This window comes from Microtus pennsylvanicus, chromosome 2 (assembly GCF_037038515.1).
Source record: "Microtus pennsylvanicus isolate mMicPen1 chromosome 2, mMicPen1.hap1, whole genome shotgun sequence".
Classification (NCBI taxonomy): Eukaryota; Metazoa; Chordata; class Mammalia; order Rodentia; family Cricetidae; genus Microtus; species Microtus pennsylvanicus.
In genome coordinates, this window is record NC_134580.1 from 101,975,319 (window position 1) to 103,128,751 (window position 1,153,433).

The 1,153,433-nt window shown below is 42.0% G+C and overlaps 1 protein-coding gene, 1 long non-coding RNA gene and 1 pseudogene across 11 annotated transcripts; 1 reads left to right on the forward strand and 2 right to left on the reverse strand.

Moving 5' to 3' along the window:
• Window positions 1–11,331: 11,331 nt before the first annotated feature.
• LOC142845348 (U2 spliceosomal RNA) lies at window positions 11,332–11,460 on the reverse strand (annotated as a pseudogene).
• A 261,316-nt stretch (window positions 11,461–272,776) lies between these two features.
• Sema6d (semaphorin 6D) lies at window positions 272,777–836,190 on the forward strand. 10 transcript variants are annotated; one of them, XM_075961999.1, is made up of 23 exons: window positions 272,781–273,125; window positions 329,040–329,162; window positions 478,531–478,696; window positions 660,495–660,522; window positions 822,089–822,250; window positions 822,655–822,766; window positions 823,296–823,356; window positions 823,475–823,537; window positions 823,644–823,745; window positions 823,986–824,076; window positions 824,519–824,638; window positions 825,289–825,377; window positions 826,083–826,300; window positions 826,410–826,541; window positions 826,852–827,007; window positions 827,091–827,264; window positions 827,994–828,134; window positions 828,232–828,309; window positions 828,617–828,717; window positions 829,075–829,131; window positions 830,555–830,722; window positions 832,410–834,298; window positions 834,338–836,190. In XM_075961999.1, the coding sequence occupies exons 5-22, from the start codon at window positions 822,142–822,144 to the stop codon at window positions 833,693–833,695; spliced, it is 3,258 nt and encodes a 1,085-aa protein (XP_075818114.1). In that variant the 5' UTR covers window positions 272,781–273,125; window positions 329,040–329,162; window positions 478,531–478,696; window positions 660,495–660,522; window positions 822,089–822,141; the 3' UTR covers window positions 833,696–834,298; window positions 834,338–836,190. The 10 variants fall into 10 exon arrangements, with proteins under 10 accessions (XP_075818122.1, XP_075818114.1, XP_075818124.1 ...); XM_075962007.1 differs by lacking the exon at window positions 830,555–830,722 and having other exon boundaries at window positions 272,777–273,125; window positions 478,531–478,611; window positions 828,656–828,717; window positions 834,340–836,190; XM_075962002.1 differs by lacking the exons at window positions 272,781–273,125; window positions 329,040–329,162; window positions 478,531–478,696; window positions 660,495–660,522 and adding an exon at window positions 779,741–779,870 and having other exon boundaries at window positions 828,656–828,717; window positions 830,555–830,710.
• A 32,768-nt stretch (window positions 836,191–868,958) lies between these two features.
• On the reverse strand, window positions 868,959–879,801 carry LOC142845043 (uncharacterized). Its single transcript, XR_012909794.1, has 3 exons — window positions 879,780–879,801; window positions 878,356–878,433; window positions 868,959–869,005 (listed from the first exon to the last, which is right to left on the reverse strand). It is a non-coding gene; the product is annotated as an uncharacterized LOC142845043 (long non-coding RNA).
• Between the last annotated feature and the right edge of the window lie 273,632 nt (window positions 879,802–1,153,433).

Consider the following 1,153,433-nt stretch of genomic DNA (forward strand, 5'->3'; position numbering starts at 1 on the left):
TATAATCTAGTTCTTATCCCATTATCTGACTCCCGAGTTTTTAATTGATAAAGAATAATTAGTTAAATGCTACATCTGGCATCTAAGGTGGGGCATAGCATCACTCGCTGATGGTTTTGCAGCCACTGAACGTACCTTGGTGGCTGACTCTTCTTCCCTCTCCCCAGGCCCTCTGTGTGAGTCTGGGGTTTTCAGTTTGCAACCTATCTATAGCAACCTCCAGCTGCCACCCACTTCCAGCCCCAAATGCCACAAATGGACAGCCTCCAAATGCGACCAGAATTAGCTTCCCATAACCTAGCTTCGTCCTTCAGGTGAGTCCATGCCCTGACTTCCTGCTACGTGACATTCTCACACATGTCTCTCTGTGACTTCTTTTCACATGCCCGGCTCTTCCCCCCCATGGGTTCCAAGCTTCCACTGGACCCCTGATTAGGCCACTGCCATGCCAAGGTGATTGCCTTGACAGCCACTCCACTGCCACACACTCTCAAGCTCCAGCTACACACAAGCAGCTTGACAGGACCATGCACAGACCACACTCTCTGCCCAGACATGTGGCACAGCAGCAGCCGTCCAAACACTTTGCTGTCCTCATCAGCATGCCTGGTAAGACACCTGGGAATTCTTAAAAGGAGAATTATGGGTGTTTTTTTTTTTTTGTAAGTTTTTCGCCATGTTAAGAATGGGAAACAAAGCCGGGTGGTGGTGGTGCACGCCTTTAATCCCAGCACTGGGGAGGCGGATTTCTGTGAGTTCGAGGCCAGCCTGGTCTACAAGAGCTAGCTCCAGGACAGGAACCAAAACCTACGGAGAAACCCTGTCTCAAAAAATCAAAAAAAAAATGAATGAGAAACAATATTGCAATAAAGGGAGTTAGGTCTTTGTATGGTTCCACAATAGATAATTTGAAAATGGAAAAATTAAATGAGGGAATAGTCAAATTATCTGAAATTGACACAGTGTTGATTACAATAATTGTCAGTTTGGTAATTCATGTTTTATCTTCAAAAGTGTGGTTTGATAACTGTGGCAAATATGAAAATTGACTGAATAAATACAATCCTCAGGAATACATACTAATAAAATTAAGAAAAAAATACGTATCAAACATTTAGCAATGTAAAACATGACTAGAAAAAAAAGAAGAAAGTCTCAATAATGCCCCAAGAATTTCAACCCAGCATCCTGTTTTATTACCAAAAATAAATAAATTAAAATCTAACAACAAACTCTAATTAAACTTCTCATATATTAGAAACCAATAAATAATGCTCACAAGCCATTGATCAAAGATGAATACTCATAACAGAAATCAGAAATTATTTGCTATTGTATGAATTTAAAACACAATGTACAAAGACTTATGAAAAAGTGAGTTACAACTAAGTTTAGTTACAACTAAAATTTCTAAGCTGAAGCATCCCAGTCAGGAAATAATAAATAGAAATGGATTAAAGTAATTGAAAGCAAAGGCAAATAGAAGGAAAATTTTTAAACAATAAAGTTTTAGTAAAGAACAAAACAATAGAAAATATCAGAATCAAACAAACAAACAAACAAAGAGATGGATTGTATTTAAGGGCTTTGACTTATGAAATTAGGTGCACCAAAAAAAAAAAAAAAAAGGAAGGTTGGATGTCAGGGAAAATTCTGTAAGTCATAAGAAGCAAACAAAGTCAGCTGTACTATCAGATTCATGACTGAGAATGTTTGCAGGTTGTAATTCAGAGGTGGAAACTGGGAGTGAAGCAAACAAATTACCTGCCACAAGAATGTGGAGTTGGCATTTGGCTAAGGCAGAAGACTGGAATTAACAGGATGTAGAACCAAAGACATTTTCTCTAGAATAAGAATTGCTTCTATCTCTTTTTAAAAGAATGTACACAAACTTGCAAGAACAAACCCTTTCCAAGGAATTGTATGATAACACAAAGCTTGTGAACATACAGGAATTGGCAGATACTGGGCATGAACCAAGGTAGAACTCTCTCACAGCTACTCCAAAGCTTCTGTTTTACAGAGGTAATGATGCAAATCCTATAATAAGATATAGGTTATCAACCTCACCCCAGGACTGACAAATGTTAGACTCAGCAGAGATGGACAGTGCAGAAGTCACTGGAATGCCAGTCCATGTTTCGGCATGGAATATATATATATATATATATATATATATATATATATATATATATATATATATATATATATATATATATATGGATATAATTGAATTTAGAGCAAAAGGATTGCAGGAGCTAGAGATGTAGATACAAAGGAAAGTATTTTCTGCACACATAAAAACAATTGCACATGTGAAATCACAGCAGGTCTGACAGCATCTGACAGCATTCACAAGTCCTCAGGAAGCTCAAGACAGACGAATCCCTACATGGAGAAGTGAGGTAGACAAGAGGTGTCTTCCTAGATGAGGAGCAAGTGGTGACTGAAAGCCATGATGGATGGCAGGGTGGTCAGTCTTCTTTAAGAGTGTGCCCTTTTATATGGGGACCATGCTTCAATGGATTGTCATACACTCAAGAGTACAAATTGATGTGATGGGCTGTTGTTTTGAGATGAAGACACAAAGTTGGATGGATGTGGAAGAAGGGACTGATCTGGGAGGAGTTATGGGAGGAGGAATGAATATGATCAAAATATATTACATGAAATCCTAGGAAATAAAAATAAACAAACAAATGAATAAGTAAGTAAAATTAAACTCTAGAAACACACTCAAGATAATAAAAAACCAGGATCTTGAGACAGAATTACAGAGGAGCCTGAAAGTATAGAAATTTTACATGATACCCAAAATGGAGTTCTGATCACAAAAAGTATATTATGAAGAAATTGAATGCATCCCAGTATAGAATGGCCTCTAGTTAATAATAATCTACCAGTAACGATTTATTTTTGTGTCAGATGTTACTGATGGGGTAACCACTGTAAGGTAAGCAAGAACTTCCTGGCTGTCTTCATAGTAAGTCTGTTAAAATTCTCATCACTTCATAGAGTAGAAAGGTCGTGAGACCATTAATTTGGTCTCTATGAGGTTCTACATTCACAACCTTCCAAAGATTTCATTTCTTAATGGCATTATTTTGGACAATGGATAAACTTCAGGAATAAATAATGCCTAAATGAAGTATATGGTTTCCTTGATTGAAAAAAATGTTGGTTAATAAACTGAGGAAAATCTATATATAACATGTGATTTCATCCTTAGTGTTGTTCAAACAGTTACTTACATGTGTAAAACCATGTCATGGCTGTGTGAGAAGTTTTCTTTTTCTTTTTTAATTTATTTATTTATTAAAGATTTCTGTCTCTTCCCCGCCACCGCCTCCCATTTCCCTCCCCCTCCCCCAATTAAGTCCCCCCCCCAGCCCGAAAAGCAATCAGGGTTCCCTGTCCTGTGGGAAGTCCAAGGAACCCCCACCTCCATCCAGGTCTAGTAAGTTGAGCATCCAAACTGCCTAGGCTCCCACAAAGCCAGTGCGTGCAGTAGGATCAGAAACCCATTGCCATTGTTCTTGAGTTGTCAGTAGTCCTCATTGTCCGCTATGTTCAGAGAGTCCGGTTTTATCCCAGGCTTTTCCAGACCCAGGCCAGCTGGTCTTGGTGAGTTTCCAGTAGAACATCCCCATTGTCTCAGTGTGTGGGTGCACCCCTCGCGGTCCTGAGTTCCTTGCTCGTGCTCTTTCTCCTTCTGCTCCTGATTTGGACCTTGAGATTTCAGTCCTGTGCTCCAATGTGGGTCTCTGTCTCTGTCTCCGCAAATCAAGACAACTTTAAGATACCATCTTATACCTGTCAGAATGGCTAAAATAAAAAACACCAATGATAGCCTTTGTTGGAGAAGTTGTGGAGAAAGGGGTACACTCATCCATTGCTGGTGGGAATGCAAACTTGTGCAACCACTTTGGAAAGAAGTATGGCGGTTTCTCAGGAAATTCAGGATCAACTTACCCCTGGACCCAGCAATACCACTCTTGGGAATATACCCAAGAGAGGCCTTATCATACAACAAAAGTATATGCTCTACGATGTTCATAGCAGCATTGTTTGTGATAGCCAGAACCTGGAAACAACCTAGATGCCCTTCAATGGAAGAATGGATGAAGAAAGTATGGAATTTATACATATTAGAGTACTACTCAGCAATAAAAAACAAGGATTTTTTGAATTTTGCATGCAAATGGATGGAAATAGAAAACACTATCTTGAGTGAGGTAAGCCAGACCCAAAAAGAGGAACATGGGATGTACTCACTCATATTTGGTTTCTAGCCACAAACCAAGGACATTGAGCCTATAATTAGTGATCCTAGAGAGGCTAAATAAGGAGAACCCAAAGAAAAACATATAAGCATCCTCCTGAATATTAACCTTCAGCGAGCGATGAAAGAAGTTTTCATCTAGAAAAAAGAGACTGGATCTAGAGAGGCATCTTCGGACTGGTTGGTGAACTTCCCATTTTTGTTATTATTGTTATTTTTATTTTTTTTGTTTTTGTTTTTCAAGACAGGGTTTCTCTGTAGCTTTAGAGTCCTCTAATGATGAGCTAACATGACTTTTCCCTAGCCTAGGAGCAAACAGCATCTGTGTTCCAGCCTAGCAAGGTTTAGAAAGAAGATATGATTTGCTTTTACTCACATTTACTCCTTTATATATTTATTATATGCAGGAAATAGAGAAACAAATTGTAAATGACATTATTACTGAGAACTTACATTATACTTAGTTATGAACAATCACCAAACTTATCATCTGGTACCTGTAAATGTGTTTGTGTCCTTATAAGATTAATTAGAGAGAGAGACAGAGGAAGAGAGAGAAAGAAAGAAAAAATCACTCTTATCTTGCCTTCAATTTAGGGCTATTTTATTTTGGTATGAATGAAATAACTTTTATTGGTATTTCGGCTTTACAAAATTCCCAGGAACTACAGCCCATTAAGACTAGGTTTTAACCAGGTGTGGAGATATGCTTCAGTAATTGTAGGGCTTGTAAGATATAGTAGGAAGATCAGGAGCCCAAGGTCAATTTAGTTTTATATAGATTTTAAGTCTAGTCTTGGAGGGGCAGGGAGAGAGGAGAGGAGTAGATGGTGGGGGGAGCAGACAGGGAAGAAGTTTAGTTGTTAGATATTTGGTCATATGTCTAATAAAATTGGAGCAGTGAGTTCTGCTACTTCAGCATCATCTTTCGTCTCTCGGCCCCAAATATCTCACTCATTGATGGCCATGTGCAGCTTGTCCTGTCTCAGGAGACCCTCCTCAGCTTAGTTATTTAGAAAGCATCCCCTCCTTGTCACTTCACTACCACACTATTTCTCTTCTCACTCCTACTCAAGAGAGGAAGCCTGCCATAGATAGCATAAGTAGGTGCTGTGAATGGTATTGTGGTTTTGTGGACTGTGTTTTGGTTTGGGCGATGGATTATTGTGTGTCCCCCACAGGTCCATCTGAACTACCTCGTCTCCAGAGGACAGCGTTCATTTGAGAGGTTGTAGCTAGGTTGGGGCCTAGGTGGAGGAAATGAGCCAATGGAGAAATCCCCTGGGTATTTCTATTAGATATTTACACTCACAACAAGGAGAAAACTAATGAACCCAGCAGGTGTGGTTCTAAGTTTTCTTATTTCTTACGCGTCAACAATACATTCTCTTATACCTTTATCCTTGCCTCTTCTTTCCACCCTGTCTGCTTTTTGGCTCTTTGATCTACCCTGGTTTAAGAGAGGTACATTGTAAAGAGCATTCATTTCAGCTCTCAAAATGGCTCATGTTTGAAACAGTCTGACCAACTACTATTTACATTAAAACAAATACTTCACGTATTCTAATCTTTTCTCTACCTCTTACATCTGAGCTGTCTTCAAGAATCAACATTACGTATAAATTATATCTCTAAATACAGAATCCTTAGCGAACTGAGAACTGGAATGCCGGTTAGCATGTGGGTGAGAGCTAAGGGCATGCACAGCATTGTAGGTGGAATGGGAAAGGAATGATGTAAGAACTTGAGTGGCCTCTCTCCAGGCAGGGGTTAGCTCCCAAAATACATGTACTGTTAGGAATATTTCCTAACACAAGCTCCCCGCCGACGCAAAATTCCCAATCAAGCCAAATCAAAACAAGCCGAATTAAGAAATATCCACGTTTAATGGAAGTTCTGCGCTCTTGGGTGGCCCCGAGGGGAAACTGAGAAGCCAAGGGAAGGCGACCCTGGGGAGGAAGAAAGGGAGACCACGTGTTCCTCTTTTGAGAGATCACTTAAATACCCTGCGGAATGGTCCTGTCACCATCACCAGGGAGGCTTCAGGACCTGCCCTGCTGGAATTTGGAGTCCAGACCAGGCCTGGGGGCTGGAATAGATGTGAGGGACTGGGGCCTAAACTCCCAACTTGACATGTAGGTCCTCAGAGAAAGAGAGTCAACAAACAAAAACAATGGTAGTACTTGCCGAGGTTTGGAATGGATCTGCTAAATGGCATTTTGAAACTGTCAACTAAGTAGTTTATCCATGCTCATGGTCAACCTGCATACACGTTTCACGCTCTCCAGTATCTCACAAATCCTCCAGTTAACTACCCACTAATTATAACACCACCGAATGGCTACACAGAGGCAACAATATAATCATAGAGCAAAAAAGCTCTGAGCAATTACAAGGCTGAACATACTGGTTGATTACAATAAATTCCCTGTGCATTGCTGATTTTGTCACCTGCTTAATGTTCCTAATCTCTTGACATGTATGACAAACCATTCATAATATATGAAGCAGGGCCTTTGGAGAGAAAATCTAACTTAAATGAGAAGGAAGGTACATAGATGCAATTTACTCATGAGTCCAATGATAGGTTGATACCTTATTTGCTCCACCAACACATAGCTTCAGCCAGCTGTTCTAGTGGTCTTTACCCTTCAAGACATCACAGTGCAGGGGAAATCATCTTGTATATCACAAAGTGAATGAACAGCAGTAGAGATGGGTATGGAATATTTTAGAAGCCTAAGTGGAATCGGTGGCTTTACAAAACACCAGAGAGAGTTCCAGAAAGTCCTCACAGAGGAAGACTGAGGTGTAGTTTCTAATGATAAAAATGTTACCATCTCTACAGGGGAAAAAGCAAATCTGTAGAACAGAAAATTTCCATGAAGAATATTGTTAAGTCAGCAAAATACAGGCAAAAATCAAGTACCTTTTTTACTGCCCTGGAAAATAGTATTTTAGCTTCCAGTAAACAGAAGCAGTGGTCTCAGCAATTATTCGCAGGGGGTTGGGAACGCCTGTGAGGAAGTCCCTTTCAATGCTGATTTTCAAATGATTTTATTCTCTGTTTCCTCAAGCAATCTCTCTTGTGTTTCTGGAATAATGTTACCTAAGAACTTCCTTTGGCAAATCCTGTAATTGACTTTTATCCTTGAAGCAACAAAGAAGCTCTGAATCAACACAGAATAACATGTTCACAGAAATTAGATAAGTGTAGGAAAGTTCTCCAGTTTCACATGAGTCTGTGAGTGCGTGTGTCTCCACAGTGAGTGCTCTATGCCCCCAGCCCCTGTGAAAACAGATGAGAGTGTCTCAGGTATTTCACTCTAACCATTTCCTAAGAGAAATTATTTCCAAACATTGTATTGACATTTCTGGTGTATAGTGTATGGATTTCTAGGTTTTGCTTTTGTTTTGTGTTTTATTTTCAGATCCTGTAAGCCAGAGTGAAAAAGTGAGCTATGTAATTAATATTTACTTTGGATGACTTAGATTGGTATGCAGTTACTTCTTCAAAGAAACTGAAAATAGAAATTGATATTTGATATGGGAAAGTTTCTCTTTCTGGAAGAAAAAAATATTGAACACATAAGAATTGACCATCAATTTCCTTTGAGATACTGTGACAACATTTATAAGTTGTGCTTTCTATATAGTGACATTTAATAAAAGTGTCTTTACTAACTTCAAATTTGAAACACTCCCTTTATAGCTGTGCTGCTTAGATTTTTGTCAGCTTGACACAAGCTAAAGAATCATTTGAGTAGTGGTTCTCAACATTCCTAATGCTATGACCCATTAATACAGTTAGTTCCCCATATTGTGGTGACTCCCAACCATAAAATTATTTTCCTTTTTGCTTCATAACTCTAATTTTACTAATGTTATGAATTATAATGTAAATGCCTTTGTTTTCCAATGGTCTTAGGTAACTCCTGTGAAAGAGGTGCTAATCCTCAAAGAAACTGAAACCCACAGATTGAGAACTGCTGGTCTAGAAAGAGAGAATCTCAATAGAGAAAAATGCCACATCAGATTGACATACAGCATCCTTATGGGACACTTTTTGATTAATAACGGACACAGGAAGACCCAGTCTACTGTGGTCAGTGGCATCCCTGGGCAGGTGGTCCTGGTGAAATACAAAAACAGGCCGAGAAGCCATGGTGAGCAAGACAACAGGCAACAATCCTCCATGGTCATTGCTTCAACCTCTGCATTCAGGTTCCTACCTTGATTTCTTGTCCTGACTTCCCTTCATAATGGACTAGAATTGCAAAACTGTTGCTTTTAGTTATGGTATTTTTATAATAGCAATAGAAATCAAATTAATACAGAAATTGATAACAGGTTCGTGGGTTGCTGTTGTGACAGAACTGATCATGTTGTTTTGTGTGTGGGGTGAGGACCCTGGAAGGAATTTAGAACTTTCGGCAGGAAAAGCCAATGAGTACTAAGAGCTTAAATAACTATTGTAAGAGCCTAGAAGATAAGGATACTTAAAGAGATGTAGATGATCAGGCCCAGCCTGTAAGTATTCAAAGGGAAGCAAAGACTCTCAAAAGACCATTTGGGTGATAGTTTGAATTACGAATCTGTGGTTCTTGTCATCTGAAGCTGTAGAATTAACAAGCTGTGATTAACAAGAGGTCAATACTTCTAAAGTAAAACCTTTGCTTTACTGGGACAATTGATAATGACTATCTGGGTCTGAGAAATTAGCTGTGATTAAGAAGAGACCAGAATCACTGTGGTACAATCTTCTGGAAAGAATTTTCTCAAGCTCAGCCCACAGAAGCTGTGATTCAGAGAAAGCCAAGGCTAAATCATATCATGGCAGCAAAGTTGGTAAAGGTGTCTTTTCTGGGTTTGAAGTCATGAATAAGTAATTTTTCATGTTGTTTTTGCTTGTTGGTTTGTGTCAACTTGACACAAGGTAGAGTCATTTGGGAAGTAAATATAGACATTTCGCATATCAGGCTGTACTTTATGCAACCCTATAAGGTATTTTATTGATATATGATTGATGTTAAAGGGACCATCCTTCTGTAAGCTATGTCATCCCTGAGCCAGGGGTCCTGGAATGTATAACGAAGCAATATAAGTAAGCTGAGGGAGAGGAGTATCTAGACATCATTCTTCTGAAGTTTGTGACTCAATACCTGCATTGCATCCCAGGTTTCTGTATTGAGTTTCTAATGGCTTTCCTTCAATTTTAGACTTCAACAATAGACTACAACTTTAAGATGAAATAATTATGAAAACAGGTAACAAAAAGTATAGCAAAAGAAAACACCCACACACTTCTGGTAGGAATGCATACTACTTCATCCACTATAAAAACTAGAATGGGGTTTTCTGGAAAAGAAAAAAAACTAAATGTAGATCTATCATGATCAACTTTCCAGTATTTATCCAGAAGACTCCACATCAACATACCCTAGAGGCACTTAGTCCATGTGCATCCCTACATTCTTCACAATAGCTAATCTAGGGAACCAACCAAGATATCCAATAACAGAATAATGGAAATGGAAAAGTTGGCACATATTGATAACAATGTTTTTCAACCGTACAGAATGGAAATATGCCACTTGCAGGAAAATGAATGCAGCTAGAGATTATAAGAGCAAATTAAGTCAGCTTCAGAAAAACAAATCCTGCATGTTTTTCCTTATTTGTGAGCCTAAACATTCTAAGTCTATAAAATCAGATATGATGATTACTTGAAAGCAGGTGAAAAACTACCTGGGAAACAGAGGAGACAAATGGGAGATGGAGGCTCCCCAGGGAGCTTGTCACAGGAAAGTCTCACCACAGCCTGCATGTCTGAGAAGCTACAAAAATGGAGTTCCCCTCAGTTGACCACTACATACCCTAGCACCTCCCAACTGCACAGTGCCATGTGCAATTATGGTTGACTCACAAAAAAGCTTTCTGGAAAGTACAGGACAAAGGCGTTAAGACAAAAAAAAAAAAAAAAAAAAAAAAAAAGGTCTGATGACTCATTTACTCCCTTTCTATGAAGGAAATTCAAAGTCAACAAGCTTGATTTGGAGTGTTCCCTGTTAGAACTCCAGCTGTTTTGATGAAGATGATGGCTGTGACACTTGGAGGACATTATTCTGCAATAAACTTCTTGGCCCCTTTTTAAGTTTCTAAGATAATTGACAGATGACGAGTTATGACTTTCCTAAGCCTATCCAAAAAACCCCCCTGCTTCAAGCAAAGTCACTTTCCTCTACTTTTTGATACTACATTCTGTCACAACTGTTCTTTAATCATTTCATGTTTTTTTCCTTTCTCAAATATAAAAGGGTTTTCTATTCTGTGAATCACTATTCAGTTTGCATTATGTTAACTCTACACACAGATGATTTGAAGTTACATTGTTTCGAGGGCTCCTTATTGAGAGGATATGAGTTTCAGGAATGAAGGTAATGGTCACCAATATCTTACAATGACATAATGAAGTGCATTAAGTTGTTCTAGAGTAAATCTTGTTTCAAACAATAAAACTCACAGAATCAGGACAGTGATACACATGGGACCGTCCTATTGACTATAAATGTCTCAGCTTGAGTTACAAAATTCAACAAAACACTCAAAGAAGCAGCTTTAAGACTAAGCCGTGATGACTCTAATCCAATATCTCAAATTCAAATGGGTTTCCCACATTAAAAAAAAACATTATTTCCTTTCCACAACTCTTTAAATGTCTAGCCTTTGGAATATTACGTTCACTAGAGATGGCAAAATATCAAAGAGTGATAATTTGATTGTCCTTTTTCATTTCCTGTATCTGGAATAAAATTCTCTGAGGAAAAAACAACTCAGGACAAGAAAAGGTTTATTTTAACTCTGCACACAGGGTACCAGTCCATCATGAAATGAGGTGTTGAGACTATTTGGAAGCATGAACAATCTAGGGGAAGAGAATAGTTGTGAGGGTTTTAATGTCTTCAGGGGGAAAGGTGATCTCTGAGTGGCTGGAAGAACGAGCTTGACAAGACTGACTGGAATGGCAGCAGAGGGGAGCACATCTGAGAGCAGGGTATCAGGCTTCCTTCTGTGAAATTGAATGTGGCTTGGGTTGTTGACCAAAGGTTACAAAACTGATTTTTAAACTGATAAGAACAGATACTACACTTGATCTTAGCCAAAAGACACGAGGGGTGCACCCACCCACTGAGTCAGTGGAGCTGATCTATTGGGAGCTCACCAAGGCCAGCTGGACTGTGACTGAAAAAGCATGGGATAAAACTGGACTCTCTGAACATGGCGAACAATGAGGACTGATGAGACGCCAAGGACAATGGCACGGGGTTTTGATCCTACGTAATGTGCTGGCTTTGTGGGAGCCTAGCCAGTTTGGATGTTCACCTTCCTAGATATGGACGGAGGGGGGAGGATCTAGGACTTACCACAGGGCAGGGAACCCTGACTGCTCTTTGGGCTGGAGAGGGAGGGGGAAAGGAGTGGGGGGAGGGGGAGAAGGGTGGGAGGAGGGGGAGGGAAATGGGAGGCTGGGAGGAGGTGGAAACTTTTTTTTTTCCTTTTCTCAATAAAAAAAAAAGAAAAAAAGAAAAAAAAACTGATTTTTTTTTTCAAAGAATTTACAGGTAACTCTCTGTGAAAGACTATGAAATAAACCAGAGGGCTGGAGAGAGAGTTCATCTGGTAATGAGATAGCTATACAAACACGAGGACCTTTGTTTTAATCCCCAGAACAGGAAACTGGCTTTAATTGCATGTCATTCCTGTTTTGTGAAGGAGGAAGCCCACTGGCTGACCAGCCTAGCCTATTTGGTGAATTTCAAGATGCTGTTCAAAAGCAAGGTGGACGATGTCTGAAAAATGATACCCCAGCTTCAGCTCACACCCCATCTAGAGAGCTGTCTAGTCCTTCCACCTTCTCTTGTTGCTGCTGTGTCTGTTGTTGTTGCTCTGCTTATTATTCTTGCTGTTCTTGTTCTTCTTCTTGTTATCTTTTTCTTGTTGTTATTGTTCTCCTCTTCCCTCTGGCCCCAACGGAGTAGGCTTCCTGCAGCTGTTCACCCTCAGCTATTTGAGTATATAGTCTCTAAGGGAAAAAACGAGTCTGGCTCCTCCATTTACAATTGCAAGAATACAAGAAAAGTTTATGTTTTATAATCCTCTGACATTAGACTATCCAGATCAAATCATATGATGTAGAACATCCCACCATCCCCCTGCCATATACACACACAGACACAAAACAAACACTAGAGAAGTAAGAATTCCTGTTTATCCTTGGAATTGCAAAAGCTTCCTCGGAGGATCTCTTTTGTTCTGTATGTGGAGGCTATGTCTCCTGCTCTCACACTTTAAGTGGTCCCTGCTGATGAAAAGTCTTTCCCAGCTTAAGTCTCCATCCTGTACTGCCAATATGATGCTACACCTCTCCTAATGCTCTCCTCCTTGAAGGCTTTATCATGCTCTCCAGGCCACTGTCATGGTTACTCTCTTTTTCTCCTATAAAGCTCATTCCGAAAGACCGTTTCATGTGAGCTCCTTCCCAGAGCCAGCTGATGTCTGAACTGCATTCTGTTATAAAATGTAAGCCATCCTCTGTCCCCATACAAACATCTGAGACATCCTCGGCCACCACACAATCACCTAAATCATCCTCTGCCCTCCCACAAACATGCACACACAAGCACACACACACACACACACACACACACACACACACACACACACACACACACGAGAGAGAGAGAGAGAGAGAGAAAAAGAGAGAGAGAGAGAGAGAGAGAGAGAGAGAGAGAGAGAATAAAGAAAGAAATTAGGAGAGAAAATCAGAGACTGTGCTTTAGTTATTACAAACAAGAAAATGAAGCTTGTGTGATGGAGGAAAGTCATTGGCTAATAAAGGAACTGCCTTGGCCCATTTTATTGGTTAGGACATAGGTAGGTGGAGTAAACAGAACAGAATGCTGGGAGGAAGAGGAAGTGAGCTCAGACTCGACAGCTTTCCTCTCGGGAGCACACGCCTCAGGGAGACGCCATGCCCCGCTCCCGGGCAGACACACGCGATGAAGCTCCGACCTAGAATCTTCCCGGTAAGACCGGTGCTCACAGATTATTAGAGACGGGTTGATCGGTATATTAGAATTAGCCAGTAAGGGCAAAAGCTAAAGGGCCAAGCAGTATTTAAATGAATACAGTTTGTGTGTTGTTATTTCGGGGCAAAAGCTAGCCAAGCAGGCGGCTGGGGTGTTAGGGACGCAGCCCCGCCGCCGCTCCTTATTACTACACTTGTGTATTTTGGTGGGTTTAGAGGTGATAAGACTTGTTGATGTTTGCCATATACTTCCTTCTGGCAGCCATACATTTCCTCTTACGTCACATCCATGTGTGAGCACTCTGCCATTATTTCCTTCCTTGCTTTCACATATCTTTCCTTGGTCTGGATAGTTCACTTATTTTAAAGAGCTAGTAGGAAAATCTTCATTTCTTAGGAAATCATCCACAGATTTAGATTTGGATTTGGTGCTCTGTTAGGGAGGACTGTTTTGTTCCTGTGATTAAATTGTGGCCATTGTCTACTGCCATGTTCATTATAACTGTCTCTGTCTTCCATGCTCACATGTCATGTTAGCTATGGACAGAAAGTCAATTGCATATTATAAATACAAGATGAACTCTGTATTGACTAAATGAACAACAGTTTTCAAATCAAATAAAGAGATCAGAGAGAGGACTCTATATCTAAGACATGGCCAGGTATTAATAAATTGATAATATTTGGTCAATGACTAAATTTATTTAGCATATATTATTTAGTACTTACTATATACAAATTATTAAGTATATATTGGAGAAATAATAACAAGACACAGTTATTGATAAGCTGAGAGCTAGTGGATGAATAGAGAGATAAGTGTCCAATAATGAACATCTATACCAGCAGACAAGGAGGCATAAGCTTTGAGAACTCATCCAAGGTGATATAGTATACAAAAATCTCATCTCTGTATCTTTACTTCTGTGATATACACAGAGGAATTTTAGTTAAAATATATTCCATTCCAAAAAACATACACATAAATAACTTTGACAAAACCATAAAAATGCATAATTAATTTTGAAGTACATGAACTGAACACTCCTTAAGTCAGCGATAATCTGTAAATAAACTGCAGTCCTTTAGTGGTGTTCACAATGTGTCCGCTACAATTTTTACCATAGAGCACGAAGGGTGGATACACAAAACAGGCGGTCATTGTGTAAAGATACAGCAAAGGCCTGAAAATCATTCATAGGCGAGGAAGCTTAGAGAAAGTGTCAGGTTTTTAATGAGACTGATTAAAAACAACAATGGAGGAACCCAGGATAAGCTAAAGTTTCAAGTGTGTGATGAACCAGGCAGAGGAACTTGGCCGTCATTTTTCTTTTAAAATATGAACCATAGAATTTTATTTCAACTCTCTCATACACATACTTATACATATATGAAGATAGATAGACAGATGTGGATGGATGATGGATGGATGGACAGAGATAAGTGTCCAGGAATCCTGGACATCCTGTTCTCATTAGCACCAGGCCTTGGACAGCACTCTGCCCTTCCACTGTCACATCCGGCTTCTGGCAGCTGGGGTAGATAGCTTAATTACTGATTCCTGGAAATGCCGTGGCTAACTCTTATGCTGGGGATTCTGAAGCCATTCAGCTAAAGATGGAAGGAAGAAATCTGCAGGATACAGAACTGCTTGGGTTAGAAAGCATCCTTACAGCCTGCGTGCTGTGAAACCGAGAGGGCTTGCTGCTCCTGTCTGTGGCTAAGATGATAATTAATAGGGAGCCAGAAGGTGATTACAGTGTCTGAGAATTGATTACTGAAGGACTAAGGATTCAGTGCAGTGCATTGGTTCAGAGCCCAGATTTCAGTCAGATGACCGGAGGTTCCAATCATGGAGATTTGCATTTTTATTAACAGACAAGCAATCTTAAAGCCATTATCTCTTTTAGCATTTTCTTTGTAATGGATTTTAATAACGTTACATTTCCTATCAGAACTGACCAACGCTGTTTTTTACATGTACCTGTCAAAACATCTATAAAACTTGAAGCCTCTTTCTAGTCCCATTTATCCTTCATATTTGTGTGTGTGTGTGTGTGTGTGTGTGTGTGTGTGTCTTACTAATGCAACCCATTCTAGACTGATTTTGTGTAATGCAATGACATGGCTCTTGTTCTTTTGTCTTTTCATTTTCCTATTCTTGTAGCAATTCTCCCCCACATAAACAAAACAGAAATCAGTCTAGATCTCTCCCATCTGGAAAATGCTTCTTGCAAAATTTCAAAACAGCACATCTTTCTTCCTTAGTTACCATATGACAAAATTCCATCACTGTGAATCCACCGAACATGAGAAGTTCTACTTTCATATTAAACACCACTAACCTCTCCCTGTCCTTTTGTGCTGGCAGAATGAGAGGAGGGTCTGCTACCAATTAACTGTTTAGTCTATGGCAGATGCTCTGAGACCTCTCAGTGTGGTTGCAGATTATTAGCCAATGGAAAGGATGGGCCCATTTGGGTGGTTCTTTGTTATTTTTAAAAACAAATTTCAGGAAGACAGAAGTAGTAGAACCACCCTGGATTTAGATTAACTATGGGAAACAGCATTAGCAGTAATACCATCCCAGGGATGTGTATGTGCCAAATTCTATGCTTACACTCTGCGCCCATTTTAATTACGTAAAATGTTCAAAATTATCTGGTGTTTATTTGTCTTGCATATTTGAAAAACTAATTTGTATGAGTCTTACTAAAAGAATATCACACATGAGTTTCTGAGCATTGAATAATGTCATGAATAAAGACATATCACTCAATGGAAACACTATTCCTAAGAGAGTCTTAAGACTCATGAAATAGGGTTTACCAAGGTTGTGGTTGTAGAAGAATAGTAACCACTGTAGGAAGAAGAGACTTTCAGTCAATGAAGCAGCAAGGAAGCTGTGCAGGAAATTCAAGGACTAAGCATCTGGGAGTCCTTGCCATATGCTGTGGTCAGCTTGTCAGTGGTACAGCTAGCTGCCTTAGTCGTCCATGCTCCTTTGAGTCATCCATGTTTATGCATGTACCGCCAATAAACTTATTGGTTCACTAAGCTAAAGATGCTGGAAATTGTCTCTCTCCTTTTTATTTGTGTTTTTCTGGTCTGTCATCAGCACCCTAACTGAGGTGAAAGAACATCTGTGCACGTTTATCCAAGGGAAGTCATACAACAGACAAGAATCCAGAATCAGAGATGTATGAACCGGCAGCTTTGACGTCAGGATTATTACCGTGAGCAGTGAAACACTCCAGAGCCAGCTGGGGATCTTAGTGGGTTATAAAACAGAGGGGTGAGATTCACATAGAGCCAAAGAAGAAATAAATCCTTAATTCTGAATACTGTTAGAGTTCGAAGGTAGCAGAGAGTTTGGGCACTTGTTCATGGAGGAAGAATGTTTGCGGGTGGAACTGAAATTCAGTGAAAACAGTGAATGACTCACAGATCAATCTACAGTAAATGACAAAAAAGTTACCAACATCATCATAGATAATAATAGTAATTAATAATAGGAAATGTACCGTTGAACTGCCATTGCTTTTAGTCTTCATTCATTTATGTCCCTCAAAACACTACCTCTTCTGACTTTTTCTTTCATTCATTTATTAAAGAAGCTCACATTGCTTACCTTCTCACATCTCACGTTATTCTGTGATGTAATTCCCGAACTGGAAGGGTGATACTTGACTCTTACACTCTGGGAATTTTACACCGTTACTGCCCATTCCCGAAAGTCTCCCTTCTCTGACAGCATGGGTTTGTCTTTCCTAATCTTTCTATTTATGAGGTCAAGTGCTCCTGGCTTCTATGACCAGGTCAATGCTGGAGTTTCAGTTAGTATGTGTGCTTTAGTTTCTCTTTTATAATTCTGCCTATATTAAAATCACCTCATCTCTGTTTAGTTTGAAGTAATGACTCTATAGAAGACCTCTATATCTCGAAATATGGTATATTATGGCACATGCTGATGTATGTAACCAAACACCTGTGAATGGCACAAGTTAACATGTCTATTTGTCACGTCATCTCATGGTCATTAGGCCTTAAAAATGCCCCCGATTTCTGTTCCTACCACGTGACACTCACAGCTAAAGCAGTGTTAGCTTTAATCCCTAAAGACTTTTTGTCCCTGCTCCCTGCTCACATTCAACTCTATCCTTCACCAGTTTACCTTTGGCTGGAATTGCTCTAGAAAACTCTCCAATGAATAAGTTGATTAGCCAGGTGCTCAGAACCTTGATTGCTCCCTGGATTGGTGATGGAGGGCAGGCAGAGGTGAGACAACTAGCTTGTTGGGTACTTAACCACTTCTTCTGCAAGTGAGCACCCTTCTTTCTTTATGGGATTTAAAATAAGATTTTACTGGTAAAGAATTTTTTTTTGCTATTTAGTGTGTCTAAATCACTGTTCTACATCTAATCCATTTTCCATGCTACAAGTATTATGCTAATATGCAGATTTAGTCTCATTATTTCTGTGATAAATTACTTTGGTATTAGTTGTGGCTTACTCTGGAAACCAGAACCGTAAGAGATAAGAAGTGAGATATCTCTTTTATACAGATCAACCCTTCTCTATCATGGAGGCTGGAGAAGATGTCTATGGAAGGCTGTTACTCATGCACTGTGTAATGAACTGTAGTCCATGTCTGTTAGAAGCACCCAAAGCTGGGTAGGACCGCTGTAGGGGGAGTGAGGCAAACACAAGCCTGGAAGAACTGGAAAGTACATTGTTGTAGGAGCTCACTTGTTTGTTCCCCAGCGCTCAGCTCCCAAATAATTATACAGAAACTATAGTACTTGTAAGATTGCTTGACCAATAGCTTAAATGTATTCCTGGCTAACTCTTATATCTTAATTTAATCCATTTCTATAAATCTGTGTTCGTCTTCATCTTCCCAAGTATGTTCTGTTGTTCTACTGGCTTGTGTATCTTGTCTGTACAGCCTTATAGCAAGCAGTTCTTGGCTAGTCTTCCACATTGTGCCATTGTGTGCTGGCAGCTCTCTTTGCTGAACCTTTGAAGACTTTTATTACCGTTGTTTCCAATTTTCCTTTTTTTGTCACATGTTTACTATCTGCCTGTATCTTGTTATCTCTGACTTTGTATTTCTACCATCATTGATTTTCCAAATTTAATCACTGATTCGTACAATCTTTAAAAATCCAGCATGGGATCTTTGGGAACCAAAATGCATTTATTTATTTAGGTGGCATGTTTTCAAAAGAGGAGAATGTAAAAGCAAAACAACAGCAACACAATGAAGCAAAGAGCAGAAACTTCCAAGGAAAGTCAACGGCAGTCATTCCCCAACTTTATTGGGCAAAACCAGAGAGAACTTCCTTGGTGAGCTCTGTAGCAGTTCAGGAAGCTGCGTTTTTAAAATGAGAGGCTGAGCGGTTCTGATGCAGGTGGTCTGAATCTACACGTTGAGAAACTGCCAGGGAGAACAATTGCTGAAGGGAACAAGGGCAGGTGGAAGCCAATGTGTAAAACAAACAATTATCTGTAATTTAACACTTAGCTAGTTCTGGCTTTGCCGTGTGGAAAACTGGTCCAAGTACAGAAGTAGTTAGCTGCTGACAATAGAAACCTCATGATTGAGAAAATGCACCGAAGAGGGATTATGCTGGACCGCGGTTCTGCACAACTTGAGAAAGACACAGAAAATAAGCCGTTTTGTGGAATAAGCTTCTTAAAATTTTCTTAGAAAAAAAACTTTACTGAATCGACTGTTTTCAGCTTTAGGGACAGAATGCAGAGACTTGATATAGATTCCAAATATTTGAAGTGGTCAGGACAAGCGTTAAATTGAGTAACGACAGATAAAGCAAAACGTGCTAATGCGAATGTGCACATCCACCCACACCCACACACAGACACACACACTATAGTACACAAAAAATTTAAAGAAAATCTGTTCAAAATCATCACATTCTTTGTCGTGTTCTAATTGCTCATCATAGGAATGTCTAGATTTTCAAGTCATCCTATTCTGAAAGTTGCCTCCTAAACCTAAGCCTTGGTAATTTTCCTAGGTGTTTGGTGATTGATTCATCTCTTGGCTAAACCCTTGTGGAATTTTTTTTCTCAATTGTCTTTTTGCGCTTCTATGACTAACATCATTATCAACAAAGAAGATTTATCCCACCCACACTACAGATCTCTCCCCATTGTTTCTGAGTGACTCTGTCAAGTGTGTAAGGAGACAAATTCTCTTTCACTATGCTCATATGTCGAGCTGCATGGCATCGTGTGGGTACTTTTGTGTTAGCCAAGTCCGCATCATCTCTTGTTAGCCACCACTGCATGTCTCCTCGTCCATCGGATGTTATAACACTATAATCTTCCTCCAACAAACTATTGGCACTTCTATGACACTAAATCCCCATGATGTTCTTTTGTAGTGGAGGTGTTTTGGTTTGTTTGTTTGTTTGTTTGTTGGCAAAACTGAGTGATCTGACTGTCTGATTTGGTTCATACCATTGTAGAGTGAACCTGATCAATCTAGACTAAACTGGTATTTTGCAAAGTTTTCAATACTTTTGGTTTATAAAAACTTTGATTTCATAAACTTAGGTATAAATCCAAAGATAGGTGGGCCAACAAATCAGGTTGAACCACACACACAGCCTCAGCCTCATTGAGGCCTATGTAGTTAATGTGGAAACTGGTCCACTGTAGATGATCTTGCTGTGGTCCTCTTTCTCCATCTATTTTCAACATCTAATTTCTTTTACATCCCCTAAAGGCCAGCATTGCATTGGTTAAAGCTGAATTCTTTTGTTAAATATATATGTTGTTCTTATGAGAAGCTAGTGTCTTTTTGCTTTTTCGAGACAGGGATTCTTTGTAGCTTTGGAGCCTGACCTGGTCTATACCAGGCTGACCTTGAACTCACAGAGATCTGCCTGCCCCTGCTTCCTAAGTGCTAGGATTAAAGGCACGTCCCACCATTGCCTGGCTAAGAATCTAGTGACTTAAAACATGAGACTATCAACCACCTGACATATCAATATATAAATTATGTAGACAGTGGTAGAAATAAAAATGTAATGATTTTTTTAACATGGCAAATATTTTATCTATACTAGTTATGGTCTCTAAAAATACTTAGTTGATAATAACTAAATAAATATAATAACCAATGTTCATTAGATGTTGCCACTTAGGTCTTGCCTGACTTTGGCTCTTTTACTCCTTACTAAACTGCAAGCCAGGAAGTTCCCCAAAAGAGCCCATCTCACAGGTTGACAAGTCACACTGCATCCTTCGCAGCTTGATGTCTAAACCTCATTTTTCAGCTGATAAAACTGAAGCTTGGAACATTTAACAGCAAAGCACTGCCTTGTAAGGAGAGCTAGGGTTTGAATGCCAGGCTCAGGATTTAGGCATGGCTTGTGCTCCACCTCGTTTGAATCACAGCATCTCCCTTCCCAACTTGTGTCTCTGGCTCCTCTGGAAAAACAAATGGTCCATTGGTGGGAGCTCATCATTTTCAAATGACTCAAAATGTCTCTCTACATAAACATAAAGACACAGTCTTTTCATCCCAGTCCAAACATCTCTACTTGTTGCCAAAAGGTAGCAACATGCTTGTCCTATTTACTTCTTTATAGTAAAAGTGAAGGGAAAGATAAGCATTTCCTGTTGGTACACTTTTATGACAGGACTTCTTCACACTCTGTCACACTTCTTCCAATAACTATGTGAGTGTGCAAGATGGAGTAAGACTTAAAGGCAGATCTAAAAAGCACCAACAATTCTTAGTATCACATTTATGGCTTCTTAACTATTCTGGTGTGAAGGATTTGACCCTAGACTTTGGATTAGACAAACACAGTCTGAATACTTTTTCACTGGTTAGTAGCTGTGCAGTGTAGGATAGCCCAATTTTAAACTTTAAGCTTCAGATTTTAGTACTTACTGTTCAGTGTGAACAACGAAGTAAATAACATGTCCAAAATTAGTCACACTCATGAATGAGTAAACAATTAGGCAAATTAAAATACAAATGAAATTTGTTACGTGATAAATGAGAATTGCCATTTTTATTATTTTTATGCCCTAACTCAGCCTTATTATAAGCCTTTCATGCTTGGATGTGTAAAAGAAATATGAGGTTATCAAGCACATCAGGTTATCTACACACTGATGATTTTGTCAATGGAATGTCTATCAAGATGGGTAGGAGATCTGCTACAGACAAACCCTGCTTTTCTTTGATCCTAATATTAAGATCTCATCTAATTACCCCATTCCTCTAAAAACTGAGTTAAGCTCATGAGTTAAATGTAGTCCTCCTTTAACATTGCCCCAAAGACAAAGTAACCTTTCTATTGGAATTTACTTGTTTTTCTATGGACGAAGCATTTGCCACAGGTAGGTAGCACCACAAATAAGCTACCCAAAGCATTCATCATTTCTCCAGAACATTCATAATTTGCTTTACAAAGTTTGTATATTCAAGGGTGCAATATCACATGCTTGAAGTATTATATGTGGTCCGGCCATTATTGAGGACTCAGCCAAGTGTTTTGCAGAAAGCAAATTTCCAATAAATGCTTGCTCAAGTAGTAAAGGAATGGATGGGTGAATCATTAAGAGCATCACAGAAGTCCACTGCAGTCATTCTCAGTTGCATAAGGTCTCATATAAGGCCAGACAACATCAAGACAGGGAGGAAATGAGATAGATTAAGTCATGGTTTCAATGAGATGTGTTTTACTTCACTACATTAAGATCTCTTTGGATTTCCTAAGATAAGCAACCAGTTAAGTGGCTGGCTTTAGCTGTCACTCTGAACATATAATCATATCCTGACAGGATCTTGGAGAAATGTGGTCTTCTCAGGAAAAGTGTAATGTCAGTGGAGGAGATCACTTGTTTCCTGGCTGCCCGGCAGCTTAGACCCAAAAATAATCACACAGAACCTAAATTATTTAAAATGCTGCTTGGCCCATTAGTTCTAGCTTCTTATTGTCTAACTCTTACATATAAATTTAACCCATTTCTATTCATCTGTGTATCACCACATGGCTGTGCCTTACAGGCTAAAGTTCCAGTGTCTGTCTCTGGTGGGTCTACATGGCTTCTCTCCAATTCTGCCCTTTTTTCTTCCAGCATTCAATTTAGTTTTCCTTGCCTAGCTCTGTTCCCCTATAGTTCTGCTATAGGCTTAAAGCAGTTCCTTTATTAACCAATGATATTCACAGCATACAGCGGGGAATTCCATATCAGTACAAAGCATTTGTAATGCTGAACCAAAGACTAATTTTTCCTGGGACCTAGATGTAAAATTGAACTTCAAATGGGTCCTTTTTGTCACAGCATGGATCTGATGTGTGAAGAGCAATCTTTTAATGTGTGAGGATGAAAGAGCCATTCAAAGGCATTGAACTCCAGCTTCAGATGAAAGAGTTAATGCTTCTATAATTGAAAGTAGTCAATACATACATTAATTTACCACTCACAATATGGATTATATCAGACAAAATGTAATCACAATAAATCTGTAAGTTTCTTTGGCAGATGCTTCTATTATTGACTTCATAAAAAAATGTAAAACTATTTTAGTATGTTCACATTAAATAAAACCATCAAACTGAGCATTTAGAAGGAACAACTCTTAAATATAGCTTATGATATAATGGATGAAATGGTGATGTATATTCAAACATTTCAACAAATACTGATCTTTAAAATGCATTTAAAAAGATATTCATTATCAAACAGAAACATTCCTCATATCTTCAGTGATAAAAGTCAAAGCAGATCGGTGCCCGTAGCTCAGGGGAAGAGGGCTTGCATGGTATGTGTGAAGCCCTAGGGTCAGTCTTCTTATGTCATAAAACATTAAATAACATAAAACTGTCATGGGGACTCCACATTCTCTTCTGATAAGTGTCATATAATGAGGAATAGCTTAACTCAGAGGAAAGTGTCCATTGTGATGGAATCATATGATGTTTAGTTAATTTTTCTGCCTAAAGAAAGAACTAGGAAGAAAAAGTCAAAAACTGTGTCTACAGTAAGACTAAAGTCTTCTGCAAATCTCAAAAATGCCTGGCAAATGACACGCACCTTAGATAAAATCTATGACTCTTCAACGTCTAAAGCTCAAGAGAATGTTTCAGAGCCTGGCAACATGTGCTTCCCAAAAAAGTATGCATGAGACTTCTACGCACTTGTTCCCTTTCTGGATAACTGAGGTGTTGGAAGGGAGAAGAACGGCAACAGGATACTTGACACTCTTTTTATGTGCAAAAATCTAGAAGTCTCAACTGGGAAAATAAGGTTAAAAAAATGCACAAAACGTGGAGTGGGAGACACGCTCATTCTTTACCCGTCAACCTCATTCTACATGCTAAAGGAGAAAAACAAATTTCAAAGGAAAGTAATCTGAAATAGAGACATAGTTAATTCAACCTTTTCAGCCAGATGTTGTCTGTTCATTTTCATAGGATAAGGTTTGGAAACAAACACAGCCTTAGGATACAGGTAACACCAAGTTTGGTGGGCTAACAGGATACATTCATCACAATCCCATGAGCTTGGTACCTGCTGGAATCCACTTAACACCTTCCTTTGCACAATCTGAGTAAAACACACATACCACAAATAATAGCAGAATAGAATAAAGTCATATTCAACCTTAAGAATTAAACTAATAATCTCTATGGTGAGACTTACTTTCACAACATTAGATGAAGAAGCATAATAACAATAGCAGTTTGCATTGACATAATAACAGACATTTGGATCATTGGAATAGAATTGAAGTCCCTGACATAAATTCACCCACATATGAACACCTGATTTTTTTATAAAAAAAAAAAGCCAAAATTATACATTGAAAAAAATCTTCAGAAAATGGTGCTGGCTTAACTGGATGGCAGCACGTAGAGGAATGTGAATAGATTTTTATCTATCGCCCTGCACAAAACTCAAGTCCAAGAGGATCAAAGACCTCAACATAAACCTAGTTACACTGAAGCTGATGGAAGAGAAAATGAGAAGCAGCCTTGAATACATTGGCACAGAAGACTACTTTCTGAATATAACACCATTTAGTAGACTGCTATTTTGTCTTATGGACACTGTGATCAACAACTATTATATGGAACCTCCATAAACTGAAAAGTTTCTGTAAGTCAAAAGACCCTGTCAATAAGACAAAATAGCAGTCTACTAAATGGGAAAACATCACTTTTTTTTTTCAGGTCTCTGTCTCCTGATGTTCTCTGGGGCTGCCCAACATTCTGCTTCTTTTCCAAAGCAGAAACATATTGACTAGGCAGAGTATAGAGTTTGATACAGCTCTTAATTGTCATCAGTGTACAGTATAGTCTCACAAAGTCACATCGCCATTGGCCAGTCATCCTGGCATTTTTGGTGATCTCTATGGCAATTAGGACAATCTGTCCTTGTTGGTTTTCCTTCTGTAGTTTAGGAAAAATTGTAAATACAGAATTTGTCCAGATTTCTTTTTTTTTAAAACATGTGTGGGGATGACATCATAGCATTGTGTGTTCAAGTATAAACTGGAAGTTTACATCTGTAGCACTCTCCCAAAGAGTTTGTCCTTCAGGCATATATATACAAAAAAAAAAAAAAAAAAAAAAAAAAAAACAACCAACCAACCAAACAAACAAACAAACAAAAAAACCAGACAGCTACTTCCACCTGTGCCAATTCTCAGAGAGGCACAAATAGAAGCATTTCTGATGCAATTACTGATCTGAGTCTTTAGGAAGAAGACCAGCTCTAAGTATAGTGCACAGATACACTTGGTTCACATGGGGACTGTTGGTAGTCCTCTACAGTTTGATATTTGAAATGCTTGGCCACAGTGCAAATGCCTCTCACCCCTGCCTTTGTTACTCCTCAGGCTCCCAACAACTCACTCAACTTGGCTTTGCCTCCCTCCATCAGCTTTGGTAATTAGCCAAGCTTCCTCAAGTTAAAATAAAGAAAATGGTAATGGAGCGAATTCAGTTCTGCTTCGACCTTCCGTGAACTCAGTCTTCTTTGTAGGTGTCTTTGCCATTTGTTCCGCATCTGCATTTAACGTCTTAACTACTGTGGAGCTTTAGGCAAAAATTTCTAAGAAGCCGGGAGAATCAAAGTGAGCGATTTTAAATCAGGCTGCACCGAGTTCATCGGAAGACTGATTTACTGGTGTGCTCAGATTTCCAGGACGGGCAGAGCATACCCACGAGGACAGATCTTCTTTGTGCCGAGGCCTAACTGTCACTCATAAAACACACAGCACTGTGCTATAGCTAGACCCATTCGGAACACCTGACAACTGTTGAACAAACACAGTAATTCATTAGAATCGCGGGAAGTTTTCTCTTGAGCACTGTGAATAGCCCTGCTCTTGCTTCAGGACAGAATGCTAATGCAGGCAGCCTGGGATCAAAGTGGACTGGCATGCGCGGTTAGGACAAGGAGTCACTCCACACTGGTGTTTCTGTGTGATTCTTTTGTTCAGCCAGAACAGCGCTGCCAGCGGAAGCGCGCCCACGAGCGGTCCACTGACAATTCCCAACAAGCAAATCAAGCAAGGCTGAGATGTGTTCTGATCGCTCGATGTATCCAAAAGGCAGTTTTGTGTTTAGTTTTTTTTCTGAAGCTCAGACTATGCCATAACATGTTTGTTACCCTGGGCAGGCTGACTAGCTGGACAGCTACGGTCCCTCTCAATAGCAGGGAGCAGCAATCCTAGAAGCTGACAAGCTCTCTGGAGCCTTTTATTGCTGGAGACAGGCTGAAAGCCTGGCACTTACTCGGCGTTTACAGAGGCAGTGTCGCTGATGAGGCCAGTCCTTTCCCTTTTTTGTTTGATAACCAGGCAACACTCCTATCCTATGACAAGTCACAAATGTATTTTTTTTTTTTACTTTCCCCCAACTCTCCCCGCAACTGCCAGTAACAATCTCCACTGCTCTGCTGTCTCTCTCAGACCCCATGCTAAGGACTCTGAAGGGGCGTTTAATTCTCGCTTTGTTAAAGCTCATTCTGTTTAAGATGACAACGTACATTTAAGTTACAAATTAGCTCCCGTCTCGACATTCCATCCTGCTTGTTTTTACATCTGCGATGTGGAACTTTACTGTGAGATCATACTTAATAATAAAACCATGCTATGAAAAGATAACTAATGAAATTAAATATAGCATGCATGGTAGTTTAACATATAAAAATAGGGTGTGATAGTGCATAAAACTATGTATATATTTATTTTTATTTCAAATGTTAATAGTTAAAAATCAAAGTCCAAAAATGCAACCAAACATGCAAGATCAAACACATTACACAAAAGATGAAAGGATATTCAAAAAAGGGAAAGTAATGCGCTTAAGAAATGATTATGGATCACTTATACTCCCATGTACTAAAAAATAATTTTAAAAACTGATACCTGTGTGTGTAACTGTGCCACATTTTCTTTATCCATTCTTCAGTTGGGGGGAATCTAGGTTGTTTCCAGGTTCTGGATATTACAAATAACACTTCAATGAACATAGTTGAACAAACGTCTTTGTAGTATGATTGGGTATCCTTTGGGTATTTTCCCAAGAGTGGTATTGCTGGGTCCTGAGGTAGGTTGATTCCCAATTTTCTGAGAAACTGCCATACTGATTTCCAGAGAGGTTGTACAAGTTTGCATTCCCACCATCAATGGAGGAGTGTTCCCCTTGCTCCACATCCTCTCCAGCATATGCTATCATTGGTGTTTTTGATCTTAGCCATTCTGACTGGTGTAAGATGGTATCTTAGAGTCGTTTTGATTTGACTTTCTCATGTGGCTAAGGATGTTGAACATTTCCTTAAGTGTCTTTTAGCCATCTGAGATTCTTCTGTTGAGAAATCTCTGTTTAGTTCTGTATCCCATTTTTAATTCGAATATTTTGAATTTTGATGTCTAATTTTTTGAGTTTTTTATATATTTTGGAGAACAGTTCTCTGTCTGATATGGGATTGATGAAGACCTTTTCCCAATCAATAGGCTGCCTTTTTGTCTTATTGACTGTGTCCTTTGCTTTACAGAAGCAAAAGAGGCCCCGTTTATAAATAAATAGTTGCTTTCAATGTCTGTGCTACTGGTGTTATATTTAGGAAGTGGTCTCCTGTGCCTCTGCATTAAAGGCTATTTCCCACTTTCTCTTCTATAAGGTTCATTGTGGTGAGATTTATATTGAGGTCTTTAATCTATTTGGACTTGAGTTTTGTGCTTGGGGATAGATATGGATCTATTTTCATTCTTCTACATGTTGACATCCAGTTTTGGCAGCACAATTTGTTGAAGATGCTTTATTTTGTCCATTATACAGTTTTAGCTACACATTAGAGTACTACTCAGCAGTAAAAAAAAAAAAAATGACATCTTGAAATTTGCATGCAAATAGATGGAACTAGAAAAAAACCATCCTGAGTCATGTAACCCAGACCCAGAAAGATGAACATGGTATGTACTCAGTGGATACTAGCTGTAAAGCAAATAATATTGAGCATATAGTTTATGATCCTAGAGAAACTAAGCAACAAGGTGATCCCGAAGGAAAACATACATAGATCCACCTGGAAAAGGGAAATAGACAAGATTGCTTGACAAAACTAGTAGCATGGGAGTGGGGGGAGAAGGGAGGGAAGGAGAGATAAAAGAAGGGAGACAGGGAGGGGGAGGAGAACTTGAGGGAATGGGATAGTCGAGAAGGAAGAAGAACAGAGATGAGAGCAAGGAATGAGATATTTTGATTGAGCCATTATAGAACTAGCAAGAAACCTGGCACTAGAAGATTTCCCAGGAATCCACAAGGAGACCCTGAGCAATAAAGGAGATTATGCCTGAACTGGCCTTGCCCTGTAGTCAGATTGATGAATATCTTAAATGTCACCATAGAACCTTTATCCAGCAACTGTTGGAAGCAGAGGCAGAGATCTGCATCGGAGCACTGGACTGAGCTCACAAAGAAGAATGAAAGGAGTGAAAATCTGAGCAAAGAGGTCAAGACCATGATGGGTCCACCACTGAAACAGTCTGTCTGAACTAATGGGAGCTCACCAACTCTAGTCAGATAGGGAAGGTATAAGCATTGGACCAAACTAGTCCCTTTGAATGTGGGTGACAGTTTTATAGCATACTGCAGGGCCACTGGCAGCAGCACCAGGATTTATCCTTACTGCTTGAACTGGCTTTTTTGGATTGATACCTTGTCATCTTAGATAGAGAAGGGAGGGCCTTGGAAGTTCCGCAAAGCAATGTGCCTTACTCTCTCTGAGGAGTGGATGTGGAGTGAGTGGAGGTAGGTGGGGAAAATGGGAGGAGGTAAAGGAGGGGGGAACTCTGGTATGTAAAATGTAAAATGAAAAAAGATAGTTTGTTTTCTTTTTTAAATAAAATAAAATAAATTATAAAACTGATACGTGTAGAACATCACATGAGGTTGTCTGTTAGCTTCTACTTGCTCATACACTCACACCTGTGTATACCTATAGCTGAACACACACAAAAATAAACTTGTATGAAGAAACAAATGCCATGACATCAGTGTGCTGGCAGATTCTTGTGATGTCAAGAGATCAAACTAGCCCAGCTTTTCAGGTTGGATTTCATGAAAGAATAGTCCATCTTGAAAAGATACGATTTAGAAAATGAGAAATGAGCCAGAGACTGAAAGAAAATATTCCAAAAAAGTATTAAATGAACTCTAAAAACTCGATATAATAAAAACATTCCTGTACAATTTAAGCGGAAGAGTTTAAGAGACACTATGCTGAAAATCAATGCAGTTGAAGAATGACATGGAAACAGGCTCTCAACCCCCTGGTGCCCTTGGAAATGAAAGTTGTAACCACAACAAAATGTCACTAAGTAACTATTAGAAGGGCTCACTCACATCTATTAAGGAAAAAACGATTTGTGAAAAGCTGGCAAAGATGAAGTGGAACCAGAGTTTTAAAAACTGCTGGTAGAATTCCAAATATCACAGACTTCTTGAAAGGAAATCTAGTAATATCTTTAAAGATAAATATACTTGGCCTGCTCTGAAATTAGCAACACACCTACATGTCTCAACACAAAAACTTATAATGTGAATTATATTAGAAACTTTGTTCATCATCACCAAATGAAGGACATAAAACTGTCAGCTGGCAAGCAGTTTATTAGATCATAACACAGCCATACAGTACAAGTTTATCCAACAATAAATAACACAGGTTACTGTCATAGAAAAAAATCAGAGGTATTGTGTTAAAATAAGTGACACCTTTCTCCCTTGCCAGCCCCTCTTCCACACATATGCCACACAATTTGCTTCTGCTTTCATGAAAGAACTTCAGTAATTGGTTGTCATGGGCCAGACAGCAGAAGGTAGAATAGTCCGTGAGAAAGGAAACACTGGGGGTCATTAAGAATCTTGAATATAACGGTGCTTCTGTGACTGATGAATTTGTTAGAATTCACAGAAGTATGCCTGAAGATCATGAAGCTTACTGTATGAAAATTAGATTTGTATAAAAAAAATCAATACAAATATTTTTTGGTGGTGCAGAATTCTTGTATTTGTTTTAGACATTATAATGAAAATGATAAAAACATTGAAGTATTGCAAAGGTCTTCAGGTCATATAACATTTGATCAAGACCGAATCTGGAATAGGTTCATTGTGTGGACTGTAAGACCAAAACTATTTCCGCAGACAGAAGGAGCAAAGGAAAAGTAGATAGGGAACTGGTGTTTAGAAGCATCTGAACATGCACAGTAGGATGTAGGAAACCAGGCTACCACAGAGCCTGTCTGAAGCTTATGTGTCTAATCAAGAGCAGTGTTTTCCTGCACTACCCACTCAAAATTAGTAGCTGCACACCCTTGTAATTTTGAAAACATAAAATCTAGACAGAGTAGCATTGTTCAATTCTTAAAATAAGAAAATGTGTGCTGTAATTCTGTAGTAAAGTTTCAAGTTAGGGATTGTGAAGCCTCCCGAAGTTCCTTTATTGCACAGGATTGTTCTGGCTATCCTGGGGTTTTAGCTCTTCCATATGAAGTTGAGTACTATACTTTCAAGGCCTGTGAAGACTTTTGATGGGCATTGCATTGAATCTATAGATTGCTTTTGGTAAGATTGCTATTTTTACTATGTTAATTCTAACTACCTAAGAACATGGGAGATCTTTCCATTTTTTTTTTTTTTGGTGTCTTCTTCAATTTCTTTCTTCAAAGATTTAAAGTTCTTGTCATACAAATATTCCACTTGTTTGGTTAAAGTTACTCCAAGATATTTTATGTTACTTGTGCAAGGATGATGTTTCTCTGATTTCTTTCTCAGAACATTTATCATTTGTGGAAAGTAGGGCTACTAATTTTTTTGAGTTAATTGTGTATCATACTACATTACTGAAAGTGTTTATGAGTTTTAGAAGTTCCTTGGTAGAATTTTTGGGATCACTTATGTAAACTATCATATATATCAACAGCAAACAGTGAGAGTTTGACTTCTTTTCTGATTTGTATCCTCTTGATCTCCCTTTGGTGTCTTATTGCTCTAGCTAGGACCTCAAGAAATATATTGACTAGATATGGAGAGTGTGGACAGCCTTGTCTTGTTCCTGATTTCAGTGGGATCGCTGTGCGTTTCTCTCCATTTAGTTTAGTGTTGGCTGTCGGCTTGCTGTATATTGCCTTTATTATGTTTAGGTATGTTCCTTGTATCCCTGCTCTCTCCAAGACCTTTATCAAGAAGGGATGTTGTATTTTGCAGAAAGCTTTTTCAGCATCTAATGAGATGATCATGTGGTTTTTACTTTTTCAGTTTGTTTATATGGTGTTACAGTACTGAAAACAGACTAATATTGGCATAAAAGCAGACAGGAGGACCAATGGAACCAAATCGAAGACCCAGACATTAACCCCCATATCTATGAACACCTGAATTTTGACAAAGAAGCAAAAAATATAAAATGTAAAAAAGAAAGCATATTTAACAAGTGGTACTGGCATAATTGGATATTAACACATAGAAGAATGAAAATAGATTCTTATCTATTGCCATGTACAAAACTCCATTGCAAATGGATCAAAGACCTCAACATAAAGCCAACCACACTGAACCTTATAGAAGAGAAAATGGGCCGTATACTTGAACACATTGGCATAGGAGACCACTTCTTAAATATACCCTCAGTAGAAGAGACACTGAAAGAAACAATTAATAAATAGGACCTCTTGAAACTGAAAAGCTTCTGCAAAGAAAAGGACATGTTCAACAAGACAAAACTGCAGCCTACAGAATGGGAAAAGATCATCACCAGCCACACATCAGAGAGAGGGTTGATCTCCAAAATATATAAAGAACTCAAAAAAATTGGTCATCAAAAGAACAAATAATCCAGGCTGGAGAGATGACTCAATGGTTAAGAGTATTGCTTCTCTTCCTAGAGGTCCTGAGTTCAGTTCCCAACAACCACATGGTGGCTCACAACCATCTGTAAGGGGTATGGTGCCCTCTTCTGTCCTGCAGGCATACACACAGACAGAATATTGTATACATAATAAATAAATAAATATTAAAAAAACAAATAATCCAGTAATAAAATGGGGTATAGACCTAAACAACGAATTCTCAACAGAGAATCCAAAATGGCTGAAAGATACTTAAGGAAATGCTCAAGATCCTTAGCCATCAGAGAAATGCAAATCAAAACAACTCTGAGATTCTATATTAAACCTATAAGAATGGCCAAGATCAAAAACACTGATGACAACTTATGTTGGAGAGGTTGTGGGGTTAAAGGGAACACTCCTGCATTGCTGATGGGAGTGCAAACTGGTAAAGCTGTTTTGGATATCAGTATGGCAGTTTCTCAGAAAATTATGAAATAACCTTCCTCAAGACCCAGCAATACCCAAAGGATGTTCAATCTTATCACAAAGACATGTACTCAACTTTGTTCATAGCAGCATTATTTGTCATAGACATAACCTGGAAACAAACCAAATGCTCCTCAACTTAAGAATGGATAAGGAAAATGAGGTACATTTACACAATGGAGTACTAGACAGCAGAAAAAAATAATGATATCTTGAAATTTGCAGGCAAATGCATGGATCTAGAAAACACCATATTGAGTGAGGTAACCCAGACACAGAAAGACAATTTATTATATGTACTCACTCTTAACTGGCTTTTAGACACAAAGCAAGAAAACCAGCCTACAATTCACAATCCCAGAGAACCTAGACAACAATGAGGACCCTAAGAGAGACATACATGGATCTAATCTACATGAGAAGTAGAAAAAGACAAGAGCTCCTGAGTAAATTGGGAGCATGGGTACCATGGGAGAGGGTTGAAGGGGAGGAGAGAGGTATGGAGGAGAGCAGAGAAAAAATGTATAGCTCAATAAAAGGAATATATACATATATATATATATATATATATATATATATATATATATATATATATTGCTCTGTTTCTGCTACTTAGTTCTTAGATCGAAATAGAAATGGTTGCTGCTAATCTCTAAGGGGCATTTATTCTTTCAGGCCATGAGGGTGCAATGTTGGGTTCCTAAAATGATAATAAAATTGGAGGCCAGTTAACTGAAGGTACTGGTTGCAGAGGTGCCTATATCGTGAAGCACAATGGGCAGAAAGGTCCACAGGACAGTATGAAGGATTTCCCAGTGAAGGCATCCACACTAAAAGTATAAACCCTAGGCAAAAAAAAAAAAAAAAAAACCTTGCTGTGGTGGATATCTGGATGCTTTTTTAGTGATGGTGTGAGCATCTGTTTCAAAAACAGATTGCACTGTATGAATGAAATACTTTCTCAAGGTGGTCTTATTTTTGTCAAATACATACAAATAACACATGCAGGTAATGTAACATAAAATTAATATTATATGATAGTTTACTTCTCCCAGAAGTATCCAGGGGTAAGACACTTTGTAACTTGCCTGTTTTCTTGTGCTCATATGAATGTGTTTCTACTGTTGACTGTTGACTTACTACTTTGGTTTGATTTCTTGTCTTTGTAGCACCCCATACAGACTACACATTTCCCCACCCTTAAAATGAACTGCTTCTAAGATTTTGACCTAAAAATAGGACTTAATAATTTTAGCTCTAAAACTTTTATTTCTTCTTGCCTGTGTTGCTTCTCCTTCCACTTACATTTTAAGTAACAAAAGTAAATTTCTTACTTTTTCCTTTACTGAATTTCTAACAATTTGTCTTTTATTTTCTTTCCACACACCTGCAGTATTTTCTTCCTATCCAACTATATTCTAGGACAGCCATTAAAGTTGGTGTAACCTATCAAATTTCATGAGGATCCATGGGTTTCGGGAGGACTGCCTATTCTCAGTGCCACATGCATGTGTCCTTCTTCAATGCTTCTTCTAACACATGCAGGTGCTTTGTTGTGACTCTTCTTGAGATTGCTCTTTGACATCTCAGGTCTTTCAGACTATGTGAATCTTTCTTAACTTATGTTCACAAATTGCTGAGTTATCATGTCTAGTATTTTCTGAAGATAGAGCATATTGAAAACCAATTATTTCAATAGTTCCTCAGCTGGCAAACTTCATATCATCTTGACCCTTGCATCATATTTACCAAGATACAGGAATATAGAAATTCTAGGTAAAATTATTTTTCTGTGATTTTTGAAGGCATTCCTCTGCTATCATCTAAAATCCATACTGTACCTAGGATGCATTTTTTATCTTTAGAAGCTTTAATATTTTTATTGTAACTCTAGAGGCTCTAAAATTTCATGAAAACTCAAGTTGGTACAGACATTTTTCCCATTACTATGCTAAACACTTCAAGGGCCTTACTAAATAGAAGAATTTTGTTTCTGGAAAATTGTATTTTTAGATGATTTAGGTAATTTCACTTCCATTTTTGTTTTCTCAGGAGCTATGATGGTACTGAATTCATGAATTCTATATTTCACTGCTTCCTGTCACTCACTAGATTGCCCTTTAAGTGTGTGTTGTGTTGACTTAATCACTTCATTGTACTGCTTTTCTTTAAAAAGAGCAGGGCTTCCTAAGAGTCTATTTTTTAATTATTTGACTATTATTTAATTATTATTATTTAATTATTTTTCAAAAAAACGCAAGTTCTAATTTTAAGCTGATCTTAATTTTAGGTGGCTCTCCATATAAATGATAACTACAAAATCTTTCAGTTTTATGTGAAAGCAACTTTTAATTTACATGTCCAAGAACCTCAAGAAAACTCAGTTCAGATTAAAGCCAAAAACACATTAACCAAACTTTGAAAATCCCAAAACAAATAGAAAATGCATAAAGCAAGTGATTTACACATTGAGAAATTATCAGTAAACATCACATTAAAAAAATGACAGAGCAGAAAGTAGTAAATGACACAGTCAATTTTTCAAAGAGAAAATTTAGATAAGAAGTTTATACCTGGAAGACTTTCAGTTTTTAAAAGTATGAAAACACATTACAAAGGATTAAATATGGGAGTAGAGAAGTCATTATTAGCAAGCCCACATGAAATACCCAATATACAAAGTAGAGAAAAAAATGATGTCAATATAATATGCAAATAAAATTGTTCATTTATTCTATTGACATTTTTAAGTATTTAAGACTGTATAAGCTGGGGTTATTATATGCATATTGGTTTGTGGTGTGGGAAGTCCTTCTGTCTATGTGTTGCTTTTATTGGTTAATGAATAAAGCTGTTTCAGTCAGTGGCTTAGCAGAATAAGGAAAGACAGGAATTTCAAGCAGACAGAGGAGGAGAGAGTAGGCAGAGTCAAGGAGATGCCATGTGTCTGATCCTGGAGGAGACATACACCATAAACTTGCCCGTAGGCCACGACCTCATGGTGTTGTACAGATTAATAGAGATGGGTTGATTTAAGATGTAAGAACTAGCTAGAAATATGCTTAAACTATTGGCCAAACAGTATTGCAATTAAACAACCCCACAAAGAACTTATGGATTACACTCAATGGATTATACACTAAGCCATAAAGCAAACCTCAGCAAATATAAACATAGTGGGACTTTATACTCCAATGTAATAAGGAATAATGAACAGGTATTGATAATCCATAAATATTCAGAAAATGAACAAAATATTTCTAAATGATCCATTAGGAAAAGAAGAGATTGCATGGAAATTAAAAAAATTGGATAGGAATAAAATAAAAGACAATTCAAGGATTGCAGTTAAAAGAGTAAGGGGCATTCATCAGTTCATACAAAGATGGAAGGGGTCAAGTCCACACTTTAAGCTTCATGTTTAGAAACTGATGTATTAATATCCTGCTAAGGCTAAGCTAAACTGACACAGGTAAATATTATATAAGGATTGTTGCATGACTAATGAATACAAAGTTGGTCCTTAGAAACTGAACAAATGACACAAGGCTATATCTTCTTCCTTTCCATCATATGTGAGTAACCAATATATCTATTTGTCACCCCTCTCTCTATCTCTTTCTCTCCCCGCCATGTGTATGTGTGCATATGCTCATGAGTGTGTATGTGGATGTGTGTGGATGTGTGTGCATGTTAGAGCCTAGAAGCTGGCAGTAGGTGTCTTCCTCAATTCTCTCCACCTCACCTATCAAGGTAGCTCTCTCTCTGAGTGAGAGCTCACCATTTTAGTTGGTCTGACCACCCAGTTTGCTCCAGAGCAAGCAGAATACAAAACATGAAAAGTTCTAGATTGTGAAGAGATGACATTCTTTATCCCCTTACTTGCTAACACACAGACATGTACATGCATAAAGTCTTGTTAAAAGTAATAAATGTAATAACATTGCCAACAGTTTTTTTATTCATTAATGGTAATCACAGCACATAAAGGGGACTCCTAGATCACCTTCCTTTTTCTATTTAAATAAAAGGGAAGGTTTTAACTTTAGCATAGTAAAATTAAATATAAGAGTATTAAGCAAGAATTAGAGTTACAATATTCATATATACTTTATCCTTTATAACTAAGGAAAACTATATTTATTCTTAAACTCCATCAAAGACTCCAGAAGGATATATTATTACCTAAGTAAACAGGAAGTACATTGTAAGTACATTTGTAACTTCCAAAACTCTAGAAATGGCAGAGAAATCTCACTGCCTGAACAGTCACCCAAAGTTCTTCTGTACCATTGGGGCATCTATCTTTAGCCTACTGGCCTATAGTATCCAGCAGACTGTTCTATGAAGTAGGAAATTTCAAAGACAGTTCTGCCTATATTGGCAGTTTGCCAGTCACTTTCTTCTGTATCCTGCAGAATGTTTTGCAGACTCTTTCATGAAGCAGGAACCCCAAAGGATCCATCTCACCTTTAGGCAAGTTCAGCAGTCATTTCTCTGCAGGTCCTATATGTCCAGTGAAGCAAGATCAGTTTCATTAATGCTAATGGGCTCTGCGTCACTTTTTATCAGCAGATTGGTCTATTAACTATCTCTCAATTACAACTGTCCATTTCCACAGCCTTTGCCACTGTGTCATTGTTCACTCTGAATTGGGATCTCAGAACAGTGCAGCTGTTGTTCTGAGTAAATTTCTCCCTTTAGTTTTCTCCTCAGATCTTATCACATGACACAGACAGATGCCTATGAGCATGGAGATATAGTCAAACACTGAGCACAAGAAGCAAAAGGGAAATTCATTCGATCCTCCAGTTGGCAAAGCCCATAAGCTTCCATGTCAGTAGCATTGCATGAGATGATCCTATGGGGAAGATATTTTAAAGCATATCACAGACATAGCTTTTCTACATGTATAATTGTCCATGTCATCTATAGCAAGACTAATATTTGTGGTGTTGTTGCAGTTCTTACATCACTTTTACATGCAAAATTCTATATATTTGAAACTTTCTTAAAAGGTGGTCCTTAAAATCGACCTATTACAAACTGCGGATGATGAGGGCAGTGTCCCCGTTCAATGGCCCTGAGAAGTTGTGTGACATACTTTATGGAAGGTCTCACAGTAGTTGGGACAATTTCAGATCAAGTAAGTTAAGTCCATCTCAGACATTCCTTGATAATGCTTAAAACCCAGCAACCTGAAGACTCTTGTCCTGGACTCAATCTGTGACTCAGCTGTGTCTTGACTGCCATTGCCACATGCTATGCTCCTTACCATATCTGGAATGAGTTGCTCAAATGCTTTGATGATATTATTACCACTGTGAAGGCTTCTTTTCTGTTGTTCTGACCTCTTCTAAATCTCATGAACTTTATCTTTGTATTCTTGTGGAGACTTAGCACCAACAAATCTCCAAGTTAACTTAAGTTTTATTTTTTAAATTTTCTTTACCTTAAACATGTTATGACTATTTATTTACAAAGTCTATTATAATATATAGATATATTAAAGAACCAAAATGCATGCATGAGGCAAAGATCCCCAAATCTCAAGCCAACCCAAAACAACTGTGAGCAATTAAGAAATGCTGGAAATGTTAGGAAAAAATTGTTCTCAGAGAACGCACCAACTTGTTGAAGGATGGGCCACTTGTTGGTTCCTTGTTGCTCAGCCCTGAAATAATCACACAAAAACTATATTAATTAAATCACTGCTTGGTTCATTAGTCCTAGCTTCTTATTGACTAACTCTTACATATTAATTTTACCCATTTCTATTAATCTGTGTATTGCCACGTGGCTGTGGTTTACCAGCTAAAGTTCCCAGTGTCTGTCTCTGGTGACTCCATGGCTTCTCCCTGACCTTTCCTCCTTTCTCCCAACATTTACTTTAGTTTTCCCTGCCAAACTAAGTTTTGCACTGTTATAGGTCCAAAGCACACAGAGGGAACCCCCACATCACTAACTAGTTATCCAATACATCATTGATGCTGGGAGAGCCATGGGCCAAGTAGACTGTGCTTATGAAGCTTCACAGTCGAACAAAAATCATCAGGAACTGGGATAAAACCATTGTGAGATTTTTCTGGATGACAATCTAGTCTCATGTGACTATGTTCTGAGAACATGAGTGGGACTGAATTCAAAATTAATGGACTAATTTTTCCCCAGAAAATTTAAAGAGATTTTCAAAGGTAGACTGTGTCATGGTTACTGATGTTTTCTATCAGGTCTGCAGAGAAAGAAGCGGGGGGCAGATAGAAATGTGTGTGCAGTTTGACAAAGAAATAACTAAAAACTGAGACTAAGCTTGAAGACAACAGAGGTATGGAAAAATCTACCTATAATGGCTGAAGATCTTAATTTCTTTAAAGAAAACCTCTGACTCTGCACTGAGACAATAGGTGCAGTGTCCTAAGCAAGACTTCACCCTTCCCTGTAAGGGCTCCAACTTGTAAAACTACAAAAATACTTCAAAGAACCTAAAGTGAAAGAATCAATGCAAGATTCAAGATTTCCCTATTCAAAAATAAGCACTAAGGGAAGTATATCCAAGAGTCATTCTCAAAGACACAGAAAGGTCACTGCAATTTTGATACAAAGAGGCAAGGCTACATATCCAGCCACAGAAATTGACAGCATGCATTAGTCAGGGTTCTCTGGAGGAACAGAAACAATAGGATGAAAATATATGTGTGTATGTGTATATATACATACATATATATGTATGTATATATACCTACACATATGTATATGTGCATATATCTTTATATGTTACATGTATATATTCAAATGTGTACATATATGTGTATATTTGTGTGTGCATGTGTGTATATGTCCATGTGTGAGAGATATATATATTAAACAACATTATTAAAACTTTGTGAAATTGTAATAAGAATTGTCTCAACCTAAGAAGCTGAGAAAATGATAGTTTCTTGGTCCTTGAGACAAAACACTTCAATATTCCGAATATGGTACCAAAAAATCTAGAAGGTTCTGAGAGCCTCTGGTCATTTGTTAACAAAGAGAATCTAGAAGTGCTGGTTCTGATATCAGTGAAGGTCTCTGTAGCAGAAATAATGGAGTACGCCTACCCAGGGACAAGTGGAAAGGTCCAAGAGCAAAAGGCAAATGAAAAGTCTTCCTTTTACCATATTTTTTTTATCTAGGTAGCTACCAAAAAAAGCTCATACTCAGGGTGGATAATCCCGCATCAACTGAGACAATCAAGTCAATTGAGGGCATTATGATATATGCCTGTCATTAATATCAACTATCAAACAGCATCATTCACAAGGCACTGGTTTTGCAGGCATGAGTGACTCAAGGAACCTTGTAGCAAAGTTTCATAAGGCTTATGATTCCAGGCATTGTGCATAAGGAAGTTTATGTTTATCTGAAAAATGGACCTGAGAAGCCACTGAATGAAGACACAAGGGTGGATCTTAAGCTGTGTTAGAAGCCTCAGTCTGTTGGAGATGCTAAGACTTTGAGAAATCCACTAATAAAAGCTACAGACACAGGATGCAGCTATCCCAGGAGAGAGGCTATGTGTGTCTCATGCATCAAAAATGGACGTTTAGGAATGCTAAAGGCCATTGGATTCCATATGATTCTTTCTCAAACCCTAGATGCTGCATAGGAAATTAGACAGTTTGGTGTTTGCAGAACTGGGTTTGTTCTTATTTTTGGCCTGTTTCTCCTTTGTTACGTCCACATTTATTCCTTGTAGAATAAGAAGGCTTGCTCTGAATCATTGTGTATTGGAAGCAGGCTGCTTGTAATTTTGTATTTACAAGGGCTCACAGAAGTTAATTTTGAATCTTAAAAGATAATTGGGACTTTGTACTTTTGTAAAGTATTGGGTGTGTTAATGACTATGGAGACTTTTAAGAACGGATGATATATTTTTTGTATTATTAAATGTAAATGAGGCTTTAGGGGACAAGGACAGAATGTTCTAATCTAAAATGACAAGCTTGGGTATCTACTTGACATAATTTGAATTGTGTTTCAATTTATCTTTATTATCAACTTGTCTAGATTCAGAGTCACTATGGAAACACACTTCCTGGTATGTCTATGAGGGTTTTTCCACAAAGAGGGCACTAAAGAGGGAAAAAGTGCCCTGAATGTTGATGTGGAGAGATCTCAAACCAAATAAAAATGGAGAAGAGCAAGTTTAGCACCGACACTCATTTCTTTCTGCTTCCTGTTTATAGATTCAATATGATCAGAATATAGATACAATGCACAAAATATATGGGTATGATGTCAGCCACGATAAAACATCCTTTAAAATTGTATCTTGCTGGGTATTTTGTAGCAGCAAAAGTGTAACAATGTGAACCTTACCAGGCTTCCTAAGCACACCCCCAGAAAGCGTAGAATTGTACTTTCCACAAAGTGGCAGGATACAAAATCAACATGCAATAATCAATCACATGTCAATAACGAACATACTTTAAAAAATTCAGCAAGACAATCATATTCACAATAGCACTGACAAAATAAAATACTTCAGTGATGGAAGTGGAAGCTTAAAACCCTGAGGTAAGAAATTGAAAACGACACCAGATGATGGTAAGACCTTCCACACTAACAATGGGTAGAATTAATGCACTAAAATTGCTGTATTACCCAAAGTAACATATAAATTTGTGTCAAATTTAATCTGAATTCCAATGTTCTTCACTATAAAATTGAAAAAATCTAAAATTCATATGAAAACACAAAAGACCCTAAATGTGCCAAGTCACTTATTTCTGGTTATACTACTGAGTTATAAAGAACAAAAAGAGCATGGTATTGCATTTTATTACCACAGTGAGAGAAAGAGAGAGAGAGGGAGAGAGAGAGAGAGAGAGAGAGAGAGAGAGAGAGAGAGAGAGAGAGAGAGAGAGAAAGTTGTCGGTGGACAGATGATGAGCCAGTACTTAGTGAACATGAGATGCCTAGAGTTACTTGATATTTTTATTGATATATTTTGAATTTTTGAGACTTTCCATCATTTTCATTGCCTCTCTCTCTTTTGCAGCCAAGTCCTCCTGTGCCACCCTCAGCTCATTCTCAAACCCTTAACTTTTTATCTTTGATTATATATACATTTATTTATTTTATATATAAAAATAAATGCATATATACACACATATTACATGTACATCATTTGTGTATGTGTATTCTTATGGTTAACAATTTATGACTGGATAATATATCATGGGAATCATCCCTGGTAAAAAATTGATATTCCTTCTCTATGCAGCCATTACTTGACTGTAGCTCTTCATACAGTGGTGAATGTTTATCCTCCACCCATTTTGGCATGTCAACTAACTGGTGGCATTATTGTACAGGTCTGTTTTAGGTGACCTTTTGAAATTTCTCTTGTGTAGCTTTCCTAGTATATTTAGAAAGAAATTTAAAAAATATACATTGTGGAAGCAAGTGTGTCTTCAACCAATTGTGCTGAAGAAACTGATTACACGTGTGTAGGGGAATGAAACTGGAGTCCTGTCTCTTGCTCTCTACAGGTTCATTCAAAATGGGGCAAACTATTAATAAAAGCTCAGAAACTGGATCTAGGCATGCAGGTAAGAGAATTCTGAACAGAACATGAGATTAAAAGCTTTCACACAGTACTAGGATACCTGCAAAGTCTCAGCTTTCGGGATTGGAAACAATTTTCCTAGCTATAGATCTGATAGAAGATTAGCATATATACTATATAAAAACTAAATGAATCACATATTAAATGAACTTAATGAAGTGAACTGACAGCTCTCAAATGCGGAAGTAAAAACAACCAATAAATACGTGAAAAATGCAGTTAGCATCATTGGCCAGCAGAGAAATGTACTTTAAAACTGCACTGAAATTCTATCTCATATTAGTAAGAATGGCAGTCATCAGTAAGTGTACTGTGAAATCTGACAAGCATCCTAGGAAATGGGAACCCTCAGACTTTGGCTGCTTCAAGATTGTGAAGTGGTCCAGCTACTGCAGAAGCCATTGTAGAGGTCCCACAAAAACATAAACATGAAACTGTTATGTGATTCAGCTTGATGAACTGTGTGGATGTATATACTTGAGGGAAATTATTATATGTTAGTATACCATACATGTTATTGCACATTTGGCATTTATTGTAGAACTACTCACAATTTCAGATCAGAGAATCACCCTAAACATCTATCAACCAATAAATAAAGAAAAATATGATGTACACGCAATGGAGTTTAAAAACAAAGTTTAAATTATGCCATCTTTTGAAATAGATCTAACTAGAACTCATCTTTTTAAAATAAACCAAATTAAAGAAAAACAAATATTACAGTTTTTCTGATTAGAGGATCCTAGATTTTTAATAAATATAAAAATATATTTTTCATATATATCACATATATGAGTGTATGTATGTTTAATATGATATGACAGCAGAAGGGAGTCTGAGTAAGAGAAGGAGGAATTCAAATAAAAATAAAGATTAAACTATGTCTGCTCAAGGATTGCATGAGTGTGTGTATAAAAATCACCTAGGAACCCCAACTTCAAAAATCAAACTTGTTAGAACTAATAACTTTAATGGGTTTCAGAATATGCAATCTGATATGCAAGTGAAAATTAACATCTGTGCACTAGCAAGAAATAATATAAAAGATTAAACATCACCTCAAAATCATTAATGTCAAAAGTAACAAATTACTCAGGAAAGTTTTCTCAAAACAGGTGTCTGATGATTACAGCTAAAACTAGGCAACACAATGGAAAGCCACACAAGGATTCTCCATGGCTACAGCATCATCCCATGGCCACAAATGTGAAGAGCAGTTAGCCCCCAAATGACCTGTTGATTGCGGCTACCTCTATTATAAGCTCGGCTAGATGGATCATAAGTTTCATATGGAAATATAAGTCTCTTCAAGACAGCATTAAAAGAGAAGGTAAAATGTGATGTTTATGTTCCCACATTTAAAAGCTTACTGTATACCCTAAGGCTTTGAGATTATCCTTCACTGGCAAGAGGACAGATTAAGAAAGATGATTGGATCATGACAAAATGAATGAAATGAAACCTGCATGTTCACACTTTATTGATTTTTGACTAACAAGATGGTTTGTTAAGGAAAGAAAAATATTTTTAAATGATGCCAGGTCACCTGCATATCTAAATAAGAAAAAGAAAAAAAAGGTGGAATTTCCACCTCAAACTGCATGCAGCTGCTGGTTCAAATGGATCTATACACAAAGATAAGGGAGAAAATGTATTATATCATTTGTGGAACCAAATGCAGATCTTTGTTTTGCTTAGGCAATGGATTCTTGTAAGTGACACCCAAATATAAAATATAACAGATTACTTATCAGGGTTTCACAAGCACTCAAACTTTTGTAATTTAATTTGTATGAGAAGGGAATATTGGTAAATTATATATTTGATGTAGAACTCATAACCAGAATATGACTTGAACTCATATTATGAAGATACATAATAATAATAATAATAATAATAATAATAATAATTCCCCAGTTTTTCAACATGGAAAAATTTTGCTGCATCTCTCTTTATGTACAAATGGCCCATAAATGTGTGCAAAATTGTAATGCACTGTTAGAAATTCAGGAATGATGTATTGTGCCACAGTGAAAGAAATACCCTCAATAGTTACCTATTTTCACCTTTTCTATCTTTACATGGGTATACACATATAGAGGTCAACTTCAGTTGTCTTCCTCTCTTACTCTTCATTCATTTTTTTTTGAGACAGGGTCTCTCACTGAGTCTGGATATCACCAATTTTACTTCCATGGCTGTCCGAAAAGCCCCAGCTATATTCCTGTCTTGCTTCCCTAACCATGAGATTATAGGCACATGCCACAGTGCTTGGCATTTTCATCTTCATAGTCTCTTCCTCTTCCTAGTCCAGACTGTTTGGTCACACTGCCAGATATACTAATGGGGGATTCAGAACTGTAAGCCTACAGAGGCACCATTTTCACTGCCAGTGAATGTAATTGCACACATGAGGTGGGTTGTCTAAGATAAAATGTAGAAACAATGAGGAAAAGGTCATGTGTAACAACATTAAACTGCCTATAAGTATATTTGGGAGCCAATTTGCCAATTCTAGCATCTGAATAGAGTTGGAAGAATATGAGGAAATGAAAAGGTCATTGTTCCCCGTGTCTAGGTTATGAACCTCTACTGACGTTTCCACTATGGAGCTATTGATTAGATTCTAACTATATCCTGAAAAATGTCTATCTTTATATAGCTTCAAATAGCTATACATGTGAAACTAACCATTTCATAAGATTACTTCTGCAGATGGTCAAGCTCACTGTGTTTAAATCTACTACTTTACAACAAGAGAAAAGAAATCTTCTGCCTTACGATTCATCAAATCAATTGATCCCTTTAAGAGAGTGTCTCCTGGATGAAATGTCCAGAGTGATATCAGTGCCCTGCAGTACTGATGATACAGCCATAAGGAGTCAATGAGCTTCATCCGTTGGAGTTGCTGAGAAGTTATATTTATCTTTGGCAAGCCAATCACACATCAGGGAGTTTCAACTGTAAAATTTGGTCCATTTCATCTAATTAGATTTCCAGTGATATATGGCATAAATTCCCTGAAGATAAAACTATCAAATGCTTTATGTGACCCGGTGAGTGATAAACATTTGGGACTTGAGTGTTATCAGAATTGCATTTTAACCTGGTGGCCTGAAGTCACTCATTGAATCTCCTATGTAGCATTGCCTCAATATCTGTGCAGAGTGGGTAATAGACTTCAGTTTAAACAAAATAATGAAAATTATCTAGCATCTATAAGATGACATCTGTTGCAGCTCCCAATAGAGAGTCTTATACAGGAGGGGGGCAAATTAGATGTTAGTCACATAAATAGTTCTTTAACGCTTGCTTCTTCACTGTGCGTCAGGAGATATTCCATATGTGTAAATTAACTTTTAATTAGAATATATATTAGATTGTAATTGGATCAGTTTTGAAAGACTAAGATCAACGTGTTAATAAAAGTAGCTTACATAAATATACATGGAATGAATGAAGATTTGACAGTCTCTAATGTGTTTCAGACTTCAGTGCACCCAATGCTAGCTGTCTCGATTCTCCTACCCATTTCCCATTCCCTAGACTGTAGAATGGCCTGACTAGGTGATAAAGAGCACGCACGTTAAAATCAGGCACTCTGAAACAGTCCAGGCACTTCCTGTCCTACTTCCTTAACCTCTGGCAATTTTCACAGTTGTCTGCAGAGGCCTGAGTATTAGCAGAGATATCGCTTCGGGTTTTAATAAGGATTGTGTACATTAATTCACATCAAGCTTGGCACACTGTAAGCACATAATTGCTGCCTTTTTATGGCATGGCTTACCCGTTCGTTTTACTTAGCTATGAAAACAGAGCAGGGAAGGGATGGGCATGATTTTAACTTACTAAAAGGCGTATCAGTTTGACTTTCATAAAATTTTACCATTAATAAATATGTTTTGGTAAACATTTTAAACATGGTTCTAGCTGTGGAAAGTGTAATTATTTACAAAATAATTTTGTAAATAATTACAATTCTACAATTTTCTCCTTGGGGAGGTGAAAAACCTGAAAGTTTTGCATAACCCTTGTGAAAATTCTCATTTTTTAAAGCAGAAACATGATGAGGAGGGAGCACAGACCTTGAACAGGGTGAGGGGCATGGATGTAAAGAACAGATTCACTGACAATGGGAATGGAACACTGTAATAGACCACAGGAGTGTCGTCGTTCACCTTTTGACCTTTAATGGAAAGATTGAAGGAAAGTAGTTCCTGGGAGAAAGCGAGAGGCCAATTCACTTACCCTACAGCTTAGAGTAAGAAGGCTTCTCAGAAGTTTTATGCATTAGGAATCACTCCCGCCACTCCAAGATGTTCTTAGCAAAGTAAAATGCCAGAAATAGATTGATGGGACCCTGACAGGCACCAGATCTGGAGGAGGAGGTAGAAGGCTTTTAGGTAACACAGCACAGTGGGTCCTCCCAAAGGTGCATTGTATAAACCCAGAGCTGAGGCCTGCCTGCCTTCAGAAACCCCCAGCACACTATAGCATAGCAACCCATAGAACACAGTTGAAAAACTTCCCATTCACTTTATTGTCTTCTTAATACAAACAGTCCCCCTGCTTTCTGGAATAATCCATGGGGGACATATGAAAGCAAATCCTACAAACAGTAGTCTCTGCCAAGGAAGTCACTGAGAATTCCATAATAATCAAGTCTAGGAAAAGACCCTGATGAAAGCGGGGGGGGAGGGGGATCCTGTATTCATGCTACCATCTGACATGTCAGTTTGACAGTTCACACAATCACACATCAGTTTTTTTATGTCCTTTTCCTACAAGCAAGTCAATCTGATCCTTTTATTTACTACATTCTGCCATAATTGCTATTAAACCTTTATAGCTTTTAAAAATTTTACCAAAAAGACTCAAATGGATGGGAATAGAAGAGTTTAATGGGTGCTTACTTGTGCAAATTAAGAGATAATTTATTCTTGTACCCAAATTAGATTCAATATTGTGAATTAATAAAATAGTAAGGCATCCTTGATCAATGTATTATAATAAAGTCATACAAGAATTAAAGAATATTCAATTGATAGAATATAGGCAAATGATATCAAGATACCAATTACAATAATTAAGGTAGATTAAGGTAAGTGTCATATTGAGATGGATAACCCACCCCTATGACCATGTAAGGACAACTCAGTTTTGGGAGTCAGGGGAGATCCCAATGTTTTCATAGATCTTGGGTGAGATGAAAGAAAAATGACACAGAGGAAAACATATACACACAGGAAGAATTCTAGATTTTGAGTGATATTGTTCAGAGGAAATGAGGTGAAATGTGGTCTATGAAAGGTTGAGTGGCTACTTATGTATTGAAGTTATGTTATAAAATCGACAGATAATAATGTTAGCAGCAAAGGATTTCACAGGGACCATGTGCTGGTTGAGTTTTAAGTTGTTTTCAAGCTATGTAATCATTTTATCAAGCTATTGCAGAGATCACATGATGTGACAAGTACTTCCTGGGTAATACTGTTGGAGAGATGCTGGAACATGTCACAGTTATGAGGTGGAAGAGTGGGCAGTCATAGTCCTTGCTAGACACTGATCCATACTGAGCATGATTAGAAACAAGTTGCCAAATCTACCCAAACCTTGTTTACCTCAGTGAAATCAGAATCATGCTTAGCTTGAAGGGTTGCCTAAAGTTTATAGGTAATGACTATGAGATGTCCCTTACAGTTGACAATATTTAGGTCTACAAAAATGATACATAATCATGGTAAGCATTCATGATAAACTTTCTTATTTTATTCGACTGTGTTTTAATGATTATTATTGACATGCATGTGAGGATCTAGGCTTCTGGAGGGCAGAAAATGTCTGCTTTATTTATGGCTATATCTTTAATGACTAGAAAATTGCCAGGAGTATTACCATTTAACCAATCAACATTTGTTCAATTCATGAGTAGGTGATGGTCATACCTAGTATATTATTACCAGTGCTCATCACCGATGGAACATTTTCAGGTGACTATTTTCTGTTCACTCTATGGGAGGAAATGAAGGAATAATGGGGGAAGAGACAAGATGTGTCAAGACCCAGTGCCTTGCATCAACCTAGATGGTTTATGAAGAAACATGCTACTAGATGGAACTGTGAAGGCATAGTTGGGAGACTGGTGAATGGAAATAGTACCATTAAATTGCAAGTAAATATTTGAAGATGGTGTGGAGAAAGAGCCAAAAGATATGGGCGATTTCTGTGCCATGTAAGGCATCTATGATATGATGTTTAACATTTTGAGGCTCAATACTTAGAAGTAAGCTAGTTTTAATTCGCCAGACAGCGGTATCAGGAGAAACTTTGTTTTTATAAGGAAGTAAGAGAGTCAGTTATAAGTTTCACACACACACACACACACACACACACACACACACACAAACACACCACTTTTTATTATGTTTTCAATATCTATATTAAGACTGGGTAAGGACTTCACAGGTAATATTGTTTTGAATCCACCCGCTCAACCATTGGGCTGCCAATGAGTGTGTTTGAAATGTTCTGTAGGTAGTCTCAGTTACAGAGATTCAGACTCCATTAGACTTCATTGCTCATTTGAATGTGAGGTGCCATTGGGACACTTGGGAAATGAAACAAAAATTGCTCAAGAACACAGATGAATGCTTGTCATTTAACCTCTATAGCAGGTCTATAATGCATACTGAATGTTTCTTTTAAAGAAATACCTTCAAATTATTTTATGTAGTGGTCATTCCAAAGAAGGCCTTGCCAAATACTCTTTGCTTTGTTGGCTAATGTTTGTTTAATTTTAAGGGAAAGTGACAGACATGGGGTTCAAGGAACTGCTGTAATGAGTGTGAAGAAGGGGCCAGAAATGAGAGGGACCCAGGTGAGCCTGACTCAAACCATCTCCACAAATTCGTTGCTTTCCCATCATCTTTGTGTGGTTCATATTTTCCATACAAATTTTCCCCAGAAACTATTAAAAGTATAATCATCTCAATTCTCAGTGGTCTATTTTCAATTTAAAAATCTAAGTGATGAAGAACTTTTTAGGATGTCCTCAGTTGATTCATGAGATGAACTTTAATGAATGTCCTTGAAAGCTTCTCTCTATCCTTTCCTTTATTCTGAGAAACACATCCTTTAAGAGAAGCATACAATTTTAGCCACATTTCAGAGTCAATACGCCCTGTCTGTCTCTTTGCTTACATTTTATCTAATCATGTGATATAACAAACGATAAATTGACATTTAAATTCCCTTTAGAGGATGAATTTTTACTTATGTAATTGCCTCACAGTCTCCAGGCCAGGATGTCACCTAAGAAATTGATGGAAAGGTCATTCCAGGAGGCTAATGACCCAAGCCAAGTTCATAGTTTACTTTATGGGAAAACATTCAGCTGTGTCCCACAGCTGACAAACATAAATTAGCCTCAATTCACCAGGAAAGCTTGTGCCCAAACAGGAACATTAGATTTCCCGCTATCCCTTAATCAGTAGACAGTAGTGACTACAGGGACAAATGTCTGGAATGGATCTTAAGTCAGGGCTCCATTAAGTAATTGCCATTTGGAGGCGTCCATTAAGCTTGAATATGAGACTTCTTGATGGATTAGTTGTTTTTATATAACTCCATGGAATTTTACATTGCTGTATCTGGTCTCACATGATTTTCTAAGCTCTTAGGGAGCAAGGGCATGCCTTCCTCAACTTTGTCCTTCACAGTCTTTGACACAGATCTCTACTCCAGATATGCCTTGCTCAGTGTTTGTTAAAGTGATTGAAAGTTAAATTGACTCTGGGATATTTTGAATCAGAGGGCAGAGGAGTTATATTTAAAATATACACTATGCTCTGTATTCACAGGCGGCATCTGGCCACTTAAAAATGCTGGACCCTGGTATAAGTCAGCATTGAGGTAATTCAGTGGGCTTGTGTCCTTTCCTTGTTCTCCAGCCCCGAGGGACTTGCTTGCAGGCAGAACAGAGACAGACAACTATATGCACACAAGAGGATCATGAGGTACACACATGATCTAGGTGAGGATGTCGGGATTAATTTCTCAGCAGGTTGTGTGTCTCTGTTTCTTCATTAGGGACCCAACAGGTCTTGCAGTCACCTGTGGCTGGAACTGTGAAAGTTAGTTATGTGGATCCTGTTACAGAGACTGCTTACCAGTTCTTTTCAAGGGAATCTTAGATACTGTAATAATGCTCATAATTGCCAGCCAGTTGCCTGGGTTCTGCTCAAATATGCAGAAGCTGATTATAAGTGGACAAAAAGGCAACTTCTTTGGTATTTTTGGTTATGAGCCATCGAGTGCCAAGGTCCCTGCTATGGCTAGTACTGTCAACTTGAACCCAGCCAGAGTCATTTTGGAAGAGGAAAACTCAATTGAGAGAATGACTTACCAGATTTATTTGGGGGGAAGTCTGTGGTGTATTTTCTTAACTGATGATACATGTGGATGGGTACATCCCACGGAAGATAAGGCCACCCCTGGGATGGTGGTCCTGGGTGCTATTAATGAATGGATAGTCATGCTACAACCCATAGATCTAGATAGCCTAGGTAACAAAGAGGACCCGGGGTGACACATGGATCTCCTTGGGAAGGGATAACAGAAAGATATTGTAGGTGGACTGGGGGTGGATGGGGATGACATCATGAGGGATTGGCTTGGGGGTGGATGGAGCAGGAGAGTACTGAAAGAGGTCACTTAGAAATTGGGGAACATTTTGGGGTCAGGAGGAAACCTGGTGAAAGTGAAACTTCCAGAAATCTACAAGGATGGTCCCAGCTAAGAATCCTAGCTACAGTAGATATGTAGCCTGGATTGGCCATCTTCTGTAACCAGACTAGTCTTCCAGTAAAGGGATTGGTGTCCCAATCCAGCTACACAACCTTTGACCTTTAGTCTGTCCTGACTACAGGATTGCTGGGGTAAGGGTGGTACAGAGATTATAAGAGTGGCCATCCAGTTTACTGGTCCAACCCATGCCATAAGAGTGAGCCCATCCCGGAGGTTTTAAGCCAGGATCCAGAGGCTGGATGGTGCCGAGACCTGGGATAGAACCTAACATGATTGAAAAACAATAAAACGTCAACATACTGATGCTTAATGCTATTCTGCTCTACTCATAGTTAGGTGACTACCCCAATACTCATCAGAATACCTTCATCCAGTAACTGATGGAAACAGATGCAGAGACCAAAAACCAAACATTAGCCCAAGCTCAGGCAATTCTGCTGAATGGGGGAGGGGGGATTATATGAGCTGGAGGGGTCAATGACATCATAAGAAACCCCACAGAAACAACTATCCTTGTCTCATAGGCACTTCCCGAAACAACAACCAGGGAGTCTGCATGGGACTCACCTAGGCAGTCCCATGTGGGGTAGTTGTATAGCTTGTTCTACTGAGGGCAGATGTTCATTGCTCTGGAAAAGAAACTCGATTTATGCTACAATGTATGCAGAGAATCATTGATAGCATTTGAAACATTTCTTAGCCTGCGAAATTTTGACTTGCCTTGGGAAACAGGAATGAAAGCAAAGGTAAGGCTTTCTAGGCCTTGCCTCTGAAAAGCAGTTTTTTTTTTTTTTTTTTTTTGCGGTTTTAAAGAGTAGGCTACTAACAAGAACTGACATCCCAAATGAGTGGTGGCAGCAATTCAGTCCATAGCATAAAATAAGCTGAAGACTGTCCCTTGGACTCCATTCCCCAGCAATATATAATAGTATTGAGCCTCATGGAGCTCACAACCCCTCACATAGCATACAGCAATGCAGTACGTCATCATAGATGACTCTTACAATTCAGGTTTCCCTTCAACCACCTTAAACAAGAATATAGGCAGAAAGAAATATTATTTTGAGACAGCGTTTCTCTGTAGCTTTGGAACCTGTCCTGGAACTAGCTTTTGTAGACCAGGCTGGCCTTGAACTCACAGAGGTCAGTCTCCCTCTGCCTCCTGAGTGCTGGGATTAAATGCATGTTCTACCACTGTCTGACTAAGAAATAAATTTTAAATAAAAAATTAACAAGTGTGTTGGTCTAATAATTAATATATTTGACATTTTGGTATATTTATAGTATTAATTTTTCTATAGACACTGATGTTTTACAGAGAGTGTTATCCATAGGGATTTGAAAAGGTAACTTGGAGAGAAAGTACATGATATGAGTTTATATTTAAAACAACAAAAAAAGGCTGACAGCTAGTCAAACATTCGCTATGTGACATTACATCATCGGATTTAATCAGCACAACAAATGTAGTAAGTAGGTACTTCTTCATTATTTTCATAAGCTAAATTATCAAAGTTAAAAACAACTTGCCCACAGCTAAACGGCTAATGTGACCAAGACAAACCTAAGAGCCATGCCTCTGTGACACTGATTTATAAGATCTTAGCCCAAACTGCTCCCACTGTGAAGAACTATTTCTCCCTACAAAATGACTTTTCATAGCTAATGTAGTAACACGAAGACAGTCAAAAATGAAATTACATGAATCCTGTATAGCGTATGTACTAACATATGCCATATGCGATGCTCAGGATAAGGCATGCTCTGATAAAGCGTGAGAGGGACTAATTCATACATGCATGGTGATGTGCAAAATAGCAGGGTGTCAGTGTAGTCAATTAAGGGGTCACATGCAAAAGTGAGTAAAGCAAATAAAAATAAAGGTCACTTTTAGAGGTTAGGAAAATAGAAAGCAGAAGTTGAACTTAATAGTCACTAACCTTCCTAATAATGTGTCACCTCATTTGGATCCTACATTATCCCATGTACCTTAAACACTAGGGACCCCATTGTGAAACTTTCCATAAATATCTGAAGACTGCTGTTATTTCGAAATCTAAAACCATCTTCCATGACCTTATTTTAAGAAGCCAGCATTGAAATGAGTTTATTCAGATTCCCAAATGCAGCAAGGTAAGTTATTCAAGTGGATGCAATGGTGCAGATGATAGAGGCATACCTTACCAACAGACAGTGCATCACATGAGTGTGGGGTTTCTTTTCCTAGGGTCCAGGAGAAGAAGGATGTTGGTTACTTGGGGTACAGCAAGCCCAACTTCTTGTTCTTATTGATAGATTAGGTCATATGATTATTTTTGATTACGCATATCCCTTGCCATAATGCATCTGATTTTTACTCATATGTATGCTAAGTTGTAAATAGGCACAAGATGATAACTAGGGGATTCTCCCTAAAGTTTATTTGAAAACCCAGGTTTTGCTTTATTCTACAGACATTCAAAACTATTTTGGACTATATTGGTCCTTCTACCACCAGACTGGGGTTTATTGGAAATGTGTTTGAAATGTAGCTTAAAGTTTGCTACAGAAGCACACCCAGTCCATTGTTCAAGGGGAGTGCATATGCTTCTCCCTGGCCATTTTGCTATCTAAACCTAGCAAATGCATTTGGAACTGCCCATATAGTCTGGGATGTTGGCTTTGTTGGCACAGTATAAGCCTTCCCTTAATGAACTCATTCTCTCTATCTCAGAAAGCTGCCAACTGCCCACCGTCCCTTGGCTAGGCATAGGAATTCATGCCTACCTACTCTTTCTATGATAGGACTTCATCTAACTTGAGCATGTGCAAGTCTTAAGCATGCATGCTGTCTCAAGTGCTATGAATACATATATGTAACTGCCATGCTGTATCCGCAGAACACTGTTTCCTGGGGTCATCTCCTGCTTCTGTCTCTTAGAACTTTTCATGATCTTCTGCAGTCACCTTGGGAAGAAGGAGTGGCCTATAAATGCCCTGTTTAGGGCTGCACATCCCCCTGTTTTCTATTCAGTGCCCTTAGGCCAGCGGTGGATTTCTATATTTAGTTATCATCAACAACAACAAAAAAAAGTGCTTCTCTGATGAAGACTGAGAATAAAAAAAATGACATTTGCTGGCAAATGGATGGTACAGGAAAGAAGAATCCTGAATGGTGTAACCAAGATCCAGAAAGATAAATGTCGCATTTTACCCTCACTTATGGATTTTAGGATTGAATTTTTAATTATATGTGTTACATTTGGAATTTCCATCGAAGAAAGGACTTAGTAAGAGGCTGTGGGAAGAAGGATTTCAATAGAGCAGAGATAAAAGGCAGTTGTATAAAGGATTAAAGGGGAATTATGGAAAAGAAGGGTTGTATCTAGTGGGAATGGGAAGGCAGAGTAGCAAAGAGGACAGGGGAGGGATAAATAACAGTAAAGAAAAATTGAACAATCATATGGAAAACTTATTACAGTAGATGCTTTCTAAAATAAACATAAACAAAAAGAGCTAAAAATGAAATTGCTGTATAGCTAGGTACCCTAAGCTAACAAATTAAAATCAGTGTCAGGAGTGAGTGGTTTGTCTTTTTTGGAGTTGTCCATCAGAGAGGTCCCATAGACAATAAGACATCACAGGCAATTGCCGATTCTCTTGGTTACCCTCCTTCTTGGCAATAAGACTCAGTCTCTGAATACACTACTTACATGCATCACAGAACATGGGAAAATCAGTCTGACACTCACTTAGTTGCTTCATCCATTAATGGTGTTAGAAGGTGCTATGCATGCTACTGGAATAAAAAATTTAACCACTAATCTTACACACAAAGGAACCCTGTGAGCTATGATAATGACCGGCCTAGAAAAACATGGCCATTGGTACAATAGTGAGAGGAATGTCATGGGAGCAATCAGTACTTTTTTGCATATATAATATTTTTTATTGATTTTATTGAGCTATACATTTTACTCTGCTCCCCTCCCTTCCTCTTGCCCTCCTTTAACCCTCTCCCAAGGTCTCCATGCTCCCAATTTACTCAGGAGATCTTGTCTTTTTCTACTTCCCATGTAGATTAGATACATGTATGTCTCTCTTAGGGTCCTCATTGTTGTCTAGGTTCTCTGGGATTGTAGTTTGTAGACTGGTTTTCTTTACTTTGTGTTTAAAAACCACATATGTGTGAGTACATACGATAAATGTCTTTCTGGGTCTGTGTTACCTCACTCAATATGATGTTTTCTAGATCCATCCCTCTGCCTGCATATTTCAAGATGTCATTTTTTATGCTGTGTACTACTCCATTGATATCACATTATTCTTATACATTCTTTAGTTGAGAGGCATTTAGGTTGTATCTAGGTCCTAGCTATGACAAACAAAGCTGCTACGAACATAGTTGAAAAGATGTCCTTGTAGCATGATTGAACATCCTTTAGGTATATGCTCAAAAGTGGTATTGATGGGTCATGAGAAAGGTTGTTTCCTAATTTCCTGAGAAATCACCATATTGATAACCAGAGGGGCTGCACCAGCAATGCAGAAGTGTTCCCTTTATCCCACATCTTCTCTAGAATAAGTTGTCATAGGTGTTGTTGATCTCTGCCATTTTTACAGGTGTAAGATGGAATTTCAGAGTTGTTTTGATTTGCATTTCTCTGATAACTATGGATGTTGAGCATTTCCTTAAGTGTCTTTCAGCCATTGTAGATTCCTCTGTTGAGAGTTCTCTGTTTAGGTCTGTACTTCACATTTTTATTGGATTATTTGTTCTTTTGATGACCAAATCTCTTGAGTTCTTTGTATATTTTGGAGATCAAACCTCTGTCTGATGTGGAGTTGGTGAAGATCTTTTGCCATTCTGTAGGCTGTCGTTTAGTCTTGTTGACCATGTCCTTAGCTTTACAGAAGCTTTTCAGTTTCAGGAGGTCACATTAATTAATTGTTTTTCTCAGTGTCTATGGTACTGGAGTTACATTTAGCAAGGGGTCTCCTATGTTCAAGTGTACTTCCCACTTTTTCTTCTATGAGGTTCAGTGTGGCTGGCTTTATGTTGAGGTCTTTGATCCATTTAGACTTGAGTTTTGTGTATGGCAGTAGATATGGATATACTTTCATCCTTTCATAACTTGTTGCTATCCAACTATGCCAGCACCATTTGTTGAATATGCTTTTTTCCGTTTTAAATTTTTAATTCTTTGTCAAAAATCAGGTGTTCGTTGGTGTGGCAAAAATTAGGTGTTCGTATGTGTGTGGATTGATATTCGTGTCTTCAATTCAGTTCACTTTGGTCCTTCTATCTGTTTTTAATGCTAATATCAGGCTGTTTTCAGTACTATAGATCTGTAGTAGAATGTGAAGTCAGAGATTGTGATGCCTCCAGAAGTTCTTTTATTGTACAGGATTGTTTTGGATATCCTGGGGTTTTTGCTTTTCTGTATGAAGTTGAGTACAGTTCTTTTGAGGTCTTGATGGGCATTGCATTGAATCTATAGATTGCTTTTGAAACCAGCACTTTCTGTGTGGATTTAATTTCTACTCTACAAGTTAAAACTTGTGTTTGGCACTGTTATTGAAGTCAAAATCTGTGACTATGCAGGCCATAGGCTTTAGTATAGAACCTATTACTGTTATCCTATTAAAGAGCAGAGTACTAAACTGACTCATAATGATTTGATTAACATCATAAATTAATGCACATCACAACCCTGATTAGGAGAGCTACTATGCTTGCATTTTATTCCTTTGTTTTTTTTTCTTTCTGTTCACGGTGGTCACTAACCTTGTGATCAGTTAAAAATCTTCAGTTATTATGTTTGAAAATCCTTTACACTACTAGGTCTGTCTTTATTAGGAACATCTCATATAGTTCTAAACTAATGTCTATAGGATGTTTATCACTTATTTTTAAAAGTAACAGATGTTTTTCAAAATGAGAATTTCTATGTTTAGAAAACAAATTGGAGCCTCTTAGGCTAAGGTAGTTGAAAGTCTTAGTCTGTTCTGAAAATCAATGATATTTGTCTGTTTATTCATCAGTAGACAGGATTAGAGGTCACTGATACAATCAGAAGTTTCTAAAAATAGATTTAAATATTTGTCACTTTGTTTGAATAACAGAAGAAAGAAGAAATACTTTAAAGGAAACATTTGTAGTCACAATGTTCCTGTTGTAGTAGTGAATATCTGGCAACTGAAAGTTTTCTCTCCACAAGAAACACATAAATAACATTTTGGTGAAGTCCCATAACCAAGTTTTAGATGATTTATTCAGTAAAATAATAAAACACAAAATTATTTTCCTTTGAACCAATTTTATATAAAGCTTATTAGGACTGGATTAAAATTAAGAAAATAATATTGTTTTAAACAAGGAACCTTAATTTTTATCTCAGAGTGTTTGATTTTTTCCTTAGAAATTGTAATAACTTTGACTATAATTAACTCAATTATATCAATGTCATATTTCTTTCTTGAGGTTTTAATCCTTGTAACCCTGTTATAGCATATTGACTTTTGCTTTAAGCAGAAAAAACACAATGATTCCCAAATACACTGTAAAACAGAAACAATAATTATGATAAAATGAAACAGATTAGGACTCTGTATGTCTTTAACTAAGATAAGCAGATTTTAAAATGACCATTTTCCATTAATTTTAGTTCATTAATGTTCTATTTTACCTAGGTTTGGTCAAAATAGTGACCCTGAAGAACCTGTTCTTCAAGGGAGTTAGTAGTAGTCAAAATTCATCCCAGAATCCAATCCAGATTGTTAATATCTATAACATAAATAGATATAGATAGATAGATAGATAGATAGATAGACATAGATAGATAGATGATAGATAGATAGATAGATAGATAGATAGATAGATAGATAGATAGATAGATAGATGATAGATAGAGATAGATAGATAGATAGATAGATAAATAGATGATAGATAGATAGATAGATAGATAGATAGATAGATAGATAGATAGATAGATAGATAGATATGAGTATATGAGTTTGCCTTCTCATTCTGCCACTATTTGTATGTCTCCATCTCTCTCTCTCTCTCCGTCTCTCTCTCTCACACACACACACATTTTGGATAAATAATCAAATAATAATAATCTTATGTTCTTATCTCCAACAACTTCATGAAGTCATTTTTATTAGGAACAGAGTAAAGAAAGTAATAAATCAAGGCACTATTAAATATATTAGTGGATAAATGAGGCAGATGGGTTAGAACAAAGCAGGGAAATTACCACAGTGGCCTCAGATGCTATGTGTGATATTCTTAGCTTTGTGGTTGATGAACCATCAGAAAGTGGATAGTAAGGGAGTTTTCCATACTAAATATGTGGAACTTTCAGAAGCGGATCATCTATGAAGTCGGGGACAGAATTAGGTTTCTTTTCTTTAGGGGTTTCCCTATTCTTGGAAAATGGAGATGTCTTGGAAGAGGGCCCTGAATGCCTTCACATATGGGATCTCAGACATTTCCTTTGTCTTTTGTAAAAATAAAGATGTTAGAGATAAGTCTACCATTCTGGGACCATCTCTCCTCAGTCCTCCAATTTATATCAAGGAATATAATAAACGGGTGTTAAAATAAAACATAATGTGCCTTTTCCTTGAGATATATGATTAAACTTTTCCTAGTGATTGAGACTATCCCCGAGGAAGTTAATAGTACAGAAGAGGCTAAAGAGAGAACGACTGGACTGATTTCACCAAAGAACATCTCCTAGAGAATGACAATCAAGGTCCTTAGCAGTCTGAATTTCTCTAGTCGCAGATAACATGGGCACTAGTAAATATGATTTTTTTTAGCCTTCTAGTTGAGATGAGCTCCTCTATAACTGATGCCTTCTTTCTAGCTGTAGTGACTCTGAATGTGAGTAGAGGATTTGGTTTCTAGTTGGAGAGCATGATCTTCTCTCAGTGGACCTTTGGTGAAGAGGATAAATCATGTGACAGGTAACTGCATGAAAAAAAGTTGGAGAAGAAATTGGTTAGGAGTGATGTCTTACTGTTATAATAGTATGGTTTTGTAAGGCAGTTAGATTGGATGAATGCCTCCTGATTTTTAATATCCTGAATGGTTGTAAACACACACACACACGTATATGTATGTGTGTGTATACTTGAAATTTTCTAAGATGATAGATCTTAAGTATTTTCAATACGCACATGCATATTAAATGTGGTGATTGATAAGTTGCTCAGCTTTAGTAATGCTTCAAAATGCACAACTAAATAGAAGTAATCACATTATATACCATGAGTTACATAATAATGGTATTAATTATATTCATTAATTGTATCTTTTTAAATCTGGAAAAAATCCTAAAAGTTCCCAATAAAATTTCCACCTTGCATAGATGACTTTTTTCTAAAAAGTCGATAGTTACTTGGAACATCCTAGGAGCCTCTGAATTCAGATCCATGACTCCTTAACAGTGCTCTTCAAGGTTTCACTCCTCCTCAGAATACAACATCTTTCATTTCATGAACTCTTCCTCCTTGGATTCAATCTTCCTGGTGTTGATGAAGGTGTGTCTCCCACCTTTGAAATGCTTGGATTCAAACTCCGTATTTGTGGAGCAGCGTGGGTGCTAAAAGCTTTGTTCAGTTTATGATTCTTTGGAACATGCCATAAAAGAATAGTTAACCAAGACAAAATAGCAAGGGAGGAGTCCCAGAAAACTAAACTTCCCAGTCTCCAAGTTTTGTTTTGTTGAAATTGTTGATAGATTCTATACATACCCAACAGCAGACAGACATAGTCTGCATTTTCCTTTTTCCAGGATTTGTGCCTTGACATTTTAGTGGGTACGACTTGTCTTCTCAGCCAGTTAGTTCTGCCAGTTAGTTCCCTGTGAGAGTCTGTTCTGAAAATGCCCTTGAAAGACAGCTCTGGGATAAGTGTGGAACTCATGTGCTGCATTCTTTCATACCATGGATCAGAGACCCCCACTCTCATACCAGCTTTGGTCACTCTCCAATGCCTGCCAGTAGATTCGGTACCTGGCTTCTTCATATAAATAGTGCATGAAGAATGGAGATGATCAGGTTCCTTAGACAGCCCTATTGTTTTCTAACAAGTCAATTTATTTTTCAGGTAACTTTCTGCTAACTCTGATATTTGTTTCATTGAATTCTTTGAACTTTAGTTAGGGAAAAAACCTCCAGATAACAATTGTGAGGAACATTTCAGATAGTGGGAATTCTATGTTAAGCTGATATTTGAGCTCTAAAGTACTAATCAAGACTCTTTAGGGTAGTGGAGTCTATGGAATTTATTAGCACATAAATAGAAATGTATAATAGTTTTGATTTATAGTTGATATAGAGATTACGAACCAGAAAGTAGAAGAAAACCAAAGAATGGAGCTAACTTTTTATTGAGCCACCACTGAGAATGACGGTGCAGGCCTCTCGTGCATAATAACTTTAAAATTTCAACAATGATCCTAGAGGTAGATGTTTAACAATTTCAGAAAAATAATCTAGTTTTTCAAGCAATAACAACATGACCCTAGAACACATCTTCATCTTCTATATATTGTATCGGTTTGGTTATAATACTAATTATTGAACACTGGTCACAGAACAAGGGACTCAAAAACACCTTCATAGTATACTTTAGGAAATAGAAATAAAATATATGAGAATACAAATCTAGTTAGGAAAAAAATGTAGGAAGCTGTTTAATCCCTAGTCCTGGTAGTGAAGCAAGTTTCAAAGTACGCAGTGAAAGAACCACCTTTGATGCACATACACTAGTTGAGGGCCACACCCAGTTCCCAATGTAGAGCTCAGAGTTATACTAAAGAAAAGAACCATAAAGCAGAAAGCATACATAAGGTGCCATGAAGGAAACTCTTCCCATTGGACTTGGACCAGAACTGTGAGCTGCAGGGAATAACCTGCTGCACAGATGAATTCCCAGTGGCTACTGACCACAAGACCCTTGCACAAGACAAGTGAAAGTTCAAACCAGACAAAATGGCAGCATGGAAAAGGGAGGTTGGTAAGAAGTCTTGCCTATGGCTAAGGAGCTATTGGCAGGTGACAGCTTCTGGGAAATTGACAGTCAGTTTTCTCCACGGGTGTGGTCCTGGCTCAGTAGACAAGGCTCCAGTGAACGCTACATATCCAAGAGCATACGGGCAGCAGAAACCACATTTAAAATATCAAAAATTATCGTCAGCCTAAAAGTATTTTCAGAGAAGGGGCCAATGATGTGGCCCATTATTTTCTTACAGTTTGCTATTTAAACACATTCATGACCAGCACAAAAGTGGGGAGAATGTAGAGTGAGTAAAAAAATGATTTTGTTAATTTCAGGTAATAAAATCAGTAATCACAGGGAGCTGTGTTCTTTGATTCTGAAGTTGCATAAGGACCTTTATACTTCCCAGAAAGGCTAAAAATTAAAGGCTGATTAAGCATGCTTATGAGAAGCTCTACAGAGATTTAAGCAGCGAGCCGGAAAAGCCTGTCCTACCCTGGCCCTCGGGGCTGATGATATAGCAATGGGATGGAAGAGCCTTTTCCTCCGGTTACCAGGACGCAGATGAGGGTGTCATCTTCCCAGAAAGAAAGGAAAGTCTGAGTATGAGAAGCACAGTATTGCACCCATCTTGTCCTCTAAGGTACTCGGGTCATTTGCTAAGACAGAAGGCGCCAATCCTAAACCTGTGGACACTGAGGGTTTTTTTTTTTCCTGTAACTGACTACACTTGTCTAAGAAGATCACGGCTGTTCAAAATGAATGCCAAGCAAATGTAATTTAGCAAAACATTCCCAGAGATTGATGGTAACTTCTTCATAGAGGTCCAAGTCACAAAGCATATTACCTCATTCATCAAAACACATTCTATTAGACGAAAACGTTTTCCGAGGGAGAAAACAAATACCAAAACATTCCCCCAAACATATTAAGTATTTATATAAATAATAGCCTAGCACATTTTCTTTAATTCATCTTTTAAATATGAACATTCATGTGCACAATTTAGAGGGATAAATGCAGATATGACTTGTGTCCCATCTTTATCTAAGTAAGTGGTTTTTTTTCTCTATCCTATTTCATTTTTCAGCCTCACATTTTTTTATGGAGTCAAACTGTCATGCACTGTTTTTTAAAACTGTCATGCATTGTGAGTGTTTGTATCTGTTTAACCATACCCTTTCCTTTTACAGATTAGCTTTTCTTAGAGTCTCACACAGTTGTTCAGGGAGTGTGTCACAAGGAGGTTTGGACAGAGTATGTGCCATGCTGTGTGACTCCCCAGAGCTCTGAGGGCCCTTTCATGTTTCACTAGCTCACTATGGACAATATTTCTATTATCTGGCAATGGTAGTTCATAGAGCTGTTCCTAAGAAAGTGGTGCGATCTCAGCTTAGACTGTCTCTGCAATTGAACAAGTCCCAGCAGAAATAATCTGGTGCTATTGCTGACCTCACTTCTTGTTGCTGAGTAATGAATGGTTGCTTCTTCCTCTTGGGTGTGTCTCCATTCGTAACTTCTGCTTTCACGTGAACTACACACACCTAAGTCTCACCAAGGATCCACTTCTTAGGGAACCTTAAGCTAGTTCTGTTGAACATAGGAAGGATTCATCATGCCTGCCATTAGTCTAACATCATGTATACCAGGAGTGCAGTGGGGAAACACCGGGTGCCTGGAATCAAATGACTTGGTTGATGCTTTCTCCGCAGCTTGCTTGTCTTTGAGCAGAGCGCTAAAACTTTCTCAGTATCATTTTCTCTCACCTGTCACCAGTACAGGGGTCACTCGCCTCCTTCCATCACATGGGTGAACTAAGGTGTCAGACAGAATGGATTTTGTAGCACATCTTCCCTGATAAAATGCTTACAAATGTTTCCTAATATTACAGGAAAAGTATTCTTAAAATAACTGTGAGTGCCTGCTGTGATTTGTATTTCCAGCCTACAAAATACATGATGTAGAAAGAAATTCAAGATCTTGGCAGAATGTGCAGAAAAAGAAAGCTTTGTGTGTCTTTAAACCTTAGCTTTCTCATTTTAAAACTCACAGATTTAAGCAAATCAGACTTCAACATCTAGTACCTATTTTTTTCATTTGTTGAATGACAAATATAATATGAAACTGCGCATTTAAGATCTTGATAAGATCTTATTCTAACTCATCAGCTATTAATGTTTACTTCATTAAATTTTTACTACATTCTGACTATATGCCAATCTTTGTTCTCAGTGTCTTAAATACTTTATTTTTGTGACATTGTTTCTTCCATTATTTTCTTGTTATTGTACTTAATGAATTAAACATTGAAAAAGAAAAATGTGGTATCTATTCATTTCCTTTGTTATGTGGCTTAAACTTTTTAGAGTCTTGCTGGTTATTTTCTATAAGAGTTTTTTGTTTGATTGCTTGATTATATCCTCACTGAGCCACAATATTCCATGAAATTAGTCTGTTTCTTGCTTTTTCATTGAAAAATGATTGATTGTTAAAAATGGAAAATACTATTTATATCTTTTATAGACTTTATTTAAATCTGATTATATAGAATCTGGGTGTTACTATCAGGAGGCAAGTAATTATATTATGAAATTTTTTGGGTAAACTTGGGATTGTGGTACATATCTGTAATACTAGCACTCAGTAGGGGCAGGCAGAAGCATCAGAGTTCATGGCTTTCCTGGGTTACAATGAGAACTTAAGACTAGAGACCAGCAGGTGCTACTCAAGGCACTGTGTCGAAATGAATAGATGGATGGATGAATCCATGTCTACATGAGTTTATAAAAATTAATTTCTTTTTGTTTCTGTTTATCTATGTGTAAAAAGAGAAAGAATAATAGTAATTACTTCTGAAGTAACTGTTGGAACAAATGAATCACTATGTATAACATGATTACAATAGTGCCCCACCCATGATCAGCACTCAAAAAAGGATAAAGCAGATAGTTTTTAATTTAATCACACCTGGGAATGCTGCTGCTTTACATCTCCTAAGTCAGTGTTTGCCTGAGACCTACAAAAGTCACTAAAACCTCCAGATGTCCTGTCTTCCTTATGATTTCCTTCCTTTGATGTAATACCAATACCATGTGACCATTCCCTTCCCCCTTTAGACACTAAAGATTACCACCAGGACAGCTACCAGCAAGAAACAATCAAAACTCTCTCTTGTCTGTCCTTGTAAATGAGCCAATATTTCTGCAGGACATTGATTGGAGCTGGTATAATTTTATTACTGTCTTTATTGAGTGGGACAATGGCTGTTATTTATAGATCTCAAAGAACAGAAACTGGAAACCATTGGTAAAGCATCCCAGTTGAACAGTCTGTACATTTCAACCCGTACATCATGTTCTCACAGTCTGGGTTGCGCTGTCCTTGCCAACTCTGTTTCTCCTGGGAGCCATTAGTAGCACTTGTGAACCTAGAATCTTTTCTTTCAGCCGTGCTTTACATAAACATCTTACAAATACTTTTATTGGCCCCAGAACTATGTCTGAGTATTTTATAATCACTACTCTAGCAATTTACACTGATGTGACTGTAAATTTATAACCTCCATCTTATTTATTTTAGTTTTTCATATTTAGCCTCATTACATATCAATCAATTGTTCAAGTGTCATTGAGTTCATATTAAATTCCAAGTGTTGTACAAAGAACTTTATATGTTATTTAATATATACAAATGCTTTCAGGTAATATTCTCATTTGCCATTTCTCTACAAGAAAACTGATGCTCAGAGAATTTTAACCATATTTGTATAGTTGTGTAGTGCTAAGAGTTCTATTTCAGTAAATATACATCATTAACCAAATCCAACATTATGTCTTTCCTTTTGCACTTTAAGGTTTTATTGAAAATAAATATTGCTTAGATTACATACAACATGTGAGAAATCAACTTAAAGTGAGAAAATATTTACTTTGGATCCAAGTTTCACTGCACAATAGCTTAATTTTCCTTGTTTTGAGCCTGTGGTAGGAACAAGGACAAAGGAACTACTCACTTCATAGAAGCTAGAAAATAAAATTAGAGGGGAAGCGGCCAGTCATAATGGTCTTCCAAGTCATGCCCCCAGGGACCTAACTTCCTTTCATTAGGCCCCTCCTCAAGTTTCACAGCCCTTGATGAACACCCAGGGGAATGACTAAGCCTATAATTTTTGTGCCTTTTATATACCATCTAAAATTCAATAATGAACACTTGTGATAAAGCAAATAGTCCCAAATTTGCCACATGACACTAGCAAATCAAAACAGAAAACAATCAAAGCGAAAACTAAACAGCTCTGTTGAAACAAGAATTCTGTAAGGAGTCTTTTCTGACTCCTGTGCAGGTTTGTGACGCCTGAGTAAAGATGCAACAAAAGAGGATAGTTCAAAGATCATCCCAACCGTCTTTGTGGCTTGTCATTTCTAGCCTTGGACTGTCAAAAGAAAAAATGGAGATTCAAGGGAAAAAATGTCACACTAGTCTGAAGAGACAGAAATCACAGTAGAGAAAGGAAATGGAATTTTCTGGAAGTCATGGGGTAAAGCATAGGACAGAAGGGAACAGCAGCCAGGAGCCCTAGAGATATGCCTCTTAGGTCCCTGCATAATAAGAAGTAAACATAGAAAGAATCCACAGCTGGACTATGACTGGTGCTCACACTGTGTGATGGTCACAGTCCACAGCTGGACTATGGCTGGAGTACAGTGTGTGATCGTCAGGATCCACAGCTGGACTCTGGCTGGAGCACACAGTGTGTGATGGTCACAGTCCACAGCTGGACTATGGCTGGAGTACAGTGTGTAATCGTCAGGATCCACAGCTGGACTACGGCTGGAGCTCACCCTGTGATGGTCACAATCCACGCCTGAATCATGGTTGGAGCTCACACTGTTTGTTGGTCTCAATCCACAGCTGAACCATGATTGGAGTTCATACTGTGTGATGGTCAAAATCCAGAGGTGAATCATGACTGGAGCCCCACATGTGTGATGGTCACAGCCCACAGTTGAACTGCGATTGGAACTCACATTGTGTGGGCCTAACCAGGCAAAATGGAGAAACCTTATGGAACAACCTGAAAACTTCGTGTGATAGTCCAGATGGACCATACCTTAAGAGAAATCAAAAATTAGACACTTAATAAACACCAATAGCAACTTCCTGTGATAAAATTTGAAATTTAAACTCAAGTGGCTCCACATATGCACAATGAGTACCCACTTCCCATTCAGCGCTCAGAAATGACAACGAGCAATATTTAATAATCATTATTAGACTTGCCAAGAAACCTCAAAAAATCCATGTGAAAAAGAAAGCTCACTCAATAGAAGCAAACTAAAAGTTGTCAGAACGATTGAATTATCAAGATCATGAAAAAGTTATAAATATGTTGAACAATTAGTAACATAATCAGTAAAGCAATAAAAAATGAGAAGGACCTATAAGAGATGTCTAGACCTCAATATCGACTCACTATAAATGAGAAACTCTTGAGGCTTAGCTCGAGACAAAACATCACAGAAAAGAAAATGGCATCAAAGTGGTGGGCATGTAGCTATAAATAGAAAACCCAAGATGCAGTGGACAGAATTTGAGGTGTGCAATTGGTATGTGAGTGAAATAAGGAAGCATTGTTCAGAATGTAAGAGTACAATACATTGAAGTTTTCTTGAGATAGTAAGTCCACAAATATGGTAATGAAATAACAAGGATATTTTGTTGTCTTCTACCAGTTTCAGGTTTCACACTGAGGACTGCTGGTCCATTTCACGTCAATTTTTGTTTGGGGTGATAAATACCAGATTAATTTTATTCTTCTACAAGTGTATATACAGGTTTCCCAATACCAATTATTCACGTTGCTATTTTTTTTCTCTTCAGGGTGTATTTTTGTCATCTTTAGCATATAAATCTGTATTCACATATATTGATGTTTGTGTCTCCCATGTGTTCCATCCTTCTCCCTGGATGTTTTTACGTTGGTTTCATGCTATTTTTATTGTTGTTATGTAATGAATTTTGAAATCTGGGTTGCTAACTACTCAAGCATTGTTCTTTCTCCTCAGAATCACTTTGGTTACCCAAGATTCTTTGTGGTTCTCTATGAATTTAAGAAAAAATGATATGAAGAATATCATTAGGATTTTGATTGAAATCATGCTGAATTTGTAAGCCTCATTTTGTAGTAACTTCATTTTCACAATATTAATTCTACAAATTTATGAACATAGCAACTTTTTACATGCAACTAGAATTAAATATACCGTAGAATATTTAAATATAACATTATTAGATATAAATTAATTAGATCCACATACACTGATAAGTGACTATAAAAAATTACACAAAATTATAAAATACACAGTAATGAATATTACTATATGTGTTATATTGTAATTATAAAGTATTTCTGGAAAAAATTAAGTACAAAATTTATATAGAGCTATATCTTTCTTAAACTTGCTAAAATGTAAATTTCCTCAAATTTCTCTAATATTCACTACAAAACATCAAAATACTAACAATGTTTTGTGCATAAAAACTAGATTAGAAATTCGAAGAACTGAAAGAGATAAACTACTTATTTTCCAATAGGCAAAAAAGAGAAAACTTGCTCAATCTGTAGATCCAATTTTAAGGTATGAAATAAGCTAAAATAATCACAACAGTAACATTTTAAAGGGAAGGACAGGAGAATAGAATCCCAAAAAATTCAAAAATACATTCATGAATACATGATTGGGTAAATATGAACACCTTGACAATGAAGCAAATGTGAATTAATGGGAAAAGATAGTGTCAGTCACAGGGTGCTGGAAATAACTTATTTGAGGTTTACTTCTATCTCTTATTTACATGGTAGGACATAAGGTTTCTAAGTTTTACCCATTGTCTGTAACTTTAAACTTGCTCACACTCTTTTCGTCAACAAACTGACATTCTCTTTCCCTTCCACTCTTTGAACGCAATAGACCTGGATGATAAAAGTAAATGGCGATCAGGCTACATCCCCAATGATGCCCTGTCTTGGAATCTCTTCTGTTGATATTTGATCCAGTCTCACCAGTTGCTAGAAAACCTAGAGAATGCAGCCAGAGTATCTGCAAGAATAGCACATAAATGGCCACTTGATGAGAAGTTCCATATAAGGTCCTTGTTTTTTTGTGCAACCTAATAAGTCAGGCCACCATGTCTTGTATCTCTCAGATCTCTGATTTTCAAAACTACCAGCATGACCTATAAAGCTCCTCTTATTGCATGTAAGAGTTTTTGTAGCCCAAAATTTCAGACTCTTCTACATTCCTATCATTGACCAATTTCAAAGACTTAGCCTTGTGGTAGGGTTCATTATGACAACAGCCCCATATCTCAATAGTAGTTTTCTCTTATTTACTTTAGTAAATGCTGGGACAAAATTGCTGGGAGTAAAGCCATTTAAGGAAGGAAGGGTTCATCCGGGTTCACAGTTAGCCAGTAGAGTCTGCTGTGCAGGGTAGTCAGGGAAAAAGGAGTTTGAGGTGGCTGGTCACCTTGCTTCTAGGGTCAGGAGGCCAAGAGTACTGAATGCCTGTTTTAACTTGCTTATCCCATGGACTGTCACCACCCACATTTAAAAAAGGAAGGTCTTCGACCTCAATTAACCTATTCTAGTAAACTCTTCTCGAATAAGCCCTGAGGTCTATTTCTGTGATGATCTTAAATCTCATCAAGATGACAGGCAAAATATACCATCACAGTCATGTTTCTGAATACATGGGTAAAAATTAAGGAAATAGCAAAGACATTGAGCCAGGCATGGGACCCACACCTATTTGAAGTTCAAAACACAGTTCGTCTTGATGCATCTCAAAGATAGTGCTGGAATTAAGAGTATTTTGTAATCAATAAAACATTGTTGGCCTAAGAGAGGTATGAACTCATTCCTTTAATCAATCACTTCTTGAAGTTGGGTTCTTACAGAGATACTACTCATCAGTAAAGCTTGATTCAGAGTTTAAAAGGCCACTGGATTCCACATTATGGTCCTTGTTACACATTAATTTGAGGGGACCCTGGCATCATAAGCCTCCGGAGCACTCGTGAGAGAGTATTTAGTCCTAGGCATGCCTTTGAGGAATTATGCTGCCTAAGGTTGTTGATGTGAGAAGATTCACACTAAGAGTGAGAAGCTTCACTGTGGGGTTGGGTGCTGAACTGTAATAAAAAAAATATCTAGCTGCACACAGACATTTATCACTATCTGATTTCTGATTGTGGGTGGGATTTAATCAGCCTCTTCAGTCTCTGCTGCCTTGATTCCTCAGTCATGATGGATGCCCATGGACTGTGAGCTGAAATAAACCCATTCTTTCCTGATTTACTTTTGTCAAGGTATTTTATCAGAGCAACTAAAGCAATCCAGCTCTGAAAATCTAGATCACTCTAAACCGAAATTGTTGTGTTGTTCTAAACATGACATTCAATATAAGAATGTTCAAAGACTTCAAATGCAATAGACATGATAAAGAAACCTCAGACAAGGCTGCATCCATGTGAGATAGAGATTACCTTCGCACTTGGAGTCCAGAGGACACCCTTTTTTGGCTCACTCAGGGACACTCATATGTACATCAAACTTTGGGATGAATTTATGGATCTTAAAGGAAGAGAGACAAGTGGACCTGCAGATCTGAAGGTCTACTGATGGCAAAAGGTCACTGCATGGTGATGGGCATCTCAGCAATTTTCGGGACTAAAAATGCATGAGTGATTCTCTTGAACCAATAAAGAAACACATCTAGAATCAGGAACCTGTCACAGCTAGGCAGGTCAGAAAGAGAAAGCAAGAGAACCAAAGGGCAATAGAGCAAATTAGTGGATAAATGTGATACATGTATTCTCTTGGGTCCCTCACCTTGGATTTCAGGTTCACAGAGACTGTACTGATGGGAGCAGGGGTACAGTGACTATTCTGTTTCTTACTGTGGGTGTATTATTGTTTTTTTTCTGTTTTTGTTATTATTTTTTTATTTTGTTGTTGCTTTGTTTTCAATATTCCTTTCATTAAAAATCTGACAATTTGTCTCATTGGTTCTGACTTCTGCCAGAACATTTACTATACAGACCTTTCATGCATTAAGTCAGAAACCACCATACCCATTAAAACTCCATCTATAACCAACCCCTTTCTCCCTGAAGGGCCCAGATAAGTATAATAAACCTCAGAACACCTTTTAGAAACACAAGGCAGATGAAGACAGAAACAAAGCACAGCTCTCCAACTCAAACTCATATTTTTTTATGTATCTCAACTAAAGGAGGGTGAGGTTCAATTTCAAATATACATAAAGCTTGAATTTTTGCATATTTCCTAAGACTGTAATCATCTTATAATAATGGAAATTTAATTATCAAATTAAGGTAATACTTTGTTACTCAATAATCACAAGACACCTTTCAAGCAAGAATAGGCAGAAATGTCACAGACTGCCAAAATTTTGCCCCCTTAGGAAGAGAATACTACTTTAGTCCTGAGAATTTTCTGCATTCATAAAATGAAACATTATGCTACCTATTCCCTTTTCCCTACTCCAAATCCCTCCATTCCCACTCTTACATATGTTACTTCTCCTGCTTTTAAACCCAGCCCCTCTATGTTACTCTTAATCATCATGAGTTCAGATTGTGATAAAGGCACAAATGTGAGTTGATTTATACTATTAGCTTGATCAATAGGCCTGCTGTTGTCCATTTCTTAATTTAGATACTACTTTGAAACTTGAAGGATCCTCACTAAAGCACGAATTCTCAACTTGACTGTAATGATATAAATGCTAATGGAGAACTAAATGGCATTGTTAGCTACAGCTCATTTTGCAGTCATAATTAGGCACAGAGAGACATGGGTCTGTATGTCATGAGCTTAATGGGGAGCTTAAAAGCAGAACTAGATGTAACACACCCCCCCAACAAGGATCCTTCTCTGAAATAACTTCCTAAATTTAGAAACTGATGCTTCTTCTGTAATTTATGAATGACATTTACAATGAGCCATATTTTAACTTTACAGACCACTCCTCAGAGAATGTCAAATTGCTGTTTTCTAATCTTATTGAAGGTATGTGGAAGCATTTTTGGCTTTTGACAAGATATACCTAAGGCTGCAAATGCAACTGCTGTGTGCTGCACTTTGATGTCAGTTAAGGTAAACAAGGCCACCAGTGGGTCCGTTCTACCGAGATCTGAAAACATAATGAAACCAATTGGAACATCTCAGGACACGCCCATCAAAAGAAGCCTGTTGACGAACCAGCAAAGGAGAAGCTGAGCTTTATAAGAAAGAGCAACATTTCTAGAAATCGTCTTACCTCACTTTTTAATAAAATCTCCTCAAAAAAAGAACAGCTACTCCATGAACCACCTTTTGTTTCCACCAAAGCCTTCTCTTCTCAAAGCAATCTACTGTTAACCTGACTTCTCCTGTCCCCATTGCCTGGACCTCTTCTGTTAGCAGGGAGGATGAGCCAGTTGTCCTACCCAAAACTGATGAATTGTTTCTAATTGTCAAACTTGTACCCAATACCCTAACCAGAGGGATAAAATCCCAAGGGCTTGGTTAAAGATAAAAAGACTTTTCCTAGAAGAAATTTGGAGAAAATAACATAAACCTGTCAATATCACAATTTAAAATTCAAAAGATCTATCCAAAATATGAATTTTAGGTCATGTTTACAAGAATATCTCAAAATAACTTGTACATATTTATAAATTAAGTATATTTATCAGAAATTAAAATATAATTTGTATCTGGCATTGTATCCACAATGTGCAAATATTCTGAGTTTTGTTTCTGTGATGAAGGCGTTATTCACAGAACTAAGCATGGGGCTCCTCACCACCACAAATCCTGATATGTGTTTGAGGACTGCTGCTCTTGTTTCATACATGCCATGAGTTGATGCAGATTCAGTGTGTCTGTCTGATGCCTACACGAAACACTGCAACTTATGTTGAGACACCTGTTGCCGCCTTTCACTTTTGATGATTATTACCCACAAAGGGACATCTCTAGACGTTAGTGAGGGTTATTCAGATGACATCAGTGTGAAAAGAACTTCTCTCATCCATGATGGTCTTTGCAGCCACTCTCTGCCTCACTTGCCCTAAGGTCTCCCACACCCAAGGGGCAAAGGTTTGAAGTACCCAGCTTTTAAGATCTCAAGTCAGTTGAAAGCACCTTCGGGTGTGATTCCCACATAGTACTAGATGCACAATCCAAATTTCCTCATTACTCTTACTTTTAAAAAGAGTACATTCTTGTGTTCATGAGTTTTATTTAATATTCTTGGGCTAAATCAACTGTAGAAAGACTGAAGAAAATGTCCCTATCTTTGTTAGTCTCACAGGCTAAGTTCATTGTCCATGAAAGTGGCAACTCAGATACTTCTGTGGACAAACAGAAGAGTTTACGTGACACTGGAAAGTGGATATAAGAATACAGATGAATGTGGCTTTTATTTGACTTTCACGCTAAATATCTAATAGCTGGCATATGAGCTTTAAGGGCAAGAAGGAAGAAATGGACGCAGACCCATAGAATTCTTTATTCTTAAAATATTCCCCATTACTCAGAGCTTCAAATTGACAGAAAAGGGAAAGTACTCTTGAAGATACACCTGTGGCAAAAGCTAACAGACAATCTTGACTCCAAGTTGCTGTTCTCTACGATACAGTGTAGTCTTAATGCTGGAACCAAAATACAGTTTTATGCATCCAGATGTCAAAAGAGGAGGGCTGAGCCGTTTTCTTCTCTTTCTGCTATGTTACCTAACCCAGTGGAAGACTCTGCATTTCTCACCTCTATGACCTTGAACTAAGTGCATGTAGACATCTTGAAGCTTAATAGCCAATGCATCAGCGTTTGGGGTGTTAATGCAATTTCCATTTCACTTTCTGCACAATGGTGAGAAGGGAACATACATTAAGGCTGGGTGATGAATCATTTATTTCTGTAAGCCACGGCGCAGATGCTATATAATGGACACAAGGAATACTCTTTGGATTCAGGGACTCCTTTGCACACTAGTCATGATCAATGAGATCTATAATAATGTACTGAATATAATACCACCAAGAACTCAGACCCCATGGAATGAAATATTCGCTCCAAAGCTAAGAAACACCATTTAGCTGATCTGCTGGCAGACACAATGCGAAAACTAATGCAGCAATTCTCAACTTGTGGGTCCAGTCTGTTTGAGGGGTTGAATGACCTCTTCACAGGAGTCACATACCAGATATCCTGCATATCATATATTTACAATATGGTTTATAACAGCAGCAAATTGCAGAGATGAAGTAGCAATGAAATAATTTTATGGTTGGGGAAGTCATCACAACATGAGAAGCTGTGTTAAAAGGTTTTAGCATCCGGAATACTGAGAATCACTGTGTTGGGCAAAGCTGCAGGCGTGGCCCTACCAATGTGCTTAATTGAAAATTTTAATCTCCACCACATGCACAAGTTACTACACTTTCTTCATTTATTGTTGTATGCCTAAATGTTTTTGTCCTCATTGAAAATTGCAGAAAACACTTTAGATTTCAGCTAGTAGAAGATCTTAGTGATACCAGTCCACTTGACTCCCTGCAGCCTGTGATCCCTGGACCAGGTCATCATGACCTCATCTTGAAGATAGTTCACTCATGTTGTATTGCCCATGAAACCGGGCATTTCAGAAAATGTATTTAGGACTTAAAGACAACATGGGAAGAAAAATACGATTTTATGGATTTACACTCAGATTTATAGCCACTCTTAGAAAGCTCATTTTTGGAGAGGAACTAGATAAATATGTCCAAAATGATTGGTGGTATTATAAGGAAAAACAAAGTGTGTTCTCTATGAAGCACTGATGAAAACATGGCTCCTTATAGAAACAGTTGTGCTTAATTGGATACTATTTTGAGGATACTTAGGTCTATAGAAAAGGAAATTTTATCTGTAAGTGTAACATGGCTCCCGTTTTTGAAGTGTCTATAGCATAAAATTGGGGTGATTTTGACATCAGCCATCAGCATTTACCTTTTTCTCTGCAGAACCTCATGAGAAAAAACAAAAATAGGATAAAAATTAAACCTGAGAAGTACGCCAAACTGAAAAAGTGATGGGTTATATCTTGAGAAACAATTGTGAAAGAAATATCCCCCCCCGAAAGGATTATTGAATAACACTTCCTAGCTCCATGTGGGATGATTTTATGATTTTTTCGGGGGGTGAAAGAGAGTTCAGACAGCTTAGACAAATTGTACATGAGGATTGCCATGGCTGTGTGAAGTGCACAGTACCACTGACTTCTAAATGTAGTCTCACAGTTTCTGTCCCAAGTGAAGAAAACAAAGCCCAGTTTTACTCCCCACATAACATTCAGTGATACGCTCTCAGAATTAGTGTCTTTGCTCAACTCCCATAATATACAAATGGAACATGCAAGATACAGAGGAATAGCTAACCTCTCTAATAAGCAGGGACAATTTAGCTGATAAGTATGTAGTCAATAAGAAATTACCAAGATGTTCCTGATGAAGTTATCAAGAAAATCCCCAAATCCTTTTTGTTGTGACCACGGTAGGGCCATTCCTTACAGAGCTTTGATGGTGTATGTGCAATGAATGTTTCTCAGAAGTATATTTCTAATGAATGTTCCCTAGAGACCTTTGTTGGCGTGTCTGTAGTGAATATCACACAGTGAAAAAGAATACAGTTATTTTTACTTGAAATTCATGTAGCAACCACTCAATAATATGTTTCTGTTATGCAATTTGCGTTTTCAGAACGAAAAGTGGTTATAAGTGGATTTCTTCATTTTGCCAGAGGACAGTTTGTACTTGATTTCAAGACATTCACTATTTCACATCTAAAAAATCGTGATGTTCATTAGAAAATAAAGATACCTTAAGTCACAGAGTTAGTAAAAATTCAGATGAAAAAAGTAACTATGTTTAAAATACAAAATAAATAGAATAGGGGGTACTCACATATCCTCTCTCTTTCTATTAGTTCAGAAGACATATTTCCAGATGTTACTCTCATTATTACAAAGAATTGTGTCATGGCTAATTGATACTTAGAAGAGCCAGAGTTAACCATGTGGAATAATTTTATTATGCTCTGCTTCTTTCTATGTTCCAGGAATCCATTTGTGCTGTTACATATATTGATGTTTGGCTTCTTTCGAAGGCTGAATCATGCTTCACAATATGAATATCCCATAATTTGACTATAAGGCATATTATTTCTTCTAGTTATGGCTTATGAAAACAGATTATAAAATAAACCTGTGTGGGTATTGTAATAAAATACTCAGTTTCTCTCAAGTATTTCAATGGGAGTAGAACTTAGAGTCACAACAGAAAATGATTAGCACCATAGAAAATACCTTTATCTTGGTTAAGAAGTTACCTGAGTGTTTAAAAAAAATATCAAATTTCATCTGAACACTTTGCTGCTGTGACCAAGCCTTTAAGCAATGGAATACACAGGACGTCCTTTCCAATATTCTATTCACTCAGGGAAGAGTTACTCATAATATGAATTTTTAAGCATAAGCTATCAGCTGCATTTATACAGTATTTTATGTTATTTAGAGATTTTATAAAGCTTAAAATGATCTTGGATTTTAATATCAGATTTATTCACTACTAAAAGAAATTATTATCACTCATTTATAGATAAGGAGACTGAGACAGCCAGGAATGAGATGACTCAGGCAAGTCATACAGAAAGAATCGTTAGCAGTGGTCAGTGGGCATTGGACATGTCCATAGCCACCAACCATTACAACTGGGAAGAGCCCCAGACAACGCTTTCACCCTTAACTAAAACCCTGCTGCTTCAGCATGGGTGCAATAGTAGGAAATGCTGATATTTAAAGACTTTCTTCCTGTAACTAGAGTTAATCCCACTCCCTGAGGTTGAACATCCAATGCGTGGTTCCATACCCACTGGCATTCAATTAAACGAAACCTTGTTAGGAGACAAATGGAGAAGAGAAATCTCTGCACTTACTAAACTAAAGAGTAATAACATCCCACCCTGCGGCTATGCTCAGAGCAGATGTTTGTCTGCCACACATGCAGCTTTTCTTCATAATAATGTCTTCATGAATCAATTGCATGACTGTCTGGCCATCAGTTTTATGTCACGGGAAGTCTGAGAAAACGCATTATTTCTGCATCTTTCTATCGTCTTTCTAGACACTTTTGTTCCAGACTCAGGATAATTTTAGTGACAATGTACATCAGACTTCAGTGGAGGGAACTGTCACTGTACCGTGCACACCAAGTTCAATGTCATAAATATGGTATATTTCTCTTCATATCTTAAGTAAATTTTTGTGTATGCATACATGTGCCCGTGCAAGTGTGGGTGCATCTGCTGTGTGTGAATATATGTGTGTGCATGTGTATATGAGTGAGAGAGAGATTGTGTGTGTGTGTGTGTGTGTGTGTGTGTGTGTGTGTGTGTGTGTTTGGTGTGCACGTGCACATGTACACACGTGTGTGGAGGCCAGAAGTCCAGATGTCCAAATCAGGAAGCTTCCTCAATCACTCTCATAATATTTATCAGACAGTGTCTCTCAATCAACCAGGAGCTCACTAATATAGGCAAGTCTGCTGGCTGCCAAGCATGCCATAGGCTCCCTCTGTCTTTTTGCCATTGTTGAGAGTAAAGACATACACTGCCGTGCTTGATTTTTTTGGTAAGCTGCCAGTGATCTGAATTCAGGTTCTCATGCTCGCCCAAGCCATCAGTTTACCAACTGAGACATCATCTCTGTAGACCCTCTGATGCATTTTATAAGAAAAAAGTGAAGTGAGGTCACAGCTCTTTTGTTTATACCCTTTGGCAAGATTTCTCATTCGGGAACATCCACGTGACAACCAGTGTTCTACCCTCCTAACATCCACTAATGCTCCCTATATTCATGTGTTTATATAAACTAAAACAACAGGCTCCATAAATAAGAGAACTTCACTGGGTGGGAACTGAGACGGTGGAGGCATTATGGGGCACTATTGGCATGACAGCAGTTTCATTTTATCCCATTATTTTTATGAAGAAATTGCAGCACATAAACTTCAGATCTCCATTCTTTCAGGATTCAAGATAACTAATTATAATCTAAATACTCAAATATTTTGGATGGTCAAATTAAATCAAATTATAAATACTATTCAAAATAAGCCACTCTATCAGAGGGCCTTTTTTAGTCTCAAGCTATCATTGTGTGATCTCTTTTCCAGGAATAACATAATGCCCTGTCTCCTAAGCTTGGAGTCATCCTCTTCTCTGCTTTGCCATCCCTGATCATATTTAATTAAAGCTAGAGACTATTATAAACCATTTCCAAGTTCACCTGGATGGACACACGTGTTCTAACATAAATAATCATAACTCTGCAATTACTTCTACATGTCATTCTTGGTTCTTCCTGTTGACTTCACTGTGTTTTAACACAGTGTGGAGGTGTCTCTGCTTCCCCCGATCTCTCCAGGAAGTTGGCTTCAATTGTAATTAATTTCTCTTTCTTTTCTCCAGGACTGACATTGGTTCCCTATGTTAATACTGGTTTCCAAACTGAGCTAAGAACTTTTATTTACCATAAGCCAGTAATAGAAAGTAAAAGCAACTGGAAATACATGCCAACTAACGGTCCCAAATAAAACATAAAATCTCTTCAATTCCTTCATTTATCTCAGACACTGGTAGTGTTAAGGTTGCAAAACCCGTACTCCGCTGAACTCAATTTTTTTTTCTTGGTCTAGTGCAATTTTTTTGCAATTTTCAAGCTCAAACTGGGGAACTTATGAACACAGGTTACTTGGCAACCTTATGCAGTGATGTTTTGTTTGTATAACAAATAAAGCTTGCCTGAATATCAGAGGGCAGAGATAATCACTAGAGAACCATAGAGGTCTGGAGTTCTGTACAGACAGGCAGGAAGTGATATGACTGGATAGAGAGAGAAATATTAAGTCGGAAAGAAACAGAAGCCCAGCTCTTTCTCTGGCTAAGAAGTTAGCAAGGTGAGAATTGGCTGTGGCTTGTTTCTTTGTCTTTTGTTCTGCATTTACCCTGGCTCTGGGGATTTTATTATTAAGCCCAATTAAAACACGTGTGGCCATTGACACCCAACTTTAGCGCATGAATTCACAAGAAAAGCTGATTGCCTGTGGCTTTGTAGCCACTGGCACATGCAGGAACTGCACACAGTAGCCACTGCTAGGGTCACCACCCCACCAGCTATGACATTTCTTTTTCCCCAAACCTTTGAGTGCGCTTGGAATTTTCCTATGGCAGCCACTCTATAAGAGTCTCCAGCTGCCACCCAATCAGTCTGTTTACTTTAAAGATGTGCTGACCTCAAAATGGAAACCAGGACATGTGTTACCTTGGAGAAGGGATTTTGTTGTTTCTACAGGACAATAAATTCCACGGATACCATCAAAACTGATAAAGGTTTGGTTTGAACAAGAGAGACTTCTTAACTAGAAGAGACAATAGTTCATCAAACAGTAGGGTTGCTCATTCTAAACTAAACTGAAGTGTAACAAATGCTTTTCCTTAGATCAGATGTAACTTGCCAAAAGGGAATCTCCCCAAAATAGGGTTGGGACAGGGTTTTGTATTTGTCATTTCAGGAGAATAAAGGCATTCAGGTAAGGAATATGAGTACCACTGGACCAATAAGACATCTGAAGAAAAAGGACAAATCATTCAGAAAAAAATGTCCCAAGAAAAAAAAGAGTAAATTGGAATTGGCCTATTAGCATATCACATCTCCAACAGAATAAAATTTCATAAATCTTCCCAAATGTTTGTTTCTGCTGTTCTCTTCAGAAATATAAAGCAAATGGTCTTTTTGTAGTCCCAGTTCAGTTAAAAATTAAAGATGACTTTGGAGTTGGAGTATGACTCTCTCCTCTAAATCCAAGCATGCTTGTTAAAGTAAAATCAAAAATCTTTTTCTTGTCAGAATAACTATCTAATATGGGACAGAAGAAAAAACAAAAACTAAAAGACTATTCTATTGCCACTATCTCACCACTATCTCATAATACTTTTGTCTTATTTTGACTCTTTAGAGCTTTTCTTAAGGTATAAATGTATCACTAAATTTATAAGATAAACATATATTTATAACTTTTATATTAATTATATGTTACTAATAATTAATATACAATATATAATATATGCATTAAACTTTTTGTCATGATATTAATGGTTATACAGAGTACTAACTCATTCTAGAAAAAAGGCTTCAGTTATCTTCTTAGACATGAAATTGCATTTGAGTATCTGTCAGGTAACTAGGAATTAAGTTTTTGTACTCTGGATGTATGTAACAAATATTGATCCTTTAACCTCTTTAAGATCTGCTGCATATGACATTTAAAGTGTGTAAGTTTTCTGCAGTGAAACATGACCATGCCTAACTGTGGTCTTTGACGTCTCCAAAAGGATGATAGGGCCCCACAAGGATAATTCCACCAGGGCTATGATAATGCCACTGCACTGGCAAATATCAGGTAAAGATCAGCTTTGGACTCAGAACAATTGTGAGGTGGTTTGCTGAGATGATCCAGCCTCACAGACTACTCTAGCCAGGAGCTGAGACAAGCCCTGCAATTCCCCATTTACACAGATACAAGACAACAAATGATACAGCTACCTCTCTCAGAACTTAACAATTAACTCCAATTTTTCTTTTTAGGGTACCCTAAAGAAGCCATCACCCCCAGACAGCAGGAAGTAAATTTAAGAACATGATGCCCACCTTCCCAAGAGGTTTGGTAGGTGTTTATTTTAGTTTTTCATTGGCTTATGGATATTTTTTGTGTTTAGTGGGTTTGATTAGCTATTATTGGTAATGTTAGGAAAATACTATATAAAGGATATTAGATTCAGTGCTCCTGTTTTGAAAAGAAAGAAGGGGGCATAGATATGATAGGATATAAGTGTAGATTATTGACTATACTCTAAAATGAAAAGGGGGATAAAAATAGAATAAACAAGTAGATTTATTGAATATACTTTTAAGAAGCAACTACTTGTTTTAAATATTTTACATTGATATGGATCTTTGTATATTGATGCAAATTTGAGATTAATTTTGTCAGAACATACTGTACATATAGTCCTAATCTTGTTTGAGGTATTTATTGTACCTATACAGTTCATTTAAAATTCAATGCAAATTTCTAGTCCTTGAAAATTTTTATTAGCAATTAACTAGGCTATAAGAAATGCAAGTTAGTAGTTTGTCATTACAATCAAATAGTAGTCATATTAGGTATGTTTTCAAGGTCCAGGAGAGATATATGTTAGATACACAGGTCCTCTTCAAGCACTACAGAGAGCTACAGAATATGGCATTTAAGATATTTTAATAGCCGGGTGGTGGTGGCGCACACCTTTAATCCGAGCACTCGGGAGGCAGAGGCAGGCGGATCTCTGTGAGTTCGAGACCAATAGATTCTTTTCTTTTCTTTCTTTTTTCTTTTTTTTGTTGGGAGGGGATGCCTTCTAGAATTACTTCCAGCTGTCATGGACATGAGATTCTTTCTTTTAATTGTTTTAATTAATTTTATCTTTTGTATCCCTGGGCATCCATGGGCACACACACGAGAGAGAGAGAGAGAGAGAGAGAGAGAGAGAGAGAGAGAGAGAGAGAGAGAGAGAGAGAATAAGAGATAATAAAATAAAGTTTTTTCTGCTTTTTAATAGTTTTTTATTGTTTTTATTGAACTATATATTTTTCTTTGGTACCCTCCTGTACTGCCCCAATCCCTTCTACTCTCTTCCATGGTCCCCTTGCTCCCTATTTACTCAGAAGATGTTGTCTTTTTCTACTTTCCATGTAGATTCCATCCATGTATGACTCTCTTAGGGTCCTTTTTGTTGTCTAGGTTCTCTGGGATTATGAATCTAGGGTGTTTTTTTTCCATTTTGTCTAAAAGCCACTTATGAGTGAATATATATGATATTTGTGTTTCTTGGTCTGGGTTACCTCATTCAAAAGGATTTTTTCTAGATGGATCCATTTGCCTGCAAATTTCAAGATGTCCTTATTTTCTTACTGCCGTGTAGTACTCCATTGTGTAAATATACCACATTTCCCTTATTCTTTCTTCGGTTGAAGGGAATTTAGGTTGTTTACAGTTTCTGCCTGTGACAAACAATGCTACTATAAACATAGCTGAGCACATGTCCTTGTGGTACCAGTGGTATTGCTGGATCTTGAGGAAGGTTGTTTCCTAATTTTCTGAGAAATCATAATACTGAAATCCAAAGCAGCTGTACCAGTTTGTACTCCCACTGGCAATGGAGGAGTGTTCCCTTTACCCAACATCCTCTCCAGCATAAGTTGCCATCAGTATTTTTGATCTTGGCCCTGCTTACAGGTGTAAGATGAAATTTCAGAGTTGTTTTGATTTGCATTTTATGATGACTAAGGATGCTGAGCATTTCCTTAAGTGTCTTTAAGCCATTTTAGATTCTTCTTTTAAAGGTTCCCTGTTTAGGTCTGTACCCCATTTTTATTGGATTAGGTGTTCTTTAAATGACCAATTTCTTGATTTCTTTGTATATTTTGGAGATCAACCCTCTGTGGGGTTAGTGAAGATCTTTCCCCATTCTATAGGCTACTATTTTGTCTTGTTGACCATGTCCTTTACTTTTCAAAAGCTTCTCAGTTTCAGGAGGTTCCATTTAATAATTGGTTCTCTCGGTGTCTGTGCTACTGGTGTTATATTTAGCAAGTGGTCTCTTGTGCCAACATGTTCAAGTGTACTTCCCACTTTCTCTTCTTTGAGGTTCAGTGTGGTTGGTTTTATGTTGAGGTCTTTGATCCATCTGGACTTGAGCTTTGTGCATGGCAAAAGATATGGTTCTACCTTCATTTTTTCATAACTGGTTGCTATCCAGTTATGCCAGCATCATTTGTTGAGTGTGCTTTCTTTTTATCCATTTTATATTTTTTTGGCTTATTTGTCAAAAATCAGGTGTTCTTAGATGTGTGGATTGATATCTGGGTCTTCAATTCAGTTCCATTTGTCCTCCTGCTTTTTTTTTAATGCCAATATCAGGCTGTTTTCAGTACTGTAGTTCTGTAGTAGAATGTGAAGTCAGAGATTGGGATGCCTCCAGAAGTTCCTTTATTGTACAGGATTGTTTTGTACCAGACAGTAATCTTGGATATATTTTGGAAAAAAAAGGGATTGGATGGAATAGGTAGATTAGTATGAGCTTACTCACACTATAATAACAGTAATAGAAAGATTACTTGTGAACTATTATTTCCAGACAATTTACCTTTTCTTTTCTCTGGATAATACTTGATATTTGTTCTTATTGTATATAGTTTTGTATTAGGCATAGAACTCTCTTATTTAGAGAAAAGGGGGAGATGCTGTGGGAAGTCCTTCAGCCAATAGCTTTTAAGATACCAGTCCACTTTGGGCATGGTTTCCTGTACTATAAATGCAGAAGTAAACTGTGTGTGGGCCCTTTGACCACTGGATTCAGTTCTGGTTCCCAGCACATTCAGAGGACTGCAGATCACTACTCTTTCTGTAAGTTTACTCCAAGATAAATAAGTCTTTGTTATACTGTGTCCTGGCTAGTGTGGAACTCTTTTGAATGCCAACAACATTTTAACCAAAGCACTGGTTGTGCTCACACTGCTTGCCTGTCTCATTCCTCCCTGGTTCTATTTGACAACAGCCTTCCTGGTGCCCTGGATGCCGATTTCTCTTTCTCCATTGCTCATTTGAGTCTTTACTCCCTGAGTTATCCCCCTGCTTTGAGTCCCTTGGTACTTCCTCACTTTAAACAATATTTTAAAATCAAACTTGGATTGCAGTAAATTAACTTTCTTCTGTGTCACTCCCTTTCCAGTCAAGACATACTCTTTCAATTCTCTTTTTTTTTCTTGTTCCTTGAAGAACTTTGTAAACTTATCTTTTCAGTTATCCCATGTAAAGGGAGACTATTCATTCATTCCTCAGTTATCTAAACTCAAATAATCACACAGAAACTATATTAATTACAACACTGTTTGACCCATTGCTTAGGCATATTCTCAGCCAGCCCTTACATCTTAAATAACCCTTATCTATTGATACAAGGCTGTGATTTACCAAGTAAGGTTCTAGCCTCTTTCTTCCTTGACAGTTACATGGCATCTCTTTGACTCCACCTACTCTCTCTACATTTCTCTGATTGGATTTCCTGTCTGGCTTTACTCTGCTAACCCATTGGCCAATAACACTTTATTCATTATCCAAATCCCACATCAATCACATGCCTTATAGTGCCTACTTTTATACTACATAATGAGGCACTCTGCTGTATTTATGATTAGATGGTCTCAGCAGATTCAGTGACCATTTGGTGATTTTAATTTATTTATCCAAAATATTTCACATATATTTTAGCCACATTTTCTTACTTGAAATTAACTGTGTTTGTTTATAGTTCATTATTTGCCTCCTTGAATCGGATTTGGAAACAAAACACATTAATGAGAGGAACGCTATGATTCTTCGTCTCTTTATTCCTCTGCCCATAAAAACAAAACAAAACAAACAAAAAACCCCATGAAAATTATATTGAATCCTGTGGATACAAAATCAGTCACTATGTAGTTACTTCACATTTGTATTTTTAATCTAATCCTCTCTCTCTCTTTCCCAGAATAGGTTCCAAACTACCTGCTTGCCAGGCAAACACTCTAACAAATGGTTTGGAAGACACTATGTGTGCCCGCAGACCCAGTCATGCCACCTATATATCAAATAGATATATACAGGATAAAAATTTGCAGCATTCTTTAGCAATAAACATGAACTAGATTATGCGCAGTGAGATTTTCATAAAAGCTCCCAATTTTAAGCTATGTAAGTCTCACAAATATAACATGATATATGAGGTCTGTCAAATTCATACAGTATAACATCATGCATACACTCTCTAACCACATGGAACAATATGAGCTACTAGAACACACCATCTATTGAGCAGGAGAAGCAAAGCATCAGAGAATATATAGTGTAGATTCTCTTTAAAAGGGCTCTGAAATGGGTAGACTTAAATATGCTGGTGGATATTACCACTAAGCAATCGATTCCCATTCATGGATGAGAATGGGAATCGATTGCTTAATGGTAATATTTTGACTCTTGATTGAAATCTTATATAGATGGCATCTTCGTTTGTTAAAATTACTCAGATTTAAGAAATGACCATATAAGGAGGCACAAGAAAATATATTGCAAGGCATTATAAGACTTTTTGGAAGCTCTTGAGTAATATGTATTTTAAAATTAAAAGGTGTAAATCTTGCCCTGACAGTAGATCTTAAATCAGTATTACCCTAAGCTGTAACAGTCAGATTGACCAAGGAAGTGTAAAAGTTTCTAGGAAGTGTAAAAGTTTCTAGAAACAGACTCACATGGTTAAGAGTTTTGTAAAGCAGAGAATAATTACTGTTGACTCTTTAGAAATAATTGACTCTTCTACAAGGAGACTGGTGACTCTACAAGAGACGAAATAAATTAAATTCTTCTTCAAACTGAGCAACAGGATTCACCCCACACATATTATAATGGACAAGAAGACAGTGAAGATTTTGGCAGAACATTGTGACATATCTCAAAAGCTTTCAAGTAGGAAAGAATTTCTCCTATAAATTACAGAATGAAAAATACAACTAAAGGTTAACTATATCAAAAATAGATATGCTCTTCAGCTAAAATAACCCACAGTGAGCTTATGGAAAAGACATAAACTGGGAGAAAATTTATATAAATTTAATTACATTTAATAATTGAATAGTAAGAAGAGTATAAGAACCTTATAGAATATAAGAATACAGAAAACTTTTTAAAGGATTTATTTATCCTTCTCCGTTACCTCCCAAACACAGTTTCTCCTCTCTTCAATTTTTCTACCGCACTCTTCACCCTATCTCTCCCCAAGAGCCATTCCTCCTGCTTTGAAATGGAGTCTTACCCTGTATTCCAGAACAACCAGGAATTGACTACACAGTTTGGAGGTCCTCCTGCCTCAGCCTCTCTATTGCAGGGTTATAGGCATGTAACATCACATCTGTCCTTACTGTTACGTCTTAACTGTTAATTTATATTATATTTTATGCTCACTTAAAGATGTTGATATGCCATCAAATGAAGTCAAACTTGGAAACATCCAAACTTTAAAAGTGGCTAGGAAACTTCCCAGATGAGGATAATTATTGCAATGTTACTGACTTTTCTTCTTGAAATCACCCAAAATAATGGGGGAGGGGGAGTTTTAACAATAACACTTTCCCTTAATTGTGTAGCAAGGACCTAGATGAAAAATTCTCACATCCGATAAAAGAGAAAGTAGGACCACATGTAGTAGAGACCACATGTTTGACCTCAGAATGATGATGGAGACAGAGAGACTGAAATGGTGTATGAGATGCATGTTAGCAGTCACACTCCCACAAGTGAAGGGCCAACCTGAAATCTTATTTGTGCTGAGATCTGCAAATGCCCTGATGAACATAGCATTCAAGGAGTATAAGGGACACCCAAACAAGCATATATATCTCTGCCCCTTTTAGGAGCCTGCTGAAGGGAGAAATATTTCTCACTTCATGGAGAAATACCTTGGGGGTACTTATTGTCAGTAGCTGACAAGGAGGAAAAGCTATACCATCTCATCCCCTAAACCGTAAGAAACAAAGAAAATTTCAATAACTCACTCTCCAAAAGAAACAATGAAAATTAGTTGATATGGGGGTATCTGGCATTGAAATTATTAAAAATAGAAACAAAACCAATAGAATTATACTGTAAAGAGAATGTACGAAATGCAGAAGCCGAAACTCTTAGCCAAAACTCACCATTGTTTTCCTTGCATGAATCTGACTTCATCATGGAGTAGTGTGACCATCTAACCATCCATCACAGCTGAAACCCCAGAGGCTTCATTGCAAGGTGCAAGCACAAGATATTGCATAGCCTTAAACCAGGCAAGGTGGTGGTACATAGCTGTATTGCCAGCACTCAGTTGGCTTGGGCAAGAGTTTAAGGTCACCCTGGGCTATATAACATGGCAATGTCTCAAAAAGGAAAGAAGATAAAAGAGTGAGAAAAAAGGTGAGAGAGTGAAAGAGAAAGGGAGAGAGAAAATGTAAAAGAGAGAAAGGAAAGAGAAAGCAAAGAAAGAAGTAGGAAGGGACAGAGATGGAAGAAATGGCATAAAAGGAACAGAGAAGTGTGAAGAAAGAGAGAGAGGGAAAAAGAAAAGAAGGAAAGATAGGAGGAAAGAAGGGAGGGAGCAGAGAAGAAAAGAAGGGAGGAATATTTCATAGTCTCACTTCTCTCTTTACTTTTGGTCAGAAAGAAAGAGCAGAGTTTCAAATGGAGGGTAATACTCCCCACCACTCAATTTTGGTAAGTGGTAAGGCAAACAAACAAAAACCACACTAAACAATTGCAGTCAGCTTTAATTTACTACAAATTCAGAAAATAATTTAATAATATTACAGTAAAAAAGTAAAAGAAAACTTGAATACTAAGCTGAAAATATAGCTCGTGTCTCAGGAAAAGCCAAGGCAACGCTATGAAAACACAGGTTTATCATTTTTTGTAAACTTCAAATCATACAAAGAAATAGCATGGACCAAGGCTATTTGTCAGACAAATTCCAGATTTAGTAACTCAAAAAGCCCCGTGAAATATAGGAAATATGTGTGCTAAAAATTACTTGTTTATCTTAAGCTCAGATTTTAACTAGACGTCTTTTTATCTGGCAATCCATCTAAGCAGGGCTTAAGAAATCTACTAGATGCACAATGCTAGTCAACTGAAAGATAATTAAAGCCTGGGGTAAAACATCTGGCAGTAAGCACTGAGTTCACATAATAGGATGACTAGCTAAGGCAGATATACAACTACTTTATCAATATAGGGTGCACACATCTGTCTGATGCTGTAGAAACCCATTACTAACAGTTATTGTGAGGTAGGGAAGGCTCTGAAACATGAATGTCAGAGGAAATGTGAAGAAATCTTTATGTTAATACAAGAAAATAAGGCTTTAAAAGTTAAAACTGATTGCTGAAATACTAGAGACCCAATCATATGCAATAATATGACTGAGACATTAAAACAATCAGAAACAAAATCTGTTATTGTTGTTGTTGTAGTGGAAAGAAGGGTCTTATCCTGATTTTATCATTGCTTTAAACGACCATATCAGTTACAGATGCAGCAGGAAAGAGTACACCATCAAGGCAGGGAAGTTGGAGGTAGGCTTGCTTTGGGGTTAGAAGAATCAGTAGGAGAACTGAAACCACGGTATCAACCCCAGCTGGGAAGACAAGGAAAGCTTCAGTGTTAGAATCCAGCACACACACACATACACACACACACACACACACAAACACAACTTTATTTGTTTACCAAATTCATCACTGGTTGAACCTGACTTCAGCCAGAGAGCATAAAAATTTATGCAGGTAGACCAAAATGAACCATGATCAAATAGGTAAGGTAGAACCACACGAGGGCAGGTGAGAAATTAGAAACAATATATCTGATAATTAAAATAAGCTATCAGAAGTAGACAAATAAAGGAGTTTTATGATATCATAGTTAACAATTAAATACTATATCAAAATAAATACATCAAACACTAGACATCTCAAAACAGCTAAATGATATACCCAAAGGATACTTTATTCTACCACAAAGACACTTATTGCTTAACCACATTCATTACTGCTTGATTCATACTAGATCGAAAATGGAAACAACCTAGATGTTCCTTCACAGAAGAGTGGATTTAAAAAAATGTGGTACATTTACACAATGGAGTATTACTTGGCCATTGAAAGAATGACATAATTTGCAGGCAAATGGATGAAACTAGAAAAAAAAATATGCTGACTAAGGTATCCCAAATTCAGAAAGACAAATATATTCACTTACATGTGGACATTAGCTGTTGCCATTGGTTAAAGCTACAATCTGTTGTTCCACAAAGGGTAGGTATAGGGTAAGGGAATAGAAGAAACAGATAAATCTCATTAGGAAAAGGAAACAAAATAGACATTTATGGGTAGATGAGTGAGTCTAGAATGGGAAGATTAACTGGGAATGAGAAGAGGAGAGAGATGGTGGAAGGGAAGACGGGAGATACAGCTAAGGTTAAATGGCATTTGAGGGGTACTATAGAAACCTAACAGAGTAGAAACTTCCTAAAATATATATGAAGGCAATCTTAATAAAACCAAATAATGGGGAGACAGAGACGTAACTCTCCATCTCTTGTCACAAAACAAAGCTTCCAGGATTTGGGTAACATTTAATTGAGTTGTTGGCCAAAGGGGTCCCAAGGGAATCTCCAACAGCCTAAGCTATTGCCCAAACTGACAGCAACACCAACCCAATGCATTGAACGTGGAGCTGCTGAGCTGAAAACAACATAGAGCCTTCATTTCTGTATCACAGCATCTTTGTTACAGGAAGGCTCTCTGCACACTATCAAAAGAGAAGCATAAACACCAAGCCAGTCACAAACCGTTTATCTACAAGAGTGTATTACCTGTATAATAAAGCTTATGGGAATAACCAACCAATAATGCAACTGACATAAGGCCCACTGTGCAAGACAGAACCATTAGACACCGCTTGGGTGACCAATAACTTGAGACAGGACAGCCCAGGAACTTGGATTGAAACTAAATACTATTGGTAACAACAACAACAGCAAAACTGGTAGTGATAAATGAGTGTAAATGGTCCTGCTGTACTCAAATATCAGGTCCTTATTCAACCATCATTAGAAAATATTCCTCCTATACCAACTGGGAGAGGGAATATCAGTTTTCTCCAATAAAAAGACACTGGGTATATCAACCACTTCAGGGCAAAATCTCATGTTCAGAATTGGCCATAAAATTACAGACTCCAAAGGGTTTTTTTTTATGTTTTCTTTTTATTTGTGTGTGTGTGCACATGCATGTGCTTTTTATTTGGTTACAGTTTAATGGGGTTTGTTTGTTTTTGTTCTTTTTTGGCAATGTATTTTGTTTTCTAGGCTTGGTGTGATATGGGAGAGTCTTCTGTTTTGTGTTGATTTCATTGGTTAAATAAAGAAACTGCCTTGGCCCTTTAATAGGACAGAAAATTCGGTAGGCGGAGTAAACAGAACAGGATGCTGGGAAGAAGGCAGTGAAGTCAGTCGCCATGATTCTCCTCTCTGAGACACGCAGGTTCAGATCTTTCCTGGAAAGCTACCACCTCATGGTGCTACACAGATTATTAGAAATGGGTTAATCAAGATGTGAGAGTTAGCCAATAAGAGGGTGGAACTAATGGGCCAGGCAGTGTTTAAACGAATACAGTTTCTGTGTAATTATTTCGGGTGTAAAGCTAGCCAGTGGCTGGAATTCCTCCTGGGTGGCAGGAAGCAGCTTGCCGCTCCCTTCTACATTGGTGTGCTTTGTTGTTGTATTAGGTTTTTACTTGTTTTTAAAGAAAGAACTTAATGTTAGATGGGTTGGGAGGAGAAGAAGATCTGGAGAAACTTTGGGGAGAAAGAGAATATGATCAAAATATATTTAAGTTTAAAAACTGCTTTAAGTAATAGAAAATAAAATATACAAACGAATTTCCTACTAAATCAGAAAGTTCATGTAACTCAAACATAGATACAATGTCAACAAATGGAACCTGCTTATATTCATGTAGTAAAGTAAGTAATTCACAGTTTATACAGAAATACTGTTCTCTAATGATTTATAAAAAAGTTAGAACCATAAAATATCAGGGTCTGGAAATAAAATCCAATAAAATGCAAATAAATAATAAAAAATGATGATGGCCTCTAGACTATATGTATATAAGTTATTTTTAAAAGCTGAAACTAAATGTTCCACAGCCACTGTCATGTAGGTTGAGCCTAAAAATGAAGGTGTAGCAGATACGGCTATCAAGTAGACTATATATGTATTTATATATTTATATTATATATATAATGTATATAAAATGTGAGAGTGAAGACAACAGGAGTCAATGTGACAGGCAACATCAGTGAGCAGAAGGCTGCCACTTACTCATTCCATTTTAGGACAGATCACGTGGAATTAAAAGCACCTAAAGACACACACAATGCAAATGGCACAACCATGTTATAGTTGTGCAAATCCCTACTTCCTAATTGTTTTATTCTTAATACTTTTATCCGTAAACACTTGACAGAATAATAACTCAGATAAATCAACCACTACTATATAGAAGTATTCTGTTCATATAAATTTATTGTAAAAGATTTAGAAAATCACAAGAGACCATAAAAGAAGAGAGAAAGCAATCAATGATCCATACCTAAAAGTCAGCTTGCTGCATCAGGTTAATTAAAGTTTGGGGGTCTATGGCTAACCATACAAATTGAAGCTATTCAATTTTTCCAAAGCACAAAAGAAAAAATATTAGGGCTTATGTGAAGTGGGGTGAACTATTTAAAATGAGAAATATCAAGGATTATTACTGTAAACAATGTGTTTAATCACACAACTAATGACATATCGTGAGTAAAATATTACCAACATACATCATAGCATAGTAAAATGAGCCTGGAAAGGCCAAATGGGCCTATTTTCTGGATATGAACAAATGGGGAATATGTTTTTAGAAAACTCTATCATTAAACATTTCAATTAAAATTTTATTGCATTATTTAGTTAATTTGTTTATTCTCTTAGTGTATGTGTGTGGGTGTGTGTTTGTGTACTGACATGTCAACATATATGCAAAGAGGTTGGAGAACTTGTCAGAATCGATTCTCAATCTACCATGTGGGTCCTAGAATTCAAACTCAGATCTTTAAGCTTTACTGCAAAGGCCTTCCCAGTGAGTCATTTCACTGACCCCATGTTTTTACTATTTTAAGTAGAAAAATAAATGTGTGTGTGTGTCTGTGTGTGAACAATATTCAGAGAAAAGAGTACTGAAGTCATATATCTCATAGTCCAGGATCAATATGCTGAACAATGCTAGTATTTACTATGCTTGACATTTAAGGACCCTAATGGATGAGGATGCTGTCAAGGATGCAGGGTGGTATGATAAACGGTCCACAATTATCCTTGTTACTACTGTTGTTTAGCACCTTTCTTGGGGGTTTTGTTATTGAGGTTATAAAATGAAATCGCCACTACTTCAAGACAATAGTATTTTATATCATAAAAAAGATACTACATCTGCCAGATCAATAAGTTGAAGAATTCTTCAAGGAGAATTGGATACCTTTTGATACACAGAAATCCCTAACCTACACAAGCTAAACAGCAATAGTTTGGGAGCAATAACGGATGTTAATTTCCAACAGTGAAATTGTTTGTACAAAAATAAACATTCTAAAAAATTATTATCTAAAGTAAACTCCATGTGGATAAAACTTGAAATTGTTTCATCATCAAAGTAAGGCCAACTGAAGTTCATAAAAGTTGTTTTGAAACAGACAGTTTCAACATCAAAAGAGTATGATTCTCACATGAACAAAATTTTGTATAATACTTAAATTAAGTGTCATTAAAATTATCAAAAGCTAGTGCAAGGTCATATGAAAAACTAAATAGGCAAAAATATAAGAAAAGAAGAAAATTAAGAAATAAATAGACCTTTAAGATTACAAAGCACACACATATACAGCAATAAACTAAAAAGGGGGTTGTGCAATTAAAAATAAAGATACAACAGAGTCAGTTAGAACAGTGTAAAAATATATTCCAATACAGATACGGACAGAGTTTTCTATATGGTAGGATAGACATCTAAATTGAAAGGAAAGTTGGATTATTTAAATAACTATGTGTTAAAAGTGTGTGCAAAATGATAATATTCCTCAAATTAAGTTCCAAATGGAGCATGCATTTCCATGTGAATAATGTGTCTGATAATGAGTAAATGAAAAATTATTAACACTATGTAAACACACCATAAGAAAATAACTGGTTGAATTTAAAGTGGAAGTCTCTTCCAAACAATAACTTAAATTCAGAAGCTTACTCGTGAAACAGGGGCAGAAGGATACAAGCTAAGTGCTAGCCTCAGCTCCAAACACTGTCTCAAGGAGATAAAAATAATACCTAGAAGGTATTAGATGAAAAGATGATAAATGATGATTCAATAGTTTGCATATTTTAAAATACTGTTAAAAAGAGCCAACTTGCCAATACATGCCCATCCTGTAAACCAAAACTATAAAGAGAAATTCCTATACCTTACTGACAGGGGACAGACAAGATGAGTAAGTCTACCTTCATGCTAAAATCTGTTTGGCCTTAAAAGGAGAACCAGAAAATATTCTGTGATGACATGGAATGATTTCCAAAAAAGAAAGGAAATTTCCTTTATTATAATGGAGTGACACACAGAACTGTAGTTACAGACTGTAAATATATAAAATTATTGTTTGGGAAATACTTAAGAGACAGAAATCACTGCATGTTTTTATAGTAGTAAGAACTGCTTTGTTGAGATGTGAGGTAAATTGAAAAGGTTTTAATTTTATTTATTCTTCTCTTATTTATTAAATCCCAGCCACAGTTTTTGCTCCCTCCTCTCCTCCCAGTGCCTTCTTTCCCTTTTTCTCTTTTTTTCCAGATCTATTCCTCTTCCCTATCCCTTCAGAAAAGGGGAGGCCTCTAAGAGATATCAAGAAAACATGGCATATCAACTTGCAGTAAGACTAAGCACCTCCACTCATATTAAGGCTGGAGTAGAAAGGAAAGGGTCAAAAGTTGGCAAAAGATTCTAAGACAACCATAACATTTATGACGAGGACCTAGGTCAGACCCGTGCAGGCCCCATGATTGCCACTTCAGTCTATATGACCATCTATAAGCCCTGGTTAGCTGATTTTGTGCCATTTTCTTGTGGTTCCCTTGACCCCTCTGGCTCCTTTAATCCTTCTTCTCCCTCTTTTGCAGGATTCCCTGAGTTACACCTAATGTTTGACTGTGGCTTTCTGTATCTGCTCCCATCAGCTGCTGGATAGAACCTTTCTGATGATTCTGCTAGGCTCCAGACAGACTATTAGTATAGCAATAGTCTGAGTTTATTTTCTTTCTTCCTTCCTTCCTTCCTTCCTTCCTTCCTTCCTTCCTTCCTTCCTTTCTTTCTTTCTTTCTTTCTTTCTTGTTTCTTTTCTTTTTTGTCAATTGTATTTGGTTCTCTCTTAGGTCTTTTGGCTACTACTCAGTTTCTAGTTCCAGGGGCTGCAGGCAGAGTGAGGGGTGAGTGGGTGAGTTCCTTTTCATGATATGAGTCTCAAGCTGAACCAGCAGTATCTCCCACAATTTCTGTGCCACTTTTATCCCAACATATCTTGGATGCAGGACAAATTGTAGCTCAAAGGCTTTGTGATTGGCTTGGTGTCCCAATCCTTCCTCAGGAAGCCTTGCCTAGTTACAGAAGTTTGGTTTGGGCTCTGTATCCCCCATTACTAGGAGTCTTTGCTCGGATCACCCTCATAGATTCATAGGAATTTCCATTGTACTAGATTTCTACCTCACCCAGAAATAGCTCCCAAATCTCTCTCTGTCTCTCTCTCTGTCTCTCTCTGTCTCTGTCTCTCTCTCTCTCTCCTGAACTTTCCTGTTCCATTCACCAGCTGTTTAATTTACATGTCTTCCTTTCCCATAGAGTAATTATGTACATTTTAAATGAGTAAAAATATTAACAAAGTGAGTGTCAGACTCTCAATCTAAGGCCTATTCTAAAGCACTAATGTAAACATCCTAAGTATACTATATAGAGATTTCCAGTCCCTAAGATTAGTACTGTGGTACTGTTTCTTTACTCTATAGATGAGTGTGAGATGCTGCTTTTAAATGTCTCATTTGCTTCTACTGCTTAAGAGCATCTGAAAATTCGATTATTTCTGTTATTGAAAAAAGTAAGTTTTTTAAAATCTTCTCTGAATTAAAAATTGAAAAACACAGTGAGAAAGTAATACACTTAATTGACTATATTACACTTCCAATAAATATAAATACTGAGATCTTCAAGGTTTCAGAGTTTTATAGAAACTGAGGCATGAATGTGAGGCAAGTATGAGGTAGGAATGAGAGACACCTGAGAACATCATCCAGTGTGGATTTGCATGTGTTGGCAAGGCCAGGTAACAAATAGACCATATCCTCACAGAATGTCCTACGTAAGTCCCTGTGATTAAATCTTGATTTTGATGAATCTCAGACCTCTGGAAAGAGAAAAAGGCATCAGAAGACAAAAGGCTGATAAGAAGTTAAAGAGTCAGCTCTGCCTAACTTGGAACAAAAGCAAAAACCCAAGTAATTGCAAAGACATAAACAGGGAAATACCTAAGAAATACAGGTAATTCTTTCTCAAAGATAACAACCCAGGTTCAGAGGAACCATTTTGTTTCCATGAGAGTTCAATATAAGGAAAAGCCTAATACTTTGTTATTTGTCTTTGGTCTATTGGATAAGTTCAGTGAATGATTACTCTAAGATTTTTATTTGAAAAACAACTTGACGTAGCAATCCAACATATGGCACTTACGTCAAGGTAATAAAAATATTATGTATCTTGTTCCTTTGTACTCTGTAGGTATCTTGTAGAGAAGGGGTGTTTTATCCAAATTTACAGCATCTACTCACAATAGGAACACTGAGTGAAGTCAACAGTCAGTGCTTTGTTAAAAGAAGAGTCCAAAAACATAGATGCATTTACAAAAGGGAAGGTTGTAAGTACTGAGAATGTTACTAAATTAATTATACCAACGTGCTTCTCAGAAAAACTTTAAAATCTATAGCACAAAATTATTAAGATAAAGTAATTTTTATAGATACACCTTGAAAGGAAATATTTCAAAGGGGATCTTGTGGTAACTTAAAAAGTTAGAGCTGAAATTTGATGCATTCAGATCTAGAAATTACATCCAACTCCTGCCATATGTGATTGATGATAGCTAGCTGTCTTCTCCCCAAACACACAAAATCCACAGATGCTCATTTTCCTCACACTAAAGGCTCAGCGTCTGCATGGAACAAACACTTGCTCTCCCATGGCTTTAAGTCATCTCTATAATACCTAATAGACAGTAAATGCTCTATTAAATTGCTTTTATACTTATTTCAGGGAACATTATAAGCCTAAACATGTACATGTACCCAGTTCAGACATAAGCCTCTTCCTATGCCTCAGTCTACATGTGGTTGAATACAAGGTTTCAGACCAGCAAATGTCATTCTAATTATTGTCAATGACATACCTGAGGACTGGGGAACTTTCTACGGGCTAAGTTAATAAGTTAATAAGTTATAGAAGACTCGAGTCTAAAAACACAGCATGAAGGAATAGTAACAATAAAAAATTAATAATAAGGTTTACAAAATTCTTCACATTAACCAAAGCTTCTGATAAACCTAGAAACATTTATTTAATCAAAAAAGCTGCAGCATAGTAACTGGCTAACTACCATACTAAAGAGCCAGATATACCATTGAGCAGAAAACCACCAAACAAAAATTAAAGAAACATCTGAAAATTGTGTTTCATCAAATAAAAGAGATTTGGAAGTGGAGATTATAACACAGAAACAGCCAGAAATATAGGAGATGAAATGGACCATCATAAAGGAATAGTTCCCTGGAGGGACTCATCATATTCTAGCAGATAACAGGAAAAATACAGTCTTTGAATGGTAAATTAAGTGATTCTCATCGAAAGGAACAAAATGAAATAAAATTTGGAAAAATGAAGGAACAAAGTCTCAGAGGCCACAGCCCGTGAGAAAGCACAAGTAGCTGTCTATAGAACAGGGATTCATAGAGAAGCAAAGAGAAAGAAAAGATTTGAAAATAATCACTTAAAATGTCTAGAATTCAAGGAAAATATTAATTTACACCTTCAAAGAGCATAGTCATTTTCTTTTCTGTTAACCACTAAAATTATGTAATTTTAATTTTATTTTATTATCTTCTCATATACTACATCTTAGCTATAGCTTCCCCTTCCTTCACTTCTCCTAATCTCCCCACATCCACGTCCTTCTCCCCAAGATCCACTCCTTCTCTATTTCCCTTCAAACAGTAAAGTCTTCCCAGGGATATCTATCAAACATTGCAATAACAAGTTACAATAAGAGAAGGCAAATACCCACAAATCAAGGCTGGATGAGGCAACTCAGTAGAAGAAAAAGAGTTATGGGTCTCAAGAGCAGGCAAAGGAGTCAGAGACACCCTAACTCCCATTTTTCAGAGACCCACAAGAACATCCAGCTACACAACCACAACTTATATACAGAGGAACTAGCTCAGACCCATACAGAGTCCATAATCTGTCTTCCGTCTCTGTGATCTCCTATGAGCCCTGCTTAGTTGATTTTGTGGGCTGGTGCACAGTGATTTCCAAGGGTTGGAAATGCAAAGAAATTTAATGCTAAAGTCTTTTGTAACTAATGCTTTAGATTAAGCAAGCAGGAATCCTGGAAACAGCTATGGAGGGTTGATACAAGCTGTGCCAAGGTGATACATGACCCAAGCAGGGGACTCTGAGTACATGATGGCCTAGGGGTTATCACTAGACACCAAAAGCTGAGCAGCTGGCAAGTAACTCATTCATGTGATCCCAGAACTCAGCAGCAGGCAGATACTGATGCAGGAGGATGACATTTGGGACATCACTCTGGGTTTCTGTAGTAGTTTGGAAGACAATACCCACCATATATACGTTCAGATGTTTGAATTCATGATTCCCCAGCTGGTGGTGCCGTTTGAAGGTATGACTTTGCTGGAGGAAAAACATCCCTGGGGAGAGGCTTTGAGGCTTTAAATGCTACTTGCCATTCCCAGCTCATATTCCCTACTTTCTACTTGAGGTTCAAGATGTACGCTCTCAGTTGCTCCTGCTACCATGCCTGCTGAGTGCTTGCAGGAGTCCCTGCCATAATGGTCTCTTAGCCCTCTGGAAGCATAAGCCCAAATAAATTTCATCTGTAAGTTGAAATGGTTATGGTGGTTATCACAACAATCAAAGAGTAGCTAACACAGCTCTATATAAGAGCTTCCCAAGAAAAGCACGGAGACAGACTGCCAACTGAGAGCTCTGCAATTCTATACCAGATAAGTCATCTAATGAATAAAGCACCTCTTCGTGAGGACACTATAGATTCTTGGAATCCAGAAACCTACTGTCACCGATGGTGGATACATCTGAAAAATCCCACAGCTAAAACCATGATATGGTGAAAGGATCAAGTTAGTTTCTTCCATGAAAGCAGACACAGACGTCTCCACTTGCCACTTCCATTCAGCTGTGTCTTGTAGGTCCTTCATGGGACAACTAAGCAAGAAAACAAATCGAAAAGCACCCATGTTTCAAAGGATGACATAATCTTGTGTGTAGAATTTACTGAAAAAACCATTATAACTAAAATAGTTTATATAAATCATAAATTTTATATAATTTTATTAATTATAAGAGTTATAAGGAAAAATAAAAGCATTTTGTACATCTGAATAATATTCTAAAAATAAAATTAAAGAAAATTTCATGTATAATATAATAAAAATTAAAAATCATTCATGATTTCTTTGTAAATCTGTAGTAGATTCTTACACAACATCACTTAAATAAATGGAAGGCCTAAATAAATCAAAAGATACATCACATTGAATGAAATAACTTGGTGTGATGCCAGGAATCTCTAAAATGAAACTATTCGATCTCAACTAAACCATCCCTCTAATCTGGACTCGCGCCCTCCTGGAAGGCTGGAGTTGAATAGGAGTCACATGTGCCTTACAACAGAAGGAACATGTTGGAACTGAAAGCTAGTAGGAGAATCCATACTTCTTATTTCAAGCCACTGAAAGCTGAAGCAATCGAGACAGTGATAATGCTCAGATTTAAGTGACTACCCAAAGGATAGAATCAAGAGTTCAGAAAAGATGAGACACTTTATAGTCATTTCTTTAAACTAAGGTCTTAAAACCATCTGTGGTGAAACAAGCACCTTTTGTAAAGCTGTTAACGATAACATGGAAACACATGTGCAGAAGAATCACCTCAAATTGCCCAGAAAAGTATCATTTTTGAAAAAACTCTTTTACAATTATATTTATATAAGAGTTTTAAGTTTGAAACATAATATTTAATGTTGGTGGATTTAGCTTAACAATTTTTCCTTAGAGAAAACATTAAAGCACAAGCAATCAAAGGAGCAAAAAAAATAAATAAATTGCATTTCCTCCACATTAAAACCATTTATGCTTCAAAGGATACTGTTAAGAAACTGCAAAATAACATAGAGAATGAGAGAAAGTATGTGGGAAGCACAGATCTGATGAAGGACTGATATCCAAAACATAGAAAGGATTTATCAATGCAATCACAAATCACAAATAACCCAATTTAAAATGTTCAAAGGATTTGGAAGGGCATTTCTGCAAAGAAGATAAACAAATCACTAATAAACACATGGAAAACTTAACAACGTCAGTCATCAGGGAAATGCAAATCAAAACCACAGTGAGATACTACTTCACATCCACTAGAAAGGCAATAATCAAAGTCAAGCAAAGGCAAGTGCTGATGAGACTCTAAGAATACTCTCTCACATATCTGATGAGAATGCAACACAATGCTGCCGCCAATCTGTTAACAGCTCAGTAGAATCTAAGGAATTAAAAACTAAAGCTACCATATGACTTTCAATTCTGTTTCTTGATACATTACCTGGAAAATTTGAAAATATATTCCTATACAAAAACATAGAAGTGAGTGTTCCTGAGAGAATTAATTACAACAGTTTATATATACCATAAACAACTCAGATTGCTCTTGGATTGGTACAAATATAGATACAATATTTCATAGTTATAATCTGGACTATTCCTCAGCAATCAACAGTAACGAACTATTAATACTGTAAACAATATGGAATGCTCTTGAAAACATTACATTAAATTACAAAGTCTAATTACAAAAGATTACAATAATGTGGTTCTATTTGAATCAAATCCCTAGAATTGCAAAATAATTGCTTAGAGATAGACATCATATTAGTGGTCTGAGAATTCAGAAGAAGAAATGTTCAGAATGGATGGATAATGGTGTTGGGTTTTTTAAAGCAGATGTAACTGTTCTCAAGTTGACTCGTGGCAATGATTGTGTCTCATGATGCATACATAAAAATACCCAACTGCATATTTTTAAAAGTTGAATTTTATAGCATGCATTCAAAACTAAATAAATGTAAAATATATTAATGTGACTCGTTAAAGATGGAAGCAGAGACGATGTAAATTATCTCAACTATTATTTGATAAAATCCAGTAATTTTAGAATTAAAAATATCAATAAACCAATAGCAGGATGAGTTTTACATAGATGAATAAGCAGTATCTACCATAGCATACAGTAAATAAGAAGAAAATCAGACCCAACTATACATTTTTTCACATAATGAAATATTGCCATCCTAGTTGCTGGGAGAGTCAGTCAGAAGAAGAAATGTTGTGTGAGGGACTTGTTCATTTCCCAGCCACCCAGACTACTGAAATAATCATACAAGAACTATATAATTTAAATCACTGCTTGGTCCATTAGCTCTACCTTCTTATTTGCTAACTCTTACATCTTAATTTAACCCATCTCTATTAATCTGTGTATCATCACGGCATCATGACCTATCAGCAAAGTTTCAGCGTGTCTATCTCCAGAGGCAGCTCCATGGCTTCTCCCTGACTCTGCCTTCCTTCTCCCAGCATTCAGTTTAGTTTTCCCTGCCTATCTACCCTATTAGGCCAAACAAGTTTCTTTATTAACCAATGGTATTCACAGATACACAGGGTAATCCCACTTCAAAGAAACACTGGCATCATGCAGAAAGATTCTACCAATGAAAGAAAGGAGAGCCTGTGAGCCACAGTAGTATGCACTGAAGGAGGTGTAGGTGGAGCCTCAAATCCAGAGACAATTGTCAAAGTACCAGACTAAGAGAGGGAATAATGCTGGCCAAGAAGTTTGAAAATTTGAAAAGAAAATCCATCACCTGATTTTTAAGTAACTTAATCAAATACAAGAAAGAAATTATAATGGCATTTCAAATGTATTTTAATAAATAAAGACTGCCTGAAGTTCTGAGAGTAAAACAGTCCCACTGGTCAGCCTTACAGACCAGATTATGGTATCACACACCATTAATCTCAGTAGCCACAATGATACACACCTTTAACCCCAGTTGCCATAGAAATTGAGTGGTGCATGCCTTCAATTCCTGTGGTACATGCCTTTGATCCCAGCCCCAGAGAAGAATATAAGACAGGGCAAGACAGCATTCAGATGCAATCTTCTTCTGAGATTCCAGGAGATGGTTTCACCATTTCAGACTGAGGTCGAGGTAAGAACTAGTGGTTGGCTGTTTTGCTTTGATCTTTAGGTTGAACCCCAATTTCTGACCCTGAGAAACCACAAAAAGGTGCTGTACAGGAAAAATAGAGTCAAGGGCTAAAAATTCAGAACAAAATCTCCTGTATGGCCAATAAAAATCACAGCCCCCACTTCAAACAAGATCTAAGATCAACCCCTCAAACAGAAAATTATGGAAAAAAAAATAATCTATTTAAGGTACTAGGAGAAAAGAATTTACAAAATAGACAATTGTGTATAGTGAGAATATTCTTAAAAAGTAAAGGCAAGATGACGATGTTGGGAAAGACACACCATTTGCTGTGTCTTCCTCAAAGACTTCCAAAAGGCTGAGTGGATTCTTCTGGCAGGAAACACATCATGCCCAATGGGTTAAAACACTGTATAATACACATGCTACACACACGCAGTAAAAACACACCTCCATAGTTAAACACTGGCACTACTGTTTATGTTAATAAACATAAGTTAATGTTAAATTATGGTTAAAATGACCGCTGCTTAAGTATCTTCAATGCTATACTGATGAGGAACCACTGTATCCTAATATTTCTAAAAATGAGGAAAACTTACGCTTTTTTTGGATGGGGGGTTTCTTGGGTTTTGTATTTGCTTTTATTATGGTTGTTTTAAGACTGGGTCTTATGTATCCCAGGTTGTCCTTGCACCCCTTCTGTAGTCCAGAGTGACTTTGAATTTCTGATCTCTTCCTTCTTCCACTTCTCAAATTCTGAAGTTACAGGAGTATAGTTCAAATCATACCTGGACCATATGTTGCTAGGAGTCAAACCCAGGGCTTTGTGAATCAAGTCAAGCACTCGACTAACTGAGCTACCTCTTGGGCACTGAGTTTTGCTTTTCATAAGACAGAATTTCATTATACATCCCAGACAGGCTTCAAACTGGTGATCCTACTGTCTCAGCCGTCTAAATGCCAAGGTTAATGTGTGACCATCACACCTGGTTCTCTCAAGTTTAAAATTTTAATGGATACCATGGCAACTCGGTGAGTTTAGTTTTATAACTTCTAGGAGGCAATAGTTCATTTTCATTCTTTTTCACATGAATGTGTAAGTTTCTCAGCAGCACTAATTATAAACATCCCTTTTTCCTAGTCTGTTCCAGTGCCTTTTCCAAAATGATGTAGATGCTGGTTCATGAGTTTACTTCTTAGCTAGTCTATCCCTCTGGTGTACTGCCAGAGAATTTCCTCAGGCTTACTGTATCTATTTGTGTTATTTTTGTTGTTAGCAATTTCATGAAATTTTTAGGTGCTTCTTTTCTTGTTCTGTGAAGAGCATCATTAGGATTTTGTTAGGGACTGTATTGATCACTGAGTCAATTACATGTTCTCAGTTCTTCTAGCCCATCATCATCTCCAGTTTTGGTTGTTTTTATTTATTTCCTAATTTGTCTTTTCTATGCATCCTTCTATTATTTGGTTAAATGTATTGCTAACTATTTAGTTTTGCTGCATCTCTATAACAAATCTTATGTGATGTCTAAAAATAACCTTTATAAGGTGCATCTGTTGTATGTGTGATTGCTTTCTTCAATTCTATTTCAAATGATTTGGTTATACAACAATGCTATTAGTCCTTGTATGTTGAATTTACTACTTGTAACTTTGTTAAATATACTTATTTTTGCTCATATTTATGGTAACAATTTTATGATGTTTTATATGTAAGATAACGATCAGGGCATTAACAAACAGTGAAAACCTGACTTCTCCTTTTCCAATATAGATGGCTTTTATTTCTTTTTCTTGCCTGATGGTTCTGGCCATGACTTCCAGTACTGTGACAACGGAAAGGCATGAACCTGAGTATCCTTGGCTTGTGCTGGAGCCATGAGAGAAGCACACAGCCTTTCTCTATTCGGTGTGCTTGCTCTTCTTCACTATATATGATTTTATTGTGGTGAGTTGTGTGGACTCTATACTTCATTTATTTAAGCCTTTTATACTGGAGAGGCACTGAATTCTCTGCAGTGGCTTTTCCCAAGTGAGATGATAGTGTGCATTTCCTCCCTTCTGATCACACAGATTTCATGCATTGGTTTGTATATGTTCAACACCATAGCACCCTGCTAGGAATCCCACATGACCACTGAAAATAACTTTTATAATGTGCAATATAGATACCACTTTCTTATATTTTGTTGATGATTTCTTCCTCTGGGTTCATCAAGATGATGGCATCTAATTTCTCTTTTCTCATATTATATTCTTTCTGCTTTCCACATCACAGTGGTACTCATCACCCAGAAAGTTTCTGGAAAATTCTTCCTTCATCATTGATGGAATAATTAGGAGCTGGTGAATTAATTCTTTCAATATTTTAAAAAAAAATTATCAGTGAAGCTTCCTATTGGAGACTTATTATTACTGATGCAATCTTATTGAATGCTGTTGTCTATTGATTCATGGTTTGTGTTTGGTAAAGATTATATGTTCAGGAATGTGTGGTTTTTCTGAATTGTCAAGAGACAATTTAATCTACAAGGATAAATCATTTACAGTGGGTTACTGTGCCCACTTAGCAGAATAGTCAGAGTGTCCCCTCTCTTGCATGCAGCATGCCAAGGGCATAGCATGCTGGCACCTAGTTGTACAGAATAACCTCTGATTATCCATTGTATTTCTGTGTCACCAACTGTAATATAGTCTTTTACATCTCTAATCTACTTAAGTATTCTCTCGGCTTCCTCATCTACCCAACAGTTCCCTCATTTACCTTTTTGCAGAGAATCAGCTCTTTAATTCATTGGTCTTTTTTATTTTTCTCTGTATCAGCTTTTCTGCTCTAGTGTTGGTGGCTGTCCTTACATTAGTTTGAGTGTGACTGGTTCCTCCTTTATGATCTCCTTGATACACATTCAGTAAAATTACTGAAACAGTTCTACTTTTTCTGTGATGGATTGCTTCAAACTTCCTCCTTAACTATACTTTTTGCTGTATGCTTTGAGTTTCAGTGTCTTGGGTCATTACTTCCATATGACTCAACAAATTGTGATTGTTGATTTATTTTTCTTAGATTTTTTTTTGAAGACTATGTTGTAATGTTTTGTGTATTTGTTTACTTCCAAATCTTTCTTGTTAGAAGTTACTAGTTTTATTATACTGTTATTGGAAAAGAAACCTAGTACAATTTCAGCACACACACATACACACACATATATATATATATCAAATATATATGATATTAAATTCTTTAAGATTTTAAAATAATACGTTCTCATCATACTAATCTGCCCCTTCTAACTACTCCCTGGTCCACACGACTTCCCTATCCGCCCAATGTTATGTCATTTGTAAAAAATGTCTATCAAGTTCAATTTATGGGGTCTATATATTCTTGGAGGTATGGTGTTCTACTGGAACTTGGTCCACTTACTAGAGATTTTACTTTTGACTCATCCCCTCCCAGCAACTATCAATTGCCAATAACGTCTCAGCTTCACAAGGATATGAAGTTCCATGCTAATATATGACATGGCTTGAAATTACACAAGTCTTGTGCACACTGTCATAAATGCTGTATCTTCATATGTGCAGTTGTGTCTGGAAGACACGGTTTACTTTTAGTCATCCCAAACTCCTGGCTTTTATACTCTGTCTTCCCCATTTTCCACAATGATCCCTAGGCCTCAGGAGGAGGGGATATGATAAAATGTTCATTTAGTGCTGAGCATTGTGTAGTTTCTTATTCTCATCATCTTGGCCAATGGTGAACTTCTGTGTTAAACATCATCTATTACGAATATAAGTTTCCTTGATGAGGATTAAGCGATGCAGTAATCTACAAGAATAAACTATAAACAGTCACTTTAATACTTTGTCCATTTAACAGAAGAGAAATAGGCTTTCCTCAATGTCCTGTGATAAATCTAGACATAGGTGGTTCACCCAATAATGGTGTGAGGTAAGGTTTTCGCCTTGTGTAGTGGGGCTTAAATCCATTCTTAAATTAATGTTACTTTCATGATGTCCATGATAATATTGCACCAGTGGGGCTCTTTTCCCAGGCCACTCATTATTAGTTTGCAGGTTCGCAGCTGGGTAGGAGTAATGATTACTTTCCTCACCAACATCTTGTGCAGAACATCTCAGCACTTTACAAGTTGGCCAGAAGACATAAATGTCTAGGTGAGTATCAGCTTGATTTCCTCGGGTTTTAAGCCCCAAATGTTCAGTATCTTCAATGATGCCTTCCCATCAAGTTCTGGGGTATAACCAATAGTATTGGCAATAGCCTATAATGCCTGGAGGTATATGAGAACTCACTGCCCAATAATTAAAAAGAAATAACCCATTTCTTGAATTTGGATTTTTATTATTTTTAGCCTATTGTTGGTATCTAGAATATTCAAATACAAGACAACTATACGCTAAGAAAACAAACAACCCAATAAAAATGAGACACGAAAGTAAACAGAGAGCTCTCTAAAAATGAATTTTTAAAAATGTTCAACAACCTTAGCTGTCAGGAAAATGCAAATTAAAACTACATGAAGATTTACTCTTACCCGAGTGAGAATAGCTAAGCTAAAAACAAAACTGAGGACAAATGCTGATTTGGATGCCATTAAAAGAGAACACTTATTCACTGCTGGTGGGTATGAACTAGTACAGTTATAGAAAACAGTATGGAGGGTCCTCAAAAAAAAAACTAGAAATAGAGTTACTGCATGATACAGCTGTACCACTCATGAGCAACACGCAAAGGACTCTATAACTTATTCCAGAGATACTTTTATACCCATGTTTGCTGCTGCAACATGAATAACAGGAACTAGAAACAGCTGTTTTGTCATTATCTATCTACTGACAAATGAATCATGAAAGTATAATACATTTGTGCAATGAAATATTATTTAGACATTAATAAAAACAAAATCATAAAATTCACAAATAAATAAATGGAAGTAGAAGCAGTCTTCCTGAGCGAGGTAACCCAAACTAGAAAGACAAATGCCACATTTTCTATTGCCTGTAGTTGTTAGCTTTGAGTCTTCAAATAAATGTGTTTCATTTTGAATACGCATGAGGTCATAAAATTAACAAGTGTTTATGTGATTAAAAGGACTTTCAAGGAAGAAGAGATAGAATACAATGGTAAAATGGTTAAAGGGAGAATTATGGGACAATAAGGGCTAAATTGGGGTGAGAAGGGAAGGACAAAGAAGTTTGTGGAATATAGAAAGGAATAAACAGAACAAAGGATCTTTCAAAAAAGCAATATGGAAGCCTATTACTGTAAAACCTTTACAAGATAGGTAAAGAGAATTGAAACCAAGTTATCCTGTAACGGACTAACTGCACTACTAGATGGTTTCTATTTCTTTTTAATTGATTTTATTGAGCTATATATTTTTCTTTGCTCTCCTCTCTTCTTCTCTCCTTCCCTTAAACTCTCTCCCATGGTCCCCATGCTCCCAATATACCCAAGAGGTCTTGTCTTTTTCTGCTTCCCATGTAGATTAGATTCACGTCTCTCATAGGTTCCTCATTGTTATCTAGGTTTTCTGGTATTGTGATTTGTAGGCTGTTTTCTTTGCTTTAAAAAGTCACTTATGAGTAAATATATGTGATATTTGTCTTTCTGGGTCTGGGTTACCTCACTCAATATGATGTTTTCTAGATCCATCCATTTGCCTGCAAATTTTAAGTAGTCATTTTTTATTTTTGCTGTATTGTACTCCGTTGTATAAATGTACCACATTTTCCTTACCTATTTTTCAGTCAAGGGGCATTTAGGTTGTTTCTAGGTTCTGGCTATGACAAACAATACTGCTATGAACATAGTTGAGTATATTTCTTTGGAGTAGAATTGAGCATCCTTTCGGTATATACCCAAAAGTGGTATTGCTGGATCTTGAAGAAGGTTGTTTCCTAATTTTCTGAGAAATGCCCATAATGATATCCAAAGTGACTGTACCAGTTTGCATTCCCACCAGTAATGGAGGGATATTCCTTTACCCCACATCCTCTCCAGCATAAGTTGTCATTGGTGTTTTTAATCTTGGCCATTCTTATAGGTGTAAGATAGAATCTCAAAGTTGTTTTGATTTGCATTTCTCTGATGGCTAAGGATGTTGAGCATTTCCTTAAGTGTCTTCCAGACATTTTAGATTCCTTTGTTGAGAGTTCTCTGTTTAGGTCTGTATTCCATTTTTTATTGGATTATTTGTTCTTTTGATTACCAATTTCTTGAATTCTCTGTATATTTTGGAGATAAGTCCTCTGTCTGATGTGGGGTTGGTAAAGATCTTTTTCTATTCTGTAGGCTGCTGTTTTGTCTTATTAACTGTGTCTTTTTGCTTTACAGAAGCTTTTCAGTTTCAGAAGGTTCCATTTATTAATTGTTTCTCTCAGTGTCTGTGTAAAGAATGGTACTCAACTTCATATGGAAAAGCAAAAATTCTACAATATGCAAAATGATCCTGTACAATAAAGGAACTTTTGGGGGCATCACAATCCCTGACTTCAAACTCTACTGCAGAGCTACAGTAGTTAAAAACAACCTGGTAATGGCCTAAAAACATACCGGAGACCCAAAGGAACCAAATGGAAGACCCAGATATCAGGACACAAGAAAAAAGACTGTCAAATCTTGCCAAGATAGGGTAAGACGGTTCTGAAAAATTTCCTGCTCTGGAAATGGTCTGTCAGTTAGCCTTAGCCAAAGTTGGTTGTTTCAACGCTGCAAATGAGACCTTGTGTGATTGCTCAGGTAGCTAATTGTCTCTGTCATATTACTCACTTTAGAAGCTGCTTGATTGTACTTCCTGCGTGCTTAAGTAATATTATCTCCCTTCTCAGGCCTCCTGTGGGGTTAAAGATTAGATAGCAAGAGTTATTATTCTCTTATTATCTAGCCAAACCATTTGCTATACAAGACTTAGACTCCTTAGGATAAAATGTTTCTTAAAACATTTAGCATACATTTCTTGCTTAATGTTGTTTATGATGATTGTAATTCTAATTATACTTGATATCTGTTCCTAGTGTATATAGTTTTGTATTGGTTTGGAACTCTCTTGAGTGCATTCCACTCCTTCAGCCAATCACCTTTAAGATACCAGCCCACTTGGGCATGGTCTCTTATACTGTAAAAGCAGCTGTAAAGCATGCTCTTGCTCTCTTGTTTCTGAGTGGCAGACTCTGTTCCTGTTTACGCAGAGGACTGTTATAAATAACCCTTTATTATTCATAATTCTGAACTGGTGTGGGATTATTTTGTGACTTCTGGCATCATTTGAACACCTGATTTTTGACAGAGAAGCAAAAAATATAAAATGGAAAAAAGAAAACATATTTAACAAATGGTGATATCCTAACTGGATATCAACATGTAGAAGAATAGAAATAGATCCATATCTATCATCATTCACAAAACTCAAGCCCAAATGGATCAAAGATTTCAACATAAAGTCAGCCACACTAAACTCATAGAAGAGAAAGATGGTTTCCATTTCAAAACAATTAATTGAGACTGGTTTCTTGCTTCCCCTTTACTTTGCTTTGGAGAAAGTTCCTTCTCACATTGATGAGGATACTGTGTATTCTACTGCTGGTTGATGGGATGACCTGCGGGTATCTGTTAGGTACATTTTTTTCTTGGGTGTGATTTGACTGCATGAATTGCTTAGCTTTCTGACTAAGTTTGTCTATTCATAAATTTTGATTGTTAAAATTTCCAACTCTTTCTTTGATAGCACTATCTCTCCCTTTAAGTGTTACTTTCCTTACTTATCTGGGCTTTGATATTGGTTCTTTTCTGTTTCTTTTTTTTTTTTAATTTCACCTTGTTAAACTGACATTTCCATCTTTATGTAATAGCCTTCCTTGTTGTTTATCACTGCTTTGAATTAGAAGTCATTTATTTAACAAACTTTAGTTACTCCTGCTTTCATTTGGATTTAATTTACATGAAATATCTTTTCCAAACTATGGCTCTCAGCCTGTGAGTGTCCTTTGAGATAAAGAGTTTCCGGTAAGCAGGCTAAAGCAGAGTCCTATTTCTTAAGCCCATTCAATCACTGTCTCTTTTAGCTGGACAATTTAACCTATTACATTCAAGATAATAGATAGAACAGATAAGGTCTTTGTCCAACCACTTTGCAATTTGTTTTCTAAATTTATTGAGGGTCTTTTCTTTCTTCTCCTCCTCTTACAGTCTTCCTTTCTTCTTAAAGTAATTAAATTTGGTAGTTGCTTTGATTTTTATTTATTTGCCTATTATATTTATATATTATATTTATTAAATATTAAAGAGTTTGGCCTCTCTGTTACCATATATAAATTATGAAAATATCTTTTACTATGATTTCACATTGCATATAATATACATAATAATATCATTATAGCATTATATTATGGAAATGATATTTTGAAATGATGGTAATTTAGCATTATCATAAAGATAGGAAACAAAGGAGAGATAAATACAGTAAGAAAAAATCTACCCATATTCTCCATTCTTCTCAAAGTTTTTAATATTTAATAGCCAATTTCATGTTTTCTGCATTGTGATCTCAACATATTTATGCAGTTATTATTTTTAATTATTTTGACTTATAGTCTTTATTCTGAATTCCCTAACAGTTCATGGTCTATTCTTACGGTGTCAAGGTATTCTGAATTTGCACATAGAGTAAGTTTTATCAGTGGATTTTGCCCCTGATATTATTTTCTCTGTACTTATCAGCACATCTCCTTTCCTTGTGATGCGCTGCTCTTACCATGTCCCAGCAGTGCCCTGATAGAGCTCTATCTTAAGAGGCATGTTTTCAGGCAGGAATGTCTTTGTCCTCTGTATTTCTCTCAGACAGCCTTAACAGGCAAGTTTTCCTGATTATCTGGGCTCTACCATCACTAACATGACATTTTAGAGCATGAATTAAATAACAAATAGCTTAGTATTGCTTTCTGACCAAAGGAAAAAATGGAGCCAAAAATATGTTAATAAAAATTCATCTATGAGATGTTCAGATGTTTGTACGTAATACTGCACACTTCTAAATAACACGAGAGCTAATGTAAACAATATGTAAGGTATTCAAAATACTTTTACTGAATGATAATTCTAATGTAACATTTAAAAAAAAACCTGAGTGATATTATTGCTTGGACAGAAATGTAGAAGTTAAGATGTAGAAAATAAGGAGTGGAAACTGACATCACTAGCCATATCAAAATAATTACAGAACAGCTTAACATCAAACTGGGAGAAAATTCATAGATGGAAATAAGAAGATAACAATAACTAACAGTGAAAAAACAATTATATAATAAAAAAATTAAGGGCTGGGGTCGGCAAAGTTTCTTTCTCAGAGTCATTTGATCCCAAGTAATAGGCAGCTGCTTTCCAAATTACCATAACACAAAGGCTTAGTATTAATTATAAATTCTCAGCCAATAGCTCAGGATTATTATTAACTAGCCCTTCCATTTTAACTTAACCCATATTCCTTATTTACACTCTGTCACATTGTGGTAACTTTTCTTAACACTGTATATCCATCTTGCTTTCTCTGCCTCTGCCAATGACTCACAACTCCATGCGTCTTCTTCCCATCATCATTCCTGCCTGTATACTGGCCAATCAATGTTTTACTAAACCAAGTAGTAGCAAAAGCTTAGAGTGGACAAGAGAATTATTCCACACCAGGGGAGAGATAGTTAAGAACAATGGCTACTCTTGAGAGCTTGTTTGGAGGTTCTAGCAGGGGAGTGCAGCTACTGGTATACTCTTAACTGAAGACTGGTCCTCCTCTATTCAGGGAAGGTCTTCATCTTCAACTGAGCATGCATGCTTCACATGGAGCAGTGAGAGGGGAAGGGGACATCTGCCTAGCCAGCCAGATTAGCCGAATCAACTCTGGCAATCAATGGGGTAACAGATGTTACATCCAGATCACCCTCGCATCAAGAACAATGGCTACTCTTAAAAAGCTCGTGGGTCATATTACCAACACCTACATGGTGACTCACAACCACCCATAACTTCAGGTCCTGGGATTCCAGAACACTCTTCTGGCCTCCTAGGTACAGAATCAGTACACTTACATACAAGCAGGAAAAAACACCTATAGATACACATAAAATAAAAATTTCAAAAAGAAATTAATAAGAAGTTTATTACTTTAAGAAGTCCAGTGTAAGACATAGTCATCCAGTATAAGACATAGTCATCTTGTGTAAGACAAAGTCATCTGACAAGGCTATGAAGAAAACAAAATGCAGATTCTGAATAACAAGGAGGAAAACAGAGAAAAACAAAATATGAAATTTTGGGATTCTAATGGCATTAAAAAGACAAGGGCAACATTTGAAGAAACTTAACCAAGGAATTTAACAACTTCCCTCATAATACCAAATCTACAAAACAGGCTCACAAAAAGTAGAAAATCTGAATTGTGTATTTTACTTAAAAAAATAAATTATACTTAAAATACCACTTCAAATATAGCACATTTTCCAGATGGATATCTTTTAAAAAACCTTTCTATTTTAAAAGTGAAATAAAAGTCATGTAAAAATTCAGGCTAGAGAGAGAAAAATGAGGGAAAACTAAGAGAGAGCCAGAAACACAAGCTCATTTCCTGAGGATGGCACAAATGAGGGCAAAAGCCAATAAGAACTCAAAAAGAAGCAAAACTAAGACGAATATGTCATTATTAACACAAACTCAACCCCACATAACAACTTGTAATTCATATAAATTTTGAGCAATGCCACTGACCATCTTAGGCAAGTCCTGCTCTAATTTCAATAACGTTCAATTTATCACGTGACAAAGTAAAGAAAAGCAAAAGAAAGGAATCCTTTTCAAAAACACCGTAAGTCTCTCATCAGATTCAGCTTCTACTACAGAAGTTCAGCAAACAGAGAAGGAAAACGTCTCATCCTCTGGAAGTGCTTCTATCAAAGATGCCATCCTGAATGGCAAATGTGGGATTTTTATTCATCAGAGAGAGTTAGCATGACAGGTAGACTTCACCACTACCCTACCACTCAATATTATACCAAGGCAATAGCAAGCACAGCAGAGAAGTGATGAACATGTCAGATGTGGACAGTCCTGACCTCAAATGTCAGTCTGAAGCCAGTGCTGTCCAAGCAAAGGACCACATCTCACTGGTATGCCAGGAGAATGACCTAGATACTGTGGCAAATCATTGGTTTTGAGACTATTTGTGTATAGTGTAAAAGATATGATGGCTTTCAAAGATTTAATGGATGTACCTCTAATTGTTAACTCAAATCTGAAAAGTCATGAGTCCTTTGAGAAATTAAAATAGAGAACATGAAAAATAGGAACATCACACAAATTAATCAAGATGATCTCAGTTTTGATCTTATTTCTTCTGTTGCATTGTTTGTAATTTTCACAATATTTTGGTGCCTTAACAGATGAGAACTTTGTAAAAGGAGACTGCGTGTTAGTTTCCCGGCTGTTCAGACATGAATAATCACACAGAAACTATACTAAGTACAACACTGTTTGGCCCATGGCTCAGATGTATTTCTATCCAGCTCTTACATCTTAAATTAACCCATTTCTATTAATCTATATTTATCACCATGGTGGTGTGGCTTACTGTTAAGTTTCCGTCATCCTTCTCCTTCAGCAGCTACCTGCCATCTCCTGAGTCTGCTTCTTTCCTCCTCTATCTCTGTTTGGATTTCCTGCCCACCTACATTCTTCCCTGCCATCAGCCAAAGTAGCTTCTTTATTAACAAATGGTGATAAAACATATTCATAGCATACAGGGAGGAATTCCACATCAGAATTTTAATATATAACAGGGAAGCATTTCCTTCAGTGAAATAATGTAACATTTCTTTCTCACTAAGATGAATGTCAAAGGCATTGGCAGGGTTCTTATTTCATGGCCTGGACCCTTATAATGCAAGTTTATGAAAATCCTAGGACAGACATGCATATTTGTTCTTGTGATTATCAAAATCATTTGGAACTGGTCAACATGCATTCTCACTGTGGATATATATGTAACTATACTATGTTTGATCAAGTTGTGGCATGCCAGTTTCTTCTAGCTGGGTGTCTTAGTTACTTCCCTATTTTTATGATAAAGCACCACTACCAAAAGCAACTTGGGATTAAACAGTTAGTTCATCTTACAACTTTCAGGTCACACCCTATCACTGCAGGAAGTTAGGGCAGGAAATAGGATTAAAACTGAAGCAGAAGCCACGGAGGAACATTGCTTACTGACTTGCTCGCCTTGACATTCTCAGCAGTCTTACTATCAATGGTTTCCTTATACCTTCCTATACCAAAGGTCAATGCGTGGCATAGCCTCCAGTAGACTTGGCTCTCCAATATCAATAATTAATCAAAAATACTTTATAGACTTCCCTGCAGACTATCTGATGGAGGCATATTTTTTTCCATTGAGGTTCCTCTTCCTCGATGACTCTAACATGTCAAGTTGAAAAAAAATAGGACAGCCCCATAATCAGATTTTCTGGAACTTCTGTGCAGATAGATTTTTACGACCTCCTCCCTCAGTGCTGCCAGAGCAAATGATGTAGTGAATCTATTCCAGACATTCACACAGAAGTCCCTCAGCATTTCAGCGTTCAGAAAGGCTGAAACACAGATGGGGGTTATTTTTAATTTAAAAGCACAGTCCAACATTCAAAAGAAAAACAGCTCTTTTTATAGGAGTATAAAAGAAATTTGTATATGCTTAAGAAACCTATGGGTTACTTCTTTGTGTATCAGTTTATAATAATAGCCTTATTTTAAAGTACTATCTTACATTGGATTGAGTATATGCTTGTCCTGTGAACATTATCACATGAAAAAATATGGATATCACCTCACAGATATACCATAGGCCTGTGTCATGGAAGGAAAAAAAAAGAAATACAGCATTTTACTGTTACTATCATTGACAGACCTGAGAGGTCTTAGAAAAGGTTTTATGCTGTTTAAAACATATAAGTACACGAACAATATTTTAACATCAGAAATCCTAAATACCAATTTTTTTTGCAGTCACAAGTAACTAGGAGACTCAGTCATCTTATTTAGCATCTCCAAAACATATCCTCTGTAACTGTTCAGGCTCTACATTTTTTCTACTTGCAAGATGGTATGAGCCTTAAATTAACTTTTTAAATTAAAATTATAAAACAGATGTAGCTACAGCATAATCTTTTTCCCTATATCATAATTATTCATACATTTACTTTTAAAACTGTTTCATTTTTTTTTTTGAGACTTGGTCTTGTTAAGTAGACCTGGCTGGCCTGAATTTTTCTATGGAGGCAGAGCTGACCTCAAACAGGAAGCAATCTCCTAACCTCTGTCTCAAGGTCTGGAATTAAAGTATAACTCCATGTCTTCCTGACCAGCATATGGATCTCTGAAAATAATGTAGAGAGAAGTCATCTATACTTTGGCCAGAACTTCTGTTCACTCAAAAAAAAATAAACAAAAACAAAAAACATGCAAAGCCACAGTGCAGTAGCACAGCCAGCACACTGGCAACCAGAAATCTCCTCAGTCTTGTAGCAGACACATAAACTCCACCCTATACACAACCTGCACTGACTCCTGGGAATTATTCATAAGTTGTGTCTCAAATTGTACCACTTAAACCATGTGTGACTGGTTTTTAAACTGCCTTATTATTTCCTTTGGGAGCTTCATACATGCATAAATGTCCTCTGATCATATCCCACCTCCACTCCGCTTCTTTCATCCTTGCTCACTCACTACACCCTTCTCCACATATTCTAGATTCGGGAGATTTTTGTGTGTTTCTTTATTTTTAATTTACTTGTAAAGCAATGTGTCTTATTGTGATGTATTCACATATTTGCTCTTACAGATCATCCCCTTTCATTCTTCTTTCTTCTTTATCCAGCCACCCTGGAGTAGCTCCCCTCCTCTCTCAAGTTACATATATTCTATGAAAATTCTTCTTACAAAACTGTTTTTTTCTCCTTTTATGTTACTTTTTCCATTTTCATGACTTACACCTATACACATGCTACATATGTAGGCATATAAACATTTATCCCTTAATTGAACTGTTGTTCAGATTTTCAGTTTCCCCAAAGGTTCAGAAAGCATAAAACTTAGTTTTCTTGTCATTCTCTCCCTAGAATTTCAACACGATACAAACTCAATTCCTATCAATGACCTGAACGTCCCTATTTGTCTATTTGCCTTTCATTTATACTTTCATTGCTTTAAGAGCAGTCCAATTTATGAACCTAGTCTATTTATAAGCCAATCTAAGTCACTGAGATCAGCCAGAGTCTCACACCTTGTAAAGCTGTGTCCTTCCACTGGGGCTCAACAAAGTCACTAGAACTCCACTGAAGCCTCAAAGTTTTACTAAGTTATCATTTTTTTTCTTTTCTCTACAGTGAGCAGATTCCATTGTTCCTCAGTGGGACTGTACACATCTCTACAGAAATGCCTGTTATTGTCCTATTGCCTTCTAACTTCTGATATTCTACAGAAGATATCCAGTTGTCCCTGGTGGTCCAGATGAGCCGATGGATCACTGATGATTTCCTGCATATTGCTTCTATATTATTCAGCTTTTGTCTCAAGGAAATACGGGCATTTTTTTATTTCAGTTTCTAAGCTTTTATTTACTCAGACTGATCCCACCCACTTCATTCTATAACCTCATGAAACAGCCATGAGAGAGACTCTTTAATTTCTTGTTTAAAAGTCTTCCCTAATTTAAACATTTCAGAGGCAAAATATACCCTAATTATCATATTCAACTAGACCAAATCATTGTTACAAACCCTGTCTTTATTCTTGCTCAACCATGATTAGTCTCTTCTCTAGCACAAAAGGTTGTACCTAAGGTATGTATTGCTATAATTTTTAAAATAATATTTGTATTAATTCTTGAAGGTTTCCTTACATTGTATTCCAATCATATTTGCTTCTCCCATACTTTTTGAAGCATCGTTTCCTTTTAATATCTCAAGTTGGCCTCAAATCTGTACTGATATTTCTATCTCAAACTCCAAGAGTTCTAGGAATATTGGTGTGAGCCCCCACACCTGATTGTTTCTGTCACTTAGACTCATTCTCTCCCCCCCATCCTGTTCTTTCCAAATCTCTGGATCCTAACAGGGGCACGATGCTCCTTTTCGCTCGCTTCCCCCCTGTATTCCTCTAGTCAATCATAAGAAACAGCAAGGTAACTCTGCCATCTTCTTTTCCCTCTACAAATTCAGATGTTACCATAGAGACTAACATCCCAGGTGTTTTCACCTTTGCTTGTCTTCTATTATATGGGCAGGTTCTTTCTTGGATAACAGCTAATCCTAAATGACATGCCTTTTTACCTAATACAAAGGCCACACAAGAGCAGGCTACTTCCAGAGATTGCAACATATTCCCTAGTTCATTAGCTATTAAGGAACCACCCTATTCATATGGTATACTGCATTCATCAAGGAAACAATCCTCTATCCTATTCCATAACACGCAATGGAAGGTAGAGACCTTGGGCAACTCATCACAGGTATTCCTTATTCAGACAGAGTAGCCATAGTTGCATGTTTTATCACTCATAACAGAGACAATGTAACTATTTACAAAGAATAATGTTACTCTATAAAGTTGGGAAATTACAACCTTATGGTGATAGCAATGGTATACTCCCCATCCTTAGACAGAGTAGCATCAATTCAATTGTATGTCTCATCACACATAATCAAGACAATACAACTTTTACGACCATTGTTGACTCTATCACATCCCTGTTTGAGCATACAGTATGTGACTTTCCTTGAGAAGACATAAACAAACACCTTTCCCAAAGAGGACCCTAAGGACAGACCAAATAAGGGGTCTACCCAGGTCTAGCTTGGTATATACCAAGAAATATATGTGAAACTACTTATTTGAACGCAGATGGGTGCAGGAATACTTACAAAGCAAGGACAGTTTATTGTCATAGACAACATCAACAGAGAGCCTTTTGTCACAGCAATCGCTAATCACTTGTACATATTCAAGGAGGGACACAATCTCATTTATCTTATGCACTCAATATTATGCACTGTTCCTGTGTTGGCTAGTGGGCAGGACCTAAGCCATTTATGTGTTGCCATGTGTATCCTATGGGCCCTTATGTTTCTGTAAGGAAATGTTAACAAGTTTAACCTTATGAGGATCTCACATGGACAAACTACTGCTCAGATTCAAGAAAATCTCCATGCCATTTCTAGAAGACAGAGCTTCAAAAAAAACATCATTTGCTAATATTGTTTTTTTTCTTTGGACAAACAACTTTGTTGTTCTGCATCTCCCTGATTCTATGTCATTAATCTCCATTGTGGTTTTTTTGAAGTTAAATATAAACAGTAAAATTCATATCTGAAAAAGTAGATGTCTAACTACAATCATAATAAATAAAAATTCATTTCATGTTAACAAAAGGAACAAGCACATTAAGAATAAGATGCTACTGAAAAAAATATGTTCATATACCCAGTTTCATAAAGAAATGCTAGAGGACATGAGCACAGATGACTGCAGATATAATAATTATGCATGGCCACAATAAATCCTGTCATCAAATTAAGAGTCACCCAGACGTAAAAGCAAATCAACGAGAAACTATTGCCCTGAACTGCACATGAATCCAATGGATTCCACAGACAGTTGCAGAAATTGATGACTTTCAAAGGTAAGATGCACGTTCTTCTCAGCAGCACATGAAAATTTCCTCCTAAACAGATCACAGTTGATGCTATACAGCCAGTATCAAAGGGCATTTTACAAAGAATAATACACCATTTCTTATCAGAAGATAATGGGATAAAGGTAGAAATTATTATCCTAATAAACTATTCAGAAACTTTCCAAACACTGCAGCTGATCAGTACAGTCTTTAGAGATTAATAATATGTCACTGAAAAATGTACAAAGGAAATTTAACTCCTAGTATGAAATCACCGACATTAAAAGAAAATCAGAGGAAAGGCTACAGAAATAGTTCTATAGGTGAGAATGGTGTAAGTTTTACAGCAGACCAAGTGTACTCCCAACATTAATATAAGGTGTGTCACAACCGTCTCTAACTACAGGTCCAGGAGGTCTGAACTCTCTTCTAGCTTCAGCAGGCACCTCCCTCACATGCATACCCACACAGAGGCGCACTTACATACATAATCAAATTTTTTGTTTGTTTGTTTGTTTTTCAAAACAGGGTTTCTCTGTGTAACTTTGATGCTTGTCCTGGAACTAGCTCTTGTAGACCAGGCTGGCCTTGAACTCACAGAGATTCTCCTGTTTCTGCTTCCTGGATGCTGGGATAAAAGGCATGTGTCAACACCACCCAGAGAATTTTAAAATGTTTTTAAAAATAAAGAATCAGAGAACTAAAATAAATAACTTAATGGTATGGCTGAAGATCTTAGGAAAATACTCTAAACTTGGCAGATGGAAAGTGCCTGGATTTCATATGTGTGATGTGTGGCTCTGGAATTTCACACCAGCTGCTGCCTAATCAATAGCCTGTACCTCTTTTCTGCAGAGTGATGCTTTAACATATGGATGTGCAACAGTTTCTGTAACTACTCAGAAATTGAGAAGCATCTGGATTTTTTTTTCCAGCTTGGGCATTTATGTCAAAAACAATGAAAACTGTTAAATTTTTGTACAGCTGTTTCTCTGTGTGTGAACATGAATCTTTCCCTTGCGGTAGTAATACTTGGAGATACAACTGCTGGGTCATACATTACACTTTTAGTTTTAGAGAAATTGCCAAATGACTTTTCAGAATAAAGCCAGCCTTTATTCTGCTGGGAATAAACCCAGCATGGCCACGGTCCACGCTCCCATTCATATGAGCTTATATATTGTCACACTCTCTTGCTAACATATTTTAAAGATCCTTGCAGACACATTTGTGACTATCTTAGTCCTTCTTTGCGGTTGTGTCTTTTTCTAGCGTGGGCATCACAGTCACACTTGGTTCTAAAAATGATGGGGGAATCTCCTTTACTACATGCTCGCAAACATGTTGAGTTTGTTTTCGTTCATTTTAAACATTTAGAATATTTCTGTAGTGGAACCATCTGGGACTAGAAATTTCTTTTTTGGTGGTTGTTAAATTTCAAATTGAAATTCAAATTCTTTTATAGATATAAGGCAGCGAGAGTGAGCTGCAGTGTAGCGATGATTCATGATAGAACTTTGAAAAGGCACCATCTAAGCTGTGAGTGATTTAGGTATTGAGTTGTTCATAGACTCTCCCCATTATACTTTTTGTGTCTATACAGTCTGGGGGAAGCTCCTTCATCACTTCTCATATGCCGGTGTTTATCTTCTTTTTTTAATAACTTGTCACTCTTAATGGAGATTTGTCAGTGTCCCATTTCATTGACTTTTCTCTCTTCTGTTTATGTTTTCAATTATACTTATTTCAGGTTATTATCATTATTGCCTCCTTTCTGCTAGCACTGGGGGCAATATGCATTTAATTTCTATGACCTTGATGTAGAAACTGAGATAACTGGATTGAACCTCTCTCTCTCTTTGCAGAGGTGTGCACAGATTGCCGTAAACCCCTCTTGGCTCATCCCCGGCACGGGTTCACTTGTGTTGTATGTTCACTTGACCCCAAACTGACTAAGCTTTGTCTTATTTCCCAAGCATTTTGAGATTTAGTATTATCCTTCACATAGTTATTTCTGGTTTGTTTTTTTTTAAGTGTGTGTGTGTGTGCGTGCATGCATGCATATGTGCGTGTGTGTGAGGCATGTGTGTGTCTGTGTGTGTATTGTCAGGTGTGGTGGTGGTAAATGTAAGAACATGCATTCCATGGCATGTGTGTAGAGATCAAGGTAAAACTTTCAGAGTTGGTTCTTTCCATTCACTTTAAGTGTCAAGGATCAAACTTAGGCAGTGATATTTACAAGGCAAATATATTTACTTCCTTTACCAGCTGATCCTATTCGCTAGTTCTACAGAAAGTCTCCTTATCAGACCTAAAGTTATTGATTTACTATGTAGAACAATGCATGCCTCATGATATAGCAGAAAACATCACAGCAACTGGGTGTCAATTAGCAAGACATTATAGCAAAGTATTGTCGTGTAAAGAGACAGTGGAGAGAGCTCTGGGCTAATGAGCTGTATCCTAAGCTGCCTAGGGTACAGTCAAGGAAACATTCATGAGTTGCAGCATCAGAACCATGGCACTTTTTCATTCCATAGCACTGTAGAATATAGTACTGGCTAGAACTATCCAGCCAGCTATGACAAAAATAGACTAGAAAGAAATATTAATGGCAAGTATTGGGAAAGAGAGATGGTATCTGACACACACAAGAAGCCAGAGGTTGTTCTTCACACCTCAGCCAAGAAGAGATGAATGGAATTGCCTAGGAAAGAAACTAGATGTCAGATTAATAAACAAATCTATGGAAGAATGCATTAGAAGAAGAACGTGATTAAAAAGAAAAGTAAGGTAGCATGGCAATGTCATATTAAATATAGAATGTCAATAAAGAGACTAAAAAATATAAAAAGAAAAACCACATGAAAATATCTGGAGACACAGGCACAGCGTCTATGAAGCCACGTGTCTATGTTCCACTGATGCTTAAAAGGAATCCCAAGGCTATATACCAGGAAAAGCATAGTCTTTTCAGCAATAGATTCTGAGACAACAGCAAGTGACATTTGCACAGGTGACATTGAACACCTATCTCTTAACTTAGGAAAAACTTCACAGAAAATAGATCAAAGATCTAAATGTAAGAGATGAAAGCATATAAAAACCCTTAGAGGAAACTTACAAGTAACTCCCTATGACTATCTCTTTGGCAATATATTCTTAGATAGAATATCAAAAGCATAATCATGTAAGGAGAAAAGAAAGACATGCTTAGCTCTGTCAGCATTTAAAGTGGTCATACTTCAGTGATCGCCATCAAAAGCCAGAGAGGGCAACATGTATAATTGATGAAAACATTTACAAATTTTATAAGGGTCCTGGGCCTAGGACACATAAATAACTCTTTATAACTTAATAATAAAATCAAACAACCCTATTTTAAAAGTGGGCAGAGGATTCAAATAGGTATTGCTCCAAGGAAAACAGCTAGGCAACCATCACATACTTAAAAAGACATACAACATTACGAATCATCAGGAGACTAAAAGTAAAATCCACCATGAGATTTCACTGTCTACCAACTGGGATAACTAGAGAACAAGTCACATGATGTAAGAATGTAAGGATGTGAAGAAATCAGGGACTTCAAACATCCTCTGCTGGTTCCATCAGATAGAACTCAAGATAAGTGAAGATACATCCACATAAAACCTGGTACATTATTGTTGGTACCATGAGTCATAGTTGTCAAATTTTAGGAATAACTTAAATGTCTACCATTTAGTCACAAAACTAACTAAATGAATAATACATGCTACAGTGTGTCAAGTGAAAATATAGTGTACAATTCCATTTGCAAGAAACAACCAGAACAGGTGAGACTGCATTGGTATGAATTACATTACTACTTGCTTAGGGCAAGGTAAGTAGTCAGGGATCAGATGATTGAGCCTGTCAATGATTTATGAAGTGACAAAAATATCCATAAATTGACTGGTCAAGAGTGAATGAACAATAACAAAAGAAATCAACAAACTCCATATTTTCACAGGTGAATTGTATAACACTTAAATTTTGACTCCATACGTCCTTTTTAAATGGAACTAAATCTAAATTATCATGGAGGCAAATTTCATAGTAAAGCCTGGTGCCAGGGTACAATGATCACAAACCTGATCCCTAGATTCATGGGGTCTAAGCTGTTATCAAGCCCACTGGTGCCAAGCTGCTTAGGCTATTTTGGTGGCCGTTCTGCTGTCTGGACATATAGGTAGTAGCCTATTGTTTCAAGCACCTGAAATTTTGTCTGTAGAAACCTGCCTATTGTTTAAGACCAGCTACCCAGAATGTCTAGGCAAGCTTTTCTGTTGAAGGTGATCTTCAAATGCAGGCACAAATTACTTCTTCACGAGTATGTATATTGCAGCAAAAGTATAGAATCGCACATGTGATACCAACAAAGAGACAAAATAATGTAGAGTTAGTTGTTTATTAAGAAACCAATGCCTAGGAGCAGAGAGTAGGCAAAGGCATTAGCCACTAAACCTGACAAACTGAGCTTCAAACATCAACCAAGGAGGGTTTCAGAGCTGAGGGATGCAACACATCAAGAGAGTATCACAGCATCTCCACCACTAAATCAGTGATGGAGAAGCATCAAGATGAGAAGATAAACAATAAAGACAGAATAACGAAGGGAACAATAAACTACTGGGACATGTGTCATGCCATAACCATATAGACATACACTTTTCAGTGTAGGGATAAGTCCCGCCCCTTAGGGGGCGTGTTCGCCTCGGGCTAATGTCTGCCTATAAATTTGGCGAGCTTGCTCCAAGCTGTCTCTTCTACTTTCCTGGTCTCCGCGGGAACAGTGGTTCTGTAAGTCTATTTCTACATTAAAACTATATATATTTTTACAAACTGTCTGCATTCGTTTACGCCGCTACATTTTGGCGTCCAACATCGGGCTATTATGCCCCCGACTCAAGCGGGTACCCCGCTAGCTAACACAGCACCCTCCTGGGTGCTGTTTTTCAGTTCGTGACTCCGGCCCCAGTGCCGAGTCCAAGACATACTCGGCCACACAGGCCCATTCTGCCTGCCTTGGCTAAGTTTTGCAGTGGAACCCCACTGCCTGAATTAGCAGAAGCTCAAGTACCTGCGGTTTTGCAACAAAAGCTGCCACAGCAGCAGATTTGGTCTGACACAAAGTGACTTGGCCGGGCAGTGGTGGCGCACGCTTTTGATACCAGCACTTGCGAGACAAGGGCAGGCGGATCTCTGTGAGTTTGAGGCCTGCCAGGCCGTGGTAGTGCACGCCTTTATTCCCAGCACTTGGGAGGCAGAGACAGGCGGATCTCTGTGAGTTCGAGGCCAGCCTGGTCTACAAGAGCTAGTTCTAGGACAGGCTCCAAAAACACAGAGACCAACAACTGGCAGGAACCGATCATTGCAGGTAAAAAATTTTTATTTTATAAATAAAATGTCTGAACACATTACTGTTCAAGAATTTAACAGTTTTTTTAATTGTACTATGTGGGAGATTTTACAAGAGGTGTCTATCACGCCACCTCTATGGATCCTTCTGGGATTCGTAGTTTTCATTGGCACCAAATGGTTTGATAATAGAAATATGATAAAGTCTTTACGAGACGAATCCAGGATTCTTAAGGCAGAGATAGAACGCTTAAAAACAATTGAGAATGATAACAATCTTCTCAAGAATCAGTTTGAAGTTCTCCAGACTGATAACAATCTTCTCGAGAATCTGTTTGAAGTTCTCCAGGCTGATAACAATCTTCTCAAGAATCAGTTTGAAGTTCTCCAGGCTGATGTTAAGGAGAAATTCATTACTATGGAAGAGGGAACAGCTGATCCGGATTGTAAGGTTCAGTCCCTCTCTGTAGGAACTGAAACATTAGTGGCTGATATTAAGGAGAAATCCATTACTATGGAAGAGGGAACAGCTGATTTGGACAATAAGATTCAGTCCCTTTCTGTAGGAAATGAAACATTAACTGAGAGAATCAAAACTGCTGAATGTGACAATCGGATTTTGTCTAAAGCTTATGACAGATTGACGAAAAGATTGTCAATACAAGAAGGCACAGTTTATGCCATAAAAATTATGTCCAAAGATGATATGTTATCTCTAACGGACAAACTTCATACTTTAGAATCCTCAATGAAGGCTTTGGAACATAATTCTGGATAGGAGATTCAGACATTGCAGAAGGCAATAGTGAATAGAATTAAAAAGATTGAGGAATTTCTAAATTCTGATGAAGAAGAGCAAAGGGTAGAAAAGCAAATTTTAACTACATCTGTGGGTAAATCTCTCCGGGACAATTTCCACAAAGCTCTACCTACAGCTCTACCTGCCTTTCCAGTAATAACAACAGAGAAGGTGGTTGGTTCCAGAAACCCTAGGGTCATCAAGGAGGATACATGGGAGCCTGTCCGTATGAATGACCTCAAGGAAATTAAACAGGCTGTCATGACTTTTGGGATGCAAGCCTCTTTTGTTAAAGAGATGCTAAGATCTTGAGCCACGACAAACAGAGCAACCCCCTTGGACTGGCTCCAGCTGAGCTCTGCAGTACTTGAGAGTGGACCGCAATTGAAATGGCAATGCTTATTCAGGCAAGAGGCTAGACTCTTAGAACAGCAGGAAAAAGCAAAGGGAATTGACATTTCCCCAGATAAAATTCTAGGTGAAGGGCTTTTTTCCGACCCTCAGGAACAAGCTAATTTGGATGAAAACACACTCTCCATGTGTACTACAGCAGCCTTAAGGGCTTGGGACAGGATACAAGACCCAGGACAGAGAATGGAATCATTTGTCAGAGTTAAACAGGGTCAGAGAGAAACCTTTAGTGACTTTTTACAAAGATTAACTAAGGCTGTACAAATAGGGATATCTGACCCAGAAGCAAGACATATAATGATTGAGTCTTTGGCTTATGAAAATGCAAATATGGAATGCAAAAGGATTTTGGGGCCTTTAAAGCTCAGATCAGCGCCTTTGGAAGAATGGGTCTTGCATACACTCAATGTTGATACATTTGATTATGGCACTGAAGCATGAGTAGAAGAAGCAATTTCCAATGGTAAAAGGAGACACCAGAATACCAAATGTTTTAATTGTGGCAAAATGGGTCATATGAAAAGGAATTGTAGACAACGGGTTTTCAGAAATAATAATAATAATAATAATAATAATAATAATAATGCATCTTTCAGAAATAATAATAATAATGCATCTTCTAGAAATAACAGAAATAGGAGGACTCAGCCTTCAGGTTTATGTAGAAGATGTGGAAAAGGCAGACATTGGACGAATGAATGCAGGTCTACAAGAGATAGACAAGGCAACCTGATACAGTCGGGAAACGTGAGAGGGGGGGCCTCACAGGCCCCCATGGCAAACATGGTTCAGTCATATCCAGTTTCTGCAGAGAACGTGCCTCATCAGGACAATTAGGAAGCCCCATGCCTACTGTTACAAGCAATAATGATCAGAAAGATAAGTTACGTGTGTTTTGGCAAACTTCTATAAATGATCAAAGACCTAAACTGAGAGTGTGTGTAAATGGCATTTTTATTACTGGCCTGCTGGACACAGGTGCTGATGTAAGTATCATTACCCCAGTATCTTGGCATTCGTATTGGCCTCTTCAGAATGTAAATGTTCAGCTCCTGGGAATTGGAACCCTATCTCGAGTAAGGCAGAGCACGAGATGGGTTGAATGTATAGGGCCAGAGGGACAAATAGGAAAATTAAAGCCATATGTAGCCAATATCGCAATGAATTTATGGGGTCATGACCTATTACAACAATGGAATACCGAAATTAACATTCCTGCTACTTCTAGAGCCTATAGTTCTGAGAATAATATTAAAAGATATTACAAATGGAGAAAACCGGCCATTCAGGCTGTACAAGAACAAGCAATTGATGTCCCTTCAGAGATACCAACAGCCTTGCCTCTAAAATGGTTGACTGAGAAACCAATATGGACAAAGCAATGGCCTTTAGCTGAGGAAAAGTTACAGGCTTTAGAACCGCTGGTACAAGAACAATTAGATGCTGGACATATAGAAGAATCTACCACCCCTTGGAATTCTCCTGTATTTGTGGTTAAGAAAAAATCAGGTAAATGGAGAATGGTGACAGATCTCAGGGCCATCAACAAGGTTATTCAACCTATGGGCCCTCTGCAATCTGGAATTCCTTTGCCCTCTTTATTACCAAAAGGATGGCCTCTCATAGTTATTGATTTAAAGGATTGTTTTTTCACTATACCTTTGCAAAAAGAAGATAGAGAAAAATTTGCCTTCACAGTGCCTACTTATAACAATTCTCAACCTTCGAGGAGGTACCACTGGACCGTTCTCCCCCAGGGTATGTTAAATAGCCCCTCCCTGTGTCAATATTTTGTGAACCAACCATTGCAAATAATACGCAAGAAATTTCCCAAATCTATAGTATTCCATTACATGGACGACATTTTGTTATCCGATTCAAACATGGATACCTTGAACAGACTGTTTGAAGAAATAAAGATACTTTTACCTAAATGGGGATAGCAAATCGCTCTTGAAAAGATTCAGAAGGGAGATTCTGTTAATTATTTAGGTTTTAAAATAGGTTTGCAAAAAATTAAGACACAAAAAGCACAAATTAGAAGAGATCGCCCACAGACTCTCAATGACTTTCAAAGACTGTTAGGAGACATTTCCAGTCTACGACCAGCTATTGGAATAACACCTGATCTAATAATTCATTTGAACAAAACCTTGGATGGTGATAAAGATTTAAACAGTCCCAAAGAATTAACAGCTGAAGCAGAAAAGGAACTGACAATGATTGAGGAAAAATTACAACAGGCACATGTGGACAGGGTGAATCCAGAGCTCGATTGTATTCTCGTTATACTACCATCAAAAATTTCTCCTACAGGAATTTTAATGCAGAGAGATGATATTATTTTGGAATGGATCTTTTTACCACATAAACCAAGTAAGAAACTGAAAACTTCTGTGGAAAAAGTCTCTGAATTAATTATAAAAGGCAAGCTGAGACTTCGTCAACTAGCAGGCATAGACCCAGCAGAAATTATAGTGCCTTTCACTGCTGATGAACTAAAGAAATTATGGGAAGATAATGAACCATGGCAAAGAGATTGTGCTAATTTTTTGGGAGACATTAATAACAACTATCCAAAAAGCAAGCGGCTTAACTTCATAAAGAGAACTTCTTGGATTCTTCCTCGAATCGTCCGTGATGCTCCAATAACTGGAGCCCGTACATTCTATACTGATGCCAATAAATCAGGGAAGGCAGGTTACAAATCAGAAGACTTGGATAAGGTGGAACAAAGTCCGTATAATTCTGTCCAGAAGGCAGAATTATATGCCATTCTTATGGTGCTAAGGGATTTTAAAGAACCTATTAATATAGTTACAGATTCACAATACGCAGAAAGAGTTATTTTACATATTGAAACTGCTGAATTTATACCTGATGATACTGAACTAACCTCATTGTTTCTCCAGGTTCAAGATTTGATCAGGAACAGGCTTTGCCCTATGTACATAACACACATCCGATCCCATACGTGTCTGCCAGGTCCTCTAGAACAAGGTAATGCAGAAATTGATCAATTACTGATTGGTAGTGTGCTACAAGCCTCTGAATTTCATAAAAAACATCATGTTAATAGCAAAGGTTTGAAGAAAGAGTTTTCAATTACATGGCAACAAGCTAAGGAGATTGTAAAGAAATGCCCTACTTACTCTTTCTATAACCAAACGCCACTGCCTGCAGGGGCTAATCCAAAGGGCACCCAAAGGAATGAAATCTGGCAGATGGATGTGTTCCACTTTGCAGAATTTGGCAAATTAAAATATGTTCATCACACCATTGACACTTATTCAGGCTTTCAGTGGGCAACTGCTTTAAGTTCAGAAAAAGCTGATTCAGTAATCACTCATTTATTAGAAGTCATGGCTATCATGGGTATACCTACACAAATAAAAACGGACAATGGTCCTGCTTATGTTTCTAGGAAAATGAAACGGTTTTTTGATTATTACAATATCAAGCATGTTACAGGTATACCATACAACCCTACAGGTCAAGCAGTCATAGAAAGATCAAATCGAACTATAAAAGATATGTTGAACAAACAGAAAGGGGTAGAAAACACCCCCAGAAATAGGCTACATAATGCTTTGTTAACCTTGAATTTTCTCAACGCTAATGAGAAGGGAACAACGGCTGCAGAAAGACATTGGATAATGGAAAAGTCTACTGAACTAAATCAACCAGTTTATTTCAAGGATGTGCTGACCTCACAATGGAAGCCAGGATATGTGCTACGTTGGGGAAGTGGTTTTGCTCTTATCTCCACAGGTGAGGAAAAATTGTGGATACCAGCAAAATTAATAAAGGTTCAGTTTGAAGAAGAGAAGCCACTTGGAAAAGATAAATAACAATTCTTTCATAAGGATGGCGAACATACTGATGGTAATAAATACAGATAGGTTGGAGGCAGGGTTCTTTTCTTATCTCCACAGGAAAATACTCATCTTCAAAGAAATTGAGGGAACCTGAATATTTAATTACTGATGGATGGAAACATTTTGTAAGTATTAATTTTTATTTATATGTCTTATTAAACATTTCTTTATAAATATATAGAGCTGGTTTTGAAGTTGGACTCTGGCTCAGTCCCTCTCCAATTCCAAGCCTGTTAGTAAGAGAAAAACCCAGAGTTTCTGGAGTTTCTGTCTCATGTCAAGAGCCATGATATGGGACAGAAAGAAATATGAGTTTAGAAAACATCTTTGCTTTTCTTCATATCTATCATACTTTTCATTGAATATATCTATCATGCCTTTTATTGAATATATATATATATATATATATATATATATATATATATATATATGTCTATATGATTAATGTTTAAGTTTTTCACAATGAACAATGAGTTTTTCCTGAAGTGACATTTGAAGTCTCCAGGAAGAAGATGGGGCCCCACAACAACAACTCTACCTGGTTGATATGACGTTATGATACTGATAGCGCTACTACAAGACCTGTTTTGGATACCAGCTGCACAAGACGATCCCAACTTGGTTAGCTGAAATGGTGCACATCTTGTACAACATTCTGGCCAGACCTCCACAAAATACTAAGAGACTATTTGCAATTTTAAAAGATATTGATCTTGAAATTTAACCATCATTTTACTTTCACAGGACCCCCCAGAAAGAACGTCGCCCCTATGACAGCTGGAAGTAATTCTAGAGGACAAAGTCCCCTCTCCCAGAAAAGTTTGTCCGTGGGTTTAGGGACATCATTTAGGGCTTGAATATAATTAGCATATGGTTGAGGACTGGGGGAGGAATTTTATAAGCTCAGGGATCATTTTGAAAAAAAAATGAGGGAATGATGGGATAATAGATTTATAATTGTGAGTTACTGCTTTTAGACAAATATATTGGTATCAATTCTTGTATATTGAAACAAAGTTAAATTATATTGACTATTGTATGCATGCATGTTTCTATGTCTGTTTAAAACATTTTTATGTATTGACATATATTGTATTGATATATATATATAGTATATATTTACCATATTGCAATGTACATTTCTACCTCTGATTAAGATACTTATATAATGTTTGTGTATTGATATATATTTACCATATTGCAATGTATATTTGTACAGTGTTTATATTTGGAGGTCATTATCCTCATTTGTTACACAGTTGTTTATTGTCTTAGTCTTTAAGTTAGATAGATATTGAGAATTATATAGATAAATAGTCATCTAAGTTTGTCATTTATAATCAGACTAATCAGGTTCTTTAGATATATAGAGATTATACTCAGTATAGATAGATAATCTTCAACCTCTTCAAAGAGCTGTAGAAAATGGCCTTTAATCTAACTCAGAGTTTCGTGATAGTGAGACACAATTGCTCCTGGCAACACCGCTCTATTCCCGAGAGAATGTTGAGCACCAAAGACACTCCACCTGGAGCCTTTCTATTTGGCAGAACTGGCCTTTGGGCAAAGAAATGCCCATACCTCAACCACTGACACAGTTACAGAGCGTGCATCAATGGATAAAACAGGACTGTCATATCCTGCCAAGACAGGGTAAGATAGTTTTGAAAAGTTCCTTGCCTTTAATAATGGTATATCAGTTATGTTAGGCCTTAGCCAAAATTGGTTGACTCAACATTGCAAACGAGACTTTGGGTGATTGCCCAGGTAGTCAGTTGTCTCTGTCAATGGTTGCACATTTTGGATATATCTCGTTTGTTGAGTAGTGTTTATTCCCTTCTCAGATCTTTGACGGAGTTGAAGATTATATAATTGTAGTTACTCTTTACATTATTTGGACTCCTTGAGATAGAATGTTTAGCAAAGCTTTTGTTCTCAATATTGTTTGTTATATTTATTATTTGTTGTTATTGTATGTAGTTGTATTTGGTTTAGTTCTGTCTTATTTAGACAAAAAGGGGAGATGTAGGGATAAGTCCCGCCCCTTAGGGGGCGTGTTCGCCTCGGGCTAATGTCTGCCTATAAATTTGGTGAGCTTGCTCCTAGCTGTCTCTTCTACTTTCCTGGTCTCCGCGGGAACGGTGGTTCTGTAAAACTATTTCTACATTAAAACTATATATATTTTTACAAACTGTCTGCATTCGTTTACGCCGCTATATTTCAAAAGACCTAGGAGGATCAGAGATAAAGAAAAGCACCAGAGACCTGGCTAACCAAATCCTGCCCCAAAACTACTCAACTTCATGGAAGAAATGGGTTATTCACTTTTAGGAAAACAAGATGATTCCTTGTAGATGGAGCCTATATCTGTCTATAGTAGGGACAAATTAACTGCCAAATGTCAAGGACAGAACTGTGATAGTGGAATTAAAGCAACTCATTCCACTTCCATTCCCTTGCAGTAGACCTTCAGCAAAAACCTTGCTGCCTGGGATGAAGTTGAACGATGTCTTCAAAGTCAAATAGAAAAATAAAATGCCAACCAAGAACACTATACTTGGCAAGGAAAAAAAAATGTGCTTTAAAAATCAAAGAGACAATTATTCTCCTAGACAAAAACTGAGGGAGCTTTTCATTTTTCTTTTTCAACTAGACCTGCCTCAGAAGAAATGTTAACGGAAAGTGTTCAAAGCAAAACCATGGGCAGTAAACAGCAACATGAAAGGATCAGAGACACAAGTATAGTGGACATGAATGCTCAGATGAGAAGAGCACAATAGAACACTGAAAAGGTTGTATGCAAATCACTTTTAACTGAGGAATAAACATTAATAGATAAAATATTAAAGAAAACTAACCACAAAAACTGGTTGATTGATTCAGAAAATAACAAGATAATGAATCTGATAACTATAACATCAAGTTGGAGTAAGGGTAAATCAGGCAATTATTGTACACAGATGGAATAAATTGTCATCTCAAAAAGTGAGCCCGTAAGTGAGAGGTTTCGTGACATTCTAGAGTTGAGCACAAGAAAGAACTCTGGTAGGTACAAAAAGACAAAGAAAATAATCAAAGCAGATCTGAAAGGATGACACAAGAGTATTAGACTGGAACAAAAGAATTTAAGAGAGAAAGCAGTTCTGGAAATGGCAAAGTAGGCTTTACCTGGGAATAAATTCTTCAGATGGTAAAGAATGAAAATTAACAACCATAAGACATAAAGGAGAAGGCTGGGCTGTAAATAAAGATCCCAATTGCTTCTTTTCCAGTGTGCACAGAATGAATGTAAATGGCAAGAAGAAATCCAACCTAAGGAAGTGGTGATCAACAGCAGGAGGGAGAGGCTGAGCTTCAATCAGACATTACCGACTCAAGTCAGGAACTATCACAAGGCACAAGGAAGATCATTACATCCCAATAAAATAGGACTTTCAACAAGAGTATATAACAAACAATATATATGCAGTCAATACCAAAGCAAGTATATATACAAAGCAAACACTGACAGTGCTAAAAGAGATACAGTAAAAAAATAAACACTAATAGGAGGAGACAGCAATATCCCACGTAAGATAATTGACAACATGGTTCAGACAGGAAATCAATACAAACACAGCTTGAACTACACTATATAACAAATGGACCAAAAAGATATATGTAAAATATCAGGAGAATGTACCTTCATTTCAAGCACACACCGGTTGCTCTCCAGGATGATGCCCTGGGTAATAAAACCTATCTTAACTGATTTTAGAAAACTGGGATTCCTCCAAGTATGGTTTCCAACTATAATAGAGTTCAACACGAAATCAATATCTAAAAAGAAGGAACAAAGTCGGATATAAATGCATGAAAAGAAAACAACATACTCTTGAACAGCCACAGAGTTAAAGCAAAGTAAATGGAAAATTAGAAACATCATCAGCACAAGTGAAAATGAAATCTCAGCATGCTAGTATTTGTGTGCTATACTGCAAACATTAAGGGCTTCTGGCAATTGCCTTCATTGCTTGAGTAGCTACATGACTATGGAGAAAGTACCTAATTCTTCATATTCTATACCATTTCTCTCCTAAGCGGACTGTGACGTAAGTAATGTTGTGGATGTGAAATGTCCCACATGGGCTCATGTATTTGGAGGCTTCTACCCTGAGGTGGTAGCATTGTTAGGAAAGATGGAGAAACTTTAAGGGCATTGGCCCTGGGTGACGTGAGTGTCTCAGAGGGGGTCTTTAACCTGCTTCAATGTTTACCTAATTTCTACATCTCCTCTGCCAAGATGTGAGCAATATGCTTCCCCATGTACTACTCCTAACATCATGGCACACTCCTACCATGATGGACTGTTTCCCTTAGACCATGAGCCAAAATGCATCTTTCCTATGACAATTGCTGTTTTTAGATCTCTCACACCACCAGAGAATGAAGCTATTAAAAGAATCTTAGTACAATATACAGTGATACACAGGAAAACTAATTATTATAATAAAGACAAGACTACCGATGACAGTGTCACCTGACCAGCAACATGACTCCATCCTGTATACCTCTGCTTCCTTTGGCATCATGTACTGATGCCAGCTCTAGGAGTGGTTCGAGTAGCTTCTGGTGCAGCAGTGCCCAAGACTCTTCAGGGTTCCATGTTGGGTGGTTGGTGACCTGGTGCCTCTCTCTGTTCTTTTCCTTGAGTGGAAGAAATGTGGGGAAAGCTGGTCGCTCCACACCAACATAGCAGAGACAGGAACATTTGGATATTGATCATTGCTATTGTTAAAATTATTATTATTATTATTATTATTATTATTATTATTATTATTATTATTATTGATTTTCGAGACAGGGTTTCTCCGCAGCATTTTGGTTCCTGTCCTGGAACTAGCTCTTCTAGACCAGGCTGGCCTCAAACTCACAGAGATCCGCCTGCCTCTGCCTCCCGAGTGCTGGGATTAAAGGTGTGCGCCACAACCGCCCGGCGTGTTAAAATTATTTTGAAGTTCTGGCAAAACATGGCCTTCTATGGTATACACACTTCTAAGTTACTATATACTAGTCATGTCATATCAGAGTACTATTATCATCAATGTGCTGAAGTGCATTTCCCCCAAAATCTAAGCAAGGGACTTGTTTCTAAGTACCATAGCAGTGTGATTATTATAAAAGATATAAAGGGGGATAGAGAGACAGCTCGACAATTAAGATCACTGACTGCTCTTCTAGAGATGAGTTCCATTCCTAGCAGCCACATAGTGGCTCACAAAAATCTATATCACCAAATTCTAGAGAGTCAGATGCCCTTTTTTGACCTCCTTAAGTACTAGGCACATGCATAGTACACAGACATACATACAGTCAAAATACCTATAGACATAAAATAAAATAATAAAATTCAAAAAAGATATAAATATACATTTTAGTTGACATTGCATTTATTACAAGAAATAAGATTTTGTAATATATTTCCTAGGGCTAGAAAGATGTCTTGGTGATTAAAGAACTGTCTGCTTTTACAGAGGAGGTAAGTTTGTTTTTTCCTAGAACCCACATGGTGACTCATAACCCTCTTAAGTCGAGTCCTAAGGGAATACAACAGTCTTATGGCCTCCATGGGCACTGGCATGTATAGTACATAGACATTCATGAAGATGAAACATCTACACACATATAATAAAATACAATAAAAATTAGAATAAAAACAAAATATATTACTTGTCAATTTCATTCCTTCCTCCATAAATTATTCATTTATACATTTTATAGATTTCTTATTTGGTTGGTCACCATTAGGTTAAGTTATGAGTTCCTTAATGCTACATGTATCTGTGCATCATTTTCTATTGCTTTTGTTCTTTTGAGCCTTTTATTGCATAACTTCTATGCTCAATGTCAAGCCTTTAGAATCCATTATTCACAGAATACATAAGCTGTTCCTCTGAACGTTTCTGTTTTCAGGTTTAAATCTTTCATCCCTTGTGAAATTATTTCTTCATAAAGTGGGAGGTAAAGATTTAATCCTAAATTTAACAAATAATTACAAAGATAGGATCTTTCAAGGCATCCACATGTTTGCCATTAACTTATTTATGTCTTAATTCTTCACCCATTCAAGTTTATATGTTTGTTTCAATTCATTCAATTTCTATAGAAAATTTAGTCTTAGCCACCTTTATGGCAAGTTGATTAATTGACTTTAATATTTCATTATTTCTTTGATCCCATGACAGGTTATTTATCAGGTTGCTGTAAAAATTGCTCCATGACTTAGAGACAATGCTATTAATTTATAAATATGTTTTAGAAAAGTAAAAAAATCTCTTAAGTCTTAAATATTCTCCATTTGGAGCATAATTGTGGCTTTTAGTTATTTGGGATTCATTTAATGTATGCCAAAATTTTTCTTTATTTGATGTGGTTTATTTATATTTGCTGTTATATTTACTTATAAATACTGTATAATCAGTGTGGTTCCTGTGAATGAGATTGCTCCTGCATATCATTTAAATTATTTCTAATGTGGGAAACCAATTTTAAAATGAAAATAATCTTAATGTGTTAATATAGCCACTAGCCAAATGACTAAATTTTCTTCTTAGCCTTTTGCAATTTCCCAGAAAGACAATTACATAATGTATAAATTATACAGGGTTTCATATATCGTATGAATATTGTTAAATGAATTAGGAAGTGATTGGATACACATCAAGTCATATTCAAGAAGATGCTGGAATAAAGTGAACATGTACTCAGAAACATGTATTTGTATGTTAAAATATTAGTTTAATTTCTTTGTTCTCTCTGTCAAGCTGTGCAAACCTTATTTCAATGTAACAGGAGATGAAAAGAAAGCAACTTGAGGTGTGTTTTGTTTCCATGTAGGAAGCAAAGAGCTGGGCACAAACAACATATCTATTCTAAGACTGAAGACTTGCGGACAACAAGCGAACCTGCAGTTCACTGAGTCCATTTAAGAAAATTACCCATACCAAAGCCAGTCTCAACAAGGTTCAACTGGTGAAAGCCAGAGAATGGCAATAAAGGTGATTAAAAAGGATGAACATTGTGAAGTCTATCAGAAAAATACCACAAGATACCACTAAACATCCATTGTAAGTCAAGAAAAATATACTAGGATGGTACTAGGCAAAAGAATTGATGAATAAAACACAGGGAGCCATATCAAACATTCTAAAAATCCGGGATGCCTGAAATCTCACAGTGGCGAGACTGTGGCTTTTCTGCACCCTGCTTATATCATATTGCATGGGCCTCTCAGCACTTTATCAGGTTTCTTTTGATTATGTATTGCATCTTACTAACACAAAAGAAAGTTAAATAGAGTTAGAAAAGGAACCATATGTGTATCTTCAGGACACTTCTGTCCCTGAATAGAGCAGCAATGACAATGACGGCAATGGAACACCATTCTCCACTATGTGTTCTCCCCAGTCCCACTTATCATCATGAACTTTATCATCCATTTAAGTTTCAACATTCCCTGTCTTTGCAGCTTCCTATTTTATAGCTAGCTAAACAAGAATGCTCCATAGACCTCTGAATATAAACTCCTGACTTTTGAATGACACTTTGCATCTTCGGGTTACATATACTTAAGTCATGCAGCATTTTCTGTCCCAGGAGAGATTTCCTTGTGGCCGTGTTCTATGTTGTGTGAGGAAAAGCTGAAGGGTGCATAGCATTCATTTACTGTGAATGGAAATGGTATGGAAATCTCGGTATGTCCTTTCTTTTTTAAATACTTAACTAGTTTTTTTTTCTATTCAAATGACAACTTTGGGGAGTTTCTGACAAATGACATAATGCAATGATGTCAGGTAACTATGGTGAAGGAATAACATTGTTTTATCATCTCACCTTCTCTGGTCTTGAAGAAACAGGCTCTGCAGCCAACAACTCCCCAGGTAACTTGAATTCTCTCGTTTATCTAGAAAGAGAACAGCAGTGGCATTATGAAGACATGGGGTCGCACAGCAAACAATGACCACATTGTAAAGCAAGTCCTGCTCACTGCCACTTGAATTTTCAGGGGCATTTCATAAAAGCTCTACTAATTTTGCTTTAATGTATAATTATTGGAATTTTCTTAAGGATTTTATCATGGCACTAGGCATGGCATCAAGCCCAGGAGGAAATAGGAGTTTATGGCAATCCAGTCTGACAGCCAACTCATAAAAATGAATGACATTCCATAGCATCACATCTCATCGGCCGTTGAGGACGTTAATAGCTTACTTTATCTTTCTTTTCAGTATAATGAGCCAGGCAATGTAACACTATGTAGCACAAAAAGGAATATCAAGAAAACCAGAATTGATGCAAAAAAAGTAACATTTAACAACCCTCAGACATGATTTGGATTAAAAGTTTCAATTAAAACAACATTTAAAGCAAAGCTTTATTGGGCAAGACCAATCACTACTTTGAAGAACATTTACCTGAAGACACACTTAACTCCTCAGTCTCTGTTTCTAAAATGCTCCACGCTTCTTGTTCAGTTCAGCGTTGCGAAATTCATCAGATTAAATGGAATCACAGCAGGTCTCTGCATGGAAATGATTGTAAAGATGGCTTTTGATCACATAACTGAGGCAATCTTATCTCAGTGAAAACTGTTCTCTTGCCCATTAACCTTGGACTTCCACCTTTATACAATTTTGTTTCTTATTTTGAATTGGAAGATTTTAAATTAGAGTTGGCAGACATGCTGGAAGGTAAAAAATATACATATAATATAAACATGTAGATATATGTTTGTAAAGACATTTTCTTCATAGCTTTCTTCATAACTTACTAGATACAGGTAGGGAAAGTCCAGAATAAAGCAATTTCCTAATCAGAGCATTTCCCCAGCTCATCTACCAACTAGTCCATGTTCATTCCCTATTGCTCAGATATCACCTCTTTTAAAAAAACATATTTATAAAATATTGAAATGAAAGAATTATGGAATTCTCAGAAGACACAAATGGCTGAAAGCACTTGAAAAGAAATCTCAACATCAAATGCAAATCAAAATTACTTTGAGATTTCATCCCACACCTGTCAAAATAGCCAAGATCAGTAAAACAATTGACAACATATACTAGTGAGGATGTAGAGAAAGGGGACTACTCAGCCATTGCTTGTGGGAGTGCAAACTTGTTCAGCCACTGTGGAGGCTCTTCAGAAGAGCTGAAAATTGATCCACCATAAAACCCAGCTATTAGATACGTGGGTATTTACTCAAAGAACTCTACATCCTACTTCAGAGGTACTTTCTTGCACATTCTCATTTTCTATAGTCATAAAAGCAAGAAAATGGGAACAGCCTCAATGTCTACCAATAAATAGAAGAATAGCAAAACTGTGGTACATTTACACAATTGAATATTATTTATATGTAAAGAAAAGACTTGCAATTAAATGTATGGATTATGTTTTAAAATACCTCAGTGAGGTAACCCCAAAAGATAAATATTGCATGATTTCTCTTAAATGTGAATATTAGCTTTTAAGCTTTCATTATATCTCTATATATAATATTTCCACAGAGGTCAGGTACCTAGTAAGAATGACCAATGTGGTTCAGGTGTTCTCTCAGAGGAAGGAGAATATAGTGTTACAGAGAGATAGATAGGAAACAAGAATAGGGTTATTAAACTGAGAGGAGACTGGGAAAGAAGGGTAATGAGGGAGTATGCAGAAGGTCAACTAACACTAAAAAGCATTGAAAAAGCCATGTGGAAACCACTACCACTGCTGTTGACATTTATACAAAATGAAAGGGATTGGGTTACATTTTATTGAGTCACTAGACAAAGAAGTCCCACAGATTCACCCAAATACCATAGGCTATTGCCAAAGATATTGCTTGCTCTCCACAACCTGATGAGAAGACCCTGTTACTAAAGACACAATTTACTTATGGCATTAAACATGGAGAAATAGAGTTGTTGCCTAACTAGAAGCTTTAGATATGCTGATTAGCATTTACAGTGCTGGAACATGCTGATTGATAACAAATGAGAAATATAACCACCAATCAAGTTACAAATCCTGTAATCTACAAGAGTGACCTGCCTTCAGTGCATACTGATGCGATAGTGACAAAAATGTTAGGGGAGTAACCAGCCACTTCGTAAAAACTGGGCTTAAACCCCACTATACCAGGTGAAACCCACATCTGATACTGCTAAAATAGCCAAGAACCTGAGATTAGATAGGTTATAAATCCCAGAGGGAAAAATGACTGTTAATATTCTGCTAAAGGAACATTGTAATAAAATGACTCCTGATGACTTATTGCCTTGTTCAGTCCTCATCAGAGAAACTTCTTGTAGTAGATGGGAATTAACAGAGGTACCCTCCATAATGTGGGTCCAGACAATGTGCAGAAAGTGGGAGAGTTGCAATCACTCATTCCTAAATGGTGTGTCTTTATCAATTTCCTTCTCTCAAGGCTCAGGGATCTAGACAGAAAAGGATATAGAAAGACTTTAAGAGCCAGAGGAAGTAGATGACTCCAAAGAAACAGTATCATCTAGAAACAACTGTGACAGCTTGCACAAGACCTGCACAAGTTTCAACCAGACAAAGTCCTAGAACCTAAAGAATAGTAGGACAGAAAGTCCCAATCCTAAAAATCTTTTCTTCAATGAAAAGAACTCTACCAATAGATGTATGTAATTTCAAGGATGACCATGTGGCCTTGAATAACCAATTTGCGGCCTCTACCCAAGGAAGACTATTTATTTGCCATAATCCCAGCATTCCTTAGATGCTTATAGTTCTTCATCTAGGGTTGAGGCCCCATGACATTTTTCCCTTTTATATTAGCATGCTGGTGTTGTCATTATTCAGATCTTGTTTAGGTAGTCACAGTGAGACCTCATGGGTGTTATTTCTCTGGCTTTTCTAGTAGACACAGGTCTCACAGCAGATTTCCTATACTTCTAGCTTGAACAATCTTTGATGAGGTGATAGGTAATGTAGTTCTGTTTTCCTTGATAATAGTTATGTGCATATATATTTTCTTATACTAATTAGCCATTGTTTGCCTTATTAAATATATTCTAAATTAGCATATTAGTTTCCCAGAAGAAATGAATTAATACTTGCTTTTGATTAGCATCATTAAGATGATTTTGTGGAAAAACTAGAAAATGTGTATGGTAAATTTTAAAGTAAATCATGTCACGGCCTCTTTAGGATGTTGGCTGTCTAAAAAAGACTGACTTTTCATAGAGAGGAAAAGAAAGGGAGATACAGAGGGAGTTTGTGGGTAAATATATTTACTATTCTTTGCAAAATATAGCATTCCTTATAAACATTAGATATCAAAAAGGTGGGTATTCTGAAATAGCATTCAGCTATGCAGAATACCTCTTCGGATGTGAGACAGAGGAGATATAGCTTTGAAGTAAAGAGTTTCCAAGCTTCTGGCTTACCTCACCTGAGTATTCTTTTCTGTATTAGAAAAGAAAAAAAAACAGTGGTTTCTCTACTTTTTTCTTTCTTTCTAACTTTTCTTTCTTCCATTCTTCCTTCCTTCTTTTTCCCTTCTTTTCTTTCTTTTTGACGGCATTCTTTTCCTTCTTTCTTTTTTTTTTCTTTTTGCCAGCTTCTTTTAAATGTATAACACCTAATATTGGCAGCATAAACTAGACTTACTTAGTGGAGAGAGAGAGAGAGAGAGAGAGAGAGAGAGAGAGAGAGAGAGAGAGAGAAGAGAATAAAGTTGCGTGGCAGGCAAGGAGGTCAATATCCATTCCCATCTAACTCCAGGAAGTTTCTTTGGTCTGGGAAGAATTTGAGGATGGAGACAATATAATCAAAACATATTATATCAAATTCTCAAAGAACTAATAAAAAAATCTTAAAAGCAAATATAACATGACATTTTAAAATAGCATATTCCAGCTCTATCATGTTTAGTTTTAAAGCACTGAATTTTTTATTGTAAAAATAAATATACATAAATATGCATATTGTGTGAATGGTGGGCCAACATGCTAAGCAGTTCTAGCCATTAGAATAATCCAAGACTAAATGGAAAAATAATAAAAATTAAATTTGTTTAAAGATATCTCCTTCACATTGACTACCCATTGTTACATCAGGCTGGCTTGTGGAGCATCAGAAACCAGATGCTGATGTGTGTTTAGGCTGCAAAGGGTCCCTATGCTGGGGCTATACCACCAGCTCCTCATCACAGCCAGAAAGACACAATACGGGAAATGCATATATTTTTTCTTTACAAAAGGATGAATACAAAGTGACTCAAATCCTCTGAATATAACCAAAGATTTTATAAGGAGTTCCATAAAATAGAGCCTTTATTTCATTTGATACTAAGCTCTACTATGAAGAGAAAAGCATGAGTGTTAAGGACAACCGGTCAACTCCACAAAATCCACAACTCTGCTGTGACTCTGAATAACTGGTCTACCTTTGGAGTAGAAAAAAAAGTAGAACCTCATGCAGGGAACGCCCTGTGTAGGCTGGTCAGACAGCAGCAGCATTTTTAGGCTCAACCTCAGAGTCAACCTTGAAAAGCAAGACAAAGACGGGGGAGGGGTGTGTGTATGTGTACAGATTACAGATGGAAACCCAGTAAAGACAAGAAGATAAGAATTAAAAGATACAAAGCAAACAGTTGAGAAAAAGGATCATATAATTGAGTTCCTGGACCCAATGAAGTACTAAGGACATGAAAATATGTGTGAGTTTTTTTAAAGTATCTTGTTGGTTTTATTTAAGGAATATTAAATATTTGGAGTACTGTATGTCAATAAATTGTATATATTACATGGACCAGTTTTTACCGCATGTACTATGGGCTTTTATTATGGGAAATATTATTGTAAATAAAAAGACCATATTGGTAGTGTGGGGCACGATGTAGTCTAGAATTTAGGCTTGTGGATGTGCATTTGAAAATATAATTACTTCTACAATAAATCATACCAGAAATGGAAAGATACAGCATGCATCTTCTGATTATCCCAGTGAGGAATTTAAAAGTTGTGTACAGCGTTTCACTTAGTCATTTCCTGATTCGTTCTCCTGCTTGATTTGCTTCCTAAAACATTAACTGACTGGCATGTACTGTAAACTAAGAAAACTGTTCTTAGATGATGAGGTCTCTGGGTAAATCTTCTGTGGTGTATTCAGGGCCAATCAGTTGAAGCTGCTCAACATCTAACACAGGCAGCAGTAATGATGCATATGATTTCTGTTGCCGTGGCTATCACAGTTCACAAGCAGGTGAGCAGTTATGCTGGCAATGGAATCCTATGAGTAGAAAAAGATGCCCTATACATAACACAGAGCACAGTGACTCCAGGACAGGCTGTAGGGGAGAAAACAAAGGTAAGCTCAGTCACTGAGTGACATCTCTCTGAAAAAGACTGCAATTCTGCACAATTCTGGGAGTCGAACATTACAAACAGGCCAAGTATAAGATTGATTAAGGTAAGGTCCATCTTGAAAAATCTTCAACAGTCCAAAAATGGCAATGGGAAGTAGACAGAGTGATTGGGCTTTGTAATAAAGAGAGAAACAGGAGATGCCACTGTAGATGGGATCATGTGGCATGGACCCTATGACAGAATCATTTTTGGTAGCTTTGTAGTGCGTTGGAAACCCTCTGATCACTTTAAGCAAAAACTGAGCATGCTCTTGTTCATATCTGGAAAGTTCTTCAGAACACATTGCATGCACTCTTATGGGGAAATATTATTGCAAACAAAAGGACCAGATTGGTACCATGAGGCATGATGTAGTTTAGAACTTAGACTTGTGAATATGATGGTAGAACAGAACACAGAAGGCCGATGAAAAGCTAGTTTTGATCTGGAAACAGACTAAAGGCTAAAGGTCCTGGAATGTGGTTCTTGACTATAAATATGTCTTGAATTTAGGTGTTTAAGGGTATTTTTTTTTCATTTCTAAAATAGTGCCAAGAACGACACTTACAGGCAGAAGTAGTACAGCTTGTAACTATAGAAATCAAAAAGCTCTTGAAATTGCAATGCTGTCTGTGACTTTAAGGTATGATTAAGAACACTGCAAGTTGCTTTTCAAACATTCTATGCTATTACTAGTAGCTCTTTAATAACCTTTTATTTATGATAATTAATGTGATTAGTGTGCTAATTTTCTATAGTTGCAACCCGGGGCAATTGTGCAACAGTTATAATTTTAAAAATTGGGCAAATAAATAAATGTCAACCTGTAATAAAATCCAAATGATTTCTTGATGAATGTTGATGGTGACTGGTAATTTACCTGATAAAATATTTTAGCTGCCCAGTTACTTTGGAATAGCTGATTTCTCCAAGTAATTACTGCACTGTGCGCAGAGCAGTGTCATCAGAGTCTAAGCACAGAGAGAGAATTTTTAATTTGCCGATTTAAGCATCCTATTTATTAATGAAACAGTCATATTTCAAATCAAACAGTTAAGTCCGGAAGAGGACGATACACTTATTACTGGCACATCCCACTGAGGGCTGCAATACAGCAGGGGGACTTGAGGTTTTCTGGAAGAGCAGCTTCCGTTACTTTGGATTACCGTGGAGCTCAGAAGACTTAATGAAATCCAAAAAGGCTGTGCATTTTTTACCTTTTTAAAACTAATCTGATGAACAACTTTCACAAATAAAGGTGGGAGCCCTCTTAGTATGAGAATCTAAAAGACATTGGATGGTTTCTTATCAGGAGCATCAACAATCATAACATATAACACATTTTACAAGGGTCCCCGATCCTGAATTTCTTGTAATCCCCTGATCTGAGTGCCTACAGCTTCTCTGAGTACGAGACCTTCAGGAGTTTCTGATAACAGGAGAGTGGTTTCTGGTGGGTTTGGCTGGGGCGTGGCTATCTCTATAGAATCTGCCCCTGAACACACTAAAGAGAGCATTCTTGGGGAATTCAAGGATGACCCGTGTTGCAGTCTCTCTGTCTGTGTGTGTTTGTGTATTTTAACCTCCAGCCCCTTGCCCGAAGCTCAGTAACTGGATGCCAGCGCACCGAGAGCAGACAGGGCGGCGCGGTGCGCAGCAAGTTATGTGCTTTTCTCTTTGGTGAGATCATAGACTATGAGTTCATGACACCTAGAGAAGCACACTAGTAAAGAGATGGTCTGAAATCACGTGCTTGTGACTCCCTGCTCATCTAATTTTTTTTTTCGAGACAGCGTTTCTCTGTGGCTTTGGAGCCTGTCCTGGAACTAGCTCTGTAGACCAGGCTGGTCTCGAACTCGCAGAGATCCGCCTGACTCTGCCTCCCGAGTGCTGGGATTAAAGGCGTGTGCCACCATTGCCCGGCTCGCTCATCTAATTTTTAAAAAGTTAATTTCTTTCTGACTTTGTGTTTTCTAAGTATCATAGATGCTATGAGCTCAAGAAAATGGTAAAAGAAAGGCTCTTGGAATCCTGGCTTTAGAGCAGAGTCAGAGACTGCTGAAATCAGATACGTGGGAGGATGTAAGGAACACCGAAGAGCAAAGCAGCCTTGGAAACAAGTGCATCCTCGGGAAAACATGAGTTGCCTCCTGAAGCTGATATTTAACATATGACCAACACTCATAGGTAAACATCAGTTGTGGCTTTGTGGACCTGCTCTACAGAATGACACGTTATTTAAAGACCAGGCAGTCCCAGTTCATCCTCAGATCTCCAGAGCAACAGCTCTGTCACAGTCATTGTTCTCATACATGTGGCCAGGGTAGTCCAGCGAAGGTTCATGTATTTTAACTGATCCTTTCTATGTCTTATTATGCACTAGAGATGTAAGATAAAATAAATTTTTATTTAAAAGTTTAAAAGAAGGAAAAGATTGGTATCTTATCAGAAAATATATAAAAATAACTAATAAGCACATGAAAAGATGGTGAGCATCACTTTATGGAAGAACATGTATGTAAAAACACGTAGGCATGTGGAGAGAGAGAGAGAGAGAGAGAGAGAGAGAGAGAAAAGGGATGAATATGAAGAAGGGAAGGTTACTAGTGAAGATAAGGGAGAAATTTTAATAGAAGAAATGGGGGTGGGTTTAATCAAAACACATTCTATTCACATATATTTGATATATAAATATCAAATGATGAAAAATACACAAAAATTTAGATATAAGACAAAGCAAAAAGAATGATAATATAATAACAGTTCTAGAAACACTGAGGATAAAAAATATAGTAAACCTTTTACACCATTTGCTAAAAACAACATCTTGCTGTAACATCCAACAATTGGTCACATAAAAGAAAAGTAAAGTGCAGACACTTTAAAAAGTTAAGGTAAATGTTTTCCAAATAAATTAAGTGACCTATTTTAAGTTTTTAAAAATTTTTTAATGTAGAATAATGGGTTCCTTTTTATACCAGAAATGTAAAGAGAATTTAAAATACAGGATTTTTGAGGAATTGAATTTGATTTTAACAGTTTTACTTTGTTTGCAGGAAGATGTGTGCGGTTACAAGATGTGATTTCAAATAAGAGAAGAAGTCCTAAGCAGCTCAGGCCACCTGCGGTCACATCTGAGAATCCCCGGGATGGTAGAAGGTCATTCCTGCTATTTTCCTGCTGCAGATGCTGTTCTCCTCTTCCACAATTATAACAAACATAAATAAACAAACACCAAGGATCTATCAGAATAATACACTCCTGAATGAAGCAAGCCCCAAACCAGGTGATTTCCAAAAACCTGAGGAATGATGTGTATTGAAATTCTAAAGCAATTTATAGGAATTCTAGCAAATTGAAACTGGCCTCCTTCTGTTTTGTTTCTTTTTTCACTTTATTATTTATGTTTATTAACATTCTGTTTGACAGAAGAAAGACTAGATGGGGAGATTTGTGAGGAAGAGCATTTAATGATCAGATGCGAGTTCAGACCTCTTACCACTCTCATGGTACCTGGGTGCAGTGGTGTGTTTCTGTAAACTATCTCTAGGGGCCAGTGGGTGGTATAGAAGTAACTTCCAGAGCTTGCTGTCCAGAAAGGTGAGCCAAAACTTTGAGCTCCTGGCTCAGTGAGAGACTTTGTCCTCAAAAAAAAAAATTATTATTATTACTCAAACTCAGCTATAAACTACAATAACAATTTGTCTGGCAATACATTCCACTGGGACATTAGGGAAATGAACATCCTGGGTTAGTCACATGCTTTCTAATTGATTTAAATCTTACTACCCAAAGTGGTGTCCGTACCTAACACCTTTATAAGGACTAAGAGCTTGTGGCTAGACAAGTCATAGGCCCTATGGGTGGGTCCGATGACTATGATGCTCCTAAGCGGCATAGCATTAAACTAACTCCTAACGAGCAGTTGTCTCACACATAAATCAATCCATATCTCAACCTTACCTAATCAGCTCCTTGTGCAGTAGAGAGTGACTTACACAGAGACCCACAAGTGGCCAAAGTGCAGAGAGTAAAAGACTGAAGAGTGCTCAGTCCTAAACGATTCATCTATACATTGCCCCCTCCTTCCAAGGTTTTAGGGGTACGTCAAAAAGGGAGCTCACCAAGGCCAGCTGGACTATGACTGAAAAAGCATGGGATAAAACCGGACTCTCTGAACATGGCGAACAATGAGGGCTGATGAGACGCCAAGGACAATGGCACGGGGTTTTGATCCTACTTCATGTTCTGGCTTTGTGGGAGCCTAGCCAGGTTGGATGTTCACCTTCCTAGACATGGACGGAGGGGGGAGAACCTTGGACTTTCCACAGGGCAGGGAAGCCTGACTGCTCTTTGGACTGGAGAGGGAGGGGGAGAGGAGTGGGAGGAGGGAGAGAAGGGTGGGAGGAGGGGGAGGGGAATGGGAGGAGGGGGAAACTTTTTTTTTTCCTTTTCTCAATTAAAAAAAAGGAGGCAGAAAGAATGAAAGATTCAGTGGTAATGGGATAGCTGTAGGAGATCATCTTCTGGATACAGCAGGGCAACTGCACATACGAATTTAAAGAGTTGCCATAGGATTAGTCTAAGCCCAATCCAGACCAAATCCTAGCATGGAGAAGGGAGCTGGTTAAGAAGCCCTTCTCCTAGCCATGGAGCTGCTGGGTTAAGGCATTAAATTGGGTTTCAAACAGGGACCAGATTTTTTATCTACATACAATGAACAACTTATAAATCCTATGATAAGATTTTACAGCATATTTTTGTTTAACCATTTATTTTGAGAGCAGAATGCAAATAAATGACAGAGATAAAAGATTTAGGAGTGGAGAGCAGAATGTCTAAGTAAGAGACTTTGGGATCATTTGTTTGTGCAGAAGGTGACACAATTTGCGAGAATTTGGAAATCAAGTGCGCCAAATTTTGTTCACTAATCCGTATTGAGGCCAAACTTTGGTAATAAAATATGAGTCCATGGAGGAAAAGAGAGAGAAAGAATGGCAAAGCAGACTATCTCTGAGGGAGGGATGTATAAGTTCCAAGAGGGAGCTGAGAAGAAAGCAAGCTGCAGAATGGGGAGTTGAAAGATACCTTAGTGAGAAGGCAGATAGGCTGTAGTTCCTAGGGGAATCATAGAGAAAGCAGGGAGGGTAAGAAGTAAAGAGAACGAGAGGAGCAGGCCAGAGCCAAGAAATATGGGTAGTTGAGGCATGGTGACAAGAATTTCCATCCAGTGCATACCCAATCTTAATGGTAAACTTGTCAGAGAGAAAAAAAATGTTCCAAATGGCAGGGGAAAGGCATTTCTTGTCCTTGTGAGTGGAGCTCAGTAGGGGCAAGACGAGCTTTCTGGCTCACTGGTGTGGCTTCTGCAGTATCAGTAAATAAATCAGGCAGCTCAGGGTAACAGTTATCAGTGAGAAGGAGGAGGGCAGGCCAGAGCCCAAGAAGGTGAGAGAAAGCTGTTAGAAATCAGGTAAAGGGAAGCAGCAGCTGAAGATCAGACTCTAGAATTTGGAATCAAATTTTTTGAGTGGCAGAATCTAGCACAAACATATAATCATGCATACTTTACGAGATTCTGACCAGCAGCTTGGTTCAGAATGGCAGAGTTCTCCAGAAGAGAGCTCATTTATGTCATTCCTGCAGTTTCAGCACAAAATGAATGAAAAGGAAAGAAGGAAGAAGAGGAGAAGAAAGAAGGAGGTGGAATGAGAAGGAAGAAGAATGGAGAAAAATGTAGAAGGAAGGGGTAGGGTGAAAAAGAAGGAGAAGAAGGAGAAGGAGAAGAAGAGGAGGAGGAGAAGAAAAGAAGAAGAAGAAGAAGAAGAAGAAGAAGAAGAAGAAGAAGAAGAAGAAGAAGAAGAAGAAGATGATGATGAAAAAGAAGAAGAAGAAAAAGAAGAAAAAGCAGAAGAAGAAGAAGAAGAAGAAGAAGAAGAAGAAGAAGAAGAAGAAGAAGAAGAAGAAGAAGAAGAAGAAGAAGAAGAAGAAGAAGAGGAAGAAGAAGAAGAAGAAGAAGAAGAAGAAGAAGAAGAAGAAGAAGAAGAAGAAGAAGAAGAAGAAGAAGAAGAAGAAGATGATGATGAAAAAGAAGAAGAAGAAAAAGAAGAAAAAGCAGAAGAAGAAGAAGAAGAAGAAGAAGAAGAAGAAGAAGAAGAAGAAGAAGAAGAAGAAGAAGAAGAGGAAGAAGAAGAAGAAGAAGAAGAAGAAGAAGAAGAAGAAGAAGAAGAAGAAGAAGAAGAAGAAGAAGAAGAAGAAGAAATATAAAGAAAAGGATGCTCCTAGGTATGATGGAAGAGAAAGATTACTGTAGATATGTAGATATATTGGAGAGCATAGTCAGAGGCAGAAACAGGGACATCTAAAAGAATCCAGAATAGACAATGACCAGACTGAGCTGTGCCATATGAGGAGTGGGGAAGGGATAGAGAAAACCAGGAGGCCCAAATATACAAAAAATAAGTAATCAAAATGGTTGGACTATGGATTATATAGGAAAAACAGCTGAGCCTTCTATACTGTGGGAAAATGGTCTTTACCCTGTAAAGATTTGTCACTTGGATTGGTTTAATAAAACACTGATTGGCTAGTAGCCAGGCAGGAAGTATTGGTGGGGTGACAAGAACATGAGAATTTTGGGAAGAGAAAAGGCTCAGTCTATAGTTGTTACCCAGATGCAGAGGAAGCAAGATGAGACTACATCACTGATAAAAGGTACCAAGACGCCGGGCGGTGGTGGCGCACGCCTTTAATCCCAGCACTCGGGAGGCAGAGGCAGGCGGATCTCTGTGAGTTCGAGACCAGCCTGGTCTACAAGAGCTAGTTCCAGGACAGGCTCCAAAACCACAGAGAAACCCTGTCTCGAAAAACCAAAAAAAAAAAAAAAAAAAAGGTACCAAGACACGTGGCTAGCACAGATGAGAGTTATGGATGTAAGAGTTAGCTAAAATATGCCTAACCTATTGGCCAAAGAGTGTTGGAATTAATACAGTTTCTTTGGTATTGTTTGGATCTGGGCAGCCAGGAAACTAAGAAGCAGTCTCCGCCAACACCCCTGGGCTGGAGTTCAGGGTAGGGGTAAAGTATGCAAACTAGGGGGTCCCAGTAACAGATTGGGACTGAGTGATGAGGGGAGGACCTAGCAGCCAGGTCTGTTTTGTTGTGTTAAATAGGCATCTTAAACCTTTGTCCCAGGCTTGAAACATAACACTGGGGAGGGCCCAGTGTTTCTAAGAGCATAGGTCTAGTAAGTTGACCATGCTTTAATATAAGAAACATATTCAAAAATATTTGAACAGCACAAATTGGTCTTGAAGGGTTAAAAAAAATAAAGGGCACAAAGTAGGGTGGCAGAGAAGTGAGGATGTAGGAAGAATTGTAAAGGGGGAAAATTTTCAAAACATGCTTTAAAAGTTTTTCTTGATTTTGAAAATTTCAAAGGAAGTTTTCAAAACTCTCAAATAGCTGGTATGTAGAATGTTATAGAAGAGGACACTTGATGCCAGCTGCTGGCTTTCATAGGCATACACAAGGGCAAACATACCATGCACATAAAATGGGAAAAGAATTTACAGTGAAAACAAAGAAAACAAACAAAAGCAAAATCTTTTTAATTGTAAATTGTTAAAAGAAAATACCACAGCACACCACACAGACACACACACACACACACACACACACACACACACACAGAGAGAGAGAGAGAGAGAGAGAGAGAGAGAGAGAGAGAGAGAGAGAGAGAATGGTGCTAAATTACTTATTCCCATCACTTCCATCCCATTTCATTCAATTCTATTAATAGCCCACATAATGAGGCAGAGAGCTAAAGAGTAAAGACTCTGAAGGGCAAAATGCCATTTCCATTTTCAGGCTATACACATAATTGTGGTCATGCAAAGTCCAAAAGAAATCTCTCCATTTAATTATTAGAACTGATAACACAATTTAATGTAGCTTCAGGTATAAAAGCAGTGTAAAACTTTCATTTCTTTATATAACACATGGGAGATTAAAATACAAAATGATATCACTTAGAATAATATCAAATACTTTTGCATACCTCTAATCAAATGCATGAAAAGCCTATATAGAACCATGCTGCATTATATAAAACATGTATAAATGTAGATGTGTGATAGGTGCATGGATTGAAAACTGAATTAGAAAGGTGTCTTTTCTCCTAAACTAGACCACTGATTGTGATACCAATCAATTTCAAGGGTTTTTAATACTTTAAAAAACTGAAATAGATTCTAAAATTTAGATGAAAATTCAAAGCCTTTAAAACTTTGGAGGAAAAAAGGTACTTAAGTTATCAGACTTAAGAACTTATTATACAAATTGTGGCAGTAAAGACAGTGAAATATTCTTGCAAGGGTAGAGTTTCATCACTCCATTGTGGTTGTAATACAATCCCCCAAGGTAAGCAACTTAATAAGGTAAGGTTTATTTTGGCTCACCATGGTCATGATTTCAGAGTCAAGGTAGAAGGAACTTAAAGCAGCTGGTTCTATTATGTTCACAGTCAAAAGAAGAGAAGAATGAACGGCAGTGCTCTTATTTGCCCTCTTCCTTGTACACAGTCCACAGTCCCAGGCCAAGGAATGGTTCTGACCCCAGTAAGACGATCTTCCCACTTCTGTTCATGTAATCAAGATGATCTCCCACCCGCGTGCCAAGAAGCCCATCTTCCAGGTGATTCCATATTCTATCAAGCTGTTATTTAACACAAGCCATCACACCTTGCAGCTCTTGTTAACTTGACATCTAAACTTGTATTATTTGTAACCGTCTACCCCTGACCCCATAGGATCGTGGCCATGTTATAATGAAAGTCCCAGAGACATCCAGCTTTAAAAGCCTCCATAGATAAAAGTTCCAACACTTTAAAAATCTAAAATCTCTTCATTTTAAACTCCAATAAAATAAAATACAAATTACACACACCTCAATACAAGGGATAAGAGTACAAGTATAGCCTGGTTTCGAAGGTGGGGAGTAGGGGAATAACAAACCAACAAACAAAAAACATTAGCCCAAGAAAGACAGAAAACTAGCAGAGGAAAACATCAAATCCTTGTCCAGTATCTGCGTCTCATGATGGCATCATGTTATTTCCAAAGGCTTTAGGGAGCCCTTGTCCCAAACTTTGCTGCCTGTAGCATGTATAGACTCTCTTGGGTCAGTTCCACTCCAGGCCTGTAGCTTTCCGTAGCAGTTGTCCCAGGGCTCTGGCATCTCACTCTTTGCTCCCCAGTGCAACTTAGGCTTTATCTTCACAATTCATAGTGACCTCTCAGATCCTCCTTGTAGGGACTATCACCCTGCCACACACTGACCAAGCTTAGCTTCTCTCTGGAACTACAGTGCAAGACACCGTGACTGTCTCAGTCTGAGTCTTCGATGGTCAGCGCACCATTGCTACTGTCCTAGGGCACACCTGGAAGTTTCCCTTTAATGACATTTAGCTCTTTATCAGTTACAGGTGCTTTATCATACGGATTCATCCTCTTCACAACTATAAGCTTGCGTCACCAAGTTTCAACCTTTCTTCACCAAGTTTCAACCTTTTAGACCTCTTTTGTTCCACTTATTGCTCACTCTCACTGCAGTCATGAATGAGAGCAGAGAGCAATAGCTATGGTACAGACACTGTATTGTCCTGCCTTCCAATTTCCTCCACCTAAAGAATTAGGTCATACCTTGGAATTCAGCTGCATCGATTTCTTGAGACATAGACAAAATGCAACCAGATATTTTGCTAGATGGCAACATGAATAACCCACACAGCCCAATTTCCCTCTGAAACTTCATGAGCTGGGATTGCATAGTCCACATTGTTCTCTGAGATTTAACAGAATGGCCCTCCAATCTCTGCTCTGCCACCCAAGTTCTTCTCTTTTCCAAGGCTTGAAACTCTTCCCATTTGCTTGCAAAGTGGTTGCAAATGTCTAGGGTCCACATGGGTGAGTTTATCACAGGGTCAGCCTGTAGTGGATTACAATAAAGCAGTCCCACACTAGCTCAGAATGGAGTATAATAAAGGGTTCTTTATTTAGGGGTAGACTCACAGATCAACAGCCCTCTGCACAAAAGGGGAACAGGAGCCGAATCCAGAAGCCAAAAGAGAGATGTTTGTTTTTTAGTACCCAAGGTCATGCCCAAAGTAGTCCAGTGTCTCAAAGGCTAAAGGAGTTCTTCTATTACTACTCCCTTTTGTCTAAATAAGAGAATTCCAAACCCAATGCAAAACTATATACAATAAGAACAGATATCAAGTATAAAAATTAGAATTATAATCAGCATAAGTAATATTAAACAAGAAACATATGCTTAAAGTTTTAATAATTATCCTATCCTAAGGAGTATAAGTCTTGCATTAGAAATAACTTGGCTAAGTCATAACAGGAAAGTAACTATGACTATGTAGTCTTTAACCCCATCAAAGACCTGAGAAGGGAAATAATATTACTTCAGTAAACAGGAAGTCCAATCAAGCAACTTCCAAAATGTTCGATAGATGACAGAGAAAACTGGCTATCTGGGCAATCACCCAAAGTCTCATTTGCAATGTTGGAGCAACCAACTTTGGCTAAAGCCTAGAATAACTGACAGAATATTTTCAGAAGCAGGAAAAATTTTAAAACTGTCTTTTATCCTGACTTGGCAAGACTTGGCAGTTTTTGTTTGTTTGTTTGTTTTGTTGTTTTGTTTTGTTTTGCGTCCTCCTTGTTCAGCTTGAACACCATGCATTTTGTCAGTAGTTGAGACATGGGCAGTTCTTTGCCCAAAGGCCAGTTTTGCCAAGAAGAAAACAAGCTCCAAGTGGAGTCTCTTTGGTGCCCTACATTCTATTGGGAATAGATTGGTGTTGCCAGGAGCAATTGTGTCTCACATAAACAGAATGCTAAGCTTTTTAATTGCCATATTTCACAGTTCTTTGAAGTGGTTGAAGATTACCTATCTATGCAGAATACAATCTCTATGTATCTAAAGAACTTGATTAGTCTAACTATAAGTATGACAAACATAGATGACTATTTGTCTATAATTCTTAATACCTATATAGCTTAAAGTGTAAGGCCTTATATTAGAATATTAAACAATCTTTAAACAACTGTGCAAGAAATGAGGACAATGACCTCAAAATGTAAATGATACATAAGTATCTTGATCAGAGGTAGAAATGTATAGTGAAATTTGATAAATATATTTTAAAATTGTATCAATATAGAAAATGTCTTAAACAGAGGTAGAAACATGCATGCATACAATATGACAAATAACATTGTTATAAGTGTACAAATATTGAAAACAGAAACAGGAGCATATGCAATATAACAAATAATTTGAATTTGTATCAATATACAAGAATCTATATCTATGTAAATTACTTATAAATAATAGATATAAATAATAAGTAATAAGTTTTTACTCTATTACTATTGCTATTAGTGTAAGTAAGCTCACACTAATCTACTTATTATTCCATCCAATTTCCTTTTTTCCTCAAAAGACATCCTTGAGCCTACATAAATTCTATCTCAACCCCAGCCCTATACCAGTTATAATCAACCTTTAATTGATATCCTTAATCCCGAGGACAAACTTTGTAGGAAGAGGGGATGTTGTCATCTAGAATTACTTTCAGCCATCATGGGGGTGATGTTATTTATGTGGGGTCCTGTTAAAACTAAAGTGATGGTTAAGTTTCAAGATTACTGTCTGGTATAATTGTAAATAGTCTCTGAGTCCACCCTGTTCCACTGCCACATTGGGTGTCAGATGTAGTAGAGTACAATAAAGCAGTCCCACACCAGCTCAGAATGGAGTATAATAAAGGGCTCTTTATTTAGGGGTAGACTCACAGATCAACAGTCCTCTGCACAAGCGGGTGACAGGAACTGAATCCAGCAACCAAGAGAGAGTGTGTACAATCCTACATCTGTTTTTATAATACCCAAGGCCACGCCCAAATTGGTCCAGCATCTCAAAGGCCATTGGCTAAAGGAGTTCCCCCAGCATTGCCCCACTTCTCATTATCAATTTTATCTCTTAGTTTCCTTTCCTTTTGCTGTGATGAAATACTCAAAAACAACTTAAGGGAGAAAGCACTGACTTTGACTTACAGTGGCATCTGAATCTTAAAAAGCAGCAAGTAGAAGGAAATGGGGCTGACTATAAACTCCAAAAACTCAGCCCCTGAAACTCAAATCCTCCACTAAGATTCTTGTTCCTAAAGAATCCATAACTTTCCTAACAGTAATACCAGATAGAGGCCATGTGTTCAAACTTGTAAGCCCATGACAAGAATTTCACATTCAAACCACAACATATAGACAGATGCGTAGAAAAGAATTACAGAAAGGATGCCCTGGCCTGCATCAACAAGGTACCATTGTAGTAGCCTTGTGATGATGGTACGTAGTGTTGAGCAACTAGATAAAATTAAGATAAAAATAAAATAAAGCAAAACAACCATTTCATTTATGTTACACTAAATGGGAAAGTAGAGTAAGAATTTTACAAGATACAAAACAAGAATATCTCCAGCATGCAACTATTTCTCAATCAAGTTATAAAAGCCACAACTTAAGCTGTGTTTAGCAGCGTAGTTTTCTTGAAGGTAAAAGTCCAGATACAAATCAGAGTACCCAGGTTGAATTCTCAGCACCTGCATAACAGTTTACAACCATCTACAAATCTAGTTCTAAGAGATCCAGTGATCTCTTCTGGCTTCCGCATGCGTTGAACAACATGTGATACACAAACATACATGAAGGCAAAACATCAATACTATTAAATGACAATAAAATAGGTTTCAAAAAACTGCTCAGGAATGGTAGTAAATAAGTATTTGCATCTTATCATAATATGTAGCATAAAACATCTCTTATTGTTCCCTTATTATTGGCAACAGATTATTTATTTGGTGTGTGATACTTTGGTTGTAGTTTTCAAATCTCATTTCTAATTTGAATAATGTACATACATGTTTTTACATGTGAGTCTATACATGTGGATGGTATCTGTGGAGGTTCGAAAAGGGCATCAGATTCCCTGGATCAGGAGTTACAGGTGGTTGTGTCCCGCCAGACATTGGTGCTAGGGCCTGGACTTGGATCTTCTGTGTGAATAGCAGTCTCTTCATTGCTGAGCCAGATCTCCAACCATGTTATAGTTTTATGGGCTGTGATTTAGCCCAAAGCTTCATTTTTCAAACATTAGATCTATATCTTATAAACAATTAATTGTCAGTTTTGTTACTAAGAAGAAAACACAGTTCTTCTCAGAGATCCAACTCTGAGACCATAATCTATTTACAGAGGTGCAGTGAGGAGTAAAGTTAATAGAGAAAAATTTAAAAGGGAGCGAGACAATCACACGAAGCCTTGAAGTGACAATCCAGAAAAGTAGTTCCAGAGGCTGGCAGATACAGGAGTTGTATGGACAGGTCTCCCTGCAAAAGTCTCAGTTAAGAGAGATGCAGCTTTCAGTGCAAGTACATCACCAGGCCATGGGGGAGACAGGAAAGAAATTCCCACAAAAACCTCCCACTGAGTGCACCATGCTGGAAGACAGCCTACCCAGGGATCTGGGTGATGTCAGAATCATGGTTCCACAACAGTGAGCACAAAGCAGTTTCAACAAAAGAAAAAAAATGAATCTAGGAAAGCAAACAAAAAATTACCAAAACAGGACATTCTGCTCAACATCCATTCCTATCTATTGGCTAGATTAAGAAATCTATATCTGTGGGTTGGTAGGGGTGGAGGGAGAACTGTACTAGTAATCTAAACCCAGGCCAAGTTTTAGCAACTAGATTTAATATTACTTAACAATAATACTTTTCATACAAGATTTGTGAGGAAATAAATACTCATTAACATGTTATTTAGTTTCTACTATTTCTGCTTTTGAGGCCAAGTTTGATTACCGTATTTTCCAATTCTCCATCAGCTATTCCACAGTCGAACCATACTCACCCAAGTTTTTGAATGAGAGAATTTTTGTCTCAAGATAACCCTAAAATTTCAAATAGATCCACCTCTCCCATCTGTCCTCAATTTGCTGACTACAGGTCCTTGATGACTATTTTTATGGGGCATGTAAATGCTAAAATCTCCAAAGGGAATCTCCTGGATTCTAACCAGTATTTCTTGCCCAGTTTTATCTTGTTATTCAAAATTAATCACCCCAGTCGGTATAATAAGATTATTTGTTGCCAGTTAGCTCCGTGAGATCAGTAGCTAAAGATAGTGAGGGAACAGGTCCATAACCCAATTTGATAGACACATAATTTTTTGGCAGGCATTTTCCTTCCTTAGAAACCAGACCCGGCAAGGCCAATAAGCAGACTATTAAGTAAAATAATGAGATATGTCCTTATAAATCTTACTTCCCTCTTCTTAAACCTGTGCTTTAGGGCTTTGAGGACTATGGCATTATAGCTGTTGGCCAATGGACAATGTTTTGCCAGTACCATCATTTTGAATAATAGTGTATCCAACATGATACTAAAAGTTGGGCATATGGGAAACCATTCCATCCTTCAGACAAGTCACTGATTGATGATGGGACAAATGGATTTTAGAATCATGACTCGATGGTAATTGTTCTTCAGCTTCAAAACGAATCCCTGGTCAATGACCCAGTGCTACGAGACGCTCTGCTATGAAGGCTGTATTTGCTAGGGTGACACGTGTAGAAGCACTGAGGTCACAAACAACTTTCTTAAATGTGTGTCTGGGATTTGTGGGACAGTTGGTTTTGTGTTGTTTTTCAGTGCTGAGGACTGAACCTAGGGCCTTGCTCTTGTTAACCAAGTGATCTCTACCACTAACCAAAACCACAATTCCATGTGTATCACTTTCTTTGTAGAAGCGTATTAATACCATTAGCTTGGGAGTTGGGGAGTAGCCCATGTTGACCTGAAACTCACTATGTAGCCTATGCTGGCCTGAAACTTAAGGCAATTCTCCAAAGTGAAGAGACTAAAGTGTGAGCCACCACATTCTGATTGAAGTATTAATAAACTACTCATCTACAAGAAAACTGACCCCTAGAAAACAATCCTTTATCAGGAACTTGGAGCCTCCCATTTTATAATAACCTACGAATCTACACATATATCTTAGGGTTTTATTGCTGTGAAGAGACACCATGACTATGGCAAGTCTTATGAAGGAAAACATTTAGTTGGGGGCTGGCTTACAGTTCAGAGGTTTGATTCCTCTGAATCCTGGTGGGAACATGGCTGCATGCAGGCAAACATGGTACTGGAGGAGCTGAGAGTTCTACATCTGAATTCTCAGGCAGCAAGAAATGTACTGGCTTGAGCTTTTGAGACATCAAAGACAAACCCCTAATGACACTTCCTCCAACAAAGTCACACCTTCTTCCACAATGCCATACCTCCTAATAGTGCTACTCCCTATGGATGAAATACTCAATACATGAGTCTATGGGGGCCATTCCTATTCAAACTACCAAATACGCAACAAACATTTGATAATTTGCCTAGCACTCAGTTAGTAATGAATTCTTCAAAACACATAGCTACATACACAGTGGCAAACAAGGCTATTTAAAGAAAAAAAGACTGTTTGGAAGAAAGAGATATGCTATTTCTCCAAAATCATTAGAGAGATGAAGCATGAAGTATGGTTATCTCTTGAAAGCTATATACAAGATTTGATGCTATCTCTGTCAGCCTCAGATATCTGTTTACCATTAGATTGACTGAATCACACTGTCCAAGGAGGAGAGGAGCTTAGTGCACAGACTAAACCAACTGAGGAAGGTTTTTTTGGTCCTGGTCTCCTGTGAACTAGCAAGTAAGCACAGTAGAATTCACTCAGACCCTGTAACATAGGTTCCAAAATTCAAAGGTGTGCCCCTCTGTTCTGTCTGCAAAGTGAGCGGCATGCATTGCAGGTGCATGTCATTCTCTGTAAACGCCATTTTCCTTGCCCCAGTGTGTAATAGCTATTGTGACCAATGGAGATACTTAGAAGAAAGAGAAAACTGATTGACAGTTCAACCACAGAGGCCTTGCTCAAGGAATAATTTGACTGTGCAAGCAGGACGTAGGAACCCCACAAAGGATGCCAGAATACCTGAGACCAGAAATTCAATCACCGTTAGTATTCCCAAACTTAAAAGGACAAGGGTAGAAATTGCACTGAATCCAGGATGTGTCTATGCTGTTAGAGAATTACCTGGTAGAAAGTGCATTCATCAGTAGCCTGGGAAAGTATATGGAAAATATGCCAGGACCTGTTACCCTCCCTTACCACTAGCTCCCTTCAGTGTTGTCTTGTGTTGATCCAGTTAAACTAGAAGGCAGTTTGAAGTGAATCAAAAAACTCAAATGTAGGAGTTTACCTCAAAGCACTGAAGGCTGGAAAAGAGATTTGAGGAAAACAAATAGCATCAAGAATTTCTCTTGTCTAAGTACCTCTTCTCTATTAATTTCAATTCATGCAAACAGAGTGTCAGTGAAATTTGTCATTTTATTTAATGATTTCTGCTATGAGTGCATTCTGACCTTTACATTGTTCTAGGATCTATCCATGTGCTCATGTAGTTCTGTTTGCTTTACACCAGGCTGTTCTGTGTATTTATGTGCTTAGAAGAAACTCAAAGCAGTTCAACAGGAAAAGAAAACAGAAAAAGCAAAGCCAGAAAACCCAAATAGTCTAATTTTAAAATAGGAAAATAATCTTAATAGACATAAATATATATATGTGTGTGTGTCGTGTGTGTGTGTGTGTGTGTGTGAGAGAGAGAGAGAGAGAGAGAGAGAGAGAGAGAGAGAGAGAGAGAGAGAGAGCAGAGAGTGCCAAGTAAAGGAAATAGTTTTGAATATCACTAGTCATCAGGGAAATGTTAAAAAATAAATAAATACACTGAGATATCACATTAACCCAGTAAGAATTATCATCATAAGAAAAAAATAACAGAGATAGCATACTAGTAAGGATGCAGAGAACATTCAACCAGCAGTATCTTGGTGAAAATTCAAATTAGGGCAGACATTATGTAAGACGGGTATCGAAGGGCATAGAAAAACTAAAGCAGAACTGCCATGCAATCGAGCAGTCCCATCACTGGGTGTATCTAGGCATATCCAGCCAATAGTCCCCAGCCGCACATATACCAGATAATCTTCAACCTGATCCAACACTTTTGTTGATAATTGAGCAGTCCCATCACTGGGTGTATCTAGGCATATCCAGCCAATAGCCCCCAGCCGCACATATACCAGATAGTCTTCAAAGTGAACCAACACTTTTTTTGATTGACCCTGGCTGACCCCAAAGGAAATCAAGTCAGTCTGATGAAGAGACATCTGTATGTACCCTTGCTTATTTCAGTGTAAAGATACTGAATATTTACAATTAGCCTGGTAGTCATCAACTGAGGAGTGAAAAGGTAAAATACAGTACAAAGGCACACTAAAACATTGTCTATACTTAAAAATGAAATGGCATAATTTAGGATTAACATGGGCAGACTCAAAAACATCATTTTAAATGAAGTAAGTCATACTCATAGAGATAAATGTCGTATTTTCTCTCACTTACAGAATCTACGAAAATAATATCAGAAGAAAATGATGGACTAATGGTCATTAGAGACGGGGAAAGTTAGAAGGGAAGAGAAGGAGGAATAAACAGTATGGAAATGCTAAGTACTCTGATTCATCATTATACATTTTATAAAGTGTTGAAATGCTATAACCCAATTACATAAAAATATCATATGTCCACAAAAGAAAGTTTAATGTTGACTGAGTAAATGGATACATGGCTCAAGAGAGAGACTAATGTTGTGTGTTGGTGCATTCTTAACGTGAGTGTGGCACAAGACAGTAGGCATGCTCCTGCATGAGAACCATGCTCTCCAGCGTCCTGGTACAGCAAGGGTGGACATACATTGCTCAGAGGCACAGGCCCATAGAGGAAAAGACAACTGAATCTTCTCTTACATCTTATCACATATGTTGGCTCAAGGGCTAATTCTCTTCTTCAGAGGAAGCTTATGGATATCCTTGATATTTATGCATCAAAGGATTGGGCGATGTATTACTGAGAGCTCGTTTCCTATGACAGGCTGAGAAAAACATTCAAATCAGAGCAGATGGCTGGCGTGATTGCAGTACTGATTTCCTTTATGGGATAGGAAGTGGGTGCTTTCCTCTTTTTTTGAATTTTAAAATCAAGAGTTGACTATTTCTGGAACTTAAGAAAATACCACAATCAACCATTCAATCTAGAGCAGAGTTTACTTTATTTACCCAGTTAAAATGTAAATCTTCTGTGATATGTATTTATAATCTCTTGTAGTGCACATTTTTTCCATTATATTCCAATTCCTATCCATTGACTGTTGATTTAGAGTGAAAGCTAATTTTAATACTGTAGTATTGATTACTGAAGGTTTGTGCTAACTAGTTTTCAGAAACATAAATCTACATTCACATTTGTATTTCATTGGTTATTCATGTGGACCAGTGTGAGAGAAAAGTGGAGTGTACTTCCCTTCTTCCATTCATTCTGTCTTCTAGGGAACATTAGAAACCAACAGAATTGAAGAAAGGGAACAGATAGGAGAAAATGTTATATTGAAAACAGGCTGATTTCCTACAGGAAGACTCAGCCCCTAGGTGTCCATCTATAACTCATAACTGCTTTAACTCTTCCACTGACCAAAGGGAAATCTTCCTTTATTTAGGTTGTTCTGTTTTTCATCTTGGACAGGAAAAGTAAAAGCTGTGCAATGACTTTTTGTTTATTAGTCTCAGAAAAGCCTGGGCAATCACAGACAGTAATTCTTTACAGTTTTAGATGCCTTAAAAGACAGGACCATGATCAGAGATAATTTAATGTAAACAATAATTTAAAAGTAGATATAATTTAAAGTAGATAATAATTAACAACAAAAAAATTCTAAAGATATTCAGCATGAAATAGTGAAGATTAAAGGTCACCACATCAACGCTGTCTTCAAATATCTTGAAGCTTGTCAGTCATGGCCAGGATGACATATTTTATACACCTGAGAGAAAGAAAGTTGTATATAAACTTTGAGGCTGCCTATTAGAACATCTATAGGGAATAAATGAAAACTATGGAATTTGGATTACTCTAAGGGGTTGAGGATATAAACAGAAGGGATCTAACACACTCTCACTGAGTGGCATACTGTTGAAGAAATCCGAGCATTATAAAGTTAGATATACTGTTATACCTAGGTTGTGAAATATTTTATACTGACTCCTGTACTTGAACACTTGATTTCTAGTTAGTGGTGCTGTTTTGGAGGATTGTGGATCCTTTAACACACTGGACTTAGCTGGAGGAAGCTAGCTATTGAGGTTAGACATACCCTGCGCTGGTCCCAGCTCTCCCTCATTCTGGTCCACTGAGGTGGGAAGAATTTTTGTTCCAGATTCCACTACTGTGAACTCTGTCATTATTTCTCTACCTCCATGGACAGCATTTTCCTAACAAAGAACTTAATAAAATCTTTCTTCTTAAATCACTTCCATCAGGTATATTGTCACAGCAGTGATAAAGGAAAGTATTACCTGGATTCTTATTTACCCTTGCAATCTGATAGCCTGCCATTGTATGAAGCTGTGCTAATATTGAATGAGTATTTAAGGATCATGGCAGCCCCTCTTATTGTCATGTCAGCTGGGTTAATAGGAGTTGCGATTGCTCATCTGTAATGTCAAATGATGAAATCTAGAATCATCTGGGAGAAGATGCTCTGGTCAGGCCTGGGAGGGATTATGTTGATTGGGTTCCGTGACGTGGGAAGACTCGTCCACCAACAGTGGACTGGAAAAAGGAATAAGTGGGCTGAGCAAAGGCAGTCATCATGCTTCTCCTTGAGTGTAGATGCAGTGTGACCAGCTGTGAGCTCCTGTCGCAGTGACAGGGCTCCTTTCCCTGAGCCATAAAGTACCATTGAACTGTTAGTTAGAATAAATCCTTCTCCCTTAAGCGGCTTGGGTCAGAGAATTCATCATACTAACTGAACAGTGCATGAGACAGAATGTGGGAAATACCCAACAAATGTGTGGTAGTGAGTGATGCTGTTGCCACACCAGCTTTGGAGCTGGGAGGAGTTGGCTTGAGTTTCAGTTCTATCTCTTTACCTAGCAACACGAAATTTTGAAAACTAAGTTATCTGGGATTCAGTTCTGTATTCATAATAGTGGTAATTATTCTAGCTACCTGGGAGGGTTGTGATCCGAGTTAAATCAAATACCACATACTCAATACCAGAAGCCCTTTAAGATGACCTAACAAGCAAATCAGAGCTACAAACTGAGACTTTTAAGGTAGAAAAGAAAATGTTGTGCCCTAAAACGTTCCCAGGTTTTTATAACTTATAAGATTAAAGCTATAATTCAGTACAGAAAATGTTGTAACCAGGCAAACTTAAAACAAAGAAAAAAGGCTGGTTGGTTTGAGAGACAAATTGCAAAAAGAGAGGGGGAAAAAGTAATATAAAAAAACTAAAGAAGAGGCCATAGTCCCACAAGAAAAGTCAGAATTGAGATGATATACCAGGACTTTGCCAGAAAAAGCATAGCAGGTACAGGGAGGGAATCAGGGGTAAGTGCTCTTCTGGAGGAGGGTGATAAAATTAAAACTTAAGTCCTGTCTGATGGACAGTGAGTAATAAAAGATGATTGGATTATGGCATAGAGTAAATTTAGAATGTTACATGATGGCTATAAACACAACTTTTAAAGGCAACACATAAAAGAAAACAATTTTTTTTTACTTCTGATTCTTATTCCATAACAAGAAATTCCAAACTTACTCTTACTTAAGACAAAAACAGTATCAACCTAGATATGGTCTGTGATGCAACAGTTTGAAGCATTGTGCTGCAAATATCTTTGAGGTACCAGTCCTGCAGTGAATTCCACTTCAACCTGAAGGTCCTTAAATGAGTCCCTCCATATCTAAAGCAAAGCAGAGAAGATGGAAGATAAAGCAGGGGAGGCCAGAATTCAAGGGGAAGGTCACAGTGGAAAACAACTTCCCAAGGAAGAAAACTCCAAACACGTACATGGGGTTTCTGAGACTGTTCTGTTCATGACTTTAAGATTTCACAGGTCAAAGAGAACAGTTACTGTGGACCAATGAGCTAGAAAGAAATCTACTAGATGAATAGAGCTGGAGGCACTTGAGAGACACAGCTAGCAATTTAGCGATTGTGTTTTTGAGAACCTGAGAAGGGAATGTTATCTTTTTATTAATTTATTAGATTTTTTTAAAAAATACCAATCAAAGTACACACTCCCTCCCCTCCTTCCATTCCCTACACACACACACACACACACACACACACACACACACACATACACACACACACACACACACACACACACCACCCCCATCCAATCCTCAGAGAGGGTAAGGCACATTGCTGTGGGGATGGTCCAACACCCTCCCTACTATATATAGGCTGAGCAAGGTATCCATCCAAAGAGAATGGGTTTCCCAAAAGCCAGCACATGCAGTAGGAATAAATCCTGGTGAGCCAGTGGCCCCTCAGTCTACCCTAATCATGCAGCTTTCAACCGAATTCAGAGGGACTAGTTTGGTCCTATGCTTGTTCCTTCTCAGTCCAGCTGGAGTTGGTGAGCTCCCATTAGCTCAGGTAGACTGTTTCAGTGAGTGAACCCATCATGGTCTTGACCTCTTTGCTCATATTCTCATTCCTCCCACCCTTCAACTGGACTTTGGGAGCACAGTCACAAAGTCTCTTCCTCTGTTTCCATCACTTGCTGCCTTGAAAGTTCTATGATGATATTTAAGATATTCACCAGTCTGATTACAGGGCAAATCAAGATTGGGCCTCCTCTCCTCTATTGCTTAGGGTCTTAGCTGGAGTCAGCTTTGTGGATTCCTGGGAATTTCTCTAGTTAGTAGCCAGGTTTCAACTAAACCTATAATGGCTCCCTCAATCAAGATATCCCTTTCCTTGCTCTCATCTCTATCCTTCCTCCATCTAACTATCCCATTTCCTCAAGTTCTCCTTAATCCTCCTGTTCTCTCCTCCTCTTCCACTTCTACCCTCCCTTCTCCCCCAACCCCCATGCTCCCAATTTTTCAGGTGATTTTGTCTGTTTCCCCTTTCCAGGAGAATCTATATATGTTTTTCTTTGGGTTCACCTTATTACTTAGCTTTTCTAGGATCATGAAGTAAAGGCTCAAATGGTGGGCTGTTCTGTATTTGTGTTGCTTTCATTGGTTATTAAAGAAACTGCCTTGGCCTAGTTGATAGGGTGGAACTCAGGTATGCGGGGAAGACAGAACAGAATTCTGGGAGGAAGAAAGGAGAGACAGGCAGACACCATGGTTCTTCTGCCCAAGACAGACACTGGTTAGACTCATACTGGTAAGCCACAGTCAAGTGGCGATACACATTAATGGAGATAGGTTAAATTAATATGTGAGAGTTAACCAATAAGGGCTGGAGATAATGGGCCAGGCAGTATTTGAATGAATACAGTTTCTGTGTGGTTATTTCGGGGTTAAGCTAGCCAGGCAGTGGGACTATTATTACTACACTCAATATCCTTTGTTTATAGCCAGTATCCACTTATGAGTAAGTATATACCATATTCAGACCCATATGGGTCTGGGTTACTGTTCATTTTCCATGAGTGTGTAGGCTTTCTGAGAGTAGTATTGTTTATTAAATTCTAACTTTAATCTGTGCTGATCTGATAAGACACAGGGGATTACTCCATTTTTTTTTGTATCTGTAGAGGTTTGCTTTATTGCCAATTCTGTGATCAATTTTAGAGAAGGTTCCATGTTTTCAAAATAGAGTTGCTCTAGACCCGTTAGAAGAAATATTCTAAAATCCATCCTTAAATGCTTAAAACTACACACAACTAGATAAAGCAGACTTGACAATAAATTAACAGCCCAGTCAGAGAAAACGTCAACACAGACATAATTCAGCCTTCTAGAATCTAAGAAATGCATTGTAAAAATTATCAAGAATAAAACAAAATCAATTGTTAAAGACCCTACAGTAAACAATAAACAAGTACAACAAATAGTAGAAACAGAGCAGCAGATAACAAGAATGCTGGTAGGAGAGCAAGTGTCCCATACCCGATATCAAAATACCTTCATGAAAATCTACCTTTGTCATCAACTTATGGAGTCCAAGAAAAACTACTTTCCTAAAGTGTTACCTGAAACCTATGGGTAGTCACCAAAATGGATAATCATTGTTTATACAACTTTCATAATTGTAAAAAAGTCTAGAAGATGTGGCATGAATGGTTTTACCAATCATTAAAACTGAACTCTCTAATTGGATGGAGACTGGAAGATGTCTTTAAAGACAATATTTCACACATTTAAAGAATTTTTTAATGTTGCTGTTGGACTAACTCAGGAAATGGAGAAAATAACACATGACAGAATAGTATGATAGAACTGACATTGGCTTCTTCAGTGTTTTCTTAAGTATGAAGTGCTTCTCATGATAAAGACTGTGGGGTAATTTTGAAGCTGATTTAAAGTTCATTATAACTGATCATAAATTCATAAAAAAATTTCACTTGTTTTTTCTTTTCAAATGGTTCAACTTCATAGCACAGCCTGAGATTATAGACCTGTACCATGTACTAAGCTAAAACAATATTGAATGAAGCATGTATTTATTTATTTAATATTTATTTTATTGAGATAAATATTTTTGTCTGCTCCTCTCCCTCATCATTCCCCTTCGACCCTCTCCCATGGTCCCCATGCTCTCAATTTACTCAGGAGATCTTGTCTTTTCTACTCCCCATGTAGATTAGATCCACGTATGTCTCTCTTAGGGTCCTCATTGTTGTCTAGGTTCTCTGGAATTGTGATTTGTAGGCTAGTTTACTTTGTTTTATGTTTAAAAATCACTTATGAGTGAGTACATGTGATAATTGTCTTTCTGGGTCTGGGTTACCTCACTCAAAATGATGTTTTCTAGATCCATCTATTTGCCTGCCTATTTCAAGATGTCATTATTTTTCTGCTGTGTAGTACTCCATTGTGTAAATGTACTACATTTCCTTGTACATACTTCAGTCGAGAGGCATTTAGGATAAATGAAGTTTTTTATTCCATTTAAAATTCATCAGGATTTTAACATACAGTGTTAACCAAAGTTTAAGGAGTTCTGGTACTTTTGGGAGCATTTTTTCATATATATATATATATATACACACATATATATAAATGCATCATTCATCTGTTGAGAGAGTAGCCTTATATTTTCTATGTATCAAGGATGCTTACATGAAAATATGAATCTTATAGCTATTTCAAAATAATATATATTGCTTTGATGTACAGTGGCAAGGTATATAAAATTTAAATTTGAGTAAGTGCCCTAAGAAGAATTAGAGGATTTGATCATTTACTAAAATCATAAAGCTTTTAGTTAACAGTGATACATGTATTGGTTAATGATAGCATAATATTATAAAGTACTATTTATTAAATATTATTAAATCTTCATACTATTTTACTTATTTGTTATTCTTTTGAGTTTCCATACTGAACATCTGTTATTTATTCATAAGCCCATTTATAAATGAGTCCTTAAGCAAGTCATGATGGATGTCAAATGAAATGCTACATGTTTTGTATTTTCTTTGTTTTGGTACTAGTTTGTATACAAATTATTCATTAAAATACAATCATGTTCTCGAATGCAAAATTAAATAAAATACCTTCATGGTTTAAAGCTCAAAAAAGTGAAGGGAAATATCCAGAAAATCAGCAGAGAAGTAAAAACTTAAAATCTTCATTACACCAAGAGAAAAGAATTCTAATTTGAATGAAAATAATAAGGACCACTGCTGTTTCTCATTGGAACAATCATAAGCTAGATGGCATAACTAATAAAAAGAAAGAAAGGTCATTTTAGTAAATGCAATTGTTATAAAGCAAAGTGAATTTTGAAAACAAATGAATTGGTTTCCAACAGAATACCAATATATACAATATTAAATGACCTAGTAGGGAAAGATATTCATGGCACAATTTTTAACAGAAATTTAGCAAACATAATGATGCCTAGAGATATGAACTACATAAGTAAATTAAATATTTTTGCATATTTTGCAGGCTGGATGGCTGGTGTGATGCTTTAGTCAATAAGGTGCTTGCCATGCAAGCGTGAAGATTTCAGGTTTGATCAGCAGCATCCACGTTAAAAGTTGGGCATGCAGTATTAATGTAACCCTCAGGGGAGGCAGATGTACATGTATCTCTGGAGCTCACTGACCTGTCAGGCTAGCTGAGTTGGTGAACTCCATAATGCAAGCAAAGGAGACATCTGCAGTTAACCTCTGGCCTTTGCATGCAGAAGCATATATGCATGTTTCTTACACACATGTACTACGCACTATGTACTTACTATGTACACGCACTACATAGCACGCATAAATGTATTTTTTAAAACAGTGAACTAAGAGTATATATCTATGTACAAGTAAAATGCATGCTAGTTGTAATGAAGAACGATAAGCAATGCCTGGAAATCAAAGTTCCACATAATCTCATGTGTGTGAATGTGTGATCTGCCTTTTCAAAGGTATCGGGGTCTGTGCCTGTAACAGCAATGATACAATACTTGTGGCACTAACAAAGGAGCAATCATCATGCTCTCTGGAAAGGTTCTAGATATCCTGTCAGAAACTCAGCACATTGGCACGTCATAGAATATTAGGTTTCAGACCACAGGGAAGCCTCAGGATGCTTGGTGTTTCCAGTCGCGGATCCTCCTAGATCAGGTGTCTTCATCCTGTGTGAAAGCCACTGCCTGCTATGTAGTCACTCATAATGTTCCTATGGTCAGTGGTTTTTATAAGTCTATTTAATGTTGTCATGGACTCAAAGATTTTTTTTACATTAATGTTTGTTGGAACAGAGTCTAATAATGGAGTTGTATAAGATTTCTGAATGCCAGTGAGAAGAATTTAAGAAACCAAGGCAGCAGTCTTGTGACCTCATTTTTTTTCCAAAAACACAGAACTGTTCTTAGTTTATGCTTCTGTGCCCCTTCAAGGTGTAGGCAGATAGGAATGAGTTTACTTCAGATTACTCATTACAACTAACTATTGTTATTTGGTTATATGCCTTTTTAGAAAAACACATTATTGCCATGTGTGGGTTGTCTGCCACACGCAGCTTGCCCATCATGTGTGGCCTGCCCTTGTGACTGCACACTTTACTCATGTGACTCCTCTTAAATCTCAAAGTATAAATTGTCTGATGTCCTTAATAAAGTTGGCTATCGCATGAGATATTTTTTTGCCTCATTTATCAGCTCCATCCTCCCATGCCCCAGAGCCTCAAGAGCAGTAAACAAGTGGCTAAGAATCTTACATGTAATCTTAGTAGGCAATTCGAGATTGTCACTGTGATTTATAAAGCTTCCTACAGAAACTGGAGAGGGAAGAGAAATCTTTTCAGTTATGCCTAAACTGAATTGTCATCAATGTGCCTTAAACATATTATAATTAATGAGTTTGCTAAAACTTATGAATAAATAATATGTGAGATGCTAATTGCTAACTGAATAGAACATCAAAAGAGAGGCACAGTGCATCACCTGGTTGGTAGTAGCCTATCTCTCATTGGTATTATAAGACACTGCAAGCAGTTTATTTAAGCAGAGTAATCATAGAAAAGAAGAGGATGTTTCAATAGGAAAAGATACATTGGTATCCTTGCCTGATAGTCCCAGGTTTTCATCACAATTGTCATACCGATAAACACTTTTCAAGAAACTGAGCATATCCGGAGTTGCCTTCCCAATAGATTAACAACTATGGTTGGCTAAGGGAAAGGAGCTTAGATGCTTAACATTTAGAAAACACTAATGTTCTGCATTTCTTATTTTTCTCCTTCAGTAGTATTGAAACCTGAATCTGGGTTTGTGTCCCACTTGGTCCCATACCATTCAGTCCCATAGAAACAAACAGAGGCTTGTATTAATAATAAACTACTTGGCCTATTTGCTCAGGCTTATTATTAACTAGCTCTTACAACTTATGCCACAATTCTTGTCTATGTTTAGCAATGTGGTTTGGTCAACTTTTCTCATTGCAGCATTCTCATCTTCTTCCTCTGCTTCTGGCTGGTGACTGATTCTGCCTTTTTTCTTCCTAGAATTCTCTTAGTCTGGTCGCCCCACCTATACTTTCTGCCTGACTTCTGGCCATTCAGCATTTTATTAAACTAATATGAGTGGTAAATCTTTATAGTGTACATAAAGCATTGTCTGACAGCAGAAACCTTGAGAACATCATGGAATGGTTGAAAGGGAAGAGTTAAATACTTTTAAGTATGTGTTTGTTATTAAATATTCCTTATATAAGAAACCAGATTCCAAAGAAGCTTTTTTTTTTTTGCAACAGATGGAGAGACTATATCAGAGAGCCATGACTGGTCAAAATGCAGAGAATAAATGACAATGACTGTGTGGTGCTGACTCTCAGTTGTTACATCGAGAACACAACATCTACTAAGACTCATGGAAAATTATGGAAGAGAGAAAGACAGACAACAGATAAATGTTGTCTTCTAGATATGACAAATCAATTATACCCATAATCTCAACATTACAGTTGCCTAAACAAGCCATGCATAAGTGACACAGATTCATGTGCCAAGATGAAGAGCTACAGGCAATAAATGGCCCATAATGAAGGTATATACAAACAAACCTGAACACAATTAACAGGATCTCTGTGTGTGTGTGTGTGTGTGTGTGTTTAAGAAACAATATATGTAGTTATAATTAAAAATGAGGTCTTGACCCTAGCATATAGCAATACTGACAAATATCTTGCATATCATCATAGAACCTTCATCTGGTGATGGATGGAGATAGAGACACAGACCCACACTGGAGCACTGGACTGAGCTCCCAAGGTCCCAATGAGGAGCAGAAGGAGGGAGAACATGAGCAAAGAAGTTGGGACCATGAGGGGTGCACCCACCCACTGAGACAGTGGAGCTGATCTACTGGGAGCTCACCAAGGCCAGCTGGACTGTGACTGAAAAAGCATGGGTTAAAACTGGACTCTCTGAACATGGCGAACAATGAGGGCTGATGAGAAGCCAAGGACAATGGCACGGGGTTTAGATCCTACGCAATGTACTGGCTTTGTGGGAGCCTAGCCAGTTTGGATGTTCACCTTCCTAGATATGGACAGAGGGGGGAGGACCTAGGACTTACCACAGGGCAGGGAACCCTGACTGCTCTTTGGACTGGAGAGGGAGGGGGAGAGGAGTGGGAGGAAGGGGAGAAGGGTGGGAGGAGGGGGAGGAGGGGGAGGGAAATGGGAGGCTGGGAGGAGGTGGAAACTTGTTTTTTTTTTTCTTCCTTTTCTCAATAAAAAAAAAAATGAGGTCTTGAATTTGAGAGGGAGTTGTCCAGAATAATATGAGAGGAGCTGGAGGGTGGGAAGGAGGGACAGAAAGGTAAACAAAACAGCATGAAATTTTCAAAATAATTGTAAATAAAAAATTTAGATAAAATAAAAATACTACATAAGATGTTGGAGAGATGACTTATCAGTTAAGAGTACTTGAGGATCTTACAGAAGACCTGGTTATGATCCTCAGGTTTAACATGGTAACTCGCAACTGTTACAGGGGATGGGATACCCTCTGCGGGCCCCTGAAGACACTGCACACATATGGCACACGAAATCACATACACACCTATACACACTAAATAATAAAATATTTTAAATACTATAAAATTTAAAGAAAGAAACCCAGTACCTATAAGGATGACTTTACCCAAAAATTTTATCTAGAAAATCTTGGAAAAATGGTGTACAAGGGTCAAAATTTTAGCTCAGTAAATCTCATGCAAAGATCATCCTGGAACATTTCATACAGCAATGACATCAAGTTTCTAAACTACTTATCTACAATATATTTTATATGAATGTCAGAATTCCCTTAAAATATCTAGCCACACTTTTGCTGTTTTCCATATATCTGAACAGTTGTCTGTATAGGTGGATGTATTCTCTAAAATTCAATTTTAATTTAAATTAAAAATGTCAGCACTTATGGTTCTTGGGAAAAACTTTAAAAAATACTTCTAAATCAACATGGATGATTGGATGATTTAACAGATTCTACCTAATTTATAGCATAAGCGATTATAAATATTAACTAGCTTGGTAGTCATAAGGACAATAATGTCCTTATTCTTTTTCTGTGTGTGGTATTGGCAATGGGTTTTTGAGACAGGGTTTCTCTTTGTAGTCCTGGCTGTTCTGGAACACACTCTGTAGACCAGGCTGACCTCAGACTCACAGAGATCTGCCTGCCTCTGCTGACCAGGTTCTGAGATGAAGGGATACACCACCACTACCCAGAAATGTTTTATTATTAATAACTGAAAAGTAATAATTCAAATGTTACAAGACAAAATTCAAAGGGTGTAATGCAGTGTGAAACCTCAGTTACTTATGAGTACTGAGCGGTGAAGAGTAGTCACTGTGAGTTCACACATTAGCGCAAGAATCTCTGTTTTACGCTGACCAAAACAGTAGCGCAGTCAAGTTGTGCCTTGCATGATAATATTCTCTTGAAGGTTTATGATGGGAAGAAATAGTCTGTCCAAATAGCAATGAGAACAAAGAAGAAGGGTGGTGGGAAGTGTTTAGAATGTGAACTGAGACATGGAAAGTCTGATTGATGTATGTGTTATATGTGTCCTTTATCGAACGTCATTAAATGGGCTGGTGAAATAACTCTGAGGATAAAGTGATGCTGGATCCACCTTTCTTTAAATAATAACTAGAAACTTGAGAATGTAAAACTTTGTACATATGTTACAAAAACTATCTTTTTCTGGTATTCCTATTATCTTTTAGTGTGGTTTTAACATTTATTTATCTAGGTTTCCTGTGTTATTGTTCCTCAGTCTGGAGAAAATTTTTAACAAAATGCATATTCAGTGAAGAGAAGGTGACACACAAATTATCATCGATTTAGTATTTGGGGTGCAGACATTTTTTTTCGAAAGATGCCCATAAACATAACAAAAATCTCAAAACATAAGAAAACAGACTTTGGAGCAACTGTTGGGCATGTAATCCTGAGGGACTGCACTGATTATCCAGGTGGATCCAATATAATCAAACACTAAAAAGCAGAGAATGTTCTCCTGCAGGAGGAGAGACTATCCATGGTGGACAGGCCTGGCGGCTCCTCTGCTAACTCTGACTGTGTGGAACTCATATAGTGAGACTGGCAGTAGCTGCCTGGCGCCAGTGGACGATACTGGCTGACATCAATAATGGAGCAATCCCCCAAACCCTGTGCAAGATTTCCGAAATGGTGTTCTCAGCTGCACGCAGTATAGGAGGTCAACAACATCGATGAACTTGCAGTACTCTCCCTGAGTCGTCCCAGAAGTTCCTAGCAATTCTTAGCAGTCCCTTTAAATTGGGATTCCTGCGAGAAGCCACAGTGGAATCAGCTGCCAGCCAGCCTTCCATCCTACAGGGCTGCGAAGTAATAACCTATGTTGCTTAGGCTGCTGAGGCTGCCGTGATTTGTTATGGTGGCAATAGAAAATTAATGCCATATTTCGGGGTCCTAATGAAATATGAAGGGGCTCTGACTTTCAGGGAGGGTGGAAAACATCTCATAAATCTCACGAAGGCACGAAAGATCTAGGGAACACAATGGAAAACATCTTTTACATCTAAACTTAATTTGTGTCCGATTCTGCAGCACTCCTCTGCTGGACCGCCCCTCTCCCGCCTGGTTTCCCAGACCTCATCCTGGGGATATGAAAAATCCTTTCTAGTTACCCGAGTTTTTAGGAATGATCCTGTGTTTGTAGCTATGCTTGACATTCTAATTTTATTTATTTGCAGAAAAGGTCTTTACAAAATCAAAATTCCCCTTTTCAATTTCTCTAGTAATATGGAAAATAAAGTAATTTATCCGGAAAGAACTCCCCAATCTTTATGTAGAGTTTTAAGGACCTTCAGTCTCATATGTTTCAAAAACTGGCATCAGTGACTGCTGACCCCAGATTCCCTTCTCTCCTCATTCCTACACATACCATCCCCACCCACCTGGTGATCATCACATTCATTTAAAATAGAGCTTCTGTATTCTCATATTCAAGAGTAAATGCTATGACTATAGGAGTGTATATGCGCATGTGTGTGAAAACGTGTGTCAGCACGTGTATAAGAGTGTGTAAGCATGTATGTGAATGGTGAATGTATGTATGTGGGTTTGTGTTTATCCCAATCAGATCTCAAAGCGTTCAGTAAAGAGGAAATATCTACCAACTGGAACAGATGCTCCCTGGGTTATTAAAGAGACACTAACTTCATGAAGAAAATTGAAAGCTCTTTATAGATAAAAATTTTCCTTTTGGGACATTAAAGGGAAACATCTTTTCTTCCAAATCCATGATTACAACACGCTCAAGTGAATAAGTCTGACTGCTTTCATAGGAACAAAAGGGATAACAATTGTGGGAGGGGACCTAAATTCATTGGCTTTAATTAAATGTGTTTGCTCTAGACTGGTTTAGAGTGCATTCTAATTGAAACAGAATACATAGAAAAGAATTATTAGATATTTGGGTCTGATTTGTCTGCCCACACAAGAGTATTCATAGTCTACTGCAAATAAGTCTGGTACACAAAAGCCATAAAAACTCTGCCATTATTACTTTTTAAAAGTCAAATATTTAAAACAATCTATATATAACAAAACACAGTAATGTTTTCTCTTATCTGAACTTTTATTTTCAAAACTAAAAGCTACTTAGACACTTTGAAAATGAAATGAATCCCTGAAACTGAATGCATGATTGTGACAATTTCACTCTATACTGGGACAGGGAGGAAATCAGAATGTTTCTAGTAATTTATTAATCCTATTTACTTCCCTCCTTGCGTCAGAAGAAGCCAGAAGTTTCCTTCTATTTGCTCCATTTAAAGTATCTGACTATTTTTCAACATAATTTACCCAATTCTGAGTGAATAAATTCATGATGTCTTGTGATATGTGTGTGATTATGGTATGAAAAGCCATGTGTGAAAGCATTGTAGAAAATCTTTCATTTCTTCATATCCGACTAAACCCAGATGAGATGAGATCAAGTGGAGGGATGGTAAGCAGAAGAACAAAAAAAAAAAAAACTGTTTCTTGAGTTCATGTGGAAGAGGCAAGTGACAGGCTTAGACAAGAAATTTATGCAAGAAAAGTATTCCCATTTTCATCTTTTTTTTTTTTGCCTCCTCTTCCACAGAGTTCCCTATGCCTTAAGGGTAGCAATTTCACGAAGCTATCCCATCTAGGACTGACTGTTTCAAGGTCTCTCACTCTCTGCACGTGGTCCAGCTGTGGCTCTCAGCATTTGTTCCCATCTACTGCAGGAGGAAGAGTCTGTGGTGATGGCTATAGCAGAATGCTCCTCGTTTTAATACAATGTTCCTTAGTTGTCCAAAGTGTTTTGTTTTCCCTTAGGTCCATGGCCTATCTGAGAGCATGGATGTGAGTAGGTGGGGAAGTGGGGGTATCTGGGATAGAGGAAACCATAATCAGAATATATTGTTGTAAAATAACTATTTTCAATTCTTTTTAAAAAGGGAAAAATTATCTCCATTTTGTAGAGAAGAGAACTGATAGGTGATTACCCCCAACTCCTCCAGAGTCCCTTAGGGGGAGTCTAGGACTGTTGATCAGTTTAGTCTCATCAGCTGGCTCTCTGGCATGACAGAGCGTTAGACGGGAGAATGCAGAGGACTCTCTAGTCCCACAGTGCAGCCAGTGTCTGAGCCGTGATGAGCAACGTGATGCCGCTGTGGCAAGTGAGGACATTCAAGAGGGAGGTAAATGAATTCAGCAATCGGGGTGAATAATCCCATAATCTTTCATAAAATCAAAACCAATACCAAACCTCCATGATGAGCGCCATGCTAACACCACCATGAAAGAACTGGGATTTTCCCCTTTACCTTTGGCGAGGTACTATGAATAAACCTGTTGAGCAGCTGTCTGCCAGAAGTAGTAAGGGAAGTGGTAAGCCAAGGGAAATGTGCACCTTAATTCAAACAATATTCAGGTTAAGCCCATGGCGCGTTTTCCCACATTTACTGTATTTGAAGTTAGACAGTGACTTACCATCCTCGTCTTGAATCCCTGGTAGTAAGGCAGTGGGGTTTTTGGAATTGCCTTTGTTTCTGCAGGAAACTTGAACTGCAAATCCTGGTCACACAGTTCGGTCCATAAAACCCTGGCTAATTTTCAACCAAGATATTTGTTATCTGTTGCTGGTCTGAAACCTCTTGTGGACACATTCTGGCAAAACAGCACTTAGGTCTCCCTTCTTGAGTGACTTAGCAGCAAATCCTGGAGATAGTACTGGAACATGTTTTGTAAGAAACTGTATAATAATGATTAATGGGGGAAAGAAGTCTTAAAGATTTTGCATAAAAATGATAAGAAAGCAGATCGTGGTAGCACACACGTTCCATAATTCACCACAGATACCATGATTTACAGTGGTTCTCAATCTTCCTAATGCTGCAACCCCTTAATACAGGTCCTCCTGTTGTAATGAACCCCAGAAACAGCATTATTTCCATTGCTCTTCCTAACTGTAATTTTGCTATGGTTATGAATTGCAATATAAATATTTTTGGAGACAGAGGTGTGTCAAAGGAGTTGAGAACCACTGTTTAGATCAACAGACCTGTTTACTATCACACTCCAAGAAGACCGAAGCACAGCATGGCTACTTTGACCTCTACATTCCTCATAGAGGCTCTAAATGATAATCCATTCGCACCTCTTCCTTGGCTTGTGATTGTCTATTCCAAAGCCAGTGTATAGCATCCTTGTCCCCTTGCTCCTGCTGTTGGTCACCTCATGTATGCCTGCCACCTCTTCCTCTGCCTCTGTGAGAAGGACGCTCATGATAACATTAAGAGTTCACCCAGGTAATCCAGGATCATCTTACCCCACAGATTTTAACTTATACGTATCTTCAATCACTCTTTCAAACAAGGTAATATTTCCAGGATCTACAAACTCTCAAATGAACACAGTTAGTGGAAACATTAGCAGCTCATCAGAGAAAGGGATATAAATTTTCAAACGTGAGGAAAAGTGAACAAAGTTCGCTCTGAGACAGCAACTGAAGGAACTGAAGTGTTTTGCAGAAGACATGTTTCCTGAGTGGCATTTGCTGGGCTGTAGTGATGTGATCATTGTTTAAATTGTATACATTGTTTTATGTATAAAAAAGCATTTGTGCATTATAAAGAGCTAACAAATATCTGAGAAGTTATAATGAGTCTATCAGGTAAGGCTTTCCATATGCTTACTGTTCTGGATTGAAGTATAATCTTGGGAAAAATACCTTCTCAAATCTGGGAACTCTATTTAAAGTAGATGCAGTGCTCTTGAGATGTTTCACATCTAGTCTAGCTTCTCTTTCTCTCTCATAGTCTTTTTCGTGTGTGTGTGTGTGTGTGTGTGTGTGTGTGTGTGTGTGTGTGTATCTGTGGGTATCTACCTTTCCTCTCCACAGAAATATAAAAGTTTATGTAGTATGAATTTTATACTTATAAATATTATATAGATTTTGTAATAATTATTTATTACTTTTAAATATGAATAATATAAAAAATCATTAAAAAAACACAGTAAATCTGTCAAAGTGACTTTATTGACCATTACTAATCTTTTTTTCCAGTAAAATTTGGTGATTTGCTTGTTTTTCCTTTACATGTCCAATATAGCTCAGTTTTTAATATGTTCAGCATATAGTATTTTTATCAAAAGAAGGAAAGCCATTGCCATAAAATCAGTTAAATGAACCCCATACAGATATTATAACAAGAAAATTAAAAAACAGCTGTTTCATAGCCCTTATTTCGTACTTATATTATCCATTATTCTGTCTGTATTACATTAATTTGTTTTTTTAACTATCACAATAACTTAAGGTGAGGCATATGAATTTAATTTTATACCTATTTCATAGATGAAATGCAGGTGTTTTGGCACAGCCAACAGATGCTATTCTAGGATATGTTATACTGGTCTGCTGACGCCCAATGTGGCAACAATCTGTTTGTTCCAGTGTCACCCACATTTGAATCAGATGGGTGCACTGACATTTCAAGAAGGTATGCTACAAACGACTCAATGTAAAACTAACAGGTGAGCCTTCGTGCCTTGTCAATCTTGCTCTTATTTCTCATTCTTTTCATTTAAGCAAACCCTCAAAACACACACACACATACACACACACAGAGAATGGAGGAGATTGCAGACTGTAGCTGTTATACACAGAAGACAAGAAGTTTCTGCCAGAGGTATCTTAACTGCCATCTTCTTCCATAAATGATACTTTCTAAAACAAAGGCACAGAGAGTATCAAACCAAACTACACGGAATTGTGACAGAATTTTCCTGGTCAGACACTCAACCTGGGCTATCATAGAGGAAAGCGGTTCAGAGATGAACACGTCTGATGAGCTCTGACACCTGACTTCATAAAGTTAATGTTACAAACTGCACACAAACGTGAGCAGTCAGGAAGCAAATGTATACCAGGAAAAGTCTGTAATCAGCGCTGTATTTACAAAACGCTCCAAATACTGCTGACTGGGCAAATCAACACACTTCCAATGCAGCCACAGCAAGAAACCTAAGCTTACAAGGCAGAAACAGAAACCAAATAAATTTTGATTTTACAACTCAATTACGTCAAGGTTAGGAATGGTACACGAAATGGTACATAGGCATTTCCTCCATAGACCTTCAAACAGCGTGTTATTAAAGTTTGCAAGCAATGTAAGAAAAAGTCTAGAGAAAGAACACAGTAAAGGTGCAATTCCTATGAACAAAGGCGAGATTAGTTTAATTGCAAGCCAGAAACCATTGAAATAGTAGCATAAAAAGACGGGTCTTATAATCAGAGTATTCTCCCTCGAGTTCAGTTCATCTCCTCACTGTATAATATTCCTCAGATTTTTTTTCAAATTCTAGATCATTAAAATATGAAAATCTGTCTTAATATGACAATGTTTCTACTCACCTAGTCCATATTACTGAAAGATGAAAATAACTTTAAGATGTAAATAATCAAGATTAATGACAAAAACCTTTTTAATTAAATTATTAGCTTATGTATATGTCCCACTTAACACAGAATAAAATTATCATTTTATTAAATGGTGCTTTTTAACATATTCATTTCTGACTAACTAAATTCTTAGTAACTAGTTCAGCTTCGCAAACAAGCTCTACAGGAATGACGGTCTCATTTAGACAATTTCTGACCAACAAGGAAATAATAAAATTTGCTTTCTTCTTCTCCTGTATACTTCGAAGAAAAAATATCATATTGATGGAATGTTAGGAGAAACATGATTTGTTCTTGAAGCTGGATATGTAAGGTCAAGAGTGGACTTTAGATCCTGCAGAAAATAGCATGACAACTGGGAAAAAAATTTGGTCTGTAATGCATCTCCAGCGTGAGAATAAGGCAGTGGCATTTGCCTTCTACTTCTCAATTGTGAGGCCTTTGTTAAGAAAAAGGATTCTGTTTTGAAGTAGACCAAAAGGACCAACAGTACAGGACTTCCAGGTGTCCCCTTGATGTCTTAATGAAAGAAGCACCAGCATATTTGGGAGCCATTGTTAGGACTTTCTTCTAGCTCATTGTTCCCTTTCTCCACTTCTTGTTCCCTGGGAACCAGCCTGATGCATTGGTTTATATTTGCAATGTTTCAAGGAAGTTCTTTTTGTACCAAACTAAGATACCTAATGTATGAGGTGCTAGAAGCATTTTGAGAAAATATGCCCTTTCTCCTGAGTTTTGGAATAACTTGGTTGGCCTCTAAAATAATAGGTTTGATTTAGCAGGCTGCTCCAAGGTTACAAAGTGCTGTCTGGATCCGAAGTACTACTTTCAAGCTTAATGGATGTCTTTCCCATTTCCAAAGCTTCTGTGTGTTTAGTATTTGATGGAACACAATGTTTTCACACACAGAGAAAAGCTCAATACACTTACTCATAACTCTTAATTGAACCACCCATATAGACTCAAAATGTAGTCTGTGTGTCTTATAATTTGTACATTTGAGAATTTGGGGTCCACTTGACGGTGAACTCTGTGGCAATTGTGGAATATGGACTGCCAGGGCATGCAAGATGTATTTAGTCTCACCACCAAACCTTATAAAATCTTGATTTCCCCTGATTTCTACTCAGCAAGCTAGTACAAGAACATGACGCTAGTAGTATGTCCTCTGAGGAGCCAGGCATCTTGCACTAGGGTGTTCCTTCTACATTACAACAGATGGAAGTTTTCCACGGACAGAGGATTTACACACAGTTGGCTATATCACAATGGAAAAACAAAAGAAGCAGAATTTTCATGCACTGATTAACTATATAATATAATATAATATAATATAATATAATATAATATAATATTCTTTCTTTAAACTAGAAAACTTATGAAAGTGGTGCAGTAATCAAAATTATGCCTGGAGATCAGACCTCTGTCTGATGTGGGATTAGTGAAGATCTTTTCCCATTCTGTAGGCTGTCATTTTGTCTTGTTGACCGTGTCCTTTGATTTACAGAAACTTTTCAGTTTCAGGAGGTCCCACTTATTCTTTCTCTCAGTGTCTGTGCTGCTGGGGTTCTATTTAGGAAGTGGTCTCCTGTGCCAATGAGTTCAAGTGTACTTCCCAGTTTCTCTTCTATGAGGTTTGAAGGGGAGGGGAGAGGCAGGGAGAGGAGCAGAGAAAAATGTAGAGATCAATAAAAATCAATAAAAAAAAAAAATATGCTTGGGCAATGGTCATAAATCTATGTTCACCTACCTATGTCTCTCTGAAGGTAACAATATCGAAAATCATAAGGCTGAGTTGAAAACCAATAATCTAAGACAGAAATACCAAATTTGCTCATGTAAGAATCACTGAATGAAAAGAAGTAGCACATAATGTATTACTACAGCTTCTTGGAAAAAGGATTCGAGAACTAAGAGTTTGCAGCATTATTTTATTGTTTTGCTATGTAGTTTTCCAAACACCCTTAATATTATGCCTTATAAATTATTTTCTATCTGACACAAAAACTTTTTCCTGATATACAAAAATGATTCATAAATGTTTAAAATTATTACATTCTCTTAAAAGACATGGGCATACCAAAATCAATATAAAGAGAACCGACACTAAGAATGCTTCCGATGCCTGAAAACTGCAACAATTATATAAACAAGTATTGTAAGACATATCCCTCGAATTCTGCTCAAACTGTGTTTTTAATTGCCTTTAGTTATATTTTGAGTTTTTATTTATATTGTTTTCTTATTCTTATGTTTTAACTTGCTTTTGAGGTGTTTTGTTCTTTAATTTTACCTTGATTTTGGTGGACTATATAGTTTATATATTGTGTCATTGCTTTAGCCAGACATTCTGCCAGTACCAGACACTAGGCAATTTAAACAAAAATATGTGTTTTCCCATAGCACTATAACCAGAAAACCAAAGATCTGGCTATAGCAGGATATAGTCTCCAGTGGTCTTGTGCAGACAGCCAGAGTCTTCACAGGACAGTGAAGGCAGAGTTCAGACACTGGTGGAGGTCTTCAAATGGAAGACCCTGAGGAACTTATCTAAACCTTATTAACTCCCAGAGGTTCCAGATTAAATCACCATTAGGGTGGGAATCACCGGCTTCAAAGTTTAGAGAAACTCAGCTCTGCTCATAACAATAAAACAGACTGCATTAATCCATTCTGTCTTCTCCCTGGAGCTCCATTCTCTCAGGAATTGACCGCTTTAAATTTTGTTTAAAATGCAGAGTAATGGGTTTCATTGCGACCTCTCAAATGTACTATTGCAACTTTCTCCAATTCACCCCTTACAGCCTCCACCACTCCTCTCCCTCATCTCGTCGGCCCCATTCCTCACCTCAGATGGTCTCGCCTCTGCTTTGAGCTTACACATTTAAATTTAGATTCTGCATACGAGCACAGTTATGTATTCGCCTCTAAGAATCTAGCTTATTTTTTTTAACATTATCTCCAATTCTATCAATTTGCCTGAAAACATCACAATTCCCTTCTTTTTGTTGCTGAATGAAATTGCATTGGATCTAAAATAGATAATTTGTTTATCTGTTGATGGCTATTGTACTTAGTGCAACCATAACAGCTGGGAAAGGAACCTTGCCATGTGCTGACTTCCAGGTCCTTGAGTAGAAACTCAGGAATGGTAGATCTGATTTTGCTAGTGGCTGCACCATTTTAAATTCCCACCAGCATTGTAGGTTTCCTCTCCCTGCCTCCTCCTCAACATTGGAGGTCATTTTTGCTTTCATTGATGACAGCATTTTGACTGTGACCAAATGGAATCTCCAGGTAGCTTCAATCGCATTTCCCTCAGGGCTAAGTGTATTGATCGCTTTTTCATGTGTTCATTGGCCAAGTACGTTTCTTCTCAACTCTCTGTTCAATACATTTGTCTATTCACTGATTTGGGTGATTCTCTTTATTTTAATTTGTGGGTTTCCTTCCAGATTCTTAATCTTAATCTCTGGCCAGATACGTAGGTAAAAATACATACATTTCTGTTTTCTATTTTGTAAGCTATCTTCACTTTGAAAATTGTTTCCTTTGCTGGACAGAAGCTTTTAAATTTCATTAAATCTCATCTGGCAAACCCTGAGATCATTTTCTTGGAACATCAGAAAGTCTTCACCTCCTCCTATCCCTTTGAAGTGTTTTTCCTGTGTTGTTTTCTAAAAGTCTCGAAAGTTCCTGATTTTATATGAAAGTCTTTGGTCAATTTTGACTGATTCTTACACCAAATGAGAGACGGTTTTCAGTTTTCTTCACATGTGAATATTCAGTTTCTATGCCAGCATTTTTGAAGCTGTCTTCAGAAATGTCTGTTTTGGACACTTCTGTCAAAAATTAGGTTACCACAGTTTGTGGGCTTGTTATGAGGTTTTGTACCCTCTTGTTATTCTAAATGTTCATGTGCGACCAATACCATGCAATTTTTTTTTTTTTAAAAAAAATAGAACCTCACAGTGTAACTCAGAGTAATACATCTCTAGAGTTGACTTTTCTACTTAGGACTGCTCTTGGACCTCAGGGTCCTCTGTGCAACCCAATACAGTTCAGTGTTGTTCTGTCTAATTCTGTTTGTTGGAGTAATTTCAGCTGAGTATATTCATTTTTAAATTCACTTTCAGCAGTGTGAGTGTTTTTATAATACTTATTTTGCTAATAAATGTGCAGGTGAGGTCTTTCTATTTTCTGATGTCTTCATTGTCCCCCATCTGGACCAATAAATTTTCCTTCAGGATGACTTTCACATCCTTGAGTTTACTTCTAAGAATTTTATTTTACTTTGAGATTCTTGTGGATATCCCCCAGCACATTTGTTTCTCAGCTGCTCAAGGCTGAGAGGTAGAAACGCTGCTGCTTTTTAGATGTTGATTTCATTTCCTTACATAGCTGAAAGTATGTATCAGATCTCATGTGTGTACCTGGGGAATATAGTGTCATTTAAATATCAAAACAAAATATGTAGCTGGAACAGCAACAACTCCGAACCAAACCAGGCATAGAAATAAAATTTAAATAAATTAAACACAAATACTATGCCAAAGATGTTTTGGGAAAAAAAGAAAACAACAAAAACAATTTAATCTATACAGTTAAGAATTAATTAGAATAAAAATAGATATAATAAAAAGACAAGGAAGATGGCAGTGAAGGAGGGAGGGAAAATCTAAGTTAAACAAAAAAATAAAGCAAGCAGAATGTTGGGAAGAGAAAAGATAAAGGTGACCAAAAACAATTGCATAATAAAGGAAGCTGAATAAACAAAATTAACAAGTAAAAGAAAAAGAAGCAAAGCCTAGGTATTCCCAGAGTCTCTCACCCTCTGCTTACTTCTTGGCCATCTACTCACAAAGATATCAAGAAAAACATTGTGGAGAATGTTAGACTCAATACAGCATCTTTCTCATCTCTCTCAGAACCTGGGTTCCCAAGATATCCCTAGTCCATAACTTTAAATAGCTACTCTATCTTAATTATTTTTATCCTGCTTTCATAGCTATTTTTGAGATAAGAAAACAAGATACAAATTACTTTGCCATAGCTAGAAAGAGAAGCAGGAGACTCTAAACAATGCTGGGTTATCAATTATTTAATTTCCTAATAAATTTCTCCTGAAAATGCCCTTGCCTACTGATTTTGGTGCAATGGGAGAATGGTAACGCTTTTGTCATCCTTTAGTAAGAAGATGTTGCATTAAGCTAAGCAACTAATAGATTATATGTTTCTAGCTGAAGTTTACAATGCATTTACACAAAATTAAGAAAACATCTTATGCAATTATTTATTCATCATTTGTACTGTTCCATCAGCAGCAGATTTTAAGACTTGATATTCTTTCTTATCTTTGTTGGGAATGTTGTAAGTCATTTTATTTTTATAAATTGTTTCAACTTATCTCAAAGAACCAGTTCTTCAGCTAATTTTTGTTTTCTTAACATTAGTGTCTGTTTCAATTTTTTAATACACTTGTTATTCTTTTAAAAATATTTCGTTAATGATTTTTAAATTTAATGCATTACAATGTATAATATTTTATAAACTCAGACAATAATAAAAGAGCAAATTATACTAATCCAATAGCATTGGAAATAAGGCTATGAGTTTGGAAAAATGTATTTGCACACATGGTAAAGCAAGTGTTGTCTAGCTAACCCTCAAGCCATAGTTCTAGGACAAGCCTGAATAAAACAACACATGACCGCAGACGTTGGTCAGCTTCATCCATCTTCAAAGAATTCTAAATATTTCTGCTCCAGCAATTTATCTTTTTCTATTTTGTTTTGCTTGCATTTTCTTGCTTACGTTTCACTTCTTTCACTAAAAGGATCCATGCTTCATTTTGCTGTTTCTAGTGTGGTATGTTTGACATATTTATATTCTTTCTTATCTATGGTGAGCTCATTTTTCATACACTGTAGTTACCTGATACTTGTGATAAAACCCACTATTTCTTTCTGTATCACTTCTGGCAGGAGTCCTCTTTGATTTAATAAAACGCTGCTTTTTCAAATGCCATTACCTTTGTAACTCAAAGTCAATTGATGTGATACATATTCTGTTCTATCTTTTCTTGTCATATTGCCCTTGTTTTTCACTATTTAACAAGAAGCATGTTCTACACAGGCATAGGGAATGTTATTTTATTATTTCTGCATGAGGCTCACATAGCACAAATTCTAATTGGTTTTAATAATAAAAGCCCAGAGTCAGATATATAGGTTAATGCTGAACGAAGCATTATCAGAGCAGCCAGTTCTTGCCTCTACTGAATCCTCAGACCAAGAGGAGTGATCCTTTCTCAACAACTCCTCAGACTGAATGCCTTGAACTTCTGTCTCTTCCTGCCTTATATTCCCCTCTCTACCCTGCCTTTTTCTTTCCTGTCTCCACCTCCCTAGTGCTAGAATTAAAGGTATGTGATTCCCAAGTACTAAGTTTAAAAGTGTGAGCCACCACAACCTGGCTCTGTTTCTCTTTGAGATTGGATCAATCTAGTGTAGCCCATACTGGCCTTGAACTCACAGAGATTCACCCACCTCTGCTTCTCAAGTGCTGGGATTGAAAGTGTGAACCACCACTGCCTGGCCTCTGACAAACTAGAGGCTAAGTCCACACTCTGATCCTCAGGCAAGCTTTATTTGCTGCAGCACAAACAAAATATCACTATGGGCTCATTTTTCACTGAGGTATTTATTAAAATACTGAATAGAACATCAGCAGAGTGAATTTTGCCAGCCAGGAACAACTAATTCAGGCTGTTTTTAACTATTTTCTCCATTACCCACTAATGTGTCCTGGTTTCTATCACAACTGTGGTCTGACTGGCTAGAGCCAGGGTTTTGCCTTGAGTGCCATGACCAACAATGTGAGTAGAGACCTCATCAGGTGAAGGACCCACATGTACATCACCTACATATTCAGAGATGTCATGACCCCTCAGCAAAGAGATCAGGAAGAGGAGTCTGATAGAATAAACACATATTTTACTCCAACCCAATGAGGGCATTTAGATATCAAAATCAGTCTGAAGATATGGAGAACATGCATTTCAACCAAATTCATTCTGAGTTTGTGAATATGGATTCTGTTAGACTAACTACAAGGACTCCGTCTGTCTGTTGTGTTAACAGATAGAAATTCCTGTATTTTCAACTGCAGGTCTCATTTTTCCATTCAACATCTCTAGTCAGAACTACCTAGGAAAATAGCCACTTGTTGCTTAAAAATGTAATTTTTATTTGTAATTACATTCCATGTCTGTCTGGTGTTTTAAGGCATCCTTTTTCTTAGTTGAATAAACTTGGGGAGAGAATAGACTGAAGTGATAAAGTCTATCAAAGCATACTGTGCACATTTTAGAGCTGCTCCATCTAATAGAGATAACAAGGGAGTATTTATAGATTAGCATTTCAATTCCTAGTTTAATGCATAGGTGACTATCTCAGGCAATTTTTTGAATTGAAAAGTCTCAAGTTTTGTTAAGCTGCCAATAGTAATTTACCATTAAGGAAACTAAAGATTCATGGTTTTATAAGCTTAACTTGTTAGTTTTATATGGATTGCCTTAGTATTCTGAACTGTTTTGTTTGTCAGATAATTAAAGTGTTCACGAAGATAATTGAACATATTAAATTTATAAATGAAGTTCAAAATCTTTAAGGGAGTTTAATTAACTAAGTTGTAAATGGAAGCAAACATTAATCTAAGTCCTCCTTAGAATTATTTTATATGTGAGATATACAAACAAGAGAAGGAGATTTTTAATTTAAAAATCTAAAACTTTCTGTAAATAGTCTTTTCATATCTAAGAGGCAGATGAAACATGCCTTGAAATGTCTTCTGGTAATTGTGGTGAGAGCTGTAAGCCATTGGTTTCTGTTTTTGTTTTTGTTTTACTTTTTAATGACAGTTACACTCTATAATCAAAAGTCTCACATCCTTTCTCTTGCTTTTGTTTTTGATTTTTGGTTTTTCATCTCTAATCTTAAAGTTTCCCACATGGACAGAGATGTATGAATCCAACAGTTTCTGAAGATCTGTCAGGTCAAATGTCACCAACTCAAGCTCCCCATTTCATTCACCATGTCTTCAGAAGATCTAATTTCAATTAATTTGAAATTTCATTGGTTTCTACTTGTATATGCTAAATACTGGTCTAATGGTTACCTGGCATCACAGAGTCACTAAAGGAAGAAAACAAACCTCATGGTTCATCACCAAGCTGCTCTACTGATGAGCCGAGGTGTCGGCAGACAGAGCTCTCCTTCTCAGCCTCCATGTTTGACTATTCTAGCTAGGTATAATGCGTCAGTTCCACAGTTGACTCTAGAGGTAAACATGGCTGCATTCTCTCTTATGTGCTTGATTTTCTGAACTTGGCGATTTCCTTGTTTTTCCTTTCTGCCTTAGAAATGACAAGGCTGGGAAGGAAGGTGGAACAATGGTTATAGTGCTGCTGTTTGGATTCTAATCCCCGGAATGCATTTACATTCAGAGGAAGTGGATTTACCTGTAATCCCAGCTCTTAAGACAAAAGTCAGGGATGGAGATGGGAGAATCCTTGAGAGTTCACAGTATGACTTAGTGCATGCAGCATCAAGTGAGAGACCCTTTCTCAAATAAGATGGAAGACAGTGCCTATAGTTGTCCTTTGAACTCCACATGTGCACTGTATCAAGCATTCATCTGCAGTCACACATATGGGCATGCATGTACACATATATTCATATCACACAGATATACTTTTTTATATTAAAAATTACTGAATTTTTCTTGCAGATTTAGTTTTTTAAAGCCTTTATATTTAAGTTTTGCATATTGATATATTTTGATTGTCTTCTTTCTTCTCCCCACAACTGTTCCCAAATCTTTCCTTCCAATCCCACCCAGTTTCAGGTTCTTCCTCTCTCTTATCAAACAAAAACAACTACAAAAAAAGCACATAGACATGTGCACTCTCCAAGCCATGGAGACCCTTTAGTGTTGGCTAAATACTCCTGATCATGAAACCTGCCCTGGGCTGTGGTTGATATACCAGGGTCTCTTCATTGAAGAAACTAGCCATTACCTCCTCTACCAGCGTCATGAATAGCTTCTTGGCTAGGAGTGTGTTCATTCCTCCTTATCTTAGGGTTTTATTGCTGTGAAGAGACACTATGACCATGGCAACTCTTATAAAGAAAACATTTAATTGGGGTGGCTTGCTTACAGTTTCAGGGATTTAGTCCATGATCATCATGGCAAGGAGCATGGCAGCAGGCAGGCAGACATGGTGCTGAAGCTGAAAGTCCTTACATCTTGATAGGCAGGCAACAGGAAGTCCATTGACTGTCACACTGAGTGAAGCTTGAGAAAAAAGGTTCAAGGCCCGCACCCACAGCTACATACTTCCTCCAACACCTAATAGTGTCACTTTCTTTGCAGGCCATTTTCAAAACACCACACTTCTCTTTTATGATGGACTTGGTCTGGCTTGAGCCTGTGTAGGTCTTATGCATACTTCCACAGTCTCTGTGAGTTCATATATGTATCAGTGCCATTATGTCTGAAGAACAGTTTCCTGGGAGTCTTCCATCACCTCTGGCTCTAACAAATTTCCCTCTTCTTCTGCATAGGTCCTTAAACCTAGGGTAAAAGGTTGTGATCGAAGGATTCCATTTAAGAGTGCATGTTCTGAAGTCTCTAACTCTAAGCACATTGGTCAATTGTGGGTCTCTATGTTAATTATCATCTGCTGCAAGGAAATGCCTCTCTGACATGGATTTAGTGATGCATTAATCTATGGGTATAGCAATATGTCTATAGAAGTCAATTTATTGCCATATTCCTTTAGCACAATAATAGTAATAGGTTTCCCCCCTGGGACCCCTAGCCCGTCTGGTCTTAAGTCCTTAGCCATATTAACAGCTTTGCACCTCATGGAGTAGGTCTTAAATAAGTAAATGAATAAACTGAGTAGTTGCTCCCGTAACAACTTTGGCACTATTGCACCAGTGGGTATATTTTGCTATCAGGTCACTATTGTAACTCATAGTTATCGTATCTGGGTTAGAATAAAGAATGCTTTTCTCGCCGGGCATTGGTGGCGCACACCTTTAATCCCAGCACTCGGGAGGCAGAGTCAGGCGGATCTCTGTGAATTCGAGACCAGCCTGGTCTACAGAGCTAGTTCCAGGACAGGCTCCAAAGTCACAGAGAAACCCTGTCTCGAAAAACAAAACAAACAAACAAACAAAAAAATACTTTTCTCCTCCAGTAAGATGTATAGTGCCTTCCAACACCATGACCACTAGTTAGTAGGAGAGAAGCTTCTAGTCAGGTACCAGTTGAGTTTCACCATGTTTGATGGCTTAAGTATGAGGTGTCTTCAACAACAGTCTCGGTATCTCTCTCTGAGTGACCCCCTTTTCCTCTCTGGATATTTGGATCAACTTACTGTTTCCGAATGTGCTGATTATGTTCTGTCACTAAGAGTATAATTTAATCCACTGATGCAGCCTATGATAGATATATCCCATCTAGAATTTGTGGTTTTACTTCATTACTGTTTCTAAAACATTACTTATGAGTATCACCCCTGAAACTGTGGTCTCTCTTAAATGTGCATGCTTCACTGTTGGCACTACTGGATGGGGCTTTAATTCACTCAGGTCTTCTGTTTGACGCTCTTATTTCTAATCACTTTTGCAGGAGATGGAGTTAACTTTATCTTGAATGTTTCCTATTAATATTTTGCAACAAAATTTTAGATTTCTCTGCTATTATCTTCACGTATTTACTTTATAACATGCCTTAGTCCTGTTGTAGCTCTCTCCCCCCCTTCTTCCTTCTCCTCTTCCTCTGAGGTGAGCTACATAACATTTCAATCACTGTGTAGATTGTTTGGTTATAGCCATTGTTTTATTTTTTCCACATTTCTCCATATTGGTGTCTATATTCTCATAGTTCTTTCCTCTATTTGTATTCAGAAATGCGTGAGGTTTGCATGAACCTTAATTTATCAGTAACCATTGTCCAGTGTGGGCCACCACATGTAGAACATACCATGAGACACATTCCTTACTACGTCCCTTTACACTGATCCCTTTCTTCAGATTGAAGCTTTCAGTTCCCTGTCTTGGAGACACAGACACCAGACATAAGCTGATCCATGAGACACGAAGATTAGGGAGATCTTAGTCTTCAGGCAGCACTTCTTCAGAGTCTCCTTTAGAATTCTTCAGGTTGGTCACCTTTAGCTAAATTATTGGTGTTTTTCCCCATCCCATTTATCTACATTTTGAAAACTACGTTAACAATAAAATTATAGGCAGAGTCAGGCCCCCCTTCCTCTTACTAGCTAGAAGTATTCAAGAAACACAGACTAGTTTTTCTATGGAGTTTAATAGGATCTGCCTGATGCATCATCTGACCTCTAACTTTTAGGAGCAGCATGGTTTGATGTTATTTTTTTATTTGTTAATACTAAAATGATACTTTATATTTATTTTATAGTATAAATTTCTTTAAAAGTATAACTTGATATCTATTCTCAAATACATTGGCCAAAATACAAATGATATTCAAATTTGTAAATTATCAAAGTGTTCATTTAACTTATTGCATTAAATGTCTGCTTTTTGTGATCTATTCAAAAAAGTCTTCCTTGAATTAACTGAAAAATTATATTGGTCTTGCAATGGGAAATGGTTAAATACTTTAAATGACATTATATTATTTGCAAATGGTGAAAGTATCACATGTATTGCAAAATGTACATGTAGTGCCAGTTTTCTTAAGTGTGGCAGGGACTCTGTCAGGCTACTTCACTTTACTAAGGGCTACAGCTAGGCCTTAAAGTAATCCTTTTCTGTATGGGCAGTGCTGCTTTCATCCCTAATCCAAAGCAATCTTCAATTGATTGCCACTGGTGAATAAAAAGTTAGTTTTCTCCAAGGGAGTCTTGCTGGGGAAACAAACCACTTTTTCTCATAGGCTCCGTGCCCAGCAGTAGATGGCCAACAGAGAACAAACTCAATAGAATATTTGGGGGTCACTTGACTTTTAATGTTGAGTATTAATTTGTAAACAGGTCTTTTGTGTATATATTATGCCTTCCTGATTGGCATTTTTATAAGATTCCTCTATGTGTGGGACCCTGTGTGTCTTTGCATCTATATGCTTCTGCTTTGACTCTTTTTCCTTCTGTTTCATTGGTCTGCCCAATTCTGATCTGTTGGTTTTTTTGTTTACTTGTTTTGTTTTACCTTGCTGTATTTCATTCAATTTTATTGTTCCTTAGTTCTTGCTTGTTTTCCAATGATAGAGAGAAAGGGTATGGATCCAGATGGGAAGAGAAAGGGGGCAGAGTATGGGGAAGGGATCTATAGTCAGAAAAAAATTATATGAAAAAAAGCCCATTTTCAATAAAAGAAAAAATATCTACGTACATTTTTCAGGATTGGTACCACATACCAAAATTAAATCAAAACCAGATAAACAATGAAATAGAAGCAATCATCAAATGTTTGTCAACCAAAAAAAAAAGCCCAGGTTCTGGTGGTTTCAGGGCAGAATTCTACCAGTACTTCAAAGAACAGCTAATACCAATACTTCTCAAATTGTTCCATACAATAGAAACAGACAGAATGACTGTTGCCAAACTCTTTTTATGAGACTACAGTTACCCTGATACCCAAACTGCACAAGGACTCAACAAACAAAAAGAATTACAACCAATCTCCCTCAAGAACACTGATGCAAAAATACTTAATAAAATACTGGCAAACTGAACCCAAGAACACATTAAAAATTCATCTACCATGATCAAGTTGGTATCATCTCAGAGATGCAGGGATGGTTCAGCATAAGAAATCTGTCAATGTAGTCCAACACATAAATAAACTGAAAGAATAAAAAAAAGAATAAAAAAGTAATAATGACTATCTCATTAGATGCTTTAAAAACCTTTGACACTGTCTCCTTTCATCTCCTGATAAAGGTTAATATTCATGAGGATGCCTATGTGTTTGTCTTTGGATTCACCTTCTTATTTAGCTTCTCTAGGAACATGAATTATAAGCTCAATGTCCTTTATTTATGACTAGAAACCAAATATGAGTGAGTACATCCCATGTTCCTCTTTTTGGGTCTGGCTTACCTCACTCAGGATAGTGTTTTCTATTTCCATCCATTTGTATGCAAAATTCAAGAAGTCCTTGTTTTTTACTGCTGGCTTTCCACAGATCAGGGAACCCTGATTGCTCTTCGAGCAGATGAGGGAGGGGGACTTGATCGGGGGAGGGGGAGGGAAATGGGAGGCCGTTGCGGGGAGGAGGCAGAAACCCTTAATAAATAAATAAATTAATTAATTAAAAAAAAACCTTTGACACAATCCAGCACCCCTTCATGATAATGGTCCTGGAGAGATCAGGGATAAAAGGAACATATCTAAACATAATAAAGGCAATATACAGCAAGTTGACAGCCAACATCAAATTAAATGGAGAAAAATTCAAAGTGATTCCACTAAAATCAGGAACAAGACAAAGCTGTCCACACTTTCTATATCTATTTAATATATACTCCAAGTTCTAGCTAGAGCAATAAGCCCACAAATGGAGATCAAAGAGATACAAATAGAAAAGGAAGAAGTCAAACTTTCACTATATGCAGACATTAGGATATTATACATAAATGAGCCCAAAAATTCTACCAGGGGACTCCTACACCTGATGCGCATCTTCAGTAATGTATAGGATCCAAGATCAACTCAAAAAACTCAGTAGTGTTTTAACAATTTTATCACATTTATTATTTGTATGCATATATATATAGATGTGTGTGTATGCATACATGTGCAAAGGTCAGATGATAACTTGCAGGAATCTGCTCTTGCCTTGACCATATGGTTACAGGAATTGAATTTGGGTCATTTGACTTGGTTCCAAATCCCTTTACCCACTGAGCCATCTTTCCTGGTCTCGATCTTTGAATGAAACATTAAGTAACCACATTCCATAATTAGTACACCCCCAGTTGTGTTTAAAAGTTCACACATTCGTTTATGAATTGAGTGTTCAGGTTATAATTTAAACTATCACCAGGAACAGAAGGAAATGGGGTGTGTGGACAATGAGACACTTCAGTTTGCATTTGATATATTTCTAGAATGTGTGGGTTTTCATAACCAAGCACTATAAAATGTTATATTATCATATTACAATTTGTGACATTTTACTTTAGTTAAAATCAAAGAAAATGGAAAAAAGCCAGGTGACAATGGTAGCTGTCAGAAAATCATTTTAACCAACAGTCTTTGCTTGCTTATTTCTGGTGCTCGTACATGCCTTCTACAGAGGAGCACGGGACAGAAATCTCAAGGTCCAAATCAGGAGCAGAAGGAGACGGAGCACGAGCAAGGAACTCAGGACCGCGAGGGGTGCACCCACACACTGAGACAATGGGGATGTTCTATCGGGAACTCACCAAGGCCAGCTGGCCTGGGTCTGAAAAAGCATGGGATAAATCCGGACTGGCTGAACATAGAGGACAATGAGGAATACTGAGAACTCAAGAATAATCGCAGAGGGTTTTTGATCCTACTGCACGTACTGGCTTTGGGGGAGCCTAGGCAGTTTGGATGCTCACCTTAGGAGACCTGGATAGAGGTGGGCGGTCCTTGGGCTTCCCACAGGTCAGGGAACCCTGATTGCTCTTTGAGCAGATTAGGGAGGGTGACTTGATCGGGGGAGGGGGAGGGAAATGGGAGGCGGTTGCGGGGAGGAGGCAGAAATCCTTAATAAATAAATAAATAAATTTAAAAAAAAAAGTAAACAAAAAAAAAAAAAATAAAGTAAGAGGCAGATTCCACCCTATATGCAATGATGATATAAATATAAAAATGAGGAGGCCTGCTCAACTGGATGCTCACTCCACTTCCAGTGGGGAGTAATTCATTCTATAAATGTTCAAGAATGTTTGCTTATTTTGAAAGCTTATAAATTGTATATGTTTAAAGATCAAATACATCGTCCGTACTTTATTTTTCAAAAATTAAACACTGACGATCTAAATAAATCAAAGGGAAACATATCACTGTAGAATGGTTTTATATTGATTTTAATTTTAATTACAGGGTTTATTTATTTATTTTTATTTTATGTGCTTTGGTGTCTTGCCATGGGTGTCAGTTACCCTGGAACTGGAATTACTGACAGGTGTGAGTTGCCATGTTGGGGCTCAGAATTGAACCCAGGTTTTCTGGAAAAGCAGTCAGTGCTCTTAACTACTGAGCTATCTCTCCAGCCCCTGTTTTTATATTTCTAAGTAAGCTCATCAACTGGTAACACCAAGTCTCTCTCAAATTATGTGAACAAGGCTGTGGTGAAAGGAGAGGCAAAGAAAGAACTTCAGGATGGAATTGAAAGCACTGCAGATTGCCGAAGGTAAAACGTCTTCGGATGGGTAGAAATTATGCAGTTCTTGCCATGTGTGTATAAGCAACTAGTTCCTTTTTATGTAAGTAGGGTAAAGAAAGGAAGATAAGAGATAAAATAACTACAACTAATCTTACTTAAAAGTCAAATCATGTAAGAAACCAGTATCACCCATGAAGAGCGAGAGTAGAACACACCCCCCCACACACACCTTTCTCACCTACTGTTCTTAGATTCCAATGGAAAACTTGCCCTAAATTTGATTTTATGGGGTAACAAAAACAGCAAATTCTCTCATTTTTCTTTATGTATTAACTAATGAAATTTCTAAAAGAACATTTTTCTCAAATGTTTGTTGGTTTTCCCATAAATATAGTAAAACAGTGTTAAAATATAATTAAACAAGACAAAAAGATAGATAATTTATTGATCTTGATTCTCTAGTTTCTCTCCTAAGTAACAAATTGGAGTTGCAACAGTCTTTTTCAATAATTAAAAATGTTTTTCTTCCTCCCCCAACAGGAAATTTTAATTTAATTGCAGGCAAAAGTTTGTTCAGCAAATGATTCGTGAGTGCCTGCTTTGAGGAAACAGGCAGCAGAGAGCAAAGCTAACAAGGGAAATTTGGGGTGTTCTGTGAGAAACCTCCGGAAAGGCAAGGATCTTGCTCAGGCTGGGATTCATCTCCTCATAAGCTTCTCTGGGAGCACCCCACTGCCTCTGCATCCATTGCTCAGGTATATATGATCCCACACCTCCACCTAGGCAGGAGTCAGCAGTCCATTATAATGTACTTTTCCGCCAGGAGGGAAACTCCAGATGATCTGACTAAGGCTGTAGCAAAATAAGATGCTCAAAGGTGGAGAAGCTTGGAGTCCCCTTCTGTGTCAACACCTTCCACCCTCAGAAGAATGAAAAGGGGGACTGTAAGGCTATTCTCCTACAGCCCTTGGATTTACTTATGTAGAGAGAATGAAGCAGGTTTCCTGTTTATTTGAGGCTCTTCTTATCCTCCTCCTCCTCCTCCTCCTTCTTTTTCTTCTTCTTCTTCCCCCTCCTCCTCCTTTTTCTCCTCCTCCTCGTCATCCTTGTCCTCCTCCTCTTCCTTCTTTACCTCATAAAAAAATTAGAAGCATTTTTTTCTCTAATTGTTGTTTTAAAAATCTATTATTATTCTTGTCTTCAAATTTGACACTATGTCACCCTCTCTTCTAAATTTTCAGTAGTTGATAGTTCTTTCTCTGGCCCTCATGATTGTGGGGTGAACTAATTCAATTTATTTGTCACCTCCCACAATTTTAAATGAGGAGAAACAGAACATATTTTCTCCTGATTTTTCAAAGAATTCCACAGAGAGGTAGAAGACCAAGCAGTGGCAAAGTGTCATAAGCCAAGAGAACCCAGAAGCCAAAACTTAAAATGAGAAAAGTGTTCACAGTTCTCTTGCGATTCTGTTCCAGGGAAGTAGTATTTGACCCCTGAAGCTGATTCATTCCATTGGAACACCTGGGACCCAGCAGGAAATGACAGCAGAGAAACACGGGGAAGAAAGACACTTCTGAGGGGATAAGTCATAGAGTTGTTTTCAGAGCGGAAGAGGGAAAATAACCATCTTATTTGTCTAGCAATTCTATTGAGAGCTTTTCACTACAAGAGAAGTGTGCGTGGCAGGAAGGGAATTGCGCCACGTTTCATGTCATGTGAGAAACTCAGGAAAATCTCCCTTGTATCCTTGAGTACCACATTCTGTTTACTGATTGCCTCTAGATTCTGTGATTTTATTTTTTATGAATAAGTCAGAGCATGGTGTTACCTACTTTCTCTGCAGAAGTGTGCCTCGAGTTTCCACTTCGTTGTTTCTGGGACAAAAACACAGTCAACATTTCCAAAGCTTTACATGGATTTTTCATAATGAAAAATCCACTCAAAGGGGAAGCTAAGCTGTGCATTAGTGATGATAGCTGAGTCTTAGTGATTATAGCTGAAAAAACTTAACCTTGAGGAAAGGAAGTAACTGCTGGAAACAAAAGAGGGAGAAAGGCAGCATTAGCCCACACTGATGGAGGACAAACCTCAGCTCGACTGAAGTGGCATGGCTAATTGTGTGGCCTGAGTGCTTGTGTCCAGTCCCTGCCTTATGTAGAAACCCCAGCTCTCAAGGTTTCCCAGATGGGGCTTTCGGTGGGTAACTTCTTCATGAGGACACATTCCTCCAATGTGTTTATGAGTAAGAAAAAACAACAGAGGGTTTTTCCTTGGCCATGTGAGCACATGACATAAGGCAAGGGTGCAGCCAGGCAGGGGCATCCTAGAACTTGGGACACAGTCAGAAAGTCATCACAAATTCAAGATCAGCCTGCTCTACATACTGAGTTCTAGGTCAGTGAGGTCAACATAGCTAGACTTTACCCCCACACACACACACACACATACTAATAATAAATAAAATAAGGAATGAGGAGAAGAAAAGAGGAAGACAAAGGGTTGCAAAGCAGGCTGAAGAACTCAAACTGTTTTCACCAGATCTCGGACTTTCAGATTCCTGTGAAGTAAATCCTTTGTCTTTAAGTTCCCCAGTGGATGGAATGCAATTACAGCAACTGAAGTTAAGTACGGATCAATTGTCTATGGGTGAGGGTGGTGCAGATAGGATGCCCTGAGGAGAGGAGACTGCAGTATGGAGGTGGAGGACTGTTTAGTTGTGGAAGGTCACATCCCGTATAGCCTCTTCCTTATATTTTAGACACCCCTAAACATAGCATACACCTTGTGTAGTAGCGCTGTCCCCCAAAGGCAAGGATATTTCTGTGATTTGTTCATATCATCAGTTCCTTCACCATTGTTAACCGTTTTCATTAAGCTCAGTTGAAATTCCTTACTTCATACAAACTGCATGTGTGTCTTCACTCATGTGCTAGAGCAGAAGATAATATTTTTCTGCTAGTGATTATATTAGTAGCAATTGTGTCAAAATTAGGAGCCAAGGCTTATATAAGACATGTTCATCTTGTGAAAATATTAATGTTGAAAACAGTGTATGGTGTTAATAAGCAGAACATAACAATTCCTTTGATTTATCACTAGCCCTCCTGGGTATTAATCTTCATCTTGGTGTCACAACTAAATCTGATAAAATCCAAAGTGATTTTAATCTCATTTGGGAAAAAGACAACATATTTATTGATCTATTATGCAACTGAGCAAAATTCATCCGAAAGTCTTTCCTCGGTGCTCAGATGTTTCTCTCTCATCAGCATGTATTACTTTGCATTCTGTTGTTCAAATTTGTCTCCGCTAATACAATGCCAGGATTTCATGTATCAATCATGTTTTGATAGTCATCTCAAGTTTAACCTTTGGGTTAGGCTGTGTCTTGGATTTAATCTCCTCTGTGTTTGCAGTAGCTGACAATTAACACAGAAAGCCAACTGGTAAACGTAGAGACTAGGAGACTACGGGATGCTTAAGCCTAAATGAGACAGTTATGTCACACCCCCTCCACTCATGGCTTAGCCATCTATGTAAATATGGGATAGAATATATATATGTCAGAGATGCCGGATGACTTCAAGGACACACCCTTTTCCAGACATACTAGGGCAGAAATATATAGACACTCACAGAGCCTGAGAGTATGAAAAAGACCAGCACAAACTCAAACCACACAACATCCCAGGACTGAAGGGTGGAGGTGAGCATGAAATCCTACTCCTACCTGAGGAGCTACTGGCGACGGATAGCTGTGAAAATATGGAAGTTACTTTTCTTCAATGGGGTAACACTGGGCATATATCACACAATAGGGCAGGCCCCATGTTCAGGTGTAGTTGGCCAACTTAGAATCAACTTGGTGGGTTTGTTCAGCTTTACTTTAACAGTGAGAGAGAACATGGAACTGAGTGAGTAGGGAGGCAGGGGGTTTGGTAGGAGAGAGCAGGCATGCGCATGTGAAAGCCACGGATGATGTCATGAACCAACCCCGTTCCTCTTCTCCACTTCTTTGAGTCACAGTCTCTCTGTCCTACTCAGAGCTCATAGATATGGCTAGTCTCATTCCAACACGTCCTGAGGACCCCATCTCAGCCTTCCCTAGGCTAGAGTTACAGGCAAGCCACCACACTCACCTAGCATTTACATGAATTTCTGGTCCTCAAGCACAGCAAGTGCTTTAATCATCGAGTTATTTCCGCAGCCCTGAATCATTATTTTTCAATTTTAGCTGTATAATGTCAAATGTTCTACCTAAAATACAGTTAAAGCCATAGAAAGGCAAGGCCAGCTCAGTTGTCAGTCCAGTTTCTGCTCTTGCTGCTTTTTTTTCCTGGCTGTTTTTCTCTAGTATTTACATTTATTTTGTCATTCAAAGGTTAAGTGTAGTACCTGAAACTTACTTACTTTATCTATCTATTCATTTATTTATATATCTATCTATCTATTTATTTATTACCACGTTGGACTGAGCTAGCTGCTAACAGTATCTCTTAGTAGGCATTTTAATCATGTCCACCTACCTTACTTAATACTGTTCAATACACATTATAACCATATCTTTAGTTTGGTCTCTGTTGCTGTGATAAAACCCTGGCCAAAGGCAACTTGCAGAGGAAAGGGTCTCTTTGTTTTACAGGTGGCAGTCCATCATCGCCCAAGGACATCAAGACAGAAACTAAAGGCAGGAGCTGGCGGCAGTAACTGAAGCAGAGGCCATGGAAGAACAGTGCCTATTGGCTTGTTCTCTATGACTTGCTCAGCCTGCTTTCTTATATTACCTAGGCATACCTCCTTATCTACCGTGAGCTGGGCACTTCTACATCGTTCAGCAATCAAGCAAATGTCCTCATCGACATGTTCACAGGCCAATCTGGTGGAGACAGTTCCTCAGTCATGTCTCCTTCTTCCAAGTTATGTTCAAGTTTATACAAAGCTTGCATAACCGTGACACCCTATCCACCTACCTTAATAATATTATTTAATAGGCACTGTAACCATATCTACCTATCTTAATAGTATCATCTCTAACCTTTGAGACCATATTTGCCTACCTCATTTCCTTTCCATCTTTTTTCTGAATTTCTCCTGTTTTTAGTTTTTAATTTATTCCAGTTTCCTTTTTTAAGATTTCCTCACAGTTTACAATCAAAACTCTGTTCCCTGCAATTAATAAAAGTGTCCACTGATTACCACAGGTAAGTTGTCACATTTATCTTCTGCCAGTGACAAGAAGAGAAGTACTTGTAGTGTTCCTTAGCTAATATATATATATATATATATATATATATATATATATATATATATATGGCACACGCATGTAGGGGGATACTTCTTATCTCATTTCTGTGATCAAGGGCAAGAATTCCCAACAGATGGAGAGTGTTGAGGTGGGTTAGGATTCTCTAAGCGACCCCAGAAAGTCACAACTACAGTCGTTTATCAAGGATTAAGCAATCATCAATGAACTTTACAGATTGTTTGCTACCAGAATATTGGAAGCAAGAATTTTCAGTTCATTGATGTCTTTTCATTTCTGTTATGCCTGTACATCTGGTACTGTGTTTATCAAGCAACTAGTGAGTGACTACAGCTGCTATCCACAAGAAGCAGTGAACTGTTTTTCCTTTGCCATCAAAACCTAGTAAGAAAATGGGTGAATTCTGAAAGGAACTGGAAAGGAGTATCATCTATGAGCAGAAAATGAGTATAGCAAACTGTTCCGTGAAAGGTGTTGTTGGAAGAATCTAAAATAAAAGTGAGCATTTAGAAGAGTAAGGATGCATCTTTTTGTATACTTCTATTTTAATTCAGCAACTCAGACTGAGCGACAACGAGAACTGTAGGAATGCTGGATTGTTTCTTTCACCTCCTCCTCCTGCCAGACAAGTCCAGACCAAAGTGTCTTTTGATTCTCAGTATGCTAACAAGTTGCCATGTGGAAAGTGTCACATAAATTATTCTAGAAGTGCATTGGAAATGCATTGGTGTTTTCTAGTAACCTCCAGCTTATAATTCAGTTTGGAGATCATACTATATAAATGCAGAAACACTGTAATTATGTTCATAAATTGTTTTTTTAAACATGCAAATGAGTATGGTACAAACTGAATGCATAAGCGTGGGGTGCGCTGTGGAATGATGACCAATACCACTGGGATTAATCAGGGAAAGATTTCTAGTGGGGGGACTGAATTTTAAACAGAATTTGATATATTTGTTTATGCGGCACCCACTTTATGTTTTCTAATTATAAATATAATGTATTCATATAATCTTATGGCAATAAGTGTGCAAATTCCAAATTAATAGTAAGAATAAAAATGAACTAGGAGCCCACTGACCACAGAAACCGATCCATAATTGACAGGCAGATACGAAGCAATACAAATGGCTCAGGGACCTCTTTAGCATCTGTCTGTAGAGCAACCTTCCAGCCACACACTGCACTGTTGCCAGGAAGCTAACCATTCAGGAATTTCTGACGTTTTCATAATATAAATATTTTTGCTGATAACTCTCTTGCCCTTAGTATTATTTTAAAGTGCACTTCAAAACCTCATTATAACAAATCATGGTTTGTGATGACTTTAAACTTCCTAATTTTTTTTCTTTTTTTGGTTTTTCGAGACAGTGTTTCTCTGTGGCTTTGGAGCCTGTCCTGGAACTAGCTCTGTAGACCAGGCTGGTCTCTAACTCACAGAGATCCGCCTGCCTCTGCCTCCCGAGTGCTGGGATTAAAGGTGTGCGCCACCACCGCCCGGCATTAAACTTCCTAATTTTTAATACTCATGACTAATAACAGCACCCCTGTATTGTTGTGATTCTATATGACACATTTCTGTCCTTACTAGCAATTCCAGAAATATGTCAGCATGACAGTTATTGTTTTTCTCTAAACCCTTTCAGTAGTAATAAGTTTGTTAGTATAAAATAATTTACACAATTTAATTTGGTATGATTAATGTATTAGTTAAGGGCATTGCTACTGTCTTTTTCAGTTGTTTCTCTTGATGTTCTAGATAGTAAAGGTTCATTAGGTAGATATTCCATCGAGGCTTTGCTACAAGCTAATCTAGCAGACAGTCCTTGGCCTCCCTTACTACTGCATCCCTTACTACAAGCTAATCTAGAAGAAAGTCCTTGGCCTCTCTTACTACTGCAGTCAGCATCAGCTTCGTAACGATTCTATGAATGATACGGAAACGTTTCCCCTTTCACAGCATCTGTCATAAGATTTATTTCTACTTTACTTTTCTATATTTATTTCATTTTAAATTATGTACATGCATTGCATCTCTGTATGGGTATGTGTGCATGTTTAAGGTGTCAGTGGAAGCCAAGGATGACAAAACACCCTGGGGTTGGAGTTACAGGCAATTGGGAGCTGCCCAATGTGGGTGCTGTGAACTTCACTTTTGTAAAGACACAAGGAAAGGTTTCTATAGTTTCTAGGTTATGATCTCTCAGTATCATTATTCTTATACCCCTTTCCTAAATTATAATCTCGGTATTAGTACTCTCAAACTCCTTTCCTCAGAATTTTTCGAAGATTTTTTTCTAACCTGCTAATTTTGATATCCATCTTTTCTTTTTCTAATAAAATTTAAATGCAATCTCCCTTAACCGTATACCGTCAAACCCTCTACAATGTATCCATGTTGTTATTCTCTGAGCGTTCTTGCAGACTTTTGCTAGCTCTGCGGAGTCCCTGTGTGTCCACTACCTACAGCTCCACAGTGTTCTTTACTCTTCTTGACAGTGCAGGTAGTAAGTGGGTAGCTAATGGTGAGCAAGCTCTTTATTAAAACAGTTCAAAATAAAGAAAATATCTGCTTACTGCTAAGGGTAGTTTAAATCCATACATAGGTTATCCTCTGTTTATCCCTTCTTTATTTATCTGGTCAATTATAAAATTCAACTACATATGATGAATTATGATAATACCTCAAGACTTCCCCAAAGTATGTAACAAAAGTGATAACTGACTTCAACGTTTCTCTACCTTATTTTCTTATTAAATATCAAAACAAACATACAAGGGTACAGTATTCCTTGAGTTGTTTCCTATGTAGCACCAGATGTCAGGTGCTAGAGCCTTCAAAGGAATAGAGGAAGCAAGTCTTTGTATTGAGTTGTTATCACCTAGCAGGACTTGGTGAACAAATAGCAAAGCATCCTTCTTCTTCCACAACCCTCCCAGGAAGGGCTGTTTGTTCTGTTCTATCTTCACTAACAATAGGTAGAACAGGCTTGGTGTTTGCAACACTACTTCAAAACAAGGAGGAAAACAGTAGAACACTACTCCAGCCAATCATTCATTTGAGAATTCCTATTTCTTCTTCTCTATAATCACTCACTCATGGACTAGATAATAGGAAAACAGTAGTAAGCAAAACAGAAAGATTTCCTGGCCATATAAAGTCTGGATTCCAGTAGACAGAAGTAGTAATCTGATAGGAGCCAAGAAATATTAAACTCTACCCAGACTGAACCCTGCTTGATTAGAGAAAGAGTGACATCTAGGAAGGGAACTGTGGCAGAAGGCCACGAGAACTCTTGTAGATAAGGAAGGGAAGACTATGTGACTGACAAACATGGATCCTATTTTTGGAGTGCACTGTCCCAGGAAAAGACAATGTATAGCTCTCAGCACAAGACACGGCCCTGACACTGCAAAATTACCCTAATCTAACACTGCTATCACTGAGGAGGTAAAAGAAGTGGGGTGGGTAAACTTATAGAGAAGGACCAAAATGTCAGAGTCTGTAACTAGTTTGACAACTGCAGGCTTTTACCTGTCAAAGCCAGTTCACAGAGTGGGAAAATTGATTGTTCTAAAAAGATATTAAAAAATCAGAAGCATACCACCAAAGGGACAAAATAAAGATCAAGCTGTTGAGTCAAAGAATGGCAATTTGAGTATGTGGCAAATGATTTACAGTAATAATCTTGAAGAAGTTCATCTAGTTATAGGAGGACTTAAGAGACAACATAATAAGGCATGAATAAAATCTACTGATTAATGATGAGGAGCTGTATGAATGAGCCAAATGGACACCTGGAACTTGATAAATCACTGTCAGAGCAGAAACTTCAATAGAGCTTCAAGGACAGACTCCATCACATCAAAATAAAAAGACTTTGAAACTCAGAGTAGGTCATTTTCTAATGATTTTCTATGATCCAGTTAGAAGAAAAAGGAAAACAAGACTGAGGGGGAGAAAGCCTATGCAACTAAAAGTAAGGGGATATCTGATATCTGGCGGTCTAAATTCAAGAAGAAAAGGTAAGAAGATAAAACTTATTCCAAGAAATACTGATAATGAAAAGGCTTCCAATTCTGGGTTAAAGGCATCCAAATGCATGTCATGATCCAAATGACCCTAAAAAGGCTACAGAATGGTTGTAACACATAAAAGTCAAGTAAACAAATGTGGAAATTACCAGAGAAAAGCAATCTATCATGAATTGACAAACTTGGATACATTGAGGAATGGGTTTTTAAGCAATAAACCCCATAATTCAGGATGGTGTGCTCAGTGGGCTGAAAGAAAACAGGAAAACTCTGATGGTCAAGAATACTATATACTTGGGAGACTTATCATTACTATCCTTTAGTGAAAATGAAATGAAACTTCCCAAAATAAACAAAATCAAGTGCTTCATCAACATTAGACCCTCAATAGCAGTAAATACAGTTCTCCAAGTTTAAAAAAGGGAGATCCTCATTAGAAAAATATACATTAAGAATATGTTGCTGACAAAGACAGATGTTTAGACAGATGACTTTGACAGTTTAATAGTATAGTAGACACACATAAACAACTTACATCAAAGGAGTTATCAAAGGTTGGTGACTGTAATTATCTAATTTGGGAAGTAAAAAATGAATGTGCACATTCCCCATCCAATCAGACATAAGGCCTTGGTAAGAATGAGTGTAACTGGGGTTTCTCTCTCATGATGTAGGAGATCCTTCTCTCTTTGTATTACTCTTATTGGTTAATGAATAAAGAAACTGCTTTGGTCCTATAGCAAGGCAGAAGTTAGGTAGGCAGGGAAAGCTAGACTGAATGTTGGGAGAAAGAAGGGTGGAGTCAGAGAGCAGCCATGGAGCAGTCAGAGACACATGCTCGTCTGAACTTTGCTGGTAAGCCACAGCCACGTGGCGATACACATATTAATAGAGATAGGTTAGTTTAGGATATGAGTTTAGCCAAAAATACACTTAAGCTATTGGCCAAACAGTGTAGCAAATAATACGGTTTCTGAGTGGTAATTTTGGCACGACTCCTGCCCAACAGTTCAAGAATAACCACTCTGAGGCTTAATATTAATTACTAACTATTTGGCCTATTATCTTAGTCTTGTTATTAAATGACTCTTATAACTTGAATTGACCGAATTCTACTATTCTATATTTTACCACGAGGCTTTTGGCTTGTTACCTCACATCTTGCCTCCCCAGTGGCTGCTGGCATCTTTCAGATGCCCTGTACTTTTTTCCTTTATCTTTGCTTGGATATCCCACCTGACTCCATTCTGCTTGGCTATTGGCCAAAACGGCATCTTTATTAACCAATGGTAATAAAACACAATTACAGCATACAGAAGGGCATCCCACATCGAATGAGCTTTATATAAAACTCCCAATGTGTCAAGTCAGAAGTTGTATCCCTGATGGTAAACATAAGGTTAGATCTACCAGTTTTGATCTTCCATGTTAATTTGTGTATTACAGGTCCAAAATCACCATCACAGCTACAATTCCTAGGCAAGCTAGCCATTCTTTGATTATCAACCAAGTAAAACCTCCATGCCCTTGAGTCTATGGGATACTGGGCAGGCCTCTGGCCTGTGTTAGTATTTCAGATCTATTCAGAATACAGGAATCATGAAAAAGGATATACAAAGTTCATTGTTTTCTAATTTTAACTGTCATGAACTCTTCTCTTTTGTGGTAGATAAAATACATAAACATGTAATTGATAGTGAAGGCTTTAAAATTCACTGTGAAGCCCCAGAATGGTTACTCCACACTGTAGACATGTTCATTGAGATGCATAGACTTCAGGTCCGGGCAAGTGCTTGTGGGCAAGTACTTGTTTAAATGACTGTTAATTTAATTGCATGATGTTTTTAATTTGCCAGTTGTTTTTAACAATTAAGTGATTTTATTATAAAAAAATGTAGTTGTAAAGCTTGTTACATTAATATCAATTGTCCATCTTCTGAATAAAGATACAGAAAAGCCTGGTTAAGTCAAGCCTCCCCCAGCTCTGCTCTGTCATTCATAATTCAGTTTAATTTAAGGTTTTGCTTTCCCAATGCAGGAAGTTTCTCTTAATATCTGTAAGAACCCTGGATTCAGTTAAGATGTTCAAAAGCAGATACAAGTAAACTGCCTATGGAGAGAGAGTGGGAGAGAGAAGGAGAGCCAGTGAGAGGGAGTGGGGAGAGGGAAAGAGAGTGAGCGAGACCTGGAGGATAAGTTAGAACAATTCCTCCAGGGTAATGTGCACAGAGGTTATAGGCCTAAATGCCCTTTACCTATTTTTGAGATTTGACTTTGTATATTGCTATCAGTCATTTGTCCATTGTGTGCTCTCTACTTGTCCTGTTAAGGACCATCTAACAGGCTAAGAAATAACCTTTGTGCAGTTCAAAGTCAGGTCAAAGACCTCAGGATTCACATTCAAGGACCTGGAGTAAGATCCATGGCTCCTTCCCTGGCTATGTCAGCCGTGGGATGTTGAGGACTTTGCTAACTGTGGCTTCTTTCCTCCCTCCATTGGCTCTTCTGTGGGACTGCGTATTGCTCACAGTACAGCCTCTCAAGTACCAAGGTCTCTCTGGTCAAGAGAATAATAGAGTTCTTTCTCGGGATTCCCATTGTCTCAATAATCCTGACTATAGCCCCCTAAAGGGCAATTTCACTGTCTTCTGGATTTAGCTTTACTGTAACAGTTGGATGAGGCTCAATCAAAATCAAAATGAAATAAATTCAGATTTTTGTTAAGAGAATATTTTCTAAGGTACTTAAAAGTCTGATAGCCTAGTTGAATGTAAATTACCCTTGTAACACAACAAATTTAAGATTACTTGTTGATATATAATTAAGCAATAAGGTTCTTGTCTATTGCAAATGCTGGGTTAACTACATTAACACTTGTATTTCTGTAAAGGCTCTTTTACATACTTTTCCTTCTTCAAAAATGTCTGAGAATTGAACTACATTCCAGCAAGGGTCACCTGAGATAGAAGGTTCTGATAACCTTGGACAGAAACTATCTTGCAAGTAAGAAAATGAAATATGCACAAATCTATAAATCTCCATACATTAACCCTCCAGTTGAAGTTTGGGATATGAAGGCATCTATCCCCCTGAAGAACAGGGGAGATAATAAAAAGAGAAGGAGTCTGGTGGAACAGCCTGTATACATTTGACACCGAGTACAGTGATGACAGGGTAGACCAAAACGCTTGTCCTTCTAGTGGCATGCAAAGATTTGCCCAGATGAACTCCCATTGCCCACTGCTATGTGAGCTGGGAAGGAGGGGACCTCCACGAAATGTCAGAAAGCAGTTTCTTCTTGCCTCAGAGTGATTACCTAGGAACAAGAGAAAGCTACCAAGAGAATGCTTGGTTTGGACTGACTGTCTTTAAACATCCTAGTATTTCAAATAACCTACTGGTCTGTATTAATAAAAGAGGAGCCATGATTAATTTCATTCCCCATAGAATTTTGTCAAGATATGTAAGAACTGAAAAACAGCTTGTTCACAGAAAGAAATCATCTGAATTACAGTCCACTTTATAGTGATGGCACTTTAAGAGTTAAGTCTGGGCACAGGGAATATCTCCCCACGGGCCTGGCTATTTATCTGAGAAACAAATCTAGTTGGAGGGTGATGTTAGAAGTAGATTTATAGTAATCAGGTTTCTACATCCCTATATCATAATATGACCACCTGTGTTGTAAAAGAAACTGAGTTCTCTTCACCTCGTTTGGAGAGTGTTCGGCTAGAACTATGTGCATCAGTAGCTTGCAGTTAAAGGAATGTCTAAAGAGAGGGCGTCCTAACATCTCATCTCACAAAATCAGGCTTTCTCCCTTGCTGGCTTATAGTCAGCCTGAACTGTGGTAAGGAAAGCACTAGACATTTTCCCTCAACATCTGCGAGTCAAAGGAGCACCAGTGTCTCGGCATGCACTCAAGATGTCATGTTGAAGAAGGATACTTACCCAATTGAAGAAAAAAGAAAAAGAAAAGGTGTTTCTTTGATTCTGCCTCTTTTTTCCTTTTATTCAAACTCCTAAGGTTAGGGGTGCATGGCAACAGACACTCATGATTGAGGAGGATAAAGGCATCAGGAATACCTGCTCTTACCTTGTTCAAGGAGAACTTCTCTAATCCTCTGCCAATTTGTGGTTCTTCAGACTTTGCAAGGAAAAGGTGTGATTAGACTGACTTATACCATCTGGTCTTAACAGCATCCTTCTCGCATTGTCTCCTGGGATGTGTTGAAGCCCTGTATCCTACCACACCCTTTTCGATGCTTTCTACAGCACACTGTTCTCCCAAGTTCAAGAGGTTTCACTCCCAGCAGTAGTTTCTCTTGTCTCTTTCTCTTACCATCAATTCCCCAAGACGACTCTCACCCCAAAACTGTCTCTAAGTTCCATCCTCCTCAAACCTGACACAATTTTCTCCAACTTTCTATGACATATTCCTTTCTAAGTTTGTTCATAGCCTTCCTTTCTATTATGGAAATACCTAACCATTATTTCTTAGGAAAACCTCTTAGCAAACATAAACCCTTCCTTGCCTAAAAGCTCTCCTTGGCATTACCTGCTACTTAATGGTTCTTTTTCACTTTATTCTTTCACACAAATGCTGTTATCCTTTCTATTCCTTTACCACCAAAATGAGTCCCTAAACTATAAACTCAACCCAGCATTTCATGTTCCTCTTATCTTCCTTCCTTCTATCACTTCTATGCTACCAAGAGGGCTTCTATAAATAGATGTCACCATACCCATAGCTGAGACTTCCCATCACCTTTAGTACACACATCCTCCATCTCTCCAGTCTTTGCTGGTCCCACCTACATCACACTATCTCAAATCATCTCTTACCAGAAAAAAACTATACTCATTTATTTCTTTATGATTATACTCTCTTGGTCCAGAGGTAACTGCTTTTGAGGCCAATATACCTAAGCAAAGTTACTCCATATTTTCGGGGTCATATGTTTTTGTTTGCCCAATTTCTATGCTTTATAATCAAGACCCCTATAATCAACTTTCCTCCAATCTATCACAATTGAAGGAGTGCCCCCTTCAATCTTACATGAGAAACACTAAGAGAGAGTACCCAAATATAGAAAGCCATAAGAAAGTTTTTTTGTCAAGTTCCCTTTAAGAGAAATTGAAAATATTCAAGATGCCAGGCTGGCTGCAGATATTCACCAATATCCTAATAAGTGGTCAGGGACCAGATTCACTCAAAAGGCTTCCATTTGTGCTGGGGTGTTACCATTTTCAGAAGCCTTTACTTGATTCGGAACCTGAACTCAGCTCATCACAACCAGAACATTTCCACAAAAACAAACAAACAAATTTTAAAACAAAACAAAATCAACAAAACAAGTGCCAAGCATGGGAAGAGATGTACTGAGTTTTCCTCAACCTGCCTGACTCGTGAGAATGTGATGTTCCTTGGACGGTCTGAGTCCCCATGTTTTGCTCAAAAAGACTATGGCAGCACACAGAGGCTACAAGATACAAAATCATACTCTTCACTTACGGTTCCAAAGAGACACCATCTATTTCCCTCCAAAATTCCCTTTTAAAGATCCTCCCAACCAATCTACCAACCGAGACAGTCAATTCTCCCTTTTCAACAGAGTCCTTATACCCAGGGCTGCTCCAAGGAGGAACTCTGTGCCAACATATCATGCTGCTATCAGGGTCAGCTCTGAACCTCTGTTCTTGATGCTGGCTATCCCACCAGCTCCAGCTGTAACTGGGTCTTTTCACACTGAGCCAATTCCTTCATTCGGACTGCAGGGAGACAACATGCAGCGCCTCTCCTAAGCCTCTCTTCTGCTATGGAGAACAAGGATGAAACTTCTCCAAACACTCTAAGTAGGGCGGGAAATAGTTCAGTGGAAAGGGCATTTGCTGTTCAAAAACATGGGCAAAAGTTTGGATCCAAAGAACACACGTAAAAGGTAGGTGGGTGCAGAGGTCCCTTATAACATCAGAACTCTGTTAGAGCTAACGTCAGACAGGGCATTCCCAGGGCAAACTGGCAAGCTAAACTAGCTAAATTGTCGAACTCTGTGTTCAGCAAGTGTCCTTGCCTCAACATATGAAATGGAGAACTGATGAGGGAGTCCCCTCTGTGTGCTGTGATTGCCATTAATGAATAAAGAAACTGCTTTGGACCTATAGCAAGGCAGAATTTAGGCAGGAAAAACTAGGCTGAATGCTGTGAGAAAGAAGGGCAGAGTCAGGAGAAGCCATGGAACCGTCGCCAGAGTCAGACATGCTAAAACTTTGCCAGTAAGCCACTGACATGTGGTGATACACAGATTAATAGAAATAAGCTAAATTAATATGTAAGAGTTAGCCAAGAAGCTAGAGCTAATGGGCCAAACAGTGATTGAAATAATATAGTTTCTGTCTGATTATTTCAGGTCTAAGCTAGCCAGGCATCCGGGAACCAACAAGCGGCCTCCCAATACAGAGAACAATCACAGAAGATAGCCAATGTTGACTTTGAGATTGACACATCCTGAAATTCTAGTCTGGGTATTTCTTAGAAAAAGAAGATCTATTTGTCCCTCCAGCTTCAAAGAGGTATCAGCAGCAGTAGCTAAAATATGAAAAAGGCACATGGCCAGATCAAAGGCACATAACACATGTACAATCAATTATACAAATATTAATTCCATGCTAAGACATGGATGAAATTTTATAACATTACACTTAGTGAAACAGTCTAGATGTAAAAATATAATAGCATAGGAACCCCTGATGAGTGTCTCAGAATATTGAAAATCTCTAAGAGTGGTTATTGACAGTGGCTGGAGAGAGGTGGGAATGTGGACTTGTTGAATTGGTGGGCAATTTTGACTTTTTAAGATGAAAGATTTCTGGAGATGGATCCTTGTGGTGATCACACAAATGTTAATGGACTCCATACCAAGGGACTCTTTAAAATGGTTTTCACAGTGAATGTTTTTATGTCTATTTAACCACAATAAAATTAGGGGTAGGGTCGGGAGGCAGAGGCAAGTGGATCTCTGTGAGTTCGAAGCCAGCCTGGTCTACAAGAGCTAGTTCCAGGACAGGCGCCAAAAGAAAAAAATTAGGGGTAGGGTATATTTTCAGTCACCTGAGAGTTACATTTTCATGATATCTAAAGTATCAGAATATCCTGAAACTTAAAATAGGCCTTTCAAGTGTCTGGTGTGCCTTCTAGAATGAGTATGCATGTGAAGTATAGTGTGCCTTGTCAGGTAACAAATCACAGGGCTGTGCAGAAAGTCTGTTGATCTTTCCACCTCTAAAGCAGTACGATTATACCCAGGGCAAAGCCTACCTCAGATCTTTGTCTCCTTCTCCATGGTATTACTAAACTTTGTGTAGCATGATTAATAAAAACCCAGAGACTGAAATTGGGGTTCAACCTGAATGTCAGAAAAACAAAACAGCCATCCACTAACTCTTACTTCTACCTCAGTCCAAATGGAGATCCTGCTATCAAGAAAACTCAGAGAAAAACATATAGTCATCCTCCTGGATATTAACCTTCACCAGGCAATGAAAGGAGACAGAGACAGAGTCCCACAATGGAGCACTGGACTGAAATCCCAAGGTCCAAATCAGGGGCAGAAGGAGAGAGAGCACGAGCAAAGAACTCAGGACAGCGAGGGGTGCACCCACACACTGAGACAATGGGGATATTCTATCGGGAACTCACCAAGGCCAGCTGGACTGGGTCTGAAAAAGCAAGGGATAAAACTGGACTCGCTGAATTTAGCGGACAATGAGGACTGCTGAGAAGTCAAGAACAATGGCACTGGGTTTTGATCCTACTGCAAGTACTGGCTTTGTGGGAGCCTAGGCTGTTTGGATGCTTACCTTACTAGACCTGGATGGAGGTGGGTGGTCCTTGAACTTCCCACAGGGCAGGGAACCCTGACTGCTCTTTGGGCTGATGAGAGAGGGGGAATTGATTGGGGGAGGGGGAGGGAAATGGGGGGCGGTGGCGGGGAGGAGGCAGAAATCTTTAATAAATAAGTAAATAAATAAATAGAAAACTCAGAAAGAGACTGTGTCTAAGAGCTGTAACCTCCTGTCTTATATTTCTCTCTAGTGCTGGGATTAAAAGTGTGCCACTACCTACCGCTTGATTTCTATGGTAAACTAGCATGGCTACTGGAATTAAAGGTGTGTGTCACAGCTGCCTCGTCTGTAAGGATGATCAATGCAACTGTTCTACTCTCTGAACTTCAGGCAAGCTTTATTTATTAAAATACAAATGAAATATCACTACATGTTTCTCTCCTTCTCTATGTTGTCCACTATTCTGAACATGCAGGATGATCCTCATCCATATTTTCTCTCATCCTACTAATTACTCAGCATCTTGAAAACATATTTTTATAATTTTTTAAATAATATATATGACATGCCTATTTTTGAAAAAATCACTTAACTTTTACTGGGTGAGTTTTATCCATAATTGTTTGTATAAGTCATTTGAATTTCAATGCAATATTTACATAATTAAATATACCTCATCTTTAGGAAAAGTGAAGTTGATTCTAAAAATACTGTTAAAATGGAGCTTTTAACAATATCCTACTACTGTAGGAATGGTAAAACATTTATCTAGAGTCGAAATTCTCTGTAGAGAATATAATATCTCAAAGTTTGCTTGTTCTCAACTTAATGGTATTGCCAAATTGTTCCTCAAAAAAAAACTATTTTAAAGCCATTCTTTGTTTGCAAATTTCTATTTTAATGTGTCGTGAAGAAAAGCATCAATTTTCTTTTGGAAGAAAATTGAAAATGTCACAAGGGTCAGGCCCACTTAATTTGCAAAGTCTTGCCACCTTCTTTATCCAAGATAATTCTTACACCCACAAAGCCAGTAAGATAATTTTGTATCTCAGTGAAAATGCCCTTTCATGCACTTCTCTGAGGCATCCCTAATCACACCAGCAAGGGAATAAACTATTAAGACCTCCAACACCCCTAGTTCAGAGTTTGTCTTCACTAGGGAACTGAGATGGATACTTGGCCCAATTATAATACATAATTAATGGTAGGGAAAAAAACAACACAGTCTTTGTTTTAAAACTGTGTAAATTTGCAACCCAGTTTATTCACAAGCCTAGTCTTCTGGCATTGTACATAGTTTGGGAAATGGTACATTTATAAGTACCGCTAATGGCAGGAGGCACAATAGCAATCATTAAACAAATACAACACATTTACTTGCCCTGGGATTTCAGGCTCTGTGACTATGTGATGTAAAGGGAGGGGCAATGGTGTCTGCAGAGAGCATTACAAGTGGGATGACTGGCTTGTTAAGGAAAAAGTTCCAGTTAACCTTGAAATGTCCAAAACTCTAGAGCATTTATTTATTCCTAGCTGAGATTCCTTTTATGTTTAAGAGGTCTGAGTACATCCTTTTCATTTTTCTTTTTCCTTCTTTCTTTCCTTTTTTTTAAGGACAAACAAGTGAAAAACTTAATGTACTTGAATAAAGTTATTAACAAAACTTACTTCTATTAACATTTCAAAAGTATCATACCCAACATATAGAGAATGCATGATTTTCAAGAACACAGGGAGTATTTACTGTATTAGGTCTTATTCTGGGGAATAAAAAAGGCTAAACAAATCTGACAGGACTCAAGCCATATAAAGTGTGTTTGTGATCATAACCTTTTAAAATTAGCATCATACACATACTATTTGAAAATTCTTCCAATACTGAAAAAATGGAGTTAAATAACCCATGGGATAATAAATACATCTTTAAGGAATTTTATAAACACTTTGAAAAATTAAGGTAAAAATACAAAACACAAAAATGACTACTACCGAAATTATGCCCAAAGAGAAATTTAAATTTGATCATTTAACTTTCTACCGTGGAATACTTGAAAAATTTGACAAATAAGATCAAAAATGAAAAAGGAAAGCTAAGGTGGATGTTTAAACAAAATTCTAACATGGAAGTCTAATCAAAATAAAGTAAGGTCCCTAAAAAATGAACAAAATCACTAAACCTGTATCTAGATATAAAAAGTGACAGATGAATCAATTGTTGGAGGAGGAAAGAGACAGCTAAAATCAGGAATAAGTGTAGGAGCATCCTCGCTTTCATTGACATGGATTTGAAAATAAAGAAATACTACAAACAAGAGTGTGCCAGCAAATTAGACAAAATGAACCAACCCTCCAAAATGCACAAGTAATCTAGACCTGCTGTAAAATATACAGCATTAGCAGATCTCCATAGACTATAAAAATTAAATTTACAGTTCACACTACCAAAATAAAAAGTTTCATGCCTAGAAAATTCTTCTGGACTTATCAGTGAGAAATAATTCTTACTTCTAAAACTTTCTTCCACAAAATAGGAAAAAAAATAGGAACAGGTCAGTACTAATTTCACGAGGCTAGCAATATTATAATTCCAAATCCAGGCAAAGACAGTATAAGAAATAAAAAATATAGAGGTATCAAGAACAGTCATGCACCATTGACTAGGATACTGCATTATGATCAAATGTGGTCAATTCCAAATTGATGGGACTTTTCTAACAACTAAAAGTCAGCACATATAATGATTTTTAGATAAGCCTAAAGAATAAAAACATGATTATGTCAGTAGAAACAGAAAGCCTAAGAAACTTTTATACAATAAAGCATCTATTCATAATAAAGATAACCCAAGAACTTGAAGTAAAAGGTAACTCCCCTTGTATAGAGAAGTATACCACAGGGCTCATCTAAATTGTGAGCTATATCAGCATTCCTTTTAAAAACAGTCATCCAAGGTTTCAGACTATTTGTGAGGACCATTATTTTTCTGTGGGATGGTTTCTGAAGTTGTTCAAAAAGTAAATAGAACACATTTGTTTGGGTCTAATTCTGGCCTCCTACCTGTTTCACTTACAACGCAGCCTTTCCCAAGTCCCACATTTTCTTAGTTATTGTATCTTGCAGTTGGTCTTGAATTGGATAGTTTCAGTCCTCCCATTTTGTATTTAATTTTCCCAGCCATTTGCTTATTCTAGTTCTTTTGCTTCCCATATAAGTTTAAGGATCACCTTGTCGATATCTATATTTCACATATTTCATGACTAAATTTTCACTGGGATTGGGTCAGATCAACAAGAAGTGCTGATCCAGCTGCCTGCACTTCTGTGGTCACACATAGTCATCAAGAAGAGACAGTGTGTGTGTAGAGCCAGACCAAATTGAAGTATTTACAATTAGTCTCCAAATACACAAACAATATATCTCTCATACTAAATGATAGGCATAAATTTTACTTTTTTGGTTGGAGTGGTACTTCAAAAGTGATGTTTTATTTACTAAGATCTTATAACACCAGCAAGATTTCTTTGTAATCATTTATTTGAAAGAATCCCATTGCCCATTAACAGTTAATATAGAAAAAGCAGTTGATGTAGCTGTGTGATATAATCGCAATGAAAATAATGAACTCGATGTACACAAATTACCCAAATGTCAAAATAAACATGTTAAAACAGCTGCCTGTCTAAACAGGAGCACAATTCTGGGATTTTATTTATCTGAAAACATAGAAAAGTATGAGCTAATTAGTAGTGACAGAAAGCAAGTAAGATATCTCCAGGGGATAGGGCTGTAGGAAAATGGACATGAAATGGAATACTTATACGTGGCGTAAACTTTGGGGATGACTGGATATGACCTCTGATCTCTTCGTTACTATGGTGATGGATTCATGGGTTTATTCAGAGGTCAAAGCTGATCCAGTTGTATAATTTAAATGTTAGCAATATGTTTTATAATAGTTATAACTCAATGAAGTTCTTGTTAAGCTTGAATCTTCATCTACATACTCAACCACACGTTAATACCTCCTATGTCACCTGCCCCTTACTCTTGTCTCCAAGTAGTTTTTAACATTTTTATGTAAATATAAAACTCCAGCGACAGTCTACAACGGGTCTATTTTCCTCTGAATTTATTCCACTTACAAAGTAACAATCTAATTACACATTTATAACTAAATGCTCAGGAAGTTAAAGTGGTATTTTTGTCCCACAGAAGTCATAAATGGCAATGATATATTGCATTAGGCAATTAGGGCTTTGAGGAATGCGTAGTGTCCCGCTCAGAGTGGTTACTTAAGACCTTATAATGGCAATGTCACACTTATCGCAGCACATGAGAGGCACGGTACTTAAATGCAATGGAAAGGCCATTAACTTAGAAAGGTTTTAGAACTGTCATCAGATCCATTAGATTTGATACCAGTATTTTACATAAAAATTGCCTGACATGAGAATAAGGAGGCTGAAATCAGATTATTGGAAGAAAGAGAAATTGGATATCTGATTGCTAGATGTCATGGCTGTTAACACCACACACACACACACACACACACACACGAAAATTTGGAAGCACTAAGGAGGGAAATGACCACAGACAAACCCCCGGAAGCAATGACCAAAATGACTTGACTCTTGGATTTGGTGATGAAGTAAGATGGAGCTGTTTTCCAGAACAAACTTGGGGGAGATAATTTTGTCTATGATGGAACTACATTCAACATTGCAAACTCCACCAAGTAACTCAAGTATGTCATCAAAGTGACCTTTGCTCTCTTCCTTCCTAAATTTCAATGTAGAAAGTACCACTGGAAACCTGCTTAAGTCTTCACTGTCTGGCACGCTTCAAACTCAGTATTACCTCTCATTGACCAAGGTATACATACATATACATATATATTTGTATATTAATGTACAATAATACGGAATTTTGATCATATTGATTTTTCCACATAAGGATTAATGTCCAATAGCAAGCTGTTTTACATCTGGTGTCATTCAAAAAGAACCAACAGCTTAGTATTCTGGAGTGAAGCCTACCTGAAAGCTATGTTCAATGTCAGCTGAAGTGTTTGTGATTTGTGCTTTTAAAAGAGGCAAGTGACTAAAAGACAAGATCTTCTGAGTAAATTGGGAGCATGGGGACCTTGTGGGAGGGTTAAAGGGGGGATGGGAGAGGCAGGGAGGGGAGCAGAGAAAACTGTAGAGCTCAATAAGAATCAATATAAAAGGAGACTAATTAATTAATTTAAAAAGAGTCATACAGAAGTGTTTAAGAGTAAATTGTTATGCTATCTGCAATTACCTTCAAATGTCATTTATTTAATTATGGTTATGTGTACCTATATACAATGATAAAATAAATATCCTAAAACATTAAAAATTTGCTTAACAAAAAAAAAGAAGCAACTGAAGAAAGAAGACAGTTTTGGAGTGGTGCATGTTTATGTAACAGGACTGTAATAATTTATGGTCATATTGTAAGCTGGTCTGTGTAATCTTTGAAATTTGCTGTTGTCTATTCATGATTTCCTTTGGAATTTTCCCTGTTTTGTTTACAAACCCTAATACAGACAGGAGTGCTCTCTCAAGGACTCAGAAGCCTCACTTGGACAGCTGAATTCTGAGTCAAGTAGGTGACTTGATTCAAGATAAGGATTATTCTCGAATGGAAAGTATTATTGATTAGAAGGGTGTGGGGGTTTGAGCAGGCACAGGAACACTTTAAGCCTGTCTTTGTGTCCCTGTATCTTATAAATTGAGATGCTCAAATCAGATTAGCCACAGAGCTTGCCTTACACAAAGCTTCCAAACTCCAGGGTCCACATCACCTGTGTCTTGTGGCCATCGTTGCTAACATGTGCATTTATAGTTAATCATGTTTGTGATTATGCCAGTAGTAATCATATCAGGGGTGTTTCTCAGAGGTATTCCAACCGCAGGATGTACCTACAGGGCCCACAGCCAAATAGGATCACTACAGAATTCACAGCAAGGACAACACATCTTCTTTTGTCTACATTTACTTCATTTTCAGAATATTTTAATAAAATTACATACATTTTTTAAAAGATGAAAAGTTAAAGAAAACATTAAGATTAAGTGTTTCTTGCTTAGAGAAAATTTTAAAATTAATGAAGACATGAAACAGAACAGTTGCTAATCAAAGGGCAATTTAGGAAGACATGATACATCCTCTGCAGCATGCAGAGGCCCAACAGGAAGAGCAATGGCCTAGCGTCTGAATAATTGCTGCTTTCTTCCAGCACACATCTCTAGCACAGGTCACTGCTTCCTAATTTGTTATCCCATGAAATCAAAGTCTTCTTCTTCAGCTTCCTTCAACACTATGAGGATCTCTAGCCTCAGTTCAACACTGCTTCTTGGTGACTGTTTCACTTTTTCTGCCACTTTGGCGCTTAGCTCCACGTGACCTGGTGTACTTGGAAGAGATAGCACAATCTTTGTTGGTCTATCTTATGAGAACCTTCCTCCTAAAGCCATTTTGTAGATCATTTCCAGCTTATGCTACTCTGCAATTTTAATAGGAAATATTCTATCCAAACCATTTTTAACTTGACATGTAGATTTAGACATTGTGTGGGCCACATAATAACCTCTATCATACTAAAATTACCACAGCTGTTAGTGTAACCACTAATGGCACAAGACAAATTTTACATAGTCATGATTGTTTAAAATACATTTTAATAATAATAGAATTGCATTCCTTTCTTCCCTTCCTATCCTCCTTGCAGCACCTCCCAGGAGCCCTCCCTCCTCCAACCCATTTCCCAACTCAGAAATTTATAGCCTTTTTATTATTATCATTACACACACATATATATACATATATCTTACATATGTATATATACACATATTATATAAGTGTATATATATACATATATTCACAAATATATACATACACTCTGCAGAGTCTGGTTTTTATTGCTTGTGTGAAAACAGTTTCATGGCTGGTTACACTGCATTGAATAACCTATAAGGGGACTAATTCTCTATTTTCCAGCATTCATTAGTTGCCTATACCTTTTTGCTTAGGCAGGGATCCCATGAAATTTCTCCTTCCTTGTTAGCATGACCACTAATACTGCCATTTTCCTAGGCTTGTTTACGCAGCCATTTCTAGGAGACACTGTTCACAGCAAATTTCCTGATGCTCTGTGTCCTACCATCTTTATGCCATGATGGTCCCTGAGCATCATGTATTTCTTAGGGATGAACTCCCCATGATCTATTGATCGCTGCCTTATGTAACATTGTGGTTTTCTGTGATGGTCTCCATTTGCTATAAAGAGAAATTTCTTTGATGAAGGGTGGGTAGCTACACGTATTTGTGGGTGTAAGTATAAGATTTAGACTTCAATAAGGAATTTTGCTGGTCTAGCAAACTGGTGGTATTTGATTCTTTCCTAAGAACCATGATCTCACTAGCTCCAGGATGCAGGCTGGGTTTCTAATACCAGTTCTGTCATCTTTTCTGCAGGGTGGAATTTAGCCAACTAAACCTTTGGTTCCCACCAACATGTACTGCCACTTATTTCATCTTTAGAGATAACCCTTTGCCAGGGTTCAACCTCAACTCAGGTTCAGGTCCTGAGATGAGGAAGGGTCATCAGTGCAAGGAAAACTTCTGACCACCAAGTGAATTGCACTCAAGTGGCCCTGTATCGCTCAGGCCATCTTTATCTATTTTTAAACAGGGTTTTTTCTTACCAGGGTACATGAACAGCTTTGTTATTAGCTTCTATTTTTGACCTTAAGAGATAAATCATCATTTAAGGAATGCATCATGATCATTAAGGAAGCCCCCAATGTTTCCTGTTATGCTTCCCCAAATATACCTTTCCACCCCTACCTAATCTCATTCTAAACACAGAGTTCAGTATTTTTATAAGGTTATCTAAATATCAAGTCAGACACACCCTGCTCTTGTACCACCTATGTCAGCTGGCAGCTACTCGTAGTTACAAAGTTTAAAAGTAATAGACATGGGCACAATGCTTTAAGGACAATATTCAAACCCAAACAATTCTTTCATGTCTTCCAGATATGCTTTTATAGCGTTTCCTTTTCAACAAGAGGGTCCCATTTCTCAATCTCTCTGTGAAAGGCAGACTTTGGTAAGGCACTCTCTTCCCATCTCACTATACCACACTTCTTAGAGTCTTTTCTTAGCATGCCTTTCTTGTGTAAGGCATCGGAAAATATTTGAAATTTAATCTCACCTCAGTCAGAATGACTAAGATCAAGAAAACAACTGGCAAAATTGCTAATGTGATTGTAAGCACTCTCACTAACATTGGCGGGAACGCAGCCCTGGAAATCAGTATAACAAATCCTCCAAACAGAAAAGAGAGTCTACCATATGACCAAGCTATACCTCTCCTTGGTATATTCCCAAAGGACCCAACATTTTACTCCACAGATTCTCACTCAGCAATATTCATTGCCACACTATTTACATTAGCCAGGAAACAGAACCCATCTAAATATATATGAATGGGCAATGAAAAATATGATACATATACACAATGAAATACTATTTGGCTATGAATAAAACTGACATCATGAAATTTTCAGATATCTGGAGAGACCTATGGAGTTTCTGTTGAGTAAGATAACCTGAACTTAAGAACTATAAATACCATATATTCTCATCCACCTGTATTTCCTTGTTCTCAGTCTTCAGATGTGAATACACAACACAGGATTAACACAGAAACTAGGAAAACATAAAGGGACCTTAGGGGAAAGGGGCTTGAGAATAGAATGGTAGGATGAGGTGATATGAAAAACAGAAGGTGGCTTCAACTGGGAAGGAAGGAGGAGGGTCATAATAACACCAACTGCTTGATAAAAAATCTCAAAGAATCATATTGTTTTACATTTATTTATTATACAGAATATGTAAGTATATGCGTATGTGTATATATATACACATAAAAAGAAAAAGAAGAGAAATGTGTGCACTTGCGCACACACTCAGAGTAAGTATAGCTTGAAGGAAGTTAATCCACTTGGGTTAACAATGCTTCACACAAGAACCATAGACTAGCAAAAATTCTAGGCATCATTTTTGATTCTTATGGTGAAATAGACATAAATTGTGTGTGGGGAGCCAATAGAGAGATGACTCAGTTGGCAGACTACTTGCTACACAAGTATGGGGGCCTGAGGCCAATTGCCAAAGGCCTTATGAAAGAGCCAGGCACAGTTGCACAAGCCTATTTCTTGAATGAAGAAAGTAGAAATAGAAGGATCCTTAGGCTTGATGGCCAGATGTTCTATTGGAACCAATGATCAGGTTTAGAAAGACTCTAGCTCAAAAAATAATGTGAACATCATTGAAGGATAAATCTAGTACCAACATCTGGCCACATAAGTGTATATTTGTACACACACACACACACACACACACACACACACACACAATGTAAATTTTCTTCTACACTAAAATATTTAGTTCACCAAGGGAATAGTTTGCTTGCACTCATGTGTGTGTATCTGTAGATTCTGTCTCAAGTATTAATATGTATTAATTTATTTGTTTTTACTCTTTCCTTTCTTCTAATGCCTGTGTATGATATTATCCTTAGTTAACTGTTCACTAAACCTCAAATGGAACACATGCAACTTTATGCTGGATGTAATAAAAATATTCTCTGAAAGTGTAACAAACCATCTATGTTAGCTTAATTTTACACTATCTGGTAGTCATTGCAAATTTATTTTTTCTATCAGGGCTGAAAATACTTCTAATTTTTCAAAAAAGGGGAAATAAAGAAAACACCTGTTTGGGGTCCAATTATGAATTGCAGAGAACTATCATTCCTAATTACTAAATAGCTACAAAATCCCCATTTAAGTCAAATCAACTACACTTGAAAATAAACCCCAAATTTAAATGCTATAATCACTTATAATTCATTCCACTTCTGCACACAAAAATAAGGCTCAGCTCAAAGCAAGCCCAGGCTAGGATGTATGCCTTACAAATCTTGCTGGGTGGTTTTAGCATAGATGACACCAAGATTCCAAACATGCAATGAGAGTTGGCTTCTTTTTTTAAAGTACATTTTGCAAATTAATCTTAGCTTATTCTTGACAGCTTCTTTAAGTCTGGATGTAAATGTGGCAGCATGCAAGGATTCTAAACATTTTTAATGTTACCATTTGAATAATCTGTAAAATTCAACTATAAAGTCATAATTGAGAAATTTGTGAATGTAAAACAATTGCATTTAATTTAAGAAATATTCAGCATTCAGCAGCTGGAGAGATGGCTCAGTGGTTAAGAGTACTTTCTGCTCTTGCAGAAGATCAGGATTCAGTTCCCAGCACCCATATTGTGGTTCATAATCAACTGTAACTCCAGTTCTAGGAGACCTCCATGTGTACCAGATTTACTGTTGGTACATACACGCATGTACCCAAGCATTCATATATGTACATTACAATAAATAAAACTTAAAATAGAAAGAATACTGTCTTAGTTGCTGTTCTATTGCAGTGATGAAACCTTATGACCAAAGCAGTTTATAAACTGAAGAATTTAATTAGGGGATTGATTCCTACATTTTCAGAAGGTGAGTCCATGAACATCATGACAGGGAGCACAGCAGCAGGTAGGCAGACATGGCCCTGAAGTGTTAGCTATGAGCTTATATTTGAGAGAGAGAGAGAGAGAGAGAGAGAGAGAGAGAGAGAGAGAGACAGAGAGACAGAGAGAGAGCGAGACAGAGACAGAGAGACAAGAGAGACAGAGAGACAGAGCAACTAGGTCTGGTATGGGCTTTTGAAACCTCAGAATCCAACCCCAGTGACACAGCTCCTCCAGTCAGGTCACACTTCCTAATCCTTCCCAAGCAGTTCTACTAGCTAGGGACTAACCTTCTAACATAGGAGACTATGGGAGCCATTCTCATTCAAACTACAACAAATATCTATCTCTAAAAGACTAGAGCAGATACCAACCACTACTCATGCATCACTAGGATCAACTACCCAGAGAACTCTAGCCATAATTAATCATATTGATGTCATAAGAAAATCTTTGCCAAGTGAATATTGCCTGCATATGAGTTCTAAAGTTACTCTCAGTCTTCAATTTGTAGGCATACATGTTCCAGTTTTCTCATGATTTTAGCAATCAGTATCCCCAGGGTAAGGAACATTTGTGTTTGAAGAGAGGACTTTTCAGTCATTAACTCAACATGTGTAATTAAAATGAACATATTACTTTTTCCAAAAGGCATCTTACCAGATTCTAACAGTGTGAAATGCAGCGAGCGACTCAAAAGAAAGAGTTCAATGGCCACATCTTTTTATAACTTGGTTTTGATCATCAAGCATTCTCCAATAGGTTATTTTCGACAGTTTGTTTACTGCTGCTTGAAATAAGGTCACAAATAACTGCTGATTGCATAAAATTCTCTTTCCATAAAACTCACCTGATCAGCACATATTCTGACCAAAACGCACATCACAGGATTGATTTACAGGAATATGACACTAGTCTGGTGAGGTGAACGGGACTTTTAGCACTCCCTCATGATTCTGTGTGTGTGATGATTTACTGGGATCAGTGGAAGGGATCTTAATTAAAATCTGTGTGCAACAACAAAAACAAAAGCATAAATTTCTTTGCCATAGTTACTCAATTTTCACACCTCTGGTTTTTGCTTGGCTTTCTCCTGTTTTGTTTGGTTTTGATATATTTCCATGTAAGAGCATTAGAGACTTGGATTCTTTATTGCTCATTTACTTTTTCTTTATATGACACTAGAGAATAAGTCTAGGACCTTAGACATATATTAGTACTTAGTCCCTGAATGGCAGCTGTAGCCTAATAATGCTATTTGAACCACATACATAGAAAACACACACATGCCAGGAAAACAACACACACACACACACACACACACACACATCACATGATACATATACTTGAGACACACATACTTATATACACAAATACATAACCCACTCACATCCATACCACACACATATATATACACTAACACATGCATACCACACACACACACACAACAGATAAACATTTACCTTCATACATACACAAACACTAACATAAAAACCTGCCCCACACCAGATACACACACATACACACACTCATATAAATATCACTCACATTAGATATATACAGACCCCTTCACACATACCATACACATACACACAAATATATACACACATACACACACACATACTATGGAGTGTCAGGCCCTTTGTAATAATTAGAATAATCCTGGAGTCCTCCCTTTGTTAGGTATTTAAAAGCATCCCCTCCTTCTTGATCTTGAAAAGGAGTGTCTTTGTGATGGGTAATATTCTCATACTGACAGGATTTAGAACACCAGAGAGGCAAGTCTAGAAAGGGATTATGTGATTGACTTAATTGATGTTCACATTTCACCATAGATATGGGAAGAATCATTACATGGGCTGGGGTCCTGGACTAAGTCAAAAGAAAAAAGCCAATGATCACAAACATTTCTTGTTCTCTGCTTCCCAAATGTGGATACAATGTGACCAGACAGAAGTTTGGGCTGTCATTTCTTCCCTGTTATGACTGACTATATTCTTTAGAACTGCAGTGAACATAATCTCTTTCTTTTTAATGTTCCTTTTATCATAGCTTTTGTTGAAGCTATAAGACATATAATTAACTCATATTCCATTCTCTTGCTTGTAGTCTAATAGCAAAATTGTTCAAACAGACAGTAGAATTAGAAAACTATATTTGAGTCTGATCATTGCCTTCAAGCATGTGCTTTTAGACAAGTTGCTAGTATCTTCAGATTTCAGGAACATTTCACAGTTTAATCAATACAAAAAATTATGTCAAATTTCTATAGATGAGCATATACTGTCAAGGCTTTGTTCCCTGACTGACGACCCAGAGGCCAGCACATACCAACAAGGCTTTAAGTCCTGTCAATCATCCTGGAGTTTATTGTGAGCACAAGATTTGACATTGTCTGTAATCCTAAAAGTCAGCATGTGGATCACCTTGGAGGTCAGTTAGTAAGCCACTGAGATTTTGTCCTCTGATTATGGCTCCAGAGGTCAACATGGACCCCAAGGCTTTGACTCAGTTGGTCATCCAGAAGTCAGTGTCAAACTACAGAGCATTTGGCTTCTCATTTAGCATTCCAGAGGTGAATACCCCCACCATAGGTTTGGTCCTGCCAGTTATCCCATCTACAGTTACCCAGTCAGGGCCAGATAACCTCATCCACACAATCCAGTGTTGACGTACTCAGTCGGTAAGATAAATAACTAGACCAGCTCAAGAACAACAGATATAATTTAATCATTGAAAAAGGGGAAACCCATGCTACAAGAGTGGAAGGTCCGAAATCCAAAATGGTCCGGTGATCACCACTTAGAGAGCCCGCATCCTACCTACCCCGGTTTTTCTACCTGGACTAAAGGCGGCCACACCCTAACCAGATGTGATTGGTTGAGCTTCCCTATCATCTCCCCCTTTTGTCTAAACAAGATTGAATTCACACCCAATATAACTATATACAATAGGAACAGATACCAAATATAAAATTACAAGCAATAAACGATATTAAGCAAGAAACGCATAACAAAAGTTTTACTAAGCATTTTATTTCAAGGAGTCTAAATAATGTATTGAAGTTAAGTTTAGCTAAATTATGAGGAGGGTAACTACAATTATCTAGTCTTTAACTCCATCAAAGATCTGAGAAGGGAAATAATGTTACTTTAGTAAAGAAGAAGTACAATCGAGAAAGTTCCAAAATGTGTAACAAATGACAGAGACAACTGACAACCTGGGCAATCACCCAAAGTCTCATTTGTAATGTTGAGGCAACCAACTTTGGCTAAGGCCTGAAGTAACTGACATACCATTTTTAAAGGCAAGAAACTTTTTAAAACTATCTTTCCCTGTCTTGGCAGGATATTACTGTCCTGTTTTATCCATTTACCGTTACTCTGTATCTCTGTCAGTGGTTGAGGTATAAGCATTTCTTTGCCCAGAGGCCAGTTCTGCCAAGAAGAAAGGCTCAAAGTGGAGTGTCATTGGTGCTCAACATTCTCTAGGGAGTAGATTGGTGTTACCTGGAGTGACTGTGTCTCATTACCAAAGAGCTCTAGGTTAGATTAAAGGCCATATTTTACAGCTCTTTGAAAAGGTTGAAGATTATACTATCTATACTGAATATAATTTCTATGTATCTAAAGAATCTGATTAGCCTAATTATAAATATAACAAATATAGATGACAATTGATCTATAATTCTCAATAGCTATCTGAGAAATGCAGAAGACTTGGGAAGCTTGGGTTAGCAAATTTGTTGAATGCTGTATGCAGGCAGGAGTAGGGCATTTCAGTAGAAGTGTAGAAGACATTACTGTCAAAAGTAAGGCCAACAGCTGGGACCTGGCTCACAGAAGGAACAAAGTCTCTAATAACAACAGGGCTAGAAGCTGTTCCTACAGTATTTTGGCCAATAAATAAATAAATAAAAATATAGCTGCATTATGCCTTGTCCAAAGAATTGACTGAGCCTAATTAAACAGTAATACAGCAGATTCTTTTGTAGAGGAAATCACGAGATAGAGTAGCATGGAGCCTGCTGCATGATTCTTGCCGAATATTCTTATTCAGTTCTACAGTGAAAAAGAAAAAAAGAGAGAGAAGTAAGATTCTAAGAAATGAAAAATATCTAGTTTAAAGACGAAATGAAGGACTAGGAAACTGAGGATTGCAGCCAAGGCCTGCCCTGAGAAGGAAGGCGTAATTGCTAAGATTAACACCATAAAAGCAAAACCTCCTTCTCTGCTTAGGAAAGAAATGAGAGATTGCCTGAGGTTGAGCTCCACCCAGGTAAGCCTCCAACACGTGAAAAAGAGCATAAGGGGTTTCCTGCTCCTAGAGAGCATATAAAAGCAGTTGCTGCAAATGGGATACAAAGACATGAGTGTCCATCCCAAGCTGGTGGCCTAAGATGGCAGTGTGATCCATGTAGTACTGATATTGGAGATGAAAGAATGCAAGATTGAAGAGGTCACGAGTTCTTCTCAGGAGGTTTCAGAGACCAGCTGAGGTCACTTGATATATGGTAAGTGGTGATTGTGTCCCTGCAAAACACCCCTGAGAAAACATTCACTGAAGCTATAAGGTAAACCCTGGGTTTCAGTAGAGACCCCAAGATGTTGAAGATCCCAGTGTCATGAGACAGTGTCCAAGGAAAACTATATACACAGAGTGGGAAGAACACAAGGGAAAAAATGAATGTTGCAGGCAACAAAACTTCAGAGACAAAGCCCCTTGAAAATGAAGCCCAAGATAGTAGACACAGCCCTACTGGTTTGCATATTTGTATCGCTAGGTTTATGTCTTGCCTTCCTCTGCTCCAATCACCATGCACACATTCCTAATTTGGAAAATGGTTAAGTATATTCTGTGCTCTTGCATGTTGAAGGCATAATTTTTTTAAAAAAAATATTTTTATAAGGGGTCATAGCTAATAAAGGGCTCTGAATTTCATGAGAGATTTTGGACTTTGAACTTTTGATTAGTATTAAACTGTTAAGACTATGGGTACTTTTGGAGATGGCTTAAATGCATTTTTTTCATCATAAGATAGCCATAACCTTATGGTCGTCAGGGAAAAATGTGATGATTTTAATGGTAAATGACCCCCATGAGTTCACATATTCGAAAACTTGGGGACCAGTTTAGTGATGATGTATGGGGAGGATATAGAGCCTTCAGCAGGTTTAGGCATGCTGGAAGAAGTATATCCAAGGACTTGGGCTTAGAGAGTTTATGGATGTTTGCCCTATTCCCTGTTCTCTCTCTTTGCTCCCATGCTTGTGGATGAAAATATGATCAGTCAGTTTCCTGGTCTTGTTGGCATGCCATTATAACTCTAGTCCATTGTAACTTAAAGCCTAAATAAACTTTTGTAAGTTGTTTTGGTGTTTCATCAAGGCAACAGAAACGTAATTAACATAACTACCTGAAATTTTATGTTCATTGTTTACTGTGTTTTAACCTCTATCATACAAGAATAGTCATTATGAATTTTCCCTATCCTCACATCCTCACATAAAGAAACTGTCTTCTCCATTTTCTCATCTATAGCAGTCCCCTTATCTCCCATAACTCTGTTCCTGTTTTCATTCCCACCATACCTACTCTTAAACTATATTCCCACGCCATTCTCAGTTTTGCTGCCTAAATTTTGATGCACTGTTTCAAAAGAAAAGCCTACAAACCCCTCTTTCTTCAACCGGTAGCCCCATATCAATGTCCATGAACCGGAACAAGAGCACTCGTGAAAGGCAAAAGAGGTTTATTGTTAAATAAAACCAGAACTGTCCAGAAATAAGTGATGCATTAATGTACCGTTGCCTTAAGTAGATAAAGAAATGCAATAACTATTGAAGACCTTTCTCTTAGAGAATTCACAGTAAATTAAACAACCAGCCAAATAGATTGGAAAAGAGGGAAGTTAAAATCGGAAGTGACATCCATTCAAAATGAATGTGCACAACACAACAAAGTGTTGTGTGATATTTATACACTCTGTGAAGATGTATTTCTGTGACGGGTGTAATAAAAAGCCATTGAATGGCCACTAGCTATGCAGAAAAGGATAGGCAGGATTTTCATGGTGAGAAAGAGAAAAAGGAAGAGGAATCTAGGCATACAGATTATACCAGTGAGATGCCAAGGAAACACTGAAGAAGTCAGACTACAGTTCAGAGTAGAGGCAACCAAGCCATGTGGAAGAATGTAGATTAATAAAAACATGTTAATTTAAGTTATAAGGGCTCATGGGACAAGCCTAAGCTAATGGCCAAGCTTTCATAATTAATAGTAAGTCTCTGTGTCATTATTTGTGGTCTGGTAGTTGTTGCATTTGTTTAACTGTGTGAAACTGTGATTCTTTGCCTGCTTAAAACACATGATAGTCTAATAAAGAGATGAACAGGCAATAGCAAGGCAGGAGGAAGGATGAGTGTGGCTGGCAGTCAGAGCGTATAAACAGAAGGAGGAATCTGGAAGAGAAGGAGGAGCAACGAGAGAACAAGGAGAGGAGAACATCAGGGACCAGACACTCTGACACCCAGCTAGCCACAGAGTAAGAGGGAAAATAAAATATACAGAAATAAGAAAATTAAAAAGTCCAGAAGCAAAAGGCAGTTGCAATAATTTAAGTTAGGAAAAGCTGGCAAGAAACAAGCTAAACTAAGCCCGCCCCCCAAGCCAAAAGAGTAAAACATCACACAAAAGACAGTCCTGATGCAAAAGTTCTACTACAACAGTGTATATGTGACAGCAACCAACCATAATGATTCAACCTACCATGATGACCCCAACATACCATGATGACCCCAGCTGTTTGATTCCTCTATAATATAGGCCAAAACTCCTGAGGTAGCTGGACTGTCTAAGGAAAAGCTTAGATTTCTCCTTTTGAACACAACAAATAACTAATACAGATAACTCATATAATTAGATGTAGAAGCTAAAAATATTTAAGACCTTGATAACCTGTCTGTAAGTGAATGAAACAGCAAGCAATCTGGGGGAGAAAGTACAAAATGTGTAAGATAATTTAGCAAGAAAAAGGACAATCTGAAGGACCCAATCAAAAATTATAAAAGGTAAACAATCAATTAAATAAAAAAAAAACACCAGAAAGCATCACCAAAAGACAAGACCGTTAAAACAAATGAATTTCAGGAATGGAGGCCAAGTTGAGATAGTGATACACTCAGACATATGAAGAGAAAAACTTAAGAAACAAATCCTAGACTTCCAAGAAATTTAGGATGCATTCAAGAAACCATGCCTGAGAATCAATGGGATAAAAGAAAGATATTAGAATAAATCAAATGGACTAGACAAATTATTTAAAGAACTATAGTGGGAAAATATCCCAACCTATCAAAAAGAAGTTGACATCTAACACAAGATACATTTAGTAGTTCAACTGTGTGACTAGAGAAGACTCCACCATATGCTATAATCAAGATGTCAAAAATACAGAGTAAAGAAGCTGTAATGGAAAAATGACAACTCATACGCATAGACAGGAAGGTGAGTGTAGCTTTAGGGCTTTTGTCTGCATCCCTAAAAGCCAGAAAAGCAGAGAATAATGTATTGTTAACCCCTGAAGGAGATAACTGCTATCCAAGACACCAGCAGCAAAGCTGTCTTTCAAAATTGAAGAAATGAGGACATTTCAAGACCAACTCAACTTAAGGCAATTGTGACAACCAAGCCAGCATTAAAAAAAAGTCTTAAACTACTATCCTGCAGAGAGAAAGAAGACAAAGTCTCATCCATAAGAACAAATAGAAGAAGAATGCCATGAAAGCAACAGATAAACAAAAAAGAAGTCAGACTATCAACTACGTCCAATACAAGAAAAGACCAAACTCCAAACTTCCAGGAGGTAAGAGAAAAAATAGCAATAATATAGTAAACAGATTGCCATCTACCAAAATCATAAGAAATAATAAATCTCTTTAAATAATGACCTTAAAGCAAATGGCTTCAGTTCACCATTTGAAAAAAGAAAAAAATGTTCGATTTAAAAATAAGAGCCAACTATTCTCTCTGACAAAAAGACAGCTAAAAAAAAAAATTTCTTTTAAAAAACCAACAACAAGAAAACTAAGTATCACTGCGTGAAAATCAACTCACCAAGGAACAGAAGCGGTCAACAAGCAGGTACGTTTCTTCATTAATCTGTAAAGCAGACGTCAAACTAAAGCTAGTTCAAAGGGATGAAGAGGGATATCGCATGCTCATGCACACTACATCAAGGAGAAGTAGCATAAGCATTAAGACAGCAGATATTGGGCCTTACATTTCCTAAAACAAACACGAAAAGACATAAAGTATGCATAGTTCCTGACAAAATAATAGCAGGAAACTTCAGTACCACACACTCAGTTTTATCTAGTCTTCCAAAGTGAAAATCATCAAGTAAACATCAGAGTAAATTCTCCCAAAGATTGACTAGATTTAATAGATAGTTACAAAATATCCCATGCAACAGATATGTAATAAACATTCCCCAGAGTAGCAAGTGGACCCTTCTCCAAAACCGGTGTGACATCACAGGTCACTAAGCAAACTTTGTCTAATGTAGCAAATTGAGATAACACCCTTGATACTCCCAGGCCACAGTGAAATGAAGCTAAAAAATTAATGGTAAACTCTAGCCATCACCCAGATGTTTGAAGGTTGAACATTACAGATTTGCATTCTTGAAGAAAAAAGGAGGAAAAGTGGAAATTCCTAGAAAGAAATGAAAAGAAGACCTAGCAGACCCCCCCAGTACACAGTTAAGCCTGTCCTGAGAGGACATTTTACAACTCTAAGCGCTCTCATTGAAGGATCAGACATGTTTCATAGGACCCAGTGATACATCTCAAGGTGCTTAGAAAACAAGACGCCTTTCCAAATCCAGCAGGCAGCAGGAAATACAGATGATTAGGGGGTCAGGAGGTGGATGAGGACTGAAGGAGGAGAGGTAACAAAACAAATTTTCCTTGAGAATGCTGTAAGTGGGTGGGTGGTCCTTGGACTTCCCACAGGGCAGGGAACCCTGATTGCTCTTTGGGCTGACAAGGGAGGGAGACTTGATTGGGGGAGGGGGAGGGAAATGGGAGGCAGTGGCGGGGAAGAGACAGAAATCTTTAATAAATAAATAAATAACCCAATACTTTGTATGCTAATTTTAACCCACGTGTGCATATGACCGTATCACGACCACGAGATTAGCTCTTCATTGGGTTTTGAGCAAAGTAAACTGGCATGCACGTGATTGACGAGAGAAATGAATCGTCTGAGCAGCCGCTTTCACTCTTTATCCCTGAGATTGGCACCTCACCCACAAGCATCTCCTCACTGTTGCCGAGTTCCCTTTTGGTAAAATATGTCGCTTTCCTCTGTAAAGTAGGGGAGGCAATTATGAAAGGGAAATTAGTAAACGAGAACAAACCAGGAGATCCAAGCTAATCCTTTCTCTCTAGCTACATAAATGGCAGTCTTTGCCTGGGAATGGGTTTCTTTAAAACCTTTCCTGCCAGAGTGCCTAGTTGGAAGTCTGAATGCAGCCCCAGGGGAAAGCCATCCCAGCATGAAGACCACTGAGGTAAGAAAGACGTCTAATTTTATCTATGAAAGGTTTTATCTTTCCTTGCTCTTTAGACCTCTATTAAATTACATCATCAGAAAGCTACCATTCCCCCCCAGAACCAGTCTCAGTGAGGCATAATATGTCCTTAATATCTTTGAAAGCTGAAAGAAAAAAGTAATATGCCATTAACTGGGAATAAGATTAACTGAAGCCTGTACCTGCGGGGCAATTGATAAAACAATTACTTTAAGATGTCTAGAGACTTTCAGTTTTCAACCTGGGAAGAGCTTAGAAGTTGCCACCCCCACCAAAATAACAAGTAAAACGCAGAATAAACTGGAAAGTGAATCATTGTGCTTTGGTCCATCTATGAGGTAATAAGACAAAGTCTTAAATATTACAGAGTGGAGCAGACAGATAGCCCAAATTCCAGTTTATCAGTCTGGAGATCCACATAAGAACCAGTAGCAACAAAAGAAAAGAAGTGTGAAAGAACAATTTCTGGAGGCTTGGTGTGGGTAACAGTGAGCCCAGTAAATGCCAAGGAGAGCAGTGTAATCAGGTAGCAGGGTTAGGATTGAGGCTCCCCTGGCTCCTACACAATGTTCAGTTAGCTATCAGCCACAGTGAAACACTACAGATTGATAACACACCCAAGAGCTTTGTGTGGGCCACAGAAATGAATTCCTGCCTTACTCAAAAGGTTTCCTATACTCCCTTTGATCATATCACGCCATCCCTCTTCCACATCATCACAGTGGTACATAGAAAAGATCCCCACGGCCCACAACTTCAACAGTGGCAAAAGAGAATAGAAGGCAAGAATGTAACTTCCCAAGTATGCTGAAGGCTTTTGAGGAAGCTTATTCAGATCACCTCAGAGGAACAATATAGAACAGAACTCATCTTGATCACCTAGAGTCAGATAGTAGGAAAAAGAGAAAGCAAACTTTCAAAGCAAGGTGAAGATCTTGAGGTCTCTGCTGTGCAGTCAGCCCGCTGTGCACACAATTACAGATATCAACAAACCGTATATCCATTGGCAAAATGATCCCCTTGCCAACAAAAGCAGGCTAGAAAGTTTGGCCCAACTTGGGCCTCTTGATGGCTCATCTCAAGCTGAGCTTCAGAATTCAATTAAATAACCTTGCCCAGGTAGAGATGATAGTCCCATCCTCATTACTGGGGGAGGAGGGTTGGTAATAAGATTATATAAGCCTGATTCAGTAACTCACCTCACAATAAACCTTGCCAATACACGCCAGCATCATCTGGGAGATTCTCAACTCCTTGCATTTTAGGGAAGGGTATAGGTTAGACTTTATTGGCACAGGAAGAGAAGGAACTCCATGCTGCAGCTCATGACTCCACTACAAGAGAGACAACCATGAGTATTCAAGGTGTGTACGTTCTGGTTCTGCTCAGTCTTAGTAGCAATCCTTCCTAACTTGAGAGCTCAGCCTATAACTTTAAATATCTCCAAGGTTAGAATTGCCCAGGCAGGAGCTATGTTCTGAGACTGGTCTGAAAAGAGTTCATCAAAGTAATCATTGCATTTGTGCTTAACCCACAGAGAAGTTCAGCCAGAAATGCAACTCCACCCAACAAAAGAAAACAAGTCTTAGAGCAGCCAACTAGAGAGTAGAACAAACTTTGTCTGCCCAGGGACATCACTAGATATCCCATGCAAACTGGTCAACAGAACCAAAATTGAGATGCTAATCTTCTCAAAGAACAACACCAACCAAAGTCAAAATAGGGACTTTTTCCTCAGATGCACAACGTGACGTATACAATTCCAAAACCTGGAATGATGTAGGATTTCCCTCTGTATGCTGTGAATACCATTGATTAATAAAGAATCTGCTTTGGGCCTATTGCAGTGCGGAATAGGGAAAGTCGGAAATTCTAAGCAGCTAGAGAAGGAGAGAGCAGGCAGGTCAGAAAGAAGCCATGTAGCCACCACAGGAGACATATGACAGACACCTTACCAGTAGGACACAACCTCGTGGTGATACACAGATTAATAAAAATGAATTAATTTAAGATAGAAGAGCTGGCCAATAAGAAGTGTGAGCTAATGGACCAAGCAGTGTTGTAATAATACAGTTTTGTGTGCTTATTTCGAGTCTGGGCAGCAGGAAAACGAAAGAACAGCCAACAATGACACTGGAACCCAAAAAAAGAGAAGTTTGAAATAACTGATAAAATGCTAAAAGTAGTTTTTGTATGGAAGTACAATGTGCTATGAGAATGTACATAAGAAAATGTGATGATAATAAAATAAGAACCCAATCTGATAAAAAAATAATAATAAAAAGCAGCAGAAAGTCCAGAAATGAATATGGCAGCAGAATGGACAAATAATAAGGGTAGCTCTTACAGCGACTCCAACCAAACATGGAAGAATTGGTGAGCAGGGAGAGAAAACACTTGAATTTATCTGACTGGAAAACAAAAGAAAAACACAAAAGGAAGTAAAAAAAAATGGGGGGGGAAACCTGTGAGAAAAGAGTGGCCCCCCCTGAGAGTCAGATCCTTCTCACAGGAGAAGACTGAGAGGTAAATGAAAGAAAAATGCGCCAAGAAAAACATTGTTAAAAATAAAATAATGGCTGAGACTTCCCCAATCTGAATTAACATACCAATAATCAGGAATGGGAATCAGAGAGAACACCAATCAAAGCCAATCCAAAAAAGTTACCAAGACATTCAACAGTGCACTGCCAAACTTCCAAACCAAGGGCAACTTCCTGAGGGGAGAACAAGATAAATATATCACATACAAAAATGTGTCAACACAACCAGCAGCAGATTTCTCATTGGAAATTCTGGAGGCCCAGAGAGAATAAGATGATATATTCAAAGCATAGAAGGCAAGCAAGCCTGCCAAGCCAGACCATGTTTCCCAGCAGAGCTGTGTATGGGCAGACAAAAGCTGAACATGTTCATCCTCATGGGGCAGTAGGAGTTGCTGTGGAGATACATTAAGCACAGGCAAAAGTCCAATAATTCATCACATCAGATCACAAAATACAAGTATCAGTGGTGTAACGAGCACAGGGAACACCCATGCATTTCAACTGCAATTTAATTCTGATGATGAGGTTTCAAGGATAAAACTATTAATAGCTGTTACTATTAAAGAAAATTAATGGGACAAATATTAAAAATAATGGCATTTCTGCCATAAAACATTATACACACATAAATATTGAATGTCATCAAAGTTATTTTTTTATCAGATTATATCTTTCAAATACAGTTTGACACTAGAGGCATTTCTGGAGAGAGAACCTGATTGAGTAATTGATCCCGTCATATTGGTTTTTAGGCCATTTTCTTGATCAGTGATTGAGGTGGGGCGGCCCAGTCCACTGTGGGTGGTGCCAGCCCTGGACATGTGGAGCTGGACTGTATAAGAAAGCAAGTTGAGAAAGCCGTGGAGAATAAGCTCTATTCCCTCAAGCTTCTGCTTCAGTTCCTGGCCCGAGGTTCTTGTTTGTGTTTCTATCAATAATGGAAATGTAAGCCAAGGAAAGCTTTTTTTCACAAAGCTCCTTTGGGTCTTGGTGTATATCACAATAACAAAAAGCAAGCTAGGACATAATCATTACAGAAAATACTCCAATATCTCAAACAAGAAACAGAGGAGAAGGAGGAGGGAAAGGAGGAATTAATTCCAGTAGCCCTTCCTCACCTATCTATATTTCCTTGAATCCACAGGGATTAAATTATTCAAGGAAAACAAAGAATAACTGAAAAGATTTTTTAAGAATTTAAAGCATAACTGTGTGTGGTACTTCACACTTCTAAGCTTAGGACTAGGGAGCAAGAAAACTAGTTATATAGTGAGATAATATATATGAAAAATTGATCCAACAACATACTATGTATAAGGGACTCATCTCAAAGTTAAAAATATTCTTAGATTGAAAAAATAGAATATTTCGCATACAAATGGAAAATAAAAAAGAAGAAGATTATCAAGCATAGATAGAAGATAGATTTTATGTTAAAACTAAGTTTAAAAGTAGGCAAAGAAGAATGTGAAACAATGATAAAAATGCCGAATTCACTGACTGATTGTAACAATTATAAATATGTATAAACCTAATATCAACCCACCTTGCTATGTAAATCCAAATATTAAGAGTTATGAAGTCAGAGATTAGTGATATGCTAACAGGGGGATTAAATACTCAACAGATAATTAAGAAGGTTGATCAGCAAGCATGAGCCCTAAGAAGCCTGTAGGTCTGTCTGCATAGAGAGGAATCTCAGAGCAGGACTGGTGTCTTAGTTAGAGTTTCTATTGCTGTGAAGAGACACCACGGCAACTCTAATAAAAGAAAACATTTAATTGGGGTGGTTTGCTTACAGTCTCAGAGTTTCAGTCCGTTACCATCATGGCAGCATGTAGGCAGACATGGTGCTCACTACATCATGATCAGAAGGCAATAGCAAGTACACTGTAACAATGAGGAAAGTTTAAACAAAAGAGTCATCCAAGTCTGGCGCCACAGTGACACAGTTCTTTCGACAAGACCACACCTACTTCAACAAGGTCCACACCTCCAAAGAGTGTCACACCTAAGTGTTTATAGGAGCCAATTGCATCCAAATTACCACAACTGGTGATACATGCCCAGAATCCCAATACTCATCAAGCTGAAGGAGGAGAATCATGGGTTCAAAGCCAACTTAGGTTATAATGGGCAATAATACAATAATGAATAAATAAATAAATACTAGATTAACAATAGGAGGATTCAATGGATCTGACAGCTAGATTTAAAATGCCTAATCTGAATTAGCTAGACTAAAAAACAATATTTAAAATCAAAACCAAAAGAAGAAATACTGAAACTGACAGCGCCCTAGTAGATAGAACTTAAGATGCTGTAGGAATGCTTACGTGGCAAGAGATAAGTGTTTTAGATGAAACAGCTACATTGTTAGACAATTACAATCCACCAAGACAAGTCATGAAGAAGTAGAAAATCTGGACAGACTAATATTGATTATGGAAGTTAAAGAACTAATAGAAAATCTTTATTTTTATAAATAAAAGAGCTGATGGCTTCAGTGGTTAACTATAACAAGCAGGAGTAGATCTAGAGGAGAGGGAAGATAGGGAGGAGATGACTGGAGTGAAGAAAAAGGAAACTGTTGTTGCCATGTATTGTATAAGAGAACAATCTATTGTCAATATAAAAGGAACTAATATAAATCTTTCACAAATCTTCCCAAAATATAATGAGAATGAAAAAGGATATATCATCCAATATTCTTGATGAATATTGATGAAAACCAAGTCAACAATACGGGTCAAAGAATCAACTCACCTTATTCTTAAATGTGAGAACTCAGACCTATGCTGAGATCAACAAAACACCACATTCTTGCTGGCATTATCATAGAAGGATTCTTAGATCAGCCAGTTAGACAACAACAGAAATAAAAAGTATAAAACTATCTTTGCAGATAACATGATTGTTCACTTTCTTCCTAGAAAACTATAAAGAACTGACAAAAACAAACAAAAAGCAAAAATTCCCTCCGGGCACAAATGAGTAATTACAGCAGGACTTTAGAAATATGAGATCAATATGCAAGCCAATTTCTTTGCAATGAATTCAGACAATTAATAAACAGTTTTTGAAACTACTATTACAAAACACTAACTATGCATCAATATGCATATTCTCTTTATGAGAAGAGCAATGGTGGAAGCCATACCATATTGCCCTGTGTCTACTTTTCATTGATTTTGCAAGAAAAAAAAAGTGTGCCTTTGTGTAATTCACACCGGTATCAAATGTGAACAAATAATTTTGGGTATTCCATCATTGCAGATATATAAAAATGTATTGTTTGCATTTTTATATGAATTTAAAGGCTCTCAAGACAAAATAGAAACTTGAGTTTACTACCCAGACTTTATCAATAAATTACTAACTTTTAAGCTGTAATTATGGCCCATATTTTATGTTTCTGGCTGAAATAGAGTTATATCAGTTCCTCCTCTTTCCCTCTCCAGCTCCTCCCACCCTCCTTCTAATCCCTCCAAAGCCTCCCACTCTCAAGTTGAGAGTTTCTTTTTCTTTGGTTATTATTGTTTTACACACACACACACACACACACACACACACACACACACACACACACACACAGACTTTTGGTTGTTTGTATGTATGTGGTTTCAAGACTGATCACTCTGCAGTAGACAACAATAAGAAGCTTATCCCTGTGAGAGGCTAATTCTCCTCCCAGCAGTCAATAGTTGCCTATAGCTCTTCATCTACAGAGGGACCTTGTGGTCTTTTCCTCTTTCTGTATTAACATGTTCATTAAAATTGCTATATTTCTAGACTTGTTTATTTAGCAATTTCTAGGCTGTTTTACAGCAGACTTCCTAGTATTCAGCTATTATAATTTTTCTGTCCCACTTTCTTGAGCCGTGGGTGGAGGAGCTGTTACATGGATGTATCTGCTGGGCTGGGCTCTTCCAAATCCACTGATCTCTGCATTGCATCCAGGTATGATTTTCTGTGGTGCTCTCCATTTACTGTAAGGAGAGGTTTCTTTGATGAGAGAGGGTATCTACATTTATCTATGTTTGTAAATATAAGATTTAGAATGTAGTGGGAAATTATGTTTCTCTAACAAAATGGTGGTCTTTATCTTTAAAATAAAACTGTATATATGGTTAGAAGTCTACTCACAGTGTATTTTCAGCAATGGACTTGGGCAATTATAAATTCATTCACCACTCATTAGTTTTTTGAGTGTACTAACAATGGCTTCTAAATAAAGGTTTTAGTTAGGAAACAGTAAATACCACATTTTTGTGGTTCTGGTTGAACTGTGTACTGTGTAGTATGGGAAACAGTTGTTTACAGACTGGGCAATGTGCTGTTATTCTGAACACTACACTATGGGCCAAATACATGCAAATGGAAGTTAACATCACCCTTAATCCACAGATCCATGTGGCTAAGAAAGCATTAGAAATCTGATTGGAATAATGTCACAATTTAGCCCCAGAATAGATGGGGTATTTGCGAAGGAGCTGGCTTATCGACTGTCTCCATGCAGGGGTTCTGCACACTTTGTTTGTCTTATCAGACATTGCACAGAAGATCCCTACAACTTTTCTCATCCCTGTAAATCATATGTTCTCAATCACTTTCCAGGGGAAAAAACCTACATGTGTGCACATGTGGTGTGTAGATGTGTGTGAAAATATCAAAAGATTCATAGGCATAGCATATTAGTAGCTAAGAATAGAGCTGAATTTTATTTTATTTGCTCTTTCCTGTACTCTCCAAGTATTCTGTTACATACAGTTGTCTTCTAATATCAAAAATAAAAGTAGGTAAATATAAAAAGTAAAATGACAGGGTTTTGACAACAGCTTTTCATAGAAGAAAATCTGGCATTGAATTAAGGTCCAACCCTACTTTTGTAGCCTACCTGTCCTTACAGATGAGTGATTTATCATAAAATCATATTACAGTGTTGGGAGTCTGCCTTATGGGAGGTGATCATGAGCTGCTTTCGGGCCCTCTGAATGATGCTTCTCTTCTGCAGTGAGCTCCATGGGTGCTGATTTTAGTAAGACCAAGCAAGCTATGCCTAGCCTCTCTTCCTATCTCTCCAATCTCCCCACTATTGACTCTGGTGTCCTTTCTCTAGGGCAGGTAAAACATGCAATTATACTAATGAGCATGAAAGTAATTAACTGGGTAAGAAATATGCCCAGAATACATTTTAGATGAAGCTTTATCCCAAGCATTCAATTAGTTATGGAAAACCAGGTAGGAGATAAGGCCTCAGAACAGCCTAATAAGATAAAAACAGCTGGGACACTCTCCTCGCAAGGCAGTAGAAGCAGGTGAAGTTAAAAGAAAGTCATTCCGGAATGTTCTGCTTCTATAATAACTTTGGGAGGACTAACTGGAAAATCTTCAAACCCAATGAACCTGAAGGATGTGGAAGAGCCCTGTTCTCAACCTTTGCCCTGATAACCAGTGTTCCATTGCTAAGTAAAGAACTAGATCTCCAGACAAAACTATGGCACAATCAGAATCAAAGTTCATAGGGCTGAGTCAATGGATGTGACTTCTGGCCCCATGTACTATTGTAAAAGTCTAGAGTGGCTGTGCCTGGCTGTAATCCCAGTGCAGGAAGGGACTGGAGTGGGTGGAGGGGTGAATTCTCGGCACTTGTGGGTCAGCCAGTCGTGGTAAGCAGTGAGCTTTGTGTCAGTAAGAAAAGTTATCTTAAAAATAATTGAAGGGCTAGAGAGGTGGCTCAGCAGTTAAGAACACATGCTTCTCTTTCAGAGGACTTGGGTGTGGTTCTCAGCACTCTCATGCAAGCTCATAACCATTCAGAACTCCAGGTGCAGGGCATCTGATGCCATCTTCTGGCCTCCCGCGGTATAGGAATGCACATGGAACATACACACATGCCAGCAAAAACACTCAAACACAATCTATAAAATAAATATTAAAATATGATAATACTTAGAGATCCACTTGAGAAGAGATTCAACGATGACCTCTGGCCTCCACAAGCATAGGCACACAGCCACATGAATATGTCCGCACACCACACTCACACAGCTAAAAGAAAAGAGTTCAGAACTGGCGAGACAGTTCAGTGGATAAAGCACTGATCTCAGCATGAGAACTAGAGTTCAGCTCTCTGTAGTGCACATGAATTCTGGACAGGCATACAGGCTACCTATAATCTCAGAACTTGAGATGCAAACCCTGGATATCTATGAGGCATGATGGTTGATTATACAAGTTGGTACCTGAGAGCTGTGAGTTGAGCAAGAGACTGCCTCAACAGATAAAACGGAAGAAGAAAGCACTTGACATTGACTTCAACCCTCCCCATGCACACATACGTGTACTCACACACACGTGCAAGCATGCATAAGTGCACACATGCATAGTACATGTGAATTACATACACATATTATGTTATGTTATGCAAATAAGCATAATACCCAAAACATACATATTACAGACAGACAGACATAGGTGAAAAGGATTTAGAGATTTGTGACTTGAATTACAAGGCAGATAATCAAATACACCATAGTGAGTTTGAGAGCACAGAGTTCCTACTCATTTTTCTCAGCTCTTTCTTTTCTCGATTCCTTTGTTCATTCATTATTTACAAAACAAGAACTGAGCCCATTTTAGACAGAAAGTCTTGTTTGACATGGTTCTGATGAGGATTGTACAAAGAACATGGGAAAGGGCATGTTTGGACTGGAATTCTGGTTCTTAAATATCTGAGCTAAATGAGATAAAGAATTGGGGCTCCAGTGACAGGGATCCTAATAAAATGGCAATGTGAATCAACGGCCTTGAAGTCGGAGCATCCTCATGGAAATCTACCCCTGAAACTGGATCCATGTTTGACTTCTATGTGACCATGAACAAGTTATCCCTTGAGATCAGACTATTTTCTGTAAAATAATGGCCACCACATGACCATTGTGACGTGACAGGTAGTTTGATAGCATGTCATGAGAAGTTCTTGTATGTTGCCTGGCACCGTACAATAAATAATGTTGCAGTAGCTGTCAAGGAAGAAGCCACAGTTCGGGCCTCTGTACTGTTTGCACAGATTCCCACAAACCAGGACTGCCTCCCCAAAACTCTTTTACTTTCTCCAAAAATACACATGGTACAGTTAGCTTCCTACAAGCTCAGATAAGTGCTTCGGTGGCCAAGCACATTTAAACAACAGAATGACAACCCCATGGGAAGGCTTAAGAGAGTACAGCTGGCCGCAGGTCCTCTGTTCTGCTTGGTTAATTGGATTCACTGAACTGGCTCTCACAAGGACAGAAAGCAAATGTTGGGAGAGCAGCTTTTCATCAGTGGAGAAGAGCGGCAGCATTTCAAACAAACATTTGATCAAACATTTCATCACACAGCCTGTGTTTGCCCATGCAGGCTCTTCCGTAGCTCTGTGCACCTCCTTTCTCCTTCCCAAAATATTTGCTTGTCATTTTCATGGCACAGGTTGAGGACACGAAATCTCTTTTTTTTTACTTTCATTTTCTGTTTTGTTTGGAGTTCTAGCCTCTCACTGTCCAGATTTGCTGCCATTATGAATTATCTTTAGAAGTAGTGCTTTGATTAAGGCCAGTGTTATATAGTGAAGAATGTTCCACATTCCGTGAATAACGCTTGCCTTTTGATTTCTGTCCTCTGGCCTATTTGCTAGCTTCCTAGTAGGAAAGTCATTATCTAGCTCCATTCTCCCCTGTGCAGGCTCCAGTTCTGCATTTCTATCTTTCTCAGTGGTTTCATCAACTCAGTTCTCATATTTCCTCATATTTATTCAATAAAACTACTTGACATGTGAAGTCTCAAGCCCTCTCCATAAAAAGTGACATAAGCCCCACATCCACTTTCAAAACACACAGAATCTAGAGGAAGTTGAACACAAAGAAGTAATAATACCATTATATTGTGGAAAACTCTATGATAGAGATATGTTCCCTAACTCAAGGAAGTACAGAAGATTAAGTTCTTCCCATGTGCCAGGAACTAGAACAACAGTAGAAGAAATGAGGATCAAAGGAGTAAGAATAGCTCAAGTTTTCATAGAATAAAGGTAAATTATTTGCCAAGATGACAGAGAATATGCAAAGATCTCCTTAAAGCAAAGTACAGGCACACCAAATGAAGAAGACAAACAAGGGTTACTGAAACCTTACTTGTGCAAAAATAATGGGTAAAAATTGGCGGGATCTGGTGTTTCCAAGAAGATGCCTATCATTCTCAAGAGTTCAGGTTTAAAGAGTTCAGGAAGTTAGGTAACATTGGGATGGATTGATGCAGAAGTTTGGGTTATGGAGAGAATGGGATGGCTACAAATTTTGTGAAAACTGACTTAACAGGGAAAGAGGCAAGGCTTCAGTAACTTATAAAGCCACTAATGTAGGAAAAACCAGACTATAAGAGTCTGTGCTGAGGTAGAACCTCCAAGAATGTGGAGGAGGAGAACTTTCAAAGACTCTTTAGGGTACAGAGTAAAGAAGATGGGAATTATTGGTTTTCCTTATCTCAGTGAATTCTTGGATTTTCTTGTCTCGGTGAATCTTAACAGAAAGCAGCCAGACATGCTCAGCACACACACACACACACACACACACACACACACACACACACACACACACTGACCTATGAATGTATACACTGACCTAAGAACTCTTAAGCAAATTGCACCATTAAATGTGTTTACACATTTATGAATCTCTTATTGATCTTTTAGTTCTGTGTTCTTAGTGCAACACGAAGCAAGAAAGACATGTAGCATTTGCAGGAAATCCAGTTGCCAAAGTCTATTAATTTCTTGAGGGTCTGTTGCTCATATCTGAAATTTTAATACAGCCATTACACTAAGTAGGACTGCAATGTAATATTTCCTAGGTTCTTTTTATTATAATATCCTGTCTTATAATTTATTAATTATTCAATATACATGGATTATATTCATAATACATTGAACATTTTAAGATTCATCACAAAACCAGCATCCTGGCTGTAGAAATAAATAGTGGGCGACACCTGGAAGCCTTTCTGAGTTTTTCAGTGATCTCTACCTAGCTGCCTCTCGGGTGATTTACAAATCCAATTACTTAGAGTTAGTAATCACTTTTCCTTCTCTTTCTGCATCACATATGGCCCCCTAATAAGTGTGATCATAGTAGGCATGTCATCCCATCTCACTTATGATGTTACATGTTCCCAGGAATGTATTTCATGTCCATTTCATCACATGAATGCCACAGAGTTTACTTATAGAAACTAGGGTTGCAAGTCTATGAAATATCTAAACTAGTACGAAGTTCTGCTAGGAATCTTTTTTTTAGGATGTTTTATATTTGGGTTTGGTTGGATTTGAATGTTTTTAAAACTTTCTTTTTGTTTATTCTTTGTGAATTGTATATCATACGTCTCGATCCCGTTCATCTCCCCATCCCTTTAAGAGAGAATTTATTAAAAAATAAGAAAGAAAAATCTCATCATGAAAGCTGTCTTTACTTGGAAGTGATCATTGCAGAGTCATTTGTCTGGTCGAGACCTCCACTTTCTCCTACACTATTGACACTAAGCCCTCGCTGAGACTCCTGTCGGGTGTCCTGTTGTTTCCCTGGGTCGTGGAGACCCTGCAGTTTTGGATCTTCAGGATGTACCCCTTCACATGCTCCAGCAGATCATAGATGAGGTTGATGTTGGGGTGGGCCAACCTATAACCCTGGGCCAGCTCTACTGTGCTGCCCAGACAAGGTATAGGGGACACTCTCCTGAGTGTTACAGCTGGTGAGGGGCAGGGACAGCTCTCCCACTCTAGGATGACCTCAAGGCCAGCTGTGCCAGCTGCCACAGTGGGAGTGGTGCAGGTCATTTCTGTCACTTACCCATGTCACCATATGGCAGATGAGGGCGGGGCCAGATCCCCCAAGTTCACGTTCTTTGGAGCTGGTTTACTTGCATCCCATTCAACAGGGTCAGCTCTACTGTGCTGCCCAGGTGAGGTGCAGGGCTCACTTTCCTGAGCGCTGCAGCTGGTAAAGGGAAGGGGCCAGCTCCCATGCCTGCCACAGGTGGCAGGGGTGAGAGGGGGAGGGCATCTTTCCCTTGCCTTTGCCACCACATGGCAGATGAGGGGTGCATAGGCAACTATTCCACTCTTACGTCATCAGGGCTGGCTCCTTCCTGCCTCTGTCTACTTCATCAGCTCTACTATGTTACTCAGGCAGGGCGCACGCCCTTCCTCTTGAGTGCAGCAGCTGATTATAAGAATGGTTGATGAAGACTACTCCATTCTGGATTCCTGTCTTCGAATGTTCACACCTACGGGGTTAGGATGTGTCAGTGGACACTCGAGTGCACACCAGGCTAAGACTGTAAGGCCTGAGTGAAAATTATCATTACAGTATTCCTAAGGCCATGGACTTTTGCTGGCCTACATTAATTTTTGAAACAGAAATGAATGTCTCTTTGACAGTACCACCTCCCTTCTTCCTTCGGAGACTGCCATTTCTCTGGACCTTCATGGTGCCTCTGGCTAGAAAACCCTTACATCCTTACCATCCTGCTGCACCTCCTTCTGTAATTTTATTTACACATTCCCTTAGTTAATGGGATTCTCTATAAACTTTCTATTGCTTCCACCAATAGATCATAGTATAAAGTCAAACTTAGCAAACCAAAGAGCTTTGGGGCTTCTTTACAGAGACTAAGTGAGGATGACCCCAGAACAGCTGAAATATGGGTAATGATGGCTTTGCAGCTGCAACTGCATCTCCCATCCAGTTAACCTCCCTTCCCCCACTGCATAAACTCTGGCATCTCCTGAGACCATGAGGTCATATGCAATTAGAGCAGAGTTACATACAGCTGACAGGCAGGTAGGTACATTAAAGGGGTGGCTGAAATGTCAGGCAAAGGCCTGGAAACCCTCCGCACTTCTTTCTCCTGTGAGTAAATGTCAACAGGCTGGACCTTGGGTGTCTCTGGTGAGTAGTCACAGCTGTTCTGATGATGACAACGGCTGGCGTGCCCAAAGGACAGCATCCTACAACACTTGCATACCGCTCAGTCCATGAAATCTCAGTCTGTGTACCTGAAATTTACTGGTGTGGAGTTCATACGTGTAAATAGAATTCCCTCCTGTTGACTCATGAAAGGTGGAATACCTTGCTGAATAGTCTGTGGGAGTTATAGAGAAGAACAGACCAAGAACAGAGCATAGAAACCCGAAGTCAAATGGAGATCAGGGGAAAAGACAACAGTGCCTGGGTTACATGGAAACTGAGACTCTTGATGGCACAACCAAGCTCAGGCCATACAATAAGTGTTTACAGAAAAGAGAAGCTCGTTGTGATGAATTCTGATATAACCATAATCAATGGTGCATGCTAGCGTAATGGCTGTAGGATGATCATTGGAAAGTTTTTCAGTCCAACGAAAATCATAGCTTTCTAAGGATGTTGTAAATTCCAGATGTTTGAAGATGTCAGGTGCAGGTGGGAGTTATGTTTGTGCAGTGACCACCCCAAATTTACAACAAACAACTGGCAGTATGTAGTGGTAGACAGGCGTGTGCTGAGGGAGGGAAAGCACACAGCTCTCTCATCGTGTGTGTGTGTGTGTGTGTGTGTGTGTGTGTGTGTGTGTGCGTGTAACAAGGACCATCTGTAAACCTATTTGCACTAGCTTGTTAAGGCTGATAAGGATTGATAACATTTAGTTAGTACTAAAATATTTAACAGACTTTAGAACCTCATCACAAAGAATCCAATTTGAGTAAGGAAAATTTTCAGATAAAAGTGTAATATTTACTGAGAAACTAGAAATGAAAATAGCATATAAATTCAGCCCACTGTTCTAAAGATCAAAAATAAAGCACATGAAAAGATGAAAAAATATGTAGCAGAGCTTATTTTATCCATCACTTAAATAAATCTCAATATGTATTAAAGATGGGTAGTACCTTCATGGGAAAACATGGGCAATAAATACAATGAATAAGAACAATTAGTAATAAGTTTAAGATGCTAAATATTTTTAAAACAGTGTTTAAAGTAAGGAGAAATTTAAAAAGCAAAATTTAAAAATTGGATTATATATTGAAATACTCAATCAGCAGTTCTTAATGTGTACATTGTTAGCACTTGGAATATAAAGGCAAATTAGAGATGGCTTGCTTAGTTCAGATAATACACATGAATAAAGCAATAGGCAAGCTCTCCTGTTGAAAATGTGCTAATCATGAAGGTACAGAAGGAAATGGGGACTTTCAACAATGGCTTAGGAAAGTCTTCATAGAGAAGAGAAGGCATTGATATTAACTCTTAAGAACTGGGCATACTACTTAATAGTTTACATGGTGCTGGAAGGTTCTATTCATGCAACCAAAGAATAAAAGTCCTCAACAGTCTTAATCGGCTATGCACCCTGTGAAGTACAATGATGACTGGAAAGACAAGATGTGCCCAGTTTTGCAATAGAGGCATAAATCCCCCTCCCCAAGAGGGCATTCATGAAGCTGGTACTGTGAACTTGGTCAGTCTGGCTAGATGATAGAAAGAAACTAGTGTTATTATTCTACCAAATTGATAGAGCAATAAACTGAACCCTGATTATACCCACAGATTAATGCATCTCAACCCTCACTAGAGAACACTCTTTTTGAAATACATGGCAATCAATATAGAGCTCATCCCCAACACCTGGTCAATGATCAGAGGATAAAACTCTATTGAGAGCTCAGCTCTAAATGAAACATCTGCATCACACTACATGCCTAAGGCATAGGCTTATACTAGAGGGAGTATAAGCCTAGAACAAAGTAGCATTTTGTGGACATGACAGCACAGTGCACAGAAGGACTCACAACACACTCAGCAGTGAGGACTCCCTGCACAAGACCTGTACAAGATCAAGCCAGCCAACTACCAACATGGATCAGGGAGGGGCTCAAGAATCCTGACCTTTTCTAAAGAGCGACTGGTAATTTATAGCTGCTGGATAAGGGAAGCTAAATGTTCTTCAAAAATGTGGTCTGTGAGAGGCTATCCATGCTCCAGGAGATGGCCGCACACTCATGCTCATATAGCCAGCACTAATGAACTCAATAGATTAAACACAATAACAAAGAGCCCACACAGTTGAGAGAAAAGTAGAAAGTGATAGAGGAATAGGGAAGTAGTTGAAGGGGAGGAACAGAGTAGATTCAAACAAAAATATATATGAATGCGTGAAATCCTTACACAATAAAATCCTAACTAGGTATGACACAATGGATGGTGTTGAAAAGGAGAGAAAGGACCTTCCGGGTGGCAAAAACAGCTACTGTGACTCAGCACAAGTAAGAGAGAGATAGCCGAAGGAGTGGTGGGAATACTGTGGCAGTTAAAGCCCATTTCAAGCAGAGCAAACTGGGGGTGTTTGGAGAGGGGCTGTGTGGGCATGAGCCTGGAAACCTGCATGTCTTCTCAAACCACATTAATAATCTTATAAACACTGAATATGTTGGTATGTTGCCCATATTTTGATCATGTCAAACAGCAGGCTTTAAGGCATTGTGGGAAAAAGCTGTGTGCTGAAGCACAGGTATGTTTGGCTCTAACTAGATCCAGAATATAAAATAGGAACTAACATATACTGTGATAATTGTGTGCATAAGGAGCTTTACATTCTCTCTTACGAAATACAAAACTAGTCGCTGAGCTTGCAATGCCCGAGGGGCACCATGGATGCATAATGAGCTATCCCTGCATGCTTCTAACTCAAAAGATTTAACTTTTTCTTGTTTAAGCTAAAATTCTATACAGAGAGAACATACAAGTCTCTATAAAACACGAATTTGTGTTTTCATAAGCAGGCCAAGTTTAGTTTCCACCTAGTATCTACTCCGTTCCCTTACCAAACAGAAAGGAGGTTCACATCAGGAAAAGCCAAAGCTGCAACTGGAGAAAAAAAATAAATGAAACACACGGAGGAGATGTGGTCCTCTGACTATGCTAGGGATATTAACAGGCATCCATGGCATAGTATAGTAAATGAAAGCAAAGAAGCCTGCCGAGGAGGGAAGCTTAAGGTTCCAGCAACACAAGAATAGTGATGTAAGGTTTCTGTCTCCACTGGAGCACAGAAAAGAATCTCTATAAAAAGTATAAAGTTTCTCTATAAGAAGTATGTGGTGACCTACTATACCACAAGTGGTACTGGTATTTTGTAAGATACCAAGAGCCTTAATAAAGAAATGTTTCCTGGGATTGTTGAATTGGAAAACTGATTTTACCAGCTATCTTTTTACCGTTGAGTTTTTAGAGACTGGTATTTGCTTTATTCCTCCCCCACCTCCTGCTTCCTCCTTCTCTCTCTTCCCCTTTATCTGGCTCCTTTATTCTTTCTTCTAAAATAGCACACCCAAGAATTTTACCTTCTCTGGGGACCCCTACTATCATACTTTTCTATGATACTATTACTTATACTTCAATTGTCACAGACATGAAGCTTAATATTTCAGCCAATAAACGGTAATATTTTCAAAGAAATCTTAATCTATTGTTAAGTCTTCATATATGCTGAAGAGAGGGAGGAAGAACCATTGGAGCCAGGGGGATCAAGGACATCACAAGAAAGCTCACAGAAACAACTAACCTGGCTCATATGAACTCACAGAGACTGAACCAGGGAGCCTGCATGGGACTGACCTATGCCCTCTACATACATGTGACAGTTGTGTACCTTGGTCTATTTGTGGGAGTCCTAACAATGGGACCAGGAGTTGTCCCTAATGTTTTGACGGGCCTTTGGGAACCAATTCCCCATACTGGATTGCCTTGGCCAAGTCTAAATATAAGGGGAGGTGCTTAGTCTTGCTGCAGCTTGATGATGTCATGCTTTGTTGATACCGTATGAGGCCTGCCCCTTTCTGAACAGAAACAGAAAAGGATTGGATTAAGGTGGGGGGTATGGGAAGTGGGGGTAAGGAATGGGAGGAGAGGAGAGAGGGAAAATTGCAACTGCAGTTAGGATGTAAAATAAATAAATGTTTTAAATTAAAAAAAAAGAAAAATCATAACTTCTCTTTCTCAACTATCCATATTTTCCCATAAAATACAACTTATATGTTCACTATTGAAAACCTAACTTTTAATTACAAACAGCAGATGTTTGTCCCTTGAACCTGGGGGAAGAAGGACAAACATATCTACTCTCCAAAATTCTAATCAAACTTATATCAGAGTACTTCACTAAAACAATATAAATAAAAGAAAAATTACAATGTAAATGCAAATTATTTTATCGATAAGTCATGGTCATTTGCATGGTAAATAATAAGGAGCATTTATTATAACAATTGAAATACTTGTTAGAAAAATAAATGAACGAAAATCCCGCAAAGGTCCTGTTGGTTTTGTGTCGGCCATCGACTGCTGTGGATGTGATCCCCTTAAGAGTGGTTTGTTTCTCTATTGAAACTCCCATCGAGAAAGTTCTTTGTCTCATAATGTGTCAGAGAATATTTTTTAACCTCATAGGTCCTTTGTGTATACATTACGAGTCAGAGTCTGTGTTTTTATGGCATTCCTGTGTGTGGAAACATCTGTGTCTCTGGGTCCATATGTGTTTCTTGTGGTTTTTCTTCGGCTCATTTTCCTTCTGTTTGTTTGTTTGGTGCTATTCCAACTTGTTTGGGTTTGTTTTACCTTATTTTATTTTATTATAATTATTCCTTAGATGCCTATTTGTTTCCTAAGGAGAGACGGAAAAGATGTAGATCTAGATGGGAGGGGAGATGGGGAGGGGCAGGGAGGAGTTGGGAGAAGGGGAAACCGTAATCAGAATATATTGTACAGAAAAAAAATATTTTCAATAGCGGAAAAGAAAATGAAAAAAAGAAAAATGAATTCTGCAAGTGTGCAGGACAAGAAGTGAACATTTTAAAATAAACTACACTTTTACATTTCTAAGCATTTGCAACAAACGATTAGAAAATGAAATCAAAGGAAAGTGATTTATGTTCATACCAAAAGATTCAACATTTAGGAAAAAAACTAAACAAAACATGTTTAAGATCACGGTGCTTAAAACAAATAACACTGCTGAAGGAGATTAGAAACACCTGACGCCGTTGTGGGCCCAGGTCCCTGGGACTGGAAGACTCAGCCCTATTAAAACTGTCGTCCTAAGTAAATCAGTGCAGTCAAAGAAAATCAACCAAGGGTTTCAGTGGGAAACTTTAAGTCAAAATTGATGAAAATTACACTTGAGCATTTTAGAACAGTCACTCTGCCTGACTTTATTGTTCTAGGCTGTTTTAGGGCTCGTGGTGCTACCATGCTAAGAAGGTGACTCCTGTGGATGAAGGGACAGGGGAGGAACATCCCTAAAGGAGGCCAGGTGTGTGTGCTAAAAGGTACGTGTACCAAAGTTACCAAACCAATTGATGAGGGCAAAAGTTCCCGTCTTAGCAAATATGCCAAACGCCTGAATGATGTATTTTAGATCAGTGCCTTCAGTTTAATATCCACGGCACATACTTTGAAGTGAAACAGAGATAAATGTAACAGCTGAAACTCAGAGCAGTCAAAGGAAAAAGCTATGAGCTGGAAAAGGCACAGATTATAGAAGGATAGGACTAATGGTCTTTACCTGTATTAATGCCTTCTAACCTTTAAATGTACAGGGAAACATGACACGTCATCACTTAGAAGAAAATATGTGTGATGTGCATGAGATTAATAATCAAATCACATAAGTATCCCTAAATAAATTGATAATTGCAAAGTTAACCAATGGGTTGGAAAGATGGCGCGGTGGGTAGTGTTTTCTATGTAAGCATGCAGAGCTGAGTTTCAATCTGGGGAGTTCATGTAAAGCCAGGTATAGCAACCAGTTTGTGCAATCCCAGTGTGCTACAGCTGGACAGTGGCTAGACAAGGGAATATTAGAAACTGAGTGACCAGCAATAGCAAGAAAGATACCCCATCTCAAACAAGATGGAAAGCAAGGAATGACATCCAAGGAAGTTTTGTCACCAAAATTGCATTACAGCACACGTGCAATCACTCATTCACATGAATATACACACACATGCACAGACACATATACACACATACACAGATTAGCTAACACTTTTCCTCAAATATGGATCATTGGGCATATGAAAAAAATATATTCCTAACACCATTCCTTTTAACTGCTTTCGCCATGATCAGAGGCACAGCATTTCATATAAACTATAAACTATAGGTCCTGGCATCACTCCAGTGAAACACACAGCCGAATCCACTATAGTGGAGACACAGAACCTGCAAATAAAGGTAATAATATCTTAATGATCCTTTCTCCTGACATACACGTTCCATTAGAGCTCTCGTTATCTTTACAGCATCGTATGCCGTTGTATAAATGCTGACTACAGAGTTCCGGCTCTCCCTGCCTTCCCTGGAATGCACCCAGAGCTCCAGTGAGAGAGGAGACCTCACATCAAATCCAGCAACTAGGATGGCAGTTTCACGTTTACCTAGCTGAGAGGACTGTCAGGATCCAATTACCTTATTAGATTAGGAAATAAAGAATACACGCATAAATAGATTGTTTTATTTTATTTGAACATTAAATTTAATCAGGACATAATCATTTAATTGCTGTTTTATTATACAGGTAAGTGATATCTATTAAATCATGCCTCTTAAACGCCATCCATGCCTGCGTAATTCTAAAAATGGAGATCCTGGGCTGGAGAGATGACTCAGCAGTTAAGAGCATGGACTACTCTTGCAGAGTGTTTGGGTTCCCAGCATCCATATGATGGCTCACAACTGCCTCTAACTCCAGTTTCAGGAGATCTTATGCCCTCTTCTGGCCTCATTGGGCACTACATGCATACACTACTTAGATTTGCATTCAGGCAAACACATATAAAGTAAAATAGTAAAAACAAAAGAACCGTTCTTGTTAGTGCTTTTTTTTTTCATTCACTCAACAAAAAAAAAATACTGGAAACAGACATATTTCAAACTATGCAATATGCCAACCCCAAATTTATAAACTATATTATTACAATTTAGTCAACAATTAATATTGATATTTAAAGTCTGAATTTTTTTCTATGAAAGTAACCTGTGCTCATAAAAAGTCCAGTACACAAAGACAGGAAAGGGAAAAAAAGTTTCACTGATCCTCAAAAGTCCAAGAAGAAATCATTGTTAAAATTCCCAATGTCACTGGTCTGGGTCTACTGTGCTCTCACCATAGCCATGGTAACATCCGGGCTCAAGTTGCTGAGAAGGGCCATGTCTAGGTCCATCGCTCTAATACAGCTGGGGTCTGTGATGATGTCCATGGCCATTGTTAGCACAGGAGGGGTCACTAGAACCATGCTGTGCTGAGCCAGCCCTGCCTTTCTTGCATAACCAGCTTGCCCCAGGTAGCAGGCTTCTGGAGGACCCCGGCATCAGAAGAAGGCATGGACCTCATCCGGGCAGCACAGCAGAGCTGACCCTGTTGGTGTGAGTGTCAGTGAACCAGATGCGAGGATGTGAGAACTGCCCTTGCTCCTTGCTGGCCTTGGGTGAGCTAGCTAAGGCGGTGCTGCTGAGTGACAATGGGTGGTGATGTCCTGGGTGGTGATGACAGAGGAAAGCTGTAGAGCTGACCAACCCAGCTATCACCTGACCCAGAACCAGGGCTATGCGTTATCCCACTCCAACAGGCACTGAATCTATGAACTGTTGGAGCATGTGAAAGGGACGAACCTACAGATCCAAAACGGCAGGATCTCCATGACACAGGACAAGATATCCAAGAGGCGCCCCAGTGAGAGCCCGTTATCAGTGGTGTAGCAGAAACCAGAGTTCTTGAGTCAGAGCAATGACTCACAGCAATGAACACTGCAAGTAAAGATAAACAGACTAAAGAGTAAACTGTGTGACTCAACAGAACACAGTGCGCATTCCACGATGAGATTCTTCTCCTTTCCTTTCTTTTCCTTTCTTTCCTTTTCTTTTCTGGTTTGGTTTTTGGTTTTTCATTTAAATTTTTGTTCTTTTTCTGAGGTGTGAGGCTGTAAGGGCAGAGGGTGAATATAAGGGGATGGGGAGATGGATGGGATCAGAAAACATGTGAAATCCACAAAGAATCAATAAAAGTTAAAAGAATTAAAAAATATTACCAATGGCACGTTCTGGCATTTTAAGGGAACATTGTGCATTGCTGCTGTTTGAATATGAAATGTCCCCTCTGACTCTTGTGGTGGTGCCTAGGCCCTTAGCTGGTGGAAGTACCGGAAAGTTTGAGAGGCTTCACATACCTGAACCAAATAGGTAATAGGAGGCATGAGCTGGGGACAGCATCATACCTTGGGCCTTCCTGTATCCCTTTGTTTCATGGCTGTAATGAGCCAAGACGTTTCCCTCTACCAGGCCCTGTTGACTCACTTCCAGCCCAGAAGCCACAGAGGGGAGTCGGCATGTTCGTGCAAACTCTGTGAGCGTGAGGCTAAACAAGACTTTCTTTCTTTCAGGTGTATCTTGTTAGCTGGGCAAGAAATTCTCTACCATATTAACATCCAAAATCGTATGTTGCCTTGAGCTTCTTTTTAATACCAACTCATAATTATGTATTTATAAAATTAATTTTGTTTAACTACAAAATGATAAAAAAGTTGTATATTCTCATACCCAAAAGAGGAATTTTATTTTACACCATTATATAATTGACTTTTATTCTTTTAACTTTAGCCTGGGCCTCTCTGTGTAGCCCAGTCTGAAATATGACTCCTGATTCTCATCCTCCCATGTTTTATAGACATGCACCACTATATCTCACTGTCTAATACTGTTCTGTGCTTTCTTTTTTTTTTTTTTTTTTGGTTTTTTGAGACAGGGTTTCTCTGTAGCTTTGGAGCCTGTCCTGGAACTCCCTTTGTAGACCAGGCTGGTCTCGAACTCACAGAGATCCGCCTGTCTCTGCCTCCCGAGTGCTGGGATTAAGGGCGTGCGCCACCACCGCCCGGCTTGTTCTGTGCTTTCATAGGTGTTCAGTGCTTATAGAAAATTATGTAACCCAGCCTATCTTACTTTCATGACTTACTTGATCTTGTGTACAATGTAAAATATGTATCTCCTTATGTGTCTTCATTACTCCAGACACTAACTTTTAAAGGCTCTATGAATTTGCATAGTGATTACTCTAGTTGGCTTTTCTGTATCATGAGAAAAACCATGAGCAAGAGCAATTTTTATTTTGCAACTCAAGACTCTCATCCATAATTTAGGGAAATCAGGGCAAAAGCTCAGGCAGGAACTGAAGCAGAAAGCATGAAGGAATACCTATTGCTTACTAGCTTGCTCCCCATGGTTTGATCACCTGTCTTACAGAGCTCAAGCCCACCCAACTGGGAATGTCACTTCCCTTCAATGAGCGGGGTCAACCTCCATCAATCAGAAGTTCAGAAAATGCCCCCACAGCCTTGCCTACAGGCCAATCTGGTGGAGGCAATTCCTCAACCGATGTTCCTTTTTGCGAATGTGTCCAGCTGACAAGGGAGAATAGCTATCATAGTGTCTCATGGCTTTGTTACCTAAATTTTCATTCCACATTTCTAATTATGTATTTCCAAATATTCTTTGGGATTTTTCAAAGGACCATGACTGCCATTCTTAATGATTTATAACATTTACCTGCAAATTAAGAGTATTGAACTTTGTCAAATCAGGTACAAGTCATTCTCCCACGTGGCCCTTTAAGACGGTTAGTCGTTTTCTATACAGATGTTTTAAAATGACTGGGGAATTGAGAAAGATCTGCCATGCACTACCGATCACTTCTTGCTTGGGTAGACCCAGCACACGCAGCCTGCTGTGGATATTCACATTCTTCTCATTTGTTATACAAGTCGGCACTTGAAATTTCCAGTGCCTACTTTACATGCTCTGGGAGGACTCCCTGGCATGTGCGAAGATTTTACTACATTAGCATCTGTTTCATTGTTGTCTGTTCTATTTCATTTAGATAAAAAGAATTCAGCATCATTTATAAGAACACCATGATATTAACATGAACCTTATACTTATTTCTTTCTAAAATATATTATAAAAACAATCACAAAAGTCTTTGATGATGTTTTTCTATTTTTGTCAGAAACCTGTAGAATCATTATTTCCTATTGTCAAAGGTAATCTACCTGTGAATTCCTTTAAGATTTATATAATTTGTCATAGCTTGAAACATGTTTACAGATCTTGCAGCCACTTAAACTTTTAATATATTCTAGTGAAAAGCTATTGATATTTACACATTTAAAATACTACACTGTCCTTCCCTCATTGGACAATATTCTAAATAACGAATGAGTAAGTTCACTAAATATATTGAATGTTGCTTATGTGTGTTGTTATTTTAGTGTGCACATCAGTAAGACTGTCCTTTTTAAAGAGTCATTATGTGTGTGTGTGTGTGTGTGTGTGTGTGTGTGTGTGTGCGTGTGCTCACACATATGCCATGGCACTCATGTAGAAGTTTGGGGCAACTTGTAGAAGTAGCTCTTTCCTTCAGCAATGTGAGCCCTAGGAATAGAATCCAGGTCCTGAGCTTCAGCAGCAAACATCTTGGCATGGAATCATCTTACCTGCCTGAGATAGGCGCTCTACTCTATGGGTAGAGTGCTGTTTGCTAAGTTCCTGAATATTTCATATAGCATGGTGACCACAGCTTTTTGTAAACTTAAAAAAAAACTTGCCTATAAAACTTTTCTAACCAAGATGTTTTAGAGTTATATACATGACAAAATTACAGGGTTTTGTGCCCTGATTATCATTTCTTGCACAAAATTAGAATTCTTCTATATATCTATACTTAACTATGCATGAAATTTTTATACAAAATTAAAAATCTCTTCTGTATATGTTTCAATGCTTTGCTTTTTATAGACTTATTTTAAATAATTATATTTCCCAGAGATAACTATATTTTTCAGAGTTAGTTATTTTTAGAAATCATTCTGCATTTCAATCTATTTGCTTTCCTTTTTTCCTAACCCATAACATTTTTCTCACTGCCTTCCTTGGAGCTACTCCTCTTACAATGTTCTAACTTCTTAAATAAAATGCTACTTCATTCATCATCTTTTTATTTCCTACTGATAGTCCCTAAAGATACAAATGCACATTTGTAATGTATCTGAGAATTTTCCAGAAGTCTTTATCCACGCTTTCTTGGTTTAATTATGTCCTAAGGATATTTTAATTGGATTCTTATTTTCTTTTCCAGGACAGAGTTTCTTTGTAGCCTTGAAGCCTGTCCTGGAACTCACTCTGCAGACCAAGTTAGCCTCAAACTCAAATAGATCCACCTGCCTCTGCCTCCCAAGTGCTGGGATTAAAGGTGTGTGCCACCACCACCCGGCAATAAAGGCATCAAGTCTTTTGTTGTTGTTTATTCTTTGTTTGTTTGAGACAGGGTTTCTCTGTAGCTTTAGCTTTGAAGCCTGTCCTGGAAACTAGCTCTTGTAGACCAGGCTGGCCTCAAATTCACAGAGATCTGTCTGCCTCTGCCTGCCAAGTGCTGGGATTAAAGATGCATGCCACCACTACCTGGCTGCATTCTTATTCCCCCTTTAACTAACTTGTTTTTAAATGGAATCTTAATTAAATTTTACTTTTGTTTGTTCTTGAGAAAAGGGTGTAACCTAATGTCTAGTTTTAAAAAGTCAGCATCATTGGCACATTGGACTCAATTAATTTTATAAACATTCCTCAGGCACTTCACAAAATAATTGTATTTACTTATGGTATAACTGTATAGAGATCATAGATAGGCACACTTAATCTAATCCATGGTTTGTGATAGTGTTTTGTGTTCTCCTCCTCCCCATCTCTTACTCTCATTTTCGTTCTCTTAATTTACATTTGTGCTTTTAGAGACTACGTTGTCTTGTAATCCACATGCTATACAAAAACTGAAAATCAGGGATTTTGTGGATGATGAGTCAAGAATAGAAATTACACTCCATTGAAACCCCTGTGCTTGGCAATGGAGTAGAGTGAACATTCTTAAAATGGATTTCAGGTCATTGAGAGAGTTTTGCTTAGAGAGGCCAAACATGACGTTAAAGTTAAAGTGACAGAAGTTTATGTTGTAGACAGAATTGTGAGGTTTACTATAAAAATAGTGGAGCAGATGAATGAGCCTGGGATTCTGGGAATGGTGGCACTGTGAACAATCACGCAGGGTCTTAGGGAGAAGATGACATCTAACTAAGGATGGGAAAGAGGCATGAGAGTAAGGCAAACAGCAAGATGGCAAACCAGGAGTGGTCCAGCCCAAAGAGCAGCAAATCTCCCTGTTGCTGGCACAGAGAACACAGAAACGACAGTAATGAGTAGGAACAGCAGAGACGAAGGGCAGATAATTTATGGTGTGGCACTTTACACAAACAATTGAAAATGATACATAGGAAAGGAGTTGGGTAGACACTAGATACAATCATTTAATTTATTTATGTTTTGGAGTACAATATGAAGCAAAGGGTAATAGAAACCTAATTCTCTATGAGAAAATCCTCCCACTACTAAGCCCTTTAACTTTTCAAATTCGATTTTAAAAAGAGTTGGGTCTTAGTTTGAAATTTCTTCCCTGAATCTTTGAAAACTGCCAGAATCTTGCCTATCTCTCTTCTAAATGCAACCCGCATAATAAATGTTCACATTCAGAGTTTGCACTTTTCTACATCAAACATAATTACCCATGAAACAGTTTGTGATATTTCTGCAAAATAAATTATATTACAGAGCATTTGGGGCTCCATTTAGTACCTACAACAATTGGTTTGAGTCTACTGCATTCCTGGAGTCATGATACGAACTGCAATGGATGCTATTTAGATGCCAAAGCTGTTCTCCAGTGGTGCTGCACTAAGGCGGTGAGTTTGTGAAGACTTAGCTAGCAACCCAGTGTCTTAGTTCATCACAGGCAGAGGGATGCTCAACTCTCTGTAACAGCTCCACCTGACATGAGAACGGCTCAGCCACAGGCCCCATCTCTCTCCAGTGGCAGCACTCGCTCTCCAGGTCAGCTCCAGGAGACACAGCATTCACTCAGAGTGTGTGAATTCTATAGCAGAAGGACCCTGTGTCTAGAACTGTGGCCAATACACAAAGATGAGATAGTTTTCACATTTGGGACTGGTACAACTAAAATTATAATTACACATTTTAAAACAAATATAAGGTTTAATCCAGCAGCTCTGCACAAAATGTAGCCTTAAATTTCTTTTCTAGTTGTGAAAATAAAGCTTAAATTCATAATATGTGAACAATCAGGCTTCATACTCGGCAGTATTGTTCATGATACTATTCCACAGTGTAGTGTTAGCTTAGTTTTAAATCCTGTCTCTGTTACTTAGCAAATCTATGACTTAAATTACTGAAATGTTTTGTGCCATGATTTAGACATCTACTCATTGGGTTAAAAAAAAGTATATCTGTATTATAGGCCTTTTTAGTTCCTTACTTCATATGATACACACAAATCTAAAAGACAAAGCTAAGGAGTCACAGCTGATATGAACTGAACTTCTAGATAACCTAGCCCTTATGTATTTCCTTTCTACATTCACCAGGTCAGAAACAAAGAAATACAAAGCCCCACATATCTATTACCCAGTCTCTTTAATTTTATCATATAACTTATCGTGTTTCGTTTGTACAACACTAACATATCCACGTGATTGTCACTGGCTAAGTTAGTAATCAATTAAAAAGCATCAAGAGTAATTCAATGAAAGGCTTAATGGGTGCTTGCAAATTTGGCCTTATTTTTTAAATACCTTCTTATGGAAGCTAACCAGCATGCTATAAAGAAGCTTGGGTTATACAGAAGAATAACAGAAGACTAGAGAGAAGGAGGCTGCAGACAGAGAAAGGACATCTTGGGCATTCCAGCACACCTTGGCATTGGACAGTGACATATCTTGCAGTTACATAGGAATACTGAGTGGAAGGAGCAACCTAAATCACCCTAGCAAGCACACAGAATGTTGGAAATTATCAAATTATTGCTATTTTCCATGTGTATGGAAAATAAATTGTTAGCAAAAATTCATGGCTGAAACAAACTACCAACAAATTATCTTAATCTAGTCATGTGCCACTGAAAGTTGGGCCTCCAAAATAGGATTTTGTGAATTTTTTAAAAAATAACAAGTCTGTATGAGAGTAGAAATATATGTATAGACCTGGGGATGAATATAAAAATGTAAATAATAAGGTGAATGAAAAAAAAATCTTTAAAATCTCTCAGAATTACATTTGTCTAGGGAAAATAAAATTGTTCAGTTATTTGATCATAACTGATTAATGTTAGCCAGATATGGTGGGTAACATGTAGAGCACAATAAGAGTCTCTTCAATGAATGAAATGTTATTTCCCTTGTGTTCATAACAGAATAAAGACAGTCTAGTGTTGGAGGCTACTTCTGTCTTGTTATTCCACATGGTCTCGTGATAGCCAAGCACGCTCCGAGATCCAGGCCTGTGCTCTAATCAGGGACAAGGAAAAAGATGTGTTGTTGGGTAAAGAGTATAAACCCTTCTGTTGATGTATCATAAGAAAACTGAGTCAAACAGGCATGAACAGATATAAGAAATGGAGTTAGTGATAGTCATATGAAATATGAGATGAGAATCCTGAGCATATCAGGTCATTCAATCCCTTTGTTTTTCCATGGGTATGTAATTTGTTAGAAGACTGCAAGTCTCATGTCCAAATACATGACAGAAAGCAACAATGAGGGAAGAAGGTCCCAGGAGCAGAGGTGACTGGGACATCAAGAGCCACTCATACTTTTCGATAGATTTAAAATCAGAGAAAACTTTAGATTCCAGGAGACTGAAAACCAAGTTCAAACCCAAATGTACCCGATCAGAGACAATGATGTCCTGGACTCCCATGTCCCCATTATTGAACTTTTATGTTCATAGCTTATGTTGTTTCAATGATCAATATTAACTTTATTCTTCCTCCACATATCAAGGGATTTGGGCACAAATTCCAGACATATTACAAGGTAAGTTTGTCTAGATCACAAGGAATCAGACTCTAAAAGCCTTTATACTAAATGTGGGAAAATATGAATTAGTGATTTGGGGTTCAAACAAAAAGATTTTGAAAGCACAGAGACAAGATACTGTGTGAACAATCAAACATAGATTAGAATTGGATAAAGGGGGAGACAATAAATCTGAGGAAAAGAAAGAAGGAAGGAAGGAAGGAAAGAAGGAAGGAAGGAAGGAAAGAAGGAAGGAAGGAAGGAAGGAAGGAAGGAAGGAAGGAAGGAAGGAAGGAAGGAAGGAAGGAAAACATTACCCAGATAAAGCACATTTAAATTTCCAATGGGTAATAAATAGCATTTAGAAGATGAAAATAAAGAGTATAGTATTCAAATGAGAATATGACATATGTTCACCTAATTCCTCTTCCCTCTTTCTTCTGATTAATGCAATGCCAACTATATGAAGGCAACACTGTGTCCTGCTGAAACACACTACCTAATTTCTCCTTGCAAGCTCAGTAGGTGAAATGCCTTGCATATGGCTTTGGAACAGTTGGTTAATGTGGTTTGATTTGTACTTCCTCATAAAGTGATGGAATCGAAGCCATAACTGAGAGGATGGATGAACACACTTCAGGATGGAGAACTGATGCTACCATGTTATCAGGTCTAGTTGCTTTCGCTGTCACCCAGACACAAAGCTCAGCATTTTCTGCACACTCCAGCAAACTTCTCCCACAAATGCACCATATCCACCATTGCTACAGTGGCCCCACTGACCAGTGTTAACTGTGTTGACAGCATAGTGGTTTGAGTGAGAAATGTCCCCCATTGGCTCAGGTAGTTTGCACCCAGTTTGAGGCACTGTTTGGGAGTTTTGTAGGTGTGGGAAAGTAATGGAGTGATCTAGAAGTTAACCTATCACAGCATAATAGCTGATGGGAAAACTGGCTTTCTCTGAGGTATTTTATCATAGGAACAGAAAAGGAACCAGTACAGAAATTACTATAGAAACTGGGGTGTTGTGATAGTTCCAACCATGTGGCTTTTATGCTTTGGGATTATTTTGTGCTAGAGTTTGGAACGTAGGGCTGTAATAGACTTTGGCTTGTGGAAGTAGAATGTGTAAGCCATCCTACTAAGAAAGTGGAAGTTGAGAACTCTGAGAGAGTTGTGTACAGTAGAGACTTGGCTTGTGTGAGTTCAGTGGGAATCAATGAGCCTGTCAGAAACAAATCACTCATGTGATAGTTTGGCAGAGAACATGACAGTATTGAGCCTTTGTCATGAGAACTTGTGTGAGGCTGAATGAAAAGGTAATGAATTAATTTCTTTCTTAGAGGAAATTATAAGACAGAATAATTGAGTCTGAGTGTTGTTTATCACTGATTGCTGATTATTCTTATGTAGCCTGCAATAAAAATAGTAACAAGTGGGGCAGAATGAAACACCAATGTGCAATTTGGGGAAGAAAAGTGCACTGTGAGGTTTAATGTTGCAGCCAAGTTGTACATCTTAGGAGAGGTTGTAATTGTTAAAATAATAATGATAATGGTACTGTTGCAGAAGGAGCCTTTTGTCCTGAATTGGAAAGACAGAAAGGATGCCCTCAGGATAAGACCACTTCTAGTTAAGCCTAAAGTTTATGAAAGGAGAGAACCAAAGTGATTTCTTGCTCCTAGAAATGCCCTCCTGGAGAGTTTTTCACAAGCATTAGCATATAAAAGTTGCTGGACTGTGGTCCAAGAGGACCAGAGTCATTCCAAGCTGGGCCAACTTGGTGGTGTCATGCACTTAGTACTGGTTTTGAAAGCACAAAAGATGCAAGACTGAGGGGAACATGGGCCTTTGCTCCTGCTTCAGAGAGCCACTGAGGCCTGTAATATGTGAAAAAGAAGTAATCCCTGTGAGGAAGCCCAGAGAGGCCGCTGTGTGCGGTTGTAAATCCTGTGTTATAATAGAGATTTGAAGATACTTGGGATGAAAGAGCAATGAGACATCAGTCAAGGAGAGGTAAATACAGTCTATGAGGAGAGAAAAGTCATATATCATCAGCGAGGAAGAAATTCTGAGGGCATAGTAACTTTTATTTCCTGTTATTGCCTATTTTTATTTATTTTCATTATCTATTTCTTTCTATATTATTGTACCTTTGCTATTATGTGAAATTCTACCAAATAAATTCTTAATCATAGGCAAATAAGTCAATAGAAAACACAAGAAGCATTTAGAGATGCAAATAGATAGAGCCAAAATAGAGCTTCTCACAATATAATCAAGATGTCAGAAATAAAAACCAAAGAAATCATACTAAAAGTTATAAGGGGAAACTAACTCAAGTGAAAAAAACAAATAGATCAGAATAACTTTAGAACTTTCATCACCAATGCTACAAGCCAGAAAAGCATAGGATGACCAGAAAGAAGAACTGACAGTCAAGACTGAGATACCAGAAAAGCTATCTTAGAAAGTTACTGGGAAAGAAAGTTACTTCAAGATAAATGTAGATTAAGACAATCTAGGCAGCTCTGTAGAAAATTTCTTAAGCAATATTATATAATGGGGAAGTATAAAGTATCATTCATGAGGACACAGTGAAAAAATGTATACAATGAGAGGAACTGATAAATTAGAAGGTAGAGAGAATCAATAAAGTCCAACACAGGAAACAAGCAAACAGTTAACAGTAAAGGGAAAGAGGAAATCAAATACCAACAAACTAATCTGCTGTGTATAGATCATCAATCACCATAATTTCTAGTCCTGTTTTATGGTAAAATATTCTTATTGTGGTGTTTTGCATAAGAATGGCTCCTATAGCTTCATATATTTGAATGATTGGTCATCAGGGAGAGGCACTACTAAAATGGGATTGGAATTGTGGCTTTGTTGGAATAGGTATGGCCATGTTGGAGGAAGTATATCACCGAGGGTGAGCTTTGGGGTTTCAAAAGACCAAGCAAGTCTTATTGGCTTTCTCTTCATGCTGCCTATGGATCCAAAGTTAGAACTCTCAGCTGCTTCTCCAACACCATGACTGACTGCATGCCACATGGCTGCCTACATGTCACTGTGCTCCCTGCCATGTTGACAATAGTTTAAGCTTCTGAAACTGTAAGCATGCCTCAAACAAATGCTTTTCTTTATATGAGTTATCATGGTCATTGTGTCTCTTCACAGCAATAGAGCAATGAGTAAGACACTTACCAAAGTGAGTATTTATTTTGACTCACATTCCAGCTAATGATTTGTAAGGGCAGGGGAGTTACAAAAGCTTGAGTTTAAGGGATCTGTTCATATTATATGTACATTCCAGAAGCAAAGATGATGAATCCATATGTCTCAGTTACATTTCTTCATTTACTGTAGTCCAGGATCCAGGATAAAAGCATAATTAAAAGGAAACCCCTCTCAATAATAACTGTAAATGCAGAAGGATATAATTGATCAATAAAAGAATGTAGGCTAATTAACTGGTTTAAAGAACAAGAGCCAACTATTTGCTGTCTCCAAGAAACTTAGTTATCCAATGTAAACAGAGACTGTTCATTAGTTTCCTGGCCAACCAGACCCAAAAAATTGCACATAAACTATATTAATTACAACACTACTTGGCCAATAGCTTAGGCATATTCCTAGCTAGCTCTTACATCTCAAATTAACCCATTTCTACTAATCTGTACATCACCATGAGGCTGTGACCTACCAATAAGGTTCCGGCATCTTTCTCCTTTGGCAGCTACATGGCATCTCCTTAACTCTGCCTACACTCTTTATATATCTCTTCCAGCCTGGCTATATACTGCCCTGCCATAGGCCAAAGCAGTTTCTTTATTAACCAATGGTAATAAAGCATATTCATAGCATACAGAAGGGAATCCCAATATCATTCCAAGAAAAATTAAAAAACAAAACTAAAAATCAACCTAAGAATCAATCTATCTAGGAATAGCGGTATCATAGACAGCTTGTGTATTGATTCTTATATCTGATGAAGTAGACATCCACCACAATAAGCCAAAAGCAAAAAAGAACACTTCCACTATTAATAACTTTGACAATACCTAATATTAGGACGCATAATCTCACAATTCCATATAACTAAAAGACTTCCGTCGCAAAGGTGTGGAGAAAGGAGTAAGAGACTTTACTACTCTAATCTTGGATGTATCTACTTCTTCAGACCTCATACTACAGCTCAACTAGATTCAACAGCAATAGCTGTCTATCTGAAAAGTATTCCATCCAGCAGATAGGGAATGCAAGTTCTTCTCAGTGGCACACAGAACCTTCTCTAAGTTGATCAAATTGCAGAGCACAGATCAATCTTAAAAAACATCCCCAAAAGAAAGAAATCTTTAAAAACATATCAGAAGACAGAAGAGTACAATTTAAAATCACTGCAAGAGAAACCTCAAAAATAACACAAATATTCAGAGACTAAAATTTGAATTTCATTAAAGAAATCAGGAAAGAAAAAAATTAAATTATTATATTAAAACAGAAAGTGTGACAAAACCTATTAGAACCTATAGGACAAAGACAGACAGTAAAAGAGAATAGCTAGAAGTTACAAATCTTCACATTAAAAAAGAGAGAGCAGCAGAGAGCTAACCAAATAAGTGACTAATAATTCACTTCAACATTCCATACAAAAAAAAAAGAAAATTCCAAATCAAAGCTCAGCAAAAGGTAAAAAATAATAATGATTAGGACAGAAATTAATGAAATTGACATAAAGAGTAGTTTATGAAATCAACAGAGTTAGTTCCTTGAAAATGTTAGGAGATTGAAAAATCACTATACAAACTAACAAAAAGGGGGAGAAAGCCCAGAATTAAAATGTAATAATTTACAAACAGAATGTACAGGATTTCTTTGAAACTTATATTCAATATGGAATAAAACCTAGAGGAAACTAAAAATATTCTAAGCCATGTGACTCACCAAAACTAAAGTTAAACAGAAGCACAACAGGAATTAATATCTCCTTACCAAGGAAAGCCAGGACTAAATGGATTCAGAACTGAATTCTGCCAAACTTCTGAGGGGGATCCAACACCAGTAATTCTCAAACTGTTCCAACAGTTAGAAAGGGAAGGGCAGTTCCTGAACTCATAGCAAAAAGAAAACTATAGACATGTCCCCAAATGAGTATAGGTACAAAGGTTTCTGACAAAAAAAAAATACTTTCAAAATGAGTTGAGGAACACATTAATTCCACATGTAGAAAAATAAAAAATAGATCCATATATTACCCCATAACAAAAATAATTAATTCAGAGTGAATCAAAGACCTAATTGATTTTAAACCTGAATCAAGGTACCCGCTAGACATAAGCATCAGAAAGCACTTTAAGGTAGAGATACAGAGAAACACTTTTAGGAAAGGACTGTCAGAGCATAGGAAAGAACCTAGTGAATTGACAAATAAAACAAAAACAGTCACACAGATTCTGTAAAGAAACTATCAGCCCACCAAACAGATGATCAACAGAGTGGGAAGAAATCCATACCAGTAACACTTCAGATAGGGTCAGTAACTGAGATGGGCAAAAATTCAATATCAAAAAGAAAAATAAAACCCTACAATGGCCAGTCAACAAACAGATTCATGATATGCAAAGAAAGTTCTCAAAAGAAGAAACACAAATGTCCAAAATTATTTTAAAAGGAGTTTAACACATTTATCCATTAGGGATTTTAAATTAAAATCACTTGGAGATTTCATCTCAACTAATTCAGGATTATGATCATCCAGTAAACAAATGTGAAACACCTATTAGGAGTGAAACCAAGTATAATCGTTACAGATATCAGTTGGTGGTTGATCAAAAAATTCAATATTGAACTATCACATGAAAGAACTATACCACTCCAGAGCACCTACTCAAGGAAATTTAAAGCCTACCACAGAGATGTATGTGTGTCCATATTTTTAACCACATTTATTGACAAAGAAAATGGAATAAGTCTATATGTACATCAGTGGATACATAGATAACTAAGATTTAGTATACATACACAAAGGTATTTTAATTAGCTATAAAAATGAAACTATTAAAAAACAGCAGAAAAATGGATGGGTCTAGAAAGTATTATATTGAGAAAGAAAATGCTCAGTAAAATTGTTTGGAAATGCCATATGCCACCTAGTATTGCTCATGCTAAGAAAAATTTATTTAAAAATACATTAAAGGAATTATACGTTGCAATCAGGTTAGTTTCAGCCTAGGTATGCAAGGTTGGTTCAACATGTGCAAATCCACAAATGCAATACACTATCTAATTAGTTTTAAGGGTAGAAATGATGTGATCATCTCAATAGATATAGAAAAAGCATTTATCAAGTTTGAACATGATAAATTCCTAACAAAATTAGTAAAACATGGAACATACCTCAAAATAATATGAGCTATTTGTGACAAACATCTAGCCAATATCATATAAAATGGATGGAAAAAATGAAAAGCATTTTTTTTCTAAAATCTGGAAAAAAACTACCAGCATGCATCCTCTTTTTATTATTTGCAGAAAGTGCTTGAAGTCTTAGGTACATCAATAAGACAAGAGAAAAATATAAAGCAGATACAAATAGGAAAGAAATTAAATCACCCGTTTGCAGATCACATGTTATACTTAAAATACTCTATGCCAGAAAACCTTTATATCTGATAGACACTTTCAATAAAGTTGAAGGCTACAACTCAGTAGTGTTTCTTTATAACAATAATTAACTTAATAAAAACAAAATTAGAAAAATATCCCATTTATAATAGCTTACCAAACTAAAGTACCTAGGAATAAATCTAATCAAGGAAATGAAAAAAAAAACTTTAAAATAGAAACCTTAAACTAAAAAATAGTAAGTAAAAACATTAGGTGATTTGCACCTCCTGCTTGGCAGAGTGGATATGGAAATGGGTATACTCCCAGCTTAACCTGTACTGTCACTCTGACTCCCGTCACAATTCTAGAGCTCTTCTTCCCAGGACTCGAAAGTACTACTGCAATGCACGTGGACAGACAACCATGGCACACAGGCATACTGCTGGGACTCTTGAATCATACTGCCAAGACAGAGGGATAGACAATATTGTACCAGAAAATAAAAAAGAGAAGACAAGGAAGGAGGGAGGAGGGAGGGAGAGAAAGAGCGAAGAGAAAAATATAATAGAGGTTTCAAAAACAAACGGATATGGCTATTGCCGCCTAATACTTAACAAAGGCACCACAAGCACATACTTAGAAAAAAAGTCTATTCAACAAAAATGTGTTGGCAAAACTGGACATCTATCTGCCGGAGACTAAAATTAGATCCGCATCTCTCACCCTGCACAAAAATCAAATGGAACCAAGTCCTTGGTTCAAAACCAACAATGGTTAAATCCCCCAGGAAAACAGATAAAATACCTTAGACCTAAATGCAGGCAAAGATTTTCTAAATAGGACTCTAAACAGCACAGGGAACAGCTCAAAGAACTGACCAATCAGGAGGCCCTGACACAACAAAGGGAACTGAGAGCAGAGTGAACAGGCAAACACAGAAGGAAAGATCACTGACGTCTATGCTTCAGACAGGGACTGCTGCAGGAGGCTGCGTGAAACACTACAAACAGTGAACCACACAATCATATTTGTCAACCAATAAATGTGTTAATATAATTCAAAACAGTTCTCAAGGAAGGAAGGAAGGAAAGAAAGAAAAATATGGCCAATAAAATTTTAAAGTGTCCAAGAAGAGTAACCTATAAAAATACAATAAGTATGGTTGTCCCCAAGAAAACAAGTGGCAACAAGTCCTGGTGAGGATATGGGGAAGAAAACACTGCTGTTGGGACTATAAACGAGTACAAGCCACCTTCCGAAAGTAGTGGGACAGCTGTCCAAGACGTTCAAAACCTAACTACTCTGATCCAGCTGTACCACCTCTGGGCATAGACCCAAACAACTCTATCATACTGCAGACATACTTGAACATCCAGGTTTATGGCGGCTTTACTTTCTACTGAGAGAGTAGAACCAGCCTATATGTCCATCAATCGATGAATGGATGATGAAGATGTGGTGCATATACAGAATGGGATTTTATTCAGCTTTGCAAAGAAATGACACACAATTTGCGGTCAAGTTGGTGGATCTGAAAGCCATTATATAAAATCGGGTAATGCTGACTCAGAACCACATAGTTTCTCTCTCATATTTGTATCCTAAATTTGATGTGTGTGCTGTAGTTCATGAAACTAAAAATGGTACCAGAAGAAGGAAAATGTTCCGAAGAAGGGGGAGTGTACTAGAATGTATGTAATATGCAAACAGAAATGAGGCTACCAGAATTGGAAGGGTACAATTGGGGGCGACAGGGAAATGAAGCCAAGAGAGGGAAGAAAAATCTACAAAAACAAATTAAGCTTGATAATGCTATAATGAAACTTCATACTCTGTAGCATAATTGAAAATAAATAAAAGGAAAAGTATCGGGTAAAAGCAATAGGGATTCTGTGTTATTAAAAGTATAATCACAATTATTTAAGGTAAAATATTAATTTGTGACATTAACAATCATTGTTTACCTTGAAAAAAATCACATACAAAAGTATGTTTTAATTGGGAAGATATTTTTAACATCGGAAGTCATTTTTAACAACCCTTTTCCCTTCGTTCCTTTTTCTGTCTCCAACGTGTACAGCAGTGGTTCCACAGACATCAGAAGCTCAAAGTGGCCCAGGGACTATGCTGGGAGCTTCACCCTGGTGACTACAAAATCACACTCGTTGCAGCCAGTTGGGCTTCACATTCCTGATCAAGGGGACAGAAGCCGCCTTTGCTGTTAAATGTAACCATCACTAATTGAATCCACATAGGTAGGTCAAAATACAGGAAAAGTAAAAGGTACTTAGGATAAATGGGAATTCCTACAGAGCCAAGCAGAATGAATGAAACAGCATCCATTGATCAATAGATGTTGCTGTTCTGGGGCTCTCAATTGAATTTTTAGATGAAAAAGGCAAAGCATCAAACATTTCTTGCAGAGCAATTCTCCAAGGCTCAGCCAGAATCAAAGACTTGCTGGTATCGTCCATTATTACTTATTAATTATTAGTATTAGCACTTGCCTCTTAGAATTCCACATCAATTTCACAACACTTTTAGCAAAGTTGCCTCCCATTCATCCACTATCTTATATGACTAATAGATTTTAAGGAGTTAGTATGTGCCAATTCTTGCAAAAAGCTTGGTTGGGAGATACAGCATAGTGTGGAATTACGGAAGGAAAGGTCAAAAGCACTTTGAGACATATTGATCAAGAACTCTGTATGAGGCCTGACGTTGGACATACTGGCGTTTCTCAAGAATAAACAGCATAAGATGGCTATGGTTATTCCCTCTTTGGAGAGTGGGATATCAACTTGATTAAAAACTAGTTGTTTCACTCAACTAACAAGTACTCTAAGTTAGGAACTGTCCAACTCTTGCCCTCAAACAAGTTTATTCCAATGAGAAGGCTTCAAGGAGTTTAATGAAGAAGATGACAAGTTACATATTTTTCTTTGGCATTTATGTGTATGTGGTATTCATGTGTGTGTGTGTGTGTGTGTGTGTTCACATGTATGTGAATAGCATGTGGGTGTGGGTAAGCATACATGTGTGTACATGTTTGTAGAGGCCAGAAGTTGGTTGTTGGGCATTTCTCAATCTCTCTTTACCTTATATATTAAGGCTTCTCGTTGGCACCCAGAGTTCCCGACTTCCTAGTTTACCTAACCTCTTTGTTGGAATATCCTTGGGTACACGTCCCATGTGCTAAGTAGGTTACACATGGGTCACCCTGTTCACCGGATCCCAGCTCCAGTCCCCATGCAACCTGTGATTTCACGTGCAGAAACACCTCCTCCAGCACAAGAGATAAATTTAAGAGATTACAGATGCAAAGTGGGTAAGAACATGGTTTGTACTCTGTTTCCGTGGAACAGGAAGTGAAGTCACAACTGATTTTCTGACTTGCCCATACACTAGCATCTTCTCCTCCTCTGTCTTTTCAGACAGCTTGCATGTATCTTGATGCCAGAAATCCTGAAGGCTAGATTACAAAAGGGAAGGAATAATTCAGTTGCTGGTATCTAGAAATACTGTACTGAATTCAAGAAGCCATGAATGAGGATGAAGTAATTACAAGTGGAAAAAAACCACAATGGAATTTAATTCTTCACCTGATGAACAGTAACATGCTGAACACTGTACAAGACAACAAGAAATTTGTTGGCTGAGTATTTGGGGACTCTGGGACCAAACTTTACCAGATCAGCTCATTCTCTCTTTTCTGCTTTCTAAAGCAGGGTGACAGCGCCAGACCAGTGGAGAATCAATGATAACTGTTAATTTGGGTTCAGAAGCTCCAGTTACTATGTGGTTAACATGATGTGAAACAAAGACAGTTTAGTGCCCCAAACATTACATGGAGTGTTGAGTCGTAGTAAAAATTTATTGACTGGCCATCTATAGTTTTACTAGAAGGGTTCTGTTTTACATAGTTTAAAAGATAATCAAATTAAATCTACTATGACTGAATATAAAGTACATGGATATCACAGAGATCAACAGAATCTGAAATATATTGAGGAAGAGTCTACAAATGGTTTGTTTTTTTTTAAATCATGCTTTTAACTTAAAGCAAGTATAATTTTTGCTATTCACTAGGTAATTCTAGCATGTATCCTTAAAATGCAGCTATATCTTACTTTAATTTTTATTTTAGCGTACTTAAATGAGATCTACGCTTAAGTTTAAAGTGTGCAGTATATAAGAGTGGATGGAGGTCTGGTGGTGTGGAGCCTGTCTCTAGGGCTGGCTCATCCTTCACACAGAGCTTTATTTCTACTGACTGTTCTTGGCTGACAATAGGGAAGTTTTGCCTTTCTAAAAATTGGCACCGAAATCCTACATCTTGTAAACTGGAAGGAAACTTTAATACCTGCGGACTTTAGATAGCATTCTTGGATAGCTGATAACAAATTTTAGGTAGTACATCTATTGTAAGTCTTGTATCTCCTAGTTATTCCATGTATTTTTAAAAACTAAACTGGCAACATCCCAATCAGATGGTTTATGCGACTTTCCATTGGGGTCAGTCCTTCTTCCTCTTTAGCTGGTCCTCCAGCCACAGCAAAGGACAAGGACCAGGTGTTCAGGATGTCTTCTGATTCTTTGACCCACGGGCATGGAAAGACACTTAACATATTCAGAAATTTCTTACCTTGAGATGCTATTATAAATCACCATAAACTTGGTTTTGGTTAGTCCTTGTTGTGTGATGAGATTTTTCCGGGGAAGATGGAACACACTTGTCCACTCTCCCAAAATAATCTTCCCACAGCAGACCAAAATACGAATACCATCAAAGTCCAGCTTGGTGAACCAATGTGTTTTACAGGTGTTGTTTACAGGAATGTGGGTGAGAAGTTACTCACATGAGCAGAAATGACTCAAAGAGAGCTGTATCACCAAAGCCCTCCCAGTATGGGTGACGGCTCACAAAGCTGGGAAGCTGGAGCACACAGCATAGCCTGCAGGAAGCTGAGAAGTTTGAGAGTGTCCTTTCCAGTTGCCTCAGTTGCTCTAAACATCTTCCAGGCAGTTCTTCTTGATGGACAACCTTCTTTGCACCTTGGCTCTGCTTATTGTAGTAAACAAAAGACATGGAGAATCTGGCCAGTTTCAGGGAGTTCTTTTTTGTTTGTTTGTTTGTTTTGTTTCCAAACAGGGTTTGTCTGAGGAACAGTCTTGGCTGTCTTGGACCTTGCTTTGTAGACCAGGCTGGCCTCAAACTCACTGAGATCTGCTTGCCTCTGCCTCCTGAGTGTTGGGATTAAGGGTGTGTACCACCACTGCCTGGCCAGTTTCAGGAAGTTCTTGAAGCAATTTTGGGGGTTTAGTGACTGTTTAATTCTTGCTTAAGGAGCTCTCCTGCAGGATGGAATGTTTTGATTTTGGAGAAGACTTTTACAAAACAGTTCTAGAAGCCATATTTCCAAAATCACATTCACTGGATAGAAACCAACATGAAACCAAAGCTATGTTCCCTCCAGAGGATCTGTGGGAGAAACTCTTTGATGCTCCTTCTGGCTCCTGGTGTCCTCTGTCACTGACTGGCTTGTGGCCACATTGCTGTAATCTTTGCCCTCAAGCACACATTGTTTCTCTCTATGTTAACTCCCCCTTTGCCTCCCATCCATGAAGCCATGTGATCTCATTTAGGGTCCTCAAGGGTCAAGATAATCTTTCCACCTGAAGATATTTTACTACATCTCTGAAGTCATTCATCATCATAGCAACATTCAGAGGTTCCAGGGAGCTGGAACTTGGCTAACCTTGGTGTCCACTGGTCTGTTCATGACTTCAGGATTGCCTTATACATGTACCCATGTTTCTGGAAGTCAAAAATTAGCCTGGCAGTGTGCTCCATCAAAGGCAGCTTAGCTGAGGTGTCTTTCACAGATCATGAAGGACCTTGTCTTGGTTAGGGTTTCTATTGCCGTGAGGAAATACCATGATCAAAAAGCAAGTTGGAAGGGAAAGGGTTAATTTTACTTACACTTCTAGGCCACCATAGTCTGTCATTGGAGGAAGTCAAACAGGGTAAGATCCTGGAGGCAGGAGCTAATGACACAGAGGCCCATGGAAAGTACTGCTTACTGGCTTGCTTCCCCTGGCTTGGTCAATTTGATTTTCTACAGAACCCATGACCAGGTATGGTATCACCCACCATGGGCCGTGCCCTCCCCGCCTCATTACCAATTGAGAAAATGCCTTACAGCTGGATCTCATGGAGGCATTTCCTCAACTGAGGCTCCTTTCTCTCTGATGGTTGTAGATTGTGCCAGGTGGACACACAAAACCAGCCAGTACAACCCTTGAACCAAGTTTGAATGCTGAGTTATTTTACACAGACAACCTGAAATGCTAAGACAGATCAGTTCCCTCCCATATTTTAAATGAAGGTTATAGTGTTCATGACGTTACCAAGAGTTTTCGATCTGGAAAATCTGTCTATGTCTGTCTCGATAGTCCACCAGACTTCTGCTCAGTTTCTGGCAATGCAGCTAAATATGGATAAATGCATGTGTTTTTTTTCAAATATTTGTTCCTTAATAGGTCTATGACATTGTGATGAGACAGGTGTTATGCTGGTCAAGACCAGGTAGGTTGCTGGGAATCCAGTCCTTGCTTCAATGATGAATAAACAGCTTCCTGATCCCCCTTCACCTCCTGGTGTCATCTATACAATGTCTAAGGAGCAGAGCTCTTCCAGCAGTGCTGGCAGGTGGGTGGTCTCTCTTCTTAGTAAGCACAAGCTTACTAAGGGATAAGGTTATCTGGGTGAGTGGCTGGAGCACGATATAGGCATAGAAATTTTATTATATGTAAAAGTTAAGACAATGAATGAAACTAGACCTTTAAGAGGGTATTATTTTATTTCTTAAAACTCTTAAGAAAGTGAGACTAATATAAGAGGTAAAGAGAACAATGATATCATTCTGAAAAGAAAGGTGTCTGGGTGGTTTTCTGTGGTAGCAGTCCTTAAAGCCCTTTGTGGCTGGACAGGTGGGCATCCAAGTGCACTGTTACAAAAGGCCCAAGGACTCAAACTTGTGCATGTGTGGTACTTGGAGTCCATGCTCTAGAAAAAGCTTTAAAGTGTCACATTTAGCCATAACCCAAGTTATTAACCCTGCTAAGTCTCATAGTATGAGAAATCAGTCAGCCAAATGTAAAATGTCCTGGGTTTCTACAGGACCTAGGATTTGGGATTCAACCAAGCACGCAATTAAACTCCTCATTCCAGCGTGACTTATGTTCATAAGTTAGGGGCAGTTTTGAGCATCCATGAATTTACACTATGTCTTGAGGCTTACACTAGAGGCTGCTGACAAAGTTGTAACGGAGGCAGGGAAGCCTCCGTGACTGAACTGATGAGGAGGCAGCCCTCAGGACGGAACTTCAGACTTTGCAGGAAGGAAAAAAAATAAACCTAATAATAAAATAGTCCTACAGAAAAAAAACCCACAAAGAGAATAAATGCATGCATGCATACGTACGTATGTACGTACATACATGCACACATAGAAAGGACATAAAGTAGGCTGATTTGGCTGAAATGATGCAAGCGACTTTGGAAGGTTTTCTGCAAGTGGCAACAACTGGGCTGATGGGTCAAGGCCAGTGACCAATCAGTGATTGATTTCTGAGAATAAACACATCTCTCTGATATTAAAAGTAACAATGCATGGCTCAACAACAGCAAGAACAAGAAAATACATCTTTACACATGATATACAGCATACAGCACACATTACATCGTAGTGACACCATCAACGGAAGGACCTAGGTGCTATGGCTCGGCTTGTGGAAGGAAGGACCCGGCACCTTCCAGCCTGAGTCCAGAGGTTCCCAGGCGGGCGGGGACCATCGGGGGAAGTTGGAGCTGGGAGCGAGCGCTGAAGCACGTGGGCTGAGGGGGTGGGAGGACGCCGGGCTGCGGAGTAACCGGTGAAGTGTCAAAGAGACAGGAGTGGAGGGCTGCGGGGGTGACAGGGTGTGGTCTGCCTGGAGCGGGCGACGTGGGAGAGCGGGGCAGAGGCCTGGGGCTGCGGATGGTGCCGCGGCGTGCCGGGTGCGGGGGACAGCGCGCAGCTGAGCGGAGGCGAGGGTGTCCCGGGCTCGCCAAGTGCCCAGCTCCAAGCTGCTCCAAAGCCCTCGCGGACCGCGGGGCCGGACACCTGCGAGTGAGGAGCGAGTGGCGCTCAGTCTTCCCGGCAAGTAAGTGTCTCTTGTCTCCGCCGCCCGCGCCCTTCGCTGCCCACTCGAGCTCCCGGAAAGCGCGCCGGGCTCGGCGGCATCCAGTGATGCTCCCGCTGCGGGCAGAGAACATGGATCGGGGATAGGGACCCGGGAGTCGGGATAGGGACCAAAAAGAGAAGATCAGAACCAGGGAGCGGGAATTGGGACTAGGGAACTGGAATTGGGACCAGGGAACTGGAATTGGGACCAGGAAGCCGGATTGTGGACAGGGGAGAGGGAATGGACAGTGGGGAGAGGAGACAGGGACCCACCCGAGGCCCCGCCGCTCACCCAGGCGACGGCACAGTGGCAAGCTCGGATGTTGCCCATCTTTTGTGTCTTACCGGATCCCAGAGCCCTGCCAGGCCAGGGGCGGGCCAGAGGAAGCCACTTTAAGGCTCCCGGCTCCACCTCTTTCTACCCCACAGCTCTGGGGATTTCAGTGTGGGCCATGGGGCGCCGGTGCCTGTCAGAACCCGCGGGGCCGCTGGTAGGTGGTAGCTGGACCACCCCGCAGCACTGCTGGGCTTATGTTCTTTTTAGGTACAGCGGCTCTAACTGGTGGGTGTTGGGAGGCTGGGTTGACTCGGGAGCTCAGTCTCTTGCAGGGAACCACTTGCCTCCAGGCTTTTCTTGGGGTATGGAAGGGCAGGGTGGGGAACCAGAACCCAAGGCAGGCGCCCCGCTCCCAGGCTCGCGCGTGGGCTAGCAGGTGCTCACTGGGTGGGTCCCTCGTCTGGCTCATTGTTCGCGGTGACTATTCTTGGGGCCGGGCTGAGCGACACAGACAGAGCTCACTAGGTTAATAAAAGTGTTGACCTGGAAGAGTGAGGGTCGGAGTCGTCTTACCACACATTTTTGGAAAGGGACTTCTTGGTTCAGAGAGCAAGAGTAGTCGACAACCTAAACCGTCTCTGAGTGCAAAACTTAGATCTGACTGATTCAGACAGCCAGCCCAGCGAATGGAGCTTCGGAAGCAAGAATGATATCCCCTCTCGTATTGAAATTGCTTTCAGGATAATGAAGGTGGAGTTTTAAGCATTTGGGGCAATTGGCTGTTTTCTCCTGCTAGCACCTGTTTCCCTGTTCTTGGGCGGGGTTTATTCTTTTTCTGGCCCTTTCCCTCTCTTCGTGGATTTGCATTCATTCTTTTTGTACCTTCAAGTAGTAAGATTGCACGGTTCTGGGAGAGGAGTCCCTTTTAATAAAGTGTAAGTTCTTCTGTACATATGACCACACAGTGGTTTAGAGTCCATGGCTCCCCACCCTAGCCCTGATGTTAGCATTTAAGGATGGAAGTGGATGGAGACAGAGGCGTAGGGAGCCTCATCTCCCTCCTCTCCTCTTTGGGGAGCCCCAGGACACTTTCTTTCCATCATAGCATATACATCCTTATTTGGCTTTTCCCCCACTATTTACACGACAATAATATCACCTGTTTATGGTGTCAGTGCCTTAGTCCCTGACCTAAGGATGCATTTGTCCCTGCTTTTCCTCATATGCATAACTCTTGGCCAGAGGTATTTAAATATCATTTCATGTGGGTATTGAATGCACACATATTTATGCATATGCATTATGTATCTGTAGTCGGTCGTGACATCAGTAGTTTCTGACAAACACCACTGCCCTTCTCCCTGGATTTAATGTTGTTGTGCCCACGACCTGCTAAGGGCATTGTCTGCTGAAACCTGGAGTTCAGCCCCCCGGAGAAACACCTCGTGTGAACATTTCTCTGAACATAGCTTCTTTTGCTCTCGGAGGGAAGAGAAATAGATGGAGAAGTGTGGGTGTTGATTGCAGTATGGAAAGCTGGATGACTGATTCTAAGGCTGTGAAGTGTGAATTAGGTAGATGATAAATAACAGTGGAAACCTGGGCATGCCTCTCAGTTCCACAGACACACATGTAAAGAATCATCTGTTCTTCTCTCTTCCCTGTCACTTTTAATGCTTCTAAGCTACGTATTTTTATGACAACATTGTTTTACTTGCATTCTTTTATTGAGAAGAACTTTGGCTATAGCCTACTGTTACATCTTATTCTGGACACTGTGCCGCTCATCGGATGCACTGAATTATCTGTGCAGGTTTTCTTCTGTTTGCTTGCACTCAGTGTCCAAGTTAAGGCAGGAACAAATGAGCAATCGGATCAGCCAAGTTCTAATGAAGATTAAGACATGAAAGTTATCCAAAGCTACGTTCAAACCGAGCAGTCATTTAACCACCTCCCCACATGACCGATTTCAGTTAGTAGCTTGTTCATCTTCCAAAGTCTCCAGACGCTAAATTCTCCTCAGATTGATGACTACACTAAATCTTGATTGTAAAAGAACAGAACTTAATTATTTGGGTCTCATTTATCAGTCAGCAATGTTTAGTTAGCACTGCCAAAATAATTATTTCATTGAAATATGCCTGACTTTAATGTGCGTTGGGAAAGGTCTTTTTAAAATGTGTTTCTTCATAAAGGAAAAACCAACTCCTTAGAAAGCCATAATTTTACTGTTTTGAAGCCCTGTAGCCATTTTATTTATTGAGTTTTCTCTTCCACAGGAAGAAAGAGGTATTGTTTTGTTATCTAGGAGCTGAAGGAACGTAGAAAGTGAGAAAAGAAGAAAAAGCAGTTTAAAATATTACTTACTTTTTCAGAGGAAGAAAATGTGATTTCAGCAAATACTATTTGTTTTCTTAAAGGCATACTAAAGTCATATTAAGGGTCATTAGCAAGCTTTGAGTATTGACATGTTACTGCTAAAATTTCATGAGACGTTTCTAGAAATAAAATCTGTACTTTTAAACCAATCAGGGGATATTTTCGTCGTTCTATAAATTATGAAATGCTACTGAATCACCATTATGGAAACACTGAAATTTCATCAAATATATATTGGAGTGTGCTGTCTTTTTCCGGGCGCTCTCATTGTAATAGCTTGTCCGTTGAGATTTAAAAGAACATCATTGATGTCATGGTGTGCTTTGCATTTTAAAATAGCAGCTAATGAATTACAAACATTCATTACTCTACAACCCCTTGCTGTAATTTCTCAGGACCCCCAGATAGAGAATTAGTTGTACTGTACACTGTCATTGAAGTCTTTGCTGAGTCTACTTTTCTTCAAAATGAATAGCCTTTTAAATCAATACCTCTTAAACCTGAGTCTTTTGATATTTTCCCCCTGTGTCATAAGTGTATGGTAAATACGTTCCACATAGCCTGTATGAAGGAACATACTGTTGAACTCTTGGTGGGGGGTGGTGATTGGTGAGGGAAGCGGTGAGGAGAGAAGGAGAGTAGCTTCCATTAAAATTTGAGTCAGAACTTGGCAGTCAGGAAGAAGAGCAGCTTTCCCTGAATGCACTAAGAAGCTCTTCTGGATCCATAAGTCCAAGCCCATGCCGAGCATTTGGCTCCCCCAGACTCCACTTTCCTAAGCAGAAGCCCTGCCTTTGCTGGCTACATTTGACTGCTGGCTCTGGCTTCACATAGGTATCAAAGGCTCTGCTTTCTTGTACTGTTGTGGAGAGGACTACTGTTCCCTTTATGGAAGAGTGAAGTAAGTCAGTGTGTGTTTCCGGAATATTTAAGCAAAACCTTTTTGGTTTCCTTCCATGGCTGCTCACTGAATGTCCATTAAACAAGAGATGTTTGACGTTCACTTGCTTGAGTAGACAAAACCAGAAATGTTGGTCAAATGACTAAACTATGTTCATTAAAACAGTACTTTCAGTTTCCTTTGATGTAAACTAATTGAAGAAAATATTATTGAGTTAAATGTTGAGTTTAAAAATCAACAATGGTTTCTATTTCTTTTAAGATGAAGAGCAACTTAATTAATGAGAAGGAAAGCATTTGTAAGATAAAGACTAAGGCAGTCAATTTAATAATTCATGATATATTATATAGCCTTTTTAAAAAAAATGTGTTTTCAGGGAACTAATATAGTTTTCTTAAGTGGCTGGAGACAAATGATCGGATCTACAATGCTGCTCTTTTCCTCCTTTTTCTTATCTTGCTCTGTTTATCTACTCATTTTTCTCTGTCAGGATACATCCTTTTGTTTTCAATTGTGGAATGAGAGGGCTCATCAACATAGATGTGAAGAAGTACTTAGAACAGAATCTAAACGGGTCTAAAAGGAGGATTAGTGGTAATAGAATAGTAGCCAAACCAAGAGATAAACTATGATCCCAAGTAGTCTCTATTCATGGTAGCTGTATCTTGTCTGAATGAAGATGTGAGAAATGATTAACAATTGTGTCAACTTATGCATACATCTATGGCATTAAAATGAAACCCCAATCCCTGATCTTAATGGCGTTGAGTACACACTTCCTAGTGGAGCACTCTCATAACAAGCCCTAGGCAATACAGCAAAGCAGCCACATTTTCTATTATTTTCCTTGGAGTATGTAAACTCTCAGCATTCTCTAGAGCTGAGGACAAAAAGGAATGCTGGTGAACTACTATGATGCCCTGAGACTGGAAGCTCAGGCACTCTTTCTTTTTTAAACAAAAACAAATTTATTTTAGGTGTATGAGTGTTTATTCTGCGTGAATGTTTGCTTACTACCTGTGTATAGTGCCTGAAGGGGGCAGATCCTGGACTAAGGTTAAAGACAATTGTTGGCCTCGACGTGATTGTGGGGAATTGAACCCCAGCCTCTCTCTGGAAGAACAATCAGCACTCCTAACCGCTGAGCCATCTCTCTAGCTCCTCAAATTCTCCCATGCTTCCCCTTCTCTCCTCATTCTCCTCCCATTCTTCATCTTCCCTCCTCCTGTTCCCCCTCCTTCCCTCCTCCCACCTTCTCCCTTCCTTCTCTCATTGGTTTTTCCGCTTGCTACTTGCCTGGCACTGATTGGTAGGTGTGGCCATTCCAATAGCAAGTTTGCCCCACCAGGCTGGCAGCTTTTGAAATTTCTGTCCATGTAAATACAGTATTTGTTCTAAGTACTGCTCCTAAGTACAGTAGTTAAGTCTAAGTGCCCACTGGTTGTTTCCCTTTGTACTAGAATCAACAACCATTTTCAACTTTTAGAAGAGACCACCCACAAAAGTGCTCCTTTTAACTAAAGAAAATCTGGGCAGGAGGCGGGGAAAGGAAGGCAAGAAAAAATCAACTTGAATAAAAAAACCTCATTGACCCAGGGTGACATGTTTGCAGCTAAGACCACAAAGGGATTAGAGTCCGGAGTCGAAGCAGCTGCCTCTCTACTGTGTGGTGGACGGGACTAACTTTTCCCTTAGACGTCTCAATTGGAGTCAGTGTTAAAGGAACTGAATGTCTAAAATACAGATCTGCTGTCCTGAACCGAAACTCTGGCAAGGATGAACGCTGATCATTGAAATGCAGCCTTTAAAGAGATCATTGAACACAATAAAAATTTGCATATGAGTACACTCACTGTGCTTCCAAGTATGGTATAAATAGTGCATAAAGCTTTAAAATTTCATCAAATTATTGTTTCATTGACATGCAAATTAACTGCTGACATCTAAGGTGTGTGCCACGTGATGAGTTTTAATTGGCAAGAAGCCCGAGAGGATTATTTATAGACCACACTGCTACATGGTGCAGGCATGAGGCCCGCCATGCAGGTGTGTTCAGGTTGATGCGTAAGCTTTCATTCCATTTGGGCAAACAGCTTGTCTTCTGATTATCCTTAAAGGGACTGGAAATTTGCTAAGTATTCCTCCTCACCAGCTTGTCCTGGAGTGAATAACTTTGGGGGTGATGGATTTGAACTCAAGGATTTAGAAGTACCATTTTTTTTCTTAATTCGGAGCATGTAAAATAAAGTTCACAAGAGAAAAGTGAGTAAGAAAGTTGAACTTTTATTAAGTTGATTAATTTTGAAGAATGGCTGCTTCTAAAGATGAAAGTGGAAATTTTGCTTTAATTTTCTAATGGCACATGAGGTTTCTTTGTACATTGTGTATGAGAATTAAAGGGGAAACATCATTCTGTATCTCCATTGCTCATACAAGATTATTAGTTCCCACTGCAGGCTTTCTTTATTAATATGTGTGCCCCCTGGAAGTTTGTCCTGTTTGTTCTTCTTCGGTGGGTGTCTGGGCCTGACCTTATGAAATTGCCATATTTATGTGGTAATTCCTGCCTTAAAAAATATAACTTCCTAGAGAACTGCACCATTTACTAAATTTAAAAAACTTATTTTGGTAAGCAACCTAGAATTTTCAACATTGCCTGCTGGATTAACCAAATGACAATAAAAGTTTTAAACATGTATCAATAAAATAAACAGGCAACTTCTGTTTGAAGTTAGCATGATTGTTTAATTAAATTTAATAAGAATGTGTGTGTGTGAGAGTGAGTGAGTGAGCGAGAATATTTTAGTCATACTGAAACTAGAAATGTATAGACATGCTAAAAATGTCATACAAACATGGCATTTGTCTTAATTATTGTGGTCATTGTAAAACTGAGTAGACAATCTTGCTTTTGCAAACAAGCAACACGTGGAAGTGAAAACTTGCCTCGTTTTCAGACTTCTGCCTAACATAACTGTTCGCCGGTTGTTAGTGTTTGCTTACAAGTGTCTTCAGGAGTGAAAAGGCTGTCCCGTGAGGATGATCAAGGCAACTTTGATCTTTCCACAGCTGAAGATTTAAAAGGAAAAGCATCCTGTACCTAGACAAAACTTGACTTTCATTAACTTGAAATCGAGCCAACCCTGTTTAAGTTATTGAAAAACTGGAATGAGAATTAACAATAAGAAAAGTCTGCTGCCTTAAAGAATGAGGATAGAGTAGGTACTGACAGTGGATCAGCAAAGGAGTAACACTGAACAGCTCAGACCTTGTGGGCCTGAGAGGAAGGATGTGCTTCTCAGTTTGGGTGGGTGGGTGGGAGGAAAGAAGGTACAGATTAATTGGACAGTTCAACCTAACAGGGCAGACATAAGTGTGGAAGAGGAAAGCAGTGGCCAGAGTACAGTCCAGGGCTGCTGAGATAAAGGCAGAGATTCCGAGAAAGATGAAAATGCCAGATGTTCACCAGGAAGTAACACAACACAGTGGCCATTAGCATGGAGGTGAAGATTTGGAAGTTGGGTCCTGATGAAGTCTGACTTCTAAAACCTGTGGAACTGCACATGCCAGAGGAAAGGACCATGCCGTGCTGTGACCTGACGTTCATTGCCTTAAGTAGCTACTGGTTTCAGGTGATCTGACTGTATACTTGGCTCCATTCATTTTCCTGGAAAACTGCAGGACAATTTCTCTTCTCTTCTAGAACAGTCCTCTGGCTATGCCTCACTCTCAGATGAAGGTCTACCTTCTTGCCACTGTTAATACCGAAGGCATCAGAAAATGGCCTTCGTGGACACCTACCGCCCATCCATCCATCCACCAGCATTGGCTCTCAGCTAATCTGCATTCTTGCAGGCTCTCCCAGTGCAGTGGCTGATGTGAATAGTTGTAGTGAAATGAAATGCAAAAATAAGTAACTAATTTATTAATGAATGACTTATAAATTTCATGTTTATTTTCCTAGCCCTAGGAAACAATCATGACTTCAATAAAAATATTTATATGAATGGAATTAGTAAGAAGTGAAAAATTAAAAACAGTGCCTAACCAAAGACAGAGGGGGAGGGGGAAAATAACAACAAGAGCAAGAAATTATAGTGTCTTCTTATGACAGGTATTTTTGTGGGGCTGGGGATTGAACCCATTGTCTGGTCCATGCTAGGCAAGTGCTATACTACTGAGCTACACATAGCCAGGCCCTAGTAGAATGTTAAGAAGCATTTATAAGCAGTTTCCCCAAGGCCAGTTATTATCAAAACGAAAGTAGATGGTGTGATATACAATGCAAAACTTCACTAATAAAGACTAAAATGCTGAGTATGTACATATAAAAGATCTGAAGAATGGGTGCTATTAGAAAGGCGCCCCCATGATGCACCGAAGGGAGTACATAGCAAATGCTTTGAAAATATGTGCAGTTTAGACACAAAGCAGTAGGAGATTCTGGGGAAAGCCATCTCTGCAATGTGGTTCAGCTGTCTCTGAAAGATGCATTTCCCACCAGGTTTTTCTCTGGCCCATGATATCCATTCTACCAGCAGGCCCTTGTGGGATTTCAACACAGATACACAATAGGCTCATTTAATTTTCCATCTTTTCCACCATCCTTTGGCCATCACTTCTGGAACAAAAACTCCTCTGCTTTCCTACAGGCTTTCTTCCCAACTCTTGCTTTTACAGAAACAGTCATCGAAAAGGTTGTCATTGTATAGCTTGATGTGTAGACCCCAGGACTGTGGTGAGTCTCACCAGTGCCATTTCCAAGCTAACCTATAAGACTAGGGATTGGGGGAGTTGCTTCTCTCCTGTGTTTCTATTAGTAAAAAGGAGGATGTCAAGAGTTAGCTTCAGAAGCTGTCAAAAGGATCAAGTGATAATTGGAAATAGTCTAAGTTCTATTTTGTCATAGCTATTTGTGAAGACCTGCTCCTTTAAAACTCTTTGCAAGCTCCTGATTTTACTATGAGGGTCATCTATCCAACCGTATTCATCAATCTCAACTCCCGCCACTCAAATCTTCTTTAATCTTTCCACAAAACTCAAAGCCTGTGCCACCACAGACCCCTTCCTCATGCTTTCCTGGAAGCCCTTCCTTGACTTCCACTCTTGCACAGACTCCTGTCATTTTTTTTGTCATTTATTTCCTCATAGACCCCATTTAAATTTGTACTGTTGATTCCTTTCCTCTCTACTTGATGATTAGAATTATATCCTGTGAAGCAAGGTTACTATCTGCCATGTGGTTTTTCTTATGTTCCTAATACCTAACATAAAGCCCAAGCACATAGTACTGACTATATAAGTGGGTGGGAAGAGCGAAGGGAGGGAATGAAGACTATATTTCTAGAACCATCTTCACAGTCACAAGGTTTGAAATGGGGTAGATACTTGATATTAATATCTATTTTCACTTTAGCTCTGGTATGCAGGGGCTCACACTGCTTCCTAAAACACAGGTACATTTGGAAAGAGGTAAAGAATTTGGAGAGAGATAATCCAGTGAATGAGGGGACTATAGATTGAAAATGCTTTCCGTCAGGGCAGATCTGTCTAGATACTACCATGCTGGAGATAGGGAGGGAGCTGGGGATGAAGAGGAAGTGTGGGGGAGTTAATTGTCCAGGCAGTCAAAGAAATTTCAGAGCAACAGTTTGCAAAAAGGCCAGATAGAAATACTACTTACAGACACTTTAGAAAATCGTTTCTATAGAATGTTACTACCTAGCATTAGATACTGCTGTACGGGCTTTGTGTATGTAATGCCTAGACGAGTAGAAAAAATCAGCATTAGTTGCTGGATGTCATAGAATAAAAATGTGACTACCTTCTTCCTTGGATTCAGCTGGTTTTTAAAATGAAATTCACTCGAACATAGATTCAAGTATAGTGACTGTCTCTCTCTCTCGATGAAATATTTTTGTATCAAGGAACAGTACGTGTGAGAAAATATATTTTTGTCGTTGTTTCTGATCATAAATTTGTGACAGTGTGGCAAGTTTCATGACAGGCAATGCTCTTTTGGTCTTGTAGATGTCACTACAGTTCTCTCAGACTAACAGCGCATCCTGTAGGGACCAATTGGTACCCACCTGCATCTTCTCAGAGCCTCGGCTTTGCCCAGCCTTCTCTCTGCTAAGTTACCTGGAAACACAATTGGACAATAAAATTACTTCCAGAATCCTATTTCTGTAAAAAAAACAAAATGTTATAAGGTTGTGAATTAGCTAAAACAGAAGAGGTTTTGTTGTTGTTTTGTTTTGTTTGCTGTAGTTTCTTGAGTAATGATTGAGGGTTGGGAAAAGGACAAGCAAGGCTTGAAGGAAAGGAAGATGAGAGGAAGCAATAGGGCAGACTTATGGAAGGAGGACAAAGGCCTGAGGTAGCAGCCTGCCTTGGAGGGGCTCCTGATCCAGTCCTTTCTCACCCATCTCACTTGGCGGTTGGTATCTGGGTCCTGCTTCTTTGCTCTGTTCTTTACTTAGATTATTCTAACTTTTAAAAAATTGTATTGGGAGTTACACTAATATATTATCTTCGCGTTTCGATGAGTATAATTTCAATCTCCTCCATAATATGATAAAGTGGGCATTGGTGCTGTATTTTCCCAGGTAAGAACAAGGGAAACGAAGAGATAGGCAGAATGCTTTTGTGGTGATTGGGGGATTTGACCCATCAGTCAGCAAATCAGTGAGCCATGGAACAGAATGACTCAGCTCTTTTGTCAGGGAGGAGAACAGAATGAGGGGAAACAGTTTAGCACAACACACAGACTCATCTCTCACTGTTGGGAACTGACTGGCATCTGTGGAGCTGTGTTTTCTGCTGTCCTGCAGGTGGCAGCCTGGCCCCGCTGTCAGAAGTCTCTGTTTCTGGCCATGCCTAAAGTTGGTTGCCAGTTCCTTGGTTGGTTGCCAGACTCAGGACAGTTTTCCCAGTGCATTTAATGCTTTGGGGATTGGGCTTCAGCTCACTGCACCCTAAGGTGATTAAGCCTGCATTATTTTTTGGAATCTGCTGAGACTTTCTGGGCTGCCATCTGAAAGAAGAGGATTGCAATATTTTGAATATTTTGTCCCGTTAGAGCTGTCCTGGAAGACTATGTATGCCCAGAAACCATTTGTGGCAGAACACTGTAAAAGGGAACGTAGACTCTCTCCTAAAATATGGGAAAATTAAACATGCTTAATATTCATTCAGTTATTTGATTTGCTGTCTGTTTCATGGCTTTGTTCTTCTTCGGTTCTGAAATAATATTTCTTTCCACCTGACTTAGAGCAAATCCTCTAGAAGGTAGCTTATGCTAATTGGCTGAGTATTTTGAGAGAATGCAGGCAGAGTTATGTGGAATGTCTTAATTTAAATGAGGCTCTAAGCCTTTTCCTATTGTAAGCGGAGGTATTTAAAATAAGATGATTAGAAACTGCTGAAGTTGCACACACAATTCAAGGGAATCTGGACCACGTTAGAATGAGCAGCTGGCAGAAGCCTGCACTGTCCGTTTATTCTAAATATACGTGTAATATCAATTATAGAAGAAAGCCAACAAAGGAACCTCGGCTTGTCGGGCTACGTTTGTGTGACTGCTTCTTTTCATGAGAATTTTTAGTAACTGGGAAAAGCGCCAGATTCCAAATGCTGGAAAAACGACACGTGAATAGGATCTTAGCACCGTTGTGGGGGGAAAAAAATCACTTGCCAGTATAGAAATCTTTTCTCTGTCAGTGTGGCCCAATCTGTGCTTTGATATACAGTGGCTTGGAGTTTCGTGTCATCTGCAGTTGGCTTTGGGCCGTGGTTTGTGGCATCTTCAGTGGACTCCTGTGGAGAACGTGAGAACAATCATTCCCTACATCTGTGAGATTCGATCCCCCTACATAAAATGCCCTCTCAAGGCAGTCTGTGGGGGTATGACCCTTCACTGAACATTCTCTCAAGGCAGCCTGTGAGGGTATGAACCTGTGCTCTATACAGATCCTTAAATTCTAGATGTGTAAAGAACCTAGCTTTCCTGATTCACCATGGGCTTAAATTATGATGTATTAGCAGTGAATTTGTGCTCTGAGAACTAAGGGTGAGGTGATCCATAGGAGAACAGCAGAGACAGGCCTCTCCAGGATGAGGTGAACTCTGAGGAGAAAGGGGAGGGACAGGCTTCTCCAAAATGAGGTGATCCCTGAGGAGAATGGAGGAGGGACAGGCCTCTCGAGGATGAGGTGAACTCTGAGGAGAAAGGGGAAGGACAGGCCTCTCGAGGATGAGGTGGACCCTGAGGAGAATGCTGGGGACAGGCCTCTCCAGGATGAGGTGGACCCTGAGGAGAATGCTGGGGACAGGCCTCTCCAGGATGAGGTGGACCCTGAGGAGAAAGGGGAGGGACAGGCCTCTCCAGGATGAGGTGGACCCTGAGGAGAAAGGGGAGGGACAGGCCTCTCCAGGATGAGGTGGACCCTGAGGAGAATGCTGGGGACAGGCCTCTCCAGGATGAGGTGGACCAGAGAATGGCAGGAGAGGCCTTTCCAATTCTCTTCAAATTATGTTGCAACTGTTGTGTATGTAATCTGTCTTGCTTCTTTTTGAATTTTTATTTCAAAGACTGGAATTTCAGTCTTGTCATTTTGTAAAGTCGTGGGATAGGAAATGAATGAGGGAGGAGGACAGCAGTTAAATAAGTTTAAGATCAGTTCGTTATAGCCTGCGATTTAACAGCCATAACAGCGCCATCAAGGGAAAGCCAACTCCCAACAGGCCCAAAGTCTCCTTTGATCATTCATAGCTTCTCTAGAAGGACTTTGCCAGCCAACCGGTTCCTATTGGGTGGGTGGGGGGTTTGCAAAAGCCAGTTTATCAGAAAATATTTCATCTCTTGATGGAGAGATTTGAATTTACACACTCAATCTACAATTTCCTATGTAAACCCAAGTGTTCCTCCGAGTGTAAGTACTTACATATCTTATTGGATTGTTTTCAAAACAGATTACACCTCGCTGTCATTTATATCAAAATCAGTAAGTGAAGGAATTGTTTGAATATTTCCTGCAGACCCAAGAGGCTTGTCCTAAGAGTGACGGAGCTGGCTGTCTGAAAGAGAGAGTCACTGAGTAACACTGCGCTTCAGAGTCCCCGCCATTTGACTCTTTTCTTTATCATCATCATGACCTTGAAGATTGGATATTACTGAGGAAAATAAAATTCTAAATCTATTAAACCTAAGTAGAAAAAGAAGAACTAAGACAAGGTAGACTGAAGAGGATAATGCTTTCCAGTGGGTGGAGTGGACGAGATGAAACAGGGAGCATGGGAAGCCATCCCTGCCACCCTCCCCTTCCCCCCCCCCCCCCCGCAGTCATAGGACACTGAGTTTTTGTTTGTTTGTTTGTTTGTTTTTTTAAAAAAAGCAAGCTTGGTGTTAGGGAGCTGGGAGGTTTCCCTGTCCTTGAGTTCAGGATCAGATCTGAGTAGATAGAGTGTGGGGATGAGTACTAAGGACCATGCTTGCTTTCTGGATTAGCTGAAAGGTTTTAGGAGAAGCTGAGTATGACCTATGAAGAGTAGAACGGTAGCAATAGCCCAGTTCATCAATCAACAAACCTCCAAAGACCACTCTTTCATGAGTCAGCGGCCATGTTTTCAGTTTTGGAGTATCTAAGGTCTGAATGAAGCACCTACCTGCTGCTGGAGGGAGCATTAAGGACTTAGAAAAATAGTTGCAGCTATTGAGAGCAGTAAAGGGCACCAGCAGGCTCTTCCAGAACTCTCGATAGACATCCGTACTACAGAGTTACCCGCAGGACATATGTCTAGCTGGCTCACAATGCCATATCTGCCTCGTCTTGTTTGTGCCCATTCTGATGTGTATCAGACTGACACGCATTCTGCCTGGTTCATGGTGCACCACCCCACTGCTAAATATTTTTAATTTTACTCCAAATTATTCATTGGATGGGAAAAAGCTTGCTCTATTCTTTTGTGAGAAAACTGGGAGCAGTCAAAATTCAACCCGACCGATTGGTGCTACCTTCCCGTTCATGGCCATAAACCAGGAATTACCTTGAAGAAAGGAAGAGATATGAGACTACGTATACTCCATGAAAAGATTTCCTCCAGGAAATGACTCTATAAACAGGTTTGATAAGGGCTTGGTTTTCAGTCTGGACAACATTTAATTGAAGGAGACTGCTTAGACTAGAAAAAAGTTAGCTAGCATTTCTCAGTAAGGCAAGAGTAGACTCTCCACATTTGCTGCCCATTCACAATGGCATGTTGTTTGTGGTGAATATAAACATTTGAATTCATCCATTTAAAATTGAGTTTAATGTAATAGAGCGCAGACCCCTGTCCTGTCCCTCATTATGCTCCTCCCTAACGCTCAAACAGCTGCTGGGGACAGCAGTTCTGTCTGCCTGCTTTGCCGGCTCTTCCGTCAAGGGCCCCTGTCACTGAAGATGTTCGAACAGGGACCCGGATTCACACTGACCATAGGGTACGGTGCTTCTGTTAAGTTTTGTTTCTGTGGTTATGGTGAGGGTGGAACAAGCTTAAATTGTTAAGCTAGGAATTCAAACCTAGGTTCTTCTCTATCCAGGGTCCCAAATTTTCATTGCAGTTCATTGGTACAGGTACCTGGAGGTAACCAATGATGTAGAAACACAGTTGGGGACATCAGGGAGGGCAGCTGTGCGGATCCGCTTTTGTGCTTTGTTAGAGCACCTAAATGAAGACATTTCAATGAGTGTTTGGGAAGAGACTTTCTTCAAAACCATCACTCTGAGGACTGAAATGTAAACGACAAACCCACAGAAGGCCTCTGCCGTGTTTCCCCTGCAGGTTCTGTCCACGCCCAGGAGCCTCTACTAGAGGTAATCCTCTCGCATGATCTCCAGAAGCAGCCAGCCCTGCCTCGAGTTGTTTGTTTGTGTTTAACTTCTTGACCTTTATTTGAAATCCTTCCACAAAATATTGGAGTGGGATCAAATAATCTGTTAGGTTGGGTAACTGGATTTACTGGTCAATGGAGAGGACTTACATTGTGGAAAAGGGTATTCTGAAAACAGATGCTGTCAATTGCTCTCGGTACCAACCACAGACAGCACCACCTGGGAGCTGAGCGGCTCTAGGGAACCAATAGCTAGACAGTCTCGGGAAGATCGGGCTGGTGTAGGTAAGAAAGACCGAGAGCAGCTCATAATCGTTCCTTAAGAAGTATGTGCGCAAGTGTACGTATGCATGCGAGCAGAGTGTCTGTCCCTCAGCTGCTCTGTGGATTTGTTATGGCAACCCTCGCACAATAAGACAGAGCAGAGAAGCTCTATTTCAAATTGGTTGAGCATCCACTGAAGAGTACATGTTTAGCTGGAAGAATCGTGAGGTTTGGAAGTGTGGGGTTGTATTTTTGAAGCCGCGGATGCTTCTGCTGCTGCAGAAATCCTCAATGTCAACAACAGCACCTGAAGTGGAACATGCTCTCCATAAGGATCAGTGGACTAAATATTGATATTTACCACTTTAAAAATTAAAAATAAATATAAAAATAGAGTCCCCATTTAAAAAAAACAAATTTACTTCCTTATCTTCACACATATTCATCTCTACATGAGAAACCACTCCTCAAAATGTCTTTCCCACCAAAAATGCACTGAACTAAGTTAGTTCTTTTCATGTATTCTTAGAAGAAGTGTGTAAGGCTTGTTATGGGATATATTTGTATAGAGAGACAGAGTATAAGATGGAATCTCTAACAATAAAAGTGATTCCCATTGAATTTCTACTGCATGCCCGGTCTGGCTAGACCCATTGTGAAGCTTCCGTCATCAACAACATTTGACAGATGGAGGCACAAAATCAGCTTCCAGCTGCTTGGTGAGGAGCTGCATTTACCCTTGGGGTCCATGGTCTTCATCACTTGGCTGTGCTGCACCCCTGAAAGAGAGTGAAGCCGTCAGGCACTCTGAAGATAAAATTCCTCAGGGAAAGAAGACAAAATATGTTATATATCTCCTTAGATTGATGGGGGACCTGGGAAAGTGAGTCGGAGTGCTGAATTCTGCTCTGGGTCCCCACCACTTCATAAGTATATGCTAGACTAACTATTTTTGGTTCTCAAGACAGAATTTGGAGCCTGTCCTAGAACTATCTCTTGTAGACTGAGCTGAACTCAAACTCACAGAGATCCGCCCGACTCTGCCGTCTGAGTGCTGGAATTAAAGGTGCGTGCCACCACAGCCTGACTCTGCTAGAGTAATTTTATTGCATCATTGGAATGACAGTTATGTTTGTAAAAAGCATGTTAAGACTATAAAGGGACAAAAAAGTGTTACCGGCCTATTGTACAAATTTAAGTGGTTCATAGGTAAGGGGGACTTGTAATCCCTTCTGTGGTTAGGATAATACCATTTATAAAACTCAGATAACTATAGAAGCAACACATTTACTAAAATCAGAAAATATACCTGAAGTAAATATCTTCTTGTTTCAGCCAGTGTTCACTATTGTTAACTTTTTCAATTTGAAGACTGAAGAACATTAATTATCCCATATTCCAGCCAGTTTCCATTTCTGGAGAAAATCCACCGGACATTTCAGCCTGCTACATACAACTTTGCCCGTACCATCTCACCCATGCTTACATTTTGATACCGAGTTTAAAATACACAGCAGATTTTAATGTTCTTTAAGCATCATGGGAGGACATTATAGACTATATATATGTGTGTGTGTATATGCATACATACATATATATATATATATAAAGAGAAAATGTTTTTATACATATGTATAAAGAGAAAATTTTCTCCTGTTAACGTAGGATGCCACCTCAAAGTTTCCTTCATAATATCCATCATTCTGAAAAAGTTCTCCAGCACAGTAAGATGACTTCACAATTCTTGCTTCTCTGGAGCTGTGCAGTTTACAAAATGTGCTTGAAAGGAGATCTGGAAAGAGGGAGCCACTGGTGGGACATGTGAGCTGTGCCCAAAGTAGGCTGTGTCTTTGCAGGGCTGAGGGAGCCATGCTTGGCCTTGTCTTCTGCGGCTATTTGGTAGAATTCTAGAGTGGTTTGCATTTTGGGATGTTCAGTCTTTTTAATTTACTTCCAAATAATTTGTCTCTACATTATGTTGCTTTGTCAGTGGAGAACAATACTTACACAAGTGTTTTATGAAGTAAAATGAATGAACATTGCACTCTACAAAAAGACTTTCCAAATATAAACGATTAAGGATGAATGGCGTGAATTACTGAACTCTCTACCATATGTCAGAACAGGATTGTTAGACCAACCTCATTTACAAAATTCGTAGACTTTTAATTTGTCTAAGAAATAGAGGGATAATGCTTTTAAGGCAATAAAAAACAGGACCGTAGTAAATATAAAAGACAAATTAATGATCTGTCTGTTGACCCTGATTTTTGTGTTTCCTATCAAATTATCTACTAAGAGTCACTTCAAAAGCATTACAATAATGATGCAGACATTATTTCATATTAACAGAAGTCTGGCAATATTAATAACTCAAGTTGATGTTTTAGAGAGTGGGCGAACTTCCTCCATCATTTTACTTCTACCGGAAGAAAAAATGGAACCAAAGGACTTATAAAACCAAGTGTCCATGCTACAGTGCGTATCCACTATGATGGAAAACATGTTTCAGCCATATTTTCCCCAAACAAGACTCACCATTTCTTTTGAGTGAAAGTACGAAGTGATCAATGTTTATGATATTAAGTTTCTAAGTGATTTTTAAAGTACTGTTTTTCACAAAATAATCTACTACCCATTTCTTTACTGCCATGTTCCTTATTTGCCCATTTGACTTGCCATTTACTGTTCAAAGTGAAATACTTTGTGCATTTTCAGAGTTATTGGGTAAATCTAATTGTTTATGGACACAATAAGAACCCACAGATTTCTACTTTATTAATTTAAAAGACTGAAGTTGATGCAAATTAGTGTTGTGTGTCAGTAATTTTGCAGAAAATGTCTTAAAAAGAAAACAACCATACAGGAGATGAGACATAAACTATCTAGAACTAGAAACACTAACTAAGAGCTGTGAGCTGTTCACAGCAAATGTGCCCTCAGGGGTGGCATTTGAAGAGACCTCATCAAACGTGGGGTGACTTGTCACAAAAGCTAAGTTTCCATAATCATATCTTTTGAGCTAATTTATGAGGAACTTTTGCTTCAGATCTCAATACTGTTTGCTTCTGACTAATCTACAAATGATGGTCTTGAGATATCCCTGAACAGTAAAGCTTACATCACTACAAAATGACATATTCTCTGGAACCTGTCTTCCAAAAGTGTTGCCATTTCTCTCACTGGAAGCCATTTTGGCTTATGCAAAGGACCATTGATTAGCCACAGTAAAAGTGCGTGACCGGAGGTCATCATTCACAGCAATATCAAGTGTGCATCATATAATAACACTCCACTGTCAATCACTGTTTAACAAAGACAATTCTGGGTCAACAAGTCAGCTCTGGTCTGGATTGAGCCAAGACATTTGACCATATGTGTGTATTTTGCCAGAGGAAAGTCTGCCTAATACACCTGACTGAATGTTTTCTCTGAAAGGCATCCAATAAAAATCACAGGCATCACTGTAGAACACAGTGAAGATCTGAGCCCTTTCTCCAGAGCTGGAAACAAAGCTTAATACAATATTAAAATCAATAGGTATTTAAAGGAAACCAGATGTAATTCCCAACTGTAACCTATCAGTTTAGGGATCTTGTTCACATTATTTAAATTCTCTGGGAAAAAAAGATATTAAAAGTGAGTTTTGGGAGAGTGAAATTAAATGATACATGTATATGTGTTGCTTTTATTGATTGATGAATAAAACTGTTTTGGCCAGTGGCTCAGTAGAATAGAGCAAGGTGGAAATTCCAAGCAGATAGAGGAGGAGAGAAGGCAGAGTCAAGGAGATGCCATGTAACTGCCAAAGGAAACAGATGCCAGAGAACCTTACCAGTAAACCACGAACCTCATGGTGATACATAGATTGATGGAAATGGGTTAATTCAAGATGTAAGAGTTAGCTAGAAATATGCATGAGCTGATTGGCCAAGCAGTGTTGTAATTAACACAGTTTCTATATGATTATTTAAAGTCTGGGCGGCCAGGAAACGAGATCTCCATCTACACAGTTGTAATACCCCAACTGTAGCCTACCAACTTAGGGATCTTGTTCACAGTATTTAAATACTCTGAAAAAAAAAGAGATTAAAAGTGAATTTTGGAAGATTTAAATTAAATGATACACAAATCATCCACTACCAGGTTGGCTATTATTTAAAACCTTCCAGTGAGTAAGCATGCTTGCCAATGTTTTAAGGCAGAGACTTTTGAAACACAGCTATGCTTTTGAAGAATGGGTTTATGTGTTTTCTACTGAGAGCATTTAAGAGCAAAGAATACTATGTACAGGGTTGGAGGTGAAGGTAAAAGAGGCTCACGGCATCACTGATTGACAAGGCACTCTACATGAATGCCAAGGGAGGCCCACGGAAGATAGGAAAGCCACAGATTAGGAAGCTGGTTGAAAACCATCAAAAACAACATCCACCTGACCACAGTTTCCCCCATCCCAATTTTTAAAACTTTTACATCTTAGTTGGAGCCTTAACACCTTGTGGTGGCTTAAGTGAGCATGCCCCTGTAGTGTCAGATCATTGAAGACTTTGTCCCCAGTTAGTGGCACTGTTTGGGTAGGTTTAGAAGATGTGGTCTCTCTGGAGGAAATATGTCACTAGGGGCAGACTTTAAGAATTTAAAGGTCTTATAGCTCTCTCTGCTTCCTGCTTGTGGTTCAGGATGTGAGTCTTCAACTTGCTGTTCCAGTCACCATGCCTGCTGCCATGCCTGCCATCTCCCCTCCATAACAGATTCTTAGCCTTTTGAAACTACAGGCATTAATAAACTCCTTTATCTATATATGTCATTGACCTTGATACTTTTGTCACAGTAATAGGAAAGTAACTAATACATTGTTTCCCACCTACAGTTCTGATTATATATCAGCTTTTCATGATGGTCACCAGTTCAAGGCTAGTCTGGCCAATGTAGAACCTACTCTCAGAAACCAAGCCAGACAAAAGAAGCGCATACCAATACATCAGGGTTTATTTTTGTAAACCCAGTTCTGATAATCAGAGATCTCCACTATATTGTGTTGAAAGTATGCTATTAATGAAACATAGTGCATGATTCATTGTCTCTCCTGAATCCATAGGCATCTTGAGCTATGCTGTAATCAAGTGTACAATTCTATGATTGTTCTTCTTTGAGACAGTTACCACCCCAAAGCAAAGTAATCCATGTACAGACACAGCCTAACCGTTCATCAGTGTGGAATTATACTTGATGAAATGTTCACAATGAATAAGGAGGAGTAAAACAATGTATAATTGAATCTTAAGAGCAAACCCAGGATTGTTATGAGCAGGCTCAAAAGCATAATTGTTGAGGATCATTTGTTAAGTGTATCTGTACCACCCCACCAACTTCTTCAATGTATAAAAATAAATACTACATAACAAAAATAATGTGTTTTTGTAAAAGTGATATGTGTATGCTTTGATGGGAACATTATCAGTACAAGCCTGTTCAAAAATAAAATGATCATCTTTAAGAAAAGTCACAGCCTTTTCATATCTGCCTTTCAACTCATTGTTTATGCAAATATTTCAACAAACTATAACAAGACAAAGAGATACATTTTACTGCAATAAATATTAATAGAAATTAGAAGCAAATTAAAAATCTAACAAGAAAGTGATTTTGTATATTATGCCATATCAATATATCTTAATATTTGAGCCATTCAAATAATTACATAGAAGAAATAAGTTATGTTTATGAGACAGTATAATTGAAAATAGTGAAATACAAAATTGAATACATGAGTTAAGGATATAGATGAGTCAGTTAAATCTTAATTCATGAGCCGAGGAATTTTAATTCAATTGCTAGAACCCACAAATAAATGCTAGGCATGGTGGTGCCTAAGTGTGATCTTACTACCAGGAGGAAGAGACCGTAGGATCTCTGGGGCTGGAGGGCCAGCTATTCTGGTCTACTTGGTGAGCTTCCAGCCAATGGGTGATCCTGTCTCATAGGAGTTGGACTCTGTTCCTGAAGATGATATATGAGATTGGCCTGTGGTTTCTACATGCTTAGCACCCGCAGAAACACATACCTATATGCATATATGTACTCACATGAATATGCACAAAATATTATATATAAGATAGTGCATCAGTAAGTAAATAAATACTGTATGAAATAAATCTAATATTTATTTATATTGTATGAAAAGACTGATAAATTTAAAATTCATATCAGGAAATTGATCTTCACATTTAACATGTGTTTATTTTATATTGTCTTTTGATCCCCTTCTAAAATAATTGCACTTTAATATCATAAATAAGATAAATATAATTGTGTCTTTCTTTGGTAGTCTAATGTTTCACAGGGTTTGAGAATAACAGTTTTAGTATTCCCTGTGATACTGAAATTTTAGAATATATGGATTTCAGGAATAAATATAACATATAAAATATAATAATAAATATATAGTCTGCTCAAGCTGTGTACCTTGAATATTTTTAAAAGCCAATCCACAAAACTTCAGTGTCCACTAATATAACTTTTCTAGAAATAAAAACCAAGAGAATAATTCTGGTCTAAGCACCCTACAGATTGATTGATCCAGGAGACTGAACTGCTGTCAGCAAGAGGCCCTCTGGCCTTGTAGGGGAGCTTCATGACACAGCTCTGCTCGACGTCCTGGGTCCTGTCGTCTGAGAACTGAGCTGGGCCTGTCTTTCACTCTTCACTCCTGTGCACACCCTTTTCCCAGAACTGCAATTCAGTGCCGTGGTTCATGGCTCTTGTGAGGAGAACCACAAAGTGCAGCTCATCCATGTTCCTGCTTGGTTTGTTCTCTTTCCAGATGTGGGGTCTGTGCAACACAACGGCAGGGATTCTAGGCTGGGGGTTGGAACTGTTCTGGGGGGCAGGTGGGTGAGGAAGGTGGAGCACAGTCTTAGGTAGCGTCAGAGTTAGGGATAAAACATACAGGTTCTTAGTTCCGATGGCTTCCACACATCCATCATTCCAGATGCTTTCCTCATCATCCTGAAATAACTGTCTGCCTCCTTCAGCTTTATGTACAGTGGGTGGCACATCTGTAAAATGTTCCCATTTCTAATGAATACAGGAGTTCCCGTCCTAGAAAGCAGTTGTTGTCTTGGGCGCATTACTTACAGACTTGTAGGCTTGTGGGTAGTCTTGTCTCCATGTCCTCCTTGCTTCATTTCTTAAAATCATGGGGTTCTGTTTCCTCAGCTTTAAAATACAGCCATCCCATCCATTACCCTCTTAAGACAATTCCCTGCAGCTTCCCTCGAAATGTGTGGACCCCCAAATCCCTCAGCGGAAACAGTGGGGATGTTTACAGTAACCTACACACACCTTCCCACACACCACAAATCCTCTTTGTATTGCATAGATTACTTAGTTCGTGTAAATAACCATTGTGGCAGACTGTTTATAGGATGGTGACAAAGATTGAGAAACTGTGTACAGTTTTCATGCTGAAACAGCTAAAAAGCTCTTCATTCTGAGAGTAGTTGAATTAATGCCTATGCGTTAATGTGTGCACCCAAGTATTAGCATTCCTATCTGGTCAACAGTCTTCTGCGGCTCTCCACACCTCTCCTCCAGGCAGAAACCCTTGTCACTGAGAGCCGTGTACTGGAGTAGCTGCCATTCACCAGCAATAGCAAATTGGTATTCCAGGTTTGCTACAAAAACAAACAGCGAAGAAGCCTCTCCACTATGCTTCATAAAGCAAATCAATAAGAGATTTAAAAAAAAATGCCACCTACCACTGCTCTTAAATGGGATTCTAGGAGAAGACTTTAAAACATGGCTGCTGAAACTATTTGCCCAATAGCTTATTGTGGCCGAGGAAAGTGGGTAGTTTCAATCGAGGGCCCTATGGAGCTGGCCTGGAAGAATGTTTATGAGCACACCCGTTAGTGTAATGAATGTATAGAAATGAATGTAGAGGATCATACTTGACCTCTTCCTTGTTGTGTAGTTTATCCAGCCAGGCATCAATGTTTGCTTGGTTTTTCTGTTAGTTCCTGACCCTCCTTCTTCCCATGTGCCATTGTAGTGAACGAGGTTTTTCCGGATCTCCCACTTACAGTGTGGTGGTAACATGGTGACTCTTTCATTATCAGAGGAATAAACAATTGGTAGTCAGAAAACGTATTGCCTTGAAATTACTGATTCATTTTTAAAAAAGAATAAGTTTAGCTGAGCACCTAGTATGCCTTAGGAACCACTCTTCCTGTTGTGGGAAGTCCACATCAGAGTTATAGTCCTTGGTACTTGTCCTTGGAGACTTTACTGTGGAAGAGGGGATGCAGAACCTTGTTGGGACAAGACACAGGGTCACCCATCTACCTCCCTCCCTGAATCCTTCTTCCTTCCATGATCCTCATGCTCCAAGGTAGCTTCTGTAGTGAGTGAGGCAGTCCTCAAATACAGAAGAGTCCAAAAAAAAAATGGCTCCCAGACATGGATCCTTGAAGCAGCACCCCAAAGGAATCTCTGTGAATTTTTGTTTGTTTTTGACAAAGGGTCTTATATATCACAGGCTGATCTTCTGGGTTCTGGGATTAAAGGCATGATACCTTATGGAGAGATAAGAATTTAACCCAGGGCCTAGCATGCTAGGGAAACATGCTATTGGCTGAACTGTGTGTCTAGCTGCCCACTGTGCCATACTTTTTGAAACTCAACTTAGTATGATCAGAGTATCTTGTGGACAGGACTAGGTTACCTGCTTTAAGTATATCCCTTAGGTAACTGTGATTCTTCACCAGGATTGGTAATCAATGATGAAAGATCAATAACAGACAAGAAAGAATGACTTTGAAAACAGATCCTCTGAAGAGCCTCTGCAGACACCCATGGAGGCACTGCACTGTCTAGCTACAGCGGTCCAGCTGCGGATCCAGAACACCTAGGTTTAAATCCTGTCTGCACCACCCAGAGCTATGAAATCTGGGACAAATCATAAAATTTCCTGATCTTTGGTTTCTGGGTTTATAAAAATAATAAAATTATTTCAAGTTTGACTCCATGATGGTTAACAGCAAGTACTGCTTTTGCAGAGGATCTGAGTTCAGTTCCCATTACTTACACAAGGCAGCTCACAAACCCATACAACTCTAGTTCCAGGGGCATCTTGTATCCATGGGCACCTGTACTCACATATACTATCATATAATTTTAAAAGTAAAATTACTATATCCCTACCTTATGGGATAATTATAATATTAAGTAAGGTAAAATGCTTAATAACATTTACAATGGTGTCAGAGACATAGAAAACACACAAATAGTATTACACTCTGTTGTTGCCATTATTATAATCAGTATGAAAGGACAGGTGTGGTATATAGCCTTGTTTTTAATTCCCTACAGGAAATAAGTCAAGCATTCAGTTGATGCGAGAGACCGTGTATATATGAGGGGATTTTTGACTTGTTTTTTTCTCAGATGACTGTTGGCTGTTTGGTGTTTTCTGTGATCGACAGAGGGGAGTCCTAGTTAACTTTTTGTCAACATGACACAAAATAGAGACATCTGGGAAGAAGAATATCAACTGAGAAAATGTCCGCATCTGATTGCCTGTATGCAAGTTTGTGGGACATTTTCTTGGTTGATGAACGACAGAGGAAGGCCCAAACCACTAGGGGCACTGCCGCTTCTGGCCTGGTGGTCATGAATTGTATTATAAACAGGCTAAGCAAGCCATGCAGAACAAACCAGTAGGCAGCGTTCTACCATGACTTCTGCTTCAGTTACTACCTCCAGGTTCCTGCCCTGCTTGTGTTCCTGCCCTGACTTTCCTCAGTGATGACTTTTGATTAGGACATGCAAGCCAAATAAACCATTGACACCCCCAAGTTACTTTTGGTCATTGTGTCTTTCACACTCATAGAAAGCCAACCAAGACAAGGGGTTGTAGCCAGCATATATACCCATTAGTATACTGTATGTAATACATTCCATGGCTTTCCTCTTCTTCATATCTCAGGAACAATAAGAAATACATCATGGAAGAAACAAACATTAAGCATGTTTCATTACATTACATAGTTTTAAAACCATTTAATATTCTTCAACTCTGTTTCACATTATGGACTCAAAAGTTGCATTGATGTTGAGTGATGTTTGAATCAACCAGTCATCTATCTGCTTCTCAATGGACAGAAGCTTCTGGGAGCTCAGGGCATTGCAGCCCTCAGGATACCATGGTATTTGGGGTGCCATGACACTCAGCGTACTGTGTCCCTCAGGATACTGTGGTACTCAGGACACTATAGTATCATATTCGGAGGCCCTGGGCTCCACTAAATCCTACTGATGACCAGGACAGGATGGAGCATGATGGGTTCTACCGATGGCCTTGGGGTTTTCATTTCTAAACAGGAATGGGTCAACTTCTTGGGCACCTGAAGGCCTCCTCTATCTACCCCCACTGTTTTCATTTGCTTTACCTCTTTTCCAGATACGAGTCACCATAAGAAAAGGTTACTACTCAGCAAAGGTCTAACCCATCAGATTTCAGGATACTCACAGGTCACCACACATTGAGTTTATGGCTGTCTTCTTCTTGATTTCTGAGATGCCAGGACAGTCTTCTGTGGCCCAAGGCTATTGTTATTTCTAGCATGTCCTGTTACCTAATGTTGGCCAACAGTTTATGCATGTGGAATATTAGGGTGGTTTTCCAGGATAAAATAGACAGGCTATTTAAAATTTAAGTTGCTTATTTCTCTTCTAAAATGCTACCATTTTAATTAGCCTAACACTGAATTACTAGTAGGAGCAAAGATCACACAATTCTAGAAAATACTTATGGCATGGGCACCTAACTTTCAGGAAATAGGTCATGGAATCTGCCCTCCACAGAACCAGCCTTCCTGGTACAGTAGTTTTCCAGTTATGAGGGCTCGTGTGACAACAGGTGTCAGCCACACGACAAGCACATTTTCTTCATGTAGTTCAATAAGGAAAGTAATTTGTCTGAAGACGCATTCATTAAAAACAATGCTTAAGAAGTATGTGTGTGGTGCTACACAGAACAAACTCTCAGAACTGATGTAACTGTCCTGAACTTTGTATTTGAGAATGTGGGGAAAACTCTGAAACTCAAGAGTGTTTCCCAGTCCTCATGGCCTGGTCAGGTCCTCTGTGCTAAGTTTCATGAATGTCCGCATGGCAGACAAGCCTTAACTGTCTGACACCCCATTTATCAAAGCTTGTCAATCCTGACTTGGTGTTTATGCATGAAGAGGAAAAGATTGAAATTCATACTCACGTCTCTTTCACTGGGCCGAAAGAACAATCACCAAGGGCCTATCGAGCCATTAAAGTTGAATGAATGGCAGTTCTTCTGCCAGAGTAACTGTCAGGCTCTTACCCCAAGTGAAAGAAAGATACTGCACTCTCTTTTTAGGGAACAGGGGGAGGGGCACGGGGGTGAGTGGATAAGGAGCCCAGGATCTCTTGTGATAGATGTCTTATTCCTAGAAAGATATCGGCTTTATGTTCCGTGATATACCCCTAGGTTTAAACTCCAATTTTTAAAACGTATTTAACATATTATGCTTTGTGTTGTGCTTTTGAATTGAAAGTCGGTTTCAGTGACTGTTATAGTATGCAGACTTTAGTGGAACTCGGAGTGAGGCTCAAGGAAAGTCCATTCAAGCCGGGGTTTCACGGGTTCTGCACATTGCCGTTTTGAGTTTGAATCCAGAAGAATACATAACAGAAACTGGAGTTTCCTGAAGTCATAATAAATAAATAGGAGTTATTGTGGGCTCTGCTACTCTGAAGAAACAAGCTGTGATTTTTTGGGGGTGGGGAGACAGAGGTAGAAAGGTTTGCCTATTTGGTATTTGTCTGACCGTGTTGTTAAATCCCCAAGCCAGTGCTGACCCATTTTTTCCTCAAAGACATCTATTTAAAAGTCCAGCCATTTGGCATGAGAATTTAACAAAGAAAGTAATAACCTAGTTAAGCCTTTTATCAATAAAATAAACATATCTATGAACTAACCTATTTTGGTTTACTACCATATAATATTAGAAACAAAAATGCTCATAATAAATGATCACCTAATGACTGATAATAGTTTTAGAAAATAATGTATGTATACACTTGGAAATTTTAAATTATATGATCAACATAAAACAAGTCGTAAATGACTTGTCCCCACCCTCTTAAGAGTAACAGGTAGTAATTGCTGTGTGTATGTGTGTGAAATGATCGTGGAGATATTAATTGATTTAAGCTTAATTCAAAGCATCAACTGCTCTATATTTCCTATGTACGGTTACTTCTCAAAGCAGGGACAAATGGCTGAGGTGCCTATTTAACTTGTCAAAGCAGACACTGGCCACCAGTTCCCCCTGCTTCTCTTAGTCCCTACCTGTTGCAGGGTTCTCCTGGCTCACATACGGCAAGGGCTGGGTTGCTCTTTCCCATTTAACCCAACCATTTTGACTACATGCCTTTTTTCTACCTTTGCCCTCTTGGTTGTTATACCTGGTCCCCTCTCTCCCTACACGGCCCAGCTCAGTCTAGTCATATCCGCTTTGGACTCTCTCAGATGTCCCTGCCCCTGCCTGTGCTTTCCCTTGTATCTATAATAAATTTTCTCCACCATCCCTAGGAGCAATCATGTTCCTAGTCTTTGTAGTCTTTTTATTCGTGTATATATTTGAAAATTATTCAAACAAAACCAATTTGCTTTAAAAACCTTAACCTGCCTATGAGTATGTACCTGGCTATTTTCAAATAACTCTGTATTTTGTATCTGTGTCCTTATGCAAACTTATGGGCTTACCTACTCTCCTTAATGGCCACATAGTATCTGCTACAAAATCTAGCACATAAATTATTCAATGGGTGAGGCCAATTTCTAAAGCTACCCCAACCACAAGATAAAAAATGTATTTTCCCAGCCTTGGTTTAATCTATTGATAAGACAAAGTATAATTTTCCAAGACTCTATTTCTTTTTATTAAAATGCATATTTGAAGGTAGATGTTTCCTTTAGATGCCAACTCTAACTTGATAAACTTATGGCTGTGGGTGTTTTTTTGTAAATAACAACAAACTGTCTGAAGGAAAGAATTGGCAAACACTGCAGAGCCGCAGCTCTACAAGATTTGGAATAGAGTTTTTACTTCTATTGTGACTTGGAATCAGAGTGGAAAATATTTGGCTAAATGTATGTGTAACTGGGGTTTAGTATTATCATCTGATTCTCAAGGAGGTAAGACAAAGAAAGGGAAAAGAGAACCAATTATGGGGTGAGCTTTTTGTGCCAAGGACTGAGTTAGATGTTGGCGCATTAAGTCTTGCTAAAGGGTTATTGTTATTGATTATTTAATAATTAACTCCCTGAAGTTATTTCCAGGTACCATGAGATAGATGGTGCACATAGCCAAGTTTTTTATTACGTGCTTAAAGGTACACTCATATGCAGCAATTGTATGCCTATATTACAGACCAGACTGAAGAGAAAGGTGTTGAAGCTAGGGAGAGAGAGATGTGTTGATGTCTTCTAAACCTCATAGGTCCTGACAAAACGTAAATGTTTAAAATGTATCTGGAAATAAAGTGACTCACGCCAAACAAAATCATGGCAAATTTTAATGTTGACCTTGGCAGTAGTAGTGAAATACCAGTCACAAAGCTGGGAAGAGTAAGATGTCTTCAGGGTCACTAAGAAATAGGCACGCTGATTTGGACACGGCCCTGAAGCAACGGCCCATGTCTCTTTCCTGATGTTGCTTGCTATCTGCTGGGCATCACTCCTCTGAGTGCACCTGGGAGACTCTCGGGGCGATTGGACTTGTGCTGATAAGAAAGAGGCTGACCATTGAAACCTCGCTGCTTTCCAGTCTACTAGTTTATCTCTGACAGCAACATTCTCACCGGAAATTCAAAGGGTGGCTGACTCTAAGCAGAGGCCTTTAAGGACAGGAAGGATTCTGTAAATGATGGTGACAGCTATGACGATCACTGATAATGCCATTTTAGTGTTGATCATTCAAGCATTCCTAACGTTTCTTAATAAGAAAAGAGTCAATTTTTTTCTCTAATTCTTCCTCCCTCTAAGCCTATGCCATCTCTAACAGCAACACATTTCATATGCCTGCTGCCAAATGCATAAAATAGCATGTCTTTTATCCATGCCTTTCGGCATTCCTTCTTACACACTCGATGATATGGCATGACAATTTTTTAATCTCTATTTGTTTCTGGTGATTCGCTAATAACCATATGAATTCATTTAAAAGGATACAGGCGCCAATGGATGACGGAGCATGGCAAGAGATTCCATGAAGATATGGAGTCAGATCCTTCCTGTTCCCCTGCTGTTGGGGGCTTAAGCATCGCTGTGCACATATGCAGAAAGCATGTTCCAAGCTACCTGACTTACATAATACATTCAGAAAGCACGGCTGTTCTTCTCCAGGACCATCCCCCCCCCTTAAAGCTTTTCCTCAAAAAAAAAATTAAAAAAAAAACTTTTCCTCCCTCCTAGATAAAATCCCCTGGAGTTCTAGAAATGTAGCATCCACCAGAACCCTGCTGTGGGGAAAATGTTCTTCACTTAGGGTACGGCAATTTAAATAATTAAAATTTCATTTGCTCCATTGCAATAGTCATATTTCAGGTCCTGAAGAGACTGGGGGCACGTGACACATGCATAGAATAGTACAAAGGTAAGGCATAGCATTTCCTTCGTGGCATGAAAGTCTATCTAACATTAACTTAAATATAGGCGTTGAAGTGACTGAGGGCTCCCACAGAATACAACAGAGTACTAGTGTAACACATTTGTCAGTAGTCTGGCATATCCTAATTGGCATTACTGGATTCCATATGGTGCCAGGGATACCCAGGGAAGGTAGATGGTTTGGGGATCTCCAGTGGCAATAGTGTGTGGTTTGGCTCCTTCCATCCACTGCATGTACGTGTCAATGAGCTCACGTCTGACGTTCCTATGCTGATCGTTGTCTCCAGCATTTTTTTTTAAATTTCAAAATTCACATCTCCCATTAGACTTGGCTAGCATCATTTATTTTTAAGCCTAGCTGCAAAATCAATAAAGGACTTTTTGTGGCATGCCTAGCATTGTTCAGTGAATGACAAGTTTGGGGACAATTTATAAGACAATGACAGGCTGTGGCAGAAGGTCTTTGCCACAGAGACATGCACACTGATGTTCTTTGATCATCTCCAAGGAACTCGGCAGGTAATTTGTTGCTATTGATGAACTGTCAGCAATTGCGAGCGGTACTTCCTTTATTTTAAGAAATTAAAACAGTCCCTGTTCCTGGGATTGTAGCGTGTCTCTCCTTTGTAGTCAGAATTTCTCTACCAAGTAGGAAACAGGCACCAAGGACTTGGTTCCTCTCTTGCTGGTGGTCGCTCCTGGACCTGGGCTTACTTCTGAGATGGGATCATTGATGATTGGAATGTCACGGGGGTGTGTCCCATGGTGAAAATGACAAAAAGCTTCATGAGCAATGTGGGGTCTGGTTGTTTTATTGGTGGCTATTCCTGGAGCCTGGTCGCTGTTCCTTTCACTATCTGGAGGATAGTTTGGGGGAGGGGGAGAGATGAAGTGAATCTGATTTCAAGGTGGACTAGATGCAAGATCCATTAAGTCGAGAAGGGGAAGGAGGTACAGTGGGTGGGCGTTAGAGGATTAGGACAAAGTTGAAAGCGGTCTTCAAAGGTTCACAAGCAGAACCTGTAACGGAAAAGAAGAAAAGGCACATCTGAAGGCCAGGGCAGCAGGCAATGTTGCCGGCAGCATGCAGAATGATTATTTAACCGAGTGCCCCGATTGGGATCAGGCTGTTTTTTTTTTAAAAAGGCACTGTGTTTGGAATACATATAATGAGAAAATTTGGCATCTGTTCTCATCTAGCTCCTCCACTTATGGTAGAATGGGATTGTTAGGGAAAGATGACGCCGTATCGGCTCTCACTGTGTACTGTTGTCTGTCAACTCTGATGTGAGTGGCCACTGTTTACGTGAAGGTTCACCCTGAGGAAGGCTATAGTCTCTTATGGTCCAGGTTGCACAGACCAACTGCATTAGATAGAAGACATAAACTTTCTAGTTCTCTCAGGACAGCTTCTGAGTTAGTTTTCGAAAATTGCACACAAGCACAAAGACCGCATCAGACCTGGCTGCTGGAGCAAAGGGAGGTTTGGCTAATTGTAGCATCATCTGCCCATTTAGTCTGTTCTTACTTTGCTGACAGTTACATGGATTTAAAAGCCCATTAGAGAAGTGCCTGTTCTGTCTGTGAGCGGTGCAAACACAGGAGCTGATGACTGCTCAATAAACAGATTAAGTTTCATTTTAGACAGGAGTAGGGTTTCACTTATTTAGAAGCTAATTATAAATCGGAACCATATTCCTTTTGACGGACAATTCAATTGCATTTAAATTCAAATTAACATCTGCTGTTTATATTTTATACTGTGCAATCTACCTGAATTTAGACAGAAGCTATTCAAGATCTGTGGCTGTAGCATCTTTGTTCTCTGAAGTGTTTTAGAGGAAGAAAGAGCACTCTCTGAAGCCTTGTTATTGGAACCAGCATGTAGCTGTGCTTGAACATTAAGATGCTCTTTCCGGTTCATGTGTATATGAAAGAGGGTTGTGCAAACTAGTAGGCACAAACACAGTTTACTAAAAGAGGGGCTTCTTCAAAAGGTTGGGAATTTTTCAAACAATAAATATATCTTCAGTGACTAACACAATAAGCTACCCTTATACCTTTATCAGATACTTTCTTACATAGCATTTAGTATACATATGTGCATAAACACATTTAAATTGTCTGTATCGAGAGACTTTACCTGTATTAAAGATAAATAAACAGTGTTCAGAACAGTCATATCTCTCTATGGAAGGTGCATGCATTTGTTTCTCAAGATTTTACACCTGATTAAAATTAATTAACTGTAGCTTAGCTTTTGTGTGTTTTGCTTTTGTCCTAAACAAATCTCATTTACCTACAGAAAATCATGATTTTCAGGATTAGAAGGAGTTACTTAGGCATGTCATCAGCTGCTTGACAATTGCTTGTAAGGCACAAATGACTGACAGAAAGGCTGAGAACTGATACCCAAGGGCTACTAGACAGTGGTTGCCAAAGACACATATTCCACTTAGAAATGTTATGTTTTAAAATTATTGGTTTATAGATGTGCTATTTTCCCAAAAGTATTCAGGCTAAATTTATAAAAGGACAAGAATCCTTAAGACACAGTATACTGTCTGCAGTTAGTTCTGTTACTTAGTTTACAACTGTTACTACTGACCAGTCATTTTGTTTTTAAAAGAACAATACTAAAACGATACATCATATCACTAGGGAATATTTGAGTATACATCAGCATAAAGGTGTTAAAATATGCAATAGATTTCCATGAACATGCACTAAGATGCCAGAATCTTCTTTTGGTTTGGTAAGTGTTGCAGTTTGATTTCTGTTGTTATAATAAAACACGCTGAAAGCAGGCAGTGTAGGAAAGAAAGGAGTTGCTTGGAATGCAATTCTAGATCTCAGGCTATCCTTAAAGGAAGCCAGTGCAGAAGTTTAAGAGGAATTTAAAGCAGAAACCATGGAGGTATCCTGTTTTCTCTCTTAATCTCTAGTTCCTGCTTAGCTATCATTTTTATAGGGCCCAGGACCACTTACTTGCCTATGGTTGGTTCCACCCACAGTGGTCTGGCATCCCCTACATCAACTAACCATTAAGATAATTCTCCACAGATGTGTGCACAGGCGAGTTTGGTCCAGGCAATTTCTCAATCAAATGTTCTGATCAGAGGACTCTAGGGTAAGTCAGGTCGGCAACTAAAGCTAACTACGATACTAAGCATTGATTACTAATTACTTGTTGGACAGAATATACCATGTGTAATCTGTCTTGTTAGTCATTAACTACTCTTTATTGAGCCTAGAAAATGGGAGCTGTCACAAAGGAACGCAAGAAGGGTACCCTGTTCCAAATCCCCCCACCCTCTCTGTCCAGCATCTAAATTTCTCAGTAAATAATACACTTTCTCAAACAGACCATCTCTTCAGAGATCCTTCTAGTTACCAAAAGTCAGTAAACAACCTTGAATTTTTTACTCTGTTGATGCCCAGAAATGAAGGTAGATTGAGAAGTCTCTTGAATCCAACAGGGCCAATGGCTCATAGGAGGGCACAAACGTAATTAACAGAAGCCCAGAACCCTGTGCTCAGTCTTGTGGTGTTGGGAATAAGATGTCTAAATCACTACTGTTTCTCAAGGATAATTCAAATTAGCAAAGATCCACAACAAACATACACACAAACACACAGTTCTTAGCAGAATCTTTAAATCCAGCCTTCTGGCTCTTCACTGTTGTTGCTTCAAAAGAGGAAATTTGACTGGTTTCTACCGCAGGATAGCCCAATAACACAGTCTGACTGCAGGACAACTTAAGGGAAAGTCAAGGACTTTGAAGACAAAGAAGCGTTTAACTTGTTTCAGAAGTACCTCCTCAGGGTAGGGAGGGCTCTAATATCCATGCAAATGCTAGGTCTGACTCTGATATTCAAAGGGCTTTTGAAAGCAGTAAGAAAAAAAGAAAAACATACAAGTCATGAAAAATAAATGAGCAAATGGCAACCCCCTGGAAAATAAAAACAATTATCGAATAAGCAAGTTCAACTGAAAATGACAAACATCACCTCCAATTAACTTTTATTTCAGGAGTTGAAAAACATTTAAAAAATGTGATACCATTTGACATTGGCCAGGATATGAAAAAAGGACTCCAGGGGTCTGGAAATGTGTACTTAATCCCTATGTTGAAATCCCTAAGGTTGTAATGGTGACAGAAAGTGGAGACTTGGGGTGTGATTAGGTCATGAGAGTAATCTTTATGAATGGGTTAATTCCCTATAAATGACAGGCAAGGGACAAGCTTTCGGGGGAGAGAAGGCAGTTAGGGGAGTTTGCGGTTTGGTTACTTTGCTGATGAACATCGTGATACCCAGCATGAGTCAATTAAAACGCCTGTGACTGGACACTGTGGGGTTATGAGTCAGATGGATGTCTGGGGAGCCACAGAGTAAACAGTGAGGTAATCATTTATGTAACTAATTTTGGCAGAGTCCCATTTTAGCATGATTTGATATAAATATGACTTTGAGGCTGGAGGCTTGAGCCCTTTCAGTCTGCCTTTGCCATTCTGCCTGGGTGTATCTGCTCGTAGGTCTGTGTGCTTGCTTCCACACGGCTTGTGTGATGGTCTCTGTGTGTCTGTGTGGGTGGCACTGTCCGGCAGTCTTCCCCCTGGTGTGAACAAAATAAGTCTTATCTCCATAAAATGCCTTTCAGTCTTTTGGAACTCTTCATCTGCTGGGGCCATCTTCCTTCCCTGGCATTGGCGCTCACAAAGCTTTGGTTTCTGTTCCCATATGGAACCCAGAAGACACTGGGCAGGATCTGTAAGGAAGTGAGCCCACCATTAGCTTGCTGGTGCCTTGACTGTGGATTTTCTAGCCTCCAGAGCACTCACAGGTAAGTTCCTGCTGTGGCTAAGCCGGCAGCCTGTGGTATTTTCTTATAGCGTCTCAAATAACCCAAGGCGTCTCAGGGAATATGGTTGGGGCAGCAAGCTACCACAACTCTTTAAAAGGGAAATTTGTCATTACTAAAACTCTTTATTTTTATTATTTTAATTAATACACAGCATATTTGACACCGCAACATTATCTTCTAAGAGTCACACTAACAAATACACTTACATAAGAAGGTGCATGAAGGAAGAGTACCTTGCAAAAGATAATCATTAGAAAACAGGAAAATCACCACAATGGGACTGAGTATAAAAAAATACTTTTCATCTGTAATTTCATCAGTAAAGAGACTGAGGCAGAAGGATCCCAACTTAGAAACCAGTGTGGGTATAGAGTAAGTTTAGCATCTTTATTAGATGTGTAGAGAAACCACATCTCAAAAGACCAAACAAAACAAAATAAAAACAAATAAATAAATAAGAGGGAGCTACTAGAGATACTATTAGGTAGACTATGATGTGTGTTGCGTGTATGTGCATGTATGTCTCTTTAAGAATATGTGATCGTCCTTTCTGTGAAGTTCTACCCCTGGAGCCTAGAGGGAAAATATGCCAGCTAGCTCTAATATGAGTCAAACATACCCCTCTGACACAGCTTGAGGATTTAACCACCACTCGAAAATAGTTTCCAGAAAGTGACTCACAAACGAAACTTTGGAACCCAATCTGTTGTAATTGAGGCAGCCTGGACTGTAGGGGAGAGCATTCTATGTAGATGCCTTCTTGCTCCATTTTGTTTATGATAACTGATGCTTCTACTTCCTTCAGAGACCGATGGAGCGTTTGACAAACTCCATTTGGTGAAAGCTCTGTGACAGGCAAAGCAATGGATTCCTGGAGTTTTTGCTTTGGGGTAAACATGGAAATTGAAAGTGCGGATGCATTGATCCTCGGAACATGCTGGACACTGCCCCGGTTCTCTGTTATCCTATTTGATCTTCAAAATACCTCGGTGAAACATACTCCCTGTATATCATAAAACAGGAACTAGATGCAGAGATGCTAAGCAGCACTGGCAAGGCAATTTTCTCATCATGAAAGAATCAAAGTTCAGACACAAGTCTGTGATTTCTGACTGTTTTACCCTGCTGCTGGGCTCTAGGACCTGAACTGGCTGGAGCATCGATGGGATGAAGAAAAGACAATGATATTGACACACAGAAAACCTGGGATCAGTTGGACTGGTTCTCTCTGATGGAGAAGTCTCAGCACTTGGGAATCTCCAAGTATTTATTATATATAGCTGAACATAGAGGTGGGTGATTACATCCCCGTGAGCACAGAAGCAGGGCTGTTACTTACAGCTGATGAAAGAGGCATGTTTAGCTAATCTTGATAGGAACAGTCTCTATAGGGGAGCAATAGTCAGGACTTCAATAGCTGAGGGAGAAGGCAAGGGTGGGCATTTTCTGCACATACTCTCCGCATTTGCACGCAGACCAGAGGAAGGCTTTGCCGTCTCTCTGAGGTACCACCATAGATGAACAAGCACAGCTCTTGGGGAGTAGGATTCCCAGTAAAACTTGGAAACTGTGGCCCTTTGTGTCTCTGCTGCCACCCAAATCAGCCAGTGCCAAAACCTCACAGCCATCATGACACACTGTGGTCAAGTGCTGTTTTATTGTTTATCCTGTATAGGAACATCTCATGGGTGTGTGCACATGACAGAGACAGGCAGGGCCTGAGAATGAAGATTTGGAAAGAGGAATGAAGTGCGAGAGAAGGAAAGAATGCAAGAGAAACCCAGAGAGATGCTGGCTGGCTGAAGAATCCTACACACAGCCCTTAGGAGTGCACGTCTGTTTGGAGATAAACTTGCAGCCCATCATTTCTACTAACAAAAAAGAAGAAGCATTTCTTCACTGTCTGCAAGGAGATAACTGGGACTTCTCTAACTGCAAAGCATCTCAGTGTTTAACCAGTTAGACAATAAAGATAGAAGCCTTTTTGAGTCACATGATTACATATGTAGCTGTTTTTGTAGTGGTTTCACAACCCAGAGTCACTGGGAAACACCCTATGGCCTTCTGCACAACACAAGCACACCTCTGGACATTGTCATGTGCTCAGTGATGTTTTCCTGTGCACCAGAGAACTTGTCATGGACTTGAAGCATTAAGACTCATTGCCCTTAAATTACTACAAGAGACCTGGAAGAGGAGCTGTTTGTGATCAGGGCAAATAGTGAACCAGTACTTAACCGGGCTGAAATTAACAGTAGGGAGGGGGACATGGCTGAACCGTGAAAGACATTAAGACGAAGCAGAACCAGACAATGAACTGCATTAGTACTCAGTATAAACCAAAACAAAGATACAACATGAATCAATCAATTAACAGACTGTTTCCAAAGCAGGTTCTAGACCCTTTGAGACAGGGAGAGTCCCAGGAGAAATCTGTGGTTTATAGACCACACCCTGCTTCACCTGTTTATCCTGGAGCCTCTTTACAGGCTCTTTGTGTCCTTCATGGTCTTTGACCCTGTATAAGTTGCTTTGTGTTTCTTCCAAAGAAGACGAGACTCTAATCTCTCAGCCCCGTGCACAGGAGCCGCTTTGGAAAGAAGGTCTTTGTAGATGATCCAATCCAGATGCCTCTCCATGACTCACACAAAGGGGAAAATTGGATGCATGCAAGGAGAATGCCATGCAGTGATGAAGGTAGAGATTGAAGTGACGCATGCTCAAGTTGAAGAACACCAAGACTTATTTGCTAAACATCGGACACTAAGGAAACATCCTCAGGCAGATTTTTCCTTTGATCCTTCAAGAAAAACCACCTCAATCTCAGAAGCCTGGCATCCAGAAATGGGGGACCAGGAATCTCTGTCCCATAAGTCTCTTGACTCATAGTACCTTGTTGACAAACATAGGAAATGAAGGAAATTTTCCATGAAGACTTAGCCACATAACCCTCTGAAACATAAAAGAAAGCCCCAGTGCTCAGAATGGTGCCAGTAGCTGTCACAAAGATCACAGACTAGCCCTTGAGCTCTTGTTTATAGCCCTCGCTCGGAGTCAGTGTGGTCATTTTAAATGTACAGTGGTGTCAAGTCTTCCGAAAAGATCCGTAGCGGAGTTTCCATATGAACGCTGACAGAAGAAGGCAGCAATATACACAGGACGGCAAGGGAAAAGTCAGAATGAGGGACTGTAACGGCAGAGGCCAAAAATATAAGTCAAATAAGCATGTTATGCCTGTAAATCCAGGAAGTACATTTTCCAGGACAATATCCTCCCCGTGTCATCTACACTTTTACTTACCAGACAGAAGGATCTACTTTATTTCCCAGCAGATAAAATGTCCACAGGGGAAGCTAAGCTTTGAGCTTCCCCTTCAAAGCTGAAGGGCAACATGGAGCCACTTGACAGACGATGACAGCGTGCAAGCTTGATGTTGGAAAGCTGGCCATGTGTAGCACAGTTCAGAACACCACCTTCAGTATAAGAGCTTCCCCCAGCCCTGCCACGGGTGCTGCACAAAGGAAGGCAAAAGGAGAGAATGGAGAGGACTCGCGTTTCAGTATAACCCATAACCAACTCCAGGGGAAATACGATGAATCTCTGTGGAAGGAAAATGTATGAGCTTAAATGCGACAGAATGGTGGAAAAGATGCTTCCCAGGTTGCAATCTTTTTTAAAGATAAGACTAATTTACAAATGCTTTCTAGATAATTTTGAAACAGAACCTTTTCTATTTTAAGTGGAAAGTTAGACTTGAAAGGCTCGGAAGAAGTGGGACAGGGTGGTTCACCATGTAAGGAAGGATACTTTAAGACTCTGGGTGATCTTATATAATGTAATATTATAGAGAGTATTACATATCACACATAAGAAATTAAACATAGTAAAACAGATTCTTTAAAATATATTTATTAAAGGGAATACCAGATAATTATTATTTTGAAGTTTAGCTTTGACAGGTTTAACCATTGATGTGATAAAAAAAATCAAAGAAGATATACATAGTTTTGTAATTTTTCATATAATAAAAAAACAGCAAAATTGGTCACTGCTGGGGATTGTGGGTAAATGCGTTGCCTCTAGCTCTGCCTTCCAGGAACAAAGGGTAACGTCTAGGGGGAATGGAGCAGCAGGTACCAGTCAACTTTATACACACGGTCCGTGGTGGCCTGATGATGAATAAAATATGAAGGTTGTCCGTAAAGTTTTCAGTAAGGTTTTTCAGTGACTAAATCTGTTGACAAAGCAAACCTTGCTTGCCCCAGCTTCAATTTGCATCTCATTTATTCCCTCAATGTGCATAATTGAGCTCTAAGTATTGGGACCAGGGAATACCAAAGGAGACAGAAGGGAACCCCCACTCTCAGTGCACAGTGGCTAGCACACTGGTGGACATCTCCGATCCTTTGTTCGTTAGTACTCAACCAGCGGTACCTTTAAAAAAATAGCGAGACTGCTCTAACCCCACTGAAAATGAACTCCAGCGGCAAAAGCGCTCCGAGGTCTGGCTCAAGCTGGAGATAAGGAGGAAGCCTTCTTGGTGCTCTGGAATCACTTTGTTCTTTGCGTGGCTGCAGAGGATGTGGTCCCCCTCTGTGTTCTCACCATGGGTATAAGAGTATAAAGCTCATAGACTCAGCTCAGGCAACCGGGAGAGTTTCTGTCAGGAACAGAGGGGAGGGTGGGTTAAACAGCAAGAGCATGGAACCTGCTGGAAAATATACAGTCCCTGAAAAGAATTCTGTAGCATTACTAATAAAAACCCAGAGACAGAAATTAGGGTTCAACACTGGCTCTTACCTCTACCTCAGTCCACAAATGGTGATCCTGCCTCCAGGAATCCTCAGAATGAGACTGTGTGAGAAAGCTGTCTCCTTCCATCTCATATTCCTCTCTAGTGCTGGGATTAAAGGCGTGCACCACTACTGCCCGGTTTCTATGGCAAACTAGTGTGGCTACTGGGATTAAAGGTGTGTGTCACTACTGCCTGGTCTGTAAGGCTGATCAGTCAGTGTGGCTGTTTTACTCTCTGATCTTCAGGCAAGCTTTATTTATTTAAATAAAAATGAAATGTCACTGCAGAATTCTGTGTGAGGCAGATGAGTGACAGAGACATGGGGTGGCATGAGAGCTGGACCCCACAGGGGTGAGGACAACAGTCCTTTTCCGAACAGATATCTCCACGAACTGCTTTTGTTTCCCAAGGTTTCACATCATAGGTCATTCCTGGAGGACATCTGTTTCTAAATGTGCTTCCTGAAAGACTAGTTCCATTAAATACCGATCCAACATCTGCAGCAGGTCCCCTGGTTAAATAACATGTGTCAGTCATACCCTTGAAGGAAATATAATTCATCCCTGTGGTTCAGGAGTTCTAAAGTGTGTGTGCGTGTGTGTGTGTGTGTGTGTGTGTGTGTGTGTGTGTGTGTGTGTGTGTGTGAGGGGGGGGGAGGCTGAGGGTGCAATGAACCTTTTCAAAAAGCACATAAAATGTATAAAGATGGCAAAAGAATTGTAAGTAAACTGAAATTCAACCAGCAACATATTTTTTTGCATAAGAATAAATATATGTCTTTATTAATAGGAATTAAAATAAGTGGGGTCTCATATCTAACAGTGTCTGTGGTAATGATAAACAGCATCTAGTGACACCTGAACACCTGTAATGAGATGTGAAAACATCTGTCTTAGCTGGGGGTGACAGAATCAGAGGAAATGTTGTTGCCTTTTACCTACATCCATAACTAAGAAAATGTTAAATTCTTTCAGAGTTTGATAGAATTAGGTAATTTCTTTACTGTTCAAGTTTATTTTTTCTTGCCTGAGGTTAACAGCCTCTCTACTCATAGATTTGACAGGGGCCCAAGGACTCTGGAAGAGCCTGTAGGATTAGACTTTGGAGAGAGCCTTGCTTCGGGAGAATCAGAGTTATAATGAAATCATCAAAGAATGCCAAAGTACCTGGGTGGAGCAGCAAGGAAGCCCTGAGCACAGTGGCTGATGGGAACAGTGGGTGAACTGTGTGTGGGGGAGGGGAGTTATCTGGAAACAGGGTCAGGGCCTGCACTACAAGGCATAGCTACAAACTAACCAGCCTTTGTTAGAGAAAGGCTCTCAACACAGCCAAAAGGATGCGAAGAAAGCTCATCCTCTTCCTTCCCTTTATCTTCTTCCACTGTCTCTTGATGGCCAAAATCAGCACAGGGTCCACTCCTCTGGAGCCAGGGTTCATCTCCAGGGAGCCTAGAGCAGGGCTTTCCCTCCAGTCTCTTAGCTCATTGCACAAATATTCACCAGTGTATTAGCAGATTAGTTAGCTATTTTTGTTAGTTAAAAGTTATCTAACTTAATAATGGGTAGAGATAGATGACAGCAATGGAGAGGGAAGTTTGGGGCATCAACAAGATGGCTCACGGGGTGAAGGGCCTGGCTATCAAGCCTGTTGACCTGAGATCTCGCTCTTGGGCCCATATAATAGAAGATGAGAGGCAACCCTCCAAGTTTGTCTCTGATCTACACACCTATTCATGCACAAAAGAAAAATTTAAAACTAAAAGAGGAAAACAGAACAAGGTTGGGTGACTGCTTGTAGAACGGATCCTGAGTTTCCACTTCTGGTTCCATCGGGTAATTAGTAGCGTGGTTTTGGAGAGGAAAATAAAGCCTACCTCTTGTGCCTATGTGGCCTTGTAAACTGTGTCTGATATAGTGTACCGGGAAGCTGGGTGCAGCAGCACCACTCTGTAAACCCAGGACTTAGAAAATAAAATAAACAACTTTAAATTGTATGAGTGATGTGTTAGTGCATGTGTATGTGTGAGTGAGTGTATATATATGTGTGTGTGTGTGTGTGTGTGTGTGTGTGTGTGTGTGTGTATTCATGCATGTGTGTATGTGTGTGTGCGCACGTGCATGCACGTAAGTGCTCAGGAAGCCAGAGGGCATCAGATTACCAGGATCTGGAGTTACAGGTGACTGTGAGCTGGCCAGTGTGGGTTTGGGAACCAATCTCTAGCCCACTGCAAGAGCAGCAAGTGCTCTCAACCGCTGAGCCATCTCTCCAGCCAGCAAGCCCAGAGTTTAGGAAGTAGAAGAAGGAAGATCAAAAGCACAGGGTCATTTGTAGCAAGTTTGAAGTCAGCCTGGGCTACTTGAGATCTTGTCTCTAAACAACAACAGAAAGAGTCCGAGGCAGTGTGCGAGTTGGAAGCAGGGGCAGTGACACCTTGCCTGCCTCTGCTTGCTGCGGTAGAGCATTGCCTCACAGTGATGAACACGCCCATGCTGACCTACTGGAAGATGAGACACTCTGAATCAGAGCCAAGACAGATCATTTATCCTAGGCAAATGGAAGCACAACCAGGATCACTAAAGTCGATGTTCAGAAGGCCTCAACCAACCACAAATCCATCAGGAAGTCCGGCCAAGACCAGGATATTTTGGATATACACACTCATGAGCTGAATAAATGGATGTTATTTTCAGCCATTACAGTTTAGGATAATTTTTTTATTCAGCAATTGCTAGTTGATACAGTGAGCTATAGAACAGAATTCTATATAGCCCCAGTGTGATGCACAAAACTAAAATAAATGTTGGTAGCATAAAAGCATCGGGTTTCTGTTCTTGAAAAATGGAGGAGATATTTGATAGGAAGTAGACAATGAACAGAGTTACAAAGGAATCAACTCTGAAACTTTCACCCTGTGTAGGACTAAGCCTGAGAGAACCAGTAAACAGTCCCTGGCACAAGACATTAGTAGAGAAATAACCACCATTATCTACATATAAAGAGAAAAAGCCTAGACAAAACCTGTTTTGGGTTTGGGTTTGTTCTTTTTAAGACCCTCAAAGAGCCCGTCTCACAATATAGTCTAGCCTTGCCTGTCTGTGCTCCCCCAAACTCCCTGAGCCCCTGCCCCTGTCTCCAGAGCACAGGAATTTGTAGGTGTGCACCACCACACGCAGCAAAGAATTTCATCCTTAGGTTTCATCTAGCATGTTACTTAAGTCCTTGCACATAGAGATGCCAGGGAAACAGAACTGTTATGTCCCTGGCAACCCTTAACGTCACAGTAAAATCTTATTGAGGGTGCAGGGCTCTTATGGTTGTGAGCCACCTCTTACAGCTGTGGAGACAGTGGTGATCACTGTGACACACAGAACTTATGCAGAGGTCACACTTTCAGAGACACACACGGTTGTCTAAATAGTGATATCGCTACTAAAGGCACGGAGCCAGCAGTTTCTGCACAAAGGAAAGATATCTGTAAACAAAACGCAGTGTTTCAAGAATATTCATCTGCCTGGGCCACTCCCATATTAACCTAGTCGTCATCTGGTGTCTTGCAGTCTTTGTCTCCTACAGTATGAGTGACAGGTGACAATGTGAACAAATATTTCTGCGATAAATATTCCCGTGAGGACCGGGGAGATGACCAAGGGGGCCAAGTGTTTGCCTTGTCAGCAGCAGGACTGAGTTCGGTCCCAAGAACTGATGCAAAAGCTGAGTGTGGCGACCCAGGTTTGCAACCGTATTCCTGAGGAAGTAGAGACAGACCCACAAGAGGATCCCCGGGACTCGCTGGCCAGCCAGTCTAACCGAATTAGTGCACTCCAGCCCAAGGAGACCATGGCGGTAGAAAAGGCAGTTACTCCTTCCCTGGTGCTTGTGGCTGGCAACGTCAGGTTCCCTGTCTGCTTCCTGTCCAGGTTCACCTGTGAGGATAATAAACAGTTGTCATGGCCATTTGTGACGACGTAATGAGATAATAGCCCTTAGTTTAACACCAAACAGCCTTGACAAATGATGCCTTGATTTCTCTCTTATTTATTCTGAATCAGTTACTGGTTGGAGTAACTAATATGTAAAAAGAAAAGGAAGATTGAAATGCACCATTACATGGCTTGCTTCTCAGATGGAGCACCCTACTTCCTTTTGGGGGGCTTTGGCACACATGAGATCATCAGATGAGTTACTGAAAGGCTGAGAGCAGGAACCCCAGGGAATGGGGTGCAGATAAGTGGGGTTTTCCTCAGGAAATTTAGGGAAGGGGTAACATGTCACATTCCAAAGTGAAATGGAAAGAGATTGGAAAGTCTTGCTTAAGTTTCCCGCCAGAGGCCCACCATCCAGAGTGCCCAGGTGGCTCCTTCAACAGGAGAAGGGACAAACTACTTGCTTCATTATTTGACCCAATGATGAATAAACAACTCTCTCTGAATTCATCATATGTCCTAGAAAAATTGCCTTGCATATGGCAGACTCACAGTAAGTGTTCACTGAATGGATGATTTATTCAATTAATCACCGAATGTTAAATGGGAAGGGCCCCGAGAGAATAGAATCCCAAACTGTTGCTTCGCAGCTGGGAAGCTGAAGCTCAGGCAAGCACTGTGTAACTGGAAACATTTTTGAGAGATAGCACCCGGATTGGCTGGTTCCCAGGAGAGTTTTCTGTTATGGTCCTGGGTGTACAGAAGGCAGAACCTCCCTTTCAAACCCCAATCAGAGAAAGTCGACTTCCTCCCCATGCCACCTTTTTTTTCTCTCCATGAGCAAAACTTCCTGGGTATCTTTTCTTGGGTTTTAGTAGCAATGATTTACTTATTCTCTAATTGAAAACACTGCAGTCATCAGGGTCAGTGTCCTGTCCCACTGGCTCAGTATCTAAGCTTCGTCTGGTATTATGCAATTTACGTTCTTTCTGTGTAGTTCTCAAGACACGGATCATGGAGCCATGTTAAATATTGATGAGGATTGGTGCATGTGCTTATGCTATATAAGTTGTGCAGTACGGCACATGGGCAAGAGCAGCCATGTCCACAGCAGCGGCTTTCCTCTTTTACCCGTTTGCCTGCTGTCTGCATCCATGCTACTCACGCTTCCGCTAGAGCTCGGCATGGGGTTTTAGATACTCAAATTCTGCAGCTGTAGGAACAGCCGAAGTTCTATGGACTCAATGTTACTGCTCCCTGTCTCAGTTGTCACAGCCACACTGGCCCCCATTACACTGTATCCTTCAAACTTCTACATTATCTACATCCTTTTGTTTCTCATTTGGATACATGCAGGACTTGATGTGGTTGGGTTTTTTTTTTGTCTCCTTATAAAACTGTCAGCATATTAAATCCTCATCTAATGAATACCTGGATCAATGGAGGAGGTTCCAGTTCATGGTGGGCTGTGCTATCCCTGGACTGGTGGTCCTGATTCTATGCAAAAACAGGCTGAGCAAGCCAAATGGATCAATAAGCACCCTTGATGGCCTCTGTGTCATTAGTTTCTGCCTCTGGGATCTCTGCCCTGTTTGAGTTGCTGTCCTGACTTCCTTCAGCCTTGAACTGCAATGCCAAAGTGTAAGCCAAATAAACCCTTTCCTCCACAGTTTGCTTTTTGTTCCTGGTGTTTCATCAGAGCAATAGAAACCCTAAGGCACTAGTTAAGCTGAAATTTTAAAAACCTAATGAAAACATGTTAGTGTCTTAGTTCTGCCCCAAATAGTACACAAAACCATCTTATGTTAAGAATGAAACAATGCTTATCACCAGAAATGCAGATTTAATTGTATATTCTGTGTTTTTATTTGGTGTGAAATTCTGGCAAGTGTCAGATATGTTTTTACTTTAGGCGTCTTAAAGCTTTTTTTCTTTCAGAATTGTTTTGAGCAGGGTTAGGGATTTAGCTCAGTAGTATAGTGCTTGATAGAAAAGAACAAGTCCCTGGGTTCAGTGCTCGGCTCTGGGGAAAAAACAATTGTATTGAGCACTCAACTGAAATTTTATACGATAACCCTTCTGTAGTGGTTTGAAAGCAAATGGTCCCCGGAGAGTGACACTATTAGGAAGCATGTCCTTATCGGAAGAAGTGTCTCACTGTCACCGTGGGGGAGGTCTCTTTTGTTCAAGCTTCCTTCAGTGTGACAGTCAGTCACCTTCCTCTTGCCTCTGAGTCAAGATACGGGGCTCTCAGCTCCAGCACCATGTTTGCCTGCGCACTGCCATGCTCCCTGCCATGCTAATAATGACCGAACCTCCAAAACTCTAGGCAAGCCACCCCAATAAAAGTTTCCTTTGGAAGAGTTGCTGTAGTCATGGTGTCTTTTCACAGCATTAAAAAAAAGAGATCAGAGATCTACAGAACATTTTTTTATTCACCTCCTCATTCAGCTCCTGCTTACGTAATTTTCCCTGTGTCCATTAATAAGATTTATATGTGTAATTTTTCCTAACCCTGGATTTCTATGGCTTTATTCAGGAACTATTTATCATAAAATTCAAACAACATTGCTAATTGGTATAAAAACATGTGAGGGTGCAAAGGTTGGCCTGCTTCCCCCTCCTCTGCTCTCCATCCTGGAGCTAGCAGAAGTGGCATGCACTCTAACCCCACTGTTTTCTCCCATCCTTCCTCAGGTAATAGAGCCACCAGGATGTCTTCCTTGAAACTCTGCCTTGTTCAGTCACTGATTCTCAAGGTGTCCTTGGTCGCTAGAGGAGCAACTGTCAACCATCCCTCGGAACTCCTCATCCATGCACATTCTTAGGCCCCATCCAGTTCTGCCACTGAAAATCCCCAGGGTGGGGCCAGCAATCTAGGTTTTAATCAGCACTCCAGCTGGCTCTGATGCTGACTCAATAACCATCAGGAAAGACAATAGCTCCCTGAGCGTCTCTCGATGAAATACAGATGATTGATGCATGAGTAATTAGCATAATGCTTAAATGTACTTGCAAATAAATCTACACCAGCAGTCAGATTTTAACAGGCATTCTCTGTTTTTCTTTGTTTCTCCTCTCCTTAGTCTTCTTCCTATGCAGCTAAGAACTTGTTTTTTCACTTCAACTTACTAGGAACATATAAAGGAGAAGGTCTGTTTATTCACTACCCACTTTTTACCCCCATTGCCTCCCTCGGTCTCATCCTCTACTTTTCCTGCTCCCTGCCCAGTGAAGCCATTGGGATCCTTCAAGAACGATCTGCCACGCCATCCTCACCTGACATGCCCCAGAATGACCCTGGAGAATATCTCCTGATGAGTGTTGAGACCTTTCAATTCCTAAAATGTTATTGTTAACCTGATTTGCATATCCACTTCCCCAGCCCTCCCGCTTTAAATACTCCTCACTTTATCAGAGCATTAGATCTTCCTGGCCTCGGCTAATTCCCAGGATTCTAGCCTCACTACCCAACAGCAAGCCCCCCCCCCCACATACATCACTACCCATCACAGTGACTCCTGCTACCCAACAGCAGGTCCTCCACACCCACATCACTGTTCCATAACAACTCTTGCTCTCCAGGTAGGGATACTTTTAAATACTTTTAAACACATAGATACTCCAGGGAGTTAAATTTGGCTCATATACATTCCAAAATCAGCCAGTTGCAAAGGCTATATATATCAAACTCATAATTACTTTTGCTTTCTTCATAATATAATTCTATTTTCATTACATGGAACTGTGTCCCTGCAGCTTATCCCTTCAGGAGATGTCAATTGCAACAAGAAATGCTTATAATACCTATCCTGCATCTGTTGTTTCTAAAAATCTAAACTGTAGGCTAGAGACAAGCAATAATCTATCTTTGGTATTGATATTGAACAAAAAAAATCAGCAAATTTAAAAAATAAAACTCCATGGTTTTAAGAATATTCACAACAATGTACAAGCATCAGCACTATTTAATTCTATAATATGATTCTTGCCCTAAAAAGAAACCAGGAGACATTTGTTGGTAGCTAGTCTGTTTCTTTCTCTTACCAACCTCTGGGAACCACTGCTCTGTTCACTGTCTCTTCATACTCAGCTTTCTGGATCCTACTTACATGTAATACTACAATATCTGTCCTTAGCTGTACTCTAGCACTTCGAAAGTTCATCCAAAGAGGCGGTCAATATGTACAAGGACTCCAGAGTTTTTCACCTCTGTATAGCACTTAACAGAAGAAGATAGACTTTGATTCACCCACTATCAACTAATGTATTTAGCCAAAGTGTTTAGGTACCTTAATATCTAAAGTATAAAATACTTTAACACTTAAAATATTTAGGTACTTCTCTTGTTCTCTCTCCTTGCGTCCCTCCGTCCCTCCATCCCTCTGTCTTCCTCCCTCTCTCCCTCTATCCCTCCCTCCCTCCCTCTCTCCCTCCCTCCTTCCCTCCCTCCCTCCCTCCCTCCCTCCCTCCTTCCCTCCCTCTCTCCCTCTCTCCTCTCTCTCTCTCTCTTTCTCTCTCTCTCTCTCTCTTTCTCATGTGTGCAGCGCATGTGTGTCATGGCATGAACAATAAAGCCAGAAGATAGCCTTGCCCTTATTCGAGACAGGGTCTCTTTGTTGTTTCTCCATGGTCTGCACCAGAACAGATGGCTCAATTTCTAGAGATTGCACTGTCTTTACTTTCCATCTCCTCATTGAAGCACTGGAATTACAGGTGTCCACACTAGGCATCTGGCTTTTCCATGGGTTCTGGGGATTCAAACTCAGGTCCTCATGCTTGAAAAGTCAGCATTTTTACACAGTGAGCCATCTCACAGCCCCCATCTATGAAATTTCTGAATAGCAGTGATGTGGTGGTATTTATGGCGATGTTTGTGTGGACCTGTCTCTTAGTTGAATGCCTAGACAAGCAAGTGACAGATTACAGGGAACATCTTGCTCAAGCTGTTTTCCACAAGAAGCCCACTAGTTAGCATTCTCATCAACAAAGAAGGGTTCTGGTTTTCCCTATTTTCTTTAACACCGAGTATTCTGTGGGTTTTGTATGTCTTATTAAATACAACCTAGTGGGCGTGATACCGTGTGTCTTGCCTAATGTGTCTAAGCTGCCTTTCTCTAATGAACAAGGACTTGAAGTACTTTTGGGCATGCTTATTTTCATTTCTTAGTATCGTGCTTGGAGAAATAACTTCAAAAGCTTCCCACATCTTTCAGCTGGGTGTTTGTGTTTTTATCACTGGGATGTGTGTGTTCTAAAGGGCTATCCTCAGAGCCAAACTGACACCATCTTCAGGAATTCTGCTGAACCTGCTAACACAAACTCACTACAGCTCAGCTCATTGACTCCCATAGTGCTTTGTAAAACATGTCCCCTGAAAGTCGCTGAATTTAAATACCTGGTCCCCAGTTTGTGGCTCTTTGGGAAGGATTGGGAGGTATGGCCTCATTGGAGAAATTATACTGCTAAGGGCAGTATCTGAAGCTTAAAAAGACTCATGACATTCCTAGTGTCTTTTCTGCCTCTTCTTTGTGTTTCACGATGTGAGTTCTCAGCTGTTCCTTCTATGATGCCTGTGCTTTGCCTTCATGAATTCTAAACCCTCTGGAACCATAAGCCCAGTTAAACACTTCCCTTTATAAACTGGCTTGGTCATGGTGTTTTATCACAGAAATGGAGACATAACCAAGACAAGAAAAAGAGGAGAGGAAATACGGGATTCTCACCTGATTATCCATGCCTCCTTCCCAATAAATGCAATTCTGCTTTAATTTTAGTGTGTGATATTGGGTTCGTGGAGGGTGGGACTGCGGATATAGGTGAAGGGATGCAGTCATGAGGAGGTCATCATCACTGCTAGGTGAAGATATTCCAGTATAGCTGTTTTAAGGTTTCCTATGCTCCTGTCCATAACTCCTCATCTAATGTAAATAAGGGTCCCCTTGGTGAACTTTGGTGGAATGATAGACATTGTTTGCTTCTTCCTCAAGCAAGGGATCTTAGCTCAGAGTCCTTTACATAATCTAGAGACTTGTCCTTATTAGTACTTAATGTATAAAGGTTTTCTGTTTTATCTGCTGTGTTGCCTTCAGCAGTGTTCTGGGCCTCACTCACACAAGCTTATAACAACAAAGTCACAGTGGTGGGAAGATTTTATTTGTTGCATATGCTTTTGGGATCTTGTTTAGGAAACCACTGCTTTCAGGCACAAGAATTTGTACCTGTGGTTCCATCCCAGATCATGCTTTTTGCTTTTATATTTAGATATTTAACCTGAGTGGTATGTGTGTGAGTGTGTGTGTGTGATTTGAATCAAGAACCCCAAATCATCCTTGTTCTTGTGAATATTGAGTGGCTCCAGCCCCTTTTATTGAAATGCCAATTTGTTCCCAATTGAATGAGATAGGTACTTTTGGTTAGAAATCATAGGTTTGTGGTCTACTTGCTTCTGGATCCTGTTCATCAATTCCACATGTATCCTTACGCCTGCACCACACTGTAAGATCTTAAATCAGGAAGTTGTAAGTCCTCTAAGCTTGTTTTTCATTTTCAGTACTGCTTGTCTAGTATAATGTTTTGAATTTCCTTGTCAATTTTAGGGTCACCTTGCCCATACAGGAATGGCACATTTTGATAGCTATTTTATTATGTGTGCAGATCAACACAGGGGATGCAGTGCCCCCTTAATGCTATTGACCCTGCCAATTTGTAAACATGGTCTGTCTTCCCATTTTGTAAAGTATTTATTTTTTCCAAAGATTGTTTGGTGCTTATAATACATGTTTTTGCCTCAGTTCCATTTATTCCTAAGTATTTGATTCCTTTCAGTACTAGTTTCTTTTTCAAATAGTTTATTGCTGATAGACACACACACATATGATTTTTGTATTTTGACTGTGTAGCCTTCATTTTACAGAATTCATTTGGTGGTTTCAAGAATTTCATGAAATCTTGGGGTTTTCAACATATAAGATCAGCGGCAAACACTGATACTGTTGCTTCTTACTTTCCAGTTGGGCATCTCTTAATTACTCCTCTTAGCGATGAGTTCCAATGCAAGGCTAATCGGAGTGATGAGAACTGACCTTGAGAGGGAGGCTCTAGCCCTGTTCTCATGTCTGTGGCCTGAAATGAATGGATGTCTACTGTGGGATAATGCTCTTGCACACTGAAAGTATTTGTCACTTGTGTTAGATTAATAAAACACTGATTGGCCAGTAGCCAGGCAGGAAGTACAGGGAGCGCAACCAGACTAGGAGAATTCTAGGAAGAGGAAGGCTGAGAGTCAGTCACCAGCCAGAAGCTCACCAGCCAGAAGCAGAGAAAGCAAGTTAAGAATGCCTTACTGAGAAAAGGTACCAAGCCACATGGCTAACCATAGATAAGAATTATGGACTAATTTAAGTTGTAAGAGGTAGTTAGTAATAAACCTGAATAATAGACCAAACAGTGTATAATTAATATAAGCCTCTGTGTTTTTATTTGGTACTGAATGGCTGCGGGACTGGGTGACACCTGGGCAAACAATATTCTAAATAACACATTTGAGAAGAAAGGCTGGGAGGTAGGTATTTTTTGGCAAATAGGACATTTCTGGGGACCAGAAAGATGATGTGCAGGCCTAGGACATACCCAAGAAGTCCAGTTCAGAAACCTCTGACCAGTTTCCAGGCTCTGTGAAAGCAGACAGTTTTAAAACACATTGGCCTGTTTGTGTTTTTGGCAATGTTCTGTGGCAGTCAATAGCGGAGGTAAATTCCTAAGACTGGCTATTGCGCAGGTCTCCCAGGCATCCTCAGTCAAGGAGTTGCTAACCAATTTGCTCCTCCCAGCTCCATCCAGGGTCACCTTCCACAATGTAGCCTGTTGTCATTTACAGGACCACTGTCTAGGTGTCTAGCAGGGGATAACCTGAGAACAAACATACTAGTCTGCACTTCCTGGTCAGTTTAAAAAATATTTTCTTTTCTTTTCTTTTTTTTTCAAGAAAGGGTTTCTCTTCGTAGCTTTGGTGCCTGTCCTGCAACTCACTCTGTAAATCAGGCTGGCATCAAACTCACAGAGATCCACCTGCCTCTGCCTCCTGAATGCTGTGATAAAAGGCATGTGCCACCACAACCTGGCTTAAAAAATGTCTTCTAAAATACTGTACCTTCTTGGTTATTTCCAGAATTCTGAAATTGTAGTAGATTCTCATAGTTCTCAATAGATTTTTTAAATTACTTTGATGGAGGGATATGTTTGGATTTTCTTAATCTGCTACTGGTACATTTAAAACTCATAGTTGGAGTAGGAGATTGAACATCAGCCTCTTTCTGTGTGGTTGGAGAAATGTGTCACACCTACTGACATCTATAGTGTGACCACAGAGGAGGCCACATGGACTTCTTAGTTCTGTGTCTCCATGCTTTTCCAATGTTAAACCATGTCTTTCCAATAGAAAACAATGGAATCTTAAGTATTTGATGTCATGATTCAGTACTCTATATATCATAGAATTCTCAAAAATCACAGTATGGTTAATAACAAAATCACAACTCTATAGGACCCTTTTAAATGTAACTTTTCCCATTATATTTGCTAGATTTATTTTTCTACTGCGTAAAGGAGTTTTTAAAACCTTTTAACATACAGGGAAAAAAATAAGAAAATCACTCTAGCAACTTTCAGATAAAATCTTCCTCTGCTGAAGGTTGTTGGAGGAACAATTGGTCAACTGCATCAATTACATTTTAGTATGTGTTTGTGTGTGTGTTTGTGAGAGGGGGGGTGTGTTGGCTGCATGTATGTCTGTGCATCTTGCTGGGTGCAGTTGAAGGACAGAATAAGGTGTTCTATTCCCTCAAGTGATTATGGGTGCCAATGACCTCTACAAAACCTAGTGTGTTTAACTGCTGAGACATCTCTCCAGCCCCTCAAGTACATTCTGTGTGAAAAGATCATACTGTGTATGTGGCAGGCCAAAGCCAGTTCCTCCATGAAAGAGAGTAAGAACTTCTGAAAGAATATCTATTTTGAATATTAGAAAAACCTCCTCTAAGAGGAAGAAGAATATAGCTTATGGAGTAACCTGGATACAGAGTACAGTAGGAGAGGCAAGATTTCCCACTGCTCATGACTGTACCCGAATCACAAGATAGAATCTGATGCTCTCTCAAGCTGAGTTTATGGTCCAGCTACTGAAGGGAATTAATCACAAGCCAGAGACAATGGGACTGGGTGTCATCATTGCTGGAGAATACATTAGACATGCCCACTGACATGTTCCGACATATCACATAAGGGAGTTACATGGGGACGTCTAGCTGGATACTACTGTTCTTTTACTAATCTACATATACAGCATGATACATACAACTATTATAATGCTTTCTGTTCTTGACAACAGTTTTGCCTGTGACTCAAAGGCACTGCCTTGAATCCAGGACCTCTCTAGGGGATAAAGTGAAACACAACAGATTGACAGATGTGTTTTCTGGAATGCTGGTCAAGTTTTGGGTATGGCCAAACTCACTTTCCCCTGCCAGAGTTCAAGGATTTTCACATGCAAGGTTTCCTATGCCCCATTCCCGTGTCTATAAACACAAAGCAGACACTGTGATCCTGGGCACTCTCTGTCGTCTATCCTATCGTGAGTCCTCTGACTGCTTATCACAGTGTGGCTCCAGGAACACATGCTCATCCTCAGAGGCTAGTTACCAGAGCTGGAGAGCAAGCTGTCTGGATAAGCATTTGTTTTTACTTAACCCCTAAATAGTACTCTGCAGGGAGGCAGGAAACAGTTTATAAAGATCACTAGATGAGGACTGAGGGGTGGAGATGTTACTCCCAGCTCTGCCTCTGGTTCTCTGGTCTCTGCGGCCTTAATTGGCTTGTTATTCTGGGCCTTTCTCTGCAAGCTGGATCAGGGACTTTGCAAGTGTGCTGTGCACACTCAAAGTCTTCTTACAGTTGCTTTGGGCTGTGATGGGATGTGAGACAGGGGCTGGACTGAGGGGCTACATCTACTCCTTTCAATCAAAACTGCTTCAGTTCTCTTTGTCTTATATGAGATTCTTGCACAAAGCATTCAGAGGAAAGATTCTGAGGCCCTGGGAATCTGTTTCTGAAAGGCCGTTCTTGCATATCTCCTGTGCCAATGCAGTGTACACAGAGTCTGCGCAATTCCAAAATTAACATGAATCCGTGAGTAGCAATCAAAGAATCACCCACACCTTTTCAGAAAAATCACTGGTAAGAAAGGATTCTGGGGCCCAGTAGTGTACGCCGCATGCTTGTCAAGTGTGTGTTTATTGATAATGATGATGACACAAGCTAGATATTTTTGGTGTATTTTTGTTCTTTTTTGCTGTAGTGCATTTTTTATTTTTGTCATATTTTGCCAAACAATAAATAAAGAAGGTATTAATATTCATGAGATGTTGCGGGAAGAAATTGTTGAGTTTATTTTGCTCTCAGGGACACAGCCCACTGAAGAGAAGATGCTGTGAGCTTGTACTTGGAGAATAAAATAGTAACAATGATAACAATGATCTGCCTGGCTCTCCAGGGCACCTGAGAAGTGTGCAGAGTTGCCCGGACTCATTTATGGTGGTTAAGCATATTGCAAATCCCCATAGCTCACCTTTATGAGCCTTGATTGGAGCCCCAGAGTGTACCTGAGCCGATTCTAACTTTCTCACACAGCAGAAACTTGGACTTGGATGAAGAGCCAAGAGTACTCTTTATCTCTCCAATATGAATTACATCTAGCTGTCAATATCTCAGTGTTTCACAGTAGATTTTGCTTCCCTCAAGGAAAAGGAACTTGTGTTCCCAAAGTGCTCATCAGGGAATTTCCCCATGCTTTTGAAGTTCAGTGTGTTTGTCAAGGTGAAAAATAAAGGCGAAGCAGGCAACGGCTCCATCTCAAAGTCAGTTAATGTGCATTCGTGCAGAGGCCACAGAGGTCTCCCAGCCTTGGTGTGCTGATGTCTTTGCTTACTCGGGGTCATTGATGATGGGCCTACCCAAGTCTGATGAGGCAAGAGAAGAATTACCACTTTTAGCAACAGTGAAGGTACTTGGTATATTCTTTAGGATTCCTTGATATTTAGAAAAAGGGTAAGAAGAAATTCAGCTGAGAACTTAAGATTTTTAAACTTGGTAAAATGATCATATCCTTCAACAGAATTCCTACTCCAAATACTCCCTGCTTGACTCTTATGAGCAGCTAACATTAGACACGAAGAGCATACTGTCTACAGAATGCAGGTAACCCTCAGATCTCTCTTTGTCCACTCATTCTATATAATGCAGAGTAGCAAACGGTGCTTATACGCCCCCTTGTTAGAGCCAAACTCCCTAGATTTGAAACCAAAAGTTATTATCTGGGAGTCATGTGACCTTGTACTTCCTTAATATCTCACACACCAGCGTCCCATATGGTAAATGTATATGACACTCATATCTACCCCATAAAGATGTTTTGAGGACTGTGTAAGTAATATGTAAGTAATATGTAAGCAAACACTTAGTACCTGGCCCATTAAATCCTGCACTGGGTCTTCTATGACTATTATTTGCCTGTCTAAGTTTCAGCCACTGCACGTCTAACATGGATTTGTAACAAGAACCTTTGCAGGTCACATGAGGCTTTGGGATGACTCTTTTGAAGTCCTTCCCTTATCAGAAATACTCAAAAGCTCAGAACTGTTTTTTTTTTTATGTGTAGGTTTTTCTAAATCTTGACCTCGGTTATATGTTGTGTGTCTTTCTCATCCAGTGTTTTGTTTTCCCAAAGGAGGGGACACACATCGTCCTCTCATTTCCTAAGGGCTCCAGTTTAGGATTTCTACCCAGAACTGTTTCCTCCCACAAAGGAACACATGCCAGTTGGCTCATTGGTTGGTCTTCGTGACTTCAGTAGACTTGAAGATTTTTAACTCAACATCTGAATGAGGACTCTAATATAGTACCTAGGGTTTGGTTGTGGCCAGTCTCTTGAGTATATACATTTTGTCTCCTCCCTGGCTTTCATATTTGTCTTTGGGAGCACATGAAGCAGTGGCGGAGCTGAAGGTTGAATACTCAGATGCAATAGGACACTGTTCACCGAACTGCTAGTTGTATAGGAAGGTCTATCCCCCGCCCCCCCCCCCACTTCACTTGTCAAGTCAGCCCACCACCACTAGATTCCCTTTTAAAAATTTCCAACCTTGACCCCGTCATGATCTAATATCGGAGACTCTAGATGACTTCCTGCTTTGACATCCATGTGGCTGTTTTTGCATCTTGATTCCTCAGACCGTCAGCGAACGTAGTCCAGTGAAACTGTATTCTAATACTGCTGCATATTAACACTTACAGTCTTGAAATTAGCTAAAGCAGATTGTTTTATTTAGAAAATGACAGATCCTTGAAATGTGCGCATGATTACTGCTTGCCAAAAATCCAAATTCATTGATTAGTCAAGGCCAAACGTTTTGAGTTCATCCAAAGATTTATAGAAATTAATCCAATTATATGACTATATTTCCTTTGTGAGCCCTATTGATGACTGTTTGGGGAAAATAGAATATTGAAAGCATCAATATGGTTCAGAGAGAAATCTTTTAAGCCAACGCATTATGAAAGGTTTCGCTATAATCCATTCAGGAGTTCTGAAAGGTAGATTGGATATATGCTTTCGGGTTTAGCCACTGAGGAAATTAAAACACCAAAAGAATGAGAGGTTCATCTATCTCGCAGCAAGGCCGGGACACAGCCTGGATTGGAATGCAAATGGCAATATTCTGTAGACTCAGAGAGAACGGTGTGCCAGCCAGAATGTGTGCGTTTAGAAAACATTGCTGGAGTTAAATGGTCTACTGGAGCGGATTCGTTTTGTTATTATTCAGTATCCCATTTCTATCTAATTCTGGTAGGCGCTGTGAGAACTGCAGACCATCAGGAATAAAAAGGACCTTGGCAACCAGAGGCCATCACAAGACATCAACAAAGGAAAGAGCTGGAATCAAAGGAGGGAAAGGCACAGTGTCCACCTGGAGGTATGTATGGCCACCATTGCCAGGAGGCTATGGGCAGGTCATCAAGATTTACATACTTACAAAATTAAAGTGAGCACAATGTGAATTCATGTTTGTTTTTTTGTCTTAATTTTTGAAACTTGTTTTGTCCTCTTTCAACTGTAGTAGAATGTGTCCCTGTTTCTCTCTCCTACCCACTTTTCCCCTTCTCTCTCTATCCTAGCTTCTTTTTATGTATTTTGTTTCCAAATACATTCTAAAGCAATTGACAGGAAATACTGCATGTATACTTAATGGAGCTTGATTTGAGTTACATAACAACCAAATTGTCGGGAGGGGGATGGGAATGGGAAAAGGAAAAAGAGGGTGAGGTAAGGATTTAGAGAAGCAAGAGGAGAAAATAAGAAAAGAGAGAAAAAGGATGAAGAGGAGAAAGAAAAAAGAAAATCTTGAGGAAAACAAGAGTTATAAAAAACAAGCATTTTTTTAAAACATTATTACAAATAACCAAACACTGTGACCAGGCACCTGTTTCTCTGCCTCCGGAGGACATTCTCAGTGTGCTTGGTCACACACTTTCTCGTTATAGTCCTCATGGTGAGCAGTTTACTTTAATGGATGTAGTACAAGTTGTTCAGAAAATTCTATGGCACATTATTGTTCCCTTTTTGTGTTCCTGGCTCTGGTCCTTTGAGTTCCTAGAGGGTCCGACTACCCATTATTGACCAAAAGATTTCCACCCCCAAAAGTAGCTGGGATCTAAAGTTAAGTTTCTAGGCGTATAAATTCCAGTTTTGCTTTTTGCTGCTCATATGGATTCAGGCAGATCACTAACCACACTTACATATTGAAACTGTCAAAACCCAGTTCTTTCTTCGTAGTCTTGTTGTGACAAAACTAGTTTCTATTGAAGCATGAAGGGAGGTAGTATGGGAAGATTAAGTGCCTATGGCCACAAGGAGTTAGTACGTGTGTTCCTATTTTTAAAGAATCCAGACTTGACTCATATGAGGTGCCAGTCCACTTTTGCTTAGTTGGCCATGATTGCTTTTTCCAAGGTTGTGAACAGCTCCCAGCCTCTCAAAGCTGAGCTGTTCAAGCAGAATTCTCTTCCCAGTTGTACCTTTGTATTTTGCATAATGCCATAGACCAGGGTCAGGCTCAATCAAGTATGGCTTCAGACTAATGACTTGTGGTTGGCGTGCAAGCAAGAAGGAGCCATGGGGTATATGCATATGTATGCAGACTTTGGGGGGCTCAGGTTTCAAGTTTTGTTAAATCTGCAAAAATAACAGAAATTGAGTTAAATTACAATCTACTGACAACTTTCTCTGGGACCTGAAAGAGAAAAGGTTATTAGCATTCTTATATCTAACTCTATACCAGGTTCAAGACATATTTTAATTAATATGACTGCTCAGTATAGAAGCAGTCTCCAGTCATTAAAAAAAAAATACTTGGAATATTTAGAAATAAGTGAAACTTTTTACTAAGAATGTATCTTGGATCTTCTGTGTAAATATATTATGCATAGTATAAATGTATGCTTATAAATGTTTTTAGAGAATTGAGTTTAAAAAATTATATAATGGCTGTGGTGTTAACTAAAGATTTTGAGCATAGGTGGTTCCAGGATTGCTAGATACATGGGATGTTCTCAGAACCTTACAATATGAACTTGTAACATCCTGGAAACACAGACAATCACTTAGCACACAAACATGAGTTGCTTGAGAAATCAGAGTTGTCAAGCTGAAGTGGTGTTTGGAGCTTGTTAGAAAGGCAGTTTTAATAGCACAGGGAGAGGATGATTCAGAGTGTAAGAAATACCAAAGAGTAAAACACAGACCAGGGGTTATACCATTTTACATCCAGGTTCGGGGACAGATGGGCTTTTCTCTGTTCTACATCTTCTTGCCTCTAAACGCATCTGCTTGTGAGCTGGGTATTTGGGTATTATTTGTATCCTATTTGAACCAACTCCCTATACTGTCATGGTTCATCTTAAATTTTGAGAGCCTAGAATTTTTTTTTCTTTAGAACCATGCAGAAATTAAAAAAAATGATTCTTTATGGTTTTACGAGGTAGAACTCTTTACGGGAGAAGTTATGTGAAAAGAAGGGCTGGGAGGCTTCGTGGGGCAGATTCAAGTCAGTGTATTTACAGTCAGTCTAAATCAGACGCTGATAATTAGGGTTTGAAGCATACCAGGGGATGAGAAGAGTTAGCTTTAAAAGAGTATGGGAAGCTCACAAAGGACCAGGAAAGCCCAAGAGCAGGTTCTGTTGGAGATGGGCAGATGAATGCCAAGGGCAGAATTCTTCTAAGGCAGGATTAAGCACACTCAGAGGGGCAGGCTGTGTCCATACTGCTTCATGCAAGATGGCTTGACATAGTAGATAGATTCCCATTATTCATATGATAAGAGGAGGGAGTAAGGGGTGGGGTTCTGTGCACTCCTTCAGTATGAAGCTGTGACGGCGTCTAGGAAGAAAAGTAGCAGATGTTCTGGAAGTTCTTGCTAACGAGAGAAGGAATTATATTCATCTAGTCAAACCTTGATCTATGCCGGCTTCATTTTTTATTAAAATATTTTGAACATTTATTGTGTCTTTGTTGGCGTCTTGTTGATACACAAGTGGACAGGACCAATAATAATCAACACTTGCCAGGTAGATTACAACTTCAGAGAGGCACCTGAAAAAAATGTAAACAAATATATTTTATGATAGCTTGCGGGGCTAAGTGGTGTAAAGAAAATAATAAGCCAAAGGAAGTGTTGCATACCTGTGGCCGTGCTTGTTTACATTTGAGAGGAAGGGGAAGGAAGACCCAACATTAACCTGACAAAGACCCAAAGGGCATACATTGGCTGGATGCTGAATATTCTCCGACACACGTCTGCTATTATTCAACACAGCTCTTAATGGGCTAAAGCCGAGGTTCCCTTAATCACACCTTTCTACAGCTTTGTAGGGTAGAACCAGTATCCTTGTTTGTCCTCATTCTAGGCACCACTGGATCCTTTGACACACGACCATTCCTCCAACTTCAGTCAGCAGCTCAACAGAGTGAGTTTTGTTCCCATGTCTTGGCTCTGTTCATGCCTCTATGATCACATGTCTTCCCTTGACTACAGCTAGCATAGGTCTCCTGCTTGCAATAGGGCATAGGGCATAGGGCCCCTCCAGAAAATCTAGATAACCTCTTTGATCCCAGTGGCACATCTGGAAAGTTGCTTTGGCGTATGGTGATTCAATCACAGATTGCAACGATCAGAGGCCTGGCATCTTGTTAGCCTGATACTTCTGTAGACTCCTTGTAGGGACCTTCCTCACAAAGCACATTGCAAGACAGAAAAAAGGAAGGCAACCCCTGCTGGAATGAAAATAGCAAATTTCTTCATATTCTTTCTTCCGGACAACAGCAGTAAAGTAAAAACTACTATATTAGTTATATCTCTGTGGCTATGACAAACACCTTGACCTTGGTAACACAGGAGAAAGAGTTCATTTGCACTTTTGATCCCAGAAGGATTAGAGTCCATCATGACAGCAAGTGGCCAGCATGGTGGCAGGACAGGAAGCAGGAAATCATATCTTTAAATGATAGTAAGCAGGAAACGAGGTATGAATATATACACTCTCAAGCCCCCCCCCCCAGTGATATGCTTTCTCCAATATGACTGTACTTTCCTATAACTTCTCCAACTAAAGACTAAGTGCTCAAATATCTGATCCTATATAGGACATTTAAATACCCCAAATTAACATTGTGTCCATAAAGTGAACTTAGGTTTGTTTGGATAGTCATTTGGGAATGAAAATTTCAGATTTACTTCAGGTGAAGCAGAGACACAATCATACTGGTTAATGCTCCCATGCCATGTCTGTTGTCTCTGTCACTTGCTTCCTTTCTGGTTTCATCTGATGTTGCTTAATCATCTCTCTTCTGAAACTTGAAGCTAGTGTACATATGAGTATCTATACTCATTGCTAGTTGTGACTCTAAGAACGTGAGCCTAATAGCTCAACTCTAAAGATCCTATCCATCATTTCGTCATCTGCCACATCATCAGAATCTGCTGTGGGGTAAATTGGTTTTTAACTATCCAGAGTGTTCACATGGTATGCCCGGAATTACAGCAGACTGGGGATCAAGCAGTGAAGGATGAAGCATTAGCACTTACTCTCAGCTGATTACAGAGACACAGGCCTTTTATACTCCATAAGTGCATAAAATGATAGGATTAGCATGGGAAGCAAATGGTTCCAAGTTATGGCATTGTTCTGAAAAAATGTCAAGCATCCTGGAAACGATAAGTCAGCTGCTTTGCTATTGTGGACTTAAAATAACCATGAGCCTAAAAAATATTCTATTAAGCAAAAAACAGGTGTCAAAATATCAGCTCGATGAAAATCAGATCTATTTTTTTCTTATTTAGTCCTAACTGAAAAAGAAGCTCAATTTCTCATGGACTCTTGGCACCTAAAACGAAAAGAGGTAAAACTTGTGAAGGAAAAAAAAAAGAACTAGTGTCCAACAACGTGGCATATCCTATTGTCAAGCAATGAGTGAGAGAAATGCTTGCAAGGAAAATGCGCCAAAATAATCAAAGACAGAAGCTTTTAGTTTAGAAGACTCAGAGCCTAAGGTTGTTTCCTGTTGTATAAAAGAAAAAAAGTCCAATTTTAAACCCTAGAAGGCACCCTTGTTTAAATGGGCTGGAACAGTGAACGCTTATAATGACGACATTAATCCCAGGAGGTTAAATTATGTTTGCTGTGATTTGCTCAAGACAGTGGAGATGTGTATAATGTACTGTAGGCTGATACTCACTCAGGATGATTAAAACGTTAATGACAACGAGAGATTGGAGGAGATGGTGAGGAAACGCAGTTCTCAGATGCTTGATGCTTTTCTCATTCTTCCATTGCTTTAATATACGGAATGTCAGATTTAACAGTCATCTGCCCCACTGCCTGAGATGTGTGCATTTAGAGTTGAGTGTGACATCACCATGGCTCCCAATTCTGCAATTCCCTATCATCTTAAATGGGAATCCTGGATAACCTTACCTTTAAAACCTCACACTCTCCATCACATGGTCAAGGTTTGTCACATGACTATTTAGCAAAAAAAAAAAAATCACTGAATCCTGAAACTTGAGCCTGAAGCAGACTAGCTTTGCTATAAGGCCTCACAGTTGACATGCCTCATGAGCCTTCACCTGTGTGGCCTGTGCCTCACTTGTATGCTGATTAAATATTCATGAGTGTTCCATCTCTGTGAGGGTCTGTGTTGTTCACTGGAATTATAAAATGAATGGTAGGATTTCATGAAAAGAAAAACATGGTTTTATTTTTCTGTAGGTTCATCATAAAATGTTTTCTTTACTCTTCCTCCCTTCCCAAGTATGAAGGAGGCATAGTCATTCTAGGGTCTAGAGAAGATATCAGAGATCTGTGTTTTCGAAAATACAAGTTCAGGAAGATGCTTGGCTAGGCTACAGGTTAGAAACTGAGGAGTAGCTTGAATCTGTGTCCCAAAATTTAGAAGGGCTGTGTGTAGTAGGAGACTGCTTGTTTGTTCCCGGCTGCTCAGCATGGAAATAGCCACACAGAAACTGTATTAATTAAATCACTGCTTGGCCCATTAGCTCTAGCTTCTTATTGGCTAACTCTTACATTTTAATTTAACTAACCCATTTCTATTAATCTGTGTATTGCCACGAGGATGTGGCTTACCCGGTAAAGTTCTAGAGTCTGTCTCCTACGGGGCTACATGGCTTGTCCTGACTCCGCCTTCTTTCTCCCAGCATTCAGTATAGTTTTCCCTGCCTAGTTCTACTCTGCCCTATGAAAAGGCCAAGGCAGTTTCTTTATTCATTAACCAATAAAAGCAACACATAGACAGAAGGAACTCTCACACTAGCCATAAAGGATATGTGGGAAGAGGTTGCATTGAAGATCTGCAAAACTTTAGGAATGTGGTTTTTGAATGTCTGTGGCCAGAAGGTAGGGGAAAGAGGTGCTATAAGCAGGGAGGTCCTTACTGGCCTCTTGTAGGAACACCTAAATTTCATTAGTAAAGATATCTCAGTAACAGACTCATAGGAACAAAAGTGCAGGCTATCCCCAAACATCCTGGGACTGTGAAGCAATACAGGAACAAGTCACGAGAGGAAGACTCTAAGAGAAGATTTAGACAGGATTTAATTTTCCTCTAAAGCATAAGGTCATAGCTCATGCTCCTGGGTTGTAAAACATGGCCATATCCACTAGTGAGGCCTAGTCTATGAGGACTTTGCAGTTTAGACTGTAAATCCTGTAAAACTCACTATTCAGATTGTAAATGGCAGGTACTCCAGTACTTATGGTACCCCAGCAAGGAAGATATTGCCACAGGAACATAAAAGATTACATACACATTAATGGATATGTGTATGCCCAGTATAGAAGGGAGGAGACAGACTAAAGGTAACATGGAATGCCCAATGCTCCAAAATGACTATAACCCAATTTGTTGAAAGTATAAATCCTGAAAGAAAACACTTTCAATACATCTGTAGAAGGATGGCTTCCCTTATCCGTATTGCTTTAAAAACTTCCCTTGTGTACTGGAAGCTGTTTAGAATGAGTGGCAGTTCCTTTAAATAGCGTTTGTCATGAGCCCTCTGTTTGACAGAATGGTACCTTCAAGCAGCGAGAAGAATAAACAGATCCCACTGTGTCTAGAAGGTTTTTGCCAAATAAAGTGGGCTAAGCTTCCCCAGGACCACTGTTTATGGTTCTCTTTTGTCATTTGCCCAGTGCACTCTTGACAGCATTGTGGGAATGCCAGTAGAAGTAGGTACCACGATTTTGCCTTTACTATCTTTCATAACAAATAGACGAAAAGATTTCCCCGGGGAGATTTCTGTCTGTGGCTCTCTAGCTGGGACGGTACGATGTCAGTGATGAAGGCACCTGTCCCACATTTGCCCGAGGTTTTCTACCTCGAAGCATCGGATCAAAACTACCCGAAATCTCTTTCACAAGCACCCTCACGGGTAGCAGATATAAAGGGATGTATCAGAAGGTGCCAGTAACACCCATTACAAGCAAAGTTGCAATTAAAACCAGCCAGAGGCCCTTTCTTTATTCCAAGCAGAGTTCATTTAGTTCAGTGCTAACAGTCCAGATTCCAGCAACATTCCGGAGGTGCAGGAACTCTTCTCGTCCTTTGTGAGGAAGACTCGTTATCTGAAGATCTGTAGCCCTGCACATTCTACCTCCGCTTCTTATTTTTAGGTCATAATATGTGTTATCTGCTCTCCATTCTCAGTGCCCACAAACCTTAACGATGACTAGGATCCTGGTCTCCAAACTGTGATCGTTCAGGTTCCCTCAACATACCAGGCTGTTCTATTAATGATGCCCGACCATTTTCATTTCCTCCCTCAACTGTGTCTAAGGGACTCAAGGTTCACTAGACCTGGATTGGTAGAGTGAAATCCTTGCCTTTTTCATGCTTCTGTTTCTTTTTAAATTATTAACCATGGTCTTTTAAATAATATCTCAGAAAAAAAATTATAGCAATACAAATCGATAGAAAATAACAATTGTTCACAGTCTGCCTGAGTAATCAATGAATTTCTTCCCTCTTTCTGTTATAGCTACTAGAAGTAAATAATCAAATCTTAGGTTGGGTTCAAATTCACATTTCCTGGGGGCTGTGGTGAACACCTCTGTATCTTTATTAATCATGTGTATGTCATTTTTAATAAAGCATCTTTTTATGTATTTTGATCATTTTCTAATTATGTTTTCCAATGTTTTACTATTGAGTTTAGAATTTCTTTGTATATTTAGATATTAGAATTCTTCTCTATATGCAACTGAGAAATGAATTTGAATAAAAAAGAGGAAATACAAAGGAATGGACATGACTGCTCCTAGCTATCGGGAGGAGAAAGCTTATTGAAGAGATGGGGAGGAGCATAGTGAGAGGCGGGGATATCAGAGAAAGTTCAGAGCAAACATGAACAAACTGAGCTGGGCCATGCTGGATGGGGGAAGGGAAAGGAGAAGAGACAAGGGAACAAGGTGCAGCAGCCAGGAGGCCAGATGTCCAAAAGGGAAGGGGTGGTTAACAAAATGTCTGGATTATATAGGGAGGAGCCTCTGGGAAATGGGCAGCCCAGGCTCTAGGCTGGACAATTCAGGGTAGAGGTTGGGGTATGAGAGCCATACCCTACAACAGGTAGGGACTGAGGGATGCTGGGAGAACCTGGCAGCCAAGTCTGCTTTGATACATTAAATAGAAACCTACGCTGTTTTCTGGGTTTTAAACTTAACAGTATTCTCATAGAAAAAGCTTGTCTTTTGTCCTCTTCAGTTGGCCTTTCATGGAGAAAATTTTTATTTATTTTTATTTATTTATTTACTTGGTTTTTTTGAGACAGGGGTTCTGGCTGTCCTGGAACTCATTTTGTAGAACTGGGTGGCCTTGAACTCACAGAGATCCACCTGCCTCTGCTTCTGGAGTGCTAGGATTAAAGGCACACACCACTACTGCCTAGATGAGAAAATAATTTAAAAGTTTATTTTATTATTGATTTATGTGTGTTTGTATGTGTCTGTGCACATGCATATGGTACATTCAGAAAGATAATGATGACCCTGTTGTTAATAGAAATGAAAAAAAAAAGGATGTCAGATCCTTTGGAGCTAGAGTTCCAGGCAGTTGGGAGCAGTTCAGGGTGGATGTAGATGGAGGGTTCTGTCCTACCCAATCCTGCAGTCGTTCACTCCCAAAGAAACACACAGAGGCTTATATTAATTATGAACTGTTTGGGCTGTTATCTCAAGCTTATTATTAATTAGCTCTTACTGTTTAAATTTGCTCATAATTGTTATCTATGTTTAGCCTTTAGCTTGGTGCTTTTTCTCAGTGAGTCATTCTCATCTTGCTTCCTCTACATCTGGCTAGTGATGGCCTCTCTGCCTTCCTCTTCCCAGAATTCTCCTAGTTGGTTGCTCCACCTATACTTCCCCTGGCTACTGGCCAGTCAGCATTTTTTTAAACCACTATGAGTGACAAATCTTTACACTGTACAACAACATTATCCCACATCAGGTGGACGATGGGGACTGAACTTGGATGCTCTGGAAGAGTAACCAGTGCTACGCCTCTGACACATCTCTGCCTGTCTCTCAACAAACATTTATTTTTTAATATTTATTAGTAAGTTTTCAATCTTACCAGACTTTTTAGGGGTTAGTCTAAAAAAGTCTAAAGTTATAAAACTGATTTTGAGCTTCTATGTCTTGGTTTTCTTGGTAGTTTTGTGTTTTATGTTTAAATCTTTGATCCATTTTGAGAATTTGTGCAAAATTTATGTTTAAATTAAGGTACATTTTATTGGTGTCTTCATAGGCTGTATGGTGTAAAAACTCTTTCCTCCATAGACTTTCTGTTATCCCCTCTCCATAGATCACCTGAGAATTTTTGAGTCTGTTTCTGATTTCTGTATTCTATTCTATATCCAGTCAACTATTACCACAGAGTTCTGAGTACTTTTGTTGCCACCATTAATAGCAGAGTCATCTATTATCATTGTCAAAATTATTTCAGCTATTCTAGGACTGTGCCAGAGAGTGATAAAGTAATATGTATGTATATAATATATTACATATAATAATATTATATATACTAGGTTTCCTTAGCCTCCTTATTCCCCAGGGAAAGGTGAATGTGCTGTCTGTCAGGCCTGCAGCCCCACAATGCAGGACAATCAGACGCGATAGGGATTCAAGTCAAAGCAAGAACTCAGTTTATTACTGTGAGCATCAGCTTATATAGGTTAAGTGACATCCTGTGATGTGGGGGTACCTCCAGCCAATGAGAGACTGCCAAGTCCTCCCTCTGGCTGGAGGGGTATCTACCTAGATTTTGCTGTCTCATCCTTGGTAGCTTTGAGACTCCCTCAAAGTTGAGGCAGGCTTTTCTCTGTCCTACAGGCCTCAAGGTACAGGCCGTGAGATAATTTTGGCCATATATATATATATATATATATATATATATATATATATATATATATATATATACACACACATATATATATTATATGAAGCAGGACTCTGGTAGAAATTGCATTGGATTCATAAACCACTGTCCTATTCTGGGTTTCTGTTGCTGAGAAGAGACACCATGACCACAGAAACTCTTATGAAGGAAACCATTTAAATGGGGATGGCTTACAGTCTCAAAGGTTTCAGAGGTTTAGTCCATTATCATGAATGGAAGCATGGTGGTGTGCAGACAGACACAGAGCTAGAGGAAGAGTTGAGAACTCTACATCTGGATAGGCAGGCAATGGGAAGCGAATGCCACACTGGGTTATTTATTTCCTCTTAGTTGAGTTTTAGTTTATATTTTTTAGAAAATACTCTGTATTTTAAGTTGTGAAATTTATAAGAATCCAGTTTTCATATCACTTCTGATTGTGTTCGAGGAGTCTGTTGACTTGTGTTTCCTTTTGGAGACTAGAGGACTTGTTTAGAATTGCTGTTTCATGCTGGAGATTGGCAAATCTGTGTCTTCTCTTTTTGTCAGGTGTACTACAGGATTATTAATATTTTTAAAGCCCACTTGGGTTGCAAAGACTTATCTCTATTCTTTTTATATTTTCAATATTATTGATTTATCTAATTTTTACTTCTTCCTCTTTTCTGTATTTAGGATTTATATCTATTCTGTTTTTTATCTAATTTCTTCAAGTAAAAACAGGTTATTAACTTGAGGTCTTTTTTTTTCTTATAGCAAATATAAGCATTCAATGCTATAATTTTCCTGATCAGCACTGTATAAGATGCCACTATATTTTTGATGTACACCTTTTCTCTTTCTTTCTTTCTTTCTTTCTTTCTTTCTTTCCCTTTCTTTCTTTCTTTGTTTTTTTTTTAATAGAACTCTTGTTGACCAGTGGATTATGTGAAAGAACATTGTTAAGAGATTCTTTTCCCTATTGTTTTTCTTAATTTATGGTAAGATAGAGAACACTGTGTCTGGTTTCAATCCCTCTAAATCCGTGAATGATTTTTCATGGGGGTACTTACTCTGTGTCAAAGTTTGAACTTCAGAGAATTTCTTGTTGATAACATATAATTGGGTGACATTCTTTAAATGCATATGACAGTCTCTTTTTTTTTCCATTGACACTTTTAGATCATATATTCTTGGTAGTTATTGCCATGTTAGCTTAGTGTACACATTGTTTATGTGAATGTGAAGGCCAAAGATGATCTGGCTGTCACTCCTCAGAGATAAGTCTACCATCTTTTCTGAGACACAGTCTTTCACTTGTCTGGAATTTGGTATTAAATGAGGTTAACTGGCTAGCTACTTTCCAAGTTTAGGGTTTACAAGCACATACCACCATGTTGGACTTCTTTGTATGACTTCTGGGAGACAAAACTCAAGTTGTGCTTACATCAATCACTATAATCTGTACAATCTCTCAGCATTGAATATACATTTTTAATTAATGTCTTAGATAGTATGGCAAGGTATATGCCAACTTTCTTTTTTGTAATATAGATATTGTCTTTCTCCAAAAACATTAATGAAAAATACTATCTTCTCCCATTAAGTGGGTCCAGAACCCTCTCTTAAAATAATATTATTTGATCACAGAAAAGTGATTTTATCTCTATGATGTTAGTTAGAGTTCATTAACCTCTATCAGTTCTTTGAAGTGACATTCTGCCCATCTTTACTATAGCTTCATAGGTAGTTTCAACAGGGCAAAAGTTTGAGCCCTCTAAGCTTTGACTAAATCCCCTGCAATTCTATATAAATAGTAGAATATGCTCATCAATACCTAACCCAAAAATCCCTGCTGTGTTAAGGACTGTGTTGATTCTATATGTCACTTTTGCAAGTTTCACAAAGAGGACAACACTGAACACTCAATTGTCAATGAACATGGGATTTAGTTTTATTTTCATGAATTTAATCTTTTCTGATATCTTCCACCAACGTTTCATAACCTAAGGACAGTTCCGTGGTAGCAATGTATTTCCCTGCATATAGTCCTGGACTTAGCTTCTGAAACTTCAAAAGCAAAGCAAGAACATGAGTTTTGCAGGTCTCCATTATTTTTTCCTAAGCATTTTTATTCATTTGGATGCTGTGGCAAATGGAAAATTATCTACTTTCATTTTATGAGTATTTATCGTAAGTACCCAGAATTGTTGCTGGGCTGTGGTAGCACACACCTTAAATCCCAGCACTCACTCAGAAGACAGAGGCAGGTAGTTCCCTGTGGGTTCAAGGACAGTCTGGTTTACAGGATGTGTTCCAGGACAGCTAAGAATACATACAGAAAAACCCTGTCTTGAAAATCCAAAAAAAGACATTTTTAAAAAGTATATAGACATGCAATACAGTATATTAATAATCATGTGTGTTGTGATCAGGTCAAACTTGACCTTTCAGTTGTTACTGCGCATGTCAGCCAGGCCTTACGTCATCACGGCACTTCACCCTGCAGCAGCTACCACTATGTTTGCCATGCCTTTCCTCTCCTGGTGTCCTGGGCTAGTTCACAGTGCAACGCCTGCCAGGATCTTATCTTTTATCACACCTAAAGTTCTCTGAAGCCACTTGGATGTGCCGGTTACTCTTTTGTTATTTTTAATTCTTCTATTATTATTGCTCTAAATATTTTCTTTCACCATTTTACTCATTTTCTCTTGAATTTTCATTGTATTTCTGTTGATGTCCACCCATTTCTGTGAAGGTCTTGACTTTATCACCCTCCTCCATTGTATAAACTCTATTGCCCTCTCTCCAAGTTTACTGAGTCAGCCAGTTCAACTCCACTATCCGGAAACTCTGAGAAACTTTTCGTCTTTATTATTGTACATTGTAGTTTATGTGTACCCAAGGAGTTTCACAAGTGAGTTCTGGGCTAGTGAGGTGGCTCAGTAGTAGGTAAAGCCATTGGATCTAAGGACAGTGACTGTTGTGTGACACTTGTTTTGAAATGTTCACTGTCCCCCAGGGAGTGTAAGATGTGTGGAGCCCCACTCCTGGCAAGCAGGTCTTGCTATTGTTTTCAGCAAGGCTCCAGGACATGAGAATTTGGTCTTTGTAAACAAATTCCTAAAGTCAGTTTTAGAGACTGACACAGACACTGTGAGGATTTCACCCAATCATCTTTCCCTTCTGTTTTCTCCAGAAGACAATTGGGAGACAGTTTTTCCTACATAGCCAATGAATCTCTTACTAGCTCTCCAGCTACCCCCCCCCACACACACACACAAACACACTTCCACAGGCCTAACTGTTTCTCTACAGTCTGTTAAAAACTGTATCAGTTCTTTCAAAGTAAAACCCCCAAAGTCACAGTCCTGGAGCTGTTGGTCAAGACTCCTGAGTTTATCTTTCTAAGTGACTGGACAACTTGTGTTTGAAGTTGCACACTCATTGAACTGGTCCAAGGTCATTAGGCTTTGGCTTGCCTCACCTAGCATAAAACCGCTGTCTTAGGAACTGAATAGCCAGGGACACTGGGGATCTAGTATCTCCATAGCACCATGCTGGAGACAGAGTTACCATTCTACCCATGGGGCTGGGCAGAAAAGTGTGTCATTGCCCGTAATGGCATACAGTAAGATTTCTGATGGCATCCTCTAGCTAGGAGCTACAGGGAGAGGGGCCTTGCCCTTAGCTGCACCTAGTCAGTCGCTCTGCCACAATGAGCTGGGGGGTGGGGGGGTAGGGCAAAGGAGTAGATGCTGATCAGATACCACAGACTCCTGCTGTTCTTGCTGTTTAGCTAGCATTCAAAGCAAATGTGTCCCCATTTTTCTATTCCACTGGGAAGCAGGTTCACTGAACTCCTCTGTGTGCCACACCCAGCACGGAACCAGCTGTCGTCATTTTGCTGTTTTTCTTTCAGTGCTAGGGTCCCGGCCTATACCTGGGATTCCATGCATGCTAGGCAAGTATTCTGCCACAGAGGTGTGTCCCCAGTTCTGATCATTTTAATGTCACTTTCTCCAGTGCTGACTTCCTCCTTTTGCTTCATGACTCTGATATCACTAAAATCATTGCTTAAAGAAGCGATTATCTGCATCTTTGGAGTGTTCATAAGGAAGAATGTCCACTTGTAACCTTGTGCTTGAGTAATACCGGGTCCACCACCATTCTTGTGAGGCGTGCTTGAAAATGACACTCTCTGGAGACCGTCCTACTAGATTCCTGAGAACTTCGACTCTTAAAGACTCCCTGCACTTCTCCCAGGACCCCACACATTGTCAGGACTTGCTGATCTGCACATTAAAGATGTCGGTAAATGATTCTTGGAGTCCCCCCAACTTACGTTTGTTTTCTTGGCAGTGTTTGCGGTTGAGTGCTGGGGTTGGGAGGGACTTCCTCTGCTTCATTTTAAAGCATTACCATGTTGAAGCTGTCTCTGGGTTACCCTTTAAACTACTCTGAAGCTTTCACTTTTTGCTTTTCCCCATTTTATTGTGTTGCACGGGTTCGGTTTCTTTTTTGCCATTAATTTAGGTGCTGCATGGCAATTCATGCAAACTGAATTTGCATTTCCATATCTAATGAACACACTTGATATCTGAGGCGTTCTTGTCCTTGTAAACAGCAGGCTTCAGTCTGAATTTCTTTATATCCCAGTCATTCTTTATTTCTCATTTAGTACTTTTCTGCAGACTCTGAGTATGTCCTACCTAAGATGCGTAGGACCAGAAGCATTTGTTTCAGGTGTGTGTGTGTGTGTGTGTGTGTGTGTGTGTGTGTGTGAAACTTTCAGAATATTTGTAGCTACATAGTGAAATGCCTTGGACTTGAGCCTGAAGACCAACTTTGGCTACATGGTTACCTTGTACTCAGAGTATAAAGAAATTTTTACACAGCATTTTCAGTACAGCTAATTAAGACTGTGACCATCACAGGAAGGCAGGAGGGGAACCTTCCACTTGTGCCATCCTGTCAACACTCATAAAGTATCAATTCAGACTTCTATATCAGGGACTCCAAACTGTTTTATGCCTTTATCATCTATGCTTTAACTTTATAAAAGTCCATTCATTTAAGTAATGTGAGACTATTCCTTAATTTTATAAGTGTGTGCCCGTGTATATATGACATGTATGTAGAAATGACCTTCCAGTTTACCCATTCTACATGTTTAGAACTGTTCACATTGATACCATGGCCAGTGTATCAGATCAAATCTAATAAAGAGATAATTAGTCTGACTTAGAACTACGTCACAGTGTAGCCCACTGATAAAATTCCAATGGAAAGTGGATATCAATTTAATGTTAAAGAGCCCATCTCCCTTTAGATATTTTAAAAACAAAGAAAGTATTTTCATTTGTTTAATTGATGGTTTGTTAGCATGCAATAAGTTAAATAACCAATTTCCTTGTGAATTAATTAACTTAATTTCTTTATTTTTATCTATTTTTTGGGTGGTGGTTTTGAGACAGGGTTTCTCTGTGGTTTTGGAACCTGTCCTGGAACTAGCTCTTGTAGACCAGGCTGGTCTCGAACTCACAGAGATCCGCCTGCCTCTGCCTCCCGAGTGCTGGGATTAAAGGCGTGCACCACCACCGCCCGGCCTTTATTTTTATCTTTAACTATATAAATGTAATATCTTTTAAACTGAAGCATCTTCAGTTTTTACTAAAGCTTTGGGAGTTTTAGAAATCCAAACAACTAAGCCTCTAATGAATCAGGTTTCCAGTATGTCTGTGTCACTGGGAAGATCTGTGGCACTGATGAGAGAGAAGCCCCAGTCCCAGGTTCAGCCAGGGCCCTTTCCACTATTGTGTCTCATTTTGCTTTAATGGTATCTGGCCACATCAAGACATTCGAAAAATCCTTGTTCAAGGAATCCTAGTTTTGTTATCTTCAGAAATGTCCAAAGATTCTCACTATAGCAGCATCTTATGTAGACAATTTAATGTATCTGTTGCTTTAGTTTTACTTTCTCAAGTATGAATTCACCTGAAATGTGGTTGAACCTTTCAGTTATCTCAGGAAACTAGACATCATGGTGTCATCATGTCTTCCCACTTGGGAATTTGAGAACACAGCGTAGCCACATGCATCTAAAAGATAGTTTTCTCAAAAAATGTTTCAATCGGTTATGTACAGATATGAAACACCATTCATCAAATGTATTCCCGTTGTTTTAACGAAATACACAGGCCTAAACCATAACATCTCAAAATTATTATTGTTATTTTTGATAAATGCTCACTCAGGTATAGGCCAAGTCATATTGCAAATGACAAATCAAACAGGATGAGGAGAGAAATTGGTTGTGTCAGGCTGGTACAATAGGAAAAGTGTGAACTGATGGGCATTTAAAAGGAAAAAGAGTGGTCCTCTGGTTTTCCTGCAGTAGGTAAACTTGGGAATTATTCCCGAGTCTTATGAAGGCACAAGGAGGACAGCAACATATGCAACCCAACCACGTCCAAGGGCCAGGTCTTAGCCTCTGCTCTATCCAAGTAGGACAAAAAGTGAGGGTGGGCAGGGAACTGAGCCTCTGCTGTGTGTTGGGTGCACGGGCCCAGGTAAAAGAATGTGGCTAACAGTTCCCCCTTGTGTAGAAAATGAATGATTCTTGTCCAACTCAGGGCGGAGGATAAACATTGAAAAGAAGCAAAGCAGAGAAATCGGAGGGTGCACAAGGTTCATGCTAGCACTGCCCTAGTGAAACCATCTTCTGAGAGGTGCTGGCAAAGGTGACCCCCATTTCAAAAGAGGGTTCCCGACAAGAAGAAAGGAAACAGTGTAAAACCCTTCCAAGGAAACAGCAGCTCCCCTCGCAACATTTATCTCTACCGTCCCCTCGCTTTGATCAAAAATAATCTCAAAGGAAAGCTATTTTTGATCCAGCAACAACTCATCCTGTTGGGTTGGGCTTAAGGACGTAACCGGTGTATTGGGAATGGCAATTTGTCATGAATACTTTCCTAAGTGCTGTGGCGGGGACCTTCATGAGGAATATCAGCTTAGGTTTCTAAAAGCATCTAAGGACAGGAGGCCAAATCAGACTTCACCTGCGAGATCTATAAAGTTGGGGGAATTTCTCCCTTCCCAACATCTCCACGTGACCTTTAGATTCCTGGCCCTGTAACATGGGTCTTCCTTAGTCCCTGTCACATTTCGAACTTCTATTGTCCCCCAGTGACATACACATTAAAGGTATGGTCCCCAAACTGTTGGTACTATTCAAAGATGGTAGAATGTCTATACAGTGGGACATAGAGAGGAAATGCCCTTGTGTTTGTGTCCTTAAAGGAGATAGTGGAGTCCTGTCTTGCTCTTGGCCCTCCTTGATTCTGAGCCACCATGAGGTAAATAACGGGACTCGCTGACACAAAGGCACCAAAGAATAGAGCTGTGCACTGAATTTTAGAGGGACATAAAGCGTTCCTTTTACCCTTGATTTCTAGTGCTAGGGCCTCAAGAATGGCCTAACCCTTATGAACTGTATGGAATACTCTGTCAATGTTCTTTTAGAGTGTAATGCTGCAGAAGTCCAGGCCTGTCATGCAAAGGACAATGTCTGCTCTCTTCCGCATTAATGATAATTACGGCTACCTGGGTCTGGCGATATCTAACTTATGTTAAGAGAACCCACAGAAGGATAAAAAAAATCAATAGTCTTGCTGGCCCCGTTGAAGTAGTAACGAGTCTATGCAAGGTGAAAGTCCTTCCTTAAGTGAGCAATCCGTCTTGAGAACGATGCCGAATCAACACAGGTAATTTCTGTTTGTTCATTTGCTGTGGGCTTTAGCCATAATTCTGTTCGTAACCAGAAAATATGTTGCTCTCTCTGCACCCGAATGTAAGCCTGTTCTCTTCTGAAGCACTTAGCAAGCTTCTTTCTGTCACTCAGGTGTAAAATTAATGAAGAGTATTTTTGCTAATCACCGTTACTATCAGTGTATTAACAGGAAAGCTAGCTGAATAGCAAAAGTCTTCAGGTGAAAATAGCTTCAGTCAGCCCTCGCGCTGGTGGCCTCACACCCTCAGGAAGTACAACTTTTACTTCCGTCATAGTAATTGACTGTCAGAGCCAAGGCAGACAGACACGCCGGCGGGGGACAGGCTCTTTGTGCTGGCTGTCCTACCTGCTGGGTTTCTCACAGTCAGAGCATCTCGTTGGTATGGGAGGGAGAAGCTGAAGGTCACCGAGCCCTTTGCAGAAGGGAACTGTGGACCCCAAGGCTGAGATGCAGCCCATGCTGGGAGGCCCACAAAGCCCCCTTTATTGCTGTGTGGGCAGCACTGCTTGCAGCTCATTGAGAACTTTGCCTCACACATCCACAGGAGCAATTAAACAGAAAGGAAGGAAACGTCCGCCTGCTTGTTTAAGACGGTCAACAAAAGAAGGGAAGCCCTGACATTGGAGAGAAGGGGGAAGGTCTGTCGACTTGAACTTCCAGCCCATAAAGCCTTTACAGGAAGAAGAGAGGCTGGGAAAGGAGCTTGCGCATCTGCCAAAGTGCGTGTTTGTTAACCAGTGTATAAAGAAATGAAATTTTGGTTCACTTGCCATAGTGTTAATTTCAAAATAAATTGAATACAATGTGTTTAATTTCTCAGGCTCTTCCTCCAGGGCACAGTTCTATTTATGAGCTCAATGAATACATAATAACAAATCTAAATTGATAGAGAAATAGCAACACAAAGCTTAGGAGTGGGAAAGGAATTGGGAAGTTCTGCAGTACAGAGACTCCATGGGAAAAAGCAGAGGATACTAGAAATGATTGGGCTGAGGTTTCAGAAATCCTATGTAAAACTTTGGAAGGAGGGAAATAGCGGTCACCTTCCTTCCACCGACTGTAGTTCCTGAACCTGGGCCTCCATAATTCTGTAACAATTCCAGTGGGATTGCCATCTGTTTCCTCGGGATCATTCCTGATGGTTGGGGAGACTCAAGATGCTCCACTCTGAGGACACAGGTGGGTTTGTCTAGGAAGAGTACACCATTCTTCTGTGCACTCATGTCTAGCAGACAGCAGCTATACAAATAGACCTGGGATGCCCTGCAAGTTGAATCCACCCGGGGCGGGGAGTGGGGGGACAGGAGGGAGTTCCACTGGAATGAATGAGGGTGAAGAAGGCTGCCTATGGCCGGGCAGTGGTGGCGCACGCCTTTAATCCCAGCACTCGGGAGGCAGAGGCAGGCAGATCTCTGTGAGTTCGAGGCCAGCCTGGTCTACAAGAGCTAGTTCCAGGACATGAACCAAAAGCTATGGAGAAACCCTGTCTTGAAAATCAGAAAAAAAAAGAAGAAGAAGGCTGCCTATGTTACATACAGTTGGTAACCTGTGAACTGGACAAAGAAAGTCATTTTAAAACTCCCATCTAGTATTCATGGCCTTTGTGGGCTTCCCTGTGAGAGAAACACTAGCATACACGGGGTTGCAGAGACAGGTCGTGCACAAGGCTTCACACGTAACTTCACACTTTGCTGCATTCTCTAAAGACCAGGAGGCTCGTCAGCCTCGGGCAGTGCAGTTATCACACCCCAGAGACAGGAGAGAAGATGTGTGTCCAGCACAGCCGATGCCTCTGACAGCCACCGTCGGCACTTACTACTAGTCATTGGAATCCTGGGACATTCCCTGACACTGGTATTTTTATCTATCTTTTATGCCATAAATTCTATGATAATAAATGTGCTTTGTTTCCTCCTCTTTAAACACCAAGAAGAGGTGTGCATATGCAAGTATGCGCTCACTGGAACGGAACACTGCCTAATATTGACATAACTGCTGTTCAGACTGCCATGAGCACCCCACTACCCCCACACCTTGAATAATGGCTTTACCAGCTTCTTATAGCAGGGATACTCCTTGCCTCTGTTTGTTTGTCTATTTGTTTGAGATAGTATATCCCTGTGTTTTTCAATTTGGCCCCATGTGGGAAGCAGAAGGAGTCCTCAGAGAATGTGTATTGATATAAGTATAGCCATGTCAAGGACCCCAGTGCATAAGACCCATTGGAAAGCCTCCCCCCAGGTCATGTACCCACGTTGACTGGGTGTGCTGAATGTTGATGCAGCTTCCCCCTTTCTGAGGCTTGCAGCCTAAGACTGCTCCCCTACAGACCTGCTACCAATATTAAGATTAGATAACCCTGTGCCCTGGTTCAACTGCATATAATTCCCTACCTCCTGATTCAGCTGTATACAATAAACCCACCTCCTCTGTTCCAGTGCACTGGGCCTGGGGGCTGGTGCACAGCCTACACAATCCCAGCTTTTCTGTTCCTGTATCTGTGCCTCTGTCCTTTCTTTATTGCCGTATAACCTAGTCAGGTCAGTCCCTGAAGCTGTATAGTTCAAGGAGGCCCAAAATTTGCAATCCTCCTGTCTCTACCTTACAAGTAATAAGTGTACAGTCATACAACATTGTGCCCAGCACTTTTACCCATTTGTAAACAATACACGTGTATGTATATGTGTGTGTGTGTCCTTGTGTGTGTGTGTATGTGTGTGTGTGTGTGTGTGTATATGGATTTATATGTGTATATGATATATGTTTTTGTATCTGATTTATCTGCTTGGCATTTTAATAGTGAGTTGTGTCCTTATTTTCTCAACAGAATATTGTACAGCAATGAAAATTCTTTTATTATGTTTTATTACAATTTATTCAGCCATTCTATTGGTAGTGGACATATTAATAGCTTTTTGTTCTCTGTTTATTGTGTGTGCTGTTGCTATCTTCACTGTAGCAAATGTATTTTAATAAATGAATAGACATTTTTCTGTTGGATGGTCATAGAACAGGCATAGATTCAGATTTTAAATACCTTTAAATGTTCTGTGAACACATGATCTAGCTCATTGTCCTTAACAGATGTGGCATGGGAAAGGAGAGGAGGAGGTGCTGTGAGCATCTATCATGGGAAACCCTTTATGGGTGTTGTCCTGGCAAGTAGTGAAGAAGTCAACTCTGTGTGAATGGGTCAAACCCCTTCTACACCATTGCCCTCTAAATCGCACCAATATTCAGACTCTGCCTTTCCAATGGGAGTCCTGATGAGCACTGGTGGGCAGCAGACTGTAGGGCCGTCTGGTCTCTCCCAGATTGACTCCTATTTCCTTGTTCTGTGTTTAGTGCTCTCAGGTCCTCGCTCTATGGCCAGCTCTGTCCATCCCTGAAACTCACTGGTGATGAGCGGAACCAGATCTAGACTCTCGCTACGAGAAACCCCTTCACTGCAGCCCCATGTCCTACCTCATCTCCACCTTCCAGGAAATCCCAGGGGCAGGATGAGGGGTATGAAGTTTTGGCAGGCACATGGAACAGATACACTGAAGGGAAGGAAAAGCATATGTGTTTCTGTGTATGGGCATTCATAGTGTGTGTGTGTGTGTGTGCACGCGCGCAGGTACCATCCTGAGCCACTATGTTTAAATGTCTGTGGAGCCTGCCCCATGAGGACACTGGCAGATGCTGGGGACTTTATGGACTCCTTGATTGGTGGCTTTGCTCTCTGGTCTTCTTGGGCTGCTGCTCACATTTGTGTCTTCATGCTCACTTGCTACTCTCATTTTCTTTGGCGCAGAGCTCTTCTTTGATGACTTTCATATTCTACTGGAAGTGGCCCATGGAGTCTTTGGGTCTCTGTGGCCCCAGGAAGAGCTCCAAGCTTCATCAACAGTAGGTGGGCCAGCACTCCGGTTGCTGCTTCTGCTTGCACACATTGCAAGAAGTACCCATCTGTAGGAAATTTAGAGCTTGACCAAAAATCCAGCAGTACCACACTTTACATTTGTGTGGGCCTTTCTCCACCCTGCATTTACTCAGACTCAGCCTGCCTCCTTATCCTTCCACAGCTGGCAAATGCGAGCCGTTCGCAGGCGACAAGTCCTGCAATCTGTTGGCCCATGCAGGATCTTCAAAACATCTGTTATGGTTTTTGCTCTTGGCTTCCTAGGATAAAAAATCTTGGGTCCATGACACCTGTTTCTATTTGCCTTCCTGTTTTTAAGTCCCTTCCTTGGTTGAGTGAGCCTTGGCTTCCTTCACTGTCCTCATATACTCTGACTGGACCCTCAGAAACCCATAAGCCTAGTCATTGTGACTGAAATGCCAACTGTTCTCCTCAAGTTTCCAGTTCAGTAGTTCACACGGAGGTCTTCACTTAAGGCAAAAAATATGAGGTATCTGCCACAGAGAGGTGGAGGGGTTAGGCATCTGCCAATTGGTTTACTTAACCTATCTGTCTGGTGGCATTTGAACACTTAGAACCATTAATATACTATTTTGGAAAGGTGGCTTGGAAATATCACTGGGTGCAATAGATTGACCCCTGCTCACTTCTGAGTGGACACTGTTGGTCTTGTGTCTATACCAGGTCCTAGCTTCTTGCTTGGTCTCATGCTTGTTATGATCCCTTATTCCCTCCATCTGTTGTAGATGTCAACAGGGGTGTGCATCTGCCAGCAGACAGCAATCACACTCATGCTCTGGATCTCCTGCAAACAAGATACTACAGGAGGTTTGCTGTGTTCTCTTCTGTTGATCTAGAATTAGAAACAGTGAGAGCAGTTTTCCCAAATTATCCCAAAGACTAGTGACTTCTGTGGGGTAGGCCTGAGAGACTTGGGGGTGGGGGAAAACTACCCCCCCCACTCTTCTTATTGTCAAGCTTTGCATTGTTCCTCATCCCCTCCTTCCAACTCAATTTCTTGCACTTCCCAGCAAACCAGGAGGATATGGTTTCTTAAAGTGTGACGATGCTCCCTTTAAATCATCCTGAGCTTCAAACTTCGCTTCAGGTACTTTTAGATGAACAGCCCAGAAGTCATGAAATGAAACCGCCAGTCATTAGAGTTGATACGCCATACCTTGCTCGGCGTGCTTCCTTTTCATATTGCGTTTGTGATGGACAGTTCCTTGCATGAATAATAGAATGCCCCTGAATGAATTCATGTCAGCTCTGCCTGGGGGAAACGCGCAAGGTGAGCCGGATGACTCTCTGAGTGTGATCCTTTGGCTGTTGACATTACTTTTAAACTTTTCTTCTCTCGGCATCAGCCCTGTGTATTAAATAAATGATAAACACAGTTTCTCTTCACCGGCTGGCTCCCTGTTTGAGCTACAAAGAATCCCTCCCAGGTAGCTGAGAGGTTAATATCATTGAATTATGTATTTATTCTGTGTAGTTTCAGTATGCCTTTTGTCTGCCTCTCCTCCGATTGCTTTTGTTGTCAAAGCCATCTGACTTCAAGTAGAGGAAACACATAATCTCTAGCAAGGCCGGATTACAAAGATGGACTCTGTCTTTGGTGAAAGAAAACAAACAAATAAAAAAAATGGCTAAAAAAATTGTTTCTTTATTGGATTAGTGTTCGTACTTTATTCTATCTATTAAAAGACAGCTATTTGTCAAATGAATGAATAAACTAAAGAAGGCAGTAGCAGTTTGTCATACAGGCCCAACCCTGAAACCTGTGAGCCTCTTGAAAACTATTCGGGATACAGGATATTGGTTATTTCTTTCTCCTATCTCTTTTCTGGTTTACATAGAGAGGGAGAGGGAGGGAAAACATGTGTTGGAGATCATTTGTGGAACTCGGTTCTCTCCTTCCGCCATGTGTGTGCCATAGCTCAGACTCAGGTCGGCAGGCTGGGCGGTAAGCACCTGCACACAGCATGCCATCTTGCCAGCGCTCCGTTATTCTCTTTTCCTACTGCACATGCGACACAATCTTCGTATCTATGAGAGGGAGACGAGCTAAAAAGACAGTCCCGGAGTGAAGAAAAAGCAGTTCAGAAAGCTCCAGTCGAGGAATGAAATTGCCAGTGCCCTGCTAAGCCTCATCCTTCTTGAAGAGGCCTCCAAGAATCCCACATCACAACAGTAAAGTCACTGGGCACATTTATCCCCTCTTTTTTCTTTCTTCTCTGTTTTCATCCTCCAGTTACCCCTTTCTGTAGCAGCTTCTTTGCCTCTTTCAGACATTTTTGGTGACCATCTCAAAAATGAAGCAGAAGCTTGGTGGTCACTTTCATGAGTCGTAATGGACAAAGGGCAGCCAAGGTCATACCCCCAAGGCAATTAGGTCTGTCTCCTACACTCACAAAATGTGAACCCTAAGCAGACATGTCCGATCCCCAGAATTCTGAACAGGACCATTTAGATTTCTTGATACTTGTCTTCTCAGTTCTTCAGTCTGCTGGTGTGACCTATGAAGGACCATAATCCTAAGGATGTTCCTCAGACCAGACATCTGGCTCCCCACTGCTAGACTGAGCTTGACTTCGGGACAGACTTTCCAAGGGCTAGACAACATATGTTAGTTGGTATAGAAAGTGATTCCCAAATGTTTTGTCTTTTTACACTTTTATATTATCTTTGGACTGTTTACATATATCAATAATAAATATTTTAGACATTACAACTGAGGAAATAAAAACTAGTTCTTTGAAACATAATATTAAACACATCTATACATACTTATTCAGAATATATATATGAATTAAGGATAAAAGGGAATATATATATATATATATATATATATATATATATATATATATGAGATGCTTATTTCCCTTTTATCCTTAATTCATCAGGGGCAACATGTCTGATATTAGCTAGGCCCAAAACATCAGAGGTAGAACTAGAGAGTTGGCCCAGCAGTAAAAAAAACCTTGTATCTCTTGCAGAAGACCTGGGTTTAGTTTCCAGAACCCACATGGGAGCTCACAATCATCTGTACCTCCAGTTTCAGGGAATCCTAGGCCTTCTCTGTCTTCTGTTGGCACCTCTCTTGTATGTACTTGGTGCACAGATTTACCTGAAGGCAATACACCCATACACGTAAAATGTAATAAATTAATCTTAAATAAATTAACAGAAACAAAGAGGTAATGTAGAGACCATATGGCTGTTTTGTTTAGAGCTCAGGGAGCATTGCAGTGGAGGGGTAGACGGAGCTCAGGGAGCATTGCAGTCGAGGGGCAGAAGGATTGGAGCTGTGAGATGCTATAGTGATGCTCAAAGAAATACATTCTAGGCGCTACACGACCATTGCACTCATAAACTCTGCAGCTCACTGTGCCTGACCGTGCAAGACCCATACGAGACTGGACTCTTTTTTTTTATTTAATTTATTTATTTATTAAAGATTTCTGCCTCCTTCCCACCACCGCCTCCCATTTCCCTCCCCCTCCCCCGATCAAGTCCCCGTCCCTCATCAGCTCGAAGAGCAATCAGGGTTCCCTGCCCTGTGGGAAGTCCAAGAACCACCCACCTCCATCCAGGTCTAGTAAGGTGAGCATCCAAACTGCCTACGCTCCCCCAAAGCCAGTACGTGCAGTAGGATCAAAAACCCATTGCCATTGTTCTTGACTTCTCAGCAGTCCTCATTGTCCACTATGTTCAGCGAGTCCAGTTTTATCCCATGCTTTTTCAGACCCAGTCCAGCTGGCCTTGTTGAGTTCCCGATAGAACATCCCCATTGCCTCAGTGTGTGGGTGCACCCCTAGCGGTCCTGAGTTCCTTGCTCATGCTCTCTCTCCTTCTGCTACTCTTAAACATTCACCATGGACGGGGAAGGAAAGAAATCCATGAGACCCCATTCCTCCACGAAGGACTATTGACAATCAGCAATTGTTGGGGCAGGTTATTTTCTTTCTTCAGTTGTGTAGCCACCGACAAGTTGCTCATACTCCAATAAATAACCTCCCACCCATTCTCAGGCCATTGAGTCACACACAAAAGAGTTGTCGAAGTAGGAAGGCAACTCGTTAAGGATTCCAGTGGGAGGAGGGTGTGGAGGATGGAAATTCATTATATAAATTTATGGAACTGTCAAATAATAAAAAAAGATTAATTAAAAAACCAAAGACACTATTAATAGTTCTTCCTTATTCATCATTTATCCTAATCTATTAGTTTCTTCTTAGAAATGGCTCTAATGTCTATCTATGTCTCTCAAAATCATGATGGAGTCCCATTCATATGTTGTGGCTTTATGCTTGAAATACCAGCCTCAAGCTCCAAGCTAGTCAAAGCACCATTAGCTTTTCTTCCATATGCAGGTGGAAGGAGAGGGGAATTAGCAGGTCTAAGCTAGGCAGTAACCATTGTAGTCGCTGTTCCTATATTCTGTCATAACCATTCCAATGTCTCTCTAATGCAGGCATTGATAAGTTGATCTTTGCCAATCTTAAAATTAAGACTTAGTTTAAGAAACCGAATTCAGTATCCAGGAGCTGGAGGAGACTGGAGTTGAGGTTGAAACTGAGGACTGGCTCGCCGTTGAGCCCACAGAATTTCTGTAAAGGCCTACGGGGGTAGTATGCATACTGACTGAATGGGTAGGAGAGAGAGTCAGAGAATGCACACAGGGTCTCTTGCAGAAGAGAGGGGCATGGAGACACGTGACCTGACTTTGTGATCCTTCTCCAGCAGAGAGCTGGTACTGGTGTGGATGTGGGAGCTGCTGTTAATATTTCAAGTCTGTGGCAATCTCTCCACCTGTAACACTGCATAGCCCATGCTCTCATTTAAGGCAGCAGAGAGCAAGGTAATCAGCAAGTATTGGAAGAATTCTGATTGGCCGCATAGTGTACTAATGCTGCCTTCAATTAGTTTCCTCCAGAGTTAATCCCATTTACTTTCCCTGTTTGGGCAACCAGCTGTTTGAAGTTGCCGGGCAACCCAGAGTTGAAAGGGAGGGAGAGTAAAGAAGGATGGAGACCCAATAGCTGGAACCAAGATAGAGATGAAATGGAAGCCATGTCGGGTGATTTGTTTTCAGGGCACCAACAAGTCAGGCCAAAATACAGAGGAAAAGTGTAGACTAAAATCAGATCTGAGCATTTGTTTTTCAGGATTTATATTCTTAGAGTAATGTGATTTTTTTTCTTTTGAAGCAGTGTGATAACAAAGAACTCGGGGGTCAGATGTGCAGTGAAAGGGAAAACATGTTGTGTCTTCAGGAAAGCAAAAGCATTTAAGAGGATCCAGCTCTCCTCTGGGGCTACTGCTGCTTTAGAGAAGTGAACTGGGAGCTGAGTGTGCCCAGTCCTGCAGAAACTTCAGAAGCACCAAGGTATACAAGCAGGAGGTATACGGACTCACAAGAACACCAGGACGATAAGACTCAGGGCCTTTTAGACTGACACTGAGAATGGGGGAAAGAAGACAGGAGCCAACATGCCCCATCTGTCTTCCATATGGGTCCTGGGAGTGGTGCGGTGGCAGACTCCTGCTTATAAGCGGGAGGGAACACATGGCTGTAACTTCATACTGGGAAAGTTGAAGCCATGACCTAGGAAAGATAGGCTGGTATCAGGTATGTTGGCTGAGTGTAAAAAGAGAAAGCAGCTGGGCATTCTGTAAGCAAAGATTCACTAGGTGATCCACTGGAGGAAACATCTCCTGAGTCTCGGGCAACACACTTCCAATTTGACAGGGAATATTTTTTCATCTGAGAAACACAAGGCTGCATTCATCTCTCTAGTAAAAGCGAAAATTGCATGAATTGCTGTGAAGCTTTCAAGAAGAACTGGAATGCCCAAACCCACCAGGGTCATTTGTGTCACCGTTGGCATGCCAAGCAGTAACCCAGATTTGAAAACAATGCATTCTTTTCCATATAAATAAAATGAGAACGTTTCATTTAACTCTCATTCCTATGTTCTCAAAGGGTGACCACTCCCACGCTGCCTATGGGAACTTAACTGCGGTGGAAGAAGAGAAATGCCAAGAAATTAGGAGGTGGATAATCATCCTTCTGTATAGATAGAATGATGTGGTTAAATATAAAGGAAAGTATATCATTCATTAAATAATAATTGAAATATTTTAAAGTCTGCATGTATAAATTTAAATCCTTTGTATTTATGTGGCTAGAAATAATATATTTTGTAATATACTATATCACATAAATCAATTTACTCATACACATACATGTCTGTGCATACTTATATGTACAGATGTAGACTAAAAACCTTTATAAACAGATAAATATCGCATAATTTATTTCACAACTTAGACATTGAAGTAATACAACAAAAGTGACCATGGTTTCACAAGTTAATACTTTGTATTAGTCTTCTGACTGCATCGTATGGTTTACATGTCTGTCCAGCTCTTAGAGTAGAATGTTCATATGTTTTCATAAATGTGGTATTTAGTGATGTCTACTCAGGCTCTCTCAGTTCTCCAGTGGCTTCAGTTCTATAGGAAGAAAGGACAATCACATGACTACCATTTTATCCAACCTGGATATATAATAACTGGTACAGAAGAAGAACAAGACCATGGCTCAAAGATGGAAACAGGAGTCTGTGATAGTGTGGTTATCCTATTGGAGTTCCAGAGAGCCCCAGGACAGAAAGATCTCCTTGTGTATAGAAGACCATAGAACAACTGCATCTCTATGTTCAGAGAAGAAACCTGTGTCCAATGGTGGAGTTCTGCCATGTACAGAGGGTGATTCTTACATCCATGATCCCTAAACCACTTCAGTAAACTACGGCCCTAAAGGTACAAGTGTAGAACTCCATTCTGGACTCTCCACATCCACAGCATCCAGGATGGGCCTGACGACTGAGGGAAGCCTTCAATGAGCCCACCATGCCTCTTCCTTTTACCTCCAAACCAGAGAATGAAGATCTTTCAAAGGGACGTTACCTTAGCTATAAATATCTCAGTTTGGTCTTAATAAACACGGCCCTCTGCTGCTTCTCTGCCTGCTGTAACTGGGTAATTTTCAATCTCTGCCTTCTTCTAGCAGCCATGCACTCCCTATCGTTACCCCCTTATTGTTGACATTATAGTACTTGCTGATATCTGAATGTTCCGAAGGCCTTTGTTTATCCTTCTCTAAGCTACAGCCATCTTCAGTTGTTCTTTCTCTGCTTTCTTCTGTCTGGATCAACACAAAACTCCCAAAGGTCAGCAGAGTTTTGGACTTTGGTTTCCTGGAAACTTGAGTCAACCTGCTGAGCTGTTGGGAAGATGTGCCAAGCATATGCAAGCTTTCTAGAGAATTTCTACTCTTTGATTCTCAGACATTATTTTTTTCTCAAATGTAGGATGCACTCATTAACATAGGTCAGGCCACCTTAAAAGAAGAGAAATACAAATGAGAATGTTGAACTGTTTTATTCTTCAAACTCTTGACTGAACATTGAACATCAGTGAAAGGCCACTACACTCAGAAAAGCATGGTAGGAACTTACACGATATTTAAAAAGGCTTAGTGTCTTCCTCTTTCAGGGTGAACACTAGGGTACAGGAGGGGAAAACAGCCTGGAACTGCATGCCGGATTGGTGCACAGTGGCTATGTAAAATCTCTTTGGACATATGTCATGATTCCTTATAAAACAAAATCTTAATAAATTTACTTGGTAGCTGTTGGGTAAAGGTAAAAAAATATTCAAATGATTTTTTTTCTTTTTAAGCAATTGTTGGCCGTGTTTTCCTTTTATCATAAGCAGGTGAATTTTTAAAACAATGACGACCTTTAGAATCTTCAGGTGGGCTTGTTAACTCTGCATCTAATTAGCTGGGTCCTGGGATCCAGGCTGTGAGCTCACCTAGTGTGCACACTACAGAGCCCAGCATGTCTGGGTTTCCACAGAGGGCTAACAGCCAGCCAGATGTGTGGACAGACAAGCTTACACGCTCCAGGATGCAAACCACAGTTCCTCTCCAGGTTGCCTTGTTCCCTGGCCTGGTTTCTCCAGACAGGTGAGCATTGACTTCGATAGAGAACACAGTCCTTGGTTTTAATGGCTTTTCACAGAATCGTTTCCTGAGTGAGCGGACAGACCAGTTCAAATATTTGCTATTCATTTCGTGTCGCTGGGCAGTCTTTGTCTCCGTCTCCTCAGACTCATTCATCTGCCTGTGCAGCCGGTCTCCAGAGTGCTCTTGATGCGATATTTTTTCTTTTTCAGGAGATTGATTTTCTTGCGTTTCTTTCTGAAATTACTGAATCCAATCTCCTAATAGAATGACTCAATTCTTGGGGAAAAATGTCTAATTTCAGAGTGGGGTGGTCACAGGATCAAAATGACTCCTGGAAGGTTGGTAGCCAAGCAGGGTAGATCCTTACCCCGTGGCACTGCCAGCTTTCTCCAGCCATCCTTTGCTGATACTCAAGTACCGCTCCTCTCAACTCTAGAAGTCCCATGCCCATGTAGCTTTTTGCTGTAATTTCTTAGTTTCTAAATCTTCACCGGGCTTCCTGTTTTTATTCTCTCAGCACTCCTGCAGCTCCTTACAAGGCCGTCTTCCCTTACAAGTGTGAACCTTGCTGTTTAGATTGGCCCGCTTCCACCCTTCACTGGCGATGTAGCCTCAACTTGGGTTAATAGCAGCTGGATTCCTGGGTTCAAGGCCGGTGCCGCTAGCATCCTTCTGCATTCTTCCGTAGGAGATCTGCCAAGCAGTCTCATTGCAGTTAACAGTGCTTGCTATGAGACCTTTGCAAAGAGTGATGTACACAGTTAGTGTCCACCTGGATGTCTTATTCATCACTAACAGTTGTATTCATGCTGGCACTGGGTAACAGGAAATCCATCCGTGTCTTTTGTCTACTCATTCTAGAAGTGATTTAATGTAGCAATGTTCAATTATTATACATGATTGTGGCAGAAATGCCCAATTTTCTGTAATTAAAATATCTAGCATGCTCAATTCATACATTTTGCCCAATGACCATCCTGACACTTCTCCGTGTGTAAAGAAATGAACTCAATTAAGTCTTTTCCAAAGAGCCTATAGCTGGTCTTAAAAATCTTTCTTTTTTTTCTTTTTTCAATTGCTTGTGGTGTTGCTGCTGTTCCTTCTGCCACGTCAGCAGAGCTGTCAGGCCAGCCACAGAGGCAGGACAGGGGTCAGAGACACTTGCTTTGTTGTTCGCTTTCCAACACTCTTAAGAAATGCCTGAAAAGAAACGTCGGAACTATGCTCCGCAAGTACTTTTCAGAGCTGTGTCCGGGAGGAGTTAATAGCTGCAGGGTTCTGGAGAGGGTGAGAAAAGACTGTGGGAACCTCCTCCTCCCCCTCCGCTGTGATGATGCTAGTTACTTACTTAAAAAAAAAATCACTCTCAAGACCAAGACATAAAATTTCTAAGACTATAAAAAGAGTGTGTCTGTGTTCCTCTCTCTGGCTTTCTCCTGAGGTGGAAAAGGACAGCTATTATAAATAATGAAATGATTCTTTCTTGCATTAAAAAAGAAGAAGAAAAGAAAGCCCCAGGCACTCTTGGCAGAATGCCCCTGGGTCTTTTCCTGCAGGATTCCCCCTCTGCACTTTGAGAAACCTTCCTTCTCCTGGCCTCTGGCTAAAAGGCCGCACAGAATGTGGATAACGCATCCATTTTTATTCCTTTCTTCCCAGTTATTATCTACAGCTGAGCAAGATGAAGATGGGAGTTGACCAGCTTGGGGCCTCAGTATTTGAGAATGATTAGCTCCTACTCTCTGGGCATTGTGGACAGAAACCTGAACCCTTTAATTCTCTTGTGCAATATTTCATTCATCTTGTCGCCTTTGAAAGAGGCCATTAAGACTCTTTCAGCTTTAGCTTAGCCTTGGGCATCTAAGAAAGCCAGGAGAATGAAGAGGGCAAGGGACTGCCATGAACAGCCCTGGCTGCGAGGTCCTAGCCACATACTTGCCGAAAGACTTGTTCTCGTAAGCCTTCTGGGAACTCTAATGATGGTGCAGATATGTAGTGTTTTATTTTATAGGCAAGGTGTTTTGTTTATAAAATCTTTTCAAATTTTACACGCTTAAGAGAATTAAATGAACATGTGTGTAAGAAATTACTTTGAAAATGTTATGTTATGTCAGCTTCAGTGGAAGCCATGATGCCAAGGTTGGAAGAGCTGGAACACTGGCTGTCTTTCCTGTGCCTTCCCCCTGATAAATGAACAATGTAGTGACCTGAGCAGCACAGTTCCTTTCAAGGATGAAGTCCTAATATGTATTGGTTTACTGCTTCAAGCTGCTGTGCTCTCTCCAAGCAAGAAGGCCATCTGCACAGGAACCAGCTCTGCTGTTAGGAAGAGATCATCTTTGTAGAGGGCACATGTCTCAGGGACTGCACTAAAGTGGACGCTGAAAGTTTGTTAGAGCCAAGCGCACTGGTAGAGTGAAGCACAGAGTTAGAGTCAGGCAAATCACATCAGAGTTAGATCTACAATTTGATTTGGCATCTCTTTGGGCCTGTCGCATACTTACTGGCATCTAGTTCATGTCCAAACCAAATCCTGGAGGTTATATTTCCCCTACCACTGAAAAGAGATCTTGTTTTCTCACATTATATTCTTCTCCCTCTACTCCTCCAAGCTCCTCCCTACCTCCCTTCCCATCCAGATCCACTCATTAGGAATCAGACTTCTAAGGAAGAATAATGAAAATAAATACTATAAAATAAGATAAAACAAAAACAAACACATCAGAATAGGAAAAAAAACAGCAAGAGGAGAGCCCAAGAGAAGGTGCAAGAAATAGGCCCACTCATTTCCACACTCAGGGATCGCATGAAAACACTAACTTGGAAGGCAGAATATATACACAAAGGACCTATAGGGTAAAAAGAGAAGAAAATTATATAAAAACAAATAAAAATTAAAATAAGAAATAATATGATAAATAGTTTTTAAAAAAGAAAGAAAAAGGGAAAACCCTGACAGGACATTATGAGACAAGAAACATCCAAAGAAGCTGTTGAGCTCATGTCTGCTGCTCTCTACCGCTGGGCATGCAGCCTACCAATCGAGTCATCTGTTTCCCTACTGTGACTCCCTTGGAGCAAATTAAATTTTCACTTCCAAGTGGTTACCAGTTGGAGATTTGCTCCTGGGCTAGGGATGAGGGCACGAGTCCACTGTTTCGGCTTTAGGAGCCCATCTGGTGCAGAGCGATGCAAGCCGTATGCTTGCTGCTTTAGTCTGTGCGCTCATATGTGCATCCATCCTGGTGACTTAGAGGTCCTTGTTTTCTTGGTGTCCTTTAGGCATTCTGGCTCTCACATGCCTTCTGTCTCCTCTTCTGCAAGGTCTCCTGAGCTCTACCGGGAGGGATCTGATGGAGGCATTCTGTTTAGTTCCCGAATGTTCTAAGGTCTCTTGCTCTCTGCATATTGTATGGCTGTACATCTCTATTTTTGTTTCCACCTGCTTCAGGAGAATGACAAAGCTTTCCTGAACGATGGCTGAGCAAGGCACTGATCTATGAATATAGCATTAGGAATCATTTTTCTGCTACTTTAAAAAAGTATTTGGTTTTACCCTAGGTTCCTAGGCTATCTAGTCTCCTGATTTTTGTCACCCAAACAATGCTGGGTATGGGTTTCATCTCGTGAAGTAGGTCTTGAGTCAAATCAGATATTGGTTGGCTGTCACCACAAGCTTTTGATGCCATTGTACTAGCATATATTCTAGGCAGAACGCCGTTTAGATAAAATGTTTTGTAGCAGGCGTGGTGTTTACGTTTTCCTTTGGCACAATGTAGAGTACCTTTCTGTACCAAGGTAGCTAGAATGTCAGAGTGAAGACTCTATGTAGGCAGAAGTTCAATGTCTCTATGTTCAATGGGTTGTATAGGTGTTGTCAGCAATGGGACCTTGCCATCAGTCTGTGGAGAGCAAATTGTAGCCTTGGCAACAGCCTAGGCTGTTTGGGGGTTCCTATGAGACCCTTTAGCCAACAACTCACAAAGATGTAACCCAGTCCTGGTACTGGAAACTTCATTTGGTGACAAGAGATGGGTATTTAGGGCTCTAGTTTTCCATTATTTAGTGATTTTACTTAAATCACCTTCATATATGTATATATTTTAGGAAGCTTCTACTGTATTAGGTATACTAACCCTCAAATGGCTCTTAATTTTAGCTGTCTCTTCTTGTATCCTCTTCCTCATCCTGTTCTCCCTTCCCCCTTTCCACTTTATCCTCCCCTTCCCGTCTCTACCCATCTTTACCCATCCATATCTATTCTATTTCCCTTTCCAAGGGATATTTATTTCCCCCATTTCCAAGTCTCTTAGTTTATACCTAACCTCTGTGCTTCTACAGATTGTAGCTTGGTTATGATTGACTTAACAACTAATATCACCATTTAAATGAATATATACCTTATTTGTCTTTCTCTGTGTGAGATACCTCACTCTGGCTAGGTAAAGCTCCATTGTGTAAATGTTCCACATTTTCTTTATCCAGTTCATCCCTTGAGGAGCATCTACATTATTTCCAATTTCTGGATTTTATGAGAGAGCCTCAATGAACATGTTTGAGCAAGTGTTGGTGTTGTGGATTGAAGCATCCTTTGGGTAAAAGCTGAAGAGAAACATAGCTAGATCTTGAGGTAGATTGATAGCTGTCTCCCTAAGGAATCACCATACTGATTTCCATAGTGGATGTATGAGTTTACACTCTCACCAGCAATGGAGGAGTGTTCCCCTTACTCCACATTCTCACCAGCACAAGCTGTCCCTTGTGGGTTTCTTTTTTCCTTTCTGGCAGATGTAAGATAAAATCTCAAAGCGGTTTTGATTTGTACTTCCCTGGTGTCTGATGATTTCAAACATTTCTTCAAGTGTTTCTCAGCCATTTGTGCTTCCTCTCTTGAGAATCCTCCATTAGATCCATACCCCATTTTTGAAATAGGGTTATTTGCTTTCTTGGTGTATAATTCTTTATATATTTGGGATATTAACCCTCTAAAGGATGTCGAGTTCTCCCCGATTCAGCAGGCTGTCTGTTTCTCCTGTTGATGCCGTGCAGAAGCTTTTTGGATTTGTGAGGTCATGTTTGCTAATTGTAGATCTTAGTACCTATGCTAATGAATTCAAGGCTATTTCCCAATTTCCCTTCTATCGGCGCCAGTGTATCTGGTTTTATATTGGGGTCTTTGATCCATTTGGAGTTGACTTTTGTCCAGGGTGCTAAGGATGGCTCTATTTGCATTCCTCTACATGCAGCCATCTAGTTTGATCAGCACCATTGTTGAAGATGCTTCTTTATTAAAAATTAGGTGTCTATGCATGTGTGGATTTATGTCTGGGACTACACTTGAATTCAGTTGATAAAAAAAAAATCTGTTTCCATGCCAGTATTGTGCTGTTCTTATTACTATTGCTCTGTAGTACGACTTAAAATAGGGGATGGTGAGTCTATCCAGAAATTCTTTTATTATTCAGGATTGTTCTAGCAATCCTGTTTCATGTTTGTTGTTGTTATTGTTGTGTGTGTGCTTACATGTGAAGCTATTTTTTTGTCTGCTGGATTTAGCTAAGCCAATTCTCTCAGGCTTTCGCGTGCTTAGATCTGTTTCAATGTTAGCTGAAAGATTCACCAATCTAAGTACTTAATACTTGCTCCACAAGGGGCCCAGTGCTCTCCCACTGGTTCAAAGGAGTCAGAATTTAGTCATGGTTTCTCTAGGGTAAATCTATTGAAACATCCAGATGTCAATTTCCTGATTTAATCAACCATTCCTGCTAATCTGTTAGAGGTGAAAAATCACACATCTGGTTTTTAGTTTAATTAAGGATTCAGGTTTCTGATTTCACCTTTGTCCTCCCCTTCCCAGCCACCCCTTCTTCCTTACTGGATTGTTTACCTGGAGCCTGGTGAAAGATGCCACAACAGCTAGAGGCCATTCAGAGCTTCCTGTCAAGCTCCTCCAGCAGTTACCCTGACCTTGTAAAGGCGTGGCTACTTTTAGCAATAAGGTTGCTATCCCATTGCCTCCTTTTAATCGATGTTTGCTTTATGGCATCCTAGCCCACTGAAAATGAAAGCTACAAAACCTGTGGCTATGAATACAGCAGACCCGGTCCCGAGGACCACCTTGCCTTCGTGCATTTTATCATTCATTGGAACCTGTACGGGTGACACAGAAAATAAAGCAAAAAGGCATGCTCACTGGGAAACAATTTCCGTGCCTGAATGTATTTTACACAGGTGTAAAACTAAAGAAGCGAGTCTATTGTTCTAACAGGGGTTCCATTGGAAGTGTAACCGTAACATGGGAGTGTTATCAGGTAGGAGACTTGCAGTGGAAAGACAGATTTCCTGAGAGGATGCGCTAACTCTGCCATAAATATCCACACAATTCAAGAGTGTGGCGGAGAAGTGTTTTCCATATGAATATGCTCTAACACCTGCATCCCTTTAAGGCTGGCTGTTGAAAGGAGAATTGGCAGGCACGTGCCTGGGTGGGAAAGAAGAGAGGCAAGTGGAATTCTGAAAGTCATCTTTAGTCATCTTTACATTTTCGTCTATGAAAAGAAAATGGCTGCAATTACAACACAGCCCTTCCCGCCTTTCCCCAAACATTTCTCAGGCCCATTTTTGAGAATTTCTCTCCACTTTTAAAATGAATCATCAGAGTGAAGGTATTCTTTTTGTTTTCTCAAGGGCACACAGAACTCAGGGACTTCCTGTTGCAGCCAGTTTGCTGAGTAGATTGAGGCCGGCAATGGGCAGGAGAATGGCAGCCAAGTCAGCTGCTCCATGGAGGAACAGAAAATATTTTTAAAATTATATGTTTGTCTTGGTTACATATATAGACCCTAAAGGTACAAGATGTGTTTGTTATTTCTCAATTGTTTTATCAAGCCCAACTATAAATTTTATTTCCTGCATGATTCCAGAAGCTCTCTTTGATGCCACTGTCCCCAGACAAATGAATGATACAGATCTAATCCAGGATCATCTTTTTTATATAATATGTTCCTTTGTTCCCCTTCAGTGTGGCCCCTGACATCGAGTTCATGTCCCCCAAACATATTTCTGTTTATAACATATAACATATAGCTATAAAATGTCATGCTGTTCTGGATAAGATGGAAAAGTCTTGAAATTTTATCTCCTTAGTCATTAAACACTGAATCCACATCTACTTAAGACATTGGCCTGGGTGCTGACAGTTTAGCAGGGAGTCCTAGGCCCCTCCCCACAAGCAGCTGTAGGCATTTCTAAACAAGTGAGAGTAGATGAACAGCCACCGCAATGAGGCTGTGAGAGAAGGTTCCTTTCCATGGGGCTCTGAGAAGTGTCTGTGGGGTGATGTTTGCCATCCATGCAAGGACTCGGGAAGAAGTGAAGACGTTCTACACTGAGAGGAAACGGGGCACACATGTGAAGTACAAGAGGCTGCAAGCTTCTAGAATAGGGCATAAATGGCTATAGAGACTGAAGGTGAAGTCAGGGCATAGAGGAAAAAGTCACTGAGTTTTGAGGTGTAAAGGAGTGATGGAGGAAGGTCATTGGTTAAATAAAAAGAAACTGCTTGGTCCTCATTGGTTAGAAGATAGGTGGGAGGAGTAAACAGAACAGAACACTGGGAGGAAGAGGAAGTGAGCTCAGACTCGACAGCTCTCCTCTCAGGAGCGGATGCCTCAGGGAGACTCCATGCTCCCAGCTCCCAGGCAGACGCACGCCATGAAGCACGCCATGAAGCTCTGACCCAGGATGGACATAGGCTAGAATCTTCCCGGTAAGCGCACCTAGGGGCGCTACACAGATGATTAGAAATGGGCTAAATTAATATGTGAGAATTAGCCTAGAAGAGGCTAGATAGAAATGGGCCAAGCAGTGATTAAATAAATACAGTTTCCGTGTAATTATTTCGGGCATAAGCTAGCCAGGCAGCCGGGGTGCTGGGGACGCAGCCCCACCGCTCTTATTACTACAAAGGAGTGTCAAAGTATGCCTGATGGGGTGACGAGAACTCTGGGTTTTCTGTTGAAGCATCATGCTTCTGTGTGGGCGAAGCAACATGGTCTGATTTACAGTCTAACAATTTCACTTTTAAAATGAGCAGTTAACAAGTAAACCAGTACTGGAAGCGAGGGGAACCAGGAGATGAGTCAGGCCCTAGGAGGTGGGACCCTGGGGAGAAGCCTTCAGAGCCTGGCCTGCCTCCTAGCCTCCTGGAGTCCTCTCGTGTTTTCCTCCAAGCTATTTATGACTTCTAAGGCTTAGCTTAATGTACGAAGGAGGGGGAAAGGGCTTTTTGTTTGCTTTTTCTTCTCGCTGGGAATGTATACTTTTATTCTAAACATCAATAAAAGGGAAGTTAAAAATACCAGAGGCATTTAGGACAGCTTGCTGTGTGAATCTACCTGCAGGAAGGAACTGTTTGAGCCAGAATTAGAAGGGGTTATGGAGTTCCCACTGGTGCCACTAAAGAACTGACTTGGAGCCACTGGGTGCAGCATCCAGCGTTCCCTCGCAACCCTCACAGGGGCTGTGTTGCTCTGGGCACAGTGGTAAACAGCGCGATGGCAGAGGGTGGCTCAACAGCTTTCCTTTCGCATTGCTCGCCAGCAGGCTGAAGAGCTGGCAAGAGTCAGGGTGCACGCCCTGTGTTCTGTCTGCCTTAGGGTAGTCTTAGTGCCTTCCTCTATAACCAGCTGTCCTGGCTATGTCTATGCCTCCTCTCCGTCTTACTGGCATATCGCCTCTTCTCCTGCTTCTCGTGAAGAGCATAGCAATGAGGACAATATTAACATCAATTATTATTGTTCTTTGTTCATCCGACACTGTGTTTCATTTCCTACCTTGTCTCATTTGCACCTCCGAGTGACGGCGGAGGTGTCCTGAGTTACCATTCCTCGCTTAGCAATGAAAGTACCAGCTAGTCCCCAGCATGCTCAAAGTCGTGTCAGACTGGCAGAAGCAGTAACAGAGGCAAAGAATGGGACAAATTGATGACAAAGATAGTGTGGGCAGAGGCTGGAGTGCCAGGTGACATAGGAGATCAGATTAGCTGCAATGACACCTAGCGCATAAGCGAATTAGCTGATCCTTATGGAATACACAAGTCGGATACACCGTGGTGTGTTCCAGCTGATTGTTCTGTTTCCCCATGCAGGTCTGCTGCAAATAACCAGGTTAGGATATAACCGGAGCAGCTTGGAAGAACTTCAATTATTTACCAGCTTCCAGCCTACTTAATAAGCCAAATCTCCCTCGCAGCACATGACCTTTGAAGACTGTTTTCACTCAAATTAAAGCACTAATGGTGCTCATCCAAGTTTTCATTCAATGTATTTTTGGATCCCTTTTGGGTATTTACCTTTGGCAAGGGGGAGTAAGTCTATCAGCATTGGCCAGTAAACAACAGTTGGTCCAGTCAGGACTCCAAGAGGGTTTTCAGTTGCATGAAGATAGAAAATTAAAAAGAAATAAATTTAGCACACATGGAGTTTTTCCAAATTAGGAACTGGTGAGGAAATAATTAATGAGCTCAACATAAATCAAAATATTTGTCTTGTTGCCGCTGATGACAAACTAGCCTGGATGGGATCTGTTAAACACACTTGAGCAAATTGCATCCATCAAAACTGTCCCTTTGCAGCAACTGTCTCCCAGGAGCCAGCTCACAGTAATAAAACTGTAGGCTCTTGGTAGAAAATTACAGGCACATATGTGTAAGTGCGACAAGGAGCTCAAACTGAGCATGGTGAATTATTAAAGGCAATGTCGTCACTTCTCCTTGAAGGAGCCCTTAGCAGTTTTACAGTAGAGTCAACCTCCCCTGCTAATGGCCCTGGCTGTGTCAGGGACACATTAGCATGTGTTTATTCTTGATGTAGCTATTGGACACGTGTTAGGGAACCTTTGGAAATTTGGAAATTCTGATTCATCTAAGCAAACGTGGAGACGAATGGGATCAGCAGATCATACAGCTTGGCTCTCTTCCATTCAAGCCCCAGCCACGTGGTGGCTCAGAGGCAGTGCTAGCCTGTGCTAACTCGGAGGTTGCTCCCCAGCAAGGGAATCTAATGTTTGCTTTCCGGTCTTTAAGGCAATTTCTGGCTAATTGCTCTTGTAAAGTCTGTAGTGCCAAGTGAACCTTGTGTACTTGAGAAATCAGGAGAAAGGATAACTGAGAGAGACGTCGGTTTATTTCAGGAGCGTGGAGAAGAATGTATTCAAGGTAAAATATTCCTAGGGTGCTGGTTACATGTACTGTGTGGCCAATCCTGGGGACTGTGAAGAAGGGAATGGTGACATCTAGGAACAACCACAAAACCAGAACATGACCTGGGCAAGTAAACCATACGTACATTTGTACCCTACAACTGTTCTTTCTCAACACAGGCAGATTCTACAGGATGGATCATTTCCTTTGAGACTCTCACCCTGGCACCTGCAAGTTTGTTCTGGGATAAGAGACATTATTGATCCATTGTTAGCAAGGCTCAAAGAGTAAGTTTATTTATCCCTCAACCCCGGTCACCAATTTTTCCCTCTGCCACCTACTTGCTCTGTGAAGTCCTTTAAACCTAGACTTAGCTTGACACAGCTTGTTACATAATGTAGGTATAAGCTCAGTCCAGGGTGCTATGTATTAGACAAAGTATTGTCTCTGAGTGCTCTGACCTTTGTCTTAGTCTACCTACGGAGGCCTACCGTATTGTATTGATGCCAACATTTCTACTACAGAGTTGGAAGATAAACTTGACTTCCTCAAGAAATGGTTCACCTTTGAGATGAGGAGAAGAGGAGCCTAGGCATTGGGTCAGAGAGAAGTAAATTTGGAATCAACAAAAATAAAACTCTTGATGTCTTGGGACAAATCATCCTTTCTTTCTCAGCCTTCACTTGCATGTACTCAACATTTAATGACTTATACCAGCAAAATGCAGCATAAACAAAATCATGTAAGCAGGATACCCAGGCCTCTTCTAACCTAAATGTTAGCGTGAATCTAGGTATAGGTCCAGAGGGAGCTGGCTCCATGGCATCCAAACTATCTGAATGTCAAATATTACAGAAATTAATTGGCTAATGTGGGCTACCAAGGGGCTTAACTTGGGCATGAAGGACTAACTCAGGACTTACCAGAAACAAAACAGGTAGCTGTTTTTCTTGCCACCCAGGCCTTCCCCACAGAGGCAGATGGCTCTAAAGGTAAGCAGGCAGATGTTGCATTGCCCTGAGAATATTCTAACCTTAAAAGTGACTGCTCCCCTGATTTGTGCTCTTCATTGCCTTTCTGTGCCAGGTGCCCCTACCTGTCAGTGGCAGCTGTTGGGTAGTGAAGGGGCTGGAACAACCACCACAGAGCATTTCTCTCAAAGAGAGATGCAGGGTATGGCCAGAACTACTGACTTGGTATCTGGGTGGATTTCATTAGTGTGGCGAGTTCAATAGTCCCTCAGAATATAAGGGAAGAAATCAGTTATAGCTAAAGCTGATTCCTACAGAAGAGACTTTTTAAATCTAGGCTTTTATTCAGGTACTAAATTAAGGGAGTAGGAAACAAATAAAGAGAAAATTATCGGGGATGTCACAAGAACTCAAATTCCAGTGGTGGTACCCAGATGTTTAGTGTGTGTATATCATACCGTCCTCCTAACTACTCATGTAACCTGGAAATATGGATGTGAAGAAACCAAGTCTTAGAGTGAATGATTCATTTGTCATAACTTATACATTATTAAAAATACACCCAGGAGACTGTGCAGACTCAGCTTCTTTAGTACTTGTGCTGCTTTTATTATCCTGTAATCTTATGTTGCCCTTTTAGGGTAACTGTTAGCCCCCAAATTGTTTCAGTTTCAGAATTCCCAAGATATAAAAAGCGTTTGTGTTTCTTGCTGGCTTTACGTGCCTAAAGCAAGCTTTTCTTATGAAACTTTGATCATCTGCTAAAAATGGGGAAATGGAGAGGGAAAAAACATGCCCATTGTAGCAATGGCTCCTAACTACATCCAAATCTTAATTTGCAGAAACTGTAAGCACGTTATCTTCATGGCAAAGGTGGCATGGCAACTGAGATTAAATTGAGACTTAGAGGATTATTGGTTGGGTACAATGTAATCAGAAAGGCCCCGAAAAGACAAAAAAATGAGACAGGGATGAGAGTCAAGAGCTACAGATGTGAATACAGAGTGAGGTCTGGCTGCTGGGGTGTGAGGAACATTCAGCTTAGCTCTGCTAGCTATGAGATGGAAGGTAAGGATTAGTAAAGAAGGGCCAGTGTCTGGTCCCTAGACCCAGGAGACAGCAAAGGCGCTATGCCCTGGGTACGTGAGAAAGAATCTGGCCCTTCTGATGGAGTGTGAGTTTAGAATGGAGACACCTCAGACTTCTGACCTACAGAACTATGTGAGACACGTGTGCCACTTGGAGCCCCCAAATGGTACCTTGTCACCAGTCATAGAAAACGTGGGCATAATGAGGTGCACTTTAATAGAGGCATTCATGGTGAGGCACCTACTGCACAAGTCAAGATGGTTCTGTGTCTAAGCTGTTCTGTGAACACAAACTGACACCGTTCACCTTATTTCTTTAGGCACTGAAACTTCATTTTTCAGCGGGAAGCAGGCAGGACAGAAACAAAGCAAGCCTCAAAGCTATGCCCACAAAACCCTGAGCACAGCCTTGTTCTGCAAGGTCCAAGGCAACTGTAAATGGAAGGGAAACATCCTCTCAATGATGCTTGCTGATCTCAGCATTGGTTCTATCTTCCAAGCAGGTGTTTTTACACACAGCCTCTCATGCGGTTGCTGTGATTTCTAGCTCTCGTGATTCCTTTGTACTTGCAATCCCAATTTCTAGAAGGTTCTTCCACATGACTTCCACATGGTTTTCCTCTTTCTTCAGTATTGCCTAAACTCCACACTTTTCCATGATGTTCTTTTAGAACAATTAATCTGAAATTATGTCCTGCACAACACCTTTTTATTGCTTTGCTTATTTCTTGTGCTAATTCTTTTGATTATTTTCTCTCCTTCTTTTAAATTCTATACCACATAGGGGTGGAATTTTCATGTTGAATTGAATTGAATTATGTGGGACACACATTCAATATTTATTGAGTGAATTAGGAATTGTTAAACTTGGAGAGTGTGTTGGCTCTGTGAAAGCCACCCCTCTGACCCCACCCCCTGAGTGTTGTCAGTCATGATAGAAATTTAGACTCAGTATTGATGACATCGTTTCCAGGATTCCAGGAAGGCCCAGTCATAACACTCCTAACCATTTGCCTTAGAGAGAACACATTAGGTTCGTGTACTTTTGTGATGTCAAAATTGCTATGCCAGTTACCAGCATCAACTCTCACACTTGCAACATTCTTTGCCTGGTCTGCATATATGGATACCTGAATCGGATGCAAGGTACGAAGAGTGGGGAGGCTATTCCATTTAAATACAGTGCTGGGGAAAGTCATACCAGTTACTGATTTGAACCATTGTGAATAAATAACTGTCCTTTGTCAGAAGGAGGTTTACCCATTGTCTTAACCATAGTTCAAGATGTGCCTATGGGCAGTTTGAGAATATAAGCTTCTGTTAGAATCTATGAGCTGCTTGATGTTTATCTTCATCTCTTACTTGATTATGACATATCAAGATTCTTCTGCTTGGTGTGAAGTCACATATTCACTTATGAAAAATTAAACACACACACACAGTTAGAACCAACAAACAAAACTATAATTATCAAGCCTTCAACACCTGCAAAGACCCTAGAAGGATACAATATTACCCAAGTAAACAGGAAGTGCAGTGCAAGCCAATTCCAAAACTATAAAACTGACAAAAACGTCTGGCTGCCTAGAAAGTCACTGAAAGTTCCTCTGCAATATCTGGACATCCGTCTTTGGCCTACAGGCCAAGAATATCTGGCAAACTACTCCATTAAGCATGGGTTTTGAAGGACTTTCCTGCCTTATTTTGGCAAATTTCGACAGACTTTTTCCTCTGTGTCCTGTTGTGGGATTTATTTTTGTAATACTGTATATACGTTTCTACTTCTGATTAGGATATTTTGTATATGGATTCAAATAAAGGATATTTTTGTCATATTGCACTATAGATTTCTATATCTGATTAAGATACTTTTATATATTGCCACAATTTTGAAGCCATTGTCCTTATACTGCACATCTGTTTATAGATTGTATATTTTTATAATGTGAAACTATGATCTTTAAGTTATATAGATTATTAAGTTTTAAAGATTAATAGTCATTCATATTTGTCATACTTATAGTTATGTTAGTTAGGTTTTCTCGATGCACAAAGATGCATTCTGCATATATAGTAAACACTTCAAAGACTTACAGAATATGGCAACTAAATATTTTAATAATTTAGGATCCTGCTAATGTGAGTCATGACTACGCTTGGCAGGACCAGTCTATTCCCAAGAGAATGATGGGCACCAAAAACAGTCCATATAAAACTTATTTCCTTCTTGGCAAAACTGACATATTTGGGCAAATAACTGCCCTTGCCTTGACTGCTGACAGTAAGCATGCTTTCCAATCTGGACAAGCAGGATACAAGGAAAAGTGACAGCCTTTCAAATTTTCCTGTCTTCTGAAAAATGATCCGTCAGCTATTCTAGGCTTATAGCTAAACTTGGATGCCCCAACACTGCAGAGAAACTTTGAGTGGCTGTCCAGTCAGCCAGCTGTTTTGGTCATTTCTTGCATCTTATGGAAGTCGCTTGCTTGTACTTCCTGCTTACTCAGGTTATATTATTTTCCTTCTCAGCCCTTTGATATGATTGAAGAATAGATAGTTATAGTTATGATATTCTCATATCTTAGCTAAGGTTATATTAGGTACAAGACTTGGACTCTTCAGGATAGGACAGCTATTGGAGACCTATGGTCTAGACATTTAGACATTTAGAATGTGTTTCTTGCTTGATGTTGTTCTTGTTAGTTGTAGTTTATTTTTGTTTCTCTTATTACCTCTTGTTCTTCTGGACAATACTTGAGAGTTCTTATTGTACATAATTTATGTTAGGATGAGAACCTTCTTAATTAGAAGAGAAAGGAAAAATGTTGTGGGACCTCAGTCCATTTACCAAGGACTTTTGGGGTGGCTTGCCATAGGTATGGTTTTCTCTAGAGACATGACCAGATAAAACAGAGAAGAAGGGTCACGTACACTCTCTTGGGTAGTTGGAGCCTAAGCAAACCATGAGGTCCTCATTGCCTTTGGGAGAAAAACTTGGCAATGACAGGACAGCAACAGCTGCATCAGTAGCAGTGTCTATTTTGTTCTGTATTCATGAGCTTGTTTTTCCATTGCTACCTTTAATAAATGGTTAAATAGACTTTTATGGTTTCACATTTCTGGGTCCCTCTTGTCCAGTTTGTGCAGCTTATTGGCAACAGTCAAGGCAAAAGCAGTTTCTTGCTCAAATGGCTAGCTTTGCAACAATGCAAGCAAACTCTATATGGAGTTTCTTTGATATCCATCATCTTCTTTGAAGTAAGTTGGTGCTGTCAGGAGCAGATATGTCTCATTGTCATGAAAAGCCACATATTACAAAATATTTTAAATGTAACATTCTGTAGGTCTTTGAAGTCTTTGAAGATCATCTATCTAAAATATATCTTTGTATGACCTTGAAAACATACCTAATGTGACTATAAGTTTGATTGTTATACATGGCTATTAAACTGTATTTATTGTCTTAAATAGATTTCAAGAAATAGAACTTAACATTACACTTTTAAGTGAGAAGCATAGGTACAACACCTTAAAAAAAGAATAGAAACACATAATTTACTATAACAGAAATACTTTTAAATAAACAAAATTTCATACCACTGTAAAATATTTGAGGTTAGTGGTTGTTGAAAAGTAGATTCAAAAACCCATCCTTTTGTTTTTCATCTTTTCTATATTATATTCCCCATTTTCTCTTCAGAAAGAGATTATTGGATCTAATCCCCTTTGTTCAGAATATTTTTTTTAACTATAACAAGTATCAACTTGTAACCAACCCTCCTAAATGATACCAAAAATCCATAACCCACAGAATGACCAAAAACTACCCACCCCATCTATTGGGAATGTGGATGTGGTGTTTTCTAAGCTGCTTCCTGTTTTCTGGGGGTGCTGGAATCTTTGGGGTACCCTGGAAAAATTAGGATAATGGTCAAGTCCTGGATGGAATAGTCTGTGTGGTTAAAACATCTCCGTCAGCATCCCTGAAGCTGTTTCAGATGCAGAACTCTGAGGAAACTGCAACAGAGGTAGTATGACAGGCTGGGTCACCTGGATTACCTGTATTCGTTGGTGTCTGGTCCCCTTGTTCTAAGAACACACAAACTTTCAAAGGTAGCACACATATCTGTCTTAACACATGTATGGAATGTGCAATGAGCACAAGTCAGTTAAAAATGATTTTTTTGTTTTATGTTTGATCAGATAAAGTATGTATCACCTATTTTATAGTTTTTTAGGTTTATTTCATTATATTTATAGTCAGGATTTTCATGAGGTCTACCCTAATCAAATCTGATCTCTTTCAACCTTGAATGAATCCGCAACCTTTTGTTTTATTTGGAAACAAAAACATAACCTCTTCCCCAATGTAACATATTTTTGTTGCTTCCATTTTGAAGTTAAGGCACATTAAAATATATAGATTGGTTTATTTTAGTAGTTTTATAACCCAGTATCTCTCAGCAGCTATTATTTGCTCATCAGTAATAAAAAATTTTAAAGTCAATACAATACCATACAGGATCCAGACTCATCCCCTGTGTATTTCCCAGTTCTATGTGGCTTATTCTTTTAATATTATTATTATTGTTTCTCCTTTAATACTTTTTTATTATTTTAAACATTTTTATGACTCTCTATGCCCTTTTGTTTCTTAAGCCTACCCACATTGTTAAACACATTTTAACCAGTTTAGAGGCTTTTCTCATCTGTACCTGCTTTACTTCGTATCTGTAATCTTTTCTCTGTGCACGAGAAAAACTTTAAACCATGTATGGCTTAGACCATGATAGTCAGGTGGCTTAAACCCACAGGCAGTGGCTAGGAGCCATATTTATGGACCATGTCCTGCATGAGAGACTGCGGGACTAGGCAGCTGTATCTGATTCTGTTTTTGTGTGTTAGAAACCATTTTTTTAAAGCTTTCTCGGGTCTTATGTGGAAATATGTGCCCAGATGTTTAGCACCATTTGCCACAAATCTTTCTCTGTCCGGCCAGCCAGCTCCCAAATCATGACACGGAGACTTATTGATTATAAAAGCTCAGCCAATAGCTTAGGCTTGTTTTTAGCTAGCTCTCATAATTTAAATTAACCCATGTTTATTCATCTATGTGCTGCCACTTATCTCATGGCTTTTTACCTGATCTTCTACATGTCATGCTTCCTCTGTGTTCCCTTGTGTCTTTATCCTTCTTCTTTCCAGAATTTTCTATGACCTGAAAATTATACCCAGCTATTGACTATTCAGCGTTTATTAAACCAATCTGAGAGACACATCTTCACATTGTACAAAAAGATTATTCCACAACATACCAATTTTTCATATAATTCTGTGATCAAGACTAAAAAGAGTCCTCTGGGCTTCTTTTATGAATATTAATTCAAGCCTCCCACACACTTTCTAGACCCAGTGGTTCTCAACCTGTGGGTTGAGATCTCTTTGGGGGTCAGACATCAGATATCCTATAAATGTCAGATATTTACCCTGTGATTCATAACAGAAGCAAAATTACAGTTATAAAGTAGCAACAGAATGGTTTTATGCCTGGGGATCAGCACCATATGAGACACTGTATTAGAGGGTCACAGCGTTACAAAAGTTGAGAACCACTACTCTAGACAAATAGGATCTAATTCTTTAAAAGTGGTCCCTAGAGACAGTTTCTATGTGCTGTAAAATTTAGCTCAGTAGACTGTAGAGTGAACCTTCCTCCATACCTATCCTCTTTGAGTTGGTAAACAGTCAGTAGATGGCTTTTTGTGGCATTGCTAGGTAATTGCCATTTGTATTGCCCATGGGACAGCCTGGCGAAATCAAAAGTGTATGTCTTAGTTACTTTTCTATTACTGTGACAGAACACCATGACCGAAGCAATTTATAAAAAGAAAGTGTTTACTGTTTAGGGGGTTAAAACCCATGATGGCAGAGCAAAGGCAAAGCAGCAGGAACATGTGAGAGCTCAGCTCACATCGCTCAAGCAGGACACAGAGGATATATTGGCAATGGCATGAGTCTTTTGAAACCTCCAAGCCTCTCCCCCCCCCCCCCCCCCATGGCACGGCTCCAAAACTGCCACACTTGCCAATCTCTCCCAAACAGTAATGACTGGGCACCAAGCACTCAAACATAAACCTTTGGGACATTCCCATTCAAACTGTCAGAGAAGAAAAGCATCTGTGGAGCAATGTGACTTCAACTGCTTAGCTGCACATCCTTCCAGTACTCCTGTGCTGCAAGCAGGAGCCTAGGCATTGCTTCGTGATCACTGGCCAAGGGTTGCATCTCCTGACAGAAGAGAGGAAGGAGGGCCATTCCTCTCTTGACCACTAGATTCTGCTAAGAGTGAAGCTGTGTCTTGTCTCTGAGAATGGTATAACTCAGCTGCTTGCATTGCCCTTCTGAACTGCCTTCTCTATTTTACATTTACATTTTTATTTAAAATATCTTTTTTATTAACTTATGAGAATGTCATGCATTACATGTAATCATATTTGCTTTATTGCCCTATAAGATCAAAGACAAATTACTTACTTGCAAACAATACAATAGCATAGAATATGCAATACTATTCCTAAGTAGAGGAATTGGGTCATGGTGAGGAACTATTAGACCAAAGCAAGACACCAAGCAGCACATCTATGAGAGATTGTGTTGATTAAATCATTTGAAGTGAGAAGACTCATTATAACTTTGTGCTTTCTTCTTCCACGTCCATTTCTGTGGACTGATATTGGAAGGTATGGCTCATATTTAGGGTATATCTTTCCATTTCCAGTTTCTTAATCAACAAACCTATCAAAGATACAGCCAGCTGCTTGGGTTTTAGTTGATTACAGATGTAATCAAGTTGACAACAAGGATTAGCATGATGAAGAGCAGCGGCGGTGGTCTGCAACACTGTGGGTCTAGGAGACCTCATTGGCCAACAATGCCAATAGAAGTAACCCATTGCTGACACTGGTATTTTTTTTTATTTGTTGTTTGTATTTTTTCTGTTAGCCTGTAGGGTCTAATAATAAAATTGTTTCCCTGCTACAGAGTAACTCCATTTGAGCTCTTTTTATAAATGTATATGTTTATACTTTTAAGAACCATCTGAGTTGTTTTTCTTTCCAATGTTATTCTATGGTCAACTAAACAGAATGCTTTTGAGGACTTTATAGAGCATGCTAAGTGAAGACTATCCCTGCCTTTCTAATTCTGCTGTCATCATCATGAGAGTTATCATTCTCCTCTGAGGAAGCACTCCCTTTGTCCTCTGGGCTTCCCTGTCACGTGGTAGCTCTAGCCTGGACCAGCAGGAGTCTCCATTGGAGGCAGTGAGATGAGTGCCTCGGACAGCAAGGAGGCTTCCCCATAGAGACAACATAGGATGTTAGGATGTTAGTGTCTATTGCCCACTCAGAGAGCGCTGGCTCTCAGATTTCCTCTCTTTCTGGTGTTGCATTGAATAATAACTTAACTGAGCGCTGATGGAAGAGCAAGTCGCCTCAGTCTGCAGGGTGCTAGGGTGCTAGGGACTAGGTGGATGCTAGTTCATTTGGAAGAGAGTCATGGTTTCATAGAAACTCATCTTCTAGCTAGCACTACTATTAGAGGGTTCTGCAAGTAATTCTTTTCTATTTTACTGTTTTAATTATTCAAGTGACATATTCATTGTGAAGAAGCAGAAAACATACTTAAAATAACGTAAGTAATATGAACAAATAATAATAGAAATGAATTATAATCCCACCATTAATGGGTGTCACTGCCATCTCCCTGTTTAGTACCTTAATTCCAGTAGCTCTCTAACCAACCAAGGAGACAGAGCTTCACTTTCCCCAGCACTGTCTTTGGACAAATGCTTTATGTATGTGCAAATTCCACATTGCTGGTAGCCGTATGTTGTTGTCTTTATGAGCATAGGTACATGTACTAAACTGCTTGGATATGAATTTTACCTGCATATTGACATGCATCTGCTGTGTGTTCATTTCCTCCTTTCTATAATAGGGCATCTTTAGTATATGTCATATTGATCTACCGTGACAAGCAATGAGATGATTAAATGTTAATCTTGAAGTAGTAGTATTTGCATAGACAAAAGTAAAAACATGCTAACTTGCAATGAACTACGTCTGTTTTTGCACATTTGAGATTAAATGAACTTATTAACTGCAAATATATGATATCATTTTGTCAAAGAATTAGTCTACCTGTTAGTAGAAGTTAATGCCTATCGTATAAAAATAAACAGAAGGAGCTTGAAAGCAAAGAAGTGGGCACTGGTTGAACTACCAATATTTTCTTCAAGATTTTTCCTGGAAAGGTCTACTTAAGCCCAAGACTTAGAAAATTCCTCAGTCCGATGACAAGAAAATGTTTTCTTAATTTGTGCAAAAAATTTGACAGGTATACACATATGTAACAGAAAGGTAAATGATAGTTCAGAATATAATGAAGGAATTTAGTGACCATGAGCAGTGTTTGCCTGCAGCCAGCTGTTGCCCTGATGATAAAGAGAGACAGAGCATAAGTAAGAAGTAGGGAGGCATGCTAACTGCTTCTGTCAGAAGCTTGCTTTCATCTCCAAAGTAGCTTTTCATTTCTTCCCAAGGAAGATTATAAGACCCACTGTTACTTGCAAAAGAGTAATTGTATAAATTATGTGTCACCATTTAAAGCTGACTTCTCTAAGATAGTATGCAAGATGCATGAAGTGTTATGCTTGTGAAGACATAGGGTGTATAGAAGCACACTTTGTTTGCCAAATTAATCAAGAATCTTACAGTATGGAGAAAACTTCCTTGGTCTTTTAGCATGTTTTCTATCTGCAAAGATGTGTCCAAGTCTGATCTGGTTATTTTTAAAAAGATAATGAAGTTTTGATCACACCACTAGGAAACCAAGTGACAAAGTAAGAAGCCAAGCATTGATCTTTTCCTACTCTGTTCTCCCTGGTGTATGCTTCCTGCAAAGTCCCTCTGCACAAAGTCCAGGCCTGTCATATGCTTCCAATAGGCCAGTGAATAAATTACCATTCTTTCTGGGCCCCGCTACCTCACATCTCAAACTGGAATGCGGCATTGTGAGGCCGAGTGGGAATAAAGGTTTACACAGCTGGCATAATTTCGGATGTAAGGTAGATAATCCCCATTAAGATGTTGTTCTTCCTCACATGAAGAGTATTAAATTAATACCTATAATTTCCAGAATACACAAATATTTGAACAAACTTATTTTTATAAGCAACTCCAGACCTCTTCCCCAAAAGAATTCAATAAACTCACCCTGAGACACGGAGGTTCTGGGGTTCCTGACTGTGTTAGTCAGTCATCTCTTAGAACAAATTAGACGGATGACTCTTAGAGACAAGATTGGCTGTGACCTGGCAACGTGGTAGTTTGGGCTCCTCACAGATCACTCTAAAAGACAGCAGGGGTTACCTACAGATCACTACAGAAGACAGCAGTGGTTGCCTACAGAAAATAGGAACTTGGTCGGTCCTTCCTCCCTGTAGGAAGAGTACTCATGGAGAAGTTTTCCTACATGGAACTATGCTGCTATGCTGGATAGGAACTGAAACCATGCCATTTCATTTTCTCTTATCACTTAAAAGAGTCTTACGACAAAGCATGCCAAAACATCTGTTTTTGCTGTCATTTGTTGACTTGGCATTGCATGGAGTGATTGAAGATAAGACACACTGCTACCAGATCTTCCAACATCTTTCAAGCATATAACTTACATTGTCCCCAGCATGGCTTCAGAGTGGCGATTGCTCTCAGAGGTGTAATCATAAGATGACAAAGTTACTCAACAAATTCATGTGCTGATAACTGACTTAGGGATGGAAATGTTGCAAGCTTGACTTACTTTTCAAAACACTTCATGTCGATTATGAACTATGCAGATAGGGGAAATAACATGAATTTTAGAGAGATGGGGATGGACCAGGCTGTGATTAAGCTGTGGGGCATGGTGAGGATGTGGTAGGGAGTGTGAAGGTAGGTAGAGCAACGGGACTGTGATGTGGAATGGGGGATGTGCGATGGTATTGGAGGGGGCAGTGATGGGGTATGAGAAGGACGAAGCTATGATGAGGTGTGGGGAGAGATGAGGCTGTGGTGGGGAGTGTGGAGGTCCAGAGGTATGCTGAGGCATGCGGAGGAAGGGAACAGTGATATGGTATGAGAATGCGTGCTAAAACGGGGCTGGGGGAGGGATAGAGCTATGGAGGCTCATGACGGATGGTGTTCAGTTCCTGGTCCAGATTTTTATTGTCTGGGCTTGGCAGAACAGGTTTGACTCATTTTAATATAATCATTATTTTCAGTCTTGCTTCCATGGTTGCTCATGGATTATTTTGAAAGAGGTTACAGAAGGGAAGTCCTAAAGCAATTGTGTTGAAGGCAAAGCAATGTTCTAAGTTTATCTTGGTGTTGCTAGTAATTTGTAGGTTGAAAGTATAGACCCTTCAGATTGTGATAGTGAGTAAGCGTGGGGAGGCCAGAGGGTGACATCAGGATCTCTTCCTCAGGCCCTCTCCATCTTTGAGATAGGTCTCTCACTAAACCTGGAGCTGGTCTAGATAGATTGGCTGGCCAGCGAGCCGTAGAAATCCTCCTGTCTCTGTATTCCACATGCTGAGACCACAAGTCCATATAGTTACCTCTTTGGCACCAGCGCTTAAAACGAGGTCCTCATGCTTCCATAAAAAAGACACCAATGTATCATCTCCTTAGTCCCAATAATGATAATAATTCTTATGAAGACTTACTATGTACTAAAAGTTTGGTCTCACGCATGCCTCACCCTCGTCCTTTTGGGAGCATTATTGTCCAAATATTTACCTACGAAAAAACAAAAGACTGCAGACATCTTAATAAATAACATCACTGTCTGTGGAGCATTGTGCTCAAAATAAAGACAGAGATATCTATCTCTATTTAATCTGCAGAACTTGAAAACAAACACGTAACTGTTAGTTCCTCTGTTGACACCTTTTCTTTATGACTATCACAGAAGTGTCTTTCCTGATGGCTTTGGGCACAGTTGGTCACATGACTCTTTTCTTGATCAGGTTTGCTTGTATCACACACTCCCTAATTTCTTGGTTGAAACTGAGAATCGTAATAACACAGTTGGGACTTGTAAATCTTCAGAGCTACCCAGTGCTTTGATTAGAAGAATTTCAGGGACGCTCGTTTTCCCAGTCATTAGAAAGCCTCTTGTCCTGCTGCAGCCTATTCAAGGTTGCTAACAGCAAACACTGGAAGAAATGATCCACGGGACCTGACTTTCGTTGCATCTTTTCATTGTTTTCCTGATCATGCCACGATCTGCCCTCTTATTTTGGGCAGTTTCAAGGATGTACAATGTGTTCTCTGCTATACTAGAGTTTATCTAGGTAGTAAGAGTTAGTTGCTCCTACACTCAATCTGCCAGTCTATGTGAGAGCTAGCGTCATGTTTTTAAGGACTCAGGAGAAGTTACTTATTCAGTTACTGCCCAAGACACACAGCATTTTAATACCCTTATCCTGTCGGTATTTTCACCTCTTGATTCTCAAATATAATTCACTTGTAGCCAACAGGGGATCATGGGAGAATATTGAATGCAAATCTGCCAAGAGGGACTGGCGGGTTTTTGCATATATTGCGATTATTAAACTCCAGAATCACATCATTTTGCAGATCAGCACAGTGATATTTACCCTGAAGTGAAAAAAAATGCATTTCCATTTCTTTACAAATTAAACGTTATTTTTTGGATTTGAAAATTTAAATCTTTATACTTCGACTCTGGGTCTCATTAAAATTACAGAAAGAGGAATGAAAAAAATCTATATATAGCCTTTTCTTTCACACAGCAGTTAACAAAAGCCAGGAAGTACCCCAGGCTGTTCACATTTCTCCCTTGCCTATGGGAGTTTTATCCTCTGTCTGCGTGAAGCAAACCAAATGCCTCCAGCAGCCAAAGCCACAGGAGGTGGCTCCTAGCAATGGCTCTTAATTATGGAGCTACCTTCAATGATTCTGCCATTTCCTAGAGCGCTCTGTGAGGAGATCGTCCACTTTGCCATCATATGCAGTCTTTTATCCAAGAAGGCATCTTTCTGAGGGTTGGAAAGCAGGGGGCTGGGTACCGCCTCACTTCTGCAGTCTCTTGGTTTTAAGAATGATGCTCTCCTAACCATTCAGTGTCGGGCTAAGGTTACATCGGTGAGCGCGGCTGACAAGATTGTTGCTGCAGCACCTTCATTAGGTTTCCCATCCCTCAGCACTATTGCACCCAAACAAAGTTGCATCATTTCACAGGTAAATGACAGCTTTGGTCCTTGTGACTCTTTGTCTTTAGTTGTGGGGATATGTGTGTAGGTGAACATGTGTGTGTGAGAGTGTGTGTGTGTGTGTGTGTGTGTGTGTGTGTGTGTGTGTGTAGGCCAGAGACCAACTTTGGGTATTGTTCCTCAGGGAGTTCAAAACAGGCAACATGACAGCCAGGTTTTGCAGTTGGGTTCTGACCATCATACCTGTGTCCTCAAGCTTCTCCCAGACCTGTTTTCTACTTTTTGATTGAGGAAATGGCTACAGTGCCTCCTTATCCAGCGTCCCGCTAGGGCAGGATCCTCGCCAGTTGGCCTCCAGCTTCTCCTGCCTGAGTGACTGTACGGCATCACCGTGCTATGAGCCCAGGTCCCTGCCTTTCACAAGTGCGTGCACTTCCGCTCCGCTCAGTCTGGTTTTCTCACCAGGGTCTGCAGAAGAACGATCACTCATGGTGTAGTGCCTCTACTCTCTCTGTTTCCTGTCTATCTCTCCGGAATCCTCTGTCCACAAACATATGCTTTTTTCTGCATCCTGAACCTGACCGCAATGCTGAGGATGGAGCATGTAGCTAGCAGTGGGGGAAGAGTGATCACACAAAACCCAGGTGTGCTTATATAGCTGTAACATCTGTAATATTAAAAAGGTGAGAAAATAAGAACATTTTAATTTAGCCTATATTAAATTTTTTGCCTCATCTAATTAACATAATTATGAAGGATGTAGATTACTTTCCTTCTCAGTGAGGCATTGGAGTGGCGTGTTTTGCCACAGCATGTATCAATTCAGACTAGTCACATCTACGGTGGCTGGTTGCCACATGGGATCTATGACTGCCCCATTGATAACATGTCTCTAGACTACTTTGGGTCATATTACTTACTTATAATACAAATACTTAGTTCTATTTTAAAAGATTATTTTCTCATGTCATTCTTGACTCCACGTACTCACTACATCCCATTCAACAACTCCACAAGAATATAGACTTTTTAAGAATGACAAGATTGTATTGGCCTGTCATAATCACCCAGAGTTCCCACTGGGATCCACTTTGGTGTTATTTATTCACTTGGTTTGAATGAATACACCATGGCATATATCTGCCGTTAGAGTACCACGTAGAATGTACCCACTGCTCTAACATGCTCATGCTGAGTGGTGGGATGGCTGAGCATGTACAGGTGCTTACCACTGATGTCCTGGCTTGTTCTCAGGACCTACAAGATAGAGAGACAGAGAGAACTGACTCCTAAATGTTATCTTCTGAGCTGCACTCCTGTCTTATAGTATACACAGGCACGAGAGCACACACATAAGACACACACACACAAGCGTGTAAAATAAAGACTGTGTGCCATATTTAGCCATTTTGTTCCTGGCTATCAACACCCAGTAAAAATAAAATATTTTTGCTGTTTCCAGAATTTTGTTTTTGCCAGAATGCTGCACAGCTAGAGTTATACAATGGGAAGCCTTTTGGGTTGTCTACTCTCACGCAGTAATGCACATTTAAACTTCTTCCCATCTTTACATATTTTGGTAGCTTATTTTCTCAGGACTAACTAATATTACCTTGTCTGCATAGATCACAATTTTACTTATTCATTCATCTGTGAAAGAACAAGCTGATTGCTTTCAAGTTTTGATAAATATGAATAAAGCCAATAAAAATATCCATGTACAAGCTTTTGTAGATACAAGTTTTGCTAAGTCTTTGAGTAAGTACCAAGGAGCACTATTGGTGGCTTGTTTGATAAGAGTATGTTTGCTTTTGAATGCCAAAGTGCTTCCCAAAGTGGCATTTCCAATTTTTCAGCCCTTCCAGCGATGAATGACAATGCCTGTCACCCGCATTCTTGACAGTACTTTGTCTGCTCATCACTGTGTATTTGGTCATAGAAATAGCTGTGAACAGATATCTCATTGTGTAATGCCCACGTCCTTGATATGTGCTGAAGAAAATCTTCTACACATCCATCTATGTGTCCTTTTTGATGAGATCTGTTAGAATTATTGACCAATTTTCACATTGAGTGACTTCCTTTTGCATTGGGTTTTGTAAATGTTTTCAGGGTTTTGGATAGCAATCCTTCATCAGATATGACTTTGCGAATGTTTTCTTTAGTCTATGGCTTGCCTCCTGTTCCTTGACATTGCTGGCATTGTACTTCACATAACAGATGTTTTCATTTTAATGACGTTAAGAGGAGTGGTTATTTCCTTCCAGGGCTATACCTCTGATATGGTGTGTTGGATCCATTGCCAACCCAAGGCCATCCAGGTTTTCTCTAACATTGTTTGCTAAAGGCTTTATAGTTTTTGTTTTCTACATCTTGTGCTGTGATCCATTTTGAGTTAGTTTTATGGAAAGGGTGAGGCATCTGTCTAGATTCATTTATTTTGTGTGTGGCTCTCTACTTATTCCAGGGCCACTTGTTGAAAAGGTTGTGCTCCTTATCAGTGCTCAGTTGACTAGTATTGCATGAGTCTGCTTCTCGGCTTTCTACTCTGATCCTTTGAATGAATTGTCTATCCCTTCACTAGTACCACGCGGTGTTGATTACTGTTCGTATCTATTGTTTAGACCTTGAATAGTGCATGCAAGTCCTCTAGTTTCTACTCTGTCTATATTGTGCGATTTGTTCTGAGCTTTTTCACTTTCCATAGACACCTTACAATCAGTTTTTCAGTATTCACAGAGTCTTTTGATCAACTTTTAATAGGTATCATGGATTACAAACTCACAGATGAAGTTTATTAGAAATTAAATTTTGATAATACTATTTTCCTATCTGTGAATATGAATTCTTTATCTCCACTGATTTAGTCTTTTGATGTTCATCAGAGTTTTGTAGTCATTCTCATAAAATATCTTACTAATATTTTCTAGACTTTTACCTAAATTCAATATGCAATAGGAGCAAAACAAAAAAAGATCCTTTTGCTCATTGATAATATGTAGGAGAGTCATTGACTTTGATTCTATTAGCCTGAATCTAATAATCTAACTGCAACTTTCTTGATTCAAATGGTTTCATTTGCTGTCAGTTCTTTTAGAATATTTACATAGACAAACATGTCATCTGTAAACAGTGGAGTCTTTGTTCTCTCTGTTCAAACCACTATCCCACTTGTTTCCTTGTCTTTGAGGACTGCATGTGTTAGTACGTGTTAAAAGACAATGACAAAAGACTTCCTTGTCTTGTTTCTGGTCTTAGAAGAGAAGTCAATAGTTGCTAACTGTAAATCATGTTATTGTAAGGTTTTGATCGATGATTATTAAGCTGCAGAATGTCCCTGGCTTTTCTAATTTTCTTGGAACATTTTTTTAAAATCATAAATGGCCATTAGACTTTTATCAAATATATTTTCGACACCTACTGATATGATCGTGCAGTTTTTCCTTTTTGCAATCTGGATATATGGAATTAATTGGCTAATTTTCAAATGCCAAAGTAGCCTTACATCCTTAGACAACCTGGCACTTATTGTGTACAGTTCTTTTTATACACTGCTGGGCTTGCCTTGATAATTTGTCACTGAGGACCTTTTGTGTTTAGGACTGTGCATGATACTTGTCTCAGTTTTACTTGTTGCAATCTGTGTTTGGTTTGGTGTTAGACTATGCAAGTATCGTATGTGGTAGGAAGAGGTTTCTAGGCTTTGTTTGCTGACACTGGTGGAGAAGTAGTTTACTTTCTTCTTTTAGTACTTGGTATAAATGTTCACCAACAAACTCATTCGGACCTGGTGCTTTCTGGAGGTTATTATTAGTTGATCTGATTTCTTTAATAGCTGCCAGGCTGTTAAAATAATCTGTTTGTTCATCGTAGTTGTTGGTAGGGTGTGTTTTGGAGGAATTGGTCCATTGCATGTGGGTTGCCAAATCTGTAAGTGCACATTAGTGCACTCAGTTACAGCACGTGATATATTCATGGACTCCAAAGCTTGTTCCCTGTTTTGTTTTTTAAAACAGTAGCAGCATGTGTTATTTTTTCCCTTAATTTGTCTGGCTAGAACTTTATCAATATTATTGATCATTTCAAAGATCTAGCTTCTGAGTTTAGTCTCTGATCTGTTAGATCAATTAAGAACAAGAAGAGTAAAAGATTATATTTCACCTTCAGTTATTCCTTCTCTGGCACGTTCCCTTCCTTCAGGGAGTTCAGGTTTGAACTTCTCTAATTTTCTGTCTCCAAAACTCTTACTATTAGGCAGGTCCTTTTTCAACAGTCAATACCTGTTGAAAAAGTTTTAATTCCCTTTTCCTCTTAAAAAAAAATTCATGCTATAGAATTTTAAGCTTGCAAATTGCTTACTTTTTGCTAAAGAAAGCCTTTAAATGCATTGTTCTATCCTGTATTCCATGATTTCTGAGGTAAGGTTGATGTAATACTTTGTCCCATAGATAGGATCCCTCTGGCTTCTTTCAGAATTTGTCTTTTATATTTGATTTACTGCCATTTGAATTGATATACATGGGTGGGTGTGTTGATTGCTTTTATGTCAGCTTGACACAAGCTAGAGTCATTTGGGAATAGGCACTCTCAGTCTAGAAAATGCCTTTATAATTTGGTCTATATGCAAATTGATGGGCATTTCCTTGATTAATGATAGATGGTGGGCAAGCTCAGCCCACTGTCGGTGGTGCTCTCTTAGTGCAGGTGATCCTGGTTTGTATAAGAAAGCAGTCTAAGTAAGTCATGAGGGTTAAGTCAGTAAGAATCATCCTTCCATGGCTTCTGCTTCAGAACTTCTGCCCTGACATCCTTCAGTGATGGATTTTTACCAAGAAACAGAAGATGGAATGAAGCCTTTCCACGCTATGTTGTGCCTCTGCTTTGAAGAGTTTGTAATAGACTGAAAACAAGTTTCTCCCCGGATCCATCAAAGGCATCACTTTTTGGTTATGCTTCAGGCTTGTCATCACCTCTGCACGTGTTGTCCGTAAGTTCTTCCTTGTTCTGGATTATAACATAATTTCCATATATTTAAATTTCCAGACTAATAATTTCAACAGCCTTGCTAAATCTGGTTTGATGCTCTCTGTCTCTTTACAATGTGATGACTTGATACTCAGTACAAGATATACAAGATATAGGAGGGAAAAACAAAACATTGTCCATGCCTACAGTCTGTCTCTTCTTAAGCACAGGTCTTTAGACAGGACTTCACAGACATCATGGATAGCTTCTTGACTTCTTGTTAAAGATAGGATAGCTCTAAGGGGCATAGATGTGCTTTTCTTTTCTCTTACATAGGATGCTGAGTGGACTTGAGGCATCAGTTAGGAGATGTTATGCCCCAGCTGAGTCTCTGGTTAACTAGTTTCTCCTTTGGAAAGACTTTGCTAAGAAAAACAGAGCGTTCTGACATTTCCAAAATGGCTCCTTTTCTGCCATTTGTGCTGGAAGCATGGAGTATTTTTCCCTAGTACTTTTGGTATCTAATTTAACTTTTGGCTATAGGTTGCACAGAATTGTGAAGACCTGTTCTTGTGCTGGTTTCTGGGAATTGGAACATTCGTATTTGTATGTAATCTATCTTCAACAGTTCATCCAGTACAGCTCAGGTCCCACGCAATTGCCGCTTCCATAGTTATGTCCTTTGTGATCCCCTTGCTCCCATATCCTGAAATCTCTGCTTTATTGCCCTAGCTGTTTCCTCTTGGAAGCAGTGGTTCACTCAGATTCCTTCTCTATAAGACACGAGAAGTCTGTCCAATGTCTTCTTTCCTTTTTTACAGTTGAAACAAAGTGGCATCTTCAAGCTCCACGTATGGGAATCCAGAAGCCTATGTCTTCATGCACTTTCTGTGTTTTCCCTCTGCCTTTTTCTGGGGCACTCCTGGGAGGTTGCTTTTTCAGCTTTCTCAGTCTGTCACATCCAAGAGGACTTCATGAACTTCCCTTCTGCATCCATCCCTGAGGGTCATCTATCCATACCCCTGGCCTTGAAGTCAGTCTTGAAATCCTTCTACCTCAACTCAATAAACTATTCATTATGTATTCTAAGGTTTTGACTCCCTTCTCCTATTGTCCATTGCTTACTTAATCTTTGTATCAATAAAAATGCGGTCACCAAATTTCCCTAATAGGAAGTGATTGATGGTTAGCTGTCTTACTGATCTTGAGCTGCCCCACCCACTGTGTAAGACAATCCCTCATGTCCCGTCCCACCTGCCAGTGCAGTTATGGCTTTTCCCTGTTTCTTTTTTTCACATGTCCTACTGAGCCACCTGGTGGGTAACATCTCATTCCTCACTGCGTCAAAGATTTCCTAACTACACGCCTTCTGTTCTTCAAGCCTGCTAATGCCCTTTCCCTCCCTGGGCTCCTCTAAGTGTCCTCCCCCATCCATTAAGTCTCAGATCCTCTCGCCTCTTCCCTGCTGTGCATGAGAAGCAGCTGAGTGCTTCTGTTAGGGTGGAAGAATCCACTACTGTGCTCTTCTCTGGTTTGGGTTTCTGCTTGCTCTTCTCATTCCTTTCTGAGACCGGAGAATTTCCTGTGACAGGGAGAGCATGTCTTCTTTATACCCCTCACAGTAATGTTGCTTCATTGTGGGCTGAGGTGGGATTCACTGTGCTGCGGAGTTGCATGTTGGCTTCACTACCTGGCTGGATTCTCACAAACGTTTTGATGACCCTGTAAGGATTTTCTTCTCTATGCTGAATTTTAAGTTACTTGGCATCAGGGTTCTCATTCATAAGACTCACAGAGATTTGGCTGGTAAATTAGTTTGAAATGTCTATGTACCTATCGGATCTTATCTGCAATGCCCAGCCCTAGGAGCCATTTGCCCCAGTGAAGAACCTGCAGTATATGGGAGTCCGTCTATGTGCGCTCAGGATTTCACTTGATCAAATACAGCAGAAGTGACTATTTTCCAAACTACAGATGTTGGACTTGCCCCCAGAGAGGGGTGCAGAGACTAATTCCAGGGACTATGGGTAGAGATGGAATATATTATTTCAACAGTCATCATTTAGTAGTACTTGTTGAGCACCCACTGAGGGAAAAATATGGCCATTAAACATAGTCTCTGAGTAAAAATTAAAAGGTATGTGTACATTAAGAGTATTTTTATTGTGGATAAAATCTGCTGCTTGCTGTTTTGCTACCATGAGTTTTATGATGAAAGAATAGGAATATTCTGCACAGGAAATGCTCTACTGTATTATAGAAATACATTTGGAGAATGTGAATTCTTCACAAAGAAAAGCATATGTGCCTTTGAGTATATGGAGCTGGCAGCAGAGATTTGTTTCATGTTTCTTAGGCATCAAACAACTCACTTGTGTGTTCAGCACTTGTTTAGGTACCTTTGAGAGTTACAGGGGGTGACTAGACCCCAAAACTTATTCTTGGGAACTAATTCTCCAAAGAGCAGAAAACCCCTTCCTGGTTGAAGGCGTTCCTAAAACTCTGGGATGTGCTAATTCATCACCAGAACATTACAGGTTGTGAAAATCTCTTTTAGCCACACTGCCAAGGGGTGTGCCTGCGATTATGAACAGTGTAAACTGTGTATGAAAGCTTCAAGGCTCCCTTGACATCTGTGGAATAAGATCAAAACCAGAAGGAAGGCAGAGGATACTTTCCCTAATTAAACAAGAAAAAAATCCCACATTTTAAAATAATTTTATGAGTACTGAAAAGTTCCCAAACACCAGAGTGGTTCCTAATTATACCCATCACCTGCCCGCCTCTCCCTAATTTTAGGAAATTAGCATCTGCAAAATACTATTAGGTATGTGTCCCATCTTCTTAAAATCCACCAGTGTTTTCCTCTTCCTTGGGATTTCTTTCTGTTCTAGGATTCCATCCAAAACCTCAGACAGTGTTTCGTTTTCATGGCCCTTTAGTTGTTCTGATCTGAGACAATTTTGCATTTTTTTCCTTATCTTTTCTGATTTGGGGCACTCTTCATGCATCCTGCACATTTGTCCTGCAAAATATCGTTTAGTTTGAGATTTACAGAGGTATCCAGATAAGGAGATCCTGGTGAAGGATGGCAGAAAAATAATTCTAGTGTTCTCTGGGAGTCATACTGGGAGCATGAGTGTCCACCACTGGGGACATTACTGTCCAGTGCTTGCTTAAGAGGCTGGCTGGCCCTCTTCTTCCCATTCAGACTGGCATATCTTGAGAAACCATTTGGAGTTAGTCTCATACCCTAGTTCACATCCAGCATTTGCTCAGTGACTTTAAAGCCCAGTGGTGATGCTGCCTGCATTAGTGGCATTTACCTAACAGGGATTATTGTGTTCTCCTCAGGGGACAGTTATTCTCTCTCCATGGAAAATGTTATTTAATAAGCTAAGATGAAAAGGAGAAAATTGTATTGACTTGTATTTCATGACCGAGCCAAACACAAGAAATTTCACTAGCATATGACATATACAAATGTATTTAGAGGTGCATGTTGATATGTAAATTGCTTTATACTACATGAAGGTTATGCTAATGCTATTTGCTTGTGTCATATGGTTACATAAATTTACGTATACATCTGTATATTAAATATAAAATATTTTATCATCTATGCCCATGGGTATAAGATACAGGCATAATGTGTATATGATATGCCACTGTGGAATCTATTTTTGCTTGTTTAGGAATATATTATAAGCATCCTTCCACACAGGTGAATGTGCTTCATCTCATTCTTCAAGGCTGGAATTACTCCATTGTAATGAGCGTTATTAATTTATTTAATTCTTTTCTTTAGCATTTTATTTTAAATTTGTGCTTGTGACTGCCATAGTCTTTATGCATCTTTATGTAGCAGTTGAGAGAAAAACGCATTTATTCTTATGCAGATTTCCTGCCCTACAAGGTTGGTACTAACTTATTCTCTTGCCAGCAGCATATGTGCCTGCCAGATGCACCAAGCCTTCCCCTAATACTGGCTATCATTGCTCTTTTGAATCTCTTTTTATTATCTCCTCTTGGGTGAGTTTGAATAATATTTTTCCTGTTTCTGTCATTATTGTGTATACGGTGCTAACTTTCTTTGCTCTGCTTGCCGCACAATGGCATTGTTTATTTTTGAAAGCCATCTGTGTCATAACCTCCACCCCCTCACCAAGAGGAGAGTGTGAGGCCTCACGCTGCAGCACGCCCCGCAACGTCATCGGCTGTTTGCACTCGGAACAGGCAATGCTCAGTTACCCACCTCCCTTAACTCTTTGATATCAAGGTCTTCGGGTGAAAGACTTTAGATTCAGGGTCTGTCAATGTTAGCTTCCTTCACATATCTTAACGGTAACAGATGTCTGCCTTTTGAAACCAGTTACCAAGCCAGGCCTAGATGCCAAAGGCAAAAGCATCCTTAAGCCCTCTTTGCCATTTGAATCACCTCCATACTGCTCCCTCTCTCTTCCTGGAGCCTCTAGCCAGTGATTCAGAGTCTGTATTACACGCGAGTTTGTTTTCCCGCACCTCCTTCATGCCTAGGGTCGCCGAGTCATTAGTGACACTGCCGATTACAGATCAATGTGTCTTCTGCATTTATGATTGTTTCTTCAAAATAAAAACCAAATTTTTCTCACAAAAAAAAAAACAAAACCATATAAATTTGTTGCCTCAGTCAGTTCCTCATATACCAGAGGGGGAGAAAAGGAAATAGGAAAAAAAAAAAACAAAGAAAGAAAAATATTCCTCGTCAGTTATTAGAGACTCCACGGGTAATTGGATTTGGTTTGTAGGAGATTCAGGAGGCTGCCCAGAAAAGTGCCTGTGATTAAATTACCCTGAACACTAGGGGTCCAAACCAAGGCTTCTGTCCACTCTTGCCGGGGAACAATCTGCCCAAGCCATACTGCACTGGAGAGGAACGGCATGAAGACCATTACAGAATCAGACTCTAATGCAGTTTTCACTAATTCCTTTGCTGCTGGGCGTGAAATAACAGGAACTGAGTTAGTTCACAATCATGCCTCAAATCTCAAATCAGAGCAATTGTAAGGGACTTATAAAATGTGGTAATAAACGTTACTTCGTTTGACTTCTAGCAGTAATGGCTGAGCTCTTAACCAGTACAACACTCACACTAATCCCGATCAGAAAGAAATGGGATTGTTTCATTCCATCTGGTCTGCCCTGCTAAAAGCATTTGCTACACACGTTCTTGTTCAAAGGTGTTGTCTTACTAATGTGTTCACTCACCGCGTGAAGAGCAGAATTGCAAACAGGTCAAATAGGGGGTCCCCATCTTTCTCTGCCCGCCTGCTCAGAGCTGCCTTCCTAGCTTCAATCAGGCTGCAGCCTGACTTGCATTTTCCTTAGTTGTTTACAAATGGTGTTGCCATACGAACCTTGCAACTAGATCTCACAGGGCAGTTGGAAAGTGCCCAGCTTAAACCAGGAATGTGGGAACGAGCTTTGAAACGCGGCTTGTGAAGCACAATTATTGAAGGAGCACAGGTGACTTCCTTAGAAATGTTTGCATTTACATAGCTGAAGTTTGTCAAAGGACAAAGAGAGAGATTTTCCTTGATGCCACCCTTTTTCACTCTCTCTGTTCCTTTTCCATCAATGTAACCCCAGAAGGCTTATTCACATGCTACGATGCATAAACCGCCAATGCCCCTGGAAGATGTGTCCCCAGTTCCCAGACCCATGCTCCAGATGCTCAGATGGATCATTCCAAATGAAAAAGATGAAGTTAGGATCGATCCCTGCTTGGAGTTCTTAGTCTTATGAAGAAAAGGATTTAAGGATAGAGCAAAGTGGAGGCTTGAGGACTTATATGAGAGTTTAAAAGAAAACCCCCAAGGCAGGTAAGCTGTAAATTTTAACAGATACCCAAAGACAGACAGACAAGGAAGAAAAATCAATGCAATTTAAGCCAGAGTGGGGATCAGATATCAGACCAAAGGCCGGAAGAGACAAGGTTTCTCGAGAAAATCATACAAACACGTGGTGTATGTCAGGACAATAGGACCTTTTCTCAGATCTCAATATGAAATCAAATCTAAACTCCTAGTCAAGAATGCAAGACACATGCGGAAATTTTTCAGAATACATAGGTTTAGACTCTGAGCCTGAAAATCTATATTGTCCTACTCACAAGACTACCTAGACAATAACGCTCCCATCAGTGCAGACTGAGGGAGGGCCTGCTGTGATTGGCAGTATATGCTATAGATACAGGACATTAGCCCATCACCACCCCGTCTCCTTGGAGCTTACACTATGTCTTGCACAGTGGTCTGGCCTCCAGGTCAGGTCTGCTGTAGGAGGGCCAACCTTGGCTCTGTTGGCTAGCCTCTGCTCCTGCCATTCTTGAACTCTGGCACACTCGAGCTCCTGGAAAGCTCTTAACACTCTTGTCAGCACATTGCTGGGAAAGTATTTTAAAAGAAGATCATAGTGGATTCTAGATCAAGAAAAGCAGGCTAAGATGTGTTGTATCATCTTCATATTCTTCAGTTTATCATTTAATTATTCTCTCTTCAGTGGGATTCTTGGAGAAGGTATCAGTCAAGCTAAAACTTTTCATTCTGACAATACAAGTTAGCCTTACCTCAGCACTATCCTCCTGGCCAATTGCTACTGGATCTCATGGGCACAACATGGTGAGGGGCAGGGAAGCTCTGTGGGACATATATTGGAAATGCGTGGGAAGCCTACTTTCTCTCACAGGCTTAACTTCTTCACTAATACACCATCCATCTCAAACCATAGGTTTATAAGAAAGGAATCATGGTTCTGTGGTGACTACCTATCCAGACTGATCATTAGATGTAGATATAGGTACATGTGCAAATTGACAGATTTGTCAACTTCTGGGATCATTATCTCAATCCAACCAAGTAAATAAAATCACTATGATTTACTTCAATGATTGCAGTTTACCAAAGCTTGCATTATTTGGGCATCTTTTATAATTTCATTTCGTTGCCTCTTCCCTGCCTTGGTATCTCTTTTCACTTCCTTTGATTAGTGTTTTTTTTTTTAAAGAAAGGTCCTCAGAATCTAATGTGTGTGTGTGTGTGTGTGTGTGTGTGTATTTATGTGTACAAAAAACTATAGTCTTGGCCTCTGCCACACAGTTAACAGAGCCAAAATATATTCGGGATTGGGATAATCTGAATTTTTAATGGTATACCAAGACTCATCTCCTGATCATTAAACTTTGGGCAGCAATGTTTTGTAGTCATATCCTTCTCCCATTCTGTCACCATCATCACCTTTGCCTGGAACAGCCCATAGGTATGCTAGCTACCTCTGCTTTTGTAATTGGCCTCCTGACTCCCAGATGCGACTTGTAAGCTGACATTAGCACAGGACCACAGTGCCCGTTCCTGCTACCTTTCTTCCCAGTTACCGTCTGCTAGCTCCACACTGATCATCCATTCGTGCCCGTCTCTCAGCCAGCAATCGTCGTTACACACGAAACATGATCTCTTGTTGTGTCTCTCACCGTATATTCTGCTCTTCTCGTGTTACTCCTTTCCTTCTTCTCCATTTCAGTCTTGCCTCCGATTTTATTTGTATGTTTGACTCCAGACGCAGACTTGAGTGGCACCTCGGCACGTGTGTCAGCGTGGGCGTTTGTATGTGTGTAAAGAATGTGGGTGACTCAGAAGTTATGGATAATAGAATCCCTTTTCTTTTTCACCCACATTCTTGGGAGATACCATCTAACGAAGGAGAGGTAGGTCATACCTTATGAGGCCGACCGGAGTTACTGATGGATGGGTGGGCTGCTATGACTCAGAAGTCAGGCATTAAGCCGACAATCTCAGTTCAAAAATGATGGAGTAGCCTATCGTGTTGTGTAGGTGAGTGAGCCAAACTCCTGAGATCAGTCCCAGTGACTATTTATTGATCCAGCTAACATTTGCGGATTCCCTGTGACTCTGGGTCTGTGTTGATAAAGACACAGTCTCTGTTCTCCAGAGCTATATTCTTTAAGGGTGATCTGCACATACTGACAAACAATGATTTCTCAGATCAAAGGTTTGGGGACTTTTGAGGAGATACCAGGAAAAGCTGCTAAGAGGAAATGACTTCCATGCTCAGCTTCAGTGGGCATAGCATACCATCCCAGGTAGATAAGAGAGAGAAAGAGTCCAGCTGTCAGACTCGGGATGTGGGCATGATGCAGAGGCAGAGAATGCTTTAGAGGAACCATCCACCACAGAGGTGAGGGTTGTACACCTGTCGCATGACTGCCCTCTCTTGTTACCCATTGCAGCTCTCAGCTACAGCAACAGCTTCAAGTTACAGCGGTCCAGGCAATGGATTTCATTTCTGGTTCTATCCCCAAACTCCCTGAGGACAAAATATCTGCCTTCCTTTCATTTTCTAACATTCTCTACCACATGCCAGGCCACAGTGAAAAAGAATCAGCACAGGAAAAGCTGATGGCAGTCCGATACAGAGGATCCCGTATTCGTTTCTATAATTTTCTTGAACTGATATCTGTATATATGTAGTATACAGAAAGGTGTTCAGTATGCCATTTATAATTCTGAGAGATTAAAAATAAATTCCGAACAATTGAGTAAAGTGGATACTATGCAATTATATGATAAAGTATGTTTCAACAGTGGATGATTTTTTAATTTTCATTATGTGGGAAAAATGTTACCAGTACACATTTTAAAAATAGACTAAAAAGCTCAATAGTCTTAGCTCTTTTGTTTGGAGCAGCATGAAATGAATGAACACGTTTATAAGAATGAGTTTTGATGCCAAATAACATAGGGAGATGCAGCACAACAAAATGACACTCCCATCTTTATTACTTTTGCTACACCCTATCTGTATTTTTTTACAATGTCAAAGATTATCTAATAGAAATATTGTATAAAAATGAAACCAGAGACTGGTCAGGAAATGAAAACAGAAACCAAAAATAGACGTGTGGTAAATGTCTTTGTGCCCAGCCATTATGAGAGGAGACAGGGAAGGAAGATATCCAGATGGTAATAACCCGTGCTTTCCGTCCCTTAGAGCAATGACAGCGCTCTGACTGCGCAGCAGCCACTAAGGGAGTGAGGACAGAGGAAGTTGCATGTCTCCAGATGAAAAGTTCAATACAACTTGGCTCATCTCTGGCATAAGAGTCACTTTCTTTACCCCTTACCATTCTTCCAGTGGCTGGAGTCTGGAATGAGTTCTGTCTGTTTCTCCTTAGCTAACGATGTGAAGAACGAATGTAAGTGGCATTCGCGCACATTACAGCACATCCTCGAAATTGTACCCCCAGCCCCATTCTCCAGCAACTCCATGCTGCAGTAACAACTAACAAAACGCCCTGATTTGCATAATATATGAGCTTTAATTGGTTTGCACATGTTTAAGAGACAAGGGTGGAGGCTTTAAAAAAATGTTTGCAAGACTGGAGAAAGACGCCTGTCCCGACTCAGATGTGTCAGTGAAAGAAGGCTGCCGAAATAACTGAGTCTGAATAGAGCATCCATGAAGGAAATTGGTCTCGTCCCTGACAGCTTATCTTTAAGCCCAAGGCTTTCCTCTAATTGTCTGTTGTTGATGTTGCTGTTGTGGTTAAATATAACCCGGAGGAACTTGGGAGCGTGCCCTTGGGTGGCATGGCAAGAGGACGGTGGCGGCTTTCCGCTTACTATCCAGGCTGTTTACCTCTCCCTGGAATGCAGCTGGAAATGGTTTTCTAAGTCCACTTAAGCTTTAAATCAAGAACTACACTCACCCTCTAGGGCCTAGCTGCGCCTGTAGGGTCCTTCATTCTTAAGGAATGGAATAGGTGAGAGAGATGCCTGGCCACAATTTTAAAGACCGTGGTCTGCCAGGTTAGGTTGTGATGGAGTCAACAAAAATCATCCTGCGGATACAGTGCTGTGGGATCAGATTAAGAGAAATAGTCCCTGAAGCACAGAAGAGATCTGTTCATGTGCACAGCAGCCAACATCGTGCCCTGAGCCATATGCATCATTGACCCGTCTCGTATACAGTGGTGCTGCACCAGCGCTCAGTGCCATATGCTTACCTACACTACCAGAAGAATTAGAGTCAAGGCTCCACAAAATCAATCAAGTATTCATTGTAAACTAAGATAATTTGGTAGTGGTAATTTAGGAGCTTGGTACATGGGAGCTGCCATATTGTGGCTATTAACTTTATTCGGGGGAAGCTCTGGGTTGGTAACCTTTCATTACTGCCAAACTTGTAAGAGTTCTTTTGACGTGAATGCTACCCAGGCCTATTGTGCTTCTGTTCTTACTCTAGCTAAATAGTTTATAATCGGTTAAATAGAATTTAATGACTATGTATTTGTGAAATGTATATCACAATAGAAAGTAATGTAATCGCCAGGTGGTAGTGGCTCACGCCTTTAATCCCAGCACTCGGGAGGCAGAGGCAGGCAGATCTTTGTGAGTTTGAGGCTAGCCTGGTTTACAAGAGCTGGTTCAGGACAGGCTCCAAAGCTTCAGAGAAACCCCTGTCTCGAAAACCAAAAAAAAAAAAAAAAAAAAATCAAAAAAAAGAAAATCAAAGAAAGTAATGTAATCAATCAAACCCACAGAGAGACTGACAAGAGTGTGGGGGGGAGGGGAGAAGGATGTTTGAGGGCCACAGGAAGACAGCAAGCATCCGGTTCTAACACTCTTCACCCTATTCCTTTGAGACAGGATGCTTAGCTGAGGCTGGAGAAACGTTTGCTGCCAGCAAGCCACAGTGATGCTCTGAGTTCCACAGTTATCCACAGTGCTGGGGTGTAAGATGCATGTGCAGCCTTCCCCGAGTTCTGACTCGGACACTCAGAACTGAACTCAGGTCCTCATTCTTGTATAGTGAGCGTTATTACCCACTGGGATGTTCTCCAGACTCTGGGGGAGAAAATTAATAGTACAGGCCCGTAATCCCAGCTAAAACAAGGGTCAGAGGCAAGAGAATTATAAGTTCGGCTCTCTGGGCCCCACAGTGAAAGCATGTCTTAAAATGAAATCTTAGAAAATGTGCTGGAACACTTGTCTGGCGTGTGTGGCACTCTGGGTTCACTCACCAGTATTGTGAGACTAAACTAATATTATGAACCACAGTGAAGCTGAGGTGTGTAGTGTCCTTCTCTAGAACACAGCTATAGAGCTGAATCAGTGACTCTGGTTTAGAAGACCTATTCCTCTCTGCGGGGAGAGCAGTTCACTTCCCAGCACCTCCACAGCAACCCACAGCCATCTGTACCTCCAGGTCTAGGGATTCAACAGCACCTCTGACCAGGTGTGCACATAGTACAAATGCCCATGCAGGCAAAATATGTATACACATAAAATAAAGGAAGATAAATAGAAGTGAGGAAGAGAGAGACAACACATGGTCTCCTCAATCAAAAGGCCACACCCAACGCCTACTGTTTACTCTGTCGCAGCCTTTCCACCAATCTAGATGTTAGTGGTCCACTCGTTTTGGACATGGAAGAACCACCTGCAGTTTACTGAAGAGTGGCGAATCCCATCATGAAAGTGACAGAAAATCAGCTGGATGACATCTCACCCGCTCAGTCAGCCAAGATGACCGAGCATCCCCTACCTCCAGACACGCACTGTTGTAGTTATGGGAAATCATCAGGAAGAGAGCACGCCACCCTGCCATCATGGAATTTTTATTCTAATTTGGGGAAAGAAGACAAAAATCATCCAGTAAACATGTAAATGTGTGGTGCCCCATTGATAGCACAGACGTGAAATGTGTGGTGCCCCATTTAGCACAGACATGAAATGAGAGAAGGCTGGAGAACACTGGGCAGAACGGAGGTTTTTGTTTTGCTTTTTTGTTTGTTTGTTTGTTTATTTTTGTGGTCCTTTCTATTCAAGTGACATCAAAACAAAGATGGCAAGCTATATGTATCATAGGCAGAAGAGACACAGTTGCCTGGGCCCTTCAGAGGAAGCGTGCGTGGGAGTTCTGAAGAGGAAATGGACAGAGGACATAAACCTTGAGCAGCTAGCTGGGTGAGGAAATAATGGAAGAACAGATGCTCGCAGAGAGGGGTGGGAATCAGATGAGGCACAGGGCACTTTTGCAGATGGAATTACTCGGAGTTTGAGTGGAAAGGATGAGAGTGGTCAAAGTCATTTCCTAGAACCATCTTTGTCAACCAAGCAAAGCAGCTTACCTACATGTTAAAGTTTTAAAACATCAAAATGGGCCAGAGAAATGGTTCCATTGGCAAAGTGCTTGCCAGCAAGCATGAGAATATGTGTTTGAGTCCCAGCTCCCACCCTTTAAAATGCTGAGCATGGCATTATATCTGGAGGGGCAGAGATGAGAGGACTTCTGGGAATTCCAGGCCAGCTATTCTTGCTGAATTTTGGGGTCCCTCTTCAGTGAGAGGTTTTCTCTCTCTCTCTCTCTCTCTCTCTCTCTCTCTATATATATATATATATATATATATATATATATATATATATATATATATATATACACACACACACATATGTCAATAGATAGATATAGATACAGGGATAAATATAGAGATAGATACAAGATAGATAGAGATAGGTAGATGATAGCTAGATGATAGATAGATAGATAATAGATAGATAGATAGATAGATAGATAGATAGATAGATAGATAGATAGATAGATAGACAGATAGAGTGAAAAAATACCTGAGGGAGACAAATCTGATGTCAACCTCTGCACTCTATATGTATGTACATACACATGCACACACGAATTAACACCACGAACACACATACAGCAGCAATCCCTCATGCCCACAGACGAACGAATACAGCTTAAAAATTGAAGGGCAATGCCCATGGAAGCACACACATCTGGATAAGGGTTGTGTTGCACTAATTCTTCTTAAGAAGATCAATCTTTCCAGTTAGTTCAGATGTCTTATCTGCTCTCTGTTTCTATTTTTAGAAAAGTGGCAAACCTATTATCAAGATAAAATCACACACACACACACACACACACACACACTATTTCACATTTCTTGTGAAAACTAATTTTTTTTTAGAAAATACCCTTTCTCAGGGGTCATACATGGGAATGGTCAGCTGACTCCCAGAGTTGTTTGCAGCTGGCTGGTGAAAACATGGTGCTGATGGGGAATGAATTCCTGAATCCTGTTGTTAGGCCATAGCCCTAGGCAAAAATGACCGTATTCCGCAAAGGAAAAAGGAAGAAACAGAACAATGCGGCCTTGATTAGGAAGAGAAACAGTTTCGTGAACTCTCGTGGGTCGACAATGTCTGTTGATAGACTCCCCAGCCTTGTCATGCTGCTGGAATGAAAGGAACTGTGGGTGGCATCGGGAGCTCAGCTATACACACTCTAGCCTAAGCCACCACCATAAAACTCCCCAGAGCAGGCAGAACCTTTAAGCCCATTTTGGGTCTTAACATTAGGTTACTTTCACTCATAAAATGCAATACCCCCTCCCGCACCCACAAAATAACTGTCGGAAACTGAGACACTGCCCGTGATCTTCCACTGTAGATCAAAACGGTAGAAGAATGAGGGGTTGGAGTGGGTGACTAAGTTGCAGAGTGTAGTAATAGGAGCAGCGGGGCTATGTCCCCAGCACCCCGGCCGCCCCCACGGCTAGCTTTACCCGAAATAATTACACGGAAACTGTATTCATTTAATCACTGCTTGGCCCACTAGCTCTAGCCCTTACTGGCTAATTCTGATATCCCGATCAACCCATCTCTAATAATCTGTGAGCACCGGTCTTACCGGGAAGATTCTAGCCTAAGTCCATCCTGGGTCGGAGCTTCATGCGTGCATCTTCCCTGGAGCGGGGAGCATGGCGTCTCTCTGAGGCGTCTGCTCCCGAGAGGAAAGCTGTGGAGTCTGAGCTCACTTCCTCTTCCTCCCAGCATTCTGTTCTGTTTACTCCACCTACCTATGTCCTAACCAATAAAATGGGCCAAGGCAGTTCCTTTATTAGCCAATGACCTTCCTCCATCAGCAGAGGACCCAGGTTTGGTTCCCATCACTTACACCATGGCTCACAACCCACCTCAACTCCAGTTCCCGGGGACCTGATGCTCTCTTCAGATATCCATGGTCACCAGACACACACATGGTGCACATACATGTCTGAAGGCAAAACATGTACACATAAAATAAATCAAAAACTAGTTTTTGATAGAAGAATGAGACAGCTTATTTCTGAAAGTGGAAAATAGCACCTATGAGGGAGAAGTCTGGTTTTGTTTCTAAGTTTTATTGCTTATCAAATAATTTGAGTCAAAATCTATTCTCCCCAAACTTACTAGAATATAGTTACAGCTCTTTTTAATTTTTAAAAATGAAAATCACTTGATTGTAATGAACTCACAAATAAAAACATCGAACAGCTACATTAAGGGAACCAGTCAAATGCTCACCTACTCTCTGGGTGCTAAAGTTGAGTTAAGGTGCTATCAAGCACTTTAATACCCGTAAAAGGTATAAATAAGTAACTTGCGTGATTAAGCAGCTCTGTAGGATTGAAAGTCTCCCTCTAGAGACAGTCCTAGACACAGGCGACAGTGGCATTTCTTATTCCAGAAGACGTGACATGAGTAGTCTCTCACTGTAGGATTCAGGTAGCTCAGCCTTCAGGCTCGTGTTATTCTCTGTGGAATTCTCAGAGGGTCTGCCATGACAAACTTCTGTTTGCTCCCCTTCCCCACTCCTTCCACATGCAGATCTGGGAGGCACCAGGCTTTGAACCCATGCAACCATGGGCCTTGAGGTGCAATGAATTTGCTTTATGTCATCTCTAGGACGCATATCACCTCTTTAAAACCACCAGTTTCACAGCCATGGGCTCCTGTGTAAGTGTATTGAAGACCAGTGTGGGCAGAACAGAAACCAGAGACCTTGCCTATCAGAAACCGCAGGCTGACCCCGGATTTCTTCTCACCCCATCCAACCAGGAGAATTTTCTTTGTTCTTCTTCTAGCATATTGCCACACTCTTCTGATGGTAGGAACAGCCAGGGTTAGGAATTAGTTGCTCAAATACATTACCAAATTCATTTTTACGAACTTTTTCTCTTAACTTCCCTTAATCATCTCAAAAGTAACAAACAGCACAGCTTTTCTGTAATTTTCAGAAACACTGTTGAGTTGATGATGGGGAATACATTCTGCAAATCTCTAAGTATTTTTTCCCTGAGCATGACAGCTTAACAAATGTTTATTGTTAATAAAGTGGCTTATGATCACACTCTTTAGAATAATCTTCTGAACATGGTTTAACATTTTTTAAAAGTCACTAATATTCAGAACTGATAAATATGAAAGGCTAGGCATGACTTACCAAAACCTACAAAACAACGCTAAAGGAAATTTTAAAAAGACAAAAATTAATGAAAAAATGTTCTGAATCTGTTAGTTGGATGAGTTAATATTAAGAGGATCCCACTCCCCATATTGATGCATACTTAAAAATAAAAACTATAAATTGTACCCACAGGGACTTTATGGAGAAACTGACAAACAGAATCTAAAATCTGTGTGGAAATACAAATGGCATAAAATACCAAAGCAGCTCTGAAGAAATGAACAAACAGGACTAACACTACCAGGCTAGAAAACTTCCCAGACTGTGTGAGGAGGACAGTGTGGTATTGCAGTAAGGATGAAGAAGGGTATCAACACATAGCGTGGAGGGCTCAGAAACAGAGCTGCTGGTGAGTGGGCATTCCATCCCCACCATGATGCCCGTCCCCTCTGAGGGAAAGGAAGAACTTTTCAAGGGTGCTCACGGCTCACACCACGTGAGAACCTGAACTCAAAACTTTGCTTCAAAAGATGCTGTGATGGGAATGCAAGGTCAAGACACCAGTGGAACTCACATCTGCCAACAACACATCCAGAGTTGAGGAATAACGAGAAAATAGCCAACAAAAACCATAGCAAAGCCTTTGAACAGACAGTCCATCAAACGAGATCGGTACAGTGCCAAGTAGGGACACAAAAGTGCTTGATGTCATTAGTCACTAGGGGGATATCAGTGAAAATTGTGAGACGCTATGGCACCTGGGAGAAGGTCTAAAATTCAAAGACTGGCCGTGCCAAGTGTAAACAAGCAACTTGGATCACGAAGCAGCTCTGCGGGATTGAAAGTCTCCCTCTAGGGACAGTCTTAGACATAGTCGACAATCATGGTTCTTGTTCCAGAAAACATGACAGAGAACTAAACTGTTCTTTGAACTAAAAGCATGGGTGGAACTTAGCAAAACCTGCAAAGCAGCACTAAAGGGAACTTTAAAAAGCCAAAGGTTAGCCGGGCGGTGGTGGTGCACACCTTTAATCCCAGCACTTGGGAGGCAGAGGCAGGTGGATCTCTGTGAGTTCGAGACCAGCCTGGTCTACAAGAGCTAGTTCCAGGACAGGCTCCAAAACCACAGAGAAACCCTGTCTCGAAAAACCAAAAAAAAAAAAAAAAAGAAAAAGCCAAAGGTGTATGGGGAAATTGTACGGAATCTGTGATCTGGATGACTTGATATTAGGGGATCCCACCCCCCATCTTGATGCACACTTAAGAACAATTCCAAATTTTAGCCAGTGGGGTTTTGGGGTGAAACTGACAGCAGAATCTAAAATGTATGTAGAAATACATAGATTTTAAGTATTTGGAGAATTGAAACCTCCATATCCTTCTTGAGCAGGGTTAAGGGTGGGGTTACAAAATAGCACAACACTTGGGAAAACAATCCATTATTTTAAGGGAAGTTAAATGAACAGCCATTGCATTAATAGGCATCCACCCAAGATAAAAATAGCATACATTGATATGAATGATTCTCCTAAGAGTCCTCTTTGTAATAGTTTCACACCTGAAATGACTCAAATGTTCATCAACAAATGAAGTGTCTAAACAAGCTGTTATCGGTCCACACAGTGGATTGCTACTTGGCAACTTCAAAACGGGCCTCTAGCTTACACTGCATATTTGAGACGTCTACCCACAGGAGACTACTAGAGGATTGTGGGTTCAAGGCCAGCCTACCTACATAGACTCTAAAATAAAGGTTTAAATTCATTTCAAATCAGCAACTACATAGGAAGATCATAAAACTGAATAGAATTTGTTAAGTTAAATACGTACCATGTGGTATGCTATGTAGTTGTCAGAAGTTCCAAGGGAATATGAAGGTCTTTCCTGTAACAGAGAGCAGACCAGTCATGGCTAGCAACGCGTAGGCTGAAGGAGAGTAAGGATGTACAAGGACACATTGGGAGGGATGCCCCACTGTGCTCTTATCCTGACTATGGCACTTTTAAAGCTATAGACACACATAGGGCTAGAGAACATATAAAGTTTGATGAGTCTAGCCCTATTTGCATATATATATATATATATATATATATATATATATATATATATGCAGTTTGATGAATCTAGCCCTATGTGTCTATATATATATATTGGTTTTTGGAAACAGGGTTTCGCAAACTGTATATTTTTAATGTAACATATTGTCCATTATACCACAGAAGAATGATTGAAGCATTCATATCTAGTTATAAGAAACTACTGCTTAAGCACCACCCAGTAGAACACCATGAGGAAACCCTGTTGCTACTGGCTGTAGAATCCACGGCTCCCAGAGGAGAAGGCAAAGGTTTTGTATGGTCACTCCAGTCCTGCCAAGCATGTGACATCACTAAATTTGGATTGCAGGCCTACCTGTCTTTCCTGTGAAATTTAAGGATCCTCTGACACTGGATTTTTTATTTTGTGCACGGATCTCCTGTTGAAAGGGGAAATGGGAGATTTGTAAGGTCGTGGCATGAGGCCAGGGTTTTTGCTCTAGCTGGACATGGTTTTTGCCTCCATTCCTTCTATGTCTAAGGAAGCCACTTACATTGTCTCTGGATAATATGTGAATGATAAAGAATTTTATTTAATCTCTAAATTTCTTCCTGTCTCCTTGTGATTTAAGAAGGTGGAGGGGACTAGAATTCAAGCAGCAGACACTAGCACAGGTAATGAGAGGAGAGTCATAAAGGTTTGAATAAAAGGCGAATAAAGCCGATTCAAATTTAGAAGCAGAAAAATTACAGTGATAGCCTATGGTGAATCCAAGACTTGCTAAGCTTGTCTTCAGTTTTAAACTGTGCAGTTTTAAAAAGTACAGCTTCAACTTTGTATCTAGGTATAGGGCCAGGTTTCTTTTTTAAGTGAATTTTCATTCCTTTTTTTTTTTCCCCTTAAAATGCGTTAAAAAGAAGTCGAAGCTTTCAGACCCCTCCCCCCAGTCTGGCAGAAGCGATGACAACCTGCAATCCCTCCACAGCATCCGCGATTCCACTCAAATCTATTTCTTAGCACAGAGCCAATTTGCTTTACAATGTCAGGAACGGCTTCAGAGCAACTGGTAAAAATTAAAGTATAAATTAAAATCCAAACCCAACAAATCTGATACATTTCTTCCAATAAAGCAAACCTATTTGCAGCCAGTGTTGAAAATTAAATGAAGTTGTCTCTTGTAGTGCAACGTGGCCCTATCTCTCCAAACAACAGTTGAAAGTATTGATCCAACTCTCTGGTCTATACAAACTATGTCACTCCTCTTCCATAACCTGCTGGGCATCTGGAATCACCGGGCCAGCTCCCAGTAGCTGGAACTGGCTTGACCACACGTACAAATCCCTGGGTTAGAATGGTGTCCAGGTCACAGTGCTTTCCCTTATGTGTTTTTCTGTTAATCTAGGGAGACTCTCTCTGTTCTTCCTCCAGAAAGGATGAATGAATGCAAGCCAGCGATTACCAGCCTCAGAAAAGTTAAGGGGTCTCTCCTGCCCTGCCTCTCCCATCTCAGTTCCCTCAGCTGCTCTTTCCTAAATCTGTCCTTGGGAACCCAGTGGTCAACACAGTCCTTGGATTAGAAAGTAAATAAAGAATCTTTCCTGGCTAGTAACCCTTAATATCACTGGTGTGCATGAACCTGTTGTGTTATTTCCAGACACCAGCTGTGTCTATTGGTTGGGGCCGTGTAACCTTATTATTATTCAAAACTACAGTAATGTATCAACAGAGATCAGACATTTGAACCTTCAAATTGAGGCTAATAGCCATGCAGAGTATTCAAAGCCTGGCCTGTTTGTCTGAACACACACACACACATGCACACACACACACCCTACTTTCTGTCTCTTCTAATGTTGTCTGCTGTACTATTCTATAATATATGGGTAGGGCAAACCTTTCCAAGGAGAGAATGTCCATGTCCTGTCTTGAAAGAAGAGGGAGAGGTAGCAATAGAGGACAGGAGGCAGGGGTACTGGAAGAAACAAGAAGTTTTCTCAAGGTAGACACTGAATGCCAGCCTTGATTTGGGGTAGCCAGGTGTTACCTCTTCTTCTGCCTTCCAGACCTGGCCTTTAGGGGAAGGCTATGACAATGAGCCAGACATCGTAATGGGAGGTCACACTGAGCTCCTTTCTCCTTACTTCTGCCAGAGCAAAAGTCCATGAAGTATGTGTCTGTTTGTTCTCCATGGTGTCGGTACAGGGGACGCATCCAGAGCCATTCATTGCAACCTGCTTCTCTTACCCAGAAGGGAATCATGTTCCTCGCTAGCAGAATGGCTAGGCATATTGAGAACAACATTCTCCTGGAAGCAGAAGGCACCTCTGTGGGTCCAATTTTCTTTCACTGTCGGAATGTTGCTGGTGCTTTTGCAGGTGCAGGCTCGCATCTCCGTGAGGCACGTGCACTTTGGCTTTGTTTGTTCCCCCTTCATGACTCTATGGGGCCCGATGGTGCATCCGGTGAAGCCCAAAGAAGAGGCACTCTCCGAATCAGATCTACCACCGTGTCAGCGTGCCAAGATGTTTTGAATATAAAGATAGGGAAATATTACCCAGGGGTTCTACTCTTTGAAAGGCCTTTGTCTGAGTGCTTTTTAAATGGGAATGCTATTTTTACAGACAATACTGCGTGAGGCTATCGTATAAAAAACACGCTACAATGAATTCTAGCCGCATTTAAGCAGCCCTGCTGCTACCAAAAGATGAAGGAAAGAACGTGGAATTGAAATCATTATAAAAATATATGAATCTGGAGATAAGACCTAATATAAAAACAGATTTTGGTAACTGCCTGGAGTAAATTGAATTTTGGTCTTCGCGCTAATGTGCTGACTATATTCGAGAAGAAAGTACTAGCTTAGTCTTACTTATTGCTACGTGTTATCTCCTCACCCATAGAAGATGAAACAGCCTTTGACGTGTCATGGCGTTATCATAGAGGACCCAACAAGAGCAGCAACAGCACAACAAATTATAACACTCCATTGTTGGCGAATAACTCCTAGGGGCTTATCAATTTCAGAAGTCCGTGTAACTCAAGCCCATGTAATTTTTCCAGTATCCCGAAAAAAATTACTGTGTGTCTATGTACGTGCACACATGTGTATACACATACGTGTGCTCTCACTGCAACTCAGTTGTACGCCTAAATCACATGTACGTATGTATGTTTTAATTGTAATCCAAATGTGTCCCTGAAGTATGTCATTTTTTTTCTACCTTAAAAAAATCATGCAGTCTTATGAGTCAAGGGTCAAAGAAATATCTGGAGCTTAGTAGACTTTAATTCTAAAAAAGTCCTTGATTGTAAAACCCACTCTGATTGTCTGGTCTGCAGTGGCACTGGTGTAGATATGGACAGATAACCTGGGTTTTCTCTGTACCTACCCTCCCCATACCTCTAGTACCCCACATTTACAGCAGGGCCAAAGCTGTGGAATTTTTTTGGCTGTGTGTTACTAGTGACATGTGTCCTTTGCAAATGTCCTGCCCAGCAAACAGACCGCAGCAGCAGATCCTTCTCCTACCCTACAGCGTCTTGCTCGTGTCTCCTCGTGCACTCCTTTTCTTCTGATGCATGCATTCTCTCTACCCACTGTCTGATGGTTGCCTCTCATCTGTCATTCAAGGTTCAATCTGAATGTCCAATTCCTTTACTGAAATCCCTGCTCTCTCAGTGTGGCAAGACGATTTTCTCCATTTACCTAGGGACAGGTGTTGCCTTGTCTGGTAATTGCACACCTCTGTGCTCCAGCAACAGTATGAGTATGGGGGGGGGGGGGCACTCCAGGGCAGGACCCCACTTTGATGCTTTCTTTTCTTTGCTAACATAACTGTGCCTCTATTTTATGACAGGTTCTTCATGAGCATCATCTCATTTAATCTACTAAACAACTCAAAAGGCACATAACGTTTTTCCTTCTAACTCACCTGCGAAGCTGTCCTTCCAGAGGGCATAATAATCATCCAAGCCCAAGCAGCTAGTGTTAGACTTTTCCTTATCCAGTAAAACAGAGAATCCCCAGAGCCACAATTGCTTTTCTGTGCCGCTTATCACTTTGTACTTGGTTGTGTAATTACCAATGACCTGAATTACTGTATGTGATGCTTCTTGAAGCTGAAGTTTATGCTTGTTCTTTTCTGTATCCTGGCTCAAGATCTCTCACACAGTAAGGGTGTTCCAAAACTGCTTGTTAAAAGACTGAAACAATTAGATACTTTCACGTACTCTTCTTTAAATGTTTTAATTTAATTCTTTTCATACAGCATGCTTTGATCATATTCTTTCCCTCCCCCAATTCCTCCCTACCCTACCTCTCTCACGCTTGCTCTCTCCTCTCCCTCCAAAGTATCAGGGAAATAGTTTCAGAAACCAAAACAGACAAACTTAAAAAAGAAAAGAAATAAGACAAAAAATACTCAAACAATATAAGAAAAATGTATGCACACCAAACAAAACATGGAGTCTACTTTCTGTTTGCTTCTAGGCATGGGGTCTATCATAGAGTGTGGTTGACGGACTCAGTGACAGTCTACTGAAGAATCCTGATTTCCCTTTCCCAGCAGGCTTTGATTACAGAGAGATTCTTCATTAGGAGTGGGACTTTGGGTCTACTTCCCTTCTCGGCGCTAGGGTGTTGTCTGGTTTGAACCTGGGCAGGTCTTGTGCCTGCTCCCACAGTCTCTGTGAGTTCGTAGGTGCATCAGCCCTAGTGTGTCTGGGAGATGCTGATTCCTTGGAGTCACCCATCACCTCTGGCTCTCAGACTCTTCCTCCCTTCTCTTTCTCATAGATCATTGAGCTTGAGAATAGGGTTTTGATAAACACAACTTGTTTATAGCCCTGACATGAAAGATTTCTGGAAACAGGAAAGGGATAGGTTTAACTGTTATCCAGGAGAAATGGAAAATACATCTTTGACCAAAAGAAGTGATAAACTCAAAGAATAAAATTAAAACAACCTTTGAGAATCTGTTATCCTGTGCATCTGAAAGTGAGTATTGACTCTCTGACTGAGAGAGCGAAGGCCTTTGAACTTGCATTGTTTTGTGTAGTATATACAAAACTGAAGACTGGAAAGCCATTTCTTAATGAAATAGATTGATTGGCTCTAACTTAAAAATAATACGAATGATGCAATGATCTATGCTAACAGTATTTTAATAATTTATACAAAGTAAATAACTGTACTTTCTTTTCAATTACATTCCCCTTGTTTACACTCATAATACACCAGGCAGGCGCATGACTGATTGATTTCTATCAACATTCTCATCTTTGAATTGAAGGAGTCTTATTATTAAAGAGAAGGTGCTGAAGATAAGACGTCTTATCAGGAGACTAATGACTTTCTTTATCTTTAACAAGCTGCCTTATCTTTACCACTCTGCCTTAGAAACCATGAGGGAAGCTTTGAGTACTCGATGCACTTTCCACCTTCAAGTCTTGAAGTGAGATAAGAAGGATATGCCCTTTCCAAAGAATGGACTGTGGAATATGCATGAGGGAGATGGATCTGGGAGGAGCCCACCTATAAAATGGAGGGACCTTCTGTTCTGGATAATTTATCTCAATCACCCTTGCTCTGTCCCTATATGTACCCTGGATCCTAAAGAGAATTAAAATTTCTCCAGCCACGGAATACAAAGGATGAGTAGAACACTTTGGTTGATTAACAATTTTTGATCATGTTCTCTCAACTCCATTTGAACATTTCCCCCAACAAAGCTTTCTGATCACGAAGTATATTCCCAGTATTGCAAAGACTGTCCAATTCTCAGTCACCCAAGAGGAGTTCATTGTGCCTACTTCAAACATGTATGCATTGTTGTGTCAAATAGATACAACCACCCTGATAGATACAATTCCATGGTTGTATTTTACTTGGATAGCAGCCCAATAGAATTTCTAGTTAGCAATTTACTATATAAATATTTACTTAACTCAGCACAGAGTACTTTTAATATCTTCACTCACTGCTTTTATGACTGGTATGTGTGCTTTGTGTCTGTGTTTGTATGTGTGTACATGTGCTTACTGTGATGAAATATGTCTGTAAAGCAACTTGAAGGATGAGAGGTTTATGCTGGATGCTACTTTCACAAGTCCGGGCCCATGCTCAGATGATTCCATGTCCCTGGACCTGTTGTGTGGCTTAAGCACAGTGAGGAGCATGTGACCAAGGCCGTTCACCTGGCAGTGGTCAGAGGGAAGACAGCAGAGAGACACAGCCAAACTTTGGCTTTCAAATATACATCTTAAATAACTTACACCACTAAAGGTTCTATTTAGCAATAGCTCATTCAGTATGATCACCTTGGTAGATTAACTAACTAGCAAATTTTGCCCCTTTATACTTCAGCCATTTTTGTGGGACCAGGACTTCAACACATGAGGGTTTTTTTGGAGGGGGGGGAGGATACTTTGTATTAAAACCATAATAGTACTACTTTCATTTAAGTTCTGTTCATAACGAGATCTTCATGATTAACCTTTACAAGCTCTCCCAAGGGTACCACAAAGACACCAAGTTTTATATTGGTGAATTACTCTGACATTTCCTAAGAGTTATATGTCTTATCTTATAAGGAGTGCCTTAGCTTTCTATAGACCTGGGCCTCATTTAAGAGTCGCCTAACTCTAATTAAGGAGTTCAAGTGTTTCCTAGAGCCAACAAAATGAACATCAAATTCCTCTCCCTACATTCATGATAAATCCTGGCTTTTCTTTCTACTCATTCCAACATCAAGAAGGCACCTATCAGTCCATTCTCCCCTCAAACCTTCACACACTGTCCTCTCTGGGACTGTGTCATACTGGAGCCATAGTTCAGCTTCCCTATGATATTCCCCTGCTGTGGTCCAGTAGTACTGATTTCTATGTCCTCCATATGTCAATACTATGCTGTCTCTTTTTTGAAAGACTTTATGAAATTATGTTTAATTTTGCTACGCATCTGATCTTCCCAGCTTTAGGGGAGATTAGTTAAGGCTGGTGCCATTCCTTGTCTTTGAATTCAGTGCAGCTCCCAGGGAAAACTCTGACTATGGCTAAGAATAGACAGCGGTTGAATTGTCCACTCCTGAAGTTCAGCAAAGCTGTGCATACCGTTTGGTTTGTGTAAACGCCGGGTAAGATTATCAGGACTGTTGCTCACCGGATTTTCTCGGAGATGAGACACACAGCCAATGATATGTTAAGATAAGTGGCTGAGAGGACTTCACAATTTTAATTGAAAAACGTATTTCACTCAACTTAGCATTCAAAATGTTTAGCTCCATCTTCACAGATAAGCATGCCGTCTGCCCCAACTCTCTCCCAAATACTTGCTCTCTAATGTAACACTTGCTGTCTGGCATCATTGGTATTCTATCACTTTTCTCAGTAGCTATTTGAGGGCTGCACCTTTTGGTGACAAGATTGGAAGAAGATCTCAACAAGCACCTCCTCATTGAATGCCATAGTGGCATTCAGTGAGCAGGTGGCATGATCACAGAGATGAATCTTCAGTTCCCCCTAGTAGATTATAGGACCTTATATTCTTGCTGTAAATTTAGCCACACGAGCTTATTCATCTTTCTGCTCTTGCCATAGTGGCCTCTGGTGGAATCTTTTCTATGTGATCAGATGCAGGTGAGAGATTAGGAGACGAGGTGAGTGTTACAAACATTACAGGACTGGGAGATTTCAGGAAAGGGTGGAGAGCAATAATTGAGATTTTACTGTCATGGCAGAGCTCTTGCCAGTATCCAGTCTTGTGGCTCTTAGACTTGAGGGAAATATACTACCATGCGTCAATGAATCCTTGACTTACATCCTGCAAAAAAGCTAGAATAGCCTTCGTCTTTTTCATAGGTCTCTATTTTGCTTTGAAGAACCACAGTAGAATATGTCATCAGTAAAACCAGTTGACTTTTGGTCCTAGCTGTCTCTAAAATATTGTTTTGCCCCTCATATTTCTCTCCTCTCTTTACACAGATTTAGCCATACCATTTTCAGGAAATCTATCAACAAAAATACTCCATCACATGTGGCTAAAAGAGATACTTTCCCTATGAGTCACGTTGGTGTTTTAGGGCATTCTATCAAGGGAATCAAATTAGAGAAATTTATATCCAAATATTATGTCTGAATTGTCTCTATAGGACACCTTAATGTCTCACCCATTCATGAACAACTAATAGATAAAATGTAAAGAAATGATACCTTATGGGAATGAGAAGGACTAATAGAGATAAACTCACCCATGTCTCTCGGTGTGAAAATGAGAAAACTGAAGTTCAAACAGGCTAACTGATTTTTTAACATCATACAATAACTAGATAACAAATCAGGACTCTCAATTTCTAAGCCTGTGTTCCTCTGGTTACCTTTAGCTCTGTTTACGGAAGAAGCTTCAGCAACTGGTGCTCATTCAAACCATGCTGAGTGAGCACACAGGTTTGAACTCCACTGGAATGGCTGGTTCCACTCCTGTGAAACTCTGACTATTGCAAGTAGGTCTCTAATATTCTTAATAGTCCCAAGTTGTGGAAACCTGCTGATTCTGTTTCTTCTTTTTGGGGATGTTTCGTCTTTCCCACTGTGGTATCACAGCTAATTCTAGGTAATTTGATTTCTATGTCCCCACACCTTCAAGTAGTCCTCCCCTTATCCTCTTCCTCTTCTTTCTCCTCCTTTGTCTCTCCTCCCCATTCTTCTTTTCCACAGAACAAGCCTTTCCATTCCATTAGTTCTTTGAGTGATTGGGTGAGGAAGGATAAAATTTAATGCCACTGGTTTGAAATTTTTTACGTTATGTTAAATTTTACAAGTCTTAACTAATGATTCCCATGGACCAAGTACATCCCCATTTCTTTATCCCTCTTTGATTATTCTGAGGTTAAAATTGGAGATTTGAGGATCTCTCTGTTATTTTAGAGAAGAAAGACTACATGGGATTTGACTTTGAAGTAGAAGTCACCCTTCCCTTGAGCAGTCCCATCATCAAATCCCCACTTCTGTGAGGGTCAACAAAAGGCCTTGCAGTCAGCATCATGGCTTTCTTGGTTGTTGCAGCATAAGTCCAAGAATAAAAGAATTGGACAAACTAGGTTCAACTAACAGCGTTAAGCTCCTTAAAGGTAAATGCCCATCCTTAAGGAACAAACCATCCCAAGGGGTTGGGAATTATACCAGTGGGTTTAGGAATGTTTTACTGATCATTTGAAGGGAGCTTTGGAAATGATTGGAGAAGTCAGAACCTAATGTTTGCCTGTACAGTTCAAGATGGCAATGCTTTGTTTGGAATTTAAATCTGGACCAGCAAGCTTCATTTCTGCATACCCAAAGGTCATGTTCTTAAACTTTATTCTCTTGAGGAGTCTAACTTAGCCAAGGTACAAGAAGAAATTGTGAGGGCTGGGGAACTAGAAGGAAGATGGGAGTAAATCACACACAGCACAAACCATTCTAGAACCTGAGATGCCTGTCAGTAAAACACAGATAGAAAAACTAAGGTTTGAAATTCTGGATCAAAGGGGAAAAGAACAGAGCAGAAGGTGGTGCCACCCCTCCCTCCTCTCACGGGTTTGATGATGGCCACTATTTTCCTTTGGTTTGTAATGACAAAGAGAAAGCTTCACTTTATTTGCGAATGATGTTGCCTAAGAAAGCTTCCAGGAACCCAGGGAGAAGGTGGGGAGAAAAATTCAGATGTGCTAACTGGCAGGGTAAAGACTGTGAACACGTGCTCAGCATCTTCTAGAAAGGTGTTTGCCATCATGGGTTCTACAGAGACAGCCTTTTGCTCCGACCTCTCTACTCAGTCTCCATCCGGCAAACCTCCTTCCCACTTGTCTTTCCTCTCAGAACCACGCACCTGCACAAACAGCTTTCCAGCCACCTTTGAGAGCACCAGAAGGGACCTAGTCCACCTGCCTGTCATCAGAATATGGCTAGCTAGATGGCTCCTGTGATTTACATCACAGATTGGAGTGCCTCAGACCCTGGCTGTAGGAGGGCCTGTAAATTAGAAGGCTATGTTTTCTCCGTGCAGTGGCTGTAATTACAAAAACCGTTTCAGGGGCATTTTGCTGTTTAACATTGCTCTTCCAAGTCTGTTTACAGTGTTTCTTGGCACTGAATTTGACACGAGCTACGTGGAGAGTGAAGCAAGCATAGAATGCAGCTCTCCACACAGGCTGCTCAAGGCGATGCTCTGAGCAGCCTGGGCCTGAGTTGCCCAGCTCCTCACACTGCGGTCCTCCCTCATCCGTTCTTTGTGTCTCACTGTCTATTTTCTTTTCTTCGCACCCCACTATGCCCTGAAAAGTGTGCTTTTAGGAGAGATGAGCAGACACTGGGGAGATGGGAAGACGGGGAGATGAGTGATGGCTCATCTGTAAGTTAGAAGGTACCGCAGAGGTCAGTTCGGACTTGCCAGGCTTCCTCCTCAGCTCTAAGTAAATAGGACAAGGCCTGTCCTTTCCCTAGGGAGAAACAGACCTGACTGGTTTTGAATGTGAATTACACCATGGCCATTTTAAAGTGTGATCCATGCCTGATGAAACTACAGGAGCACAGAGGAGGTAGCAGATCCTGCTGCAATACACCGGAAGGGCTCTGAGCTTGAGTCTGATGGGCCTCCTTCAGCAGGCTGTATGCTCCGGGAAGATGGAGAAGGAAACAGAGGAAGAGGAAAACAAAACTCAGCTATATGGATTGAGAACTGGAAAGCAGTTTGCTGTTTTTAATTGAATTTTATTTTTAATTAAGAAATGTGTATCATAAACTGTAAGAACTGAACCTTCTTCTCATTTTGCTCCACACCAGAGTTTCCTATCAAAATTTAGGCAGAAGTCTAGTATGGTGGTACAATCCTATGAACCCAGTAAGATCCTAAGTTCAAGGACAGCTAGGCTGGGATTTTATATTAAAAGTAATAACAAAATAAATCCAATTACATCTGTGTGGGTTAGGTGTGCATTGTCTAGGAAATTCTGTCTGGTGTGCCTATCTGTCACCACCAGACAGTGGTGTCTGGTGAGTATCCACTGGAATTCTCAGGTCCTTGTATTGAAACAAAACATCAGACAGACTCATGACAAGCAACAGAAACAGAGGAAGTTTGCTGAGAAAGACACTTCCAAAGGAGGAAGGAACCAGACCTAGGGGAATGTTCAGAAGCTCAACAGAGCCTCTGCTCAGCAGGGCTTATAGCTTCCTCGTGGGAGGAAGTCTCTTGTGTGCAACTTCCGTCTGATGCAGGCCACACTGGGGAGGAAGGTTTTCCGGTCATTCTCTCTGTTCTTTTCTTTTTTTATATTCTCATTTTGTCATTACTCTCAGCTTTGTTGTCTTGCCTCATATCCCACATCCATTGTCCTCCCTCTCACTCCACCTTTTCATTCAACTCTCTGAAGGACCCCAGAGTGTGTTAATAGAAAACCAACAATGTTGTCAGTACAGGGCTCATTTTTACGTCACCCCAAGGCAATTAGTTGTTATGTATTAGTGAGACTACAGTCACATTTTAATTGTTTATAGTGTGAAGGGAAGGAAAACATTGACTATCACAAGTGAACATATAACCTTCCAATCAGATCATGAACAGCTACTGATACTTCCCTAAGTGGGGCTGTGCATGTTTTGGTAGAATAGTCCATAATAAACCAAAACACATCCCAGAGAACTGTCCAGTGAACACTTCCTAGAGAGAGCTGAGACTTGATTAACTTGAGTATAAACTTGACAACCTACTATCTTCCAAAGACCTGGCAGCGACTGAATGTCCCTGTCCATCAGGATGACATCAGTTCACCCTCCAGCAGGTAAGGTAGTTTTGGTGAAAGACCACATACAACCACAAAAGAAATGCATTGTCTATCAAACGTCATTAGTGTGTTACAAATGTATTGGATAGTTTCAAAACCAAGGGACATAAATTCACATATTTCCACAAGCCTCAGAATGTTTTAGAGAGTCATTTTCCCAGAGCCACACAGGTGATTCCCGGTCAGGGCTCTGAGCTTTCCCTGAAGGTAGTGGATGTCATTCACTGACACCCCCATTGTCCACTCAGAGAGTGTGTGTGGCTATCATCTTTGAATGGAAGATGCCAAAGAATTCAGACAAAATGATGTTGAAGCCCTCTGAAGAAGTGGTCACTTTTCAATGGTCAAATGATCTTCATGACCTGTGGAAGATCAGCCACTGACCGTTTCATGGCCGCCATCTGTCTCTTAATCTTTTGTATTCGCAAGTTGTCCTCTTGGCAGTGATTTTGGTACCTGCTCTCCAAATTCATTTACAGATACTCTTTTCAAAAATCATAAAGTGAGCGGGCATAAACGAGCTTTGGTTCTAATTGCTTCCTTCCTAGTGATGATCCATTGTAAACATGGGCAGGAGCTTTTTGTGAACTTCAGGAATCATGGAAAGGGAAGAAGATGGGGTGACAGGAAACCAGAATCTTGTTCCTTTAACCTCCAAAACCTGCCTGGGTCATCTGCTGAGGTCTGGTGAGGGAATCATCTCTATGTGTTCTGTTTGTATTTTCCTGGCCTCTGGACTGAGAGACCACCTGCCTACAATTCATTTTGTGGAGGCCGAAGTGGCAATGTGCTAATGGAGCTCTTTCAGTACCCACACATGAGAATCTGGACCTCATCAGTCTCAGGGGGAGGCTCCCTTGCTCATTCAGTGAAGCCAATCTCTGATTTAGTCCTTACAGCAACAGCATGCAACATTCAAACGCTTTCATTTACTAAACGTAAATTTAAGGTAGCCATATCTGGGGAGCAAATTTGAAACCTTTGTTGTCCACCGTCAGTGAACCAAGAAGCATCAGGAGTCTGGGTAAAGAAAGGAAAATAAGGCATTTCACCCTGGTATTGACTGCACAGGGACTGTGTGGGCTCTTTAACAGCATCTGCCGTGCCATGGCTTCATGTCCGATCAGTCCAGATGTAGGTCTGCTCCTCTTCCTGGGATGGAAATAGCTTGAATTACACACACATGTCAGCACCATCTGATGGGGATTCATTAAGTAGCCCAGTTCCTCTGTCGGTCTCCTAGTCTCTGATGCTTCAGAACTTAAAGATTAAGTAGTTATGTGCATGGAAAACCCTTAGAGGAGCACCTGATAGATGGTAGGCACTTGATGGTCATCTGGAATTGGAAGAGTTGAAGGGTCAGTAGAGAAACATCCACTTCCTTTGCTTCTCAGGAGTCAGACACTTATTATACTTATATGTCACTGGCAGTTACTGAGGTCAAAACATTTACTCCAAATCCACCGAAATAATCTTACCAGGGATTAGTACCTACTCATTTTATTGATATCTTTTTTTTTTTTTTTTACGAAGGATGTGGAACTGTAGTGACATTTTAGCTGTGTTCCACTCTCTCTTCTCACAGAGGTTCCACCAGGCTTGATCTTACAGCAAAGTCAATGAAACAGCATAGTTTTGAGGGGGTTAAATAGTTCAAGCAGGAGTAGGGATCCTCTAAGGAAGATTCCAGTGTGCTTTACTGAAAGGCAACAGAGCAATGCTGGTCTGCCTCCCCACTGACAGTGCTTGCTGTGTGTCTGGCCACAGTCATTCCAAAGTACTGTGTGTTTGAAATGATCCTTCACGTCGAGAGGTTTGTTTTTTGTTCTGTTTCTAGCCATCTAAACAAGGCCATAAATTCTCCAGAATGTTCTTCCTGCCTGGGAGATAATGTGACATAGCCACAGCAGACGCACACATCTTGCTCATCAGCAAAGAGATTCTAGCACTTAATGACTCCTTCAGTCCACTAATGATGCCTGGATGCTACTGGCGCTATTATCCTAGATTGCATCTGATATTCGTGTCTTCGTCTCCTAATGCTGGCCTTCTTCAGCTTCCCTGGGCACACACAGGGCCTGCTTAGCAGATATATAGAGGCTGCTTCTGAGAAACTTTTGTGGACAGGGCCTTTCAGAGCTGAGGTATCTGATAGTCCAATCATTAGCCAGTGTGGGAATTTTGTAGAAGTTAATTAAGACTCTGAAATTTTAAAAATGTAGTTCTCAATCACTGTAGCCACAGCTCATCTGTTCTGAAGCCATAGGTGATCAGTGGGAATTCAATTACATGGTACGCAGAAGATTGGAACCCACCTGTATTAGTAAACGTTCTCTAGAGGGATAGAACAAACAGAATATATAGTGAGAATAATGAGAACAATTAGATTTATTAGAGTAGCTCATAAACTGTGATCCAGCTAGCCCAACAATGACTGTCTACCAATAGAAAGTTCAAGAATCCAGTAGTTATTCAGCCCATGAGGCTAGATGTCTCAGCTGATCCTCGGTATATGCTGGAATCTCAAATAAGCAAAATCTAATGCTAGTGAAGAGATGAACTTGCCAGTGAGAGTGAAGTCAAGCAGGCAAAGAACAAAGGCTGCTTCCTTCCGTGTCCTCTACAAAGGCTGCCAGCAAAAGATGCGGCCCAGATGAAAGGTGGATCTTCCTGCCTCAAAAGATCTGGATTAAAGGTAGGTCTTCTCACTTCAAATGATTCAATTAAGAGAAATTCCTTATGGGTGTATCCAACTGCTTTGTTTTTTGTTATTTTCAGTGTAGCCAAGTTCACAACCTAGATAAGCACCACACCGCCATTATTTAAAGGACAGTAGTGTGGCCACAGGGTTGAGGTGAGAAAAGTGGTCCATCAGAGAGCAGTGTGTCCTGGCTCACAATTGAAAATACAGGTCTATAGAACACGTTTATGAGAGCAGTTTTCTCTTCATATGACAACCCAAAAGATTTCTTTTTTATTATTTTATTTCATTACTTTAAAAAATTCTAATCCAAATTCCCATTTCCTACCCTCCTCCCACTTCCCTCCTACTCTCTCCACACCACCTTCCCCAAACCCTCCTCCAATATTAAGAGAGGGCAAGGCACCCTGCCCTGTAGGAAGTCCAAGACCCTCCCCACTACATCCAAGTTGAGCAAGGTATACATCCAAAGATAATAGGATCCCCCAAAAGCCAGTACATGCAGTAGAGACAAATCCCAGTGCCATTGTCATTGGCCCCTCTCTGCCCCAACTATCAATCACATTCAGAAGGATTAGTTTGATCCCATGCTCGTTCATGTCCAGTCCAGTTGATGTTGGTGAGCTCCCATTAGCCCAGGCAATTGTCTCAGTAGGTGAACACCTCATGGTCTTGACTTCCTAGCTCACACTCTCCCTCCTTCAACTCTTCAACTGGGCCTTGGGAGCTCAGTTCAGTGCTCTGATGTGGGTCTTTGTCTCTGTTTCCATCTGTTGTTAGACGAAGGTTCTATGGTGATATTTAAGATAATCATCAGTCTGACTACAGGGTAAGGCCAGTTCAGGCACCCTCTCTATTGCTTAGGGTCTTATCTGGGGTCATAAAATCAAAAACACCAATGATAGCTTATGCTAGAGAGGAGGTGGAGTAAGGGGAACACTTTTCCAATGCTGGAAGGAATACAAACTTGTGCAACCACTTTGGAAATCAGTGTGACAGTTTCTCAGAAAATTGGGAGTCAACCTACCTCAGGATCCAGCAATACCACTCTTGGGAATATATTCAAAAGACACTCAATCATACTACAAAAGCATTTGTTCAACTATGTTCATAGCAGCATTATTTGTAATTGTCAGAACCTGGAAACAACCTAGATGCCCCTCAATGGAAAAATGGATAAAGAAAGTGTGGCACATTTACACATTAGAGTACTACTCAGTGGTAAAAAAATAAATAAATAAATAAATAAATAAATAAATAAATATAAAATGACATTTTGAATTTGCATGCAAATGGATGGAATTAGAAATATGGTATGAACCCAAAAGATTTCTATGTACCTTCTTTCTCTATTTTGCTTAATTTTTAAGTATTTATGGAAGCTTCATGATATTTAGATAGCATTTAAAACATAAATATAAACTAAAAGGAAATGTACGGTTAAAATAAAGCATGAAGTCATAGAAAACCATACTACTTTGAATTTTATTGACAGCACAATGGTTATTTGAAGTATTTAATTCCTATTTATATAATATCTACCCATCTATCTAAAATAACCTAAACTGGACTAGGACTTGGTCCAATTTTGTTGACTAATAGTAGTCCCATAAGCAAAAGTGGGTAAAATTCCCCCTGACAGGATTGTCATAAGAACTCACTGGGGAAGTTTAAGGACAAATTAGCCTCCTTGCCAGCCTGGCAGATCTAAGAGGAATGGGCTTGAGACACTGCCCTATAGTATCTCCTAATGTCCTAGAAACAGTATAGATCATTTGGTCAATTCCCAGGGTGCTAGCGAAGAGCAGCTTGGCCCCCTTGCCTGTGCTGGGATGCTGGTTCTATGCCTCCACTGCGGCTCTCACTTCTTATATCAGCGCTCTGGCTCCTTTCTCTTTGGAATCTGGGCAGAGCCACTGGCTTGCTGTCCCATTGCTGATTCTCTGTGAAGCTGGGACTGGAAAACAAACCGTACCATGTAATTATCCTTGCAACACTTTCCTTCAAGACTTCCAATTTAATAGAATTGCCAAGATTTAAAAACATTAAAACAAAAATGAGCTTGTTAGAGTAAATTAGGCTTCATAAATGTGTTCCCATTTTATTATAAAACATTGATTTCTGTGGTCAGCTCCTCTAAATTATTGAAAGCAGGGTGGACAGCCTTAATTGGAAAGCAGAAAAGTCATCAGCCAACAGCCAGAGAAGGTGGTGTGGGAGGGTGCACGGAGAGCAAGGAAGGGCAGAGCCCAGCTGGGTAGGCAGTGGAGAACATCGTAGGAGACACACGCTCAAGCCTTGGTGCAGCTCTGACAATAGCCAGCCTAGCCTGGTACAGGAGTGGCAGTCTCCTATGCTAAGGGGTATGAATAAACATAAGCCAAGATTACAATAATATTGTAATTCTGAATAAACAGAGCCCCAAGACTGCACAGCTGGCATGGTAATTCTTATTTCTAGGCAAGGGGATCTTTAGTGCCTTTGTCCTCGAGTCTCTTAGGATCCCCATCCGAGAGTTAAGATGCATGCTGACCTCACTCCCAGACTCTCTCTTGGATTAGCCACTCTCAACATCTGGGTTCTTTAGCATACTTTCTGAATGCTGTGACTCATCTGCCCAGATTGTGTTCACTAGAAAAGGTCTCCCAGTAGTTATAACAAAAACAACAGCAGCAGCTAGCCATAGAAATGGCACCTAAAAATGAATGTAAGCATAAAGATGAAAATCTATTTAATGAAACTTGTAAGATATCAATGAAGTAAAGGACACTAAATATGGGAAGTCACCCACCATTCACAGATCATGAGAGTTAGTGCTGTCACAATGGACACTTTCCCAAAGTGACCTACAGAGTCAACCCAATCATTTCAAATTGCCAATGATATTCTTCACAAAACTACCAAAAACAAGCTTATAATTTTTATGGATGGATATATATATATATGTATATGTGTGTGTGTATACAATGTGTATGTAGTCATGCTAATTTCACCAATAAACTGTGAGACATTATAACTTCCTGATTGCAGAGTATATGTCAAGACTGTAGTAATCAAAACAGCATGGGGTTGGAATAAAACAGACATATAGACCAATGGAGCAGGAAAGAGCCAAGGCAAACACATGCATTTACAGTCAACTGGTTTTTGAGAATGACATTGGGAATATTCATTGTGAAAAATGATATTTTCAGTAATTAGAAAGCAACATGCAGACAACTAACACAGGAGCATTCTATATACCCCACTGCTGAGTAAATGCAGAGTGGATCAAATATTAAAACGAGATACTTGAAACTATGAAAAATTTTTAAAAAACACAAAAGGGATATTTTAGAACAAGATAATAGGCAAATTATTTGCACAAGACCCCCCAAAAGCAGGAAACAAAGCATAAATAAGTAAACAGGAAGTGAGATTTCATAGAACTAGAAAAGCTTCTGCACTGAAATGAAAACAACAGAATGAAGAGACTGTATCCAAAATGGAGCAAACATTTGCAAAATTCGGAATGGAACAGGATCTGAAAATGTTCAACAGCACAAAAATCAAACAGCCCAGTGTTAAAAGTGTATAGGAACCCTAAAGAGACATTTCTCAAAGGAGGATATATGAATAGCTAGTAAGTATATGAAAATAAAGAAAACCCATGTCACTCATTATCAGGGAAATGCAAACCAAAAGAACAATGGCTGTCCATCAAAAGGACTAAAGCTAGCAAGTGCCAGTGAAGATGCGGGAGTGTTACTTAGTGCAGCCATTATATAAAACACTGTGGAAGTGTCTCCAAGATTAAAAAAAAAGAAGAAGAAGCAGAATATGCTCCAGCACTCCCACTGGTATAGACATATCCAAAGGAAATAAAATCAGCATGTCAAAGAGACATCTTCACTCCCATGCTCATTACAGCTCCATTCACGGTAGCAGGGATGGAAACATCCTAAGGACCCGTCAGCTGATGGAAGAATGAAGACGGATGATGTGAGCACAGCAAAGAATTAATCCTGCCTTTCGGGACACGGAAGCAGAGAGGGCAAGCACAGAAAGGCAAGAAGCACGCGATTTCTGTAATGTGGAATGTTTGCGAATACTATTTTAATGTTGAAAGTAGATTGGTAGTTACCAAAGATCAGACGGAGTTTGAGGAAATGGTGGGGAGAGGCCCATCAATGGACACTAAGATGCACTTATGCAGCCAAGACGTTCCGGCGTGCCGTTGAATGATGGGGTGTCTATAGGTAGTACAAAGCTATTTCACGGTGTTACAAGAAGGAACTTTGAAAGCTTTACTATAAAGAAACACTACATATTTGAAGTGGTAGATATACTGAAGTCAATATGTAATATATACAGATGGCCATACATTATGTGGTATGCCTTTAATATTATAAAATATTTTGTGTATCCATCAAAATTAATCTAATACTCAAAGCAGAAAATACACCAAAACTGTCCTGAACTTTATATGTGGTAACTTAGTTTTATGCTCACAAAACCTTTAGGTTATACATATTATTATCACTCTGTTTTTAAAGAAAGAGGAGAAAAGAAAAACCAAAGCACAGATGTAACTGATCCAAGGTCACAGAACCAGATAGTATTGAATTTTTAACTTTGAAGTCATGTGATTTGACTTCAGAATCTGGACTCTAAGCCATTTAACTATCTAGCTTTGTGAATTTGGCACAAACTAAGAGTAACCTGGAAGAAAGAACCTCAGCTGAAGAACTGTCTCCATCAGACTGCCTTGTGGGTGTAATGTGGGGAATTTTCCTGGTGAATAATTGATATGGAAAGGTCCAGTCTACTGAGGAGGTTTTACCCCTGGGCAGGTGGTCCTGGGTTGTATGATAAAGCGGGCTAAGAAAGCTGTGGAAAGCACGCCGGTAAGGAGTGTTCCTCGCGGTTTATGCTTCAAACTCTTGCCTTGAGTTCCCGTTTAGCTTTTCTTAATCATGGACTCTCACCACTAAACTAATATAAAACCTTTTCTCCCTAAACTGGTTCGGTCAATGTTTTATCACAGCAACAAAAAGCATATGAGGACCCACTCCATGACGTCATTCTCCTACAGCTGAGCACTATGATCCTAAAAGCTAGGCAAAGTAGCCTTTGCGGGAGAGGCATGGTTTGTCAGGATGTTCCAGTTTCATTCTGTTGCTGTGACAAAAAAAAATCTCTTGACCAAAATCATCACAAGGGAGGCAAAGGTTTACTCTCACGATCTAAGATCACAGTGCATCATCGAGGGAAGTCAAGGCAGGAACTTAAAGGGGGGCCTGCTTGCTATCCCATATATCATTACATTTGAGCAAATAACTCACTTTATAGTCAAATAAGTCCAGTAGGAACTGTGGAGGATGCTACGCGCTAGCTCACAGGCTATATTTCTTATATAGTGAAGGACTAGCTGCCTAGAAACAGTGTTGCCCATAGCGGGCTGTGCCTTCCAATTTCAATTAGCAATCAAGACAATCTCCCATAGTCATGTCCACAGGCCAATCTCTTCTAGGTAATCTTCAGCTGACTCTGATCTCTTCTCAGATGCCTCTGGGCTCTGTCAAACTGACAGTTAAAGCTGAGCAGGACAGGGAATCTATGAATGTGAGCTCACCTTCCACATTACTCACACTGAGGGGGGACTAGGTAAATAATTAGATGTGGGATGCAAAAACAAACAAACAAACAAAAAACCTTAAGAAGAATTTCCAGATAGTGATATAAATCCAGGGACATGAAAAAAACAGGGTCTTTTCTGAGCCCCAAAATAAGGCCACGTTCTCACCGCCCAGAAATCAAAACAAAGTGTGGCGTCCAAAATAGGAGAACATTTGTAAAAAGAAACTTGAACTAAAGCTCCTCGTAAGGGGTGACTGTGAGAAAGCTACCGCACAGGCAGAAGGGAGGCGCACACCCACCTCAAGAGGATGCTGAACCAACTGAGATGTGCTGCAGGGTCTAGGACCAGATTCAGTTGGGTGAACTCTGCATGGTGTGTCTTAAGATGGTGTTTATTGTGTCGCTCTGGACAGCTCTTGATTATACTTGGTCTAAAACAAGAACTTCTTAAGAGATCTTGGTCAGTGGGCATGGGACTATTTTCAAGGGGTGAAGTTTCCCGTCAGATCCAGCTCTGGCCAGCTCTATGAGTAGGTGGAGGTCTGCTATATTGTAGGGTCACAGTTTCAAAATGAACAAAGCATGCAGAACTGTTTGTCTCCTATCCAGCACAGGGAAGATGCCCAAAAGCAGAAAAGGAGAGGCGGCTAATGTGCTTACTCCAGGGACTACTCAGGGTCAATGCCGAAAATGCAACGGTGCGGCCTCCATCCTTCATCATAATGCCCTACAAGTGCAAGGCTTTATGTGGAAGCTGGGTGTATTTTCCATGTAACCAACATATGATACATGCCAGTCCCCTAAAAGGTTGCCAAACAGGATAGGCAGGCAGTCATCTCTCCTTGCCAGGTCCTAATTCCATGAGTCCTCTGCATTAAGCCTCACACCTATGTCCTGTACCCCCCCCCCCACACACACATCCTATGTCTCCAGTATCCTCCTTTGCTCTTTTCCCTAGGCCCAGGATGTAAAAGATTGCAACCATCTCAGAACAGCCTGCCTCTGGGCTGTGTGCTCTGGGCTGCATCTCAATAGGATCCAGGCGCATCTGTCTGCACAGTAGGAGGACCACACTCCAAAGTGCAAAAATAAAACCACAAAAGATCAAAAGAAAAGCATCGTAGGCAAGAAATTACCCTTATCTTTATCTCCACAGATGCCATCAAACACAAGCATCTGGGAGATGGCAGGCAGTAAGATAACAAAAGGAGAGGCCAGGAGAAAATTAAAAGCAACTTCCTCTCATTCGCCCTTCAGCGGGCCAGGTAGGGCCTGAAAGGCTGTGAGATGGTACCCCACGGTCTGAACCTTCATTAGGAGCTGGCCTGAGCATAATGGATAGCCTGCTGATCATCAGGCCTCAGGATGGCAGTCTCGCAGGCGAGGCGAAAACAGGGAAGCAACTGCACTTCTGCTTTGCAGGCAAGTTGGTGGCTTCTTCCCTTGTTTAGCATAAGCACACTTGCCTGTTCCTGGGGTCTGAAGCTCTGCCTAGTGAAGTGGGAATAATCTTTATCTCCTTGTCTTGTAACGGTGCCCTCAGGCTCCTGCAGGTGGGCAGCCCGCGAAGCCCAAAGACCTTCATGCTGGCTTAAAAGCAATGCGTCTCTTTTAGTCTGACAGCAATTTGTTCTTAAATCAGCATCCAGTCGCCACTGAGTCGAATAGTTATTCCTAGTTTTGATGACATTAGTTTGTCAAAGCCTGAGTAACATTAAATATAGCATTAGAAAGAGAACTCATCAACCTTTCACAGAAAGCGTTTAGATGTTAGATTATGATCTGGGTCACTTAGGGCCTGGTGTCTCTCTTTATAGCATCAAAGTTCTGACTGAACTGAGATGAAAGGGATCACAAAAGATAAAGGAGTTTTAGGCTGAAGGTCAACCCATATCATTCTGTTACACACAAGCACGCCATGTGGTACTTACAAATGTGCCATGTGCCAGAGTCTTGGTCTATTTGTTCCACGTGTCTTCCTTTTTGAAATGTCTTGTTATTGATACCAGGTGACTGTTTATTGGACGAGGAATCCACTGCATCTCTTCAGGTGAGCCATTCATGTTCTGATATTTTTGGATGGCACCCTCTGCTGTTGTGCATTCTAAACCTACATCACCGTGTGCAACAGTTCTGAGTTGCCTTGTGGTAGAAATTTCAAAAGGATGCGTTGGCTCCTGTCTATCAAAGTCTCTGCGACAAAGGCACACTGGGGCAGGCAGTGAAGATATCCTGAACGCTCTAAGTCTATGTGTGTGGCGTGGGCAGGATTCTGCTGGGGAATGAGAGAAGTGGTAAAGTCCACTTGAAGAATGAGGAGAGGCTTTGGAGAGGACACTGGGCCTTGATCTAGAGGGATGAGTAGATATTACTGAATGGCTAAAAATGGTCAGGAATGGAGCTGAGCACTGTCTGCTCTTCCAGAGGGCCTGGGCTCAATTCCTAGCACCCACATGGCACTTCACAACCATAGCAATGCCAGGGAATCTGATGCCATCTTCTGAACACTGTGGGTACTGCCTGCATATGGTACAGGCATGTTGGCAGAGGCCACTTGTTTGTTTCTGGCTGCTTATACCCAAAATAATCCCACAGAAACCATATCAATTAAAACACTGCTTGGCCCATTAGCTCTAGCTTCTGATTGGCTAACTCTTACATATTAATTTAACCCATTTCTCTTAATCTGTGTATTGCCACATGGCAATAGCTTACCGGGTAATGTTCCCAGCATCTGTCTCAGGCAGAGGATCCATGGCTTCTCTCTGACTCCGCCCTTCTTTCTCCCAGCATTCAGCCTAGCTTTCCCCGCCTAAATAAGTTCTACCCTGCTATAGGTCCAAAGCAGTTTCTTCATTCATTAATGGTAATCACAGCACACAAGAGGGGACTCCCACAACACAGGCAAAATGCACATACACATAAAATAAATCTAAAGACAACTTTCAGAAAGAGATGACCCTGTGTATGAGAAGGTTGGAAAAGGGCCACCAGAAGGGTAGAGGCATGCTGTTAGACTATGCTGTATAGACACACTAAAGACTGAATACTATTAGAAATTAGTAATGATATAATAGGCAAGAAGGGATATAAAAAAAAGGCAAGCTAGGAAGACAAGGTACCACCAGACCATAAGTAACCCATGTTTAACTCTTTGGCAAGCTCAAATTAAATGTTGCTTTGAGTCAATGCTATACTAACTACTTAGGTGACTAAATTCTCCTATGAAAAACAACAGCTAGTAAGGTTCAGGCTTGCATACAGGAGCAGCAGAATAATAGCAATCCCTTATGCTAATGTAACCTCTGTGTGCATCATTTTCATTGTCACTTCAGGAGGATAGGATATAAAATAGCAACTGCCTTCCAGGGCTTTGTGGGTTGCCCTGAGATACCTATGCCATAATTCACTTGCCTGAGTGCCTGCTGCTGGTAACTGCACAGTAACCATTGGTGGGTAGTCTGAGGTTCCAGTTGTATCTCCTCCAATTGTTACTTTGATTGTAAGTGTCACAAAGTCCATCTGTGGTCCTGACTTTCTTCTCAACCCTATGCTGGCTAGACTGTTTGATGCGCTAGCACACCCTACACGCCTAGAGATCTACTTGGCATAGGCACTGCTGAAAACAGAAAACAGACCAGGCACAGACCTGGTTTTTGTCTTCTCGTGCCAAACAATTACTATTAAAACATTTTATTTCCTGGAATTCTCACCTTTGGAGCACAGGAACTGATTCCTGGTGGTTACTACTTTAGCATAATTTAATTTTTTCTAAACAATAGCCAAAAGGGAGAGCAATTTTTTTTAAAAAAAATGGTTAGAAAGGGAGAGTATTGATCTGTAGTTTTGTCATTATAATTATTATTCCTTCCTTTTATACGTGGAGAGGGAGAAAGGAAATGGAGGATATCTGCCTCTTCATTAAATAATACTACAATCCTCGGGTTTAAGCTGACATGAGCATCTCTTTAACATTCTAATTAAATAGTATCGGAGCAGGCCTTTGCCTTCCTGATGGCAAGCCTTGGCTCATCGTCAAAAGTCTGACAAAATGAGGGCACTTCAAGAGTCCAAGGCCCCTGTAGAGCAGCCCTTCCTTTATATGCCCCGAAGTACATTTGGTGTGTGACTTGAACATAATGTTTTACTATTCATTATAAATAGTAGAGGGCTAAGAATTTTAACAGCCTTACTGATCTATTTCCAGAGGTTCACTCAGCATTTCATCTTTCTGCTTAGATACTAGCGTTTATGACCCCAAAGCCACAGCAAGAATCACCTCTAGGATGAGCTGTCAGTAGCACTGTGCCAAACTCTCAGCTTCAAGTCCCAAACAGCTGCCCTGAGCAGCCCATGTGCAATGGTTCTGGTACACAGCCACGAAGAGAAACAGGCAGCTCTGTCACCTGGTGACTCTCCCGGACACAAAATCATGCTGGAACCCTCACCAACAGCGCAAATGACAGCGGCAGACTTGCCTGTATCCCCTTTATGGCACCCTTCCAACCCATCCCTCATCCCTGGGCACTCTTAGGGTCTCATCCGTAGTTTAACAGAGGAAAAGCCAGGAATAGCAAGAGCTGGAGACCAGATTCATCTATTTAGTTAAAAGTATTTCACCCTCTTTCACGTCTCTGCATTTAGCATTTCTTCATACTGCCCAAGTGAGAGATTCAAAGAGCAATCCTTACAGACGCTCCTTTGACCCTGAGGGTCCCGCTAAACATCCCATTTAACCTGTGAGCACTGAGCTGGGGAACACACTATGCCTTTCATCTGTGAGAGACTTGGAGGGCCACTGTCGTAAGCACTGCGAGATAAAGAGAAGCCAGGTGATTGACATCAATAATGGACAAAGAAGCTGCTGACGTCAGAAATCAAGGTACTCCTTGATCCTTGACACAAAGAATAGAAAATGAAGGTACATCCAAGAGGATCCTGGGATTCTCCTCTTGCTTTGGAACTGATGATGAAGGAGTATACCACTGTCGTGGCTGTGACCTATGCACTTTTCTGTATTGTTAGACAATTAGAGAAATCATTAAATTAGAGAAAACATTTAAAGTTGCAACTTCTTTGAACTGCCTGACCCAATGCCTTGAAATTTCCAGGGAGAAAAAAAAATAACAGGGTTTTCTTTTGTTTTATTGTGTGCTTTAGTACCTTCATCTGTGAATCAGGGAGAAATCATCTCTCTTACAGAACTGTGTCAATGCAACCTGCCGAACACTATGTCTGGTGTGCAAAGTGTTCAGTCTGTCCAGAGTGTTTTCCTACTTACTTTGTAACAAGCAACCACCTCGAAGAAAGAGATGACCACTTAGTGTACCTTTGTGTAGGTTAATTGAGAATCAGGGGACCTCACTATCAGAAGGCCTCTATGGATAGAAATTCCCTTTATTTTCATGGCAATGCTATGCATGTTGGTGGGGGTTCAGTGATTCAGCAGAACTCTAATATGCTGGTTCTTGTGCATTAATTCCTACAATAGACCAGCGATGGCTGCAGTGATCAGTCGGTCCGAACACAAGCCATACTTCTGATAATCAGTATCTTAAAATTGAAGCCAAAGGAGAATGATCTCTTTAGAATTATGATGGGAGGGTTGGAATCCTAGGTACTAGACAGAAAGTTTATGCTCACACTAAGCTTAGCAAAGAAGAGAGACCAGCAACAGTGGAGAGATGTGCAAGGCAATTTTCTAAATTGCTGTTTTAGGACAAAATTCACAAAAATGTATTATGCAGCAGATAAGAAGTTGTATTGGGGCAGGATCCTGTTGCTTGGACCTGTTTTCTAGTAAAGGAGATATGTTCTTCTTTTCTTTCTCTCTCTCTTTCTCTCTCTTTCTCTCTCTCTCTCTCTCTCTCTCTCTCTCTCTCTCTCTCTCTCTCTCTCTTTGAGACAAGGTTTCTCTGTATAACAGTCCTAGCTGTCCTGGAACTTGCTCTTTAGATCTGGCTTGTCTAGACCTCACAGAGATCCTCCTGCCTCTGCCTACCGAGTGCTGGGATTAAAGGCGTGTGCCATTACAGCCTGGCGATCTGTTCATTCCCAATGTTTCATCCCTTATGCTTTCATGCTAAAGTGTTCCTATGAGGAATATCAACAGGACAGTGACCATGAGGACATGGCAGGTGAGATGAGGAAAACGGGGGTCTCAATCACGTGTCGTCATGAGTATAGGAAGGTGGCACTGTATTCCTCTGAGGGAAAGGAAAGAAGAACACGGTTGGGAGCAGACAGGAGCTGAGGGTGGGATGTGACTTAGGGGCGCTTTGGATGTGGAAGCAAGGTTTTGTCAGAGTTTGCTTCCAGACAAGTCTAACACTGGGAAGGATTTGCTCAATGATTTCAGTGCTCACAGAACTGACTCACGTGACCTGAGGGCCCAAAGTTTCCTGCATCCATATGGACTTTTATTTCCTTCTCCTTTAGGGTCATAGTCCATGAAAAGCCTAGATCCACTGTTTCATTAAAAAGACTTCTGCACCTGGGATGAAACTGCGGAGACCCTTTTCAGTCCATCTAATGTTATTTCACTACAACTGCACCCTTGAAGCCCAGCTTTCTGCCAGGAGTGACCCACACTTAGCTCCCACCTGTGTTTTAATAAGCTGTTACGTGGTAGACCACTGAAGCACATGAATCAAGCCAGGGTACTTGCTCGCCATCACTCATGAGAACTCCAAAGTGTGGTAGCCACTTTCTCCCTGCTACTAGAATGCTATCCCCAGTGAATAGACTCACATACCTTATTAATAACACTCCTCTAAAGGGACATAAATGCAAGGATCTCCAGGAGGGCAGAAAGACCATGAGGCCTGTGCGGGAGGCTGAGGTGCCTGGCTCCCGTAGATGTCACCTCACTTTCTCTGACTCGCAGGCTCGCTTGTATGTGTCACTGAGTTTAGAAGGAGCACATCTCCATGTATGTATTAAAATGTTCTGCTCTCTGGAATACATATCAAGCAGTGTTGGGAGGATATTGCAGTAAGCTTCCGTTTATGGCTTCTTGGCCTATTTTGTGTTTCATGAGTTTTATCGTGTTTATCTGTATCTGTTTATGCAGTATCTGTTTTTTGGGTGCCATGTGGGTGCCTCCCAAACTCTCCCCAGTGGTCCCAGCAGGGTCCCAGCAGGACTGCAAATTATTTAGTAGCTATGCTTTCTTTCATCTATAGACAGGGAACTAAAAGTTTGCTGAGGGTTTGGCAGCTCAAGGGTACAGCTTATTAAGTGTTAAAAAGCCCACAGAAGCCCACAGTGCCCCAATTCCCACACTGGCTCTGACGACCTCTCTGGTGTAGTGAGTGGCCCGAGGCAGCCCCGTCTTTGTTTGTTTCTTTCATCTCTAAGCACTTTGCCCATTTCTTAGACCCAACTAAAGCTTCAGTGGTTTTTGACCTGAAAACCGCTGCTCAGTTGGCACCCAGCCTCTGGTAGTAATTATGTTCATGGTTGTCTCTGGTAACCATACTGCCCGCTCAAATTCACGCCTGGGACAAATCCCAGGACACCCCTCCCCCCGATCCTCCAGTAAGAATAGCTCAGAAATTTACAGAAGTAGGGCTGGGACTAAAGAAATAAATGCAAAGCCGAAGTTACCTCCGTATTTATTTAGCCTCAAAATACACATGACCTGAAAGCTCCCTGTCTCACCCACCTCTCCGCTTCTGTAGAAACTGTTTGCTGAAGTTATAGCTTACACAGCACAAACCCACAGGGACCCTCAGAGCCCCTTTGGTACACTCTTTTCCATGAGCAGGTAAATGTCATGGCAAAATCACCATGTATTTAGCGTTTTAATAAAACCACAAGATTGTTTGTTTTGGGGCCTCTGGTTCCAGAAGGCAAAGAAACAGCCACATTAAACTTTGCACCTACAACTCCAGCAACTCGCTCCAGGATATTTATAAATGTTATCCTCTGCCACCCAGGCTCCACTTCCACTAGCCTGTCCTCCATTGCTAATTCCAGTCGATAATCATAGGACTAGCCAGGGTCATTTTCGGGCTTCGGGAGAGAAATAGAATCCAGATTGTGTGTCACAAGAAACATAACTTTAATTCCTAACTTCCAGTTCCTTGATGACAAGGTCACCAAATGCCAAACTTAGATCACAGTAATTCTACAAGGAACACACAGGCATAAAATCTATCTTAGCTTTTATTTCCCAGCCCACTTCTCAAGGGATTGCTCCATGCCCCTAACCTTATTGTTAAGCACAAACCTGTTGTTTGTGTACGATGGGGTGAGAGGCACGAGCAGGAAGAGATGACTTCATAGTGCCCACAGAGTGGCCCGAAGACAGCATCTCAAGTGACAGTGATACCTACTCATGGGCAGTGGGATACCATTGGACCAAGAAGGCTCCTCTTGAAATCTATGTTCAACTCTTGATTTGCCCTTTTAAAATATGAATAAAAATTGCAGAGAACTGAAAATTGTGACGTACCCCTTATTTGACACAGCACCTTGCTATGCATTAGCATCTTGCATGACTATCAGTATCATCTTTTTACTGAACGTTTTCTCTTTTCTTTTTAGTTGTTTTGAGACTGGCTTTTGGCAATAGTAACCCAGAGTGGCCACCAGTTTGCCCAGTTGGCGGTGAACTTGCATCAGCCTCCCTAATAGTGGAATTAGAAACTTGTGCCGTCATGACTGGCTCTGAGCTCCCCAGGAGGGAAGAAAGAAGGCAGTGGATGATGGAGACCAGGGGAAGAAGATGGCCTTACAGAGGATGGGATGGGAAGAAGAGCCATGGGTAACACACTGTAATCTTACTTTAACTGAAAAGCTCTTCTACCTACAAATTGAACTTATTTTTATGGAATATGAAGAATAAGGTCAATATCTTCCAGCCTCATAAGTAAATATTGGTAATTATCATGTAATCATTGAAACAGTTTTACTCATGAGGCTTCTTATTCAATTTCAGACTCTGTTTCATACAATGTGGATTTTTTGCTCCCCAAACCTGTGTTTCATCTCTTGTAAATGTTCTTCTAGCTTCTGAGCAAATTGTTTAAATGGAATTAAAATTCAAATGGAAGAATTCTCCTTCCAGTTATATAAAAACAAAACAAAAGAAATGAACAACATCCCCCTCCCAAGGCTCTTTGTTTTTAAGCATGGTCATGAAGAAAGGTCAAGACATGACTCATGTGTGTGCATTCTACTGATGAGCACTGAGGGCTGGTCCACAGCAGATATGTAAAGTAACCCAAGGAAACCACTCCTATTTGGGCTACCCTGTCCCAAGGACTCCTAAATCCTAAGAAAGGAAACAGACAAACAAAAACATTTAGAGTGGTTCCAAATTTGCTCATGGCTGATAGTAAACACATGTAATTAGTGCCCTGTTACAAACAAGGACATACCTAGAAGGAGCCAACCTAGGTAGTTAGAATATTAGCTGAGAAGTGAATAAGATCAGGACATGGGTGAGGAAAGAAATTTCATCAAGGTAGTATGGACATCAAGAGGCTCCCTTACCCTCTGGTGACCTTTCCTTAAGACTTGAAAACAAGAAAACCAAGAGTTAGGGTGAAGGTTGAATCTTCTCTCCTTTTTTGGAGGATCTTCTTAGGAGGAAAGACTATGCTCTAGGCTAAACCCTTAAACCCATAGACTCCCGCCCCTCTCTCCTTCTGTCCTTAGTCTCCATTGTTTCTCAGTCTCAGAGTTTCTTGCAGAGATAAGCCACTATAAGGTGTTAAAGCTTGCTTCCCCTGCCTTCATCACGAATGATGCCCTCTGTCTTAAATGTTAGGATTTCGGCATGGTTAGTGAGATAACTCAGACACTATACTCAGACCCCGGATCACTGGCTCAAAGGAGAGGAAGAACAGCAAGGTCTCCATGTTTGGGTTAAACTCTCCATTCATCTTGTTATCAGAACTCTACAGGTGCCTAGATGTGAGCATCTTTTCCAATCCTGGTACTTGGAGTTATGAAAAAAAAAAGATGACACTGACACCTGAGCCCAGCCCAGACTGGCTTCTGCCTTCTTCTCTGCCATAGAGAAGTTCATAACTTTTCACCTCTGCTCTCACTGCTTCTATGCCCTCTTGATGTTTAAACTGCACTTCATTGCTATTGCCCCCTTGAGATGAAAAGCAGGTGGACCACAGTAAGAGTTTAACATTTCAAAGACTTGAGTCTCCAAGTGGTTCCAATTCTTTGAAAGCCCAGACTGACTGGGCCTCTATAAATGCTTCAGGATAGAGTTTGGAGTAGCAGGAGTGTGGACGGAAGTCCCGGAGTGTAACCAGTGCAGAACTGCTCTCAGCTGGAAGACCCTCAAGTGCACATCAGTGGGCCCTGGAACCTCATGGTCACTCCCCACCTCCACTCCTCTCCCTCCTTCACTTCCTTCCTTCAGATCGGTCTTTCTGTTTTCTTCCCAAAGCCTGTTTTCCCCTCGTGAATCTGTTCCTCTCTTCTTATTTCCTTCGAGGAGAGTTGCTAATTTTATTTCTTCCCCTTAGTTGCCTGCTAAATTACAACATTGGTGGATATCTTGTACATTTTAGTCATTTTATCTTATAGGTGGGCCAAGAAGTTACCTTAAACACAGGCCATGGGAGATTTTAAAAGGAGTCCAGTTCAGTTTCTCTATGTTTCAGAAGAGAACTGGTCTATTGACCTAGTTCCAGACCTAATTCTTAGAAGACAAAGAGAAGGATGTGGATTTCCTTGCATAAATCTGTTGAAAATTAAATGACCATGGATGCATGGCAAATATAATTTTATTCTACTAATAAGTTGTATGGATGAGAATTTATAATGCACTGAAAATAATTTAAAAGACAATAGTCTTTACATATTTATGTCCTATTGCATTAATAGGTCTAAAATGGAGAAGGCAAGTGCTGCTGGCGGTGGGGTGTGTGTGTGTGTGTGTGTGTGTGTGTGTGTGTGTTTGTGTGTGGGAGAACCCAAGTGCATTCCATAATGAGGCTGAATCATTCAGATTGCCTATTCCAGCCATGCAGTTCTCCTCTGTTTAGATAAATAACCACAGGATGTAGCCCACATGTAGAAGGCATCTTGTTTAAAATGGGTTTACACTGGGTCTTCAAACAGAACACACCACTGACACGAATTTATACAATGGGCCAGTCTTTTGAGAAGCAAAACCATCGATAATGCCTCAACAGTTTCTTTTCGGGGACATTGTGTTAGTAGACAAGGGAATGCATGGGTGTTGCATTCCTTGCACCCTCTGCTCAGTGACCACACTCAGATCTCTTCTGCCCTTCTTTGGACAGCTGCCTGTCAAGGAGCTCCTCCTTGCTTCTTTTTAGTGTCCTGTCCTGCATTTGAAAATAGCTAATTCGTACGCTACCTGGTGCCTCTCTGCTGAAGCACTGATCACTGCCAGACGTCCACATCAGTATCCCCACTCCTCCGCATTCCTACCCACCCCAGACACACACACACACACACACACACACACACACACACTGCCTTCTTCTTTTACAAACCAAATGCCAAACTGGTTTCACAATGATGTTGCACATGGAAGCTGGCTCGCTCACGATGTCCACCCAGTGGTTATGTGAAGGGTTGTTTATAACTTGTGTTCGGCTTTCTGGCCAAGCACTGGTGTCGCCTAAAATTGCTACTGCGAGAAAACCAAAATGCCACTTTGTAAAACCCAGATTGTTCATCTAAGTTTTGAAAAACTGCTCCTCTTTCTGCCGAGCTTGCTAAAGGAAGATAAACAACTCTCCACAGACAATGGAAGCTGGGGACAGTGGCTCTTTATTAGGTTATGCGTTGCTCTGGAGATGGGCAGAAATATGTACTTAAAAGGTGCCTGTCTTCCCGGGAGGTAAAATATGTTAAATAGCAGCAGTATCCACAGACCCCTTCCTTGACTCTCTGTGGATGGTATTCAGACATTAATCTGCCTCTGATTTTCCCATGATGGAGTGGGAGGTGTGGTTTGGATAGGTAGCCATCTTTTGTTTCTCTCTTGTAATGATAATCTAAGTAAACACTCGGGCTTAAAAAAGCAATTGGTTCCTGATTGCTGATGATCAGGAACTTTATTTTCCACAATATTTCTTTTCCCTTTCAGCATTTCTACTTCTAAAGTATCAATATATGAAAAGAAATTGAAAGCCTAGAGATATGTGGGATTTGTATCTTGGGGCAAAATACAATCATAAATAATTTATTTGACTTGCTTAGAATTATTAAATTTCAAATGAACAAATTAATAATAAAATCTTTCCAGGAAGATAGTAATAATCTAATTTCCCATTTAGCCTGAACTTTGAATCAAATATATAACTTATTCAGTGATAATAAATTTATTTCTTAATAACGTAAAATGATTTCAGGGCTTGGCTGTCAGACTGGAGCCATCAGGAAACAGGCCCAAGTGGCCTCATGGGAAAAATTCAGTAATTCCCAGTAATGCAACGGGATGGAAATAATAAGTGATGATCGTCACACTGCTGAGTGTCCCTGGCACAAGGATGGAAGCAGAGGGCACTGATGGGGGTGTGGAACTTCGTGGGGACTTCGGGATCAGAGCTCAGGAGTCCTGGGTAGGGAGGAATAGTGAGGGCGTGTGGAAGGGGTAAGCAGTTCTCCCCAGAATGTGGCAGCCTTGCTCTGTCAGTGGAGGGAAGGCAGAAAAACTCCTCTCCCCTTTACAGAATCCGTGTCTCCAGTAAGAATGACTGTTCAAGGAACCGCTTGAAACTAAATGCTGTTTCTTCTTCCACCTCCTTCCACATCAGACCCTTGTTTACAGTGTCAGAGAAAAAAAGGAACTTCCTGAACACTGCCCTGCCTGCCTGCCTTCCCACCTGTCTGTCTGTCTGTCTGTCTGCCTGTCTGTCTATCTGGTGTATAATCTTTGAGAACTGTGTGCTCTGCAACAACATTCAAAACTGTGGTGAACTTAGATGCTCTTCTTGATGTGAGAAACTACATGATAATCTAAATAGCTCCTGAGGGGTTCGAGCAGTTCAGAGTTGGAACCCACTCCCGGTACAGACTAGGACCATGCACAACATAAATGATGAACTATTAGATCCTCCACCAGCTGCCACAATTTACTTTTCAATGGAGTATGACTTGGGAAGATAATGTCCACTCAGTGCATCCAGACCAGGTTAAGCTTTCTATTCTATATCAGGCAGTTATAAGAACATGTAAGAGAAAACACTGTCAGCAGGAAACTCTGCTGTGGTGTCACAGAATTTAATGAGCTAATCACAACCCAGGAAACCTGTCCTACTTTTTGGTGTGCTGGTCTGATGGGGAAGCTCAACCAATCACATCTGCTATCTGGTTAGGGTGTGGCCGCCTGGAGCCCAGGTAGAAAAACCAGGGTAGGTAGGCATGCTCTCTCTCCACGGTGCTCACCAGACCATTTTGGACTTCGGACCTCCCACTCCTGTAGCATGAGTTCCCCCCCTTTTTCAATTATTAAATTATATCTGTTGTTCTTGAGCTGGCCTGGTTATTTATCGTACCTACAGAATACACCAACACGTACACTGGTCTTTACAGAAGGTAAGCATGCAGTTACTTAGTAAGGATGGCAGCAGGAAAACATTCATTTTTTTCTTATTTAACTATTTCTAATTTACTTTTTATTGATTATTGTCTTTGTTTAGTGTGTGCGTGTGTGTGTGTGTGTTATGCCATGGTGAGTATATGAAGATCAGAATACAACTTGGGGAATTTCCTTTTGTCACTTGTAGATCGTGGGGTTTGATTGGTCAAATGTAGGCCACCAGGGTTGACTGTGGGAGCCTTTATTCACTGAGCCATTTCGCTGGCTCCAAAGATTTTGCTCTTAAAATATAGAAAGAGCACCACTGAGTTGGAAGAGTCTGTTTTGATAACTGTAACCAAGAACACAATGTCTAGTTCACTTGCAGACCTTTGAATTTATAAAGCCTTAAATTAACCCATTAACCATGAGGAAGAATTAAGACACTTTCTGCCATGCTATTAATTAGCTTTAATATTTTGCATTTCTCTGACCAAACATTCATAGCTCTTACTGTAGGAATACTGTATGTAGGAAAACAGCTTCTGTCTTTATCCAAACTGCAACTTGCAGAGAAAGAATATATTTGTGAATAAGGTGTTTATTTAATCCTTTCACGTTAGAGTCATAAATAGTAGGTCAGTTAATATTCCTGAGCTAATCTCACTGTATAAAGTACTGCCATAAGCACTGGAAGAAACTTAAAAAACAGAAGCAGCAGCCTCCACCTAGGGAAAAAAAATAGTATTATACTTATGGAGATCGACCTACCTTGAAAAATCATGTGCTTGGCAATCTAAGAACCCCAGGAGAGAGGGGAGACCGAACCCTTGTGCTAATGATGTTTAAGGCAAAAGCAAATGAAATGCATGTGAAATTCATCAAGGAAACCATCCTAGATGACACAGATTTTGGATATAATTTTGAAAAAATAATGTTGGTGCAGAGCATTTTTAAATATTAGTAGCTCTCACAACCAGAGACATGCAATATAAAAATTTCCACAGAGAGAGTCACTTAGTGACTAAGGGCATATAGCGATAGATGAGATAAACCTTTAAATGGCTGGTCAACCAGCAGCGCATAGTAAAGCCAGGATGAAAGAGATATATGGAGAGAGTAGGTGGAGTCAGAGAGAAGCCATGTAGCCGCCCGCAAAAGACAAATGCCTCTGTTGGAGCCTGCTGAAACTTTGTTGGTAGGCCACAACTGTGTGGTGATACACAGATTAATGGAAATGAGTTAGTTTAGCATAAAAGAGCTAGCTAAAATTATGCTTAAGCAAACCAGGCAGTGGTGGCACACAGCTTTAATCCTGGCACTTAGGAGGCAGAGGCAGGTGGATCTCTGTGAGTTTGAGGCCAGCCTGGTCTACAAGAACTAGTTCCAGGACAGGCTCCAAAGCAACAGAGAGAAACCTTGTAAAAAATATGCTTAAGCTATTGGCCAAACAGTATTACAAATAATATAGTTTCTGTGTGATTATTTCGAGTCAGAGCTGTAGGGAAATGAACAAGCAGTCTCCGCCAACACAAAGATTTACTAGAGATCACAATTCAAGGATGCAGACCATGTTGGTGGGGAAATCAGGCAGCAGAACTTTGAGATGGCTTGTCATGTTGCATCAGTCAAATAACAGAGAATGTTGTGTGCGTATGCTCAGCTGGCCTTCCTCTTTATTCTATCTTGGAATAAAGCCCATGGAACGTGTAACTAATCACACTTAGGGTGGAGCTTCTCGTCTCAGTTAAACTAATCTAGACAATCCCTTCAAATCGTGGCCAGAGGTTTGTTTCTAAAGTGATTTCAATCCCATCAAGTTGAAGTTAAGACTAACCACCATGCATAGTCACACAAACTTTCTTCATGTTGCCCATTCATATTACTTGATTACTTCATTTGAATTCGATTTTATAAATTCCAATAATAAGAAGAGCCCATAAGTGGATTAAGAAACACACACAAGTAGAAAGCAGACCCGGTGTCTTTTGAGAGCAGACGTCTGTGGCTTAGAGATGAAAATCAGTGCAATCAGAGTTCACTCTCTAGAAGGCCTGGCTTTGTGCAGATTAGAGATGAGTGGTGTGTTAGGACAGTAAGCAAGGATCAGCAAACATTCGACATCCCATCACAATAGCCATTGTCATATTAAGAAAGCAGCTCAAGGGTGTTGTCAGGCAGAGGAGTCAATTAAAAGCCATTTGCAGACAGGCAAGCGGAGGTCATCAGAAGCCACTCACATCTTCAGTCCCTAACAAAGGCAATTCAGATGCTGAAAACAGAATTGAACAAGCTGGACTTAGAGGAAACATATGGCCAATGCACATAAGAGAATTAAAATTACGATTAAGCAAGGCTGAAACTACAAGCCTAATTGCACAGGGACAGAGGTATCGTTTATTATTGTTTGTTTGTTGATATTTGTTTGTTTTGGTAGATGATACAGTTGGACAAATGGACCGACACTGATATAGTAGAGAAAATTGACTGTGTCTACATGGTCAAGGTGGTAATATAGATTGCAGTAGATGCTTAGTTTCTGGAAGACCCTTTTCAGGTCATCCATGGGTTCTCTGGACACTTGAACAATTCAGTTGGTGGTGTTAGATTTGTATCTGTGGCTAGAAATGGCCACTAGGTATTATTTTCCTTTGGGGGCAAAAGAACATCACAGAGACCTTCTTCTACAGGACTCTTCGTACTTTCTTAAATCTCCACAAAGATGAACTTTAAACGAATGCAATTTACAACTTAGTCTTGAGAACTAGCCATGTGAGTGTCTCCGGGACACTCCACCTAAAGTCACTGGAAGGCAGGCTTTCTGTAAGGAGTGGCTTTGCAGCCCTTTAAAAGATTTTAAGGTGATCAATCAAAGGAGTATGTATCCTTGTGTTTAGGTGGAAAAAATTAGTAGAGGAAAGACAAAGTGACATTATGACCACACTTTAAAAGAAAAGGAAAATAATTCTATGTAAATGCAAAGGACTATCCTGTTGATGCACAATTTGGGGGAAATTGTCACAATTTGAGCATTTCGCAGAGGATTCATAGGCACTGAACAAGTCTTCTGAGACGTGATGGATGAGATGGGGGATAATGAGCACTCTCTTCAGCGGGACCACAGATGGCCTCTTTCCCTTCTCCCTCCTCTCTGTTCACTCCACAAAGGTGCACTCATTGTTGACTCTGGGCCACAGCCTGCTTTGAGTTAGGGGAACCTGGGAGCCTTGTAAATGACCTCAAGGTATTTCACATGACCCTCCTAGCTGGTAAGAAAATAAAGGAGGGAGGCTTGAGGGATGCTCGCCTTTCCCTTTCAGCAGAACAGCACTACATCAACACAACGGAGAAACTGGAACAGAGGAAGATGAAATCTTTTGCAAATAAACACATGGTAAAAGGAGCTGTCCAAGGACCAGGGACCCTTGAGGCCTCCTAATCTAAGATGGATTTCTGTAAAAGTGATGTGGGAGTGTCATATATCAATCTGTTGATTTCATTGATTAAGCAATAAAGAAACTGTTAGGCCCATTTGATAGGCCCACCCTTAGGTGGGTGGAGTAAACAGAACAGAAGGCTGGGAGAAAAAAGCTGAGTCAGGAGTTGCCATGATTCTCCCACTCCAGGCAGAGGCAGGTTAAGATCATTCCTGGTAAGCCAGCTCGTGGGCTACACAGATTATAAGAAATGGGCTAGTCCAGGTGCGAGAGTTAGCCAAGAAGAGGCTAGATAGAAATGGGCCAAGCCCGCCACTCCTATTTCAACATAAAAGTGTGGCACAACCAGTCAACAAGCATTTTTAGAGCTGCCTGAGACCAGTGTGTGCTGTGTGGAGGCTCAGACAGGATTTGCGTGTGGCTAAGACATGACTTCTCTCCTCTTGCAGTTCCCAGAAATGGGGTGAGGGAAAGCATGAACAGGAGGGAAACATGACTGGACTAACTGTTGCCGCAGGTACTAGTCAGTGAAGACAAGCTATGTAAGCTGGTCCTAATATTCACAGGAGGGTGATCTCTCCTCTGTCCATCCTGAATGGAACAGTTGATTTCCTCATAGCCCTCTACTGCTTACAGTTCTGGCATAACTGAGTGGCCCTGCTTAGATCTGCTGTTTAGGGAAGATGTGGATCACGATTCCTTAGGATCAAGGGTGAAGAGCTCATCTCCCGCTCCGCTGCTCTCAGTTTTTGAACCGTTGATAGGCAAAGTCTTCCTGCAAGGGTCAGGTCCACCTTAGTGATTCATTAGCTCAGATGGGACACTTGGAAACTATGGCAGGAAGTCAGACAAAATGCCACCTGAGCCAAGTGGAAGCCAACACTTTTCCCAGTTTCTAGCTCTTCTTGTCCTCTGGCTACCAGTGGATGTCTGAGGTTCTGGGCACCTCTTGAGGAGCGTACACTTCAGGTGTTTATGAGTGGTGCTGGCGGAGGGTTGGTACTCATGGTACAGTAATGATAATAATGTCTGGGACTGTTTACCTTGTGCTTGTTATGAGTTGATGAGTTAAATCCTTTTCCACAGTTAAGTACCAAAACCATGATGATTTAAGTAGCACAATCATCCCCATGTGGTACAATAATGAAAACTGAAAACCAGAAAGGTTACTAATGGCTCAGGTTTATAAATCTAGAGACATGGCTGCTACCCAAACTCCTTCTGATTCCAGGGCAGAGGTCTGGGCCTCCAGGCTGTACTGAAAGGTCCTTAGCATACTACATAAATTTAGCTTTTGACGACCTCTGTTCTCAGAAGCCTCTCTAGGCCCCTCAAGATCCAGCTGCAAGCTTCTGGTTCCTCAGAACACATCCACACTCACACACATAGCAGCTGGTTCCATAAGGACTATCACTACGTTCTTATTTATAACAGGTTCAAATATTGCTGGTGCCAAATTTCATTTTGTCTGAGTCTTTTAAAACATCAAAAATGCCAGATACCCTTTACCCTCTACAAAGACTAGCAAGATTTATGTTGTGTTGTTTTGTTTTATCTCACATATTTGAACAGACAATAGCCAGCTTTCACAGAAGGTGCTCCCAGGAGCCCGAAATTATATTAAAGAAACAGAACCCCCTAAACACCGCACACACATTTAGTATAGCATCTTTACGCTCTTTCTCAGATTAGGAAGGGGAGAGATTCACAATCTGCTGTCTTTCTGGCTTATAGTCACCAAGTGGCCCCTTGTTTCCAGCCTGAAGCCTTGGTTCTTTTCTCCACCACTCTCCCCTTTTCCCACTAAGACATCTTCATCAGCTTCTGGCTCTTTCCATCTGTCAGAAGTTCCTGGGTTCCTTTGCAGGGCTTTCTCGGCAAGCTGACCTCAGTGGGTTCCATCAGCCCCACTTGCTTGCACAGGCTGTGACTCATTTCCACTAATTTGAGCAATGAGCTGTGAGCAGGGACCTGGAAAGACCCTGCTGCCCGCAAAGGACCAATCAGCTCCCAGCTGTGGCGTGTGAGGCTGTCTGTGTGGACAGTTCCAAGCCTCAAGCCCAGAAGTTCCTCCCTCTGCTTCCCACCTGAGGTTTTGCTTTTGAGTAAGCTGTGTGAAAGCAGACCTCCCAGCCCTGAGTTAGGCTTGCTTGCCCAAAACACACACAGGAGTGGGTACTTTTCCCATTTGTCTATCTCAAAATTAACTATAAATTACCAGTCTTTTAAGTAAAGGAAAAGAACTCTGTTTCCTCTCTTCTTGACAGACCATTTGTTGCTTTTGGGATTTTGTGTTGCTTTGTTTGGTTGCTTTCTTTCCTCCTACCCCCCTCCCTGCTTCTCTCGGGTACATTTGCAAAATGAGCGAAGGCTGATTTCTAACAGGGGATATTTCATGGCTTAGTTTCTCATCAAGATGATAAATCAGACTGGGTGCCTGAATAATTACATTCGTGGAGCTGGACTGTAATTTTTTTTTTTACTGCAGAATTCACGAGGCAGTGTTCTGACTCATTATATACAACGGTTTCCATAACTCATGCAAATGCTACATCCAGCTCTTGGATAGATAGAGGGGTATTTTTAGGGATTTTCATCAATACTTAATAAAGCAATTTGTACTACAAACAGAGCATTGTGATAAAGAATTCAAGAGTAAGGAAGTGCCATTAAGTCAGCCAGGGCTCCTTGGACCTGGCTTCTGATTACAGCACCTTGAGACACACGAATAGACGTGTTGGCAATTCTTGCAGGTGTTATACTGAGCCATTCAGCTGTGGAGGCTATGGCGGCCTATCCTCTGGGAATTAGGAAGAGAGAATTCCATTGTAATTTCCATAACCAAATTGCTATATGAATATGTAGAAATTCATTTCTTTTTGTTTCACCAGGAACAGGAAAGCACTCTTTGGCCTCTACTTTCCTGAGATAATGTCTTACAGTCTGCATTGCCGTTGACAGAGAAATGTATCTTGCATTAATCTGCATCTGACAGCAAGCCTGCAAGCCTGGAGTCATTGCTGTTTATGCCTGCTTACACCAACACGGGGGGAAAGAACTCACACGTGTGAGACCCTGATCAACACAAACCAAACAGGAAAACTTAGGGATCTAGACAATGAGAATATAATGGGGAAAAATGAACCCCAAACAATGACTATTTGCTTTTACTGGACAGAATGTAGCACCCCCCCTTTTTTTTAAAATAAGAGTTGAGATACAAAACAGGTAAACTACATAGCACTGAGTGAACAAGAAAAGTCTTTGATCAGGGAGGAAATACTTGAAAACAGCACTGAGTCTCCAAGCTCATGTTCAAATTAAGGTGTACTATAATAAACAAGATACGTGGCACCAGGCCAGTCATTTCATTTTTCTCGGCTTCAGGTTTTCTTCCCTGGGAAATGGATGTGGTGGAGTATACCTCAGTGACCATGTATGAGGGTTAAATGGATGCACAGCATCTGTGAACTCTGAAGCACATGGCCTGGAGTATGGTGGTAGAATGTATCAGGAAGTTTTGGTTCCATTGACTTCGAGGGGCTCAGCATCTGGTAGAGGAGTTTGAACATCTACATGGGTAGCCATAATTTAAGATTCAATAGCTTATCTATTCTACAAAGAAAGGGTAGAGAGCACAGAAAAGCCATTGGGTTGAGGACAGGGCTTCAGGGGACCAATCGTTATCCATAGGAAAGGAATGGGGAGTAGCGTTAAGAGGAACTGAACTCAGCAGAGAGAAACAGCGCAAGTGTCTTAGTCTAGGTCCTTCAGGGCACGAACACCAGAGCGAGGTTAGATGAGGAAGTTTTATTAGAGGAAGTCCCTGTCAAGAATATTTAGGAGAAAGAAGTAAGAATGACGGAAATATTGCAGCTCAAACAAGACTATTCTCAGAAGGAGACCAAGAGGAATGATCCATCCTAGACCACATTATAGCCTAATGGGAGATTAGAAAATCTGGGAGGAATTCTCTGCACTGATGCTAGCTTCAGGGAAGTCCATGTCTCTCAAACATGCATCTCCTAGTATCCCTGCCCGTTCAGTCATTAGATATCTGTTGCTTGAAGATGTCTGGGAAGAACTGAGTTTGGAATACAACAGCTGGGAGCCTTCGATCAGTAGCACTTCAGGACATCCAGGTAACATCTTATTGTCTTATAAGAGGTTGCAGAGGGGCTGGAGAGATGGCTCAGTGGTTAAGAGCATTGTCTGCTCTTCCAAAGGTCCTGAGTTCAATTCCCGGCAACCACATGGTGGCTCACAACCATCTGTAATGAGGTCTGGTGCCCTCTTCTGGCCTGCAGACATACACACAGACAGAATATTGTATACATAATAAATAAATAAATAAATAAATAAATAAATAAATAAATAAATAAAAGAGGTTGCAGAGATGCTCAGATCATGTATATTTCAGTCACGAGGAGTACTCTATCCAATGGGCCAGTTGGACTAGGGTTTAGAAGTAAGAACATTTGCCTGCTTACAATTTCAAATAAGGTAGCAAGGTGACTTTGGTGGCCACTAGGTAGCAGTGATGACAGAATCATGCTGGGACAAGTCACTGTGAGTACTACTCATTTCCAGGCTGGTCACTAGCGGTGCAGGGGCCATGGCACCAACTTCCAGGTCTAGCCATCAGAGAAGGAGGTATCTGGAAGCCCCCCATCTTTAGCACCATATGCTTCCAAGCAGTCTGTTCCCATGGTCCTGCTATCCATGTCGCTGCATCAATTTTCTTAGTTGACGATGGATGTGGTAGGGCCCAGTCCACCACTATGGGCGATGCTACCACTGGACAGGTGGAACAGGTGGTACTAGGAGGTAGAAGGAAGGTAGTCAAACACAAGACCGGAGAACAAGCCAGTAAGCAGCATTCCTCTATGGTCTCAGCTTCAGTTCCTGTGTTCAGGTTCCTGTCTTGGGTTCCTAGTCTGACATTTCTCAGTGATAGACAGTTACCTGGGATATGTAAACCAAATAAACCCCTTATCCACCAGGTTTTTTGTTTGTTTGTTTGTTTATTTGGTCATGGTGTTTGTCCCAGCACAGCAATAGAAATCTAACTAAGTTCCACACTATGTAGCTTTTGTTAAGTAAAATGGGACTTCATAAGCAAAGTGTCAGTCCTGGATCTATTTATTTGTTTGCTTGCTAGCTTGTTTGTTACAGAAAGTTGTTAATTGCCATGTGGTCTCTCTGTGCTTTTAATCACTGAGGCATCTCTCTGGCCTCTGATTTCTGGTTGTTTTATGTGGTCAGGTCCGGCACTAAGTCACCACTTAGCCATAGACGTTTAGTGCAGACTCTGTCTTATTGCACAAGGGATGAGTTTGCAGGATATTAGAGATGCTATTTTTTTCGTGTGTGTGTGTGTGTGTGTGTGTGTGTGTGTGTGTGTGTGTGTGTGTGCATGTGCGTGTACATGCCATGGTGTGGAAGTGGAGGTCAAAGACCAACATTCAGGAGTTGGTTTTCTCCTTTTCTCCTTCCACCACGTGAGTCTGGTTCAAACTCAGGGGCCTTTACTCCCTGAGCCATCTCACCAGCCCTATTAATTCTCTTAAAGTTGGGTATATTTTTTACTAATGAAAATAATGAAAGCAAAGCAGAGCATTAATTAGGCACAACTTACATTCATTCTCATTTTGTCCCAAATTAGTTTTGTAACCTTGAATTATTAAGACTTACCTCTTGAGACCAATTATGTAATAGCAAGAGTAAAGGCCAAGGAGATGAACTGGGATGTAAAGGACCTGCTGCACATACATGAGAACCCAAGTTCAAATCCCCATCACCCATGGGAAAGCCTGGTATAGTGCAATGCATCTGTCTCTCCAACTATAACCCAGCCATGGAGGGGCATGGCAGAGACAGATGCATTGCACTATGGATCCCTGGAGGTTTCTTGGCAAACCAGTCTAGGGAATCATGAGCTTAGATTCTATGAGAGACCCTTTCTCAAAAGCAGTGAGAAAAAAGAACAATAACATCCAACACAGCTCTCTGGCCTCTACACATGTGTGCACGTGCACACGTAAGAACATAGATATGCATGTGTCCACCACACACACAAGTAGAACCAAACCCAAAAGTTAGAAACAGAATGATGAATATGCATCAAGGGGACTTAGCCTATGAGAGACTCGGATATGCGCTCAGTTATTTCCACATCTGTGCTCTTTCTTTCAAAGCTTGCCTGGGACCTGTTTGCTGACTAATTTGTGACTCTCCGTGTTTTAAAAAGATTTCGGAAAGCTTTAGAGGAGACGCAAAAACCTTTGCTGTATAAATGAAAACTAAACACAAAGGAGAACAGAAGATATGGGAGAGGATGCTGGGAATATGGGCATGGGGGAAAATGATCAGTAGTAAGAGTTAGACTCTTGTTGTGGAGCGAGACACCTGGCTCCAGGTTTTCCAGTGCCGAGAACTAGTTGTGTTCAATATCTGTCTAACAAAAACCTGCCATTTGCTTGGAAGAAGCTCCCTTTTCAACTGCTTGGTAGAACGAAGTAACAGATTTATTTCCTAAGAATAAGCACAGAGTTATTTCATGCGAAGGAAAGGAATCACTATTTCAGATCCAAATGTGGTACTGGATGCCAACTTACTTCAACATCCTCCTCGCACAGACTGGAGAAATCTATATGACGGTTTCTTGGTGTTTGAAGGCAAGTAATTTAGAGACTCTCCCTCAGATCCCTTAGCTCTATATGGGAGTAACATCAGTCAGTGTCTGCTCCAATGAGCTGCTGTGAGGACGTGCACTGGGTGCACACAAAGGCGCGGGAGCAGTGTGTGATGGAGATGGTCCACGGGCTAGCCACTGAGGCTGAGCCTCTTCACTAGAGCGGCATGCACTGCTCTTTGTGAGTGTGTTCCTTTCATAGTCTGTTTCCAGCCTTTGGAGGAATGACAACTCAGTACAGAAAAGGGAAATGCCACAGAAAAATTTTGACCCAGTCATCCCTGGTCTAAGGACTCTACATCCTCCCAAATTTAAATTATTCAAAACTTAAATGTCCCTCGAGGTTAACTGTTGAACCTCTGACAAAAGAATAAAGCAGAAAACAAACCAACACACATCATAGAGTAAGGATGAAGGAAATCACTCTACATTTGAATTTTTATTACTGTGGAAAGCAATGATGACATGGAAACACCCCAGTATTATCGCTCTCACCCAGATCTTCATGCTGGAAAGCTGGGAGCTGCCCTCTGCTTCCTTGCTTTCCTCTCGTCCTTCTCTGTGTAATTCTAGCAACTATTGTTTCTGCCTCCAGTATGTATGTGAAATACATTCACCTCTCCTTCACTCGATCCTGCCAGCCCCTCTGGATGTGTCCTTCTGACTTGGGTGGCCTCCAGCATCAGACAGTGTGCATCTACAAACCTAATTCATACGTCACTTGCTGCTTACAGCTCTTCACTTATTTTTCAGAAGGGGTCTGAGGTGATAACCAAGGCATCCCATGATAAGGCATAAAATAAATCACTGCATAACCAATGGCCCGGCACCACCACTGTTTCACCTTAAGAATGCTGGTTAGCTGGAACTCAGTGGTAAGATGAGCTTAGCTTCAAGATGTGTGGTGAGTTTGTGTGTATCCACATCACATCCACAGCCCATCCTCCTCTCGACGATCAAGCATTCAGAAAAGCAATGTGGGAAATCTAAATGTGTTCTCTCTTAAACCTCTTCTTACACCCTGGCCGCTAAGATTTTAGTGGCAGTGCTAAGGGCAAAGTTACCTGTTAGAAAACCTCACAACCACCATGTAACCAAAACAAGTCACATGACCAAATATAACGGTAGCGAATGGACATTTCCATTCCGTGAAAGTAGATGAGAGACAGCGGAGTGGGAGTGTTTAATCTCAATGAAATTCACCTCATATGCACATTTAACTTTCTCTCAATGGTCATCTCTTTTTCGGTTTCCAGTTCTTCAAATAAGACAAACTTTTCCTGTATGAAGACACTTGCATGTGCAATTCTTTCAAGCCCCCAGACTTTGCAAGACCATAGGTCCTCATTTTAGCTTGAATAACGGTTCCTCAGGAATGTCTTTTGTAGAAAGACATTTGTAGAAAGCAACCCGTGAATCTCCTAGCCTACTTATGGGCTATCATTCACATTAATTTCTAATCTTCCTTCCCTGTGGTTTTTCTAGCTTGGGAATCCTCTCCAGCTGGGCTGAAGTTTCTTCCTCTATTTTCTGTATTGTCTGAATTGTACTCTCTTCCCCTCACAATTGATAATCAAGAAGCGGGAGGGAACAATTCAGACCTCCACCTTTAGGTCACCTTCTACTGCGGTTTTATTCTTTTTCTTCTCAAAAAGATTCTCGTCAGCCAGAGGAGCCTTTTCTCCTTGACTCTGAACCCTTGCAACCTCGGTGAACCACACTCTTTCCAGTTAACCCTCTCTACTGTGTTTTCTCTCTGGAGGACAGTCCCTTTAACATCGGAAGTCTGTTCTCCACATTTGTATTCAGAAAGGCTACCTCAAATGAGCTCTCAGGAACCCACTCAGCCAACTCTGCTCTCCTCTGTTCTGAACAGTTCTTCAGTCACAGATGCACCAGACGGCAGAGGGATGAAGACCAAAGCCAGGTCTCCCATCTGCCACTGCAGAAGTCAAGGCAGGGAGTGTTCCGTGTGTCCCATCAGGTGCCTGGAGTCCCTAGCAGAGCTCCACTCAGCTTGAGATAAGTGATGACTGCCAGGCATCTCGTAACCTCCTACCAAAGGATGCTCCCATCTTCTGAATCAGTCCATCAGACAGTAGCCCCCATTACTGCTTAAAAGGCCGGGTCAAAGAGGCTGGTGAGAGGTGACCCTGGCTGCTTCTACTCTGAGCTTCCAGTTGGTTGGCAATTAGTACTGAATTGTGGTAAGCTGGTACAGACTAGCATGATCTATCAACTCTAAACAGAAGGGCACATTTTCAAAAGAGGCCCAAGATGAAATTTAGAGACAGTTACACCTATTGATTTTTAATGTTTTTATATTTTGGTAAAAGCAGTGAAATAGCTACTGTGTGCTTCCTACACAAATACTTTTGGCCCCTCTCACTATTTCTGATGGAAGTACCCAATGCAGTAGGCAGCCATCATTATAATAAAGCCCAGATTCTTGAGGACAAAGAGAGAGAACTCCGACAGCTGTTACACTTCTGGGAGAAAGTGGAGTTTGAGAGTACCAGCTATTTATATCCGTTCTCTCCACCGTTAGTCTTTCTCTATTCCCCTTTCTTACATATGTTAACCTCCAAATTGAGCCCACCATCCCCCGGGTTTACAATTAATTTTCAATCCCACCTCCCGTGTCGTCTTCTCTATGGGTTTACTTTTTAATTGCCAGACTCTCTGTGCCTCTTTCCACTGCCTCTCACAACCGATGCTCCTCCTCTGAATCGCAGGTCACAGGAAAGATTCGCATGCCAGTTTCTTCAATTCCTGTAAAGATGGTATACTACCAGAACCACCCTAGCTGTCCAAGAGAGAAGGGAACATGTTACAAACCAGACTGTGAGACTAATACCCTGCTACCTCCCCAGAGGTCCGAATTCCTGATCAGTGAAACACAAAGGTTTCTGACCATGAAACAACAGGGCCAGGTGACTGATGAGTCGAAGGGCTTTGGGAGAGCCCTGCCCCTGCTGTGAGGCACAGCTTCACTACAGCCTTGGCTCTCTTCTGACCACACCGTGTGTCTACTTCACACCGCCTGTGCTCTCCCACCGCACACCAGTGAATGCCGCTGTCGTGTCTCAGCTTGGGTTAGAGAATGGTGTTATGTTGTATTATGCTGTGAAATTTGTTATACATACAAGGTTTTCTCTCTTAGAGAAACAGAGTGCTTTAAATATGGAAGCAAAGACTATTAATTTAATTGTTTTGACAATTGCATGTACAAATGTGTGTGTGCGCGTGCGTGCGAGCGTGTGTGATGGATTCTGGATATGTTCTGTTCTCACTGACTTTATCTCCCTCCTACCCCTACCTCCTTCTCTCTACCAATCCCTTTCCCAGATTCATGGTGGTTAGGGTTTTGTGGCCCATTTAGTTTAATCAGGGCCATCTGTGTGACCATTTTATTAGAACTTTCCATTGGAGACTGGGGGGGTCATCAGTGTGTACTCAATTGAAGGCAATGACTCCCCCTTCCTCTGGATCTGTCAGTAGGAAGTAGTTCAGCCATGAAAGGGGTAGCGCCCTCTGGGCCTCACCACTGTCCCTGCCTCGCTGTTGATGAGTCTATTCTTGTGCTAACCCACAGCAGTCATCAACAGTTGGTGAGAGTTGAAAACCACAATAACTCTCTAGTGCCTACAGATGGTATTTCCTAGACTTCTCTGTATTTTCTAGCTCTTGCATTATTTCCACCCCTTCTGCAATGTTCCTCAAGCCTTGGAGGATATAGTATAAATTATTTGTTCGGGACTGAGTGCTTATTGTAACTTATTCTCAATGCCATAATTACCCAGCCATAAGTCTCTATACTCATGTCAATTCCTTGGAATGAGAAGTTTCTGTGATAAAGACTGAGAGCATTAAGCATCTATGGGTATAAATGTACATATTTAGAAGGTATCAATTTAACTGAACATCAGAATGAAATTCCTCTCTTGGTCCTATGGCTTCCCCTGGCATAAGCTTTTGATCAGGTTTTTGACTGGGATTTTACTGAATCTTGTAACTTGATTTTGGTAAGACGGCATTCTTACAATATTAACTCTGTCAAGCAATGTCTAGGGCATAAGGAAATTCCTTGGTCTTACTCTGCTGTGAACCCCACTAACTATGATACCAATCTGCCAGGCAAGAAGTGCCCACTTGTGCAATAGTGCCACGACTGCTGTAGGGAAAGCTGCTGCTCTCTGATTAGATTTAAGACAGACTCCAAAGGAATACAAACCCACAGTGGACTTGGTGCTTTGGATGAGTCTCCTCATCTCTCACCGGAGCTTTCTAAGCCCAGAGTGCCAAGGGAGGGTAAAGGAATGGGTAGTCTGAGCAAAGTCCCAAGGTAGCAGAGCTGAGAGGCCATCGTTGTTTCAGAGGAGACAGCATCTCTATCATCATCTGGACGATAGGGGCATCATGGGCTGGGCACATGGCTGGGTACCTGGAGCAAGGTTTCTTTGTAAGACTGGGCAGGCTGGGTCTTTTGTTGGGTGCTTGAAGTCATATACCAGGCACTTGGGGGAGATTCCTGTCAGAGTAGGCAGGGAATAAAGATTTTTGTTGACTTCCTGTTATTGTTATTGAGCATGTAAGTATCTAACTAGTATATTGTTAGATTGTACTGTTAGAATGTTTGAGGTCTACAAATTGAGTTGCTGAATTGAGTTGTACTAAAAATTGTTAAATATATATTGGTTTGGTATTAAGATATCAATTGCTGTTATTTGTGATTACTAACAGTTTCTGAAATGGCCCGAAACATAATTCTGTGATTTGGAATATACATATACATATATGAATGTATATATATGCATATATATGTGCATATATATACCAATCATTACAAAAATTATAAAATCAACATATTCATTGGTTCTAAAAAGTGTTGAAGATACTCTGTGTCCTGCAATATTAACTATCAACCAAGTACTTTCATCTCATTGGTATGCTAATTTACTTTCATTTTTATAAGTGTAAATGTGTATCTCAAGGAATTATTTGAAATCAATTTATGATTTATTATCAGTAAGTGCTTGATTTACATACATGTTTTATATACCTGCATTTCTGGGTTCACATAAAAATTTCTTAGGTCTTTTGAAAAGGATTCTCAAATAAAAACATTCAAGAAGGCCTGTTTTAAAGACTTTGGCAGATTCAACCTAAATGGAAAGGTTCCTGAAGGAAGAGAGTAAGGGGAGAGGTCAGAGGTAGAGACTGATGTGGGTGTGCTTTCTACACAGTCTAGAGATGGGGGAAGTTGAAAGAGGACCGTGATTCATAAGAGGATGGGAGCATCTAGAAACCTGACAATGGGAAAATGAGTCCTCCTCATAAAAGACTCCAAAAGGAACACAGTCCCACTAATCACTTGAGTTTTACTGGCGAAATTTAAGGGTGAATCATCTTCTTACTTCTATAGGTTTGTGTGTATGTGTGTGCGCGCACACACACACACATAACATTACGTCCCTCTGTGGTGGCGGGTTATAGCAACAATAGATATAATTGTACACATGGTATTAATTGCAGAAACTCCACTTGAGAAAGACTGTGGACAGGAAACTAAAGACATCCTGGAAAGTGAGAGCCATCCTTGGGGCCATCAGTCACTCTGACAGCCACAGAATGTGTTTCTGCAGGGACTTCCCTCCTGAGGAGAAGGGGTATAGTCCTGTTCGGTCACTAGCATATGGCACCCTGAAAAACAACCTGCACTTATAAATAGATGCTAATCACGAAGTCCTTGACTCCTGCAAGTGGCTTCAACAGTCCCTAGAGTCAACAGGAGAAAATACTCTCCAGGAAGCAGAAATGCATACAAAGCCTCTGGGAAATTGAAATAGTGTGTGTAATGAGATCTAGAACCCATATTGTTTTAATGATGCCATATTCTTAAACTTGTATGTTTGTGTGTGTGTGTGTGTGTGTGTGTGTGTGTGTGTGTCCATGACCTATACAGCTTAGGGACTGACCTAACTGGGAGCATGACGGAAGAAGAAATGACAGAAACATGTACAGAAAATCTGGGATTGGGTGGGCAGTGAGCGTTGATGGGAATGCAAAAACAACCTCCCAGAAACACGATGCTGTTTATATTTGCACAAAGGAGGGAGGTGGCAGGGAGCACAGCCTAGGTAATCCCTTAGGGGATCTCTGTAGGGGAGGTATTTCAGCCTGAAGTCCCGGGGAAGGGGGCGAGCTGCAATCGATAGTTTCTACACACACAGGTCTTAGCTAAAGGTTAACCTTCCCTCGACATTCATACCCAGACCAGGAAAAGGCTGTGCTATTCCTCTGAGCCTGACCTGGGAAAGGTTGGAGACATTTGAATCCTTGACATGGCTGTGTTCATGTCAATAGTACACGTTCACTCAGGACTTCATCGGGTACCCAAAAGTTTTCTTGGGTTCAGATAAATATTCAGAGCCACAAGATTGCCATAGAAGATATTCAGCTTAGTACTCATTTAGAAATACTTCCTTTGCCATCTTTCCAGGCCCAAGTGTTTCCTCTTATGTGGGAGACTCATCAGATTCTGAACAGTGCAGGTCATAGGCAAGAGGAGATCAAAAGGTCAGGGTTTGAAGAGGCATGTATCTGTAAGTGCCAGTACCTCATGAGGTAAAAACTGCCTGGGCACAATTTCCAGGGTGGGCATGAAGGAAATACCAGTTATAATTTCCACAGCACAAGCAGAGAAGACCAAGGTGACTGGTCAGATCTTTATAGTCCATCTCTGGGCCTCCTAGTTCAGATTCAGTTTCTCTTCTTCTTTGTTGTTATTTAAGACAGTCTTGCTAGTTAGCCAGTCATCCCGCCGCACACTCCTGAGTGCTGGGATACCACCAGCTGGACACCGCCATACACACTTTGGTCATATCTTACCATACACAATACCAATTAGCGACACAACCAGTGTTACCACCTGTAACCTGCTAGCCTGTTTGGAAAGCAAAGTGAAGGTCAGTTGTGCACACACAAGGGAAAAAATTATATTAACTTTAGACCTTGTGTGAAACATTGAATTTTCCCATCCTTCTTGTTGTCCATAACTGCTGCTTTTGAAGAGGAACATTTGTCTGAAGCTTTGTGCTCTGAAGGCCCTAGCTCGTTCGGTTACAATACGACCCTGATTGGGAGGAACTGCTGATGCTGTCCTCATAAAGAAGCCTGAGATGCAGAAACTGACCACAGTTCCAAATGTCTTATATCAAGTAGGAGTCAAGACAGGTGTCTGGCTCCACCGTTGTCTGATTCTTCAGTGTAGTGTCTGAATGACTTTGCTACGTTCACAGTCTCGGTTTTGGCAAAGCTGAGTTAGTTGGCCCCTTGTCGTGCCTGCAGCAAAGAGGACAAGGCACCCTCAGCCTCAGTGTACTTCTCAGGGTCTGTTTAAGTGTACAGGGTCAGTTTCCTTGGCGAGAGAGGGAGCTCATTGTGCGACAAATGCGGCCATGCGACAAAGAGCAGACTCGGATTCGCTTAGTTTCTCAAACTGAAGCAGCCCGTCGTTAAATGGTTTTCTTTTCTCCTTTAATTGAAAAGAAAGAAAAGAAGGGGCTTGGGACACATGAACCTTTCAGTGGCTTACAATGGTCATTTCTCAGTTACGTTCAACATTTGGTATGGCTGTAAAGCAAAATGCAGGCAGACCCTGAATAACGCTGGACGTACATCAAACAGGGCATGAATGAGTTGGGGAGAGGAACTTCAACTCGATTTGCAGGGAAAGGCTGAATGTGGAGGTAGTCAGGGTCAAGGGTGGTCACTAATCACTCCTCTACAAAGGAGACTGCTTCAGTTACTGGTGACATCAATAGAAATCTCAAATCCTGCCTCCCCCCCCCCCCCCCCGCCGCGCCCATAGCATCTCAGCTGATGCCTTCCATGGTGGGTTCACTACAGTTCCACCTCACGTGAGAAACCCTGCAGTTTTTACTAGCCTATTGGTGGCGTTATAAATGACCGTCTGTCTGAATCAACAAGTGGTAAATCTCCCTTAGTTATAATTTGATTTAAATTAGCCTACCTTGGGAAGCAGACCTCCACAAGAGCAAATTACCATAACCAGCAGCCTTCTTCGACGATTTACATAATTAAATGAGAGAATATTAAGACATCACTGTGAAGTGGCAACCTACGAAGTTTGGCTTTTTTTTTTAAGTGAGGAAAAGGATATCTTTCATGTATCCCCATCACATTTCTGACTAAGCTTCATTTATGATCACTGCGGTTTCTCAAGAACCTTTATCTGAGATGCCATACCTCCAATTCTGTATTGTGTCTCTTAGCATTTTTTTTTAAACATGAGAAATAATGGCGTGCCCAACTATAGAAAGGTGTGGTATTGCAGTGTATCTGATTTGTAAAATTACACATCTGATAGCTACTTTGAAACGCAGGCAACGGGAATGATGAAATGCTTCAATTAGCTGTACCTTCGAAAACATACATCATTGTTCCTCTAAGCAGTTCGAGGAAGAAGAGAGCTTCTTCAAAGAGGACTCTTGGGATTTCAAAAATATTTCTGCTCCTGGGGAGTGAGCTCGAAAATGTCATTGAAAAGTTATCTTCAGTGTCTTTGTCGATGGAGAAATTAAATGAAGCAGTCACATTCTTCACAGCAGAACCTTGTCATGAATCATCTCTTAAACTCTCTCTAGCTCCTGTTGCCTAGCCTGGGAAATGTCCTGGCCTTGATCTCCAGCACTGCAAAGAAAGGAGGGAGGGCTGGAAATGTGGCCTGGTGGCAGAGAGTACTTGCTGCTCTTGCAGAGGACATGAATTTGGTTCTCAGTATCCATGTCTGGTGCAGGACCTCTGTGAGCATTCACAGCTACATGAGTGTACCCTGACTCCATACACAAACATAAAATAAAAATAGACCTTTTACAAAAAAAGGAATGATGTTCCATTAACTATTCATTAATTACAGTGTAGCCTAAAGAAAACTGAATATTTTTAAAAGCATATGTTATAAAGTATATAAGCAAGCCAGCAAAGGCCTGTACAGCCCTCAAGGGCTGTTGTAGAAGATGTTGTGGAAGATGCATGGATGCCATGTGTACCTCCACATCTAGGCAAGTTATCAGAACTTGATCAGAAAGACTGTGTGTATGGTTTTATCAAGTAGGAATGCAGATGACCATTAGGAACCAAAATGGGGTGCAGTCTAGAATACTTCAGGATACAGCGCAAACATGGGTTCTGGTCCACACTGCCTGAATCTTATTTGCAAAATGCTCATATATAAGATTAGCTACTCTGTGGGGTTGTAACAGATTGGATCTTGGTGTCACTCCAGGAACCACACAATCAGTCTTTGGTGTGTTGATAATTGGTGGAAACTTGGGGAACTAATGAGGTTGAGATATAGGGGTTAGAATAAAGTCCCATCTGGGGATTAGTTTCATTAGGCAGGGGATCTCTGTGACCTCCTGGGAGGCAAGAAGGCAATTTGGCTTAACACAGTTCAGTTGTCAGTCCTGGTTCAAACTTCAGGAGTTTGACTCGAAGTGGTTTGCTTTAGGCATATTGAAGCACAGCACAGTTTGGTGAAAACTTTTCTGGTGATAATGAACTCAATTCTGTATTTACAACAAAATGTACATGAATTTACTCCAGGAACAAAGTAAGCAAAATACAGATCAGACATGAGTACATTGAAACTCATTGTAAAGTTCATAAGATAGGGTCTGTAGATTGACTGGAAAAAAATATGATAAGGAGCTGGGAGAGGATCAGGTGCTAGAAGTCACTACCATGCAGATCATGCAAAGGTCACCAGGCTAATCAGTGTGTCTGTTCCCAGCCTTCTGGGTGGATAACAGGTATTGCATTCTTCCTTTGGAGGAACAACCCTTTGTGATTAACATTCTAGATTCCCTTAGTGGTTAACTGTGAGCACGAAGACTTCTGTACCTCCTAAGTCTTTATACCAAAAAATAAGGAAAAAATAATCCAGACGCTAGAGCTCTCTGTACACCTGGGGGACATCCCCCTCCACCTCAACACAGTTGCCTCCCAACCTCAGCCTTCAACTATACAACTATGGGAAGGGCATTTCTGTTGTTTGCTTCTCTGATCTGTAGTGTTTTATAATACCACACTGGTGCTTAATTTATTTTTTATTATTTTATTCTTGAGATTATAATTACAGTATTCCCCCTCCCTTTCCTCCCTCCAAATCCTCCTTGTTCTCTTTCTAATTCCTTATCTCTTTTTTATTACTTGTTATTATATGCATATGTATGTATATATAAATATATTAGGAATATATATATATTCCTAAATGTAACCTGCTTAGGTTGTATAATATTATTTGTATGTATTTGTTTCAGGACTGACCATTTGGTATTGGATAACCAGCCAAGGTGCTCTTCCATAGGGAAGATTATTTCTCCCACTCAGCATTCCTTAGTTGCCTCTCTTTGTACTGCACTGGGGCTTCACAGCCTTTGCCCAGTCACACCAGCCTGCCTATTGTTGCTTCCCTTTTACAGAAGAGGAGGTGGGAAGATTGTAAGAACCAGAGGGTCGGGGAGTTGGCTGTGAGACCATGTCTCCTAGTAATGCCAGAAGCAATATCCATAAAGTCTCACCAACATGACTGCCTGAACATGAATTGGAAAAGGCCATGGACAACAGGAGGCATGTGCTTAGATTTAATTGTCAATTGGACGTAATCTAGAATCACCTGGGAAGGGATTCTCAATGAAGAGTTGTCTAAATCACATTGGCCTACAGGTGTGTCTTAAGGGATTGGCTTGACCATGTTAATTGATGTAGAGAGACCAGCCTTAAAGTCAAGGGTGCCACCCCTTGGGTTTGAGACCATATAAAAATGGCTGAAGCAAGCTGAGCATCCGTATACCTGCTTCCATTCTCATTCGGCTGCTGATCATGAATGGGACTGTTTCATGTTTTGACACCATGACTCCCTCTCAATGACAAAGATAAGAACTTATTGCAAAGTGAAACCATGGGACATGTCATAGTAAAAATGCTCCCACCAATACTGATGTTGAAATTAAATGGCCTCTGTGAGCACATCAGGGGTGGAACCATTGTAAATCTTATTATAGTGTGTGTGTGTGTGTGTGTGTGTGTGTGTGTGTGTGTGTGTGTGTATGTGAACGTGATAGAGATAGAGAGCACATAAGTGCAGGAGTGTGTACTTGTGAGAAAGCAGAGGACAATTTGCAAAAGTCAATTCTTGCCTTCTAGCACGTGGGTCCCAAAGGATTAAATTCAGGTTCTCAGTTTGTCAACAAGTACTTTTATCTTCGGAGCCTCTCTCCTGGGCCAAGGATCAGGAATTTTAAGAGGTGATTATATCAAGGAGGGCCTGCCTTTGTGCTGGACATAATGTTATCTTGAGCAGATTGGTCCTTGCAGAGGCAGGCTGTAAGGGATGGTGAAACAGGAGCTCCCTTGTCAGATGCTGGTATGGTATTCTTAGACTTTCTACCCTCCACAATGATAAGAAATCAATTTCTTCCTTTTAAAAGTCATCCGGTCTACAATGCTCTGTTACAGAATCCAAAGACAGACTAAGCCAGGGCCTCTTGTTCAGAGAAGCTGCTGCTGACAGTACTAAATATTCATGCTTTCCTTCTGAATGTGAGCATTTTGTCACATGTATGCTCTGCTGTCCCATTGGACTTCTTACATAGGACACAAGTTTAGAGACAAAGATAAGAATTTAGAAACAGTGCAGGCAAAACACGAAGCCAAGTACAAAGTTTTTCAAGTCGTTCTGTGCCTGCTATCCGTGCCTCTGCAATAGCAGCAAATGCACTCATTGTTTCCAGCTAAAGGAGAGGTTGGTGAGGATTTCAAAAACAAGCTGGGGAGAGCGTGGGGTGTGAATACTAACTCCAGTTTGGACACACCCCAATTAGGCAGATACCCTAAATCTCCATGAAGACAACCCAGAAGGTTCTTGAGGCCCAGTTGGTACCTGGGTCTTATGTTCATATATTAGACTAGAGAAAGTAATAAGGCATAATTCTACATGATTTTTTTGTTTACTCAAAGTTCTCATCCAAATGAAATTATACAGAAAAACACAAAAGAGGAGGAAGGAGCACATATGTGGAAAAAGGCTTTATCCTTTAGATTGGGAGGCCCCTCCTCCACCCAGTTGTTTGGCAATCCTAACAATGAACAAAGATTCTGACACATTACAAGATCCAAGGCAGTATTAAAGGACAAAAATATGAGCATAGTTGCTGCTTTTCTTTTGTGCTTTATCAAAACTTCTTCTTGTTAGAAGGTTTGCTTTTCTGCTTCCCTGTACTGTTTGCACACTGGCGCTCCACATGCTCAGCTGTCAGAGGTGATCTTGTTTATGTTTGTTTTTTATTAGTAAATTTCCTGCTTTCTCTGCCTTCTGTGGTACTGAGGAAGAGTATTTAGTGGAATAACTTCCTTTAGAAACTTCCATCTGTCCTCATCCTCTGCCATTTGGCATTGAAATGTGTGCTCCATCACTATGAAGCCATGGATCCGTTATCCCTTGCAACTTCATGAGCAACTCCCGGTGTCTGTTTGTTGAGATTTTGTTCCCCTGAAAATGTTTCCCTTGCTGTTTCTCTACTTCCTTTAGGAGAGAAAAATGCAAAAATAGATGCAAAACAGAAAAAAATGAAAAGTATCTTTCAAAATGTGCTTTATGAATGCATACGGTCACAAAATCTGGGTCCTCCCATCATTTTATAAATTAAAAGGATGTCAGCCCAACATCCATCCCCCCCTCACCAAACACTTCCCCAAGGAGAACTCCAGAAAAGATCCTGCCTTTTGAAAGATCTTGTAATCCCAGCTGTGACATTTGTGACTTGGCTAATTATGAAACACAATTAAAGAATGATTAAGAAATTTTCCCTTCTTAGTCAGAACTTAGGAAGTGTTTTTTGTGCACCATTTAATCCCCTTTGCAGTCAATTCCAATCTAGCTTTCCGCCTTCTGACATACCCTGAAAGAGCCTTTTTCATTCTGCACAGAGATGTCCTTTTCTTTATCTGATCCGGCACTGGCTCCTGCTTTACGGGCTGCTGTTGAGTGAGATGCCCTTTCAGACCATCTGATGTCACAAGGACACTCTTGAGCTGCCAATCCTTGGGCTTCTGTTTATCATCTATGAATCTTCAGTGTAGGACCTGGAGACCTAGAGTCTGTGTCTCAGCCAATAAAATGAATAAAGGGGTTTTGGTTTTATTTATTTGTTCTTTTCTCCTAATATCCTGGACATACAAACAAAACAAAAGACCCCATTTGCTCTTCCCTGAACCTCTAAGATTCTAAGACCCATAATAAAATTGAGATGTGTGGAAAAAAGTAGGAAAAAGCTCAGACATTAGGAGCATGGATATAAGGAAAGACGCATATGGGAATTCTGAGGGAAAGCAGGAAGGGGGGGACTAGAAGTTACTGAGATGCCTCTTTGGTTCTAGCATTGAAGGGTAGTTATGAGTAGCTGTCAGTCACCTCTTAGTGACCAACCTGATGTCATTGCATGTGACTGAGATAAGCTGCTGCGGATTAAAGAAAGGTGAACTAACTATGGTGGGGTGGGGCAGCCACTGGCTCTGGAACCAGACTGCCCAGGTGAACATCACAGCAGAAACGCCCTGTCCAGGGCTATTAGGCTCTTGTGATCCAAAGTCCTCACCAGAAAACTACAAGTCACTTCCTCTTAGAAATTCCTCATATAAGAATAATTTATAAACTCAGACATACTTTAAAAATACAAACTGCAATCTATTTTGTCGGTTAGTGAAGTTTTGTGGTCTTTATTGTTTTTATCGATCATCAACATTTTCTAGGTAAAAATAGCAACAGGGAATAAAAGAGTAAGTGATTTGCTGAAGGTGACAGAGGTCGCTCTGCTCCTCAGCCAGCCCCTCAGTGAACTGCCTAGGTTAAGGAGAGTCCCAGGACTACTCAGGTCTACTGGTCTTCTTTCAATCGGGCACCAAGGCAGATGTCACCCTCTTAAAATTCAAGGCTTGGGGACTGTACAGATATCTCCTGAACCCTTGCATTTTTTAATCCGGACTCCTAGACCTCCCTGTTGGCTGACTGTTGCCCCTGATCTGCTTTGGAGCCTGTCAAATATGTGAGACTAGCAAAAAATGCTTGCCTTTGATAGCTGCGCATGTGCCCTGCTACGATTATTCCATCCCACTGTCAGCAGATAAATTAATTAATAGTTAAAACAGAAGCAGAGAAACAAAAACCAGGCTCCTGTCACCAGTGCTGAACCAGATTAGTGTCCTACCATGGGACCTGAGAGGAGAGGCTGGGCTCTGAAGGACTGAAACAAATTTTCAGAATAACTGAATTAGTTTACTCAATGAAAGGGAAGGGTGTAAAGGCAACCCATAGTAAAAACCAAACAAACAAACTCAGGAGCAGCAGTGCCCAGCAGAGCCCTGGAGAGGGAATAGCATGTAAGTCAGGAAATGAGAGTGTCAGTAACACAGGGACGCTAGAGGGTGTGTGTGAGGGAGTGAATCAATGCTTTTCAATGAGGAAGTGGGAGTTTGTTTTGGTCATCAACTTCATTCTGTTGGTTTTGAAGCATCACCGTGACTCTCTTTCCCCTCCCTATGCCATCTAAGAGAGTTCCGAGGAGTCTTCAGGCATCCATCTTCAACCTACAGGCCCATAGTATCTGGTAGACTTTTTCATTAGGCAGGGAACTTCAAAGACAGGTCTGCCTATATAGGCAGTTTGTCAGTCACTTTCTTCTGTGCTCTGCAGGATGTCTAGCAGACTCTTTTATGAAACAGGAACCCCCCGAAGGGTGGTGGCCTCACCTTTAGGCGAGTTTAGCAGTCATTTCTCTGTGGATCCTCCATGTCTAATTCATCAGGCAGTTAAGGAGGCAAGAGCAGTTTCTTGCCCAAATGGTTAGCAAACACCGTAAGAAGGCTTTTTGAAGCCCATCATCCTCTTGAAGTAAATATGGCTGCTAGGAGCAGATGTGTCTTACTGTTATGAAAAGTCTTAAGCTCTTAAAACATTTTAAATGCCATGTTCTGTAGTCTTTGAAAGATCTGAAGAGTGCCTATCCATCTGAAATACATCTCTGTACATCTAGAAAATCTAACTAACATGACTACAAGCCTGACTATTATAGTTGATTATCTATTAACCTATATTTCTTAATTATACATTACATTTTTAAATGAACTGCATAATCACAATACCTTAATCAAGAGCAGAAATATGGATATAACAAGATTGATCTTAAATTTGTATCAATAAGCCAAGATACATACCAATACAAAATATTCCTCTCTATATCATATCCCTCTTTAAATATAAACAAAGATTTATACATAATACTGGGGAATTTGGACATAGTTCTCTCCAAACTGCTTCCTGCTTTTTGTTGGATGAAGTATTTTTTTTGGGGGGGGGGTTAGTCATGGCAAGCTTTCATGGGGTCTTGGTCCATCAAACCACATTAGTCTGGACAGATTTTACAGGTTCTCATCTTCTGTGGAAACAATAGCAGAATCTCTTTTCCAAACAACATATCCTTAGATACTTTTATGTTGGTTTAGTTCAGAGCCCTTATAATGAAATGTCTCTCAAGATGTAACTCTTTAATAGTCAAAATATTCAAAGAAAACACAGACTCTCTGTCTATTACATCTTTATGTGACTTATTTTTCTTACCTTATTACTTTTTCTACAAGTTTAATATTTATTTTATTATCTTTATTCCTTTCATCTATGATTCTCTGTACTCTGTTATACATTTACTGTCTCTTTTTCTTTTCTTTCCCAAGCCTATGTACATTTTTTAAACACACTTTTTCTCATTTAGAGGTTTTTTTATGTCTGAATCTCTCCTTATTGTGTATCTGTAATCCTTTTCTGACCAGTACGGCTTCTTAAAATGCTAAGTGCTTCTTAAAACCCTAAGCAGTGGCATTGCTAGGGCAAACATGGCCCTGCCTGCTTGCTCCACCCAGTCCAACATGGCAGAAACATGTTCTCTGTCTCTAAGAGCCAGACACACTGCCCCATTTCTAAGTATGCAGTGAGCCTATGTCAGTCCATTAAGCAATTTGTAACCCATTGCTCACAAACCCCATTTAAAGGATCAGTATCATGGAAGAGCCAAAGTTCATACTGACAGCATGAACCAGGAAGCTGCCATTTATAAAGAAGCCACACAGTTTATATTATTGCACTGTTCTTAAAGAAGCCACAGCACCCCTGCTCACCATGAACCTATCTAGAAAAATAATTTGTGGTTACCAAAAGCCATGCTTAACTCTGTTCTGTTGTGCCCAGATTTCCCTTTTAAGCTTCCTAAGGTTTTGCATGGATATATAGTCGACCACATTGGACTGCCAATTTGTTGTGGGAAGATAGAACATGAGACTCTTAATCTCAGGGTCATGGGTTTGGACCCCATGTTGGGTACCAATTTGTTGTAGGAGGCTGCTTGCTTGTTCCCAGCTGCCCAGAACTGAAGTAATTACACAGAAACTATATTATTTGCAATACTGTTTGGCCAATAGTTTAATCATATTTCTGGCCAATATCTTAAATTAACCCATTTCTATTACTCTGTATATTGCCATGTGGCTGTGGCTTACTGGCAAGGTTCTGTCCAGCATCTGTCTCTGTCAGGGATTCCATGGCTTCTCATTGACTCTGCATTCAATTTAGCTTTCCCTGCCTATCTCTACTCTGCCCTATCAGGCCAAGCCAGTTCCTTTATTCATTAACCAATAAAAGCAACACACAGACAGAAGGACCTCCCACATCAGCTAAGGGCATAAACACATTCAGGAGCCAGGCACCTGGGTTGAAAACCTACTTCTGTTAAATATGATTTGTGTTAGATTATTTAACTTATGTTTTTCTCATCTGTAGAAGGGAGATGGCATTGGCATCCTACTCTGTAGGACTAGTGAACAAATTAATTGAATAAGCTTACTTAAAGCTCTTGGAATCATGTCTAATATACACTAAGTTATCAGTATTAGTGCTCCTTGTTACTGTAGTTGGCACTGGTAATTATCTTGCATCCTATGTCTCTATAACAAATGGTGATTTTATTTTGATGTTCAAGTCTATTGTTGTCCTACATTCCTTGTTGATTAAATGATTAAAAATCTCATTTTTGAGAGCTTGACACCTGCTATGTATTGCATCTAGACAAAACTCATAAAGCATTGGCAGTGGTGTTAATATTTACACATCGGTGATTTAAAGATTTGGAAAAGATAATAAAGCCATTGGGGAAAACCCAATGTCTACGTTCTGGTTCTCAAGATGTATTTGCCCTTCCATCTTCTCATTCAGTTCTTATTAGTACACTGTGTCATTCACCCTGTAGCCTGTCTTCCTCCCATGCATTAGTTGGTTTTTTCGTCACTGCATCTGAACAACTGACAAAAGCATCTTAAGGCAGGAAGGGTTTGCTGTAGCTTACCAGCATGGAGGATGCTATCCATAATGCCTGGGAGAGCACTGCAGGGAAAGCAGGAGGCTGCTGGCCATTGCATTCACGTTACATCCATGGTTAGGAGCCTGAGAGCTGGTACTCAGCTATATTCATCTTTCTGTTCTGCCCAGGGCTCCAGACCACATGAAGGTGCCATCTGAGTTTAGGGTGGGTTTTTCCACCACAATTAATCTAATCTTGATGATTATTCACAGATATATGCTGACATCTGTTTCCATTATAATTCTAAATCATATAAAGTTTACAATAAAAGTTAATCAACATACTCAAATTCTACAATTTTTATATTTCATTCAAATAATGTTAAATTCCCTGTGGTTCCCTGTGTGCAATAAGATCTTCTATGCCCTTCAACGTAGATAACTTTTATTTCTTGTCAATGTAGATAACTTTTATTTCTTGTCCTTTTCCCTCTGGTTCCAGAATGTCAATAACTCATAAATTAGTAATACTAAATAAATTTATAAATACAAGATCTGATCATTCTAAAGAGCAGCATCCTTTGGGCCTGATCACAGTAATGCATAGTAGCCATGAGCTCATATGTTACTAGTTATGAATGTGACTGATGTTCTCAAGAATGGGATATCTACTGCATTTAACCTGGAGTAAACTTGATTTAAACAGCTGCACGGGGCTGGTAGTTAATTGTACAGGGAAGAGTGGTCCATGACAAAGAGCTGGTCATGTTGGATACAACTGGGCGACCACAGTGCATCCCCATTGGGACAGTGGTCCTTCAGAAGGGAGATCCACACTCTTGAGCCCCACTCACATAACCACAATAGGAATTGTTTGTGATAGGGATAGCAATTTTATCAAGGAGCAGATGGAGAATCCTTGTGGGATGTTAGCAATGTTAGTGATATGTTTGTAGTGTGGCATTTTTACTTAGCTACCAAGTAGAAAATGGTATCGGTCACCCCTTATCTAAACTCACTCCAACATTCTACATATACATATGTGTGTGTACATATATATAAACACACCTATAGATAGATATAGATATATGTAACTTTTCAGTTTGTCTTGTTAATCTGTGTTTTGTTCATGTTCCATCTACTCCCTATCCCATGTGATTTTCTTAAGCCTCAGGAGTTTTGTCTTACACATCTTACTGTATCATTTAACATAAAGCACAGGGCCAATGAATGTTCAATAAGTGAACAAATACACAAGTCAAGAAATAAGCCAACAACGCCAGTGACAGCCTACTCTTCCTTCACAGGAATGGATGTGTAAGAGTAACGCCATTCTGCATCAGTGGCCCCCAGCTAGGAGACAGATGCACAGGAGAAAAGTCATGTGATCATCAGGACAGCGCAGGAAGCACGATTATGCACGGCAGGCTAGGGCAGGCTGATGGACCATGTAGTTTCAATGAAGTGGACATTGCCTTCTTGCAACTTGCTGAAGGAAGTTTAGATTTCATGAATGGGAAGAAACAAGATAGTTTAACAAAAGGCTTGTGCCCACAATTCCAGAGCTGCCTGACAAGCTTGCCCAACTTCCCTAGCTTCTGTACTAACTTGACCTGTAACTGTGCAAATCCCTTCTTGTATAATGTCTGTTTATATAGGAGCCCTGAGGAGAAGAGCAAAAACACAGTCACTACACATACTCAACCTACACACGTCCTGGATGGGCGACAGCAAGCCAATCAATAATATGGAATGTGAATGGGAGTTCATGTTGGTTCAATTTCATTCAATTCCATAAAAAACTGGCCAATATCTACCTTGTGGGAAAAAAACACAAATTAGTAGGAATCGTTATCCTTAGAGAATTCGCAATCTCTAAATACATCAGTAAGATGCATAAACTAACAGCTTGTGACAAAGTGTGGTAGATTTAATGAAGGAGGTAAGTGTGGCACACTGCTGGTGTGAGGAAGAGTGGGGAGTCGAGTATGTTTTGGAGAATACATCCCAAATTCATCTACATAGATAGTGGATGGTGGAAGACAGAGAGAAGACTCTACCCACAGACACACCCATATTTAAAAGCACGGAGGAAGGCACAAGGTAAGAGTAGAAATCCAATAAATCAGAAGGCCATCTAGGAAGGATGTAGCAATTTCAGGATTAGAAGTTTAAGGCCTTAATTAGAATTATTGCTACGAACACAAAAGCGATATTTTTACCATGTTTCCTAGAAGTGACTCTCAGCTTCTGTCTAGTTACTGTTCTCGTCCTGTGGAGAGACACCATGACCAAGGCACTGAACTTGAGGTTTGCTTAGAGTCTCAGATGGTTAGACCATGATCATATGGTGGGAAACATGACAGCAGGCAGGAAGGCATGGTGCTGATGCTAGAGCTGAGTGTTCTTGTCTTATGTTAACCGTGGAGGAAGAAAGAGAGTGAAGCTGGGCCTGGTGTGGGCTTTTGAGACTACCGCCAGTATCACACTTCCTCCAACAAGGCTATACCATCTAATCCTTTCTAAATAGTTCAAGCAACTCAGAACCCAATATCCAATTATCTGGGGTCCATTCTCACTCAAACACCATGGCTCACTTTGTGCCTGCAACACCTGAGAAAGAAAATTCACTTCTACCAATAACAGTAATGGTTCACAAAAGAAGCACTTCTTTGCGAGGGTGTGGGCAATCTCCCCAAGATGATGCTGATAGAAAAACCCTCTCCAGTGTTAGTAATTTCTATTCAGATGGCCTAAAATGGGAAGTGCTGAAGACGGAGTGCAAAATTTAGCACTGTACTTCCTGAGAACTTTTAATAATCCGGACAGGCACAATTCAGCTTGTTCTTCAAGACAGGTGTGTTGGGTGTGCATGCATGTTGCTTTTACCCAGGAAGGATCTAAATTTTATCTAGATTCTGAGCCTTTTCCAACTTTGGTTACGACAGTTGACCACTCTAAATTTCAGTTCAAGTCATTCTGATCAGAGATCTGAGACCCTTTGCTGCACACAGTGACCTAGGGGAAATGGAGCAATCCAGGAGTGTCATTGTTAGTAAAGATGAAGTTGCTGATGAGGATGAAAGGTGGTTGGATAAAGATGGCAAACCAGTGCTCTGATCTGCTATCTTCTTGGGAGGCTTCACCAAATATCATCAAAGAATGATGTGAATTGTATACTTTCTTTCCATTTCCATGTATTAATGAAGCCTGTATAAGATAGGCACCATGCTCAATGTTCTGGATTAAAGGTGTTTTTATAGGAATTGCTCTTCCTCGCTAGAAGTTTGTATTGTGTGTGAGTTGAAAACTAAAATCAAATTCCAAGGCAAGGTGTTCAGTGGTCAGGTAGAAACACATACAAGGTATCATGAGAATGTTTTGGCCCCACTGCAGAGGCAGCAAGTTGTTTCTGCAAGGGCATGTGGAAAATCTGTGGGGGTACGGTGTTCCAGAAAAAGAGAAGACCAAAACCATGATGAAAAGAAAATTCTCTAGAGATAAAGGAGCCCCTGTGGCCAGGGCTAAAGGGGACAGAATGACTGTGGAAAGATGGGCAGGTTTCTAAGAAGCAAGCCTTGCATCTCACTTGGTTAGGAAGGGGAAGGCCACCTCAGGGGTGCAGGGAGAGGTGCCATGATCTTGATGTTACAAAACCAAAACTTTGAGAATCCGTTGTAAAAGGATTTCATTGGAGGCTCATGGTCAAGGGAGCATAATCAGAACCTGTTCCAGAGTACTCCTATAATCAGACATTGTTCCAGAGAGCAAGGACCACATCTTCAGTCACCTTGTCCCTGTGTGGACAGATATATTCCCTATTCTACTATCTTTAAGGTTTAAGAAATTTTGGAGGCCAAGCGTGAAGTAGTAGCTCTCTTTTGTTCTAGTGCTCACTGGCATGAAGAGTCCATAGGGCTATATATCTGCCTGCCTGTGGAGTGAGCCCATGCCTAGGGTCTTCTTTAGAGTAACACAATTAATCCCTGACACCAGCCAGTTCTTGCCTCCTTTATTCTTACCTTTTCTCTTGCCCGAGCTTGCTCTTCTTTTGACTCGAGTAATCCCCTCCTCTGACTGGATGCCTCCTGCAAACTGCTATCCTGCTAGCATTTCATTGTCATTTTTTGGCCCCATTCCATGGTTCTCTCAATCATTCTTCAGAGCAAGAGATATCATCTAGAGGGGTCTGCCACTTGCATAAATGAGTTATGAGTCCCCGCAATTTCAAGTGGATTACCAAACACCTCCCAAGCAGAGGCAGCATCTGCTAGCTCCAAAGTGTGAAAGGGACATTATGCATATGTATGCAGAGACGCATGCCCTGCAGCAACAGATTCTGAAGCGCAGCTCCCTCCCAGCCTGTGCAAGGAGCCTTGAGAGCTGCTCTTTGAAAAGAGCGTACTGTGACATTCGTTCCTTCCTCTCTTCACTTTACAGTCCTTAATTTCCTGTTTGATGACTGCATGGGTAGAATGAGAAAAAGGGTTGAGTGATTGCACATGTTACTGAGGTGTTACCTACAACATCTCACATCTGTAGGCAAATGACCCTCGTCAACTCTAGAGAAATGGAGAGAAGAAAACAGCCTGTATGTGAACAAGGATGACAATAAAACCAAGCAGCCAGAGTACTGTGGGATCAGTAATTTCATCCGGGCAATCCTGATAATGACTATGTTTGGTGTGTATGTGTGTATATGTATGTATGTGTGTGTGCCTCATATAATTCCATATATATGCATTTCCATATATACATGGAAATAACACATATGTGGAAATAACCTATATATTATTTCCACATTGTAGATAAAAATATTATTTAAACCTAAAACAGGGCTGCAGAGATGGCTCAGTGGTTAAGAGCACTGTCTGCTCTTCCAAAGGTCCTAAGTTCAATTCCCAGCAACCACATAGTGGTTCACAGCCATCTGTAATGAGAACCGGTGCCCTCTTCTGGCCTGCAGGCATACATGCAGACAGAATACTGTGTATATATAATAAATGAATAAATCTTTTTAAAAAAAGATCTTAAACCTAAAACTAAGGAAGTCTTGCTATTTGCAATCACATGGATGAACCTTGATATATGTTAAGTGAAAAGAATCAGAAATGATAAAAAAAAATACTGTATGATTGCACTTATGGGCAATCTAAATACTTCAAACAACTACAGAAAGCAGAATGGTGGTTATTGGAATTGGAAGATGGAAGAGAGAAAAATGTAAATCAGTGGGAAGGAAAACTGGACTCCTTATACCCAGCGTAGGCAAAGTACTTAACCTTGTATTATATGCTTGGCTGAGAAGAGATCTCAGGTGTTCTCACTCCCAAATGCATACAAAAGGCAACAGTCTGTGGGAAGATGAGTGTATTGACTATTGTCTCTGCTAACTGTTCACTATGTACAGTTGGCTCTCCATATCTATGGGTTCTATGCTCAAGCAACCATTGGGAATACATGAAAAAGTGCTTCTCTACTGGACATGTCAGCATTTGAATGAATGTTTATCAGCACTTGCATGGTTTTATGTATTATAAGTAACCTGTACATGGTTTACAATATGCAGGAGGTGATGCTCAAATATATCTATAATATGCATATAGGTTATGCTCAAATCTAAGGGATCTGACATCCAGAGTTAGGAATCTGTAGGTGCTGCTGGAACCCATCTATGGTAGACACTGAGGAACAACTTCCTGTCTCTGTCAGGAGGTTACACTGCCCACTTTGCATATGAGCTCCCTTCTGTTGGTCATTACAAAACAAAACAAAAACTACCAAAATTAAAATAAAATTCAACATAACTGCTATTTTAAAATGAAGGCTATGCCGTCCTATTTAGTTTTGTTGTTGTTGTTATGGTGCTTGACAAAAGTACATGTGAAGATGCTTTTTTTAATTTTTATTTTTTTATTTTATTTTAATTTATTTATTAAAGATTTCTGTCTCTTCCCCGCCACCGCCTCCCATTTCCCTCCCCCTCCCCCAGTCAAGTCCCCCTCCCTCATCAGCCCAAAGAGCAATCAGGGTTCCCTGCCCTGTGGGAAGTCCAAGGACCACCCACCTCCATCCAGGTCTAGGAAGGTGAGCATCCAAACTGCCTAGGCTCCCACAAAGCCAGTACGTGCAGTAGGATCAAAAACCCATTGCCATTGTTCTTGAGTTCTCAGTAGTCCTCATTGTCCGCTATGTTCAGCTAGTACGGTTTTATCCCAGGCTTTTTCAGGTCCAGGCCAGCTGGCCTTGGTGAGTTCCCAGTAGAACATCCCCATTGTCTCAGTGGGTGCACCCCTCGCAGTCCTGAGTTCCTTGCTCGTGCTCTCTCTCCTTCTGCTAAGGTAAAAACTAACCAAATAAACATAGAGTATGGTGAATTACTGTCATTTAAAATAGAATTAGAGTTTGAAGTCAGGGATGGTACCAATGATAGCCTTTGTTGGAGAGGTTGTGGAGAAAGGGGTACACTCATCCATTGCTGGTGGGAATGCAAACTTGTGCAACCACTTTGGAAGGCAGTATGGCGGTTTCTCAGGAAATTCGGGATCAACTTACCCTTGGACCCAGCAATACCACTCTTGGGAATATACCCAAGAGAGGCCTTATCATACAACAAAAGTATATGCTCTACAATGTTCATAGCAGCATTGTTTGTGATAGCCAGAACCTGGAAACAACCTAGATGCCCTTCAATGGAAGAATGGATGAAGAAAGTATGGAATTTATACATATTAGAGTACTACTCAGCAATAAAAAACAAGGACTTCATGAATTTTGCATACAAATGGATGGAAATAGAAAACACTATCCTGAGTGAGGTAAGCCAGACCCAAAAAGAGGAACATGGGATGTACTCACTCATATTTGGTTTCTAGCCATAAACCAAGGACATTGAGCTTATAATTAGTGATCCTAGAGAAGCTAAATAAGGAGAACCCAAAGAAAAACATATAGGCATCCTCCTGAATATTAACCTTCAGCAAGCGATGAAAGGAGACAGAGACAGAGACCCAAATTGGAGCACAGGACTGAAATCTCAAGGTCCAAATCAGGAGCAGAAGGAGAGAGAGCACGAGCATGGAACTCAGGACCGCGAGGGGTGCACCCACACACTGAAACAATGGGGATGTTCTATTGGGAACTCACCAAGGCCAGCTGGCCTGGGTCTGGAAAAGCCTGGGATAAAACTGGACTCTCTGAACATAGCGGACAATGAGGACTACTGAGAACTCAAGAACAATGGCGATGGGTTTCTGATCCTACTGCACGTACTGGCTTTGTGGGAGCCTAGGCAGGTTGGATGCTCAACTTACTAGACCTGGATGGAGGTGGGGGTTTCTTGGACTTCCCACAGGACAGGGAACCCTGATTGCTTTTCGGGCTGGGGGGAGACTTAATTGGGGGAGGGGGAGGGAAATGGGAGGCGGCGGCGGGGAAGAGACAGAAATCTTTAATAAATAAATAAATAAATAAAATAAAATAAAATAAAATAAAATAAATAAAACCGAATTAGATCGTCATTGTTATGAGAGTATTTGGGAAATGTTCATTCGTGGGGACAGAACTGTTTCTGTTCCAAAGGGGGCAGGTTCACTCATTCATCATCCCCATTCCTGTCCACCTTCTTAATAGGAGAAGACACCACGTACCTCATGGGAGGTGCATAAGATTGGAGGAAAGTGGGAGTCTACTGTGGCAAACCAGACTTTCACATTTTCCAACCACTGAGTTATAATCACTGCTGGAGCTAAACGATCTGACATAGTTAGCAAAGTCTGTCTGTCTGGTCCCCTGCTCGGATGCTGAAAGATTCATTCAATCCTCGGTGCTCTCATTCCACAAAAATGGAAGGAAGGATAGTTCCTGGAAGTAGGGCAGTGAGTGGGATTGTGACTAAGCTGTCATGGACCTGCTGTCTAGCAATAGAATGGCCTGGATCAACCCACTCTCTTTCTGTACCTGCTACGCAGACACAAAGTGGCAAGGGGTGATGTTTTAAGAAACCCTTTGCTGCATTCTGCCATGTGCAGAAACTCTGGGGTGGATTGAGCATGACCTCTGCTAATTACCAGTGGGAGCTATTTGACCTTATTAGTTACTTACGCTCTCCAAGGAATACTTACTGTGTCTGTAAACTGGGAACAATAACTTATCTGCTGAGTAGGGTTTTCTGAGAACTGAATGTAATATTATAGCATAGTATTGTATATGTGTGTATACATGGAATTTTTAAATCAGTGTCTTGCAAATGGAAGACTCAACAAATCTAAAGAGTCAATCTGCTCTAGCTTCCTTTGATTCGAAACTCTTTTCATTAACCACTTTCCAGCTTCTTTTTGGATAAACCTTTCCTTACCTATAAACTAAAGCTAAGCTAATTGATTTGTACTATTGGGCACCAATAGTCATGTAAAATTATTCTACTTTCAACACAGTGAGATAAATAAAAGGCTTGTTCTGTGCATCCTTTAAGTCAGCAGGATAAAAACAGTACTTGGAGAGTGGGCAAGTGATGCCTTGATAAGCAAAGAAGTGTCGAGAAAATTCAAAAAGACACAGCAAAGTGATTTGGATAAACTGATTTATGCAAAGACAACAAATACACTCCTGGCCTGCTTGAAAACTCCAAAGAGGACAACTGAGGGAACACGAGCCTGTCCCTTGAGGAGTGTGTGCCCCTCATTCACTCCAGTATACACCCACAGATCCCCATAAGACTGGAAAGCAAGGGGTGCCTGCTGTTCTTGCAAGGTGCGCTCACCAATTATTGACCTTTAGACAACTAAATCAGGATCTGTGGTGAATTTAAAATACTAATGTCTGAGTCTAGGGAAGGATCCAGAAGATAACTTAGCAATATTTTGATAATAGAAATGGCCTGGAACGCATCTGAAGGTCCCCAGTGCATTTTCATTAACACTGAGCATGTTTTAAGTTTGTACATAACTTCTTCTCATGTGTTGTGCAGCTGTGAGTGTGGGAGAAGGATCCTCCTGGGACCAGGGCATATGTTCTCTCCCTGAGAAAATCTGAGAGAGAGCCCCAAAGGATGCACTGAATCCCTCTCTCAGCCAAGGAAGGAAAAGCCTGCCAGGAACGCTCCTTGGTCAGTGAGCAAGTGTGCGCTGGGAATAGAGCTGTGCAAACTTATTGTGGGTTAGAGTGAAGCATGCATTGATATATGAGCTGAAATTCTGGATCCAACCTTTGCTCTTACTTCAGTGCCATGGCTTTCTGGACTTCACTTCCTTCCCCATAACATTAGCCAAAAGCACATGTCAAGTTAGAGATACTGTCCAGTTCCACACCCCATTTTCTCAGCATTTCTAAGGATGCCGGAGCTGAAAGAATACTCAGCATTTCCTAGATTAGTGTTCTGATTTCATAGAAGGGAAAAGTGGGTGGGAGATGAAGACTGATTTGTCTAAGGCTGAAAAGTCAGTGAGAATCAGCAACAAGACTGCAGCCAGTTCCCTGAGGTCCTCAGTCCAAGGCTGCTTAGTCACTCACGAGTCTGATGCGAGGTTGAGTCTTCTGGTGTATTCAATAAGATGGGAGGCAAATGTACTATACAATAAACACATGACCTTTGCAAGCTCTCTAAGTAGACGATTCGACCCCCTTTGCAAAGCATTGTAGAGTGTGTGTGTCAGGCTTCCTGGATTTAACACAATGGAAACAAGTGTGAGGCAATCTTCACCATCCACACAAATCCTATCTAGTTTGTTGATGGCGGTCCCTGAGTCTGAAAAAGTGAGTTTTCTTTTAAATACCACAGCTGTTGCCTCTAACAAGAACTTCTACTTGATGGTAGAATCAGCGAACACAAGGCACCAGCTAACACTGAAAGGTGTTTTCCTTCTAATGGATGTCAATGTGGCCTCTATTGTTTAGTTTTTAGCTGGTTCTCTGGGTGAGGGGAAACAGGATGGCCTGATCTTGAAACCATCCCAGTTTCCTGATTAAGAATCGTTAGGAAGGAAAGCTTCAAGAAACTACAGGTTTACAAACTCTGCCAAACCCACAAATGAAAACTATCATCCTTAATAATGACCCATTTTTTTTATCTTAAAAAGTAAAATATCAAGAACATTCTTCACACACACACAAAAAAACCCTAGCAGATGGTAGATATAAGGCTTGTCTTCTCTTCCCATCAGGAAGTTAACATGAAGATACGATTTTAAAACACAGTCTATATCAGAAGGGCTACATGTGACTTGATCTAATTTTAAAACATCTTGTATGGTTTATGTATGTATGTATATGTGTGTGTGTGTGTGTGCATATTTCATCTGTGTCAAACAAGGCAACAAATTATCTGTCATCTCAGAGCAACAACTAGATAATTCAGATGCATGAACAATTCAGTCCTGTCCTATGTACCTTCTAGTAAGATAATGACTTGGAACTTCAAAGTGTAACTGACAGACCCCAGAGACTCTCAATGAATGGTGTGTGTGTGTGTGTGTGTGTGTGTGTGTGTGTGTGTGTGTGTGGTGTATGGAGATTTGTTCACATATATGTTCATGGGGAGGGCATGTGCATGTGTTTTTGTGTAGTGGAAAACTGTGTGCACATGTCTGTGTATGCTCCTGCTGTAGGCCTGTGCTTATAATGTGTGTGGGGGAGGGCATAGGTCTAGGTGGGCTATCATTCTCTATTGCTCTCTGCATTCTTTTTTATGAAACAAGGGTTCTTTGCTGGACATAATCCTCATAGATTGGCTAGGATGTTGAGTAAGTCTGTCTCTGTCCCTTCCTCCAGCACCAGGGTTATAGTCAGTCATGCATCATGCGCAGCCATTCTCTGAGTACTGGGGATCAAACACCTGTCCTCATGCTTCTGTGGAAGGCAACTTACCCACTGGGCTATCTCTCTGGGCTTTGAGTCATCCTTTTATTTATTTTTTGTTAACCTAAGGCATCTCTAGTCTTTTAATTATTTTCCAAGAGCTGATTGAACATTAATTCAATTCCTCCCCATCATCCTTCGCACTTTCAAGTTTCCCTATAGACTCATCTTCATTTTGTTTCTCTGTTCCACTTCTGGGTGTATATTTTTCCCTTCTAGTAGTGTGGTCAGAAGGTAGTCCACCCCAGCCTCTAAAGTTTTATCCCAAAGGGAGAAACAGAAGTTGAAGGCTGCTGTTTAGTTTGGCTGTTGAATATATTTGAGAACTTATACCTCTTATGCACTATTAAGCAAAAGCCTGTTTGTCCTCATTAAAATTAGATTGACCGCCATTTTCTCCATAGAAATTATGCCCCTATTTATTAAAGCTAATTATGCATTGTGCCATTTTTCTTTTCTGTTTGTATTCATGAATGCCTGGTCTCAATGGGAACATCTAGGTGAAGATCAATAATCGGTCTCTTATTAGAGCAGGGGGAAGCATCCATTGGTACACTGCATTCAGCTGTGTGTAAGAGGGCTTATTATTAAAGCAACAGCAGGCATTCACAGCCCATGCTTGCTGGCAGTGCTGGACACAGAGGATTAAATAATCAGCCATCAGGCTCTGTCTCATAAATGTTTTCCTTTGACTTTTGGCAGGATCTCCAACCTGAGCAGATGCCAGTTGACATGGGAACTCTGAGGAGAGCAATTTAAGGATTTTCACATTTGCTTGCCGTGGTAAGATTTAAAGACATAACCACAAAGGACAGAAAATGTTACCGAATTCTGGCGTTTTGTATAGATGCAAAATGAAATTGTTTAGGTCAGTATGTTTCTACCCATACCTTTTCCCTGCTAATTATCTTAGCAAAACCAAAAAAAACATAAGAGAAATCCATAATGAATACTTAAACATTGAACATAGCACTGTTGGACTGGATAAAACTAGAAAAACTATGTTATATCTGTCTTTCCTTATGCTGTACAATTGGACCAAGAAGGGGACACAGTATTCACATCTGACGACAGTGAGCTGTATCTACCAAGATGAGGTATTAGTTGTCAGAACACAAAGTCTCTGTCAGTGAGAGGAAAGAGAAAGTGGCTGTTTGAAGTTCTGTAGAGGGCAGTCACAGCCTTAACATAAACCTTGAGGTTGGCTTGTGAGGGAAAGAAATCTGTAGTTAATTAAGTGATTACATAACAAGAAGAATGTTCGGCGCTGATGGTGTGGCTTCCACACTGGACACTTGCTGCCAATAGAGGCACATCTGTGTGCCATGACTTCAAAACAAAGTTATAGTGTTGAAGATACCAGCAGATGAGTTCAAATCGTGTTATTGAAAGATGGTTTTAAAAATAGAAGCCTTTCACCCCTATGTGTGTATGTTTACATGTGTGTGCATACACATGTACATGTATAGTCTTAGATCTGATGCCAAGGAATAAATGCTGGAAGCATCAGCAAGTAAATATTTGCATCTTTCATAGACAGCCTCACAGTGTCTGTATGCTGTCTGATATAAGGTAGGCATGGAAACAGAAAGTGGTCCACGCTCTTCAAGTTCCATCATATCATCCTAGGCATTAGGGAATTCGTGGGAGTTCGAATTGTTGAAGTTAATAGGTCAAATTTAGAAATAATACCCATTTCTTATCCAATTCAATCTGAGACTGATCTCCATGGTGTGATACCATTGTCAGCATATCTGGTTCTCTGAAGAATATCATCTTAAAATAGTTCATGTATTCTTCTGAGTCTATCTTCATGAGGCCTGATAGCATATCCATGGTATGCTGACCAGACAGTGACTGCCATTTTGTTGGACATTGTTGTACAGCAGATAGCTCTGTATCTATGAATCTGAAAATGATGAATTTGGCAATCAGTGTTCATAGTTAGCTTTTAAACTTGTTCCCCTCAAATTGTCTGTGACTTTATTCACTTATATTACTACATGAACTTCGGTTTTAATGCTTATGTTCTTAAAAACTGCTTGAAAACAATGAAAGAATGATGGTAAATGTGCCAGAAGCTAGAAAATGCATTGTATAAACTGATACCAAAACTGGCAATACAATATCACAGAAAACATTTTCTATTTTTTCCATTTATTTATTTATTAATTCATTTGTTCATTCTTGTCTCCGTGTGTATATGAGTGTGGGCCCTTGTGAGGCAGGATAATAATGAACAAGATCATTTCTGACCTTCCATCCTTTAGGTTCCAGTGGTAGAACTCAGGAGCATTAGCATTTGGTAACTGCCTTTCTACCCACTGGCCTGTTTTGCCTGCTTCTATTATAATGTCTTATACCTGAATGTCATGGTCCTCTTGAAAATTAAAAAATAATTGCTTTTCATATTTCATCTAATGACTTAACCACACTTCCTAGGAGGTACTACCAAACTATTGATTTTTTTCAAATGTGAGTCATGGTTTCCTTATCTAGATGTAGAATTTAAATAAACATCTTAATTGGAGTATCATTAAACTGCAGATACTATTTAACATATTCGTGTACCACCAAAAATACCTCCATGGTAAATGTGGTATTTGTGGTATAATGGTCTTGTACACTGTAAAGATTTGCCACTTGTATTGGTTAAATAAAATGCCAATTGGCCTGTAGCCAAGCAGGAAGTGTAGGCAGGGTGACCAGACTAGGAGAATTCTGGGAAGTGGAAAGGCAGTCACTAGCCAGACACAGAGGAAGCAAGATAAGAATGCCTTCCTGAGAAAAGGTACCAAGCCACATGGCTAAACATAGAAAAGAATTATGGGTTAATTTAAGTTGTAAGAGCTAATTAATAATAAGCCTGAGTCAATAAGCCATACAGTTTATAATTAATATAAGCCTCTTTGTGTTTCTTTGTGACTGAATGGCTGTGGAACCAGATGGGATAGAAATGTCCATCTACAAATGATGCCCAATGTGGAGCTCAAACCCATGACCCTGAGATTAAGAGTATCATGCTCTACTTACTGAGCTAGCTAGGCTCTCTTAGTCTGGTCTCCACACCTATACTTCCTGTCTGGCTACTGGTCAAACAGCATTTTATTAAACCATATGAGTGACAAATCTTTACAGTGTACAAGAGCATTATCCTACATCAGTGAAGTCTAACAAGAAGCTGCCCAGCTTCAGAACAGCTGTTCTAACTGAATACACATTCTCTTGAGACAGAAGGACTTTGGGTCTGGTTGATTTTAGTGCATGATATCTTTTGTTCACATTTTCTTTATAATAAAGTTTTAATAAAATGTACATGTACACAAACAATATCTCAGATACCAGAAGAGCCAGAAATTAAGCTAAACAGGTCTCCTGGAATCTGAAAGGACAAAAAAGGGCAGGCAGTAGAATGAGGGAGGGAGGGCAGGAGTCAGCAAGAGTGAGAATATAATTGTCCTTAATGAAATCCTAAGTGGTACACGCCTTTAATCCCAGCACTTGGGAGGTAGAGGCAGGCAGATCTAGTAAATTTGAGGCCAGCCTGGTCTACAAAGTGAGTTCCAGGGAGCCAGGACTATGCAGAGAAACCCTGTCTCAAAGAACAAAACAAAACAAACAAAAGATATGGGGAGATTTCCCTGAATGTAGCCTAGAGTTTCTGTCTTGCTAGAGAACCAAAGACAAAGCCTTTCTGTTCCCTATCTGTGATGCAAGGTCATTGATAACAAGGCTCGCCTATTTGAAAAAGGCTGTCTTGATGTACTAAGGTCAGGGAAGAGGAACCTGGCCTTGGAATCTTCCCAAATCCTGAAACCTTGCCTGACTCAACTGGAGATATTTTTATTTCTTTTTTTCTGGATTTTAAATCCAGAAATTCTTTAAATACTGAGATTTGGATTTTAGTCTATAAAACTATGTGAAGGGACTCTAGCTAGCCCAAGCATGGCAAACATATCTCTGGCAGGCCTTGACTTCCTCCCCCCATTCCCTCTGTCTTGTGAAAAACCATTAAATTTCATTCCTAAAGCTAGTCACCAAGGTCTATTCCCTTCTTTGGTCACTTCCTCCTCCTGATGTTGACTACCAAAGTCCAGCTATCAAAGTACTGAAGTCCAGCAATCAAAAGCTCCCCTTTGACTGCCCTAATTAACATATCCAGTCAAAACAAAACAACTCATCCTAACATGGGGCTTCCCCTTTTAGCTTTATAAACTGCCATTTTTCTTTAGGCCCTGTCTGTCTTCTCTCTATCCAGAGGCAGTCCTTTGTCTTTGTGGAACAAATACTCCTTCCCCATCTCCCTCGCTCCCTTTCCCTTCTCTCCCCTTCTCTATCTCCTGTCTTTGTCTCTTATTCCCTGCCCTTTGTCACTCTGGGGCAAATAAATCCCTTGGTGCTGAGAACTTGGTCTTGGGGTATCATGTATAATTCCAGTCCCTCTACTGTGTTTAATATTAGTTTGACTCTTTTGAAGACTTACCTGGAGAAAAAATAAACAAGGAACACTTTGAGGAGATTAAAATTACCACACAGAACTTAGCCTTAGAACCTTTGATCCTCAAAAGACATTTGGTGAGACTGGGCTGTGGCAGAATTGTATCTTCTTCAGGCTGGGGTGTGACTTTGCACTGAGCAAACACTTGCAGTTGCTCTGAGCTCAGATACCCTGGACTTTCCTCATTGAATTATGATAGCAACAAAAGCCAATCACTGTATGTGTCCTTGAATTATTTGTGTACTGTCCCTGGTGTTAACACACTGATTTCAGTTTCAGTGGTCTAGAACACCAGCTAAGAAGAGAATATGGGAGACTTTTGAGAGAAATGTTTACTGTGCAATCCCTGTCAGGAAATGGGGAAGAAGGGGTCTCCAGGGTTGGAGTTGGAGGAGAATTGGCCTTTCTTGTACTCATTTCTCTCTTAATTCCTTTCAGATGTGGACTATTTTACAAAACCAATCTACAATTATCTTCCTGCTCCCCACCCTCCCCACCCCATCAGTCTCCTTTCTCGTCTCCTTCACAGCTCAGAAAGTACCCTGCCTGTTTACATTTGAAGCTTTTTTTTTTTAACTATTGACCCACAGCCCTCTGCTTCCATAAATCCTGCTTCAAGTGTTTGCTCTGTAAGACAAACAACACCCCCACCAAGCCCTGAGTTTACCCTCGGACTCCATTTCATTACAGATGCTGAAGATAATCAATATGAATTGGGGGGCTGGTGCCAGGTCAAAAAACACAATTTGCCTGAGCACACTGTACTGTTTGTCTCTACAAAGAATTGTTGATCATATATCTATCCTGAAGCAATAAGGCTGCAATTGTTAGAAAATGTACCTAAATGATCAACAGGAAATTTCAATAATTACACAAGGCATGGAATATCTTCTAGACCTCCTTGTTCATATACTAATGTCAGAAGCAATCAAGGTTTATGAATAATGGATGAAGTTAAGCTCACGTGGTCCAGATTTTAATCCAGTGTGCTAGAAAAGAACGCTAACATAATGGATACGGGTCAGAGAAATTGGCTGACATAGGAAATACCAACCAGTAATGTCATCCATTCCCCTTCACAAGGATAAAACTTGCACGTTTTCTTGGGGGTCTCCTTTGCAAATATGCTTACCTACTTGAATCCCCATCCTCCAGAACAGAACCATGGACCCCACAACACATGAAAGCCTCTCTTTTGCTTTTATAACTATTCAAACATACCTGCATTTATATGAATTTCTTCTCAAAAACCAAACAAATTCTTAATCATCTCTTAAATTCTGACTCTAACCCATTCTGCCCAACGTGGTACCTACTTTAAACTTACTTTGAGCCACACAGCTCTGATGCTAATCTATAGGACAACCAAAGAGAATTGTAAGAATGAACTGAGAGGAAATGATGTCCTGAGGTGTGCACACAAATTTCAATGTGACTGTAAATAACCCAATTAGCCAAAAAAACAACACCATGATTACCATCAATGTGGTCAATCCCACTACTAAGAACTGGGTGAGTCAATTTTCTTAGAATTAGGCTGGTCTGATACTTTTTATTTATAGTGTTTCCAACTAAATGAATACTTATTTTTCTTCGCAATATTGGTTTTTCTTCTGTACAAGGTCAAAGTAGAGGTGAGAGATAACTGGGAAGGGGTGGGAGGCTCTCTGGAACCTTCTAGAACTTGTCCTAAGAGCAGGAGTCTGAATGGAGAAAAGCTAGCAGAAACAGCTGCTCTCTAAGCCTCAGCCATTTCCACTATTGTCTCAAAGTAACTCCAGAACACAATAAGGTTTTCCTTTCAGGTCACCCACAGTTATTCTGCAGCCGACCACAATGGCTGAGGAAAAACCAGGAAGCCGCCATATCTTCCAAGGCCCCAGCTATCACAAGGAATCTTTTTCTGGTGTATCAAAGTCATTTTTCCCTTCAAGTTTTACATCTGAAAATATGATGTAAAAGCAAGGTGACCGATGAAAAATTCTTCAGATTGAGAACCTCCAGTAAATAGCAATCCCTATGTGACTCAAGGATGCTACTGAAGTAAGGGGAAGAGGGGGGAATGCTTTTTAATAATATCTCTCGTCTTATCAGCCATCCAAAAAAATTCTAATTAAATCTTGAAAGTCACTTCATAAAAATATGTTATTGAAAAACCTTTTCTCTGAGCTTTATGGTATAATATGTGTTTGTTTGGAAATGGAACAGGCAAGGCGGGCTGAGAAATAGACATTATTTAAGCATATTGTGATATACGCTAATGCCAACCAGAAAGACAGAAAGACTTGCTTGGACCTCTTGTTAGATAGTATGGACTTTATTTTTAGACTCCACGTGTGTGTGTGTGTGTGTGTGTGTGTGTGTGTGTGTGTGTGTGTGTGTTTGAAAGAGGGAGAGAACATAACAGAATATGTTTAAGAAAGTAATAAAAAAGACACAAAAAATGAGACTTTGAGAGCATCCCAAAAGGATACGATATGCCCCGTGTGTAATTTCTGCTAAGACAAAGCAGGAACTTCAGTGTTGTTCACAGGTTTGTTTTGAGTTTTAGTGTTATTGTATTGCTCAGAGAGCTATGTTGTCACATTGTCAAGAAGCTACCAGGGAAACCGTCGTATTTTTAGAGTCCACTCACATCCTGGTTTTACCAAAAGATGATCCCAGAGTAAGATGATGTTACTCCACATGAAAGGCATGGTGAAATATCTGTTTTATCTTTCCACAGTATTTTATAGATCTATTTTTCATTGTCTCCCCCACTGAACAAATGTTTATTGGTCACCAATTAGGGTTTGCAATGTATTGTTTTATATACTGGAGACACCGGAATTAATCATGCAGATAAAAGTCTCTGTCTCCCTGAAGGTTGTCCTGTAGTGTAGAAGGTGAATGATGGACAAGACAAACATGTCTAAAATATGCAAACATATTCTTGTTCTTTACCATTGTATTAGATATAGGTGTATGAATGAGTAAGAAGGACAGAGGATGGAGAAGGAGGTGGAGGTGTCATGGGCAGGGTTTTCCCTTCCACAGAGTGGCCTAGTAAAGCCTGTCTATATAGATATCTCCTAAAAGGGGAGGAAAGCCTTGGAGATCATGAGAGCCCAGATGAGGCTGATAGTCAGCAAAGACTGTAGCAGGCACAGAGAACAGAGAGTGCAAAGGCCATGAGGAAGAGAGCTGAGAATATTTAAAAAGAAGTAGAAGAAGGAGGAGGAGATAATCCAGGTAAGATCAATGCAAGAGGGGAAAATTATCAGAAATTATTTAGTCACCCCCAAATGACTCACCTGCCAAAACTCTCACCTTAGGGATTGGGCGTCACATATAAACTGGAGGAGCAGACACAGAAGATTCAGACTTTAGTGGAGCAAGCATGGTTTGCACAGGGATGGCAGCAGTTGGGTATATCACCACAAAGGCTGCTTCTATAGTTTTGGTAAGGAAGCAGAGGGTAGATATCTGTGTTTATATAGAGAATCTGACCTTGAAAAAGATGGAGAAGGACTTATCTTTAGAGGCAGGGCAGGGAGGGTCGGTGGGCACTTGGGGTCATGATAGTACAAGTTCTGTTGTGATGAGCTGTCATACATTGGACACGTTAGGCTTCTCCAGCCCAGGGACAAAGTGGCCACCTGTAAGACTTAATGAGCGTCAAAGTTTCACCTGAAAAGTACAGATAAATGGTGAAGGAAGTACGACGACACCAGAGTGAGTATGAAAGACTGTCCTGGAGGATTATGTGGTAGCGACACAGAAATGATGGATTCTCGGTCCTTAATGAGATCTGTATTTAAAGGGCTTAGGCACTTGTGATCAGAGTAAAAAGAATCTCGATTGTAGAATGGAGTCTTTAAAGTTGAGACTTTGCTGACTTCAGTTGTCAATAATGATGAAATGCAAACGTGACCACGAAGGTGAGTAGCCCAAGTGGACAACAAAACACACACAAAAAAAGTCTGGAAACTGAAAGGCCAGGGCATCATAAGGAATGTACATCGAATATGAAAATGGTCAAAGAGAAAAGGCATCACCGAGAAGACTCATGAGCCTGAACTTAAGTTTTCATTGAGTGAGGAGGTGTATACTGGAAGGGGTGCCAAGAAACCTATGGGGTAGTATAGCTCAATTTTCTGAGAGTGATTGCTGGTGTTTTATTGTGGAAGAAGAGGAAATGTCTGAGCCCAGTCATAATTGACCAAGATGACATAGAACATGCTTTTAGGCTCCTTGATCCAAGGGGTCCAGGGGAGTTAACACTTTCTCTTGTGAGGACTTCAGTAGAATCAGTCCTACATATAAAACTCAGGTTTCAGCTAGGTTTGACCAGAGAGGTCAAAGGGAAGTTTCCAGAGGGACTGAGAGTGAACAGATTTGGTGCTGGCTGCTCTGAACCCCAGAGGGTTCTATGAAAGGCTTTTAGATCAGAGGGCAAGATCAGAACCAAGAGGGAATGAAGTTGTGATGTGAGGACTAGAGAAGAAAGAAGGTCTACGCTCATGTGGTGACCTACAGCAGAAGCCAACGATAGATGTCCTACCCACAGAAGCCAATGATTGACAGATGTCCTACTCACAGAAGCCAACGATAGATGTCCTACCCACAGGAGCAATGATAGATAACATCCAGCTCAAGGCAGATGGTCACAGTGAGACTGTAGGTGCAAAGGAGAAATAAGGGGGTCCTGTATTCCACTCAGCAGCAGTGAGACCAAAGGGTTTGAGAACGTGAGGAATTTTGAGCACTTGCTTGTTGAGGAGACACTTGTCCTTCTGAGGAGCGATTTGTCCTCAATGCACAGATGTTCTTCTGACTTGAGGCCAACAGTGGCCTTCTGCTCTGTCTTCTCACACTGCCTTCTGCGTCGGCACGCATCATTACAGAGGCCAGAGATTCCTTCTTCATCACAGGCCCCTTTTGCTTTCTGTAGCAGCAGAGACACTGTCATGATAGTCATATCTGGCCCATGACAAGCACACTCAGCTGTGGAACTTATCCCTGCACTTCATGACATTCTTTCCTGACCTGTGTTCCAACTACATCCCACCAACTCACTTACAATAACATATTCCCCTCCCTATTTTCCTCCGCTACCCATTTCATTCCTTGCCATAGAGAATAAAGAGCTGCACAGACTGCCACTTCGCATCCCTCTTGATGTAGTGCTCTGGCCCGTTCTGTGCATCTCCTAGTCCTGACTGCTCTGAACCTTTGCTCGTCTTTGGTGTGGGTTCCAACACACACAGTGGAGAGATAATCTCAGTAGCTTCTATGAAGGCTCTTCTCTCTGACTAATGGTGCTTGTATACCTGACCCGAGAACTACAGCCTCATTATAAATAATTCTTACATATTGTGCACTCCACTTGAGACCAGACAAAGAAACAAAAAACAAAACATTGTTTTAGAAGAGATTGTCATTCTGCATAGGTGTTACCTTCAGCCAGTCAGTTTGTGGGACTGAAATATGAGTTCTAATTTAGTATATACTCTCAAGTCCACTGAATATGGAAAGTAAAGCTGTTTTCTGTTTTGCCCTTAAGGCAGTTATTGAGTTCTCTGAAGCTAACAAAAGAATCATTATCACCATTAGTGACACTGGCCAAGGGGGCTGGCACGAATCCTAAGATAGCTGTCTGCCCCCTTCTCTTACAATGCAGAGACACTGCAAGGATCTTGAAGCATAGTACTTTAGAGTCATTATGGGGATAAACAAGAGGAGTGAACTACCAATTGGATTTGTTTATCACTATTCGTGCTCCCCTACACTCCTGGTTTGTTTTCTGACCCCATGGCAAGGCAACATTCAGTCTCTTAGGATTGTGCATGCCTTTATGATCCCCACTGCTGCTATGACAGAGATGGTGCACTATAGAGGTAAGGTGTGCATGTGGCACCTAAGTCCTGATATTTTGATTCTGACTTTATTGCCTGTCGTTGACACAGTGCCGTGCAAGCTACAGAGTGTTGTATGACTCTCTTTCTTCTATCGTTTCTGTGTTTTACTGCCCTAAAATGAGGATGCAAAGCCCTTGTAACTGGTGAGCATTCAGTAAATGCAATTTATTCCTTTTCAGCATCTACTCCTTGACTTTTTGCTTAAGTTAGTTACTTGATTTTTCAGATTCTTTTTTTTTCTTTCTTCCTGGCCAACTTGGCTATCTGTGCCACTTTTTTATTTAAGTATTTGCTGCCTTAATTTTCTTCAGTATTCAGTGTGCATTGTGTTAGCTTCCTGGCTGGGGTGAGGAGGTGATAGGAGCTTTTCTTGGATGTGGAAGATCTGAAGAAAAGGTGACAATGGCACGGGTGACAGATCCAAACAAATCCTTCTGGAGTCGATGGGAAAGACGAGATGCTGGGAACTGTGTAGCTGGCAGCATGAAGCTTTCACAGACCAAATGTTTACCCATGTCCAGGTAAATAAGACCATCAAGGGACAAAATCAGCACCCAATTTTGTGTGCGTTCCAGAATCTGTCAGTCATCTAAAATTTAACAAAATGACTTTCTTTTGTTTTCATCTAATTATCAGCATGTCCTTTCTTGCTGTGTGATTTTATGAATTTGCACAGAGGCAGAAACAGTTTAAGAAAATTAAGAATGGGGAAGAAAAAACATGGCTGATGAACAGTAAGACTAAAAGCACCTTTGTGCGTTTGTTTGTGTTTTGCTTATTTCCCTTGAGGCTGAAAACCAAAAGACAAGTGATTGGAAATGAACATGTTCCTGCTTTCTCCTGCCCTCTCCCATCCCTACTCTTCCTCTCTCCTGCCCTCCCCATCTCTCCCTCCCCATTGTTTGTTACTATTTGCCCTGGCTATCATTACATTAAAAAATACGACTTGATAATCTTTATCTTTAAGTGATGAAATGGATACAATTAAATGCCAAGTGGTGGAGACAATTGAAACAGATCGGTTTCCAAGCTCAGTTTCCTACCTGGCCCTGCCTTTTTAAAACAACTCTGGATTCTGTATCATTAAAGAAGCAGAGAGGAAAGAGAATACATGCTGCTTGGCTGTGTCTGTGTGGCCATCCCTTCACACTTCATTAGAGGCTTCATCCAGCTTCGGTGCTCAGGCAGTATTGTTTCTCTGGAGCCAGAAGAAATGTGAATCAGGATGTGATGGATGTCCATATTAAATTGGGTGCCCCTCCTCCTTTTAATTCAGTTCATTTAAATCTAATTTCATACTTTGACTTGAGTAAACCATCTGACTCCAGCTGTTGGATGCACTTTTTGTATTTCTGTTTTCACATAATTGTACCTGTAAAAGATTTATAGCTGCGAGAGACATTCTGGAACCTTTCTGAGCATTTTTGGCATATGTTTCATGGATGGCTGGTAACATGATCAATTAGCATTCTGAAATCTTGTTCTTCTCTCTGGAATATTTTTTAATGGGACAAGTTATTTTTATTAGCTTGAACTTTAAACAAATAATCATCTTAAAGGAGACATTATCATCAAAACAACTCAAATGAGACGGAAGGCCAATCCCCAAACGAAATTGCTAGGAAAGAGAGGGAAAGACCACTGAGCTAAAACGAGCTTTAGAAACAAATGGTGGGAAGTGGCCTTCTATAAAAATAAGAGATGCAAGCATGGTTCATGTACTTTATATTGGCTCTAAGTCACTGTAATGTCTGTGTAGGCATGAGTGGATGCTGAGTCATAGGTAATATATGTGTGTACAGTGATTAGAATTAATAACAAGTCATAGGTAATGAGAATGCAGTGCTTGGGGTTGACTTTCAATCATGGTCTTGTTTTTGCAGTGCTTAAGGTTGACCTGAGTCAAAAATAATGTGTATGTACAGCTAGGAGCTGATACACAGTTATGGTCAATGTGTTTGCACTTCTTCAGGTTGACTTGAGTTATGGGCAATGTATGTGTAGTGTTAGGTGTTCACTCTTGGACAATGGACAGTTTGGATTACCTGGATTTGACTCTGAGCCATGGGCAATGTGTGTCCAGTATTTGGGTTTGTTTCTTTGTCAAAGGTAGTATGTGTACAGACTTTGGAGTTGATCTGAGTCATAGGTAATATACACATAGGGCCTAGAGTTAACTCTGAGCCATGAACAACGTATGTACAGTGTTTGAAACTGATCTTGACCTTGAGTCAAGGGCAGAGTGCATATATATGGCCAACTCTGAATCAAGGGCCGTGTGTATACAGTGTTTAGGGTTGACTCTGAGTCAAGGGCAGTGTGTATACAGTGTTTATTTAGGGTTGACTCTGAATCAAGGGCAGTATGTATACAGTGTTTAGGGTTGACCCTGAGTTGAGGGCAGAGTGTATACAGTGTTTGGGTTGATTCTGAGTCAAGGGCAGTGTGTATACAGTGTTTAGGGTTGACTCCTAGTCAAGGGCAGTGTGTATACAGTGTTTAGGGTTGACTCTGAGTCAAGGGCAGTGTGTATACAGTGTTTAGGGTTGACTCCTAGTCAAGGGCAGTGTGTATACAGTGTTTAGGGTTGACTCCTAGTCAAGGGCAGTGTGTATACAGTGTTTGAGTTGACTCTGAGTCAAGGGCAGTGTGTATACAGTGTTTAGGGTTGACTCTGAGTCAAGGGCAGTGTGTATACAGTGTTTGGGTTGACTCTGAGTCAAGGGCAGTGTGTATACAGTGTTTAGGGTTGACTCCTAGTCAAGGGCAGTGTGTATACAGTGTTTGGGTTGATTCTGAGTCAAGGGCAGTGTGTATACAGTGTTTAGGGTTGACTCTGAGTCAAGGGCAGTGTGTATACAGTGTTTGGGTTGATTCTGAGTCAAGGGCAGTGTGTATACAGTGTTTAGGGTTGACTCTGAGTCAAGGGCAGTGTGTATACAGTGTTTAGGGTTGACTCCTAGTCAAGGGCAGTGTGTATACAGTGTTTGGGTTGATTCTGAGTCAAGGGCAGTGTGTATACAGTGTTTAGGGTTGACTCTGAGTCAAGGGCAGTGTGTATACAGTGTTTAGGGTTGACTCCTAGTCAAGGGCAGTGTGTATACAGTGTTTAGGGTTGACTCTGAGTCAAGGGCAGTGTGTATACAGTGTTTAGGGTTGACTCCTAGTCAAGGGCAGTGTGTATACAGTGTTTGAGTTGACTCTGAGTCAAGGGCAGTGTGTATACAGTGTTTGGGTTGACTCTGAGTCAAGGGCAGTGTGTATACAGTGTTTAGGGTTGACTCCTAGTCAAGGGCAGTGTGTATACAGTGTTTAGGGTTGACTCTGAGTCAAGGGCAGTGTGTATACAGTGTTTAGGGTTGACCCTGAGTGTAGGACAGTGTAAGTACAATGACTGGGGTAGACTCTGAGTCCAGAACAATGTTTGTGCGGGGCTTAGGACTGACCCCAGTGTGAGTGCAGTGCTCAGTGTATGTCAAAGGATGCTGGTGGGCCCCTCTTCTACTTATGTTTCAAATCAAGCTTGTGACAGAACCCTGTGAGGACAGGAGTCTTTTTAGCACTACCTCTTTTACAGACCCCAAAGGGAGGTGCTCACAGGTGCGGGTTTCCTTTATATCATTTTATGGCTTTAACGCTTAGAACTCAGAATTTCTCCATTGATAAATTCCTCCTATCAGAAATTCTTAACCAAGAAACAGACTACTAGTAAATAACTCTTCTTGTTAGAACTCAGTGAACACTTACAATTGCTCCCTCCCTGCCCCCTTGCTTCCTTAGTCAAAGCATAGCTAATAACGTACTTGACAGCCCACCTGGGACCTTGTCTAATGAAATCCCAAGTTCTCATCAAAGAAACGTATACTGCAATTAGACCTTTCGATGACATCCTAAAGAAAAACAGCAACTACAAATTCACAGAATAAAAGAATCAATTTTTTTTCTCAAGTGAAAAATTGTACTTCGTGTTTTAGATGTCTTATAGTCTGTCTTGATGTGTAGGAAATATTCACCATCGCAGGAACAAATTAGAGTATGGATTTTTCTTCAGACTTAAGGGGCCCAGTAAGCAAACTTTAATTTTATTTTTTCACAGCCTTGTTTTTCCAGGACAAATGTGTGTGCACGTGCACTGGGGAATGGACGGCGTCGAAAAACAACCAGAGTTTGCTTTTCTTTTCTTGCTGTGAGCACTAAGTATAGCTAAAATAACTTAAAGACAACACTAATCTTTGGGACCATGCAAACACTATTTGTCCTTAATGAATAAACAACTCAGTTCTCTGTTTCTAATACACCAACAATCTTAAACACAATTTTATGTGTCAGGGAAGTTTGCAAAATTGTGAACAAGGAAACAGTGCAGGGCTAGAGAGGCCTGAGGTAGGAAGTGGCACACCAGATATACACAATTAGTAAATTGTTTGTTTGCTCAGTGTACTTGCTTGGCCATATGGTTGACTAGAAAAGTCCACTCAAAACATCTCATGTATTCAGCACATTCAGTGACCCTTTGCCAAAGTCTCTCACTACTGCTGCAGATTGAAAAAATAGTATCTAGCTTGGATATGTTAAGTCAAGAATTTGGAATATAAACAAAGATATTAAATACTCCATATGTTTTCAGTTAAAGGGGGAAACTTATTCTCAAAAATAAGAAAAAATGCAGCACAGAATGAATTCTATTGCTTCTACATATCTACAGATGAAGATACAATAGATGTTAATAAAATACTATTTTGATCTCTTGTACACCTTGGTCAAATTACAGTATATGAATTGATGGCTCACTGAAATATACATTGAGAATAAGCGTCCAACCATTGCTCCACTGATTTATGTTTTGACTGGTTTATTCATCTATTCTTAATGGATGGTGTGTGAGCACTTCTCGGTGCAGACCAAGTGGTACAGTAGAACCAGAGAACTCTAAAGGGAAAATCAGTCCTTGAGCCTAATGGCAGGGGAAGACATCCATATACCTGAATAGGAAGTGCGAGTCTAGTCTGTTTGGCTAGGAAGCTAATGGACTCATCAAGGCCTCCTGTGAAAGCGTTAGTTCTGTGTTGTGGTTTAGCATCTTAGTCCTTCATGGCTCTAGTGTGGTTTCATGTTTCTTCTTCGTTTTCTTCCTTTGGAATTCAGATGGTCCCTGAACTCGACTAGAAGGGACTTTTCCTTACAAGTTTTCACAGACTGTGAGGACAGTTTAGGGTTGGAAAGGGTACTTTTTCTTCAGTGCACAGTCTGGTCTCTTTTCTACCTCTAGCCCAGTAAACACCTGTTCTTACTTCTAATCCTTCCTTGCAGGAGAATTTTGTGTTTATTGGGTATTAGCAGGTATTTTATAGTAATCGGGAGGACAGCCTATGAGAGACTGCTTAGATCACCATATGTGCTAATAAGTTCATGCTCTATCCGTTTGTCCCATCTCTGGAAAGCCTTCTTTACATATTTATTTTTAGGTTCCCAGAAAGTATACACACAGATTTTGTTTTTGTTATTTTACTTCACCAGGGACTGTGATCCCTGAATGCAAGAGTTATAGTAATTATTGTGTTCCACTTTGTGACATATTGCTATCAAATACCTTTGATGAAAATCTGACAGGTGCTTTACACAGAAAAAGAAAAACACAGTGTGGTCAGGACTGATATTCAGTGCCCTGCATGAAGGTATTTGGATTAACTTAACCAAAAGATGTGATTCAGGGGTATGTGAAGATATTAAATAATAACATTTACATAGGGAGGGTTAAGACATACAAACCGTTGGTGGTAATCAGCTTTCTTCCCAAGAGCTACTAGTTAAAATCATAAAAACAGAAGGAAAGATTCAAAGGTAGATTTTGATTTTCTACTAGCATTTTCTTTGTTAGACAAAAGTACATCCCAGATGTATGCTTCCCAAAGAGAACAGAAATTCAAACTGTGTCTTTCCTTTCACACACACATACAAACATGATGTCAATTATCTCCCAAAAGTGGGGTGCACTGCTGGCAAGGACTTGCTCTGAATATGGCTTCTAGTGTCTGAAGAAACACAGCAATTCTACTTCGCACCTTTGTGACAAGAACTCTGAAACTCGTATAGTTTCTCCACACCAGTTTCAAGTCATAAATCTGAAGAGAATATTTTCTGTTAAAAGACATAATCATCATTTTTATGATAGCATATAAATGGTAGAAATCACACGCTACTTTATATGTGTTAAACTATTGTAAGAAGGAATTAATAAGTCAGGTATCAAACACAATTTCAAACACCAGCAGGGTGTAATAATACCTATTTGCATTTTCTTTGTGATACTGTTGAGAGATGATTCATTTTTCAATGACAGCATTGTTCACTGAAGCATTGATGTAGGAAGAACAGAAGTAACTGAAAAGAGGAGTATTGTTCAATATGTGTGTTTTAGGACCCAAATCTCAGAGGGTGTTAGTTGATATAATGAACATTTTTCGAGAAACACACGATATACACATGTGTAGTATGAACCATGTAGTCTAAGGGCTCTGGAGATCTCTGGACTCATACAGAACAGCAGCATAGGAGATATATTTTGATTTACTCTGGCCTAGCATTTCTCAGGCTCCCTATACTCCTTCCTGTCACATTTTATAATATCCCACAGAATTATGATTATGAAAAACACTCTGAAAAGCAAGGCACTTTACATTATGAATAAATGTATTTCAAGGAAGGAGAGAAACACACCTGGAAAAGGACAGAGGACATGACATGAGGAAGTATGTCCAGTTCCACCTCTGCTCTGCTAAATACATGGTCTTGGAGATAACCATGTATGCTTGCTATGAGGTAGGAATACTGTTACCTTCTCTATTTTAAAGATAATTGCTGAAACCAAATTCTAGATCTAGTGCTTTCTAAGGACTTTTCACCACAAAGTACTTTTATTCATAGTGCGTGTATTCTTATCATTATTACTAAATCCAGAAGTGTGACCCAGAAACAGTGGGGGATTTTTTTTTAAGACAGAGTTTCTTTGTAACTTTGGAGCCAGTCCTGGAACTAGCTCTTGTAGACCAGGCTGGCCTCGAACTCGCAGAGATCCACCTGCTGATTGCTGGGATTAAAGGCATGCGCCACCTCTGCCCAGCAGTGAAGGAATTTCAATTTACTGCCTAGAGCCTTTTCTAAGTTGTTAGGGTCTCAGGTATGTTGTCATCATGTGAAGATAAGGTCACTCCACCCCTCCATGTTTCCTTTATGCTTACCTCTCCTATTGTATTCTCTGAAGTGTCTCTATTAAAACACTGTATTGAATGAGTAAAGAAAATGGATGCCCTGTCATGATTTTATAAAGAAGGCTTTGAATTGTCCCCATAATGTATGTGGTTGGCTGTGCATTTGTTACATGTTTACTTTATGAGGCTGAGATATAGTCTTCCTACTTCTAGTCTCTTCTGGGATTTTGTTATTAAGGGACGTGGATTTTTGTCACTCGCCTTGCCAGCGCCTGCTGTGATGAATGTGTTGAACCACTCCTACATCTTTAGAAGGAAGCCAACTTTGCGATGGAGGATGGTCTTTTGATGCATTGTTAATTCAGCTTTTGCATCTGTGTTCATCAAGAGACATTTTCCTGCAGTTTTATTGATGTCTTTATCTGGTTTTGATATCAGAGTGATACTTTTCTTCTTAAGTCATATGGTTAGTTGTGTTAGTTTGCTTTCTGCTGCTGTGGTAAAGATCATGACCACAGTCAACTGGGAAAGAAAGGGTTTATTTGGCATCCAAAGCAAAGTCCATTGCTGAAGAAAGTCAAGCCAGGAACACAAGGAGGGCAAAGATCCTGAGGCAGAACTGAAGCAAAGACTGGAGGAACACTACTTAATGACCTGAACCCCAGGTTCACATCAGCTATCTTCCTATACAAACTATGACAACCTGCCCAGAAGGGACACTGCCCACCTCAATCACTAATTAATAAAATGCTGCACAGATATGCCCATAGCCCAATCCGATAGACATATTTTTCTCAACTGAAGCTCTATCTCACCAGAGGATGACAGATATTTCAAGTCAATAAACATCTACCCTAACCAGCAAAGGGGTGTCCCTTCCTTCTCTGTCTGTGGCATAGTTTCAGAGGCACCAGTGTCTGTTCTACCTAAAAGATCTACTATGAACCCATCTTTAAAAACGCTAGACTTTTTAAAAATGGGAGATTTTCCACAAAATACTACCTTAATCTCATAGCTCATTAGAGATCTATTTAAATTGTTTATCTCATCCTGGTTTAATTTTGGTTAAGTCATACGTATATAGAAACTCATCCATTTCTTTGAGATTTTCCAATTTAGTGGTATACACTAATGATATTTTAAATTTTAAGATAGGTTCTAATGATATTCTGAATTTCAGTGGTACTTATTGTAATGTTCCCATTTTGTCTCTAATTTTATTAATTTGTGTCATCTCTCTTTCTTTGGGTGAGATTAACTCGGGCTTTGCTAACTTTATCTTTTCAATGAAACAACTCTGTTTCATTCATTCTTTATTTGATCCTATTTTTATTTCTTTAGTTCTGGCCTGATTTTAACTGTTTATTTCCTTCTCCTTATTTGGCATTTGCTTGTTCTTGCTTTCTGAAAACCTTACCATGCATCCTTATTTATTTCAGATGTCTCTGGCTTCAGTGGAAGCAATCCCAGCTGAAAGCTTGCCTCTTAGCCCTGCTCTCATTATAACACGATGGTCCTGTGTCTTGTTGTGTTTTCACCTTTATTTAGATGCCATGATTTTTAAAAATTGTTTTCTTGATGTATTAGATGCTATTAATCACCCAACAGCGTGCTACTTAACCTCCTTGAGTTGGTGCATGTTGTTTAGTTTCTTTTAGTCTAATTCCGTTGTGATCAGAGAGAATATACGTGGTCATTTTCACTGTTCCTCTCCTCGCCAATACGTTCTTTGTGTATTAGATGATCTATTTTAGAAAAATGTCCCATGAGCTAAGGAGAATACTTATTCTTGGTGTTTGGATGGGTCCTTTAGCTATCTCTTAGGTTCATTTGGTCTATGTCACATGGATATTTCTCTATTTTTTTCTACTTGTTTGTTGGTGGTTGGCCAAAGTTGTATGATTAGTGATGAAAGTTGAATATCAAGTTTCATGCTATTATTGCCTTGGGGTTAATCTGAATATTTATACACAATTGTATTTGTTTTATGAAAGTGAATGCAATAATATTCAGTGTATATATGATAAATATTACAATGTCCTTAACTTAGCCAGTCCTATCCTTAATCAGTATGAGGTAAGCTTTGTGTTTTGTTTTCTGATTAGTTTTGGTTTGAAGGATTTTGTCATATATTACAAAAGTGAATGGCTTCCTACTTCCTCTTTCCATTTCTTTGCCTTTTTTATATCACTTCACCCTAAAGTTACCTCTATAGTTGATGGTGTTGTATTTCTTGCAGAAAACAAATAGATGGGCCTTGTTTTGTAATCCAATCTGTTACTACACGTCTTTTGATTAGGAAATTAAAAATATGAATATTCAGTTTACTATTGAAATAATGTATTAATCCTTACTACTTTATTGATTTTGTAGTGTTTAGTGTTTTCCTATTTCTTATTTGTTTAGCTACTTTTATATCATAGTCTATTATTTTCTATAACTTCATAAATGTGTTTGTTTTTCTCTTCAGTCCAACAAAGTCTTTCAAGTGTGTTCTATGGATCTATCTGACTATGCACTTATGAATTCCTTTAGCCTGTTTTTATCATGGAAAGTTTTATTTTTCTCTTTTAATTATGGCAGATAGTTTTTCTGGGTATAGTATTATAGGTTGCCTTTGTCCTTTAAAATTTGAAATATATCATTCCAAACCCTCCAGAATTTAAAGTTTCTATTAGAATCTGTTGCTATTCTTCTGGGACTGTCTTTATATGTGACTTGGTGTTTCTGTTATACCATCCAACATACCTTTGTCTGCATATGTTGTGTTTTAGCTACACCATATGTGAAAGGTTCTTGTCTTGCCTGTTGGTGCTTTGAATGCCTCCTCTACTTGGATGGGAATCTCTTTTTCTAGACTTGGACAATTTTCTGCTATTGTTTTACTGATAGTTTTCTATGCCTTTAGTGTAAAATTATTCTTTCTTCTATGCCCATGATACATAGATTTAATTTTTGTATTGTCACATAGATCAGATTTCAAATATTTTGTTCATACATTCTTACAAATTTTGTTTATCCTTCCCTGAATATTCCCATTTCTCTACCTTATCTTCCAACCTTAATACTGTGTTTTCCTTTTTCATCTACACTATTATTGAGGATTTTAATGAAGTAATTTTATTAGATTCATTCAAGTATTAATTTCTAGTATTTTAGTTTATTTTTTAAAATGTATATGTTTTTATTACATTATACTTTTACATCTTATTTTGATTTTCTTTTTGCATTTAGCATTTTGTGATCTCTTGTCATTCATTGCAGAGTTTGCCATCTTTGATTTATTTGAGCATATTTATAATCATTCCCTTGAATTCTTCATCTGAGATTTTATCCAATTCATTCTCACTTGAGGCTGTTATTGTGGAATTAATGATTTTCAGGGAAGTCATATTTTCTTGGTTTTTATGTTGGAATTTGTGCATCTAGGGTTAGGTCATTGGTTGGACTTTTTTTTTAAATCACTTTTGTTTTTCTAGTGGAAGTGTTTGCATTGTTCAATATAGAAGGGTTAAGGTATTATTTGATCTGCTTGTGTTCAGAACATCCAGTTCAATCTTTATTATCCCTCTAAGAGTAGAATAATGTCTTCACAATAACCACTATTAAGGCACAGACCTAGTATGGAGATACAGTAATAGTCAAATAGAACCTTTCACCCTTTAATCTCTCATCTTTGTATAAAATAAATAAATACTAATAGCACTGTGTATACTAATATATTAGTAGTTACTGTGGGTATGAGTGGGAAAAAACATGAGAGCTTAGAAGTGGGTTGATAGAGCAAAGAGTAAAAGAGAAAAATTGCAAGAAAAGGAGGAAGCTGTGGACCAGGTGAGGGCTATGAGTCAGTTTGGGCTAGATACTGGAAGAAAACAAAGAGAGGGAGAAATACAATCAGACTGACTAAAAATGTCACTGATCTCAGATGCCTGAGACTTGGAGGTAGCACAAAACAGGATGGACTCTGTACTTTTTTCTCTCTCTGTTTTATAAAACCTACTATTTTACTTTCCTACTAAACTAGATATCTTGCCAGTTACCATGTCTTCTTAGAGCTCTTTTTTAACTCCCCCCCCCCTGTGTTTTTATCCTCTTGGGATTTATAAGACTTTGTGTGTGGTTCATCATTGTACTCATGTGAAGTTCACCAGACTTGGTTTTATCTATGTATATTGTGTACTGTAAGTGATCAGGTACACAATACAGATGTTTCATGTGAATGTGTGATTAGACAAGGCAGTGGGAGAAAAAGATGGTATCTCCAGTTAAACAAGGCATTATCCCTGCAAGAATGAAGTACTGGAAGCGGAGTTTCCTATAGAAAGTATGCAATCCTAAGACACTTCTTATTTTGGTTTTTATTGCTATGAGAAAGCATCATGACCAAATGCAATTTGTAGAGGAAAAGAATTGGTTAATTTTGTAGCTCCTAGTTCATTGCCTTAGTTATGGTTTCCATTGCTGTCAAGATACGCCATGTCCATGATAACTCTTAGAAGGAAACATTTAACTGGGGCTGGCTTACAGTTCAAAGGTTTAGTCTATTACCTACCATGACAGAAAGCATGGTGGCCTGCAGGAGAACATGGCACTGGAGAGGTAGTTTAGAGTTTTACAGCCAGATTTGCAGACAGCAGGAAGAACGTGAGACACTGGGCTTGGTTTGAGCATCTGAGACCTCAAAACCAACCTGTCAGTGAATGCTTCCTTCAACAAAGTCACACCTACTTCAACATGATCACATCTCCTAATAATGGTACTCTCTGTGAACCTATTGTTTAGGTGGAATTTCCACCTCAGCCTCCCTTCTGTCTCTCCAAACCACCCCAGTTGTTTAGCTGGGAACTCTGCTTTAGCTTCTCTCTCTCTCTCTCTCTCTCTCTCTCTCTCTCTCTCTCTCTCTCTCTCTTTCTCTCTTCCCCTCACCCCCCTCTCTCTCTCTTTCTCTCTCTTTCCTCTCTTCAGATCTCATCTTCAGAAAGCCCACCAAGTGGCAGCTCCTTGTCCTAAGATGATCAGGACCATGCCTACAGAGTATTTAAGACCCCATCACTGGACCTGCTGTGCGATCTGTCTCCTGCCTCCCCCAGAGTCACCTGAGAGTTGCCTTGCTCTGTTTATTAAACCTAGTCTTATTAATTCAGCTGGATTTGGCTTATTGCATCAGTGGAGAAACCCACAACTGGGGATATTCAAAATACTTATCAACTTGGTGCAGGGCTTGAATAGAGTAGAGTCTTTCCTGTGAACACATGGGAAGCCACTTTCCCTCCCCCCCTGCTCTCCATCACACTGGACAGACTTTAATTTCAAAAATATTTCTCACCTATAGGGCATCATTTTTCATTCAAGTCACCACATTCATTATCCAGGGGAAGTCAGGGTAGAAACTCAAGGACATGGAGTTAAGAACCAGAGAACTTAGACAACAATGAGGACACTAAGAAAGACTTGCATAGGTCTAATCTACATGGGAAGTAGAAAAAGACAAGACCACCTTAGTAAATTGGGATCATGCGGACCTTGGGGGAGGATTGAAGGGAAAAGGGGAGTGGCAGGGAGGGGAACAGAGAAAAATGTAGAGCTCAGTAGAAATCCAAAATAAAAAGAAGAACTGATATGGGAGCCATGAAGGAATGCTGCTTACTGGCTTGCTCCTCGTGATTTATCCAGCTCCTTTCCTGTAGCACCCAGGACCATAAGAACTGGGCCCTTCCACATCAAACATCAATTAAGACAACACCCTACAGACTTGCCTACAGACCAATCCTATGAAGACATTTTCTAAATTAAGATTATTTCTTCCCAAATGACCCTTGGTTGTACCAAGTTTGGATAAACTAGTCAGCACTCTGTATGCCCTCTGGGATTGAGTAGACTATAGGTAGTTATAATGAAGTGCACAGAGTCCGTATTATCACAGAAGTCATCCTGACGAGTAGCTGGCTCCGTTGCTTCCTGTCTCTGTGGATAAATTTTCTAAGTTTTCTTAAATGATGATAGGCTCCCTTCTTAACATGCTTACAAAGGTCAAGCTTTAGAAAATTAGTAAATTGTTAGATATTGAAATCGTGTTGTTATTGCACATGGAAGTGAGATGGAATGTGAAGATATTACAAAATGAATATGCAATCTAGCCAGCGCTTCAAGAGTAAGATATGAATTGTTAACAGAGTTTCTGTTTGACTTCATTTGAAACATTTTGAGCATATGGTATTGTGAATCTACTGCATATCTCCCGGTAAGGCAATAGAATACTAATAAAGTTGTGCATTGGCGATAAGCACACAGCTCCTCGGGAAACAGCTGTCTGGGAAAGAATACACTAGCACAGAACGAAATGGCTTTCTGCTGAAGAGACGTCTAGTGTCCTATGTGGCCAAGGCACTAGGTCTGTCCTGACCAAACTCCATTCATAACTAGACTAGCTTAACATTGTCGTTGTTTTTAAGATTAAAAAAGATGTCTATTTTTGTCTCTAGAAGTATAAAGTTTTCAGAATTTGTTACCCGTTCTGCCATCCTTTCCCACTGAATAGAAAAGTACAGTCTGGGGACTCAGTGGTAGCTGATTGGTTATTTCTGCTGTTTCTCTACTTTGTGAATAGTAAATGACAAGACATAGACAGAGCATCTTCCATGATGATTTATTTATTTATTTATTAAAGATTTCTGCCTCCTCCCTGCCACCGCCTCCCATTTCCCTCCCCCGCCATCAAGTCCCCCTCCCTCGTCAGCCCGAAGAACAATCAGGGTTCCCTGCCCTGTGGGAAGTCCAAGGACCACCCACCTCCATCCAGGTCTAGTAAGGTGAGCATCCAAGCTGCCTAGGCTCCCACAAAGCCAGTACGTGCAGCAGGATCAAAAACCTATTGCCATTGTTCTTGAGTTCTCAGTGGAATGTACTCACTCATATTTGGTTTCTAGCCATAAATAAAGGACATTGAGCCTATAATTTGTGATCCTAGAGAAGCTAAATAAGAAGGTGAACCCAAAGAAAAACATATAGGCATCCTCCTGAATATTAACCTTCATCAGGCGATGAAAGGAGACAGAGACAGAGACCTACATTGGAGCACCAGACTGAAATCTCAAGGCCCAAATCAGGAGCAGAAGGAGAGAGAGCACGAGCAAGGAACTCAGGACCGCAAGGGGTGCACCCACACACTGAGACAATGGGGATGTTCTATTGGGAACTCACCAAGGCCAGCTGGCCTGGGTCTGAAAAAGCATGGGATAAAACCGGACTCACTGAACATAGCGGACAATGAGGACTACTGAGAACTCAAGAACCATGATGATTTAGAATGAACCCATAGAGTGTGTATCTAAAAGTAAGAGGCTCCCATGTATATTCTAATACAGTTTAGCCATTCTCTTAAATTTCTTACTTTCCAGATATTTCTCAAAGTGAGAGGGAGGGAAAAGAGTATATTAGCTACTCTTATGTTTAGACATTAAATATTTACTGTAGTGATGTTTCATTTGTATTTTAATAAATAATAAAGCTTGCCTGAAGTTCAGAGAGTAAAACAGCCCTGCTGGTCAGCCTTACAGACTAGGCAGTAGGTGGCACACAGCTTTAATCCCATTAGCCAAGCTAGTTTGCCATAGAAACCAGGCAGTAGTGGTCCACACCTTTAATCCTAGAACTACACAGGAATATAAAATGGGAGGAGACATACAATCTCATTCTGAGTTCCTGGAGGCAGGATCGCCATTTTGGACTGAGGTAGAGGTAAGAACCACTGGCAGGCTGTTTGGCTTTTCTGACCTTCAGGTTGAATGCCAAAACCTGCCTCTGCTGCAGCTATTCTTCTTTCTCATTTGACACCATTCTCTGAAAAACAGCATTCTTAGTAGGTCATACAATCTTCTCTGCTAAAGGGAAGGAATAGAATTAATTTTTGTTAGCAAAGGGGAGGAAACTCACATGTTGTCTTGATGGCCATCTTTTCTTACATTGTAACTGCCAAACCTCGTCCTTCTTTGACATATGTTTGCTTGTTGTCTGTAGTCATCTAGACATATGGTTCTCTTTGGCATCTCATCAGCCTAGCCTTATCTAGGAAAAAGAAATGGTGTCATTCCAAAATGAAATAACTAATTTTTAAATTGAGTAAATGTAAGATAAAAGCAGAGACACTAAAAGGCTGCGGTGAGTTGAGTTTCTACTTTGCAAGGCCAGATGACTGAGCTTCCGTGCCTGCAAATGCTAAGGCAGAACGCAGGGCTGAAAAAGGTGGAATGTTGAAAGAGAAAGCATTTGTGTATCTTCTCAACATCCTAATGGGTTCTCTTGTGCCTGCTACTATCCAATCCTTTGCAGGCCCTTAAAAAGACCTCAAAGCCAAATAAACAAAAAGTAAGATATGAATATTGCTGCAGAGGGCTAAAAATTTATGTATGTCCAACTAGGTCGATGCCTGTCGAAGCGCATCAGTATGGAAATGAAAGCAGAGAAAAGTAGTGGCTGCCTTCTCACACCAAGCCTGCCAAGATAAGTTTAAATGCTCCATCCCCTTTAACGTCACCCCCATCATATCATCAACGAGGGCTCTGAGACAGTGCGGGTACAGTGCTGCCGTATAGGAGCAGACTGTGTAGAGCTTTGCTGGCCTGGGTCATTGGCTTCCCAAAAAACCACAGCCAATCAATCTCCTATGTAGCAACTTCTACAGGCATTAAAGAACCAGTGACTTTAAAATGATTAAACTTTCTTTGGAACTCACAATTTGATGCCTCCATCACTTTGGTCAAACTGTAATTTTTTGCTCCACTTTACGTATAGAACATAATGACACCTGTGGTGTTTATGGCCTCTACTTTGAGACATGCCTATGTATGGATGTATTATAATGCAATTCTTTGATTATATTTTGTTGTATGTGTGTGTGTTTTCTTTTTCTGCTCTGTGGGTCCAAGGTATTGAACTCAAATCATCAGGCATGGAGGCAGGATTCTTTGTCAGTTTGGGTGATCTCATCAACCCTGTACTGCAATCCTTAAGGTTCTTCATTAAAATTTTGATTGTTCAGTGGGATTTTTATATTACTGTTGAGTTTTATAATTATATTTAACATATTAGCTGAAGCTCAATAGAATAATTAACATAGTAAGATATGCACAATATATTTCAAAAGATAACTTTCAAATGAACATTTCTAAGTACAAACCTTGAGCATCGTACCAGTCTGCTTCTCTTCAAACACTCGTCCACCCCAAATGCTTTTCAAATCAAGGCTCTACCCTTTGGATAGAACATAATTTCCTATCTGCAGTCCTTTCTAACATTCAGTCAACCAAAATCTTCCCACAGTGGTTCCAAACTGGCATTCCCCACATTATTCTAGTTGGCAAGGATGGAACTGTGGGGTGGCGGTAGGACTGAAGGGCAGCACTGTTGCTGGGGTATCAGGAACACTGCGCTGTTATTGCCCTGTGAGTTCCAGCATGTGTGTGGGAGCCAATCATGCGGCTCCCGATTCCAAGGTCTCCCACAAATATGTGTTCTATCTGATACGGTTTCAATCTTCTGTTTATTCGCATGCATGAAAAGAAACACACAGCCTAGGTACAGATGCAGTCCAGCTGAAGATGCCGTTGACATTCAGGACAGGCTGCAAGGGACAAAACAATTCCTAGTGTTTCTCATGAAACAAGGCTAATAATTAGAAATAAACCCAGCATTTCCTTATCTTTTAGGAATGCACAGACTTTAGCCACATTTCAAGACTCCCTCCGTGGATATAAAGTCTCGTTGGTTCATGTTTACCCTCCTACATAACCAGCTCAGTCATCAGCAGTGACCCACACACCTAAGGTGAAAGCTTCTAATTCGTGAAATCATTCAAGAACACGAAAGAGTCGGGAGCAATTTCAGACCCGTTAATACTGGTGTCATAAACATCTGGCAGAAGAGCCAGTGTTGCCTCATGGACTATGTGGGGCTGATACTCTGAAGTCCTGTCCTTTCCAACACAGAAAAGAGGGAAAAAGAAGGGATGTTTTCCCTAAATAAGTATGTCTGATAAAGGTAGATCAATAGAAATAAACGAAGAACAATTTAGGTCTAGACTCGCGTAATGTGGGAAAGGTATGCTTTCTCACTAAATGTTAGCAGTATTTTGGTTCCTTGTTCTTCTTTCTCCCGTAAGATACTCTCTTTTGCCTCTCCTCCCCCTTCCTCTCTACACATACATTTTTGTTCTACTATATACAATCACATGATTAATGAGTGAATTTCCCAAAAGAAAAAGGAAGGGAGGGTGAAGTTCCTTACTTGATATAGTCTCTGAGGAAGTATCAATGGTCGACACACTGCAGAGTCACTTGACCACATGAGTAGCTTCAACATTTCCAGCACTAACCACTTCAAATTTTGCCTTGGTTTGGCTATCCTGAAGGGAGCTGCTATATCTCCCAAATTAAAACAATAGAGCTCAGATGAGCTGAAAATCTGAATAGCCAGATGGAAGTAGGACATTTGTTTTGATGAGAAGTAAGAATTGTCAAGATGTGCTTTTGAAATCAAGAACTGAACCAAACCACCAGTGATTCATCATAACTTCGCGGATTTTCATACCCCAGGGGAGTAAAATGAGTCACCTACTGTTTGTGTGAGGATTCTTCCAATGCTGGGACAACAGACAAAAGAGTAGACGCATTGCACGAAAGTGCGTAGTTTGTGCCACACACTGCAGTGTTGAGGAACAGTGGTATACAGCCATTTGTAAGCCACGGAGAAGCTGTAGCTATAATTAACCATCTGATAAATGCTCCTCATTTTTATTTTGCAGAGGCTGACACTTCCTTCTTAATTACCCTCAGCCTCTTTTGCTAGGCTCCCTTGATGGAGAGTGCGAAGCTGAGCCACAGTCCAGCCATTGTGGCTCGCACCCCTGGCATACTGATAAGGGCTTTCTCTGTCAGCCACATGCGATGGCTGTCAAAGTACCCATCCATTTAACGTGGCCCTTTATTACGCACATATAATCCGCATGGATCCTTGAGTGGGATAGCAGCAGTGAAATTCACAAGGGTCACTTTAGTAGCTTGTCATTGCTGAGGTTTGTATATGTCATAGCCTGTTCTTTTCTCTTAGCAGGCTATCCTGTGTGGCTGCTGTCACGCTACACTGGACACGTGCAGGTCAGAAGTCAATCTCAGGGTCAGTCCTCACCTTCCACTTAGAGGCTGGGTCTCTCATTCTTCCTCCACATACACCAAGCTTCGGAGCTTTCAGACATGCATCTGACTCCCATCTGCCCAGAAGTATGTTGGGATTGCAGACACTCACACTCGTCCCTAGCTTTGATGTGGGTTCTGGGGATTTTTCTTTCGACTTGTGTGGCACCTGCCACTGAGCCATGACCCTGTCCCTTTATCTCTAGAGAAAATCAACTGTGTGAGATTTTGCTCTAAGAATAGAATTCGTTAGATTTTAATAAAAGGCAGCCACAATGCAGTTGTTCTCATAGTTAGTGCTTTTATGTGTTAGTTAATAAATCATACCACTTGCTTTGTTTTATAGATGTACTTGTTTGTCTGACATTACAGTTCATTATTTTATAGATGACATATTCTTGGCAGGATTTTCACTGAAATTAATGCTGAATTAGAAAGTTATTCTCACTGAAACTATGGAGTTTGAGAGGTGACTGACTTACAGATTTAGAAGTGCACCATCAAATTCTGAAACGTCCATCTGCATACTTCATGGAGGCTTCCCAAAGCATCATGGGGTAAACACAGAGCACAACTATGCGTTCAGAATCAATTTAATTATAGGACATAGGAGAGACGGAGAAGAAATAGTCCTTAATACTCTGAGTGTCGTATTGAACGTTAAGATTGTTAGAAAAGTTATTGCTTATCTCAGTCCATTCCAAATCCCATTAGAGTCAGCTGAAATCAATGAGGCAATGGAGGTGGCAGAATAAAAGACCTAATTGAGATATGACAACAATACAGATATACAGCAATAGGTTTTAAATTAAGATAGTTGTGTTAATTAAAAATAAGAAAGAGAGAGGAAGAAAGAAAGAAAATTGAGAAAAAATTGGGCAGAATAATTAGATTGAAGACTTGGATTGGCTTGTAAAATAAAAATAAATAAATAAAATAAATAAAAAAGAAATTGACCACCACACATACACACCAAAAGAACAAGAGAGCAGTGTTTACAAACATGATGAAAAATATGGGGGAAAAGTATCAAAGAACATTTGAAACAGTCTGGAGACATGCCTTCAGTTTTGGAAGAATCCCTCACCAACAGAAAGCCATCCTGGACCGTATAGTTTGGAATGTGCCACTGGCTCCTGGTGGGGCAGGACTGAAGAGGAAGCAGGAGCTTGATCTAAAAGAAGAATCCATGTGTTTCAAAGAGAAGGCCTTTCCCCCTTCCTCCTGCATCCTCTGTTTCTTCTTAGTGTGCACCATCCTAGCAACTTCCCTCTGTTTTCCTTGCTCTATCTCAGTTGATGTTCCATGAATAAACAAGACATTTTTTTCTTCTCCATCTTCAGAAAGATGCACTATAGGCAGATGATAGACTGTGGGACTAAAGCAACATGAGCCAAGTCTGTGTTTGATCCAACTTTGTACCCTACACACCATATAAATAATGTCTGGAATAGAGAGGCCGCTCCAAAGACAGATGATGTGTAGTCCCACAAGTCTCCTCAGAATCGTATGTAAGGGGCCATTGACTCAGCCAAAAACAGCCCACAGATGAGACCTCTTTCACAAGAGGAATGTGAGTTTATGTCAGTGTGTTCTTTGTAAGAAACAGACCAGATGGGAAGAAAGGGGACTTCCTCTGACCTTTCAGAGGGACTAAACACAGCTGGTCATCAAAAACCACACACACACACACACAAACACACACACACACACACACACACACACACACACACCTCTGTCTTGGTTCTAAAGGAAGATAACAAATGTTAAAAACCACACAGAGACACACAGACACCCCCCCTGCACACACACCCCTTTGTCTTGGTTCTAACAGAAGATAACAAATGTTAAAAACCATACACAAACATACACACACACACACACACACCTTTGCCTGGTTCTAATGAAAGATAACAAATGCTAAAAACCACACACACCTTTGTCTTGGTTCTAATGGAAGATAACAAATGTTAAAAACCACTGAAATGCAAATGCCTGAAAAACAGCCCAGTTTGAAACTTAACAATGTTAGAAGCATCACACAGGTTTTAGTTCCTTTTTATTTTTTGACTTATTCATCAGATTTCCTGGTTAGTAGGTGGTGGTGGGGAAGCTGGGCCTTTCTTGAAAGACCTTTTTCCTGAAACAGGAGGAAAATACTCGAAACAACAGCCCCCAGTTTCTACAAGGTGATTATTGTGGGAGGAACTCAATCTCTAAACCACGGGTCCTCATCGTTATTCCTCAGTCCTTCAACTGTTCGCAGCTGAGGATGGTGTCTGGTCACCCTTCACCATCTCCATGACGACAGTGGCTTTACAGAGCGGCAGGTTAACCACCTCCTTCCCCTGTGTCAAGTTCTCCTGACTGTCCCTGGAAGAAGCTCTGAGCTGTGTGCAGCAGGCTGACCATGTGTAATCCCTGACCATCAGGGCCAGGTTCATTTCCTCCTGAGTTTTGGCTAAGGAAAGGATGAATCATCTGCCTGCTGGAGCTCAGAATACCGATTCTATTGGGATGTATTCTAGTCGGTCATTGGAGAGATGTAGGATTTGTCTCCTGAGCAGAGGCACTATTTGAATGGACCAAGTTGATCTGACTTACGTTGATACTTGGGAGAAGGTTTTAAAGTAGTGTTCAGTGGCCTTCTGTGTGCGTTTTAATGAAAAGTCATGTTTTACATCACTAAGACCCTATTTCTAGTTTGTCTCATTGCAATTTTATTTTTTTAAAAAATAGCACAAGCCGGAAAGATGGCTTAACAGTTAGGAGTGCTTGCTGCTCTTCCTGAGGGCTCCTGTTTAAGTCCTAGCACCCGATCAGGCAGATCGCAATGACCTGAATCTCCCATAACTACTTGTAGTGGTTTAAATGAGAATGTCTCTCATGAGCTCCCATGATGGTGGTGCTGTTTGGGATGGTTTAGGATGTGTGGCCTTGTTTTGGTGTGTGGCACTGGAAGTGTGCCTTGAAGACTTAAAGCCCATGACATTTCCCATTTATTCCTTCTCCTCTCCTCCCCTTCCCCTTTCTCTCTACTTTGTACTGATGTTTCCAGATGTGAGCTCTCAGCATTCCGCCCCCACCAGGCTGCCTGCTGCCATGCTTCCTTTTCATTAAGGATTCTTATCCATCAGGAGCTGTAAGCCCAAATAAATCCTGCTATAAATTGCTTTGGTCATGGCGTTTTATCCCTGTAAGAGAAAAGCAGCACATTCTAGCTCTGTCTTCTGGCTTCCATTTGTATCCCCATCCCCAGCACACAAAATAAAGAGAAAAAAAATTAAAAATTAAAAATAACAGAAAGTAATGAAGAAGGACATGCGCTCATCATCCATACTTAAATTTTCATTGTCCTTACATCTTTATGGGAGTGAAAGGATAAGTTATGCCCTCTGTGCTGTAAGAGAAAAACCAGCATGTGCCACTTGGAAACTAAGGAAGGAAGTCACACTCCTTGTACCAGTCCCTCATCTCACAGTACCTGGCACTGTGGACACACCCAGTGAGCAGATGCTGGAGACTTCCCCCTTCACCGTGTGGAAGATGAATGGAATGGAACCTTCATTGATGTGGAGTTTGGTAGCTGGTCGCCATGTCATTGTTAGCTTTATATGATGACTACAGATGCCATTTGGGAAACTTTAATGGTCTGTAAGTGACTAATGTATTTAAAATGCCTATCTAAACTGGAAATTAATCATTTTGAATATTAGGAGGTAAAAGATGGCTGTGGGAAAAAATAATCACCTGGTCCAAACATTACCAACAGATAGTTTGGTATTATGTCCCCGCCACTGGCACTAACAAAGATTCAATTGTTCATCCTGAAAAAGGAGTCCCTAGTGGTTCCTTCAGGAAACACCCAGTTAGTTACCTGTGCCTTCAGTCTGTGGAAGGAACTTTTATTTTAACCTTGTGTAATCTCAGCAAGAGTCCTAGCTTATGGCCTGGCAAGCAAGGACAATGGTCAGTGTCGATGAACATCAGTACTTACTAGCCGTCTGCCAGTGTGTCGGCACCTTTGCCTAGTGCTTGGCCCCAACGTGACTTGAGATCCATGTGCAAATTTCTCTCTGAACACTAGCTAGCATGCCACCAATCCCAGTTTTTCATCCCAAATCTTTCTCCACCAAATCTCAAGTCCTCTGGCCTATTGTAGAAAGGCTCCTCCTTGGTGCCCCGGCTGTCCTTACCCCCCTGTCTACATTTAGGAGAAATAGGATGGGCAGGTGCCTATCTGAGCGGTCCTCTTCCAGGACTCCTGTATAGACCTGCAATTCAACTTGACTGTGCCAAATGAGTTCCTTGACTTCACTCACTCAAAGTGGTCTTCCACACACTCAGACATAAACATCTGGAATTCTCCCCACTTCTTTCTTCTTTCACATCCTATCTATTGGAAGACCTGGTCTACTCTGTGTCAGGAGAGAGCAAGAAAGGATGTGGATTTGGGTGAGGGTGGAGGAGGGGAGTGTCTGGCAGGAGTTGAGGGAGGGGAACCATATTCAGTATATATTATATGGAAAAAAATTTAATAAGAAAAAGAATGTATCCTAAATCCCACCTTTCTTTCCTTCATGCCCCTTTTAAAAACCATGGCAGCTTCCTAGATCATCCGTGACCCCCTAGAGTCTCTTCACTCAGAAGCCAGAGTGATCTTCTAAAATCTAAACCAGATCATTTCACTCTTCCAAACTCCTGTGATAGTTTCGCCTCACAAACAGTAAATGTCCAAATCCTGGTAACAAGTGCTCAGTACACCCTGTGCCACCCGCTACCCCCTCTTCCTTGCAGCATTGACACTGATCTCCTTGCTGTTTCTCATTTACCCAAAATACACCTGTACCAAGTCCTTCGCATTTGTGGTTCTGCAGTTTCTCTTGCCACATAGAGCTATGCATTTGCGGTCCCACAGACTGATTTGCCACACAAAGCTTTGCATTTGCGGTTCGGCAGACTGTCTTGCCGCACAGACAGCTATTCCCCTCACGTCTTCAAGTGTATGCAATGACTACCGCCATGACCTTTTGTCCTTGCCCCCACCAGATGTCCATAATTCTGTTCATTCAGCCAATTTACTTACTCTTAGCTTCGTCCTCTGGAGTGTTCTTGCTAACTTGGCACGCAGCTGCATCTCAAATGTACAGAACTGGTTCCGTTAAACAATAGTCACACCAGAAGACAGGTTTTGAAAAAGTATTCCAGAAAATACTTTGCGGAAGATAAACAGGGGAGGGGGGTATAGGGTGACATTTCACTGAGGAACAGAAATAAATATGAAATTACTTAGATGCCAAAATAAAACGTTCATCTGGGGACTCAAACTTGACTGAATTTTAAACTTCTGTGCCATGAAAACCTTTTATTCTCCACATGATACAACTAAAGTCTTGTGAGCAAATACTCCGAAAATTACTGCATTGATAATGTTTTAATTTGTAATCAAACAATAGCTATGGATGAAAGCAAATAGGTTTCACATGTGTTTAATGTTTATTGGGATAGAGCACACCTACTTGATTTTAGAGTTATGTGATCTGCACAATCTCCTCTTGGCCATGATGTGTCTGTATTACTGACTTTTCTTCATGGGATTTTTTTCACTCCTTTTGTAAAGATAGAGACTGGTAGGCAGCATATCACAGATGAAACATCCATACTATGGTAGTGTTCTAGGGATCTGATTCTTTATACCTAATTTATTCGCTACCAGGATAGAGGCCAAGTTAAGCAGACAATAAAAATCAGGGGTAGGTTTAAGTTTAGATTAATTTAAGCCAAAAAGTCTCTCGTCTAAATACTCCTAAAATTCTTGCCAGACAATCACAATTGCCATTTGAATACAAAGGAGATAATTGTTTCATTCTAGAAAGGATTCCAGGCAGTAATAAAACAAGAAGGAAAAAGTACAAGACATCCAAGATACAGCCTCAAGTGACCGGAAATGTCAGTCTCCGGCATATATGGAGCAAGTCTTCATGATCCATCTGGGGAGGTGCAGAAAGGCAAGTAACTCACACAGGGGATTGAACTTGGAAGGACCAAAGGATATAGAAAGCAAGAAGGCAGAAAACACAGAGGGAGAGTTGTATGTCCATTAAAGACTAGAGGAAGACAGAGGCTTTAGAAACATAGAAAGGAATGCATGGAAGACCTGCAAAAGAGGAATGTAGCAACTTGGCAGAACAAAGAAACAAAGGAACTTAAGTATGGTCTCCTAGGAGTCAAGACCAAAAGAGGCTACAGATTAGCCTCACCAGCAGTAAAGCCAAACCAAATGACAGGAAAGTGGATGTTTGTAACAAATTAGACGATTGGGAGTTTGTAATCCTCTGGGTGGTGATTGGATTTCATTTACTATTGGCAAGAAATCGGTGGGACAACAAGCTAGAGTCGGTGAAGATTGGGTTTGCAGTCAGATGCAAGCATGTATTGAGTGGGATCTTGAGAGTGGGTTGGGAGGAAACAGCTCTGAGAAAATCTACCACACAACCTGTGGAAGAGAATTATTTCTAACACCTGAGGAATGGCCACTTTGTAAGAGTTAATTCAGCTGACATCCAAACGGAAAGGAAGGGTACATTGGTCCTGAAGACAAAGCCCAGGAGATAGTGTTGAATGATGTTTAATCAATGTGGCATGTAGGTAGGTCTTCTAAATGCTAAGCACATCAGGAGAATTTAGAATATACAAATTCAGGTGTTTTACCTCATGAAAAGATGATAAAAAATAAAATTAGAATTGTCAACCCTTTTCAAGGAGCCCGTTGGCACGCTCCACTGCTGCTATGCATGTTTCTAATTCCTTCCTGACCTTTAGGACCAAGCACTACAACTGACCTACAATTGCTTGTCCTTGGCTTGAATGTAATTTTTTAATTTGTTCCTTCCTTTGAAATGCCACCACCTCTCTGATATTCCGCTTGTCACTTAACTTTTCATGGCAGCCCTGGAAAATTCATCTTAAATACTGTCCTTTCAGGCACCTGCTTTGTGTAATATTATTTTTGTCATTTTATGAGCCTCAGTACTTCTTATGTATGAATAATGTTACCCATATAGATCATCTGTCCTTCCAGATAGATGTCTAGATCCTAAGAGGTTATTTTCAACCCCCACATACATAATAGTTTTCATATTTTGACTGGAATTTAATAAAAGATTCATTTGGAAAAGCAAGTGGCAGGGGAACAAATAATGTTGAAAAGAAACTAAAGTGGCCAGAAGTTTGTAGCCAGAAGTTTCTGTCCCTTCTGGTCCTGCAGCCATTTAGTCCCAAAGAAACACACAGAGGCTTATATTAATTATAAACTTTTTGGCCTGTTATCTCAGGCTTATTATTAACTAGTTCTTACAACTTAAATTATCCCATAATTCTTGTCTATGTTTAGCCACATGGCTTGGTACCTTTTCTCAGTAAGGCATTCTCATCTTGCTTCCTCTGCATCTCTGCCTTTTCTCTTCCCAGAATTCTCTTAGTCTGGTCACCTCGCCTATACTTGCTGCCTGGCTACTGGACAATCAGTGTTTTATTAAACTAATATGGGTGACAAGTCTTTACAGTGTACAAGCATTATCCCACAGCAGAGTGGGCAAAAGTCATAAGCAAGAAGTGTGTAGTATAAACTGTCAGGGTTAAAACAAGATGCATTGAGAAGTGACCAAATGAAATGTTCCCATTATAACAAGCAATCTAAACAGTGTGTTTACTGCTAGAGAAGAATGTAGACACAATGTAACTTAAATAATAGCTCCGTTCACTATCTGTCTTTTAAGTGTTTATGGGCAAAAGTTTCAAAGCATAGCTGTCTTTTCAACTACAAAATCCTGTAATATCTACATGATTTTTGGCAATAGTATATGCCAGCTGACTCAGAAAAAAAAAACTGGCCTGAGAAGATTCCATATACCTAAACGTTTTATGGAATCAGAGCCAGTAGGTATTATTTTTTAATGAGGCTTATCTGAATATGTTCCAAACCACAGTATATTTGGATATCTGTTCATAGGAAACATTTCAGTCCAAAAGGTAAACTGGAGAAAGCACTTGTAACCTTCCAGTGCTGATCCCATGTGATTCTTTAGATTGGGATGCTGCAGGATGCGTGGGGTGTAGCTCCACACGGGGAGGTCAGTTGGAACACAACAGTCCTAAGTGTATTATTGATATTATTACAAGTCAGATGATCATCCAGGTTTCTAATTCACAAATGATGAGCGTCTCCCCACACATGGACACTTCATTGAGTTATAAAAGCAACTAAATGCCGCCCTAATTTCCCTTAGTATTTGTAGTTATGTTAGATATTGCAGAGGTTTCAGAGTGACTACTACCCCATGTCTTTATATACTTTATAAAGTATTTGCCTCCAGACTCTTGAAATCTATTGTTCAGATGATACATGTTAACTTCTCTAAGTAACTGTTTCCAAGGCTGTTACCTGCATAGCTATCTTGGAGATATTTCAAACCTAAAACTTCTTTGTTTACCAGTCTGCTGTGTAGCTTTTTCTTGGGAAACATGAATGAACATTTATTCCTCTTAGAGAGGACACTGATGGCAGGCCCTAAGCTAGCTTAATGAACTACCTTAATAGCTTGGAGTTACTTTTAGGTGAGTGGTAAGGAATTACTAACAAGAATATGGGTGACACTGAGCACCATAGTCACTGAAAAGCTGACCCCAGCCTAGGTTATGACACACACACACACACACACACACACACACAAAATCCCAAAGGGCTATGCCCAGACTGAAGCAGCTAGACTGTTAGGAGATTATTACCATCCATATAATCTTGGATATGGAGGACCTTGTAAATCTTGTTTGTTTCAGGAACTTTCTGACCCTTGTAAATTTTATTTTCTAAGTCCCCGTTTTCTCTTGAGGGATGATTCAAATTCAAAGGAAATAGCTACAGAATATAGTCCCTTCCTATGAGAGGGCCTGGGCTATGATGTCACATCGGGGGTATAACTTCCCATGTGTAGTGTGGACACCAACTGCTTCCTTTGTCTGCAGACAGAGATTTTATGCCTAGTTCCTCTGCTTGAAGATTCTGTATCCTAACCCCCACTTTCTGTCATCAGCAAGCCGTATGGCCTATGTGTGTAGTTTCCATGTCTTTCCTTTTACTCAGCTTCCAGATATGTATTCAGTGTGTTTATGAGTGTCACCATCCATACATCCAAATGAGGATGGTGTTTGCCCCCCATCACTGTACCTTTAAAAAGCATCAGCTGGGAAGCTCTTCTCCCAGGTTAAAATTCTAAGTATTACGCAGACACAGTCTGGCTGCTAGCCACCTTCCTAACTATAAGATATTTCCATGTCTCCTCATCATGATCAGCCAGGTTAGAAATGCCAGGAAGAGAAGTAACTTCCCTGCGAGCATCCTCGGGTAGCCTCCTTCCCAAGCTGGACCACGACAGTCACCGTTTTTTGGTTTTGATTGTCTGCACAGAAAAGGCTTTGCTATGAAATAGAGGAAATCCTGCTGCTGCGCTCTAAACCCCTTAAATCCCCACGAATCCACACAGACCAGAGTTATTATTTATTGTCCCCGTCCCTCTAAGCTGTAGGTATGTGTACCAAATAGCATTTTCCAGAAGGGAAAAAGGCATGCGACTCCTTCCTCAATCAGGGGTGGACTCAGATGATGACAAGAGAGTGCACTGGCTAGAAAATTAGCCTTTGTCACCAGAGATGGAAGGTACCAGTTCTAATTCAGCAAGCAAAAGCGATTGCTGATCATGGAATGTGGTGATGGATATGCCACCTTATGGCAGATGGTATTTTCCAAAGATAACAGCAACACCATATCCCATTCTGACGTTCCTCCCCTACACTCTTGGCCCTATGTACCTCCCTTTGAACTTGGTGTGTTGCTGTGAGCCAGCCCACCAAGAATACGGAAATGACTTTTGAGACTAGGTTGTAAAATACCGTAGAACATCTACTTGCTTGTTGGGAGTCATTTTGTGACACCTTTGGCCACCATGTTAACAGTCTGACTGTGCTGAAGCCCCAGGCTGCAGGGAAAGGCCCAAGCAGCAAATGTGGAGTGAACAGATAGAGGCCCCAAGACTGCAGATCCAGAATGCAATAGCCGAGTACCTCCAGCCTGCGCCTGCTGTAACACGTGCTGTCACCACCTGGGGAGCCAGAGCCACCTGCTGAGATCCTCTCAGGTGTCTGGTCCTCAGCAGACAGATTATCAGATGATTATATATAAGTATGGAGTTTGGGTGTTACTTTTTATATAGTTATGACTAGCCAACCTAAACTAAAAATTATCCACATAAATTTATATAATGCATTTAGAAAGAGCTTTCACTGAGACATGACCGGAGGAGACATTAGCAACTTTGCAAGCTCTTCAGCTTTCTGATAATAAGGGGCGATATTTTCATGGCTGAGAGTTTTTTGGAAATTGCTCAATTATGACCATGTGCCATGGGAAATTGTCTTCTTAATATCTCACTACTGTTCAGCCAAAGTAGAGGCAAGGGTAACAAATAACGGTGGGAGACAAAGAAATGACTTAGACAGCTGGGGTGTCTTTGGGATATGCGATATGGCTTATGGGATATGGACACGAGCATCTCTTCTGCTCACCTGCCCGTCAGCACTGTCCACCGCCCATGTTGTGAGCTGCACCCAGCTGAAGTATGACTGTGTCATTATCTCTCTCCACAGCAACCACAACATAAGCCAGAAACCTTTTACCCTATTTCTGTTTACTATGTATGTGATGTCTGGGTGAGGAGCCGTTCATTCATGAGGAGTATAACAAGAGTTTTCACGGGGTGGCAGTGAACACACAATTCTAATGCTGCAGGGGGAGGAGAGATGGTGACGTCTATCAGGACGCTAAGAGCTGTGCTGAGGTCTTAGGTGGACAAGGATGCAATGCACCTTCAGCAAGGCACTAAATAAGAAAAATGTCTGAGTTTAGAGTGAGTTGGTGTGCTTCAAGTAGGCTTAGGTAATGTCTTTGAATCCAGGACAAGCATCCAAGGATGGAAACTTGGCTGCATCCTCAATCCTGGAATATGGGCATCAGAAGGACTCATCATTTCACACCTGCTGGGAGAAATACCTCCTGAATGACCTGCTCGAATTCATTGATTTAGAAAGAGAGCTATAGCATGGATTCTAATTGGTTTTAGTAATAAAAACTCACAGCCAGCTAGCGGGATAAAAGTTGAAGGGTCAGAGAAGCAGAGCAGCCAATCACTAGAGTTCTTACCTCTACTAATGCTCAGACCAAAGGGGCGGTCCTGTCCTCAGACTGTCTCCTCAGACTGTCTCCTCAGACTGCATCCTCAGACTGCTTTGAGTTCCTGTCTCCTCCCACATTATACTCCTCTCTCCACCCAGCCATATCACTCCTGTCTCCACCTCCCTAGGGCTGGGATTAAAGGCCTGAGATTCCAGGTGTTGAGGTCACCCTTGTGTGAACTCTGTTTCTCTTTTAGACAGATTCAATACTGTGTAGCCCAGGGCGGTCTTGAACAAACAGATGTTCTTCTCTCCCCCCAAGTACTGAGATTAAAGGTGTGTGCCACCACTGCCTGACCTCTAGTGTCTTAGCTCTGCACTCTGATCTTCAGGCAAGTTTTATCTGTTTATAAAAATATTAAAAATACAAAGAGAATATCACTATAAAATTCACGAGTCACTAAAGGTCAGGTTACATACAGCCCAACTCTTATCTCAGATTCTAAAGTGTCAGTGAAATTCTTACACTGTTGTGACTTTGTCGCTGTGTTGGGATGGCTTCAGTGAGGGGCCTGTTGGGTGACTGTAAAGTACACCAGTAGAACCTGGATATCTGTACCTTAGCAACAGAGCAAATGCTTTATGCCAACCCTGCCTACATGGTCCTCATCAGATCCTGTGTGCTCATGTGGTGACCATGTTGCACACGGGTCCACACTCCACATTTACTGACTTGGTGTAAAATTCCATTATTCTGAATTTTAGCTGCTGAGTTTGATTATTTTATTTGATACCTTTTAAGATGCCCTTCTCTTGCCGAATGTCTCCACCTCCCTTCAGTTTGGTGTGAGGCAATCTGTTTTGATTTTTAATTTTTTACCATTCTGGTTCAATTTTTCAACTTACAAAAGAAAATTAAAAAAGCAGATGGCATTTCAGAAGTCAAGGCATGCCCTCCTCCCGCTCATCACATGCTCATGCGCTCCATTTAAGCTCTCTATATATGACGAATATTACCCCTTCCAAAGGTCGTCTTCCCAGGGTGAGATGACTAGCCTCTGACAGCTAAATCAGCCCCATGCTGCAACACAGAGCAGGCTTGGGGGAGGAGATGGGTTGCAAAAATGATCATGGCCCAGGACACCCCCTGTTGGGGAAAATGAATTGCATGAGCCTGTATAGGAGAAGACACAAGTGTCTGTAGAAAGAAGGGGACCTGACATGCAGATTTCTCTCTGTCCTCCTGCTGTCCCTCCGCTCTGGATGCTGCTCTGCTTCACCCCACCAAGCTGGATGCGGCGCCTTTCTCAACACCAGTCACTTCAGGAAGGAAGTGGCTCATCTTTGACCCCATGGGAAAGGACCACTAGTCTTTGGGGTGCCAGTCTTTCCACAGTCACTTCCAATAGGATCACTTCACGAGTCCCAGATTCAACCAAAAAAACATTTGTCATAATGTCCACATTCTTGCGTTCCGCAATTGCTTTCCAACTTCTAAGCTAAAAGGTGGACGATGCAAATGGTGACGACGGAACACATGCCCTGGTCCCGGGCCCACGGGGAGCTGGCATTAGTTCACACGTGGCAATTACCTGTAAGCTCACAGCAACTTGCCTTTCTCCTCCATGTCATCTTTCTAACAAGTCCGCCCTCCTCTGCTTGAAATCCCACTTGCTTCCTTCGGAAAGGCGGCACCAGGGACCCAGCTAGTGCACAATGCCCCCTCCCTCCTTCACCATCACATTGGAAGCAGCAGCCTGCGGGTGTGCATAGCAGATACAGCCTGTGGTCAGAAAGCTGTGAGCTTTGTTCAGCTGAGGGATAGGAGTGCACTAGCCCAGGCCACTACAGAACACACTCCCTTCTTAAAACGCTCCAGGCATCCCTACCTGTGAACAGAAACAGGTCGAGAATCTCAGCACAAAGCACACTCTTTCCTGCTGCATGCCTGGCCTTGTTCTTCAGTGGGATAAACCACATGCTACAGCCACCCTAGGCCATACATAACTCCCCATTTAGGCCCCACCGCTTGGCATGCTCTTCCTTTACCCTTTACCATGTTGGCACCGTCACTACAGGTATCACTAAAGACCTCCGAAGTTTCGCCAGTGTTGCTTGGAAAGCTTCCCCAGGACCATCAACCATAATTGATTCTTTACGCGCTCTCTCCTACTAGTAAACAAGGCTTACGTCTCCAATTATACTTTTCCATTATCCTGAATTGAAGCTTTCAGTGCCTGTAAATGGCTGTGAAATACTTGTGGGTAGCACCTCTTCTTTATTGGCTGCTGAAGTGATCCGCGGTCTTGGAAAAAGCCCTGCGTGATCAGTTGATGTGTGAGTGACTTGGAGACTCAGCTAAGCGGGTGTGACCTCACACCCATCTTTTTCAAGCTCTGCAGAATACTTCCTCTTCCAAAATAAAGTACCCAATGTTGTCTTGTCTAAGTGAGGGCAGAATTATCAGGCAAGCCCTCGCAAAGAAATCAAGAAATCCTCCCGCTCAGTCACCAGGATGCTGTGCCCTCACTCTGTCTCCCTTCTATTGCTCTCTACTCTCTTTTCATAGCCCAGAACAAGGCCCTTACTCACCACATTACCAACCTTGATCTTGGCTCATTCCAGTGTGGCACACTTAACCTCTGTATGATCAGGTTCAGCTGATCTAGGCCAGGCCACAGACCGTGAACGTGCTGTGGGCCCCTGAGTCTACTCAGCCCAGCCTCACTGCTGACTGAGAAACTGATCTTTCATTCCTGAGATTGGAAATGGGTAAGTCTTTGAGCAGGTAGCTCTCAGAGGAGTGTCTGTCCGGTGACTTGTTTCCCAGTCTGGCAGAAAGACAATTTGCCTGGTACCTGGAAAAAAAATGAATGATTTCATGAAGAGGTCTTCCTGGATTTAGGCTGGACTGTTGGGGAATGAAATGAACTGAAGACCCTGGAGAGTGGGTCTAGTAGAGAGAGGAGAGCACACAAAGAGAAGCAGGTAGGACTGATGTAAACAACCTGCATCAGCGTTGGCCATTCCCATGAGCATCCTTGCTGAGAAGGACTCTGTCCAGGCTGTGGAAGCATCCCAAACTGAGCATCATCTTCCTTAAGGACCAGCTGAACTGGTTGCTTTATTCCAAAGCATCTCCTGCCAGTGCATCATGCCAAAGGGTGCTTCATCCTTCCCTGGTGGTCAGGGTGCATTGTTCCATCCAGAATCTTATTCTAACAAATGACAAAGGGGCTTGCTCTGTTGTCACCCATTCGCAGCCCCTATGTCCTTGTCAAAGAGAATTTCCAACATGCACTACTGTAGCTACACTCTTTGATACTCTCTGTGCAATTTTAAAAAGAACTTGATGGAGTAAAACGTATCCTGGGAAGAACCTAGGAGGTACATGCAGTTCTCTAACTCAGCTTGCTTCTTCAGATCCAAGAAGATGCTAATTTACCAAGATGTGGGAAAATTATTAATACCTGTAGCCAGGTCATGTTTAAAATTAAGCATAGGTTAAATTTTGCCACTCTTCCCAGTATATATCACTTGAGTTGAAAAATACATATAAAAGGATAGGCCTGACTTACTCCTGGTGGAGTCTATAATAAAAGATATTGGTGTTGCTGGGCACGGTGGGCACACTTGTAAACCTAGCACTTGAAAAACTGAGGCAGGAAGAATGAGTCCTGGGTGAGCATGGGTGACCTAGCAACATTTTACCTTAACAGAATCAATGCTGTTCACATGCTCTGAGATGCAATGAGGTGACCAGGAAGGGATTGCAGGAGCCAGTGTAGCAACCACATCTAAAATGAGGGCCCGTGTTCTGCTTGGGATTGTGGGAAGGTTTCCGTTCACAGATTGCTTTGAACCTGGCTGACCCAGTTTGGGCGATTATGTTTGCCATTTATGGGCTGACATGTGAGCAACTGCACTGCATTATTTATGAGAATAAGCAAAGTGTCCCACACTGCCTCCCACACACCTTGTGTGTATAAGGGAGGAGGGCTTGCATCCCGTGTGGAATCTAAGCTGCTCTACCCACTGCTGGCGGTGTCTTATTACCATCTCTTATCGCACTCCCTGGACTACCGGGAAAATAGCATGAATGGTTTAGCAGACTGAACACATGCAATGTGACAGGGATGCTCTTTTCAAAGGAGTTATTATAACACACTTTATTTGGCATAAGAAAATCCCTAAATACATATTTATAGTATGTATTAGAAGCCTCTAAATGCATATTTAGAGGACAAGTTATGGGCTTAGCTATCCCGTGGCACTTATTTTAAAAATGTTACTAAGAATTAGAAAAACTCTGTGAAACACCCCAGCCTTCACAACTATGAAACCAGCTAGAACTATTTTGAGATGCGGCTGACCTTTCGTATACCGGGAAATTTGGCATCTTTTAAATTATCCCTTACAAAATAGGATTAGACGTGAAGCAAAATAGAATGAGTTGATTGCTCATTGCACAGGCGGAGATGCTCTTGCTTTGAAAGCATGGTGATAAACCAGATAATCCCAGCTAAAAATAATCCAAAGTATCCAATTTATTAATTCCTTTGCTCCTTTCTGTGCCTAGATAATGTAAGAGAATTATTTCAGTCCATGTATTGGTTCAAGACATGCTTATTTTGCTTACTATGCTAAATGATATTGGGTAGATAATGGCCACAGTGTGGTCATTGACAGTGTGTTTCTGCAACCTTGCAAATTGGGGGCAGTATTTGCTGGAGTGGTCACTAAAGCACAGAACTGTTTCCTGAGACCCCTGGAGAGCAGGCTAGTCTGTAAGGGGGTTCTTGAAGGAGGTAGTGTCTCTCTTCAGAAAGTAGCTCCTTCTGGTCACATATATTTTGGGTCACTTCTCAGTTTGTGGGTCTTTACATATGTATATTCTAGGTTTGTATCCTAGGTATTTCACAGGGTGATCTCAGGGATTCAGCATGATGAATTTTAATTATTAAAGAAACAGAGTAGTGTAAGACAGTAGTGTAAGATGAACATATTGGAGATAACCAGAGAGGTTGTGACTTTCTCTAGGTTATAGTCATGCCCACCAGGAAAGAATAAGATTCAGGAAGTCCCAGGCCAATTTGTCTCTTCTCTACCCTTTATGGCCTTGCTTCAGAAATGATATTCATTCTCTACAGAATTTGGTCAGAACCTACATCCTTCAGCAAAATGGTAGAAAAGAAACTGCAACCTCCAACCAAGGAAAGGACAATGTGTTAAAAAAGGATCCAAGAGTGTTCTGTAGCGGAAGTGCTAATGTAGATCTAAAAGCAGCCACATAAAGGCTTCTCGAGTCACCAAGTGTGTGCTCTTCTGCCTCCTTTGTGAAGTGAAAGACAGGCACAGAAAAAATTGTACAAACTATGCCAAGAATTTCAACCTCAATACCAGGGACTATCTAGGGATCCACCAGGCAACACCCAGGGTTCCCAGCAGCCCTTGTGCTGGCTACACGGTTATGTGTTGGTGTGTGTACTGTAAGGGAGAACTAAAGCTTCTTCCAGAATCTCTTGTGGTCCTCCAGAAGTTTATGAACAATTTTAGTAGAATCTTGGCAAAAAAAAGGGGGGGGAGGAGCAATGGCAACCAGGACAGTGGGTGGAATAAAGAGTCTGGTCTAGAATCTAGCTCTTGCGAGCAGAGGATGGGAATGCCATGTTCCTCCTACAGACATAAGAAATGGGGGGGGGGCCCCAGGGAAGTAACGAATGGGGAAAAGATGTCCAGAAAATTACTAGACTAAAGAGGGGAGGAGTAACAAGACGCAGTGGATGCTTTCCTCCCTCCCAAATCTGGCTCATAATTCTCTCCTTATTTAACATTTTGCTGGGAATTGCTACCTGGAATTCTATTCACTGTAGACTTTAAGGCCTCCCTGAGTTGACTTTGCCTTAATGGCACTTAAAGTCTGTTTTATTGATTTTCTTTCTGTTGTATATTTTGGAGATATTTACCTTCTGTTTTTACTAGTAATAAAAGTTTGAATCCAGTTCACTGTAGAACATCTGTTTTAGTCTCTGTTCACTTTTGACTGTCAACAACAAGCAATGGCAATTTTATTTATTTATTTATTTATTTATTTATTTATTTATTTATTTATTTATTTATTGGATTTTCAAGACAGGGTTTCTCCATAGCTTTTGGTTCCTGTCCTGGAACTAGCTCTTGTAGACCAGGCTGGCCTCGAACTCACAGAGATCTGCCTGCCTCTGCCTCTCGAGTGCTGGGATTAAAGGCTTGCGCCACTACCGCCTGGTGGTGGCAATGGCAATTGTTAAACAGCAACACAAACCATTATTAAATTAGTGGACATTTTTACAGTTGCCATTATCCCCAGGAGCACTTTTAGGTAGCTGTTTTAGCTGACTCCAAATGGTCTCATTAGTTTGTAAGGTCATCCTCACTCTTTCTTTTGTAATTCCTTTAAAAAGAGAAGCCTGGTGGTGGTGGTGCACGCCTTTAATCCCAGCACTTGGGAGGCAGAGGCAGGCAGATCTCTGTGAGTTTGACGCCAGCCTGGTCTATAAGAGCTAGTTCCAGGACAGACACCAAAGCCCAAAGCTACAGAAAAGCCTTGTCTCAGAGAGAGAGAGAGAGAGAGAGAGAGAGAGGGAGAAGGACTGGCAAGTTGTCTCAGTAGATAAGGGTGCATATTGCCGATTCTGATGACCTGAGTTCAATCACCCAGGATCTAGTTAAGAACGTGAAATCTAGCTCCCAAAATTGTCTTCTACCAACACATAGAAGGCAAGGCTTTCCTGTTTTCTCTGTCTCTCTCTCTCTGTCTCTCTCTCTCTCTCACACACACACACATACACACACACACTAGATTTTTTTTAAAAAATTAAAGACGGACCTGGATGGAGGTGGGTGGTCCTTGGACTTCCCACAGGGCAGGGAACCCTGATTGCTCTTTGGGCTGACAAGGGAGGGGGACTTGATTGGGGGAGGGGGAGGAAAATGGGAAGCGGTGGCGGGGAAGAGACAGAAATCTTTAATAAATAAATTAATTAAAAAAACAAACAAACAAAAAAATTAATTAATTAATTAATAAAACCCTTGCTGGGAAAAAAAATTAAAGACAGAAAGCAAAGTTCACAGCACAGCAGAAAAGTTTTTAAAATTTTACCCTTTCTTGTTTTGTGGCTGATGTGATTTTTAAAAGAAGTCTGTACGTTTTCAGCTTTGTTCAGAATCTAAAATAGCATCAATGTTTGCCAAGCTGGAAAGCAAAATATTAGGAGAAAATTTATTTCCCAAGTTCTCAAAAGGTCATATGGTGGCAAACGAGAGAGATAAATTTAATTAATTTATTTTAGATAAAAATGACTTAAGTGCCCTTTCAAAAAAAGAAAAGAAATGTGTTTTAAATGAAAGTGACAATTTCTTTCAGGTAAGGAACAGTTACGGAAAAAGTAAACCAAGAAGGCTAAGCTTCACCTAGTTACCCACAGTGAGTCTGTATGGATTATGACAATGGAGGCCCCAAAGGTACAAATCAACTATTAAAATGCCTGAGTTTCTTATGTCCACAAAGCTCTATGTCCTACTGAGAGAAAAGAACTGCAGTGGCAATTAGGATCCATCTGTGTTTCATGTTCAGGGAAGAGTTCAATTTTATGTAACAACACATCCATAAGTTTCAAGTTTTAGTCCATGAGCTAAAACAAAGAGGCCCAGTCCCCAGAGCTACAGAATCAAATGTCACTGGTTTGATCTGTTTCAAATCATCTTGCTTTTTCACTGTGAACAACTTCTAACAGCTCTTTTGAAAAAGATGACAGAGAGGGAGGAACAAGAGTTCATACAACTCTCATCACACAGCCGGCATCCCCGAGATGCCGGAGATGGGCTTGAGATCCTTGCAGATGAAGCTACGAGGTAGAATGATGCCGAGCAAATGCCTTAAACAGAAATGCCCTACTCAGATGGGAGCCATGGGATTTATTAGATTCAGCCTCTAATGCCCCTGTCTGGCCATCACATCTGACCTCCCAGTGACTATAGCTGCACCTCTTCATGGTGCAAAGAACAGCCTAGCAAAAACATGCGGCTGTCACCAGCATGTCCTGGCATACAATGCAGTCACTAAGAGGCTGGTTTAAAGTAGCATGCTTCGTTAGGTGCCCAGTGAACATTCATGGAAAACTGGTATGTATGCCCCAAGCTTGACATTGGTAAGGTCTACATATAAACCAGAGTCCTGAGAGTTTGCAGTACACCTAAACTAAGGGTCTCATTCTGGTCTGGATTCCTAGCCCTTCCTGACCCTCAGAAGAGCCCTCATCTCTAAGTCGTGCTTTAATTTCCAAGGAGATTTCAAAGCTTCTCATTTTGATATTATCATGTTTTATTCCTCTGATATAAGAATCTGTTGTTATTCTATAAATATGTATTCAAAACCTTTTCATGATGATAGATTGTTGGCCTTGGGGTCTGATGAAGAAGAACTGACCCAGTATCATCTTGGTAGCAAGAAAGGAATAGCTGTCTTGAGATGGGATCTTGAGGTAGGAGCACTGAAACAACTGGGCCAGCCTGAAGGCTGCATCAACACACACACACATATACACGTATACACAAACATACACACATACATACACACACATATTCACACAGATACACATATGCATGTATACACATACATACACACATGCACATACACACACGCACACACATCACACACATGCACATATGCATGCATACACATATATACACACACATACATATACACATACACACATACACACACATGCACATATGCACGCATACACACCAACGCATGCACACGTACGCATACATGCACACCAACACACCTTCCTCTGCTGTTTGGTCACAAGGTATATCCATTTCCATAGGATAGAATTTTTATTTCTCACAGACACTAATAGGACAAACTCTCGCTGGACTTTCTTCGGGTCCTGGAAGTATTGTCATAACGTGACACTTCTCTGAATCACCCTTGTTTTTTATTTGCCTGACATAGGGTGCTGTCGGAGTGGATGGCACTGAGTCTCATCTCAGCAGTCAGAACTTCTGTCTAGGTTTGAAACTTATGTCAAGACGTCATTAGTTCTGTGATACTGGGCATGCTACCCTGTTTCTGTGAACATGCTTTTCTCATTTTGTAAGATAAAGGTATTCTACTCTTGGGTGGTAGAAACTATTAGTCCAACGGTAGCCTGAGCCTGGCAGGTACAGGTATGAAAAAGCGACTCTTCCAAACAGCTTTGTTGGAAGGACAGAATCAGAACCAGATGCCAGGAGGAGGGCAACTTAGCAGGGCATAGTGAGGAAAGGATGTCAGAAGCGGCTATGGCAGTTGAAAAACTGGGAAAGGATAACCAAACAGCCTTCTCTTCCCCATGTTTATCCCAAGCCCTGTCACATAGCTCTAGAATGAGAAAATACTACTTTGAGGCAGTTCCTAGATTCATTTATATACACTTTGAATAGTCCTTTAAAATGACTTTTGCATTCCAAAGAGACTTGGGCATAAAGCTGCACTCACATGTTGTTCTAATGCATGTGCAGTGAGTGTTCATAGTGCTTTTATATCAACTGGGTGATGAGGGAAAAGCAAAGCACAGGCAGGACATCTTTGGTGCTCACAGTTCCTCTCCATCACTGGGTCACACTAATGCCTGATGCTGGGATAGCGGGGTAGTTCCTGCAGGAGTTGAACCCTCACGGGGGGGAGGGGGCTCTGAAGACCAAAGTGAGATATAGCAGCAGTGGCTCCCCCTATCTCCAGACCTGCCGCGTTTCTCACGCTGGCTCCCCTCATGATGTTTTGACATGAATAACTGGTAAGAATTATGAAGATGAGAAGGAGAATGGCTTGATTGAGAGAGTCTACTAATAGATGTTCCAGGGCAAGAGTTTCCATGGCATTTTTCAAAGAGAGGACTTTCGTGGTATGTGAGTGTGAGTGCCCCATCGGCTTTCCTACCTCACCTGATGGTGTTCAGAATGGTTAGTAGCTAATGCCGTTGTTGTTCTTGGATACTGATGGAAGCTTTGCACATTAGTAACTGCTTTCTCTGTTAGTTCACCTGTCCCTAATATTTTTTAGGAAATCACTAACAGTAGCCATCTACAGATGGTCACCGGTACTACGAAATAAGGTGTAGGGAAGCAGATAATCCTGTAATTTGACTTAATACACAAATGAGGACAGGGATCCTCTGAAACAAGGTCTCTGAGCATGAGGTCCACCTACATATTTGATGCTTCTCCCCATGCTGAGGAATAGGGAGCCTCACTAGAAAACAAATGCATCTTGACTCTCAGTAATTTCTAATTGAAATTTAATACCCTTTCAACTGTGAATACGAAATCCCAATCTCAGTAAAATTGGTAGCTCTTATGATTTTTGTCACCAAGAAAAGCTGCAAATATTTTCATATCACATAAAGTTGTTGGCAAATACCTGGAAATGTAATTTATGTTCAACACTGCACTAAACCTTGATAATTATAACACTGCTATGAAACCTTTTAGCATTTTAGAAAAGAATTACATATTATAGTAATGTGATGGTTTTTAAAATGCTTTAGTTAGCTTTTCTTGATGTAATTCATATTCTTTTTAGCCCTTGTTTCATTATATGGATATAATAACAATATTCTGGGGCAAGCCTATTGAGTTTTCCAGACTGCCGTAATGACCAAGGCACAACAAAAAGATGAGGCTGACTTCCCCTTTACAGAGGAAGGGGCAGAGACCCTGTGTCCACAGTCCTTTCACAGAACCAACGAATACCAGAAAACACATATTAAACAACAGTTTAAAAATATTATACAAAGACAGTGCAAGACAAGCCAAGCTGTAAGGATAGAAACAAAAAACAGATGTGATGAGCCGGTGATTGTCTCATCTTTCCACCTCACTCCTAAATAGGCAGTACATTCTCACATGATCGCAGTATTTTCTAGCATTTGGGAAATGGATCTGAGAAGTCAAGGATCCCCAAATAGTCAAAATATGCAAAACAGAGAACAGAAAAGTGTTGTAGGAAGCTGCTCATTCATTCCTGGCCGCTTAGACCTGAAATAATCACACAGAAATCATATTATTTGCAATACTGTTTTGGCCAATAGCTTAAGCATATTTCTGGCTAGCTCCTATCTTAAATTAACCCATCTCCATTAATTTGTGTATTGCCACGAGGCTATGGCTTACCTGGTAAAGTTCCAGCATCTGTCTCTGGCAGGGGGGCTGTGTGGCTTCTCCTGACTTTGCCTTCTTTCTCCCAGCACTCAGTTTATAGGCCCATACTATCTGGCAGACAGTACAGTATGGATACAAAAACAGTTCATGTAAATGAACAGAACAGAATAACAGATTCATAAATAAACACATACATCCAAGGCAAATCTTCACAAAGTAGTCAAAGACAGAGAATACACAGAAACAAGGCAGAACCTCTGGCCTTACCATCAGTAATACTAGCATGGCAGTGTTCATTCCTAGGTTCCTTGCTGGTGTGGAATACAGGATCTTTGGCACAAAACTTTTGGGAGAGCTAATTGCATTCTGCCCTTGTTTGAGTCACTCCATTTGGAATCCTAATGTAAGGGGGATGAACTAAGACCGATTCAAATGCTCAAACAGTCCCAAAGGAATAAATTCCTAAGATTTGAACTTGTGCTTGAAGGGGGCTAAAGGTAGAAACTTGAGTTTGCTCCCATGCTCGTCTGTTAGGAGGAAAGAACGCTGAGAACACATATTCTTCAATCATTGACATGTTCTTCCATAGGACCAAGACCTTGTGTTCCAGCAGGTCTCCTTAGATGATCCCAACAGTGCTGTCTGTTGAGTCTAGATAGGACTTTCTCCCTTTTATGCCCATCTAGTGTGATCAGCTTTAAGTCTTCCTAGGGCCATAGGGGTGCCCACCACCACCCAGGGTCATGCACGGTCTCCACTTCTCTGACATCCTGGGGCAATGGCTGATAAAGAGATGTATCCCGCCTTGTGCTGTTCTCATTGTTTTGGTACGGTTGCTTGGGATTCCTTGTGTTTTCATTGTTTAGGGCCATTACTAAAAATGGAGGATGCTTTGCTTCAGCTTCCCAGCTAGAGTTTTAAGGCCGACAATGATGCCTCTTTATCCCAGGGTCTCAGCATTGTACCTTGCCTGGCCCATGGCTGGCTAGCCATCCAGAAAAGCCATTCTGAAGGACACATTCCACACAGCAGGGCCCCAGAACAATGTGCTTGCAGATGCTTGAGGGGAGCTGAGCCTCTTGCTTGCTGTCTTTGTGAGTGTTGATCGGGAGCAGCGCCATTGCTACCCTGATCATAAATACATTTCTTGACACTGTGCCACCGGAGATTCAATTGTTGACTCTAATGAACTAGAATTAGAATCACCAATTCTGGGTTCTCAGATAAAATGCAAACTGCATTAGCTGTTCTGGTCTGTGTTTATTTATTTTGTCCTGCTCGGGAGCCAATGCAAATTATAATGATTCTGTTCCCAGCGAACAGATAAAAAGCCTTTCTCTTTTTTATTACCAAGGTTAGGCAAGAATACAGGTAACTTCTTCGTTTGTCATGAATATTTAGCTCACCCTGTATGAGAGGGAGAAAGCTGAGGTATGGCGAGAAAACAGCCTGACTTGTCACTTGCTAAATCCCTCTGTGAAACAGATGGCGTCGAAGAGGCATGCACACAGACAGGAGCGCCTGGCAACAGTGGCAACCGAACTAAGTCAGCAGTGAACTTGGCTGAGGGAAGGGCTTTTATTTAAGGAAAGGATTCACAGTAAGGGAAGCACTTTTATTTAAGGAAGAGATCCATAGTAAGCCGGAGGGCAGAGGTTCCACAGCAGAAACGACAGAACAAACAGGCCCTGGATTCATTATTTATTTTAGCACAAGATTTTGATCGCCAGGTGGGTTGCACAATTTACTCTACATGATGCTCGTAATCTCCAGCTTGGAATGTTGTCCGATCTTTAGAGATCTGAAACTATTCTGCCCAGTCCTTCCAAATTTCCAAATACAAGCATATTATTTCTTCAAAATTAGAAGCCTTTCTCATTAATCATTTTCAGATCACCTCAACCCGACACTACTTCTGAACCCAGCTCCCTTCATGCCGGCCGCACAGCAGCCTCATTTTGCTCTTAGTATAATCTATAGCTTTCAGTTTACAAAGGGAAAGAGTCCGAAGAGCCAAACGTCTTCAGTACTGTTCAGTACTTCTCCAAACAAGATGTGGTGACTGTTGACCAGGGTGGTGAGCGTGATGCAGAGCCTGAGAACTGCTGGGGCTGTCACTATTAAGGAACTCTGGGTAATGAAGGATACAGTGGGTATCCAACAGAATAGAATTAAAGAATGGATGAGCTTCAATCTGAAAGAGGTTTCTTCTTCTCGGGACCTGTGTGTGTCTGCTACAATGGTTTCCTGGGAAGCCTGAGATGAATTATCATAACAGTGTTTGGAACTGAGCTGTCTCTCAGTTCCAGAGATCAGAGATGGAAATTCAAAGTGTGGACAGAGCTCTGCCCCCTGGAGGACTTGGGGAAACCCCTCTCTTGCCTTGTCTTGCTTCCAGAGGTTTCAGTTCACCCTGACTCATCCTGCATCAGCCCCCTCTTTGCGTGTAGTCACATAGAGTTGCATTGCCTCTTCTGGGTTTCCTCAGGGTGCTCTCCAAAGAGTCATTCCTTTGACTCTTAGGAAGACATTTGTGACTGAGTGTGTGATGGAGCCTGTGTCAGCAGCGTGTTCCAGAACTGGCTTCCCATGCCTACATTCCTCTGTTCTCCTCCCCCATCCCTGCACTCAGGCCTGACTTTTGCCAGGTCTCACAGATTACGGGGATTTGGTCTGGACGTATCTTGGGTGATGGGCCACCATTCAGTGCACACAGCTTTCAACCTATTGGAACTGGAGAGGCTCGTCTCTAAGATGGCAATGACAAAATAAAAATTTCTTTTGTGAAATTTGGAGAGAAAAAAAGTAAAATACATTTCCCTCTCAAATATTCTGCAAGATCACAAACATGGTTTTTTGAGCATTTCCCTGGTTGCTGTTGTCATAAATTCAGCTCCTACAGCATGTTGTCCCCTAGAGGTCTCTCCTATGTGCTCAAAAGTGCACCCCCACATCCTATACAAGAGTCCTGGCTTGTTGCCTTTGCTTTGTACTAAGGCAGGGCTGAGTGTGCCTGGGTTCTTGCTGGGGATGCTCCCAGAGCTGTCAGTACTGCATTCTATGGCTAGATCTACTGGTCCCTTGCTACCAAGACTGCTGACTGGAAGAACTGCCAGCTGCTGCCCAATGCGTCACCACTCTGAACTGTGGGAAGTCACAGAAACCCCAGATGGACGTGCTGAAGTGCCACTGTGTACCTCTTCCCTCCATGAGCATAAACAGCCATGAACTCTTGACAAGACACAAAGACACGCTCTTTAATTGACAAATATGAGATTTATGGGTCTATCTAAGATTCAACCCAATCAAATGGAAGAGGCAGTTCTTTGATGAACGCATGAGGTCACGTGTCAATCAGAAAGGCTCTGAATCCCTGTGATGAGCAAATCTGAACCTCAAGCTAGCACCCCCCACTCCTCTTCTGTGCATCCTATCTCCTGTCTCTTGTATATCACCTAAACTATACAGTAGTTACCCACTAATCATAGGATTTGCACAGTGTAGGTTGCCAATAAATACACTTTTTCCAGCTAGCATACGAATATTTATTGCAAGAGGAAGCCGGTAATATTGCTCATGAGATTATAATAATTCAAATTTGGCCTTGAAAGCTAAGCTCTCCTACTGTTAATTGGCCATCAAGTATAAGCTTCTAAATATAGATTTTTGAGTGTTCACCTGCATGCAGATGGCCATCCGCGCGTGTCTGATAAAACTCGACTGCCTGGACACCTGCTTTGCGGGACTACCAGTTAGTTTAAACTCTTTCAAAAGTCTGTGACGCGGAAAGGCCTTGACTTTATCCTCTACCTAGCAGAGTCTTCTAATTCTGCAATGATGTTTACTCATGTGAGAAACAAATGAATTACATGCTAAAATTTTAAGAGCCTAATTTCATGGTGAAAAATAATGTAAGAATTTATTTTATCTCTTTCCAAATTTTAGGGGGAAATATCCAATAAAAATTATGTCTATGATATATTGTATATATTTATTATACAAAGTGGCATTCTGATCAGCATACCTGTTTTGAAATTATTGCTCCAGCTACATTAACATATCCATCACCTCACATGATTATCGCTTTTGTATCAGATTAGAGAGCTAAGAATGATGGTTAGGGAATTCCGTGTATACAATACACTGTCCTTAACTACAGCTACCATGTGGAGATCTGGGACGCATTCATCTTGGACCTGAAAGTTTATACTTCTGGCCCAACTCGCCCCCTTTCGCCTCTCTGAGTCCTTGGCATCACCTTTCTTCCCTCGGGTCCTGAGTTTAACCTGTTTGACTTGCTCGTGTAAGTGAAACCATGCAGACCTTGTTTTCCTATGCCTGACTTATTGTGCTAGGCACAGTGTCCTCAAGGTTCCCCATGCTGTCACAAGTGCTGAGATTTCTGAATCATGATTCTGAATCATTGCTCTGCTATAACCACGATCCCCTTGCCATTGCCTTCACTCAGAAGTGGGAAGACACGCCCCCTGTTTCTGTGTCATGGCTACGATTGTAATAACAACTGATGAAGTGGATGAGCTTTTGAGTGCACAGAGCTTTTCACATCTAGACATTGACCTTAAGTCATCCGGGAATGTGGTCGGAGTGGGATTGCTGGAGCTCCCGGTGGTTCTAGTTTCAGTGGGTTTTGTTTTGTTTTGTTTTTTGGTGTTTGGTTTCTTTGGGGGGAGTCAGGTTTTCTATACTGTGTTTTCCTAATGACTACACCAATTTATAGCCTCACTGATTCTACTCCCATTTCTTCGTGGTGATAAATGTTTTTGTTACTGTTATAGAAATGAGGACCTGCAATGCTAGAAAATTGTGACTTGCCCACATGAACATAAAAGCCCGTGCCCTCCGCAATGCAAAGCTGAGATTGCTTAGAAGGCAGTACACCAAGTATCCATGCGTTTACAGCGATTTATGTTCCATGGACCAGCAATCATCTCCAACTCTCGAAATCGCCATAGATTGACACACTCCAGATCTGCTTGGGAACAAGCAAATTCAAGTAATTATAAGGAAAACACTGTGGTATTTATGCTAACATCTACTAGAAAATGCAGCCTCAAGAAGTGAGCTGCCATAGTGCCCGGGAGCTCTGTACCCTGGGTGCTCTCACCAAACAAGGTTGGCAGATTTGTAGGAAAAAAGACAAGAAAGTGCCAGGCAATGAATGAGCTTAAATGCAAAGGGAGGGGAAGGGAAAAGGCAACGGCCGCTGCATTGGTATAAACCAGCAAATCTTGATGGACATGCGCGAGTTGGAAGTCTCCCTCTGTCACAGTCCTGTTATACAACATAGCGTTCTGCTTCAGATTAACATGGTAGTTCTTTCCTTTCTCAATTGGGATACCAAGAGGCGATTGGTAGAGTTCCCATGGTGTGCTGTGGTGAGAGCTTTGAGGAGGTGTGCCTGCTACACTAGGAAACAGAAGAAAGACCATATTGGGCCCCTTCCTGGTAGCTGTGAGGTTGGGGGCACTTTTATCTGCTTCACCGGGCCTTAGCTATTTTCCACATGTATAACATGGGTGCAATAACACTGACAGCCTTGCTGTGATTTCAGATAGGTGATCTGTGTAATATGCTTGTTGAAGCATAGGCTTGGACACACATTTGCTAATGAAGGGTGCGCTTGTTCATTCTTGTCAACTTCACACCGGTTATGGTCAGCTGGCAGTAAGGCACCTCAACTGAGGAATTGCCTCCATCAAACTGACCCATGGGAAAGTGTGTTGTGAGGTATTTTCTTGATTAATGATTGATGTGGGAGGGCGCAACCTGCTGTGAGTAGTGCCATACCTGAGCAGGGGGCCCTGGGTGCTGTAAGAAAGCAGAATGAACAAGCTATGGAGATCAGATCAGTAAGCAACATTCTTCCATGGCCTCTGCTTTATTTTCTGCCTCCAGGTTCCTGCACTGAGTTCCTGCCTTGACTTGCCTCAGTGATAGACTATAATAGGTATGTGTAGGCCAGGTAATCTCTTTATTCCACAAGTTAGTTTTGGTCATGGCGTTTATAGCCGTAACAGAAAGTAAACCGGGATAACAGGCTTGTGCCTATTTCTCACTTGCTACTCTAGACCTGATTGCCTCAATGAAAATACGGAGCAGTTGAGAGACACGACTCAGAATTCTGTCTGATCTAAGTCACATGGAAAATTGTGTGAATATAAATATCTATGATTCAAAAAAAATCTATGATTCCTCACTATGATTCCACTCCTTGGGAGTGGGTGCATCCCAAAGTGATTTCCGTCATTAAGACTTTTTGCAACAGCAGACTTATCCGTGAGTTAACAACATTCCCAAAAACAAAACAACAACAACAACAAAAATCATGATCGCTTGCTTTAACCATTAAAATCAAACAGAGAAGAAGGTTTAGACACATGGTCACTTAAACCTTGATCCCAGTCTAGCAGGCCACAAGTGGTGAGGACTGAGAATGATCAGATTTATAGACATTAATGGATGGATGCTGAAGTCTGAGAATGGAGATGGGTCAGCAAGGCCCAGACAGCCAAGATGTGAAGCCTGGAAAAGGGCATGTCAGACATGAAGTGAGCCAGAGGGGAGATGGGGAATGGAGGGGCATCTGCGTCTGGACCACCTGCAGTCATGACCCTTCTTCTGTATCATGGCTGTTGTTAGCAGACAAGCATTAAAGCAGAATTTCACTTTGCTTTCTTTTGCCACAGCCAAGATACCAAGAAATCAGAGACCAGTTGCCAATATCCAATATCTAGGCTTGAACAATCCAGATAAAATTGCCCATAACTGGTAGACACACTGGCCAAAGGGATCAAGTTCCCTAAGACTACAACTTACCCTCAGCATCTCACAGAATGGACCATCGGGGTGATATCCATGGCAGCTCTCACTGCCCCTTGATCAGAGAGTCCTTTGGAACTTTTAAAGTAGAAAGGCCAAGATTTTCTGTATCATAAACTCTTAGTTTAGCACACAAAAAGTGCCCGATTCCTTACAAACATAATTTCTTCCCTAGCTTAGAGAAATCATCAACAACCTTTTAAAATGGAGTGTTGTACTGAGTAGCAGTAGTGGGAACTCCCTGATGGCAGGGAGGAGGACCTCAGTCCAGAAAGGCCTGGGAACTTCGTGCGTGGTGGGGATAAGAAGCTGACTTAAAAATATTTAGTTAGACTTATTATTATTGTAATTGTTCCCATGGGTGGTGTGTCCCTTCTTGGTTAAACTTCTGGCAACCTGAATTGCCACTGTCTGAACCCAGACTTCTGGGTCAATTGTTCTGAGGCATTTTGAGGTCGGGGTCAGGGGTAGGTTCTTTAGGTTTTGGGTTCTCTTTGTGGAGAATTTTGTTAAGCCAAGATGTAGAATCTTGCTCAGGTATACATTTGACAAATCCTGCTGGAAATAGGACCACAGTGGCAGATCCTGTTTCATGTCTGTCCGCAACTCACATGTCTGAGCATTTAGCTTCCCCGCAGGCTGCTTCTTCATGCTCATTATTCTAGATCCATATGAACTACTATTCTCTGTTCACTGTGCTGGATGGTAGAGGTCAGCTAGTCAAAGTGGCTTCATGTGACTCCCAATCTCCCATCCGCGTTCCCAAACCCAAGCCCTCAGTATTACTGTATAAGTTCTTCTATGCAAATAGAACAACTGTCCCAAGATGTGGTGTATACTTAAGATTCTCTTTCAATTCATTCTTATATTTAAAATTTTTTCATAAGAAAATATTTTTTTGGCAAGTAGATACGTGGAAACTCCTATGATGTCGGATCATAAGCCATGTGCATGTAACTGGGGTGGCAATCAGCCTGCATGAATAGACTTTAGGGGAATCTTGTCCTCGGCTGGTATGTCAGTGCACAGGGAGAGAGCCACACCGACCACAGCAGGATTGTTCATAAACTAACCAGAACCACTTAAAGAAAACAGTTTCTCTGTGTGCCTACCACGTCCTTTTCTACCTACCATGTTTCTGCCTGCCACAGCCTTGCGAATCACAGGACGCATGCTCCATGCTTTGTCAAGCCCTCCCTGATGCCTTCGGCTCACAGACTGGCTTTGCATGGAGAAAGTTTTTGAATGCAGCCCCGAAATGCTTTGATCAACTGGAGTTAGAAACTTCATTTCAGTGGATTTTCTTTCTTTCACAATCTGCAGGCAGCATAATCTCAGTGCTTGTATTGATACCCAGTATCTTTTATTTCATTTTTCCTATTTGCTATGGAATGTGCAGTCCTGGACCTGGTGGTCACCTATCAGTAGCCTAAAAGCCTGGGCCTGGACTCCTCTCAGAAAGGCCTGGACTCCTTACAATAAGAACTGGGCTCTCACAGGAAGACCTGAGTTCCTCACTGGGCCTGGCCTCCTGTCTGGGCCTGGGCTCCTCACAGTAAGGTATGGGCTCCATTAGTGAGTGTCTTCCTCTTGCAATGGTGTCAGTACTTCATTTGCCTTGGCACACAGATACCTTCTCTTTTGAAGACTGTTAATCTAATCTAGAGTTTTGTGTCAGGCTGGCATGAGAATTCCTCGAAGAAAGATCTCTGCTTCATGACTATTTTAGAATGGATTCTTCATTAAGCCTAGATCAAAATGTAAGCATTGAATGCTTTGTCAGTTTGGAGAAGCACAGTGGGGTAAAATGAAAATGAATAATCAGAACACTGATTAAAGTACCTTAGATACTCATCTGGGTGAGCTTGCTTTGTGCCTTGTACTGAGTTTTTAACAGGGTGATTCTAAGTTTAGTTCTGTATAAAATGTATTCTTTCGGTAACTGAATAAATCGAGCATAATAGAGCAGAAGAGTCCTGTGACATCAACAGAGGGAAGTGACACTGATTTTGACTAAATGACAAGAGAAGAAAGCCAAAGAAAGGCTGTTTATAACCTGTGTGAGTCACATGACTGCTGGGTGACTCTCAAAGAGAGTGGATCAGTGCTGCAACACAGTGCGCTGCCATCTCTCCTGTCGCAGGTGATGCTGGGAACCACCAGTCTGGCATGCTTTGTTGACGGCCTGTGGACCATGTTAGTGAATACAACCGCATCTCCAAGGTTCCAGTATTTAAAAATGCTACTTCTCTTCCCAAAGATGGAGCTTTCCAATTCGGGACACATGTTTGCCTTGTCTGTTTTCCTCATCACCCCTTGAAATCAACTTCTGATAGTTTATGTGAAGTTACAGCTCACTGAGCAACTTCTCTTTGGCTTTCGTGGCCTATTGAAAAGTCCCCAGATCTAGCCCCTACTCCTGCCCTCAGGACGAGCTGACTTAGCAGGAGAGGGCAGCAGAGAACAGCCTGGTCTGAAGCAGGGAGGGGAAGGTTTCGAGCAATCAATCAGAAGGTGACTTGATGGATGGCAGAACTTTTCAAGACAGCAGAGCTTTGAGACAATTCCGTGGCTGTGGCTCTTCCAACTTTAAAGGGACCCAAAATGCCACCGGAACAGGAGTGGCCTCCAGCATCCCCACACATGGAGAAGTCAGGATGCACTCAAATGCTACCACCATGATGAGGCATACTTTCCCAATGATCCCTTGGCTAATTGTTGGCAGTATTAAATTCATGTACCAGATTATCGGTTAGATCATCCTTTCCTAATCAGAAGAGGGGAGGAAATTTCATATTTCCTTCAAAATGGAAAATGTATTTTTAACAAGCTGAAATTCACTCATTCTCATATTTCCCAATTAATATTTTGGACACTGAGACAAAATTGGCGCAACAAGAGAGCATGGTGTTTCATCTCTGACTGACTCGTGAGTTAATGTGATAACCACGACAGGGAACAGAGGAGCTCTGAGTAACTGTATCCCGAGAAGACACCTTGGCGGCTGTGCATCGTTCTCTCGGCTCTGATTATTTCCAAAGTAGGGCATCTGCCCTGGGAGGCCAGATGTTTGCCGTGTCTTAGCTTCTCTTTTCTTAAAGGAAGCCTTTTATGAAAATCAATTATGCAAAAAAGGTAGAGTGAATCAGGAGGAATGAGCGTATCAGACCCTCACTGACTGCCCAGCTGTGCCACTGTCTGTGATTAGCATCAGTGTCCAGGGATAGCCCTGGAGGACTAAGAATGCCTGAACACAGTGACAGGAATCATGCTTTGTAGCCAGAGATAGGGGGTCAACTTTTGCCCACTGTTTAGCATCTGTGTGACAGCAATCTTTTTATCTGTGTTTTAATTACTTATGACTTTCAGATTTTTCAACAAAAATAAAACCTCAGTAGCGCCAATGTAGTAAAGGGAGGTGAGCATTAAATGAGACATCTGGAGAGAAAAGAGTTGGTGGAGAATTGGATGCTTACATTGTTAAGAAGTGAGTGAAGCTAGAGCCTTGACCGAAGTGGAACTCTGTGAGCTAGGGTGGAGTTCAGTCACTTATGGCCTCATTGTGCTTCAACCCATTAAGGTTAACTTTCCTGGATGCACACGGATCTGTAGATATGAAGAAAACACAAATTTATCATTTTTTTTCTGGAGAAAGAGCTTCCAGGTGCATCTTTGCTTTGTCTGGCAAATGTTTGTCATTTGAAGGTGAGTCCGGATAAAGGCAGGGGGTCCTCTGTTCCTCGGAGTCATGGGAGCTCACAGAAAGGGACAAATTCAGACAGACTGGGGTCAGCCCAAGAGAAAAACAAATACTTCATTTACCTTAGGAATGAAGACAAAATGGAAGAGGTGGTAGACAGGCAGTCATTGGAGGGAAAGAAAACTGGAGGGAAAGCAGCCCACAGGACCTGCTTTCACTGGCCCTCTCTTCTCAGCTGCCTAGACATGGATTTGGATCTAGTCCAAAACAGTGCTGGACAAAGTGGGCATTTTCCAGTGGATCTTTGGTCATACTAGGCCAAATTGAAGTCACTATCACTTGAGTCTGTAGCTTGGCCAGGGAAGTCTGTGGGCCAAGAGTCACCAAGGCCAACCCAAGCGTAGAAGAACCAGCATCCTGTTTACAAGCAGTCTGAGGGGAAAGGCATCTCTAACAGCCGTCTCATAGTTCCCTGGGACCTCTATATGTAAAACAGATTTGTACCAACTACGCCTCTTTGTCAAGCACCAATTTGAATATTTCATGCATTAGAGAATTGGGATTAATGCTCCAAAAAAGCTTCTTATGAAACCAAAGCCTTGAAGTATGCCTCTGGATGGATTTCGGAACCATGTCTTTCAGGCTTCCTAGAGTCCCCTGGAAGGAAAGGGTTTGTCTGATCATCAGCAAATTATGGAAGAAAAAAATGCCTACACTGTTAAAAATTTATCATGGTTTTCCTTTTCTTTCATCCAGAAACTCCCTCCCTCTTAGCCTCTTAAACATCTATTAGCAGCCAGGTTATGAGAGTGGTATCACAATCTCCCAATCCTGCCATCACTCTGGGGGAAAGTGACTTGCTGGCAAGTCCATGGGGTCTGAGAATCATGCTTTTCACAGCTGACCAAGAAAGCACAAAGCCTTGAAGGCCAGTCCCAGGCTGTCTGGCAAGGATAAAGGGAAAGGAAAAGCTGAACTCCTAGCTGGCTGCACCCAAGAAGTTGGTGGCCTCCTTTCTCTTTGCCTCACAAAGCAGAATAAAAGGCCAGGGATTCTGGCTTAGTTCCTGATAGCCCGTCATTTTGCTGATGTACTCATAGAGTGCAAAGTATCCAGAAGAGGCTGTCGCTGCCTGGGACAAGATCAGAGTGACATGATGTACTCAGAACTTTCTGGTTACCATCACACTTGGAATCTCTTAACCAGAACCTCTCCTCTTTCAATTCAGAAAGTCAGCAAATGGTTTATTAACTAAAGAATGCTTTCCCACTGCTGTTGAAATCTTTTTTTATTTTCCTGTGTAATTGTTATAAACATTTTGCAAAACACATTAATTTCTGAACAATGCAAACTTTATTGCACAAGAGCCAGGTGCTGTTAAGTCCTAAACGTAGCATATACATACCTATAATCATATATACACATATACATACATACATACTTGCATATATATGTACCTGCATGCATACATACAGCAAATGTTACATGACTCCATAGTCATCTTAAAATCTGAATCTGGAAAGTAACTTGGTAAGTAAGATCACTTGCTGTACAAGCCTGAAGGTCTCAGTTTGAACATCCAGCACCCTTATTACAGTTAGGCATGGCTTCACAGGCTGCAACCCCGGTATTTGAGGGTAAAGACAGGCAGATCCTGGGAGCTCACCAAAAATGGTCAGTGTCTCGTTCAGCGAGAGACCCTGTCTCAACGCATTAATGCAGAGAACAATAGAAAAAGGCATCTGATGTCCTCCCTGGCATCTACTTGTGCACATGTGGGCACTTACTTCAAATTTTATACACAGTCATCACCATACACACATGCACACTTGCACATGCAAAACAAATGAATCTCACTTACACAGGCTCTCTAGTAGATCCTGGCTGTATTAAAGCCTTTAATACACATGCCTATTGCTAAATGCAAATACATGATAAATTTAATCGTTTTTATTTTCTTAGTGTCTAATAAAATACAGAGGCCAGGAAAATGATACTCACAAATGGTCCATCTGTCCTCTCTGTTGCTGGGCCCTGTTGTAATTACACAGGGCACAATGATGAATTATGGGCAGTGATCTTTGAATGGAAGTGATGCATGGATCCCTTCTTTTCTGTTGTAGATTTCTGGCATGTTCTAGCAGGCATATGTTCTGGGTGACATGGCTTCAGGATGGGATAATCCCCATCGACATGGATTTGTATTTGGTGGAGCAGAATCTTCCTATTAGATGTGCAATATAAGCCGGAAATCATCTTCTGTGATATTCAGTTACTGGAGTTTGGGGGTCAATTTGTGACTTGATTAACAGAGCATGTTAATACAAGTACCAAGCAGGGAGTGTACATGCAATTAATGTTTGCTGCATAAATAAGAAACTTAACTTCAATATGATGAATTCGTAATTTTAATCATAACCAACATTTTTTAGCTCTGTTCATCTGCTAGGCACTGGGCTAAGTAAATAACCCAATAAGCACAGGTACGTTTTATAACAGGCAAAGGAAGTATTCTTCCTCCATTTTGAGTGAGATGAAATAAAGCCTGGAACATCTAAGCCTGTCACAGAACATCCTGGAGACTAATTAAATGCCAGGGCTCCAAACAGCGTCCTATTAGCATCCCTGACCTGCATTTGTCTGTCTTCTATCTCTTAATCACTTCCTTTGCTGGCAGATTCTATGTTTATGTAGGCAACCTCTACAGTAACGAGAGTCCCCAGAACTCTGTCCTTATTCCTTAATTCAGCAAGTGCTCATGAATGAAATCTCTGTAGGAGAGCCTATGATTCCTGGTAAGAAGGGATAGGATACAGGGCAGATAGGGTTCAGTACTGGGGGTGAGGGGAGGGTGCTGGAAGACAGCGAAGTTGAAAGCATCCCCGGTCACGCTCAGTCGGATCGTGTTATTAAATCAGGTTTTGTCAATGAATTAGAAAAGTGTTTCTACCACTGGCGTTTGGGATTGTGTATCAGGTTACTCGTCCTCCTGTTTCCTCCATTCTAAACATGATACCGATACCCCTAATTCATTATAACTTCAGCATAGCACGTATGCCCCTATTCTTTCATTCATTACTTATCTATGAAATCGCCTTGGCAGGTTTTAAGGCAGAGCCCTTCTTAGGAGCCTTCCCCTCAAGTTGTTTGTGGCCGTGCAGGCAAATGGAAGGCCTGTAGCTGAGGGTTTGAACAGCGAGCAGAGTGGCATGTAGGGAAGACAACGTGACCTCTCCCAGTGAGCCTGAAGGAAGTGGGACACCCTGAAGAGAGGCAGCGAGCGCATCAGCAAGTGACTGTGCTGGGCCTGCTTGGCGCTCAGGTCACACATCCGTTCCTCTGTTTATCAGTGCTCCGCTTAGTGGCGGTGGTCTGCTGAAGCCTAGGTTTTACAGGAGAGGCGGGCAGAGACATAAACAGCCAAAGTTAGTATCTGGTCAGGGATGGCTTTTTCTTGTTAATTTCTAGGTCTCACTTAAGGAGAAATCTAAATGGCCCTCAGAGCCTTAGAATGCAAGCCTTTAGTTGAGGGAAAGAGATAGATGTTCTGTGTTTGAATTTAGTATATGTGGTTTCCAGGTTCTGACAGACACAGCACTGGAACTTAGCAACAGCTTAGATCTGAGTACTCTTTCTCCTACCTCACTCTGCCTCGGTTTACTACCTTCCTCGTGTTTCCATCTCCACTAATAAAACCCTGAAGTTATTTTAGAAACAAAACTCGTACTAGGGGTGAAGGAAACTTGGTTTATATCGGGGCTGTTAGACCCAAAGCACGCTGTGAGGGCTGCTTCAGACATTGTCCTCCTCACAGGAATTCCTCCCACATGCCCTGGCCTTAGACTCCTTCTGTCCTCTTTCTTAGTGTTTCCTGACTGGGATCCATTCACTTTCTAAACCCTCCTTCTCTAGGAGGACTTGGTTACAGGAGGGAGAGGGAACTGGGGTTAGTATGTGAAATGAGAAAAGATAGTATTTTTTAAAAAGGAAACAAGAGAAGAAGAAGAAGAAGAAGAAGAAGAAGAAGAAGAAGAAGAAGAAGAAGAAGAAGAAGAAGAAGAAGAAGAAGAAGAAGAAGAAGAAGAAGAAAAGAAATGATGTTTGGAGAGTCATATCTATTTAACCTGATTTAAACAAGTGTATGCACGTATCAAGACATCCCATGGTCATATGTACAATTTTTATGTTTTGTTGATGCAGTTAAAAATACATCCAACTTTTACAAGAGAAGGAAAAGAATATGTTGACCCTTGAAAAGAAAAAAGTGACTACGACTTAGTCCTGAAAATGGTCCACGTGGTAGAGTTGGAAGTTAACGGTCTGGGAACAGCCCTGATGAACGGTGGTGCTTCATATTGTGGCACAAACATTTATTTAATTAGCCCAAAACTTCTGGCTCAATTTGCAAACTCCAAATTTTCAGAAAATTAAATTTTTTTCTTGGGCAAAATTAGATAGGATTTGGTTTTGTTTTTCATCTGGAAATCATGTTTTGAATGCCCTGTGAGTTCATCCCAGAAGCTGTATGTAAATTGTGGTGTCAGGTGCATGGTGATAGCATGCAGAGAACGCGGAAGGAGGCACACTACCGGTGCTGCTGATGCTGGCGTCTCAGCTGTGGTTCCTGGATGGGGCCATTCTCTCTAGAGACCTTAAAGCAAACGCTCTTCCGTAAGGAGCCGCGAGTGTAAGGAAAGAAAGGGTTAGAATGAATTAGAATAACCCAGGTTGGTCTCAAGGGGAAGAGTCCAGGTACTTGGGATTAAGTCATCATTGCATATTTAGAGGAAAGTGTATTTCTGTAGTTAGAAATAAACTTAGAAGTATTCGACAATTTTGAAGTATATTTTTGCTTACTCTTTAAGAACGCCTCCATACATGGATGCATTGTGTATTGACTTCCCCACATCACCTCCCAGACACCCTACCATCACATCCCCGTCCCAGATGTCTATCTTCAGGATTTTTTTTTTTTTTTGTCCAATGAGTTCAACTTGTTCTGTTCGTATGTATATGGGTATAAGGTCATCCCCTGAGCACTGGCGGCCTACCAGGGGCTGCATCTCTGTATTTAATAATGTTTTAATAAATACGAATAATACATTCAAGGTACCCAAAGGATCAACAGATAGAATTTGTGGTTTGCTACTGCTTTTTTTCAAGTTTTTTTTTTCCTGTTGTAGTTTTGAGTTACACAGGAACAAACCACTCTTATATGTTTCGTCTTCCCCAGTTTACAGGTGATTTCATTAGTAGAAAAGCTTATCAAAAACAATACTGGATAAACTGACCCATGCCAGATATTTCAATACGATCTCAGAAACTATGGCAGGGGAATATGGCTTAGTCTCCTCATACTTCATACTCTTTCCAGGTAAATGCCCGGTCATGTGCCCATAAAAAAACTGAAATTATGACCTTCATTTTCTGTGGCTTGAAGTTAGAGCAAAAGCGTTCCATCAATAAAATTTTCAATGGTTTTTCGATCCTCATAATATCACCCAGCAATTCTCTCTTTGAGCTGCGATAATAGCAGCAATTAGGCAGCTTTTATTCCTCAACCCCTTTTAACTTTTGCTGTTGTATAAATGAGCGCATAGCATATACATGTAGCTGCTGTAAAGAGAAAGCCGCCAGCACCAGAGGCAGGGGAAACAATTACCCCATTCATGAATTATCTTTCCTTCTCCCTTTAGCCCTAAAGGTTAAATGTGAATGTGCTTGTTTACCTCACTTTCCATTCTGACCACATGCGAAGGCCTTGACAAAGCCCTGCAGATGGGATGGGAACACGAGGCTTATGATAATCAAACACGCTTGCATTTATTAGTAACCGCTAATGGCGTGTAATTAAAGTAATTACAGGAAGGCAAACAGACAATTAACTTCTTGGAAGTGTCAAGAAAAGGGCACGCACAGAGTTTAAAGTTCTTGGGCATATGGTTCATCTTTATGTCCCGGAAATATTAAGAAAGATGACGCTTCCAGAACGGGAGTTGGTGTCAGGCTTACATGAAGCAACTGTGGGATGTATGAGGTGAAAGCCAAGAATCATGGGCACTGTGTTAGTACCATGGGGATAAAGAGGGGAGAGGAGGTGGGACCATGACCAGTATTCAAAAATGTGGCAAAGATAAATGTGATAACGAGGGTGATAGATGTATCCACTTTCCTTCACCTATTCTACATATTATAAAGCATAACCCAGTCCTGGTTGGACTTGCTCAAACTACAGGCCAGTCAATGACAGGCAAGCAGACTCCTTGGTGCTGATGCTCTACTTCAATTACCAAGATTAAGTGCGCTATGCATTAATATACACATAGTCATGTTCTATAACTAATAGTATTAGTTTTCAGTTACCATGACAAAATACCTGAGGCTAGGTTTGAATAAAAATAGAGCTTAGAGTCTAGACTCTAGACTACAGGAGTGGTTCTCAACCTTCCTAACACTGTGGACCCCCCACTTTTTTAATTTGTTTATTTATTTTACATCCCAGGCACAGTCTTCCTAAACCTGTCCTACCCTCCCATTCCCTTTCCCCCATCCCCCTCCTAAACCCCTCCTCTTCCATCTCCATCCAGGGAAAGGTAGGTTTCTTATGTGTATCCATAAAGTATGGCTTATCAAGTATAATGGTCTGTGATGTGGGAGTGTCATATATCAATCTGTTGATTTCATTGGCTAAGCAATAAAGGAACCGCCTCGGCCCATTTCATTGGTTAGAAGATAGGTGGGAGGAGTAGACAGAACAGAATGCCAGGAGGAAGAGGAAGTGAGGTCAGACTCCACAGCTCTCCTCTCGGGAGCAGACGTCCGCCATGCTACCTGCTCCAGGGAAGACGCACGCTATGAAGCTCCAACCAGGATGGACTTGGGCTAGAATCTTCCCGGTAGGCGCACCTAGGGGCACTACACAGATGATAAGAAATGGGCTAGTCCAGGAGCGAGAGTTAGCCTAGAAAAGGCTAGGTAGAAATGGGCCAGAGCAGTGTTTAAAAGAATACAGTGTCCGTGTAATTATTTGGGGCATAAGCTAGCCGAGCCAGGCGGCTGGGGTTTTGGGGACGTAGCCCCGCCGCCGCTCCATATCACTACAGGTCTGTCCTGTCTCTTTAAGAGAAAAGCCATGCCCACTCCCTCCAACCCCCCTCATTCCCCCATCTTAAAGGAGGCAGGCTGATCTTCCTTCCTGCTTGCTGCCTGAGTCTCTTACTTTTTCTTTTTCTGTCTCACTCTCAAAAAGGCAACTTCTGTTTCTCCCTTCTGTCTCTCCTCTCCCTCCCTCTCTCTCTCTCTCCCTCTCTCTTTGCCTCTCTCTGCTCTTCTCCTTCTCCTCCTTCCTTTCCATAACCCACTAAATAAATATCCAACCTCACTCTGCACTTTGGGGACCTATGGCATGGTCTCATGGCCTGCTGCAGCTGCGGAAGATCCTGCAGCATTTTTGTTAATCCATTTCACTAAGTACCTCCCTTGTACTAAGGCTGGGCAAAGCAATCCAATATGAGGATGAGGGTCCCAAAAGCTAGTATAAGAGTCGGAGACAGCCCCTGTTTCCCCTGTTAGGAATCCCACAAGAGGATCAAGCTACACAGCTAACATATATGCAGAAGGCCTAGGTTAACTTCATGCAGGCTTCCTGGTTGTTGGTTCAGTCCCTGTGAGCCCCATGAACCCAGGTTAGTTGATTGTGTGAACCTTCCCGTGGTGTCCTTGACCCCTCTGGCTTCTTCACTTCTTTCTCCTCTTCCTCCCCCTCAGGATTCCTGAACTACAGGAAACATTTGGCTATGGGTCTCTGCATCTGCCTTCCTCAGTTGCTGGATGCTACCTCTCTGATGACAGTTGGGCCAGGTACTGATCTGATCAGGAGACAGCCAGTTCAGGATGCTAGCCCACTATTGTTAGGAGTCCAAGCTTGTGTGCTCCCTGTAGACTCCTGGGAGATTTCCTCACACTAGATTTCCTGACCCCAAAATGCCTCCCAGCAGTCCCCTTTGTCACTCTCCCCTTCAGACCCCCCCAACCTGATCACTCATGTTTCCATCCCCACCTGACACTGTGACTCTTTAATACAGCTCCTCATGTTGTGGGTGACCCCCCCCCAGCCATAAAATTATTTCACTGCTACTCTATAACTGTAATTTGGCTACTGTTATGAATTGTAATGCTAGGATTTTATATGTAAGATATAGATATCTGATATGCAACCCCTTTGGAGGTTGCAACCCACAGGTTGAGAGCCAGTGCCCTAGAGGTACACAATCATGATCCTTACAGGAGTCACCCTCCCCACACAGACACAGATGGAAGCTACACAGTGTGTTGCAACATGGTGGGCAAGCAGAAAGGGACCTAGCCATGTGAACGGGGGACTAAATATATGGAGTGGCCTTAATTTATTACAAGTGAGAACAATTGAAGGAACAAGTATTAATCCATTTTCACATCACTGTGCTCCCATGCCCTGGTCAGTTTCCATGAGACATTGTCTCCTAAAGGTTCCCTCACCCCAACACTGTTACTCTGGGGACCATGCTCCCAGCACATGGGCTTTCAGGTGACATGCTCCAGCCATATCCAAAGGATAGCTCGAATGAATACATGAGTATATATGACTCAGGTGTGCAAGAGCGCATTGAGCCTTCTCTTATTGGTGCCTGACTCATCACAGTTTGGTAGATGAAGAGCCAGCTATGGTAATGACAAGGCCTTCCCCTCAAAGTAAAATGTCTCTAAAGACAAATGAGTCCTCCTCAATCCAGTAAGAACACGTTATAACATGTCTTATATTCATAATTTTCATGTCCAACCATGCTCCTTGCTATTTTTACCAAATGCAAGAAATAATTCCCAGCAACTTCCCCAGTTCCATGACTCTCAAATACAAATGACTGAGTGTTTGCCTGAGAAAGACTAATCCCTCCTTTTCAGAAATTCAAAATTATGGATCGGCCACTCGGTGAAATATGTTTCCTGGGATTCTATGAATACCTAATGTTTCAATATCTTTATTTAATTTTAATTATTTTGTGTATGGGAGGGTGATGTATGTATGTAGATGCCTCAAGTCAACCTCTAATGTCTTTCTTTAGACATCATATATCTTGATTTTGATACAGGGTTTCCCATTGACTTGGAGCTGGCTTATTAGGCTAGGCCAAGAGGCCAATGAGTCCCAGGGATATGTGATGTAGGGTGTTTTTCTGTATGCTGTGAATATGTTTCATTACCATTGGTTAATAAAGAAGCTGTTTCAGCCAGTAACCAACTAGAATAGAACCAAGCAGGAAATCCAAACAGAGATGCAGGGAAAAAGGGGGGGCAAAGCCAGGGAGATGCCAGCAGTCACTGGAGAAGCAAGATGTGAGGTAACAAGTCACAAACCTTATGGTAAAACATAAAATAATAAAAATAGATTCATTTAAGGGTTAAGAGATAGTTAATAACAAGCTAATAGGCCAGACAGTTTATAATTAGTATTTAGTCTCAGAGACTTCGGGAACTGGGAGTGAGAGAGAAACTGGTCCAATAGGACAGAATGGAACAGAAAAAAAGCTTCCAACCACAGACATGGCTCGCTCTGTCTCCTCAGCACTGTGACTGCAGATATGAACCATCGCATTTGACTCTTTACATGATGGTACTAAGCTTTCAATTCCAGTTTTCGCGCTCACAAAACAAGCTCTTGACAAAGACTGAGTTCTCCCTCCAGTCCCCCACATTTTAATTTCAGCAGTGCTTTGAGCTTTCTCAGTTCCACTCCTGAGCTCATATTATCCTACACATTTATCCCACAATGAGCATCTTCCTTTGTTTCAAGATTCGCTTGTCATAACAATAGTGACATCCTTGCCTAATTTCTACCTCCTGCTCTTCCTCTGAGCACCTAAGGTTTTATCAGCATCATTTTCACCCCATTTACTTATTCCTGGGTACACCTCATCTCAACAGCAACTCTAAGGTTCAGAAAGAAGTGCTTTGCCTTGGTTCTCTTTGTCCTTTTCCAAGGAAAGCGTAGTGTTATTCATACATTTTGCCTTCATTCTGCTATGGTCCTTCATTCAACCAGTCAACTCAGTTTCAGTACCAGCAATACAAGACGTCCCTCTTCAGTACTCCAGGCTGTAGCTCTGTGCTCTTTGTATTGTTCTTCATTCATACTATCCTCTTGTATCTGTACCAATATGAAATTGTCTAAGAATGGGGCTTTGTTCACTGTAAAACTCAGCATCTCTCGGGAACTCTCTGCCATCAGTGCCCTGACCCTGAATCACAGCTGCACTATTGTAGGCGATCTGAACATCTTAAGCAACTCCTGAAAGACACAGATTGGTAACAGCTATTTTGATAGGGCTGGGAAGAGTGTCTCCAGTAGATGAAGACAGGTCAGAAAGGATTTCGAGAGCCCCATTTAAAGGGAACAGTCACAAACACTTCCAGTCCTCAGATTCTGAAATTATGGTCAGCCTGGTCTTTGTGTCCTTGAACTCCACAGCTGCCCCTGTTCACAGCTACACAGCAGCACAGCACTTAAGTGCACAGAGAGGACAAGTAGTGTTGGCAGAATGGAAAAGGGTTTGGATGGGATCTGGGAAAGGAGCAAATGTTTCGAATGCTTAAGCTTTTGAGACACCTGAGCTCCAATTATTTGCAGTGGGATATTTTCCATGATTCTTCCCAAATCAGCCTTCACTGAGGGCTTCCAAAGACAGGACACTGATAGATACATGTTTGTTTTACCTCATAACCATCACAGCTTAGAGGCACCTACCCTGAAGTTGGGCCACTGTCAGCTCTGTCACATTCAGCTCACTGAGGCACTGGGCTCTATGATGGTGTATGTTGATGCTGTTCAAAACATTCTTTCTCAGTCTGTCTTCACTCATTATATAATTTATATAATGTGTATATATATATATATATATATATATATATATATATATATATATTCTGCTGGTGGAAAGGAAAGAACATTAGATACATGTTATATGTTAACCAGTGGTAGCTAGTATGATCCAGCTCTGTATTGGTGACATAGAGTTGTAAAAACATGCTAAAGACTGAACACATAAGCTGAGGGAAGGAGAGAATAGACGTGCAATTTTTCCAGTCTATTCCATTGTGGAAAGCCTCTCCATCTCTCAGAAAGGTTAGGAAAGTCTTTGGCAATGGAGAGTAGAAAAGACATTCCCAATAGAAACTGCAAATACATGTAAGAAGTCTTGGACCGAACAGAGCAAGGCATGCAAGGAAAACAAGCAAATCCATGGACTAGAGTCTGGATTCCGGGCAATGGGTGCATTAATGTTTAAGTCACTGAGACTATGAGGTCCAGTAAGTGATCAGTATAGAATTTAGGTTAAGTTTGTATAATGACAATATGATAAAAAGTAGCCATGAGTTACTGAGTGAACAGAGAAAAGCATAACAAAAAAATTTAAGAGGGATTGGTAGAAAGCTTTTCTAATAAAAGTATTAAAGAAGTGCCACATATTAGCTATATGATGAGCTTCTGAAGGTTAAGGTGATGTCAGGAATAACATGACATCATTAGCTGTCCCATTACAGCCATTTCTATCAAATATGACTTCAGAATGGCACTGGAACCCTTCTTAGAGTATTTGGAAACCTCCACTAATCAAGTTGAGCTCACAGCATAGATGATGCCTAAATGCTATCACTGGTGTAGACTACATTGTAACGTGCATAGATAACGTAGCAAAAGCTATTGTGCAGGTTATGCATTAGATAGGCTGATAGGGTTATATAATTCAGGGGTCTGAAGGAGAGTGATAATATAAAATGACTGAAAACAGAAAGCTAAGTTTGTAGACTTCTTACAGGAATGTAATAAAGAAGCAAAGAATATAAAATTAAAGCTAGTATTTGGTCAATAGGAATGCAGTTAACTTGCTATACATGACTTAGAGCAGGTGTAAACTGTTGTGATTCATAACTATTCAAAACCTCTGTAAGTATAGAGAAGTTATTTTATAATGCATTTTATTGGGTGTTTGGGAGACTCCAATCAATAAAGTGAACGTATTTATTTACCTCAGTGTAAGTGTAAATTCCCTACATGAGAGAAAACCAACAATAGATATGATCATCACATAATTTATTAGATAGAAAACACAGGAAAAGAAAAGAAAATCTGTAGTAAAAGGAGAATTATTACAGAACTGGGGCTTAGGGAACATTCAAATTCATTCATTTAGGGATCCTCACCATTGGATCAATTGTCAGAACTCTTGGAATGAAAGTTCTATGCACTTGGTAAGAATTGAGTTATGGAGATACACCCTCCAGCTGCTGAGTGTCTGCGGAGACTTACTGTGAGCCCGATGCTGGCTCATCTTGTCACTTAGCTGCACCGTGTAGTTGAGTTTCTGCTGATACTTAAATGAGGTGTATTGACTCAGAACTCTTTGAAGACAATAGAGGAGGTTTAGGAGATGTTGCATTTACTCTGAGTTCAGAGTGTGTGTTTCAGAGGCCAGAGAATGACAGTACATATTTGTAATTGGTGACAAGTGGACTCCATTTGCTGCAGAATGCCCACAAATGTCACTGAGTGTTTACCTTCTCATTGTAGGGCCTGCCCTTCTCAGTGAGAGTTGGTGCGCATGTTTTATGCTCCTGCAGAAGAATGGGCGTTTGCTGCTCAGTTGTTTGTGGTCGTGTTTTGGGACTTGTTCGGTCTACTGAAACTACCTTTCACATCAAGCTTTATGTTTCTGATTTCAAGGATATTACTCATACATCCCTGGGCTTCCTCCGTGCAAAAGCTTAAAGTCCATTTCACACTGGACCCAAGCAGCAAGTTTGATTTAGTTCCCCAACTTTCTGGAATCCTGCTTTCCTAGTTAGCCTCAGAGAGGGGCTGGCTCTGCACCTCTTCTCACCCTGAACCCTCCTCTCTCCCTTCTCCTGGCACCGTCAGCACTTTGTCTGCACTTCACAGCATCCTAAGCCCACTTTGGCAACAGAAGGAGCATTTTCAGTCCCTTCTTGGCAGTAGAGTTATCTTCTGCCTGGCACCAATCTGGAAACATTCCCCGTTGTGCAGTTCTTTGGCAGTATCTCAGCAGTAATAGCACAGAGGTACTTCCTGTGTAGCGCCATAAAACATCCCTGCACCACCAACAGGCATTCAGGGATACTTCCTGTATAGCACTGCTAAAACTCCTGCCCTAGCAGTGACAACAGGAGGGTAATTCTGTCTTCTTTGGGAATGCTCCCCTCGCCACATCATCAGAGATCCTTTATCAGCAGGAGTACAGGGAGGCTTTGATAAAATATTTTGTTGAAAAGACCACAGAGCAACTTTAGATCTTAGGTATTTTATTTCCAGTACTGTTAGAATTCTTCACAAGCATCTAAAGCACTACCACCAGTTAGCTGATGAATTTAATATTCCATTCCTTGGCTTGATTCACTTGAGTCATAGAGACCTAGGCATGAAAATGACAGAATCATTTCTTATTTAAATTTGTCAACAATCTCTAAACTTAACTCCATCCAGAAAGGAAGAAAGGGCCTGTGAGAAGGCTCAGTGGGTCAAGAGGCTTGTTCCACAAGGAACCAGCTTCCTAAAGCTGTCTTATGACTTTCACGTGTGTGCTCTGGCATGCATACTGTGCACACACACAATAATAATAATTTGTAAATAAAGCAAAATATATATTGTATCTTTTGTGTTTGCATTCTTCCACAGCTAAAATATAAATGAATAAAACCACAATATAAACTCTCTCAGTGTCAGAAGAACAGTGAATGCAAAAGGCAATTTAGAAGTGCAGGACTATGAAGAAAGTAGAGTGAGAAAAGCTTTGTCAGGGCTACTTGTGTGTGCATGTATATATGTGTGCATGCATATGTGTGCACACGTGTGTGCATGTATGTGTGTGTGTCTGTGTATGTGTGTGCATGTATATGTGTGTGCATGTGTGTGTACGTGTGTGCATGCGCTTTGTGTGCATATATGTGTGCATGTGTTTTTGTATGTGCATCTATGTTTCTTGCACTTTTCTTTGGTTCTTTTCTTATTTGTTTATTTGCTTTGCCCTATTCCAGTTTGTTTTTATTTTATCTTCTATTTTGTTATTACTCCTTAGCTGTCTGCTTGTTTCCTAACAAAAGAGAGAAAGGGTAGGGATTCAGATGGGAGAGGATGGGAGGATCTGAGAGGAGTCAGTAGGGAGGAAACTGTAATCAGAATATATTGTATAAAAATCTATTTTCAATGAAAGAAAAATAGAAAAAACATAAGATTGCAGATTGTGAGGAGGGGAGAAGAAACTGAATGTCATGTGATATCTAGTGCAGTAGATTCCATTTATAGCTGACTCACTTACAAGATGCTTTCTCCATTTACACATTGAAGGCTGCCCTGGGTGGCTATAGCATATACATCATGCATCTTCAGCTAACACAATGATTTGCAAGTGTTTACAAATATTCATTTTAGGAAAAACTCCTATTGAAATTGATGTGGCTATTTGTTTTGCTTTGTTTTTTTTAATGTGTTTCAAGTTCAGTATATTCTTGTCAATGTCTTTATCTTTCTTATTTATTTCTGTTTTTTGAGACAGGGTTTCACTTTGTAACAACTTTGACTGTCCTGGAACTGGCTCTGTAGACCAGGCTGGCCTTAAACTCACAGAGATTCTCCTGCCTCTGCATCCAGAGTGCTGGGATTAAAGGTGTGCACCACTACTGCCTCACAGTGGCTGTAGATATTATGCTAAAAATTAATTAAGATAATCTAGATATTAATTAAGAAAATATAGATTCTCCAATTTCATAATGCTGTGAATGACATATTTGTATCACCATATCACCAAAAGTGAGAACAATAAGTTTGTGTCCATGTTAAAGTAATAGGTCATATTGAATGAAACCATCTGATGTATTTTTGATCACTTCCATTCCTACATGGTATATTTTTCAAAAATAGTTCTTTTTGGAATAATGAATAAATATAATTTGATGATAATTAAGTAGAACTCCAAGTTTCCTCCTGACACACAAAATAAAGGTCACAAAAATAGGTATAAAATCAAATATTTTGTATAAAGTAAAATAAAGTGGCTTAATAGCACCGAATCTCTACCAAAAGGAGTTAGAGGAAGCATAACCCAAACAGAATAATTTCAGGCTCAACTATGATACATATCCAGCTTTCCAGAATGATGTCAATAAATTGACTAAACTTGTTCATAACTGATGATACATTCCAAAGAGTAAAATCAGAAAGACCTAAGTAATTGAGCCTGCATCCCCTTCATGGGAGAAAGAGATAGACCCAGATGAGCACTGCCGCCCTGGAAGATGCCACATTCTATAAAGCCAAGGCATGTGGTACAACTCCTCTCAGAATAGCAACTCTGTGGGCTATTTCATCATTTACAGTGAACAGAACAGAAGGAGACAATATTACTTCCTAACAGGAACGAGGGAGATTCTGTCCACAGGGCCAACAGCATTGCTTATGGCAAGACCATGTTATTGGACCGTGTTTTATAGATAATGAAAGGGTAAGATAACCAGAAAACTTCTTTGCAGTGAACTTAATGAGGGAAAGTGGACTGGGTAGGAGGGTATGGCTAGAAGAAACACCCGAAGTAGTTAATAAAGCCTAAGTCTGCTGATGTCCAGTGTCAAGGCTACTCGGAAAATGAAATTGTTTATACTGTGTGACCAAGCATACGAATCCGGTTTTAGTTAAAACATGGAAAAGTCTATCAGGCAGAGTTTCACAGCTGCATTCAATGTTCCCTCTGATTCTTTCCATCCATGTACCGAGTGAATTTGTAATGTGTAACTAATGTCAAGAAAATAAACAGATGTGTCCCACAGGCAGGAAGAACAGTGAGAGGTCTTAGCAGATTTGACGACAATGGAACTCTGGATGTTGGTTCTGTTGGTAGGAGGGAATTGCAGGCCTGTGTTGGTTAAGTGGTTTCCCATTGGGTAAGATGAAGAGGCTGGCAGTCTCCTTTGAACACTGTCTGGAGCACTGGGACAGCTGTGGTACACCCTCCCCTCATTGTGAGTTCACGAGCAAGGCTGCCTAACAAATATGCGTGAAAATGAAGAAAATGGGCCCCTCAGAAAATCTCATCTGTCATCTTGGCCTCATATGCTCTCTCATCAAACTGGAGTCTTCCTCTGGAACACAGGGAAGAGGGTAACTATGTTTGAGTGAACCTTTGACCTTTGCAAAGTCTCCACAACTGAGCATGTACACTTTCACAGGGCAGGAACATGTGGTCTAGCAAATTAGCTCATGGATTGGATGCCGCATCTATACTACAGTTAGCAGAACATCTTTAGCGTGGTTTTAAAAATAATCCATCATGGTTCCCCCACATGCCCTATAGCTAAGAGCCCCACAGGCAAGGCACATAGAAGATTTAACATGCTACCGCTTTTAAATAAACATTTATGGAGCAGGCACATTGCAGTACCCACAGACCTTATTTCTAAATACTTTTTATTAGTTCTCTGAGAATTCCAAAGAACATGTTTTGATCAAAATCAGCCCCCCCCCACTCCTCAGAGACCAACACTACTCTTCTCTCCTACACAACTTTTATATCATCTTTTTCATTTGTTTTAGCACATCAAGTCCAGTTTATGTGGCCCTTCGCTGGTTCATGGTCCATGTACCATGAGCCATATCCTCAAACAGAACTGACTGTTCCTCTCTAAGAAGTTAGCCATCAACAGTAGCTCCTCAGCTAGGGGTGGAACTTGGTGTGCAGGTCCCCTCTCCACGCTTGCGGTTTCAGTCTACGTAAGTCTTACATGAGCTGTTGTGTGCAGAAGACACTGTTTCCTTGCAATCATCCACTGCCTCTAACCTCTGAAAACCTTTCCAGCCCCTCCTCTGAAACAGTCGCTGAGTCTTTAGAGGACGAGGTGTGACATAAATGTCCCGCTTCAGACTGAGCAATCCATAGCATATCATTCTTTACATCTTGACTACTTGTGGGTCTCTGTATTAATTGCTGTCTGTTACCAAACGAAGTTTTCTGATGGGAGTTGGGAGACGCATTAATCTATGGATAGAACATCAGGAGTCATTGGGAATCAGTTTACTCCTGCATCCAGCTAGCAGAATAAGAGTAGTCCGTTCTCCCCCGATGATGACCTATCAAGCTACAGGTTCTTGTTACAGAATAGAGCTAGATGCCATCATAGCTAATGGTGTCCACAGCTGGCTGCAATTGATTGCTTATCTCCTCCCATCATGGGCCTTTCAATACTATTAGAGCTAGCCAGTAAGGATGAAGGTTCCAGCTCAATACAGGTTTGATGTCTAGATGTTCTATGACTCAAGTATGTGGCTTTCCTCAGCAATAGAATTTTACTGTCAAGTTTTGGAGAGTAACTGAGATTGTTCTTAGTAGCCTGTAATGCTTGAGACTACATGGAACCCCATTATCCAACAGCTCCTAAAGAGGTAACCCATTCCTTGAACTGAAGATTTTATTGGTTGGCCTATACTGACTTATGGCATTGTTGCCCCCTTCTAGGGAATTCCATTTAAATGTTTTATGTTTGTGCATGTGTATATTTTAGGGAGCTTCTACAGTAGTATGTCTCCATATAAATTTTTGGAAATATGGTTAAGCGTTAATGATCCTCGAAATATTCTCACCTCTGATCTGTCCTCCTATACTTCACCCCATTTAACTCTTCATGTTTTATTATTCTTTTTACCCTTTTATAACACTGCAATCTCTCTCTCCTGTAAAAAGAGATTGCTCATTGGTTTCGAGCCACCCAGACCTGAACAATGACACAGAAACTATATTAATTACAACACTGTATAGCCAATGGCTCAGGCATATTCCTAGCTAGCTCTTACATCTTAAATTAACCCATTTCTAGTAATCTCTGTATCACCATGAGACTGTGGTGTACCAGCAAGGTTCTGGCATTCTGCTCCTTTGACAGCTGCATGGCATCTGCCTGACTCTGCCTTCTTTCTCCCTGCATTCATTTTAGTTTTCTTGCCTACCTATAATCTGTCCGGCCATAGGCCAAAGCAGCTTCTATTAGCCAATGGTAATAAAACATTCACAGCATACAGAGGGGAATCCCAAATCCCACATCACTCTCCTCCCTTGAAAATACTTCCATATCCCCTTATTGATTTACTAACCGCTATGGGTATTCCAAATGGAATGTGTTTAGCTGAATATGAAGATCTACCTCATGACCCAGCTATAACACTCTGCACTCTCGCATACACCGAAGGATTCTACATTCTCCTTCAGAGACACCTTATTGTCCATGTTCATTGTTTATCTAGGCAAAGTGACCAGAAAGGGAAAACAGCTTAGCTATCATCAGCTGGTGAATACATAATGAAAATGTGCTACATTTATACCAAAGAATATTATTCAACCATCAGAAAAATGAAATTATGAATTTCATAAGTAAATGGGTAGAGATGAGAATCGTCATGGTGAGTGAGGTAACCAGACCTAGAACGAAAAACATCGCATGTTTTCTTGTATTTGTGGATGTTAACATGTTCTCTTTTTAGCATGGCTCTCTTCCTGCAAATCTAGTGGAAAAAAAATAACAATAAAGAACATCAGGGTATGACATATATGCAGGTATCACCTTTCTGTGTACCACCTTTCTGTGGTTATGAAAACACAAATTCATGCAATCTAATGGAACATATTAAGGGTCACAATCCAATGGGGCCTGGGCAACCTTCCAAAAGCTACTTCCCCAAAGAAAAATGACCCTGCCTCCCGCAGTACCAATCAACCACAGGGAAATCTTTGGGATCTTAATTTGGTTTGGATGTTAGCCTACAATTCTTCAGTGAGCACCTTTACACAGACCTCTGTGTGCACAGCCATTATTTCTCTGGTGTTGTCTAACAGTAGTGCCCTAGTCCATGTTGGTGATGAAGATCACTTTAATCCTGTGTTACAAAAATGAATTACCTTCTAAAGTCTCCTAATACTTTTCATAGTTTTCCTTCTTTTATCGAGTTCTTTTCCTCAACTGGATGTGGCGTGTGGTATAACGCAGGAATGTGTCATTTCCTTTTCCTCACCTCCTACCACAAAATTGCCAGCCATGTGTTTCAACGCAACTTACTGAATAGTCTCCCTTTACTGTCTTTTCTTATTTTTTCATTTTTTAACATTTTTTGTTTTGTTTTTTATTGATCTATATATTTTTCTCTGCTCCCCTCCTTTCTTCTCTCCTCGCCTCCTACCTTCTCCCATGGTCCCCGTGCTCCCTATTTACTCAGGAGATTTTGTCTTTTTCTACTCACCATGTAGATTAGATTTATGTGTGTCTCTCTTAGGGTCCTCATTGTTGTCTTGGTTCTCTGGGATGATGAATTGTAGGCTGGTTTTTCTTTATGTCTAAAAGCCACTTATGGGTGAGTACATATGATATTTGTCTTTCTGGGTCTAGGTTACCTTACTCAGTATGATATTTTCTGGATCCATCCATTTGCCTGCAAATTTTAAAATGTTTTTTTTTCTGCTGTGCAGTACTCCATTGTGTAAATGTACCACATTTTCCTTATTCATTCTCTAGTTGAGGGGCATTTAGGTTGTTTCCAGGTTCTCCCTATGACAAACAAAGCTGCTATGAATATAGTTGAGCACATGTCCTTATTGTACAATTGAGCATCCTTTGGATATATACTCAAAAGTGGCGTTGCTGGGTATTAAGGTAGGCTGTTTCCTAATTTTCTGAGAAATCACCATACTGACATCCAAAGGGGTTGTACCAGTTTGCACTCTCACCAGCAATGCAGAAGTGTTCCCTTTTCCCCACAACCTCTCCAGCATAAGTTGTCATCAGTGTTTCTGATCTTGGCCATTCTGACAGCTGTAAGATGGAATCTCAAAACTGTTTTGGTTTGCATTTCTGTGATGACTAAGGATGTTGAGCATTTCTTTAAGTGTCCTTCAGCCATTGTAGTTTCCTCTGTTGAGAGTTCCCTGTTTAGGTCTCTACTCCATTTTTTATTGGATTATTTGTTCTCTTGATGACCAATTTCTTGAGTTCTTTGTATATTTTGGAGATCAGACCTCTGTCTGATGTAGGTTGGTGAGGATCTTTTCCCATTCTGTAGGCTGTCGTTTTATCTTGTTGACAATGTCCTTTGTTTTACAGAAGCTTCTCAGTTAAAGGAGGTCCCATCTATTAATTGTTGCTCTCAGTGTCTGTGCTACTTGGGTTATATTGGTCTTCTGTGCTATTGCATTCAAATGTACTTCCCACTTTTTCTTCATTGAGGTTCAGTGTGGTTCAGGTTATGTTGAGGTCTTTGATCCATTTGGACTTGAGTTTTGTGCATGACGAAAGACATAGATCTATTTTCATTCTTCTATATGTTAATATCCAATTATACCAGCACCATTTATTAAATATGCCTTTTTTCCATTTTATAATTTTTTGCTTCTTTGTCGAAAATTAGGTGTTCATAGGTGTGTGGATTGATATCTGGGTCTTCAATTCAATTGTGTTCCATTGGTCCTCCTGTCTGATTTCTTTATTTATTTATTAAAGATTTCTGTCTCTTTCCTGCCACCACCTCCCATTTCCCTCCCCCTCCACCAATCAAGTCCCCCTCCCTCGTCAGCCCAAAGAGCAATCAGGGTTCCCTGCCCTGTGGGAAGTCCAAGGGCCACCCACCTCCATCCAGGTCTAGTAAGGTGAGCATCCAAACTGCCTAGGCTCCCACAAAGCCAGTACGTGCAGTGAGATCAAAAACACATTGCCATTGATCTTGAGTTCTCAGTAGTCCTCATTGTCTGCTATGTTCAGCGAGTCCGGTTTTATCCCAGGCTTTTTCAGACCCAGGCCAGCTGGCCTTGGTGAGTTCCCGATAGAACATCCCCATTCTCTCAGTGTGTGGGTGTACCCCTCGCGGAGCCGAGTTCCTTGCTCATGCTCTAAGAGGAACATGGGATGTACTCACTCATATTTGGTTTCTAGCCATAAACAAAGGACATTGAGCCTATAATTTATGATCCTAGAGAAGCTAAATAAGGAGAACCCAAAGAAAAACATATAGGCATCCTCCTAAATATTAACCTTCATCAGGCGTTGAAAGGAGACAGAGACCCACATTGGAGCACCAGACAGAAATCTCATGGTCCAAATCAGGAGCAGAAGGAGAGAGAGCACGAGCAAGGAACTCGGGTCCTCCTGTCTGTTTTTATGCCAATACCAGGCTATTTTCAGTACTATAGCTCTGTAGTAGAGTTTGAAGTCAGGGATTGTGATTTTTTTTGAGTTAATCTTTTATCCTGTTACATTACTGAAGGTGTTTTTAAGTTGTAGAAGTTCCTTAGTAAAATTTTTGGGGTCACTTATGTAAACTATCATATCATCAACAAGTAGTTGAGTTTGACTTCTTCTTTTTCGATTCATATCCCCTTGATTGCCTTTTGTTGTTTTATTGCTCTAGTTAGGACCTCAAGAACTATATTGAATTGCTATATAGAGAGTGGACACCCTTGTCTTGTTCCTGAATTCAGTGAAATCTCTCTGAGTTTCTTTCCATTTAGTTTGATGTTGGCTGTTGGCTTGTTGTATATTGCCTTTATGGGGTAGCATACACCTTTAATCACATCACTCGAGAGACTGTGAGTTCAAGGCCAGCATGGTCTATAAGAGCTAGTTCCAGGGCAGGCTCCAAAGTTACAAAGAAGCCCTGTCTTGAAAAGAGAAAGAAAGAAAGAAAGAAAGAAAGAAAGAAAGAAAGAAAGAAAGAAAGAAAGAAAACGTACAAACAGATCAATAGAACAGAAAGGCTAGACACAAGTGCAGATGTATCAGAAATTCAGTATTTGATAGTGGTGGCCTTTAAAAAAAAGCCACGACATAATAAAGACAATAACCTGTTTTTTTTAAAGACCACCACTATCAAATACTGAATTTCTGATACATCTGCACTTGTTTCCAGCCTTTCTTTTTGTTCTTTCGATCAGTTTGTGCATTCGAGTGTCTGTCGTAACTACCTTTATTTCTCTCATTATTATTTCCATTATACAAGCAACAGACAATATTTTCTTTGCACATGGTTGAAAGAGTACAGAAATATCCAGAGGAAACATGAAAGACTCTTTCTTCCCCTCATTACTTCCCCTGCCTTTGCCCCGACTGTCAACAGTTGGAAGATGTTCTTCTAGCTTCCCTTTTATGTGTTTCCATATATACATGAGGCTTTGTAACGTTTGTGGTTTGGGTCTTTTATTAATAAATATAAATGGAGCGGGAGTACACATGTGATTTTCAACTTTGTTATTCAACACTCCTAGAGATCTTTTCAAGTCAATGCGTATACTCGTGTCACTCATTCCTCTAAACAACTTCATAAAATTCCATGGTGTGTGTGTGTGTACATGTTTTTCTGTCTTTGAAAAAAACACTTTTATTTTCTATAAGACACCTTTAAAAAAAATAAAAGGACTATCCATATGCTAGTGAAGTGCGATCTACAGAGCATCCATCTAACAAAGGATTAAAATTCTGAATATATAAAATATTCAAGCAAATAAAAAATGCAAATGTCACAATAAACATTGATTACTCAATAGGCAGTGGTGGGAGAAAATTAAATGTGTTTGCTCAAATGGCACATCAAATGATGTTTCTTCCACCTATGTTTGCTGTGCCATTTTATAACCTTTCAGCTAGAGAAAAAAGAATCTGAGAAATCTAATATAATCAAGTTCTAGAGAAGATGCAGTTCAGTGAGGTCTCTCTGAAATTGCACATGGGGGGGTGCATTCTGAAACCATGCTTTGTGATAATTTGGCATTATTTCATAGTCTTGAGCACCCAAGTCTCTCTGCCCCACCAATGATGCATGCTAATATAGAGGGGAAAAGAGGTGCACCAATATACCATCAGAAGGCATGGGCAATATTCTTAGCAGTACAGTAACAAAATATTTTAATTTTTCTATTATCCTTCCATTCACCCCCAAAGGTCCCAACATGGAGACATAGCCAAGGTGCTGTTTGGTAGGAAGCTCCATAAGCCTCTTGAGTTATTTTTATGTTGGGATCTAATAGAGCATGGGTACAAACACACTTGAGTTCCAACACAGCTGGCCCTTAGAAACACAATGCAGAAAGAAACCAGTGCTGGCAGACTGAGAGCGAACCCTTTTCGCTGAGAGTGAACATATTTCACTAATAAGGAAAACCGAGTAATTGGTTCCTGGTGCTTTGTTATTTTTGAACTGAAATAAGTTAAAAGAGAGCCACACATAGATAATGAATGATGGCTGATTATGAAGACTGGAACTGATCATATTCAGTCTGTTTCCAGTTTTATTTATGTGGGTATATATTTGTATCTATAGATATATGTGCACTTCGACTGAATTCTGCAGAAGTGATGTCATGGCGTGTGACTCTTGTCTTTGCCTGGGGTTGGGATTGTTCTGTTTGTATAGGTGTAGTTTGTTTCCCCTTAAGCCTGAGAGTGTTGAAGAAAGAGCCCTGGTTAATACACAGCCTGGTGCACTTGGCCTTTGCACTTCTCTGTGCTCTTTATTAGCTTTGTAAAATGGTGAGTCTCGACCACGAGACTGCAGAGTTGTAGACCCTGTGAGATGTAGCAAGCCAAGAACATGCTGACTTCACCTTTAGCGTCTCTGGCTGCAGAAGGCAGAGCATCTTCAGGAAGGAAATAGGAAAGTAACTTGGCTGAAGAAGAGTGGTAGCGTCCTCATTAAAAACCAGGGGCTGGAGAGGCGGCGCAGCTGTTAAGAGTGCTGACTGTTCTCACAGAGGACCTATTTTCAATTCCCAGCACCCACGTCATCTGTAACTCTGGTCCCAGGAAATCCAGTGTCCTCTTCTGGCCTCCACTGACACCAGTCATATACATGGCACACAGACATACATGTAGGTAAAACAAGCATATGCATATAATAAATATAAATCTTTTTTAAAGGATGCTAACCATAGTGAAGACGCCTCCAAATGACACTGGAAAATCGGATTAGTCTAAATTAGATGGAAATTAAGGGGGAGGAAACCCAGATGTTCTCTGTCAGTTAGCCTAGAAGCCACATTATTGGAAAGAATTTTCTCTCCAATTACTGGCTAAGGGGATAAAAATTTAAAACGCAATTAACACTTCAAGAGTTCTCTCTGACTTCTAGTCCAGTGAGGGAAGGAAATACACATTCTGAGGCAAACATGCAAGTGCTGTGTCCCAGCTCTGTAAGCATTTGATCTTGAGACAAGAGCTTAAAATGTACAACTGTATTACACACCTTTACCTTGGATTTTATATCCATCAAACCAATAGGAAAAGAAGATTTTTACAAAACTTAAGCACTAGAGTGGATTTTGGTTTCTTTTAAGCATTTTTAAACTCTAAAAATAGTTTCACCGTCTTTCAAACCTGTCTTCAGAAGAGCAGATTTGAGGGTCACTCTCCGTGTCCACAATTCTGTTTTTGAGGTAGCTTACAAAGTCTGGCCCCTAGGGGCGCTGTTACAGAATCACTTGTAATTTAAGGACGGGCCCTGAAATAGGAATAGCAACTTGCTTCACAATAACACACACAAAGAACCCTTAAAAGGCAGGGGTTGGGCGTGGCGAGATGGGGGGCTATATATGTAATTGGGACTGCCTCAGAAGTTGCCCCTGCTCCCACCATGAAACAGATAAAGAAACCCAAAGTCTTGATGTTATTTCGTGCCTAAGGAATTCAGTTTCATTATCTAAATTTCTATGAGCCAAGCTTAGCCTGTAACAAACCACAGTATTAACCCCCCGAAATCACTTTCATTAAAAATTTATTATTTTTAATTTACATGTCTCCTTGTATGTTTCTGTACCATGTGTGCACAGAGCCTGTGGAGTCCAGAGAAGGCTACTGTTCTAATGAGATCTATAAGTTCTGCTAGAACTGGAGTTACAGATGGCTGTGCGTTGTCATGTGGGTGCTGGGAATTGAACTGGGGTCCTCTGGAAGAGCAGTCAGTTCTCTAACTGCTGAGCTAACTCTCTAGCCCCCAAACACTAATATCTTTAATCCTGTCTCATAGACCCAAAAATGGCGACCAAAATTTAGTTAACAGTTCATCATTTTAGAACAACGAACTCTTACTATTTTGTTCTGAAGACAACTTTGCAAGTATGTGGCCTTAATTTACTAATGTCCTATATAGTTGCATGCTTTGGAGTACATGTTTTGTAACATTGCTTTCTACTGAAAAAGTATCTCACTTTAAGAACTTGATTTGGGGTTATTTTTTATCCACACTTTTCCACAATAGATCATTCCATGATTAGATGTCCCCTTTAGACAGTGATCTGACCATTGATGGCAAAGGGGCAGAAGGGGCTGTGGGTAATACCCTGTTGCACTGGTGGCTGCATCACTGTGTTTGGAAGGATCGTTCCTAACAGTGATATTTTTACTGCATGTAAATTCATATTTCAACAAACATGGCAAAACATCACAAAAGAGAAAGGGTCAGCAAAATTTGCATATATTTTTGACATTGGTTTTAGCCTCAACCTTGGCTTAGACATTGCCAACTCTGAGCTGGAACCAAACACATTTGAATTTCAGATCAATAAATTTGGCTCCAGAGCAAGAGTGAAGCTGTTAGAATCAATGTCACAAGAAGCATGGGCAGGAGCTCCTGAGCCTCCTCTCTCGCTGAGGGACCGTCGGCAGTTCACTGGTGCTGAGGAAGGAATGCCGTTTTCTTCAGTGGGATAACCCCCATTATGCTGTCCATATCCCAGTAATAACCCCATATTCTTGTCTGTACTAACAATTCTAACTAAATACAGTGGGTGAAAAATGCATCCGCAAAGGAGCAGGCTTGTTAAAAAGAAATGGTTTCAGCAGGACAGAGAGGCGCTTAGGAGAAAGGCTGAAAGGAGAGGAAGAGCCCAAAATGTAGTACATATATTTGTGAAGTTCTAAATGTTTTTAAAAGAATTTAAAGGTATTCTCAACTGAAAAAAAAATTAATAAGCACATCCTCACTAAAACACAGAAGCCCACTTAACCATCAGAGAGTCAATATACCCCTCCTACACACGCACGCATATGTGCGCGCACACACACATCACACACACCTGACACAACAGGAATGCCATAAACTTCAGTGGAGGACACAGGAGCTCCATAGGTAACAGAATGTGCTTTCTTGGTAAAAATCTGTAACCCTGATAGATACACTATCAAAAATAAAGGGCGCTTTGGAAACCTTCAAGAATAAAGTCTACAGCGAAAAATTCAAATCTTCAATTCATGGAACACAAAGTGTCAGTAAGAAATCAGCTGGGGTGATGGCCCGTCTATCTCCATAGCATAAATTTCAAAGTCACTTGGAAGTTCCTCGAGTACCCATGCGCTTGCTGGGACCAGGCTTCTCTACATTTATCCCTAGGCACTCACTGCCAGCTGTCATAGTAGCTTCACTGTCTTCTCGGGACCGGCCCATTATTCCCAGATGTCCATCAAACAGTAAATAGCAGGGATTACATAAACAGCAATGCTGTGGTTTTGAAGGCTCTCCCTGTCTATATTCTTCAAAAGCAATCTTATACTCTGCCTTAAAATTGGATATGAAGCATGAACTCCTCCAGCCATGCGGAAAGGGAGACTCTGCATTATAGAGATCACTACTGTCTCTGAAAGAGTGAGGAAGACTCCCAGAAGGGGCTGCAAATGCTCTAAACTATGGTCCAAGCAGCAGTGAAGCCTCGGTGTGGAATGTGTCGAAAGCTGTTAGCTGCTACAAATCAGGCTTCCTGAGTTTTGTTAATTTTAAGGCATTGTGAACATCATTTATCGATATATAATTTTTAAAATTAGCAATACATATAAAACTAGTGAAGAGTCAGCTGCTATAATTTAGTTAACATGACAAGCATCTATTGAGGAAACAGGCAATATCTACTATAATTCAAAATAGATGAATTCTTGTGTGTTTTATCTCTGTCTTGCACATAAGATATCTGGAGATGTCATATGTGTGTGCACATACATATTAGTATATACTCAAATGGGTACACACTCATTGATGATTCATTCTGTACAAGATCACAGGCCATTGTTCTCATTGCTAGCACTTATATTAATATTTAATCATAAACACAGTCGTTGGGAGAGCGATGTACTTGCTTGTGGAAAAAGCACTTGGTGTTGGGTTCTTTTGTAATCATGTTTGACTATTTCCAAACTTTGATTACCATACCAATATCTCAGGGAAAGAAAATGCTGTGGACAATCAATAACAATACTGAATTTTAAAAAGGTCAACTACATAAGGGGCTGGCTGTTCCTGAAGTCTTACATTTCATTTGAAAAATCTATTCCAAGTGGGAAAGGAAAATGCTGAAACCATTTTTGTGGCTGAGCCCGACGAAAGGAGTTTTACAAATAACTGTTATTTTTGCAGTGTATCCATTCAGGAAAACAGAGATTACCTCACTATCCTTTCTTTGGACTCTTTAAATCACTAATTTTCTCCTTATTGGTTATGTTCTAGTTTGCCTTGAAGCTCATGATGTACCCTGTGTGGATCAGGGTTCCTGAGGTCCATGCCTTGACCCTGCTGCTGAACAGCAGCCCACTTCCCTCAGTGAGGGGCTGGGGCAGCTCTGACATTTTGGGGATACATTTACTTCTCTATCCCAGTAGCTCCATTCCCCTGCTAGGACTCTTCTCCTTGGGTCTCGGGGCTCGTCCATTAGTTGGTAAATCAAAGCAAGAGCTGCAGAATTTCCAGAAGTCAAGTTCTAGAGTAAAGGGTTGTTCTGAGAACCTTTCTTTTGAATGTGTGGGTGGGTGGGTGCGTGGGTGTGGGTTGGGAGATGCTTTTACATCTTCCTGTTGTCCTCTCTCAAAACTTAGTTTGGTTTATAATTCTCTTCACAAATGTTATAAATGAAACAATTATCAATTTATGAGAAAAATGTACAGGAAAAATGATAATAAACAGCAGAAAATTCTGGATTGTAAGCTTTCACTTTTCTAAGTGCTCAATTCTCATCCGTTTCTCAGCTACTTAAAAGGTGCCCTCCACAGGGCATACAGGTATTACTCAGTTTTGTATAGCTTAAAGCTCCAACTAATACTCTTAAAAGGTTAATCAAATTTAATGAGATAGTTAAACTAATCAATATTTCTTTTATAGACCCATTTTTCACTTGGGCTCCAAAAGGAAATTCCCCAGGGGAGAGAGAAACAGTACTGACTAGGAAATGGAGCATAAGAAAAACACAAGGGACTCACCTCCATTTCTCCATTAAGCTTCGTTTTCAGATTTCTGATTACTGATGCTAATGCAGCCTAATGGAGCACTGGGGGTGATTTATTATGCTCGCAGATTCCATAAGTTCTCTAGCTGGGCCAAAACTAAGCGGTCCAGGGATTTTTCCATGATTCCTATGATTAGTCTTGTGCCATCTTTCGGTATAGTACTGTGTCTGTGTAAACAGGGGGCATCTGATCACTGATCTGACAGATGGAAATTGTGTTTTTGATATGTTTGCCCTTTTAATGTCCTTAATGTCTTCTTCATCATCCTGAAACCCCACCAACACTTTCATGTCCACAGAGACTTTACAACCAAACTCCGTATCCTGTGGGATGGATTCGCTCTCCTCTCTGAGCTCAGTGTGGACATCTTGGTATTTCCCTCTAGGAATAGCAGTAGCGTTCTCCTTCCATCTCATTGCACTGAAGTGGTCCTAACTCACTTCCAACAGCACCCTTCTACTCTTCCCCCTTCTACGTCACTGAGCCCCAATTTCCTCCTACTCTCTTACTTTCTGGACTTTCTGTCCAAAGCACTCAGCATCCTGATCAAGGTAACAGTTTTTTGCTGTCACTCTGCCATCCCACCTACCTGGGGTGCTGTCACTTCCAGGGTACCAAAAAGCGTGCTTGAAAAAGAATTGTTGCTGTGTTCTTTCTTCTCTCATTTGGACCAACATAATGACGTTGCAGCCCCTGAGTTCACTGCTGGTAGACAATAGCCGAGTCTCAACAATGAGTTCATGGACCCAGTTGTCTCACAGTCCAGCATCACAGCTGACAGCTGTGCTTTTCCATCTTAGGCTCCTGTAGCCACCTCTTAGCCTCCATGAGGAAGAAGTGTTCCTATTTGTTGCCATAAGGCATTCTATTTTTTTGTTTGATTCTTGCTTTCTCTTAGTCTCTAGATACATAAAGCATACCTTACCTTGGCATTTTCTTTCATTTCTTTTTTGTTTTCTTTTCCTTTTCTTTGGTGGGGGAGGTTCAAGACAGGGTTTCTCTGAACCTTTGGAACCTGTCCTGGAACTAACTCTTGTAGACCAGGCTGGTCTCAAACTCACAGAGATCTGCCTGCCTCTGCCTCCCGAGTCTTGGGATTAAATGTGTGTGCCACCAACACCTGCTCTCTTGGCATTTTCAAAAAATCTCTGTGTTACCTACACACATGTGACAGAGGGAAAAAGAGGGAAGAAGGAAAGGAAGGAAGGGAGGGAGGGAGGGACGGAAGAAGGAAGGAAGGAAGGGAAAGAGAGTCTTTTGTCAATCATTGTTCTGTGGTCCTTTACATCTCATATTGACATTAACACTTAGTTAATTTTGAAAGTAATATTTCTTTTAATTCTTTTTGACTATGCTTGCTAACACAAATTTCTTTCTAATCAATTCTTTTGGTGTCAAACTTCTCCCTAGTAGATACCATTTAAATATGTATATCTGGCCTCAACTTGCTAACACAGCTCTGGAGCTCCATCCCAGTACATCTTGACAGGGTCTGTGATAGTCTTTCCAACAAGCACTCAAATGAGCCTAAAGGCAAACCCATCTTTTCTCTTTAGCTGTGCTCTTTTTATTGTGTTAGTTGCATTACCATACTCTCAATTAATCATTAATAAAGACTTGGAATCTTCCTAACCTATTATCACTATTCTCATAGTCTATGCTTTGGTCCTCTGTTTGTCTGTCTGTTTGGTTTTTTTTCCAAGATAGGGTTTGTCTGTTACTTTGGAGCCTGTCCTGGAACTAGCTTTTATAAACCAGGCTGCCCTCAAACTCACAGCAATCCACCTGCCTCTTCCTCCTGAGTGTTGGGATTATAAATGAGCGCCACCACTGCCCGGCTGCTTTGGTCCTCTTTATCTTCTAGTTAGTTTCCATTAGGTCTTTTCTTTTCTGCAAATTTTGTCTTTACTCTTAGAATGCAAATGATACATCAAGACTGCGAAGCGTCTTACAGTAACCACCTCAGAATAAATCTCCCCATGACTTCCTATTGCTTTGTATACATCATCAGTTTGTGGTCTAGAGGATGGCTTCAACATGACTCAAACCATCAGTGATTCAAACTGAACTCCAACGCAAAATCATTGCAAACACTGTCTTTGTGTTTTGATCCAGCATATTTTTACAACTTACACAGTAGAAGTACATTGCCAAAGAAACCAAGTGAATTATCCACAGGTCATTTAGTGTGTTCTCCAGGATCCTAATACTTAGCAACAAGAAGGGCAGACCATATAACCTATGCTTCCTGAAGTAAGAAATGTGTCTATCCTACTTTACTGTTGGAGTCTACGAGGCCGGTCTAGAGCCAAACTACAAACCAGACAAGGGGACTTTTACACTTCATGCACCCTTTCCATCTCTTGCCAATGTTGATAAGCACATCAGATTACACAACCACTGTCAGAAGGCTGTAGGGAGGGATGTCCGGGTGCGAGGAGGGAAGAACCTCTCAGGAACATACTGGAAGGAGGATGCCAACTCTCACTGGTTTTATAGTTCCCCAGAATTATTTAGAAAGTAATTTTGTCAGTTAATGCTTATAAATCTGTCTCTGCCTCTGGTGCCACAAATTGTGAAAGCAAAGCAAGCCTCACCAATTCTGGAGGATGTATTTATCCATGATTAACTCAAAGTGTATGCTATACGTTGTGGAAAAGATTTACTTCAGGGACCCTGGAGGTTACTACAAAAAGGTCGATATTATTCTCCTTGAGAGTTTTCTGAAATGCAAGAGGTTTCCACGACTAAATCAGGAGAGGGAACATAATGACAGAGAGGAGAGTGGCTGAGCCAGAAATGCCAGGTACATTTGCAGTCACTCTGCCTCTGAAGATATCAATAATTACGTGAATTATCACAGTGGCTGCATTCTGCATACATGATATGCATTTTGCTCATCACTTTCTTCATATGGTTTTAAATTTAAGCACTAAACGTCATGAGATTTTATGTACGATTGATACTTTCAAGTAAGTCCAGAGGTTAGGAAGACTGTGAAACACGATGGAGGGAGACCCAGCCACTCAGCCTCTGGCTCCCTGTTCCAGACCCATGGTTTTCTCCTCGTCTCTGCAAAGGCAGGCTAAAATCAGCTATAAAATGAAGCGTCAATATCGTCTGCATCAAAAATTCTCCATGTGCTATTTATAGCAGTTAAACTCACATATGACGACTTTCTCTTTCTCTGACCTTCTGCCTTTAGCTTTCTAAAAATGTTAGTCTCTAAGCTGACATTAATTTTCTCTGATCTATAAATAAGGGTTAATATATATATATATATATATATATATATATATATATATATATGAATGGACATAAAATTTATACATTAGCTCCTATCATTAAATTTAAATAAAGAGAAATATTTTCTCTTAAAAATAACTAACTGATTATTATACTGAACTATAATTTATAGCAAAAACATTGAAAAGGTTTATTGATATGGTAATATCTGATATTTTATTATTAGCCTCATAAAATGGACTAAGATAATTTTGTATTTATTTAGTGTGTGTGTGTGTGTGTGTGTGTGTGTGTGTGTGTGTGTGTGTGTGTGTGTGTTCATGTGGATGCTGTGTGTTGTGAGTAGAGGTAAGGACAGACTGCAATAGTTAGTTCTCTCCTTGTAGCTTCTTGGGATCACAGGCTCAGTGACAAGCACCTTTAATGGCTGATTCATCTTTCCAGCCCTGAATTAAGATTATATTAAAATTTTCATTTGTATTATTTTAAGTAACATATGCCTCAGGGCTGCACACTTGTGGTTCTTGCTGTTTATCTAGATCTATAACGTGCTTAAGGCACCTCGGATGGATGGATATATCTGTTTAAAAGTGGAACCGTATCCAGAAGACATAGGCTATGGTCCTGATGGTTTTTCCATTTTTGGATGAATCCTGTTTTGAAGCATCAGGCCCACAGATGCCAATACGCAGTGATTATCCCTGTGTTACGTTCCGGTCTCCAGTGAGCAAAGGCTGTATGAGTAGTCCTACCCACAGACGTTCCTCGGGTCAGTGAGGCTGGTTGAAGACAGCAACCCATCAATGATAATCACACATCTCCCTTGCCCTGTGAAATCCCTTCCCTCTACAGCAGTGCTGAACTTCCAGGTTGTTAGAAAACCATATTCATAGCCAAATTCAAAGGAAGTCAGAGGAGGCCTGGGCAGAATGACCTTCTGATGAACACAGAGTCTCTTTCTGTTTAGAAGCCACTCTGCCCTTACAAAGCTTCTCTTCGCTTAACACATACCTGGTGCTAGGTGGATCACATGAAGCCTGATTACACTCATGGTGGCGACATTCTGTCTACAGTTATTCATCAAATGCCACCAAATGTAATTGGGCAGCTAAATTATAAATGGGGAAAAAATAAAGATACCAACATCTGCCAGCAATTCCTAAATTGCATGTTTCTATGTCCAGTAATTGAGACTTTATTACATGTATTCATATCATTCAAACTAATTTAGACCACAATGTAATAAATGTGCATGAATTTATTCCATATTTATAGCAATGATAAAATTGAAACTATTTTATAGACATTTATTAAAATCGACAGCATCCTAGTCCCTTTCCCACTGCTTTCAAACATTCTTGTATTCTGTGGTTCAAAGAACGATTGAACTTGGTCCATGCTGGCACCAGGTTTTAGTGAGCAGAGTTCTAGCACGATCATCATGCCCTGGTAACTTGCCCCTTCTGCTCTTCCCCTAAACCTACTTCAAAGGTTTCCTTTTGCCAAGTCTACTGTAAATACAATTTCCTTCAGAGTGAGTGAGTTCAGGATCACACTTAAGAGAGGTGAATGCTAGCGTTCCTTATGTCCTGCCGAGCTGAGAGTCTTGACCATTGCTAAATGCCCCTTTGCCACCTTAGAACATTATGCCTCAGTTCCTTCTCTCGAGAGACCATTTTATATAAACAACTGTGGTTCACTCGTGATGCAAAGTTGCCCACAACTGTCTGATTAGTCCTGGTGTGAGGATTTGTAGGCAAGGCAATGCAGAATATTCATACAAGGTTTGCACCTGGGGAAATGGTCCCAAAGGCAGGAGGGGTCATTTTCTTCCTCCAGTCAGACAACCTCAACAGTTCTGGCTGTTAGGATTCCGGACTTGTGACTGAACAGTGGCCAGCAAGAGACTTCTTACCCAGGAGACTCGTTTGTGAGGAGGGATTTTCCCTTACCGTTCAGTCTGCTGTTAGAGTTTTGCCACATGAAACCAAAGACAGGCTTCTTCAATATCTTGAGGAAGAGACATCTCCATGTTTAAGCATGACACCTAAAGTCTAGTTCAGAAACCAGATATATACCAGCACTTGCTTAATACAGCCAGCAAACATCTCCCTTCACCTATAAGAAAGATGGACAAGTCAGCAGAGGATGCTGGGAAATTATCACTATTAACAGATGTGCTGGTCATCTAGGGCCAAGGAGCCCAACCTGAGTTTGTTAAGAAACACTTAATCACCTACAATAGTTGACAGAACATTCAGCAAGCTGTCCAGAAAGCCCGAATTGCCAAATATCAAAAATGTTGGTACCACCTACTGGTTGGAGCCCTCTTACCAGTGCTGTGCCATAAGTTTCATTTATATCCCGATTTCTCCAGCAGCAATTAGGCATCTGGCCTGTGGGCCTGCTCATTATTGCATTGCCTTCTTGGCTATGAATTATTCTGGCTTAGAAACCAGAAGGTAATTTTGGTTTTAGCTAGCTGAGCCCGGAGAAAATATAAAGAAAATATCTCTCTGAGTTTCTTAAGTGTTTACATCCACACTAAAAACAGTTTCAGTCTTTAGCCAGAGACAGGTGAATAATGAGCCTAGCATGTCTGTCCCATGCACATATTTCAGCAGTGACCCAAAAAGACACAACACTAACCATCTTCCACACCATGCCCAAAATATGTTTTTGACAGGAGACAAATTAGATAATCACATTGTATAGTGATGGGACCCATCTCTCTACAGGGTGTGAGCAAATGTGTTTGACTCATGTCATTGACCACAGGGAGGAGAAAGAGCGAAAGCAGAAATAAACTTAGCACTTTCTTTTTTTCATTTTCTTTTTTATTGAGAAAAGGAAAAAAAAGTTTCAGCCTCCTCCCAGCCTCCCATTTCCCTCCCCCTCCTCCCATCCTTCTTCCCGTCCCCCCACTTCTCTCCCCCTCCCTCTCCAGTCCAAAGAGCAGTCAGGGTTCCCTGCCCTGTGGAAAGTCCAAGGTCCTCCCCCCTCCGTCCATGTCTAGGAAGGTGAGCATCCAAACTGGCTAGGCTCCCACAAAGCCAGAACATGAAGTAGGATCAAAACCCCATGCCATTGTCCTTGGTTTCTCATCAGCCCTCATTGCTCGCCATATTCAGAGAGTCCGGTTTTATCCCATGCTTTTTCAGTCATAGTCCAGCTGGCCTTGGTGAGCTTCCAATAGATCAGCCCCACAGTCTCAGCGGGTGGGTGCACCCCTTACAGTCCTGACTTCCTTGCTCATCTTCTCCCTCCTCATTGGGACCTTGGGAGCTCAATCCAGTGCTCCAGTGTGGGTCTCTGTCTCTATCTCCATCCATCACCAGATGAAGGTTCTATGGTGATACGCAAGATATTCGTCAGTATTGCTATAGGATAGGGTCGTTTTAGGTTCCCTATCCTCAGCTGCCCAAGGAACTAACTGGGGACATCGCACTTTCAAAGTATTCTGGGAAGTGGGCTTCTCAGGAACTCTAGAATTCATATGCAGTTTCTCTAGGTCTTTGTTTCAGTCCGAACACCAGGAAGAGGGCTTCCAGAGGTAAGCCCACAAAGAAAGATTCTGCCCTTTCACCTCTGACCTGAAGTGAGAATGAAAAGAACAACATGAAACAAAAAAAATAAGAAAATCTGTGCTGTAATTGGTGAGACCCGTGACCCAAGCCGTGGGACTGTGACAGGGGCAGGTCACAGCGTCTTTGCAAGGCTGTTCCCTTCTACTTCAATAAATGAAAACACATTCTCAGGTTATTCCTGTCATATGAATGTTCACTGGGATGTGAAATCTATCTTGACATTGACAACAGTATTATTCTGCTTGCTACTACCCCTGCATCCTCTGACCCAAACTACTAAATCCAAAAAGTATCCCACCTGAGAAGGAGGAATATTTGCCTTAGACTGAAACCAATCTCATTGTGATTTCTTCAGACGAACTTACAAGAATGGGAAAGACTAAGATCCTGTGGGCGCCTTCATTTTCCCAGTTTCATCTTTCTTTAAAGCCTAGAGCACTTAACATTTTTGTCATAACACTTGAAGCAAAGCATCTGTAATTGTATTTATTTGTGTTTGATAGACATGAAATATCAATACATTTCCCTGCCTTGAGTAGTATCTATTTTAGTGGACACAACTATGTGCTTGGATAATACATTACAAAAATCTGCAGCAGACAGAGTGTTAAAAACTCAAATGATATTTTGAATGTCTTAGGGAAACATTCTTTTATATCAAATAAACATGGGATTCTAATATTCTCTGCTTTTGCATCTATTATGAAGGAAATGTTTTTTTTCTCTGTGTTGATTTTTCTGGAAGTAAACCTGCTCATTGGTCACAATTTATCATGCTGACTTTTAATTCTAAATCTAAGTTTAGTTTGTTCTTTGCCAGGAAAAGAAAAAAGAAAGTGAGTTGAACTCCAGGAGATCTTTGGACAGCTGCTGTTCATGGGGAGAGGCCAAGGTCACCTGTGTGATGAGCTCAGGGAGGGGCTCAGTGTAGCCAGCAGCCCCGCGGCTCACTATCTAGAGCACCGTGAATGACCAAGTTGCAGTCTCTGGGTCTTTAATATGGGAGTTCTTGTAACCAGAAAGGAATGTTCATGAAGATAAACTTGCCTTGTTTAAAGCTTGCCCCTTATTGAATGCTTAATGAATATTACAATTAGTTTATGGATGAGGGTTAGAACATCCGATTCGCTTACTGTCCATATGGTACCCTATGCGAGAGCCAGAGTACCAACCATGGCTCTTAGAGTGCATCATGGACTGGATCATGGACTCAGACCCAGTTCTGGATGTTAGTAGCAGGTGACATGCACACAGGTGTGGGAAGCTATACCTCTTTAGGGCCTAATGTGTGCGTTAGGACCACCTCTTTTAAAAGCGCGCACAGAATAGGGTTGAAAAGCCAGATCTTCTGCAGAGCAGCTGTCTTGAAAACAGCATCTCCATAGGGGTCACCTGAGCCAGACCAGCACGTGATATTGCTGACTCGTGCCTCTGTCACGTGCCATGCTGCTGAAGACGCACAAGCACCATGGAATTCTCCGACTCTTCCCCATTTTCCAAATTTATTGAACTAGCATCATAGAGGGGCAGTAACGGGCCAAGAGAGGTGGGGTGATCTGCCCACAGTCAGGGGTTAGCTACTAAAGGAGCCAGAGCCAGAGCCCAGGTCTCCTGAGCTGGTCTCTCCTCACCATCTCAGCCTCTCCAATGCATTGTCCTGCTCTTCTCAGGACCATGGAGAAACGCAAGGGTTTGGACCATTTGTTTAATGCAGAGTATTTTGTGTATAGCATGAGAGGATCTATTGGTAAAATGAGGTTTCACAAGAATATCTGTCAAATGTCTGTGCATCAAATTTTGTTCTTTCTAGCACTGAGTTTTTTTATGTTCAGTGCAGGAGATTTCTAACCCTGAAGTAATGCAGACACTGTGTAAAATGAGAAATGATTGTTGAAAAACTTCCTGACCTGTCAGAGCTTGAGACGTCTCCTCTGAAGTCTTTGAAAGCCACTGCATCTCAGCAGGACTACACACACACACATATGATATGTCGGGCTGCTCCACGGAGAACCTGTTCTGTTCCTGCTAGGTTACACAGATAGTCTGAGCACCCGGTCTGTTGACAAAGCACTAATTTTCATCTTCTACTCTATGCTTTGGTCATATTGTGTTATTCTCCAACAACAGCACAAAATGGCCCTCATTGTTATCTCTACTTTATAGACAGGAGGAAGAGACTTAGGGAAGTCCAATAACCTAACCAGTCATCAAATTAATAAAAGACAGAGCTGTGTCTTACCCCCAGGCTGTTAACCTCCACCCGCGACTACTTCGCACTCAGAGCAAAGGACACACATGGCTGACCCTCTTATTAAACACTTAAGTTGTGCCATGTTCTGTGATAAATCCCATGGTTACAGCTCTCAAGATGAAACAAGAGGTCAAGCCATACATTCAGTCTTGCCCAGATGCCAAGGCTGGCGGTGATTCCAGGGCTGTGGAGGGAGCGGAGCAAGGCCATTCTGCTCAAACTGTCTGTGTGTGGAGGCAAAGCCACTATTCTCAGACTGTCCGAGGACCTAGAAAGATGGCATGAATCTTACCCGCATGCTCTCCTTCATGTCTGCATACATGCTTACATAAGCACACACACACACACACACACAGCTGCACACATATTGCATTCCAGCATACATGAGAGATCCAGGCCCTACTTTTTCTCTCAGATAATAATTCTTTTCTCTTCATTTTGCTTGTCATTCAGAAAGGAACCAAGATCACTTGAGATCATTTAAAATCTTTATGATGTCAGCAAAAGGCCAGGAGATTTCGATCCTCCTGTTTACTGTAGCTTGAACTTTAGATCATCACTCAGGCCCTCCTAACCACAGGATAATCTTCTCTGTATCTGAGGACGGGACTTTGTTGTAGAAAACAGACCTCCAGTGCCTGCTAGTAAAGATACGTGAGCATCTCCAGAGGATCTGGAAGGCTCAGTTTCCATGGCAAATGCAGACGCCCTTGGAAGCTAGAGCAGAAGCCTTCTCTCTCCCCATAGTGGCAATGCAGCAAGGCTCACTGGGAGATCAGAGACACTACCAGTGTGTGACCAGCAGAAAAAGGGCCAGGGTTTCCCTTTCTCGAAAGAGTTCCAAAGGGGCCTTCTACCACCTTCTTCGCACCTAAATTCAAGGCTCATGGGCCTTCCAGCCTTCTGAATTTTTCCTGGAGTCTCCAGATAGGCTAACTGCGCAGGACATGGTACAAGCTGGAGGGTGGCCTCTATCCTTGCTTCTCCCACCCTGCTTGAGTAGCCCTGAGTTGTCCCCATTGTCCCACAAACTAGGCAACTGACTCTTCCTCCCTGCACCCCGCTTCTAGTGGAAGAACGTCAGAGCCAACAAATAGCTCGCTTCCACCCCTCCTGACGGAGTGAGGAAACCTACTCTACTTTGGTTAAGACTCTTTAGAAAATGCAGGCAGCGGTGTGGGGTTCAGATAACCAGAGAGGGGAGCATCTTGTCCTCCTGAGATGGAAGCAGCACACAGCTGCCGTCAGCAGGCAGATGAGAGTTCAAATGGTAGTTTTATTTTGATGAAGCTAACTAGAGAATGTCGTGTCGCCTGGATGCGCCACAAAATAGCACAAGTCGTCACCTAAACACAGCCTCCAAGCTAAGCTAGTGCCCCACCGTTCCTACAACGTGAGGGATGATGTCTATGTAACTATCTCCCCAGACAGGTCTCCCTGGCGTGGAATAGAGGAAAGGCTAAGTTGGGCATGCTCAGATCCATCCTCAGTTCTACCAGCTGCCTTAGTGGGGAGCGTTCATAGGAACTGAGTAGCCCTGAGTTGTCCCCATTGTCCCACAACCTAGGCAACCGACTGCTCCTCTTTGTACCCTGCTTCTAATGTTGTCATTTATCCTCACTGTTGTCATTTGTTTGCCCACTTGTTTTGCTCTTTTTTTTTCCTTTGAGGGGAGGACTGGAAATTTGTTTTCCTCTGTGAGCTGGAGTAGGTATACAGAGAAGGAGAATGCATCTCATTGCTGCATTGCTGTCGTCTCGGCCTAGGTCACTGGGTAGAAGTACAGATGGAAGGCACAATTGCACTGTTCAAGTTCTGGGGACAAGAAAAATGACCAATAAGCCAGGAGTAAGAAAGAGAATCTGGGCAGTTGAACTTGTGGGTGCGAGAGGCCTACAACACAGGGAGTGGAAGGACCTCTAGGGATTCCAGGGTGGGTGTCAGGATGAAGGCACTGCAGGCAATAAGGTGTGTGTTTCTCACTATAGGGTCCTCAGCATCTTTACTGTGTGAGAAGTGGGGATAGGTTCTTAAGCCCACACCACAGCCAGGGCATGAGACAGGAGTCAGCGCCAACCAGTACGGGAATCAACACAAGTCCCAGAACAACGGGCACAGGGTACAAAACAGTTGATGGGATAAACACCAAGTCCGTGCATACAGCAAAGGGCTCTGTAGGACATGTGCACATGGCCTGTGTAGTGACCAGCACTACACCATCCGTGCCTACGCCTCTGATAATGGTCCATTTGCTATCTAAGCAATATTAGTGTTGCCAGCATATGCATACAAAAAAAGAAGGATTCAGGGTATTTAACTTGTTCCCAGAAATCATAACAACTAGACAAAAATCATGACAGAGACCATGCATATACATGCATGCACGTAGAACAAGAACATAGGTAAACACAGCAAGTTGTTAGTAATCTGTGGCTAGAGGTCAAGGTTATGCATCTTCACATTGTTCACTAGATTTTCTTGAAGCTCTTTTGTGAATTTAGAAAGTCTAATAAATAAAACCTGTGGAGAAAGAGAAAAACAACAGCCAGGCAGTGGTGCTGGCCAAGAGGCACAGCTGAGGAGTGGGAAGTCATCGCTGGGCAGCTTGGGTTCCCTCAGGAATTGGGAAGCAGGATGAAGATGCCCTGGGGATTTGGACCTCTGGACAGTCTTCCAGAGAAAAGGGGTCAAAGCCATATAGCAGCAGGAATCCAAAGTGAGCAGGAAGCCTGAGAAAGAATCTTCTTTCCTCATCTCATTCCCTGAGTCGGGCGTCTCTGAGAACGTGACCCCAGACCACACCCCTGTGCACTCAGGGTCTCAAGGGAGACCCGCATCAGAATTTAAGTATCTTCAGTGGCTAACACTATCACATCACAGACAATCAGGCTTGTTTTGCCTTGTCCTGGCTCCACAAAATCACATGCCTTCTTGTGAGATTTTAGAAGCCTTCTGTGACCATAGTGGCACCAGAGAGACCTTGGCTAAATTTAGCCTTGTTGCTAATTAGGACCAGAGGACATGTAAAGCTGGAGGCTTAAGCACAAGCCCTGGCAGGATTCCAAGATGTGGAATCAAGCTGTCATTTAGACTAGAAGGAAAACCAAGGCTGGACTTGGTGACTGACCTACCGGGTCTCCTCTTGTGCGTGAGGGCTTGCACGTTGCTGACTATCCTGCTTTCCTCCCAGGACCACCTGCTGTCTCCCTTGATAAATGGGAAGGCAGTGAGCATGAGCAAGGGGAGGGCAGAGTTGGGCAAGTGTCTATGCTGACTCGCACGGGAAGCTGTTATTGTACGAAGAGCCACGTGTAATGAATGACAGGCTGTGCCCATTGAGAAGAGGCGAGGACCACGTCCTCAGCCCCACCGCTGCGGGAGTCACATTTACCCCTATTGCCATATTTACATTGCTGTAGAGCCAGTGAGCAGCAGCAACCACAATAGCGGCACTCATCCTCGAAGCCAACAGAAAGTAAGTCTTTCAAGTCGGACTTGAGGCATCTATGCAGCTGTGCCCAGAGCTACAGAGCTGTGAGTATTTAAAGCAAGAAGAGAACAATGCCTGGGATATTTGTCACTCCAAGGTCACAATCATTTAACCAAAATAACTTGAAAAGAGTGTTGTTCTCTTGTGGAGCCGTGTGTATATCCTGGGGCACTAGCGGGGCTGGGGAACTGCCTTGTTCTGTCCTTTCTTCCCCCTTTACACCGAGACCACCAGATTTGTTGTGATGAAGGACTCCTTAGAGAAAGGAAGCAAGACAAGGCTGCAAAGGAAAGCTAGGGAAGCAGAAGGATGAGCTGAGACAAGAGCCGCTGCTGTTAGTGATCATCTAAGAAGTCCTTCAAGGCCACAGCCCAGATGTACCCTTACATAGGACCCTCCTTTACTCCTTGGCTAAGGTCAGATGCTGCCCATGCCCAAGACTGGCTGCAGCTCTCCCCTGTAGCCCTATTCTCCTGACTGGGTTCCGAAGCGATACAGTAGGGAGGAAAAGATGCGGTGCATTGAAGCCAAGCTTGCCACTCCAGTGCTGCTTGAAGGGCCTGCCTGTGGAGGCGTATTTATCACAAAATAAGAAAACAGTAATAGCCCAGAACTGTCTGTTTGTTCAACTTCAACTTGAATGATACCAAAGATTACATCTTCGTTTCCAATTGTTTCATGCCAAGGCGGTTCTATTTAAGGTCCAAATATGTGCGCCATATGTCACACTGTAGCTTGACAATTACCTCAACACGCAGTGTCAGACAGATGGTGAACATTACTACCAGGCATACATACATTCAGAATTAAACATTTAAATAAAGTCAGGCCCGTCTCAAGCTTATTAAAAGGATTTGTGTCTATAAAGTCGTTTGGGGCATCGGCATATGTTAAAGCGTCTTTTGTATCTTGAAGGGATCTGGGTTGAGTCTAGGACCTTCCAGCTACAGACGGAAGTAGGCTTGCATGCTCTTGGAGCTCTGTACCTGAAGGTAGGCCACTGGTGGCCTTGAAGCCACGTGGAGAGATTTCAGCATCGGTGGTTAATATCACAGCTGTGCACTCCTGCCCATAAAAAGACAGAAGGTAGTCTGTGAGGAACGTGAGCTGCTGCTCCTAACCGCCTGGAACTTTTCAATGAGCAGTTAGAAGCTACAAAGGAACCTGCCCGAGGACCAGGTCCGGTTCTCTCTGCTTGAACCTCATGCTCCAGGCAAGCTTTTAACATGAATGTCACAAACTGTAAATGAAGGTCAGCATTCCAAGGAGGAGCTGAAGAAGGACTTCGAATGAGCTGCTTTCAGGCAACCGTCTTAAACCCACTTGCCACTCTCTTCTCCCAACTTTGGATTCTGTTTGGCATCAGGAACAGGCTCAGTGTAGGGTGTGATGGGCAACTGAATGAATTTGGGGATAGATTCTGGAACTTCAGTTGCAAGGACTGCCAAAGCCACCCTCCAAGGAAATGGCCTTTGGAGTGGTTTGATCTCTCTGAAGACCTTACAAACCGCTCACATACATAATTCCATAGCTAGAATTATTTCCCTGCTTAGAACAGTCTCTTTTCCTAAGGGGTTTCTAAGGCAGCTCCCGCCTATGTGCCTACTGTTTGGCATATAAGAGAAATTTAAGAATTTTGACAAGAAGGGAAAGAGAAGATGAAGATAATTGGAGGGGGGGGGTATAGTATACACAAAGCAAAAGTTTGGTTTTCAAATGTGTGTATGACTTCCAAATGTTTTCCTAAGAGTGCAAACCTCATCTGGTGGTCAAACACATAAAGCCTGGGTTTTGGCTTTTCTAAGCTCACAGACTACTCTGTAGCTACAAGCTGTGTGGTCTTGTGCTGTTTCTTGACTTCGCAGTGTCCTGGCTTAACCACATCTTCACAGGGCTACAGAATACACTTGTTATGTGGACAGTAGCGCCTGTCACTGTCTAACCGCTGTGATTTTTATTTGGGGAGTTAGAGCCGAAACATAATGATTGTCGTCTTTCCAGCAGGCTCTATTTGCTGGGTGCGATCCCATTCTTGATCTCCTCCGTTCTGTGTAGTAGATGGGGTTTCCATGCTGCGTGTGGTAACACCTCCACCCTCAGACACTTAACACGGGGCTAAATCTAATCTTCAGCGCTACACGTTCTTTCATGTGGGTGTGTGTGGAGGCAGGTGATAAATTCTGCTGTGTACCTGTGTCTCTACGTGTGAGAGAGAGAATGAAAGTCGACTCCCAGGTCCAGCACAGCAGCCTTTGTCCTGCCTGCTCAGATGAGCCCCAAGAACACACGGAGGGGCTGTTGGAAAAACACCTTTCAGTTCTATTTTGGTTTTTCTTAATAGAGCAGCTTGGACAGGTGGCTTAATTATCCAGCTCTTACCCATCATGCCCTTGCTTTCTGTTGTCAGCTTCTTCTTGGAATAAGTCTACAACATTCCCCCATGGCCTCTGATGCTTCATAAGTAGCCTAGGTTCCCTGGCATAGTGCTGACGGCCTCCAGAACAATGTCCTGAATTCTGGCAGCCTCACCTCTCCATGCCCAAGCTTGTGAGTGCCCACAATCTTTACAACCTTGCCCACCCAGTCTCTTTGCCCAGCCGTGCCTCACTCCTCTAAGGCACGAAGGTAAAATTAGCATTTAAGTTGTTCTTCATCACCTTAGACTTAACTGTCTGTTCGCCTACAGATTCCCCCAAATTGTCCCTAAACTTGTGGCATCGGCATTACCTGCAAATTAGCGAGAAATGAAAACATCTTGGTCATTTCCAAATTCAGAAAGAAATTATAGAGATGAGAACCTACAAAAAGGGTCCTCCTAGTGATTCTAACACATGCTGGTTTGAGAATAAGAGCCTTGGATTGTCATTTAAAATGTATCATTCTTTTTGGTTGTAAAACACTTTTTTGTTTATTTTTACCTTCATGATATGGTGATCCCCATCCTCCTCTATTTCCTTTTTGGTTTTGAAGATGGGGATTCTAGAAGAAACATGTTCTGTGTCTTTCAACATGGCCTGTAGGAGACGCTTATGGGTCTGTTCACACGTGTGTCCACCTATAAAGAAGCACCAGCCTTGGGTACAGGTTCTTGCATATATAAACAAGAAATGCATGGTGACACCTAGTCTATAGGGTTTCCCATATGGGTGGAATGCCAAGTTCTGTGGGGGGAAAAGGATCAGCAAAAGCAGAGAAGGACAGCAGGAGGCACAGTGACTGTCCTGGGACTTCAGGAGGAGCCAGGACTACAGGCAGGTTTCTAGACTGCTCATGGAGAGATGGACCTGAACTAAGACTAGAAGGCGGAGGCTGCCATGAAGCAGAAGAAAGAAGATGTGCCTCCTTAAATGGGAGCAGAGCGAGTCATCCCACAGACCTCACTCCTCCGGTATCACCAGCCATATGGCTCCCAACTCTTGGAGGGCTGAATAAAACCCAGAAATACTTTATTTTTATGACTCAGATTAATTTGGCATTAATACCTTGTTAGAATTAACCAAGTACATTATAATCTAATTAATGAGAAGAAAATCTGGGTATAAAATAGATATCCATAGGCACCACCTTCTAAAGAAATGTTAATGTGTAAAGCCTCCAGTTTCTTTATGTTTTAATTGATGCCTGTGAAACTGGTTTTTAAATGATGCTTGCTGTTTCTTGAGCGACTGATTTGTACCTTAGCCCTCTCCCGCCTTCAGAGCTATCCTGGGGAGAACCATGGCGTCAGTAGGGATGGTTGGGCATACTTCGTCATCCTCTTTGGGATTCCTCTGGTGTGGAGGTCACGCGTCTTCAGGCTGCCTTAAGACCACCACTGCAGCACTCCTTGCAAAAACCACTTCCCCTGCCAGGTCCAGTTCTCAGTTGTGGAGGTAGGAAATGTCTCAGAAATTCCTTTATGTGTATTGGGGGGCAGATGCAGTAGAGAAAATAAGAGAGTTGAATACTAACCTTAGAGCTTGGTTGTAACAAGGAGGAATTTGTCTTCAGTCTCCACTGAGGACAGAAATGGCTTTGGCCGATGTCATATCACACCCGTGAGCCATGAGAGCCATTTGGGCCTGCAGATTCCTGTATTATTGACCGTTGAGGTGTCTATCCTGAAGAACTATTTTGCCTGGTCTTGTGTTTGTTTCTGTTGGAACAAAAAAAAACACTTTTTTCCCTCTAACTGACATAATCATACATATTTATGGGTGCAATATGATATTTTGATACATGTATACAATAGGTGGTAATGAAATCGGGGTAATTAGCATAACTTTCATCTCAAACATTTATCATTTGCTTGTTTTAAAAGGATTCAAAGTTTTTGTAGCTATTTTAGAACATACACTAAATCATTTTTAACTATAGTGAAGCAAGGTTTTTGTCCATTAAATTATTAAAGTCCTTTAGCATTGCCAATATGTGTCATAGGCACAACGCCTCACACGTTCCCTTTGCATGTGACCTTAGTTCTAGACTGTAAAGATCAACAAACTGCAGATCACATCTAGACACTGGGAAAGTGAACCCCTGATAGCTGTCATGGCTGCTGCTAATCACGTGTGTAGCTTCAAGCAGTCTTGTAGCCGTGTGATCAGGGTACCAGGGCTGTGGTCCACAGGGCTCCATATGCTGCAGTTCTCATTGTGATGTGTTGTGCCTTCCCACTGGAGTGAATGTCCCTCATTCTATTGAAGGTGTGTGATTGGAAGAGCAATAAGCTAATTGTCCTATCCAAAAATCACTCACAGTTTCCACACAGCTAAGCCATCAAATCAAGTAGATCCATTCAGGGATGAAGCCTGAGGGTCAGGTACCAAGTATCAATGCAGCCATGATGGGAGGGTTCTCCACAGAAATGTGGGATTAGATACCCAGAGACCTAGAGGTGAGCAACTTGGACAGACACTGTCAGTTCTCTGGTTCTGGAAAAGGACTTGAAATTATACTAACACAAGACAAAAGAGAGTTGTATAAGAAAGACTGAAAGCCCTTGTCTACTTGGGCTTAATCTAATGAACAGAACATGCCTGAAAACTCTGTATACAAACAGGGGAAGGGCCAGTGCTTTGTAAATGTTTCATAAAGGGTCATATGCTTCATGGCCCGGTTTCCTCACTCTGCGTCCAACACGAGAGACTACAGTACAGAGTCCAAGGAACTAAATGGTTTCCATCAACCTTCGGCTGAGGTGGCTGTCTGAGAACCCCTCCCTGCCCCTCCCCAAAGGAGTTAAAACCAACTGGCTTCTCCCTGAGTGAGGATCCTGACAGGGCATGTGGGCCTTGTGTCTCCCGCTTACGAAAGGCTTGAGCATGCAGACGACAGCTTTGCAATGAGGCTACCTTGTGTCGTTTTTATATATTTCGACTTTGTGGGCCAGACTTGGAGCAGAACCAACAAACAGGGCAATTACCTTTCCAAAAACTACCTTTTCCACTATGCAGTCATTCTTCTGAGGCGTTCTCACAGCCACACTGTAATTTGGGTGGATCTGAAAGGGAAGGCAGAGGTAGGAGCCAGTTTTGGAAACCCATGAGCCACGCTCTAAAACATGGTTGCTAAAGAACTGAACCCGAGGCCAGGAAGACATTGAACTCCACTTATGCAGCCAGCCCCAATAAACCCTGTATAAATAGATGACCTTATCAGCAGGAACAGCACCGTGGTTTACAGGAACTCTACAGTAGACCCTGAATTCTAGAACCCTTTCTTAGGGACTGATCAGTTACTCCACCTTTATTTAGCTCATTAGCGTACAGAGCCACCTTCAGTTCAGTTCTATGACATTAGTACCTGGGCCTTACAAGTCACATAAATGCAGCCATGAAAGACTGACTGTTCTACAATGAGATGGCAGGCACCTTGCAGCTGTGCCCAACTGCCCACAGCATCCACAGATGCGTCAGAGTGGCCATGTCCTCCAGTCTAGATCATGAACTTTGAGCCATAATGGTCGAACTGGGTGGACTTAAGAAAAGCCTAATTTTCTACCACCTCAACTTTGCTACAATTTCCGAGGAAACAGGAAGACTCCTAGCGCGCCAGTTGCTTGGAGCTCTGCCCCACAGCTCTGCTTATGGACACAGCAAGGAGAAGTAAAGTCCATATCGCTGATGGGGGAGTTGCGAATCAGAATGCACTGTAGAACTCTGTCCTTGGCCACCAGATAATAAGTAAGGCTGTTTCACATGAAAACAGCAGTTAGTTCAGAGAGGACATCATTAAAGAGATGAGTATTGATGGAATATATGGCCTCAGACTTGCTCATGCAAAATAATTACCAAGCACCAAAATATTCTCACCCTTGCTCGAAAGCCATGTCTGCCGTGTCAAGGAACCCATACTTAGAGGCAGCCGTTTGAATAATGCATTTTTCTTATCTCTGTGCTAAGAAGAATGAAGGCTATTGAAGGCTATGCTGGCCTTGGTACAGAGTTCTGCTTCCCTGGGAGGCCAGTACTGCACTCTGATCTCCAGCGTCCTGGCTGTACTTCTAGGAAGAGCAATACTGTGCATCGTAGGGTTTGCAGGTGTGCAGCTGGGCTACCCAGGAGAAATAAACCACCACCTGTACCACCTGCCCCACCTGTACCACCTGCATCACCTGCACCACCTGCACCACCTGTACCACCTGCAATCCTTGCTGTCCAGAATAGAAAGAGACTCCTCAGGCAATCAGTTCCCTGACTGTTCCTGAACCTGCAGCTTCCTGGTTTGCTCATTGCTACAGCACAGTCAGAAGTGGGTGTATTGGAAATTGGATCATGGACAGATGTCTGGAGGTTAGACAGCCCGGACTGTGAAATCCACCTACTCCAAAGACTCTGGCGTGACAGCTGAGAATTTTTTTTTATAGGAAAAACCTATTTGTGCCCTTCCAGGCATTCATTACACACCTATGTTGTGGTCCAAGGACTTCTATTTGTAATTTTCCTATTTCTTTTTTGGTCATACCTCAAGTAACCCAGACTGGAGCAAAATATATCTCACTCTGCTACCACCACCACCCCCTGCCCTGCCAAATCCACAGAAGATGGAAGCTTTGGGGGTTTTGTTCCTCTTGCTGTTGTTTATTCAGTTTCCTTTCCTTCTTGCCCAGGCAGGAGATTATCACTTGGGAGGAGTCCTTTCTCCTGCCCTTGAGATTACTCTCAGCTGTTCTGTTTCCTTTACACCACCTTCGTTTTTAAAGAACAACAATCTATACCTCAAACCTCTGGATCTTCACCTGTGGCTTTGCAAGCCCTATGTATACTGTCCCCGGCCCCCCAGCAACTAAGGAACCTCCATTTTACAGCATTGGCATGTGTGGACCTCCTCCGTGTTTCAGAAATGCCTGAGGTCGCATCCTCAGAAGGAAAATATTTGTCCCGCAGGAATCCCATCACCACCCCCATCCCGTCAGGACTGTGGCTCTTTCTTTGCACATGGGCCACAGCAGCTTATATCAAGCAGCAGCATATCCCTTCTAGCCCAGGATGACGGGGCTTTGTCTTTCTATGACCAGTTCCTACATCCAGAATGTCCCCAGAACCCATCAAAGGCCAGTGATGGTAGTGAGAGGAAGATGATCCCAGCTGCCAGGGATAAGACTGTTTTGTGTTTAATTTTGAACTTGAATTGCAGAATTCAGGTTGCAGGGTGTGATTGAGGGCATGAGACTGATGGAGTGGAAAGGGGAAGGGCAGAAGGCTGTGAGGAGGCAGGCGCAGAAGAGAAGGAAAACTGAGTCTGAGAGCTACAGAAAGGGGAAGGCTTTGCCGCGCACGCTATTTACCGTGCAACATGTAAGCATGAGAAACCCTTTGGTTCTTTCCTTCTTATCTTTTTCACTCCTTTTTAGACAAAAAGAATGAAAGTACAAAAACTGGGACAGTGATGCAAGCAATTATCCATGCAGAGGACAAGCAGAAGGTTGAGAGGAAATCCGACCCTCACTAGTTTGTGGAAAGCAGGTTATATCCAATAAACATGAAGATGGCAAAAGTCATTTGTAAAATATGAGACCAGATAGGCTTTAATCAGTGAGAAATGGTTTTCCAAAGCACTGTTTATATATATAAAACAAGCAAACAAAAAAAAATTGTGTGCCTTCTAATGTCTCCAAGGAGATGCAGCTTCTGGTCTGAAAACTGAGCCTTGTCCCTCCCTGAGTACCACTGTAGCTGTAAGGGGCAACCACAATGCATAAGGCTCCAGTAGAATGTGATGGCTCATTCTGCTGGAGCCGTTTATATATCAGTGCCTGCTCTCCTCCTCATGAGCAAGTGGCAAGGATGATGGATGGGACCCAGGACACTCTTTGAGCTGCATGGGACTGCCATGCAGTACCGTCACCATCGTACGGTGGCCTCACATGCTTGCACACCGGGCTTCCTGCTGGGACCCAGCCTCTTTTCCTGCGGTCTCCATCTTGGTTAATCCTGCCTTGTGTTCGCTGACCTTTCAGCTTCTTTTAGACATGAACTTGGGGGAGAGAAGAGCTTCTCCTTTAAGCAAGCCCTTTGCTGAACCTGCGCCCTCATGGCCTGTCTATGGGCAATTTCGTCTCCACAGCACAGGGTCTTTTAACCTGTCAGGGTCGCAGGGAGCCTTGGGTGATACACAGTCAATTCCCCTTTGGTTTTAAAATATAGTTTAGGACTCGCTGTTAAGAATCATATCCTGGGGATCTGATTCACACTTAATAAGTCATAATGCAAACGGAGCATGCTCTGAGGAAATCGAGATCTAAGGAAGCTGAGCCCCGGGATCCTCAGCTCGCGGAGTGAGGAGGAAAAGCCTGCCTCCTGTGACACAGATGCGTGCTCATTGCCTTCTCACCAGACATGCTGTAGACACCGGATGCTTCAATGTCTTCTACTTCACACTTGGGGCATGACCTGCGGTGAGGTAATTGAGCCACCAGACAGCCGAGTCTAAAATGTTCGCTGTAATTCTACTTGTCGGTGTACAGTATCTATGTAGGCACGGGGCAGAGTAAACCAGGTTTAGACATCCTGCCACTGCGCATGGATCTTTAGGCAATTTGGGAAGCTAGTTATTTCCAAGAGATATCTCACGGACATCTGTATTCCAGTCACGGGTGGCAAACTTTGCTAGAATAGTGGGCAACGTAAGATAGAGTCGAGGAGTTTAAAACCAAATAATGACAGATGGTACCAGGCACGCGCATCAGGGAACTGGAGGCCATCGTGGGAGTTCACGGTGCCTGCTAGGTGCCTATGTTGCCCGTGCTTTAGAAGCCAAGGGTCTAAGCATGCAAGAAAAAGCTTGGATTTTGTGTTACCTTGTCTATAGTTGTCCTGCTTCTAACAGGAAAAATAAGGTAAAAAAATGGTTTGGGAAAGTGTGTGTGTGTGTGTGTGTGTGTGTGTGTGTGTGTGTGTGTGTTACTATAACAAGATTGGAACCACTTCTTCTAATGACTTGGGTTCAATTTCACCGTCTCTGATTCAGTCTTACAGATTCATGGCTCCATTCGGGCTCCTTCACCTGGACGTTTCTTCCTTCATAGCTATGTTCTTTGATGGCAGCCCTTAGGGAAGAGGTCCCCTATATGAGTAGCTGAAGGAGTGACAGTCTGGGGAGGACCGTGGATGCTATGACAGCTTCAGGGAATTGCCTTTCTGAGGCCCTCTTCTTCTGCTTTGAAGTTCAGAACAGACTCATTAGCTACAATGGGAACCACACAAAGACCACTCTGGCTGTACTCACCTCTGCCTCTCTAAGACTGTGTGTGCCTAAGCTCACATGGAGCCAGCGTCTACTAAGAGTTGATTGAATAAATAAGTGCCCTCCCCAAATGACTGCATGCCGTGTATATGTGTGCATGTGTAATCGTGTAGTTAAAGAAAGAGACCATGAGGTTGAAAGGGAGCAGGAGACCTAAGGGAGAGTCTGAAGGGAACAGGCGACATAAATATTATATATATTTATTAATATATATATAAATAAATATATAATTTATTTTGTTTTTAAATTTTACATATATATGTGAAATTTAAAAACAAAATAAATTCAATCTAGTAAAAAAATGTCAATGAGACTATCATTGGTAGAACTTCTGGTAGAACTTTTTTGGGGAGATTTTTTTTCCTTCTGTTTGTAAAGAGTCTCATCTGGTAACCCAGGCTAACTGGCCAACCTGCAACTTGATGTGTAGCTCCAGGTTACCTGGAACTTGCTCTGTAGCCCAGGGTGGCCTTTTTCTATCTCAGTCTCCCCATTTTGTAAGACTCGTGAAATGATGCTCAGACTTAAACAGGGAGGTCTGACGTGTCCGGCTTTTACTCCTCAGAGCCTGCCCCCCACTCTACTCTTAGGAGGGAGATGAAGCAAGCAAGCATGGCCAGTCTCCCATGCAGTTAGCCACACAGTTTTGTGAGCATCATCCCTCATGGATGGAACAGAGCCCACTCTCTGACCTCCCTCCATGACCATGATGACTGTCATCTCCCCTAAACGTAAAAGGAGCCAGGATCTCTGCCTATTATTTTCAGATTGCTTCCTCGGCAGCAAATCGTGTCAATTCGTCTGGACATCGGTGGCTTCGCTGTACTCCCCCAAGCCACTATATCATTACATGACAACTCAGAATGCCAGTAGCACATTACCAGAGCTTTGGATTTCTGGGAGTCATGACACAACAAACAAAGCAGCCTCATTTGGCCTATAATCATGTTAAACACCCTGGGCATAGGACAGCCACATATAAACATGCCTTCCTCCTGGTGTTTGTCCAGGAGAGGCGAGGGACGTGGGATAGATATAAATCATGGCAGCTGCTTCAGAGTAGGGTCTATGTAAAAATCTATTGCCATTGATATAAACTGGCTTTAGTGAGTAATTTAATGACAGTTTTGTGTGTTATGTCTCCTCTGACAAGACCACTGGATAGCGAGAAAGCTGCTGTGTTTGGGTACAGGTGGATGTACCTCAAGACTGAAGCCATTTTATTCCATCCTGAATTAACATGCCCCACCTAATTCTCTTCTCTCCCAGGAGACTGAGAATTCTGCAGAAGGGTAAGCAGTAGCTTTTCAAGCAGGTTCTGGGCTTGTGTTTCCACTTGCCTGCCTACCATCCCCGTGTGTGCCTGCTGATTGCAACTGACTCCGACATTACATTGGCAATAATTTGAGCATTATGGGAGGGTAACAAATTAATGAGGTTTCTGCTGATAAAAAGAATATAAAGAGCTTACTTTTCTAAAGATGCCTGATACCACGAATAAATCATAGACAAACAGAAAGCCTGCTGTAGTTTATGCCTAATTATGAGCGACTTAATACCAAGTCAGACCCCCAAAGATTCGGGCGTGTGATCATTCTGAAACCTCGTTAGGCAGAAGGAGGAAGTTCTGTAGTCTCGAGATTTTCATTAACGCTGAGAAGTCTTTGCTCTTCCGACTTATAGTGTCTTGCAGCAAATAAGGAAATTTACCTTCCCTGGTAGATGAATTGGGCTCAGCCTTTTGAAATATATTGCTTAGTAATTGCTTTCCAGGCCTACTCGAGGCACTAAATATTAGGGTCTTTGCGGAGAGCAGCAGTCACAAGAGGTCTTGTTACCCAGTGAAGCAGGGAAGGCATATTAATGAGATGACAAAGGATTTGTTCCCAAGTATATTGTTAATAGATGAAATTTCAGAAGATCCTTGGCTTTCCAAGAGTCCCCATGGGCTGCTCTTTTCCTAAAGAGGGCTGTGTGGTAGCAATGGGCTGTTCTCTGCTCTGGTCTCTCTAGTCGTTCAGTGTCTCCTCTTCCAGTCCACTTGAAGTCCTCAGCTGTCGTCTGGAGGACATGGAGATGTTACTTTGCGTCCTGACAGTGCTTACGTTCTCCCTCCCCCTTTCTCTCTCCCTCCCTGCTCCTCTGCTTCTGTCTCTTCTTTCTCAGTTGATTGGAACAGGTGAAGAAGAGGAATAATGATTGTCTGGAAGAAGCACAGGTCAGAGATCTCTAACAGTTTGTGGGTTCAGATCATGGGCTCTTCTGCGCACCTCACTACGGTCCTTCCTTTTGAGCTAACTTAGAGAGTGCGCAGCATTGCCAGGTCATGTGTGAAGAGGAGCCACACTGTGCATCTGGCTGGGTAAAGAAAGCCTTTGGAACCTCTTCTGTGCACTTCAGACCTTCTTCCATCCCAGACAGGCAGCCCACCCTCTTCTGCCTGACCTTCCCACCTTCTCAGACTCTTCTACCTCTTCCCCCTAGGTTGGATTTTCAAGTTGGGGATTTGAACCCACGCGCAATGAGGGATTTGTAGGTTGAAAGCCAACCTGATCATTTGAGCAGGTAACCCTAGCTTAAATAATTCTTGCAAGAGAAGGTTAAGAAAATTCTTCCAAATTAGCAGGAGCGTGTTAGGAAATCCTCTTGGGAGTCTGACTTCACTGTAAGGTCCAGAAACTCTAATCATGTAGTGTCGCTTTCCACTAAGGGTAGCAGGAGCCTGGAAGCCCTTGGGGAATGCTAAGTCATGTACCTGCAGCTCTCAGGCCTAGTGTGGGGGGGACGGGGTAGCAGGGGAGCAAACAGCTATTTGAAAAGAAGAAATGCAGTGGGGATAGATGCTGTCTGCATCCACTGGGGGGAAGCCATTTCAGATAACAGGTCTCTCTCTTTGGTGTGGGATGCTGGGGGACAGGGCAGAGGAAGATACTCTTAGCTCCTAAACTGGAAGCTGGGTTCCACTAAGCCACACCCTTGCTTTCTCACTTCTAGTATGTGTCCCTCTGTATTTCATCCCCATTCTGGTGGCTTCCTAGTGCCTCTTCCAGTAAGGTATTTCCTCACCGGGCCTGTGTGTTTCCTTCCACAGTCATAGTTGTGACGCTTAGGTCTCTATGGTCTCACTTGCCTCTTACAAAGGAAAGGACCTAAAGCTTACATATACTATAAAGAGCGAGTCCAAGGGCGGGAGGGGGCAGTGTGAGGACTGGGGTCCAGCAGAGTGATGCGGTGTGGACTTCGAATATCCACTAAGGGTCTCTGTGCTAAGAATTTTGTCCCCAGGGGTTGACACTGAGAAGTGGCACACTCCTGAAAAGGTGAGGCCTAGTGGGAAGTTGTATGTGACAAAGAGCGTGTCTGCAAAGGGGACTGTGGGACTCTGGACAATCTTTCTTTTTCTTTTTTACTTCCTAGGCATGGGGTGAGGGGATTCACTCCTTCACATGTTTCTGCCCATCACGGGTGGCTACAGGTCCCAAAGCAACAGGGCCAGCCAACTGGGAATCAAAGCCAAATGAACCGTTAGACCAAGTAAATTATCTGGTGTGTGTGTGTGTTTTCCAGGAACACTGCTCTAACTAACACGAGCAGTCTCTTGAAATACATTCCTATGATCAGCTGTCTCCTGGAAAAGCTGGTTGTGACGTAAGCAGTGACTTGAGACTTCTTACCCGTGTCTGAATGTTATCGCCAGTCCTCCCCAAGGAGCTGACTTAGCAGGCCTGATTGTCTAGTCAGAGGTTAGAGCATGAACAAGGGTCAGCCATGCCTCGGAGAAGGTGGTAAACCCTTGCTTTTGATCTGTAACCAGACTGGCAGATAATTGTAGTCACTGTGGCGGTGGGCAACCAGCTGCCCTGACCTGCCGGGAATGGGCAATGCTTTCTCTCTCCGCCCCTCGCCCCTTGTTAGTTCTGGTTTCTGGTAGTGGTGGTGGGCCGCAAATGGAACCAGTAATTCCTATCTTTATTTCTTCATTGTCTTCGGCTTTTCTCACCCACTGGTCCCTGGCTGGAGTTAGCCCAAGGAAGGAGTGTTTTCAAACATTTCTGGCTGAGTAGGTGTGAAGTGGGCCTGAACCATAATGGTAGTGCTTTTCCCATAAGAATAAAATTCCAGGGAACATTCCCTCCCCCACAAAAAATTGGAACAGCCCCTCCTCCCCAAAAAATGTTCCCCCAAACTTGAGTTGACACAGTGAATCCTATGTTAGCTAAGAAGTCACTCGGGGAAACAATGTTTTGCTTTGTATCACACAAGTGCTTTTCAAATGTATGAATATCTTGGATGCTTTGTTTTAGAAAATTGATACTTTGATTGAAATTTGCATATAAATACCCCAAACCAAAAAGCAAAATCTTGTGGTACCACAAGTGGGTAGATGGTAGGAACTTGCTACAAAATGCCAGCAGCTCAGAACTTTTTTTTTTTTATGAAAACACTTGATGAAAGATACTCTTGTTGAGATGTAGGCTACTGTGTTTGAGTTTCTTTTCTTGAAGAGAAAAAAAAAAAGGTGTTTGATTGAATTCGCAGCCCAGAATATGGAAAGCAATTTTATATGCCGATCTTATAAAACTCATAGCCTTTTACTTTATTTTCCCACTGCATCCGTTCCCTTCAGGCCATTTTGAGCAAGAGGATGGGAGGAAAGAAACTAAATTTATATTCCTTCTTAGATGCCTCCTGAAGAAAAGGAAAAATAAATAAATACTGGAAATCCATGTGATTTTTTTCATGAGAATTTTGTAAAATAATCCACTATTGAAACTGCTAACAGCTGTTTTTCCACAGTCTATAACCCCCAGCAGGTAGGGAAATCCCCTGCAGACTGCAAGATATTGCATGTCAGAGGAGTAGAGCGGAATTCTTTGTTATTATTATTTTAAGGCCAGGTTCCCAGTGTTACTTCAGGGATAAAAGTTTCTGTACTGTATAAGTAACCATTTCCTGGCTGCCAGAAGATAGCATTATTTTATTGCCTGCCAGACATGGGGTCTATGATTGCCATTTCAGGTCCTCATACCAGACCTCTGTACCAAGAACAAAACTCAGGCTTGAGGCTCCTGCACAGTATATCCCTGAGTGCTTAAGCTAAGGTGTATACTACAGTTATTTTCACCTGATTCAGGGACATGCCAATGGTTCATGCATAAGGAGAGAATTCCTAAGAGGCAGCCTCTTATATCTAGATTGTTCTCAATGTCCATGTATTTTCAGGGTGCATTGTCTAATAATTCTGGGCAGATGACTTCAGTGGGGGGACTCAGCATGGAGAGATGGAAAACTGGTGTGATAGATTGAGTGTAATTGGCCCCCATAAGCTCATAGAGAATGGCACTATTGGGAGGTGTGGCTTTGTTGGACTGGGTGTGGCTTTTTGGAGGAAGTGTGTCAGTGTGGGGGATGGGCTTCGAGGTCACATAAATGCTCAAGTTAGAGCCAGTGTCTCAGACTGCTTTCTGTTGCCTGCAAATCAAAGATGCAGAATTCTCAGCTCCTTATCCAGCACCTTGTCTGCCCCACACACCACCATGTCCCACCATGATGATAGAGGATAATAGACTGACCCTCTGAACTGTAAGTTACCCAATCAATGTTTTCCTGGTCCTGGTGTCTCTTCGCAGCCATAGAAACCCTAACTAGGACAATTGACAAGTTGATATTTGGGTCACTCAATCTACTGCTGACTTTATTATTTCATTTCTCTGTGCCCCAGTTGACCATCACTCAGGAGAGACTAGATTTTAATCTTCATCTGTAAATGTGAGAGTAAAAGAAAAAAAATTATCTGGTGTTTCCTTATACACATGGTCCCAAAAGACATATTAGCATACACTAGGATGGAGGAAGGGAAGAGCCTTGCTTTGGGGTTGCTGCCCAGATATTTGATATACCACTTCCTCTCATTTCTCATTGGCTAGAACTAGGCCATTCTCTGTGCTGACCCATACTATCTCACCAGCATTAAGAATTCAACAGTTGTTCGTTGTTACCGAACTAATATCTTTACCATTTGATTTTATGAAGAACAACAAAAATGCACAAAAAAATAAAAAACAGGAAAAATTAATTGTGGCAGTCTCTCCAGCTTGCCTTTATACAATCATAGCAATGCCTAAGTTAAAATTAGAAAAGAAAAGATGCCAAAGATGTGTATTGTTATATGTGTGAGAAAGTTTCCTATCAAGTTAGATTCCTGGAAAAGAAACTATATTGTCTCTTAACTATAAATAAACATGTAAAAAAAATAGATGTTTCAAAATTACATGTGCAGGATATCAGCCTGACATTAAGATTGTGAGAAAACTGAGATCTAAACAGGAAATCTTCACCATAAACCTCCTTTCTGCCCTTTGGCCACCAAACGCACAGATAAATCATGTTTGGCTTTTCATTCCGTGGCCACACACACTGGATTCTGTAACATAATTTTAACCAAAATTGCCAGGAATTAGAGAGGAACTGCACATTTGGCAGATGCTATTTTAAGTAGAGCTTTGGGTACCTACACACATTTTCCGGCAAATGCATTTGTAGTTAGTGCCTCATTGACAGATGAACTGGACTACACATAGCCACTGGTTCCTCTGAGGCTGTTCATGAAAATGGTGAACAGTGAGGATTAGGGTACACCCTACTCTCTACCCAGAATCACCCCCAATATTCGATCAATGTCAGGACATGGTGAAGTATTGAATAATAAAGAGAAAATGCCCTAGTTTTAGCCGGCCCTCCCTTCCTTCAGAATCTTCCCACAGTCATTCATTATCCCACAAACCACCAACTGGAAGTCAAGTTGCTATACATTGACCTACATGGGGAAGGGATGTGTCCTAGAGTAACCAATGGATTTACATTTCTTATGGTATTATTTGTACCAGAACTTAACTTGTGATATAATTTGTATCAGAACTTAACTTCACTTCCTCTCTCTTTATGACATTCAACACCTTTAGCCATGGCAAGATCCCAAAGCATCTAAGGAACATTCTTTTTTTTTTTTTCCTTTGGATTTTCGAGACAGGGTTTCTCCGTAGCTTTTGGTTCCTGTCCTGGAACTAGCTCTTGTAGACCAGGCTGGCCTCGAACTCACAGAGATCCGCCTGCCTCTGCCTCCTGAGTGCTGGGATTAAAGGCATGCGCCACCACCGCCCGGCCTAAGGAAAATTCTTAACCATCAGTGTAAAATGAAATCACAGCCCAGGAAGTAGGCTTGTCTATACAGGCATATCTTTAACCCTCCAAAGATTAGTTTGTTGTAATTGACTATTGTCTTTTTAAATGCTAGTTTAGTTTCCAAGAGTTCTCCCTAACTATAATCATGATAAAAACACGAAAAAATTCCACCCTCAATGAATGCTAATTAAAATCTAAGAGTTTCAATTTTCTGAAGTATTGCTGATGTTCCTGGAAACTCTGTCTCCCCCCAGTTTTGTTCTAGGTTTTCACCACCCTTCATCTCTGCTCTGATGGGCTCTATTCTTGCTACTTCCTTGGTTTTCAGTAAAGTTATTGGTCGCGGCTCATTGTCTCCTTTACTTATATGGATCTCTAAATATGTTACCGTCCTTCTATTGGCCTTAAACCTTCCTCAAATGTCAGAGTAAAGCCTTGCCATGTCTTAATGGGTCTCTCAACCCAAATCTTTAAAAGAATCTATTTAATTGGCTAACGAGTGTGTGGATTGATTCTTGCTGGGTCGCTTATCTCTCCTCTTGATTCATCGCACAGTACCTGGTAGTGATCTTGTATAGACAGGTGCTTCAAGGCTATTCCCAGGACAGATGAAATGAGAAGAAGTTTGACACATTGACCACATCAGTGTCACTAAAATCTTTTGTTAGGCTGTATTTTGTTAGTCTTTGTATTCTGATGGATACCATTAAAGTCACCATATATACACTTAGATGTTCTCCTTGACCATTGGGTCAGCATAGATACAGTGAAAATGGTACATAGCTTACACCGTTGCATCCAGATTTCCCCATGTGCTAACAATCTTCGATGATGACGAGGATGTGGACAATGAGTAGATGATGGTGAACAATGAGATCAACTGGGCTTAGAGATCACATTTGAAAGTAAAATGGAAGAAAAAACTGTCCTCATATGCTCTTAATATTTTAAGTGCTACTGAAGATAACCCATATAATGACTATAATAAAATGAGATGTTCTTGGTCTATAAAATTTTTATTCTTGAAATAATATGTTTCCTTTCCTACTTGCTTGTGAGCCTGTAGATAATAAGAAATTAAAGTGGTGAGTTGCTTGAAAAAATATTCAAAAGCAGAGCTTGAATCTACGTGTAAAGCCTGGGATGTTAGTATATGCCTGTAATTCCATCACTCAAGAGACACAGACAAGAGGACCAAAACTTCAAGGTCATCCTTGGCTAGATGGGGAATGTGAGAATGTGAGGATAGCCTGTGCTGCATGAGACTGCTTTTAAAAGTTAACAAAAATAAAAATAAAAAAAACTCCCTATAGGTATAATTTGATACCCACATCAAAAATTTAAAAAAAAAACAGAGCATCATAGCATTATAAGCAGTCTCAGTTCTCTTTTGAAAACCATTATTAAAAAACAATTAAAATAGCAACAATGAATCAAATTTGTAGCACACTACACAGCTATCACGCCAGTTTGACCTTTTCAAATACACAGACTCCACGAGTTGGTGACAACTGTCTTCACAGGTCTATTTTCTTTAAGGTTCCATAGATTGACTTTGTCTCAGGATGAAGAGTAAAGTAAGTGAAGTCTCACAGTCGCTGAGTCGGGATGGGCTCTGAGGAGTGGGTGGCTGCTTGGGTGTTGACAGGGATTGCATCTGGCACAGCTTCCTTCACCTCTTGACTTTCGCCAGCGCTGGACCTTTATCTTCTGTCTATGGGACAGTAAAGGGTAACTGGGGAAGGAATCAGCAGAGAGATTTTGACTCTTTAGAGGGGTGTGGGATGCACAGGTTCCTTATCTAGGCTTAGCAGAGAAGCTGAGGCTGGCCCATACAAGCCTCCGCTATTCAGATCGAGTGTGCATCAATGCTCCAAATGAATGAGGGTCTCAAAATCCGATATGGCAAGACATTGTCCCATTTGCAACTAAAGCAATTTCTGTAAAAACTTTTAGCAGAAAAAAATTTCACCTTTATGTTAACCTTACATAAAGTAAAAAGGCACCCAGAGCTGTATTTAATATGACCATATAGAAAATCAATCCCTACTTGCATTGTGGCCGAAGTGCCAATTACTTGGGAGGGAGAAACCAACTAGGAAAGTTTGGAAACCTATAATAACCATAGACACAAAAGTGTGTTTCAGCCCAAAGTGACTGACTATTCATGAAAGGTAGATGTTAAAGTACTTAACAATGCAATTGTCATTAAAAAGTAGGAGAACTACTGGTATTGCTACAATATGAAGCATTGGGCTGGTGTGTCGACTTTCACAAACACATTCTTCTATGAGTAGGTTATTTCAGCTTGGAAATAGTAGAAATAGCTTGCCATAGTAGAAATTGAACCTAGGCTCCTATGAGTGCTAAGCAAGTGTTCTACTGCTGAGCTTCATATAGCTCCCACTATTCCGCTGTTAAAGGGCCATTTTATGCTTTCGGGATGTTTGTGATTATGGAAGAAATTTCCCATATAAAATGATCCAGTTTTTACCCAACACAAAATTTTGCATTTTCTTGCTCTAGCTTCCTTGCACATGTAAATTCCTTTCATAATCCTATTTCCAATATATTAGTACATCTTTCTCCTCTCTCTGGCCCACCAATAATCCGTTTGTTGTTGGCTTAATACATTCCTGCAACTTTGCTCTGTGTATGAAAACTTCGCCCACCCAGCCCATGGGAAATGCAAATGCAGTTATTTATCATTTTGATCCCAGGAAAAGTAGAAAAAAGACTTCGCCGGAAGTAGAGCAGCTTTGGGAAAAAGCTGCTCAAACCAGACAATTCCAGATCAAAGATGAGGAGAGAGAAGGTAACAAAGACCAGTAAGATGATGGACAAAGACCTTCCAGAAAGCAGTAACAGCAAAGGAGGGAACTGTTCTGAGGCTTTCTGTCATGCTGTCTATATGCTAAGTGCTGCGCCTTTCTATGTGGTGCTCATTACATTCTAAACTTTTCCAGGTAGATATGAGAGCCATTGCATGCCACAGGTAAGAATGTGGTGGTAGAGGATGTGAAGTAACTTACGAGGCCAACTCATAAGAGACAAAGATGGAAGGCGGATGGCATGTTCCATTCACAATCCTTGCTTTGAGCATAGGCCTTCCCCGTAAGATGATGTTGCATCTCTAGATACTGAATCTGGAATACAATTCTCCTTGCAGTTGGTTACATAGCTTTGATGTGCTTACTCTGCATGATGGCTTGATGGCTGAGAAGAGTTAAGCGAGACAGCTAGGCCCCTGCCCTAAAAGGATCTCTGACAACTGCCAACAGCGGCATGCTCCACAGAGTGTGGTGTAAATGCAGAGACGAGACCATTCATCCTCAATGAACAGAGGATGAAGAGCGTGTTACCTAGAGACAGTGTAAAGGGAAGCCCCATGACGGAGGCACTGACGGTGAGTCATTTGGACACAGGAAATGTGACATGAATATGCAGAGAAGGGAACCAGCATGCTGTGAGGTCCCCTCATGTTGGGCACGAACAAAACATCATTTGTCACCTTAGTTTAGCTCCCAGGGGGAGCAGCTGGCCGTGAGGCAGGGAAAACCGGTTAGGTTTGAGGTCATCAGGTACTCTGAAGGCCATATCTGAATATCTGGATTTGATTTGGTTGGCAATTACGAAAATATTCTGAGCTGTACTTTTAAAAGATTGAGCCATAATTCAAATTAGCATGCGTTCTTTAAATTCTGTTCTCCAAAGTGGATATAGCTGTTTGTTTCAATTCAATACAACAACCGTTTATCTGGAACTCCTTAGGAAGAGGGTTTTGTGGTGGTTAGGGAAATATATAAATTAATTATTACCCTTGGATTATGAATGCCAGAATGCACTGGTCCATGGAGTGGTACAAAGGAAAACACAGCGGCTATCTGTGCCCACCCATGAAATAGCCAGGAAAAGAGTGCCATTGGGAACATCCATGCCAGCTCAGTGTTAACAGCTCAGTACTTAAATTCTCCTTTATTGAGCTTAGTAACACAGTTTTCCCATTATCACAGAATCTTCATAGGATTATCATTTTCTGTGTCAGCACATTGATCAGAGGGAATAAAAAAAATAAAGTTTAGAAAAGAATATTGTATATGAAGGAAAGAGCATCTTTTCAGCAAACCACGCAGAAGACATAAAACCAATGAAGAGAAGGGAAAGAGATAATTCCCTCTTGTCTCCCAGAGTGTCCACGTAGAGCCCATAGGATAAGACTAAGATAAAGAACAGTAAGCTAAGAACCCTAAAATACCCTCTTACTAACAGCCATCAAGCTGTGGCTTGGGCCTCAGGGACACTGATCACCTCACGTTTCCTGGGCAAAGTATTAGAACGTGTGTGGCAAGGATTCTGCTTTGCTGGGTTTCACGATGGATCCCGGCGATTTAAGCAGAAACATTTTCTCCTAAGGTATATTGTGACGCACTTGTCATCACCTGGTGCTGTCACTGAAATCCCTCTCGCATCTGCTTAGAACTTTGTCAGCAGCCGCCACGTACCGGAGTGACAATTAAAACATTGTAAATTTATTCTCAAGAGAAATGGGCTCACATCAAAGATTTATAATGTTAAAGCCGTGCCGTTTTAAATGCCTCTGCTGTAAGATATAGACTTGCCATATAGCCATATTGCCACTCATCTTATAGGTGCAAATAGAAACGTGACAAGGGGGGAAGAAGGAAATGCATCTCTCAGTGGTGGATGGCTTAGTGCTCTTGGAAGCAGATATGGTTGAAACAAGGAAACAAAGGGACAAAGGGCATAGGGTCTGGGGCCCCATCTGGTTCAGGAGGTGTGGGTTTGGCCCTCTGTCCTAGCAGAGTTGTAGAGGAATCTCTTCTCCCCCAGTATTTCTCTTTTCCTCTGTAAAATGGGTCTGCATCTGCCTCCCTGTGCTCACACAAATGCACGTGAAACCAGAGCGGGTGCTCTGAAGGCCTCTGCTCATTCAGCGGGACTAAGGCCATGATCTGAAAGGCCTTTATATTTAGCTCTGTAATGTGTGGAGTTTCTTTTATTTTTGCACTTTCACATTTGAATATGGATGTGTCTGGTGTTCTGGGAATTCAAAACACTTCAAACCCTGTAATGAAAGTCATACTGTGAACACTTAATTAATTTAGAGTAGGTGCTAATTCTTAATAAGAACTTTAAAACATGGTTTTGTGAATAAATCATAATTCAGAGAATCCACCCACATAGAAATGAGCCTCCCCTGCAGCTCAGAAAGATCAAGTTTAACAGGATCTGAACAAAATGTCAAGGCTTTATCTCCAAGTTTTTATGGGGAGTAACTTCTCAATGTGAGATGATCCATCAGAGTTAGCAGGGCATCCCTTGCCACCAAGAGGAGGAAACTTGTTACTCCATGAACTCAGACTGGGAACCTGGCTGTGCACTTCCTTGTCCCTCCTCCGGTCAGCTGTCTCTCTCTTGTGTCTAGCAAAGGGCGAGTGAGAATATAGAGTGGAATAAGTAGACTGACTACATTCAGCCGGTATAAACCAGACAGGGGAACTAGACATATATGTAGCTGCCAGCATAACTGGTCATTGTCTATTTATCACTTTTGAGGAATGAAGGAAAAGAAAAAGCTCCAAGCCCTGGGTAAACCCTATCTCCTTGGAAGACGGTATGATCTATCTTACACTAGACTGATTCACACCATCTTTGAGCAGATCTGGAAAATGTGCTGCTAAGGCTGCCTTACAAAAGTTGAATAATGCTTACAATGGAAGATCACTATCAGCAGGAAGGAAAAATAGTCCCAGAGAGAGCATCCCAGGCATCCAGGAGGCAGTGTAGAGAGCATCCTCCAGAATCACAGGGGAGAAGTGTGAACACAGACCGAATGCCCTAAGAACAAAACATTTATTGTCAGCATAGAAGATAGCTGGAATTAAAAACAGCAAGAAAGATGGGACAGGAAGTACAGAGCAGTCTTAAGTTATGTCGCTCATGGTGACTGTACAGGGAACCATGGAAGAATTCTAATGGCATGTTCAAATTTGCAGTAGATACTGTAACAGGATGCTGTGTGTGTCATAAATAGATACCAACCTAAAGGAAGTTTCTAGAGTTTTCTGAGATGACAAGCATTTCCACACAACATAGGAAAGAAAAACCATAAATACAAACAACCTGGTGTTTGGTTCTGAGAGTATTTGGGGTGAGCTGGAGATGGGCTGAAAGGTTTTGTAGGAAAATGTTTAGTTCCGGTACACCAAAGAAGTCAGTCATGTAATTTGACTCCTGCAGTATTTAAGTGTTCCTACCAAACCCATGTGAGCATAGAAAACAATAGCAAAAAAAAAAAAATACTCTGTAGTAAAATATTAAAAGAATAAAAATCTTTTTATGCTCAGAATAATCTAGATCCCCTGATATTTTTAGCCTCCAAAAAAACTGCTTGCTCTCTATGTGATCTTGTGTGAACTTGAACAAAACTAGAGTCTCGAGTAGCAGTTTCTATGGAACTTGGTGAAATGACGTCAGAATATGGACGCAGAGAGCTGTCTGTGTGTGTGTGTGTGTGCGTGTGTGTGTGTGTGTGTGTAGTGTGTAAAGGAGTCCTCTTTGCAATCCTGTCTTATCTCCACACATAGCCAAGCTCTTTTCCCTTTACAAAACACCATTGCAAACCACCACCCTGCGTCTACGGCTGACTTAAGGGAATACTGCAGCTGCGCTTTACGTATATGGACCTTACTTATTTCAAGGGTGTTTTTGTTTTATTTTTACAGCTGCTAAGTGTGAGCAATTCAAAAAGAGCTGCCAAGAGTACAATGAGCTGAATTAGCTCAGGGCTGGTGCTCATGGTATACTCAGAGCTGCTCTAAACAAGTTCCCTGTGCACTTTCTCAATACCCTGAGTGATCAGAGCTGTTTCCCAAACAGAGGCAGAATGGTTATTTCTCCATTTGCAGCTGCTTATTTGATTTGTGAAAAGACCCTTCGAAACATTTTCTCATTCCCTCAAAGAACTGTTACATATGCATAGATACAGAGTGAGCCTGCCGTTGCACAAAAAAAAAAAAAAAAAAAAAAAAAATGAAGACATTGACAGCCAGTGAAATCCTTGGGAAGACTAATCATAGACCTGAACTGCAGGTGCTCCTAGATTTATGGATTTGATATAATGATCAGCCAATAATAAATTCCTATAGTATTATAGTCTATTTCCCTTGACTTCCAGCATAATATTCAAGAAATGTTTCTCTCCAAAGCAAAATAACCCAGCGGCCGGAAAGAATATCTCGTATGAAGAACTGATTAGAACAAAAGCCAAAAAGCCGAGCTGGTGGTGTTCTGAAGCAAAAGCCTTTGAGAACATGCACGGCTTTCTAAATGTGGCGATACGCTCCCACCCTGAGGCTCCCCTTCCTGCTCAGCTGCCACTGTAGTCAGGCAGGGCACAAAAATGCACCCTAGTCCTGCAGTCGCCCTGTGAAAGACTTGCTGTGTCTGCATGCTGTGGTGGCAGATCAAGCTTGTGTGCCAGTCACAGAGAGAGACACCATTGCACAAGCTATATATATATATATATATATTTTTGATTTTCCATCTTCCTAAACTAGAGGTTTTCATATTTTGTTTTTCCCTTCAGTTATTCAAAAAAATGAATATTATGAGCTTAAAGAAGTACTCTTTTCTTTTTTCCCCTACGATGATTGTTTTCCATTTATAGTCTTCCTTTAACCTGGCTATTAACAATTCTAGCGGTGTATCATGCTGCGAGGTCACAGAAGCCCTGGTAGGACACGATGGAGACATGTTCTGCAAGTCAAATGCGCATCTCAGCAGTGTCTACAAGTGTCTGTGGAGTAGGCACGGAGCATCAAAACGTATAGGTCATTATTTTAAAAATACTCTTTCCCCCTAAAGGATATGGACTAGTTAGGTAGCCTGCACAGGGTGTTTCCCTCTGTCTTTGTAACTCTGTGACTAGCCAGCAGCTATCCCAGCCCTATGACTATATGACAAAAAGATGTCAGCCAATGGAAGCTGCTCTTGGTACTTCATGTGTCTCCTCTTATCCTTTTGGTTAAGATCAAGGGTGGTCTGTGAGTTCCTTCACAGTGCCAGGAAAAAGTACACATGACCTCGCAAACAAGTGAAAATAAAACTGCAAAGATGAGCATGAGAGAGATCTTAAAGTGAGAGCCGGAAGACATGATGTTCTCAGACCAACTCCTAGTCTACTGAGTAGTTATCTTCAGCGTCTTTGAAGTCTGTGTTCAGAAGCAACCGCCTTTCCAAGCTCTAAAATGGGAGGGAAGGACATTTTGTTGATCACCAGAACAAACCGAAGGCAGTAGGCTCAAGTTCAAATTTATTCTAATATCTTATTAGATGGATGAATGGATATACCAGTCATTATTTAAAGTTTTATTTCTATGAAATTAATTTAGTACCCTTACCTGTGGTGGATCAAGCCACCAATAATACAAAGCATTAATCAGGCCTCTTAAGCATCCCAAGTCTCCGTCTCCGGGGTTCCCTCGTCATGTGACGTGAAATGAAGTTTAATATCATCATCATGGCCTTGAGTGAATACTCGCATTCTGGTCTTGTAAACCTAACTACTGAGTAGAGAGATGACTGATTCAAAATTAAATATTTACTGTTTGTCAGACACTATGTCGGGAAGGCGAACCCCAAAAGCATGTTTAAAGAAAAATACCATGACTCATTCTCTTGTAGAGCTAGTGTGGTAGCTTCATTAACCTCGGGTCACTGTAGCTCAGTGATTTGTAAGATCAAACAATTTGGATTAGTGCTTGTTCTGACAAGGGTTCCAGGGAAGCAGAATCCAGGGTAGATACACTGTGAGGGAACTGGACAGTTTTCTGGAACATGGAGGGCTCCAGAAATACAAAGCAGAGTCGTTTGTTCCCATCTATGACAACCATAGGTCTAGGGGGGGGGGGTCAAAGGGATCAATGATAAGGGGTGCATATAGGGAGGACTGCCTATATTCCTCTTGATAGCCTTCAATATAGAAATAGTCTGATGAAAATTTTCTGAAGAACTTAGATCTGTCATCTATTATGTGTCCTAGACGACTGCACTGATCAGTAGCTGGGCTGGTGTTTCTTCTATACAAGTTCACAGAGAGAGAAAGGTGAGTCGACATTAAAATAAAGATTGATTTGTAGTTCTTTAACAAGTCATTGTGCACTAACTGGTGTCTTTGCAAAAGGACACAGGTGAAGGGAAAGGAAGTAGACTTTCAATGGTACAAGTGGGTCAGTAACCAACAAATCCATAATGTAGAACTTGCCAAGAAAATGCAGACATATTGGGAGTTCAGTTTTATTTGGAGAATAAATAATACTTTACGATTCTGAAAGGACTCAGGGTAGCACTTCAACCTTCTTTGATTGAAAATTGATTAACACTTTGGGGAAAACTGTATGACCAATTGAATTGCAAATTAAGGTAAATTAAAATGGGCCCCTAAGTTATCCATCACCGAGAAATTGTGGACACATATCGACTTATGTTCTATCAATACCTATTCTGGATCAGATGATCAATAGTAAGTAAGGCTGCCAGTGGTTTGTCGAAAAAGGCATATTCCTTAAGCTATCATACTTAATCTCAGTAGAGTTGCCGTATGCTATATCGCCCTTACCACAGAACAATAGTTACAATGTGATACTCTTTATATTAATAGCTGTTAACTCAGAATGTAAAGGTGCATTCATTTCCAATTTGCCGCTTTTTGACCTGAATTGTATAGTTTTCTTTTATTTTGCATTCCCATGAATAGATGACTGGACATGCAGCTTTGAGGCTTCAGTAAACACAATCAGTTTGTAATTTGGACTCATGGTATCTGTCATGAGCTAAGAGATGAAAAATAATAGTCCTTGCTCTTCAAGGACAAAATGAATGAAAGGAGCCCTGGAGTGTATGTCGGAAGACAGCCTGTCTTTTTCCAGTTGAGATTTTGTCTTGTTGGTGACTTCTAGTAGTAAGATTCCCCTGTGCCTTTCCCTCCTCTCTCAACTTCCCTATCCCCAGTGAGGAGACAGTTCCAGATCATGTGAAAGCCTTGCTCTGGATAGAAAACAAAGAGCTACACAAACCTCAAGGTCAAAAAGTGTAAGACTGGAGTGAGACAGGACTCATTCCTGACTATAGCAGAACCATTTATATAAAAGTGGGGATAGGAGGTTAGAGGTGGGCCTGCTCACAGTGGAAGGAATTCTATAAAGTTCTATGTGGTGCTAAGTCATCTTCATTTGATGAAACATAAAATGACAAAATGAGAAGAGTGAAAAGAGAGAGAGAGAAAGGCACATTTCTGCTCATACCACATGAAAAAAACACTACCATCAAACACATCTCATTTTATGTTTTAGGAAAGAGGCTCAATAAATCATTTACCTTCTGCAAGGGAACACAAGTAGAAACCAGCAATGCACCGAACGTCTAGTCTAAGTAGGCATGACTCTAAGTTTAGTTTCTTTTCTATTAAACTGTTTTGTCGGCTTGACTAAAATCTAGCCAGTTAGCCTACATTAGACAGGCACAGGTGACTAGTGGGTCACACCTCAAAGTAATTCTTTGAAAAAAAAACATCCCTTGGTACAGAATGAGTTTGCGGGTTACAATCTAACCTCTATTTTTAAATTCCGGTGTGGGCTGCAAGATGGCTGAGTGGGTAAGGTACTTGCTATTTAAGCATGAGGACCATATTGAAGCCATAAAAAGCTGGGAAAAAATAGAAAGTGTGTGTAATCCCAGTGCTCCCACAACAAGACATGCAGTAAAAACAGGATAATCCCCAAGAGTCCATGGGCCTTGTATCCGGGCATAAAAAGTGCTAAGCAGCAAAGAGACTCTGTCCCAAGCCAAATGGGAGTCCAGAACTGGCATCCAAATTTGTCCTGTGACTGCTACACAGTCACATGTGGCATGTGGCAAAAACATGCTCCCTCACCCACGTCCACACACAAATAATAGATAAACAAATAAGCAAATAAATAAATTCTAATGAGAATAGTCTAGAAAATAAAACCATTGGATCAAAAGATACCTTCCCTGCACTAGTTCCTCCGACCATTTCCTTTTAGGACACATAAGTGTATCACTTCGGGCTATGAAGGGAAAATGCATCGTGAAGGAGGATGTCCTGCTCGTGTGTATCACTGTAGTGACTGGTCATACTGAGCAGCTCACACTCATATTTCCCTGGAGAGCAAGATATGCAGCTGCCAGTCAGAAGAAGGGGCACTCTGTGCCCCCAGTGACTCGCATATGTCTCAAGTGCAAAGCTAATTGGTATCCAGGCAATAGCCTTGACTCTGTCACACGACTTCAACCTAGTTCTGTCTAACATTTGTACATCAAGAGAAAGATGCAAGCTGATGGAAATATTCTCAGCCAGTCCCCAGAAGAATCAATGATAGGATCAATGCTGTCAAAATATACCTACACTAGTACCTTTTCCTTTACACGAATTTATTTTTTTTTAAAAAGACAACTATATTAAATTAAGTTGATCGAATGTATATACTTACTACCAATATTATTATGTGTGAGGCAGCTTTGCTGATGTGCTTGGAACATTTTCCTAAAATTCAGGAGGAAGGTGATGATGTACACTGTCCAAATTAGAACCTGCTAACCGCCAAGATGCTTCCGGGACCATTGGCAATACAAACAGCACTAGCCACAGAACAACCACTGTGTGGCTACCACCTACTGTGACGATGGTCAGAGCTGGAGAGAAAATAGTACAGGCAAGAATCCCTAGCCTTCCAATTCTGCTAATAATTTTTTTAATAGGTTTAGTATGATTTTGCTCATGTTTTGGTTTGAAACATTTGTTCTAACATCGCCCCAGTTGCTGTGTTATATTGGCTTCTGGCTACTTTAAAAAAAATCAGTTCTTGGTAAGTTCCAATAAAGTGGAAGGAAATTCACTCATCCATCTTTATTCCTAATAGAGATTTGTTTCAATCATGTAGCTACCTACACTTGAACAGACCAGGCTCACGGGATCTAACTCCGAAACTCAAAACTGTGCGCACAGCATAAAGGGAATCTTCGAAAACCGGCTACAATGGCCTAAGGCCTCCAAAACCCTTGTAAAAATGTACATCTGAAACATTTATTAATGTCCATAGCCTGCCTACAAGGAAGCAATGAGAATGAAAGCGAGTGTCAGCTCGCTGCAGCTCCCGCAGCACTAAGCAGATGAAGAAGATGAAAGGAGTCCACTTTCTCACCTACATTTGCTCCGAGTTTAGTTCAGAAGGGGAAGAACCCAGAATTTCCCACCTCTGAAGTGGAAGGCTGTTTCCTCCCCAGATATGCAACTGTGGATACATTTAGCCCTGAATCCCACTTCATCTATGTGCCACTTATTCACCTTGGCTGTTTGAGGAAAACGGTGTGCCTCAGATGAGGCAGCGCGTGCTGCCTGCCACCCTTGAAAGGGACCACTGTGAAGTGAAGAGCTTTCCAACTTACCCGATTTAGTAGTTGGGAATCCCCAGTGATGGCTAAGCGGTAACAAGATCAAATGGCTGGAAACACAGACGTGAGTCCCCACAGTTCCCGAAGCCAAGAAAGCTTCCAAAGCAGGCTTTAGCAGGCAGCCTTGACAGGCAGCTGGTACTCAGCTGAGGGGACTGCTGGTTGCTACATGCTTTTATTATCTTAAAACCTGCACACCTGCCAGAAACACCTCCCTTTGGACCAAGTTCAGTTCTTTCTTGGCCCTCTCCTCTCTAGAAGCTAACAGAAAAGGGAAAGTACACAAAGTGTAGGCAAGGGAATTCACACGTGTTTGAAAATGTGGAGCAAGCCCCTGCCCCTTTCAATGCAGCTTTCAGAGGAGTCTCCTGAGTCATTCCAGTGGCCATTTGGACATTCTTCACAACAGCACCAATGCCCTGAGGACAACACAGAGGCCTCCCAAAACATGGTAGACAGACCGTAAGCATCCTCAGTATGCCCCAAGAAACTAGCAATTTGGTTTATGGGACACTGACTCTGTACACACACACATACACACACACACACACACACACACACACACACACACACGTGCGCGCGCTCGCATATATGCGTATCAACTCTGTATACACATATATGCATATGTGCATGATTTTGAATCTAAAATATGTATATTATATAAGCTCATGATATTATAATGACTTTTCTAAAAGACTGCACTGTCTATAACTACTGTTATTTAATGTTTATAATATCTGCATTATCTAATCAGTATTAACAAGAGTGTCCATGGAGTCATAAGGACATGCTGCTGAAGGCTTGTCCACTTTTGTCTGAATCCATTCATCCAGTTCTGTGGGCTGCAAACACACTGAGCCATGTGCTTTCCAAGGACTCATCCAGCCCTTGTAGAGATAGATATGAACTTTCCCCCACAGCACCTGGTGAAGAAAACATAGCAAGGAATACTGCAGTCGACTTGGGTGTTGGGGACTATGAGCTTTCTGGTTTGAAGAAACCTGAGATGTTTGTCGGCTGTGTGCATGAGTGTCTTCTGACAGAAGCCAGAAGTGAAGGCAAGACTCCCTCCCGGAGGACCTAAAAGCACCTGTTTTCACAGACTGCTTACAGGGAGGGCTGTGGTTCCTCATTTTCCCCCAGTACCACCCTGCTTCCCTACCTGAAAACTATATCAGGGCATGAAAGCGCTGCAAACCCTCCACAATCCATTTCCTAGTGTGGAAGGTTTGGGGAAAGGGGTCACTGGTCTCCATCTTAGATGAAATGAATATTTTCGGTGTGGCCTGTGAGGGAGGAGCACTAGAATGGCAGCCCATTTCTCGCACGGGGGCGGGGGTTATTTATGCATCGCTGAACAAAGTCATTGTGTACCACCAAAGAACACAGCCCATCAAGACTGCATAACCACGTGCAAGTAGCAAACTGGCTTTGAGACTTAGAAGCCTTTGGGTACTGATTTTGCTCGCTCTTTCGTCTTGTTCACATTCTTTCTGTTTCTTGAAGTGGAGAGACTCAGTTTTCTTCACTGCGAACCCAGGACAGTGTGACTTTGTTTTTATTTAAATCCTGCCAAAAGTTCCTTAGAACATAGTGACAAGGTCATAGGACCCCCCACACACACACACACACTGCAGTACATTTATACCAAAGGTGATCTATAGATGTTTTAAGTTCTCATTATACACAGGGAGGAACAGTCTCATTGCCCAACGCTGACTCCTGACTCACTTGGCAGCATGTGGAAGGTTTTATAGTACTACATAACATTTTAAGATATTTTATTTTTATTATAGTATGAGAAGCTAAAATGAAGGAGAATGAACAGAAGCAATAGAGCAAAATAAAATCCAGAGCTAGGTTCTCTTTTCTTGCAAGGCATTTTATGTTTTGCTTTGTCGTGGAAGGGTTTTGCTTTTGGAGACAAGAAAGCAATATGTAGCCTAGACCAGCTTCAAACTCTCCAATCTCCTGCCTCTGCCTTCCAAGTGATGGGGCTAACATGTATACACTCCTGTGTCTGGTTTCTTTTGTGTTCTGATGTTCTCTGTACACACACACACACACACACACACACACAGCCCAAGTGTATCTCAATTGAGAATAAAAGTAACTTCTCTAGGTCCTTTTTTGAAAAAATATAAATGATATGGAAGCAAACAAACCTCACCCTTCTCTAACACAGTGAGGAGTGAGAGGGGCAGAACTGAAAAGTGCCATGGGATCTGTCTTCAGAACGATTCTCTCAGACAGATGTTGTATAACCACAGCAGTAACACGGTGCCTGCCTGTTCTGCCTTTGGTGAGTCTGGGAGCACAGTCTTGACGACACCTTTTCTCTAGGCTGTGAAACACGTTCCCTGATGTCAGAACCAAACTGTTGCCAATGAATCTGATCCTGTGCTCAAGAGAACAGGCAGGGCCATGTGCATTCTCGAGGACCATCAGCTGTGCTGTGGAAGCCCCATTCATTAACCCTCCTTGGCTCAGTTCGAACGCCATGGATCAACACCCCGCCCTAAGTCAAGGAGCTCTTTCCTGGAAGCCTCCCAGCTCATTTTCAAAAACTTGCACAGGTGCGCCGTGTCTGTATTACTTTCTCGCTCCCTTTCCTAAATCACCATGTTATAAGCCCCAAAGGAACTGACATGCGTCACAAATGGAGACCAAAGTAGACACCAAATTCTACACTGGAGAAAATAGAGAAATGTGTCATTATCACTTTTAAATGTCTACAATTCCTTTAAAGAACCATAAATCCTCTGTAAGATCACAAAGAAAATAGTGGAGCATCACATATAACAGGCTAAAGTTCAGAGGTGCTTGTGGAAGGAAGCTAGCCCAAGGGGGGGCCTTGCAAAGCTTCAGACCTGGCACCTCCAGAGACAGGGAGGCTTTCACCTTTTACTTGCATTGATCCAAATCTCTTTCTGACTTGGGTTCCTCATTTCTTGTGTGAAATGAGTTTCTGGTTCTGACCCATTCTCTCATAATTATAGAACCACAGCTCTTGAACTGTATTGGTGGGAGCTTCTTCTTGTCTGGCCATTGGGACAGCACTTATCTCCCTTGCTTATCTTCATTCCAGTGTCTTGACCAGTAAAAGGTGTCATGGACGCTTGTGTATTAGCAAGTTATAGGGTTAGCATGAGCGTAGCACACACACACACACGCACATACGCACACACACTCCCTGTGGCTTCCAGAGGCAGTTGGCCAATGACAAAAGTTAGGGAGACAAAGTATTAATACCCAAGGGCTGGAATCCTACCCTGGATAAAAGGGAATGCCACCAGCCCAGGACCTGGAATCCTGAATGGACAGAAGAGGAGCGAATGGGGTGAGAAAGGGGCTGCTGAACTGCATGTGAACTGTGGGTTCCTCGCATTTGGCTCTGCCTTTGCACCTTCAAGCTTCTATCACAAAAGGGCAAATGTCTGAGTGAGACTGCCACCTTTCACCAACTCGCACATCTGAGGCTGCGTGTGTGCTGTTCTCTGCACACATTTGACCGTGAAGGCTGTGGTATCCGCGTCTATTAAAGCTGGAGCAGCAAAACCAAATTTTGTCAAGCAGAGCTAAAGGTTAGGAACCACAGTAAATGCATCAAAATTATGAATGATATCATCAAAACCATATAATCCTATTGCGATAGAATTGAAAGACACGTAGATACAAGAAAACTTACATATGACTGGAAGTCATGGAAATTTGAAAAATAATTTGACTGTATATATCAAAAGCTAAATTTAAAAAGTGCATGTATTCTACTACGATAATCACTTGTGAGACCCAAACTGAGAAAAAAAAAGAATAAAGAAAGAGAACCCAAAAGTATGGACACATTTGTCACAACACTGCATACCATTGTGAGATATTGGGCACTGAAGTGCCCAGAGAAGAGTACTGAATTATGATGTAGCCAGTCAAAAGAATAGCTTGCAACCTATTAAAATGATAGCCGAGTTTAGGCAGTCATGTTGGAGAGACCTCATGGGTGCAGCTTTTGGCATTTCAAGGAGACACATCTCACAGAACATTCCCTGTTCCTCTGGCTCTTACAGCCTTTCTGTCTTCTCTTCCACAGGCCCCTGAGCTATATAGGTGCAGGAGTTGTGTTGGAGATATGTCAGTTGGACTGAGCGCCGTAACTGCATTCTGATCAGTCGTGATTTCTATAATAATCTCTGTCTGTTCTAAAGAGAAGCTTCGTGATGACTTGTTGAGGGCTGAGACCTACACTTCTCTGTGGATGTGAGGACAAACACTGAGAATGAAATTAGGGACTGTGTTGATTTAGTAAGGTGGGAATTTTAGATTCCCCAAGATTCGTGACTTCACTCGTACTGGATAGAGGGCAAGGTCTCCGGTACCGCAGTACCAGGCATTGATCGCACCAATAGACATGCTAACATGGAAGAGGAAAGAGGCTACAACCCTAGAAAAAGAGTTGCAAGCAACTAAGGATTGCTGAGAGTTGGAGCAAACATCGTCTCCAGAGAAGTAAGAGCACACCAATTGGTTATCCAGTATCTAATGATTAACTCTGAAAACATACATACGAGTAACATCACACACACACACACACACACACAACCATACAACAATTAAAGTAAAAGAGGCCACAAATTTGAAAAAGAGAAGGCAGGGTAACATGGAGGGAAAGACACAATGGGAGAAATGGATGCTGTAATTATAATCTCAAAAATTATAAACAGAATTAAAGATGGATGATAATCAAGGAGTCCATGTAGCACCAAATAGACACCAAAGAGAGTTCTTATAAACACAGCATGGGGTGGTGGTGGCGCACGCCTTTATCCCAGCACTTGGGAGGCAGAGGCAGGCAGATCGCTGTGAGTTCGAGGCCAGTCTGATCTACAAAGCACATTCCAAAACAGCCATGGCTATACAGAAAAAAAAAATCCTGTCTCAAAACCAAAAATAAATAAATAAACAAACAAACAGCTAAATAGGCAGAAAAGATGCACAGTAGTTTAAAAAAAAACATAGCTTGTGCATACGATTATATAAGAATGGAAATGGACTTTGTCAGTAACACAACTTGTAGGGGCAGTGATAAATAGGTTTCATAGGAAATATAAGAGGAGGTGATCAATTTTCTTGGCCCACGGTTCTTACTGCAGCTTTCAACAGTGAAAAAAATAGGAGAAGGTGAACTTATATTTATCAACAATATGCACATATGCAAATGTGCACGTACATATACTACTATAACACAGAGCCAAGCAGTGTGATACGTATCACTGGCAGTGCTCATATACATATTGAACATTTATCAGAGGCAATACATGCTCGAATCTTAAATTCAAAATTGGGCCTGTTTAGAAAACAAACCTTCTGAGCCTAGGAAGTGTGACTAGAAGACACAGCAACCCAGTTCGTTTTATGCCCTGAGATACAGACTCTCACAAAAGTTGTAGGTGAAATTACTTAAAAAAATTGTCACACTTCAAACGACAGTTTTGGAGCTCTAAAGAGCATAAATATTTTTACTTTATCACATAATTGCCTCTAACTACCCAGTTAATTTAATGATACGGCTGTAAAATTGTTTTCTAAAGTGAAGATTTCCCAGTGAGCTGCATAAAACACCTCCCGTCTACACCCACGCCCATCGGCCTATCACCTTTTCCTTTCTGCCGGCGTGTGAGAGCCCTGCCAAGAGCTCACATTTCCTGCCTGGACGAGCCCTCTTAAAACCACTGATGTACTGGACCAGTGCATATTGAACTTGAAAAGAGAGAACACCAAGGCAGGTAAAAGGACCTTAACCTCATGATTAGAAATGACGCTGGAATTGTGTTGGGGGCACAGATCAGGCTTCATTTACTGCAAGATCAAAGCACTTCTTTTCCTATTGTATTTTCCATCTTGTTTGGTGAAAGTGGAAAAAAAATGTGAATCCCGTCTTGGTTCTTAAGAACAAGAAAAATGATAAAATATTTGTGAACAAACAGATTGTCCTCAGGGGTCTTTACCAAACCCTGTTATAGAAAGTGGGTTCTTTTAAGCATGTAGTTAATGGAGACGTACAAGCCCCAACAGGGGGAACTGCCTCAGGATAGGGCATTACAAATACACTGTGTTTTTAGCAACCTACTTTAGAGAAACAGAGGTAACCTAAAGAATGAGCGGAAGAGAAAGATGAAGTGAGGCCAAGGACAGAAAAGTGGAGGAAAGGGAATCAAATCCCACCTAAGTCCTTCCACACAACAGCAGCCTGTATACCGTCTCCTTATTTCGGTTATAGCAGGTGCTGCAGTGATGGAGAAAGCTGACCAACAGTATTTGAACTCAGTACTCTCCTAACCTGTATCCATCTTCCTAACTTGTCTGCATGACTTTAAGACAAGAGGCAGCGAACTGTGCTCCTTGGGTGGGAGGAAAGGCTAAGGAGATGTGGATGCAGGTTATAGAAGGGGGAGGGCAATTAACTGCTGTAGGTGACAGAGAGGATGGTTGACACTCTCAGAAGGATACTGTGTGTGTGAGGGCTTGGGTGGGGGCGTAGACGGAACAGAATTCATGCAGTCTTTGTCTAGGGCTGATCCTGCCTACATAGAACAAAATGACAAGCCAATGGCTTCAACACTCAGGTTTTCTTTCCCAAGAAAGCTTGTTTTTCATGCCCTTGTCACTCGGCCACTCATCTTTAGCACGATTTGTGGCTCGACAGCCGACCCTAAAGTGACACTCAGACGCAGGCGACGCACAGACCTTTCCGTCTTCTCTAGGTACTTCTGTAGGTGGTATCCATAACATAGCACAGGTAAGGTTCTGTTTTGGTTGTGACACTTCTGTGTGTTTTCTCTCATGAGCCATCAGCGAGAAGGAGCTACAGCAAAGGTCCGATACTCAGAGGGATTGTGGTGAGTCCAGGAAGCAACTATGCCTAGTGGGGCTCAGTCCAGGATAAATGATTTGTAATTATTAATGCAAACTAGTATAGCACATTACCTTTGCTCTGATTGGATACAGCTTTGCACACTTTAAGTATGCTGCATTGTGGGGGAAGGGCTTATGAAATTTGGTGCCTGACAGGCCCATTATAAATACCAATCCCTAATCTATGTGCAGAGAATGGGCATATCAATGTTTAAATACAACATTGTGAGGCGAGGTAGCCCACGAGCCACTTCCCAAGCAAGATGGCTCAGCTGCTGCTGCTGACTGACACCCTAACTTGCATAGTAAGGTTTGCTGGACCATGCCTTACCTGCCTCGAGACTGTTCCGTCAGCAGTTCCTCTGAAGCTCATAGCTGAGTAACAACAGCCTCGGCCTCCCAGCACCCTGCTTCATCCTCCCAAATCTGCTCTCAGGCACGGCTGAATCCCCACTTCCAACCCTCCGGGACACCCGCTGTCCAGGACAAACCCAGTGCATTTTCTTCCTCGAATATGCTAAGAACAAGTCTCTTTGGTCTACTGCTTCCAGGTAGCACGTGACATTTTGATACCTCTCATTGTTTGAACCTGAAACACTATAAAGAGTAATAGGAATCATGTGACCTTTTTGAAAATAGGAGAATTTGATGGTAGGAGTTGTACGAGTCACTCTCTTATTTCTGTGTCAAAATACCAGATCAAAGCAACCAAATGAAGGAAGGCTTTATTTATTTCAGCTCGTGGGTTGAGGGTACACAATGGTAAGGAGGCATGGGTGGTGGCTGGTCACGTTGGATCTGCAGCCAGGAGGCAGAAAGAGGTACATTCTGGTGCAAGCTAGATTGCTCCTCCCCCCTCCTTGTTCAACCCTGGATGGCTGCCCACAGGATGTTATATCCACTCAGAGATGGTCTTCCCTGCTCAGTTAAACCCCTCTGGAAGCACCCCCGACAGGCACACCCAAATGTGATCTTATTAATACAGTAGGTGTTTCTTAGTCCATCACCTTAACCCTGAAAAGTATCCATCAGGGGTGGCTCTCAAAGTGCACCAAACGTTAGAATCATGTGGAAAGGTTATTAAAATTCATGTTTCTGAGTTTCTGATTCAGTGAATATGAGGAGCCAGAGTCTGTGTATTAAAAAACACACACACACACACAAAAGAGTTTTTATTTTGGGGTTCCCACATAGAAAGTCAGCAGCCTAGATCTTGGAGCGCTATTGGTCACCATTGGTAATGTCTATAATTTGGGTGAAGTTCTTCTTTGGGATCTCTACAGATCCTTTCATTGTAGTCATTACTAATTATTTTACTTTATTCAGAACCCCAGTCCCAAAAATAACAGGGAAAATTTCATGTCAGTAGCTAGTGGTAGCCCCTGGCCTCTTATCACTCACTTGTCAGGATGACCCTCGTCAACACATCCTTCCTACAGAACAGCCTGGCTGTGCATTGTGTTGGGGAGACCGAAGGCCTCATCAGGAGCCAGACTTCCTGCAGAAATGGAAGCGCTAGCTACATTTATGCTTCCCATTGGTGTGGGCACATACCTTACATGTTTTATTTTTAATTGGTATTCACTGTTGTTAAGCTTTTAAAAACGTACTTATTACACAAACAACACAATAATCACTTTAATAGGAATGCAAAGGGAAAAGAAGAATTATCCTACAATCCCACCACACCAACAAATTCCCACTTCCCCATCAGCACTCTCTTCCAAGTATTCTCCATGTGCAGACACGGTTATTCTGGCTTGTAATCGCAGCGTGGATAAAATTGTATTCTCTGTGCTCTTTCTGCTTAACATTATAATGATGTGTAATGAATAGCAAAGATAATCCTACGAAACAGATGAGGAAATGAATTTTGTGAGAACTGCATATCAGAATGCACATTTGTTTGTGTTGCTCATTTGCATGGGAGATGCCCAGTGTGCACTACTTAAGTAATGTAGGAGAAAGCTATTTCTTGGCGTCCATGCTGTCTAAGTCATTGTCTGTAGGCCATGTTACAGATGTGTTCAGCACGGATGACTTCCTAAGATACTGTGATCGCCCAGAACTAAATGGGAAGAGGTAGGCAAAGTCCCTGCGGTACCCAGTTTTTATGTCAGCTTGACACAGCTGTAGTAATCTGAGAGGAGGGAACCTCAACTGAGAAAATGCCTCATAAGATGCAGCTGTAGCAGGCCCAAGGGCATTTTCTTATTGGTGTAGGAGGGCCCACCCTGAGCTGGTGGTTCTGGATTCTATGAGAAAGCAGGCTACTCAAGTCATAAAGAGCGAGCCAATGAAAGGCACTCCTCCATGACCTCTGCATCAGCTCCTGCCTCCAGGTTCCTGCTGAGTTTGAGTTCCTGCCTTGGCTTCCCTCGGCAGACCATGAGTCAGGATAGATAGATAGATAAATAAATAAATAAATAAATAAATAAATAAATAAATAAATAAACCCTCTCCTCCTGAGACTGTTTGTGGTCTTGGTGTTTCATTACAGTAGTATAACCTTCATTATGACAGTCCCTTCTCTAACCACTAACCCCTGCCATGTAGCTCAGAGGGCTGCATGTTCACTTGCCTTCTGATCCGAACAGAGAAGGTGGAACACGATAGGGAAAGGATTGTCTTCAGTGCATTCCAAGTCGAATTCCAGATTGACAGTGCTAGCCCAGGATGTTCACTACAGAGGCCATCAAGTGCCAAAAAAAAAAAAAAAAAAAAAAACAAAAAAAACCCTGCCTTGACCTATTAGCAGCTATGAGATTGGTGTGTTATTTAGACATTCGGTCTTCAGGACCTCATCACTAAAATGCATATGGCTACGCTTAGCTTATAAAGGACTGTCGTGATTACATGAGGCATGAGGAGCATCTGGAAAGGCAACCACATAATGCGTTCTCAACAGGTGGAAGTTGCAGTGCTCCTAACACTTGAGGAGTCAGCACAGTTCGGAGGGGAGAATGGGTGAAAGCTAAGAGACCCAGGAGAAATTCTATAATTTTCTACGCAACACAAAGATGAGTCGAGTCCATCTCTGCCAGTGTCCACCTGGCAGCAGGTCCTTGGTTAGCTTTGCTTTGTTAATCTTGAGATGAAAATGTTGATTTAATAATCTGCTGTTTATTGGAGACACCATCATTCTGATTTTCCTTTTTCTTTCTTTTCCTTAAAAAAAAAAAAATTTGAGCCCAACATGCTCTGAAGCATCAACAAGCTTCCGAACACAGAGTTCTGCCATTAAGTCCTAAGAAAAATCGTATATAAGGCTTTGCTTGATGTCGATGTCTTGGGCGCTGCCCTCATTAAGTACAGCATGAATGTGGCCTGCATTCATTGGCTAATGCTGGGCCACCTGCCAGCTGCAGGGAAGTCCGCTTGAATCGCAGTCTCTATAATAGATGAACCAAGGGCTCACCACTGCCCTCATCAAGCAGAACTGATACTATCATTAAAGTTTAGTAGCGACACACTTCACAGAGAATGGGGTTCGTTTGTTTCCTGTTTGTGTTAGGGAAATCACATCAGGTCTGCATTTGCTTGTTGGTTTTAAATTTACTCCCTTGTTAAGGCCTGTCAATACCCTGGAGTCGGGTAACGTCTTTTCATCAAAGAAAGAGCTTGGGTTGTTAGACCTGGTAACTCTGCATTCGAGCAGCCCCCATTAATTTGTTACTCACCAGTGAATGCAAGGTCAGCTGTTCTGCTGGTAAGGAAAGGATGCCAATGCAAACCACTCGACATAAAGGAAAGTGCTAAAGGAAATGTGGAGTTCTAAGATGCTGAACCTGTGTTTGAAGCCAGTTTCCCTCTGCATGACTGAAGGAGGGGGTGGCAAAATCACGATGCCACCCTGGGCTGGCATCCAAACACTTCTGCCCCTCACTCAGGGACGTCCCGGAACTGGTATGAGAAAGAACAACAGTCTGAGTTTCCTTCCCGCGCTGACTGCTGAATGTATACGGCAGTCTCTCCATGTCAATCACTGCATTTTATGAACTGAGTCAAGTGTAGGAAGCCAAGAATGAGCTCAAGCAGTCATTAAATCCTTCTATGAGTACCAAGATTATTGTAGCATTATATTCAACCCATGAGAATGGGATTTCAGGGATAAATCCCTGCCCAAAGATGCTATTCGTATCAAGTAAGAAAGTAATGTACATAAAAACTTGTAGTGCAGGACAGAAAATGCAAATAACACAGGCGGTGGCTATCATTCCCTGATGTTCAAGGAGGGAAGGAGGAAAGGATCCCTGAAGAAAGTTGTCAGCACAGACTTGAGAAGTGAGGGGATCGGACAAAGTTCATAGGGTGAAGAGAAAAGTAAAAAGTATCTTTTGATGTTACCAGCTTTTCCAAAAGCATAGGGTACTGTTACCCATTGGGTAACCATTCGCTTGAAACTACCCAAATGAACCTACTAACTCTAAATAGTGCAATGTGTGTGTGTGTATTAAAGATATATATATATACATATATATGTATTGCAATAAAATCTATGGGACATGGCAAATAGCACTTGTTTCTGCCTTCAATAATTATCATCCCCTGTGGGCATAAGGCATAATAATGTACAAAAGAATAGTTAGGAGATGAACATAACGTAATCAATATAATCCCTAAAAGTAATGACAGAAGTTAGAAGCCTAGAATAAAAGAGGAGAAAGCAGAGTGGGGCGGGTAATTAGGAAGACTTTATAGAGATCAATGATCTTGAGACATCTATAGTACCAAATGGCTTATCGAGAGGAAGTTATGACATCCAGTGATTGCCAGAGATTTTGTTGTTTTCTGTGACTAAGTTAAGAGTTTGGTATGGAAAGTTTCTATCCATTTTGTTTGTCTGAGCCATCTCCAGAATTAATCTAGCTGTCTGCCAAGCTGCTGGAACCAAGAGTTTCTGGGGGGAAATCATTGTCTTAAGGATACCATACAACCAATACACAGTGCTAGGGAAATCAAAGATAAGGTTTAGAAAGAGTTCAAAGCAAGGCATTTGCTTCAAACGAAGCAGAACAGAGATATAAGCAGTCTCCCTCCACAGAAGAAGCTATACGACTGAAAAATTCTCAGAAACAGTTGCTCAGTGCTTGCGATCAAAAAATTAAGACGCAATGGGTCAGAAGGATCACATCAGGAAAGAGTAGATGGTCGAGTCCTTTAAAGTGGCTGCTCCTATCTCCTTCCTGCTCTGCTACCTCACGAGACCCAGCAGCTTTCCCTCATGCTGGAGAATGGCATGTATTAGAATAATGACAGCTAATATATTCAGCCTAGAGGACTAGTAACTCTGAGGTCTTGTTCTTCTAATGCTGAAGTCCTGTTTGAAAGAAGCCATGAATTAGATTACAGATAGATAAAATAAATTGTAGGCAGTTCTGGGAGGTGACATAAGCATAAGGAGATCTTTGTGTTCTGCATGAGCACAGGATTAACTGGAAAGGAGTTCCAATGTATAGGAAAGGCCTCAGGAAATTCAAGGCACCCAGACATTCCTAGTCAGCTGAACTCTCTCACAGTCCTGCATACTCAGAATCAGAGACAGTCCAGAAGGAAGCAAAAGCTAGAATCAACCTGCAAATATACTAATGTTTGAACATGTTTCCAAGTCTACTCCAAGGTCCCCTAGCAGAATGGAATCCTCATAGGCTTAAGGGATTTCAGAATAACTTTTGACTAACCTTTTCCTGAACTCTAACTTATACAATTTCAGGGAGTTGCCTGGGAAGCACAAAATGTCAGTAACACTGAGTAGGGACACTGGTAGCTTTAGCCTACAGAGAACAGATACTTTAGCTATATAATTTATTTAAATTACTAGGCAAACAAAACAAGAACAAAATATCAATTTAAAGCATGAATCAGAGCTCAAAGTTTCCCTTGTGCCTTATCTAAAGGGCATTTGTACGAATATATCAAAACCTAGCTGCAGGAGACTGCCCATAGTGAAAGGAGAACACATAGTTCATAAGGAGGGTTTCTGATTGTCACACTAGATTTTTGGATTTAGCAGAAAAGAAAGTCAATGCTATTTTAAAGGTAAATTAGATGGGGCTATGGGCATTACTCAATGATGAAGAGGACTGGCTACTCTTTCAGAGGACCTGGGTTCACGTCCCAGACCTCATATGGATGTTTACAACTGTCTATAATTCCTGAGCCAGGGGATCAAACACCCTGTTGTAGACTCCACAGGCAATGTATTCACATGGTGCATAAACATACATGCAGGCAAAACACCCATATATACAAATTAAAATCAATTAAAAGTAAAAGTAAACAAATAGGGGGCTGAAGAGATGGTTCAGCAGTTAAGTGCACTGGCTGCTCTTCCAGAGGTCCTGAGTTCAATTCCCAGCAACCACATGGTAGCTCACAACCATCTGTAATGGGATCTGGTTCCCTCTTCTGATATGCATGAAGACAGAGCACTCATGTACATAAAATAGATAAATATTGAAAAGAAACAAAGGACAGAGAATCCTTGAGTCACTCATAGACATTAAATAGCAAAAATTTCTAGAATTAAAAACACAGTATCTGAAGTTAAGGCCCTTACAGAAAGAGATAAAGAGCAGATGTAAGATAGAAGGGGAAGTGATGATGGAGGGGACAAATGCACAGAGAGCCCCAGTCTGGAGAAGGTGGAGCCAAGGTGTGAAGAAAACTGAACAGTCTCAAAACATCATGGATGAACATCAAGCATAGGACCATGGGCGATCTATAGGAGGGAAGAAAACGAAAGGGCCGTGGCTTGGACCGTGAGGACCAACATATGGAAAGACACGTGAAGAGTACAGGTGACAGGATGCAGATAGGACAGGGAATTCTGGGCAAGGGGAAGCATGGAGAAAAGCATGAACAGATTCTCCCCACACCCCTCAGAAGGAATTACCCTTGTCAAGAATTCAGTTCTACTATTGTGTACTTTAGCACTGTGAGGTACCATGTTTGTGTTGTTGGTGTTACCCAGTGTATGCCGTGCTGTTACAGGAAAGCTGGAAGTTAATATAGGGGAAAAAAAGAAAAATTAAGGAAATAACTATTTTTTTTACATAGGCTGTCATTTAGCCCAGGATGGCCTAAAGTGTCCTAAGTGACTCAAGATGTCCTCAAACTTCTGATCCTCCTGCTCCCTACCTCTCTCTCAGTCATGTATACAGTGCAGAGGATCAACCCTTGGGAATGAGGGCCTGGAACACCGGGACTCAGAGATTAAGGTGGGATGATGACGATTTTGAAGCAAGTATGAACTGCATAATTAAATCTGCTTTAAAAAGCAAACTAAATAAAAATAAGTACAAAATTTATTAAATAAAAACTATAATTTGTAAGGAAACATTGGAAAGATATGACCAAAAAGAGAATTTTTTCATTAAAATTATAATTTATTGATTTTTTTAGAGTTTCATGCAATGTATTTAATCATGTTCACCACCTCCTCTCTTCCTTCTAACTTCACTCAGTTTTATTCCACTCGTACTACTCCCTCCCGACTTCATTTTTGTTCTCTCTCTCTCTCTCTCTCTCTCTCTCTCTCTCTCTCTCTCTCTCTCTCTCCCTCTCCCTCTCCCTCTCCCTCTCCCTCTCCCTCTCTCTCTCTGAATAACTCCCCAAAATGTAACATTTGCTGCCCCATATATTCACGGGTATGGAGCCATCCCCTGGAACATGGTTAATCTACCAGGAGACACCCTTAGATTCTCCCTCTTCCAGAAACTATTGATTGTCAATAGCTTGTCACTTAGCAACGGCTCTTGTGTTCCTCCCACTTCACGTTTGGAACATTGACTGGCTTGATCTTGGGGAGGTGTTCTACCAGCAACCACAGATGCTGTGAGTTTGAGTGCAGTGTCCTGTCATGCCCAGAGGACATTCTTTTACTCTAGTCCTCCATGACCTCAGACTGTTAAAAATCTTTGTGCTCCCTCACCCTCAATGGTCCCTTGGCCCTAGGGTTGGGGTGACACAGTATTCCATCTGCAGCTGAGCGTTCCACTAACACTTATTCTCTGTACTTTGAACAGAGTGTTCTCAGAAAAAGTACAAATAGATAAGAAATACTTTTAAAGGTGTTCAGTATGTTTAGCCATTGGGAAAACACAAATTAAAACCACTTTGAGGTTTCATCTTACCCCAGCCAGACTAGCTGAGATTAAGAAAACCAAAGAGAGAAAATGCTGGCGAGGTTGTGGGCAACAGGAACCCTCATACACCTCATACATTGGTGGGTGTACAGATTGGTGCAGCCACTGTGTGCCATTAGTGTGGCAGTTCCTTAACAAACTGGAAATAAATTTCTCATATGAGCCTCTCGTGTGGACTCAAAGGGTTCCACTTCAACCAGAGAATGAGCCCATGCTCATTCACATTCACCACTGTTGCATTCTCAACAGCCAGTCCAAGAATTCAGCCTAGATGTCTATGAACTGATGAACAGATAGCTAAAATCGGGTATCTATGGACAATGGAATTTTATTCATCTCTAAAGAAAACAAAAATTTACAGTTAAATGGCCAGAGCTAGAAAATGCTACTACTCTGAGTGAGGCAACACACACCCAGAAAGTATTGTTATTTTCATAGTGTGTGTCTGTGTGTCATATTGTAGTGTGTAGCGTACATGACTTGCTGCTGTGTGTGCCCATGTGCACATATAAGAGGCCAGAGCAGTATGTTGAAGGCCTTTTACCTATTGCTATCTAGCTTTTTGCCTTGAGGCAGGTCATCTCACTGAGCTGTTTTGTCTAGCTCTGTTGGTTAGAGATATTTTTGTATCTACTCATCTTTGTCCCCTAGTATTGAGGTAATAGGCAATTGCCAGGATGCTCAGATATTAAAAACGAAACCAAAAACATGGGTTCTGGCATTCAAAAGCAGATCTTTAGTCTTGAAGAAGTGCTCTTACACACTGAGCCACAAATGTACATTACTTACTTTTAACAAATCTCATTTATCACTTTCTTTTCTTTTATGGCTTTTGTTTTCAGTGTGGATTGTACAACTCATTGATTGGCTACAGCTAACGAAGATTTTCTTCAAAGTGTTTTATTGTCCCTATATTTCAGATTTATTGTGCCTTTCATTTGATTTAAAAAAAAAAAACACACAAAAGTTTGCCTAGCTGTTCCAGGCTATTGAAAAGACTACTGAACTTCCTTCCCAGTCTTTCTGCAAGCCAGTTTTCATATATATGTCCATTCTGGACTCTCCACTCTCGCTCCCTGCTTGTCTATCTCTGTGCCTATTCTAACGTAATTACTATGGCTCTTGACATCCTCGCACTAGGAAGAGCCAGTCCTCCAATTCTGCTCTTTGTTTTGCTAAGTATTCTATTACACTTTGGGATAAGTTTTTCAATTTCTATTTTTAAAATTATCCTAATGACCTCTGAGAAGTTGCACTGAATGCATAGATCAATTTGGTGATAGATGACATCATAAAAGTATTGATTCTTCAGATCTATAAAATGAAGAACTCTGTTGAGTCTCTGCCTTAGCCATCATCCATGCCGCAGACCTCTGACGAGGTCTGAGAGCTGCAATAATCTCTTGGTAGAGACACGGGAACTTGGAGATCACTTTGGTACTATTTGCTCCAGCAGAATAATACCACTAGCTTTATCCCCAGGACCTGCGAACTCCCCAACCATTGGTTCCTGGCAAGATTTGCAGCCAGATTATTTTCTCCTGGGGAGTAGGCCTTGCATCCAATAAGAGAGCAGTTGGTTACTGAATAACATCCACACCACTGTAGCACCCATGGAAACCTTGCCCCACCAGTTATTACTGTAGCTCACACACCTGAGCTGACTAGTCATGATTTCTGTTCACCAGCAGCCTGCATAGCACAGGACTATGACAGCTAGCTGGTAGTCAAGGAAGCTTCCAAATCAGTCTAGCTGGATTTCTTTGAGTCTTCTGAACAGACTAGGTAGTCTATTCAGCAAAAGGTTTGAAAATTAAGTTCTGGTGCATAACCAAGAGCAATGGCTGTTACTTGTACTGAGGGTCTCTGACACATTCCAACCAAACACTGGAAGGAAGGTGTCCCATACCTGTCCCTGGTCATCTTATTGGGGAACCTATGGCTTCTGGGAGGAGCATTATTCCCTGTGTAGCCTAGGGTAACCACAATAAACACACGCACACACACACATGCATGCACACACACACACAGGCACACACACAATACATTTAAATAACTGTATTTAAAAATACCTTTAAAGGAGAGCAGAAAGCTCAGCTAGGAACTACAGAAAATATTAAAAGTTTATTTGTCTCTTGTGCAGGCTAGTTTTGTGTTAACTTGATACAAGCCAGGGTTATTTAGGAAGAAAAAGCTTCAATTGAGAAAATGGTCCTCCCATATTGCCCTATGGGTAAGACTGTGGTGTGTTTTCTTGATTGATGATTGAAGTGAAAGAGCCCCTCCACTGTGAATGTTTTCACCCCTGGGCTCTTGGTCCTGGGAGATATAATAGACTGATAAAATCATGAGGAACAAAGCAGTAATCAGAACTCCTCCATGGACTCTATATCAGCTTTTCCTTGGGTCTCTGCATTGCTTGAGTTCCTGCCCTGATTTTCCTTAGTGTTGTTGTATTACCTGGGACTGTAAACAAAACAAAACAAAACAAAACAAAACAAAAAAAAACCCTTTTCTCTGCAAGCTGGTTTTTGTCATGATGGTTTTCTAGGGGTTTTTGTTTGGTTGGTTTGTTAATTGGTTGGTTGGTTGGTTGATTGGTTTTTCAAGACAGGGTTTCTCTGTTTAACAGTCCTTGGGTATCCTAGGACTCACTCTGTAGACCAAGCTGGCCTCAACTCACAGAAGTTTGCCTGCCTCTGCTTCCCCAGAACTGGGGTTAAAGGTGTGCGCCACCACCACTGCCTGGCTAGTCATGGTGTTTTATCACAGAAAAGACACATGATTGACACATCTGTTCTTTACTGAATTAAGAAGATGTGCACATGGCCAGTAAGCAAATATGAATGTGTATTTTATCAGGGATCAGGGATCTACAAAGAAGAGTCACTAAGACACACACACCACAGTGATTTGGATTAAAATAATAACCGGTAAATCTTGGGGTATAGACAGCTACTTTACAAACAATAATTTAATTTCTCTGAAACTCAGTTTTCATAAAACTATTCAAGTTTCTAATCTGCAAGAGAAATTAAAACATATGTCAAATAATGACTTGACTGAGACTATTACAGCTTTATTCATAGCCAAAGATTAGAAGCTCAAAATTTAGATCAAAATCTCATCAAGCAATGTGAGCTGCCCAACTCGTAAGTAAGTGCACTAAAGTCATTGGCAAGTGTGGCAGAAGAGGTCTTGGAATCTATGAAAAATGTTTTAGAAAGAACACAACTCAGATACAGGACATAATTTGTGGCATGCTATATCGCTCTTCTAAACAAGGTAGTTGTTATTTTTTGTTGTTGTTTATTTGTTTATCTAGTTTGTATGGGTGGTTTTTCTACCTGTTTGTCAGATCCTCTGGAAGAGGAGTTACAGACAGTTGTGATACACTATGTATGTTCTGGAAATCAAACCTGGCCCCTTAGAAGAACAGCCTGCTCTCCTAATGCAGAGGGCCACCTCTGCAGCCCTGTAATCAAGATCATTCTAAATGCCAAATATTAGCCCTCGTTGGCTATGTCTCTGCTGTAAGGAATGCCAGCTTTCACTCACTTCTGTCCACACCTGTCTTCACAAATCATCTCCGAAGCCGTTCCAGAACTTTCCGGTTAGATGATCACACTTTAGCTTCCCTCTACAATTAATTTACGGTTTTCTTCTGCCTTTATGCACTCTCTGCGCGTCTTTGTGTCTTTTCCCTCTCCTTCTGTCTGCTCCTCCTGAGGGCATCACTAGAGCCTCACTTAGGTGTTTGTTCACAGTGTCGTCTAGGACCATAGCTGCCATGCAGGCGCCGACCAACACTTGCAAGATTACACAGCTTATTTCCTATCGCAGAAAGTCCAAGCATCCAGCGGGTTTCTCCAAAATGACTCTGCCTGATGTCCTGTGGCAGACAGTAATGAAACACCTTACACTGTCCTTCACCCTCTCACGAAGGCTGGTGCTAACAGGCAAAATCATTTCCTTTTGGCAAGTACAAATCTGTGGTCAACATCTCAGTTGACATACCTCCTTTGAGAGGTTTCTCACCACTGCTTTATTATCACTTCAGTTCAACCTGACGCCACCTCCATGATACCCACAAACAATTTCCTTCATACTAACTTATAATGCACCCATTCTTGGGGGGCTTAGTCTATTTGCATGTATATATGTCGAAGAGTGGGGATCACCGGGCCCACAGTGTGCTCTGATCTCTTAAGAAGAGAAAGCTGTCCCCAGAGGTAACCACAAGGGCAGTGGGTGGGGACTGGGACTTTCACTGTGAGTTCTCTTGCTGGCCTTAGACTGTGGGAACTTAGATAATTAGTTAGACTTTAAGCCTGTTTCTTCATTCTTGATATGATAAGAATTAAGGATATTAATTTGGATTCCCAATCCTTTATCAGCAATTTCAAATTCCAGAAATCTCTCAAAAACAGGATCTTTTTAAATAACTCATTTGATGTCACAACCTGACCTGCTCTGAACGTGGATGTCTGCAAAGTTCTTGCTTGAACCAATGTGCACTTTTTATAGTCTTTATCTAATTCCTTTCATGAGAAAAATGCTTAATTTGGGATTTTAAAAAACCCACAGATTTTTTGACCACAGAATTATGTGTGTTATTTTCTAATTTGTGATACAGACTTTATAATTTTCTGAAATCTAAACCACACAAAATTTGGTATTTAGGGAAAATGATCGTGAAGCTGATCCTACTTGTTAGGCTTCTTAGAAAGGGAATTAAGTGAAATAGTAAATATATAATATATTATTTTCTTCTTTTTCCACATTATATTCATCTTTATAAAATTCCAGAAAAATGGCAATCAAAATGCACAATATTGTCTTTGAAAGTTTATTTTGTGCAAAGTCTGAAAATTTGCCATCTTTGTCCTTCTGTTTTCTCTTGAGAGCCTCTCTTAGCTCTCAACCCTACCACTGGACTACTTTCCCTTCGTTTACAGCTGAATTTTAAAATTGTAAACTTTTTTTTAATATCACAAAAGGAAGACTAATCATGTCATGAAAGAAGCAGTTAATTTTGCCTGGCTATAGGCCACCACGGTCACTTCCTTGGCACACGACCTTGGGTTGGTCACATCACCTCACAAAGGCCCAGTTACCTCATCCTCAAAATTGAGATAATGTCTGACAGCTGACAAAGGCAGATGGCTGGATGAGGTCATCTCTTGAGGTCACTTCCGGCTTTATAATCCGTATGTTTCTGAGTCTTCAAAGGTCTGTGGATATTCTCAAAGTCTGGATCCCTGTGCTTGGGCCATGACCAGCCCTGTACTTCACAAGAGGGCTGCTTTGGTTGAATACAGTTTACCTCCCTGAGAACTGAGAGGTTTGGGGCAGGTGGGGGGGAGAGGTAGAAAGTCCAGAATGTGTTCACATGAACTGAATCATGAACCAACTCTATGTCATGGTGCTACAAAATACACGTATTAAAAATTAAGAGCCCAAGCCAAGCTCCTACATGTGTCAAAACAAGAAGGTGGCTCTGGGTTTCCCAACATGAAGGACAATGCGGGGGATTTCTTGGGCACTATTTTTGTAGTTTTGCTTTATGTAAGTGGGGGTCCGTTTGAGATGAGAAGCCTATTACAAACAGGAACTCTGAGTGAGTGTGTCTCGACGCTCGGCTGCTCTGGATTCTCACACAGATAAAAGGTGGCCAAGGCTAGGTGTTCCCTATGATAGAGAATTACAGCTGCTCTGCCTAGAGAGAACTGTGTTGAATGTCTGTCGTGTGATTATCCCAGTAGAGACCAGCTGCTTTGAAGGAAGAAAGCAAGGTGTGGCTGACAGGGGAGGGCTCATGCCCCCCTCCCCTTTTGATCTTTCAGACAAGGGAAGAGTCCCAGCTTCTGTGCTCTTGATGGTGAGGTCATGGCTGGAAGCTGAAAGAAATGTATGGAGTGATTCTCCCACCAATATGTGGAGTGGCTTGGCAGAATGAACGGCTGAAAGAAAGGGCATAAAAGTTGTCCAGAGAATTCCCTTTACAGTGTAGTCTATGCATAGACATCTACTTTAGTTATGATTCCCTACATATTTTTATTTTTATTTGAACTTTGCATTGATTTTTGAATCAGTTAGCATGATTAAACTAAAAAAGAATGTGAGGATTTACACTAGAAACCCCCACTCAAACCGCCCCTGTGTTAGGTGTCATCAGGTAGGCGATTGTGATGGTTGATATTTATTGACAACTTGATAGGATTTAAAGTCACCGAAGACAAGAAGACACTCTGCTGAGGGATGATCTAATGATTAGGTTAGCCCTGAGTGTGCTTGGGATGGACCGTCTAGATGTGATTAGCTGAGGTGGAAGACTTGCTGAATGTGGATACCATTCCATGGGCTTGGGACCTGACTGTATAACAATAAACCAACTGGGTGCTAATCATTTTCTGTTCCCTGCCTGTGGATACAATGTGACAGCCATGTTGAGCTCCAGATGCCATGAAGTCCTCATGGTGGACCATACCCTGAACTGAGAGTGAAAATAAACCTGAACTTACCCTCTTCAGTTGCTTTTCATCCACGGACTTTCACACATCAGCAAGATACAGCAATATAATAAAAATTCACTAGCAAGAGGATTTAGCTCCATGAATTAAAACTACATAAATAAGAACAAACTTTAAGACAATAGTGTTATATGATGCTGTAGACAACTAAAAAGAGTAGTTGAATCTGTTAAAGATTCTCAGACCTCAGTCCTTTTTGATGTCTACTCTGAATTCATTCACATAGGTTTTTGCTATGATGTGTTTCCTTTGAGAGCACCTTTCTGACTACCACTTCCCGATGCTAGGTGCACACTTTCTCATGGTTCTGATTTTTCATTTTACTCCTCTTTCTTCCTAGCTGGCCTTGCTCTCTGGCACTATTCCACAGGCTTACTTTGCTTGGTCCCCAGTAGAATGCAAGCCCATGAAGACTGGGGTTCACCAGGCTCCTTGAGTTGGACCTCGCAGAGAGTATGTCCTCAGTTAAAAATTAGGAAGAGATAAATGAACAAATGAGTGAGTTAAATAGCAAATGACTGGGGTCTGGGAAGATGGCTCCGTAGATGAAAGACCTGCTATACAATGCATGTAAAGGCTGGGCATGGATGGCAGCCACCTGGGATCTCTGCTCTAGGGAGGTGGAGTCACAGAGTCTTGGGTTAGCTGGCTACCTAGAAGAATGAGAATTAGTGAGTCTGGGTTCAGGAAGAATCCCTCAGTAAACAAAATAAAGAGTGGTAAAGGAAGACACTCAGTGTCAACCTCCAGTCTCCACGTGAATAGGCACATACATGTATATGTGCCCATACACATGTAAACATGCACACACACACACACACACACACACACAATCCAACCCAATAAATCTGAAGGAAATGAACTTACTAGGTCCATAGATGAGGAAACCCATAGGACAAATAAACATGAAAAATGCTCAATTCCAGTAGCAGCAGAGGACATCTGTTGGAATAGGTGATATAACTTAATCTCCCCCAAAAAAGAAAAGCTGTTTAACTGGAATTTTTGGATAAACGTAGACATGCTAAAATATTCATACACTGTCAGTAAAATGGAAGTTGGTGGCTCGAATATTGCAGCTAATGAGGCTGACCTTGATGTAGACTCGGTGTCCCTTGAAGGCATTTCACCTATATCCTCGCTCACCTCTGTGCCTATGGTTAAAATGTGGGTGGTCAGAAACACCCAAATGCCCACTGGTAGAGAAAAGCAAAGTGGAGGTCAGCTGATGCGGTACTCTTGAGTCATAGAACCAACTTAATGGTGAGGGACAGGGCACGTGTGCCATGAGGTAGATCACTCCGAAATAAGCTTACAGAACAATTATCTGTTTCAGATATGAATAAGGATCTATTCTACATTACATTAATTGTATGGTGTCAGAGCCATGCTTATCAGGCTGTCTGTGGTTACGGATAGCTGTGAGGAGCCCCACACAGAATCATAAACTTATTTAAAATACTAGAAAACATTTTCGTATTGTGATATTTTTTATAAGCATGAGTGTGTGGTTTGTGTCACAAGGTCAAAAGGCAGGACATACCTGGAGGAGAAAACTGTGACAGACCTGGGAGGAAACCATAGGAGAAATACTTATCTAAGAATATTTATTTCCTTAATAGCTAAATTTCAAGCATATACATCCATTTCATATGGTGAGAACGTAAGTGTTTGTGCATGTTTTGTGCTGTTTGATATTTTGTTTCCTCAAACTAAAGTAAAACAAAATAAAAGTTAAAGGCACCATGCTTCTGGCTTCTGGAACTGTGTGCAGGCAAGAGGTTCCACGTGAGGAAATGGGGTATTGGCTTCACCCAACTCAGTACCTGCAGATTCCAAAGGAGAAAGCACGCATGAAAACTTTTCTTGTGCTATAAGACGATATAGTAGTGTCATTATTAATGCTATTTTATGGCTATCATCAATTCTGCACTAATGAATGCTAAGCAGACCAGCAGTCTGAAAACGTTGCTCTGTGGAATTCAGGGGACCTTCATGGGCTCTAAGGCCTATGTGAAGCCTCTTGGGCCCTCTTTGGGAAAGGACAGGAAGCATTTCCAAGCTCAGAACCCTTTTCTGTGTGAAGAGGGCTACAGACTGTAACAATTTCACTTTGGTCTGCCCGATGAGGTGTATTGTAAAGGAAAGGTGTCTGTCTTTCCGCAACTGCCCACTCAGTCATCACATAAAGATATGAGAAATCTGTCCGACTATTATTTAAAACCAAGCCAAGTTGATGCTGCTTCTGCTTCTCTGCCTCACCTTGCTAGTGAGAAATCCAGCAACGGCCATCACTGGCTATCCTTCTGTGGTCTGTGGTCTTTTGCTCATATCGTGAGCTTTCTAAGGGACACTGCCCAAGAGCCCTCCAGCCTACAGAGCCCCTGTCATTGTGGATGCAATGTTCATTTGAGCAGATTTGAGTTCCATGGGTTGGGAGCCACTTGGCCCAGGATGCTCATGACAGCCCCACACCACACACTTGTGTCTAACAAGGAATGACATAGATGGTCCTCATAAGAGACTAGACAGCAGTTCAAGGCACCTGCTAGATGCCCAACATAGGTACCTGATTTTTGAGGATCCTAAAGGCATTCCCATTCTAGCATCGGAGAGACACTCCCTCAGGACTGACTGCATCTGTCAGAAAGGGGCACAGAAACTGGTCACACACACACACACACACACACGCACGCACGCATTCAGACTTTAATGAACTGTCTTTCTGTAGATCCCTCCATGAAGACATTAAAAATGCTGACCAAAGAAATCTCCTTGGTTCTTAAACTCTTTTCGTTCCTTTTGTTAAACCTCAAACCTTCAGTCTTCTGTGCGGCCTCATCCCAATCTTATGCCCCTATCTGAGCCCCGTTGTGTTATTTGCTTGGAGAAATGAGAAACACGGACATTTATGTGTTCGGTGGCCCGCACGCTGGCTCTGTGTGCCTTAACCCTAACAGAGCAGGTGGTCCCACTGAGCCATGACTCCCCCAGATCAGGAGGTGATATACACAGTTAAGGGGGTATTCCAGTGACATTTGAAAAAGTAGCTCAGGCTTCTAGTGAAATTATAACCCATCACCAGTTCATGCTGCCTGGGCCGAGCCTCACAGTATACTGTTTACAGCAAATCCTATAATTTTCTTGCAAACAGAACAATTATATAGATTTGAGGTGTGTTGTGTTGTGTTTCGTTTTGTTGGAAAATAAATATTTAAGAATGCCATGCTTCATGCTTGGTGAACGTCCATGTGGGCTTGCCACTGTTTTAACTGTATCTTCACCTGGTAAGAGGAAATGCTGCTTCACTTTTTGACCATCGGGCCTGCAGCAGATGAAACCTGAGCTCCTGTTGTAGTTTTGTTTCTGCTCTTAACTCTGCTGGTCAGTCTGCAGGCCCGGCCTCATCTGGTCCCTGTGACCTTCCCTCCATGACCAAAGTCACAGCGGCTTCAGTGCCCAAGACAGTGACCCTTGAAGAAAGACGGAGTAGGTCTTTTACAGCAGTGCCCAAAATGTGCTGTCCCAAGTGATTAAGTTCCGGCCAAAACCATACAGCATGGCCCAACCTAATGATTCAGCCAACTGGAAATTGTGATAGTGTGGCCCAACACTGTGAGAAAGGGTCCAGCCAATCGAAAGAGCATCAGTAAGATACAGACAGTTTCATGCATTGCCAAATATTCATGTTGAGCTAGAAAGCGTTCGACTTTCCAAAGCTGATCCAACACTGACATAAACGTTAGTGTGCGTGCAGTCTGGAATGGCACAAAACGTCAGAATTGATCTGAGGTCCCTCCCTTACACTCATGCTCTCTTGCCTGCAAGCTATGGCTCCATCTTATCTTGCAGGCTCGCTCTGACTGTTTCAAACTGACAAGGGTCATGGGAGCGTTTCTGGCGGGAAATCTCGCTTCACCCCACTGACTGGAAGTACACTTGAGGCCAGGGCTAAGCTCAGCATAGATGTGTTCACTCTGTGACTGGGTGGGAAAGTCCTGGAGGCCGCTTTAGAAGAAAGCATTTGAAAATAACACAAAGGTTATTTTCAGAGGCAAATGTTCCTGGAATGGATTCAAGTGGCCACCACGGCCATTGGCCTCAAGAGTGCCAATTGCAGATGCTCTGCTCACTGATTAGAGAATTCTTGAGTTCCGAGCAGTACATTAAGTCAAAGGGCAAGACTCAAAATTCCTCAGTGAATTTCATTAACCATTTACAATTACGGAGTGACTTCAAAACACCCCAGGGCCATTGCCAGTCCAGTGTGAACCTGAGAGAGCCGAGCATGAGATGTTTGGTTGTTTTGTGGCGGAGAAGGATTCTTGAAAAAACCACTGGAGTACAGTTTGTCTCAGCCGCTGTGGTTTCTGCATACTGAGACTTCCATGAGCCTCACTGGTAATGATCAGAGCAACCACAAATACTGAAGTTTTATACAGCACTGTTTGGTAAGGAATGGGAAATGGTAATGTTGGTTAAATTAAGAAAGTACGGAGTCTCAGAATGGGTGTTAGACGTTAAACAAATTCGCGTACATGTGTGTATGTTTGACGCATCCACTCCCTGACCGTTACCTGGAACTAACGAAACAAAATGAGGTCGTGTTCTAGCAAAGAGTCCTTGATAAACAAAGCCCATCACTTTCCTTGCTGGAATGGGTCACCTTTCTGACGCTAAGCTAAGTATACAGAAGCAGAATTAATCAGAAGTCAAATCTCACACTGTTGTCGGTCAGGCCAGCGTTACTGTAGGCTCTGTCAGGGGAGGAACTTGTCATGAGCTACTTTCTGGTTTTGAATACAAAGCACATTGGGTTAGTTCAACCATGGCAGCACCAGGTGCCATCTCCAAAGAGTAACTTCACAGTTATTGTTAGAGTGGCTTGCTCCTTACGCCCAAAAGTCTCTTCAATGAGGCTTATCGATAATTTCTAATTCTGTAAGCTATTACTCAAAAATAATTTGTGCACTACTATATTATTTTTAAAATTTGTGGCCTAGCATACATACAAAAACGTGCCTACTGCTTTCCCCCCTGTTTTGCTGGCTAGGTGAGATCCGGTTTCAATAAAAGGCCTTTGTCTAATGCAACCCTAAGAACCCAACTTCACACAACACACATGGGGGCAGGGGGCGCTTTCCAAAATATAAAAAAATACAAACAAAAAAAAAGTATTGTGGCTTTTCTAGGGAATCAGAACATGCAAAAACAGTAGTATCACTAATGTTAAAACACAATATTAGTCCAAGTAAATCAGTCAATCATGGTTTAGTTCACGTCTTCTGTACTTTTACCATCGGACACTGCTCAGTTTTGTGAGAGAAGCCACATCTCATAGGGCAGACTCTGTCCTTACGGAATTAAATCTTAAAAACAAACCAGCTTTGCTTGACTCCCAAAAACGTAAAGCCTTGTGCTTGAAATCCCTGGGAGCGTTACATAAGCAGTGTTCTCGCTCAGTAGCTCTGGAGGCGTCAGTGGCGGTGATCAAAGGAGTTCTCAGCTCAAGACACAGGGTGCGAAAACCCAGAAACAACCAGGGAATAACAGCAAGAACTGGAAAATAACCAGGGCATCTGAGCAGATACTTAATAGAAAATGATATAATAGCCATTAAGATGAAAATAAATCTTTTTTGAAGACATCTCACTACATATTTATTATACAATTTGAAATTTTGAAAGCAAGCTAAAATAGCAAAACAAAGCTTTATGAGACAGGCAAAAGTTAATCAAGAAATGTGGCATTGCCCCGAGCTTCAGAACATGGGGGTTACACACGTGACACTCCTTGCTGGACCAAATGCTAGCTGTCTTTACAAATGACCCTCACGCCGCTCAGCTCTGTCATGTCTCCCTTCGGGATCTTACGTGCTCACTCTGTCTGGTTCACTGTCTCCACCGCCACCCATTGCGGGTATCTGCGGGTCACTGAGATGCCTGTGTGTGTCACCGCTACTCTCGCAGCCAGTAGAACACTGACGCTTGTTAAATTGCAATGGTGGAGACATCCTTGCTGGTCATCGGCTGCTCCTCGGGAACCAACCAACTACGGATGTAATCAGACTTTACATTTCTTCAGTAATGTCTCCCTGGCAAACTGTGGGTTGCATTGTTGCTTGCTTTCTTGCTTGTTTTGCATTCCCCAAACTGCAACCCTCAACCTTTAAGTGTCGCGTGTGAGTGATTCCAGGTCACTCTCTCCATCTCCTCTCCTCATGCTTCCATTACCGCTGCTGCCACCGACTCTTACTGCACAGGCCCAGCACAGCTCCCTCAAGACTTCTGTGATAAAGCCTGTTTGTACTGGGTTCTCCTTCACTCAATTTTAATTTTCCTCAGTGTTGCCATTTCATGGTTCTCGAAGTTCTAGACGCTTAGGCACAGGACTCACGTTCTGGGTGCTTGCAACTGGTTTTGGATTTTGTTTCCACAATGATTTATTTTGTGACGCCAAACGGTTATTATATATAAACATGGGAAGAGTCATGGTATTTATCTAGCCGGACGGCTGGGGATCAGCCAGCTCTGTGTAGCTGTTGACACTTACAGGAACCTGTGACTCTTTGTGGAAAGAGTGAGACTGCAGGTTGAGACTCCCCATTCACACAGGACCTCTCTCCTCCAGAAAAGAGAGGAAATCTCCACTGGAACGTCCAGTGTATGCATCCCATCGGCATCTCAGGTCATAAATCATTTCTCCCTCATGTGATTAAAAGCTATTTGAAGCACGGAAACAAAAATCCCAAAGACATATCAATTGAAATTGGTTATCATAGCCTTTCTCCCACTCAGATGGAGGCTATGTTTTCCCCAACTCAAAATCACGGCATAGTTCAATGAAACGGCTGTGGGATAGACCTAAGTTCTATCTGTCCCAGCCTCTTTACATGACTGCAACTTGATGCTGTTAAGGAGTGGTATTTATTTTGTCTTACCGGACCTGGTTGAAGTGGTAAAATCATAAGAATATTGAGCTTCTTTTTTCAAAATCTGACATGGAAAATAAGATGCTACAATATTTACAAAAGGAGAGAACTTTGGACTGGTGTTCGCAAGGCTATGCCTACCTAGGGAGTGAACCCAGGCCTGGTGTTCAGAACACTGAGCTGCTGGAAACACAATTGTCATTCCACTCACTGAAACAAATTAATCACATCAATTATGTAGTAATCTGTCCACGCACAATGCTTTTGAGGATGGGCAATGAGGATCAGCGTGGGTATGGATTCTTTTCACCATGCCGTCTGTCTGAAACAAAAGATAATACAAAGCTGCCAGGCAGGGGAAAGGTGGAAGCCAGGTCAACATGATATCCAATGCTCTCTTAGTGACTTGAACAATGAAGCACTAAGTGGGGGGTGTTGCTGGGGACCAGAGACAGAAGGTAGCGGAGGGGGCAGCCTGAGTGGAAGCAGTCTAGGAGAAGTGATGCTCTATCTGGATGCACTTTGGGGTAGCATCCAGAAGTTATTGTAAGAAAATCAGTGAAGCGTCACAGGGTATCTCAGCTGTAGAGAGGCTGAAGGAGGGACACACAGCAATCAGAGTTCGCAAAGGAGAGCTTGCTGGGCACTCCCAGTTCTTCTCAGCTTCTCAGCGTGCTTTGATAAGGAGCTGTGATAGAGAAGATTCTATGTGTATTTGTGTGAAATATTTACATGACATTTTCCCCTATGATAAATGCTTCACGGTGGTAGTCTTTACATTACAAGCTCCTGATAGCTTTATCATGTAACCATAATGGATCTACCAAACTTTCTCTTCAGGACTGTTTCCTTGCCCATGCTTATTGTCTCACCAAAATCCGCTCTGATAATGTAAACAATCTAGAATTTACCTTTTACAAATACGGATATCAGCCTTTAGCTGAATTAAGAAAAAACAGACACCTGGCCTCAGCACATCTGCCTGTCACATGCCAGGACAGAGGTGAGACACATTCCTGGGCTGAGGCTAATGCAGGACTAGAGGCCTGCCTAGCCCCGGGTGTCCCTTCAGAACCTTGCTGATCATGTCTATGACCAGGAAGCAAAGGAAGAAGGATGGTTAACCCCAATAGTTTCCCACCAGTGATGATTCATCCTCAAACATGGCTCTCTGACATCCAGCCCATGCCCAGGCAAGCACTGCCCTCCCCGGAGCCTAGCCCAGGAGAAGCAGCTCATCAGCTCGGAGTCACCAGGGTCCCTGGCAAGCAGTCAGTCACTGCAATGTTTATTCTGCTGGTAAATCTAGGATTGAGTTGGGAGATTATTGAGGCCTCGTACAGCCCTGTAATTTTAAGACTGCTTTTATTCCGATACTCCTTGGACCCGGGCTAGGCACTATTGAATCCTTTCAGGCAGAGTTTCCTCTGGCTTGGCTAATCCCTTTAAGGCCTCACATCCAGACCATGTCCCCTAAGCCTTTTCTCCATCGCTTATCTATCCAGAACCAAAGAAGGCTCATGTGGTCCTCAGGCCTGAGCAGTTAGCTGTTTCCCTTTGTTCTTGAGTTCTCGCTGCCTGAATGTTTTCTATGCATGTGGGTTGCTGTACCTGCACGAATATATTTTGGTGTTTGTGCACACATGGAGGCTTTCTTTCTCTCACCTACAGAAGAAACCTGCTGTCGGCAAAAGTATTAATTGCATTTCTGTTTATGCTTCTATTCCCCAAGCTAGGGGTTTTGTTTGAGTAAGAATTTGTGCTTTAATTATAAATATTAGTAAGCAAAAATATTTGCATTTTACAAATGTATGTTCTGTTTCATGATCTTTATAGCAGAAAACCCAGGCTCGTAAAATCATTTGCTTGCATAATTTCCATGCCTTCCCCCCTGATAGTTTGGCTTCAGCGGTAAGGGTGAGAAAAGTTACACACGCTTATGGGTTCATCCTAGCAATCATCATTAATCTTTGCTTTCCTTGTTCCCGCTTACGACAAGACCAAGTTGACGTGTGTCTGGGCTTTCTCGCCGTTTTCTACAGCCACATTTCACAGGTCTAAAAAGTCCCTTTCAGAAAAAGATGGCAGGAGAGTCACAGGGCTGCGTGAGTGTTTTCAAGAAAAAAGGAAGAGGCAATTGGCAAGAAATGGAAGGCTGGTATTTGGCAGTGGGGGAAGGGTAGGATATGTTGAAGCTAAGGCACAAGCATCTTTAATTCAAAGGTTACTTCAGAATTATTTTCACTCTGTCCAGGGATGGAAGGCTCCCTGGGCAAAGAGTCTCAGGCCTCACAGTCCAGGGAGGAAGTGATTGGACCTGGAGGAGTGTATAGGAACTGGACAGCCACTTTGGAGTGATGGCTAAAATTAGCTTTTCTTCCCCTGCCTTGTCATGAGCAGACAGCCTGCCTCTCCAGCTGGCTTTGCTTGAAGTCAGAAGTTAACCTTTTCTCTGCCTTGGGAAGGGCAAGCATGCTCTATTGTTCCCTAGGTGGATTTTTTTTTTAAATATGAGAGGGAAGAAATCTACAAAAATCATCCCATTGATTTTGTTTTTCAGCGGGAGTATAGAGAAGAAAATGCAAGCGCCAAAAATATAAATGTGGTATCTGGTATTTAATATATCAATAATAGCTGCGTTTGTGGAGACTTTTATACACAGTCGCGGTGCTAACAGCAATCTGCGTGTGTGATATTATTTCCTCCTCCAAATAGCCCTCAGAGAGAGGCTTTCCTGGTATTCCTGACTTACGGATGAAGAAAGTGGGCCACAGAACATTGCCCTGACTTCCTAGGTCCTCTGGCTTCAAATCCTAAAGCACTGACCATCTCACCAAGCTATCCCAATTAAGGGAACGAGTCTGGCACCAACCAGGCTTTCTAAATAGTGAATATAGACCAGTCAAACTGTGCTGCCTGTGTGTATGCTTGGGGAATAGCTACTGAAAAGGCTCACCAGTGCTCTCGGCGTGAGTTAGATAACTGCTTAGCCTCTGCTTTGCCTCCTATTGCCGTCCCTTCAGGTATGTGCCCGTGAGTCTCTGTGTGTATGCATATGTTCGCTAAAGTTTGAAGTACATAGAAAAGGTGAATGCTGATAGCATGTATATTACAGAAAATTCCTAGGGAGTAGTCAGCAGATCATATGTATACTTCAGTGTCTTTACAGTGCTCCCGCTTTCACAGGAGGGGGTGGGGGGGGTAAGGCTGCTGCTCAAAGTGCAGTCTAGAAAGCATAGCAGACTGCACAGTCACAGACAAAAACATGCTATACTGTCTAGGAACTCACGCTCTTCTTTCAAAACTATACTGAGGACGACACGGTCACGGGGCTGTGATATGAATACACTCATTCAGACACAGAGAGCAAGACTTCACCTTGGCAAGTTTGGGTTAGGTTGGGGGATCCCTAAATATGAAATCTTAAGTAGCACCAGCCTTTGACAGCTGATGTAGTCAAATAAGAAAATGACCAGGGATGAGAAAAAAAATGGCCTCTGTTGCATATCCAAAGTGCAGAAGACAGGACCCGTGGTGTGCGCATAAAACCACATACATCATATTGCTTGTGTTCAGTCAAATCTTCAGTTTGCTCAGGAAGTGGCATGTGACTCCACCCCGTAGTAATTGCATGTTCCTGAAGATGACTTGGTAATTTGCACTTAATAAGACCAAAAATAATTACCCTGTACTCCAATCTAGGAAGCATAAATAGTCGTAAATACACGCTGCTCACTATGCAATTACTTTGCCACTCCACTCATCTCTGAGACACGCAGTTACTGCGGACATAAAGAATCGTAATGAAATATCCTCTACTTCGCTTGATGAGCTGAAGCGGTCCAACCACGACCCTTGCAGTCTCAGGCACTCTCCTAAGAGGAAAATTTAAATCCAAGGAATTTTAGGGGAGGGATGGTCCTTAGCTCTTTGGGGGCTTTCTAATTTGACCTTTCACTTAGCACTGCGAGGAAATTTCCCCCAAATTTAAACAGTTTTCAGACCCTGTAGGAATGTGGCATAATCCACCTGTCCGGGATGACCTTTCAAAGCCATTTCTAATTCCGTTATCTGACTTCGTAGAGCGATTACATTTTAGGGCCGAGACATAATTATGTGGAGAGGGGGGACAGCAGCCCACACAGACCAGCCCGCTCCCATCTAATGGGATGAGTTCTTAAAATGCTGGCCTCTGTGGGGCTCTGGGGTTCCAAGGCCCTGCCCACATCTGTGGCTAGTATTTCCCAAGACAAGCAGAGGGAGAGACCAAGGTGGGGATCAAATCCCCTTTAGTCTTGTCCTGTCATTACACTGTACCATTCTCAAGCCACACAGTGATGTTTAGGAATACATATGTCTGACGTGGAGAAAAAGGAAAATGCATTAATCACATTCAAGCAAAAGATACACACACATATGTATATACATATATGTGTATATATACATTATATATAACATATAAATATATGTTATAATATTATATAATTTGTATATTTTATGTCTCAAATACTTACCAATACCCAAAATTATATATATATTTAAATGTATATTATGTCTATTTATAATATAAATATATTTAAATATATTTTATTTTGAGAAGTTAAACCATGGAATGTGGTTGAGAATTCCTGAGTGAAACAGGACATTTCTCCTTTGTGTTGAGCGGCCCCTGAACTATATCTGAGAAAGTCCACATGAACTGAATTGATTCTGGAGAGGGACATGTAGAAATCTGTGCCCAGAGCATTCTAAGAGAGAGGGAGGGTCCAAGTGGGAAAGAGATTGGTGAGAACAGGGACTAGAGAAGTGGGCACCATAGCTAAACATCAATGATGGTTGTGCATAAAGACAGAAATAGACATTGAGAGTAATTGGGATTTTGTGTGACATGTGAAGAGAAGCTACCAGAGGAATTTTTTTTTTCAGTTCTTCTCACATCTGTGGTTTGAAGAGTTCTCATTTCACATGTGGAAATCCAGCTGGTCTCTATCGATGGGGGTATATATAGAAGGCAGCAGTCCCCAGAGGAACCTTTCATCTGGACCCTGGGGAAGAGGGTACTGTTGGGAACATTGTTTCGTTGGTTGTTGCCAAACAAATCTTCGATCCATGCATTGCTTCCTCCAGCATGATGGCGGCGGGCCTGTCGGGTTTAGCTGGCCTGTGTCTGGTGTAGTGTTTCATCCCACAGGCGAAAGGAAGGGAGAGCGCACCGAGTGCCGAGTAAGCCATCACGGCTGCTGGCAAGTTTATAAAGTAGCCAGCCATGCTTAGAGCAACCGGCAGCCCCTGAGTAGGGCTCTGCGCAGTCTAATGATGGAGTCAATGAGCGTCAGCCTGGCTCTGGGCTTCCATGCTAACTGACATGAGACACAAGGCGCGAGAGATTTTTTGACAGTGGATTACCAGGCCTAGCGAAGAACCACTGAAAACTGTAGTGGGATTTCTCTTTGTAGATAGATTGACACTTGTTTTTTATCAAAGCCAGTAGGAAGACGGAAGAATAAATTTAAACTGACAATGGACTAAATGCCACCGGGTAAACCCCTTACAAAAAGCAGCCTATTTGGAATCCTCATCTCCGCTAAGCAGAAGGGGCAGCTGCCTCTCCGGCGATGTGAGGAGTGCTCGGTGCTGTGTGGGTCTGGGGCAGGTAGCTGCTGTGTGTTCAACCCTTTAGTCAAGGCTCCTCTACCACCCGTTCCCTAACGCTGGGTCCTGATGTCTTCGGCGAAACTCAGTAGCTTCTCTTAAGTTCATGAAGAGGGAGGAGAGTCCTGGGGTGTGCTGAGCAATGGTGCAGTTGAGACCAATGTAAAAGTGTTTCCTTCCAGTCCTCCCACCACCCACTCCCACTCACCCCTTCAACATCAGCACAAGAGCAAGTCTGTATGTCCTGGTCTTCAGCGTAACACAAAGCTAGGCAGCTGGACCAGCATCAGTGCCCAGGGTAACCAGGTGCAAATGGAAGGAAGAGGCAAAGTAGTGATGCAGGAGAATGAGGAAGCAGGCTTCTCCTTACAGCCTCACCTGCAGCCTGATCTGCCATTGTCTACATTGTGGCTGCTGTAGGTACATTCCATCATGCTGGGAAGCTCCTTAAGCAGGAAGGTGAATAGTTCCAGGAAGTTCCTGAAACTGACGAGATTCACTAGGCCCTTCCCTGCCAGAGCAAGCAATAAAAACTGAGCATTTTACTCAGGTGAGCTGAGTCAACTTGCAAAGAATACTCTTAGACCATCTGCCTGGAAGAAGAAGAAACAGCCGAACTGCCTAGAAGAGCAACTGAGGCACCTGGAAAGACTAACAGAGGCAACTGGAAAGGATGCTCTCCAGACTGTAAGCTGTCTGCAGGCTATGCAGTGTGCTCCAGGTTCTCATCCATGCTGGGGTGGCCTTTGATGATGCAGTTGTTTGTGAGACATTTCTGCCCTTGTAAGTAAGCCCTCACTTATCTTCTTGTAAGTAAACCCAATAAAATTCATCAGTTCACCAACGTGGACTTCAGAGCATCCATACTTTGGTCTAGTGTGGGTTCCCTATCTGGAGTGAGTAGACTTGTGTGTTGTATCTCCCCAAAAGAAGTTTTGTTATACAACATCTGCTTTAGCTGATTTCTCTTTAGGCCACACAAAGAACAAATGCAATTGCTCTTGTTTCCTATTGTCTGTTCGACGCAACAGGTTCACTGCATGGATCCTCTCCACCTGACATCACGGATTAATATGCATTCCTAATCCACATCCCAGTACTATTGTGTGTGCTGTCCTCTGCTCCCCTGTGCTAACCTGTAAACTTCTTGAGGATAAGGCGCGGTTTGCAGGCAACTCATTTTTGCTACCTCCACACACTTCCTGAGAGCCTTGCATGGAATGTGCAAATAAATATTTGTCAAAAGACTTGAATGAATGCAAACTGAACAGATGGAAATTTATGGAGGTCAGAGCCTGGTTCTGCCTGATTTATTCATCCCCTGGCATAGCATCCCATGCAAATCACCATTTAATACTCATGTTTGATGGTCATGGAACAGATAATGAAACCCTGCAAGGAATGGCTGAGGAGAAGGCTCTTTAGTGCTGGTATCTTTTGTTGTAAGCTGCCTCAAATCTTTTTTAGAAGTAGGCAGCGTATAAATAATGAATGAGTGACTGGATAAGGCCCCTAGGGCCTTTCCAGACTCACAACCCTTTTCATACCCCGAGGGCAAAGCAGCCTTCTGGGAATGGAAGGGAAAGAGAATTTTTCATTCATTTATTCATTCAACAAATAAGTTTTGAAAGGCAGAACATGTCTTCTTAAGCAGTCACCTCGCTCCGGGATTTCTAGAAAGAGCACTTCTCCAGGTCTCTTTTAAGGCTACAGATTTTTGATTCTGCCCAGAGATTTGGGGATATTGATGAAGGGACTATGGACATAGCGCTAAAAGCATGAGAGATTAAGTAGAATTATGCAGACATTGGCCTCCCTCTCCTCTCCCTCCGCCTCGCCTAATGCACCAGCACCTGATGCAATTGCCTTTATTCTTCGTCATCTGTTTATGTCAAGTTCGATCTTCTCCCAACACTCGGATGAAACCCGATGTGACCTCATGGAACACAGCGGAGGTGTCACCTTGCAGCAAACCTGAACACCATTCTCCCTTGATTTCAAAATGCATCAAAATTGGAATTATTTATGGCCAGGTTTATCTTTTCCCAAGCATTTTGCTTCTGGTTGAAGCTAATTTGCAGCAGCTGATTAACACAGGCAATCAATGTCTGCCTGTCGGAGGTGTCTTCACTTGCTATATATACTTTTGGTAAATATCACAACAGTATTTTAATCTGTAAATCAGGTTTGTCAGGGCTGATTCATTTAAGTTGTTCACATCCCCCAAATTGTCTCTGACAGCCCCTACGTGGGAGCCTGTCTTCTTCTGGGAAAGATAACATTACCTGAGGCTTGGGTAGGCTTAATAGGGACAAAAAAATACTTCCCTGCGAGAAATGAAGGAAAAGCCATCTCACCTGTATCAGGCTTCTTCACACACCCAACTCCAGAGAGAGCTCAGCTTGAGGCCAGGGAGAGGTCAAAAATATGTAATATGCCAATAATACTATTGATAAGTATGATAAAATTCCTCCAATAACAATGTGCTATGCCCTGTGCTAAGACTTTTCATTTTAATCCGGGCTGGAGAGATGGCTCAGTTGGTAAAGATCGTTTGTTGCTCATCAAGAAGGTTTAATTCCCAGCACCCACATAGCTGCTCATAACTGACTGTAATTTCAATCCCAGGGAATCCAACACCCTTTTCTGACCTCTGTGGGTACAGGGAATGCATGTGGTACACAGACATACAGACATACAGGCAGACAAGAAACCCATATATTATATATGTATACATATATATTATACATATAGATAATAAATAAACAAGTTTCTTTTAAAAAATATGTCTATCCACCTATTTAATCCCAGAAGCAACTGCATGAAGCAAATGACTTTATAAGAGAAGAATTTCAACTTGGAAAATAAGAACATTCGCTGGGGCTCTGCCTCAGCGTTGCTCTAACTGCCGGGCACTTAGAGGCTTTGAAAGGAGCCCTTCCGATTGATGGGGCTTTTAAAGGAGAGGCGATGACTTGGGTCAGGATTCTATCTATTCCAAACCAAAACCACTAGTGGCTCCCCGAGTCCTGCAGTCCTCCCTCCACGAATACTATCAGTATTCGGTTTCTCGGGGTTTAACATGAGCAATCCTTCCTAAAATCATAGTTGACGGTGACGTTTAATATTCCTTAATTACAAAAATAGCATAAGCGCCTTTTTCAAAGGTTTCTATGCCATTCGTTATCTTTAAATATTTTGCGATGCTTCCTTTACTTCTCCCGCAAGCAGGCCTGGCAGGCATAGGAACTCAGAGACTCCTCTTACAGGACAAGAATCTGTACATTAATTTACCAGACACAGCAAGGATACAAGCGGAATCCCAGCGGTTTAGAGAGCAGAGCCTCGGTCCCTTGCTTATTTATATCCCAGGGGGCTCTGGGCAGACAAGGAGGTTAACCTGCTTGAGCCTTAACTTGCTGATCTTTCCAGGAAGAAGTGACCTTTGACCTACCTCCCAGATCAGCTGGGAAGATGAAATATGGTCATCCCTAGCAAAGGGCTTTGTCTGATGTGAAGGCATAGATAGATGCGAATATGTAAAAGGTGGCCATATTACCCAAATGCGTCCACAAGATTTTACTTCGGGATGATGGAACCACTTTCAAGCTGAAGCTATTTCGAAAACTGAGTTATGGGAACCGAGCTTTGGGATGCCCGCAGCTGGTGTGGAGTAACAGTACTCCAAATAATTGAGTGAACTTTCTCCGAAAACAAAACGCTATCCCTACAGAGCAGATGCTTTTGCAAGGCCCCAGCGCTTTGACTGTGGAACCCTAGGGAAAACTGTTTTGCTGTGATTTTGAAGCTAGAAACGTATTTCTATGCTGGATGAGACTTTCAGAATGAAATTTGACCTTTTTTTCTTGCTTTCTTTCTTCTCCCTTGCCCCAATATCTGTTTGTTTGCATTCATTCTCTTCTCCCCAGGGTGTTTCCAGTAGCCAGGCAGGCTGCCAGCAGGGCGGGCTAGAATCTGTAGTAACGTGGGGTCAGTGGGGTCTTGGTTTGAGTAGAAAGGGGATGGAGGCTTCGGTACTTCCGGGTGGTGTGTACATCTCTAGGAGGAAGGGGCTTTCTGAGGCTGGCTTTCTGAGACTCGGGGAACAGAAAGGAGCTAAAAATAAAATAAGAAAGAGGATGTGATGGGGAAGACCAGGAGGCAGGCTCTCTGGGCTCTGCTATCTGTTGGCCTTTCAATGCAGCTCCATCACCTCTCTGCCACTTCTTTTATATATTTTATTTGATTTGATAATGTGATATAATTTCAATGCTATGTTCCCTTCTCTTTCCTGACTCCAGACCTTCTCATATACCCCTCTTTCAAATCCAGGGCCTCTTTTTCATTGTTATTACATGATGCATATATGTATATACATACAGAGTCCTAAATATAACCTGCTCAGTCTGTGGAATGTTACCTGCATGTTTGTTTTCAGGTCTGATCATTGTGGTGTGGATAGCCAGTTGATGTGCTCATCTCCAAGGAAGACTGTTTCTCCCTCTCTCAGCATCCTTTAGTTGCGTGTAGTTCTTTGTGTAGGGTTGAGGCCTCTTGGGCTTTCCCCTATGCATTTTGATATTTCTACTCTTGTGGTCTTTGTTCAGCTTACATTTGGGCTGTCATGTTGGTGAGACGTTACGGTTGGAGTTTCTGACATTTCTAAGAGACACAATCTCACAGCAAATTCCCCATTCCCCTGGCTTTTCAATTTCTCCATCTCCTCTTTGGAATGTATCCTGAGGCCTAAGTGTGAAGTATTTCGTAGTTGTACCCATTGGAACTGGGCTCCACAACTCTGCATTTTGATCGGCTGTAGGTTTCTGTAATGGTCTCTGTCTACTGCAAAGAGAAGTTTCCTTGATGAGGGATGAGGACGGCACTTTCCTGTGGGTCTAAGGACAAATATTTAGAGTGTAGTAGGGATGATGCTGGTTTAGTGAAGTGGTGGTTGTAGGTTCTCCTCCAACATCCATGACTCCACTATTCCTGCGTAGTTGGCTAGGTCTCTAGTAGTAGGCACAACTTCCCTCTTGTTGAGCAGGTCTTGCACCCACTTAGAGCACTGTTGATTACCACAAAAGTGTTTGTGCCCCTAATGTACCCATAGAGTTGCCCTGCCATGCTGGTCATCATTGTGGTTCATAAGCAACATGGTTGGGTAAGACTATTGGTTGCCTCCCTCCTTTTGGTACCATGACAGCGAGTCCTCAGGGAGGGGCATTCAGGTCATTCTAGCTCAGGGACTCTGGGCTCTGCTTCTGAAGTATATGGTGTCTCCAGCAATAGGTGGTCTTTAACTCCTGGAGGAAGCCTTGTTAGTACAGTGAGAAAAGTTCAACAAAACTATGTATGTATATTTACACACCGAATCACGTGAGTTAGTTGTCTCTCTTTTTCAGGTAAGTAGTTAAGAGTACTTTTGGCTTTTTTAGACATCCTTGTTATTTTACACTCCTCCCTTTCTTCTGTCTTTACCCCCTTCTCCCATCTCTATTGAGCCCTGCCCCCTTTCCCATTTCCCTCATCAGATCACTAAATCAGGTGCTATTCCTTTCCCTATTGCCTCCCAAGTGTCCCATCCTGACAGTGGTTTCATTTTGCATCATATTGAGTAAGGTAACCTAGACCCAGAAAGGCAAATATCATAAGTTCTCTCTCATTGGTGACCCCTAACACCAAATCTTCAGATATGACTACATAGCCTAGAGTAAATCACACCTCCACTTTTCTCAACCAAATAGCCTACCTCTATGGCTCTCACTCTGTCTTTTGTCCCTGCCTGACAGAAGCACCAAATGAGTCCCACTGACAAAAGTTCCAACCTCTCTAAACAGTATCATTCATTAAAAGTGCAAGAAAATCCAAACCTGAGCATACATTGCATAGAAGCCAAGTCTTCAGTTTGCATTCTGTCTAGGTATGCAAGCCTGCAGCATGAAGAAGTTCTGAGGAAAGAAGTTTGTATTCTGGGCTCTGAGGTATGGGGTTAAAAACCTTTTCTGAAGGCAAAGCTAATAAATATTTTAGCTGTTGTGATCATCTAGTCTGTCAGGACTATTCTGCTCTAGACCTTGTAAAGTAAAAGTATCCTTGACAATGTGACTTTGACTATGTTCCAATAAAACTTTATTTACAAAACCAAAATCAAGTGGCGGCAAATTTTACAGACTACTGCTGGCACAATAAACATTGCTTTTGAAAAATGAGGTACTGCCATACTTAATGGTACCTAATTTTAATCCCTGCATTCAGGAAGCAGAGGCAGATAAATCTCTTTGAGTTATAGTCAAACCTGGTTTAAATAATTAGTTCCAGGCTATCCAGGGCTATAATGAGACCTTGTCTCAGAAACAATAACAAAACAAAAACAGAAAAAAAGCAACGTTCTCTCTTTATAAATTACAAAACACTGGAATCTCCTGTCACTTGGCAGATGAGCGTGTCCAAGTGACTAGATTCCAGTTAGGCTGGTGATATTGGTTTGCTAAGGACATGCTCTGAAAAGAGCAGTTGGAGGTTGCATGTACGCATCCCCAGCTGTAAGAACCTGACCCTGGTAAAGAGCAACTGCCCCCATCCCATTCACTCTGGGTCTCTGTAGTGGGAGTGGGTCTGCTCAGAGGACCCTTCACAGCATTCTCACTTCCCAATCAACCCCACAAAGCCTGTCCTCCCACTGTCTGTGACGTCCTCTTCCCTACTTTTACCAACAGATGTGCCAGGAGTCCAAGTCCTTCCCAGTTCCCAGTGTCTCTTTCCACCTCACAAGTGAGGGATTGTACCAGCTAGTTTTACGGCAATGTACCTAAGCTACAGTCATGTGAGAGGCGGGAACCTCAATTGAAAGAATACTTCCATAAGATCAGACTGCAGACAAGCCTAGAGTGTAGCTTCTTAATTGGTAACTGTGTAACTCTGTCTAAAGATAGAAGAAAAACTTCTGAAATAATTTGGAGTGTGGAAATCAGAGTTTAGATAGTACTAAGTCTTAGACATGACTAATATTTCCTAGAGAGAATGGAGTTGTGTGACCTACAAATATTAATAGCCAAAGAGAGTAGCAGCCAGTCAAGAATTCAAAGCATCAGGAGCTGGGGAGATGCCATTCCCAGTGCCTGAATAAAAAAGTCAGGCACGGTGGCACTGGCTGATAATCCCAGTGCGTAGGAGGTGAAGACAGACAGATCCCTGGGTCTTGCTGACCAGCCAAGCTTGCCTAACCGGTGAAAGAGCCTGTCTGAAAGACAAGATGGATGAGTCCTGAGGAGGAATAACACCTGAGGTTGTCCTCTGGCCACCGCATGTGTGGACATCCCTACACATGTGTACACACACAACACACACGCGCACACACACATGCACACATGCACACACGCACATCTCACCTGGGGACATCTAACAATGTCTAGAGGCACTTTCGGGTGTTATAACTAAGGAAGCGTCTAATAGGTAGAGGCTAAGGATATTGTTAACACCCTCCAGTGCACAGGTCATGGCCCCTCAATAAAGAAGCTCTTGGCTTTAACTGCCACAGCGCTGAGACTGAGACACTAATTAATGGTGCTGTGGCTCAGCAGTTTCTCTCACCATGAGTATAAGTCATGGGTGGACAGGACAGGCAAGACGCACCAGAGTGCTGAGTGGACTAGCTTCCCAAGGGTGCTGTTGAACAGTGGAGACCACTCTTCCACAAGGTGGGCCGGGATTGTGGTGACAGTAACATGCACGTGTGTGATGTATGTGCGTGGCGGATGCTCCACGGCTTCTGCCCTGGGGCTGTAGACAACACAGGCAAGAGCAGATCTCCCCACGAGGTGCTTTTCCACGGGCACTGGGGAGAAAAAGGAGCAGCTGCTGACACTAAAGGACCTTCTGATCCTCCCCAAGCCCTGCCCCCTTGATGTGTGCCCTGCCTGGGCTCTGTCCAGAAGGCAGACCAAGCACTATCAATTGGCTTCTTCGCAGTTTCTTTGTTGAGTTTTAGTGTTATCTTCTTATATAATACCTTCTTCACACCTTCAATAAAATCTTCAGTATTTGACCTGCTCATGCCCCTTGCCATTTTCTTTATATTGCATACATTTGATGAGTTTCTCCTTTCGTCATTACAATGTACACCAGGGGGGGGGGGGGGGGGGAGACAAAAACGGACATGCAGCCTGAGGCACCTTCTCAAACAGAGACCATGTCTGCTGGATTAAATATCAAGCTCGTCTAAGAATGATGGCATTGGCCTATAACCCTAACACTTGCGAGACAGAGGCAGGACGATGGACCCAAGTCTGAGGCCATTCTGGTCTATCTACTAAGTTTCTGATAAGACAGGACTATATAACAAGACCTTGTCTTTATAAACAAAAGACAGAAACAAACGAGGGAAAATACCAAGAAGGCCCAAGTAATCTTGCATGAAAATAAAAGTGTCTAGGCTTTATTTGTAGAAGCCAGAATGCAGCAGTAGTGAAGACCCAAGCCAAGATAAGCATTTTGTTTATTTATTACTATGGGGCTACCAATTCCCCAACGGTGACTTAAACACTACTAATTATTAGGTCGCATAGATTTGGGTCTTGATTTAGTTCACCTGGGCGGTTCTAGGTTGGGGTCTCATGGGGGCTGAATTACGCTACAGAGCTTGCTTGATTCAAGGCACTGTGTTCAACCCTCAGCAGTAAAACTACCAAGTCTGAACTCCAAATACCTCATAATTCAGCTGTATTCAGACGTAGAATTTCTGCAGATATTGTCAGATAAGACGAGGTCATACTGGTATAGGGTGGATGTTAATAAAATATAATTGTATGGGGGAGGTGGTGCATGGGGAGAAGACAGGTGTGGAAACAGGGGTGCTGTAACAACCTGTGAATGCCAAGACCCAGGGTTCCCACTGAGAAGGACAGTGAAGGCTCTACCCACAGGCCCGGAGGGAGCATGGCCTTGCAAACACCTTGAGTTTTGCCGCTGGAATTGCGAGAGAATAAATTTCTGCTTTTATAACCCAGCCCGGGTGGAGCATTTTGTACAGCAGCCCTAAGTAGTGCATTGCAGGCTCTCTCAGGCAGCTGCAGTCAGATCTGGAGAGCTAGATCTGTCTGGTTCTGTTCCTGGTGTTGTAACAAAGAACTTTAAATTAGCTAATTCATAAATGATAGAAATATCTTTCCTGGAGCACCAGAGACAGCAGATTCTAAGATGAAGATGTCCGGTTAGAGCAGTGGTTCTCAACCTTCGGGACACAATCCCTGGGAGAGTCAAATGACCTTTTCACAGGAGTTGCATATCAGATATCCTGCGTATAAGATATTTGCATTTTGATTCCTAACAGTAGCAAAATAACAGTTATGAAGTAGCAACAAAATAATTTCATAGTTGGGGGTCACCACCACATGAGGAACTGTATTAAAGGGTCACAGCACTAGGAAGGTTGAGAACCGCTGACTTAGAGCCTTGCTTTTGCTTCAGAGACGGCATATTCTTACCACAACCCTATGTAGTAGAAGGGGGAGAAAAGTCTAAAGGTTTGACAGATGCCCTCAAATCCTTGTACAAAGACACAAACCACATTCACGTGTCTGAGGACCTCATGGCGCTATCATTTCCTATGGCCTAGTCTCAATACTACTGCTCTGGCACACTGGGGATAGAGTCTCAGCATGAATGCTAAAGAGACCCAAATGTCCATATTCCCAATATATCATTACAAGAGACTGCATGGGACTGTGGGTGCAGGAGAGCCCCTTCAAAAAACAGGTGTCTGCTCCAGGGTAGCAAGAACATCTGGACCCAGCCAAGCATTTAGGTCAGTATGTTGGACTGGCTTATCACCATATTTGTGAAAACTAAATAGAACCAGATTTCCTTTTATGTATCCTAAAATTATAGAAAAAAAGGGAACAATTAAAAGCTACCAAGATGGGGCAAAGAATCTAGGTAGCGGAAAATGTCAGAAGAGAAAAGAATAAAGATGGGTAGAGATGCCACAAATGTGTGGCTGGAGTGTGGCCTGCACAGGTGGACACAGAAGTTGAGCCATGTTACAGGGATCAACATCTCCTGTCTCTGGCTCGCAGATTATCTGATGGCACCAGTAAGAGGGTGCCAGGTGAGGCTTTTGGCTGAGGGTGGTAGTGCATGGGCAGAGCCATGTGGGCAGCAACAAAGAGAGCTGACTACAGCAGCAAACCCTCAAGACCCCAGCATCTGGAGGTACTGAATGGTGACCCGCGGGAAAGGTGATGGGAGTGGAATTCAGGGCAAACCATTACTTTTAGCTGTCAGAGGCATTCTGGCTGACATTATACAGCTGGGGCCTGCTGTCCAGCAATCACCAAACTGGCTATCATTTCTGAAATTAAGGTAATAGAATCTGTGCAGGGTAGAAGGAATATCCAATGTTTTCTAAGAATACATTAAAAATGAGTACCTGCAAAGAAAAATAATATTCCACAGAGAGGAGCTTGACAGAAAGGCAAATGTGGAAGATAGCTTCTCCTGGTGCTTCCAAATATCTCAGGAATGCCTCTTTTTTTTTCACCGTTGGTCCTTCCACATTCCCGTTCATGGCATCCAACTCAACTTGGAGCAAGAAAACAGGTCTAAGGCTCATGTTTTCTCTGATTCAGACAGCACAGATTAATTGTCCGTCACCCGTCATTGTAGCTGTGGTCCGATCGTTTTGCTCTGTTTGATTGGCCAGGCACGGGTTAGAGGCAGCCCCATTTTCCTCGGTGTTAATTTCTTCTGTGTTAAGTGTGGCCATTTTTGTCAATGATCACGGAGTGAATCTCTGTGATTAGACATTTAACTATATCGTAATTACAAACTAAATAGTGTTTACAACAAACCCTTGGTTAGGAGACAGAGTCTATGTCAAATTATAGCCTGGGAAAATTACATAAATAAAAATTTGCATCTAGAAGGGCCCTTCACAAAAATTATAAAAAGATTGTATAATTTTTGTTTCCATTGCACAGTAGCTCGGTGACTGTTAAACCAATTGAAGCTGTGTCCATAACACATTCTTTCAAAAATAATTTTCTCATAACTGTGTGTGTGTGTGTCATTATGGAAAACAGCATTGGCAATCACATTGTTTTTCTTCTGATTAGTGGGAAGCATCATAAAGAACGCAAAGCCCCAGAATGTTTTTTTTTTCCCTGAGGGAATGGGCAAAGCTGGTACTGATGAGGACTAAAGCAATGGCCATTCCCCATCCGCTCCTTCCCGAGCCCCGGAAGTTCCCTCGCCTCTGAGAACTGTCCTGACTTTAATTCTGTCTGAATTTCCGAAAGTTTTCATTACTCTTTGTTCAACGACCAGTCAAGAGAAGAGCTGTTCCCTCAATCCAAATAGAGAATGGCATGAAATTTTCTAAAATGAGGAATTTTAGCTTACGTTCTTAGATTTGGACAATTGTCTAGGAAGAATTTAATATTTTTTTAATAACCAGAAGAAAAGCTGTAAATATCATGGTCTCTCTTCTTTAAGGAAAAAAAAAAGAGGCGAAAAGCTCAGGGTGAAACAGCACCGCTGTTGACTATGTCTGAGGGAACTTCATTCATCAACAGCGACAACATAATTCCCATCGCCCGCTTAGCAGCCTGGGTGTCACTGAGGCTTACAAACTCTGGAGGATGCCATTCATTTGTCTTTAAAGCACACGCTAGTGTAGGACTTGTTTTGCCCAGTTTTACTAGATATGAATGCATTCCTTGCTTTGAGAGCACGAGCTATAGCTTTTCCTTGGTCCCCATGTCCCCCACTCCAGTGTTCTCATTTGTTCATAAAGCCTAGTTCTCAATCTGAAAATAATTCTCCCTTTCTGAAATTAGCAGTCCCATTACGGTAGCAACTGAGTACCTGCTCCTCTCCGTAGCTGCACAGCCAATAGGTGGCCCATAACAACCGGGGCATCCTGGAGAGGATGCAGGAGGTACTTGTTCACTGTTGCCCTGACATGGAATTTATCGGGTACCCATCAAATATTCACATTATTCGCCATCCAGCATTTCACAATATAAAATCCCACAGCACGAGGTAGATATTTGATATTTATTACATAAGTAAGAAGGCTTGCTTCCAAGACAACCCCCCACACACACACACACCTTGTCTAAGAGGGGACAGGCAGGTTTAAACACAGGTCACGCTAATACAGTTTGATGAGGATTCTGGAATGGGCAGGAAGAACTATACTGAAGCACAAATAGGAAATAACTGTGTCTGCAGAAATTGAGCACAGCCCCACAGAAGTGGTGTGACATGAGGCTTTAAAGAATGAACAGGTGTTTATCAGCTGAAAAGGAGACAGAAAGAAATATACCCGAGGTCATGTGTGGGCTTGTATGTAAGGGATACAGGCACCACCAGCCAGGTGATGGCCTGGAGACCTGTGCTTCTGGGAACTGTTCAGTGTGACTGGGATCCAGCGGACGTCGGGTTGAAAGCAGCTGAGGAACACCTGAGAACAGCGGTTGCCAGGTGCTAACAGATGAAGAGGGGAGAAATAGATGGTCTGGGGAAGCTGGGTGGTGAGGCTTCCCTGCGGAAGACCACGTCCACTCTGGTACATATCTCCAGAGAAAGGAGAACGTGGAAGAAAGCTACAGCGGTGTCCCAAAGATTAATGCAGATAAGAGTGTTGCTCAGGGCCTGAGATGGGTAACTTGCCAGTTTGATTGGACTGGGGAATGGCTAGATTAGGAAAGCAGGTCTCTCAGTGGGCTTTAAGAACTTCTCTAAAGACCGTGAGATCTGGAGGCCTCTGAGCTCATCCGGAATGGATGGATAGACTGTAGAGAGGTGCTAGAACTGCATGGTCTCTATGGAAGAAGGGAGTTGCTGGAGCACATCCTTGGGGACGGTGCTATACCTTGCCCTGGTCTGCCTTTGCTAACTGCCCCCACTCTGTTTACTGCCCAGCAAAATGTGTGTGAGCCTGGCTGCCATTCCTCCCCACCACAGATCTTGGTTGTTTAAGAATGTTCCCTCCTCTCCTGGCTAGGCCTCTGGATAAACAACAGCCACCAAATTCACCACCCCCACGCTGAGTCAGTGACTTCCCTGTTCACTTCCTTGTGTCCACGTGCACCTAAGAGCAGGGCAGGACAGGGGAGGAGAGGTAGGAAGGGAGATGAAGGATCTCACTAAATATCTTGTGCATTGAAGAATAAGCAAATGCAGGCAGTCGGTGTGCGGAGCAAATGTATTTATTAGGGAACCATGGAAAGGAACTGCCAAGAGCAGGAGAAAACCTCTGCTGCACCCTGCCCAGGGGCTCTCATTTATCTCAGGGTGGAAGCAGGATGGCGACTGACGTCATCTTTAGTAGGATTGGTCCTTTGTGAGCACCACTCGGGTGGAGCCAGTGAGCAGCCTACAGGTCCTACACAGGCTCCCCTGGCCCAGTTGGGTCGTTCATCCATTCAGGGGAAAGGTGATGTGTTCTACATGACAGGCTCTTGCCCTCACTGCCTAAGGGACCTAACTCCTCTCACCACAGTGCAATGAGACCTCAAGCCCTTGCTCCCTTAGGTTGCCTGCCACACCTGGTTGCAGCCACGGAGCAGTAATTAACACAGTGACCGAGTAACTGTGGCCACACAACAGAACACACAGGGACAGTGCCGCGTTTGATTTAGTTCCTTCCTGTGTCTTAGCATGAAATCTTTCCATTTCAGTGAAATAATGGTGGCACGAACACGGTAATTTTTCATATGTTTTTATGTATGCCTTCCATTAAAAGTTGGCATCAGTAGACAGCCCCTAATTTTAGCTTAATCACGATCTCCTAGTAAATACTTAGTAAGTCCAAAGTTAGCATTTGCAAACGAAGAAAGAGAGCCCTTGAGACTGATACATAGAGAGTAATGATGTGCTCATTATCTTTTGTGCAAACTGTATGTGTGCTGGAAAAGAATGTTTCCTAATGCCAGGATTGGCGGCATGTATTTGGACATTTCGATGATTTTTTTCTAACAGTATCACTTGTAAACTGGAGGTTGGAAGGCTTGTGCTGAACCAAGCAACACAATAGTTTGTGAACTGGTGGAGAATTAGAGCCAGCAGAAGGGTGCCATGTGTCCACTTCACAATTTTGGTTCTAGGCAAATTCCGACAGTGCATGATTGATTATGATTAATTGTATTTACTTCATAGCTCTTTGTGGATATTTCCATCTAAACCAGAAGGGAGAAGGTGTCGGCAGACACCTGGGATTTATTCAAGCTTATGGCTAAACTTTTTCATTAATCGTTTAGATTTCCCCGTCCCATTTTTTACCTCTTTAATCGAACGAGTCTTCAAAAAGAGTAGGATGCTTGTTCCTAAGCCATGAATTTCAAGAGTTCTATGGATTACATAGAATTAAAATATGAATGGACACCGCATTAATTAGGCTCCATCATCTAGGCTTTCGGTAATTTGTATATATGTAGATTAAGCACAATAGTGCTTACGGTAGGTCAGATATCTGGAAATCACAAAGAGGGAGCAGGGATCTGTAAGTAGTAAAGGGACTGTGTTTACTGAATACCACTTCCTTCAAGTACATTTACTGAGTATATTCTCTTCCGTGGGAAAGTAGCATGTACTTACCTCCTGAGACAGGATCTCATCATATAGCCCAAGATGGCCCATAACTTGCTATGTAGTCACACTGGCTTCAGATTAGTAACCCTGCTTTCTCAGCCTCCCATGCTTTGGGGTTACAGGTGTGCTCCAGTGCACTCACCTGGAATATCCACTTCAAACCCTTCCTACCCAACGCTTGACACTAAGCTTCCGTGCTATAACAATTCACACGCAGCAGTTAGGGCTTCTCAACTTGTGGTCTCCAGATTCCGGTTCCGTAGAACACACTGGAAATGCCCCTGCCTGGTTTAGTGCAGCTGGACTGGCCCAGGAATCTGCATGTTCACAAGGACCCCAGTCGATGTTCACACACATTGAAATTGAAACATTACTCTCTCTAAAACCTTCCCCTTTGTGCCAGGAGCAGAGTACTTGTAGATACCAAACACCGAATAGCAAAGTGGGTGAGAGACAAGGTTAGTGTAGCAACAGCTGACACTGTTGGCCTTCAAGAAGGTTTTTCCCCTTGATTCCAGCCAGAGGCAGGGGATTAACGGATGCTTTCTTCTGCCCCTTGTCTTTTCTGAAAGGCAAATTTTCTACTTAGACAAATTTCTTTTTGAAAGTAGTCTCAAAGCCGATGTGTGTGATGTTGGCAGAGCAGAGGGGCACAGGAAGAGGAGCCGTCCATAAGGCGACATATTTGACATAAAGACTTTTAAATTAAATGGGGTATGAAGTTTGGAAAATTTCAGTGTAAACTGAATTTAGAGATCATAGCCTGAGCACATTTCCAGCTAAGGCAGAGTCTTAACAGGACAGCACTATAATTTATTACGAGGCCATTTGATTGGAAATAAATGAAAGGATTTTAACATACTTTCAGACTGTGTTTTCCTCTGTTTTTGAAGTCCATTGAATTCTTAATGTTGATTTTCTACTTTTTTGTTTTTTAAATCCAGTCCACTAAGGTCTACAAAGCTGTTTCTGCCCGAGGCTAACCCTGTTCTAGGTGAGCTAATCAATCCATTAGGAAAGAGCACTCAAATAAAAAGAACCCTTACCTTTTGATGGATTTCTTAGCTGTTTGCTCAACACACATCTTTTCTAATTGGCACAATACCAAAGAGAGAGAGAGAGAGAGAAACCATCTTAGATTTTAGGAAGGGAAAGGTGTCCGAGATTCGTGCAGCATTGGGGAGTCGAGCAAGCACAGGCTCCTGCGGCTGTGATGGAATTGTTTTTAATTAAATCTTCCCAGCCCAAGTTGAAACAAACACATATTTAGGATGTAAAAGAAAAGCTTCCAAAAAGCAAACTGGGGAGAGAACATGATGTTCGGCTGAACTGAGCATCGAGCTTTGGCACCCAACTATTCAAAAACTCTTCTTTCTGCTTTTTCAGACTTAGGCCAACAGAATGGTGCAGGTCACACAGATCATGACCCGTCTGAGTTCGTTCTGCTGTCATGTGACCAACCTAGCCTGACTGCTAACCTAGACAACTTTATAGAGAAGGAGATGCCACATTTCATGAACAGGGTCTTACCACAAAGGAATTGTTCTCTCTGACCTGTGAGGAATGACAGGATGTCAAAGACACAGTTGGCAGGCAACCTCCAAGTTGTCAAAGGTTTTTGTTTTGCCTCAAAATGCTGTTCCACATCTCCAGAGCCTGGATGCAATGAGATTTGCTTAGTCTCTTGGTGCATGGCTCCCCCTTACCCCAAACGTATCCCTAACCAACGGTTAAATTAAGTAGAATAAGTCATTTTGCTAAACTATTGGAGAAACTATTTGTTTAATTCAGTTCTGTGGTTTCAAAGGTCAGAAGCAACAAAAACACTAATGCATTTGTCTTTTCTCCTTTTAGGTTTTGCCAAGACAGAATAATCTCCAAGGTAGGAGACAGTATACTATTCTCCGATTTGTTGGCTAACTGCAGAATGATGTAGTTGTCTTTGGATGCATGTTTCTTTCTGTGGTGAGTGTGATACTCAAATGGTAGTCACAAGTGGGTGTCGGTTCTGCTGTTGATGATGGTGATTAGAATATCCTACACATATAATCTGGCTGGATCAGGCCAGAAGAGAGAGAAAGGGGCAGAGGAAAGAAGTCAGGAAGGGAGGACGAGGGAGGTTTTCTTGCTTGATTAGCTCCTTTATGAGACAGCAGACTTTTTGTCTCTGATAGTCAAAGACAGAAGACTTCTTCTTTGTGAGCCCATGAGGCAGGGCCCCACACCTCCACTGAAGCCTATTTTGGAAGAATTAAAGAAGCAGAAGCCCCTCCACATAGCCTGACTCCTCAGCGGCATGTGGCCTCCTGTCCCACTCTGCGGGACCGCGTTAGCCAAGTTGTTTAACTCCCAGAGTCTCCATAAGAACATGCTCTTGCGGATGTACTAATTATATTATAGCACACAATAGGAACCCCTTTTGATTCCGTTAGAGGACGGGGTGTAGAGGATGTGCACCATCTGGTTTGTGAAGGCAGTAATCTGTTTTTTCAAAAGGGCACACATCCAAGTTCTGTTGAATGCTCGTCAGAAGGAAGAAGTGTAAGCAACTCTGTTCATAATGAGATCGGTGCTGAAGCTAATAAGATGGGGTGTGTTTCCAGGACTCGGCATTTCTCTGAAGCTACGTGTGCTTGCGGTACATTTGGCCGCCTTGTCTTATGTGGAGGCTGGGCTTCCAATTGAAGTAGTTAAAGCTCTCCATGTGTTAATTGGAAAATTGAGGCATCTTTGCCGTAGAGCATCTGGCTTCCTAGGTATTAATTATGGCTCCGTCTACACATAGAGACTAGTATTTTTAACATCTTCTATTATTCACCATGTTACTTTTAGAAACTGTTAAGTTTTCAGATCACAGGGAGGAAAAAGAGGAAGTTAAGCTTTACTAGATACTGGTGCTATTTAAAGGTATCTTTTATGCTAGGTATGGTAGCACCTGCTTAGACTCATGTCATTTTTTTTTATTTTAACCACTTTTGTATTCTTTGAAATGTCATGCAGTATATTTTCTCATAGCCTTCCCCATCCCCCAACTCCTCTCAAGCCCTTCCTACCCATCCTTCTCTCCCTTTAAAAACAAAATTTTAAAAAGGAAGAATGAAAAAAGTCACATACACACACAATAGCAACACCAACAACAAAAATTTGAAGTGTCAAACTTGAGCTGGCCAGCTACTTTTGGCCATGGCCGGCCAGCCCTAGAGTGGGATGGATACACCCAGCGTCACTCCACTGGAGAAAACTGATTTTTCATTCCTAGCAGGTATTGTTTGTGAATGGCTTCTCAGGTGGGGGTGGGACTCTGTTCCCCCATCCCCTTCTTCATGCTGGGACTCTGTCTGGCTTGAGCTTGTATAGGCCATGTGCATGCTGTCACAGCCTCTCTGAGTTCACATGTACATCAGCTCTGTCTGTCTAGAAAATATTGTTTCTTTAAAATCTTTCATCATCTCTGTTTCCACCCCATCTTTTGCATAGATCCCAGAACCTGGAAGCTAGGCCTTAGTCTGGGCTGCACAGCAAGGCCTAATCAAAGATACAGATAAATAGTAAAAAGTCTCTTAGAGGCAGTCAGAGTTTCTAGCAATAAATAGCAATGAAACAGGAAGAAAATGGTAGGCTTCCTATTGCTAAACTTCAGTGAATACTTTTTTTTTTTAAAAAAAAAAAGGTTTTTATTAAAATAATAATTGGGGCCTAGAATGCAGCCATTTTCCTAAACAGGGCTGCTAGGTAGTCACATGACTGCCTTCCAAGGACTAACTCCTTGGCTTCCTATAGATATTTTAAAGTCTTTGGCAGCAGCCAACAGGACTAGGAAGCTATGAAGTCCCCTCAGTAACTAGAGGCTGCTTCTGTGTGTATCCCACAAGGGCAGCTCACACTGATGTAGGAAGCCCAGACACATGGCACACAGTCTCATCGAACGCGATTACAGTGGTCACCGTCAATCCAATTCAACAGGGCAAGTGGCTCTGGGGAACCGGAAGCAGCACTGGCCTTCTGACTAACTCTAGGATTTGAGATAAGGATGTGAGTGTGGTGTCTAAAAATTTTCATGGTTTGATACTGTTGCTCATGAAAATAGATAATACTGAGAAAGTAGATGAGTGAGAAGAGATCAATAATTGCAGACTTTTAAGTTTTGCACTTAATGGTCAACTTCTCGGGTCTAAACAGTGGGCCTGTGTGCTGTTGAGCACCCTCCCTCTGGTCTCCCCTTCTGCTGACTCTCCTTGCAGCCTCGGTGATGTTTCTTAACGTGCTTTTCATTCTCTGCATTGTAAGTTCTGCTTCTCTGAGTGTTTCTGAAGAGTGCCTGGGGTTCCTGAAGGCTGCTCCGCTGTGTTTATTTGATCCTCTGTTGTTGTTGAAAATACCCGAGAGAGAGAGACAACTTAAGAAAAAGAAAGGGTCATTTCAGTGTCAGGGTTTTAGATCATCAGAGCATGGCAGCTCACATCAAGGTGCCCAGGAGAGAGAGAGAGAGAGAGAGAGAGAGAGAGAGAGAGAGAGAGAGAGAGAGAGAGAGAGAGAAGAGAGAGAGAGAGATATTCTCCTTTTCCCACATTATTCATCCTGAGCTCTCAGCCTCTTAGACAGTCCTCCCAAGAAACCCTGTAGTTTTTGCACTGAATTGTGCTTTAAATGACTCCTGGCTTTGTCTCAGTCTCATCGAGTTGACAATTGAAGTTAGTCATCATAGCTAAGTTGCTTTTATCTTTTCTGTTTCTTCTAACTTTTTTAAAGAAAGACTTGTTTTTATTATCTCTCTCTCTCTCTCTCTCTCTCTCTCTCTCTCTCTCTCTCTCTCTCTGTGTGTGTGTGTGTGTGTGTGTGTGTGTGTGTGTGTGTGTGTGTGCCTGTGGATGCCCAAAGAGGCCAGAAGAGGGTGTTGAATCACCTGGCGATGGAGTGACAGGTGGTTGTGAGTCACCTGACGAGGGTGCTAGAAATCCATCTCCCAGCCCCCGCAAGAACAGTGGTACTATTAACCATGGAACCAATTCTCCAGCCCTCTCTTGACTAGACAAGTACTCTACCAATTAATTCCATCCTTAGCCCAGCTTTCCCAAAAACATGATGTGTGTCCTGATACTGTGGTAACATCTAAGACTATAACCCCGACCCTGGAAGTTGGAGGGGGAAGAAGAAACTCAGTGAAAGATACATTAAAGAGGAAAGAGAGAAACCTCGATGAAAACGAAGATTGAGTTTCTTATCTATCTAACAGGATTAGGATCAGAGAGCAAGCTATTTTTGCTTTAAAGAGGGAGGGGGCATTGCCCACACCTCTGTAGTTATCAACTTCATGTGCAGGAGGTTTAATTTCAGTTGCTGCTGCAGAATTAATTCCTAGAAGGAGTCTGGAATCTATCCGGTCAGATAATCCTATGCAAAAATAGAGCCTCAAAAGTCTGCAGCTTCTTCTTAGAGGCAGAAGTGGGAACCTGCCTTCTCCTCCATTAAAGAACTAAGCAGAGATAGGGTAATACCTCCAGTTAAAAGAAAGGAAGATGATTGCCAAGGGAACACTGGCACTTGGCACAGGATGAGACTGAATGCACTATTGAATATTTGGAATTCTGTTAATATGCAACGTACACTTTACAATGTGTTTGGTTTATCTCCAGTTCAGAGGGTGTGGCCTTCACTTCTTTTCTAAAAATTTAATTTTAGAAAGAACTAGGTAGATCTGATGGTAAGGCCTTTAACATGCTGTAAGATAATACTGGCTGTAGGAACAGCTTGAATATTTGCCTAGCATTGCCAAGGCCCTGTGTTTGATCTTCAGTGAAGGATAGATATTTTACTACTACATAATGTTACCCTAACATTGAGTAAGTAAATAAACAGGACAGAAATACATTGTTTCTGAAGGTCAGCAGTAGAGTTGCAGTGCTCCGCAGCCTCAGGGAGCAAATCAAGTGTCCTTGGGAACCTGGTGCCTGATGGAACTGGGCAGAAGACTCTCCACAGTCCCACACCACGAAGGCTGTTAACAGCAGCTCAATTCCTCATAGGCTACTCAAGTGTCTTCAGAACGTGGCATTCACCTTCCCCACAGTAGGCAATCTGCGTGAAAGAGAAGAGAGAAGACAAACGAGCAACCCAGTAGGTTTTGTGTTCAAGCAGTCAGTTCTCTGACACCAACCAGCTGTCAAAGAGATCACCTCAACTCCTACACCAACTCCCCAAGTCAGCATAAACCCCAGGGTGAGCAGTCACACCTCTAGGACTAGTCCCCTTCAGAAGCCAACTGCTCCTGAGGCACTGGCTCCCGATAGTCCCAAACCCCTCCCCTCAGCTGGCTTGCCTTTTCAGCGATTTATTAAAATTAAAGAACGTGGGGAAACGCTTTATTTGCTATGAGGAACACATGGATGAGATGGGAGGTGGACAGAAAATTGAGGAAGAAGCCTGCCTGTATTTTCCTGGTGTGCATCTGCCTACAATCCCATGAGCCCTATTGCCCAAGTTTTGTTTCACAGATATTTCTTACATCGGTATGACTTAATAGATCAGCAATCAACAGTTAGTAATTCACCCTGCAACTGCTCACCCTCCTGAACGTTAAAGTAGGGCTAAAAGTCCCACGCTCTTGGCCAGTGTTGGCTTGTTGGCAGCTAATCCTCATCATGGCATTATCTGGAGCCAGCTAAAACTTATCTCGTTATTCTGGAGGAAATTTCATTTATGTGGCAAATGCTCAGGACCCAGTCAGCTTAGAGAAACAACAAACTATAACCACAGGGGGTACCTGGGAGAAGAGGACAGGATGCCCTCTACGGGTTGAGAAGATGATGATCCAAGTGAAGGAAAGGAGAATTAAAATTGAGGCTATCCACGTGTCAGGAGACGTCATTTTCTAAAGGTGGCTGCCCTGAGAAGCCAGAAACTCCCGAGAACTTTCAAGCATCTTTGTCACATCCTGGAACAAAGTCCAGATGTCTCCCTTCTTACTCCATGATGCCATAGTCCCTTTTATGGCATAGGTGCCATCATTTCTGCTAGATTGTATTGGTCACAAAGCCTAAGCCTGGCATGATGTAAGAGGAATAGAAGCCTTGCAAGCTGGATACACATACACCAAGAATTTTCTTCCTGTGTTTTCAGATGTTTCAAGGAAATCGGGCGTCCTCCCGAATAAGCTTTATAAACAATAAGAAATGTGAATTTTCGGTTAGATGATAGCACGCTATCCAGTTTCATTGCTGTCCCCTTGCAGTGACTCTTGAGTGTGTGAGCTGTGGAAAGGAAAGCTCGCTCAGAGTCCTTCCCTGGAATTCTCAGACTTAGCTGTGCCCCACTCCAGCTTCTCAAGGCATCCCTGGTGATGAGCCACAGGCCTGACCTCTGGCATTCAGCCAAGTTTTGCCAGGACCCAATGTTCAAGACAAAGTGATGATGTCTACTGTGCCTTCTGGCGCTGAGACACGATTCTAATAAAGCACAAAGTTGGGCCATACTTTTAAAATGTGGTGTTCTTGATACTTTCAAAGGGGAGGTGGCTCAGTCAGTAAAATGCTATCTACGCATGAGGACATGAGTTCACACTCCCAATCCCCTTGTAAAGCTGTGTGCATTGCTGCGTACTGTACTGAGGGACAGAGATGGGCAGATGTTAGAGTCTCATTGGCCAACACATCTAGTTAACCAGTAAGTTTCAGTTTCAGTAAGAGGTCCTGACTCAAATAAATAAATAAATAAATAAATAAGGACAGGGAAAGGATTGAGGAAAGACACCCCAATGTCCCCAGTGCCATCCTCTGGTCTTTGGTTTGTTTGTTTGTTTTTTGGTTTGTTTACTCCATGGGCAAATATGTGTACATGCACATAGGCGGGGATGTGGGGGAGGGGGAGAAGGGGTAGGAAGGGAGATGAAAGATCTCACTAAATATCTTGTGCTACCCTTGAAGTCAAGACACTGAGAAAAGTTCATTTATAGAGAGAAAAGGCATATACATCCCTGTCGTGTCCTATTTTCTGTAATCCCATATTTCAACAGTCAATCAAGGTCTAAAATTACGGGATAGAAAAATTCCAGGAATGAGTCAGTCCTAGCAGTATACTGCCCTGTTCTAAGTAGCATGATGACCCCTTCTGCTGGCTTGCTCAGAATCAACCAGGATGTGAATCGCTCCTTTGTCCAGTGGATGTCCAGCCCATTGTATCCGCCTTGTGCACATGTTAATCAGTTAATCATGTTAATCAGTCAGCAGCCTGCTTGGCTTTTAGATCAGCAGTTGATTTACTGTGGTGCTTGCCTTCTTCAGAATAGCCCCAAGCACAAGAGTCGGGGCTGCTGGGAATTCCTGGACAACAGAAGAACCTGTGAAGTGCTTCTTTTAAGAAAGAAAAAGGGGAGGGGAAATATTCTCAGTTTTATAAGGAAACCAAAGCAATTGCATAATGAAATATCTAAGATCTAAAATATTATTGTTGGTCTCTTACAGTGCCTAATTTATCAAGTAAGTTTGGTCAAAAGTTTATACGTATAGAAAAAACATAGCACAAAGAGTAGGTGCAATTTTAAATGTCACATTCCTCTGGGATTCCTGGAGTGTTTCCTCTGAGGACAAATGGATCCTATTGGGTGTTAAATGGTACCTAACCCCCCCCCCCACACACACACTCAGTCACCAGATACCCATAATGATGTCTACAGCATGGTACTTCAGAACTGACCATATGGGCAGGCCACAGGTCATGCAACAAATGAGCAATTTTAGACACTTCCTACTCTCTTCACCTTAGGTAAACTGAGGCCTCTTAAGTGATTGTGTGTGACAAGGCGAGAAGTCAAGCTAGCAGCAGCAAGGACTGGGATGGCACAGCACTTGAGTGTCTACCTACCTGCTCACCCCACTTTGAGGTTGGTAGCCGCTTCCAAAATAATTGACTTGGAGGCTTGATATTACTTATAAATGCTTGGCCAATAGCTCAGGCTTCTTGCTAGCTAGCTCTTATCCTTAAGTTAGCCCATATTTCTATCTATGCTTTGCCACATGGTTATGGCATATTACCTCAATTTTACAGGTTCTGCTTCCTCAGCAGCTAGCTGGTGACTCCTGACTCTGCCCTTCTCTTTCCCATCATCCTTAGCTTGGTTGACCCACCTATAGTTCCTGCCTGGCTACTGGCCAATCAACATTGTATTAAACCAATTCCAGTGAGAAATCTTTACAGCATACAAGAGGACTATCCCACAGCATTCCTTTATAGTTATAAGTAAACATCTACTTATCTTTTATTTCAAACAAACAAACATGTAGTTTGTTTGGAATGGAGTGCCTCTTCGTTAGAGAAATAGTACTTAGGTTCTCAGGAAAATATTTTCACTGAAGAAGACATGATTAGTAGGATGTCAATTCCATTCAGGGTGTTTTGCAGACAAACGACGCTGTACTTACGAGCAGCTTTCTTGCTGATGTAGGGCATAGAGAGAGGCGCACGTTGACAACACGCTCTTTGACCTGCTCAGGGTCCATGAAGAACTGGACGGAGGGCATTAGTGTTTGAATGTTCCACAGACAGGCAGAGGTCTAGGGTGATGCCAAGCACATGCAGGGTTTCTGCCAAACATTTCTCTGGCTGATGTTTCTCTGGTTTTTGTTTTGTTTCTCCATTGTATTCTCTTTCAGGGCTCCTTGCACAATTATAATTTGGCCTCAAAGAATGTAAGATATTCTCTACCCTCAAGACTATTTAGAACTTCTCTGGTTTGCATGTAAACCAAGCCGGGAAGGCTCGTTTGTGTGCCAAGTGGGAGAAGACTTGGATTCACTGCCATTTCCTTAAAGGACCTTTGCAGTAGTCTTACTCAGATGACTTAGTCTGTAGTCCACAAGTTACTGATTCATGAACTGGCTTCCTCATGCTTGGTCATTAGCCATTGTCTTTCCTAGATAATAGGTAACCCTTTAGAGAAGATTGGGACTCATTCCTGAGCTGGGGGTTGTTTTCCCGGCAGAGAGAAATGTTCATATGCAGACCAAGGTGATCAAATGAATTTCCTTGGTCCCTCCTCTGATGAACAGGGTAAACAATCCTCAATACCAGATTCAGGAGATCTCCATTCAGGTTGCAATGTCACTGACTATTACCAAAAAAGAGAGTGGGGTGGCATGTGTTTTAGTCTTCTCTTTTATTTCTTTCATAATTTATTTCAAAACAGCAGGTTGTCAAGAACTCACAAGCATCAAACAAACCTCTCATGTTTGGGCATGAACATACATGTTATTATTTCCAATGAGTGGGTATTACTTACAAATCATTAAAGTCCCTTAATACAAAGTCTCTCTGTGGGTACATTCAAGAAGACTTAGTGCCCATGTCCCTCTTTCTGGTATCTCAGCACCCTTGTGTTTCTGCTACAAGCGAATGAACTGTGCACACAGTCTGAGCCTTCCCCTTGAGTTCCATTGGACTCTCTAAGAATCTCCTCTAAGGGAAAGACACGCTTCATATGAAAGTCATCGGAGAATACATTTACTCTTCTCTTACTAAGGGAACCTATGCTTTTGCTTGTCTGTAAACATGTATTTTATTTGTGTTTATACTTTTTTAAATGGGCATATAGTTAAGAATTTTTTCTGTTCTTCGTATATTCTTCAAGCTCACATCAACCTTCATTGCACTGTTATTAAAATAATACTCTGAATTTTCATTGACTGTTAGGCCTAGCTTCCCAAATCATGCCAGATAGAATTATGTAACACATAGATTGCTGATAGCCACAAGGTGTGTGACCACACTCATATGTCTAACCCTGCCTTCATAGTCCATCCCCCTGTAGCTTCAAAAAAAAGTGAAATGTTTTGAAAAATAAAATAAGAAGGTTAATAAGAAGGGAAGCAGGCATATACAAAGACCCTATACTCTGAGCCTACACCATGAGCATACACCATGAGCATATAGCATGCGTGTACGTCACGCTTCAGCACTACTAAACCAAACACCTTGAGGCTGGGAAGATGACTCCATGGGTAAGAGTTCTTGCTGTGCAAAAGCACACAACAGCCAAGCTTGGCCAAGTACATTTATAACCCCCATAATGGGTCAGAGAAGAGGTGGGAAGGTCTCTCTCATTGGTCAGTCATCCTACCTGGAAGAGTGGGCTTCAGATTCAGTGAAAAACCCTGCCTCAAGGAGCAAAGGCAAAAGGCAATAAAGGAAGCCATCCAGGTACTTACTCCTCTAGCGTCTGCATATCTGCATGCATGCAGGAATGAGTACCTCCCTGTACGGATACGCATACACCACACACACACGCGTGCACACACACACATACACAGACACATGCACATATTTAAAAGACAAGACAAACAAGCAAAAGACGGAGTTCACCAGTGACCGTTGCCATCATGCTCCTGTGTATTCATAGCTAGGCACAGAGTAAAAATTTGATTCACGAATTCACCAGTTAAAAGAGAGAAAACAGAACCTCTTTAGAGGCATTTCCCCAGCTCCTTCCAGCTTGGTTAGCTTAAGCTGCCTCTCTGTGGAGCATCCCCCTTAGACATTTGAAAGAACTTTTGCAGATCTTAATTGACACCAAAGGAGTTCTTTGAACTTTACTGCCTGCTTCTAAAATTTATTTAAAATGTAAGTCTTTCTGCACTAAGCAGCAACTATATGTGATATGCAAATTCTAGGATGGTCTAAATCTAAATACCTGTAGTCCAATTAACCCAGAGTCACCCCGTTTCTTCCTTATCCTGAAAACAGGACTAGCCCCGGGGGAAGAGCCATTCCTGTAGCATCGTCTTAGGAGATGGGAATGAGTGATGACCAAGACACAGGCTGCTCCCTTGTGCTTGGAAGAGGTCTGTGAGGCAGGCCTGTGGAAGTCAGCAGGAGCTGCCTTTCTGCTTTTGTAGCTAAAGGGCCAAACACTGGTGCCTTGATCTTGAGAAAATAAGTTTGTGTTCTACTCAGTCTCAGACATTTTTTTTAAGTAAAGCAGCCGAAAAGACAAACAGCTTAACCATCCCTTGCTCATGCAGGGCCCCAAGCTCCAGAGCTGCTTCCCTTCCAGTTCCTTCTGGAAATTCCCAGGTGACGTCATGGACTCAGAGTCAACCTTCAAAACACTAGCATAACGTTCCCCAAGGCTCTCAGGAGCAGCAGTCTATCTCACTGCCCTGGTGCTGTGCCGACCCCACTGCCCCTTGCCACAGCTACCAGACACTGCATAAACTATTCTGCCAAGTCCAGTGAGGCTCCATATTTTACATGTCCATATGTTATCTCATAGTGGCTTCTTTAAAGAAATTGAAGTTTTGGTAGCCTTCAATAGAAGAAAAATAACTGAGATTTGAAGAAGAATCCTGAAGAAATACTTCTTGCCTGGAAATGGGATTCAATTGGTAGAATGCTTGCCTAGCATATATGAAGCCCTGGGTTCCATCCCCAGCATCAAATAAAAGGAGGCGTGCTGGTACATGACTTTAGTCCCAGCATTCAGGAGGCAGAAGCAGTGTATCTATGAGTTCAGGGCCAGGCTGATCTATATAGTGAGTTCCAGACCAGCTAAACTTTCATAGTGAGAACTTACCACAAAACAAACAAACAACAAACTTTAAAAACAAAATCCTAACTGGTTGTGCTGGGTATCCCTGTAATTCCAGCATTTAAGAGGTAGAGGCAGGAGGATCGAGTGTGAGGGTCATCCTCCTCAGCTACATCACAAGTTCTAGGCCAGCCTAGGCTGAATTTCTTGACTTCCAATGAATTAGTTAGCTTGATACAAAGGTTCTTCTACATTTAATCTTCCAATGTTTTCTTCCCCTGGAACCAAGCCATGTCTCCAGGGCAGCCAAGGCCTAAACCTGACTAAAGTCTTCGTAATCACATCTAATTAATCACCTAGTCCTCAAACACCCAGATCTAGCCACCCTACAGGAAGCTGATCCTTTATGCCTCACAACGCATAAAGAGATCACGTGAGCTGGATGACAACACTGGAGTGTCTTCCTGTTAGGACCGATCCTTCCTGGGAGAATCTTTAGTATTACCCTGCTCTCTACCAAAGCTGTAACAGCCCCTACTATCACCATGGAATTCCCACAGTGTATTTATTTTTAACCAGCCCCCACTCCAAAAAAAGGAATAAATGCTTCTTTATAATCCTATTGTTACTGTGCTAAAAATTTGCAGAGCTGTGTGAACCTTGGTGGCAATGAGTTATGAACTGAGGCTTTATGTAAAACCCTGACACAAATGTACAGAGATAGAGTGTTACACTCTTCCAAAGAAATCCTACTTCATTCCTAGATGCTTTATTTCTAGCATAATAATTTATTTTTATTACCATTTTCCTCTTGAATGCTATTATGTGATAAGTAACAGTATTCCCCAGCCTTGACACGAGTGTAGTTGAGTCTCATAGCTTCATTTTTGGGCAAAATGCATTCAAGTGACTGTAGGGTCCTCTTGTAATTGGCATAAACTTAGCATGTCCTGACATGGAAAACCTCTCCTGTGAAGTCAGGAAAGGCTACATACACCCATATGCATACTGCTCCCCACATGTCACACACACACATGCACGTACATGCTTGCCCTCTGCTCTCTCTCTCTCTCTCTCTCTCTCTCTCTCTCTCTCTCTCTCTCTCCTTCTCCCTCCTTCTCTCACTTAGAGCCAACTGACAACAAACTAAACCCTCTGAAATTATAAACCTAAGTAAAATTTTGCTTCCTTAACTTGTTTCAATTTGGTCACTGAGTTAGTTAATGAATACATCAAATGGCAATTCATAAAGTTCAATTAGATTTGTTCAGAGTATATGTTTCTATATATGGAAGATGATACACTGATGATGGAGGACCTGTCAGCTTTCTGAAAGTGTGCAGTAACCATTAATGAAAGTATATGTAGTCCCGTCATAATGGGAGCAACAGCAAAGGGTCCAACTGTTAGTATTATATATAATTATCAACTTGTTATCCCCTATCCTCACTTTCACACATACATACACATGTGCACACACACATACACACACACACACACTCATGTACATAATACACACATACTCATACACATACACACTCATATATCCACAGACACTCATACACCCACATACATCCATACATAGTATAGACCCAAACCCATACCCATACAAAACTCACACTCATAAACCCATACATATTCATATACACTACTCATCCATATTTACATGCACACACTCATATACTCACACATACTTGCACACCCATATAAACACACACACACATTCATGCACACACCCAGGAAATCTAGAAATTTGCTCTAGAATTAATAAGATATTAAGTATTATCAGTCTTTTAGCTGCATGATAACTTTCACAGCACAAATCTTTATTAATCAAGGAATTATTTGATGATGGAAGAATATTTTTATGAAAAAATAGTCATGTGTTAAATTTTTAGTTTAGTAAATTTAATTTTAGTAAAACAGCAAACTAAAACCATATTCTAAGACTATATACAACATAAGAAAGATGTGTGTTTACACATGTAAAATGTAATTACACGGATTTTAAAATATTTTCCTACAATGTTCATATTTTCTCTAATAACATTAATTGGATGAAGAAAAATGGGATGTCATACAGGAAAGGATCATAGTGATGAGGTAATTAAGATGTATGTTTACTGTTTGCAGGGCTGTGGTGGAGCACTCGAAAAGCGGTGAGATTTCTAGGGAAAGAAAACTCATCCCAAGAGTCTCTAGGGCAGAAGCTAACAAATCAGTACCTTTAAACAAAAACAAAACAAAAGTAAAAACAAACCTGCAGGCTTGAGTAAGCCAGGGCACAGCGGTGACATTTGACAGGAGTCCCTGCAACCTGGAGAACATCAAACCTAAGATTAAAGCAGAGAGAGAGCCAAGAAGACAAAGGAACATGGGGAGAGCTTCGGGCCTGAACCCTCCCTGAGTTCCAATGAGCCTGCTTGTGGAAGTGGGGTTCCTCAGCTCCTCTGCTAAGCCTTGGGGCTGATTCTCAGACTTCAAACTGGGGTGTTTTTGAGAGAATAGTATGTTGCGTTACAAACTTAAGAGCCAACTGCTACCCTTTATGTTGCTCCTGGGGTCATAAGATCACAGTGAGGTAAGCCAGACCCAAAAAGAGGAACATGGGATGTATTCACTCATAATTGGTTTCTAGCCATAAATAAAGGACATTGAGCCTATAATTCGTGGTCCTAGAGAAGCTAAATAAGAAGGTGAACCCAAAGAAAAACATATAGGCATCCTCCTGGATATTAACCTTCATCAGGTGATGAAAGGAGACAGAGACCCACACTGGAGCACAGGACAGAAATCTCAAGGTCCAAATCAGGAACAGAAGGAGAGAGAGCACGAGCAAGGAACTCAGGACCGCGAGGGGTGCACCCACACACTGAGACAATGGGGATATTCTATCAGGAACTCACCAAGGCCAGCTGGCCTGGGTCTGAAAAAGCCTGGGATAAAACCGGACTCGCTGAACATAGCGGACAATGAGGACTACTGAGAACTCAAGAACAATGGCAATGGGTTTTTGGTCCTACTGCATGTACTGGCTTTGTGGGAGCCCAGGCTGTTTGGTTGCTCACCTTAGTAGACCTGTATAAAGGTGGGTGGTCTTGGACTTCCCACAGGGCAAGGAACCCTGATTGCTCTTTGGGCTGACAAGGGAGGGGGACTTGATTGGGGGAGGGGGAAGGAAATGGGAGGCAGTGGCGGGGAGGAGGCAGAAGTCTTAAATAAATAAATAAATAAATAAATAAATAAATAAATAAATAAATAAGAATAAAAGGTAAGTCCGCTCTGGACAGATGCAAAAAAAAAAAAAGATCATTTCTTAGCATGCTTGAATACGTATGTGATTGGTTCCTCTAAGTAAAGGATCCTGAAGTTATAAGGGCTGAACTCCTCAGGGCCCATATGATCAAGATAGAATATTCTAGTTAGAAAATGAGCAATTCTGAGAATGCAGGGTGTATGTGTTATAATCTCCAGTCCCCTGTCTGACTGAACAGAAGAAATCTGCCGGTTTCTCCTTTGAAGTTAAAGTCAATGCAATCAGTTGTTGCACTGAGGAATAACTCTTTTAAGAACTGGTGTGATGGAGACAGCCTGTATCCAAAATGGTTCTGGGAGAACCAAGCCTGTGGCAGCCTTGTGTTCCTTTGCAAATGTATGCGTGTGCACACACATCACTCCCTTTCCGTAAGTCCCTGGATCTCTGCTGCAGTGCCCACCTGACTCCCAAGTTCTTCTGTTGCTCCCTAGTATTGAGTTTGTCTTTGGAAGTGTTTGTTAGTCTCCTGTCAGAAAGCAATGGTTCAAGGAATGAGCCTGTAAGTGAAGGGTATTTAGCTTTTAACCCAAACTCTTAATCCAACTGTTCAGACAACTGAATGGCCTCTGTGGTAGTTCGAATAAGAATGCCCTCCCCTGCACCTTGGCACCTTGTAGGCACATATATATATATAAAGGTAAATCACCAAGGAGTGGAACTCTTTAAAAGGATTAGAAGGTGTGAACTTGTTGGAGGACATATATCACTGGTGTGCGTGGGGGGGAGGGGTGGCTTTGACATTTCAAAAGCCCACACCAGGCCCAGGCTCTCTCCCTCTCTCTCCGCCTATGGGGATCAGGCCATAGAACTCTCAGCTACAGTCCAGTGCCAATCTGCACGCTGCCATGCTCCCCACCATGCTGATGATGGACTAAGCCTCTGAAACTGTAAGCAAGCCCCCAACTAAAGGCTTTCTCTTATGATAGTTGCCTTTGTCCTGGCGGCCCTTCACAGCCATAGAACAGTGACTAAGGCAGACCCCTTGTTCTTTTCCTCCACATTTTATTCTGGATTACTAAAATGAACAGAGAAATTATATCTCATAGATTCATTAATAGCAAACCTTTATTATCTTGGCAACTTGGTGTGTGAGCACAGGGTGTGTGAGCACGGGCTGGGTAAGAACATATTTTAGAGTGATTGTAAATGTGTTCATGAAAAACCACATAGATGAGTTTGCATGGAAGTAATGTTAAGTCATATGAAGCCGAGAACTGCAAATGCTTTCCCGGTGTTTCTGAAAGAATGAACACCACTAATTAATCTCAAGTCTAGGAACTTTAAAGTCTAGGAAGTTTAACTTTTAACTTTCTTATTTGAAAAGCATATATGTGGAAGACTGGGGAATGGCTCAGCATGAGGACTTGAATTCTGAGCCCCAGATCCAATCGGGTTCGTTGGCATTAATCTGTCATTCTAGCACTAGGGGAAGGAGAGTGGAGATATATCTAGAGATCACTAGCCAGCCAGCCAGGAAAACCAAGGAGCTCAAGGGTCAGGGAACAACTTTGCCTCAAAAGATAAGATGGTAAGGTGAACAAGGAAGATATTTACATAAAGCATATGTGCATACAACTACACAAAACCACAAACACACAAAAATAAGATTGCACGTTAATACTGGTTATAGATACAGCACTCTAACCCTTTCCCCATAAACATATACTCCTCTCTCTCTCTCTCTCTCTCTCTCTCTCTCTCTCTCTCTCTCTCTCTCTCTCTCTCTCTCTCTCTGTTTTTTAAGACAGAGTTTCTCTGTAGCTTTGGATCCTGTCCGGAAACTCGCTCTGTAAACCAGGCTGGCCTTGAATTCACAGAGAGTTGCCCATCTCTACCTCTCAAATGCTGGCATTAAAGGCATGTGCCACCACCACCCAGCCCCATATACTCTTTGAGACTTCACCTCAAATCACCTATTCTATTCCTTCAATTCTTGGGAGAGGGGTAGATTTGGCCCTCGTTGCTTCTTCAGGAAATACATGAAGTTTTGGCTACATTTCTGGCACAATTTTACTTAATGTTCGACTCATTTCTCATCAGATATTACTTGCACTCTTTTATGCACCAGATCTTCTTCCCAGACACTGGAGATACAACCAGGAACGAGATGGTCAAGGCTCCTCATTTGGAGAGCTTGTAATTCTCCTCAAGGAAGCAAGCTAGCACAAGCTACCGTTCTCTCTACCGAAACACCCATATCTATTTGGCCCTGGTAAAGAGATGAGCAACACTTGGTCTTAGCATCATCGAGCTTACAAAGTAAATAAAGAAGATGTTTATGTCAGGAGCCCCACAACCTCTTGCTTTTGTTTGTTTGCTTTGGTTTGAAACAGGGTCACACTATGCTGACTTGACTGGCCTTGAACTCACTGTAGACCAAGCTGGCTTCCAACTAACAGAGACCTGCCTGACTCTGCCTCCTGAGTATTGAGATTAAAGAAATGTGCCATCACACCCAGCCAAAACTCTGACTTTAAAATGAATGTTATTACTCAGGGACTATTTAAGCAGCGCAATTAGTGCTAATTAGCACCATCACTGCTAAGTGCCAGTTAAGCCTTTTCATATCAAGTTTTAATTTCTTTTTTAAATGCTGGCTAGTTCATCACTGTAGAGATCTGGATGATGGCATTAGAGAAGCCCTAACAAAACAAAACAGTCTCTATAGTCAGTGTAGATTGGCTTCAGGGGAAGCACACACACACCAACCTCATAACCTAGAAGCAAAGTGTGTCCCATACTACTTTTCTGGGTTATCAAGAATATTTGCAACAGCTGAGTCATGATGGACAGAGACTCTGTCAACGATTCATTTGGGTCAGCACTGCCACTGCTTACTGTCCCAAGCGTTAAAGTCCTTCCTTACGTCAAGAATCTGGGTTTAATTCTTTGTAGTTGTGTCCTTTCTTCCTCCAAGAGAGAAGAGCCTCCTGTCTTAAGTGACCCAGATTCTGGCTTAACCCACAACATCTAAACTGTCATCCTGGTGGTACCTCCTTCCTCCCCACTCTCTACCAAACACCTGCCCTCGGCCCTTCCGGTCTTTCTAGATATTGTTACTCACATATCACCCCCAGAACGACACAAGTGCCCTGCAGTCCCTAGAGATCCTGGGCCTCTTGCAGGCTAAAATCCTATCCATTGAAATACAAGGACCAGGAACCCAGGCCCTTATGTACAATCTGTCCTTTGACATGAGAGCTTACGATTCTCTCTTGGAGTCTTAGCAATATCTGTCTTCTAGGCTTGATTTCATGATTGAGTGATAAAATATTTCACTTATGATCTGGTCACTATCAATATTTGGCCATTATTTTTACCGGTATTGGCTCAATACATTTGACAGATACTTTTCCTCCACATCCTAAGATATCCCCATCACAACCTATTAGGGAATTAACTCATTATAAGTTAATTATTTACTTAATCTCACTTCCTTTCAATGGCGATTTGCTCAAGTATCTAGCCCTTGACTGAAAAATCTATTTCCATTGTTCTGTTTGGCTATGTTTCAACGGTAGATGCTTTAAAACAACATCAAAATAAGTTTGAGAAGTATTGACTGTCTGTTATTGAACTCCGGAAAGGAAAAAAAGCACTGTTAGGGACTTAATTATGAGGATATATTTATGTAGCTAGATGATAGGCAAGCGAGATTTTTGCAAGGAAATGGTTTGTATGTGCTTTCTACCATCAGGAAGTTCCTACAGTAGGAGAGTGGCCGTCAAAGCTAAGACTGCACACTCAGCATCAGCCTCCTGACCCCCTCAACATATACAGTAATTAAAGCTCATACCCCTCTCCTGGACCCCTAGTTTTGGGGTGTGTTTTATGTGTGCAAAGAAGTATTTCCGGTGCCCTCAACTGCATCAATTGAACGCTGAGAAGCAGCCTAGGTTTGCATGCTTCTCCACCTGACTTTCTAGTCCTGGGTTAGTCTAGGCAAAGAATACTAGCGGCAAGGAGCTCAGCTCCTGGGCCAGCAAGAGCAAGCAGCTGCTCCCTGTGACCGTGTGCCACTGTCATCGGTAACCCCCCTTGATCTCCTGCCTAGGCTAGCTGACTTTGGCCTCAGGTACAGCTTACATTGTTTTCTAGGTCTACTCCCAGATTTCTGCAGTTGGTGGCAATGGATAGAGGAGAATTTACCATCTTTCAGGTTTCAGTCTGCTGCTTGGATGCAACTGGCTGAGCTGGTAATGGACCAGTGGGAAGTGATAAGATGTAAGGGGCTCCTGAAAGGTACTGCTAATGTTCTGTATTGTGTGAAATTCACACACTTGAGACCTATTTAAAAGTTAGTAGAAACTTCTAGTGTTTTCCAAAGCTGCTATTGATAAATTATTATGTGTTTTAAATGCAACACTATAACAGAGAGAAGGCCCGAGTTAAATGGAAAGTTTTACCTTTTACCTTTTGCTCTGTTCTGGTATATATATATTTCCACTTAAGAGCAGAAAGAAGAAACAAAGTGTTTCCTCTGCTGAGGACCATTTAACACAGCCCCTAAATGTACCCTGCAGAGATAATTTACTTGGGTGACAATCCAAGTCTGTTAACCCATCTGTTATAAGTTAGGAAGACTTGATTTTTCATCTGGGAAATGGAATGATATTTTCCTCTGCAGGCTGAGCTCAATACTGATCTAGCTCATCTAGCAAACAGCTGGAACACGGCCCTTCCTGAGGGAGGTTGAGGAGTGGCCAGGTGTTCTCAACCTCCCCCCTCTCTTTGATATCTTTTCTGCCACACACGATTCTGCTGCACATCCATTTGGTACCTGGGAAGCATGTTTGTTCTCATTCCTGTCTGTTCTTCCTTAATTGACTTGAGTCTTAAGGTTAATGCATCTTCATTGATGTATCTTCCTGGAGACCATTCTGGCCCCAGTAGAGCCTGTTGAATGACCTAAGCTTCCCTGGACTTTTATCCATCCTCTCTACAATGGGGATATTACCATGGGACCTCTTTCTGTGCCTGGCTTGTTAACAAAACGAGCATAGATAGTAATTTGTAAATGTAAAGAGTCAAGAGGTACTTAGTAATTGAAATAAAGCTGCCCTGAAAGACAAGCCATTTGTTTGAAAAGCCATCAAATCCAAGAGTAGAACTCAGATAGTGACCTAGGCAAGCAGACCTCTGACCAAGGAGGCCCTGCCAGGCCTGCCCTAGCAAGCAGGGGGAGCCAAGGGGAGTAGACCCATTGGCTGGTGTCATGGCAACCCTTTCAGGAGAGACTTGCCTGCAGCTATGTCTATACAAGCCTCTGAAAAGTAAAGCATTCAATCAATGAGCTGCATTGTCCTCTCCACACTTCAGCCGATCAATGTGGCTGATCTCCTCACTGAATTAATTGGGTCACTCTTCTGTGATGTGGCTGTAGGGATTTTGTGTGTTTTTCCTATTACAGAAATAGACGAGTTAATCTCCAGTCTGTATTTAGCTTCACGTTTGACCTCTGCCACCTCCCTGTTAGAAAGGGCAGGAAGAGGAACCTAGCAGAGTGAGAATAACCTCGAAGTGTCTGGTCTGTGGCTGCTGTGCAGGCTGGCTTCTGCGGAAGCACTGAGCAAGCTGGTGGCCCAGGAATATCAATTTCTCCATCTATAAAGTGAAGCTAATAAGTAGTTCATTTTAAGGTTGCTTTGCAAACCAAAAAGACATAATATAATCTCATATAAATTAAGCAACCAACGGCTGACTGTCTGAATCCCCTTCCAGGGGTCAGACAAAGGCTGAATTTCTGAAGTTAGGCCCTTGTGGCAAACACACTTGAGGCTTGGGAGATACGGTAGGCAGTTCCCCAGGCCAGGTGATTTCCAAAACGGATTCCCTGGCAGGAGAGCCAAGTCACCAAAGGAAGAGACGTTAGCTACTAGTTAGACGAGACCACACTATCCTTGTCCTGGTCCTTCCCTGCTATGTAGTGTTTTTCCCTCTTCTTTGGACAACTAGGCTGTTAACCTGCCCTATCTGATAGTAAGATGGTAGAGGAGTACTATTTCCATCCTCCAAACTTTGTGGCTCTGCAGCAGGGTGGCACTGTTCCATCCTTGGATGACATGTGATTTGGAATCAGTGAATGGGACTGTGGTATACCAGATGACCTGTGGTCTGAAGACCAGAGACAGGGGCAAGGTAGAGTTGCCTGGCCCACAATGAAGTGAGTGGAGCTCAGGAAAGAGAGTGAGTGTTAACTAACTGGCTTGCCTGGAAATGTGGTCTGCCAACTAGCTTTAGAACCAACCATCAGGGATGTTGTCAGAAAGATGGTTCTCAACCTTCGGGCTGTGACCCCTTTCATTAGAGTAGCATATTAGATAGCCTGCAAACAGATATTTACATTACATTTAATAACAGTCGCAAAAATTACAGTCATGAAGTAGCAACAAAAATAACTTTTTGATTCGGGATCACCACAACACGAGGAACTGTATTAAAGGGTCGTAGCATTAGGAAGGTTGAGAGCCACTGTGTTAGAAGTAGGATTCAGGGCCTCTTGCCTCTATAAATCAGTGTACCTTGGGGTAAAGAACAAGGGTCTATTATTACTAGCACTCCTGGCCTGGCGATTTAACTGTTGGCTAAGTCTGAGACATATGGACTTACCTGCTTTTTAATCTAAGTGTGGACTTTTAAAATGCCTCTTTAAAATGAAAAGGGAAAAAAGAGATGAAATTAAATGGATCTACAGTATTTATAATGTTCTTATTTGAAAATAAAAGTGACAAAGGTTAGGAACCTAGCCTTTATTATTGGCCTGGAAAATGAAAAGGCCACAGACATTTCTCCTCTGCAGACATTCCCAAGCTCAGTTTTTATTATTTGAATATGTTGTGTCTCCCAGTTCTGTTCCTGTTAGACCAGTTGACCTGCACAGGCTGTGAGTGTGTGTATCTTAGGACAGGGCTGGCTGTGACAACCCAATCACCAAGTCACACTCAACCAGCCTCAGCACTGGAAACACAGTTCCAGCAAGTAACAGTTAAGACACTCATCTTGTACTGAGATACTAAGTCTCTGCTAACATATTCATTGCATGCATTAGCTCTTTGAAGAACAACCTCATAGGCCCATGTGGCGGCCCACATTGCACAAGGCCCGTACAACTGTTGGGACTGTTTTAGTGGATGAATACTTTTGCTTCTAGCCCCTGAGTATACTTGGTAAGCAACACCTCCTAGTAAGGGGGCTATACCAGGATGCTCACAACTCTGGAGGCAGAGAGATGGGTTTGTTATGTTCTCTTTGGTTCATCTGGCCTTAGCTTGCTGTATTCTCAGTATCAAGGCAATGGAGATTTTGCATAGATTTGAAGTAGAAGGAAAAGGATAACTAATATTTAAGGCTTAAAAATTAAGATGAACACGCAGCCTCTAGTTACTTATTGATCTGGTCCTGGGTTATTTTTCAAAAGCAAAGCAGCCAGCCGTGTTGACACTTTATCATCCTTTCAGAGCACCGTGGTCTGATGGGCGCTAAAGGCAATAAATCAGAGGTGGCTTGAGTGGATTGGACTTCCCCTTTAGTTATCTTTTATTTCTTCGAAAATTAATTCATAGTAAACATGTTTGTCTGTTGGCTTAACCTTGGGATTCAGGCAATTCTAACAAATGTGGTTTGGCTACCCTTGGCAGGGCAAGGAAAACTGAGGCAGGTCAAATTATTGTATGACTTCAGGCAAAACGATTAGTAGCCTAATTTGACGTCTTAGTTCATTTTCTGTTTCTATTACAAAATATCTAATGATGGGTGCTTTGTAACGATAACAGGTTGGTTTAGTCTACAGTTTGGGAGGGTGACAATTCAAATTCAGGCAGCCCTACCTGTTTGACCATTAATGACAAGTCCCTTTGTGGCATCACAGCATACTTCTGAGGCAGACTTAAACTGGATGGCTCTTAAAAGGGATATCATGGCAGGACAGAAAGCCAACAGAACTCAGTGGTCCGGCCATTCTTTATAATAACCCCACTCTCAAGGGAACTAACAAGGGTGCTATGAGAATGACAATCTTTTCTAAGGGTCCCCAATGCCCAGGGACCAGATTAAGCCAGTCTCTTAATATTTCCACCATCTCTCTGCTGTGGGATAATGCTCTTATACACTCTAAAAGCTTGCCACTTGTGTATTAGTTTAATAAAACACTGATTGCCCAAGTAGCCAGGCAGGAAGTATAGGTGGGGTGACAAGACTAGGAGAATTCTGGGAAGAGGAAAGGCAGAGAAGTAGTTGCAAGCCAGACACCGAGGATGCAAGATGAGAATGCCTTACTGAAAAAAGGTACCAAGCCACATGACTAAACATAAATAAAAATTAAGGGTTAATTTGAGTTGTAAGAGCTAGTTAACAATAAGCCTGAGCTGAGAGTCCAAATAGTTTATAATTAATATAAGCCTCCATGTGTTTCTTTGGGACTGAACAGTCGAAGGACCAAGCAGGACAGAAACTTTCATCTATACTTCTCAGATTACCTCACTAGGAGCCAAGCTTCTAACTAACAAAGTCTTTGGGAAGACACTCAAACCATATCCAAACCACAACGTGAGAAGTCCTGGGCTGTGCCACCCTCTGCGTGAATGGGAGAAATAATTATGTATATGATGTAACATCCATGTGGTTCACACAATAAGCAGATAAAATTCCTGGTGATAGTGTTTTTTTGTACTCTTGCTAGTTGACAGCCACTGTTTAAAAAACATCCTAGAACTACCCTAGCCTGTCTCGGTTCTATATAGCAGTTAATCAAATTCCCACTGGGGGAGCACACATACATGTATGTTCATTTACCAACTACAAAAGCAAGTGAGAACCCCACCAGTTAAATCCACAATGCTCAACTGAATCTGAGATGGTGAGTCCACTTTTGCCAACTACAACAAAAGGATTGCCAAATGGTGACCACGGTCAGGATCAGAAATGGAAACGTGGGTGTTACAAGCTCCTACTTGTCCAAACTCTTCCCCCAGACCATGTTTTTTTCAGATTTTAGCTGAAGCAGCTAAATCCTTAAGCCCAATGAATCAGCAAAGATGACTCACGTTCTGTCTGCCTTGGGAAGGAGCTCAGAGCCTGTGCAGAGACAGCAGCTGTGCCTCCTGGAGACATGTGGGGATGATGGGCAATATCTGGGAGGCAGGGAGTGTGACATTTCCCAGCCATGCCTCATCTCACTTCCACTGTTTTGGAAGCTGCTGGATGTCCCTGTGCCCTAGAGAATTAAGAAGTCCTACTATTCTACACAGGACACAGTCAGCAGATACACACGGGGATCTCAGCTCGGCATCTTCTCTAGTGTAGTTTTTACCTATTGAGTAGATGCGATTCATTCTACACAATCCTCATAGTCCAGCGCCTCTGCAGCAATGCTTACCAATATCTTTACATCCATGGACAGCTCCAAGATAGCACGGACAAAAGTCATTTTCAAACTCTACCCCTAATTTCCAGAGATTATGAAAGTTAGTGGCTGGATCCCCCTGGATGGAGAAGTAGTAACCCAGAAGGTTGAGGCAGTGAGGAATCTTTTAATGACCAAATACCCAGCAACGGTGTGGGCAGGTAACTGGTAAGTGAAGATCTACAAATATCTAGAACTCTCCTCACCAAAGCCTTTTGTGGCAGCATCAAGCCAGGAGCCTCAAGGAAGGAGTCAAGTCAAGTCCACTCATTGAAAACCTGGGTGAGATTGAAGACAGCTCCCTTCATTCCCAGGGATTGAGAGCAATCAGAGAGCAGCTTCTCTGTTTCCCCAGGGAACTGAAGTTCTGTTTGATTTCCATAAAGCTCCCAGGAATATGGCCTCTGTCCCGAACATGATACAGGAGCCGAGCAAGAAATTCAGTCCATCCAAATCAGTCAGCAGGAAAAGCACGGAGGAATCGGCCTCAAACTGTGGGAGCTGAGTTTGCCATTAGCACCGCTGGTCTGTTGATGGCGTTCTCCCGCTCTGCATCTCTTGGCTCCAGCACCTGTCTTAGGAGCTCTTCAGAATCAGATCCTGAAATGAGAATTTGGGTGTCTATGATTTCCTAAGGAAGTCTAGGAGACAGCAGTGCAGTTGGTCCTTGGGGAAGGAAAGGAAAAGGCAAACTGTGATTGATCTTCAGACGAAGGCCTGGCCCCAACCTGGCCCCACGTGAGAACTCTGGAGCCTGGCTTTTCCTGTCTGTTTCCTGGTGGATGAAGGGACTGGGCCTTCTTTATGCCTGAACCCCGTGGACACCCTCCTGAAGTTGAGAGGCTCTGGGAGGACTCTGGGCATTCTGCAGCTGACATCCTCAGAGAGTCCTCCAAAGAAAGCTGGGACACAGCCCTTAGAAGGAAAAGAAGGCAGAAGTTGAGGAAAGGCACCTGGGTATGCAGGGTCATCTGGCGTTTGAAGAAAGCTCCAAAAAGTCCACAGCCATTTCAGCCCCAACCTTCATGCTTTCAAGCCTCCCTTTCTTCCCTCTTTCCTCATTGAACAGCTAAGTTTTCGAGTAAAATAGAGAGTTACGTCATGTTCCCTCCTGCCTAGGTGCACGAGCAGCTTTGCCTGGAGTTTTACCCAGGCTCTGTATCGTATGCGTCTCAATCCGTATTGAGTGCATGAGCCCATTCATGATCTTGCAGCCCAATGTCAACCCCCATGGGCTCAGAGTCTTTTCTCCTCTTGCTGGTTGTCCAGACAATCACAACACAGTAACCAACATTAGCTAAGTGCCCACCTGTGCACTAGTGTGTGTTCTTTACCTGGTTCTACCTCGTCTAATGCTCGCAACAAGCTCATCATTAAAATGATTGTTCTCATTTTACAGAAAGGACAACAGACACAACACGATGCTCCTTTTTTTCTCTCTGCTAATCAAATAGACCCTGCTATGCCAGCCAGTGGACTAATCGTTCCTTGGCATATAGTATTAACTATCATCAGACAAGTGATTACTGAAGGAATTACCATGTGATGGTTCCCACTACTGTTGTGTATGGAGGAAGATAGCCAGATTGGTCCACTCTCACCCCACAGTTGCCAGGGTCAACAGAGAGACAGGCACAGCTGTGAGGAGTCTTCCTCTACATATCAATGAAATGCATTTAAGGGCTCATGCCAGGATATGGGAAAAAATGATGATAGCTATAGATGATATAGATATACCTCTGCTTCAAATCTTGTCACCAGAATCCTGGTCCCCCTCCTGTCATGTGGATGCTTTCAGTGCCTGGGAGGAATGGTCCCTGCTAGGCCCTTTGTCCCTATCCTCTGGAATGTTCCCGTGCTCTCATCTCACCTTTACATCGTCATCTGATCATGAGTTCATTGCCACCTGTTCCTCAGATCTCCCTTCACATGCCTGTATTATTGGAAGATGTAAAGATCCTTCACAGTGTGACAAGAGTCCTGCAAGCATGCTCCAAGTTTCAGGTTCACTCTCCATAGAGGCTCGATTCCAGGACTCCCCACAGACACCAATATCTGCAGGCTTTCAAGCCTTTTCTGTAAAATATCTGCATGTAATCTATATACCTTCTTCCATATACTTTAAATCATCTCTAAACTGTGACATCTAAAATTACATAATAGCTCTATAAATAGTTGTTAGTCTGTATTTTCTTAAGAATAACAGAAAAAGGTTTGTGGATATCCAAAACAGATGTCATTTTTAAAGACTATATTTCAGTGTGTGGTTGGTTAAACACATAGATGCAGAATCTGTGGATCTGAAAGACTGACTGCATTTACCCATACTGTGCGTTTATTTCACTGCTTTGCATAGTTTTAACCTCAAGACACCAGACAGGAAGGGTTATTAATGACACTGACCTGGGGAGCTGTATCAAACGCCTTACCGCAGAGACCGTGTCATTTTTTATCAACAGTGTGAAGAAAAACAGGCATAGAGTCATCAAATTTGTATATAAAATTTAATCATCTGGGTTCCCAGAATCCTGGCTGTGGTGGGAAAATAGAATGTCCTTTTCAAAGATTAGGGAATGATTTCATCAAAAGCTGAAATGTATCATGGCAAATGCTGGGTCATCCTCGGAGAGCACCAATCCCGTCAAGGAAACAGGAGGCTGAGCAGAAACGCAGGGCAGAACCGCTGAAGATGCATAACTAGCCAGAAGACACGCGAAGGAAATCACAGGCAAATGCATGTTTCCCAGACGGATTAAAGGAGGCCTGATGTACTCAGCTGGGAAGGGAATTTGACCTGTGTGGTGGCCGGAGCACCTCCTTTCCATTACCCAGTTATGAGCTAATGCAATACATTTGATGGGAAATACTGAAGCAAATGAGACAGCCTCACACAGGCTACAGGAAAGGGCTGTGTGGCCCGAGCAAGGCAGCCACACTGCACTTCAACCTGTGTTCTAAATAACAACTGCTGAGTTAATGAGCTCCATTATAAAATTCTGATTTTATAACTTGCAGGTTAAATATTATTATCACTATCTTTTTGTTCTTAAGACAAGAGGGTAAAATTGCTCTCTTCTGCTAAGAAAAGGCCAAGAGAGCTTAAAATTCTAGTTAACAGATCTCTTCTCTCCCTAAGATTGCTTTTTGGGGAAAGTTTTACTCGCAGAGAAGGGAAATAATTCCTGGCCCAAGCCTAGGACCAAGCTTATGGCCTAACTGTCATGTGCTCTAACAGCTAAGTGAGTGAGGTGAATGGATATATAAGTGCAGACAGCGATAAAGGGTTTCCATGAGTTACTGCGAAGGCTGGAAAACTGCTCTCCCTAAGAAGAAAATGGTTAATGTGGGTCGGGCAAAGCCGAACAAGACAGCTCTGCAGTGTTGATGTTTAAACACTGCTGATCAGGAAAAAACATATTGGTAATATACATAAAACAGAAATATCTCTTTATTTAAAGTTGCCTTATATTAAATATTATACAGCATTCACAAAAGGCGATTTGAAAATACACACAAAGTATAGACAAATGATTTCAGTATTTTTTTCTCCCCTCTACCCCAGTACAAAGGTTTTCGTGGTGTCAAGGTGACTGTACCTTATTTTGAAGACCACTAATTAAGGCATCTCCTAGCTGAGGATTTCTTGGGGCTTAAAGAAGTAAGAGATTATAAAATCATGGGAGGGAAGAAGTGACAGAGCTGGGTATTCGTAAGTTTTAAGGTTTATAACACTCGCCCACGTCACCATCTTCGCAGGCGGATGGAGTTGAAAAGCTCTCTGACCTCTCCAGTCAGGCAGAGAAGATTGAGGCTTGTATCAAGTGTCCGAGGGGATATCCTATCACCAGGCTGGCTCCGTACAAAGTCAAGAGGCTGTGTGAAGCAAATTCCCTAATGAGGTCCAGGGACAGAAGAGAAGACATGGAGCTTCCTAGGGCCGTTGATGCATGACATGTGACATGAATGAATGTGATTTCTCTAGTGTACAGTTGCTCTCCAATGAGCATGCCACTGAAACTCCAACTCAGAAGTGCCCTTTCACTCAAAGTGACTGGCAGAATACTTGCCAGAAAGCTTATACAGATATATATATATATATATATATATATATATATATATATATATATATATTGTATTTTAGGGAATAGTCTCAAGTCTTTTCTTCAAGTCTTGGAGAAGCTGATAGCATTCATTCATAGGTTTCCTTGTTGGGGACAAGTGAGTAGCCAGCAGGACAGATCCCACAGGTGGTGGCACTGACCCACTTATCAGTGTCTACATCTGTCCCTCTGGTGATGGTTTTGGGGTCTAGGGAAGAGGGAAGAAGAAAAATAAAATGAAAATCAGTTCATCTCTTTGAAATGATCATTTTCAGATTCACTTGTACAAATGCCAAAATAGGAAGTGTCTAGATTGAAAGGCACGCCACTTAGAGTATAGAAGTCTGTTTGGTAAATTAACACCATACTGGTGCTGGGAAGTAATTAGTCAACCAGTTGACTGCATTGATCTATGTTCCAGCATTTTTTAAAGTTTGATTAGTGTTAAAAGCCCAGCTCTGCTTCTATCCACTAAGTTTTCTAAGTCACCTTATCTTTCATTTCAGCAGTTGCCATTTCCCATGACATCCATGTGCTCATAACATTTTGGTTGACAATATGCAACATAAGTGGACCTGTGGAATTGCAATGAAGCTGAGAAAACTCTATTGCTGAGTGATGTCTTAGGCAAGAGAACACCTCAACGCAAGACATTTAGTGTCTTGCTGTCACTTGTATGGAAGTACAGTGTACGGTACATAACACTTGCTATAGTAACTATGTGGCTATGTTAGTCTGTACTTACTATAGTGTTTATAGTTATTTTATATTATGCTCCGTCTATGTGTGTGTCTCCTACTTTGGTGTGAAAGAGTGCCGTGTTCTACTCACAGCAGCCACACTGCAGCTCACAACACTGCTTGATTGAGTCATTCTCCCTTTGCTTGTTTGATTTGCACATTGTTTGGTTCATCATCGCCTTGGGAGGAGTAGGTTTGATTTGTGAATGTGCCCCGTAGGTGCTGCCCCTATCTGAATATTCTGTCTCCAGTTGGTGGCGCTGTTTGGGATGTTTAGGTTGTAAGACCTCGCTGTGGGTAGTACATCACTGAGTCAGCTTTCAGAGCTAAAAATCTGGTTTGTTTTCTGGGCTCTGTACTTATGATTCAAGATGTAAGCTCTAGGCTTCTGTTCCTGTTGCATTGTCCGCTGTTTGCTGCCATGATGGATTCCTAACCCTCTGGAACAGAAACCCAAATAAAATCTTCCTTCTGTATGCTACCTTGTCACAATGTTGGATCACAGCAGCAGAGAAGTAGCTGATACAGATACATTTCTTAGACTATTTCTGTCATTAATCAGTGTATAGCTTGAAGTCTCATGGAGACGTTGTGAGAATACATGCTATGACATCTAGGAAAGGCTGGAGAGATAGTAAGTACTCAATAAACGCTAGCTCCCCTCTCGTCTCCACTGAAGTATCTCAGTCCTCTATTCTGTGACAGTTTGGGCTTCCCACACAGTTGTAAGAGTAATAGAACATTCCATAAACCGGGCAGGGATGATATTAAATCAATGGGCCAGCACATAGAGCTGAAGTCTCCTTTCACCATCTCTCAGTTCCTGAATGTAGTGTTAGCTCTTGATGTGCTCAGGTTTTGTCCATTTCCATCATGTTCTATTTTTATTTTTGGCATACAGACTTTATGTAGATTTTGTTAAATTCACCCACTTCCATCCTTAATTATAAATAACAACCTTCATTTCTAATAGTCATGTATTTGGTTTTAATTATGTAGAAATAAGATTACCTTTGCATATTCGTTATGATCATATGACTTCACTAACTATTCTAGAAATTTTGTAGATTACCGAATTAGTTATGTAGACAATCATCTCTGCAGAGGCGGTTTCATTTTTTTCCTGACCACTTAGCATTGTGTTTGATTTCTTTTTCTTGCCTTGAGGGAAGTGGCTGGGACTTTCATTCTACATGAGTAAGACTGCTAAGCGCTACGCTAAGTGCTATCCCCCCACCGGAATAGCCTTTTATGTGTATTAACTATTAGAGTTTTGTAGACATACATGCCAAACTAAGGAAGTTTCCCTCCATTCCTACTATTCTGAGGTTCTTTGAGACCATAAATTAGTGCTAGACTTTGTCAAATACTTTTTCTATATGTATTAATAGTATTTTGTGATTTTTTTTCCTTTAGCCTTATGGTACAGTATATTATACTGATTTATTTTTGAATGTGTAACCAGATTTGCATACTTAGAATAAATTCCACATGGTCATGGTGCATAATTTGCTTATATATTTCTGGCATTGATTTACTAAACTTTTGTGGGTCTTTGCATCTTAGTTTATAGAAATATTGGTCTGCAGCTTGGTTTTGTTGTTCTGTGTACCATCTTTGTTTTTGGCAACATAACAATGCCAATCTCATGAATTGGTGGCATTGTGTCTCCCTGTACATCTGTCTTAAAGAGACTTTGTACAACTGGTGCTAATGGTTCTTTAAAGACTGGTATATCTCCTTAGAAGTGACTCCTGGGTCTGAAATTCCCTGTCAGAGGCCATTTGATTAAACTTTCCATTACATTAAAGCTTGCAAGGCTATTTTGTTTGTGTGTTTCATTCTAGTGAAGGTGAACAGCTTGTAGTTTTGAACTCCACTCATTCAAAACTGTATTTATGAATATAAAGTTTTGGATTTTTCTATGGTAGACTACATAATGGGCCCCAGAGACACCGCGTCCTAATTTCAGGGAAGAAGTAAATGGTATATAAATGCCATGAGCCATCTTACAGATGTGCTGAATTTAAAATGTTTGAAATGCAAATATTATCCTGGGGCATAGTCCATGTGATCGTAGAGATCCTTCATGTAGGGGATATGTAGACAATTTGCCAAGTAGAAGACAATGTTATAACCCAAGTAAGATGTTCAGTTTTCAAGATGGAAGAAAGGGACATGAGAATGAAGGCAGAGAAACTGGAAAATGCAAGGGACTGTAGCCTTCCCTCCAGTGAGAAATGTGGAGAACCCGTCTAAGGTTTGGATCTCTGAACCCTACGAAAGTAATTGTGTCCTGTTTTAATATGTGCTCAAAATTCATGGTAAGTTAGTAGCAGTGGCCGTTGGAGAGGAACACCCTCTCATTGGATTGTGTTTGGCATGAATTCCTTTAGAATACAATGGGGTTTTAGTGATGTATTTGTGATATTGATGACTGGTGATATTGTGATATTGATGACCTTGTATGTTTGTCAGTCTTGCTAACATCTTGTTAAGTTCATTGATGTTTGTAGAAAGTGGTTTGTTATTTATTTGATTTTATATATCAATTTTCTACTTTCAATATCATTGATTTTTTTCTCTTTTGAATGTTTTAGGCTCATTTGGGATTTATTTTGCGTTTGTTTTCCTAGTTTCTTGAGAGAGCGAAAGAGAGAATTGGTTTCAGACATTTCTTTGTTTATATTGTGAAAGTTTGTTTCTGTAACATCCCCTATTCTTGCACACTCCCGTCACATCCCACACAGTTTGATATGATATATTTGTTTTTATTGTGTTCTATGTCTTCATTTTTTTCCCTTTGTGTCTTACTCTTTGAGCATAAATTATTTGGAGGTTTGTTGTTTAAGTCTTAATTAATTGGAGGTTTTCTTCTCATCTTTCCTATATTAGCTTTTGATTCCATCCCACCGTAGTCAGAGAAGCCATCCTCCATTGTCGTAGAAACTTAGGTTATGGCAAAGATACGGTCCATGTTGAGGGAGGTTCCAGAAGCACAACCTCAGAAGTGCAGCCTGAGATTCTGAAGTAGGGCATTCTACCTCTCTTGGACCCTACAGGTTGTTTCTGTCCATCAGATTGTACAGAACTTGGCTGATACCCTATCAGTCACCAAGAGGAAGTGTTGATGTCTTCGGTGTGACAATGCATTTGTTTTCCCTTTCAGCTCCATCAGTTCTGAGCTTGCAGGTTGCTTGCTGGGCCCACACTTATCATTGTATCCTCCTGATGACTAATCCCTCGTTATCTCTAGAAAACCTCATGGTTCCCAGCTGGAGATTCCTGCAGCTCACTGCGAAGAATGTGGTAGACAACAAGAAAAGCAGGGAACTTGCCACCTAGTGAGTCCCGAGTCCTAAAGTTCCTGTGCTATCTCCCTTCTCTGTAGTCCCTGTCCACTCTGGACAAACACCAGGAGGATGGAGGACCAAAGGGCATGAATGGGACAATACTGAGAACACAGAATTTTTCAAGTCCCCAAGAAAAGGAAAGATGCATCAACAGTTTGGTGTTGGTCTCAGTGTTGGTTTTCAGTTACCTGGTCCTTGGCCCTGCAATGACTAAATCAGAAGAATGTCATGTCTCCCAAACATGAGTTCCAACGTGTGGGGGATGTGTCTTGAGATATCACAGTTTGTCTCTCAAAGACGAGGGCCCTAAAAAATCTCTAAGACTTGACTGGACCTAGGAAGAGTAACTTCTCCCAAGGCAGAAAGGGTTTTTAGGTACTCAATTGTCATAAAACACATACAAGATATAAATATGTATAATACGTGGCTGGTTAAAAGTACCTCATGCCCAGACTGATATCTGAAGTTGGCAGCAAGGGGACTGAACCTGTAACCTGGGGAATCTGTGCTAGACCTGAGTTGAGCTGTGAACACGGTTGCAATGGGGATCGTTAGAGAACTGGGTATCTCTCAACCACAGGACATGGAAAGGAACAGTCAAAGTCGAGTGCCTAAGCTTAGGTGCAGGTCAACTGGGGGCGGTCTCAGGCCTGTTTCAACTAACCAAATGCTGAGAGTTGAAAATTCGGTCCAGGTTGCCAGTGTGAAAAAGAACTGCATCTGACCAAAGGATGAAACTTTTGACTAAGCACGGTGATGTGCAGGCCTGTCTGTCATCCCAGCTACGCAGTGGGCTGAGATTTAAAAAAAAATCACAAATTTGAGGCTGCAAAAGTACCTTAGTGAGACCCTATTTCAAAGTATAGTTTTCGAAAGGGTTGAAATAAAGCTCAGTGTGCAGCCTGAGAGCTTTTACATAGCAGACCCCAGGTTCCTGCAGGTTCCTGCATGTATTGTTTTGCTCCCCAAACAAATGCAGATGAGAAACAGGTTTGACTAAACAGTCACCGAATTCTAAAGAGACACAGGGTGTTCTTAAACTGGGCTGTGATGATGGTTGCACGGTATTAAACCTTACCAAAACATCACTAAATTGTAGAGTAAATACAAATTAAAGAAGTAAAAGTTAAGACTCACGGTAGAACTGAGTGTCAACACACCACAGGTAGTCTGCTCCATTGTGGATTAAGGGATTTAAAAACTTCAACTATTACTTTGATCACATCCGGATCCAAATAAAACTGTAAGGATTTGTCCTTGACAAAATTCTCTCCTTCTAGCAGGGTTTGTGGTCATTTTCTAAATTTGGTTGTCTCCAGTTCCTCAGCAAATTGGCCCTGTCTCCTTTGGCTAGAGCATTCTCAGGGACACCTACCCCTGCAGTCACCCAACACCCTGGGCACAGCCATATAGCAGCCCTCACTGCCTCTTTCTGTTGTGAGTTCACATGTGTGGACAGGACATCAAGAGCATCTCATGAAGACTGGGTGTGAAGGCACAGAGGCGCACATCTTTAATTTCAGCACTCGTGAGGCAGAGGCAGGCGGGTTTCTGAGATCAAGAACAACTTGGTCTACAGAGTCTATTCCAAGACAGTCAGGTCTACACAGAGAAACCCTGTCTCAAAACAAACAAATGAACAAAAGAAAACAAACCAAAGAACACCTCATGGTAAAAAGTGACACTCTTTGACCTTGATGGTCCAAGGAGACCTTCTTTTGCCCCACTGTGGTCTACGGTTTCACCCAGAAACTCTGTACCAGGGCTGCAGCGGGGAACCTGCTGTACTTGGTTCTGTCCCACTGTGGCACTACCAGCCTATGGTGCCTGTTGTACAGGAAGGCCCATAACCCTCTCCACACCGTGTGCTACAGGCAGGAGTCTCCTATAAACATTTCTCGTTGGTCTTTCCTTTCTGATAAAGTCACCTCTTGTTGTTGGTGGTTTTTTTGTTTTTTTGGGTTTTTTTTCCCATCTCATCCAGATCCAGGCTGGGCTCTGAGCAATGTAGATGCACTGGGAGTAAATGGTGATTGAGCATTGGCAAAGATGATGGTAGTGAGTGAAGGGCATACAGACTTCGGAGTTCACTTTTGGGTCTGGACAACTTAGCCGGCAGCAGAGACTTGGTATGACACACTCTTTCCAAGGCAAGTGGCTTGCAGTCACCTCGTTGGAGGATGCCCCAGGGCTTCTCACACAGTCTTGTTGAATAGCATAATATTCCTTCTGCTCCAAACAGTGTCTGCCCCAAGTGTAGTCTGGCAGGATTTTAACTCTGACTCTTCCAACTCTCTGCTCCTGCTCACCAGCTGCTTCAGCTGAGAATCACAGGCAGGTGTTTGGCTGGGCCAACCACGGACCTGACGATGGGCTCAAAGCCAGGTTAATGTTTCCATGAAAAGTCACTTAGCTGATACAGGACTCAGCATTTCCCCTAGAGCATTGCATGGCAGGAGCCTTCCTTGGTGTTCAGGAAAACAGGAGTATTTCACCGTGATCTCATCAGTCACCGGCATCTTACAGCTCTCCAATGGGAATGATTTTCACCCCGGGAATTGTAGGCCAGGCAGTGAGCCAGGGTGATGCTGTAATAAGCCGGTGGGAGTAGATACTTCCAGAGAGTTTTTCTCTTAGGCTCTTTCAAAGGAAGTGAAGAAGAGCAGAAGTGACTTAGTGCACATTGTCCTTTCTGTCTCTGACTCCACTGCCAATCTCTCAAGGTTATCTGGTGCCTCTGTACCATTTTTTAGGAGAGATATATTTTGCTTAATCAAAATAGAATTATACCATTTCTTCCCTCTCTCCACCTTCTCCTGTGTCTGACATCTTTTCTTGTTTATTTCTTGCTCCTCCATAGAAATGAACCAACATATAAACCTAGCCTGTGGAGTCTGCTCAGTGCTGTGTATGTTTCTAGGGCTAAACATTCGGTATTGGATGACCAATCAGGTAGCTCATCCATGAATAATGCTAATTAACTCTCCCTCACTGTTGTTGTTAATTTCCTGTATCTCTTCATCTGGGGGTGGGAGGCCATGAGATTTCCCCATCTATGTTGGATGTCGACTATTATTGGAGTTGTTCAGGTCTTGCTTAGGCAGCCATGTTGTTGAGATTTCATGGGTGTAGCTTCCCTGACGTAGCTAGCAGTCTTGACCACAGCAGCCTCCTGGTCCTCTTACTCATGATCCTTCTGTTGCCTTTCCCCCCATGTACCCTCAGCCTCCAGTATCACTTTTGGTCGTCTCCTCTGGTGACACACACTTCAACCCAGTAATCCAGCCAGTGCCTGCCAAAAGTCCCAGAGAGCACACAAATCACAGGGCTTCCGTACCATACCTAAGAAGTGTGCAGTGTTCAGCAAATCCTAGGTTCCCGGGATGCTGTCTGAGCAGAACGGCTGCATTGCAAGCACAGGCAGATTATCCACTGAGCATGCACTGGATAAGCAGATTTGTGAATGGGAGTGAAATCTTACCTTAAATTTCATTTTATGGTCATCTACACTGCCCATTTCTTAGTTTCTTTTTGCTGGAATAAGACAAAAAACAAATTCGATTTCCCAAACTCAGAAGTAACACATTCATCCCAGTATCTCTCTGAGATTCTTCTGAGAAATGTCTTCATGGTGTCTGCTGGACCTCTGATTTGTGCCGCCGTGCCCCCTGTGAAGCCTCTGTGGGCTGGGTACTAAGTGGGTAAGACAAGTCACTACGCGAAACTGAGTGCCCCGTTTTGTGCATTGCTTAATCCTAAGGTTTTTAGAATGGTATCAGAAGACTCGGAAGTCACTCCATTAATAAAACAGACCCTTTTAACATCACAACAAACCTGTATGAATCATTTATACAATTTTTTTTCCTGTCAAGCGATGTTTGACAATAATCAGATGATAATGAAATGTATAATTAATAATAAAAATGCCAACATCTGTTAGCTTGTTATTACACACGGATTTTTCTTTCAGTGTACTATTTCAAATGTGTCACCATTAACCTAATTTATATTAAAAATCTGCTAAATACAATCTGTTGTCATTAGTCGTTAATTTGAGTTGGCACATGACCCCACAGAGATGATTCCCCTCCGCGCTCCTCCTGACTTCTCCCTCTGTTCTAACCCGAAAGCTCCCCAAATGTGTCTGAAAATCGGCTGCCTCAGATGGCCTGTCAGCAGATGGACCTGGCTAGCTGGCTGCTGCTATCAGCTGCGAATGATCAGTGCTCAAGACTGAAGCGGCAGCATTTGGTCTCAGAAGATGTCTGGCTCATGGTTTGCAACCCCTTCTGCCTGGTCTTCTGTCCGGCCATCTGTCTGTCTTCGACATCTCCTTCATACTCGGGTACAGTGCCACCTGGGACCAAGGGCACTGTTCCAGCAGGGAGGACGTGGGCCCTGCTCACACGGGCCTGATCTTGTGTTCTGTTTTAGCCGATATTGATGATGAGGCTCACTGAAGGATTGAGTGCAGGCCTGTTAAATAGACAACCACTGGTGGCCATTTTCCACACATGGGAAACCCATCTGCAGCGTTGCTTCTGTGTGTTTTACAAAGTCAAAGGGAGGAAACAGTCCAAAGGAACACGGTGGTGTGGGATGCCAAAGGAACACCAGGCATGACTGAAAAAAGACCCCAAATGGCCAAAGGTGGATCAACTTAAGAAAAAAAAATAGAGTAGTAGATAATCTGTGAATTGATAATGCTAGGGACAAATGATTAATGACACTAATAAGTGGGAAATAAGAGCCAAACAACCATGCTGAATATTTGAAACAAATTTGTGCATATTCATTGCTTCCGGGAAATGGGCAGAACTCCCCTTTCCTTTCCATGGCCAAGCATGGTAGCTTCCTTTCTGAGACCACAATATGGGAATGGGGAAAAAGTAATTCTGGAGTGGAGAGACCAGCTGAGCACTTTCTTGGCCAGGCAATCGAGGCCAACATCCACCTTAGCATCGCACTGGTGGAGCGTTCCAGATAGGCCATCAAGGTCAGCAGTAGCGCATCATATTGGTGGTGTGCACCCGATGTGACACCATGCAAGTGTACCTTGAATGTGCAGTTGGTCCCCATCCTTTGTTTCCCCGACCTTACTAGAGAAGACTTTTAAAGGGGAACAGAGATGCTTATAACAAAATAAAATATTGATGAACTTGACTTGTCACTTTTTAGTCCTAATCTTATAATGAAAAAAGGAGGGACCTTTTTCCTTTAAAACAAAAACTTCCTGGATTTATTCAGCATGTATGTGTGCACATACGGTTCTTATGTATAGGCCAGGAGACTACTTGTGGGAGTCAGTTCTTTCTTTCTTTCTTTCTGTTCTATGAGTCCTTTAGAGAAAACGTTGGTCATGAGTCTTGAAGGAAAGCAGCTTTGCCCCCTGAGTCATCTCAACAGCACATCTCAACAACAACAACAACAATTTTGGAATAAGCATCTTCAAGCAGAACACCAAAATAAGGAAAACAAGAGAACAACAAAGGCGAGAACTCGAACACACAACAACAGCGTGTGACATTGTGTCCAGAATGAGATCTTAGAACATTAAAAGACTAGGCAAAAGGCATAGGCATTTAGACTACAGTTGTTGGCTAGTGGCCACATCTTAGAACCACTAATTACCAGTAGAAATGTACTGTGCTGGTCTAAATTGTTACTAATAGGAAGGGAAGATGAGGGGTATGTAGGAAGTGTCTCCTAAAAACTCCATGCATATAGACCATTGCTCCCAAAAATATCTATATTTTTGAAAGAACGTGTGTGTGTGTGTGTGTGTGTGTAATGTTAATTTTTAAAATTCAATTTTTTTATATCCTGGCTAAAGTTTCTCCTCCCTCTTCTTATTCCCTCCCCCAACCCCAATCCACTCCTCCTATGTTTCTGTTCAGAAAGGGGCTTAGTTCTATTGCAACTCTATATGCCTTGCTTTATTGTTACCCCTTTTTTCTTTTAAGAACTTTTTGACACCAGACTGCATGTACAGTTTCTCACCACTGGCAGGGAAAGCCCTGCTCTTGGGCTGGACACGGGTAGCTCAAGAAGTCAATAGATGGAGACATGTCAGGGCAGTGTCCTATCACCTACCCCTCTTGGTGTAGTCATGGAGATGCTGGAGACCACGTCTGCCTGCCTTTGGAATAGATCTATGAGAGTGTCTGTCTAGAGCTTGAAACATTGTCCTGTGTACTAGGGAAATTGGTGACTCTCTTACAAGCAAGAGCCTAGTGGCCCTGATGGAGTTTCTGAAGCATTTGGGGGAGGAGTGGCCTAACAGGAAGGGGCTTATTAACAAAACAAAAGCTCTGCTTGTAGGTGGTTTCCTTGGTGTTTTGGAGGTTCTTCTCCCTGGCTTATGAACTGAGGGTCATCAGTTGGCTGTCTGGCTTTTTACTGTTTAGGGCTTGAGCAAAGTGAGGCTCCACAACCACCCAAATTATGTGCAGCCAAAAGGATGGGACATTCATGGTAAATATGGCCACAGGCCAGTCCAGAAAGAGGGCTAGAAATTACTTACCTTTCGTTTTACAGAGATTATTTCTGGAACAGAAAGTAATAACATTATTATACACCCCCACATTCCTTTATAATCAAGAGACCTCAGAGCCATTCACCAATTATTCTTCATATCTACAAGGCTCACGTTTTTTGGTAAAGGAAGCCATGGGTGATAAAAACCCAGTTCGCAGCGGTCCACCTTTCAAAGCCAAGTTCCATGCAGTGGAGTGGGAAGAGGGGCCCTCTGGGTTAACACAACAATCACCCCTCTCTCTTGTGTCCATCCCACGGGACCAGCTGGCAGGGAATCGGGAGAAATAATGGTCATGAAAAGCATCAGGGGCAGGGAGGAAAAGAACCGTTCTAGAAACACCATGGCTTAGGCAGACATTGAGAATTCCCAGACAGTCTTCAAGATGCAAGGCTGAGAGGGAGTGGAAAGTGGTTTGTTGGCAGAGAACCTAGCTGTGAAGCTTGGTGTGGCGATTGGTTGCTGCTGTGTGAGGATTTAGGGCTCCCTCCCTTCCTCCTTCCCTCTCTCCCTCTATGCACCACCCATCTGTGTTTGTTTTCATCACCTTTTCTCTCTGCTCTTTTCTCTGCTGCTGATGGTTCAACCTGAGGCTTCACCCCACCACCACCACTCCTGGTAATCTCTAAACTAGATTAGGCACTCCCCTGTGCTGGGTAGTGTTGGGGGTGGGTGTGCTTTGTGAAAGAACATTGCATTGTCTGCTAAAGTGATTCATTTCTCTATTTGATTCTCTCACTAATCTTGAGTGGTGGATCACCAGATCACCAAGGCTAGGGAATATAGCTGGAGCAAGGTAGCTACTTAGCAAACGTTTGTTGAATGTGCCATTTACCCAGTCTTCTTAGTGAAGCTAACCCACCTAACTGATGTCAGACTCTTTCTATAATTTAGAGATAACCCGACGACCATGGTTTGTGTATAGCATAGGCCATGTCCTGATTAAAGTGGGTTCTGAAGCATTTGATGCCACCAAAAGCTCTAGCCAGTAGATAGCAACAGGAATGGAGCATCTGGGCTAGAAAGCAAGAGAGTTCACTACCTCTAACACTTTCTTTATAGATGACTAACATAAAGCACAGGGTTTAAGTATGGTGTTGATGATCGTTCAGCATCCAATACTCTTTCTTCACTCTGTCGCCATGTAAAAGGAACAGAGACAAGGATGCATGTGCTCAAATCACTGCTGAGTGATTTTATTTGCTCAAATCGCATGCTGTGAGTGTACCTAGGTGTAGGTCATACTCTCAAAATCTTCTCTGTCTAGCTATTAAAGAAGTAAAACCCCCATCCATAGACATAATGCAACAATCCAAGGAGTGTTAGAAGGAGGGAGTCAGCCAGTCAAGGGTCTATGATAAAACTTAAGAGAAATACTACAATGGAGCAAAAGGGGGGACCTGCGTGTAAAAAGATGGCCTAGAAGAAACTGCATTTCAGATCGAGAAAAAGCAAGGCAGGAAGACAGGAGGTGCAGAGACAGCATATGGTGTTACCTTGCTCTTTTATTGTAAGACACTTCTGTTTAGAAAACGGGGCAGTCTCTAGATACATCAAGAGAGACAGGGTGAGAGACAGCGTGGAAGGTGATGAGGGAGCAGACCAGGATAGCAACTGGAAGAAAGACAAAGCTAGTGGACTTAGAGAATGAGAGGCAGGAACAAGGACAGGGACAAGACTTATTCCCTAATCCAAATGCCAGGAAGGAGTCTCCATGCACCCAAGGAAAGGAGACTGGAATCACAGACGATTCTAACCGCTGGTGGATTGCTTTCTGTGGTTACCACGCTTGCACTGACAAGTGGTCCAACCACACACAGTATGTGAAAAGTTGCACACATCCAGCTGCCGTTCTCTGATGGAGAACATATTTTGAACTAATTGTTATGAATGAAGTTGCTCCTTTCAGTCGCATAACCCATCAAGGGCCCGTGTTTTCCCTGCTCTGGAACATCCGACACATGGAGGGAAATGTGCGTGTCCACTGAGCAGGCTCCCAGTGTCTCTGGCAAAGCTCCTGACTCATGTCTGAAAGAGGCAGGAGAGACTTAGCTTAGGTCTTCAAATGCAGAGCCCAGCAGGGAGTGCCGCATGACAGAGCAGGTCTTCCCATGCATGTCCTTTAGGAAGATCCCAGTCTCTTAGTAAAATGCAGATTCTGGTTGAGTTGGCTTAGCATGGAGCCCGAGGTCTTGCATCAACACAGACTTTGAAGGGATGTTGACACAGCCCTAAGCAAGATCATGAAGCTTGCCTTTGAGGGCAGCCAATTAATCCTTCTTTGTCTAGACTAGGGAATGCATCCCCGTACACCTAGGGAGCTTAAAAAAAAAACCACTATGTTAAGTCTCACCCCGGTGTTTCTGTTTTATATGCTGTGAAATCATAAGACAACAAAAGATTCGATAATCAGAATTCTTATTCTTTATACTTAATATTTGCTCCTAGACTTTTAAAATAATTTACCAGACCCCAAATGTATGGTTGATAAAGAAGCAGAAGGTACATGAGACTATTAAAAGCGTATGCAACGCAGTCAGCACTGAAGCCATGTGTCAGAGATAATGCCACATTCATTAGGCAAATCTGTTTAAATATGATGAAATCAGGTTGCCTGAACTGCACATTTTGACAGAATTAATCCTAGTTTTCTGTTTATTTGCCGTAGAGATGCTGCAATGGTTTGAATATACAATCCAGGCGCTGCCACTGGGACAATAGCAAAAGTCAAGGTGTTTAAGAGGTGAGGGTGGCAGAAGGACCTCTTCTGTGTTAGTCCTGCATCATCACAGGTGACGAACTTGGTGCCATTATCAAGCAGCTTGGTAGAGACAGGAGCTTACTCTCTTGTCCGTCTGCTTTCTTCCATGTGAGGATGCAGGAGGAAGGCCTTCATCACACACCAATACCGGCATCATCAATTCTTGAACGCCTCGGCCTCCAGAACTGCAGGAAAACCAAGTTCTGCTCTTTATAGATTACCAGTCTTGGGTATTCTATTAGAGCATCGCAAAACTGACCAGCAAGAAGGGCTTTTCCACAGCAAGTAGTTTGCACTAGCGGGTCATAAGGACAAGTGCAGAGGATTTAAGATTGCCCCCTCTCTAACTACAAGCATTTTCTTTGGAGAACAGAGTCTCGCGAGACCAAATGAAGCTAATACCTCTAGTACAGGGACTAAAGTTAGAATATTGGAGGTGTTTTTTCTTTTTCTTCTTTCATGCGCACAGCTCTTCTGCTTGTCTCTAAAAGGGCAAACACAACTGTTTCCAAGACAACAAAGGAGCATGGTGCTCTGGAGATGTTGTCATGAGCCTGTTTGCAGGGTAACAAACATGAGGGTGATGACACTTACTCTGAATCGGTTGGGTGCTGAAACCTGATTCTCTGAAGGCAGCTCTGAGAATCCAAGGAAGGGGGCCAGAGAATGGGACCAAATCCTATGCAGCTCCAGCCACTGTACTGGAAGCCTGTTTGAGAAAACAGTGGCAGTGCACAAAGGGAACACTGCTCCTTTCCCTCCCTCCTCCCATCTATCACACTCCGGATGCCGTCATAACTGTATCAGCTGCCGACTGCTGTTGTAACCCCCACACCTGAAAGGATCGCCTCTCCTCCCTGAAGGTAGCAGTGTAAGCACAGATAAGTGTGAGCTTTGCAAAGCACCCAGGAAGCAGTAGCCGCTTCTACCTGGGCTCCTTGTCTGACACTCCCCAGCCTCCGCTCCTAGGCTTCTCTTTACTGATACAGACTACTTTACTGCTCTTTTAGATACATTTTCAAGTTCTTCTCCCATTTAAATTCACAATAGCAGGCACGATACTTCCGACAGTGTTTACATGGGAGCATATCCCACACCCAATCAATTCCCGAGTGGACATCATCAGGCGTCCGGTCCCATGAGTAAATCACTCTGGCCCACAAGACTGCCATTGCTCACTGCAGATGCTAATCTCAGTCTCTAGCTGGTGGGATGCCTCTGATGAGTTGCCTAAAAATGTAAGGAACCCACAGCCTACTTTTGGGGCTCAAAATAATTGCAAAGGCAGCTCAGATAGCTCAGGAAAATACTTTATTTATGTTTGCTGATATATTGTAAGACATTTTATAAATGGTAGTAGTGAAGAGCCAGATGCCAGAGACGCACAGGGCAGTATGCATGGTGAAGGAGAACGGACTTCCTTATCCTTCTAAATATACTGTCCTGCGGGGAGCTCTCTGTGTTCAACCAGCAGACCACTCTTAGAACCCAGTGTTTTATAGAGGGCTTATTAGATAGGCATGATCAATTACACCATTGGTTCTGGGTGCTCAGCTTCACCTTTAGATGGCCAGAGGTAGGGATGAATCTAAAATTCAAATTCTGCCTTTACCTTCCTGGTAGTCAGCTCCGTCCTGGATCTACCTATGGACTCCTCACTCCACCATCTCTTTCACGTACAGAAACACAGCCTCAGCACAGAGAGTCTAGAGAGCAGGAATTGTAAGGCAGGAAACAGATGCAGAGCAAATGTGCTTATTCCACATCCATGCTCTGCCCGCCAACCTGAATGATGTGAGGTCATAGGATCTAGTAGACATGAGCATCAGCTGGGCACATTTAGGAAGATTTGCATTTTACTCTAAGAGAAGGCGCTTCTTAGAGAAGGACCAGTTAGAATTATTTGAAGGCAGAGAACATTGCCTGGCGGTACTGTATTTGCAAATGGAGGATACAGCTACGGCATGATTGGCAGCTTCTTTCTCTGCCCAAGGCCTGAGCCTATGCACAGCCATTTTCACACGACACGTGTTTATGCTCTGAGGACACGATGGCAGAAGCTGCCTGAGCTCAAACCTTAGAAGAGAGAGGAGCAGAAATGTTTATGGGTAGGGACTGGGTGTTCACATTCACTTGGCTACTCTGTCCCCTTTGGACAAGTTTGTCTCTAGCTAAAAAGTACATATCCACCCAGCATCTTCTTTGAGAAGGAGCTACAGTAAATAAGTTTTGCAAAATAAGAATGGGATTTCCCGGGATTAAAAGCAGTTGGCATTTGGATTTCGTGCAGTCTTCAGCTCTGACTAGCAATAATCAACTAAGCCACGGTTAATTGTTAGGCAGCCTCCACCCTCTGCAGCCGGCTAAATCCCCAGGTGATTTTCTCCTCTGTCATCGACACTGACTCAAAGGCAGGTACAATTTTACCTTGATATGGGGTTTCCAAAGATAAGACAGCGGCGTAACTCTTGTAGTTACATGTCTCCCAGGAGAACACCGTTGAGGTAAAGTGTACCTCACCACATAGCGGGTGTCAGGCCCCCCATTCAAACATTTTAATAGCATGCCAACAGGCACTAGCGTGTGCACAAAAACAAAACCCAGTGGTTTGTTCTGGTGTGGTGGGCTACTCTTCCTGAGGCTGTCCAGGTGTTACTGAAGCTCTTTGGGAACTAACATCATTATGTGATGGCAGTTGTGTTCATTCTTCAGGAGGATGGAAGGCCTGGTAACCATTGGGGGCACACGTGGAAGAGAGGGAATATTTGTATGCATGGGCAAATGTTTAGAGTCAAATACATTCCCACACTTCACAAGACATATTGAGGTTTAGTGACAAAATGTGCGTGTTAAAAGAGAGAGAAAGAGAGCAGAGATAGAAACATGCTATCTCTTAAATCAATCCAAAGCCAAATCCCCATGTTTTTGGACTGAAGAGTTCTATTGAACAAAGTCAAGCAGAACTCACAGTCAGCATGCCCAGAGTTCACGGTGAGCCACGCCAAGTCCACTGCCAGCCTGCAGGGAGGCCGATCCAAACATCCTGAGTTACTGCACAGAATGGAAGAAGCCAACTGCTGCGACACAGAGCAGCCCAGGACAAGCTCTCCCCCAGCTGAGAAGAGACGCATCCACCAAACAGAGGCAGAAGGATGGTGGCTAGAGAATTCTTATCCACGCGTGTAATATGAACAATTTGGGAGATACACTCACATTCTGGGCACTCAAGATAAATTAAACTGCAAGAAAAAAATAGAAACTTGCATTAATTTCTAAGATCTATAAGTTTTACCTCTACTGTGCTCACTTACATGTTTATTTATAAATGAATCTATATCTTTCAGGTGCCTCCTTGAACATATTGATATACGCTGATAACACTAAACACATATGTAACATATCCACATACATTTTTCTGCATAACTGTGTATGTGTATCTGAATGTATGTGTGTGTACTTCCAATGGGCCTATTTTAATATATAAAATTGAAGCCAAAAACCATAAGAATCCATCTAATAATGTGAGAAAACATCTTTTCTGTAGCTTCCTGTGGCCGTTCTAGTAGTGTGGGGAAGACAAAAGCGACAGAGGGTTCAGGAACAATGCTCTGTGTGTCACTTCAACAGAAACATTGGTCCAGAGGGAAAAGAGAAACACATCCCAGAGACATATGTGTGGGGAAGAATGGACTAAAAATAAACGCCTGACACAGATGTCAGTGAGTCATTCAATACTGAACCGCACAAGCTATCGGGACATCATCAGCTGACAGAACGGCCCCAGTCGGCGCTGCCTGCACAGGAAGGGGCTTTCCTAGTTCACAAAAGAGAGAAAAATCACCAGCCCCAAGTCATCAAAAGAAAGGACGCCATGGCTTCCTTGTACAAAGGCACGCAGAGCCAACAGATGGCAGTTCACACTCGTGGTGTGGCCGGATGCCTCCAACCTCTCAAAGATATGACTGCATAACAGCTCCTGGAGGCAGTTTCCGAGAGGCAAGAGCAACAGTTGATGCCATGTTTTAAAACTTCCCTGATCAGCTCAGTCTTGGTGGAAGAAATGTAGGTGTGGAGAAACACGGGCCATCCAGAAGTTATTTCTTGAAGATGTATCTGCCTACGAGGCAGAGGCAATAAAGAATTTGGGAGCAGAATTATTGATCCTAGGTGGTTTTTGTTTCTCTGCCACCTGCACCACTACCAACAATGCCTTCAACACAAGCACTGATAACATTGATGGAGCCCCTGGCCATACCAGCAATGTCCTGACCATTTTCTCTTCGCAACCGCCATCAGAAGAAAGTTCTAGTGTTTCTCACTTATACAGGTATATTTTTGTTCCAACACAAACAAGGCCAGTGAGGCACAAAAGGATTACTCCGTTCACCAAAAACATAATGGTACCACATGGACCTGAGGCCAAAGTCCTGGCTTGAATCTCTAACTCTGTGGCATCTGGGGTTTGTTCCTGGTGATAGGAAAATTACTCGAATTTTCTGACATAAGAAGGGGTGTTATAATTATCTGGAAATAAATACTGATGACAAATGTGTCATCTGTCCCCTCTGATGGTACAGGTTGGCTTCTGTGTGTTGGTGACTGCATGTTCTCCCTGTGTCCAGGTTTGTTTGTTTTTTCATGTAGCTCAACTCACCCAGATGACACGAGGATGCAAAGGTCCATTCTCCTCTCCTCTCCTCTCCTCTCCTCTCCTCTCCTCTCCTCTCCTCTCCTCTCCTCTCCTCTCCTCTCCTCTGCTCTCCTCTCCTCTCCTCTCCTCGCCTCGCCTCGCCTCGCCTCGCCTCGCCTCTCCTCTCCTCTGCTCTCCTCTGCTCTCCTCTCCTCTCCTCTGCTCTCCTCTCCTCTCCTCTCCTCTCCTCTGCTCTCCTCTCCTCTCCTCTCCTCGCCTCGCCTCGCCTCGCCTCGCCTCGCCTCTCCTCTGCTCTCCTCTGCTCTCCTCTCCTCGCCTCGCCTCTCCTCTCCTCTCCTCTCCTCTCCTCTCCTCTCCTCTCCTCGCCTCGCCTCGCCTCGCCTCGCCTCGCCTCTCCTCTCCTCTGCTCTCCTCTGCTCTCCTCTGCTCTCCTCTGCTCTCCTCTGCTCTCCTCTGCTCTCCTCTCCTCTCCTCGCCTCGCCTCGCCTCGCCTCGCCTCGCCTCGCCTCTCCTCTGCTCTCCTCTGCTCTCCTCTGCTCTCCTCTGCTCTCCTCTGCTCTCCTCTCCTCTCCTCTCCTCTCCTCGCCTCTCCTCTCCTCTCCTCTCCTCTCCTCGCCTCGCCTCGCCTCTCCTCTCCTCGCCTCTCCTCGCCTCTCCTCTCCTCTCCTCGCCTCGCCTCTCCTCTCCTCGCCTCTCCTCGCCTCTCCTCTCCTCTCCTCTCCTCGCCTCGCCTCGCCTCGCCTCTCCTCTCCTCTCCTCGCCTCGCCTCTCCTCTCCTCTCCTCTCCTCTCCTCTCCTCGCCTCGCCTCGCCTCGCCTCGCCTCGCCTCTCCTCTCCTCGCCTCTCCTCTCCTCTCCTCTCCTCTCCTCTCCTCGCCTCGCCTCTCCTCGCCTCGCCTCGCCTCTCCTCTGCTCTCCTCTCCTCTCCTCTCCTCTCCTCGCCTCGCCTCGCCTCGCCTCGCCTCGCCTCTCCTCTGCTCTCCTCTGCTCTCCTCTGCTCTCCTCTGCTCTCCTCTGCTCTCCTCTGCTCTCCTCTGCTCTCCTCTCCTCTCCTCTCCTCGCCTCTCCTCTCCTCTCCTCTCCTCGCCTCGCCTCTCCTCTCCTCGCCTCTCCTCGCCTCTCCTCTCCTCTCCTCGCCTCGCCTCTCCTCTCCTCTCCTCTCCTCTCCTCTCCTCGCCTCTCCTCTCCTCTCCTCTCCTCTCCTCTCCTCGCCTCGCCTCGCCTCTCCTCTCCTCTCCTCTCCTCGCCTCGCCTCTCCTCTCCTCTCCTCTCCTCTCCTCTCCTCTCCTCGCCTCGCCTCGCCTCGCCTCGCCTCGCCTCTCCTCTCCTCGCCTCTCCTCTCCTCTCCTCTCCTCTCCTCGCCTCGCCTCGCCTCGCCTCGCCTCGCCTCGCCTCTCCTCTCCTCGCCTCGCCTCGCCTCTCCTCGCCTCGCCTCTCCTCTCCTCGCCTCTCCTCTCCTCTCCTCGCCTCGCCTCTCCTCTCCTCGCCTCTCCTCTCCTCTCCTCTCCTCTCCTCTCCTCTCCTCGCCTCGCCTCTCCTCGCCTCGCCTCTCCTCTCCTCTGCTCTCCTCTGCTCTCCTCTCCTCTCCTCTCCTCTCCTCTTTTTTCCTTTCCCTGTAGGCCATAAGCTATCAAAGCTTACTATGCTGCAAAAGGCAGGCACACAAAACTGAAATAAGACAAATCCTGATGGTGCTGTAGTGGTGGAATATCTGATTCAAATCTAAGTTTGTCTGGTTGAAGATTTTAAGTCCCTGCCCCCCCCCCCCAAGGAGAGCCTAGCCTGTCATACCAACCTAGCTAGACACAAAAAACATCTCTTGTGCCCTGCCCCCTCACCAGTTTCTAATCCTAATTCAAGCCAGTTCAGATTCTCCACCTGATACCAGTTCTGCTGTTCATTCTAGGAACTGTGTGGCCTCTGTGTCTTATGCATCTTCTTTAAAGGAAATTTATTAGCACACAGTTCTCATGCATAGTTCATTTTTGATGTTTCTATATGTAAACAGCACATATTTTTGGTCACCCTCACCCTCTCTTTACCCTCCCCACCCCCTTCCTGATACCCGATCTTTCCCTCTTCTAAACTAAGCCTCTTCTCCTCCCACAACTTGCCTTTCTTTATCTACGCCCCACATGTAAGAGCACATACGTGGCATTGTCTTTCCATGGCCGATCCATTTGGGCGGACACAGCAGTCTCTTCCCTTCGTTCATTTCCTTGTGAATGGCATAACATTATTTTTCTTTACGACTAACAAATCAACATTGTGCACTCCATTTTCCCACTCCATTCCTCTAGGTGTAGGTCTGGACCCATGTTTTGACTGTTGGGAAGGGTATGGAAGTAAACCACAGCTGTGTGGGTATCTCTGCGCCACACTCACTTGGAGTGCTTCAGGGATGGCTAGGCCATGTGGCTGTTACACTTACAGTTCGCTTAGGCACGTCACATGATTTCCACAGTACGGTCTATTTTACTGATGCACTGTGGAGAGTGTCATTTCTAGCATGTTCTACCTCAGGACCACCCATTTTGCTGCCTGGTCTTGGAAACCCAGCACTCTGCCCCATGAAGCTTTGGTGCTCCAGATTGCTGGCTCATCACCATTCCAAGGGCCTCCATGCCAGCACACAGGACAGTATCTGTCTCTTAGAAATGACCTATTAAAAATAAAGAAGAAATTACCCAGTAAAGATTATGGAATGAATAAATCACTATAATCCAATGTAGATTGCAACACACACCCTTCTACAACAGAAAATTATCATTTTCACTCTCATTTCCTCTAGGAAAGAAAGAACATCAATCCATTAAGAACCTGAAAATTGCAGAATGCTAGCAGTTTACCCACCCACCTCTGTTAATCAGTACTGTGACTCTCTCTGCTCCCCCTGCTCACGATGTGCACCCAACACTGAACTAATGTCTGCAGAAGTTATATCCCAGGCACACGACAAAGCACTAGCCAATAAACCTAGTTATACATTCACAGTAAACAAAGTCATGAAAATAAGCAAAGTAGTGCTTCCTCTTCAGGCACTCACAGACTTAAAATTAAAAAACAATCACTCCAGAATTGCATAGCACACATTTTGGTAAGTGATATACACTGGCTGATGGGGCTCTTTGAGCACCCTGTCCCAGGATGGAAAGGGAAGGCTCAACAAAAGCTCCATGGTGTCAAGACATGCTTAGTGTGACTTCTTCTGTCTTACCACCAAACCCTGCAGATCACTCAGCGAGACCCAGAGGCCTTTCTATACCATGTCTTTCTGGCCATTCCATCCTTCCTTTACCAAGGTTGCCATCTCCATTTTCACACTGGAGCCTCTAAGAGAACCTTTGGGACTGTAAGGAACTGAGGCAAATCCCTGAAGATTGATGCTGAGTTGCAAGAACATTGGTTGGGTTCTTGTTTAACCAAGAAAGCATGACATTCTTCGAGTCCCAGGTTCCCCGCTTACTGTATTAAACAAGACAAACATGGAAATGCTTTGTAAAGAAAAGAAAAAGTGTAACACTGAAAACTTGTAAGATCTGTTACTGTCATTCCCTAAACAGCATTCAATGCCTAGTCTTCTGTCTGTTGGTACTGACCTAATCCTATTATTATTTGCTGAACCATTTTTTTTTTTGTTACACATTGTGATGGCCTCATGGAGAAATTACAACCCCTACACTGGTAGGAAATAGTTCTCATAGTATTTAGAATTCCTCGCTTTCTTTGCACAGTGCTTCTCGTATAGAAGTTTCACACGAGACTGAAACTCAGTGAGGATTTCTAAGGCATAGAAAGATAAAAAGGAAAACGGGGAAAATCTTCAATGTTTTCAGGAGACAGCCCACCTGCTTTGCTTTCTGTTTAGTTTTTGTGTCGTTTCAGAGCCGGCTGGGAACCAGCATCCAAAGGGTTAAGCTGTATTTCACTAGCAACTGCAGCTGTTTATGGAGGAGTTCAAGGACATTAGAAGATTAGCAGAGGAGGTCTTTGAAGTCTATGCTAGGCTGGGAATTCCCCAGGCCCCCTCCTCCTCTTCTCGAGCACCCACTCCTTACTTTCCAAAATTAAAAATGTAGTTGTGGAATTATGTAGCCAAATAAGGCTGGGCACTTTGGAAAAGTGTATGACCAGAGGTCCTTACTGGGCACTGTGGGCACTTCAATGGTAGACCATGTTCTAGTGATTCAAACTATTTCATCAGCACAAAAGGTCTCCTGTATCCCTGTGACCAGCGCATCTAAAGCAAAGCAGGGACCAAACAAATAACCACAGACTGGCTTGGTTCTATAGTTGTCCCACTGGGTATCAGTTATTGAAGCAAGTTATTTTTTTCATATCCACCTTGTTATCTTAGTCAGATATATGTTGACCACGTTGCTCCCTGTGAATGAGTAGAAATGGTTTTGAGAGGTTCCTGGTCTAACTGCTAGTAAGCTCTGTTTAAATTAAACCGTTGCCTAATTACATAATTCATGATAATTTAAATAGTGAAAAAATACAAGAGTCAAATACTCCATCATGAAACTCATGGTACCACGAGTTTCAGAACATTGATAGATATATTTCGTTGTATGCTTATTATCCTGGTTCTCCTTAGTTAGGAAAAAGCAGGAATAAAATACTTCTGTCTTCTTAGCAGATAAACATGCCTGCACACCTGGCAAGATATAATTGAGGAGGATCAGTTTACAAGGAAAATGCCTGATAATGAGAAATTTTCTTAAATCAAGGCAGAATCACGCTTTCCATAGGAAAACTTCAAATAGAACTGTAACCTGAAGCTATTCCCATGTAAGCACGCTTAATGGGCGATGAAATCTGCACATTAAAAGAAACTTGACTCCACAGGACATAACAGAGACTCTTCAAATACTCGATGAAAATTATATAAAAAAAAATCACAAAACAGCAGACTGCTGGTGTTCATTCCCCAGTACCCACGCATTCTTCCCAAACCTAGTGAAAATGTCAGTCCTTTCACAGATAGGCCTGCAGAGAGCCGAGTCTCTGTTACTAGTGTTTTCTTCATCTGTTGAACGTTGCTTTGACTGACATACTCTTTTCTCCCTAGACACAACATAATGGTTCTCCAGGAGCCACTTTCGGAGTTAGTGCCTTTGAAAGCTTTGCCTAAACCCTTAGCTAAGAGCAACCTTTATTATCTTTGTGCTTCAGTGAGGCACTTCCACTGTAATTATTTAGTACCAATTGCTAATATTTCTGTGAATCTGTGGCCTGGCCTGTTTTCCACCCCTCTTACATGATGCCTTGTAAGCGCCTATCCAGAAGACATGCATGTGCAGAAAGCATGCTATTGCGTCCACAAACAACACAGGATCAACCAAGGATAAAAGGCCCCTGTCATTCTCTACTCCGGAATAACTACAATGTCTCCTGAATATGTCCGGCACCAAGTTAATGAGATGCCCCTTCCAGGCATTGAACTGGGCTCTGTCAACTCATTCAAAAGCAACATAGGAAGCTCAGTCTCAAAGCAAACTCCCTGATCCTTGGGCTCTTGCCGTCTTTCCACCTCTTTTTCCGCAATAACCCTCAAGCCTTAGGTGCAGGAGTTGTTTTGTAGATGTATCTAATGGTAAGGAGATCTACTGTGTTGTTGTCAAGGTGTAGGGGCCGCTCTCCCAAGTGTTGCAACTGATGAGGCACAGGGACAGCTCCCCTGCTCTTATGACCTCAGGGCCAGTTTTCCAACCTGTGTTGTTGAGAGCTATCTCTCCCTGGACCATGACACCACATGACAGTTGAGAAATGGGGACGACTCTCCCTTGCCCACAGCTTTGGGGCTGGCTTAGCCACACCTCCACCAACAGGGTCAGCTCTACTGTGCTGCCCAGGAGAGATGCAGGGTTCGCTCTCCTGCCTGCTGCAGCTGGTAAGGGGGAGGGCTAACTCCACAGCCCCCTACAGGTAGTAGAGACAAGAGGAGAGGGTACCTTTCCCTCACTTTCACCACCACCTAGCCTTGGAGGGGAGTATGACCTGCTATCTCACTGTCACACCCTCAGGGCTGGCTCACCCATCCTCCACCATCAGGGTCAACTCTTCTGTGCTTCTTGGGGGAGGCACAGGGCTCACTTTCCTGAGTGCTGCAGCTGGTAAGGAAGAAGGTCACATGACAGAGGAGTAGTGGGGACAGCTTTCCCAGACCTCCCAAATTCAGAGCTGGCTCACCCACACCTCTGCAAACAGGGTTGACTCTGTTGTGCTCCCCAGGCGAGGTGCAGGGCCTGTTCTCTCTAGTATTGCAGCTGTTGGGGGATGGGGCAGTTCTCCAGCTCTCCTGACCTCAGAGCCAGTTCTCTCATTGGCCTCAGGCATTGATAGGGGGAAATAAATACTTTTTAGTAAAGAATAGAAGCAATCTTTACCTTTGGGGATTTAGGATAATATGGAATCTCCTCTGGTATGTTAATGTGACTACAAATCTTCCTAACATCAGCAGATTTAAGATGAAGGAAGAAAGAGAATATGGCAATGAGTTTCCACCCCAAAATACAAGGCTCTTTTTTTTCCTATTTCAGTTAAATTACAGGACTCTAGAGAATTATTTACATGGCCCACCAACCAGGCTTGCACATGCATGATCACCTTCACCATGCTCATCATAGTTTGCTTGATTTCCTATAGAAATCTGAGTGACATGTCATGAATGGCTTCCTCAATATGAAGCTCATTGGATTTCACCCTTGTCGCACAATCAGATAACCTGAGATTAGATCAAGTATACTGCAGAAGCCTTGGTCTGATTTGTTAGCCTAAGTGTGAGTTTGAACATTCTGTTTCCTATTTTAACTAACCAGGTTATTCTGATGTGAGAAGCAGAGTTAAAAATTGCCTCTCCACGGGGAATTCACCTCTCTGCAGGTGCATTATTCTCTTTGAACAGAAAGTCATGAACCTGAAAAAAAAAATAAAATGTGAATGTATGTTTGTTGTCATAAATACTTAACAAATATCTTAAATAAGACTGAAAAAAAGTCCAAGAAGATAGACTCCATGGATCAATATCCTGTTTCAATGTGAGCATGCCTCATCTTGTAAATATTGTATCTATATTCAGTTTCTTTAAAGAAGATACCTTATACATTCATTATTAATATTTAGGACACTTGTGGGAAAGGCAAAGGTTAGAATCAAGCTGCAAATTATTCATGTGTTCTTGAAGCTTACAATTGAAAACTCCACTATGCCTTAGCTTTTCCTGGGCAACACGGGCTGTTAAATTGAAAATTCAGACCAGTGGATTCTCATCATTCACACACTGTAATTGTAAATTTACATACCTGGCAGAATTTGTGACATCAAAGTCAATACTCCTGACATTCAAGCCATCATTTGGGCATCTATAGAATGGTAGAGTGTTGGAGTTGTTTCATGCTCTCAGTACAAGTAAACTCATGTTCTCCTCTTGTATGGTGAACACACCTTTTATTACTGGTTTACTCAACACATATCTTGGCTCAATACATATCTTATGGAGAAAATCCATGATTACATAAGCTTCATTCATTTAGGTGTAACTTAAGATGCTGTTCCTTGTAAGCTCAATGTTGAATCATTAAAAATACATATTAAGTGAGATGTATTTAAATAAAAACATACATAAAACAAGATTAAGTATTGATGTGTTGACTAAAATGTGTCCAGTAGCTCACAAAAACCTAACCTTGTGTTTTCACTACAAGCAATAGCTCCATGTTTTCCAGCTCAGGTTTTGTGATGACTTCATAAAACAAAATGAATATGAGCAGTCAGAGTCAGGAGCATAGAGTAACCTACTCATCTAGCACCTAATTCTTACTAAAAGAAACCCTCCTTGTGCATTATCAGGATTTTAGATTTATCTTAACATTGTGTCTTAGTCACTGTTCTATTCTTGTGAAGATGCACCAAGACCAAGGCAACTCTCATAAAAGAAGGAATTTAATTGGAGACTGGCTTATAGTTTCAGAGGTTAGTCCATTATCCTCATGTCAAGGAACATAGGAGCACACATGGTGCTACAGCAGTAGCTAAGAGCTGTATTCTCATCCATAAGGAGAGAGAGAGAGAGAGAGAGAGAGAGAGAGAGAGAGAGAGAGAGAGAGAGAGACTGGGCCTACCTTGGGATTTTGAAAGCTCACTTGTAATGATATAACTTCCCCAACAAGGATATACCAACTCCAACAAGGCCATGCCTCCCATCTTTCCAAGCAGATCACCAACTGCAGACTAAGCATGTAAATGCATAAGCCGTAGGGGCCATTCTCATTCAAACCACTCCACGTGGTTTTGGAAATAAGCTCAGACACCAATGGAAACATCAATTCTATCTGTGTTGAAGTTTCCCTATTCCTTTATCTGTGGTCACAGTTCCTTGACTGGTTCTCCACTGTTTAGAACTGAGCCCTCTGGATTGACCAGTTTTCCATAAACCTGTGAACTTCTACATAGAAGAAAAATAGCTAGCACCTCTTCACCAGTAAAGGGACAGACTGACACCGACCATCATGTGGTTGCTGATTGTTGCATGTGGCACCTGTGTGCAATAGTAATAGTTACTATTACATGCAAGAGTAATAGTTACTCTTCTGTGGCTGTGATCTAGGGACATGGTCAGTGCAGCTTCTAGAAGAAAGAGTTTATTTTGGAACATGGTTCCAGAGGAATAAGAGTGTTCATCATGGTGGGAAAGTATGGCAGTAGACAGCAGGCACGACAGCCCAGCACAAAGCTGAGAACACACACACACTTTCCATAAGCCAAGGCATAAAGAGCAAACTAGAATCTCAAAGCCTAGACTGTGCCACCCAACCCCGTCTGCAAAACAGCACCCCCAACTGGGAACCAAGTCTTCCAATTCCTGAGCCTATGGGGACATGTCTCCTGAAACTACCACAGAGGCCATGTTCAGGTGGCAGGGCTGTTCTCTGTATGCTCCCATGCACAGTTAGATATGTGAAATCTCTGCCACGCTGTAAAACAAGGAGAAAGTGCAGAGTTTCATTTTCCTTCCTGTTGTAAAAGACCAAAAATGAAATTAAAAAGTGATGCTAACGTTTCTAGAGAAAAATGAGCACAGACAGACAATAGCATCAAGCCAACTAAGCAGCAAATTTTTAAACCCTAATATGAAGATTTTAAAAGGGAAGCTGTTAAATCTCTCTGGTCTAAGTGCCTTAGTAATTAGGATTTCTGTAGAAAGAAGCAATAAGATCCCCCACGTGTCTGTAATTGTATATACTTTAGCAGACTTTTATGATTTCCTTAAATTCATTTCCACCCTTTCTTATTTTTTTCAAGGGTGTTAAATATTATTAGTGTTGTCATGAACAGAATTCTTCCCATTTTAATTTTGAACTAGGGATTGCAAGTATATGAGCGAGTTAATTTCTGCCTCTCCTAATTTTCCTATTATGTTCATTTAGAATTTAGCTCAAAGAGAACATGTATAAAGTATGGGTGTCTGTTCTGTTCCTTTTCAGCATTTACACCTTGATTTCTCCCATGTTAACTTAGTGTCTTAGTTAGGCTTTCTATAGCTATAAGGAAACAGCACAGCTACAAATAATGTGGGGAGGAAAGGGTTTATTTGGCTTCCACATCACTGTTTATCTTCAGAGAAAGTCGGGACAGGAGCTCAGACGAGGCAGGATCCTGGAGGTAAGAGCTGATTCAGGGGCCATGAAGGAGTGATGCTTGCTGGCTTGCTCAGCATGGCTTGCTCAGCCTGCTTTCTCGTAGCTCACAGGACCACCAGGCCAGGGTAGCTGGGGTGACAGTGGCCACAGTGATGATCTAAGTATTCCCATATCAATAACCCATCAGTGGGCAGCATTTTCTCAAGCTCCCTCTTCCCAACTGACTCTGGTGTGTGTCAAGTTGATATAAAACTAGTCAGCATACTCAGAATAAATTTTAACAGAAAATACACAGTGGCAGAGGGCTTCATTTCTTCATTATAATTTGCGTGAACCATCTGTAGCCATATTGTAAGAATGGCATTGGTAGCTGAGTTTAGAAACTTCCATGACTTAAACGAAGTGCTACTCTTTCCCTAATATACTAAATGCTTTTAAAAATTCAAAGATGTTAAATGTCACTCGTATTTTAATCACCCCATCGTCTGCATTTTATTTTGAGCAATGAATTTTAAGTACTATTAATAAATATATTAAAGTACACTAGCTTTTCTGGGATAGAACATGAGAATCTTCATGGTTATAATATACATCATATATTTTTTTATTCTTAGGTGCAGTAAATTTTTATGGTAAATAACATTTCAGAGAGAAAGAAAAATTTCTACAAAATACGTATATATACATTATAAGATGCATTTCAACTTCAAATCATAAAAATGTACATAGTAAGAGATACAGAAATAATATTTTTTTAATAAAAAAAAAACCTCTAGAACTTAAATTTCAAGCTTTTTGTGGGAGGAGGGGCTTGAGACAGAGCTCTGGCTGTCCTGGAACTCACTTTGTACATCAGGCTAACCTTAAACTCACCGAGATCCTCCTGTTTCTATCTCCTGAGTTCTGTGGTTAAAGGTGTGTGCCGCCACCACCACCCAGCTTCAAATTTTTGTTTTTGATTTTAGCAATGGTCTTCTTGAATGACTCTTAGCAAAGCCATTTTGCTCACCTCCATGTTGAATTGTCGCAATTGTCCCCACCCTCAACACACATGTCTGAAGGTGTGCTCTGGCCTTTCCCAGCACCTGTCGTGATGTCTCCAACTGTAGTTGATGGCATTGGATAGACTCAGTCTATAAAGCAGTAGCATGCAGTTCTGTAAGATGGAAAGCATTCAACATCTCTGGATACAAGCACACACGCACAAGTTTAGAAAATACAGTGGAAGAAAAGGCACCCTTTTAAATGGCACAACATAGGAATAAGTTCAGTAATAGATCCACTAAATGTACTATCATTATTATTATTGTTATTATTATTATTTGTGTGTGTTACCGGACGTATGGCTACACATGCCACAACCTGCATGTGGAGGTCACGGGACAGCTCTGTAGAGTAGACTCCATTCTTCTATCTTTACATGGGTTCCAGGAATCAGACTGAGGTCTTAAGCCTTGTACAAAAAAAAAAAAACAACAACAACCTTTATCTATGGAGTCATCTCACTGGTCCCAATCCACATAATTTTACAAGTGAAAACTCTGCAGTTCTCTTGAAGGACTTGATAAAGGGGGTATTGTTTGATTCTTGAGCAAAAAAAAATATTATTAATAGGTTACAAATGAATTGATTGTGACCATCTCCCAACAATGCTTTTCTTAAACTGGGGGTGGCAGTGGCTATGGGGAGTCATCCAGCTCTTCTCATGGGGGATCTGAGAACTACTTTCAGGAGTGGGTTTGTTTTTTCCCCTGGTTTTTGAGGCAAGATCTATCTAGGTCTCTTTCTCCTCTTTCCTTTCCACAATTCCCCAGAACCTGTCTCCCTAACACTGTGCTTACATACTCCAAGCTTGCAGCTGCTCTGCAGACTTCTAGCCTGTTCTCCGGTGGCCTCCTTCCATATCAGCTTTGGAACTCTGTGGTTACAGATGCAAGCCACTGCATTGCTGTTGTTGCTGTCTGTGTCCATGTGCCTGTGTGTCCGTGTGTCCATGTGCTTGTGTTTGTTAATGTGGATTTGGGGGATTAAATTTAGGTTGTTAGAATTGCACAGAAAAGGGTTTTACCTGCTGAGCCATCCTCCCTAGCCCCTACCAACAAGTTTTTACTTTAATTTTACAATTTTACCATTTTGCCTTTAAAATGTCATTGGAATATTTCAAAATAGAGACAAAATTTAATGGTGCAAAGGAAAGATAAACATAAAAGAACAGTAAGAAAGTTCTGGAAAAGTAACAGATGATTCAATCACCATAAAAATTTATTTCTATAATAAACAGTTTTGTATTAGCATATTTTATACAAATGAATTAATAAAATATGATAAAGAATCTAAAACAGCCAAATCTATTTAGAAAAGTTGGTACATGAGAAGTGTTATGCTAAAATCAATGAAGAAACAGGAATGGCTCGATTAAGTTATATCAGGAAGATGGCCCAGTCATCTACAAAATATTAAAGTTACATACGTTACAGATAGCTCTAGGAACCAAATATTTTAAGATTTGAAAGTCTGAGAAGAATATATCCAACCAAAGTATTTATGGTCTCAGTTTTACTTTTATTATTTACAAATGAAGCAGATGAAGTCTTACAAAAAGAACCTACTGTTTTTTTTTGATAATCATTAAAATCAAATTTTTTCATGTTTGCTGAACCTTGGAGAAGTTAGTTGACGTGTGCGTCCTACTTAGGACTATGCACTCAACAGTCAGTTATTCTCAGCCTGTTGGCCACTTAAGAGTCTGCATTAGCTGCCTCCCACTGCAAAAAGAAGCTTCTCTGACCAAAGAAGATTGTAGGATTCATCCACAGGAAAACACATATACATTTAGAAGGCAATTTGACAGGCACCTAATGTCTATTTATCGGAACAACAGTAGCATCTTCTGCACTAGGGCCAATGCCTTCCTCAGCCACAGGATTTTGACCAGGTTTATGGTACCAGGCATGAATTCTCTCTCATGGAAAATGGGTGGTCGCCCACATAACATTCAGGTTACTATTGTAGCAGTGGGCGTATCTTGAAGAAAGCTTCCTGGGCAGTTGAGCTTGTCTTTTCTCTGTCCAACAAGCAAAACATGCGATATCTTCAGCAATAGTATCCTAACATTTAGTCCTGGTGGACAACCAAAACACCAACTTTTTTTTTTAATCTTAAAAGACCAGGGCAGGGATTTAATTTGTTAAAACACGTTGTATGCTTACAAACTCAAAGATAAATCTCTAAAACTTAAATTGAGTGCATGGTTGCTAGCCAGCCAATCAAAAGTGTTTGCCATAGATAAGGGGAATTAAGTGGAGTTACCCTATAATAGGGAGATAATATACATTATATGACAGCAACGAAAACCCTGGTATTAGGAATGGGTTACATCTCTCTGAGTTTTTTGCCAATGAGACCCCTAACTTCACAGGCTATTGTCAATGCTATCGGTTACCCTCCGCAAGTTGATGGCAAGTCTCCACATACTTATTGACATAGAACATGACAAAGTTTGGTACGCAACTGGAAACTTCATCCTGACCAGCAAGAAAATATGGTAGAAAAGGCTAAAATCAGTAACAGAGGAGAGAATCATCAATCTCACCCAGATATGAATCCGGTGAGGACAATAGCAATCTACCTGGCAAGACAGATGTCCATTGGTGCAAAAGAGATGTGAAGGCTATGAGAGTAGCCAACAACCTCTTGATTAGATTTAAGGCTTACTCCATGAAATAGAACCCATATCCGACTTCAAGGAGGCCAAGAACCTGAGGTCTGATAAATCATGGGCCCTAGGGAAAAAGCACTACAGTTATTCTGCTAAATGAACACAGCAATAAAAATGACTCCCACCGGCACATTGCTACATCAACAGACACGTGCATTGCTAAACTCTCACCATGGCAGCTCCTTCCTGCCCTAGGTGGCAGTTGACAAAGAAAACTACAACTGGCCAACAAGCAGAGCACAACATACTTTGGAATGCTCTTCCCTTAATGGGATGTCTATATCATACTTCTCCCTACAAGGCTCAGAGATCTATGTGGAAGACCGAGCAGACAGAGTGTAAGAGCCAGAGGTTGTAAATAAGTTCAAGGAATCAGCATCTTCCAGAGCCAACAGGACAGAAATGTGCATGAACTCATAGAGACTATGTGTATTAGTTCTGGTTTCTATTGCTGTGGTAAAACACCATGAGCAAAACAACTTGGGAAGGAAAAGGTTTATTTGGCTTAAATGTCACAGCTCATTGAAAGAAGCCAAGGCAGCAACTCAAACAGAAGAGGAATGCAGAGACAGGAGCTGATGCAGAGGCTATGGAAGGCTGCTGCTTCCTGGCCTGTTCCTCGTGGCTTGCTCAACATATATATATTTCATAGAACCTAAGATCACCAGCCAAGAAGTAGTGCCACCCACAAAAAACTGGACCCTCCCCATCAATAACTAGTTAAGAAAATGCCCTAGGGGCCTGCCTGCAGCCTAATCTTATGGAGGCAGTTTTTTTAATTGAGGCTCCCTCCTCTCCGACACCTCTAGCATGTGTCAAGTTGACACAAAACCATCCACACACGCTGACAGCACAAGCTGCAGAAACTCAAGCCATACAAATCCCAGCTGGATTTGGGGAGGTGGGCAGGAAGTCCTACCCTAAGGTAGCTCCACCCTCAGCTAAAGAACTGTTGGCATTTGACCACTGCTGGGTGAACGAGAGCCAGTTTCCTTCACTGGAGTGACACTGAATGCATAACCACAGGGCAGGCCCCATGCCAAAGAGTAGTCAGCCAACACAAACTGAACTCCATGTTCTTCATGTTGTTCTTGTTTTGTTTTTTTTTTTTAAAAGAATATGTTTTTGAGGTGAGGTAAAGATTTGGAAAGAGTTTGAAGAGAGGAAAAATAAAATCAAAATACACTTACATGAAATTATCAAAGAATAAATAAAAATCCTATTTTTTTTAAAAGAAAACATTTGGCACAGATAAGCAGGATTGCTGTCTCCAATTAACAAATAAAGAAAAACAAACAGGTTAAATAATGTGCCCATGGCTATTCTTAAAAAGAACACATTTCTTGAAAAGTTATAGTACATGCCTGGGAAAACTTTAAATGTGCCCAAACAGAAGAAAGCCCAATAAATAAATTATTGGCATTGAAACAACGTTACAGACAGAATGAACCAGAGAAGGTACGTGAAGGTTAGGAAAGAGAAGGTTGGGGTACGTTGAAACAAAAGGCTCTTGCCTGAAGCATCCTCTACCTCTATCTAGACGGACAGACGACAAACTAATGACAGAATCTGTTTGGATGATGTTTATGAAGGTTTGGAAATTTTTTTCCTGTGGGCAGTCTTTTATAATTTCTGAAATCTTGCCATATGAGTCTCCTTTACCAGTTAAAACATTCAGTTCATTTAGAAGCTAGTTTGGGCACAACAAGCACTGTTTGTCTGCATCCAGAGTCACCACACTCCAAGGATCCTGAAGACTGGGTGTCACTTTATTTCTCTGTGTTTATTTGGACAATTTAAGAGAACTTGTCTTCAGTGCAAACTTAGGTCATTTGAAAAGTGAAGTCAACTGCTCTCATTACTTAAGCTGGTCTCGCAGTATAAAGAAACACACTTGCCAAGAACCGAGCAAACAGGCTGTTCAGATCGGAGCACTCGGGCACAGGGACAGGCCTTTTTCCACCCCGGCTTTGCTTGGAAAAAACTAAAGCGAATTCTTCAGATCTTCCCCAAGCACCTTTCAGGCACCCCTATAAGGACCCAGTAGCCCTCCTTCCCTCTCCATAGGGAAATCTCTAGCATGCACTTCCTTGGGGACACTGCTTCACTCACAGTGTCCAAACACTGGACTTGACTCTGTTTTTGAGTGAAGGTCCTTCTCACATGTATAAGTCTTTCCCTCTATTTTCTACTTGAACAGAAAAAGGGAATGAAAATTTATGATGTTGAAAGTCCTGATGATGATGTAGTCTGTACTTAGCAAGCTGAGTTCAACTCTTTGAAATCTATTTCGGCGCTGACACTTTGGCGCTGCCCTGCTGAATCTACAGTCCTGGAGATTTTCTGGGTGAGGAGCGAAGCTATGGAAACTGCATGAAGTGCTGGCTTCTCACATTCTCTCCTGAAGGGAGGAGCTCGGAAAGAAAAGGCAGAAATAGTGAAAAGCCCGTTCCAGGAAGCATACAGAGGGGTTTTGGCTGTGGGAAAATGGACACTCTGGAGGTAATAACGCTTGTGTGTCCATGGAGAATAATGATCGGTTTGTGTCCTGAGAAGGTGACGCTGGAATCCTTTATATAAAGCAAAACCACACTGCCTGGTCGCAGAGAGATTTTTCTCTAAATGTCAAAAGGGCAGGCAAGAGTCAAATTAGAAGCCATGTCCCTTAAGAGGTGGTGAAACACACATCAAGGTACTCATGTAGAATCTTCTGTCACTAGCCGGGCGATGGTGGCACACGCCTTTAATCCCAGCAATCAGGAGGCAGAGGCAGGCACATCTCTGTGAGTTAGTTCAAGGCCAGCCTGGTCTATAAGAGCTAGTTCCAGGACAGGCTACAAAGCTACAAAGAAACCCTGTCTCGAAAACACACACACAGAAGAGAATCTTCTGTTACTCTTGTCCCAGTTGGAGAATCAACCTGAATATCTTACCCAGATCACAGCTCAAAACTGTCAGTGGTTTCAGGCATTCCCCCAAAGCAGCAGTGAATTGAGACCCCCTTCTAAGCCAATCACTAGAAACTTCAAATATAGCACATAAATCCCAGGGACATGGCTGACATGTCTTACTGGAAGCAGAGAGAAAGCTAGCGTGAATGTATGTCAAGGTGTGTCCATGTTTGACCACCAAGCTTCTGACATGTGTGAGAGCAAAAGGGCACAGTTTTCCAGTAAGCCAAGCCTAGCATGTGTAAAATCAAAGAGGGAGAGAGAGAGAGAGAGAGAGAGAGAGAGAGAGAGAGAGAGAGAGAGAGGAGGCATTGCCACCGATGCTTAGAGTGGTATCATGCAGTATAGGCATCTCTAGGAATTACCAGTAACAGAAGATTGCCGATGGCACATCCGCTTCTGAAATGTGCCATTTTTTTTGTTTTGTTTTGTTTTTTTGTTTTTGTTTTTGTTTTTTCAAGACAGGGTTTCTCTGTGGCTTTGGAGCCTGTCCCGGAACTAGCTCTGTAGACCAGGCTGGTCTCGAACTCACAGAGATCCGCCTGCCTCTGCCTCCCGAGTGCTGGGATTGAAGGCGTGCGCCACCAATCCTAAAATTAGCCAGATCTTCATGGAGTAACACTCATCTCTTTCATTCACTAATACCAGTGTTGGAACATCAGAAAGGTTGGGATTTGTTTGTAACTCATTCTTTGGGCCCCTTTCTTAGAATTTCTTGCCTTTCTCTTTAATAATGAATCCCAAACGTGTCCAAACACATTGCTACAACAACCTTCATATTAGGCAATTCTCCAAAGTATACATATTTACCACACTTCTCAAAGACCAATTTCTTTTATAAACCTATATTTTAAACAAATGACATGAGTTAAATTCTATGTGTATGTTTTGAGTACCAGCCTATACCAACTTTGAGTGAAGCTCAAAAGACTCCATGAAGCTGACTGCATTTCATCCAGACCGAGGCATTAGAGTAAGGGGAGGTCAGCATTGTTGCTCACAGAATAAATGAACCCTTTGGAGAGATCAAAGTTACTAATGAGAAATCGAGGATGTGCGTTTGGGCACAGTGAATGATTGAGATGAGAAACCCTGTGCTCTATTTCTGCCATTCTCCAGATGACGCTGGTGATCCAAATATTCAGTTTATTCTAAAGGAATTTTAGTGAACCAAGAGGTACCACATATGAGACATTCGACTGTATCTGCTAGAGTGTATGTATCTAATAAACATCAGCTCCCTTAGTTGAGTGAGCAGAAGGAGCCCCTAAAAGTTACATGGACCAGTTCTTACATGGGAGGTACACTATGCAAAAGGTTGGTCATGTTTTGAAATAGAAAATTATTAGAGTACAGTGAGGTGCTTGGAGTGGCTGAATGCTTCGGGCCAATAACTCTTCATTCTGCCTCAATACAGAGTGACTGGAACTGACTGACTTCATTTCCCGATGCCGAATTGGTCTCAGATGGCTCTGTGAAGTAAGAGATTTAGGATTCTACTCTGTTTCATCTCTGCAGCAGCAATATGTCTAGGGGCTTTGATGGTATTTGTTTATTAACATACAGCAGACCTAACGGTGTCCAGAAACAAAACCATGGACTTTAGGTTCCTGGATCATTAAGACCCAGGGCATAGGGCAGTACAATGCTTACAGTCCTTCACCAAAATTCTGGAAACAAAATCAATCTGAAGACTTCAGCACTTTGTTGAATTCAGTTGAAAAACAGCCATGGGAATTGTCAACACATTAGAGCGGCCCAGACGGGAGAAGACAAAGTTTAAAAATGCCTATCTCATTCAGAAAACCAGGCAAATGGTACGGTCTTTAAACTGATTTGACCCAGCTCTCCTGTTGTGAAATGAAAAGTGGTAGCCCATAGACACCCAGTCTATTAGGAACCCCCCCACCCCCACCAGGGCACCAGAACCAAGCCTTTTGACATATGTAGCTGTTCTAGTTTTACTGGATTATATTTCTTTATCTTGACTATTTATATTTTTCACATGAATAAAAATTCAGATAAGAGTGTTAGAGAAACTCTAAGGATGACTGGCACTAGATATGTTAGCAGAGCTTCACAGCTAAGCAGTCGTTACCTTTGACATTTTGTCGTTGCACATAGCATCATGCATTTACAGTATTTATAGACACGCACATAAAACACTGTGACTCGCTTTAAAGTAGTAAGGCACCAATGTTGTGTTCAAACCTACAGAGACAAGCCAGCCATGTTATCACCCTCCAAGAGGAAGGTGCTGAAGAGGCGAAGTCAGAAGGGTCTCGAGTTCAAGACCAATCGGGGCTATACCTCTCCCTCTGGGCTAAGAGTGTAGCTTGGGTATGGCAGAGTGCCTATCTAGCATGTTCAGTGCCCTAGGTTGCACCCCTGAAACACATACAAACACAGTGATACCTAGAGGGAAATTCTATTGTATGGAGTTATTTGAGAAGATTTCTTAACTAAATAACTCCTGGACTCTGGAGGGGTAATGCATGTGTTTATAGAACATTTTGCAGGCTCCAATTATGTGTGTAAGAAAACAGTCAAGATAATGATTCTTTCTCCAAGGATGATTCGTTTCTAAAGACTTTTAAAGTTATTTTTAAATATGTGTATGTACATATATCTGTGTGGGGATGTATGCCTTTGAGACCAGATGCCCACAGACACCAGCGGAATCATATCTCCCTGAAGTTGGAGTTACAGGTGGCTGTGAGCTGCCTGCCCTGGAACCTGGGAACTGAACTGGGGTGAAAAGCTGTTGTATGGATAACTAAGCCATTCACCACGATTGCCACACACCCTTGGTCCTGCTTTCTGCCTCCCTACTTAAGTTTCCCATCTTCTTCATTTGAGTCTCGCCAGTCTGAGGTGATTAACAGCCTCCCGGAACTGAACCAGGCAACCTACGGCAGAGCTCCCAGACTCCCTCTGTTCAGTATCTTTCAGGTTGAACCCATCTGTTAATTCTATGTGTTGGTCACCATATTTTCATTAATGGGGAAGACAGACGGAGAGGCTAGGCAGGCCTCATGAGTGACCTCAGCAAGCATGGGTGCTGCGCAACTCCTGCTGCAATGGCCATAAAGGGACTTATTTCTTGGCTTTGACAGAGGTGAGGAGAGCAGGCTGGTGTTATTTGGAAGACCTCGCATCCCATCTTTCCAACCACTTTGTACTTCCTAACAATGTCTTCCGTTGTCTTATATACCCGATGCAAAGCCCTGCATGCTCCTGTTGACTTGGTGAGCCATATTACGTAACTTTTTTTTTTTCCTGAAAGTCAGAATCACTGCATTGAGTAGGAGGAATGAAAAAAAAACAGAAAAGAAAGCGGTGTCTGTTCTTGTGGCATTAGAGCATGTCTTTGGCTCTCAGGGGCTCAAAGTCCTTGTGTTCCCATCCTTTTGTTTCTTCCCTTTCCTCTCTTTAGTCCTGTGTTTGTTTTCTTTTCTGTATTTCCTTTGAACTCTTTAGGAAGCCCAAACTGCAGTCAGACAGAAAAATAAGACTAGAGAATCCATTGAGCAGCCTTGGGTTGGGAAATTCCTTTTCTCCCTTTTCTCTTAAAGACATATTTTTATTTTATGTGTATAAGCATTTTTCATATGTATGCATGTGTTCCACATACATGCCTGGTGCTCATAAAAGTCAGAAGATGGCATTGGATTCCCTGGAACTGGAGTTAGAGGTGGTTGTAAGCTATGTGTAGGTAAACCAAATTTAGGTCCTCTGCAGGTGCAGCAAGTGCTCTTAACCACTGAGCCATCTCTCCAGGGTCATCTTCCTTTTTAAAAGGAACTTGAACACATCAGCCTAGAAGAGCTGATCAATGGCTCGCCAGTACATCCCAGTATATCCACAACAAACTTAGAGTTCTAGATTTCTTTCGATCCTTACGCCCCTGTCTCAATTCTTAGACTGTTAATATTCCTATCCTAAAATTGGGTGCTTCTCCATAGTGAATGCTCCCATAGCGTTAGAAGTCACACATCCTGCGTGTTTCTAACGACGTGGTGACCAAGTCAGCCAGCTATTAGAGGAAATTTATAAGACACCTTTTCCTTAAACCTACAAAAATGCTTTTGTCGGCAAATCCCTGCTCAGACTTCCTGCCCCAACAGTGTTTGCTTCCTCACTGCTGTGAGAGGAAACAAAAAATAGACCGGCCTTCCTGCCTCAGGAAGTCAGGTCCAGACAAGTCTGTGCGCCACGGCGCAGCCAGCGTCCCATGAACGCTTCTGAGAAGGAATCCACCAGGTATTCAGTGTAGGAACAGCCTGACTGACATTGAAGGGAGATGTGGCATTGAAGGGAGAACCCCTGCTCAGTTACCTCTTCCTTAATTTCCATTAAGGAAACCGGGAGGGTTGCAAAGCACAGAACGCTTCCGAATGAGGCCCGTCTTCCTGGCTTCCTGGCATCTCCCCCTAACTGGAACCATGTAGGGTACAAGAATAGGCAACAGCAATACATGGATGCATCGCTCAGTGTACAGACTACAGTGCTGAATTAAGCTCAGTTCCTCGTAAAATTCTGCTTCCTCCTTCCATGACCAGTGAGAGAATTCCCTACACCTCTTCTTCTCTGTCCATGTTCTGTATATCCAGGAATTGTGCCCGTCGCATAAACAGCAAATGAAGTGCCAAATATTAATACAGTCTAAGTGTTTAAGAGAAAAAGCTTCTCTGAATATGTCGCCATCCTCATATCTCCTCTGTGATCTTATACAATCCTAAGCAGACTGCAGCAGAGAAAGCACAGTTACCCGGAGAGACAGTCTACACTGCTGTCCTGGGTGCTAGCCTAAGCCACATGGATGAGTTGTAGATAAAGTGCAGTTACCCTGAGAGACTGTCTACACTGTTGTCCTGGGAGCTAGCCTAAGCCACATGGATGAGTTGTAGCAAAAACTCAGTTACTCTGAGAGACTGTCTACACTGCTATCCTGGGAACTAGCCTAAGCCACACAGACGTGTTGTCTCCAGGAGATCCTTGGAGTTGTAAACAGACAGTCAGGTTATTCCTGCCACATCCAGCCTTCCCATCTTTCCAGCTGAAACCCCCGGAACTACGGCACACAAAAACGACCCTGTCATTTATCTCTTCAGAGTCCAGCTCCACAGGATCTGGGAGCCTAACGAAGTGTCATCAAATTAGAGGCTGGTCAGTCGGAAAGCAAGGATGACTGAAACAGTCACAATCGAGTGACTCGAATTTCTGAAACAATGAGCGATCTCATGGAACAATTTGGGGTTCAAGTCCAGGATGGCAAAGTCCTATGCTGGGCTGCATCATCCAGCATGACATCTCCCTACAACGCTGCACAAAGAGTTCTCAGCCTCCTTGGGTTGTAATAGCAAAACTCTACACACGAGACGGCTTCTCACCAACGTGAAGTTATTATACTCACAGATCTGGAATGTAGGAAGTTCAGGGAAGGGCCACTTTCCGGTTCATAGATGATCGTGTTCTGGTGTATCTCAGAAGGTCTGAGGGACTTCTCTAGCGACCTTTGATAGGAACACTAATCTTGCTACCATGACTCTGATGTCTTCTGAAGTCCCCACCTCCAAACACCATCCTGTGGGCATTAGGCTTCAACAAATCAGCACTGGGGAGTGGGATCATGCAGTCTGGAGTGGCTGGGATGCTTCCAGTAAAAGTCTGAGCACTCTGTAATTTGTACATGATGGGAATCCCCAAGATCCCAGAGCCACGTTGGACAATGTCTGGAGAGGCTGCTTCTCTTCCCAGGCATGGGTTCTTTGAAGAGATTCTTTCATTTGAAAAGGGTGTCCATTCCATATGGGTTTTCTCAAACCAGTAAAATGGTCTTTTGAATTGCTTTGAAACATGATTACTACAGTAGTATAGTCACCAAGCATCTCTTTATCTCAGTACTGAACCCTGCTGACTCTATGTCCCCTTTTATGTACCTCGTGGCCTGAGCAAATGGTTAAAGCAGCAATCTAAACTACTGCATGGCACTAACTGCTTTCGGATAACTTTGGTCAGTTTGTACTTTGTTGTACTGTGAGAAGAGCTAATGGGTAAAACAGTGGAAAATATTAAGATGTACAAATGTCTGACCTATTCCTACCCGAACTTGCCAACTAATTTCCACTGGGCTGTTTATAATGTAGGCAGGATCGCGATACCTTGGGTATAAAGATCTGGGTAATGCATGGCCTCTATTCTGCTTGCTGCTGCCTGCCCTGGCTTTCTATACTTTCGAGATTACAAAATCAATAAGATAAAAGCCTCATGCCATCCTGCCCTTTCTGTGCTCTGCTTACAGCCCAAGAGGCTGGAGGGTCCCTTTAGTCCTCTGGAGATGCTCTGGTAGTAGGGAAGTATCTCTTCTTATCCAGTCACAAGTTCCTGGAGCGAGGCTGTTTCTGCTTTCCTCTGGGTCAGGAGTGTTTGATACAGTGCCTAGCGTAGAACACACTAGGACACATGCTGGTAAGCCATCCATCCCTAGACATGAGGAGAGGCTCCTCTTTGTTTCCTTGTCTCAGATCCCCCAGGCCTCTCATGCCAGCTGCCAAGTCTGCCTCGACAATAAGTCGACCTCCACTGTCATCTTCCATGGCTTCCTGTCAGGCCTCTTCACAGCAGCTCCCTCAGCCCCTGCCGTTTCCCTTCTCAGAATAATCCCACCTGTCTCTTCGTACACACAGGTAAACTCCTCTACCAAATTCCTTCCCTTCTGCAGTTCTTCTGGAGAAGGACATGTGCATGTTCTCTGCTGAGCGGCACATGGGTCAGTCATAACAAACTTCTTAGGTTCTGACCTGAACAGGCGCTTCCCTCCAGCAGTTACCAGACGCATGCCTTGCAGAGGCCCAGGATTATATTGCTTTAGGAAACTAAACTTTTTTTTATCAGTTTTGTAAAACAGCCCCGGTAGACGATAGTCAGTTAGTTTACCCAAGCCCCCTTCTTGTTCAGTCCACATAAATTTCAATTGCTCTCCATCTTTGGGTATATTATCTCCTGGGCAGTCCCCTGCTGCTGAAATTTGTGTGTCCTTCAAGAGCTTGCTCATATGGCCATTGACTAGGAAACCCCTGTAAACCCTCCCCTTTTGACCACCTCCAGAAGAGAAAAATTAGTGCAGCCCTTTCTTGTTTATGCCTCCTTACTCGTCCATAAGCAAAGCTCTAAAATATCTGCTCTGTTACACTGTGAACTCCTGCACAGAATCACACCATGTTTTCCTCATTTTATCTTACTCACACACGGGCAGATCTGTGACAGAGAACATGGTACAAGCTCTGAGGAACAATTAATTACCCTTTAAAAAGTGTCTTGAGGGCCAGTGAGATCGCTCAGCGCATATGTGTTCTTATGGCCAAGCCTGATGACCTGAGTTTGATACCCAAGGCCTGTATGGCGGAAGGAAAGAGCCGGCCTTTACATTCATCTTCTGACCTCCGCACACACCTTAGTACACGCAAGCCTACAGACATACACATACCACACACAGACACGCACATAGACACACACATGCCACACACAGACACACACACATAACACACACAGACACACACATAGACACACATATGCCACACACAGACACACACACATAACACATACATAACACACACAGACACACACATAGACACACATATGCCACACACAGACACACACACATAGACACACACACACCACACACATACATCCCACATACACACATATAACACACACACACCATCCATACATACCACACACAGATACACACATAGAAACACACATATACCACACATACATACCACACACACACACACACACATGTCTGGAGCTCTAGCCCATGGTTGTAGAGTGCCTAGCCTCACTTATTGAGTGTGTGTCTATTGGTAGAACTGAGGGGAAGGCTCGTGGAACTCCTGATCATTGCACAGCAGAAAAAGGGAAGGTGCGAAAGGAAAGCACATGGATCCCGTGGTTTCTTCCTAGAATCTTAGGGTTCCTTGAAATGAAGCTTAGCAAGTTTTGAAGGACCATGATGATGTGTTGACCTTCTCCTGGTTAAGGAATAGAAAAACCAAGGGACTCTCGGGCCTCCGTGCACACCCTCATCAGAGTTTGTGAAGCCTGCTCCCTCCATCTAACCCCACCTCCAGTTTTAAAGGACTATTCAATTCCCAAGTCTGGAGAGTTTGTGAAAGATATCTGCATTTTCCATCCATTCTGTTAGTTGTTCAGCATTAGCCAATACTATGTATGGTTGCAAAAAAATATTATGCAGTAGTGTATAAAGATTTTTATTTCCATTTAATTACTTTTGATAAATACGTTTTCCAAACCAGATTCACAATCTTGAGGAAACAATACCATTGTTGGCAGGATAGCTTTGAATTTAGATTATATTTTGATAATAGAATATAGGGGAAATATCTTTGTGTTTTTATTCCATTTTCAAAGAAATTGATGGTGGGGCTTCTCTTTCTAATTTAAACATTCCCCTGCAGTGTTGATAACTCAAAGCAAATCTCATTATACACAGTGCATAAGAACCAGAAAATGATGCTGAATTGAGTTGAAAAAATGAAACAGTCATTCCAGCCAGACAGGAGAGTTCCACTAAGAATATTTGAAGTGCTATCTATTTCGCTTATCTCTAGGCAACATGACAAAGGGCAGTTTGACATACTCAACAGAACTGTCCAAGGTAGCCTTTGTCCGGAAGGTATGCACAAAACATAGATACAAATTAAATTATACAATAATGCATTAAGTATTTGTTCCCTGTGCCAAATATAGAAGATGTGCATGAACCCACATGCGTAACTGGAAATGTCCAAGAGCTGCAAACAGAAACAGAAAGGAAGGCATGCAGTATTTGAATAACCAAGTGGAGGACTCACAAATGAAAGTGACTACAGCCACAGTTTTTAGGGAGCACGGGGAAGGAAGCAGTGGCTGGAATACTGGATAATTCAACATACATGGGGTTTCTATGAGGAAAGCCTGGACTGACAAGGCAAGGAACCAGGAAAGTAGAGTCCAAGAGAATATAAGCGGGCCTTTGACACCACAAGATGGCATTAGCAAGGGGAGAGGCTACAAGAATAGTGGGTGTTGTTGTTGTTCTGGGTGTTGGTTGGTTGATTGGTTTATATGAGTTTTTCAAGATAGAATTTCACTGTGTAGCCCTGGCTGACCTGGCACTCACTTTGCAGACCAGGTTGGCCAGGAACTCACAGAGATCCTACTGCCTCTGGCTTCATGGTGCTGGGATTAAAGGTGTGCACCACCACTACCAGGCAGGGGAATAGTGGTTTTGAGGCCACAGTGCTTTTAAGTTTCCAGACCTAACAGTGGGGGCAGTAAACTGAAACAGAAGGAGTGTGAGAGAAGCCATCTAGTAGGCCTGCAACCCGGCTGAAGATGAAGGCTGGGCATCAGAATGCACATGAATGGCAGAAGAATAAGGTACCCACACCTCAGCAGACTAGGAAGTAAGGACATTCTGCTTCATGGACACCCAAGGGAGTGTAAAAATAACTGCTACTATTCCTTGAGAGTCTGCTCTGTGCCAAACAGCATGAGGGTACTAATAGCAGGCAACCGCATCATGAGGACCATGTGCCAAACACTGCTAGACACAGTACCAATGGGAAGGCATAGAAGATGTCGACTACCCTTTTGTGATATCACATACAAGCCTTCATGCAACCGTGTAGGATACATGCACACGCACACACACACAGGCACATACGAGCACATACACAATAGAATAAATGCTTAGAGAGGTCAAACAGCTTGCTGACAGATACTAGAAAGCCATGGTTTGAAACCAGGGAGCCTGGTTTTGAAGTGTGAGCTCAAAGCCAGCATCCATACTAGTGAACATTGTATATGCCTAGCCATCTTGCCATGGGTGAGTCCAGCACCATGGAGCAGTGGGTTCCTTGGGCATCTCACTGTCTACCAGATTTTGAGTCTTAGAGATGTTCTGGTGGGGATATCTAAGACTCTCCTGATGGTTGGCTACAGAAACTTCTAAAAGGAGGCAGTATCCATACTGTTTACTGAGGTCACTCGCAGGGAATCTGAAGCCTTTTAAGGTGAAGAAATCAGTGAGGAGCATGGGGTGCTGCCTCCCGAACTGTATATCATAATAATATTTTAATTAACTTGAAATAATTATATTATGCATGCAATTTATTCTATCACCAGGTTGCACTGAAATGTTTATTGGCGATCCTGAGTACATGTATTAAGGATGCTAATAAAAACGTTTCAACTATGTTTTATTTTCCTAATTGCTTCAGTTTTCTTTTTTTTTCTGGCTCAATAAGGATAATGATGTAATATCAATAGGAACATTTCACTTAGTTTGAGGTTCTGCTTTGTATTTTCCACTCTAGGCAGAGTGTCAATAAAGAGCATACTAATTCAGTACAGCATGATAAATAGAACTGAATAATATTTGAACACATTAATAATGTAAATGGCAAAAATTAAATGACATTTAGAAATATCCCCAAATTTTTAAAGCTTCCTTATCAGAAAGACAGGGGACTTTTTCAAATATGATTTTTATCACAAACTAAACCCCGTTAACTTCTGGTGCCAGAGGCAGGAGGCAGAGAAATCCATCATTTCCCAGGCTGCCGCCTGAAACACAGGAGGGCCACTTTTGTGTGTCATCGGGTCCTAAATGATATATACTCCCTTAGCCTGGCAACTCTTCCTCTATACTCTGAAAATATCCCCAGTGGCTGGCTCCCACGTGAGCCACAGCCCTACAATTACGCTTTGCAAAGGAGGTGAAAAAGGAACAAAATTATTTGCGAGAGTAAAATCTGTCCCCAATCATAAGAACCCCGAGGCTAAAAATCTGCTGCATCTTTTCCTCTCTCTGAAATAATATTAAGCTCGGGCGTGTATAATTATACAGGAACCACCAGGCTGTGAAGGATGAGCTCGCAATCATCTCTTCACGAACCTCAGCTAAAGTCTGACAGAAATCAACATGAGTTGAGAACACCCTCCTCCCCTTTCCCGCTCCAACTTAACCCCTGCCTTCAAATGGCTGTCTACCAGCTTTCGTGCTGAGGACGCTGCCTACTGGCCTGTCACTGGACACCCGGAGTGACCTGGCAAGCTTTCTGTGGAGTAAGTCCCCTTCTACGGAGGAGGGAAGATGAAGGAAGCTTTTGCTTGTTTTCATGCACCGGGAACATCCATCTCAAAATCAGTTGAGAATCAGCCCAGGCTATGAGGCAAAGCCATCTGTGCTCTGGTTTTTTATTTTTAACAAAATAATATGCATGCATTTTATGTTATTTCTTAGGATTTGATGTTATGTATATAGACCACGATGACAAACCTGACAATATGATTTCCAAGTTTTAATTTTTCATGAAAAATCACTTTCTGAACAATAACTTTAATAAATTGCATGAACAAAGCTAAATCTGTACTTAATTTCTGCAGAAGTTAGCTTCAGTTGATAGCTGTTCTTTTTTTAATTTTTATTTATTTATTTATTAAAATTTTCCACCTCTTCCCATTTCCCTCTCCCTTCCTCCACTCTCCCTTCCCCCTCCCTCTCCAGTCCTAAGAGAAGTCAGGATACCCTGCCCTGTGGGAAGTCCAGGGCCCTCCCCCCTCCATCCAGGTCTAGGGAGATGTGTATCCAAACAGACTTGGCTCCCCAAAAGCCAGTTCATGCAGTAGAATCAAATCCCAGTGCCATTATCATTGACTTCTCAGTCAGCCCTCATTGTCAGCCACTTACAGAAAGTCTGGTCTGATCACATGCTCGTTCAAAGCCAGTCCAGCTGGCCTTGGTGAGCTCCCATTAGATCAGGCACACTGTCTCAGTGGGTGGATCAACCCCTCGTGGTCATGCGAACCCTCATAACCCAGTGTGGATAAAGCATGTTCTTCAGGAAACTTGATCCAGGTTTAAAAAAAAAAAAACACTGTTAACAGAGGTTTCAAGATGGCTGAACAGAAGTGCCTAGCACTCTCCTGCTCTTCCACTAAAAAGAAAGAAAAAGGCACCTAGTGTAGAACTGCATTGTTCATTAGGGAAAAGCCAGAAGTGTGTAAGACCCAGAAACCTGCGACAATGCACAGTGGCTTAAACAGGATACCCCCCTAGCTCCTCCAGTTCCAAGGCAGTAAGGAGTCTCCCTTCTGTGTGGTGAGAATGACAGGCTGGTCACACCGCCATCCATGTGGCTTACTGCAATCCTGGCTAGTAGAAGGTCTCAGCGGCTCTCACAGGTTGGCAGCTGTACAAAAAGCCTGGGATTTGCATGGCTGCCTGACTGCGGGAAGAGACTGGCATCATTGCTTCCTTCCATGGGCACTAGTCATAGCTACCAGCTGTTCTGACCTCTAAGTTTTCCTGTCACCGAGTCTGGCTTCTCAAGCAATTGTCAGTGTCTACGTCGCCAGTTCCCTGCTTTAAGTCCAATCGCTGTTAAGTACAAAACATGTTTTCCTTCTTCCTGGTTAGAGCAGGAAAACTTTTGATGCAGCTTCCGCCCTCAATATCCCCTTATTTTCCAAGCTACTGGTTGTGACTCTCCCCGTCACACCCAGAGCAACTCTAGAAGATGAAGTGGGGTATAAAGGTTTTATATCTTGGCTAATTCTGCAACTTTAGACAGGCTTTTGGACAATCATACACATTTCTGCTCACATCTACTCATAACTCACAAGTCCACATTTAAGCATCGCAACCATCAACGAAAGACACATGTTTTCTGAGCCAGGGAAAGAGGAGAAGTTACAGTTTTTGAGATTTGAGCAATTCTGACGTTAAATTCTTCTTCCATGTAAACTCAAATTAATAGCTGTCATTTTCAAATCTGCCCAATTACTGAAATGCATATGCTAATTAAATTAGCTCTTCAAACCCAAGAAGGGGGGTGACACTCAGGAAACCCACTGCTGCAGAGGAAACCAGCCTAGCACAATATCTTGAAATGCCTATTTAGCGTGGTGTGGCTCAATATGAGTTCTCTCCCGAGGTGTTTGTGTGGTCATATGTAATAAATGGGGCTTGGATCTTCTGAAGGAGCCACTGAACAGGACGGCCATGTAACTCCTTCTCTAGACCAGGACTAGGTGTTGGCTAGAGGACAGAAGCTTGCTAGAGACATGTGGCTTCATTTCCTCAGCAGTCTCTCCATGTGGTTTGGGCTTCTCACAGTATACAGCGTTGGAGCTCACTCTAAGACAATGCCTCAAGAGACCCAAGCAGAAACTTCAAGTCCCTCATAGCTTAGACTTGACATTTTCCAATGCTACTCTCTTAGTCAAGCGGATGCAAGAGTAGAGGAGACAGTTCCATCTCCCAAGGGTCAGATGGAAGGTGTGAGACACAGGCTTAAAAACTACAGGGGTCATAGTCCATTCCTATGTAACCCTGCCTCCGACACTTTGCCTCTCTGAACCCAGCATCCCCAACTGTTACACGAGAGAAATAAACAAGCTTGCTTTGACATCCCGTGCCTGCTGAAAGTGCTCTATGTTTGGCTCTCTGTGAACAGTGATGTCTGTATCTAGCTAGCGATAGGTCACGAAACCAAATCTAATGCAAGGAAAAGCTTAAATTTCTAGCAAATTTTTAACATTTTATTTATTTATTTATACTTTTGGTTTTGCAAGACAAGATTTCTCTGTGTAGCTTTGGTGCCTATCCTGGAACTTACTCTGTAGCCCAGGCTGGCCTTGAACTCACAGAGATCTACCTTCCTCTGTCTCTTGAGTTCTGGGATTAAAAGCATGCACCACCACCGTCTGACTTACATTCATTTATTTTTTTAATTCACTTTACATTCCAACCAAAGTTCTCCCTCCCAGCCCACCTCCCACCCACTCCTCCCAATAGCTAAGGGCTCCCATGGGGAGTTGACATAATTTGGTACATTGATTTGGGGCAGGGCCAAGCCCCTCCCCTCTGCATTAAGTCCGAGTATGGCATCCACCGTAGGGAATGGGCTCTAACAAGCTAGCTCCGGCACCAGGGATCGATCCTAATGCCAGGGCCCCTCAGATAACTCTGGGAATCCAGTCAAAGAGAGGGAGGAGGGAAAACAGGAACAAGTGAGATCAAGATCATGATGGAAAAATCTACAGGCAGTTGAACCAAGCTGGGGGCAACTCATGAACTCTGGACAGAAAACTGTGAAGCCTCCATGGGTCTGAACTAGGCCCTCCGTATGTGGGAATCAGTTGTAAAATTTCTAGCAATTCTTATGAGGTTGCTTTTAGACAGGGGTTGTAGGAAAATAGATGATTAAAGAATTTTCAAAAAGTTCATCCATGTTTGACAGCTGTTGAGCAGCAAAAAAAAAGCAATATAATTCGACTAAATTAAAAGCCTCTGTAGAAGAAGTGTGAAAATGGGGAGTCTCCTTTCCCAACACGCTTAGCCCGTGAACATTAATTTTCTACTGCAAATCTCAGAGCATGTGACGCGTTCTCTAGCCTGGGGTTTTGCTATTTTCCTTTTATTGCAGAGGCATCACCAGCACACAGAACATAATTTTATCATAGAAAATTAGAGCCGAAGGGGACCTCAAGGTCACCTCACCCAGAGCAGTGAGAGGGGACAGAAGGGTACAGACTGTACACACCCACAGTAACTATCATCCCAGATTAAATGATTTCCCGGCGTCAAACAATGAGCCAGTGAGTGAGCTGTGGCAGCATAGAGAAGGACCCGACTTTCAGCACAGCCTAGCAGAGGTCCCCAGGCCCTGACACTCAAAATGTCCTTTGTAAACATCTCTGGCTTCCATCCCCTTCTTCCACCCCTACCTAGCTCGGTCCCTCTCTCCACCTCTCCTCCCTGCTTCCCCCTTCCCTTTCCTCCTTTCTTCTGGATATTTTCTTACTATGTGTCTCAGAACTCTTCACATGGCTTCATTTGGTCTTTTCATCGACCCTATGCTCCTTCCAAGTCCAGCTGTGCACATTCTACCACCGAGGAAAATGAAGGCTTGCAAGTTAAAGATGCGACGAAAACGTGGTCTAGCTGGTCAACGAGAAAGCGTCACAAATGCCAGTGGTAAAGGGGCTGCTAATCTTCACCTTTTTCTCTGCAACCATTGTTCCCCTTTAGTTGTTGTTGGTCTTCTAACAGCTAAAATTTGTTCTGTGCTTTCTCTGCAGGGTTCGGGCCCTTTATTTTGCATTCTTTTGCGTGCACACATACATACACACACATACACTTTTGTGTGTGTGCAGTATTGGTGTGTGTGGTATACACACGTGTGTAAGCAGATAGAAAGCCAGAGGATAGTACCCAGTGCCCTGCTCCATCTCTCTGTGTCTTATTCCTCTGAGATGGGGTCTTTCATTGAGCCCAGAGCTAGGCAGCCAGCCAGCAAGCCCTATAGATCTGGTCTCCACCTCCCAAGGCACTAGGATTAGAGGTGTCATGCCTCTAATTTTAACCCAGTCATGCCCTACATTTGAAATATTAGGTGTTTGGACTTGAACTCAGATACTAAGGCTTATACGGTAAATTATTTTCCCCCCTGAGTCGTCTCTCTAGCCCTTATGTATATATTGCTTGTTATTTATATACCATATGGATAACTTAGGATGCCTTACTTAACCCATACAAGTGAGTATCAGAGCTGGTCATTTGTGTGGTCTATTTTAGATGAGTCCAGTGTGGTTGAGAGAGGTACATTTAAGGTTCTGGGGTCATGAAGTCAGTTAGTGTTAGGAAACAGAAAACACTCACGATATCTGACTTAATATCCCAAATGGTCATTTTTTTTTTTAAATAACACTTATGAACTCTGGTCACCTGAAAAGGTCATCATACCCTGTATTTGCATTTCCTGACTCTGAAAATTGAGAATTTGATGTTAATTTTGTGTATGTCCTAGACTATATAATCACACTCAGAGTTGACAGACAGTTGCTGCTGCAGCAAACACTGCTTGTGCCACCTTCTCTGCTGCCTTCGTGGGGGTTTGCTTAATTTGACTGACAGGAAATGAAGGCATTGGCTTGCTAAATAGAAGACCCAGATCTGAAGCTGAGCTCTGCCACTTAGGGCTGAGTGACTGTGAAGGGGATAATTGTCCTCTTTGGGCAATTGGACAATGTTGTGTGTGAGTGTACATATCTACATCATATGACTGAATTAAATAATGATAAACATCATTCTGAAAAGTAGAAATAGGATAATATTTTCTGTTCATATTTTCTGGCTAGGAAAAATCTCCTTTTGGCTTGGCTTCTTTTCTTCTTCACAGGAGGCCTTCAATTGTCCCTGGGAGAAAAGAAGAAAAGGCCTGGTTTCCCAGGATCCCCTTGGGCTGCTTGGCAGCCTTGGCCTCTTCTCCTGTTGATTCTTGGCCCCAGCAAAGAAGCAACATCTGCCACTCTGTTTGAGTTTCACAACTCCCTTGTCCGTGTCCAAACTACTTCACAACATGTATCTTTTAAAATGGTAAAACTTTAAATAAGTTTCCCCATTAGAAATTTCCCAATGTTGAGATAGCCGAAGAAAAATCGTTAAGATAACCACAGATAGTGGGTCCATAACATGCCTCAAGCAGGGGATGTTTGTCCTAGTCTCGGCCTTTTGGGCCATGTGGTTATCTTGGTTTTCATAAAGGAAAAGGCAGGGTTTGTGTGTCTTAAAGTATTTGCCTGCAAGGTTGTCTAGATTGCCCCCTTTCTCCAAGCCATTCAGTAACAACAGGAGCTATGAAGTAGCACAGAAACCAACCTCGCATTTTCATGACAAGGATCAGAAATCTGGGAGGCACCCACGTATTTCCAGTTCATGAAACAGTCCAATCACTTGCTCATGGACCCTGATGGCATAGTTCCATCATGAAGTGACTGGATGTGCATTGAATCCCCATACACTACCATGTAAAGGGGCACCTGTGCTGCCCAGGTGTGATTACTGGGACCAGCTTCTTTCCCTAAACACATTAATAGGATCTTACCTTTGGTGCCCTTTCCATCACCTGACACAGAAGCTTTCCATCCCATTCCTTCATATTGCTCTTCCTATTATTTAGCATGACCCTGCCCCCTGGAGTATATCACTACACACATATCCTGTCTCAGAAGCTATGCCTCATGTTCTCACCTGGCAACCCTCTGGTCAGCGGATCCTGCGTCTGGTGTCACGTTATACTCAATTCTTGCTGTGAACCAAAGGATGTGAAAGCAATTGAGTCGACAAAAACATGAGTACTGTGCGGTCAATTTTTGGCTTTTCTGATAAACTATGTATACTTAAAATAGCATTGCCCTCAAAGAAATGAGGCTAATGCCATAAATGTAGAATCAGGGAGTCTGATCTTTATTGACAAGGCAAAACCTTGCCCCAAAAGACTCCATGTAAATGGCACGTGGCATAACAGAAACTGAAAATTCTCGCAAAAGGGGTTAACACTACAAAGAATTCATATCAACTCAAAAGCAAAAGCAGAAGTTGCCTAATTTGGAAAGGGCCAAAGGACTTGAGTAGACGTTTCTTCGAAGAGCACATACAAATGAGAGGTGACTGACATTTCAAATCCTCAGAGAAATGCTAAGGAGAATGCACGGAGGCCTCCCCTCACCCCTGCGAGGACAGCCGCTAGCACACAGCTAAGGGAAAGTGTTCTTACGTCTTGGACAAACGGAAGCCCTCCTGCTCTCTTGGGAGTGTCAAGTGGAGCCACCGCTGTAACAGTCTCAAAACTTAGAATTAGCATGCGCCAAGGAATACTGCTATTGGATGAATGGAACTCCATCCCAAGGAACTGAATTTAATATGCCAGAAACATACTTAATCCCCATGTTTATCACATCATGACTCGCAACAGCCTAGAGACGGAAGCTCCTTAAATACCGCAAGTATATGGGTGAGGATGTATACGCACACATTGGAATGCTATTCTGTCTTGAGAGAAGTCATTCTGTCATTTACTACCATGGAGAGGAACGCTGGGATGAGCCTTGACATAAACGGAAGAAGCTTGAGTACTGTGATCGCGCTTCCGGGAGATATCTAAAGGAGCTACGCTGAGCCGGGACTGTAGCACGGTAGCAGTGTGCTTGCATACTGCATGCAAGGTTCTGGTTTGGAGCAAATAAACAGATAAATCAAACTCATAGCAGCAGAAAGTAGAATGTCAGTTGCTGGGGAGGGGATGATTGAAGAGTTGCTATCAATGGCTACAGAGTTTCAGCCATGCAAGAAGAAAGAGTTCTGGAAAAGCAAATTTAAAAAAAAAAAAGCATTTAAAAGGAAAATTAAATTCGCAAGTTCAGGGATGCAAGGTCAGGAATCATCGCAGAAGAAGGAGCACAAAGACTGTAAGAGCCAGGGGGAGTAAATATCCACAGTGACATGACATGACATGACATGATATGACATGACGTGACATGACATGACATCGCAGTATAGCTGCACACATGCACAAGCCCTGAACAAGATCAAGCCAGCCAAAACCCCAGCATGAGAGGGGGAGGAGCTCATGAAGTCCCACTACTGGCTGAGAAGCTATAGGCAACTGATGGCTGCTGAGGAAGGAAGAGTCAGTTTTCTTCCGAAACACAGGCCTCGTAGGACTACCCATGCTCTGGGAGATGTTTCTACATCCATATAGACACAGGCAGCACTAAGTGGACACAGTGAATATTTAACTTAAGTAGGTAGGGGGAGAAAAAGAATATGAAATTGGGAGAGGAAGGCACTGGAAGAAATAGGGAAGAAATTTAAGTGAATTGGGTGGATTGGATCAAAATATATACATCTATGAACACTAAATCAAAATATTTTAAAAGTATTGAGAGGTTGAAGAGATGGTTCACCAGTTAAGTTACTGCTCTTGGAGAGGACCCAGGTTCGACTCCCGCATCCACATGGCAACTCACAACAATCTGCAACTCCAGTTGCAGGGGATTCAGTGCCATCTTCTGGACCTCATGGGCACCAGACACACAAGTGGTAGACAGACATATACGTAGGCAAAACCCTCACATGCATAAAATGAAAGTAAATAAAGCCTTTTTGAAATGTGTGAAGAGGGTAGATCTACTGAACAAGCAGCTAAAAATAAAACAAGAAAAGGACTTAACTGAATAAGTAAATGAGGAAGTCGTATCTGCTTCAGCCCAGTAGGTACCACTCAGCACTATGTGACATCAGCCTCACCAGCTTCAGATACTCATCCCTCCCATCTTCCTGTAGAGTGATGGGATCCAATAGGTACCACTCAGCACTTCATGACATCAGCCTCACCAGCTTTAGATACTCACATCTCTCCTCCCTCCTGTAGCGAGATGGTACCAGTAGGTACCACTCAGCACTATAAGACATCAACCTCATCAGCTTCATATACTCATCCCTCTCTTCCCTCCTGTAGAGTGATGGGATCTCTGGGAAAGGAGCTAAAAATTAATTGTGAACATTACTAGATGATGAGTCGTTTATTGCCACAAATTATACTAGTGTTTCTCCATCCAAAAGGAATGGCATATTACAGTGGTGTAGTTGATAATAAGTTTTCTCAAATATAATCAGAAATAAAAGTAATTGATCATAAAAATTACTCTCAAAGAAAAATTTTTAGGCCTGGCCATTTCAAATAATACTCAGATTTCCTAAGAAGCCAAGTTTCAGAAGTATAGCATCCATCCTACTGAATGTCACTGAAAAGGAATGATGGATGGGACACACATAGAACTTAAAGGATAACTCTGACTGTTTTATCCATTTAGCCACTTAATATGCCAAGAAAGACACCCTGACTCAATGAGATAATTTTTGTGCAAGTTGTATTTGCCATGCACTCAACAGTCTAAGTCACAACTTCAAAAGACAAAATTAAACACCCTAATGGCCAGGTTCCCAAGCTGTAGTGTACTCATTCTGAGCATCAGCAAGCCCCGGATGTTTCTTCTTTATCAGGGTGGCTTTGCCACAGCACACAGGAGAATGGTAATCAGGCTATAAGTCTCTCCAGCTATAAGAACAATGTGGCCCTGCCGAATGTCTTAGCTGAACTGAAAACTTGCTCATCTTTTGATGTGACTTCATTTGAACTGAGCAATACATAGAACTCTGCCAGCCCAAGACTGCTGACGGATCCTCCACAGTGCATAGGCCCTGTTTATGAGGAGAAAGATAAATTTTCTTCAGCAAAAAGCAATTCAATGAATGTTGCTAATTTCCTTGTTATGAGCATACTGCCAGAAACATAATAGACACATGTGTGTCTTTCTGTAACATCAGAATTTACTAAATAACAATAAATTCATAAGCTCTATCAGATTTTAGGGCAGCTGTTTGCCAAGTAGTCCCAATTTCCCACTGGAGCCAACCAAGGTAAGCACAGGTTCTCTTGCTCCAAACCTACTTACTAACACTAACACTCAGGAGTTCAAGAGCTTCCAAAGAGGACTTCCTTGGAGACAGAAATCAGAAACTGGGTGATCGGATGACATATCCCTGAGGCCTTTGCCATGGCATTGTTAGATGTCCTATTTTATGGGGTCCAGATTCCCATTCCTTGATTGACAAGCTCTCTGACCTGGTTTTCCTGCTGTGATTACAATATACCCATGTACTCACATGGTCCAAATTTACTTTATATACATAGAAATAAGTTCTTTATCAGTCTGTGCCTCCTATGAGCTTCTGGACAGAAGGTGATGCTCATGTATCTAGCTCAGGGGAGGGAATCACCCTCTGTCCTCAAAGTGAATTTTAATGCCATTTTTAAAATGGAGACTTTAAGGATAAAGTTTAGCCTGAAAACAAAAGCTTTATGCCCTATGAAAACAACTTAGGGCAAGGTACAGCCTAATCTCAATGCCCCCGAATGCAGTGAGCCTGCTCTGACGTAATTCACATGGCAGCCCAGAGAAGCAAAGAACAGGCTATGAAGTGGGGTGATTAGTATATGTTCATATTTTTATCCTAAGACTGGCATCTAGAAGTGGTAATTTCTAGGCTGCAGAGACAGAAAATAGTAATAGTCTATAAAATGTCATAATCTTTAGATTTGTATCTATTATGAAGTCTGCATGTGGAAAACATGACCCTCATCTTGAATCAAATATTTTACATGAATGCAAATCAAAGTTTGGTTTTATGTCTTGTAGATATTCTTTAAAGAAAAAAAATCAGCTTTGTACATTTATTTAATGTACATTGATATGGGCTATTTTTATAAACAGACATCCTGCATCATATACACAAAAGAGTTGTTTAATTACGTTCAGGCTCATGAACGATCCCTCTTCCATGGGAGTTCAGGCCGTGGGGCCATGGATGAATGAGCTATCGGCTGTACAAAGGAAATGTACTGTGTCTTTACCCTGTTCTGACCTTGTAACCTGTAACTAATGCTTTTTTTTCTTTCTATTAACATGTACTTATTGGCCTTCCAAAGTCCAATACCTAATAATAGCAAAAGCCAAGAGCTACTAAGGACCAGCAACAAGGAGGCACAGCTCTACTGGGGAGTAGAGATTGGTTTCTATCTTTATGTAGAGTCAACATCAGAACGGCAGGCTCAAAGGTCCTCATACCTGAGCAGTTTGCAAGTAAGGAAAGCGACATGCCCCGTTCCTCTCTTCCCAAAAGATGCTGATGCCCCCTAAGACCACAGCAATACTGCCTGCACTAGAAGGGTGGTCTTGTGGTCATGCCTGCATTATCTTCATGGGAACTATGGTATTTCAGGTAGTATTCCCCAGCCTGCTTTGCCATTGATAACAATAATTTAAAAATCAATAATGATAGTAATAACTGCTAACGTTCATTGAATACAGACTACATACTAGGTACTATTCTTAAGACTAGGACAATTTTACGTGTGTGTGTTTATTTGGTATCATATTTGTCTTAGTTTCTTGTCCTGTCTCTGTGGGAAAATATCCTGACAGAAGCAATTGGGGGGCGGGGGGACTTATTCTGACTAGAGGTGAAGAGGGTCCAACCGATCATGGCAAGGAGTTATAATGCCTGAACTCTGAAGCAGCTGGCCACATCACATCCCTAACCAAGGAGGAGCGAGCAGTGAACACTACTTGGTGTTAATCCCTGGGGAATGGTGCCAACCACTGTGGGCAGGTCTTCCCTTGCCCCTTCACCTAGTTAAGAGAATTCTCCTTAGTCATGCCCAGCGGCTCTTTCTCCAGGTAATTCTAGATCTCTTCTGGTGGACAGTAGAGATTAACCATCATAATGTATAACCATTTGTTCTAAAACCTGGGTTACGGTCAGCACTGAAATTCAGAGGCATGACATAGCATGCAATTCCCTGAAAGCAGCGAGGTTTGACTGTGCAGTTCACAGCAATGTTTCCTGCTAGGGCTCTAAGATTACAGTCACATTCCAGGAGCTTAGTAATAATTTGTTAAATGCATAAAGGAACATTGCTTGCCTAAGCTTTCTATTTTGGCAGTTATACAATAATAATTGAAAGTTAAATATTTAGCAAATTATAAGACATGGAAATTCCCTTTAAAATTTCACATGACTTGGCAGGTTTATCACAACCATTCTCACTTTTAATTATTCAAAATCTATTAATTTTGATTAAAAAAATAAGAGTCACTCCATTCACTCATTTGCTCTCTCATGAATTGGTTTAACTCACTGTATGACTTTTCCCATCGAGACTCAATCAGAGGCAAGAGTCGGAGGGCAAAAGCTGAGCAAAGACTGATCTGATAAACTGTAGATACACTTCCTCCGCAGAAGAGGAGTGGGGAGGAAGAAGAAAGCATGCGCTGACTTTCAGGAGTAAATGTGGTGCTGAGAAACACATTGCTTCAGGGTTTCGACTTCCGCTGAGGAATCCCTAAGTATGGAGGAGATTGGCTTTTCACTTTCGGGATTCAGCTTGTGCATCTCGAAGAGGGCACGGTAGCATTCGGCACTCTTGCGAAGTGATCTTTATGTAACCTTCACAGCAATTGTCTGTGAGTTTGTAGGAATCAGAACCTGAGGCCAGTGCTCTCGTGTTAACAGATCACTGAGTGGTGTAAATCAGAGGAGCGTGAGGGACAGCAAAGGAGAACGGGCCGCTCAGGAAAGGCTGCGCACACGAGAGGCATCGCAGAGTCGGGCTAGATTTTGCCTTCGGAGTTTGTTGCCTAGTTGAGCAGGAAGCCTTGTAAAAGGCCGTGTAGGGATGGTTACATTGCTGAGCAGCCCACTGAACCTGTGAATGGGGAGTGGGAAGGGATTTATCTTATGGTATCCTCCACAGTTATCAAAATTGCTCCACCTGGAAATGCTTCTTCCACATTCTGGGGTTGGAAGCCGCAAGGCAAACCGTGAAAGGAGAGGGAGGACTTCCCATCTGGACTGGTGGGAGGACCTTGAGACGGTGAGCCCGGCAAAGGGTCTGGGAACAGATGCCCTTCAGAGGCTCTACGGCCGGCCACACACGGTGTCTAATAAAACCCGACAGGAAAACTATCCTCACTAAGATGTCTCATGTCCCCACAATGGCTCTGCACTTCAAGTAGATGCTGCTCAGTACCTCTGGGAGATCTCAAGGCCAGAGCGAAACTTGGCTTGATTAGAAGAAGCGCATTTGAGATACCTTGGGGGTGAGTAGAACTCCTGAAGAGGTTCCGCCGAAGGGCAGTGGGTCTGGATTTGTGGAGCAGATGAGAAATCAAAGCATAATGGACATTGACTCTTAACTTGCGAGCAAATGGAAAACGGACGGTGCGTTCCTGCAGGGTGCTAAGACACGTGATTAGGAGGACTGTAGGTCATGTGTTCAATTATTTATATTCTAACCTGCTCTCACTGGGGGTCATTTTATAAAACTATTTGCAATAGTTCACAAGTAAAATTGTGTCAGCGATTGAATTCAAAAAATGAGAAAATGCATTAAGTATTTAGATATTTTAGAAGGGTCACTTAATTATGCTCAAAACTTCTGAAAGGTTTTTTTTTTTTTTTTTTTTTTTTTTTTTGGCAGTCGTTTCAGTGATAGTTTCAATCCTAGCTGGGAAGTGTCAGGCATCTAATCATGGTTAGACCAACTTCAAATACTTCAGTAAAAAGAAAAATCCCACACTGTACAGAATGAAATTCTGCAGGAAAACTCACCTTACATGTACACACGCACACACACTCACACTTTAGGACATATTCAATGCTAGTACATTTCCTCAAGTTACTAGTGTCATGAACAACAGGCATCATGCAGAGTCACTGTGGGGGCATCTGGAGAGGCTAGGAGGCTGTTCCCAGGGTTACTTCTCTCTTTCCCCATGCCTCCAGTTCTCCTGTCACACGCAATACCTTTCAGGACATAACCTTATCATCCCCTCCACACGCGTGTGCATTCCTTTATGAACATCAAAATTCTTGGTGAACCAGGCAAGTGACACATATACAAGTAATTTCAAATTGAAATACTGCTAATAGTAACAATAAAAATACCCAAAAAAGAAAGAATTAGGCACTGAGCGTAGCTAGAAACGTGCATCTTTACAGCACCACTTTGTTCCTTTCTTGGGAAAATTGTAACTGCCTGATTGGCTTGCCGTCATACTTGGTACTCTGTCTATGGAGTTACAGCACATGGACCCACTAGGAGAAGCAGTCCAATAAAGTAGCAGAATGTAACTGTAAAGCCAGGTGTTGTGATAGGAGAAACTTTGGTGGTGCTGAATTGTCAGGAGATGGTTTCCACACCCCTAAGCAGTGACATTTACATTTTGCTCTTAAAAGAGAAAATGTCTTGGAAGTAGCCAAGAAGGATACATACAGTGGAATGTTCCAGATAGAGCAGTGTAGAGCATGACTTACTGAAGGAACAGAACTGTACTGGAAGCCGCATGTGGGAGGTCTCTCAAGCACTGCTAAGTGATGGAATTTTATGGTAAAAACAATGGGAATTTACTGAACAGTTTGAAGCAAGGAAGTAATATGATGAGATAAGAGTCCCACAAAGAGGAACCTGGATACACATGGAAAAATAGAGGAGAAACCTAGGCAACACAGACTGACACCCAGTGACAGAGCTCAAAGGGGAAGTCAGAGTTTCTGAGGCAGACATAACTGAATGTTATAAGCTATGTGGGGACAGGGAAGACTCACAGATGAAGACCAGTGTTTCTCATTTGAGTCTCTTGCTATCTGATCATAATAGTCAAGATCAGATCATTTAGGAGACAGAAGGTTAAGGAAAGCAAACACTGATGAAAATTTAAGATGTGCAGAATTTGATGTCCCTCTGGTTTGTTCAAGTATAGGTGACCAAAATAAGACTGGGTATAAGAATCTTGAGGGCACTTGAAGGAAATCTAAACTCACTGTAAGACTTAGGTTTTTAAATATGTGTGTGTGTGTGCATATATGTATACATATGTGTGTGTGGTGTAGACAAAGTAAGGGGTGTAAATGAAGCTGAAGAATAGGGTTTGAAGATATAATGAATTAATAGAGTCAACAACTTAATGTTGCTATTGAAGAAATAAAGTCCAGGTGAAATACCTAGTCCTAAAATTGTTGTGTTTTGACTTGTCCTCCTTGGAGCTGATAGGAACAAGCATAACATCACACACTGTTGTAGACAGTACTGTGTAGGTGAAGACTGCACTTGAGTTTCCCTGATGCCCATACCCGAATAAGCACATAAAAACGATATTAATTACAACACTGCTTGACCAATGGCTTAGGCGTATTCCTAGTTAGCTCTTATATCTTAAATTAGCCCATTCTATTTATCTGTGTATCGCCACAAGGCTGTTGCTTACTGGAAAGGTTCAGGGTGCCTCTCTTCTTCAGCAACTACATGGTGTCTCTCTGACTCTGTCTACTTCATATATCTCTGTTTGGATTTACCACCTGGCTTTACTCTGTTAAGTCATTGGCCAAAATAACTTTATTCATCAACCAATAAAGCAACACACATACAGAAGGACATCCCACATGAACACTGTAGAATCAGCTTTAAAAAAGGGTCCAGGCAATGAGGAACCCAAAGACTAAGGTGAATCTAAGAGCTATTGAACCAAATGTCAGTGTTCAACTATTAGAAAACCAATAACATAAAACTGAATTTATACTATTAAGTACTTATATATTCAACGCACATTTCTAAGGCCATGGAAGCAAAACTTACCTCATCATACAGGTGTTTCACTGGGGTTGAGGAAGACCTAGGAAATTTGGTAGAGACAAGGACAAGTTCAGACAGACAGAAAAGGGAAAAAAAATCTTTAAGGTACTTTCCAACCGTAGACCTATGATTCAGGGTTACATGCATGAAAAACATCAAGGAAGCAAAATATTTCTGAGGACTTCTTGACCTATGTCACTTCTGAGTTCTCAGTGTACCATTTCGAGATGTAGCTGGCAACCCACCCAACTGTACCGAGTTTCCTGACTGAAATATCAGGACATGGCACAATATTTGCTAAGGTTCCTAGAGCTAACAGTCCATACACTTTAGTAAGTATTCTTGAGTAGGGTTTCCGACCACAAATTACCCATATACCACAGCTCAGCAAACATATCAGGTGCATATTTGGTGGGCTGAAAGGACTTTCCAAAAGAGAAATAAGAGCTTCGAAGGAAGACAAAGGAAATGAATCCTGACTGGCTATGGATCTTGGCAAAGACAGGGCAATCCAACTCTGAGTCACCATGTATAAGCCATATTGAATCATTGTGAGCATAATACACTTTCTATTCCTTAAATGCTCACACAGGATAAGGAGAGTCCAGGAAGAAGGGGCGTGGACACAATGCCCTTCCCGTGGCTCAAAACAGAAATTAAGTTGGTTTGACATTGCTGAACTTGTCAATGCTTTCTGCTCACATTTATCTTGCTCAACAATGCTTTTGTGTTAGGAATTTTAAGACAGGTTTTAGTTGTGACCATTCCTTTGAATTTCATTTTCGTAGGGACAATTTGAGTCACCTTGCTTTTTAGGGACCTGCTCAGGGAAGGCTGAAATCCTGGATGCAGAAAAGCATTCTTGGTCATCACATAACTGAATTCTGTTGTCAGTTAGTTTGGTCCCTGTGTGATTGAATACTGATAAAAGTATGCCAACCAGGTGATATGTCCTGAAGAGGTTTGCCACACTTGCTCAACTGGCTGTCTTTTAAGGTAAAAGCCTTAATCTAATTTGTAGGTCTTTAGTCTTTTTTTTTCTTTTTTGTTTTTCTTTTTTTATTGATTTTTAGGTCTTTAGTCTTGAACAAACCATTAGCTTTCTCTTCAGCAAACACTGTTAATAGCATCTACCTTGAAAGATGGATTTAAGTCTTAGATTATATATATAAGGCTCCCAGGTGGAACTAAGCTCATAGTAGGTGCCAATGGAAACACATCAACCATCCCAGGTGGGACGTGGAATCGATGAGTCTATTTAATGTAACACACTGGTCAACTGCATGGGCCCGTGCTCCCTTCTTTAGTATGCATTCATTTAAAAAAGTCTAAAATGTGTGCTTACCGTGTAGAAAGTGTTGAATATATAGGTATTTCTTTCATAGAAATTCTATCATAAAGAAAAGGAAAGCCAAGAAACAAACACACACACACACACACACACACACACACACACACACACCATGTGCGCTTTCTCTTTAAAAGAAAAACCAGAAAGAAAACTATGCATATGAAATAATAGAAAAAAACCATCAAGAGGCAACATTGTATATAAACTTCAGGTTATCAAAACTGCTCTAGACCAGTATTGCTAGCAGATGGGACAGTAAAGGCAGAAACTCTAAGACCCGAAAGAGTCTGGGTTGCTATAGAAATGCAAAGTGAGTCTACCCAAATGCTCATGCCTTACATCCCAGCTACTCTGGAAGAATCACTTGAGTTCATGAGTTCGATCCCAGCCTGGGCAGTAGAGTGAGACCCCGTCTTTAAAAAGAGGAGAAAGGGGAGGAGGTAGTGGTGGTGAGACATGGTAAGAGTGGCTGAAACACAGAAAACCTCTTCTACATAATTGTCAAAACAATTCAGAAGGTTCATTTTCCCCCTTAGTCTGGGATTTTGCTCAACTTTGCATATTTTTCTATGTTATTGGTGGAGTAGCAGAAGCAGGCATGCACACACGCGTGCACTCTCTCGCACCCCTGCCTTTGCCTCATTCCCCTCATGGGTGGAAACATATGTATTTCAGTTTTCCTTTTCCTCTGTGGACTTATCAGAATACTATACTATGATCTGACAAGGAAATAATCATGCTAAGACCTGATTAGATAATTTTTCTCTGCCTAAAATAACCCCCAAGTGCTACTTCAGCATCAAGAATTAAGTTGTCCTGCAGCTTAAATGTTGTTGCATTACTTTTAAAATATATTATACTTAGAAAAACCAAAACAACATTAGGTCTGTCTCTTCGGTGCTCAGAGCATGGCGAATCCATGTAAAAACAGAGAGTTCTTTGTCATCTACACTGGAAAGATGTGCAGGTTTGCTTGGGGTCCCTACGTGTCCCTTGATGGGCTCCTGGAAATGTATGACTGGTTTATGGTTGAATAGCAATGACCTGGGTGCTCATTCTGGTGTACCACTTCTTTGCTTCAAAATCACTGTGAAAAGTTGAGAGCCTGTGCCATAGGTTGAAAGGGACCATTACAAAAAGCTGGTTTTCTATGACTAGAGTAAGCTGTGGTTTGAAACAGGAATCAAGCAGAGCCTACCCACCTCCCACCCTCCATAGTCTCAATATTAGAAGGATCAACCTGTGTTAGAGGTTGATATTCCTCTGCTCTCCTCCCTCAAAGGAAACAAAATTCACCTATTAAAGTCCTGTCTCCAATTCCTCAGAATATGACTTTATCTGGAGATAAAAAATTTCCCCAATGAAATATTTTTATTATTTGGGAATTATGTACAGTGTACCTCAATCACACTCACTTCCCATTCTTCCCAGGTTCACTCTTCCATCCCAGTGCCCCCCCACACACAAAATGGCATAATCAAGCTAATCTGAGAATATCAGAGATGGCTATAGTCTGATATGGCTCTTATGTGTACCAAAGAAAGAAATCTAAACACAGAAACCCCACCCAACTGTCTAAGTTAGGGTTTCTAATGCTGTAAAAAAAACACCATGACCACAGCAACTTTTATAAGGAAATCAATTTTATTGGGGGGGGCTCACTTACAGTTTCAGAAGTTTAGTCCATTACCATCATGACGGGGAGCATGGCTGTGTGAAGGCAGACATGGTGCTGAAGCTGTAACTGAGAATCCTACATCTTGCAGGCAACAGGAAAGAGACTATGACACCTTCCTGTTTAAGTGAAGCTTAAACAAAAGACCTCAAAGACCACCTCCACAGTGACACACTTCCTCCAAAGCCACACCTACTCCAACAAAGCCACACCTCCTAATGATGCCAGTCCACTCCCTGTGAGATTAAGGGGACCAATTGCATTCAAACTATCACACCAACCCCCATACAGAGGAGACTGTGGGGCAGGGGTGGGGGAAGTAGAGAGATCAGCATCCACATGCCAAGAAGGAAGGTGTGAAGTAGACCCCTCCCTGAGGGGCACCAGAAGGAAGCCACCTTCCAGCTATTTCATTTCTGGACTGCTGGCCTCTGTCATTGTGAAACATAATTGTTGCTGTAAAAGACACCTACCTTCTGCTATGTCAGCCCTACCAAATAGTTACAATATGTATGACTTGAAATAGAAGGAAATATTCGCCATCTACACAATTAAAAGGGAAAGGAGTCACCTGACCCAATTCAACCCCTCTCTACCTTACACTCACCATTAAAACCTGTAACCTCTAAAGTGGTGGTTCTTGTTTCTGCTTATACATCCTTAGAATCACCTGGAATTAAAAATAAAATAAAAATAATTAAAGACATGGACATGGTATGTGGTATTTTCCAGAGCTTTCCAAAGTACGCTGAGGCATAGAGGGGTTTGGAATATCTTACAACAATTTACTGCCGCGATCCTCAATCCAGGGCCCCAAGATTAGCTGGGGGAGTCTCCTGCAACCTTGTTAGAAAGACACATTCTTGGGCTCCATGGAAAAATTGCTAATCAGACAATCTTAAAGAGGAATCCAAGAACTAATGTCCAAACAAGTATGTGATATGTGCCAACCTTGAGGAAAGTTCATGGAAGGCACTGATTTTTATGCACGATGGCCTCAAGGGAACCAAGAAAACTATGATCCCTTTCCACCAGAAACTATGACTCTACAAAGTGGTGTATGGAACATTAGAAAGTTTATAGTCTACCTCAGTCTGATCCAGGGTAATAAGAAACTTTGGAACTCAGTAGCCAAATAAATAAAATGGAAGCAAAAGCGGACCAAGAGAATCCCCACAAATATGAACTAAGTGTCTACTCAGGTAGACATTTCTCAAGAGAAGATGTCCAACTGGCCACCAGGAATAGAGAAGAAGACTGTTCTTTATCTCTAATCATCAGTGAAGTGAAACTAGAAACCCAAGTGTGAATGGCTGTTTCAAAGGCAAAAGACAACAGGTGCCAGAAGAGAGACGAGGAGAAAGGAGCCTCAGCACACAGCTGGCGGGAATATAAGCCAATGTAGGAAACAGCATGGAAATCCCACAAAAGTTAAAAATAAAACTCCCATATGAGCTGGCAGTCTCTCTACCGAGGGCGTGTCCAAAGGAAATGAAATTAGTATGTGGAGCACACATCTGCACGTCTATATTGCTGTGGTACTATTCACTGTGGCCAAGCTACAGCAGTACCCATGCATTCACCAGCTGAGCAGATATAGGCCAGGGGAATGGATACACTACAGAACGATGCTCCCCCCACAAGAAGGAATGAAGTCCTGTCGTTCATGGCACTGAGCCTGGACCTGGAGATCACTATGCTTTGTGAACTAGGTCAGGCACAGAAAGACAAGAATCACATGATCTCACTTCTGTCTAGAATATTGAAAAGTCAGTCTTGTGGAATAGAATGGTGGTTTCCAGAGTCTGGGGAAGCGATGTGGAGGGAGGGCGGGAGGGCAGAGGCTGATCAAAGGCTACTGAGTTACGTTCAGACATGACTAAGCGGTCTTATCTGGAGGGCTACAGATAATGACAATGTGTGTTGCAAGTGCTAGAAGAAAGGATATTGAATATTTTCATCATATAGAAATGATAGATATTTGAAAATATAGATGTATTTATACTGGTTTGAACATTATACTACCTGCACGCACACATGCACACACACATTCAAATATAGAATACCTATACACACATAGACTTTATTCATTACTAAAAATATATTTTTAAATTTTTTTAAAAAACTTGAAAGCCAGGTGCGCTGGCTCATTCCTGTCACCCTAACTACAGGGAGGCTGAAGCTAGAAAATCACAAGTTCAAGGTCAGCCTGGAGCACCAGTGAGTTCCAGATTCCAGGGTGCAAAGTGAGACAATGCCTAGAAAGTACAAAGCAAAAACAAAAGAAACCTTTACTATTCCACATTCAAATTCCCAAGCTTTGTTTAAAAAAAAAGGAAGGAAGGAAGACAGACAGAAGAAAGCAAGAAAGCAAGAAAGAAAGAAAGAAAGAAATCTTACCTCTCCTTAACTATGTAAGAAACTTCCTTATGACTCATTCCTGCCATCCTAGCTATTGCAGGACACTCTGGGTAGTACTCATACCTCCTGCCTATGGCTATCAGGCTCACAGACCTGGAGTTGAACCCTGTGCTCACTCACCTAATACAAATGGCAATATTTTTCTAGGCTCACATGAATACAAACAGTCCAGCTCAAAATGATCAACATGTGTCTGGCAGCGCAAGCTTTTTTTTTTTTTTCATCAGTCAGGTGCATGAAGAACACAGCAGCTTTTCTCAGATCAGAAACATCTTGATATACAAGTGACAAGAGAGAGAAGTGTGGCAGGGAAGGTTTGTAACACGTCTGTGTCAATTAGAGCATCTCTTGTCCTTATTAAGGCAGAAACAATGCAGGCTGATACTGGGGTAAGAATCCTGAGTCCCAAACATGGCTGACTTTGAATAGGCATTGCTGCAGGCAAATCTAAAGGAAATATTGATAAAGATGATTTATTCATGGACTGACAGCCTCGTACTTGGCATGTGCCTCCTGGGCTTAAGGCCTAAGGAAGACAGACAGTCAGCTTGCTGAACACTAGGAGGTCGGTGTTGGTTTGGTGGGCACCCTCAGTTAAGGTCCTTGGCTGTGTCCAGGGAAGATCAAAGTTCTGTGGACTTAGCATGATTTGGAATATCAATGCTAAGGCTGAAATTGGCATTTTCAAATACAGATAGGAAAAGAAGAAAGGGTAGTATGTTTTTATTTGCCTTTAAGATTCTTGCTAGAATAATAATATACAGACTGTCTAGTTAGGCTGCATCTCAGGCCCTAACAGGCCATGGACTAAACTGTGTCGCCAGAGTCTGGACATCTTTAAATCCCTCACAATGTCCCAACGATGGCTTAGCTAAAACCAGCTGGGAGAGATTTGTTGTTCTTGATTGAGCTATGCTACTTCAACTTACTAAAACTTCTGATGGCTTTTATCTACAAAGGAGGTGAGTATTGTACACAGGCATGAATGTGTACATACACAGAGAAATATGTATGTTTTATAAAAATCTCGAGACCTAACATCACTTGATACTTTTCCTTTTGTCAAAACTTCCAAATGATGTGAAAGCAAAAAGCTATTTCTAAAAAAAAAAAAAAAAAAAATACAAAATATATCTCAATCACCAGAGCTTGTCTAGGAAAGAAAAATGGGGAGTCACATGACTTAAAGTCCATATTGGTGTGAGATTTAAATACTTAGATGTGACAGCAAGCTGATTCATATTGGATTTTTGTATATTCTGGGCATGTAATGAGTTATTGATCTATGATAAACTTGGCCGGCATTTGTAACTAATAAAACACCAGTGTATCCAGTCAGAACAGGTTCTGGTGATGGCCTATGGTCAATAGGCCATGGGTAACTATTGTGCACATTTGCAGACATCAGTTGCAAAGCGTACACACACACACACACACACACACACACACACACACCTACAACCATGCACCTTTGTTCACACTGCTGAATATGCACAAAAGATTTTCCTCATTTGTCTCAATACCACTAGACTTGATGTTTTCAAACTCCTCTCTTCCTGGGTTTCTTGGGGGAGGCTGTTCATTTGTTCCCAGCCAACCAGACTCGAAATAACCACACAAAAATCTGTATTAATTGCAATACTGTTTGCAATTATGTCCAATAACTTAAGCCTATTTCTGGCTAACTCTTAAATATCTTAAATTATTTAGATATTAATATCTAAATAAATATCTTAAATTAACCCATTTCTGTTCATCTGTGAATTGCCACATGGCTGTGGCTTACTGGCAAGGTTCCTGTGCAACTGTCTCCTGAAAGCAGCTACATGGATTCTCTCTGACTTTCTTCCAGCATTCAGTTTAGTTTTTTTCTGTCTAGCTTTATTATGCCTGTACAGGCCCAAAGAAACTTCTTTATTAACCAATGGTAATAAAACATAGTCACATCATACAGAGAATAATTCCACATCATAGGTTTTATTTTACTTTATTTATGTATTACAAACCGTGCTTTAAATCCTCCCTTTCTTTAGGTATATGGGACTTCAAATACATAAAGATACATTATTCTGTGCAAGCAATAATTTGAAATTCTGCAACCTCTGCCCATCCCAAAGTTGTCTGCAGTAAAATTCTGCAAGACTCCTGAGCAGGATGTCTTGCTCAGCACCTCCAGGATGTCAAACCTCAGGGTTTCCTGAGGTATAATATGTCTGAGCATCAAGCTATGGGATTTACTCCCTATGACTGCAAGTCTCACAAACATTTTCACAAATAAACATTATAACAATTTGGGGGCAGTTCTCTGTCATGGTGTCTCTTCTTGGCAAAAGCATCAGGTGATGGCTGTTGAAGCCACAAATAAAGAGAAAGAATTGAGAATGTGGGGAGGACCTAACATCTGCTAGGAACTTCTTGGACGCCAAGAGCTGTGAAGAAGGACCCTTCTTCAACAGCACTGTCCTGTGGATCATTTCCATTTTGTAGACAAGAAACTAAGGTTCCTTTGCTGAAGTTCAGGTTTCTCTCATTGTGTTCCATGATAGTGACAGAGCTGGTGCTTGAGTCTCTGTTCTCTGGACAGGATACATATCACAGATGCAGTACTTGTGACAGTTTCCACCTCAGAGGTTTATTAAGTGGTGAATAGGGTTAGAATAAATGGGAGCATAACATATGGAAAAGGCTATGTTCATAGCCATGGTTTTCATCCTCATCATGACCATCACCGTCATCCTTCATATCCTACCCACGTGATGGAGTTCTTGCCGTCATTTAGTAAGCAGCTATAGAATGACTAAGTAGGGACATGATATAGTTCCTGTCCTTCTTGCGCTCCCTCTTTGCATATGCCAGGTTTTAAAGACCATGCTAGACTATGTCAGCTGCATTTCTCTTGTCCAGGAAGTGCAAAAGCAATGCAGATCTTTAAACTTATAAGTACCAAGGAACCAGGACACATAGACCCGAGTTTTTTTTTTCTTTCCACATTGCCAGAGCAGAGAGCGACAAGAAAGCCACTTCTATTTCCAGGGTGGTCCTGACATGAACTGTACTCAGACACTATCCAACTCTTCTGAAACCCCTAAGTCCTACCTTGATTCCTCACTGAGCTCCCACAGAAACTTCTGGGCACACCTAGAAGACCTCTACCAATGGCCATAGCTCTTACTTGCTTGTTACCTCATTTATTTTTCCACTATCAAAGATTGTGGCAATATTTTCCCCCATTGACTTATTATTTATTGAATTCCATGCTTTAACTTATTTTAGTTTATCTCTAATTATTTTCATACAGTTATCCAATGAACTATATTTGAGAGAATTTGTGTCCCTGAACCCTCTTAATCCCAACAAATACAACCATACTAACACACACACACACACACACACACACACACATATACACATCTCCGTTGGAAGCTGCAGTGTGACACAGTGAGTCACACACTATACCCTTCAGTCTATACATCTTTATTGTAAGTATCCATCGCAGTGAGTCATTGGTCTGGTTCTAGGCCTCTGGCGTCTGCTACACCATCAGTACTGGGCCCTCCCTGGGACTCCTCGTGGATTTCCAGTTGTTGTCTTATGTCATGGAGATCCAGACGCTTTGGATCTGCAGGTTCAGGCCTTTCACATGTTCTAGCAGTTCACAGATGAGGTGAATGTTGGGGTGGGCCAACTCATAGCACTGGCTCTGGGCTTGGGCAGTAGCTGGGTTGGTCAGTCTGCTAGCTTTCCCTCATCCATACCAACAGAGCAAGTCTCCAGCATTGCCCTGGCTAGCTCACCCACTGCATCAGGCAGTAAGGAGTAGTGCCAGTTTTCCTGCTGTCTTACCCGCAGGGCAGGCTCACCTGCACTCACCCCACCAGAGCCAGCTCTACTGTTTGGCTCAGTCATGGTGCAGGGCCTGTTCTCCCACCTGTTGCAGGTGGCAAGTGTGGGGGAGGCATCTTTCTCTTACTCTTTCCCCCTCATAGAAAATAAGTGGGGGGGGTCAACTTTCCTGCCCTCACTCCCCCAGAGCCAGTTCACCTGCACTCCCTGCTACCAACAACAGTCAGCAAAGAAGGAAAGGGTGTGGGGGACATCTCTCCTTCACCCACTCCACCATATGACAGTTGAGGGCTTGGACCATATCTCTCGTGCATATTTGTAGGGCCACATGCCCCTGTCAGCAAGGTTGGCTCTGTTGTGCTACCCAGATGAGGTATAAGACCACTCTCTTGAGTGTTGTAGCAGGTGAGGAACAGGGACAGCTCTTTCATTCTTGTAAACCCAAGACCAGCTTTCTCTGGAGAATATTCTTATGTAAAATGTCTTAGATCCAATTTTCATAAAGTGTTTGCCTAAATCACTAAGCCCAGAGGATCATTAACTCTCTGGGTCTCAGTAGTTACATCAATAAAACAGAAGATCTGTCCATAGATGATCCTTAGAATCCTTCAATATTGTCTGTTCTCTCAGAAATCATTGGGTATTTAACACACGCGTGCTGGAAATCATCCATGTTTTCATTTCTCCTCAAGATGACTATTTCCCTTTATTAAAATTGTGATGTATTGAGATCCCGTTAGGATTATATTTTTATAGTCTGTAAAATTTAATATTTGAACAGTGGTCCTCATGAAGGGGGAGTGGTCAGAAAACAGTGAAAAGCAAGCAGTTTTAGAAATTCTTCTGCTCTGCAAGAGGTCAAAAAGTGAGAAGCAGACGCTGTGAGTTTAGCTGCCTATAAGGGACACAGTGAACAAATTCTCCAACACAGGAACAAAATCTTTTTAATGCTCTTTCCTAGTGCTGCAAAACCCCTAACAATAGAAACAAAATTCCCTTAAGACTTCTTCAAGGCATGGCTACCCAAACCTCCTAACCAGGGAAACTTCTTGGGAGGGAAACAAAGTTTTCTTATATAAATGGTCCCTAAAAACTGTGAGTCCATTAAGTTATAAATGTGTATTAACTTGGGACCCCATTCTAGTCTGGATTTCACCTGCCACTTTTTCTTCATTCCATTTACTTTCCTTTGATATGGCTAACACACAAAGAAAGACGTAGTGTACAGGTATCTCTTGCTGTACCCATAGCTGACATAAAGAGTCAAGTGTCTGCTTTTCCCACATAAGCCTTCCTGTGGCCACAGCCATTCTGTCAATGCAACATCTCACATATCTAGTGTCAGAGTTTGCATAATATATGTCTGTTTATCCCATGAGCTAGAGAGAGACCAGATCCCTAGATGGTGTGGTTTTCTTTATACTTTCAAACCTAGCTACCACCCTTCAAGTAGTAGCTGTGGCGTTCTCTTTTGTATCAGTCAATAAACTTACATTTAAAACAGCTGAGAAAAAAGCTGGTATAAGGGAAGTGGCTGAGCATAGAAGAGATAGAACATGAAGTACAGCAATCACTAAATTGCATTTGTTGTCCTAATTATCTACCCAAATTATTGAGCACTGTGTGCCTGGCCCAGTGACAATGAGAGGAAAATGCCTTTATTGGTTTTTCCAAGTATTTTTATTCAACCTTCTCTTTCATTCCTCTTTGCTCAATGAGCACCAATATTTTATCTCAGAAACCAACCCTCTTTAAATAATAAGACTTAGGGGAAAGACTCATAGTTATTGCTGTCCTACTTTGTACCAAATACTGTGCCAAGTGTTTGGCTTATACCATCTCATTTAAGGCCTTAACAACCTTCAAGCCTAATATCATCACCATTCAATACGTGAAGAAATCAAACTCACCAAATTAAATTCCCCAATCATCTACGACAGGATCAGGGCTTGAATATTGAATTTGTTGACTCCATTTCTGTCTGGACATTGCCCATTCCTGCCTTCTCCACTGCAGTCTTTTCTAGCTGATGAAGCAAGTCCACAAAACGAAACAGAGACACATAGCACACTGACACACCTGCCCATGCCTGTGTCTGGTGTCCTTTCCAGTAGACCGCTTCCCAAATGACTCTAGGCTGTCAAGTGCACAAGAAAACCGAATCATTAATGCTGGTTTTAGAAACTAACTATGTTCTTACCATACCATCCTGCCCTTAAACTCCTTGGTATTCATCCAAAGGTGAAAACTCACATATAGAGAAAAGCTGGACATGGAGAATTTGGCAGCTTTGTTCCTAATTGCCAGTACTTGGAGCCAACTAACATGTTCTCTAGTAAGTGAATGGCAAAACACGGAAGGAAACTTAAACATATGAAGTTAGCGACATGGGCAGTCTGCAAGGCCACACACTTTTATGACTCCATCTTTAAATATTTTGCAAAAGGAAAATTATGAAGAAAATTCCTCTTTTTCGGTACCTAAATTGGAGTATGAATAACATTGCTGCATGGAACATTGAGGTATTTAAAGCTTTAGAACTGTTCTGTATGATACTCTAATGGTAGATACATTTCACCACAAATTTGTCCAAACCTATAGAATGTATAGTACCCATGGCCACATCTGTGTAAGTGCAATTGTGTGCCTGTTTAGAGGACAGGATAAATAGAGAGAGTTTGAACATGGTTTCAATGTGAGTTCATTTATTACCAAGAGCAGAGTATTTTTAAATATAAACATTTTAAAGTTATAATTGCAATGAAGTCATCATCATTAATAACAATAAGAGCAAAATATTATTTCAAAGTTTTCATGTATTTTAAAAGCACACATCCTATTGCAATACTCCAAAAGAATTTTTTGAAGTTATATGTGCATGTGTTTGTTTGTGCTTGTCTGTTAGTGTATGTGAGTGTGCATGGTATATCTAATTAAAACATGTATGTTTGTATGTGTTGCATGTAACTATGTTATAATATTTGTGCATATAGTGTGTGTGAGGATAGTGTAACGCGGGTATGCGTGAGCATGCTGTAGTATTTGTGCTGTCGTGTGAGTGTGACATAGTGGTGACTGTGCTGTAGTGTATATGTGGTGTATGGTAGTGTAGTGTGTGTGTGTGTCTATGTGTGCTGTAGTGTGTATGTGACTGTGCACCCAGGGGAGGTCAGAGGAGGACATAGGCTATCTGTTCTATTGCTCTCCACCTTACTCCTTTGAATCACAATCTCTCACTGACCCTGGATCTAGATCAGTGGCCACCGACCTCCAGTGATCCTCCTGTTTTCCTGCCTCCCCATTGCACTGGGTTACAGACTTGCAAGTGACCTCACCTGGCTGTTTACATGAATGCTGAGCATTTGAACTCCGGTTGCCGTGCCCATGCAGGATGCTCTTAGCAACTGAGTCATCTCCCGAGCTCAAGTATTCTACATTCTAAGGCAAATTTTTAATCCAATGTTTAAGTTTACTGTAGCCAACTCATTAACTCCAGATAACTGTAATTTATGACATGGTAGAATTGAATCCTTATAGGCTATGCATTCACTTTATAGTACTTTGGAGGTATTCTGTATAATCAATAAAAATATTTGTCAGACAGCAAATGCAATTTTGCTATTTAAATACAACAGATTGCATTTATTTATTTGACTTTATGGCAGACTATAACTGTTATGCATATCATATATCAGAAACAGAACACATTTTGGTCAGACATACGAACTTCTGTGCATGTCAGTATTCTGGTAGGAAATGAGAAAAGATACCATTATGCTGCAATCCATTTTGTGACAGTTTCCAGACAGCCATGCAGAGAAAAATAATGCATGTGAGAGATGATTTCTTCCCTTTGAATTTGTACTGACGGAGAGGAAAGTGAAAGATCAATAGCATTACCCAGATAATTCCTACCAAAGAATCCACAGATGAATCCTGACATACACAAGCGTGCACAACCACACTACACTCAGCTCCCTAAAATAGCAAATCTATAATAGAGACTAAAATAATACTTTAAATATGGTCTGTTTCTTTATCTTTTCAAGGCAAGGAGAAATGGAAAGTTTTATGTGTGTGTGTGTGTGTGTGTGTGTGTGTGTGTGTATGCATGTCTGTGTATATATGTATTTGAATCAAAAATATGGATTATTTTAGAAAATTTTAGTAAGTTTAATAAGTTTTCCTGAAAATAGAATTAATTGCTGCTCAAGGAAAGATAAAGAAACCACAGTACATGAGCGAGTACAGAAAAAAAGACTTACCTTCTTATATATACCATACATGCACAAATGAATACACATATACACACACACATGAATACAAACACGCATATACATGCACATACACATATGCATGGTATGCATGTGTATACACGCACACATATGTACATACATGCATGCACATATATGAATATACATGTACACACATCATACACATATTAATACACATGTACATATGCACAAACATCATGCACATATACACATATACATGCACATATACACACAAACTTCATACACACATGAATACACACGTACACACACATTAGTACACACATCTACAGGTACATACAAGCATACAACATACACATGCATATATGTGCACACATCATATGCATGCATATGCACATGTATGCACACATGAACACAACATATACACACATGCATCCCTATTTGACATTGATTTTTTAAAATGGTTATGTATTTATATAATAATCTCTTTATACCATCTCTTTATAGCTTATTTTTATTTCAGTATAAAGTATACTTTTTTCCATACACACAGAATTAACATACAACATTACTCTAAAAGTTTAAGAATGCATATTATCACTGTAAGTGATGAATTTTTCTACTAACTTCATTGAATGTAAATGATAATTCATTATTTTAATTTGCATTTTGATTATTACTATAGTTAATATCTCTTTACAGGTCAGTTAGCTGAAATTGCCTATTCAACACCATTTGTCCATTTTATTATTGGCATGCTGTACTTTTCTTATTAAAGTGCTCTGACTATATTAAAAATATCAATCCTTTCACGTGCAAGACCATAAACTCAAGCCACTGCCTCATATAAGATTTAACACAAAATTGATTACAGACCAACATGTAAGAGCATGGGCTCATACTGGAAACGCAGGCGTAAGGTTTCATGACCTGTGTCAGGTAATGGCTTCTTAGATATGACATCAAAAGTGCTGCCGCTGAGCCTGGTATGCTGCTGCACCCCTGTGATCTCAGCATTTTGGGGTGGAGGCAGGAGGGTCTGGAATTTAATACTAGCCTCAGCATTAACAGCAAGTCTGAGGCCAACATAGTGTATATGAAATCCTGTCTAAAAAATACAGTTGCAAGAAAGTGCAGATAATAACCTACAAGCTAGACAGGCAACTTCAAATGAAGAGTTTGGAGCTTCAAAGGCATCATCAAGAAAGTACAAAGAATTGCTTTCATTGTACGAAGATCTGGACTGAGATCAAATAGAGGATGGACTTCAGATCCTGGCTTGCCCACATCCCGGCCATTGTGCTGCAGGGCAGGTCTGCACCCTTTCCTAGTATGATGCAAAGACTTGTTACGGCTGTGAGGAACCAGAACAACTGCAGCAGGTAAACAGCTTGGTTTTGCTTATACAAGAAAAATCATTTTACTTATATAAATGTAAATGTTAACATCATATGACACATAACTTTTAATTCATGAATAATTTTGAAAGGTAATTGATGACTCAAAAACTCAAGATATTGCAAAGAAAGACACACTAAAATATATGACTCCCATCTCCTGCCGCACCTCCCCCAAGTTAGTCATTTCAACTGTTCTTTGTACCGATCCAACATCTCTTAATACTTCCACAAATAATTATACATACATATTTTTATTCTTGTCTCCCTTAATTATGTAAAACAATGAACAAGAATTATGAAATGTTCCATGTATTTGGTTTCTGAATAAGGCAAAAAGAAAATACATCAAAAGGAAAGGAAAGGAAAAAGAAAAAGAGGGAGAAAAGGAGAACGAGATGGAGTAAAGGAACCGAAGAGGAAAGAAAAGGGGAACGTGGTAGAAAGAAATCCAGGTAATTGGAGAAGACCCTTGCAAATCTTGCAAAGATGAGGAAATGAATTCATAATATATAAAGAGCTCCGAGACTCAACAACAAAATACAAATACCCTAATCATAAAATAGGCATTTTCAAAGAAGATATTCAAAATATAAATACCCTAATCATAAAATAGGCATTTTCAAAGAAGATATTCAAAATACAAATACCCTAATCATAAAATAGGCATTTTCAAAGAAGATATTCAAAATACAAATACCCTAATCATAAAATAGGCATTTTCAAAGAAGATATCCAAAAAGTCAGTAGGCACATAAAAGATGGAAAAAACACCATATCATTTTACACACAGTACGATGATCTACTTAGACAGAGAAAGTGTTGGTGAAGTTATGGCACAGTTAGGGTGTTCATGTATTTGAGGATTCTTTAAAAGCCTAAGCACAAATATTATCATAGGATTCCACAACGTGGACTGTGAGATGGTGAGGTGCTTGATTACCAAGCCTGAGGTCCTGAGTTCTGTTCCCAGCATGCACATTAATAACCAGGCATGGAAGCCCACGCCTGTAACTCCAGTGTTGGGGTCGGGGCAGGACAGGCAATCCTGACGGCATGCTGTCCAGTCAGCCTCGCCAAAACATCAAGCTCCAATTCTATGAGAGATCTTGCCTCAAAAAATAAAGTGGAGAAAAATAGAGGAAGATCACCTACAACAGTTCACACACACACACACATGTACACACACACTCCACTCATAAGTATATATCCAAGAAAACATAAAAGCATCTATCCATGCAAAAAACTTGCATCCAAGCATTTATAGAAACATTAATTCTAATAGACAATAAAGTAGAAATTACCCAGCCCTTTGTGAATGACAATGTAAATTAAACATGGTATGTCCATTCAAAAGCAATTTTATTTAAACATTAAAAAGCAAAGTATTGACACATGCTACAATATAAACAAACTTTGAAAGCTCTATGCAATTTGAGAGGGCTCAGTCATAGAGAGGCCACATATTATATGGGCCAATATCCTTGAACTAGCCCAAGACAAAGCCATAGAGACAGAGAGTAGGCTGGTTGCTGCTGGTAGCAAAGGGGAAGACGAGGGAGAACTGGTGGCTCTGCACACTGACTTCCTGTTTGTGATGATGAGAGCAGACTGAAGTTAGGGCGACCGCGGACACCCAGCTCTAATATACAAATCGGCACTGACTTGTTGGGTCTCAAGGTGTGAATTTGAGGCTGGAGGTAGCGTTCCTTGATAGAACGCTGGTCCTGCCTGAGTGAAGCCCTGAGTGGATTCCCAGCGCTGGAAAGCAGCGAAGCAGGAAGTCTTTGGTAAGGGAATTGTTGCTCAGTACAGCCACTGTCGTAACCAGGGCCCTGGTGCTCTAGTGCTTACTGCGAATTCTTTCTGATTGCCACGGTAACATCTGTTTTGTACTGTACATACATTTTTATTCTTTGGTGGGGGTTCGAGGTAGGATTTCTCTGTGTGGTTCGAGGTAGGATTTCTCTGTGTAGTTCTGGTTATCCTGAAACCATCTCTGTAGACCAGGCTGACTTCAAACTACCCGATTGATTCCCCTATGTTAAGGCCTAAAGACTAAAGGTGTGTACCACCATACCTGACTAAGTTTTTATAGTTAGAAAAATACATTTTTCCCTGTGGTATTTGGTATTATGTCATATTTAGAAGAACCTTTGTTACTCCAAGTCTGTAGAAACACTCACTTTCATTTTTCCACATCAAAATTTTAGCTGGTTATTAGAATTATTTTTGGAATGATGGGTGTGAAATAGGATATTAGCATTTGCAAGCACACACCCCAAATAGATAAACCGTTTATCAAACTGGTTATTTGATAATTAATTTTGCTTGTTGCTTGAATGCTAAGATAACCGTAGTCTGAATTCATATCATATGCTGTTTAATAACATCCATGTATCTATCTGTGCGTTCTCTTCTGTCACCTGCTTTGAGGCTCCTCCCTCCACCACTGTCATGCTGTTTTAATTGCAGTAGCTATAAAGCGTTCGTAATTACAGGAAGAGCCAAGAATTACTTTCTCCCCCAGAATTTTTGAAACTAGAGCTGTAGCACAGTCTGAACTTTTTCAAAGCAAACCTTTTATGTCTTCACAGAAGGGCCTCGTAGTGTAATTACAGGGACACTGAACTCTGAGACCCGGAGGTGACGGAAGGTTCTATTGAACTGATGCCTTACACAGAGAAAACATCAGGGCCTCCATGTAGCCAATCCTTCTTTTTGTTCCTCTGAGGAACACCATCATAGTCCTCACATTTAGATCCAAGTTTTTCCTCACATACCGTATGCTTGGTTTACTCTTTAAAAGGGGTTATTTTGTCCCTTATGTGTTACAACGACACTTACATGTCTATTAGATATATAGAGAAGACAGCGGTTTTCAGGGCTGCAGAGATGGCTCATTGGTTAAGAGCACTGACTGCTCTGGCAGAGTTCAGTCCCCAGTACCCACATCAGGTAGTTCACTACCTGTAACTCCAGCTCCAGAGGATGGGACTTCCTCTTCTGGCATCCCTGGGCACTTGTACTCCCTCACATGTATACACACACACACACACACACACACACACACACACGAGAGAGAGATTTAATTAAAAAATATGTTTGAAAGAAAGAAAATTAAAATTTTATGAACTTTTAACAATGCTAGACCCACTTAACCTTTCTAAACATTATGATGTTTGCTATTTTCCATAATTATATTTTGCTTTCTTTTCTTATTACGTTAGCCAGCACCTCAGAAATCACATTAGATATTAGTAGCAACTGATTTCTAATCGCTGCAGTTCTGTTTTCTATTTAAAAGGAGCTGCCCGGTTTAATTTTGGAGGGAAAAGCTTACATGTGGCAAATTATCCTACTCTAGATTTGTTTCACAGAAAGAACCAAGATGCATTTAAAGGTACTGTGTTAGTAGCGGTACAACCGCCTGCTTGGTACTCTGCGGTAACATTCAAGCCAGCCGCTCAGTAGGCGTGTACGTGGGCAAGGTTCTGAGGCCCAGTGATAAGAACCAGGCCCATGTTGACCAGAACTCACTGCTGAAACTGGGAGGAGCCTATGGGAGACAACATTAAGAGCGAATAACGAAGCAGTAGTGGTCAACGATCATAGCAGAAGGTTGGGCTGTAAGTGCTTAGCATATGGGCTGGAGGGTGGATAGCATGGTGTATAGAGTCTAACAAAACACCCCAAGACCTCTGACATGGCCACAGATTGAACACTGGTCTTTACGAGTCTGTCGGCTTCATACAGGGTTTTAGAGTTTCCACTCTTAAAACTTAGATGGTTTCACAAACGTTGTTTACTTTGTTCCCTTGGTTCACAATGACCAAGGCAAGTAGGTCCGACAAGTTGGAACATGCCATTGTGAGATCCCAGAGATGAAACAAATGAATATTCAAAGCTTCTACTTTTGATACTTACCCTAGTTTAAAAAAAAAAACAGAATTAAATAACATACGAATGATTTTTAAAGGTATCATGACTTACTTTACAGACAGGGTCTAAAATTCACATCTTCCTGAGCATGCTACTTAATGCTTCCCCTTTCCCCCCAGCCACACAGGCAGTCCCTCTACATCCAGTCTCACCTCGGACTAGCCTGGAAGGCCTGGTACTCCTTCCCACAAGACTCTGACCAAGAGACATGAGCAAAAACCAAAGTCTGTGCTGCTGTTACAAAAATGGCTCTGCACCCAGTTCTCCCAGCAGCTTGTGGGGGCCCCTGGGTCTCAGAAGCCATCGCAGAATAGGTACACTCTGGGGATGAGGGCCAAAGGTAACAGCTCCTCCACAGTTGGGAGCAGTGGAGTGTAGGGGGTCCTCTCCCTAATCTTCCATTCCGGAGCACCAGGGGATGGGATAGGGGGCAGGGAGTGGGGGGACTTTCTGAGTAAAGGTTGCTGTGGGAGTTCTGCCTGCCTCTTTGCGGCTTAAGAAATATCAAAGGAAGAAAGGGGGAGAAAGAACTCAGGAGGCCAGATGCCAGTTTGGTCCCTGCTGCAATCAACCAGATCCCACTGCTAACGTTGAGTCCTGAGAGCTTCCCGACATATTAAATATTCATTAAAAGCCAAACGCTCCTTTCCCAACATTTGACTAAATAATGAAAGTATAGATTTGTCCCATCTCTGCTTTGGAGTTGCTCGGTTACACACGGCACTAAATTATAGTTCTAATGGAAGGCGTTTAAGACACAAGAAAAGAATCTCTGTAGTTTATCCCTGCCTCTCAGTTCCTCTTAATGCAACCATAAACTAAACGGATTCATAAAATGTTTACGGGAGGGTAATAAAGTGAAATTTCTAAAGCAAAGGTTGCTTATATAATTAAACATACATTCTATGACAGTCTGTGTAATTTGAAGCGGTTTCTATGAAATTAACAAGTGCTTATATCTATTTTATTTCTCCTCCCATTAATACCAAATAGTCGGGCAAAAAAGGGAAAAGCGCAAGTTCCTGGCAATGCCAGAATTTACAAGTCAGAAATTGAAACTACAGATGTTAGTCAAGACTTACTTTTTATTTTTTTTCTTGGATATGTGCCATTAAATTTAATTAGATTTCTCATTTGCTGTCCTTTCCACCCTGCTTCTCTACCCCCACACCCCACTTTAGGAGAGCACTAGAGAAGTGGTTTGGGAATGACCCATAGGATGCAGAAGCAGAGGAAATTTCGTTGATGGACCCGGAGTCTCAGCCACTCAGAATACCTGAAAATAAGCCTAGACAATATCACACGGCCCTGTCTCAAAAAACAAAAATAAATTATATGGCTGTTCTTATGATTCTCTTAACCGCGGTATCCTAAGTTGCCTTTAAAAAGCTGCTTCCAAATTCACCCTGGCCAAGAAGTGCACATTGTATCGGTCCCCCTTTTTATCATCCAGAAGTGAGCCATTCTTTACTGTTCTATCCTAACCTTTCAACCAAGTAAAATAGAGATCTGCATATTGCCCGAGAAAAGTCAGAGAATCCATTGAGCTGTATTTTTTTCAGATTCCCCGAGGTCTTCGAAGCAAGTGCTAATGATCGCGGCCTAAGGTTTCTTAATTCTACATGAGCGATAATGGTTAAGCAAATTAATTGTAGCCACATATTCCTCAATTATACCATATTAGGGGACCAGAGTCCCCGAAGCCTTTCTAGACTAATGGATTTGGACAGTTTCAAAGAAAGTTTCAGAAGTTTCCAGCGGCATCCTATGTGTGAGCGCAAAGCATGTCACGGAACTGTCAGCTCAGAGACAGTGGAGAAATGCAGTGAGCAGGGAGCCACCAGGCCCGCTTTTCCTGCGTAGAAGCTGCGTGTGAGAGTGGGAAGGAGGCCATAGCTCTCCTCAGAGGGCATCCGTGTGAGTGACAGAGTCCAGGTATGTGGAGGATGACAAGCTGTGTCCAGGCCCTCTGAGCATTCTAAGCACACAAGGCACAGAAGTCAGATTAGTATTCCCCTGGAAGATAGAAGTTTCCCTGATCTACTAGCTGTAATAATAATGATAATGAAAATAATAGTAGCTATTATTATCAATATTATCATCATCATCATCTACATTATTCCCAATGTCTTGATGACTGTGTACTCATGGAGGCTATGCTAGCGCTTTAAACAAACTCAGTTTCCCTCTTCTGCAAATGCATTCCACTTTCTGTGGCTCCCTCACTCATAACTAATTCAACTTGCGTTATATCAGCTAGGACTAGGAGCCTTATGGGAAGTGCCCAGACCCCCTCCCTGATGTCCAACCAAGCATTTGTGACTCAGTGTGCTGCTATTGGACATGGCTGTGCTCCTTAGGCTCTGCTTCCACTGCCAGTGTCGTCCGTTCCCAAGGACAACCAACGTCCTTCCTCTTCCACTCTCACCTCTTAAAGTATTTCCCTTTTCCCTTGAGTTTCTGGCTGAGGAGCATTTGGATGACACTGTTTTCAAAGCTCTAACACCCCAAGATCATTCCGACCATTTATACCCTCAAAAAGATGTGTCTTCCAAGTACACCCTCAAGACCCGCCATTTTATTCATCATTTATGTCCCGGCAATGCTTAAGCATTCATGGCAGCCCGTTTATGGCGGTTCTCCAGTTGTTCCTATCCTGGGCAGTCCTAGATGCTTGTGTTATTGTCATACCCAAGGTTCCACAGTCTTCCTTTATGCTGTCTACCCAGCATTTTTAGGGCCTTCCTCTTTGTCTTATCCCATCTACTCCTCCAAGCAATGTTATCTTCAGGTATCTGCCGTCATTCATTCTCATAACATTGTCGAAGTATCTCAAACTACCCTGTAGTTTACTTTCTTCTGTAGATGAAGATGTTTCTTATTGTCATCATTGTGCAGCCTATCTCTTCGTGTGACACCTAGAATCCTCCTGAGACATGCCATCTCAAACACATTCTGAGGAGTATTGTCCAGGTTTCAGAGCTGTAAAGAAGGTGGCTCAAGACAAGTGTCTCATGGACTTGTAATTTTGTTGTCGTTATGTCTCTTGCTGACCAAACCTTTCCTAGTGCCTGGAATGCAGCCCTCACTATCCCTATCTGCCTCATGATATCTGAAATCATTCCTTTGTTTGAACTGAGGTGTCCTCCCGGACAGGTTCTTATTCTTTATTACACATGTTAAAATCCTTGTGCCCCCTTCCCATGTGTTGTATCTCAGTCTTCTCCATGTTTACTTTCATACCAAGGTTTTCACTGACTTCCACCACTCTGTTTACCACGGCCTGCAGCTCATTTGGACTTTCAGCAAGTAGTGTTGTATCATCGGTGAAACGCAATTATTGATTCGCACACCACCTATCTGCACATCTCTCTCCTTATCCTCCAGGGCTGTTGTTATTATTAATTCCAGAAATATATTAAAGAATAGTGGTGAGAGAACACCTCCCTGCAACACTACTAAGATTGTCTTAACCTGATCACTAAGTTCTCCACAGACTTTGACTGATGCAAAGGTATCTTAATAGACATTTTCTAATATTCTTACGATTTTTTCTGGGTACCTGTCGAACTTCATGGCTTCCCAAAGTCCTTTCCTCCAAATGCTATTGAATGCCTTCCTGAAGTCCATGTAGCAGACATGTATGCCTTTTGAAAATTCTTCATATTTTTCTTCCAGTTGCCTCAAAGTGAAGATCTGGTCAATTGCGCTCCTGTTAACTCTGAATCCACGCTGGGCCTCTGCTAGGATTTCCTCTGTTCTGCCCTTGATCTTTACAGGATAATGGAGGAGAAGATCTTGCTGTTATGGCCCAACAAACTAACAACCCTGTAACTTGAGCAGTCCAGCTTGTCCTTCTTCTTGTGTATGGGAATTATGCTTCCATTCCATGGGAATCATTTCATGTTCCCATATCTGTCTGAAGAGTCTGAGAAGCGCCTCGGCCCCTGAGCCTATTCTAGCCTCCTCCAGCTCCTCCACTGTGACATCATCCACTCCTGGACCCTTCCAGCAAGTTGCTCTCTTGATAGCTTCCTCTATCTTGCTCCTGCCAATATTTAATATTTCCTCCTTGTCTCTGATGTTCGAGTGGCTGCTGAAGATCATTCCAAACATTTATACCCTCAAAAATATGTGTCTTCTAAATACCCAGGAAAACCTTCAAGGCCCAGTGGCAGTTCTTGTGTCCTCCACGTGTGTTCTTGCTTTCTCAGTCACTACTGGCCTCCGGTATCATGCACAAGCCCCCAGTCTGCCATACCCTCCCACTTTCCCCTCCTCCATCTCCCCTATAGTAATTCCTTTGCTGAGACCTGCATCCCTGATGCCTGTCTTCAGTGAACTTCACTCACTCACTCCTAGGAGCCCTCCCTGTGGCGAAGCCTTTAATAACCTTCACCGTGACACATTGTTCCCTGTATCCATCCACTGCCTTTATCCTGTACCATCGGGCTGACTGTCCACAGCTTCATGTCATGTGATCCATTTCCTGCCCAGCTAGGGCTCTCACTCTCTCACTCATTGTCCCATCTCTCAAAAGTGCCAGGGTCCCTGAAATAACAAAAAAAATAACCTCAGTCCCCTCACCCACAAAGGCTGGTGATAAATGTATTAATAAGGTTGTGTGGTGATATAAGTGTAATAAGGAAGATCAAAGGGCAGAGAGTAGAGGAGCCCTGATAAGCTCAGAACTACATTCAGCAGTTCCGGTTTCCGGATGTAGCTCTACTCAGCTACCTGCTTCCGGGAAGCAATCCCACAGCCAAAGCGTCCTTCGCAAAGTTTTCTGTAAGGCCAAAACAAAATGACTTTCTATTTGCTCCGCCAGACCTACTCAAAGTCTTTCCCTTGACTTTGCTTCTCACAGGAGGAGATTGAATCTAAGGAAGGTATCAGTGACTTCCTTGCCTTCTGGCCCCAGTGAGGCTGAACCGAGAAACACACAGTGGGGGACCAGAAAGGGTGACCCTTGATACTTCCTTCCTTCCCCACAGCACAGGTTACCTCAGGCTGGCAGAGTCCTTCTGCTGAAGGTCAGTGCTTCTTGCAGGGGCTCTGTTTGCCTCCCTGACCGCAGGTTCTGTCCATCGCTTCCTCCTCTAGTTCCTTAGACACCGAGGGTAGAACAGCCCCCGGGGTAACTTGCCCCCGTGTTCTCCCTGCACCCCACTCTCACCTTCACAAACGGCTCCTCGAATTACCCAAGTCAAGTATGCCATCTGTTCCCTGCCGGGATTCTGAATGATAAAACTGCTTTTCAAATTTTCAGTTGCTGTCTGAATGTGAGCTATTTCTCATTTATCTCGGCACAGGGCTTTACACAAAGCAGACTGCTGCTATTAATAATGAACGGCGCAATGAATGCATGCAAGAATGAATGAGTGATCCTCTCTCCTTCTAGTCATTCTGGAACCCTTAGATTTTGCAAAGACTGTGATTTTTATCTGGGAGGGTCCCTGTTCCCCTCGTGTTGTGTAACAGTGTCCTACAAGGTTGAAATCTTCCATCTTTGAATAATCATTCCTACAAGATTCAAATATTCCATTGAAGTAGTCCCAGCTATTTAAACAGGAAGGTGAACAAACTCAAAATAACTTCTGGAGGTCCCTGCAACCAACCAGATTCTCTAGCCGCTCCCCCGTTCTACCACCACCAGAGTAAGCAATGGAAACTGCACAAAAAGGTGTGTGGGGGGGACTCTAAGTGCTGACCAGCTGCCTGGAAGAAGCAGGACTGAGCTTCCTAGAGAAGAGTTAGGCCAACTGAGTCACCTGAGGACCGTCTCCAACCTGCTGAGCTGCATGCCGGCTGTTCAGTGTACCCCAGGTCCCTGGGTTTATGAGCTCTTGCTCATGCAGGGGTGGGCCTTGGTGACCCAGCTGTCTTTGAGCCATTGCCGCTCCTGTATGGAACCCCTCCTTGTCCTTGTACGTAACCCTAATAAAACTCATTGGTTCACCAAGTTGGACTTTGGTTATATCTGTACTTTGGTCTGTCGTGGCCTCCTTATCTGAAGTGAGTAGATGGGTGTCGTGTCCCCCATTTTCTCACACAATGCCTAGAACTCATTGACTCTGGGCATTTCTGTGTTCCTGGTGGTTTCCTGTGAAACGGTTAAGTCTAGCTGTAGTTTCTAAAGAGACTGCATCCTTTCTTCCACAGGCTGCGCGTTCACCTGCTATCAAAAATAGATTACTTTTTTATTTATATTTTTTACTCTTCAGCATAAAAGCTGGCAAATAAATCAAAACCAAACTGTTTCCTCACTAGGTTGGAAGGCAGAAAGATATCTTTAAGGATCAGGAGCCCAGAGGGAGGCCATGCTTTCAAACAAGCTACTCTGTGGACCCCTTGTATAACTAAAGGCCCAGCTAATACTCGATGAAAAGATAGCCTAGGCAAATGGTCTAACCACAACTAAAACAGAGACTTCATCAGTCGGACAGTCACTACAAGCTGAAATCATGGCTGATTAACAGTTCCTGTCAAATTAATTTATTTCCAGCAATCATGAATGACCCTCTCCTCCCAAATCTCCCACCTATATTGATGCAGAAAACAAGGCTTGTCCTTTTGTTCTAATATGACAGCTACCAAGGTTGATGTCTTACAAATGAGAAACAGATTCACAGGAACTGTCTTTAGAAAACACGCTCTTGAGTCAACACACTTAATAGTGTGCCTGGGTACTGAGTGGGTATTATTCATTAGAAAATAATCGTGTAACTAGAGTTCTTAATTAAAACTTGTGGTGAGAAATGAGTCTGTTTATTTGGTAATTATGACCCAGAAATTCAGAGCATATTGGAGTAGTTTATAAACATAATTCCAAAGATTTTAATATAGTAAAAGCAGTCGTAAAGCTCTTACCCGGGAACACAGAGGAAAATGCGCACATGTGCACACACTTGTCAGAGACACATCTTTATGGGACAAGACCTGAAGAGTGAGCCGCTGGGGCACCCGTACCAGGTCAGCAGTCAAAGCCAGGGCTTGTACAAGTCTGTTAGGAACTTTCCAGAAACCTTTCAGCCAGCTTGTTTGTTTTGCCTTGCTTTGTAACAGACGCAGAATGTCCATGGAGTTTTCTGTCAGTCCTCCCTCTTAGTCTTTTCTTAAAGATGTAAGTTCAGACAGCTGCTGCAGAGCTAGCGAAATGAATCACTAACGTTTAAATGGAGCTTGATCGCTGGGATCAACTGGTGAGAAAGTTTGTCATAAAAATGTTCAGGTCTGCCACAATTTTCTTTGTTGACAAGTACCCCAACGGCAGATTCAAAGGCCATAGGTATCTGGGGGTCAAGGAAACTGGGGACATATTACTTTATGGCACCAAAGGTTAGACACACTGTGTTTCTTCTGAGATTCTTTACAGCAGTGTCCAAAGATCCTTGTAAGTGACGGGTGCAGAGAGTGCAAGTGACCCCTCATTGGCATCACTTTGGACTCAGTGCCACCAGCTTCCAAGGCGCAGGTTTAAAAGCCTGGTGGCGAATGATCTGATCGACCTTGCCGCTGCATCAGCGTGTAACTGGACTTTGGGAATTCGGAACAAGCCTATTATTACAGCTGAACACTAATAAGGCTTACTATTGATTTTTATAGCACAGTATCAATTTCTTTCTGTCCCCCAAATGAAATGCCTTCCCTCCTTCACATTTTAGCAGTATAATTTGTAATAACCCCATACATTTGCTGTTAGTAAACTATCTATTGTACACCCTGACTGAAAAGCAAAACAGAAAAGGCAAAGCATGCATTTGGAGAGGCTTTATTTGGAAAGATATAAATTACCCAGAATCCTATTCTGTTTTGTTTATTTGTTTTGGTTTGTTTTGTGTTTTCAGCCAGTAGGTGGCTCTAGTGGCTTCTGGCAACAAATCACTTTTGTACCTCTAAGGGCCAGCCACTTTTTTCTATATAGAGAGAATCTGTTGATGTTGAAGAGCTCTGGAGAAACAATCTTGTGACCCTCACCATTAATGCAGACACTTGTAGCTTAAACGGTGAGGTTTGCTTTATTACAGATATTCATGGGTTTAAATAAGTGTTTTTCCTCATAACTCACAAATGACTCAGAGCAGTTGTATGGGTGATAGCATGTATACACACACACACACACACACACACACACAGTGTGTGTGTGTGTGTGTGTATAAATCAGATATAATCATGCATATGCTCATCTTCCCCAGAGAACCTAAATAGCATTTAAAGTTGAAGGCTGTGCATGTCTGGTGGATAAACAATAGTTTTTGGAAAACCTGCATCTTTTCTTCCGCTCAAACACACCCATGCCCAACAGTGGTTCCTGTGAAGGCATTAGTAAAAGTTGAGAAGTCACTGATGATTCTTTCGACAAAATGCATGGTGCATTTTCTTTACACAGAGCGAATGGCAGAAAATATTTATGCTAAGATAGAGTAGGAATCAAAATAAGTTTAAAAAGCACATTTTCTTATTCCAAATATGGGTATGGCTATGTGCTACACTAGCGTAGAACATAGCAATAGAAATGAATTATGCCAGCAAAATCTTGAAGCTTAAGATTTACCATGATAAATATTTTTCATTAAAATGAAATATCTTGGCAGAGTCACTTTCATATGCAAACTCTTGACACAAGGAGGCCAGCTGTGTCTACGCAGATGCAGAGATGTGAGTCTATATTATTAATGATTTATCATGTCATGGAGAGCTTAGATTAGTTTTGAAAGCAATCCCTTGCCACAAAAGCACTTTCTATAGTGTGTGAATGCAAGGAACAGTGTCTGCGCATTCCAAACTGAAGCCATCAGAGAAAACACCTCTCCCTTTGACATTTCAATTATAATACCTTCATCTATGGGAGTCTACATTCTACAAGATGCTATTCATGAAAATCCATGCAAAACGTTGTTCCTATCAATTGGATAATAGTTTGTACACCTAAATTAAAAGACATATCACATGGATAGAGGAGAGGAAGTAGAAGTGAACAAAATTTATTGACACACCCATTGAGTCATGAGTCTCACACTTACTGTAAGTTTGAATTACGTTTTTAACCCAATTCTGTAGTATCCCAAGATTGCACTGCCTTTATGGCATCTAGAAAGCGTTGTCTAGCGTTTACTCAGTGCCTGTTGTGCCCCTTGGCAAGGGGGTTCACAAGTCACATGTGTTATAATGTCCAGTCTACTACAGAAGCCATTTAACATTTTATTAACATCCTTGTTTTTCAAATAAGGAAAATGAAGCCCACTGTGGTTAAATAAATTATCCAAATCACCAATCTACTGGGAAGTAGCTGGATTGGAAATCAAACTTTATAAACTCCAAAAACTTCATTCTTAGTGGTTGCTGTTCAGACCTCATAAAGTAAGAGGGAGCATAGAAATCCCAGTTACAGGTATGACGTTAACCAAATCACTAAAATGTCTCTCTTTCAGTTTCCTCACCTTAAAAATGGTGTTAATAATAGTACTTGCTTCATAGAATTGCTGCATGCTAATACTTTTAAGAGCTTAGAACAGCTTGGCATATGTTAAGCATGGTATTTGTTTAATAGCAGTAATGGTTAAGGAACTGTACTATCTGATGATTGATACATTTTACTGAGATCCATACACAAAGATTTTCTGTAGATTCTAGATAGCTATTATGCTTCGAATTCAATTGGAAACGAGTTATTACGTACCATTGATGGAAAAACCATGCAGAAAATACAAAAGCATATTTGCTATCCGGGTAGAATTTAGCCTTCGAAGTTTGTAGGGGAGTGAAAAGAGCCAAGGGCTTCTGTTCACTCATTGACAAACATCTAACAAATACTCTCAGTGGCACTGTGAGATCTTGGGACACAAGGTATGGGGGGATTATATAATATAGTGATGGAAAGAGGACAGTTCTTTCTTATTGGCCCAGAAGAGAGTACCAGAAGGTCGCAGACTCCAGTGTCATACTGGCTCAACCAGTATTTACAGAGAGCGCATCCTGTGTAAGGCACCAGGCCTGTACAAGGAAGGAAGGAAGGCGAGAACCCTGCTCCATTAAGACGTGTCCAGTTGGGACATAACCTAAACAAAACAAAAACAAACAACATTTTGGAGCACAGAAGACACTCAGATCCAGACAAAAGGTTTGCAGGATGAGGGAAATGTGTGCCACCTAAACAAGAGCTGTTCAGTAACAAACCAGAAACGAAGCCAAGAAGCATGATAGAGTACCACAGAGAACAGAAACATCATGAGAGTTGGCTTTCTGGGGTACCATGAGTACCAGCCAATACTAGTAGTGCTTAGAGCGTAGGGTGGGTGGGGAATTGGCGGAAGTCAACAGGGTTAAAGAGTTGAATGGTGTAGAGTCAGCAGTAAGGACAGGAATCAGATGAGCCACAGCACTGGCAGCTGCCTGCGGGCCTGGTTTGGATCTCTTTCCACTGGAGACCAAATAAAGAGTGTCAGTTTCCTCTCACCACTCCCCATCAGGGACAGGACAAACCCTCAAGAGTTCCCATGCCATCCTCTGGCTTCCTGGCCTCCAGCACAGCAAATCCAAGCATGACCCCGAGGTCCAGACTGATACTTAAGAGTGAAAACATGTAATTCATGGTTCCCAAGGGACCATCAGTTTGTTCTCCAGCACCCAGCCGACCATTATTTCTTGTTATTCCTGGATTTAAGGACTCAGTCTGGGGTAAAACTGTCACTTCTGAGTCTTTGTCCTTCTAAACCTGCCCACATGTACAGGAACTCAATCTAAGCCAGGTGTAACAACACTCCAGGGGCTGAAGCAGGAGGATTGCCTTAAGTTTGAGGTCAAGCTGCTCTAAACAAGGAGTTGCAGGCCAGCCTGACCCACACGGTGAGATTGGGGAGGTGGGAAGGAATCTGGAGGAATGAACTGCTGACATGGGACAACTCACAAACCTGTTCCTAGGTGGCTGGTGACTCCTTCCATCACCACCCAAGTAGCCCTTTCCTCCTCCAACTCTTAATATCTTCATGCAGTGCCCAGTACCCTCTGCCTGCAGGGCAGAAAACAAGAAATGACCGCTGGCCAGGAAACAGCCCCAGCTTTCTGGGTCAGAAGTTGGCTAGGGGAGGGCCCTGACTGCCAAGTAACTTGCAATGATGTCAGAGCCCAGCACAACCAGAAAACACCAGCCAACCAGGCAACAAAAGACTTAAGAGCAGAAAAACCACTGAGGGAGTCTCAGAAGCTGCTCTTTCTGCCCCATACCCCTTTCTTGTAATAGGAGGGACTGGGGGGGGGGGTAGCTTGCATTTTAAAAGGCTGCCCTTTCTCTCCAGGCTTGCTTTTGGCTACCAAGCGTTAATCAGGATGCCTTTTTCGAGTATATTCTTCATAAATGTAAACATGTATGGCGGGGGGGGGGGGGGGTTAGCAAAAAGAACCGTGGACAAGAATATGCCTCCTGCATGGCCCGACTTTCTATCCACGGTAATTAACCACACTCAAGGGAAAACCAAAAGTTTGGCGGAAATTCTCTCTCCTCTCTCCCTCCCTCCCCTCCCTCCCTCTCTTACCCCCCCCCCCCCCCAGCGGAGGCTCCATGGTTGATTCCAGCCAGTTAGAACCCTTAAGTGATACATGATTAGATTGCAAATGAATAAACACAGCCCGTTCTTGGATATGAACTTTGAATGAAGATCCTCTTGTTTGGGAATATATGATTCTTTTACTTCATTTATAACAGTCCATCTTAAATGATGTCGCCTTCAAGGACATTTTCATTTCTCCCACAACGTATTAAATGAAACACTTGCCTGTAAAACCGGCTCATTAGCCTGCAAAATTATACTGTACTGAATGGCTTTCATTCAAAGTGGAAATAAGATTTTTAGTAGGCAATTTCTGTATTTTCTAAAGATACAGCTATGTTTGATTGCTTTTTACCAGCTGTTTTGCTTAGTGATTATAAAGATAAATGGGGGAGGGGGCTTAGAAGAATGAGTTCAAAAATAAATCTTAGACTAGAAAACTAAGACTGAAGTTCGGGGTACAACTGCGCCCACAGCACCACTGGGCTGCAGCGATTTGTCCTCGGGACGTCTGGGGGCGGCTGGGAGAGTAGAGAGGGCGCCTGGAGGAAGGGAGAGGGAGGGAAGGGAGAGGCGGCTTTGCAGGCTACAGAGGCGGCGCCAGCAGGACGACCCGGCTCCAGGAGGCGCGGGAGGAGCGGCTCCTCTAAGGTGGGAGAGCCTGGGCGCGCGGCCGAGCGCGAGCAGGGACGCGGAGGCCACCAGGGTCGAGGCCGCGGCGCGCGTGGGGCTCTGGGCGGCGCTGGCCGCGGTGGGAGCTGCAGAGCGGCGAGGGAGCCGGGCTCTCGGGGAGCGACTCGGAGATGGATCGAATTACACCATTTGCAGGGCAGCGGTTTGTTTTGCTCGCGCTGGGTCCCGCCGCCGCCGCTGCCGTCAGGGCTGGAGCTGGCGAGTTTTGGAATAGATCGCAAGGCGAGACCCGAGACCGAGGGATTGCTCTTTCTGCACACTGTCTTGGTCGGCTTTTCCGTTTGGTCGTGACAAGCTTTATTTGTCTGTCTTTTAACGCAGGCTTTCCCCATGAGAGGTAAGACGGTCTCCGAAGCTCGGCTGTCGCTCTGGGTGCGTGATGGGGGTGGGACCCCCAGCCCGCAGCGCAGCTGTGTGCGGGCGCGTGTGTTTGCGTGGGTGTAGTGTCGCAGATCCGCGGAGTTCATAGCTTTCCCAAGCCCCTCGGTCTCCAGTGGTGCGCGAGGCGCCTGGGGAGGTCTGGCTGACCAGTCCCAGCCGGCCGGTGGGCGGCCTGGGGGGCGGGGCGGGCGGCTCGGCCCTCCTCCTAGGCGCACCCCTAAGGGAAGAAAAGACACCCGGGGCCGCGAGGAAAAGTTTCTTCCAGGCACGGCGGGCTCGGCGCTGCCCCGCACACCGTCAGGGTTAGCCCGCCTTCCTTGCTGCGGGGCTCGCACAACCAGCGCAACCCAGGCCGCCGGCCAGCCTTGGCCCCGAGGACGCAGGACAGCGCAGGAGCGCGGAGCCACTGGCTGTCCACGCGGGGACCGTGGGCACCCACCCGCCAGGCTCCCAGTCACTCTCCCCCGCAACTTTGCGTGCTTTGTTCGCTGGCTGGAAATGACTCACCGAAGCGTTGTGGACAGGGTCTTAGCCAGTCGGCAAGGGCTCAGCCTGGAGACGTGTTACGCTCTCAGCTTCCCATCAATTATGGATGGAAACAAATAAGGAAGAGTCAATTTTGTATGAGCCGCTTCTTCAGCGGCCAAAGGCGTCCTGTAGCCGGGAGCAGCGGCAGGCAAGGCGAGCCCAACATCCAGGTAGGGAAACTTCCAGCTCTTGCTGCAGTGACGGTCTATAGAAACTGAGGCAGTAGCCTCCCTGGGAGATTTGGGAGCGCTTTCAGCTCCCAGTGGCAGGTCTAACTCTTAGGTTCTAAATTAAAGGCCAGAAAGGACTTGGAGGTGTGGATGCAAACTGAGTTTAGAATTTTTCTCATTAATAGGCCAGCAGGACCATTACTCGTAGAGGACTGTTTAAATCTTGCACTTGGCTTTTTAAAAATTGCCAGGGTGGGGGTCGGGGTGTTGGAGGGGGCATTGCTGTAGGATATGAGTTAGAGCACCAGAGGAATTGGACCGGTCAGTAGGTCAGTAACCAATTCCAGTATCCTCAGAGTGGGACAGCGTTATTATAGATGTTTCCCCCAGACTTTGTGTACAGTAACTGGACCCCATGTCAGCCACTCAGGCGTCTTTCCCTTAAATCAACACAGCTTCTGGTTACTTATGGGAAATCTCCTCCCAGAACTTGGAGCTACTACAAATTGTAAGTCCACAGTACCAAAATATGAGTGCCTTGCCCCTTCCTTCTACTTGATTCTTGATGCCATAAAGTAGGTCCTTTTGTTTATTTCAAGGCTGAGGTCCCAGGGAAAGAGTTAACATTCTTATTCAATTGGTTTAGTCTCTGTTCCCTGAATGGGAGAAATACTCCCCATTTGGAGAAAACCTTCAAGGCTTTTCTTCCTTGCATTGTAAAATCTTAGACAGTTGGAGGAAGTGTTTTCCTCTCTTTTCGGTGGTATAAAACAATAGATCCTGCTGCTTTGTTTCTTCATGGTGTTGAGTATCTACCCTAGGAAATTAACTTGTCTTCAGTGGCGTTTAATGTAGTGAATGACAGGCTCATTCTCTCAAACTAGCACGTATTACTCACAAACGTTTACCCCGGCTTAGATACATAAAAATTACAGATAAGCTCTGGGATCGGGTCTGTGTCGCTGAGAGCCTAAACATCTGTAGATAAACTACCCGTAATTGAGATTTGCTTTTTAGTCTGCCAGTGCTTTTGTTTAGGTCTCTGAGATGTGCGCCCAGAGACAGTTAAATACAAGATCCTAAGGTTTCTTTGCTTGGCACGCTCAGGAACATCAACAATCCAGTAAGCATTTTTTTATTGGATCCTACATAAAATTGGTACCCATCCCGTTTCTCCTAAGGCTGCTACTTAGGTCCCCTCTCTGAGCAGCCTTTCTGTGGTGCAGCAGAATGTGCCAGGAACACTGTGATGTCTCCATGACCAGACATCTGGTTAACTTGAGTTTGATTTAGATCTGCGGGCATTTTGCCACCCCATTTCCCCCTTTTTGATGCCCTCTAATAGCACCAGAACCATCTGGTCATGCCTCCCTTGGTTTGATGGATTTGAATGATGGCTGTGACGTCAGCCTTAGTCCTTAGAGCGAGGGCAACTTTAAAATCCAGAGGGCTTCAGTTCACTGGCTTGCTGCACAGGAAGACTGTCCAGTAACTGATTTGGGTAAGTGGGCCTTTGCATCCTGCCTGGTAGTTTCTGTTCCTTGAAAGGCCGTGAGCAAGTTGCTTGGGTTCAGAACTTTGATTCGGAGAGATACCCATGACGGTTGAGGACGGACTGAGTCTGAGGGAGCTCTTCTTGCTGCTCCCTCATAACGAGCCATGGTAATTAGCTTAGTCATTGTTCTTGCCTGTGAGTTTCACTAAGATACAAAGAGTGAGAAATGCATCTGAAATGGGGTCATTTTTCACTCTTGTGATGCGTTTTATTCAGAGCTAAGAGCTTGGCTGAATGCCTGACCGGTATTAGTGCAACAGCCATAGGAGGCAAACTCCTACCCTAACATATTGCAGGACAAAATATTGTCTTTTATTGCTATCGAGGCTCTTTAAGCCCGCATAGTCTGGATTTATTTCTAGAGGAAGTGAGAGGCAGGTGAGGTAGGCCAGCTTGTTCGTCTATGCTCCTTGAGTGAGTACCTGCCATTTGTTAAGGAGCTGTAGCCCTGAGCCAACACCCTGTGGCCAGACACGCTTTTTCATGTGCACTGCTGACTGGAAAACCAGATCTGTGGGGCAAGACATAGAAATATATGTCTCTTTTTTTGTGTGTGCAAATTGCCGTATCACAAAACTTGAAAACAAGATAATCTGCACCTAATGTTCCCAGTGCAGGCCTTCCTGCCCTCAGCACTGATGAACGGGCTGTCAGTGTGGTTTGCATCCTGGGTCGGCCACACCAGGGGGAGGCGGCATTATCTGAGGCTTATGTGAATAGAGGTCTAACAGCAAACGTCTACCCAATCCAGTGTCTTGGGATGCTGTTGAGAGCAGCTGACAACTCAGTTGGGAGGAAAAGTGTCTTGATTTATTCCTGTGCCCCACGGAAGCACTAGACCCCGTGACTCCATTAAGCACTGCCGGTTAACTAACACTTGTCAGTCGAGGTGGCTGTCGTCAGGCTGTTTTCCTATCAGACCTTGATGACAGGGGCAGTGTAGCTGATGGCTGAGGCGGTTCTCAGTTCTCCCCAGCAGGAAAACTCCTCAAACTTCTTACTTCAAAGAAGAAAACCAAACAAAACATCGAGCAGAGAGCATCTGAGGTCCTGCAGCTCAGCGGCGGAGTGCAGAGCCCGCGTGAGGTGTTCGTACTTCCCAAACTTTTCTATCAGACTTTGTTAACTCCCCCAGATTAGCATTTTAACAACCCTGAAGTGAACTTCTGCCATTCTCTGCACTTGGACACAGTATGTAGACCATCCATCATCCTGTCCTTGGCTACAACAGGCTGCTGGCTCTATCACCATTTGGAGGTACACAGAACCCATCCAACTGTGAATAGCACAGCTGGCTACAGCTATTTTTTCTTCCACACCACTGGCAGCATTGTCTGGCTGTGGTAACTAAAGTTAACACCCAGAACAGGAAGTTTCCATCCTTTGATAACCTGTGCCAGGCCCTCATCCAGTCTTGGAAATACACCTGCCTGTAGGCCTGCTGGCTGGTCTTTTACTCACATGCCACTTTGTGGCCACAGCAGTGATACTTTAGACCTGATACGATTTAGCCACAGAATTATAGAATGAGAAAGCTGCATCCAGTCCCAGCTCATCCTACGCTTCAGAACTTACTCTATCGGAAACATGAAAAGGGGACTAAGAATAGCCTTAAGCCTGTGACCCAGAACCACTAGAGACAGAAAAAGACCTGTCTAGCTCTTCAGTGACCTACACACACCCTTACTCCATCCCTTGACACAGACTGTGTGATGGACCTAAATATAGTCCTGCGGTCCATATACACACGCTTTCGATGACATTTTGTTGTTTCCCGCTCTCTATATCTGTAAGGGTAGCCATTGCTTGTTGGGGAAAGGATAACATGTATTGGGTGGGTGAATTTCTTACAAGGTACAGCTTTTCATTCACCGGTTTGAACTTTTCTAACAGAGAATACTTCTTTGGGAACTTGATGTGCAGAAGGGATGCGATCATTTCATGCTTTGGTGTGAGTGAACCCAACCACAAAGTAGTAGGGAGAAGGAGGGTGGCACTGATGGGAGAGGAAGAGAGAAAAAGAGGGAGCAGAAGTCACAGTGCCCACAATGAACATCGTGAGGTGATTACATTCTAGACATGCTAATAAGATCTTTATCTTGGTTGTGTGGAAGAGTCAAACACCTACAGGAGGTAGGCTCCCTTAACATGAGTTGATCACCGAGAAAACAGAGTCACCCAGTAGGGAAGCCAAACCTCTAAGCATTCCAGCCCACAGTTTCTCTTCGCTGTACTGGATTGCTTTGGTGTTTCTGGCTCTTCTGAATGAAGAAGTTACATTTGGGGGAAAATATTTTTTTATTGAGTGACTTACCCTTGTGGGGATGTTCTTGAGTTGTGTCTTTCTTGCTAACCTAAATCATAGGGTTCTATTCTTCTCCCACATGTATTCCTGGTGGTCGGACAACTGTGACCTCTTCAGTGGTCGCAAAAGGGCCCCTCACCCAGCACTGCTCTCCTTGTTGGGTTTTCTTGTCTAGGACTGTTTGGCAATGAACTCGCAGAAAAGTGCTGTCTGGGTGTCCTTGTCCTTTCTTTGTTTCCTGACCCTGCCAGGTGACAATCTATTACGTACCACTGTCCCATTTCCCAGGGTCACAGTTTCAGGGTTGAAGGGATTTGTCTGAAGCCTGACTGTAGAGTCCAGCAGGCCTCCCACTGTTCTCAGTGCTTCCATGAACTTTGACCTGAGCGATCAAACCCCGCTGAGACTTTGTCTCCCATGCAGAACTTCCTTGTTATTGTGCCTTTTTTATTCAGAATTCCTATGGGAGGAAAGTCTAAAAACTAGATATGTATTGCCATTGCACATGATGCTGAAATTTACGGTTTTCAGTATATATTTAAGGGAAGGAAACCTAGGTTTTAAGAGTAAGAGTTCAGTGTGTCAGTACATGTATAATAAGGCCTCGGGAGGATCTGCAATCACTTAGCCTGTTATTGGAGTCCGTATTTAGCAGTAGAGGCAAGAGAGTTTGTCCTGGCACCAAAGAGCTGGAGCCGAGGAAGCTCACCAAGGAAACACTTCTGTTCCTCAGTTGGACCATCAGCAGCAAACCAGGAAGCTGGGCAGCTCCACCTTGTCTCGCACCTCACTTGTTATTACAGGAGTGCTTGGAAGAACGCAAGACTCCCTTGGGTGATTGACTGATCGAGGAAAGATAGTTTTAGAAGCAATCGACAAAAGAAAGGCCGCAGACATAGTAACGTATTCCGCAGTTTCTGTTCTTGCCATTGCTGACGCAAACGTGCTGGTTCAGCTTTGACCAAGTGTCTGCTCTGCACGCGTGCTAAGAGGAGCATGACAAGATTCCAGAGCTCTAGGTGAACAGCCACGGCAGAATGGGGTGTGTTTTAAGTGCCAGAGAAGGTATGCCCAGCCCTGTGGAAGCCGAGGAAAGGGAGGTTATTTCTGGCGAGGGTGGTCAGGGAGGGTTTTGTAGAGCCACTGATATTTGAGCTGGTTCTTGAGCTAGGTAGCATTTGGACAGGTGGACCGTAAGAGGCGGAGGGGGAGCTGTTGAAAGAGAAGGCATTCCAGGCATAGAGGACAGCTTAGGCAGAGGCCCTGGGGTGGGGTGGGATTGGGGTCAAGGTCAGTTGTCTCTTCTGAGTCCTTCCCTTCTGCAGAGCTGTGTTTCAGGTGCACAGTGGCTGTTGGCTATGCGAGTCTCCTTGGGCTGCTGGCCCCACAGAATCAGCCATCAGAATGCATGGGATCAACCTGTGACACCTCAGATCGCTCCGCGCTGAGGAGTACAAACCCCATGCCAGCTGCAGGTGGATCATGTCTGTATTCACAAAGTCAGCGCTGAGGACCCAGCAAGACCTCCCCTCACTAGGCTGCTGGTGTATCTGCCTTAGCTTTTTCTTTTTACCACAAAAAGACTTTGAACATAGACTTCTAATTTTTAAAACAGTTGCACGTGTATGTAAGCAAGTTGGCAGGAGAGAAGTAGGACCCCGGTAATCAACTGGAGTGCCCGTCCCACTTAGATGGCAGCTCCCTGAGGCTGTGGCCTGGTGAAAGTCAGCCAAGGAAGACACACTTGTTCAGCAAATGTTGTAATAAATGGATTAGTGAGTTTTATCGCACAGCTGGTAAAGTCTTCCATGGCAAGGAGTGGTTGGAGGCTAGGGCAGCGTCTTCCTAATAGAGGAAAATGACTGGGAAAATTATGACTACATCCTTTAGGAAGCGAACGTTCTTTTGTGGTTCTGAGCTCCCAGGACAAACTTCTGCCACCACCGGTGGCTCCCTGTGTTGTTTCCTAGTCAGTACTGTTACTTCCCTTACCCTGTCACAAACCTTCCTCCAAGCTCCGTGGGACCGGGAGTGCTTCTCAGCCATTGTTAACCCATAGGTTAACGTCAATTAGAATCAACACACAGTTAAGTTTAATGGTGGATGTAATAAAGTTCAGAGGGAGGCACGGGGGGGGGGGGGGGAAGACCAGACGTTCTGAAATGTAAGTATGCTTATTAGAATATGTAACGAAGGAGGAATAAGAAGAAAACAAGCGCACCCCTACCCCCAGTCCAGTTTTCCAAGGTCCACTTGTCTCTCACAAGTCAGTACTTTACATGACAGTCTCAGTGAAGAACCGCTGCCGATTAATCATCAATCACAAATTGCAAAATAGGTCCCTAGGGAGAGGGTTAATCACGAGCAAATGCAACATGGGAAACTTTTTAGGAATATCCCGGTGACTTAGAACAGAGAGCCTGCTAAGTCTAGTAGCTAGCTGGTCTGCAGCCTGCACGGCGGCTTGACGTGAAGGACACACGGCTCCCCTGTGCCCACCACAGTTGCTTCTAGACCTGATCTAAAATAAGCTGGCCCGGCTCAACGGGGCTAATAATAACAGCACTTGCTGTGTGCTTGCCGTGTGTCATGGCATCGTGCCTAGTGCTTTAAATATGTTGTCTCCTTTAATCCTCTCCCCGCCCCCGAGAATGGGAGCAAGGGGCTGGCAGATGGGAATCCTCACCATGCGTCTGACACGCAAGTAAATATGCTAAATCCCTTGATCAGCAATTTTTTTTTTAAGATGGCTACTGTTAAACAAGACTTGCACGGTACAGAGGAAGAAACTGAGGCAGGGAGGGTTAAGTATGTTCTCGTTAAACCCAACAATGAGAGGAAGAAGTTAGGATCCGTGAGACGGAGTCTAGTGTGACAGAGAAACTGTGTGATCTGAAACAAGTTACTTAGCCTCTCTGAGGCTTCTAAAAGGAAAACTGTGCTGGTAGCATCTGTGTCTGAAGAGGGTTGTGAGACATCAATGAATTAATATTTGAGGAGCACTTATAATAGAGCTTGGCATGCAGTCGTGTTTTAAATACACCTCTGTCTGTTAGGTAAAAATAGATGTAGTCTGGCTCCAGAGCGTGTGCTCTTAGCCTTCATTCTGTGCTCCTTGATGCCTGTGAATCTGTCTCTGCTCTTTGACTGGGGTGCGGGCTGGGACTTCAGATCCACAGCACCTTCCGTCCAGTAGGCTAGGAAGGGGACAGTCACAGGCGGTGTGGAGACGGCCCTCAGCCCCTCCATACCTCTGTGGAAGATCTCCCCCCTAGGTATCCGCTGTTGGTCTGTCATGGTGTCAGACTCTGGAGCACACAGCCGGTGGTGTGGAAGGGTGGTGTGTTTTCTGTGCTGGTGGCTCCCGGGTTGGTGAAAGTTGCCTTAAACTCTTCAGGCACACTCCTGAGCCAATCCAGGTCTCAGACCCATAACCAGCCATCCTGAGACTCTAACACTCTTCGACATCACACAGGTTAAAATTCAGATTCCCAGAGCTCTAACCCTCCTCCAGGCACACCAGGTAAATAATGCCTTTGTCTGTTGACCCTTTCAGAAAACAGCTTGCAGTGTAGCCAGGGTACCCCTGACAGTCCTGTGTCTGCCAATGGCCTAGCATCTGGGAGAAATGCAGGCTACCACATCAGCACATGACTGGACAGCAAGGCTGGTATGAAGAGGCCGCTAGGTAGGTATGACCTATTCCTGCCAGCCCAGGGCATCTCACTTAGCTTATGAAAGAGAAGAGAAAGCGATAAAATATGCTCCAAGCTAAAGAGGCTTATTAAAAACAAAACAAAACAACAACAAAAAAAAACCCCTCTAGTGTGTAAAAAGATTTTCACAGTGAGCAGAAATCATGAAAGAAAAAGGGCCTGACTTATTTCTGCTGACTGGCCTATATCATTTCATAAGCGGGAGCCCTGGGCCAATATTCCTAGCAACAGTTCTTGATTCAGTGATAAACTGAGATAAGGGTAATCAAACTTCATGCTTCAGGGCACCAGGTGATTGCCTGCTGTGGTCAGAATGGAACTCTTCCCCTGGTGCTTTGCACAATTGACTAGACACATTAGACAGGTTTCTGCCATGCTCGGGGGAGTGGGGGCTGGAGGCTTGGCTGACTCTCCTGGCTGATCCCACCCGGGAAAGTGTGTGTCTGGAGCATGCGGTCCCATCACTGTGTAGCTTCCTCGTTATCCATTATTCTCATCCTCCGTAGGTGATGCATCTGTCGACTGATAGAAGGCACAGCTGGAGGTCAGGAGCCCACTGCACTTAGAAGCAGCTGCCTTGCCCTCCATCCGTGCTCGGCAAAGCCAGTTTCCTCATCGGATGCTGCTCTGCTGCCCCGTGAAATCGTCTTGAGCGTCAGATAAAACAGTGCATGAACATGGAAGCGCTGTTAAAATGCAGGGTGCCATTACACACAATGAAATCACCGCTTATTGTAAACAACAGTCTGTGCATTGACGCCAGGGAATATCATGGGCATAATGACTGAACACTGAGTTCTTAATCTGTGTGGAGCACCGAAGGGGCTTTATTTACATTCGCTCAGGGACCTGCGGCGGTCCTTTGGGACAGCGACTTGTTTTATTCCCATTATGTAGAAAACAACACTAATTCTCCCAGAAATGTCACCTGCCATAGATGGCTGCAAACTATAACCTAAGACAGTTGGGATGCATTACTTTATAGTCAGGAGTCTGAAGTCTGAGGTGTGTGCCAGTGGGCTCGAAGCAGGGCACGTCAGTGCCAGGAGGGCTCTTCCGGCCTCCGAGGTCGTGTTTAGTCCTTGCTTGTTGCCCCTTCCTCCAGTTTCGCAGTTATTCTCTGTCTTCTCCTTCAGATCGGCGTCTCTGGCCTGCCAGCCTCCCTCTTCCGCATTCTTTAGGACCATCACAATTACTTTGGTCCCTACAGATGATTCAGGATCAGTTCCCAAATTTAAGGTCCTTAGCTTACTCTCCCTCTTGCCAAGAAGGTCAGGGTATTTACAGATTGTGGGAACTCAAGTGTTACCACTTCTTAAGGGTGGGGACATTACTCTGCCCAGCATAGTTCAGTCCCTGTGAAGACCTTGAAGTAGTAGAGTCAGAATTTCTGCCCAGTTCTGACTTTGAAGCCCATGATCTCAACCACTCACCATAAACCTCTTCAGTTTAACTGGTGGAGCAAAGAGTAAAACCAAGAGGCATGAGTGGTGAGAATCACAGTGTTGTGATTGGGAATCAATTGGCAGCTTTGAAATAGTCATGATAGTTGGTGACAACCTGGACATTAACTAACTGTACTGATCTTATGTCTGCTACACATTTGTGTTTTTGTTTGTTTGTTTTCCTGAGAGTAGGTATTTACTAACAGGATGGCAAGGGGCTCATGAGACCACTTGCCTTTCTCTGGGGAAAACAAAATGGTCAAATAAAGCAGGGACAATTTGGGGACCTGGGCCATTTTGAAGCTTGAAATCTGTGGGAAAGTATTTCAGAGGAACTGTCCACTCAGCAAGGGTAAATGGAGAAAGTGTCAGGAGCAACTGTCTTGTCACCTGCTGGTTTTGGCACTGCCTCTTGGCCAACTGGATGGAGTTTCTCAAGCAAGACTGTTGTACCCATCCCTGATGACCACGACTGTCTCTGGCTTATGAAGCTTGACGTTTCCCAAAGGCCAGTTACTCACTCAATCAGGAGTCTGTGTTCTGCTAGAATTTGAAGAACAGTCAAAAGATGTCAGGGCCCCTCTTCTGTCTTGTGTGTAAATTCAGTTATAATTTTGAAAGCCAAAACTATATTTGAAAATACATTAAAAATACAGAGCTAGTAATCTGGAAGCTTGCCTTGTTGGGCACCAGCCTGAGGCCTGGCAGAGGCCCCGGCCTAACGGCCATCATTTTCTTCTTAGAACAAAGTGAATTGGAGGGTGAAATAGCACCTAGAACCTTCAGGGTTCTATAATGCTCCATGTATCTCCAGATTGTATCTTCCTCGGTTGTAAGAGCAAAGGCAGCAGTGGTTTAACAACCGAGTTCACAACGTGAGCACGACCCAGTTGCGTGCACCACAGTTGTGTGCGTACGGAGACCAACAACAGATAGCCTGACTTTTCGAATTTATTACTGTCATTTACATTTTACAGCACTCTGTCTTTTTCTTTGGGGATCACTTACACTTCATTGCTGTTAATATAGTTTTTAGACTCAATTTTCAGAAATACATAGATAATATTTTCAGTTAGCAATAACTGCACCTCATTCAGCTCTCGGGACTTGCTAGGATGCTGTAGCACAGTTTCTCGGTGTGTAATTTTCACTTTCGTCCCTGAAGAGCCATCCCCCCTTCCAACATGTAGCAGAGACAGGGCAAGGAGTTTCAAAGTACAGAGCCGGCCCTGGCTTATGGGCTGTGACTGTTTTAGATTGTATTACAGAAAATTTTAGGCTGGCATCCAAAGTCAGGGAAAGAATGTCTTTATTGATTAGCAAAATCTTTTGTGAAAAAGGAGGGGGTGGTAGCCCCTCCAAAACAAATTTGTCATTTTTGATTGAATGCAGTAGTCCCCCAACATCCATGGGGAATTCATTCCAGAACCTCCTTCAGTGGGTGCCTGAAACCTCAGCGCCTTGAATGCTATATATACCATGCGTCCCCCATATAGAGATAAATACCTGTAATAAAGGATAATGTGTAAATTAGACTCAGTAAGAGATTAACAACAATAGCTAATACCAAATGGAAGCATTGTAGTAAGTAGTACACACTAATAAACGCTTGGTTAATGTGGTATCTTTCAAAACACCTTTACTGTATTTTTGCTTTTGCCTTACACGTAACAACTTAATGGCTTCTCTCAGGCACACCTCAGCTGTCTGGATCACTGTTAGACTTCGAAGTCATTACCGAGTCAGAGAAAGGGTTTCTTGGGCTGAGCACTGTTAATATCAGCAGCCGTCCAGCTGATCCTTGAGACAGCTGCTAAGTGTCCAGTAGGCAGTTGGCTTCCATAGTGTGGCGTCCCCGGATAGAGAGAGGATTCCTAGACCAGCTGGGAAGGTGCCCTGGTTTCATTTCCTGTTGCTGTGATAAAATAACCTAAAAAAAAGCCAGTTAAGGGAGAAAGGGGTCGTTTGGTTTCCAATTCCAGGTTGAAGGATGGTGAAGGCATCAGGAACTCGCTGCAGCTAGTCGCATTGTATCCAGAGTCAAGAGCAGAAAGCAGTGGCTGAAGGCTGGCCTGCCAGTGCTCAGCTTTCTCCACCCTTACACAATCCAGGATCCCATTTCCAGGAAATGATGCCACCAACCATGGGCAGGATTTCCCGCCTCAATTAGCTCAGTTGAGATTATCTCTCGCAGAGGTGCCCTAAGGCCAGCCTAATGCAGACAGTCCTTCTAAAACTCCCTCCTTTCCCAGGCAGGTCTAAAATGTTATCACAGACAAGGCAAGGCTGAGTGAGATAGCGGAGACTTCCTCACGTGACTCAAGGCTACTTGACCTAAAACTGATGGGTCATTTGTTTCTGGAATTTTCCAGCTGATATTTTCAGACCAGACTTTGCAGTAGGTGCATGAAAGCATAGAAAAGCAGCCTTCTAAATAGGATAGAATTCCTATGTTTCCTTTAACAAATATGCCTCTTTCCAAAGCTAGCATTTAATCCAGATGCTCTCGGCAGTCTCAGCTCCCTGGACTGCCCAACTCACAGAAGCGAAGATGAGAAGGTCCAGCCCAGGTGCAAGCTTGGCGAGGACCATTGCTCAGTTCCCACCACTGGAACTTGAAACTTGATCACATTTTCCCTCAAGTCATCTTACTACCTCCATGATTTCACCAGACTCAGAATTATGAAAAGTAACTACGCTGGTATAGAGACATCCTTGACACTCGTGTGTGTCAGTCTAGATTCCTGGAATGATCCATTGCTACCACACACTGGGAGGTCTGTACTCCACACAGAGCCTCTGAAGTCAAGATAGACAGAGGCGGGAACCCTGGCTTGTCTGGTGGATGCCAGAAATTGAGTAGATAGTCGCTCTGAGGCTCGGCTTCCCATCCTGGAAAATGGAGAAAGTCTTCTTAAAGAGACATAGAACCCTTGAGCACACTGCATGGGAGCCAGCCTTGGCGCTGTTGGAACTCCATGCTGCTCCAGATGCCGGGCTTTCTGTGATGAGGATGCTGTGGGCTGAAAACAGAACTGGGGTTCAAAGGTGCCTCGTGTCATGTTATAAGGAATCCTCAGATGCGCTGGCTTTGAGCTCCATTTATTCTTTAGCTAGACAAACTTACAGAGGTTTGGGTGTTTTCCGTGGGTTTTCCTGGGACAGCTGTTTTCAGGTCTCTACTACCTGGCTTTCAGGTAAGCAGCATCTGGATCCAGCAGATCCAGAGAGGCCAGTCTTGTCAGAATGGCTTAGCAAGTGAGAGACTTCCCTCTCAAATCTGGAGTCTAAGCCAGGGTTCGACCAGAGAGTGGGACTGTCGTGAGTGTCCCAGGTAGGGGAGACAGGCACACTCCTGGCTGCATGGGGAAAAGTAGTATTTGGCTGCCGAGCTCTTTACAGCTGCACCTTGTCACCTATACATGCTACGTTTCTGCTGTGTGCATTACAACAGTAAAGCCGTGGGTGCTTCCAGACAGTACAAGTTTCGTGGTTGGCAAGGAATATTTTTTTTTCTCCATTATTTAAATGTTTTATACACCTGAAATAGAAATTACACTTGACTAGCCAGTTAAAAATACAGAAAGTGTTTGACACGGGAGGAAAATGCTACCGAACGTGGGCTCAGTGTAAAGCATACGTTTGCTTTCTCCCTGCTTCCCTCTTTTCCCCGAAGCTTGTTTAAGACGAGAAACAAGGACCCCCTGCCAGATTAACTTGGAAACATCACAGTAAATATAGTCATAATTATAAAGGCACTTTCGTCTGCTGAGAGTCAGAAACACTAACTGGGTTTTCAGAAACACCGAGACATTTCATGATCGTAAATTCACAGTTTTCTCCCGCTCCTACTTAAAGGAAAAAAAAAAAGTCGTTAACCCCTGAAGCCCCAAGTTCAAGTTTACTGTGTTTCTAGTACCAGTGATGGGCCCTGTGTCTACCAAGGAAAGTCACTGCTCCTTAAGCTCCTTTCTCACAGAGTGCAGGTACCTAAATGCAGTTCGTCTGCATAAGCGTTCTTATCCTTTGTCCATTTTTAGCCTCTTTCTTCCTGGTACAATTAAACAATAAATCAGGTCTAAAGTACCATAAAACCTGGGCAAGGAGGCCCCTCTTCTACCTATCTTTGTACAGCTGATCCGCCTTTGCATGGAGCTATAAAAATTAACTACCTAGATTTTCAATATCTGCGATTTCTACTTTCGGTATTTTATAGTTGCATTTTTTTTTTTTTTTGCGCACCAAGGTGAAACATCACTGAGGCTTTATCAAGGAAGTATTGCCTCATAGAGGAAGACAGTGGCTCTGCCTCCACTCCTTTGTCAGTGCAACCTTCACAGTTTCTTTCCCAGCTCTTGAACCCGTGATCTAAACGCTCCTACGCTCAGAGTCGGCCCCTGCTAATGAACCTCTCGGGAGTCTCGTTTTCACCTCTGATAAATTGGTGTAGTGATTCCGCCTAACAGGAACGGCGTGAGCTGTTCCCACTGTAACTGATGGAAAGAACTTGGCATGGGATCCAGCGAGTTGTTGTAGGTTCACCAAATCAAACATGTGTGGCGGTACATGGAACATTCACGTAGGAAAGCCTTCGAGATCTTTGTGTATAGGTTGGCTACAAGGGAACCTCATTTGGGTGGTTACCTTCACAAAGAAGGAGAAATGACATGGTCAGGTCTGATCAGAACACGGCATTGCTGAAGCCATTCTGGGCCAGTCTACCACACATACGTTGCCGCTTGCCTGTTAGACGCAGTCTGGCCATGCCAAACATTTACTATGCTGCACGATAGTCTATGATTATGATGCAGGTAATGGACAGAGTACTTACAATGAGTTATGGAATCAGCTCAGCCTATCCTTGGATCTTAGTGATTTTTTTTAAGATGATACCAAAACCCTTAACATTCTTGCTTATTTAATTGCTCATGCCATGATTCTTTTTAAACAAAATTCATTTTCTATCATTAAAATCTGTCTTCCTTTTTGCCTCCAAAAACAAAACGAAATAGCGTATGCTGGAATAATTGCTAACGGGGTCAGCTGTATGGGCATGTGACCTGTGTAGGGCACTTGGTCCTGCCTTGCTAAGAATACTCTGTTGTTAGCATCTTAACATTCCTAACAGACCCCTTTTCCACTGTGCCTGGGCCCTGCCAATCACTTGACTGGCCCTGAGGCTATGTGTTGACTGTGGAGGACTAGAAGGACTCACTACCCCTGGAACTGAGACCCCACTGTGCCAACCGTCCAGGAAGCCCCCTAAGTTTTCCAGGCCTTGGATTTTGTTGTAAATGAAGACATGATCTTCACACTTTAAAAGAGTAAGCTATAAGTGATATGCTGGCGGGTCAGAGTTGGGGTTTTGTCTGCAGCAACCATGCTCTCTGAACTAGAAATTGGGACATAGGGATTATAGAACCAAAGGAATCATTGAAATTAGGACTTCTCTTGGGACAGCTACTGTCTTTGATGTCTAGTAGAGGCCTGCACACTGTAGGTGGCTTTCCAGCATGCAGTCAGATTGATGGGCCCTGGCATCCCTCTGCTCTTCTCACTTGGATCTGTCCTTTCCTCTCTATAGATTTTACGCTAATTTCCCCAAGGAGACTTAACTCACTCGTGTGCTTTGGCCATACTTTAAAACATAATCCATATCCGAGACCTTAAAAGTCTCATATACCAGTATCGGCATCCTTCAGAATTGTCTGGCTTCCTGCCAGGACTCTGGCAGGAGTGCTAGCCAATCAAAGCAGTGCTGTGTTCATCACGGTACCGCAGCAATGCCAGCTCTGAGTATGTCCCCTGTCGTCTTAAGTTAGCTTTCAGGAAAGGTACAAGGGCCAAGCAAATTCTTGAGAATCTGTGTCTAAGGTGCAAAAGGAAAGTGCTACTGTTGATGTGTTAGGTCTGACCGGCTCGTCCATCCTGCCAGAACTCTGTGGGCACCTTTAGATGTGAAACATCAACAGATATATAATAGCAGACACGGACTTCTCATCAGGTTGAGGTCCCTCGGAAACTTCAGGACTTAAAGCCCAAAGAATGCCTGTTAACTTAGCTGAGGTTCCAAAAGCACTTTTAGATACATCGTCAGTGCTACTTGCAACTACCCTAATGTGTGCAAACTTTAAGACTTTTATTTATTTGTATAGGTGTGTATACGTGAGTGTATGCCATGAATGTGCAGGAACTCACAGACGCCAGAGGTGACATCAGATCCCCTGGAGTTGGAGTTACAGGCAGATGACTATAGCTATAACATATATAACTATATATGAGCTGCCAGATATGGGTGCTGGGAATCGAGCTTGGGTTCTCTAGTGTTCTTAACTGCTGAGTCTCCAGCCCCTTGAGTCCATTTTAGATAGATCAGGCAAGAAAAAAGAAATAATGTTATAATCTGAGCGTCTCTGGTCACCCACCTAAACACTAGCATCAAAAGCTTGCCTCTCTGGCAAACAGATGGCTGCCTTGTTTCAACAGAGAGGTGGGCAGCCTTCTGCCGTCTCATGCATGGCAGAAGCCTGGACAACGTAAGTCATGGCGTCAGGAGCCTGGGATCAAAGGAATGACACTTAGTATTATGATCTTTTTTTATTAATTAGCTTTTACTGTGACACCAGTTCATTGGTTTTAATGTAGATTATTTTAAGCAACTAAAAATGTAGATTGAGGCAGAGAGGCAGAGCACTATGAACAATATCATTGGGTCTTGTAAAAGGTATTTATTTAGAGAGTCTTCAGTGGATAGCCAAGGCTGACCTGCGGTCTCAGTCTTCCTGCCTTAGTCTCAGGGGGGCAGCTTATTTATCTCTTAATTTAACCATACTTAATTTAGTTGTACACTGGTAGAGAATGTCTTGACATCTTCCTGTTTTGCTATGCAAGGGGGGGGTGCTTAGCGGGGAAGGCTTAGAACAGAATGAAAATTTGTATTTCCTTTCGCGAGATACTTCACCAATCCTTCATGGATTGGGCTCTGTTTGGTCAGTTTTTACTTTGGGTTTGGGGGTTTTACTTTGCCATTTATTTTGTTTCATGGTTTATGCCAACTATTTTGTATTTGGTTTGCTTGTATGTGTGTGTGTGTGGTGTGCGTGCGTGCATGTTTGAATGCATGTGTGTGACTGTATCTGCGCGTGTGCAAATGCAGATGCAGGCCTCGGGCTGAACTGCAAGTCTTCCTCAGTCACCTTCTACTTACTCATTAAGGTGTGGTTTTACTATTGAACCCAAAGCTCACTGACATAGCTGGTCTATCAAGCTGGCTTGCTCTTGTAGGCACAGAGGTTGGGTCCTTGTTTGCTGTCTTCCAAATTCTAGAATTACAGACAGGTTTCCATGCCCATCTGACACCTATGGGTGCTAAGGATTTGCTCTCTGGCCCCAGTCCAGTCCTCCTGCTTGGTCTGACAGGTGTTTTCACCATGAGCCGTTTTCCCAGCACCAATTGGTTTGGTTGGTTTGGTTTGGTATTTTGAAACATGTTCTTGCTGTGTAGCCTTTACTGGTGCCCTGAGACTCACTCTGTAGTCTGGCTGGCTTCGGACTTGGGCTGATCCTCTTGCCTCTGCCTTGCAAGTTCTGGGATGGCATCTGAGAGCCGCCATATCCAGATTAACCGTTAATGGTTTTCTGAGTCAATAGCTTTAAAACCTTGGTTATCACAACCTTTTTCCTGAGGAGTTTTGACAGACTCCTGAGTACATGAGTGTATGCCTTGGGTATATGGTCTTATAAAATAGGTACACAATCAAACATTTGTTGATAATGAAACATAAAAAAATTTATTTTGAAATTATTTTTTGGTTTATGTGTAATTTTACAATTTATTAAAGAAGAAAGCAACCCTGCATACTAATGAGATAGAGGTGCTTGTTTATTTCTACATACAGAATTAATTCCTAGCTGAATATTTGACAGAGAATATCTTCAACATTTTTCAGAGGTGTTTAATACTTTGATCTTACAATAGTTAGCATAAACATGTGGTCCAAAATGGGAAGTTTATGTTCAGGGCGATTTCAGAAACTGTTGCAAATTCTCTTCTAGTCTCAAGCCAAAATTCATGTAAGAATTTAATTTTTTAAAGTGAAAATGCAAGTTAACAACTCGAACAGCAGTGTTTCAAGTCCAATGTTTTTAAAGTCTAACGCAGTACAGTCTGAAGTTACGCTGGTTTGTTCTTTAAATGCTGAGGAACTCCAGCAGGGAAATACTAAAAGCAACTGGGTTTTGGAAACTATTAGCGTTCGATAAGAGCAGAAAACCGTGTTACAGTAACAACACTGTATAACATACAGTAGGCTCAATCGGAGCCAGCGTGCTTCCCACATCTTTTGGCAGTGCTAGGAGGCCTGATGTTAGGCTCAGCAGCAAGAGCCAGCAGGATGCATTAAGAACAAAGGCTGTGGTGAGGTCCCATGACACAGCATAGCAAATGCTACCAGAAATACCTCCGACTCATGGCACGCTGGGTTTTCAGTTCCTTGTTGCACATTCAGAAGCCTCTTGTTGACACCACCACATCCAGTTACGTGACCCCAGATGGGGTCAGGACCTCCGTTTTGAAGAGATGTGGTCTAAGGGCTATGTTTACAAGTGTTGCGTGGGCCTACAGAGATGGCTGCGTGCTGACCTGTTGCGCCGACAAATAAAGGCAGGAAGACAGCTCAGCCTTCTCTGCTCTAATATGTGTCTTATGCTTGACAAATGGGGCTCATAGTGACCATGTTCTGCAGTAGACTCAGAGTTCCAACCGCCATCGCCTTCAAAGCAAATGGAAACAATCCAGCCATATAAGATTGTTTCTGAAAACAGTTAGTGATTATTTACACATTCCAATAGAAGAGAACCTCTTCACTTATCTGGGTCCTGATGTTGTAGGGCAATGGTCCTAGTGAAGAACAAGGAGCTGGCAGAGCATCCTGTGTCCAGACATGATCATCAGGGCTTCACCAGGAGACTGGGGATTTGGAAGTGCCTGATTTTCTTTGGGTATTTTCCTATGTGTGATTTTACAGGGCAGGAAGGAGATCATAATATTTGAGCAACTGGTCTTCAAATCTTGGTTTTCAAGATTTACGTGCTTAGTTGCAGTGGGTTTTGTTTTGTTTTGGTTTGGTTTTGTTCTACTAGATTTCAGTGGTATAGATCTGACCACTAAGGTGTCCATCACAGGTTTTCTTCTTCTACGTGACTATAATTTTTAACTTTAATGTAAAAGTTCCCATAATTCTGGTACCAACAGAAAAACGTGACTTTTTTTTTTAATTTGCCGTGGATGCTTATGACAGTCTGAATAAGGCTTATATTAAAAATGGGAAATGGAGCCTGGAGAGATGCCTCAGTAGTTTTAAGGACCTACTGCTTTAGTAGAGGACCCAGGTTTGGTTTCCAGCACCCATACAGGCTCACAACAGCCTGTAACTCCAAATCTAGGGAATCTGATACCTTTTTCTGGCTTCCAAGGGCACCAGACATATACTTGTGCATATATACGTGAGAACTAAACACTCACATACATAAAAGCAAATGACAGCTGTCTTCATGAAGAAACACTTTGCTTGTGTGAATGGATAGTAACTCTATTTACTTAATGGTGCATTTCCTCCTCATCTTTTCTATTTTTTCATATTTATGTATTTTGGTTCTTTGTAGCTCAGATTTTTTCTGGAACTTACTGTGTAGCCCAGATTAAGCCTGCCGCTACAGTAATCTTCCTGCCTCAGCCTTTGAATGCTATGATTGCAATCATGCACCACTATACTGGACTCTTCTCTGCTTCTTATCTTAAAAATTTACAAAGTATTATTTTAAGGGGAAATAACTCAGAAATAACCATGGTTTTCTATTTCCTGCTACTTTGTATCATTTTCTATATAGCTGTAATTAGAAAATGTAAACACGAGCCGGGCAGTGGTAGCCCATGCCTTTAATCCCAGCACTGGGGAGGCAGAGGCAGGCGCGGATCTCTGTGAGTTCGAGGCCAGCCTGGTCTACAAAGGGAGTTCCAGGACAGGCTCCAAAGCTACAGAGAAACCCTGTCTCGAAAACCAAAAAAAAAAAAAGAAAAGAAAAAGAAAAAAAATGTAAATTTTGTACTTTTATTTTTTTCCCACTTACCATTACATCATAAATTGAAGATTTAATTTTAATCTCATTATTTTTTTACTCCACGAGTCTGATGAAATAGACTTTTATCTAAACTTTTTATATGTTCAGATATGCTGTTATCTCTTTATTTTTGTTGTCAATAAGATCTTCTTGTCTTTTTTCCTTCATACTTTAGATTATTTCCTTGTGATAAATTGTCAGAAGTAAAACTAAGTTAAAGACTACCAATTTTGACATGTACACGTATGGGGAAGAGGGGGGATGTTTCACCTCAACAGATTATTTTTCTTTTTCATTTTGTTTGATTCTTTCCTCTTCTTTTCATTTTGCCATCATTACCCTAGGGTATCTTAGAAGCAGGACACCATTGTAGATTACCAAGTCTGTGGCTGGCTTAGTGTTGATGCTGCTCTTTTGGTAGCATGCAGAGTACCTTCCCATACCAAAGTCACTAGAGCATAGGGGTACTCTTTGTAGGTACCAGCTCCACCTGTCTGTGTTTAAAAAGTTATACATGTGTTGTCTTCAACAATGGGGCCTTGGTGTTGGTTTGTGGAGAGCAACATGTGGTTGTGGCAGTAGCCTGAGTTGTTTGGGAGTTCCCATGGGATGTCTTTGGCCAACAACTCAATTAAATGTAACCGAGTCCTGGTACTGGAATTTTTATCTGGTGGCAAGAGATAGCCAGTTGGGATTTTGTCTCCCCAATTATTTGATAATTTCATTTAGATTGCCTTCATATAGGTATATGCTTTAGGAAATTTCTACTCACATGGCCCTTAATTTTAGCTGCCTCTGCCCATATTCTGTCCCTTGTCTCCTCCCCACTAGATCTTGCTGTTCCAGGTCCCCATCCACTTATATCTCCATGTATCCATTCATCTATCCATCCACCCATCCATAACAATCCCATTTGCTTCTCCTAACAAGATCTGTGCCCTTAGTTCTTTATTCTATACCTAATCTTTGTGGTTCTACGGATTGTAGCTTGAATATTAATTAACAGCTAATATCCATATATATAAGAGAATACATACTATATTTTGTCTTTCTGGTTCTGGGAAGGCCCACTCAGAGTGATCTTTTTTCTCTGCTCCATCCATTTGTCTGTGAAACTTAGGATTTCATTTTTTAACTGTTGAGTAATATTCTATAAATGGTACTACATTTTTTTTACCCATTTTTCTGTTGAGGCACATATAGGTTGTTTTTCATTTCTGGCTATTATGAGTAGATTGTGGTGAACATGGTGGAGCAAATGTTTCTGTGGTAAGATGACATCTCTTCTAGGTAAATGCCCAAGATTATCTGGATCTTGGGGTAGATTGATTCCCGTCTTCCTGAGAAGTCACTACACGATTTCTATGGTAACTGTACAAGTTTACGCTCCCACCAACAATGGAAGAATGATCTTTTTACTCCACATCCTCACCAACATGAGCTGTCACTTACTTTATTGATCTCAGCCATCCTGACAGGTGTAAGATGAATCTCAAAGTAGTTTTAATTAACAGTGTCCTGATGGCTGTGGATGTTGAACATTTGTGTCTCGGCCATTTGAGTTTTCTATTAAGAATTCTTTTTTTAGTTCTGAACCCCATTTTTATAGGTTTATTTGTTTTCTTGGTTCATTTTGTTATCTGGTTTCTTGAGTTCATTATTATTTTGGATATTAGCCCTCTATCAGATGTGTAGTTGGTAAAAATCTTTTCCCATTGTGTAGACTGTGTTTGTCTCAGTGACAGTGTCCTTTACTGTGCGGAAGCCTTTCAGTTTCATTAAATTCTACGTATTAATTGTTGCTTTTAGTGCCTGTGCTAATGGAGTTCTGTTCAAAAAGTCATCTCTGTGCCAATTAGCTCAAAGCTGTTCCCATTTTCTCTTCTATCAGGTTCACTATGTCCGGTTTCATGTTAAGGTCTTTGATCCATTTGGGTTTGAGTTTTGTGCAGGGTGATAAGGATGCATCTATTTGCGTTCTTCTACATGCAGCCATTCAGTTTGACGAACACCATTTGTTGAAGATGCTGTCTTTTTCCCAGTGTGTGTTATACCTCAACAGATTATTTTCTAAAGTGTTTGCTGTTACCCTTCCATGTGCAATGTATTCATTTCATCCATATTATCCTTTAAAAAGAATAACTAGTAGGGTCCTGGGTCCATATCTCAGTGAGTGAAATGCTTGCTGCACAAGCTTTAGGACCTGAGTTTGTATCCCCAGCATCCAGAGAAAGGCAGACGTGAGCAATGCGCACCTGTAATTCCGGCAGTGAGAGGCAGAAGTGGGAGAATCCAGAGCCCACTAGCTATCCAGCCCAGTAAGTCAGTAAACTCCAGTTTCCATGAGAGAACCCATCTCAAAAAGAAACATGAAGAGTAAACTCCAGTTTCCATGAGAGAACCCATCTCAAAAAGAAACATGAAGAGTAAACTCCAGTTTCCATGAGAGAACCCATCTCAAAAAGAAACATGACGAGTAATAAAAGCACTCCATGTAAAACCAGCATCCACATATGCACACACTAATGCATACGCCATGCACACACAGGTTCATACACACCTAATGTCCCTCCAAGCAAAGCCACTTGACCTGCGTGAAATCATACCTCCTTAAGCTAGTATTTACTTCTATGATTGCTGACAAGGAGCCTGGTTTTATTTTATTGAAGACACAGGAACAAGACATTTTAAGGACAAACTCCATCCTGGGTGAACCGTAGACTAGCGTGAAGGCTGCTGCTGGACAATTGTCAGAGCATCTGGGCTCTGACCAAAGTCACTGGGTCCGCAGGGTGCCCAGCGCTGACAGCTAATTTCACTCTTCTGCTGAACTGAGAGGAGTGAACATAGGAAATGCTATTTCAGGACAGAGACAATAGTGAGACAGTCTAGGAAAGGATTTACACACACACACACGCCCCAAGCTCAGGGTGGAGGATATCCCCGACCAAACTACATGGGCGACCGTTCCAAATCCTAGCGTTTGAAGTTCGCACGCTTGCCAATTCTCTGTGTTTAGGCAGAGCTCAGGAGACACTCCGCTCTGTTCCAACTAGTTTCTGAGGTAGCGTGGCTGAGGCTGGAGGAGCCAGTCTTGAGGTGATGATGACCGGGTGCCGCCCATCAGCAAGATGTTTCCTTACAGCTAAGAGCAACAGCCTGTCTCTCTCTGCAGTGGATCTGGCCACGCAGGCTTCTCCGTGGCAATTTGGGCTTCCTTCCACTACTACGGTGGCTAGGTTCCCATGACAAACATTAAGATATGGGCGCTACCCCATTATTACGTCTTATGTCAGAACTGGCGCTAGCATCCCTTCAGCCAAATTCTACTCCAGTTGGCAGATTCGCAGAGAGGGCTCACTCACTTTCAGAGGTGGAGAATTTGAAAACAGCTGGTGATGATGTGCCTAAGCTGTCATACAGTGTTTCTAGCCGTTTGGGAAGCTGGAAATCTGGGCCTTGGAACACCTGTGGCAAGGAGGGATTGTGTGCTTGCCTCTGTACCACTGCTCTTAGAGACTCGAGGAGAAGGTTTTCTGTGCATCTAAAATACCTTCTCGGCTGCAAGGACTTTAGCCCAGCCTCTCCTGAGCTGATTGGTGCCCTGTTAGACGAACAGTTCTGTCATTCACCCCTGCAACCTGCCATAAGAAACCAGGCTGTGTGGCTGTGTGTGGCTTCTAGCAACCTATTGCCCTTCTCTGTTAAGACAGATTGAAGGGTTGGGGCCAAGTGTGTGGTGTACCTCAAAAAGAATAAAGGTGTCCGGTATATGTGTTGCCGTTAATCCTGGGAAAATTCTTAACCTTTGAATGGGCTAGCAGCTGCATTTAGAGAACCCCACCCAACTACTGAATGGTTGATTTCAATGTCTCTATTACTAGTTATACTGGCTAGTTTTTCTGTCAACTTGACACAAGCTAGAGTCCTCTGAGAGGAGGGAGCCTCAATTGAGATAATGCCTCCATAGGATGAAGCTGTAGACAAGCCCTTAGGGCATTTTCTAAATTAGCGGTTGCTGTAGGAGGGCTCAGCCCCATGTAGGTAGGGTCACCCCAGGATGGTGGTCCTTGGTTCTAGGAGAAAGCAAGATGAGCAAGCTAGGAAGCAGGGTTACTCCATGGCCTCTGCCTCCAGGCTCCGGCCTTGCTTGAGTTCCTGCCCTGTCTTCCATTGATGATGAGCAGTGATGTGGAAGTGAAGGCCAAATAAACCCTTTCTTCCCAAGTTACTGTGGTCATGGTGTTTCATCACAGCAGTAGAAATCCTGAGACACAGCTGTTAGGAAATTGTTTGATCTGTAGTTTCTTGAGCCAGTCTTCCAGAATCTCTTCCAGGGGGAGAATCTGAACCATAGAAGGCAGTGGTGAAATAACCAGAAGTTCTTTTAAAACACATGAGTAACATAGGGCAGGAGACAGAAACGATCGGGCGTCATGCTGCTGACGGCAGTACTTGCAAACATTGCTACTACTGGCATTTATTTGCATTATTTACAGGTTTTTTGGGGGGTTTTTTTTTTTTGGTCTATCAGGTCTGTGCCCTTTGAAACAACTGTGTATTATAGATCCAGATGGTTTTCTTGTTGTCAGATGTAAGGTGTTTCTCCAGTGTTACAGATACTAGGAGGTGAAACTAAAATGTTTTTATTGTATTTATTGGTTGGCCAGTTTTTGTTTTTGAGAGAACCCACGGCCTTGTGTGTATAGTGCAGGTACTCTACCGCTGAGCAGCATTGCAGCCCTAGAGTAGCTTAGAATCAAAACTTGTTCCTTCTCTCGGTTTTATGGAGATGCTGTTTCTTGGATGTGGCAAGAAGCTGGGCCATCGTCCAGGAGAGTCTTCCATGTTGACACTTTTTAAAAGTCTGCCGACGAGGAGTAGAGATGGGAACGCCTGTCTCACTGGGCTTTGTTGTTGAAAAGAGAAAGTTCCAGAAGTAGGCAAGCCTTGCAGAATAGCGCAGGCATGCTATGTGCTTCCCAGCATGCCACCTCTGCCAAATCAGCCAAAAGAAGTTGCTAAGGAAACCTCTTAATTTGAAGGGCCTGGAAAGAGGGGGCCCTAATCTTTTGACACTCTGCTTGTCTCCAAGGAGGCTGGAGCAACTTTGCCGAGAGCGTTCAGAACTCTGTCTCCTTCAGACTGAAGGTGACTCCAGCCTTCTCAAGCCCAGTAACCACCTAAAGGCATACATAGGTGTTGGTGGGTGGTCAGAGAGAGTCCTCTGCCCTGGGCTGAGACTTGACTGTGAAGGTGAAGGGAGGAGAACCAGGTGGGACTGGCGCTTGCTCTCCAGGCTTTGACAGCTGTGGCGTCAGGCCTGGCTTCCAGCAGGGACCTCCACCCCCTTTTCTTTCCTAGCTTTGATTTATTTACTTTTCTGGTAGCTACCTGTCAAGTCATCTGACTAGAGGAAGAAATGTGGGCAATGTTCCTGTCTTAAAAATAATAAAACTGAGCTAAAAATAGAAAAAAAGATTTCTTTAAAGACTTAAAATTCCTTTCCCCTGTCATTTTCCTTCTAATCAGTGTTAACTTTTTCTGGTCTACTAACCAAGTCCTCAGACAATGGCATCTGACAGACTTAAGGCCTGCTGTGTTGTGACTGAAGACAAGTCACCTCTTCATTTCCTCACTGGTAAATTTGAAAAAATGGCTCCCAGTGAGTGCTCACCTCAGCACAGGGCCTAGAGCTCTGTTCAAAGTCAGCCCTGGCCTGCAGTGATCAATCATTGTTTCCCAATTACCAGCATCTGCATAGTGCATACAAAACTCCGGGATGTGTCACGTGGAAGCAAACCAAGAACGCCGTGGGAAACTCTGCTCCTTCTGCGGGGCTGCCAGAGGGAATAGCTTGGCAAGGCCTTGGTCCCTGAACTTGATTCTCTTCTGTGTGACAGAGCCTGCAAATTCACAGCTCAACCAGAAAGTCCGGCAAGTAGCTGCAGAGCATGGTGCCGGCCATGTGAGTCCGTTGCTGTAGTCATGCATGGCGTGCCCTCAAGAGCAGAGGGAGACATGGCCGAGCTGTGGATGGGTCTTCAGGAAGGACTTTGGTGCGGAAGAACTCGCCTGCTCTCCAGGATGGTGGAGGAGAATTCTGGGAGTTCCAGGAGGGCTGGGGACTTGCAAAGTTACTGCTCCCTTGGACGGGGGCTTTTTCTGAGCTCAAACAGAAGCAACACCAGCCTCCTGGGCTCTGCAAACTGTGGCTAAATAAAGTCCTCGTAATAGCACAGCCTCTTCCCCACTTGGATAGCACCTTCACGACTTAGAAAGTATTTTTACTCGTATTTTCTCACATGCCCCTCTAAAGTCTTAGTGAGGTGGTCAGCAGAGGCGCACTTCCTTTTGCCACCTCAGAGAAGGTAAGACTGGGAGCTGGGGGGCTCCCAGGAAGCCCTCACGCGTACAGGAAGTTCCTCACTGCTTGGGGTTGTCTTGATTCATGGACACCCTGTTTCTTTCTGGGACAGCAGAGAGACACCACACACTGAGAGGGTTTCACAGATGCACTGAGGTAGCTTTGAGGGCATCAGAGTTATGGTTAGAAGACCTCAAAAGCACCCCTACCTGTGTTGCACAAGACCTCTGTGCTTTTAGTACGCACTCATCTGAAGGCCGCTAGGGCCTTCACCGTGATGAATAAGGGACCGCAGCCCTGTTTCCCACCCATTTTGGAAAGGCCATAGGAAGCCACTCATACCCCAGCCCAAGGCCCTCTTCCCACCCCAGCCCCATCATCACCCCTCCCCCACCCCGTCCTTTTAGAACTCTTTGCCGGCCACCTCACTTTGTCCCTGTGAACTCTTAGATAAAGAGTCTACACTCTTGCCTCCCTGGCTTTGTAATCCTTTCTTTTCATCAGAGAGCTGTAAATCTGTTAGGGTAGGAGGTGTAAAGGAAAGCAATCCTCTTTTCCCTACTAAGGTAATTAGGCTAATTTCCTCTCGATGATTTTCCTATTGTTCGGACTTTTTACCCGTCTATAGCCACATTGTGTTCTAGCACTCCCCACCACCCTACCCCACCCACCCACCCATGGGACATTTCCAGTGACTAGGACAGAATTTGAAGCTGTAGGCTTTAGGCTTGATGGGCAATCAATCAGAGCCTGCCCCTGGAACATCGTAAGCATCTGTGTGTATTCCAGGAATTGCAGAATCAGGGACAGCCCAGTGGTCAGACCCGTATCATCAGAAAGGGTGGCTCTCAAGTGATGGACATAATTTAATGTTATAGTGTTTCTCTTCATAACTGGTAACCATTGGCGATGTTGCCACTTAACTGTCCTCTAGGGGAGAAGAACTGTTAGGATGAATACCTATCGCAAGGGGACTTAATAGATTGGCACACAGGATACGGTCTGGGTAGTCCAGTAATGACTGTCTTCATGTTGGAGAGATGGGAACCCAGTAATTTTTCCACTTATGAAGTGGCTACCTGAGCAGTTGCTGAAGGCCTAAGCATTCCTGGGAAGCCAGTGGTCTTGGTTCTTCATTAGAAGCCCCATAAAACTGGATTATAATCATGATAGAGGAACAGAGACAGCAGCCACAATAGGGCAGATGAGCTCGCCAGTGTCATGTTAAGTCTGGGCGAGCTGCCCCTGGAAGGTGGTGCTGCCATCTACTGTGGGCCCCCCAACTTCACATCACGGGGTCAATGAAGTACTTTGCAACTACGCAGAGCAGCTTAGCTCTCAGTCCAGTCAAGTTGACTACCAGGGTTAACTAGCTCATCCTCGTGAGGGGGAAGTGCCCTTTGAAAGCTTCCCACCTTCTTCTTTTCTTCATAAGGGGCAAGGATGGCCACAGTTCACCTAACCAAGCGTTCTCTCAGGAATTTGTTTCTAGACACAGATGGCACAGCTTGCAGCACCCAAATCAGCAGCCACGCCGCTCCATGGTAAAGAAGAAGCATAGCACAGGGGGGTTGAACTTTCAGGAATTATTCGTGAGAAGGAAGAGGAAAGGGCTCCAGGTGGTGAGAAGGCTTACACAAGGGCAGAAGGCTGAAGGCCACACTTGCCAGTACTGAGTCTTCCCTTGTCCAGTAGACAGGGTTTTAAGAGAGGCCCGATCCATTGCTTCTCTCTGCTTCTTCTTGGGCACCATAATTGTAGGGCTTTGTTGGTGACATTGTGGAAACTACTGTTGTCTACACAAGACTGTTCTGAGGCTCTCTGAGACTAGCTCTTGAGGTGAGAGGGAGAGCCGTGGGCCTGAGGACAGATGGTCCGGAAGCCTCTGAGAAGCTATATGCCCTCAAGTGGTTCTTTAACCCCTGGTCTGCACCGCCAAGACCCATCCCTATTTCAGCAAGAGGTCATGGAAACAGAGGCCAGATACCAAACACAGTTGTGGGTTCTAAAGATAAAACAGAGAACAGCACAGATATGACCTCTCTTCTCAGGCCCCTGACGTGAAGTTCTCCAGAGATCCGGTGTGTGCCTAAACCTTTAGAGTAGGTAAGAAATTGCTTATTCTCTAAGCTAAGCTGAATACTACTGGAGAGCTGGGCGCCCCTCTTTCAGGCCAGGAGTAATTCATCAACTCTATCAACTGTGAAGTTGGGTACAGGGAGGGCCTTAGAAGCCTGGGGAGAGCTCCTGAGTGTGTGTGAACTAAGCTTCCGGTGTGCGTTATCATCGTTAATTAGAAAAGAAAGTGGTGCCCTGTGAGAGACTTGCAGCTCCTCACCCCTGGGGCAGGAAATACCTAAAGTCCATGTGTCCTGTGGCCACCTGGTTGTAGGGGAACAAATGTGTCCTTTCCTGTCCATCTGGGACCCCATCAGAGTGTCAGGCCTACTTTCTTAAATCCCGGTGGAGACTCATTTGCCATGCAAATTCCATCTTGGAAGATCACAGGCAGAGATTGCAGAGCAGAACCCCGCTGTCTCTGTGTGGAGACCAAGCACAGGCACTTTGTATCCTAGGCAACTCTGATGCTATAGCAGAAATTTACAAGTATGAATTGGAAATCATTTGGTTAAAGAGTCCCTTTCAACCCAGGCACCAAATTCACAAACATAGAATCTGATGAGTTAGAAGCAGTGCTCGAGATCAGCTGTGGTCTAGCCCCGGCTCTGACTGTACAGACGAGGAAACAGAAACTGGAGGAGGGGGCTTGCTTTCCTCTGGCCTCAGGGATCCTTAAAGGCATTCAGAGGAAAATCCAGATTTTTTTTTCTAGCCGCCTCTAACCTCCAGGTCTGTTTGGCAATGAAGGTAAGATCAGAAAAGGGAGGAAGAGTGAATGGAGAGAAAAACGTTTGAAGCCCGGTTGTCTCCAGTCTTGGAGCCCCACACCTGTCCTCAAGGTCACGGCTTAAGCCTTGAACAGGCTTCCCGACACTCACCCTGAATAAAAACATTAGGTGCTTCCCTGTGCCAGGAACTTAAGTTCTTTAGAGGCTGAGCCTTCCTCAGTAATCCAAAGAGGCAGCTACCCCACCCCATCCCCTTTTACAGGGCTACTGAAGTACAAAGGGGTTAATTAGCAAGTTCAAGGTCAGGGAGCTGGGTGGGTAGCGAAGCTAAACTGCTGGGTACCCCCCTACTCTACTGAGTGTACCCCGCTGCTCAGTAGTGGGTGGGGTAAGTAGAGGGCAGCAGAAGAGTGAATTCTGCTCACGCCTTTGTCCTGTGTTTAGTAAGGATCAGCAGCGGAGGTCCTGAGAATCTGTGCGGATTTACCTAGACTCCAGTTCTGCTTCTGTGGCTCCAAACGTTACCAAAGTGCGTCGTCAGAGAATTGCAGTAGAGCTGTGGTCCACACCTATGTAGGCCCTCCTGGGAATTCCGCTTGGCAATGAAATCCTCCGGTCCTGGTTTCTCAACGGTGGCTTCATTTTTGGCACTGGACTAGTGGGCTGGGCCTAACTCTCTAGGAACTTCCTTCCGTCTAACAAAAATTTGTCTGTCAAAAAAGTAATTATTTAAGGGGAAAAAACAAGCAAATTTGTACCTTACTGGAAGTTGCAACAGTAGTCCAGGGTCCTGCCTTTTATCCCTCTACTTGTGAACAATTCAGAACCTTGTGGACAGCTAAGGATGCATTTCAATGACCCTCTGTCTATCAGGGTAGAAGTCCTTCTCAGTATTCGTCACTTGCTATTACACATACATACGTGTCTCCATGTGTACATGCAGAAGACAGATACAAGGTGCTGAACACTGGATGACAGACCTACTGTTCTTGACTTTAAATGCTCCTTCGTTTGATCTTGAATACCACTTTTCTTTCTCTGGCTGGTTTGAATCTTAACCCTTCTATAAACCTGTCAACAATTTCAAAACAAGACACCATTTGAAGACCTCTGTAAGTGGTTCACCGGGCCCAGTGCATGAAGACCGGAGCCCCTCGCGGTAGAGTGAGGTAGCGCTGCTCTCGCGGTGATAAACAGAGGTCCCTGGATCCCGGAGCAATGCTGCTGCTGCGTCCCAGCCTCTGTGCTCTTGCAGCCTCTGTGCCTTCATTTCCCGTAGTCTCTTCCCTTGCCAGACAGAATAGCAGTAGCCCTTCTTCGCCTCCCCTTGCCCGAGCACTATTCATGTTCTCGGAAACAATATTTCACCCTGAATAATATTGCAAGCTAAGGCTACAGAGTGGTCGCATCTGACATGTCGGTAGAAGAGGAGCGCACATTCGTTACTTCTGCCATCCTGACCCCGTGGGCAGCACTCAGGCACACACCCAGGCCCCATTATCCCAAGCAGAATGTCACACACAGGCCATATGGCAGCCACAGCAAGTCATCTGGTGGAGAAAGCTGGTGTTCCAAAGACAAGCTGAGGCCTTTGGCATGGAGTCTTCCCAAGAGCCTGGGTCCTTCTTCTGTCTAGAGCAGTTACTTTTTCTAGAGGCCAAAGAAGGGGAACAGCCTGCCTGAGACCTGGAGTGAAGAAAGCTTGGTGATGGATGACCTTGCTGCTAATGTCTCTGCTAACTCCTTAGCCTTGGAAACCATTCTGTCCTCTGCATAAAAATAACAATACAAAAGGAAGACTGTTATTCCTTCCTGCCACAGTAATCTCCTGCTATGCACTTTCTTTCTTTCTTTTTTTCTTTTTGATTGCAAAAGGTTCCTGTTTATATTCTCACAGAGTGGGTCCTCATCTTGATCTCTTCAGATAGTTTGCCATTGTCCCAGATAGCGCATTCTTCTGCCTGAGATCTGGCCTCTTCTCGACTTCTCATCAGTTGCTTGTGTTAGTTTCACCCTAGATGAGGACTGTTGCTAGAACAATTTAGCTTTAAAAAATGTTATCCTCTCCGAGTTGAAGGCTGACAGGCAAAATCTTGTGGGCAAGTTTTGACTGGAATGATCTGCCCCACAGCAGTGGTTCTGATTACAGGACACATTGTGCAATCTCTATTCTGGTTGACTTAGAATCTGGCAAAGACGGGTTAGGTCCTGTTCTCTGTCCCTTCCTGCTCAATTTGTTTTCAGTTCAGTTCCTCTTGGAATTATTAATAGAATTACCGAAGCTTTCCCGGTTCCAATAGTAGTGCTCATTGATTTAAGAACATCCGGACACATAATGAAAACCTGTTGCTCGTCACAAACCTTCTTCAACTTGCCAGCTCTTCTCATGCACATAAAACAAATGGAAAATAATCAGAATTGGATCAAGTTTTAAGAAACATAGGTTTTTAAAACAAGCCATTAATCATAGACCAAACAGAGTCTGCACCTCAGCTCCTGCCTTCTCTCCCTTGTGTGGTACCCACTGCCTCCTTTTTCTCTTCTGTTAGCCCTAAGGAAAGAAAGCACAAGTGTGTACATACTGATTTATCCTACATTGTGCTTTAGGACAGCTTACTTTAGAATAGGAAAATGGCCATCTAACAAAGCAAAGAAATTCCCAGTACAGCGTCTCAAGCCTATGCCACCTAGGAGGCAGGCTGACTTTCTGTGACGTTTGCTGGGTCATAGAATCAAATCAAGTAGGCTTCTTTGACAGACTTGTGCATGCATAGCGTCTCTCTCGAGAACCACTCTTCTCTGTTTCAGGAAAGCTATGAAGTGAGCAGAAATGGAATACGGGGCAGGGATGACCGGGAAATTGAATAACTTAGTTCTTCGTCCTGGGTTCCTCTGGTACCAAAGACTGGTTTTCTAGCAACGGGCAGACGTGAAAATCAGCAGCTGTTGCCATCTGTCCTACAGCCTTTTGATTTCACAGCCTGAGGCTTATGACCCGAGGGCTCATGTAGATTGCATATATTAGCCTTGAAAGACCATCCACTCCATCCTAATGCGTAAGCCCCACATGCTGCCTTTGTCCCGTAACTATTAAATATTTTCAGGCAACCTCCTTGAGGCCAGGCTCTGTGCCTGATGCTGGGATGGAAGAGAATGCTTTGACATCCAGCCATCCCATCTCTCTTGGAGAGACTGGTTGCAAAAATCTGTTAATGTAATGTTGTCATCCAAATTGAATAGAGACATGTACAGTGATGAGTTCCGTAGAAGAATTTGCATGGTGTCAGCGACATATCCAGAGCCACATGACTAGAAAATAATATGAAGTAGATATGAATCCAGGCACTGTGAGCAGTAAGCCTGCACCTGTAGGGGTTGTTCAGACGGCAAAGTCCAAGTGAGGATTCTTGGGCTCAGCTTTCAGAGTCTAGCAAACTGAATTGTATCTGGCAGAGATTTGGGCAGCTGGATCTGGGTTAGGAACAAGGTCTGTGTTGAACATGACGGTCTAAGGTTCGGGGAGCTGGCGACAGTGAAGAAGGCAGATAGGAGGCAAATGACTCTCTAAAGATTCTGACTAAGACCTGAAGAACACGGTCTGAGGAACCTGGCCTGTTGAAATGACCTGGGAGAGGTTGCTGATCTGTGGCACCTGGAGCATTCCAGATCAGCCCGTCAAAAGAGATGGAGTATCAAGAATCACAGGAGTGACCAGCAAACATGTACAGCGTTGTTATATGCCTTGATAAACCAGGCCTTAGAATGAGGATTGCTTGCTTTGGACTTGATTATGGGTGGGCAGGAGCTAAGCTAGACCGAAGTAGGTTAAAAGTGATAAAGTAGAGACCATGGATTCAGATTGCTCATCAAAGAAGTCTGGCTGGGAAAGGTGGTGGGGAGGGGGGAATGGTACAAACAGGATTTGTTTCTGATCAGACTTGCTTGGGATGCTTTTATGATGAGGGAGAGAAGCCCAGTGGGGCTTGGGGTTGCACCAGGTTAATATTGATCCAAGAAGGGTAGCTGAAAGGGAACTCAGAGCCTTACCTATGACCCTCAGAAGAAGATCATGCGCCCTTCAAGAAATAAAGGTTCATATGCATTTTGATAGAACACATGAAGAAACTCAGGCCAGTGGAGCGGAACAACTCGTGTCTGACCCAGGTCTGCAGTGACCTGGTCTATGGTCTCTCTCTTCCCTCGATGTCACTGACACTGATAGGAGACTTCCTGGCATGGTCCTCGTGGTACTGAGCAAGCACATCCTCCCAGATTCTCCTGGTCTGCAGGGCTGCACGATACAACACTTAAACCAGACAGCTACGTTGTCATTTCCTCAGTATTTATCACAGAGCAAGGTTTTAGGAGGTTAATTGTAGCCTGTCATTAACACGATTAACACGGTCGTGCTGGACACCTCTTCCTTCTAACCCTCTTCATCCCCAGAGAGATAAGGGTCTCAGAGTCAAGGCCTTTCAGCTGCCGCCTTCTCACTTCCTAAGAGGATGCATTCATTACTACCTGGAACCTGTTTAAAGGCCGGGGTGTAGGCTCACAGGAGAGATGTCTTCAATGAAAGAGCAGCTCTTCTCCAAGAAACCTCATCGGGCAAGATCCTTGGAAGCCTGGATGTGAGGAGACACCCAGACTGTAGGACCCGGATGACTCTCTCCCAACACTACTTAAGGGTCTATCTGGAGTCTACATACACACACTGGTGGCTTAAGGTCCTGCTATGTCATCACACATAGTAGTGAGCTTACCACTTGCTTATGACCCAAAAGTCATGCCACCCACCCGTGTGATTACGTACTATTGTAAATGACCGATTAAAGCCCAAACTCCGACATAGAGCACACTTCTTGAATGTGGAATAAATCTCTCTTCCGTAACTGGCCTTCAGTTTCTGTTCCATATCGTGATAGGTTCCAAGGAATAGCAAGTAACTTGCTTCTCTTTGCTTTCTTTCAGTTTCCCCAAACCCATTGTTCTTTTCCCATCCTGGCTTACAAGGCTGTCAAGGCAGAATTTCTATAACCCCAGAGGCCATCATTGTGATCATCACCGGACTCCAGAGTAGATGGCATTCTGTAATTCCAGATTGCCCCCCTCTCTCTTTAGTCCACAGCCTTCACAGTGAAATCAATGCTGTTGAGAGTGGAGCCCCAGATGCCTGTCCTCCTGGAGCCTGCTACCTTCTGTTGCTCTTTAATAGTCTGATATAAATCTAAATTAAATTGGAGTTCGAAAAGCTCCTGTTGCCCTCCGAGAGTCTGCAGTTCCAGAAGTTGCCTCCAGAGTTGATAACCTAGCCAGATATCCCTCTGGGACAGGAGAATCTTTTGGGAGCTCTAAAATCTTGTGATTAAGGAGGCCAAGAACAGAAATCAAGAACCTGTGTCCACATCGGTCAGGGTGGGGTGTGTGTGTGTGTGTGTGTGTGTGTGTGTGTGTGTGTGTGTGTAATCCCAGCACTCAGCGCAGACAGGAGGACTGGTGAAAGGAAGTTTGTAACCTAAGCTACATAGCAGGTTCAATACCATTCAGGGATACATAGCAAGACTCTATCTCGAGAAAGGGGAAAAAATGAGGAGTTAAAGGTAAATGGGTGAAAGAGGGAGAGGAGAAGGTCCCTAGCAGAGGGTAAGTTGAAGAATTCCTTGTTGGTGCCAGTGGTACATACCATCTTCCAGTGCCCAGCACCATGCCATGGTGGCAGAAACCCCATTTAGGAGGGATAGAGGCTTAATATGAAGCTGAAAAGGAGAGGACACAGGATGAGAACAGCCCAGAAGGCCACATTCACAGCACTGGGGCTTTGATAGGAAGGTTTTGGAGGGCTCTGCAGTCACATGCCAAGGCTTACATCTTGGAAAGATAATTCTTGTTGCATCTAGAAAATGAATGGGGAAGCCAGGGTGGTGGCAGGCGCATGCCCGCAGTCCTGGGGCTGCAGAGGCTGAGGCAGGAGAACCCCCAAGGTTGAAGCCAACTTGGTGAGACTCTGTCTTAAGAGGAAAAATTAAAAAGGAGATGAACAGGAGGCTGAAAAATGGTCAGAAGGAAGTGTCAGAAGAAGGAAACAGAAAGGTGGTGGTTTGAAATACTGGGAGGAGCCAAATGTGGTGTTTCAAGTCTCCACAATCACAGCAGGAGGAGGCTACGCAAGAAGAATTCAAGAGTTCTAGGCCAGTCTGGGCTTGAACTTCCAGACAACCTGGGCTGTAGAGTAAAACCTTGTCTCAGCTGAAGTGGGCACTTTGATAAACAGACAGATGTGACTAAAGGACCCTGGGCAGAGTGTGGCCCAGGGCTGTGAATATCTGTGGTATTCGGTGTCTTCACAGAGAGGCCTCATTTAGAAAGAGTAAGAACTCAGGATGTAGATGACTGGGGAGGAGGTGAGGAAATGGTGGGAGGGAGAATAAACAGCTTAAGCCTCCATGAATGGACGGAGAGAGAGAGGAAGTAGCTGCAGGACCTGGGTGATGGGAGTGTTTGTTCTTTTGCTGAGATGAGGGTTGAGACAAATATGAATACCCAACAGTATTCTATCAGTTATCAATTAAAAGTCATCTTCTATAAGAGATGGTGAGAGAATATAGAGAGAGAAGGGGCGTGGGAGAGTGTAGTCTTTCTGTTCAAGAAAAGACTGAAGGTGAAGGATCTGGGGGGAAAGTTTGGTGAATAAAGTATTGCACTGACCTGAATTCGGATCTCCAGCACCTGTGGTGATGCCGGGCATGACAACAGATGTCTCCAATAGTGAGGTATTGTAGGCTAACCGTCACCAGCAAAAGAGCTCCAAGTTCAGTAAGAGACACTGGAGATCAAGGAAAATACATAGTACTAGCCTCTGGCCTCATGCAGATTGACACACTCCACTTGGATACATACATGCCCAGATGAAAGCATACAGTATGTGCATGTGTACACACATACCCGCCACGTGAAGAAAAGACTTCAGAAGCTGGTTAAAGAGCACAGGGAAGAGTCAGTGTGTCTTGGGATGAGGCAAGGTATTGAAGATGCTCCTTTGTCAGACTTAGTTATTTTGCTGAGCGCAGAAAGCAGGGTTATGTAGACTGTTAATTGAAACTAGAAACTTTTAAGTTTGTTTTTTTAAAAAATAGTCAAGTTTAGAAAACAAACCAGGATCTCTTTGGAGTCTCAAACTGCCATCAGTAGTTGGTGGTCAAGAGCTCTGTTCCTTGTGACTGAAGCAAAGCAAATGTTCCATGCTGTGGGGTAGATATGGAGATTAATGGCCATTTGTCCAGGATAGGGCCCCTGTAAGAAGGTTCTTGCAGGCAGGGGAGTCTGCAGCATCTATAGATATATTCAAGAAATGCATGACCTTTAATTATAGTGTCTGAGAGAAATGTTGAGACTAGAGAGAAAAGACCAGTTAGTAGGCTAAAGGTTCCGATGAGAAGAATGAACAGCGAGAATGGAATTGGGGAAGCAAGCAGGCTGCGAGGACCAGAGGGTTAGGATCTAGCTGAGCCAGGCTTGACTTTTGACTTCCTAGTTTCTGAGAAGGAATCACAGGGTGGACTCATGAGTGAGGGAACCACTAAAATCTTTGGAAAGCTCTAGAAAAACTGAGATGTTATCAGACATACTAAAAGGGAAGAAGGACGTGAGCCTTGACAAGCAAAGCCAAGGAAGGCTCAAGGGCCAGAAGAGTCATCAGGAAGCCAGAAGAAAGCAGTTCAGCTTCTAGGTCCTAGATCCTGGGTGGGAGGACTCAACGGTGCTGAAGTGCTCCCCATTGAGCCCTGGTGACTGGGTCACAGGTAGGATGGAACTTTCTTTCCTGGATGTCAAAGGGCTTTCAGAAGGCCACAGACTAGGGACTAGCTTCTTTATCTGGGAGTCATGGGTTTCAAATATGATCTCTGCATTTTGAATATAAAAAGGGATTGCTTTGACCCCTGTGTAAACTTTTGTGCCTAAAACCTCCATTTGAGTTTGGATCGGCTAACAGAAACTTTCTTAAAGTTTGTTTGTATAAAACATTTTTGTGTTTTTTAAAAAGAAAAAAAAACTGCCTCCAATGCTCACAGAATTCTATGCTGGAAATTTATTTTCTTTCAACACTTTTAAAAATCTCATTCTATGGTCTACTGCCTTCCATCATTTCTATTGACAAGTCAGCTGTCAGGACCATTCTTGTTCTTTTGAAGGTAATACATCTTTTTTAGCTTTTAATGTTTTTTTAAGTTTGTTTTTAGTATCTACAGTATAATATGTCTAAGTATGATTTTTCTTTCTATTTAGAAGTTCTTAAAGTTTTTATTAATGGGTAGCTTATAGTCTTTTGTCAATTTCAGAAAAATAGTATCATTACTTTGCTAAATATTCCTTCTGTTATTTTTCTCTCTAAATATCATGTTTTTTTTTTTTTTGTTTTTACTCTTCTGATTTGCCTTTTCCAGTATTAGCTATCCACATTTCTTTCTTTCTTTTTTGATTTTTGTTTTTCAAGACAGGGTTTCTCTGTAGCTTTGGAGCCTGTCCTGGAACTCGCTCTGTAGACCAGGCTGGCCTCGAACTCACAGAGATCCACCTGTGCCTCTGCCTCCTGAGTGCTGGGATCAAAGGTGTGTGCCACCACCACCACCGGCCCTCTCCATATTTCTGTCTGATAACTTCTTTCAACTTATTTTCCAGTTCACTGATAATTCTCTTCAGTGACCACCAACTCTTTACTAAACACAGTTATTAAGACTTTTTAGTTGCATGTAGATTTTGCTGTAAGATTTCCACTTAATTCTGCTCTTTAGATTCTGGTTCTTGGGTGACATTCCCTTTGTCTCCTTTATCCTTCAATAAATTTTGCACAGGTTTGCATTGTTTGTTTTGAGACAGACTCTCACACATTGCTCTGGCTAGTTTGCAACTCTCTAAGAAAACCAGACTAACCTCAAATCAGAGATCCAAGTAGTGGGATTAAAGAGGGGTACCGCCACGTTCACATACACCATGGGGTACCGCCACGTTCACATACACCATGGGTACCGCCACACTTACACACAGCATTGTTCCTTGACTATACGCTTGATAACTCTAATGTATAGTGTATCTGTAGACCTAGTTTTGTTACTTGCTCTCCACATAGGGTTGGAATGTCTAGCAATGGGTGGTTAATACTGAACTGTGGTGACTGGGTGAGGCTGCTTTTCTCACAAGTACTGTTACCTATTGTGTGGCAAATAGTTTCCTGGGGAGAGAAAACAAATTTCTCTTCTCCCCCCAGATAGGGAACCCACAATAGACCACCAAAGTCCAACTTGGTGAACCAATGCATTTTATTGTGCTTACTTACAGGAATATGGGTAAGGGACTGGTTACTTATAGGAACATAAATAACTCAAAGACAGCTGCAGCAACAAAACCCACCCCAGCGTGGGTGACAGCCTACAAAAGCTGGGAACCTGGAGCACCCTTCACAGCTCGCCAGCAGCTCAACGGGCAGGAGAGTGTCTTTCCCAGGTGCCTCAGTTGACCTAAAGCTCTTCCAGGCAGCTGTTCTTGTTCTGGAGTCTTCTTTGTGCTTCCCCCCCCCCCTCAGTCTTCCTTGCAGCTGCTTCCTGCTTCCTCCTGCTGGGTGGGCCTAGTAAGTCTGGTCAGTTTTAGGGTGTTCTGGAAGCTATTCTATTGTTGTTGTGCACCTCCCTGCTTAGGTAGTTCCCCTGCAGGATGGAGTGGTTTAACCTTGGAGACAACTAGCTCGGGATCACCTTCTCTTTTCTTGAAAACAGGTAGAGTGGGAGAACTGTACAGTCGTCAGTCTGCAGGTTAGGTGGCTGAAGGTTGGGTGGAATGGATTGAAGTTTTGCTCTCCCATTTCTCTCCTTTCTTACGGTGCAGCTTTTCTGGGCTATAAATGATGGCCTTTTGTAGTGTTTTGTGTATGTATGTATGTATATATGTATGTACATACGTATGTAGGTATATGTATACTACCCTATAGACTGCCAAAAATACTGTTTTTCTTTCTAGTTGTGGTCTCATTTGTATAGACCTTAACATAGGGTAAAATCAGCTGTGGCTCTGAAGCTCCATCCTTGAACCCATGTTCTCATGTGGATATGGTCTCTCAGGCACTGGGTATTCTGGCAGCTTAGAGTTCCTTCTAAGGGCTCTTTATTATTATTATTATTTTTGGCTCAGTGGCAATGTAATGCTAAAGTATGACAAAATATGCCTATCTGTGTATCACTGCTCTCTGACTAGACAGAGTACCCCCACTGAGAGTGCTCTCTCTGTAAGCTTACTCTGGGGAAAGTAGTTCTTCCTCCTCAGTGGAGGTGTCTGCATATATGGAACTGGACCTTGTTCCGAAGGAAAATGCCATCATTGTGGTGATGGCAACACATCGGGTTTTTGCAAATGGTTCTCCCTAACGGGAGAAGGGGATTTGCCTTCCCGTCTTTCTTGCTTAATGAGATGAACCAGTAAATCATAATATTTACTAAAAGGCTCCTAGGACTTTGCTGTCAATCACGTGGTGTTAGATGGATTATTTCACTGGTATTTGTATACTTCTATGTATAGCATAAACAGTAAAATTGTATTTTTTTTTTTAAAAGAACTTGCTTTGTGGGCAGGAAGCCATTGGTGGTGTACTTGATTCTGCGGCAGGGCATGAGAGGGGAGAAGAGCTCTGAATGTCAGCTGAGGTGCTACAGGAAGTGACAGCACAGCCATAGCTAGGGGCGAGCTATGAGTCAGCATGACCTGGCTTAAGATCTTGAAGATGAGGGCCACTTCCTGTGTGGGGAAATTCAGATGCTGCCTGGCTGGTTTGAGCCGTGGCAGAAAGCCTCACACAAATTTCTGTTTCTGCACGCGTCTTGCCACATTTCTTTAGGAGCAGTTGAGCGTTGGAGATCATTTTGTTATGATTCTGGGCAGAAAGAGCCAAGTGACTTTCCATCCAGAAGATGCAGTTCGGGACTGGGGCCACAGCCAGACTTGGTGCTTAGAGCATCATTAGTCTTTTTAGGCTGCTAGAATCGTCTGGGATCTTGACAAACAGAAAGCATAAGAGACAAGACCCGGAGAGGCTGCTTCAGAAGATGTGGCAAGGGGAATAAGGCTGTGTTGTCACAGCCGAAAGCGTGTGAGGCAGAAATACTAGAAATACAGTCATGGGTTTGGCTTGGTAAAATTCTCAAGAGAAGGTTTGCTGATAAGTGGGTATGAGCTGTAAAATCTATTCTCAACATAGTCCTTTGGTGTTTTTTAAAACAGCCTTTTATTTGTAAGAGAAATTGGACTAATTGCCATTAGTTTTTAGCACGGCTTTTCACTAGACTGTGTCCAGACTCTGGAGACTAAGCTGGTCGCACACAGTGCTAACATGCTTAGATTCTACTGTACAACAGGCAGGCATTTGCTCATCTGTCCTGGAGCTAGCTACTGTTTGTAGACCAGGCTGGCCTTGAACCCACAGAGATCCACCTGCCTCTGGGATTAAAGGTGTGCACTACCACCTCCCGGCTTGCTATTCCCATATTTTATAGAGGAGACCAGTTCTAGAGATTGTTTTTGGTCAGTCAGCCAGCAGTGGCAGAGTTCCATCCATTCGCAAGCTCGATTCATTTCCGTTCACCCATTTTTTTTTTGTGAAGCATTTTTATTTATTAACTCACTTCTGGACTCATTATCTACTAACAGAGATTTTATTAAAGCATTATTCTCGCCGTATAAAACTAGGCCTGCTTTTAAAATTACAGTTTTACTCATCTATATTTGACTTTCACTTTTGTTCAAATTAAATAGTGTGTGCTGTGTGTATTCGCATTTTTTAATTTATTGAATGATTGTATTCTCCAGAATTTGAGACGGCTTCTTACCATTTGCCCCACAGTTCTTGGGTGTACAGAGCGAGTCCTTTTTTGATCACTGAGTGTCGTGACAGCTCTGGTTGTGAGAAGATGGCATTGATGGAAAGCAACATCCTTAGAATCCCAGAGAGGGGCCTCTCCCATCGGCCCAGAAAACACAATTCATTTTATCAATGAGTCGCTAACGTACACAGATCTTTTTAACTCTGTTCTGTTTTCATGGTTTTATTGGGGTATTGATCTACAGTAACTGTACATATTTAATGTGTGATTTAATATCTGTGAAACATAACTTCAGTAGAAATGACGAATATAGCCATTCCTCTCAAAATGCCATCTGTTTGAAGGAAAAACATCCATTTCTCTCTCTGTGGTTTGGAGCCGAGAGTCTGGTCAGGGACTCAGCTGACTGCTCTGGACTCCAGCCTTGCCCCTGAGGCTCCATGAAAGTCGGACTGAATCCAGCCTTTTGCCAGTCTTTAGTTTTTCCATCTAACAAAGGAGGGTGTCGGGACTGAGGGTCCCTAAGGCCCCCTACAGCTCAAATTCAAATAAAGTGTAGAGGACTGTGGACTTAGGACATTGGTTTGCTCCTGAATGGTTTTATGGTAGAATGTCGGTGTCCCTAGAAGCTTGGTACCAGCCTGCCCACTCTGTCACCTCCTGCTTTACCAATTGGTTTTCACAAAATTGTCTTATTTCTTTTCAATCCCTTTCGCCCTAATGCAAGGTCACTGATTTCTTTTTGCAAGCCAGTCTTCAAAACACCTGTTTGATAATGCAGAACTGTGGCTTGGCTTGGGCGATGGTGCAAAAAGCCAGTGGCTGAGGGCAAGGTCATCAGCTCTGGCTTTTCAAGGCAGCTTGGGCCTTTCCTGGGAGGAAGAGATGTGTTGTATTTATGTGTTTCAGAACTGGGGTAAGGGATACAGATTGGAGTTTAATTAAAATTCTGATCCCTACTTTACTAGCTTCCTTGCCAAGTCAGCAGCCAACACTTCTGTTTGTGGATCTGGTGGTTTTGCCACTACAACACAGAGTTGCCTCCAAAATCCTGGCAAATGAACCTAAAGCATCAATATGTTCACCAGGTGTTAGCCGGGCACTGCCTTCTGTCTGTTTTAGCAGATACCTGTCTGCCGCTGCCAGGTATCTCTGTAGACAGGGAGCTATGGGAAGAGGTGGGCAAAAAATAGAATCGTCTACAGAGAAGGTGATTTCCCCACCGCATAAAGGTCTTCCATGATGCTTTTGTCTTCCAGGTAGCTAGGTGGGATTTCTGAGGAGCGGCCCTCAGATTTCTTCTTGGCCAACCATGAGGTTCTTTCTGCTATGGTTCTGCGTGCTGTTCCTTCTGGCCTCCAGGTTACGGGCGGTCAGCTTCCCTGAAGACGACGAGCCCCTTAACACTGTCGATTATCACTGTAAGTCGTCCCAAGCCGCCTCATCATTTACAAAGGAAACCTTAAGTTTGTCTTCTGTGTATATCCATTTTCAGCACCAGAGACAGATTTTAATACGTCTTTACAATGTTTTGCACAATAATACATCATCTGCGTTTCTTTCCTCGACCGTGCAGAAACGCAGCCAGTTCTGCTGGGTGCTGTCCTGCGGCAGCCCAAATGTAAAAATTGTGTGTTTTCAGTAAAAAAGAAAAAGACCATTTTACTGACATTCTCCATCTTTTACTAATTTATATTCAAGACCTTAAGAGAGGAATTTAGTTAAAACCCTTCCTACAAGTACTATATACAGCTAATCAATGCTGTCTATTGATTCTTCAACTCTGTAATCCTGACTGATGGTTTAGCCCGTTTTTTACTTGCAGATTCAAGGCAATATCCGGTTTTTAGAGGACGCCCTTCAGGCAACGAATCGCAGCATAGGCTGGACTTTCAGCTGATGTTGAAAATTCGAGACACACTTTATATTGCTGGCAGGTAATTTTCCTTTCGTTGGTTTATTAGATTAAAATTCTTTTCTCTTGTGGTGCTTGCATTAATGTGTCTAGTTCATGAAAAACTAATATGTGATTGTGATCAAGAATTGCAAGTAGCCAAAAATACTGTCCATGAAGAGCATGCTGGGTAGCAGGCACAGAATACAGAGCCACGGCCCTCTGTGACACGTCCAGAAATCACACGTCATTCTTTTGTCCTAAAGTAGCAGGGGAAAATTCATCCTTTATTCTTTTCTAACTTAGAATTATTCGAGCAAATATCAGAAATAGGGCCACGCTAAAGCGCTGTCAGTTTGTCCGAGCCTGGAAGCAAGGGCCTCCTTTGGTCCTTGACTGCAGTGATTTCACAAAAGTAGCTCACTAATGAAACAGTACTCTCTGTTGACTTCGCTGAAGTCACGGAAAAGCCTGGTGATCTTCAAAGAGCAGTCATGGCAGCTCCGTAAAGATGAAATAAGCTCAGCACCTACGCCTTCACGTGATATGACTTACTGCCTTGTTTCCAACAGAGATCAAGTCTATACAGTGAACTTAAATGAAATCCCCAAAACAGAGGTCATACCAAGCAAGGTGAGCCGCTAGCTACAAGAGGGCAAATGTATTCACACACCCTCTGAGCTTCAGTCACGCCCCCCTCCAAAAGCGCTGCCTTTTAAAACTGAACTTTGATTTTACTTGGTTAATCTAGAAGCTGACGTGGAGGTCCAGACAACAGGATCGAGAAAACTGCGCTATGAAAGGCAAGCATAAAGTGAGTGCGGCGGCTGTGTGCCTGCTATGTTCCCCTCTTTCTGGGCTTGCTGTCATAACATCAGCGCAGGAGATGTCTCACAGCCGTGTACTTATTCTTCCCTTAGGATGAGTGCCACAACTTCATCAAAGTCTTTGTTCCGAGAAACGATGAGATGGTTTTTGTCTGTGGTACCAATGCTTTCAACCCGATGTGTAGATACTATAGGGTAAGCATGTTTTAGATGATGACTTGTTTTTCCCCTTCAACTATATTATCCTTCACTGGTTTGCTAGTAGAGCTGAACCTTCTGTGCTGTAACCCAGTGATTGGTTTCATCTCTCGTGTTATAAGAGAATGCAAAGCAGAATCCCTCAAATAGAATTCCAGTATAAATAAAGCAATATTGCCTTCAAATAAGTACATTGAACAGATGTGACACCAGCTATTTTTTTCTTTCCTCTTGCAGTTGAATACCTTAGAGTATGATGGGGAAGAAATTAGCGGCCTGGCACGCTGCCCATTTGATGCCCGACAAACCAACGTTGCCCTTTTTGCTGGTAAGAAGCTGTGGTGTTCTGAATATCAAGGATTAATGACATTGAAGGTAGAGAAGAATTTAAAGGAAGGAGAAAGCTCAGACTTTGGGTGGATACTTTGACATAAGCATTTCAGTGGCTAAAGCCAGTTGAGCCAATTGTCAGGAAGAATACATTAAAAAAAAAAAAAGAGTATCTCAGTGACTGGGATATAAGCCTTCTTGCACGTGGCTCTGTCATTAGCTAAGCTGCTGACCCTGAATACATTGCTTAATTTTTGGTGTGTAGACCCTTCATCTGTCAAATTAGGTAATATCGTAGGACAGCCAATTAGAGGGTGAGGGTGAGCCCAGGTGTGGATTACTGCACAGATAATGGTGACAGGTGGCATTGCGGAAGGTGACCATGCTGACATGCCGTAGGGAATTATGGTTATTTTACCAAATTATAACTCTGGTTTCAGATGGAAAGCTCTATTCTGCCACAGTGGCTGACTTCCTGGCCAGTGATGCTGTCATTTACAGAAGCATGGGAGATGGATCTGCCCTTCGCACAATAAAATATGATTCCAAATGGATCAAAGGTACCCGTGAGAAGCAATGCCGTTGGGTTGCTGGGGATGCTCAGATGGCCAAGGCCACCAGGGAGCTCAGGGCAGGACTTTGGATTGCTCATCTAGAATAAGCGCATGGTGTTTTGCTTATGAATGGGGCATTGACAGGGAATGATCAGACCAGTCGACATGTCATCAGGGACGTTCATCCAGGCCAGTGTGCAAGTGGCCGAAGCAAAATCCAAGAGCTAAAGAGAGGCCTTGTCTTCGGGTATCAGTTTGTCTCACTCCAAATGCACGCAATACTACCTACCCTCCCTTGCCTGTCCACCCATCTTGGAACGTTAGTAGTGAGAACCGATGAGTTAAGTCATGTAGAGTCATTTTGTTCTTCCGAGGTTTAAACAAAAATCTCAATATGAGGTTTCCTTCCCTAGCTAAATAGGTCAATGAACAAATCTGTTGAAACAAAGGCCTTTGCTGTAGTTCAGTTCCCCATAGGCCGTGTTTACAGTCCATTAGCTGATTTAAAGACACAGGCTCCTGAAGTTGAACACACCCATGTTGGGACTCCAAGGAATCATTGTTGCAAGGGCAGTTATGCAGCATACCTGGCCGCTGGGGGTCTTACGCTAACTGAATCATCCCTTAAGAATGGTTTGTTTTCAATTTTCTTCCAGAACCACACTTTCTTCATGCCATCGAATATGGAAACTATGTCTATTTCTTCTTCCGAGAAATCGCTGTGGAACACAATAACTTGGGCAAGGCAAGTATATACACTAGATATGCTGCAGTGTGAACTTGAACCTCGTGGAATCGCACCCACCTTGGCAGACTTCTGGGTGCTCTCCTGGCCTGTTTCAGAGAGCTGGCTTCAGTGCATGTGAGGCCGAGTAAGGGAACCGGGTTGCTGATGGTACAGCTGATGACTGGGAAACACCTCCCAATGCCCAAAGTGGGAAGAGCTGCCTCCTCGGGCGTTCATTTCTATCACCACGGAAAGTGGGGGCTTCTTTTTCACTCTTTAGACAGCCATTGATGGTCTCATCATTTCCCATGTCAAAGGCAGAATGGAGAAGGGGACCCCCCCGCGCCCCATTCATTTTAGAGTGTTTCTGTATAAGTACATGTACTCCTTGAGTACATCAGTCTCTTCTGTGACCACATTCTGTGACACCACATTTCAATATGAGAAGCAATAGAAAAAGTTAGAGACAGAAGTTCAGACATGGTTTTCATTCTGCCCGGATGGTAGCTAGCTCATGTCTGGAGAGCGTGTTTGGCAGTGTGGGGAAAACTCTCCACGGCTCGCTTCCTATTCGGAAGCAGTGAGGGGGCAGCTAGTTTTGAGCCAGACATGGAGTTGGTTTGTTTGTTTTTGTTTTTTGTCCCTCCCCTAAGTAGCAGCATTTTGTGGGTTCCTCTTCCATGCTCATAACCTCGTCATCGCTTGGCTTTTGTCTCCCGGCAGGCTGTGTACTCCCGCGTGGCTCGCATTTGTAAGAACGACATGGGTGGCTCCCAGCGGGTCCTGGAGAAACACTGGACTTCCTTCCTGAAGGCTCGGCTTAACTGCTCTGTCCCCGGAGATTCCTTTTTCTATTTCGACGTCCTGCAGTCCATCACAGACATAATACAGATCAATGGCATCCCCACCGTGATTGGGGTCTTCACCACGCAGCTCAACAGGTGGGAACAAGCAGAGCCCTGCTCCTCCCAGGGATGCTCTGTGCTCCTTGTTGGACCCTGGCATGGCCCCCATTGCCAGCCTCTTCCTCACGGCTTTCTCATTTTTCAGCATTCCCGGCTCTGCAGTCTGTGCCTTCAGCATGGATGACATTGAGAAAGTGTTCAAAGGGCGATTCAAAGAACAGAAAACCCCTGACTCTGTTTGGACGGCAGTCCCCGAAGACAAAGTACCAAAACCAAGGCAAGGAAAAGAGTCGAAAGGTTTTTGTATTGAACAAAACCACTGTGAACCTTGGAACCCTCTGTCTGTCTGTCCTCCCTCCCAGCAGGGCAATCCTGTGAGGCAGCCCCCAGAAAGTCAGTAAATGGTGTCCTGTTACACCCGGTGCCTGGGGATGTGAAGGGCCCGTGGAATTCTGGGACATTATATTGCTCCTCTGGCTTTGCTGCCATTCATTCCTCTCTTGACCTCTTTCCCATGGAAGGCGTGCTCACTCCTTAAATACAATTATGTGAGAGAGAACGATTGAAGATCGCTGTTTGCATTTCAGGCCTGGCTGTTGTGCCAAACACGGCCTCGCGGAAGCTTACAAAACCTCCATCGACTTCCCAGATGAGACCCTGTCTTTCATCAAATCCCATCCCCTGATGGACTCTGCTGTTCCGCCCATCGCTGATGAGCCCTGGTTCACAAAGACACGGGTCAGGTGAGACCATGGGTAGTCTACTTCTACCGCACAGCTCGGTGACTGCCCACCGCCTGGTCTGACGTGCCTCTCTCCTCTGCTAGGTACAGGTTGACGGCCATCGAAGTGGACCGTGCAGCAGGGCCCTATCAGAACTACACAGTCATCTTTGTTGGCTCTGAAGCTGGTGTGGTGCTTAAAGTACTGGCAAAGACCAGTCCCTTCTCTTTGAATGACAGCGTATTGCTTGAAGAGATTGAAGCGTACAACCAAGCCAAGTAAGTACGTTTGAGGAGAAATCTCTTCAGCTCTGCTCAAAACAAAAAGGGCTTGGTGTGTATCTCCTCTGGCCATTTCCTCTCAGACTTCTAAATTAGTGGTGCTTTTTACGGGTTCTGTTTGAGTTTTATTTCTTCTTTTATTATTTATCTCCCCCTTGAAATACCTTTCAGGCTTGTTTGGTTTTGTAAAGCCCACTAGGGCAAGGAGAGTGAACAGCTGATGAGCTTAAAAATAAGTCAGCCCTTCTTTCTCACCGGTGAAAAATGAGAACATTTCAGCACCATCTTACCTCGCAGATCTATTTCAGGAGGCCGCGCGTGGTACAGTTGGTTGTAAGCATGCTCACCGAGGATAGACTTAAGTGTTTAGCCTTTTGTTCTAGCCAGGGAGCTGAGAATGTTCAGACAATTAAAATACAGAAGTAAGCGAGAGGAATAGAGCACATGAGACAGACACCCAGAGGCCTCTCGCACGGGAGGACTTAAGCACGTTAGAATAGCATCCTTCTCTTTCTCTAGAGTCCAGCACGCTCTTTACAGCAGCCATGCCATTCAGCCCTTTTAAAGGCCCTTTGTTCAGCTTGAAATGGACCCAGCTATGCAAAAGCATAGAGCCGTATCCCACAATTCCTTGGCTTGCTTTAGCCGCCAAATCCCACACACCTCATATATCGTTGGCGTGGGTGTGACTTCAGTGTATGTCTTCAAACCATACCCACAAAACAGGTGCAGCTCTGAGAGCGAGGAGGATAGGAAGGTCGTCTCATTACAGTTGGACAAAGATCACCATGCTTTATACGTGGCCTTCTCCAGCTGCGTCGTGCGCATCCCCCTCAGCCGCTGTGAGCGCTACGGAGCCTGTAAAAAGTAAGCTGGTGTTTCCCCGCGCACTCCGGCTCTCGCAGTGGCATCTTCTGTGCTGATTAAGAAAATCCACGTCACAGCTTGTCTGGTTTTTCTACAGGTCCTGCATTGCCTCACGGGACCCGTACTGTGGCTGGTTAAGCCAGGGCGTTTGTGAGAGAGTGACCTTAGGGATGCTGTAAGTACCCCGGACCACCTAACCAGATATATTGCTTTTTCATTTCCTTTATTTCTTTTTCTGGTACGGGCAAAGTTTTTAAAAGAGAAAACCTAAAATATGCAAGGGAAATGGGATTTAGACTCAGCAACCCTTGAGGGCAGTGCATTCTGGGGAAGAACATTCCACTCTCTCAGACATCCTAGATAAACTAACAAGTAGTTCCTTCGGCAAGTTTGTTGAATCGTCAGGTGTTCTCTCTGCTTACCGTCACTAATCAGTCTGTGTTCTCGGCTCTGTCCTGGTTGTCCCTTGTGTCCCTATGAAGGCTGTTAACTGAAGACTTCTTTGCTTTCCATAACCACAGCGCTGGAGGATATGAACAAGACATGGAATACGGCAACACAGCCCACCTAGGGGACTGCCACGGTAAGACAGACGCCTCCCTGCCCTCCTGATGCTGCTTTTGACTACGGTTGCACGCCAACATTATTTTACAACCAGCCTTTAGAATGACTCGGGACACAAACCACCTAGCATTTGACGTAAACTTCGCAAAAGCTGAGCTGTTTGGTCATGGGGGTCCGTTAGAAAAGATTCTGAATTTTTCTTTTTCTTCCCCATTTGAACTTCTGTTAAAAGCAATCTAGAGAAAGGTAGTCTAGCCGGTAGACTTTTAATTTGTAGTCTTTCCTTTTGACTTTTCCCTATGACTTGGAGTTCATAAACTTTTTTGCTTTCTTTCGGTTGCTTCTCACTGATCACTTGTTCCTTTAATCCCTTTAGAAAGTTTGCCTACTTCAACTACACCAGATTACCAAATATTTGGCGGTCCAACATCTGGTTAGTTTTTTTTAATTTTTTTGAATTAACAACCTTTTCTTTCCTTCGGTTCAGCATTTTCAGCCCCTCTCCCCCTCCTCCTTTTGCGCAGTTTGGCAGCCCTTCATTTTTCCGCTTTGACTCATAAACCCTCTGAAGGTCCTGAAAGATGTTTTCTTACTCAGCCCTCCACCCATTGTAGCATGTTATTGATTCATCACTGACCCAGGCACATCCTTAAGGAAAGTCAAGTGGGCTGACATGTACCGCATTTCAACTGCACGCCGGCCGCCCAGCTTCCTTCTCTCTCAACCCCTTGCATTGTGAATGCTCCCTCTGGCCATCTATGTTCCATGGATGACGGAACCGCATAATGTCCCCCTTCTCTCCCCACCTTTCATAAGACCAAGGAATGAACAATACACATTTTGCGAAAATGTGTATTTCTGAGTTTTCAAGATCTTTTTTGAATGTTTTGTGGCAATCCCAGGAATCTCTGAATGTTGTGATCTCAGTGGTGTGAGAGAAGCTTCAGGTGAATGAAGCTGGGCTTTGATGTGTGACGATGTACAGTGGGGTCTCCGTGCACATCTGTCTGTGTTTGCTTAGAATTCTGGGACTCTTGGATCAGTCTCTACCATGTCTAAAAGCATATGCTTGTATATTCGTGGAAATCTACTAGGTTAAAGCTGGTAATGGAGCCAGAGAAGTTCAGTTGCTCTTTGGTCTACACTGCTTCTAGGGTTCCCATCAGTTTTATCCCTCAGGGGAGGAGAAAAGGATGACCCATCTCTAGGATCTCAGCCTCCCTAGTCAGTGTATAAATGCCATTGCCTGTGCATGAGTTACTGCTAACTCTTTGGAAGAAACTCCCCAGGCATTTCAGAGAGCACAGCAAGGTTTGTGTGCACTGTGGATGGGAGCTCTCAGTGCAGTGAGAAATCTCCAAATGGACAAGAGGCCCTGGAGAAGCAGAACGGCCTCATAGGCAGAACTGGTGTATCCGGTCCAAAATCAGCTGTTTACTGGCCTTGGCCAGGTATTTCCTATAATTCCGTTATAGCTTCTCCAGGGAAGGGTAAAAGACCCCAACTATTCACAAAAGTCCTCTGTACAATACATATTGCAAATAAATCAAATGAACCCCCAAGATCTGGAGGAAAGCAGGATCATCCCGAGCTGGGGCTCACATTACGTTTCCACGAGGAGACTTCAGTAGGAATGTTCTCATATCTTTACTTTTGAAATCTGCATAGTCTTGTCTTCCTTGTCAGTTTTTAGTTTTTACACTTCTCTTACATGACAAGGATTTGGAATAGTCCCCCTGGTGTGCTTTTAACCCAGTTCTTGGGCAGGATTTCTCAGACGGTAAAGTGCAACAAAGCAATCAGAAAACTCTTCCAACGCTAGCCGTGTTAATGGACATCTGTGTTTGCCACCACAGACATGGAGGTATCTTCATCTTCTGTTGCCACTGTGGCAAGTAGCCCAGAAATTACATCTAAAGTGGTTGATACCTGGAGACCTAAACTGACGAGCTCCCGGAAATTTGTAGTTCAAGATGGCCCATACACTTCTGATTTTACTGATACTATATCAGGTATCCCAAAGGGTAAGGCCTGGCCAGGCACCTCCTCTCCAACTGCATGGAAACCTGACTCCTCGCACGGCTCTCAGAGGTGAAGCTCTGTAGAACTAGAGGTGCCTTCCTCTAGGTTCTCCGGCCACGGTGACTTGGCTGTCCCGTGGTTAAAGTCTGAGTGCATTCCTACCCGAGACATAGCTCCTGAAACAGCCACTCAGACATTCTAATCTGCGCCAGTTTCGGCCTGGAGACACTGAGAGCCTGCTGAATATTAGAGAATTTTGAGGGTCACCCTCACAATATCAAAAAAAAAATGAAAAAAAAAACTCAGATGACAAATATCCTGTTACCAAAATTCTATCTATCTAGGAGGCTTTCTCTGCCCCTTGCTTAGCTTCAGCTGGACCTGTGATGCGGAAAGGCTATGTGGAGTGACATGTCACTCAGATGCCACAAGCCATAAAGCATGACATAGTGCTTGTCCATAATTACTACTCTCGGCACATAATAGATGAAGTTTAAAAGCTGCCTGACCAATTTGCTTATTAGATTTACTCCTCTGAGGAAAAGAAGTCTATCCCTTTGTGCATACACGGTGGTATCAGGTTTCCAATCAGTTCTTACCGCATTGCCTTGTCATTTATGATTTACTTCTGTTGATTTTTGTTTTTTTTATATTTTCATTGAAAACAATTTTATACTCATTATTTCTGTTGATTTCTTCAGTAATACCATTTCTTTCTTCCTTTCTCTCCTGCTCTTTCACAATGCCATGAAATTTCCATAACATTGACAGCTGATTTAAACCAACTAATATTAAAGGCCTTAGTAGTACTCTCTTAACACCAGAGAACTGTCCCACTCGCTCGGACTCAGTTACTCTGGGATAGTTGCATGGAGAACACAGAATGGACTTGAATACCTCTTAATCTAACCCTTCTTTAATCAATCCTTAGATGTCTGTGGTTGCATTAAAATCTCCAGTGGTTACCAACTAACTCACTCTTCACTCCCTAGGTCTAATTTAAGTATTCCTCAAATACCTCCAGATAATTTAACGATATTTCTGAAACTAATACATAGATGGTTTTCTCACACTGCCCGGCTTTCTTACATAGTAGCTACTTCGTGAATATTTCATCCCAAGATGAAATTTCAAAGTAGATCCGTGAAGACGAGAACGCGCCAGAGTACATTGTAATTAACCCTGACCAAGGACCTGATTTTAGTTTGTAGCCAGCTACGCTTTTGTTCTGGTTAACACAACTGTATTAGCATAGCTCTTTTACCTACCGTGATGTGTGTTTTTGCTAATTCAGGCATTGCCTTAACTCCAGCTGCAACTCTTTAGTCCTGATTTAGGAATTAGGGGAGAAGCGTAAGGTAAATGTTTTCTGGCATACTCTAACTCCTCTCTTTAGATAGAAACTCTTAAAATTCCTAACAGCTGCTTAAGGGAGATTGGAGGAAAGGAGGGGGGAATATATGCCAAATGGAAGATAAGAGTCATGTTGCCTTTCGCAGCAAGCATATATATTTCTGGAGACTGTAGTGTGATTTAAGGGGGAGGGGAAATAGATGGGAAACGCGAGGATCTGTTGATCCTATAAGCTAGGCCTATAGGGCATTTGAAGATAGTATTGGTTCAGTGTAAGCACTTTTATATTTATTATTGTTTGGAAAGCACCTCAAAGTCTTCACGTATCTGTTGCAGGTGTACGGTGGGAAGTCCAATCTGGAGACTCCAACCAGATGGTCCATATGAACGTCCTCATTACCTGTGTGTTTGCCGCTTTCGTCCTGGGTGCGTTCATTGCAGGCGTGGCTGTATACTGCTACCGTGACATGTTTGTTCGCAAGAACAGAAAGATCCATAAAGACGCCGAATCGGCCCAGTCGTGCACCGACTCCAGTGGAAGCTTCGCCAAGCTGAATGGCCTCTTTGACAGTCCCGTCAAGGAATACCAACAGAACATTGATTCTCCTAAACTCTACAGCAACCTGCTGACCAGTCGGAAGGAGCTGCCACCCAACGCGGATACAAAATCCATGGTCATGGAGCATCGAGGCCAGCCTCCAGAGCTGGCTGCTCTCCCCACACCCGAGTCCACGCCTGTGCTCCACCAGAAGACCCTGCAGGCCATGAAGAGCCACTCCGACAAGGCCCATGGCCACGGTGCTTCAAGGAGAGAACACCCCCAGTGTTTTCCTTCCAGTCCTCCACCCCACTCCCCGCTAAGTCACGGGCACATCCCCAGCGCTATTGTTCTTCCGAACGCCACCCACGACTACAACACGTCATTTTCAAACTCTAATGCTCACAAAGCCGAAAAGAAGCTTCAGAACATCGACCACCCTCTTACAAAGTCCAGTAAGAGGGAGCACCGGCGTTCTGTGGATTCCAGAAACACCCTTAACGACCTCCTGAAGCATCTGAATGACCCAAACAGTAACCCCAAAGCCATCATGGGAGAAATCCATATGGCGCATCAGACACTCATGCTGGACCCCGTAGGACCTATGTCTGAGGTCCCACCCAAGGTCCCTAACCGGGAGGCATCTCTGTACTCCCCTCCCTCAACACTCCCCAGAAATAGTCCAACCAAGAGAGTCGATGTCCCTACCACTCCCGGGGTCCCAATGACATCTCTGGAAAGACAAAGGGGTTATCATAAAAATTCCTCCCAGAGGCACTCTATATCAGCCGTGCCTAAAAACTTAAACTCACCAAATGGTGTTTTATTATCCAGACAGCCGAGTATGAACCGTGGAGGGTATATGCCTACTCCCACGGGGGCGAAGGTGGACTACATTCAGGGGACACCCGTGAGTGTCCACCTGCAGCCTTCCCTCTCTAGACAGAGCAGCTATACCAGTAATGGCACCCTACCCAGGACGGGACTAAAGAGGACACCATCCTTAAAACCTGATGTGCCACCAAAGCCTTCCTTTGTTCCTCAAACCACATCGGTCAGACCACTGAACAAATACACTTACTAGGCCTCAAGTGTGCTATTCTTGTGTGGCTTTATCCTGTCCCTGTTGTTGAGGTCGCTGTGAGGGTACCTTATGACAAGATACCTGCTTGTATTTTAAGAGAAACAAGTAGCCAAAGAAACTCTGTAACTTTGGTAACATCAGAACTTGCCACATGTAGCTACTGCATCCTGGCTTCTGTGTACTTGCCTGAAGCAAAGGGAGGTTCTGGTCATTCCATTTCTCTTGTTTGACGCTGAAGGGGTGTGTAGCCTGGAAGGGCTCCCTTCGCCGGTAGAAAGAGCTGACACAGTACTCAGAAGACTGAACAAATACTTGAAAATGGGTTCAATTTAGACTGCCATTATGTGTGGTCTTCCCATTAAATGTGAACATTTTAATATGTATGCATTCACCTTGCCTCTTGCACAAATGTCAAAATGAAAAGATGGGAATGTCTCAAAACAAATTGAGCTTGTAGATTACCAAGCAGTTTGCTAAAAAAAAAAAAAATCAATCTTTGACCCAAACTGTAGCATTTTTTTTTCATGTGTGGCACTGTTTTTTTTTATTTGATGCCACCAACAAAACTGTGTGAGAGGGGTGTGTGTGTGTGTGTGTGTGTGTGTGTGTGAGAGAGAGAGAGAGAGAGAGAGAGAGAGAGAGAGAGAGAGAGAGAAAGAGAGAGAGAGAGAGAGAGAGAGAGAGAGAGAGAGAGTTCTGTACCCATTAGGATTTATTTAGGTGCCCATTGCGTCTTTTTGTACTATGGAGTTGTTTACACTAAGCATGACTGAAGACAGCTAACTTCCTCCCACACCACCAGTTCATTGTGTTCAGCTCCGAGAAAGGAAGTCGAGGCTCCTTTGACTGTCAAGTGATTAACTTAACCTATGTGGTACCCAATGTCATGTAAGAACATGTAAGAGTTCTAAATAATTTTGTGCTGCTATTCATCAGAACTTCTCTTCCAGCCTTGCCAGCTTAAGAAGTTAGAGTTACTAAGATGTACCCTTGATGTATCTACCAGTATTCAGTAGTAACGTTTACCCGTCCACTGTGAATCAAAGCTACCTAACCCTCGACACACTCATAAGGGTTTCTTTTGATTGTGTTACTTTATTTTCCGCATAGCAAAAAAATTTTCTTCTGTTCACTCTTCCTTCCCCCAAGACAAAAAGAGAAAACCAAAACAGAGGACGAAAGAAAGAGACGGAAAGGAATTGCAGTCGGCTCACCAGGGAGGGCCTGAAAGCCCACACTGGTGCCTCCCTGTCCTCTGTGCTGTGTTCTGAGGATGCTCTCCTGAGTCATGCAGGCAATGACAGTGAACTGTAAATACCACATGTGAGTTTACCCGGATCTGTGCATCTTGTGCCTTATTCACGAGAGTGGTAGAAGTTCTGCAGTATGTGGAGTGTTTCCACTATTAGCGCATCATTTCCCATGTGCCAGTTGTAAATGTTCTTCAGCCAGCGCCCGACGACTTCTTACAAAGTCAGAAAGCAACCTTGAGCAATTTGTTGTTGAACTCTCCCCGCCCCCTCCCCCTCCCCATCCCCCACGCACCGGAATCAGAAGCAGCACCCGCCCTTGTCATGATAAACATTCCACCCCTGCTCTTCTGGAAATGTGAAGTCAGATGAGGGTTCCCAGGGAACGTGGCACCTGCGGAAACCATGTCTCTAACGTCATCTCTACGTAGCTTGGCAGAGCCCACTGAAGGCTGATGGTGTGTGCAGCCTACTGACAACTTTGGTTAACCCACTGCACATCACTCGGTCATTTGTCCAATCTAGTCAGAAAGTACCACAGCTGAGGAAGGCTCCTGACCCAGTCAGGTAGGGTTCAGCCGCTATCTTGGGACAGTGACGATGGCATACATTACTTGCGGGGACGAACGGGTGCAGAACACCAGGTCGTTTTTATATACGATGTAGAATACTGATGAAGTTGGTCTTTTCCTTCAAGAATATTCTTTTCTAGAGAGAGAGAAAAAAAAAAAACATTGATTCCTTAAAAGCTGAAACACCTGTTCTCAAACTACTTCAGCTTTGCAACTAAAATATTACACTTTAATCAATTAAACCAACCAACAGTAAGCACTACACAGTCTGCCACCCACGATGTGTCTGCATTTACCTGACAAATATTAATCCCAGCGTGGTAACTCTGTGTGACCCCGCTAACATCTTGTAACATTGTGCTGCCTTAGAGTGTACTGTGAGTTCTATCAGTATTTATGTTGAAATTTCTAACATGGAGTTTAGTCTCTATTCTTGTTAATTTAATTTTTAAATGCTTTATCCATTTGTGCAAAGGTAAACACAGATTGTATCTTTTTTAATGGTACGGCATAAAAAAAAAATAACCCTAAAGTGAAGTGGCTCTATACTCTTTTATAGAGTACTTTAACATGTATAGATACCTTGTAAACTTGTATTGTGGATGTGTAAATAATATGTACTTTGGGTTTTTAACACCGCATGTAAAGTCAAAATAAAATATCCAAGTCATTACACCCTGCCTTTTGACATTTAAGAGGTTTATACGTCATTTTTTTATGTTAGCCATGCTATATTTATTTCAAAGTCTAGTAACATTCTTATCAGAAATATTTGTTACCTTTTTACATTATGCTCCCATTTTCCCCTTGGAAGACTTGTTAAAGGCTGGAGCCTGAAGTTAGACAAGTAGTTCAGAAAATCACATGGCTGATGGTCCTGCATCCACAGCCAAATGCTGATCTTATGCCTTGATCCAGTTCGAAGAGCATTTTACAATTTATACTCTTTGGGCTGGGGAATGGCTAGGTGGGTACAGTGCTTGGTGTGCAATCATCAGGACCAGAGTTTGAACCCCCAGCATCTTGAGCTTGGTACAGTAGCACTTTCTAACACCGGTGCTCCTAACAGATGGGAGACAGGAGAGTCCCCCAAATAGGCCTGCTAGGGTAGTATAAGCTGAGATGAACAAGAGACCCTGTTTCAAGCATGGTGGAAGATGGACTCCTCTGATCTGTACACATGCACCATGGCACGCATGCACCAACATACAAACATGCACACACATATATAAATACAGAAATAGCACACAAAGAATTCATGACTTACATTATCACCTGAAAATGAAAACGTACTGTTAGTTCAGAATTATAACTGGCCAACCGTTCTTGCTGTTGGTGCATGGAAGGCTTCCACACATTGTATAATAAGAGATGAATTCCGCAAACATTAAAGTGTAAGGGTAAAAGTAGGATTCTGTGGCATTTCACTTAGCAGGTAACTCGCTGGGACCAGCTGGCCCTGGCCCTTATGGATGGGCACAAAGCCGTCTCTGATACAGTGAAGGTTGTACCCAGCCTCTGCCTGTTGGGGTTCAGCAGCTTCTCCCAGCCAAAGACTACCTGCAGCTTTTCTAAGACCTTTGTCAGAAGACCTCAGTAGCATCTTAGGCAGAGCAGCAGACACTGCCGTACCCCATCTAGGGTCTCACCTCTTTTATGGTATCCTTTAACCAGGGGTTAGGGACATCTGGACCTGAGTGTCCATCCAGTGGCCTGAGCCCCTTTTCATTTCACTTCCTGCATCGCGTGCAGCCGTTCAGAGAGATGGGGAATCATTGTGGAAATTGGGGCGAAGGCTGTGTGTGTCTCAGTGGGTCAAGTGCTTGCCTAGTGTGCAGGTAGTTTAGTGTTCATTCTCAGAAATGATACCCAGAATGTGGCTACATGCCTGCAACATTGGTTCTTGGGAAGTTTAAGCAGGAGGATCAGGGTTTAAGACTATCTTTAAGGTCAAGGTTAGCCTAGGCCAAGTAAGACTCTGTCTCGAAAAAATAAAATTAGGCTCCCCCTTTATTTTGGTTTTGGACTTGCTCATTTGTTTCAGGAATTCTTTCAACCTAAGTTGGTGACAGGAGTGTCTATTCATCTTTTTTTTAATTTTATTTTTTTTAATTTATTTATTTATTAAGGATTTCTGCCTCCTCCCCGCCACCGCCTCCCATTTCCCTTTTCCCTCCCCCTTCCCCGATCAAGTCCCCCTCCTTCATCAGCTCGAAGAGCAATCAGGGTTCCCTGACCTGTGGGAAACCCAAGGACCGCCCACCTCTATCCAGGTCTAGTAAGGTGAGCATCCAAAGTCCAAATCAGGAGCAGAAGGAGAGGGAGCACGAGCAAGGAACTCAGGACCGCGAGGGGTACACCCACACACTGAGACAATGGGGTGTCTATTCATCTTTGTAGGCAGCTGTTCTGCCGCTGCACGTGGCTTTCTGAAAGCCCCTGTCCAGCACTGAGAGTGAGCCAGGAAGGCATTGTGTTTCTGAAAAGGACCTGCAAGCATCAGTTTGCAGCTGCCTTTGGGCAAACTGGTGGAGAGACATAAGAAAAATGTGTCGTTGGCCTAATGTTCGCACTGCATTACTTCCCTGAGTGCACGTTTTTATGACCTTGCTACTTCTTATATTATGGACAGCAATTTCTCTAGGTCCATTGGGTTTTTCTTTCTTTCAGAAAGGGCATCGTTTTTCTCCTCTTTTCATAGGTGTTCCTAGCTGTTTTTTTGTTTTGTTTTTTTTTTTCACAGGCATCCTTGATGGTTTAATGCAGGCTGTGCCTAAAAAAGAGCAAGCTTCATTTTCCTCTTTAGGGGATGTAAAGTACCCTGAAACCACATCTGTGATTCCTCAAGGAGGATGGATGCTTGCGTCCTACTGGAGAGCAGGACAGCAGAGGGATTTGAGGATTTTCAGAGAATCCATTTTTAAGCTACAGAGAAAAGGCACAAATACAACCAAGTACCCAAGACAGAACGCCCAAGCTCCTCTCCCCGCAGTTCACTGACTTAGAGTACTCTAGGAAATAGCAGTGTTGGAGCCCGACAGAACCCTGGAAATGCTGACCCAGGCTCAGAAGAGAGAGAGAGCATTTCTCAAATCAGACAGTGACATGGTAGTCTAAATACTGCTCAGGCACCAGAGGGACTTACCTTTCTAACATTTGAGAGCGTCTAACTTCACATTCGTCCCCTCATCCTCCTTAGAGTGTAGCAAGGAACACGGTTTCCAGACAGCCCTCCAATCGTGGCTGAAGAGCTAAGGGTCTGACTGACTCTTAACGCTTGACTGAGTAGGCTACTCCACCCCTCTCAACTTAAGCTATCTCATTTTTGAGCAGAGGCGGTTTGGCATTTGTTTCTCTGACAGTTCTATGGTCTCTGTCAGCTCGGTAATTCTATTCCTTGCTTTATGAATGCCGGGCTTAAATATTACTCATTCCAGAGCTTGGTTTGTAGGCCATTTATGGATGTGTGGGGCCTTTTCCCTGTTGGATGAGCAATATATGTGAGATTAGCAATAAAAATACGGCATGATAAACAATGCCCTTTAAGCTACTTCACTTGGATCTATATTTGATGTTTACTCTTTTTGCATATAGAACACGTTAAACACTTAAATCTCTGTCAGTGTTTCAGTCTTTATCAAATAGTTTCAATACCATCAACAACAAGGAATGAACCTCTAGTAATATCAATCTAACTCGTAGCAGAGTCATGTAGCGGACGAAGGGAGGGGTCAGATAATGTCCTAGACATTTAGGCCCTGAGTCAACTAGAATCACATACAAAAGAAAATGGCATATTTCTAGCCCCTGTCTTTTGATATAATTCTTTTTTAAATTAGATATTGATTATAGAGTGATTAATCTCTGGAACACATTCGGGCTCTTTATTCTGGGTTTGGATAGTGAAGGGAAAAATAAAATACAGGGCAGTCATATGTATACATTATTTCCGAGGACTTTGGATCCCTGTCCAGTTAATCCTCAACAGTTTCTTAGGAGTAAGATTTAGTATTCCCATTTTTAATGTATAGGCATTAAATTCAGTGGGGCTCCGACAGCTATGGAGGTATAAAGGATAGTCAGCTCACAAATCCCGGCTCAGTCACATATGCTCCTGCCCAGGGCACAAGCTCACACCTTCCGTATCAGGTTGAAACGGGTCTACGGGTCTGGAAGGTTACTCCGTCTCCAGTACTTCACGCAGAGAGGAGAAGCCACAGAAGTAGAACAATCACCGTGTTACATGCCAGCCTGCCACTGAGAAGTGAGACAGTCACTGAACCCACTCACATGCATGGCCACTGTAATAAACATTCCACATCAAGCACTAGAAAAGAAAACCCACGGGCTGAGTTTGCTTTGGGTCGGTGGAACACAAGCAAAGAGGATTTACACCATGAAGTGCCACAAGGGCTCTGGAGGTGGGAGTATTGATTTCTTATTTGGAAAATGTTTGTTTGTTTGTTTGGTTGGTTGGTTTTTCATACTGAACTGAAGTTGCATATTGGTAGTTGAAAATGGTTTTCTGTTCATTTGAACCGACAAGCCTTTCTGGGAGGCAGGAAACAGATACGGTGACTGCCCAAGAATCACACTGTCAGTTAGGTGGCAAGGCCTGGCCAGAGAATTGGACCTTTTAATGGTAATAAGCATTGGAGAAGCATATGGCCCAGAATGGGAGAGGAAAGACAAAAATTTACAGCATCTTAGCATTTACAAATCAGTTTCCCAAATAAGAGGATTGGCGTCTTCTTCAGCCTCTCTCTGAAGAGCTAACCATGGACAGCTTGAGGAAGCTGGAAAGAGAATGTGGTGCTCCTGGGATATTCCTGCAAATTGACAGCTGTCGAGTATTACCTAGCATTTGGGCATAGTGAGGCCCTGAAGTCCATGACATCTCAGGTTGAGAGACTTGGCATTCACTGGTCCCGGAAACTGGGCTTTGGTTGGTCAGTATGTACTGGGAAGGTCCATACAACTAAGATGCCAAATGAATTGACAGCAGCTTCTTCCAGCCGCACAGGTTAAGTCTACTCGAGTTATCCCATCATAGTTCTTGGATATAGTAAATGCTTATTTCTGATTACTTATGGAGCTCAGCTCTAAAGAGACCACAATGTTTGCTTAACTTAGATGAGCATGGATTACAAATGAATGAAAAAGGGGGAATACTAAAACCAAAGAATGCAATAAAATTCAAATTTATTTTATATGTCATGTATGTGTGTTTCTAGAAAGAATCATGCAAAAATACTAAAACTGGTTACAATCATTAAAATGGAAATACTTTTTAAAAAGTGCGTCTTTCAAATATATATATATATATATATATATATTTGAATATATGGACATTTCTCTCCTACCCGCCAGTTCCTGAATACGTCTCAGAAGTGTAATATTTAATTGCAAGCTGTTCTATTAGCTCAGGCTTATTATTAACTAGCTCTTACAACTTAAATTAACCCATTTCTATTATTCCATATTTTACCATGAGACTAGTAGTTTGTTAACTCACCTCTTTCTTCCCTGGGGGATTTTGGCATCTCCTGACTCTGCCTTCTTTCTCCCTGTACTCAGTTTGACTTTCCCACCTAGCTATATTCTGCTCTGCCATAGGCTAAAGTAGCTCTATTCATCAACTGATGAAGCAGCACATATCCACACCATACAGCAGGTCATCCCACATCATATGTGCTTTTAATTTTTGCACATTCTTATTCTAAGTATGCTTTATAAAAGAAAAACAGACGTTCTGGAGAAATCTGACTTTGCTTAGTTAATTGGTCTCAAAAAAGGGATGAATTTTCTGTCCACCAAAAATAAATTCCCCGAAGATTGGATGTGGTAACAAGGGAGAGGACAGAGCGGTGCTCAAGTTCAATGCCATCTGGTTGCTAAGGCACCTAAACAGAGCGTCTCTGGAGATGTGTGGACTCTGAATATGTGAAGGTACCAAAAGGCAGAAAAAGACTTTGTGGGCCGGGCACTGGCTCACTTCTGTAACCTGTAATCCCAATCGGGGAGAGGCAGGAGGATCACTGCAATTCAATATCGGCCTACAAAGTAAGTCCCAGGATGGCCATCCAGACTGTCTCTAAAAATAAGAAAGTGGGTACGCTGGGAGAACTGAGGGGTTTCTTCACAAAGGAGAAAGAAGTTGTGCAGCCCTCATCCATCTTCCAGACTGGAAGGGCTATGATTTAGAGTTCTCTGTTCCCCTTTGTCTTTTCTTCCCTGATTCAAGGCAGCTGAAGGACAGCAGGTAGCTTTGAAGACAATGAGGTGATTATGGTAATGAGAACTTGAGAAAATACAAAGTAATTAGCAGCTTAATCCTCTCAGCATGCCAGTTGAGGATGTCAGAAGAGTCACGCCCCTTTGCCAAATTTCCTGAGGTTTCTCCCTCCTTCCTACTTTTAAAGATGCAATTTCCTACACTTTGTAAGACCTCCCCAGAAAGACGATATCATTCTCCTCCTCCTCTCCCTCCTTTCCCTCCTGCAGAGACATTTCTGGGATTCTTAGTTTATATAGCCAGCAAGGAATTAGAATTTTAGGAATGAGCTCTGTCATATTCTTTCTCTCCTCTCTCTTTATCCCTCCTTCTCCCTACCCCTCCTCTCTCTCTACACACACACACACACACACACACACACACACACACGTATTCTAAACTATCAGCAAAAATATGTCTACAGTTTCTATGAATGAAAAGAATAATGTCTTTCTTATTCCAACTTTTATCAAAACCTTTTTACCAGCTGAGAGCTCCCTAAGTAACAGAACACTCACAGTGGATGGACTAATAGGAACAGACAGTGTGAAACTCTCCCATGTCTGCTGTGTAGCTAGCTATCTGAATATTCGCTTATATTATTTTAATGATTTTTCAAACCTGGTTAGATATTAAAATCACTTAGGAAACTTCTAAAAATGCCAGTGTCTGGGCCAGATCCCAAAACAAATAAATAAAATAAATCACTATCTCTACTCCGCACCCAGACGTTAGTAATTTGAAGTGTTCTTCACAAGACTCTGATGAACGAGTAGTTTGGATGGGAAAATCCTAAGTGCTTTGGCCAAAGGGTACGTGAAGGTGTGAAAATCACTACCAGCCTCTCACAAGGTGGATGTAAACCCACAATCTTCTTCAAACTGAGTTTTTCATCTTACCTGGCTAAAAAATCATGCAATTTTGATGTCACTTTGAAGACTGTTGAAGCCCAGAGCATTCTGTTTTCCAGAAGGATGTTAGCAGACAGAGACGGGAGTACCATCCCTTGCATGGTCATTAAGAATCTGGATGCTCCTCATAACTCAGTTCTTTATGGAAATGATAAATAATAGAGCAGGCGGCTGTGTCCTGGTCTCATGGGGACACACCGCCTTCTGAAACTCTGCCCTGCACTAGCCTATGGCAGGTGGGTAAGGTGCGTTTATCCCCACCAGTGAGCAGTTAGAATGAAGACAGCGGCACCTGGACTTGAGCTCCAAAACCTTTTATTCTCAGTAAAAGTTTCCGCTGTCAATTTTGCAACAAAACAAAAATTCAGACACGCATCAAATGTCTACACAACCATCGAAATGGACTTTCTAAATCCGCCTTAATCATGAAATCACCCTCTGATGGCAAAAAAAAAAAAAAAAAAATCTTTCCGTTCTTTCCACAGCAAAACCAGTAAGTAACCACAAAACCCAGCCTCTTGGGTCTTGCATGCTAGGCCCTTCCCAACCCGGCCTCAGTGATGAGAGCTCAATTCTCTCACAGGTGTCTGTAAATTATGCTTATAAGACAGGATTGTCTGTTTAATGAAAACCTTCATTTCATCAAGTAGGCGTGTATCAGAGGCCTTTTATAAACAATATACGGTATACTAGCAACTGGAGATTAGAAAAAGATTAAAACAAGTCTCTCACTATAAGAGGCCAAGGGGGAGCACCAGCAGTCCTATGGGAGCACTTGCAATCTGGGTTTAGAGCACAGTGGTACAGATTATTTCAAGAAAATGGTGGGCAAGCTGAAAAATGAAGAAAATCTCTAGCCTTGATAGGAAATGGAGAAGCAGGTGTGTCCCGCTGACCAAAGAGACAGGAGCTCAGAAAAAGTGGCAGGAAGTGTCGTAAGCATCTAGAGGATGCATATATCACACATTGTCATGCCTGTACTCTTGGTGTAGAGAAAGGGCTCCTTTCCACGTGGACAAAACCCATAACTACACCGTCAACTGGGTACCCTGCACCAGCCTATAGTTCTCTCGGGGATTCGAATCTGAGAGCCGAGTTCTCCTCTTTGTTCTAGTATAGTGATGATTGATGAAAATACAACATGGCGCGGGGGGGAAACGGCCATAGTATTATTTCTCCTCGTAGTGGAGCTAGGCCTGTGGGAGAGAAGAGCACACTCCCTGGGAACTGAAGTGCATTGAATGGAGACACTCCTGCCAACCCAACGGTTCATTCATCACATGGGCCTATATTGGGCGTCAACTGCTGAGCCTATGAGAACACCTACCAAAGCCAGTGAGAGTACACCGAACTTAAGTTATCCACTTTACCTGGAATTCCACGGTGAGGAAATCAACAAAATTTAAAACCCAGCTGGGCACACAGCTCCCTGTAAGGCACTTGCCTAACGTGTGAGGTCAGGATCTCAGCCCACAAACTAAAAAGAAAAAGTGAATAATGAACGCTTGCAGCAAAAGCCAAGGCAGCAATGGCAAACATATTTAAAGATTTCACAGACATCCAACTGAGCTGAGAGAGAACAGGAAAAAAATTGAAGATTGAGAGAAAAATAAACAGCTGAATGAAATAAGAAAGTGAATTCAGGACATGAAAAATGAATTCAATAAAGAAATAGAAATATTGAAGAAAGACTAAGCTGAACAATGCTGGAAAAGGAAAATTAAATTAGCCAAATACAACGTTCAGTGGGCAGCTCTGCTGGCAGAATATACCATGTGGAAGTCAGAGGATCGGGACTAAAAGATGAGACAGAGGAACTGGGTCATATGCTCAAAGAGAACAATCATTTTTAAATGCATAAGTTAAACACAGAGGATCTTTTTTTGTTCCAATGGAAACTGAAATATATAAACTATAACAATGCAAGAAAAGAATTCCAGGACAAAGACATTGTAATTGTTTTCAGTAAAATCATAAGAGAAAACTCCCAAAATCTCACTGAAGAGGTTTGTTCTATAGAGCATCAAATAGACAGGACCATAAAAGAAATGCCTCATGGCACAAAGTTAAAAGACAAAAACCAAAAAACATAGAAAGGATGCTGAAATAGGCAAGAGAGAAGGTCCAAGTCGTAGATAAAGACAGGCCCATTAGAATAATGACTGACTACTAGATAGGAACTTTCAAAGCTGAGGGCTACGAAACATGTTCCAAACTATAAAACATTATAGCTATCGACAACAATATTATACCCACTAGGCTATATTTTATAAATCAAGAGGAAATAAAACCATTCCAAAATAAACAAATGAACAAAAACAAGACTAAGTCACACATAATGGGCCCTGGTGTGTTCCTCTGGAAGCCGCCAAACTGGAATCATCCCAGCCTCCCCATTCACAAGTCCATACCAAGTGTCTGAAAGACTGAACATGAAGCCTTTTCTCCCAGTTAAAAAATCAACTAAGATAGGATGGCATAAAATGCAAACAAACAACAACAAAAAAAAATAGAACCAAACCTCCACTAACCCCAGATGGGACTACAAACTCATATAAAATACACAGCCAAGAACATAAGTCCAGATGTCCAGGTCCCAACAGAGAAAGAGATGCAATAGGAAAAGCCAAGAGAGTTTTGTCCTCCACAAAGATAATGAATCCTATAACAGTGTTCCTTGACAAGGACAGCCCAGAAGGATTTCAGGACACAAAGTTAAATGAGCAGTTATAAACACATTCAAAGAACTCAAGGAAGTGGATAAACTCCTGGATGAACTTAGTGGGGACATTGCTAAACTCCTGATGGAGGGCCAAGAAACAGAAAGAAGAGAGTAGAAGAACAATGAACAGAAATTCAGGATATGAAAAGTGACTTCAACCAAGAACTTGAAGTACTAAAGAAAATTTAAGCTGAAATGAAGACAGCAGTGAAAAGTTCAACAACCCAACTGGAAAAAAAAAACCAAACTCAGTCAAAATTGTAAGACTAGAATGGGTCAGATATAAGACAGGGTTTAAGAAATTGGACCACTGAATCAAAGAAAATGAAAATTCACGAATGGAATTGGAGGGAACTTTGAGACACCATAAAAGACCAAACTGCTAATAAGGAGAAAGTGAAGAATTCCTAGTTGAAGGCATAGGCCAATTCTTCAATAAAATATATGAAGAAAAATTTCTAAAACTATGGAAGGATATGCCCATTCAGGTAAAATAGCTACACAGAACACCAAAGAGACAGGGCCAGAAAGAAACCCCCCACATTATATTATAGTTAAAACACTAAAATTACAGAACAAAGAAAGCATGTGTCAAGCTATAAGAGAAAAGTCAAAGGTCATACATGAAGACCATGGAAACTTTAAAAGCCAGAAGAGCTTGGGGTAATGTGCCTTATGCCTTAAAAGACTACAGATGCAAGTCTAGACTAATTATTTATCCAACATAACAATCTGCTATAGTTGAAGGAGAAAGAAAAATGTTCTATGTTGTAAACAAGCTAAAGGAATTCATAGCCACTAAACCAGTCCTTCAAAGAATACTGAATATATATTCATATATAATATGCTCATATATATTCAGTATGTGTGTGAGAGGAAAATTGTATTTATTCCATATGGAGGCTTAATGCTCAACTCAGAAACCATAGACCAGTCAACAAAACGTCCAGTCCCAGGGGTAGAATTGAGTGGCCCAAAAGACCTCAGCAAATAGTACAAATTATTGCCGTTTTACTTGGTTGCCCACAAGTACTTAATGGTGAGACCATATTGATGAAAACACCATGCCACATAGTCATAGGACTTGGAAAAATCAAATTAATACTAAACTAGAAACCTCCTCCCTGACGGTCATTGCTCATATTCCAAAAGGTGTCAGACAGGCTGAGAAGATGGATAGAGAGATGGATAGATAGACAGATGATAGATAGATAGATAGATAGATAGATAGATAGATAGATAGATAGATAGATAGTTCTTCCTCAGCTGTGAACCACACTACACACTAACAACCTGCCTGGTAAGGCACGAGCATCATCAGCAGGGAACTGAGTGGATTTAAGGATAGGTCAATAGGAGGGAGCTCATGTTTAGTATTATAAGCCAGGCCAAGAATCCATGTCTAGAGAGGTCATAGACCCTGGAAGAGTTCCTAGTATTGTCTTTCCGCTAAATTGATATAGTGTCTATCTTGTAAGCGTATTTAGTTAAAACACAGATTAGCCCAGCTCACACCCCTCATTAGAGAGGGTTCTTTTGGCAGGGAATGGACGCTAACACAGAAAACCACAGATGATCAAAGTGCAAAGAATGATTGACCGCAGAGTGCTCCGCCTGCTAGGACATCTTTATCACTTCTTCTTCCTGCAGGACTCAGGGAATACCGGGGAGGAGGAAGTGCAAAGACCGTTAAGAGCCAGAGGTCAGGAAGGACAGCTGAACAATGGTATCTTCTGGACTCATGAACTCAGAAGCTGCACTTGTGAACTCTACAGCTGTGGGTGCTGCACAAGACAAGCGAAGCATTAGTCTAGTCAGTGTTCCAGCTGGGACGGTGGAGCTCTGCCTCCCGAGGCCACCGGCAGTTGATGGGAGAGAAAGTCAGTTTTCTTCCAGACTGGGTGTTGTAATAGGAGCAGCGGGCTGCTTCCTGTCACCCGGCTAGCTTTACCTGAAATAATTACATGGAAATTGTATTTTTTAAACACTGCTTGGCCCATTAGTTTCAGCCTCTTATTGGCTAGCTCTTACATATTGATCTAATCCATTTTTAATACTCTGTGTAGCCCACGAGGTGGCTTACCAGGGAAGATCTTAACCTGCGTCTGTCTGGAGTGGGAGAATCATGGAGACTCACTGACTTAGCTTTTTTCTCCCAGTATTTTGTTTTGTCTACTCTGCCTACCTAATTTTCTGTCCTATCAGAGGCCAAGCAGTTTCTTTATTACTTAACCAATAAAACAACAGATAAAAAGATGACCCTCCTCCATCAACTGGGGAACTTTGTGGGTTGCTCATGCTACAGTTAACAGTCTTGTAACAGTGTACATGGGTAACTATAACTAGGCTCAGTACATTATATGTGTTTTCATATGTATATACTTATATGTGTGTATTTGTAGATAGATAGATAGATAGATAGATAGATAGATAGATAGATAGATAGATAGATAGATAGACAAATAGATAGAACATGAAAGTGGGAGAAAGGTATGGCATGGGAACCCCAAAGTTGGAGGTGGGAGTAAAAAACAGATTTGATATGAATAAAATGCATTTACATATGAAGAGGAAATTCCTTTTTAAAGTCATTTAAACAAATTAAAAAAATGTCTGACCCTTAAGCACATTCTACAGAAGGCAGAAGACGCTGGGCGAATTACTTCAGACTGAAGGTAGATATAGCTAAGAGGCTACAGGGAAAAATAAGCAAAACCAGGCCAGCTAATCAAAAGATGTCTAAGGGGACGCCACACAGTCATCAAAGTAGCCAGAATTAATACACTACTTTCAATATTAACTCTGAATACTAATGATTTCAGTTCCCCAATAAGAAAACACAGAGTAACTTATTGGAGTAGAACACAGGATACATCTTTTTTTTTTTTTGCTGCCTCCAAAAAATACACACACACACACACACACACACTAGAGAAAATAGCATCTTTAATAAATGATATTCAAAAACCTAGATATCAAGATGCAGAAATAATAAAACTAGATTATTATATCTTAGCCTGCACAGATACCTACAGAACATCACCCAAACACTAAAAAATGGAATTTTCTATTTTAGACCACATTTTAGGATGCAGATAAACCCTTAACAAATGTAGGAAAATTAAAGTAGCATCCTTAATTCTATCTGACCATGATGGAATAAAGTTGGACATCTGCACCAACAGAAAGTATGGAGGACACTGGCGTGTGGAGACCAACAGAACACTACTGAATAGGAACCGGGTCACTACAGACATCATGAATAAAATAAAAACAAAATTTCTAGAATTGAATGGAAATGAAAATACTCAAATCTATCAAACACAATGGAGGGAGTTATAAGAGGAAATTTGTAATGCTGAATACTTACATCAAAACCAAAACAACATGCATAAAAATGAGAAATCCCTACAGACAACTTAAGCATGCACCTTTAACTCCTTGGAAAAAAACAAGAACAAAACAAACTAAAAAGTGATAGACAGGGAAAGATCCATAAGATCAAGGCAGAATTTAATGAAACAACCATAAGAGCAAAAATATATAGAATCAATGAAAACAAAGAGTTGGCTCTTTGAAACGATAAGTAAAATTGGCAAACTCTTGGATCAGTTAACCAAAAGAAGATAAGAGAGCACCCAAGTCGATACGATTAGAGATGAAAAGGAAGGCATTATAACAGATACCAATGAAAATGCAAAAAATATACATTCTACTAGGTTGAAAAATGTAAGGAAAGGGCTGGATTCATAGGTGTATATGGCCTATTAAAATTAAACCAAGATGTCATAAATAATTTTTAAATGGACCTGTAACCATCAATGAGACTAAAACCATAATAAACACTCCTAACTTAAAACAAAGTCCCAAAAGAAAACAACAAAAAGCAAACTAGCAAGCAAACAACAACCCTGGACAAGGCAGGCAGATGCACTGCAGAATTCTACTAGGTCTTCAAAGAAGAAATCACAGCCATTGTATTTAAATTATCCTACAAAACAGAATGAGAGTTAATGCTATGAAACTCATTTTCCAAAGATACTGTTATCTCATACAAAACCTACAAAGGTAAACAAGGCTGGTACCGGGAGTAACGGGAACAAAAGCCCCAGTGTCAGGAGAGAGAGATTTCCACAGGAAGGATGGCCCATGTGCTCTCCTGCCATTGCTCGGAGTTCCTCACCAGGATCAGAGGATAAAAAACCCTCTTGCTGTGGATGTCACATCTTGGGGGCACGCTATGGAGGAATCTAGCTGGTGGGACTGGGATGGAAGCTCCTCATGGCGACCAATCATAGCTTCAGATGTGTGCTGCAGTTGCTGTGGTTGTGGGGGCTGCAGCATGCGTGGTTGTAGCCAGCTGGGAACTCCAGCACTGTAATGCTAACCTACCAGGTGTGATGAGTTCATTGGTGCAGTAACAACATAACCATCATGGGGGCAAACACCCTCTTCTTGATTAAATTTGAGAGGCCTTCTCTATAAGAAGTAATACATGCTTAATACTGATAACCCCATCCAAACCCCACAACTGAAAAATCTTAGATCCTAGAGGGGATCCTAATAGTGTTGCTTAGCTAATTGGCATAGCAGCAAATCACTTTCTAAATGTTTCTTTATTTGCTCTTTAATGTATGTGCCTAAGTGTTTGGCCTGTGTGTGTGTCAGTCTACCATATGAATACGTGGTGTTCACAGAGGTCAAAAGAAAGCAATGGATCCCCTGGAATCGGAATTACTAGACAGTGATGAACTGCCATATGGGTACTGGGAATCAAACCTGGGTCCGCTGGAAGAGCAGTAAATGTTCCTAAACAACTGAGACACCTCTCCAGCTCCTAAGTGTCCAGGTTTGCACCCATAGACATTCACACCTTCGACTTTAATCAGAGAAACATCCCTGAACAGAGGTGAATGCGGTGACCCATGGCCGCAAAGCAGCTGAGAATAAGGGAAAGCCAGGCATTCATCCTGACAAAGGCAGTGACTCCAACCCCTTAGAGTTCAAGGGACAATGAAAAGAGGAGACAGAAAGAATGTAAGAATTGAAAGATAGGGAGAAGGCTGCTAAACGCCAGCTTTTAAGTACTACAGGTCATGGCAAGTGGCAACCGGCGATTCATAACAGCGGTGTCTCCAGGCAGTGGGCCTGTGTAAGCCAGGCTCCCTAACTGTCAGCCTCGGATGAGGAAGGGCTGCACTGGGTCCTACATTTCACTGCTGGTATTTTGGTAATTAACTAACTCTCTGGGAGAGGGAAAAGCATAGCATTTTGTTGGATGTCCATATATTGCGTTGTGATACCAATAGACCTTGATGGTTAGTTCCAAACCTAGGATTACACAGGATGTCCTGTTTAAGTATGTAAGACACTAACCAAACAACAACTAATGAACGTGGAAAAGACATTCGTGAGGGAGAAGCAGGGCTGGCAGAGGGGAGAAGGACATGAAAGGTACCAGGGAGAGGAACCAGAATGCATTGCATACACGCAAGACATTATAGAGATCAAATTTGCTAATAAAAGGAAATAATTGGCACTGTGAGATGTTTTAAGATGTCTCTTTATATATCAGATAATTTCTAGACTTGGCAGTGAAGGAGTTTAATTATGCAATTGTAGATATAGACAAAATTACAAAAAGGAAGAATATGATATAAAAGCTAGAGATTTGTGAATAGTGTATTGCATATTTAGTTTATGCAGTTTTGTTTTCTAAGTGTTGTTTTTAAGCCATGTAGTTCCATTCAGATCAACATACACCTGACTTCCATAATCCCAGCTTCATGTAGACCAGGTTGGCCTTGGTGAACTTGATGTAGGAGGATCAAGGGTCTGAGGCTAGCCTGATCTACATGAGTTTGAGCAAGCAAGACTGTCTTACAACAAAGCAAAACAAAACAGCAATGTCCTTCAGGCCTGGGCCTCAGAGACTTGCATGGGTCCCCACTTTGTTGTGTAAGTTTGGCCTGAACTTCCTGAGGAACCAGAAATGTCATCATATAGACACTAACAGTCATTCCAAATATTTGCTCTTGTGAACAATTTTATACTCTGTGGTAGATTCAGAGGGATAGAAACACCACCCCGTGGTTGAATCATGATCCCTACCATTTATTAACATATAAACTACTTGAATTTTCTGTCCTGCAAAAAATAGAATATACTCAGTTTCTAAATCTCTTCAGTTGGGATAATAATGTATAACCATTTCAGGGGGTGTTGTAGAGACTGAGCGGGAAAATGTATGTAGGATGGTGGTGTTCTCGATCACGCAGCCTGGAGTAGCAAGGTAGAGTCAGGCCTTATCTTTCATGGCATACAAACCACAGAAACGCAGATGCCTTTAAAATTCTTCATAGGCTTTCAGAGTGTGACTGTCTGCCGCAGGAAGCTGCTTCTTTCTGGGTAACAAACCAGGCTCAATCCAGGAGAATGACTCCACCAAGTGAAGCCTCTTCTTTGGGATAGGAGTCTGAAATAAGCATTTCAATTAGATTCATTAAGACAGTTATTACTTGATAATTGAATAGCACCAGATTGCAGAGGAACACTTACTGAGGCCTGATAAGTATGTAGGAGAGAGATCTTCTTTTTCCGTAATTCCATCAGCTGTAAACCAGTGTAATTGGAGTCTTACTGACACACTCAGCTAGAAGGGAATGTCGAGGCATATAATTGACACTTAGGAAGAAACCTGCATTTCGTTAAGGTGCTGCCATTTACATACTTATTAAGTGTCTATTTAAGCTGTTAAATAATTGAGACGAGTGGACAGTAGTAGGTCAAGTGGGTAAGCAAAAATTAAATTCTTAAACAAGTTTATAAATCAGGGAAAGACGCATTCAAAAACATGAAATATTACTTCATTGTATCCATAACTTTGAATTGATACAAGTAACAATTCAAAACCGCCAATGAAAGAGCTTGAGTCACTGAATTGATTCTGTCAAAGACAATGGATTCATTCATTCATTTGTTTGCAACCATCACTTGAGCAACTACTAGTCACACAGACGGAACATGCTGCTTGCCATTAGTTTAATAATGATGATGAGATAGTGCTACTAAAAACCCTAAAGCTGGTTTCAGAATCAAAGCATGCTGGAGGAGCAAAAACAGAAAAATAAGATTCTGTACTTGGTCTTGGGCAAGACAGAGTCCCCTTTTGAATTTTAATTTAGCCCAGAAGTACAACCACACATCTGTACCTCCGAAGCCAGATGCAAACTCCAGAGGCAGAGACGTATTTTATTATCCTCAGTTCAGAAATTCCGAGATTCTACACATACAGGAAGAAAATTTTAAGGGCTTAAAAATCTTAGGTAACCTTTTGTAATGAAAATACTTCTTTCCTTTAATGGAATTATATTAATCAGCAATGAGAATTTGGATAATTTGTCTTTTGTAGACACTGACAGTAAGAAAAGAATTCTATGTATCTGTCTGTCTGCCTATGTACCTGTTTATCTAATGGGTAAAGGTTATGGAAGTATCTAACAATATAGACTGGAGTGAAACCTTTATTCAGGATTTCTGGTTTCTGCCTTTATCAGAGAAAGAATACATAAAGGAAGCAGAGCAATAATCAGAAGGAAGTTTATTACAGGGTACAGGCATACTCTTGAAGTATGAATGTGCTTCTTACAGCATGACCGAGTGTTGGGTGTCCAGTTTCATAGGCAAACCTCAACAGAGAAGAATATTACCCATGAGTTAAAGTAGGATGGCTGAGGGATTCCAGGAATGGGTCAGGGCTTTCCCAGGATAACTTTCATTCTTTTTTACCTATCCTTCGAGTGTACCAGAGAGGCAGATGCATGATGGGAAAAGATAGTTTCCACAAGTGTAGTAGGAGGCCACTTGTTTGTTCCTGGCTACTCAGCCCTGAAATAGTCACACAGAAACCATATTATTTGCAATACTGGTTGGCCAATAGCTTAAGCGTATTTCTGGCTAACTTATATCTTAAATTAACTCATCTGCATTAATCTGTGTATCATCATGAGGCTGTGGCTTACTGGGTAAAGTTCCGGCATCTGTCTCTAGTGGAACTACATGACTCTGGCTCTGCTTTTTTTCTCCCAGTATTCAGCTTAGTTTCCCCTGTCTACCTCTCTCTATTCTGCCCTGTGCAGGCCTAAGGCAGTTACTTTATTTATTAACCAATAGAAGCAACACATAGATAGAAGGACCTCCCACACCATTTTCCCTTTTCTGTTTAGATTAAAAGGAAGCTGTGAAGTCGGGATCCACATTGGGCATCAGATGAAGATGGATGCTAAAAAGAAATCCCACACTAGCTCAGAATTGAGTATAATAAAGGGGTAGACTCACAGATCACAGTCCTCTGGCTCAGATGGGGAACAGCAACCAAATCCACTTTATATTGGCCGTTTATAGTATATGAGGTCATGCCCAAGTGGGTGGGTAACTTAAAGGCTACTGGCCAAAGGATTCCCTACAGCATTCAGGTAATGATAAGGGAAGGCCATTGTAAAGAAAAGGACAGATTGCCATTCTATCGATATGCCATGTTTTTGATGGTTTTAGTGAAACAAAGTTCCTGTGGGATAATGCTCTTGTGTGCTGTAAAGATTTGTCACTCATATTGGTTAATAAAAAGCTGATTGGCCAGTAGCCAAGCAGGAAATATAGGCAGGGTGACCAGACTAGGAGAATTTTCAGAAGAGGGAAGGTTCAGTCTGCAGTCACTAGCCAGATGGAGAGGAAACAAGATGAGAATAACTCACTGAGTAAGGTGCCAAACCACGTGGCTAAACATAGATAAGAATTATGGGTTAATTTAAATTGTAAGAGCTAGTTAATAATAAGCCTGAACAATAGGCCAAACAGTTTATAATTAATATAAATCTCTGTATATTTTGTTGGGACTGAATGGCTGTGGCACTAGGCACAACAGAAACTTCTGTCTACACAAAGTCCAGCCATGGAAGTTTACTCATTTTTCCTATGCCTAACTAGACTACAGTGTGTATGTGTGTGTATGTGTGTTTGTGTGTGTGTGTGTGTGTGTGTGTGTGGTGCTTTGACTGTAAGAATCTATTAAATCTAACCCTAAAAATCCACAGAGAATAAAGCTAAATTGTGCACATGTATGGTTCAGTCTGTATTTAGAACACAAATTCATAAGGTAACTTGCCTTGTAATAAAAAGCATTTTTGAAATACTGCTTTTGTTACAAAAGCCCCTACGAAGCAAAAATAAAAATCACCACTTGGCCTTCTTTCATGCTCACACCCAAAAGTAGGACTAGATAGCACCTACCATTGACAGAATGCTAATGAGTAAACTTGGGCAGAATATGTACAAACCTGTAGATGTTTTTATTGTTGCCACATTTTTCTCTAATTTTCTCTCTGCCTGCTTTCCAGCTCCCTGCTTGTGCTGAGGAGGATAGAGCAGAGGAGAACACGCCTTCGCCACTACTCTGACATCATTTTGACTTTCCTCTCAAGGCCCTGGTCATGTCAATCCTGTGCTTATAAATTCAACGGCATATCTAGGAGGCCAACCTCTGCCTTCTTCCTCTTTGTCAGCGATACCATCGTCTCCCTAGTCTTTCACACTCGCTATCACAGGCCTCCATCTGACACTCCCTTTCTCCTGTCACCGAGAAGTGGATGTCACTAAGCCTCATCCCCTTTCTGCTGTGGCATCTCTAAAGCACCACCTTGACTCCCGCCTCTAAATCGTTCCCCCATGCTTTTATCCCTGTGAAGACATATATTGGCCTGATGTGACAACCAGGGGGATTTATCTTGAATCTGAGAGACTCTCTTGGCTGTGAAACACTGGGCAACTCCTATAATCTACCATGTGGTGGTTTTAAGAATGCCAAACGGTCAGCCCTGGAAACATACAAACATGAAACCTTATACAGACAGAAAGAGTTGTATTTAGGAATATGTATGTATATGCATGGACACATATACATGTGATAGCAATTAGTGAAAAACAGGGCCATAAATTTGAAGGAAAGCAGGTAGGTTTTGGAAATAGGAAAGGGAAGGGAGAAATGATGTAATTATGCAACTTCTATTTTTTTTTAAGAGAAAATGTATTAAAAGAAAAGATGAAAGACTGACTCACCTTTGGCTGCAAACATCTGACCTTTTCTGGCACTTGGCTTTACCTGACAGGTGGTCTCATCTTTTGTATTGCTCTTCAGCTCCGGCCAGGACCCACACCCCCTCCCCATTCCTCTTCAGCTTACATCTGCCTTTTGAATTTTCCCCTCAACCAAGTAAGTGAATTTCTGTACTACTGATAACATATGTCTACAAAACAAATACAAAACAAAGAAAAACAACAATAAAACCACAAGCTTTTTTCTTTTACTCTCACACCGCAATCAACACAAAGGACTTCTGTGGCCTCAAAAGGTGTGAGGATCCTTCCCTTCAGGAAAGCAAGCCGCTCTGCAGCAGAACTGGGGTGTCTTCTGCTGCATTCCGTCTGTACTAAGGGTTTGGTGACCCTAACTGTCCACACTGCAGGCCGAGGCACACGTCTGGGGCTATGGAATTGCTGGTCAATCAGTTACAGATTAAGGCTCCATAGAACCAAGTTCGGTGGATTTGCAGGAGTGGTCCACAGAGCAACACCCTGCTTATGGCTCTCAACTCCCTGCAAAGGACAACCGGGAAACTGGCAGATGATGAGGGAGCAGCCAGGGTGAAGTATCAGGTTCCAAGCACAGGCACTATATAGCCATGTCCTCAGGGGACCACAGCGGCAGATGTGTCTCATCTGGCTTCTGGTAAAAGCCACAGTTTTCTCGGAGCTGGGAGGTCCTGTCCTGCATTTTATGGAGATTTTAAAAATATTAGATGCCAAGAACATTCTCTGAGGAAAGTGGACAAAACTTGTTTGCCTCCAGCTTTCTTCTTCACCTCTCTGTATGGCATTCCTTCCCTCAGGGTATGGACAGGAAGTTTCTGGAATGCACGGTCACAAGATCTGCCTTGTGTTGTTGTAAGATCTGCCTGTCTAGGGCAAATTACAAAATTTATTTATGGCCACTTCAGAGGCAGACTGGAGGGGAGATTAGAATTGGTTGACCTCCCTTGCAAAAGAGAAGTTCTGTCCCGTGGCATGCCTCAGGGCACAGGGCCCCAACCCTCCACTACATATGACGTCACAAACCTTTTAAGCAGCTGTCTGATGGCCATTTTGGTGATGCTGCCATTCGTGAAGCACTTACTACAGGACAGACACTGTCATAATCCCACTTTTATAGTAGTCTCTTGCTAATCCCATGGCAGCTGTACAAGGAAGTTACTGTCATTTCCCTGCTGGACTTCCTGTTGTCTAGGCCAGTGAACCTCCTTCATTACTTAAGCCCAACTTACTTGGGATATTTCTTCTGTGTGTGTGTGTGTGTGTGTGCATGCACGTGTGCAAATAAAGATGCACATATGTCTGTGTGCATGTGGAGGTCAAAGGGCATCCCCCTTGGGTGACATTCTTCAGAAGTTATTTACCTTGTTTTCTAAGACAGGGTTCCTCACAGGGACTCTTGTGCTCACCCGTTAGGTTAGACTGACTGTCCAACAACCCTCCGGCATCCTCCTGCCTCTGTCTCCAAAGCATTAGAACTACAAGCAAGAGTCATTGCAAATGCCCTGCCGTGGGAGCTCTGGGGGTCAAGCTCAGGTCTTCGTACCTGCACTGGGAAGTACATGGCTCACAGCTATCTCTTCAGTTCCTTGACCTGGCAGATTTTGAACAGCCCTGTCCCTAGGACTCTCCGGGTTAGCACCTGTTGTCTTGATATAATTAATACAAGTTCCTCATTTCCCTTACTATCCTACTTTGGAGAATAAAGTACATAGTTACTATAATTTTCCTATAACTTGAAAAACATCCTGACTAACCCATTCAGTTCTTCCTTGGTCTAACTTGGTTTCTTCTTGGACTTTTTTAGTAAATATCCTACATCTTGAAATGAAGGAACCAGAAACGATAAGACCTCCTAATAAATGCGATGAGGTAACTTTGACACATCAAATTCGTAAATGCATCTTGCTTTTGCTCAGCTAAGTAAAGTTCTTTTGGGGCCTGGATCAAATAAAAATGCCATTTGGGGACGTCAGATTCCCTAGTAAAATTCTGCTTCCCAGGAGCCGCACTGAAACTCAGCTGATTACTGTTCAGACATCAATACCATGCATCTAGAAGCATCTCCCCCACATTCATTTTGTCAGCAGGTGAAGATTACGCTGTTTCTTGCTGCTTAATAAACAGCCAAATGTATCCCTTAGAATAGAAACAACCACGCGTGGCTGAGCACCATGTTGGTGCCCTCAGCGCAGTACAGCCACGCCCGTCCTGGGATCCAGGCTGAGAAGGTGTTCTTGGTCTCCCACTCAGAGAAAGAGCTGTGTGCTGGGTTAACTACAGGTCCCAGCAAGCGATGCTAATTTTAGCTGGGCCAAAGAAAGAGAAAATAAGGAGAAAATGGCATGAAGGGGGCCTGATAATTGGGAACTGTGCATCTGTATCCTGAAAGGCCGCATGGCGTTGAGGACAGGAGTACTGGGGAAGAGAAGCAGAATGAGTGAGAGAAAAGACAGGGAAGATTAAAGCGAGCCAAGTACGTCAGTACGCGAATTCTCGCTGCCCATGTGCTTCCCTGCCCAGGTCTTATAAGAACAATTTTGTAAAGATGCATTTGCTTTCTCAATAGCAGAATCCTCATCTCCCTATCTAGCTTCAACTTTAAAATCACAGTCCCAGCAACCAGGAAAGTTCAGGTAACAGAGTGCCTGTGATCAGCGGAGAGCAGGTCTATTGTTTTGAGTTGGCAGCTGCATACGCTACGAGAGCAAAGCCTGAAACTCATCTCCAAGCCCAGTTGCTCCCATGGAAAACACACGTCCATGGTCCTGGATGTCTGACTCTAAGGGAGAAACACTAACTGAAGTTATACGGATAAAGACGAATAGAAAACATCACTCACCAATACTAACCAGACACAGTCTCTACATCATAATGAACGTCTATGCATTTAGAAGTGGCACTCAGAACAGAAGCTGTGAGACTTCACACTGAATTTGTATGCTTTTAGTATCAAACCTATTTTATGGACTTATTCACCACCCAAAACAAGAAGGCTCATGACAGAACTACAACTAGAAAAACAATTAGCCTTATTCATTTTTATTTTGTTACTTATTGTTAATATAGCCTTAGCTTTTATTTGCAAGATTTTTTAAAAGATAAAATTTAGAGAAAATACAAAAGAATAGGCTGAGATCTTGAAAAACAACATAAGCTAAAGAGGCTTTTATAGGAGTTGTCCTTGCCCAGGGCTCCAGGAGTGACTTCCTCTATAAGACACATTCTAAAGCCTGGCAGCCGGAGAAACAACCATCATCAATCTATAGGTCAAAAATTGTGTTCCCTCCATGGGAAGTACTCACTCATATTTGGTTTCTAGCCATAAATAAAGGACATTGAGCCTATAATTCGTGATCCTGGAGAAGCTAAATAAGAAGGTGAACCCAAAGAAAAACATATAGGCATCCTCCTGAATATTAACCTTCATCAGGCGATGAAAGGAGACAGAGACAGAGATCCACATTGGAGCACCGGACTGAAATCTCAAGGTCCAAATCAGGAGCAGGAGAGAGAGCACGAGCAAGGAACTCAGGACCGCGAGGGGTGCACCCACACACTGAGACAAAGGGGATGTTCTATTGGGAACTCACCAAGGCCAGCTGGCCTGGGTCTGAAAAAGCATGGGATAAAACCAGACTCGCTGAACATAGTGGACAATGAGGACTACTGAGAACTCAAGAACAATGGCAATAGGTTTTTGATCCTACTGCACGTACTGGCTTTGTGGGAGCCTAGGCAGTTTGGATGCTCACCTTACTAGACCTGGATGGAGGTGGGTGGTCCTTGGACTTCCCACAGGACAGGGAACCCTGACTGCTCTTCGAGCTGATGAAGGAGGGGGACTTGATCGGGGGAGGGAAATGGGAGGCAGTGGCGGGGAGGAGGCAGAAATCTTTAATAAATAAATTAATTAATTAATTAAAAAAATTGTGTTCCCTTTCTATGGGTCAATAGTTGACTGTGGATTGAATGGGGTCTTTGGGGGGTAATGCAGATGATGACTGGGCTGGACTGAAGGTGGCAAATCATAGGGGCCAACTCAGATTCATTCATTTCCCCAAGAGAAAGGTGGTAGCTTAATGAAGAAGGAACTTATCTGGGCTCTCAGCTTCATGATGGGAAAGAATGGTGCTGTTCTGGGAGCAGGAGAGACATGTCCATGACGGTGGAAATGGCATGTGGCTTGCTCACATGTTAGAGCAGTGTTTCTCAACCCTGTGGGGACTGAATGATCTTTTCCACAGGGTTTATCTAAGACCCTTAGAAAACACAGACATTTACGTTATGATTCATAAGAGTAGCAAAGCTACAGTTATGAAGTAGCAGTGAAGATAATTTCATAGTTGGGGGTCACCACAACATGAGGAACTGTATGAAAGGGTCACAGCAATAGGAAGGTTGAGACTCACTACATTAGTCGATCAGAAAACAGCTTGAACCAGAGTAGCAGTGCCCCCAAACATGGAAGTCCTGACAGGTAGGCACTGTGTCTGCCAGGTAAGTCCCATGCTCAAAAAGCTCCACAATCTTCTAAAACAGTGTCAATCCATGGAGACCACAGTAGCAGAGATGGCCAGAGGCTGCTCTGAGCAAGGCTCACTTCCCTTCCCAGCATTCACAGCTAGGGAATATCTGGATGTCTTCTATGACACAGCCAGTTCTGCTGAAGGCCAGACCCAAATGTGGCAGAGATCACTTCCACGCTGAGTGGCTCACACTCCCCAGCCAGCCCATATTCACAACAAACATGCCAAAAAGCCTACCACCACCTCCAATCTGCCCACATCCACATCCAGGTCCCCTAACAACGGAGAAGGGAGTAAATGTGCACACAACAAGATCCGATCTCTGAAATCGTAAGAGCTGTCCCCATACCGGAACTTGGGAATCTCCCCTTTGAAGCTGGAAATGAAGTCATTTCCTCTTTCGCCTCTTACCAGTGTTACCACAAGCGTGTCTGAAGCGATGCTTTGGGTCTTGCTCAGGTGAAGGCAATGCCTGTTTTTGTAATGAGGTAAATGGATAGCCAATGGCTCACACTGGCTCACACTTAGCACTTGATGGGGAGAAGCCGGATCGCTAACTGCAGAGGCCCAAGCAGAGTTTCCACAGGAAATCCTGCCTTTTATCTCAAGCACCCCAGCCCCACCCTCCTCTTCCCACTTGCAAGAGTGGTCACAGGATAGCTCCTCTAGCAGCCAGGCCCAGACAGCTTTCCTGATTTATTGGCCCTGAGAACAGCTGGTTTTCAGCTCATGAAGAATTTAGGCCCCAGTCATACGGAGCAGGTCCACATCCTAAAATCAGAGTCCTCGCTCCTTAGAAACTTCAGGTGGCTTTACAAGGTCTCAATAAAATGCAGGGCACAAGACTGGAAGGCAAAAGAGGTATGAGACAAATTACCGAGTGAGGTGTGGAGTGGGGTACTCAACTAAATACAATCCATGGAGATTGGGCATTAAAGGTCTGAGCCAAAGTTCAGCAGGCAAAAGCTCTTGCCATCAAGCCCTATAGCTTCAATTTGGTCCCCGGAAACCACACAGTAAAGAGAGAGACAGAACTGATTGCCACGAGCTGTCTTCTGACTCTCGAGTGTATGCAGTGCCATGCACGCTTGCACACACACAATGCTGATGCTTAGCAGTAGTAGTGATGATGAAGATAATAATAATAATAAGTCCAATAAATTTTCATTTAAAACTATCCTTGCTCATTGGCTGGAGTCTGCCATGAGTGCATTCAGTAGCTACAACTTTTATTTACTGAGGTGAAGAAAGAGTAAACTTGCCCCTTTTGCAGTGCATGACTTAGCAAGGGAAAGGTGAACCCAATGTGGGGGGCACTGTAAGGTGGATCTCCTTTCTCCAGCTCTTCATAGGGTTTGTTTAAGGCCATGAGGGGAGTGGGAGCACACAGTCCTCCAGGTAGAAGGCTTTTGGAGCCGTCCCACGGGCATCTCCGAAACAGTCCTGCTTCTTACTACTCATGGCTGGGAAGCTCTGAGTTCTTTTCTCCCTTGGGTGGTAAATTTTTAAATCGTAAGCATGAAACTCAAAAGGAATGAAAATTTGTAGCCATCTCTTGCTAGTGCCCTCTTTTGGCTTATTTCTCAGAAATATGAATGCTGTATTTCACTGCGATTGGTGCTGTCCTGAAGGCAGACTCCCTGAAGATTCCCCTTTCAAAGGAAGCTCATTTTCAGTTTTGGCTTGGATTGTGATGTAGCTCACTGGTCCCTAGAATTGGGGAAATGGCTGTCAATGTTTGTAGTGAATTCCAGTGTGCACAGTAATGCTGTGGATGTTCATTTATTTTCCTTTCTTGCAATTGGATAAGGTACCTGCTGGGTGTGTCCGTTATAGCACAGGGATGCCCTATGAAGGAGGAAGGGAGTGGCCAAGTTCGTAGGAGGCGTTAGTTTCTTTGTGAGAAGATGTCAGAGACCCACACAGGATTTTCAAGAATATCACTGAAACAAGATATTGAGGGGGAGAGCAGAGAGCTGTATTTTTATTATATCTTCACTTAAATAACTTTTTCATTTATTTTACAGTTTCCCCTCTGTCCTCTCCTCCCATCCCCTCCCCTTCCCCATCTACCTCCCCTAACAATTCCCTAACTAAATGTAATGGCTGAAGGTAACACAGCCAGCCCTAATTGTGTTTGGCAAAGATAAAGGCACAGTGGAGCTTGTACACAGTCAGAGTCATATAAATAGGCTCACTTCCTCTGTACTTGGCTTATCCCATAGGTTCCAAAGCTGCAAACTTTAGAAGCAATTTCATGTTCTTTTCTTCCTCCTCCTCCTCCTCCTCCTCCTCCTCCTCCTCCTCCTCCTCCTCCTCCTCCTCCTCCTCCTCCTCTTCTTCTTCTTCTTCTTCTTCTTCTTCTTCTTCTTCTTCTTCTGATAGATGTTTCACTCCTGGGCATTTATGGATAAGAAATGAAGCAACTTCTTAGTAGTTCTGTTCATCAGAGCCATAAACAATAAAGAACATCAGTGATCAAATACGTAAATAACTGAAGTAGAACTTTTCAATAGGACGCTCTTTGGCAATAAAATGAGATGATGAGCTACTGAATTAGGAGTTTGAATGCACCTTGCCAGAGTGTTGCTAAGTGAAAGAGACTAGGCATCAAAGGACAGATACTAAACAGCTCCCCTTATGTAAACTCCAGCAAGCACATGAAAAATGACACACAGTAAAAGCATATTAGTTCTCCTGCATACAGTAAAAGCATATTAGTTCTCCTGCATACAGTAAAAGCATATTAGTTCTCCTGGGAATATGGAGGATGAGAAGGACAGCACAGGGGACCCTACATCCCTTGATTCTGGTGACAGCTTTTCAGCTGTATGCAGCTGCCATATGTAGCAAATTTTTTCTCCAAATATGTGAAGCTCATCATATGCTTCTCTCCTCTCAATAAAGCTGTTAATTTAAATATCTGACTGGCATGTGGGCATAAATGTCTGAAGCTCAAGAAAGAGATTTCTTTTTTTTGTCTAAGAGAGGGAGTCTAGTATTTTAAATATTCTCAAAGTCATAGATAGGAATGAGCATAAACGAGAGAAAGAAGAGAATGTTGAGAATGTCATAGGAAGACTGATGTAGAGAGCTAGAGGTAAAGGCAGAACTCGGGAAGACGGGAGGCAAAACACTGTGCACCGAAGCAGTCTGTGCATTTTGAAGTAGTCCGTCTTTATGTTTTGTCATGCTTTGGTGTTCGGACAACCCATGGTATGGTCTTGGATTAAGTTCTCTGAGTTAGGATGCAGACTTCCTCTGTGTTGTCTGCCTCTGTGCTGAACAGAACAATCTATCTGAACAGGACATTAGTCTGATCGTGGCAGAAACACACTCCATTGAAAGGTGAAGCCCGGAAGGAAATGCTTCCCTCTTTGTGGATGTGTGTGGGGAGAGGGAGTCAAAGGTTTATTGGTTCACCCCATCCCCTCTTTTTCACAAGACTCTGTTGCCTTGTGCTCAGTAGGAGGTGTTCTTTGAGTGCACCCCAACTACAGTGCCATGCTAGGTAAAGTCTTCCTCACAGCTGCTCCTGTCAGGCTCGCTCCAAGCGTGGGTCAAGTATGGATCCATCCATGTGATGGTCCCAACCTCCACAGCTAGTTTTGACATTCCCTTTATCACACAGAGTAATTAACTTGGAGACAAGCAAACACAGAAGCAAGGCTAGCACTTGTCATCTCGCGTCACAATTCTCTTCAGTTTAAGGAAAAAAGTAAGCCAATATTAAAAGTAGTTACTCTCTAGAGTTTATAGTCCAATGGTGATATGCCCAGGAACAGAAAGCAAAACAAAGCAAAGCCTCAGAAAGTGTTGTGGTTTAAATGCGAACAGCCTCCGTAGGCTCATACTTGCCCCCTTGGTGGAACTGCTTGAAAGATTCAGAGGGGTAGCCTTATTGGAGGAAATGTGTCACTTGGGGTGAGCATCAAGGTTTCAAAAGCTGGTGTGGTTTTCATTTAGCTCTTTCTACTTCAAGGTTGCATCTCAGATGTAAACTCTCAGCTACGGCTCCAGCGCCATGCCTGCCTGTCTGAGGCCATGCTCGCATCATGATGGTCATGAGCTATAGTGAGCCCCCAAAGAAGTTCTTTCTTCTATAAGTTGCCTTGGTCTTGGTGTCTTGTCATAGCAACAGGAAAGGACCTAAGACAGAGAGGCACTGCGTAGAGTGACAAGCCTAGATAGCAAGAGCATTAGACTAGCGTGAGAACTTGCTTCAGACAGTGCGCTAGGGGTTGTCCTCACCGTGAACAACACCTTGAGCAGAGAAAGGTTACCATGCTGCTCCTATAGGAAGAGAGCCCCAGAGAGTCAGCCAGAAGAGGTAGCGGGAATGTATACAGAGGAGGTGATCGATCCCATGAGCTCGAAGAGTAGAGAGAAGGGGAGAATGGGAAGAAGCCAAGATAAGGAAGGGCAAAGACCAACGGCCACAATATCCTGCTTAGGTGTTCCCTAAAATGGCCAGTTGGTGATTTCAATGGGGAGGTTTATAGTTATATTCCAGAAAATGATTTTGAACATCTGACCCTGTTTTGACATAATAAAGCTGGTAGCAGGGAAACCAAGTTCAGGAATTGGCAGCCTAGAATAAGGGTTGAGTGGGATAGACAGGAAAGAGAGTGCTTCCCTGAGGAGCCTTCTCACTGATGGAGTGCCTGAGAGCAAGAGGGAAAAGGAGACCCCAGTAACTCTGACCTGGGGTTTCAGCTTGTACAATCACAGGGTGGGAACACCTTACGTTTAGCTGGGGTAATTTTGCAGGAGAGGAACAGATGAGGGCATGGGATGCCTACGAGTTTGGCTTTTGATGAGCTAAATTGCTCTTTGAACAGGAGACTTGAAGTACCTCTAGCTTCTTTTCCTCTTTGTATCTAGGGCCAAAGGAACACTCAGAAAAAAAGGTTTGCTGCCTGCATTGATATCCAAGCAACAGAGGCTCCACTGGCCTCAGCTGAAATGCCAGGAGTCACAGCCAGAGGCTAAGCTGAGTAGCTGGCATAGGAAAGTTGACATGGCCAATGCTAAGGCAGGCAGATCATTGGGAAATGGCCAGGGTGGAGAGGGAGAGACAGTGAGTGTATGTACCAAAAAGAAACAGATACCTGGTTATCAAAATAGAGAATATATTTATAAATAATCTTGGCACCCCCTAAAACAAGGTTCTTTCTCCCTCCTCTCCTCTGTGTGTGTGGCAGGGCAGGAGGGGTCTGTTGAGGAGACAAAAACAGACATTAGATCTTGGCTACAAAAGCATGTCTATAGACCATCAGTGGTTGTATTAACATGATTATCTTAGCAACTACAGATGTATGGAAGAGGCATGGGGACTGGGTGATGCTGGCCTATGATTTGGGAAGTAAGGTGTGAGTTCAGAGCCTGAATTTCTCCGTGGTGACACTGCCCTTGTCCTTTGAGGTGAACTTGGCTCTAGAACACTTGGTCACATCAGAGCAATGTATGCTGTTTGTTTCTAAGCCAGAGTCTCACAACTCAAACAATATGATTAGGTGTTCTCAGGAAATCCGTGTCATTCTTGGGATAGGGAACTTTGAAGCCAAAGACAGAGGAAGAAGAGGTGTGCATGTGTACGTGCGTCTGTGTGTGTGGAGGGGGGGGAGTAGATATTGGGGAGTTTGTTAGCAGTCATTTAAAACCTTTCCTGGGGATGGAGAGTTAGTTCAGCAGGTAAAAGTACTGGTTGTTCTTGCAGAGAGGACCTAGGTTCGATTCCCAGCACTTACACGCAACCAAGTCCCAGGGGAGCTGATACTCTATTCTGATCTCTAAGGACACCAACTAGGTCCATGGTACACAGAAATACATTCTGGGGAGATGCCAGCTGGGGAGGCTTCTCAGACAGAGAAACCCACTTTAAGTGGGAAGTCTAGTAAGAAATCTCTCCGTGCTTCAGTGCTGGGTTTCGTGGTCTCTTTCTGAGAAAACCAGGGTACCGCGAGTCTCTCCAGATGCTGTAAGCATCTTCTCTAACTGCTTTCTTGTTTTCCAAGCTACAGCCCATAATTTAGAAGAAACAAAACAAATCAAGCCTCACTGCGGTCTGCAAGTCATAAACTAAAAGCAAGTAAACTTGATTATGCTAATGTCAATCGCTGCAGGTGGCAACACCCGGACTTTGTGGTACCTTTACATCAGAACTGTGCAGTGTGCTTTTATATCTCACCCTTAAGCTTCGGTTGCCACGCTTCCCTGCTCTTCCACACGTATGTAAGACACTATGGCTTCTTAAGTTTTAGTAAGTGACATACTGATTTGTCTGGCAAAAGGTTCTGGAAGGCAAATTTTGATTGAGTGTTCTTAAAGACCTAAGTCACCAAAACCCCCGCACTTACACTACTGCAGGGGCTTCCTACTAGACCTTGAGTTGATCACAAACCATACCCAAACACCTGTTTTTGCAGAGAGATCCCTTATTAGGCGGGGAAGAAAAATCAAAATGGCTGCTTTCTGACTCAGGCAGAAAAACAGCAGCAAATGACCTTGCAAGTGTAATTTTTAAGAAGAGAAAAAGGGGAGGTCTGTGTTAGAAGAGGCTAGGATGGCATGATAAAGGAGATGGGGATGAGGGAGAAGGGGCAGGGGACAAGGGAAAGGGAGACAGATGTGACTCATAGGCAAACAGCAGTTTATAAAGGTAAAAGGGGGAAGCCCCATGTTAGGGTGAGGTGTTTAATTTTGATTGGGCCTGTTAATGAGGTGAACCAAAGGGGGTTTTTGATGGCTGGACTTCAATACTTTAATAGCTGGACCTTGGTAGTCGGCCTCAGGAGGAGGAAGTGGTCAAAGAAGGAAATAGACCTTGGTGGTTAGTAATCTAATGTTTTCAAGGCAGAGGGAAAGGGTGGAAGGGCAAAGGCTGCCGGAGTCCCATGCTCAGATGGGCTAGTGTCCCTTCAGGAGTTTCTCTTCTAGCTTCAGGAGACATTAAAAGCCTTCTTAGGCTAAAGAGTTAGCTCAGTGGTTAGGAACACAACAGCTCACAGCCATCTGTAACTCCAGCACCAGAGACTCTGACACCCTCTTATGACCTCTGAGGGTACCAGGCAGACACAAATACATGCAGGCATAACTACTATAGACATAAAACAATAAAATAAATGAATCTAAAAGCACATTTTTAAAAGCATTCTTGGGTCTATGGCATCCTTCAACCTCCTTCCAAAAAGCAGTTTTGCTCACTCTTAGAGGCACTGCCCAATGAAACGTTGACCTTTAAGGTTTGGGGGGCCCAGCCCTGGCCAGAAGCACATGTTGGGAAGATTAAGCAGCTGTGTTTTCATGGGGAGGGGCACACAGGTATCAGTTGGTTCATCCTGATGAAGAGAAGGTGAGGGATGGAAAGGGAAGGGCTGACTAGTGCCTGTGGCGAGCTTGCTTCAGCAGGACTCTGTGAGCAGTGGTTCTCAACCTTCCCAGTGCTGGGACATTTTAATACAGCTCCTCACACTGGAGTGACACCCGTGACACCCCCCCCCCCAGCCATAAAACCATGTTCACTGTGGCTTCAGAAGTGCGATGTTGCTACTGTTATTGATCATAATGTACATGTCTGTGTTTTCTGATGATCTATGGTGACCCCCGTGAAAGGGCTCAATAACTCTCCATCTGGGGTCGCGACCCACATGCTGAGAACTGTGACTCTCTGCAGACATCTCCCCACTCACTCTGCGATGTCTTGCTCATTGGTGGCAAAGGACGGTGACTGAGCAGAAAATCAGGACTTGTTGCAGATGATGCAACTGTAGTTTGGGTTGAATAATTAAACATTGACTTTCGATACTCAAATTAACAAAAAAAAATCAGTGATTAATCTAAGGCACACACCATCCAGCCAAGCAGAAAAGCAGATGTAGAGCTACAGTCTTGATCCTGGGCCTCTACCGTCAGGTTCTGAGGCATGGACTAAATACTCAAGTTTCAGACTGTGGCAAAAATTAAGACTGAATGCCTCTAATAAGTCCTAAGTAGCTCATAAACACGTGCGTTCCAGAGGGCCTGTGCCCACACCCCCAACACCCCCAACACCCCCCTAAGTGTCCCTCAAGCTGTTGGCAGCCAAATGCTCTGCAGACATCCTGAACAGATTAGTGGCAACATTTGGTAGTGGGCACAGGTAATTGTCTACTTACTGTTTCCCTAATTTGATTATTGTTTTCCCTTAGTTTAGCCTACCTGCTGTAATTACGGTTAGCCTGTCAACAGGAATGATTTCATACTGTGTAAAACATTCAGTCGGGGCAGCATATGGTGCTTTGCAAATCACCAAATGAGGCAGGTCAACTCAGGTGGAGTCTAGCAGGTTGATACCGGCTGATGCCACTGAGTCAGGAACCCCAATTAAACAAATTGCCCAACAAGTATCAGTTGCTGGTAAACCAATTTTTTTTATCTGTTTTCTATAAACACCCATATACACATTCATTTCTATATTTTGGTAAAAGTAATAGCTACCCATGGGAAAATATAGCATGTGATATGGACTACAAAGAAGAAAGTAAATCAAGGATGTGAAGGACCTTCAGCCAGAGACATTACACACACACACACACACACAAACACGGGTCTAAGGATCTCCTCTGAACCATGATCAGTCTGTCTTCCAGGGGCCACATTCCTAGAAGAAAATAATGTTCTTTCCTCCAGATGACATCAAGTGCCAACAGCTCCTCAGCTAGGGGCAGGGACTCTTGAGAGCCTCCCCATTCCGCATTAGCTTAGCCTGTGGTCTGACTTAATTATGCACAGGCCTACTGCAGGCACTGTCTGGTGTGGGTGTGGCTCCATCAGGTTCAGAAGACACCCTTTTGCTCTGGTCCTTCACAAGGTAGCTCTTATAGCATCTCTCCCCAGGCGATGCTCTCTGAGCCTTGAACTCTATTCAGCTGTCAAGAAAAAAAAAATGCAATTATAAAACTTACAGGTACGTGGAATGAAAATAATAAAAATTATACTGAGTGAGGTACCCAGACCCAGCAAAGACAAGGGTCCCATGTTTTTATTCCTGTCTGGATCTTTAGCTTTGAGTGTGTTTAACCCGATCCACCTGTAGAATGCAGGCAGCTAGGAAGGGACCATTGTGGGAAGGGGAAGATGGATCTCAAGGAGAGGGACAATAGAACCCAGTAAGATGAAGGGGAAAGGGAGAAAAATGGGGAAGGAGGTTTAAATGTGAAGGGAGGGGTGAGAGGGTAGTGCTGGGGAGGGGATGGCGGCGAAAGATAAGTAACAATAAGGATGCTTTGAAAAGTCACCTGGGAACCCATTTTGTAAACTTCCTAAGTATATTATAGATTATATAGACTAGTCCCATCACTGGCTGCTCTTCCAGAGGACCTGCTTCAATTCCAGGTACTTACAAGGCAGCTTGCAGCTGTCACCCCAGCTTCAGGGCACGTGACATCCTTGTTTGGCCTCTATAGACACCAGACATATGTGTGTTCCAAAGACTCACTTGTGTGCAAAACACCCAAACACATTTTTAAAAAAAACATTTAATTTCTTAAAACAGAGTTTAGTTGGAGTTATTCTACACAGGACATAATGCACCTCCCAGAAGTCAGACACAAAGTCCAGTGCCAGGGGCAGGATAGCTTCGCTTCAGTTTTGCTTCAAGATTACCTGGATATCTCAAACAACACAGGCTTTAGCCATGGCTTTTGCTTGTCTGCAGCAACCTGATGGTAAGACCCTATTCTTGAAGGTACCATACCCTTTGGTCACTAGACTTGAAGAAATCAAGCTGGTTCCAAGCTGGCTAGCTTTCATAGTCCTGGACAGGGTGTTTTCAGGGCAGGAGGTCATCATCAGTCCTGTTCAGCCATGAGTCCTGTGAACTATAGTAATGTCTTATGTGGGAAGATAGGCCCATGTAACCGTGGCATGGTTGCTATGGGGTAACCAGTCACTTCCAATTGGACTTAAAGTCTGCTCCACAGGATGAAACATGTGCCTGGTTCTACAAATCTGGCCAAGCACTTATGGCTGGGGAACTCCAGTATTAGGGGTAAAACTACTAATATTGTTTTGCTAATGAACACATATCAAACTTCCCTCTAAGGTCCTATTTTTGGATCCATAGATTAGTGTGGCTCTCTGGCCTCATCTGGGAAGTTTCTTTGTACACTCAATGGTGGTTAATGCAGACACACAAAACTGGGCAAATGAGGAGAATACACATCTATGGAATGCTCAACTACAAATAGGGCACCCATGCCAGAGGTGTCTCTAAAGTCTGAGCAGTATTTAAAAAAATAAAATCTCCCGGCTGCCAGGCATAATGACTCACTGCAATAATCCTAGTGTTTTCTTTTTTTTCTTTATTACTTTTATTTTATTTTTTTTAATTTATTTATTTATTAAAGATTTCTGTCTCTTCCCCGCCACCGCCTCCCATTTCCCTCCCCCTCCCCCAATTAAGTCCCCCCCAGCCCGAAAAGCAATCAGGGTTACCTGTCCTGTGGGAAGTCCAAGGAACCCCCACCTCCATCCAGGTCTAGTAAGTTGAGTATCCAAACTGCCTAGGCTCCCACAAAGCCAGTGCGTGCAGTAGGATCAGAAACCCATTGCCATTGTTCTTGAGTTGTCAGTAGTCCTCATTGTCCGCTATGTTCAGAGAGTCCGGTTTTATCCCAGGCTTTTCCAGACCCAGGCCAGCTGGCCTTGGTGAGTTCCCAATAGAACATCCCCATTGTCTCAGTGTGTGGGTGCACCCCTCGCGGTCCTGAGTTCCATGCTCGTGCTCTCTCTCCTTCTGCTCCTGATTTGGACCTTGAGATTTCAGTCCTGTGCTCCAATTTGGGTCTCTGTCTCTGTCTCCTTTGAATTTTGCATACAAATGGATGGAAATAGAAAACACTATCCTGAGTGAGGTAAGCAAGACCCAAAAAGAGGAACATGGAATGTACTCACTCATATTTGGTTTCTAGCCATAAACCAAGGACATTGAGCTTATAATTAGTGATCCTAGAGAAGCTAAATAAGGAGAACCCAAAGAAAAACACATAGGCATCTTCCTGAATATTAATCCTAGTGTTTTCATACAGAAGGAAGAAAAGGTCACAGGAATGCTAGTCCAAAGTCAGGCTAGACTGCACAGAGGGTTCCTGTCTATTGGCACATGCCTGGAATCCTGTCATTCCAAAGGCTAAAAAAGGGCAAGGTCACTGGTTTTGGACCAGCCTGATTCCAAAGGAAGTCTCAGGACAGCCTGGGCTACATAGTTATATAACAAGACTTGTCTCAAAGAACAAAAACAATAAATGAAGAAAACAAGAAAGAGTGGTGGGGAGAAAGAAAAAAGAAAATGAAAGAGGAGGGAGGAAGGAAGAAGGAATGAAGAAAGTAAAGGAAGAAGGAAGGGAGGGAGGGAGGATAGAAGGAAGGGAGAGAGAGAAAAGGAGGGAGAGGAAGGAAGGAAGAAAGGAGGAAGAAGAAAGAAAGGAGAAAGAGAAAGCAGCAGAAGCTATTTTGGCCTTTGACAGTGTTTCTTGATCTTAGCTATAAAATACAAGTAAAGCCATATCCTGTCTGTGTTATTTCTCTGTGTCACCCAGGCCAGTCCTAACATTTGTGAGGTCCGCAGAATGAAAAACCATTTTCTCTATGCCAAAGATTTAAAGGTTACAAATGCAAACTGTTAAGTGAAATTACACTGTTTTCTTCCACCCTAGCAAATGCACCTCCATAGAGCAGAACTGAAAAGTAAGTGTGCAGCTATGGCTGCTGGTGCTTTTCTCTCTCCAAGGGTTGTGATGGTTCTCATTGTTTGGAGTACTCAGGCTCAAGTTGACACTCACCTTTGAGAGATGGCTAGGAATGCTAACCTGTCTCCGACCAGTTAATGTGATTATTTTTATTGCTACTGATGTACTCCAATGTATCAATAAGTATTGGAATAAAGGTATACCTAATTTACTGAGTATAATACAGATATTTGTACGTTAGTAGCATCACCTGCTGTGTCTGTGTAACTGAGATTTTCCTCGTGTGTGTCCCGTGGTGGTAAAGGATTCGAGGAGTGACATACTGGTGGCATCTCTTGTTCTTTTCATCACAAGGACACGGTTAACGGGCATGCTTCGTTTCACTTTAAAACCAAGATTGTATTGTGTTTTGTTGAGAACACTAGTGAAAGCTGAACTGCTGGCCCCATATCCTCTTGGAGAGGAAGAGTTGAAAAGATGCTCATGTGTCACAATCAGGAAATAACCCTTGTGCTCCGACATGAAAATGATGCAGGTCCTCATCTGTGACTGCTAGTCACTACATCATGTTGCAGCCATCTAATGTATTTTATTGAATTATAATTGCCCCATTAAATTATTTTTTTAACTAAGTATATGATGTGAATAAATTTTTTCACGTGACATATGAATAAATTAAATCAAAAATATAAACTAAGGTAGATATAATGATAAGGTATCAAAATATTTTTCATACGGATTTTCACATGACTGATCAAAGGTAGTTTGTCACCAAAGGTCACTAAGAAGTCAGAAGTCACTCTTATTTTTTCTTACCCTTACTATTTGTTCAGAACCCATAAGGCTCTTTCTTCTTTTTTATCCTGAATTGCTTTAGTCATGAAGATAATTTTGTACTTGTTTTTTTGGCTATAGAAGTATGGAATATATATGTGTGTGTGTGTATATATATACACACACACACATATCAGATTTACTGTTACTACTAACATGCCTTTGCTTTTCCTGTGTTGTATTGTTGAGCATTCTGACTCCATTTGTTTTACATACCATATGAGAAATTGCAATACATGTCAGCTTAGAACATCAACACTACTAGAACATATTTCAAGCCCATCTCTGTCATTTTAAAGTGCTCTTGGTTAATTACTGAATTTCTTTATACCCCTTTTTTTCTCACTTATGAAATGAACTTATTTTCCTAGGGCTCTAACTTATAAACAGTAAACGCAGTACTGAAGCTATACTACTACCTTTTCTTGTCGTTGCTGCAGAACACCTGATAGGGACAACTTCAAGGAAGAAGTTTTATTCTAGTTCATAGTTCATAGTTCATGTTACGTAGTCCATCATGGTGTGAGGGGCTCACAGCTGTGTCAAATGGCTGAGTCCATCACAGTGGCTACCAAGAAGAAGAGAGATTAGCAGAAGAGGCCCTCCCCCAGTGATCAACCTCCACCATCCAGGCCCCTTTCCAAAAATGGTTCCACTACCTTCCAAAACAGCTCAAGCAAGGGACCAGGGGCTCAAATACACAAGCCTGACAGGGACATTTCCCATTCAAACCATGACAGCTGTCTCACACGAGGCTTGGCCTACATGAAGCATTATAGAGGTATTGTTTGTAAACATGGTTGTAGCTGTAATCCACATAAAACATACACACCATGCAGGTCATGTATTCATGTCTTTGCCTTTGCATTTATCCTTCATTGCTCACTTTTATAAATAAGAATTCTAATTGGGATTCTAGCTTCAGCTGTTGGCCACCGCTCTGAGATGCTAGCTCACATTTTTTCCTCGCCTCTGTGCGCCTTTCATCTTGGGAAGATGTCTTTCTCTCTCATTTCTTCTCTACACCCTGATTGCTCAATTTTTACCTTTTTAGTTATCTTTTCTTTGCTGTTCCTATTTGTTTTATCTCTCGAGAATTTTCTGCTAAAATATACATGTCATGTTTCAGTTTTCTGATTCTCCGGGACTACTTTAGGAATATTTTCTCTTGTCTGTGTTAACAAATCAGCTGGTATTGAAATGTTTACCCATGACGGACACTTAACATAAAGGTGATTTATTTGCTTATACCACCAAGAAGCACACCAACAGTATAATTTAGAAACATGTAGAACCTCACCTGCTAATTCAGACTCTGCATGAGGTGGCCACGCCTTTTAGCTATCAACCTGGGGCTCCTAGCTAGCTGAAAAGTAAGCCAGTTAAGGCAAGAGCACCCATCCTCAAATGCTTCCCCAATGGAGAATTTCCAGGGAGGTGCTCTTGGTTCAAATTTAAGCACATGTATTCCCCCTGAAGTCATCCACCTGTCTGATGAGATAAATAGTCATTCTTATTGGCCAAATCAGAGTCATATACATGTGTCATGAAAAGGAGGAGAAAGTGTTTGACAATGACACCAGAGCCCAAAGTAGTGGCAGTTGGTTACTTCCTAGGGAGAAAGAATGGGAACCACTGTTACTACTAGGAGATGTACGATGTTGGCCATATGTTTTGCTTGTGTTCCTTTGCTGAGTTCCCTCCCTGAGAATCAGGGCAAGATGTCTATACTGGTTGTTTACAATTTAGAACAATCTCGGAAAGAAGCCATCTCAACGAGGGCTGCCTGAGAGGGCCAAAAGCTGTGATTTGGCCAAGTCCCTGTTTTATTTAAGATTTGCTGTCTGCCCTCTCACTAAATCCTCCACACTTCTTAAGGTGTAAATTGATCCCTGTTTTCAGCAATGCCACCTTCTGAGAAATCAAGACGTCAGTGAGGTTCACAGTGAAACAACCCAAGTCTCCGGACTCTCTGCGCACTGGGAATATCTCTAACCATTACCTCAACATACCTGAATGACTTTTCCCTTGCATGTACCTATTATCTTAAGAGGAATCCATTTGTGTAGCTGCATCCTACCCCACTTCTCATGTTCCATCTTGTCCGAGATTGAAAGGCATTCAGAGAGAGACAAGTCATTTCATGGTCTGAAGCATGTATTGGTTTCAGTTCTTCTTCTCGTGTCTTGTTCTAAATTTTCTACATTAGACCATGTATTGGCTATGTGCTGCTGTGTCACACATGACTCTCAAGCTCAGAGGCTTGGCACAGTCAGGAGTTTGGGAGTGCCACAATGGTAAATCAAAATATGTGTCGATTATGCAGCGATTTTAAGACAATGCGTCAGTTCTCTCCCAAGGCTTTGGGCAGGAGGCCTTTGACCTCATCACTGTTTTCTTTTCATAGGCCATCGCCTGGTACTTGAATTTCCCTCACTATTGAACTAAGAACACTAGCTGGAAACAACACTCTCTTCAGAAATCATAATCCACAATTTCTGCCGATGGTGTTCTTGACACTTGCCAGCTCTGTTCCAAGCAGGCTAGGCTGCTAATCAGCACACAAGCAGTCAGTCATCCTAAACACTGGCTAGAGAAGGGGCTACACAGATTGCTCAGTGGTCAAGATGCTTGATACTCTTGCACAGGACCTGAGTTCAGTTCTGGGCACCCACATGACAGTTCACAACTGTTTATAACTCTAATTTCCAGGGATCTAAAGACCTCTTTCCGCCTCCCTGGGCACCAAGTATGCATGTGGTACACAAATACAGACATATATGCATGCAAAATGTTCATACACATAAAGAGTATATTAATTAAATTTAAAGAATACTGACTACCAGTGGTAGATAGTATCCATGATTTAAATATCAGAAAAGGTGGTCTGGTGACTCCTTGCCACCTTTAACTCCAGCTCCAGGGGATTCTGGTCTTTTGGCCTCTTTGGGTACCTGCATACTTTTAATGTATGCTCACACAAATAACATTTTTAAAAATTTTAAAAAGAAGTAGCAGGCAGTATCATCCAAATTCATAGGCAAACATGATGCATATCTTCAAGATAATTAAAACTGATTTACTGTAAAATCTGCACCAGTGCATGGGAACTGCTGCCTGTAAAAGCAGATTCCCAGCACAGCCTAAGAATAGCCTTGTTTGGAGTAGACTCTCACTGTTCCTCCACAGCAGAGGAGCGCGTCTCCTGCCCAGTTTCCTCGCCTTCCTGCTTCCAATCAAATATGGTGGGTGTGGAACCTGGACCGTCTGCTCCCCAAGGCTGGAGGTGAGAAGAAATACCTCCCCACTGAGATAAGGTGGGTTCCCTTTCAGGACTGAGGGTCTAGACACTGAGAGGGTTTGGAATATGTTGCCTCAAACATATTTGATGTGTTTCCAGTTGGCTGTTGCAACGGGAGGTCTCGGCAGATGCAGGAAGACCTCTGAAGAGCTGTCCTTTCTAAGAAGAAAGGTAAACATCTCTAGTGCAGTGACAGGGCCTTTGCTGGTGACATCCTCCCTGTTTAACGACGACTTTGTACCCACAAGAAGACTATACAGAGTAGAGATCTGACACCTGGCTCTGTTAGAGGTGACCCCAGGTGGCTGTCACCTGGGGGCTTAGCTCCATCACAAGACAACCCCTGAAGCTGTCCACCTCCTTCCCCTCGCTTCCATGGCCTATGTCCTACCGCCAGCAGCTCTGACCTCTGTCCCTTAGTTTATCTCTCTCTAATGACCAGCTACCCTGTTCCCTGTGGGCCACTCACTTCCTCTGTGGCTCCCATATGTAGGCACGTTGACCACTGCAAGTTCTTCCGGTTTATCTATGTATTGTCCGAAGTCTATTGAAATTTCAGAAGGAAAAGAGAAACTATAAGAGTTTCCGGCACCGGTGCCCACCAGACTATTCCCTTTACCCTCATATCTGGCCCCTGTACACCAACCTCAGGCACAAATTGTGAGGCTGCCTCTCTCAGCATTTTCCTGTCTCTTGGCACCCAGCTCCGTGCCCCTGGTGCCTCCTCTGTATGCTTTCCTGCCATTATCTTGTTTTCAGCCAGCTGCCATTAGCTCTTGACACACTTCCTGGGGTATTACCCAGCAGGTTACACTGATCTCACTTGGGGCCATTGTAATTTAATAGTGCTTACTTCAGACACATCTTCAGCACCCCAAAATAACACATTCTACAAGGGAATGTTATCCATGTGGCCCCTTCTGGCAGGACCCACCACATCCCTGCTTCCAAGTTCAGCCGACTTTGGGAGCTCAGTCTTCATCCCTTCTCCATTACCACCACACTCACAGCCTGGTTTCCAAACCAAAGTTCACCCCCATTTCCCTTCCAGACTACCTCAGTGTGCCGCCCTTCTGCCAGACCCACCATGCCCTGCCCTGACAACACCTCCTCTACTCAGCTCTGCCTCCTTCAAGCTGTGCTTTCCTGTCCCACCTTGTCTGACTTCCCTGAATTTCAATATTTGACCCATTCTCTAAGTTTGGGGAAGACCGTCTCCAGATTCGCTCAGGCCAGTCTCACGTCCCTCCCAGTACCTAATGCCTTCCCCTTCCCCGTGTGACTTTGAATAGAGCACATGGGCACTGTGCCTTCTCGGGGGCACCACACCTTCTCGAGGGCAGTCACTGGCTTTGATGCAACTGGGAATATTTGTTTCTCAGCCAAAGCTTTGATATTTTGACATCCAGTTGTTTGCTAACTTAAAAGAGACATACTTTGGGCTAGAGAGATGGGTAAAGCATCTGCTGCAAAACCACGAGAACCTGAGTTTGGATACCCAGCACCTATGTAAATATCCAGGCAGAGTTACACATCTATAAACAAGAGGCTGGGGAGATAGAGGTGGGACTGTCCCTAAAGCTTGCTGGCCCATCAGTCTAGAAAACACACTGAGCTTCAGATTCGTTGAGAGTCTGTCTCAAGATGAAGTCGACAGAAAAAGAGGAAAAAGTCAGATACTGGCCTCTGGCCTCTGAGCACATGCATATACGTGCACACAAACACGTGTACACGTAACAGTGACACTTAGCTGGACTTATTGACTCAGGTCTGTAATCCTAGTTAGATGAGAGGCTGAGGCAGAAAAGACCACAAATTTTGAGGCCTACCTATGCCATAGTGAGGTCAGGGACAACCTGGGGAACTTTAGTTAAACCTCATGCTAAAATTTTGCACGGAAAGGTCTAGGCATATGGCTATGTGGTAAAACACTTGATTGGTATTCGTGAGGCTCAATCCCCAGTATGACAAGAGAGAACTTGGCCAAGCCGCTTAAACTTCCCTGAGCCTCTATTTCCTCCAGTGGGAGTGTGCTCAGTTCATTCCCAACAACACAGTGTTATGTGAGCTATGCTACAGATGTCGAGACCTAATCTCTCCAAAGAAAAGGACTAACATTTTCTTCGGGGTGAGATAAGAAGAGTGGGTTGTTTTCGCAAGCACTGTTGACTTATGTTTGTGAAAAATCAAGGAACATTCCCACCTTTGCTGACTCATGTGGCCGAGAGCAGGAGTTTGTGTTCCGACCTGAGACCCGGTAAAAGAGATGCTCTCCAGGCGCTTCAAGGTGGAACGCTATGCCCACTGTTACTCCAGGAGCCCTCCTTCCAGCTCACCACTCCCTCTGCCGATGGAGACAGTTGTTGATGAATTTCTGGGGCTAGGGGTTGCTTACCAAGGCACTGGGGACATCATCACACATGTCTTGTTCCTTGCCTTTGTTAATCATTGCAGCGGAAACCTAGGAGGGACCCTAAAGGACATGTGAGGAGAAGGACAATGACTCACTCAAAGTGGGTTGCGAGGCTTCCTGTCCTATCCAGCCCCCAGGAGTCCTAGGGAATACCTGTCTCCAAGCCAGTGATCTTAGGCATTGCCTCTTTTCTCCCCTAACCATGCTCAGCTTGTGAGCTGCACGCTGGGGATGCCAGGCTCAGATCCCTGACCTCGCTGTGACCCAAACCATACCTGATGCTGTAAGAGAGTCTGGCAACATCTCCCAGCTGCCCTTTCCTCCAGACAACTGCCTCTGAGGACAAGAACCACGTCGCTTGGGAAAAACATTCTCTGTGGAAATGTGTAGCCAGTGACGGGCAGACAGGAGCTATAAGAGCCAAGTTCCTTGCCTAGAAGGCAGAGCTATTGTGCAAGGCACATGCTCTAAAACCTCCTTCCACGGATCAGAACATAGCTCAGGCACAGCCTCCCCTCTCCTATCTCGAGCTCTGACTGAGACACACAGTCTGCTTCATCTCCTCTCTGGCAGTCTCTGTATTGTCATCTGTAGAAAAGCCATTTTAGCCACAGTGCAGGCTGAGTGTCTGCGCAGCCTCCATGGGGAGTCATATCACTTAGTTTCTGATGGCTGGTCCCAGATAGCTGGCAAGAAGCCTGTAAGGGAGGAGGGTTTGTTGTGGCTTACAGTCTGAGGGGAAGGAAGGACAACAGGGGTGTGAGACAGCTAGCTAGCTGGTCACATTGTATCTACAGTCAGGAAGCAGGGAGCAGAAGGGAAGTAGGATCCAGGCTTTGAACCCTCAAATCACCCCTTGATAAGGTGACCCACTTTCTGCAGCCATAGGCCACCTCCTAAAAGTTCCAGAGCCTTCCAAAATACCACTGCCAGGTAGAGGACTGTGAACTAAAACATATGGGGGACATTTCATAGTCTAACCATAGAGGGGTTTTATGCAATCCTGGCACGCTCTTGTGTGGTTGAGTTATATTTGAAGGCTGACTGTCCTGCCGCAGCTTCCAGAGCAAAAGCTGGAAGTGAGATGCTGGGTTCCACTAAGAGGAAACTGAGTTAGCCCTTCTTCCAAAAGTCACTTCATCAAGAATAAGGCTGTTTACAGCTCTGCCAAACAGGGGAAGGAGCCAGATAAACCTTAAAGTCCCTTTCTATTTTTTCGTCCTAGGATTTTATGACTGCATCTTCTTCTCTTTCCATTTTGCTTCAGGAGAGATGTGTGCACTTAAACTGAGTGACTCCCACCCTGTCTCCACAGCAAGGAAGCCACACACGCGTTTGGGGGTGTTTATTCAGCACAGAGTGCATTCAAAGAGCCGCTTTTGAATAAAAACGGTCCAAGCACCTACTTTTTGGTGGGAAGCTGGCAGCAGGGCTCGCTCATTTCACTCTGGCAACCACTCAACATCCGCTCTTCTTGGCTCTCTGCATTCATAAACTGATGTGAGAGTCTGCTGAAAAAGACAAAACCTGCTCAGATCAGTGCAGAACTCATTTGTAAAAAGGAGAGCGCTTGTTGAATCCATCGTAAGCCACATTGTTCATTTGAGGAGTGGGGAGTTCTCTTGCCTTGCCTTTTAACTTCAAAATGTCTTTGCATCCAATCCTTGATCTGCTTTTCCTGACGGTCTTGTAAGACAGTATTTTTTTTTCTATTTGGAGAATGAAGAAACTAAGTCAGAGTGTGGGTGTGTGACTTGATTTTAAAGTGACAGAGAATTGATGTCACAAGCGGGCCTGGAGCACAATGCTCACTTAGTTCTAAGCTGCCAGAATTCGAGCCTGTTACATGTCACTTCAAGGCAGCCTAGAGGTGGCATATTTCTATGCTACTGGCTCCTCACATGGTAGATTGTTGTTACACAGAAAGGAATGGTATATGATGAAACCTTTCAGGAGACACTGGATTATGTAGAGTTCTTTAAAATAAGGCACCATTGGAGCTGGAGAGAAGATGGCACATTAGTAAAGAGTGCCTGATGGTCTTGGAGGAGACATAAGTTTGGTACACCTCCAACTACCTGTAACTCCAGTTTGAGAGAATCTGATACCTCTGGTCTCTGTGGGCACCTGCACATATACGTGCATACCCAAACACACACACACACACACACACACACACACACACACACAAATAAATTTAAAATACTTTTAAAATGATGCAACTTGGAGCCTTGTCCCTGAAGTGTTCTCATCAAGGCACTGTGTGCAGCATCCTTCTCCCCACACCTCTGACTTCCAGACCACATTGCATCCTGGAAAGGATTGCCAGAGTCAGGCTTATTGGTATTTATGATAATCATGGTTTGACTAATTGAATGATTTCTGGCCCCAGATGGACAGAGCCTACTTAGTCCAATTACTTCAGCAATTCAGTGGTCTAATAACCATGTTTACAGGCTGGGTTGTGGACATGCATGGGTACCAGCAAGCCCTGCCTGGCTGCAGCGCTAGGTATGTGATCTCTAGGTATTTTGGCTTTGAAAAAGGTGTTCACAAAGGACTTACAATCACTCCAAGCTCGTCTTGGCAGAGTTTCCAGGAAGCTGAATGGGCTTGGTAACGTTCAACAGTCTGGATTGTCAAGGTACACCAGTTTTGATACAGATTGCACTGTTCGTCTTCAGCCTTATTCATGCTTTCTCTTAAGCAGCTCCACAGCCCTCCGGCCATCTTTAAGTACTCATTTCTCCACATATAACAAAATTCCAACTCTAACCATCATCTCCACAGATGGTACAATTCTTACAATTAAATTCTGCGCGCTTATGTTGGGATCGGGCCATGGATCTTACCTGATCACTGCCCTAGAACTTGATTCTGCTCAAATTTGGCCATGAAATTGCCGGTTATCACTGGTACCAGTGAGGTACACCTGGTGAGCAAAGGCGGAAACAGAGAGACATAAACAGGTAAACTGACCCTTCTCCCTGATTGGTCTACAGGGCAGGGGGCTCTCTTAGCAACCACAGAGCTCTGCAAGCAGCCAACTGTTTTTCTTTTCGAACCTGTGGCTGGCACAGGAGCCAGTGCCTTTCATGTGCTTTGCCAGTTCTTTGAGGCACTCTTCATATGTCCTGGCCCACCTCAGTGAAACACCAGCATTTCAACCCTGTCTTAGGTGTGTTCTAGGGGATCTGATTTATTGTTCTATATATAGTCAAGGGTTTCGCCCATTGTTTAGGAAGTCATAACAAATAAACAATGAGCCTTACCCTGGCAGTTCCTCATATGTCACCTCTCAGTGCCCAGTTGAATATTCAGGTCTGTCTCTTGTGGGTTTTTTCTTTTAGACATAATCTTACTATGCAGTCCATTCCAGCCTGGAATTTGAGACCCTTCTGTTTTAGCTAGCTGCTGGGATTGAAGCTATGTGCCACCACACCTGGGCCCACTGGATGATGAGAAAATGGTGATAGCTTCATGCTTATAACCTTTTGTTATAGGACCTGTGGGTCCTGAACCAGATCCGTTCCTAAGTCTTTTGTATAGATGGCTGATGTAGGAAGAGTTCGTCAGAAAAATAATTACGCTGTAGACAAATATTGCTGGATTTCATCACCTATGGGGCATGAGTAGCCCATGATCACCATCTGCCCAGATCTTATTTAAAGGATGATCTGATGATTATTACTGCCCTAGAACTTGATTTTGCTGAAATTTTGGACATGAAATTGCCCGTTATTACTGGAAATAACAAACACATACATTTTCTGAAAGACAGACATTATAATAAAAAGAGGGGAAAAGATATACTAGCTTAACTGTAAGTTTTAATAGTGAGATTGGAAAAAAAAACCCTGGCTAAATTCTTATTTCACCAAAGTCTCATATAAAGCTATTTTTTTCATCTTTTTTTTTCCCTTGTGGCAAAGATAATATATGGGCCCCTGGATCAGACATGAGGCATTTTTAAAGCCTCATCTAGAGAGATGTTTCTATAAGCATAAATCCCTGTTACAAAAAGTACTTAGCAATGTAAGTCCCCTCTTCTGAAGAGGACTGTCCATCACATATATCACACTGAACAGGAACCGCTTGCTGCAATAACAAGCAGGCAGCTCCCCCTGCATCTTACAACAGTGATAACTTTCTTGTCACTTCCTTTGCATGCCCATCTAAGGTAGGCAGCAAAAGACTGTTCTAAGTCACCCTCAAGCTGGAAACAGACATCATCTGGACCACTGCCAGCCACACACGCAGTAAGAAGTGTGAATTTTATGGTAACTCTTACAGCTCAAACAAGAAAAGAAGACAGCACTTTTTTTCCTCGCTTCCTTTCACTGAGCTTGAGAGTCCAGTATTCCAATACCTTAACAACTTACTCTAAAGGTGACTGATAGTTTATCTGCTGAAGATTCTCAGAAGAAATGCCTGAAGACCTGCTTTTAGTTCTAATGATTATGGCCCTCACTGTCAAAGAACCAAACCGAGTCTTGGTTCAACACATTTCTCTACCTGCAACATTGCTCAACTGAGATCCTCTGATATTGGAAGATAGTGTTGCCACATGCACCCCCTCCCTCCCTCCCTCCCTCCCTCCCTCCCTCCCTCCCTCCCTCCCTCCTTCCTTCCCTCCTCTCTTCCTTGTTCTCTCCCTCTTGATGCCTTCTCAAGCCACCAGGCACAAATGCTTGCTTAAAATGCTGTTCCCTGCATTGAGTAGCCTGGGGGAGAAGAGGGAGAAACCTTCCAGGACCATTCTGGCAACAAAAATGATCTTCAGAGAGCAGCCCTGGCGTTATGTGCCACAGTGATGAAGGCTCACGTCTCTGCAGAACCTGCGGCAGAATGAGTTCCCTGATGAGTTGGCATTCAGAAAACCTTTCTAAATGCAACCCCCAAGTTCTCTGCAGACAGCATCCTGTCAACCTGGGAGTTGGCTTGTTTTCTGTGATGCTTTCTTAGCAAGGGGGGAAAAAGCCTTTTCCCAGGAGTTTCTTTGACTGGTTCCTATAAATCAGAGTTGAAAGACATTGTGGCTAGAAGCCTTTTAAAGAAATGTCTGGTCTTTCTTCTCTAGGCTTTTAAAAGACCACATCTTCAGAAGCCATTTTCTTTATCTATCTAGGGCTAAGTTGAGCGTCCTATAGAGCAGAGAGAGGAGAATTTCTAAAAAGAAAGAAAGGAAGGGAAGAACATATCATGGGGAGTTTTTAGGTGTGGGAACCCTGGAGCTTTGATGTTGGGTACATTTTTATCACTCTATAGCTGTCTCGGCTTCCTCCACCCCATTAAGTGGGGCAGAGGACAAAAGCATGGTTTCTTCCTTCTCCTTTGAGATCATTCCCCCCATTACGGTGCCCCTGTACCTGGAGGTCAGTGCATTAGCACCACCAAGCCCCCCAAAGGTCTTAGTTCTCTGCTCAGAGCCTCTCTGACTGATTGGAAAGCAGGCTACGCTTAATGAGACAAGTTCTCCTTAGAGACTCCTCTCCCCTCTAGGAATTCTGTAAGTGCTTTATATAAAACAGTAATAGGATGGTTCGGCCAGACTCTCTGGCTCAGATACACTAAGGGGTGTTCCCTTTGGGAGGCAGAAGCAGGTAGCCAAGTGATAAGGCCATTAGGGCCGGCTGTGCCCTGTGAGCTGCTAATCCCAGAAGCGGCTAGCGAGCATGAAAGGGAGTCGGTGAAAGGCTCATCAGACTTCCTGGTGGGTTATAGTGTTGTCTATGGGCAGAGTCTGGACCGTAATGAGCTGGGAGTGATTTAGGGCCATGATTACTACTAAGCAGGGGGGAGAAGCTCAGGGGAGCTGCGGAGGTGTGATGGGCGAGATGTCATGCTGGTCCCACATTGATGAATTGCCCACCCTCTCCAGGAGCCAAGGGAATCCTCTGGGAAGCCTTAGCAACAGTTCCTGGAACTCATGGATGCTGCAGTAGAGAGGAAAATCCCATGAGTGGAGAGAGAATTCTTCTCTTTCCATGCCTCCTTCGCCTTTGTCTTCTGAATTCATGGGGGCTTTGGGGTGAGGGGGTTTTCAACTTTCAACTCCATGTTTTGCGAGCAGCTGAGTCTATCTGTTTTCAGTTCTTTTTAATCATAGATTGAGTGTGGTGCTGAGATTTATTAATGGAAGGTCAACAGTTCTGAGCCAGTGTGGGAAGAAGGCAATTAAACTGAGTGGTGTCGAAATATGATAGGGGTGGGCCTGGGCCTTAGAAGGCAAATATGATACGGGTGGGCCTGGGGCATAGAAGGCAAATTATCCAAGACAATAAAGAGGGTCCAAACAGACTTAAGAGATTGTATTTTTCCTTTCTTTCTGCACAAATCAGAACTTCTATTCAGTCACTGGGATGATTATAAGGCATACCTATAATTCTCCCCTCCCCCATTTAAGAGATGGAGGTTACCTTCTTATCCCTTTAGTATGGGCCTGACTTGGTGACTTGATTCTAATAGGAGGAATAAGGCAGACTCAACAGTGTGTGAGTTTAAATACGAAGTCATAGAAGTCAGTAGCTTCTCCCATGGTCTCTGCAGCTCCTCACATCCTGGGAATGCCAGCTGCCACACACTGAGGACACTCTACATTGGATGAGGACTATACCTTACATAGAACTGAGACCTCTTGCTCACAGTTGTGAGTGGGCCATCTTGGAATCCAATCCTCTGGTCACGGCCAGACCTTCACACATCTGTCAGCCTTATCAACGCCTTGATGGCAATAATGTAGGTGATCCAGAACCAGGATATTCAGTTCAGCACTCAAGTTCTTAACTCATCTAAGTTGTTATATGCAGTTAACATCTTGAGCCAGAAGCTTTCAGGTGATTTGGTAGCTGACATTAGGTAGTCAAGACAACTAGGAATAGGGTCACCATGGCACACAGGTCCAGACTAAAGTCCCCACCAATGCACCTTCATTTAATGCCATAGCTATGACCACTCACTTTTATAGAACTCTCAGGATATCTGAAGGGGAGGAAAAGGAAAATAAGTCTACAGTGCCTGCACTCTGCTTGGCACCGGGAATGGACTTAGCATCTGAACTCATCTCAGGATTGGTCTCTGGCACCCATCCCTGCGCCAAACAACAAATGTGTTTATCTGATTGCCACTCTGAAGTGATTTCGAAGGTCTGTTTCTCGCTTCCAGGATTTAGAATAAGTATAAGCAAACCTGGACAACAAATTGCCAGGCCTGTGGTGGTGCACACCTGCAACCCCAGCACGTGGGAGGTGGAGGCAGGAGGATCAGAAGCTCAAAGCGACCCTCAGCTTCATAATAAGTTCAAAACTGACTTGGGCTTCACAAGACCCTGCCTAAAAAGTATCGAAGACAAAGAGAAAGAGCAAATGGTATCCATAGTTTATAGTAAACTCTCTGAGAAGCTTCAAAAGGGTTAAGTAATTCCTCATTCTACACCTGAAGAAAGACGTCCTCCAGCAGGTTAAGTTTTTATAAATAACCTCCCTAAGCTTTTCATACCCACCTAGATTTATTAGTCTTTCTCAGCACTATTTCTTGTAGAGTTGCCAAAAGAGCACAGCGCAGTGAAATATTCAGAAAGAATTTTCTGATCCTATTATGATTTATCTTCAGCTTATTATGAGATGTCTTCAGTTGATTATGAAATACCTTCAGTTTTCAATGCAATGAAAAGTAAACAGGCCATTGTCTTCCCTGGAAGTGATCTGCTTTGTTGCCAGAACATGGGGGGTTCTAGGGAGCTTTGGGCGCCTTTCCTCAGACTAGTAGGCAAGTGAGGCCTTGGTTTCTGCAATCCTGGTTAGCTGGAGAGATGAGGAAGCTCTCAGGTGCGGCACCTAGACAAGTGCACCGGTTTGCTCACTGAAATGGCTATTTTTCAGCTTCCAAGCAATTGTTCTTTTGATGCCGTTAAGGGGTCACCCACAAACTGACATTCTATCAACAATTTAAAATTGTGTAATTTCTGCAAAAATGCCTAGTTCCATTTCCATTCCACCTTTTGAGTCCCATCCCCCACCCACATAGAGACACACACATACACAAATGCACACACACACACACACACACACCCATCCTAGGTTGTAAAAAGACAAAATACTAACGTGGCCACCTTCAGCTGCAGGCAGTATCACTGAGCCAGCTACATTTTTAAACAGAAGACTGGCTTTTGTGATAGTACACTGTCCCGAACATAGAATGCACATTTGGGCAATCTTTGTATTCACCAAACAGAAAAGGATGCATGGTGACTGAAAGCTAGGCAACTCCCTTAGTGAGCAGTTCCAGAGTGTCTCAGTAAGGCACTTTATAGATCCAGTGTGTGGATACCAAGCAGAGTCCTGACTGTGTGCCTGGACCGTGACTGCAAACAAGCATATCGAGGCTTTTAGTGCACAGAGCATCTGCCAGAAGGCTCTGAATGACTCAAAGCCAGATGATTCTACAGCCACACATCCAGAGAAACTGAGGTCACACGGAGGGGAGAAATCTGGTCACTGTCTCACATAAGCGATGTCACGTACTGCACACAATCGAGTTGTAGGAAGTAGAGAAACAGCACAGCCCTTGCACGGACATCCAGGACCGGGCATTTCAGCTGTGGTTGGCACTTGGGTCATTTGAGTCAAATGTTTAGTTCCTGGAAAGTCCTTTTACCAAAATGAGTTCTGCGGTTGAGTCTTTAAAATGTTTTTTTTTTCTCCTAGCAGGCACAATGCTGGGCACACAAAAGCACTTGATGTTTGCTCAAGAAAACAGAATGGTTTCCATTCTGCTGGCTCACCTTTGCCATTAGCTGAGTCTGCCTGCATTTGCTGAAGGAAGATAGAAAGGGGCCTCCTCTTCCCTATCTTTATTGAAAGGCACGAGGATCTCGGGGGAAACCCTCACTGCTCAGCATTTCTGTTCCGGCCCTTCATGAGGCTTCTTCACCACTCTCTCATTTTGATCTCTCCTTCGTGAGCCTTAAGCTTCTTCAGGTTTCCACGGGGGAGGCCAGCAAGGTAGACAGGGAGGAATACAGCCTGTGTTTTACTCTTCGTCTTCTCCAGGAAACAAATTATGCTATTTTTGTGAAAGCATCTCTCCTCCTTCCCCACTGTGGGCCCAAGACATCCCTTTTAGCTGATGGTGGAGCCCCTTAATGGGGCGGCTGCTTATCTTCGTGGGGATCTAGGGGTGTGCTTTTAAAGTCGTCCCAAGCTGTGCCTCTGTAATTTTTAGTGCTATTTATTTAAGGGGAAAAGAAGGAGGAAGAGGCAGCATGACTGTTTCCCCTGGTGCACTGATGGAAAAATTGCTGGTGAACATTTTCATTTTCAGCTCTGGTTTCTTAAGCCCGCACAGTGGAAGAAACACAACCAGGCAGTAAACTCAAAACCTCCCAGGTCCTATATCATGCCTAGAATTTTTCATGAATACCGGAATATGGTGGCAGGACAGTAAGACAGAGGCCAGAAAGACAGTCAAAAAACAGCCTGAGAGAACTCTGCAGAGGAGGATTTTCTTGTGTCAAGCGCCTATTCTTTTGTTTAGACCTGTTTTAAATACTCATCTGGGTTTGTTTTCCCTTGGGCTCAGCCTGCAAGCTCCCTGTCTACCCCAGTCTATGTAGCCATACGCAAACCCGCTTCTGTGAATTAGCATCAGCAAAGGGTCAGAAGTCTCCTGGGAAAGGAGGCTGCCACCACAGCAGAATAAGGGTCATGGAGGCTACAGCCAAGAACAAGGCTTGGTGTTTTCTTGTTTGACATGAAAATGTTAGCAGTGCCTATTTAAAAGTTGATTTGGGAGAGCAAGGTTCAGAAAACTGTGGTCAGGGAATATTAGATGAGGCGGCTTACTGGAGACCTCTGTCCTACCACAGGCACCCTCACATATGACCAGAGATGAGAGCTGATGTGGAAACAACCGGTTGGCCATAAAACAGTTGGCGCAAGTGTGCGTCCATTGCGTGCTGGCTTCCAGCACAGTCGTATGAGTGACCAAACTGCCTTTTCCATTTGGTTTAGACTCAGGACCCTCACTGATCTCACAGGCCTAGAGGAAGACAGCCAGGGAGCAGAAACTGACACTTGGTGCCCACGGTGCACAGAAGTGAGCGGCAGTCAGAAGCATGACACACAGCAATTGTTAGCAGCGACCTTTGCTTTTCAGCCCTCTGTTCCAGGCTAAGATGTTTCCACAGACCTCTAGCCCAAATGTCACTGACATCAGGGACACATAATAACCTATAATAAATGAGTTAAAAGGAATACAACATGCTCTATTTTTAATTCGGCTTTCAATAAAATGAACAGGGGTGTCTGTGTGAGGCAGGGCTGGACTATTATTTAAAGGAGTTTTGATTAGAGAATCAAGGCTATAGCCAAGCACACGGTTATTAATACAAACATGTTATTGATCATAATTAGACAGTCATGAGCAGGGTTGGGGCTTCCACGTGAAACAGGGTTCAGCTTGTGCTGTGCTTGCTGTGGCCCAAACTAAGGCAACCCATTCTGGTATATTTCCAGAAAGTGCTATTTCTATGTCTCCCTATGTCTTCAGTAGGGCTTGGCAAGCCATGAAATCTAGGAACCACCTAGTGGCAAAGCAACTTTGGATGAGTTGACCTCACATTGTAGGTCCTAGGACCTCACAGACTAGAAAAGATTGAGAGTGCTGACAGGTGATGCCAAGGCACACAGAAACCATGCAGGAATTCCTAGAAACATCCAGAAGAGTACTGAGACATAGTCAGTCAATTAGTAACGTCTTTACTTTAAAGCTAGCACTAGCACGTACGTCCACGGCTCGGGACTCACGGTTGAGGGATCACCCGAATGGCCCCTGCTAGTGGATAGTACTGCAGCCATCTTGCCCTGGAAGCACACCGGTAGCCTGTTGGCAGGCAGGCTGCACACCTTGTTTTAGAACTGCTCTATCAGCCCGAGCCTCCAGTCTTCCTCAGTGACCGCTTTCAGCTTGCTAACTGCTCCTTTGAGCGTCTCAAATCTTCATGGCTGGGTGACAGTCAGCAAAGCTGGGATGCAGGTCCCACGGAGCCTCAAGGCTGCCCTGTTGCTCATCAGCTCCACACCAACAAACAGCGGGAGAGGCTTGCAGTGATTTATTGAATTGATTACTTCCACCAACGAAGAAACAGGTCAAACCAGGAATACAAGTGCTATTCCTGGGGCACCATTAAGCTGAAGCAGAGTGATTGGTGTGAACTGGGCAATGCTCTCAGGTAAGCTGCTTTCTGCTGTGTCCTCCTTCGCATTTGATGATCTGTACTTTCTGTCATTAAAGCAGATAAAGCTTCGATCCCTCCTTGCCCTTGAAACGTCAAGAGATGGCTCCATTTGGGCATTGTTCTTTAAGTTGCTTTTTGGAGGGGAGGATTTAATTTTATTCTTGTTTATTATGTGGCCCTGGGTTTGCATATAGATCATGAGCTCTGATAAATTCACGCACTGGAGTTTATACCTTAAGCAGGAAGCAGAGTCACGTGTCGCCCTAGAAACTTCCTTGCATCTCTTCGTAGTTACCCCCAAATGTGTTGACTCCCTGCAAGGAAACGGCTGTTTTGATGTCAATGGTAGTTTTGTCTGTTCTTGAATTCCACATAGGTAGAAGCGCTATAGACTCTGGCATCTGATTCCTTTGTGAAGCGAATGTTAATATTCATGTTGATGCCCACATTAGTAATTTGTTCTTTTTTATTGCTTCGTTGTATTCCATGATGCAACTGTACTACAATGTCTATACCCACGCTGCTACTGACAGACTTTTGGGTTGTTTCCAGTTTAAAGCTACTGTGAGTAAAATTTGAAAGGATAAAAAAGAAAAAGGCAAAGTGGGCACCTTTAAGGCCTTGCCCAGGTTTGCCACTAAGAAACACACCACAGAGTTAGCACAAGAGGTTTATTGGGAAAAAAATAAAAGCCAGGCGACGGCGCATGCCTTTAATCCCAGCACTCCGGAGGCAGAGGCAGGAGGATCTCTGTGAGTTCGAGGCCAGCCTGGTCTACAAGAGCTAGTTCCAGGACAGGCTCCAAAGCTACAGGGAAACCTTGTCTCAAAAACAAAACAACAAAAAAGAGGTTTATTGGGGGAGCAGAGGGGGTGAGTGAAAGTGTTGGACTGAGAACATGAGAGAGGCAGGCAGCAGACAGACAGACAGACAGACAGCACAGGAAAGAGACAAGAGGAAGAAGAGAGGCAAAACAAGCAAGAAAGGCAAGAGAGGAACAAGAGGCAAGAGAGCAAGCTATGCCTGGCGGGCACTCTTAAGGGGTGCACGTGTCGCAGAGCAGGTGGGGGAAAGGCACCTGGCGACAGGTGACCATGCAGCTGTCTCTACTGCAGAGGCAGGCTGCTGCAACCATGCGGGAACTAACAAAACTGACTTGAAGTCTTTGGCAAATCTTTTGTGGGTCGGTTTTATTTCTCTTGGTTAGAAGTAGAATTACAAGATCAAAAGGGCTGTGTGTGTGTAACACACAAGGAGCTGCCAGAGGTTTTCCAGAGCAGCTATACTGTACACTTCTACCAGCAGTGTGCGAGAGCCCTGGCTGCCTCTTGCTCATCTCTCAGCTCTTAGGGAAGCAGCAGAACCCTCCCTCCCTCCCTGAGGGTAAAATTGTCACTTCTGATGTTATCAAGCTATTTCCCCATGTGATTTTTGGCCACTTGCACATCTTCTTTTGAGGAGTATCTTTTCATACCTTTCCCCACTTTATTAGGGAAGTGACTTATCGATTGGTGACTTGTAGACACATTATATAGTTAATACAAATTCCTTGGTCGCTCCACGGCTGTGTTTTCTAGTGTATGGTGTATCTTTTCTTTATTTTCATACATTTTCATTCAGAAGCTTTTCATTTTACATACCAAGCCCAATTCCCTCTCCTCCTTTCTCCCACCTCCCACCTCCCCCTTCCCATTCCTCATCCATTCTTCAGAGGGGGTCAGGCCTTCCTTGGGGAGTCAACAAGGTCTGGCATACCAACCTGAGGCAGGACCAAGCCTCTCCCCTCTGGATCAAGGCTGAGCAAGGCATCCCACCATAGCGAATGGGCCCCAAAAAGCCAGTTCATGCACCCAGGATAGGCCTTGGTGCGGCTGCCAGGTATCCCCCCAACACACAGATCAAGCCACGTAACTGTTACCCACATTCAGAAGGTCTACTATGGTCCCATGCAGGTTCCCCAGCTGTCAGTCCATTTTGGTGAAATCCAGTTAACCATCCTTTTTCTTTTATTTGCCTACCTGTTTGAACAGCTTTTTGACATGAACTTCCAAAAGACCACCTAAAAAGGATTTTCAATTAAAAATCTATTCTCGCTGGGCAGTGGTGGTGCACGCCTTTAATCCCAGCACTCGGGCGGCAGAGGCAGGTGGATTTCTGTGAGTTTGAGGCCAGCCTGGTCTACAAGAGCTAGTTCTAGGACAGGCTCCAAAGCAACACAGAGAAACTCTGTCTTGAAAAACCAAAAAAAATATTAAAATAATATTCTCAACAAAATTTGTCTGATTAGTCACGATTGGAAACCATTTCTTTCTTTTCACTACTCTTATTTTAATTACCCAAACACAGTAGTATGCTGATAACCTACTTTCTGGGAGTTAGAAAAAAACTCATACATGTCTTAGTCAGTGTTCTACTGCTATGAAGAGACACCATGATCACAGCAACTCTTACACACGAAAACATTTAATTGAGTCTGACTTACAGTTTCAGAGGTTAGTCCTTTATTTCCATTGCGGGAAGCATGGCAGTGTGCAGGCACACACAGTAGATCTGCAGGCAGCAGAAAGAGAGTGTGAGCCCCAAGGCCTGGCCTGAGCTTTGAACACTTCAAAGCCCATCCCTAGTACCACACTTCCTCCTCCAAAACCATACCTGCTTCAACAAAGCCACACCTTACAGTGGAACTCCCTCTGGGTCTACAGGGACCATTTTTATTCACAAATCACCACACATTTCAAGCTATTAGTAGTTTAAACATGGAGTCACAAAATTTCTGACTCTTGGACAGTCAGCTTTCTTCAGCATTGTGAGCCTTTCCAGTACACAGCACTTGTGCTGTGCCAGAGACTGAAGACACACGGTCACCCGTGTGAGACACAAGCTGCGCCCCCTGGGCTATCCCTTTCAACCCCTTCAAACAATGATCTTTAAAATTTGATACAGAATCCTCCTAAATTTCTAGGAATAACCTTGGCCTTGTCATTTCTCCACCTCAAGCTTCCTGGGTAGCTGGGGATGTGCTACTGTGCTGACCAGAAGTCATAGCAGACACTTAGCCGCCCAGAATGGAGTGTCAGTGGCCATAATCAAGTTCAGAGCCTGGTTTGGCATCCAGCTGGGGTCAGTCTACCCAGAATTATAGACAAAACGTTATATGCAAAGGACGCCTGTGTTGGGATAGTAAACACTTAAAAATGAGGCACCCAAAGTTTTGGTAAATTAGTGTAAGAACAAAGAATCTGAGAACTGACCCATAACGGGGGAGAGGTGTTGAAGATGATAAAGGAGACGATGTGGGGTGTGGTTGAATTCGGTGTAAAGCAAGAGCAGGGATAGTTAGATCACAGACCAACAAAGCCGAAGAGAGACAGAGGAAACGACACCTGGAAAGTACCAGGACCCAGGCACGCATCTCTTGGTGAGCTCATTTGACGGAAGAATTAAACCACAAAAGCCCAGGAGGAAGACAAGAGAACATGTGCCCTTTCTAACCACTGTGGCCTAGCTGTGTGGTTTAAGTGATGACAGCAAGAAACGACCGTGGAGGGGCTGGGAAATGACTCAGTGTGTAAAGTACTTTCTCCATGAATACGGGACCTTAATTCCATCACCAGGACTCACGGAAGGAGCCAAATGTGGTGGTGCTTGCTTGTAATCTCAGCACAGGGGATGTAGAGACAAGTGGGTTCCTGGAGCTTTCTGGCCAGTCAATCTAAGCATTTCTGTGGGCTCTGAGCCTTAGTGAGAGAATTTGTGTGGTAGTGTGAATGTCCCCATAAGCTCATAGGGAGTGGCATTATTAGCTGATGTGGCTTTGTTGGTGTGGGTGTGGCTTTGTTAGAGGAAGTGTGTCACTGTAGGGAAGGATTTGGGGGTTTGCTGTATTCAGGATACTGCCCAGTGTCTCAGTTGACTTCCTGTTGCCTGTAAGATCTAGGACTCCCAGCTATGTTCCCAACACCATGTCTGTTTGCAGGTCACCATGCTCCCCACCATGATGATAAAGAACGGAACCTCTGAAACCATAAGCTGCCTCAACTAAATATTTTCCTTTGTAAGGGTTGCCGTGGTAAAAGTGTCCATTTACAGCAATAGAAACCTGAACTAAGTTACCTTGTCTCAGTAAATAAGGTAGACAATTCTGAGGAATGACATCCAAACTTAAACTTTGGTCTATACACACACACACACACACACACACACACACACACACACACACACACACAGCAATGTGGAATATAGGGTTTAAGAGATGGGAACAGTCTCATAGATTACTTTATTCTCATCAATAACCTTAGATCATTTTATTCACCTCCTATACGTAACTATGAGAGTAGAATGGTATTTCATAGTGATCAGTTTACAGAGAGGGCTCTCAGCAGAGTAGACCAACTCTTGAGAGCAGTGATAAAAACAGGTCACAGGGAACTGGCTGAGAAAACTTTTATCCTGGGGTCCTGGTTCGGTGTCTAAAAATGGCTAGGCTCACAGACCTGGCCACCTGAGTTCAACTCTTGGAAGCCATATAAAAGGCAGCTGTGGTGAAGCACAGGTGAAATCCCAGTGTTCCTCCAGTAGGATGGGCTCAAGACAGGACAGCCCACAGGACAACTAGCCTGGAGTCCAAAGCGTCACAGCAGAAACAATAATGTGGAAGACAAGATAGTCCTCTGACCTTATGTAGGTGCTATGCATTCCCGTCCCGCCAGACTTTGTGCTTTCTGTCTGCCTGTGTGTCTCTCTCATACAAACAAACAATTCTTTCAAAGCTGCTTTAAGCATTTATACATTGATTTTTTAATTTTAATTAAAAAAGAACAAAAGAAAACTATCTTTTTTTTCATTTTACATACCAATTCTAGTTCCCACTCCCTCTCCTCCTCTGTTCCTTCAAACTTCCACCTCACCCCAGCCTATCCACTCCTTAGATAGAGTAAGGCACACTGCTTTGAGGAAGGACCCAGGGTCATCCCTACTATATCTAGGCTGAGCAAAGTATCCCTCCAAAGAAAACAGATTTCAAAAAGCCCATACAGACAGTAGGGATGACTCCTGGTCTCAATGCCAGTGATCGCGCAGTCTGCCCCGGTCATACAACTGTCACCCACATTCCAACGGCTGCCTTTTTGTCTTATTGACCATGTCCCTTGCTTTCCAGAAGCTTCTCAGTTTCAGGAGGTCCCCTTTATTTATTGTTGCTCTCAATGTCTGTGCTACTGGTGTTATATTTAGAAAGTGGTCTCCTGTGCCCATGCATTGAAAGCTACTTCCCACTTCCTCTTCTTTCAGGTTCAGTGTGGTCGGCTTGATATTGAGGTCTTTAATCTATTAGGACTTTAGTTTTGTGCATGGGGATAGATATGGATCTATTTTCATTCTTCTACATGTTGACATTCAGTTATGCCAGCACTATTTGTTGAAGATGCTCTCTTTTTTCCATTGAATACTTTTTAGCATCTTTGTCAAAAATCAGGTGTTTGTAGGTGTGTGGATTAATATCCAGATCTTTGATTTGATTCCATTGGTCAACTTGTCTGTTTTTATGCCAGAACCAGGATGTTTTCATTACTGTAGCTCGATAATAGAGCTTGATGTCAGGGGTGGTGATGCCTCTAGAAGTTCCTTTATTGTACAGGATTGTTTTGGCTATCCTGCAGTTCTTGTTTTTCCACATGAAGTTGAGTATTGTTCTTTCAAGGTCTGTGAAGAATTGTGTTGGGATTTTGATGGGGATTGCATTGAATTTATAGATTGCTTTTGGTAGGATTGCCATTTTTATTATGTTGATCCTACCTATCCAAGAGCATGGGAGATCTTTCCATTTTCTGGTATCTTCTTCAATTTCTTTTTTTATTTTTTCTTTATAAATACATAAATAGAAACCTGCATTCTTTCAAAGCTCTTTTAACCAGTTACACATTAAAATTTAAAATTATTCAGTCTCTGCATATTCAAGTCATTTTATTTTTCATTTAGTAGATTATATGTGTAAATATAATATTTAATTTATTTTGAATATTGAAAGAAAATAGATCTAACTATCAGTATTTCCAGTATGGTGCTTGCTGCCCTTTTATGGATGATGTCACTTTCTCTATTTGTAGAAGGAAATCTTTTTCATTTCAACTTCTGATAGTATTTTGTTTCTTGATCTGATAGTATTTGTTTCTCAATAAAGAGGCTGTACATAGGAAGTATAGGGGCCCAATGAAGCACAGTGAAAATCTATCCAGAAAGACCTTTTCCAATGGAGAGTATTTAATATAGGGCATGAGTAAGCCAAGCAAATGGAATTGAGAAACAACCAGGGGAAGAGGAGCAGTTCAGAGAACGAAACCATGGGACCCATGCTCATATCTTGGCAAGACAGAGGAAGGTGGGTTATGTGGAAAGAAAGAGGTTATAGTCAGTGGAAGAATCTAGACACACTAAGGCTTTTCTGGTGCAGCCAAGAATGGTGTTCAGCTTCTGGCAGAGAAACTATTTAAGGAAGAGTGGGGACATAGCTGGTGTCTTTCTTTGAGCCTGCCCTGCAATCTTTGTGAGTGATGAAATCAGGCAGAGGCCAGTGACCCCAGAACGTGTCACAGGAAACAGAAGATGGATAACGAGTAAACCTGGGAGCCAGTACCACTGCAGCATGGAAAAGGACCCTCTCAGTACTGTCATTTACCAAAAACAACCTGGATATTAAATGAAGAATGATTAATCATGAAATACTATGTAGGCTGCAAGATGGCATTTAAGTGGGTTATCAGTTATTCGAGAAAATATTCAAAGTCAAGGTAAGTAGAAAGAGAAAAATCTGTCACAGGATTTTACCCACAAAAATTGCCACACAGAAAGAAGAGAATGGCAAGTGTGAGGAGGGAATGGTGGAATCAGCTTCTGCAACCCTGCATTGCAGCTTCAAGATGAAAGGGGAACTCTCAGTTTCAAGAACAGTTGGCGTTTTAAAATGTGGACAAAATATAAGCTGTATACACACATACACACACATATATATATACACAGATACATATACAAACAAAGAGGCACACAATATACACATACAAGCATACATACACACATACACATAAACATACATACAGGCACACAAATACACATAGGCACACTGACACAGATACACATACAAACATACACACAGATGCACACATGGATACAGATATCTACACAGAAATATACATATATACAAACATGCACAAAGACACACTTATACAAATACAACCACTTTGGAAATCAGTATGCCATTTTCTAAGGAAACTGGGAATCCACCTGCCTCAAGACCCAGCAATACCACTCTTGGGCATAGACCCAAAGGATGCTCAATCATACAACAAGGATATTTGTTCAATTATGTAAAGCAAAGGATAATGAGTTAGATCCTCCTAGGAAGGAAAATTATGCATGATCCTGAGAAAATTGGAAGTATGGGGGTGGAGGGAGAAGTGAGGGCAGAAGGGAAAGAGGAGGGAACATGGGATGATCGAGATGGAAGAAGGACAGAGATGGAGAGCAAGGAAAGAGAGTCTTGATTGAGGGAGCCAATATGGGACTAGCAAGAAACCTGGCCTAGTTGAAATTCCCAGGAATCCACAAGGATGACCCAAGCTAAGACCCTAAGCAATAGCGGAGAGGGCTCCTGAACTGGCCTTGCCCTGTAGTCAAATTGATGACTGTCTTAAATATTATCATAGAACCTTCATCCAGCAGCTGATGGAAGCAGAGACAGAGAGCCACAGAGGAGTACTGGGCTGAGCTCCCAAAGTCCAGCTGAAGAATGGAAGGAGTGAGAATACCAAGTTAAGGCCATGATGGGGAAACTCACTGAAACAGATGACCTGAGCTAATGGGAGCTCACTAACTCTAGCCTGACAGCAGCGGAACCAGCATAGGACCAAACTATGCCCTCTGAATGTGGATGACAGTTGTATGGCTGAAACAGACTGCACAATCACTGGCAGTGAGACCAGGATTTATCCCTACTGCTTATACTGGCTTTTTGGAACCTATTCTCTTGGAGGGATATCTTGCTCAGCCTAGATATAGTAGGGAGAGCCTTGGTCCTACAATGTACTAGACTTTGTTGACTCTCTGTCCATGGAAATCCTTACTCTCTCTGAAGAATGGATGGGGGTGGAATGGGAGGATGGTGGAGGGAGTGGGAGGATACGAGTGAGTGGGAACTGGGATTGGTATGTAAAATGAGAAAAAATAGCTTTTTAATAAATTAATTAACTAGTTAAAATTTATAAAACAAATACATATATACATGTATCCATGCATATAAATGCACATATATACATGCATATTAATGCACAGATACACACTCAACTTGTTCAGAAGGAACAAGTCTTGTGTAAAGCTAAATCCAGAGCACTTTATTACATGATACAAACTAAGCAAATGATCAAAAACAAATGGAACAGTAGGAATCACAAAAGTAGGATCTTCTAATGGCCAAATTTTGCAACTTGAACTTAAAAATAACAATATCAGAATGGATTACAACCTATTGAATGAAACAAGAAACCCAAGGCCTGTCTCTGTGGGCATCACAGACTGAGCAGATGTACAGATGGCAGGAGGCAATCCTTCCTACAGAAAATGAATTACACAGTCTAGCAAGAAAGGTTGGAAAAATTGCCATTTATCAACTATTATCATAAAAGCCAGGCAAGAACTATGGATGATGCTATGGTTGGTGGGTAGAAGCTGGGTGGGGATAGATCACATAACTTCTACACACTGAGCATGATATACCAACTAATTAGGGGAGCAATCCTATAGTAGGAGCCAGCAGGCTTGTGGGGTAAGATAAGCAGGGAGGAAGTGTGCAGAGGGCTGGAGCCTGTATTGTGGCCTGTCCACAAAGAAAGGCTATGTGGGGCTAAAAACCAACATTTTCAGGGCAGAAACTGTGGTCTAACAGACCAGGCCAGAGAAATGAAGCAAAACATGATGTCAGACGCAAAGACGGGAAAGACATAAACACGGTCAGTGTTATGAGAAACCAGAGGCCAGTAGGAACTCACAAACATAAATTATGGAAATTCATGGAAAAAAAGGAATTATGGAAATTTGAAATAAAATTTATAGCTGGAAATTCATGGGAAGGGATGGCAGATGGAAATCGGAAATACAAATCTCAGGACTGGACAAAGCACAAGGAAAAGCAAGAAGGTGCAGAGACAGAGACCTAAGGATGAACCACCTGGACTCTGATAAACATAATGTCTGCATGAGGATCGGGAGTCTGGGACAAAATCAGCAGCTCTCTCTAAAGTTGTCACTGAGGGTTAAGAGAGGACCTGTTTAATATCAGGAGATGATGATTAAGCCCTCCAGATATGTTCTAGAATCAAAGCAAGCAAAGGAGAAACACAAGCTAGCCCATGTTCCCGTACATACTCGGACTTTCGGCCTAGCAGGCAGGAAGCTGTGCAGACTGTGCTTGGCACAGTCCGCAGGTGCTGTCTTTGGATCCTCAGTGTATAACGCAGTTGTCAGTCACATAACAGTTGCTCAGTAAGTATGCTTTCAAAGTTCCGACGATTGAAAGTTCTCCTCGAAGATAAAAGTGAACACAGAAGGAAGGAGAGAGGGGCATTCTTTGGGCATCTTTGAGAAAGTGTCAGGAATAGCAATTATGGACTAGAGTAAAAAGTTATACAGAGACTACAGTTTGGATTCCACTGCAAGTCTCTTGAAGCGATAACATCAACTGAAGCTTGCAATGTCTCACCAGCAGCTGTCACCAAGTGACAGAGAATAGACCCAACACCGTCAACACCATCTCTACCCTGTCACCCACCAAAGGTATCCCTCCCGCCCCTTTCCCCTCCTTGGCCTACGCCAGAAGTGACTGCAGAGGAAGTTATATGTCATATGACACCATCATGTAATGCTGCATCTCTCCTTCTAGCCCACTCGTGACATCAAATTTGGTCCCCAAACTCCTAAGAAAAGTTTTTCCATTTGACTCCCTGTGCTAGTTTGAATGTATTTGATCCCCATAAGTTCACAGGTAGTGGCACTATTAGGAAGCGTGGCTTTTTTGAAGAAAGTGTGGTCTTATTGGAGGAGGCTGGATGACGACGCATGCCTTTAATCCAGACCTTGAGGTTGGAGGGTGCACCTTTAATCTGGGCCACACATTCTGTTGGAAGTGTCACTGTGGGGTGGGCTTTAAGGTCTTTTTCTCTAGCTTCACTCAGTGTGACAGTCAATGGACTTTCTGTTGCCTGTGGATCAAGATGTAAGGACTCCCAGCTCCAGCACTACATCTGCCTGCACTCTGCCATGGTAGACTGAACCTAGGAGCCACCACAATTAAATGTTTCCTTTATAAGAGTTGCTGTGGTCATGGTGTCTCTTCATAGCCATAAAACCCTAACTAAGACACTCCCCTTAAGTTGCTGGCCAGCGGGATCATCTGGCTGCAAAATTTGTTTAACCCGTTCCATGCCACAGAAGAGTGAGTGACTGTACCCCTGAAGGGACCCTCAGCCAGGAAGGGTAGAAGATGACAGCCGAGGTGCAAAGCTTCCCACACCAACTCCGCCGCCGCCACCACCACCATCATGTTGCTTGCTCTGCACTCTACAGTATGGATGAGCCATGATGTCAACAGCCTTTCACCTCCCCCCACACCTCCCATGCCTCCACAGGGCTTCCTGTGGCCACATTCCAGAATAAACTCGGGCATTCAAAGTTTTATCAACACCTTATTTGGGGAAGAGATGAAACTAAAATGCCATCAATAAGGATAAAACCTGTGACCCCATGAGGGAAATTACTGTGCCTCTTGAAATAATTTTTGACCTGGAATGGAGGGGGTGAAAGCCCTTGCTGATGCATGAAATTCTCAAAAGAATAAACAAAAACAACAATGGAAGTCATGAGAACAATTTCTGGGGAAGACCAGCACCGCACACGGCACCCCCGTGTCTGTGTTCTGTGTGCAAGAACCCAGTTTGCGAGCTTCGGGAAAGGGGGATGGGGGTTGAGAATACAGACGCAGAGACAGACCGACATGCAGACCTTTAACACTGATACCAAAGCTCCTCTTTATTAACACCATGTAGACTTAAATACACTGCAGTCAATGGCCAACATGTGAAAATCCCATCCTCTGATCCTCTAAGCTAGGCACAGCTTCTAGTAACTTCAATTAGAAGGTTCTAGCAGGGTAGAGCAGCTGAAAGCCAGGACTCAATTAGTCCCAACAGACCAGGGCTTCAATTTGACTGTGACTTGGCCCGGGACAACAGACCTGCACATTCAGAACTGTGTACACATTAGTGTGTAGGAGGGGGTGGCTTTTACATCCCTGTCTTTCAGAGAACCTCCATAGATTCTAATAAGGCCTGTGTCCAAGGATCTTTTCCTCCTTTAATGATGTTGACGTTGAATGATCGTTTGCGACCTACTGCTAAGTTACGTAGGGAAAATGGCAGTTAACACACCAAGGGCTCTGACAGTTATGGTGCCTCCGTAGGCTGGCACACTGAGGTGAAGGGCAGGCTGGGCCACTGCTGGAGCTTAAACACTGCAGGTCAAAGTGTTTCTTGTGCCATTATATGCTCCGCCATCCATTTCTCGGTATTTAACTAAGAGAACTGAAAATGCGATTTCACCAAAGGTTTTGTTCAAATGCTCATTACATGTTTGCATGCCATGTCTGCAAACTGAAAACAATTCATTTTCCAGTAATTTGAGAATAGGCTGTGACTTGTCTGTGTAATGGGAGACTAAGAAATGAAATAGGACCAACTTTTCAATCCTCAAAAAATAACCTAGGTGAATCTCAAAATACTTAGAACCTGTAGAACAAGAGAGAAATCCATGCCCCGTACTGGAAACCTAGCCAACCACCTGGGGCTAGTGAGGTCATGGATCTTGGAAAACCTACAACCGTCACTTAACTAAACCACCATAATCCCTACCCACACTCTAAATATTTACCTTTATACCACAAACAAGTGTAGCTCTCAACCCTCAACAGAGAAATTTCTCCTTGCAACAGAGACCATTACAAAACTATAGTCAATCAAAATGCAGAGAATAAGCTATCAGGTAGAACCAGCTCCAAGTGAACTATCTGCACCATAACTATCCTTCACTTAAGGCTCCCAGAGCATCAAGGAAGAGGGGCAGGAAGGACTGTAAGATCCAGAGGACTGGAGTGTCTACTGGGAGACCGTGTCTCCTAGAAACGTCAGAAGGCTACATCCATGAAGTCTTATCAACATGACTGCCTAAATGACATCTGAACAAGAACAACACTAACAGATGTGCTAACATGGAAGGGGGAATCTCACAGGACCCACCCGTGGACTAAGAACTACAAGCTTCTAAGGAATGTAGAGAGCAGGAGAAACAGTCTTCCCCTGGGAAGAGTCTCCCAATTGGTTATCTAACGCCAAGTGGTCAGTCCTGAAATTATATACATACAAGTAATATTATATGGACTGAACAGATTATGTGTGTGTGTATGTGTGCATGTGTGTAACAATTAAAAAAAAGGAGGCCAGAGACCGTGAATTTGTGTGTGTTAAATTAAAATTAAACTTAGTCTCCACCTCCTGGGCACTGGAATTATAGACCTGTGATGCTACACTCTGCTCTTCTGTGGATGCTAGAGACCAAAGTCGGGACCTCATGCTTTGTTGATGAAATCAATCTTCTCCCCAAGTGTGTGTGTGTGTGTGTGTGTGTGTGTAAATCTGAAAGCAATCACAAAATCTCTGAGGAAGGAAGACAACAGAGTGGGTTTTCAGGGAAGTGTTTGGAAACCATGAAATAACTTCCTTCTTTGTCGTTACTACCTACATTTGTATGTGAATTGTATGTGATGTGTAGCCAAGTTCCTGTATCCAGTTTCTCCCTGGTTTATATGGATCAATACATTCTGCATTTTGCTCAAGGTACAGTTGAGCTTTGGTCCCTTTGATCTAAGAGAATTTAGAAAAGCACATTCTCTTTCCCTGAAGCATGTTACCAATTTTCAGGTCTAATAACCATTTCTAGGCAGTCTAAAGAGAGAACTGACTCATGAATTTTCAACTCTATCTTGATTATGGAGAAATAAAACAACTGATTTTGGAGTAATGGATCCAACCCCTCCCCCAGAAGTATCGTACACTTTCTACGAAGTATCTTTTCTAACAAGAAGGCCAAGTTCCAAGGGTACTGGAGTTCAGTGAAGAATGATGCTTGACAAGGTTATGGGGAAGCAGTCACTTTGAAGGCAGGTAGCTTAACAGAACCCCAGTCAACTTAGCTCTGTGGCTGGGAAGAATGAATGAGTTACCAGATTATCCCAAAGCCTCAAAGCCACAGTCACATCAAGGTAAGAGCTGACTCATAGACAGAGGCTCAGGCAAATCAGAAAGGCATTGGATTACTCACTGAGCTAGAAAATAGACAAAAATCTCAAACAGAGGGCCCAGATTTGAGCTATGTGTGGCTTTCTTTAAAAGGTGTTTTAGGGAACAAAAGCCAGGCTCTTCTTTCTCAGCTCTGTGACTGGAGAATTGAGAACTATGGGGATGTGTCCTGATAATAAAAGTCCTTGCTACAGAGTTCTGCAAACCAAGGCCTCAGATAGTGACTGGGGAAGTCATGGTGGGAGCAAGCTTCATTATAAACCTGAAGTTTGAACTGAACCTCACTCTGCAGAGTGGAGAGCTTTCATCAAAAGGAGATCTGTGTAACCCTGTCTCCCCATTTCTCCTGCTCAGTGAAACCTGCCCTTCACTGCCTTCATTGTCCCCATACATAGCTCCATCAGAAAGATGGAGCAACAGGATGTGATAAGTGGAGGGAACACAACATGTCTGAAGGCCTTGGGGGCATTGATGAAAGGAGCACTAGGAAAGGCTCCAGGGAGTACCAGGGAGCCAGCATTCCCCACACTGTATGGCAATTCTCCTGAAACCCCTTGATTAAATAATCACTTTAAGGTGGAAGTCATCTCCTACTGTGCCTCAGGCCTCAAAGTCTAGGAAAGACATAGAGTCATCTCTGTTACCAACCAAGGGTCAAGTTGCCGCTCAGTGAGGGAAGGCAGGCGGGGAAAGCAAAGAGGAAATTGGAAGATGGCTGATCTCTGATGAAAAATGGGAATATGGATGCCGAAGCCTCAGGAACGGCAGCGAGTCTAGATTAGGAGGCTGCTGTCAGCGCTCTGGTGGCTGTTCTCATCATCCTCCATTCAGAGAGGGTCTTCCAACCTGGCTGATGGGAGAGATACTCTCTTGAGGTCAGGCTGGATCTAAAATTCTTCTGTCTCTCTTTTCTGTCTTGCCTTGGTTTTGGGATGCTTTTATTTGAGATATGTCTAGTGCGCTGAGCAACCCGAGGCCCAAACAATAAATGAGACGCAGCTCCTGACTGTGAAGGAGTCATAAATGGAGATAAAATAAATGTGTAAATAAACCCATTTTAAAATAGCTTTCAAAACCAGCAGAAATAAACCACAGCTGAGAACTTCTTCGAGCCAGGAAATCCAAAGCTTTGCGGCAGATGGAGGGCACACGTTTTCTTCACTCTTTTCCTCCCATCCTCTCCCAGGGAGATGTGATTTTAAGAGTCTTACCAACAAGGGGTACAGCCCTTTTCCTTAAGCTCTGCAACTGTGGTGGCCTTGCTCAAACCCAAGGATGTAGCCAAAGGGCTGATGTGCCAACCCTGAGCTGAGGTTGAAGGGGTCCTCCTTGTCTTTCTTCCACAAACTTGACAGTTTTCTAAGACCAACCCTGAGTCACTTGTTGGGAGATGAGAAACCATGTGGAGGAAATACAGGGTTCCCTGTGAAGGCCTTCCTCGGTTATCTCAGAGCTCGCCAAGCCCCTTCCGTGTGAGAGAATTCAGTCAAGAGTGACATGTAGCTGCCTGCTGATAGGTGGATGAACAGAGGTGAAACCATCAGAGCCACACAGCTGCCCCGGAGAGCAGTGAGCATGTCTGGGGGTGGGTATGTCAGGCTGCTGCGTGCTGTTGTTGCTGAGTGCCTGTGTTGAAGAACAAAAACCAGTTCTTATGCCTCCTATGACAGTAGTCTTTTAGCAAAACCATGGAGAATGGGAACTGTTTATAAAGACAGCTTAAGGCCTAAAGAAGAGCATGGTAGTGGCTGTGGAGGGGGAAAGCCAAAGTCATGTTCACAGCATGACAAAGACTCGGTTTAACAAGAAGGGACCAGATTTGCAATTGATGATGTACTTTGAACTGGCCTAGACAGTCGTCAATCAGCTATGGTGCCCCATTGAAGGAGGTTCATCATCACCCAGGGTCTTGAAATTCTTGGATGTGGAAACACAGTCTGCACTCCTTGTGGAGCTGAGATGAGAATGCACAGGAAATTGAAAAGAGTGGAATCGTGCGGAGGGCTGTTTTAGCTTGGGCATCTTAGCAAGGCAAGCTGGGAAGCACTTCCCTGAAGCTAACAGGAGCGGATGGTGGGAAAGAGAACAGGTACCACTGAGTACAGATGCTGTCACAGAGACAAATTTTCCATTTCACTGAAACTTAGAAGCCCTCAAATCAAATTTTCGTCTTGGTGTGGCGATGGCGTTTTGCCAAGAAATTAAACTTAGTCACATGCAGGTGTTTCTGGGGTGCTTTTAAATCGCCCTGCCTTGAGAGTCTTAGAGGAAGGAGGTGGCATATGAATAATCAATAAATAGCTAATTCCTCCTAGAGAAACGGGAAGAAAAATAAAAATAGTGCTGCCTTCCTTGTATTGTTTGTTGTTGCTCCCCTCCCCATTTCCTGTTATTGCCAGAATGCTAGGTGACCTTTTCTGTGTTTAATTACCCAAAAGAAACAAGACATGAATGTCAGGGAAAGAGAGAGGTTCCTATCCGGAAAAGCTTGTCAAAATAACCACCCCCAGGGTCTTTCCTCTTTCTGGAGGATATGTGATATTAGCTTGAAACAAATGGAGATTAAAATGGGGGGGGGGAGTGTATGTCTGAGATACCTCTCAGAGAAGGTGGAATCTAGTGGGGGTGGGGATGGGGGGGCTCAGCAATCAACACCACGTTTCAGAAAGTAAAGGTTGTCTGTCATTATTTGGAAGACAGCAGTTCTGGTAGGGTACATTGCTGGGGATGTAAGTTGAAATGAGATACTCCTGTCAAGGAAGTTCTAATGATGAGATCCACTTCCCAGAAGCACGGCCATTCCCACTGCCTAGTGCACAAACAGAGCCTCCTACATGAACAAGACGGAGTGAGAAAGATGCTTCAGAGACACTGCCACACACACACACACACACACACACACACACACACACACATAGTCGCATGTCACATGCGGTTCTCTCCAGCTAGCCACAGAGAAAATAAGACTAATTTCCCCTCTTGAGACTTTATTGCTTCTGACATCCTGGGTCCCTAATGAAAACTACTTTCCTGCCCCACATTGGTTCCTAACTGATTGACTATTTCATTTCACTATTATGGGGCTTGTTAGGAGGTTTGAGGATTACATGAGAGAACCTCCCTTTGAGTTATAAAACTTCATACTTGCAATTTGGCCACCAGACAGGACACCTGGCCTCCCTTTGCAGCCCTTTAGCCAGTGTCTGCATAGACAGAGACACTGCAGGGTCCTGGAGCAGGTGCACGCCCAGGGCATCATCTGAGTCTGGACTTTGGAAATGAAGAATTTGCTGAGTGGTACAGCCAGAAGGGAGGGAGCAGGTAAGGACAGGACCGTGTCTCTTTTAAGAACCTTAACAGTGGTTTGTTCGGGTCTTGTTTATTATCTTCCCAGAGAGTTTCAGAGATAGACAGGTTTTGGGACTCCTAATAGCCAATAAAAGAAGGGATGTTTTCTACACATACATCTGTCATCTCCCTAGCATAGGAGGGTGCTATCCCACAAATCTTATCTGAAGTTACCCCAGATACAGCCTAAGGACCTACAAAGCTGCTTGTCTGGTTCGCTTTCTATTGCTGTGAAAAAGACCACGACCGAAACCATTTTGGGGTGGAAAGGGTTTGTTTGGCTTCTTTGTCCCAAACACAGTTCATCACTGAAAGAGGCCAAGGTTCAAGCAGGGCAGGAACTCAAGCAGGACACCGAAGGCAGGAACTCCATCAGAGGTCATAGAGTGATGCTTCTGGCTGGCTTGTTCCTCCAGGCTTGCTGAGTTTGCTTTCTATACCACCTGGGGTGGCACCACCCACAGTGACCTGGGCCTCCCATGTCAATCATTAATCAAGAAAATGTTCCAGAGATTTGCCTATAGGCAATCTAATGAAGACATCTTCTCAATTAAGGTTTCCTTTTTCAAAATGACTCTAGTTCATGCCAACTTGGCCACAACTAACTAGTATACTTTTCTGTGCTTCCCATAAACACACACACACACACACACACACACACACACACACACACACACACACACACAGAGTCATACTAGTTTTACATTTCTGAGCAGTGACATATTTCTTGTTATAATGCTCTCCACAATTCAAACAGCCCAGAAGAGTCAACACTAGGACGCTGCCCTCACTAAGTACCTAGTTCCTCACCTGAATGCTCATTCCCTGCCCAAACCCACACTGAAATCTTTCCCACACAATGGAATGATGTCAAGAGGCCTTAGAGGGTGATTAAGTGATGAGGAAGCATCCATCATAAATGATATTAGTGTCTTCATAAATGAGACCCCCCACAGAGCCCCTTGCCCTCTCTACTGTGTGAAAGCTGAGCAAGAAGATGGCAGACTATTTGTTAGGAATTGAGCTGTTCGCGGCCATAGCATCTGCCTTGATATGGGCTTCTTACCTTGTGTGACTATCAGAAATGAGTATATGTTGTAGTCTACCGTGTGTGTGTGTGTGTGTGTGTGTGTGTGTGTGTGTGTGTGTGTGCGTGCATGCAGACTAGACTCTCCTAGTAGCCGGATAGAAATCTAAGCCTTAGTTTTAATTCACTAAAATGGGACAGAGCTAAGCAGACCGTCCTCAGAAAAACCACGGCCCCTTCTGCCAGCTCAGCAGGCGCCCCCAAGTTCTCCTAATAACCAAAGATAGCTTTTGCCACTCTGCTGTTGGAAGGTTCCTAACCACTAGGACCTTCCACCAATCAGTCCCCATACTTATCTTTCCTCCACCAATCAGCCCCAGATTAATCCCTCTTCTCTGGAATTACCCTAACTCTGCTTAAAGGGAGCTGACCTTCTTTGGAGGACGTCAAATGTCACCCCAACGTTGGAATTAATAAAGCACTCTTGTTATTGCATACATGGCTGTTGGTCTTCTTTGAGGGCTTCTCTCAGACCCTAATAGTAGCCAGAACAGACTAAACTAGCCAGGGACTAATCAGACTTATGCGCTCCATCTGATGGATGTCTGCCGTGGCCTGACTCCTCTGGCCATATGCATTTAATACCCTCCAAAGACCTAGCTGAACTACTTCAAATTAGTTTCCCCTCCCCCACTTTTCTGTCTTTATTTTTCTAGATTAGCTGTTGAACAAAAAGAAACAAACCATGTTATCCATCTGCTTTGGGTACTGTATCAACAATGGCCAGACAACTTTCTGATTGGATTCCTGACCCCAGTTTGTAGATTAGGAGAATATGTGCAGTCTGTCTCTAGGTGACAGCTGGAGAAAGATCAAACGCGGAGACTGCTCACAAAATGTGACTTTCACATCGCTCCCACAAAACGGTGTCAGCACCTAAGCTGGCCACCAGTATGGATTTCAGTGACATTTTCAACCCTACCAAGGAGCCAAATCCTTTTCTCTAGTCTCTCTCTCCCTCTCCCGCTCCCTCCCTCCCTCTCTCTTTCTCTCTCCCTTTCTTCTCTCATGAGAGCTTGATTTTGCCTGTAGATGGCATGTCCATCAGTGTAACCTGCTTTGGCCACGAGACCCACAGAAAGCAGGCTTCATCCTATCTACCTGCACACTAGCGCGTGCCTCCTCTCCAGTTCCCACATCCAAGAACACCGCTTTTCATGTCTCAGCTTGAGATCCCTGATTTAACTCCCCGATTTATTTTTACTTCCATCCCCAGTGCTAACGTAGGAAGGTTCAGACTTGTTTTCCTATGCACTGAAATGTCAAAGAAGATTTTTAAAGAGGCAGATTTTTTTGTATCAGTCAAAGACTAATTACAACTGTGCTTTCCAGCAAACCAGTGATTGTAGGCTAATTTTTGGTTATGAAATAGAAACTGAGGTTAATGAGGCTAATTGTGTTTACCAGCATTTTTGAACAAAAGAAAAGAAGCCAACTCAATTTTGAAGAGAATTCTTTGTCAGGAACAAATTGGAGAAAATTGCTACAGTCGTATTAGCATTTCCTAGAACCATATAGTGCCATGCTTGGGAAATGTACTCAGACACAAGCTAGCAGTCCAGAAAATCGAGTCTGTAGACACCAGGGCTCTTCTGATTCAAAGGGCACCACTGTGTGACAGTGAAAGCTGCAGTCTTGATAGCCAAGTGACATAGAGACATTTGACTGGTCAGACCTTGCTCCTGTGCCTTGTGTGTGAGACCAGCTGGAGAAAGCAGGAGGTGCTGGTGTCTGATACACTCGAGGTGTCTGGAGGTTCTGGTTTGCTGGGGGAGGTGACATAGCATAGACCCTCTGAGAAGGCTTTCACAGCCAGCAGTGGCTACTGGATGGTTAGTTCAATCCTGCCCAGTAAGTCTGATAAAGAAGAAGGCTGGACAGAGCCATGACCAAGGAAGATTGTCAGTCAAAGATCTGAGGTGTCTTTAGGCCACAAACAGCTCACCATGCAACCGAACAAATATTGTTTGAATATTACGAATGTGGACAAAATATAAAAGAGATGCTCACCTGTCCCAGAAAACGGGCATGTCCATTTGATGTCAAGGCATCTTTACCTGGATCATGAGACAACTATACTCAGGAAGAGGTTGATCTGAGGCCACACATCACTTCGGATTTAAATTTAGATCCCAGTATCTCAGCAATCTAAACTCTTCACAGAGCATCTCTGGAGACTCGAGACAGATGGTGGGGAGACTAAATAGTCATATTTTGAAGGGTATCACAATGATTTTAATTACTCTATACAGAACAGTCTGTTTTATTTTGTATGTGGTAGGGTGTGCACACGTGTGTCTGTGCATGTGTTTGTGTGTGGACATGCAGAGCCCTGGGAAAATGCTGGATATCCTTCTCCATCACACTATACATTTTTTTTGAGACAAGCTCTCTCACTGAACCTGAAGCTTGCTGCTTCAGCTGGACTGGCTGGCCAGTGAGTTGTAGGCATCCACCTGTCTCCACCCCCAGCACTGGGGTGAAGGACATATGCTGCCACACTCAGCTTTTGTGTGATGCTGGGGAGCTGACCTCACGTTCTCCTATTTCCACAGCAAGCACTCACCCGCCATCCTCCCAGCCTAAACACCCCATTTTAAGGAGGCTAGGTATCCTTCGCCATCAGATTCCTTGGGGGAAACCATAAACCTTTCTTATCCCTATTTGTCATGACATATCTGTGATGTACGTGGATGAACCAAACATGAGCTGTCTGCCAAGGACTGTGAGGACCTGTCAGGCTGGGGCCTGTCTGGAGGAGTCCGCTCTCTTCACAATATCCGACTTGCTTTTCACAGCTGACAGAGTAGATCACGTGGCTTATGACTGCTACACTGTGTGTAATTAAAAACCATCCTGTAAGTAGCTACTAAAATGCAAAGGAATGGGGCGAATATTTCTGCTTTCTCGAAATAAGAGCCAGAGCTTCAAGAGAAGCAAGGTGTGAGATAACAAGCCACGAGCCTCTTGGTAAAATATAAACTGATAGAAATGGGTTAATTTAAGGTAAGCATTTAGATAAAGGAGGCTGATGTAGAAAAGGAGAGAATGAGCGAGTATTAAGGTGACAGTCGGTTTGGGTGACAGAGCTTCAGGAGGAAGAAACAGATGTTTACACTCACGGATGAGGAATCGTCACAGGTGACTGAGGGAAGTTGAGACAGCGTTTGGAGAAACTGGTTAAAGTATAAGAAGCTTACGCTTGTTCAAAGTCAGCGCATCGATTGCTTACACCTCTTTCTGAACGTGTGCTGGAGTCTCTGGCGTGGCTCAGGGGAGCTCCGAAAGGTGCTTATGGTGGTGAGTTTGCGAGGTTGGAAGCTTGCTGCTTTCGTTCTTTGGAGGCTGGAAGAACATGGCATTTAGGTCAGCAGCAAAGACTTAGAATTAATCCTATGCATAAGTAAACGGTACTTTATCAGAAGTCAGGCCAAGGAACCGTGTGTGTTGAGGATCCAGGTTGTGTCTGCATGCACCATGCAGTGTGGCCCCTGGATGATTCTACCTTCAGGCACGCATGCTGTCACCATTCCAGCTCTACAGCTCCTGCTCCTACCTTTCGAGTCATTAGGCCTATTGTGTCAGCCGTTTTCCACTGTGTTCGCTGTGGGATACTGAAGCTGTGTAGAGCACAGGTTTTCACTGTGTATTTTCTTTTCACATGGGATCCACAAATTCAATTCGGGAGATAAGCCTACAGTCATGCTATCTCAGAAAACTGCATGGTCCTTTCCAGATGGTGGGGTAGCTCCTTTTTCTGTGGCTACAGGCCTGCGGGTGAGTGTCTGCATTCATGTTAAGGGCAATTTCATTACAATAGGGCTTTGAGGTGGTTACTTGAATTTAGACATTCTACCCAGCACTACCCAGAGCCCTCCACATCAGATCCTGCCCCGTGTGGCTCATGGCACACAGAGCTCAGCTCGGTAACATTGGGTATTTATGAAATAACTATGTCTTGTTTCTGAATAGGAAACCGGTACAGAGTGTCACCCAATATCTCCACGTTCAGACAATCTATGCACTGTTGTCTGCAAAATCATAACAACAAAAAGCATTCTTATATTTTCTAACAGAGGAGAAAAGAGAGAAGGAGAGGACGGAGCAGGCCACAATGGCTGCCACCACTACCAAAATGTGGCGTAATTGTTTCTCATATTCTAGAAGGCTCCATAGTCTCTATCTTCAGCTAGATTTTTGTTTGTAATCCTAAAGATTAAGGGAGACACAGCAAAGTCCCTACGGCAAAAATAACCTAACCCTTATTCTTCGTACAATCTGCCAGCACAAAGCTTCGGAGACATTCCACCACAGCTCGGTTACCTTACCACCTGTTGTTCCTCCATACCCTGTGCTTTCTGTTTTATCCTCCCTGCCTGGACTGCTGCCCCCACCCTCCCTCTGCCAACTGCCAGGAGTGCCCAGCATTCCTGAAAGCCTGGCTCACAGCCCGCCTCTTCAGCGAGCTTTCTCTCCCTCCCCACAGGCCCACCACATGACACCACACATTGTCCACTCTGTGAGTTACAAATTTCACAGTGAGGGTAGTGTTTTAAAAAAAAATGCATCCCTGCATACATAAAATGAATTTTACTCTCTGCATTGCGGCTGGCATAATGTGGGTATTCAAGAAATAGTTTACAAATAAGCAACCGTATTTTAAATAAGCAAACATAAAACAATATTTTACAAAATGAAAGACTGAGTTAGTAAGATTAAAACAGAAAGGGGATCGTATGTTCACCTGAGTGAAATTACTTCTAATAGGATGTTGTTCAGCATCCCATAGCTTTTCCTATGGCTTAGACTACAGAGTAAATACTTGAGCTGAGTCTTTGAATGTGTCCTCTCTGGTAGCTGATAGGGCAGGAAGAGCCTATGAAGAGCCAAGAGAACCCAAGGAGCCTGCTCCCTAGGCTGGGCAAACAGAGAACAAAGCATTACTGTATTATAACGGGATCCTGGTGCAGGTGTTGCAAAGGCAATGCATGCAAGGAGGGTGGGAGCCAGGCCATGACCGAAGAGTAAAGACCGTGTAGAAAATGGTTCTGAGTTGAAAGAGTAATACTCTCTCCACAAAGAAAGGAAGTACTTGGGCCTGAAAATAACCATATCCAAAATACCAGAAGTGAATTTGTAAATTTCTAGAAAAAGTTTGCATTAGCTAGTTTCTGTTTCTAAAATACTGTGTCCAAGATAACTCACAGAAGAAAGGGTTTCGCATTTTGAATTACAGCTCTAGAGGGATGAGAGCGACCATGTTGGTGGAAAGGCATGGCAGCAATCTGCATGACTAAGAGGCATGAAGCTGAGAGCTCACATCTTCTAACATTAGCACGATGCAGAGAAAGGAAACTAGATGTGGTTGCAAAGCCTATGCCCAGCGACGCACTTTTTCCAGGAAAGCTGCACCACCTAGCCATCCCCCAAAAATGTGCCATCAGCTGGAGACCAAGTGTTGAAATGCCCAAGATCCTGGGGGGGACATTTTCATATAAACCAATACAATTTTAGCTTTAATACTTCAGCAAAGCAAGTAAGAAATGCTCATTGCTGTAAACTACAATATTGTACTGTTCATATTATCAAGTTTATTTCTATACGTTCTTCAACTTAAAAAGAGGGATAATATTTTGTTTCCTTTGGAATGAACTATATTCTCTGCATAGGAAACAGGAGGTCAGCAAAGAGGCCTGCCCTTGACCAAGGCTATGCTGAACAACGAAAAGAGGCATAACACATTATGTAGGTGCCTAACAAGCTGGGCAGAGACACCATGGTAAGTCAGCATTTGCTAGTCTTGCTTAGACTTATAACATAGAGAAATCCCTCTATTGGGAAATAGCACTGATTGCTTCATGCTGCTAGCATTTCATTGACAAAAATTTAAACAAAATTGAGCTACTGTCAGTTAACATGTAGTCAAAAAATAGTATTATATAGACAAACCTAACATGCAGCAGAGGGTAAAATTCAGTCAGGTAACAATGGGTTACAGAGAGTCCTCCCCTCCCCTAGTTTTCATTCTTTCAGCATCTGTAGTTAGAGTTTTAAAAAACCTATTTTTTGCTAGGAAAATAAAACGTCACCTAAAGCATTTTCCAATGCAAAATGAGAGTCTGCAAGAAAATACTGGTTATTGGAAGAGTGTTGCAAGATTAATTCAATTATACAATCTCCTGGTTCCAAGCCACTTGGAAGATCATCTGATAGCAGCTCTCAGTGAATTATTGAATCCTGGCCCAAGTGGGCATCAGCCTCTGCCTGGCTCTTTTCATAAAAAGATCTGCAGAACAGGGCTCTTTATTGTTTAAACTTCTCAAAGCAATCTGCCCCCTTGAAATTCCATTCTGGCTCTGTATTCTGGAGGCACACACAAGTGCTTCCTCCCTTGCACGTCAGCCTGACATACCAGGTGAGCAAGCCGGACTCCAGGGGTGTGCCATCTAAGGAGTCATGGCCTACCTGACATAGTACCCTCAAATAAGAACATCAGGTCAAGCTCACGGTTGGTGCAGATAAGCTTCTGAAGAAAACAACTGAGAATTGAGTGCATGGATGTCTAAAAAATGTATATGCAGAAAAAACCTTACCTTTCCATTGGATATTTAGAGACAAGATCTCTGGACAGCGATTAGGCTTATATGACATCATGAAGATGGGAATTGAAAGATAAGATTAATGGCCTTATAAGGTGAAGAAAGGAGACCAATGCTCCTCTCCCTTCTTGTCCCTTCTTCTTCCCTTCCTCCCTCTCTCTCCCTCTCTGCCCCTAGAAGACAAAACTCGAAGGCAGCTGTCATCAAGCCAAGAAGAAAGCCCTTACCAAAAACTTGGCCATACTGCTACTCTGGTTTTGAGAGCTAGTTGTCTGTAGTTTAAGTTCCCCAGTCTGTGGCATACTGTTATAAACACCTAAACATATACCTCACGAAACCTGTAAAGCTGTCCATGAATGGTAGTCACTTGCCGGCCTCAGTGATTATTGGATACTTCCGATGTAAATGGTCTGAACTATGAGCTGCTGCATGTATAATATCCTAACCTGTGAAAAGTTCTTTGAAAAACAGTGTAAAATGCCTCATTAACTTTCTATATTGGCTCCATGTTGAAATAATACTATTTTAGATATGTTGAATGAATAAAAATACCATATCAAAATTATTTTCTTTTGTGCTTTATAATATAACTGAGACAATCTACAATCATATACATGTGGTTCCTGGAGAGATGGTTCAGGGGTTAGGAGCACTTGTGCTCTTGTAGAGGATTTGAGTTTGGTCCCCCAACACCTACTCAAAATTCCCTCTAACTCTAGCTCCAGGGCTCCTGTGCCTGCTTCTGGTCTCTGTTGGTACCTGCACTTACATGCAACACATGTGGATGGATACACATGCAAGCACATAAGTAAAAGTGAATCTTTATAAAAAGAAAAAGTAAAACAAGGATGCAGCTTACAAACTTTGATGGCGTAGTGTCCTCGGGCAAGGAGCTATTTGCAGATGTGCAACACCCAAGAATAGCCTTGTTTCTGCTAGGGCCGACTAGTTCCACTTTCTCTCATCCCATTGCCTCATCTTCTTTCCATTCTGTGTGCTCATGTCTGGTTTGGCCTGTCCTCACTAGTGGCCAACAGACTTTAAGTTTTTCTGTCATATTTTAATTTACCACTCAGAAACCCATTTTCACAGACTCTAACGACACATAAATTGACCTTCACTATCTATACGCCACTCGTTCAAACAGTCAATGAGTTTTTTTGTAGTTACCTACCTATGTTTTGTTTTCTTATTAGCGTATTAAGAGAGGAAGGATTTACTTTAACTCATGGTTTTGGTGGCTCTTGGTCCATCATTGTGGAAAAGACATGGTAGCCGGAAAGACTCATCCCATGAGCATAGGATTTTGTGGTGATGATTGTTGCCATGGAGACCAGGTAGAGACAAGAAGATAAAAGAACAGACCAGAAATGAAGCTATACCTTTACAGGCCCTCCGCTAATGAGCTTGTTGTCAAGGCCCAAACTCCACAATGCTCCCAGGTCTTCAAACTGGCGCCAGAGCTGGTGTGAGACCTGAGTGTCCAAAACCATGAGTTTCCTAGGGGCATTTCAAATGTGAACCATAACACTGCTACATAACAGGTGCTATGCTAAGTACTGAGAGCAGAAATATGAATGAGATACACTTCCATGCATCATAGATGTCATGTTTGAATAGCAGGCAGGTATCTGAAGAAAACACACATACTCATAAACATAGACCATAGCACAGCAGCTCAAGTTCTGATGAATCCCGCAGTACATGCTGTATTAGCAGAAGCTCTAGCTTACTTTAGAAGGCACAGAAAAAATCTTTGAGGAGTGATGATGAAAGGCTGATTAGAGAGAAAGAAGGGGGGGGGGCGTCCTCCAACAAAAGACTGGGAGAAAGAACTCTTCAAGTGTATGAAAGTCTCAAGCCAAAAAAGAACTTAGCCATGTTCAACTAAGTGAAAGACATTCATAGTGAGAGAAATGTTGGGACTAGGAGAAAAGTAGGCCATGATAAGATTGGAGGCACAGGCATGGACCACAACCACATGGGAGTCCTGTATACCACAACATGGCATTTAGGTTTCAAGAATACTGTCAGTCCATTGAAATGGGTAGCTAATGGCATCAGCCTTTAAAGGTTAGTTGAGAAGCTATGTGCACAATGGTATGCCAGTGTCCAATAAAGGAAGTGAAAATCTAATGAGGCTAGCATCATTCAAGTGAAGAATATCGCTGGTCAAGTCCACAGGAGTAGAGATGGGCAGAATGGATGGACCAAGCACTCTTAGAACCTGGGTTAGACTGTGAAGCATGGGATTTGAAATATCTCACAGAGAGTGAACAATTAACAAACAAATATTAATCATTGCTCAGGGGGTTCAGGTTTCAGCATCGAAGAAGATGAAGTGCTTTTCTCTTAGGAGACAGACGAAGGAGCAGTGGAAAGAAAGATCAAGAATCAATTTAGAAAGTCTAAGAAGTCTGTTCTTAGCAAGATGCACAAGGACCTGAATGAGGTGGTGGTCAAGGGTTGGTGAAAAGTTGCTCGTGTTAGACATGATCCTCCTCATAGAGGAAAACAAGCAAATTTCTAACCCTCTCCTGTACTAGGTAGGAGAGAGGGAAGCTTGTCTAGTAAAGAGTTTACCTTGGAAAGCACCGAGAGTCCATATGACCTTCGCTAAGGTCAGGAGAGATTACGTAGGTGGGTTTTGTTTTCAGTAGAACTGCCTAACAGGTCACCAAGGGTTTGTACAACCTAAGTAGAGTTGACCTTGAGCTACCTGGGGCTACCCAGAACACTTCCTTTTATGTCTAAGGCTTCTTCCCAAAGTGTTTGTGAGGACGGGGAAGAATTGGGAACCCAATGTCAAACACACTGTGCAAAAGTTAAACATTAGAAAGCATAGGCAAATCTCCTAGGAAATGTATATGATCTGGGTTATTTTGTGCTTCCTAGCTGAGGAAATTCATGCCCAAGCAACCTGGAGTCCTACCTAACTCTAATACTGTTGAATGCAAAAGAGATTCAGTGAACTACCAAGTCCCATGGTAATCAAACGAGTCTAACACCTACTATGCCTTTCTTAGAGACGACAAGTATTCCATAAGATAAAAGAAACCACACGAGTAGCCAACGAGACGGCAGTCCACCAAAGACTGCAGATGACTTAAAAAGGCACTGGAGGGAGGTCCCCTGGGTTCCCATTACATTGCCTGTCACAGTTGAAGCTTCTGCTCTGACATGGTCTTAGCGTATCACTTCGGATTCTCTCTGCTTTTATACTCCCTTAAACTTATCCAAGATGTGGATCCTGGGGATTTCAACAGCCCCTATTCTAGCAGACTTTGTCATCCACCCCACTTCCTAGCCATGGGTAGCATCCAAAGATTTCAGAGGGGTTCTGCTGTTTTGTTTCCTGCTTGGGTTGAAACTCTGGGTGAACGAACACTCTCTGTGCATGCCTACATCATATATATATATATATATATATATATATATATATATATATATATATAAAACTTTCCAAAAATGAAGATTTAAAATTACCTACAATTAGTTACAAAACTGTCAAGCATACAATGGGGATGAGTCAAGTAGGAAACCGTGAAGAGGAACAGCATCACCAGGCAGACAACTGACCCCAATTCAGCAAGTTGTTCCCCATTGTTAGGGGTTTGTTAATGATGGTATTTGTTCCCTCTTGTCAGGGTTGATCTCTCTTTCATGCAACACACTGATCTAGAGAAGAGAATTAACTGTGGAACTCATAGCTTCCCTCAAAGTAAGGTGCTTGGAGGGAAAAGAGAGTTTTCTTTTAAAACTGAAATTCAGGCCGTGATATTTGGGAGTAATTTTCAGGAAAGACTAAAGTAAGTCATTGTTCTTTAACTGTGAGCTTAACAAAACTATGGGTAAGGTATTATAAATTCTTTTAGAAGTAACCCCCTAATCTGTTTCAAATGATCATCAATCTAGTTTTTGCTTTCCTGAAAGAGAATAGTATTTTGGTTATTTTCCATGAAAACACTTACTGTCTTTTTCTCTTCATGGAGTTTTTCGGCTCTCATTGCTATCTACAGGCTACAAAGCTTCTTTCTGGCCACACCAAGGCCAACAGACACACAAGTCCACTCTGTAAGGCCATTGGATTTGCATAGAACAGGCTTGCATACTCTTACATGCCTTAAATATCCGTGCTTCATACACAAATTACAAGGCAAATGTTATATGCATCCATTGTACTGTAATGTTCGGGATTGGTGACACAAAAGGCCGATATGTGTTCACCACACATTCTTACTTTTTCATGGGTTTCCCATCCATAGCCAGTTGAATCTATGGATGCAGAAACTGCAGATGTGCGGGGAGGTGCAGATGTGCATACACACTAATGGCTCAGGACATGCAGCTGAAAACCCAGGCATCCTTTCTTCCTTCTCTTCATTCTCATTGCCCACAGCTATATCCACCATGGTCAGTCAATTCCCTTGTTCTGGGCTATTCTCGCACCTCTAGGGTAAGTTTGTAACACAGCATCTTGCCAGATTTAGAAGTTTTTCAATTAACGTCCAGCTAGAAAACACAAAACTCTTGACTCCGTGCCATTCCCCTTCTCTTTTCCCAGCTGGTGACGGTTAAAACCTAACACTTTTGGAGTGCTTCTCTTTGCTCTTGTGAATACATCTTTTGCCCCACAGATGTTTGATGACCTTCCTGTGAAGTGAAGAGGGCTTGTTCTCCACCTGTCTCCTACCCCCAACAACACAGCCTCTCGTCCCTGATGGAGGAAGGTCATTGGTTAAAAAAATAAAGAAACTGCTTGGCTGGCCCACATAGGTTAGAACACAGGTGGGTGGAGAAAACAGAACAGAATGCTGGGAGGAAGAGGAAGTGAGCTCAGAATCGACAGCTCTCCTCTCAGGAGCAGACGCCTCAGAGAGACGCCATGCTCCCACCATGCTCCCCCCTAGCCTGGGCAGACACACGCGATGAAGCTCCAACCCAGGATGGACATAGGCTAGAATCTTCCTGGTAAGAGCACCTAGCAGTGCTATGAAGATGATTAGAAATGGGCTAAATTAATATGTGAGAATTAGCCTGGAAGAGGCTAGATAGAAATGGGCCAAGCAGTGTTTAAAAGAATACAGTTTGTGTGTTGTTATTTCGGGGCATAAGCTAATGAAGCGGCCGGGGTGCTGGGGACGCAGCCCCGCTGCTCCTATTACTACACGTCCCTACACCTTGCACTGGCCAATGTTGAGGTCATTTTCATCTGTCTTCCAGCCACAAGTAAGGAATTTATTTACAAATATAAAACATTGTAAGCAATGAAAAAAAATATGTCTGTCTTCTTATAGTTATGTAAATGTCGTATATTGTTAGTTGGAACAGGGTGCTGGGATTATATCTTCCCCTTTGCGAGATTTGCTTGTGGTCCCCAATCAATGGTAGGAATATGTCTAATGGCAAAGCTGGAAACCTATGTCCTCAGCTCAGTCACTGTAGCCTAGATCCCGTTCACTTTTCCTTCATCAATGTAATTGTACTACTATATTCCTTCTTTAATCTGTTTTTCTAACTTGTCCACATTAGTTGGCATTTTTTTAACATATCATCACACATGCCTAAGATAGCCTGTGTGGTCATTTGCTTTTTTCTATTCAGAATCTAAACTTTCTTTCAATATATGGGGACTTCCCACAGATAAGTCTTTCTGAACAGAAGCCTAGCTTCCTCCACTGCTAACTCAAATGTCTTCAGTCCACTTTCCTCAACTCCATTGTCGCTGCACCACGAGCAAGTTACTCAAGGTTCAGCCATCCACTGTCTGCTCAGAAACCAAGTTGGGGAAAAAATACACCCAGAAGTAGGTACCATAAAAAGCTCTTTCTGAGAGGTGGCAGTGGCAACGGCCGGTGTAATGAAAGCCTATGGGCCTCAGGACAGCAATGTGAGGGTGTTCTCTGTCCATGCCAGCAGCTGCCGGGAGACAAGCTGCCTGGACAGACTTCCGGGGATTATGGCAGAAGTCCATCAGCACAAGCTATAGCTTGACTTTTTGCACATACTCACAAGTTTCATAGACTCATATTTGCACATTGCTAGTAAAGACATGCATTTCCTGAGTGTGTCTATCTGGAAAGATCCCTCCTCCCCGATGGACACAAACTTCATTCTCCCTTAGAACTTGGAAGTTTCTTGTTTCACTGTCTCAGGGCATCCAATAGTGCTTCTTGAGAAGACTGATATCTATTTGTTCATTTTTTTCAGGTATTTAAAACATAATTTCTTCAGGGTTGAGAAGCTCAGTGCTAGAGCATTTTCCTAAAATGCACAAGGCCCCATGTTCAATCCCCAGTACTTGGAAATCTGTATGTGTGGAGGTCATCCCTCCTCTCCAGTGCTCTGGCTCACAAGACTGTGTCCAGAGGAGGGATCTCTCTATTCTTTGGAGTCAATCCTTGGATACCGTTTCCATTGGACAATGCCAGAATTAGGGCTCTGGGAAAATTTCTTCTTCTTTATTTCTCACCCATCCCCAATTCTCTTCCTGCTAAAGAATGTATTGATTCGATGATCATTCCCAGATATTTCCTTTTCCTGCATACATTATCTTATATTGATTTTTTCTGTCTTCTTTTTTTCTTCTCTTTTCTGAGAAATAGATCAGACTTCAATCATTTTTATTGATTGTTTAGCTTTTTTTTCCCAATAGTGGTTAGTTTATTTAGTATTGGTTCCCAAAACAGAGTCTTACTTTGTAGGATAAGCTGGCCTTGAACTGGTGGTAACCCTGTTTCTTCTGCTTCTCACCGCTGGCATTACAGGCACATGCTGCTGCATCTGGTGTGGTGATTGCGCTTTAACCAGAAGGGATCTTTTATTTATTCTTTTCTATAGGTGCCTCTTTGTATAGCATTGAAATATTATCTTCTAAATATGTTTTTCTAATCTGTCTGAGCTTATTACTTAGGAATGAGGGAGACATTTTTCATATTCACTATTCTCTGCAGCCTTTTGTTGGGTGATTGGGGTTCTGGTAATGCTCTTCTAGTATCTGTTTTTCTGGATTCATGACTGTTTATACAAACAAGTGGAGTTGAGGTCTCTTGAGATTGTGAAAGTGAACCTTCAGCTCCCTGGAACACAGCACAAGTCAAGTCATCAAGGTCTCCTCTTCTGTTGGTCACTAGAAGCAAGAGGAATTACAGTCAGCATGGGGGCAAGGCGAGACGCCCTCTAGACATCTGTTTCATAAGAAATTTACTGCTGAAAATGGTACCAAGTTTGTTGTGAAGTCAGGACTCAGGCAGAGAAGCCCAAATAGACTCCCCCTGGGCCAGCTCCAGCCCTGTGGGTGTAACACTCACCTGGGGGCTGAGAATCAGCTCCCCTTACTGATGACAGACCCTTCTGATCTGATCTTTATTCTGCATCAGTCACCAATAGTTAGCACAGGTAAATGGAACTTTAATATCATCTAGGTTATGGATTGCTTTGCCATAATCTTTATTTTCTTTCCAGAAAAGAAATAAATATAAAATTGTCTCCACATGATTACAGAGTACAAATAACCCACAGGCCTGGGACCAGTGAGAAGGGCCTTTCCTGAGTTTTGTGAGGTCCAGGATTTGTAAGTGAAGACAATGTGACAGGCAGCATCTGAACACCATCCTAGTGCTGGGTTTGTCACCAATGTTTTTCTGAGAAAAAAACAGACTTTCTAGTAATGCTTCAAAGAAACTCAGAACTAAACTCACTACTAGTCTTCTTTCCTCCCTCCTTCCCTTCCTCCCTCCCTCCCTCTTTTCTTTCTTTAAGTACTAGGAATCAAACCCAAAACCACACATATGAGGCAATTACTCTGCCATCTAGATGCATCATTATCCCACAAAACAAACCTTAAGAATACAAGAGTGAGTATTCTAAAAATAAAAAAGAAGAAAGGAAGGAAGAGAAAGAGAGATAACTAGAGAGACAGAAAGAAACAAAGAAAGAAAGAAACGAAGAGGAGTTAAAAATCCACCCTCCCTTTCCTGACAGTGAAATCTAGGCTGTTTGAAAGGTATTTCCAGTTGGTTCCCAGATTGATTTCAAGCCTCTGGTCTGAGAAAGTAACCTTTTCCCAGTTTGGAACACACAAGCGCCTCTCTGGAATAGACACAAGGCCAGTTTTGGATGATAGAAGAGAACAAAGAATCAGGAAGTCAGGCTCTGAGCAGAGCTGTGAGTTGTCCTCTGTTGAGTTGGGGATGTGGGTTCTTACTGTCCACAAAATGGAGTAACACAGCAGAGAACACTTGCCATTCAAGAGTCTTCAAGGAGACTGATTTTTCTTCTTCGAGTCTGAATACAGAAATTCTAAAGCACAAGTTGGAAAATGGAGACTTGATAGAGTGCACAATTGCTCACTTTTCTCCTTCCTGGATGGACTCACCATCCTACTGAACCCATCAGGACCCTGCGTAACCCGCCTCAACCAGGAGCTCGGGGAAAGTGCAAGATCCTTGGAATAAACTCATTCAGGAACAACTGCTAACTTGCTGTGAAAACACATTTCAAGAGTCTAACAGGAAGTCTCCCCAACTTTGATTGCCTTGTAAAGGCTGATTTTCCAGTACCCACATTATGTATGAAAGTTAACTATGTAATCAGTGTGTTCTGGAAGGATCGAAGAACCTCAGATCACCGCTGGATAGGAGAAGAGAAAGACTCTATGTGGTTATCTGGCTACGTTTTATTGCCATGCTCAGAACTTGCTTGTGCTAGGACCAGGGGATGTTGACCTTCTACAAGTGAGCCAATCTCCTCAAAGGTCAGTCCTGACAGAAAGGACTGTAATTGCTGTGTCTGAAATTGCTGAGTCCCAGAGCTACCTCAACCCATGAGGGTTTGCTTGTTGTTGGTTTTTTTTTTCCCCCTCACTGCTCTTTTAGCAAGACTTCTAATCCTACCTGGAGCTTTTACATCATCAACTAAGATGTAAAAGGAATATAGAACGAATATAGCAGCTACCTCTCCGTGAGGGCATGATGTGGGAGTGTCATATATCAATCTGTTGATTTCATTGGCTAAGCAATAAAGGAACTGCCTTGGCCCATTTCATTGGTTAGAAGATAGGTGGGAGGAGTAGACAGAACAGAATGCCGGGAGGAAGAGAAAGTGAGGTCAGACTCCACAGCTCTCCTCTCCGGAGCAGACGCAAGAGAGACGCCATGCTACCTGCTCCAGGGAAGACGCACACCATGCCCCAGCTCCGACCCAGGATGGACTTAGGCTAGAATCTTCCCGGTAAGCGCACCTAGGGGCGCTACATAGATTATTAGAAATGGGCCAGAGCAGTGTTTAAAAGAATACAGTGTCCGTGTAATTATTTGGGGCATAAGCTAGCCGGGCAGGGCAGGTGGCTGGGGTGTTTGGGGACGCAGCCCCGCCGCCGCTCCTTATTACTACAAATGGCGCCCAACGTGGGGCTAACTGAGTCCACAGAAAGCCTGAGAAAGCTTGAAAAAGAATAGAGTAAAGCATGTTTCTTATGACAATTTCTTGGGTCTGCTCTGCTTGCTAGAGGCAAGCAAGCGCCCTCATCTAAGAGAGGCTTCCTGACTCAGCTTTAGCTACAAAAGCCTACAGCTCATTAAGAGGTCCTGCCACGAAACACTTAAACGGTGTTGACGAAAAGCTGAACGCATGCTTTTCGGTTTTCAGCCGTAGCAGGAAAAAAGCTGCGCTGTTTAAAAATGCCAGCTTTCTGGGCCATCCTGCCAGGGAAAACTCTGACTGTCTGAGGCAGGAGGGCCGGCTACCGAGAGAGGACTTGAGTGTTGTCCGTTGTAGCTCGCTGGCTAGCAGGGACCTTGAAATGCCAGTTGTGGCTATAAACATGGCTACAGCCACTACCTCAGCCATGAGGCTGGAAAGCTAAGGATCCAGCCGTCAAAGCCACGCCTTTAGTCCTACTGATATTGCTTGGTAAATTAAAGCCTCATGTGGTCAGAAAAAGAGAGATTCAAAGACAAAAAAATTTTTTAAATGATTTACAGCGTGTTAAAAATATATACAGACTAAAAGTTAAAATTCTTAAAGTAAACCTCTGTGACTTCAAGGTGTGGTAGCACACGCCTTTAATCCCAGTGCCTAGAAGGCAGAGACAAACAGATCTCTGTGAGTTCAAGGTGTAGTAGCAAACACCTTTAATCCCAATGCCTGGGAGGCAGAGACAGGCGGATCTCTGAGAGTTCAAAGACAGCCTGGTCTACAGGGTTATTCCAGGTCAAAGATATGCGCTCAAAAAACAAAACCTTAACCTAGGAATGTCACAGCTTAGATTCTTAAGTGTCTAGTGATTTAAAGGCGTAAATCAAAAGTGCTCCTGGATAGTAAAAAATTGCAGATTCACAATAGGACAGATTCAGACCACTAAACGAGTCACACTGTTGGATGAATGTACGTTGGCTTGGAAGAGAGAAGAAAAAGAATATAGAGAATAAAGTTAATGGTTTAAAAAGAAAAAAGTAAAAGTAAAGTCTTTAAAGAGACAGAGTACAGATAGTTATAGATATAAATAAAAATAAGCCGCGTAAAGATGGAAAATTCACAGAGAGTCTGGATTATGTACATTGTGTTTTCTTTAAAATTTTTGACTGTGAAGGAGCTAAGTACAGAGAGACATTTCATTACATGGGCTGCCAAGCTAAACCAGAATGGATATAAGGGTATTATGATTTCAGAATTTGGGTCTAAGGATATGATGCTTTGGAGAGAGTCTTCTTTTGTTTTCACAGAGGATGAGACTCTATGGATTTCTTCTATTCCGATTTGGTATGATGGACCACGTCCTCCTGAAGGGTTGCTGTGAACATCTTCAGAAAATTGCCTTGCTCAACTGCCAACTGAGATAAACCTGGCACACAGGTTACACCCTAAAATCATTAACGACGCCCCCATTCAGCAGGAAGCAGTTTGGAGAGAAAAAACTGCGCCCATGTTCCCAAAATATTATTTATAAATGTTCTTTTACATTTAAAGGGGGAAATGATATAGGTATGAATAATTTGCATTAGTATAGATTTTGCTTTATTGATAGAGATTTAAGGTCAATTTTGCTATATGTATAAATGTTTCTGATGTAACTTTACTTGATAACTGTTTTGTTATATGTAATTTTGCTATGTTAAGGTTAAAGCCTTCCTTTTTTTGTTTAAACAGAAAAAGGGGAAGTGATGTGGGAGTGTCATATATCAATCTGTTGATTTCATTGGCTAAGCAATAAAGGAACTGTCTTGGCCCATTTCATTGGTTAGAAGATAGGTGGGAGGAGTAGACAGAACAGAATGCCGGGAGGAAGAGAAAGTGAGGTCAGACTCCACAGCTCTCCTCTCCGGAGCAGACGCAAGAGAGACGCCATGCTACCTGCTCCAGGGAAGACGCACACCATGCCCCAGCTCCGACCCAGGATGGACTTAGGCTAGAATCTTCCCGGTAAGCGCACCTAGGGGCGCTACATAGATTATTAGAAATGGGCCAGAGCAGTGTTTAAAAGAATACAGTGTCCGTGTAATTATTTGGGGCATAAGCTAGCCGGGCAGGGCAGGTGGCTGGGGTGTTTGGGGACGCAGCCCCGCCGCCGCTCCTTATTATTACAAGGGCAGGGCCTGGGTTCTTGCCCATCAATGGCATTGACACTATTAATCATTAAGCTCAGCTCACGAAGTTTATAAAATCCTTTATCTTTCTTCTTCTTCCCCACCCCAATAACCAGTGTGGCTATTATTCTACTTTGCTTCCTGCTGTTTTGACAAAAGCAGTGACCAGTGTCAACTCGAGGAGGAAAGGGTCTGTTTCATCCGGTAGCTTATAGTCCATTACGAAGGGAAGGCAGCACAGGAACTCATATTCCTCTTCGTGCGAAGATGGGATTGAGGCCTCCTTGTGCTGCCAGTCAGCATGAGATCACGGTGCTTACGCCCATGTGGGCCTGTCACCCTCTGCTGCTGCGCTCACACTCCGTCAAGCACCAGTTAGGATGAATATGGATATGAATTGGAATGGTCTAGACTAGACTAAGGCTGAAGGTTGGAGCACAAATAAATGTCATAAATGTTATAACTTGATGGTAGCGTTTTATGTGTGCAATACTGTGTAGAATTCTTCATTAGGCAGTAGCAGAATATAACCCCAAGTATCCTCTACTACCTGACCCACCATGGAGCCCTTCAGACAAGAGGTCCGCAGCTCAGAGGTTGGCATCATTGAATGGCAAGGGAGGGACACTGGAATCAGTCTCTCATGGGGGCTGCATCGCCAGGAAGGTCAACTGTGCATCCTGAAGGGTACTGCCAAGTCCAGAGTGGCAAAGCACATCCTCTCCCTCCCCAGGTGAGACACAGGTGTCTTCCTCCAAGGGCAACTTTCACACACCTGCCTCTCGGTGACCTGTGCTTCTAGAAAAATGATTCATTAGCTCCCCCACCAGGCTGTGACGTTTTGGTCTGGATCGGGTTCAACCCAAAGAACTTCGGTGAACAGCATTTTTTTTCTTTTCTTTTCTTTTTCTTTTATATTCCCGAAGATTTTCTATTCCTGTCTTTTACATCCTTGCATATGGCAGGGGACAATAAGATAATATATGAGCGATGCTTTGAGCTCCTTTGGAAGGCAGAGCTCTCTAAGTGCCTGATATTAATAACAGCAATATTTCTGTTATCGCCAAGACAGGCCGAGTCCATCTTTCACGTGTCCTTTTAAGTTATTTTCCCTGAGGCTGCCTTTTCTGGTAAAATGGTTCTGAATGAGCCATACAAATCTTGAGTTTTAAAATACTCATTGGGGAAAATGCTAGGGATGCTCACCTACCTGGAAGGGGACTATTCTTATATTTGTTTCTTGAAATGAGGATGGCTATAGTAGGCCAGGAATGGGGAAGCTGGCCCAAGCAATAGAGATGAGAGAGAGGCAGCTGATGTGGGAAGTGGAAATCCGTAGACATGCTACTCACTGTGATCAGAATCCCGGGCCCGTTCCCTATAGCGCAGTGATCTAGTGACCAAGGCCTTTCTTGAGAGTTATGACACAAAGTATCTAGGCACCCGAAAGCTTCTTTAGAAATCCACCTGACATTGTTCTTTGCCACGAAGGCAAGTAACTATGATAATGATGATGCCACTTAAAAACATTCTGCTAAACTCAACTTCTGTCTTGCTTTCTTGAACCCTCTCAGCATACTGCGTGGTGGACACTGTCTTCAACACTCAGAGATGTTGAGTGTCTTGCCCAGGGCTATCTATACAGCAGCCATTTAAAAAGTGTGTTAAGCCAGGCGGTGGTGGCGCACGCCTTTAATCCCAGCACTTGGGAGGCAGAAGCAGGCAGATCTCTGTGAGTTTGAGACCAGCCTGGTCTACAAGAGCGAGTTCCAGGAAAGGCTCCAAAACCACAGAGAAACCCTGTCTCGAAAAACCAAAAAAAAAAAAAAAAAGTGTGTTAACAAGATTAAAATGGTATGTCTGAGTTATATTTTAAAAAGAAAGATGTGGGACCTGTTCCTTTGATGACACTACCTTCATCCAGTCAAAGGTACTTGTCACAGTAAATTTTGTGTGTCAACTTGACTGGGCCATGGGATGCCAGATATCTGGTTAAATTTTATGTGGGGTATGTCTGAGGATGTTACTGACATTAACTTGGGAATTGGAGTGAATAACTCAGATGCTTCTCCCTGAGTGGATAGATAGTCATCATCCAATTCATGGTGAGCCTGGATGCTACAAAAGGCAAAGACAGGCTGGATTTGCTTTGCTTTAGTGGAGACACATATCTTCTGTCATTGATGCTCCTCATTCTCAGGGCTTTAGACTGGGCTGGAAGCTCTATCGTCTACTATCTACCCTGAACCTACACTGCCAGTTCTCATGAGCCCCCAACATGGCAGGAAAGGACATCTCAGCCTCCATAAATATTATTAACCAAAACTACATACTAAACTGTGTCATGCAGAATGAACATCCCCCCAAGACCCACGACACACACACACACACACACACACACACACACACACACACACACACACAGAGAGAGAGAGAGAACAAATACTATTTGTTCTAGAGAAGTCTGACTAACGTTTCTTTTGTTTATTTGGTGTGTGTGTGTGTCACAGAGAAAGAAAGAGAGGGGGGGAGGGTGGGAGTGAGGAGGAAGAGAGAGAGAATTGGTACCTTTAGGTCTGGGCCAACAACAGCTAATAAATAGAAGTATTCATCTTAGAGAATTTGGTGGCTGCCCCAGGGATAAAAAGTGAGATCTGTGCTTCTCTGTCCTTCCTGGTTTGGCACCAAGCAAACCACCTGAAGAGTAAGAGGCCTGGGGCTGTGCTATGCTTCAGTGCCCACTTTCCTTCAGGAACAAAATCAAAGAAGAGGGTGGGGCCCAGTTTTCTGTCTCTCTGGGCAGTAAAAAGCACACACGCCGATGCAAATGAAGCCTGGTTTTTACCTCCACATCTACCACCTACTTGCTATGTGGCCAGGAGGAAGTCACGGCCTCTTCAGGCTTTAGTTGCTCACAAAGAGATAATATTGTCCATTGCTCAGTAGTTAAAAGCACTGAATTGGCTACTCCACTTTAGGGGCCTGATTAAGTAAGAATTTGGCATTTGTACAACCCTAAATTATAAATTATCTGAGTCTTGTAAAAATCTAAGAAAGTCCCAAACACCAAAGACTGAAGAAACAAACCCACCAAGATGGATGAAGTGCCCGAGGGACTGTTCCCCTCCCTGTGAAACCTGCAATATTCCTCCTTACCGTGGCCACACATGTACAAATGCTTCTGCCCAGGGAGGTTGCTAATAAAATGAGAACAAAGGAAATCATGAGGAGAGCGTCCATTCAGCAACCAAATAAAGCCATTGCAAAGCCACCCACTGCCCTGACCACAACAGCCTGGCAGGTCACAAGGCAGGCATCCAAGGGCCACCGGAGTGTGGTCTTATTATTAGACAGAGGCCAAGGAGATCCCATTCACAGGCTGCAGTCAGAGGGGGCTCAGATTGTCCACCCTTCCCTAACAAGCCCTAGCGATCTCAGAGGATTAACACAGCACGAGGCATAATTAAGTGGCCTCTAATTCACCCACTGCTGGGCCTTGTCCTAAGGAAAGCAAGAGTGAACTTGGTATTATTTAACCTTAACGAAGGAAAACAAGGCTAGGTGCTAAAAAGCCCGTGACTTTCTTGTGTGGAGGCCTAATGTTTGGCCATAGTCCTCACCAGCCGCACACTCTTTTGTTTCCTCACTGAAGAATGTCACAGTGAGGCAGACCAACTATGACAATTTGAATGTGTGCCCCAGGGCTAGCAGAGCACAGCGCCGGAAGCTGTATTAATCCCAGTGGATACAGACAGCCCGGCCCTCAGCTGCAGGCCTGGGAAAAGGAGGTGCGCCTGCCCAAACACAAAACAAATAAGACCTACCATCTAGAGGGCTCCTTCAAGCCTTGTCTTTATTTCGTCTACCCTTTATCACATTCAATCAGAACTCTGAACATCCATGCCTACTGGTTTTGGTCTATTTTCTTTTTCTCCTTAAAACATTTCCCAGCTTCCACTTAAAATTCCAAACATATTAGCAAAGAAAATTAACTATTTTCAGGTCGAGCTATAAAACACCAGATTCAAAGTAATTTGGCCATTCTGAGAAATAGGAAGTGTAAATAGAAAAAAAAACAAAAACAAAAGGAAGTTCTACAGATAACAGCTGTTGGCCCCTGAATGCCAATGGCTTTCCCTCCTTGATGGTGAGGTCCTGATTTGGGTTTGAGGCCCACTCTTCCTCTCATGGTTACAGATACATTCTGAACGGCCAAAGTGGTGATAAAGCTTTTGCCTTAGTAGAAGCAAGTTAGAGGTAGGTATAGAGGCCTGTCTTGGCCAGTGAAATATGAGTGAGGCCATGGGAATCTTTAAGGAAAAGCTAATCTTGGTATGGTGTCACGTGCCTGCAATCCCAGCATTCGGGAGGATGAGGTGGAAGGCTTGTGAGTTTGAGGCTAGCCTTGAACACTCTGGCTAGATAACAAAACTTGGTCTCGACAAAAGGGAACATAATCTAAAGAGAATGAAGCAGCCCGAAAATTAGCCTGCTTTGTAATATTTTGTACTGTAAGATATGATTTTCCCTTATTCTTGTAAACTCATTGAGTTGGGAGTTCGTTTGTCACTGAAAACATTTAAACTGATAGATGATAACTGTTCAAATCATTTTGCAGTCTTCTCCATGAAAAATGCTGTCAAAATCAATTTAACACCATCACAGGAAGATCTGTGCTGCAGGTGTGTATAGCTTCTCCCTGGCTTCTGCTCCCCCTTTCTTCAAGAGGTGGATTGGCACCTCTTTAACTTGAGCATGTACAGGTAATCATCAGGGGTCCTGGGTGAAAAATCCATGTCTATTTTTGCATAGACATGCGGCATTCCTGAGGCTCCCACTGTTGGTGCGGATACTGTTGCTTCTTCAACCACTCTTTCTTTGACTGTTAGGCTCTGCAGGTACTTCCCTGGGAAGCAGCCACAGTCCACTGCTGGACCACATGCTCATTCAGAAACTCAAGGTCATCAGTGATGATTGAGAAAAGTGCTAGCTGCTTATTGAAGTTTCCGAGCAAGATTTTCACCGTCAAAGAGAGCTACTGGGAGATTTATTTACTTGTTTGTTTATTTATTTATTTATTTATTTATTTATTTATTTATTTATTTATTTATTTATAATAGTTCCCAGATACAAAGATTGGGTTTGTGACAGTCATTTCTGGTCAAATGAGGAGAGCCACATGAGGACAAAGCCAACTGAGGAGGAGGGCTGTAGAAGCAGGGAGAAATGAAGTCTCCAGTCTGGCCTCTAGCCCAAAGCAGAGATACTCCTCCACCTCAGAGAGCCTGTTTGCAAAGTTCCTCTCTGCTGGAGACATTTTGAGTGACTTTTCTATCAGTTGCATTAAAATAGGCTTATGTGATGTTGTTCACATCTGTGTTTCAGAGTAGAGAAGAGGAAAAAGGTCAGAAGAGAAATTAGAGATGAGATCAGCAAAGTATACCAGAATATTTTCTTTTCATATAAAATGAAAGTCATTTTACCCTTTTAAAAAATATGGAAAAAATATGGAGATCAGATGGGGGAAGGGAAGATCAGGAAGAAACTTCTTCAAAGGAGTGGCTACACTTGTTAGCCATCACTGCAGCTGTGTGGTAAGGATGCTCTTTTATGCCACAGACTTTTCCTTGTCACACAGTACAGGAGTGTCTGTATAATCCGCATCATTTCAGGTCCACCAGCTTGGAGATGTGAGGTTAACGGTTGGGAAGTCAACAATATTCTGTCTTGACCTCACCAAGTCAATTCAGTGTAAGCTCCTCCAACCCTCAGATGGTTCCTGAGTCCATATTCTCTATGGGCTCTTAATAATAGTCCTGGAGGTTCCTTTCTGAAGCTGCTTTTTTCCTCTTCCATTTCTTTAATACCTAAGGCAGGGGTTACTAGGCCAAGCGAGCATCACAAGCATACCTAGGTCTGCCAGCATCTCACAAAGTGCTGGCTGATTCCAAGCATTTGAGCCTTGTGATGTTGTGACCCTCATGAAGTTCCTGTTCATGGATGGCCTTGGGGTCTCAGGAGTGATATTTCTTTGACATTGTTCCAAGTAGCTGCCATTCCCTACTGTGATCTGGAAAGTAGTTGTGACATATCAGCGTATTTCCCATCACAGCTTCCTTGGCCTTCAAACCAAGTCTGCATCTGGGCCTTCAAGTTAAAGATTCAGACACAGGGAGATTGTTATGGATTACTTGGGTTGGCCTCAGTAGAATCACCAGTGTCCTTGTGAAAGAGAGCAGCTTGACTGCACAGAGAAAGGAATGTAATAACACAGGATGCAGACATTGGTATGGAAGCCAGAGGGCCAGCAGCTCCAAAGTTAGGAAAAAAACAAAAACAAAACCCTGTAGATGTCCTGCTACAGAATTGATCTTGCCCAATCTTGACTTCAGACTTCTTTGGGAATTTAAGATAAATTTCTATCACTTTGGGCTTTTAAATTTACAGTATTAGCTATAGAGGCAATAATAAACACACAAGCTAGGACCTAACAGTGGTATTCAGAATCTTCCATTCCTTCCAAAATCCTCGCACTAAATCTGGTTCCGTCTCCTAGTTAAGACAGTTCTGACATGGATGCCCCACCAGTCTTGAGACACAGACGCCCAGGCCAGGCTTATGAATGGCTTTGTTTGAACTGGGATGGCAGCATTTTGAAATTCTGCTGCTGTTAGCGTTATTGACACTTCTCACCTTCAGGTTAAACACTGTTGTTTGCCCAGAGAAAGAGGTGGAACCACCAGCTTCGGAAGTTTCTCCCAACCCAATGTTGCTACGGTTTGATCTTCTGAAAAATACTCAAAACAGTGAACATTATTCTTACCAAGGCTCAACAGGCATACCAAAAAAAGGCACCTGGTGCTCTGGAGGAAGAACTCCAGCCAATTCAGAAGATGTTACTTTAAAAAACCTAATAAATGTGTGTTCCCTTTCACACATATGTGTGTATGCATATGTATATGTATATTCTTCTAGAAACTTAATATAGTCAGATTAATCCAGATGTACATAAAGATGCATTTTTCAAAGATGTTAATGTCAATTCAGTTTGTAGCTGCAAAAATAAGACAGAGACAAACACCTAACAAGAAATCCATTAAGTATGTCATGATACCTTTTGATAATTGAATGATGTCATAAAAATTAATGACATGGGAAATACAAAAAATTATGAAGGGAAAAAATTGGATTACAAAGCAATGCATGTATAACATCCTACATATATATAAATTTTCAATGGCAGACATTGCATTGTTTAAAAAAACAATCATTTCTTGGCCAGATTAGTGGTCACTTGTAGTTTTGGGTTTTTTTTTAACCCATGCCATATATTAAAACCTGTCCACAATGAGTCTTACTTGCAGGATCCAGATGAAACATGTTCATTTACACATGAGAAACCTGCATCTTTAGTCCATAATCAGACTGCTGACTTCCTTCCTGGGCTCCATGACTATGGGGAAGACATCCCATTTCCTGGAATCCGAAGTCATTCAGTGGTAGGAATGCATGTAACTGCCCGAAGGAGGTGGTGGAGTGCACAGATGTGTGTGCATCCATTCCTAGTTTGATTAGCTCATTTGTGATTTTTATCTAAATATTAGGCATTGATCTGGGATTATGGAAATCCTAAATGCCTTTCATGGTGGCATTCTTTGACTTGTTTTCCACAGTTTTCATATATGCACATTCATATCTTTTATAAACTATTTTCAAATCATGCCCTGCTTAAAATGGCACCATCTCTAAGTGGACATAAGAAGGGTCAAGAGTCCTGGAAAGATGATGCTAAATTCCCTCAGGCATATTCAGGCATGTAGATGCAGCACACTAAGGGCTTTTTAGACCTGGGTTTGGACACCCACCACACCATTCAGATCCCTGTTTGGTACCCTGTATGGTACCCTGTGACATCCATTTGGCTCATTCTTCCAGAGTCTGTATGTTCTGCAGATAGACTAGATCAATCATCCTGAGTTTTCCCCATCCTTTGTTGACAACCAAAATTAACAGCCACACAAAGGAAGAAAAATTCCCTCTGGAAGCCAGAAGTCCTCCTCATCCCATCGGAATCAGAGTCTCACCCTTGGTAAACCTGACCTTGTGATCACTTACTCATCCAAGCCTTCTGCTGTTGGCTGAAGATTTATGTCCTCCTGAAATTCACACGATGGAACCTAATTGCCAGCAGCCCAGGGAGGCAAGGCCTTTAAGAAATAATCAAGTTGTGAGGGAAGAACCATCACCAATAGGATTGTCACCCTTATGAAGAGGCTTTAGGAAAATTCCTTTGCTCTTTCACCATCTGAAAACACAGCAAGAAGATGCCATCTAGGAAAGCAGAGAGCTAAGGCTGGAGAACTGGCTCAGCTCATACAAGCACTGGCTGCTCTTATAGAAGACCCAGGTTTGATTTCCAGCATGCACACGGTAATTTACAACTGCCTAAAATTCCAGTTCCAGAGAATCTGAGACTCTTTCCTGTCCTCCACAGGCACTGCATGCATGCAGTGCACAAACATACATGCATACACATGTACATGCATACATACATGCATATATAATACATGCACACATGTGCACATACATGCCAACTTTGAAGCACTCGGACAGACGTGTATCACCATATCTGGGTCAGAGCTCCCAAGTTTTAAGCATAAGTGATAACAAGTTTAGATTTTACTAGGGCAGTCTTAGCTGAGGGAGTTAGAAACAGTACCCCACCTAAGGCGTGAAGGCTCTCTGTGCTCTTGAACTAATCAGGACACAAAGTTAAGAAGATGAGCTTTGGTGCAGCAAAGCAAAACTCTGCATTGTCTATTCCTGACCTCTGGTGAATTAAAATTCTGGATCCAGACCTTGGACCACTTGCTGTTACCTGATTGGTGGTTTCCCTCATACCCCCTCTCTGCTAGAGGGCCTTGATGCAAGCACTCTTGTGGCAGCAATCAGAACCAATCTCACTCAAGTTCCACAGGACACCTGTGTGATTGCACCCTGCTTCTGCTGAGCGCAACCTGCTTGTCTAGACCTCCTTCCCACCTGCCTGAGTTGTCTGAGCACCCCGGTGTGTGCATGCTTAGGGTCTTGGCCTCCCAATCTGTTCTGTCTGAAACCAGCCAAGCCCTTGTTCTGGCTCCATGTCAAGCCTCTCCTATCTGAAATTGTAATGACATTGCCAACAGCCATGAGTCAACTCAATAGCCATCCACAATCTGTAGTCTCAGATACATCCCAAACTGGCTCTCTGGGGAAAGAGAAGGGAGGAAGTTTGGACCCTAAGCCCTTTGCTTATGACCTGAAGTCTCCTCTGGCACCTCTGGCCTGTAAGCTCTCGTGTTTCTGCCCAACAAACAAAGGCACCATCTGCTGACTCACGGAGAGCCAGCGGCAGAAAGTCATCCTCTTGGCTGAGAGTCAGAGCACTGTGCAATTTTGGGAGGCACTCTCCCTTCATCTGCACTTGGAGCTAATACTGTTGGAACAGTTGATGCTTATGCTGGAAAGTTCGGCCGTGCCTGTTTACCAGGAAGGAAGCGCCTCTGTCACAGCCTGTCACAAGCTCACCTGCAAGCCGAGAAGGATGCAAAGCTGGCCACCATCTCCACCAGCTTGCCCTTCTACCTAGCACAGTCAAAGCCAGGCGGAGTCTTTCTCGCCCTCATTTCCCGCAACCTTCCCACTTCCCCCTCCTTCCTCACCTAGAGATCCCTGGCTTCGTGTTCACAGACAATTATACCATCAATCCATGATGGCCATTTTCCTGGCGTCATCCCAGTAGGATGTAGGACTGCGGGCTCTTTTGTTCTGTGACGACCGTGGCAGGCCAGCAAGTGGCAAGCAATCTCGGATCACTTTGTCAGTCTCCATGGCACCATGAGCCATCTCCTGCTGGCACCTCAGGCCCCATCTGCTTTCATTTTCTTCTTCTATTGTCAATCACATGCCTCTCTTTCATCAAATCCACGTGGCTCAAACTGACCAAGGAGATCTAACCTATCTTATAGAACTTTTAAAGATCCAGGGGGAAAAAAAAGAGGCTGTTTTTGCATAACATGACAGGAGCTATGTGAGCCCATGGTGATGTTACATCGGAAAAAAAAAAAAGTTCTAACATGAAGCCATTATAAAAAATCATAGTGGAGACTTTGGGAACTGCCTGAGGTTTGGTCCCCTAGAATCCTTAAGAAGATTTTCAAAGAGGGGGAGAGGTGGTAGTTGTACTGTCATGGGGTGTTTAGGAAAGTAAAGCTGGTCTAGGAATTAAAGTTTAGGAAGCATGTCCTCTCAGGTGGCATTGCTTTAGCCCGACCCCAGAGAGCCTGCCACAGAAGAAACTGTGCTTCGAGTTGATCAGTTAGTTAGCCTCGGGGACAACTCCTGGAATAAGGAGATATGTAACTTCCCAGGCAGATAAGGATATCACAGACAGTCTCCACTCAACACTGCCACTGTGTAGGAAATTGAGTGCCTTCTGTCAACAGTGACTCTGGGCAGGATATCAAGATAGCCACTTCCGGGGGAATCCAGAAAGTACCAGAGAAAATAGTGTTAGGAGCAGGCGTGAACCGTGATTCACATCACTGTTCCTCTCTCAGTGGCTGTGTTGTTCTGGGACAGGTACTTAGTACAAGTTTAGTTGGTGTGGTTGTAAATGAGAGTACCCCCCATAGGCTTGTGTGGTTGAATACTGGTCCCAAGTTGGCGGAACTGTTCAGGAAGGATTAGGGGGTATGGCTTTGGTGACGAGGTATGTCACTAGGAGTGGGCTCTGAGGTTTCAAAAAAAACTTATGTCATTTTGAGTAAGCTCTCTCTGCCTTGCGCTGTGTCTCAGGCCGCAAGCCCTTGGCTCCTGCTCTTATGCCATAGCTGCTACCATGCTTCCCACCACGATGGTCACAAATTCTAGCCCTCTGAAAGTGTAAGCCCCAATCTAAATGCTTTCTTCCATAGACTGTCTTGGCTACGGTGTCTGAGCACAGCAGCAGAAGTAGCTAAGACCTCGGGTCACACATTTCTTCTCTTGTCAAGGGGGGACACTAGCAATCCCTACCTAATGAGACACGCACACAAAGTATACAGAGGCTGCAGCGGGCACAGGGAAGGCAGCCTGAAGCCAGTTCCCAGGACATTCGCTGAACTCACAATGACCTCAGAGCAAGTCACTGTCCCCCTGGGCATGGAAAACAAGGGAAAAAAATAAACAAGAAGTCCCATGCATTGCTGGGTCTTGATATTACCAGGAACAAGTGTCCCTAGAGAGGCACTTCTCAGAGACACTCAGCAGTGGAGGGGGAGGGGTGTCATGCGAGCAGGCTTGCTGGTTGGACATTCCCTGGAGTGGTTTCTGAGAGCTCCTTTTTAAGGACAAACACAGTAAGCCATCCCCCTAACGAGTGGCCTGCTGGACCAAGGCCCTGGAAACATGTAGATGGAATTCCTGGGACTGACGATGCAGCCGGCAGCTGTTGTGCTCCGACTCAAGCAGCAGGCCCCAAGAGGACTGGCAGCAAGCTCTTCGCGAAACCACGGATAAGCAGCCAGCCGCTGAAAGCCGCTCTCCTGCCAGCCCCAGAGGGACCGGTGACCAGGCAAAGGGTCGCAGCAGAATGCACAAAGGGACACCACTGGCATTTAAGCTAAGGATGCTTTCCAGCTCAGATCCTGTGCCCTTTGACCCCACACTGTATTCCAATAGGTCAGCGCAGACCTGCTTGACTTCCCTAATGCGTATTATCCTCCCTGGTCAATAAAATTCCCTTCTGCCTCTGCGCTGACAATAGACGGTCGGTTCATCCCCTCCAGCTGCAGTGGTGGCGGAGCTGTCAGAGGGAATTTAAATTAAGGATATAGGTAATCATTTCACTGCTTTTAGGCAAAAGAGGAAGGATTTTTATTGCTTTGGCTGTAATCATTTTCTCCTAAGAAAAGTAAAAAGATCTCTAGTCCCCTTAGGGGAACAATATTTTAAAGTGCCCAAGGGGGGCTAAAAACACATGGCAGCCTTAAGTGGTAAATTTCCTGAGAAGAAATTCAAGCCATTATGCATTTCTGGTTGCAAGCCACCTCCGTCCCCAGCCTTCATTGTCACATAGCATCATATTCAGGGACAGGAGGAAACCACGATTGCAGGGGAAAGAATTTTGAGCAGAAGAAAAGTCACATGAAAAGGAAGGGATGAGGGTATGGAGGGATGGTGGCCGGGGAGCTAGGAGAAGCCACAGTGAGACCTCAGCAGCTAGCCAGAGAAGGGATCCCGGTGGGTCCCTCTAGGAATCGATGTCCTTATCAACAAAATGATCGGTGACCAAAATTCTCCAGGATCCTTGCTGCTTCCAGCAGTCTCTAAGCTCAAGCATAATTTCAGATCATATTCTGATATGATGTTTTGTTTGGGATACAGAGGGACTATTTCAGAGAGAGCAGACGAAAGACACGGTTTGCCCTTTGCATCCCTAATCTTCTAAGGCCGGGCTGGATAGAAGCATCACCGAATGTCCTGTCAAATCTGCTTATTCAGAAGATGGGGGAAAAAAACTCAAATGAGTTTTCTACATGGCTTTGAAAATAAACAAAATTTCCTTCTAGGTACCATTTTATTTTTTTCCTCTCTCCCTACCTTCTTTTTCTTGACCTGTACTGTCAACGAGAGGCCTTCAGATTCAGCACAAATATTTCAAGATGACAGGGAGAAATAGTGCTCAGAGTCTATGTCATGCTGGATGCATGGCGCCTGCCCGATAGCCTCTGCTCTTGGAAGCTGAGCGGGACTGGGCCTGGTTAGTGCTTGGACGGGAGGAATGGCTCCCAGAGCAGCTCTCGTGCTTTTTAAATGCAGCCAGAACATTCACACTGTTTACTTTTTACAGGGAATTTCCAGGATAATTAAAGATTTAATTGCAGAATTCAAAACAAAGGAATGAATGCAAATACAGAGAAGTGCGAGTTAATCCTCACCGTGAGAATTTCAGAACACAGCATCTAAGGATGAAATGTAAACAAATCGATCAATTAATTGTAGTAGCATTGCAAAATCCAGCAAACATCACACCAGTCCACCTAAGATTCATGATGCAAAGACTGGTCCTTAGTCATCTCCTTAGTATACAAAGGTTCCTTACAATTTCACCAAAAATATGAGCAAACTTTTAGAGAAATAAAATAACTGATAAGTCAAAGAAGAAATAAAAAACCTCCCACATCAATAATTACCAACTAAATATTAATTTTAAAGGCTGTCAGGTGTGCTTTGTTCATGAGGTTGACAAGATTTGTGTTTCGTGATGGCAAGAGCAGCATGCCGAAGTAGGCTTAACTATTTGGGGGGAAGCGTGAACGGGCGGAGCTGACATCAGGACTTTGCACTCAAGTTATGTGTGCACTTTGACCTGGTTGCCTGCCTGAGAAATTTCTGTCTGGGAATGGGTTTCAAGGAAGTGGTTTGGATGCCTTCCTGGAGCCCTGTTCCGCACCTTCTGCCCACGCACTGCTTACATCTGAGCTGGGGGTGATGGCACCTGCTTTGCAGACCCCTAGTGATGCTGCAGAATATGTTTACGTGGCTTCACCTCCGTTCTTGACCTTTCAATCACCAACAGCCCCGTGAGAAACAGACTCCGTACCATTGTCTCCTCAGGCTACGATAACAAAAGCATCACAGGCTTGGGGGTTTAAATGACGGAAAGGACTTGCTCAAAATTCTGAGGGCCAGAAATCTAAAACCAAGGTACAGGAGATACTGTTGAGGCATCTTTCTGTCTTGAGGATTGTTACCTCTCCACTTGTTTGCATAAAGAGAGATCACCGGTGACTTTTCCTGTAAGTACATAGAATCGCACCGCCATGACCTCATTAAAACACACTGTAGATACAGTAAGTCCCGACATATTCACTTGGAAAGCTGAAGCTTCTGTTTATCATTTCCATTACTCGGTCCTTTGGCAAAACGTCTAGCCACCCCAAGAGCTGGCACTTCTGGGTTCCAGGGCCGAGCAAGTGCAGCGTGGTCACATGATCTATATGTGCCACAGCTATGTAAGCCCCTGTGCGCATGCGCTAGGCACTCTTTAAAAGCTGGACACGCTTGCTCTATGCTCTTTTTCTGCGCCAGCTTCCTCAGGTCTGTGCGTCTGTCTTTCTCTTTCTGAATAAAGTCTTAAAGTGGATTCCATTGTGTGTCTTGTGATCCGTTCTGACTCACGCCGGGTAATTTCAGTTTCAGCGTAGGGATTTGAGAGAACCACGTTCTGTCCACGATACTCCGCACGCACAAGATTTGTTGCACATTCCGTTGCTCGCTTAGCCAAGACTGATGAGCCAGCTATCATCACACAGCCATGTGTTGTGTTGAGGATATGGGTTTAGTACACTTTTCTTTCCCCGTGGCCTAACGGGGTTCGCGCATTGGTACAACTGCTCTTAAATATTTTTAGCGTTTTAACCATAGTTGCCAAAACGTGGAAGCAACCAAGATGTCTCCTTGTATTTAATGAATAAATCGACCAGTGCGGCCTCATGATGGGAGTATTATTTAGTGTTGAAAAAAAAATGAGTTAGCAAGCCACAAATGAAAGAAATGTAATTACGTATTACCAAATGAAGCAATGCAATCTGAAAAGCTATGTGATACATTGATGCTAACTATATGATGCTCTGGAAAAGGCAACGCTAGAGGTCATAGCTGGGAGCTAGTAGAGATGGAGAGATGGAGCAGGCGAGGGGTACTTTTAGGACAATGGCACTGCTCTGTGTGACAATGGAATGGTGAATACTTGTCATAATGCTTCTGTCAAAACCAATCAAACGTGTAACACAGAGCGAGCCCTCATGTAAACTATGAATGCTAATTAACGACCCATCAGGGCGTTAGTCCTGTAAGAAATACACCACACCCAGGCAAGGTGTAAAAAGGAGGAGGGGGAGGGGAAGTGTGAGACCTCCCGTTGGGAACTTTGTACTTCTTTCTCATTCTTCAGCCAACTTCAAACCACTCAAAAATAACACTTACTGACTTACTTTAAACACCAGCGTAGAAGAGCATCCCTCCAGCCCTCTGTGTCCCAGGCACTGACAAGGCTTGGGAAGGAAGCCCCAGGCGTGGGTGTTTTAACTTTGGATCCTAGCCCTGGTAACTCCTGTGGGGCCGACTCTCCAGTGTGTAGGCTGTGCACACTTGACACGTCTTGGGCTCAGCTCCCTGTGACATCACCTCTTAAACACTGTTCTTCAGAGGGCTGCGGCTAGTCACCACGTATATCCCAGCAGGGTTCAGTGCAGGAGTGGAGAAAAGACAGACCATAGCTCCGTGTGGTACAGCAAGTCAGCTGGAGATGCTCCTTGGGAAAAAGATGACCCTTCTTCCTTAGGCCGTCTTTGTTCTCTAAGTCTCCCAGAGGCAGGAGACTCGGCACTTACAGAGTGATTTCACTCGTAGGTCAGTGGCAATGAGACACACAGGAAACTGAAGAAGAACTCTGAGGAGGTCCAGCCAGTTGTTCCTGAGAATTTCCTTTCCAACCCCTGCCTAGAGACCCCTTGTCTTTCAGAAGAGAAGAATGTGAATCTTTACTTTGATGCTTTGTGAATGCAGATAAGAATCTGTTACACAATATGAAGATCACAATTTCAAAGCCCTTTCTATTCCAGCCCAGCCCCAGCCATTCTTCTCGGTCATCAGACCTTCACATGGGCCTGGCAAGACACATTTCCGTATGTCCAGTTGGCAGCTTGGCTGACCCTGGTTCCTCACTCCATCCTCCGGTCCCACAGCTGGCTCTCTGGCATGGAAGGGCGTGGCACGAGGGGACCATCCTGCTTCCTCTTTTCTCTTGGTCACACAGATATCGGCATTCATTGCCAATGCCATTCTGTCCTTTAGAGAAAGGAACAAACCCACTTGGAATAGACCCAGCATTGTTTTAGATACAAGAGCTAAACTGGCTTTTGGTTATTAGAAATTTACTGTAGACATTGGATCTTAAAAAAAATACTGTAATTGCAAGTCTACCTTTATGTCTTAGCTAAGTACTAGGCCCTTGTCCTGTCCTACAACTAGATCCATAATACTTAGGAGTCACTCCAATTGGAGAATAATATGACCGGGAAATGGTTATGTCAGAGGCCAAGCCAACATGGCATTTCTCTAGCAGTCACTCTGTACCTTTTCAAGGGTAAAATTACTTCTCTATAGCAATAATGAATGAAATCGTATGCTAAGTAGCCTTAGTTAATTAACCTCCCAAGCACCTAAGCTCCTCTGAGTAGGAATTCAGACACACATATGAGAGCAAGACCCACATGGCCTATTACCTACCTTATCCAGGTTCCCTGGAACCAATGGGAGCTGGGTTTCTAGTCCCTTTTAGCAATATTGCATTGACTCAGGTACTCTTGAGCATTGAGTACTTTGTATCTATAAACTCACAACCCAAATTGTGACTGTATCCTCTGCACCCGGACTGCAAGGCTAGTGCCAACTGAACCCATCCCTTTGGATAGACATGGTCTACCTCCACAATCCAGAACCATCGGCCTCAAGCAGCTGAACAGTCAGAGAAGGCTGTGTTTGGAGGCTTGCTGTTTTGCTGCAAAGATGCATGGCTGTGAATTGAGCCTTCCTCCCTCATGTCTAGAAAACAGAATTCTAAGGCTGGTGTATTCACATAGCTAAAATACTTCCTTTCCTTTCTAAGTTGTCTGTGAGAAAAAATAAAAGAGTTATGTTAAGAAAGCCTGGAAGGCTGCTAAGTTCGTGCAGTTACGTGAAGGTTTGCACAGGTGGGTGAAAGGCTCCCTCCCCAGAACACAGATGCATCCAGCCCTCCTGATTAACTTGCCCCTAACTGACTCTGGCCGCAACATTTATATTCACATCTCTGGCTCCATTAACCACTGTCTATGTGTCCAGTTGCGTTAGCAGGTGACAGACCGAAAGGGAGATGAGATTCTGCAGTCGGTAAAAGTCTTATTGTTCTGCCAAATTTCCTGGTTTCATGGGGCTGGCTTTTTTTGTGTGTGCCAATCAGTTTAATTGACATAATTATTTGTCCCGATTTCAGTATGTAATTGGATAATATTTTTCTCTGTGGTCGTGAAGTCTGTTCTTTCTCCTTGATGTTAATTGTATGGAGAGGTTGGGAGGATAACTCTGTTTTCTCGTCTATCTAAAAAAAAAAAAAAAAAAGCACGAATAAAAGCCACAACGAGGAAAAGAAGAGAATCTGATTAGTCAAATGTGGTTCGGGAAGATAAATGAGTGTGTGTCACGGGTTGTGTGAGAGGATTCAATTCCTGGATGATGCAGCGCTCAGAACCACAGTTCAGCCAAGGCTGTGTTCAATCTTCCACTGCAGATCAGCGTTGATCTCAAGCAAAACACCAACTGGTCGGAGTGCCTGATGGGGAGGAGGCCTCAATGTTCATCCTGCTTTAAGCAATGACTGCCCTCCTTTGTGTTCACTGACGGTCATTTCTAGTATGAGAAACAGCCAGAGACAGAGAGGCAAGGTTGCTAAATGCACACAGCTTTGCCTTCTGCATCCAGAGGAGTGGGTATCACTGAAAACTGGCATTTCAAAGGCAAAGCAGAACACCCTGGAAAACACACTCTTCTACCTGCATGTTCATTTGTTTGTCATAAAAATATTCCACAACCCAGAGAGCACAGTTCCTTCTGGCTTTTAAATATTTGCTATGAATCTCTTGTTATTCAGTTATGAATGTTTTTTCCCATGAAGTCTGCCCACTATCGCCTGGAAAAGAATCCTAAAAAATATAGTTCTACTCATCCCGGGTTATTAAGGCAAGAATTTCTCAATTAGCAAAATAGTGATTAGAAATTGAAGATACTAGTATTATATAATAGTACTATGGAATTCTTCTTAGACTATCTAAACCCAAGCCCTAACAGGAAATTAAACAGGAGTTCATTAGTGTCTCTGTGCTTTAGAAGGAGCGATAATTAGTCATGTCATACAGATACCCAGATGGCCATGCATAACCACGCACTCAACAGAAGCCCTCCCTTCATGTTCATATAATGATCAGAATCTTACCTAATTATCATATCTAGCCTGTTTTTGTTGGAGCACACCACGGTATATTGAGTGCTTGATTGACGAATGATTTACAATACACATTGCTAAAGATCATGATAGTACCAATTAAGAAACTTATCAGCGCGGCTTGCTTGTTGTGCCAAATCAGTCAAAATATTGCCTCCAGTTTCCGTGTAATGGCCTTCCTAAAGCGACTTAAATATTCTGTCATTAGTCATCCAACTTTACCATTTGTTTTCTGAAGCCACAAAAGAATTTGAAATTTCAGGTGTGGGTAGAGATGACATGAACTCTGTTCTTGTTTTCCGTAAGGAATTTCTATGCACTTTGCTCTGTCGGCAGTTTATATGATGTGCTAGAAAAGTGGGAAGGCTCTTGATGAAGTATAACAGGGTGTTGGGCTAGGCTGGGCTTATATGTTTCTAATAAATGGAATTACCAAATGAAATTTTACCCTAAAATAAAATTTTCTCCTCTGTATTACACAAATGACTGATTCAGGCTTAAGTGGAACCCCTTTTGCTAGTAGTCTTAGCTAGGGTCACCCTCATAGATTCCTGGGAATTTCCATTGCACTGGGCTTCTAGCTCATCCCAGAGATGCCCCAAGATTCCAGTTGTCTTTCCAGGTACTCTCTTCCTCCATCCTCCCCCAGCCTGATCTCTCCTTCCCATCCCCATTCCCCATTATTCCAGGTCTCGCCCCCCATCCATTGGCAATGTACATTCTATGTCCCCTTCATGGTGAGTCCATGTCCTCCTCTTGAGTCCTCCTTGCTACTTAGCTCCTCTGGGTCTGTGGATTGTAGCATGGTTCTCCTTTTATTTTACTATTAATATGAACTTATGAGTGAGTACATACCATGTGTGTCTTTCTGAGTCTGGGTTGCCTCACTCAGGATGATCTTTTCTAGTTCTATCCATTTGCATGCAAATTTCTTGATGCCATTGCTTTGAACAGCTGAAGTAATACTCCATTCTGTAAATGTACCAAATTTTCTTTTTTCCATTCTTTGGTTGAGGGACATTTAAGCCGTTTCCAGTTTCTGGCTGTTATGAATAAAGTTGCTATGAACATAGTTGAGCAAGTGTCCTTGTTGTATGGTGGAGCATCCTTTGGGTATATAAGTACCCAAGAATGGTATAGCTAGGTCTTAAGGAAAACTGATTACCAATTCTCTGAGAAACAGTTATATTGATTTCCAAAGGGGCTGTACAAGTTTGCGATCCCACAAACAATGGAGGAGTGTTCCCCTTGCTCCACATCTTCTTCAACATGAGCAGTCATTTGTATTTTTGATCTTAACCATTCTGACAAATGTAAGATGGAATCTCAGTGTCATTTTGATTTGCATTTCCCTGATGGCTAAGGATGATGAACATTTCTTTAAGTGTTTCTTGGCTGTTTGCTATTTCTCTATTGAGAATTCTCTGTTTGGATCTTCACACTGCCCCACCCCCTTTTGTGATACAGGGTTTCTCTGTAGCTCTGGAGCCTGTCCTGCCTTGGAACTAGCTCTTATAGACCAGGCTGGCCTTGAACTCATAGAGATCCATCTGCCTCTGCCTCCCGAGGGCTGGGATTAAAGGCGTGCACCACCACCACCTGGCTGTACCCTGCTTCTTAATTGAACTATTTGGTTTATTGATATCTAGTTTCTTGAGTTCTTTATGTATTTTGTATATTCGCCCTCTATCAGATGCAGAGTTGAAGGAAATCTTTTCCCATTCTGCGGGCTGCCTTTTTGTCCTATGGACAGTGTCATTTGTCTTACATGTGGTTTCATGATGTTCTATTTGTTAATTGTTTATCTTAGTGTCTGTGCAATTGGCGTTCTGTCGGGGAAGTTGTCTCCTGTGCCAGTGCATTCAAGGCTACTTCCCACTTTCCCACTTTCTCTTCTATCAGGTTTAGTGTATCTGGTTTTATGTTGAGGTCTTTGATCACTTTGACTTGAGTTTAGTGCAGGGTGATAGATAAGGATCTATTTGTATTCTTCTACATGTAGACATCCAGTTACATCAGAACCATTTGTTGAAGATGCCTTCTTTTTTCCATTGTATGATTTTTACTTCTTTGTTAAAAATCAAGTGCTCACAAAAGAAAATACTTTTTCTCAGAAGCTCACGAACCTTCTCCAAAACTGACCATATACTAGGCCACAAAGCAAGCCTCAACAGACACAAGAAAATTGAAATAACCCCCTATACCGCTGTGGATTAGAATTGGATTTCAACAACAACAGAAACAACAGAAACCCTCAAACTCATGGAAACTGAACAACTTTCTACTGAATTACCAATGGGTCACTGAAAAAATAAGAGAGAAGACTTCCTAGAATTCGATGAAAACGAATGCACAACATACCCAAACCTATGGGACACAATGAAAGCAGGGCTAAGATGAAAGTTCACAGCACTAAGTGTCCACATGAAGAAATTAGAGAGTTATTATAGCAGTGACTTAACAGCAGGCCCGAGAGCTCCATAAGGAAAAAAAACAGACACACCCAAGAGGAGTACACGGCAGAAAAATCATCAAACCAAGGGCTGAATTCAATAAAATAGAAACAAAGAGAGCAATACAAAGAATCAATGAAACAAAGAGTTATCCAAACTAACCACAAGGCAGAGAGAGAATATCTAAATTAACAAAATCAGAAATGAAAGGGGGGACATAACAGACACTGGGGAAATCCAAGGAATCATTAGGTCATACTTCAAAAACCTGTACTCCACAAAATTGAACAGTCTAAATGGAAATTTTTCTTTCTTTTTTCTTTCCTTCTTTCGTTCTTTCTTTCCTTCCTTTTCTTTTATCTTTCTTTTTTTTTGGCAGGGTTTCTCTATGTAACAGCTCTGACTGTCCTGGAACTCACTTTGAGGACCAGGCTGTCCTCAAACTCACAAAGATCCATCTGCCTCTTCCTCACAAGTGCTGGGATGAAAGACATGCATCATCATTGCCTGACACACCAATTTTCTTCATAGATACCACTTACCAAAGTTAAATCAAGATCGAATACAATCGCAGTGGGTTTTTGATCCTACTGCACGTACTGGCTTTGGGGGAGCCTAGGCAGTTTGGATGCTCACCTTGTGAGACCTGGATAGAGGTGGGCGGTCCTTGGGCTTCCCACAGGTCAGGGAACCCTGATTGCTCTTTGAGCAGATGAGGGAGGGTGACTTGATCGGGGGAGGGGGAGAGAAATGGGAGGCGGTGGCGGGGAGGAGGCAGAAATCCTTAATAAATAAATAATTTTAAAAAAATTTAAAAAAAAGAAATAACATACATAAGAAATGAAGATACATGCCTGAATATTCCAAAGAGAATAAAGCCATTTCACAGATATACCATCAAAAAAAAAAAGATCGGATACAGAATTTAAATAGACACAAAACCCCCAAAGAAATAGAAACAGTCATTAAAAGTGTCCCAACCAAGAAAAGTCCACAGCCGGATGGTTTCAGCATAGAATTCCTGCAGTTTTTCAAAGAAGAGCTGATGCCAGCACTCCTCACATTATTTTACAAAATAGAAACTGAAGGGACATTGCCCAATTCATTTTATGAGACCACAATCACCCTGATACCCAAACCATACAAAGACCTAACAAAGAAAAAGAATTACAAACCAATTTCCCTCGTGAACATAGATGCAAAAATACTCAGTAAAAGATTTGAAAACATAATCCAAGAACATATCAAAATTGTCAGTGTAATCCACCAAATAAAGAAACTGAAAAACACACACACACACACACGATCTTCTCACCAGATGCTGCAAAAGCCTTTGACAAAAATCCAACACCCTTTCATGAGAAAAGTCTTAGAAAGATCAGGGATACAAAACACAGAGCTAAACATAATAAAGGCGATATATAGCAAGTCCATAGTTAATATTAAATTAAGTGGAGAGAAATTTATAGCAGTTCCACTAATATCAGAGCCAAGATAAGGCTGTCTACTCTCTCAATATCTACCCAATATAGTACTAGAGCAATAAGACAGCTTAAGGAAATCAAGGGGATACAGATTAGAAAGGAAGAAGTCAAAGTATTGGTATTTGCAGATGATATGATAGTATACATAAGTGGCCCCAATAATTCCATCAGGCAACTCCTACAGCTGATAAACACCTTCACTTGGTGAAGTCTCTCTGGTGGCAGCTGGCTTAGGCACCACAATCTATGAGGATGGCAGAATATCATTAAGAACCATTTAATTGACTTTTTGTTTGTTTATTGCCAGTCATGTTTCGCTCTATCCAAGGTCTCTGGGGTATCTCGCCTCTGGGTTCTGGCCCTCCGGTGGGCTCCCTCTCAGAGTAAGGTCTCTAGCTGGGCCAGTCATTAGTTGGTCACTCCCACAATTTCTGTACCATCTTTACCCCAGCACATCTTACAGGCAGGACAAATTGTAGGCTGAAGGGTTTGCGGCTGAGTTAGTGTCCTGCTGAAACAGAGGAAAAAGGGATAGCAAGAGGGGAAGAGTGGAAGGAGAAACTGGAAGGAGAGGAAGGAGGGCAAACTTTGGTTAGGATGTAAAAATTAAATAAAAAAAAAAAGCAAAACCAAACCAAAAGCAAACAAACAAATCATGACCAGTAGCCTGAGCCAGGCTGTGAAAAGAGAGATTGGGAGAGTGAAAGAGAAGAGGGTGTAAGCAAAGGAGATCAAGAGAGAGGCACAAGAGAGAAGAGCATGGCTGAAATAGCATAGGAATGAAAAGGAAAAGCCCATGGGCTGGAGAAGTTTAGGGTAGTCGGGAGAACTGGGAAGAGCCACATGTACTGAGTGAGCCAAGGCTAGCCTGGGCTTTGGTAAGCTAACGGGCGCCACAGATATCTATTTTTCCTGAGTTGCTTTAGGACCTGTTAATTCTTAAGATATTTTGAATTAAGAATCTGTGGCTCTAGTCAGCTAGGGCTGAAAAATTAATATATATGTATAGCACCATTGAAATGAAACCTTTGTTTTTATTGGGACACTGGTTACCTGGGGCCAAGAAATCACCTATGACTAATAAGAAAGAGATCAACATCATTGACGTGAAATCTGGGAAGTGTTTTCTCAGGATCAGCACTCAGAAGCTCTGCTCTGACGGTGGGGGTACAAAGCTAGATTTTGTGCTGGCTGCTGGATTTAAACAGTGTTTAAGAGTCTCCCATGTGGTACTGATTTTGTAGGCACAATGGGGTCTTGGAGAGCCCTGAAGCTTGACACTGTTTAGGGAGGCTAGGGGATACCATTGGTGAAAGAGCAGCATCAGTTGCAGTAAAGAACACAGGATTGAAAGGGTCATGGGGAGAAGTTTAGTCTTGGCACTGTGTGGCCGAGTGGGAGTCCCTGAAGAGAGACCAGGAGGCCATTGGCAAAGGTGCAGCCTCCTTCTCAGTGAAGATGCCAGAATACTGGAGATGCTAAGACTGCCAGATGACCACTAAGGACAGCATCAACTGTGAAGTGGAGCCACCCTGAGCCCACAAGACAATTTATGTGTGCTATAGATGGCAGAGTTGGAGAGGTGGAACTGCCCAAACCCTTTGGAGCCCAGAAGTTCATGAATGAGTTCCAGTCATTGAACGCTGTGCTACTTAAACTGTTGGATTGTTGTTTTGCTTTGATCTGATTGTAACTGTGTCCTGCTTCTTCCCTGTTGGAATAGGAAAGCATTAAACTTATTTTTTTTATTTTACTGAAGCCCACTTTGGATTTTAAAGAGATTTTGTACTGGTGTTAAAACCATTAGAGACTGTAGAATCTCCGAATCTGGACTGTATTGATTATTGTGATGGCATCATGAGAATACACAAGATCTCGGTGATAAATAAGAAAATGACTATGTTTTATAAGCGACAATCATGTGTCAAGCTGATGAGGAGTCAGTTGCACTGGTTAGATTTTTTTCAACTATATACATACTGAGTTTGCCTAGGAAGAGGGCTGTCTCCATAAGTGTGGTCTGTAGATACACCTATGGGGCACTTTCTTGACTAATGGTTGAGGTAGGAGGTCGCAGTCCACTGGAGGCAGTGCCATACTTGGCCATGTGAGCCTGAGATGTATAAAAATGGTAGATGAGCAAGTCATAAAAAGCAATCCAGTATGTTACACTCTTCGATGGTCTCTGCTTCAGCTCCTGTCTCCAGGTTCCTGCCTAGGGTTCCTGCCCTGACTTCCATCAGTAATGGACTGTACTCTCTAAGCAGAAATAAATTCATTTCTTCCCATGTTGTTTTTCATGAGTGTTTCATCACAGCAACAAAGATGCCAACTAGAACAGGAAGAAAATAAGGGCTTTCTGAAAAAGGACTATTTAAGAGAAAGTGAAAGAAAGAAGGAAGTACTTAATTGAAGGCGTATGTTTTAGAAAGAAAGCAGACAGATGTGGACATAAGAAACCATATAAACAAAGGCTTCGTCTATTCAGGAGACTATACAGCATTTGAGAATGCAGAGACATCCAGGGTAGTCTGTGCACAGCGAAAGATGGGATAGGATTGGTAAGTGGGACTTAAGGGGGCAAAAGCAGGTGGAGGGCAAATTGTGCACACCTTGTTTAAGCATTCCGGTCTTTATTCTAAGAGCAATGAAAGGCCACTAAAGGGGTTCTTTAAGCATGATCACATTTGCATTTAGATTACCCTGGCTTTATGCAAGAAATGAACTGGAAGAGGCCAGGTATTGAGCCAGCTGAGTTACCCAGGTGATAGCTAATGGGAGCTCGGATCAGAAGAGGATGAGAGAGAGGGAGGCAAGTGGAAAGATTCAAGGCATGTGCATGTTGGACTTGGCGAGGGATTACCATCAAGTGGAGAGGCAGGCATCGTACATTATCCTGTCCTCTCATTTGCATAACGGTGCTGTGGTTTGAATGTGAAATCTTCCCCTACAGGCTCGCGGGTTCAGATACTGGGTTCCCAGCTGGTGGTGATGTGTAGGGAAGTATGGTCCCCGTTAGTCCCCTTAAGAAATAGAGTCTCTGCAGAGGAAGAGGGTCTGGGTTTGTAGCAGGGCTTGCTTCCTGTCCAGGTTCTGCTGCCTGTTCCTCTAAAATATGACCAAACCACCTCCTCACATTCTCACTGCCTTTTGCTAATATGCATTCCTTACCAAGGTGGACCAGCTCCTCTCAACTGTGAGCCCAGGTAAACTTATTCTCCCTTAGTGACTTCTTGCCATATATTTTGTCATAATCACACACACACACACTCACACACACACACACACACACACACACACAAATACAAAGAACCCTGGGACCAAGAAATGGGGCCACTGCTGTGAAAAACTTAATTGTGTGGTTTTACAGGTCTTTAGAACTGGTTTGTGGGGGGAATGCTGAAATCTTTGGAACTGTAGGTCGAGAGAAGTCCTAGAACACCATAAGAAGAACTTAATGGGCCACAACAGCAGGGTCAGCAGGAATCTAGTCATTAAACACAGTGCTCATGAGGCCTTAGGAGGGAACAAGGACTTGACAAGGAAATGAGCTACAAAACCATCTGTGGTATATTCGACAAAAAATAGGATTGTGTGTGCCCACATCCTGACTGTGAAAGCTGAAATGAGATTAAATTCAAAAGTCCTAGTCTGAACTCTTTGGTCAGGGAAGTGTCAAGACAATGTAACATCCAGGCTGTGGCATGGGTACTGCTTGCTGCATTTACGCAGATTTCCAGCAAGACAGACCAGAAAACAGAGCAGAAAAATATGAACATACAGTTTGGCAAGGAAGGAGGGTGAATGCAGTTACATTTGTAGACAGCAAGGGTACGAATAGCTAGAGACTGGCTCCGTTAAGGAGAAACCACGGACTCTGCATGGCGACCATGAGACGGATGCATGGAGGGCATGACTCCACTCAGCTAGAGATCCAGGGCACAAAAGTGCAAATTAATTTTAAAGGAAACTGTCTGAAAAGATGAACCTGGGGAAAGCAGACGCCGAGGAAAATGCCTGCCCCAGGATTAGCCAGGAAGGCACCAGAGACCATTGCAGTCGTAGGCCAAGGGAACCACACTGCAGCTCAAGAAGGCAGCAGAACTTGGCATCATCCGTGTACCGTGTAGTACTTATTTTGAAGACATGCAAGACGCAATAATGAGGTTGTCATGGAGGCTTGTGCCAAGGTTCCAGAAGGCCACTGGGACTAGAAAACATGTGACAACATTGGCTTCTCCCAACAGAGTTCTTGTGAAGGTTGCGTGGGAAGCTGTGAATACCAGAGGTAGCAGAAACAAAAACTGTCTGCAGAGGAGAGCTGTAGGCAGCGGGTAGACACAGTGCAAGAGAGAGACCAAGTCTTAGTTGTTTTTTGCTGTGATAAAGACAATAGCCAAAAACAAGCTGGGGAGAAAAGGCTTTCTTTCACACATCACAGTCTATCATGGAGGGAATTCAAGGCAGGAACTCAATACAGAAGACAGGGAACTGATACAGAAGCCGTGGAAGAGTGCTGCTTACTGCCTTGTTTTCCACGATTTGCTTGGCCTGCTTTCTTACAGCATCTAGAACTACCAGCTCAGGGGTGGCACTGCCCACAGTGAGCTGGTCCCTCCCACATCAATCATCAATCAAAAAAATGCAACATAGGCTTAACTACAGGCCAGTCTGTTGGGCGTATCCTTTCAGTTGGGGTATCCTCTTACCAAATGACTCTAGCTTGTACCAATTTGATATATAAGTAGCCAGCATACCATGCCTGCCTTAGGTCAGAGTTGGGGGAGGGCTACTCTGATCCCTTGGAGCTACCACAAATTGTAGGACTTGGCGTTTTCCTAGGAGGTTTTGGTCCTTTGGCCCAAATTTTCACTGCTATTCTCCCAGTTTTCTCTTTTGGAATATGAATAGTTATCTTGTGTCATTGTACATTAAAGATATATAATTTGATTTTTAGTTGAACAGGACCCCCCACAAGAGATTATCTGGAGGCACAGAAGAAGGCTTTTGAACTTTGCACTTTTGCATGGGATTGGGACTATAAGCTATAATTCTATGGGAACTTTTGAATTCAGTCACAATATGTTTTGCTTTATGAGGTCATGCGCCTATGGGACTGGAGTGGACTATGTCATATGAATGTAAAATAGTCTCTATAGATCTAAAAGCTGATGGCTTTGAGCGCTTGGTCTGAACCTGGTGGTGCTACCTTGGGAGGCTGTAGAACCTTTTGTTCAGTCCTCACAAAACAAGTGGGGCTCTGTGGGGGTAGGGGCGAGTCTTGAATTCTTATAGCCTCACCTGACATCGTGGGCAGTCTTTCCTTCCTAGTCACTGAGATGTGGCTATCAGCTGTAGACACTCCCTCTGCCTCAGAGACACCTGTCAGCCCGCCTCCTCCACGCGAATGTACTGAATACTTCCAAAGTGTGAGCTGAAACCAACCTCTTCTCCCTTAAGTTGACTTTGGCCCTGTATTCAGTCCCATCAGTGAGAAAGCAACAAGGAGGAAGTGGGCAGCTGTGCTATTCACTGAGCTTCAGACCTCTGCAAGAGGATTGATTTGGGAAGGAGTAGGAATTTATTTGGGGGATAAGTTAAAGCTGAAATGCCCTTGAGACATCCTAAAGAAGACACAGATTATTTAATAGCTCCCTAGAAAGAGAAGGGCTATTGATAAACAGGCAGATAATATCACTCCAGTGGGAGTAGAAGCTGAGGGCAGACATTAATAAGGCGCTTTACGTTTGTTTTGTTTGCTTTGCCAGATTATATAGAATGGAGTCAGAAAAAGACCAGAATTCAGTCTTGCAGATTTCTAACATTGATTGAGTAGAGGTAATTATGGAAGAAAATTTGCACAGAGATACCCAGAGAGCTAGAAGGAATGTAAAAAGATTGTGATGTTTCAACTTTGAGAAAAGAAAATGGGCTGGTCAGTAACGGAGGGACTGGCAAGAGATGAAAGACCGCTGGGAGATACCTATCATCACATCTGGAGGCCGGAGGCCATGGCCAGCACTGAGTCCCAGCATAGCAAGGTCTGAGAGCAGACAGCCAACTACAGGTCTGCGGGGGAGCAAACCATGTCCATTTATAAAGCCCTGAGTGGACTGGTAGAAATAATTAAGGAGAAAGGCTTTATAAAAGTGTCAAGCCCAAGGAAATTCAGACTAAGAAGAGGTATTGATGCTAATATTAATGTTATCTATACTAATCTCACACTGAAGCTTTATTAGCATTCCAGGAAGCCAACAGGCCTTAAACACTAAACCAAAATATGATCAGACAACTTTCATCAACTCAGAGACTAGCTCAGATCATCCAGCACTGCCAGCTAACTGATTGCTCAACAGCTAGCAAGCAACTGGTCAGATTAGCTGGCTACAGACCCCCTCTGTAAACATGGATGCACCAGGCATCTTCACATGGAGGTGTTTCCTCTGGGCTAACGTCAGGGAAGGTCAGAGAAAGCTTCCCAGAGAAGGGTGACAAGGTGACCACAGGCAACATAAGTGATGGAGAGCAACTGGGGGAAACCAGGAGCACGGCCCCTCTGAATAGACAGCTGCTAATCTTTCCCACCAGGTTATAGTCTTGGGAGACTCCAGAGATGTTGGGTTTAGTGTGAAATATGCTGATACACCATTATATCAGAAAAATAAAGACACTCTTGGTGTATAGAAGATCAGCTCATAACTTCTGCTGTTCAGCTGTAAACTTTAGTTTAACAGATGCTCAGGAGCTCTTGCTTTCTCCAAGTCGCTATGGCCTTCTGAAAGGTAGAGTTGGTGCAGACTCTGCTCCCAGGGAGCCCATTACTGACCGGGGACACAGAAGTGGGACAGTGATCACATAAGACAGAGGGACGTCAGGGTTAGGTGGAACAAAACAAAATTCCAACTCCAGAATACAGGGAATGAGTTAATTTTGGCTTTAGAAACAACTGCCTAAGACTTCATCACCATGGCATATATCCTGGGTTTCAAAGGGTTTCAGTGGGAAAGCGAGCCATTGAGTAAATAAACAACATCCCTATCTAGTTCCCCAGATCTTCCTTCATAGTGCGTGGCGTCACTTCAGAATCCTCAAGTGTCACAATAGTGCTTCGCTTCTCTAGGTTAAAGAGCTTTGTTTTGATGCAGTAAGAGCGCCAACACAATCCCTCCCGCAAGAGGTATCTATTAGGAAATGACATCACCTAGCGATTAGCCAATTGCTGCTTCTGGTGGGTATAATAGCTTACACATGCCACGCTTTAGTGCCCGCTTGTTCTCATTCAAGGATATGCCTGTTTTTTTACTATTTTTAAATAACCTATGACCTAGTTTGCTTTCTGTTGCTGTGATAAAACACCGACTGAAAGCAATGTGGGGAGGAAAGGGTTTATTTAGCTTAGAGACTCCAACCCATCATTACTGGAAGCCAAGGCACAAACCCAAGGCAGGTACTTAGGGAAAGAAACCGAAGCAGAGACCATGGAAAAATGTTGTTTACAGACTTCTTCTCCATGCCTTGCTCAGCTACATTTCTTATACATTGTAGGACCACCTGTCAGGGGTAGCACACCCCAACATTGGACTGGGTCCTCACACATCAACCACTAATTTAAAAAATGCCCCACAAATGTGCCTACCCACCAGCCTGGTAGAAGCAACTCCGTGACTGAGATACCTTCTTCCCTAGCGACTCTAATTTGTGCCAAGTCAAAAAAAGCTACCCAGCACAAATGACTCCCTGTCAACTTGACAGACAAACACATCATTATTAAAGGATAACCTTCCCTTTCTTATCTGTCTCCAAGATCTCATGCCAATATCACAATGTAAAACACGCTCTGGATTTTAAAAGCCTATGATCTCTTTTTTTAAATGCTGTCACTTAAAAGTCCCCTTTCTCTTTAAAATACTACCATCTTAACTGTGTGCTCCTGTATAATCAGAAACAAATTAAATACTTCTTATCCCAACAGGTAAGAACCAGGTCACGGTTATAATAAGATCAAAGAAAAACCAAAATTCTCCAGTGTAAACAGCTCGGTGTCTGTTGTCTCTGACTCACCGCCTTCTGGGCTCCAAAGGGCTTAGGCAACTCCATGTCTGCCATCCACAGCACACACAGGGCGTCCTGTGGGCTCAGTCCAGCTCACTCACAGCTGAAACTTTCCTTGGTGGTCATCTCACAGCCCTGGCACCTCCAATCTTCGAGAGTCTGCACCATAACTAAAGATGCACCTTCACAAATGGCCTCCTGGCCTCTCTTCAGGGAAAGTCTGACCCAAGGCTTACTTGCTCTCCACAACCCCCTCATGCCTTCAAAACCACTACCACCTGGATACACTTTCACAGAATCGCCAAGTTCTACTGCCAGCTCGGGACACAGCCCTCTCACTTTCTGGACCACAGCTTCTGTGTGCTGACCCCGAGGAAATATTTCTCAGGAGATTTCACCTCAATGCTGCTGGTCTCTTATTAATCACAGCTGATTTTTCGGCCCAGCTGTTGTGCCAGAAAAGCAAAGGTTCCACTTCCACGGCTTCTTAACTCAAATCTATCACACGAGTGGCCTAGGTAGAGTCTTTAACCCCTCTTAGGTCAAGGCCTTCATCGTCTGCAGTTCTCTCAATATTCTTATCTTCCAAGTGCCCACAATAAAGGCTCAGTAAGATCTGAGCACTTGCAGTCCAAGGTTCCAAATGCTTCCAGAATCTTCCCCCCAAATAAAACCAACCAAACAAGCAATACCAACAAAACCCAGTCAGGTCCATCAAAGCAGTATCCTGTTTTGTGTGCCAATTTTACATTCTAGTTCACATTCTGTTTCTGGGATAAAATACAAATAAAATGGCACTTGGGGAGGACAGGGTCTGTTTCATTTTTCAGCTTACAGTTCATCATGTAGAAAAATCAGGGCAGGAGCTGAAGACAGGAACAGAAAACAGAGACCATTGAAAAACATCATTTATTGGCTTCTAGACCTTGGCTTGCTCAACTACCTTTCCTACACCACCAGGTCCACCTGCCAAGGAAAGGCACTACCCACAGGGGGCTGAACCCTCCCACCTCAGTCTGTGTGTTAGTTTCTTTTCTCCTGGTATGCAAACACACCAGGACCAACACAGAATATGAAGTTTAGCTGGGCTCATGGTTCCAGAGGGTTAGAGTCCATGGTGGCAAAAGCACCTGAGAGCTCACATCTTGATCCACAAGCAGGAGGCAGAGAGAGGCAGGCTGGGGATTGCATGAATTTTTGAAACTTCAAAACATGCTCACAGTGATACAGTTCCAACAAGGCCAACTCTCCTAGTCTTTCTCCAATAGGTCGCAAACTGGGGACCAAATATTCAAATATTTCAGCCCACGGAAGCCGTTTCATTCAAACCACCACAGTCAGATGTTCCCACTGCCCCCCCACCCTAAGGCAGCAATTCCTCAGTTGAGGTCTCTCTTTAAGGGGACACCAGTACTTGTAAAGTTGACAAAAACAAACCAGCACACCATGCAACACAATGGGTTTCTTTCTGGCATTTTCACACTTTGTTCTTATGGATACTCTTGCTCTACGCCTCTTGTTTAGGCAAAAGTCTATCACGTGAGGGTGGGCATCTCCATGTTCAGGCTGTTAAAACTGGTCGTGGTTGGAGAACTCTGCCCTCTGGTTATGATGTATGAATACCATAGGTCAACCGTCATTCAAGAGCTCATCCACTTGTAAATAGTCCAGACCTCGTCTAATTTCTGTTACCTGTGGGTTCTGTCTGAGCCTTTTCCTTGAAGGGACCAAGCATTTTAGCAATCATGAAGATGGTCTTTCTGTACTTGAGTGGTGTATTGCAGAGGGGGTAGATTTATGGGTGTGTGCTCAGGCCGATAGCAGTAGCGTATCCCCGTGGCTGTGAATGTCCGAGACTCTGTCTCATGCTCCTCAGGAATTCCAACCTGTGACTTCCCAAACTGTGCAGGGGCTATAAAAGTACTAGGCAGGGCCACTCTGTCCTGTTGTCCCTTGGTCCTCACATCTGTGACTCTCCTCCCTGGGTCAACTCCTGCCAGGAATGACGATGTGCAGACCCTTGCCAGAGCATTGTGAGGAATAGTACAAAAGGTACTCTCTGGAAGAAAAACTGCCTATGTTCTCATGATAGTGACAAGACCCCACGTGAAGGAAGCTGCAGCGGTACCTTGAGTTCAGAGCATGCGTGTCTTATGTATCATCACAGGGTAGGATCAGGCCTGATTTTAAAATATATATACACATTTAGAAGGCCTTAGTGGTGACAGCTTAAAATGGCCCCGGTGGTTCCCCGAACACAGAATGATTTGGGTGACTCCAGGGATAAAGAGCAACAGTATGAACACAGCTCTCGCACAGTGATCTGTGTGAGGACAGTGACTTTCCTGGACAGCAACACCAACCACAGTTTGAATAGGCTACTAGTAAATGCAGACCTCTGGGACTCAAGCCAAAGGACTGATGCAAAAGACCTAAAATGCCCCTCCCCCAAATGTGGATTTTTAATGACAACTCCAGATACTTCTCAACCAGGTGCCAATCTGTGGACTTGACTTTGAACCATTGATGGGAACCCACCTGTTTCCCCAAATCACTTCCTACTCTCAGAACTAATTCAGCATCATGAACTGGTATAGATGCAGAAGCTGAGGGCCCATTAGAAAGATGACCAGGCAGAGATCTGGGTCTCCATTCAGTGGCTACCTGAAGGTTATGGCCTTGCCTTCTATTATGAACCATTGAGATTAGAAGATGGCTCTTTTTTTTATCCCTTTACCAGATTGTCGAACCCACAAGTAGTAATTTCTTTTTAAAACCAGTGCCTCTAATTCTAGAATGTTTGGAATCGACAGTCATATTAAATTGTTATTTTCTACATTCAAAGTGCTAATATCATCATCACAAATCCTTAAGCTTTCTCACTTTTGGAACTTTTTAGCTTGGCATCTATCTTTCTGTTTCTAGTCTACCCACACAGATGCAATATGGATCCCAGCATCTGAGGAGGGAATACCTTAGGAAGGCAAAAATCATAAAGGATCAACTTTAAAAGCGTTGCTCGGAAGGATTTAAATACGCCCCACTGACCTGGAGTCATTTATCTTGTCTCAGCGTCTCAGGCTTAGCGTGGTTGAATTGCTTCCTGCTTGTAGCGTAGTATAATAGGAATTTATCTACATTGAGATGAGGGGAAAAAAATAACTTTTCAATCTTGAAAACTGAGCTAGCGATCACTAAGCTGTCCAGGAAGAGTTCGTAATAAAACATCCATTCACAGTTAGGAGATCTGGGACATTTGTTGACTTTTTTTACTGGGTATGTACCATCCATGTTCTCTCCATCTCTCCCTCTGTCTGTCTGTCTGTCTGTCTATCTGTCTGTCTCTCTTTCTGTCTCTTTTCAGCTCTCCCTCTCTGTTCCTCTGTCTTGTTTCCCTCCCTCCCTCATACTCCCTCTCCCTCTGTCTGTCTCTGTTTGTCTTTCCCTCCTATCCTTCTTCCCTCCTCCTTCCCTTCTATCCTCCCTCTTTCCCTCCCTCCCTCCGTCTGTCTCTCAGTCTCTCTCTCCCTCCCTCCCTCTCTTTCCTCCCCCCATCCTACCTACCTACCTACACACACACACACACACACACACACACACACACACACTCCAGTCCTCCACAGCTGGATCATTAGTGGGAGGAGCCATATCTTGCTTTTGATTTCTTAGCTTTCAGAGTCCTGATGGGAAACGCCTTCCTTTCTGCTCCCTTAGCAGGTTCCACAGGGGACACCCATGATGGATATTTAGCACCGCTGCACAGCTAATGGGCTGCTGGGCAGTTTTGTCAAACCCGTTGTTTTCTGGTGTCTTGTCTGTAATAAGTAGGAAACCATACAATGTTATCAGTTTACAAATAATTGGAAATCTTTTCTGAGCTTGCAGGGGAGGAAATGCTTCATGGCTAAATGGAGTTTGTTCCCTGGGCACTGTAGCCTCCTCCCATGCATCACCAAGGCGACACCTACCTTTTCTCTTCCTGGACAAGGTGCAACAAGTAAACAAAACAGACTTGTGCAGATTACAATCGTTTATTGAGAGTGAGCTAGATGAGCCGTTGATTACTGTTGTTTTAATTAAATAGGATGCAAGGAAGGAGCCCACGGGATGTTACTCACCTGCAGAGAAAATGAATTTGGAGGAAGATTAGTGCTGGGCTTCTACAAGTGAAGAGGTTTTTCCGTTGGAGTTTTTCCGTTGGAGCTGTTTTGGGGGGATTACATTCAGTTTGGAGGCAAAGAGTATTTAGACACTTTTCAAACATTTAATTATTCCTGGACTCAACTAAAATTACAATTGTGTTATGTTTTATGATTTATAGAAGAATGCCTTGAGAGAGTTTAAGTTTTTCTTTCCAATACCACATCTCAAAACACCAAGCTGTCTGCCCTACATGGGCCTACAGGCTGCTGTGCCTATGGATGGCCCATCCATAGCAAATACTCCGAAGTCTCAAAGTTCTGCTAAGTAGCTATCAACAGAGAACAGTCAGGAAAACATTTCAGATGACATCTGCCTCTCCAAGGCTCCAAACAGCAGGCAGCCGGAAATCATAGGGACACTGATAAATTCTCACCAAGATAAAGGGATGCTATGCATGCCTTGCCCATCAGATGGACTTGACGGGTACTGTTAAAAATTCTACCCAGGATAAAACCAGACTCGCTGAACATAGCAGATAATGAGGACTACTAAGAACTCAAGAACAATGGCAATGGGTTTTTGATCCTACTGCACATACTGGCTTTGTGGGAGCCTAGGCAGTTTGGATGCTCTTACTAGACCTGAATGGAGGTGGGTGGTCCTTGGACTTCCCACAGGGCAGGGAACCCTGATTGGTCTTTGGGCTAACGAGGGAGGGGGGCTTGATTGGGGGAGGGGGAAGGAAATGGGAGGAGGTGGCGGGGAAGATACAGAAATCTTTAATAAATAAATAAATAAAATTCTACCCAGAACAAAGAACTTGACCTATAAAGGGAAAGTCAAGAACAACTGCTTGCCTTCTAGCCTGTTCTGCCTCAGAGGGAGGCTGTGATCCCAAGGTTCAGGAAGTCTTCATGAAGAAGAATGAAAATTAAAACAAGGTTTGTAAAAATTCAAAATGGGTAACAAAAATAAATTCAAATTTAGGCCATAAATGAAGGCTCCCCACCACTAGAAGCCACACATATTTAGCTGAGGTCACCTATGAAGCAAACAGACCTCCTTCAGAGAAAAATAACTTTACAACCACAATGTCAAGAAAAATCATCAAAATTCACTTCCCAGAGCCTTCCTGCTTCGTTTCTCTGCCTCGTTCTGGCAGAAGAGGTTGGCAGTGAGCTCGAGGCAGGCAGTCATGGCGGACACATTCCAGATGGAAAGATCATTTTGTTTCTAGACACTGTAACACAGGATTTGGCAGCCGGCGAGAAGGGCTCCTGCTGAGAGCAGGTGTCTCTCCTTTGACAAGATTGCATTTTATACAGAGGAGCTGGAAATGGACTGTAACCGGGAGCAGGTCGGGCAAGGCAGGCTTTTGAAAAGGCTTGGCTAACCAGCTTGAGGTGAGGAACAATGACTGAGGAAACGAATTATCGGTTTACTAATGTCACAATAATTCAGCCATTCATTCTGACTGGAGCATGCAGCATTAATGCTCCGTACTGCCAGGCTCGGGTTCCAGCCACGGAAGGGCTCAATGCAAAGTGCTGGCTGGGACTCTCTCTCTCTCTCTCTCTCTCTCTCTCTCTCTCTCTCTCTCCCTCCCTCTCTCTCTCTTCCTCTCTCTCTTTATTTCTCTCTCTCTCTTCCTCTCTCTCTCTTTCTCTCTCTCTCTCTTTCTCTCTCTTCTTCTTCTTTCTCTCTCTCTCTCTCTCTCTCTCTCTCTCTCTCTCTCACACACACACACACACACATACACACACACACACACACACACACACACACACGGTGCGGGGAGAGAGACAGAGAGACAAACCTAGTCCGTCCTCGGCATCAGAGACTTTACCAATTCCACAGTCTGAGCTAGCATTGTTCCCTTGGGAGAATCTATCAAATCTCTAAAATGCCTTACTCCCTTTGAGGGAATGGCTTCATTCTTCCTCGTCTGCGGCTCATGTGAGCAAGTGCCGGCGTATGCACCCCTGAGCGTGTGTGATGGGTCAAGGACAGCTGTGCACGTTGCTCACCTTCCACTTTGTTTGACACAGTCTCCTCTTGACCTTGGCACCTGTCAGACTAACTGGCTGCGGAACTCTCAGGAATTCTCCTGTCCTTCTTTTCACCTTGCCATAGGAGTGTCAAGGTTACAGGCCGCAGCTGGCTTGACCTGGTCCCTAGGGATCCAAATGCAGTCTCCATGCTTCATGGCAGCCACTTTACCAGCTGCGTCGTCTCTCCAGCCAGAGGTGGGTTGTTATTTTTTCTAACAGCTCAACACAATAAAAAAATCTTTGGGCTAATCACTCAAATGTCTAGCAGTGATAGAATGGCTAAATAAATCATGATTTAGTCATACAATGCATGAGTGATTTCAAATAACACAAAAGCATGGAAGATTCTTATTAACTACGACCCCTTCACCCCAGCAAATATATTTAACACCTATCCATTTCTGAGAAGTATAAAAGAACAGATACTAATGTATGCAGTTATAAGGTGAAGGAGGTGGTTGTCTGGAGTTTGAGAGAGCATTGGTGACTTTAGGGGCTGCCATGCATGGGCTGTGACATGAAATTGCTGTCTGAGTGTTGTTGACATAAATATATTCAGTTAGAGGTGATTCACCAAACCTAACACATTCACTCACCTTTGTGCATCTTCTATCTTAATTCAAAGCTAAAACATTGGCTTCCCTTATTTTAGCAGATAATCTGATACATAAAAACCTAATTAATCATTCTGAAAATTGGAATATAATCTGTTGACCTGCCATAGAAAAAGTAACTTAGACTTCTGATTTTATCTAGATCTGCGGTTCTCTGAGCATCACTTGGAGGAGACTGGACTAGACTGCAAACAGAGGTGGGATTCAGACACCGGAAGCAGGTAGTGAGTTTCCTGCTAACTTCAGGCGTATGTTTGCAATTCCTTTCCAAAGAAATTTCCAGTCCCAGCCTATCTTGGATTAGCTTTGACTTGGAAAGTACAGTCTACATCTGTTCCATGTCCAGTGTAAAATTGATCTTGGTGCATAAAATGGAATCATGTGAAGAACGTAGATACGGGAGCTCGGAAGACAATCTGAAATGGAATCCCCTTCCCGGACTTGTGTGCCGTCTCTTTCATTCGCATTCATCCGTCATACCATGTAACCGTCCAGTGGTTTTTGTTAGTGGTGAACAGCATCATTTGCACAGGGGTTCATGGAGCTCACATGAACACAGGCAGCGCTTTTGCACCCCATTGAACTGGATCTTAGGTAAATCACTGCTGCGGAATGAGTCAGTTGAAGCTGGACGACCCCTTAAAGATTCATGAATCAACACAAATCATCAGACATAAGTCTGACATGATTCGAGATAATATAGTACAAATATCCCATCAACATGGCTTCTTCTCATACTGGGATATTTGATGGGGACAAGAAGGAGTGGTCAAAGGAAGCCTTCGTGATTGGTTAGACTCTGGCGAATGTCCTAGAACGCAAGTGATTTCAAGTTTGCAGTGGGATGGTGGTGTAAGCCTTGTAAGTTATGGCTGGATTTTTTGTCTCTATTGTTGGTCATTGCACCAGGTTACCCGACCCTCTTGAAACACAGAAGTTATAAAAAGAGAAAGGAAAATGACTCTCTAGAGCAGCCTCTGTCATTCAAAGCTAAGGAAGTAAATCTTAACCCGAAACCCAGGAGCCCTGTAATCAGAGAGTGGCCTGGTCAGCTTGTAACTGGGATTATAGTATCAGGTCAGACCACAGTCCTATCCCCTAGAGGAGCGCTTTATGAGGGGCTGGCAAGATTCGGGCTAAAGAAACGCCCTCAGGCTGAGCAGATGCAGCAGCCAGCCATACAGAGGGCCTACTCCCAGAAGTGACAATTGTGCTGTGTTTCTACCCTCAGAGCTGGCGTAAGTAAGGTAGTAGGCTTTCAGAGGGACATCCTTCTGGACCTATAATTCAAGCACAGCATTAAAAACGTCCATGCCTGGGACGAGAGAAAAGCCATGATGTCAACTGGTTCAATTCTTTTCCTGCCTGATACTTTTCATAACTGGCTTGTCACCAGTTCAGGGAGGTCTGGAAAACAGCCAAACAGCAAAGAAATGTAGACTTCCTAGATCCCATGCCTGGAACTCAGAGATGTTCACAAGAAGACAGGCTGCATTTATCCACCGGCTATAGTCTCTTCCCCACACAAAGGCAAGTTTAAATTTCCCCAATCAGCCCTTTTATTGAAGAAAAGAAAAAGCTCAGGTGAGCATTTTTGGGTGTGCCAGCACATTCATGGGGTTTAACTCCCCAGAACTAGCAACTGTCACCAGGAGAATCACGGATGAGCTTCTCAGAAGGAATCCTGCCTGGCCTGGGACCTAGGCAGCCTTTCTCAATGCTGAGGGGAAAGCACCCTAGTAGCTTTAAGGGTCTGGCTCATGGCTGCTTATTAAAATGAGATCATCACCTTAGGACCTTCTGGTATCTGGTTACACAAGGCTACCAGGTGAGTGAGGGCTGATGTACCACATCCAAGTTGTAACGGTCCACTGGAAGGATTTTTTGGGGAGAGGGTGTGCTTAGTAGCTTACACTTGGGTAAAGTAAGCTATTAACTGATTTTATCTTTTAAAATAAAATATTTAGATAATATAAATTTGATAGAATTTATTTGTTCAAGGGGCCACTTCCGAATCTGAATCAAGCAATGCTCAGACACAGAGATGTGCAGAATGCTCCCTAGCATGGGTGGCCAGCATTTATGCGCTGAGTGCAAGAGCCAAAATATGTTTGACGGGCAAATGTGAGGACTTCTAGGTAGCTGTCAGCTGGTGTTTTCCAAAACTGGTTGCATCCCTGGTTTCGTTGCACCCACCGTTTATATTTCGCTTGCGGAAGATCTGGAGTCATCCTGACCTAAGAGTCTCCTCTTCATTCCAGTTTTTCTTAACACGCTCCTCATGATACACACCTGTGTGCAAACAATGATCGCAGCGCTTGATCTGAGAATGCATTTTGCTTTCAATAGATATTACTGCCGAGGCTCTCACCCCCCCCCCCCAGGGCAGGTTATTTGCATTCAGTAACATATTTAAACCAATGCAAGTGTTTAAAGTGCTGGGCGGCAATTTCAGCTTCACGTTGGTACACTCCTTATTCATTCTTTCAAGGATAGCTAATCTCATTAAATGAACACGTTTTGTGAATGATTTCTTTATCTGATTCTTATAATTCCATTTGGGCTCCTCAGAGGATAGCTAAACTGTACTGCACTGCCAGAGAGACCTGAGCCACACAGATGCAGATGAAGGTGCGCTCTCACCCGCGGGGCATTCTTCCTTTACTAATTCCATACTTAAACACCCGCCATGAATTATACATGTAAATATTGCTTTTGAACTAGTCGCACCTAAACTAATTCCAGAGGAAGAGTCCAAAGATAAAGTCCATGTAGATACTGCCCTCAAAAAATGAATAATATCGAATTGCGTGTGTTGACAAAATTGCGTAACTGGTGTTTTTATTCTCAGTTAAAGAGAAAAGGGCTTTCGGTGAAAGAAAACTAAATAATATTTGTGCCATGCAAATATTCAAGTCACGTAAGGATGCACTTACTTCTCATCACTAAAATATTGAAATACTCTCTCCTTAACAATTAAAAAAATTCCCCAAGTTTTATGTTGCCTAGTCCTCATCCTTCCCTGAGGATCCCAGAACTTTTCCTCCATCCTGTAACTAAAGTTCTTTAGGTAGTACAGTAAGGGGCCTGCCTCCGGTCCTCTCTGTACACTAGCATCTTAAGCATCAACCTGACTGAACAGGGATTTCAGCTAAACTGTGACCAGCATGAATAAGCAAGTATGTTATCAATAAATAACACTGGGCAGGAGGAGTCGGTAGCCCCTCCCCCAAGTGCTCTCTATATGATCTTGGGTAAATATTCCAACATTTCTGCTCAAGTCCCTTATCTAGAAACTGAAAATATCGACCCCCATGGAGCTGTTGACACAATGAAGTTGAGTTTCCATACATAGGATGTTGAGAACAGGGCTCCCGTTCATGAGATGGATGTCTGAGCTGGTGCAGCATTGATGATGGATGAACGGTAAAGACTGAGTCAGGAATGGGCTCCTCCTTGGCAATTAGGAGCATTGATTTGCACACATAGCATATTCTTTGAATCTAAGAAAGTCTCCAAACCAATGCCAAGCCATCACTTACTCTCCCTAAGTGGAAATAGATACATTATATGAGTTAGGGCGAACCCCATTATCAAAGGTTTTGGTTTCCTTTGCACTGCCTACATGAATATAAAAAGAACCAGAGGAGAATTCTGACTCCAGATGTCTCTCTAGTGCAGAATGCTTATTATTGGAACCTTCTGCTGAAATAGCCGTCTCCAGGGCCGTGGCTCTCATAGTTTCGGACAACGGCTGCTGACCCCTGGGGTCTTACAGACCACCTGCCTTCCAGCATAGCATAGCATTTTGGTTTAGGTGTAGTCCACGGGCCTTCTAAACCACAAAAGGGAAATAGATAAAAATAAAATAACAAAGAGAAGAAAATGGAAGGACGGGATTGTATCTTCTACACGGAAAGCATCAGTTGCTCCCAACAGAGGAGTCCTGTAGACAGGTTCAAAATGATACTGCCGTTCTTGTTACCTTTCCTGTAAGTTTCCAGAAGGCTAGAACTAGCTGAAGATAAATTAGGTCATCTCTGGACCCGCCTCGTTCCAAGGAATATAAGCTTTGCAGAGGTAGCGTGGAGAGAGAGGCTTCGAGACTAGCACTTGAAAGACACAAATGATAGAGAAGAGTGAACCCACACCCCAGCAACGACTGTGTAAGAAATAGAGCATGGTTGTATATTTGCTGGGGAAGGCAGGCACTATGCATATAAGTCAGGGTTTTCTAAAGGACAGAGCAAATAGAATAAACACACACACACATACATACATACATTGAAAGGGGATTTAGCATCTCACACTGGAAAGGCTGGGAATCTTGTAATTGTCAGTCCATGAGGCTGGAAGTCTCAACAGTGTTAGTCTGGCATGGGAGGCCTGGAGAAGGCCTGGAGAGCTGCCGGTCTTTGTTGGAAGCCTGAAGTTCTACTATCAGTGAAGAAAAGTTACAGTGACGGCATAAATGAGCTCCTTAGAAAGTGAGAGGCCGCACAGTCAAAAGGCAGCTTCTTCCATGTCCTGTTATCTGGGCAGCCGCCAGAAGGTTCCTCCCAAATTTAAGCTGGGTTTTCCTGCTTCAGATAATCTGACGAAGCAAACAGGAGTCCCAGTGGTTTGCATTTTTCACACAAGTTGATTACGGATGCAAACATATTATGCACATGGCCTATTGAGCACTGCTAAGATCTCTCTTAGCCTACCCTGTCTCTTTTACAATTCCTTGTGGATTTCATGCACGAATACAGGGCAATTTTGTCATATTCACACACCCACACCCCCTCTCAACTTCATGTCCCTTTCTTTATATTTTAAAAAATATTATATATATAATATGTAATATCACATATAATTTTGTATTGCTGATGCAAAAAATCGCACTTCTCATCTTAAAAGAAATAAGAAGTGGTTTATTCTGAAACTATTTTGAATGGTCATGGCACTGGAACAAATATTCAGGCTACTGAAAATTCCATGTTCCAACGTGGAAGCAGCATCATGTATAGTTTTACAGAACAAAGGAAGTCATAAACCAAGGTAAGTTTAAAAGACATTGGTGGGGACCCCAGAGAAACAGTTATAGAAAGACAGGGGAAACTTTCCTATAGGCCCATGATGCTATCTGATGGCATTCGTAGCTTTCAGATTGGTGGACTGTAGAGCTCTGCCACCTTAATAGATTTCAAAAAGTTTCTATCTATTAGTCACAAGATATTATTAGTTCAGACCCAGAGGTGGGCCCGGCCTGGCTGGTCCCGAGGGCTAGAATCAGCCCAAGACAAGGTAATTAGTCTCTCGACATGTAACATTTCAATCCCCCCACAGCACTGAAATTCTAATCAGTCAATCAGTCTCACAGTAACAGATTCTTACAGAAGTTTTCCTCCACAGTATAACCCACCGAGTCCAATTAGCTCTGCCATACACACATGAATGTAGCGTCGCTTGTCTTTTGGACCAGGGACCATGTCCCTGAAGAAAGCTGACTATCTTCCCCCAAGAAGCCATTAAATGCCTGTGGCTCCACGACTAAGCCTGGGGCCTCGTGAGCCTGCCCTTCATCCATGCTTTCATGTTGCTCAGTGTGGTCTTTCACAGGTATTGTGAAGGCAGCACAGCTTTAGCGAGTTCACAGAAACAATATCCCTGTCCTACCCAGAATATATTTCACAGTAGTACTCCTGGTCGCCTGGCTCTTACAATAATTTCATCTCCTCTTCAGCGATGTTCCCTGAGCTTTAAGGACCAAATGGAGTAATGGAGATGGCTCATCTGGGACTGAGCACTCCACAGGCAGTGATTCCTACACTCTGACCAGCTGTGAGTGAGTCTCTGTGTTAGCCAACATGCACTGCAGAAAGAAGAATAACACTCATCATCTATGGTTAGAAGAATAAGTATTTAGAAGGCACTTGAATAAATGTCAATTTATCAAAAAACGGTAGTAATAGATTTTCCCCTTAGCCTCTAGCCTCTGTGATCTTTCAGGCCTTGGACTCTTAGCCAGGTTTACAGTTCTGGACATGAGTTCCCTCATATTGAATGGCTTTAAATTGAAGCAGACAACTGTTGGTTATTCCTGAGACATCTGTGCCATTATTGCACCACTGGACCTGTCTTGCCAGACTGGATGTTACTGTAGCTCACAGTGACCCACTCTTTCTTACTGAACTTTCCCTGCTGGTTCAAGCAGCTTAATGAAAGACGGTCAGAAACTTGATCTCAGAGAAGATTACGTTGTCTGAACACTGGGAGATTGCCCTAGAAAATTAAAAGTGCTTTTTATTGGGTTTGTTATAACAAAACCCACTGGGGAAGAATAAAAGAACAACAAGCAGGTGTCATCCAGACCCTACCTATATACCCTCCCCAGACCCTACCTATATACCCTCCCCAGACCCTACCTATATACCCTCCCCAGACCCTACCTATATACCCTCCTCTGGCCAAATTCTTCCCATGCAGTGAGAGATTAAATCTAAAAGGCAAAAACCAGTGAGCTCAATGCATTCAGAGCATCAATAGAAGCCTTTTCCTCACTTTGCACCTCTATCTGCATTAAGAGTTCTTTGCTATGTTGTCTGGAAATCTGTGAATGTATCTGTCATTTGTCTGGCTTCTGTGTTCTAAGATTTCTTGATATGCAGTACTACAAGCAGAAAATGACTTTGCCTTTGATGTGACTGAAGATTACAACTATTAATAGCCTAAAAGTTCAAGTTAGAAAACTCAAGAGCAGCAGAGGAAGACTGATCAAGCAAGTAGCTCTTCTCATCTTTCGGACCTATTCCATTCAATGCCAAGATTTATCAAAGGCAGCTTCTTCCCTATCGGTGATCTGCACAGAAGATGCTGACAGGGACAGGGCATTGGGAGAAGTCTCAAGGAAACAATGGGTGCAAACTTTCTCTGATTCAAAAAGTAGTCTAGGAAACCCTGAACAGCAAACAAATAGGGGATCACTAGACTCTGAACTTAGAGAATCACAGCACCCAGGGTGGGTCCCTAAATGTTGCATTTTCAGTAGAGATGCTTCTTCAACAAGGGGCCAAGGCAAGAGCCAACACTGTGAAGAGGACATCCCAGGTGCTTGACACCATATGGTTACTAATGGCAAGTGTTTCAACACAGCTTTATTGCTCCAGGTTGAGGCATTGGTGAGCCTCTGAGGGGTTTGTGTGTGTGTGTATGTGTGTGTTTGCTTGCTTATTTTATTTACTTAAAAAAAAGTCACTTTGTATAATGACAGCATGACATACATCATAATTTTTGCCTGCACAAATGAGAAGTCTGACTTCTCATTTCTTTGGTGTAGGAACAGCATTTGGGATCTAACCAAAGTTGGGTTTGTAGCGGATTTCTTTTTTTTTTTTTTTTGAGCTTTGACAGTTAACAAGATAAGCATCCATTCTTCTACATCAGTGACAAACTTTCCCATCTTCTAAGCATTTGGAAGGGCTTTCAATTCAAATAAATACCGCCTGTTTGCACACACAAGGTGGGCTCCCCAGACCCAGGACCAAGTCTGTGAGAAGGAAAAGGTTTCATAACACTTTTCTTTCTCTAGCGTCTCTTTAGTCAGTGCAGATTTGAATCTGATTTCTGGGTGATTATCTTCTTGTTTGAACTGTAAATCCCCTGTATTTTGTTGGGACCCCAGCCACCAGGGACAGAAGCCCAAGACAAGTGACAATGGAGACAGAAACTAAACAGGAAGCAGAGAGACTGACTGAGACCTCGTCAATGCCCCCCCCCACACACACAAAAACCTTACTAGTCACTGAGGGAGGTAAACAACCGCTGATGACACACATTGGGTCCTCTGTTGCCTCCTTATTCTTTCCAGAATCTTGAGCATTTCACTCTTGCTTTTATTCTCCTACCACCTCCGAATGAAAGCCTGTCTGTACAGCATCTTACAGCATCCTATAGCAGAGCTGGGATAAGGGTGGCGATGGGGAATGAAAGTGGGGAATTCAACTCCCAGTGGGCCTCTGTCTCTGTGTCTGTAATTGGGTTGCTTGGATCGAGGAGTAGGGAGTAAGGCAGATGTCTGACCTTCTGGGGGTGTTTTTCCACTTTGGCACCAGCTGTCAGAGCCTAGGGTTCCTAGGAAAGACCAAATCCTCTGGTGTCATACAGACATCTTCCCTGCTGGCCTGGGACAGCCTCAAAGACCTGCATCATACTGTCCCTGACAGTTCACAGTTGGAAGCCTAAGATGGACGGCCACCAACAGCTAGCCGTTTTAACAAGAAAATAACCAACAAATAAACCAAGATGAAAGATTAGATTGTTTACTTGGCGGTTGGCCGCTAAGAACTGTTCTGTTTGTGATGGTTCCTTCTGTCCACTGTGTCTCAATTAGGGTTTCTATCACTGTGGGGAAAAAAAAGAACAGCTTGGGAGGAAAGGGTTTATCTCGGCTTACATGTCCTTCTGGCAATCCATCATGAAGGGAAGTTGAGGCAGGAGATGATACAGAGGCCATGGAGGGGCACTGCTTACTGGCTTGTTCCCCATGGTTTGTTCAGCCTGGACCAACTGGCCAGTGACAGCACAGTGGGCAGGGCCCTCTCACACAAATCACTAATTAAGAAAAAGCACCATAAGCCAGGCAGTGGTGGCGCACGCCTTTAATCCCAGCACTCAGGAGGCAGAGGCAGGAGGATCTCTGTGAGTTTGAGGCCAGCCTGGTCTATAAGAGCTAGTTCTAGGACAGGCACCAAAAACTACAGAGAAACCCTGTCTTGAAAATCCAAAAAAAGAAAGAAAGAAAGAAAGAAAGAAAGAAAGAAAGAAAGAAAGGAAAAAAGAAAGAAAGAAAAAGCACCATAGTCTTGTCCATAAGCCAATCTGATGGCATTTTCTCAGCTGGGGCAAATGACTCTAGCTTGTGTCAAGTTAACACAAGAACACCAGCAGACAGTGTAATGCCAGCACACTGGCCTCATCTTGAGAGGGTGTTCCTCACACTCACAAGATGACTCCACAACCAGAAACAACACTGCCAAACAACAGCGTCCGATCAGACAACAGATTTGTTCGCTATCACTTGTTTGTCCACTATGCCCATCTGAAACAGGCTCACTGTGTCTCCCAAGTTCGTCTTCTGATAGTCTTGCCTCAGTTTCCTGAGTCCTGGATTACTGGACTGTTACATCTAGCTTCTTTTATCTCTTCTGAGAAGGAAGAGCCTTCTGGAAATCTTCCACCAGCTCCCCCCACACCCAGCTCTCATGCCGTAGGTCACACAACTGCCATCAGACTCAGATAGTGCCAGGAAAAAGGAATGGCTGGGATTGGCTGAGGCGAGTCAGGACTCCACTAGATCACCTGAAGAAAAACGGAAGGCTGGCGACACAGAGGAAGCAGCTGGGAGGTGGGGTACAAACACGCCTCAGCTTCAAAAGCTAAATAATCTAGATGCCATGAAGTCCTCTGGGACGGTGGTTTTCCTCCCCAAAACATGATTACTTCGTCACACGTCCGTGTGTGCAAGGGTAGAATGGGGAGAAGGGCAGAAAACACCATGAGCCGGAGACCCGCACGCTCTTCCAGGATGTCCTCATTCCCAAACTGTCGGCTTCTTAGGCGTTTACGCTGGCATGGCATCCTGCTTTCTATGTTTCTTCTCCTTTCTTCACAATTTCTAGCAAAGTAATATGATCTCTTTTTCCTCGACGGCTGACTGGTTAGACAGAAGAGCGAGGAGCCTGAGATTATTCTAAACTAGCAGGTGCTTATCTTCTGCACCGTCCAGATGGTGTGCTGTTCTCTAGCATTTGGGGATGGAGACAGGTGCAGATCTAACAGGACCCCCTGTTCTTGGACAAGGGGACACTGATCAGTATCTCAGACCCCAGGACTCCCATCCCTGGGCTTCTCTGTCTCCTGACAAACTGTGTGCTTGGTTTTCCTTCAGTAACAGAGGCCGTAAAGAATTTCTTGCATTTGTTTCCCTAAACATTAATTCTATTTCCTAGTGCATAGCACAGTTTTAGAAGTCATTTATAGAAATGGCAAGGCAGGATGTCTGTTGTTGGGCGAACCCATGTTCTCATGGTCCTGAATAATTTTCAGTTTGCTGCATTTCCCAGGCCTTCTTGCACCAGAGCCCGTACGCTGCTAGTAACTCACTGCAGGGGGAGTCTTTCTGAACAAGACAGCAGAGAAAGAGGAATTAAGATCCTCCAGCTGCAGAGATCCTCCAGTTAGAGAGCGCTGCGAAAAACGCAACAACATGCTCACATACACATTCACAAGGTACCAGAAACAAAAGCGGAATGCAAACAAGAGGTGAAAAACAAACAACAGGAAGAACTGGAAGCATATGAGGCAGGGTCCCCAGAGCCAGCGTGGGGCTGGCAGTGTTCAGAGCGAAAGGAACATTCACTTCACCAGGTTTCGGGAACAGTCTTCCGGGTGAAGCTGGCTCATCTGAAAATGCCAGTCTCTGTGGAAGGGTGGCCTTGGAAACATCCCTTGTTAGCAGCGTGATGTAGAAGTCTGTCAGTTTCTGTTCGAGAGTTGGGTGACAATGTAATCTTTCCCTGAAGGAAAACAAAATGAAAAGCAGGCCCATGCATGTGTCGCCCATGACTAGAAGGCAGCTCCTGAGAATCTGCTGGGTTCTAGTCAAAGAGAGAAGCCGCAGTCCTTTCTGTACCTAGTGTGGTCTGGAGTCCCAGTGAGCACCAGCCTGTCTCAGGGACTCCCGTGCTGCGTGATAGGGCCTTGGTGTAGGTGGTGCCCCTTTCTACCTGGCAGAAGTTAATTCAAACCAGCCTAGGCTTGCAGCCCAAGCCATCAGGAAAAGGATGGGCAGGCAGAGTGTATGCTAAAGATGAGCCCACAAGGAAAGAAAGAGATTGAGGACATGGAGCCAGAAGAGAAAACCCAAAGGGTGTGCATATATGCACACATGTTTGTGCGTGCATGTATATTAACTAACTTAAAGGCACAGAAACACACCTGCCACAGACTTCATGTGGAGGTCAGAGCATAGCTTTCTGAAGTTGACTTCTCTCTCTTGACCATGTAAAGATGGGACGGGGCTCGTCAGGCTGGGCAGCAGGCACCCTTGGCCACTAAGTCATCTCTTCTACCGCTTTTGTAAATTTCGAGGCTGTGCTGAGATTACAAATTAATAGTTGCTGTACTTAAGCCTGGTAAATATTCCCTTTACCAATATTTATTCTTTAAAATGTACTTTATTCATTGCAGTTTCATTCAGCTAAATTTTTCTTTAAAAACACAATCAGTATGCAGGTTTGGGCATTCCACGCATTCAAGGTGGTATGTGAAAATGTTGATTTTTGTTTGTGTTTGAGATACTTTCAACTTTTGAGACAGCCCAGTCTGACCTTAAGTTGAGATCCTCCTGCCTCTGCCTCTTGAACATTGAGAGCACAGCATACCACCATACTGAGCCTGGTAAAGGCTACTGAGTCTACTGGATCCAGAAAGATCACTGCCACATGATGTCACTGGCTAGGAGCAGCCTTATAGATGGAGAACACTGCAGCTGGGACTCTTCTTGTTCAGTTTCATTCTCTGCAGTGGGAGATTCCAGGGATATTCGCTGGTGGTAGTTGGGGTTCTCTGTAGAACAGCAGTGGCAGGATGAATCCGTTTGAAAGGAGTTTATTAGATTGGCTTACCAGATATGATCTTCGTAGTCCAACAATGGCTATCTTCACACCGGAAAGGCTGACACATCACACTCTGTGCATGTCCAGTTATGGTTGTGAAGATCCTAGAGTTTGCTATACTGTTTCCTTTCGGCCATGAACTCACTTGGAAATTACAAACTCCACTTTGCATTGCGTACTTACCTCAGTAAAGATAGTAAAGGTGTAAATTTTATACTATTGCCATAAAAAAGGCCAAAGACCTTTTTATGGGACTTAGCACATGTATAGTAACAATTTTGATGTAGTCTAATGTGTAAATGGAATAACAAAAAATAATAAATATTTTAGATAATTTTGAAGATGAGCATAAAAGTGGAGGGAAGGAAAGGGATTTATCTTCTCAGATACAAGATTAGCTATAAAGTTAAATAATAATGTGGCCTTGATACTATGGTAAACAAAAGATGGAGCCAAGACATAAATACTCTCCTCTTTCTACACTCTTTTTTCAATACACACAAATTATACACACCCCTAATACAACGTATATACATATATATGCATGTGTTTATATATATATATATATATATATATATATATATATATGTGTGTGTGTGTGTGTGTGTGTGTGTGTGTGTGTGTGCATAAAAATGTTATTTCAAGGTAAGGGGAGTAATGTATTTAGTATTCAATGCTAGGACAATTAAGTGTTTAAAAAGATAATTTTTAAAAAGCAAAATTAGCAAAATTAGATTTTTTTTAATTAACTCCATGAAAACACACACATATAGTATTCCAAATGAACTTAAGGTTTAGTATGAAAAATTCCCAAACTAAGCACTACATAGAAACAAAACAAAGAAGAGTACCATTGTCTTTGGAAAGAATTGCTTGTGTGAGTGTCCAGTGGGACCACATCTATGTGTGTGCACATGTGCTCATGTATATTTCTGATAACACGGGGACCAATGACACCCTTGGGTACAGCTCATGCACAATTCACCCATGGTGTGTTTTAGACAGAGTCTCTTGCTAGGACCCAAGACTCACCCATGCTTACCCACACATTCCCAGCCCTGGAATTATAGGCACAGGTCCGTATACCTCGGTGTTTCCTTGGACTTTGGGGAGCCAACTGAGGCTCTCAGTCCTCCATAGCAAGTTACCAACTAAGCTACCTCCTCAACCCACAGAAAGGAATTTTAGAAGCAGGCTGTAAGATATTTGTGTCATAAAGAAAAACACTGGCAAATTTGTATTAAAATTTAAAATCAATGTATTTATTTAATGTGGACAGAGCTTCATTATGTAACATAAGTTGGCCTCATAATCATTATCCTCCTGCCTCCAGAGTTTGGGGATTATACATATATTCCCCCTTATCCAGAAAAGATATATTTTCTTTTTATTTTAGGGAAATGAAAGCCAGGCATGGTGGTACACACTTGTAATCCCAGCACTTGGGATATTCAGGCCAACCTGGGCTGTTCAGTGAGATTTTTTATCTTAAGGGAAAAAAAAATGAGGAAAACAGAGGCCGGTGAGATGGCTCAGCAGGAAAAATGCTTGGTGGCCTCAGTGATGTGGGATTCTCCTCTGTATGTATGCTGTGAATACGTTTTATTACCATTGGTTAGTAAAGAAGCTGTTTCGGCTAACAGTTTAGCAGTGTAAAGCCAGGCAGGAAATCCATACAGAAAGAGAGAGAGAGAGAGAGAGAGAGAGAGAGAGAGAGAGAGAGAGAGAGAGAGAGAGAGAGAAAGAGAGAGAAGAGTCAGAGACTCCATGTAGCTGCTGAAGGAGGCAGATATCATGTAGCTGCCCAAGAAGCAAAAAGTAACAAACCATGGGCTTCATAGTAAAACACAGAATGATAGAAATGGGTTAATTTAAGATATAAGGGCTAGCGAGATATATGCCCAAGTTTTTGGCCAAAGAGTGCTGTAATTAATATAGTTTCTGTGTGATTATTCAGATCTAGGCGGCTGGGAATGAACAAGCCATCTCCATCTCTCCATCTACACCTCAGTTTGATTCTGGATCCCACATACAGGCAGAAGGAGAGAACGGACCCCATACTGTTTTCCTCCACACACACCATGACGTGCACACAACACCCTCCCATCCACACACTCCGTGTACACGTACACACATCGCACAAAAGAGCAATAAAATTTGAGGGAAATGGATAAGGCCAGGAGAAGATACTTGAAATCTCTTTTAATGGACATAAAATAATCTATAAAGAATATTTCAAATTGATACAAAAATACAACAGAAAGCTGCAATCAATCTCTATGAAATTCTGTAGAGGAAGTGGGGAAACAATCAATAAGCCCATGGGACTGGGCTCAACTGCACTAATGCCCAGGAAGAGGGATATTAAAGCAAGTTATGAGTGATATGTAGGCCAAAATATCGACAGAGGTCATGAGTTTGGAGAAATGTGGGTAAGGACTATGCTTTATGTCTTGAGTGAAATGTGTTTGACATGTGTTTGCTTTGCTGAAGGAGACGCTGGCGGAAAATATGCAGACTAGAGAAGTCTATCATGTAGTCATATCTGTGGGAGGAAGACACCCAACATGCACACAGAGACATAAGGATATCACAGAGGACCAAAGACAGAGAGAAAAGAGAAACACATTAGACTTGTTAGTACAGCAAAGCCCCATGTGGCATTTACAATGAACTGGACTGTCTGGATTAAAAACCAACACGCGGTCATTAGTACAAGCCCAAAGAGACAATAACACAGATGCAAATGTTGATGGTGACATCACTCATAAGAGCCAAAAGGCAGAAAAAAAGCTGTCTGTCATCAGCTGACAAATGGATTCTGGCATGGGCACATGATGATGGAGTGTTATAACATAAACAAAGCCCCAAACTACTGTGCTCAGTGAAAGAAACCAGGCACAAAACACACTCATATGTAATTTGCGAGTATGGAATTTCCAGATACATTCGTGGGAACAGAAAATAGATTAGCAGTGCCTTAGGAGGAATATGGAAGGGGATCAAGAAAAGGCACAGGATTTCCTTCTAAGGAAATTAAGAAGCAGTAGAATTCAAGGTGACAATGACTTCAATTATCTATGAATACAAAGAAAACCACTCAGTGATTTGTAAATAGATGAATTATAAATATGTGGGTGGGATCCTAGGACGTTTCTCAAGACACACATGGACTATAGTCATGTACATGTGCAGTAATGCATGGGAAATTTTGAAAATTGCATTTATATAAAGCAAATAGGGGGTGAATGACAAGAGGGTATCAATGTAATTTTGACATAATACTTATTTTACAAAGTTATATCAGGGAAAGGCTAGGCATCCCCTAATATATGAAGGCAGAGGGAAGAAGATAGTTGTGAGTTTGAGTCCATCTGGCCTACCTAAAGAATTCCAGGCCATCCCGGATTACACAGTAAGACCCTGTCTCAAAATCCAAAAATAAGAGACAGAGAAAGAGACAGAGAGAGAGAGAGAATGAGATTAGAGGACCACTCACAAAATCTGTTTATCCTTCATTCATATAGATATCACAGTAATATCTTTTGAGTTTGAAACCTTTCATAATGAGATTTTGAAACACTGAAAATTTCTGGTAAGCCAGCTAGCTTCACTGACCCCAAAGACTCTTCCAAGGTAGAAGATTGTCTTTCCTTGCTCTAACCTTATAAGTAATAAATCCTTCCTCTTTTTCTCCCTTTGACCATGTTTCACAATTGGAGAGGAGGCCTCTGGAGATCAGTGCTGGTGGTACCCAGGAAGTGAGAGCTTTGCACGAATATAAATCACACACATCCCAATGAATGCCATAGAATTCCAGCAACGGGCAACTACAAATGATGATTTTTGTCTGCTCTGAGCAGATTTCTGTCATCCTTTCAAGGATAATATAAATCACATCATTCTCCCCATAAGAGCATGGCAGGACATTTCAGCTCCAGCTTCCAATGGGCCACACTGGCTTGTTTATCCCGGGCTTGGTTATTGGATAATAGTGGCGACAGCAGAAGAAAATGCAGGCATTTGGGACGGGTGACAGGGAAGGCAGCAGAGAGTCTCTTCACATTTCCTTTGCAAAGTCAATAACTTCTTGGTTGTGAAAAGTGTAAATGTTTTGTAGTCCAAGTAAATCCACGTTTGAGATGCAAGAAACACATAAAAATCACGGCGCTGTCTCTTAGGAAGGAGCGCTTTTACTGCGGACCATAAAAGCCACTCAGCTCCTCCCGTCCTTCGAAAATGACATATTAAACTGCCGTCTGCAGTGTTCTGCGGAAATCGTGAATTCCACTAAGTCCATTTTATAAATCTGGGTTTTATAATCAAGGAAAACTGATGGCAAAATGCACAACATTTCTGGGACATTTTTGTTAAAGGGAAAAAATAATTGGCAGGAGTCGCTGAGTAGACCTTATTTAGCAATCCCAGGGGTGTCGGAAGTCATTGATAGAAGAAGCTAACAAAATCCACCAGGCTTATTGGCTCAGTTGACCATCACACCCAAGAGGAAAGAGTTTTTTGTTGATTTTTTTTTAATGGAGAAAAGTCATTTGTGGCTTAAATATGTGGCTGACTGCTAATAGATGAAACCAATTACCCAAGAAATTAAAATGAATAGACGGCTAGGCTTCACCGCGTGGGTTACTGTAATAGCCTGCTTGCTACTGGGGCTCCTGCACCAACGATGCCACCCCCTGAGGAAGACTCTCAAGTGCTGAGGGATATGGATAACTCATAATTTCTTGTCCTGGAAATGACTCCTAGAGGACTCTCTAGCTCCCCGAGATGGTAGCTGATAATGAACTTCAGCTTCCCTTGTATCTGTCCCTCTCCTCGAATCAACCTGTCTGAAGTCTATTTTCTTTCTCTGGACCACTTTCAAAAGAAGTTTTCAACCATTAGCTTGGCCGTAAAAATCAATCTGATGTGCTTTTATAAGAGCCTAAAACATTTGACTGAGAATATTGAAGCTAATGTTTAAATCATACAAACATTCCCCTGGTCAAGTAATTAAAGAACAGTCTCGGGAGCCTAAGTAATTAGCTTCAGATGCACACAACTTTGACTTGCAATGTATGAAAGTATTGAATTCACTCAAGGTTTTATAATTGACATCAACTTCATATGTCAACGCAAAGACTGAACGGAAGGGGACTTTTCAAGGCTTGCAGGAAGGCTCTGGAAAATCTCTAAGTTGGGAACTTGAGAAATGGGAGCTACTAAATTTATTTTAAAAATTTAAAAATAATTGCTAACTATGTAAACTTATTTAGAATTCAGGTATTATATAATGATCATTTCCCACTTGTATTCAAATCATCAAGTCACAAGACATGCTGTTAAAACTTGGAGGGTAGTGGACAGGGGACGAGAGGAGAGGGTCTCTGAGTCACAGGATGAGGGGTGGGTGGGTCTCTGACTCTCAGATAATGGGGGACAAGGAATGAGAAAGAGGGGATGGCCTCTGACTCAGAGGCTAGGAGGCAGGTAATGGGAGAAAAAAGGGCTTTTACTCAGAGGGTGGGAGGCTAGGCAATGAAGGAACAGAGGTGGCTTTTGTGATCAGATTGGACATAGTAGTTTCTTCAGGAAATAGCACATCCTAGCGTCTTTTGGCATCCCTAGTGTGGATTAGTGTATAAGGGCTCTGCACCAAAGAAACGAACCCCAACTCCGCATTAGTCACTGTTACTTGAACGACGTATAGTATTTTAATCCAATACTTATTCCAAGGGATACACACTGGAAAATAGCACAAGTCTGTCCCATCAGCTCACCAACAAAGGAAAGCCTAAAAGGTTGAACTGCTTACCCAAGATGACATAAGTCCCAAGTCCGATGGCGGAAAATCCTGGCTCCCAACAACAGTAAGTGGACTGCTAAAGTCATCCTGAAATTATACACATTTTACACAGTAAAACCAATAATCTTAGTCATGAAATGAATGTGAAATCCAATGTAGCTATGCACACCTTCCTAATGACTGTTCTGTGTCAAAGTCTATACACTGAGATGTATAGATCTTGGGTCAATTCGGGTGCATGCTGCCTTATTTTTTAAATAAAGTTTCAATTTATAAAAAGAAATCTAAGCTAAAGAAACTGAGGGATGTTTAGGCAGTGACCTTTTTGGTTTCAAAAGCACTTGGTAATTTGTGGGCACTTCAGTTAGAGGCCTAGTCCACATGTAGACACAATATGTCACCACCGTGACTGGAGCTAACGTCCCTTTCATTCCTCTCCTTATCTACACTGCGACTCCCACAGACAGTGCTTTGTGTTTTTGTTGTTGTTGTTGTTTTCTGAAGAGAAGGCTCAAACGTCATCAAGCACAATTGGCAAACAGAAGCCTCGATCACCCGGCGGCCGCTTGGCGCTCTTTTTTTCCTTTCCTTCGCTCCTCTCATTATACAACAGCTCTCGCTGTGGGACCCTCAGGAAAACCCCTGTCTGGGTCTGAGCCCCTCTGACTTCACTACGGAACCATTTTCCCCTCCCCGTCAGAAGCAGATGGAATTAACAGGCTGTGACAATTGTCTGTTGTTCTAAGTGAGTTACACCACGATCTCTAAGCCTCATTCCCAGAAGATAGATGACAAAATGCAAGGCGGAATGAGAATTTGTAATGTCTGCGCGCCTGGCTTATTAAAAGTCCCTCTGTTTAGAAACCATGCCAGTGTGATTTTTCTGTTCTGTTATGTAATGTAAGAAGGCTGTTCCTCAGTGTCTCTGAAGAAACGAGAGAATTGGGACAGTGTCACAGAGGCCTGGCGGGGTTCTCCCTTGAAGAAGCACAAGAGAAATCAGGCGCTCTCCTTCCTTGGAAAAGGAGTTTCTTTGGCCTAGGGGTGCCTGGTTTAGGGCAGGCACCCAGGAGCCTCTGCCTACTCCCTAGAGAACGCAGAAAGCAGAGACTAAAATAATCAAATAATCCACCCATCCCGGAGCATATGGCGCACACTGGTGTCACCCACACACTTGTTAGAGAAACAGGTTCTCGGGCTGCTCCCAATGTGCTGAGTCAGAATCCGTGTTTTAACAAGACCTCAGGTGACGCCTGTGTACTTTCAAGTCTGAGAAGCAGTGTCTACCCAATTAAAACCTACCCAGAGGAAGGAAAGGGGTGGAGGAGTCTCCGTGGGCAAGACAGCCCAGAGAAACACCAGAACAAAGACGGTCTTGAAGGCCATTGTGTGGCGTGCAGGAGACGGAGGAAGGCTGCCCAGGCAGCGTGCTAATGCTATCCTGTAACTTCCTAATTGTCTCCTCTTTTCAGGTGTTTTGAGGATGGTTCGGTGCTGGGAATGGAACCCAGGGCCTTGGGCATGTGGAGCACACAGTCTAGCCAGTAGGCTTCACGTTTTGTTTTCAATTGTTCTTGATTTCTGGTGTGAAGCTGCCTTTCCACTCTACCATGAAGTGGCCCAACTTTGAAACAGGCGCCAGATGATTAAGCTTGGGGAACTTAATTGAATTGAAAGACTGGATGAGATCTGCTGGTTATGCAAGAGAAGAATGGGACTGGGAGCGTGTGTGTCTTCTCCTCGCTCTTCCCAGTTCACCGGGTGTGGGATCTTTGGTTCTTATAAGCATTAGTTTTTCTAGAAAAGCTAAGAGGAGACAAATTTGGGTCCTTGACTTCTCAGGGTTTAAACAGCAGTAATAGCTCCAGTGAGGTCCTTTAGAGTCTGCAGCCCTGTGACTGATGGTAGGGGAAGCCAGGACCCGGATGGAGATCAGGATCCCAGTTTCCTCCTCTGACTTTCGAGCACTGAGCAAGCATGTGGATGCTGAAGTCTGGAAACATCGCTTAGCATCACGCACCCTTTCTGCCGCCCTCTCAGCTTCAGCTGGCTCCATCTCATACAGCCGCTCCCTCTGCCCTGGCTCCTAGGCACACAAAATGACCCAGTAACTTCAAGCACGTTTTCTTACTAATGTCACTCAGGCTAGACCTTCCAAAGTGCCTCAGGAGGGGGCATGGTTCTGAGCGGATGCCAAATGCATTTTTTGGCAGCAGCTGGAGAAATCCCGGCTTATCCACTCCAGCAGGACTCTGAGGCAGAGGATGACACTCACTCTGGGGTTTGTTTACTTAATTATAAAATAGCTTATGTTATGGCTATCCCAGTAGGTCTGGTTTCAAGTTTTGAAACTAAATATAAAAGATCTCCTAACTATCTAATGTGCAGCCACGGGAATCATCATACTCCAAATCTAGTTTCCTTCTAGTGATGCTGAAGGGTCTTCTTTGCACAGATAGACAAGTATTTGGCATACAATCACAAACCAACCTGGCAGTTCAACTCCTAGAATGTGTCCGAAAAAAAAAAAGTACACAGTGCGTGGTGTGATGATGAGAAATACCCTTAGAACACTGGGTCCCCAGCTGGTGGCTCTTTTCAGGGAGGTTGGGGAAGCATCAGGAGTTAAAGACTTGCGGGAGGATATATGCGACTGGGGTCAGTCTTTGAGGGTACGTAGCTTTTCTCTAGTCCTATGAACGCCCTCCCCCACTCGTGTTGGGGTGAGAATGTGATTAGCAGCTTCCAGTTCCTGCCACCACGTCTGCCTGCTGCACTGGTTAGACTTTTGTCATCTGAACACACATTAGAGTCATCTGCGTAGAGGGACCCTCAACTGAGAAAATGCCTCCCTCAGATTGGCCTTTAGGCTTGTCTGTGGATACTTTCTTCACGGATGATTGATGTGGATCCAGCCCTCCATGGGCGGCACCACCCCTAGGCGAGTGGTCCTAGGATGGTCTAAGAAAACAGACTGAACAAGCCTTGAGTAATAGGGGTGTTCCTCCATGGCCTTTCCCTTGAGTTCGTGCCCTGACTTCCCTTCATGATGAAATAAATTCTTTCTTTCCAAGTTGCTTTTGCTCAATGTTTTATCACAATAAGAGAAAACCAAACTAGGGTACCCACTGTTGTGGACTCTAAACATCTAGAATGGTAAGTCAAAATGAGCACTTTCTTCCTTAAGTTGCTTTGGGTTATGGTATTTTATCACAGAAACAGAAAAGGAACTAATATGCCATGCTAACCAGATTTCATCACTGTGGCAAATATCTGGGAGAATTCGTTGAAAAGAAGATAAAGGTGTTGCTTTGGCTCATGGTTTCAAAGATCTCAGCCAAGGTGGGCTGGGCCTATTGGGTCTCAGGAGAGGTGGGAGATCTTGGTAGTAGGAGCATGTGGCAGAGAGTTCTTACCTCCTAGTGGCTAGGGAGTATGGAGGAAGAGTCCATGGGTGTTGTATCTCCAAGGTATGCCTTCAGTAACTTCCAGTTAGGCCCTGCCTTCTTCCTTCTATGAGTTCATCAAAGGTAAGACATTGATGGGATCAAAGCCCTCCCACAACAGTCGCTTTCCCCAGGACCCCAGTTCTGACACTGCCTCACTGGGAAGTGGGACTTCAACACATGAGCATTTTACAGGAGACCTCATATCCAAGCCACAACATACATGGTCTGATACAACTTTTCCTATGAATGTTCATTATTCATAGTAGCCCCACACTGAAAATACATGAGTAGATCCATAAAATGTGTTGTGTCTTAGCCCGCTTTGTGCTGCTCTGACAGGATATGTGAGACCGTGGGATTTCAAAGGAAAAGAAATGATTCTAAAAATGGGAAGTTAGGGACCAGAAATCAGCCTCAGTGATGTTTTGTAGCTGCATTAGAGGCAAGAGAGCAAGAGAATGGAAAGGGGCTGGGCATATCCTTCCACAAGACATGCATTCCCCTACTGAGCCCACTTCATGATAGTGACACTGATCTGTTCATGAAGGCAGAGTCCACATGGTCTGATTACTTCTCATACGGCTCGATCCCCAACGCTGTTAGGTCAGGACGTCAGTTTCTAGCACATGATCTTGGAAAGACTCACGTAGTCTGTCCACAGAATGCAATGTTATTATTGCTCATGATGAGGAGCTATGCACTGACACCGGCTATGACAAGGATGAGCCTCATGGTTTGATAAGCTGGACACAAGAGGACAGAACGTGGGTTGGTAGGGACTGGGGTGACATGGGTTAGTGGTTTGCCAGCAGTGGGGACTGGGGTGACGTGGGTTAGTGTTTGCCAGTGGTGGAGACTGGGGTGATGTGGGTTAGTGTTTGCCAGTGGTGGGGACTGGGGTGACGTGGGTTAGTGTTTGCCAGTGGTGGGGACCGGGTTGACATGGGTTAGGGTTTGCCAGTGGTGGGGACTGTAGTGGAGTGGGGAAGGAGGATTGGAGGGAGACTGCCTATATGCCTGAGACTTCTTCCCGGACACTGAAAATGTCCTACAGTGGACTGTGGTGATGGCTGAATGATAGGGTACAATTCCACAGACGTACTGAAAAGACACCCAGTGGCATAGTTTAAAGAGGCAATTTTGTGGTATGTGAATTATATCCTAATAAATGTGCTTTTAAAAGAGGCTGGCAATGAAATGGTATAGTGTGAGTTTGAGATGGGAGTCTACTGCAGGGGGCTGCACAGCTCCTGCCTACAACAAACTGTATTGGGGGGGGCTGTCTTATGACCCTCACTTTCTACCACCCAGCACAGAGCATAGAGATGCTTCACAGCAACCAAATCCCAGAAGTGGTACTCTCAGGTAACACCTCCTCCGTGACTGAGGAAGGGACTTCTGACAAGGGCCTTGTTTTTTGTTGTCATTTCTCTAGATGAGTCCCTCGGCTGCTTGGTGGTTCATTAAGTTGCTTCACTCAATTGGCAACAGCAGAAACCATCTTAGCAGAAATGTGTTCATTCTCTTCGACTCTGACTCCTAGAGAAGACGTTGCCCCCCATGTAAACTAACCCTGCCTGGTGAGCTACATCCCACCAGACTGGGGAAGAGGGCAGCTAGGAAATAGAGATCTTATGCTCTCTGGGGGTTGCAGAGAAAACTGAAAGCGGAGCCACTTGTTTATAAGTTATTAATCATCAAATCAATGACAGCAGAGAAAGCAAAAGGGGGTTTAACAATGAGTCACCGTGTGACCACACAAGTGGCAGATGGAGGAGAGAGAGAGAGAGAGAGAGAGAGAGAGAGAGAGAGAGAGAGAGAGAGAGAGAGATTTTCTCATGCACTTGAGAGGAATTTCATGACCTTTATTAGATATGCTATTTCTTGTTAATAAAAACTACTTGGAGAGAGTGTTATTTCTAGGGAGTGCCTGGAGGTAATAGTTTAAAATATAATCTGGTTTTAAAGAGCTCTCCCAGCATTTCATTAAAACAGTCCATTTCACAGGACTTCCATTCATAAATTATTTTTTTACCTCCTAACATAATTGTGAAAGAGACAAAATTGTAGCATCTATTTTATCTGCAAGGAAATCTTCATGCAAGACTGTCTTAGTTTGGATTACTATTTCCTTAATGAAACACCGTGGCCAAAAGCAACTTGGGTAGGAAAGGGCTTGTTTGTCTTATGCTTCCACACCACTGTTCATCGCTGAAGGAAGTCAGGACAGGAGATCAAACTCAAAAGTCAGGGCAGGAACCTGGAAGCAGAAGCTGATGTAAGGGTACTGCTTGATCAACCTGCTTTCTTATAGAACCAGGATCACCAGGCCAGGGACGACACCACCCATGGTGGGCTGGACCCTCCCCCATCAGTCACTAATTAAGAAAATTGCTCTACAAGCTTGCCTATAGCCCAATCGTATGGAGGCGTTTCCTCAATCAGGGTTCTCTCCTCTCAGATGACTCTAGCCAGTGGCAAACTGAGGTAAAATTAGCCAGCACAAAGACATGTTAGGGGAACTCCAAAATCAAAGGCCGGGGTGATGGAAGAGACATTGACAGTGTAGTATCCCAGATCTTCCTACAGCAAGGCACTGTGTCTCCAACAGCAGTGTGGGACGACTCTTCTAACTCTTAATGTCGATGTGACAAGGGCTCACTGATACCAGAAATGAGTAAAACACTGCATGGTTACAGCTTGGCATGCTGGCCTCTGCATGCTTTATAGTAATAGAACTTCACCATTTCACCCAATATTCTTGCTCATACTTATCGTTTATATACTGACATGTAAGTGTATGGGTGTGGGTAGAAATGTTTGGCTGTGTGTATGAGTGTGGGGGTGTGGGTACGGGGGGGTATGTGTGTGCTTGTATATGGGTGGCTGTGAGGGGGTACGAGTAGATATAGATGGGTGTGGGTATGCCTTGATGGGGTACATATATGGATTAGTCAACTAGTAGTATTTCAGTGTTTAGAGGGATATTTTATCTGGTCATTATATGACCCTAAATTATCCCCCAACTCCGGAGAAGCACCATGGGATGACAGTGATGGATGTGTGCTGGCGAGGCTGGGCTTGAACTTCAGCCATACTGCCTGCTAGCTCTGATCTAGAGAGAGCCCATTACTCTGTGACTTATTTATTGCCTTCTTAAATGGAGATCACAGCTGCAGTTACCACTGGACTGTTATACAGTCAAGTAAGTATCTATCTGAAAAGAACTGCAAAAAAGCAGTATTAATTCCACTACTAATCACTTACAGAAAATAAGAAATTTTTTCTTTGGTCCTGAACATGAGAAGCACATACTCCACCACTAAGTTATACCCTCTGCTCCCACCCCCCAAATCAAATATTAGCACCACAGGTAATTGCTCACTAACTTGATCCATTTGTGCATAGGATTTCCTGATATATGGCTAAACTGTGTTTAAGCAAAGGGCAGAATTAATGGCAGAGAAACGGAGTTACAGAAACCCCTTCTTGGGCCAGGAGGACTGAGTGAAACTCCTGGATGTACCCAAAGAACTCTGCCGTCACAGAGATACTTCATATGCTATGTTTGGCAGTGAATAGACCCTATATAGGTGTCCAGCAGCAGAGCGGAGGATAAGGAAATGTGGTATGCAGAGGCACTGGATGTTTTTAGTCATAAAGAATAAAGTTGTGTTGTTTACGGGAAATGGGTGCAACAGGAGATAATAATGTTAAGTGAACTAAACCAGCCTCAGAACTACAATACCATGTTTTCACTCATCTGTAGCTCTTAGATTTTAGATTGTGTGTAGATGTGTAAAACTGAGCTCGTGTGTGTGTGTGTGTGTGTGTGTGTGTGTGTGTGTGTGACAGAGAAAGGGCGAAGAGGGGGGAGAGCAAAACTGTCTGGGGGAAAGAGACAGTTGAGGGAGGGCTATGGGATTGGATGTGCTGGAATTACATCGCACGCTTCTCTAAGGTCCCCACGTAACACAGCAGCATGTCCAATGGGTGTGCATGATGCAAAACAAATGTCAAATGTTAAAAAATAAGATTTTAAAACCCTGGTAAAGAACAATGCTGAGCCCTTTCTGAAAACATCCAAAGAACTGTCATTCTCAGCCATGCTCCAGACGACAGCTGACTTCTAAGGAAGGCTTCTAAGCTGGCCACTGAAAGACAGCAAACCCGAAAACACCGGAGCCCTGTGCAAAGACACCATCAACCAACAAAGCTCTCTAGAGTGGGATCCCAGCAACTGACTGTGTCAGGTGTACAGTCTTCATCCCAGACAAGAATTATAACCAGGAGTAAGAAAGAGATATAAGTCCCTGTGCCCAGAGTTCTGGCAATAGCAGGATTCTACCCGGAAAAGACAGAGCAGGACAAGAGGTAAACCGTATCTCAGATAAATCCAATCTACACATCACTCCAGGTCCAGGCTATGAGACCCAGTAAAGAGAATACAGGCAGTGACTTTCTGTGTCTGGTGCATAGTAGGAACTCCAAAGTCCTTGCTAATGAGTAGGTGGATAACAGAAGTCTTGTCAATATTCTAAATCTATGCAGGACTATCTGACGTCTCGAGGCTCTGTTGTACAAGAGAACAATCGGTGTATTCAGGTAATAATTTACATAATGCTGTCTGAAAAATGCCTTTGAGGATTTTTGAGCATCTTCGAACAAAATCCTCTTTTCCGTGAATTGGATGATTTCTGTATCATCATCCGAATGCTGCAACCCAAGCCTAAGCTGGAGGAGGAGGAACAGAGGCCTTCGTGAGGCACATCTGAGACACAACATGAATGTTTAAGTTTAGTTCCCCAAATTGCTTACACAGTTTGCCTACATGTAGCATGACGGCTTGGGTAAAGACGACACCCCCACCACAAAAGGAAGACAATGCTAAGCACAGCCAACAACTTCACAGTGACAGAAATGAAAATTGACAGCAGCCTCCGGAGAGCTTTGTGAACTGACACATCCAAACCGCCTGCTGGCAACAGCTGTGGGGCTGAGAGCCAAGTGTGGGGTGCTTTGCCACCCCCAGTTTAGCAAGCTGCTTCTCAAAAGTAGTGTGTGCGAAAACTGCCTGTGCCCGAGTCCTCACCTCCAAGAGCTGAGCCTGCGGTCATGGAGAATAACTTTCAAAAAAGCTAGATACATTCTGCAGTATCATCAATTTTTGCTCCACCCTCAGAGCTAGGAGCAAACATTTGGAGTTCAAAAAAGTGATAGATGAAAGAAACACACACACACACACACGCACACACACACACACACACAATGGTTTCATAGACCGTTGTCAAGCTAGCTGGACATTCATCAGTCCAAAGGTGAGAAACAATACTGACTTCTGCTCTCCTAGTGAAAGATTTGAGTTTGTTTGTTTTGTTTTTACTTTGTCAATTGTGTAATGAATTCACATGGGAATAAACCAAGGGTTTGAGGCGAAATATGTTCCAGCTGGATTATCATTTGCTGGGGGCCACAATTACAGTGCTAATGGTTTCTATCCCTTTTGTTTGTTTGTGTTTTGAGACAGGATTTCTCTGTATTTTGACTGTCCTAGAACTTGCTCTGTAGACCAGGCTGGCTTCAAACTCACAGAGACCTGCCTGTCTCTGCCTCCTGACTACTAGGAATAAAGGCGTGCGCCACCACCGCTTGGCGGTTTCTGTTTTCTTTTCACCTCCCCAAAATATAGAATTGTTAACATGCTCCATTGCTCCAAGAAGGAAGAGCTTTGAGTTATCCAGGGCATCTTCTTCACCCATGCTGAGATTTATTAGGAATGCCAAAGTGCAACCGGTGATTCACGAGTCCTTCATACTGTTGTTATGTATGTCTTTTATTTTAGCTTGGTTCCAGGATAGTAGTTTAGAATTGTCCTTTTCCAGCAGAGTAACGAGGTATCCTAACGCAGGACTCTAGCGTCTCCCAGGAAATGACTAAGCGGTTGACAAATGGAAAGACCTCTGGCTCTGTGTGTGTGTGTGTGTGTGTGTGTGAGTATTAGTTAATATACTTACTAAGTGTCTAGTCATTAGGAGGGGCAAACTGAAAACTCTGTGTTTTAACTCCCTAAGCACATCCATGCAAACCCAGAGTACATAAGCATCGTGTCCAGAGCTCATGGCAAATACTAAACACCCACATGAGCAGGGCAAAGTAGACAGGTTCCGCTACTGAACAAATGACAGAAACAAAGAGTCTACAGAGTTTGTTTAGCAGTAGGCTAGAATGCTGAAGAGCGTCCAATTTCTATGCCCAAGGAAAAGACAGCTAGAATTGCCTCAGTTTCCCCTGAGAAAGTCTCCTCCATAATAGGACTCCACTTTTCACCACCTTTGTCGTAACAACTTTAGTGCCTTGTCATCGGTGGCATCAGACTCGGCCTGAGCTGGTGGCAGGGATATCCCTTTCCTAAACAGTCCACAGACAACATGCACCACGAGCTTGGAACATAATCTGAAGACAACGATTGGCCTGTTGCTCTCTTCTTCCCTTCCTACTTTATAGTTTATGGATTCTCTCTGTAAGTAACATGAGTCAGTATGGTCTCCTACAGAAATAAACATGGAGGCTACCATAGCACAATCTTACAGAAGTGTTTTGATTTAAAAAATAAAATAACACCATGAGTGAATTTTCAAGCAAACAGTATTTAGACTTGTATTCTGGAGGCAATATCTGTCTGGATTACTTGTAGCAGAAGCTGCATAACCTGTTTGGGAGAGAAGAGGATTAGGAAATTGCTCCAATTTGTTTTTTTAAGCATGGTGCATTGATGTCATCTAATATCTTGGCTAGAGAACCTTTTGCTGCACAGAACTGAAATATATTCAAATATGTTGGTGCAGGAAGGTGGTTCTACTGACAAAGACCCTGAGCTCCAGACACAGTATTGCAGAGTCAGGCACGGGGGCAATTCTGTGGCTCTTAACAGACTCCACCAAATTCTTTTCCTTCTCAGCCCTTCGTTTTTCAGGGTGAGAGTTTTCTCTGTGTCCCCACATCTTCAGCTGCATTTTGCTTGCCTCTCAATCTGTATCCTTTGTCACAGGACTGTGCTATGACAGGTGGCGGCTTAGGGTTAACTAGTTATTGTACCCTCCAATCATAGAAGACTCAGGATTCATTTTGATCACCAAAAGAAAGCTTAAATGTAATTATAACTTTGGGGTTATGTTTCTGAAACTGGCTGCCGAATCATGCTGAAAATGAGTTTGGAAAATACATTATGTTTTAATTTTGGATAGAAGTTAATGTTCTAAGGCTCAGGATCACTGCTCTAAGAGAGCTGCCCTCATTCCCAGCCATCTCCGTCTACACAGTTGTTTTCTCCTGTAACTGTGTTCGGAGACAAAACACAGAAGTTCATGCTGGTGTCATGAACGCGCATCCTGCTCTCATCAAGCCCACATAGTTTGGATCTATCCGTCAACAAGACAGAAGCTCACTTGTTACACTGCAAATTCTAAATATTGATAAGCACGCTGTATAATCAACGCAGGTGGAGTCTGTGGCAAATCTATTAAAGCTAACTTTTGGTTCAGCTTTGACTGTGGAACAACTAAGTTCTGTGTCAACTGAGTCTCTCTATTTACCTAGCAGGAGCATTCCATGCATGTTGCCCATCTGTTTATTAAATTGTTCTTTTTCCTAAATTATGTTCTACTTATTTTTACTCAAACTGATGTCATATCTATTGGCGTGAATAATACAAACTTAGGTGTTGTAGTTAGTACATACTTTTTCTGTTTGAATTTGTGGTTTGTTTTTATTATGTCTTGAAAATAAGGATCTTTGACAGCTGAAGAACAGCGCTGTGGCCGCCCCCATAAGGGCTGTGAAAAGTACTGTCCTACTTCAGTTTTCCCAAGACCGAATTCCAGATATCCAGGCACAAACCCGTTTAGCTCATTTAGGACCCGAGTTCAGTACGACACCAAATTATTATGATGAAATGAGGAAAGGCACAGGGCTTTATTTTACTTTACTTGTCTGGGCTTAGAGGTCAACGCCATCTTCATCTGCATTATGAAACTCACACCCTCTTCTTAATTTAACATGATGAGATAAAGTTATCAACAGCCTGTCCACCAATGTCAAACCATGGTTTTTAGTTAGGGTTTCTTTTGCAGTAAAGAGACACCATGACCACAGCAACTCCTATAAAGGAAAACATTGTAATTGGAGCTACCTTACAGTTCAGAGGTTTAATCCATTACCATCATGGCGGGAAGCATGGTGACAAGCACCAGAGACATAGCTGAGAGTTCTACATCTGGACTGACCTGCAGGCAGCAGGAAGAGTGAGACCCTATATTGGCTTGAGCACCTGAAACCTCAAAGCCCACCCTTAGTGACAAGACACACTTCAGCCAACAAGACCACACTTTCTCTACCAAGGCCACACCTTCTCCACCAAGGCCACACCTCCTAATAGTGTCATTCCCTGTGGGCCTATGATTCCTGTAGCCTGGCTGTCCTTGGTTTGAGCAGTGGGAATCATCAACAAACAGCTTTGCCAGGGGTAAAGACAAGAGAGAAGCGAAGACAGAGCAGGGAAGTGGAAGATGATGAGGACAGAGCAGATGTCTAAGAAATACACGCACAGTCCCCACGCCTCTGTCAGACTAAAGGGTGAGGTGGGACAAATGAGAAAGGACAAGGACAGAGCTCAGGAAATGAGTTCTTCATTTAGGGACACTGGACAGAATTCCTGTTATATACTGTGACCTATGCTACATTTTGCATTTAATGTTTGAAAATATCTTTTCTCCCCTTGGAGAAAGTTTAAAGTTCATAATCTCAGACTAAAAAAAAAACACCAGTGAAGTTTGGTGAATACATGGGACTCTGAAGAAGGCTTGTCACTGCCAGGCCCTCAGCTGTAGAAAGCTGCTGAACAGTGGTCATGTCCTCATTGGGATATTGCACCTGATAAGTCAGGCAAAATTAGAAAGACCCCCGTCATGTTGTCCCAGACGCCGAGTATCCAGAACTCTCTCTAGAACAGCCTGCTGTGTTGACATAGGTCCTTATGGCTTTGATCTTAAGGCTCCCAGAAAAATCTCCATGTTTACAGTCCTGGTCCCAGCTGCTGATGCTGTGGGAAGGTGATGGCACATTGATGAGGTGGTGCCTTGTTGAAGGAACTTAGCTCGCAGGAGATGTTGACCTCCCAGGGCTCCCTGATGCTCCCTCATGCTCCCTCATGCTCCTCCCCCGCTCCCTACTCTCTCTCTCTCTCTCCCTCTCTCTCCCTCTTTCTTCTCTCTATCTCTACTTCCCACTCTATCCTTCTCCTCCTCTTTTCTCCCTCCCCCCCTCTCCTCCCTGCTTCCTTCTCTCTCGTCTTTCTGGAAACTTGAGATAAACTACTTATCCACTACCTGGTCCCGGCCATGTTATTCCATCTTGCTTCAGGACCAAACAACCACAGACTAAAACCATGATCCCAAACGACCTTTCTCTTTTTTTCAAGTTAATTTTTTTTCAGGTATTTTGCCACAGCAACAGGAAACCAACTAACACAAGGGCTTTTCCAGGTCTTTATCACAAACTTGAAGTGTTCTTTTACCAACTCCTGCTTCCTCTGTCTTCTGGTCAAAGATGTTGATTCCAAATGACTCTTTTGCTCCTGAATCTCAGTCTGCACCTGCTTTCAAAGACTGAAACCTACACACCGTTTCAACCTGACACACAGTGGCCTGTGTCCAGTGCAGGGAAAGTAACTCCTGGAGCAAACCAAGACTGCTAAGAGAAGATGTGCCTAGAACGGATGCCATTGCAGTTGGCTCTGGGAGTCTGATGACAAAATCGAGGCAGAGAGCTGAGCAAGGCGGCCACTTTCCTCCCAGGGTAGGAAACAAAATGTTCAAAGAAAACAAGGCAAGTTCTGGGCTCCTTGGACTCCTGCCATCTCTAATCTCCTCCGGAAACTTCCCAGACCATCAAACTCACAGTTTCCATGATCACTGAGCTGCTTCCTCCCCGGCAGGGAAATGATAAGCGCCCGTGGCTCTGTGGGCGCAGCTGGAGCACAGGCCAGAGAGGGCGAGGTCCAGACTCAACCCTGAAGGTCACAGGAAGCCTCTGGAAGCCTGCAAGCCTTGTGTCATCCAAAGGATGCCATGGAGATGCGCTTGGCAGCCACATGAGGATGTCATGACGTAGGTGAGAACGGTGGGAAAGGACTTCAGAGCCCTTGCCATGACACATTTAGAAAAGAACACAGAACTCAGAAGTGACAGACCAACAAGGCAATGCCTCAAGGCATTTGATATTCAAATATCACAGAGCCTTTGAATAACCTGGAAGATCATCAAAATGCCCATTTTCATAGAGACATCAAGTGTGGGGAGCGGAGGAAGCCCTGAGTGAGGGGAGTCCTGTGTGTGTGCTCTGAACATTCCAAGGCTTCAGCCCCACGCAGATTGGGATATTGGCCATTATCCACACAGGCCTGGCTCCGAGGAATGACTAAGCTTTGTCCGAGGTCTGAGTAGAAATGTTTATGGACAATTGATCAGTGTGAAGAAACCAAGCAAGAGCAGCTTCCTCCTTCTCCTGGATGCTCACAGCTGACCTACAAACACCTTCTCCTGAGACTATCTAAACCCTCTCGCTGTGCTGGACCATATGAACATGCTGAGGTTCTAGGCTACGGGTAGTACTGGGTGTCACTTCATTGGAGTGAGCCCACCCTAAGCTGGCCCCAGATCTTCGGGACATGCGTCTGTACAGCTATCCTTTCTTCATTCCCTTGTCATCCTTAGCCAAACATTTCCAGCCCTGGCAATCAAGACCCCTAACCAGCAGGGGCTTATCTCAAAGGGAGAGGGATAGAACTATTCAAAGTTCTCAAAGACATAGCCTCATTCCCTGAGAGTAAAGGCACTGGGTGGTCCAGGGTCCAGTGTACAGCTAACTGGACACATTCCAGACAAAGAGATGGCTCTCTCACCTCCAGTGACCGAAACTTCTCCATGAGTGAGGCACCCATCTAAGGTATGTTTAGCTATGGTTTCTCGTGCCCTGCTATGGAGCCAGAATCCCTTAACTGTGAATAGACTCATAACTTTTGGCCTACTTCAGCAGTTGCTATTTCATCCAAGATGCGATTTTTACAGAAAGAGAGAAAGAGAGAGAGAGAGAGAGAACCCAGAGCACTCTAAATCTTTTGGTTACTGTTGTGCAGCGTCATCACTAAAGCCAATCAATACATTTCAACCTGTGATTTCAGGAAGAGCACCCATGTCTTGAGCAGCCACGGAAGTCAGCTCCAAAATGCCCTGTGGTCTCCTTGGCATTGTCAATTTTTAGATGGTTACTGACTTTCTGGATCCTGTTCTTCACACCTTTGCCTCCCTCACACAATTCCAATACAATTTGGAATTCCCAGCATATCACAATGAACTGAAAGGTTTCCAAAATTAAATTCTTGTGGTATGTGTGTGTTTGTGTGTGTGTGTGTGTGTGTGTATGTGCGGTGTGTGTGTGTATGTGTGTGTGGTATGTGATGTGTGTGGGGTGTGTGTATGTGTGGTGTGTGCGTGTATGCATATGATATTGTATGTGTATATATAATGTGGGGTGTATGTATGTGGTATGTGATGTGTGTGTGGGTGGGTGTGTATGTGTATGGTGTATGTGTGTGTATATGGCACTGTGTGTGCATATATGGTGTGTGGTGTGTGTGTGTGGTGTGTATTGGTTTTTGTTTTTTAAAGAAAAGGTATGGAGTTGGCTAGGTAGTGAGCTGGGTAGAGGCTGGGGGAGCTGAGGAAGAGGAAAAGCAAGATCAGAACGTACTATATAAAAAAGGTTTTTCAATAAAAAGGGCAATAAATAAACAAATAAATACCCTATAAAATCCTTTAACCATCTTTATTCATTTATGCACAGGTGTGTATTCACAAACTCATTTATTACTATAATAGGATTTGATTTGATATACGTACATTAATAGATTTTACTTTGAAAATAAGATTCTTTCTGCTACACTGGGGACTGAACCTAGGGCCTTAGTCATGCCAGGCAAAAGCTTTAACCACTGAGCTGAACATATCATACCTCAAAAATAAGATTTTTTTCCCTTAAGCCTGAGACTTCTTTTTGGCTCAAGCTATTCAGCTGGAATTCTGTGGTTGCCACTCAGACTGTATTTTTCAGTCAACTTGTTTCCTGGTTTTGGGTCGTAGACAGTGGCATACAATCTGTAAAGAATAAATACTGCAAATATAGCCAAGTGCCACTGGGCCTGACGACTTCACACCGAGCGGAAGAACAGGAAATATTAATTATAAGGTTGTGATTCAATCGGGAGGCCTCGGAGGGCACTGTCTAAATTTAGAACGAATGTGCCAATGAGTGTTAGAAATCGGCCCCTCACCGCTAGTCATTTCCGCTTGCATGCTGAACTTAGTTTAATTAAGATTGAACATTGTGAACTGCAAAGCATATAAGGCTATTTTGTTGTTTGTTAAGAAAAAAAAGAAGAAGCAAACTACAAAAAGATCACGTGGGTTTGGGGGGGGGGGGAAGGGAAATTCTCTACTGAGCTGACAACCGTTTCTGAGGCAAAAGCTACATTCGCAAAAAAAGCTAACACATGTGGAACAATACAGCAAAATCCAGTGCTCCAGATGCAGCGAGCTGCAGCCATTCTTTAAAGGATGGTCACAGGAGGGAGAGGAGTCAGAGTGATCAAACATTTCTAGGCTGCGAAAAAGGAAATAAATGTATACTTCTGGCAGAGGAACTAACACAAGTGTGGAAGGCAGACAGCCGCCAAGTCAAACTGCACGGCTTGGAGACCGCTCCGCGGCCGGAGCGCCTTCACTCACGTCATGTGGGGGTTACAGGCTCTGGGAGCCTAGCCATGGCCATGCTTTGGCTGTCACAGGGGACTTTTTCATTCCCACAAACTATTTCCAGGAAGTCCAGGGACAATGGCACAGAAAGCTCTGGTAACATTATTGCAGTGTCTTCCGGGATTTACATCCTGCGACTAATAGTGGACTTAGCATGACTTAATCATGCTGAAGCATTTCTGTTTTCTGACTGCAGGCACCCTAAATAAGAATACTGGCAGCATAGGCTGCTCTAGATGCTAAAGAGGAGGCAGGTTGCACTCCAAAATCACTCCCATGTAAGCATTTCTGGTAAACTGCCTGAAGACAACATAGAACAAAAGCTCCTGAGGTCTGAGCAATCGATACCATTTCTTTCTTCATTTTAAACAAACATCCCCATCTATTTTTGCATTTGAAGCAAAGATGGAGCACCTTAGTTGCTTTCCTTGCCGCTTGCATTTAGTGTGACATTTAGTCAACATTGATCTGGTTCTGTTTTTCAGAATAAACTCCTTAAGTGACGACAAATCTAATTTCTCAATCAGTTACCAAACTGTAATTGAGCAAACACAAGCGGCAATGAGCCATCTAGAATGCTGTGATCCACTCCGGCACACAGTCTTCAAGGTTTCCTCATTCTCCCTGGCCGTCGAAACCAAGACCTCGTGCATGCCAGACAAGCACTGTGCCACTGAGCTACATCCCTGCCCTCTCTTTGATTATTAAATATCTCTGTTTGACAAACACTCTTAGAAGTGTTTTGCAGATAATATTGTGTAGCCCTAAACAGTTTAGCCCAAGGGAAGCCATAGTGCCAGTAAGTGGTTCAGTCGCCACTCAAGATGGGCAGTCTCTCTCCAGAGCCTGAGACACACAGACTGAAGTTGTACTGCCTGCCAGAATCTAAGAACTCATAACCTGTTGTTGGGTATCCAGACGGCTTGGTTCCAGTCAAGTCACTGAACAGATGTCCTCAGCCAAGAGTGACTTTGGGCTCAGGGGGTGCTGTGTGACAACACACACATCTACTCACCCCAGATACAGAAGACACAGCAGACCCAAACTATGGATGCCACTAAAGCCCAACTTGGCGAACCAATGAGTTTGGTGGGGGTTGCTCACAGGAATGTGGGCGAGGAGTTACCGGAGCAGAAGTGACTCAAAGACAGTTGTAAACCAAAGCCTACGACAACATGGGTGTCAGGTCACAACGCTGGGAACCTGGAGCCCACTGTGCAGCTCTAATCAGCTCAACGGGCTGGAGAGCAACCTTTCCGGGTGCCTCGGTTGTCCAAAGCTCTTCCAGGCAGCTCGGGTGATTTCTGTTTCTTCCAGGCATCTGGTCTGGCCCCAGACTCTCAGCTTTCTTCTGTGTGAGATGGACTCTCAGCTTTTATTGCTTACTCTTGCAGGAAGGGGCCTAGAGAATCTGGTCAGTTTGGGGAACTTCCTGTAGCTATTTGAGTTGTTCACCTTCCTGCTCTTCAGGTTTCCTACAGGGTAGGATGCTTCAATCTCTCAGAGGAAACTGTTTTGGAGGTGCAGCACCTGTAGTAGCTGGAAGCCAGCAACGCAGCTAAGCACACTGCAATGCACGGGACGGGACCCATCACACACACACACACACAAATATTATTTGACTCAACTCAGCTGTTGAGAAAAACTGTTTTAAGTCAATATCCAAATAATTTGCTTATTTGGCCTCTCTTTTTTTCTGTTCTAGATGAAATAGGTAAGAGGGGACTCTAGTTCCTTGTCTTATGTCTTCCTAAATTTTCTACTATTTTTTTTATTCTGCCACTAGCATCTCCACTTTCAGACTGCCCATAGCAGCACACTGCAGGAAGAGAAGGAAACCGTGGGCCTTGGTCTCGGCTCTGCTTTGAGTTGGCTCTGTCATCACCAGCCTATAGCACCGCCTCTGCGGTCCTCTTCCTCATTGCCTCACTTAGAAACGACGGGAACAGGCTGTGTGACATCATGGATCACCATGGTAGGAGGCTTGCTTGCCTGTCCCTTGGCAGAAGGAGGCGATCCTGGCCAGAAAGGCAATCCCTGCAAAGCAGATCTTGGCTCAAGAATGTGATGGGGAATCAGAGTTGTGACTACAGTACACTAGGGTGGAGACCAGAGCCAACTCCTACCAGGAAGGAGTGGGCTTGGTACCTGACTAACAGGAAAGGAGAACTAAAGACAGGAACACAGTTCATCTCCAGATGGAAATGAGGGTCACTGGCAAGTTTCCAAACTTCAAGTAGAGAAGCCCCCCTCCTTTGGCAGACCAGAATCCAAAGGGTTATTTGAGCTTAGGATGTTGTACTAAGGGATTCTTCCTTCTCTTCCCCTTTCTATTTGTCTGGAGGATTCTGTGCACTCTTTCTAGAGCAGGGATTGGGCCTCTTTCTCTACCTGTATGGAAATAACTGTATTGTTGACAGTTTGAGGTGACAGTGATCACATCCACCTCCTCTGCTCTTTGTAATGTAGTGGTAGAAAAAGACACACTGTAAGTGAGGAAAAGGAGCCCACATTACAGGGAAAATGCAAGCTTACTGCCTGGGATAAAAATTCATAAAGAAAAGGAAACCTACTGCCTTTTTCTGGAGGCAAAAAAAAAAAAAGCAGTATAAAATTCAAACCGGAATTGCTATAACAAGTGGACATGCCACAGTGTAGGTCACAAGCAGAGAAAGGATAAGTGGAGAGCGGTCTGGGTGTCTCCATCAAGTGGAAGACACCCATGTTATCTGGCATGCATAAAGACTGCATGATCATCCTGGATGCTCCTGGAACAGCCCAGGGTGTCTGAGCAGTGGTTTTCACAGTTACATCTGATGCCCTGATGAGTGATAACAGCACACAGTCAGACAGCACACAGTCAGAAAGCACTCAGCCAGAAAGCACTCAGTCAGATAGCACACAGTCAGACAGCACACAGTCAGACAGCACACAGTCAGACAGTACACAGTCAGACAGCACACAGTCAGACAGCACTCAGTCGGACAGTATACAGTCGGACAGCACACAGTCGGACAGCACACAGTCAGACAGCACACAGTCAGACAGCACACAGTCAGACAGCACTCAGTCGGACAGTATACAGTCAGACAGCACACAGTCAAAACCCCGACTGACTCTCCCAAGCTAAACCCTGTCTCCATTGTCCACTTCTATGCAGCGTATCTCTTCCTAGTGCCTACACATGAGCCCCACATGACAAGAGACCTATTGACTTCTAGCCGTGTCCCTGCTACTCCCTACAGGACAAAGAAACTCCTCTTGGGCTCCCTGCCTTTCTCAGTAGCTTTGTTATAATAACTGTTTGTTTTGCTATATTGTCCAAGAGTCCGTGGGTGGGAACCCCTCAGGCTAATTTCTGTGTCTTTTTGGCATGTCCCCTCCACCACGTACCCTGTTTATTGGAGACATCTTTACCTTCTGAGACAAGGAGTCACTTCAGAACTCTATGTTCTCTGTCTCATCTCTGGGGTTTCTTGGTTTATTTATTAGCATGTAGTTACTGAGACATGGATATCCTCCTTGCTGTTGGGGTATTTCTATTCCCAGACTGTCTATGTATAAAGTTAGAGGATGTATGTATGCATATAGACAGATAAGACTGATAGATAGATTCATCTCAGGAGTGTATGGGGACACTAAAGTCAGAGAGGCAATGTGGCCTATTGTGGGGATAACTCTTGGGGCAGAAGTGCCTCATCCTTGGTGGCCTTTGCGTTCATTCTGTTCTTTTCTTTGAGGCTGTGTGACCTATAGCTCAGTCCTTTTCACAGAGAAGGAACAAAGCCCTGGAGTGGAGAGGTTCCTTGAGAGCCAGGGTCCGTGTGGGGCAGAGGGAAAAGGGAAGCCCAGGGAAGCAGAGATAGACTCAAGGTCTCATGCCTGGTGGTTTCACCTCCAAGGGTAGGAGTGGGGGTGTCTGCCCACTTGTGTCTCTTTCAAGAGAGCTGGACCTTAGTGTTGTGGCCTGGATGCATGATTCACACCCGTCACCCTGTAGGGATCTGTGTACTGAGACCGGTCGCCTCTCTCTCAGCGATATATCTATCTCCCTAATTTTTTCTTTTCACAGCTGTACTTCCCTTCTCTGACAATGAGAAACCTGACTCCCATTATATCTTAAAATGTTTCCTAGTCTACTCATTATCCCAGGAGGCACCCCACATCCTGCTACTGACTCACACCACCCCCTCCTCGGGCAGGCTGCCCTCCCCCAAGGCTTTCTGAATTGTTCAGGAAAGGAAGGGATGGGGATATCCCAGGAAGGAAGGAGAGGAAAGGGAAGGGCGGTTCATAAAAGAAAAAGGAAGTGCCTCTGCTCTTTTGATTATGTAAAATAATAACGTTTTCGTGCACATTCCAAACCTAGCCAGGGCTGTAGGCATGTTAGTCAGGGAGGCGTGCACCTTGCTACAGGAAGGTCGATAGAACCATTAAACGAATGTCCCAAGCCTTGAGCATGAGCTGTAACCTCCTCCATAGCAGCCTCTAGATACCAGTAACCAGGAAAATAGACCCTGAACTAGGACTCGTACAACAGGGAGTCGAAACAAGAGACTGAGCTGCCGTGTTTAATGCCCGCAGATGTGAAGGTGATCACAGGATTCCTGGGGAAAGATGGATGCTCCACCTGACATTCAGGAGGTCTCGGCTGTTTATCTGCCCAGCTGTGCTCAAGGATGTGTGTGTCCTCGCAGGAGACACCGCCTGCTTTGACAGAGAGCTTGTGCCTGTGACAGTGGGTGGAGGCTTGATACCCATGTCATGCTGTGGCCTGCCACAGCCAGAGGAATTCTCTTCTGAGACCTCTATTCAAGGGAAGCCGAAGAGAACCTTAGGGAAAGCCGGTGTGAAGCAGAGTTGGAGCGAGGATGATATTTCAACAGAAATCTAAGTGCAGAGTTAAGAGAGAGGTTCTGGGGAAGGACAGTGTGCTCAGAAGCTGTGGGTTTGGGCTCTCAAGTGTGTCCAAGTAGCTATACATAGGACTTCTATTTATATCCTTCAAATGATTTCTTGGGAACCTCTTCCACAACACACACACATACACACACACGTGTTCATGCCTGCACACACATGCATATGCGCGCACACACACCTGTCCCTCCTGTTGGTCAATGAGGTCATAGAGTGGCTCTGAAGGTACCCTGGACAGGATTGAAGTCTGATAAGGCCACATGGGTCATAAGGGTTGCACAGGGAGAAAAAAAAAAACAAAACTGTGCGGTTTAGGGAGTGTTTTGTTTTTGTTTTTTATAAAGAGAGGTGGAATTGCTAAAAATAAAAAAAAGTGCAGGTTTATAGCTCTGGAAAGAACAAGTGCATTTTAACATTCTGATTTGAAACAAAGGACTACGAAGCACTAGCTGCTCTTCCAGAGGACCCAGGTTCAATTCCCAGCACCCACATGGCAACTTCACACCTGTCTGTAACTCCGGTTCCAGGGGACCTGACACTCTCTTCTCACCTCTGAAAGCACCAGGCACACAAGTGGTGCATACCCATACATACAAGCAAAATGCCCTTTCATACAAAATTTAAAAATAATAATTTTTTTTAAATGAAAAGGATTATTGTTCCTGTGTAGCCAACCTTCACAGTTCTGTTAATTGCTCAGAATCCTTGCTTCTCATCTGGAGAGAGGCCTTGAGCAGACTCAGCGTGAAAGCCTTCTTTCCTTTCCCATGCTCTTCCTACCCAGCCTTCCATGTGCTTGCCTGGACATTGAGAAAATGTACACTTTGTCTCCCTAGTGGCCTGAACGATGACTGAGCATACCCTCGCTGCTGAGATGGGAACAACAGTGCCTGCCTCCACAGCAGCCCTGCAGGGCTACAGTAACCGTGGTACCCACACCTACATCACCCGATCCACAGCAGCCCTGCAGGGCAACAGTAAATGTGGTGCCCACACCTACATCACCCTACTCTACAGCGGATCTGCAGGGCAACAGTAAACATGGTGCCCATACCTACATCACCTGACTCCACAGCAGCCCTGCAGGGCAACAGTAAACGTGGTGCCCACACCTACATCACCTGACTCCACAGCAGCCCTGCAGGGCTACAGTAAATGTGGTGCTCACCCTTACATCACCTGACTCCACTACATTCCTGCAGGGTACAGTAAACGTGGCGCCCACACCTACATCACCTGACTCCACTACATTCCTGCAGGGCTACAGTAAACGTGGTGCCCACACCTACATCACCTGACTCCACAGCAGCCCTGCAGGGCTACAGTAAATGTGGTGCTCACCCTTACATCACCTGCTTGCATCTCCAGACTCATTTTCCTAGACCCTCTCATCTTCCCAAGGAAATGCTTTCTCAAAATGTCACTTTCTCTTGCCTCCCCCAAGCCTGATTCTAGTAGAATCCCGGGACACGTTCTCTCAGCTCCCTTCCAAATGGCATTTGATACCATGAACGTATAAGCTAACATGTTCTGTTGGTAGGGGCTTACTTAATAGCTCTCATTTTTGTGCAGACAGTTTCCATCATATGTTGTAGCTCGCATCAACCTTTGCAAAATAGTAGGAAGCCCTAACAAGATTCTCAATTTGCACATGATTTTCTTTTTAAAAAGATCTTGTTTCCCAACTAGCTGATGAGATGAGAAGTCTTTCAAGTTTAGTGGAAAGAAAATAATACAAAGTAAAGCCAAAATTGAATGCTATTTCTAACTTATCCAATTAGCAAAGACTTTGAAAATTGTCTTACTCAGTCCTCTGCGGGTGGGAGTGCAAATTGGTACCACCCTTTGCTAAAGCAATTTGTCAAAATACATCACGAACCTGAAAAGCGTCACAATCCTTTGGCCCAGTTTATATACTTCCAGGAATACAGCCTAAGAAAAATAATTTGAGTTTTGGATAAAAGCTTGTACATTAAGGAGTTTATCTTCCAACACAGGAAATAAATTAACATGTTCAAGAGACTGCCATCCTGGAATAAATGAAGAAATAGTTATCTGATTGAAGAATTTTATATGGCTATAAAAAGATATAAGGAATATTTAATAATATGTGTTTTTAAACAGATTAGTAAGTTGCACATACCTTTTAGAAATACTATTTCAACTAGGCAAAAAAAAAAAGTATCCATAGGAAAATAACGTTTAGAAGGGAAACAGGAAAATCTAAAATGAAAGAAAGTGCTATTTCTGTTTTCTCTGGAGCAATGCAGATGTAAGTGCATTATTCTCTCTCTCTTTGTCTGTCTGTTTGTTGTGTGTGCCTGGTGTGTGTGTGTGTGTGTGTGTGTGTGTGTGTGTGTGTGTGTGTGTGTAATGTCATTATTTTGAGCAAGCAGCATGTGCTACTTTCCTAATTAAAATGTGTGCTTTAAGTCTGTCCCAGCTCTTTGCCTCTTGAATTTCCCCAGGACAGACACTATTGAACCATGTTTGGTTTTCAATTTCCCCTCTTATCTTCACAATACCACCTTTTCCATCTTCAAAGAGGATCTTTCCTGTAAACAGTTCATTAAACAGCAGGTGAGCCTGGGAGGTGGCTCAGAGGGCAGAGTGCCTGCTCTGTAAGAACAAGGACCTACCTTTTCACACACACACACACACACACACACACACACACACACACACACACACGCACTTGTGTGAAGGGGTGTGATGAAGAGCAGTTGGAACCTCAGGGCTCCAAATCAGTGAGCTGTGGGTACAGTGAGATCCTCTCTCAGAAAATAAACTGGAAAAAAATTGGAGAACACACCCAACATCAACTTTTGGCCTTCCTAAGCACACACATGTGTACACACACAGAGAGAGAGAGAGAGACAGAGACAGAGACAGAGTTACACATAGACAATCAAATAGTAGGCCAAACTATATAAAATACCAAAGAAACTCCCTGAAGGCCACCCTGGCCAATCTCTCCTTGTACCTCCCAACAACACCAGCTGTTTCTAGAAGAGAATTTCTTAAGGCTAGAATATGAAGTCCTGTGTCCTAACTGATCATGTTCCCTTGCTAAAGGAGATTACCAGATACACTGTTGCCATTTTTACAGATGCTGATGTCTGTATCATGAAGGGCCAGGCTTGTTGGGGTTTCTGTCCCTCCCAGTCCCCCAGCCATTTTGTCACAGAGAAAATCACACACAGGTCTACATAGGTTATAAACTGATGGGTCCATTAGCTCAGGCTTCTTACTAACTCTTATAACTTATATAGCCCATTATTCTTATCTATGTTAGCCACATGGCTTGGTACCTTTATCAGCAGGGCAGGTCACATCCTGCTTCTTCCGTGGTCTGGGCAGGACTTGGAAGAATGGGCTTCCTTCCTCCCAGAATTCTCCTGTTCTCACTTCACTGTGCTACCTCTACTTTTTGTCTGGTTTTCCCCTCCTATACTTCCTGCCTGGCCAATCAGCATTTATTTAAAACATGATTGACAGAATACAGGCAATTCTCCCGCACCAGATGTCTAGTAGAGACTTCAACAAACAGATTTTCATTTTTGGGTTTCCCTTAGGTTTGGCCCATACTGCCTGCATCCCCTGGACATTACAGCTGGTACACACCGAAGGCATTTCTTGCTGGTAAGGCACTGCCTATAGGCCTCTGCAGGGTTCTGGTGAAAAGTTCCTGGTACACAGTCTAGCCAACCACAAAATTATGCCTTCCCTTATTAAACAAAGCTTCCATTAACTATAATGTCCAGGAACTTTCCCCATTAACCTTGTGTCTTAATGGGGATACAAGGTTGTAACAGGAGAAACTTAATGCTCGCCTCCTGAGCTCACATCAGATGTCAAGAAGGCTCCTTGACATCTTCTCCAGAGTGCACATCTTATGGTAGGCAATGGTGGCCGAGAAGTCACCAATCTTCCTGATGTCTATGACAAAGCCTGTTGAGGACCCTTTGGATGTTTTTCTTGCCTTTTTTTTTCTTCCTCTCATATAGACAAAACTGTCCCAACTATTTTTCCAACTGCACTCTCAGGAGGAATTATAGCTGTCCTAAGGGTCTTGCTTTTAATATGTTACAAACATGACTTCACCTTTTATACTGAAAGAATGTGAAGTTTCAGACCCACGCCTCCATTCCCAGTGTCCATTCCGCCCATAGGAAATGTGTGAAGCAATGGCTTCTCAACCTTCACATCTGCCAAAATGGGCAAGGCGGGGGCAGGACAGTGAACTGGAAACAGGAAGCTGGTGATGGGGTGAAAATCAAATCCAAAGGGTATGTGAAAATGAAGATGGCCACTGTGGGCTGTCTCCCATTTCCTTGGGAATGGAAACATTATATGGAAACCTGGAATCCTGGTCTTACTCATCAATCAAATTCTAACAGACTTTAGGTACTACTGTTTCCAGATTTCTAAGTCCACTGGCCAAGGCAAGCCACACTAGAAAAGGCTAAAATAGTCCAAGGTAAGTATTTACAAAAAAATGAAAATTGATACCTTTTCTAGTTCTGTACCAATAATAACACCAGGGATTTTGTTTAAGCAGAAGCAAACAGTTGATAGTAAAGGCTTTGACATGCTAATACACACCGGGTCATCAGTGACTGAGAAACAAGACAGTGAAGGCAGAAACAGTAATCAAACACACTAAGGTAGTAGGTTCCTGGAAGGGATGGGGGCGGGGGGACAATTAAAGAAAGGGGATTAAGGAAGGATGGGGTAAGCCTAGAAAACTGAGTTGCTGTGGTAGGTGACTAGGAAGTTAGCAGCTGGTGCTCAATCATGACCAGAGAGAGAAGAGGGTTGGGAAAACTGGAAAGGGACTTCAGAGATCAAGGTCTAGGGACAGAGACATATTCAGAAGCCTGGGAAGGGATCCAAGTACCAAGGTGCCAGTTAACAAGCCCCCAGCAGTTGCTAAGAGCAAGGACTTGGCCTGGAGCTGAGGATTAGGCTTGGAACCCTATAGAAAAGAACAAATAATCCCCCAAAAGGCCAGTCTAAAATTCAATTGTCAGATCCTGTGAGGTAGAGGAGAGTCAGGGAAAGACAGATAATGAGGGAATGGGAGAGAGATCCGGGGGGGAGGGCATATCCTCACGGGTCAGCCCTACTTTAGCTGGTTCTGATCAACAGCAGTGCTAGTGGGCAGGCAGAGCCTTGCGACTACCCAGCAGCCTTTGCGGGTCATGTTGCCTAGGGTGTCCTTGAGTGTGGGTCATCGTTGTTCAGTAAGTTTCACATGATGAGAGGTAGAAATGGCTGTAAAGTTGTCCGAACTGTGACACCCAACACTCTGGGAAGGTGGTGGGCTAACTCCAGGGACATCCTGGGATAACATCCAGAAGCTGCAGAAATGATTGCTTGCGGCATGCAGCTTGTTAGCAGAAGGGAAGGGCTTTGAGCGGGCTGGGTATGTTGTCATGCTTAATAGTCTGTCTTTCCCAGGCCACTTAAGAGGCCTGCTCTATAATCTGGAAATAATCTATCTTTGAAGGAAATGCAAAGCTCAAGATGTTACTCTCCGGGTTGTGGTAGAGACTGAAAAACCTCCCTAAGGCCTTGAATAAGGTCTGTTGGAGAGTACCTTACTGATTCCCCTCCATGGAGTCCTAAGGAGAAAGGGGTCTACCTTCACTGGGCTTTGAGCATGTCTCTTAGTAATTCCCACCAAACAAAAAGATTTAACTTGAGCAGTAGGGGGGAGGGGGAGGGAAGACGGGGGGAGGGAAGCTGCCCAAGTTTTTACTGCAGAGAGTGATTCCCAGCGTCTGCAGCTAACACACAGCCACAGGGTGCCAAATAGATATGGTGTCAAGATCCATGAATCAGGAAGACATGAGCAAAGAGAAACCATAGATGTTTCACCCCAGGAGAAGCTTCCTGCCTTCACCCCAGAAAAGCCAACGAGTGTCCCCAGGAAACCCATTTGTGGCTTCCTGGTTTAATCTATCAGAAAGGCATCTGAGAAGGGGGGGGGGGGCTCCTGAGAAAACAAGTTGTGGAGATAACCCCCTGCGGGTCCAGAGAGAGTGATTGCCTGGTTGGCATTTCTCTGTGGCTAATTTTTTTTTTTTTTTGAAGATTTGGCTTCTTCCCCAAACTTTACAGCAAAGTTTTGAAATAAATCAAGCTTACGATTGATATTTTCCAATTTCTCCTTTCTACCCCCATATCTTATAAGCTAGTGTCATCCAGGCCTCCCATGCAGGCTTAGCTGGTCAGGGACTACTTACCAATTACCCTTTGCTTGTCACTCAAATGCGTATTGTACGCCATCCTAGGGGCTTATGCCACTATAACAAAATACCCGAACCTAGATAAGTTATGGAGAACAGAAATGGTTCTCACGAGAGAACTCCAAGATCAAGGAACTGGAAGACTCAGTGTCTGGTGTGGGCCTGGTGTGTCTGAGGGATGAGGTTCTACTGTTTGAGTCTTGTGAGAGCAGTCTTAACAGTTGCCTGTCTTCTCCTGGAGGACCCACCTTTGTCCATTCCTACCAGGCCTACCCACTGCTATCATAATTAAGGACGTTACGTTTCAACATATGAGTTGGGAGAAAGTGTCATGTAAATTTCATCCAGCCACTAGATGATGAATAGCAAGTTGAATGCTATGGCCCATACTATCTGGGATCTGAGAGTCTTGTGATGAGGGCTGCATAGAGATGAATATGTATATATTCATATACAGGATATAAATGCTAAGGTGATCATCTAGACAGAGAGCCTGGTTTGCAAATCAGAGCACAGACCCTAGGTCTGAGGAATAAAGGTTCTAAGTCATTCTTATCAAGAGATGCCACTTCAGTCAAGGGTGTAGGAGAACCAGGGACCAGGATAAGGATGGTCTATAGAAGCTCCAAGAAGACAACCAACCAAGGAAGCTAAAATGCCAGACCTGTGTGCTGTGAGCGTGGCAAGGAGTTGCTGGAGAGAAGCCAAACAGGAAGTGAGGAGGCTTTTGAAGATCCTGTTAAGAAATTTGGACTCCTGTGTTTTCTTTCCTTGGACTAGTCCACTGCTTTCCAAGCCCATGTACAGGAGCATCAGAATTCCTGAATGTTCTTGACAGCTAAGTAGTTCCGTCCCTGTGAGAAGGGCGTGGTCAGTGGAAAGTCTGCTTTGAGAGTGCATCCTCAGGTGTGCTTTCTCATGTGTTTTGTTTGGTTTTCCTGTAGTTCTGGGGATTAAACCCAGAACCTCGGGCATACTGGGGAAGCCCTTGACCTCTGAACTCCACCGCAGATTTCAAAGATGGACTCTTGTTGGCCTGACAACAGTAGGTCCCTTAGGTCACCATCCCTGCCTGTCCACCCTTTCCCTCTGTGATCCTCCTGCCTCTCCACTTCTTACCAAGTTGCAGAATGTCCATGCCTACATTTAATAAAATCATCCCAATGCCAAAGCTGAAGCAGGACTCACACTTTTAGAATTATGTGTTGTAAACAGTTTTCGGCTCAGGAGTAAGGAACATAATTTTAATAGTTTTTCATTCTAATGCCCTGTTTTTACCCAGCCTGATTGGAAAAAGAAAGACATTGACCTTTTGGAGTTTTTTAAAGTTCATTTTGCAGTCTGCATAATAAGGCAGAGGCTGCTTTGACGGTATTTTGTCCCAGCAATCAATGTTAGAGAGAGCCTCACCAATGACTTGCAATGGAATTTTACTTGATTTACATTTTTACATTTACAAAGCAATTTTCTCTGGCATGTTATTTTTCTTGTAAGTTACACTAAAACATGATGTAAGTAAGTAGATTACATTGATAAAGGACAGAAAATATATTACAAATAAAATAGCATCAGAATAATTAAACCTTTTTTAAAAAAAAAAGACTGGGTCAGGATATCTTTTTTTGTTTAAGACAGCTTCTCACTGTTTAGCTTCAAACTGCCCACAATTTATTTTTTTTCTGCCTCAGCTTCCTTTCCTACTGGAATGACAGGTGCCACCATACCTCTGATATGCATTGCATTGTGTTCAAAAACTATAATCAAACACACATAACACTGATAATTATGAAATAGCTTTCTAAACTAGAAAGATATAATGGTAGAAAAATGTTCCTTTAGAATGCCCATCAGTTGCCCATAAATGCTGCCACATCTGCACACAGCGGAGATTCAGTGAGTATTCTTCGTCAGTCCCAGAGCAGGGTGCCCTCCACATAGAAGCTTATCACATAGAATGGTTTTGTCCCTGTTGGGTAGGGTATGTCTACGCACGTGTGTATAGACTCTGTTGCTCACAAATGCACACTCACGAGCATCAGTAGTCACACGATCCCCTCCCTAACACAACAAACCACTGAGTTTTTGGCTAATGTTTGAGCCCTGGTGATCAAGAACACTCACTCCTGACTTTACCAGTTCTGTCTCTTCACCATTTGCTAGCCATTTCATGCTTTAGGCTTGGTTGTAGTTGGTTGGTTTGGGGGGTTTTGTTTGTTTGTTTGTTTACTCTTTTGGCTTTTTGCACTTTTGGAGGTGGAGCCACCACGTAGCTTCCAAATAAATACACACATGGAGGTTTATTTTTACTTAGGAATACCCAGTCTTAGCTTGGCTTATTTCTAGCCAGTTTTTATTAACTTAAATTATCCAACATACCTTTTGCCTCTGGATTTTTACCTTCCTCTATTACTGTATAACTTTCTTATGTCTTACTCCGTATCTTGCTGTGTGTCTGGGTGGCTGACCCCTTGTCTGGGTGGCTGGCCCCTGTAGTCCTCCTCCTTCTTTTCTCCCTCCTCAATCCTCTCTTCCTAGATTTCTCCTTCTGTTTATACACTCTGCCTGCCAGCCCTGCCTTTTCTTTTCCTGCCTAGCTACTAGCCATTCAGCTCTTTGTTAGACCAATCACATGTTTTAGGCAGGCAAAGTAAACAGGCAAAGTAACCCACAAAACTTGGTGCTTTCCTTATCAATTTGAATGATGTATTTATATAACCATGTCCATACTTACTGAAAATATTTCCTAGCTTCACACCCATATGAAGTTTCTATCTGTGTGAACTTTGTGAGTAATGTCAACCTGTATCAATCTTTTCTTTTCTGGTACATGTTCTCATTTCTAAACTTACAGAGTTTTACCCAGAAACCCTGCCTCTTTCTACCAACCTGAGTCTAAAGAACAGATAAAGTTATAAGACTCTGCTTCTGTACCCAATGTGGCATATATGAATTACTTCATAGCAAACAAAATGGCAGACTTCCCATCTGTCCTGGTCACTGTTTGGTTACTGGGAAAAGACACCATGGCCAAGGCAATTCTTATCAAAGCAAGCATTTAATTGTGAGCTTGCTTACAGTTTCAGAGGCTTAGTACACTATCATCATGGGGGGCATGGTGCAGGAGAAGTACCTGAGAGCTGCATTCTGACACTCAGGCAGAGAAAGACTGGGCCTGGCTTGGGCTTTAGAAACCTCAAAGCCCACCCCCAATGAACCACTTCCTGCACCAAGGCCACACCTTCTAATTCTTCTCAAATAGTGCCAATCCCTGGTGACAAAGTATTCAAATACATGAGCCTATGGGGGGGGGCATTATTATTCAAACCACCACACTATCCTATAGCCTGATATTTTACCTTTCTTAACATATAAATTTGTCCCCATGTTGAGATATATATCTAGTCATCCTTTGTTTATTCATTGTCTATGCAATTTATGTTCCCACCAGGTAATGAATATTTATACTATTTCTAACTTTTTTACTCCTCTGATTAAAGATGAGATAAACATCTTTGCATATAAATGTATATATAGAACTTTCCTTAGAATATGTTTCTATACAACGAATTTTGATTTAAAACTTTGAAAAATATTTTTATATATACATGTTGCAAAAATGATCTCTGAGAAGTTTCTATATTTGTTGAGAAGTAAGGAGTTAAGGATGCAGAGAGAAATGCAGGAATATGGGGTCGTGGGTAAGAGATGGAGAACGCTGGCAGCAGGAGATGGGAGCTGAGAGCCGCTGTCCAAGAGAGCCAGGCAAGGCCGGACCAGCTACAGGAAAGCTGAATTCTGCTCAGATTCAGTCCACCACCTATTGAGTGGTCCAACAAGTACAGGCAGCGTTACCATGATTGGACATTGTTTTCAGAAACCAAACAGGCACAATCACTGTCCTCACAGATCTTATTTGTATTCTAGCTGGGGAGACAGACAATGTGCAGGCAAATAAGATAATATGTGTGCTGTGTTAGAAAAGTCCTGGGAACAAAGCAAGGGAAAAACAACAACAGAGAATGCTAATTCCAGGGGTTTTTGACTTACAACGGGGTGACCGGGGAAGGTGTCTCTGAGAGGATGACAGCGAAATGAGAGCCAAGGGAGAGTCTAGGGGGAGAATCATCTGGAAAAGTGACAGTGTGCCAAAGGCATGTCTGGAGGGACGTTGAAAAAAACAGCAGTCAAACCAAAGATGGAGGTCGGCACCTGTGAGCTGGGGTGCCAAACCTGGAGGATGATGGGAAATAATGAAAGTATTAGGGTTCAAAGGTGGGGGTTCATAAGAAAAGGTTGTTACCCATAAGCATGGAATCAGCACAGCAGCGTCAAATGGAGCTAATGCACCTTCTGCGCCCTGAAGTACACTGGGCGTGGAAAGAGCTGCGCGTGATTCATCATCACCATCAGAGAAGCAGAAACCTAAACAAGACCTGAATAAGCACAACACCATGCTGACATGGAAGAGGGCTCTGACTGGACCCTAACACTAGACAAATTAATAATAATAATAATAATAATAATAACTACAGGCAACTAAGGGATGCCAAATGGAAAAATTAGTCTTCCCTATGGATGAGCCCACTGATAGGATATTCAGTGTCAAGTGGTCAGCTCCGAAATCATAAAGTACAAGCAACCAGATAACATGAAATGCACAGAGCAGGTTGCATTTATCTGTTTGTCTATTGCACACACGCACACGCACACACACACACACACTAAAACACCTGTGTGTACATGTGTAACAACAACCATGAAAGAAAAAGAAGCTATGAATTCAAAAGGAAGCCAAGGGTGGGCACAAGGAATGGATTGGAGTGGAGGGAGGAAATCCAAAAGGAAGCCAAGACACTGCCTAGCCAATTTCTTCTGGAATTCTGGGAAAGCAGGCTGGGGGTAGGAAGCATTTCGTCTTAAGGAAGCTGGGGTAATCATTTGTGGCAAATGAGGTGGGAAGAGCGAGAGACGCATGCACTGAGAACTGACCACCGAACGTGGCATCTGCTAGTGCCCCTTGTCTGACAGAACAGTTTCACTGGTATATTGAAAGCTGAAAGAGGCAGGTTCAACTGAAAACTTCAAACAAATTAAACTTAGCAGAATTTAATCGAGCAGGGTGGTTCTCAAATTGGGCTTCTTTCTGAAGCCGAAGAGGAGCGGAGAGCCCCACTTTGTGGGGACTGGTGGGTAGAAAGACAGCTTGATTGGTTGACTTGGCTTTTGCCTGGTTTGAACATGGTAAATGGCCACCCATAAGTGACTGGAGCCCTGCTGCTGTGAAGGACCGAGGCACAACTATCTGCTACGAAAGTGTACTCCTAGCTTGGTTTTTCATTAGTCTACTACTAGGTCATACTGCAGTTTATTATATAGGGGGGAATACAGGGGCATCCTTACGCCAATTTTAGTCTACCAGGTAGAAGACAAGGGCAAGCTAGCAGTGAATGAGACTGAGGGGGGGAAGAAGGTGTTTAAAGATAGGATTTGTCAAGAGTTTGACAAAACTGAATAAAAACAGCCTCTTGGCATATTCCCGAGTGCTGCTTCTGAGAAACAGGAAACAAGCAATGAAATATCAAAGTATGATTTGCTACTTACTAAATTATTGATAGGTGGGTCTGGTTCTACTAACTAAAATATAAATGATAACATTATACAGAGAAGTAAGGACGTCTCTTCCTGAAACTCCCGCACTGATGGACAGTTATAAACAAGGTCTCTTCCTTGTGTTTGCTGGGTAGAGCAGAAAGCGGAATGAGATGGAAGGCGGAACCAAGTTCCTAGTCACTCATCAGCACGTGCTCCTCTGCCCCTCCCTCACCTGGAAGAGCGTGAGGAACTCCTCCCACGTGTGTGCTCCTCTCTGTCTGCCTGACCATGGAGCGAGCAGAGACTAGGAAAGCAACGGTGCCAAGGCGAGCAGCTGCGGGTGGAGAGGAGGCCACGGTGGTGCCCAGGACTTAGCAGGGAGCAGAGGCAGGACATGGGGCCCCGAGAGGGCTATGCATTCTCTGCAGGAAGGTGCTTTCTGTCTTCTGATTGCTCTTGCTTCTCAGCGAGGTAGGAAATGAGATGATCAGCTCTGAGTGAAAAAAACGTAGCCTAGGTCTGAGCGGACAGAAGGTGTGAAATAATTTTCTCAAAGAGTGGGAAGTAAATTGACTAGAGAGAAGAAGAAATTGCTTAGGCAGTGTCGAGGGCCCAGGTGGGGTCTGCGCCTGTAAATTTAAAGTGTGTCTGTGCAGGAAGGTGACAGCTTCCGCCCCCACCCCTTCACCCTCTCTGGCTATACCCTGCCCAGATGCAGGAGGAGAGGTGTGGATGACCTCATGTAACCAAGGCTGTGGTTTTGCCAAGTAGGCCTACTGGAGAGAGAAAAGGAGTGAGATTTGGATCGGTGCAAGGGAGGGCTAGCCCGTAGGATTTAGTGAATAAGGACGTAAACAAGAAGAGATGTGTGACGTCAGAAAATGAGATATGAGAAGTGAGCTGGGGTTCCTGATGGGCCAGGAACTTGTGAAAATGCTGGGAGAAACATGCTAGCATGCTGTTGTTTGCTTTTTTGAAACAGGGTCTTGTGTAGCCCAGGCTAGCCTCAAGCTCTGTACATAGCTGCAAATGACCTTCAGCTTCTGATTCTCTTGCCTCTGCATCATGACACTGAGTTCTATGTAGTGCAAGAGAATAAACCCGGGGCCTTGGAGTAAATCTTCGGTGAACACCGTGTCAGCTGAGCTTCACCCCCAGCTCCTGCGAGTGTATCTGACTTGGAATTTAGGAATGGTGACACCAACAGGCATGAATGATGAGTCTGAGATTCGGCTACAAGGTCTGTGGCTGGAGCTGAGGGCTTGAAGGCATCGTCCTAAGGCGGCCAAGTGTTTGAAAGGACAGGCCATTCAGCAGCCCGGATACACAATTGTTATTAATAAAAATGATTTTAAGAATAGAGGTGTACTCACGCCTTTAATCCCAGCACTCAGGAAGCAGAGGCAGGCGGATCTCTGTGAGTTCGAGGCCAGCCTGGTCTACAAGAGCTAGTTCCAAGACAGGCTCAAAAGCCACAGAGAAACCCTGTCTCGAAAAACCAAAAGAATAGAGGTGTAGCCAAGTGGTTGTGGCGCACGCCTTTAACCTCAGCATTCAAGGGAGGCAGAGGCAGGCAGATCTCTGTGAGTTTGAGGCCAGCCTGGTTTAAAGAGTGAGTTCTAAGACAGCCAGAGATACACAGAAAATCTCTGTTTTGAAAAATCAAGAGAGAGAGAGAGAGAGAGAGAGAGAGAGAGAGAGAGAGAGAGAGAGAGAGAGAGAGAGAATCTTTTCAAAAAGAATAGTAATGTAGATCACCAGTTTCTGTAAGTCATGTGACTGGAGAATCAGAAAAGGATTGCTAGAGAGAAGAGTTAAAAATAGCTTATTCTGAGTTATAAACTCCAAGATGTTCAGGGTACCTGAGAAAAAAGAAGTGGCGGAGCCACAATCGACAGAAAAAGGACACCAATCACCACTTCTTGGGTCCCCGTCTATGTGAGATAAAGAGAGAGGCAAGGGAAGCCGAAGAGACATAGGTTGGGAGAAGACAAAGGGATGGCTGTTCTGCAAAGGGACTAAGGATACAGAAGGTTTTGTCAAAGTGTGGGAGCCACAGAGAGCAAGGGACAAGCTTGAGGCCGTTTGCAGCCTTCTTGCTGTTAAGGCAGAAGGAAAAAGCATGCTACAGCGAGAATGCCGTCACATTCCATAGAACTCTAGCATGGATACCGAGCTGGCCTTTACTCATTTTTTTGCACAACTTCTCTGGTGTTCTGGCTTGTTTAGTATATTAGATGTAGCATACTACATTGCAAAATTTATATGTGATCCTCCAAACTTTGCATGGTGTTGACTTCTTAAGACAAACCTGGAGCATAGTAGAAAAAAATACTAGAATTCTCATTTTTCCACTCAAAAGCAAATCTTACATCTTTTTAAAATTGTCCATAATTGAGATAGCTCAATAACCCCACATATAAAAAGCCAATCATTCTGTCACAGCCAAGAGGCAGAGACAGGTGGATCCTGGGGAGTGCCCATTAGCCAGCCTAGACTAAATGGCGTGCTTCAGGTTCCGTGAGAAACCTGTCTCAGAAACAAGGTGGATGGCTTCCAAAGAATAACACCCAAGACTGTCCTTGATCCCCAAGTGCATCCTAGCACACATACACACATGCTCACACGTATGTACCCATCTGCACACCCACACCCTCCATACACACACATCCCATAATCCTCTACCTAAACCTCTCATAATATTTTACACACAGCCACCTACCAACACACCTGGGTGTACACATCCTTGCAGGACGCACACAGAAAATTTCCCTTAATCCTCTCTCCAAATCTCACAATGTTTTATTTTCACAACTCCCTTATATCTACAACTTACACAACATTTTATTACGCTGTTTTACCTATCAGTGCCTTTCATGGAGACCTAAAAGTCAGTGGATGTGAAAAGCGTGAATGAGGGGAAAAAGCAGTAGGCAGTGTGAGAGGCTAGACCCATAGCTTCCTGCTACGTCTGTGACCTTGAGCGCGTCACTTAACTTCTGATATTTTCATCTGCGGGGTGGTTATAATAAAAGTCCTGTCTGCTTAACAGCTGCTGACGTTGTCGGCTGTGTAAGAACTAGAAACAGCTTTGAAAATGCCTGGAAAGCTGTTTGTGAGTTAATTCAAAAATTGAATTTTTTTTCTAAAAAAATTGCAATTCATAGCAAGACAATTTGATAATTTGCAGGAAGCGTTCCATTATCTTTTGGCTCAGATATAGCTGGAAATGAAAAGGCTACGTGGGACTCATACGGTAATTGAGTTCTCTCCATCGACCGCCCTTAGCATCAAAGCGCTGCAGAGGGAGAGCCAGGGACGGGATATGGCGTCAAGTCCGAATTCAGCAAAACTCTTCTGTGACTCGTAGCACACCCGAATGCCTGCCCCCTCTAATGTATTCCCTGGAGTTACACACTGTCTCTCCTTCTGCTCTGCTTTGCGAACATAGAGGAGGAACTCAGTCTTGACTTGGGTTTGAATTTCTATTTCTCATCACAGTGGCCCTGTGAATTTCATGTTTCCTAATTTGTTCAACAGTCAGAATGCTAGTGTTTCCCTCTTAAATCTATTTCGAGGTGAAAACAAGATCACATATAAGGTATACTGTTATACATATAAGGTGTACTGTTATACATATAAACGCACTTGGCCTGTGCCAATCAATATTATTCTTGTATTTTAAAATTTCCTTAACAGTGGCGCTCACAGACAAAGTAGAAAACAGAGACAGAGAATCAACAAATCCAAAAGACGGCTTAGAGGAAAAGGTTCAAAAGACAAAACCAGAAAACAACAAAACAAATCTATGGGGAAATCAGCCAAGAAAATATTCAAGGACAAATGCACAAGAAATCGGGAATGAAAGGGACTATGCCTACAGTTACAAAGCATATTACATTAAATAAGAAAGTACGGAGAACATGTAATGCCAAGAAGCAGAAAATTTAAATAAAAGGCATACATTTTTAGATTAAAACAAATACATAACTTATCAGGCGCAGAAAGCGGGAGCATTTCTGCGGTGGTAACTGAGGGGGAGGAAGTAGACAGGTTTAAAAGGATACCTGCTTTGCTCTCAGTGTAGCAACCTTAAGTCCAGATACAGAAACTAGTGCTCAAATACAGCTAAGAAACAACACTAAGAGAGCATATCATACAATATCGGCCAGAGCAATAGAAATACACCAAAAATTACTGCTTACGTTGCCGTGATACATATTGCTCTAGTTTCGTTGTTTCCTATGAAAATACCATGACCAAAGCAGCAGGGTAAGAACAGGTTTATTTCCACTTACAGGTTAAGGTCCATCATTGAGGGGGTCATCGGGGCAGAATCTTAAAGGCAGGCCAGCTTGCTATTCCACACAAAGTTACCTCTGGTCAAGGAACTCAATTTACAGCCAAAGTACATCAGGACCTATGGAGGGTGCTGCTTGCTAGCTGGCTTTAGGGAGGTTTAGACTCAGCTAGCTTTCTTACACAGGTCAAGAGCACTTGCTCGGGAATGGTGCTGCCCACAGTGGGCTATGTTCTTCTACATCAATTAAGAAGAGAGAACTGCACCCACCTACACTCTTCTCTTTCCCTACATCACAGATGTGCCCACAGGCCAGTATGACCAGGCAGTTCTTTTGCCGAGGCTCAGATGGTTCTAGGATGTAACGTTAGGCTGACAGTTAAGGCTAGCAAGGCTACGTTCAAAGAACTTATGTCAAACATATCAGAATATTTTCCTGTGAGAAGAAAGAAAAATAAATGGAAGGAGGGAGGGAGAGAGAGAGAGAGAGAGAGAGAGAGAGAGAGAGAGAGAGAAATACGTTCAAGGATTCAAACCTTCAATGCTATAAATATATCCATTTTCCCCAGATGACTTACAGATTCAATGATTTCTCACATAAATCCTTAGAAGATTATTAGTAGAAATGGACAAAATTGCTTCTAAACTTGATATAGATCAACAGAATGTTAAATCTCTATACTCCTAAGGCAGAATGATAAGGTGAAGTTGGAAAATCCTGGCTCCATGCAAGGCTCTAACTCTACACATTTGGCCTTGATAAAGGTGTAGCACCTAGACCCCCTGACTGGAATACACAGCAGAGAATGGAGTTTAAGGCGGACACCGTGTGTGCAGAAGCCTGACGCACAGCAGAGTGGAGGCATAGCTCATATGATAACAGTAACCTGGTGTCACACTTGCTATGGATGGTCTGGCTCACCTCCTCCCCCAATGCATAGTCACAGCCCCAATCCCCATGTGTGACCTCATTTGGAAATCGAACCAATAAGGCAGTAACGAAAGTGAACGGCATCACAAAGGAGGGCAATTGACGGAAGGAGACCTGAATCCTTGTAAGAAGAGGAGGTGGCATCAGAGAGTCCCCACACAAGAGGCTGACTACAATCCAGCAGGAAAGGCACACCTGGAAGTCAGCCCAACGGCAACTTTGATTTTACAGCCCCCCCCCCAAATATTTCCTTTGTTTAACCTGTCTGGTCTTGGCATCTTGTTCTGCTCAGCTGGAGCAGATCCACAGACTTCTGATCATCTGCTTGACAAAGGAAACAAGAAAACCAAAACCTTGATTTCCCACACCTCGAATGAAAACAGTTATAATGTTGCAGCCAGTAGCATCCGAGTGAAAGTTGAAAACTTTTAGCAGAGAACAGACAGCTTAAAGATCTTCATATCAGAAATGATTCATTTAACAAGATGAAAAACTTAATCATAGGGGGAAATATCGGTGTTTGAACTGTGTATACACTTAGTGTGTTAGTGTATACCTGCAATTCCAGAACTCAAAAGACTGAGACAGGAGGATCATAAGTCCAAAGCTACTGTGGGTTATTGATTGAGTTCCAAGCCAGCTCAAACAACTTAGTGAGCCCTGTCTCAAATGAATAAGTGAATAAGTAAATAAACAAAGTGTATAAAATAAACATTAAAATGTATAAGGCATCATAAGCAAAGTAAAAAAAATATCACATGGAAATGCTAGAGAGTATTTGAATATATTTTAAATTTTTTGTATCGATTGACAAGTAAAAAGCAAAAATAATCCCAGAAGAAAAACAGCAAAAAAGAAAAAATGCAAATCCTAAACAAATATAGATGGTAAACAAAGGCTTGCAAAGATGTTAAGGCCTGTCAGTATGCAGAGAAATATAAACAACTCAGTGATGCACCCTTCCACATTGCAGACACTCTGGGTGGCAACGGGAAACACCGGCATGGATTTTCCATGTGATTGGCTTCACGGACGGCTCTTGGCAGTGTACAGCCCTACAGCCACTTTGGAAAGTTATTTCGCCGAAGGCAGTAAAATAGATGCTGGATCTCCCTGGAGATCCTGCTCTCTCAGACATAATCTGTGCCCTAGAGAAACTACAGCTTATGTGTATTAGCGATAAGGTGGGAGTGTGCACACAGAAGCCCAGGCCATATTATAATGTCCATAAACAACAGATGATAACTCGAGATGCAGTCATAGCATATGCTGTAGAGCAACACGGATGAATGAACTGTAGCTACATATGCATATCAGCTTAGACAAAGCTCAGATTGTATTGAAAGAAAAGGTGAGGTTCAATCACAGAAACCAGTCTATGTAATATTTTAAAACAGGCAAACATGCCAGTGACACATATTAACAAAAACAACATAGTAAAAAGAATATGCCAATGACACATATTTAAAAAACAACATAGTAAAAAGAATAGATAGGAGAAGAAAGGAAAATTCAATTATGGATATAGAGCTATGGATACAAGCGATTGGTACCCCTGCTTTCGTCTTTCTAAAGCAGTATGCTATATTGCATGAGAGTTCACTTCATTTTTCTTTATGCTATATATTATAACACATGCATGCATATAAACACAAGAATGCATGTGCAAGTATGTTTGTGTTATATTCATTGTTCTTCATGTATATAATGCATGCAAAGCTAAAAGCAAGGTAAAAATGAAGTGAACTTCAAATCCGCATATAAAGTTCCCAAGAAAAGCTGTGATAGTTGTTCAGAGCCACTTCTTTCTCGAGCTTAGAATTCACCCCATCTTTTGCCTTCAACAAAACAACCTCCTAAAATTGTGTGGCTGGGAACACGCACATACACAGATCCTCAAACATACAGGGAGATGGCAGCCAGAGTCTTGCCTTTCCTTTCTCTTCTTCAACACAGAGGAGCACCATGAGGCTCAAAGCTAGCCTTAAAAAGAAGTGTCTAGATTTACTTCTTGGTCTAAGATGGGGAGGGCTAGGAAGCTTCCAGAGCCTAGTGGGAGATGTCTGGAGAGCCTGGGGAATGTCAGCCTGCCAGGAAGGCATGCTAGAGTTGACCTTTAGAGCGAGCAGGGACAGGCATATCAAATGCACACACATCCTTCTGAGAGCCCTCCTTCCCTCCGACACTGCTGAAAGCGGAATCGGCCACAAAGGGAGTGTGGCTGTGAACGGTGATTTGTGCATAGCTTGTCAAAGGTAACATTTAGCCAGGAACAGTCTGGGATCAAAATATTATTTTTAAGATGAAATGGAATTGCATCTGGCAGCCGAGAGAACTAAAAGGGATAGCCTAGCCCATACTATTGGGGCTTTGCCTTTCACCCCGAGCCTTCACAAAGGCTATTTGGGCTTCCCAGTAGCTCACTATGGAGTGGCTGGAGGAAGGAACATACCACTCTCTGGCAAAGTACCTAGGGACTCCCTTTTATTAGTAAAACTATACCATTCTTGAATAGAAATTCAAGAGCTCTGGGTGTCTTTAAAAACAACAACAACAAAAAGATGTTTTGATCATGTTTCTCCTCGCCCCCACTCCCTCCCAGATCATCCCTACCTCCCTACCTACTAACTTACACTCTTTCTCTCTCTCTCTCTCTCTCTTTCTTTTTGAACACAAACAACAAAAACAAACAAAACAAAATAAGAAACACACATACATATATACCACACAAAGAATTACAATATACAAGCAAATCCTCTATACAAGGCTCAGGGCAGGCTCGGGGTAAAAGGCAAAGCCTTAATAGTGTGGACTAGGCTACCCCTTTTAGATCTCTCAACTGTCAGATGCAATATACAGGACAAAGAATGCCCAAACAAAACAAGATGAGACAAAAAGAAGTCTACAAAAATACCTTCAATTTGTCTCACGAGGTCCAGGGCTCCTGGGCATGGGGCAAGTGTGGTTAATATACCCAATTAAACTCCACTAATTTTCCTTTGCCAGTGGGTATCAACTACAGATAGCTTCTTGGTGAAAGCCCACATTTACTTCCCTGTCTCAGTGCTGGGACCCCATGTGATTTGAACCTGCACACATATGCACACTGCTGTAGTCTCTTTGAGTTCACATATATACGTCAGTCCTACTGTGTCTGGAAGATACTGTTTCCTTGGGGTGTCCCATCACCTCGGGCTCTTACAATCTCTCTGCCTTCTCTTCCAGATAGATCTCTGAGTCGTGAGGGGAGGGGTTTGATGAGGACATCACGTTTAAAACGGAGTGTCCCAAAGTCTGGAGCTAGAAAAGAATCATCCTGAGTAAGGTAACCAAGACTGGAAGAGAAATATACCGTATGTTTTCTCTCATAGGTGAATGCTAGTAGTTAAGCCTCAGTATGTGTGCTACAATCCAAATAATCACAGTGGTTAGGTACCTAGGAAGGAGCTAGAGGTAGGGGAGGATCTTCACAAGGAAGGGGAAGTAGAGTGCAGTGTTATGGAGAGATAGAGGGGAAACTGGAACAGGAGGATTAAACAGGGAGGGGGACAGAAGAGATGGGTAAAGGAGGGACTATGGGGAGCGACATTAGCACTGAAGGGCTCAGGGAAACCTCTTAGCATCGATATTTCCTAAAATATAGACACACATGAAAGGAATCTAAACGGAATCACCAATAATAGGGGAGACGATGCCCCAAATAGAACTCTTAGGTTACCAAGTAAAACCTCCAGTGCCAGGAATGGCTTACATTTTGTTAAGGTCATTGGCCATAGGGATCCCATGGAAACCACCAAACATCCCAGGCTATGGGCAAGGCTATTGGTTACTCTCCTCGACCTGATGGCGAGACCTGAGTGTCTTCAGAGAGGAATTTAAAAGCACTATTTGATTTGATGTGACTGCCTTTGACTCACAGTTACTATGCCTTCGTTACCACATAAACTTACTTTAGATGTTTTGAATCAGAGGGACTGGGAAGCAAGGGTCCTGCCCATCAGCTGCAGTAATGTGTTGATCCCAGAAACCACGAGACTCCTAAAAAGAAGCCCTCTTTGCTTTTCTCTAAGTCCTGCACGTATCAGCCACAATAGCACTGTTCTAACCAATGAATGCTGACCTCGAGGGGCACCGCACGACATATGTTAACCGGAAGTAATAGAATTAGCTTGAGCAGGATGGGGACTGGCCCCTGTGGCCCGAGGGTCACAGTACACACCACCAGGGGACAGTTTACAAGGAACACAGAAAGTGAAGCCAAGAGAGAGAGACAGATGAAAGAGACATGCCTAAGAACAAACGGAGGAGGGGAGCAAAGCGCTGAGAGAAAGCAGAGAGCAGAAGACAAAAGACAAAAGCCGTTGATCCCAGAACTAACTCAGTCCTAGAAATAGAGGCACCAGGGCACTGCATCCTCCCTTGAGTATAAACCAGGTCGATGCCTTTCTCTGATAATTGCGTTTGTATTCTTTTCCCCTGTGGGAAAACATTTAGATTAAGGAGTAATTTGAGTGGGGGACCACCTGTACACCTCTGATTAAGATGGAAACCCCAACTATAGAGGGCAAGGAGCTCTGTCTCAGGCCACATGCTCTTGTTTGACCCTTGACCTTGCCAGTAAAGTTCAGAATGGTACAACAAAGGCTGCTCATGACCATAGTTTGCAGAAGTTGAATAAGCCAAAAGCGTGATTGATCCCTACTGGATTGGGTCTTCTAGCCTAATACATGTATACCTGCATGCACTCGTGTATGTGTGTGTGTGTGTGTGTGTGTGTGTGTGTGTGTGTGTGTGTGTGTGTGTGAGTATGTATGTGTGTGTGTGTGTGAGTATGTATGTGTGTGTGTGTGTGTGTGTATGTGTGTGTGTGTGTGTGTGCGCGCGCGCGTGTGTGCGCGTGCGTGCGCGTGCACATACTACTTGAACTTAAGCAATCACGTTGTACACAGAGCCACGAAGGTGATAGCATTTTCAGGCTCCTGGCGATGTGCCCTTGATTTCTGTAACAGTATCATTCCTCCATTGCCACTCCGCTGGTGCCCCAGCTCCTCCTGAGTCACAAGCTCTGAATGACAATAGCACTCTTTCTTCCTGCTCTGAGGACACTCATACAGGGAGTTTGTTCTGTACGTGCTTAACAGCAACAAACAAGAGAGTTCATCTCTGCAGCTCAAGGACAGAGAAGCAGCCAGCCTGCCTGCCAAGTCCACTTTTGAATTTGATGCGCCTTCTTGCAGATTGGCAAAGGCAGTGAGGTGGTCTGATGGGCGCTGTCCCTTAGCTTTACTTCACACCCGACCAACGCTTGTCAGTTATTCAGTTTGAAGACCCCCCTAATGGTTGGCTTAAGTTTTTAAGTTTGCTATTGAGTAGCAAAAACAGCAATATCAGAATAAAATATACAATGATACAGTTCACAAAGGACATTGGAAGTGGGGGGATGATTTCATAGAACTCCATCTAGGAATCTAGGGTTTATCTGACATTAAGCTATTTGCCAGCAAATTATTAGAACATGATAGTGATTAGCTAAGGTCATCAGTCAGTCGGCAGAAGAGCAGGGATTAGGTTGAAACCCTGACTGACAGTGTGCAGTGAACACCCTTATCTCTGCCCACCCCACGCTCTGCTCTCCATGGAACAGACCTGCCTGGTCTCTGTAGGAAGTCCCAGGCCTGCCCAAGGTGCTTAAGGGGACTCTCTTCCAGTAAAGCGAAAGGCCCTGTATAAGGTAGCTGTGAAAGTCTTGGAACCCGTCAAGTGAGTTGAGTATGTGGTGTGGCCAGTGTTTGGCAGCCCCTCAGGTGATATACATATATTTTTAAAAAGATATTCTGTTGCATATATTACTGGCTTCCATGAGCTGATCAATTGCCCCTCTATTCTAACTTTCCTTATCATAAATTCTAGTAATAAGAACAACCTTCAAGGAACTGCTTTGAGAATTAGGTGAAAATGAAATCAGTTAAATGCTTAGAACAGTGTGTTTAACTCTGAATGGCAAAGCTCCAGAAGTTCCGTGTTACTAGAAAAGCTTGTCCCTGGGTGTGGTGGCTCACACCTAGAATTCTAGCACTGGGGAGGCTGAGGTGGGAAAACTAACCTCAGCGTCAGCCAGGGCTAAGAGAAATACTCAGCCCCAAAAGCAAAAAACAAACAAACAAAAACAACAACCAAAAAAAAAAACCCATAAAACTAAGGTTAGCAATTGATAAAGGTAATTGGCTATGACTGTGTGGCCCGTGGTCCTCTCTTTCTCTCTGTTTTATCCATGTGGGTACATGTGCCTTTTATTGAAAGTCCATGCAGTTCTAAAGCAAACTGGGTTCACATAATAAAGACTTGAATTGTTTTCCTGTGCCCCTGCCCCTTGAAAAGATCTGCTGCAGAATCATTTCCTCTGCCCACTTCCGACAGGCCTGTGCAGTCATCTATATGAGGGTGCCCACTGGCAACGTTGAAATGCTGTCTCCAGTGTACCCCCACTCTATACTGTCACCAAGAAGTCATGAATATGCTTATCAAACTCTTTGGGTGAGGCTCCTCTTTCAAGAGTGGGCACAGTCTTCCTGCAACTAGAGGTCTTTAGATAAATTCTGAGAAACATCTTCTGGAATAGTTTTCATAACTGGAGCTCCTAAATGTGTGTGGCCAGAAAGGGTATTTAAAACAAAAGAAAGTAACAAAATTCTTGTAGCCTAATGGGGTGGCCTGAGTCAGTCTGCCTGCCTGACTTCCTTCCTTCCTTCTTTCCTTCCTTCCTTCCCTCCTACTTACTTTCATTCTCTCAGTCATCCCTTCTGGAGAATCTATTATATGCAAAGATGTATGTTGTGGGAGGAACTGAAAGTATCTTATGTGCATTTTAATACTGACCATTTATTGAATTCTATTTCTTTTTTAAAAAAATAGGAAACATTCTATTCAGATCAGCTTGAGCAAAATAAGAAAATTATTGTCATTTGTATATAAGACTTCCTAGGATAAAACTAGGATAGTCCCTAGCTTCAGACAGGAAAATATCTAGGGACTCAGTGGTGTGACCACAACCCATCTTTTCCTGTCTCTTGGCCCCTCCAAGATAGCTCTAATCTCCAAGGACCTCCAGTTTCCTGTTCATAGTCTATGTCCTTCTTAGCAGATACCATGGGCAAAGGCAAGTCTTGGGGTTTGTTTCTATTTCATGTGTTTGGCTTGGCTCAAATCATATACCCTGACTCACTGGATCCAGAGCACTGGCCAGTGGAGAAGGCTTATGCACAGAGGAAAATCAGAGTCTGAGACCCAGCGTGCTATAAAGCCATGCTTTTGAAGACTACATCTTGTCCCCAGTCTCCCCTTGATCTTCCTGCTTCCTGCCTCCTGTGAAGTGTGAGGCAAGCAGCTCCCCTTCCTGCGGCCAAGATGCTCTACATCTTGGTGATGGAGACTCTTGGTGATGGAGACTCCTGGTGATGGAGACCCTTGGTGATGGAGACTCCTGGTGATGGAGACCCTTGGTGATGAAGACTCTTGGTGATGGAGACCCTTAGTGATGGAAACTCTTGGTGATGGAGACCCTTGGTGATAGAGACTCCTGGTGATGGAGACCCTTGGTGATGGAGACCCTTGGTGATGGAGACCCTTGGTGATGGAGACTCTTGGTGATGGAGACCCTTGGTGATGGAGACTCTTGGTGATGGAGACCCTTGGTGATGGAGATCCTTGGTGATGGGAACTCTTGGTGATGGAGACCCTTGGTGATGGAGACTCTTGGTGATGGGAACTCTTGGTGATGGAGACCCTTGGTGATGGAGACTCTTGGTGATGGGAACTCTTGGTGATGGAGACCCTTGGTGATGGAGACCCTTGGTGATGGCGCAAGCTAACCGTGGCATGGACTGAGGCCTTTGCAACAGGGCTGAGATAAAGCCTTCCCCTCCAGCTTTTTGTTCAGATGTTTTGAATCCCTGGCAAAAGTGATGCAGCATACGCAGGGAGACAGATGTTTACTGTGTTGGGACAATAGAGAGAGTCCCCCAAATAGCCATTCATCCCTGAGTTTTTGTTGGACTCCATACCACATAAAATTAACAAATAACAGCAACAAAAAACATGATATAACTTCCCTTCAAGCTTGGTTAGCTGTGGCACTAAGTTCCAGAACGTAAACAGCAGTCAGGTGGAAATTTCCAGGCATCTTTCTTGCCACTGAGTGGCTCCCTGTCCTTTACAGGTCTAATCTTTACCTTCCTCCTTCCCATCACCTGGTCTCTTACTAGCCACAGGTGCAGGGCCACACCCTAGGTCAATCTGGAGGGTACCAATAAATGCCCAAATCAGAAATCAAGCAAAGGTTGATGGTATGGTCAATGTTCATTCCACTGTGGCATTTTTGTCAAGATCTCCTACCCACAGAGTGTCCTCCATAAAATATGTAATGTAATTGTATCGAGAGACCAGTGAAGTGCAAGGTCATAGCTGAGTACTGACTTCATGGATTTGCAATGGGATTTTAACCTGCATAGGAAGTGCAAGTCACCGGACAAGTACACGAGCCTTGCCAAGTCTCTGTTTACGTCTCTATGAAGTGCAGGGCAGGGTTACAAATATTTCATGAGAGACTCAGCTTTCCGCCTGAAAATGGCCTGCCACATTTTCTGGCACGTGAGCTGTAGCCACTGGCCTCCTCTCATCTCTCCCACTCTCCATCCTTCCAGCTCTCTCTGGCTGCCCTAAGGGAAAAGCACCCAGAGGAAACACTCGGGGTTTACAGGTGAGTCTAACCTGCCACCCACAGGCCGCGTGCACCATCGGACAGTCGTGCGTGTGCCTCGCACAAAATTACCAGCTTAGGTAAAACACTATGTAACTGGGCTCTTCAGGTCTCAAGCAGGAACTTAAGGGAGCAATGTTCTATTGCAGTGCCCAAAGGCTGAACACACCTGGGGGGGGGGGGGGTGCAGTAAGGTTAGCTAATTTGTAGAGATAATCAGATCTTCATCACAGGCATTCTCAGATTAGGAAGAAAACCTGCATTATAACCTGCTTCTTTGTAGATTATAACGCAGGTTAACTTTGGGTCACACTTTGATTAAAAGATAATGGAACAGGGAGAGGAGAGGAGAAAATCAGGAAGATAAGGAAGGGGGAAAGGAGAGAAAGAAGGAAAGAAGGAAGGAAGGGGGAGAAAAAAAGGAAGGAGGAAAACACAGGTTAAATGGATAGAATACAGACCCTAATTTTTGAGATATAAAATTTGAACTCTGGGGTTACTGAGAACTACTTTTCATTTTTAATGGAGCTTAACCCAGCTTTGGTTTAGGAAGACACTGTACTTACTGTGCACTGAGAGATTATTTGGTGGTTGTATATTGGAAGGACTGAAGGAGAATGACAGAATTAGGCATCTCTTGTCTCAAGGTTAGGGAACAGAATATGAGATAGTTTGAAATACTATTTGGGGGCAAATGGTAATGAACTTGGACTCAGGTTCTATTTAGGATGCCATCAGGACAGGACATGAAGCAGCCAGTGTCAGGACAGATCCATAGCTGTTAAAGAAAGGGTCAATAAAATACTACCTCATTTCCCAACTTCAAGAACCTTCTCTTTTTAATCAAAACAAGAATAATTTTAGAAATATTATGGTTGTGACCATTTCTACTTAGCACATTCAAGTATGTTGGGGTCACACTGTTAGTCTGAGTTGTGGTCACTCACAGCTGGAAAGTAAAAGCAGCCGCCTTCCCGATTGCTGGAGAACAGAGCCAAGCAGAATGTGCAAGCCCAGCCCCCCAGCCCCCCAGCCCTCCAGCCCACCAGACCCCCAGCTCCCCAGACCCCCAGCTCCCCAGACCCCCAGCTCCCCAGACCCCCAGACCCCCAGCCCCCCAGCTCCCCAGCTACTGAACACATATGCTTCTGCCTGTAGCTAAGACCACACATCCAATCCTTGTAACTCCTGTCAACAACATGACCACAGGCGAGCCACACAGTTGAGTGACAGCTGAGCCTGCTCATCATTCCTAAAGTTGATGATTGAAGCTGAGCATTTAGGAGCCTTCTAATGCAGTTCTCAACCTGTGGGCCGTGACCCCTTTAGGGTCCTCTACCAGATACCCTGCATATCAGATACTTGCATTACGATTCCTAACAGTACCAAAATCACAGGTATGAAGTAAAAATAAAGTAATTTTATGATTGGGGTTCCCCACAACATGAGGGACTGTATTCAAGGGTGGCAACATTGGGAAGACTGAGAACCATTGCTGTAATGCATTGGTTCTCAGCTGCGGAGCTTTTGCCATTTGGAAACCTTTGGTAGTAACTGAAGTCTTGGGGAAGGTCTGGTGCTGCACATTTGGGGGCAGAGGAGAGAATGCTGCTGAAGACCACACTGGAAAGAGCCGCTCACAATGCCCATGTGGAGAAAGGCACAAATGGAGTCAGTCTCATGAAACACAGACATGGGCTCATGGCTCCGTATCTTCCTTTAGCTATTTGTTTCTTTAGCTGAATACAAACACTGTGTGATAAATGAGACACCAAAGTGAAGAGGATTCACCCCAGCCGAGTTCATGATGTTATTCGTGGGTCCTGAACTTACCAATGGAAAAATAGATCTAAAATATATCAAATCCTAGGCTTCTGTGTGTATTGGGTTGGGGCAGGCATTGCGTAAAATAATTTGCAGGCAGAAACAGCAATGCACATCTAAAAAAGATCATCGAAAAAGAGATGGTTCAATGCTAAGCCTTAGCACATGCAGAACAATTCCAGGCCAGTGAGTGAGCAGGGTGAATCTAATCCAGTGACCTCCAATAAAGCCACACAAATTGTGTATAAAAGGCAACATCTTTCCCCAGTCCCAATAAGCAACAGAAGACAAAGCTATGTAAATTCAGTCTTTCACACACACAAAAAAAATCCATTCTGTAATTCTCTACAGGTTGGCAGTGATCACAAGAATCACTCTGCTAGTGTATTGAAAGGGCACAGAAAAATGGCATTCCACAAGCCACCAGTGTTGGCAGTACTCACCGCCATGATGGATACTGGGAATTTCCCAGTGGGTTGCTATCTACCTGTGGGTGGTCCTGTGGGCAAGCCACGTGGGAGGGCACGTGGGAGGGCTCGACAGGGCACAAAGAGGAACAGGAGGTCATGTCCTAGTTGTACCTCTAGGCATGAAATCTCTGGAGCTCAGGTTTGGAGAGAGCTGTGGAGGAACGAAGTTAGATGCAGAGAGAATCCATCAGCAAAAGTCACTTCCCATTCTGATACTGCTGCCTCCTCACAAGCTTACAGGAGGGAGTGTCCGGAAAGTGACCCTAGCTTCTTTCAAAGCTTGCTAGAATGTTCCAGAGAAAAACCTTTGGAAGTAAAATAGTAGCCTGTCAGTGGAGGGGTTGTAAGTTGTGGAAGTCAAAGGACAGCTTAGAGGAGTTTGTTCTCTTCTTCCAGCACTTGGGGCCTGGGGGTGGAGTTCAAGTCGCCTCAGGCGTGGGGGTCAGCGCCTTTCCTCACGGAGCCATCTCACCAGCACAGGACACGTGGTTCTTAAGAAAGTCAAATGGAAGTTGTCAATGAACTTTCCTTTCAGACGTTAAGGCTGGGGCTTAGAATATGACTCAGTCAGCAGTGTGACTCCCCAGTGCAAGACCCTGCCTCAGAACGCCACGTCACTTCATTCTGACATTGCCTTCTCCTCGTCCATTATGTAAATAGCAGTGTGATTAGGTTGAACCCACGTAGAAAAATGTAAGGAAATTTTCCTATTTTAAGGTCGACTGATTAGTGACCCCAATTCTGCTTCTTAGTCCTCCCTTGATAGGGAACATAAATGTATGCAGAGCTTCGAGGATTTGAGCTTCAATGTCTTTGGGGAGGTCAGGGCCTCTGCCCATCACATTCCTCTGTTTAAATGTTTCTATGCAGTTTGGGCTTGGCAGCTCATTGAGGGCATGGACAGGACCAAAGAGTTTCTATGTGTGGACTTTTTACACTGGTGTTTGTGGGTTCTGAGTTTTAAATGCTGTCTGTGGGTGCCGTGTGGATAATCCCTGGCCTCCTGCTACTGCAGGGGGAAGTGAGGTGCTACTGCAGAGCTTTGTGATTTGACTTTCTAAGTCGGGAAAATAAATGTAATTACTGGAGCTTCTGAGCTCTGCTCCACGCCATCCATCCGTGCTCTCTACCTGCACAGCGTGGTCACTTCTGACTGTGCCCCTTGACTATTCAAGACCAGAGTGGGCAGTGCCTTTCCCATCTTCCTCACTGGGTCAGGATGATCATGTGTGCCAAAGCTGTCTCCTCACAGCCCTGCCCTCCATCCATTTGTGTTGCTGTAATCACTCACATTCAGGCTGCTTCTAAAATAAATAAATAAATAAATAAACTCCCATGAATTTATTCCAACCAATTAACCTTTTCCCCATTCACTCAAGAGTTGGAGCTTAGGAGCAGTGACATGAATAAGGTCAGTCAGTCACCGAGTTTTTATTTACTGGACTCCTCTGCAAAGTACTGAGCTAGTCTAGGTTCCAATCTACTTCCCTATTAGGTTTTGTACAATTCTGACAACTGCAAAAATAATTATGATGCCAAAATAGAACCTAAATGTACGTGCTAAACAAAATCGTTTTATCCTTCCTCGATTAAGCGCGATGATTTGCCCTTTCATACTTGAGGCCAGAGAAGTCACGTGCTGCACAGCTAGGGGCTACCCGGCCATATCAGTCCCCTCCACAAGTGACTCCTGTTGAATAATACCTCATTTAGATCACCGGCTTATAAATGTTAATTTTTAATATTAGTCTAATCAAGATACATTAGGCCCTTAATCTCCTACCCTCCAAAACAACACTTATTTATTCTCAAAATAACGCACTTATTTGCTTAATTCTATCTTTCAACCCTTTCCACTGATATATTTGCAACGAAACACGGGGAACCGTGTAAACATCTGGCTACCAGCTGTGACAGTCATTAATCTTGATAAGTTTCATACTCCCATTCATTAAAGACCAGCGCTTGGCCCAGAGTTAGCCAACAATCAGCGACAGAGTCAATTGGAAGCTACATCATTTTGCATTTTCCCTTCTGCTGTCTCATAAAAATTAGTTTATCAGGTCCCACCCCACCCCCCAACCGTGAGACTGTGGGAAAGAGAGCAGCGTGGGGTAAGCTTGCTGTTCTCAACAGCCACTTCCCCAGCTGCTTGCAGCAGCTCAGCAGCCATCCCCCCAATCACAAGAAGGGCATCTTAATGGTTCCTGCATTACAGATAAGGAATCTGGGGTTTGGAGATATTAAGCAATTTGCACCAAGCTATACCACTAAAAGGTGACAGAGTGAGAAACTGAAATCATAACTTCCTTTCTGAGGCTTAACGCTGGCATTCACTGTTCCCAATTTTTCTAAAACGTGAAGAATTTCTCCAAAAGAAATAGAGAAAACTTATCTGTGGGATAAAACTTCTAAGCGCTATTTTTAGGTGTCCCTTGCTTTGCGTTATCTATGGTTTTTGGCTGTGAGGACAGGCCATGGAAATTCTTCGTAGAATTTGCCTCTAGCTTGGTGTCGCCACTTTTCTCAGAGCTGGTGAGATCCACTCCATCGTTATTGAGAACGAGGGTCCATTATACATTTTAACGGCTCCTACCTCTCAGCTGGCAGCAGCCCTTCCTTCTGGGCCTCTCAGCCTTGCCCCACGTAATCTTCCTGTGTATCATCTGCTCCTTGCTAACGCCCCCTGCTTCCCACTTCATTGCCCCCTCAGCGTCTCCTCAATTCCACCCCGGCCCGAGTTCCTGCTTGCTTCCACTTCACGTTCCGCTCACATTCCTTCCCAGGAAGGTTTCATTAGGGGCCCACTGCATTTGTACCCCCACATTCTCCATATCCCAAACCCTCCCCATTCCTTGTTTCTGTCACCGTGGGTGCCTTTCTTTAAAGCCTTAGCTAGTAGCAAGTCGTCGTCTTCTTCTTCTTCTTCTTCTTCTTCTTCTTCTTCTTCTTCTTCTTCTTCTTCTTCTTCTTCTTCTTCTTCTTCTTCTTCTCTCTATGTAGCAGTTCTGGCTGTCATGTAACTCTCTACATAGACCAGGCTGGTCCAGAATTCACAGAGATAAGTGCTGGGATTAAAGGGGTTTGATGCTATACCCAGAAGCGAAATGGTTCTTAAATAATAGTCTCTATTTGTCCATCCAATTCACAGGCATTTATGATCCTTTCTATGTACAAGACAAAGCATTCAGCATTGTGGGTAATATAGGAAGCATATTGCCCCCGCCCTAAACAATCACAGCACAGGGTAGAGGAAACTAACACACAGTGCAAAACTACAGCCCACAGCCTTGCAGCTAGATGCAAGGGAGTTCTTGGGAGGAACCCTGAACACTGTCTTTTAAGTATCCCAGTTCTCTGAGTTTGCAGGAGAGCACAGTAATCTAGATTATACCAAAGAGTATTTAGTTGAGTCTCCAGACACACTTAACTTGAGCTTTTATATCGCTTCAAAGCTCACAACAGAGCATTGGACAAAGCTTCACTCATTGGCTACGGGCAGTGAACAAGAATCAGGTGCGTGCGCACCTAGTCTTTTGTGTTCTGTGGTGGTGGGGATGCCTTTCCTTCTTCCACCCAACTTGGATTCATTCTGTTTCCATTACTTGGGCTCTGAAAGCAGAGCACCCTCAGAGAGTATATAGCTACATGGAGGGTATGCAAAAGGAAAATAATTATACCATTGCAGTGCTGGCCAAGGAAGCATGACCAAGGACTCTGGGAAGGGTTGGAAAAAGCTGGTGGACCCTTTCCCTCCCACTCATGGCCAGGCTCAACATAGGGAACAAAGGTCCATCCTTCTCTTCTTCCTGTGGGATTTTTCTGTCTGTTAAAGTACAGCTGCCCCATAGGGTGATTCTTGTAGGTAGAGGGAAGTTATGGAACAAGACCCTACCAACACTCGCCACCTGCTGTTACTCTCCTTAGACACAGTTCTACTTAAAGACCAGAAGTCAACAATGTCAGTAATTACTCCAGACATCTTATGTTGTACCAGGCCAGACCAGTCTTTTTCTCTTCATGTTTATTCTTGGATTATAAAAATCCACGCAACCAGCTCTTACTTCATTCCTGGAGTAGATGATGGTTGAAGAGAGAAAGAAGAGTCCTAGCATCAATCTCTTGTACTTGGGAGCAAAACGATGGGTCTCTTACTTCTTCTAGAGGGAATTGGTGATGCCAAGCACCACAGGTGCCTCAGAGAACGGACTCATAGAGTAAATAAAGACCGAATGAGCAGGACCGAAGCCTGAGGAGGTGTTGGCCAAGAGAGGAGACAGGGAGGCTTCAGTGCAAGAAGGAGCTCTTGTGACATGAAGATGAGGTAATGTAACATCAAAGCCATAGCGTCTGCCAAGCCTTCCTCTGCCGCAGAGCGAACCACGAGGGAGAATTGGAGCTCGGTACCCACAGCATCCCTTTCTGAGATGCAGACCTTTGCTCCTTCAGGCCGAGACTTCTCAGAAAGGTTAAGAAGCTCCTGTCTTTACACCCTTACACCCATGGAACCTTTGCTGACAGCCACCACAAATGCATTTGGTCTGGCATCAACAGGAAGCTTCCCACAAGCTCAACTCTACTACCTGCTTTCCTTCTCCCCTTGGCGTTGATCTTTTTTTTTCTCTGAACCCTCTTCAGCGCCGGTACTCTACGGAGAGAAACAGCTCCAAATGTCCAAACTGGTCCTACAGGACTCCTTGTGTGAATGAGTCAGGTACTAGTTGTTGATCACATTGTCATCTTGCTCCGACACAGTAGGAACTTATTGAAGGCAGAGCACAAATGTTTCCTTGAAATCTAATGGGGTTCCTTTTGAGTGAAAACAGGGGTCACGTGTGTCCGCAAGTACAAGCACATGTCTGGGAAGTGGGGAATGGGACATTGTGGAGTCAAGATTCTCTTGGTCCTACCCTCCCACTGGAGTCAACAGACTACTGCAGTCCGCACCGACTGTTGGAGAGATGGAGTGTTTTCCGGGGGAGCATCAGCTTGATCATGAGGCTAATTGACATGTTAATCGTACACGATAGCAAGGGAATGTGTTAAAGAGCGAGATGGCAAACTCGCCTCGTTTTCTAAGTCAAAACTTGGATGAAATCTGCATTCTACAGCAAGCCTCTTAGGCTACAATCCCCACCCAGCTGTTCCTCTTAGAACTGCACCAGGCTCTTTCTGGAATCTGAAGCCCAGGAACTTCTCCTCCCAACATTGCAGTCTTGCCGAGATCCTTGCTCGTCCACGCCTCTGGTAAAGCGGATGAAGCTAAGCTCTTGATAAATATTTATGGGCATATTGATCACTTGTTTCTTCAAAATTCAGAACAACTACAAACTTAAATCAAATTTTTCTCTGCGGAAGAGTGGAAAGAGTGGTCTGCCTAGCTCTGGAGCAGCTCCCACCTAAAGCAGGGCTCTACTTCCCACCTAAGATGGTGGACACAGCAGTGCCACGAAGTGTCTCTGAGAATGAGAACGTGGCTCCAGAGAAGTGGAGACTCGCAGACAGCACAGGCAAAGTTGTGAATCATGTGGGATAGCAACGAAAAGAATCAGAGAGGTGAGAGACATCTCCCAGAAGCAGCAAGCACACCCAGGAAATGAACTAGCGAGCCTTTTTTCCTTCCTCACCACTGGACCTCCAAGAAACAAGCAGTAGGCTTGTGTTCTCCTTGGGCTTTGCTTTTGTTTTGCCTTTGGTCCTCAGGAAGGACAGAGCGGAGGGGGAGGGTCTGGGAAGGTAAGAGGAGAAATGGGGGTGACCATAGTGACTCAGGTAAACCCCTTATTCAGCAAAAAAAAAAGAGAAAACCCAGATTAACCATCTTGGCTGTGTGCCTCTCAGCAGCCCCAGCCACAAAGCAAACACCCGCTTACCTCAAGAACCCCCAGCCAAAGCCAAAATTGCTTAACCAGCAGCGCCAAGTTGAGCTGAATTTCACAACTGCTTTTTAAAATTAAGTTGATAATGTGTACGTTACTGTGACATTCCCCCCAAGAATGAGGCCGTGATTCCAAGGTTTCATTACACTCATGGTAAGAAGAATGACTCATGGTTGGGCATCTTTTAAGTCTTGAGATCTCTATGTTGTCTCTAAGTGGGATTATAATGTCTCGGCAACAGGGTGCAGCCCAGCCACACTCTCTGTGTTAGCAGCCAAGGATGCTCAGTGGAGCCACCTCCTCACATCAGTCATCTGGGCTGGGTTAGGACTGCTCACCATGTGGAGTTCACCTAGAATGCCAACTTGTAGGGCAAGAACTGGTACCCCAAGGGAATTACGCTAAGCCGATGGGCTTTAGTTGCAGAGACAGTTGGCTTGTGCATTTAGTGGTAGCCCAAGAAGTGAGAAGGGAGCAGGAACAGACAGAGTGAGGAACACATCCCTGTGTGTGTGTCTGGCAGGAATAAGAAGCATTCTCTAGTCCCATCCTGGGCAGGATCTCAAGGATCAGCTGAATCTTATGATGCACATAAGAAAGCCGGGTCTTGACGAAGATGAATGGCTGACGCCGTTGAACCTCATTCTACTTGTAGAAGAGGTGGTAGGAGTGAGTGAGGCTCTTGACTTTTGGGGAACAAAATACAACAAACAAATAAATAAACAAAAAACCTCAATGTGCTTGTGGGTAATTGTCTAGATGTGTTTAGATTCTAGAAAGTATACAATAATAGAGAAGCTTAAAAAAAAAACCACCCTACAGGGTAGCTAAAATCCCAGTTTTTTATGGCTTTATTTGATAGTGGATATAGACTCTGAGAGGTAAGTTAGATTTGAAGCCACTTCCAACTGCAATGCCCATGATTCTCCTCCATGTCCCCAACACTCTACTGGCTCAACAGAATTGAGGATAATTTCTCCCAAGCTAACTTGAGGCAAAGAACGATGCTCCTGCTGCCATATGGAAGGTGGTGAGGGTCGGAAGTCCCAGGATGGCCTCTGTACCATCGCACATTCCTCTTACAGACCTAACAAACACTGATGGGTAGGCCTGTGTGGGGATGACTAGGCCCGTTGTAGGTTAAATAAACAACCTTGTTGTGTTTAAGTAAAACTAAGCTCCGAGCGCCTACTGACTGCTGTCGTTTAGATTTGCCTACTGGAGTGTCCTCGGACAGAGCAAAGCCCCGGAGGCTTGCAGTGACATCAGGCTGCCTACATTTCCGCATTTCCCATTGTTTCTGATCCTGCTGCTTCATGGGCCACTCTGAGTAGCGAGATCATCCAATGCACAAAAGTTGGAGCAATGTCTGCTCCTTCCTTCCTTCGTTCCTTCTTTCCTTCCTCTCTTCTTTCCTTCCCTCCTTCCCGCCCTCCCTTCTTCCTTCCAAGTGAAGCTATATTTTAAGATAGCTCTAGGCATCTGTATGGAAACCTTTTGTTCCTAATACTTTACCTGCCACTCCCCCAGGTATTATCTGAACTGGGGTGGGTACAGAGCCTCCAAAGCTCAACAAGGAAAGACCCCTCCTATCCTCAGGCACCTGGGCCTGCTAGCAGCAATCCTTGGAGCTTTCCACCAAGCAAACCCTGTAGAGAGGTGAGCAGAGCACCCTCTACTGGGAGCCTCCCGCTCCCTCCAGCAGGATGAATTCCTTTCTACCCCACCTGCTCAATAAACTCTTCAGGGAACATTCCAAAGCAATCAGCAAAGCCATTCAAAGCAGCTCTGCTTCCCACATTTGCCCTGATAAAAGCCTCTTACTGGATCATCACTCCTCGTTTGTACATTTTGTCCTGTCAGTCAAAGCCCTCTAAGAGGCCCTGCCTGATATCTGCTTGAAGCTTTAGATAACGTGCCCAGCCCAGCGTTTTTGGTCATTTTATAAACTACATAAAGATCTCTGAATTCACCGAAAGTCATATTTCCTTACTGCATGAGAACGTAATCCCCAGTGGGGCTGAAAAGCGGATGTATGACAATTATTACAGAGTCAATAAATGAATTCTTACTGACAGTCATGATGGATTGTGCAAATTCGTGCCAGAATTTACCTCGATGGCTTACAAAGATCATATGAGGTACATCCGGGTGAGCACACTTGGTGAGACAAAGGTCTCCAGGAATGGGAGGTGCTTCCCTGTCACTGGGATGATCTAGGCATGCATGTCCACTTGTATCAGAAGTGAACAAACACCACCATCAGCCAGAAGCAGCTCACAGGCCTACCCCTTACACTCAGTCCACTCAGAAAGGTGGATCTTTTCCACCATTCTTCCTTGAATCCCTTAATAAAACAACTCTCTCCTGGACTATAAAATAAAGAAAAGGAGGAATCTGCAAACCCAACATCGCCAGCACGGGGCCCAGCCCATTTCCTGAACCTCAAGGACAGCCAGGTGGGTGTTCCTAGATCAGGGGCAATTTCACGGCTGAAGGAGGCAGTGAGAACGGATGTCACTCACGGCAGGACAACACAAGGCTCGCATTTGCCTTGTATACACAGATGACTCTGTATGTGTAGACTTTTCACCGTATTGGATATAGCAGGCGGCCTCCTGCTCGCCTCCTGCCTGACCGTCTGCCTTCGGCTCCTGCCTTCATCCTCACTACAGCTACCTTCATGACCAATGGCTTGCGACAGTTCTGAGTGGGAGGTCCTAAGAACTCTTCCAATCAGACCTCAGCATCTTCTCCCAGCTTCACTCCCTCTGCAGGTGTGTTTCCTTGGGTGGTATTTCCGGTACCAAGGCTCTACCTGGGTTTTTCCATTGCCACATTGAGCTCCAGGTGCCTCACAGCAGGTGTCATGCCCGCCCCCTCCCCGCCCCTGCTAGGCCTTCTCCATCTCCAGCCTTCTCTATTAATTTCCTCATGACTCCATGGATTTTTTTGCCACCCAAAATCTCAGGTCAGAATAGTCCTGATCTCAAAGCAGCTTAAGTCAGTTGGCTTACACTTCTCCTCAGAGAAGGGGCCATCATTGGTTACTTGGTGCTTTGGCTAGGCAGGGCTGCCAGATCAGAAATCCACTGTACTACAGTTCTGCGATGTCTTCAGTGTTGGCTCCTTCTGAGGTTCAGAAGGCTCTATTTTCTCTCTCTCTCTCTCTCTCTCTCTCTCTCTCTCTCTCTCTCGTCACTTCTGGAAATCTTTGTCATTCCTGTATCAACAAGACCTCATCTTCATCATCTCTACACAGTATCCCTATGTGTGTGTCTGAGAGAGAACGGTCCTTCTAATAAGGACACCTGTTCTAACAGGTTAGCGGTCACCCGAATCCAGAATGACTGTGTCTGAACTAAGTACGTCTACAATGATATGATCATCTCATTTCCTTTTATTTTTTTATTTTTTTCAGGTTTTTGGATTCAAGGTTTCTCTGTGTATCTTTGGTTGTCCTGGAACTCACTCTGTGGACCAGGCTGGCCTCAAACTCACAGAGATCTGCCTTCCTGTCTCTGCCTACTGAGTGCTGGGATTAAAGGCATGAGCCTCCACTCCCAGCTCAATGATCTCATTTCCGAAAGACGCTTGATTCCAAGGTAGGAATCCAATTCAGCACTTTGTGCGCATCTCCCAGGAGTGTAAACCCTCCATGTCATTTCAGCCTCCCTGTGCCTCACGAAGAGAGGGGACGATGGAACATTTCCAGCTAAAAACTCGCCGTGCAATTCAGCTCCAAGCCATTTGCCATCTAATTTTCCCTTCAGCCATTCTTCCTCCACCTCCTAGGGGTCACCAGACAACTGAATCCTGGCCCAACTTCTCAGACTTTTCTTGGCGGTTGCCTAGACTACAGCCATATCTTTCTTTCACTCTTTCTCCCTTTAGCATCTCTCAAATTAATGTCCCCCTAACTTGGCCTCTTATCACACTGAGCCTTGGTTACAATAGCATAAGTCTTCTTTCTTGTCTCTCGACTCCTCCAACACACGCCCTGTAGGACCTGCCGCCCCCACCACCAAACACCTCTGATCATCCCTGAACTCCTTGACAGACTATCCCTCTACCAGAGCACCCTAGCAAGACACCCCATATCTGAAACCCAGTTAGTCACCCTGAAGCTGACTCCAAAGGACATTCAAACTCCTTTGCTCAATTCCAGGACCTGGAATGCCCCAATTCTCACCTTCTTGGCCTGACACTCTTGTCTTGTTCCTCACTTTTTGTTTCTCTGTCTCTACCCGTGATGCTTTTCTCTCTAGGGTTATGTCCCTCCTCCCTTTCAAACCTCAGCTCACAGGTGAGCTTTCCCCCAGTCCACGGACCAATTCCTGCCTTTCTTTTAGACTTCACACTGCCCTTGCTGCTAATAAATATGCTTCTTTTGAGTCTTGTCTCCCTGGTTATCGGACAAGGAGTCTGGGGACCTGAAGGTGTGTCCAGGCATACTCTTTGAACCTCACCTCCCTCTGATATCAGATGGGTACCCTGGGGCTAGCGATTTAAGCCTTTTAAGTAAAGAATTTCTTCGCTCTCTGTAGATCATGAAACTGGCCATTTATGAGCTGTCGTTAGTATTAAATGAGACAATGACGGTCAAGCACGTGACACTGACTCTCAGAACCTGCCACTGTACAGTGTGGCTTTAGCTGCCAGCTTCAGAAGCAGCCGGTATTGTTCCGGGATAGAGAACGCAGACTCTCGCTGTGAGCTGCTCCGGACCCAATCCTGCTTCTATAAGTTCATTAACCACAGGTACTTGAGCTTAAGTTTCCATCCCTTCATGTGTAAATGGAAGAAAGGTACATCAAAGAAATGAGGAATAAAAACCACATCTGAAACAAGCAGAGAGCCTGGCAGGCTGTAAGTGCTCAATAAATATTGACTCCTAATATAATAGGATTTTATCAGTGTCCACCAGGGCTTCCTGGCTGCAGGAAAGATTGAGAATCAATGCATTCACCCTTAAACTTTTTTAGAGAGTGATCATGTATTAGTTTTTGCAACCCAGTGATATGGTAAACACTCAATAATATGTAAATGAATGGTTGGGTTATAAGTTGAGTAACAAATAAGTTAGATAATGTCACTTTTCAAGAAGGCACAAACTAAGGCCCTTCAGTCCATGAGAATACGGCCTTGATTAAGAGAATGGAAAATGTAAGCGTTCCAAAAATGGTTCCTGTAAGCCTGCCTGTGCTATTCAGGGGGATGGGGGATCATGCATGCCTGCATTGGACCAAGCTCAGGGATGTTCTGCTGTAGCTGGCTCATCTTGCAGATGAGGATAACGAGCCGGTTCAAAGAATCAGTGTCCTTTCCCCATATACCGAAGTCTATGGAGCTTCATTAACCGCTTTCCTAGTCACTAGAGGACCAGGTTAGTAGAGGATGCTGTGTGCTAACTATGACAAATATCAAGACGTGAATGATGGGCTGATGCTGGGCAAATTTTATAGGGGCAGGTATTAAAATGGGGACATCTCAAGAGCCGGAGATTTGGTGTGGAGATAGATGCTCACCTTGGGACCTGATTGTGGGCAGTCCCAGCCCTAGGAAAGGCAAGGACTGAGAGCATTTAAACTCTCCTCACCTTTTATAATAGTATGCTTTTTCCAGTTGTTTAGGAATTCAAACCCACAGCAGTCTTTAAACCACTCCACAGTTCCCTGGAAGGTTCTTGAGGATGCCAAACCCTGGCCAGAGAAGTATGCTGCTCCCTGGATCCTAGATCAGTCACCCACACACAGGTTACAGGTGAGGTCATCTCCAGCCAAGCTTACTACTGCGTCTCACCTAGCCTTGGAAGATGAAGATCTTTCTGTACTGCCACGCTCAGTTCCTGTCCTTCATCTGCCACCCAGTTGTCTTCCTCCAAGCCTCGCGGCGTTCATCTGCGTCAGGCCTTAGCTCTGTGCACTCCTTTCTCCCTCCCTTGGTATTTTCCTTTATCATCTGATTCTGGTTTGTAGAATTGTCCTTCTTGATAGTGTGTCTGTACCCCAGATACTCTTTTTTAAGGAATTCCAAATCCTCTGATTTTCTCCAAGGACTTGGGCCTTTGGAACCCATCCCATAGTGATGCATAAGCTACTTGCATTTCCTACTTTATCACCTTGCTTTGAGACGGTGGTGGGTTCATGAAAGCTAAGCCTGCTTGGAGGAGAGAGACAGAGACATGAGGAAAGACAGAGGCAGAGAGAAGTATCTCAGACTGGTAGCCCACAAAACATGTAACAGATTCTAGGAACAACAAAAAAAACTTTGAGAAATACTAGTTGCACAGTCCATATATAATTTTCTAGTTACCTGGAAAAGGCCTAGACATGCCACAACTTACTCTCATGTATTTTAAGTCAGTAAGAACAGTGTTACTGTTTGCCTAGAAGAGCACTGCGCAGCATGTCCCCAAACCTGCTGGACAGAACACTTAGCACTCTAATACTGCTCCAGAAAGAAGCTGCTTCTAAGAGCAACACATTTAAAATTCTCCCCCTTTCTTGGAGACTTTAGAATTTATCTTCATGAGTTAAAGACTTTTAACAGTCCAAACGTGACCTGCTATATTAAGCCTGGTTTAGTTACTTTCCCATGGAACTGATGGCATCAGAGACACAGGTTGGGAAGATCTGCCTGATTCTCAGTCACATGACCAAGTCAAGGAGCAGCAAGGCAAGTTCTAAAGACAGAGGTCTGAATTGTGAACCTGAGGAAAGAACAAGATAAACTCCTGGATAGGGGAGTCAGGAATGGTTCTGTAGACTGAGCCTAGGCCTGCCAAAGCTGTCAGCTCACTCTTAGTGAAGATTATGGGTAACATCCTCATAGTAATACTGCAGAGATGTAAGCATTAGGCCCCTTGCCTGGATGTTGCCCTTTCCTCAACCAGGACCATAGCTGCTTGGACTGGATATTCCAATCTTTCACAGCCCACTACACATCTGAATGGACAAGAATAAAGAGTGGATTCAGACTGTGATGTCTCTGGATCCTTCTGCAACAGACCAAGGAGTGTCTTAAATGACTTCACCTTCCTCATCCCCAAGGATGAAAACTCACAAACTACAATAAGAAAAGATGGAAGGTACAGAAAGTTACATAATAATGAATTTAAGAAGGCTCTGAACTGTTCCAGCTCATAGGAATGCCACAGGTTCTGGCTCCAACCCTGTGAGACGCATTTACTTGCAGTTCCAGTGTGAGATAGATTGTTTAAACAATTCAGCCCTTTGCTAAACATTAAAACATAACAGAAATCTCTAATGTTTTTATGATGCAAGCCTTTCTATCACACAGTCACTGTCTAAGGAGTCTCAGCTTATTCATGCCCTGCATTTCCTGGGCAGAAGAATTGCTGAAGCGCGTGACTATTGACTACTTCACAGCGGTGTGCCCTGGAATTACGCCAAGGAGACTCTTCGGTCTGAATCATGTTCCAGTCCACCAAATACCTATTCCTCCTCCAAGATGCAAATTTGATGCTGGTGAACCCTGTGGAGTGACTCTCCTCCCCAGATGTCTGTCCTCTAGGCTCTCAGGTCATCCACCCTATGCATATCGTAGGTACATGATCTCATATTTAGCTGCACAACATCAGGAAACTTAAATATTTTGCATGGGCCAGTTGCCTTATCAGTAAACTGTGGATATGTCTCTTTTCCTAAAGTTTAAATGATGTAAGAATGGTTTCTGCACAGTGCCTATGTCCAGATTCCCCACCAAAACTCTCATTGTGGTATTACTGCAGGTAGCTAGCTACGCTTTACCAGGGCCAGATTCAAGGGCAGCTACATGCATTTTGGGTTCTTAATTCTGATTGGGATCGCTAATGTACAGTAGGCATTCGGAGAAAAAAAAATGCTTTAATGAAACCATTAGCTGGCTAATTAATTGATGGAGACACGCACAGTTTCTGTTTCTAAGGGGATGTAATCACCTCTAGGAGACAAGGCAGGGACAAGCTAATCAACCCACTGGGACAATCGTTCTCTGAACACAATTAGGAGCTCAAAGTTGTGAAAGGCAAGGCAAGACCTGGAACTCAAAGCAGATACCTGGATACAAGGACATGACCTGAGAAGGAGAAAGGAACAGTCACATTCTCCCTGATGCAATATTCGAGACTCAGACATTCTTAGGATGAGGGGGAGACCAACACTTAGCAAAGCTGAGGCTCTCAAGGGAGGAAAAACTAAAGATCCTAGGAATGAACAGGAACAATTGGGTGGAAATGTGACTCTTTAGAGAGAGCGGGCCAAGAACTCATCAGGGCTGCCTAATGGGCCAGGAAAATACCATTTTCTGAGATTAAAGTGAAGCAGCCAGAATGGTCTTGGGGACCAAAAGATAAAATACAGAAAGAGAAGATAAGTCAGAAAGCCCATGTTCACATGGCCTTGATTTTCTCCATGACATCAGAAGAGAAATGGTCCACTGAGAGAATGGGAATGGGTAGACTACACCAAGGGATACAGTAGAGCACAGACTGTCACCCAGCACCCGACCACCAAGGACTGCTTAAACACTTTGTGGCTTCATAAATGGAAGGGTTAGCAATCCCTCTCTATCTTCTAAGGTTAATGGGAGAAGTCAGTGATTTAATCGTTGTTAAATACTTAGGTGTGGAATATGATTAAGTACAATAGCAATATTTGCTGATAGTATTATCAGGCAACAATAATGTTGTACAATTATTGGCAATCACAATTTAATAATTTAAAAAATCACAGCAATCATAATACTACTGTTATTGTTATTGTGAAGGACCTATGCAGATATTCTGACATATTTAAATTACTCGTTATAAGAAGTAAGCTGAAAATCAAACAATTGGTATTGTACAACACAGGAATGATAATGTAGAACATAGCCAATGTAGACTATGTCTTTTCTCAGCAAGCGAAGATCAAAGACAGAAGGCAGAGAAGGTGAGAGTTTACCTGCGGGAGTTGAGGAAGAACAGCGCAGAGAGAACACGGAGCTAAGGGACACTGAAGACAATGAAGTGGCCAGGCAAGGAGTCAAGTAACCCGAGTGTGGCCTAATGGACTGCTTATGGGCCCAGGGAGCAGTGCCATTGCATTTACTGAAGTTAGAGTTAATGGCCCTTAAGCTTAGAACAGTCACTCTCTACTGGAAGTGTATATTAAGGTTGGCAGTGAGAACCCAGTTGCTTGGCTTGGAGTTAGTGGGAGAATAGAGTCTTTACAGCAAAGAGCAGCTCTGGGGTGAAGGACACTGTCACTCCAGACTGCTCTCTGGTCTGCCCTTTCTCTCTGCCACTCTAATCATGAAAATCCCCAAAGCAGCATAAGACCAAGGAGTGGAGGAGCCAGAAGTTCCACAGGGAAGGAGAAAGCATCCATCGGGAAAGCTCTCTTGGAAGGGGGCCATCAGTATTCTGTTTTGCAGTAAGTCATTCATTCTGGCCATGTGGGTTTAAAATAAAGGGGATAAGAACGGGGAGTTGAGGGTTGACAGACAGGAGGGTGGCAGAGCAGAGGGGTAGAGTAGGCAACGTTGTCTGTGGGAACCAGGGAGGTGGGAAAACACCTTCTAGGATTAAAAGAGGGTTGTATTAATACACTTTAAATAAAGAGAAAGGAAAGGCATGATAGCGTCGTGGCCCAATAAGGACCTAGGGTCAAAGGAACAGAAAATAGACAAAATATTCAGTACCGAGCAGAGTCTTGTAGTGTTGATCAGAGAATATTATTTTCCCTTAGTTTATATAATCCGTTAGTCTCAGAAAAAGCTACACATACCAATACACAGCCTTCTGACCTCACCCGCTGTATGCCACCAATACCTGTAATCGTGAGACATTAAAGATCTGCAAGTGTGTGTTGACTGTCCTTCATGACAATGTGCATGCACTGAACCAGTGTCTTTCAAGAAAGGCCTAAGGCTATGGGAAATACCCTCTGGAAAGTGAAAGAGGCATTCAGATTCCACAGGATATTACTATCAGGGGATTCTCCTCCATTAGACGTCCCCTTTGAAGAGGAAACTCACAGAGCAGTCCCTAACTGTGTGTTAATTGTTCCCCCAGCTGGGCTGTTAGCCCAGCCCAAATCACTGTGTTGATATTTTTCCTGACTTCAGGAAAATCAAAAGAACATTATAGAATTTTTAATATTTTACTTACTTTCTGAAAATCTTTACATTTATGCAATGTATTTTAATTGTATCTATCAACTACTGCTTCTCTCTAATATTATCTGTTGCACACTGTTCTCCTGATTTCATGTCCTTTTCTTGCTATTATTGTTATTAAAATTCCTCCTGAGTCCAGCTAGTTTTGTCTCTATGCTCATGGGTGTGTGAGCAATCTTCTAGTGGCCATATCCCCACAAAAAGTGACTCATCTTCCCTCAGTAGCCATCAACTGACCAAAACTCCTTTACCAAGGACGGGCCTCACGGTTCCTCCCCATCTACGAGGGATTTTGACTGACTTAGTCTTCCGTAGATGACTGTGAGTTGATGTGGGCCACAGCCATATCACGTCCAGAGCTCAGCATGTCACAGCGCTCCCCTCTATTAACTAACTTTTTCATTGTTTCTGCCTTCTCCCATCCATGATGTTACCTCGTGTGGGTTAAAAGCAGAGAGCAATGACCCAGGCCCTCATCAAGCAACCTCAGGGAATGCCCTCCACCAAATTGGAGTGAACAAGAAAGTAGATTCTACCACGAGCCTTTGGGAGCAAACACAGCTCTGCAGATGCTGGTTCAAGACCTTGAGATGCACGCCAGGGCTTTAAAATAGTCAACTACATGGTATTAAGCCATTAAGTCTGTGGTGATTTATCATTGCAGCAATAGAAAGCTAATACATAGATGCTGTTAAAGTTGACCTATTTTTCTTATTTTTTAATACAAAGTTATATCAATGGTATTTTTCTCATTTCATATGTTTTACTTTTATATTGCGCTCTACTAGTGTGGCACACAGATTTTTATGATTTATTAGCTATTTCCAACTTTTATAATTTGGCTGCATTTTTCCTTACCCCTTTTATACACGGGGGCAGGGTGGTGGTGGTGAAGATAGGACTTGATTGGTTGAGTACTTGTCTAGCATATTGGAAACCCTAGTTTCCATTTTCTGAAATATTTTAATAACTTAGAACTTTTCATGACAATGAGACACATCTGCTCCTGTCAGCACCAATTACTTCAAGAGGAAGATGGGCGTTGAAGAGGCTCCTTATGGAGTTTGCTAGCCATTTGGGCAAGAAACTGTTCTTGCCTGGACTGCTTGATGTTATGGTGTGTGAGATGGACATGTGGACCCATGGGCAGATGACTGATGAGTTTGCCTAAAGGTGAGATGGTCCTTTGTGGTTCCTGCTTCATGAAAGAGTCTGCCAGACATTCTGCAGGATACAGAAGAAAGTGACTGTCTTTGAAATTTCCTGATTTGTGGAAAAGTCCTCTGGATACTATGGGCCTGTGGGCTGAAGATTGGATGCCCCAATGATACAGAAGAACTCTGGGTGACTGTCCAGGTAGCGAGATGTCTCTGTCATGTCTAGAGTTTTGGAAGTTGCTTACATTGCACTTCCTGTTTACTTAGGTAGTATTATATCCTTTTGGAGTCTTTGATGGAGTTAAAGAACAGATAGTTATAGTTTTTGTTAGTTATGATAAAATATAAGGTAGATATAAATATTGTAACTGTAATTCTTGCTTGGTCGCTGTTTTATTATACATAATTTTACCATGTTAAAACCTTCCTTTTCATTTAGACAGAAAAGGGGAGGTGATGTGGGATTCCCCTCCCTGTGCTGTGATTATTATTAATGAATAAAAAGGCTGCCTTGGCCTGTGATAGGGCAAAGGAGTAGAGCTAGTCAAGGAAAGCTAAACTGAAGGTTGGAAGAAAGAAGGTGGAGTCAGAGAGAAGCCATGGAGCTGCTGCCAGAGACAGACATGCTAAAAATTTTGCTGGTAAGCCACAGCCACATGACAATACACGGATTAATGGAGATAGGTTAGATTAATGTATGAGTTAGCCAGAAATACACTTAAACTATTGGCCACGCAGTATTGCAAATAATACAGTTTCTGTGTGGTTATTTCTGGTCTGAGCAGCTGGGAACAAACAAGTGGCCTCCTACAACAAATGGCAACTTTAGCTATGTCTCAAATATTATATATGTATGTGCAGTGTGTGGCATGTGAGGGATGCATGTGTATTATGTTTACTTATTTCAATTTTTTGATGCTTAATTCTAAACTGGAAGCTATCAGACCAACTGTCTGCCCAGAGTATAAAATTTTCTATATCATCCCACTATCACCTGAGTCCCATTTGGCTAAGTTTTAGTGTCAGCTTTTCATATGAACAGTAGACCCTTATCATTTTATTTTGCATTTCTTTGACTGCTCATGAAACTGAAAGTTTATTCACATGTGAATGCCTCGTCCTTTTTAAAAAACCTGATTTGTCAATGAACGTCTTAAGAGTTTTTCATATTGCTTTGGGAAAACTGCTCAGACATTTAGGTTATTTAAAGAGAGTTCCTCCAATCTGACATACGGTGTCTAATGCTATTTCTAATCCAGCTTGACACATTTGATTCTTATCTCACTACATAAGCAAATCTGTATTTTCCTCAATAGTCTCTTCCAATGCTATGGAGAGGGTTTTCTGGAATGGAATCAGCTAAATATTTACCTTATTCTTCCTTGTGTTTTAAGTATTGTTTTCTTTTATACTCAAGTATTATAATGGTCTGAATTTATTTTGGTTTATGCTGCTATAAAGAAAGGTTCCATTTTCTTTATTATCCAAGTTTCAAATTTTTCTGAAATTTCTCCCATTTTAAAATTACACAAAATGCATTCCTCCTCCAAAGACCCTAGCACACATGTTTTAGACTCCATGATAAGCAGCGAGTGAATCTTTCCTCTTCTTTTCTTGTTTAGTTTTCTTCTTTGGGAGGGGTTGGGCTGAGAAAGAATTTCTTGGCATCTCTAAGTTCATTTCAAGAATACTCAAATTAAGTTCAGTCAATATTGTTTTTGCATCTAGGACCAAATATCACACAGGGAGTGTTATCCAAAAGCAGAACCCTTCAAAGGGATAAAAATCTGGGTCACACCTGTGGTTCTGGAGAGTGCCCATGAGCACGGCAAGCAGATATGCCTCTGTACCTCCAGCACCTCCACTATGGTCTTCCCTGATCCCTGAGGCTGTCCTAAACTAACACCATAAACCAAATTCAGACCATTATAACACTTGACTATTAAAAGAAAAATTCTTAAAATATAAGGAAGACAATAGAAAAATATTTAGCTGATTCCTTACCATAAAAACCAATAGAAGTAGAAGAAAATATAGATTTTCTTACATAGACAGATAAGAATTCAATCTGCCAAGCTGTTGATTCAGAGCGCTGGGGATCAAGTCTATACACTGCTTTTTGATTTAGCTTAATTTCTTCTCTCAATCTCTTACTTAGGTTTTCCTTGTTCCTTTCATTCTTTTTACCATGCTCATCCACCATCTAGAAAACAGGGTGCCATTTATGAGAATTTAGCTTTCCAGGAACAGCCTCTGGGACTCGGAGGAAGGACTAGACAAGAAACTCAGAACAAGCCTCTGTCGGCGGCAGGGTGGAGCTGCAGCAGCAGAAGCCCAGGCAACTCTGTCTCCTTAGGGAAACATGGCTACTGCTGATCTTAGAGCTGCCAGCAAAGAATGAGGCAGGTAAATAAAGCCAGACTCTGCCCGGTCTCTTTACTGGTTTATAGTTGGGACTTCTCAAAGCTAAAGTATGTCAGATGTCAACAATGAGGAAACAATTTAAAGCACCACCATTCTTAGTGATGTAGCTAGGTTTGGAGTTCCTAAGTAGGTTTGAGTAGAAGGAAGGAATGGAGTGCTCTGATATTAGTGCTGACCCTGTGAAGCAAAGTCCAAAGCTTTCGGCTGCGAAGTGTTCATGAAGCAGGATACGGAGGCTCGGCCACCAATAAGGCTGGAAACCTGTGCTGTCTCTCTGCAGGAGAGACTTGGAATTATCTTCTCAGGCAAAGGACAGAGAACCAGGCAGGCTGGTTAGGGCTGTCCTCCTAGTGTTAGAGGTTGGCCAAAGAAGCGGGGAAGCTAAAGCTGGATAGTATGCCCTACACAACCTGGGAGTTCTGGGGATGGGGTGCGGGTGGCCAGGGGCTGTATTACACACGTAAATTTCTGAAGTCCTCCCTCAGATGAACTTCAATTTTCAGTTTCAGTCTGTGTGCTTCTTCAGTAGGTACCATTCCTCCCTCTTGGAGGGGGGCGGGGGCAGAATAAGGCCAGGTAAAGAGTCCTGAGTAGCATTCTCTGCTCCATCCTGTCTTATTTGGCAGCTCAGAGACTGGATAGCAACAGAGGGGGCAGTTACCATGGCATCAGGATGACCCAGGAAAATAGGCAGGCTCCAGACAGTGGTCAGCTCTGGAATGTGTCTGGAAAGAACGGTTAGCCTCATCCAGATTTCTAAAATTATCTTTCCCCTCAGAGATACCAGTAGAAGCCCCAATTAACATTTGAGCTGAATGGCCCCTTGCATCCATCCTGCAAGTTCTCGTATTAGTTTATCATCCATGTTTTAATAAACATTTTCTTGTCCAAGACTTGAGTATCAAAAGCATATATGATCCAAAACTTCTGCACAGGGAGCCGAGACATTGGTGTTTAAAGAGCTGGATCTCTGAGTGGCAAGGGGGAAATAACAGTTGAAAACCAGTGACAGAAAAAGGCGCAAGGAATGAACTGTCCTTGGGTAGTTAAACAACAATTTAGAGAGGGCCTTGCACCGCGGATGGCTTGCAGTCTTCCAAAGAGTACCCAGAAATGGAGCTGAACTCAAGACAAGCAGGGTCCAGCTGACTCCTGGGGAGCATGGGAGAGAGAGAGGAGGGCAGAGGGAAGAGAGCAACTGGCAGGGTAAGATGAGAACCGGAAGGGCTCCCAGCCAAGAAGCCAGCAGCTCCTTTCAGGCAACAAGGAACAGATTCTCCAGCTGACGACATCAAGGTTAAAGTGGAGTCTTCTAGAGATGGATTGGTTACAGTAGCTCCAAATTGAGGAGACAAGGTAGGGGCATTTTTGAGAGCAGAATGGGGTTTGAGCAAGGAAATTGGTACAAGGTCATCAGGACACTAGGAGCAAAAACAAATGCCTGGGTCACCTGAGAGGGGACACCTAATGAGTCAGTGGACTGTAAAGATGGCCTTATCCAATTTTGTACCTTTGCTGCAGACACCTCATGGGATGAGAAGCCAGTAACGTGGTCGTTCCAGCAAGAGCTGATCAGCCTGGGGGAAGGAATTGCTTTCACTATCTCGGGAGCCTAATTGATGTTTAATGAAACGAAACAACGACTTCAATATTATTACAAACATAAAGCATGTTTGTCTACAGCGAAAATAGAAAATGCTCTGACTCTCCATGAACTCACGTGTAAGAAGGCATGTGAAGACAAAGACACGTTAGCAAACAAAGCTTCCACATGTATATGCACATGGGAAAGGGAAACCAAGTGGCAAAACAGCATCGTTCTTTTTGGTTGAACAGCTTCATACACTATTTCAGAAGCAGTGTCGATCATCCTTGCTTGGAATCCTACACAGGTGAGCGCCCTTATCCCAACATGTGACCAGATAGGTGGCACTGGGTTTTGTTTCCTTAGCAACAATGAAAGCAATCTTAAGCTTCATCTTGAGTTCAGGTATCAGAAGTGAATTCTCACCATCATTTAAGACCACGAGTCTTTTCCTGTGTTTTGGCCGACACTGAACTTTTCCGTTTCCCATAAGTTTGAGCATATAAGGATATCTAGTTTTTCTTAGCCTCTGCCTCTTGTTGACCCATCAAGAGTTTGAGACCTAGCCACCAAACTGGGTATCGATTGAGACCTGCTGAAGTGCACAGTCACTGGCTCTATCCTAGACTTTTTTTTTTCAGCATTGTGCTTTTATTGATTAATTAAGAATGCACCCTGATCACATTCACTCCTCCTGGATGTCTTGATCCAGGCTCAGTAAAGCAGCATGACATTGGATGCATCACGTGCACATGCGCATTGGAGTCCTGTTTTTATGGAGACTGTATTTGCACCACTTGTGTTCACCTGTGTTGGATTTTTCAGTTCCGTGTTTTTATTTAGAGTGAGTGCGTACGTGTGTGCGTGTGGGAGAGTGTGCTTACCAGGGTGCTCACGTGGAGGTCAGAGGAGAGCCCGGAGAGTCTGTTCTGTCCTTCCACCATGTTGGTCCCAGGCGATGAACTCAAGCCATCAGGCAAGCACCTTTAGCTGCACAGTTGCACACCCTTTGTAGTTGTTACATAGAACCACAGAGACCACAGAATAGATAGGGCTTATTTCATCAGATTTAATTGAAAATATCCTTTTGACCAAACATGCTCAAATTTGATCTAAATCAAACAACCATGCAAAGAGACGAGAAAAATCCTTTTGTAACACTGTTTTACAAATGAGGTAATGAGGGATTGAAAGACTTCTTAATTTCTAAGGTCAAACCCTCAAGTCTAGACATTACAGAGGATGATCAAATGAACTTAAGTAATGGATTGTTAAGGACAGATGGCAACTCTCAAAGAAGAAGAAAGAACAGTTATGAAAGATATAAAATATGCTCATGCTTAGGAAAGGGGTGATTCCGCCTCATCTTTGAGCATTATTTTCAAATCTCTATTCTTTTGCATTCTATTCTCCTGACAGGAAGCACCCTGAATTGGCCATGCCCAGTCCTGACCTCCAGATGCTGGCAGTCACAGAACCGAAGCAATGCCTGAAATTATCTTTTGGTCAAGTATGGATGAGAGAAGTGTATAATTTCAGTCAGCATTTGGAGCACTCTTGTTCCAATATAGCCATGCCTAAAAGCATCCTTTACTCGGGCTATATTTTAAGAAAGAAAAGGTGAATTTAAGTTTTTCTATGTCTTTTTTATTCTTAAGATGTATGGAGACTATTTTCAAAGCAGGAATGCCTAGCCCATTTATGACCACTTGAAATAATGACAGAGAGACACTAAATTTAGAAATATATTAAATTTATACAAATATTGATTTTCAGAGAAAAATAGACATAATGACTTATTCTTTTGCATTTATGATAAATAATTAGGCAAATAATTATTTGCCTCTCTCTGTCTCATTCTCTCTCTCATACACACACACACACACACACACACACACACACACACACACAGAAAGACACACAAACACAGACACACAGCTTCTTATTGAATAGACCAGATATTGGACTTGAAAAATACTTTCTAAGGAAATATTTATAGACTTTCTACAATAAGATCCTAGATGAATGTCTTATAAACTCTAACCAACCCACATTTTTTTTAGAATAAAATGCTATCAGGAATAATGAAACATTCAATTAAGGAAGAAAACCATAATGGTTTTCCCACCATATTTTTTTTCTTTTTCTTTTTTTTTTGTTTTTTGTTTTTTGTTTTGTTTTGTTTTTCGAGACAGGGTTTCTCTGTGGCTTTGGAGCCTGTCCTGGAACTAGCTCTGTAGACCAGGCTGGTCTCGAACTCACAGAGATCTGCCTGCCTCTGCCTCCCGAGTGCTGGGATTAAAGGCGTGTGCCACCATCACCCGGCTTCCCACCATATTTTTAAATGGTTCATAATAACAACTATTGAAATGATCAGTTGTTTGGTCACCACGGAAAAGAGTTGACCAGGGGCTTAGAATAGTAATTCCAAGTGATGTATTTAATATCCAAAGAAACAGTGCTCAGTTACAGCCTCTGGTAGCTCACACTGCGCTAAGAACATAAATGTTTTCCACAGGAGCCATTATTTAGATTTTCTCCCTTTCTATTTTGTTAAAGAATAATCCTCCAAATGAGATAAACTCATGATTGTCACTTAAACATGCCATGAAAATGTAGTGAGGTTTTTATTTAATTCATCAGTTCGTGGAAGAACCAGGCAGATATTTCTGCTCATTCAAGGAAGTCTTTAAATGGATCCAAAGACTCGTTGATCAACAGTGCCACTTGACTTTCCACAGTACAGAAAAAATTTATTTTGTCTGTGATGGGTTATCTACAATTTACATACCTGTAAAATAGCCCCAAAGTGAACCTTGGTCCAGACTGTCCCTGGAGAGGTAAGCATCTGGGACCCGGCTTAGAGGGCTCAGCTCTCTAGCCCTTGCCCAGGAAGGAACACCCCAACCCACCCACTAAGCCCCAGAGACCCCAAGCAGCCTCCACACAGTCGTTACCATCCTCCACCACATCTGTGACCACCAGAGCCTTTGCCCAGACTGCCCCTGGAGAGGAGCCCCACAGCCTAGTCAGCACCCACTAGAGGCATAAACCCACCTTCATCCAAAGGAAGAGTAACCACCTAAACTACAGGCCCCACCTTCATCAATTGGAGGAAGAGGGACCCTCTGAAGCACACGCCCCACCTGCACCCACTGAAGGAAAAGATGGGCAGACAGCAGTGTAAGAATACTTCCAACAACATAAGGACCAATATGGTGCCACCAGAACCTAGTGGTCCTACAACAGGAAGACCTGAACATCTCAACCCAGAAGAAAATGACCTTCAAAATAATTTTATGAAGATGATAGAGGCCCTTAAAGAAGAAATTAAAAATTCCCTTCAAGAACTGGAGGAAAAGACAAACAATATATTGGGGGAAAATCAATAAATCTCTCAAAGAAACCCAAGAAAAAACAATCAAAAAGGTGAAGCAAACAGCTCAAACAGTTGAAGACTTGAAAACTGAAATAGAGGCAATAAAGAAAACACAAACCAAGGGAATTCTGGAAATGGAAAATCTGGGTAAATAAACAGGAACTACAGATGTAAGTATAACTAACAAATTATAAGAGATGAAAGAGAGACTCTCAGGAGTTAAAGATACCATAGAGGAATTCTATTAGATGATTTAGATTCATTTATATCTAATAGATGAATAGATTCATCAGTCAAAGAAAACATTAAATTCAACAAATCCTTAACACAAAACATCCAGGAAGTCTGGGACACCATAAAAAGACCAAATCTAAGAATAATAGGAATAGAAGAAGGAGAACTCCAGCTCAAAGGCACAGAAACTATATTCAACAAAATCATGGAAGAAAATTTTCCCAACCTAAAGGATATATCTATGAAGGTATAAGAAACTTACAGAACACCAAATAGACTGGATCAGAAAAAGAAAGATCCCTCACCATATAATAATCAAAACACTAGACATACAGAATAAAGAAAGAATATTAAGAGCTGCAAAGAAAAAAGGCCAAGTTACATATAAAGAAGACCCATCAGAATCACACCTGACTTCTCAATGGAAACTGTGAAAGCCAGACACTAAGAGATCACAGATGCAAGCTCAGACTATACCCAGCAAAGCTTTGAATCACCATAGATAAAGAAATCAAGTTATTTCATGACAAAACCAAATTTAAACATTACCTATCCACAAACCCAGTGTTAAAGAAGGTATTAGAAAGAAAGCGCCAACCCAAGGAAATTAACTGCACCCACAGAAACACAGACAAATAACCTCACACATTACAGTAGCAAACCCCAAAGAAGGAAAACACACAAACACTACCATGGAAGCTGCCATTTCTTGTGCTGAGTTAGTAAGCCTTTTCTTAAACAAGCTGTGGCACCCCTTCTTGTCACCAGCAAACAGAGCCCATGGGTGGATGGGGGGGCGGGGGGAAAGTGGCTACCAAAAAGCTGGACTAAACTGTTTGTTTTCTTTTGTTTGTTTGTTTGTTTTGTCTAGAAATTTTTTTTCAAATTTTCTCAGGTTTTATGTGGATGTAGTTAGCCCCATGTTGGGCACTAGTTTGTAGACAGAGACTGCTTGTTCATTTCCCAGCTGTCCAGACTCAAAATAATCACACAGAAACTATATTAATTGCAATACTGTTTGGCCAATAGCTTAAGCGTATTTCTAGATAGCTCTTACATCTTAAATTAACCCATTTTTATTATTTTATATTTTACTACAAGCCTGGTTTACCAGTATTTGTGCACAGGCTTATTTCTCCTCTGGTGGCTACATGGTATCTCCCTGACTCCACCTTCTTTTCTCCTCTATCTCTGCTTGAAATTCCCACCTTGCCCTATTCTGCACTGGCATATGCCCAAAGCAGCTTCTTTATTAACCAACGGTAATAAAGCATATTTACAGCATACAGACAGAAATCCCACATCATTCCATCAAAAAATAACAGGAACAAACAATTACCGGTCACTAATATCTCTTAATACAATGGACTCAATTCACCTAAAAAAGACACAGGTTAACAGAATGGATATGAAAACAGGATCCATCCTTCTGCTGCATACAAGAAATACCCCTCAATCTCTAAGACAAGCATTGCCCCAGAGTAAAGGATTATAAAAAGATATTCCAATCAAATGAACCTAAGAAAAAAGCAGATGTAGCTATCCTAATATCTAACAAAATAGACTTCAAACTAAAGTCAATCAAAAGAGATGGAGAAGGACACTTCCTACTCATCACAGGAAAAATCCATCAAGATGGAATTTCTGTTCTGAACATCTATGCCCCAAATACAAGAGCATCCACATATGTAAAAGAAACATTACTAAAGCTTAAATTGCACATCAAACCCCACACACTAATTGTAGGAAACTTCAGCACTCAACTCTCACCAATGGACAGGTCTTCCAGACAGAAACTTAACAGATAAATAAGAGAACTAACATATCATTACTTAAATGGACTTAATAGACATCTTCAAAACATTTCACCCAAACAAAAAGAATATACTTTCTTCTTAGCACTTCATGGAACCTTCTCTAAAACTTACAACATACTTGGTCACAAAACAAATCTCATCAGATACAAAAAAATTGAAATAACCCCATGTATCTTATCACCATGGCTTAATGTTAAAACTCAATAGCAACACAAATTGCATAAAACCTACAAACTCTTGGAAATTGAATAGTGTTCAACTGGATCATTCCTGGGCCAAGGAAGAAATAAAAAAGGACATTAAAGACTTCCTAGAACTCAATGAAAATAAATGCACAACATACTCAAACTTATGGGATACTTTGAAAGCAGTACTAAGAGGAAAGTTCATAGAACTAAATGCCTACATAAAGAACCTGGAGAAATCTCACACAAGTGACTTAACAGCACACCTGAAGACTCTAGGACAAAAAGAAGCAAACTCGTCCAGAAGGAATTGATGCCAGAAAATAATAAAATTGAGGGCTGAAATCAATAAAATAGAAACAAAGAAAGCAATAAAAAGAATCAACTAGACAAAGAGTTGGTTCTTTGAGAAAATCAACAAGACAGACAAACCTTTATCCAAACTAACCAAAAGGCACAGAGAGAATATGTAAATGAACAAAATCAGAAATGAAAAGTCGAACATAACAACAGATGCAGAGGAAATACAGAGAATCACCAGGTCATACTTCAAAAACCTGTAATTCACAAAATTGGAAAGTTTAAAGGAAATGGACAATTTTATAGATAGGTACCACATACCAAAATTAAATAAAGAACAGATAAACAATTTTAATAGACCTATAACCCTTATGGAAATAAAGTGGTCATCAAAAGTCTCCCAATAAAAAAAGCCAAGGGCCAGATGGTTTTAGTGCAGAATTCTACCAGAATTTCAAAGAAAAGCTAATACCTATACTCCTCAAATTGCTCCACACAACAGAAACAGAAGGAACATTGTCAAATTCTTTTTATGAGGTGACAGTTATCCTGATACCCAAGCCACCAAAGATGCAGCTAAGAATGAGAATTACAGACCAGTTTCCCTCATAAACATTGATGCAAAAATACTCAATAAAATACTAGCAAACTAAATCCAAGAACACATCAATAAAACATCCACCATGATCAAGTTGGCTTCATCCCAACTTGATGATGTAGGGATGGTTCAACATATCAATGTAATTCACCATATAAATAAACTGAATGAAAAAACATATGATCATCTCATTAGATGCTGAAAAAGCATTCAACAAAATCATACACCCCTTCATGATAAAAAAAAGGTCTTGATGAGATCAGGAACATAAGGAACATATCTAAACATAATAAAAGCAATATAACAGCCAACATCAAATTAAATGGAGAGAAACTCAAAGAAATTCTACTAAAATTAGGAACAAGACAAGGCTGTCCACTCCCTCCATACTTACTGAACATAGTACTCAAAGTTCTAGCTAGAGCAATAGACAACAAAAGGAGATCAAAGGGATCCAAATTGGAAAGGAATAAGTCAAATTTCACAATTTGCAGATGATATGATAGTATACATAAATGATCCCAAAAACTTGATGAGGGAAGTCTTACAGCTGATAAACAGTTTCAGTAATGTGGCAGGGTGCTGTGGGAGTTCCTTCCATTCCTTGGCCAGTAGCCTTTAAGATGCCAGCCTACTTGGGCATGATCTCTTATACAATAAATGCAGCTGCAAAGCCTGCACTAGCTCTCTTACTTCCTGCTCTCACTTCCGGCTGCTAGACTCTGTTCCTGTTCCCCATTCGTGCAGAGAACTGTGATCTACGACAGTGATCTGTAAGTCTCCTCTAAATAAATAACCCTTTATTATACATAATTCTGAACTAGTGTGGAATTATTTTGTAACTTCTGGCATCAACAGGATACAAGAGCAACTCAAAAAAAATCAGTAACCCTTCTATATACAAATGATAACGGTGCTGAGGAAAAAATCAGAGAAACATCACCATTTACAATACCCACAAATAACATAAAATATCTTGGGATAACACTAAACAAAAAAGTGAAACTGTGTGACAAAAACGGGTTTCTTTATGTCTTTAAAGAAAGAAATTGCAGAAGATATCAGAAAATGAAAAGCTCTCCCATGCTTTCGGATAGGTAGGATCAACATAGAAAAAAATGGTAATCTTGCCAAAAGTAATCTACAGACTCAAGGCAATCCCCATCAAAAATCCAAATACAAACCTTGAAAGAACAATACTTAAATTCATATGGAAAAACAAAAAATGCAGAAGAGCCAAAACAATCCTGTACAATAAAAGAACTTCTGGAGGCATCACTATCCCTAGCATCAAGCTCTATTGTGGAGCTTACAGTAATGAAAACAGCTTGGTATTGGCATCAAAACAGACATGTGAACCAATGAAATTGAATCAAAGACCCTGATATTGATCCGTACATCGTTGAACACCTGATTTTTGACAAAGACACTAATTAAAACAATGGAATAAAGAAAGCATCCTCAACAAATGATGCTGGCATAACTGGATGTCAACATGTAAAAGAATTCAAATAGATCTATATCTATCCCCATGATCAAAACTTAAGTCCAAATAAGTCAAAGACCTCAACATAAATCCAACCACACTGAAACTGATAGAAGAGAAAGTGGGAAGTAGCCTTGAACGCATTGGCAATGGAGACCACTTCCTAAATATAATACCAGTAGCACAGACACTGAGAACAACAATTAATAAATGGAACTTCCTGAAACTCAGAAGCTTCTGTAAGGCAAAGGATACAGTCACTAAGACAAAAATGGCAGCCTACTGAATGGGAAAAGATCTTTACTAACCCAACATCAGAGGACTGATATCTAAATTATATGAAGAACTCAAGAAACTAGACATCAAATTACCGAACAATACAATAAAAAATGGATACAGATTTAAATAGAGAATCCTCAAAAGAAGAATTGCAAATGACTGAAAAGACACTAAGGAATTGCTCAACATCCTTAGCCATCAGGAAAATGCAAATCAAAACAACTCTGAGATACGTACCATCTTAAACTGGTCAGAATGGATAAGATCAAAATCACCAATGATTGATTATGCTGGAGAGGATGTGGAGTAAGGGTAAGACTCCTCCATTGCTAGTAGGAGTGCAAACTTATACAGACACTTTGGAAATTAGTATGGCGATTTCTCGGAAAATTGGGAATCAATCTACCTCAGGATTCAGCAATACCACTCTTGGACATATACCCAAAGGATGTACACTCATACCACAAGGACATGTGCTTGACTGTGTTCATAGCAGCATTATTTGTCATAGCCAAAACCTGGAAATAACTTAGATGCCCCTCAACTGAAGACTGAATAAAGAAACTGTGGTACATTTACACAATGGAGTACTACTCAGCGGTAAAATACAAAGACATCTTGAAATTTGCATGCAAATGGATGGAACTAGAAAAAACATCCTGAGTGAGGTGACCCAGACCCAGATAGACAAACATGGTATGTACTCACTCATAAGTGGGTATTAGACATAAAACAAAGGATAGCAGTCTATAGCCCATGATCACAGAGAAGCTAGGTAACAAGGAAAACCCTAAGAGAGACATACGTGGATTCCCCTGGTAAGGGGAAACAGATAAGACCTCCTGAGAAAATTAGGAAGGGGCAAGAAGGGAGGATGGAAGGGGATGTAGAGAGGAGAAGGGGAGAGAGAACATGAGGGAATGGGGTGCTCAAGAAGGGCTAAGGACAGTGAGGGAGAGAAAGGAAAGAGATATCTTGATCGAGGGAACCATTAAAAGGCTATCGGAAAAACAGAGTACTAGGGAAATTCCCAGGAATCCTCAAGGATGACCCCAGCTAAGACTCTAAGAAACAGTGGAGAGGACACCTAAATTGGCCTTCCCCTATAATTAGATTGAAGACTACCTTAATTGTCATCATAAAACCTTCAACCAGCAACTGATGGAAGCAGACACAGAGATCTCCAGTAAAGCACTGAGCTGAGCTACCAGAGACCAACCCAAGAGAGTGAGGAGTGATAATATAAACAAAGGGGTCAAGAACACAATGGTGATACCCATGGACTTATGACCTGAGCTGCTGAGAGCTCACTGACTCTGAACTGATAGCGGGAGAACCTGCATAGGACCAAACTAGGCCCGTTGAATGTGGGGGACAGTTGTGAGGCTTGTGCAGTCTGTGGGGCCACTGGCAGTGGGATCAGGATTTATTCCTAGTATTTGAACTGGTGTCTCGGAGCACAATTCTTTTTGGAGGGATACCTTACTCAGCCTAGATATAGGTGGGAGGGCCCTGGTCTTGCCTCAAAGTGAAATGTCAGACTTTGTTGACTCCCCATGGGAAGCTTTACCCTTTCCGAGAAATGGATGGGGAGGTAGGGTGGGAGAAATGTGGGGGAAGTGGGAGGAGGGAAGGGAGTGGAAAAGGGATAATTATGTAAAATGAGAAAAGATTGTATTAAAAAAATTCTTAATAAAAAAAGGAAGAAATAGCCCAAAGGCGAGGAACGATGTGGCGTTCTCACTGAAGAAGAGTCAAGGAACCCTGAGTGTCCAACGAGTTCTGTCGACCACTGACATGGACATTTTCTCTACAGTTTACATCGCTGTGACTTTTGTCCCCCACTGGGAAGGTATGTGTTAGTGTTTATTCGCTTCTATTCCTATAGACTCAGCCACTCACTCCATCCCTCTGATTCACACAGGCGTGGATTCGATCTAGTTGATATCAATGGCATTGTCCAAGCCATTGATTTTTTTTAAAACAAGTTGAGCAGGACAGAAAATCAAAGTATATTTATCTCGACTATAAATGATGATAAATCTTTTTTTATGTTGAAGAAGTGGAGGTGATTGAAGCAACACAGAGCAAGCTGAGATAACAGCCAGGGGGAAGAGAAGAGGGCAGGATGGGTAAACACGAGTCTTGGTTCATCTATGTAATGAGTGGAGATTTTGTTATTTGCTTGATGTTTTGTTCTGAGAACTACCAGGACACCATGATCAACAAAAGACTGACGCCGCTAGGATTTATCATCTGCCCTGGATTCAGGAAAACACAGTAAATAAGCTATGAACAGGTCAGTGGGTAGGAAGGGATGCGCTGGAAGTCATGACGGGAAGAGCTGGAGCTGGTGGGCCAGTGGAGAGGGCAGGGGCAGGAACTGTGCTCACCCCAACTCTTTCCAACCTTGCAGCTATTGACCCTCATCTTCCACTTTCTCTGTCTGTGGGGGGCACTTCTGTCTCCATTCAGAGTGGAAGCAGAAAGAGTGGGCTGAGATATAATGGTCTCTTCGTAGCAAACAGAAAACGACCGCAGTTTGCCACCATTTTCTTCTTCCTGAACAACCACTCAGCAACAACTAACCAACCGTTCCCTTTGTGTAGGATGTAAACAGTGAGGACAAGGCCTTAGCTGTTTAATTCTACTGCAGTCCTTCAAAGATCAACACTGCTTTGTGCCAGGCACCAGGATCTAAAACGGCTCAGAATTTACTTTCTCCATATAGATTTATGTAGTAAATAGTCAAATATTAACATAATCTTATGAAAAAACTAAAACTTGACTCACAGCTAGTAGAAGGCATTTGCCACACATTATAACTGGCAAATGATTAACAAATTGTATATATAAGTAATATCTAAAATTAAGCATTATTCCCATTAAATTTGGATATATATATACACACATATACATATGTGTATATGTGTGTGTGTGTATATATATATATATATATATATATATATATATATACATTTTATGGAAGAAGAAATACTATGGGCAATAAATACACATGCTTCTATACATTTATATATGTGTGTGTGTGTGTGTGTGTGCTCAGCTTCATCAAAAGTAGGATGCGAATTAAAACCCCAACTGCTTTGTTCTACTTTATTGACTACTTTATTTATTTAATTATTTAATAACTACTTTATTGTTATTATATTGTTATTATTATATTGTTATTTATTGTTATAGTTATTAAATAAATAAACAATTTATTTATTTAATAACTACTTTATTGACTTAGGTGTAGAAGCTTGGCAACAGCTGATGTAGACCAGTATAGACGACAGTCTGAACTACCTGGCATGCTAGCAGAAGTGTACGCTGATAGAATCACTCTGGGAAACAGTTCTGCTTACCATCTGGGCCTTCCATATCTCTCTAGTCTGAAGACCCATTATCCCACCTGGCCAGGTCCTGCAGACTGCCTTATGGTACCCACGGCTCTCTTAGACTCACTGCTTAGATACTTTAGGGGAAATTATTGTCGCTACTTCCCAAACGTCCACATCATCAGAGTGTGTGCCCTTGTGCTAAATGCATTAACACAGCCAAGTTAAGATAACATTTCTTCTGGTATAAGTATTTTCATGTCAGGAGATATTTGTATCTGTGCTCCAAAACACGGCGTGGATGTCCCTTACAGCCTGTTGGGATCCTTACACCTGGAAAGAGCTAACTGTCCATTGATAAGAGTTTACACAAATAATTTGTTATTTTGTTTTCATGAAGTATCAGAAAGCAACGAATATAAAGAATTCTCAAAGCAAAAGGATAAAGAGGAAAATATTTTTGGATGATGCATACGTATGTACACACACACACACAATCAAGTAGTATTATATTCCATTTCCATAAAGCTCCATTTATGAAAATCTAAATAGATTATTTAGAGACATAATTGTAAAAACCGTGAAGAAAGGTGACAGAAAGAGTAAAATTCCAGATGTGGATGAAGAAAAGTGATCCCAGCGGGGAGGACGCTCGTCAGCATCAGACGTCGCTAAGCTAGGAGTGGATACTTTGATGTTCCTGTTACCATAACGCCTTAAATACATACCCATTATATATCTCATCTAGTAAAAATGTAGGTGTTGGACCATTTTATTGGTCATAATATATATATATTGTGTGTGTAAATCTCAAATATCTGTCAGTGTAGTTAGCAGTGGCTAGACATTAGTCTTTCCAGGATGTAGAGTTTCTGTTTAGAACATTTCCCTCACTCCAGGCATTTGTAACCATTTGCTGTCTTCTAGGTCACACAAAGCTGAAATCCTCCAAGTTTATCTCACTCCAGCAGGGAAACATCTCTACAGAATGACTGCAGGTAACCGGTATTGCCATACTGGGAAGGTATTAGAAGTCACCATAGATCTGGGGCAAAAAGAAAGTGTCCTTGAGGCTTCCACACAGACTGAGGCTCTCTGTGGTGAATTCCTGTGTGTAACACTGTCAAGCCCAGCACAAGCTGCAGCCACTGCTTCCTTTAGGGTGCTGCTGCGTGGCACTGACTCCCACTCCACTGGGGCTTAGGGGAAGTGGCACACATAGGTCCAGTCTTCTTTGATTCACTTTTTGAGTCTGCTGTGCCTCTCCAGGGTGAACACCCATCATCCCACACAACAGCCCACGGCAGACCATCATGACAGTCACTGCTCTCTCAGGCTGGCCTGGGGTTCTCTGGTCCCCACTACCCAAATGCTGTGATGAAAGGGATGTGTTACCATATTGCGTCTTTTCTTCACGTCCTATGGCTACAGTAAGAGCTGTGCTTTATCAGTCATTGACAGTGATGGCCCGGGTTAGATGATCAAACGCCATTCTAGCAGCCCTGGTATGGGCCCAAAGCCTTCTTCTAAAGGTTCGCCTCTGAGCATTCTCTGCATTTCACCCTCAACATCACAGGGAATACCAATGCACGCCGCTGGGCAGTATCAAAGTGGTGTGTACTCGGGATCATGAACACCCATGACACGTCCTGAGATACAGAGGCCTCCGGCCCCATGGACGAGCTAGACAATCACACAGATGACTTAAATGCCTGTTGAATCAGCTCCTCCCATTAAAAGCAGGGCGATGTTCAAAACCTCACTTTTAGGTCAGTTGCTGAAGACAGCAGGCAAAGCAGATAATGGCCACACTGTAATACTAATACGATATAACATGCAACAGGGAATGCATAAGAGGAAAAAAGAAAGAAAGAATTTTTAATCTACATGAATTGTGATACTTAAAGAAAGGTCAATTTATCTCGGAAGACCCAAAAGGCAGCTGGTCCAGTCGGTGACGGAGCTGAAGGGGTGTTGGTGACCTCCAGGACCTGTGGAAGCTGGTAGTTCATTGCCCACACATTTTTGCTTCATCATTTCCGCCTTTCTCTTTATACCATCCTCCCTCTTATGGAAGTCAAGCCATTTATTGACTTGCCAAGTCAAATAATGCCCAGAAGGGAACATCTGGGGTAGGAAAAGGAGATTTCACTGGGGAAGCAGAAGAAAGTGCTATCTTGAGTGGGATTAATTGATTAGAAGCACGGGCACACTTATTTATCATCCACTGCCTACCTCTCTGCCGGACCTCGGGGATATGAAGAAGAATAAAATGCTCTCCTTTCTCTTTATTTTCTGCAATTACCTGCACTGAGCCTGCTCCAGACTGGCCCTGTCAGCGATGAGCATGGTGGGGAGGGTCCTGTGGGACTCCCCTCATCCCTGCTGAACCGCCGGTTACAGACAGAATCCAGTAGAGGGAGAGTCCTTGTCTTCTGTCGTGCCCACCGGTGAGCCCCTCAGTGGAGAGTTCCAAGCCTATGGCTACAGACTCAGACGTCACAAAGTGAAACCGAAGGACTTTGGAAAAAGGAAGCGGGGAGACAGGAGTGGGAGGTGGGAGCACATTGTATAAGCGTATGAAATGCCGGACAACCAACTTCATTAATTCAAGTATTTTAGGATAAAATTTGTTAAAGAATTAAGTATATACCGATCTCTAATTATGAAATAAATGAAAACGATAAGGAAAAAAGCTAGTCACTGCATTATGACTGCGATCAGTGGGCAATGGAAAGAAGCAAGGCAGAGCTGAGAGTCGGAAACAACTGGTAAACACGCACAACACATTCCAGCGTGCTGGGGTACACTACACCACAGCGTGCTGGGGCACACTACACCACAGCGTGCTGGGGCACACTGCTGGGGGCACACTACACCACAGCGTGCTGGGGCACACTACACCACAGCGTGCTGGGGCACACTGCTGGGGCACACACACTACACCACAGCGTGCTGGGGCACACTACACCACAGCGTGCTGGGGCACACTACACCACAGCGTGCTGGGGCACACTACACCACAGCGTGCTGGGGCACACTACACCACAGCGTGCTGGGACACACTACACCACAGCGTGCTGGGGGCACACTACACCACAGCGTGCTGGGGCACACTACACCACAGCGTGCTGGGGGCACCACACCACAGCGTGCTGGGGCACACTACACCACAGCGTGCTGGGGCACACTACACCACAGCGTGCTGGGGCACACTACACCACAGCGCTGGGGTACACTACACCACAGCGTGCTGGGGCACACTACACCACAGCGTGCTGGGGCACACTACACCACAGCGTGCTGGGGACACGTTACACCACAGCGTGCTGGGGACACGTTACACCACAGCGTGCTGGGGACACGTTACACTACAGTGTGCTGGAGGCACAGCACACTAAAGTATGTTGAAGACACATCACAATATCACACTATGGCAGGCTAAAGGCACTTCGTACAATAGTGTGCTGAAGTCACTTCACACTGCAGTGCGTTACAGGCACTTCACACCAGTGTGACAAAGGCACGTCACACTACAGAATGCTGTAGGCTTTATGAAATGATGACTACGGCCATGTAAGAGACTGTGGAAAGTGCTCCCCACAGGGACATTTAATCTCCAAAAGCAAATATTATTATTATTAATTAAATTATGTTAATATATTTTATTTAACATATATATTCTATTAAACATACCAATAAATATATTGGATATATTTGCTATAAATTCAATATATTTTAACATATAAAATTATATATTAAATATACTATAATTTGCTATGTTATAATTATATAGGAACAAAATGTACAAAAAGCAAATGTCGAAAATTATTTTTGAAGTTTGGGGTTCCATAAATGTAGGAGGGAGAGTAGGAAGATGAGTCTGGAGGAATAAGAAGGAAAGGATTTCTCTTGCCTGGAGCACCGCCGGAAAGTTACACTTATTTCTGCTCACGCTTGGAGGCAACAGTTTAAATTTGTAAGAGTGGGGTGCAGTCAAGGAGGATGAACTGGGAGGGACTTCACGTGATGTTTGCACGGCTTGAGAGAAGACAGTGCGAGATCTCCGTGACTTCCTCGGTGGAGACAGAGGAGAAGTCGACACAGAGGTGGCTCAGGTTCCTTGGCTTTCAGGGGCGAGCGGGCAAAGGGGACCAGGGCGGGCTCTTGAGAAGGAGACAGAACTGAGTGCAGAGCCCGTGCTGCACGGATGGTTGCATCATAGAGTTGAAAGCAGAGGGAAGTTTCTTCCTCCGCGTCAGTGACGGCTGACAAAATGGAAACCTTGTGACCACAGGCCATCTGCAAGGCCCGGGTCATATGGAAATAGGGAACTCATGGCAAATCATTGTCCGTTCTTAACGAACAATCACAGGCTTGTTCCTCTCCCTTTGGCATTTCTGTGATGCCGTTCCTAGAATATTTTCCCCCAAATCTCCCTCCTCACCCGCAGCTTTTATTCATCAAAGGATGCTTTGGCAGCCAGAAGCCTCAGAGCCTCCACAGAGCGAACTCCTAGTGCCAGAGAGAGCACTGTGCTTATCCTGGTCCAGTTTTCAGCTCTTCTCAGTAGGAGAACCTTGTGTAGAGGATAAACGATAACTAGGTCGTTTTGTTAAAGTAGAAAATAAAAACATTTTCAACCCTCTCAATCCTCATGTGTCAATCAGGAACGGTAATGTTCTCGAATTCTAGATCCCATTGCCCCGCGTCCCACCCATCCCAGGCAGTGGTGTGATCTGTAACTCCCTGAGCATTGGGGGAAATGGACCTGGGCTGTACATAGAGAAGGAAGACACTGCCACCTACAGGCCATCAACTTAGGACGACAGTAAATTAATGCTTAATTTACAGATTTGTTTTATTAACATGATGTTTTCATAAGCCTCAAACATCTCAAAGTTGGCTAGTTTCTCCCCTTGCCTTTGAGAAGGTCCACTCCACAGTGTTCAGGAACTGTGTCTGATATTGGAGAAGTCAGTTCTCAGTTAAGGGTAACCAAAGTTGGGGCTGCTCCATGCAGACTGAAAAGAACCCTGGACCTTGCACAGCGTGAGCAGTGGGGAAGGGGTCCATAATTGTCTGCTGATGGTCTCATTAAACCCTAAGCACACATTAAACTTCCGTTCCCTCCATTGTAAACTATTGTGATAGATACTATGAAAGATCAGTGTTTTCCAAACTGCGGCCGCTGGACCAGCATTGGCGGTGAGACCGGGAATTGGTAAATATATTACTTGCATCTGGTTCCATCCCAGGCCCTAGTGTCAGAAACTGGGCAAGAGGCAGCCCCCCAGGTGTGAGGAGTGCTCGATTATATGACTTATGAATATTTAATGTGCCTTCCCTCGCCTCTAAGATGATGTCATCTGCAGTTCAATCCGTTGTCTCTAAGGAAACTGTCCCCTGGGAAGATGGAATTTGGTGGGGGAGGGATATAGGAGGAAGGTTGAGCTTCAAGAAGCCCATGTTCCCCACTCTCCCCCATTTGTGCCCCGCCCTTATGGTCAATTAAATATCTGAAAACTATTGCTCCAACAGAAGAGTCCTCACCCAAGACTATAAAGTGAATACCCCTAGACCACCACTCTGCCAACTCCTGTCCAAGATAAGCTAGGTTTTGCTGGTGCGGGCCCAACTACAGAACGCCATCTTTCAAAGCCCAGGTTGTCCCCCATCTTGCGCAGACTTATGCTAATGACACTAATCCACCTTTCTCTTCCTGCCTGAGTGTCTCATGCATTCCCTGACGGCTCCTGGTACCCAGCGCATCTTCACACAGCCCCCGCCACCATGAATCTCAGCCTATGAGCCTGGTGAGTTGCCACTATGGCTCTGTCAGAAACTGACATTTAATGAATTATTGATGATTGGATTTATAGAATTCTCGGAAAACTATGAATCTGAGTTTTTGGAAAGTATTCCAGCAATTTCTATTTTCCTTGTTCTTCCCCCACAATAGACCTAAGGGATTCTATGAAGGAGTCATGATAACTTTAAAAGTAGCTACCTGCTACACACACACACACACACACACACACACACACACGAACACACACACACACACGAAGTACAGAAACCAAAGAGCTGGGGTGGTGAGGGCTTCCAGGCACTTGGTTAGACCAGCATGTGAATCACTCTTAAGTTTCTTCATCTGTGCAGCATTTGCTTAGGAACTTTAAGATACACATATAATACATACATATTATATGTATGTATTATATATGTATACACATGTATTGTATATGTAAATATATATATCCCATCAAACCAAAATTTTGAACACTTTTTGAAGCAAACAACAAAAAAAAGTTGTGTTTCCACTGTAGCTGATGCAAGAAAAAACACTGAAACATCGGGAGGCGTGCTCAGAGCTGATTCAGGCTGTTTACACACAGTGAGTGGCGCTGAGTATTAGGGATGCTTTCCCAAGAGTACACTTATTAGTAAGACCACAAGTCAGAGGTCTGAAGTGGTCCCAAGTTTTCTCCTTCAACATAGGAAATGTGATCATCTGGATGTGTTGGACAGTTCCAGACACAATTAGTACACTAGAGTCTGGGCCCAGGGAAACATCCATTAATGTCGGGGTCCCAGCTCCTAGCCCAGGTCTGACACACAGTGAGCCCTTTGCTGAACTGCTTCAGGATAAACACATTGCTACCCACAGGTATTCGGGAACCCAAACGAGTGAAGTTTATTCTATTACACTTAAGTGTCTTTATACAGACGTGTTTTAAGAAGTCTGATTGTTTATAAAAAGGGCCATTTGCCGTAGACCAAAAGCAAACAGGACCTAAATTTGCATCTTAATTTAATGAGACTATTCTGGTTTCTTGGGATCGGTGGAAAAGTTGGTTTGGGTATATGAGTTTTGTAAAAATCCACACTTTATTTTTTTATGTTGTCTTACTGAGCCCTGGTTAGCATACGGCATTCTAATGATCTGTAATGGAGAGATGTGCTCTGCCCAGCCCAGAGCAGCTGTCTGGATGTTGCATGGCTGGGGTGCTGGCATTTCAACGGGGGTAGTCAGTGAAAGACTCCTTATTGTCCACCAGCAGGAAGCAGGCTGCAGAGTGCATCGTGGCCTTGAGATCCTTTGAAATAAAGGTGCAAAGGGGCAGAGAATGGGCACTATTCAACTTCACGGAGGGCAGATATGTTCCTGAGAACAGAGACTGTCTTCATGAGGCTGGACATCGTGCTTGGGTGGAAGGGGACACTGGCAGTGGAGTCTCGTGGGCGCTCGGGGGTGATGGATCCTTTTTTGTGGCTCCTCTGAACGGCTCTGAATCCAGACAAACAAAGGCTTTGCTAAAGAACCAAGCTTTGTTTCAGGAGGCTTATGAGGGCACTCTGAAAGAAATTTTTGTTCACCAACACCAAAGAGTTAGAGTCCTTCCCCTAAGAGGTTGGGGACCACCCAGCTGGAAGAGCCCATCTGTTCATCATTTCCGCCCTTCCCAGGAGACAGGTTGCAGACACCGAAGGACTGTACCTATGACTTAGGTGTAGTCATCTCTGTGGAATAGGCAGGACATGTATTAATATCACCATTTGATGGGATGTAACAGGATAATGCTCAGACTTCTACAGGAAGTGAATCTGCATTCTGGTCAAGGGCCAGAGCCCACATTTTCTCATCCTAGTTAAACACACTTTCTTCAACACTCCACAGCTACTCAAGGCATGTCTGGATCTAGGAGCTGCATTGCCAGACACTGCCTTTGCACTCGCTCTCCTATTGGCTGCTCTATGACCTTTCCACCACACGTCAAATGCACACTCACGCATTCATCAAAGTACACTGAGCTGTGGAGCTAGACACAGAGCAGGACATCACTAAGACCCCCCCAAAGACCAGCATCCTGCTCCTTAAAAAACAGATAGTTCCAGCGTCTAACCCCAACACTGCTGCTATGCCTCTAAAGACAGCCTCTCACATTTCAGGAAAGGGGAACCAGAAAGCAGGCACAGGTAGCTGAAGCTCTTCTTTGGAGAGGACTGGAGGCATAGCAGCATTGCTGAGCTGTAATAAAAAGGGAATTCACAAATAAGGCAGAAAATAGTTGAGGTTTTCCACGTCTGTGGTTACTCCAACAGACCCCACCAAAATACTACACAGCCTCACTATGCGCAAGAGAAGATGGCCTCATTTTCAGGGGGATATCTCCTTTGGGGTAACTTCACAGAACTGTGCATTCAGTTTAATCTGACAAGGCAAAACCCAAATCATCCCTGACTCCCAGGTCACACAGAAGCTACTGAATGGTTTTGATATCATCTCCTTATTTATTTAGATGAAGAACAGGGATTGAAAGAGAGAAAATGTGTGTGCATGTTTCTGTGTCTGTGTTTGTGTGTGTCTATGTGTGTGTGTCTGTGTGTGTGTCTATGTGTGTGTGTCTATGTGTGTGTGTCTATGTGTCTGTGTTTGTATGTGTCTATGTGTGTGTGTCTATGTGTCTGTGTTTGTATGTGTCTACGTGTGTGTGTCTACGTGTGTGTGTGTCTATGTGTGATGAAGAACCTGATGGGGACAGTGCACAAAACTCTGTGTGTGTGTGTCTGTGTGTGTGTCTGTGTGTGTGTGTCTGTGTGTGTGTCTATGTGTGTGTGTCTGTGTGTGTGTCTATGTGTGTGTGTCTGTGTGTGTGTCTATGTGTGTGTGTCTGTGTGTGTGTCTATGTGTGTGTGTCTGTGTGTGTGTCTATGTGTGTGTGTCTGTGTGTGTGTCTATGTGTGTGTGTCTGTGTGTGTGTCTATGTGTGTGTGTCTATGTGTCTGTGTTTGTATGTGTCTACGTGTGTGTGTCTACGTGTGTGTGTGTCTATGTGTGTGTGTCTATGTGTCTGTGTTTGTATGTGTCTACGTGTGTGTGTGTCTATGTGTCTGTGTTTGTATGTGTCTACGTGTGTGTGTCTACGTGTGTGTGTGTCTATGTGTGATGAAGAACCTGATGGGGACAGTGCACAAAACTCTGTGTGTGTGTGTCTGTGTGTGTGTCTGTGTGTGTGTGTGTGTATGTGAGAGAGAGAGAGAGAGAGAGAGAGAGAGAGAGAGAGAGAGAGAGAAAGAGAGAAAGAGAGAAGAGAGAGAGGGGGGGGGAAGGAGGGAGGAAAAGAGAGAGGGAGTGAAGGGCAGGGAGCGTGTGTACATATGTTAGGAAGCTACCTTACTTACAAAGATTCTCACTAAAACAGAAAACTTGGCTATTTTTTTTTCCTTCTTGCTGATAGTTTAGGAATATAACAGCCATCAGAGAAGAAAATCTTGGTGAGCAACCCCTATGAGGTCAGGCCAAAGGGGAGCTACTTCACTTCCATCTCATGTTTAGAGGTTCCATATGTGAATTAACAGATCTCTGGGCTCCACTCATAGGTACTCTGTAAAAACTCTGGGGCTTTTACACCCTGACGAGCTCCTGGGTGGTGATGATGTTTTGCTTTGTTACTAATGTAGAGAGGTTTTCAAAGGACCACCTTGTTGAGAAAGTTACACTATACCAGAGTCTGAAATCCCAGGCAGGGTGATCTGGGGTTGGTAGCATCCGTCAGGATTGCAGGTGACTTTGGGGAGAGAACAGGAAGTTGCCACCTTCGCCATCGCATAGTCTGCAGCCCCACAATCTGTTTCTCATTGAAGGGAGGAAGGCAAGTGCCCAGCTCATGCTGAGCTCAATAAGCCTGCTTCAGCAGGTGGCTCTGCACCTGGAGCTGGTGACAGGCTGCTTCCTGCAGGTCCCAGACAACGTTGGGAAGGTTCTTACATTCAAGGCCAAATGCTTCTTCTCAAGTTAACTACTCACTGTGTTCTCTTTCTTCTGGTGCCTCATCATTTTACCTTCCAGAAAGCTTGTCTCCTTCCATCTCTCCTTCAGAACTTAATGATACCCGTGTTTTCTGGGGACCATGTTAAAGTACAGGTGGGCTGAGTAGGTCTCAGGTAGCAGCCCAAAGACTCTGTTTCTCCCAAGCTCCCAAGTTCATGCTGAAGCTTCTGGTTCCTGAACACACTCTGAATACTCAGGTATCGAGTAATTTGAAGCCTTCTTGGGTTATCTACAAATTCTGCCTTTTGTCCCCAAGTTGCCCTCAGCTAGAGGAGGTAAGTCCAGTGTAGAAGCAGCTAGTGTGACAAGCATGTGACTTAGCAACAGTCGCTTCTCCCTGGTAAGGACAGACAAAACCGTCCGGGAGCCCTGTTCTGGGGTGACAGCACAGGGACATTCAGCTCAGCTTAGAGGTGAGATCTGGACATTAGGCTACTTTCCACCATTGTACTTCTGGGGCTCTGACTCTTTTATTCGTGAGATACCCAATCCCTAAGGCGAACAAGAGATTTGTTTGCAATTTATAACCTATTGCCCTGGAATGAGGATTTAAGGCAATGAGACTGGATCTGGATGGGGGCACTGGCTAGAGTCTGATGTAGAGTTTTTCTCTCTTTTTCTAGCCATTTTCTCTTTATAAAGAATGTAGAGAAGAAACTGCCTCTTCCCTAGTTTCTCTCTGATATAGCTAAGCTAGTCTTTGGAGTCTCAGAGGTCCATTGTTATCAGAACAAATTCTCAGTTGTTCTTTCATTTTATCTGAAAAGTGTCAGCTGAAATCAAAATAATTTAAAGCTGAGAACCAATCAGAAGATGGCTCATCAATAAATCACAGACACTTCGTTGATGAGTCATCTCACACGCATCCATCCATCATCCTGTCCATCACCCACTCCTGACTGTTCCAACTTCCCCATCCCTCTCAGATTCCCTCCCCCGCCTCACCTCCATGGTACCCAAATAGCCCACCCTTAGTGGCTACACACAGGAATAGCATTATTAATACTAGCACTTATGAGCAGCCCACTTTGGACAAGCTCCTCTGCCAACTTCTTCCCACATTAACTTAACTCTCAGTGTGACACTACACAGTAGGTGCTCTTACCCTTGTGATATAGATCATACATCTAAGGTTCATGGTAGGATTACCCTACCTAAGTCTCCACAAGCATCAAGTGAACATGGTCATGGAGCTTAGCTCAGGCCTCTGAATGGAAGTTTCCTTTCCGACATGACCCCTACACATCTTCTATTTGTGTATCCATCCATGTAGCCTCCAGTCTGTCCTAGTGTATTCTCAACAAGAACAGAAAGGTCAAACTACGTTTAAGAAGGCATTATACATGTTAGAGCTACAGTTCCCTTCCCTACTGAGACACAATAAAGCAATCAGGTCTCCTACGTAGGTATCAGGACCCTGCATATTGTTCCTAACTCTCCTTAGGTAAGCGTTGGTAAGCTCTCAGCTATAAATCTCACTTATAAAATATCTTGCTGGTCTGGGAGATGGTTCAGTAGGTTAAGGGATGACTGTGCAAGCTCCAGGACCTGATTTCAGGTCTCCAGAGCCCACATACAAGCTGAATCCAGCAGGGCCTTAGAGTGTGAAGACAGCAGATCCCTGGGGCTTGCAGGTATTCTACCAGAAACAGCATGCTTTGGGCCCAGTAAGAAACCTTGTCTCCCCCCACCCCACGCCGCCACCAAAAGACAATGAACTATAGTGGAAGATGCTAAAGTCATCCTCAGGTTTTGAAAAGAGAATGGAGAGACAAGCACATCTTTGCACACGTGTATACACACAAGCACATGCACACAAACACAAAAAACCAAACAGGCAAATAATTAGATAAATAAATAAACAAATAGTTTAAAGTACTACTCTGCAAACACTGGCCAGACCATCTTCATAAAACACTTTTTTAATGGTGTTCCCCTGTTTTAAGGCTGCCCAGAACTTCAGGGGAGAGCCCTTCTTTAATTTTCTCCCAGTATGAGAGACTCAGATCTGTTTGGGAAAAGGCCCTTCATTCAGCTACTCCCTGTTGAAACCATCAAGCCCCTATATTACTGGCTCTCCTTACAGCAAGGATGGAGCAAAAACCCAGAACTATCATCCGGCCAGCCCTCTTCCATTTGTCAACTGGGAAAGACCTGGGCTTTAGAAAGTCTGATTGGATAAAAAGTGATGGGAGAGATACCTGTTTTCTAGGAGCAAGTGTGGCCCAGTTTTAGCAGCAGGAGTCCTAGGCTGAAGAGCTGTCCTGGTGAGGTTTTTGTCAATTTGACACAAACTAGAGTCATCTGGGAAAGGTACCCTCAAATGCCTCTGTAAATGTAGCCAATCTGCAATCTAGCAACCATTTTCTTGATTAATGATATATGTGGGAGGGTCTAGCCTTCTAAGAGTGGTGCCAGTCCTGGACAAGCGGTCCTGGGTTCTATAGGAAAGCAGGTTGAGTAAGCCATAAGGAGCAAGCCAGTTAGCAGCACCCCTCCATGGCCTCTGCTTCAATTGCTGCCGCCAGGACCCTGCCTGGAGGTTCTCCTTGACTTTTCTTGGTGGTGGAGGGTTATCTGAGAATTGTAAGCTGAAATACACCCTTTCCGCGCCAAGTTTAGTGCAGAGATAGAAACTCTAATTACAATACTAAGGAGAAAACTGAACTGTGAGGCTCAGCGGCCATGACAGAGACATGATTGGGTTATATACAGACACACGGTTTCTGAAGCTTTGGGGAGACTCCCAGAACACCGTGCTGCCCATAAAACACACCTGCACCTGTTCTGAATTAATCCAGCCAGTGTTGGGTTTGCTGTCAAGCCTGCTGCTGGCTGTAAAAACCCTTCCCTCATCACCACCAAGGCTGATATGTGGTGCACCCATTTCTCACAAGTGGAGTGACAGAAGGATGCCGGAAGAGACATCTTTGTCCGCTCTGTTCTGCCATTGATCACTTTCAGTGACAAATTCATTTAAACCAATTTGCCCAGTATTGAAGGGCCTTGACAAGTCTTCCAAGGACATCTGTAGAGAGTATTGACCTGCCCTGACTACTGATGGGTAGAAATTACACAAGAGCTTTCTGAACCACCAGCTCCAGTATCCACAGGCTTGGACCTTGGTCCTCCTAACTGGCAGAGAGGCTACGGGGACAGATGAGGGAAGGATCCCTGAGAGATGTTCCATGCGCATTTTATGCATCTGCCTGCGGTCCCCGCTTGTCTCAGTTACCATTCCGCTGCTGTGATAAAACATTGACCAAGGCCACTCATAGAAGAAGGCATGTAATTGGGCATGCCACTGTTTCAGAGAGCTGGAGTCCACGGTGATAGAACAAAAATATGGCAGCGGAAACAGTCCAGAGCTCACATATGGTTCTCAAACAGGAAGACGGAGAGAGCACAGTGGAAATAGTACTTATCTTTTGACATCTCAAAGACCACCCCCGGTGACACCCCCTCAACAAGACTGCACCTCCTAACCCTCCCAACAGTTCCACCAACTGAACCAAGTATTCAAACATGAACCTATGGGAGTCTTTCTCATTCACACCACTGTATTGCTGTAGGTCATCCCAGAGCCAACCCCAAAAGACTGAGCCTCCTTTTCCCCCACAGATCAACACCATGTAACCCAATGAGAGCTAATTTGTACAGGAACCAATTATCCACATCTCTAAAATTAATTTAGTTGCTACAAAATAGAACAAATTGGTTTGACTGAATTTTCAATTATGGTGGGGTCAGATATTAGCAGGAAAGAAAGGCCGTGTTTGTAAGATAAGACTTGGGGCCACCATGAGCCATGAAAAAGCCAGGTTATGAGGAGGCTATAACCGTGGGTTTACAGATCAAGAAGTCAGAGGGCATGTGAGGGACACAGCTTAAAGGCTGAGGAAAGAGCTGGCACTTACAGGGTGGCTGAGTCCCATTAACAGAAGAGATGTGGGTAAGGACCAAGGAACTGTACGAAGCTGTAGGCACTTTGGTTCTGAAAGACTGCCTAGGCCTGCTCTTTCTCTGCCAGGCTGCTCGATTCTGCAGATCTTCAGGCATGTGTCTCCTGACCACAGGGCACCCAGGACTTAAAGCTGCTAAAGGGCAAGCATGATGAGGATAGTAATGATGGCAAAGACAACAACAATATTGATTGTTGTTCATTATGTTCACTAACTAAACAAGATGATGTGCATATGGGGACTCATGCTTCTGCCGAGACAAGATAGTACTTCCCAAGTAGTCCAAATACAGCTCTGACTTCCTCTTTGCAAAGGCACAGAATGAACCCTTGGCCAAACATCCCAGCTGGGACTTGGGCACATCAAAGCATGACTGGCAGTGTAAATGAGGGGTTGTTCCTTTCTAGAAAATATCACGAAGACAAAATGTAGCTAAAACAACCCATGGCACAGTACTCTCCCCTATTATTTCATTTCGTGTTTTTTAATCAATTTTTAAACTTCCTTCCCATTATTCTGTGCAACTGTCTTTACCCTCAGCCTCAGTACACGAAATGAATGTTGCACATCGAACACATGATGGCTTGTGGTTGCAGGAAGGCTTGCCCCTGCCTTTTGAACGGTTCCGGTTCCCAACTTCCCAAGCCAAGCATGAACTCTACAGCTTTTCCAAGTCCTGTCTAGCTATACCCTCTCCGCCCAAATTTTATTTCCCTTGCCAATAATAACCCATTAGCTCAGGCCCAGACTTCCATTTTTTTCTTGAAAGGGTTCATGTAGATTCGCCACAAGCAGTCAATTTGTCATAAGGTTTAAGCACATTATATCCCTGGGACAAGGCTAGGAAAATCGCGCCTGGGCCCTTGAAGATATGTCTTCCCTTGCTGTTGTCACAGCTAAATGGAGTGATTCATTAGCCCTTGTGAGAAATGTCTGGCTGTCATTATTAGAAGATATTACAGTTATTATGCAGCAGCAAGTCAATATTCAAAGAAAATTGAAATCTCTCCCTTCCCTCAACTCCCATGGCACTTCGGATTTAGTTTTCGCAGCCCTTATCGCCAGAGCACTCTGAGCTGCCCTGACTCGGTGCTTGCACAGCTCAGTTCACTGCTGGTCTTCGCTCTGGGACAGGCAGGGCTTCCTGGTGTGAAGAAGGAAACCTGTAGTTTGTTTTTATTGAGATGTGACCGATCCTGAAACTGATTTTTTTTTTCTAGAGAAACCACGTTATTGATGCCTTCCCTTGCTTGTTTTCTGCTGCCATAAGAGGTGTCTCTGACTGGGTAAATTGTCAACAGCTCAAGTTTTGATTTCGGAGGGTCTGGGTCAGAAGAAGGGGGCTTGTCTACTGAGAGACCTTCAGGAGCAAGGAGGGAGAACCAGAAGCGGTAGCAGTCACCTGTAGTCCGGCTAAGGCAAACTTGACAGTGAGCCTCTCATGGGCCACATCCCTGAAGAAAACTGCCCCTCTCTCTCTCCCGGCAGCCATAAGTTACCACCAGCTCATTGGAATGGGACTTCATGACCGTTCTCCCTATCTATGCGGGTATTTTTGTCTTAGTAGAGAGATAGGCTAATCCCTAAGTATAAAGACAAGATCTTAGTAAACAAGATGGTTTAATTCCATGTCTATATAGCACATTAATAGTTAACAGGTTCCCCTCTAGGGCTTATGACCTAGCAAGCCATGGGTTCTTAGTCCCATTAACTGTGCCAGGCATGAGTTCTGTCTAGTAGAGTGGACCTCAAAATCCAATCAGAACGTGATTAGTACCCCATATCATTTATGCCACTGCTGCATTTGTGGGCATCTATTTCCAGGCCAGCTGTTATTGTAGCAAAGACTTTCAGTGTTAGTTGTCCTTCCCTATATTACCTTCTCTGCCCTGCCCTCCCATGAGCTGCCCAAGTTATCCCTTCTACCTCTAGTCCTCCTTCATCCCACCTGCACTCTATCTTCTCCCCCTTGAACCCCCACCCCCGGGACATCATCAGTTTCCTGCCTTCTATGGGTACTCCAGTTTAAACACACACACACCTCGAGATTTAAAGCTAGCATCCACATATGAAACTGAACGTGTGCCATTTCTTTCTGGGTCTGAGTTACCTCACTCAGAATGATTGATTATGTCCAGCTCTATCCAGTTGCCTACAAATGTCATAAATTAGGGTGGCAGTCCCTTAAAAAGCTAGAAATATATCCTTTTGTGTTTTTATTCAAGGAAAATGAACCAAAGGTGACTTCTTCCCATGGCATAATTGTTTAAGGAGCCATGTAACATGGGTCTTCCAGGCCCTGGGGTTCCTTCCTTCAGTATCCTCTTGTGGAAACTGGTCCTTAGCCCAGCTGCTTCCACGTCTCTTTTCCAGTCTTTTATTTGCAATTTTCCTACTCCTTGGCTAACCATGAAGTAGTAAAAGCCATCATTTTTCTTTCTCTTCCACTTGCCTGAATAAGGCACAAAAGTCTTAGAGCTGGGTCCACTGGCCCCCACCTATAGGGTCAACTACCTGGGAAGCTGAGGAAGAAGGGTCATTGGAGCCAAGGAGTTCAAAGCCAGCCAGGGCAACAGAACGAGATACTATCTCAAACAATAAGACACAAAACGTAGAAAGAAATGTTGACAAGGGTTAATACAGTAATGAGGAAAAGGATATGAAAATCCTGCCTTGGGAAAGAGCCTTGCGAAACAGAGCCTTACAGAAAGGCTTCTGTGGACGTGCCTGGCTTGGCTTCTCTCTTCTCTTGGAAGGAGGGACCATGTGCCCTTTGGCTAAGCAGAAGCTAGAAGGAAGAGTTCAATGAGCATAAAATGGAGCCTTACTGCGTTTCCAATTACATCTCTGGAGGAGGCACCTTGAGAGGACCTCTGTGGGCACTGTGAGCTGAGAAGCTTCATCTCTCCAGGGCAGCAGTCATCCCATGCTTGCCCCTGCTTGTCTGGTGTACTGTCACCAGAATCTGCTCTGGCAAAAGGAGGACGACACTGGGAAGCACTTGGACTGGGAAGGAGACCTGGGTGCAGACTTGTCAGGCTCAGGAGCCGCTGCATGTAGGAGTCACAGACAAACAATATACTGGTTCATTTTATGTGAACTTGACACAATCTAGAGACATTTTGAAAGAGGGAACCTCATTTGAGAAAATGTCCCCCATCAGATAGGCCTGTGGGCAAGTCTGTGGTGAATTTTCTTCATTGATGGTTGATGCAGAAGGGCCCAGATGATTGTCACCCCTGCGCTGGTTGTTCCAGGGTGTTATAAGAAAGCAGGTTGAGAAATCCATGAGGGACAAGTCAATAAGGACCACATCTTCATGGTCTCTGCAGCAGCTCCTGCCTCCAGGTTCTTACCCTGTTTGAGCTCCTGCCATGCCTTCTTCCAGTGTTGGATTGGGATCTGTAATTATAAGCTAAAAGAATGCTTTTTCTTTTCAAGTTGATTTTGGTTATGGTGCTTGATTACAGCAATAGAAACCCTAAGAAACATGCGTACTGTATGCTAGATTTGAAAAGCAGCTTGGCTCTGGCATGCTTCCTGAAGGCACATGTGTGGAAGGCTCACTTCTAGTCTGTGAGGTTATTCTCAGGTGGATGGAGACTAGATTATTGGAGATGTGTCTTGATGGGCATCTTGGAACCCTGGCCTCCTCCCATCCCTCTCCTGTACTTCTTGGCCACACCAAAAGGTAAGCAGCCCCTCTGCCACATGCTTCTGTTGTAACAGACTGTGTGGTCACAGGCCTCAAGCAATGGAGGCCAGTAGGCAAAGTTGAGACCTCTGAACCCTAGGCCAAAGTCACCCTTTCTTCCTCGTTGCTGATCTTACTTGCATTGCTGTTTTTATAGCTTAAGAAGCTAAGACACAATCCAGCATCTAAGCTGAAATTCAGCTAATGTTAGACTTAATGTCAGCCTTCATTGATCCAACCCTAGTTTTCCTTCTGAGAGTCTGGGTCACCTAAGCCTCCATATTCAAAGAAGTCTCTTTCCATAGAGTCTGAAAAGGATCGTGGTGACCAATAACTTCCATTTCCAGACAAGAAACCACGGTGCAGAACTGTGGTTACAATCTGAGACAAGACTGAAGACACCAAGTCCGACAACTGTTTTCCATTCATCCAGAGAACAGCCACTCGATCATCAGGCGACCACAGGACAGAGTGAGGCAGAGAGTATCTGCTAGGGCACCTCAGAAGGTCCCGCTAAGCGTTCCTTCATTCTGTGGGTGTATTTCGACCTTCCTTTCTGTGAGGGAGTGGTGGATAACTGGGTTCGTCACATTTCTGACTCATTGCGCGACTGGGACACAGATCTTGTGTGTAGGGATGCTTTTACAGCTCTTGCCAAGGTGATCTGAGTCCAGTGAGCCAAGTAAGAAGTGAGGAAGTAGGAAGCCAGGTGTGGGAGTCACGTTTGCATTCTCTCCTCCTCCCCGAACATCTTCCTTCAGGCTTTTAAAGGCTGTCTGCCTGATGAGGCATTTCTGTGTGGACAAAGGCCAAAACTGTGTGTCCCCCATCTCTTTGTGGTTACTCTTTTCAATGAGAAAACAATTCACTTAATTCTACCCTTTTAAAACTATGACTAAATAGAAGCAATCTTCCAACATTGTGTTTCCAGGTTGCCAAGAGATGTCAGAGTTGTTATTCCTACAGAGTCCCTGGCGCCACGTATGGGGGAGCTGCGGTACTTCAGTTCCATGCATCCAGCCTGGCAGGCCCCTCACGATGGAAAAGACCTGCTCTTGCTGGAGTGGTAACGTGGAGCATCTCCAAAAATACAGGCTTTGTTCAAGGAACACAGTGCCATTGCTGCAGACATCCCAGGTTTGGTACCCAATTACTAGAGATTAGGGCTCTCACCCTAAACATTATGTCAAAACTGGAACTAGTAGAGAAACCCATGCAGCAAAGGCTGTTATTGTTTATTATTATTATTATATTTTGTTCATTTTAAACCCAAAGTATTAAATTAACTCTTTGTCCCACGTCTGACACCCTATCACCCTTCAGGCTCCGTTCTACTTAGACAGACATGTGACTTAATGATTACAACTGATGAACTTTAATGTGGAAACAAAGCTGTTGACTAAGGACCAGTTCTGGGACCTTCCTGTCCATAGATCCCTTGTAAGCTAATGATTCACAGCCCCTTGAAGGAAGAAACTCACTATTTACCAGTTATATAAATTCTGGGACTTAGTTTCTTCATCAACAAGCTGCAGGTAATTTTAGAACACCCTTACAGGATAATTAAATAAATATGGATGAAATTAAATGTGTGTTGATAGAATGAATGAAATGATTGAATAAATTAATATATGTAAAATATTAAATAAGTTAATACATGTACTCAGCACAGTGCCAAATAGAACTGTCATAGTTCTTTTTTTGTCTGCTCCTCAGAGACCTGCACAGACCTGGAAAGAGGGAATCTCAATTGAGGCATTGCTTCCATCATGGTCTGAGGTACGTTTGTGAAGCATTTTCTTGAGTGATGTGAGCGGGACTTTCTTACCGTGGGTCATACCATCTTGGGATGTATATTAAAGACCACTGAGCAAGTTAAGGAGCATTCTTCATGGTCTATGCTTCAGTTCCTGCTTCCAGGTTCCTTTCTTTTGGCTTTGGTCAGTGTTTAGAGCAAGGGACATAACAAACTAGAACAGAAGCTATATTAAACTGTGGGACCCTGCTGTCTACCTCAAGCAAAGTCAGGCAGATCAGCTTAGAGCATCTAGGTTTAGGGTAATAATTTAGAAGGGGCAGCAATTTATCATTGCGCTACCACTAAATGCCTCCTGGCCCAATCGTCTTTCCCTGAAATCTGAGGTCCGACATGCTGAGGAGGGAGGAGGAGGAGAAACAGAAGCGAAAGTGAAAAGCTGAGATACGGGGAAGTCTTTGGGTATGGAGGAGCCCATGAACAAGGACCACTTGGTTACAAGGTAGACGAAGGTATACAGAGTGGAGAGGAGCTGCTTTACAGAGAGAATGCAGTAGATTAGAGCAGATACATGAGCCACACCAGGAGCTTCACGCAGGAGAAGATCCACAAGTCCTGTTTGTTCTGAGTAGAGGTGTAACTCTGGAGGGCCTGCTGTTTCTGTTTCTTCTGCTTTGTCCCAGGGCCGGGCCTCTCTAAGATGTCTCAGGGTGAACAACCGTCCAATCCTCCTTCTGTTTGAGGAGACTCCACTGGCTCCCTTTCCCTTAGAACCAAATTACAGAAAGAAAAACTAATCAGGAAGAAGATGAGGGTGGAGAGAGGAGGGGAAGAATGGGAGAATGAAGAGAAGGTGGCAGAGGAGAGAGGGACAGAGGGAGAGAGAGAAGAAGCAGATTGCTTCTTCCATCCATGCTGCAATGATGCCTGTACCGCCCTTCCTACCTTAAACCTCTGTCATCAACCAAGCCCTGTGGGAGCTGCTGGTTTGTCCCCAAGGTCGCCTGAGACTCTGCTCATTACTTCTGCACATCTGGCATCCTTCTGTGGGTGCCCTGTGACTCTCTTCAGAAACATTCTCTCTGGCTCTTGGGGTTAATTTGGCCATACTCTCAAAGGCTTAAGGGGCCTAGCAATCAACATATTTTCTAACGCTATCCATCACAGCCCTTAGTCAATGGCCAAGTAGAACAAGACTATGAAAAGCCTAGTTGTTTTACAATCGAGACAAGAGCTTACTGATGTGTAGCTCACCCCTGTGATTCCCCCGATGGATTAGGTTAATCTGCCCTGGACAGATGCGAGCAGAATTCTAACCTCTCTGGAATGATCTCATTCTCCTGCTCCCCACACTCTCTTTCCCAGAAGTGCTTCCTTAAAAACTCATCTGATGCTCTCCTGTGACACAAGGCTATTCCCTCATGTCAAAGCCACCCCTGGAAGCACCCTGCTGGCCCTGTGGTACCAGATCAGCATTAGTGCATCGGCACACTGAAGCATCTTGAGTAGGTCTAGATGGTGAGCTCATTAAAGACATGCTTCTGTCTCATATTGTCCACGATGCTTAACACATCTTTAAAAATGTACTTTAAGAGTGTGCTTCCTGGGCATGCATCCACAATTACTCTAGACTTACAGAGGGAATAAATGATATAAATTTATTGGCTTCTAAAGTGTCTCAGAGCTTCAGTTGCCTTGTATGTAAAAAAGAAGATTTAAAAAAAAATCTATGATCTCATATTTGAGCAAGATGATGACAATTTCTCTTAATAAATGCTGCTATTAAATGTCCCAAATCAGGAGACTTGAAAGCCCAAATAGTTAACTTTTATTTCCGAATCAAATGCTCTGGCTACCCAGGAACAATGTATAAATCATTGATTTTTATAAATATCTATAAATGACTGGGATGCCGGCAAAATAATTGTAAAGCACTGTCTCACAAATTCGCTAATTTATTATCCAACAAGTGTTTGCCCTAAAGCACTGGAACCAATGGGCTAAAACAAAACAAATCAAATAGGATTGGATGCACAGCAATTTAAATGTGAACAATTTACAGTCAAATGTGCTTGCATATGTAATCACCCAATGCATAACAAACTATGCAATAGTTAAGGAGATCTCCATCTTAGCCAGGCCCCTTAGAAAGGTGATGCCGCTACCCCAAGATCACAGAGCCAATAAACAAAGACCTTGAACTCATGACCTGGCTTCAAAACTCACCCCACACCTACTCCACTCTGGCTTTCTTCTGTAAAATATACACGTGGACTGGCCTTCACACCATTTTTTTCTTTGTTTGTTTGTTTGTTTTAACTCTGGAGCTAAGGTCACCTTGAAATATTTCCTAACATCATCTTTGAACATTAGACTGTTCTATATGTTGGAAATATTTATTCAATAGATTCAATAGAGTAACTGCTGCTTACACTAATTTCATCTCTGCTAAGTCTTCACAAATAATGTGATTTTATTCTCAAGGGGGAAAATCTGACACATTCTTCCTTGGGTACGCATAAGATTGAATAAAAATGTAGATTCATATAATAGATCACACCTGTAAATAAAGTTACATTTTTATAGTCATATTCAGCTATAATAATAAGTCATCCATAAGGATACATTTGGTTATAGAAATTTAAACATATGTTTATATAAGATTGCCAACATATTTCTAGATAATGGAATCTGGCAAGAGCACAAAAAGCTTCAAATCTCTTGTTATTTATTCCCAGACATCTGAGATTGTGCTTACAGGCTTCAGAGTAAGATGGAAAGAGGGCATAAGATATGAGAAACACAAGCCACCAACATGATAAAATAGCAAACGATACAGCCAGGGTCAAGAGCAGGGAGTGAGGATTTAATCCACTGGTCCCCATGAAGTAGATCCAAGCCTTCATCTAATTCAAACCAAAAACCAGTGGACAGAAATTGGGTTGAGAGATTGGATGCTGAGAAGGAAGGATGAAGAAGTAAGTTTGGAAAGGAGGCTAAAACGTGTAATGGGGAAATGCACCAGGCCTTTGCACCCAGAATGCCGTCAAAAGCAGATACCAAAGCAAGCTTGCCATCTCTTAGGCCGTGAAAAGCAAGTGCATGGGTTTTCCAGTAACTGCAAAAAAATACACCTTTTGCAGTATGGTAGTTTACACCAGTGGTTCTCAACCTTCCTAAGGCTGTGAGCCTTTAATATAGGTCCTTCACGTTATAGTGACGCCCCCAACCATAAAATCATCTTCATTGCTACTTTATAACTGTAACTTTGCTACTGTTAAGAATTGTAATGTAAATACCTGATAATCTGGCATGGGACCCCTGTGAAAGGGCTGTTCAGTCCCCCCCAAAGGGGTCATGACCCACTAGTTGAAAACCACTGGTTTACAACATGGCAGTGTAAATTGCCTGAAGAGCCGATGGCTAATGAACGTGGGCATGCTGGACCGCCCTCCGGGAGATATCTCTGTTGAGCTCCTCTCAAAGATACTTCTCTTCCATGGGGATGTTGATAGACCCCAGGGCACTGTCTGGAGTAGAAGTTATTGGGATCCTATCATTCAGTCTGCAGATCTTAATTTAACTCCTGTTTGCCTGGACTGTGTTTGCCCGGGTCTGGGCTGTAAGTGGTACTCTAGGCCTAAGGCTCTACTGGTTCACCTTCCTCTGAATATTCTCGCATGTTCTGCTGAGGTCCAATAGCAGGGGTGGGCAACAAGACAGGAGCTGGAAGGACCCTCGCCGCTTCCTCCACCTACACTCTTTTTGGTACTCTGAAAATGGGAATTGCTCTACATTTTTGGCTCTCCCCCATCACCCTGCACTCCTTTTCATCCCTAATCCAAACACCTAAATTGCACACACCCCACCCGAGTGTCCAAGGCATGGGTTTTTACTCTCCCAGCCACAGTCTTCCAGGCTATCATCACAATGCTTCCTCTAGCCTTTGTCCTCCCGAGTTCATGCTTCTATATTCCTCAGCTTTTCTTTTGTTTCTAGAGACCTATGCTATCTCGGAAGTGCGACAGCTAAGAAAATTCAGCTGCAGTTGCATAAAGAGATTTTCAAAGACACAGTCAGGTGCAGTCACGGGGCCAGTGGTGACGACAGTTTTTATCATGCCACAAGCCACTCATTGTAGCTCCTGAAACAGAAGTATAGGGTGGAAGGGTTTCTGGTCAGGCTTGAGGCAGGCACAGAGGAGCCCAGAAAGAACTAGACAGCTCCTTTCCAGATGTGTGATCCATACAACAGCTGGCTGCCGCTTCCATTCACTCCTCCAGGAAGCAGAGGGACGGCCCACTTTCCCTGGGCTGTGGAACTTATTGAGACCATGCACAAGAAAGCTCCTAGCACCAGGCCTGGCACACAGTTCCCCAGGCAGCAAAGGCCCTAGACATCAAAGGCGGGCCTGAAGGGTCTCCATTTGTCTCTGCTTGTGGTCCTTTGCCCTGTCGTAAAAAGGGATGGAAGGAGAGAAAAATAAAGCAATAAATCATACATGCTGGAACCTTCAAGTCTGAAGAATGCTGCTCCGGGCAACTCCTGCAACCCCCGCCCCCACACAGTGCCAGGCTTCCTCCGCCGCCGCCCACATCACACACCGGAAGGCTGTGCTCACTCCTGTGGGAATGAGAAAGGGCTGTTTTCTAAAGCTTTCAAGCATGATCCTACCCCCTCAGGACATGTGTCAAATGACCTCTCCGGAGAGAGGAGAGAGAAGCATTCCATATTCATGTGACTCTTGATCCACTTAAAGGTCACTCCCCACGTGACATCAGTCCCTTCTTGGGAACACTTAGCACCTGACTATGGAGGGAGCAGTTGTAGTTTAATTAGTTACCCATGAGGTGTTTGGCCGAGAGCCCAAATTCCATCCAGTCTCCTAACTGAAGACACTTAGCAGCTCACACGTTCAGTGCTAAAACCACCACTCTCAACGTCTTTCACAAGCGACCATTTGTCATAAGAGGAAATCAGAGTATGGCTTGAAAGCTTAGGCACAGCAAAGAACATTAGACATAGACACTGCCTGCCATTAGGATGCTGATAGTTGGGGAAGGAAGGGAACACCAAACAAGCCCCAAGAAACCTATTGGGTAGGGGAGAGGACTCGATGGATAGGGGCACTTGCTATGCAAGCATGAGGTCCTGAGTTTGAATCCTAAGCTCTCATGGAAAAAGCTGTGTGTGGCTGTGGACAAGCCTATAACCCCAACACTGGGGGACAAAGACAGGAGAATCCCTGGGGTTTGCTGGCTGCCAGGCTAGTTCCGGGTTCAGCGGCAGACCCCGTGTGAAGAAAACAAAGCAGAGGTTAACAGAACAGGGAAAGAAATCTTCTCGTCTGGCCTCTGCACACATGCATGAGAACATACACCCACATACACGTACTCATACACTCCACACAATGACATACACGCATACAAAGGAATCCAGAAGTATGACGAATGTAGTAAATGTTGAAGAGGAAAAAACTTAGGGAGTGAGTTTGAGACAGCAGTCTAAAGCCGTACCTCTCAGGTGGGAGAAGCGTGGCTCTTAGCCCCCAAGGAACGCTTAACTACAGCTAGAGACGTTTCCATCACAATAAAAGAGATGCTGCTTACTTCTAGTAGGTAAGAGATGGGGACATTGTTCAACGCTCTACGATGTTGCCCCTCAAGGAAATATTTCCTGTTCTGAAAACTCAATAGTGCTCGACATAGAATAACTCAACAGAATGATCTCAACATAAAATAACTCTGATCAGGGGGTCTCAAAGAAGACCTCTGGCTTTGGTGAATGGGTAAAATCCAGTATCCAAAGCAGAACCAAGATTACCTAGGCACTGCGGGGAAAGCAAAGGGGGGTATTTCAGCGAAGGGAGTCCCATGGATCCTGGGCCAGAGCCTCCCAGCATGGCCAGAGTCTGTGGGGAGGGTGGTCTGGGGTAGGATCTGAGAAGTCACCTAGCACTGGTTGAGTACCCCTTCAGAGCCACTTCGGGTGTCTGCTGACAGATGTGTGGAGCCTGAGGACTTTATCTTCTTAGCTCTCCTCAGTGTTGCTCTAACAGGAAGCTATGAACTACCCCAATCCTAGTTACACTGCTTACCTAACTTCCTCCCTCAAGGCCAGTTTAAGACACTTTACCAGACCTGACACGGTACACAGAGAGGCCCTGGACCCATCATCACAGCGTGGGATCTTCAGAGGATGGAGAGAGAAGGTAGAACTCCCTCTTTACTCCAGCCTGTAGTCTCCATCCCTCCAACCGTCCTCGGAAGCAGCACCATCCTTTGCCCACCCCCGCCTCGCCTGGAGACCGCCACTGAAGACTAGAGGAAAGGTGGGCATCACGGAACAGGCTGTCACGCTTGACAACAAAGAAGGAAAGGAGCTAAGAAGGGGAACAAATGAAACAGAAATGGACTTCTCCTTCGATAATGAGTAAAGTCAGCCCAGAGCACAGCAAGGCGACATGCAAGCTGACTCCAAAAAGCGCCTTGGACACAGCAGTCACGGGATGGCTGAATGGTGCCACCATGTTCACATAGACATAGCATTTAATGACCTCTGTGTCCCATACCAGTTGCCAATATGGACTTATCAACTCTTCACTCTCTAGGAAGCAAATGTGTGTGTATATGTCTCTAATCAGTAGAGGATCACGGGGGCCAGCTGCTCAGAAGTAGCATAAGTTAAGCAGTCAACTGAACTCCACAAATAAATGCCATTATGTAAGTCTCTGTGGTGGCTGATGATGAGGGACACAGAGCTGGCGAGTGAGTCTCTCTCCACAGGCTGACACATGTACAACAGCTAAGGAAGAAGTCGTGGAGGCACAAAGCCCCAGAGAGATGAGGAAAGGCGCAGTTTCCGAGAGGAGAGATTGAGAATGCCATGGGAAAGGCAGTTCGTAAAGCAGGCCTCCAGGAGTACAGGGAAATTAGATGGAGGAAGGGAAGAAATGAGGAGGGCTGTGAAGTATGAGAGGGTCAGTGTGGATAAAAGGAACATATTACCTTGGACCAACTGTTAGACTGCCATGGCTCTAAGTCAGGAGAGTTTTATCAAAGAGACATGAATCTCCAGGGTAGGAGGATATGTTTCCCAGAGGCAAGGACCAAGTTCTACCTTCCAAGGGTGCTGAGGTTCTCCAGGTGGCACTACATGTTCCTGAGTGTCCCCACTCACTAAGTTCAGATGTCAGGCATCCTGACTCTGCATCACATTTCCTTGTATGATCCTGTGTGACAAGAAAGCTTGGCTGTGCATTCTGCACCACGGTTGGCCATCTCATCGACTGGAAGAACATGGAAGATGCATACCCTGGGTCCTGATGCACATTTAAAAAATCCCCAGCTGTGGCCCAGACCACATACACATTCCCAACTCTTTCTGAAACCTATCGAGGATTCATAGTCACTGGCCTTGTTAGAAAGGTGGCAGTTCAAGCCACCTCCAGAGGGGCCAAAAAGATGCTGAAGAAACTCAGCTTGAAGTACAAGCTCACTCACTCGTGCTTCACATTAGTCCCTTTTTTTCTGGTTTAGACAAGCTTTGGCAAACCTCTAAATTCCTTGTGCCTCAGTTTCCCCATCTGATCCACAGAAACTGTCAGACAGACAAGTTTGAGGAGTTAATGTTTGCAACCACTGCCTAGAGAAGCAAGACAAGGCAAAGCATCCCATTTGTATTTCTCTATAAATTGATGCTGGCTTGCTTGGTTTGCCCTCCTGGTAGACACCCTGCTGGGAAAAGAAATGAGATGTCCAGGAGTTATGAACACTGTAGTCCACTATAGTAGAAACTATCCGAGAAACTAAGCCTGTCCTCTGTCAAGAAGCTCATCTATCTCCTTTGTCCAAGGGTAATAAATGCAGTTACTATTTAATTAAGAAAGGCTTCCAAAGAATAACAATCAATTTGCAAATTACACCGGGTACAAAGCTGACAAGGAACTGCGGGCCATTATGGCGGTCGATGGAGGTGCATTCAGGGGAGAGGAGAGTTCTTCGCCCAGCCTGCCCCACCCCTCTCTTGGCTCTGCAGATTTATAGCTTTTAGAGTTCATCCAAGTTGTCATCCCAGGGAATTCTGATGTATCAAATATCAGAATAGCTCTTAGGTCAGGGGCCAAACCCACTAGGCACAGCACTGTCCCTTTATCAGTGAGAGGAATGATCAATCTGAAGAAGAATATATAATTCATGACAAAATTGAGGATTGCATTAAATCGGGAGCCGACACCAGTTCAATTTACTGCACTGCTTTGCTAAGTCTATTCCCTACTGTACCATTCAGCGGCCCATCTTGATCTAAAAACACCTGCTTTGGAGAAAGGGCCTCGCTCCCCTCTTTGCTAGAGGAGAAAGCAAATAGCTTCAATCAGCAGCCATTTCTGTTGATGGAAAACCTCATGGCCCTAAGCCAGCAACACATAAAAGTAAATAAAAACTGAAGTGCTGGTTTGAAAGAAACTACAACACGATATGGCTACATTACAATATTTATGTCCTCGGATTTCAGGCACCTATTATCTACCTTATGTTAATAAGAACGTTGAACTGACCTTGGCTGGGACACAAAACTTCCAGCACCCTGGAAGGAAGCCTGCCCTTTCTTCCCTCCACCCATGCAGAAAGAAGCAAGAGAGGAGGCGAATGAGAAACCCACATGGGTCAAAACTCTCAGCCCGGGTCAGCTGGGAGTGCGTGACTGGGAACAGAAGGGCTGCCTTTGAGTTTTGCTTCTGCCAATAATTAGCTGGTGACATTGGGAAATGGCTTCACCTCTCTAGGCCACCTCCTCTCCTAGTGAGCACCGTGAGTGAGCCACCGGACATCGGCAAAGTACCAACCTGCACAGTGTTTGGGTTTTACATGAAGTATTTGAACAGAAAGAATACTAGGCTTCATCCCAAGACTTAGGAGAGCAAGAGTCGGTGAAGGGGATTCTGGGCTGATGCCCTGGATCTGCCCCCCACTCTGTCTAGGTCCCACCCAGTGATGTAGCGAAGAGCGCCTGTCCATGGCTCTTCGGAAGCTCTTCTCTCCACCTGTAGCACCGGGGCACTGTTTGTTCAGACTCCTGCAATGACAGCCTATGCTCTTCTCAGTCTAGCTGTAGTCTCTCGCCTAGCCTCTCCCTTCCCTACCTGCTCTCAAAACTCTATGCTCTTGGAATTCAGGATGATTCATTATGCTCTGAAGAAGAGATTTTATGCAAAATCTCCATATGCAATCCTCAACTTTCAAACTGGTTTTCCTGCCTCTTCAAAATTCTTAATCTTTCCTTCAAGGCCTACTTTAATTTAGCTCCCTATTTTTGCTTGTTTGTTTGTTCACCACAGGATATATCACTGAACTTGGAGCTCACAGTGTGGCCACACTGGCTAGACAGTAAGCCACAGGACTCCTCCTGTCTCCACCTCTCTGGTGCTGGAATTGAAGCATGCCCTGCTGTTCTTGACTTTTAACATAAGCATTAAGGGTTCAAACCCAGCTCCCCAGCTTCAGGCCCACTCTGTCATCTCTACCTGTATCAAAGTATGATTTTGTCTCCTCTCTCTCTCTCTCTCTCTCTCTCTCTCTCTCTCTCTCTCTCTCTCTCTCTCTTATGTACACTCTTTCTAGATGCCGTCATATATGTATATGTACCAAGGAACTCTCACAGTCCCAGAAGGATCCTGGTGCATTCAGCTGGGTAACACTTTTATCCTTAGGCTAGTAGACATTTTTAAACATGTCTTAATTTTATTTTACACACTTACTATGTATCTATTTCAAGACAGGGTCTCATGAATACCAGACTGGCCTTGAATTCCCTGCAAAGCAGAGGATGACCTTGAACTCCTGGTCCTCCTACCTCTGCCTTCTCAATGCTGGATTGCAGGCATCCACCACCATGCCTGCCTTACGTCTGATATTTAAGAAGGCATGAGTGTCTTACACAGCCACAGCCATCTAGTATAAGACATTCACAAAATTTTCACTCAAAAACCCAAACAAACATGAGGGGAGATTGTGGCAAGGGAACACAAGTCATGTAGATATTGTCCCTGGCTGCATCATCCCAGGCCGGATCTCCCCATCCTCCTCGGTCTGTCTCCATATCATCAAGTCAAACTGCTTCCTTTCCTCACTGGTGCCTCATCTTCAGCACACAGTGAACTCTCAACAGACTTGTGTGTATTCGTTGGATGGATAGACAGCTGGATGAACTGATGTCCAAGAGTGAAGCTGACGGAATAAAATCACGTCTTCATGGGACATCTCCCCTGTTAGTCTTGTGCGCTAACATCCTTTCCAAGCCATAGAACGAATGTGTTGCCAATAGAGGGCACTTAAGGCTTTAATGGGTGGGATATCATGGGTCAGTTTTGCATCCAAAACATTAAAGCTGCCTACAGTGGGCTCCAGACTGCCAGAGGTCGTGAAAGCACCTCCAATGTAGGTGGGAATGTTCAGCCAGGACCAAGCTTAACCAGCTGCCTGGGGTGACAACGCCAATAAACTGAAAACAAGTGATAGAAAAGTTTTAGACAGCCTCAGGCTAAGTGAACTTACTGGGTCACTGGTGAAAGTTAGGGAGCAGGAAGGGTGAACAGGGAACGGAAAGAGCCTGTGCTAGTGAAATCCACATTCCATGGGGCTGGAAACCTGGAGCTGAGGACTAGATGGCAACATTTTTCTTCAACGGTGCCTACCCACAAACAGAACTGACTAAGGAGTTTAACAACCCAGTGTAGTTTATATCTAAAACAAAAACTACTTGAAGTTGGAACCAGTTTGAGCAACTTCGGCTTAGTGCAGAATGCGTAGGTGCAAGAACAGGACATTTGCACTGAGGTCTCCTTGCCACTCCCTGCCTTCCAAAGCTCTGTTTTCTACCTTCCCTTAAGTTCCCCATGATCTCTCAAGACTCCTTGCTGGGATCCCTTGTTCCTCTCTGAAGCTTCATAAGAAAATCTCCAAGGCTGCCTCATCAATGTCTCCCAGGACCTGAAACACTCCTCTTAAAGCCGGTATCCTATTCCAAAGTCAGGACTATCTATCTTCTCTCAGACCATAGCTTACCCAGAATCCCTGTGGGCCAGGGGCCAGGCTCACATCTGATTCACTTCAACCAGCAGCCGTGGGAAGTTTTAAGATGTAAATCCTAAGCTGAGGATGCAACTCAATGCTGAAACGTTTGACCAACATGCATGAGAGTCTAGACCAACACCTTTCCCTGCAGCCCTGCAAGACCAAAGCAAAGCCTAGGTATCATATCCTTCCAGAAAATCTGTCTGCTCATTCTTACTCATACAATGAAAGTCTGAAGCTTGGGCTCCTCACTTCCTTTCCAATCTTATCTCACCTTCCTCTGGGCTCTCCAGCCTGGCAGCCGTGGCATTCTTTCAAATCGGCAGTCTTGGGGCTTTTCATGGACTGCGCTACTATCTGGACAGCTCTCGCCATTCTCCTGTTTTTGCCCTCCGCCCTTCCTTCCAACTTTCCTGGCATCTCCCTCTGGGCCTAGCTGTTGCACCTCAGTGCATTTGTCAGAGCAGGACTAATTCTCATCCATGTGAACTCCGTGAACACATGTGAACTCCGTGCACACATGTGAACTCCGTGCACACAGAAGTCTTTGTTCTCACATTTGGTGGCCGATTATCTTGAAGAGTTTCTGAAACACACGGAACATGCAGCAATCGTGTGTTGGAAGAACAAAAGCCTGAATGAGTGAGTGGGTGAGCGGGCAAGAGGAAGCAGCCATGGGGCTGTGACAACAGTGCCTTTTACTGTAGCCTCATCAGAAAATGAATCTGTTCTTTTCGGATCCAAAGTAACAATCAAGGACAGGTGGACCCCAATCTGTCAGCATTTGTGAAGACTGGAGCCTTGTCACTATCCGGATCGGGCCTTGGGCTTTTGGGACTGGGGCCTTGGGGTAGGACATTGACAGGTCACCTAGGAATATTCCTTGATCTCTAATCCTGTCCTGCTTCGAACCAGCTCATCCAAGGTCACCTTACCTTTTAGCTTCCATCATTTATTCAGGTTATACTATTCACAGAACCCAGTTCTCCCTGAGCCCATCTTGCTCAGAGAAGCCAGACCTGCTTCTTGGTGATTGCAGAGGCTGGCAGCCCTGGGACCCTTTCTTCAGTGAACTCGGGGACACAATCCTTCTCCAGGGTGGATTCCCACATTATACATATACACAAATAGGCATGAGGAAAGATGGGAGACAGCAAAAAGATGAAATTAGCAAGTATGTGTCTCCCAAGGACAGAGCTGGATGATGTCTGTGTGATTTGGTGTCTCACATAGCATGTAGGGCTCTGTATAGTCTGGTACCAACTAAGTTGAATTGACAAAAACGACTTTAGAAGATGCTGGGATAAAATTCAGTCATCAAAAGCAAGTTGGCCATTATTTTTCAAGCCCTGGCCCTGGTATCTTTTTGGGTGGGCAAGGCAATGTCTAAGTTCTGTGAGTTTCTGAGATACGCTACAGTTATTTATGCTAAATATTATCTTCCTTTGCTTAGCAGATACAACAAAATACCACAAACTAGATGGTTTATAGACAGCAGGAATCAATTCCTCTCATCTGTAAAATTACAGGATCAAGTCCAAGAAATTTAAGATGTACCTCCCAGCTCACAGTGGCTCTAAGGATAATGTCTCCGGGATGATAATCTTCCCCTTGGTGTCACCTGCAATCACACTCACGGGCTGATTTGAAGTCCTTATTATCCCCCACCTTACAAGGCAGGGTATTAACATGAACAAAGGTTAAATGTCTCACATGTGACCATCAAACTAATTGGTGGGAAAGCTAGGATTCAAGTCCCGGTCTTCAGCTCTTAGAATTAGTGCTTTCTCTATGATGCTCTCCTTCCGCAAAGAACGGCTCCTAGCTCATTAATTTTATCGAACTAAGGCTTAAGATAGATGCATGACTTTATAGTCAATGACCTAAGAATTTGGTATTAAATAAACTCCCTCTGCCTCTCAAAGACAGTAGCAAAATAAAACTGTCAACCCTATCCCTCTCTATTGAAAAAATTCTGGCAGTTGCTGCTGGCACCCAAAAGGGAGAAAATATGTTGGCAGTGCATCATAAGTATTGAAAGATGTCAGCTTCCCCCAGGTGAAATAAAAAAAAGAATCCTGACTGTGTAAGAACAGATTTTCTCCAGATAGCTACACATCATACTGAATGCTAACTCCGTCTCCCTTCATATGCTGGGCCATGTGCACCTATGAGCTGCCAGTCAAACCTAGTGTGCAGGTGCCTTCTGTAACTCTTATTGGATGAGCCATTTCTGAGGTCTAAGAAAGAAGCTGGGGGCAGAGAAGCCCAGCTCTGTGAGGACCTAGTAGGAGCTGCGTTCCTAAACAGACAGGAGCAGGCAGGCAGCCTTAAAGAAGCTGCCACCTTAAAGAAAACAAATGCCCTTGCTTGGGATCGAGAAACTTCTAAATGGCTATAGTTAGGCTCAAAAGATGACATGCTATTGTCAGTCTGAGGAAAATCTACTGCCAGCTGGAATAAGGAACAGTGCTGCCGAAGTCTTGAGAAGTGATCTGAAATGAAATGCCCTAAATTAACTGGCTTCTCGAACAGGATTCTGCAGACACCACAGACGACGCCTTCTTTATCATAAAAATGATGGAAACTGCACACAGCAGGTATTCACAGCCAATGACAGCCAGAGAGCGGCTTCCTTAGAAGTGCAGCCTGGCTCTTGAGCTCTGTCATAGATGGTACAGTTCTCACCTCTTCCCAGCCAGTTGGTCTAAAAAGTCATGGCAAGAAGTAAAGGTTGTGAGCACTTAATCAGCAAGCAAGAACTCGGTGGGTCCCAGGCACCTGTGACAGAACGCAGACCTTGTACGGAAAAGCCATCCAGGCTTCCCCTGAGGGACAGGGGACAGTCTACAGGATGACAAAAAATAGACTCCTAGCATGCTCCTCATTTAAACAGTTTGAGAAACACACTGTCTCCTATTTTGTCCTCCCAAATCCTTTGGAATGCTGTTGTGACTAGTCCCCACACTTTCTTCCTGTTCCAGATAACACATCTGAGATGCTGGAAAGTTAACCTAAGGTCATATAACTAAACGAGACTCAGGCTCAGCCCTTCTTACCTGAGAGGCTGTGTCTCCAGTAAGACTGCAAACTCGGGAGATGACTGCAGTGACGTAGTTACGCCACTGTCCTTCAGCGTGTCCTCGTTCAGTAGCCCTCCACTCGGCACCGTCACGCCCAGTTATCCTTGCATCCACACGGTTCACGAACGTGCATCATCCAGTGACCTCCATCCTCTACATGGACTGAATTTTCTGGAACCTAGTCCCCCTCTGGGTGCACTGAACTGGTGGAGAGACAGGCTAAGCCTCCATCTGGGACTGCTTATGAGATATTGATGTGCCTACCAAGTACACCACAGAGTGGGAGGAGATGCATGTCAAGACTTTGTAGAGTCTAAAAATGTGACTGTCTTAATCAAAGCCCCCTATTTATGTGACCATACCCCAACTGATAACTGTTGACTTTGTCTGAGTCACTATGAACCAGGGTATAATAAAAAAGCCTATTATTTTTAGAGCCGTTGAGTGGTTTTGATCCAGCTTCTGGATCAGTGAGTGGCCATAAAGTCTAGTGGTACGCATGAGACAGTGCCTATGGTTTACAAAATGCTCCCCTGTACACAGTCTTATCAGAACCCTATGAGGATATCATTATCGGATACTCTCATTGATGAATGAGAATTACACCTGAAATGATCAACGTTCAAAATTTGACATGACTTCCCATGCTTATAATCTAGGGGATTCCCTGGGTTTCTTCCACTCCTGAAGCTGGTCAGGGCTTGAAACAAACCCTTAGGCTGATGACTGACTGACTGCCAACTGACTGACTGACAGACAGACTGACTGACTGACTGACTGGCGGCTGACTGACTGACTCACCCTCCCTCGTGCACCGTTCTTTTCTTTGCCTTTGCAAACTGCTTTTCTTTAATAAGTTTTAACCCCATCAGTCCTCTGTTTTGCTTCCATGCCCCCCATACATCTTCACCTTCTTAGGGTGCTTTGCTAACTCCTTCTCCCTGGTTGCATCCTTAGTTCAAAAGAAGCAGGACAAGACATTTGAGAGACCATGAGCCCCGTTCAACCAACCTTTCCCAAGCCCTCAGCGTGTTTACCGAGGCGCACCTGTGATGCTGCCAGCTGGGGTCAGTGCCTGGAGGCTCACCGAATAGCATTTTCCTGCAGCACATGCTTCCTCGTCTGGACATTCTTGTCCTTACCCCCAAAGCGCTGTGAGCAAGGTGAGGTTCACTGGAGGACGGAGGGAGGCTCTTGCTTCTAGTAGTGCCCCCGTTGCGGCCTAACCTTTTTGGAGGACACACTGTGCCCTATGAAGGAACCTCGGTGGCGCTTGATGTGTTCACACTGCTCTGGCAGCTTCCTGAAGCCATCAGCTTTCTAAGAAACCTCATAGCAATTTTTTTTTTGTTTCAATGCCCAACACAAAGATTTAGGGGCATCCAACACCATGCAAAGGAGCAACACCAGTCCCCCAGTGGGATTTGATTTGGAAGTCCAGAATCATTTGGACACATATTCCAAGTCTAGGACCTCATGGATGGCCTCGACCCAGGACTTTTATAGCCTCCATTCAACATTTAATGGGAAGCAAAATGACTATAAATTAGTGTCCGCTAATTCCTTCTAATGGAACAGAGGTCAGTTTGTCTTCTGCAAAGCACAGGCTTGGAGAACAAATGAAAATCAGAAACCCCTAATGATTCTCTGGGTGACCTTGGAGCAGGACAGAACTTTGTGTAAGGCAGAGATGGTTCAACAGTATCCAGCAAAGAGAATGGAGTCGAGGGGGTAAACTCACCCGGTGCCAGGGTTGGGTGCTGCTTGTCCTAACTGCATAGGCAGAAATGCCCCAGCTCTGTGAATATGTAAAGGTGTCGTAAAACTTGCCCTGCTTGTTGGTTTGAACAAGTGACGGCTGTGTCTAACAATCACAGAGAATGGGCCATCCCCACCTCTGCCCAAACTTTTTGAGGTCCCGACAAATGTTTCACTTCGGCCTATATTCTCATAACTCCTCCAGAGAATTCCATAGAGTCCTCAACTACAAATGTCCCGCTCAGAAGCAGAACAGGCTCCAGGTGGCTACCCAATGAGTCCTAAGGCATGCCTAGCTGTACCCTCCTCCGCCCGGCATCCCAACTCCAGCACTGCCAACATGGTGAGCCTACCAAAGGCTGTCAGGGAGCTAGAAAACAGGACAAGGCCTTTAGGGTTTCAAAGCCAGGAGGAGTGGAGATCACTGTGTTTGGGAGACCTTGCCAGGTGCCGGGCAGCTGTCATGCCAAAAACTTTTTCAGTGAGTCCTCACCTTGGTACCAAAGAGTAATGATCCCGAGTTGGATATGAGGCAGCTAAAATTCCGAGATGTTGAAGTCTTACCAAGGTTGTGTAGTGAGTCCAAGAACCTGGGATTTAGCAATCCCAACACTTTGTTTCACTGTCTCCTGTCCGCTGAATGCCCATTCAGAACACTGTATTTTAAACCTTATGATCAGAGGAATATAAATCAAAACCACAGTGGAACGCCACTTCACATCCCTAGGACAGCTATAACTTTTCAAAATGGCACACAATAGAAAGTTCTGAAAGAAGCTGGAGATACTGGAACCCTCTTAAGGAGAAAGAGAATGATCCACCTGCTATGGAAGCCATCCCAGCGGTTCCTGGAGAAGTTAAACGGAGCTTCTGTGTGGCCTCTGTTTCCACACCCACGAGCATGGAAACATACCAGAACACTAACTTGTGATAGTTCCTAAAGAGCCCAGAGTGGAAACAACCCAAACAGCCACAAGAAACGACCAGCTACATGTGAAGTCCCTCCAGGGCAACATTATTCAGCCACGAAAGATTAAGGTCCTGGGGCAACAAAATGAACTTGGAGAACACTAAGCTCAGAAAGAAGCCACACATACAGGCTGCAGATTATACAAACCCATTACACAGACAACTCCACAGTGTACGAGCCTGTGGAAACAGAAAATTGCCGGGGGGTTCATGGACTAGAAAGGATGAAGATTTAGAAGACAATGAAGAAACGCAGTTAACGGGGGACAAGTGGCAAAAATGCTCCAAAGTGGTGGTAATGAGTACATAATTCTCTGACTATACCACACAGCACCACACACTTTGTGGAACTGAATGGTGTCTCAGCAATACGGACAAACACTGTGTCACGCCAGACTTTGGCCCCTACAACTGTCACTCAGTCTGAGCGCTATGGGTGATGTCACCGGCCTCAAGAGCATGAACGCATCTTACGTCAGGGTTCTTGTTTACCGAAGCATGAATTTCATTAAAGCCTATAACACATCGAGCAGCCAACCAGGAGAGAGTGCTGCCCACGGCTTGTGAGTACAATAAGACAAGAGAGTGCAGGGAGTCTGTGCCATCTTCACAAGGCCCAGAGTGGTGACAGAATCCTGAAACCCAAGGCCCACTCGGGGTTGTGTGATCCATATTCACACTGACCACATTCACACCAAAGTCTCATATTCACACTGACCACATTCACACCAAAGTCTCATCTGCGCAGTTAGAGTAGAAGCTCCCGTTGAAGCAAGCTATAAAATGTAGTTGGTTAATTTTTTGGTAAAATATGGGTTCTTATTCAACTTTAATGTGAGGTGTAGTATTAAAAGGCATGCTATACACATATATCCCTTTTTGTCACAGTAAAATATTTTTAAGTTAAAGGCATATTAGCATTAACGTGGAAGAACTGGCTCTTGCAGGCTGTTCTTTATTAAACTTGTAAATTTGTTTTGATTGTATAGCTACACAGGGGATACGGAGACAAAATGATGTGTGCTTAGTTCCGTGTTACACTGTAGTTAATTATGTTCATAATGCCAGGAAACATCTACAGACGACAGACTTTTCAGAGGGCCCGGGCTCTGCTGAAGGTCGAGAACACTGAAACACAACAGTCACTTCTGAGTGACACCAGAGGTGCATGCTGGGCTGCGACATGACAGTGGCACTAGATGAGATTGCCTAGGGACACTGTAGCTGTCCGTTTAAGCACATTCTAAGATGCCCACCCAGCCAAAAGCGCCTAACAATGCATCTCTCAGAAGGGTCTATCATCAAATACAGGACGGCAAGTCCCACTTTTCCTTTATGTCCTTAAGAAGAAAGAGATTCCTGAGTGCACTCCTATATTCTTATGAGCCAAAATGCTAGGCTCTGCACACTCTTAGGCAATTCATAGATCTCATATTCTATTTTTTTATTCTTTGACAGTTTTATGCATGTATGTAATGAATTTTGATCCCATGCTTCAGCAAATAACCTCCCAGCTGTGCTCATGCAAGCAACTCTAATTAAACACAGCGAGTCACACACAAAAAGAAGACAAGGACAAGATTGGGGGAACTTGATGAGAAGAACTAATGTTAAATCAGCTAAGACGTACATTAATTCCCCCCCCCCCAACAGCAAAGAAATCTGTCAAAGACAAGGCTTGCTTTGCTGTTTTGGTGGTGGCCTTGGAGGACCAAGTACAGGTCCCCATATGCCCAAGAAGACCTCTGAAACAGTGACACTCAGATTCACCAAGTTGTCAACTATCTTTCCCATCTTTCCTGTTCACAGCCATTGCGAGATCTTTCTCGACTCCTTGTCGAGCCTTGTGGGGCAGAACTTCTGCCTGCTGCAAATTTGAGAAAGACATCTGGGTCCACCAGAGCAAGCACGGTGCCCAGCAGCTCCCCACGGGATGTGGTCATACAGACAGCCTGCTTGCCTCTACAGGGAGGTGTTTAGGGCAGTTAAATAAGCTAACATCATCCCCGTGTTTCCTAGCGCTGTCCTCACTGGGAACTGTTGTCCAAACAGGCACTGAATTTTTGCACTGGAGTTAGGGTAATTCAAAGAAATTCTGATATTAACTTCAAAGAAAGATAACTGTTGGGCCCTGTGGCACACACCTTTAATTCCTGCATTTAGTAGACAGAGGCAGGTGGATCTCCATGACTCAGAGACAGGTACTGGTCTTCAAGGGGAGGCCGAGGCCAGACAGGGCTACCCACAATAAAAGATCCGTTTAAAATCTGTTATAAGTTATTTCCATCCTTCCCCTTAGGGTTTGAATGTGAAATGTTTCCTGGCAGGTGAGTGCTTTGGATTCTTGATTCTCAGCTCACAGTTCTATTGTGGGAGGTTCTGGAAACTTTGGGAGGTAGGGCCTCGTTGGTGAGTGGGTCACTAGGGCGAGGACCTGTGAAAGATATCCAGGTTGTGGTTCATACCTCTCTGGTTCCTGATCCACTGTAGTGTGAACAGCCTTAGTCACATCCTCCCACTACTGGGCATGGGCTGTTCAGCCATCCCTTTCTCCCCTGGTGGGTCCATATCTGAAACCACGAACCATAAGAAATCCTTGACCCTGATTTGATTCTGTCGGGTATTTTATCACAGCTGTGCACCGAGTATGTAATATACGCCATCACACTCATGTGTTGAAGTCCTAGAGCTGAGATGCCAGGGCACGATTGCACTTAGAAATGGCACCTTTAAAGAGGTAGCTAAGGTGAGGTGAGGTAGTTGTGGTAGATCCTAACTGTATACAACTGATGACATTATTTTAAAAATGAGAGGAAAGGAGACATTAGGACAAAAGCACACAGAAGACCATGAGAGCTCAGCTATCACAGCCCAAGAGAGATGCTGCAGAAGAAACCAAACCCTTCAATACCTCAGGCTTGTACTCAGCCCAAACACGGCCACCTCCTGTCTTTTTTATGACATCCAAAACATGCTATGCTCCTGTACTGGGGCCCAGGGCCTGTGCGCTCTGCCTTGCTCGTTAGGTCCCGCATGGACTAGAGGGTGCACACATCGAAACACCGTGTGACAAATGTGCAGGCATTTTTGCCACTCAAGGCTGCAGCGCTCCGCACTGAGGCATGAGTCTCAGCTGAAGCCATCTGCTCCTGCAGCTTGCTCTTCTCGGGTCCAAGGCAAACACTACATTACATCTCTTGCTCTCCACCCTCGAAACAAAAGGCAACTAACCATGCCCGGTTGCTGGGAAGACCTGGCTGCTTGTCCAGCATCCATGACAGACACGGCTTCTGGGTGAAAACAGTTCATGCTTAGCTGAGAGAAAAAAAAAACGGATCTATTAGCCCATCAAATGCTCGCCCTGCAGTAGCATTACTGAAGTGAAGCTGTGCAGAATGAAGTTCTATCTCCAAGTCACACCGAGATTCTTTCTTCTTCATATTCCAGATCGTAGCTCTAGATAGACTTGCGGATTGCCGAGGTGTTGGCAGCAGCTGCCTGTAGCAACTGCTGAATATTTTTGCAATATTAAATAGCTCACACTGCACGTAGGGCAATAGGCATGCACGAAGTGGGACACTGGCACTTGTCTCGGCATCCAGGGAGGTCCTGTTCACCAGATCTGCCAATCCTTTTATTTGATAAGACACTTAAAGGAAGTTAGCTCTTTAAAAATAAAATGTCAACCCCGTTTCAAATTTTTTGAAAATGTACACCAAATCATTTTTACTCTCTAGTACAAAGAGGGCTAAAATTATTTGGAAAAAAAATCACACAATTAGTGATTCTTCTTTGCCAAGGTTAAGGTGAAAGAACAAACTTCATGCAATAAATATATGATAATTTATGAATTATGTATGTGTTCATTTTATTCTCATGCAAATGTCACCAACTCATCAGAAGAATTCTCAGACATTCATTGATAATTTAAATTCAGTCCTCTTTGGTATTTTGCCGACTTTCAGCAATTAAAAAGTAAGCAGCTTTATGCATATTTGGTAATGCCACAAACAGAATGTGCTTGGCAAAACAGGAAGATGGACCTGTCTTGACTGACAATTTCTCAGTATGTAAGCACATGGTTTGCAGGCTGCCATTTAAATCCTTAGCATGGGCCTCAGATATAGGGGCAATCATAGAATTTTCTGAATTCCTCGGTGTGTGTGTGTGTGTGTGTGTGTGTGTGTGTGTGTGTGTGCATGCTTGTGCACTTGTGCACATTGAGGCCGAAGGACAATGCTGGGTATCTTCCATCACTCTCCACTGTATTCTCTTAAGGCAAGGCCTCTCAGTGAACCTAGAGCTGGCCATTTTCTGCTAAGCTGGCGGCCGTCAAGCCCAGTGATCCTGCTGTATACACTTCTATCTCTAGTGCCAGGGTTACACATGCATGCGGCCATGCCTGGACTTGCATGTGTGTGCTGGGATCTATACACAAGCCCTTATGTTTGCACATCAAGCCTCCTCCCCAACCCTCCCAAAGATCTTTCTACTAGTACTTTGCATTAGGTATCTGTGGTTCAGTCGTTGCCTAAAATGCAGAGGAGAGGGAAAGGAATGGGGGAGGGAGAGAGAGTGGGGGGAGAGCAGACAGAGCAGAGAGAGCAGTGTGCAGTATACATCAAAGGTAATCAGTGAATGATGCTCTTGGGCCCATCAGAAAGACTGCCCAAAGAACATGAATTCTTAGCTGGGCTGAAGGGAGTCCAGAGAAAGAAACAATAAGTGTAAGGGAAAGAGAAGGAAACATTACTGCTCGTAAGAAATTAGAGCTGGGGACACACGTGCTGGAGAGGAGAGACGGGACCAGAGATACCTGACTGAGCACTCCTGGAAGGCCACAGCAGGTACTGGCAATGTAGTTTTCATAGAGACTTGGAATCTAGGCAGGCTTCTCACCCAAGGAGTAAAATTAGCGTGTTTGACTTTACACGGGACTATGGTGGGTGTTCCGTGCAAAGGGGCATCTGGAAGCAGGAAGACTTGGAGATCTAGATAGTTGGATGAGAAAAGGGGAAACGGGACTGCCTGGGGTGTGGCTAAAAGGACAGACTTTATGTGTTTGCTTTTCAGATTTCATTTTCAGTTAAAGTATAACTTCTTCAGCACATGTAGTTGTGCGCCCAAGTGTGGACACGGAAGTGTCGTCTCCTGAACAAGCTGTCGTTCCGTTCAGATACACTCTGTACAAGAAGCTCTGAGTACAACCATCCTGCCAAGGGACCACTTTGGCTTAAAGAACATGGTCCTCTGACTTAAATAGAGCCTACCTCCTCCAAAGTTTCCCTGGGGAACCAAAGCTCGTCTATTTCTGTTGTTTTTATCAACAGATTCTCAGGCAGAAGAAATCAGAATGAGGCATCTGTCACATGATCCAGGTGGCTTCCTGTGTCCCTCAGTTGTCTTTCCAGATAAAATACTCCCAGGCCTCCTTCTTTCAAATTATTTGAGGGGATGATTTTTAGCCCACAATAAGCCCACCATCTTCCCACTAGCCACAGCCTGAACACACAAGTCAGGAGTATTCTGGCATACCAGTGTCCCTAGCATGCCACACTGAGGTGCAATTATGGCCCATGTTTTCATAATTAATGGAGATGGCTCATCTTCAGGGCACGCTGTTGTGAGATTTCCCACCCAGTTTTCATTTCTCTAGTTCAGACTTTATGATGATTTTTTTAAAAGTTGCTCCATCAGCAGTGGTTAGAGAAGATGTCTCTTTTATCAAAGATCTGGGATTACAGTTTAAGAGGTACTCTGCCAAAGGTTTCTTGCCAACACTGAACTATTTGCTGACTTTCTTTGGTGACTATGGGCCTTACTAGTTGCCTTCTCTCTCCCTCCCTCCCTCCCTCTCTGTCTTTGTCTCTGTCTCTCTCTCTCTCTCTACACTAAAGTATTTGTTCAATTATTTAAAAATGGCTTGATATTTGAACTAGTCATTCCATTTAGCAGATAAAGACTCATGTGCTCAGAAAAAGGTAGATATAAAATGTAAGGATAGATTCAGATGAAAAAAACTCTAAACAATTTGCAGTATGTTTAAAAATACATGTAGGTTTGGGAGAGAAAAGAAAAAGGATAGAGAAAGTTCTTTTTAAAAAAAGAAAATAGAGTATCATGGTATAGTGGCACATGCCCTTAATCTTAGCATTTGGGGGCAGAGGCAGGTGGATCTCTGTGAGTTCAAGGCCAGCCTGGTCTACAGAGTGAGTTCTAGGACAACCAAAGATACAAATAGAAACCTTGTCTCAAAAAACCAAAAAAATAACAAAAATAAAAGAAATAGAGTTTTTAAAAAAGCCACATAAAGATGGAAAACACACAGAGAATCTGGATACTGTATGTTATTGTGTTGTCTTAGAACTATTTGATGGCTGAGGAAGGAACAAGAGCTGCTAAAAGACATTTGGTTATATATGGTGCTAGATTAATCCAATTTCTATATTTTGAAAGCACCTTGACTTCAAAATTTAAGTCAAAAGATATGCTCCTTTGGAGAAGAGGTCTTGTTTTGGTTTCCAGAGGAAATGAGAGGTGGAGGATTCATTCTGGGTTAAGAAAAATAAGGTTTGATAAAGGAAGACCCCATGAAAAACCTCTGATAGGAGCTAATGGCCCAGATAATTTAATATTTTAGAGAACCTCTGTTGCAGTTTCCTCTGAGTTCTACATCCAGAACAGTCTCAAGACTGCTGGCTGAGATGATCAAGCTTCACAGAATACTACAGTCAGGACTTGATCATAATTCTAAATTTTCTTTGGGTTCCCATAAGATTATCAGCAGGAAGTAGTCTTGAAAAATGTGCCCATGTTCCCAAAAACTGGACTATGGATGTTTGTCTTGGTAAGTTGTGTTGATTCCAAATTGTTATGGACAGTAGTCAAGAAAAAAAGCTAAACAAAGGAGATTAGATTCAGGGTCTTGTTTTGAAAAGAAAAAAAGAAGAAATGCTGTGGAATAATGTTCTTGTACACTATAAAGATTTATCACTCATATTGGTTTAATAAAATGCTGATTGGCCAGTAGCCAGGCAGGAAGTGTAAGTAAGGCAACCAGACTAACAGAATTCTAGGAAGAGGAAAGTCAGAGATTCAGTCACCAGCCAGACACAGAGAAAGCAAGATGAGAATGCCTTCCTGACAAAAGGTATCAAGCCATGTGGCTAAATAGAGCAGAATTATGGGTTAATTTAAGATGTAAGAGCTAGTCAACAATAAGCTTGAATAAACAGGCAAAACATTTCATAATTAATAAAAGCCTCTGTATTTCTTTGGGATTGAATGGCAGCGGGACTGGGCAGGGCAGAAGCTTCAAACTACACACCATCATATGGCATCCTGCACACTGCGGTTGATCAGGCCTTGGCATATGCCATCACCATTGATCCTCCACCTGCGAGCTCTCATTTCCTAGCATTCTCTAAAGATCTATTGTGAGCCTTGTTCCTAGTTCAACACTCATTTCAGATACGGGGATTCACAAAAGTTATTCAACAAACTAAACAGTACAAACAACTCTAGCTAATCCTTTCCTGATATGGAGGGACTTCCTTCATGGAAGGCATGTGTCACACTCTAAACATCCTCAGGTGCCTCAGAGACAATAAGATGTCATAATCATGACTAGCGCATAAAGACTTCAGAGTTTTGTACATTTTCCTCAATTTTGAAGCATCTTGCTTGGTGATTGAAAAGCTAAGCTTACACACCTATACTTGAACATACCACCTATATCACATATACCTTTCTGGAAGCAATTGCTTTTATTATCAGATCTCAGTACACTTTAAATAAAGAGAGTGTTTGAGGAGCCTCCATGTCAATCTCCATCATGGCTGTATTAATCTTCATTCATTCCCACCAACAGTATAAAACAATCAACCTACTGGGCTATGGAGTGAGTTCTGGGCCAATTCTGTCAAAAATCAGAAAAACGCTCTAAACAAAAAGTGGACTAGCAACATAACAGACTGTTACTTGCCCATTGAGAAGGGACTCATGACATTGGCAGGAAAATGGATGGAACCAGAGATTATGTTAGTGGGATAAGCAAGACACAGAAAAACAAGCATCATGTGTTTCCTTATGCAAACAGAAAGTCTCAAAAAGAAAGAAAAGTAGAAGAAAAAGTGTTAGAGAATAGGATGTACACCCATGGAGCAAGAGATGGTAACAGGAGGAAAATTTAGTGATGTCACATTATCTACATATAGAAAATGTCACAATGAAACACTAATATATATATATACATGAATATAAATACATATATATATATTGTACAAAAGGCTTGGAAATATGCAGGGTGTCTGTTCTTTTCATAGTTTTCTGCTGTATTAAGTTTCCAAGCAGCCGCTGTGGGAGGGGATCCATGGAAAAATGTGTTCTTGGTGTGCTGGGGACCCTCAGAACCAGACATGCACACTTGCCTCCAAACAAGGGTATAGAAAATACTCAGAACTCTCAAGGTCATACCTTCTCCAAATCAAACACATCCAAGGGGTGTGTACTAGTCAAGAACACCTACAGCCAAATTACTCCAAACTCATGGAAACTTAGTATTCCTTTCCAGTGTTGAGGATCACACCCAGTAACTCACTTATCTAGGCAAGTGATCTACCATTGAACTGCATCCCCAGACCTTTGATTCTAGACCCAAATACATCTATAGTGGATTGGTCTTTCTTGCCTATAGAATAGACTGCTTGCCCAAATTCTCAAGGAAGTATACACTCTCTCACACACAAACACATATGTTCACATGCACACACACACACACACACACACACACACACTTACTTCCTCCTTCCTTCTTTCAAGCAGGTGAAAAGGACACATAATTTTCACTAGTGAAAATTGTGAGACTTTCTCCTTTCTCCAATTCCTATTTTTGTTGAGCACCCCAGGGAGGGGATCCTCTACACCCATGTATATGACAAATCACAAGAAGACACCCTAAAGAGGACCACACATTCCTATGTTGAATTTTCCTTTAACTACTAAAGACATGTGAAATATTCTTACTACAGGGAGGAAAAGGAAGTATGGAAATGCTCCATTTCCTTCCCAGGTTATGCAAATTAGTATAGCTATTCTCTCAGAATCAAACATGTGGAGGTGGATTCAGAGCACTCCGGTTAAAATATCTGTTCCCCTCAAATCAAATTTCCCCTGCCACTGAGTGGCAAGGGGTGATGCCCTGGGATCTGCGAGGCGCTCGGCTTCCTTCTGCTGGAGTGTTTAATTTCATCCTCCTTCCCACAAATAAGCATGCTTGGAGACTTTGCCTTTCCTGCCTCTGGAGTAATCGAAAATTTAATTCGCATTAAGCTAGAGAGGATGGTGTTTTTCCCTAAGGTCATCCAAGGCAAACTCTTTAAACCTCTAACAGCCCATCAGCCAGAGATGCTCGTCTTGTCCTTTTCTGATGAGTTGCCTCCCGGAAACAAACAAAGCTGTCTGGCCTGCTCCACTGACTCAGCCCCAGGAGGAAGATCCTCTAAGAGGCCCACAGGTACCGTACCACATTTGATCTCCACTGTGATTCCTAAGGTGCCCATGGTCTAAGTACCAGGCGCTCCTCCATTTGGCGATCCACATGTTTCTAGGCGGCTTCATTTCCGCTTAAAAGATTAATGTAAGCAGAGGCCAAAGGCCTCTTTGCTGCTGCAATCCAGCTTCCCCGAGATGCTGCAAGCAGCTTCCCCGAGAATGAGTATTCCACCAGGACAAGGCTATGCTTGAAATCTTATCGCCCCCTCCCTACAAACTAATAAGGTTTTTCCGTGCTTACATGCTGCCTTTCCTGGGCCCCAGGTAATGTTCTCTCAAGACGGGTGAATCAGTAATTGCTTATAATGCTTTGAGTAAATGTGCTGAGGTCACCACGTGCGCAGATTCAACGGTGCACAACACCCAGAACATTTCTCTCTTATTCACATATAGAGCGTGTGAAATGGCACATGAATAATCAATTTCCCACAAATACAACCTGGTACATATTGCCAGATGGAGCTGGGACCACCCAAGGGGAAATGCTCTCCTCGAGGGTCATAGGACTTGTTGCAGTGAAGACTGAAAAAACTTTCCAGAAGAAAGAATCTAAATATTCTTTAGAAAAATCTTATGCCTAGCATCTGGAGAGTGTTTTCTTTCTCTGTGTGGCACAGCTTTTCTTAACCTCTCTCTGCAAAGCAATTTCTTTCTCTCTTTCTCATTTTATTTCATATTTTTTAAGATTTATTTTATTTTATGTATATGGGTGTTCTGTTTTCACATGTGTATTTACTGTGTACATTCCTGGTGTCTGTGGGGGGCCAGAAGAGGGCACCAGATCCCCTGGAACTGGAGTTACGGATGATTGTGAGCTATCATGTGGGTGTTGGGAATCAAACCTGCATCTTCCGGAAAACCAGCCAGTGCTCTTAACCACTGGGTCATTGGCACTCCTTTCCCTTTTATTTTAAACCTAATTTGGTAAAATGGAGCAAGAATCCCACCTGATGCTCTCCCTGGTTCTCCCTTTGTTTCAGTTAATGTTCACGGAATCAGAGAGTATTCTTAGAAGAAGGATGGGGGAACATTTCAAAAAGACAGAGGTGTTTTTGCTTCTGTGTGAATCTGCTAGCACCCCACAGAGTCACGACAGAGAGACAAAGACTTGTAATTAATAATGGTCTTTGCTACTTGTGAGTCCAGGACGGTAGTTCTGCTAGCTGCCTTCCACCTGAGCCCAGGGTCCTTCTCTGTCCTACTCAGCTTGTGCGGGCAGCCACAGACCTCAGGGATCGCAGGAGCCCTGAGCCACTCCAGTTCCCTTTCTGGGGCTGTTCCAGAGGGCTGTGTTCACAATCTCTTTTCCGCTGCTGGTGCCCATGCTTCCGTGCTTCCATCATGGACCCCTTCCGTGAATCAGCTGCAACTTCCGGATCCTCCATCCTCCTGTTCACGATCACCACATCCATTCCAACCTAGAAGTCACAGAGCCAGGGTGAGCTTTCCATCCCCCATCCCAACAGTTGCATCATCGGCCAGGGTGAGCTTTGCACCCCCACCCCAACAGTTGCATCATCTTATTACACCTGGTACTGTGTTCTGTGTCTTCGGTTTGTCAGTGTTTCACAGAAACCGTAGGGACAGTTATTCTCTCTGATTCTTTACCTCAGCCAGCATCCCCACCACACTTGCATGTCCCACGTTTTCAGGCATCGCCTCCTACCCAGACCTGGACCACAGACACTACAGGTCAGGACCCCTTTTCAAGAACAGAAGCCCACTTAACCGATTGAAGCAGACGTACAGCTTTCCTCTACGATATTAAATTTTTCACGCATAATCACACTGAGCACCAGAACAAGGTTTCTGAGAAACCAGGGGCCTCAGAAACAAACTGAGCCTGCGCCTGGAACATAACCCATATCCCGTCTCTGACTCCATCCTTAAGCAGCTACATCACCCACTCCTGCTGCAGATGAGCAGTTTCCTCTTCCCTGGACACTCACAGCCCCACCAAGGCTAGAACTTCTAAGTTTCATGTCTACATTCCTCGTGAAGTCCCAGCAGCTGGCCCAGCTTAGCGTGGCAGTCTAGCACCGGATAGACAGCGCTGGTCAGTTTGTCTCACGATACATACATCTGCTGTGACAGTTACTGGAGGCGGGACAGAGTTTCCAGAGGAAGCAGGCACTGACTAAGCTAATGGGCTGCTGTTAAGACACCCCCAAGTATTGGCCTCTGACCTGGCTTGCCTATTTCTAGGCTTTGTCACTGCCAGTAGAAACCCAACTGCGTCATAAACAGAAGGCATAGGTGGCCCCGGAGAAAGGAAGACTTCAGTCTTCAAAAGGCCAGTCGGAGTTGCTCCCAAAAGGCATCCTCATCTTCCCTCCCCATCACCACACCTCCACAGTCTTTGATGAGCTCACACCCCACCACACCCAGCTTTGTAGAGAAGCCAGGCGACCAGTACATTGCAGGAATACCAGTTTGGCTTTGATGCCACGATTTGCTGGCTGTGCGGAAGAGTCTCCTCATCTACAAAGACACATAGCACTATCCAGCTCCAACTTTTGGCTGGAGGACAGCTGGTGAAATGTGGCTACCTTTCCTTTTTACGGTTGTTCCTGTTAGCCTGCAGTCACCTTTTAAAAATAGGCAGCCAACCTATATAGCTTGACTTCCCAACTACATACCTACACCATGAGTCAAAACCCCTAGGTACTCAAGAACAATGGCAATGGGTTTTTGATCCTATTGCACGTACTGGCTTTGTGGGAGCCTAGGCAGTTTGGATGCTCACCTTACTAGACCTGGATGGAAGTGGGTGGTCCTTGGACTTCCCACAGGTCAGGGAACCCTGATTGCTCTTCGAGCTGATGAGGGAGGGGGACTTGATCGAGGGAGGGGGAGGGAAATGGGAGGCGGTGGCGGGGAGGAGGCAGAAATCTTAAATAAATAAATAAATAAATAAATAAATAAATAAATAAATACAAACCCCTAGGTAACATGTTCTAAGGAAGCAATAAGCTAAAATTTCAAAGCATAACTAGCAAAAACATGCATACTAAAAGTGCCCAGTAGCCTCGTTTTGCAGTTCGTCACTCTTTTGAGGTACTCGTAGAGGATGGATTAGGATGATTGTCATAAGGGTGAATAAGAAAAGAGAGGCAAAGCTCTGAGCATGAGATCTGCACAGTGGATGGTGGCCCTGTGATAATGATTCGTGTCATTATGATGACCAATCCTATGTGTTTAAACAACCATTGGTAAACGCCTTAAGGCAATTACTTCATTTGAAAGGGGGAGGGGTTACTCATAAATCAACCTATAAAGCACAAAGCAATTTTTATAGTTAGAAAATAGGATGGAGGTCACCGATCAATACAGCAAAGTGTTTGCCTTGGGACACCTGGAACTTTGTGAATGGCCACCGCTAGTGATGCTTCCGGCCAAGCTCCACGCTGCTCTCTGGCTTCTTATACAAGTGAGCACCTTATGGCTGCAAGGGTAAATGGACAGACAGCTCCTGGACCCAAGCTGAGCCACCCAACCTCAGGAGCCAGGAGGAAGGAACACTGGCTTTTAACGTGTGCGATGCCTTCCTCTACACTGGGCTTCTCTTGCATCTGTAGCTGGTTTTGGATGATACCCAATATGATGCATAGATAAGACACCTCAGCATCCGTTGCTAAAATGGTTTCCTCAGCACAGAAGATCCAGGCCTCTGTAGTCATGACAGTTCTTTACCAAGGCCACAAATGACATCTTTGTTCTGCAGGCACCAGGGAGCTTACGCTCTGTGGGTGCTGCTGGATTTGTCTTCAGCATTAACTACTGATTTTTCCTGCAATAGAGTTACAAAGGCAGGATAGCAGGAGGGAGAGACGGCAGTGACTTCCCTTACCCCACAGCCAGCTCAGGCTGACGGCAGCAGCAAGTCCTTATCTTTCCCAGGAGATGAAAAAAATGAACCAGGGATTCTTCTGTAGTTCTCGATATCTGTCAGAACCGTAGGTTCCTCTGGGGCAGTGAAAAATATGCTTCCCAGCCTCTTATCCCTCCGTCTCTTCAGGGCGCTGATAACGAGGCTGCAGCCATTTACCCACCCTTTGGATACTGACAAAAATCACTATCTAGTTAGGTTTGGTATTTCTCCCAGTAGTCACCCCCAAAAGACTGTCTCCTTTATTTCCTCAAGTTTCTCCAGAATTTCTCAGCATGGCTAAACATATTTATCAAAAGATTTTCTTAATATCAAAGGCTCATCCGCACAAAGCAAAAGGTTTTGTGCTGAGCTGACCCAGTGATTCAACCTCTCCTATGGAGAGAAATTGCTTCTCTAAAAGAAAAAAAAAACTACCACCTGGTTTCAAACCTCAGCTGCAGGCAAATATGTCATCGCAACAGACATTTCCTGTTTCTTTGACAGATTGGCCCAGGGCTGAAATTTAATCCAATGTGTCAAAAACTGGTAGGTGGGGGAAAGCAGCAAGGGACGCCCCCTCTTAGAACCTTACAGTGCACCTTGCTTGAGAGATGCAGAGGCTCTGGCTACTAGTGTCCAGTGCCAACAGTGACGGCCCAAAATGAATCAGTAAATTGCCCTTGTAAACCTCCACACCAACCCCTCCAGATGATGAACGGCCACACCGAAAGGAAGACACAAACAGCCACATCTGGCGGGGGAGGGGATCTTTATACCCTTCTCCAAAATTAACTTCAGATGAAGAACCCCAAACTATCAAAGTCCTAAAAGACGACGCAGAGGAAAGCTCGGTGGCCTTGGGTTTAGCAGTGGCGCTCTAGAGGAAAATGAATGAAGGTATCATCCACAAGAGAAATTGCTGGGAAGAACGCCACTAAAATACAGCCTTCTGGACTGCGAGAGACACCACCACTAGGAGAAAAAGCCGGAGCCGGGGAGGAAATATGTGCTCAACGTTTATCTAATCAAAGACTGCTAACTAAAATATTCAAAGAACTCTCAAAATTCAACCATAAGAAAATAATCATCCTAATTAAAAAGGAGGCAAACTATTGACCATTTTATCCCCAAAGATGAAAGATAAGAAGCAAGGGTCAGCAAGAGATACCGTAGACCTCCTTGTGATGGAACGCACAGGAAGCCACATGGCAGCAAGAGATGTCTAGAAGGACCAGAATGCCACACACTGACAGGACTAAGCATTTGTGACGGCATGAGGCAAAGGAACTTTCTGTGTAAGTGAAACACGGTCAGCTGGGGTGGAAGACATTTGACATTGGAGCATCCTCTTACCATATGGTCAACAGCCAAGCTCCTTGGTTTTAAACATAAGTTTTATTCCAGAAAATTGAGTTGAAGATTTGAGTGCATGCAAATACTGACTAGGGACAATTTACAGCAGCTTTATTCATAATTGCTAAAATGTGGAAGGAACCAAGGCGTCCTTTGCCAGGTGAAGGACAGTAGGATTTTATCCAACAAGCGGATATTAGTCCAGCTGAAAGGGAACAAGCTATCAAGTCACAGGAACACATGGGGCCCTAAATACATATTTCCAGGAAAGAGGTCAGCCTACAAAGCCTGCATATTATGGGACACCAGCTACATGATGTTGAAGAAAAGGCTGAACCATGGACACCATAAAGAAAAGAAAGCAATGGTTGCCAAGAGTAGGAAGGAAGGTATGAGTGGGCAGAGCCTTATTCGTGGAACTGACTCTGTGCTGCCTGGTGCTGTGTTTGCCCAAGTGTTTAGAATCTTCCACACTAAGAGAACCTTACTGTAAAGCATGGACAGTGGGGACACTGAATGCAACCCATGGACCAGTCTAGGAGAGGATGTTGATATTAGTGGGAGGAGGTGGTAGAAAAAGATGTTCATCTCACTGTGACCCAGAATCAGAAGGGGAAGGAAGTGACCAGCGTCCCAATATCTTCTTCATGGGCCGACATCCTCTCATTAGGCGCTATCTCTTAAAGGGAGGACCCTCAGGCATCAGCTGTCACTCTCCACCTTGTTTCTGAGGCAGAGTCTCTTGTTTTCCATTGTGTGACTTACTCCAGAGTGAGCTTCCAGGGGTTCCTCCCAATCTAGGAGAGCTGACGTTACGAACACACACCACCACATCTGTATTCCTTTTGTTACTATTATTATTGCTATTATTATTAAATTAGATGGGTTCCAGGGAGCCAAACATAGGTTGTCAGCCTTGCTCAATGTTTTGGTTACTGTCTTATTGCTATGAAGAGACACTTTGATCGAGGCAACTCTTATAAAATAAAGCATTCAATTGGAGGTTTGCTTACAGGTATAGACGATTAGTCCATGATCATCATAGCAAGAAGCACGGGCATCACACTAGAGCAGTAGCTGAGATCTTTATGGCCTGATCCAAAGACAGCAGACAGAGAGAGACTGAGATTGGTGTGGGTTTTTGAAAGGTCAAAACTAACTTCCGGTGACACACTGTCTCCAACATGGCACACCTCCTAATCCATCCCAAACTCTTCCACTCCCTGGTGATTAATCATTCAAACACATGAGCCTAGGGGGCTATCCTCAAGCAAACCACCATGCTTGGCACATTTTTCCCACCAAGTAACCTCCCACACCCAATATTACCAGCACTTTGATAAGATAAATCATCTAACTAATTTGGTAAGATCTCCATACTGTCAATGCATCAGGATAAACACACCCATGCAACAGTCTTCCGTTATAGCTAAGCTTTTTATTCCAAATCATGTTGCTTTCAATGAACTTTATTCTTCGATGTCTTTTTCTTCCGAGTGATGGAATCTCACCCTTTGTCTCCACCATGGCCAAGTACTTGTTTGTTGTTAACACTGGTAACAAGGACTGAGTACGTGATAGTTGACAAGGACCTTACCTTACAGTTATATGGACGGGGTCACCAGCTCTGCCATCACGCAGCAATGGAAAAGATCCCATTTTACAGCTGAGGGAATGAAGCCTCCACAATGATACTTTAACACCTACGGTCTCACACCAAGAAAATAGAAGAGTCTGGGTTCACAGCTGAGTTATCTGACTCTCCCAGTCATCGGGCTGCACTGCAATCAAGTGGGAAATTGCAGCCTTGAGAACTGGCTGAGAGGGAGAAGGACTTCACCGGGAAAGTGGGGAAGCATTGAGTGGACTTCCTTCCCACAAGGTTGTGTATCATCTCCCTGTTAGAGACTGAGGCAGAGAGCTCTCTATAGTCAAGAAAATAAAGATACCTTCGTCTAAGATGTCTGTGTGTATGCCTCTCTGTCTCTCTTTCTCTCTCTCTCTCTCTCTCTCTCTCTCTCTCTCTCTCTCTCTCTCTCTCTCTCTCTCTGCCTCCCTCTGTCTCTCTGTGTATATGCACATTTCTACTTTTTTATTTGCAAAGAACTGCCATTTAAATGAAAGCTGACCGGGGAGGGAGAAGGCAAGACCACCCACTGTCTATACATCTGGGCTTTTTTGTTCTTTCACCAGCCACATGGGGACATCATCCGAACTGAGATTAATCCTAGCACCCAACACGCAAAGAAAAGTTTCTTTCCTTAAGAGAAATTTTAATTAAAGCCTTGTCCTATGTCAGATAGAAATCTCCCCTGGAACATTCAAAAGCCACTGCAGCCTAGAACCCATATATGTTCAGACACAGTGGCCTCTACTCCTAGTCCCCAAAGGAAACATTTATCTCCCAACTTTCTTTCCCTTTCAACTGTCTTTCTGTCAAAGGGACCCCTCATCCCACTCCACTGCCATCCAATACCACATGATGGAATCGCAGTTGGAGCTCTTGGTAGCTCGGGCCTATTTGATGAGCCCCCTCTGCCCGTCTCACGCCATCCATCTCTCTGGGAACCTAAAATTGTGCAGGAAAACGTAGCACCAGTTCCAGGGACCTCATTAAGCCAGCTCTGAGGCAGAGGCTTCAAATGAGGGGGCCTTTACCACCTAAACAGCACACTGAAGCAGCAAAGACCTGAAGCAATAGAAACCCAGCGACTGGTACAGAAGGCTAGCAAGGGCACCAAGGGCCAAGGCAAGCTTTCCACTTTTATTTTGTATTGATAATACATTTGTTCCAACATATCAAAGAGGGGTTCTGAGCGACAGCAATGCCTGAAGGTTGGTGCGCCTCCTGCTATCCTCAGAGTCACCTGAACTGAAGGCAGAAATGGTCTCACACACCTAATCTAGCTAGCACACCAACAGAGCTTTCCGACTACAAGGCAAACTGGTAATTGCATGTTTCTGACACTACTTCTGACACTCAGCTAGTTTGAGCAATGACGCTTTTCTCTAAATATATTGCTTTGTCACAACTACCGTCTACCACAGTTTTTATTCAAGAAAAAAACAACAAAAAAATGATGAATAGATAATTGCAAAATAGAAAACCCAAGTCATTTGTCACAACAATCTAAATTAATTAGTTGACTCAAAAAAAATAATAAATGAACTAGGTTATCTGGGACATAAAGTGGTCAAGGCCCTGATTCATATCTGATACAGAGGGGACAGCATAGGGCAGCCACTTTAGCCCTGGGTCCTTGCCTGTCACTGAGCACGTCAGTCTATAAGGTCTCTATAGTAATTGCCATGTTGTGTACCACTGCCAAGTTCTATCTAATAATCTATATCTCCATATCTCTGAATTAGGACAGCGACATTTCTCTGGCCTCTTAGGCCGTATGTCCATTGGCTCCCCTGAGGGTCTATGGAGAGCTATCCAATTTTATCAAGTGTCTCACAAAATGTATTTTGGTTTACACACCTATTCACATGCTCTACAAATAATTAGTGTGAAAAGAAAGGATCATCTTTATAAGCTCACGTGCTCAAGATCAGAATCAGGCTGGTGGTTGGAGGTACCAACACATCTGGCCCGAACAGAACACTGGAGGTGGTTAAAATGCTGGCTTGAAATATCGGTAACTGATATGAAATGATATTTTCTGGCAGCGAACAGGCCAAGCACTGTTCTGGTGACTGAGTTCCTTAAGGTAGATCAGCAGCTCTATGAGGAAGGAACCACAGCAGTTCTTTTTTGATGGCTGGGGAAACTAGAGTACGGGGAAGTTAAACTGGTAAATAGTTAACAGAAGAGCTGGGGCCAGACACTCAGGCTCTAAGAGTGTGACACTTTCCTGTCCCCTACCCCGGCTTCTGTGCAGACGGACTATTGTACCCTTCTGAAACAAGGACAAGAGCCAGGACAGCATGCACAACTCGTCCAGATGTATATAAGGCACAGACAGCTCTCTTTGGTGTGTGTCGCAGTACTAAAGTTCCTCTACACTGATGTTTAGTATGTCTGTACAACAAAGTCACCCTGGGCATCGTGAACCCCCTCCTGCAGAACCCTCATAACCTGGGTACCTCTTAAACGTCCCATTTCTCAGCAGTGCTTCACTGGGGAGTAAGCGTATAACAATGAACTCTGGGGCTCCATTAAAACCACCTAATAGAAAGGAAGAATGCCGTTATTCCCAAACTGAAGGAATAATACTTGGGAAAACAAGGACCTCAGACAGTGGAGCCTACCACGCATGGTAACAGCCATACTAAGCTTGAAACCTGGACCGTCCACTGACCCAAGCTCAGGGTCTTGGTTCCTCTGCTGTGAAATCAAACTCCTGTATGCGGCATGAGCTGCCTTAAAACATGGGGGCTGGATTTCAATGACAAGTAAAAGAAGAAGTAAGGAGAAAGAAAGCATTGAACAGAAAACTTTTAGTGATAAGACCTAAGTGTGCAACATCAATTCTACAACATTCTCTTTGTTAGGAATTCAACACCAGCAAATCATGGAGAGATGGCCTCACTGCTCAGTGGAAAAGTGACAGTATTCTAAACGGCCTATATACTAGAGAAAGCATTCTGGGGTTTGACACCAGATGTACAGCAGCCATACTTTGAAACTGCCGTCGACCATACTTGATTCTATAACTGAAATGTGGACCCTGGGAGGATTCTTTTCCCAAGAGAACGAGGGTAATACAAAGCTTGGATATAACGTATGTCTCTTGCTTGTTCAGTGGGTGCCCAGTGTAGATTCTCATCCCAGATTTGGTGCTAGGCCTGGGAAAACAGAAACGGTCCTCTGCTCCTCGCATGGCGACTGAAATTCTCAACAACGCACCCTACCTGGCCAAGGATGAGACCGTGTTAACAGATCTTGTTAGAGCAAGCAGCAGAATCAAGATGAAAGCCCTGTCCATCAGGATCTTTCTGATGACCTCAGGACTTCTCATGGGACCCTTTTTAAGACAGAATTTAGACAGTTCAACCATCCTACACTATGGCATCTTCCTTAGGCCACTGAGTCTGGGTGGAAACATCTGGTAATAAAAAGCAATAGCCAATGCCAAACACAGAACTTAGTCTGTCTTTCTTTCTACCTATCTATCTATCTATCTATCTATCTATCTATCTATCTATCTATATCTATCTCTATCTCTCTGCTTTTTACTTGTATGAGGAACAAAATCTCCAGGCTCTGGTTAGTCCCAGGACCCAACATGCTCCCTAAACAAATTCTTGGCTTCAAAGTTGCTCCATGATTCACAGCAACCAGATGAAAATATTTGAAACACAGAGATTTTACATAATAGCCCTAACTTTGATGCACAAATTTCAATGAGGAAACTCATCTATTTTAGAGGTCATTCCATGATCTTTGCAGGTAACTTTGTGTTAGTTCCCTGTAAGAAGCAATGAAGGTTGGGCAGATAAGGCATCCTGAACAGGCCAGTGGCTGTGGCAAGGCCCCCAAAGTTAGTCCTTTCTGTAGGGTCTGCAGAGGACTTTTTCCACAGACCCAGGATTTCCATGGCCTCTCCAAGTGGAAAGCAGAATGAAAAGCAAGACAAACAGGCCAAACTGAACACTGCCTCAAGATGCTATTCACGAGGAAACACGACAAAGGGTGTCTTCAAAGGAGAGAGATGAAAGAGGGCTTGGCTTTTTGCTGGCATCTGAGCTGCAATTTGCTGCACTGCCATGTGCCTGGGAGCAGGGCATGAGAAGCTCTTTGATTGCCACAGAACAGCTGCACCTCTGTCAGAGACCCCCTCATGACTCATGTGGTACAGCAGTAAAAAGTGCAGATGTCAGGGGGAAGATCACAGTAGACAGCCTTGGAATGCCACGGCGCCCGCCCCCAGAAAAGAAAGAGAAAGAAGGAAGGGAGGAAGGGAGGGAGGGAGGGAGGGAGGGAGGGAGGGAGGGAGGGAGGGAGGAAGGGAGGAAGGGAGGAAGGAAGGAAGGAAGGAAGGAAGGAAGGAAGGAAGGAAGGAAGGAAGGAAGGAAAGATAGAACACAAAAGAAGGGGGCAGAACCAAGAAAAGAGGGAACCTTTCCAGGGCACCTGTTGTCTTGGGGAGCTGTGGAAAGGCTGATGTTTTTTCTTAATTGTGGAACTGAATGAGTTGCATAAAATTGGCTTCAGAGGCAGCAAACACCTTCCTCTGATGGCCTTAAGAAAAGAAGGGTATGGAAACTAATTTACATAGTACAGTTTTTAAATTAACACTTTAATAGTGCTTCCCATGTAGCGGTACTCTGCTAAACTCTACTAAAATGGACTCATCTCATCCCCTTGGCAAGAAATGTCGATATGTGACACCTTTGTCTCTAGCAGTGACTCATCTGGTTGTCATCAGCGCCATCCTTCCTCCACATTAGAGATGAAGATTTTTCAGCTTCCACTGCCCAGAGAGTGGAGCTCAGTTCATGGACCAAGACTCAGAGAACTGTCCACAGGAAGGTTGGGGAGCCAAGGAGCATTGGAGAAGCTCTAAGAACCGTTTGCCTTGAGCCTTCGTTAGGAAGAACTTCAGGCAAGATACTACACAATCATTAAACCGTGTTTACAAGGAATAGACGGTTCTATTTAATAGATCACCAGGGAGAACAAAGACAAGGAAGGGTGGATAGAAAAGCCTATGGGAACATAGCAAGGCTTCCCATCTTAAGAGGCAGCACATTGCAGCTTCCTGAGCAGGAAAGCCCGCACAGACTATTTCCTTCTCTCCTTGGTGTGCCAAGGATCAGGATGCTCTCAGATGCAGAAAGTGTTCCCTTCACAGACAAGATTAACCTCTTTCTGGGTACCACTTTGCTATAGATCTGATGCTTCCCACATTGTCTTCCACACTCAGTCGTTTTAGTCCCTTCAATAGCCCTGAGCTGGGCCTTTTTCTGAATTTACATTTTTGGAAGAAACGTAAGCCTTGTTCAATTGGTCCTTGAAGCTGGTGTCGTGGACCATCATCCCCTCTAGTCTCAGACCTGCAAGGCAACCCACATCTCACTGGCACCTTTGTCTTGGCAAAATAGGAAACTCCAGAGCCAGAGAATTTCACCAAAACCACAGTGTATCTAAGTGTATGTTCTGGGGTATCTAGAGACTCAGCATTGTGTCATGGGGTATTCGAGTTTACATTCTCTGAAAATTATATTCTCTTATACTCCCAGAATTAGGATGTCAATGTTCTGGCCTCAAATACCTCCATAATCTCCCCAAAAGGCAAGTGCTGATTGGGAAACAATCCATATCCCCACAAGCCAATCTGATCTGGGTAAAATTCTTTTTTGGCATGACTCCACTTGTGACAAATTGACAACCAAAAGTAAGAATCATATACACTTAAAGATCGTTCAGAATTATAAGAGATCTTCATCAACTATTTCTAAATAACGGATGGATGATGGGTTTTCTTCAGCTTATAGTTCAAAATTTGACCCTAATCAATTAGCCGATTCCCTCTCAGATTGGTGTAAGTTTTTGAAAGGTCAAAACTAACCTCCAGTGAAAAACTCAAACAGCACATACTATGTATTGATTATGCTCTATATTATGACAGACAGGGAGAGACGCACAAGAACACAGACGTGTCCAGTCCCTGAGCAGCTCTTGTAGCACAGAGAGACAGTGTGTCTACAAGGCAACTCCAAAGGATATCTATATGTACAGCCATTTAATCAAAGATTTTTAAACAAAGAAACCTCAAGAACAGGCATCCGAACAACAATGGAGTCCAAAGATCTCTTTCTAACTCCCTCCGAAGTAATAATCAAATGACCATTTACCAAATGATTTGAAATTGCAGAATCCCCTGATCGGCCTTCAGAATTAATGCTCAAGATAATGAATGCCCAGCACCTTCAGAGATTTAATTACTGAAAGGACTTACTTTCGGAAAGAGCAGCTAGACAAACTCAGAGAGTGAGGAGGAATATTAATGAGGGGGATCTTGAGATGTCCTAGGATCCAGACTCCATCTTCAGGCAAGGCTTCCATTTTATAAAGCCTTCTGGGAGAGAAACGGGTACCCTTCTTCATCAGCAGTTCTGGCTACTTTCAGATAGATCTGCAGCGCTAGCTCTTAAAATATGACCTTCCTTCATGGCCCCTAGGATCACTCGTGGCGGGTCCGACAAGAAAACAGTCTGTGTTTACCTTCTATCTGGGGATCCTGAGAGCAGGCAGGGGATCCTGATGCTGCAACTGGAAGGATGGAAGAGGGTGGGGACCAAAGTCAGGATGAAGGACCATCATGTTTTCTGGAGCTGGTCTAGAGTTGAATGCCTAGGGCAGGTGATAGTAACTGGTCCTTAGCACTGGGTAATAACTAGCATTTATTTATGACACTTAGCCATTTAATTTCACTGCTTAATACTGACTTCCACAGTGCTTTGGAGCCATTCATCTTGTATTTATTATATTTAGTGTGCCACATTGCTGTGGGACAATGGTTTGTGCCCCGTTAATTGTATTTTAATAAAATGCTGATTGGCCAGCAGCCAGGCAGGAAGTATAGGCTTGGAAACAAGAATAGGAGAATTCTGGGAAGAGGAAGGCTTGGTCCACAGTCATGACTCAGCCACAGAAGAAGTAAAATGTGACTGCTTTGCTGAATAAGGTACTGAGCCACGTAGCTAGCATAGACAAGAATAATGGGCTAATATAAGTTGTAAGAGTTAATAAGAAACCTGAGCAAATGGGCCAATCAGTTTATAACTAGTGTAGACCTCTGTGTGATTTCTTTGGGACTTAACAATTGCAGGAACTGGGCAGGACAGAAACCCCAACAACTCCACATGGACAATGAAATGCAGAAATTTGGGGTTATGAAATGCTGGAACCGGGCTGGTGGTGACTATTCTATTCTACCTCTGATGAGCAGCAGCCATGATGTAAACAGATGTGTGTGTTCCCAGTGCCTTGCTCACAATCTTTCACACAGCCTCCCTAACAACCCAGCAAGGTAGTTCTTTTCTAACCCCAGCCCCTTCCTAATAGAAGGTAAAACTGGAATTCAGAAAGATGATTGAGCAATGCCACTCTGATCTCACAGGTGAAATGATGAAATGGAATTTCAGCCCAGTCATTTGAGACAAACCTGGGTCTTTATGCTTATTCGTGTTTAAGAAAAATAACCACAGTTTATTTGAGAAGAATTCTCAACCCAACAAAGTTTCACCTGCAACTTCCTGGCATGCGTTGCAATGTGCCTGGACAGTATCAGGCCCCACATCTCACCTGGAGTGCTGCCCTACCTGTGAAGGTGGACGAAGGAGGCTTACAAGTACCTGGCTAGCCTTGGCTACTGTCTCAAAAGCAAGGAAAAATAAGCATACAAAAGATACCCTCCCCACCTCAATCCTTTCTCTCAGTGTCTGAGACTCTGACACCTCTGTTCTGCGTTGGTTTTCCCTTCCTCCCCAGGAGTCCCAGCATCCCCCTTCCTTCCTCGTACATTAAGACTGTAATAAGTTCACAATGTTTTTCTCCTCCAACAGAATGGACTCAAAGCAATTAACTGTGAACTGGACAGTGGTGTTCTCACCCTAAACAAGACCCTAATAAGAAATAGAGAGGTCATTGGTATTTTGCCAAAATGTTTTCCTACCTATAATTCCTTAAGATTTGTAGAAGCTGAGTCTCTTCCATGATCTTCGTGCCAGAAGAGACAGAAAAACTAAATACATGCCTAAGTCACAGAGAAGTTGGAAGTCTCTTTGTTCTGCAACCCATGGCTGAGAGATCAGTGCAACAAGTGCTCAAGGGCTATGGGCTACTGTATAAATCCCTTGATTAAATCAATGGCATGGCAAGGAGAGGAGGAGAAAGAAAAAGGGATGGAGAGGGAGGGATGAAGAAAAAGAGAGGGAGAGAGGAGAGAGCTACAATGACCTAGGTTTTACATTTAATTATATAAGTCTCACAAGAAGGTTCTTTTGCTTTTAATAAATTATTCCTGAGTACCCACAAGGCACTAGGTCCTGCCTCAAGCACTAAAAACAATAGCAGAAAAGATTCCACTGCTTTTGTGAAGCTGAGGAAAGAGAGATGACAGCATACAGACAAGGAAATAAGCAGTTTGCTGTATGGTATGGTGGACATGGCAAGTTCATGGAGATAGCAAGTCGAGATGATGGGAATGGTTAGCGTGGAGGAGACATTCTCCTTTATATAGAGTGATACACTGAATACAGACAGAGACAGTAGAGGAGGGACATCCCAGGCAGAACTAGAGTGGCACAGAAGCCCCAAGGCAGCCATAGCCAGCATCCCTCCAACAACAGAAAGACACTGTGGTGGGAGTAAGATGGCGGGGAAGTATTCCCAGAAGAGGGAGGCAGTGCGGAAGGCTAGATTCCATTGGGCCTCATAGCTCTTGCAAGGAGTTAGTATTAACTCAAAGCAACCTAAATTTAGGTATTTGGATGAAGAAACATAACCTGACTCATATCCCAAGTATTAGCTCCATGAGGCCAGCAGGGACCTGGCATTCCACTGCTGCTTGCTCCATCCATCCAAACTCACCATTTTCCAGAGCCAACCTAACCTGGTGTACCCAATAATGTCCAGCCATAGAACAAAGCAGGAAAAAAAAAAGAATTTCTATTTATAGCCTGAAAAATCTGGACTCCTACTTATAAAGACGAGAACTATTACAATATCCAACTGTGGCTTCACTGTGCATTGGTGTCTAGACACACCCAACCGTGGGCTGCCTGGCAACTGCATCCGCAACCTTGTTTGCCCTTCATCAATCACTAGCTCTCTTTTACATAGTCATTATGGAGGGACCCATCTTCTGTTTACAGCCTTCTCCTACTAAACTTTATGGCTCATTTATGGCTACTCATACATTAGCCAAGATGTTCACCTAAGCTGCCCAGTTTCTAGAGCATTCTTTGGGCTGCTAACCTGAAGCATTTTGAAGTCAACAGGTGGAAAAAGCGTATAAGTCAGCACAAGAACTCAAGGGAATCTTCAAAAATCTCTGTCGACTAGAAACGGTCATCGGCATTTTCCTGTTCTTCTCAACAAGAGGTGGGTCCATTTCTCCCTTAGTAGGTCTGGGTCGGACCAACCCCTGCTCTGATTGCTAGACAGTGTGGAATGACGAGGCCATCCGTCTCCAGTATCTAGTTCCTTTCCTTTCTTTTTCAAAGTCTTATAACAAATGAACACAAGGTACAAATTGGGTTACTGAATAGTGAGAGGCATTGAAGAGGGACCCTCAGAGGACAAAATGTCTCTCGGACCACCCAACTTAATCCAGCCACCTGAGTGGCCTTGGCTCTACCAGGCGGACAGGAGAATCCAAGCCAGCCCACGGGATTGTGGGAAAGCACATCATTGTGGCTATAGAGTGCTATGTTTGGGAGTCTGGTTACCTAGCAACAGGAAAAAATGCCATCCTTGATATGGGTGCTCACAGGAGAAATGGGGGAAGAGACGAGGAAAAGAAGGGCTGGCTGGCTTAGCAAATGCATTGGAGGTGGCCTCTTAGTTACCAGTATTTTCTTTCACACATCACAAAGCCAAGCTCTCTAGCAGTGATCCTCAGAGCAGAGCTCAGGGAAGGAATTAGCTGGTAAACTTTGCTAAATTTAAGGTTTCATAACCATCCCCTTAGCAGTTTGGACACAGTAGGTCTGAGATTGGGTCTAGAAACCTGTCCTCTTGCAACTCTCTGAGCCACCCAGATGAACATCCATGTATCAGAATTTTTACCTATGAGTTGCTTGAGGACAGAAGTAGCTTGGTTTTTGGCACACATGGGAATGAAATTCATATTCAGCAGATCAATAAACTGTGATTAAATGAAGTATTCAATTAATTACTTGAAAAAAAAAGAACAAGGCCATTTACAGCCATTGTGGTATCATAAACTCTGCTCTATTTGAGAAGGCTTCACACCCACTTGCACCCGCTGTGTCCATGGAAACGCTGTCACACATGCCTCTCTCTTTCTTCCCTCTTCTTGGTTGTGTATGTAGGAATCCTATGGAGGCAGAAGGAACATGGAGGCGATGTCAGCAAAGGGACTGTGGCATGCAAAAATAAAAACAGCGACTTTGACACCACCTGTGAACTATTTGCCTCTCTAAATCAACCCTGAAAACAAAAACCTAAAGTCCCATTTTCTCTCCTTTCTCGGGAAGATATTTAAATTCAAGGGCAGGGAGAGTCCAGGGATCCTGGAGAGGAAACTCAGTGGATGGGCTTCAAGATACGAATTTTAAAAAACTAGAAACCTGAAAGATTCCCTCTCCTCCTCAGGCTCTCAATATCCCCCTGAATACAAAATACTAAAAAGAAAGTAAAGATCCTGAGAAACTATCCCAAAGCCTCTCCTCAGCTGATTCATTCAGATCCACGCCTACTTAGAATACGGTGCAGCTTTGTTTCCTGCCTGCTGTACTCATCAAATGACACAGCACGCTCTCTCTGCTCTCTCCGTACAAGGAGCAAACACGCCCTGAGGAGCCATGCTAAAAAGCAGCAAGAAGAAAGTCAAAGGACCAGGTTGAAGCACATTTTATCGGAAATTTTAGATGCTGAACTCAAAAGGTAACTGCAGGTGAGCATTTTTGGAAAGCCTCTAAAATTAAAGAAATCTGCTCGAAGACGATAATAAGTTCCAAAATCTGCGAGCAATGATGTGAGTCACACAAGCTCATGGTGGAAAAGGAGGACCTAAGGGTTGATGAAGAGAAAAATCTTCATAAACTCACCATCTATGGGTAACACTTCCAACATTTTAGGATGGACACCTCTGGATTATGATATGCACTGCCCTGTGCAAATCTTCCTTCCTCTTGAGAAAATCTGAACCAGTTTCCCACAGGTTAATGTAGATGCACATGCTTGCCAGTAATGATTGAACAGTAGTTGAAAGTTCTTCTTCTTCTTCTTCTTCTTCTTCTTCTTCTTCTTCTTCTTCTTCTTCTTCTTCTTCTTCTTCTTCTTCTTCCTCTTCTTCCTCTTCTTTGTCGTCATCATCATCATCATCTTTGTCTTCTTTTCTTTTTTCATTTTTATTTATTTATTTTTTAAGACAGGATTTCACTGGGGTAACCCTGGCTGTCCTGGAACTCACTTTGTAAACCAGGCTGGCCTCAAACTCAGAGATCCACCTGCCTGCCTCTGCCTCCTTAGGAGCTGGGATTAAAGACGTGTGCCACCACATCCGCTCAAAAATACCTTCTTCTTTAAGAGATAAAACCTTGTCATTTCTGCAGATACACATGCACATAACATGCACACATATGTCCATATGCACAGACAGGCATATGCACAAACATGCTTACACATACATGCATACATGCACACACAAACATTCATACACACATATACATATGAGTACATATATGCACATGCAAACACATAAACACATATACATACACTTTTCTTAAGATAACCTTTTTTATTAGTAGCACATCTGGGACAAAACTTATAATAAAATATTGCTAAACCTTTTAAAAAATTCTTTCAAAAATTTGAACTCAGCTTTCTCACTAGCTGTGGTAAACTAGCTATTTCCCTACATTCTTGTCATTCTAGTTTATTTTTCTGTCTTAATATTTGCTTGCAATGAGCTGGAGATGACTCAGTGGTTAGGAGCCTGTGTTGCTCTTGAAGAGGACCCAGGTTTAGTTCCCAGCACCATCAGGGTGGCTCATAACCATTTGTAACTCGAGTTCAGGGAATCTGATGCTCTCTTCTGGCACAAGACACATGTGTAGAGGGCATACATACATGTAAACAAAATATTCCTGCCCATAACTGGAAATGGATCAGTCTTTCCTGTGAAGGTTCTTTGCTGGGATGTCGCTGTCATTTATGTTCGTTTATAACGTAGCCCGTTCCAAACTGGCTCAGAGCTGCACTTTCCGTGGTCCTTGTTTAACTTGACTTGAGTTAACTTGGGTACCTGCTAGCCCTGTCTAGTCCTTGGTCTGCCCCTGTGTGAAACAGAGACCATAATAATGCATTAAAGCCAAGCCCAGTTGTGCAACCCCAACTACTCGGGAGGCTATTGCAAGAGGATCGTCAGTTCAAGGCTAGCCTGGGCAAATTTAGGAGCACCTGTCTCAAAATAAAAGAAAAAAGAAGAAGAGATGGTTAGGAAGATAGTTCTTCCAGTCACCTGCTTGCTCCACAAGCATGAGGACCAGAATTTGAACCCTAGGACCCACATCAAAACCCAAGAATACTGTGGTGCACCTATAATACCAATCCTGGTAAAGTTTAGACAGGTAGATCCCTGGGTCTACATGATAGCCAGCCTAGCCTCATTAGCAACTCCAGGTCATAGTGAGAGACCCTGTCTCAACAAGGCACACAGTTCCGGAAGAATGACAACCACAGTTGACTTTGATCTGCATACACACACACACACACACATTGATTCTGTAAAGGTTATCTAAGGGAACATAACTTACAGATAAATGGATGTTTTAAAGGGGGATTTATTAGACTGGATTACAAGATGTGGTCCAGGCAGTCCAGCAATGACTGTCTCAGACTAGAGGGGTCAAGAATCCGGTGGTTGTTTTAGTTGTTTCGTTTTGTTTTTCCATCAGTCTGGGTGTCTTAGCAGGCCCAATCTGGCACCAGAGACCTGGGGATTCCTGCAGAACTGCTGGCCTTTAGTCTTTGCTGGGATATCCTGCAGGAGGCGAGTAGGGATGCATACTCTGCGGAGAATGGAGAGACTGATTCCTCTGGTGAGACAGACCCTTCAGACGTTAAGAGTTCAAAGGTCTCAGCCTCATCCGGGTCCTCCGATCACACATCTCCACCCCGAATTACAGGAATCCACTCGGCACTTAGAGTTACAGGAGTCCACTCCTCACTTATGGGTGTCTTTGCTTTGATTGCTAGCACCCTCCCAGGCAGGGATTTGAATTTCTGCTGCAGATTAGTTCATTTTATAATGAAGATTTGGCTTTGATATTCAGCAACTTGCATTCTGTGGCTACTGAAGAGAAGATTCTCTTCCAGGGCACACTTAGAACAACCTGTGGGTTGTGATCCCACAGGGGTTGCATAGCAGATATTCTGCATATCAGATATTTATGCTATAATTCATAACAGCAGCAAAATTACAGTTATGAAGTAGCAATGAAGTAATTTTATGGTTGGGGGTCATCACAACATGAGGACTGTATTAAAGGGTTACAACATTAGGAAGGCAGAACACCACGTCTTTAGACTGTTTATGCAAATCTGGGGCTGGCTAATTTTATTACTGAGCTCATGATTTTTCTTTCTCAGTTCATCCAGAGATACTAGAGGCAACCAGACAGAATCCTTGTTTGGTTTGCTTTTTTTTTTTCATTTTTCCATAAATTGTTAAATGCTTTTTTTTAAGAGTCCTAAATTTCATGCTCCACCCAAGAGGTAAATTGGGAGTATCAGATTCATTTATCTTACTAAGCCCATCAAAGATTTTGTAATGCAGTTTTCAGTGTTCCTCATGCTACGAGGGGAGTAGCTGTAGATTTCCTGGAGTTGAAGAGACAGATCCAGATACCACCAAGTTCACCATAAAATATTAATCCTTACTATTCTTTGTCAGGTCCAAAGGAAACTCTATTTCCACAAATATCTAGAAATGGGCTCAACCTGAAATGTAGGAAGATTCCTAACAGTTAGTTCCTCAGGAACTTGTAAAGTCAGTTCCCCTCTACCAAAAGGAGTCATTTCCCCTATCACTGGCAGAAGGGACAAATGGCTGTCCATTGTGGCTATTAGTATAAGCAAACCTATGCTGGCCTCCTGCTCCCTCGGTATCACAAGTACCTGTTACACATTTCAAAGTCCATGATAGCATCCTGCCCCTTCTCACCTCCTCCCCTACCCTAAATTCCCTCCAGTTCCCTGGTTTCTCTCCCCAACTGCGCATTCTCTTTACAACCCTGCTATATTTGATATCCTCTTTCTTTCTGTTTCCCTTCCCCCTACTCCTCTCTGCTCCTGCTTCTCTCCCGCCATGTTCAGTCTACTGGCCATATGCAATCTTCTTCTTTCTCCCTCTGCTCTGAACTCTTCCAGATGTCTCTGCCTTTTTTTCTCTCTCGTATCTACAATTTAAAAAAAAAAAAAACTTTCCCTTAACCATGCAGAGATCATGTCATCAGTTTAGGTATTGTGTTTCTCTAGAACGACTCTTGTATTAGCTACTTTTCCATTGCTATGATAAAACACTATGACCAAGGCAACTTAGAGAAGGAAGGGGTTCCTTTGGCAAATGGCTCCAGAGAGATACAAGCCCCTCGTGACATCAAGCAGCAGGTTTGACTTAAGTAGCAAAGCACTCAGAAAACACACCTTAAACACGAGCCACAAAACAGAGAGAGCACACTGGAAGGAGGCTGCGGCTGTGACTCCTAAGGCCCATCCTCAGTGATGGACTTCCTCCAGCAAGGCGGGGCCACCTCCCAAACAGTGCCACCCACCAGAGAGCCAGTGGTCAGATGTCTGAGCCTAGGGGGACATTTCTCATTCCACTCACCGCACCATACCTGCAAGCACATGCATAAACACACGCACACACGCACACACACGTGTGCATACACACGCAAATATAAAATTAGAAAGAGAGAGAAATTTGGGGATATAAGTGTCATAGCTTATAGGTAAAGTGCTTACCTACCATGTGTGAGGCCCAGGATTCAATCTGCAGTATGGCTAATACTACTACTGCTACTACTACTACTAATAATAATAATAATAATAAATACATGCTTTTAGGATTAGATATAATCCCCATCAAGTCCTAAGAACACTGTCTGTTCTATAATAAGCTTCTTATCAATGCTAGATTTGTGAATTACTGTAGGTATACTGCCATTCTGACATGTTAACCTCATTTCAGAGCTTATTTTTCTGTCTTAGCCCTCACACTCACAAAGTCTATTTCCTCCTTTATTATTACATGCTTCTGTATTATTAGGTTTTCATTTTTACATTTAAAATTTCAATTCAGAAGTTTAAGTTGGTAGCTAAGGAATTTACTTTCCTTTTGGACCCAGTGCTGTTTCTACCACATCGAGATGCGGCATGTCTTAGGAATCAGACAGTGGTTCTTGTCGAGTCCAAAGGAAACTCCATTTCCCCAAATTCATAGAGGTGCAAGGGACAAATGGCTGTCTGTGGAGTCTGTCAATATGCAAAAGTGCATGCTGGTCTCCAGGCAGGCTCATTCGGTATCGCAAGCACCCAGTACATATTTCACGCTGGCCTCCTAGCCCCTCTCTCCCACTCTCAAGGCTTCCCAGAGCTTGCCTAACTTGTGGACTTCCCATCAGCTTCTCCTTATAACCCTGCTATTTTGGATACACTCTCTCTGTGTGTCCCTCCTCCCCACCTCTCCTCCTTCCTGTGCCCTCCCTTTCCCTGTGTTCCTCTCTCTCTGCCCTCCTCCTGCTTCTCTTGTGCCCAGGTCCAGTCTGCCGGCCACGTTCAGGCTTCCTCTCAGCCTTCACTGCTTTCTCCCTCTACTCTGGCCTGTTCCAGATGCCTCAGCCCTCTCTCTCTCTCTCTCTCTCTCTCTCTCTCTCTCTCTCTCTCTCTCTCTCATAACTACAGTAAAAACGTTCCCCTTACCCGTACCATGGAGGATCATCTTGTCAGTTTATATAGCTCTGGGCTTGCGTTTCTCTTCCGTCAGTCAGCCTACGTATCCTTATGCAAGTCAGTGTTGATTGCAGGCCACTCCCTAGTGCATTGCAATATCTTGAAGAAAATTCCCCATCACTCTTCTTGATTAAAGCTATTGTTTTATATTGGTAATACACACCATTGCTTTTTATTATTGTTGTTTCAAACTAGAAAGACAGAAATTGTGTGCAGTTTCCTGTCTCTGGCCAATGTTGTGATGAGCCACCAGGTCTTCATCCCAGAGCAAACAGTTACTCCCCAGATGCTAGGTGTCCTGCCAGGATATTGCTGCAGACGTACACTTGGCTGGAGAAGAGTACAGCTCCCCTTGATCAGGCCTCCTTCCAGAAATAGCATGCATCGGATGATGGCCTGTAGATGAGGGGCCGCACAAGCCAGTCCTCTGTCCCAGCTCAGTGCAGTTCTCGAGGTTTGAGCTCGTACCAGGACTGCCCACGAGCATAGGGGAGCCCTCTTCCAATTGCCGTGCAGGCCTTTCTCAGCTTGCCCAGCCCCACTCACTACCCCTTTCCCAGGCTAGAAACCCAACCCTGCAAGGAAACTGTAGTCCTCCTGGAAATCCAAACTCAAGATGTCCCCCTCTAAAAAACAAAACCATCGGTTCTTAGATAACTACAATCCATGTAATGATGATTTTGTCAAAACTATATTAATGAAATGTTGTCTTCTCATTTTATTTGTTTCCATTTTTCAATATTTTCAAAAAAAGTTTAGAATGTTATGTCTTAGAACCGCTCTCCTTTAAATTTATTCCTAAGTATGTATTTTGTATTTGTCATTGATATTTGTGTGTGTGTGCATTTGCATGTGTATTGCAAGAGAGAGAGAGAGAGAGAGAGAGAGAGAGAGAGAGAGAGAGAGAGAGAAGAAGAAGAAGAAGAAGAAGAAGAAGAAGAAGAAGAAGAAGAAGAAGAAGAAGAAGAAGAAGAAGAAGAAGAAGAAGAAGAGATCTGGTGTTTTTATTACCCTGCAGTAAAAAGTAAATTTATAATTATAGACTATTTTGTAGAAGAAACTTCCCTCTTTCATTTTGTAAGACTTCAAAGTCTGGAACTAGACAGTGAGAGTGGGTGTCACAAGGGCACACTTCAGGTCACCTGGCACACACCTCAAGAACAAGGGTGCCTGTGTCCTTCCCAGCACATCTCCAAGAAGGACACAGAGGGACTCTCTTTAAGGATTCAGTCCCGTGACACCTGACATTGGAAGCCCACGGGAGGATCTAAGTGACTCTTTCAGGGGAGTGACCACTGGAGTTGTGTACAGCTGGAGTGACCACTGGAGTTGTGTGCAGCTGTGTGCTGGATAAGCCTCAGTGATTCAAGATCCCACAGGCAGGCTGCAGTGAAGCCTTATCCTACCATGAAGCACCTTCCTATTCCCCTTGGCAGAGCCCTGCAATCCAGTGTTCCCACAATGCCTTTGAGTCTGCCTTATCTAAGATACTGCAAAGACAGACAAATACACTAAAAAAAATAAATAAATAAAAAATCTCAATAGGAAAAAAATACTTGTAATGGGGGAAATAGGTTTGATTTAAAGCACATATGACTAACTGAAATATGAATTAAGCTCTGCTGCTAGCTATGATGACCTGGAATGAACTTACAAAATAAGAACAAGAGAAATACAGATTTCAACAGATTGGATCTTAGGAATCCACCTAAAACTTAGAGGACTTGGTAAATGGCATCTCAAAATGGCCCAACTCACCGCCTGTTCTCGAAATAACGCTGTATTGGAAGGCTGCTAAGACTACGCCACAGGTGTTTTGTGTTATAGGGAGAAACTCTACGGCCTGTACACGTAATCTACATCCTAACTGGCCCATTGCAAAGGAAAAGCCATCAGCAACCCCAAGCTCAAAAACAAGACAATGGGAATAATCTAGTGGTTAAGACATTAAATCATAGAATCAGACTAAACTTTGAGTTCTGCGTCTATTACTTAGTTACGGTGTGATTTTAGCCAACAAATATCTTATTTTAGCAATCCCCTCTATTAACTGTTGGAAACAGAGATAATCACAGTGTTGGGATTATTGAATAATACGGCATTTGGCAGATTGCTTAGCAGAGAGAACACAGTCAATACCATAATATTTAAACTCAGTTTCTGATAATACATTTTAGCTATTGCTGCCATTATTTTAGGACAGAACAATGTCAGTCTTTTGATTGGTGTTTCCTGAAAACACTACACAAAGTAAAGCCGGAGGAAGTAAGGAAACCTCGGTGGTTCTTAATGTCAAACCATGTAAACTTCATGTCAAGGGAAATAACAGTAATAAAAAGATATCAAATATTGATGAGAGGATCAACTCCCTGAGACATACTAGCCCTAAATTAAGATTTCTGAATAAAATACAAATATCACATAAGTCTAATTGTACTGAAGTGCTGATTAGCTAAAGTCTCAACTCCCTGAGACATACTAGCCCTAAATTAAGATTTCTGAATAAAATACAAATATCACATAAGTCTAATTGTACTGAAGTGCTGATTAGCTAAAATCCAAACCCAAGGAGACATCTTGAATTTGGTCAGTCATGTCTTACCTAGGTCTTCATATTCCTTCTAGGATGAAGACTTGTTCCCCCAATTGCTTGGGAGGACTACTTACTGGGAGAAGGCTATGAGCTATGAACCTCAGCTAAAAAGAGTTACCTCACCATTATCAGGCCTACCTTCTGGGGTAGCCTGCCTTTGATATCTGACAGCAGACAAATGGAGGGTTATAAAAGCCAGTTCTGTGACCCCCTCAATGCAGCTCTCAAGTAGATATCTTGGGTTCCGTAGTCATATACCACCTACTCATTCAGAACAGTAGTTCTCAACCTGTTGGCCGCAACCCCTTTGGGGTCGCATATCAGATACTTACATTACAATCCATAACAGTAGGAAAATTACAGTATGAAGTAGCAATGAAATAATTGTATGGCTGGGGTCACCACAACATGAGGAACTGTATTAAAGAGTCACAGCACTAGAAAGGTTGAGAACCACTGCTCTATAAGGACAAAGTATCAGACTAAATTCAACCAAAGGAATAGAATGGGAAATAGAAATGGCTAATTCTATACTTGTATTTAGAAATTGCACACCTTTCACTACTTTACAAAAAATATTCAAAAATAAATAAGAATATAGACATGAACGAAATCAATTTGGCCTAATTAACATTTATAGAAGAAGCAATAGCAGGATATTGTTTATAAAACACATGAAATATTCACCAAGAGAAATCATATGCTAGGTAATGACTTATCAATAAGCTTAAGGAGAGGAAACAAAGCTATTAAATAAGTTGGCCTTTAAAGCCTTCGGAACAATCCTCAGGTACAGATGGTTTCTCATATGTCATCCCCAGCATTCAGGAGGCTGGGCTAGGAGCCTGGAGTTAGAGGCCATTCTGAACTACAGGGTGAGTTCCATTTCAGCCTGGGGTACAGTGAGAACCTGTCTCAAAAGCAGAATGAAGCAAAAATATATCTACAGTTAGCACCACAGTGGGTTGAGAAAAACTCAGAGCTTTTCTCCTGTTGACCATGGTTCTCCAGAAGAACACAGCAACTTGTGGGAGGGAGGGAGGGAGGGAGGGAGGGAGGGAGGGAGGAAGGGAGGGAGGGAGGGAGGAAGAAGGTGAGAGAAAAGATGATTTTAGGCCACAGTTAACTAAGAAGCAGGAGTGTGGGAGCAGAGAGGTGGTGTTCTGCTCAAGTAGCCAGCCTGGGGTGGGGTGGGGTGGCCAGGTTGGGTAAATCCAATGTTCCTGGGCTGTTTAGTTTGGTTTTTGGTTTGATTTTGTTGTTGTTGTTGTTTCTATTCAGGCTCCTGAATGACATCCACCCACACTGCTGAGAGGCACCAGTTACATTTAGCCTACCCATTCAAAGGCGGGATCACTTGCAGAAACATTTTAGATACACCCAGAACTGATATTTAGCCAGCTATCTGGATATCCCACAGCCTGGTCCAGCTGATTCATAAAAACCAAGCGTCTCATCTCTGAAGACTCACCTCTCACCCCTCCCGCTCCCTCCCCAGCACCGTGCTAGAACTTCTGGCCAGTGAGTGTGATAAGGATGGAGATGCAGGGAAATAAGGAAAACATAAGCTGTCCTCACAGATGCCATGACTGCTACCGAGAAAGTCGGGAAAGCGCTTGCTTTGCAAACCCTAGGACCTGAGGCTAACACCAGATCTCTGTGGGAAAGCCAGACTTGGGGTTGCACATTTATAATCATAGAGTTGGGGAGTCAGAGATGGACAGACCTGCCCACCCAGGCCAATCTACTTAGGGAGCTCTGGACCAGTGAGAGACACTATATAAAATAACGATTAGTAATAATTTTATTATTATGTGTTATATATTTATTATATGTAACTATATTGATATTGATGCTGTTCTCTTAAAGCATCCAAGGAACAATCTCCAAAGTTGTCCTCTCCCCACTGCCCACCCACACACTCCTCTGCACCTGCCCACCCCTCACCTGCACACTCCCCTGTGCACCTGCCAGCCCTCACCTGCACACACTCCTGTGCACTTGCCTGCCCTCACCCACACGCTTTTGTGCACCTGCCCACCCCTCACCTGTAAACACCTGTGCACCTGCCTGCCCCTCACCTGCACACTCCTGTGCACCTGCACACCCTCTCATCTGCACACACACACACACACACACACACACACACACACACACACACACAAAGATAGAAGACTCAGAAAGGAAGCACAAGCCTCCAGCCCAGGGAGAATTATTCCCAGACTTCCACACTTAGCAAAAGAATGTTTGAATCTTTCACCTGGAGTTAGGATTGCCGTTTCTGAAGCACCAATGACTTCTTGCCCCCTTTTCTCCTTCATGGACAGGAATGCCCCAGGTGGTTCTTCTGTGTCCCCTGCACTGTCCACTGCTGCAGCAGATGGAGACGTGGATTTTCTCATTTCACAGGTGAAGAGACGTTGTGCTTGAGTTGCGTTGAACTATCTTTGAGAAAGGACACCTGAGGAGCCACATCTTCTCCTCAGTCTGGTTTAATACAAGCTGATTCATCTTTTAAATATTAAATGCTGTCTCCTCGGGCAAGAATGAAGGTGTGCTACCCATGACAGTGGTGAGAAAATGAGAAACCAGAGAGCAGGCTGTGATGCCCAGCCTCCACTTGTGGCAGACTCAGTGTAGACGTTCCCCCATGGCACTGAATGAGCACAGTGCACAGAGGTGCCCCTCATCCGTGCCATGTTATAAAATCTGTAGTTGCCACTTCCACAGATCTCTGCTACTGGATTGTGTGATTAGCCCGTAGCGAGACCACCATGTCAAGAGACCGGAGCCTCCAGCCGGTATCTCAACCAATGATCTTGGGGTATCTTCTACCTCTCAGATGACTGCTTTCCTGGGTGACATCTTACTTGCAGCATTCTGAGATCCCGAGTCCTTCTAACCCAAGGATGCCACTTCCAGTCTCTTGATCCACTGCAACTGAGATAACAGACACCTGCTGTTTCAGGCAGCTAAGTTTGGAATCATTTATTCCACAGAAATTGATAGATGAAACATCCCCCTCTCTACAATCCGGTCAGGCCTTTGCCAGCATCTCTGCCACAGAGGTGAGCAGCCAAGTGCAAGGAGAAGGACACTGAGTCAATAACAAATTAGTCAGCCACGGATAAGGAAGCAAGCAAGGGTAGAAGGCTCCCTGGAAACTGTGGATAAGGATCAATCCTCCTGAAGAATCATAACACATTCCTTGTGTCAGTCAGGCTGGGGGTGTAAAACTGTTTCCTAGGGCAGAACAGCCCGGTGGAAGGCACCAAGAGTTCAGCGTAAGTAACTGGATACCTGTCCAGCCTTCAAACTCAAGGCTGATTTAAGGCAGCAATACATTGTTGAAAACGGGACCTTCATCACTGTCAGAGCAAGAACAGAATTCAATTCAGTCTGACAAGCTGTGGTGGCCTCTGCTTCTGAGGCACAGGGAATGATAGGTGATCTAAGTTAGAAAGCAGGTCAACTGTGGTTTGCTGTAGCATTGAGTCTCCCCGTGCTGCTCACACTGATAACAAACTGGTGCCTTGGCGTATGTGTTAGGTCACTATAATCAGGATTAAGGGGACAGAACAGAGGCCGGACAATAAATAAATGATAATGGGGATCTGGAGAAAACTCTGAAAAGGACCTCGAGTAGGGGGAGATGCAATTAGATTATCAAGATTCTTAAATAGTGTTTAGGGTTGATTCTGGTATCGCTAAAGGAGAAAAGTCAAAAGGGTCACCATCATCTTCAGCATCACCACCGTCACCATGGTAATCATTATCATCATCAACATCATTGCCATCACCATGTTCATCGTTATCATCAGCAGCATCACCACCATCACCATGGTCATCATTATCATCATCAGTATCATTGCCATCACCATGGTCATCATTATCATCAGCAGCATCACCACCATCACCGTGTTCATCGTTATCATCAGCAGCATCACCACCATCACCATGGTCATCATTATCATCAGCAGCATCACCACCATCACCGTGTTCATCGTTATCATCAGCAGCATCACCACCATCACCATGGTCATCATTATCATCAGCAGCATCACCACCATCACCGTGTTCATCGTTATCATCAGCAGCATCACCACCATCACCATGTTCATCGTTATCATCAGCAGCATCACCACCATCACCATGGTCATCACACTGTCACTAGCATCATCACCATCACTATGTTCATGACCATCACCAGCATCACCACCATCATTAATTACTATCATCACTGCAAACATTAAGCACCCACCTGTGTGCCAGATATTCTAAATTGCTTTTATGGATTAATTTATTTAATCCTCACAATAACCCTGTGATAAAGCTGATATTACTTCCTCTCATTTAAAAATCACCAGAGCGTGGAAGACAAGTAAATCTCCTCAAATCACAAAGCTGCTGGCAGGCAGCGTAAGGACACAAGCAAGATGTTTTTACCCGCCCAGTGCTGGTCTCCTCTCCCTGAACCCATGTGGAGCCCATCAGAAGGTGAGCTTGCACTTTCACCTGACAAACCCCAAGGTAAAAGGAAAACTGGGCTTAAGAGTCCTGGATATGTTACCTCCCTCAGCAATCCTCAGCCAAATGAGGGGGAAGAGATTGGCCATGCTCGATAGGACAGCCTTTCTCACTGGCATCAGAATCACATCTTCCTATCCTAGGTTCCAGGAAGAAGGAGTCTCTCGAAGAGAACCCTTTCCTCAGGCCACACTAGAAAATTCACCACACAGACCCTGCAGAGCCCTGGGCTTGCTGAGGGTTGGAAAGCATACCTTGCAGATGACTGATACATAGCCCTTTCTCTTTAACTCCATCTCGTGTAGGCTATCTTGGCCAAACAGTGTTTTAATAACACATAGGGAACAGTGGGTAAGATAGCAGAAGTCAGGCTTGTGTGTAAAAAGTAGAATGATGAATAAGTTGAAGTGTTGTTGCTACTGCTTATAAAGTAAGTATATTACAGAATGCTCATTTCTTTATCTTGTTCCTTCCGGGTTCTGGTATGGGTGACAGCCAATGAAGAACCATCATTCTCAAGTCTCCTACATTGGTTGTATTTTGGTTCCAGAGAGAATCGGGAAAGTGTAAACTAAACCTCCTTCTCAACCTCTGCCCCGGAAACACATTGGAGGACATCTCTACCTCCACGTTTTTGTCTAAGTCTTGTACTTCTTATGTCACCCACTCTCTTGTCCCAGGGGCATAAAGACACTGAGTTTTCTAGCATGTGTGGCTTATGTAGTCTCTGTCCCCAAGGCGGCCATGGGCAGTAGCACAAAGATGTATAAGCTTGAAGGTATTCCCCTAATATTTTATTCACAAATATTGAAATTTGGAGTTCATATATTTGAGTCAGAAGTTATTCTTTTGGATTGTCTCTTCCCATTTAAAGGTAGAAAAGTCATTCCTTTTTATTTGGTTGTCCATTTTTTTAATTTATTTAGTTTATTTTACATCCTGGTCTCAGTTTCTTCTCCCTCCTCTTATCCCCTTCTATTTCATCCCTCAATACACTCCTCCTAGCTGGGCGGTGGTGGCGCACGCCTTTAATCCCAGCACTTGGGAGGCAGAGGCAGGCGGATCTCTGTGAGTTCGAGTCCAGCCTGGTCTACAAGAGCTAGTTCCAGGACAGGCTCCAAAACCACAGAGAAACCCTGTCTCGAAAAACCAAAAAAAAAAAAGAAGAAGAAAAGAAAAAAGGAAATACACTCCTCCTCTATTTCTGTTTAGGAAAGGGCAGGGCTCCCATGAGTATCAACAAAACCTGGCATATCAAGTTTCAGTAAGACTAAGCACCTTTCCTTGTATCAAGGCTGGGCAAGGAGAAACAGTATAAGGAGCAGAGTCCAAAAAGCCAGTAGAGACAGGGACAGTTCCTGTTCCCACTGTTAGGAGTCCCACAAGAGGACCAAGCTACACAACTATAACATATTGTAGAGGGTCTAGGTTAGCGCCATGTAAGCTCTCTGATTGGCAGTTCAGTCTCTGTGAGCCCCTGCGAGCCCAGGTTGGTTGATTCTGTGAGGTTTCTTGTGGTATCCTTGACCGGCCCTCTACAGTCCTTTTTCCCTGTCTTCTCCAGGATTCCCTAGACATCTCAGTTCCCTAGACATCTGCCTAATGTTTGACTGTGGGCCTGCCTCTGTTTCCATCAGCTGCTGGATGAAGCTTCTCTGATGACAACTGGGCTAGGTACCAATCTCTCTTCTTGGTTCACAGGACATGTGTAAAGAAGTGTCCTATCTTTCCAGGTCATATCTTTCTGACACTTTCTGAAGCCAGAAGCTACTGAAAGGCCAGCTGAATCACCACTGGGTCACCACCGCCTGGCACACTGCTTCAGAGAAGTTCGATATTTGTGTATTGAATGGTAAACCACACCGAAGCTGTGATTCTCCATCCTGAAGATCTGGATATAGATCGCTTGGTTTTTTGTCAGTTAATTTATCTTTGCCACAAAACCCATGTTTCTAATTACTGTCCCCAGACTTCAACATCATTTCTTTCTATGAGCCGTATCAGCATTTGGATTTTGCCTTTGTGGTTGGTTGCTAGTTCATCTATGTGTTTACTTCTGTAAATTGCGGGCTGGCTGCTCTGCCTTGAACTTCATGCTGTTTAGTTTGGGCCTAGTGGTTATATTCCCAAGCCCACCAGCCCCAAATTCCTCAGGTATAATCTGTTTTCTATCTCTAAATGACATCTGCTTGCAAAGGAAATTTATTTATTTATTGCTCTGGTGCAGTCTCACTGGGTATATTAACCCCACTTCATGGTAGGTCCCATACTCAGTAGTAAGTAGCCAACACAAAGCTAACGCACTGGTATTTTTGAAAACTTCTGTGTCAGATTGCTTTGTTTGGGCAGTTTTTGTTAATTGGTATTTTGCTTGGATATTATGGTTTCTGATTTTGTGTTTTAGTGTGTGTGTATGTGGGTGTGCATGTGGTGTTTCCTATGGTTTTTTTTTCTTTTTGCTTCTAAATTCTGGGGGGGGTATTTGATTTTTTGGGGGGTTGTTTGTTTTGTTTTGTTTTGTTTTTCGAGACAGGGTTTCTCTGTAGCTTTGGAGCCTGTCCTGGAACTAGCTCTTGTAGACCAGGCTGGCCTTAAACTCAGAGAGATCCTCCTGTCTCTGCCTCCCAAGTGCTGGGATTAAAAGTGTGCACCACCACTGCCCAGCTGGCTGTTTATTTTCTAAGATAGACAGAAAGAAGGCATGAATTTAAGTGGTGGAGAGGGGGGCAGATTCTGAGAAGAGCTGGGGGAGGAAAACCATGGTCACACTATACAGTAAGAAAGAGAATTTTATTTTCAGCTTTAAAAAAAAAAACCAAAGTTACATATATGAATATCTCAGCCTAGTAGGTATAGATCTCAGGGGTGCTTAGTACATGAAAGGAACTGATGTCCTGAGGCTGTGTAAGGAGACCAGAGACCACCAGAATGTCATGTGAAGACAATTGCAGGGAGAGGCCATGGCCACAGGGAGAATAAAATAACGAACTAGCTGAACACTGTGACCCAGAGTGCTCGCAGCAATGGTACTGCCAGTCCTAGGTCACAGGGCCCACTCCCAGTAAGATAAACTTCTAGTGTCGATTCCTATAATCCACTAGCTTGAGCCTGTGGTCATGCAGGCATCAGGGAAATGAGAGCAAAATTTCAGCCCAAATCTGCTACTTCTGTACTCTGGGACTCAAGTCTACCAAGCTCAAGCATAGTTAGTTCCGACACAAAGAACCAAGAAGGGTCAAGAGACTCCTGGCAGACTTCTGAGCACTCCCAGAAACCCCAGGGACAGCGCTCAGAGCCATCTGAGTCCCCAAGCGGTTGCAATCACAGATGTATGTGGCTATGAAGCGGCTGAGCATCGACAAGAGCCCATACTTGGTCTGTAGAAGGCACTCGATAAACACCTGTTGGCAAAGTGATTGAATTCCATCTGCAGACACTTGCTTTATCTGCTCGTTCTTTCTCCCATTGACCACTAAAACCACGCCGTCATAAAAGTGGTATACACTGCTTGTTGAATAAGAGATTTGTGCTTTTTTTTATTTTTAATGTTTTCTATATGATTTATTAACTGGGGATACCGTTTAAGAGGCAAGTAAATTAACAAATCAGGGGAATTCTTTTGTCCTATTTCCTGATTTATGTGTTAAAACACGCAATCACTCTTCCCAATGTCATTCTTACGAGCTACTTCCCCTCAGACCTCCAGCTACCGTCATCCCTCACCCAGGAGCTTATAAATTAGAGAAGCTTTCTGTGGGGAAGAGCGCTGATGATGTTTGAATACCCACTTTAGAGCAAGTAGCGCAGACATTTTCTTCATGTGGTTTCTCTTGTAATCCTGGCAGCTTTGCGAACGCTCCGGTAACTTTCAACTAAATCATCACAGAGTTTCAATTTCCATCGTTAAGCCCTGCAGATAGATCTGTAACCACATGATGCTAATAAATAACTACATTTCAGGTGGATGGTGGGAAATGATATAAACGAATGCGCAAGGTAATAATGCAGGTTCCTAAGCCCAAGCCAAACCTCATTTACTCGCTTCCTCTCCGGTGATCAATGGCACACTAGCCAATTAAAAATGAAATTGGGAAATGGTGCAGACATGATTTTGTTCTTGCTGCTTACTCTGAAAAGGAGAACCCTGCAATTTCACTAGGTCTGTCTCAAACACTGCAGGAGAGTGAGCCGAACACATGAGTGGCTGTTTTCTCAGAGAGCAGAAGAAAACCAGAGGTGTTTTACAGAGAACTCAGCCTTCTTGGAACATCTTTAAGAACTAACATGTACAATATTTATATAGGATGTCTCGGGTTTGTTTAGGAAGGACTTGCTCTAAAGGGCATTTCTTTACTCTATAATCCTTCAGTATTTCAGAGATTCAATGTTTTCAAATGTCCGACTAGACTAGTTCAACGTGTTCTGTATCTCAGAAGAAAACAAGAGTAGCAAGGGCTGTTTGGAATGACTGTCTCTTGCAGATTGCTTTCTCTTGGTCAATCTAATTCTCAGCCTTTCATTCTGTTGGGAAAGTTGCTGATAAGATTTCAGAATGCACCATGCTTTGAAAAACAAATTTACGAACTCTCTCCAGTAAATTATACAACTCCTTTTGTTCCAAGGATGCTCAGGGACTCCTACAGCTTCATCCACTCGCACGGAATCCAGGAGACTGCTCCACGGTCTATTGGACGTGCTGCGTCTCTCCCTGTGCCAGGAGATGGTGCACCTTTGGTGTTGTGTCCCAAGGAGTCTGTGCGTGTGTAAGAACCCTGTACGTAGGGCTGAAGATCTCAGAGACTGACCCAGATTCACACTGTGCCTCTAAGAGGAGGTTTCGGATGTGGAGCCACGCAGAGGAGATGGTAGAGAGACGGTAGTCAGAGCTCTAAGCACTCAGCACCAGAGTGCCTGAAGCCAGCAGGCGCAGGGAAAGGCAAGGGAAGATTGTCCCCCAGAGACGGCAGCAGGAATGCAGCCTTGGAAACAACTGAATTTGAACTTTGCTTTCCAGTATTAAAGAAAGTGAATTTGTGTTATATAAAGAGCTTTGGTTCATGTCGAATCACTACACTGGCCCTGAGAGAACTAGCGGAGCCAGACATCAAGCTCGCCTTCTGCTTGGAGACATGTCTGCGATTTGATTCTCGTGGCTGCCTTAGAGTCCTTTTTGTTCCTACAAGCAGCTTCCCAACTCCAACCACCCTCCCCCACCACGTCCTGCCAAAAGGAAAGAGAAGAAAATCTATTCTTGTATTCACTTTAACCATATCAGTACATAACGTTACCAGGAGAACATACTTAAGCATCATTGGCAATGTACTGTTGATAATTACAATGGCTAATTGTTTCCTTTCCACTTGGGTGGTCTTTCTTGTCCTCTTACTGAGAACGAAAATGATACTATTTTGTCACAATATTTGCAGTTATTCTTTGATGGATCAACGGTTCTGAAAGAAAAGGAAGATCCATAATGACGAGGGAAAATAATACAGATGATTAATTTTGTCCAGGTCCTGGCCTTGCGCCTTCGAGTTCCCGTAAGTGTTTTTATGGAGCTGGATGATTTCCATCTGGTTCCTTACATGCCCTGTCACCCGCACATTTCAACATCCCCAAAAAGACACCATAAAGACAGTAATGTGATTTCCACCTCTGAGACCCGGCATGATCAACATACTATCCCAAGGATATATTCTTACCAAAAACCAAAGCCCAACACACATACTTCCTGGCTGGAATGGAGCAATCACCTAATCAAAGGCCTCGTAACAACTGGTTAACACGCCAGAATGTCTTCTAGTCCCAAGAAGAAGCTCGGAACATTGCACAACTGAAAACAGCTAAACCACAGCTTCCAAAGCACTTAATTAGATTTCCAACCATTATCCTGAAATTCATTAACAAGACAAAACAAAGCACTGGCTATAAACAAGGCTGTGCTCGGTCCTTACTGTGTTTAAACACTATGGTATAACATCTCCTAAGATGTTCTCCACGGTTCTGTGGTCCTCTGCGTATGTTCCCCTTACTCCCTTCTTTTTCTGTAGCATGGACTATGATTTGTTATATTATCCCTAGATGGCTTGCTCTTACACAAGATGCACATTAGACAGAATAATGGAAATGAGCATTGGGCTGAAGGGCTTCCTAGCCACAGAAATCAGTGTCCAGAAGCATAAACAGCCTCCCTGTACCAAGCAGATCTTAGCTACTCTTCATGCCACCAGAAATGGTCGCCATGGAATAGTCCATTCCTGCGCTATCTACCTTCCCCAGGATGTTATGGCCACTGCCCGTTCCTCCCACGCTGTAGTGTTGGGATCTTCCTGATCTAGGAGGGGAGACTCAGCTTCCAAACAAGATTTGGCTCAGTGTGGCACTTGGTCACGTCAGATCTTACATGTGTGCCTGGGACATGGAGCTGCCTGACCTGCCCTGAGCATCTCTGGCTTTCTCATTCACTTCCCTTCTCAGAAACCCCAGGCTCACCCAAAGGAAATGCTGTTTACTGTGCAAATACATCAGAACCATCCCAAACCCTGAGACCTAGGCTGACTCCACCTAGAGAGCCACCTCACCTATCTGTCTGGTGACAAGCCCACCTGACCTTCACGACCAGTCACAGGGCTTCCTCTGCCACGACGCTTCTCCCAGGTACACCAGCCAACGAGGATTTCCTGAGACCTTCTGGGCCTTGAGTTTGATGTGTAATTGCCCCATTGCCTTTAGTTCCATCAGTTGTCTGATTCTACTAGAGATCCATTCCTGGAGGTCTGCACTGCCGCTGGCCTTGTGATAGTCACGGGCTTGTCTCTGTCTTTTCCCCCTCCATGCCTGTTGCAGGTACCCCTGTCCCAAGGCCCTGGGCAGAATCTATCTGAGTAAGTATTTGTCAACTGGAAGACTATGTGGAAGCATAGGTCTGATGTCTGTTTTTGCAGAAATCATTAACTTTGATGAGTAGAGAAGAGTCACACTGAAGAAATAAGAGATAATAAATTTTCCTCGGGACAAGTCACTGTGCCCTCTCTTCCTTCAGGAACAAAGCAATGTGGGGAGACAGAAGACTTCCCCCCATGGAAGCTCCATGCCTGTGGGCTTCCTATGCCAATGACAGGATGTCACTATCACATCCCACCCCCATCCCCACCCCTGCCACTCTCCTCCCACTCTGGACCCCTTGCAGCAAAGGACAAAGCAAGGGAAGGACTGGAAGGGAATGAAAACCCAATAGTGAGGAGAGTCAAATAAGCCTACAAGTTGGAAGAGATGGCTGCAGAAGCCCAGGAGTGTCTGTCTCTTGGCTGCCTTTGTCCTTGTTCCACATCTTCAGGAAAGGTTTATCACTTGAGACGAGGCTATATCTCCAGCCTGATCTCTGACCTCCTTGCCACTGAAGAGTTTCCTAGTTCAGACTAAGAATTCTCTTCTACCCATAGCAAGGACCATCATGTTCAAGTGCAGGGATGAGGTCAGCGGTCTGGCTAAGCAGCCAGACCACAGACAGAGATCACTCTGAGCCATATCCAACCATAGCGATAGCCATAGGGAGGAGACTCACATCCTGCACGAGTAGGCAAGGTGGAAAGCACTGGCATGGGACCAAACGCACAACACAGGTCTGGAGGGGCCAGGTGTGGTCTTGAACTGGTACAGAAGAAAATTTGCCCCGGAGTAGATGAAAGTAGAAGATTCCATGCAGAAGTGACTGCTGAAGGAGTACCATGGCCTCCTCATCAACATCCCAGCCATGGCTCACAGTCTGCTAGACAAAGAGGAAGAGGTGGAGAAAATGTAGGGAAAAAAGAAGTGTCTGCTTTGCATACACTCAGGCCGGAAAGAGCCTGTAGTGGAAGGGGAAGAAAGAGCTGAGTACAGCCAGGGTGCACGGAAGGCCAGATGAGCTCAGAGGAAACAACAGCTCTTTCAAAAAAAAAAAAAAAGATGAGTAAACAGGCATTGACAGCTACAGTAGACAGCATAGCCAGAGAAAAGAGTAGCTGGAGGGAGGAAGTCGGACCATAGTATGGAACATTAGCTTAAGTTGGCTCCGGGGCAGGTTAGAGAATTGGCTCCCTCAGCCAGTTTGCAGAATTGCCAAGGACATTTAATAAAATGCAAGCTCCCAGCCTCCAACTAGATGCTATGATTGAGCAGATCTTGTATAGAGTCCAGGATCTTTAAACAAAAGATGCTGGATAAAAGGGGAGGCTAGAAAGCTAACGCAGTGAACTCAGCTGTGGTGGAAATCCCAATAACGCACCCACTGACAGTGCCAACCACCACTGTAAACATTTTCCTAATCCTCGTGACAAGGCGAAGACCATTAAGGTAGACAAAGCAGCATCAGGCATGGTCTATACCCACTGTTCCCCTAAAAGATGTCTATCCAAAGCCCATACTTGGAGACAATGGCTTCTTGAAGCAGGAGTTCTCTGCACTATGATCCAAGTGCTACTGCGTTCACTTGCCTCTGTGGTCACATTGCTTTGTGTGACAGTCCATGCCCTCAATTCATGCTTATCCGTTCATCTTGAATGTACCTGTGGAATGCAGAGGCAGCCCCGAACTCAGGAACAAAAGACAGTGATGGACCTTATCAAGCGGAAAAGTTACTTCTCAGTGCCACGAGCGTGACACAGGGGTGGCATTCTGAAGGCTGAATGACCAGACTAGCCACATGCACTCCTTCCGAGAAACAAAGCACCATGTAAATACAAACTATCACTTCCTGTAATCCGACCGCTCTCCTCCCAGCTAAACCACTGCCTGCTCCAGATACTGTGTCCATCATCTAACCACTCTGCACCTGGTCGGAGCAGGGCCCTGAAGTCTAAGTGCAGGGGTTCTCGTGAGTGCTTCTGTTGCCAGACAGCAGCGCACAAAGTGAGAGGAGCATAGCAGACACTGGAGTGCCTTCAGTGTACCCATTGCTGGATGGCCAAGGAGGACTGCGATATGTGTCACTCTCAACACAAGCTAGAAGACAGATGCATCGCTAGGAGGATCTCTACCCTGTTCCCTGAGACACAGAGAGAAAAATCCACCGCCTTTGGTCCCAGTGGTATTCTCGATGCCAGCCACAGCATGAGTTAGGAAAAAGTTTGCTCATCCAGTGAACATCAGCAAGACAGCAAACAAGACAAATGAGAAGAACCTAGGCCGGGTCTGGATGAGGTTTTGAATGGTTATTAGGCCAACCTAGGACTGTTGTTTGTTACCGGCAAAGCAGGATGTCTCATGAAGTCCTCCACAATCACCCACGGGCTCAGAATATATGAAGGGATACGATGATACCCTTTCCCTACAACTTGATTTGTAGATTTTGTTTTTCTGCTTATAAGAACATTGGTGCTGGCTCTGTGTCCTTTCTGCATATAAAGTGCCTTTTTAAAGTTCTCATTTGGAGTGAATAGTCCATTAGCTTTTTGTAGTATTTGGCTTTGTTCCTTGATGTCTGGATTTCTTGCCTCCCCACTTTGAGGAAAAGGGGAAGATGAAAGCCTCCTGTAGCTATGGGGAAAACAGTATATATACCACTGGGCTGCAAGGGAGAATGGTTACAAGGTAGACATCCTTCTTATGTTGAAGGCAAGTGTTGTGGGGGACTCTTACTGTTGGTCCCTCAACACATTAACAAATTTGCTGGTCATTTTCTGTGTGTGAAACTTTACCTAGTTTTGGAATGCTTTGGTGATGGCTTCAGCATTATTCCAGTTACTCTGAGTAGTGGATAAAACATTCAAACACTCAATAGCACTTGCACATCCTGGACCAAATGATGCAAGTATCTCAAGACCTGGGGAAGCTGTAGACTCAATCTAGTGCTGATAACCCATGTCAGACATGATCAGGTCCTACAAACCAGTCTGACAATGGAGCCAGTCTTTCCATGAGCTCAGGTGTAACACCATGTGAAGGGTGTGTTAGTTACTGTTCCATTGCTGTAAAGAGACACTGTTACCAGGGCACCTCTTACAATAAAACAGGGGGTATTTAATTAGGGGCTTGCTTATAACTTTAGAGGGTTAGTCCATTACAACCATAGCAGGAAGCAGACAAGCAAGGTGCTAGAACAGTAGCTGAGGGCTTCACATCCTGATCTGCAGGCAAGGGGACCAAGGGAGGGAGAGAGTGAGGGAAGGAAAGAGGGAGGGAGGGACAGAGGGACAGAGGGACAGAGGGACAGAGGGAAGGAGGGATGGAGAGACAGGGCCTAATGTGAGCTTTTGAAATCTCAAATCCTACTGAAACACCTCCACTAACCAGGCCACATCTCCTAATCCTTCCCAAATAGTTCTACTCCCTGGTGACTAAGCATTCAAATATAGGGACCTATGGGAGTCATTCCCATTCAAGCCACCACAGAGGACAACCCAGTCTCTTAATCTGTCAGTTCTTTGCATAGGGGCTTTTTGGGGTTTGGGTGGATCTCCCTAAGAATATTGAAACATATCCACAAAGACAGTGAACCACAACAGAGGTTCAATACCTTCCCTGAAAGTGAGGAGCCATGCTGAAGGGGGCAAGAGTTCTCAGTTCAGTAAGGTGTAACATAACCCTTGCTTTATCTCTGAGCCCTAGAAGTCCATAGGATCCCCAGGTACATGGCTAAGTTTTGGTACATCATAGCATACTGCATTCCGCAGTTTTGTAGACATATTCCAGGCTGCTATGTTTGTACCAGAGCATATTTGGGGGTCATGGTAGCTACATCTCCAGCCCTTCCAAACAGTTCTACTAACTGGAGACCAAACATGCAAACTCATGAGCCTATGGGAGCCATTCTCATTCAAACCACCACAGTAGTCTTGATGTGACAATGTTTTTCAAGGTAAGCTTGAATGTTTTCCTGTAAGCTTACCTGCATTTTTTGAGTCTGTAAAGGTTTTGTGAAATAAGCTGAGAATTTGAGAAAATCTTAGAAATCCCAACAGTAGCTCTGCAAATGGAATTAATTAGAAAAATCAGAGTCGGTGCAGCTGGACGCCTAGGCACTGTGATCCTAGCAGGATGTTTACCTTTACTAGACTCTGAGTTCTCGCTTACTGAATGAGAAATGCTGCCTGCTTACTAAGGATAAGCTAAGATTCTCGGGAGGGCGTGTGAGTATGGGGAGCTCCACAGCAGGGAAGATGTGACACCAGGAGTATGAGGTCCCATAGCATCTAGGTCAGGAAACAAAGACCCGTATAAATGCTTCTTTTTTCTATTTAGCTGAAGGTCCTAGCCCATAGAAGGCTACATGGTACCAATCACATTCTGGGTGGGTCTTCCCTCCTCAGTTAAACTTCCCTTAGAAATGTCCTCCAATTTGCCCAGGGGTTTGATTCTCAGTCCCATCAAGTTGATCTTTGAGATTGACCATAACAGAGCAGTCCACTTGGTAAACAGAGCCCACCACCTGGCCTGGAACACATTCACAGTCCCCAGGGAAACTCCTTTGCTCTTATCGTGTTTGGATCCCACGCCCTGCTCCAGGCTGCAGGCTCTATGTTCTGACCTAACTGATATGCTCTCACAGGAAAGCTTTAAACATCTTGGCAAAGTACTGGGTACACAAGCAGCTGGGAGAATGGCTTTTAGGTATCATGGTTGACCTTGGGTATGGAGTCGGCTTCAAATAAGACCCCTCTCCTGGCTGCTTCTTACCATATCTCACTGAACAAAGTCCCTTGTCTGAGTTCAAAGTAGAGCCAAGGTCTTCTTCCAAACTACCTCCAGGTCACATTGTGAGAGCCAAAGTTACATTCTAAGTTTTAATTACTATACTCTAGAGATCCATGAAACAAAAATGCCTCTGATCTGCCAACCCCTTGCCCAAGGACAGATGGTTCCTGAAATACTGGAGGGTAAGGTTTATGGGAGATAACAAGCCACAAGTTTTCATGTCCCTAAACAAGTTTATTTGATCCAACTGCACAAGATGTACTTGATTACATGTGGGCAGGAGGTTCACAGGCAGGAAATACATAAGGATATATGTTTGCCCCTGATTGCATGAAGGCTAGAAGTATGTCAGGATGTAAGCTTACCCCTGACAGCAAATACAATGAATTATGGGTTTTCCTTCTTAAGCTGATGCAAACCATGACTTGGGGCCATTTTCCAGGAACCTGGGTGTGGACCTGGCCAGAACCCATCCACCTGGCCAGTATTTAATTAAACTTTACTTCTAATTTGGCTTTAAACTGTGGTAGTGCTCTGATTCTCAATAGGAGGGCTTAACCAAAGCACCCCACACACACACACACACACACACTGCCTTCTCTGAAGCTGCTGTTGACTTCCTCCTGTGGCTTCCATGAATGAAATCACCCCTCTTTCCAGGACACAAAAGATCCGAATTAGCTTTGAAGAGAGGTTTCCTTTAAGGAGCTCGCTGTATCTTCCAACCCCTCTCCTTCTGGAGTAGTGGTTCTCAACCCTAGGTAGCTACCCCTTTTGGGGTCGAACAACCCTTTCACAGGGGTCACTTAAGATAATCGAAAAACGTAAGATTCACTACAGTAGCAAAATCACAGTTATGAGGTAGTAATGAAGTAATCGCCTGGCTGGGGGTCACCACAACATGAAAGGCTGCAGCATCGGGAAGGGTGAGAACCTCTGCTCTAGAGACTCTTACTGGTCTAGAACCTGATCCCCTCTTCTCTGCCCCACTCCCTCAAGTCTTTCCTAAAATCGTTTGCTATTTCCTGTTCCTGTATGCAGCTCATAACCCATCTGACTGGCTAATGAAAACTGAACTAGGGAATTCCAAGTAGACCGGCTTCCTTCCTCTCTCTTTATTCATTTTTATTCATTTTTAATAGCACTGCAGTTTCCCCCTTGTTCCCATGATGTGTCTTTCCGCCCTATGGCGTCTTCACACCTAATGGGAAATCAGTGCATAGGACTCAGGCAGGCCCAAGAAACCACTTTAGCACGGACAGTAGACACTGGAAGGGACAAACTCCAGACAACATAAAAGTAGATGAATTGCGGCTATTCATTACCTAAAAACAGAGACTTTGAGTCTATTTCATTTTCTTTTCTGCTTTTATCTCTGCCTTCTCCCCGTCTGCCAACTTCAATCTCTCCACAGCCTCCCCCTACGTGCATCCCAGCCAGCACCCAGCATCTGCCTGCCGCCTGTAGGGAGTGGATGCAGCCTTCTCTCTGCTTTCTTTGAACCTTATCTTGGAACCAAGGCTAGGCCAAACGCCAAGTCACCTTGGAGGGCTACTCCCTGGGTGCTCTGCAGATGGCTTCCTGCCTCCCTCTCCTCTGACACGCCTCTTCACCTTCCGAACTGCCCCATACTGACTCTAGCAGACTTTGACTCCTTTTGACCTAAGCCAGCCTTGATCTGCTGTGACCTTAGCTGTATTGCTTAGCTTTCAACTTCCAAACTCTCACCTCTGTCCCATTTTAAGAGAGGGCCTAATTCAAAAAGTCATCCCTTCAGGCAGACAGAGCCTTAGCAAAGAGGACACGGCCTTTATTTGAAGTCCTACATATCCCAGAGCGTACATTTCACCAACATAGCTATACACAGCAAATCCACGCATGACTTTGAGGTCTGAATGAGAATGACAGTAAGAAGTGGAGTTACTTTCCCACAGTCATACCTGAGTAGAGGGCCCAGTGAGAACAGAACTGCGTGCTCACAAATCTCAGGGCTCTCTGCACTGTCCTGCAGACCCAGGGACCATTCCCTCCTTACAACGCCACCACACTAGACTTCCTAACGTTGGTCTCTGCTGGAGCCAGACAAGTCGACAGGTAGAATTTCTGAAATTCCCAAGAGGAGGTTCCATCCATCACATCTCCAGGCCAGCCCATCCTGAGCCTGAGAGATGGTAATAGAAAGAGTGACTTTTATATTGAAGAAAGGAAGAAAGTGAGAAGCTTAGGAATAGAGGGGATTTAGATTGTATTTCTTTGACGGGTCAATTTTACTGTAAAATGTCTTTTAATATGCTTTAATCCAGTTAAGTATTCAGTTTGCTGTTAGACTGTCAAATTTCTGAATTGATATCCTTCAAGCTTCTTTCCTAAGACAAAACATCTGCCTTTGTTTGGGAATTTGGGATATTTTCTCCTTATTTCACTTTCTCTCTTTTTTTTTTTATCACCCTCAAGACGGCTACACCAACACCACAGCATCATTAACCCAGCTGCAGCTTTGATCTGCTGGCTCTTTACTGTGGCCCACAGATGTTGCCTGCCATTGTCCCACCCTGCAGAGAGGTCAGCGGAAGCCATAACTCACAGGCTGAAGCATTTGAAGAGATACCAGGGAGTCGTCATCCAGGCTTTCAAAACAGCAAGGAATCTACATTCTGAGAACTTTACTGTGGCAAGAAATCAGGACAAAGTCTGTCTTTTGTTGTCCTTGATGCTCGGGGAATCTTCCCGTCAGCAGCCCAAGAGAGACAGGAAGCCTGAAGTAGCTCGACAGCTGGGAAATTATGTTCTCTTAATACTCATCGTGGGAGCATCTACTGGACATCTGGATTGGTCGCTCTCCCCAAATCATCTGGAGCCCTTTTCTGTGAGGTTTTCAGATAAAGAAACTGAGGTTCAAAACTGCTTGCTCCTTGCAACTAGAACTGTTCAAATGAACTTTGTCCGGTGTTGCACAAGTGTCTCAATTCCCTGCCTCCTTTGCTCAGAGAAGAGGTAAACATCCATGCAGAATCTGAAGGTTTCCAGCTGACAGCTTCTGTCCAAGTCAACCAGGACCTGCTGGCCACCCAGGACAGAAAGGCTAAAGCCAGGATTTCAGCCCACCCAGACCAATGCCTCAGTGCAGCAAGACGGTCTGCTGGCTCTGTGCTAAGAAGCTGCTGAAGACAGCGCTGCTTCAATGACTAACCCCCTTGCAGAGTCTAAGATGAACTTGACCTGACAGCCTGTGTAATGATGGCATGTTTCCAACAGAGTCCAATTTCCCCCAAAATGCAAAGAAGAATTGGAAAGGGAAATAAATTGCTTTTTTGGTTATTGGGTTTTTTTGTTTTTGTTTTTTGTTTTGTTTTGGTTTTTTTTTTTGTTTTTTGGGTTTTTTGTTTTTTTGTTTTTGATTACAACTAAGTACTGCATGGGCAGGAATCAGAAGATTTCCACCCAATTCATGGGTTCTGCCAGCCCTGACTCTGCTGTACCCAGAAATCCATGATAAAACACTAAGGATCCAAACGCTTGAGGAAAATTTGAAGCAAACAACATCCCCATACGGGTACTTCATAGGGAGGGGGTGTATTCTGTTGTGTTGGCTTGTTACTCTCTTTGGAGAGAGTTTAAAGGAGACAAGAGAAAGTGTTCAGCAACATTGCTCAGCCTGAGTCGCTGTATTTGCCATACTGTGTGGCTTCTGGTGAGAGCTTACTCACCCTAACTGCCCCATAGCGCTGACAAGCGCCCTACCTCCTCAATGGGCTGAGAATTTGTGCGGTCTTCACAGAGCAATGTATTGCAATGTTCTGCTGACTGAGGCTGTGAAGGAGGTCCAGCCACATATGTACCAAAGGAATTAAATAGATGTGTTTTCTGCCTTCCAAAAACTCGTGGTCTGGTAGCCCCTTGGCCCATATACAGAGACGTGATATCTTAACCTAGGGAGGACGTTGATCTGTGTC

What these genes read in the sequence shown, in the direction of transcription:
- Sema6d (XM_075961999.1), top strand. Translation starts at nt 822,142, where the DNA reads ATGAGGTTCTTTCTGCTATGGTTCTGCGTGCTGTTCCTTCTGGCCTCC. An exon ending in CAGAGGTCATACCAAGCAAG is followed by an intron (nt 823,357 to 823,474) that starts GTGAGCCGCTAG and finishes TGGTTAATCTAG; the next exon opens with AAGCTGACGTGGAGGTCCAG. An exon ending in CTATGAAAGGCAAGCATAAA is followed by an intron (nt 823,538 to 823,643) that starts GTGAGTGCGGCG and finishes TTCTTCCCTTAG; the next exon opens with GATGAGTGCCACAACTTCAT.